The sequence below is a fragment of the Triturus cristatus genome, chromosome 3_2, assembly GCF_964204655.1.
Source record: "Triturus cristatus chromosome 3_2, aTriCri1.1, whole genome shotgun sequence".
NCBI lineage: Eukaryota > Metazoa > Chordata > Amphibia > Caudata > Salamandridae > Triturus > Triturus cristatus.
In genome coordinates, this window is record NC_140584.1 from 849,993,774 (window position 1) to 851,147,206 (window position 1,153,433).

Here is a 1,153,433-nt window from a genome sequence, read left to right on the forward strand (position 1 = left end):
AGAGGAACTGCGGAGCGGTTGGCTGCAACCGTCCTGGCTTGCAGCTGCCCGGAGCTGCGTGTGAGGAGGAGCGGGCCGATATATCCAGAACCCTACCATTTTGAGACCGCGCTGTGACCGGGATCTGCGGCAGTGGAGAAGGTCGGAAGTCTGGTTATGCTACTAGGTTCGGGACTGCTGCTGCCGCCGAGTCAGCGCTGAGAGGAATTGCGGCATCAGCGTAGATGTTGGATTTGGCGAGGAGCGCTCGATAAGGTACAAAGCGCTTTAGGCGGAGTGCCCGCTATTTCTGGATCAGGCTGGCTATAACCGTGGAGGACCACCTGGAGAGAAGAACTGTTGGTCAGCGGAGGCTGTGTGGTGAGCCATTGAAGGGACTCGAGTAGGAGACCAGTCTGTGTGTGGCCCTGCACGATTTGACTGGTGCCGACTGCTGCGGAGATCCTCGGGCTGTGGCTAGTGGTGGATGGTCGTCCAGCTGCCCTTGTGGAAGGCTACGATTGTTAGCACGTAACACCCTGTCTGCGCCCCTGGGGACCCTTGGTGGATTGTGCCCATCTATCACCCATATAGCTGGCTATGACGTGTTAATTCTGTGGCATTGATAGTTGTGGTGTGGTTCTCTGGAGGCCAGCAACATCTGAGGTGAGACCCTATAACAGACCCCTGTGGAAGTACGGAAAGTGTTACAGCAAACAAATGATGAACGGAATACTGACAATGCAAACATTCTCCCCCAGTCAAAAGATCTGGGTTAAATCCATCGTTCTTTTGCCCACTACGCCACCCCAGTTTGGACCCAGCCATATGCAAATCAGTCTTGACCCTGTGCCTCATGGGAACAGTCGAGACCGAACTGCCAGGCCAGATCCTCCCAGGACCGGAAACAAGCATCCTGGGACCGGTTTCGGGGTATGTTGCCCCGATGACATCTGTGTTCCCTCTGAGATGGGAGGCAGAGGTGGTAAAATACTAGGGGGTATGGATAAGTCGGAATACACAGGAGGTGTGGAATCTAAATTATGGGTGGGCTGTCACGTGGTTGGAAGAGAAGGTTAAAATATGGTCTGGGTTACCATTGTCTCTGGCCGGGAAGATAGCATTGGCTAAAATGGTCGTCTTACCGAAGTTTTTATACCTATTTGTTAACATACCGTTCCCTCTCACGCAGCACTTTTTTAACACCCTGAAGTCGCAGTTGAGCTCCCTGGTGTGGGCGGGTGGACAGGCTAGAATATCCTGGGATTTGTTGACACTCCCATTGAAGCAGGGTGGTCTGGGCGCCCCAGACATGCATCTTTATGCATTATGTGCCCAGGCTCAATTCTTGCCCTACTGGGTCCATCCAACGCCCTTCCAACCTCATGTGGCAGTCGAGACTGCTGCCATGTCTCCTATCTCGCTCAAGGTGGTGATTTACCAAAAGTCGCGTCGCCCTCGTGGAGACATAGACACCTCTGGGACACTATGTTGGGCTTGGGACGAGTTGCGCAAGAGAGTAGGCATCCCGGTGTTATATGCCCCCTCCATTCCCCTAGCGCAGAATCCAATGCTGCCTTGCATCCAGGATGGTGTCAGTAAAACACTGGAACAAAAGATGAAACTTCATACTTTCGCCGACCTGTATCCGGGAGATATGTTCAGGTCCCCCTCAGAGGTGGATGAGGGGCAAGAGGTGCCATTTGCTGAGCTATTCCTATATCATAAGTTGTGTACGGCTTGCCGTGCCCTCTGGGAGGGTTTGCCGATGGCCCCTCCGCCCTAGCCCGCACTGGAGAACTTGTTGAAATCCCTATCTCCTCGTAAACTCATTACACGACTGTACACGCACATGCAAAATACTGCCCCGTTGGTGACACCTAAATCCCTGCAGAACTGGAACAACGAACTCCCTATTTCGTTGACTGAAGCCCAGTGGGAGTTCTGCTGTGGACAGCTTACGGAGCTCTCCCCTAATTACAAGCTTCGATTTAATTCACTTTAAATATTTGCATAGATTTTATAGAACACCTGTGAGTCTATATCGCATGGGAATCAGGGAGGATGACAGCTGCTGGCGCTGCAGATACACTCCCGCCTCGTTTTTGCATGTAGCATGGGACTGACCCAAAATTGCTGAATTCTGGTCCCTAATTTTTACCTAAGTGAATCAAATTCTTGGCAAGTCAGATGTCCCGTCCTCCACCTTATGCCTATTAGGCTATGTTAAGGACACCCTGCCCAAGCTGCGTAAATTACATGTGCTCATCTTGTTGTTCGCCAAACGGCAGGTTGCAGTCCACTGGGGCAGAAGGAAGGTGCCCTCCATTAAGGGGTGGATCACTGATGTTACATATGGTCACACACACCTAAGCACATTCTGGGAGCTTATGCCCCCTACTTCTAGGCCTCGAAACATCTGGGAGCCATTCCTGACCTGGGCTCAGACACAACAGGAAGTTACTGGAGGGGAACGTGCGAGCGACACTCAGACTGAGGCATTGCTATGATGGGATATGGATTTCCACCTGTTGAGTCTATTCCTCCTCCTAAAATTCTGGATAATGTGGATTTAATAGACTGAGTCGGAGATGTCTATGTGGTATTATGCAATGTGATTTTAATTTGTTGGGTTCTTCCTGCTGATTCTTACAAGTATTTGGATAAATGATGAATATGTATTTTTTCATTGGAGGTGGGCAGGTGGGGCGTGAATTACTGCAGATGTATTATGTACTGTATAGGCTGCGACTATTTCAACTCTTGTACGGATTAGGTATTATGCTGGCCTGTTGTGTTGTAAAACGACCTTTTTAAAAAAAATTTCAATACATTTTTTTTTTCTTAAAAAGAGTGAGTCCCCACCAATATCCAGCTGCTCTTCTCCATGTTGCACTAACTTTAACTCTGCCTCAACCCATTCCTCTCTCCAGTTTCCTCCTCGTCCCTCCAATTTTAGAGAGACATTGTCCCCGGATTACCACTTTAAGTGCATCCCATTCTGTACCTCTTCTATTTGCAGTTGCCCAATTCGTATCAAAATACTCAGTCACATCCACTCGAAGCCCCTCTCGAAAGGGTACGTCTCCAAGCCCCTCTGAGTGAAGGTGCCATAGCGTAACTCGTGGCCGTACAGGCGTGGGTCCCCAGTCTAGTAAGACCGGAGCATGGTCTGACAGGAAATGCCCCAGGAGCCGCACCTGTGTCACGGCTTCCATTGAGTCCTCTGATAACAAAAAACGATGTCGGCGGCTGGAGACACAATGCGATGCCGCATAACAAGTAAATCCCAGTTTGTGGGAGTGAAATTCCAGCCAAATATCAATACCTTGCATGCAAATCATTACTTCCTGCAAGGCTGCGGTCATATTTGGCTTAGTGTGAAGTCTGGGGGAGGAGTCTATCTAGGTCGTCATCGAGTAAACAATTGAAATCACCTTCCCATATTAGTGGTATCCCCACGTATGGAAGCAATAAATTCTCTAGGGCAATGTAGAATTCCCCATCATCAATGTTTGGGGCATATACATTCAGTAAGCACACTTACCTACCATTCAGCACACCATGCACTATGATGTTCCTCCCCTCAACATCTGATGTATAGTCTTGGACTTGAGAGGGAACCTGCAGAGCCACCCAGATTGCCACCCCTCTCGCATAGGTGGAGTAAGTAGACTCTATTTCCTGTGTAGTTTTTGTGCCTCAGAATCTATCAAGTGGGTTTCTTGTAGCATTGCCACCTGCACTCCTAGGTATGTTTGGACCCTGTATTGTTTCATGAATGAGTTAAGCCATCTCACATTCCACGTTACAAATCTAAACTGTCCCATTCTACCATGCAATTAAACGAGCACCCACACCCATCATGCCTGTCCCAGCCGCCGCCACGACCCGTAGAAGTCACAAGGAAGCTAATCAGAAAAACCAAAACTATAACATTTGGCATATCCCTCTTCCCCGGGTAGACACTGCATAACATAACACGTGCTTTCCCATGTCTGATTCAACTCTCCCCATTCCCACCTGTTTGCCCCTTCCCCAAACAAGATCAAGCCATTTTTATATATCTAACAATCTGTTCAGGTGATCACGCAATCAACCAATCGGACTTCGAACTTTAATTACTATGTAATCAGACATCCGGTGTATATCCTATATTGGTTCAGGAAGGCATGCACTGCTGTGTCACACTTCCCGTTCCGATACTCACGCACACGTAAATCTGCAAAAAACTCACTTGTCACATATACACCTTTCACATATTTCCAAAACCAAAAAATATTATCAACAAAGATAAGTGAGAAACTGATAATCAAAGAGGAAGAAACACAAAGAATGGGTAACAGAAGTGGTCTGGGGTGGGAACAGAGTAAGTAATGAAATAATGTATCAGAGAGCGAATCACAGAGGTAATGGAGAAAGAGAGAGAGAGAGGGAGGGGAGGCTTGTCTGCTCGTTCTTTTCAGGTGCCCTTAACAGTCTTTACTCTGTCATAGCTGGTCGTGGGTACCACCTTGGTAATGTCCTAGGAATCCCAGTGTCAGCTCTTATGTCGACAAGTTCAAACTCTGTCTCACCCCTTGTGTTGCTATCACTCTCCCACCAATATAGACTCTAATCTTAAGGGGGGGGAATCACAAGTCTTTTTGTTGAAGTATGTCTTCTATTAAATCCCCCGTACTGGCTTCTGAATTTGATGCAGTAACTACCTCCACCAACGCTTGGGCTGCCTCGCTTTCTGCCTGCTGAGTTTTTAGATTGAGTCTGGGAGACTGTCTATCTTCAGAGTCGGTATCTGCACGTTCTAGGTCTAAGGATCCATCCTACCGTACAATAATCATCGTGGAAGAGCGTGAGGTTTCGCTAGGATTTCTGCTCCTGGTGCGGCTTTTTCCTCTTTTCATGGGACCAGCGCTCCGTCTAGGTAATTCTCGCTGCCGCAGTATCCTCCCCTCTCCGTGCACCTCCAACCAGTCCCACACATCCTCAGGCGTCATGTAGAAATGAGTCCGGCCCCCATATATGACTTTCAATTTGGCTGGATATAGCAACATATACTGGAGATCCATCGCCCTAAGTTTTTGTTTCACCCCTCCAAATGATGTTCTTTGCTGTTGTACTTGACGGGAGTAGTCCATGTAAATCCTGATACTGTGATTACTGAACGCCGGGTCCCCTTCCTGGCACGCTGCCATCAAGATACTGTCCCAGTCCCTGTAATTGAGTACTTTTGCGATAAGTATTCGTGGTGAGGCTCCCTGGGGGGGAGGGGGCACAAGGCCCTGTGCGCCCTCTAGATGACAAAGATGTCGGGGAGGTCTGCCATCCGCAGTGCTTCTCTATCTATTTATGTAAGAAGCTCTCCAGGAGTGTTCCCTCCACCCCCACCGGGAATCCAAAAAATCTGAGGTTACTCCTCCTCAAGCGCCCCTCCACGTCTTCAGCACAGCACTCCAACAAGGCCGTCTTGGCAGACAGTTCAATGAGGGTTGTTTTCAGTTTGGAAACCTCACCTTGAAGTTCTGTGACATTCTTTTCCATGGCCAGGGAGCGCTCTGCAACCACACATAGGTAGTTTTCGTTTTTGTTGATTTTGTTCTATTCTGATACCTAAGTGATACGAGCTATCTCAGCAGGGATTATTTGGAGTAAGAATTAAAAGCATATTTTTGTGATTTGTATTCAACAAATATTGTCTTTTTTTTTTTTTTAGTAAAGGAAAATCCTCCTATTATTCTTTTTCATTCCACAGATTCCGACGTAAGGGGACCACTTTTTCCGCTAGATCCAATTTCGATTGCACCCATATGAAAGAAAATGATACAAAGACATTCCGTGTTGTATTCATTTTCTGTCAGTTCCCTAAAGATCAATGCTTTTAAGGTGGCAACAACTGTTTTTCGAGCCTTAAAAAGAATTTTAAGCAGTTACCACCCACAGGCGATAATAACCTCATTGGAGCAAACTCAAGTCTAATGTGAGGTTGTGGAACAGATCTGACAGGATGAAATCCAGAGCAGAAATAATTATAGTGAGCACACTCCAGAAAATTATTAAACCATTGTTAGTCAGGGGGATTCGGACAGCGGGATTCTGTGAGGATATTTTTCTCCATTTCTGCGGGGTAGGTTCCACCAGTGGGACCATGAAGGGGGAGTGTAGCACTGAGGCAGCCAGACAGATGCCTACACCAAATGGGGAAAAGAAAGGGTACTGAGTGAGTCAACTCCTCATAATCCTCGAAGAGGACGTCCATGCGGAATCAGAAGTTGTTGATGGGTGATTCACTCTATGCACTTTAGAGAGGTCCAACAAGATGGTGTTGATGCAGTCCTTTCAAATGAGTCCTTGTCTCCAGGAAGGGACCTAATGAACACTAAGACTTCCAAGGGGTACAAGTGAGGAGAGCAAAGGAGAAGTACAGGTAGACGGCACCATCAGAAGTTTGACCAGAACTGGTTGTGGTGTGACAAAGCTGGAGAAACAACAATCAGGGCAGACCTGCCTATGAATTTAAGGGCCTCTGTTAGAAGTTTAGGGCAGTTTCCAGTCATTAAAGAAGATGCAATTCCAAATTCTTCCCGTGCCTTGACATTAACTGTGAGGGATAGTGAGGCGGAGATGGGCACAGAGCGTCCACTTTGTCACCCTTGAAATGGATTTAAGGTAGAACGGCAGACTCTGTATAGGTTTCAGCAGACCCTAAAAACTGATTTTTCGTTAGTTTTCATGATTAAATTGCAAACAATACCCTACATCTTGGACGGCCAAATTCCAGTATTTGATGTGAAGGACCCCTGTAGCAGAGATCCCCAGAGCCACACAGTGCTAATTGCAGGTGATCTTTTAAGGGCAGCGTCGATTACAAAGGAGGGCAGTCTTTAGGGGAATGACAGCCCGACCTTAAGTGCAATGGGTGGAACTATAGGGAGAAAGTGCTTCAAGTGGCTTTGCATGAGTGCTGCGCCTCTTCAACTTCAGCCAGGCAGGAGATGGTGGTGGCTGGAGTGGACCATTATGAATGGAAAACTACATGTCTTTTCTGTGTGGGACATTGATGGCCACTGATGTGAGTAGCCCGGGATATGGTACATTGCTTGTGAAACTTCACTAGAGGTCTGTTGGTTCATCTGATGTTTGGCTTAGCTGCTGTTCTCTCTTGGGGGTAGGTATTTTCAGGCAGGTGACTCGTGGGACATGTTGAAGTGTGTTTATGGACCACACTCCATTTCTTTCCCCTGAGGCCTTCTCTATCTGGTGGAAGGCACAGAAGTTTCAGTATTGTGTATTCCATACCTTGCTATGAAAGCCTTTCTTGTGGTAAGCATTTAAAACTTGAATGTGTGAGCCAAGATCTGTGCTAGAGACCTTAATGGCTAATAAATCTGTGTTGTCTTGAATTGCTATTGTTTTACAAAATCAAAGAAATTATAATGGGTAAAAAGATAATCCCAAAGAACATAATTCCCAAACGGCTGTGTGTACATGCTTAGTATCTAAGTATCAGCTATAGGAATTTATTTCACCTGCCAGAGATAAAAATGCGACTGTGTTGCAAAATGTATTTTCTGCTTGTTATTTTCATTAAACAACATCCGGCAGTCAAGTGATCATTGCAAACCAATGGATTTGTTGTCCAGGGTCACTGCATATTTCGGTGTTAATATATTATAAATGGCCATCAGTGATTACTTTTCTGTTTCCTGTTTTTTTTAAATAGAAATTAGGGTCAAGTGGGCTCTTCTTTTTGATTATTGTATTCCCCAGTGTCTGAAATGAAAAAACATGAATACCTATAGTTGACCTGTGCTGTGATTCTTTGCTTTATCATCCCAATAAAACAGTAGAATTACTTTGGAGAATATGTATGTAGGACATTCCAGGACCATGCAATCCACCTGGAGGTGTGATCTGAGTGCAGGTCAGAAAATGGTTGGCCCTTATTCTGAAGGGCAGTTTAATATCCTCTGATTAAATTAAATTTAAACACATGAATCTCATACCATACTAGACACATTTTTAAATTATCAGCTCAGATAGGCGAGTAAACAAATTCCTGCACGAATAGAAAACTCATCTTTTGGCCACTTGAACTATCATTGCAGCTAAATCATCAAAACGACTGGTAACAGCTCAATGCAGATTGAGGCCTCAATACGTACAGCATCATCCAGGAGTAGCGGAATGCTGACTGGCATGCTCCGGTAACTGTTGAGATCTGGGAATATTGTTGCTCCCAAACGGGGGTGCTCTCATCGAACAGATGCCATGCTCCAGATGAAGTATTCCTAAAGCTAGCGTGGGTCTGTCCTATGATTTGAAGACAGACTCTGTATGGAGGTTGCTGAGACCTTGTCAGCGATGACTGAAAAGCCAGTTAACCTTACACCTCAAATAGCACTGCTGAATGGGTGAAATTGATATCTCATATGAATAAGAAATTCACTACCTTGCATCGCTGCTAGTCATACTGGAGATGGAGGGGAGGAACGCCCATGCGCGGAAATAATGGCTGTCAGATTTCATATACTGCAATGCGCAATTATAAATATATGCAGAGATGCTTCCTGAGGCATTACACCTTAACGACACTTGGGCCCCTCTTTGCCATTTCTTGTTGGAGCCATCAAAGAGCAGGTTAGTGTGTAGCCTGGGCAGTAAATATGACTGGTCCTTGCTCCGCTCACGGTCGATAGGGAGTCCACAAAGCTATACCTGATGATCTCCATGTGGAAGGGACGAGGGAGAAGAATATGGATGCTCTGCTGACTATCTGTTGATGTTGAAACAGCTCAATAATGATCATGCTCTGTTTGGATTGGGACAGTTCTGCAATAAATATTGATGATATAATGGGTATGTTGTGAAACCTATTATGTACCTGGCTGGTATTTTTGTTGTTGTACTAGTAACTAAAAAACAATAACAGAATATTGATATGGTGGCAGTATAGAGGGTAAGGTACCCCATACCAACATATTCATGTGCCCCGTCCTTTGGGTTGACCAGGTTCTGGGGATCTGGGGAACCGTATTCTTCCCATATGTACTCTGTGCAGTCATTTTGTAGACTCTTTATAGTTTCCCAGTTTGTCTGGAACACAAAGAGGTCCCAGAGAGAGTTTACATTTTAAGAGTCTTTCTACCCATGAGATTGGCTGGTGCTCCCAGTTGAAGAGTTCTACTTCGACACCTCTATTTAAGGCCAAGAAGTTATTCCTACATGCGTCCTGCAAATATTTTTGCTAGACTTAAAGAAACATTTGATGGGATAGATAGGTCTTTTACTGGGGTCATACAGTGTGGATGGGGTTTGGAGAGTTCCTTCTAAGCTTGATGCTACCTAGTAACCTATATCTATACTAAGAATTACAATCAATGGGTCCCTGTCGCACGGTTGACCAGTGCCTCTTCCATCATAGACAGTTGATTTTATTAGAATGGGCAACTTTGTTGACCATCTCTGTTAAAACAACAAGGAGGTTCATACAGAGGGGAAGTGAGACAATGCCCTAGGTGCGCACACCCAGATGCTGACTTTGGCCATATGACTTGGGACTGCCATTGGCTTCGCCCCTATTGAGAGGCGGTGTTGGTTAAGATCACGGACGTGCTTGGTAGGGAGTTGGCTTTAACAATCCAGACGTGCATACTAGGTCTCTTCCCCAGACCGCCCAAATGGAAAGTTGGGAATCGCTTGATTGATCTTGCGTTGGGCTTAGCTAAACCCAGGATCGTGATGGAGTGGAAGTCTGCGGGAGGTCCACAGATTTCAGTTTGGAATAAGGATGTCATTGCATGGGCAGGGACAGAGGGCAGAGCATTGGTGTGAGAGGAGGCAAGAGGGGTGAGGAAGCTCCTGATAGCTCAACAGTGGCAGGAAGTAATGGCTGAATGGGAGAAACCGAAGGGCTTGGGCAGTGAGGGGGGAGAGTCGGACCGTGTGTCACAAATATATAACGGGATCCGGGAGATCACGCCGGGGCTATTAGAGGCTTCTGGCGTCTGACATATGGTGATGGGATGTGTAGACTTGGAATATACCATGGGCCCGCTAAGCCTACAGAAGGTGGGAGAGTACCGACGAGGGGGGGGGGGGCGCACCAGCCCAGTTTAGTGGATTGGGAATGTTCTCGACCCCACTAGATATTAGCATGTAGATGTGTTCGCACCAACCCTCTGCTCCAGTTAACCATTGCCTGTTTCCTTTTTGTTCTTTCTCTTTTCTTCTTGGTTTGGATTTGTATAATGGCAATGATATATTATGACCCAAATTATAAACATGCATGCATAAAATGGATCGCTACTGGACAACTCTGAATAATTGACGAAATGTATTTGTATTGGTGGGTCTAACACCCATGATTGTAGACAGTGATGGTAGTTGCAATCAGTTTTTCTTCCTGTTTTTTTTTCTTCTTTTTTTCTGCTTCTCCTGATTGCATTCAAATGGTCGATTTCGTAATAATGCCAATAAAATTACATTAAAAAAAAAAAACAACAACAAGGAGTTTAGCGATAAATGTGTTTTAAAATCTCCTTTATTGCACTTTGAACAGTTTGTTGCTACAGGTTTCATTTACCTGACTTCAGAGTCAGGAAAACGCATTACACTTAAAAAAAAATGTCTCTCCCCTTTTGATGTAAACATTGCCCTTGAAGGGGGTTGTGCCCAAGAAGCGCTGCAATCTAACAAAGGAGTGGAGGACCATGTGCATTGCCAGTAAGAGGAGTAGTCACAATACCTTGTGACTTGAAAGACTTTCTTTAAGGAAAAACAACTTTCACATATCTGAGCGCAGCACTAGATGGCAGGATTATGCACAACATGTTTATCAACAGTCATACATGTGTTGAACAGTATGCCTCGAACAGTATTGTTTTTATCTGAAGTTAAAGAGGATTGGAAAGACAGGAGGATTTCTTCACTAACATAAATTAAGACATACCTATTTTGTTTGTCATGTCTTTGAACATTGTAAATTAGGGAACAACATGTTAGTGGTAGAATAGATAAACAATATCACACAGCCTTCAACTACTGACATAAAGTGAGTAGACTACTGTACTAGTTCTGCTACAGTACTATTCCCATCAGACCAATGAAATGGAATAAAGTCATAGAATCCCCATAGGGGAGTGTTGACCTAATTTCCAAACAGACTTTACATTGTCAGAACAAACAAGTAAAAATGGCAATCTGCATGGATGGAATAATAGCTCCTAACATTGTTAAAGCTGGGCCGGTAGGATAGTTTGAAAAGTCAGCCTACATTGTTCTTGGCAGCTCAGTTTATCTACCTGAACTAATTGGGGATAAGGATGGGGTTAAAAGCCCTTTATGAAATCTATTCCCTCACACTATTAAGTAGGCCATAGTGTTACTGAAAACTCAGAGCTATGTCTCCTCAAGTGAGTGGCACTTAGGGTACTCGTTTCAGAGGCTGGATGGCTCAGTAGATTGGCACAAGGTACATTAGCTTTGCCCTTGAGGGCATTATTTCAGAGGCTAGATAACTGCACCTATAAGGTATCAGATTCATATCTGTTGCCACATCAGCACTATATTAGTCCAGTCTGCATGGTGCAATTTTTTTTAAAGATTTCGACTGTTCTATATACCTATCCATGAATTTGAAGGATCTGAAACCAGAGCTTGAAAGGGACGACAACCTGTCATCTTTGTGGGTATAAAAATGAAACCATCATGCAGATATTATTCATCTCTTGCACCTAAGAAGACTATACTTGAGACATATTTTCATTGATTGAAAAACTCTAGAGGCCGTTAGCCTTTGTTTTAGCCTTAAACTTAATACGGGTATTATTAATCGTACGAAATTTTAGATTTAGCCTACAAAATGGGAAACTGTGCCTAATATATTTTTTAAGCTCTTTTTAATAATGCTGGTTTGTTTTAAACATTGTATTTTTCGTATTGTAATGTATGTGATTAATACAATAAACTTTGAACTCACTGACTGACTATTAGAACATGCCACCCACTGAGGGTAGAATGTTCTAAATTAAAAATGGCGAAAACAGAAAGACAATATTGGAATGTTAGTACAGAAGGCTTGTACCAGCCTTATTAGCCGAGCTACTTCATTGTCTTCCATGGCGCTCCCCACGTTCTAATGCTCGGTTATAGCCTTATTACCCGCCATAGCCGGCAATATAGGCTATTAAAGGCCTACTCCAGCATTAAACAAGGGAGCGGGCCTTTAATGGCCGGTCGAGCCCGCTACGCAGGGCTATAAGGCAATTAGAACATTTTGCCCCTAGAGCGTAGAATGCTCTAATTAGTAAAGGGTTTACCTTTACACTTTAACTCACAACATGCCAATGTCAGTGCATGCTTCATTCACACAGAGAACAAAGAGAGATCATCAGTGAGAAACACCTTCACACTCAGGACAAGAGCAGTAAGTGGTTGAAACTCTAATGCTCTATTATGTAATGTTGTTCCTGGGTAATGTGGAGATTGCAACTATTGGATTACTTTATTTAATACCCCCTAAACAATACATTTTATTTTAAAATGTTTTGTAGGGAAAACCCACCTAAGTAAGCTCACCTTTGGAAAGATCCAGCTCCAAACTTTTACTCTACTGTGATCTTAGTTTATCTTTCGTTGCAGAGACGATGCTTGTTGCAGTGACAAAAGATTTGATTTTTCAGATACTAAACTCTAAAAAGATTGGGATTTATTTCCTCGTGTATCCGATTTATAACTATAATGTTATTTCATTAAAACTTTTTAAATGGAAACAAATATAACATAACTGAAATGCTAAAACCTTAATTACGGTTACATGTTATAAAAACCTATATAGGCTACAAAATAAACAAAAACAGTTACAAAAATACACATAAACATTCACAGAGAGCTTTTCTCGACCATTTTACTGCTCTTTACTTGGGGAAAGGAGACTCCAGGAAAAATAGTTTTACCATCCCTCAGAACTTTGTTTTGGGCTTGGATTTCTGAAAGTGCTTAAGAGTTGTTCTTGGTTTATATCTCTATGGTTACATATGTAGTTATTTTAATCTTGTTTGTAGCCACGATCGCTCGCTCTGCTTATTGTAATTTTTCCCGATTTTTGTACAAAGCCCAAGACTCGGATCAGGCAAAGTGCTGAAGACCCAGGCTTGGAAAGGACCAGAAAAGGTTTACTAGACATCGTATGAGACAATGTACAGTGTCCGGGACCTAGCCTTGGACCAGCCAAGGTTCACCAGACATCGGATGAGACAAGGTACAGTGTCCGGGACCCAGCCGTGGACCAGACAAGGTTCACAAGACTTCGGATGAGACAATGTACAGTGTTCGGGACCTAGCCTTGGACCAGACAAGGTTCACAAGACATTGGATGAGACAAGGTACAGTGTCCGGGACCCAGCATTGGACCAGACAAGTCTACTGGTAGGATTAGGACAGAGTCAAGCCTACAGGTTGGGATTTATTTCCTCGTGTATCCGATTTATAACTATAATGTTATTTCATTAAAACTTTTTAAATGGAAACAAATATAACATAACTGAAATGCTAAAACCTTAATTACGGTTACATGTTATAAAAACCTATATAGGCTACAAAATAAACAAAAACAGTTACAAAAATACACATAAACATTCACAGAGAGCTTTTCTCGACCATTTTACTGCTCTTTACTTGGGGAAAGGAGACTCCAGGAAAAATAGTTTTACCATCCCTCAGAACTTTGTTTTGGGCTTGGATTTCTGAAAGTGCTTAAGAGTTGTTCTTGGTTTATATCTCTATGGTTACATATGTAGTTATTTTAATCTTGTTTGTAGCCACGATCGCTCGCTCTGCTTATTGTAATTTTTCCCGATTTTTGTACAAAGCCCAAGACTCGGATCAGGCAAAGTGCTGAAGGCCCAGGCTTGGAAAGGACCAGAAAAGGTTTACTAGACATCGTATGAGACAATGTACAGTGTCCGGGACCTAGCCTTGGACCAGCCAAGGTTCACCAGACATCGGATGAGACAAGGTACAGTGTCCGGGACCCAGCCGTGGACCAGACAAGGTTCACAAGACTTCGGATGAGACAATGTACAGTGTTCGGGACCCAGCATTGGACCAGACAAGGTTCACAAGACATCGGATGAAACAAGGTACAGTGTCCGGGACCCAGCCTTGGACCAGACAAGTCTACTGGTAGGATTAGGACAGAGTCAAGCCTACAGGTAGAGGCCAGGCAAGATGAACAAGGCCCGGCCTGGTACCAGGCATAGTATGGAAGGTAAGGTGTGGTAGGCCCAGCCTAGAACCCAGCAAGATGCCCAAGGCCCAGGTTGAGACCTGACAAGGTACCCAACGTCCAGTTTGGGATCAAGTAGGGGGTCCAGTGTCCAGGCTGGGTTCAGAAACCTGTACTAGGCCCAAGCTAAGACCAGGAAATCCGTCCAAGGATCCTTATCACACCCTTAACTCACTCTAAATGTGAACAGGAAACTAGATAATATATTCAATAGAAGAATCCCAGTAATGATATGTAGGGATGAAATGATATCCATTCAAGGATTGTAGGGAAGCTAGACTTCTACTGGGGAACGCTTTGAAAGGCGGGGATGTTTCCCTAGTTCGCCATAGAAGAATTATTTATAAGAACTGTGTAGCTAGAGCCAAACGCATTTGGGATGGGAAAAAATGGGAGGACCTCCTTGAAGCAAGCCTCCAGAACAACTGTAAATTGTTTTGGAGTATTGTAAAGTGGGGTTCCGGTGGTTATCCAGAGGGCCCTCAAAATAATGTTTCCCAAGAAAAATGGGTCGAGTATTTTAAACCCCAATATGCTGCACCCATTGACCCCCTTGAAAGCCCGGGGTCTTACCAGTTGTTCAATGATGAGGATGATTTTACTAGTTCTGAGGTGAACACAGCATTGTTGGGGGTGGCATCCGGAAAAGCACCCGGCCCGGATGGTGTACCTGCGGATATCTTCCTGTATGATAAGCCTAGATGGGGGAGATACATCCAGCTGATTGCTAATGCGCTGGCTCACGGTGCCCCTATCCCTAATTCTTGGAAAGCCGCGGAAATAATCCCGGTGTACAAAAAGGGGGATCGCTCACTCCCGGAGAATTACCGGCCTATTAGTTTGATTGACGCCATCCAGAAGATCACGGGTAGGTTGATCCTTAACCGTGTCCATCTCTGGATGGCGTCAAACAATATCTTATCTTCTTTTCAGGCGGGTTTCCGTCAGTACACTAGTACTATCGACCAAGTATTCCGCTTTGTACTCCTCTATTGGAAGACGGTTGTTCTGGGCAAGGGGAGTTTGTATGCGGTGTTTGTAGATCTCAGGGCTGCCTTCGATCTGGTACCGCGTCCCAAACTTTGGTTGACATTAAAAGATTTAGGGATACATGGCGGCTTGTTGTCCTTGATCCAGAGGCTCCACGCGGACAACTCTGCCAGAATCAGATGGGGAGGGCAGGGTATAACCACTGAGGATTTCCCCGTTCAAAGAGGCGTCAGGCAAGGTTGTGCTATGGCCCCAACGCTATTTTCATTATTTATTAACAACATAGCAGAACGACTTTTGGAGGCCTATGTAGACGCACCCATTCTTGGCAACACTAAGGTCCCTATCCTAATGTTCGCTGACGACACGCTTTTAATTGCTAAAACACCCTGCGGCCTTCAGCGTTCATTGAATATATTCGAGACCTTTTGTGTTGATCGAGGCCTTGAGGTGAACATTAAAAAAACCAAGCTTATGGTATTCAGGCCTCACAAACTTTTTAAAAATAGTTTTGTTTTATCTAAAAATCCACTTGAACAAGTACAGGCTTTTAACTACTTAGGTGTTAACATCCAAAATAACTTTTCGTGGAAACTACAGCGTGATATGTCTACCTTAAAACTCAGGCAAATTGCTGGAGCTCTTGCTGGCGAATTTAAAAAGTCCCCCTCGAAGCCTATCCGACCAGTGCTCCAGGTGTATAGTGCAAAAGCGGTGAGCTCGGCCCTCTACGGAGCTGAGCTGTGGGGCTACGAGAACCTGTCTCCTTTAGTTACCTCGGAAAACAGGTTCTTGCGTAGCATTACCTCCCTCCCCCAGAGCACGCCCATTGTTCCTTTAAGATACGACCTTGGGAAAAATTCAATAGCCGATATAGCCAGGCTTCGTCCTATTTTATATTGGCGTCGCCTGTGGACTACTCCGGAGTTAGCCCATTATGCGGAGGGTTTTCTGGATATAATGTCTTTGGTGGGCTCCCGGAAGATTGTTTGGCTCAACGAGACTAGAAAATCCCTCGTGGCACTTGGGATGAGTGATCTCTGGGAGAACCCCCTGGCTGCTACCTTTCCATCTAAAGTCCACATGAAAGAAAAATATTGGGAGTTGGTAAATGCCAAGGTTTTCCATGAAACTAAATCCCTCTCATTAACTGATGAATTTCTGAGTATTAAACCAGTCCCAAGGTTAGAACACTTTTGGGATCTTATTACTAAAGTGCTCGATAGAAAATTATTTTTTCAGATGCGGGTGGGAGTGTTGCCCTTAAAGTGCTTTTCAGCCAGATGGAAGCCTATAAGTACCAATCTATGTTCTTATTGTGAATCTCAGGTAGAAACCCTTGCACATATGTTTTTTGCCTGCCCTGCTTATGCGGCCCCGAGGCGCATATGGTTGAGACCCGTTTGCAAATTACTGGGCACAAGACGGAGTGTAGAAGCTTTAAGACTCCTTCGCACCTGCACAGACCCAGTCATTGTTGTGGCCTTGGCCAAATTCCTGGGGTGGGCATGGGTAATTAGATTTAAGCGCTCTAGCTAGTAGCGTTAGATACCTTGGATGTTACCCTTAATGATTTCTGTGTATATTAATTGCTTTTTAAAAATATGTACATATTTTAATAGTAACATTTTTAGATTGTTTTATTGTGTATTTTGTACCTGTGCTGTTCTGTATCGCTTTTATGACTTTTGTCGAATAAAGCTGATTGGATTGGATTGGATATCCATTCATTGCAAACAAATCTGGACAACAACACAGGGTTCATTCATGCTTTTATACCAGTAATGATCTGGTAAGATCGAATGAGTTATTGCAGATGTCTTATCCAGAGTCTCCGGAAGCCTTCAAAAACACAATGGCTAATGGACTGATCACACTGGAGAGTGTTTGTGAATGGGGTTGAATACAGAAGGGAGCACAGGCAAACACATAGATGAACACCAGAGAACGATCAAGAGATCTTTGGGAAGCGCCTAGAAAGACTGTCTAACACCTTCTGGGAAGCCATTTACTGGCAGGCCCATAAATTATGTGTGAATTTGTTTCCGCAGTAGTTTAATGACGATGCAATAGATAAAAAAAAACAATTAACACATCAGCAATATTCTAAACAATTGTCTTGTCTTAGTCTTCCAATGATACTGAGAAGAGGAAATACAAGCTAATCACTGTTAAAACAGTCTTTTTTAGCCTTTCCACTTATACCTCATCTCCTTCATGTCTTCTCATGGAGAGCTTGCTGGGTGCCAAAGCACAACCTATCCTTTATAACCAACCTTTTGCCACACTCCATGTCATGAAGATCTTAACGTCATGCTGGCTGACAGATGAACGTCTCCCATTTCCAATTCAGTCGGGGTTGGGTGATGCCAACACTTCTGAAAAGTCACCATCAAAGTCACAAAATCCATCCAATTCCTGCGTGGCCATGGGCTCTGATTTCCGAACGTTCACAACAAAGTCAACAGGGTATTTTTGTAGCACTACAGGGTCAAAAGAGAGTCCGCGAAAAAAAAGGTGGTTCTCAAACTGATGACGATGATGAAGCCGCTGATGTGGATTCCTGCATAGGAGCTGAACGGAGAGAGGGGTGGAGTAATGGAGAGCAGGAACACGTGTTAATATATTTTTGGGAACAAAGTATGCCTCTTGTTAGGCAGAGTCAATGCATCTTAGAACAGGTGGATGCACCACACATATTTAGAAATGGGTTCTAGTAAAGCCCCCACAAAAGTGTTACTGCATTTTGGCACACACAAGCCACTGCACAGTTCTCAGATTATACTGGATAGCAGTAAATCACTGGCACCTGTCTCCATCTGCCCTTTGAAAATAATTTGTATTATCCCCAAACTGACTAGGATGTCATCCAGAGGAAGGCAGGATATTGATTGGGTAGGGCTGACGGAGGAAGGCAAAATTACTTAAGATTAATTAACAATCTTACTTTGGAGGGACAACTAAATTGGGGGACTTGTTAAAGCATCGAGTTTAAATCATACAAAATCTATGTGGTCTTTCATAATCCAGATAAGTGAGAACCTTGTGCGTCACGTCATCTACTGCTCTTACTGCAAAAGAAACAGGTGCCCCCTGGAGGTCAAATGGTCTACACATGAAGTTAGTTTATGTACAAGTTGGACAGTGGTAAGAAAACCTTACCTCTTTCAGCAGCAGGGCAAGGTTCGAACTGAGATTCGCAGGCATGTCATATGCAGTTTGGTTTACACTTTCCAACATGGCCACATGGTCCTTCTCTGGAGCAACAGGGAACTGCCAAGGAAAGGTAAAGGGGGGAATATGACAAATATTTAGTGGGGCGGGTGGGTTAGAGGATAAGATGCCCCTGAACACCCCCTGAAACCCGAAAGGGTCAAACATGGACAAGTCCTAACCTTGGACAAAGAACACCACAAATGGAAAGAGTGACTTGTTCATGACATAAGTGGTGGGTGACAGACGGCCTTTCCCAAACATCCACCCTTGCACATAGATGCCAGTGATGCATTCACTCCTGCATATAGCAACTACATTCATGTTGTTTCTCTCTCAAACGTCTATCAGTCTAGGGTAATCCACTCCTAACAGTCGTAGAAGCAGATCTATCAGTAAGCCAGCTTAGGTGCCTTCTATATCCTGCTGCTGCCCTTTTTCAGTAGTAGGGTGCAGATGCAACCTATGGAAGGGAGTGTGGAATGGAGGCCTTTTCAGATCATTTCATAGGACTTTACACCAACCTGTGAGGGTTCTCTGCATGGACATTGCTGCAGCCTCCCCGACAAGGTCCACATCAAACCCCATACTGCCAAGTGAGCTCCCTCTCAGCTATGAATTCAGAACTCCCAGTCCATATCCCAATTGCTGAGGCTCTCATGCTGCTAGGGTTGTAAACCTTTACAGACTAGCAAGGGGGGTGATTGACCCCTCCCCCCAAATGTAGAACACTCTACCGCACAACCCAGGCAGCCTACAAGCTCTGTAGTAGCCACATGGAAGCAGGATAGGGCTCTTTAAAATGCCAAAGTAAATATTTAAATAAATGCGTGAACAATGTTAAGTGTAAAAATGAAACCAAGACCTCAATCATTGATCTGGTCAAAATCAAACACTGGTAAACCTAAACATGTGCAAATGCGAGTCAGATGTCAATCGATAGTGTGCAGTGCAAATGCCAGACACCTGTGAACATACATAGCCGTACATACTAATGTTTACATCTAAAAGCCGCAGCTAACATAACAGATGTATTTGTAAAATGCACATTTACTTTGGGGCATCTTCATGAAGATTAAGATAAGTTTATTGTTATGTAAATGAATTGCTATTCATGTTATCGATCTCGAGAGGATGAAGGGCATATTGCACATGCCAGGATTTGAACCTGTGATCATGAGTTCAAACACAGATCTCTGGAGTACATATGTTGGTCCACTGAGCCAACAGACCAGGCAACCTATTGGCATGCAAAGATCACACACACAAGTAACATGCACATGCCATACATCTGCCTTATGATGCATGCAACATGTTAAGCGTAAACACCTTCCAGGCAAGTGTTAAAAGAAACAGCATGGGTTGTATGATAGAACAACACATTCCTCAATACAACACGTGCCTCAATGACACATTCCTAAACCACACCGTTTCAACCATGACCGCGTCTTTACCATGCATGCCTTTACAACAAATTTAATTGTAAAGGCATGATTGGTAAAGGCATATGTGGTAAAGATCACACCCCAGCACCCCTGAGCCCTAAAAACTGACCCCCAGCACTGCAATCGCCCGCCCCAGCCTAAACACTACCCAGACTCCCTGCCCTAAGCCCTAAAAAACGGCCTCTAGCCTTGCAATTGCACTACACCCCAGCCTAAAAAACTACCCTAACCCTACCCGCCACCCTAAACCGCCACCAGGCCAAAAAACTACCCATACCCCTACCCAAGCCCTGAGCCCTAAAACTGCCCCAGGCCAAAAATCTACCTTGACCCCCACCGCTCTGAACCCTAAAACGGCCCCTAAGCCAAAAAACTACCCCGGCCCCAGCCCGTGCCCTGAGTCCTAAAATGGCCCCACTCCCTGAAAACTGCCCCTTCCCCCGCCCATAGCCCTAAAACTACACCCCTAAAAACTACCCCCATCCTCCCAGAAAACTAACCACTTGTCCCCCTCAAGCCCAACTTACCAAGCCGCTTCCTCTCCCTGTCCTTCCTGTTCCTCTCTCTGCCCATCTGGTCTCTGGAACTAGACCGCTGACTGCCTTAACTACGTCTATGCATGGTCCAGGCATATGCATGGTTCAGGCATATGCATTGTTAAGGCAAGCGGTGTTCTGCTTGCGTGATAACGGCATGCGTGGCTTAGCCTGTGAGGTTAATGCTGTTTCCCAACAGCATGCGAGCCCCTGCCATCATGCCTGTGAGAGGCCCATAAACCAAGAATGTGACTTAGTAACTAGTATGGTTAACCCACACACTTTCCACAAAATGCAAACAAGCGTGTTACACGTTCAACGACATTCACAGGCAGGCACGCGCAGTCATGACATTTTAAACTTCTCTACTTTTAGGCTTGATGTTCCTGCAATACTGGAGGCATGATTAGACCTTTCAAAATACAAAGGACATATGTCATGTTCCCTCTTGCCAATATAGCCCCTGGGCAATTCGTTGATCAATAACCTGCTTTGAGTAGTACTGTAGGTAGGTGCCACCAGGGCCGGCTTTAGCGCTGGTGGTGCCCGGTGCGACAATCTTTTTTAGCCCCCCCCCCCCCTACCTCCCCCCATGACCTCCTCCTCAGATTTCCTCACTGCCACATGGCAAAAGGGCCCCTCACCTCTTCACGGCCCCTTTCTCGCATACATAACATTTTTTTAAAGACCCTGGTAAAGGTTGGCTTTATAAATCTAATCAGCTATCCACTTTAAATACAGATCTCTTCTTTGCAGGAGGCATATTAACCCTCTGCGCTACTTTATGACGAGTCTTAATTGCCACCAGAAAATACTCCAATCTCTCTATCTAGCAGGAACATTATTCATAAGAGTTATCTTGAAATTTTTATTGCTGTCTGAAATCTAGATGCACAAGAACTCTGCATCAGCTGCTTTTAAATTGGAAGATTTTGCTGCACACGGTGCCGCCACTTGAGGTCAGCGGCGCCCCCTCCAGGTCAGCGCCCAGTGCGACCTCACCGGTCGCTCTATCCTAATGCCGGTCCTGGGCATTTGTTTATTTCCTCCATGACTTCGTTTAGTTTACAATCTGACAAGGTGCTAGGGGTTACTTCTGCCCTGGAGTATGCCCGTTCCTCTCTGCCTTTCGAAAAAATCATTACTATAGGCACGATGCAGAGTTTGGAGGTCAGAGTACAGTCTGTCGGGTGTCAGCAGAAATTACCTCCACCACCCTGATAGACTACCCCCTGCCCAATTTAAAGATGATCGCCGGCCAACGGTCATCTCTGTAAATGAATGGGAACTGTTGTCACTGTGGTTCCTTTCAAAGGTTTGGTGAACAGCTACCCTCGGCTCACGACCGTCTACCAAACTGTGTAACTTTTTTTTGTTTTTCAAAAACAAGCTCCCAAAGCGGGGTTTTTAATTTCTCACAAAATACTAATGAACCCCCCTTCCTCACACACACACACTGAGGGACTTTCTCCCCTGCACGTGGGGTGTCATTATTTTTTCCTATCCTAAAACCGGGCACTGACGGACAGGGAAAACAAAATACAGTACACCATTCACTTAAACAGGGCGGGAAGTGTAATGTCCGTTTTCCAATGGCCCCTAACCTGTTTGGCCATTGGAGGAAGACTTCTGTCAATGGAGACTTTGGGGGCGGGCCATCGAAGGGGGGACCAAGGGATGGGGGGACCCAGTGGGTGCTCGGCGCAAGCCGGTCTCCCCCTGGGTGGTTTCGCACAATGGAGCGGCCACACAGGTGTAGGCAGGGGCAATCAGGGAGGCGGGAGGCGCGTGAAGGGAGGTTATAAATAGAAGGCTGGTGGGGGCGGGAAAGTTATTGCGCCCTTGGGAGCTGGGAGGAGGGGTTTTTCAATTTTGTCCTTGGTCACTCACGTAGTTGTAGAGGGTGGATGGTGTCACAGGCGGAGGTGAGGGAAGCCGTCCGTGTGCTCTGCGCGTCCGGCAGAGATGACCTTCTGAAGCCGAGAGTCCCAGGCCAGGCACGGGTGGGTCTCACGCGCTCACAACGGATGTCGGCGAGCGGAGTCGCACGCGCGGTGGCGGCCTGTCTGTCTCCGCCGCCGGCTGAAGAAAAGGAGTACTCGGCGGAGGTGCCGGTGGGGCCTACGCAGGTCGGGACTGCTGGCCTGGATGAGCATGTCGACCCTCACGAGGTGGCCCCGGAATTGGTGCAGGTACGTGCGACCGCACGTCTCTCTGTAGGCGCGCGGCGCGCTAAAGAGGGCGGGAGGAGGGGGAGGTCCCTAGGCTCGGCCGGGAGGCTGGGGAGAGGCGCTCTGAGTCGGTCTGCTTTACAGGATACGAGTGGCAGGAGGGGGAAGCGGGCGAAGAGTTCAGAGGCAGCAGTAGTCTCCACCTGTACATTGCAGGGTCACGCTCATTCCCCGGCCTCAGCGCTTGCAGGTTTGGTGTGGCAGGGGAGTGCTCAGCTGGTTCAAGTTAATGGGCAGCAGTATGTTTTGAGCCCCGCCCTGTCAGTGCCATGCGTATACCCCCCCGCTTTACCAACGGAGCACCCCTCGGTGGGGCCGTCGGGACTGTTGCCACAAGGGAGTGTCAGCTTGGCACCGGGTGCCTTTATGGCAGGTCCAGCCCCCATCGGTGGAGATATGTTGATGCAGGCAAGAGCACAGGGCGGTGCGGAGTCAGTGCAGTTGCCTGCTTGGTCACAGCAATTATGTGACGCGGGCCCCCTGTTTTCACACGCAGATGGCAGCGGTCCGGCGGCTCGGCAGTTCACCAGCCCCCAGGTAGTGCCGGCCCCTCAGGGAGTGCACTTGGGTGGGACATCCCAGACGGTTGTGTAGGAGCCCCAGGTGGGTCAGTGGGTATGGGTGGGTAGTGGTGGTGCATCTGGCAGGGCACGTGGTGGCAGGCTTGGGGGCATGGGGTTACAACAGGCGATAAGGAACAATACGGTCCGAGCGGCTTGAGTGCCAAACTGCCGGTTTTATCCGGAAAGCGGCTGGCAAGCGCACATTGCGGATAGAGCACGCTGCGGCTCCGTCAAGGGGGCCAATAGAGGGAGGGTGATCTAGAGCGGGTTTCCCTTCCCATACAGGCAAACCATCAGCTAAGACAAATGTTAGTTGGCAATTGGGTTCTGGAGGAAGGAGTGATTTGGCAATGCCGGGGGGGAAGTGGGGCACCTTCTGGTGGATGTGGTGATTCATTGGTATTGGATACTGACAGTGATCTGGAAGAAGGTGAATTGAGAGAAGGGGATGGTGGGGATGAAGGGGACCAGTTTGTGACATCTTTGAGGTGTAAGAGGGTTTTTTCGGGGCAACACAGTGTTCTTAGTCTTTTGCAGACGTCAAGTGCGGACTGAGCAATGGTGCAGGAACCTTTAAAACTTCCACCAAAGAGCAGCTCAGTTGCCAAAAGGTACGGAATGATGGTGGTCAGTTTGGCAGCAGGGTGGTCAACCGCAGAAATCAACCAGGTCCATTGGAGTTGGGGGGGATACATTTGTGGATAAGGTTCCTTCTGGGGCTGTACAACACGGTAATTTGCAAGGGGAGGTACGGGTGGGGGTCGAATCTGCCACTGGTGCTCTGGCAAGCACAGAAAAGGATAAGGAGGACAAAGATTCCGTAGAGGAAGATACAAATATCCATAAAAAATTGCCTTATAAGGTGATTGGTATGCCATTAGGCTCGCATTTATCGGATAAGACAAAAAGCAGAATTTGGCGTCATGAATTTGTCGATGTTTTTAAGTTGTTACATCGTGATATTCAGGCCAAAGAAGGCTCCAAAGAGGAAGAATGGGAGCTAGCCAGACATCCTAGGGTCTCCAAAACTATTGAGAACTGGACTTCTGCCTTTCTTATTTACGCTAGCATCTATTGTGAAAAATATCAGGATAGAGCGGTACATGGATATTATAAGGAAGTATTAGAGTTATTTTGGGGGTTATGCATGGTTGTCTTATGACGAGGAGTTTTGAGCCCGCCTGAGTGTTTCCAATGACAGACCCTGGGGTGATGTGGATTCCGAGCTGTGGTTACAATGGATGGCGTCTTCTTAGCCGCCTGCTACCACTCATACTGCAAGTGGGTTACCGGTATATTATCGGCCCTTTCAATCTCGTCCCACCCAGCCTGGGGTGGGGTTTGGTGGCAGGGGCCAGACAACCATTTTTGGGAACTGTTGGAACTTCAACAGGGGTTTTTGCAGTAGGCAGTTTTGCAGGTACAAGCATGAGTGCTCCCAATGTGGTGGCAAACATCCCCTCACACAATGCTTCACGGGCCAGAGGTTTGGTGACCAGGGAATGGGGCAGCGGGGAAGAGGACAGGCTTTCCAGTTTGTATCAAAGGGCTCCTACCCCAATTAGGTTAGAGATTTTGGTGCACTGGCTGGATGAATATCCGGACACTGAGGCTGCCAACTGATTATTTTGGGGCTTCAAGGATGGCTTTAAGATAGGTTACCAGGGCCCACGTCAGAGCAGGCGGTCTGATAATTTGAAGTCGGCTAAGGAGTTCCCACAGGTAGTTCAGCAGAAGTTACGGTCCGAAATGGAAGCGGGCAGAGTTGCTGGTCCTTTCGTTCAATGTCCCATGCCCAATTTGATTGTCTCTCCTCTGGGGGTAGTGCCTAAAAAGAAACCTGGTGATTTCCGTTTGATACACCACTTGTCGTGGCCTGAGGGTTCCTCAATTAATGGCTTTATATCGCCAGCGGATTCCTGCGTATCTTACGCATCCGTGGATGATGCGCTGCGTTTGGTCAGATCAGCGGGGAGAGCTGCGCAATTGGCTAAAAGTGATATCCAGTCTGCTTTTCGTCTGTTACCCATTCATCCTTCTGACTTTGAACTGTTGGGAATGCACTTTCAGGGGGCGTTTTTTGTGGATAAAATGCTTCCCATGGGGTGTTCTATATCGTGTGCTCTATTTGAAACCTTCAGCACCTTTTTGCAGTGGTGCTTTACTCACATTAGTGGTCATGCCCTCATTTGTCATTATTTGGATGACTTTTTGTTCATTGGCGTTCAGAATACAGGGCAGTGTCAAAAGGTGTTGCATTCTTTCCAGAGTATGGCTCAGGAGCTTGGTGTGCCATTGGCACCGGATAAAATGGAGGTTCCTAGTACAACGATTATTTTCTTGGGAATTGAAATTGACACGGTGACGATGGTAGCACTGTTGCCGGTGGCGAACGTGCAGGAGATTTCAGCATTTTTGTCCTCTATGATTGAGGAGCGCAAATTGGGGACCGCCGAAGGTGCAAAAACTGTTGGGCTACCTAAACTTTGCGTGTAGGGTGGTCAGGGCTGGGAGAACCTTCTGTAGGAGGTTGGGGATGTCTATGTCCGGGGCATATCTCCCTCACCACAGAGTGCGTATTTCAGCAGCCACTTGGGCTGATCTGTACATATGGTTGACTTTTTTGGCAGACTTTAATGGCGTGTCTTTGTTTTTTGCGGCTGAAGATATGATTTGGCAAGTACAGATTTACTCGGATGCGTCTGGAGCGAAAGGTTTTGGCATATTCTGGGAGGGGCGTTGGTGTGCTGAAAGTTGGCCACTGCGTTGGCTACAGCAGGGTCGCAGTATCGCCTTCTTAGAGTTCTTTCCTCTACTAGTTGCATTGTATGTCTGGGGCGAGGAATTCCAGAATCGTTCGGTGCTGTTTAATGTTGACAATCCAGCTGTGGTTGAACTGATCAATAAACAAAAGGCCAGGGATTTGAGAGTCTTACGTTTGTTGCGTGCCTTTATGCTCAAATGTCTACAGCTTAACATTGTTTTTAAGGCAAGACATATTCCAGGAGTCAATAATTGTCTCGTTTGCAGTGGGCGAACTTTCGCAGGCTGGCCCCTGGGGCAGAACCCAACAAGACTCAGATCCTGCAGTGTGTCTGGGAGTGGGGGGACTGAGAATTGTCAACTTGGTAGAAAAATCAGTAGCGGCCTCTACGAGACGAAGCTATCAGCAAGCATGGAGCGAGTTCTTATGCTATGGTAACATGTGCTGAGCATAGGAGGAGGGTGGATGATGAACAGTTCTTAGTAGGTTTTGTGTTACACCTGATAGATAAAGGTTTTCCCCACACTACCATTTCTGGCAAATTGGCTGGGATTTCTTTTTACGGGCAGTTGAGGTGGGGGAGGGATCTGGTAGGGGGGGTGTTGGTGAAGAGGGTTCTTAGAGGTTTAAGTAGGGTACAGGCTGGGAATAAGCAGTTATGTCGGCCGGTGACGTTTGATTTGTTGCAAAGGATGCTGCTACAGCTGCCTTCTTGCTGTTACAATGAGTCTGAATGTTGTCTGTTTAGGTTATGTTTTTTATGGTTGTTTTTTGGGGCATTCAGAGCATCTGAGCTATTAGGTTTGCGACATAGGTCAGGTATCAACAGTGATGAGGTTTTTCTAGAAAAACACAGGTTGAGACTTTGGTTGAGGGTTTCCAAGATGGATCAATTGGGCAGGGGTAAATGGGTTTTCCTAAACAGGAGTGGGGTGGGCCAGTGCTGTCCTGTGGGGGAATGGGAGGTTTTCAAAGCTTCTAGTTTCTTTTCTCCTGGAAGCATATTTTGCCATGCTCAGGGGCATCAGATTTCCGTCGCTCAGTTGTTGGCCGTGATGAGGAAAGTGCTCATTACTTTGGGTGAGAATCCTTTATGTTTTGGCACACACTCCTTCCGTATTGGGGCAGCAACGGAGGCAGCTAGATTGGGGTGGTCTTGGTCAGACATACGTCAGATTGGGAGATGGAAATCCAAATGTTGCGAAAAATATGTTAGGAAATAATCTTCAGTTATCCCTTGTTCCTTTATTAATATTTGTTTTTCTACCTAGGTAAGATTCCGGGGCTTGTAAGTTTGAAAAAGATAACATGGATAGTAGGAAACTCCTTCGTAAAGTGGGCCGCTGTTTATGCTGAGCAACAGATTTGTGGGAGATCACTTGGACTTCAAAGTGCTAGCCATGAGGTTGTATGGAAGGTAAAAGGGGGAATGCGCTGGGGGTGGTTGTTTCCCCATGTTGTCCATTGTGTTCCAAAGTGGGACCGCCAAATCTGCTCATTATTCATTTGAGTGAGAATGATCTCGTTGACTTATCTGGCCAGACTCTAATAAAGTTGATGAAACGTGATCTGGCAGACATCACGTCTAATTGGGAGGGCACCACGGTGATCTGGACGGAGTTCATAACGCGGCTGCACTGGAGAGGAGCAAGGAACCACGCAGCTATGGAGAAGGCGAGACGGAAGCTTAATAGAGCCATGAGACTTTACTGTGAGGGCACATTGGAATAAAGGTTCTATCTCACTCTAACATACAGAGCACTGAAGGGCATCTTTTTCGTGACGATGGGGTACATTTGTCTAAGATGGGGCAAGCAAACTATTTACTGGAATTAAGGGACTTGATTGCTCAAATATGGAAAGAGAGTATCTGGTGCTCATATAAAGGGTCTTAATTTTTCTCCTTGGTGGGGCAGGGGTAAATGGGTTTTCCTAAACAGGAGTGGGGTGGGCCAGTGCTGTCCTGTGGGGGAATGGGAGGTTTTCAAAGCTTCTAGTTTCTTTTCTCCTGGAAGCATATTTTGCCATGCTCCGGGGCATCAGATTTCCGTCGCTCAGTTGTTGGCCGTGATGAGGAAAGTGCTCATTAGTTTGGGTGAGAATCCTTTATGTTTTGGCACACACTCCTTCCGTATTGCGGCAGCAACGGAGGCGGCTAGATTGGGGTGGTCTTGGTCAGACATACGTCAGATTGGGAGATGGAAATCCAAATGTTGCGAAAAATATGTTAGGAAATAATCTTCAGTTATCCCTTGTTCCTTTATTAATATTTGTTTTTCTACCTAGGTAAGATTCCGGGGCTTGTAAGTTTGAAAAATATAACATGGATAGTAGGAAACTCCTTCGTAAAGTGGGCCGCTGTTTATGCTGAGCAACAGATTTGTGGGAGATCACTTGGACTTCAAAGTGCTAGCCATGAGGTTGTATGGAAGGTAAAAGGGGGAATGCGCTGGGGGTGGTTGTTTCCCATGTTGTCCATTGTGTTCCAAAGTGGGACCGCCGAATCTGCTCATTATTCATTTGAGTGAGAATGATCTCGTTGACTTATCTGGCCTGACTCTAATAAAGTTGATCAAACGTGATCTGGCAGTCATCACTTCTAATTGGGAGGGCACCACGGTGATCTGGACGGAGTTCATAATGCGGCTGCACTGGAGAGGAGCAAGGAACCACGCAGCTATGGAGAAGGCGAGACGGAAGCTTAATAGAGCCATGAGACTTTACTGTGAGGGCATTGGAATAAAGGTTCTATCTCACTCTAACATACAGAGCACTGAAGGGCATCTTTTTCGTGACGATGGGGTACATTTGTCTAAGATGGGGCAAGCATACTATTTACTGGAAATAAGGGACTTGATTGCTCAAATATGGAAAGAGAGTATCTGGTGCTCATATAAAGGGTCTTAATTTTTCTCCTTGGTGGGGCAGGAAAACTCTTTTGATTTTCCTGGTTGGCGGGTTTTTGCTGGGGGGTGGGCAGCCTTGAGCGGGATTGTCCATCCTCCAACGGGGGAGGTGGGGGACTCAGTCACGTGGACAAGAAATGAGAATGAGGGGGATCTATCAACAGGAGTCAGTTAATCTGGTTCTGCTTGGGGTCTACATTGGGGGTTATGTTTTTGTAAATAGGTTAAGATAAACTTGGGGAATTGTTTTATCATAAAATGGCAAAATGTGTTCCAGAGAAAATATACTTTGCCTGTATACAATAAAGGACCTGTTCCCAAAGTGAGCATTCAATTCATATAGCCATTATGGTTGTCGTATAATTTTAGACAAACTAGGAGCAAGTGTTACAATATCATCAATGCTGCTTCAAGGTATGGCTCACTAATTCAAAGAAGAGAAAGAGTATTCAAAACGAGATAGGTAAAAGCTGTCTTTTTATCCAACAATAGTGATATCTAAAACCACCCTCGTGTGGAAAAAGTGTAGGAAAGGAGTGATGGCGCCTCACGGTAGCAACACCATAGAGGATAAAGCAGGAAGGTACTCGCCTGCTACCTCAAGATCTCATCATCAGCTGCCACCACTCCATAGAAAGGAAATGTGTGTGGGAAGGTGTGGACAAGAGAATGGGTAGTGACCCAACACGTAAAAGTTGCTAAAGTGTATACAACAAAAGAGAGAAAAGTAGTGCAGAGAACCGTGCACCGTAATAGCCCCACAGTGTATGTACACAGATTTGAGTTGGTTCACACTAGCTTTCTACTTTTTATTCTGTGCTGTGTGACCACTCATATATAAAAATGCCGACATGTTTCATTGCCAATTGGAAAAAAACTCACGGCAACTTCTTCAGGGCGTGGGGTATTGTCATTTCACCCTTTAGCCTTGCTTGATCAGTTTAAAAACAGTTCTGTTGGAAAAGAGACAGACAAACAAAACAACACATATCCAAAATATTTGGCTTCTGGTTCAAAGGCACCCATTACTGTGTATACCATTCCCAACCAGATGTCCCCCGAAAATGTTTACCGGGATGTCGCCCATCGTGGGCATACCTTTACCCTCTGGCTTGTGTATGTATCACAGCGGTCGCTTGTTCAGGGTTCATCCCCTCGACTCCTGTCATGAGTCTGTAAACATCCAGTAAAAGACACGGTGAAAGACATAATTCGAACAGATAGAGTTAATAGTTTTCTAGAGGAAACAGGTGGTGATTTCCCTCCCTTCCCTGTGTGATGAATAGCTGTTTCTCTATCTCTGGATCCATCCCTGTGTTGCTGTGTTATAACTCTGCAGGTATAGCTCCTGCTTGGCCGGGGTTACAGGGGGTTCATCTTGTGTTAAAAGAGGTACTCATTTTAAGGTTCTGTCCGCTATGTGGCGTGTTGTCCCTCCCATGTCTCGCTCATGGTGCGTCTTTTAATACCTGCTGTGTGGCTCATATTTAATGAGTCTACTTGTATTGTGATGATGCCACGCTCTTAATTGAGATTTCAAGACCATTGGTTTCCGTAACAGGTCTGTGCGTGCCCCCTTAAAAAGAGAAATTCCCCCGACCTAGTCACGTTTACTGTTGCGGGTGTCCCTTCGCCTATGGTAGCGAAGGGACACCCGCAACAGTAAACGTGACTAGGTCGGGGGAATTTCTCTTTTTAAGGGGGCACGCACAGACCTGTTACGGAAACCAATGGTCTTGAAATCTCAATTAAGAGCGTGGCATCATCACAATACAAGTAGACTCATTAAATATGAGCCACACAGCAGGTATTAAAAGACGCACCATGAGCGAGACATGGGAGGGACAACACGCCACATAGCGGACAGAACCTTAAAATGAGTACCTCTTTTAACACAAGATGAACCCCCTGTAACCCCGGCCAAGCAGGAGCTATACCTGCAGAGTTATAACACAGCAACACAGGGATGGATCCAGAGATAGAGAAACAGCTATTCATCACACAGGGAAGGGAGGGAAATCACCACCTGTTTCCTCTAGAAAACTATTAACTCTATCTGTTCGAATTATGTCTTTCACCGTGTCTTTTACTGGATGTTTACAGACTCATGACAGGAGTCGAGGGGATGAACCCTGAACAAGCGACCGCTGTGATACATACACAAGCCAGAGGGTAAAGGTATGCCCACGATGGGCGACATCCCGGTAAACATTTTCGGGGGACATCTGGTTGGGAATGGTATACACAGTAATGGGTGCCTTTGAACCAGAAGCCAAATATTTTGGATATGTGTTGTTTTGTTTGTCTGTCTCTTTTCCAACAGAACTGTTTTTAAACTGATCAAGCAAGGCTAAAGGGTGAAATGACAATACCCCACGCCCTGAAGAAGTTGCCGTGAGTTTTTTTCCAATTGGCAATGAAACATGTCGGCATTTTTATATATGAGTGGTCACACAGCACAGAATAAAAAGTAGAAAGCTAGTGTGAACCAACTCAAATCTGTGTACATACACTGTGGGGCTATTACGGTGCACGGTTCTCTGCACTACTTTTCTCTCTTTTGTTGTATACACTTTAGCAACTTTTACGTGTTGGGTCACTACCCATTCTCTTGTCCACACCTTCCCACACACATTTCCTTTCTATGGAGTGGTGGCAGCTGATGATGAGATCTTGAGGTAGCAGGCGAGTACCTTCCTGCTTTATCCTCTATGGTGTTGCTACCGTGAGGCGCCATCACTCCTTTCCTACACTTTTTCCACACGAGGGTGGTTTTAGATATCACTATTGTTGGATAAAAAGACAGCTTTTACCTATCTCGTTTTGAATACTCTTTCTCTTCTTTGAATTAGTGAGCCATACCTTGAAGCAGCATTGATGATATTGTAACACTTGCTCCTAGTTTGTCTAAAATTATACGACAACCATAATGGCTATATGAATTGAATGCTCACTTTGGGAACAGGTCCTTTATTGTATACAGACTTCTGAGTGGGGGATGACCTGTTCTCTGCCCCTTCAGCTCCTTTGTGTGATTTGAAAATATACTTTGCACCTGTCTTAATAAAGTGGCCTTTTCTGCTAAACAAAGAAGTTGTGGATCGTGAGTTATTGTGCAATGGCCGTTGTGCTTGCGACGCAGAACCATATCCGCCAAACTCTAAATCATGCCCTGTATTATCCGCAGTAGCACACGTGTCCCCTCTTACCATCTGCCATGGCCTAGCCTATATTCGCCTACACTGCTTCACATGTGGGCTGTGACAATACTATAGATGTATCGGCTGTGTTATGGTCAGGTCGTGGCGTTTATGTAGCGCACATTCTGGCATTGTAGCAATATGGCATGAATCCTTGATTACAACTGCTGATTCAGCTGACGGTGAAGAGCTACGTTAGCTGAGCTCCACTCCTGCTCTTTTTGGTGGTTATGTTTCAATCATCCATCGTGGGTGTAGAATGTTTGTGCTTAAATGTAGTAAGTGGGTGGGTGAGGGGGTGAGCTGGGTGTGTTTTCTTTCACTGCATCATTTGGACACCTATGCATATTCCATTCCAGATTATAAAACCTATTATAAAATATATTTCCACTCTAGATTCCATTCCAAATGACCTTAAAGCAGATTCTTCCTGGCGACGGTAACACAAAGAGAGGTGGTAGTAGGAACTGAATGTATAAGCAGATTCCCGCAGCAGATACCCAGTTTGTTCCAAGTGTTAAAAATCTGCAAATTACATCAGAGTATTTCTCTGTACACACCTGCTATGAAACTGATGCTGGTTTGTTGGAACATGTACATTGGGGCAGGTGACTATAATGCAATAGGGTATCTGTGAAATCTACGGAGGCAAGGTGCGCAATACAATTGTAAACTAGAAAGAGAGGAAGGACTATTAAAATCACACCCGTCCTAAGACATTGATGCTAGTTTGCAGGAGTGCAGCCTTAAAACACATCTGGCTCCTGTCAGGTGGGTTGCAGTGCCTGGCCTATCTTGTGCTAGCTTGCTGTTCCGCAGCTCTGTTACTGCAACTACCAACACTTCATTATTTTAAGTCACGCACCTTTACCTACTGAACTCTCTGCAGTGCTCATTAACAGGTAAGTGCTAATTATTCTTTTTGCTGAATATAGTCTTGAAGTCCTCACACGTGGAAGTGATGTGCGCTGCAATCCGACCGCATGTGCTCTTCATTCAGTGACTCCTCCTGGACATAAAATGCAGCTCATTTTAGCTCTCAAGCTTATAATAGTTTCGCAGTTCTAAGGTGTCATGTCAGCAGCCTCTGTAGTTTCCTGTCTCGCCACAGCAAACTAAGACTATTTATGTTCCAAAAATCTGTAAGAAGACCCGTTTTTCGTATTTTCAAGCTCACTTTTCAGAAAGCCTGGGTGTCATTCCATTTTCCCAAACACATGAAATAGGGAAGCCACTATCTAGAGCTGGTAGTATCCGTATCGAACGCCCTAGTGGCATCCTTCTAAATACATCCCATGTTAAAAGGCATTGCTGACCTGTGCTTGTTTGCCATTTGTTACCATTTATTGATTGCGTTTGTGGCCAGTTATCTCTTCCTGAGCTCATCTCCTATGCTCAGCCTTCCACTGTTCTCTCTACACTTCTTGTAGACACGGTCTGACAATGTTATTTTTGGACCCAATAATCCGGGTGGCAATTGAAACATTTTATCATTTTTGAATTATTTTTCATTGCTGTTTATCCCAATTCCATATCCCCCTCCATCGGGTCCAGGACGATGACTTGTAAAGAATTGGAACGCCCTCCCAAAAAGCCCCCCGCCCATCACTCTAGCATTTGAGTCAGTGAGATGCTAATCTCATTATGACATAGGGCCAGCTAAGAACTTACCTTTCCCACAGCCAATGCGTAGAGCAAGACTCCCATAGACCACCAATCCACAGAATGACTGTAGGGTCCTCCTTGTAAGACCTCTGGAGCTAAGACCAAGAAGAAACAAAGGTCTTCAGACACACATCACACAGAATGGAAACCCTAATGCCTCAATCCAGGAGCACTCATCTTTATGAAAGACAGCACTACAGGCAGTGGGAGGGTTTAAGGCCCAATGCAATGCATCCTGGTCTCACGGCTGGGCCTCTCAGCCTCCCTCCACCACCAGTGCTTGCAAAGCTCATTCATGGCCTGAGGGTGGCAGGAAAAGGGAAGGGTTCAGTTTTGAAGTTCAATCTCCTCTCACTTGTGCATGGAGCCTGACACAGGAGAGAAAACATTCTATATCCAATTCTTGCCACTCTTCCATGTACCTAAGAGGGAATAGGGATACATGATGAAGGAAGCGTTTGAATATTTGGTTTCACTACCCCCGACAAGTATTGCAACACTTTTATGTATACTTTTCATGTTGCATAAAATAGAGGCAATCAATCAATAGCCTGTGTATAGCACAGCAGTGTCACCCCAAGGGGTTGTGGAAATCTGGAATAATTTCTGTTAGCATAAGCTGAAGCCATCTTGGTTGTGACATCCATTTTGCTGGCTTTGTAATTCTCCCATCCTCTGCTGCTCGTCTTTTTCCCTGCCTGTGCTGTCTATTTTAGTTGACTTCCTGACTCAGCTAAAAGCAATATGCATGCTAAGAGTTTGTAGCACCCAGAACACCTGGTCTCGGACTCAACTGTCAACCACTTACTGCTGCCATAAGCACTCCTGCTCCCCCTCCCACTTTGATGACTAAGTGATCTCCCATCTGCCCATGTTTGTCAGTAACTATTCCTGTGTAGGCTTGTACCTTCTATTTGTATTCACATGCTTACCAGTGCAGAAAAAGCAGTATATAAGGCCTGTGTTCTGTGACTTCAATGTACTACCTCAGGCAGCACTTGAGAGTGCTGTGTGGACGTAGTCCCACTCATGAGTGATTAATAAACTTGTTATTTGAATTGCAGCTTCAGTGCCAATCTCTATTTTGTTGGTCTAGGGACCCGTGGACAGAGAAGGGTGACCCCTGCACTGGTGTGCTCATTAAAAAGCACATTTCCACAGGGTAACTGGGAGCTGTGGGTGTGAAGTCTCATTCGAAGAGCCAGGTCTTGAGTTCCTTCCTGAGGTCTGCCAGGGAGGGTCCTGTTCGACGATGGAGGGGTAGGTAGTTCCAAATATTGGCGATGATGTGAAAGGAGCGGCTGCCGCTGCAACGGATGCGGGGGTGTGCGCACAGGCTAGTGAGGGGGAGCGCAGATTTCTTGAGGTTGGTGAAGTTCAGTCGTTGGTTGATGTAGGCAGGGTCCTTGATTGTGCAGAGCTTTTTACCCCCTCATGCAAAGCTTTGTAGACATGCGTGAGGATCTCCTAAGGTGCAGAGCTGAAGGGAAGCAGCCGAGTGCTCTGTGTGCGTCCTGTGAGGAAAGAGGCGATCCACTTGAGGACATTTTGCTGACTGCTAATATAATCTGTTGATGAGTGTGATGGGAAACGGTGTCGAAAGCAGCAGAGAGGTCGAGGAGGATCAGGGCCACAGTCTCTCTGCAGTCAAGGAAGGTTCTGATGTCATCTGTGGTAGTGTTTAGGGCGGTCTCAGTGCTGTGGTTGGCACGGAATCCTGATTGGGAGGCGTCAAGTAGGTGATTCTTTTCAGGTTTTCGGTTAGCTGTCTGTTGATGACCTTCTCGGGTAGGGTAGCAGGGAGATCGGTCAGTAATGTTTTAGTTCGCTGGGGTCAGCAGAGTGTTTCTTTAGGAGTGTCTGACCTCTGCATGTTTCCATCTGTCCTGGAAGGCTGCTGTGGTGATGGAGGTGTTAATGATGCTGGTGAGTTCCGTGCTGATAGGGTCAGTTCCGAGGTTAAAAAGGTGTTGGGGCAGGGGTCGATGGGTGCCCCAGAGTGGATGGGTGAAATGATGGCTGTGGTGATCTGAGTGGTGAGCGGAGACCAAGTGGTGATCATTCGGCTGGTGTGTGCTGGTTAGTCAAGGCTGTTGAGGTTGAGAGCAGTGGGTTGGTGGTAGAATTTGTTGTAGATGGTGGCAATCTTGCTGTGGAAGTAATCTGAGAGGGATGGTGATCAGCTAACATAATTATTCTAAGTGCATTTATAGGACGCAGTGTGTTGTGCAAGTACAGGGCCTAGAAATCAGGCTAACGTGTCATCTGTGCAGCTAACAAATATGTGGGTTAGTTTGCCATGTTTTCCTTAATTCACACTAACAGCAGTCATTGAAAATTTCCACTTTGGTGCACACATTGGATACAATGTAAGATTACCTCGTCTCATAGGAAGAGGTTGCCTCACAGGGAGGAGGAAAAGTAGCAATGGCTCACGAAGCATTTTAAACAACAAGCATTGTTGAAATATTCTGTGTAATTATACAGGAGTCAAACATAAGCAAAACCCTCCTCGCTCCATAGTACACCATGCTTAAGAAAGGTATATAAAAGTTTAGGAAAAGGGGGGACATAAGTTACATGGACCCATTGCTGGAGGAGATGCTGAATAATGGAGTTCCAACTATCGACTTGAAGGTGCAATAAAGTACATGGAGAAGTATTACATGACTTGGCATATTATGTAGCTCTCAGATATAATAGGAACGTGTGATGAAATATGAGTGCAGCTTATTTAAACTTTGCCCTAATATGAGCAATTATTGCTGACTTGTTTATAATGTTTACAATCATTCTAATACACATAACATGTAAATGAATAGCGCATACTAAAAGTAGTGAGGAATACCCACTATTATCTGTGCATGCTGATTTTGAGGCATGGGTAGAGGCTCTGTATACACCAAACGCAGATGGGTAACTCTCTAACAGCATTGTCTAACCCCTAACACACCTGCTTACCACAACATCACTGTGTAGGAGAGGAGTGAGAGTTACCCACCATTTCTTCTTTTCTCACCAAAAGGATACAGTTTCCTTTTATGGTTTGAGGTTTTACTCCAATAACTTGAGGATAACAGAACACCTTCGCCTATGTAAAGGGATTACCTGTGGATATGATCACAATAATGCATTCTAAAGAAGGTTTTGGTGCTTCACCTGCCCATCACTCCATATTCAGCACATGGCTTAGGCGAGATCTGGTGCCCGCCCTGCCCAGCTTTCCATGTTGGGAAGATGAGTTGGGGAAGGATTCGAGGCAAGCCATACCCTTTTACTGTGCTCAGAGTGTGAACATGCATATTCTCCAATGTTTCATTATATTATGGGGGGCTGATGCAAGTCCTGCTATTTCACCCAAGCATGGAGAGTGCCATAAGGATCATCTGATGCCAGCCATGCCTCCTTACCCATGTACTGGAGGGTCCCGCAGATAGTGTATGCTCTCTCTCCATAGTGAAGTTGACGTGAAAGGCCGAAGTCGGTTACTTTGATATGTCCTGAAGGAAGGACGGGATACAAAAGTTTCATTAAAGTATCATGTGTATTCATTCTTCATGGACCCACCTTCTTGTGTACACATACATTAGATAAAGGCAGTGTAAAAACAAAACTACATTGACAGACAAAATCAGAGAAAGGGACTGGGGGCAGTCGGAGAGACCAGAGAGACAGGAAATGAGCAATAAACATTTAGAAAGCCAAATAGACAGACCAAGAAATAGACAGCCAGAGACTTCTCATCAAAAGGTTTCATCATTTATCTTCCTTTAAAGAAATACATCCATCTGCCTTAACCATAGCTGCCAGATTTAAAATGCTGATCTGTTTTGCTGTGACACTGAGACTCTTGGGTTTGCATGCTGATATATCCATGTCACACAGACACTTATAATACAAGAGAGTTCATGTATTTTTCTTTTTAGCTATTTTACCTTTTGAGTAGTAGGGAAGTTGTATTGTAATTGGTATTTGTAGAGCGCACTGTGACCAAGAATAGTATCCTGGCGCTAAGGATCACTATGTAGGGAGACAGCAGGTTGAAAGCTGAAAAATGCATCGCTAATGCGGATAAAACCAGGTTTTCAGTGCTTTCCTGAATTTTAATAAGTCAGACTGAGCTTGCAGAGGAGCTGGTAGTTTGTTCTATATGCGGGCAGCGTTGACAGTAAAGGTGCGGCCTCCCTGTCTGACTTTTTTGACTTTTTTGAATCTTGGTACTTGAACATAGTTGCCTGTAGTAGATTGAAGATTTCTACCAGGGGTGTATTTCTTTAGTTTGTTTTGAAGGGGTATTGGTCCTTTATTTGTAGTGCCTTGTGAACAATACAGAGAGATTTGAAGATTATTCTCTGTTTTATCGGCAACCAGTGGAGCTCCTTCAAAGCCTCAGAAGCAGATGAATACCGAGGTTTTTTCAGTGTTAATTTGGCGGTGATTATCTGGTTGCGTTCTAATTTTTTTAACAGGAGATTAGGTGCTCCTAGGAGCAGGGCATTGCAGTAGTACAACCTACTTAGTATCACCCCTCTGGAAATTAATGATCTGGCTGATAGATCAAGCAGAGGGTATAGCTTCCTAAGGGCCAGGATAGGTGAAAAACGGGTCCTGGTGAGTCCATTCACTTGATTTTCTAGGGACAGATTTTGATCGATTATCACGCCTAAGTTTAGGACCGCTACAAGATTGCCCAATTGATTTTCCGATGTTAGGGGGAAAGGAAACCAGAATATTGTTAGATGGGCAGCAGAGGAGTTCAGTTTTACTTCCATTCATTTTTAGTGAGTTTGAATTCATCCAGTCGAAGATGTCAAGAATGCATGCTTGGAAATTGCCAATGGTATCCTCTGATTATTGTTTAATGACAGAATTAATTGAGTGTCATCTGCGTAATTAATTAGTTTGATGTTATGAGTTTTTATAAGTGTGATGAGTGGCTTGATATAGATATTGAACAAAATGGGGTTCAGGGATGAGCCCTGAGGAACACCCTCTGTTATCTTTTTGAATGTAGATAGGAAAGGAGGGAGAGAGACAGCATGGCAGCGTCCTGACAGGTAGGATTCAAGCCAGTTCAACATCAGTCCTCCCACACCCACTGCCATGAGTCTGGACAGAAGGGTGTGGTGGTCCACCATGTCAAAGGCTGCCGATAAATCTAGGAGGACAAGTACAACCGATTGTACATTGTCAATAGTCCTCCACAGTTTATCTGTGGCGCAGATCAGGGCAGTCTCAGTTCAATGTCCAGGGCGGAACCCAAAGTGCTCTTCTTCAAGCCATACGGCATCGTCTAGTTATTCCGACAATAGTGCACTTTTATTACGTTCTAGAATTTTTACCGGGAAGGGGATAAGAGAAATTGGTCTGAAATTGGCTAGGACTGAGGGATCGGCTAAAGCTTTTTTTAGCAGTGGCTTAACTATGGCTTTTTTCCAGCAGTCTGGTACCTCCTCAGTTTCTAGAGAATGATTACAAAGTTGTTGAAGGGGGCCTGCAAGCTCTTTATCATATATTAGCCATTGCTTTAGTGGCAGAGGGTCTATCGGTGACCCTGATTTTATGGCCCCATACAAGGATTTGAAGCCCTCACCGGAGATGGGGTCCAGTCTGGTAAGTGTCATGGGGGGCAAGTCTGAAGAGGGAAGGTCAGAGATGGAGGGCAGTCCAGATTGGGCAAGGCTGAGGGAGTGTTTTGCAGAATGTTTGGTTGTCGCAGATTTAATAAAGTTGTGTCATAAGGGATTTTGATATTAGTTCCCTGTACATGATTGTTAGTACACATTTTCAAAGGAATGGTTATGTAAGACTCAGGGATTCTACAAAGACCAAGAGAGCACTTTATGGTTCCTGCCAAATGTCCATACTGACTGCCTTTCAAGGAAAGTGTGAGTATGTGATAAATGGTGATGTCATTTGTGACCTGCTGGTGGTCTGGCTGGATCTCTTTGTCACTGTCCATGCTCCTACAATTGCTGGTGATTCTGTGAGTGCTCTAGGTGATTGAATACGTGATTGGTTAGAGTGCCTGCCAATCCCTAGTTATCATATTTTGTATATTTGAGGGAGTAAATGTTAGGGAGGGTTGTCATCTGCGTGTGACCACTGCTTGAAGCATGTCTCTAGTGGGAGTTACCTTGATCCTCTGTGTGAAGGAAAACTGCTGTTAGAGTAAAAGGCTTTTTAAATTAGTCCACTAAGCTACAATGTGTGGGAAGGCCCTACCTCCTGATACTGGAAGGCAAGTGCTAGTCGGTGGTCCGACAAGCACAGATTTGGACCAGACACCCACAGACTCTCCCTCATGACAGCCTATCCCAGTGCATGTCTGCAACGCCACTCCCTCTGACCTGGTCATTGTGTATGCATATAACTCGCTATCATTGGCACAGAACCCACAATCAAGGTGGGTTGCTTCCTCCATCCTGCAGTCTGACTGTTATCACACATCTTGTCTTACACTGCCAATTTAAAAAATCTATAAAATACCAATACTGCCTTTTTTCTACAGTGTACAATCATAGGCACTTACCTCTCTCATCCAGCAGTATGTTCTCCATCTAAATAAGGGAGAGGAACACAGTGATGTTCTTAGCAGCCATTTGCACGCCTGCACAGTTATTGTGCCAGCTAGGCACAAAACACCAATACCATATGCACTAAATCTCACTTAATTCAACATCCCTTCTTCCATCCATATCTACTCCCCAGCTCCTTGCACCCAACTGGCTCCGTGCCCCTTTTCTACCATCATATCCTGCACTTCCATTCTCCATGCTCACACTCAACGCTTGATACCATCACCTCAACACTCCCTCTCTTTCATTTCACATCCCCATCCCCTCTCCACACCCCTTCCAGTTACTTCCAAATCATACCACGAGACCCCAGTCTACCTCTAAAACACTCTAGCAGAAAGCGTCTTCTACTCATCTGCAAACCCTTCATACTTCCACATCACCCTACCACACCTTCACCAAGGACCTGAGCATCAGATTCGACCTTCACAAGATTTCTACGGCTCCCACAGCAATCACCACATCCTCGCTCCTTGCTGCTATATTCTACCCCATCTCCACATCCCATTCTGCCCCCAACACTCCGTTCTTCCATCCACATCACGCTCTGTTCACATCTCGTTCCTACTTCCCCATCCGTCATACCTTCACGTCACGGTGCACGATCCCCAGGTCATGGAGGTAACCTGAAATGAACAGTGAGAAGGATGATGACATGAACGGTAACAGAAGAGCGTGAAAATGGCGCTTCTCATTCCCCAGACTAGAAGACACCATTGATGCCAGACTCTTTGACTTATATCACACGGGAGGTCATTGTGACCGGTCAACAATGCAAAAGGGCCACCAAGGGATGCCCCTGTGCCAAATCCATGGTGCTATGAAGACAATATCATCAACCCACCTAGGTTATCACGAGGCAGGAAGTGACAAGCGCACCCCTGAGACAGGCATTAGAGGCGTAGTTCACCAGTAAAGCGCATGGTGGAGCAGGTAAAGCCTAAATTTTCATGCCTTATCTATATTGCATGAAAATACTAATTACGTAATCATTCTAAATATTTACATATATTAATCGTTTGGAGTGTTAAGACTAATCAACATTTACACCTTGATAAACACAAGATACACGTGGGACTAAAATGCTAATTGCATGGCTAATACATTTATTGAGTAACTATGGTACGCAAACTAATTGTAGAATGTGCTGACATAGAAGATTGCATGGTTTATGTTGCTCTTGGGATGGTTTGTGCTCTTAGTGTTGCGGAATGGTGAGTATTATTGCTTTAAATGTTGCTATAAGCTAGGCAAATACTAATATATATTGGGATTAGTGTGGGTTTAAACTTTAGAATCTTCTTTTCCATATATTAATTACTTTTATGTTTGTTTTTGCTTAAGTTGGCATTCGGGCCTACTAGGCCGCGGTATTCAAAATGGAGTTCGGAAGTGGCCACCGTCATTTGAGCGCGATGCTTACTGCGCAGACTCGGATGGCTCTGAAGATCTCCAGGCGACCTCTAACCACAAGACTACGTGTTCCTTGTCAAGGATAGGAACGTGGAGGATTGCCAGGACCCAGCTAGTATGAATGACTGAAAGACAATAGAGACCTGTATCCGGAGGTCTACATGTTGTTACTTCGGAACTTTCGCCTGTGAACCCGTGAAAAGAATACAATTCTGAGAGATGTCATACTCTGTCCCATGGGAAGCAAGCGAACCTGGGAAAAATCATCACTTCTTGCAAATTCAGAGGGATTTAGCCAATCAGAACACTTCTGCCTTTAAAATTGTTGCATATTTGTTCTAGAAGTAAGGGGAAATAGAATATAAAAGGGGGATATGTAGTAGTAGAAAAAAGCTCGTACCATTGTTCGTTGCTGACTGTTGGTGTGGAGGTTCGGTTTGTTAGCGCGATCGCCCGGTCCCTTGGCTACATTCGTGGGACTGTGTCGTGCTGAGAGGGACTTTCCTGGACTTAATTGGGTTCCTATTTAAGGCTAACAGGCTGATTCCATCTGAAGGGATTTCGAGTTATGCTGTGGGTTGACGGGTTCTTCCGGAAAATGGTCGCCAATATTCAAATTTAGGTAAATATCATTGTCATGTTAATTTGTGTTCAAGATCAAAGTGTAAGAAATCGCTCATTAGAATTCTGATTTGACTGTAATTTGATTACGGAGTGAATTAACTAGATAAACTAAACATTGATTAATAAGAAATGAGTCTGTGATTCTTTAATAAGGTATTGATTAACTGAAAGGTTCCGAAGCTTTAAATGTGTTTTAGCTGGTTCTAAATCACCATCAACCAGTCCAACTAATTGGTCCATGGACCAAGTGGTGGAGTGCCTTGATGTTAAAGTTAGGACTCTATAAGTACTGATGTATATAATGTAAAGAATTTTCTCCGATAGGTAACAAGGTACCCCACATGTCCAGTGCTTCTTTCCTCCTGTGTGCAGATTCGAATGAGACGTATGAGTGTTGGTGTTATGGGCCCCACCAATGGATGCGTGCGTAAATGAGTAAGGGTGATGACGAGTCTGTGACGCAGAGAGGATATGTAAATTTGCCCTTTTCCGCTGGAGCACGCATATAAGGAACTATGAATTCAGTGCACTGCCCTAAGCACCAACAAATTGTTGTACTGTTGAATCTTTACACTAGTGCTACACATGCTGCATAAAAGGGGTAGAATACACAGGCAGAATCAGTCAACCTTTAACCAACCTGCAGCACCACTACTCAATATAATAAACACACCCCTGCCCAAAGACTCACTCACAGTTGGTTGGAGGCGGTTTTAAGTGACGAAGCAAAGGTGTCATAGGCCCTAATGTATTCAAGGAAAATGGGCCACCAATCCACTCTTTTGGCATTAAAAAGCAGCTATATGGGGAGACCAATGCGCTTTTCAAAAACCTAGGCCCTCATGCCACTGCACCTGCTGCACTGCTGATAGTTACAACCCAGAGGAAACTGCAGGTCTGCCCTGCTATACTGGCAAAACACAAACACTTTGTTTCTTTACCTTTACTATCTGTGGCAAAACAGAAAAAAGGATTCCTCCGGACTCGCATGGTTTGTCCTGGGGCAATACTATTGCTGGAGCAGAGTTTTCTGTTGAAAATTAATCGGGTTTTAAGCTCCAGTTTTGTCTACATGTCGAGACTTAAATTACTAATCTATAATCGATAATTATTTGTTTTGTGAGAGACTTTGATTAATCAACATACTAATGAGAGAAAATACACGTGGGAATGCATATATGTTGCTTAATAATATGTGCGGTTATTCAATATAGGTGTGCAATTTGTTTTGTGGATGCTTTAAAATAATAACGTGTATTAATGCTTAAATATGTCGCAGATGGCTAGTTAATTACATACACATAAGGGTATTAGTGGGAAATAACACTGTTTAATCATTGCGATGATGTAGTAACGTTATTTGTGTTTCTTTCAATTAAGATGGTTCGTTTTGGCCTAAAACAAGATGGCTGTCGTTTACAGCCTGTGCTCGAGTGAATATGAGATGACGAGAGGCCTTGTTGAACAGTCACCTGACTATGGCTTCTGCTGGAGTTTTGAAAGTTTCCGTGATGACAGTGACTCCAGGCAAGCGTCCAAATAACCTTGGAGGAAAAGAAAGCCACAATGAACTTTGTGATTACAGCGATGGCTTCGCTATGGTTCTGAGGAAATGCGCTTACGAAAGTATCTTTTGCAAAACTCGAGTTTCCTTCTTCCGTCTTTTTATTTTTGTGATTTTTCTGAGCGGAGGTTTTCCAAATGTAGCGATGCTACATCCTTTCCTGCTCGCTCTGCTCAGCGGCTCAACGGATATTCAGAACATTTTATGTTGCATTATTTTTGAAAGATTTGTTATAAATATTGTTAGACTAGAGAGGGTCTAAGGCCACTTCTTCCCAAACCTGCGTTGGTGAGGATCGATGCTGTGAGGACGGCGACTCAAGAGACTTTACTGAGAGACCTGTCCTGACCCATTTATGACATTTAGCTAGAATAGGTAACTATGAGAATAATGATTTTGCTTTTGATTGACTTTCTTTTGAACTAATTTTAGATAAAGTACCATTATTTCAAATACAGTGTTGGTGGTTATTTCTTGTCGATTATTGAATACTCGTGTATGATTATTGTTGAATAAATCACGACTCAGGACAATGACAATTTGATCTTATTGACCTTACTGTAGATACAGGGTGTTTCAGGAGGTTTTCTCATGACCAGTGCTAATAGAGTAATTGAGTGTGTGTTAGTGAAATGGGCCCAAGTGTATGATGAGTGTATGTGCGTGTATCTGTGAATTTACTCTATCTGTGGAAGTAGGGAGAATTTGTATGCCCTGATCTGCAGCAATTTCCTGGTAACAGAGTAATGGTTTTGATTATTGTCTTGATCTGATTAGATTGCTTGTACATTGGCTTTGATTCATTGATTATTGATTGATGTTGGTATATGTACTAATACTATATGTTGGAGTCGTTGTATTGAGTTTTATGTAGTGCTTCTGGAACTTGGGAGCTGGTGGCAGTTCCGTAGTAGGGCAGAGGGAAGTATATACTGCTCTCGGGAAAGACGGGATTGTTGGTCCTGTACGTATGCAGGAGAAACGTGTGACAATTGAAGTTGCGCGTCACATTGTCTGGGTTCGGAAATAGTGACATCGTCGTGTGTTACTATTAGGGATATATTTCTGGTATAAAAGGAGTGCGTATGGTAGCGAAGGTTATCTGTGAAACTCTGGTCTTAAGTCCCAGGGATCCGTAAGGTTTGCCGTTAAAGCTTACCGCTGGAGAAGTAATAGGTATTCTCTGAGCTTGTTTGAAGGACAGAGCAGAGGTAAACACTGCTTGGTTAACGTGTGTTATAATTCTGTAGTAGGGCAGACTGTTTACTGTTCTCGGGAAAAACAGGATTCTGTGTGTATGTACTACATTTTCTTGTATGAAAGTGCGTGAATGTATGAGCATTTAGTTGATTGTAAGACTCTTTGGAGCAGTCCTAGAGGAAACAGTTAATGAATGCATGTTAGAAGGGCAGAGTAGAGGGATGTGCTACTGTGTCAACGAGAGTATTAATTCCGTAGTAAAGCAGAAGTGAGTGCTGTTTCAGGGAAAGACGGGATTCTTGTGAAATAGATTTTCTTTACTATTCTGTGGTTAGCGAAACAGACAATGGAGATGTTTATATGTTGTAACTAATAGATTTTGTAGAATTTGACACGAAGTCTACTGAGAAGATTTTGTAAAGGAGGGGTAGACGAGTGACAGGAGACAGGAGCGGGAGCAACTGCAGCGACTGCTGACGTCATAGAGACCGCGCTCTGATTGGGTAGTGGATCAGAACAGTGCTCGCGCTGGGATTGGTGCGTTGGTGTGAGCCGCGCAGGGATTGGAAGGAATACAGAGTGACGTAGACGCTCCAGGATTGGTGCGTTGGTGTGAGTCGCGCTGTTATTGGACGAAATATCGTATCGTACAGTTGAGTTACGGAAGGGATTAGAAAGTTTTGGTAAACGCTAAAATGTATTACCAAGAAGAGAAAAAGAAGAAATCCTTGTTTGGTAAAATAAAAAGAAGGTTTGACAAGGATAAAGACATTAAAACAAGAGAGGGTGAATTGTTACCTCCAACGAAAACGCCTGCATCCTTCATGATTGCGAGATATGGGTATCATACCTGTATATGGTTGGAGAACTGGGCTAGGTATACTAAGGAAGATGGTGTCTTAGCATTCCCAGAACATGGTTCATTTAAAATGGCCGTGTTGAGAAATTTACGGGAAAAGATGTTATGTCTTGACCCGAGACCTAGGCCGACACAGTTTGAGGCTTTGGTGGAATGGGAAGATGAAGTATATGAGCGAGAAAAACAGAGGTCTGGAGGCAACTATAGGCACATGTTTGGGAGGAAATATGATCGTGAAACTCATCATGATCGAATGAGGAGATGGCGAGATGCTAGTATGACAGAGGGATTATATCCTATGAGAAAGTTGACGAGAAGGAAGAAAGGAAGGGTACAGAAAGGGTTCCTGAAGCAGAAGTGAAAAGGTATAGAGTTAATGATAATGAGGATGAGGTCTTGGACGACATGATTTACAAGAGACCACATCCATATAGACCTGAACCAGAAGAGAGCACACCAGTTGCTACTCCAATAAGAGATACTTTGCGTATCATTGAGACAGAAGTTGTGACACCTGATTTAAAAAGTGGTGGCTCTTTCAGAGAAAAAGAGAGAGAGAATAGATATGGTGACGAGAATACGAGAGAATTAGCCAGAACTACATCTGAACTGACTGAAAAGATTAGAGAGCTGACGAAGAATTTAGAAGCAGTTACGGTGCCTGTAACCATAGGTCCGGTTATGCCCATTTTTGATAAGCAGAGGTCGGGTGAAAATGGTTTGGTGGTTCCATATGTTGAGAATAAGTTAACAAGTTTGGCTGGTCCCTCAGGAGAGTCAGGGAAGAGGACAGAGAGTAATGATTTGAGACAATCCAGACGTGACACATGTAGTGGAGGATTAGAGGTACAGTCTAATTCGAGATTGGATACTAGTGATACTAGTTGTTCAGGGATGCCAATTTTAGAACCACAAAGGATGCCAGAGAAAGTGGTTGCAGTGAAAAAATCTACTGAAATAACAGCTGAAGATTTGAATGATTGGATGAAAGTTCTACAAAAGAGAGATAAAGATTCACAGGCAATTGATGTGGCCAGGTTGCGCATAGAATTAGAGGAGCTTATTGCAGGGACAATTCCAACAGACATACTAAAAACCCATCATGATGGAGAATTATTATTTATGTGCAAAAGCATTACCTGGAGAGCTAAAAGTACACATGACAGGTTAAGAGCAATAGCGAGTGAACAAGGAGTTGATATTGATAAGGTGAAAGCTTTGCAGAAGTCTTACAGGATGGATTTTACAGACAAAGATATAGAAAATTTGAATGGTGCTGGTAGAACAGGACAGATTAAGGAAATGATTGCTTTATTGCGAAAATGGGGTGATGTAGAAAGATGGAAGGATAGGTGGTACAAGAAAAGGGAAGAATCAGTGGATAGAACTTATTCAGCATTTCCTATGAGAGAAAAAGAGAAAACAGTGGATAATTATCCTATGAGAGAAATACCTGGAGGAGGATATGTACATGTTCCATGGACTAGACAGGATATTTTATCATTTACGAATGATTTCCCTCGATTGAGAGAAAAGCCCGTTGAGTGGTATAGGTAGGTAGACAGGTTTGTGAAATTGTCAAAAGTGCTGTGGATTGACCTGAATAGTCTGTTTGATATAATTGTTCCAGCAGACTTGTGGGCTGAGTGTAAAATAGTTGTAAGTTGGCCTACCGAGGAATATCCAAGAGATCAGAAAACAGGAGCACCAGATCCAGAGGTAATGAAAAAATACGATCAGGTGATCGTATTCCTGAAAAATAAAGTACCTCCAAAAGAGACAGACTGGGTTAAGATAGATCGAACACACCAGGAAGCAAAAGAATCAGTTCATGCTTTTTATGAGAGGCTGATACTGGCATTTAAACAATTCAGTGGGGATGAACACTTGGATGACAAGGATTTGAGTAATTTTGTATACAGATTTGTATATGGCCTGAGACCTGAGATTAGTGAGAGAATTCGTGAGCATACAGTGGACTGGCAGAGTAAGAAAATAGATGAGATTCTGAGACATGCAAAATATTTCAGTGATGAAATTGAAGCAAAACAGAGAAAGCTGAAAGAAAAGGCAATGTGGGCACAAGTGAAAGTTGCGGAGAGACAAGAAGCACAATTGGTGGAACAGGCAAATAATTCAGGAAATAGGCCCAGATATGCAGGAAAAGGAAAGGGGAATCTTGAGGAAGCCAAGAAAAAGTTCCCTTGTCACAACTGTGGTCAACTGGGACATTGGAGATCCGAGTGTACCAATCCACCATTAGCAAATAACGAGAGTAAAACCTTAAATCAACAGGTGCAGAACGAGGGGAGTAATCAACAGCAGCAACAACAGAAGGTTGTGAGACAGCAGAGCCAAGAGCCAACACCGCCCTTGCCGCAGAATAGAGGGTCCCAAAAGTACAATCAGGATTCAGGATTCTACAATGATGAGCAGGTAAACAAACCAAGGCGTTCTAACCCGGTACAACAGTATTGGTTAAAGAATGAAGGGAGTGAGTCTGAGGGTGATTATTGACGGTGCCGAAGAGAGGAGGAAGAGTGCATACTTGGTGCAACTCTAGAAATAGACCAGGCAGGACCATTTGTGGATGGGAAAATAAATGAAGAAAATGTTACTTTTTTAGTAGACACAGGAGCGACGAGATCAACTGTCAGGTCAGCAGATATTAGAAATCTTCCTCTCTCGGATGAAGCAATCCAAGTAGTTGTTGTAGCTAATACACAAATCAAGACACGTCTTACTGAACCAGTAGGGGTAAGAATAGGGAAATTTTCAGACATGCACAGATTTGTGGTCTGTGACACTAGTCCAGTGAACCTATTAGGTAGGGATCTGTTATGCAAGATGAATTGTACAATTTTTTGTACTCCGGATGGAATCGTTTTTGAAACACAAGATGAGGATGTTTTGTACCGAATGACTCTAGATAATAGAGAGAGTGAGATGGTTGGTACATATGCTGTGTTTAACCCAGAGGATTTGCCTCAAGAGCTGAGAGATACAGTGAAAACGACAGTTTGGGATTTTACTGGAGAAGATGTGGGATTGATGAATAATGTAGATCCTGTGAAAATTTCAGTGAAAGAGGGAATTACTTATCCTAACATTCCTCAGTACAAAATGACACCAGAAATAATTGAAGGAATAACTCCTATAATTGAGAAAATGATTCAGCAAGGAGTTTTGAGAGAACTACTGAGTAGCCCGTGTAATTCACCAATAATGGGGCTAAAGAAGCCGAATGGGAAGTTCAAGATTGTACAAAATTTGAGAAAAGTTAACAAAATTGTGGTGGCATGTTGTCCCATTGTGCCAAATCCGTCAGTGATTTTGTATCAGATTCCACATGATGCTGAGTGGTACACAGTGATTGATTTGTGTCATGCTTTCTTTTCAATTCCATTGCATCATGACAGCCAGCAGATTTTTGCATTTAGGTTTGGCCAGCGTATTTTAGCATGGTGTCGAATCCCACAGGGGTACACAGAGAGTCCTTCGATATTCAATCAGTTATTGAAAAAGTCATTGGAGAGTTTGATCATGCCTGAAAACTCAGTACTAGTGCAGTATATTGATGACCTACTTGTGGCATCAAAGACACGTGAAGCTTGTGAAGTAGATACCATAGCCTTACTGAATCATCTGGCAGATGGAGGGTTAAAGGTATCTCCAGCCAAATTGCAATTTTGCAAGAAAGAGGTGCATTATCTTGGACACAATATTGAAAAGGGTCTGAGAAAGGTGACTGATGACAGGATCAAAATTATCAGGGGAATGAGAGCTCCAAGGACCCAGAGAGAAGTGAGGATTTTTCTGGGGATGGTGGGTTATTGTCGTCAGTGGATTAGTAATTTCTCCCTGATAGCAAAGCCACTGATTAAGCTGACAAAGAGTGAGATGAAAGACCCATTGGAACTGGATGGTGAACAAATGGCAGCATTTGAGGAGTTGAAGAGCAGAATGTGTGAAGCCCCTGCTTTAGGAATGCCAGACTATGAAAAAGAGTTTGAGTTGTACTGCAGTGAGAGAAATGGATGTGCACTTTCAGTGTTAATCCAGAAGCATGGACAACTGAGAAGGCCTATTGCGTACTTCTGATCGACACTTGACCCTGTAGCTGTGGGTTTACCAGGTTGTCTGAAATCTGTAGCCGCAACATGCAGAAGCTTGGAACAGAGTGAGGGAATAATAATGGGATATCCTGTAAGGGTATTCGTACCTCATAATGTGGCAATTCTTTTGACAAGAAGCAGAACTCAATATATGTCACATAGTCGGCTGACTAAATATGAGAAAGTCATTCTGGGAGCATCAAATGTGACTCTTGAGAGATGTGTGAATGTGAATCCAGCAACATTATTGCCTGATACTGAAAATGTGGGTGTAAAGAAAGAAGATGATCACAATTGTTTGGATGTGCTTGATTACTGTACAAAACCGAGACCAGACATAAGAGATCTTCCATTGCCTGAGAGTGACCATGTGCTGTTTGTGGATGGATCATGTCTGAGAAATGATGATGGTGTGCTGAGTGCAGCATATGCAGTGTGCAAAGTTTCAGAAGTTATGGAAGCTTCACCGTTGAAAGGACTGAAGTCTGCTCAAGTTGCTGAATTGGTGGCATTGACGAAAGCTTGCAAAATTGGGAAGAATCTGAGAGTGACTGTGATGACTGATAGTCAGTATGGATTTGGAGTTGTGCATGATTTTGGCCAGCTTTGGCTACAAAGAGGTTTTTTGACGTCGAGTGGGACTCCAATAAAGAATGCTGAAGTGATTGGGAAATTGCTTAAGGAGATACAGCTGCCTAAAGAATTAGCAGTTGTAAAATGTGCTGCTCATGGACAAGGAGATGATTTTGTTACCCTTGGAAATCGTTTCGCAAATGATATTGCACAATATTGTGCTAAAAATAATCACTCGATTAATAGGGAATGAGAAAAGGAAATGTCTTTTTGTTCTGTGATGTTTACTAATGTCCTAGAAACGTGGGATGAAGTGAAACAGTTGCAGGATGAGGCAGGAAAAGAAGAAAAGAAAGACTGGATCAAGGCAGGTTGTGCCCCAAGAGAGACAGATCATGTCTGGATCTATAGAGATGGTAGACCAGTCATGCCTAACTCTATGCTGTCGACAATGGCAAGAATGTATCATGGCCAGGGACATTTGGGAAGGGATGCGATGATCAGGTCTTTTAAGCAGACTTGGTATAATGCAAAGTTCAGGATGATTGCAGAAAGCATTTGTCAAAGATGTTTGATTTGCCAGCAATTTAACACTGGGAAAAAGACAGTGGTGAGTCTGGGAACGATAGGCAGAGAAGGTGGTCCTTTTACAAGAATGCAGATTGATTTCATTGAAATGCCACAAGTGAACAGATTGAGGTATGTTCTAGTGGTTGTCTGTTTGTTCTCAAGATGGGTGGAGGCCTATCCTACTAGGAGAAATGATGGAATAACAGTGGCAAAGTTACTGTTAAGAGAGTTGATTCCTAGGTACGGGTTTCCAGTAACGATTGAGTCTGATAGAGGTGGACACTTCTATAATGAACTCATGAGTTTAATATGTGAAGCATTGAGCATACAGCAGAAGCTACATTGTGCATACAGACCAGAGGCTTCTGGCGTGGTGGAGCAGATGAATGGCACAATCAAAAACAGGATTGGTAAGATGTGTTTAGCCACTGGAATGAAATGGCCTGATGTCTTGCCTCTAGTGCTAATGACTATTAGATCTACTCCAGATAGAACTACTGGTTTGAGTCCACACGAGATTTTGATGGGACGTGCAATGCGTCATGCATTTGTGCCTGTCAATAAGTTGATGACAATAACTGATGACATGATTTTGGATTACTGTAAAGGCCTGGCTGACGCAGTTCATTCTGTGTTTCACCAGGTTGGAGGAGACGCTACCACACTGGAGAAGAAGCAAGCCCATGATCTGAGTCCAGGGGACTGGGTAAGGATTAAAGTGCACAGAAGAAGAAATTGCTTGGTTCCAAGGTGGGGAAGGCCAAGACAAGTTATTCTGACTACAACGACTGCAGTAAAGTTTGCTGGTGTGAAAAACTGGGTACATGCAAGTCATACTCTGAGAGTTCCAAATCCAAAAGACGGGACTGGTAAGGAGTATTTTGAAGAGTCAGATTCCAGTGATGATGAAGAAGTAGAACCAGTGAGGAGGAATCAGAATCTTGAAAGAGCTGAAGGAGAAAGAGAGTCAGGTGATTCTTTCTTTCCAGGAGAAGCTTCAGGAGAAACATTGAGAGTCTCAGAAGGGAGATCAGATTCTGTGAAAGTGTCTGAAGTTCCAACGAGTAGTGGTGTAAACAGAAGAGAAGAGAGCAATTCCACAGTGACTACATCTGAATCAGATGAAGAAGTTGAGAATCCACTTGAGATTACACCTGAAGAAGCAGGGTCAGAAGAAGTTAGAGAGGGACAGATTGCGGAAGACCCCCGAGGAGGTGTAGGGAACATTCCTGATAAGTTAGGTGAAGGGACAAGTAGACAGCAAGAAGATTGCGTGTCGGAGACCCGAGGAGGGACAGAATTAGGGAAATCTCAATCAGTGGTGGTAAAGACTGTGGAGCAAAAGAAAACTGCTGAAGAACAAGAGGCAAATGAGACAGAATCAGATGAAAGTGAGAATGAGAAATCGGAGGGTCGAGTTCTGAGAAACAGAACTTGGATTGGAGAAAGAAATAATAAAGAAACAAGGCCAAAAAAGGTTATAAGAGGAGATCTTTGGCCTAACAACAGAGTAAAGAGGCTGAGATACAGACTGACACGAGCAAATACATCGAAAGCTGAACTAGTGAACGAAGTGTCTAGTCAAAATCAAGGAAAAGGTGAAAAGCGAAAAGAGTCGAAAGAACAAGAGGAGATCAAAAGAATAAGAAAACCTAACCAGAAGTATAGGTCGCCGGAATGGACGTACGTGGCACTGTCTGAAGGTGAAGAGGCAGAAAGTCAGGGAAATCCAGAGGAGACCATACGTGAAGTGGTTGAGGAAGATACAGGTGAAATCCTGAAAGTTATCTTGACTGACATCGGAGAAAAGTCGGATACTGAGGATGTTGTTGGAGATCTAATACAATTTGATGTTGAAGAAGTTGAAGTGAAGAGTGATGAATATCCAAATTGAGTGAACTGAAGAAATCACTTGGAGAAAAGTGAAAAGAAGAAAGTCTGAAATTTGGCTGTTTGAAGTAATCCAGAGTTCTAGAAATTCCAGTAGTGGAGTAGTAGAGGCTGAGTCAAAAGACACGGTCAAAGTAGTAAAATGGCTAACATAGAAAATAATCGAAGTAGATGTGCCTTCTTAAAAAGATGGTGTAGAATGTGCTGCTGCTGTACTGGATTATTAATGCTACTATGGGGTGTTCTAGCTTTATTAGTTACTTTTAGAGTTACAATAGGTACATTTGAAATACATACTGAGAATGTGACTAATGTAGAGAAGAATTCACAGAAAGTAGTTCCGACTAGAATTAGTAATACTTATATACATAAAGATAGGTCAATTAATGATTTTTCTAGCAATGTTTTTTCAAAATTGTTATATGAATACGTGAAGACAATGGAAGTAAGGGATTGCTACGTATGTATGCAATTGCCTGCATCCGTTTCAGAGGGTGTTACTTATCACCATTTACCAGCCACGTATGGAATTTCATGTAGTGTGTTGAGTAGTGTTTTTTATTTGTTAGGGAAAATAGATTATGAGATGTCTAACAAAGATAACATTTTTGGGCAATTGCCTATGAACAAAAAGCTGAATCCAGCTAAAGAAGCTAACATTTTTGGTGAGATTTTTATTGAAAAAGAAGAATTAACATTAGATTACATTTTTAAGAACAATTTAACTTGTAGTTTGAAAGAAGAGGAGAAAGCTTTCCTAAACATGGTAGAGGAAAGGAGAATGAGCATGCATGAAAAGGCAGGGAAATATAAAGTGAGTGAGACAATTTGGGACATTGAGATGGGAAAAGAGTTGAGGAGTGGGGCTAGTCCAACTTTAGCTCTAGATGCACCACAGAAGGGTAAGCTATGCATTACTAGAAAGAAATCTCAATATGATACATATTTTGTTGGGACTAGTGAGTGTCATGATACATACTTCATTGCAACAGGATGGGGTTTCAAGGGAGGAGAAGATCCAGTTTTCCCAGGAGTGTATTATGTTTGTGGGAACAAGGCTTATTACAGGTTGCCTGACCATTGGTATGGCACGTGTTATGTGGGCCTGGTTTTTCCGAAGATTTTTCATATAGATAGAATAGAAGATGTAGAACATATTAATTTATTAACACGATTTAAAAGAGAAACTTGGTCAGAAATAGTTGGTGATATATTTGGAGCTTTAATTCCAGCAGTGGGAATTTCTTTAAATGCATTTGGAATTCGGAAACTGTCAACGGTGGTGGATCGCTTATCGACAAGTACCGCTGGAGGGTTTCTTTTGGTGAATACGGAGATGATTGCCGTACGTGCCATGTCTATGCAAAAACGACTTGCCCTTGATATTCTATTGGCCAAGGAGGGTGGAGTCTGCGGAATGCTGAAAGTTCAACATTGTTGCACTTACATTCCTGACGAAAGCAAAGACCTGAAGGTCTATATCAAAAATATTACTGATTTGCATGAAGAATTAGTACCACTAGAAGCTGAAAGTGTCTGGACTAAAATAGCTAATAAGATAATTGCTGTTAAGAGTTTTATTGCAAAGATAGGTAGTACTATTATAGGTAAGATATTGTTTCCTTTGACCTGTGTAATTGTTGCTTTATTGATACTAAGATTGGTGTGTTTGTGTTGTAAAAACAGGGGAGGGAAAAAGAAATTAATAAAAAGAAATATTGAAAAGAAACATAAGAGGTCAAAAAGAGATCCACAAGAAATAGAATTAGAAGAATTGAGGGAGAGTGTTTACTTAGAGACGAAGAGGGATGATGAAAGGGAGTCTGGTGTGTAGTGTTGTGAAAAAGAAAAAAGACATTTTCAATTTCTCCTAAAATGGGACTAAATTTTTTTTTGGGTTGTTTTATTTGGTGATAATATCACCAAAGGGGGGATTGCTGGAGCAGAGTTTTCTGTTGAAAATTAATCGGGTTTTAAGCTCCAGTTTTGTCTACATGTCGAGACTTAAACTACTAATCTATAATCGATAATTATTTGTTTTGTGAGAGACTTTGATTAATCAACATACTAATGAGAGAAAATACACGTGGGAATGCATATATGTTGCTTAATAATATGTGCGGTTATTTAATATAAGTGTGCAATTTGTTTTGTGGATGCTTTAAAATAATAACGTGTATTAATGCTTAAATATGTCGCAGATGGCTAGTTAATTACATACACATAAGGGTATTAGTGGGAAATAACACTGTTTAATCATTGCGATGATGTAGTAACGTTATTTGTGTTTCTTTCAATTAAGATGGTTCGTTTTGGCCTAAAACAAGATGGCTGTCGTTTACAGCCTGTGCTCGAGTGAATATGAGATGACGAGAGGCCTTGTTGAACAGTCACCTGACTATGGCTTCTGCTGGAGTTTTGAAAGTTTCCGTGATGACAGTGACTCCAGGCAAGCGTCCAAATAACCTTGGAGGAAAAGAAAGCCACAATGAACTTTGTGATTACAGCGATGGCTTCGCTATGGTTCTGAGGAAATGCGCTTACGAAAGTATCTTTTGCAAAACTCGAGTTTCCTTCTTCCGTCTTTTTATTTTTGTGATTTTTCTGAGCGGAGGTTTTCCAAATGTAGCGATGCTACATCCTTTCCTGCTCGCTCTGCTCAGCGGCTCAGCGGATATTCAGAACATTTTATGTTGCATTATTTTTGAAAGATTTGTTATAAATATTGTTAGACTAGAGAGGGTCTAAGGCCACTTCTTCCCAAACCTGCGTTGGTGAGGATCGATGCTGTGAGGACGGCGACTCGGGAGACTTTACTGAGAGACCTGTCCTGACCCATTTATGACATTTAGCTAGAATAGGTAACTATGAGAATAATGATTTTGCTTTTGATTGACTTTCTTTTGAACTAATTTTAGATAAAGTACCATTATTTCAAATACAGTGTTGGTGGTTATTTCTTGTCGATTATTGAATACTCGTGTATGATTATTGTTGAATAAATCACGACTCAGGACAATGACAATTTGATCTTATTGACCTTACTGTAGATACAGGGTGTTTCAGGAGGTTTTCTCATGACCAGTGCTAATAGAATAATTGAGTGTGTGTTAGTGAAATGGGCCCAAGTGTATGATGAGTGTATGTGCGTGTATCTGTGAATTTACTCTATCCGTGGAAGTAGGGAGAATTTGTATGCCCTGATCTGCAGCAATTTCACCCGCTAGAGCTATATATATATATATATATATATTTATATATAAATCCCAGACTGAAATAGGTCCTCAGATGCAGTTAAACTGGTTTGGTATCTTATGTAAAAAAAAAAAAACTATCAGTATAACTAAAATGAAGCTCATGTTCTCTGGCACTAAATGCATAAGACTAAAATAGAAATGGTCTATCGGCTCAAAAACGTTGAGAAAGCTTACAAATCAAGTACCCTGGTTGCCACCTAGTTCCAACTTTGAGGTGTGTCTGGCATGATGAACTCATGGGTGGATCTATCTGTTGCGTCAATCATGATAACCATGACCGTGCTCAAGTAGGACTTTGGCAGTTTTCAAATGACCCTCTGTTGATGGAAGATGAGGGGACAGCAGGGTTTGTGGTAATGTTTGGGTTTAGAAAATGGGGGTTGGGGAGAACAGCTAGATCAAGTCTTGTAAAAGCTGTGGGTAAAATGGGTAGGAGATTATCAGGATTACTACAAGGGTTTCCACTTTACTATTCAAAGAGAGCTTACTGTAATACCATTATCCACAGCTACTCAATTTTTTTGCTCTACTGTACATCGCGTATATAGGGAGCCACAACTTTAGAAGAGTGGGGTTGGCTGGAAAAGGAGAAATCAATAAATATTGGTATTTTTCTTAGCCATAAAGAAAATTACAATATCTACTATCCTAAATTGGAGAATATATCTTACTCTAGATTTCCTTCACCTTTTTATAAAAAAAGAAAATTATATTGAAATTGAGGCACAACGATTTGTTCCAAACAGAAGAGAAATTGTATCAGCCTCAACCAATGGGTCATCACCATAAAATGGAAAAAGTGGAAGGCGTCCAACAATTTTTTGATTTGACTCCCCTATCATGAGCCGCTACAGATTTTATTGATTTTTCAAATACAAAACCCACTACCAGTACACCTTCGTAAATAGAAGTGTCCCAGAGTCTTCACAAGTGCGTTATAATGGTCAGTACAAATGTAGACAGTAAATACATATATGGGAGGAGAGACACCGTTCCACTAAGTCCTAGGCATGAAAAACAGTGGAGCTGGCGGATGCGGGGGTTTTCTTAAGCAGGAAGGGGAAAAGAGGGGTAAAGAGGAGAGGGCGGTGTGGTATTAGAGGAGGAAAGGGAACATCATGTTGGTGGGGTCCCAGGTGGGGCTCATGATGAGGGATTGGCCCATGTAGGGAAGGATGTCTACAACGGCCAATGGCCCTAGTCCTGTGTGGCAGATGGGGGCCCCTTAGTGGGGAGATGTGGCTGAACGGGCCAGCGGTTCCAGATTCAGGGTGGTGAGGTGGATCGAACAGTCGGGACAGCAACTCCTCCTAAGTGGTGGCTATGAGGCGGCCTCCTCATGATGGACAGCCATGGCCTGAGCCATCGCCCATTTGATTAGAGCCTGTACCAAGGCTTCCGGGGAGGAAAACAGTGGAAGTGTTCACTTCATAGTGATGGAACGTTTGGCTAGGATAAGGTCATCCTATGTTGCTTTTTTATTTGGAGGAGTCCCGGTAAGAGATGATTTTGTCTATGTGGCAGTTTTGCTATAGGTTCTCCCACACATAAAAACCTGAATTGTCCCTTCTTAACATTCCCTAAAAGACCCCACCTCCACATACAGCAATGGCCTTCATCAGAGGGATGAGGGGCCTCCCCCTGTAACGTCTGAAATCTCTGCCTGCCGCTCGATAGTCCTGCATTACGTGTCCTGTTTTTTACTCCCAATGGGATAGGTTCCCACCACCAATCACTGCCAGGGTTCTTTTTGTCTTTATTGTATTTCTTTATTACAAGTTAGATTAGGTATTGCTGCACATATTTCTCCTTTGCAGGAATGGCCCTGTATACCGTGCAGTTATCATGCACCAAGCAATGAAGCTACTGAGCGGAGCATATGGGCACACAAGTTGACCGCTGGGACATAACACACTGATAATTAACCTACCGCTGATACATTGTAAATTGCAAGGTTAACATGTGATGCAATAGCTGTGCAGTGTTGCAAAAAACACACAAGTTCAAAAAAAATCATTCTGGAGAAGAACATTTTGGGCAAATATTTGTACTTCCTATCTGCTAAATCGGAGAAAGGGGCAGCAAAGTCATCTGCTGCTGGGTGCCTCTAAAGATGTAATGAAGCGCAGCTACAGTTCCTACTTCCAATGTATTTTTGATTGTATCATACTGTTTTTGTACTGTATGTATGTTTTATGCTTATTGTAAAGTTTGACTAAACACTAGACAGTAAAGAGGGTATAAAATGTGGGGCATGTTTCCTGTGACCTCTTTAAGCACAGGTTTGAATTCTGCCAGTTTTGACACTCTTTCAGGCTGATAGCGCGTATGGAGGACCTGGAAAAAATGGGCTGTATTTCAGGGTGTTTTTCAATGAGTTGTTTTGAGATACGTTCAGCTTGTGGCTGGTGCCGCTATGCTACATAATGCTTACATTTTAAGAGGAGACCCACTGACAAAAGAGGACCTTGTGAAGTGTGAAGCCAACAAGACTGGATACATACCGAGCACAGACACCAGTTCAGCTGCAAACAAGCGGACGGTCTCTTCTCCGAAGCGCCCGGTGGACATCCAGAGCCTGTGGAGATCCCCGTAGCTGCAGTAGGAGCACACTGCCATGGGACAAAGCATGCACAGCCATCAGTCAGACTGGGAGCCACTTATGGACCAACTCTATCACTGGGAGCCGGTGGGTGACAGGAGGAGTAAGAGAGTGGGCCAGCAAGAGAGCAGAAGCAGCAGCTGACAGTGCAGCTGTGAGGGGGAGGCAGGATATGCATGTTATGGTACCAGTATTTTATATCACACATCTGCCACTCGTGCACCCTTTACAGTGTTTAGTTGTTCAGGGGTGCACAACCACACTTTTTGGTTTTTGATATAATTTTGTATTGACATATAGGCATACAATACAAAATGGTACATTATACATTGACAACAACCTAGAACCCACCACCCCCAGCACCCTTTGCCCTACCAAGGCAGTTGCATATGATCATTCTTGGAGTAGAAAGCAGGTTGAAAGTGAAAGAATTAGTGAGATACATATTTCCAGGGCTCTCAACCAAGGCATCCCTGGTGCATTGGCTCCTGAGGTACGGATCCAGTGGTGTCCAATAAAAAAAACCTTCCTTCCATTCTAGCCTCTTGTGGAAGCATTGCTCAAAGTCACATCTGACTAAACCCACCAGCGAGCCTAAGGGCCCTAGCGTCAGCGGCTCCAGTACGTCTGCAAGCACTGCAGCTCAAGCATACTAGCCCTCAGCTAGTTTGTGATCAACAACAAAAGATGCCAGAATTATGGCCAGCAAATGACAAGGACTTGATTGATATATGGCAGAGATGATTTAAGACATGTCAACCGTGGGTGATTTATGACCTGTCACGCAGCAAAGTTTTATGATCCTGTCGAAATCATTAATGTATGGTAGAGGTGATGCCAACTCTGATTTATGACCGGTTTTGCAATTTTGATTTATTATCCTGTCAGAATGACTTGTGGCACTCAGAATGAGATATGACACTGTAATAATGTTTTATGGCCTTTTCATCTTGAATTTTGCTTATAAGGTCTATGACCTAACGTAGAGTCCATGCATGTAATAAAACCTGGGGCCATGGATTTCCATAGAAGAATGTAAACACATGGCTGGATTGAATCTATTCAGAAGTGTATATGTGAAATGTGTACTAACAGGAGTGGGCCACGTGCAGGGGCTATGTGATACTGCTTGTTTTTGGCTACTTATGTTGTAGCAAGTCTCTGTTGGTCTCCAGAAAGAAAATCAGAATGAGATGGGGCAGTCCAGTTAGTGGTGGATGTGCATTAAAATGCTGGACATGCTCTTGTAGCAGGGGGTAGCTTCGCGGGAGTGGGACACGCCTTCCGCTGTGGCATGCGGTGCTCGGAGGGTCACGATACTGTTGTATTGATGCAGTAGGGTTTGGTGAGGCGGCCTGGGACCGAGCAGGGGTGTAGGGCAGATAGTAGTGACAGAGGGGTGAGTGGGTATTTTGATTCAAGTTACTCACTGCCAGTGGGTTTCTCTGGTGTTGTGGTGAAGTGGAAACAAAGGAATGGAATGCAGAAGAGGCGGCTGTCTACATATTTGGGTATACTCTTGCGGGAGGCCGTTTCTTGTCGGCCCAGGGGGAATCACTGGTTATAGGACGGGTTCCAAGGTGGATTCTGTTCCTCAACATTATCATTTTTATTTAAAGGGAGGTATCGTATGGCAGTTAAAAAATCAAAGTGCAGACATTTCTGCGGAATATGCCATATTTTCGACTGTTGCCCCATAGCGTCCTACATAACTGTATCCCTTCCTCACTTCCAGTTTTGTGGGATACATTACTATTTACTTTGAACATGTGTAGATGTGCACGTAGAAAGTTTGCTGATTTTACTGTTTCAACCCGTTTTCTGACACAAGAATCTTGTGTATGATTGATTCTCAAAATGTACATCTTGTGTATGTTCTAGAAACGGGTTCTCCTCATTGTCTCGCTCCACTCTAAAGCGCTTTGACATCGACTTGATGTGGTCCATCTATACAAACATCAAATAAATACATAAATAAAGAGCATTAACATGTTTATAGCATTTACATATCTGGGGTTTCTCATCATCCTGTGTTTTCTCCACTCTACTGGCTTACTACAATGCTTCGGTGTAAACAGGGCAGAGGTTAGAACGGGACCCGGCGTTACTTTCTGGCTCGATGGCTCATGTTCTGCTTCAGGGTCTAGCTGGGTGCATGGGTGAACCACTAAAGTTCACAAACAGTCCCAAAAGTCCAGTAACCCCAAAACCCATCAGTGAAAATGGAACCCAGGTCTTGCTTAGATTGAACAGACAGTAATGCCTGCCAAAGGCCAAGTCTATAAAAAGTTGCTCTTCAGCACACAGGGCTACTGTAGGATTTGTAGTTGGTGTCCAACAAAGGTCAAGAATGAAAACCAAAATAAAATGAGCTCTGGCAAAAAGGTTCAAACCAGTTCCATGCTGCAGGAGGCTCTCAATTACAATTGGGGTTTGAAGTTTGTAATTGGGTCCTGACAGTCTACACAGCTCCAAAAGCAGCCATCTCGGGGTCAAATTCATTCGTAAAATGGCTGCTCTGACCCTGATCCAATAGGAAACAGTTCAGTGTGGAGCCAGTTAAGGGTCAAACGGGTCTCACAGTTTGTTAAAGTTTTTCAAGAAGTAACACAGCTCGAGTGGGCTAGTACCCACGAAGCCATCCCCTAGAAGCACCACATTTTAGGGGCCTAAATTGCCTGGATGCAGAGCAGATTTTTGGTCGCTGGGACAACCACTAAGGTTATAAGCTCAGCCAATCCCCACTAAGAACTGGGGATTTGAGTTAGGGTCTAACCACAGCTTTAATCAACCACATCTTTGGAAGCGTATTGACTAAACAGATGGCAAAATGTGCCATCCTTGATGGGCAAGGCAAGCCAGCAAGTAAACCACCGACATAGCTTCTTTCTGAAGCTGTTAAAGAGTGATATTTAGCACCTCACTTTGGTGATTCCAGGGTCAATTTTTGCTACTTTTTAGGAATCTTTCAATCTTCGAATTACGGGGTATGAGTGCTCTGAAGATAACTTTCCAGCAAGTAGGATCTCTCGACCTGAAGTTTGGCGTCTCGTCTGTAACTGGCATTTCACCCATAACATCAACCAATCTCTTTCTTTATGAACAGAGCAGGTGTAGAGGTGATCTGTCCCTGCGGCCTGGCAAATTCGTATTACAAGAACAAATCTCAACACATTCTGTGCTATCCAAACAGAGCCCATATCTGAAAAGTCAGAGCCTAATGTAAAGGATTATTGGGCAGCAAGGTAAAGATCCAGAGGAGCAAACAGTCACCCGAACACCTAAATAAACGTGACCTGGGTGCACACATAGAACCTGTATCCATGGAGACATAATCATGCAGGGATTATATTATTTAAAGGACACTGGATTATGGCTTCGAGCTTGAGATGCAGCGGACACTCACTTATGAAAAGATGCTGCTTTCCCTGCCAGCTGTCCCCAATGCTGCGAATAAATGGGTGATTGACTTGACGCTGAGAAAAAAGAAAATTATAAAGACTTTGTTCAACTTGAAGATGAAAGCCATGAAACAGCGCTTCACAAGCACATGATCCAGGAGGGCAGGTACAGCATGGGCAGTGCTGATGCAAGCTTCTCTCAAACACTCTGAAACGGTACAGCGTGGCCCAGGGTATCCACACACACAACAGGTTCCGTAGAGAATAGCAACGCATGAATCCCTCACACAGAACAAGTTCAATGGAAGCCGCAACACTGCAACTGTAACTCACAGTATGTACAGCATGACAACAGCACTGCATGTTTCATTCACACAGACAGGAATTAAAGAAGAGAGAACATCAGTGGGAAACACCTTCACGCTCAGGACAGGAGCAGCGAATATTCACCTACAGACACAGAACAGGTACAGTGTGTGCAGCAGCGCAAGCTTCCTTTACTTACAGCTTCAAGTATAGCACCAGCAAGAGTTTAGCACTATTTACCCGGTAAATTCAGGCCGCTTAAACCTGCTGAAATTTACGAGGGGACAAATGCCTGGTAAATTCTCAGCCTACGTAGATTTTGGTGCAGAAAGCACCAACATTGGCATGTTATTCCCCAATTGGATGGGGAAAACTCTTGATAGCAGTTTATTTATAGGACCTAATAAATACCGATCCCTGAGGTGCGAGTTTTAATTGAGCCGATAAATGAATCTTCCCTATTGTGCCACACCTAGTGAGGGTCTACTCAACCTGAGCAGACCATAGTTAGTGGGAAGAGTGTTTATTTGAAGAACCGCAGACCACACGTTACATTCACACATTGAAGTAGGGGATCATCTGTTCTATCTGTATCCTACCTTCCATGCCCATCTTATCTGGGATGCTAGACTGGTCAGTGACTGCTACCTACTGTGTAATCGTAACTTTGCTCTCTATCTTAGCCAAACCGCACGATCCTGGGTAATTTCTTATAAACCTTTCAAAAGCGAGAGTGCCTAGAATGATCTAAGTGCCTTTAACACATGGTACATAAAAATCTGGTCATTGCATTACCTGTATGCTCACTTCTTCCTTGCACTGCTTCAGTGTGTCTCTTCTCATCACCTCCATTTTGGGTAACACCTATGATAAACAAAGCTGTTTGTGTAAGGCACAGCAAAGGAAGATATCACCACTGTCAGCCCCCACAAATGAACACAAACCTTCACAGCAAACACTGAAGCCTTCGTACAGTCAAGCACCTTCAGCACCGGCCCAATAGATCCTTTCGCGACAAAGCCCAGAATCTAATAGGACAAAAAAATAGAATGTGGTCATTGCTGCAGACAGAAGGTTACACACTCACTAACGTCAGGTGTGCACCGAGTCAAAAGGTGCCCTGCACACCCCGTGGGGGTTACTTCTGTGTTTGACTTCCAGGCCAGTGCAATGCCGCTGACCGGGGCCCCCGCAGGGGGCCACTAGAGCGGTCGGCGCCCTAGTGTCGCCTGGGCACCGGTCACCCCTCCCCGCCTCCCTCTCCTGGGGGGCAGGGACTCCGGCCGGTGTCCCCCTCCTCTTTCCTGCCCGGAAGTGACACGACGGGCGTCACTTCCGGGGCTCCTCTGGGCGTGGGGGGAGGCTATATAGCCCTCCCCCACCATGCCGGCGACCTCTTGTCGCCTCGCACGCCGCATCCCTCCGTTCCGCTTACCCGGCGTGGTGATGGCAGGTGGGGGTGAGAATATTGTAATATTTCCTTTTTACGTTGCAGGCGGAGTTACAGGGCGATCTGGAAGCAGGCCGGTACCAAGGGTACCTCTACGCGGCACCATAGGGGGTGCCAGAGCCAAATCCGAGGAGCCTCATGGGAGGGTCCCGGAAGCCGTGTCGGTGCCCCGCTAGTCCTTCGGGCGGTTGTGGGCCTGAACAACCGGGGGTTTGTTATGCTACGCTTCGCCCCGAGAAGGGGCGTGAGTAGAAGTTACCAACGGTCACGTGATCCTGGAAGAGAATCACTTGGACGGCAGCAAAGGCGGGGTTCGCCCCAGTGCTGCCCGGCTCATCAGGCGGGCAGGCGGCCCAGTTGGTTGCCTGCCCTTGGATCGCCCGTAAGATAACCCACCTATTACATAACGGTGTATGTAATAAACCTGCAGCATTTTGTACCCAATCAAACAGTCTGTGTGTGTGTTATTATTGGGTAATGTATTTTGTTGGAGGGGGGACTGAGGGGTGCCAATGGCGATACTATGCCAGCCTTGCAAAACAGGAGGTGCTATACACAAAACTTAGAATTGTGTGCAGGACATCGACTAGCACTATGTCACCAAGGTAAGTATACATAGGTCATCAATGTAGGCATATATGGGTAAATGTCGATTTATTATTCTTAACTCCATATCTATATGGTCAAAGTAAGATGCTGCCTTCACTGTGCTCTGAAGGAATGGTTGATTGACAACACTCAGTAAACTTTTTGTTCATTTTTGAGTGCAAACCTTACTTAAGGCGAAAGTCATCAAACAGAGCTCGGTGTATCTGCATAGGCAGCACAGATGCCAGCGTCTCTCATAAACTCTTAGAACAAGTACAATGTGACCCACAGGGCAGTTTCTATGCAGATCGGTTGAGCACAGAAAGCTCGAGCAGATGTAAAGTCAAGAACAGTACATCTCCACTTCACATATATACTTACCTGGTGATATGGCGGGCCATACTCTGCCGTCGATATCCTTGACCTCGATATCCTGACAAACAACTAACCAGGACACAAACTAGTAATGGCTGAAAGGGTCCTAATGTGCTCCCTTGACTGAAATCAAACCAGCTTTTCTGCTTTAAGAATCGTCAGTGAGAACCACGTGTTGTGACTGCAGAAAGGGCAGTGTGCAGAGGCCTTGCAGTGACGCGGAGAGTCAAACGAAGCTTTACAAGTGCTAATTAACAATAACCACAAAGTCTTCAATGTATTCAGAGGGGGCAACAGAGGAGCTGGCAGTCAACACAAAGATCTGTTGGAGGGTGGTACACAAAAGTGACTGGCAGTGGCAGGTGATGTCAGGTCATGAAAACTTTGAGGTGACCACGTCCTTGGTGCACCCTGAGCACAGAACTCAGCAGAGACGTAGAGGGTGGGATATGAGGTACAACAGCAGCTGGAGTACGGAGCCATCAAACCAGATGACCTTGAAAGTCACCAACCAAGACGGATGTAAGTGCTGCATCACAGGACCTCAATGCACAAGAGCATCCGGGGAGCAAGAGGAAAGATGCTCCCGCAGAGAGATACAGGTATGGGAGAAGGAAGGCTGCATTATAAGTGCTCTCAAACAGTGGCGGCTCCTCTTGTATGGGGGAGGAGCGTCGCCCCCTCTGCTTTCAAGCAGTGCGAAGGGGAAACATAAAATGATAATAACTTTGGGTTATTATACTTTTATGTTTGTGCTGCTTTGCTGGTGAGTGGGTGGGCAGGCGGGGGGGGGGGGGGACTAGGGCTGCTCTGCTCTCGGAGTAGGGCAGGGGAGGAATGGTTTGCCCATTTTAAGGGTGCAATCAACCTCTCGGGCCGCCTAAACCAGTCATGCACACTTTCCCCGTTCTCCATTCAGGCTGCATTACAGCCTGCGCGGAGAACATGCCCTGGCCCCCATTCCCTGGTTGGGCGTCGCACCTGAACGCTCAAAAGCAATCGCAACACTGCATTGCAGCATTGTGATTGGTCAGGGGAGCCTGGGTGCCGACCAATCACAACGCTGCAGTGCAGCGGTTTGGTTGGTCAGTGGGGCCTGGCTGTGCTTCCTGTTCCTCGAGGAGAGCAGGAGCAGAGACGCAGGACCGGCAGCAAGGTAAGTTCATTTTTTGTAATGTATTTTTTATTTTGCGCACCTTCCTGCACAAAAACTATCCCCTGAGGCATTTCCCTCTTTCTATGTGTGCTAGAAAGAGGAAAGACAAGGAGAAATAGAAATATTTCTCTTCATTACGCCTCTCCTGGAAAGGTGTAGCATTATGGCACATTCCCAGTGTGAACCAGTAATAGTAAATCTGTGAATGCATCAAAATCCATGGGTATGGCATGGGAACACACGCTCACCGCCCCTGAAAGACCTCCCTGGGCCAGAGTAAAACAACACAATGATTTACGCTGAGTTAATCCAAATTTATCAAGCCACTCAGGGCCATGCAATGTGGCCTTGTCTGCCTCCCCAGGCCTATCCTTGAGTTTAAAGAGAGATTCGGCCACTTAGCATACTCAGGTTAATGCTCCCTAATCGCCACATTTTTTTTTCATTTTTTTTTTTTTTTAGAATAAAATATACCTTGAGCTGTTGTTTTTCTGAAGATTGCCAAACAGGAAATTCCGGAAGAAAGAGTGAAAAGAAGTGAGGAGGAGAGTCTTCTGCGTTGCTGCTACAGTCCTCTTTGCAGGATTTCTGTGCCATCCATATTTTTTCCTTCATAGGCCTCCTTGCAGCCAGAAGGCACTCCAGGCTTGATGTTGCCAGCCCCACACCAGACAATACACTCTTCCAGCTCTGATCCCTGATCCTCTCCGTCAGGAGCATGCCTTCCTGCAACACAAATACGGGTATGGTGCTGTCATGCCTCAGGTAAGACGCTGCACTTGGACCACACATGCAGACAACAGGAGGACCTGGTCTACACCTAGGGTTGTTGGGCAAGCCCTAGTCATGGGGTGCATGGTTAGACATCATACATCAAAGTTACCCCCAAACACAGCTTAAGTCCTCCCATGTCAGGTCTGGGTAGATAATATACTACCCATTCAGGTACTTGAAGTGCTGGATTTGTAATAGTAAACTGCAAAAAAATGGATCGATGAGGATGTACAGGAATCAATGAATGAATGCGTGTATGGATACATTGATGGAGGAATGGTTGAGGCTGCGTGAATTGCTGAATGAGTGGGCACACTGACGGATGCATTAGTACATGAATGAAAAGGATACATGAGCTTGTTACACTTGATTCCATAACTGAGAGGAGTGGTTAGCCATCAACAAAGTAGAACAAAGGGACGCCTGTTTGTCAACCCATCAACTATTGTTTCGATTCCCCATCACCACCTGGTAGTGCTCGTGAATTGATGTCCAAAATGTACCAAGAATTTACATAATAGTTATGCCAGATGCGGATCAATCATGTCATGGTGATCACCCGAGGGTAAGGATGGCCTTTAAAAAACAACTACTATCATCATATGCCAGTGCCAACATTAGCCAACAGTGGGTATGATCATGCTGTGTTTGGCAACATTTTAGCATTTATTATACAAATTAACGCAATTATATGCAGAGGTGGGGTAACAGATGTCCTGGCTTGACTGCAATGTGGGTAAACCGGTGCCTCTGCACGCACACACAGACACACACACTCATGCATGCACACAAAGCGAATGAACATTACAATCACTGGCTCTGAAGCTCAGAGGGAGTGACAGAGGGGGCAATAGGCCCCTGCAATTTGGTAAATACTGGGAGGAATTCAGCACCAAAAGGTACCTTTGAAGCTTTTGTGTGGCAATCATGATGCTGTTAGACTAAGGCCACTCTAATAGAATCCACTTGCTTGCTCTACTCAGTGGGTCCAATAGTATCTACAGTATATCAAGCCATGGTCTTTCATGGAGCTCACACTCCCCTCACACCCACACCCGCCCTTGGCTTTCAAAACACCCGCAAATCTATGCTAGGTTTGCGTATTCTCCAAGACACCACAGTTGATAAACAACACACAGGTGTTATCAACATAATCCTAGCACAGTCTCTATTGTACAACAACTAATGAACAACAAGAACTCCCCTAGCTAGTCTAGTTATGACAAGATGTTTATACCCACCGATCACGGTCACCACACTTGCCCACCACTGCTAGAATATGTTTTCTCCTATGTGATTGGTTACAATTTCAACGGACTATAAGTGTATGCCAGTGCAAAATCAATACTCCAAAAGCTATCAGTAACAGCTGCTACAACCAATGACTGTGCTATGGGCTGATCTACACATGTATAACACAACAACCAGTGTCTGACGAGGTTGACTTATTGTACCGCTGCTGTCAATGTATTAATAGCATAAGCTGCATTTAGCTACACCTCAAGACGACTAGTTGAGTCTCTCACACCTGATACCCATCTGCCAAAGAATTAAGTGCAAAGGGCCAGATATATCAAGCATTTTACCGGTCCTAAACGGTCCAATCTGCAGACAGGCAGACCAGTAAAAAGGTTTTTGAGATGCATCAACCCAAAATGCATTCGCGAAATAGGTAATCACATTTTTTGCGATTAGCTATTTTGCTAATGCAGGTAGGGAATCACAATTTACGATTACCTAAATGCAATGCAAGAAGCATTTTTTAATGTGATTCGCTATTAGGGAATGTGTAGGAATCGCTATTTTTTTAGCAAATCCTACATACACAGAATTTTGCATCTCCAAAATAGCGAATCCGTAAAATTCGCTATTTCTGAATCGCAAAATACATTCTTGATACATCCGGCCCAAAATCTGCTGTTCTGTCCATAAAAAACATAATCGCAGAGGTCCAACCTACCTTGCGGAAAAACTGATTTGCTATCAACCAAGCAGATCTCTTCGTTCCGGGGAGAAAGCTCTTCTTGTTATCCCCCGGTACAGGAAACTCCGCGCTGAGGACAAAGCTTTTTCTTACCTTGCCCCACGGCATTGGAACTTTCTGCCTGTACATCTACATAAGTGCTCGGATCTTCTTCATTTCAGGAAACTCCTAAAAACAGAACTCTTTAGTAACTGATCCCACTGGCCAAGCATTCCTGCACCTTTAGCGTGGAGATACTCCTTTGGGGGCGATTCCGGCGCTTTACTAATCCTTCATTCATTCATGAAATAACCAATCTGCTTTATAGTTATTGGGTTTGGCCCCCTGTCTAAGTTTTTTCTGATGTGCAATTTTGGGTGACAAATTATTAATGCAAATTAATAATTTTAGTGATGCATATAGTCATAACCGATAAACTAATGATGATACACTTGAAACTACTTGATTATTTTGTTTAGAATTGTGATTAATAATGTAATATAGTTATGCCACGTTTTCATGCAAGACACCATTATTTTAATACGGATTAAGTTTTCTGTTCGTCTTGTTCTTGTCTTTCCCCCTCTCCCAATCAGTGTCCTGCTGCAAGTCAACTTTCCCCTCAGTTTCCTTGGTGCACAGAATGCTATGACGCAGGAGGCAAACTGTATTAGAAAGCGTGCATTGTGAATTAAACTTTCCATCATGTCCATCATGTACCATTTTCATAGATTTCTGCTGGAAGTTCCAATGCAAACATGCAAAACATCATAATTCTATGAGCTATTGTTTGAGAAAGGTTTCATATTATGTTGTACATCTCCGGAGTGTAGTTGCTGAAGAAGCATGCAGAAGATTTCTCTTACCTTAAGAAATGGGTTAGTGTTAAGAACCTGTTATAATTACAAAGCTGTTTTTGATGTGCTAATGCGACCTGCGATCATTCTCTGCTGAATCTGCAGTTTTAATATTTATTATGCATAATTTGTGTATAAACACTCTTGGGTTTAAAGGGACGATCAAGACTTCACATTTTCCTCCAGAGACTCTGTCTGACTATTTTGAGACTCTCTTTTCCTACCTTGAGATGCTGTCAGTATTCTTTAGGAGTTTGCCATTTATATTTAGAGAGATTTAAATGCCTAAACAGGGATTTTATTATGATTTGTCATTCCGTATTGTGCATTTGAGCCTTTTGTTTCTAAATGTATGCATTTACTTAAACACAGACAAGAGAGCGTGAAAGGTGATAAGGCTTTCACATATCCTCCCCTAAAGTACAACTAATCACACCAACCATGTGAAAGCCTGAGGATTTGTTCCTATGTTTAGTGCCACATCATATAAGAATATTAGAAATTAAGGAAAAAAAGCCTCACCAACCAAATGGTGGCATGCTTCATCACTGGCATTTTTTCTCATTCTTACCCTGTTGGGGCAGTACCGCTCAGGCGGGCTCAACCGCTTTCTGAAGCTCCTAAATATTCATTTTTCTGGACATTTCTAAAAGTCCAGTCAAGATCAAAATGGTTACGGATTTACCCAAATAGCTTTATTTAGTGGGAACTTGTACTATGATTAAAAACTAAGATACTGATCCCCTATCCAGCATCCCTTATAAGCCAACATATTTTGGCCAATTTAGATATGCCTAAAAGGTCACTCTGAGAACCAGCTGTGATCGCATTCTTAGATGCTACCATGGCATTTGACACTATAGAATGGCCGTACATCTGGGCGGTCCTGGCCAAAATGGGGTTTGGCCCGAAGTACGTTTAATGGATACAGCTCTTATACCAGGAGCCTTTGGCCCAAGTGGTGGTCAACAATAAATTGTCAGCGACATTCCCACTCGGCCGAGGCACTCATCAGGGCTGCCCACTTTCATCACTTCTCCTAGCCATAGCCCTGGAACCATTGGCAGCCTGGATCCAAGAGGATCATATGATATGAGGCTTGCGATGGTCCCCAGACTTAGAAGATTGCATCTCGCTTTACGCGGATGACATTTTGCACTATTTGGCCTCCCCAAGAAGTCCCTCGTAGTGGTCATGGATAACCTATCTGTGTTTGACAGATTCTCTGGCGTTCTGATCAACTGGAATAAGTCCCTGTTATTTGCCTTACGGGGAACTCCACCCATCCCCCCCAAGGAACTGCCTGATACAAATTAACACTCCCTCTCTCACTCCTGGGCAGAGCCGCTCTATTCAAGATGATGTCCCTGCCTAGGTTCCTCTATATACTACAGAATACTCTGGACCCTGTACCAGCTTGCTATGTTAAAGAAGTCGAAGGTCTCCAGAGGAACTTGCTGTGGGATGGCAAACAAGGCATTGCCCACAATAAATTGACCCTAAATTGGTACGATGGAGGCATTAGCCACCCAGATATTAAAAAATATTACTGGGCTGCACATTTAGCGGCAATCAACCATGGGACATACGGCCGTATTGATGATCCCGGCTACGCCATGGATAGATGGCTCCTTTCCGGAGGCAACTATAACAGGGCAATATATTCACGACCCAAAAGAAACTTCTTGACAGGCCCCACCAACCACACAGTCCGCATTTGGCATGATGCCACTAATTCTCTCGGATGGGGGCAGAAATTGAACTTGACCACCCCGCTTTGGGATTCTGAGAAACTGGGCAGCCTATGGAAATCAAAGGTGTTAATCAAAGGGGTTTGATAGATGGGACCTTATTGGCATTTCCCATATTAAGGACATCTGGGGAGAGGGTGGAGTCAAATCCTTCCATACTTTACAGACGGAGTACGAGCTGTCATACACCGAACGTTTCTGATACACACAGATTTTGCACTCGCTTCAGTCTCATCTTCCCAGGGGGACCTCAATTCTCGAAGCCTCACCCTCAGAGGACAGAATTTTAGATGGTCACCTCCCCGAAAAAACTATCTCCTTAATTTACAAGAAACTAATTAATAACATGGCAGATCCCCTCCAATCATTGCAGGAGAAGTGGAGACGAGACGGGGTGGAAATAGATGACGAGGACAGGCAGGAGGCAGTGTCATTCCCTAGAGTAGTAGCCATTCCGGCGCGCCTCAGGTTGGTTCGGCTTAAAATCCTCCATAGAATATATATCACGGGGCCCCGATTCGTGCTTATGGGAGGTCCGATAATGGAGAATGTAGGTGGCGCTAGGGCCATATGGGGACATTAATGCCTATCATCTGGGAGTGTCAATGTATTAGCTCCTATTGGAGCAAGGTCCATTACACAATCAATGCGGTGCTGCAGGTCCGTCTTCACCCAGAGGTACGTAGGTGCCTTTTGAACATATGGGAACCTACGGACCTGAACACTCACCAGACTCAGTGGGCCACACTAGGGTTCATGGTTGCCAAAAAGAACATTGCACAACTATGGGGTGCAGCCCACCCGCCCACTCTTGAAGCCTGGGAAAGAGACCTTGATTGGTGTATGGATATGGAGTCCCTGGAACGCATAGCATGGAGAGATTTGTGTGCCACCCCGAGGTGCTGAGCAAGATGACTCCCTAACCCCGTGACATTCCCCTCGTATACACTGCAAGAATATGAAAACTCTCCTCCTGTGCCTCTTTACAATGTATAATTTGGATGATACCTCTGTATTGTTTATTGAAACCGATGTATGTTTAATAAAAAGATTTTTTTTTTTTAAAAAGGTCACTCTGCCTCCTTTAGGGCACCTATTCCTCCCTACCCACAATCATCTCATCCTAAAGGAGTAGTGAATGTGAGGAGGCAAAAGGATCTCCAAGCTGTATATAATTATGAACCTAAGTAAGGTTGTTAAGCAAGCCCCATTGGCTCAGAGGGGGTAGACGCTTCCCTGTAGTCACACTTACTCCAAAGGTACAGCATTTTCACTTGAGCCTATATTACCCGCCTCGGCCACATCAGAGTTAATATATACAGGTAGGAGGGCATATTAGGGATGCCGGAACCATTGGCTATTTGATAGGCATGTTTATTCTTAATATTTTTAATATCACAATAGGATGTGGCAATAATCATAGTCGGGGACAAATCATCATGTGTGAGGAGCTTGAAGGTGATTCTTTTGATGACTGGGAGCCAGTGGATGTCTCTCAAGTGGCCGGTGATGTGGCTGCAGCGGGGAATGTTGAGGATAAGTCTGGCAGAGGCATTCTGAATGTTCTGCGGTTTCTTGAGGAGTTTCTGGGTGATACCGGCAAAGAATGCATTGCTGTAGTCGGTCCTGCTGCTGGTGAGTGCATGGGTGACTTGAACATATTTTGGAGCAGGCGTAACATGTGGAAACAGGATGATGAGATAGCGTAGATATGGCGGCTCATGGTGAGCGAGGAGTCCAGGATGATGCCAAGGTTTTGTGTGTGGTCTGTGGGGGGTTCTAATTGCTGCATCTGCTGCTGTTGATGTCTTTTAAAGGCAGCTGCACTGACCTTTAGATGGGGCACTAGCACTGTGGCACATGACACTGTGACAGATTCGCGTTCACAGCATTGAATTTTAGCCAAAGAGAGGTCTTCTGACAGACTATTGCCACAGCCAACACACCACAGGGCTAGCATCTGAGGCCGCAGCTTATAGCACCAAGGACGTGAGAGCAGGCAGCAGAGTGTGTTATCAGGTTGCCTACCAGCACTATAATAGACTCTGCCAGGATGCCGATGACCTGATCGTCGACCACTTCTGTCACTGCACAGCAGTGGGCCCCTCAGAGAGAGCCTGTATACTTTCAGTGCCACAACGCCAAGAGAAGGCAAAATGTGTCAGACTTGGCAGTGGCTGAACACAGCAGTGGTTAGTAGCACACAGTGACAGACCAGTCCAAAATTAGGTCGTTCAAATAGTGGTGCAGCAAGACTATATAGATGAAAGTGGCCAGTCCAACCCTGGTGTCACTGGGTCTTATATTGTGGGAGGCTGGGAAGAGGAGTCAGTTATGTGCAGACTGAGCACCATTTTTGCAGTATTTGGCTTAGCATGGTTGTCTAAATTGTGGTGGGGAGGAGCAGAAGCAGGTGTTGTGCAGAGCAGCACTTTTGGCTACCCAGTGAGAGTAGTGTGGCCACTCCAGCCACCCTGGACCTTGTTATCATCGTAGTGGGAAGTATGGACTTCATGGCTTGGTTCTACTCGCTAGAAAGAGTCCAGAGTGTTTTGATCAGAGGCACATTAGCTGGACTTATAAACTGTTGCCATTCACGGTCTGTAGTGAAATGAATGAGGGCTCTGTAGAGCAGAGCGGTCTCTATAGATAGGCCGGTTCAATCAATTAATCAATCAAGTAGTATTTGAATAGCATAGCTAATCACCCAGGGGGGGGTATCCAGGCTCTGTGCTGCAGGTATCATTCAAAGAGTCAGGTCTTGAGTCCCTTCCTGAAGTGGTTCAATGAGAGTGCAAAGCGAAGTTAAAGGATGTTCCAGGCTTTGGCGGTGAGATGTGAGAAGGAGGATCCTCGAGAGCGGCTGCAGTGGATATGTGGAGTCTGAGCGAAGGCGAAGTGTGCAGAGCAGAGGTTTCTGGTCGGTTGGTGGAAGATCAGAAAGTGGTTCATGTTGGTTGGTCCTTGATTATGGAGGTCTTTGTAGGTGTGGGCCAGGAGCTTTAAATGGCATCTCTTCTGAAAGGGAAGCTGATGGAGGTCTTTTAGGTGCTGGGTGATATGTGTCCTCTTGAACAGGTTGAGGATCAGTCTTGCTGTTGCATTCTGGATTGTCTTGAGTCTTTGCATGACTTTTGTGGTGGTGCCGGCATAGAGTGTGTTTCCATAGTCAATCCGGCTGATGATGAGGGTCTGGCGTAGTTGATTGATGAGTGTGTGGTGGGAGACAGTGTTGAAAGGCTGCGGGGAGGTCCAGGAAGAAGAGGGTGGCTGATTCTCCTCGGTGAAGTAGGGCTCGGAAGTCGTCTGTTGCGCCGATCAGGGCTGTCTCAGTGCTGTGGCTGGTTCCGAAGCCCAATTGGGATGGGTCCTGGATTTTTTGTTTCTTTCTAGATGATCGGTGAACTGGAGGTTGATGGCCTTCTCCAGGACTTTGGCGGGGAACAGGAGGAGGGGTTGGGACAGTAGTTCTGGAACTTACTGGGGTCTACTGAAGGTTTTTTGAGGAGGGGGTCTACCCTCCAGGTATTTCCATGCATTGGGAAAGAAGGCTGTAGTTATGGAGGCGTTGAGGATGGTGGTGAGCTGGTGGCTGATCTCGTTGCTTCCGAGGTTGAAGAGTCGATGGGGAGATGGGCCGGTAGGTGCTCCTGAGTGGATGCAGTTCATCCGTGTGGTTGTTTTTGGTGTGCCGAGTTGTTCCCATACGGTAAGCAGGTGGTTGGTGGTTATGGTTGAAGTGTTGCTGAAGAGGTCGGAGAGTTGGGGATCGATGTCTCTGTAGATGGTTGCTATCTTCACAAGTACATAAAGCTATTGTTTATACACTGAGGTGGAAACCATTATAGCTTGCTATAGAGCAGTGATGCTTCTACTAAACCTGATCTGGATACTTTGAACCTCTGAGAGTGTTTGTCTTGATTCAGGAAGCTGTATCTACTGTGATGCACAATATCATAAGGGGCTGATTTATAGTCCAGTGAGACCTTTGCAAAAGCTGAACTCACTCCTCACCCTGCTGGAATGAGATCCTGAGCACACCCTATGTGGGGATCCAGACGCTTGGGAGCAGTTTCTAGAATTCAGTAACAGGAGGAGATCTGAGGACAGTGTAGGGAGGAAGGAGACTAGGAAGTAGGATTTACTTCGTTTTGTTCTGAGCTTGTTTGACAGAGGTCTGTCACAAGCGACTATTGGAGGCAAACTGGTTCGAGTATCAAGTTATTTATCAATTATCAATATTATGGAAGGTAGTGATAGATATATGGGCCAGCAAAAGATGAATTAGTAAAGTGGTGTTGGTAGGTTAAGGTAGGGAGAAGGATTCTAAAAGTAAATTGAGAGCCCTGTTATGTTTAAATCAGATACTGAGAGTTTTTTGCAAGACAGAAGGTATCGAAGTGTAGGTCCATGAGAACATCAAGAAGGAAGACGCTTATCCATTCCTACTGGTCGGATGAGGTGCACGTTAGGAAATGTGTACTGTGATGGAGTTGAGGGGACTGTGGAATGAGAATCTGTGGTATTTTGGTAAATACAATTATTGAAACGTTGCTTCAGTAGGGTGAAGCAGGAAACCACCTGACAGAATTTTCCTGGACTGTTGTAGTTGGGTGGAGGGGTGAGACAGGTGCGGGCGTAACCACTCCATTGGGGAACTGGCTTGGAGATGTCTGGTGGGGCATGAGCGAGAGATTGGGGAATGCGAAAGAAGGGATGTAACTGGAAGAAAAAGGAAAGATGTTTCAGGGTAATGATATGTTGCTGGGCACTATTTACATTTTGGGGAGGTTTAAGAGAGGAGATATATCAGGAATGTTAAGTGTATTAGCAGGGTTGATTTACTAATATATTGGAGCTTAATTAATTAAACTGTCCTAATAAAGAGGCCTTTTATTCTAACAGAACGATCTGCTGTTTTTTGTCTATTTCACACAATAGGGTGGCCGGGGGGAGCAAAAGGAAAAGCCAGTTTTTCCCCAGGTAGCTTTATGCAAATGGCACAGGCTACAGGGAAGGGATTGTAGAATAGGTTATAGGTGGGGAGGGTGGAGTTTAAGTGACAAGGCTATTTAGGATTCAGGAGGTCAGGAGTTCAACCTTTTACTGTTTCAATCACCCAGTAGGCAGACAGGTCAAGATCAAGCGTTTAACCAGACAGGTCAAGATCAAACGTTTAACCATCTAGAGAGAGAACGGTTGGTTTTGGTGATATGAAAGAGGTTATAAGTAAAGAAGAGGATACAGATTGGGAATTGATATGTTATGCTACAATAAGCCAGGTATATAGCAGATATATTATATTCAGCAAGAGGTCTTCAAATGTTTTTGGTCTGAGCGCCCCAAAGAAAAATGTTTTGAAGTCAGCTCCCCCTCCCCCCCCCCCCACCAAACGTTATGGCGAGGATTGGATGAGTGGGAGGGGCAGGGCTGAAATCAGGGGACAAGGCTTTTAAGATCATTTCAGGGATACTTTTTCTAAAGTTTATAATCCATAATTAATGTGAGACTTATAAAAGAGCAAACTCATCAAGCAAAAACAGAAAATTGGCCAAAAAGTTCTGCTATCCATAACTGGAGTGTTGTGACGTCTTCGCACGCATGGATCCCAATGCAACTACACCTGCTGCACTAATGATAGTCGCAGCACTGTGTAGCAGGCTCTCTCCTCCGCCTCTTACTGCCTGTTTCAACTGTGCAGATCATCACTCCAATCTTGAAACAGGCTTGATTGTTCTCTCTTTTTTTTTTAATATAGCGTAAACTGGGCCCAAAGAAGTGACTTACATAAATGGAGCACTTTCATAAGCACCAGTTACGTTACACAAGGTCAGATTCTTTTTTTTTTTCCCCAGGCATGTGGAGACTAAGTTCTTTGTCTAGAATCACAGGATGTTGAGCCATTGCTGGGAATTGAACCTGGTGCCCAAATTTCAATGGCAGCACCATTAGGCCACATCTCCTCCCATTCAGAAAAAAAGGAGCTCTCACGCGTTGTCCCCTTTTGTGCAGCAGAGTTGCGTCTACCACAATGCTAGCAAGGAAAATGTGCCCCTATACCCTTTTTTTTTTAAAGAGAGTCATAATTGTGATACAGTGAGACCCTCAGAACCCTGGGCTCCAGTGCCACACACTTACTCCACTAATAATAGCTACTGCCTTGTGAAGTGGGCTGTCTCCTCTGCCCTTTGTTTAAAACATGGGCTCCCATCTTGACCCCATGCACCTCCCTACCATCTCTCTAACTTCCAGATTAAGATGTCGCCTTTACTTCAATTTTCCCTTCCCCTGGGCCATTGCTTAGAGGCCCAAAGCAACACAGAACTTGTGCGCTAGACCCGAATGAAAGCAAGGAAGGATAGTAAAACAGCCATAAATAGGGTTTAGTTTGCCCCTCATAATGCAGGGTCCAACGTGCCACTGTTCTATAGATGTATTGTACTTTAAGGAATTAAATTATAGACCTGTCCTATTAAAGTGGTCTGTTATACTAAGAGAATGATCGGTGCTTTATTTTGTATATCACACCATGATGGTTTGACCACAACTTCTGTCAGTGAAACTGGCACTTTTGTCCAGAATTTTTAGTCTTGACCAAGACCAGAATGTACATCTGAGCCAGCTGGTCGCCCAACCTTCGGAGATCATTGCTCCCTTTGACTCCACTTCCTTGTTTAGGCTTTTCCTCTTAACCACGTTTGTAGTCGTGTCATGATTTAACTTTCTCAGACGGTGTATTGTTAATCTATTATCACTTAAATATGCCCCTCCCCTGGCCCAGAAGAAATGGGGAGAGGAATGGCACTACGGCCAGAGCTGCCTACTGTGAAACTGAGGAACTAGGTTTGATTCTGTGTCGGCTCAATATCTCACGATTCTGGCCAAATGATTTAATCTCCCTGTGACTAAAAAATATGAATATGTCCTTGTTTAATTGTAACTGGTGTTCATGTAAAGCACTCTAATACCTTAAGATCAGGATTGTGCTATAAACAAGCACTGGTAAAGCCAATAGGTTTCGCCTATGCAAGAGCTATTGGTTTTGACAATATGATTTGGCGATGGCTAAAAGTTTGTGGGCAAATGAGAGTGGAGTGTCGTAAAGTGGAGTAGAGTAGGGTGTTATCGTGTGGCATAGAGAGTCGTGGACTGGCGTTCAGTGATGTTGAGTATAGATGGATAGCTTGGAGTGGAGTGGATCGAAGCGGAATATGGAATGGCATAGAGTGGAGTGGTGTGGAGTTTCATGGAAGGAGTAGAGTGTCAGTTGGGAAGGGCGTAGAGTGGAATTGATTGGCATAGAGTATCAGAGTGGAGAAGTGCAGTCCATTGAAGAAGAATCAAGTGTCATTGATTGGTGTAGAGCAGAGTGGCATAGAGGGTGTTGAGCGGAGTAGAGTGTTGTAGAGTAGAGTGACGTAGAGCAAGGGAACTTGTTGTAGAGTGGAGTGGCATTGAGTGAAGTTGTGTAGGAGAGTGGAATGGCATAGAGTGGAGTAGAGTTGAAGAAATAAAAGGAGTAGAGTGTTGTAGAGTTGAGTAGAGTAGAATGGTGTGGTATAGAGTGTTAGAGTGGAGTGGCGAAGAGTTAAGTGATGCAGAGTAGAGTGCAGTGGCATTGAGCGCAGTGACCTAGAGTGCAGTGGCATGGAGTGTACTGATGTAGAGGGCATTGGTGTAGAGTTCATTGACATACAGGATAGCAGTGCGAAGTACAGTGGTCCAGTGGCAAAGAGTACAGTGGTGCATAGTAGAGTGGGGTAGAGTGCACTGTCATAGAGTGCAGTGGTGTACAGTAGATAAGACTGGCATAGAGTGTAGTGGTGTAGAGCATAGTGGCATAAAGTGCATTGGTGAGAAGTGCAGAAGTGTGGTGCAGAGTAGAGTGGTGCAGAGTAGAGTGGCGTAGAGTTCAGTGAAAGTGTAGTGTTGCAGAGTAAAGTGTCATAGAGTGCAATAGTGTTGAGTGCAGTGGCATAGAGTGCATTGGTGTAAAGTGCAGTGGTGTAGAGTGGTGCGGAGTAAAGTGAAGCAGAGTGCAATGGTGTAGAGTGACGTAGAGTGCAGTGGCATAGAGCAGAGTTTTGCAGAGTATAGAATAGTGGCGTTCAGTGCAGTGGTGCAGAGTAGATTGGGATAGAATGCAGTTGTGTAGAGTGTACTAGTTTTGAGTAAAGTGGTCTAGAGTGCATTGGCATAGAGTGCAGTGGCATACAGTGGCATAGAGTGCAGAAGAATGGAGTGCCGCATGGTAGATTGCAGTGGCGTAGAGTGGCATAGACTGAAATGGTGCAGAGTGGAATAGAGTAGATTGTAGAGTAGAGAGAAGTGGTGTCGAGTGCAGTGAAGCAGAGTAGATTAAAGTGGTTTAGAGTGGATTGGCGTAGAGTGCAGTGGCGCAGAGTGCAGCGGTGCATACTAGAGTAGTGTGGGGTAGAGTGCATTGGCACAGAGTAGTGTAGAGTAGAGAGGAGTGAAGTGGCGTACAGTGGACTGGTGCAGAGTAGAGTGCAGTGAAGCAGTGTGGAGTGAAGTGGCATAGTGTGGAGTGGTGCAGAATATAGTGAAGTGATGCAGTGTGGCATGAAGTGGAGTGGCGAAGTGTGGAGTGGTGCAGAGTAAAGTGCAGTGTCATGGCGTAGAGTGGAGTGGGGTAAAGTGGAGTATGCATGGTGTGGTAGCGCACTGCCATTACAGACATGTTCGATTGAAATGACCATTACATTTGCACAGACATACAGTGTTACTAATGAAAGTATACAGCGCTCAAACGATAATGTGTGGAAATGTCATCACCTAGTGTATTGATTTGTTTTGGTCATATTCAAATATTTGATTCCACCACACTTCAGATTTACCCCAAAACGTTCTTCATTTGTGCTTTCCATATTCTGAAATAGCTGCAAAGTTGATTTTTACAGTCATTTACGGACATTTAGGTTTTGTTTTGTGCTAGAACAGAAATAACATCGTACAGCACACCCCGAGTAGCCAGCTAGAATAAATAACATCCTACAACCTTTCTGTCTCACACAGGTAGCCAACAGGATTGTCCCAGAAATCCTCTCACGTTCAAGGCAGAGAACTAAAAGTAAACACCAAGCTCCCCGAAAGACAGACCCTGACATTCGACCTCTGTCGTTGAATACACAGCAAAAATGACAAGAACAGAACAAGATTTAAAAGTCTGTTTACAGAAATGCAGTTCTGGTGAAAGAATACAGTAAATGGGGTTTGGGCAAAGGAAGGGACAAACTCAAGCTGGACATTTGGCCTAAGGAAAAGACGAATTCAAGCCGAACTGCCTAAAACAAGTAAAGCCACCAAACTGAAAGCAAGATGCGAGTTACAAAGCACAAATTCAATGTTTAGCATTTGGTCGGAATGTATTCCGAGGGAAGCTTTCCGAATGTCCCCATGATGTCGTTATCAAGTCTGGTACCCTTCGACCTAAAAAACTGCACACAAAAACACTATAACACTTTAGGCCTGGGTCCTCGAATTGCCGCAGTACGACAGCCCTCGCCTCTTTGTCCCGCTTCCATGACTGGTAGCCCCAATTCTCACCTTATGCGCACTGGGGGTCGCACCCATCTTCAGAGGTAATGGAGGGGCCCTTGGCGCGCTAGGTGCCCTCTGCCCGCTCTCCTGGGGAGCACGGTTTTTCGACGCTCGACCCCAGGACTGCCGTTTCTCAATAATCGGGTCGGAATGCTATGATAAACAACTTTAATCCGCTCAGACATCGTAGCCGCCCACCGCCTGCTTCGCGAATACGTTTTAAGCTTGCCGGCGTTGCCGAGCCCATTTCTTTCAGTATTAACGAGGGTGGCGGGAGTAGGGCGAGTCCGGGGCGTAATACACGACAGACCCATCGTACCGGGGACAGGTGGAACCCTTAATGTACGGATCTTTTCGCTGTCACGAAAGATGACGGTTTTGCAATTCCCATAGACGCTTTTGGGAGACTGAAGTTACACCGATACAGAACAAGTGTTATTAGTGTTACCAGCAATGTGCTACGAACGACGTGTGCGTAGAATCGCCATACCTGCATAAAACAGTGAAATGATTACACAGTACATTGCGTGCGGCGCCATAGCACATACTTCACGTAAAGAATGGCTTTGAGTTGACTGAATGTATGCAGGCCGTCGATATTTTTATCTTTCTGTGTCTGTGACCAGGGCATTTCCCGAAAAAGTATGACTTTACCGCATAATCAGGTTTGGTACCTCTGAGGCCTAAAGCATCCCCTACAAGGATCTATGTTACACACATGATCAACACTTCACTTTCTGGTAGGTCTACTTAACCGTTTATCCTCCCAAGCCCGATAAAATTAGTATTAGTTTGGATATTGCGCAAACAAACATCTGCTTCAGTCCCAGGATGCTCTAGTCTAAGGGGTGAACATTTTATGAATGCACGTTATGCTACACATCGTAAACTTCACCCGAAGGGTTTAACTCTCCAGAGTCAAAAAAGCGGTCACTGGAACATAACAAAGCTAACACCATTCACGGTGCAGTATCCGTTAGGGATTATCGAGGACTTCAGCTTATAAAGGTAGGTCAGTGTGTATTAAGTTGTTAGAGTGCAGTGTATGAGTTTTACAGCGGAGCACCGTCCAAAAGCATTTAAAGCAGGCAATGCGGCCTCAGCTAGCAGGCAGAACAGAACAGGTGAACTAGGGCAGAGGTTAGCAAGTGAGACAGGATTTATATTTGTGGCGGGAATAGGACCTGGAAGGCTCATATTCTGAGTAGAAATACAACCTCACAGGAAATAAGTAGATAGTGTGAAGCCACCGTTTGCATGGGACAGCTGCGGGACTTAAGAGTAATAAAAAAGTCTTGATTACAAATGAACAGAAAACCAGTAAAGTTCCTGTGCTGGCTTTGACAGGCGGTCGCCCACTCAGATCTTAAGGATCTGGGGCGGCAAAATGTGTGGAGAAATCAATCAGCTTTCTTGTAAAGCGCAACTACTCTTCCGTTAGGGTCTCAAGGCGCTGAGTGGATGGTCGGAGTTCTGCGGTTCAGTCGAAGAGCCAGGTCTTGAGGTCCTTCCTGAATTGAGGAAGAGACGGTGATTACCTGAGATGTAGAGGCAGGGAGTTCCAGGTCTTCGCAGCGAGGTAGGAGAAGGATCTAGCTCCAGCCGCGGTCTTGCGCATTCGTGGGATGGTGGCCAGGGCAAGTTGGGTGGAGCAGAGATGTCTGATGAGTATGTGGAATGAGAAACAGTGGTTGAGGTATGCAGGACCAGCATTGTGGAGGTTTTGTGAGGAGCTTGAAGGTAATTCTTTTGTTGATCGGGAACCAGTGGAGGTCTCTCAGGTGATGGGTGATATGGCTGCGGTGGGGGATGTTCAGGATGAGTCTAGTGGAGGTGCTCTGGATGTTCTGCAGTTTCTTTAGGAGTTTTTGGGTGGTGCTGGCATAGAGTGCGTTGCCGTAGTCCAGTGTGCTGCTGACAAGTGCATGGGTTACCATTTTCCTGGACTCGGTGAGAATCCACTTGAAAATCTTCGAAGCAGGCGGAGTCTGTGGAAGCAGGAGGATGAGACTGCGTTGATTTGGCGGTTCATTGAGAGCAAGGAGTCCAGGATGATGTCTGAGTGGTCCGTGAGTGTGAAGAGGTTCCGAGCGCTGAGGGCCACCAGGAGTTGTCCTATGAGGAGGGGGTGGAGCTCAGGATGAAAACTTCGGGCTTGTCTCAGTTGAGCTTGAGGCAGCTGTCCTTCCGTCAGGTGGCGACTGCCTTCATCCTATTGTGGAAGTTGCTCTTGGCTGTTGTGGGTTTGTCTGTGAGGGAGCGAATCAGCTGGGTGTCGGCGTAAGACACGATATTGAGTCAGTGGCCACTGATGATGGCTGCTAGCGGGGCCATGTCGATGTTGAAGAGGGTAGGGCTCAGGGACGATCCCTGGGGCACTCCACAGCTGATCTCTGTGGGTTCTGAGTAGGATGGTGGAAGTCTGATTCTCTGTGTTCGGCCGGTGAGGAAGAAGTGGGTCCATTCTATGGCTTTGTCGCGGATGCCGGTGTCGTGGAGTCTTGTGCAGAGGGTGTGATGAAAGAGTGAGGAGGAGTCCGCGTTCTTCCCAGGTAGACTGCGTTACACAGTCTTCTTCTGCGATTGTCAGTGATTCTATGATTGTTGGACTCTTCGAATTTTGGTTTCCAGCTTGTACCGAGAAAGCAAAGCCTCCTGTGGTTTTATTATTGTTTGGCAGTACGAGGATCCATGAATCTTTAAATGGGCAAATAGTATACATGTCTAAGAGCATCTCAGGTTCAGCTATAAAGTGTAATTCAGACAGGCAAACTCAAGGGTTCCACAAGTAGCTGGTTCTTTAGATGGGTTTTAAAGGTTTAAAAGTACAGGGTGCTTTTTATGAGGAGATGGATCACATTCCATACTGTTGGACTTGGCCATTTTTGGCTAAAGTTCCCTAAACTTTTTGCCTTCCCTCTAGACCTTTTTTCTGACATGGTGTTGCGGATATATCATTGCAAGGGCTATACCAGCTCGTCGCCTCGCTTAGACAGGACATAGGAACATTGAGAGCTAAGATCGACAAACTAGTCCACATGCTTAAAATCTTCACCCCCTAGTAATCCCTCCCATAAGCAGCCCCCATGCTCTGCGGCAGATGAGCGCCTACGCCCACAGCGAACTTCTTTTCCCGCTCAGGCCGAAAGAAATCAAAAAGGCGGCCGACCACCCGCACTCCTCTCTACAATGAACAATATAGCTTCTTTTCCCCCTTATAGCGGACAGCTCAAGACCCCACATCCTTGTTGCCAGAACTTAGTTCCAACACAAACCCTTGCTCATTGCACTACACCTAAAAATACACTGGTAACAATGAATCAAATGGTTACTAATAAGCCAAAGGGGAATCATCCTCCGCAAACCTCTCAGTTAGAAGGGAGAAAAGTTTACATGGTCAATGTTCCCAAACTAGATATCGCGGCTGGTCACGAAAGCGAGGACTCACGAATAAACAAATCAATACACTGGATTCGTCACGGCAGGGGATGCCGCTCTCTTATTCGGGATGACATTGTCAGGGCTAGGAGATGCATGGCACGCATACATCCACAGGACCATATTGAGCTTACCCTGACTAGTGTCAATTTGGTAGAAAAGCTTGTTTCACTTGAGTTCCGTACCTGCTCCCCTGACTCAACATCAATACAGCTCAGACGATTTCCAGTAGCCTTACCCCCAGATAGATCAAGCGATAAACACCAGACAGGGGTGACAAGAGGCTCCGCATCACTTGAAGCTAATGATTGACCACTAAATGAGATCCGGGCAGCGCAGCCATTACAGGCCCTCCCCTTATCTACTGATCAAACTTCCCCAACTGACCCAACCCCTCAACTGGCATCAATCACTGCCCCAACCCAAGGCTTATTCACTTCCCGTCAGCTAAAAGTCATCTCGTGGAACGTTGCTGGCCTCAGTAGCAAGCTATCACTACCCCATTGGAACGACCTGGTAGAGGGATATGACATCTGTGTTTTTCAAGAAACGGAGCGTGGCTCCTCTACATAAACTGGGCTATAGCTGTTACCATATACCTGCCACCACCAAAGGGAGGGGTCGCCCCTCGGGAGGACTGATCATATGGGTCAACATTGCCCTCAACTGTAGAACTTTTAGTTGTCAAACTTTGAGCCCAGGCATCATGAGGCTCACTATCAAGGGCCCAGGAGGGGGGGATAATGCAGGACTTGTTTGTTTACATAAAGGGGACAATCGGAAGGTAAAACCTCTCCCGTTCTCATGCTACTTGAAGAAGGTTTATCAAATTTTTCATCCCACTCTAGAGTAGTAGTTGCTGGCGATTTCAACAGCACTTTTGAGCCTCTCAGCACAGAAGACATAACAGGGATAGAGGAGGAAGACAACAAATGGGGAGTCCCCTCATTAACCATACCCCCGGTAAAACGATGGACACAGGTGGCTATCCAACTATATGCACTCACCTTGGAATATGGGCTAAGGGCAGTGAATGGCAGGACCAGATCCGATGCCCAGGGAGCCCTCACCTATAACAGAGTAACTAGTCCATCTCGCATTGATTACATCCTAGTAGATGTTAGATTTTGGGAGTATGTCCTAGATATGGAGTTGGGCAACACAACCAACAGTGACCATAACCCTCTTTTTATGTCACTGAGGTTCCCATGGTCACCCCCTTGCTCTATACCAACTAATCGTATGCACTCTGTGACTAAAGAGGTGATACCCTCAAACTCGAGTAGAGCCTTGAAATGGCACAAGGTCGCTTTTGAAGAAGAAAAAATGGAGGCCATCAGGCAAGTTCTTTATAAAAATACAAACGAGTTAAGAGAAGGAATAGCAGAGGGGCCTACTTATGCTCTCAGTGTACACTCACGCACCATTGAACAAATCTATACTCACTTCCAAGCACCGAAAAGGTCCATTAAATCTGTCCCACAAAAAAGAAGAGGCCAAACATGGTACACAAAAGAGTGCAGAATTAAGAGGAAGGCTTTGGTAATAGCGATTAGAGCCTAGAACAGCTCAGTCATCAAAGTTGCAAGACAGGAAAACAGAGAGGCTCAGCATCAAGCAAAGCTAGACTGGGACGAAACCCGATGGCACAACCTTAAAAACACAAGAAAAAGGTGACAGAGTGCACACCGGTTGTCTCCGTTCTTTCGTCAATAGCTTATTTGTTTGTATTTTGTTGGCGTGCAAAGCCGGAATCGTGGACTGCCAATTACACGTGTAAGTAGTAATCACTGGAAAAAGTGGGGCGACATTCCACCCCACATCAGGCGCACAGCCGTAGTTCATGCATATATATGCAACGTTTGCTCCAATTTTGTCAAAAAGTTTTTATTTTCCTTTTCATTCACAGTTGTTAAACAGTCATCTTTTTTTCTCAGTCACGCGGTGGACCTCTATGTAAACACAATCCTTAATGCTGAAGAAGTGCCACTATCGGCTTTACTCTGCGGCATGGCGTTTTACATAAATATTCCTCATTGTGTTGCTTTCAATACCCAATGCATTTCGGGCCATTTTGGCCCTTCGTCAGGGGTTATCTATAAATTGAAAAACATAGACATTAGCTAAAGTTTGTTAAATAAATCATGTTGACCACCTTAAGCACATAAATAAAGTTCAAAATACACATGTATGTAACTGAGGTGAGTCCCCTAATCAATGTGATGCCCGCTGAATTCTTAAGAGTGTATCTGCTCATTTCGGTACCTGCGCTCAAACACATTCAACCCCTCTAAACTCTCATTACATTGTACCTCGCCAGCAAATGCACACCCACGTAATCCAAATTTTCCCCTTATAATTCTTCGAGCCTTTTATAAAAACGAATCCCCACCTTGAATATTCTGGTAACTGCTATTCTTCCTGTTCGGAACCATTCTGATGACTTAGCTCACACGCTCTATTTAAGACACCTGTGGGGTGTCCCCGCCCATTCTAATCCCTCCAATTACGATCAGCTCTTCCAATCCAACTGCAAGAACCATAATGCACTGCATACGTTTAAAGTATATCCAATCTAAAGTGCGTCTCAATCTTAAAACGCTCCCGCTGCCAAATATCGCAATCTTGAAGTACTTTAAGGGGTTCTTAACACGCAATGTGTTGTTTAGGTGTGTGTAAACCATAATCATCTCACTTTATAACAATAGTTTTCTTATGCTACGTTTGTTTCAACCAAGTCGTCGCTGTCGGGATAACTATATTAGTGTTGGTGTGATGGCTCTCATATATCTCTTTCCCTCGTTTTAACATAATCCTAACCGTTTGAATGACGTGCGGGTGTATAGCCAAGTTGCCAGCCTCTCTGCCATATATACATTCACCCCTAGTGTTTCTAGCGTAAACCTCAAAATAAACACAATAAATTCCCCGCCCGCCCGCTGAAATCATTATCTACATCGATTCAAACATGTATCAATCCTGTACTCTATGTCAATCAAATCATGACGTAAAATGAACCATGGATACAACTGTTCGTTAGTCTGTTGTCTGTGTTTTCAAAAAAATAGTTCATGTGCTTCACTTTTGAGGAAAAGCTGTTCAACAGGTCCAGCGTATGACGATGCAAACTTTATCTGTTAATTATCTTTGGTACGTGGGTGCAACTCGTCGGGTAGGCAGTAAATTGTAAGATCACAAGAAAAAGGTGACAGAGTGCACACCGGTTGTCTCCGTTCTTTCGTCAATAGCTTATTTGTTTGTATTTTGTTGGCGTGCAAAGCCGGAATCGTGGACTGCCAATTACACGTGTAAGTAGTAATCACTGGAAAAAGTGGGGCGACATTCCACCCCACATCAGGCGCACAGCCGTAGTTCATGCATATATATGCAACGTTTGCTCCAATTTTGTCAAAAAGTTTTTATTTTCCTTTTCATTCACAGTTGTTAAACAGCAATCTTTTTTTCTCAGTCACGCGGTGGACCTCTATGTAAACACAATCCTTAATGCTGGAGAAGTGCCACTATCGCCTTTACTCTGCGGCATGGCGTTTTACATAAATATTCCTCATTGTGTTGCTTTCAATACCCAATGCATTTCGGGACATTTTGGCCCTTCGTCAGGGGTTATCTATAAATTGAAAAACATAGACATTAGCTAAAGTTTGTTAAATAAATCATGTTGACCACCTTAAGCACATAAATAAAGTTCAAAATACACATGTATGTAACTGAGGTGAGTCCCCTAATCAATGTGATGCCCGCTGAATTCTTAAGAGTGTATCTGCTCATTTCGGTACCTGCGCTCGAACACATTCAACCCCTCTAAACTCTCATTACATTGTACCTCGCCAGCAAATGCACACCCACGTAATCCAAATTTTCCCCTTATAATTCTTCGAGCCTTTTATAAAAACGAATCCCCACCTTGAATATTCTGGTAACTGCTATTCTTCCTGTTCGGAACCATTCTGATGACTTAGCTCACACGCTCTATTTAAGACACCTGTGGGGTGTCCCCGCCCATTCTAATCCCTCCAATTACGATCAGCTCTTCCAATCCGACTGCAAGAACCATAATGCACTGCATACGTTTAAAGTATATCCAATCTAAAGTGCGTCTCAATCTTAAAACGCTCCCGCTGCCAAATATCGCAATCTTGAAGTACTTTAAGGGGTTCTTAACACGCAATGTGTTGTTTTGGTGTGTGTAAACCATAATCATCTCACTTTATAACAATAGTTTTCTTATGCTACGTTTGTTTCAACCAAGTCGTCGCTGTCGGGATAACTATATTAGTGTTGGTGTGATGGCTCTCAGATATCTCTTTCCCTCGTTTTAACATAATCCTAACCGTTTGAATGACGTGCGGGTGTATAGCCAAGTTGCCAGCCTCTCTGCCATATATACATTCACCCCTAGTGTTTCTAGCGTAAACCTCAAAATAAACACAATAAATTCCCCGCCCGCCCGCTGAAATCATTATCTACATCGATTCAAACATGTATCAATCCTGTACTCTATGTCAATCAAATCATGACGTAAAATGAACCATGGATACAACTGTTCGTTAGTCCGTTGTCTGTGTTTTCAAAAAAATAGTTCATGTGCGCCTGATGTGGGGTGGAATGTCGCCCCACTTTTTCCAGTGATTACTACTTACACGTGTAATTGGCAGTCCACGATTCCGGCTTTGCACGCCAACAAAATACAAACAAATAAGCTATTGACGAAAGAACGGAGACAACCGGTGTGCACTCTGTCACCTTTTTCTTGTGATCTTACAATTTACTGCCTACCCGACGAGTTGCACCCACGTACCAAAGATAATTAACAGATAAAGTTTGTATCGTCATACGCTGGACCTGTTGAACAGCTTTTCCTCAAAAGTGAAGCACATGAACTATTTTTTTGAAAACACAGACAACGGACTAACGAACAGTTGTATCCATGGTTCATTTTACGTCATGATTTGATTGACATAGAGTACAGGATTGATACATGTTTGAATCGATGTAGATAATGATTTCAGCGGGCGGGCAGGGAATTTATTGTGTTTATTTTGAGGTTTACGCTAGAAACACTAGAGGTGAATGTATATATGGCAGAGAGGCTGGCAACTTGGCTATACACCCGCACGTCATTCAAACGGTTAGGATTATGTTAAAACGAGGGAAAGAGATATATGAGAGCCATCACACCAACACTAATATAGTTATTCCGACAGCGACGACTTGGTTGAAACAAACGTAGCATAAGAAAGCTATTGTTATAAAGTGAGATGATTATGGTTTACACACACCTAAACAACACATTGCGTGTTAAGAACCCCTTAAAGTACTTCAAGATTGCGATATTTGGCAGCGGGAGCGTTTTAAGATTGAGACGCACTTTAGATTGGATATACTTTAAACGTATGCAGTGCATTTTGGTTCTTGCAGTTGGATTGGAAGAGCTGATCGTAATTGGAGGGATTAGAATGGGCGGGGACACCCCACAGGTGTCTTAAATAGAGCGTGTGAGCTAAGTCATCAGAATGGTTCCGAACAGGAAGAATAGCAGTTACCAGAATATTCAAGGTGGGATTCGTTTTTATAAAAGGCTCGAAGAATTATAAGGGGAAAATTTGGATTACGTGGGTGTGCATTTGCTGGCGAGGTACAATGTAATGAGAGTTTAGAGGGGTTGAATGTGTTCGAGCGCAGGTACCGAAATGAGCAGATACACTCTTAAGAATTCAGCGGGCATCACATTGATTAGGGGACTCACCTCAGTTACATACATGTGTATTTTGAACTTTATTTATGTGCTTAAGGTGGTCAACATGATTTATTTAACAAACTTTAGCTAATGTCTATGTTTTTCAATTTATAGATAACCCCTGACGAAGGGCCAAAATGTCCCGAAATGCATTGGGTATTGAAAGCAACACAATGAGGAATATTTATGTAAAACGCCATGCCGCAGAGTAAAGGCGATAGTGGCACTTCTCCAGCATTAAGGATTGTGTTTACATAGAGGTCCACCGCGTGACTGAGAAAAAAAGATGACTGTTTAACAACTGTGAATGAAAAGGAAAATAAAAACTTTTTGACAAAATTGGAGCAAACGTTGCATATATATTCATGAACTACGGCTGTGCGCCTGATGTGGGGTGGAATGTCGCCCCACTTTTTCCAGTGATTACAACCTTAAAAATGCCAGTCTTGCAAGGGACACTAATCTTTTTTGGTCATTGGTCAGACACACAAACAAGGGTGAGGTAGATCAAATCCCCAATCACATACCACCTCAGGTCTGGCATGACCACTTTTGCGACTTATATTCTGGGACTAACATTCCAAATGTAGAAGGACAATGTGGTCACTTCCCATTAAGCCTTGGGAAGGGGGACCACGTCCCATTTACATTAAAAGAAGTCGAGTTAGCCATAAGAAAGATAGTGCCCGCCAAAGCCCCGGGACCTGATGGTCTCCCTGGGGACCTGTTCCTCTCTGATTGGGCCAATTGGACTGAGTTTGTCCTACTTCTTATCAACTCCATCTCTGGAGGATGCCCAGTCTCGCAAGGGACTCATGGAAGGGAGCGGAGGTAGTCCCAATCTACAAGAAGGGGACTAGAGAGGACCCTTCCAAATACAGGCCAATTAGCCTTATAGATGCAATGCAGAAGATAGTTGGTAGGGTCACATTACAGAGAATCCAATCGAGGGCTGAGGAGGAGGACATCCTTTCTCAATACCAGGCGGGCTTCCGGACCAATACAGGAACGGTGGACCAGATCTTTAGGCTTCTCCTGATCCACTGGAAGGTGGTGGTGATTGGCAAGGGCAGTTTTTACCTCACTTTTATCGACCTAAAGACTGCCTTTGACCTGGTCCCCAGGGATAAGTTATGGCAAACATTTCAAGCCATGGTTATCCCTCCAATGATCCTTAACCTCTTAGTAAGGCTACATGAGGGCAATTATGCTCAGATAAGATGGGGGTCCCAGGGACAGCTTGCTGATAAGATCCCAGTAAACAGGGGAGTACGCCAGGGCTGCGTGATGGCACCCACCCTGTTCTCGTTATACGTGAACAGGGTGGTCAGATTTCTGCAAGAAGTACCTGCTGATACCCCGGCCCTGGCAGGTAATGAGGCACCAACTCTCCTGTTTACTGATGATACACTGCTGATCTCAAAGACCCCGGCAGGCCTCCAAAAGCTCCTGAACAGGTTCCAACTTTTCTGTAACACTCGAGGCTTAGTCATAAATACATCTAAAGCAAAATTCATGACTTTTAATCCCCACAAATCCTTTAGGAATAATATTACTTTAGACGGAACCTATCTCGAGAGAGTCACCACCTTTGACTATCTTGGGATACGCCTTTCAGAAAAAGTACAATAGAAACTTCACCTTGATAAAATGCACCTGAATCACAAACGTGTGGCTGGGGCACTGAGCAAAGAGCATCGCTCATCATTTAGTAGACCTATTGCCCCGGCACCCATTGTGTACGGAGCCGAGGCAGTTAGCTCGGCCCTTTACGGAACCGAGCTGTGGGGGTTTGATAACCTCGATGAGATCAGCAGATCAGAAAACAAGTTCTTCAGGGACCTGCTCTTGTTATCACAGGGTATACCCTTAACCCCTTTGATATATGATCTGGGTAGGCGCCACATTAAAGATATGGCCAAACTTCGCCCCCTGAGGAACTGGGCACGCCTTAGGCGCACCCCTGAACTCGCCAACTATGCTGAGGCTTTCGCTGAAGTAATGGGGTTGGACATTGGCAAGAAGATAAAATGGAACTCAAATGTCAAGGCATTGATGATAACCCTGGGCCTCGAAGAGTCATGGGATACCCAAAGTCCGCAGAGCTCAAACGCATCTACTGGAATTGGATAGATGCCAGAGACCTTAGCAACCCAAATTTAGGAAGGCTTACGGAAGAGTTCTTCCAACACAAACCATCTAGAGGCCTTGAACCTTATTTGGATGTAATCCAGACCCCAAGGGATAGGGCATTATATACTCAATTCAGATTTGGCACACTTCCAGTCTATGAATTCACCGTGAAGTTGCGCCCCTTCAACAAGATCACTGTAGAATGCCCATCCTGCGTGATCTCTAAAGAAAGTATTGCACATTTTATGTTTGCTTGCCCTGCTTACGCTAGTGCTAGGTCCTGCTGGCTTCTGCCAATCTGCAAACAACTAGGCACTCTATACCATCGAGTTGCCCTACGTATACTAAGAACTGACTCGAGAATCCTATGTGTTTGCGGAGTTGCCAAGTTTCTGGGCCGAGCCTGGCTAACCAGGCACAGGGCTATATGAAGGGCTTCCCAAAACTGACACAGATTACTATAGAGTATGAACATAGGTCATCTGAAATCTGTAACGCCATACATCGTCGCCGATAATGAATTTTATATATTTTAACTTTAACCATCTCTTATTGTTTTAAATTGTATTAATCAAAATAAATTCTTATATGCACCAAATAGCTTAAATTGCCAATCATCGGGTAAAATTGCATTGTTATACCCTAACCATTATGATGTGATTTTATCTTGAAACTTTTTTGTATTATAATGCTTTTATGATATTTATATCGAAATAAAGCTATTGACTGACTGACTGACTGATAGGATCTAGGGAATGTCTTGACCCAGGGGAGAAGGTGACCTGCATCTGGAGTGTAGGGGGGAGAAGTAGCCCCTGGAAGTGAAGAGGCCTGGGCTGCCGCCATAAAACAATGGCTCCATCTCGTGCTGAGTGATTTTGGATCCAGACCCCCACTATCAAAGGAAGAAGGTACCACTGGCAGGGAGACACCCAGAACTGGTTTAGACAGGGGTCAGTGCCCCCCTGAACACAAAGACTTCAAAGACATTTAGGGGTATAACTATGAGAGCTGAAGCCCCTGAACATAGGAATGGATTGATCAAGATTGAAAAGGATTGAAACTACTTTGTGGTCAAGAGAAACCTTTGCCAAGGAAGAAACTGCTGAAGAGACTGAAGGAAGGGACTGACCCTTGCTGTGTGTTCTGGGGCTGGCCTGCAGTTTGCTGCTTTAACCAAGGAGAGGCTAAAGGGACTTTGCTGAGTGCTGTGTCCCCCTGCTTGAAAGGACTTTGCTGTGTGCTGTGTCCTGAAGTAACTTATCCCCAAGGGACCGAGGAGAGCTGGCTCCCTGTTGTGGAAACTCAGGAACACAAAAGTTTCCAGGTGTGTCTCAGCGACGCTGTGTGCATGTGCTTTTTGCAGCCTGAGACCCTCGTAAGAATTGTCTGTGATCGTGGGCACCAGGAGTCCAAGTGAGTCTCAGCGACGCTGTGTGCGTGTGCAGCCTGAGACTTTCGTGAGGATCGTCCTGTGATCGTGTGCACCCGGAATCCAAGTGAGTCTCAGCGACGCTGTGTGTGTGTGCTTTGTGCAACCTGAGACCTTTGTGCGGATTGCCCTGTATTCGTGTGCACATGGAACTCCAGTGTGTCTCAGCGACGCTGTGTGTATGTGCTTTTTGCAGCCTGAGACCCTCGTAAGAATTGCCCTATGATCGTGAGCACCAGGAGTCCAAGTGAGTCTTAGTGATGCTGTGTGCGTGTGCTTTGTGCAGCCGGAGACATTTGTGAGGATCATCCTGTGATCGTGCGCACCCGGAATCCAAGTGAGTCTCAGCGACGCTGTGTGCATGTGCTTTGTGCAACCTGAGACCTTTGTGAGGATTGCCCTGTGATCGTGTGCACCCGGAACTCAAGGGAGTCTCAGCGACGATGGGTGCATGTGCTTCATGCAGCCTGAGACTTTTGTGAGGGTTGCCCTATGACCGTGCACCCCCGGAGCTCAAGTGAGTCCAAGCAACGCTGTGTGCGTGTGCCCTGTTGCAGCCTGAGATCTTTGTCATTGCCATCGGCCCGGACCGGCATCCCCAGTGGAGCTGTGCCGCCGCTCCGAGCCTGCCTTTTGCCAAGGAGGGACCTCGAACTATCTCTGTTGTCGGGGGGCCCGAGTTCCACTGCCCAAATCAACGAAGTCACATCTGAGGCCCAAGTCGCGAGGAGAGGAGAGCAAGTTCGCACCCCCCAGGTAACGCTCAGCGAGCGTGCGTGTGTCTCCACCTGGGGCGGGGTGCGGGCTCGGAGAGAAACGCTCTCGGCCTTTCCCATTCTCGCAGCGCGAGCCTCCGCTCAAGCTCATATCGCGGCCTGTACTTGCCGAGGAGTGGCAGTACCGGGGCCGGAGAGTGGAGCTACACTTTGCGTTACACTATACCCGTGTTGGGGGCATATTTTGGCAGTAGCAGACCGCGAGTCAGCAGGATTGGCCTGGAGACCGTCCCGAGCACCGTGATCGGTGCCAGAGTACATTATTTTGGTATTACGAACTGCCTGATTTGTGCATCACGTATTGCATTATTTTTGCATAATGAACTGCATGATTGTTGCATTACGCATTGCATTATTTCTGCATAGTGAACTACCTGATTGTTGCATTACGCATTGCATTATTTCTGCATAACGTACTACCTGATTGTTGCATTACGCATTGCATTATTTTGCATAACGAACTGCCTGATTGTTGCATTACGAATTGCATTATATTGGCATTACGAATGGCCTGATTGTTGCATAACGAACTGCATTAGGTTTACATTGCAAAGTGCCTGATTCTTGCATTACAAACTGCATAGCATTGCATTAGGACTGCATTGGATCATCTAGAATTGCTCATTAATACTGCAAGAACCTACAAGGGCTGGCTGACCTAATTACCGGTCAGGTGAAATATTACAAATACGCATATGTTGGATTCTTATCGTGTGGTCTAATCGTATATCTTTTTATATAAACATATACTTGTTTTTTATGAAACTCGTGTGGAGACCATTTGTGGTGTCATCATTGGGTTACTCAGAGGGGGGTTGCAAATACTTTACACATTTTCCTTGGAGATAAGCCTGCCTGCTCTTTCCAAGCTACCAAGAGGGTGAGCAGGGGCTATCTGAGAAGGTGTCCTTCCTTTCCCTAACTTAGAAGCAAGGGTCCATAGTTGGCCTCAGCCAAACTAGAGACCCCCAGTTCTAACCCATACTATCGGGTTGTTGCAGGAAAAGGATTTGCGTAGTGTGGACATTTCCTGAAATGAGGAGTGGAGAGCAGTCTATAGTCCGTAAAACAGAGTGAGCAAATGCTTCCAGAAAAGGATAGTTTCAGAGTTTAATGCAGAGGTCTTCAAACTTTTGGATGCCGAGACCCCCCTGTCAAAAAATTTCAGGCATGAGGACCCCCTCCTTACAAAAATTTCTAGAACTTAATACTCCTCATAATTGGTGCTCCCTGTTTTCCATTTTTACAGATTTTTACAGATAACTACAGACAGAAATCATTGTATATCCTGTCTGTATCTACTTTTGAAAGTGGAAAAATGCTGATAATTGGCTTCTTTTGGGTGACTATGCTGAGTTTATTGACTTTCAGGCCAGTAGTTGCACACATTGCCAGCATAGGGAGTTATAAAGCTCACTGAGATTTGCTTAAATTAATTGTTGCATTTCTCAACAGGTATTTGTGCTATCATGCCAATTGTTTGATGTGTGTATTATATTATTTTGGCAGTGTAATTTGCTAAACCGCGACAGGCATGAAAGTATGAGTGCACGTCTATCTGTTAAGTAAATGTGGAAATATACGGGTTATCACATCTATTCACAAAACAAAATAAATATGGATAAATACAGACAGCAAGAGACTGGTTTGAGGAGAAAATGTTTCTCAGCAATTCTTTTTAAGCATGGCCCACTCTCCTACTACCCTCCTTTAGCCTCACTGCTGCAGGTGAAACCTGCCTCCTAGTCCTTACTTTCTCTGTCTCAGGGTTGCTACCCTCAGAGATCAGGACCTGGACCACAGCCCACAAGGCAACCACAGACAATGCAGTATCTAGGATAGACTCACCAACCCATCTCTGTTTCTCAGGGTCCATGCCAACTGCCACTGCTTCTTGCCCTCCCCAGGTTTCATTCTGCCCCATCAATAAAAATTGGGATGCAAACCACCACCTGCTTACTCCTCATGGACAACCTCCATACTACCAGGGGGTGCTATGGAGCAGACCACCCAGTCCTGCCTCTTCAGTGTCACACCTTACTTACCTTTTCTAGGGAACCACATTGCATCCCTCTTTACCGAGAGGCCAGGCTCTGAAGCCAGCCTTAGAGCGCCGCAAAGAACCCTAGTTTGCATAGGGACGCTATATTACACTATGCTACCAGGTCACTATGGATCTAGATCTCAGAATAATGGCCAAACACCATGGCATTTATTTACTAAAGTATATATTGGAGGGTGCATAACAATGCAATAAAGCATACAGGCCTTTAAAAAGTAAGTAGATTGACACTAACTTTTGTGTAGCCTTTCAGAGTGCAAGCGCCCATGCAAAACATTAGTAAAAGAGGGTCCATGCATCCACTCTCAGGCTTTCATTTTTACAAATTATTGTTATCAGGTGCAGCAATCCAACTGATCTTAAACATTGGAGGACTACAATTCCCAGAAAGCAATACTTTGTTCAAATAAACAGGCAGAACAGGAAACACAGTGTTCCTCTCTACAGAGAGACCAGGTTCTACAGGAGGTTTGAGGCAAATTAAAAAATGGTTAATTCCACCTGTTTTCCAGAAAACCACTAATGTCAAAACATAGTATCCCTGGTTAATAGGTTGGATAATAATGGAAGGGAGACCTTGTAGAACAGAGCCAGGGCATGGCAGTCCCACTGGAGGGGTGAGAGGGCAGCACTCACCCAAGAGAGCCCCAGTGTGGGAGAGACATCCCTTACTCACAACAGAGGGAGACCTTGTGGCACAGAGCGCAAGGCCTTGCCATGCCAGATGGAGGATGAGAGGACAGGACCCACCGAGAGACCCCAACTGTGGAAGACACCGGAGGGAGACCTTGTGGAATAGAGAGTAAGGCCCTGGCAGACCCATTGGAGGGGTGAGAGGGCAGGACCCACCTGAGAGAGCTCCAGTGTGGGAGAGACACTCCTTACTCAGAACAGAAGGATAGACCTTGTCTAAGACAGAGCTAGGTCTTGACCACTGGAGAGATGAGGGGACAGGACCCACATGATCCTGATGGAGGGAATTGCACTTATATAGCGAAACAGAGAGCCATGCCTGCCCTGGACATGATGGCAGCGGGGGGAGTGGGAGGACAGGTGTAGAGAAAACAAAAACGGACGTGATGAAGCCACCTGAAGGATTTTAAGGGAGAGGAGATAGGAAGAGAGACAGGAAGTTTGACAAGGAGGTGAGGGCGTAATACACCCCCCACACCCCTGCCATGGACAATCTTCCAAACAGAAATACAGCGAAGGGACCACCTGGGCTTTTTATGGTGGTAGCTGCACATTTGACATTATATGGGTGACCTCAGCAGCAGAACAAAAGTGAAAGAAAAGAAATGAGATTAAAAGACAAAGATGTGTGGAAGGAGAGATGAGGTTTCAAGCAGAGGATGGAAGAGAATGGGAATGTGTGAAAATTTTACTTTAACACAGAAACACAGTATCAGCTCATGTACTAATAACATATTTAGAGAATGTTTAAATAGTCATAAAACACAGTGCAGAGTTTTTGGTGATATCAAGCAAAGTATAAAAGATCTGAAAGCACAGCCAAGGCATGTCGGCAGGTGCCTGGCTGAACCTATGAGAAATGCTATCCAGCCTGCGTTCACTATTTCAACCTCGTGTTATTGTTGTGTGACTTACTTTAGCAGAGGAATCCCAAAGACAGCAGTGGGGAAAGGGTGGGCGTAAATTTTTGGAGTTAAGAATGTGGGTGCGCGCGTGCGTGTATGCTTGTGTGTAGGTCTGAGGGGTAAAAAGCCAGGGAATGGTGGAGGAGGTGGGGCAGAGGCAACCTACTTACAAGTTCCACGAAGTTCCGGTTGCCACGGAAACCAGGAAACAGCCACGGGATCGTATTTCGGAGGCAGCCGCGAAGAAGAAGCACGAAAAGGACACCAGCTGCTGGAAAAACACAGCAGCAGCAAGGACAACAAGGAAGTCCAGGAGATGCAGCAGGAGTGCAAGGCAGCAGCAGCAACAACAAACATTGAAGCACTTCAGACGCTTCGCCAGAGCAGTTCCCGGCCGGCATTTCCTGATGTTAAATCTGCAATTTCTCTGATTGGAGGACAATCACCGATGACGCTGTATGCTTTCACGATGTCCTCCAATCGGAGAGCGCCTGAAGCTGCCACTATTCGGAATCCAAAACAAAGAGCGAACGTTTTGGAATGCAGCTTCAGGCAGTTCCAGGCGAAAGTGCGATGGGAATGCGCGACCCCCTTTCTGGGACTCCACGCCCCCCCTGGGGGTCGCGCCCCACAGATTGAAGACCCCTGGCTAACCTGTCTCTCACCTACCGCCCCTTTCTCTCTGATGTCTCTTTTTCACCTGTTTATACTCTTTGCTGTCTCTTTCTAGACTGTTTCTTTGTCACCTTTGTCAAACCTGTCTCTCCCTCTATTTATTTCTCTCTTAGCTGCGCCTTTCCTATTTTTCCACCGGTCACATCTGTCACCTGTCTTTTTCTTTCTGACTCTGCAGTCTCTGTTTTGCCTGTCTGTTATTTTTTACCTATTTGTCTGGTGTGCCCTCTTCCTCTATTGCAGTCTTTCTGCTGCTCCTGATCTTTTAATAACTCAGTTGTTTCCCTTGCCCCTATCTATTTCCCTGTCACCTGACAAAGCGTGTGAGTGAGAGACTTTTAGACTCCTTTTTTGTCAGGACCTCTTAACTAGCACCAATAAATGAATTATGTTGCAAGTGCTACTTTTGGCTTGAGAACACCGCCTTTACCACAGGCTCCAAAGACAGCTCCTGACAGCCCCCATCCCCCATTCATAAATGGTGGCAACATTCTGCTTCATTTCAGTGTGAGTTTCATTGCTGTGCTGTATTTATAGCTATCAGCCAAAAGTCCCTGTTTGCTGTGTAGCAAGAATACTGTTTTTCTTTTCTTCCTAGCTTTGCTTTAATAACTTCTTTGGGGTAGAATGCCTGTGCCAGGAGTCGCAAGGGGAAGCCACGAGTCGCATTTGCGACCCCTGGCGACCCCCAAATGACATCAATGGGGAGGTAAGACGCTATGGTGAAGATGGATGCAACAAAATCCCCAAACTCGAACCAGCAGGAGGTGAGCTCAGAGAAGTGGCTAAGGGCAAAAGTGCCAGGTCGGATTGGACCGGACCAGTTAGTGGGGCGAGGCCTGTCCTCCCAATAGGGGTCAGGCGAGACAGCACAGAATAAACAGGCCAAATTACGAGAGTAAAAGTCTGCTTTATTAGGCTAGGCTGCAACTGAACTTTATCAAACAATACATGAACATCAAATAATCCCCACCTCACTAAAACAAAAATTCAACCAGAAACCTCCCACCCTTAAACATCCCACCCAGCCTGAGCAAACTCCCAACAAAAGATCCAAGCACTCAACACAAAAAATATTAGTACTATACCGCGACCTGCCAATCACTTTGAAATCTGCTTTCAAACCCAGACCTGACAACTATACTAAACCATTTTCGCCCAAGTGTATTATTAACACATCTGGACAAGGTCTCACTGTTAGAAATGGGGGTCTCTAGTTGGAAGTAAGGGACAATCCTTCTAGTCAGAATAAGGGGATCACACACCCAAGATAACCCCTGCTCACTCCCTTAGTAGCTTAGAACGAACAGTCAGTCAGGTCTATCTCAGAGGCAATGTTATGTTATGTTATATAAACTTATAACGCACTCAGCTACTCCAAAGAGTGTACCGGCGCGAGCCAGAGAAGGAAAAGCATAAAGAGGCAACGCAAACAGATGAGTTTTCAGATTTTTCTTTAAAAAGGCAGAGGTCCTGAGTGCTGCGGAGGGGGAAAGGAAGTGAGTTCCAGGTAGATGACACTCTAAAAGTAAGGGAGTGACCACCCACTCTTGAGAGTTGAAATCGGGGGATGTGGTCCAAGAGCTGGAAGAAGATCGGAGATGCCAGGCGGGATTGTAAAATAGAAAGCGCTTGCGTAAATAAGGGGGACCCCCTGGCGTGAAGAGCCCGGTGGGCCAAAGTCAGGGCTTTAAACTTCACTCGCTGGGCCACCGGGAGCCAGTGGAGGGTGCGCAAATGCTGTTGAATGCTGGATCTCGTAGGACTATTAAAGACAAGCCGGGCGGCAGCATTTTGAACAACCTGTAATTTGTTGAGGAGATAGCTTGGAAGAACAATGTATAAAGCGTTGGCATAATCAATCTGCAAAAGAATCAGGGCCCGGCTCACCGTTTCCTTGGCAGTTCTCGGAAGAAGTGGGAAACATTTCCTCAGAGTTTTAAGTATGCCAAAACAATTCCCCACTAACTTCTTTATCTGGGTGGAGAAAGAGAGATTCTCCTCAAACCAGACTCCTAGATTTTTAGCACGGAAGCCCCGTTGGAGCCGGGGAGGGAAACCCAGAGGGCCATAAGGACTTCCTGAACTGGGGGGGGAAGACCCATAGAGAAGGATTTCTGACTTGTCCTCGTTGCACTTGAGTTGGGCTGAGGACAGCCATTGAAAAACAGCTGATAAAAAATGTTTGGCTTGAGAAAGCGAGTACTCTATTTCCCCCCAGGTAATCAGGAGCTGGGTGTCATCGGCATATGCTATGATTTTGGCTGCCAAATCTTCAGCCAAATATATCAGAGGGGTGACGTAAAGATTGAAAAGAAGGGGACTCAGGGATGACCCCTGAGGTACACCAGTAGACACCTCCTGAGGGGGCGAGGAGAAAGGGGAAGCCATACCTGCTGAGTATGCCCTTCCAGAAAGGATTTGAGCCAACTCAGGGCATCACCAGCAATCCCCAAGTCTGCCAGCCGGGTATGAAGCAGAGAGTGGGGGACCGTATCAAATGCTGCAGAGAGGTCCAGCAAAATGAGAGCAGCCCTACCCACTGAATCCAGGCACTCCAGAGTCGCCTCTGCTACCTCCACAAAGGCCGACTCGTACTGTAGGTGGCTCTGAAACCGGATTGAGCTGGATGGAGAAGACTGTCTCCTTCCACATAAGCTGTAAACTGCTTATTGACCACCTTTTTGCAAGCTTTCGCAATGGTCGGAAGAAGGGAAATGGGGCGATAGTTTGCGGGAATCAATGGATCCAACAACGTTTTTTTTTTAGAAGAGGCAGCATTTTAGCCTGTTTCCAGGCTGTAGGGACATAGGCCTCTTGAAGAGACAGATTAATTAATCTGTTGGCTTCAGGGTTTACAGTCTCAGCGACCTCGGCCAAAAGTCTGGCAGCACAAGGATCAGTCGGAGAGCCTGATTTATGACTGGGAGATCAATGGGAGAGAAAGCCATCAGGGTAGGTCCTGCACTAGGTACCTCCTCCAAAGGAAGAGGCCTAGTCAGGGCATAATACCCTAGTGTAAAGGACGCCTGGATGGAATGAATCTGATCAGCAAAAAAATTGGATAATTCCTCACACCACCAAGAATCGGAATGGACTCTGCACGAGGGGCCATGAAACTCCGAACGATCAAGAAGATTTCTTTAGCTTATTACTGGCTAAATCAATCCGATCGGCAAAGTAAAAGCTCTTGGCCTGGGATTTAGAGGAATAGTACACCTTCTGCTCTATCCTAAGGTTCATCTTAGCCAAGGGGTAGTAATCCCGCCGCCACCGGCGTTCAAGGTTTTTGCAAAGTTGTTTCTGAGTCTTAAGCTCCTGCTTGTACCATGGCTTCGAGGGGGAATCGCTAGAAAGTTTAGGACGGGATGAGGGGCAGAAACGGCCACCTGCACTCTTAATCCAGCTGGAGAAGCTGTCCAGAGAGTTATCCAGCGCATCAAGGAGGGGTGGTCTAGAGTCAGCAAGTGCATGACTAAAGGACAATGGGTCAATTTCAACAAAGACCGGGCTATAAGCAGTGCGGCTAGGGGAAATATTGTAGACCAGGTCCCAGGAAAAGTAGGATAAAAGGTGGTCGGACCAAAGCACCAGAATATGGTCGACCACTTTTATGGGGAAATTGGAGCAGATAGGGTCCAGGATATGCCCCCCTGAATGCATCGGGGCCTGGACCCATTGAGTAAGCTGGGCAATATTGAGACAGTCTACAAATTCATATGCAATGTATAAAGTATGTGTATATAACACACACAGTAACACAGTGAAAATACTACAAATGGACACCACATCAGTTGAGAAAAATAAACACTCTTTAGCTAAACCAAACAAGCCAAAACAACAAACATCCAACATACAGAACTCAAAATATAACGTTCTAAAGGTTTCAAATAATTCTGTCCATAGAACTCAATGGATGCAGTGATTTTATACAAATTACCTTGGATGCATCAAAATCCACAAAGAAAATCCATCGCAGAGGAAGGAAGCATATGAAACACAGCAATGCGTTGATTCCGGAGTCCCTGGGGAGGCGACGCGTTAGTTCTGGTGCACGCAGGAGAAGTTTAGTATTGAATCCTGACTGGAAGGGGAAGTGATGTGTCGAAATCCAAGATGGCTCTGGTCTGCGGGTGATGCAGTGGAAAAACGTGGTAAACATGTGTGATACGTAGAAATCCTGAGGTCGATACAGTAACGATAAACAGTCGCTGCATTGATTTTTTCTGCCGCGGCCCCACAATGCATCAATTCTTTCAGCTACTCAGCAGGGCCTGTGTCAGAGTCAGTGCAGAGGTCTCGGACTTTGGAGACACAGTGCGCTAAACTCGGGTTGTGGCAGTTTCTTTGGCCGTCGCAGGCACTGCGTCGATTTCTTTGGCCGCACTGCGACGGTGACTGTGCTATGAAACTTTTCCCGCATGTCAGTGCTGCATCGGAAAAAGAGGCGCTGGAAGGGCAAAGTGTCGATTTTGAAGACTTTTGTAGCTTTCAGCAGCAGGAACAACCTCCAAGAGCCCCGAACTGGAATTGGAACCACTCAGCAGGTCGGAACTCCTTGCATTGGAGTTCAGGGAGGCTGCAGGTGAAGTCTTTGATGGCCCTGAGATTTCTTAACTGGAGGCAAGCACACACAATCCCTTGGAGAAACTTCAAAAGCAGGATACAAAGCTAAGCCCAGTCCATTTACTCTCCAAAGCAGAAGGAGCAACTGCAGGGCAACTAAGCAAAGGGGAAGTACTGATCATTACAGCTCTTCAGTTCTTCTCCTTGGCAGAGTCTCCTCTTGATCCAGAAGTATTCTAAAAGTCTGTGGTTTTAGGTCCAATACTTATACCCCTTTTGGCCTTTGAAGTAGGCATTCTTCAAAGGATTGTCTTTGTACTGCACAAGTTCTTGTCCTGCCTGGTCTTGGCTCCAGACACACTCCATGGGGTGGAGACAGAATTGCGAGAGGCCAGACCCAGCCCTACTCAGCTGTATGCAACAACTCCTCCCACCACTCTAGCTCAGGAAGCCCATTAGCCTGGTGATGGGCCATCAGGATATGCAGGGCACACCCCATTTCCCTTTGTGTGACTGTCTAGAGTGAATGCACAAACAGGTCCCTGTCATTCTAAACTAGACGTTGATTTCACATACATGCAGAGGCACAGGGTGGTTTAACAAGAAAATGCCCACCTTCTAAAAGTGGCATTTTCCAACACACAATTTAAAAACTATCTTTACTGAACATTGGTTTTTTTTTAAATTCTGATTCAAATTCCAAATCTCTAGCTGTTCCCATTTAAATGTAAAACTTGTAAAATGTTACAAGGCAGCTCAAATGATAGCCTAAGGGAGAGCTAGTCCTTGCAATAGTGAAAAACGAAATTGGCAGTATTTCACTATCAGGATATGTAAAACCTAGCAGTGCATGTCCTACCTTTCACATACTCTGCACCCTGCCAATGGGGGCACCTTGGGCCTACCTTAGGGGTGCCTGACATGTAGTAAAAGGGACGGTTAGGGCCTGGCAAGTGGGTGCCCTTGCCAGGACAACATGGCAGTTAAAAACTGCACTGCCTGAGACAAGTGTACGGGCAACTCATGTGGGTGGCACAACCAGTGCGGTCGGCCCACTAGTATTTGATTTATATGCCCTGGGCACACATAGTGCACTTTACTAGGGACTTACTAGTAAATCAAATATGCCAATCATGAAGAACCAATCAGAATCACAATTTACACAAGGAGCACTTGCATTTTAGCACTGATCAGCAGTGGTAAAGTGCCCAGAGTACATAAACCAGCAAAAATAAAGTCCAGTATAACATCAACAATACAGATGGTAGAGGCAAAAAGACAGGGCAAACCACACCAAGGATGCCAGGTCTAACAGGTTCCCCCTCCAACTGAAAGTATGGAGAACTCCCCAACCTCCTGGGAGTTATCATCACTAAGGCAGAAGAATGTGGACAGACCATCAGCATTGAGGTGTTCTGTACCAGGGTGGTGCTCCACCGTAAAGTCCATCCCCTGTAGGGAAGCAGATCACCTCAACAGTTTTGGGTTCTCACACCTCATCTGCAATAACCATCTGAGGGGCCTGAGGTATGTTTGAACCCGGATGTTAGTCCCAAACAAGTAGGATTTTAGCTTTTTCCGTGCTCAGAACACAGCAAAGCTTCTCTCTCAATTGCGCACCATCACTGTTCTCGGGGAAGTCATCTCATGCTAATAAAGTTTTCTGGTTGGTCTAGGCCCCCTTCGTTTAGCTGTGCTAGAACTACCACGGCACCATGCTCTGAAGCATCTGTCTACACAACAAATTCCTTGGAGAAGTAAGATGCCTTTAGCATGGGTGCCATGCATATGGCAGCCTTCAGGGCATCAAAAGCAGTCTGACAATGCTCAGTCCAGATCACTTTCCTGGGCTGCTTCTTAGATGTCATCTCAGCCAAGGGAGCAAAAATGGTGCCATACCCCTTAACAGAATCTCCTGTGGTAACCGGTGAGTTCTATAAAGGCTCTCATCTCATTCTGGGTCTTGAGGGGCTCCCAAGCCAGATTGGTGTCAATCTTGGGTCGTAGGGGTACCACCTGGCCGCTTCTTACCTGGTGTCCCAAGTACACCACAGACCCCTGCCCTATCTGGCACTTACTGGCCTTGATAGTGAGTTCTGCCTTTTGCAGGGCCTTCAACACTTCCCAAAGGGGATGCAAGTGATCCTCCCAACCTGAACAGAACAGTGCAATGTCATCCATGTAGGCAGCGCTGAAATTCTCCAGCCCTGCCAACACCTGGTTGACCAACCTCTGAAAAGTGGCAGGGGCGTTCTTCAACCCAAAGGGCATCATACAGAACTGTAAGTGCCCCTCTGGCATTGAGAACACTGACCTTTCATTGGCCCCCATCAGTCAAGACAATCTGCCTGTACCCAGACGTTAAGTCAAACGTACTGAGGAACTTGGCAGCTCCTTGTCGATCTATGAGTTAATCGGCTCTAGGGATGGGTGCGCATCAATTTTAGTGTTGGCCTTTAGCCCACCGTAGTCCACACAGAACCACAGTTCAGGTGTGGCACTGGGTGCAGCAGTCTTTTGGACCACGACCACTGGGCAGGCCCAAGGAGTGTTGGAGGGCTCTATCACCCCTAATGCTAGCATCTTGGAAACCTCTTTCTTGATGCTAGCCTTGTCCTTGTCAGTCAACCTGTAAATTTTGTGTTTGACAGGTGGACTATCCACAGTATCCACATTGTGGGTACACCAGTGGGTGAGTCCTGGAGTCAATGAAGACAGAGCGGCAAACTGCCACAGCAACTGGCGACAGTCCCTCTGCTGCTCCAGTATGAATGTGGAGAAGAGGTTCACACCCTCCACAGACGCATCCTGCTCCTTGGCAGACAGGGGTCAGGAAGAGGCTTACTTGCCTTCTCCATTCCATCATCCATCACCAGAAGCATAGTCACTTCATACCTCTCAAAGAGAGGGTTGAGGCGGTTCACATCTAGGACCTTCAAAGGGTTCCTGGGAGTCTGCAAGTTCACCAGATAGGTGACGTCACTCTTGCACTCCACCACCTCAAAAAGCCCGGTACACTTGTCCTGGAGAGTACGTGGCTCCACTGGGGCAATGACCCACACTTTCTGGGTTAGGCTGAAAATCAACCAGAGTGGCATTCTAGTCATACCAGATTTTCATATCCTCCTGGCTGGCTTCTAGGTTTGCCTGAGCGAGCTTCCTGGGGCACGTAGTTTGGTTTCTGAAGGCCAGCACAAATCTAAATATATCCTAGGGGAGCTTACTGGGAGTTTTCTCCCAGCCTTCTTTCACCAGACTAAGAGGTCCTCTTACAGGTTGCCCATACAGCAGCTCAAAGGGTCTGAATCTCAGTCCCTTCTGCGATACCTCCCTGTATGCAAAGAGAAGGTATGACAAGAGGATGTCACACATACGACTCATGGAGTCTGACATAACCATAATCAGCAGTGGCCGCTCCATTAGGGCGGAGGAGCGCTGCCCCCCCCCCCAGTACATAAAATTATAATAAAACATGTTTTAAACCTGTTTTATTATTGTTTTATTTTAGCCCCCCAGAGCCGGCCCCAGGATTCTGACGAGTCTTGGGGCGGGTCCAGAGGATGACACTGCTGGTGGGTACTCCCTTCACTGCATCTCATGCCAGCCAAGCCCCTCATGCTCAGTGAAGTTCTCTACAGCCTCAGCTGCATTGCTGGGCCTGTAGAGAGCAGGCACAGGCTCCCAGTCTGCGTGGGAGCGCAAGTTGCAGATGCTCAGTCCAATCCTGAAGCTGCTCTCATGCGAGAGCAGCTTCAGGATTGGAAGCAGGGCAGGTTGGAAGCCTGTGCCTAGCCCCAGAAGCAGGAAATTCTGATGCGCGGGAGATGGCAGAGGCAGCAGCGTTAAGGTAAGTTTATATATACATATATATTTTTTTATCCAAACCCTCCCCAGCTCCCTCCTCCAGCCCCCCCCACTTTGGCTGGGCACGGGCTCCTACTGCCCTAATAATGCCCTTCATGTTGAATCTCTCAACCAACCCATGGGGTGGTACGGAGTGATGAATTTATAGGTTACACCACATTCCCTCCCCCAGGGACTTCATATATGTGGATATGCATTTGGCACCCCGGTTGAATACCACCTCTTTGGTGAACCCCACGAGGAAATAGATCCCCATCAATGCCCGTCCCACCACAGCTGCCATCATTGTTCTCAGAGGTTACCCTATGGGTACCGGGTGGCATAGTCCACCATGACCAGGATAAACCTGTTGCCCATGGCTGTCTTGGGGTCCAGAGGCCACAAAATGTCGATGCCTACCTGCTCAAAAGTGGTGCTCATGACAGGGAAAGGGTGGAGCGGAGCCTTACATCTTCCTCTACTCTCGCCACTTGTCTGGCATGTTAGGCAAGACCTACAATCTAAATTAGAGTGCCTTCGCATTTGGGGCCAAAAGAAGTGGGTGACAAGCCTTTCAAAGGTCTTGACCTGCCCCAAATGTCCTATCAAAGGCACATAATGAGCCAAACCCAGTAGCAAGGCTCTTATTTTTTGATAATCATCTTTATTGATTTTTGGAGAAACAAAAACTACAACAGTCAACACATTGATCGTTAGCCATTGGCATTTCAGAGTATGCCAGCAGTGATTGAGCACATACATGCATATCGATCCAGATCTACGTTGCATAAACAGTTTGGTTAAGTGAATAGACAGACGTAAAGACCCCACCATCCCAGTTGATTTGTCCATTTGCCCCAGATCCTTTTGTATTTAGTTGGGCATTCCCTGGCCTAAAACAAGGGTCTCTCCTGGGCAGTACACCAGTCCACCCCTCTGTGCCATTTAGCTACTCGGGGGGGGGGGGGTTGACTGTGCCCATGTTGCATCGGCGTCACTCTTGGCCACCATGGTGGCTGTCCCCAGGAATAATTTATATGCTCGGGACCCATCTAAACCATCCATGACTCCCAGGATAAGGTGTAGGGGGTTATGGGGCAAGTCCGGGACAGGACCAGACCATGTGATATAAGTCCGCCGGCTGCTGTTCACAGCAAAAACATTCTGGTGAAGGACGCAGGCCTGCCCTATAAAGGCGCTCCGGGGTGAGATCGGCGGTATGAAGATAATATAATTGAGTTAGGCGGAGTCTGGATCAAGTGGTGATGGTCTTGGGGGCCATAAGGGTATCACACCAGTCTCTTCCTCCAGGGGGCCCAGCCATCCCTCCCACTGGTGCATGACCGGGTCAAGTGTTATGGGGCCGTTATTGGTAAGGGTGCAGTCTATCCCCGATACTCCCTCCTTCCCCAGGGTCCCCATCATGACTTGTGCCTCCAGTGGACTAAACTCGGGGAGCGTGGTGCCTGTTGATATATGGGCACTGAGGGCATGTTGCAGCTGCAGGTATTTGTAGAATTGCAAAATGTGGAGGTTATAGCGCGCCTGCAGGTCTTGGAATGTCCTGATGTGATCTCCCACCCATATGTCGCCCAGTTGTGATATGCCGATGTGGTCCCATCTTTTGAATCCCTATAGTTCTACCACCTCTCCCACCCACACACCCTGCCAGAGAAGCATTTGTCAGATCAGTTTGCTGTCCCAACATGTATGTCGTAGGGCTGAGCGCCAGGCCAGTAGGACAGCCCGGGTCACTGACGGTAGTGCTCTAGGTACTGGACTGCCATATTGGATTGCTTGGATTTGGGAAAATTCCATGTCTCTTAGTTTGGTTTTGCAGGCCGGGTTAGACCAACCCCCGGTGAACCAATCATGAAGGACGAACAGCCGGGTGGCTAAGTAATACAGATAAAGATTGGTTATGCCCATACCTCCATCGAAGGGCGGGATCCAGCATCGGACGAGGGCTATACGTGATCTGGCTCCTCCCCACAGAAACCTAGAGGCCACTCTGTCCATCTACTTGAACCAGCTTCATGGGAAGTGGAAGGGGGTGTTTTGAATAATATATAAGAAGCGGGGGAGGATCATCATCTTAAATAATGCCACCTTCCCGAGTGGGTTAAGTAGTAGGGTTTGCCAGCGTCTGAGATCCTCTTTAGCCTTCTTGATGAGTGGGGTAATATTTAGTGCCCATTCTAGTTCAGGGAGCAAGGCTATCCATATACCCAGGTATTTAAACGACTGTCGCCTAATGGGAATAGTTGATTGCCAATCAAAGCATTCCCTGGAGAGGTGGAGGGTTACCAAGGTCGATTTCACCAGGTTGAGCCGGAGACCCGAGATGCTCTCGAAGGCCTGAAAGGCCCAAAGATATCTAGGACCAGAGCGGGCCGAGTCCGCCAGGAAGAGCAGGACGTCGTCTGCATATAAGGAAATGTTGTCGGTATGGTGGCTCACCCAGGACCAGCCCTTGAGCAGGTCATCGGCCCAAATAAGGCACACCAAGGGCTCCATCGCCAGCACGAATAGGAGAGGTGAAAGGGGACAGCCCTGTCGTGTACCTCTTTGAAAATAAAATGCCCCAGAGAGGGCCCCACTGATGAGTACTCTAGCTCTAGGGTTGGAATACAGAGCCCAGACGAAACGACGGAAGTGATGACCCAGGCCCATCATTGTTAACACATGTTCTAGGTAGAGCCAATCGACAGTGTCGAAGGCTTTTTCAAAGTCAACAAGGAGGAGCGCTAGATAGGGGGTAAGTAACTGGCGGTTCACAAGAGCCAGGTGGAGGCATCGTAAGCAATGTCTGGTGCTGCGTCCCGTCATGAAGCTGCATTGGTCCAGGTTGACCAGTTTATTCAGGAATGGACGCAGGCGTTGGGCCAGGATAGCAGCGTATATATTTACCTCAGTATTGATTAATAAAATCAGGCGGTAATCAGTGCAAGTTGGTGAGTGCAGTTGAGTCTTGGGGATAACTATGATGGTTGTTACATCTGTTTCGGGGGAAAAAATGTCCCAACCTCTGCAACGTGCTGGAATAGTTTGGAGAGATGAGGAACCAGTAGGTCCCGGTAAATGGCATAGTATTATTGTGGGAGTCAATCCGGGCCTGGCGGTTTCCCAGAAGCTAGCAAGGAGATCGCATTGTTTATTTCTTCTGGAGTAAAGGGGAGATCCAGGCTGGCTGCCTCGGAGTCTGTAAGGCAGGGGAGACAGACTTACCCTTGGTCAAGCAGGTCTGTTAGGGAGGCTTCAGGCCTACAAGCTGAATATAAGTGGGCGTAGTAGTCAGCGATCGCAGGTGATGCATGTTGAGTGGCCCAGGAGAGGTTGGGGACCTCGGGCACTGTACGTCTTGCCAGAGGGTATGAAACCAGTCTATGCAACAGCTTCCCATTCTTATCGCCCAGTCGTACACTCTGCAACAGAGGAATGCCACAGCAACTTGGCAGAGTCCAGCGAGATTTGTTTAATCTCTTTGCGTAAGATCACGAGTTGCCTGTCTTGTGCTTCATCTGGGGCACTGGTTAAGCCAGTCTCCAGACGGATTGCCTGCGCCTCAAGAAGGGCCAGTCGGCTATTCTGGAATAGTCGTTGTGCCCAGAGATGGCCTCTGGCTACTCCCGGGAAAGTGGCTTTACTAGCCTCCCAAAGGATACTCGGGGAGGGGAATGAGTCTAGGTTGATGAGGAAATATTGGCGCAGTTCTTCTCCTATAACTTTTTTGATCTCTCTATTTTGTAGGAACCAGGCGTTTAACCGCCACACCGGCTGAAGCATGTCAGGGATTTCGCCTAGGTGCAGGAGCAGGGCTGAGTGGTCTGAAATTCCCTAGGGAAGGATAACAATGACGGATACCCTATGGCAATCGGGGGCAGGCATAAAGATCATGTCGATTCGCGCCTTTGAGCGGCAGTAGGAAGGCTCTTAAGCAATAGGGTACCACCAGCACACTTGCTGCCCCAGTCTCAGCAACCTTTAGCTCATTATACAGGAAACCATTCTCCCAGTAAGTCCAGTGTGATCCAGACTCCTTGCCAACTGCCTGGCCTGCTGCCTACTGCCTCAGACCCACAAGAGTAGGGCATTCTTCATGCCACCTGCAGAATTCTGCCCTGGTAGGACCCCCTTCTTACTGCCAAATGGTCAGCTCAGGCAAGTCTTCCAGTTCGGCCACTTGATCCTCTAAGTTCTGGGGTGTCCCCCTCAGGGTCAGCCTCCTCCCGGGCTGTGGGAACTTCTGGGGCGGGTTTTCCACATCCCCTACCCTTGCTCTTCCTGTCAGGGGCCTGGGCCACTCTTTCAGGCTCCAGGTCCTTCTGATAACCCTTACTGGCTGCCATAGACCAAGTGGTCATCCAAGCCCACTCAGGCAACCCCACCATCTCCAAGTGTGACCGGCTTTCCACCTGACCCAAGGAGAATCCTCCAGGTCATTTCCCAGTAGACAATCATCAGGCATACAGCTGACCTCAAGGAACCTAAGACACCTCATTCAAAGGCACCTATGCCACCTTGAACTGGCGCTCAGAGTTGTCCACTGTAACTACTTGATTGCACACAATGGGGACTTACCGTAGTCACACTGGCTCCTGTGTCTCTCAGAACCTCTACCCTCTGTCAATTGATTGTCACCAACTGCCTGTACTTCTTAAAGTTCTCAGGCATGAGGGTTCTCTGGACCATCTCACTGTCCCCTAGTGAGACAAGGGTCATCTCAGCTGGCTCACACCCTTCACCTGGAAAAAACTCATCCCCAAGCGCTACACTGACCAACCCCCTGACTGCACACCAGTGGGTGACTGTGTCCACTTGTGACACTTGGGATCCCCCCTTATGTGACCCTCCTGACCACACACATAATACTAGCAGGGACAACTCACTGTAGGCTTCCCTGTAGAGATCCAAGGCATTTTCTCACCTGGGGGACAGAAATCCTTACCCTGGGAACTAGATTGGGGCCCACTGGAGAACTCCCTCTGTTTACCCTTATCCCCCCACTCTTCTGCTGGGGACCATGCCCACCTTTGGCAGAGTGTCTCACATACCTTTTGCGGACCCTGGTACTCATCTAGAAGTCCACCTCCTGAGCAACCTTTTTGGGGTCTGTCAGCTTGTTGTCAATTGGATGCTGGCTCAGTTATAGAAAACAAAGTCTAGACAAGTGCTCCCATGCAATCAAATTATACAACCCTTGATAGTCAGTTACTTGACTGCCCTTTATCCAATCATCCAGTGCTCTGCAAAAATGATCAACACATTCTAACCAAGTATGACAATCAATTTTCTTAAAAGATTGAAACTATTCCTTATACTGCTCTGGGGTGAAACCATAACGGGTGACCAGGGCAACCTTCATGACAAAGTAGTTGAGATTTTGTGCTAGCTTTAGGGCTGTCAAAGTGTCCCTCCCCTCTATCTCAAAGTGCTTCCACAGATCAGCCCCCCCAACCCCAGTGTGTGTCAGGCACCTGATTCATTTAGACTGCTGCCTCATATGCCAAAAACTAAGCATGTATGTCATCCCCCCTCCTGTAATCATTTACCAAATCCTTAGGAATGTATACCTTGCACCCAGACTGCACTGGCTGTACGCTGCCACCATTGGAACTGCACTCCACCTGCTTGGCCTTGATTTCCAGCTCCTTCAAACGTAACTCATGAGCTAAAAGCTATTTATTTTCCTCCTGAGCAAGGGGGTTCGCCTTCTCTTTCTCTAGTTGCTTGTGCTCCATTTCAACTTTTTGGTTTACTATTTGAGCATCTCAAAGTTCCCTCTCATGCTCTCTGGCCCGTTAACTCTCCTCCAACTCCTCTGGGGCCAGATTCCTGGGTGGCACACTGCTGCCACTCCTGGAAGATGCTCCTACAGGCAAATCCTGAGCTCCAAAATCCCTTTGCTGGCTCTGTACCTCCAGGTGCGCATTCTCATCCTCAGCCTCTCCAGCTACTTTTGTTGCCCACCAGGCCCTCAGTGCCTTTTGCATCTCCTCCTTCGCAGCGGAGCTTCTAATTGGGCATTCAAAATCCTTGCAAACCTGTTTAAGCTGAGCCACTGTGTGAACCTCACTTGCTGGCTCACCATGCTGAGACATGATTCATGGATACTTCAGGGGTTATCACAAAACAGGTAAAATCAAAAAGCAGTATATGGTTGCATAATGGTCTGCACTCAGTAGTAGTGTTCCCCAATCACTTTATGTCAAAGTACAAACACAAGTCCTATCCTCAATAGTGACCACCAGTTTAGTTTATTACACTGTCACAGTTAATTAAAACCATTGCAATAAAATGTCATTATAGCACTGTTACCACATTAAAAGCAAAGCGAAGCAAACCACCAAATTTCAATTCATACACATATTACTGATGAGGCAGTCTAGTAGTTACTGTTTAATCACGTGACAAGCTTCTTAAACCAAGGATAAAATGATTTGGTGCAGAGACACTAGGGCAAAGTACAAAAATAGTCTGTGATAAGTTTTTAGGGAGGAGGAGCTGGTAGGCCAGGGGCAGGAGGAGGAGAAAGCAGATAGGCCAAGAGTCTCACATATTTCCCGGACCTTGCAAGCACTTGAATGTCTGGGGAAGTAAAGCAGAGAGCAGATGCCTCCCAAGACGTGCTGATGCCCCTTTTAGATATAAGGGTTTGAAGAGAAGTCTTCTGAGAACGTCAAGGGCGGGACAACAGCACAGAAGTGAAGCCATGATTCAGACCTATAATTGCACAGTCTTCAAGCCCCCTCCTCACTAGTTGGAGCCCATCGGTTGAAAGCAGTGGAGCGGAGACCTAGGAGACGCATAAACATGATATTTTTGTGGGCCACTGCGTTCAGACTATCAAGAAGGTAAGGTTGAGATACCCCAGGGAGGTATGAGTCGTTCAAGGGGAGCAGAATAGTTGATGTTTTTAGAACCCAAATGTCCATCTGGTAGGAAATTTGTCTAACCTGCATGTTGATAACCCTTTTCCAAGCTGTGTATGGAATAGAGTCTGCAGTTAGTGATGTTTTGTCAATATGTAGCGTTCTTATGGCAATTACAATTTGATGTTTCCATGGATTCCCAGGGCTGGCAAGGGATTCTTTTAACCTGGCTTTAAGCGTGTTATCTGCGGCTTTTAGTGCTCTTTTATAATATTTCAGGGTTTCAGCCTCACAGAAAATCGATTGTCTTTGAAGGCCCAGCTCCAGTCGTAGTCTAGCCCAGTGGATGTAGTTCGGTAGATGGAACATTTTTTTTATAATTGGTAACCTAGGCGTGGTCGAGACTGGCCGAGCATGCGCCAGGAAAGGCCTGGTGCCCGTAACTTAAGGCGAGAAGAAGGTTAGCCTTAAACACCTTCAGAATGGGTTCGGCAGAAGGACTACTCAGGTGCTGGTTAAGTCGAGTCAGGCTGTATGTGGTTGCTCCAGCTCTCTTTTTCAAGGCAGCCAGGTGGATTGCTGGTCTGGAAAACTCGCTAAACCAAACCCCTAGGTAGTTGTATTTTGATGTTGTTTTAATCTTTGCAGGCCCGATGTTCCACGTTAAACTTTTCTTTTTCTTGCAACGGCCGAAAATCAAGACCATGGTCTTATCCTGGTTAATTTTAAGAGCATTAGCTGTGTTGTAATTGTGGAGCGTGCACAAGGCTCTTTGGAGGCCAGACTTTGCCTTGTTCATTATAACATTATCATCAGCGTATTGCAGCATATTGCAGAATGTGCAAGTTTGTTTTGACGGAAGGATACTACTTTTTTCCAGGAATCTCCCCAGGTCAGCAGTGTAGAGGTTGAACAAGAGGGGAGCAAGAACACATCCTTGCTTTAGGCTGTCTCAAGTTGGAATTTTTGCGGAGACTGTCGTTGGGCCAGTTCTAACTCGTACCCATGTGTTCCTATGCAAGGAGATAAGGGCTCCGAGCAGGCTCTGTGGAATCCCCCACTTATCCAATTTCCTCCATAAAGTGTTACGGGACACTTTGTTGAAGGCGGCGCTGTAGTCTATAAAGCAGCAATAGAGGGGGAGTTGATTTTTTTGCGCTGCTTGTTGACTCAGGATGGCTAGAGCGGTGGTGTTGTCAATTGTGGAGGCAGAAGATCGGAACTCAGTTTGAAAGTATGGTAAGATGTTATTTTCGGCTACCCATTTTTCTAGCGACCTGAGAAGACATCAAACATATACCTTAGCCTCAAGATCTAATAGGGCAATGAGTCAGTAATTAGTTGAAAGGGAGGGATCTCCTTTCTTGGAAATTGGGCATAAGATCGAGCCTTTCCTTGAGTCTGGTATCCGATAGGTAGTAAACGCATAGTTGTATAAGGGAACTAATACCAAGCCCAATCTTCCAGTGCACATTTGAATACAGCAGTTAGAAGGCCGTTGGGCCCTGGTGCTCCATCGTTTTTCATGGATTTCAGGAACTTGCAGACCTGGGCAGAGGAAGTCAGCTCATGGGTATCCATCCGCGTAGTGTCGGCAGGATCTCTGATTTCGACCAGGGTATCGCAGCAGTATTGTACAGTCACATACTGAGACCAGACTTCTTCATGAACCGCGTTCCCCCTGCTCTTATTGGAGGAACGAAGTTTGTTTATATGGTTCCAGAAGTGGGTCAGGTTTTTTTCCTTTAACAGGGCAAATATTTTTAGCCAGTCGTTCTGTTCTTTTAGTTTCTTAGCCTCCCATGTTGATTCTTTATAGGCTTTACGTAGTGAGGCCATACTATTAGCAGAAAGCTCTATACCTTTCGATTTATGCAGGCGCACAGCCCTCCTTAGGTCTCTTCTTTGGGTGACTAAGACCGGATCGAAAATCCGCTGCGGAAGAGGTCGTGGGCGTCTGTGATGGACTTCAGGGCCTATTAGAAGGTCATTTGATTTGATTCTTCTGACTAGAGTGTGGAGTTCGATCTGCGTTGAATGTCCCACTTCAGTTATTTCGGCAGCAACAGGAACCTGCAGGTCCATTGGTATGGTCAAGGGGTTATGGTCGCTCTCTGTTCGAGTGGGGATCTCCATTATAACTAACTGACTTGCCAGAGATGGTAAAAGGAACATATAATCAATGGTCGAGAGGTACTTAAATGTTGGAGATAGATGGGCACTGGGCTCCTGTTCCAATGCGATTTGCTTTGCTGAACGTAAATTGTAATTGGTTAAAAAAGTGATCATGGCTTCTTGCTCTTTGGTTTTGGTGACTAAATGAGCGTTGGATCCCAGATCTCTGATGTTAAAGTGGCCTAATAACAAAACTTCAGCAGAAGCGAACTCGAGTAAAAGCTCTTCCAGATGCTTGACCAAAAGAGCTGTTACCAGTGACTTTGATGTTTTGGCTGTGTTGTGATAACAGTTGATTAAAAGAAAAAGGAAGGCCCTGGTTGGTGTTGAAAGACCGGTGATTAATACAATTTGCCCTGCTGTAAAGTTCTGATAGATGGGGGTAGCTGCAATCTTGCACCTATGTTTAATGAAAATGGAGAGGCCCCTAGAAGGTCTACCATAGGAATTAGGCTGGGATGCAGGTTGAAAAAGTTCATAGTAGCCATGAATAGCAGATGGAAACAGAGACCAGGTCTCTTGGAAACAGATAATATCGCTTTTGCTCAGATAGTCCATTGCTGATTTGGATGAAAGAGTTGACTTAAACCCAGCAGCATTCTAAGAGGAGATGATCAGTTTAAAATCTGAACCGCTGGACTGAGCAGGGTACACAGCACAGTCCAGTCATTTTCCTCTCCAAAGCAGAAGCAGCAACAACAGGCTAACCCAGCAGAGCAACACACAGCAAAGGGGCAGTACTCTTCCTTACAGCCCGTCAGCTCTTCTCCTTGGCAGAGTCTCCTATTGATCCAGAAGCGTTCTAAAAGTCTGGGGTTTTAGGTCCAATACTTATACCCCTTTTGGCCTTCAAAGTAGGAATTCTTCAAAGTATTGCCTTTGTAGTGCACAAGTTCATGTCCTTCCTGGTCTTGGTTTCAGACACACTCCAGGGGGGGGGGGGGGGGAACAGTATTGTGGAGGCCAGGCACAGCTCTATTCTGTTGTACGTGATAACTCCTCCTCAGCTCAGGAAGGCCCATCAGCCTGGTGATGGGCCATCAGGATATGCAGGGCACACCTCATCTCGCTTTGTGTGACTTTCTAGAGTGAATGCACAGACAGGCCCCTGTCAGTCTAAACCAGACGTTGATTCCACAGGCAAGCAGAGGCACAGGATGGTTAAACAAGAAAATGCCCACTTTCTAAAAGTGCACTTTACTATGGACTTACTAGTAAATCTATCATGTCAATCATGGAGAACCAATCAGAATCACAGTTTAAACAGGGAACACTTGCACTTTAGCACTGATCAGCAGTGGTAATGTGCGTAAATCTATCATGTTAATCATGGAGAACCAATCAGAATCACAGTTTAAACAGGGAACACTTGCACTTTAGCACTGATCAGCAGTGGTAAAGTGCCCACAGTACATAAACCATCAAAAACAAAGTACAGCATAACATAAAAAAATACAGAAGGTAGAGGCAAAAAGACAGGGGAATCCAGGCCAAGGATGCCAGGTATAACACTCACTTTCACCAATTCGGATAACCATGGAAGTAGCTGGCCCCACTTCATCCCCCTTTTGCCACACCACTCACTCTTAAACTCATAGAACAAAACCCCAGATTCTTTTCACAAGGAGGAGATTCTGCCTGGTTCGCTGCCCATTTTACAAAACACTGCCCAGTCATCTATATGGAGAAGAACCCCATGCTTGGTACCAAAATATGCAACGTGTCACTTTATGCTTTACTGTATGTTTTCTTTGTGCCTAATGTACCTCAAACAGCAATCCAAGGACCCTCTTTCCAACTGTATAATTTCTTTCAATGAGAAATCCAAGTTAGTCGCAGACACTGCCCCTATTCTAAATGAGAGCGTGTCAAAAGTTTGTGCCTTTTCCCCTCCACTTGTCTATACTTTCTTTGTTACACTCCGCAACTGTTACTCCCTCAAGGATGTCCAGTCCTGGTGACAAAAAATTGTTCTCTGTTTTGCACTGCCTACTAATATAAAGTCCTCCCAGGCCCCCACTGGGCACAAAATGCCCTCAATGGCATTCAACACAATACAGGCACTCTTTCCTATCTGGTCTCTTTTTGATTTGCAGAAGTTTAAAAACAATTATTTTCCTTCCATTTCCACATCTGACGTCTGAAATCCTTCATCCCTACCATTCCCTAAAACATTTGAGATTCGAAATGTCCCAAAAAACAGCCAAAACATACCCATCACTGGAGAACTTTGTATCAACAGCAGTAATCTGCTCCCTTTTGTTTCGTTCCCTATTCTCTTCTTTTCCCTAACCTTGCAGAGTTCTCCTAACTATTTCCCTTTCCTTGGGTTCATAACCCCAAAATAATTTGCCATTGAAACTAATCCCTGACAGTTTCCCTGCTGTTGTAGCAGTGGACATTCCTTTTTCAATATATATAAAATATAGTTGCCTCTTAACTAACCTCAAGACAGAAGCTCCTCTCAAGCATGTCTGTAGGCCGACCTGGTATTCAGGGCTAGTGAGTTCTCCAATAACCCTATAATTCTCAGTCTACCAGCTACAAAATCTCCTCTAGTACCTTGTTCTTCAAAATATCCACTCCCTGGCACCAACTCATTGAATTTCTGCCAATGAGACAATGTGTCTGCAATGTTCTTATTCTCACCTAGCACGTCTTTAGCTCTGAACACAATATTGTACATAAGGTAATCAAGCATAAAACTCTGCAACAACTTCAACAGTTTCTTGTCACTTGCCTTCCAACCCTTCAGCGATGCTACCACTGTGTCGTTATCCACATTCCAAGTCACTGTTTTGTTTACCAGCTCTATGCCCCACAGGGCAAAGGCCACCAATAGCGGGAAAATCTCCAGAAAACCATGCTCCAAACTTCCTCAATCCATGTCCACTGCCTCCTCGCTGAGCACCACAGTCCTTCCGAGTATAATTCAAAGCCACCTTTACCCGCTGCATCTGAGGAAATTTACATTAGCCATCTGAAGTACCAATCCAGAGACCATATCCTCACACCACTTAAATTCCTAAGAAACAACAGCCAAACTTCCAGATCTGCTTTCACTCTCGCCAAAATCCTGACCCTGTGAGGGGGCAATTTCTGACCAGCTGTTGCAAAGCGCAACCTCCTAGAAAAGAGCCTACCCGGTCTTACCACTCTCTATGTGAAAGTCAAATTACCTAAAAGGCGTTGTCCTTGCTGCAATGACAACTTCGAAACAGCTATTACTTTTTCCAGCATCACAATCATCTATTGTACTGGGGCCCTCTGATTTCTTTGTGGCTAAGGGTACCCTCCAAATCATGAGACACTACTTGAGATTACTGTAAAGCTCTGCCACGTGCTCCCATATCTCTTGCTCCAAGAAACAAAAAATCATCCAGATAATGCATCACCATTTCATACTCTTACCTTACTATAAAACATCACTTCAAGAAAGTACTAAAGGACTCAAATATTTTACAAGATATTGCACACAGCCCACCGAAGGGACCTAGTCAACATATGTACCTCCATCAAACTGTGTGCCTAATAAAGAAAAATGTATAGGGTGTACCGGAAGCAGCAGAAAAGCAGATTTTACATTGAATTTGCTAGTTCCTCACCAACTCCACACCTTCTCACCAAGTACATTGACACATCCACTGATGCAAACTGCACTGCTGTATCCTCCTTGGCAATAAAGTCATTAACTGATGTCTCTTCAGGCCATAAAAGGTGATGGGTCATTCTGAAATCTCCTGGTATTTTCTTAGGAACCACTCCCATTGGGGATATCATAAGGTTGTCGAATGGCCAATGATCAAAGGGGCCTGCCATTTCTACCTTTAGCCAATTTCTCCCTCACCACTTGTGGAACGTCGCTAGCAGATCTCAGATTGTCTGCAAACCTCCTTTGTCTAAGCCTTTGATACCCTAGTCAGAAACACTCCTGAAAGACCCATTCAAGTAGCATTGCCATCTCCTTGTTCGGGTAAAAACTAGCCACAAAATCAGTTTATCCACTGAAATTGGTGTAAAAGCCCATGTTAGCAGGTTGTTGCTGTCACCCTGCCTTCCTCATCCTTTCCAATGTTAACTGCTCCCATTTGTTACCCAAAACACTGCAGTGCCGCCTGTTCCCCCATCACCCTGTATGTGGCACATTCATGTTTATATTTACAGGGATTCCGAGCACAGTAACTCCTGTTAAATCCCCAACATGCTCCAGGATGAAACCCTTGCCCTCTCCACAAACTCCCACTGCCAAAAAAGAGACAAAATTGTACTACCAAACCACTTGCAGTATGCAGCGCTGTAGGTGGTCTTCCTAGATACATCCATTGTAACCACAATTAGTTAGCAATCTTACACCATGGTTTGTCAGGTTCACCACCAATCTTGCTCGAATTTCTTCGTCAAAATTGAACCATGCCATTCCCCCAGAATCCATCTGTGCCTTCCTTATCGTATTAATATATTTTACGAATGGACACTGACTGCTCCGGTAACTTTTCACAGTGCACATTTCCATAGATGAGAAAGACAGATGTCCAAGCGTTCATATTAGTAGGCCCCCTTTGCCTCCTAACAAACTCCCAAGTTTCTCCTGTAGACCCTTCTTTCGATTGCAGCTCCCTGTGCAGCAGCTTGTACACATCCACAAATGACCCTTTCCATATCTTTTCTTTGGTGGTTTTTTGTAGCCAAGTGTGTCCCTAAAGGCATGGATACTTCCATGAAGGCAATTTTTTCAAACCTTCCAATTTTGTTTAACTTCTTCTTCCTTTTTTGCCCATCACAGTTTTCTGTAACTTGTGCCTTCTCATTATCGGAACCTGCTTTTTACATCCTCCCCCATTGTCTTGCCTGTTCCTTCACCTATATTTCCCTCCAAGTCATCTCCCATACCTTCTCCTTTATCCAATGAGTCGGAACCAACTCTCTTTTCCACCATTAGCGTTTTTTATTTCCTATTCCCAATTCGGCAACAATGGCACCATCCTTTCTCCCGTTTGTAATCTTTGCCGAACAGCTGTATTCCGTTTCTTGCAAGTTGCTTTCTCCACCTGCGACCTTCTGCCTCCCAGTTCTTCATCCTGTTGCTCGTTCTGTGATTCCGCCATCTGAAATATACCTCTTTTTTCTGACATATTAGTCGTCTTCCTTGCTTTCCCCTCTCTTTCTACTGTCGAGGTTTGGGCATCTCGCCTTCCAATTTTCCATCTACAGCACCATAATCCAGCTCAATTACTTTTTCTGCATCCTATACACTTCTCACACCATTCACTTCGGGCATTCGCCGTCAAACGCTTCACCATCAAAGGATCTCCATTCTATCTGTAGTTGATTTTCTGGCTGTGTGTTCCTTCCTTCTTCTCGTGTTGTCACGAGAGTTGCACCAAAACTCTCCTTTCCTTTGGCCTAGCGCATTCCGGTTGCTCCTCACTTTGCCTGGTCTGAGGTACCTTGTTGCTCCAAGCGTAGAGAGCTGTGCTCCTGTCCCCTACTACTACCCCCATTCCACTCTCATGTGTGGCCGTTTCTTCATCTGGAATCCACACCCAGTGCTCTCTTTTTGTCCCAGGCCACCTTTATTTGTGCCCTGTACCACTCGTAGATCGTATAAAATCCTCTCTCTTCCATGGAAACTCTGCCACTTCCTTTTTTTAAAACAATATATTTTTATTGGTATTTATTTCACATCATGGTATACAATAGCACAAATGATATATCTCTTTATATATTCACAAGCTCAAAGGTCACACAGTAATATTAAGACATACAAATCTGAGCCCATTTAATTGTCATCATGCGATTCCATATTACCTGAGATTCCTAGCTATCAATCAAGGGGAGGGAACTTCCCCAACCTTATCTAGCCATTCTCTGATGGTTTGTGGTTACGACACCTCTGTTATCTCTCCCATTTCTAACTCATCCATGCGCTCTAAATATTAGTAACTTTCTGGGGACACCCTCTAGCTTTGTAGGTTACCTTTTCTGCCACCATATATAAGTTCATGTTTGCCTTCCATTCTTCATCAATCTTAGGAAGGCCTGGATCCCCCACTTCTTAGCTATATCCCTTTTTGCGACTATCAGACCCAGGTTGCATAATATGAGTTTGGGGCAGGGGAGATCGACATCTGAGGGAATTCCCAACAAATGTACTTGGGGTCCATGGGTACTTGTGTCTCTAATACATTGTTTAGCTCTGCAATGATCTGTGACCAGTACTTTTTAATGAGGTGACAGTCCCAGAGCGTGTGTATAAATGTGCCTCTTTCTGTCTCACATCTAAGACAACTCTGTGTTTCTGCTCTCCCCATTGCATGTAAGCGTGCCCTATCAAAATATACTCTGTGAAGAATCTTGACTTGGATCAGACGTAGTCGCAGCTTAATGGCCACCTCTCTCGGGTGCATTAGTGCTGCCTCCCAGTCAATGTTTTCTAAAGCTCCAGTTGTGGTTTCCCATTTAAGTGCTGTCAGCCTATCTGGGATATTGTTGACTAGAGTTTTATATGTCCACAAGACGGCTGTTTCTGGTATCGTCTCTTGATGTAGTCTACCCTGTAGTGGTGCAAAATCAGGAATGACGGATGTGTCTACTTTTCCTGCTTTCCATGCATGTTTCAACTGGAGACATTTGTATCTTTGAGTGTTACTCAGTTAATATTCTCGTTGAAGTGAGCGAAATGAGATCAGGGAGTCTCCCTCGTAGAGGTCACCCAGCGTGGAAATCCCTAGTGTATGCCATTGCCCGAAGATCTGGAGTTTATTACTTTCCGGCAGTCTCGTTCCCTCCCATAGTGGGGTCTCTCCTGTGATCCTTTTGTCCAATTTCATTCGCCTTTTCGCACCTTTCCATGCTTCGATTGTTCTCTGGGTAGCTGGAAGTAATTGTTGTAGCCCCTTACCCCTGTAGATATAGAGCAAGTATGAGCGTGCCTGGAATTGAAGCTTTTCTAAAGCGTAAGTTGGATGGCCTCCTGGCATGCGTTCCCATTCATTTATTGTAATTAGATGGGCTGCTCTGTACTAGGAGCCAATGTCTGGAAGAGCGACCCCTCTATTGTATGAGTTGTAGTGTCTGGAGTGCAACTCTTGGGTGCCCCCATCGCACAGCAATGTGCACAGGTCATCATCGCTCGCTTTGAAGATTGTCTCTGGACTCTTAATAAATGTGTTTTGCATAATATTTAATAGTTTCGGGAGTGTGATCATTTTGTACATGGCTGCTCTACCTCATAGCGTCAGGGGACGTCTCCTCCATCTTTCGACATCTTTGTGGAATTCTGTGAGTATCCGCCTAATGTTGTGTTTGGTACTAATTGCCTTGTCAATGGTTATATATAAACCCAGATATTGGAATTCCCTCTACTAAGGCTCTTAATTGCCCCCGGAGGTCTCGTGTTTCCAAGGTCTCCCCAACTCTGCCACTTCTAACCATGGATCTCCATCCTTCATAATACTTGTCTCAACACAGCCTCTCCTCTTGTGGATATCTTCTCTTTCATGTATTTTGTCCAACTCGACCCCAGTATTGTCACTCCTACGCTTTCAGTTCTCCTGAATCGCCTTTTTAATTAGCGGATTGAACCATATATTCTACTATTTCTGTGTGTGTTGTCTTCTTTGCAATTCAACATCTTTGATTTCATGCACTGCCACCTGCTGGCTAACTGGGCTCAGTGCAACCATGTGCACACTTACACAGGCTGAGGCTCCCTTCCCTGGTGGCTGCTAGGATGCACCTTCTTTGAACGCGGCGGAGCAAACTCGGCCCGCGCGCTTGAAGGCGTTCTCAAGCCCCTTGCCGCCAGATGTGCAGGACCGCGCACAGCCACCTGAGCCTCACAGTTTTCAGGAATGCCTGCCGGTAAGCAGCGCTTACTTGCTCGCCTTGCTTGCCTCAAGCTTTTAAAAAAGGCTTTTAAAAAAAAACATTTTTAATGCTGATTTATATAGCGCAAACTCGACCCGAAGGTATTGGAGCGCTTTACATGAGCATGAGCACCGGTTACGTTACACAAGGACACATTCAGGCACGGGGAGATTAAAAGATTTGCCCAGAATCACAGCATATATGGAGGCGACCCCGATGCTTGGACCTTGGTTTCCTGCACCAAAGCAGACGGACCACAGCTTTGAAGTCTAGCTCCTCACCGGTCGCATTAGACTTAACACCCTTAGCTTTTGTCCACCTCGGTGAGCAACCCATGCTTGCTCAAGAACACCAGGCCAACGGGTTGCCACGGGCTAATTCCTGCAGTATGCCAATTTGGACCACACAGCCAGAGAGCTTTGGCCGCGGTTCCCAAGCATGTCCCAGGTATCACAAACATTAGAGGTACTACTGGAGGGGGGGACAGGAGCGTAGACTAGTGTCTCGCATCTACGAAGCACTGAAGGCTGATCAACCAACAGTGCAATTTAAAGTGTGACAAGCCTAGGACTTGAACCTAAAGAGTCCCCTAATGGATGCTGATTGGACACAGACATGCGCCCAGGTGCAGGAGATGGCCGGTAATGGCAGATTTAAGCTCACACACTTTCATTATCTCTACCGGACCTACTTAACACCTGACAAGCTACACAAAACATACATTGGAGTAGCCGGGACCACGGGAGAACGCCACAGGTACAATGCGGGTCTGCGTCTTGACGAAAGTTTGACTACAGATGAGATCCCTCCCGAGTTCCGTATTCTGCCTATTACTACACCATAAGTGTTTTTAACCAATGTCTATAAGTATACCAACACTTACGCATAGCACCACACACCTTAGCGCGTGTGTTGGATACTATATTCACGTGGCGTGATTTATTTGCCACTCACATCCACTCACCTGGTCCTGAAGAAGGCCCCTCCATTTCTTTTAGTTGGGCTGAAACAAGTCGACCTCTACTTGACAACTAGGAGTAATTATCTACAGTAATTGCCACACTTGTTTTTAAACTATACTCTGGGTCGTCAATAATAAACTCATCTGACAAGGATTCTCAGAAGTATTTTTTAACCCACACATACCACATTACACCCGCTCCGCTGTAATCAGGCGTCGTAGCACAACTGGGAGGCATTCGGCCACCCGGTTGGGACCCCAATGATGAAGCATGACACCAACTAGGTTGGTGTGTGAGGGGTCTTTTAAGAAGCCCTAGTGGGTCCCAGAGACAGTTTATCCACAACAGTGACGACACAAGTATTCTATTCTGTGGGTTCGTCCACATTGTTTAGCTTTACACAAAACATACACCACTAAGCCCTCGACGTGTCAAAAATCTAAGGAGCAAGGCATAGCTTTTTTGTACATGACATGGTCCTGTAGAGCACAGCAGGGTTACTGGGTGAAAGTGGGGAGGAGGCTTGTGGTGGTGATATGAGTGCATCTCCAGCTGATGATCTGCTGTTGCCTACTAGGCTTGATTCAGAAACCTAAAAAGAGAACTATGGAGTATAGATTTGCAAAACGGAGTCTTATGCCTGCCAAGCTCCGCATAGTGATATACTCAATACAAAATAAAGGGCCTAAAGTCTAAACATGGCTCAGAGACATGTTTTAATGGACCTTAGCAGAAGAACTGCAATACAAAAATCTGCGAACCAATGAGCAGGTGAAGGAGGACCTCAGAGCCTGGGCGAGCATGATGACCCAACTAATAGACGAGCCCATGGAGGCTGAGGTCGGTGGTACCCAGAGGGTCATGGAGGGGTCAGAATATGCAGCACAAGAACACTTAGGGAGCCCACAGTGACACCTGTTTCTTGGGGCCGCCATTCAGCAGGTGGAGTTGGGGGGAGAGGGGAGGGAAATGACCGTACTAATATCTGTATTGTTTATGCTCTGTTTGGTGCTGCTGCTGAAGGGTGCTTCCCCCAAGTCGTGCATGAGAAAGATGACTTGTGTTCGTAGTACATACTGAATTAAATAAAAAAGAAACCTGTTAAAATATATTCACCAATATGCAGAGGATACACAACTCTAATTGAAAGTCTCCTCCAGTGCAGACTTCCGATACCTCAAACACTGCCTGCATCTCATCTAGATCTGGATGTACAGCACCTACCTGAAGCTCAACCTAACCCATATAGCATTTCTGTTATTTGCTAAGAACAACAGGCAAGAAACAGTACAAACCTGGCTCAATGACCTAAACATAAATGGCTTCGAACACCAACTTTCACCAAATGCAAGGTCACTTGGATTCAAACTTGGAGAACAGTGCCATCTTCAAAGAACACATTGCACAAAAAACAAAGCTTGATCCAAGCTTTCTCTTCTAAAGATAGTGAAACCCTTCCTTATATAAAGCGAATTCACAAGTGCTGTTCTAACCTTTGTACACTTGCATCTGGATGGTGGTAATATCCTTCTCCATGGCCTTCCAGACTCTACAATTGCACCCCTTATGGGCGTGCAATAGTGCAGCACTGCAGCAGATCTCGAGGACATAAAGAAATATTATCACATCATCCGCATCCTGATGGAACTCCACTGGCTTCCCTTGTCAGCCCTCACCATCTTCAAAACCAGCTGCTCCAATTACAAAACCATCACAACCAGTATCCCTGCTTATTGTGCAGGCAAGTTCACCACCTCTGATGGCTCCCGGAAAATCTGCAGCCAGGACACTATTGGACTGGAGTCTAAGAAGTGTTAAAAAGAAAAATAACAAAGCAGAAGTTCTTTTTCATCTATGTAACCGGAATCTGCAGCAACAGCTCACTATCCATCAGGACTGCCCCAAGGCTGCTCCAATTTAGGGAAGAGTTGAAGACGCAGCTCTTTAAAGAAGACTACATCACAATACAGTAACAGTGCACTTTGTCTTCTAAAGCTGAGCTATCTCTCCTTTCACTCATTTACTGTACTCTTGCCTTTGAAATAAAAAAACAATAAAACATACCTGCTTGTCGCAGTCTACGGCCTCTCCTCTCAAGAACCAGGAACAGGAAGCACGGCTTCCAGACTACCCTGACCAATCACGACGCTGCTGATAGCAGCGCTGTGATTGGTCTGATCGCCGTTGTTCAGCGCTCAGGGAGGGAAAGGGAGCCTGGGCATGTTCTCCACCCAGGCTGTAATGCATTCTGCATGGATAACATGCAAAGTGCGCATGACTAGCAGGCCAAACAGTCATGCGAACTTTAGGTGCAGCAGCCACTCCTCTTCCCTGACTTCACTGGACCCTAGCCCTGCCCCGCCCTAACCTGGCGGCAACTGGAAAACAAAAAATAAAATGATAACTTTAATTATTATCATTTTATTTTTTCCAATGCACTGCTTTAAAGCAGTGGGACAACGCACCTCTGCCTTAGCGGAGTAGCCGTCACTGACCATCTCTACACCTTATTTCTCTGTTTTTAAACCATACCTGTGTATGTCTTTCTATGCCATGACCTCAACCACCTAAATTCAGTGTCCGACTTCTCTCAACCTCACCTCGTGCAACCTGTATCCCTACCGGGAAACGGCCTGACAAACGATTTTTAAACAACGTGTGGCCTTAACAACGACTCATATACAACGACCTTGGACTGAACCACGGCCTCCTTAACAACTACTTCCTTAAACAACGAGTGGCCTTAACAACGACTCCAACCTTTAAACTCAAAAAAATAATAATTTATTTAAAGTACACTTCAAATGTAAACTATTTTTAATAAACATCTAGTGATAGTTTTTTTTTAAATGCCGACTAACTTAGTCAGTTTTAATTTACCTGGTTTTAATTGGCCAGTAGATGGCACTGTAGGTTTGTTTTCAGGTGGGAGGAGCCAGGGCACAGACAATGGGCACAGGGTTTTCACTGTCCATTCCAGGCACAAAATCTTTGGTGCAGTGTATGTGGGACCCAGGTAGATCGACCTTACCAGGTGCAAACCACAGTTTTAAAGATGCTAGAGATAAAGGCGCCCACTCAGACCCCAAGGATGCTATGGTGCAGATGTAAACAACTGAGGGGTTAACTTAAACAGAGGCACTGACTGTCACATCAGCTGTATTCTAGATGCCAACAGTTTGATGAACTATGAGGGTGCTTCACAAAATTACAATTAGGACCATGGTGCCTTCCAGCCATCACCTTATGCTGCTCTTGGGAATTCTTGTTAGGTTACAAGTGTAATATAAGAGATATGAAAACGTGACTGATTTATTAGACCATGTATAGTTTTGCCTCAAACAGCGCTTATTTATTGTCTGTTTCTTCATTATAGTACCACGTAACCGCTAATGTTGAATGTGGCACAAAAAACACTCTCGCATCTGAACCGGCACATTTTAATAGTGTTACTCGTAGATTGTTTTTATAGCCTATATGTAGCCCTAATCAGACTCGAAGCACCGAGAGCGAACCGGAGACGACAGGAGAGGCACGAGAAGGAAGGTGGACAGAACAGAGAGCATAGGGAAGAGGAAAGGCCCAGACTTAATTTACTGTATTTTACTGAGATTTATTTTGGAACTTTATATATAAAAACATTGATAGAAAGATATATCTGATAAACATGCTAATTATATTTTTTTACAAGTTTAGAAAAAGTGTTGTTTTTAACATAGTAGGAGATTTGGTTTATATGTAAATAGAATTTATTTTGTGGTTCAGTGAGTTGTGGTTGAAAACATAGTGGTTAGGATTTGGTCGTTGTTTAGCCTTCGTGGTTTATGCACTCGTGATTTCAGGGGTAGTTGTAAAATCATACAACCATCTCTACCATCATCAGCTCTCTCAAACCTTACCTCTATACCTCATCTGGCAGTCTCAAGACCTCCCTTAACTACCACTTTTCTCAACCTCATCCTGCTTTCTGTCCTCCTTAAGGTCAAGCTTCCTACTCCGCTCCCCGGCCAAACATTCATGCGCACTTATTGTATTGTAATATTTATAGAGTGCCTACTATCACTATTTTGGGTGCTGAAGCGCTTATCTACATGGGTAGCAGGCTAGACTGAATAGGGTTTGGGGTTTGTTTTGATCCTGTGTGGGAAGTGTTTCAGTATTGTGCATAACGACCACCAGGGTCGGGTTATCATGAAAAGGATCGAAACGCTTTTTGCAGTATCGATGGATGAAGAAGTGTGAGAGATAGGCACACAGTTCATTGTTTTCATAAAACTGACAGTTTGAGCAGCTCTACAAGTCCCTTAATGACATTTATCTTTATAATTCACTTAGCTGGTTACTGCATTGGGTTGTCAATACTGAGATATTTTGTTTGAAGTTAACAGTCTTGAGCAGGCATAGGATAAAGAGAAAAATGGTGGAGAGATCACCTGGGATGGACTTAGTTAATATCATCACATATATGATTGTCATTGCGAGATCTCAAGAAGCGGTCGTAGTATGTAACTAGTTGGGACCTGTAGTGGTGGACTAAAATAAAACCCTCTGTTGGCCAGTGGCATGTGGCAGATCTCTTCAGCTATTCCATTCCTGCTCGGTTGGTGATGGGTAGTTTATTTGCTGTGAACTGGTACAGTACTGGCTGATGAAAATTCCCCTTAGCAGTAGGTCCCACTCAGGCATAATAAAAGGCACTGATGGCAATATATGCCGGAGACCTTTAGGAAACCTATGTACAATAGGATATTTGAAAGGGGATGGTTGGTTTGTCATACGCAGAAATGCCGAAATGGCAGACAGATAATCTTTTAATGTGCACAAGGCAAAGCCCTGCTGGGCCAAGGAAAGAATAAACAGAAGAACCTGGGAAAGGAGGGCAGATAGAGGATTATCATGTTTATCTGTACACCAAGCCACAAACTTGTTTCAATGGCAAGTGTATATTGTCTTGGTGGAGGGACGCATGGTTGACAAAATAATATTGCAGACCTCGGCCGGAAGGTCGAAACCCGTCAGCTGTCGCTGTTCCATCTCCATGCATGAAGGCAAAGAGTTTTCAGGTTCGGGTGCAGAACACTGCCCTGTTGCTGCAATAGAAGATCCTCCCACAGAGACAGAATGATCGGAGGACTGATGTTCATGCTCAACAGCTCAGGATACCAGACTCTCCGTGCCCAATCTGGAGTCAAAGAATGAGTTGCCCCCGGTCGTCACTGATCTTCTTGAGAACTCTGGGCAGGAGTGGTATTGGCAAAAAGGTGTACAGGAGGCTAAAGCTCCACTTGAGACAAACGACGTCTCTGAGTGACAGTTGCCTTGGAAACACCAGCGGACAAAACTGCTAACACTGTGCATTCTCGGCGGTGGTGAACAGATCTGACCAAGGCTCTCCTCTCTCTTTAAAGAGGGACTGTGCCACCTTTGGATGCAGATGTCATTCGTGATCCACTAGGCATCAATGGCTTTGTTCGTCTTTTTTGTCGTTCAAATCGTTCAGAGTCTGCCAAGGTTTGAACCACTAGGGATGTCGTGTTCCAGCAATATCCAGAGGCGCAGTGCCTCTTCACAAATGGTCCACGACCCCCCGCCCTGTTTGTTGCAGTAACCACATGCCTGTGGTGTTGTCCGTAAACACCTGTGCCATCCTGCCCTTGATTGAAGGAAGAAAGGCTTTCAGTGCTCAATGGATCACTTGAAGCTTTAAAAGGTTGATGTGGAGCCCAGATTCCGCCAGAGCCCAGAGTCCTCTGATCACCACCTCTCCCAGATGGTAGCCCCAACCCAGGAGTGACACATCTATTACTACAGTCAGTGCTGATTGGGGAAGTGAAAGGGGTCTGCATCTGACCCAATTGCAGTTCTTCAGACACCACTGAAGGTCTTTTGCAGTTCCCTTTGAGATCTGGACCAAGTCAGAGAGATTTCCCTGATGCTGCTCCCACTGGAACTTAATGTCCCACTGCAAAGCCTGCATAGGCCAACGGGCATGGATTACAAGCAGGCTGCATGAGGCCAAGAGGCCCAGCAGCCTCAGTCTCAGTCTCGCCAAAATCCAGGATAGAGGCTGAAACATCAATATCAAAGCCTTAATATCCTGGACTCGGAGCTGGAGGATAGGCCCGAAACTGCACGGTGTACAGAACAGCTCCGATGAAGGGGAGCATCTGAGATGGAGTCAGGTGTGACTTTGGCACATTTATAGTGAACCCCATCGAGTGCAGGAGGTCCACGGTAGTCTGGAGGTGGGAGAGGACTGCTTGGGGAGAGCTCATCTTCAACAGGTAAACGTCTTGATAAGGGAAGATTGGCACCCCTGATCTCTGCAGATGTGCTGAACACATGATGGGTGCTATGAGGCCAAAGGGGAGCATCGCGAACTAACAGTGCTCTTGGCCCACAGTGAACTGCAGGTAACGTCTGGGGGCAGGATGGCTATAATGCAGTCTCCTGGGGCCAGGGCAGACAGAACTTGAGCGAGTATGAGCATTTTGAATTTCTACTTCTTGATGAAAAGATTGAGAAGGTGCAGGTTTAGTATAGGATGGAAGCCTGGGTCATTCTGTGGCTCCAGAAAGTAGTGGCAAATAGCAACCATGACCTACTTCGTATTCCGACACGCTCTTTATGGCTTCCTTGGCCAAGAGAGCCAACATGTACAGACAGAGTAAGGAGAGGTGATCCTCCATCATGCTGTTGTAAGTGGTTGGCATGGGTGTTCAAAAAGGGGCGAGAATAACCCCTTTGGACCATCTCCAAACCCAACGGTTGGATGTTCTTGACCTGCAGGGGTGCAAGTGATGGTGGATCCTGCCTCTCACAGGATGCCCATGATTGTTGAGGACAAACTAAAGGTGTTTGGAAGCTGCGGGTGCCAGGTGGGAGGGAGGGGGCATGGACTGGCCCAACCTCTGCCTACCTGCTCCACACATCACCTGGTCTGTGGGAATTGCATCCTCGGCCACAAAACAGGTTGGGAAACCTGTTGGCCGTGGTGGCTGGGAGGGTAGAGATGAGGTTGAAAGCCCCTCCTGTGGCCACAAAAGGGGTGGGAGGCAGACTGGGGTTGACGACTGGCCTTGGAAAGGCCCAAGGATCTGGCCGTAGAGCTGCTGTCCTTGAAACGATCCAGCACTGAGTTCGCCTTCTCTCCAAACAAACAGGAGCCATCAAAGAACATGTCCTTGAGCGATGACTGGACAGCACCGGAAAAGCTAGTGGCAACCGACGATTAAATCACTCTGCCCAGCGAGTCTGTTGTGTCTAGCCCACATCATATGGCAAACGTGGCTCCATCCCTCCCTTCAGCAATTGCTTGAGAGAGTATGGCTCAGGCCTCCTCTGAGACCATAGGCAGCACTTGCGCAACCGAGTCCGAGGTCGGATGGGAGTATTGGCCCAAGAGGCATGCACTTTTCACCGACCGCAGGGCTAGGCTGGCAGAGGAGAATATCCTCTTCCCTAAGATATCCAGCCTCTTGGATTCCCTATCCAGTGAGGTGGTAGGGAATGTGCCAGGGTTGACTTTGTACGTGGAAGCCTGAACCACCAACCTCTCCAGGGTGGGGTGCCAGGTGAGGATACTGGGGTCCCATGAGGCGGGGCGATGGTGGAGTGCAACTGTCCTGTGCACAGGAGGCCCTGTGTAGGGCTTGAACCAGGCCGCAAAGTAAGACGTCGGTGAGGGCTCTATTGAAAGGGGTAAGTGGTTTGGATTGGGTGACTCCAGTTGAAGCACAGGGGAAGGTCGAGGTTGCTCGGCCAGTGCCGCACCGGATCCATCATTTGATCCTGGGTGCCCAATTGGTGCTGAGGGCTGGCCCACCAGTGGAAAAGCAGTAGAGGCCCCTCCCAAACCAGTGGGGCCGAGAGTGCTCCATGGGTGTCGGGCCACCAAAAGATGAGGTGTATGGCCTTGGAGAAATCAGTTACCTGGGTGGGGCTCACTCCAGCTCTGGGAAACTCTGAGAGAGACACAGAGATGGCCCAGGCGCAGGCTCCACCACCGATGTCCCCCCGCGTCTTGTCCGAAGACTTGTTTGACGAAGGCCTCCGTGAACGATCTCGGTACTTTACTCGCGACCGAGATATGGAACGCCACTGGTTGTTCACCATCGGGTGATGAGGAGCTTGAGGGGCCACTCCCTCAGCACCGTTGGATGCATGGCCAGAAAACCTTGCATGTCTTGACGTCATGACCAGGTCCCGCCTTTCGCCGTATTGAGTTGAGCGTCCCGCCGAAAATTCAAGATTCGGCTTCGCAGTCCCAATTCATCAAGACTCCAGCGCTCCGGGACAAGATACATCCCAGAGACTTTTTTCGGATCAAGTTCCGTACCTGGGCGACCCGCCGCCAGTCCACTAAGACTTCCATTTTGCCTTTTGAGCAAGCACTCGCGCTCTTGCTGTTAATCAAAGTCGGCTCACGTTGAAGAAATTTTATTCATGCTGCCACTCTGAATCTTGGTCCTGAGGAGAACCCCCCCACCTGTAAACAAGGATCAGGGGTTCGAAACGCGTCGACCTTTCGCTTTGTGCGTTTATTGTAGTTTTTGTGTTTTCAAACACTGGTGGTCAAAAAAAAGCTTGGTGCATCCATATGAATTTCGTTGAACTTTGTATGATTAGATTAACAAAGCACGGATATGCACCTTCAAAAAGTTGTTTAAGTTTCACCAGGTTTGATTGACCTGTGGGTCAATTTGAAAATGTACGAGTGTTTGTGTGGGTGTATGAGGAGTGGTGTATGAATGATGGCTCATGATGTCTAGTCACTTTGGCAGATGAATGCAATGTTGGTTTTTCTTTTACAAATTGGGTCTGTTTCATTAAGTTTGATTTAAATGTTTGTAAGTTCTTGTACTTGAAGTGGTTTTGACGGCTTCTGAATTTTTGTATCCCAAAAAAATGTTCCTTACACAAAATTACAGGAAGAATTTTCATAATAAATACTATTAAATAGTACCTCCATGGTCGTTTGAGACTTTCTTCCATGTCGAGTAAAAGGTTTTCCGAATTATTGCATTAGCACTGGCACTTCTTTGTTCTCGCATGATCTCACTCCAGGCACCAAAGGCAAGCCAGTACCGGTCTGTCACAGACATCTCAATCAATCAATCAATCAAGGGTTTGTAAAGCGCACTACTCACCCGAGAGGGTCTCAAGGCGCTAGGGGTGGGGACAGTTCGGATCAGTCGCCGCCTCAGATCATTCGAAGAGCTAGGTCTTGAGGTCCTTCCTGAAGGTTCGCAGGGTTGGGGAGCATCTGATGTGCATGGGGAGCTTGTTCCAGGTCTTGGCTGCGATGTAGGAGAAGGCTCTCCCGCCTGTTCTAGTTCTGAGGATGCGGGGGACTTCTGCCAGGGTGAGGTCAGCGGAGCGGTGGTTCCTTTTGGGTATGTGGAAGGAAACTCTCTTGTTGAGGTATTTGGGTCCGATGTTGTTGAGGGATTTGTAGGTGTGGGTGAGGAGTTTGAAGGTGACCCTCTTCTCGACGGGAAGCCAGTGGAGCTCTCACAGGTGACATGTGTACGTGGTGCGGAGTCCCGAGGACGAGTCTGGCGCTGGCGTTCTAGATTGTCTGGAGTCTGTGTAGTAGACCTCTGTTGGTTCTGGCGTATAAAGCGTTGCTGTAGTCCAATCTGCTGGTTATGAGTGCGTGGGTGACGGTCAGGGGATCCATTTGAGGGTCTTGCGGAGGATGTGCAGGCAGTTGAGACTAGTGGAAGCGACGGCGTTGAACTGTCGGTTCATGAAGAGGGAGGAGTCGAGGATGATGCCGAGGTTTTGTGCGTGGTCCATAGGGATTGGAGGATTCCCGAGGGCTGAGTGACACCAAGTCGTGTCCCAGGCAGACGTGCAGGGTCTGAGGATGAGGACCTCGGGTCTTCTCTGAGTTGAGCTTCAACCAGCTGTCCTTCATCCAGGCTGCCACATTCTTCATGCCTTCCTAGAAGCGGAGTCTGGTGTCTTCGGGTTTGTTCGTGAGTGAAGGGATGAGCAGGGTGCCATCGGCATAGGATAAAATGCTGAGCCCATGCTGTCTTACGATGGCGGCAAGGGGGGCCATGTAGCTGTTGAAGAGCGTGGGACTGAGCGGAGAACCCTGGGGTACTACACAGTCGATATTGGTGGGTTTGGAGATAAAGGGAGGGAGTCTGATCCTCTGGGTTCTGCCGGCGAGAAAGGATTGGATCCAGTTGAGGGTGGCTCCTTGTATCCCCGCGTCGCGAAGTCTGGCTGCGAGTGTGTGGTGAGAAATGGTGTCGAAAGCTGCGGAGAGGTCTAGAAGAAAGAGGGCTGCGGTGTGACCCTGGTCAAATAGCATGCAGATGTCGTCGGTGGCGGCGAGAAGGGCGGTCTCAGTTCTGTGGTTGCTGCGGAATCCAGACTGGGAGGCGTCAAGGATGGAGTGCTCTTCAATGAAGGTGGTCAGCTGGGCGTTCACGAGTCTCTCGGTGACCTTGGCCGCGGAAAGGGAGGAGAGAGATGGGCCAGTAGTTTGGGTTTCTTGAGGAGTGGTTTAACCTCTGCCCGTTTCCAGTCTTCTGGGAAGATGCCGGACATGAAGGATGCGTTGATGGTCAGTCCAAGTTCGGGTGCGATGGCAGCGGTGGCCCTGTGGAATATTTGCGGTGGGCAGGGGTCCGCTGGGGCACCTGAGTCGATTTTTTTCATGGTCGTGGTGATGTGTTAGACGGTGGCGGGATTCCAGATCATGATTGTTGGTTTATCGGTGGCGTAAGACGGAGAGGTGGTGTCCTGAGTCTGTTCGCTGAAGTTGTCATAGAGGGCCTTGATCTTCAGATGGCAGTATGAGCTGAGTTTGTCGCAGAGGTCCCGGGACGGTGTGATGTCAGAGGCTTCACTGGGGGGCTTAGTGAACTGCTGAATGAAGTTGAACAGTTCCTTGGTGTTGGTTGCGTTGGTCTGGACTTTGTCTCTAATGAAGGTCCGTTTGGTATCTCTTATGTGCTCGTGGTATTCCTTCAGGGCGCTCCTGTGGTTGGTCCGTGCTTCTGTGGTTTTCAGGTTTCGCCAGGTTTTTTCTAGGCGTCTGCAGGAGCGTCTGGCTTCATGTAGTTCATGGTGAACCAGGCGGCCTTCAGAGGGCGTTGTTTGGCGGGGTGGCGCAAGTTTATCGGCGCAGCGGGAGATCCAGCAGTGAAGTTCTGTGGCTGCACAGTTGGTGTCAGTCGTGGTGCTGGGGGTGTCTTTGAGGAGGGTGGTGATGAGGAGTTCCTCTGTGACCTTGCTCCAGTTCCTACGTGATGGTCGCGGAGCAGGCTTGGGTGCGGTGGTGGTGTTGAAGGTGAAGTGGACGCAGTGGTGTTCAATCCAGGGGGGCTGGGTGGTGTGGCTGACCCAGATGTTTGTTCCTCCCGCGAAGATTGGGTCGAGCGTGTGTCCGGCTCTGTGTGTGGGACGTTGACCAGCTGCTTCAGTCCGAGGTTGTCGAGAAGAGTGATGGAGTCGGGGTCATTAAGGTTGTCGAGGTAGAAGTTCAGGTCCCCGAGTATAATGTAGTCCATGGAGGTGATGGAGTGGGGTGCGGCGAGCGCACCGATGGTGGTAGCGGTCTGTGTGCAAGGTCCTGGCGGTCTGTAGATGAGGGTGCCGCGTAGCATGGTCCTGGGGCTGGGCTGGATCTGGAAGTTGAGGTGTTCAGTGTTGGAGTGGGGGTCGTTTGTGCTGGATGTGGAGAGTCGGAGGGGGGTCTTGTGCGCGATGGCAAGTCTCCCTCCAGGGCGGTGGGGGCGGTCCTTTCTCTGGATCTTGTATCCGTCGGGGATGGGAGTGGCGATGTCGGGGCCGGAGGTGGCGTTGGTCCAGGTTTCTGTGAAAAAGACGACGTCGGGCCAGAGGGTGTTGAGCAGGTCCCAGATCTCTACGGGGTGTTGGTGCAGGGACCGTACGTTGAGGAGGATGCACGTCAAGGTTTTGTTGGTGCGTGCGTCAGGTGGGCCTTCGGTGGTGGTGCGTTTGTTGTCGATGGTGAAGGATCTGCGGCAGGCTCTGCATGGGAACTGACCATGGGTGGTGTTTGGCGAGGATCTTGCGCAGCCGGAGTGTCTTCCGGGGTTGAGTGTGTGGAGGGAGGTAGAGCCGTAGCAGTGGGACCTGGGAGAGCCAGGGTTCCTGGCGCTGGTCATGGTCGGGCACAGACTGGCTTGCCTTAGGCGTGCCTTGCCCGCTGCGTGCGTCCCTGCGCGACAGCGCAGTGGCCGCCATTAAGTAAGGGAGGGGGGCGGGACTAGAGGAGGCGGGTGGCTGTGTCGGTGGGCGGGGCCGCAGCGGCGGGAAAACAGCGAGCAGGTACGGGGGAAAACAACTGAAAAAGGAAGGAAACTGGAACAAGACTCTAATGAATAAAACAGGAGTACACCTTAAAAAAGCAGATTTACACCTAACAGGAAGAGAAAATAATAAGCAGTGGGGATGCTAAGAATTATGAGGAAACTGGGAGAAAATACAGTGAGTCACCAGGCGGGAGCGCGATCGCTTCAGGCAGCGACGTGCAGCTGGCAAGACAGGAGGCTCTGAGCATAGATTAGCCTGCGCTGAGTGCAGAGCTGTTGGGGAGAGTTCTGTCCTGGACCGGAGGTCTAGGATTCACACGCGCTACCCCGCAGCGGCTGCCATTAAGTAGGGGAGGGGGAGGGACTGGTGGCTTTGTCGGTGGGCAGGGCTGCAGCGGCGGGAAAACAGCGAGCAGGTACGGGGGAAAACACCTGAAATAGGAAGGAAACTGGAACAAGACTCTAATGAATAAAACAGAAGTACACCTTAAAAAAGGAATCTGCTACTTACCAGTATGCATCTGTTCTTGGCATGTAGAGCTGCAGATCTACACACTTTTGCATAGATCGCAATCTGGTGTTGGGCCCGGATGTTTGCAGTTTGTTTTTCCTCTTGAAAGTCTTTGGAAGTCACGAGGTCGGTGACTCCTCCTTTGGATCGTATTGCGCATGGGCTTCGGCTCCATCCTCAGATTGTTTTTCGCCAGCAGGGAAAGATGGAGCGTAGTAACCACAGTGAAGAAACCCATGTGTGTTGTATCTAAATAAGATAGACTGGAACAGATACAGGTAGCCGGGTAGGCGGGTGGGCGTGTGTAGATCTGCAGCTCTACATGCCAAGAACAGATGCATACTGGTAAGTAGCATATTCCGTTCGAGGCATATGAGCTGCAGATTACGCACTTTTGCATAGACTATATAGCAGTTCCCAAACTTAGCGGCAACCACCGGTATCTGTTGCAGTGGTTTGAAATAGTGTTTTCAGTACAGCCTGGCCCACACTAGCTTGTTGCTTGGTTTGCACATCTACACAATAGTGTTTAGTGAAAGTGTGCGGTGTTGACCATGTAGCTGCTTTGCAGATATCATCTAGTGGGATGTTCCCTAGAAATGCCATGGAAGCCCCTATCTTCCGTGTAGAATGGGCTTTAGGGGGAACGGAAAGCGTTCGTTTTGCTTTGTGGTAGCAAATCTGGTTGCATTTTACAATCCACCTAGCTATCCCTGATTTTGAGATGGGGTTGCCCTTGTGTGGTGGAGTTGTTTGGTCTTTCGGAAAGGTTGTGTTCTCTGGATATAGTAAAGTAAGGCTCGTTTGACATCTAGCGTGTGCAGAGCCCTTTCTGCAACGGTCTGAGGTTGCGAGAAAAATACTGGTAATTCTACAGATTGGTTTAGGTGAAAAGGGGAAATGACTTTAGGTAGGAATTTTGGGTTGGTACGGAGAACAACCTTGTTCTGGTGCATTTGAAGAAAAGGTTCTTGTATGGTAAGTGCTTGTATCTCACTGACCCTTCTAAGGGAAGTGATGGCTACAAGGAAAGCTGTTTTCCATGTGAGGAATTGCAGTTCGCATTTATGCAAAGGTTCGAAGGGAGGCCCCATCAGCCCTGTGAGAACGATATTTAAGTTCCACACAGGTGAGGGTGGTACTCTGGGGGGAATTATTCTTTTGAGGCCTTCCATGAAGGTTTTAATGGCAGGTACTCTGAAAAGCGATAGGTGCTTCCTGTTTTGTAAGTAAGCTGCAATTGCTGCGAGGTGTAGCCGAATGGATGTATAGGCTAGATTACACCTTTGTAGGTGGAGTAAGTAGCATATGATGAGTTGTATAGACACGTCTAGAGGATTGATTGTGTTGTTATGGCAATAAACAACAAATCTTTTCCACTTGGCAGCGTAGCAGGCTCTAGTGGTAGGGCGTCTAGCTTCTCTGATGACGTTCATACGGTCAGGGGGAAGGTTTAGGTACCCGAATTCTAGGATTTCAGGAGCCAGATCGCAAGGTTGAGCTGAGCTGGGTCCGGTTGCCTGATCACTCCATGGTTCTGGGTTAGGAGGCATGGTGAGAGGTGTAGCTTTTGGTGTGGTACTACCGAGAGTTCCAGCAGCGTGGTGTACCACGGTTGTCTGGCCCACGTTGGAGCTACTAGGATCAGTGTGAGGGAGTGCTGTTGTAGCTTTCGCACCACTAATGGAATGAGTGGGAGAGGCGGAAAAGCGTACGCAAATTTGCCTGACCAGTTCATCCATATCGCATTTCCTTTGGACAATGGGTGTGGGTATCTGGCGGCGAAGCCTGGGCATTTTGTGTTTTCTTGAGTGGCGAAGAGGTCTATGTGCGGATGCCCCCACATTTGAAAAAACGGATGAAGAACCTGTGGGTGAAGTTCCCACTCGTGGATCTGTTGTGTCTGTCTGCTGAGCAGATCTGCCACGGTGTTTCGGGCTCCTGGGACATGTTGAGCTAGGAGAAAGATTTTGTGGGGAATTGCCCATCTCCATATGCTCTGTGCTAATTGAGAGACCTGTGGAGAGTGTGTGCTGCCTTGTTTTTGAATATAATACATGGCCGTCATGTTGTCTGTGCGAATGAGGACTGCCTTGCCTGAAATCTGTGTTTGAAAAGATTTCAGGGCTGGAAAGATTGCTAGTAACTCCAGATGGTTGATATGGAGTAACTTTTGTTGCGGCATCCATGTGCCCTGCACTGTGAGGTGTAATAGATGAGCTCCCCAGCCGGAGAACGATGCGTCCGTTGTTAGTATTATTTGGGGAACCGGGTCCAGGAACGGTCGACCTTTGGAAAGGTTTGTGGTGTTCCACCACTGCAGAGAGCGATGGGTGCGACCGTCTACCAACACCAGATCTGTCAGTTGCCCCTGGGCCTGGTTCCATTGGTGTGCTAAGCACTCTTGGAGTGGACGCATCTGGAGTCTTGCGTGGGGCACTATAAAAATGCAAGAGGCCATCATCCCTATATGTTACATAAACACTCGTGCTGGAAGGGGGTGTTGAGGTATGAATTTTTGTCGCAAAGCCTGAATGCTTGCAATCCTGGCCGGATTGGGGTAGGCTATTGCTTTTGAGGTGCCTATGGTGGCACCGAGGTATTGTTTTGGATGGTGTTAGCTGGGACTTTTGGTGGTTCACCGTGAAGCCTAGTTGGTGAAGTAGTTGGATTGTGGTAGCGGTGTGGTGTACACATTGGTTGTATGATGTGGCTTTTATCAGCCAATCGTCCATGGATGGGAAGACATGAATGTGCTGTCTTCTGAGGTGTGCCGCCACCACCGCTAGGCACTTGGTGAATACCCGTGGTGCTGTTGTGACTTCGAACGGGAGCACTTTGAATTGGTAGTGTTGTCCGTCCACTACAAATCTGAGGTACTTTCTGTGAGCATGGTGTACTGGAATGTGGAAGTATGCATCTTTCAAGTCCAGTGTGGTGAGAAAGTCGTTCTGGGAGAGGAGCGGAAGTACCTGCTGAAGCGTTACCATGTGAAAATGGTCTGAGTGTATGTATGTGTTTAGGGGCCAGAGATCTAGAATAGGTCGTAGAGTCTCGTCCCTTTTTGGTATTAGAAAATATAGGGAGTAGACCCTCAAATTTTGTTGATTGACAGGAACGTGTTCTATTGCCTGTTTTTGTAGGAGGGAGATTACCTCCTGCTTAAGCAATGTCAATGTTCTTGTGACATTGGGCGTTGCCTGGGTGGAATGTTTGGGGGGGTAGATGTTAATTCCAGGCAGTATCCTGACCAAATTATTTGGGTCACCCATTTGTCTGAGGTGATGGTCTACCAGACATGAAGGAAATGTGTGAGTCTGCCCCCGACTGGAGTGGAATGGTCTGGGGGCAGCGGGGGGGAAGTCATTGGGTAGTAGGTGTGGCAGAACAGGCGTTGTTTGTTTTGCCTCTGCCCTTGTTGTTGTTATCCCTGTAGCCGCCTCTTTGGTAACCTTTTGTAAAGGTGGTCTGAGTAGGGGACTTGTACGATGTGGACGCTGTGTCTGAGGAGTAGCCTCTGGATGCACTCCGAAAGGATGAGCGGCGAAAGGAGCGTCTGGGCGGGTGAGACTGTAAGGCCCCCATGGATTTTGCGGTATCCGTGTCCTTTTTCATCTTTTCTAAGGCCTCATCCACCTTTGGCCCGAATAGATGTTCCTGGTCAAAGGGATGGTTAAGGATGGAGGCTTGTACGTCTGGTTTAAACCCAGGTACCCTTAACCAAGCATGACGACAGAGAAGGACGCTGGTGTTGATGGCCCTGGAGGCTGTCTGCTGCATCTAGGGCACAACGTATAGAGGTGTTTGTGATTTTTTTACCCTCTTGAATTAACTCGTTGGCTTTACTTTTATATTTTTCAGGGAGATGTTGCATTATGCTCTCTAATTCGTCATAATGAGCCCTGTCATATCTGGCCAGCAGTGCCTGAGTGTTTGCTATACGCCATATTGTGGCGGCCTGGGATGCTGTGCGTTTGCCTGAAGCATCTAGCAGTTTTGAATCCTTGTCAGGTGGTGGTGCATCACTTGACGCTTGTGAGTTTGCCCTTTTACGTGCCGTAGAGACCACTAAGGAATCTAGTGGCGCTGGTCCTCTGATGTAAGAGGGATCGGACGGAGCAGGTTTGTACTTCTTTTCGATAAGTGGGTTAAGGACCCTGGCTCTAACAGGGTCTTTAAAAACTTCTGCCGCATGCTTTACCACCCCTTTGAGCATGGGCAGTATGGAGGTGGCCCTCTGTGTAGTATCGAATGTGTCTAGGAGGAAATCTTCCTCCACAGGGTCATTATGCATGTCCACCCCATGATAATGTGCTGCTCTTTGCAGAAGATGGTTAAACCCTAATGAATCTTCTGGTGGAGATGGTCTAGATGGGTAAATATCGTCTTGTGGGACGTTGGGGATATCTGGTATATGGTAATCGTCCCATGGATCTGGAGATCCTGTAGGGGTGGGGTCTTGTGGCACATCCCCTGTATCATAATATGGGTCCCCGTGATCATCATCGTCTGGAGACGGAGTAGGAGAACGATGAGGTGGGGGTGGAGAGGGTGGAGGGGGTGGAGGTGGGGAAGGAGGAGGAGGTGGAGGAGGAGGGGAAGGTATTCTGAACGGAGAGGTAGCAGAGTCCTTCCTCTTTGGAGGTGGAGGCGGAGCAGGCTCCTCCAAATGTCTCTTCTTAGTAGAGAGTGTCAAATGTCCAGTTTTTGGATCCTTGGTGAGAGTTTTTTGCAAGGGAACCGGTGCAAATAGCTCTGGTGAGGTAATTTGGTCCGTCGGCGCCGAAGGCGTCGGGGCCGATGATTTTTTAGGTTTTTCAGTGCTGGTTTGATGTTTAGAACCCGGCTTGGGACCCTCCGGTCTCTTGGTCGGCGCCGAGATGGACTTCGGCTTGGAAGTGTCGGTGACGATGGCCTTGTGTGGTTTCGTCGGCACCGAAGATGGCGTCGGTGCCGAAGGGCTGGGTTTCGACCCCGAGGGTTTCGGTGCGGAGCTCGGTGTCGAGGTGGAGGCCATCTTCTTTTTCGGTGCCAAAGTGTGTTTCTCAGCACCGCTGGCAGGCTGGCTCGAGCCCGAGCCGCCGGAAGTCTTACTTGGCTTCTTCACCGGGCCCGAAGGTGGGGTGTGGGGTCTTGCCTAGACCCGGAGGCGAAGGCGTGACCAAAGCCTTTTTGGGTGTCGGCGCGGGTGTGGGAGGGGGTAGATTGCTACTCACGACCCTCTGCGCCGGGGTGATGTCCTCCACATCTGACTCGTCGGCCTCGGAAGCACTGATGAGGTCCTCTTCGGAACGATGATGTTCCGGATTGTCGATGTCGTCTCCGAAGATGTCGACTGGAATGGACGTCGAGGAGTGTGCCATGTTCCTTCTAGCTCTTCGGTCCCGAATAGTCTTTTTGGATCAGAAGGACTTACAGGCCGGACAGTCTCGAGCCTCGTGTTCTGGGGAGAGGCAAAGGTTGCATACCTCATGAAGATCGGTGTGGGGAAATTTGGACCCACATCGAGGGCACTTTTTAAATGGAGTTCATTCCATGAGCCGGGACCGGAGCCTGGGTAGGCCCGAAGGCCGCCGTCGACGACTGGAACCGAAGGTTTGTGTCGATGAGAAGGTGCGTTGATTGAAGAGATCGTGATCGAAACAATACAGCGATTGGGGTGAGGATTACGCGTCGATCGTCGAACTGGAAGCTGTTCGGAACCGGAGCGCGAAGATCACATCCGAGCCCGATGGCGGAAAAAAACAATCTGAGGATGGAGCCGAAGCCCATGCGCAATACGATCCAAAGGAGGAGTCACCGACCTCGTGACTTCCAAAGACTTTCCAAGAGGAAAAACAAACTGCAAACATCCGGGCCCAACACCAGATGGCGATCTATGCAAAAGTGTGTAATCTGCAGCTCATATGCCTCGAACATATATATATTACAAGTCTAGCACCGGGGGAGATAGTTTCTCTAGTTTACAGTTTGTTAAAAAAAAAAGAATTAGGAGTCTGTGAACATTGACAAAAGCTGGGAGCAAAGCTCCAGATCTGTGGTCAAGGGTGAAGGAAGAGAGACACGGATGTCAGCGCACAGAGGTGGAATATATATACATATATACAGTTCTGTGCCATCACTCCTGCAGATTGAGTGAGGCCACAACAGAGTCTAATGGCACCACCTACTGGTACACAAATTGTACACCTCACCTATGGCAAGATGCCAGAACTGCTGATCCCTTTTCCCCCATACTATACTCTTCTGCAGTACTACTTGCTGGAGAAGTATACACTGCAGAACATGTTCCCCTTATATCACACCCTCCTACTGTGCCCTCTCTTGGGAAGATATGATTGGATAATCTTGCCTCTATGCCACCTTTCTCTACACTGCCACCTGCTGGGGCTCCAGAAGCTCTTCAATGTGCCTTTTCACACCACTGTGTAAAGCAACGTTTGTTGATTGTGGCTAGGATCCAATGAGCACAGCCCAGTCTGCCTTATTAAAAGGATACCTGCTGCTGTCCTTTAATCACCCCATGCTACGACTCCTTAGACTGCTGTTGTGGTAGTAGATAACTGCAATTTTCGGGGCTCAATGAGACCCTAAGGACTTGGGTCCGGTGCCACTGCACCTGCTGCACAAATGATAGCTATGCCCCTGACTGTCCATCTGCCCCCACCACACGGCGTGTTCTGGAAGGAAGGGCAGACAGTCCATGAGTTCACCACTGCTCTCCTACAGTAGAGAACATTGTGCCCTCCTTTTCCACTCCATGCAGCATCTCTGCTATGCCCCTGACTGTCCATCTGCCCCCACCACATGGCGTCTTCTGGAAGGAAGGGCGGACAGTCCATGAGTTCACCACTGCTCTCCTACAGTAGAGAACTTTGTGCCCTCCTTTTCCACTCCATGCAGCGTCTCAGCTATTCCCCTGACTGTCCATCTGCCCCCACCACACGGCGTCTTCTGGAAGGAAGGGCGGACAGTCCATGAGTTCACCACTGCTCTCCTACAGTAGAGAACTTTGCGCCCTCCTTTTCCACTCCATGCAGCGTCTCTTACTGAAAGGGTAAGACTGCTTTAACTCACCACTTCCTGCCCTCATACAACACCGTTTACGCACTTACATTTCTCCGCCCTACACTCCACCCATACAGTGTTTTTTGTTGGGAGATGTTGCACCCTATGAGCTCACCCCTTCTTCGCGCCTGCCTCTCGGAGAGGCTGGCACTGCACTGGCCCATCACGTCCTGCCTTCCTACACTGAAGTATGATGATTTCACTGCTCCCTGTTATCCAACCCTACTGGGAGAACTTTCAGGATGAGGTACGGCTATGACATGTCCTCATCGTTGTGATCCACGGCAGTCCATGGTTTCCACGTGAACATACATCTTGTAGACCTGTGACATACCCACCAGAGCAGTCCCACTATTCTGGACATTGCCACAAACCCACTTCAGCTTCACATATGGTAAAGGACGTCTACAAATTGAGCCACAGCCAGAAAGAAAACCTTTAGTCACCGCTTTATTATTTTAAGTACATTTTTAAAGCTTGTCTGTGCTTTGTACACTGAGGTGATTCATTACAGAAAAGTGCAAAAAATGTCTGTAAGAGAATGAGACTTTATACACCTATACAGCAGCACAGAACAAAGTGCTGACAATATGTATAAATATTATATATATACATTTATTAAAAATATTTCAACACCTGCTGTAAGTAATTTTACACCGAATATCATCCAGTAGAACACTCTCCTAAGAGTGGGAAAGTGCTTTAAGATATTTTTATTCAATCGGCTTATAGCCAACACCTGACCCCGCCCATCACACCCACCCCGCACCCCCACAACACAGCATTATCAGAACCCCTCCACTGCCTTGCAGTCCAGCTCTGTTGGTTCACTCAAACCATGTTCTCAAGTCAAGGGAAACTGAAAGGCAGAAGTGAGCTGGGAAGAGACGCTGGCATCTTCTCTTCCAACATTAAACACAGATTTGGAGCCCGGTGCGGAGGCAGATTGGAGATATACTGCACACCAGGTTCCGATGTCCGGCCAGTGAGGTCACTTGTGGTTGAATTTCTGGAAGAACAAACATCTTAGCAGAAACATCGCAGCTTGCGGGTTTCTTGGTTCCATTCTACGTGCCTGTAATGGAAAATGACCCTCTGGCCCTGACTTTGAGGTGGTCGGTGTTTTCCAAGCCCCTGCACAGATCCGTTAACGCCAGGGTCGGAATTCTGAGTTGGCCAATTAAATATCTCACCCTTCATTACATTTCGACAGGTCTAACCTGCCGGGAATTATACGAAGAAAGCAATGTGATATTTATCGTGACATGCTGTTTTTGGTGGGCTAAGTCCCAAAATCGACGTTATTCCCCCAAAATACAGAATAGGTACTTTTTATTGCATCAGATAAATTCCGAACCCCACTTACAGCACCTACACCTCCGACGCTTAGAATCATGGCCAATGTCAATTATTTTACAATTCACCCAATAATTTTTTCTTAAATGTATATATTTTTGAATGAAATTTGTGCACTTTTTATTATTGGAAAACCAAGAGCGATTACAGCGGTTCACCTCTGAGATGAATTTGGAAGAAAGGACAGTGATGGTAAGCTAAAAAAACCTGACCTCTAAAATTACAACAAACCTATTCTAACTGATGAGTCCAGACCACACATAAATGGTGGCATGTTATGCCTCACAGTGCCGAGTTGGAATTCAGTTTGTGGTGCGTGTATAATAAATAACAAGTTAGCCACTCAAACTCTTACTAAGGCCTTAAACTTTGTTGTTGTTCGTGCGGGGCCTACTGAGATGAGTGGCGGTGCGCTCTGGAGATACGGAACCCTTCTGAGATAAATAAAGCACCATCAAACTCTGTTTTTTGATAAACTCATTGTGTTCTTTCATCAGATGTAGGCTTGTCCATGAAGAGTATAACCACTGCTTCTTAAACCAGTGCACTGGAGGCAAAATGTTGCAATTCCAAAATAAATGGTACTCCAGGGTGGATTACAGGCCACAATTAGTTGCATGCTTTAAACATTCCTGTGTGTAAAATTCAAGATAAACTTTGCAGCTCCTTATCAATATCAAAACAATGTGTGCTGAAAGGAGTAACCTGCCCAAAAGCATAATTTCTGAGGACAAACTTTTGAAATTACAACAATTTAAGTAGGTCTTTAAGTAAGTCCTCTCTTGGGCAGAAGAAACCAATTAAGGAGACATGCTCATACTCATGGAAGCACAGGTCAATCCAGTCATTAAAGGCCTCACTACTAGATACAACTTTCTCACCAGCCAGATACAAGAAGACATTGACAAGGTAAGGCCTTAGAAGTCTGCGCAGAGACACGCCTGGGGCTGCAAGGCCAGCTCTCTCTGTTGGCTAGACTATTCTGACAGGCTAGCTTATGACTTTAAAGAAATGCTCAGGAACCGAATTTTTGAGTGATGAGTAAATAATATGTGCCTATTAAAAAAGAACCCAAAACAAATAGTGCGGTACTGGCTACCAAGCATGGCAGGCTTTTGGTGCAAAAAGAGCCGAAACCTTAGACCATGGGTTCTTAGCAGGGTGGGAAAGAGGCTGCAGCAAGTCTTCTGCGTTATAAAGGGCTTCAGGTGTCCAGAAAGAGCACAGAAGACAGAAACAGACACCCGGCTAATACTTGGCAATACGCAAAACCTTCACACATGCCACAGCTATTTTTTTCTCTTTATTGTGTTTTAAAAAAACCTCAGGTTGCCGAGTGGTTTCATTTTTCACAATTGTGGCTACAAGTCTAGATGTTAGATAGGAGCAGTAATCGGCTATCCAATTATGGGAAAACGGAATTATTTCGCCCCCTCCCTCGGGGTTAGTGTTTCCAAGTTGGCTATATTTATTAGAGTATGTAAACTCATTCACGAGACTATATTCATGAGGATACCATTGTGCATCCCCTGTAGCAATGTTCTATACTCTGTGCAGAGCTTCCACTTCTGCAACGGATATGGCTTTAGACTGATTCCACAGCATGCATGGATTAGAGTTGGTGTGTTGTACTGTTTTTATCCTGCTGAGTGTGGTTTAGCAGGTTACTGATTTGTTGCTGGTTGGGAAAGGCCCTTTACGAGGAGTGTCACTGCTTGATGATGCGCAGGTCAGGTGGAATGTTGGCATTCCTCTCGCTCCCGTTTTCGTCCATTAGGAGGACACATACATATCCAGAGCGGCGCTTTCAGTAACTCCAGGGAGGTGGGAGATTATTCTGTCGCCTCGATCTTCTGCTGGTGTGAATCCACAGGCGTCAACTGCAATGGGCAAATATTTGGAAAGTTTCGTAGTGAATGAATTAAACATCACCTGGACCCGCTTATCAAACAGATACTTCTTGACAGGCAACAATCTAAAAACACTTTTTCCTACTGACGCCTGGCGTTCGGAGCAAAGAACTCGGGACTGCAGCATTTGCCTTACAGCTCCAGCCGGTCTTGGCTTTTGGATTCCTTTTCTGTGAAGTTACAGGGTGGCTTGCTTTGTGGGAGTTCTCAAATTAAATGCACCAGACACAGAAGCGCTGAGACTTCGCTGCCAGATGGGATGTCCTTAGATGGCAGTCTGGATGGACTGGATGGAGTCAGTCTTTCTCAAACACAAAAGGATAAACGCTGCATCAAAAAATAAGGAAATTGTACAAAGTGACATTTTGAGACCTTCTCTACGTCCCAAGACCCCGTATCCAGATGGAATAAGAGTCTGCCCAGCCTGGAAGCGGCACACGTGCATTTTCTGAGACTGTCCTGTTTAAACACCAGAGGTCTCACAACTAGACGGTAAGTTGGCAGACCTGTCAGAGCCAGGAGTCTCTGTAACAGGCGCTCTCTGGGAGATGACCCAATGATTCCCGGAGACACGAGGCGAATAAAAACAACCAAGCAGGAGTCAAAGAATGAGGTCGTGTAAAGTTAAGACCAAACGCAGCAGGGAAAGGGAATTAAACGTGACTTATAAAAATGTAACAGGAACGAAAGGTACTCGGGGAAATAAAGCAATACCAGTAAAAAAGGAATCTGTGCGAGGTCGAATGAAAAATGACACCGTTACCTTTCAAAAGCATAAGAGACAGCTCACTGTCCATGGATTTGTCTCTGGCGGGTAGCTAAGAGACAGCTCACTGTCCATGGATTCGGCTCTGGCGGGTAGCTAAGAGACAGCTCACTGTCCATGGATTCAGCTCTGGCGGGTAGCTAAGAGACAGCTCACTGTCCATGGATTCGTCTCTGGCGGGTAGCTAAGAGACAGCTCACTGTCCATGGATTCGTCTCTGGCGGGTAGCTAAGAGCCAGCTCACTGTCCATGGATTCGTCTCTGGCGGGTAGCTAAGAGCCAGCTCACTGTCCATGGATTAGTCTCTGGCGGGTAGCTAAGAGGCAGCTCACTGTCCATGGATTCGTCTCTGGCGGGTAGCTAAGAGACAGCTCACTGTCCATGGATTCGTCTCTGGCGGGTAGCTAAGAGATAGCTCACTGTCCATGGATTCGTCTCTGGCGGGTAGCTAAGAGACAGGTCACTGTCCATGGATTCGTCTCTGGCGGGTAGCTAAGAGACAGCTCACTGTCCATGGATTCGTCTCTGGCGGGTAGCTAAGAGACAGCTCACTGTCCATGGATTCGTCTCTGGCGGGTAGCTAAGAGGCAGCTCACTGTCCATGGATTCGTCTCTGGCGGGTAGCTAAGAGGCAGCTCACTGTCCATGGATTCGTCTCTGGCGGGTAGCTAAGAGGCAGCTCACTGTCCATGGATTCGTCTCTGGCAGGTAGCTAAGAGACAGCTCACTGTCCATGGATTCGGCTCTGGCGGGTAGCTAAGAGACAGCTCACTGTCCATGGATTCGTCTCTGGCGGGTAGCTAAGAGACAGCTCACTGTCCATGGATTCGTCTCTGGCGGGTAGCTAAGAGCCAGCTCACTGTCCATGGATTCGTCTCTGGCGGGTAGCTAAGAGGCAGCTCACTGTCCATGGATTTGTCTCTGGCGGGTAGCTAAGAGGCAGCTCACTGTCCATGGATTCGTCTCTGGCGGGTAGCTAAGAGGCAGCTCACTGTCCATGGATTCGTCTCTGGCGGGTAGCTAAGAGACAGCTCACTGTCCATGGATTTGTCTCTGGCGGGTAGCTAAGAGACAGCTCACTGTCCATGGATTCGGCTCTGGCGGGTAGCTAAGAGACAGCTCACTGTCCATGGATTCGGCTCTGGCGGGTAGCTAAGAGACAGCTCACTGTCCATGGATTCGTCTCTGGCGGGTAGCTAAGAGACAGCTCACTGTCCATGGATTAGTCTCTGGTGGGTAGCTAAGAGGCAGCTCACTGTCCATGGATTCGTCTCTGGCGGGTAGCTAAGAGACAGCTCACTGTCCATGGATTCGTCTCTGGCGGGTAGCTAAGAGATAGCTCACTGTCCATGGATTCGTCTCTGGCGGGTAGCTAAGAGACAGGTCACTGTCCATGGATTCGTCTCTGGCGGGTAGCTAAGAGACAGGTCACTGTCCATGGATTCGTCTCTGGCGGGTAGCTAAGAGACAGCTCACTGTCCATGGATTAGTCTCTGGCGGGTAGCTAAGAGGCAGCTCACTGTCCATGGATTCGTCTCTGGCAGGTAGCTAAGAGGCAGCTCACTGTCCATGGATTCGTCTCTGGCGGGTAGCTAAGAGGCAGCTCACTGTCTATGGATTTGTCTCTTGTGGGTAGCTGAACAACAGATATGGAGATGAGGCGGGCGAGGATTCAAAACCTTTTTCAGCCTAATTTAATCTCCCCAAAAGAGCTTGTTACTCCCAATAATGTCACACGGTTAAAACACCTTCTTGCAAAAGGATGGCTAGATATTGAGGAATCGTGACTATTTAAAAGACCCCATGTGGAAGACCTTCCACATAAATATGGTGCCATCAGCAGAGCACGTCACACTAAGGAGGAAAAAAGCGCAAGTAGGCTTTGCAATTTAAAGTGCTATATGAACCTCCTCCAGCTCTGTCATGTTTGATCATATGGTATGGCCTTTTTGTGTTTTACATACAACTACAGTACTGTCTGTACTATGTAACAGGTTCGACTCCAAAACCTCTATGCCTAAAGTAGTGCTGTCGTTCGCCTGGATCTGCAGTGGTACTTGTGAGCCACTCCAAGGCCTCTCAGGATACTGATGCAAAGCCCGTATCTAAAGTCTGGACTCCTCTGCACTGGGGTGTCCTCCTTGTTATCACCACCAGCTCTCACCATCATTCTTTAACATAAGTAGGGCAGTCGTTGTACGGAACTCCCGGTAATGTGAACGAGACATCCCGCTTGGTGCTCCCGCGACGATAATGTCTATTTTGGATCCCCTTGCCACTCTTTTAACACTTGAATTTTCCATCCATTTGAAGGTGGTGGCAGAAGAGGTCAAAGTTTAGCATTTTGATCTCAATTTCCATTAGTTATTGCTTTAGAAATAATTTTTGCATAAAACCCATGTCTTCTTAATCAATACAGAAGTCAACGACGAACTCCCCAATACCTATTCCCCACACTACTGCCAATTAACATCTGCACCTCTTACTCTCCCAATACCTGTCCCCTTTGCCCCACCCCTTAATACCAGGATCTCACTCTTCCCCAGTGATACCTATGTAACTTGCTCAAATTCCAGCGTCCCATGCTCCCACTGCAGCAGACACCTTCACCTCAGAAAACCCGGCCTGATATCTGCATCCTACTCACATCGATCCTAGAGTAAAGTAAATGGCTTATCTCAACATTGCACTCTACTGGACTGCAGTCAAGAGTGACTTGTGTTGAAATGTTAGTAAAATGTGGATGATTTTACTCAATATCTTTGTAAATCTGTGAAGTTTCTAAACTCCTATAACACACTGACATCTCTTACTGAGGTTAGTTGGCTTCTGTATCCTAGTAAGACACGGCAAGCCTGGCTCACAATCCTGATTAGCCTTCGTGCCCCTTCAAGACAGAGTTTCTCCAAATTTGGTTCACATTGATACCCTTTTGGGAAACAACAGATCTGTCCCGAGGTCGATTAGCCTCAATACTCCCTGTAAAATAATGTTAATTTCCCCAGAAACCAGTTGATCTAAGAACCCTTGTCACATACAGACACCCCCCCCCCCCCCGCCCCCCAGGTTAATTAATTTAAATAAGATATTGTTGGTTTATACCCAGGTTAGTAGGTCTTGATAGTTGTATAAGACACAGACTACTAGTCTGTCCCATAGCTGGTCAGCCAGGGCACGCATGTAATCACTGCTCACCTGTCCCCAGGACTAGTTAAGGCTTGATATCCTTGTGAAACATTGTCAGTATATTTCTGTGGCTGCCTAGGCCTAGCATCTGGGTGGGACAATATCAGTGTGTCCTCCATATTGGCTGATCATGGTGCCCTTTTCATACAGTGATATTTCAATCCGTGGCACAGTGCAATTTTGGTGCAGAGCTCCTATTTCCGCCTACTGAAGATCGATTTCTTGCCAGGGTTCTTGTCTCCCACACCTAGTCCTATAAGGAGACGGGCCTTCTCATCTTCTTCATGTTGCTCATGCCGGGTGGAGTCAACTTTACCCTCTGCCTTCCCCTTAGCATCAACGCCAGCCGCTGGCTTCAGCCGCAACTTCTCCTTAATGACCTGCAGGACAAATTGATAGCTGGTTACACCATGAAATCAAGAGGACTTAGCCATAATGGCCAACATAAATCCACAGCAGCATCAAATTACCAAGAGCACTACAATTTGGCTGTATATATGCCATCAATGTTAGGTTGCCAGTTCTATCCATATCATCAAAACAAATATGTTACTTACCTGTGGTAATGCCTTTTCTGGTGAAGATTATCTAACCACAGAATTCTTACCGTGTGAATACCCCCAAGGGCCAGACTGGATCAGAGTAATTTTTGACAGTAACTTCCTTGCATGTTGGTAAGTGGCGTAATGTGGTTCCACGCTGGATCTGTCCTGCTCAGGATGTGGAGTTGGAGGCCACAATATCTGCGCCACCTCCACTTGCTGTAGTCAGTTTCTTTCTGATCTTAGACAGTGGGTCAGACGTGTAGTCCATAGAATTCAGAGTAAGGCAGTGTGCAGATCTCTAGAATAGGATCTTATTAATGGACCACATGAGTCCATGCCAAAGGACAGGGAGAAGGGCAAGTCGGTGAGGAATCAGTAATTAGATTCTTTCTCTAGCAGAAAAGGCATTACTGAAGGTAAGTAACTTGCCCTTCTACTAGAGAATCTGACTTAGGTCGACAAGGTGTGCCTTCACACTCACGAGTGTCACAAGTGTACTTAGTTCATTGCAGCAGCAATTGAATGTGAAGAAGCAGGTTGTTGTAGTCCCACACAACCCACTCAATACATAGCTGAAGTGGTGTCTGTGCTTTCTAGGTTACTAATAGAGATCCGGGGATGTAGTGATAATTTCGAATCCCAATTTAGTTCTTTACAATATTACAAACAAGAACGGCTCTAAGAAAGACACTTTAACTAAAAATTGTTTATTTCAACAGTCTCATCTTATTGCTAAGCACAACTGAAATAACCATCCAGATTATTCAAACAGTACAAGTACATGTTGCAAACAGAGAATAAAATGAAAATCTCTACCATAGATGAAATGGCATCTAGCAACCTAGCACCCTAAAACCTATGTACTATGAGAGCATGGAGTAGTTTAACCTGGGTCTAGAGTTTTTTTAGAATCAATGCATTGCATACTTCTTCACAGCAAAACGCTGTTGTTAACAGCAGTCGGAAGGAAGTGCTACCTCGAAAGGAAAACATGCATAGGATCAGCTCCTCTCCTCTCAGACTTGGCCCTGTATCAACTTTCAGTGCAGAAATTGATGCTGTGGCATCACAGCAGTCTGGCAGTCTCTGTCAAGATCTTCTCTGGCAGTATCATGCATGATAGTCTAGGACGAAAAACCTCTCCTGACAAGTGGTTGATTGGTAGGCTTTTTACACTGTATCTTATCTTAGATGGGAATTTCTGACATAACCTTAGGAATGTCTGACATAACCTATGTGTATCGATATGCTAGTCTTAGTGTAACTGCCATTCGAAATCCGCTGGGCAAAGTCAGGTAAGTTCATCCGCCCTGGTGTTTAAGGATCCTACAAGGTACTGGGCAATCAGGGAAATACCCTGACCGTTCAGTTACTTCCAGAGACTTAGAGCCTACTGGCACAGGACCCATGACCCTACAACGCCTTTTTTATTGCAGTACCAGATAGTGACTGCGTGGTCTGTAGGAACCTTGGATGGGAGGAAAACATTCAATGCCAAATGAATTGCTTGCAACTCCAGCAACTTGATGTGGAGGCAAGTCTCCACCGAGACCAGAGTATACTAATCTACCCCTTTCCCAGATGACCCCCTTTCCCAGATGACCACCGCAACCCAGCAACAATGTATCCGTCACACCGTTAGCTCTTGGTAGAGTATGGAGATGGTTACTGCCGTTGGGCCACATGCAGTCGAGCAGCCACCACTGCAGGTCTTTCACAGTCTCTTTCAAAACCTGGATGGAATACGACAGGATCCCTTTGCGCTGAACCCACTGAGACTCCAGACCCCACTGCAGAGCCCACATGTGCCACCTGGCAGGGTCCACAAGCAGGATACAATTGATCAAGAAGCCTCAGAGCCATTCTCACAAAGACCCAGGTTAAGGGTTGAAACCTCAGTATCATAGCCTCAATGTCCGTGACTCTTTGAGGCAGCGGGGAGACTCAGAACACCGTATCCAGGGTGGATCCGAAGAAGGGGAGTCGCTGCTAAGGAGTGAATCGTAATTTTGACACATTAACAGAAAAGCCCAGCAATTTCAACAGGTTGGCCATCATCTGGAGGAGGTTACGACCATTTGAGGTGAGCCCACATTCAGTAGCCAGTCATTGAGGTGCGGGAAGATTGGTATTCCCAACCTCCATGGATGGGCTGCGGCTAACACCATCTCTTCCGTAAACATCTGCGGTGCACTGGTAAAGTGGAAAAGGGAGAAAGGAGAACTGGAAGTGCTCTTGGTATACCTGAAACTGCTGAATTTTCAGGGGTTGAAGGGCGGGGCTCTGAAAATAGGCATCCTGCAAATCCAAAGCCGCTATCCAGCCTCCTGGGTCAATGGCCAGAGTGAGCATCTTGAACGTGTCCTTCCAGAGGAAAAAGGTCAAAGGATGGAGATAAAGGATGGGACATTCGTCCTTCTTCAGCACCAAGAAATATTGGGTGTAACAGCAAGTCCCAATCTTTGATGCTGAGAAACTCTATATGGCTCCCTTGGCCAAGAGAGCCTGAATTTCTCCTTGGACTATGGACAGGTGGTCCTCCTGAAGGTGCTTGTGTGTTGGTGTCATATCCGGGGGGTGAGACAGGAAGGGAATGGGGCAATTGAGTTCGAAACATTGGAGCAACCATTGGTTGGATGTGATGCTCTTCCACCCTGGGGAGGTAGAGGTAATGCGGCCTCCCACCCAACTGTTGTATGCTGCGAAGGATGACAAAGTGTTTTTTTTCTGTAGCTGCAGGAGGGTGGTCTGAGTTTTAGGTAGATCGTTGCCCCTGGGGGCCTGAACACTGCCATCGGTGATGGCGTTGAGACTCGGGCTAGCATAGTAAGTCGTGGAGGTGGTGTGGGATGTTGCGTCAGTACAGGAGTCAGTGGAGCAGAGGTCGAGAAGGTATCTGGCCTCTGGTTGAGGTCCAATGGCACAAGTGGTGTCGGGACAGATCCGCTAGCGGTAACCCGACCCAAATTTATCCTCATACAGCTCTCCACTTTGATCGAGACCGGGCCTCCTTCAACTTCCATCATTGTTCTGCAATGGCAAGTTACATGTGGTGGCTGACCTTTCCATTTATCTTGACCCATTGGTCACACGATACTGAGTAGTGTTTGGAGACAAGACACCAGAGACAGACATAGTGGGTGTCGGTCACAGAAATCTGGCAATAACAGTCCTTGCATGGTTTGAGCCTTGTAGTTCAATGTAGGGTCATGTCCCTTGCACACCGGGAACACTTTCTGGAAGATATTCTGGAAAGCTGACTGGATTCGAGAGAGCTCTGGATCAGTGTAAGAAGGCGTGGAAAGAATAGAACTGATGTCAGTGCACGAAGATGAAACTGATATAGAGGCTCCGATGTCACATGCAGGACAGGATAGATCTGACATGGAGCTGCATGATGCCACCTACCAACGTGTGAGGGAAATGGCATCAAAAATCCTTCACCTTCAACCCGGGTGCTCAAAAATGAAAGTGTGCAAGGGATAGGGTGATCAGAACAAGAAACTATGTGTATGGCAAGTGGGATGATGACACTTAAAAACAGTTTATTGCTGGGAAGAAAAAGCAGTGACAAACCAAGTGAAGATAATCAAAAAATTTAGAGCTGAGGACTTGAAGGTGAGTAAAAGCTGTGATGGTGCACATTCACTAAAGATGCAGAGGCAACACGTGATAAGCTTATAAATATACCTATATATATATATATATAAATATATATATATATATAATAATAATCTTTGTCATGCAGTATTGTAACATTATTGAAAGAACGTTGTAATCAAATCAACTGTAAGGAATTAACTACGAAAAACGGTCTCTGAAGCGGTGAACGATATCGTGAGAATAACGAGGTGTGAATGAAGCCGATGATATGCGTTGCGCTTCAGGAAATAATTCCTATTTGAGTATAGAAATGTCACATCTGATAATCTTCCATGCCCCGCATGTGGCTGCTACGGTGACAATCTCCACCCTGGGTTGCAGCAATATGTGTAGCAACAAAGACTACAATGGAGTACCATCTGTTGCTCTTTCGCTGGTGTAGGATTATGAAGACTGTTGTGCATAGAATACAATTATCTGGAAAAATGTCCCTTGGCTCCCAAATATTACTTTTCCAGAACTGGAACCTTGAAGCCATCTCTTACATAAGGAAGCGTTATAACAAACTAAACGACCTGTGACTATCTGCCCAAACCAGCCCGATCAACAATGTCTTAAGGGCCTGGAAACATTTCTTATTCAACGGAATGGGTATGTTCATGAACAAATACAGACATTTGGGGAGCACTACTATTTTTTTAAGTGCTACCCAGCTGTCCTCGAAAATAAGCAATTTTATTCAGACATTTATCTATTGGGGTGATCTATCCACTGGCAGAGCATAGCTCAGTCCAACAATGGCCTGTGTATCACTGTCTATCACCTGCAGGTACGTAACAAAAACATCTATCTATCTGATTCTGAATTCCAACTCAGTTTTGATTGTGTTACCAGTGAGTGGAAATAGTTCAGTTTTATCTCAATTGATAAATATGCAAGAGAATCTGCCAAATCTAATAATCTCCCTCATCAGGGTGTTGCAATCAATAAAAGATCCTTAGTAGGCAGATGGTGTAGATTTTATGATGAAATTTAATAGGAGATAATAGTCTTAGTTACAGGTTACAGATGTGATGCAGATGTAATATCCATGCCCCACCAGGAGCAGCCTCTTGCTGCTCAGCCTGCTCACTCCAACTGATCTCTCAAGCATCCATAAACATTCTAACTCTGGCATCACGCATACACCCTCTGGCTGAGCAGCAGGTAGCAGAGAACTAAGGGGAGAATGCATCAGGCCTAATTCAAGATATAACAGAGGGGGGTGAAGTTATACACCGCTTACCTATCAAAAACCAGAATATCATCTGCATACATAGACAGCAGTAGGCAACATGAACGAAAATAAAGGAATCTGGAAATTACGTTCACACAGTGGGTAGGTTAATGGATCCATGGCCAGTACAAAAAGTACAGGTGACAAAGGACAACCATGCCTGTTGCCCTGGCTAATGGAAACATATCTGAAGTTAAACCATGTACACAAACTCTGGCTGCTGGCTTGGAGTATAACAGCAGCATTAGCTGTAGAGAGTACTCCCCAAGGCCGAACCTTCACAGTGTTACCATTACAAAGGGCACTCTAGGGAGTTAAATGCTTTCTTAGTGTTGAAAAGGACTGCTGCAAATGCTAGTTCTGGGTTTAGTTGATGTAGCACCACAAACACAGTAAAAAGAATGGATGCAGTGTGTACGAGTGGTATTTAAAGAATCTATTTGCAATAGGAGACTTGAATAAGGATGGCTGATCTGGTAGCTGAAGAAAAGCAAGGATGGCGGCAAGATAACCTTTAAGAGTGCCCAGAGCAGAACCCTGCTGGGCCAAAGAAAGTATGTACAAGAGGACCTCTGAAAAAGGGGCAGAAAGAGGATCCACAGCCTTTGCTGTGCACCATGCCACAAGATGACAGTACAGACTTCGGGCAGAAGGTCGAAAGCTGTCAACTGTCGCCGCTCAATCTCCACGCAAGGAGGAGGAGGCTGGACAGGTTTGGGTAAAGAACCATCCCCTGCTGCTGCGACAGATCGCGCTTGATCTTCTTGAGCCCCCGGGGCAGAAGTGGTACTGGTGGAAAAGCATACAGGAGGTCGCAGTTCCGCACGTGATGAAAAGCGTCACCGAGCAAGTGCCGTCTTGGAAACTCCAACAATCAGTACTGCTGACATTTCACATTCTCTTCGGTGGCAAACAGATCTAACCAAGACTCTCCCCACCGCTGAAAGAGACCTTGCACCACCTCCGAATGAAGACGCTATTCGTGATCGACCAAGCACCGGCAGCAGAGTTCGTCCGCCTTGGCATTTAGAGAACCCGCCAGGCATTGAACCACCAGGGTCATGCCCTGATGTTCCAGCCATGTCCAGAGGCGAACAGCCTCCTGACATAGGGTCCACGACCCCACTCTGCCCTCTTTGTTGCAGTACCGCATGGAGGTGGTGTTGTCTGTGAACACCTGCGCCACTTTCCCTTTGGGAGAGGGAAGAAATGCCTTCAGTGACAGTCGGATCGCCCAGGGCTCCAGCAGGTTGATATGGAACCTGGACTCCGCCGGAGACCAGATGCCTTTGATCTCCGCATCTCCCAGATGCCTGACCCATTCCTGGAGTTACACATCTGTCACCACTGTTAGACCTTGTTGGGGAAGGGAGAGGGATCTGCCTCTGACCCAAGCTTAGATGGTTATCCACCACTGCAACAGTTGTGCAGTTCCCTTTGAGATCTGAACGTAGTGAGAAAGATTCCCTCGATGCTGCGCCTCCTGGAACTTCAAGTCCCACTGCAGAGCCCGCATATGCCATCTGGCATGATCCACCAGCAGGATGCAGGAGGCCATGAGGCCCAGCAGCCTCAGAGTCATTCTCACTGAAAACCGGGATAGAGGCTGAAACATCAGTATCATAGCCCAAATATCCCGGACTCGCTGCTCGGGAGGATAGGCTTGAAACTGCACTGTGTCCAGAACAGCTCCGATGAAAGGGAGCATCTGAGAGGGAGTCAGGTGTGCCTTCGGCACGTTTATAGTGAACCCCAGCGAGTGCAAGAGGTCCACCTTAGTCTGGAGGTGGGAGACGACAGCCTGGGGCGAACTCCCCTTCAAGAGCCAATCAGACTGGAACCCCTGATCTGCGCAGATGAGCTGCGACCACCGCCATCACCTTCATGAACACCCGGGGGGCACTGCTAAGGCCAAAGGAGAGCACGGTGCACTGAACGTGCTTGTGGCCCACCGTAGATCGCATCTGTGGGCTGCCAAGATAGGAATATGGAAATAGGCATCCTGCAAGTCCAACGCCACCATACAGTCTCCCGGGTCGAGGGCAGACAGAACCTGAGCCAACGTGAGCATTTTGAACTTCTCCTTACGGAGGAAGCGGTTGAGGGCTAGAATGGGACGCAGGCCTTGGTCCTTCTTGGGCACCAGAAAGTAGCGGGAATAGCAACCACGACCTACTTCTATAGCACCCTTGGTCAAGACATCTGAAACTTCCTGGCGGAGAAGCACCAAATGATCCTCTGACATGCGATCGAAAGACGGTGGCATGGAAGAAGGGGTAGTGTCAAAGGGGAGGGAGTAGCTCCTTCAGACTATTTGCAAAACCCACCTGCCCAACGTGCTAAATTGCCTGGGGAGGAGGTGATGGCGAATACTGCCTCCCACTGGCCACTGATGGGCCTGAAACATCGGACTAGAAATGTTGGGAGGCTGCGGCGTGGGATGGGGGAGGGTGGACTGGCCTGCCTGCTGGCTCCCAGAACTGGGAGTTCGCTGGGTCCCACATCCGCGGCTATGCAGTGGCTGGGCAGCTTGCGTGAGCTGGAGGCTAGAGGGGCCAGACTTGGTTGGGTGCCCCATCCGTAGCCTCGAAACGGAGGAAAAGCAGACTGAAGTGGACGAGAAAGCGTGGCGAGGCCCAAAGAACTGGCCGTAACCTAAGAATCTTTAAAGCGGTCCAGCGCCGTGTCTGCTTTGTCACCACCACAGCATAGGATGCTCCATTCTCCGTAGCCACGGTAGGAGGGGAAAGCAAGCCAGTGTCTGGAGAAGTGTCCAGACCACTAGCGTCACCCAAGTCCTCTCACCAGTCAGGTTCTTCCAGCTGATCAGTTACAGAGTTCAGCGGACCCTCCCAGTGCTCATCACCACCCTCTCGTCGATAGGGAACACCAGGAAAGAACAGGGGAACAAAAGTACCCTCCGGCGTCGCTTCCGACATCGGCTGATGTTGGTCCGGCTCTGGGTCCAACTCGGGGATGAGGATGGGGACAGCATTGGTCGGGGACACGACCGGCGCCGTGGGCATCGTCGTCGTGATCATCGCCGGGGAAGGTCGGGTGAGATCGACCAGTGTTAATCTGGATCCAGGCCTGGAGGCGCAGGGGACCTCCGGCACCAGAGCCGCCGGCATCGACTGCCCAGGAACCCCGACCTGCTCCGCAGGGCCGAAAAGCACGCCGGCGGAGTTGGACTGCGCAAATATTAGCTGTTAGGCTTTGTAAAACTGAAGAAGTTGGGAAGGGAACGCTCTGGCTCCCAGAAATGTGGTGAGGCGCGGAATCGTCCCTGAATCAGGCACCGGAGACGGAGCCTTTGAGCGATGACGCTCCAAATGCTGCATATGTCAGCTGACCGACGGGTAGAAGGTGAAGAGCGCTTGTGCGTCTTTGACTTCTTCTTGTGTTTGGACTTACCCGCAGACCTCGACAACTTGGAGTGCGACGAGGAGTGGGGGCTCAGCGAGCAGCTTTGAGACATTCCTCTTGAATGAGAACGAAGCGGAGCCGACTGCCGGGACTCCAACAACTTTCGGGACGGCTCCCGCAAAGTCTTCGGATGCATGGCCCTGCAGTCGGAGCAGGACTTCGGGTCATGGATGCGCTCCAGACACCACAAGCACACGGGGTGCGGGTCCGTCACGACATCATCTTATGACAGGACCTGCAAGGCTTGAAACCAGTTCTACGCTGGGACATCCTTCGCGCACCAGGAGTCGAAAGACTCAAAAAGAAGTCGACAAAACATCGCAAAAAGGCTAGCCAAAAAGTGGCTAAGGGGTAGCTCTCTCCATATCTGCGCTAGGCAGGCATGGAAAAAAGAAAGAACTGACATCAGCACGCAGAGGCAGGGCCTAAGTAGGCTCTGCAACGTCATCCTGGGCACTGCTAAGAAAAATCTCCGGATCTAGTCTGATGCCTGGGAGAAATTCTAAGGGAAGGAATCTACAGCTAACTGTCTCTTTGAGATATAGCTAAACTGCCTTTACAATGCTCATTGTTTTTCTTCTAAATGGTGCAGAGGGTCAGGGAAAAACTGGATTGCTGTCTCTCTGTTCCTTCAGCAAAGAACTGTTAGTTTGTGGTATTACTGCTAACATTGATTGTTACAGTTCTGCCTATTTCACATTGCTTGTTCCGTCCACGGGATTAGATCCTCCGCTAAAGGACATCAACTGATCGGGATGTAGCAGCAGCAGCCAGTTTACTATTATATATTTCTTGTAGAATCTTTTTGCCTCAGCAGCATTTGTAAAATGTGCTTTTTCACATTTAGTTTGATCTTTAGTTTAGCAGGCTATTGCATTTCATGTCTTTGGCCTGGAGGATGACCTTCACTTCTACAAACTTGCGTCTAGCCTCCTGAACCGCTGACAAAGTCTGGACATACTGCCAGTGTTGTGTTCTGGTATTGTAGCAATCCCGTCTATCTTGTGATCCAGAGGGTCTGTAATATCGGTGAATGAGATGTCAATGCATGCCATGATATATGCACGCACAAGAACGTCAATACCAATAAGTGCAATGTCAATGTATGCCATATCTATGCATGCACAGCAATGTCAGTTCCAGTATAAACAATGTAGATGTACGCTATGACAAATGTACACATAATAATAAGATAGTCGATAAAAATATCAATGACCGCCATGTTATATGTGCATGTAATAACGAACTTTTATCATTGCTGTCAAATTCACCTGAGATTACCTCCCCATCAACCCAGAGTCAGAGATATGTGGCCAGACAGGCCCTGCAAACAAGCCTACTGATTGATAGGTACAGTTACACTTAGCCTGAAGACAAACGAGCAAACAGGGATAACCCTCACTGATCTCACAGATAGGCAGTTACACCACAAACAGGTCAGAGGAGATTGGCCCCAATAAAACATGATTGGCCAAAGGTGAGTGTTCCCAAAATACCATAAAGTCAGATGTCACATGTAGTTAGGAACACTCAGCAAATCAGAACACAGCATGCACACCACATGCAGTGATCATGCGCTCCCCATGCGGGACATCAGACACAAACACATTGGCCTACACTACCTATCTGCGAGGTTTAGAGCCACCTGAGTCCCCCTTATCAGATGGTAGTATTTATGCTTCATGACTAGGCCTGGATCTACATGCTTTACAAGAATGTGTAATGGTTTTATTGTACCTCAAGAACTGTATATATTACTGGCCAAAACTTCTGTACATTGAGACTGTCTTCAGACACAACTCTGTTGATGCTCTCCTGGCTGCTGAACTTAATTAAACCAACTTGTTCCTGTTTTGCCAAATGCCTCTTGTCTTTTCATTTTTTCAAGGTAAATTCATATGCGAGCAACAGGCCAAGGAAGTCGTGTGCTCAACCAAAAATGCCCTACAGGCTCAGTCAAAAGGTTCAGACAGCAGTGTTTCAATAAAGGAGTTTGGACATCCCATGTTTGTAGGCTCAGCTCTGCCTATGATTCTTATGTTATTTCACTGAGACCGTGCTCCCAATGTTTGTTCTTGGCAGGGATGGCACTGACCAGTTTCTCCATTTACAATAATTTCTCAGTAGTCACAGTAGGGTTGTCCTCAAAGTCTAAAATCCAGCATTCTGCCCCATCTAGTCTGACAATCTGGTGGTTGATTCTTTCTGTAAGATTGGTCCAGGCGGTCTCATCAGCATGGCATGGTTTGTTATGTATCCTAATGGCAGCAGCTGGACAGCTCGGCCTGGAGTTCTTGAGTTAAAAATCAGTTTCTCAACATTCAGGACAGTCTACACCAGTCTCTCCTTCGGGTAACAACAAACAAGTTACTTACCTTTGATATTACTCTTTTTGGTAAAGACTAACTGCAGATTCCTCACCTTTTGAATATTGCCCAGGCTTCAGACTGGATCCAGAAACTTTGAGCAGTACCTCGATCAGGCATTAGATGGCACCATGTGGCTCTGCACTGACGACGTTCCTCTCTGAAAATGATATGCAGGGCCCATATAGGCGCCACTCCCGAGGCTAATGTCAGTTGTTTTTAGAGGCTGTCCGCGTCCCCAGTCTCAAAGCAACAACAGCAAATTTGCTTTGACCAGTGGGCAAATTCCTAGAATTGGGATCTTATTAATGGATAGATCGCAGTTCACAGAACTGTAAGGATGAGAGGATTGTGAGGAATCCACAGTTAGATAAGAGTTTCAACCAGAAAGTGCATTACCAAAAGTAGATAACTTGTTCTTCTGTTAGAGACTTCTACCTGCAGATTCAGAACTTTTTGAATAGATACTAAGGCAGTACATATTTGAAGGAGGTTTGTGAATGGAATCAAACCAGAAAGTCCTGCCGGACTAAGCAGGCAAAATGCCCCCTCTCAACAAACCAGACTGCAAGACAATAGTGCTTCGTGAACATAAGGAGGGATGCCCATGTAGCCGCTTGGTAAATGTGCAGGACAGGGACACCAACACAGTGGAATCAGCTTTGGCTATGATCAAAAAAGCACGCAGTCCTTCTGGAGGCTGCTTTTAGGCAAATGCATAGCAGATCTTAATGCAGAGCGCGGTCCATTGAGAGATTGTTCTCTTCTGCACAGCCTTGCCTTTATTTGCTCGAAACATCTACTCGCCCACTCGCAATTGCGAGTGAGATTTTATCAGGTCAAGCTATTTTTAGAATTTACTCGTCCCTGCTGGCGAGTTAACTTAAGCTGAAAGAAACAGGTGTTCTTTTCATTCAGAAAGCGAATGAGCAATAAAGAGGCCTTTAAAACTTGTTTTCGTCTCTACACATTTGCAGTCTGTTCAAAGACAGAGGTAACATGTCAGTTTGTTTTAATTAATTGTTGCTTATCTGTTCCTGGAAAATGGTGTTTAATTTTCTTTCTTTTGTTATAGGTAGTGCTTTTTTGTCAAGTGAGTTATGTGACAATAATTGTGGAAAGAAGGCTGCAAAATATCAGTTTTTTTTTCTAACATTAAAACAGCTTGTAAATGAATAATACAAGTATATAACAGGAAGTATCAAATAACTTTTTTTTACATAGGGGCATAACAAATCAGCCCACTTTACTTCGTGATGTGACATTGTCCACTATATAGTTTTAAAACAATATGTCAGTGGGAAATTCTGTGGCCATTTGAAGGTAAAATCTGCTGATTGCAAATGACAATGTGCTGCTACTTTATGCTTTAGTTATGTATTTAATAAAAGTGAAAGTTTTTAAACATGATTTGAGAAATATTCCTGCCCCCGCACTGATGACAATGCGGTTAATGAACTGAGGCAAGTCAGCGGTCATGTGTATCCTATATGTGGCTAGATGTGTATTATATATGGAGCAAAACTTTACTCTAATAAATTGAACAAAGAGTTGTCTGTACAACAGACATGTCAAACTTGCGTATTTGAAGGTGCTTTCATGTGTGATCAAGAAGAAAAGAATAAGTTACTTACATTCAGTAACGATATATCTGTAAGAAACATTAGTAGTGATAGATTCCTTATATTAGAATTACCCCAGGCATCAGACTGGATCCAGAAAGTTTTCGTCAGCAGTACCCCTGTGCTTCGGAATGTGGTGTTGTGCGACTCCGCGTCCGTCGTTGGCGTCATGGTCGCCGAGATGACGTCGCGGCAGCTACTTAGACGCCGCCCTCGTGCACTGATGTCAGTTCTGTACACAAGACTTTCTGCGCCAGAAAATACTGACGACTTGTGCCTTGAAACTAGGGCCCTGAAAGGGATGACCCAATGCTGTAGTGGCTGCAGTCGCCCTGGTGGAATGGGCGCGCAGCCCCAACGGAGCTTCCTTTTTAGCCAGAGAAAAACAGGCTTTAATACACAAGACGACCCATCTGGAGATAGTCCGCTTGTGTGCGGCCTGACCTTTTTTGGCGCCAACGTAGCCAACAAAGAGCTGGTCATCCACCCGGAACGGTTGTGTGCAGTTCAAGTAAAACGTGAGCACCCGTTTTGGGTCCTGATGGTGGAGCCTCTCTTCCTCTCTAGAAGGATGTGGAAAGAAGGTGGGCAAAGGAATGGTCTGCCCGATGTGAAAGGCAGTGACAACCTTTGGCAGAAAGGATGGACGTGTCCTGAGTACAACCTTGTCCGGATGGACAGACAGAAAATTAGGCTTACAAGAAAGAGCCTGGAGCTCACTCACTCTCCTGGCAGAGGTGACGGCAACCAGGAAAGCAGTCTTCAAGGCCAGCAGACGAAGAGGACAATTGTGCAGAGGCTCAAAGGGAGCGCACATTAGATATGTAAGAACTAGATTCAAGTCCCACTGTGGCATTACGAAAGCAATAGGAGGAAAAAGATGAGTACTGCCTTTGAGAAATCTATTTACAACAGGGGACTTGAAAAGAGAGGGCTGATCAGGGAGCCTGAGAAATACCGAAATAGCAGAAAGGTAGCCCTTGATAGTGCCCAGAGCAGAGCCCTGCTGGGCCAAAGAAAGAAGAAACAGAAAAACTTCAGAAAGAGGGGGCAGAAAGGGGATACACAGCCTTTGCTGTGCACCATGCCACACATTTATTTCACCTGCAGGCGTATACCAACTTAGTGGAGGGACTCCTGGCTGCCAGAATTACATCAAAGACTTCAGGAGGCAAGTCAAAAGGAATCAGCTGCCACCACTCAATCTCCACGCGAAGAGGTGGAGGCTGGACAGGTTCGGGTGGAGGACCGTCCCCTGCTGCTGCGAAGAGGCAGTCGGATCTGGGGATCGATTGTCATACTGAGTAGCTCAGGATACCATACTCTTCGAGCCCAGTCCAGAGCCACAAGAATGAATTGAGCCCGGTCGCACCTGATCTTCTTCAGCACTCTGGGTAGAAGTGGTATAGGTGGAAAGGCGTACAACAGACCGCATCTCCACTCGCGATGAAAAGCGTCGCCTAGCGAGTGCCACCTTGGAAATTCCAAAGCGCAGAACTGCTCACATTGTGCGTTCTCTTCGGTGGTGAATAGATCTAACCAAGGCTCTCCCTACTGTTGAAAGAGACCTTGTGCCACGTTCGAGTGAAGACGCCATTCGTGATCCATCATGCACCTGCGGCTGAGTTGGTCCGCCCTGGCGTTCAGTGAACCTCCCAGGTGTTGAACCACCAGGGAAATGCCCTGCTGTTCCTGCTGGTAAGGCCAAAGGGGAGCAAGGTAAACTGAAAATGCTCATGGCCTACCGTGAAGCACAGGTAACGCTGGTGGGCCGGCAGGACGGGAATGTGGAAATATGCGTCCTGCAAGTCCAACGCTACAATCCAGTTTCCAGGGTCGAGAGCAGACAAGACCTGAGCCGGAGTTAGCATCTTGAGCTTCTCCTTCCGGAGGAAGTGTTTTACGTCCCTGAAGTCCAAGATAGGACGCAGGCCCTTGTCCTTCTTGGGCACCAGAAAGTAGTGGGAATAACAACCACGTCCCACTTCGGGCGCAGGAACACGCTCGATGGCCCCCTTGGCCAAGAGGGCCACGACTTCCTGTTGAAGAAGTGCCAAGTGATCCTCAGACATGCGGTGGTATTAGGGTGGCATAGCTGGAGGGGTAGTCTCGAAGGGGAGGGAGTAGCCCCTCGGACTATGTATAAAACCCACCTGTCCGAAGTGATGGTGCGCCAGTGGGGGAGGTGATGGCGAATCCTGCCGCCCACTGGCATTTGATGGGCCTGAAAAAACGGATTAGAAAGGTTTTGGGGCAGTAGTGGCCGGGGTGGAAGCGGACTGACCGGCCCGCTGGCCCCCTGAACCAACTCTGCGGTTCCTACATCCGCACTGCTGCGGCCTGTGGCTCTGAAGCAAACATGCTGGGAATATGCATACAATGGGTGTAGGGTCTACAAAAGCAGATTAACTGTTCAAGTGGTATGTTTAGTCCCCATGTTTTCACTTTAGTAACGTCATGTTTTCTGACACCAATGCAATTAGTGATGCTTTCCGACAACAATGCAATTAGCGAGAGAGGGAGGGAATTCTTTCTTCTTCTCTGGTTTTGTAACTGCCAATGCATATGAAAAACGAGCCTGTAGAGACCAGTCTTGGAAGGATGCCTCTACAGAGGGGAATTGTTTGCTATCTTTCAAGCAAAGTAGGAGCCAAGCACAAGTGACCCCTCGCCACTCTACAAGACATTATTAGTGATATAGATATATAGGATACTGATGCATGGGCGGGGTCAGACAAATGGAACAGATGCTGAAGGGGGGGGATGCTGAAGTGCTGATTTCCAAACGCTGACTTGATGACAGCATTAGGTATGCAGAGAAGCAATACATGACATAGCATATCTAAAACTTAGTAGACCAACACAATCATGTAAATTAGATGGCTGACGACATGTAGACACTTTAGATAGTAAACATACTAATACTTTAGGCATGTGTGATGAAATTTGTTCAGATGCTTTCTAATATTCAACCTGATGTACATGTTATCTGCTGAGTTGTTTATAATAATAATGATTATTCTGATACTGATATTATGATACATATGCTTTCTAAATTAATACTGTAAAATAAATATATATATATATATAGAGAGAGAAATTATATAATAGTAAAACACCAACCATTGTGTGTACATACTGATTTTGTGTTACAAGTTCAGGGCGCCATTTATCATCACCTGCAGATGAAAGATTCTTTCATACTTATGTCTGATTCCTAACACTCTCTTGTCTAACAGACCATAACGCACTAGAAGGTGAGAGATACCTGCCATTTTCTCTTTTCCCTGAAAAAGGTATATATTTGCTTTTGGCGTTACATGGATCTATAGTGTGTGAGCCAAGTAATATTGGGGTTAACACGACAATAGAGTGGCAGTTGAGTGGAGGGCGTGGAGGGGGCCTAACTTGCAGATTTGGTGCAGTATTTGATGTTTTGTATGTTTGAATCGGGTTCAAGGGCATCTTGCCCAAAGTGTAGTTTGGTTTTGTATTAATTAACAACCCATAATAGTCTTAAAGTTCTGGTTCAATGATGATGGAAGGGTCTTCAAAAATACTATTAAGGAATATTATAAAGTTCAACAGGGCCCGTGCATAAAGTCCGAAGTTTGAACTACACGTTTAATCGGACATCTTTTTAGAAGGTGACTTTTCCATGCTTTGCACATACTTGATAGCGCACCTAGAAAGTATTCTGCTTGCAGCACCTTTCTTGGTAAACATTTTATTATGACATGGTAAACTATGTCCAAAGCTAAGGAACACTTAGCACGTTGCACTTGATTTCATTGTTCGATTGAAGACAGCTCTGAATAAGAAAGACAATCACTTCAGCATTGTATCTCTGACACAGTGCGATTAGAGCAAGGCTTTGATTATATAAACTAAATCCGAGCTAAATGTGCCTCAGGAGCATTTCCATGGATAATCCTGGAACGCTTTGCCAGTGACTGATATGCAGCCCTTCTGACACCAATCTCTATTCTGTCATGGACTGCAGCCTGATCTGCACCAGACTGGCTTCCTGAAACATCTTACATAGGTATGGGGAGTTGGGTTGTCCCAAGAGATCTGGCAGAGGCTACTCTGCCTATGCTCTCGATAGTGTAGATAGTATTAGGTAGGAGTATAAGTATATGCATAATCATATATTGTTGTCCTAATGGTTTATCTTTTTCACCATTCTTGTAATGCTGGTTACAATGTGTTGTTTCATTCTGCTAATAATTGCAGCTCATTCTGTTTTTTACACAACAATAAAACTGCTTCAATAAATGTTCGAAATGCCAACTTGTATATTTCTTGTGACTCCCTTTGGGCATGCCCAAGTAATAATGAATGGGTAGATCTGTTTCCACGATTTCCTTGGAGAATTATAGTGGTGATGTTCTAAGGTTACAGATACCATATTGTATCCTGTAAATTTGGGGGTCCAGATTGCGCACTGTGAGCTAGCTAGGAATTGGGTCAACATACTCTGATTATATGAGTGGACTCAGTCTCCATATTCTGACATTTATGTTGTCCAGATACACAGTTCTACTTGATTTGTGGGAACCATATGACAGGATTGTGATTCTAGTCAGACAGACTCCCAACAAAAAGGTACCTCTTCAGCCTGCATCTGTTGGAGTTGATCATAGGAGGTAGTGCTGGGAACGCGCACATTTTCTTTATTCAAGAGTTATAAGTAGCCAGTCCCTTGGCTACATTCTTTGTCAAGACGATGGTTTTTTTGAACACCAAAGGATGACCTGAATAAACCTATCTAATTGAGTCATGTGATGAAAAGGGATCACAAAAAGATCCCACCTCGAGCAGAATCACAACCCACTTAACAATCAAGCACATCACCTGCCAGGTGATGGAAGATGTAACTTTCCTGTGCAGGAAACACACTTTCTACATCAGAAAAGATTAAAGCGGAAGCAGGGCACACAGGGGTACTGTGTCAAGAACTGGCCCTGAAAGGCTGCGGGTAGTTTCTGACAAGTGACTTGTAATATGAAGCTAGCTTTGGGAAGCTAAGCAGCATAGCAAGGTAATATTTGCTAAGTGAAAGTTTGATGAATACCAGAAATAAATTCTCATTAGATGAGGATGAGGAAAATTGAGAAGCTTAGGACCATCATACTAAGCTAAAAAACATGGAGATACACAGCGCAAGTTTGGAGACCAAACATGTTTGCAGGGGTCACTAAAGTCCGAAATAAGGAGAGGACGGATGAGTATGCCATAAGATTTCACATTTCTATGGTTCTCAAGAACCTCAAATGTTTTTAAATCTGTAACAATCTCACCTTTCAAGGATACAGTTAAAGAACAGTGAGATGTCTTTATATGAGCTGCTATGCTTGCTAGCATATGGCTTCTCACTTCTACATTAAAAAGACCTAGGGAATTTGGCTTTAGATGATTTTGTCATTGCCTTCTCAACAAAGAGGCCTTTTAGAAACGTAGAGCCAGATGTACGACAAGAAAAATTGCGCCTAGCAAATTGCTACTCATTTGCGAGTCGCAATTTGCAAGGTGCAATTTGCCATGTACAACAGTGTGTTTAACACAGTTTGTGAATCCCAATGCGGTCGCAAATTGCGAGGGTCATTAATATTAATGAGCCTCTCGCAATTTGCGAGCCCATTGGGAATGACAGGCCCTCCCACGTATGGTGGTCTGCTGGGCTCAGCAGACCACCATGTATGGGACTGCTTTTAAATAAAGCAGTTTTATCTTTTTTAAAGGAAAACGGGAAACGGCTGCATTTAAAAAAACTAAAATATTTAACGTTTTCATTTCATTTTTTAAGGGCAGGTAGTGGTCTTTTTATGAACCAAGCTTGCTAAATCACAGTTATATGCAGGTCAGAGAGGATGCATCAAGTTTCGACACACTAAAGTGCTTGGGCGATTTTTTATCCTTCCATACACTAGGGTTTTTGTTTTGGGCTCAGAAGGGAGGAAATGCAATTTTTAACATTGCAAGAGCCCTGTCACTAGCACGTGGTTTCTCAGCCTCACTGCTCAGGGAATCTACTTGAGTCGATTTTCTGTGTTAAAATTCAACTTAAGTATGTGTTCTTATGGTGTTAGAAGGGGGACTACTAATGCCAGGTTGTCAAAGCACACGCACCTGGACCCGGGTTGACATTACCAATCTCATTTCATATTATCTTCTCACCAATCACTAGTCTAGATTCATATCTATGTACCTAGAGGTGAAATACTTATACAAAACGCAGAAAATTTGTGTTGAGGCACTACATTATTTTCAAAACTTGAAAGGACACTACCGTGAGGCGTGTGGATTGTGAAGAGTGAGTCACAATTTTGCATTGCTTTAGTCACTTGTATGAGTTTTATGGTTAATTTAGAATTTAAGAGTACAGGAGAGCCAAGCCACCCCTTAAGTGCAAGCTTATCCCTACCTGTGCTCTTCATCAGAAGCAAAGGCTCTATGTAATAAGTGAGAAAACTTCAACAGCATACCTGAGCCACTAAGGCTTTGCGGCTGTCGCGTTTGACAGCCATAGCGAAGTCCAGCCATGTCCATGTGTTGTTGTGGTACTCTAGACAAGGTAGCACCAGATTGAGGTCTCCCCAGTCCACACTGTTCTTCTCACCCTGTGGAATAAGCAGTACGTTTAAAGGTTTGGTATCTATGCAGCACCCCAATGTTAAGAGAAACACAGCTAATGAAAGAACCTCTTCACAAGATATCAAATGTATAATGAGCAATGGAAATACGCCTCTTGGCCAGAGCAGGGGGTCTTCATTTTTCTGGTTTTATATATTTTTGTACATCAGAAGGTCAGTTAAGGGTGCAGTAAAATGAATAAATGGAATTAAATAGTGAACATTTAAAGCTGTTAGATGCTCCACGGAGTGACAGCAGACACCATGATTTCAGGAAAATCACACAATACAGACAGGGGCTGATATGTCTTATATCTGGTTTGGAATCATCAGTGTAAAGTGGTTCATCATGGACATGTGGCAGTGGGTTGTGTAAGAATGGCATCAAAGGCGCAAGGATAAAGAAGGGCATGCTGTGGATCAGGAATTGACATGACATGCCACAGGTTGGTGACCAGCAGTGTAAGTGATACTGTGCACATACACTGCTTAATTTGTAAAAGAAAACGTGTTATGGTATAAAGTTTCGCTCATAATCAAGCAGCCAGCACTTATCGAATGTCAGGAGCGGCAAATATCAAGGCACTTCATGCCTCTTTGCATCCACTACCAGACATTCCCTTACTCTTTATCTTACTCTTGCAAATTCTTTTTCACCCCTGTTTCTATGTCACAGTTTTTCAGTCTCTCTCTTCCTCCTACTTCCCCCCTCATATGTTTCTCTCTCTCTCTCTCTCGCTCTGGTTCAAAGCCTGTTGAGGAAAAATAAGTGCTGGTCCCCAAGAATGAGTGCCTGTGAGCCCCACCTGCAAACGAGCTCAAATTAATCACTGATGTGTATGCCAGGAAGTGACAACAGTTCAGCTAATAGTAGGCTGTAACTGGCTGGGTATGGAGTGGGCCAGGGATCTTTTGGGCATAAAGGAACAGAATCAGTAGGGAATGAACTAGACTGGATGTTCACAGAGCCATTTAGAACAGTATTTGGCAGGGCATGCAGTGGATAAGGATTCAAGCAGAGGATTTGGCACACTAAAGATCACAAAGGAGTGGTGTGGATCAGGGCTCTGCAGGACATGGTTGGCTAGGGAATAATGGGGCATATGCATCAACATTAGCATTTGCGATTCCTTATTAGCGAAAAATAAGGATTCGCTAATAAGGAATAGCAAAAGGCTATGCATGTAGGAATCGCTATTCAAATAGCGATTCCTTAACTTTCCTTAATTGCTACTAGCAAATAGCGAGTAGCAATTAAGGAATGCCGTCCCAATCATTCCTATGGGCCTCCAGGCCCATAGGAATGAATCGGAGATTGCATGAGCAAATAGCGAGTACCAGTAGGTTCTCGCTAATTGCTCATGCAATTTCAAGGGTGCAAGGCTGTCAAAATGACACCCTATAGCACCCCTGAAAATGATATGTGCACATATGTTGCACACACACATGCTCTAAGGGCATGTGTGTGCGCAACATGAAACTTTGAAAAATGCACAAAAGTGCATCTTTCAAAGTTTTTGCAAATTACCATGCAGTTCATCTTCATGGTAATTTGCTCCCCCTATTAGCGAAATCGCTAATTTTTTAACTTTGATGCATTGCATTTAAGGAATCTCACTTTGGGATTCCTTAAATGCAATCGCTATTTAAGGAATCGGTATTTAAGGAATCCCTATTTAAGGAATCGGTATTTAAGGAATCCCTATTTAAAGAATCGCTATTTAAGGATTCCTTAAATAGCGATTTCTGCTTTTGGGTTGATGCATTGGGATTGGGTATTTTTAACTTAATACCGGGAGCTATTAGCGAATCGGTATTTTACCGACTGGATTTTGGGTTGATGCATGAGGCTGAATATGGTTAGTTAGGGAATAGCAAATTCTACAGCATGCTCAATCAGTGAGGTAGAATTGGTAGAGTACTCAGCAAGATGGCCAACGAGCTTGCAGCAGGCTGGGGATCAGTGGGAAGTGCGGCAGTCTATGAATCAGTAGGCTGTGTTAGAAGCCAGTATTTTGACTAGCGGTGCAGGCCATGTATCAACAGGGATTACTATAGGGTGGGAGTCTTAGAAGCGTTTACTACAGCAAGGTTCTGCTAGAGGAGTGGTGGGTACTGGATTCACAGGAGGTGTAGTATATATAGATTATAGGGAAGAAGGCAGAGCGGTCTACACCACGGTGTGCAGCACAATACAGAAAACCCTACATGCCATAGCTCAGGATCTCAGTGCATCTTTGACATCCAGTGAGCATTTAAACATGCACATTTTATCTGTCTGGGAATTGATAACGGTGACATGTGCACTATAAGAGAGATACTTGGAGTTGCTAAATGCACATGAAAAGTTTTTTTAAAGTGTAGAAGTGTGGAATACATAGCTGCTGAATAATAGCTGTTAACATCTTTGGAAAGTCAAGACATACAAAAGAACTCTATTTACACATTTAAGCAATGCTTACACTAAACATGAAAGCAAGGGCAGGTGTGTGAGCATTCTAATGTACTGTCATGAAAGCCACTACCCAGGAACAAACCTTGTAGCTGACACACAGAGGCACCTGCGGAATCTTGATGTAGATGAAGGAGTTATTCATCGCAGCTCGCTCCTTCATCTTATCGAGGTCATCCACAGGATACTGTGGGGAAAAAACAAAGGAGATTTTACAATTACTTATAAACATCAAGTGCCACACAATGTATTTACTAGAGCCCAGTGTCATCCAGAGCAGCAAATAACAGCTGTGAGTGCACAATCCCCCAGAGAGAGGCCCAATATAGAGTTACTGTCTCACCATATGGTACAAAACAGAACCACCAGAGCCACCTAAAGCAACACAATATACAACCACAAGCATTGACTGACATCCAATGCTGCATAGCATAAATTCATATGAGCCTTTGATAACAGCTCAATAGACCGTGATCAGAGCCCAATGCCATTCAGTACAACCCGAGATACGATCACCAGAGGTTGCTACTATTCAGTGGCCACAATACAAGATCCAGAGGCCACAGTCATCCAGCACAGTTTTATATACAGTAACCAGACCCATTGCTATCTAATACGACACAAAATACAGTGAGCAGATCTCACTGGAGTTCAGCGCAGCATGTAATGGCCTGCAAATCACTGCTTTTCAGCGCAGCAATACCCCACATCACATGTATGAGATATATGCAGCACTGTATATTAGAGAGACTTAAGGAGCACATATATGAGGCAATGCACAAACACCAGTAACATTCATTGTCAGGAAAGGGTTTATCAATTGCCATCTGCTGGTGATTGGGAACAAACCATGGATACCATGGTTTGCCTAAGGAACAAGACCAGTGGCCACACCCCTTCATTATAAAATTAACCTAATGTCATTAAAATTTACTAACAACACCTAGAAGGAGCACAATTTTCTTACCTCTGGCGCTTTGCGGAATGACCTCCTGACCCCAGTTGTGCGGTTCAGACCCTGAGTTACTCCTTTCGCCGAACTCAGTGAAACTGTATCGTCAGCCACAATCAGCTGACGAGGCTTCACCACAGGCATGCCTAGGGTTAGAGGAAGGGATTATTACCTACAGGGAACAGCGATCCAATGAAGGCCATGTTTTGGAGGATGTGGCAAAGGAAGGGTTGGTAAGACACACACCCAGCACAAAACCTCAACCAAGAAGGAACAAAGCAACAAAACACAAACTTCAAGTCAGACATTTCACAAACTCAATCTGAAAGAAGTCTTCAGTGTGCCAAACATTCAATGTGTGTCTTATAATAGTTTCTGTTTATTATTCCATGTGCTCTTCGGGGTTAAATTAGAGTCTGACTCTTCTCCATGCATATATATATTACCCTCTGGGGACAGTAATCCACCAACTCACACCAATCCGGTCTTCCTTCTATTCGCAAGTCGATTGTCTGTCAGGTTTCGCAAGTGCAAACAGGCTTCTCTCCTAGGACTTCATCACTAGTAAATAAAGCCTTAAAGGATAACCTTACTTAACTGTATCTATTAGACTACTGCTATCAGTATTTTGTATTTACCTGCTGTGCACTCTCCTTCCATCTAGTGCTGAGTTCTTTAAACTTGTGCTAGCTATAGATTTGTCAAAAATTAGTTGCAGTTCATCTTCTACAGACCTGCATTCCAGAGAGCGGGATGGGTCGCATGTGGATCTACAGCACTACAAGCTGAATACATATTTGAGAGAAAGTGCCTCTTTTTGAGTGGTAACTCCCATTTTTTGTAGGGTGATGCTGTTTTTACTTACTCTGCACTGGGACGCTGCTAACCATGACCCAGGCCATGTGCTCTGACCACTAAAACATATCGAAACTGGCTTACTCCTAATTGGCCTATTTAACTTTCTTATAAGGCCATAGTATATGGTTTCTTAAAATACACTCATGACATGGAGTGGTAAACATCACTTATGGACCTCACTAGTGTGACAAGACAAATTAGACTCCAGGCCAACGACTGTAGCCCGGCTGCTGCAGTTTTGAAAATGCAGCCCATCTGTCAAAATGGCCCTTTCTGACAGCAGAAAAACACCTTTAAATATTATTAAGTAACTCCTATGTAGGCCTAATAGCTCACAGGACAGGGTGCATGGCATAAAACTGCAGTCTAACTTGACAAGAGAAAACATACATTTTTTAATAAGTCCCTCCCATGTAGGCCTTGTAGCTCACAAGGTATATCATTTAAAAGGAGGATATGTTAGCATTTCCTTACATCTACTAGCACCCAAAAGCTATTTTCACTGTAGAAAGGCTGTCTGACCTATGATGAAACACTGAGAAGCTATGTTAACTATTAGTTCTATTAACTCTGGATTGGGACCAGCTGGAAATATGAGTAAACCACTGTTTTTTTATTTATTAAAAGCTCCACTCAATGGTAAAGTCAGATGTTTTAATAAATATTGAGAAAAAGTAACTTTTAGAATGTTACATTATCCCTCCCTGAAGCTCCCACTGGATAATTTGCATTAGGTCTCTAATAGTGGTCCAGTGATTGCTTAGTCTTGATGAGGTGTGAACATTGTTCCCAGAGCAGAAACAATGGCCTGGCTGTGGGGAGGTGATTTTCCTCCCCTGACAGGAAGACCAGTTGAGCTGTGCTCAGGAAAGTAATTTTCTTCACACTGTCCTTCCTTATCACAAGCAGATGTCAGATGACACTAAAACATGCCACTTCCTTTGTCCTCCCAATCAGGCAGGCACCAACCCCAGAGAGGGAAAGCTGCCCTCAGAACAGGTTTGGAGTGAACACAGAGGAGGGTCTGCTCACTACACCGACCACACTGCGTGGGGGCACAGGTTCTGCTCATGGGGACAAGGGTTTCTCCATGTTGGATTTATTGAGTGATAGGTACTGTGGGATTGTTTGTAATAGGGCACACAGGAACTGCTGCAAGGGTGGGTAGGGTTACCCATGGAAACCTTTAGGGGCCAGATGTACAACTGTTTTTTGTGGTCGCAAAGGGGATTTTGGCCCCATTGCGAACGCAAAATAGGTCAGCCCAATTCACTAACCCTAGTTTAGGGTTAGCGACTCGCTATTAGGAAGGGGCGTGCCAAGGGAGTCCCTTCCTAATAGCGAGTCCATAACCATGTATGAATGTTTTGCAAAACATTCTTAGAAGGGTGAAAAGGCATTCGCAAATGGGAAGGGGTCCCCATGGGACCCCTTTGGGAATGCATGTGCAGATATTTTTTAAGAGCAGGCCGTGGTCCCAGGGACCACTGCCTGTCCTTAAAAAATGAAACCGAAAAGTTTCATTTTTACTTTTTTAAATGCATCCGTTTTCTTATAAGGAAAACGGGCTGCATTTAAAAAAAATGCTTTATTGACAAAGCAGTCCTAGAAATGGTGGTCTGCTGACCCCAGCAGGCCACCATACCTGGGAGTGGCAGCCATTCCCAATAGGGTTGAAAATTGCGAAAGCCTCATTAATATTCATGAGGCAGGCAATTTGTGACCCCATTGGGAATCGTAAACAGTGTCTGAAACACTGTTGTACATTGGATTTTGCGACTCGCAATTTGTCGCAAATTGCGAGTTGCAAAATCCAATGGTCATACATCTGGCCCTGAGCCCATTAGTTAGGAAGGGGTCAGGAGTCACCCCCAACCACAAGCTAGGGTCAGTCATAAATGTGGCACGCAAAGACCCCTCCTTTAGAATACTCTGGACCTGTGAAAGAACAGTAGAAATGCATTTGCCGTCTGAGACTTATGAGAAGACCTGAAGGGTAGGACTTGTTCGTATCCAGAACAAATAAGTGGACACCAAGAGTCAGTTGGCCTCTTGTGTGGCTACAGGGACACAACAAGCTGAAAGAGTCCTTTTTCCTGAAGTGCCCAGCGGAACGGAATGCACTGGACCTGACCTGGGCCCTGCTTGTGGCCTCTTCTGGAGTGAGCCTTGATGTCAAAGTGCTGTTTCTGAGGTCCTGGGACCTTTTACTGTGTCCCGCTGGACTTGTCCTATCACTCCTGAAAACCTCAGACTTAATCAAGATTTGGACTTCAGGATGTCCGGAGGCACAGGACAAACATGCCAAGCTGATTTACCCAAGGCGCAACCTCGCTGGACTGAAGAAACAGATTTCCCCCACTCAAAGCATTTCCACAGCACCAAATCAGGACACAGCCCATAGCCTTGCTCCGTTCGAAGATTTCATGCACCGAAAACAAGACTAAATCTGAAGATATAAATCGTGACCAAGTGAAGGCAACAAAAGTATTTGACAGGCAAGAGGACTTCCCTCGGATCGAAATTCTGGAGGTTTTCCAGCAACAACAAATAGCTTCACCAGGATCTCGTACAACGCCTATCGGACATAATGAAGCCCTCTTCACATTCAGCCTGCTACTTTGGCCAGCAGACGGATTTTTACTTCCAGAAAAATAATTTTTTTTATGGTTTCACTACCTGCCTACTTGGCGGTCCACCTGCTCTATTTTGATGTGCCGTCGTCTCGGGCAGAATTTTTCTCCTGCAGCAACTTCGTCATAGGCAAAAGCGGCTGTCGACGGGAGTCCAGCAAAAGTTACTGCCGGGTCAATCACGATGTGCCTTTCCGTCGAGGAAACTGTGGGAGGGATACCTTCAACTTTCTACTTTGTGTTGGGGGAATTGAAGGAATTGAGGTAGAAAGGAATATGCTACTTACCAGTATGCATCTGTTCTTGGCATGTAGAGCTGCAGATCTACACACTTGTGCATAGATCGCCATCTGGTGTTGGGCCCGGATGTTTGCAATTGTTTTTCCTCTTGGAAAGTCTTTGGAAGTCACGAGGTCGGTGACTCCTCCTTTGGATCGTATTGCGCATGGGCTTCGGCTCCATCCTCAGATTGTTTTTCGCCAGCAGGGAAAGATGGAGCGTAGTAATAACAGTGAAGATGCCCATGTGTGTTGTATCTAAATAAGATAAACTGGAACAGATAAAGGCAGCCGGGGAGGCGGGCGGGCGTGTGTAGATCTGCAGCTCTACATGCCAAGAACAGATGCATACTGGTAAGTAGCATATTCCGTTCGAGGCATATGAGCTGCAGATTACACACTTGTGCACAGATTATATAGCAGTACCCATCTCTAGCGGTGACTACCCGTATCTGTTGCAGTGGTTTGAAATAATGTTTTGAGTACAGCCTGGCCCACACTAGCCTGTTGCTTAGTTTGCATATCTACACAATAGTGTTTAGTGAAAGTGTGCTGTGTTGACCATGTAATGGGATGTTCCCTAAAAAAGCCACTGAAGCCCCTATTTTACGTGTAGAGTGGGCTTTAGAGGGAACGGATAGCGTTCGTTTTACTTTGTGGTAGCAAATCTGAATGCATTTGACAATCCACCTAGCTATCCCCGACTTGGAGATGGGGTTGCCTTTGTGTGGTGGTGAGAAAGAGACAAACAGTTGTTTGGTCTTACGGAAAGGTTGTGTTCTCTCTATGTAGTAGAGTAAGGCTCGTTTGACATCTAATGTGTGAAGAGCTCTTTCTGCAACCGTTTGTGGTTGCGAGAAGAAGACTGGTAGTTCTACAGATTGGTTTAGGTGAAAGGGAGAAATGACTTTAGGAAGGAATTTTGGGTTGGTACGGAGAACAACCTTGTTGTGGTGCATTTGGAGAAAAGGTTCTTGAATGGTAAGTGCTTGTATCTCACTGACTCTTCTGAGGGAAGTGATGGCTACAAGAAAAGCGGTTTTCCATGTTAGGAATTGAAGTTCACATTTGTGTAGAGGTTCGAAAGGAGACCCTATTAGTCTGGTGAGAACGATATTTAAGTTCCACACAGGTGAGGGTGGCACTCTGGGGGGAATTAGTCTTTTAAGGTCTTCCATGAAGGCTTTAATGGCAGGTACTCTAAAGAGTGATAGATGTTGCCTGTTTTGTAGTTAAGCTGCTATGGCTGCAAGGTGCAGTCTAATGGACGTATAGGCTAGATTGCATATTTTTAGATGTAGTAAATAGCATATGATGTGTTGAATAGACACATCTAGGGGATTGATGGTGTTGTTGTGGCAATAGACAACAAAACGTTTCCACTTGGCCGCGTAGCCCGCTCTAGTGGTGGGTCGCCTAGCTTCTTTGATGACATTCATACAGTCAGGGGGAAGATTTAAGTAATTGAATTCTAGGATTTCAGGAGCCAGATCGCAAGGTTGAGCTGAGCTGGGTCCGGGTGCCTGATCTCTCCATGGTTCTGGGTTAAGAGGTGTGGAGAGAGGCATAATTTTTGGTGCGGTACTACAGATAGTTCCAGCAGTGTGGTGTACCATGGTTGTCTGGCCCAAGTTGGAGCTACTAGGATTAGTGTGAGGGAGTGTTGTTGAAGTTTGCGCACCACTAGTGGAATGAGTGGGAGAGGCGGAAAAGCGTATGCAAATCTGCCTGACCAGTTCATCCATATTGCATTGCCTTTGGACAATGGGTGTGGATATCTGCCGGCGAAGCTTGGGCATTTTGCGTTTTCGTGGGTGGCGAAGAGGTCGATCTGTGGATGCCCCCACATTTGAAAATATGGGTGAAGGACTTGTGGGTGGAGTTCCCACTCGTGGAGTTGTTGCGTTTGTCTGCTGAGCAGATCTGCTATGGTGTTCTGGACTCCTGGGACATGTTGGGCTAGGAGAAAGATTTTTTGTTTTGGGGTATGGCCCATCTCCATATGCTCTGTGCTAGTTGAGAGAGCTGTGGAGAGTGCGTGCCGCCTTGTTTTTGTATGTAGTACATGGCTGTTGTGTTGTCTGTGCGGACTAGGACTGCCTTGCCTGAAATCTGTGTTTGAAAAGATTTTAGGGCTAAAAATATGGCTAGTAACTCCAGATTGTTGATGTGGAGTAACTTTTGTTGAGGTGTCCATCTGCCCTGCATGGTGTGATGTAATAGGTGAGCTCCCCAGCCGGAGAGCGAAGCGACCGTTGTCAGTACTATCTGAGGAACCGGGTCCAGGAACGGTCGACCTTTGGAAAGGTTTGTGGTGGTCCACCACTGCAGAGAGCGATGGGTACGACCGTCTACCAACACCAGATCTGTTAACTGACCTTGGGCCTGGTTCCATTGGCACGCTAAGCACTCTTGGAGAGGACGCATCTGGAGCCTTGCGTGAGGTACTATGAATATGCAAGAGGCCATCATCCCTATTAGTTGCATAAACACCCGAGCTGGAAGAGAGTGCCGTGCCATAAATTTTGCGCGTATAGCCTGAATGCTTGTAATCCTGGCAGGACTGGGGTAGGCTAGCGCTTTTGAGGTGTCTATGGTGGCACCGAGGTATTGTTTTATGTGGGATGGATGTAGATGGGACTTTGCGTGGTTTACTGTGAAGCCCAGTTGGTGAAGTAGCTGGATAGTGGCATGTGTGTGTTGTACACAATGGTTGTATGAACTCGCTTTTATTAGCCAGTCGTCTAGGTATGGGAAGACATGGATGTGTTGTCTCCTTAGGTGTGCTGCCACTACTGCTAGGCACTTGGTGAATACTCGTGGTGCTGTTGTGACTCCGAATGGGAGTACTTTGAATTGGTAGTGTTGGTTGTCCACTATAAATCTGAGGAACTTCCTGTGAGCGTTGTGCACAGGAATGTGGAAATAAGCGTCTTTTAGGTCTAAAGTGGTCAGGAAGTTGTTTTGGGACAGCATTGGAAGTACCTGCTGAAGTGTTACCATGTGAAAATGGTCTGAATGTATGTATGTGTTTAGGGGTCGGAGGTCTAGGATGGGCCGTAGAGTCTCGTCCCTTTTTGGTATGAGAAAATATAGGGAGTAAACCCCCATATTTAGTTGGTTGGGAGGAACGTGTTCTATCGCCCCTTTTTGTAGGAGGGAAACTACCTCCTGCTTTAGTAATGTTAGATGTTCCTGTGACATTGGGCGTTGCCTGGGTGGAATGTTTGGGGGGGGTAGATATTAGTTCTAGGCAGTAGCTTGACCGAATTATTTGTATGACCCATTTGTCTGAGGTGATGGTAGCCCATACAGGAAGGAAATTTTGGAGTCTGCCCCCGACCGGAGTGGGATGGTCTGGGGGGAGTGGAGGGAAGTCATTGGGTAGGTGTGGAGGCAGAGCGGGCGGTGTTTGTCTTGCCTCTGCCTTTATTATTGTTGCACCTGTAGCCTCCTCTTTGGTAACCCCTTGTGAAGGTGGATTGGGTAGGGGCTTTATTAGAATTGGTAGCGGTATCAGAGGAGTATCCTCTGGATGTGCTCCGAAAGGAAGAACGGCGAAAGGAGCATCTGGGAGGGTGTGATTGTAAGGCTCCCATAGATTTCGCTGTGTCTGTGTCTTTTTTCATCTTTTCTAGGGCGTCATCTATTTTTGGGCCGAACAGATGTTCCTGGTCAAAGGGATGGTTCAGGATGGAAGCTTGTACTTCTGGTTTAAATCCTGAGATCCTTAGCCAGGCATGGCGACGGAGGAGGACGCTAGTATTGATGGCCCTGGAGGCGGTGTCGGCTGCATATAGGGCACAACGGATGGAGGTATTAGTGATGGTGTTGCCCTCCTGAATTAACTCGTTTGCCCTATTTTTGTATTTGTCAGGGAGGTGTTGCATTATGGCTTCTAATTCGTCATAATGGGCCCTGTCATATCTTGGTAGTAGTGCTTGTGTATTAGCAATACGCCATATGTTGGCAGCTTGTGAAGCAGTGCGCTTGCCGGATGCGTCCAAGAGTTTTGACTCTTTTTCAGGTGGTGGTGCTTCGCCTGACGCCTGGGAGTTGGCCCTCTTTCGTGCTGTGGACACTACCAGGGAATCTAGTGGTGCTGGCCCTCTGATGTAGGAGGGAACTGTAGGGGCAGATTTATATATTTTTTCTCAATGCGCGGGTTAATGACCCTGGCTCTGACTGGGTCTTTAAAGACTTCCGGCGCATGTTTTATAACCCCTTTGAGCATGGGCAGTATAGAGGTGGCCCTATGGTGTCAAAAGTATCTAGGAGGAAATCCTCCTCCACGGGGTCTGTATGGAGATCTACCCCGTGATAGTGTGCAGCCCTTTGGAGTAAGTGGTTGATCCCCAATGAGTCTTCTGGTGGGGATGGTCTCGAAGGATAGAGATCATCTTGTGGGACGTTAGGGATGTCAGGGATATTATAATCGTCCCATGGGTCTGGGGAGCCTGTGGGGGTACCGTCCCCTGTAGGTAAGTCATGGGGCACGTCCCCTATGTCATCGTATGTGTCATCATGATCATCATCATCCGATGGAGGTGTTGGGGAATGATGAGGAGGGGGTGAAGGTGGAGGTGGAGGAGGGGAAGGTAGAGGGGGTGGAGGAGGTGGGGAAGGTATTCTGAAAGGTGAGGTAGCAGAGTCCTTACTCTTTGGAGGTGGAGCTGGGGCAGGTTTTTCCAGCTGTCTCTTTTTGATGCTGAGCATCAAATGTCTGGTTTTGGGATCCTTGGTCAATGTCTTTTGCAATGGATCCGGTGTAAAAAGTTCTACTGAAGGTGGTTTATCCGTCGGCGTCGAAGGTATCGGGGCCGTTGGTTTTCTGGCTTTAGTGTCCTGTTTGGAACTATGCGGTTTGGAAAGGGTTTTTTGTTTGGTCGGTGCCGAGATGGTATCCGGCTTCGAGATCTCTGTGCCGGTGGCCTTATGTGCTTTTATCGGTTCCGGGGATGGTGTCGGTACCGAGGAGCTGGAGCTGGGTTTCGGCACCGAGTGTTTCGGTATGGAGCTCGGTGCCGAAGAGGAGGCCATTTTCTTTTTCGGTGTCGGTGCGGAGGAGTGTTTGTCGGCACCAAAGGTGGGCTGGCTCGAGCCCAGCCGCCGGAAGGCTTAATCGGCTTCTTTACCGGTCCCGAAGGTGCGGTGTGGGAAGCAGTGTCTGAGGTCTTACCTAGGCCCAGAGGCGAAGACGTGACCAAAGCCTTTTTCGGTGACGGCAAGGGTGGGGGGGGGGGGGTATCAAAATGGTACTTACGACCCTCTGTGCCGGCGTGATGTCCTCCACATCTGAATCGTCGGCTTCGGAGCCGCTGACGAGGCCCTCGTCAGTGTGGTGTTCTTCTGGGGCGTCGACGCCCTCTCCGAAGATGTCATCTGGAATCGCCGTCGACGAGTGTGCCATGGTTCTTCTTGCCCTTCGGTCTAGAATAGTTTTCTTGGACCGGAAGGACTTGCACGCCGGACAGTCTTGAGCCTCGTGTTCAGGGGAGAGGCAGAGGTTGCATACTTCGTGGAGATTGGTGTGGGGGAATTTGGACCCACATCGAGGACACTTCTTGAAGGGAGTCCTTTCCATTAGCCAGGACCGGAGCTTGGGTAGGCCCGAAGGCCGTCGTCGACGACTGGAATCGAAGGTCTTGATCGATGAGAGCAGCGCCGAGAGTGGAGATCGCGATCGAAACGATACTGCGAATTGGGGTGAGGACTGCGCGTCGATTGAACTAGAAATCTGTTCGGAACCGGAGCGCGAAGATTCACATCCGAGCCCGATGGCGGAAAAAAACAATCTGAGGATGGAGCCGAAGCCCATGCGCAATACGATCCAAAGGAGGAGTCACCGACCTCGTGACTTCCAAAGACCTTACAAGAAAAAAAACAACTGCAAACATCTGGGCCCAACACCAGATGGCGATCTGTGCACAAGTGTGTAATCTGCAGCTCAAATGCCTCGAACATACCTTTTTTCTGTTTCCCACTTCACTTTTCATCTTGAACCCCATTGTCCAGGTACTTCCTTTGCTGCTTCTACTTGAACACAACGATAATCAACTCCGTTGTCGCCGGAAGGTAAGGTAAGATTCTTTTACACTTGTCTTATTATGAATAGTGTGTTGACAATTAGCCTTGTGTATTTTTACATTGCTCCAAACAACCAATTTTTAGTTGACAACTATCTGTATTGACACTTAATTTTTATTTATTTATTTTAATTTAATTTAATTAATTTTATTTTAACTAACGTGCGCTAACATGCAGTGTAAGTGCCACAACAAACAGGAAAATGCATAGTACAAATATTGTCATCATATAGCAGTCAGTCCATAAATCATGAAGGGAGATGTCATCATAGAAAGACAATGGAGAAAGGACTATAGTGCCTAACCTCCCTCCCCTTGCTAAGAAGAAGTATTATTATATAATAGAAGATCTCTGGGCTTTGTCAGCAGACCTCATACCTTAGCCTGTAGATGGTAGATCTACATCATCTCTTTTCCCTGATAAGGTCCATCTCCAAGTGTGTGTAACCTATTCATGCACCCCACTAAAAACCCAAGTATGTTGTCCAAACAACAGCTGCATCGGTATGTTTTATCTATGGGGCTAAGGACTGGCCAGAACAAAATAACACAGCGATGAGTTCTCATGTAAAAGCATAGTAAAGTGCGTAAAGCAGCAGGCAAGCTACCTCGTGCTCATGCTAAGTTAGTGAAAAACGACAATGTCCCTATGGGCCACATGACAACACATACTCCCAGCTATATAGATAGGATACATAGGATATATATAAATGACACAACATGTTAGTGATGGCCTTTTACAGAGCGGCTTAGTGCCGCTCAGCATAAAACAAAGCACTGTTATCAGCATAATGCTTCTTTAGGCCAGAGCTTGGTGTGCCCCTGGGATCACTTGAGGACCCCCTACTGGGGCCCGCCTCCCAGCCTGTAGACCCCTGGTATAGAGGGACCACCCACAGGTGCGTCAGTTTCTTTCATAAGCTTGTCCGCGCCTTCAGATGCAGAGATTATCAGAATATTGTAAGGACCAGTGTGCAGATTCCTAAATTGGAACATTTTTAGATGGAAAGGGAGACCATTCCAAAGAATGGGGAGGTGGGAAGTTGGTAAGGAGTGTATGGTTAGATAGAGTATTCACCAGAAAGTGTGATATGTTCTTCTGATGAATACTTCTAACCACAGATTCTTCAACTTGTAAATAGATACCAAAGCAGTACCTCCCAAACTGGTGGGTCTATGGAAAGGCTCAGATCAATAAGCCTTTCCACAAAATGCCCATTTCACCAGACCCGACTTTCAAGGCAATTGTGCTTTGTGAATGTGTGCACTGAAGTCCATGGAGCAGCCTGACAGATATCCTGGACAGGCCCTCAATGTGCCAAATCAGTGGTAGCGGCCTGGTGGAATGAACCGTCACACCCACTGGAGTCTGTTTCTTAGCGAGCATGAGGCACATCTTAATACAGAGGACTATCCATCTTGATAGGGTCTACTTCTGCACCATCGTGCCTTTCTTTGTTCCACAGAACCCCACAAAGAGATGATCATCCACCTGGTAGTCCTTGGTATGACCGATGTAAAAGCTCATTGCTCTCTTAGGGTACAAGCAATGAAGTCTCACCTTCTCTTTCGAGGGATGAGGTGCAGCAAAGAATGTTGAAACAGTGATGGTGTGTTCGACATGAAAATCATGACTAACTTTGGCAGGTATGCAGCTCAAGTTTGTCTGGAAAAAAGGTGGTGTAAGGTGGCTGGCCCAAGAGGGCTTGAAGCTAACTCACATGACAAGCGGATGCTATCTCGACCAGAAAGACAGGTGAAGGTCATGAGTGATTATGTACTATTATGCACTGGCTCAGAAAGGGTGCACTGTAAGAAAGTGAGAACCAAATTTAAGTACCTCCGTGGCATCACAAAAGATTTAGACAGAAACACATGTTGTGAACATTTAAGAAATCTCATCACAACATGTGATTTGAAAAAGGACGGCTGGTCGGCAAACATAAAAAGGCCGAAAGGGCCAACAAGTAACCTTTAACAGTACCCACCATGTTCTTGCTGGGCCAAAGTTAAAATGAACAACATGATATTCAACAGTTTGGCTAGCAACAAGTCTGTTTGACGGGTGCAGTTCCAACCCACAAACTTATCCCAGCGTTTGGCGTACACCGATTTCATGGAAGGAACCCAGTCTGCGAAGATCACATCAATAACCTCAGGAGGAAGATCGAAGAAAATCAACCATAACTGATCAATCTCCACGTATTGAAGAGCATATTGGGGAGGCCCGAGCGCAGGAACCTGACTTGCTGCTGCAACAGACGGTCCTCGAGAAGTCCCAGCCTGATCAGAGGACCGATGTTCATGGCCAGAATTTCTAGGTACCACAGTCTCCTGGCCAAATCCGAAGCTACCAAGATGACTTGGGCCTGGTCGTTCCTGATCTCCTTCAGAACTCTGGGCAGGAAACAACCTTTACAACGCAGTCATTACATCACACTACCTTTACATAGCAGTCATTACATCGCAACATCCTTTACATCGCATGTCATTACACGCAGCCATTACATTGCATGTCACTACAACGCATGTCATTACAATGCATGTCACTACAACGTAGGCAATACATCGCAAGTCATTACAATGCATACCATTACAACGCATAGTACCCTTACACTATCCAACACTTACCCTGCTTTTGCACTCACTGGACTTAGAACAGTCATTTTTACCCCTACACTATCCAACACTTACCCTACTGTTGCACTCACTGGAGTTAGAATAGTAATTTTTACCCCTACACTATCCAACACTTACCCTACTGTTGCACTCACTGGAGTTAAAATAGTAATTATTACCCCTATACTATCCAACACTTACCTTAAATGCAATGTAATGGTATGCGTTGTAAAAGTATAATGCGATGTATTGGAATGTGTTGTAAAGGTAGTTTCTGAAAATGCGATGTAAAGGCATGCATTGTAAGTGTATGCGTTGTAACGTCTTACATTCCTCTGGGCAGGAGAAATTGCGGAGGGAAGGCATAAAGGAGTCCCAGGCTTCATTCTAGGCAAAATGAATCTCAGACAGCGTTTTCTGGGGAACTCCAATGAGCAAACGTGTTGACACCGTACGTGCTCAAGGGTGGCAAGCAGGGTGAGCCATGGTTCTCACCTTTCTTGACAGACACCCGCGCCACCTCTGTATGGAGCTGCCATTTGTGATCCGCTGAGTTCGTCTGACCTAGCATCCAAAGATCCTGCCAGCCGGTTCACGATGAGGATCATAGCCTGAATGTCATAGACTCATTGATTTGGAGGGATGCCCCAAAGGAGTGCTGTATCCAGGATGGTACAGATAGAGGAAGCCTCTGTGAAGCAATCAGGTGTGACTATGGCAGGTTAAATGGTAAAGGTGGTTCCCAACAGACTGTGACATGCTCACCTTCAAGAGTCAGTCGAGGAAGGGGAACACTGGTAACCCTAACCGCTGAAGATGGGCAGCGACCACCACCATCCCCTTTGTGAACACCAGAGAGGCACTTATGTTATGTATATTTGTATAGCACACAACACACCCAGGAGAGTAAACAGGCACTGAAGCAGGAGCTGTTTAGGCCGAGTCGGGGTCGTGCAAGGTGAAGAGCCAGGTGTTCAGTTTCTTGCTGAATTTAGGAACCGACGATGCAGCTCTGATGTGCAGGGGCAGGTCATTACCGATTTTAGGAACGAGGTAGGAGAAGGCACAACTGCCAGATCTGGTTCTGCGTATGCAGGCAGGTGTACAAGGTGGACAGATGATGATGGCGGGTGGGGTCATGTAGGCATTGAATAGAGAGAGGTTGAGTGAGGATCTCTTTGGAACTGCACAGATGATGTTGACAGCGTCTGAGGTGAAGGTAGCCAGGCTGTCTGACTAGGTCAGCGTGGTGCTTTGTGGAGTGACGGCGGTTGTGCTGGTGCAGAGAAGGTGCATCTGGAGCAGGAGAATGGTCCTACCGGAGAGTGCCTTGTAGCATGGCAGCAATGTTCACTGGGTTGTCCATCGTTGAGGGTGTGGAGGACGGTGGCATTTTACCTGCGATTGGTTCGGGAGCCAGGGTTCCTGGCATTGGGCGGGAAACATGAAGTAGATCATGGGGGGAGGGGGGGCTAGGTGGCAGTTGGCTGGGCTAGCGGGAGGCTGGAAAGAATGGTAGGAGTGGCAGCAAAGAAGTGCGGGGGAGGGAAAAGAGCAGGAAAGGGCAGTGGAATTCGGCACCACAGAATGGAGGCACGATAAGAAAAAGGCAGAAAGGGCAAGGCAAAAAGGCAAACTAGAAAGCAAAAGGCAAAGCAAGAAAGCAAAAGGCAGAAAGGCAAAAGTGGAATGCAAGGGGGCAACGACCCGAGCAAAAGCAAAAGGAGGCAGTCAGACCAGAAGGCAGCGAGACAACAGGTGTTCGGGAGCCCGACAGTAGCGGGGGAGGCTGGGCCAGAGGACGAGGTAAGGTACTCTTGTTCAACGGGCCTAACTGGGTCTCTGTAGCCAGCCTGCATTCCATCACGATTGACCTGAACTTTTGACTCTGTCCAGGTCCGGCGTGACCAGATATCCACAGTGGGTGCTTTGTGCCTTTTGGCGCTATTTTTACTGTAATCTTTAAACTTGAACATCTCCGGTTCTACTGATAGGATTATTTTTTTTAGATCCTTTTGCGGAATGTTGTTCCTGTTTGAAGTGTTGCACAAATACTTTACACATTGGCTCTGTGTTAAGCCTGACTGTTCAGTGCCATGCAACCAGAGAGTTGAGTACAGCTTCATTTAGGGTTTGCCTGTGATTTCACCCACACAAGGATTGTGGTTTCTGCTTGAGTAGGGTTTTACCTCCCTTAACCAGTAAAAAAAGTGTAGTATTCCAATCCCAACAGTAGCTGGCAGGAGAGTGGGTACACTTAGACTCTGAGGAGACAACCTACAGTATCCTTCTGTGACACCGGCAGATGCAGAACCCGGCATCAGTATTTCTCAAAGACAATCACGGACATCATACACACTGTCGGTATCCCTCTTGGCATGCACAAGCACCAGGTGCAGCCGTTTAGTATTTATCCGTTGCACAAAGGGACATTAAACTGGAAACCTGAACAAACCAGCTCCATTTATTGTCTACACAAGGGATACAGCAATTATGGTGGGTCACTTGCAACAATTCCTCTTCCCACCCACTTGCGTGACATTGCCAGGAGCAAAGTGACAGACCAGTGTAATGCCACCCAACTTCTCACACAGGGTAACTGTAGTGCATTTACTGTCCAGTTTATTTTCACAGGGTTACCTTGGTCACATTGCCATTCTAATCACATTCACCAGAGCAGTTTGAGCAGATTCGTTTAGCAGACCTCTCACACAAGGTGACCAACTACAGTGGTAGAGTGATCCTTATGGAAGTCTCTTTACCTACCAGTTGTTACAAGCTTAGATTTATCTTCTTCATCCCCAACATCTTCCTCTTCCACGTTTCGGCCTGGAAAGAAGAAACCCATCATTCTGTGGAAGAACTGCAGCGTGAGCTGGATTGTAAGAGGTACCACATTCACCTGGAGTATGTGAAGAGACACATATTATGATATGATCAGCCAGTGTTCCATATTATTCCAGTACCTAACTAGTGATCAACTCGGTCCAGCAAAAAACAGGCACACGCTGACAAAAATAAACAGCCCTGTATCTACCACCCCCCTGGCTCCCATCAAGGAAATGAAACACCATCCCCGCTCTTGCCAGCTTTCACTTATGCCACGCTCAATGTTCTACAGATCCCTCACCTCTGATAGTGGTAACAATCATCCACTACTGTACCCATCTGGCACCCAACTACACTCAAAGATCAAGACCTGTACCTAATTCACTAGTGCCTGTGGTTACGAAGATTCTGTACTGTAGCCATCTCAACTGTGCCAGCAGTCACCAAGATAAACACTATGTCCATCTACTCCTTGCTAGCAATCATCATCTTTCAACTGTGTAACGTTTCATACACCTGAGAAAGTACATTTCTACTGCTTGTCAAAGTTCGGTCCTCTAGAAACAGATGGGAACAGGCTAATGTGCAGGAGTTTAAAACACGGCAGCCAAATGTGAAAGATGCATTCACTTTCAAGAGACACAGGAGTAATACACCCATCACAAACATGTATCCAAAAGGGGGGTTTTGCAACTCCAATATCAAAACTCATTTGCATCTTATAGTTCCTATAGAGAAGTATGAAACATCTCTGAATGCAATTTGCCTTAATGAGGAGAAGGCTTTTGACACTGTTATTTGGTTATTATTAAGAAAGACCCTGGAAAGATTTGCCTTCCCACCCTCCTTTTTTGAGCTAATTTTCAACACTTACTGAGGGGCTTCCTCGTGTGTCTCAACCAAAGGCATACTATTTAAAAAGCATTTTCTACAAAAAGGCCCTTGTCTTGGTTGTTCTCTTGTTCCCATTTTGCTTGATTCCTTATAGGTATCATTCACCATATCTTTACGAGATGATTAGAAAAATGTCAGACTCGCTTGTGGCGATTAAGATTCAATTGTATACAGGTGATGTTTTGTTAGCTTTGTTCTGGATTTAATTCAGATAGTTGAACATCTGTATATTACAATGTAAACATAAAATAGAGAACTTTCTCTTTGTCTAGAAGCTGTACGAAAGGACAGACTGCAAATATCAGGTCATATTAGTTACTAAGGCATGAACACAGTGCATGATCTACATACTACGTTGCACGTACATTTTAAAGGGGTTCCTGCAAAGATACAAGATTTTTGTGAAATGTAGACTAAAGCTGATGCTAAAATTGTGGGTAAGATAACCTCATTAAAAGGTGTACCCTTCCAAAGCTTTGCTACATTCTTTTTTGTTCACCTTATCGGGTGGGGAGAAAGGATATCTGATGCCTGCAAGTTCTTAAGTGACTTCATATAGGACTTGGGATATAATCATAATGCAACTGGATTTGATTGAAATTGAATGCAAAAAAAAGCTTTGGTTCTCACATCTGTTATTGTATCAGTGAGATTTCTCTTTACAATAACTATCTCTGCGGTTGGTTCCTACTTAAGACAAACCCAGCTGAATGACACTAGACTATTACGCTTAATCTCCTTTCCCAGTATTACCTTCCATTTCAATGTAAAAAAATGAAAATCTATTCTATTATATGATACTTCTTAATCATTACTGCAAGAAAAGAAGATGATTGCAGGACCAATTGATACTACTTTGTGTGTGCTGTGATTTAGTCCTATAATTCCTCTTACTTATTGGACTGTACCACGTTTCAATATAGAAGCATCCTATTCACCTTTTCCCTTCCACCCCTTCCCGTACTGTGTAGTGTAACATTCCACGAGCTGTCAACGGTCACCAGGAGAAAGTTGGTATTGTAAGCCAGCAGCTGACTGGAACTGCTGATGCGGAATAAAACTACTTTGTTGACATTATCTCATTCTTTTGTATAAAATATAACAGTGTGATAGACTTCTCATTAGGCAGAATGGTAAAACACTTCAGGGGATTGCGAGGTGGGACAGTAACAAGCCATCTGGTCCGCCATATGACATGGTTTTGTGACCAAGTCACTGAATTCTATAAGGAGGTATTCATACATTGGAGCTTTGTTAGATCTTGTTATACCTGTGTAACGCTTTTACATCATTACACCTAAAGTAACACTAATTTGTCTTTCGTGTATTGGCAATTTCAAAGAATGCAATATTACAGTTCAGAAAAACCAGGCTTATGTCACAGGTTGGATAATCAAACAAGACCAGCTAGTATGGCAAAAGCTTTTCATCAAAACAAAGGGGTGCTGTACAATTTTGCCACTGTCTAGAACAAATTGAACTGTCGTTATGACCAAGTTTTGCTCTTATCCATGATAATAGTCTTTTCCTTTCCCATTGCTTCTTTCATAGTTTCTTCATATTTATTATTTTTTTGCCTTCCCTCTCTTCATTATTTGTTCCCCTCCCACGTTGGTAGGCAAAAATATGCATATGTATATTTATTTTTACTGTTTGCTTTGCTAGCATTTGCTTTAATTAAGCCAATACAATTCCACTTCCATATTGTTTGTTTTTGTATATATTTGTATAGAGAAATTGGTTCACAGAAGCACAAAAAAGGCAGATGTAACACTGAGTCTACTTTGAACCAAGGTTGCCAATCCTAAGTAATGAAGGAACAAGATAATCACAGAGTGTGCGCGTCTCTTTGCTTTTCCTTTCTCTGTATACAATGTCTAATGAACATTTCACATACTCGGGGGACTAAGTTTGTAGACTCCCTATGAATAAAATGAAAGTCAACTTTCTTTCTAAGAAGATGTCTGTAAAGGCAAGACACCAATGTGTAACTGCCTAACATATGCAGATTTCCTGAGTGCTATCTTTCTAATCTGAGAGACCTGTCATTTATATACTGATGCACCCATCTGTGACAGCTTTGCCTTAATCAGGGAACAGATGTAGAGCATAACTACTACTCTGCCACTGCACATGGAGAGTCCAGAAAGCAAAGTATTTTTGACTTTACAGATTTGACATTTATTTTCATCTCCCTAACAGCTTATGTTTGGATCATCTGGTTTGTTAACTAGCTGACAACTGCTCCTTTGTGCAAAGGTGAACTAAGCTTTGCGCCAAATATACTCTTTATTGTTAAAAAAAATACTGGTTGCAATTTGCGATCAGAATTTTTGCGACCAGTGTGTAAAATGTTAATTGTCCTGTAGGCATCTATTATATTGTGTGGTGCTGTATGCTGTGCATACTCCTGCCATTTAGTGTTGGGTTTGGATGTTTGTAAGTTGTTATTCTTTAAATAAATTCTTTGGATTCACGAGATGCAGTGTGACTCCTTCCTTAGTTGCCAATGCGCATGGGCACATGCACCATATTAGACTGTTTTTTGCACAGTGGGTGAAAGTAGCATGAAGTGGTGAGTAAACGCAGTATGGTGAACATGTGTACTATGAAAGGAATTTATTTAATAGAGGACAAGATATGTGATCAAGGCCACACATTTTCGGTGGGGAGGGTGAACGCGTGTGAACCTACAACACTACAAGCTATGAACAGGTGCATACAGGGTAACATTTTACATTCATTACATGTGTTGCAAAGCACTAACCTTCTGCAAGTGGTGGCTCTCGTGTGGATGATGCAGATGCCAAAAATAGTGTCCACAAGACTGTTTGGCCAACCATTGCCTGTTGTCTCGCTAAGATATCCACACAATAATTTAAAGATGAGTGGGGTTGCCCAAGTAGCTGCTTTGGATATGTCAGCTAATGGAATATTGCCCAGAAAAGCCATAGTTGTTGCATTTTTTTATGTAGAGTGTTCCCTGGGGGTAGCAGAGAGAGCTCTTTTAGCTTTAAAGGTAGCAAGTTTTGTTGCACTTGACTATCCGCTTGTATATGCCTGCTAGAAGATGGCTGGTTTAGCAAAACATGTTAACTGGTCAGCCTTGTGGAAAGGCTATGTTCTGTTAACGTAGTACATGACAGCCTGTTTGACATCTAGAGTGTAAAGGGCTCTTTCTGCCACTGAGTCTGGTTGAAGGAAAAAGACAAGGCGCTCTATGGTTTGATTGACGTGAAAAGAGCAAACCATCCTGGGAAGGAACTTTAGATTAGTTGTGAGTACCACTCGATCTTTATGAACCTGAATGAAGGGTTCTTGTAGTGTGAGAGCTTGTATCTCACTAATATGTCTAAGAGATGTTAAGGCCACAATGAAAGATACCTTACAGGAAAGGTACTGGAGAGGGCAAGAGTGCAAAGGCTCTAATGGGGTCTTTTGAGTCAAGTGAAAACTATTTTGAGACTCCTGGAGGGGTAATTCTTTTAAAGCCCTTCATGAAGGTTTTAACTACTGGTGTGAGAAAAAGGGAGATATGTTTCCTATTTTACATGTAAGTGGCCATGATTGCTAACTGAAGCTGTATGAATATGTAGGCGAGACCTGACTTTTGCTGGAGAAGAAAGTAGCAGATAATGTCGAGGCTGCAAGTTTTTTTTGGGGGATACAGGTGTTTGGGGATGCAATAATGGACAAATCATTTCTACTTTGCTGAGTAGCAGGCTCCATGTGGTAGGCCTGCGTGAGGCAGGTTGCTCTTGGTCATTGGAGTCTACCATTGATGGAATTCTCGGTACTAATGGCAGCTTCGGGGTCAAAGGTGGCCTTGGTGCCAGGATCAAAGGTGTCTTTGGCTTTTTTAGGCCCTTGAGGTTTATAAAGGAATTAAGGGGTCGACGGCCGTTCAGTGTAGGTGCCTGAGTTGGGAGTCTCGTAGGCTCCAAAGCATTCGTTCTTTTGGTGTGTTATATAGTGCAAACTTGACCCGAAGGTATCAGATCGCTTTACATGAGCACCAGTTGCATTACAGATGGACACATTCATTTTTGTTAGGCACGGGGAGATTTAAGTGATTTGCCCAGAATCACAGTAGGTTGAGCGTCTCTGCCAAGACTCGAACCCGGTTCCCCAGGTTTGAGGTCGACCCCTCTAGCTGTTAGGTGCCAACTGGAGCCCGAAGAGGGTGGAGATCCCTTGGGGTGGTGCTCTTCCACTGCATAAGGCCTCCCGGGAGACTTGGTGTATGTGTGTGTTAGTGCTGGCCATACCTAAAACCCTTGCAGAAGTTGCTGAAGTGAGGAGAACCATGAGGAGAACCTTTTCTTCTTCTACCTCTGGTCTGAAAAGGAAGACATGGCCACCTCTGGACTAGGCAAGGGTTGACATTGGGATGCCGAAGTCCCAGCCGCTTCACCTTCCTTGACGTCGAATAGGGCCTGTTTTGTGAAGATGTTGGGGTTGCAGTCAGAGGCTTACTGTTGCATCTTCTAATGGGCACACATTCTCTCTTGTCAATTCAGGACGATCTTCTTTGAGTGGAAGGTAAGACAGGCCTGGCAGGTAGTGTAATCAGGGGAGAGACAGTGGTTACGCACCTTGTGGTGATTGGACTGCTGATATTTGGCATGGTACTGGGAACAGCACAGAAATGGCATCTTTTCCATCACCGAGAGTATTCTTTGTGGAGAAATCAATGAAGATGAGGGGCGTGCAGCCCCGAAGAAGGCACCAGACCCTAACCATCAGGAGTTGATGGGAAAAGTCAGCCTCTGGAGGTTGTCATGAAGAGGAACTCAGGCGATAAAGGCTTTTCACAAGGATCAGAATTTAATTGCACAGTCTGGGTCCGAGCAGAAGCATGGAGAACACGTCCAAACTGAGCCCCAGTTGTACGCGTCTGAACACAATAGAGGAAAAAAACATTCTAATATGGAGTTGGTGCCCATGCGCAATGCAAGCAAAGGGAGGAGTCACACAGCATCTTATGACTAGAAAGACTTTTTTTGAAGAAACACAACTTGAAAACATCCGAGGCCCACAACAGATGTCAGGAGCATGAGGGGCATGTGTACCTACAGCAACACATGGTACGAACATATTTTCACAGACCGACATATGCACCCTCAGGTCAGTTCTTAAAAAATACAGAACAGGACTGAGACACAATCTGGCCTACTTAAGTAAATGAGTATTAGGCTGCAAATTATGACTCAATTCGACTGGCCACAATCACAGGGATGACGGCCTACAAGGGTCAGCAGGCTATGTGATTGATTTTCAATTAAGTAACTTTTTTTTATTAAATGCAAAAAAAGTATTTTTCTGGACCACTGTCTACTCTTAAACAAGCAATATTTTATTCACAAAGAGGAAGGCTTCCCCTCTTTTTGTTTGGGAATAGGTTACTACCTCCTTTGAGATGTTTGTGAACTTTTATTGTTTTGCAACTGGATTTTGGTCACAAAACAGTGGTAAATAAGATACTGACTAGTATTTGGAAGGAAGGCCTAAAACACCTGCCTTCTTCCAGCAACTGAATAGTATCCATTCAGAATTCGATTTTCCCACTTTTCTGACTTCTAAAATGGGAGTAGTACACTGGAAAAAACGCCTCCCCCATAGGTTCATTATTAAATACCTTTAAATTGAACTCTACTTTCCTCTCTAAAAAGTTCCCAATTTAGAATAATCTTTTGATGTTTCTTCTGCTCAATTTTAAGTAACTGATTTCTGTGTTTTTAATTAATAGTACATTACTTTTGAAAAGCACGTTCAGATTGCCTTGAAATAAGTACTAGAAATGGAGATCTATACTTCATTGACAGCTTAGGCAAGTGGTACGGAGGCCCGGTTGTCTCCAGTATCATCACTCACCATGGCTTACAATTCTTCTTTAGGATATGCATATCCAGCATACGCATGTATAGACAGATAAAGAAACCCTTTTGTAGACAAATGCACTGAGCTGACTGATCTCACCTCAAGATGCTCCTTAACAGAGATCCCACCAACGGGAGGCCGAACTTTGCTGAAGATTCGAAGGGCCAACTGCCGTCCGGACTGCCCAGGACTCTGAGGCCGCAGCACAACCTGGAGGAAATACAAAGCTTACAAATTAGCTACATTCATCCACTCTTGTGGAATGATTCCCTTTTCTTCAAAGACACATAGCAACATGCTTTATGCCCATGATGCACATCACACCCTTGCCTATCACAGAGCAGTAAATAGCCACTCTCTTTTAAGAAAATGTCCTGCTCTTCTTTTATACGTAGCCTTAATTCTTTATAACTGGTGTTTTTCTCTCCTCTATTATAAGACTCAGAGTCTTGTAGACGACCTTGCCCCTTGGTCACTTGCCTTGTAGATAGCATTAGGGAGGAGGTTATTCATTGTGAACCATCCCAGCTCCAAGAGATGTTCTGCTGTATCATCTGACTTATTCACCTGCAACAGAAGAACCAACAGGTTACAACCCCTCTACAGAATGGTTGCCTAGGGATACCAGTTTAATCAGAACATTAACATACAAGGAAAAACCCAAAGACATCCTGTTAAACAGATCACCACCTCCCTCAAATAATCCAGTGTGGCACAGACACCGAACTTGACCTATCAACGTTCCAATTTTCCAAGACTAGATGCTCTTGCTTAATGACAATGAATGCATAAGCTTTCCTATGTTACAACATTGTATGTGAGTGAACACAAGTTAATTAAAACCCAAATTAACTAACAGGAGAAAATGGGATAGATAGTGCATGTAGATGATGTGGAATGCAAGTGTACTCAAACGTTTAGTGGATTAGATGTTATCTCATTTAATTAAATACATGGCATGTGTTTCATAAGGCAATGTTGTGCTTAGGACAACACCAAAGTGTTTGCCCAAACTACGAACTGTGCTTGAGCATCTAAGAATGAATGTATTGTTGCTGTTTGGACTTTTAGCTATCAATTACTCGCACTCACTGAAGTAAAACAATATCTGGCAGTATTTCACAGTCATGTGGCAATAGAGTGGAACAAGAGTCAACGACTAGACTATTACAGTTAAAAAAACAAAAATCTGAAACCATTCAATGTTCAAAGGAGCAAAAATAACAAATGTGCTTACTTTTGGTAACATTCTTTCTGGTGGATACTCTATCTAACCACAGATTCTTCACCTTTAGAATATCTTCAGGTGGCAGACTGGAAGAATGGATCCGGAAGGTTTTAACAGAATAGCCCCTGCAACCAGTGGTGTCATGAAGCTCCGCCCCGGAAGTGATAACTGGAGCCAAATATAGGCACAACCCAAGCGCACTGAAATCAGTTTCTTTCTAGACCTTTACCGTGCCCTCAGAAGATGAGCCCAAAAGTAAGCAATCATGACAGTGTGCAGATCTGTAATTTGGGATCTATTTAGATGAAAAAGGAACCATTTCACAGAACAGGGAGGAGGGAGGGTGGTGACAAATCTGCATTAGATAGAGTATCCACCAGAAAGAACGTAACTGAAGTTATGGAGTTGGGGAAGAATTAGGGGAATAGAGATTAAGGAGGGTGGTAGGGCAGAAGTTGGCGAATGATAGGCAACGAGAGTGTGGGTAATAATGTAAACTTTTGTGGTTGCATAATATGACAACTATGTAGGGGTGAAGGGAGGAGCACAGTACTCCTTAGTATTGAATGCATCAATTGTGAAAGAGATGATGCTGAGATGGAAATGGAAAATAATAAAAAAAATTGTTACAAAAAAAAGAACGTAACTGAAGGTAAGTACTATTCTTTTGATGGATACTTCTAGCCGCAGATTCCTCTCCTTTAGAATAGATACCAAAGCAGTTACCTCCCCAGGTGATGGTTCTGTGGAATGTCTCAAACCAACAAGTATTGTAGAAACAAACATCCAAAATGCCCTTTCTATTTGAAGTAGATGTGAAGGCAGTAGTATTCTGTGAAAGTGTGCACTGATGACCACGTTTTCACCTGACAGGTAGTCAGGACAGGTGCTTGTGACAACGCATTGGTATCAGCTTTGGCCCTGTGTAATGGGCCCTCAATCCTTCTGGAAGTTGCTTCTTCCTCATCACGCAACAGATATTGATGCATAGGACCATCCAACTGGATACGTTCTAGTTCTTCACTATGCCTTTCTTCGCGCCAGAGAAACCAACAAAGAGCAGATTGATAGTCTGATGGTCCTTGGTAAAATCGAGGTAAAAACTGAGCGATCTTTTGGGGTGCAAACATTAGAGTCTTTCCCCTTTTGAGGGGTACGAAGAAGGTCGGAAGAGTGAAGGATTGTCCGACATGAAAAAAGGTCACATCTTTCTGGAGAGAAGCTGCTCTGGTCCTCAATACCAGCTTGTCTGGAAAGAAGGTGATAAAAGACAGCTAGACTGACAGAGCTTGAAGTTCACTCACACAATATGCTGTGTTAATGCAATGTGGAAAACGGTCTTCAGGGTCAGCAGAGTGGGGTCAGCTGTGTAATGTCTCAAAGGGACTACACATAAAAAAGTAAAGACCAAGTTAAGGTCTGACTGTGGCATTACAAAAGGCTTTGGAAGGGAAACATATAAACCAAATCTTTGAGAAAATATATCTCAACAGGTGATGCAGACAAGAACGGTTGGGCCGGTAAACACAAAAAGGCCGAAAACACTGACAAGTAAGCTTTAACAGCCCAATCCAAGACCGACCAAACAGCAACACATCCGACAACTACGGGTCAGTGTTACAGGTGCCACACTAAGTCACACACATATCCCAATGTGAAAAAAGTTCATGGATGGATGCCTGGTCACCAGGAAAACATCCATTCCTTTGTTTGAGATTGAATACAGACAATTGTCACTGCTCTATCTACAAGCATGGCGGTGTAGATTGCACACTCCCTGGTGCAAGACCCTGCTCACTGCGACACTAGTGCTGCCCAAAGCAGCAGCTGGATTGGAGGACAGTTACACAAGCCCAGAAGTTCCAGGTACCACACTCTTCTGGCTCGATCAGAGGTCACTAAGATGACTTGGGCCTAGTTGCTCTGGATCTTCAGGAGTAGGCAGGGGAGCCACACGTAGGAAGGCACAGAAGAGTCCTGAGCTCCACTCTAATTGCAATGGGCATCCAAGAAACAGCCTTAGTGGGAACTTCATTGCGTAAAAGTGTTAACATTGTGTGCTGTCGGCCGTGGCAAAGAGATTGAGCCAGGGTGCTCTCCCTTGTGGGAAGGTGTGCCGTGCCACCTCTGGGTGCAACTCTCATTTGTGATCCACTATGCATCTCCAGGTGAGTTAGTCTGCCATGGTGTTTAAAGATCTCGCCAGGTGGTTTATAATCAGGGAGATGCTCTGACAGTTCACCCAGGTCCAGAGGACAAAACAAACACGAGCCCATGTGTCTATCAAGAAACAGATGAAAACAGAGATGGCTGACAAAGAAGAAGGCATCCCTTTTAAAGGACGGTTTCCCTCACCCACCAGAGGTGTCATGCTTCATCATTGGGAATCCTCCTTGCACCATGAAGCCTAGCCATGGTGCAGGGCTACAACCCCCTCGCTGCGAGGGAGGAGCTCAGGGATGTTTTTTGTGTAAGGGGGTAGTTACTAAAGCCCAATGTGAGCTAGCAGGATGTTGTGAGGGGTGCAGTGCTATTGGTGAAGTGGATTAAAACTAGCTACAGGGTTTATCACATATCTTGTATACTGGCTACCATATGCTAGGATTAAAAACATTAAGTACGATGGAAACCATTAGAGCCAATCGTACTGTACTCAGATCGACCTGTTTCAGCCAATGTCCTAGAGTGTGTCGTGGCTTTCTTTAGGATCTTAGGTGAGCTACTGCTGTGAAAGTGGTATCTACAAAAAAGTGTACAAATTATACATCAAGGCAAAGAGCTGGTATATTGAATTTGATACAAAACCAGTGACCCAAGGATAGCAAGATGGCGGATTCACCGGTGGTACCTGTGAGGGGACACAAACAACATACCGAGCAATTTAATGATTGTTAACAGCTTAAAGCAGATCTCTACTCAGCCAATGTTCAAATTAAAGCCCACGCAATAAGTCAAGAAAAATTCTTACGTAAACATGAGTTTAAGAGTTTCCGAACTAACACCCACAGAGTACCCTATAGGAGGGGGTGTTCCAAGATTGCTGAGAATCAATCAATTTGCCACAGTGAGGGATGTCTAGAAAGGTACTCCAGTGCAAAAGTCAGGCATAGTGCCCCAGCTGTCCTTAGCATAGGTGCTTAAGGTGTAGAGATCTGCTTTAAGCTGTTAACAATTCTTAAATGGCTTGGTATGTTGTTTATGTCCCCTTACAGGTACCACCGGTGAATCCACCATCTTGCTATCCTTAGGTAGCCAGCTGACCCCCTGAAGGCCACCATCTCTATGATTGAGGGCAATTGGACTGAGTCGCAATTTGCTGCATAATTTGCATTTTTGCCACATAATTTAGACTATCTTGCCACATAACTTTGTTCTTCATGCAGCTTAATCCTATTAGCTCTGCCAATGTAAAACCTCTGCAGAATAGTTTGAGGGGGGTTATCTTACTGATAACAACATATATCCAATACTTCACACTTCCCTTTGAAATATGCGTTTATATTTGACTGCATTTTGTGCAATAATAGCACCAAAACAGGTGCATATTTAGATAGATATAATATATATATAGTATGTATGCAGATGTGCAAAGTGTAATGTGCTATTTTTTACCATTATGAGTGCAGCGAGGGGACAATACTCATACAAGTCACATGCTGGCCTCTCCAGTTCTTCAACAACGGTACTAAATAACATATTCTTATGTTCATCAGCATATACTGTTTATGCCTTGCTATTCTTTCACATGCATTAGGTATAAACACATCTATTCATGCCAATCCAGAGCATAATTTCATTGCAAAGGCCCTTAATGTGAATCAGTAAAATTCTAGAGGATTATCCTGTCCCAGACGACCCGGAAGTTGCTGCTCTACTATGGCAAAAGCATGGAATGTGAACTTTGCACTATAGTAATAAATGGCTGAGTGTGTGTGCTGTTGTGTGTGTAGTACTACTCTTGCTCCAAATAAGATGCTTTATTTTAATTGGCGTGGCATAATATATACACACAAATACATACAGGGAATCCAGTGTCTAAGAAGGCACTGTTAATTTGTGATTAAAGGTTCCTGCTGGACGTCCGCCGGCAACATATAAGGACACGAGGATTAATTGGTAATAACTTATATTAAGTGACAACATACTGGTTGGTTGAGCACTTGGTGCGGCTGAGAAGGAGGACCAAAAAGTGCCAAACCAACTCCCACATGCAAGTCATTCTTAATTCTTCCTCACACCTTTCAACTAATACTGACAGACTGCTATTGATATGGTAGCAGAAGAATGCAGTGAAACATATACTGCAGACGTAAGAGAGGAGGGCACCAGAATGAGGAAACAAAGAGCCGACTGCACCACTTTTTGATGAAAAGGTAAACACTAGTCCAGTGACTGTGGGTGATTATATTAATTTACATCCCTTAAAGGACAATTTCATCACTTGGAAATATTTCTGGAAAACAACTAAACAAATTGTAGAAGACTACCTCATTACAAAACTAGGTGGATGTATAAAAGTTCCACCAGGTCTATGGATTTTCACTGTTCCCTCCTATGAAAATCCCAACTTTTGGATGTTTGAGGAACGCAATACGCACGGTCCTTTAAGTTGTAATGTTATGCCGGAGATTCTGATAAAATCTGCATCAATTGATAGGATTAACTACTGTTCAAAATAGCTGAGGTCGAAAAGGAATGGGCTGCTTCTGATCAGGATACTATTTAAGAATTTAGGTATATCAATGGACATCTGACTGCACAAGTATGAATGGGAAATAAAAGTAAAACAATGTCCATTATAGAGCAAACGTTTGAGTGGAAGAGTTCCATCCTCTGCAAAAGGATTCTACAATCTGCAAAGAAAAATAAAAGTTCAAAAACTAGAATTGAGGGGAGGAGGAGCCTAGCGCGCAACCAAGATGGCCGCGTAGGTGCGAGGCTCCCGAGGACCTCCGCAACCTCCTACGACTATCCTGAATTTATCCTGTCTCGGACGAGGGGAATGTGTTGGTGAGCCTGAGCTGAGGTGGCACCCGTTTCCCGTTGTCAAATCGGACCTCGGACACCGGAGTGAGCACCGATTGAAGTCTGCGGCCTTCTCCTCGCCAGACCCCGGATTTGCGCTGAGGGGTGACCCAGTGACAAAGTGAAAAACAGCGGCAGGCCGGGCCTGGCGAGTCGCGTACCTCGCACTTTCGCTTTCGCACCCCCTTGCCGTCTCTGCAGGGTTGGGTCGCGGGGCTCTTTGTGTTGGTGTGGTCTCGCGGGGAGACTCGGCCTGCCCGCCGGCTGTGACCCACCCCGCCGATCTGGGGTGGCCCCCCCCGGAGCTTGTGGCCCTGATTGCCTGCCCTTCACGACGTGGCTGGTGCGACCGGGGGACTGGTGGCCATGGCCACGAAACAAGATGGAGACCGGGCAAAGACCAAATCGACCCGGCGTGGCACCACCCATCAGGCCAACAGTATGGACCGCTATACCCTCCAGAAGGGATCTCCCGGCGGACCGCACAAATCCCCTGAGGGCCCTCCTGATGCCCCGGACCTGCCCACGGATCTGACTCTGCGTGATGTCATGGGCGCCATTGCCGAGATGAAAGCCTCGGTGGGCCAGCGGTTCGACACACTGGCACAGAAGATCGACTCGGTCCTCGTGGATGTTGGCCTGGTGAGGGCCGATCTTTCCAAGACCAACGACCGAGTTGATTCTTTGGCCCACACCGCATCGGGCCTTACTACTGAGGTGGCGGCACTACAAACAGAGGTGCGCCGGCTTAGTCAGGCGAGCGCGCTTATGGATCGGCGCCTGGAGGACTCCGAGAGTCGGGCCCGGAGGAACAACATCCGCATCATCGGGGTGCCCGAGGGACGGGAGGAAGCGGCGGCGGACCTATTTGTGGAGGACCTGATCGCTACCAATCTCCAGCCACGGGGGCTGAGTAAATTCTTCGCGGTGGAGCGGGCCCACAGGGTTCCCGGGGGAAGGCCGAAGGTCGGAGCCCCTCCGCGGCCTCTCATTGCCCGGATTTTCAACTTTCGGGACAGAGACGCTATCCTGCAAGCCTCCAGACTGCATGGGCCGGTTAAGCTTGAAAATATGGAGGTGAACTTTTACCCCGATTTCACCCCAGCGGTCCAGAAGCAGAGACTGAGCTTCCAAGGCGTCAAGCGCCGTCTTCGGGACCTGAACCTTAAATACGCTATGCTCTTCCCAGCCAAGCTGCGAGTGGAGGTAGAGGGGCGCACGCACTTTTTTGACCGTCCCGAAACGGCCGGAGACTGGCTGGACACTCTGTCTGGGGATCGTGATCTGGGGGGCGGGGGGGGGGGCGGCGGGGGGAGACGGCACACTGGATCGGGACTGAGGGGGTAATATTGGGCTTCACTCTGGACAAAAATGATGCCACTCTCGATTAAGCGTCTGTCTGTATAATTTCCCCTCCTATGGAGGTTGTGTGGGGTCTACTGGGGGTTCTCCTTCCTCCTCTAGGGGGTTTAGCTAGTTTTTACTATATATATGGGGCGACAGGCACACTGCACGTTGGGGGGGCTGTTCGGGCTCATGCAGGGGTGCAGGGAGGGGGGAGTTTTGTTGGGGCGGGTGGGCAGGGATGGGGGGGTGTTGTTCGTTTTTACCACAAGGCAAAAGTATTATTGTGCTAGCTCTATAGTGCTCTCGGGGGGACAAATGGTGGCTTCTGTCTACGATGGGGGGTAGGGAACTAACTCTGTTGTCCTGGAACGTGAATGGACTGGGGGACAGGATAAAACGAGGTGTGGTCCTGCAGTTCTTGAAGCGAATCTCGCCCGATGTAGTTTTTCTGCAGGAGACACACCTCATTGGCAACTCCTTCTGCGCCATGAATCGGCGTGGCTATCGCCTAGTGGCCCATTCGGGCTTCACGTCTGGCTCAAGGGGTGTGGGCATCATGGTTAAGAACTCGCTCCCGTTGGAGATTGATGAGGTGCTCCATGACGACAGGGGACGTTACGCGGTCTTGGTGGGAAGGATGGAGGGCAAAGTGGTCGTTTTTGTGTCAGTATACGTCCCGCCGGGGCTGCAGTCGACTACCTTTGCGGACCTGGGGCGCCTCCTCCTTGACCTTCCGGGGGGGATTCTGGTGGTGGGGGGGATTTCAATGCGGTGGTTTCCGGGACTGTGGATCGTCACCCCCCTAGGGACCTCCCCCGGGCCCAAGCGTGGCTACCTGGTCTATTGGACACCTTGGGATTGGTGGATTGCTGGCGTTTAAAACATCCCACGCAGTTACAGTATACCTTCCATTCGGGGGCCCATGGTAGTCTCTCACGACTAGATTATGTCCTTGTCCCGGCGGCCTATGTTGGGAGGGTGGGAGAGGTGCGTCATTTGGCACGGGGTATCTCGGACCATTCCCCGCTCCTGTTACACCTGGATCTTTTTCCGAGGGGTGAGGGTAGGGTGGTCCCGACCAATCCCTGGTACCTGCGCGACCCCACCATTCGCGCTGAATTGATTAAATCCCTCCAGCGCTATTTTGACGAGAATGTGGGGTCCGTGCCGTCGGCTGTCTCACTGTGGGAGGCATTCAAGACAGTACTACGAGGAGAGGCCCTGTCCCTCATTTCCCACACCCGGAGGCGCGAGCGGGAGGAGGTGACCCGGGTGGAAGCTGAGATAGCCGAGTTGGAGGGTAATCTAGAATGTGGGGTGACGGATGCTGTATTACATGTCCTCCAACTCAAGCAAGCGGCCTATAGGGCCCTCGTCACGGAGGCGGCCAGGGGCCTCAGTAGAGAGCAACAGGGGAGACTGTATGATGTGGGTGATAAGGCTGGTAAATTGATTGCGTGGCTGGACAAAAAGGAGAGAGCGAGTCGTGTAGTCCCGCTGATTGAGAAAACGGATGGTGTGTGTGTTACTGAGCCGGAAGAAATTGTCTCCTGCTTCGCGGATTATTTCCGTGGGGTGTATTCCCCGGTGTCTTCCCGCTCTGAAGAGGATTCCCGTGCCCTGCTCAGGGATATCGCGCTGCCTTCCCTTTCGGAGGAGGACAGAGTGTCGTTGGACGCCGCTCCAACCTCCGACGAAATCGCCCTCGCCATACGTTCGGTCGCTTCCGGCAAGGCCATGGGTCCTAATGGTCTCCCCATCGAGTTGTACAAGTTGCGACCGGATACGCTGGCTCCACATCTCCGATCGATGTTCCTGGAGGCTCATTCGGTGGGCTCCCTCCCGCTGGACCAGCGTCTGGCTACAATCGTGGTTATCCACAAGGAGGGGAGACCTCGGGACCGGGTTACATCCTATCGGCCCATTTCGCTACTGAACGCGGAGCCCAAAATTCTCGCCAAGGTCCTGGCCAATCGGCTGGTCGGCGTGGTGGGCGAACTGGTTCACCAGGATCAGTCCGGCTTTATTCCCCATCGTAACACGGCCCTTAACTTGCGGCGTTTGCATGGGGTGCTCGCACGTGTTCAGTACATACGGTAGCCGGCCATTTTGGCGTCCTTGGACGCCACTATGGCGTTTGACACGCTTGAATGGCCATACATCTGGGCGATGCTTGCGAAGTTTGGCTTTGGCGCTGGGTTCATCAGTTGGGTCAAATTGCTGTATTCGGGCCCATTGGCGCAGGTGGTGGTGAACGGTAGAGTATCGGCTCCGTTCGAGCTGGGCCGGGGCATGCGGCAGGGCTGCCCCTTATCGCCGCTCCTTTTTGCGCTTGCCTTGGAGCCCCTGGCGGAGTGTCTGCGGTGGGAGCCTTCCATCCGTGGTCTCCGTTGGACCCCCGAGTATGAGGACCGCGTATCCCTATACGCTGATGACATCCTCTTGTACCTAGCTTCCCCACGTAAATCACTGATAGTACTGGTTGATGTTTTGCATTCATTTGGTCGTAACTCCGGCCTTGTCATCAACTGGGCTAAATCGTGTGTGTATGTTCTCTCTGGGGAGGCTCCTATTCTCCCGCGGGGCTGTCCGATCCAGATCGCCCCGCAGGGATTTCGGTACCTGGGTGTCTTCATTACTCTGGACCCGGAGGCCCGGTATGATCGGAACTTGCTTCCCCCCCTCCAGCGCCTGAAGGAAGATGTCACGCGCTGCCGGCGCTTGCCGCTTTCGCCGCTCGGCCGGGCGGCATTGTTTAAGATGATGTCTCTGCCGCGTTTCCTGTACGCTTTGCAGAATACTATGGACCTCGTCCCAGCGCGCTACTTCCGTGAGGTGGAGAGTTTGCAGCGCCGCCTGTTCTGGGACGGGAGGCCGCGTATCGCGCTGGCGAAGCTGACGCTCCCATGGCATGACGGAGGGATCGCCCTCCCGGATATCAAACGGTACTATTGGGCCTCCCAGCTGGCTGCGATTAATCACGGCCTGTACGGGCCCGCCTTAAACCCGGAATTCGAAATGGATAAGATGCTACTCCCGGGTGGGGACTATAATCGAGCGCTCTACTCCAGCGCGCCCGACGCTCGGCTGACCGGCCCCACGCGTGTCATGGTGCGAGTGTGGCACGCGGCCAATGTGGCGATGGGGTGGAAGGACCGTCTGACCCGGGCATCGCCACTATACGCGTCCGAGCAGTTGGGCTCCCTGTGGACCTCGAAGGGCTTCGAGAAGTGGGACATGATAGGCATCAGCAAAGTGGGGGATCTCTGGACGAGGGGAGGATTTAAAACGTTCGAGATGCTGCAGACGGAATTCCAGTTGCATGACAGGGAGTACTTTCGGTATTTGCAGATCCGTCATGCACTGGGCTCCGTCTTCCCGGACGTTGCATCCATCCCGGAGTATTCCCCCCTGGAGGATAGAGTGCTGGATGGACACGTTCCGGACAGCACGATCTCACTGATCTACAAAAAACTGATCAATGACCGCTCGGGATTGCTGACTGCCCTTCGTGAGGCTTGGGTTGCCGATGGACTGGAGCTGGACGACGAGGACTGGACCTCTGCGGTGGCCTCCCCGAAAGAGGTGGCCATACCGGCCCGCCTTCGCTTCGTCCAGCTCAAGATACTCCACAGAGTCTACATGACGGGGCCAAGGCTCCTGCGTATGGGTTATGCTGTGGACGGGTTGTGTAAGCGTGGGTGTGGCGCTTTGGGGACCTTTCTACATATACTGTGGGAATGCCCGGAGGTGGAGCGATTCTGGCGTGGTGTGCATGAGGTCCTGCGTGTGGTTACGCATGTGGTGCTGCTACCCGAAGCGAGGAGATGCCTGTTGAATGTGTGGGAACCAACCGACTACTCGGCGCCACAGACGTGGTGGGTGACTCTGGGATATATGGTGGCCAAGCGTGATATTGCTCAACTGTGGGGATCCCAGAGGTCCCCGACTGTCTCGGCCTGGAAGGAACATATGGATTGGTGCATGTTTCGGGAAAAGGTGGTGTATGTGGCGAGAGGTAAGCCTGGGACATGGGTGAAAGTATGGGGCCCCTGGAACGCCTACCGCGGGGGAATTTGTGCTCCGCCGTTATTGCCCGATCCGTCGCCTGCCCCATCCCCTTAGCCGACCCATCTTCCTTGTTCCGGGCATTGAGTTTACCCAGCCCTAGTCCTGATCTCTTCCCCTTCTTGATACTCCTATGGACTGGTAGGGTCCCCCTCTCAGGGGAGCACATGCTGCTATTTCGGATTGTGGATTGCCTTGTGGGTTTGTTTTTCTGGTTGTTTTTTCAGTTTAAAATGAAACCGTACAGTGGGGTCCGGATGGTGTGGCTATCAACGCTGCTAACTCCTGTGCATCTTCCTCAGCCGCAACGCACGCTCTACAATGTGTATCATATGCTCCTTTTGTCTACTAGCGGCCGGCCGGAAGGTTGTAGGCCCATCTTTGTATATTTTTTGAGTTTTGTAATACGGTTTAAAAAAAAACAAAAAAAAAAAAAACTAGAATTGATATTTTTCCAGTTTGTTACTAAATTACATACCATTGGTAACTAAGTTGCTGGTGGATAGTCTACATGCAGTTTCTTCACATCCTGAAACCCCTTGAGGTGCCATACTAGATCTGGAAACTTTGCCTCATATCTCTTTAGTTGGAAGTTGGTGCCTTGACTCCATTTCTAATCCAGACATCAACTCGGACATGATGTCAAGGAGTCAAAGGTGCGGCCACTCGACTGCACAGACATCTGTTCCCCATCCTTTTTTTCCACACCCTCTGAGGCTTAGATGAGGCTGATGAGATTGTTAAAATGGCACTGTGCATCAGAACTTTAAAGGAACATTATTATGAACAGGGCATGACCACTCTTCAAAATGGGGAGGGAGGTAAGAACGGTGAAGAATCTGCAGGTGGATAGAGTACCACTAGAAAAACTGATACCAAAATAATTTTGTTCAAGAGATGAGGGATTTGCAGGTAGAAGTATTCGTCAGAATGAAAGTTACTTAATGCCCATAAACATTCTAGGGATATCTGGAAGGACAATAAGGTGGATATAGATCTTCCCAGTAACTCAAAAAATCTTCAAATCAGTGACATTAAGGTGCTCTGCACTTTGCAAAACCTATCTGAATGGGGGCCAATGTATGAAGGTGCTGAGGATGAATACAGTGAGGCTACTTTAAATAACATGGCACATGATTATTAAGAAACAGCTATGGGAGGCATGAGTGGCCTAAAGTGTAATCTAAATATGTCCCTCAAATTCCCCACGATTCCACTGATACATTCATAAAGAAAAAGTAACATATTCGGTAATGGCCTTTCAGGTGGACACTTTATCTACCAGCAGATTCTGCGCCTTTGGATATCCTCAGGCTCCAGACAAGTCTGGAAACTTTTGCAAAAGCTGTCCGGCAGAAAGTGCCATTTCCATTACATCATCAGGCACTGGGTCGTGATGACATCATTGGGATCATATAACGCCAGGACCGGTGCCCTGACATCAGTTCAATTCTGGATTTACTATTACTTGCCAAGCATTATCAAGATGACTGACAACCAAGCAGTGCTGCATCACAATACTAACTTGGCATCTTATTAGGAAAAGCAATATGGTTCCTCCAAAACGGGGAGGAGGGACGGTCGGTGCAGAATATGCAGGTAGATAGAACAACCACCAGAAAGATCATTACCAAAGATAATTAATTTTTTCTTCTGATGGAAACTTCTACCTGCAAATTACTCGCCTTTAAACAATCTCCCAAACAATACTTATCTTGGGTGGTGGGAGTGAATAACTAAATCAGAAAGTCATGAAGGACAGACTGGACAAAGTGACCCCTTCTCTTCAATTCTGAATACGAGCAATTGTGTTTGGCAAAAATATGGAGAGATGACTTTGTTACCACCTTGCAGATATTATCCACTGAGAACCGCTGTAGCCAGGACTGAAGTGGAGGATTTTGCTCTTGTGGAATGAGTCCTAATTGCTTCAGATAGATTTTTCTTTGCTAGAGCATAACTGATCTTGAGGCACAAAATTATTCAGTGAGACAGAGTTCACTTTTGCACTGCCTTTCCATTTTTACGTTCAGTGTAGCAGACATAGAGCTGGTCGTCTGAGCAAAATTCTTTTGTACAGCTAATTTAGAAGCTTGCTTCACAATTCAGGTAGAACCTGTGAAGCCTTGGTGGGATGTGGTGGAAGGAAAAAGGATGGTAGGGTGATGTATTGTCCCACATGGCAATGAGACATCATTTTAGGGAGGAAAGTAGATTTAGTTTGCAACCCTAACTTGTCTTGGTAGAAACATGTAAACAGGAGTCGGACAGCCCGCGCTGACTTGGCAAACCAAGGTGATGGCAATTAAAAAACTGTTTTTTAATGTCAAAAGCATCAACTGACAACTGTGCAAGGGTTCAAATGGAGTCCCCATATACTAAGCCAAAAACAAAATTGGGTCCCTCTGAGGCATTATAAAAGAGGATGGCGGATACACGTTTGTTAGATCTTTCTGAAATTTCAATACTAACGGAGACTTAAACGGGGAGGGGTGATCTGGTAAACAGACAGAGAGAGAGAGAGAGAGAGAGAGAGAGAGAGAGAGAGAGAGAGAGAGAGAGAGAGAGAGAGAGAGAGAGAGAGAGAGAGACAGCACTATGATGTATCCCTTCAATTTTGCCACTGCATAGCCTTGTTGTACCAAGAACAGAGCACACTGTTGTAATTTGGTAAGGGAAGCTATTAAAAGATCAATCCTCCACTCGGCACGCCAGGAAACAAACTTGTTCCATCTCCCTGATAACACTGACTTCATGGAAGGGCGAAACGTGCAAAGATCATGTCCACCACTTTTGGTGGTAGGTGAAAGATTTCCGGGCTCAAGCTCTACGTATGAAGATGTAGGCTGTGAAGAATGGGGTGTATGACCTGTCTCCCCAATTGGCTCAACATATCCACTCTAAGTGGAAGACAAAGAGGGGCAACAATCAACAGGTGTAGAAGGTCTGTATACCACACCTTTGGCCAGTATTGGGAAAAAAGAATGACTTTTGGCCGGTTGTGCCGAATCTTCCTCAGAACCTAAGGAATCAAGGGTATGGGGGAAATCCGCTCCAACACATCCCTCAATGCTCCCCGAGATGGATGTTGGGAGGGCTCTGAACTTGGGGCAGTTGGTGTCTTAAGTGGCAAAGAGGTCCTTGTGAGGTGTGCCCCAAAGGGCTAAGACAACCTGTCCCACCTCCAAATAGAGATGCCACTCATGGATGGCAAGATGACGCTGACTGAGACTGTCACCCATGGTGTTTAGAGAACGAGAGAGACTGTTGTCCACCATCCACAAGCCAAGGTGGTGTGTCCAGGTCCAGAGTCACAAACGTTCTAGATAGAGTCTGAGGGCCTGATCTTGTTTGTTCAGGTACGATAGTCTGACTGTATTTTCAATCAAAATCTGGACTGACTGACCGTTACATGTTGAGAGAAAGGCCTTCAGTACCAACTGGATTACCTCAGTTCCAGCAGACAGCGATGACAACCATGATCTTCTGGAGAACAAAGGCCCCTGTTCCTCAAAGTCTGCCAAATGTGCTCCCACCCTAGGGTAGAAGCGTCTGTAACACACGTGGCCATTGCTGGACAAGAGCAGAAAGAACTTTCCTGCTAAGGGTGCTCCACCCTTATCCACCAGATAAACTCCACTGCAGCATCCCTGGGGACACACAATGGATTCCTCTAGATCCCTTTGATAGTGGAACCACTGTCTGCAAACGCAACTGCAGCGTACCCATATGCCACTGTGCATGAGTCACCAGCAGGATGTAAGAAGCCAACAGACCGAGCAAACAGAGGACCTTCAGGACATCGGAATAATATCCCAAATATATATATATATGGGGAAGCTCTGAAGAAGATAGTTTCCAATACCTACCGTCCGATGAACAGGAGACACAGAAAGGGGTCCAGGTGAGACTTGAGGCGACTGATTGAAAGCCCCAAGTCGAACAACAGGGAAGCTGTTGACTGCTAACAATGTACCAGCTCGGGTGACTTTTCTTAAATCAGTCAGTCATCCAGATACAGGACTACTGTGATTCCTGCCCATCTGAAATAGCCTGCCATCACTGCCTTTAACTTAGTCAGGTGCTGGTGTCAATTCGAAAGGAAGTACTGTAAATTGGTAGTACTTTAACACCCACCACAAACCGAAGGTTCTTCTTGAGGGAGTGTAGGTTCAGAATGTGAAAGAAAGCGCTCCGCAAGTCTAAAGACACCATGCAGTCTTCCAGCTTCAGTGCCAATAAAACCTGAGCCTGGTACAACATCCTTAACTTGTTCTTTCTGAGGAACCAATTTATGAGCACTAGTCTAAGTAAAGGCCGCTGACTGCCGTCCTTGGGAAAAAGAAAGTACAGAGAGTAGCACCACCATCTCAGTTACTGCTCTGGCACCAGTTCTACTGCCCCTTTCTGCAGCAGAATCTCTACCACCTGCTGCACCATCTGAAGGTGGTCTTCTAGACCCTTGAAGGGATAGGGTGGACAACTGGGTGGATGCTGGCAGAAGGGTAGGGTGTACCTTGTTCTCCAGTTTGTAGGGCTGAAGTGATGGCCTTCCAAGCCTGTAGAAAAAGGGACTACCTTCCTCTCATGTTGTGCTCCTCGGACAAATTTCTGCTGCTTCCCTGGTGGTGCTGGGGAAGGGGAAGAGGAAGGAGGAAGCTGTCTGGCAAGTCCCTTGGCTTTCCCTGTGTACTGAAGCACAGCCTCTCTGTTACTGCTGACCTTGCGTGAAGGCTCGTGACTTCTTTTGGAAACCTCGAAAAGGAGCTTGGCTTTTCAAAGGGACCAGACTGCAATCCTAATGAACGCACTGTTGTTCTACTTTCTTTAAAGTGCAGTAGTTCTACATCTGGGTTTTGATGGTATAGTCTCTCCCCATCACAGAACATATCCAACAGTTTGCTTTGCACATCGAAGAAGGCCTAATAGACAGGCAGTGTAAAATGAGTAAAGGACTAAGTTGCCAGCTGAAAAAGCCTTTTTTCCTGTAGTGTCTGGGCATTTGGAGTTTTCCGGTGAGGGGTGAATGGGGATGAAGGTCAGATCCCAAGGACTGGTCTGTAATGGTGAGCAATATCACTGTTAATTACAGGGGATGAGGATGATTTGCCTAGGGCTCCTTCAAGGAGCCTACAAGAGCCTTGATGAATGAGAGCAATGGTGATAAAGTCAACATCATCACTTGTGAGAGATTAGTGGGGATATCGGCCCTTTGCTCCACTGCAGTTAGAAGTAGTTCAAGGACCTCAGGTTCTTTTTTATTGATTGAGTTAAAAGGCACCATCTGCAGGGAGATGAATCTGGAACGATAATGCCTAGAGCCACCATCGTCACTGTCATGGGACTGCACATCAGAATCAGCCCCCATAGTGAGGTATATGGCATATTTTAATTCTGCCAGGAGGTGGATTACTCTTCCCTGGAGGGATGGGTTTATATTGAGAAGAGGGATTAGGTGAAGTTTGCAGCGCCCATATCGGCGCCTCCAATGTTCCCGAATGCGGCACTGCAGGAGTAGTCGGGCCAGCCAATGCAGGTGCTGGACTCTGAGTAGTGACAGCATTTCTACCAATGCCAGTATCAAAACCAATGGGTGTGCTAGTGACCCAAAAGAAGGGGATGGCATCTGTGTGGCATTAAAGGCACCCCAAGAATGAAGACATTTGGGCCCAAGACTGGTTACATGTGTGCTCAAGAGGGGAAGGTTGTCCTCTTTAAGGTGTCCATGATGCCCTGAATGCAGGTCAAAATTGGACAGCAAAAGCAGTTGAGGGTGGGGGACGAGGTAGCAGTGGAGATGGCAGCACCGGCACTAATTCCTGCTCTGGAGACAGGGGCAGAGAGGACTTGGACTTACCTGCCGATTTTGACCTTTGAGGAGAAGAGGAGTGCTTTTTCTTCTTCATGTGCCTTCTCTTGTCCTCCAAAGAAAACCTGGCCCTTGGCCATGACCTCATCCTGTGGCACCCCGATGACCCTCTTCACAGCAAGCCAAAAAACACTTGGCCCTACACTTGTGATGGCCTTTGGGTGCATCTGCTGGTAGAGGTCACACGATGATGTGACGTGCCTCTACTTGAGGTACCAGAGACAGTGGTCGTGCAGATCCGTGATGATCATTTGGCTGACACACTGATGACAGGGCTTGAAACCAGACTTGTTATGAGGTGACATGTCACTATTTGCAGAGACTGACATTTTTTGAGAGAAAAAAACTCTCTGCAGAGTGAGAACAAAGGTCCGGATATTATGAAATCCCCTTCTTATATCAGAAACACACAACATATTTTGAATCTAATGAGTGATTTAACATGAAATTAAGAGCTGATGGTTGAGGCACTTGAAGCTATGGCATTTTACACTACTAATGAACACAGATGAGGACTTCACTCATTGGAATATTACCTGATTGAGGGTTCTGCTAAATTCTATACACAGAAGCTACTAGAAATTATGAATGTGATTCTAAATGTTAATGTGTTATGAGGTTAATTGGTAAAAGTAGCTCTGTCCTACGGCAATAGGCTCAAGATTTGCTCTCACTTATGCTAATCTTTTCATGGGCTGTTTTGAGGGGGAACATGTTAGGGGTTCAGAAGCAAATACATGGTCCAATATAAGATATGATTGGGGACATTTAAACATGATATCTTCATTATATGGACAGGGAAAATACAGGAGTTGAACGTTTCTGAATTCATAATCACTAAAATATAAAGTTTATATTGAATCATGGCAAGAACAGAATCCCATTTCTGGATGCAAAATTTGATTGCAGTTTAAAATATAAAGCTGAATGTTTAGAAAGGAAACAGCAGCCAGATGCAACTATAGTGGGCATTCTGAATTCATGTAAAACATTAAACATATGAAAGAAAACAAGGTGTTTAAGTAGAGTTTATGACCATAAAACAATACAAAACACAGTTTCCAGAGTGATGAAAATAAACAAGTCTACCACTTTGATTCCAAGGGGGTGTAAGAGAACAGCCATTAATAAGGAGGTTACTTGATTAATTTCAACTTATGGTGTACACAAACCAAGTCACGTTCTGAATAACAGTGGAATATATAATTCTGGATGATAAACACATATCTGATTGGATTACACTACATAAGAGAATTACAATCTGGAGAGGTACATCTATTATAAAAATGTTTAGTCCTACCTATCCAAAAAGAAACCCCATGAATGCAAACTGGTTACAAACCTTGAAGCAATGATTTTACCAATGTGGCAAATGTTGCTCTTCATAACTGCAACACAAACTGGATAATGGTATTTATATTGTGAGCAACTAACCTTTTAGTCTACACTATTGTTTGACGTGTGGTTAACAGTTATGTTGGTAGTGCCATTAGACCACTAAGTGAAAGGATTATGGACCACATGAGAGCTATTCGAAAAACAACCCTTGTTTCTGGAGAGAATTAAAACACAAAGATTCTTGTGATGACATCAAATATTTAATGAGGAACATTTAATTGTGATATGGCATTGTATTCTATGTACATGTTGGGACCAATAGTGTTCCATTTTGGAGACCCAATAGGGTGGCGGGTCTCCTTCCTTGTGTAGCACTCACCTTATTACAGCATTTGTCTTGAAAAGGGTGTTGGGTGGACTGGTATACCCCGTGCTATCCAAATATTGTTATTCTAATCATAGTGGCGATAGTTCATCAATTTTCTGACTTCTGTTCTATAGAATGACGTCCCAATTTCCATTAAGGCAAATTTAAAATAATTTTGACTTCCGGAAAGCATCCACAGCGTTTCTATTTACATAACTGGGGAGTTGGCCAGCTGTCCTGCTCTCTGCATGCCCTCGTCCAGTTCAACTTTTAGCTGTGTCCTAGTGCCAAGCAGCCACTCCTTGGTTCATGTTGTACTTCATAAATATATAAATCAAATAATTCAATCAGTCTTTCTTAAGAGAGTCATCCATGACCAAAAGGTATTTTGCTCTGGACCAAATTCTGAATCAAGTAATCTCAAGGAGAAAAAGCCAGCAGAGATGCTGAACATTTCCAGCAAAGTTGTGAAAGAGTCAGCTAGAAGGATAACCTAGAGTAGAACTCTGATGAACTATCTTCCAGCTGAAGACTGGGCAAAAAGTCAGGATTTGATTCCTAAAGAACAAACTCAGTATAGGCCGGGCTGGTTAACTTTGAACATACATTTGCATTTGATTACATTATACCTAAAACAACCTGTACTGGTATTATAAGCTTATGCTGCCTTGATTTTTAATTGGCTTTTGATGTCCTTGATCCTAAGCTACAGTGGTCCACTCTGTTTGCTAAAGGGACCTAATGCGTATTGTTTGTGCATCATATTGCACTGCAGACAGATTCTTGGGCACTGGTAACTATGGGTAAGTGTGGGAGAAAAAAACAGAAGGGTTGCTGTGCAGAATGGGTTTACATAAAGTTGTGTCTGTGCTATTCTCGTATGCAGTAGTCTGTTTCCTAAGTGATATGTGGAACCCACCTTAAATAAGCACACTGCTGTTTACAAATGACCTAGTTGTGTTAGATTGTACACCTGTAGGAGTATATGGGAAGTTGATGGCTTTAGGCACTAATCGTACAATAAATGGGTTGATCAATAAATAGGTTAGTTATTAATATTAATTAAACACAGGTGATGCAAATAAGGAGAAGCCTTTTGGTATACATGATGTAAAGTTGCAAATTATAATCTCTGATAAATATTTAAGTGTTAAGTTTAATTGTAAAATGTTTTTTACTGAGCACATTCAGCAGACGGTATCCAAGCAGATGACTGCCACATAGGGACTGTGCCATTTTAACTGGCAATATGCAGGGTCCTCTTTGTGTCCACTATTAAATCCCTATTTGGGTAAGATTGTACCAATTGTTGCATTCAGATTCCCTTCATGGAGATACATTCTGATTGTGGAAGATTCAAGAGATGCACACGCAGGAGATGCTCTGCTTGCCAACAAAGGTTGGAACTGAAGCCTTGCGCTGGGATTAAGTCTGTTAGGGCTGCTAAATAAGATTGCTGGAATAAACTGACAAGTTACTTATGTTCAGTAATGCTCTTTCTGGTGGCTACTCTAATCTACTCATAGATTCCTCATATTTTGAATACCCACATGCCTGATCCAGAAATTTCTCTTAGAAATGCCCTCGCGCTCTGTTAGGTGGAGCGGTGCGGCTCCACGTCAGGTCCCTCCCCCCCCTGAAGTAACTTCGGGCCACTACATAAACCACCTTTGCACATTAATATCAGTTTCTTTAGGATATCTGTAAACATCGTCCGATACAGAACTTTAGTAAACAAACTGCGACAGTGTGTAGATCTCTAATTTGGAATCTTATTAACATGGAGCATGCGAGTCCATTCCACAGAACCAGGAGGAAGGCGGGTCGGTGAGCAATTTGCAGTTAGAGTATCCACCATAAAGAGTCCATTCCACAGAACCAGGAGGTGGGCAGGTCGGTGAGCATTTTGCGGTTAGAGTATCCACCATAAAGAGTCCATTCCACAGAACCTGCAGGAGGGCGAGTCAGTGAGCATTTTGAGCCTTAATGAAGTATCCATCTGTAACAAAACTGGTGCTCATGTAAAGCGCTCTGACATCTTCGGCTCTCGTTCACGCTATATAAAACTCTATAAAAAAAAAAAAATCATTTGCGGTTAGATAGAGTATCCACCATAAAGTTCTTTACCAAAGGTAAGCAACTTGTTGGTGGGTCTGTGGAATGGGACACACCCGGAAATCCTGCAGGACAGAACAGACATATGGCCCCTCGGGTCGGACCAGGTTATACAGGCAACAATGCTTTGTGAACCCAAGCACATGTAGCAGAGTGTGCCAGTGCACTGATAGCAGCTTTTGCTCTAGTAGAATGAGTCCATAGGCCTACTGTAGGCTAATTCTTGGCCAGTCCGTAGCAGATTTGAATGCACAAGACAATTCATAAAGCGATGGTTCGTTTCTGCACAGGCTTTCCTTTTCTCGATCTCCGAGAAACCCGCAAACAGCTCACCATCCATCCAATGGCTTTGATGTGATCTGTATGAAAACATAGAGCTCTCTTTGGTTCTTGGCGATGTAGCCTCCCTCCACGTTGGATGGATGAAGATGAGCGAAGAAGACCGGTATACGGTTACTTCTCAGAGACTGTTTTCAGCTCACTCATGCGACATTCTGATATTATCTCTATGAAGAACACTGTCTTCAGCATAAGCAATTGGAGAGGGCAGCTGTGCATTGGCTTAAATGGAGTACACATTAGAAATGTTAGAACGAGATTGAGGTCCAACCTACTATCGCTGCTCAATCTACAATCAAGTTGTGCAGGACCTTGCCCTGTTGTTGAAACAGGAGGTCCTCCCGAAGAGGCAGCCGAATCAGAGGACCGATGCTCTAGCTCAGAAGTTCTGGATACAACACTCTCCTGGCCCAATCCTGAGACACTAGAAAGACTTGGACCTAGTCATTCCTGATCTTCTTCAGAACTTTGAGCACAAGAGGCAGTGTATACAGGAGTTCCAAGTTCCAATCCAGGCGAAAGGCATCTCCATGCGAGAGCTGCCTTAGAAACTCCAAAGTGCAAACATTTGGACACTCTTGGTGTTGGCTAATCGATCGAGCCAGGGCTCTCCATGTTGCTGGAAGACAGACGAGACAGGCGAATCATTCTCTGACACTTACAATGACCAAGTGTTGATAATTATATTTTTTCATCTTCCATGATCGCCTTTATAATGACTAATTGAAACCTTTTTATGTTGCACTGTGTGTCACTTTTTTTGTTTAGGTTTAATCACTGGTTTCATTGGGACACCCTTGATAATTATGTATTAAGACTGTTATTTGTTTTAACTATGTACCGTGAGATTGTTTCTAATCTTTAAACACATTTTTTCATTATAAATACAAAAAAATGTTTTCTGTCAAAATTCCAATGTGTTTGGTCAACTTTTCTTTCTGACGTCATGTTTAACCCTCTTTTTTGATTGTTATCTTTGACGTATAGTATATTATTGATTATTAATCCACGTGAGCCATTGTTTCCTTTCATAAACCATTACCCAGGCTCTATGTGAGTAGGGTTTCCTTGTCTCTTGGTAAAATAGAATAAGGAAGACAGACTAGTGGCACCTTCGAGTTCAGCTGCCATTCGTGATCCGCCACATAACGCCACCTGAGTTTGTCTAGTGGGGCATTTCAAGATCCCGCCAGGTGGTGAACAACCAGGGAGATGCCCTGAAAACCCAGCCAGTTCCAGAGGCGCAAAGCCTCCTAACACAGGACCCACGACCCCACTCCTCCCTGCTTGTTGCAAAGCCACATGGTACTTTTGTTTGGGAGTACCTGTTCCTCCTTGATGGAAAGGCTTTTTATGTCAAGCAAATCACCTGGAAATCCAACAGGTTGATATGGAGACAGGATTTCCAACAGAGACTAGAGTCCTCTTACCGTCACCTCTCCTAGATGACCTCTCAAAACAAGCAACAATACATCTGTCACAACCGTTAGGTCTGGGTCGGATTGCTGCAGGTTGGACCAAAGATCTTAAGGAACCGTTGGCATAATGTTTGGCACCATATCCCACAACATATGCGAATAACACCCCAGGAGACAAATGAAATTGACTCACCTGAGGGCAAGGCTGGTGGATGAAAACATGTGTTTGCCAAACACTTTTATCTGCTTTGAATCTCTGTCTGGTGGGGTGGTTGGAAACACACTGGGGTACAGCCTGATGGTTGAAACCTGAAATACTAAGCTCAGGTGTTGGGTGTTGCAGGACAAAAGATGGCTCTCCAGGAACTGGTCTATGATTCCTGGTAATTTTACTGTTTATTGCGGGACAAGATCCTGGGTTTCACCAGGTACTCAGGAGTGTGTCCATTAATGCTTCATTAAAAGGTAGACGAGGTTCTGGGAAGGTCTGTCCGGGTCACAGGGCATTGGTAAGCACATCTGTTTTAATTTCCATTGATGGAATTTCTAAGTCCAGTATTTTGGCTGCCCTTCACCATGGAGAACAATGCAGATTCTTCAGCAGAAGGGCCAGGAGATGGTGAATTAAGGGCAAATCCGATTTAAGTTGATGTAGAGGTCGAGGGGGTGCACCTTCAAACGAGGTCGCAGTAGGTTTGTTTCTCAATCCAATATAACTATTGGCACCTCCTCCAGCATCGATGGCACCACTGCCACTGTCAAAGCTCGGGGCCTGGCACCGATCTCTGTGTCATATGAGGATATAGAGCAGCCGTCAGTCATGGAGTAAGTGCTGACTCCGAAATGGGGTCAAGAGGCACAGACTAGGACAGATCTGCCGGCAGTAATCCAATTAGAGGCATCCAGGAGACCCGAAGGCGCTCCAGTGGGATCTGGTGGGATACTGAATATCCGCAAAATGACCTCTTTGACTGATTCTCCTGCGGTGTCGCTGAAGGACCACAACTTGGGTTGGATCAGCACTCAAGCTGGACTTGGTTCCGAGGCCAGAGACCAAGACCGTGTCTTCGAGGTACCCCGACGTCTGTGGCTTTTCTCTAGATGAGAGTGGCAGGACGAAGGAATGCTGTGTTTGGACTTCTTATGTTTCTTTTTCTTTGGCTTGCCTGATGATTTCAAATGTAGCAACAACTTCGCTCAGGAATGGCCTCTGGAATGAGAATGCATCCAGATCCTGGACTTCGACTCGGACTTGTAAGCTTTTTTGCCGTGCTCGGCGATGTAGAGTTTGGCCTTGCAGTCCTGGATGGGCTTAGGGTTCATTCGAGCGCGGTTGCAGCACAATCTGAAGCCATGTGAGGAGCTCATACACCAGAGTCAGACCTTGTGTTGGTCCGTCAGTGACATCAGTTTGTGGCAGTCCTTACGGGGTTTGATACCTGTTGTCTTGGGTAGAAACATGTCCCTTTCACACTGAAAATTAATTGAACGTGTTTCAAAAACATTCTATGTGTAAGGCGTGACAGGAAGAGGGAGTGAGGTCTGGATGTGCGTCAGAAAGAGCGGAAATAAAAGAACAGGCGTCAGTGTGCAGAGGTGGAGGCTATATAGTGGCCCTGACGTTACTAAAGGGTTGGGATGGGTCCGACAAGGAGCCGCACCATGCCACCAACCGACGTATGAAGGAATTATTGAGAAAAATCTCTGTATCCACTCTGGCACCTGGGGGTATTCACAAGGTGAGGAATCTGTAGTTAGAAGTATCCATCAGAATGTGTTGTTTCATTAACGTGCACAGATGACTGCTCAAAGGCAGCCAGCTGCTTTAACAATCTCTGTGGGAGTGAACTGAAAGGTGCCTCCAAGACGAAACAGAAAATTAAAACATTTCTCAGAAAGTATGGTATACAATTTTGAAGCTGGTGCAGTCCTGCAAGAAAAAAACAATGGTGTGAATAAAAACCCTTAAGCAAATTTGAGATGATGTGTGATGCGGACAAAAACTATACAATTTAGTAGTCACTAGTGCACTTTACGAAGATCAGTTAGTTGCCACGTGTAGCACCATATCTGTTCAATGTACCTAATCTTAACTTATGATGGCAGATCTTGCTGTTTGGTTGGGGGTGTATCTTAATCGACAAATTTTGTGGAGTGGTATCCTTTAGTTTAGTTATAATTGCCAATTTCGTCTGCTTCACGATTTAGCCCATTTTATACAGCTATGCCCAGCTGCTATGATGGAAAGGAGGAACTTCCTAAAACAAATAATTAACACTGATGGGATATGGACTTTGACTGTTGAATTCGATAAATATTTTTACATATTTTTGTTTTTTTCATCATATGCATCAGTGTTCAATCATATTCAACTCCTCTCATTAACTTGTATACCAATTATCATGCATTACTACCATTAAGCATTACTTTACAGTCTCGCTATACAGTAGATCTTTCAAGTACGTTAATTTCTCATATACTTTAATAGTAATCGGAGTTCTGCTTTTCTTCTTCCTGATCATTGTGTTGTTCCATATTAGTTTGTGTCAGTTCCTAGGTCATTATGCTTAAGTTGAACCCATGCTGTATTGACTTCATTTCGTCACTCCACTGTCAATCATTTAATCACGTCTGCTTCCCACGTGTTATATGCTGGCGCTACACTTTTCTTCCATCTCATAGCTATGTTCCTCTTAGCGATTGTTAATCCCAACTCCATAACTTTTATTAGCGCCCGTTTGTATTTTTTAGCTGGTACAAATCCAAATAGGCATAACTGGATGTTGTGCTGAATTGCATTACAGGGACATAAGTCAAATGGGCAGACTTGGGATTTACATATTTAAGTAATGTTCAGTGTAAGCTGCTCTGTTCCAAACTTTGGGTATAGTCTGCACTTGTAAGGGGTGTTTGTGGACAGTAACCGCAAGGCTGTCAGTGTTTTTGGAGTAATCAGGTTTTGTATTAGTGAGATTACTGGATCAGATAGTTCTGATTCCAGACATGATGCCACATGCCACAGTTGTGCTGCCTGAAAGTAGGTTAAAAAATCTGGTGCAAACATTCCTCCATCCTCCCATAGCAATCTCAAGGTTTCCAATGACATTCTAGGCCTCCCACTTTCTCCGTGTAGCTACCCCATTAAAATGTCTAGTTTCTAGAAGCATCTTTCCAATATCGCCATTGGCATATGTTGCATGGTATAAAGAAAACAAGGGGCATTTTGCCCCATCAGGTACTTGGAATATTTCAGCCAATTTAACAATACTTGCCTCCAGTGAACCAATAAGAGCATTTATACTACTATCATATTAGCCTCTATCTATCTTAATGTAGTCTCAATCTCTCTCCCAAATTTAGCTGGGACCATCAGAGTCAACAATATATCATCAGCATATAGTGATATAATATGCCTTGTCTGCCCAGTCTGCATCCCAATATGGGAGTGCCTCTTTCGTATTATTTGTTGCTAGGGGCTCAACTACCAGTGCAAATATCAGAGAGGAAAGGGGGCATCCATGTCTCTGCCTCTGTGTACCTGTCAAGTGTCTGATATCAAAGATCCCGTCTTCACCCGTGCTGTTACATCTTGGTATAGCAGCGCTGTCCACTAAATGAACATGTTGCCAAAGTGATAGCTTTCTTTGTTCATAAATCACCAATCAACCATATCAAATGCCTTATGGATGTCCGGACTCGTTATCACACAAAGTATATTCTGTTTATTTGCCGGTTTTATTACAAAAATGCTTTCCTTATATTTGTGCTTGTGCTGCGTCCGCCCACAAAGCCCATCTGATCTGTATATATTAATTTGGCTGTAGCAATTGCTAGGCATCTGGCCAGTATTTTCACCAAAATGTAATTGTCCATGTTAATCATGGAAAGCGGTCTGTATGTCTCACAATCCACAGGGCCTGTGCCGGCTTTCAGGCATGACTATTAGTGCTTTCCTGAGTGCTCCCAACAGCTGTCCTGACTCAAACGCTTCATTATACATGTCAAGCAATAGGGCTGCAAAAGAGCAACATATTCCCTATAACATTCTACGGAAAGTCCAGCATCAGCAGGAGTTTCCTCTGTCCCAAGGTGCAAAATAGCCTATTTTATGTCCTCCATGTCTATGGGTTTGTGATGTGCGGTTGAAACCTGAGACATGATGGTCTATAGAGGGAGTGTGGTGCACAGTGTCTCCTTTTGACTGGCTGAAAATAAAGGCCCAGTAAAGTGGCTTTTGAGCTTTGTATGAAGAACACTAGTGACTGAAGATTACAAAAGAACTTCCAACTAGAAAACGGGGAATGGTTCAAGCATGTGAATCTATGAAAGATCAACTGCTAAAGGTCCTGCCTACTCTCAATACTACCAATTCATCTTTCCTTCAAAACTAACCCCTGGCCAGGAGCCTTCCTGTTTATGTCCGACTCACCTTACTGTACAGGAAGCGCTGCAACTCCAACTCCGCAATGCCCAGCTGCCCGTCCTGCTCTGTGAGTCGCCATCGGGCCTGAGCAAAGTAGAACTCCGTTCGCCGGGCCACACTCACATCCTCCTGCTGCTTACGTGGCTCCATCTTATTAGCTCTCTGGAGCTGAAAATCTTTGAAGCATCTGCATTTGAAAACAATTTCATAAACAAATAAGGCACTTAGTTCATCAATAGGGTGTAAAGACTTTGAGCAACATCTGAAGCAACAGCGGAGCAAAGTACATCTGCCTCTTTTAACGTCCCAGCTATAATAAACATATGGATATTGATTCTTGGCAACTGGGAGTACACAATAATAACAACAATAAGTTTCTTCCATTTCTAGTTCTCCATCATCTGAATCTTCACTGAAGTCATAAACACTTCAATCATCCCACTTCTGTGTGATTCTTGTGCCTTTTAACAAGGGATAAAGCTATCAGTCTTTATATATGCCTACGGACAGACTACTAAAGTACAAACAAACAAAGAGACTTTATTCGATTGCTTTTTGAGACAATCATAAAAGTACATATAAACAGTTCATTCATTAAGATTATAAAAACTATACATGATTACATTAATAAAATCAGCATACAAACAATCGTAATAGTCTCCATAATTACAAAATTATAGATTTCCTGTGGCTAAGAACTTTTTTTTTTAAACATGCCTATCCACCAAGCTCTATGTACATCGTCCAGGAGCTGCAGCACCAGCAATGCAGGGCGGCGTTGTCTCAGGCCTAGCTCCTTTAAAAATCGTGACAATCCAAATTTTCCTCAGGTTACTATAAAACCTACAGAATAACAGAACGTGAATTGTCGATTGATCCGAACAGTTGTCACATGGACACAGTCCTAGAGTTCGTGACCAATCGTTCATACCTGGGAAGCTCACTAGCCTGTGAAAAATATTACATCTAAAACGGGTTAATAAAAATCTGTCGTAGCCACCGGGTACAATCATTATGTAGGACTGAATATTAAAAGAGGATAAAATCAATTGATTATATTGCACAGTGGGCTTTAAACTCTCGCTAGCCAATCTAATTGAGTCCAGATGAAGTAGGCCCTTTTTGTTTTTAGTTCCTTTCTACTGATCGACTGCATTGAGCTCGGGTTATTATAATACTCAGAGTGGCCGAGATCAGACATAACATTTCTAATAAACCTCAGCCATGGGATCAGTAGTGCTCCTTCAAGCTTTAAACTATCTGCTAAAACTTCCTGATTTAGCTTGGTCTCAGGTTTCGACAAAAGTCTGTGCCAAAGAAGAACAGGCTCCATTTTTATCAGGTCTGAAATAAATGGCAACCCGAGCTCTGAATGACAGACATATGCTGAAATACTGCTGGGAACAGCTCAAATATATCTCAAAAAGATATTTTCCACCGTTTGAAGTGAATGAGTCTCCACGAAACCCCATACCCAGACTACTAAAGTAAACAATGGCACTCCTAGGTATCATTCAAGAGTTCAATGAACTATTTAATGGCTAAGTAGACAACTTCCATTAATGTGATCACCGTGTAATTATGTTTCAGACCACATGTTGATTTCAAACCATCTTTATCTCGTTCATTCATAAACAAAGCTACAGCGTACATTCATTAATTATATTGTAATCATGTGCTCGGTGTCCCCAATGAACACAGAACAAAAACGGAAGGATTTTCTCCAATATCCAAAGTGCATGGCTGTTTCTCATAACAAACAACATGAAATTGTCAAAAAAATTGTCCATATTCCCTATCCATGAGGCGCATTGTTGTGTTTGTTTGTTAAATTAGTCAATGACGTTTCGACCCAGAGTAAAAATACAAGGGCTCATCAGGACAGAAAAGATAAGGGTGGACATCTGGAAAAAACAAATAAATATGAATTATTCAGAATCATGGTGGTCAAGCTAACTGTGAATACTACCTATCGCCCAAAATGGAGAAGGCTGCAGCAGTCAGCCTTGTTAATAGATTCACCCTTGTGTGGTAAACATACAGTTTACTTAATACAGGGACAACAGGTAGGCGTGCAAAAAATGAAAGCAAATGTCATGAGTCATAGATATACAAATAATATTGCCGCGACCAGATGGCAGATGTTTTACGAGGCACTGCCCCCTGATAATAGAGTCCATTGCATGACAGGATTCAGGAAGGACCGCAAATGGCGGATCGAAACCACAGGAGAAATGCAGAGGGCACAGCAGTGCTGCATGGAGACCGCACACTAAGTCTACATACTAAGAATTAAGCAAAAAGATATCAATTACCATAGCTCAAATTAAAGAGGACCCTGGCAGAAAATAATAAGATCCTTTCTAGTGTGTAATTGGGAACCATAGATCATTTTCACAGTTATAAGCAATCATATAAAGTATGAGCAACGTAAAAATAAAGCAACATCTGTGCTAGAAATTATACACAATAGATGATGGATCAGTACACAAGTGAAAGAGAAAAACGATCAAGAATTTTGAAAAAATAGTAGAAAAGAAGATAAGTCAAACTTAGTCCATGGGGCACGTACTCCTTTTAGAGTCTTTCCACCGTCTTAAATGACGGGAATATCCAGAAATTCCTGAATTGAATCATGGAGCAGGGAAATGAGACCACGCCACTCTACACTGGTATTCAGACCCTTTCGATGGACTCACAGAGTATTATACAATTTGCATTCCAGTTTCTGAAGGACCAAGGTAATATTATGGCCACATCAAGCCCTTGCCATCAAATGTTGCTGAATGAATGGCCGACCTCTATAAAGTGGGTTACCATGGGGTCTAGGTTACTCCACACCGAATCCTACTCCTGTGTTGGCCAATGCAGAACTGGAGTTGCTGTGTGGTCTGGCCTATATAAATCAATGGCATGGACACCATACACAATGTAAGACATTAGACATGTTCCATTTTGAAAAATGTCTATGTTCCATGTTAATGCTACCATGCACAAAGGTCTTAGTGCTACTAGTGAATTGACACACCACACAATCACCACACTTATTGTGTCCTTTAATGGGGGGTAACCCCCACAAGTCCCACACAGTATTACCACAAGGCTGGTTGCTAATTGCAGAATGTACTAGTTGGGCTCTTATATTTTTGCCCCTTTTACATGAAAACAATGGTTGATTTAATGTGTGGTCTATACTTTGTATGATGTGGCAATATTTTTTGATTATAGCTATTATCTTATTGGTGTGTGGGGACAAAACGTAGTGACACATATTAGCTGTTGGCTGTTTCTGTTGGGTTTTGTCTGTAATAACTCATCTCTGTTGCAATATCAAGCCCCTTTCAATGTAGTCCTTACAATCTTTTTTTTTTTAATATCTTTTTATTAATTTAAGGCAGTGAATAACATAATATCACACCACTATCTTGCACATTATAGCAACAAGGCATTACATCACAGCACAGTACACTATCCAGACATATTCGACTTCAATAAAAGCAGTCCGTACAATCTTAAGGGGATAGCCTCTATCCAATAGCCTATTCTGGAGTTCATGTGCTTCTCTGAAATAGTCGCATGTATGCATGAAATTGCGCCGCAGTCTCAGAAACTGGTTATATGGAAGGCCATCTCTCATAGCCCGTGGGTGAAACCTTTGTTATGCTAACAATGAGTTCCTATCCTTAGGCTTCCTGTACAAGCACGTTGCCAATCTACCAGCATCGTTTTTGATCAATCGATCCAAAAATGGCATCTGTTGGTTGTCCTAATTGCCTGCACATTTAAGATTAGTCTATGTCTGATTGACATATGAAACAAATTCTTTGTGTCTAGACACAGAATCACTTCAGACTATGAAAATATAATTGATATATCTCTTCCAACATCTGATAGAGGATCTAAAAGGTTTGGAATTAACTAGTACAAATTGGTGTCCAATGACATAAACATAAATGCACGCCAGGTTCAAGGCAAAAACGGCTCCCATAGAGGTGCATATGCTTTATAGTACTGTCAATAATTGCAAAAATGATCTAGGGTTCCTATTACAGACAAGAAAGAACCTTATTTGTTCTGCCTGGGTCCTTTCCAATCAGGGGGCCCCCTGCAATGGGTGGAACGCCTACTACGCTCCAAGCCTCGCCTAAGTTTGCCATCACCCGCTCACTGACAGCGCACGCTTGCGCTTTTAGACAATGAAGGTCTCTGCGCTGCACTGCACTGCTGTGTCACCTTCTGCGTTTCTCCTGTGGTATGTAACTGCCATTCACGGTCCTTCCTGAATCCTGCAATTCACTGGACTCAATTCTCAGATGGTTAGTGCCTTAAAAAACATCTGCTGTCTGTCTATGGCAGTATTATTGTATATCTATACTGTTTGCATATGTTTTTTTGTAGGCTTACCTTTTGTGCCCCTAATAAGTATATTGTTTGTTTAACCCACAAGGGTGAATCTAATAACAAGGCTAACTGTTGCAGCCTTCTTAATTTTGGGCGCTACGTAGTATTCACAACTCTTAATTTTCACAGTAAGTTGGACCATCATGATTCTGACTAATTCATATTCATTTGTTTTATCCAGTTGTTCCCTGTAGGAAAGCGCCCCTTTTTGACCTGGTCGCCCCCACTTTTTGCCTGGTTTTGTATGCGATTTCAACTGGAAGTGCACTGGACCCCTGCTAACCAGTTTCCCAGTGCCAAATCTCTTTCCCAAAACTGTACAATTATTTCCCACAATTGACAATACCTTTAGCACTCTCTGTTATTCACTAGTAAATGGTGCCCCTGGTGCCTGGGGAACTACACAGGGTCTCTAACGATTGCAGCACGAATTGTGCTACCCTAAGAGACCCCTTCGAAACACATGCAAGACTGCCAATGCAGGCAGCGTGTATTGGAGCAGACAAAAGTGAAAACCCAACAAGGCACCCATCCCTGTGTACCATGTCCCCAGCATTGCATGTAATATTTGTAAGTCACCACCTACAGCAGGCCTTACAGCCCTAGGGCAGGCTGCAATATATTGTATGTGAGGACATATCTGCCTGAGCAGATATGCCTCTGTACTGGTCAGTGCCATTACAGCCAGTGCAAGTAAATTGGGAAGCCATTTTAAAACATGTGCTGGACACTGGTGAAAACGAGTTCCCCAGCTACAAGATGGTTTCACTGAAAATAAGAATGTTTGATATCAAACATCTCATATTAATAAACCCACACTGGGTTTGAAATGAGAGTGTAGCTCCACTCACAGGAAAGGAAGCCGCCCCCCTTTGTCCAGAGACCTTTGCCACCTAGACAGGTGGGAAAATTAGCTAGTCATGTAGGCATGCCCACCCCAGGCTAGTACCACCCCTAAGATGGCATAACCTGAAGTGGACACAGCCTGTCAGAGTTGGCCATCTTAGTGATGGCAAACTTAGGAATTCTGGGACAGGGTTATGTACACTTCCCACAGGAAGAGAACATATAGGGGCCTCAGTGACCCCAAGGGTCAGTAGCCCATTGGCTACTATTCAACACTCCCATAAAACCCCTAAATTCAGTATTTAGAAGAGCCTCTGGTACCAGAAAATTAGATCCTGCCAACCTGAAAGAAGACAACGGACGTGAAGAGTCACAAAGAGCAAGAACAGCAGACCCCGCAACTGACTTGGCGCCAACCATGTCGGCCTGCCAGTTGGCTTCGACAATTGCCCCAATAGATAACTTGTCCAATACCTGCTGAGTCCCCAAAGCCCGGGAGACCTACAAGCGCTTTACCCAGGAACCAAGAACACCTGTGAAGCAGCAGACCTGCTTTCCTGCATCGTGCAGGCACCCAAAGGGACCTGAGAGGACTTCAAGACTGCAAATACACGATGCCTAAGGACACCACTGCAACCGCTGCTCCAGGCCCGAGCTGAAGCGGGCCAGCGGTGCCAGCGTGGTCCCTCAGCCCTCCAGAGACGAGTCCACTGTGGTTTCACCCTTCATGAACTCTCCAGCGCCGCCAGCAGCATCTGTTAGAAGGCCCCCTCTACTGCAACTGCTCGCAGTAAGGAAAAGCTGACACCTAAAGACACCTCTGCACCCGTTGCCCCGGCCCGTGGAGAAGAGGACTAAAGGTGTCCCTTCATCTTCGAGCATCGTGAGGCCTGAGCCCACTGTTTGTTCAGCCTGACTGGCCTCACAGTTAAAGCCTGCAGCCACTTTACATGAAGACTGTTTCCCATATACTAACATTGGGCACCAAACACTGTTCTGCACTCCTGCACCTGGTCGCTCTAGTGCCGCTGGTGGGGTTCTGCTGGTGCTGCCTACGATTTTGCTCACCACTCACCTTTAGTCCAGGAATTGGTCCTGTAAGTCGCTGTCCTGTACCTGAATGCTGCACTTGCTTTTTCTCCCAGAGAATAACATTGCAGCTTCTGAAAAATGCACTGTCGACTTATTGAATGTAAGAGTATTTCTATTGAAAAATGTACTTACCTGAGCGTATTGATTCTGGTGCCTAAATATATATTAAGATGCATGTTATTTTTATAAATTGGTGTGGATCTCTTTATTGAGTTGTGCGCATCATTTATCGACTATTGTGTGTATTTGGAGATGTCTAACACTCATCTCTGATAAGCCTAAGCTGCTCGACCACACTACCCCCTAGAAGAGCACCTTGGGATTGCTAGAGCAAGCCCCTGCCCACTCATTAGGGAAACCCTGGACATCTGTTCACGATATATATCATTTTGATATATCATATAAAAAGCCAGCTTCCTACTTTCTTATCTTTTCTGTCCTTATGAGCCCTGGTTATTTTACTTTGAGTCGAAACGCAGTCGACTAATATAACAAACAAACACAACAATGTGCCACATGGATAGGGCATATGGACTATAACATCGTTTGTTATGCGAAACAGACACGCACTTTTGATATTGTTGAAAATCCTTCCATTTTTTGTTGCTCTCTGTTCACATGGGACACCGCACACTATCATTAATGTGCAATGTTGATTTACTTATGAATGAACTGCATAAATGTTTGAAATCAATATGGTGGTCTGAAACATGATTGCACGGTGATAGCATCAACAAAGGTTGGCTACTTAGCCATTTAAATAATTAATTGAATTCTTGAATGATTCCTAGGAGTGCCATTGTTTTACTTTAGCATGTATACCTAGGCATCATGGGTTGATGGGCAGATCTTGTAGTTTATAAGATATTGACAGACTACAGCAACAAACATTTTTCAGCATTTCTTGTTTAACCCCTTCGCTGCGGCGGGAATTCCGCTGCAGCGCTGGGGGGGGTTTGGGGGCAGCGCGGTGGCGCTGTGCTCATGACGGAGCCACTCCGTCATGAGCCACGGTTGAGCTAGGCACATGACGGAGTGGTTCCGTCATGACTCCGCCCACGGCGCTAATCGCCCGCACAGGCAGGGAATTCAGATTACAAGTTGGAAACTTTTATGGTATCTCATGGAATCTTCACTTATAGTCACTTATTGTAGAATACCATGGTCTCCCCCACAACAGAAGCGGTAGTAACAATGAGAACAAAATATATTGAACAAGCATTGGCATAGCCAATAGGTCTCGCCTTTGGGACCTTATAAGTGTTTAGCCATGCAACAGTTGATGATGTTGCACCAAGGATAGTGTGCTGCATAACTAAATACTTATAAGGTCTTAAAAGCGAGACCTATTGGCTACGCCAATGCTTGTCTTGTATGTTTACTTGGCGCGCCCTGCTGAGGCTTTCCTTTCAATCCATGTGTACCAGCCATCTTGTAAAGGGAATTGCGTATTACATATTGTAAAGAAAACTCGCAAAGTTAAGAACCTGACATAAAATGTAGGATTAATGACAAGTTGTTACAATGTGTTGAAAATGTTTTACCAATATCACCAGTGAAGACATTTTTAGAACAAAAATGTACTTGACATTTTCTTTTTAACATTATAGTGTACTAGAGTTAACTGTATTTATGCAAACACACAAATAAAGCAATATTTGATTCTCATGAATATATTTACTTTACAGGATTCAGAATAGTACAAGAAAAAAATAATAAGATGGCTCCTAGTTGATGTATTTAGTTTCTCATTCATTTTTGGCCAATGGGGTGTAGTAACGTCTCCAGCATCGTTCCTAGTCCAGCGAGTCACAGTCAAGATCATCACCCTTGACCTAGTCAGCCCAAGCCAATGAATAGCCGAAAAAAAACGTCTAGCTCGTGAAACTCTACCAATTATCGCCATAGACATGGCAAATTACAAAACAAAGTGGGCATGGGGTATTTATAATGCGCTTGCGCCCGTCTTAAACGACAAACCACTTCAACTGTTGAAGAAACTATGGTGGCTAGTATTTGGTTGGTGATTTCCTTCACACTAAAGCGCTACGTGTGTCCGCGTCCAATCCCATTCGAGAAATATGGTCAATTTAATTATTTATTTAACACTGAATAAGGCTTTTGAAAGCGTAGATGTTTATTCAATGTTTTAAGATGTCCACAGTCAATCAAACCTCAATAAAAGTCACGTAGTGACATTTTCTAGTTTTAAGTACACGCAAAACAAGTGGGAGGGGTATAGTCATACTTTGCTACATTGCAGTGCATCAGTGGAGCCGTTCACTGTCCATGCTTCTGCTGTTTCTTAGTGTTTGATACTACATGCGTACAATGATAATCCTGCCTGTACAACCGAGTGCTCCATCCAATGCGGCCAGCCCGGAAGGGTTGTAGGCGGCTTGCTGTGTATTCCCCTACCCCCTCTTAATACGTTATCTGCACACTTGCAATGTCGCATTGCCGACCCGTTTGCGGTTGAAGGCAGTATGCCGAGATGTATACTTATTATTGGTCTAAAATAAAGACTTTTTTTTCCCCAAAAAAAAAAAAAAGGGGGGGGGGGGGGAGTGCACAGAACGGAAGAGACGCAACTGAAAAAAAAAAACTTTCCATGGAAGTTACGGTTTCAACGATTGTAGACTAGCTACAATACCAAATAAACAAGTGGGAGGGATGGGGGAGTGCACAGAACGGAAGAGAAGCCCTGGGAATGCTTCCCGAGCACGGCTGCGAAATAAACAAGTGGGAGGGGTGGAGGGAGTGCACCGAACGTCCTGGGAATGCTTCCAAACGCGCGTTAACGAAATGAAAGCCACCACGCTAACGCGCGCCCGCAAAAATGAAATCCACCTCGCTAATTTGCGCGCTGCTGCTCGCTCCTGCAAGGTGAATGCCGCCACTCGCACGAGTGTCTCAAAAGTGCAGACCGATTCCAAAAGGTCATCTCCTAGAGCAGCGCATGCGCGATGCGCTATGCTCAACCAAAAAAGGAAACAGTGCATAAGTCAAAGAGGGTCCACACAGAAGTCTGGCTCACGTAAGCACCTTTTTGGGTATATAAATGTAGAGAGAAGTGGCTAGAAAATGTGTGAACAGATATGAAGGTGACCACTTTGCAAACAAAACATTTGAATATTACTCAGCTAGCACAACTGTAGTGGTGGCGTTTACTCTCAGGGGCTAGGCTTTGCCTTTTTTAGAGGCATAACATTATACACCAAAAATCTATTTTGTTAGCAGCTGCTTGGTTGGAGGTAACTCCCCTCAGACAAGACCATAAATGACAAAAATGAGTTACACTTTTCTAATCTCTATTGTTCTTTACAGACAGTACCACCCTTCTTACCTCTGGTGATTTATGTGTGACTTTTTTGGCAAATATAAAGCGTGGAAGTCTCATAACTACCCTATTAATGTAAAACGTTTTGTAGGCTTCTTGTATGCACAAAACCTGAATCCTGATACAATTGTCATTCGTCAATAAGGACACCGCTTTTCAGCAGCAGCTCCTTAGTGCTGAAGTCTGGCCTGTGGGCTCCCCTTTTTTTCCACTGCATGATGAGTCTGTCAGACAAAGTCAAGGTCAACCTTACAGGACACTGACTATGTCAAGGTCAGTTAGCAAGGCGCTTTCCATGAGTTGATGCCCACTTGCTACCCAGCAAAGGCTTTCTAGGCATAAAATCTCACAGCACTAAAGGCAGTGACATTATAAGGCCAGCAAAGTCCTGTGAAGATCCTCCTTCTGATGACACATGGCAGTGTCACTGATAACGTCATCCCTGGGCGCTTTAGGCTGAAGGCCTGAAATGCCATATCGACAGTCAATCAGAGAAGCCTCATACCACCCTTTCCCAACTCTTCACAGAACGGGGTGTGATCAGCAAGTCTCACTCACACCAGCAAGTTAAAAAAGGCCCCCGCTTATTGGCTTACTATTTACAAGGTGCGCCCATTAGAGGAGGAAGCGGGATCTTCCAATTCTGATTTGCAGCCTGCGAAAGCCACTAGTTCCCTCATGTGCTGTTATTCTAAAACAGCCAGCAGTTCTCACCTTCCGCCCCCTGCTGGCGCTGCTTTCAATGCAGGGCTGTTATCACTGTTATCACTGCCAAGGCACACCAAAGATGTGTTTCACTCAATCCTTGCATGTATATTTGTATAGAATGCATGTGTGAGTATGTGCACGTGTGTAATATGAGTGAGCCCTTGTGAATGGATGGGTGTGCGTTTGTGTGACTATTCTTGCATTTGGGTTTCTGATTGTATAGCAAGAAAGCCTCACTGCACCACAGCTTTAAAGGATTACCAGCCAACACTGCAGATATTCATTGCAGCTGTTATAGAGATACTCAAAAGGAGGATACATCAGTTAAGAAAGAAGGATATAAAGCTCTTATGGAACGATTCTAGGAAACTTTCACCACTGGTAGGGTAAACAAAAGAAGCATGCAATGGTCTATTTTAGTAGGCTCGTATAACAATGACCTCTAATTACGCAGGAGTACCGAAGGTCAAACTCTGCTAGGTGCAGCTGATATGACAAAACAGCTTCAGTCTTTTTTTTTTGTTTGTTTGTTTTTTTTAGATTTCGGCAGTCCTGATGAAACTTCATACGGTCATTTATCATGAGCTCAGAAGCAACATAGCTTCAGAGGCCACGAAGAATGGCTACCTGAAGTTCCCTCAAGAGGAAATCAAAAATGATGGTAGGCTAGGACATTGTCTTCATGTAAATCTCCTGTGGAGATTTTCCAGACATCTGAAACAGCTCTAGGTACCACCAATGAATGTGCAAATACTGAAAGAGGAGTATAATTCTGGCTTTACACTTTCTAAACTTGTTGATCAACAAAATCCATGGGAAATATATAAATAAAATGTGCTGAAAGTGTATAGGCATTTCTACAACAACTAGTTGATTATTTTGTTCCATGCACTTGCAAAGAAGTCGATTTGGGAAAACCCTCAATCTTGAAAAATGCCAAGCAGAATGACATCATGTAGGAACCATTTGTGATGTCATAAAGCATTCTGCTCAATGCACCTGCCTCGCCATCTTGCCCACTAGGCAAATAAATTGCTGAGATATTCAGGTTTCTGTCTTAAAGCCAGTGACAGATGGTTTGGGCTTCAAAGAATAAAGCATAGAAGCTTGCACATCATTCCTTGTTTAAATGTTGGCCCATCTGCATAAATCAAAACTAAGATTTCTGTGAATAAACTTAAAAACAAATTGAGCAGAATTCCCTGACCCACATAAGATTGTTGTGCTATGCTTTCTCCTTCAAAGAGCATGTGCTTCGGATCTGATAAGGCCTTTTACTAGCCCTCAGACCCTCTGGGATACATCAGTTATTACTGCTTGAGAAGGTAGATTCAGAAGCAACCAAATGCCTACAAGTCTATTCTTCTGGGAGAACCTCAACTAGAGTGAATACATTTGCTATTTGATTAACTGCAGTTCATCTTTCCAGCACCCCTCATTTGAAACCACGGAATATGAATGCATATTTTTGGAGGCAGCATCTGTAGTAGCTTTACTTTCAACGAGACAAAACCAGCCAAACCATGGTATGATGGTTGTATACCTTTACAACTCATGCCTTTACCACACAACCTTTACTTTTATTGTGCATGCTTTCACCACACAAGGTAAGTACCATCAAATAATAAAGATATGTAAAACCGATAAATATATATATATATATATATATATATATATATATATATATATATATATATATATATATATATTACCTACTGGCGGTCGCCAGTAGGTAGTTATAGTTAGGACCCTGTTTCCATAGGAAAACCGCAACATTCTATTTGGAATAACTTTGGCGCCGGTCGACGAATCCTCGCGGAATTTTCAAAATAGGTGTGGCGCTACGCTCCGCTCCTACCCTGAAAGTCTCGGGGGGATTCGTCAAGCGGGGGCTGAGAAAAAAGGGGGGTCCCAAAACGTGTTTTTCCCATGCATTTTTCCATAGGACCTTTAGACACAGCTACAGCCCGAACGGCTGAACAGAGTTACTTGAAATTTGGCAGAGAGGTAGTCCTCAGGTCAAGGAAGTGCCTTTTGTAGGTCTGGTGTAAATCTGTTCAGTAGTTCCTGAGAAAATAGCATTTAAATCAATATATATATCTGTGGCAGCTTACGGTGCGCTTACGGTAAGCTTACGGTAAGCTTACCGTACGCGTACGGTGCCGTGCGCGAATCTGATTGGCTGTTAGATCTTAGTAAACATTCGAATCGGTCGAAACCAGGAAGCGGCGGCCGCCATTTTCTCTCTCGCACTCTGAGGGGGGGTTGAAAAACAAAGCCCAAAAACATGTAAAGGGGCTGTTTAGACAGCTCCTAAACACATAGCCATGATGAAGGAGTCCCCAAAGATCCCCCAAGGTCAAAAAGGCAATTTTAATTTTTTTGAAAATTTCGCCGATTACGCTTACCGTACGCGTACGGTAAAAATTTAAAAAAAAAACATAAATTATCCCCACTCTCCCCACCCCGTGTGCAAAAGGTGCCCGAAGAGCACCATTTGTGCATGGCATATGAGATCACACAAAAATTAAAAGATTACCTTTCACAACGAAGCGCATAATATGGCCTCCATGTGCGCACGGTGCGCGAAGCGCATCGTGCGTACATGGCCCATCTAGCGTAACGTGGGCACGCGTGCACGGCGTGCACGGCACTAACTGCGTAAAGTGGGTGCGCGCACGGTGCGCGAAGCGCACCGTGCGCGCACGGAACGAACTGCGTTAAGTGGGCGCGCACGCCACGAATGGCGTAAAGTAACTTAGCATTTAAAAAACCGTACAAATTCACTGAAAAAACCATAGGTTTCACACACGTTATAGTTAGGAATTAGCATTTAAAAAACCTTGCAAATTCAGTGAAAAAACCATAGGTTTCACACATGTTATAGTTAGCTGGACATTTTACTGATAAAAAACCATTGAAATTCCCCCGTTATAGTTAGTGCAGGCAACTATAACTCGCGCGACCGCAATCCTCTGCTGATGACATATGTGTCTTTATGAAAAAAAAATATTTGTAATATATGTATAGCTAAAATTTAATGGAAGAAGACATGGGCAAATAAGTGTCTAAATACAGTATTAGCATCAGCAGAGGATTGCGGTCGCGTGAGTTATAGTTGCCTGCACTAACTATAACGGGGGAATTTCAATGGTTTTTTATCAGTAAAATGTCCAGCTAACTATAACATGTGTGAAACCTATGGTTTTTTCACTGAATTTGCAAGGTTTTTTAAATGCTAATTCCTAACTATAACGTGTGTGAAACCTATGGTTTTTTCAGTGAATATATATATATATATACACACACATACTTTTTGCTTTATGGGAGGAAACTCCCCAACCCCTCCCTTCTTTCATTTACTTCTAACGTTTCTAACCCACTAGATACCTATAAACCCTATGATTACACTTAGTTGTGTGCAGTTTAAAATTACCAATTCGACTTCGCAAAATAACCCTTTTGCCAGGCCTAAACCTTCTTTTTTAAAACATATAAGTCACCCCAAAGGTAGGCCCTAAACAGCCGTTAGGGCAGGGGCAGAGGATTTAAAAATTTGGACATGCACTTTTAAGTTTTACCTGCCCTGGTATTGGAAAAATTCTTACATTTATTTTTCAATACTGCAAAGCCTACATCTCCCATACAATAGAATTAAGTTACCTTAGGACATTTTTATAAGGGGTCACTTTTGTTTGGGAGCAGGTAAACTGTCATGTTTGGTCTCTCAAGAATTGTGATTTTAAATCCTCTTTAATGGTAAAGTTGGATTTTAAGTCACAATTCTGAAAATTCCACTTACAAAGTTGGCATTTTCTTGTCCTAACCATTTGGTGCCTGCAGCCGCCTGTGCCCTGAGTCACATGACTAGATGTAGTTGGCTGTTGGCCTTTGTGTATTCCTCCCAGCCAGTGTCACAAAGGGGAATTGGGTGTTGGCAGGAGGGCCATCCTGACAGGATGGGAGGGGCGGAGCTGATTCCGCACACACACAAAGAACTTCCCCATAGCATTTAATGACTCCAAACATTCTGGGACCAGGGCATGGAGGAAGGAAATTCCATCTGTGGGGGTGGGGCTGATGGGTGGGCTAACTCCAGAAGTTTCTTTCACTTCAAAGCTGGCACCAGATACAAAAAGAGGACCCTCACATCCACTCTTCAGTTCACTTCTGGACCCGTGGAGAACTCTCAGAGGACTGCCCTGCTGCCTGAGACCTGTTTAGTACTTCAGAGGACTGCCCTTCTGCCAGCCCTGCAACCTCAGGGACAGAAAAGGCTCCAACCATCTTGAACCTGCACCTGGATCCAGTAAGTACTGACCCTCCAAGTTGTCCGCACAAACCTGGAACCTTGGAAGAGGTGCTAAAGGTGCCTAAACAGTCAAAACCTGCGACTTAGAAAATGTTCCACCCAAACATGCTCTGAGAACCGAGAGGAGACCGGGACCTAACTGCTTGCAGATCCACACAAGGTGAATCGCCGGTTGGCCTGAGTTCACAGTAGCTCCCGCTATGTTTTTCTCCGCAGAAGCAAATCCTGTTCTGCGGCTCTTCACAGGAGGATTATCTGGCCTTGTGGAATTTTTGTCCACTACAGTCTGCAGCCTTGTCCCGCATGGGATCTTTAACTTCCAAAAAGAGGCTACGTCCGAATAAAGGAATCTTCACCGCAACGTCATCCAACATCGCCCCAATGATGCCACCTCATCCTCAGACACGCCACCGCCAATTGCCTTGCCCCGCTGAACTTCTTCTAAGTCAAAAGGTAAGCCAAGACCAGACTAAATCCATTCTGAGTAGCAGAACCATGCTCCATAGAAGCTGTCCTTAAATTTTGACCAGATACCTGCAGTTGGCACTTTGTTCTTTTTGGCGATATTTTTCACTTTAAAAATTCATAACTCCACCTCTACTGATTGGAGTTGTCATTTTGGTGTTATTCTATTTATTATATTTTACTCTTTTTTTTTTAATTGGTGTGTTTTTTTATTCTTGCGTTGTGCTTTTACTTTATTACTGTTTGAGAACTGCATAAATACTTGCCTGACTGCTTTCATGCCAAGCCGCTAGATGGGTAAACACAGGTTAATTGAGTGACTTTTGTGGTTCACCATGACAAGGATTGCGGCTGTTGCTTGAGAAGGGCTCAGAACTCCCTCAACCAACAACACAATTTCTCACAACTCCCCTCCTCTAAATCTTAAAATTAGTCTAACCACACTGTTCCACTACACAACCCTCAAACCTAAAATTTCTCTTACCACCCTTTACCATTACCAACCACTAAACCCTAAAATTACCCTTACCATCCTTTACCACTACCCAGCTCTAAATACTGAAATTACGCTTACCAGCTTTTACCACTACCCACCTCAAATTCCTACAATTACCCTTACTACCCCTATCCCCCAAAATTAACATTACCACCCTTTATCACTACCCACCCTTAAACCATAAGTTACCCTTGCTACCTTGTACCAATACCCCTAAACCCAACATTACTCGTTTCACCCTTTACCACTACCCACTCCTAAACAATTTCAAACACCATATTTGTTTAAAGGTGGTGCAGTTCTCCACGGCTGGACTGCCGTGATGAATATCTTCCCGTTTTGTCCACAGACGAGGGAGCACTCAGCAGCTGTAAATCTGAATTTAAAAAATACTGTTACAAAGCAGAACCCACCAAAGGGTACGAATCGACTTTCAATGCACTACAAATTCCAGAATGCCTTGAGAGGAATACTCACCTGTGTGGCTCACCGGAGGGAAATGATGTCATCAGCACAGCAATACAAGCGCATTTGGGAGGTTCTGTAGGCTTTGAGTAAAGCCTATGATTAAGGAGCTGGGGGCTTCGAAACTCGTCAGGCACAGAGAGAATTCAGAACATTTTAATGCCAGCTTCCCTGCTATTGAAGAATACAGTGAATTGGCTGATGCTGAATGCGCCCCGTCTATGGACAAAACGGTAATATATATATATATATATATATATATATATATATATATATATATATATATATATATATATATATTCACTGAAAAAACCATAGGTTTCACACATGTTATAGTTAGCGGAAATTTTACTGATAAAAAACCAATGAAATTCCCCCGTTATAGTTAGTGCAGGCAACTATAACTCACGCGACCGCAATCCTCTGCTGATGCTAATACTGTATTTAGACACTTATTTGCCCATGTCTTCTTCCATACATTTTTAGCTATACATATATTACAAATATTTTTTTTTCATAAAGACACATATGTCATCAGCAGAAGATTGCGGTCGCGTGAGTTATAGTTGCCTGCACTAACTATAACGGGGGAATTTCATTGGTTTTTTATCAGTAAAATTTCCGCTAACTATAACATGTGTGAAACCTATGGTTTTTTCAGTGAATTTGCAAGGTTTTTTAAATGCTAATTCCTAACTATAACGTGTGTGAAACCTATGGTTTTTTCAGTGAATTTGTACGGTTTTTTTAAATGCTAAGTTACTTTACGCCATTCGTGGCGTGCGCGCCCACTTAACGCAGTTCGTTCCGTGCGCGCACGGTGCGCTTCGCGCACCGTGCGCGCACAGTAAGCACGCGGTGCGCTTTGCGCACCGCGCGCCCACTTTACTCAGTTAGTGCCGTGCACGCACGGTGGGCACGCGGTGCGCTACGCGCACCGCATGCCCACGTTACGCTAGATGGGCCATGTACGCACGATGCGCTTCGCGCACCGTGCGCACATGGAGGACATATGATGCACTTCGTTTTGAAAGGTAATATTTTAATTTTTCGTAATTTTTATAAGCCATGCACGAATCATTTGCACACGGGGTGAACAGAGTGTGGATAATTTTTTTTTTTATTTTTTTTTTTTTAAATATTATAGTTTATCTCATCTGTTATAAGCCATGCACAATTGGTGGCATTCGGCCACCAATTGCACACGGGGTGGGGAGAGTGTGGATAATTTTTTTTTTTATATCATTTTTTTACCGTACGCGTACGGAAAGCGTAATCGGCGAAATTAGCGAAAAAAAAAAATCCGTTTTTGGCCTTGGGGGATCTTTGGGGAATCCCTCAACATGGCTATGTGTGTGGGAGCTGTCTAAACAGCCCCTTTACATGTTTTTGTGCTTTGTATTTTCATCATCACTCTCAGTGCGAGAGAGAAAATGGCGGCCGCCGCTTCCTGGTTTCGGCCGATTCGAATGTTTACTAAGATCTAAGAGCCAATCAGAATCGCGCTCGCGCACGCCACCGTACGCGTACGGTAAGTCTGGAGTGAAAAGTTTGCAGAGAAAACAGATATGGTGAGAGACCTTGCTTTGCCAAATGTAGACATTAAATGGATTGGTCAGAGAGGGTTAAAGTGGCACCAATTGATGCCATTGGTGAAATCCTTCATGCAAATCCAACACCCTGACCTCATAATAGTGCACTGTGGTGGCAATGACCTAGGCACTTTGACTGGGGTAGGTCTGGAAATGCTTATGAAGGACACCTTTGCACAACTGTTTTCACTTTTCCCTAAAACTGCCTTTGTGTTTTCCAACATATGCCAAAGGCAAAAATGGAACTGGTCCAATCATTTCTGTCCACAGATTGACAAAGCAAGAAAGCACGTCAACAAATCTGTTTCTGCTTTCCTCCGTGACTATGGTATGGGTGCCATTTACCACAACAACTTGCGTTATGACATGCAAGACATTTATAGAGGAGATGGTGTGCACTTCAATGATGAAGGGAACAGAGTCTTCCTTTTGAACCTTAGACTCTGCATCGGTACTTACTTGTAGGTACCACTAAAAAAATGACTTCATAAACACAACAGCTCTTTTTAGAGCTCCCTAATATCTAAACTCTTAAATCTGCTTTTCATTTATTTATTTTTATTTTTTTTACCGTACGCTTACCGTAAGCTTACCGTACGCGTACCCCGTGATTTTTTTAAAAATCAATAAATGTTTTTTTTGTACTTTTCTGTCCTTCTTTGACCCCCTTACAAATGTTAGGGGGTCTGTAACTCTCCTCATTGCCCCCTTTTCTTGTTTTCACTCTTTTTTTTCAGAGTGAAATACACAAAATGGCGGCCGCCGCTTCCTGGTTTCGGCCGATTCGAATGTTTACTAAGATCTAAGAGCCAATCAGAATCGCGCTCGCGCACGCCACCGTACGCTTACGGTAAGCGTACGGTAAGCGTACCGTAAGCGGGCTCAGATATATATATTGATTTAAAGGCTATTTTCTCAGAATCTACTGAACAGATTTACACCAAACCTACAAAAGGCACTTCCTTGACCTAGGGACTACCTCTCTGCCAAATTTCGAGTAATTCTGTTCAGCCGTTCGGACTGTAGCTCGTTCTAAAGGTCCTATGGAAAAATGCATGGGAAAAACGCGTTTTGGGACCCCCCTTTTATCTCAGCCCCCGCTTGACGGATCCCCCCGAGACTTTCAGGGTAGGAGCGGAGCGTAGCGCCCCACCTATTTTGAGAAATTCGCGAGGATTCATCGACCGGCGCCAAAGTTATTCAAAATAGAATGTTGCGGATTTCCTATGGAAAAGGGGTCCTAACTATAACTACCTACTGGCGACCGCCAGTAGGTAATATATATCTATATATTACCGTTTTGTCCATAGACGGGGCGCATTCAGCATCAGCCAATTCACTGTATTCTTCAATATATATATATATATATATATATATATATATATATATATATATATATATATATATATATATATATATCCTACTGGCGGTCGCCAGTAGGTAGTTATAGTTAGGACCTTGTTTCTATTAAAAAAGAGTTTTGAAAAGCCTATGATTAAGGAGCTGGGGGCTTCGAAACTCGTCAGGCACAGAGAGAATTCAGAACATTTTAATGCCAGCTTCCCTGCTATTGAAGAATACAGTGAATTGGCTGATGCTGAATGCGCCCCGTCTATGGACAAAACGGTAATATATATATAGTAGGTAGTTATAGTTAGGACCACGTTTCCATAGGAAATCCGCAACATTCTATTTTGAATAACTTTTGCGCCGGACGACGAATCCTCGCAAATTTTTCAAAATAGGTGGGGCGCTACGCTCCGCTCCTACCCTGAAAGTCTCGGGGGGATTCGTCAAGCGGGGGCTGAGAAAAAAGGGGGGTCCCAAAACACGTTTTTCCCATGCATTTTTCCATAGGACCTTTAGACACAGCTACAGCCCGAACGGCTGAACAGAATTACTTGAAATTTGACAGAGAGGTAGTCCTCAGGTCAAGGAAGTGCCTTTTGTAGGTTTGGTGTAAATCTGTTCAGTAGATTCTGAGAAAATAGCCTTTAAATCAATATATATATCTGAGCCAGCTTACGGTGCGCTTACGGTGCGCTTACGGTACTCGTACGGTGACGTGCGCGAGCGCGATTCTGATTGGCTCTTAGATCTTAGTAAACATTCGAATCGGCCGAAACCAGGAAGCGGCGGCCGCCATTTTCTCTCTCGCACTCTGAGTGGGGCAGCATAAATGAAGCCCAAAAATGTGTAAAGGGGCAGTATATTGAGATAATAATCACCCAGCAATGATATACGGGCCCCCAAACAACCCACAAGGCCAAAAAAAAAATCTTTTTTTTTTCGAAAAATCGCCGATTACGCTTACCGTACGCGTACGGTAAAAAAAAAATTTTAAAAAAAAAAGTATCCACACTCTCCCCACCCCATGTGCAAATGGTGCCCGAAGGGCACCATTTGTGCATGGCTTATCAATCAAATGAAAACAATAAACAAAACATTTCACAACGATGCGCATAATATGTCCCCCATGTGCGCACGGTGCGCGAAGCGCATCGTGCGTACATGGCCCATCTCGCATAATGTGGGCACGCGGTGCGCGCAGCGCACCGCGTGACCACCGTGCGTGCATAGCACTAACTGCGTAAAGTTGGGGCGCGGTGCGCGAAGCGCACCGCGTGCTCACTGTGCGCGCACGGTGCGCGAAGCGCACCGTGCGCGCACGGAACGAACTGCGTTAACTGGACGCCCACGCCACGAATGGCGTAAAGTAAGTTAGCATTTAAAAAACCGTACAAATTCACTGAAAAAACCATAGGTTTCACACACGTTATAGTTAGGAAATAGCATTTAAAAAACCTTGCAAATTCACTGAAAAAACCATAGGTTTCACACATGTTATAGTTAGCTGTAGATTTTACTGATAAAAAACCAATGAAATTCCCCCGTTATAGTTACTGTAGGCAACTATAACTCACGCGACCGTAATCCTCTGCTGATGACATATGTGTCTTTATGAAAAAAAAATATTTGTAATATATGTATAGCTAAAATTTAATGGAAGAAGACATGGGCAAATAAGTGTCTAAATACAGTATTAGCATCAGCAGAGGATTACGGTCGCGTGAGTTATAGTTGCCTACAGTAACTATAACGGGGGAATTTCATTGGTTTTTTATCAGTAAAATCTACAGCTAACTATAACATGTGTGAAACCTATAGTTTTTTCAGTGAATATATATATATATATATATATATATATGAAACAAAACTTCTCTCAGGCTTCACCCCGAGTCCCAGGGTTCGTCGCAGCAAAGGAAAAGCACGGCACCACAGAGAGTTCACCGTTAGTTTTTATTCAGCATAAATCTTCAAGGACACGCACAAAAGGACGGTCGACGCGTTTCGGCACTCAGCCTTCAACTGGACCATAGAGTCCTATTGTCCAGAGTGTCTCTTTTAAAGCAACATTTTCAAATTAATAATAGAAACTGAAAACATACTGGACATATATCGCATCGTTGATCAAAATATATTATTTACAAGTAAATGAAGGTTTAGATCAATTTAGAAACACAATAGTTCATGCCACCATGGTGGTTGTTTGTTGATACAAATAAAGTTTTAGGAAAATCATTGAAATTGATCTCATGGAGTTGCGAATTTATAGATGACAATCAAGGTGAAGTACCATTGAAGTGATTATTTACATCAAGTATGTGAAATCAACGAACAAGGTGCGTATTATTGTCAAAATTCATAACGTTCCCAATCTAGAGTCAAAAGGAGGTTATTCCAAGTTTATGCAAAGTAAATTTCATATGTCTATACCAATAACAATCAAAGAGTAAGTGGTTTAGAAGAGATGCAGTGAAGATGATGAGCAAATGACAATTGTTGATCAAGCGTGGAAGTATATACAAGTGCAAGAAGGCAAAAGAGACTGAAAGGTGCCCATCATAGATTTTCAGTTTGAGAGCCATTAAAGGTGCACATGTAATTCAGCATCCAAGTTATGTCCCAATGGGTTTTCAGTACCCATTAGTAGTATCATTCTTGACTCTGCTCTTCTTAAGGCAAGCATACGATTTCCACCCCTTTCCTTCTGCTTGACAATTTTGATGCCAGAGTATTTGAGCTGACTGTTGTCACATGAGTGGAAGTCATAAAAATGTTTTGCCATAGGGTATGTGAAATCCTTGTTCTTGATCGCACGCAGATGCTGTAGGATGCGAAGTTTGAGTTTGTTAATCGTGCTCCCTATATAATATTTCTGGCAAGGGCATTCCAGTCTGTAGACTACATATTTTGATTCACATGTGATGTGGTCTTGAATCATTTCATGATGGCCATTCTGTAGTTGGTAAGAGGTGATGTTTTTACCCTGTTCACATGCCTTGCATTTTGAACATTTCCAAAATCCAGGTGTGGTTAACCAGGACTTGGTGATTGATGGTTTAACTTCAAAATGGCTTTGTGTTAGAATGTCTCCCAGGGAGGCTGTCTTTCGATAGGTAATTCTTGGTCCGGGAGGCAAAATTTTCTTTAAGGTTTCATCGAGCAGTAGTACTCCCCAATGTTTAGAGATCATTTTTTGTAGTGCGTTGCTTTGGTTATTGAAATCAATAATGAGTCTCGTAATGTTGGCAGTATCTTCTTTGTGCCGACCCACTTGGAGTAATTCTTCTCTATTTTTGTTCTGAACTCTATTTACTGCTGTTAGAATCACCTCCAAGGGGTAACCTCGTTGTAGGAAACGTTGACTCATCTTCTCAATTTGTAGGTTGAAGTCTGACACTTCTGAGCAATTCCTTCTGGCTCTTAGCATTTCCCCATAGGGGATGCTCCATTTGAGTTTTGCTGGATGCCCACTGTTGGCATGAAGTATGCTATTACTGGCCGTCGGTTTTCTGTGCATTTTGGTACAAAATTTGCCGTTGAGTATGTATACTTCGACATCCAAAAATATAATGTTGGAAGTACTGATGGTAGATGTAAAAATCAATTGGTATCTGTTGATGTTAAGGGAGTCCAGAAAATTCCTGAAGAGCTCAGAGTCGCCTTCCCAGATGATGAACAGGTCATCAATGTATCTTGACCAAAATTTGATGTTCTTAGCGCGGTCGTCTTTTAAGACTTCAGTTTCCCATGTCGCCATCAGAAGATTGGCATATGTTGGGGCAAAAGATGTGCCCATCGCGGTCCCTTGTTTTTGTAGGAACAGTTCACCTCTGAACAGGAAGACATTGTGTGTCAAACAATAAGTCAACATTTCAATCAACATTTCAGAGTGTTCCAAAAAACAAATTGCTCTGGTATTGAGGAATTCTTTTACTGCTGCGATTCCATCAGTATGACGGATGGAGGTGTAAAGTGAAGAAACATCAATAGAGGCCATGATGTAGTTTTGTTTCCACTGTAATTGATCAATTTTTTGCAGAAAATCCATTGTGTCCCTTAAGTATGATGGGAGAGCTGTAACATAATTCATTAAAAAGATATCAATAAAACGAGATGTCGATTCCAGTAGAGAACCGATGGAGCTAACAATGGGTCTACCAGGTGGGTTGATTGCCTGACGAGTTTCGAAGCCCCCAGCTCCTTAATCATAGGCTTTTCAAAACTCTTTTTTAATAGAAACAAGGTCCTAACTATAACTACCTACTGGCGACCGCCAGTAGGATATATATATATATATATATATATATATATATATATATATATATATATATTGAAGAATACAGTGAATTGGCTGATGCTGAATGCGCCCCGTCTATGGACAAAACGGTAATATATAGATATATATATATATATATATATATATATTACCGTTTTGTCCATAGACGGGGCGCATTCAGCATCAGCCAATTCACTGTATTCTTCTATATATATATATATATATATATATATATATATATATATATATATATATATATATATATATATATATATATAACCTACTGGCGGTCGCCAGTAGGTAGTTATAGTTAGGACCTTGTTTCTATTAAAAAAGAGTTTTTTCTTTTGCAAATATCTTTGGCGTCGTTTGACAAATAATTGCAAAATTTTCAAAACTAATGGGCGCTCTGGCCACCTCCTGTATTGAACCTTTCGGGGTGATTTGTGAAGCGGTGGCCGAGAAAAAAGGGGATTCCCAAAACACGTTTTCCCCATGTTCATTTCCATAGGAATTTTGAAACAGGTTACAGCCCGAACTGCTGAACGGAATTACACCAAATTTGGCAAAAAGGTAGCTCTTGGTTCAGAAAGAGACCTTTTTTTTAAATGGTGTGAATCCGTTCCATAGTTCCTGAGAAATTAAAAAAAGAAAAATATTGATATTGATATTCGAGCACCGAGTAGTCGCGACTCCCGGGCACGAGCTTCACTCTGATTGGCTGACAACACTCTAAACCAGAATGTGTTGGCAGCCATCTTATGACTCGGTAACCGAGTCACAAGAAAACAGAAAAAAAAAGTTAAAAACAAGAAAAGGGCCAAAAACAATCGTCAGAATTTGCACTGGCTGCGCGAATCCTGCCCAAAAAATTAATAAATAAAGCGCTTTGTTTAAATGAGCCCCCGGGTGGGCCAGGGCAATGCCACAATTATAGAGCGGGGTCCACTGGGGCCCCTGCAGCCCCGGGGACTGCCACCTCACCGGGGCTATGATTATTATGTGCGGGAGGCACGCGGGGCAATGCCACAATTATAGAGCGGGGGACCCCACAGCCCCGGGGACCGCCACCTCCCCGGGGCTTCTTCTTCTATAGTGAATGCGTGGGGGGGTCCCAACCCCCCCACGCTGCCTCAGGGACCGCCACCTCTACGGCGCACTGTATAATAGTATGCGGGGGCTTGCGGCCCCCACCGCAGCCCCGGGGACTACCACTTCCCCGGGGCTCTGTTTATTCATTTTTAAAAAGATGTGTGGGGGGCAAGAACCCCCCCCCCCCCACACACCCCAGGGACCACCACCTACCCGGGGAACATACTCTTTGAAATGCGGGGGTCTGAAGTGAACCCCCTGCCCCGGGAACCACCACCTCCCCGAGGCTATGTAAATTAAGGGAGTGGGGCCGCACGGCACCCCTCCAGGAGCCCTTGATGGCCCTGGGGACTGCCACCCCACAGGGCCGGCTCCTGCAATGTCCCGGGTTGCCCACCCCCTGGGACATTGCTGTTTGCTATGGCAGGGCTGGAACACGGCTCCCGCCCTGTCATAGCAAACTCTGCTTTGCTTCATTGAAGCGAGAGCAGGAAAACCTGCTTTCGCTTCAACGAAGCAAAGCAGAATTGCTTTTGAGCAAGGGGAGCTGAATGTCAGCAGCTGCCCTTGCTCAAAAGCAATGCCAGCTCCCTCAGGAGGCGGGGAGCTGGCGGGCCCGTGGGGGCATTGGGGCTCCCCTCATGGTCCTCAACGGTAAGGCCAGACCCCGGTGGATGGAGTCCCCCGGGGCCAGAAGGGGCCTGGGAGGGGGGTCACGCAATTCCCCTCCTATAAAAAACCCACAGACTGGCCAGGACCCGTAGGATGGGATCCCCGGGGCCAACAGTGGCCTAAGTAGGGGGGGGGCCGCGCAGCTCCCCTCCTAAAAAAACCCCACAGGCTGGCCAGGCCCCGGAGGATAGGGTCCCAGGGGGCCAAAATTGGCTAAGGGAAGGGGGGCCACGCTGCACCCTCCCCCCAAAAATGTTTGAGAAAAAAAACAAGGCTGCCAGGCCCTGGGGGATAGGGTCCCCGGGGAAAAATGTGGCCCAGGGAAGGGGGGCCATGCAGCCCCACTCCCATAAAAGAGAAAGAAACCGGCAACTCGCCGGAGGCCCCGCCCCCTCCCTGCGGCACTCTGCAAACGCACGCCCTGGCACGTTCTAAGTTGGGGAAATTTAGTCTCCTTTAATACCGAGTGTCCCTGGGAGCCACCTAGCCCACCAGGTACCTCCAATAAGCACCACACAGCTGGATTGCAGAGAGATGGTCCGGGGCCATGCCCCTTTTTACATCACTCTGCAAACGCGTTTCTTGGCGCACTGGTGGTAGGGCAATGAGATCCTCTTGTGTCCTGAGGACCTCAGGACACAAGTGGACTTCATCCCCCGAGTAGCAGTGCGCTAAGAGGCGCGTTTGCACAGTGGTGTAAAAAGAGGGCGTGGCCTCGGACCACCTCTCTGCAATCCAGCTGAGTGGCATATACTGAAGGTACATGGTGGGCTAGTTAGCCCCCAGGGATCATCAGTATTCAAGGGGACTTATTACCCCAACTTAGAATGTGCCAGGTGGCGCGTTTGCAGAGTGGTGGAGAAAGGGGGCGTGGCCTAGTATGAGTAGTTCGCAATCCTGCTGTGTGGGACATACTGGAGGTAATAGGAGGGGTAGTTGGCCCCCAAGGTTGACGCTGACTACCCCTCCTGTTACCTCCAGTAAATCTCACAGTGGGATTGCTAAGAGGTGTTCGGAGGCCACGCTCACCTTTCTCCACCACTCGAACAAAACCAGAGAAATTTGACCGTTATAGTTAGTTGAGCTAACTATAACTCGCGCCCCCACAATGCACTGCTGATGATGTCACATATTACATCATTCGTGACATGGTCAGTGACATCACTGATGACATCACTGAAGACATCTCAAATGACATCACTGATGACATCATCCGGTGACTGTGTGTTTCTGTAAAGTTTAAATATGTTTTATACATATATAATCCGCATGTGAACAAGGGCTCTTGAAGCCTGAAACGCGTCGTGCGTGGGTTGGAGATTTTAATGAAATAAAACATCTTGCCTGATAAACTGCGGGGTCTGCGTCTCCTTCTTCGCCGCCTGGAGGCTGGAAGTTGCAGGTGTTGAAATTCTTCGATATATATATATATATATATCGCAAAGTGTACTGAAGAATGAGTGGGGTATACGTCTGTAGGCTGCAATGGCATCTAGGTGTAACCGTATGGGAGTGTAGGGGAGACATGATTTCTATACCTGCAAGAGATAGCAGATGATGTCCTGGACATTAGGTTTTAGACTATGTTTATAAATGCAGTGGTGGCTGTATGGTAGGCCTGTACGCTTCGGGCAGGATAGTCATGCATTTCAGTGAGAGATCAAGACAGCCAAACTCAAAGATCTCAGGAGCCAGATCTCTAGGTTGAGCTGTCTGGGGTCTGGGTGTGTGATCTGTCTGTGGCTCTGCGTGAGATTTGTAGCCCGATTGGGAGCTTTTTGTGGGGGCTGATGGGCATCCCAAGGTGTATGAGTGTGAGAAATGTTTGGCTGCATTGCCCATGGACTGTGGATACCCAGAGGAGACGTTTGGGCATTTTGCCCTTTTAGGGGGGACAAACAGTTCTATCTGGGGGGTGTCCCAGGGCTGGAAGTAGCTGCAAAGAACTTGTCAGGGGAGCTCACGCTTGTGGACTTGCTGATGCGTACTGCTGAACAGATCTGCAAAGTCAGTGTCCACCCCTAGACACTGACAGGTGTAGGTGGTAGCGAATGGCCTAGTGCCAGATCTCTTGTGCTAATGCTGGCAGTGAACGAAAATGTGTGGTGCCTTCATTGTGAAAGTAATGGTAGCTATGCTGTCTGTTTTGATACAAACTACCTTGCACCAAATTACCTGAAAGAAGGCTTTGTGAGCTAGACATAAGGCCAGCAGCTCAAATTAATTGACGCGGGCCCCTGGAGTTCAGGAGACTACACTCCCTGAACATTTACATTGTCGATACGTGTCACTCAGCCTGCGAGACAGGGGTTCATAGTAATGATCATCTGCGGGACAGGGTCTGAGAAAGGCCTGCTTTGCAACAGACTGCTGCTGTTCCCCCACTGCAGAGACCGATGGGCACTTTGCCATTACCAATAGTAGGTCTTCCCAGTAACCCTCTGCTTTTGACCATAGCATTGAAGGGCATTCTTGTAATAAGCACATGTGGAGCCTGGCGCGGGGAAAATGCCTATGCAGACCACCATTATTCCTAGGAGGCACATTATGGTTCTGACTACAAATTGACTGGACTGAAAAAAATGCAGCAGCTGCGGAAATGCAGTAGTGCTTTCCTGTGACTGTGTTAAGGATGGGCCCAAGCATGGGCTGGACCTTTAGGAGTTCTGGGTTGGATTTAGTGGAATTTATGGTGAATCCTAGGCTGTGTAGTAAGGAGACTCTAGCTTGAGTGTGGGCGAGGCATTGTTGCCTGCCTGCTCTCTTATCAGCCAATTCTCAAGGTAGGGAAAGACACATGGGCCACCCCTCAGTAAATGAGTGGCCACCTCAGCCAGGTACTGCGTGAACACCCTTGAAGCTGTGTTAACACTAAAAGGAGTGCTGTACACTTTCCACAAAGCAATTGTACCATCGGTGGGCAGGGTGGATGCATATATAAAAGAATAGGCACCCTTGAGGTCTAATGCTGTCATGTAATTGCCTTGCTGTAGCAGTGGGATGATGTCTTGAAAAGTTGTCATACGAAAATGTTCATATAGAGTATATTTGTTATGGGGTCTGAGGTCCAGCATTCGCCTGAGGGATTCATCCTTCTTGAAAACGAGGAAGTAAAGACCGTAGACGCCCATGCCCTTCTGCTGTGGATGAACTCTTTTGTCCCATTGTGATGGAGCGCTTGCGCCTCTTCCTCTAGGAGGTGAAGATGTTCCCTGCTGAGGATGCTGTGCATGGTGGCATGTTTGGAGAGGCTATGAGAAGTTCTAGGCAGTAGCTGTGGCGAACCACAGCTAAAACCAGGGATGTGGAATTTAATAAAATATCTTCTTGTCCATGGGGCAGCTTGCTTTATACATCTATTTGTCCTGTAACAAAATCCACTTCTCTCTTTTGTGTCATGTAATGCGGCGACAAATTATGGCAGCAATCTCATTATATAAGAGTTCTGATATACCCTCTCTGATTATTCAAGGGCTCATACCATAGTAGGATTTGAATACTAGCAATTCCTTATTTTGCCACGTTTCCGCAGATCTTCATAATGGGGTTGAATGTAGTAGTACGCAATAGTTCCAGGGTTGGAATGCCTTTTTGAGTCTTTGAAATATACTAATTTGCATGTTTAAAGGTTTTCACCAATGCTTCTCTAATCTTTTCCCATACTGAGAAAGGTTGGGAGTTTACTCCTGACAATGGCAGGGTACAACTTCTTTCAGGGCTGGAAAAAAGTGGCTGGAGAGAAAGTGAACTTGCAAACATTCAACAGATTTTCTCATGCGCAAATGTACACATTCATGTTTCCTCATGCTAAAATGCAGTTCACAGATATTTTCTAGGAGTGGGGGTGGGGTGCATGGCCCAGAGATGGCCACGCGTTAAAGTAGCTCCGCAAGCTCGATCTTAAATCCTGCATGATCGTGCTTCCCTTTATACAAATTTATCCCCGCCACGGAGCATAGGAACACTCTGGGGAGTGATAATTAGCTGACACCGAGGAAAATACAGCAATGTCGCGGGGAGCGCCTCTCCCTGGGCCCTGTTCGCGGCCTACAGCTCGGCGTGCCAGAGACGCGCACTCGTTCTCCCTCAGTGGCGCGCGAGTAAGGCGGAGAGGGGCAGCGACGCGGCCCTCGGTCTAGGTGGTGGTAGACTCTGGGGCGCTGCTGACCCACCAGATCAGGACGGCGACAACCCAGGTGCGGTGTGCCCCCCACTGCTCGGGCCGAGAGCCGCTGTGGGGACACAAACGCCACATGGGCGGATTGCCTAAACGAGGACGGCATCGAACACTAGGCTTCAGAGTGGAGCAATAAGGTAGGAGACGCTCACCGGCTGCTGCCGTGCGCTCCGCGCCCCTGCCTACCGATCCTGACTCTCCCTGCATGCGGATATCGAAGAGAGTGGAGAGAGGGCCCGATGCGAGGCCTAGACACCCCCAGACTGCCATTACAATCTCCATTCCGGCACTCCTGCTGTGTCCTCCGCCTTCACAGCGGGCAGCCCCTAGACCCTAAGACCGGCACTCCTCCTTGAAAATTTACCCAGGGACACGGCATAACGAAAGTGATCCCCCCATAGAGGGAAGCCATCTCCAAATATCGGCGCCCAAGGGAATTTCCGGCCGGCACAGCAGTCATACCGGAGAAATGCACAGCATCAGCTACGCAAAGACGTGAAACTGCAGGCGCCTGGAACATTGAATGGAGGCGCGATTCCATATATTTCTCCAGTGCCCTCATTAGTCAAAAGGAACATACGGGAACGCAGGGACATTAGGAGCCACCGGCTCCCGGGAACAGAAGTAACGGTACGTCAGCACGCACAATTGCAACGACATAAGCCTCCGTGGTGTGCTGGGCAGCCTCCTGGCTGGGGTCAGGCCTGGAGGTCCGGCGGAACTGGCCACCATAGAACTCGGAACTCTCCTGCTGGCCTCACATTGTGCAGTTGCGCTCAACAGGCATCTTACCTCCTTGCCTCCCCAAGCCCCTGCTCACATCGCTGCCCCACTGATGTTGCAGTTAGCGCACTAGCCTCCGGCTAGAGCGCGAGGGGAAAATAAGCAAGTTGCGCTCACGTCGACGGACGTGAGCGCGTGTATATATAATAAAGGGGCGGGCGAACAGTCAGGCAGTTCGTGCCCAACAGTAATAGCGTGTGGGTGTCCAGTCATTGCGCACCGCGAGCGCGCTAGGCCAGAGACAGGTGCAAGCAGGCGCTGCAGGCCCCCACCCTCTACCACGAGGGGAGAAACAGAACACTGGTGACGAAGGTGGGCCCCTGCTTCAATTTCACGCCACCGGCCTCTGAGCAGCAGACACACCCCTCGAGCCTGGGAAGGTCTCGCCTGGCTGCGCAGCACACTGAACCTGCCTGTAACGAGCCACCGGCAAGTCAAGTGAGTGGAGGACCACTGTAGTCACGGCGAGCACGTGGGTGGTATTTCAACGCCGTAATGAGCGACACTGAACAGGCCGGCCCAGCAAAGGCGCTGCCCCATCACCCCGCGTCAGGGGTCTTGCCTCCGTTCAGCGAAGCCGCTGACCCCACGACAGCTGCCCGCGATGGCAGATCTGGCTGGGCAGGCTAGAGAACTATGTTATTGGTCAAGGGAGACGGATGGAGCGGTGAAACGGTCTCTCCTCCTCCACTACGCGGGGGAGGAAGTGTACCTGCTGTTCAAGCACCTGCCTAACAAGGGGAACCCAGATGACTACCAGGCAGCAGTAGCGGCTCTGAATGCGCACTTCGACCCCCAGGTCAACCCAGACTATGAACACTTTAAACTACGCCAAGCGAAGCAGCGCGAAGGGGAATCTGTGGATGCTTTCCACACGAGGCTGAGAGCCCTCGCAGACACGCACCTCGTAGGGGACAGGGCGCAAATAATTCTAGGAATCCGGAGTAAGACGCTTCGAGGGCTGATACTTCGCCAACCCAAAATCACTATGAACGAGATCCTGGTCCTGGCCAGAACACATGATTTGTCAGCGGCGCGAGCGGAAGAGATGGACCAAGCCCTAGTCAAGGGTGCAGACAAAGGCGTAGAAGTGAAGGTAGAAAAGACGGACGCGGTGCGAGCGAAAGAAAGGCCACAAAAGCCCCGGGACCGGCGGGCCCCGGCTCAAGCCCGGCAGTGTGGATACTACGGGTATGACGACCACCCACTCAAAGCATGCCCGGCTAGAGGGAAAACGTGCACCAACTGCGGCATCGACAACCATTTTGCGTCAGTCTGCCGGAGGAATGCGCAGAGAAGCGGACTCAAGCGAGACAGGCCGCTGAGGAAGCTGGTGAGACAGCTATCACACACGTCGCTGTCGTCACAGCCGAAGCCCAGGAGGGGACAGACCAAGGGATATCAAGACTCAAGCACAGAGTCCGACGATGAAGACGAAACGTACCTTGTGTCGTTCACCAAAGCCCTAAAGAGTACCAGACGACCGCAGCCGCGGTGCGACATACTCATAGCCGGATCGGAAGTGAATGCCGTGATCGACACAGGCGCGTCCGTAACAGTGATGGGTGTACAGCAGTATAACCGCCTCAGACCAAGGCCTGAGCTCCGACGATCCAAGGCCAAGATATACGCCTACGGAAGTGACACGCCGCTTCCGCTAAAAGGCAAGATGACGGTAGCAGTGCAGTCGGGACGATCAGAAATTGTCATTGACATTCACGTAATCGACCAAGAAGTGGACACATTGCTCAGCGGGCACGCGGCAGAGGATCTAGGGCTCATCACGTTCCTCCGGATGGTCCAGGACAGGCAAGTCGAAGACCTATTGGAAACATTCCACGGCCTATTCTCAGGACTAGGGAAGATCAAGAGGGCGCCGATACGACTCCACATCGACCCCGCGGTACAACAGACAGCCCTCAGACACAGGCAAATTCCATTCCACCTACGCCCGCTGGTAGAGGAGGAGCTCCAAAGGCTGGAGGAACAAGGAGTGATTGAGAAGGTCACAGGGCCCACACCGTGGGTATCCCCAATGGTGATAGCTGAGAAACCACGACAACCTGGGAAGATCCGGCTGTGCATTGACATGCGCCTCCCTAACAAAGCCATCAAACGGGAGAGGCACATCACTCCGACCATGGATGACATTGTGTTGGATCTAAACGGTGCCAGATGGTTCTCGAAACTAGACCTAAACGCGGGCTACCACCAGCTCACCCTAGCGAAAGAGAGCCGGTACATTACGACATTCAGCACGCACCTAGGGCTGAGACGGTACAAACGCCTAAACTTTGGGATCTCGAAATTTTCCAAACCACCATTAAAGACATTTTGATCGGCTTACCTGGTGTCCTAAACGTGAGCGATGATATCCTCATCTACTCCAAGACAGTGGAGGAGCACTACAGACATGTCCGTGCCACCCTAGCACGCCTACAGGAGCACGGTGTCACCTTACACCGGGAAAAGTGCCAACTGTTTCAACAGACGATCGAATTCTTCGGATACGTGTTTACTAAAGAAGGCATCCAAGTGGATCCCCGGAAGTCCAACACCATCAAGGTGGCGGCAGCCCCTGCGTCAGTGGCCGAAGTCCGCAGCTTCCTGGGGATGGCCACTTATTGTGGGAGATTCATCCCGAATCTGGCCACCCTGGCCGAACCTCTCAGGCACCTCACCAAGACAGACGTACGGTGGCAGTGGACCAACACCGAGGAGGCAGCGTTTGAGGCGATCAAAGGGGCACTACTGGACCAAACCACACTGGTCTACTTTGACCCGAGGAAAAAGACCGAGATCCTGGTGGATGCGAGTCCTGTGGGGCTAGGGGCGGTCCTAACGCAAGAACAAGAACCAGGCCAGTGGGCAGCTCTAGCGTATGCTAGCAAGGCCCTCCCGGAGAAACGATACTCCCAAATCGAGCGTGAAGCTCTGGCGATCCGATGGAGCTGCCATCACTTCCATTTGTACGTATGCGGACACCCGTTCACAGTGGTGACAGACCATCAGCCGCTAGTACCACTATCCCGAGGGACAGCGCCACACCCGCCCCCACGAATAGTACGATGGGCCATTGGCCTTCAACAGTATCACCTAAGCGTAGTATATCGGCCAGGGGCTAAAAACCCAGCGGACTTCCTGTCCCGACACCCAGAGAGTGGAAGCAAGCCCACGCCAATGGACAGTGAGGAGGAGGCGGAAGGTCACCTCGACATGGTGGCTGCGCTGACGTGTCCCCGTGTCTTTAACTCTAGAGGTGATTCAAGAGGCGGCCGCCCATGACCCGGTAATGGTCAAAGTCAAAAGCGCCATCCTCGAAGGCTCGTGGCAGCACTTCCTACAGACAGCAAATTCAAGGTCCAACGAGAACAGAGACGACCTCCAACACATGTGGAGAGTACGCCACGAGCTGAGCATAACCAGAGGAGGACTCATCCTAAGAGGCTCCAGAATTGTCGTCCCAGCTGCCCTCAGGATAAAAGCTACGCAGCTAGCCCACAAAGGACACCAGGGGACGGAGAGAATGAAGGCCAGGATGAGGGAGAAAGTCTGGTTCCCAAGCATGGACGAATGTGTAGATGACACCGTTCGCAGCTGCCAATCATGCCAGCTAACCAGCGGAGCCCAACCACCAGCTCCCATCATAACCGAAGAGCACGGACGAAGCCCATGGGAGAAAATCAGCGTGGACTTCGGGAGCCTGCCAGACGGGCGAGTCATATTAGTAATCATCGACAGCTACTCGAAGTACCCGATAGCAGAGGCGTTGCCGTCCACCGCCTTCGTGCACGTGGGACCAGCCCTGGAAAAGGTGTTTGGGATGTTCGGATGCCCGGAGGAGCTGCGGAGTGACAATGGGCCCCCGTTTCAAGGACACGAGTTTGAGGAACTCGTAAAATCACATGGCATCCGCCACCGGCGCGTCACCCCGCAGTGGCCCCAGGCCAATGGGGAGGTAGAGCAGTTCATGCGTACCATCAACAAAATACTGCGCATCGCCGTGTCCGAACAGGTAGACCTGGAGCAAGAACTGCAGCGATTTTTGGGGGAATACCGCAGCACTCCCCATTGTTCCACCCGCCAGGCGCCCTGGGCCCTAATGTTCAACGGAACTCGCAGGGATGGACTACCAATCGCCCCAGGCTGGACAGCACCACCATTCAATGAGGAGAGGGCGTTCCGGGGGCGCCAAGAGCGCAATGACCGAGTCAGCAAAGCGCGAAGAGCCACGCCGTGATAGATCTACATAGGAGATACGGTGGTTCTAAGAGAGCGACGGCCCGGAGGAAAGTTCAAGACACGGTACGAAAGAGGCTACTGGAGAGTAGTCGACCGGCAGGGGACCATGGTGACGGCGCGCCGGGTAAGAGATCTGGTCACCCGGAACATATCATGGTTCAAGGTGGTGAGGAGGCCCGCTGACGACCAGGAGGCTACGGGAGTCGATGAAGACCATGACTCCGGAGCCCTCCCAGCGGGTGTACCCAGCTCCGTCCCACGGTGCAGCCCAGGGACTGATCTGGACAACACCGAACACCCAGGTGGCGAACCAGGACAAGAAGCTGCACCAGCAACCCGAGCCCCGGCCCCTCGGGGGGCCTCAAGGTATGAACTGAGAGAGAACCCCAGGCCCAGCAGCCGGTTGAGAGACTTTGCGTGCCAAGTAAGTGACGCCGCGAATTAGAAGCGGAACTGCCGTCAAGGACTAAAGTTGGAGAGGGATGTTGCAGTTAGCGCTCTAGCCTCCGGCTAGAGCGCGAGGGGACAATACCCAAGTTGCGCTCACGTCGACGGACGTGAGCACGTGTATATATAATAGCGGGGCGGCGAACAGTCAGGCAGTTCGCGCCCAACAGTAATAGCGTGTGGGTGTCCAGTCATTGCGCACCGCGAGCGCGCTAGGCCAGAGACAGGTGCAAGCAGGCGCTGCAGGCCCCCACCCTCTACCACGAGGGGAGAAACAGAACAACTATCAGGATCCAGCTCCCCCACATTTGAGTCTGGTGCCCCCTGTGAGTCCTGATACTCCAGGGTAATCCCAACATGAGAGGAACAGAAAGGTCACAGTCTATGCTCCAATTTGAGCCGCGCATGACCCCCAGACAACAGGACATTGAGAGAAATGCCTCAGAAACTGGCTAAGAGATGGGGGATCCACCTACGGACCCAGACCTGAAGCAAATACTGGTGTCAATGCAGCGCAACTTAACCAAGATCGATGGGAAAATTGACGCCCTCACTTTCCGAATTGCGACTAGACACAATGGAGAAAAGGGTCTCGGACACTGAAGATTCGCTAAACTCCAACTTACTAACGGGCATGAGAATGGACAAATTACTACACAGCGTTCAATCCATGGCAGAAGCTTTGGAGGTGCGCTCCAGACACAATAACGTGCGCATAGTTGGAATTGCTGAGTCCTATAAAATAACAAATATGAAGCTTTTTGTTGAGCAGTTGTTGGTCGCGCTTCTGGGCAGGAACACATTCTCGCCCATTTTTAATGTAGCAAAGAGAACAATGCAAAAAAGAACAATTGATGGACAGAATGCAGAACAATGTCACACATTCACCCCAGTACAAAGATCTGGGCCTAAATTTATCGTTGTTTTACTCCCCATGCTATTCCAGTTTGAACCCAGCCATATGCAAAACAATCTTGACCATGCGCCCAATAGGAACAGTCCAGCCCGAACTGCCAGGTCAGGTTCTCCGACATTTTTATTGTAGAGAATGTACATCGTTCCTTGGCCACCCGGTCGATTACCCCCCGCGCCCCATCATTGCAAGAGTGCTTAACTACAGGGACAGGGACGCAGCCCTCTGTAAGGCCAGAGAGCTACAAACACTGCGAAATGAGGGCATGGACATCACCCTCTATCCGTACTTCATGCAACAGGTGCAGGATGTTCAATGACAATTCTTGCAGGTGAAGCAGAGGCTCTGTGACCTCAATCTGGACTATAACATGATGTACCCTGCAAAACTGAAGATTCACGCCGATGGGAAAGCGTATGTATTCACAGAACCAAAGCCGGCATTACGTTTCCTGAAAAAGAGAGAAAACGACAAAAATCGGAAGGGATGCCCAGGATCACAGATAGCCCAGAAGGAAGACACCTAGGATTTGGAGGAACAGTGAGTAATTAATGAAACTAAACCATACCAGCGATTGGAGATGGCGCCCCATAGTCGATCCACTAGTGTGCCCCACAAGGAGCCATGTCTGACAAGACCTGGGGATGCATCGCTTCCTACGGTTAAGGTAATCCACAATGACTAGGCAAGAATGTATTTTTCCATTTGGGTTTCGGTGAGACTGTTTTCTGCTGCCTTAAAACTTTGAACTTTAAAAGACACTACTAAGGTCAGTGAATTCAGTCCCTAAGTTTCTTAAGTATAGCTAAAGATATGCCTCATCTCCTCAAACTCGCTCTTGTTTGAACGCTGTGATCTAGCCGTATCCAGGACATTTGCAGGAAAGGGAGATAAGTTCCTGAAGAGGAGGTACACTTGATGTGTAATGTTATGAATAAGGGAAGCATTTTATACTGTGTATTACAGGTTATGCTGGGCTATAGATAAGAAACAATGCCGGCAACATCTGCCTCCATGTGTTACCCACATTGTGTTATTGGAATTGTTTGTTTTACCACCCTAACGGCGTGTCTGGTTTATGGGAAGGGGGGTAGGCGGATTGTCGACTATGCCCTGTTGGGGGTTGCATTGGGTGGGGGGTTTCTCTGGGGGTGGGGAATGTTCTTATTCAATCTCGTAGGGTACATGTTTGTACCTAGAATGGTGATACATCACACACAAAGGAGCAGTATCACAAGACTACAGCTAGAATGGCTATAGCAGGGACACCTCAAAACACAAACAGTAAAAATAAGATCCTGACATGGAATGTCCGTGGTCTGAATGACCACAGAAAGCTGCGTAGGGTGGTGGCATATTTAAAAAGGCATCATGTTGATGTTGCAATGATACAAGAGACGCGCTTGGCCACTAATAGTTGCATGCTTACTCCGAGGCGAAGGCAAGGACAATACAATGCCGCTGGGTTCACTTCGCACACCAGGGACATCCTCATATGAGTTATCTCTAAGTCAGGCATCACATTAAGGGAAGTGGACATAGACCCTAATGGTAAGTTTGTCATCACAAGATGCCAAAAGAAGGGCTAAATATGAAACTAGTGAACATTTATGGCCCTAACCACGACGATCCTCAGTTTTACCATTCACTAGGCTCTCGCCTACTTAAAGTAACTGACCTCCCACAAGTCTGGGGAGGCGACTTCAACAGCATTTTGGACCCCTCCCGCGCTTCTCCAAAGGCCCTGCTAGACAGCCCCCTGCTGCTTCGGGAGTTATAGCTGACGTCATTGACCAATTAGGCTTGCTGGATATGTGGTGGCTGCGCTCCCACGACACCCCAAGATTTATATATTATTCTGCCCCGCACAACACACATACCAAGATAGATCACTGGCTAATATCCAGGTGTCTCCTCACCTGGGTTGTCTCCTGGGAGCCTCTCCCAAGAACATATTCAGATCATTCCCATGTCATATTAGATATAGAACTGTGCACTGAACACTTCGCTCCCTTCACTTGGAGGTTCCCCCATTCTCTCTACTGGACCCAGTATTTCGAGCGGAGATAGCCAGATCCATACAGGGTTTCTTTGAAGACAATATAGGCTCAGTTACCTCTTTTTCGACGTCTGGGAGGCGTTTAAGGTGTACATAACAGGGATGGCTATTTTGAAACTCGCAGGAGTGCTACGTTCCATACGAGACAGACTATCCAGATTAGAAAATGAGATAGCACAATTGGAACAAATACATTTGAGGACAGGGGACACCATGCTCTTAGAGGACATTAAAAAAACCCTTGAAGAATACCACGATATGGCCGACAGCGAGGTTAAACACCTAGGCAAATATGCTACTGGCAGAAAAAAGGGGCGGGCGAGCGCCCTGGGGACACACTTGCAGGTTTACAGCACCCTAAAAGGGAGGCTAGCACATTTATAGAAATAAAAACAAAGATGGGACCCTGGTTCGCAAGACGTCAAGTATCATTGAGAGATTCAGTAGTTTCAAGTTTATTTTATTTGTTTGATTAATTAAAATCTTACAAAAAATGATTAAAATATCCTCAAATATAAAATAATTAAAATACTATAATCACAATTGCTATTATGTCTTAAATACAATATACAGTATATAAAAAGTAGATTCAATTATTACTTCCCTAATTTTTTACCAACAGTGCTCAAAATTTTTACAAATGCAGAGATCATGAATATATCTTTCGAATTTAGGCATGCCATCACTGCTTGCCTACATGACCTTAGTTCGCGGTCATTAAATAGTCTCTTTAAAATGGCTTTCCTTTCCGTTTCTAACCCAGGGCAAAGACATAGTAGATGTACAATATTCTCTTGACCACATTTGCATAACCTACAATCAGTGTTATCTTCTGTCTTTTTCCATATGGGTACATGACATAAACCCGGCAGTAACCCAAAGCGTGCTCTAATAAAGATTTTCTTGTTTTTCGGTGACCATGGTATTTCTAAATATTCTTGAACTTGTTTTTTGATAAATCCATTTATGATTGGCCATGCATGTTTTCTTTTCACAAGTATGTCCATGTCTTTTATCAGAGACAAATGATTAATAAGTTTATTAATTGTTTTTTTAAAGCTTTCTTGGGTAATCGTATTCTCCCAGATCGATATTACACCAAATTCTTCTTTTGCTTTATTAAGACCAAGCCTGTAGGTTTTATGTTTGACTTCTTGCCATAATAGCTGGGACATTTGATTTTCTTGGTCGTTTTTTTTCTCGATTCCAGACTTTAAGAGCTTGTCCTTTTCTTGCAAGTAGCTGGTTATTTATCCCAAATTCCAGCCTCACCTGTGCTTGCGAAGCATTTTTTGGCAGGCAAAATAAAATGTTATACGTTTTTGAGATTGCATTGTTAATAATCTCTGCGTCTTTCCCATTTAATACCTCAGAGCCATATGTCAGTGTAGGTAATAGCTTTGCTGAAATGATCTTTAGTAAGGGGCGATAAGATAAATCAGTTATTGATTTCTGAATTATCCTAAATGCAGTAATCATAGTATTTGCTTCTCTTGTAATTTCTTTTTTTTGCGGAAGAAAATTTCCAGTATCGTTAAATATAACTCCAAGATACCGGTAGGAATCAACTTGTTCTAATCTCGTTCCGTCCAGCTTCCAAGTATATATTTTTTTAAGCCTTATATTTTTCGTAACTACCATAACTTTGGTCTTTGTTTCATTTATCACCATATCATTTTGTTTTGCATACACTGATATACAGACTATTAACCTTTGCAACCCAACTTTGGTATGACTTATAAGAATAACATCATCCGCGTACAGGAGATTAGATATTTGTTTATCTGCTAATCTAGGCGGATGTGCATTTACCTCATTCAATGCAGTTGAAAGATCCGCTAAAAATAGATTAAATAGCAGTGGTGCAAGAACGCACCCTTGTTTTATATCTCCCGTCGTAGGTATCTTGTTGGTTAAAGTTTGCCCGTCACCAATTCTTCCCCTGATCCAAGTATCAGTGTACAGTAGTTGTATCATTCTCAATAAAAAATTTGGAATGCCTTGCTCTTTGAGTTTTTTCCACAGATGATGCCTATTCACACAATCAAAGGCTGATTTGAAGTCAACAAAACAAAAATACAAAGGCTGTTTGACTAAAAGTGCCTTATCCATTAATACAGATAAAATCAATATATTGAAAGATTCAGTAGATATTATGCCGATTTATACAGATCACGGATAACGACGATGCAAAAGATCACTTGGAGTACATACAAATGACATGCCTCACTGACTCACACAGAGAACATCTCATGGCCCCTCTGGACCCTAGAGAAATCCGGGCTGCTCTTAAGACTATGTGGGCCGGGAGTACTCCCAGTATAGACGGATTGACAGTAGCTTTTTACAAAGCCAATCAAGAACTACTTATACCTTACTTAATCTCTCTCTACGAAGAAATGGTTGAGACCCGAACGATGCTCCCATCTATGAGAGAATCAATGATCGTCACACTCCTTAAGCCAGGGAAGTCCCCGAATGATTGCTCATCATATGGATCCTTGTCCCTATTAAATGTACATACAAAACCTTTTGCCAAAATCATAGCCAACCGATTGGCCCCTCTGGTCCTGCTGGTAGTGGTTCCAGAACAGGCAGGCTTCATTCAAGGACGCAGCCTAACTTAGAATCTCTAAACTGTCTTCAGAACCATCCAAAACATAAACCCACAAGTCAAAGCTGCAGCAGTTTTCTTAGACACTGAAAAAGCATTTGATTCAGTTGAATCACCATTTATGAAAGCAGTGCTATGACAAATTGGAGTGGGAGAGGTCTTTCTCCAGCTAGTATCAGTCTTACACAATGCCCCAGTTGCTAGAGTCATATTGGGAAACAGAGTTAAATTTCCCATTCCCATTTTGAGGAGTACCAGCCAGGGATGCCCTCTATCTCCTCTGCTGTATGCCTTGGTTGCGGAACCCCTGAGCTGCACACTTCAGGAGTAGCATGGGCATAAAGGAGTGTGCTTCCCAGGCTATCGTTTGATCATCTCGGCCTACGCTGATGACATGCTTCTATATATTAGGGACCCTGAGAGATAACTCACACCTGTCCTCACTGAGGTGGTCCGCTTTAAGCTATTATCTGGCATCAAGGTCAACTAGGCCAAATCTTACATGTTTCCCCTAATGCCAGCTACACTTCCAACAAATCTGGAATTCCTTTTATAATGAATCACAGACTCTGTCCGCTATTTAGGAATACAGATTCATACTGACCCTGGAGTTATATTGACAGATAATTACAGGAAGGCACTTCATAATCTGGAAGAGGATGTTTCCCGAAGGATCAGGCTGCCACTCTGCCAGATGGATTTCCCTCATGAAAATGATTATACTCCCTAGATTTCTGTTCCTCTTTCAAAACATCCCTATGCTGCGACTGGCACATATATTTAGTACTATTTGATCGCTATTGACTAAATTAGCATGGGCTGGTAAACAACCCAGGGTTAAGTGGGAAAAGCTCACCTTACCATACTCAATTGGGGGCCTGCCCCAGATCTTGAGTTACAATATTGAACAGCCCAAAGCTCTCACGCTCACACTTGGATACATCACCCGCAGAACCTACCACATCTATACATAGAGAAGAATGCCGCTGAACCGAATACTTTACCACAGGTATTATTCAACTCCCTAGTCAGAAAAACACAGTGTCCTAGACTCACTAAACTCTGTCATTCACGCCTGGCGGAACCTATTGGCTAGACAAGCGGGAGCGCGTATACACTCTTCACTGATTCCCTTAGACTGGTGCTCCTGGTGCCCGATGGGTAGAGAAAGGGAGGTCTGTTGTGCGATCCGGAAAGAAGGTATCACCAAGATGGGCGACCTATTTCAGGACGGAGTGTTACGCAAGTGGGATAACATACAAACGGAAGGGCTTGAACCCTTGACTCTGGCACAATATCAATACTTTAGAGTTAGACATGCTTTACAAGACATGTGAGGAGAAGGCCTGCAAGAACCATCAGAGATGTTAGCACTCACTCATATTATCCACACTCCCTCTCCCTCTAAACTAGTGATGAGAGTCTTTAGCTTCACACAAGAAAATAGGAGATCACATTTAATGAAGGCATGCCAGGACTGGCAGAGAGATTGAGCTTTCCCAATTGGCAACAATTGCTGGCGGTACTGCAGCGAGGTGACTAGACAGATTTCATTAAATGGTCGACACCGGTTAATCCATTTTAAATATTTTAATAGAGTGTATTACACGCCGGACAGGCTATTCAGATATGGTCTACGAGACTCACGGTCTGCTATCGCTGCTCGGAGCAGGAAGCTGTGTTCCTACATGTGGCCTAGCATTGTCCTAAAATCTCTGACTTCTGGGAGAAGGTTTTCTGTACAATTAACGACATCACAGGTCTCTCTCTCACCCCAGATCTGTATCTTTCACTGCTGGGTTACGTTAAACAAACTGACAAGAGCGTACGATGCCTGGTGGCTATAGGTTTACTGCTGGCTAAGCACAGGGCGGCAATGCGTTGGGCCAAAGGACCAATTCCCACAACAGAAGAATGGACTTAAGATATGATATATTGTAACACCCAAACAGACACATATAACAAATGACTGACCCACAGAATCGACCCAAAGGCTTTTGGGGATTATTTCAACAATAACTGGTTGGTATGGAGACAGGAGAGCCTGAGGGACACTTAGACGTGCACTAGTCACGCTGTTCACGATACGAGGGAAGTCAGCACCAAAATGAGTGGGAGAGATTCATAGGATAACTAACACCACCACAAGTTCTATTGTAAATAATGGTATCCACTGGTGTCCCAAAGGAATTCCTGATGAATAACAAACTGATTCTTGCAATTTTGTGTGATCTTTGTGCTTATTTCTGCATTGTACTTTACCCGAGATACGAGCAAATGTAAATTTATTAACGTTTTGTTTACTGAAAAGCAATAAAAAAAAATATATATATATATATATTTTCTAGGAGTACTATTTCTTGGCCTACTTCTGTAAATTCTTATGAAATCACGAAAGCCGTAAATCTGCACTTAATACAAGGGCATACACCATGGGTGCACTTTGGAGACTTTCTTTAATAATTGTGTCCCTAATTAGGTCTGGCGTCAACCATGACCGTTTGTGTTTATTAAAAGTCTGTCTCTCTCTCTCTGTCTATTGGCTGGCTTCACTGTGAGTGACAGTATTCTGCTCTTTCACAAAGAGCATATCGGCACACAAGGTAGCTTTGTTCAGTGCCAGGAACTACTGTGACAATGTGTGCTTTTTGAGACCAAAAACAATTTTTGCTTTTGCCAATGTTTGTCATAATGGTGAGGGCCCGGCAGCTCCCACACCAATAAGGATATACAAAAACCATGCCAAAACAAGACACGTATAGCCAAAACCAAAAGGCTGATCACCAACATCAGACCTACTGGCTTTGCCAATGCTTATTTATTTTTATGTTTCTCATAATCTTATTAAAATTGGTTACATTAATTTTGCATTTAGAATATTTTTGGGAAATACTAGCATACAACAACACATTTTACTAAATGATGCTGCAAAGAAATGGCACCTAAAACTTTATAGTAGATTATCAAAATGTCTTTTTCCTACTTTCATTTTTTGTGAACATTTTATTTTGAAAGTAAAGAATCATCAATCTTGCTTTAAAGCTTCTGCAAATATTTGCATCTAATCAGAGAGCTTTCTGGGGTATAATACATAGCCTCATATTGTTAAACTTTGAAAAAGTCTGTACACATTTTCATATTGGAACCACTCTGTCAGTTGTGCTGTCCAAGCTTAAAACATTTACTTAGAGCACTCACCCTAATAATAAAGGGTTTGCATTAATGAACCATAAATACAAGTTTGAACAGCATTAACACTTGGACGCAAATATTACCTTAATTGCAGACAATGGTGTTCCCTGATCCATAATGTGCTACTGTAAACTGGCAGCCTAAGGGTTTGTGGTGTAGGGGGGTTGGGTCTACTTGTTCCAAGGACAAAATACACATGAAAATGTGTTGCCCTTGACCACAAACAGTACGGGAGACAAAATATTGTAGTCTCCTCCAGAGATTTGACATGTAATTGGTGGGAAGTGGGGCAAGTCACTACTTGGAGTTGGGGGCTTTAACGGAGCAACCTCTAACTCTGCCCTGGTTGTTACCCCTGTAAGCACCTCTGGTGTAACGCCTTCCTGCTTGCTGGTGGAAGGACTGCTACTGACTTCTAAATGACTGCAACAGATCGGGGGAAGTAGCCTTGACTCCTCTCCCCTGGGATGCTGTTTGTAGGGCAGTCACAGAATTTGCACAAACAGTGTGCTTCTTTATTTTTTCCAGCATCTTAACCTCAGACCCAAATAGTGGTACCCATCAACTGAGAGGTTGAGGAGATGCTGCTGGCCTGTGGTTTAATTAAGCTTGAGACAAGAGCGGCATCTCCGGAGGACGGTAGTCTTAATGCCTCAAAACGATGTGTCTGCAGAATCAGGAACACAAAGAATGCTGTTAGAGATGGGCAAAATGGTTCTTACCTCAGACATTATTTTCTCCCCTTCTTCCTAAACTCCTCAGAAAGGTTTTTTACGTGCTCCTGCATCTCCTCCCACTGGGACCTGTCGTATCAGGAGAGGATCCCGATATTGGGTAACTGCCCCTATAGCCCGTCTCTCACCCGCTGTACCTATTTTCTTGCACGCTGTGTGAGGCAGAGGGACATCATCTGTAGCCTGAGTGGAGACCCTTTTGCGGGCAGTGTGAAGGACCCACTCAATCGCCTTTGATGTACAGAGTCTCTGGGTAAGGGTTTGAACATTTTCTCCACCCATGGCATTATTACCCTCTTTTAAAGGCTTCTTAAAAGTCTCAGGTGGATTTGAGCATGCCCCAGAGCGCTGGTAGGAATTGCACCATCTGCTCTGATTGGAAGAGTGTCTCATGGAGGCATATGCATGTACACTATATGCATGTGGAAATCCATTTCCTCGTGGAGGACATGCATGTCCACCTTAAGTGAAGACTGTGGACCACTGACTGACCTCGCGGAAGGCCGCAATAGCGTCGGGCGGGAATGCCCTGATAGTGGCTGACGTCTGATTCTCCCAGGGGTCGACACTGTAGCTGTCCCAAGGTCATCTGTGTGACCTTGATCTAGGAGCTGGGCACAAAGATAAGCAGGATCAAAGGAACTGCCTGGATCAGAAGAGGTACATTGGGACCTCTAAGGTAACTCGAGCGGAGGAAGAAGGGCTGGTGTGGTGCCAGTGGAGGGATGGAGGAGATAGGATGATGGTGGTGGAAACGGAGAAGGAGGTAGGATATAGAGGACAGGGCTAGTGCCCCTATCTCCATGCTTCTTCAGAACCGGTTCCACAGAGGCTTCAGAAATGTTTTTTTCCTCAAAGGCAAGCCTCCTTTTGAGGGGCAGAGTCTCTGATGGCTTTGTCGGACATGGTTTTGCTGAGATTTCCCTGGTGACGGGATGAATGAAAAGGTGCGTCTGCCAGGTGTCAAGCTCTTCTTGGAGCCGCTGCACATCGGACAACTCAGACCCCTTGGATCAGACTGTAGATGGTGCTTTTGGCACTGACGGGATATTCTGCATTAATGACATTATGGGCATCTACGAGGCTTTGGACTGGTTGTGAGGGCAGTCGAGGCTGTTCAACACCTTCGGGCCATGTAGGACTCAACGGTTGGTAAGCTTCGACGCCCTTGGCCAGATACTTCTTCGGTTTCAAAGCCTCTTCCCAGTGCCTACTGGGGCCTGAAAGGGGCGGAAGCAGCAGTCTCTTTTGTGGGGCTTGATGACTGATTCCCCCAGGAGCGATGATCTACTTCGGCCATTAGTGAGTGTCAGAGCAGTGTGGCATACTTATGACCCTGGGCATGGTTTTCGTATAAAGGTCACTGGACTTCAGCTCGAAGTCCTCTTTCTCCCTATGTTCAGAGGCACTCGAGGAGACTGACTCCGGACTCGGTGTGGCTTGGGCTGCTTGGATTTTGGATAGGCGGGATACTTCTCCTTTATCAGTGCTGAAGAGATCCAGTTTGTCGAAAAAATCAGTGGTCTCTGAGGCTGACTGTGATGTGCTCAAAGCCTCTCTCTTCAGTAAGGTTTACTTGGAGCAGAATACGAGGAAGGACACGTAGGAGCCATCGTCATGGTCTGGAAAAAGGCACAAGTGGCAGAAATTGTATTGGTCCAAATTGGCGGACATGGCGTGGCGTGGGGGGATTTGGAGGGGGAGGAGAGGGCTAGGTTTGTAAGGGTGTCCTTTGCGGTTAGCATTGTCCAGTATCGAAGCTCGATTGGGGGCAAGAGGCTTAGTGCAGGGACTAGAGCACTGGTTGGCGGTTGCCAGAAGGTGTCTGAAGAACACAATGATAGTAGCCAATGCAGCCTGGTTCTTCGGAGTTGTCCGTGCCAAATTATAACTGCGTGTTCCAGAAAAAATAGATGTAACATAACGAAGCTCAGAGCTCTCTTAGTGTATGTCCTAAACAGAAGGTGAAAATAAACAATACAACATTGGTGGTCATGCCGAATGTCCTCTTAAGAAGTCACAGTACATCCAGCAACTCGAAAGACTTCTTTGAGGAAAAACAACCTGCAAGAGTCCAAGCCCAACACTAGATGGCAAGACTGTCTAGAGCATGTGTATCTACAAACACACATGCAATGAGCATTACAGGTCCCTACAGGACTCATTACAGTATTTCCCTGATAGACTCTGTTGCAAAGGCAGAGAGAATTTTGGGGGTCATCAACAGAAGGAATGGTACCCTGCCAGATCATTAGTTCAGCTGTAGACTCCTCCAAAGTTATGGCTCATGGTTACTTGTCATGGTCTAGAACTAAGCTAGACTGAAGGAGATTGAAACTGCTGAGAGTCCAAATTGTCCCACCCATTCTCTGAAAAGCAGCTACCACAGCAATAGCTCAACTATAGAGAACCAAGGGGGAGAGGAGGGAAAGAAGAGAGAGGCACTAGTGCCAGTCAGAATAAGCCGGTTTAGCCACCAGGTGCACTTGCATGGATTCTTTGGAATCAGATGTAGCACAGAAAGGGAAAAGGAGGCAAAAGATTAGAAAAAGAGACAAGGACTAGTGGTAGATCAAAGTAATGGCAAGTTAGGCAAGGGTGATGTTGCTATGATGTGTCTTCACACAAACTGGGAGCTGGCTAAAACCACTAGATACCAAGGAGTGGTAAACCAGAGGCTTGATGGCACAGCAATCAGCACAGATAAGCACATGAGAAGAAGCAGTGGAAACCAAGGGAACTGGAGAGGGGGAACCAAAAAAAAGGAGGAACAGAAAGCATGGTGAAGCACTATTGGCAAGTGGAGAAGCCATACAACGACACGATTCATTGCCAGGCACTTGGCTGTGGGCTGAAGGGTTTAAATACTTGCTCTGCCTCTGGCATTGTCTGCTTTACTACCCTGAGCCTTAACATCCAGCCATATGACAATCATCCTGGCAAAGACTCACAGGACCTAAAAACTGAACTGCAGCTGCACATTTTTAATCTGCCTTATCCGGGTAGCACACTTTTTGGTTCTCACGCAGACGATGTGAGGCAGTGGATTAAGTGCCATATCAAAAACCTGAAGGCCACAGGTCTAGAAAAGAGTACAGGAACCACTACAGGCCTTTTGATCACTAATCCTTCATTGAGAGGGTTCCAATCTATCAATAGTCTCATTATCACCAACTAAGGGAACAAAAGTCATATCATCATTGAAAAAAATCACCTCAAAGCAAAGGTGAGGTGGCCAACACAAACATCTCCTTCAGGAGGTAAGAATTGACTTCTCCCCTTGTCCCTCTTATGGATGTTGCTATGGTGGTGTGGAAGCATTGTGAAACACCTACAAGAATAGCAAAGCATCACAAAGACAGAGTGCTGAGTATTGTACAACATGTCTACTCACTGATGTTCACATTATCTATTAGTGCCATTCCTCAAAAGAAGTTTTCCCAATTCCAGTTGCAGAAATTTGGCCAAGAGATCGGCACCCTTCTGGAGAAAGGCTATGGAACTAGTCCCAGCTTCCCAAAGAATTAAGAGGATTTATTTTGTTACTTCTGTTTTGAAAGAATGGACAAGAGTAACATTTCAGACACATTCTCAACTTGAAGAAAAGCAACAAATGGATAAAGAGCAAAAAAATTGCAGATGCTGGCCTTGCAATAAACCTACTCTCAGCTCTGGCAAGGGAAAATGAGGTGCACAATGGACCATCAAGTATGCTTACTAGCATTTTCAATACAGAATCCTCTGTTTCTGAGGTTTGTTGTCAAAAATCAACATTACCAATACAAAATCCTTCCATTCTGCCTCATATCCCTCTCGAGGAATATCCAAGTGTCTGGCAGTAGTAGCTGTCAATCTGAGAAGATAAGGAATTTTCATCTACCCATATTTAGCCAGGCTGATAAAAGTTTCAGCATCTCAAGATGTCCAGAGAGCTATAGACGTTCTCAATAGGCTTATGCTATGAGTCAACCAAACAAAAAGTCAATTTCAATGTCTATTCACTGCTTGAAAGCATTGCTAGACACGTAGGTGGTCAAAGTTTATTCTTCAGAGGATAGACTACATTCTGTTTGGCTGAAGTGTAAAAATCTTCTATTTTCCCACCAGTCAGGAGACTCTCTAGGCCTTGGGGATAGAATATGGTTCTTGAAAACGACTAAATGGGTCTCACTTTTGAAAGTAATTATAGGGTCACACTTTGGAATACTTAACGGAGGGCTGCTTTCTTAGTAGTGATCACATATGCATACAGGGCTAGTGAAATCCATGCTCTATGTTCGCACAAACCCTATGCAGTCTTCCATAACTGCAACATGAGTATGAAGACACACCCATGTTTTCTTCTTAACCAAGTCTCTGATTTTCACATTAATCAGACTACTTCTCTTTCCACATTTTTCAGAACCCTTCCACTCCAGATGAAAGGTCTTTTATACGCTCTTGATGGTTGGAGAATTGTTAAGTTTTATCTTGTTAAGACAAAAGGCATCCGCAAATCTGACAACCAATTTGTAAACTATGGGCCTGTTTATACACGTCTGTCCCCATCAAAGCATTCCATTTACAGTTCAATTGTCTTTTGCGTACTATTGTTATCTGAAAGCAGATAGATCCTTACTGGGTAAACCTGTTCTACTACTAAAGCTAAAACTGTGACCACACATTTGTTGAGGAACATCCCTGTAGCGGTAATTTGTAAGGCACACATATGGCACTTAGTTCAAACATTCCCAAGTCACTATTGTCCAGTCAGATTATAGAGCAGATGCCTAGATAGGGAAAGTTTCTACTAGGAATATATTTGGCTAGGTCTGAATATTTCTTCTACCAACTGATTTTTGGTATATGCATGAACCAAATGAAGGAAAAAAAAATCTAAGGTGGAGTTGATGCCTTGGAGCACTGGGAGTTTTGCAGGTGAGTATCACGCGTCACCTCGAAACTGAACCCTCTTCTTCGAAGAAAAACAACTTATGATAGCCGCACCCAACACGAGATTGCATGATTGCACAGAGAATGTGATCTACAGCAGCATAAGCTACAAGCTAGAAAAAGTGATTGAATAAAGAACAGGATCCTTAGCCACTGATCAACAAGAACTGGACGAACTGTCTGACACAGCATGAAATGATACTGGTGGACTGTGTTTTTGAAAAGAAGCAGTGTTGCTGTGCCAGTCTATTTGGGCTGCAGCTACATTGCCCTGTTTTTCTCTCACTTTAAAAAAAAATTGGTGAAAGAGTTTTTATTGCAATAGTTTTTCTTTAGTGACTATTGACATTAGAATTGTCTGCTTTCTGTTTAAAGAAAAATAAACAAAAATGGTCAATTTAGGCTGTTGAAAGTGAAATGAAATGAAAATAAATTTGTACCACGCAAACTCAACCCGATGGGCATCAAGGCCCCTAACATAATATGATGAATCACCATGCTGTGCTTAAGCATACGCTTTCCCAAAGAGCCAGGTCTTAAGAGCTTTCTTAAAGAGGGGCAAAGATGATAGATCTTTGAGCTCGAAAGGGAGAGCATTCCATAGCCGAGGGGCCACTGATGCAAAGGCTCTACCTCCCCATCTTGACTTTTTAATGAGGGGGATAACAAGGAGGTTCTGTTGGGAAGATCTAAGGCATCTGCTGGGAGCGTAATTAGAGAGCAAAGATCCCAGTCCGTCAGCCGCTCCTGCTACAAGAGTCTTATAGACTAGGCAGATGATTTTGAAAGAGATGCGTTGCTCAATGGGTAGCCAATGTAGATTCTTCCTGGCTAAAGTGGCAGAGGCTGAGCATGGAAGATCCAGAACAAATCTCGCTGCTGAATTTTGTATTACTTGCAGGCGATGTAGCAATCCCTTGTTAGTCTCTGTGTATAGTGCATTGCAGTAGTCTAAGCGAGAACCGACTAATGCTATGACAGTTTGTTTTCTTGCCTGTGGGGATAAGTAGTGAGCTATTCTACGAAGGATTTTTAGAACTCCCCAACAAGTAGCTACCGTTCTGTGGATCTGTAAGTTCATGGCCAGCTCGGTGTCAAAGATGACCCCTAGGTTTTTTGCCGACTGTGAAGGAGCGGGACAAGTTCCTAGTGATGGCGGCCACCATTCACTCGACCAGGCGTCCCTGTCCTTTCCGAAAATCAGCACCTCGGTCTTATCGCCATTCAGCTTCAAGGAGTTGAGAGTATTTTAATTTTAAGAAGAACTGGCTTTTCTGGAGAAAAGCATATACTTCTATTTTGTATAACGGTCTGGGATCCCACACTTGGACGAAATAGTTCAGTGTTTATGATTTCAATAGAGATTCCCCTGAAAAAGAACAAGGATTACAGGTAAGCAACTTTTCCTTCTTCCCATCCTCCTATGCTATTAAATTCCTTCACTGCGTTCTCTGATATTTCCTGATGAATTGGGCATTCACCTTTTGTGTGGGATTCAGGTACACATACCACACTCTATCCCTGAGATGCTTCTACAGACTTGTTCCCATCACTGGAAGACATCAAGTATGGAGTGAGCACATTCTTCACAGTAACACATTGAAATGAGAGGTTCAACACCAGGTAACAGCACTGAGTGAACAAAGAAGTTAATGAATGAAATGGAAGAAAATGTTCTGTTAAAAAAACTGTGAGGGTACAGCCCAGTGCACCAGGATCCAGGTCAACAAGAACTGAAAAAATGACAGACCAACTACCAGTACATGGCGTTGTAAGTCAGAAAAGGTGCTATTTCTCTTAAAGGTGCAGAGTACCACTTCCAGCTTTACAATGATGCTCCCTATATGCTTTTCTTTTCAAACAATCACTATTTGAGAAAATAGCAAATTGATAACATTCCAAAGTATGTTTTGTTACTGACTTTAAAAGAATACACAATCAAATTTCAATTTAATCAGAGTAACCAACATTAGATGCAGAAGGAAGGAAATAGGGGATGAAGATTCAAGCAGATTGGTATGTGTGTTGACTTGTGGATCCTTCAGCTGTCACAACCTTTACAATGCAGAATGTGAGAAGTTGGCCTGATGTATGATGTCACTAGTTCTAGTGTACACCTTATATCAGTCCAAACAACCCTTATGGTGATTGGTCAACCTTATAGACCAGCTATCCTAGTGATAGCATGGACAAGAGCAGTCTTAAGCTAAACTCTGAATGGCATGTGAAGCCAGCTGTTATACCATTTGTAACCCCTTGAATACCAAATGAAAGGACACCACAACAGATATATATATAAAATAAAGTGTATTTATTCTAGTCAAACCCTCAGCACTCTTTATGAGATTCGAGGTAAGTACAACACAGTCTTATTTAAGCATACATTAAGTCACACAGGTAAGTAATACAGTTAGGCCCTAGGGGCCACGCAAACCATATACTAAGTAAGTGGTATAAGGACCACTGTCACGGAAATAGGATAGGCCTAGGCCTAGGGAATCGCTGGGGCTACACTATACTACCAAAGGTTAGGAAGTGGGAGGCCCAGGGGATTCAGGTGCAGAGTGGAAACACTCACGCGTAATGCGTATAATCGATAGAAATAGTACAGTTTGGAAATAATAAGGTTTAGGACACTTCTGGAGTAACTAGGAAGTCGAGACTTGAGAACTAGACACTAGGATAGTCAATACCCTGATGAGTACCGGAGTACCCAAGTTACCTAGCCCACGGACTGCGGGTGCATAGGTGTGAAGTTGCGTCGGGTTTCGTCGTCGACTCCTATGGATGCCTGAAGGAAAGATGCTGACAGGCAGTCAGTGAAGAGTGTCCAGTGGATCCCAAGGCCGGGATCAAGAAGGAAGGATACCTGCAAGCAGAAGGGACAGAGTCTGGGTCACTAGCCAGTGACCACGTGGAACCAGGAAGGAACCAGGCGATGTCGGGAGATTGCAGGTGAAGAGGTGAAGCTTGTCGCAGCAGCCACGGGTACCAGGAGACGTCGAGGACGACCAGGACCAGGAGGCGAGCTGTCCCACGAAGGCTCGTGCTGTCGGCGGCGTCGAAGTCGAACTAGGACTAGGACTCACCAAGCCTTGGCAAGCGGAACCCACGAAGAATGGAGGACTTGCTTCTGGTGCAGACCAGGGAGGTCTGGGGTGCTTCTCTTTCGCAGAGGAGCAGGAGCCAGTCTGGAGGAGCCAAACCAGCAGTGGAAAATTGAAGGTCTGTCGTCACAGAGGTTACTAGCCAACGGGCAAGCAACCGGACAGACGCGACAAGCAGGAAAATGCAGAAGGGCCCCACGCAAGACTCGTGGAGTGTGGGGGGCTGATCTTCGGTGCAGATGGTGCTTGGGGTTGGGGCTTCTCAATCTCCGGTGCACAACCTCGAGGGTGCCTCAGAAGCTGCGCTGGAAGATACTCGCCACTTTTCCCAGGTAGCCGGTCCCACATCTCTCGTCGCCTCCACGGATCTCAGCTCGGCTGTGGATGTGGATCAGGGTCGGAGAAGTCTGGAAGTCAAGGCTCTGGTCAGGCTCTGCAGTCGGTCCCTCGTAGAACTTCAGCAAAGCAAAGGGTAAGTCTCTTGATGGTGCCTGTTCGCACAGGGTGGCCACTCCTTGGCCACAAGGGAGATTCTTCAGTCTTCTTCTTTCGTCGAATGTCGAAGGTCCAGAGTTTCTGTTCAAGTTGCAGGTTCAGGATAATCTAATCTCCTGGGGCCCAGCTACCACACTTATACTAATCTGGGGGGCTGGGTTGCCTGCTAGGTCACGCCTTATGGGTGGGACCCCGGAGGGGGGTGGTTACACCCCCTTCCCTTTGTCCAGTTTCGCGCCAGGACTGGGGCTGGAGTGCCCCAGCACCGGTTTGAACTGGACTATGCATGGGACAGCTTGTGTGCCCCAGGCAGTGTCTAGTTCCTTTCATCCCTCCCTGCCCCAATACACTAAGGCCTGTCTGGGGTGGTGCTAGCACCTCCCAAGGCAGGAAACCTATTGTCCAAGCCTCCCGTGCCGGGATCACTCCCAGCAGCAGGAGGTCAGACTTGTGTCGCGGCAGCAGCATCCATTTTGTGATGCTGGGGCTCTGGTTAACTTTAACCGGGTAAGTAGGTTTCAACATGTCTTAGAAGGGAGGGATAATATCCTCATCACCAGAAATGGGTTGGGGGTGTTAGACACCTTACACGACATGTTTTGATAAAGCCAAACCATAGTTACCATAACCGTTTAAGATTATAAGGCACTTTAAGAGTATATGGTAGGCTATATCATAGAACAGCTGTAAGGACATGGTTCCGAAAGCTGCAGACAGGCTCAGCTCATGCTAGAGCACTATCTCACATGTTACCAAGCACTCTGCCTCCAGGATTGTTAAGGCCTGCCATAGGAGGGTACACCTATGCCCTGGGTACCTAAGGTACACTGTACAGGGGCCAATAAGGTGATGCTATCCAATTGGGTTATGCACCTAAAGTACATAGTATTAATTTAGAGAGAGAACAGCAGAGCTGTGGGTCTGATTGGCAGGCCCACAGCCACATCTAAGTCGAAAAACAGTAAAGCAAAAGCAAAAAGTGGGGGTGAACATAGAAAGCAGACCCTACTCTCCCACACAGAAGTCAAATAAAGGACTCATGTAGTAGTTTAGACATGCTCACAGACCAATCTTAGGGCAGAACTACATTAAGAAGGCTAATAATAGACATGTAGCTAAACAGTGATGGAAGCCACTCAAATACAATGCATAAACAACAACAGAATAGACAAAGCATTCACTAGGTGTATTCAATGAAGACAGGCTGAGACTCATTGCCTTAACATTCCTATTTCGTATTTAGTATTAAGAACAGTAAAGCATTCACGGGGTCCCTTATGTGGTGGAGAAGGTAGAGACTGATGCGGAGGGCAGATAGGTGTACACAAAAGTCAGGTTGAACGGCTCATTACTGGCTCTGTTTACGCTCCTAATGTAGAACAGAACTCTTTGCTTTTTGGGTTAACCGAGGTCTTGGCCCCTGGAGTGGAATTCCCTGGTTGATAGGAGGTGACTTTAACTTGGTGTTGGATGTAGAACTAGATCAGTCGTTTCCACCCCTGACACGAACCGCAGCTGTGTTAAAATGCACAAGCGCTGACCGAATGGCTAATTCATTGGTCTTTGGCTGACATATGGCATACTATCAACTCAGACGCTCGCATCTACTCATTCTATTGCCCAATGCATGGCCTGCAAGTACAGCTGGACCTCATAGTGGGGGTCACCCAACCTGTTTCCTCTCATCAATGAGATCGAATAGCTAGGACGCATGCACTCTGATCCCAACCCCCAGCTCTTGCAATTCAAATGGAAGGCAGGCCTGGCACCTGTCCCCATGAACATGAAATACATGAAGCAATGAAGCGCCATTATGCATCACTCTACCTGGCACCTTCTAACAGTGGTGCTTAAAGACCAGGCATTTCATGCCTCCTTGGTGTTGCAATCATGGAATACTTTGAGGTAAACGACAGCTCCACAGGCAATGCGCTAGTAGAGTGGGACATCTTTAAAGTAACTACTAGGGGGCATTGTCTAGGGCTCACCTGGAATATTTGCAAGCAACTAAGCGAAGCACTTAGTAAAATAGAGCGCCAGCTGCTGCAATATGAGACCAGCACGGCTGCGGAAACAAAAGTCACACAGTGCTTAGACTAGTTGCGCGCTGAGCATGTAGATCTATTGGAGATGCTTAGATGCCACAATTATGTAGAACATTCTGCACGCACACATGCAACATCAGCTAAGGCAGGACTGATGCTTGCATGGCTCCTGCGCCAGGAACAGGCCCGCCAACCTGTATGCACTCTGTGAGACGAGGCACAGGTTATATATGCAACATGAAATACATGCAGCAATGACGCGCCATTATGCATCACTCTACCAGTCCTTGGAGCAATGCGACGAGCAGTGGCTAAGTGCCTTCCAAGACTCAGTAAGCCTGCCCAAGGCAAACCCTGAACAGCGTTAGACATTAAATGCTCCAATTTCCTCTGATAAAATTCGTGACGCGGTTGCGGCACGGGCAAAAGGAAAAACTCCCAGGCTAGATGGGCTCCCGGCCGAATATTATAAGGAGTATGCAGCAACATTGGTTCCGAGCCTGCACACCCTTTATACTATGGCACTGGCAGAGCTGAGACTTCCCTCGTCAATGCGCGAGTCTAGTGTCACTGCTGAAACCCGACAGGGATCCCACAGATCTGGACTTCTATAAATCACTAGCCCCCCTAAATGCTTCTAGCGAAGATCCTAGTGGACCGATTGGCACCAGTGGTCCCAACCCTCGTTCATGCGGATCAAAATGGGTATGTACCATCTCGAAGAACCTCTTCACGTATTCTGCGTCCCATTAGCCACATTCAGGATGTATATTATTAGACCTGGAAAAGGCCTTTGACTCCCTGGAATGAGACTTTCTATTCGCAGCCCTAGCTCGAAATGGCCTTGGTGACAAGTTCATCCGTATGGTTAGGCAGCTGTACAGTGAACTAACGGTACGAGTAAGAGCGGGCCCATATATATCTGAGCCAATTTTGGTAAGAAGAGGGACCTGGCAGGGCTGCCCGCTGTCCCTGCTCCTCTTCTTGTTAGCCATAGAGCCACTAACGGAGGCTATCCGTGCCAGAGCGGACTGGAGCATCCCACTAGGGGATGGCATGCACACGATCTCACTGTATGCCGACGACCTCCTGGTGTACATTAGAGATATCCGATCAATTTCTACGTGGCTAGCACACACTTTAGGAGGCTTCGCATACTTGTGGGGCTGAGAGTTAATGATGCAAAGTCATGTTTATATCCTTTCAATGAGACATGTCAGCACCCAGTGTATATACTTAATGGGGTGCGTGTGCAGTGGAAAGTTGACACCTTTCGTTACCTGGGTATATGACTATATAGGCAGCAGGCAGACCTGGTAGATGGCAGGCTGGGGAGAGCACACTGCCGTCCACTCTCAAATATCTTTCGAGGTGACGCTTCCACAGTCAGTATCAGGCGCGTTTGGCCCTCACAAAGATGATGATCCTTCCACGCTTCTTGTATTATTTTGCAAACCTACCTCTATACATTCCTCCGCCTCTTTATCTTACCCTCGAGAAGATAATCAGAGACTTTATATTGGGCAGTTCTTGACATCGGGTGGCGATAAAAAAAACTACTTGCCCACAGACCAGAGAGGCCTGGAGGCACCAAACATAGAGAACAAGTTACTTACCTTCGGTAACGATGTATCTGTAAGAAACATTAGTTAGTTAGATTCCTCACCTTAGAATATCCCCAGGCGTCAGACTGGATCCGAAAGATTTTTCGTCAGCAATACCCCTTGCGCGTCACTAGGCGTCGTCTGCGGCTCCGCGTCCGTCGTCGGCGTCGTGCGCCGGAATGACGTCGTCGGAGTACTTAGACGCCGCCCTCGCGCGCTGACGTCAGTTCTTGTACATAGCTTTCCGCGCCAGGAACGCAGAGCCATGCAAAGACCGACACTGGTGCCAAAAATAAAATCTAGGGGCCTGAAAAGGATAACCTTAACCCTAGATGTCAGTTCGCAGAACGGGGAGGATGGGTGGGTCGGTGAGGAATCTAACTAACTAATGTTTCTTACAGATACATCGTTACCGAAGGTAAGTAACTTGTTCATCTGAAAGAAACACGTTAGTTAGATTCCTCACCTTAGAATAGATACCCAAGCAATACCATCCCCGGTGGTGGGTCTGCGAACCAAGATCACACCAGAAAGTCCTGGAGGACAGAACGGCCAAAGAAGCCATCCCTCCGGACTTGGCTGTCAAGGCAATAATGCCTGGCAAACGTGTGTAGCGAAGCCCACGTCGCCGCCTGACAGATGTCCTGCAAAGGGACACCCCGTCCCAAAGCAGTAGTAGCCGCTGTGGCCCGAGTGGAGTGGGCGCGCAGCCCAACAGGAGGGTCCTTTTTTGCCAAGGAGTAACAAATTTTGATGCACAAAACGACCCACCGAGAGATGGTCCGTTTGTGCACCGCTTTCCCCTTCTTAGCACCCACGTATCCAACGAAAAGTTGGTCGTCCACCCGGAACTGCTTTGTGCGGTCCAGATAAAAGGAGAGCGCACGTTTTGGGTCCAGACGGTGGAGCCTCTCTTCCTCTTTGGAAGGATGCGGAGGCGGAAAGAAGGTGGGCAAGGTGACAGACTGCCCAAGATGAAATGGAGTCACCACTTTCGGAAGAAAGGAGGGACGAGGCCGAAGGACAACCTTGTCCGGATGAACAGACAGAAAAGGAGGCTTTGAAGATAAAGCCTGGAGCTCACTCACCCGTCTAGCCGAGGTGATGGCTACCAGAAAAGCAGTCTTAAGAGTCAGAAGACGAAGAGGACAATTGTGAAGAGGCTCGAAGGGAGCGCACATCAGGAATGTCAAGACAAGATTCAAGTCCCACTGAGGCATTACAAAAGGGACAGGAGGGAACATGTGAGTAATGCCTTTTAGAAAGCGTGTAACTACAGGGGACTTGAAAAGAGAAGGCTGATCAGGAAGCCGCAAGAAGGCAGAGATGGCAGCAAGATAACCTCTCAGAGTGCCCAGGGCAGAGCCCTGCCGGGCCAAAGAAAGAAGAAAGAGGAGAACCTCAGAAAGAGGGGCGGAAAGGGGATCCACAGCCTTTGCTGTGCACCATGCCACAAATTTGTTCCACCGGCAGGCGTATACCGTCTTTGTGGAGGGACGCCTGGCTGCCAGAATGATATCACAGACTTCAGGAGGCAAGTCCAATGGCATCAACTGCCGCCGCTCAATCTCCACGCATGGAGGTGGAGGCTGGACAGGTTCGGGTGGAGGACCGTCCCCTGCTGCTGCGACAGAAGATCCTCCCGCAGGGGCAGACGTATCGGAGGATCGGTCAGCATACTGAGTAGCTCGGGATACCAGTACCTTCGTGCCCAATCCGGAGCCACCAAGATAACTTGGGCCCGGTCGTGCCTGATCTTCTTCAGCACTCTGGGCAGAAGTGGTATAGGCGGAAAGGCGTACAACAGACCGCAACTCCACTCGTGACGAAAAGCGTCGCCGAGCGAGTGCCGCCTTGGAAATTCCAACGCGCAGAACTGCTGACATTGCGCGTTCTCTTCGGTGGCGAATAGATCTAACCAAGGCTCTCCCCACTGCTGAAAGAGACCTTGCGCCACTTCGGAGTTCAGACGCCATTCGTGATCCATCATGCACCGGCGGCTGAGTTCGTCTGCTCTGGCGTTCAGAGAGCCCGCCAGATGTTGAACCACCAGGGTGACGCCCTAGTGTTCCAGCCATGTCCAGAGGCGCAGAGCCTCCTGACAAAGGGTCCACGACCCCACCCCGCCCTGTTTGTTGCAATACCGCATGGCGGTGGTGTTGTCCGTGAACACCTGCACGACACTTCCCCTGACAGAGGGAAGGAAGGCTTTCAGTGCAAGTTGGATCGCTCTCAACTCCAACAAGTTGATGTGGAGACGAGACTCCGCCGGAGACCAGAGGCCTCTGATCTCCGCCTCTCCCATATGGCCACCCCATCCCAGGAGGGACGCATCCGTCACGACGACATGCTCCGGTTGGGGAAGGGAGAGGCTCTTGCCCTTGACCCAATCGCGGTCCGTGAGCCACCACTGCAACTGCTGTGCAGTGCCCTCCGAGATCAAGACATGGTCGGACAGGTTGCCGTGATTCTGGGCCCACTGAAACTTCAGGTCCCACTGCAGAGCCCGCATGCGCCGTCTGGCGTGATGCACTAGTAGGATGCAGGAGGCCATCAGCCCCAGAAGCCGCAACACTAGCCTGACCGAGACCCAGGATAGAGGCCGAAAGATGGGAATCAGGGCCTGTATATCCCGGACCCAATGTTCCGGTGGATGGACCCGGAACTGCGCCGAATCGAGAACCGCTCCGATGAAGAGGAGCTTTTGAGAGGGGCTCAGGTGTGACTTCGGCACGTTGATGGAAAATCCCAGCAAATGCAGGAGATCCGCCGTAGTCTGGAGGTGGGAGACGACTGCCTGGGGCGAGCCCGCCTTCAACAACCAGTCGTCGAGATAGGGGAAGACTGGAACCCCTGATCTGCGCAGATGAGCTGCGACCACCGCCATCACTTTCGTGAACACCCGAGGGGCACTGGTGAGGCCGAAGGGGAGCACGGTAAACTGAAAGTGCTCTGGGCCCACCGTGAACCGCAGGTAACGCCGGTGGGCCGGCAGGACAGGGATGTGGAAATATGCGTCCTGCAAGTCCAACGCTACCATCCAGTCTCCGGGGTCTAGGGCAGCTAGAACCTGAGCCAAAGTTAACATCTTGAACCTTTCCTTCCGGAGGAAGGTATTGACGTTCCGGAGGTCCAAGATAGGGCGTAGGCCCCCTTTGCCCTTCTTGGGAACCAGAAAGTAGTGGGAATAACAACCACGACCTACTTCTGGGCTCGGAACGCGCTCGACGGCCCCCTTGGCCAAGAGGGCCGAAACTTCCTCGTGGAGAAGATTCAAATGATCCCCCGAGATACGGTGGTGCTGCGGTGGCATGGCCGGAGGGGTCGTCTCGAAGGGGAGGGAGTAGCCCTTTCGGACGATTTGCAGCACCCACCTGTCCGATGTGATGGACCGCCAGTGGAGCAGGTGATGGCGAACTCTGCCTCCCACTGGCGTGGAATGGGCCTGAAAGCTCGGACTAGGAAGGCTTTGAGGCGGATGCTGCCGGGGTGGATGTGGGCTGACCTCGTCGTCCTCCAGAACCGCCTCGGCGGAAACCACGTCCGCGACCGCACGCAGGTTGGTTCTGCGGCTGGTGGCTAGGCGCACGTGAGGAGGCACCCCTTCCTTGGCCACGAAAGGGGCGAAAGGCGGAAGTTTGCGACCGCGGGGCCGAGAGGCCCAAGGACTTGGCCGTAGCCCGGGAGTCCTTAAAGCGATTCAGCGCACTGTCCGCTTTCTCGCCAAAAAGGCGAGTGCCATCAAAGGGCATGTCCATGAGAGTGCTCTGGACATCGCCCGAAAATGACGTGGACCGCAGCCAGGCGTGACGTCTAAGCGCCACGGAGGTAGAAATCGCCCTACCCAGCGAGTCCGTGGTGTCAAGCCCACATCGTATAGCATGTCGCGCGGCATCCCTACCATCGGCCAGAGCCTGGGTAAGTCCGGACACAGGGGCAGCGCGTCCTCCACCGCATCCCACAGAGAGTGGGAATAACGGTGCAAGAGACAAGCGGTGTTCAAAGACCGCAGGCCCAAACTAAGGGAGGAGAACAGCTTCTTGCCAAACTGCTCTAGTCTCTTGGAATCCCGGTCCGGCGGGGCGGTCGGGAAAGAGGATTGGGAGGTGGAGGCCTGGATAACCAGGCTCTCAGGGGTAGGGTGTTGGGACAGAAAACTGGGGTCGCCCGGAGCAGGGCGGTGGCGCCTGGCGACGTTCCTGTCCACAGGAGGAACTGTGGAGGGCTTGGACCAGGTGCCCTGTAGAACGTCAGTGAGGGCCTCATTGAATGGCAGCAGAGGCTCAGTGGAGCTTGCTGCAGACTGAAGCACCTCAGTGAGGACGTTCGTCCTCACAGCCACGGCAGGTAGCTCGAGCCCAAGGGCTGCGGCCGCCTTGCGCAGCACCACGGCGAAAGCAGCACCTTCCTCCGAAGCCACAGTCGGAGGAGAGATGAATCCAGTGTCTGGAGAGGTATCCAGGCCACTGGCCTCCCCCAGTTCATCTGCCCAGTCCTGGGACAGTTGGGCCTGAGCGGCCATAGGATCCTCGGATCCCTCCCAGTTGTCCCCATCCTCCGACTCCTGGTGTAGAGGAGAAAGTAACGGAGCCGGGCGGTAGACATAATGTGTCTCTAGCAGCGCCGATAGCGGCGTCCATCGACGTACCGCGCTGGGCCCGGAGTGGGACTGAACCGGGGCTCGACGTCGAACGGAGTCGACGTCGGGGGTGGTACCGGTGTCGACGCCGGCGGAGGAGGCGTGACGAGGTTGACCGGCGTCGACGGGGACTCAAGAACGGGTCCCACGGGCGCTTGCGGCGTCGAGGCCGGAGCCGTCAACGGCGCCGGGGCCGGAGCCACCGGCAGGCAAGGCAGCCCAGTCGGGTCCGCGGGGCCCGAAGGCGCACCAGCGGGCGCCGACGGCGGAGCCAGCTTCCTCATGGCCGAGAGGAAGGCACTGACTTCCGCCGGCGTCGCGTCAGTCCCAGGGACCGGAGGGTATGGGGACGTGCGCGGCGCCTGCGGCTCCGCCGGAGCCGCGGGGGTGGAACCACCCTGACCCTCGGCCGAGTCGCGCGACCGGCGAGGGGAGTCCGAAGAGCGGTGTCGCATCTTGGACTTCTTGGAATGCTTCGACTTACCCGAAGACTTGGATCCCGACGACCGATGGTGACGTCGGCTGCGGCTCCGCGACCGATCCTTGGACCTCCTCCTGGGCCGGGATCGAGAGGCGCGCGGAGCCGAGTGGCGAATCTCGAGAAGCTTACGGGACCGCTCCCGTCTAGCCTTCGAGGTCAGGGCCTTGCAGTCCGAGCACGACGCCGCGTCGTGATCGAGGCCCAAGCAATAAAGGCACCGGCGGTGATGGTCCGTAACCGACATCAAGCGGGTACAGTCCGTACAGGCTTTGAAACCAGGCATCCTACCGGCACCGGAGTCGAGACAGGATCAAAAAGGATCAAAAAGTTAGTCAAAAATTGACTAAAGGGGTAGCTCTCCCGGATCTGCGCTTACTGGCGCGGAAAAAAGAAGAACTGACGTCAGCGCGCGAGGGCGGCGTCTAAGTACTCCGACGACGTCATTCCGGCGCACGACGCCGACGACGGACGTGGAGCCGCAGACGACGCCTAGCGACGCGCAAGGGGTATTGCTGACGAAAAATCTTCCGGATCCAGTCTGACGCCTGGGGATATTCTAAGGTGAGGAATCTAACTAACGTGTTTCTTTGAGATACAGTATTACTTAGCAGCACAATTGCAGTAGGTAGCAAAGTGGCTGGCTCTGTGACACAGCGACCACACAACCGCCCTGGACCTTAACTGCCCTGACTAGGCTGTTTCACCCTTGCGTGAAGGCGAAACCACCAGAGTCACTCCTGCTTAATGTGGCATACAGATGTTATCACAGGAGCCTGTATATCAAACAGGAGTGTGACGCCATATGTGCCTGTTTTACCATTGGAAGGCACACCTAGGGGATCCATCATAACTACAGCAGTCGAGCTATGTGGCTGACCAGGAATCCCCCAACAAATCTCACCATCCAATACTTGCATATAATGGGGCGAGGTGGGCATCTCACACAGTGGTTTGCTGCTTCCCTGAGACAACACACTGCAATCACATTGGCGCCACGGAGACTTCACTGGGAGCGGGATCTGAGCCGCCCACTCACAGACCCCTAATGGGCCTCGGTGCCAGAGGGTCCTGTGCATATCCCCAGGAATGCGCGCCTTTGCCAGATACCGTTTTGCATTATGCAGAGGGCATACCTCACTCCTGCTAAAATGCTCAGTACTTTAGCTGTGTTGACGCCGCCTGCCCCCACTGCCACCTTATAGACGCCGACCTACTGCCCATGTTGTGGAAGTGCCCCAGCTTACAGGGATACTGGAGGGAGCTAGAGAGCACCCTTTCCCAATACACAGATCGGACCCTTCCATTTGAGTGGAAGACCTATATTCTGCACCTCTACCGTAGAAGCCAAAAACATAAAGTGACATCTCGTTTCCTAGCTCTAGGAATTGCAGCGGCTAAAAGGTGATCACCAGGAGATAAAAGGCCTCTGAGTGCCCTTATATATGGAGGCGTTCCATGCTGATCTGAGCTAAAGCAGACTGTGTTGCACTACGCTGAGAGGACACACTGGGTATTCGCAAGACACCACTTGCTACAAGCTGAGATGCGATATTGGTTGAGCTGCAACACATACACAGAACTGACATAGATGCACTGCCCTCGGCTGACAATAATGCCTCGGAACACACACTGAAGGGGAAGCGTAGGCACTGACAGGGAATTGGTTCTGAGTTAATGGCTGGTGGACACGGTCACGCAATACCTAACGCTAACCTAAGGGCACACACCAGACTCCCCTTACCAAAGACAGCAAAGGGGACACCTCAATCAAGGGAACCAGGAAGAGCTCCAGTTTATCACACAATCACCGGTTATATTTTATGTTGTTCCGTTTCATTATTACCAGCCTCCCCTGTTAAGAGACCACTAAGCGGTAGGCAATTACAGGGTCGACACACATTAGGTACTGAGGATCTCCAGCTGACATCGATGGTCGGTGTGTGATAAACACACGCACATAGCAGAAGCAAGTGAGCATTGCCGATAGAGACATGGATCCGTCCTATTTGCAGCTGTGTCGTTGTATACTCTCCATTAATGAACCAAACGGCTGACACAAAAAAAGTGATTTATACTATGTATGTCTGTATTGTAAATTAAAACTTAATAAAATAGATTAAAACAAAAAAGAATGGTAAAGCATTCACCAGAGCAATCCCACAGAGAACACACTTCTATGTGCGCCCAGGTCAGAGTGCTTCAAAGGCAGATCCCAAGATGCAGAGAGCCACTGGATGCCAAGGCCTGAGGCCTTTGTTGGCTGACGCGAGAAGACAGTAAATGGTGAGATTTGATCTCCCCCTCCCCCCCACATCCCTCTGCGTTTACACCTTTTCACCTCTCCATCACAGAGTATTACCGGATAAGGATGTTCAGCTCTTCGCTCTTTTGCTGCATGTCTGCCTTCTCCTGGCTCAGCTGGGCCTGCAGTTTCTGATGTATGTCATGCAGGGTATCATTCTTGCTTTCATCCTGCAGAGACTGAGAGAACACTCCTTTATTTCAGTGGACATGCATGTGCTCACTCCAAAACCATAATGCGACTTGCTAGCACTAAAGGAGGGCCAAAGAGCAAGCCTATAAACCCACACCTAAAATAAGAGAGAGAGATTATCACCTAAAATGGCAGCCCAAATAAGAAACCAACTACCTTCACCCTTACACTCAGAGAAAGTTACTTATTTGGTGGTTTGAGTCTCTATTAAATAGATCCTTTAGGCAAATATGAGACCAGGAAGAGCTCTGTATGGATGTGAATACCATAATATCAGTAGATACTGTAAGTCAACCAATAAAGTTCATAACATGGGCTGCATGTGGTTTCAGTGCTGAAGTAGGAAGGTATGTAGGGCAATACTTAGGTGCACTGGCATAGTAAAGTGGAAGTCTTAATGCTTTATACAGCACAAGACGCTGCAGGGCTTTAAAGATATGTATGTGAGAATACTACTACTAGGGGAGCAGAGGATACTTCAAGTCAAGAGTGGGTGCAATGGCAGGACTACGGACTATATTGAGAGAGAAGGGTGTGCTAGAAGTCAGAATGAATGTGTACAGGCAAGGCTGGGCAGGGGTTATAGCACATGAATAGGATAGGGTGCTGCAGGCTAGGATGAGTGAGTGCAGTTAGGCCTTGGTATGGATTACACTACTTTAACACAATGAGATGGTGCAGGTCAGAAATGAGTATAATGGCACAGCAAGAGGGGTGCAATTCATAACTGAGGTGTACCGGCAGTGTTGCATGGAAGGGTAAGCACTGGTAGTGCATGTTAAGTTTGAACTACATTGACCGACTTGTGCAGGGTAAACAATGAGAATGTAATCGATCTTCCTAATCATTTGAAGTACATAGTTCAAATCTCTTAGTAAACTCTTTATCAGCTATGCAACTCTCATGTGAGGAGTAACCAGATCGGACTCTCCCAGCTACAAACTAATGGCAGAGGAAAAAGAGGAGGATTTCCACCAATTGTTTACTTGGTGAGCTAACTTCACTTTCCAAGTGTTACAACAGGAGTTATTACATCTCAAGCAGCATATTTGGAGTCTTTATATTGACAGTAACTTTTACTACATTAACATTACTAGTTGTTACTTCGCATGAAAGCAATAACAAACCTTAAATGCACTTTACCTGTAATTAATCAAATACACTAACATACATATATAATGGCGGCAAGCCAATAAAAAAATAAGTAACTGACATCCTGGGTCCGTGTTTGGAGAAGAATCTGGCAGTACGCGGAGTGCAGATATATATATATATATATATATATATATATATATATATATATATATATATAACCTACTGGCGGTCGCCAGTAGGTAGTTATAGTTAGGACCGTGTTTCCATAGGAAATCTCAAAATTCTATTTTGAATAACTTTGGCGCCGGTTGACGAATCCTCGTGAAATGTTCAAAACTAATGGGGCGCTCCGCTCAGCTCCTACCGTGAAAGTTTCGGGGGGATTCGTCAAGCGAGGGCTGAGAAAAAAGGGGGGTCCCAAAACGCGTTTTCCCCATGCATTTTTCCATAGGGACTTTAGTCGCAGCTACAGCCCGAACGGCTGAACAGAATTATGTGAAATTTGGCAGAGAGGTAGCCATAAGGTCCATGAAGTGCCTTTTGCAGGTTTGGTGTAAATCTGTTCAGTATTTCCTGAGAAATTAGCATTTAAATCAATATATATATCTGTACGCGCGCAGCGTGCGCGCACTGAGCAAGTAATGTGCGCGCACCTTGCCGATCGCGAGCGCACTTCTGATTGGTTCTTAGATGTCAGTAAACATTCGAATCGGTGGAAATCAGGAAGCGGCGGCCGCCATTTTGTCTCTCGCATAAAGAGGGGGTGATAAACAAAGGGGGAGAACTTGAAAAGGGGGCAGAGTGGGGAGATATTGACCCAGTAGGCATTGTAAGGGGGTCACAGTAGGACCTTGTAGGGCAAAAAAAAAGATTTATATTTTGAAAAAAAATATCGCCGAGTGCGCGCACCCAACGCGCACCCGAAAAAAAACTTTAAAAAAAAAAATAATAAAAAATCGCATTTAAGTGTTTAGATATAAGGTGGCTCTAAAAAGAGCCCTTGTGTTTATTGTTTGTTTTTTGGTACCTACAAGTAAGTACCGATGCAGAGTCTAAAGTTCAAGAGGAAGACTCTGTTGCCTTCATCAGTGAAGTGTACACCATCTCCTCTATAAATGTCTTGCATGTTGTAACGGAAGATGTTGTGGTATATAGAACCCATACCATAGTCTCTGAGGAAAGCAGAAATAGATTTGTTGACGTGCTTCCTTGCTTTGTCAATCTGCGGACAAAATTGGTTGGACCAGTTCCACTTTTGCCTTTGGCATATGTTAGAATATACGAAGGCAGATTGAGGAAAAAGCGACATCAATTGCACAAAGGTGTCCTTAATAAGCATTTCCAGACCTACCCCAGTTAAAGTGCCTAGGTCATTTCCACCACAGTGCACAATAATAAGGTTAGGCTGTGGGAGATGTAGAAAGGTTATCACCAAAGGCATTAATTAGTGCCACTTTAACCCTCTCTGACCAATCCATTTAATGTCTACATTTGGCAAAGCAAGGTCTCTCACCATACCTCTTTTTTCTGCAAATTTTTCACTCCAGAAGACATAGCTGTGACCTACAATCCACACTGTGAACATCTTCAAAGGAGATCTGGATGCACTCAGGAGGTGTCTTTCAGTAGAAAAGCGAAATGAAAGACAGTTGAAAAATGGGGGCACACATACTTTTTTTTATAAAAAAGAACTCATTGGCTGTTTCAAACCATTCTACACTAAAAACTAGGCTGTATGTTTAAATTTTAAAAAGCATGTTTTGTATTGGTTCAGAAAAATGTGTGAACAAAGAACATTCGTTTGGATTTGCTGTTAGGTTTGAAAAGTCAAGCACTCTTGCTCTTTGGAAATGAAACATTGTCTGCTGAACTTCTGACCTCTCTGCTCACACCTGTGTTCCATGACCTGTTGCTATGGTAGCAGGCAGAAGTCAAGTTGGGGGAAGGGTACATTTGGAAAGGGGTTGAAGTTTTCAACCAATAGAAATGTGTGATTTCATTTGAAAAAATGTGGGAAGCACTGAGATTTGAAATTAACATGTATATGTGTGAAAAAAGAGAGGGAAACTGTGCCATTAACTGGTTTTGCTGAGAGGAGAGAGGTGTTCAGCTCAGAGATTCTGGTCTGATAAACTGCTGTGTGACTGCCACATTTCTTTCACAACTAACTAATTTTAAAGGTGAGTTATGAGTTTGAGAGGGGGTGTTTGTGGTTAATTTAGATATAAAAAAAAGAATTGTGAATATTTGTTTAAAGTTGTGATTTACATTTTCTGTTTTGGGAGATATTTAACTGTTTTGAATATGTAAAATAGTATGGAGTATGTTTTCACCATAAGTTAATGTGTACTGGTAACAATGAGGAATACTGTTTTGTGCCTACCATCAAATCATGAGTCTGTGTGCAGAGAAGAATTGTTGACAGAGATTTAATTTGTGTTGCTGTTGAAAAGTAAGACTTGCAGTTGAAAGAAAAGGACAGCTTCTTTTTAATTGTGATGGTTAGCATTTAGCAGAAATCACTTTGAAAGAAAAGAGAGGAAAATGGCAGCACATTTGAAAAAAACATTAGTTCTGTAAGAATTGATAACCCAGGAAAGGGGCAGCCTGTGCATTGTGCCTACCAACACAGCATGAGTCTGTGTGTATATAGGAATTGTTGTCTGAGATTTAATCTGTGAAGATGTTGTTCAGTAAGAAATGCAGTCCCAGGAAAGGGGCAGCCTGTGTTATGTGCCTAAAATGATGGCATGACTCTGTGTGCACACAGGAATTGTAGGCAGAGATTTAATTTGTGAAGATGTTGTTCAGTAAGAAATGCAGTCCCAGGAAAGGGGCAGCCTGTGTTATGTGCGTAAAATGATGGCATGAGTCTGTGTGCACACAGGAATTGTGGGCAGAGATTTAATTTATGAATTTGTTGTTCAGTACGAAATGCAGTCCTAGGAAAGGGGCAGCCTGTGTTATGTGCTTAAAATGATGGCATGAGTCTGTGTGTGCACAGGAATTGTGGGCAGAGATTTAATTTATGAATTTGTTGTTCAGTACGAAATGCAGTCCTAGGAAAGGGGCAGCCTGTGTTATGTGCTTAAAATGATGGCATGAGTCTGTGTGTGCACAGGAATTGTGGGCAGAGATTTAATTTGTGAAGATGTTGTTCAGTAAGAAATGCAGTCCCAGGAAAGGGGCAGCCTGTGTTATGTGCCTAAAATGATGGCATGACTCTGTGTGCACACAGGAATTGTGGCCAGAGATTTAATTTATGAAGTTGTTGTTCAGTAAGAAATGCAGTCCCAGGAAAGGGGCAGCCTGTGTTATGTGCGTAAAATGATGGCATGAGTCTGTGTGCGCACAGGAATTGTGGGCAGAGATTTAATTTGTGAAGATGTTGTTCAGTAAGAAATGCAGTCCCAGGAAAGGGGCAGCCTGTTGTGTTTACACAAATTATCCCTTAGCACACATGCACTGTTACATACATCCCTGCAGTCTTTATGCAGTTCTGGAAGTCTCTTTACTCATCTGTCTTGCACCAGACAATACACAGTCTTCAGAAACACACTCTTGGCACACACACAGCAGCTTCTCCAACACTCTCATGTGTAGTACTCAGCTCTGTGTGCTGTTTCAGATAGCAATGTGTAATGCAAACACATTGAACGTCACCAAGGCCTCATTTAAATTGATCTAGTCTAATCACTCACCCTGTAACACATGGTCATGGTGTTAAGGAGCTGTTAAGACATGTGCTGTTTTCTGCTTCTGTAAATGATGTGGGAAATGTGTCAGGCAGTAACAGTAATTTGGTACTATTCAGGGACACTGTTTTGTTCCAAAAAACATAGTATGAGTCTGTGTGCGCACAGGAATTGTGGGCAGAGATTTAATTTGTGTAGATGTTGTTCAGTAAGAAATGCAGTCCCAGGAAAGGGGCAGCCTGTTGTGTTTACACAAATTATCCCTTAGCACACATGCACTGTTACATACATCCCTGCAGTCTTCATGCAGTTCTGGAAGTCTCTTTGCTCATCTGTCTTGCACCAGACAATACACAGTCTTCAGAAACACAGTCTTGGCACACACGCAGCAGCTTCTCCAACACTCTCATGTGTAGTACTCAGCTCTGTGTGCAGTTTCAGATAGCAATGTGTAATGCAAACACATTGAACGTTACCAAGGCCTCATTTAAATTGATCTAGTCTAATCACTCAACCTGTAACACATGGTCATGGTGTTAAGGAGCTGTTAGGACATGTGCTGTTTTCTGCTTCTGTAAATGATATGGGAAATGTAAATAGAATGCCGACCAGAGCTGTACATAATAATTTAGAATTGGATGCTATTCCTGCCGAACTTTCTGAATTAAATACATATGAGTCTATACTCATTCAATGTGTTCATCCGTTCCAGACCATAGTACGTATGGAGCCCAAAACTGGTAAATTACCTCCTTCTGATTTACTGAGAGGTTTAACAGGAAGAGTAGTGTATTTGCCGTTGGATTTGAAAAATAATATGGAAACTATTGATGCAGATACTTTGGAAACTGAACCATTAGTAATTCTGGTTAATGGTGTACCTACAAAGAATAAGAAGATTTGGCAGGAGCTGGTGGATGTACGAAAAGTACAAAGAGCAAATTTGTATTTGAAAAAAAATTATAAATGGTATGAATCAATTTATATAGAAGAAGAAGAAGAAGATTTACAAGAAGACACAGAAACACCAACTGGTCAAATTGAAAAAGTGGACAAGTCAAAGGAAGAAGAAATTTAAGAATATTTTAGCATACATCCTCTTCATTCAAAAGAAGTTATGGGAGACACTATTGATCTGTTTCAGATGAAGAAAGCAAAAGGAACTCTCGTGAGTGTATGGGAGGAGAGCTTGGAAGCTCGATGTTTTCCCCAGCTGTTTCCTACAGGAAAAGGGGGACGATACGATGAACGTCCAGAACAGATTCCAGCTTCTGAGTATCGGACTACAAGACTATATGCAGAAGATCCAAGATTTCGTCAAAGTATTCCTTATTTGTTTCATCTTTTATTTGAAAGCGACTTGTCTGCATTATTTTATGCAGTAAATCACATTTTAAAAAGTGGAGTACATTTACAAAATGTGTCTGCTAAGGATTTTATGGAGAAAGTGCAGCACCGAGATGATCATTTGGAAACACAACTGATCAATCTGATGGCTTGTCAGCGTGGGACAAATGAATATTGGTACCGACGCCATGGTGAATTAAAATGCATGTTACGGAATTTAGGAACTCCTACATGGTTTCTAACCCTAAGCTGTGCCGAGTACGCTTGGGATGATTTACTGGATTTTCTAAGAGAGGCAAATTCAAACATTAAAAACATTGAATACAAGACAGCTGGAGAACTGTGCTCATTGGATCCAGTTAATGTTTGCAGATATTTCAATCATAGATTTGAGGCTATGATGTCCTTCATCTGCAATAAAAAAAATCCACCTCTTGGAGAAGTAGTGGATTTCTTTTGGAGAAAAGAGTACCAGGCAAGAGGTGCTCCTCATATTCATATGCTGTTGTGGATCAAGGATGCCCCAAAGTTTGGAACAGATACTGATGAAGCAGTGTTATCTTTCATTGAAGAATATGCAACATGTGCTATACCTAAAAGCACAGAAGAGAAAAAGTTAAAAGAGCAAGTTTTACGTTTCCAAAGTCATCGGTGTGGAAAATACTGTCGACGGAAGTATAAGACGAAAGATAAATTCTACACAAAGTGTCGATTTGGATTTCCTAGACCTGTTCTTTCAAAAGGAAGCTTAGGCCTTGCAGGAATGAGAAATCGGGTACTGAAATCTGTTGGAGAAATTGAATATTTGGCCGAGAATGACCCAGAAAGTACAGATATTTTGAAAACAAACATGTTGGACACATATTACCCAAAAAGAAGTCATCATCTTGAGAACATGTGTCTCTATGAAGTGCTGCAGAACTACATTTATTCACGGAAAGCCACAGAAGACATCAACAATGGAAAATATAAAGTCATTGGTGAGGAAGGATGTTTGGTGAAGCAAACAAAAGGAAGTTTGATAAATCACAGGAAGCTCAGTTGCGAAACTACTGACAAAAAGGAATTTTACTACTTGGCTCTTTTACAGCTGTTTAAACCATGGCGTTCAGAGGACGAACTACTGGGAGAATTTCAAAGCTATGAAGATTCTTTTAATGCTAGCAAAGACAGTATAGAATGCAGTACTTTCACAACTTATGTCGAAATGTTAAATGAAGAAAATGAACAGGAAGCAAAAATTGCAGCTGAAGTAGCTAGAGACAGTTCTCAAGACAGCCAAAGTTCAGGAACACTTAGTCAAGATCCCCTAGGACAACCAATCATAGAAAATGAAGCTGCAGTAGCCATGACTGAAGTAGAAACGGCTATGAATCAAGCACAGGAAGATTCAATCGACTTACTAAATCTGGAACAACAACTGAATGAAGAACAAAACGAAATTTATGAAGAAGTCATCAAAAAAATTGATCATGGATTACTACATGAAAAGAAAGAGTGCTCATGCACATCATTTGAACCAATCAGGATGTATGTGAGTGGACAAGCTGGAACTGGTAAAAGTTTCTTAATAAAAGTCATCAGAAGCTATCTACAGCAAAAAACAGCTTCAAATTTGTCTCGTGTGGTAACTGCTCCAACTGGGTTAGCAGCCTATAACATAAAAGGAATTACCTTACATCGCTTGCTAATGTTACCAGTGGAGCATGAGAACAAAATAGAATACCACAAGCTAACTGGAGAAGCATGCCTCGAAGTTTCAAGAGTGTTGAAGAAGATGCAAGTTCTCATTATTGATGAGGTGAGCATGGTTTCAAATGTAATGCTTGCCTTTGTGCATTTAAGAATGCAACAAATTCTTAAGAGAGACTATGACGTGTTATTTGGAGGAAAACACGTCATAGTTTTTGGGGATCTTCTGCAGCTCACTCCAGTTAAAGGACAACCAGTGTTTAATACTGTGACACATGAAGACATGAAGAAGTCATTAGGAAGCATTGGTAATGCGAATATTTGGTCGTTCTTTGAGTACAAAGAACTCACTACCAATATGAGACAAGCAAACGACGAAGATTATGCAAGTATTCTGAAAGATATTAGAATTGGACTACTCACAGAAGTTGGCAAAAAAGCATTACAGAGTCGGTTGCTACATAACTTATTTCCAAATGAAGAAATAGTTGCAGAGAAAATATACCAGAACATTGCAGAAAAAAATACTGTAATCTGCTTAATGCCAACACTACGTGAGTGCTCAATATTCAATGAGGAACTTTTGAAATTGGAAAAGGAAGAGATTAAGAAAATGGAAGCAGAGGACAAAATTCAGCATGAAAGAATTACTTTTACATTAACAGGCAAACTGAAAAATAAATTGGATTCACTAGAGAAGAATATTTCCAAAACAGCTCGATTAGAAAAAAATCTATATGTTTGCATGAATTGTCGAGTGATTTTAAGGAGAAATTTGGATGTAGAAAAAGGTTTAGTGAATGGAGCTATGGGAAGAGTTGTGGGTTTTATTAATTATCAGAAAAAAGATGGAATTGAATGTTTAAAAATAAAATTTGATCAGATAGAAGAAGTTCAAGACATTTGTCGTTGTTCAGTTCGTTTCATGCTTGTGAAAGACTTATATGTACGTAGGAAGCAGTTTCCGTTTTCTCTAGCATATGCTGTAACTATTCACAAGTCTCAGGGATTGACAGTAGATAGTGCTTTTGTAAACATTGGTTCTACTGTGTTCAAAGAAGGTATGGCATATGTTGCTTTGTCACGAGTGAAAACATTATCTGGTTTATTTATGATAGACTTTGATGACTCAAAAGTTAGTGCTGATACAAACTGTGTAAAGGAGTTTAACAGATTAAGAAGAACCTATGCTCCTCATTTAGGTCAGTATCCTGTGATTGAAAAACATGTTGTTTGTCGGAAAAGGAGATTTGAGAATATCTGTAATGTGGATGAACAGAACAAAAAAAAAAAGGACAGTGATGTGATAGCAAGGAAAAAGAAAAAGTACAGTGTTGAAGAGGTTGTTGGTTGCCATTTTGAAAATAGCTCTGGTGTCAACTGCTATGCAAATGTAGTGCTGAATGTTGTATTTTATCTTGAAAAGTTGCTAGAACAGATAATAGTAAATCATGGAAAAAGATTGTGTTCTCTGCTGAGTCTCCTTTATGAGAAGCTGAGTAATGATAAAACTGAAATAGAAAGTGCTACTGATGTTAGAAATCTTTTAGATGTATGTTGTGGTTCTACACAGTTTAAAGAAAATGTCCAGCAAGATGCTCAGGAATTCTTAATATATATTTTGAGTGTACTAGAAGATGAAGGAGTAGAAGTAGAAAACTTATTTGGTGTCTCTTACAAATGGGAACATTGCTATGAAAACTGTATGAACACATGTAGTAGTAATGTTGATTCAGAAAGGTTCATATTTTTACCATTACCACAAAGTAAATCAGTGACTTTTAGTAAATTAGTTAAAGATGCCAATCACAACATGGAATGTTCTGAATGTAAATCAGACATGTTTTCTACATTATTTTTACAGAAATGTGGTCAGTATGTAATTTTAATGATGCAACGTTGTAGAGCTGATGGTTCAAAATTGGACACTTTAATAAAGAAGTTTACAGGACAGCAATTATGAATTTCTGGAAAAACTTTTGTTACAGTTGCAATAATTTTTCATGAAGGACCTACTGTAACTTCTGGGTATTACACAGTTTATCTTAAATGTGAAAAAGGCTGGACACTGTGTAATGATTCCCAATTGATTTTCAAGCAACGTTTGCCTTATGATTTACCCAATTCTTACTTAATTTTTCTGAAACCTAAATTTTGAAAAATAAAAACTGCATCTGAAGAAAGCATTTTTTGTAATTTTAAAGGATTATAATTGAAGATATCACTTAAAATGGATTTTGAAATTACTATTTGGCCTAAAGGAAAAGTAATAAAAACAATTGTGGACTCCTTTGACAGAAATTATTTTGGCATGTGTGCTTTTGCGACAAGGTTTAAAGACGGTTTGTCTAGAAAATGTTTATTCATCTAGAGAAGTACTTGTAATATATATGTAATATTTCTAACAAGGTATATTTTAGTGAGGAAAGTTTTAGGGCTTCTTTTAAGCAATCTTTCAGATTGTTTTTTTTTTGCCCGCTGTTAAATGATGAATACAATTGTTTTCACTATTTTAAGTGAAAAATAAATTCTGAAAACAGCAAAAAAAGGGCAAAAAATTGCTTAGTAAAATATGTAAAAACATGTAATGCTTTTTGTAATGTATGATTGAATATTAATACTTTTTTTCTTTTTTTGCAGAACTGGAAAGAAAAAATTTAAAAAAAATTCTGTTCCCTTGCAAAATACTTTTTAAAAAAAAAAATCGTTTTTTTTTTTTTTTTTAAATAAGTGAAAAATATTAGTATTACTCAATCCTCCCTTTTCATGCTTCCATTTCTTCACCTCTTTTTGTACATTTAATTTAAAAAAAAAAAAAATGTAAAAAAAAAACCTTGGGTGCGCGCAGCTAAAAAACAAAATAAAAAAAAAATCCCTCAAAAAAAAATTTGGGGGGTTTAGTTTATAAGTGGCTCTTAAAAGAGCCCTTGAGTTAATGGAGGGAAACAGGAAGAGAAAAACGAAAAAAAAAGAAAAAACATCTATGGCCTACTTGCACTCATGGGCCTCAAATTTTCTCTGAATGAGATCAAGACTGGTCTCACCCACAGAAATAAGTTTACCGCAATCAGTGCAGCGTGTGGACAACCTAGCAAAACAAGGTGGTCCAAAACGAGGTGTGGAAGAAGGCAAAGGCACCACTGCAGAAGAAGTGCTCGGCTGAGCTGCCGAAGATGTGCTCGGCTGAGCTGCTGCAGATGTCGTCGGTAGAGCAGGTGGAGGGTTTGCTCCAGAAGCTCGACGAAAAGTCACTGGATGCATTTTGTCAACATGCCTCAACATAGTGTGAATGCTAAAAGAATATTTCTTGTTAGGATTCCCACGTGACAAGACTTTTTCACAAAGTACACATGTAACTTTAGGTGCATTTACCTTTTTTTGTCCCTCTGGAAAAGTGAAAAACTGCCATATAAAGCTGTCTTTCTGCTTCCTGTTCCTCTGCCTCTCAAGAGTGTCCTGGTCACTGTCTGAAGATGGTTGCTGTTCAGCCATTGTCTCTCAACAACAGAATAGCTCCTTCTCCAAAGGAATCAGAACTAATAATGAGGGGAGTAGGTGTGGTTTGGGAAGAATCTGGAACTGAAAGTACTTCAAACCAATCAAAAGTGATGATTCTTGATCACATGACTTGCCATGAGGGGATTGGGTGTGGTGTTGAAACAATTAGAAACTGAAAGTAATGATAACCAATAAGAAGTGCTGTTTTATTATGCATAAACCCGAGGTGCGCGCACTGCGCAAGCTCCGAGCGCGCACCTCGTGATTACGTATGCGCGAACGCGTAGGAGCGCATGTGCATACGTCATATGCGCGTACCTAGCGCGCATACGTTGAACACGCGTATACGCGACCGCTATTGCGCGTAGTTTTAGCGTATGCGGAAGTAAACCGCGTGGAGCGCATAGGACGCACGCACGCATGCGTACGTACGTACGCATACGTACTGGGTGCGCGCTCCCAGCGCGCACTATACGTATATTTGCGTACGTAAATAACGTACGGCGGTATTCATAAAAAACTTATGAAATTGTACTAGGAGCGCGCTCAGAGCGCGCACTCCAAGAATTTATATATAAAAAAAAAAAAAGTGGAGAAAAATTAATTGCAAAAAATAAAAAAACTGTTCAACTTTATCCTAATTGAAATTTTTTTTAAAAAGCAAAAACAAATAAAAAGATACAGATAATATATAAATGAATACATAGGAATTTTATTATTAATATACATTTTTTTTTAAATTAAATAATACAAAAATTAGCATTTAAAAAACCGTACAAATTCACTGAAAAAACCAAAGGTTTCACACACGTTATAGTTAGGAATTAGCATTTAAAAAACCTTGCAAATTCACTGAAAAAACCATAGGTTTCACACATATTATAGTTAGCTGGACATTTCACTCGTGAAAAACCAATGAAATTCCCCCGTTATAGTTAGTTCAGCTAACTATAACTCGCGCCCCCGCAATGCACTGCTGATGACGTCACATATTACATCACTCATGACATGGTCAGTGACATCACTCATGACATCACTGATGACATCTCAAATGACATCACTGATGACATCATCCTTGTGACAGAGTGGCAGACCTCCTCTCACCCTAATATAACCTTTGATACACACATTCAAAAATAGAGACTCAAATTTTCAAAAAAATGGACATACCAATACCAGTTACAACAACCTCTTGAGTAATTCTAAGATCCACATACACATCCACTCATTCACCAACAGTCCTGTACAGTCACTCATACATGTACTCACTCATCATATGTACTCATACACCTATACATCCTGTTACACAATGCCACTCATCCACAGAGTTACTGACACACATAGTCACTCATGAAAATAAAGAAAGAAACATACATTTACTTGCATATACATTTATACACACACCACCACACTTACTTCTACGGGAACTTACACATACTTAGTCTTTTAAACAATCACTTATAGAAACACATACTTATTCATACAGGAACTCTTTCAATCTCTCACTCTCACATATACTCAGTTATATACACCAATAGTCACATATACTAGTTTAAAACATATGTAGTTACTCATAGAGACACTATTGAGACAGTCATTCACTCACTAACACACCCATGCACACACTCATCCACCCATACAGTCCTGCAGACATGCTGTCTTCAACATATACAAACAGTGAGTCACTCATTCATGTACCTATGCAGTACGTAATACCCCCCACCGAACCATACACACACTCACACTGATACTAAAAAAAACAACTAATAACCTATATAAACACCCATGTAGCTACTGACCAACCCATGCAGCCACTTATACACAAAGTGAGAGACTGATAAAGATATTTACATATTTAAACATTACTCAGTAAGCCATGTATTCACTAAGATACACTTAATCAGTCAGTTATACAATCAATTTTTCAAAAACAAATCATCCATTTAGACACTTATATACCCATTTATTCTTCCAACGACCTTGAGATATACATATATAAAACATATGTAATTTTCATAAAAACACACATTCACTATGTTAAATATGTTTTATATATGTATATCTCAAGGTCGATGGAAGAATAAATGGGTATATAAGTGTCTAAATGGATGATTTGTTTTTGAAAAATTGATTGTGTAACTGACTGATTAAGTGTATCATAGTGAATACATGGCTTAGTGAGTAATGTTTAAATATGTAAATATCTGTATCAGTCTCTCACTTTGTGTATAAGTGGCTGCATGGGTTGGTGAGTAGCTACATGGGTGTCTATATAGGTTATTAGTTGGTTTTTTGAGGATCAGTCTGAGTGTCTGCATGGTTCGGTGGGGGTATTACGTAGAGCATATGTGGATGAATGAGTGACTCACTGTTTGTATGTGTTGAAGACAGCATGTGTGCAGGACTGTATGGGTGGATGAGTGTGTGTATGGGTGTGTTAGTGAGTGAATGACTGTCTCAATAGTGTCTTTATGAGTAACTACATATGTTTTAAACTAGAATATGTGACTATTGGTGTATATAAGTGAGTATATGTGAGAGTGAGAGATTGAAAGAGTTCATGTATGAATAAGTATGTGTTTCTATAAGTGATTGTTTAAAAGACTAAGTATGTGTAAGTTTCCGTAGAAGTAAGTGTGGTTGTGTGTGTATAACTGTATATGCAAGTAAATGTATGTTTGATTCTTTAGTAGCATGAGTGACTATGTGTGTGAGTAACTCTACGGATGAGTGGCATTGTGTAACAGGATGTATAGGTGTATGAGTACATATGATGAGTGAGTACATGTATGAGTGACTGTATAGGACTGTTGGTGAATGAGTGGATGTGTATGTGGATCTTAGAATTACTGAAGAGGTTGTTGTAACTGGATTTGGTATGTCCATTGTTTTGAAAATTTTAGTCTCTATTTTTGAATGTGTGTATCAAAGGTTATATTAGGGTGAGAGAAGGTCTGCCACTCTATCACAAGGATGATGTCATCAGTGATGTCATTTGAGATGTCATCAGTGATGTCATGAGTGATGTCACTGACCATGTCATGAGTGATGTAATATGTGACGTCATCAGAAGTGCATTGCGGGTGCGCGAGTTATAGTTAGCTGAACTAACTATAACGGGGGAATTTCAATGGTTTTGTACAAGTGAAAAGTCCAGCTAACTATAACACCCCTGAAACCTATGGTTTTTTCAGTGAATTTCTGAGGTTTTTTAAATGCTAATTCTTAACTATAACGTGCCTGAAACCTATGGTTTTTTCTGTGAATTTCAAAGGTTTTTTAAATGCTAATTTCTAACTATGCCTACAGAGATAGGACATGTGAAGAAAGAAGAAAAAATGCACAGAAAGAAAAAAAAAGTGCAGAAAGAAGCAACAGAAGTCCTCAAAGACGAAGAAAAGTGCAGGAAGAAGGATAACGTGCAGAAAGAACAAAAAGAAGAGCAGAAAGAAGCCTTGTTGCAAAATCATCCTGTACCCTCAACTTTTTCAGACGGATACTGGTGGTAACTGAGTCTGACTAACCAGTCCTAGAGCCAGTGCTATATTAAAAGACACTTAGAATACAGTGAAAACACCTACATACACTAGGGAACATTATGCGTTGGGGTCCCCCTGTGATTAGCATGACCTCCTCTGTAAGCCCCTAGTATATAATAGGGCAGGGGGATTAAAACTACCTCTTAAAACAGGCCACAGGGCGTTTTTGCACACGTTAGCTCAGGCCACGTCCCCTTCCTTCACCACTGTGTAAACACGCCCTGTGTCCGTTTTTAGTTGGGAGATTAAGTTAATTTGAATCCTGAGGGTCCCTAGGGTCCAACTAGCCGACTAGGTACCTCCAGTAAGTGCTACAGAGCTGCGTTGCAGAGAGGTGTAAAAATTGGCACGGCCTGGACCACCTCTCTGCGATGCAGCTCAGTGGCGCTTACTGGAAGCACTTGGTGGGCTAGTTAGCCCCCAGGGGCCCTCAGTATTGAAGGGAAATTATATCCCCAATTTAAAACGTGCCATAGTGCATGTTTGCACACGTCACCTCAGGCCCCGTCCCCTCCCTTCACCACTGTGTAAACGCGCCCTGTGGGTGTTCTAAGTTGAGAGATTAAGTCCCCTTGAATCCTAAGGGTCCCTAGGGTCAAACTAGACCATTAGGTACCTCCAGTAAGCGCCACAGAGCTGCGTTGCAGAGAGGTGTAAAAAGGGGCTTGGCCTCAGAACACCTGTCTGCAGCGCAGCTCCCTGGCGCATACTGGAGATGCCTGTTGGGCTAGTTGGCCCTCAGGGACCCTCAGTATTGAAGAGGAATTAATTTCCCAACTTACAACTCGCCAGGGGGCGCGTTTGCAGAGTGCTGCAAGGAGGGGGCGTGGCCTCCGGCACGATGCCAGTCTTTTATTTATTTTAATTTTTTAGAAGGGGGGCTGTGTGGTTCCCCTTCGTATTCTAATGTATTGGCCCTGATGACCCCATCCCCCAGGGCCTGTCTCCTAATTATATTTTTTTGACCCCAATCCCCAGGGCCGGCCACTGTTATTTATTATTTTAAAAAAATATATATTTATAGACACACCTAGGACATGCTGGACAAACCGTACGTACCTATCACCATGACGATTTGCGTGATATTCATTAAAAGGCGACTATGCATACAATGAATCCACGTGGAATGTATTTACACCACTAGTGAAGCTCTGACATGTCTGATGCTCTACCGTGCCTTATCCCGGTAGACACCCTTGTTGTTTATTTATACAAACATGGGTAGCTATTGACGGGCACATTTAATACACATGCACACCAAGCCATTCAAAGGGGATTCGACAAAAATTTGACCAAAACTATGCAAGAAATCCCCCTCACGGTTAATAAAACACACAGCCACTGCCGGATGTGTAATACTTTTTATTTTACTCTCTGGAAAGGGGACGAACATCACTTGAGAGTCACAGCGCGCTCCTGGCAGAGCCCAATGCTGTGTTACACCCACCATTGCCTGCTGAGTGCCACACACCTCTGTGTTGTATTCCACTAGCTAGTGCATATGCTATGACACTCTCTAGCCCATGTGCACTGTAACACCACCCCGTGAATATGTCATGCCACACTTGTCTTCGCACGGGTTATATTGCCCCATCTAACGTGCCTTCCTCGATGCCTATGTTATAACGCACAGTGCTATGCCATACACATTACAATCTGCGATCCATATCTTTGTCACAGTGCATATGCAACATTACACTCCCCAGCACATATTTTATATTACAACTTTAGAGACTAGTTAGGTTACACAACACTGCCCTGTGCATATTACACTCCAAGGCGCATATCGCATAGCACGCGCTAGTGCCTGTGCTATCTCGCGCTCTCCAATGAATCTGTCATTGCGCACAATGTATTGCATATCATATTTCACGCCCGGTTCATCTTATATCACACTTTTTGGTGCATAGTTTATACCATACACTATATCTAGTTTTCATTTTCAATCGTGCTCTCAGGACTATGTTCTATATAACACTGTGTTCACCTATCCTTTTCACGGGCATTACATTTTGCGATAGGGGGTGGAGGATCAGGGGGTGTTTCTGCCAAGTGAGCCCGGAGTCACAGTCACAAACGTCCTCTTCTTCCTGAATAAAAGTGAGATTATGCTGCATACTTGTTCATATTTTAAGTAGTTCGCACAGACACACGTTTTAAAAACAATAAAGTTCCTAATACCCGCCTTCTCTGAACAGTTAGCTTGCTGCCCCATCCCCCTCCTCCCCCTCCTCTGTTGTGTGAATCCATGGACTAGCCTCCTCCCTCCTGCCATGCATGGTCTGATGTGCTGCCACTGCCCTCAATTTAGTATGATGTACCAGTCCACTCCTCCTGCCCTCCATTGCCCAATTCTATGCCCCATCATTGACCTCCTGCTTAAACTCTGTGCTTAGCTTGCTGCCCCTATTCTCCTTCCCCCTGCCCTCCGATGTCTTTGTGCATGCCCCTGCTCCATCCTTTTTGCCCACCATGTTCCATGGACCTGCCACTCCTATCTACTCTGAGTGTTCTGTTGAGCTGCCACTCCCCTCCCACCTGCCTAGCATTGTCAGATGACTGTAACCTGTCCCTGCCACCTCCACCCTGCCTGTCCACATGCCATGCCCCTATCCTCTTCCTCCTGTCCTACATGGTGGTCCATTGTACTGCCACACCCTTCTGCCCTCCCTGGTCTGTTGTGCTGCAACTGCTCCTCCTGCCTGCCCCGTGCGGTCTGTTGTGAGGCCCCTTCCCCTGAACTTTCTTGTCTGTGCACAGGTCCTGACCCTCCCTTCTATCCTCCATTGTCCTTTGTGCATGCCCCTGCACCCTCCTTCTTGCCCATCATAGCCATTGTGCTGCCACTAACCCTCCCACTTGCCATGCATGGTCTTCTGTGCTGCCATGGCCCCTTCCACCTTCCCTGTGTGGTCAGTTAGCTGCCCCTGACCCCCTCCCACCTTCCCTCCATGGTCTGTGTGTATGCCATCACAGTCTCACTGTTGCTCTTCATGGTGTGTCTTGCTTCTAGTGCCCATCCTGCCTGACCTCCATGGCTATCTTGCTGCTCCTGCCCTGCCCCCTTGCCCCCAGCCCTCTGTTTACATGTGCAGACCCCTACTCCCTCCCTCCTGGCTTGTCTGTTCCATTGTAATGCCCCTGATCCGTCCCTCCTGCCCTTTATGGTCTGTTATGCTGCAGCTTTCTCTCCTGTCTGTCCATTATGGTCCTGCCTCTTGCCCCTCTGTTCTCTGTTGTCCATGTGCATGGTCCTGTCCCCTCCCTCTTGCTTTCTATGGATTGTTGTGCTGCACTCCCGTCCCGCATGCCCTGTGTGGTGTATTGTGCTGCTGAAAACCCTGATGCCTGCCCTGCAGGGTCAGTTTGGTGCACCTCTCCATGTCCCTCCTGTCCTCTGTTATCCAAGTCCATGTCCCTACCCCATTTCCTTCCATGATCCAATGTACCATACTTGCGAACATTTTGAACTTGGTAAGAGGGAGATTTTGAAAAAAAAACTGGGGTATTGATTTTCCCCTTTGAGTTACATTGAAAAAGAGGAGATTGTAGACAGGAGACAGATCAAATAAAGCCCATTCGAGCTTAAAAACATTGGACGTTTCCTGGCTGAATCGGGTCTGTTGGCATGTATGGTTGTACTACCATTGCCTCTTCCTTCTGCCCACAATGGTCTATTACATTACCACAGCCTCTCTTGCAAGTCCTGTATCGTTGGTTTGTTGCCCCTGCCCCCCTTTCCACTGCCCTCCATAGTCTGTTGTGCTGCCACGGCCCTTCCTGCCTGCTCAGTGTGGTTAAATTGTTGCCTTTGCACCCTCCTACCTGCCTTCAATTTTCAGAGTCCGTGCCCCTGGCCTCTGCCTCTCAACAGTATCCTAATGAACAACTAGATTGCTACCATTCTATATTTATTACAAAAGTGTGGAACGCCTGACGTCATCTTGATGTAATCAAAACTTTAATACGTAGAGCATTTCCTTTAGAAATTACATATATGAGAGGGTCTTATTGGCATCAAAATTATGGTTAGTGCTCTAAAAGACTAAAATAAGGACATATTTTCTGAGTTTTCAAATAGCGACAAAGCACTTTTAAATTATTTGTTATCTTTATGTTTTTTTTATCCAGTTGACCACTTGATTAAATGTTGCACTTAGGGGAGAGGATGTGGTGTTATTTCCAGAACTGCAGACTTTGCAACTGGGGAACCAGGTTGGAGTTTCTGCTTCAGCTCGACATTCTGTGATTCTGGTCAAATCACTTAGTCTCCCCATGTCTACAACCAAAATGAATTTGTTCTTGTGTGATGTAACCAATGCTCATGTAAAGCACTCCAATACCTGACAAGTCTGCACTATATAGCACTGCAAAAACACAAAATAATAAGTGTTTTGCACACTTCTGTCATTGGGCTATATCTGGGCTACATCTGGGTGATTTTGGGCTACATTTGGGCTCTTTTGTCTCTGGTGGCCATCTTGGGAGACTTATTTGTTATGAAGTTTCCTAATTTCCTCATTTACTGCAGTCTCCTCAGTAGGAAATACTTTCAGTTTTTTACTTTGATTCCATCAAGAAGGCATTCAGATGTGTCACACATTTGCCATAAATTCAGAATGTTAGCACTCTTTTTGCTCATTAGATCACTGTAGTAAAGCTACTGCTCACCAGGGAAAACTGCTGCTGGTATTGAAAGTGCATGTTTCAGTCTGCATGTCAGAATTTTTTAATGAAATAGAAGAGGATTTGAGAAGTCACTCAAAATGTGCCCTAATTTTTCTTTCTGCAGCACTAATCATACTTTTTATGGAAAAATGAACCCCCTCATTTTGTTCCTTTTTAAATTAAATGTTTTAAGAGTTACCACTTTAATCCAAGCAAGATGGCTTCAGGTGTGCCTATGTTTATCATAAGTAAGACTGTTAGCGCTCTAGTTGTTCTTTGGAACACTCTGGGAAGCTGCAGTAGAACACAAAGGAATCAACTGACAGTCTCTGCCCTTGTTGGATGTACATGCTTTACTGAGAATGTCAGACTTCATTCTCACATGACTGAGAAAGATAATGTGAATTTACAGAAAATAAGCTCTCAGTTTAGCTTATAGATCACCTTCCAAACCTCTGTGGGAAAAGCATGAGAAAATATTTTTCTCTCAATCATGATATCCCAGCAGAAGGCTTTTTCACATGGTGAAATCACCTTAGAACATACCACAATTCCTAAAATGAGTATGGTACCATCAACAAATGATTTATAATGTAACTAAAGTCTTAAAACCTTCTATTAACTGCAATGCTTTTTAATGAGGTGCTATCATGTATATTGGTCCCAAGATGGCTGCCAACACTTCTTGGATGAAGTGCTGACAGCCAATCAGATCTCAGGATGAGATGTGTGGTTAGGCTCCGCCCACATATATATATGATTTTACTTTTGATTTTCTCAGGAACTACTGAACAGATTGACACCAGACCTGCAAAAGGCACTTCCCTGACCTTATGGCTACCTCTCTGCCAAATTTCACGTAATTCTGTTCAGCCGTTCGGGCTGTAGCTGCGACTAAAGGTCCTATGGAAAAATGCATGGGGAAAACGCGTTTTGGGACCCCCCCTTTTTCTCGGCCCCCGCTTGACGAATCACCCCGAGACTTTCAGGGTAGGAGCGGAGCGGAGCGCCCCATTAGTTTTGAACATTTCGCGAGGATTCGTCAACCGGCACCAAAGTTATTCAAAATAGAATTTTGAGATTTCCTATGGAAACTAGGTTGTAACTATAACTATCTACTGGCGACTGCCAGTAGATTATATATATATATATATATATACATATATATACATATATATACATATATATATAGATAGATAGATAGATAGATAGATAGATAGATAGATAGATAGATAGATAGATAGATAGATAGATAGATAGATAGATAGATAGATAGATAGATAGAGAGAAAAATATATATAACACAGTGAAGGTCACCATTGTGTAGTTATAGTTAAGTCAGAGTTTCCACAATAGGAGTGTTTTTTTTGTTTTTGATAATCACTTTGGTGTCATTTGACAAATCTTTACAAACTTTTTAATCCACCTGAGCTCCTTCCCTACACTGGGGTGATCGGGCAGGTAGTGGCTGAGAAAAGCGGTGGTCTGAGGAGGATGAAAGGATACGGAAACAAGAATTTGCAACGCAATAGGTCTCGAATTTGCAAGAGTTTAAGCTATTGACATTGTAAATGACAATGCCTTTTTCATTTATGTGTTGTTTTTTAAAACATAAATAAAAGGCATTGTCATTTACAATGACAATAGCTCAAACTCTCACAAATGCGAGACCTATTGCATTGAAAATGCTTGTTTGTTTATTTTTTAACCATCTCATTAACTAATGGGGGACCACTTTTATTTTGGTGCCCTTATACCAATGCTTGATGTCCACTGACCAAAAACAGGTCTTCCTACATATAGTGTGTATGATTTCTTGGAAAAATATTAGTCTAATGAGACAGCTAAAACTGTATTAAAGGCCAGACCCAACAAGAGCAACAAGGAAAATGCAGCACGCTGAATGAAAGTCAAACCCCCAGTATCTTGACCCATGGGAGTCAGGTGATCAAGTCTCCCTGGGTGCCACTGGACCCCCACAATCGAGTGTATTTGACACAAACGCGTTAGCTGACGGCACAGGTGGGGCCCCGGCGCCCACACAGTTCACCACTTAGACACCCCGGCTCCAACCAGACCTGTAGGACGCTTTGTTACCACACACAGAGCGCAACTCGCATCTCGCAGGGTCGTATCCGGTGTGTCATGGGCCGTAGAGCAACGACCAATGAAAATGCCATCATCCCCCGTCCCCCGAGCCCCCCCCCCAAGACACATACAGCTTCAGGGCTGCTGTTTGAACGGTGACATACAGCACTAATCAGGGTAAAGTGGACCACTGAGGTCTCTGGGCCCCGGTACGGCTGCACCTGCTGCACCATTGGAAACTACGCCCAGGAAAGCCGGATCAGAAGCATCATTGGGACAGACAACTCGCAAAAGCGCCAATGAACAACTGTGGGAGCTTCTGCGCTGCGCGCTATCCGGAATCTGCTCACAGGAACGTGGTATCTCCGGGTGAAGGGCACCTGGGGAATTGCTGCCCCTTGTACGCGAATCCCCCGAGCTCGGAGGCCAGCACGGGGCAGACTGTGGACAGCTCAAAAGTCTGGGCATTTTATTTAGAGCCAATGTATTGTGCAACGTGCTGACAAGTCAAATCCCCTTCATCCACAGAGCACCCTTTGCCCTGGTGGCAGCAGCACAGCAGCTTGGAAATGTACAACAGAAGTAAAGTCCTCGTGCAGTGAGAAGAGCGTGCCGGCGAACGTGCATGCACAACCTGGACTGGAGCCACCAGGCTGCGGTTCCAGAGGCCTGTGCCCAGATTCACAGCAATGTCTGCAACAGTGCCGGGAATCATGGCGGGGTCCGGAGAGGGAACCCGCAGCGCAGCTGCTAAACTCTGTGCCTTGAACGAATACTGTCTCGCTCCCCCATCGCGGCCTTGTTTCCACCCTTCTCATCTTTCTTCTGTGCTATCTGTGCCAAGAGGGGGGCCTTTCCAAACACAGGACGGAGAGGCAGTTCCCTGCCAGACAGCCCATGCACACAGGGCCCCTGCGCCCACTTCTAGGCGAGGGAGGAGTAGGCAGAGTGACCTCGCCCTGGGGACCCCCTCAGACTCCAGCGGGGACCTTAAACAACAGAAGGCGTCTGTAGGGACTTACAGAACGGATATTGTGAAGCTCTGCCTTAAAGAGGCCGCCCGGCTCAGCCAAGGACAGAAAAACAAACAAAACATTCTTAATCCTGATGTCAAAGTTCACCTCTCAGCCCGAGCCAAAACAACAACAAAACATAGCACAGCAGGTTCCCACACGGGCATCAAGGCGCGCAGGTGTCTCGTCACCTGCAGTCTCTTCACCCCAGTGTGAGTGGCGCTGAGCTGTACACTGCCTTTAAACTAAAGTCGGGTGTTCTGCGACACTTGTCACAGATTCCGGTGTTTGAAGGGTCGCGAAACCCAAAGTAAAACTAAGCGCTTTGCACACCGTCCATCCGTGCACAAGGCACTACACAGACCTGACGCGGAGTACGTTCAAGCTGTTCTGCACCGCCCACCTGTCAGCCAAACACTGAACAAACTCCACGCCCCACACTACCAAACCCAACGAATAACACAGCTGCTTGGTGGCATTCCCAGGCTCGCAAGAAGAGGTGCAGGGGGGTGCGCTACAATGCCAAAGCAATGGTAGTAAGAGCTATACATAACGTGTTCCTGTCAGAGAGCTGCCTCGACCTGGCTTGTGGAGGAGGCCAAGGCCTGAACAGGCATCTGTTCCAGTACAGTGCGCAGGATCAACACCCTTTCACGTCGAACCCCAAACTTTATTCCAATGCACCTTAGAACAACGTGAGGCTCCTGGGCGTCCGGAGAACTTCGAGCTTGGGGGCGCCCGTGTGAAGACGAGGGGGAGGAGTGGGTGGTGGTCTTTGTGTAAACTCCAGGGTACGGAAATACGTGACAAGGTCCAAAACCTGCTTTTCTGAGGTGATGGCTTGCCAGTGAGGGAGGTAATGGGATATCTATGCACCAATGGGATGAGAAGATGTCGCAGCTGGTACCTGGAGAAGGACAAGATTTGTGACCAGTGTCACAGCTCAGAGTGGGTGGTCGTCTATGAGGCCCTTGCTTGGAGAAACCAGCTGTAGAGGATTGTCTATATGATTGTGTTTGGTATCCTGTTCTGGATTGTGGCTGGTACTGCTGTGAGCGCTGGTATCTGCCCTGTATGATGAGAGCCCACGGCCATGTGCTCCTCTGAAGGGCACCTTGTGGTATTGGAGCATGCCTAAGGACTTCGCAGTATTGGTGTCAGTCTTAATGGCAAGTCGTCTATATGCTTGCCAAATAGTGTGTCACCATCGAAGACCATATCTAGAATCTTCGACTGGGCCTCCGGTGAAAATGAGGTCACCTTTAACCCCCCTTGGCATCTTAAATGGCTGTGCTAGCTAGCTGACGAAAGCCTGGGGATGCAATGTCCATGGCGTAGTCTATAATTTCGGACAATGTCCGTTCACTCTCCAACAGAATCTTCTGTGCTTCCTTCTAACTCTCCTCAGGAATGAGGTCGATGATATCCCCAATTTCAGAATACATTTGGCGGTCATTGTGGCCTAGGAGGACAAGGGAGTTGGCTGCCCTCAATGTGATCTGGACATGGCCCGAAAACCTTTTCCCTATATTATCCAGGTGGCATCCCTCCTTATCAGGTGGTGCAGAAGTAGGAGCACCTTGGTTTTTCGACCTCTGCTACTCTACCTGCAAGATAAGGGAGTCAGGCTTGTGGTGTCCTGCCAAGCATGACGGGGAATCCTCAGGCACCCTGTACTTCTTGTCGAAATGCGGAAGGACAGATGGTACAATGGCTGTTTTTTTCATGATTTTCACTCCCTCTTGCCAAATGTAGTCAACTATTGGTATAGAGAGAGAAGATCGTCTGGCCTACTGTTTGAAATCACAGAGGAAGCAGTCAGCCTGCATCACTGCCATTAGGAGTTGAAACCTTGTTGTAGCTCTCTGCATTAGGTTCTGAAAACCTCCAATATCTTCGGGAGGTGAATCGGTCTGGCGATGTGGAGCTGAGGATGGAGTTGGGACTGTCGGAATTTTTCCCTCTTCCCTCTCTTCATCCGAGGATGGAGGGTCCTTCCGTGGTGGTAACGCCACATGGGATGCAGGTGTCATCCTAGGTGCAGCTGGCGGTGGAAGGCATGGAGGAACAAGAGGGGTAGAAGGTGGTGGTGGTGGCGGATCAATATGCTGCTATTCAGGAGATTGTGGGAAACGCTTCCTATAATCAGAGAGCATGACCTGGAGATCCTTCACCAAGAAAGCAGGAAGAAGTGAAGTGTCCCACATAGGAGGAGGGTCAGAGTAGTATCCACATTGCTGATAATATCTAGGCGGGGAAGGATAATACTGTTGAAAATATTGTCCTTTGTCCTCATACTCTTCGTCATCCTCCTGGGATTTGACATCCATCCCTGAAGTACAGTGAGCTGCGCCAAAGAGGCCACCATCATCATCTGACTCATCAATGTCGAGTAGGGGGTTCAGAGGCAGGGATGAGACCTTGCTAGGTGGCGTGACTCCTGGGTGTAGGAAGGTCTCAGAGATCATAGATGAAGGTGTCGCTGGAGGAACTTTTGTCGGTGGAGTCACCACCGACGGGACCACAGTCGACAGAGACATCATGACGGAACCACAGTCGACGGAGACATCATCGACAGAGACATCATCGACAGAGACATCATCGACAGAGACATCATCGACAGAGACATCATCGACAGAGACATCATCGACAGAGACATCGTCGACGGAGACATCATCGACGGAGACATCATCGACGGAGACATCATCGACGGAGACATCATCGACGGAGACATCATCGACGGGGCGGTCGTTGGAAACAGAGTCGATGGCAGTGATATCAACGGGATTGTCGACAATGAAGGTGCCAACGGGAACTATGCAGACTCCTGGATCTTTGTCATCAAGATAAGAGAGTTGATGGCTATCAGTCGTCTTCGCCATCGTCCGCGATATGGTAGTGGTCATCGACGATACTTGAGTTGGCGGATAGGTCGTCGGAGATTTTGAAGCAGACTTCTGCATCATATAAGGGACCACAGAGGAGGAATGTGGATGGTCTCTTTCTCTGGCATAAGGTGTCGACAGACCAGGTAAAGTGGTCGCTGAGGAGAAATGTTTTTTCTTCTCCTTATTCTTGGAGCTGTGAGGTACATGGGAAGTCTTGATAGATTTTCTAGACTGCTCAAAAGCTCCTTCGAGGCACCTGGCACTCTTGTGAGACTTGCCAGAAGAATAACTGTCCTCCTCAGATGCCGTTCTTTGGGTCTTCTGAAGCCATATGAGAAGCCTGCCTTCCCCGTCCTTCAAAGTTTTTGAGTAGAAAATGTAGAAAATCTTAAACTCCCATACCTCGTGCTTGGGATGAAGACAGTAAAGGCAATCCTTATGTGGGACATCCACATGAAGTCTTTTCTTCCAACAGGTCTTGCAGGGACAAAAAAGGCCTTTACATTTAGACATGTTAACAATATTATGTTGAATAAAGCTTTAAAAATGAGAAAAACTGAGCGGAGCTCAGGGTGACTCCCTTCACACACAATGTGCCGTGAAAATCTAAGGGACTCAACCTCCCTTAACCCCATCAGCGCTGCGCGGATTACCGCGCCGTGCTGAAAGTTCCGTGCGCGGGGCCGTGACGGAGCGGCTCCGTCATGCGCACAACGCAACCGACGCGCATGACGGAACCGCTCCGTCACTCGCATCGAAGGGGCTAAGAGTGTTCTAGAGGATGCTAGCAGCTGATTGGTTATAGTTCAAGTTTGGTCCTTTTTTTTAAAAAAGGACATAGATAGGCAATTAAACCGAGGGCCTAGGGCCATTCTAGCCAATGTGAAGTGTTCTATTACTGCTTGATTATGGTACTGTGGGACTCCCACTTCGACGATGGGGAATGACTCAAGCATGTGAATCTGTGAAAGATACCCCAATACTGGATAATAATGGCACTATTCTGGTTAGGTCCTGTAAAGGTCACAACAATTCTTGAGATACAAACTTTGTCAAAGAAAAACAAGTTGCAAACATCCGGGCCCAACACTAGATGGCGTGAGAATGAACTGCATGTGATGATCCGTCAATTGTGGACTAAAAATTGAAGGGGGTTGGGTCCACAACATCGATTTCTCATTTTAATTTCCACTGGAAACTTTGCTCTTCAATATGGAAAAATGGATTAACGGAATTACACCAAACTTGGCAGAAGGTCAGAACTTGACTCCGAAAGCATGATTTTCATTATTTGGTATATATCTATTCAGTAATTTGAGAAATTTATTTTAAAAGAGGTGCTCAGTGATCATGAAGGGGTTAATCTTCTTGTTCAGTTAGGGATATATGGACTGTTATGTATCTCGGGGCCCTGGCAGTCTTGAACATTTCTAAAATAAGCAGATCACATTGTGTGACAGTGCGTTTCCCCCTGTCTGCTAATGGGTTCCGCGGAAATGCTCTATCTGATTGGCTAGCCACAACGGCTCAAGTGTTGCAGAGGTCATTATAGGACCTGAGGACTCAGTCCAAGTGTCCTGAAAACGTTTTGAAAAAAGGCATAAGGGTGCAGGTAGTGACACCCTGAACTTCAGGCACTTGAGGTGAGAGCCCTATTAGTGATTAATATAAAAAAATTATCCAGGCCCCAGGTACAGTGGTTCTCCCGTGGGATACAGCGCAGAACTCCCATGGGGTACTGCGGTACTTGTGTCAGAAATACTGTACAAGCATCTTCCCTATGGTATTGCGTTATCAGGAAAGCTTCTCCAAGGACATTTGCATGGTACCATTGGGTGCAAGCTCATATAGTACATCACTCGTGGCATATTACATGACATCATCGATGACATCACTTATTAGACTTAAAGAACATAATTTTTCAATGGAGGGGCAAGTTAAAATTAGCTGACAAAACAAAAATTGGTGTATTGAGTGTTTTTCTTATTTTTGAACGCATGTTCTTGTCTCATTGCAACACTTAGTTTTTAAAAATATTTATTTTTTCATTTTCGATTGTCAACAGGAAACAGTAGAGTACCAATTGCAAAACCAAAAACAACTGTGTAACATACCCTCTACTCTCTGTGCATCCTGTTAAAGAGTTTTACAGCATGCATGTCGTTGTGCGGCCCTTTGAAAGTCATCTAATACATTATTCTGACATTCCATTCAAAATGATACAAATGTTTTCTGTTGTCTATCGATATACCATCCTCCTGCTTGTTTTCGCTCACCTATGCAACCCCTCCCACACCAATCGTTAGATAACATTAAAAGATTTGGATGCCTCCTATTGCTGCACTCCCTCCATTCTTTGCCTCCCCAATTGCTGGCAGTGTGGTTCCTCATGTTTCCAGATCCTTGTTCACCTTCTCGTCTTTTCTAAACATCCTAATATGCGTCTCCTCTGCCAGTGCCCATTCAATCATGACTCTCACCTAGAGTCACATTATCGGTCCCCTAGTTCCCACCCAACCCATGGCTACACGCCTTTTCGCTAATAGCAGTGCTAGGTACATTTTATTGTATCTTCTTATTTCTGGGTTTAGTTAGGATACCCAGCAGACAATGTCAAAGGGAGAGACTGGGGACAATTCCTGCCGTACCATGCAATCCTACCACTACTTCCCACCAGTACGTTATAACTTTGTCACAATACCATGCCAAGTGTGTAAACGTAGCTCCTCTCTGTTCGCATTGAGGACAAATCCATAGAACGACCTGTGTAAATTCTGTTCAATTCGCGCAGGGTAAGATAGTTATGATGCACATGACTGAAATGCGTCAACGTGAACCTCTCAGTACTAGAAGAACTTTTTATTAATTCATAGGTTAGTTTCCAGAAACTATCTGTTAGTTGTCTATCCAGGTAGTCGATTCATGCTGTTCTAACTGCCAGCTCTCTCTCAGATCTATCTACTTTGACAGTTTTGATTTCAACACCTAACTATAAAGTCATTTTAACATTTGTTCCTTTCAGTGAATATACAAAAACACACATTTATTAAATAAAAAAACTTGTGATGCTAAAGTACTCCTGGTGGAATGACTCCTAATGTTGTAGCATCTGTGAAATTATCCCAATGTAGAGGCAGGCAAAGTAATGACTGACAATCGTGTACGTTTTTGATTTCAGTCTCAGGAACTACTGAGTTTCTTTATTATAATAAACCTCAGTGGACTATTTTTTGTTGGATTGTTTTGAAACTTTGTAATGTTAGAAACATTTTCTTTAGGGTTGTGTGGAGTTCCATCCTGAGACTCCATACCACCCCCTACCAAAGCTAGACAACCTGGTCACATCCTCACCTTCATAATCGAGTAAATCTGCTTCTCCAGTTGGCGGATCTGCAGTACGTGCTGCCGCACTGCCTCCTGCAGGTGCAGGATGCTGCTGCGCTGCTCCTCTGGGTTACTCGAGATCTCCAGCTGAAAGCGCACCCGCTGCTTCTTCTCACTGTGTGCCTGCAAAGGAAGACAGAGTTAAAGGAATACATGATATCCTCTGTCTCAAGTGGTAACGCTTCACCCCCCCTGGAATCTAGATTCCATATAATCATCTTTCAGGTAAAAATCGAGCAGCCTTTTGTATAAGCTGTAACAATCCCTCCTTCCTCGAGGTACTCCATTTCCCTTATTTGTCCTCCCCCAAGCAAACCCCCACTCTCCAAAATGTAGCTGTCAATCTCTCACTCCACTCTCCCGTAGGCAGCATGCTTGTTACTTCTAAGCAGCTGTGAATGTGGGGTGTTTCCACAGTAAACGGAAGCCTCCTTGCCCGAAAGGTGTTTTAGACTTTTCCCCTCTTTTTCAGCCCAAATCTTAATACTAATCTGGAGCTGCTCTCACCTGGCAACCACTCATTAGGAATGAAAAGTCCCAACCAAAAGGGAGTTGGCTGCTATACAAGCACACACTTTGCATTTCAGCGGAACATAAAAATTGACAGGTTTCTTACCTTTGGTAATTCCTTATCTGGTCGAGACATGATCTATACGCCTTTCCTTATCTTTGAATTTCCCAGGCATCCGACTGGATTCAGAAGATTTTTCTTCCAACAATACCCTTGCGTGCCGGTAGGTGGCATTGGTCGGCTCTGTGTGACGTATCTGTCATTGTGATCTCCACGTCACTTATATAGGCGCCACCTCGGTGAGCGAACGTCAGTTACTTTTCATGACTTTCCACGCCAGGAGCGTGGAGCCATGAATGCACTGACATTGGTGTGTTTTGAACAACTAGGGCCCTGAAAGGGATCAGCCCTGACCCTGAAAACCTGTCAGCAGTGCGGGGAGGTGGGTGGGTCGGTAAGGAATCTGCGGCTAGATCATGTCTCTACCAGATAAGGCGTTACCGAAGGTAAGTAACTTGTCCACCTGATAGAAGCATCTAGCTGCAGATTCCTTAGCTTTAAATAGATACCCAAGTAATACCATCCCCAGAGGAGGGACAGCAGACACGTTTAAACCAGGAAGTACTGCAGGAGAGAGCAGCCAAAAAGGATGCCCCTGCGGACTTGACTGCCAAGGCAGTAATGCTTGGTCAATGTGTGCAGTGATGCCCATGTTGCTGCCTGACAAATGTAGAGAACTGGAACTCCACGTTGCAAAACAGTGGTAGCAGCCTTCGCTCTGGTGGAATGAGCCCTTAAGCATTCAGGAGGCTGCTTTTTGGCATGAGTAGCACATTTTGATACAGAGGATGACCCATCGCGAGATAGTCCTCTTCTGCACCGCACAACCTTTCTTTGAGCCAACATACCCCATGAAGAGTTGGTCATCAATCCGGAACTCTTTAGAGCGATCAAGGTAGAACGACTCTTTTTCAGTCCAGATGGTGGAGTCACTCCTCTTCCTTAGAGTGGTGCAGAGGAATGTAGAAAGTGGGCAAGGTGACTGATTGGTGTTACCACTTTCGGTGAGAAAGAGGCCCTAGTGCGAAGCACCAACTTATCAGGGAAGGTGGTCAGGTAAGGAGGCTTGCAATTCGCTCTCCCTCCTGGCAGAAGTTATTGCCACTAAAAAGGCTGTTTTGATGGTAAGCAGCCAGAGGAGGCAGTTTTGTAGAGGTTTGAACTGAGCACATATCAGGAAGGTGAGAACCAAATGAAGGTCCCACTGAGGGATGATAAAAAAAGGGCAGGTGGGAACATATGTACAACCCCCTAAGAAATCTATTTACAATAAGTGATTTAATAAAGAGGGTTGGTCTGGCAGCCTAAAGAAGGCAGACAGGGCGGAAAGGTACCCTTTCAGAGTGGCCAGACAGAGCCCTACTGGGCAAGGGTCAAAATAAAAAGCAGAACTTGAGAAAGGGAAACAGAAAGAGGATCAATAGATCTTTCTATATAATGTATTAAAAATGTGTTCCACCGGCAGGCCTACACGGTTTTGGATGAGGGATGCCTGGTTGCCAAAATAACATTACAGACTTCGGGAGAAAGGTCGAATGCTATCAACTGCCGTCTCTCAATCTCCATGCAAGAAGACCTAGAGTTGACAGGTTCAGGTGGAGGACCCTCCCCTGCTGCTGTGACAGAAGATGCCCCCGAAGAGGTAGCCGGATCGGAGGATCGATACTCAATTGTAGAAGCTCAGAATACCAAACTCTCTGTGCCTAGTTCGGAGCCACAAGAATGACTTGGGCCCAGTCGCCCCTGATCTTCTTGGGCACTGTGGACAGGAGTGGTATGGGGGGAAAGGCGTATAGAAGGCCTAAGCGCCACTCAAGATGAAAAGTGTCTCTGAGCGAGAGCCGCCTGGGAAACTACAATGCACTAAACTGCTCACATTGCAGTACCATGTGGCGGTGGTGTTGTCTGGGAACACTTGAACCATCTTTCCCTTGAAGGAAGGAAGAAAGTCTTTCAATGCCAAGCGAATCGCACAGAGCTACGGCAGGCTGATGCAGAGTCCGGATTCCGCTGGAGACCAGAGTCCACTGATCTCCACCTCTCCCAGATGGCCGTCCCATCCCAGGAGTGACAAATCTGTAACTACTGTGTGAGCTGAGTGGGGAAGGGAGAGGGGTCTGCCTCTGACCCAATCGTAGTTGGTCAGCCAACATTGAAGGTCCTTCGAGATCTGGACCATGTCGGAGAGACCTCCCTGATGCTGCGCCCACTGGAACTTCAGGTTCCACTGCAGAGCCCGCATATGCCATCTGGGATATGCAGCAAGTAGGATGCAGGAGGCCATGAGGCCCAGCAGGCTCAGAGTCATTCTCATCGTGATCCAGGATAGAGGCTGAAACATCGGTATCATAACCTGAATACCCTGGACTTGCTACTCGGGAGGATAGGCCCGAAACTGCACTGTGTCCAGAATCGCTTCAATGAACGGGAGCGCCTGAGAGGGAGTCGGGTGTAACTTTGGCATGTTCATAGTGAACCCCAGCAAATGCAAGAGGTTCACTGTAGTCTGAAGGTGGGAGACGACAGCCTAGGGCGAGCTCGCCTTCAACACCCAGTCATCGAGATAGGGGAAGACTGTCAACCCTGATTTGCGCAGATGAGCTGATACCACTGCCATCACCTTGGAGACAACCAGAGGGGCGCTGGTAAGGCCAAAGGGGAAAACCGTGAACTGAAAGTGCTTGTGGCCTACCGTAAACCACAGGTAGGGCCGATGAGCCGGCAGGACAGGAATGTGAAAATAGGCATCCTGCAAGTCCAACGCTACCATCTAGTCTCCACGGGTCTAGGGCAGACAAGACCTGGGCCAGAGTAAGCATCTTGAACTTTTCCTTTTTGAGGAAGTAGTTGAGGGATCGCAGATCTAGGACAGGGCGCAAGCCCTTCTCCTTCTTCGGGACCAAAAAGTAGCAGGAATAACAAGTACAGCCTACTTCTGGCACCGGAACCCTCTCTATGGCTCCCTTTGCCAAGAAAGTCATGACTTCCTTCGGAAGCAGATTCAAGTGATCCTCCGCCAGCCAGTCGTAAGTGGGAGAAATATATAGCGAGGGAGTAGCCCTTTTGGAATATCTGAAGAACCCACCTGTCCAATGTGATGTTTTGCTAGTGATGGCTGATCCTGCCACCAACTGGCCGCCCATGATCTTGAAGGGTGGGGCTGGGAGGGTTTGGCGGCTGAGGCTGCAGGGGTGGTGGGTGGACTAACCTGACCTCTGGCCGCCTGACCCATGGGGTCAACAAACCGTGCCCATGGCTGTGCAGAGGTTGCTGAATATGCGTGGCCTTGTGGCTGGAATAAGGCTGGCGTGGCTGAAAGCCCTTTCCGTAGCCACAAAAGGGGTGAAAAGCAGACAGGGGACGTGTGGCCATAGCCAGTGAGTCCTTCAAGTGCTCCAGGGCCATGACTGCTTTGTCTCCAAAGAGATGGAAGGACATCAGTCAAGGCCTCGTTGAATGCCAGGAAAGGATGTTTGACTTTTTCCACTGAAGAGAGCTGAAGGTCTAGGACTTCAGCTGCCCTTCTCACCACCATAGCATACAAAGCTCCTTCCTCCGGAGCTATGGTAGGGGGAGACCGCAGGGCAGAATCTGGAGAGGTATCCAGTCCACTGGCCTCACCCGATTCCTCATACCAGTCCATTTCGTAGTGAGGCTTGTCTTGTAAAGGGTCCAGCAACTCCTCCCAATCTTCCTCGATTCCTAGCTCTTCAAAATAAGGCTGATGAGCTGACCTGGACTTAAAGGTGCTGTCAGTGCCAATCTGGCTTAGGGCGTCTGCGCCAGAAGGTCGCAGTGGTGCCACTGGCGTCGTTCCGGATCTAATGGAGAGGCATCTGCACCAGAGCTGTTGGTGCGGAACCCGAAGGACACCCCCCACCCCCACCCGAGCCTCCAGGGCTCGAAGGCACGCTGGGAGGATCAGGCTGCCCAAACCCCCGTCCAGCTCAAAATTCTTTGAGCTGGACGGGGGTCACTCCAGCTCCCAGGAAGGCAGGGAAGCGCGGCGCCAACTCAGGCGCAGGTTATGCAGTACACGCCAGCCGAAGGATGTGGAGAAGTCGAACACTTTTTGTGTTTATTATGTCGCTTACCTGACGCACCTGACAACTTCGAGTGGGAAGACAAGGACTTAGGACTCCCGGAGCGGTGACCGGTCCTTCCTCTCAACTGGGGCCGAGAACGAGACTCCCGGGGTGAGCGATGTGGTGCAGAGTGCCAGACCGCATGAAACTTTAGCGACTGCTCCCTTAAAGCTTTCGGAGCCATGGCCTGGCAGATGGAGTACGACTTGTGGTCGCATTTCTGCCATCAAAGACAAATCAAGGGTGGACCCGTCACCAACATGGCACGGTCGCATGTGCCACATGTTGAAAAACCCTACACACCCAAAAATGTTCGACAAAACATCAAAAAAGCCTGTCAAAGGATCTGCGCTGGCTGGCGTGGAAAGAAAAGAACTGACAGCGCATCTAGGTGGCGCCTATATAGGTAATGCGGACGTTGCAACGGCAGAGAAGATGCCGACTACTTCAGGCGGAGGCGACAGACCCCACCTACCAGGGCCCAAGAGTATTGCTCGAAGAAAACTCCTCCAGATCAAGTCGGACGCTTGGGAAATTCAAAGGTAAGGAATCTGCAGCTATATGTCTTTATCAGATGTATTAATCAAAATTATATCATTTTTAGACTGACCTATGTGGACGATACTGAATAATCAGAACACAAACATGTTAGATGAGTTGAAATATAAACTGCAGCTTTTGTTTCAGGTAGCTCCAAAAGTGACATCACTCATTCTGTCAAGAATGGATTGGTACAAAAGTTGCAATCTTGGTATTTCAAATGCTGTTTTTTCCAATCTACAACTACTACAGAATTCAGATGTCCGCTTGATATTTGCATTGAGGAGACAAATACATGTGTCTATTTTCAGAAGCAGATTACACTGGCTGTCTATTGAGAAAAGGATCTTATTTGAAAGTTTGTGGCTGGTTCATCATGTAGTCCATCGGAAGAGGGCACTCCATTTGGCCAGTGATCATAATCTTGTCCTCCACAATATTAAGAAATCTGAAATGGGAGGTCGAGCTTTGAACTGTTTAGCAGCTGAACAATAGAATTATTTTGCCCGAAGTATAAAGGAGAAACCTGTGTATCTTTCTTTTAGAAAGGCTCTAAAAATGTTGCTTTACTAGTAATCTGGAGTTGTGATGTGTGCAATGTTGCTTCTTAGCCAGCACCAGGATGCTCTTTTTAAGTATCAGTTTGGGGTTATATTCAGATTTTATGTTATGTTATGGGTTCTTATGAATCACAAACAAGTAAGCAGGACTTCCACATGTTCTTGGAACCTCGAATCCAACAAGTTAAAGTGCCTTGCAGTCCTTTCAAGCCAATGAGTAGTTCTATTTCCGAAAAGTTGCTGCAGAGCACCATGGAGCAAATAGAGATTCGCTACCATTCTTTTTGAGAATAAATTAAAAAATTAGGTGATTTCAAAGGAGGATCCTTTCCCCATTTAAGGAGTCAGTCCCGTGTCGCCGCCAACCCTACGTCCTTTCCACATCAGGAGTACTTCCCTAGACAACAGCTACCCACATTACTGAGTGAGAAGGTCTTCTCAGGAAACAGAGAATTCTTAAACAGGAAGTCTCATTTAAAGCAGGAAACAAACTGCATCAGGGGTTCTATGAAATCAGCTCATTGGTTTTTGAACTAATACCCATTTTTCAAGATCCACAATTAATATCCCATCCCCACCATCCACCTGTTACAGTGTAAAGTGTGCAGGAAGAGGCCTATAGCACTCTTGTGTGCCACAGGGGCCTGAGGAATACAATGCAATGCACAGCAGGTGTCATGTGAAATAGTGAACCATGGGTAACAAGATCCTGTGAAGGGCATACCGCATAAGCAGCAGTGTGTGAAATTCATGGTAAAATGCGCAGTATAACATGATGGTGCTGAGCTGCAGGAACTGGATCGTGGCTTCAGACAATGTGGTGACCCTGAAACAGATAAGAATTTAACATGCAATGTTACACTCTGCATGTCATGAGGGAATCGGCTTTAGAAATGGAGTGTGGCCAGCCTAAATTATGTGATGGAAAGGACAAGTTACTCTTTGTAGTAATCTTTGCACAGCTACGGCCAGATGTACGGCCCACCAATTTGCATCTCGCAAATATCGTCGCATTTGCGACTCGCAAATTGAGATGCATATCAGTGTCTCAGACACTGTTTGCGATTCCTAATGAGGTCACAAATTGCATGCCTCATTAATATTAATGAGGCAGGCGCAATTTGCGACCCCATTAGGAATGGCTAGCACTCACAGGGATGGTAGCCTGCTGGGGTCAGCAGACCACCATGACTGTGACTGAGACCACTGCCTGCCCTTAAAAAATATTTTCTCACATACTCACAAAGGGGAAGGGGTCTACTTGAAGTAGGTGGTAAACTGCGAGTGTTTTGCAGCCGCAAATGCGGTCGCAAAACAATAGTACATGGAATGGTGACTCGCTATTAGGAAGGGACGCCCCTTCCTAATAGCGAGAGTCGCAAATGCTATTAAGCGAGTCATTGACTCGCAAAATACCATTTGTACATGCCATTACCCTTTTTTGCGGTTGCAAACTGTAGGATCTCCAATTTGTGGCCGTAAAAAAGGGTCGTACATCTGGCCCCTGGTCCTTCAACTAGCCTTACATCCTACAATTAAAACATCCTTCTTCATAAGAAAAAGGAGAAAAGGGGAAATTCAGACTCAGGAGCAGGCAGGGCCTATACACCCATGTGCCGGCCTTGCCCCAATGTCCTGTACCAACTTTCTCCCCTCGCCCTTTTTCTGACCCTGAAGGAACTGGATGCAATGTGCCATCGACCTGAGAGAGAGCTTTTCTCAGCGATAGTTGCTTATTTTGTTTGCTTTTTTAACACAAGCTCTGGTGCAGCCTAGCTGCTTCCTCCCAACCTTCCAAATCATCTTCATGCCACTAGAGGCCTTGATTGTTGCAAATGCTGCAAGGATGGCAAGCTTCACGCTTGACTGGAGATCAGTGTTGGTCTCTCAAAGGTTCATGGTAGGTCTTTTCCCCACTCTGGATGTACTTGAGCTCTAGGATGGCAGTCGCTGCTTTCATCTGGAGTCTCTGGATTGGTTTACCTAAATCTCCCTGATGTATGGCAGAGCATCAAAGTCAACCCTGTGAAGTGACGTAGCAGTTTCGCCTTCTTCGGGAGTGAAAGGAGACCTAATAGACACACCTCCGTGGCGTCCCAACGGGTGCGTCCCGTTAGTGTAGATAACTCGTGGGTAACTTCAGACCAAAACCTCCCTAGGACAGGGCATGACCATAACATATAAGTTAAATCGGCAGGATGGTGGGTACATCTGGGACATTGTGCAGCAGTTAAGGGGTACATCTTGTGAATAGCCTGTGGTGTAAGATAAGCCCTGTGTAGTATTATTAATTGTATAGATTTCAGCCGAAAATTACGGGACACCCGTCGAGGATGTACTTGGGCAGCCTCCCATTCCCTATCCTCCAATTCCCTTGCCAGTGCCAGTTCCCACTTCTGACGGAGAGGCAACAGTGGTACATGTAGGTGCTCTCGCAGTCCGTGGTACAGCCACCGTACTAGGTAGCGTCCATGGCCCATGATGTGAAGTGACCGCAACAATTGAAATGTAGGGGGTTCCGCCTGTGCCACTAACCAATACTTCCGGACATACTGTACAACCGATGCATGCGTGAGGAACAGTCTCTGGCACCGCTCTAGTGTAGACAAACTCGTCATGAGTCATCAGTGTACCGTCTAGGAAGAGATCCCCCAACTGTGGACGTGCCCGCCTGTATCCAGTTCCGTACCTGGCCAGCCGACAATACACCACGTCGGCAAACCACATAGGGGGATGTTCGGAGCATATGGATTTAGGGCTTTAGCAGATTTCTGAGTTTGCTTCCAGTAGTGGAAGGCAATGGACAACAGGAAGGGAGGGTCTCGCATCTTGTCTGCCCCGGGACATAGCAGTGCCTGTAAGTTCCCTCGCCGTAGGTGCGCTGGGGTGTAACCTATTTTAAGCAAGTTATGGCCCGCCAACCAATACACCAGCCACTGCAATTGCCCAACAATACAGTACGTTTTAAAATCAGGTGCCCCCATGCCGCCCGCCGTGCTTGGCAGCTGTATCTTGGATAGTGCTAGTCTATGTCTTCCTTGTCCCCATAACAAGGATGTGAGCAATGTATTTAGTGACCTGAAAATCCAGGCCGGCAGGACCACAGGAATATTGACAAAATGGTATAAGAGTCTAGGTAGCATGACCATTTTGGACACTGCTAGCTGGCCCGCCATGGACAACAGCAGGGTGTTCCAGAAGGATCCTTGCGACCGAAGCGAGTTTATAGTCCGCACCACATTCCCATTGATGGTGTCGGCGGAGGACCTATAATTTTGCATCCCAAGGTATTTAAAAGTTGTGGGTTCTATTCTGAACTGCACCGAACCAAATTGTAGGTGGGTCCCCTCGTATGTCAGAGAAGGAGTATGCAACTGACTTTGCGGCATTAAGGTGCAGACCAGAGATGTCTATAAACTGCGAGAATACAGCGGCAATGACCCGCACGTTCACGCCAAGGTCCCTAAAAAATAACAGCATATCGTCTGCGGAGAGCGAAACAGAATGTATTACTGGCTGCAACGGTATGCCATATGGGGCCATCAAGCAGCGCAGTCGCTGGCAATGCCAACACAAACAACAGGTGCGACAGGGCACAACCCTGGCGAGTCCCCCTATAAATACGATATGCAGGTGACATGATCATTCCCGATTTGGCACGGGCCGTGGGGTCAGTATTGGGGAACTGAAACCACTTGCAATATTCGGGGGGTATACCAAACTTTACTAACACTGCAATCATATAGGACCAACTTAACGTATCGAACGCTTGCCGTATATTTAGGGACAGGCATCCAGTTACCGCATGCATCACGGCGTGTAACCCACGGATGTTGAGAGAAGTACTACGCTTGGGAATAAAGCCACACTGATCTGTGTGTATTAGTTTAGGGAACAGGGGAAGTAATATGGATGCCAAGATTTTACTTAGGAATTTATATTCCGTATTAAGTATTGGTAACGGTCGGTATGATGTCAATTCAGTGGGAGCTTTATCTGGTTTCAGTAGGGACGTAAGTATCACTTCCTTAGTAGTGGGGGCAGTGTGCCTTCTTCTAGGGAGGTGACATACAGTTGTAATAACTTTGGGGCCAAGGCGTCCATATGTGTGGAGTAAAATTCTACAAGTAAGCCATCTGAGCCTGGGGTCTTATTACATGCCAGCGCTTTATTGCAACCCGGATCTCTGCTATGGTAATCGGTGCCGCCAACAGCTCAGCAGATGCATCCTTTACCGTGGGAAGGTCTATGCCTGTAAGAAATTGCATCGACTCTTCTGATCTCTCCGACTGTTGTGCACTATACAGAGTAGCGAAGTGGTCGTGGAAAGGCTTATTATTTCGCTCTGGGTGGTTAGTATCATGCCGTGGGCATCATAGACCGCCAAGATGGGAGTGGGAGTCAGTGGGGGAGCAATCAGTCGCGCCAGTAGCCTGCCAGTCCTATCTGCTTCAGCATGTGTACGCAGCGTGTATGCATGGCGGTCTACTGTACGGAGCCGCTCTAATAGCTCGGTGTACCTAATCCTTGCCTCCTGTAATTGCTCCACTACCGTTACATGTCCCTGAGCAGCCACTTCTAGCGCCTGCAGTTTGTCCTCCAAGTCTGCCAAGTCTTTGGTCACTTCTCTCCTAATTCCCACTACACTTCCCATAGCAACCCCCTATATTGTGATATTGAAAGCCTCCCATTCAACTGACCTGGTGGAAGCTGTGCCCTCGTTATCAGCAAAATACGTGACAACAGCGTCTGCTAATCTAGCACAGAAAACCTGATCTTCCAAGGCCGCAGGCTGCAGTCGCAATGTTGGGATAGGCATAGGGACCCGCCCCCAATGCAGTGACAATTCTATAGGATTATGGTCAGAAATGGTTTTTCCTAGGAATGTACTGTGATGTATGGCAGAGGACAGATCTATGATACAAAGGAAATGGTCTAATCGGGTATGTAGGTTATGTGGGTGTGAGTAGAAAGAATATTCCCGCGTATTCCTGTGTTGGGACCTCCAGACGTCCACAAGGTTCCACCCCCGTGCCCACCTCTTCAGTGCGGCAGCTTGATTCACAGCATTGGTTTTCGACAAAGGGGGATGGGAGCAGTCCCAATGGACATCAAACACAGCATTAAAATCCCCACCCAATAACCATTGGTATTGTACCCAGTCCGAGAGTGCCTGTGTTAACCTGGAGAGATAGGCCTTCCTTATCTACGTTCGGAGCATAGATGGAGCCCAACACTACCTGTCTACCATCCAGGGTCCCACGAATCAGGACATACCTGCCATAGTCGGGACTCGGTATGAGCAAATGGGATTCCCGTATCCATATTGCAGCCCCTCTAGAAAAGGAGGAGTACGCTGTAGCGTAAAATGGGCCTCGCCACCTCCTCTGTAGTTTACATGTTTCAGATTGTAAAAGGTGCGTCTCCTGGAGACATACTATTTGGGCCTTGCGACGATGTAGCTGAGCTACGATTCTGTGTCGTTTCTGGGCCGACCCCATCCCCCGAACATTCCAGGATATGACAGTATACAATTTCTCAACCGACATTTGTAGCTGTAAAACCAACTGCCCCCTCGGGTCCACTAGCACCCCACCACCCCAGCCCCCGATCAGAATATGCAGCAACCATAAAACCAATGCAAACAATTCCCAATACTGGGTCCCACGACATAAACTCGTCTGACTAAACTGTGCAAAACAGGGTTAATATTGTACACTTAGAACTCTTGCTTAAGCTTGTGGGGTAGGCTACGTGTGGAACACACTAGTGTCCTGAGCAATGGTAGAGATACATGTCCAAGTCGGGCCGGGCCATTATACTAACAGAAGTACCCCCAGGTCCCCCATGTGCAACCAGTGACATTATTAACACATTATACAATACAGACCAGTGGGGAGTGGAGCAACCCATATCGATTTAGTAAGTTGCTGAAGTGGGCGGACATGGCCCCGTTAGTTTAGCGTGCACTTTCGTTCAAAAAGGAGGGGGTGGGAATCCCCTATATTCAACCTAGAGAGTCTTGACTAAGTTGAGTGGATGTCGACTGGAATAAAGCCATTCTACTCCCAGAGTCGGAGTCCGAGTTGGCTGCCTCAGAAGGGCTAGAGCTGATCTCTGGCCATGGGACTCTGAGTGTCCCGGCTGTCCAGAGGGCCTCCCGCCTTCCCTCCATTACGTGCTGGTGGGACGGGGGAGAAGTTCCCTCACTCTGCATAACCATAGCCTTCTTGCGCCAGCTGGGGGTTGTTGTGATTTCGGCTGCATTGGGTCCAGTCTCCGTTCTGGCAGGATATCAGGGAAGTGTCGGTCCAGCCATTCCCACGCACTCTCGGGGGTATCAAAGAACAATGACCGTTGGTTGTGATTGATCTTGAGCTTGGCCGGGAAAAGAAATGTGAATGTCAAGCCCGCCGCACGGACTCTAGCTTTGACTTCCATGAAAGAGAAGCGTTTTCGCTGGACTGCTAGAGTATAGTCCGGGAAAATAGAAACCCTCGCGATCTCCATTTGCAGTGGGGCCTATTCCCTCGCCGCCTGCAGCACCCGGTCTCAGTTTCTATAATTCAAAATACGGGTCAGCAATGGATGTGGGTTTGCTCCAGACAAGGGGTGTCGCGTAGGGACCCAGTGAGCCGTTTAACAGTAAAGTGTGGAGATAGACCCGCAGGTGCCACCACAGTTTGCAGCCACTCCTTGATGTAGGTCGCAGGATTGGGCCCCACTGTCCCCTCGGACTTACCCACTATTCTGAGGTTGTTGTGTCTCGCCCGCCCTTCCGCATCATCAGCCCGGGCGTGTAAGGCATCAATCTGTTGTCGCATCTCCTTCAGTTGCCTATCATGGTCAGTGACTTGAGGCCCCATGATGTCCAGCAAGAGGTCAGTGTTTTTGACCTTATCAGACAACTTTCGGTGGTCGTCTTTAAGTAGGTTTAAGTCTACTGATAGGGTGCCCAGCTGACTCGCTAGTGCAAAGTGGGAGTCATGAATTTCCTTCAGGATCAGGTCCAATTTGTCCCCTGCTGGGACGGGTGCGTGGTCCTCTGCCATCCGCGGGGATCTGCCAGATGAGGACTCTGAAGGCAGTGAATGGGATCCCCTCTTGCTCGACTTTGGTGGACCCGGTATCCAGCAGGGAGATGGTCACTGCGCACAGTGGTATAGGGCCACAACCAGCGACGCAGGGGGGGGGGCTAAAGTACCTCCAGGAATAACCACACTAGGCCCCACCAGTGTCCCAAGCAACGCAGTACCTCACATGGTCCTAACGTGCCCAGGTCTCAGCCCTCCGCAGTTTATCCGCTCCTAGGAAAGCCCGGGACTTCAAGAGGCCATTCCTTCTTGGAGGCAGAACCAGGTCGCCATGCGGTCCCAGGCTCCACGTCGCACCCACAGTCCGTCCCGCAGTGTCGCTAAGCAGCTCGCCCCTCGGGGGGTTTGAGGGGGGAAACTCCTATGCTTGAACCAGCGCCGCGTTGTACCTGCAGCTCTGGTTCGACGCCTCTCGCCCCCTGAGCTCGTCGTCGCCACCAAGTGTGCCAGTCACCTCAGCCCGGGTATCAGCAGAGGCGCGCCTCCCAAGTGTGTGAGTTCCCCTTCCGATTCTGCCGGCTGGGGGGAGGGGGATGGGGGGAGGCCAGGAGGAGGCCAGCCAAGCCACCACCACCCGCACACCCCCCGTCGCTGTTGCTGGCACCGGCACAGTCCAGGATCTCCCGCCTCCAAGGCGGTGAGGGAGTTGGGGGGTTGTACTCCCTGCTGGAGGTGAGGATGATGGTACTCCCGGTCCTCAATATTCCAGCCCCATGCAGTTCGCCGAGGAGTCACTCACCGTCAGGCCATGCCCGCGCCCGCGCCCGGTAGGCCAAGCGGACCTCGCGCAGGAGTGCGCCCGTCTCTCGCACAGACTCCAGCCAGGCCGCCTCCAGGAGAGTCCGCTGTGCAGGTCGTTGCTTCACCTGCAACATGGCCCGCCGCGCCATCGATACGTACGGCGTGCCGTGTTCGGGCCCGGAACCACCTCTGCACCCCAGCTCCGCACCGGAAGGTATGTGCTCCACTCTTGTCTGCCCAACGGCACATTCATGCCCGGCAGTGCCGTAGGGGTCCAGATATTTCCTCTTGCTATGGCAGCCCGGCCCAGAGCTCGTCACCTATGCGACCATCATCTTGGGCTGTTAACCACACCCCCGGCCAAATAGTGCTTGATACATAAAAGCGGCCACACTTACACTCAATCACATAAACCACTAATTTGGTCTGACAAGTAATATTGTCACATATAGTGCAACTCCTCATCTGTGTGTCCTGGAAACGTTTTACTTTATCTTTAGCCCATCTACACATTGTGCATAACTCACATTTGTAGAAACCTAACGTATGTCTAATGAGCCAAATTTCTTTCTTCTCAAGTATAGGATAGCTGGGACATAATATAAACCGGAGAGAGTTCTCCCTCTCCGATATGTAACAGCTGGGTGGTTAGTTATACGGTCATCCAACATCTTATCCCCTTTAAGAAGATACCAGTGTTTATTCAAACATTTACTATATCTTGCTGACATACTATTGTAATCTGCAATGTGGCGTATGAGCCTGGAATCTCTACTGTCTTTATTACAAGTGTCCAAAGTGTATTGTCTATCTATTCCATTCCAGCCATTCTTCTTGTGGCGGATCTCACCACCTGTGGACTGTAACCCCTTTCTATAAATCGTTCCTCCATGTCCTTTATACAATGTTGATACTCATGCTCCTCACTACAAATCCTTCTGACCCTCATCATCTCACCAAAAGGAATAGCATTAATCTGATTCCTGGGATGCTTGCTAGAGCCATGTAATGTAGCACCGCAAGATGTAGGTTTGTCAAAAAATCTAATATGCAACTTTTAATGTACAGTTCCAAATCTAAAAAATCAATGTTTACATTACTGTATTTAAAGGTGAATCTAATATTGTCATTGTTGGTATTTAAATAAGTAATGAACCATCGTAAGTGTAGCTTATTGCCTGTCCAAACCCGCAGGCAATCATCGATATTCCGCCCTCATTATAGGATATATTCTATCCAAGGGGCACCTCCTGGTCCCCAGGCATGTCCCTCCTCAAACACCCCCATAAAGAAGTGGCACATCGACACTTACTTACCCCTTATTTAGCTCTTCTCCTCATAGATTTTGAAAAAGCTTTCGACTCGATGGATTGGGCATACCTACAAGACGTATTGGCCCTGATGGGGTTCGGACCACAGTTCATGGCTCTGGTTCGTGTACTCTATGCACAGCCGCTCGTGCGAGTGCTGGTCAACGGCGTATTGTCCGGAGCCTTTCCCATTGCTAGGGGTACGCGGCAGGGATGTGCCCTTTCACCCCTGCTGTTCGCCTTGGCGATGGAGCCCTTGGGGTCCCTGGTACGGGCTGAGGTCTGCATTAGGGGCTGAGAATGGCCAAATACTGAAGCAGACAAAATTGCGTTATATGCGGATGATGTCTTGCTCTTTCAGGCCGAACGCGCCTCCTCCGGACCACATTGCCTCTAGATTTTACCGGCATTTGGGCAGGCCTCCGGTCTTCGAGTGAACTGGGGGAAATCGGTGCTGGTCCCACTCAACTTACCGAGAGACTGTTAAGACTGGCAGTCCAAAATACCGCATTGGCGCAACTCTTTTAAGTATTTGGGGATATGGGTCACCCTGCTTTCAGAGTTGGGCTGGTCCCTCAATGTCACCCCACTGGTTAAAAAGGCCAAAGAAGACCTCCAAAAATGGAAGACGTTACCCCTAAACCTTCTTGGTAGGGTTGCCTTATTTAAACTGATGATCCTCCCCAGGTTTCTTTATGTCCTTCAAAATACTCCCTTCTGCTTCCCTGGGTCCTGGTATAGGGAACTGTATAGCTTACTGACCAAATTTCTCTAGGGTAGGGAAAGGGCGTGCCTGGCCCTCTCCACGTGCCTGGCCCTCTCCACATGCCAGGTCCCCTTCTTTGACGGGGGCATGGGGTTGACGCATCTGTATCTGTATTTTTTAGCAACGCGTCTATTAGTGGTCCATGACTGGTTCAATGGGGGATGGTCTGACCCGGCCAACCGGCTGGAATTGAGCGAGCTGGGACTATCCAAAGTCCAGGCCATGAGGTTCGGGGGGCCTATCCAGTCCCAACTACCGGATGTGACGCGGTCCGCGCTGCTGGCCTAGCGGGCATCGTTACGTCATACTAGCTGGTCGTGTAGATTGACTCAATGCATGCCTCTTTGGCACGGGGCTTGGCTTCGGGAGGTTAGTGGTCTGCGGGGATTCAAAACTTGGGATCTTATCGGCATCACGCAACTTGGAGATGTTTGGGCTAGAGGCCACATGCTCTCCTTCCAGGACATGCAAGCCCGTTACTCCCTACATCCCTCCCAATTTTACAAGTATTTGCAACTAAGACACACACTCCAGGCACGCATCGCCGACGACACTCGGCTTCCGGAATACAGCCCTACTGAGGCTCAGACTCTGTTAGGAGATCTGGGTAGGGGGGGCATCTCCCGCATATACTGCACCCTAGTCAATAACACTCCCACCTCACTGGACAAGTTGAGGGATCAATGGGTTGAGTGGGTGGGTCCCCTGGACGAGGTGGACTGGCGCAATGCCCTTATGGCACCCAAGACAATCACCGCCTCCGTCAAACTTAGGCTAATTCAGCTATACTATCTACACGCTGCCTACCTCACTCCACTGCGCCTCCATCAAGCGGGCTTACGCCCTGACGCGTCATGCACAAGGTGTGGCCAGACCCCTGCTGACTTTTTTCAAGTGGTCTGGTCCTGTCCTAAAGTGGAGGGATTTTGGGGGCTATTGTGGGAGAACTTAGACCCACGTCACTCACTATTAGGGATCACTGATTGGTTGGATGGGTCCAGAAATGACAAGATATTTTTTAACACACCCATGACTGTAGCCAAGCGCGACATAGCGACGGCATGGAAATGTTCCGATCCACCGGACCTGGGGAAGTGGCGCAGGGGAGTGGACTGGTGCGCGACCCAAGAAAAAGCTTTGTACATGGCACGAGGATGTCCTAAGAAATATCGTAGGGTGTGGGGTAAATGGCTGGACACTGTGGAAGATACTGAGTGATTTTCTTAACCAGTTTATTGATCTGTATCTCATGGGGTGTAGAAATGTGGGATGCATTGTTCTCTAAGATGTAACAGATCTATTGTCCTCCATGTTTTTGCTGATTTGCTTATATGTTCAGAAACCAATACATTTGATTATCAAAAAAAAAAAAAAAGATGGTTCGCGTAAGAGGGTGCAAATCTGGAGCCCATTGCAGTTCCCTGAAGTTGTTTGTACCAGTTCTGTTCAAGCATAAACACATTATTCTCAAGGATAGATGGCAACATTGCAGTATGTTCCAAATAAACCACCGATATAGTATTCAAGATACGCTTCAGTGCTGCTATGCCTTTCTCGTGTGAGATGCTAGTACAAAGAGACATAACGTCCAGTGTTACCAACCACATGCTTGACTCCCACTGTATATCCTGCAGAATATTAAGGACATGTTTAGTGACTCATATGAGAGGGTAGTTTTTCAACATATGACTGTAAAAATAGATCAACGTATTCGGTTATTCTTTCCATTGGCCCCCAAATTATGATTTCACTCGGACGATATATTACGCTATATATTATACAGATCTAGATCATCTACTGCCTAACGTCAGAATTCACTTTGATTATTCCCTGTGTATTTATTTCTTTTTCAAAAACACTTTATAGTTAAAGAACGTTATTTTCTCCTGAACATTGTGTTCTTATAGTGTGAGAAGATGCAACACTAGTATATCATCCCATTTCTTTGCCAACAATTTGTAATCCCCAAGTGCCTCACAGCTTGACTCTTCTCTTTGAAACAGAATGGAAGTTCATACCGGGGTTTGTGGCTCAAGTAAATTTATGCAGGGGTGGTGTTCTTTGCTCTTATATGCATTGTGGTATGTGGTGCACTGTGGTGTGCTTAGATCTGAGATATGATGTCCTGTTGTGAGCTGTGATGTGCCCTAATGTGCTGTAATGTGTTGTGCTACTATACCATGTGATGAACTATGATGTGCTCAGATATGTTATGCTACTTTGTGCTTTGATGTGCTGTAGTGTACTAAGGCAAAATGTGTCATGTTGTCAAATATTGTGCTGTACTTTAAGAAATTATGTGTTGTACTGTACGAAATTAGGTACTTGTCGGCAACTCCAGTTCTCCTACATTGAAGTCTTTCCTATATTCACATCCTTGAGTGATTCTCCGTCGTCAGGCTGGGAAGCCCAGGGATATTGAGATAGCAGTAAATAGTGTTAAGATGGCAAAAGTACTGATCAACAGTGTTTGTTTGGTAGCACATCCATTCATTTGAAACAACCCAAATTTCAGCCAATGAGGTGGAAGTGTCTGCTCTCCTACCGCCCTAGAGGCCACCATAGCTCAGATTGTAAAGCATAAGTGTGAGAAGAGTATGTAATGAATGAGCATCTGATTGTGAGGAGGGAGGGTGGCATGTGAATATATAAAATATTTCAATGTTGGAGAACCGAAGTTAAAGGTGCATGCTGGATGTAAAGGTGCACAACTAATTTCTAAAAGCACATAATTACTTCCTTCCCCAATGTTGGATCTTTCATATATTGACTTGCTTGAACAAAATAGTCAGCAGTATATAACTATAATTATATACTAATAGAGGTACTGGCCTCAAATGACTGAAGCAGCGCAAACGTGTAGCGGAGCTAGTCAGGTGAAAGCTGCTTGCACAAAAATTGCTTATGTGCACATATCTGTTAGCATTTTTACTTAGAAGCACCTTTTAATCTTGCTCTGTGGTTTCAAAAGAACCTTTTCATTTCTTTTCCTCCGACCGCTGTATTTGCTCCTTGGAGGAACCAATCTAAAATCTAATCAGTGTCCGGGGGACCAATTAGAACACTGCCTTGCACTTGTTGTAGGGGGGGCTACTACAGCTATCAGCCACAAATGACCGAAGCAGTACGGACACATAGGAAGGCTAGTCAGGTGAAAGCCGCTTGCACAAAAATAGCTTTATTTTCCCATATTTGCACACACATGAACAAATATTATTTGCACATATGTGTTAGCATTTTTACTTAGAAGTTTAATATTTCAAGACTATACGCTCCCACTGCTTAATAAGCCTTGATTTATCACTACATTCATTTGCTTTAAAATGCACCTTTTAGCAATCTTTTTTTCATTTCTTTCTCAGAAGAGGGACTCCCCCTGGACCGGAGGTTTGTCCATAGTACTTGTTCACATCGCTTGCTATATAGAAATTATGCACAACGTTTATGCCTCACAGCTTTCAAATGTCACCAGCCGCCACTGCCAATAATGATAAGGGATGAGAATCAACCATTGATTTCTGTGATCATTTTAGCAACTTAAATTTCACACATTTGCTTTCTCCCACCCACATTGGAGGCCCCACATTAGACCAACTCTAGACCACTCACCTATTGTTATCCAATCTCACGGTTTTCCCCATGTGCATGGTCCGACCCATAGCTGCACTAAATTATCATTAACTGAATGGCTCCCCAACCATCTGGTCCCAGGTCAATCTGAGTCTATTTTTCAAGTATCTGGCCTGAACTAAACAATATCAAACTAAACGTTGAAGCAATATCAAACTGGCTAATGACAGCCAGCAATACCCATCAGCAAGGACTGTCTCAAGGACCTGCTGAATAAAGTAAAATCAGTATCCCCTAACAACATTTGTCCACCAAAGATTTGAAAAACAGTATTCTTAAATTTCTCTGACCCAGTCCTCTCACTCCTCTATCACACTATCAGCACAGGAACAATACCCAGCACATTCACAGAAGGCATTGTGGTAACCATACAGAGGAAAATAGGAGAGGACGCACTAATACAGAAAAACGACTGCCCTATATCCCTGTCGCCATCTTTGGCTAAGGTATCAGAGGCACACGTTGCAAAAAATATTTGCGCCTTCTTAGAAGAAACCAAATTCTTGGACCCTTGTGAGGCAGTTTTTTGCCCACGTCACTAAACAGAAGTAGTCATCCTTTCTGTGACAGATGGCCTGGGGAAAGAATGTGATAAAGGGGTCACTTAGGTACTGGTCCTCCTGCACCTGTTCACGGCCTTCAACATGGTGGACCATAACAATGTCAAGGCCGCAGGACTTTGAGGCACAGCATTGGACTCATCATCTCCCTTTTAAACACAATGCACCCAGTCGGTCCCACCTAACCCCTTATAACTCTTCTGAGGTCCTGCTGGACTGTGGAGTCCCGCAGGGCTTGTACCTTTCTCCTCACCTCTTCAACCTCTAGGTCCGCTCACTAACCCACTCTCTCAAAGACAGGAAGTGTATGATCTACAACTATGTGGACACACAGTTATTGTTCAGAATTGGTAACTCCCAAGAATCCAAGGAATTCTTTCAAACCACAATGCTTATCATCCGTGATTGAATTAACAGCAATCACCTCAAACTGAACTGAGATAAAACCAAAAAAGCCACTACTAAAAGTAAGATTGATTACTGGACAGCATCATTCTGACCCTCTGAGATGGGAATCCCCCAATCCCCAAATATCAGTAGAGAGCCTCTAACTATGAAGCTATAAATCTCTTCATCCTTCTTTATGCTCTGGAGAATCAGCAAAATGGCAAAATTCCTGAGTCCCGCGGCCCTTTAAACTGTTATTGCACTTGTAATCAAAGATAGATTACGCAAATTCCCTAAACACAGATCTCGATAAATGCCTCCCCAATAGACATCTGGAGATCACAACATTCCGAAATTGCAAAAGTGCACTGGCTGCCTTAATGGAAGTGACTGCCATTAAACTAATTATTCGACCCAGATAGTCTACGCACCTACTATCCCTGTCTGGAGGACCAGAGGATGGTGTAATGAGATTGTGAGATCTTCTCTGAGCATCCAAAGTTATCACTAACTCCGGAGGGGCGTCGCCAAGCTGCCGACCAAGAAAGACGCGTAGCTCTGCTGTTACGCCCATCTCCCCACAATCCTAGCCATGCACGGGGTTACAATCAACCTCCGTACAGCGGAACCGATGCAATAGCGGGATGTGGCACTGGCGGAACCCGGCTGGGTGCAAAAACAGCATGGGTGTTGATGTAATCGCCATCAGCCTTGGAGGGAAGTAGAGGCACCACCGGCCCGAGCAAGAACCCTGCAGGGCTGAGAGACGCCATGCTTGAGGAGGGGCCCAACACCCGGCTCGAGTGGTAACATACCAGCTGCGGCAAAGTGAGACCCGCCCCACTGGTGGAGTCGGTCATTCTTGGACACAAGGCACCAGGGGAAGACGCGACAAGCATGCGCCACTGACATAAACGTGCCCAGGCTGGGCCCCAAAAAGACCCTGCATCAGTTAACATTGGCCCACTCTACCACCGGAGGCCCTGTGGTGACAGGGGCCACAGATGAGCCTGGGGGACAGCAGTCAGGCCGTGTTGGGCCAGCCCGAGTCTGAGCAGGCCTCCCCAGTCATCTTCCTTCCTGTCCCTTTATGTGTCTTGGCCTCTCCCTTGTGCCGGCCCATGGATAATGAAGCACCAACCTGTGAGAGTGGGAGCCTGAGACGACCGCGACCCTGGGCCCGAGGAGCACCGCAGTACTAACTGCCAAAAAGCCACCCTCTTGCTTGCAACCCGTTTGCCGGAGGCGGCAGAGACACCGGCACCCTGGGTGGTGGGAGTGACTGACCCTGCACGGACTGCCCGAGCGGGGAACTGATGCAGCAGCTGCTTAAGGGGTGCAGTGGCGAAGCTAACTACTGGTGAGACTGCTGAATTTGATTGGGCCTCGCCGATCGGCTATCCGGCGCATTTACTGTTTGGTCCCCCCCACACTGCTCCTGGACTGACCCCCATTAGCAAAACGCAGGCATTCCGACAAAGGCCGCATGGCCTCTGCAGGGGCCCAGGCCCCACCTTACTCAGAACACAGCCGCGATCTCATCCACTGGCAGGACATGATCCGTGGGGACCCAAAACAGTGCAGGCTGACCTTTGCTAAAACTAAGCGTGCTAAGGAGGGACCCGGACCTGAAATGGCAGAGAGAGGAAACCTACAGGACACCCACGCGGCAGGGCGGCCAGGCCGGAGGCCCTTGTGGTGGAGCTTTGAGCAGGCTTCAAGGGCCTGGACACTCATTTTGACACACTGGACAAACACCTAGACTCAATGGGGTCATGCCTGGACCGGCATGAGTGACGGCTTGACATAGTGAAGGGAAGGATTTCAGATCTAGAGGACGGATCAGCCCAGAGGACCAAAAGGTTGGAACACATGGGAAAACTCCTAAAGACGGCTGCAATGAAAAACGAGGACTTGGAAGCCAGACGTAGATGCAACAACATCGGTATTCTGGGTATTCTGGAATCTACAGATACGGGCCGACTTAATGGATTCATAGAGCAGCTTTTGACCAACTTATTTGGCCGGGAATCCTTCACATCCAGGTTTGTGGTTGAGAGGGCTCATCGCACATTGGGGTCGTGCCTAAATCCGAGCTGTCCTCCACGCCTGCTAATTGCCCGGCTGCTTAATTTCCGGGACAGAGACACTGCACTGCACCTGGCGAGAGAAAAGGGCTCCCTCAACTGGCAAGAGTCATCCATTTCTCTTTACCCAAACTTCACGGCCATGGTCCAGGATACCCCCAAAAATGCACAAGTTACTTACTTGTGTAACGATATATCTGTAAGAGACATTAGTTAGTGATAGATTTCTTACCTTAGAATATCCCTAGGCGTCAGACTGGATCCGGAAAGTTTTCATCAGCAGTACCCCTGCCCGTCTGCAGGCGTCGTCGGAAGGCGTCGTCGTACGGCTCCACGTACGTTGCTGGCGTTGTATCCGCCAAGATGACGTCATCGGCGCTACTTCAACACGCACACGCGTGCTGACGTCAGTTCTGTACACAACTTTTCCGCGCCAGGAGCGCAGAGCCATGCCAGAGACCGACTACTGGTGCAAAAGAACTAGGACCCTAAAAGGGATGACCTGAACCCTAGAGAACAGTTCGCTGAACGGGGAGGATGGGCGGGCGGGCGGTAAGGAATCTATCACTAACTAATGTCTCTTACAGATATATCGTAACTTGTGCATCTGAAAGAGACACGTTAGTGATAGATTCCTTACTTTAGAGTACATGCCCAAGCAATACCAACCCCGGTGGTGGGTCTGCGAAGTGAGATAACACCATAAAAAGTCACGGAGGACTGAACGGCCAAAGAAGCCGTCTCTCAGGACCTGACTGTCACGGCAATAGAGCTTAGTAAAGTATGCAACGAGGCCCAAGTGGCCGCCTGACAGGTGTCTTGCAGGGGGACACCGCGTCCCAATGCTGTAGAAGCTGCTGTCTCCCTGGTAGAATGGGTGCGCAGCCCAACCGGAGGTTCCTTTTTAGCCAGAGAGTAACAGGCTTTAATGCACAAGACAACCCATCGGGAGATAGTGCGCTTGTGCACAGCCCGGCCTTTCTTGGTGCCCATGTAGCCAACAAAGAGCTGGTCATCCACCCGGAAGTGTTGTGTGCGGCTGAGATAGAACGAAAGCGCACGTTTTGGGTCCAGACGGTGGAGCATCTCCTCTCCTCTTCTCTTGAAGGGTGCGGAGGTGGAAGGAAAGAGAGCAGAGTGACAGTTTGCCCGAGATGAAAGGCAGACTACTTTTGGTAGAAAGGAGGGACGCGGTCTCAGCACAACCTAGTCCGGATGAATCGCCAGGAAAGGAGGTTTGCAGGAAAGAGCCTGGAGCTCACTCACCCGCTGAGCGGAGGTGATGGCCACCAGGGAGACAGTTTTCAAAGTTAATAACCGCAAAGGACAGTTATGAAGACGCTCAAAGGGAGCGCGCACATCAAGTATGTGAGAACCAGGTTCAAATCCCATTGAGGCAACAGAAAAGGAATAGGACGGAAAAGGTGAGTAATGCCTTTGAGAAATCTATTGACAACTGGGGACTTGAAAAGAGAGGGCTAATCAGGCAGCCTAAGAAAGGCTGAAAGAGCAGAAAGGTAGCCCTTGATAGTGCCCAGAGCAGAGCCCTGCTGGGCCAGAGAAAGAAGGAACAATAGGAGCTCAGAAAGAGGGGCAGCAAGAGGATCAACAGATTTCGCTGTGCACCATGCCACAGCTTTTTTCCACCGACAGGCGTATACCGTTTTAGTGGAGGGACACCTGGATGCCAGAATCACATTACAGACTTCGGGAGGCAAGTCAAATGGAATCAGCTGTCGCCGCTCAATCTCCACGCAAGGAGGTGGAGGCTGGACAGGTTCGGGTGTAGGACTGTCCCCTGTTGCTGCGACAGGAGATCCTCCCGAAGAGGCAGACTGATCGGGGGATCCACGCTCATACTGAGTAGCTCAGGATACCAAACTCTTCAAGCCCAGTCCGGTGCAACAAGAATGACTTGGGCCCGGTCGTGCCTGATCTTCTTCAGCACTCTGGGCATAAGTGGTATAGGCGGAAATGAGTACAATAGACCGCAACTCCACTCGCGACTAAAAGCGTCGCCTAGCGAGTGTCGCCTTGGAAACTCCAACGTGCAGAACTGCTGACATGGCATGTTCTCTTCGGTGGAGAATAGATCTAACCAAGGTTCTCCCCACTGCTGAAAGAGACCTTGCACCACCTCCGAGTGAAGACGCCATTCATGATCCAACATGCACCTGCGGCTGAGTTCCTCCGCCCTGACGTTCAGGGTACCTTCCAGGTGTCGAACCACCACGGAAATGCCTTGACGTTCCTGCCACTTCCAGAGACATAGAGCCTCTTGACATAGGGTCCACAACCCCACCCCGCCTTGATTGTTGCAGTACCACATGGCGGTGGTGTCTGTGAACACCTGCACTACTAAGGAATGCTTTGAGTGCAAGTAGGATCGCCCTGTGCTCCAAAAGATTGATGTGGAGCTTGGACTCTGCCGGAGACTAGAGGCCTCTGATCTCCGCCTCTCCCATGTGGCCACCCCATCCCAGGAGGGACGCGTCCGTCACTACTGTGTGCTCCGGTTGGGGAAGGGAGAGGGATCTACCGCTGACCCAACGCTGGTTCGTGAGCCACCACTGCAAGCCCTGTGCAGCGCCCTCCAAGATCTGGACATAGTCGGACAGGTTGCCCCGATGCTGCGTCCACTGGAACTTCAGGTCCCACTGCCTAGCCCGCATATGCCATCTGGCATGATCGATCATGCCATGAGGCCCAGCAGCCTCAGTGTCTTCTTGACCGCAACCCAGGACCAGGGCGAAAGATCGGAATCATAGCCCAAATGTCCCGGACTCGCTGTCCGGGAGGATAAACCCAAAACTGCACCGTATCCAAAACTGCTTCGATGAAGAGGAGCTTCTGAGAGGGAATCAGGTGCGACTTCGGCACGTTGATGGAAAACCCCAGCAAATGCAGGAGGTCGGCCGTAGTCTGGAGGTGGGAGACGACTGCCTTGGACAAGCCCGCCTTCAACAGCCAGTCACCGAGATAGGAGAAGACTGAAACCACTGATCTGCGCAGATGAGCTGCGACCACCGCCATCACTTTCGTGAACACCTGAGAGGCTCTGGTAAGGCCGAAAGGGAGCACGGTGAACTGAAAGTGCTCATGGCCCACCGTGAACCGTAGGTAACGCCGGTGGGCTGGTAGGATGGTGTTATGAAAATAGGCATCCTGCAAGTCCAACGCTACCAGCCAGTCTTGTGGGTCTAGGGCAGACAAGACCTGAGCAAGCGTGAGCATCTTGAATTTCTCCTTCCGGAGGAAGGGATTGACTTTCCGCAGGTCTAAGATAGGGCGCAGACCTTTGTCCTTCTTTGGAACCAAGAAGTAGTGGGAGTAACAACTATGACCTACTTCTGGCGTCGGAACGCGCTTGATGGCCCCCTTGGCCAAGAGGGCCGTAACTTCCTACTGGAGAAGTGCCAAGTGTTCCCCCGACATGCGGTGGGACTGAGGTGGCATGGCTGGAGGGGTAGATTCGAAGGGGGAGGGAGTAGCCCCTTCGAACTATTTGCAGCACCCACCTGTCCGAGGTTATGGAGCGCCTGTGCGGAAGGTGATGGCGAATCCTGCCACCCACTGGCATCAGGTGGGCCTGAAACACCGGACTAGGAAGGTTTAGAGGCGGCGCCGGCAGGGGAGGTGGTGCCCGCTGAGACTGTGGCTGCGCAGCCTTGCGGGTCTGAAAAGAACACGCCTGGGCGCCCCGACCTTGACCTTGAAAGGGCCGAAACGCGGACCCCGAGGGAGTACGCGCGGTGGCAAGACCCAAGGACTGGACCGTGGCCCGACAGCCCTTAAAGGGTTCCAGGGTGCTATCCACCTTATCACCAAAGAGGCGTGTACCATCAAAGGGCATGTCTAATAGGGTGTTCTGGACATCCCCAGAGAAGCCCATAATTCGGAGCCAAGCATAACTGCGGTTGCAGGACCTCAGTTAGGAGATTGGTCCTGATAGGCACGGAAGGGAGCTCGAGGTTAAGAGCCTCTGCTGCCCTACGCAAAACCACAGAAAAAGTCCCAACCTCCTCTGTGGCCACGGAAGAAGGGGACAGAGTACCAGGGTGTGGAGAGAAATCCAGATCCACTGGACCCTCCACATCGCCTTCCCACTCAGGCTCATCCTCGCATTGAGCTGCAAGAGGGTCCTCAGACCCCTCCCAGTATTCCCCTACGTCCACCAGTTGCCGCAGAGGCCGGTAAGGACGAGGTGCCCTGGGAAATGGGATAAACTCCCCTCCAAGAAATGGAATGGGAGGGTAAGATACCAAGTCCGGGGCTGGCGCCAAAGCCGGGTCCGGCGCCAAGGCCAGAGTCGGCACAGAGGCCGGAGCCGGTGACGCCGCAGGGTATGGTGCCGGCGAAGCCAAGGACAGAGGCGGCGGCACGGGCGCAAACCCTTCCGACGGATCAGCGGGGCCCGAAGGCGCTCCGGAGGGACCCGGCGGGGCAAACAAATGGCGCAAGGCCGACATAAAGGCCAGCACCTCGTCCGAAGTCGCATGCGGGCCCGGAAAGGGTGGGTAGGCCACAGGCAACGACGGAGGCTCCAACGGAGCCATGGGGGAGTTACCGCCCACCCCCTCCACCGTGTCCGGTGAGGGGTAGAGGAAGAGCGACGTCGCTTCTTCGACTTTTTATGGCGCCTAGACTTACCTGTCCCTGATTCCGACGAACAATGCTGATGGTTCCACGACCGGTCCCTTGACCTCCCACGGTATCGGGACCTTGATCAGCACGGAACCGATTGCCGGACCTCCAACAACTTTCGGGAATGCTCCCGCAAAGCTTTCGGCGCCATGGCCCGCCAATCGGGGCATGCCTCGGGGTAATGGGCAAGCCCCAAGCAGAAGAGACACACGTCGTGAGGGTCAGATACCGACATGTTTCGACGGCAGGCCCTACAGGACTTAAACCCGGGCATCTCTATTGCACCAGGAGTCAAGTACACGACGAAACAAGTTGTCAGAAACCAAGTTAAAACTTTGAACTAGGGGTACCGCCTTCTCTCGGATCTGCGCTGCTGCGCGGAAAAATAAAGAACTGATGTCAGCACCCGCGGACGCTTCTAAGTAGCTCCGATGACATCATCTCGGTGGCTACGACGCCAGCGACGTACGCGGAGCCGCACGCCGCCGCCTGCCGCCGCGCAGGGGTACTGCGGATGAAAACTTTCCGAGTCCAGTCTGATGCCTGGGGATATTCTAAGGTAAGGAATCTATCACTAACGTGTCTCTTTCAGATACACTGAAGTTAAAGATACGTTTCTCAACTTGGGCCTTAAATATGGGATGCTATACCCAGCGCGCCTAAGGATAGAGATCAATGGCAGGTCACTACTTTTTGAAACCCTGACAGCGGTGCAGACATTTAAAAAAAAAACGTTTTATGGAGCACAGGGTTCACGCCAAACCTCTTCTCTTGAACGATCGCCTCCTAACTCACACTCTGGTGCCAGACTGGACCTTTTTTCCCCAGACCCAGACCAAAGCCGGGAGCGATGCCTAGGCCGATCATAGCCCGGATGCTAAATTATCGGCCTTAAGAGCAGCAAGAAGTACGAGGTCGTGGTCTTATGATGGTAATTCCTTCACGCTGTATCCGGACTTCACTCCACTGGTCCAAGAGGAACATAGGAAATTCCTTTCAGTCAAGACGAAATTGCGAAACCTGCAAATAGACTACGCATTACTCTACCCGGCGCGCCTGCGGGTCACGTACCAAGGGAGACAGAAATTCTTCACAAACCCACAGCAGGTGGAGGATTTTCTCAAGCAGCATAAACGGACTCAACCGGTGGGGGCTGGAGCGGAGGATGAAATGGCCCCTCGTCAAGAGATGCTGGAAGATGGTGAACCGTGAGTGGAAAGCACTGTGTCTGCATACAGAACTAATGTAGAGCGCAGATCGTTGCCCAAGAGTTCAGATTGGGATTTATCGTTGAAGGACACTGTACTGTTCTTTTTATTGGTATGCTTGATGTGGGGGATGAGAGCGTGTTATGATGGACGGTTGCTACTGGGGCTCCTGTGGTATCGGGTCCTTCTCCGGCTGCGATGCAGGAGTTTCTTGTTGTAACAGGATTATTAATATCATTAGTCGCTGGTGGCATGTCCCAGATGCCTCAGATTATAGCGCCGGACGCCCCTCCTGATTGCTGGGCTGGGCTACACGTTGTGTGGTTCGGGCGGGTTGTCACGGGGGGGTATTAATGATGCCACCTAGATAAGTTTCCTGATGGGAATTACCCTAGCATACGGTTTTGGGGTTGTGGGATGTCTTAGCCTTAGTTATCGGGGCGTGTGTGGGAGGGATGGGGGGGGTACATTGCTGGCAGGTTGGGGATTGCTTCAGTGGGAGGGGGGGTACAAGGGTTGCAGTTTTGGTTTGTATGTTTGGAGTTCGAATATTGAGATGAGTGTGACGACGGGGTGCGGTGGTGGTGGGCTACGGTATAGGGAGTGGCTAGGAGTGCACAGCGCTGGCACCACGGGTGCTCATGTGTTCACATTGGCTGGAGGTCGCTGTGGTCAGATGTGGTGTAGTCGTTCCCTTTGGCAGGCGATGCGTGTGAAGTTGGGTGGCTATTTGGATCATGTGTGGTCGACTGAGGATGACTGAACAAGATCGTACTTCCAGACTAACGGTCATGACCTGGAATGTCCGTGGGTTGAATGACGCGAGGAAGTGTCGGAGGGTGGTGGCCTATCTAGAACAGCATCAGGCGCACATCGCACTGCTGCAGGAAACGCATCTTAGTCCCCGGGCTACTTATACATTTGCGAGTAAATGGGCGGCTGTGCGTAGCTTCTCCTCATATTCTGGGTACGCTAGAGGTACGGCGATTTTGATTAAAAAAACTGTGCCGTTTGTGCGGTTAGGTGAACGCATGGATGAGGAGGGTAGATTTGTACTGTTATGGGGTAGACTGGGTACTGATACGGTCACGATTGTAAACTGCTATGGGCCAAATGTGGACTCGCCTGCGTTTTACACCAAGTTGTGGGGAGCGATACTGAATACAGGATCCATGCATATCATAGGGGGGGGGGAATTTCAATATTACATTGACACCTGGATTGGATAGATCGGACGGTAGCCCACAATATAACAGAAATGCGAGGGACGCGGTGGTGGGCATAATGAAGGAAGGTGAACTCATAGATAGCTGGAGGTTCGGGCATGCCGGGGTTCGTGAGGGGACACACTACACAGCGCATGCCAACACTTGGGCTAGGCTTGATTATTGCTTGCGGTCCCGTGGATTAGCGGTAGATTTAGGCAGAGTGACGCATTTGCCGCGGTCCTATTCGGACCATTGTCCGGTGCTGGCTCGGGTAGCTATCCCGGGGTATGGTAGGGCAGCATCACCGTGGCGTTTGCAACCCACTGCATTATTGGATCCCCTATTCCAGACAGAATTGGGGGAGGAGATAGCGGATTTTTTTCCGCGCAACAAAGGATCGGTAGATAGTGTTGAGACCATCTGGGAGGCGTTTAAGGTAACGGTCAGGGGTTATTACATTTCTAAAAGCTTTGGTGTATTAAGGGCCATACGTGGCTCGCTCGCCAAGCTGGAGTCCGAACTTAAGGAGCTGGAAACTAGAATGTCCCGAGAGTCGTTGGGCACTCTCCACAAGGAATTTAGGGAAAACTGTCGCAATACGAGCAAGAGGCGGATAGAGAGACCAAATTCAGGGGTAAATATTGGCAGGCCCGTCGATATTGTGAGGGGGAGAGACCAGGTCGGGCATTGGCGGGAATCACTAGGCACTCACGAGGCACTTCGCACATATTAGAGATACGTGCATCGAGCGGTGTTATACATCAAGACAAAAAGGGGATTCTAAGGCAATTCACTGAGCATTATGAAGGGTTATATGCAGCCCGTGATGGAGGGGATGTTCAGTTTGGGGACTTCCTAGACGATGTAGCATTATGTTGGCTGAGTGATGAACACAGGCAATTTCTAGGAGCCTCATTTGAGTTGGCTGAGATTCGGGAAGCGATTATGTCTCTGAGTAATGGTAAGGCGCCTGGACTGGATGGCTTACCTGCGGAATTTTACAAATGCTATATCGATATCATGGCTCCTGTGCTTCGAGAGGTTTATGAGGACTCCCTGGAGATGGGAGTGTTGCCGGGAACAATGAGGGAGGTGGTGATAACCTCCCTGCTGAAACCAGATAAGGACGCGGCGGATTGCGACTCCTATAGACCGCTATCCTTGATAAATTGTGACGCCAAGATTTTGGCGAAGGTGTTGGCCACGAGACTTTCACTGTTAATGACTAAAATTGCCCTTCCTGATCAGGCAGGGTTTGTTCCGGGTAGATCCACCGCTAGTAATTTGCAAACTCTCTTTTCCTTGATTCAAACAATAGCGCCGGAGCTGCCTGTCGCGGCTATATTCCTTGACGCCACCAAGGCGTTCGACTCAGTTGAATGGAATTACCTGTTCACTATTCTGTACAGGATGGGTTTTCCCAAAATCTTTGTTGCTTGGATAAAACTGCTCTATACTGACCCTACAGCGAGAGTGCTAATCAACGGGGAGCTGTCTGATCCGATTCCATTAACCAGGGGAACCAGACAAGGGTGCCCGCTGTCCCCACTGTTGTTCGCCATAGCAATCGAACCTCTGGCACGTCGTATCCGACAACTGCACAAGCAAAGTGCCTTCAAATGTTTTCAAAGGCAGATTGATGTGTCCTTATATGCTGATGACTTAATGCTATATGTGGTGGATCCGCAGAATAACCTGAATCCGCTGCTCCGCAAATTCGTGGTGTTTGGGAGATTGTCTGGAATTCAAATTAACTGGAAGAAATCGCAATTTTTTCCTCTGACGACCGCGGTGGGGAGATACTCACTGGATTACCCGCTCGAGTGGTGTGAGTCGGATCTCAGATACTTAGGGGTTCAAATTTCGAAGGTCCGGGAAGAGACTTTACGTCTAAATTATGGCACAGCCATGAGTAACTTGGCGGAGGATGTTACGCGCTGGATATCGTTGCCGTTGACCATGGCTGGTAGGGCCTCATTGATTAAAATGGTGGTGTTGCCTCGCTTCTTATATTTTTTTCAGAACATTCCCTACTACCCAGGTGCGTTTTTTTTCCGGACATTGCGCTCTGAGTTACTGCGATTGTTCTGGGCTGGTAAACAGCCCAGACTGGCTTGGTCGACTATCACCCAGCCGTACAGTAAGGGGGGATTTGACGTTCCTGACTTCCAAGCGTATTACTTGAGCGCGCAGGCACACTTTGCTTATCATTGGTTTACCCCTACGCCATGCATGCCGCAGCTGGCGGTAGGGGACTGGATAGCCCGGCCTCTGCCACTGCAGGGTATCATTCACGGTTCCGTCACTGCGATTGAGACGCCGTTCACCACCGTGACGTGTACGATTGATGCTTGGCAGCGAATACTGCGCAGGATGGCATTTAGTCTTCTATATGCTCCGACTTTGCCGCTGGTTTATCATCCGAGCCTCTCTCTGTTGCAGGAAGGAGGGTTCCGCGGGTTATGTGCTAAGATAAAGATCCGACAATGGGGAGATCTCTTTGTGAATGGTCAGTTCAAGACGAAAGAGCAATTGTTTGAGGGATGTCAGCCTAATCCGCTGGAGGTCTTTTACTATCTCCGGTTGCGGCAGAGGATGCGACTGGTGATACCGCATTATCCGGAGGAACCTGAGGTGGTGAATCCGTTGCAGGTTCTGCTTGCTTCTACGGATGGAAGGCACTTGGTCTCTCAGCTATACCGCAGTATTCAAGAGTGTGGTGGGAATGAAGTCTGTAAAGCGCTTAGATGTTGGATTGTTGAGTTGGGTAGGGACATCACGGAGGCACAGTGGGCGTATTGTTGTGAGCTCACTTCTCAGATCTCCTCCAGCTGCAGATTGCGTATTATTCATTATAAGTTTCTGCAGCGTTGGTACTACACTCCTGTTAGAAAGTTTCGATTTCGGTTGTTGGATACTGACCGATGTGAAAGGTGCCACTCGGAAGGGGCTGATTTTCTACATCTGGCTTGGATGTGTCCAGGGGTGGCTGACTACTGGTCGCAGGTCCATACTGCGCTTACAGCTATGGTGGGGGCTGTGGTTGAACTGGACCCGCTCATGATGCTGCTGGGCCATACAGCGTCGGTACCTAAGGTGCACCGTAAATTTGTTAGCATTGTACTGTTGCTTGCGAAACGGCGTGTTGCATGTAGGTGGGGTAGGGGTCGAGCACCAAAATTCAAGGAGTGGTTAGAGGATGTTTTGTACTGCCAGGACCAGAACGCGATCTATGCCGAAACGCAACCATTGAAGAGCAGGGCTAAAGACATATGGGATCCGTTTAGAGCATATCTGGCGGCGCAGACCAGCTGCGCTGAAGGGGAGAGTCAGGAACCGGCGAGTGTAGTGCTGACTGGTATGGCATCCGACTAGCAGGTGCTCATTGCGGCTTGGGAGTGGTGGAGAAGTGACGAGTGGGGACCTGCTTCGCAGGGTGCTATGTTTGCATGCCTGGAATGATCGGGACTCGTATGACCTCTGGTAGGCTGATGTGCTCCTGTTCTTTTGTACCCCATATTTGGTGATAGCAGTTGGCACATGGACCGAATGGGCCTAATGGACACACACTCATCTCACGGCCCGGGATTGCAATGCATTACACATGTCTGACATTCAGAAAGGTATATATAGGCGTGCCGCCGGACCTTCGGGTTGTCGGCTGATTGGCTGTGTACAAGGTGGTTTGATATTTCGATACAAGGTCTACTATAGCCGGCCCGTGAGGTTGTAGGCGAGAGGATGTATGGTTGTGGAATGCTGAAATAAAGGTTTTTGAACTTAAAAAAAAAAAAAAAAAAAAACTACACTGGATCATAAATCGGCATGATTACTCCTAGGCCTGCTAAGCCTAATAACCTAGTGCATGGCATGAAGCATTGTTCATTAGCATTGTTTTCCTTCACAGGGAGTGGGTAGCCAGCGTAGCGTCACCACCCCCCAAGTGTATTCACACCTCAGTGTTTGAGTGTTTAAACATGTTTCAAAACAAGCAATGTTGTTGGGAATGGGATTTGCCCGTAGTAACGGAAATGGGTGGGTGCTTTCAGTTTGGGATTGTTTTACAGTCAATTGTTATCCAGAATGTTGTTGGTACCGCACAGATGCTTTTAGAAATGCCCATCTTATATTCCCTAGCACAGCGATGATGGTACATGACAGGGTCCACCGCTTCACAGATGTTACACTAGTGACCTTGAACATACGCATGCTGAACAACCAGCGCAAGGGCAAGCAGGTAATGCGCTATCTACAGAGGAACCAAGCAGACATTGCCTTTTTACAAGGAACACATCTGTCCCCCACATCACCCAACACCTTTGCTGCTGCATGGGGTCCCCATCTGTACTTTGCGGGTTACAGCATGTACGCCAGTGGGGGTCTCTATACTTTTTCATAAGCATGTACCTTTCCAGATGTCAGCGGTTCGGGCGGACGTGGACGGTCGCTACCTGCTGGTGAAGGGTTGTTTATTAGGGTACACCATACTTCTAGTTAATGTATACGCCCCAAACAGTGACAGTCCGGAGTTTTACCTGGACCTACTGGTCCAAATTGACTGAATGGAGGCAGACCATGTCTGCATGGGGGTGACCTTAACCTACTGCTTGATCCCTAATACGACAGTACAGTGAGTACTCCTGACACCAAAATAAGATCCAGATACGCACTAGCATAACTAAGGGGAACATATCAATTTACAGATGCTTGGTGCCACCAGCATCCCATGCAGGCAGTCTATACACATTATTCAGCGCAACATGATGCATGGACTCGCTTGAATTACTGGCTCCTCACACCCAGCCTGACACAGTGGATTGACTTCATACAACACCTGCAGCACACCCTGTCCGATCATTCACCGGTGATTTTGCGGTTCCATATGCCCAGGGCGGGTGGGGTGGAGCGGCAGTAGAGATTTACTGTGACGGCCCTCAGTGATGATCTATTCCGATCCAAACTATGATCGGCAACATTGAGATTAACAAAGGGACAGTGAAATCCTGGGCTACATTGTGGGAGGCCATTAAGGCCTACAAAAGAGGGGTCTGTATATCTAAACATGCAGGAATCCTTAAAGACCTATGTTGCACGCTATTCCAATGAGAAAAACTATTATTGGAGGCAGACCAGGCCCATACATCGCAAGACCAGGCCGTGCCACTGGCAGATTTTTATGAAGCGGCGTAGTGCATTATTGTGAAAGTACGCTGTGGCAAGACAATACAGGGAGGGGGAGAGGCTGGTACGCACACTACTGCAACTGCTGCAACCACCTAGGAGCCAGTCTTACATATCGGCTCTCCAGCATCCAGCCGGCACCTACATTTCTGACACTTTCGGCATTCAAGACGAAGTACTTACCTATTACGCCGACTTGTACACGTCAAGGGTCGTGGCAGATGTATCAGACAGCAGCCGTTATTGAGATGAGGTGGCCATGGTTTGGCTCAAGCTCGGCACATCAACAATTCCTCGGAGAACCCTTTACAGAGGAGTAAATAATCCAGGCAACAGCACCAGGTCTTGACGGACTCTCGGGTTGCTTTTACAAAGCGTATAAGAACCTACTCGCCCCATATCTCTTAGAGCTCTATCAGGATGCAATGGAGGACGGCATCCTTCCACCTACTCTTCGTGAAGCAGTGATAATATTGCCCTGCAAACCTGGAAAAGACCTGTTGCAATGAGAGTGCTCTCAGTGCTAAACTTCGTCAATAAAATCTTTTTTTTTGTAAATCTTTTTTGTTAAGAAAACAACATACAAACACACAATAATGTGGTGCTAAAATCAACGTTCACAAATGATCATAATCAGGTAATACAATCAAATAGAAAATTATTACAGGGTCAGTGGTGGAATCATCTTTTTCGTAGCTTCCCTTGTGTTCACACATCACACATCTATGCTATCCAACAGTGCTGAGGGGGAATCGGCAAAAGGGGTACAGAGGAAGCCCCTACTTTTATTCCTGGGGCGCCAAATTCTCGTCCATTTATACGGGCAGCCCCATCTTTCATGAATAACTCTCTCTGCCTGCATACACCACTCCATATCGGACTCCCACTCAGTGTGTCGTAGTGGAACTCCTCCCTTCCATGTTCTTGCTATGTTGCGTTTTGCAACCATACAGCCCAAAGAGACCCACAACTTCCCTGTTCAGGACAGATCTGTGGGCTCCCAGATGTTTAAAAGGCAGAGTCGAGGGGATACATCAATAGGTACCTTATTTATCCGGGACATATCTGATATAATCTTCTCCCAGTACCCCCTAAGAATCGGGCACTCCCACCATTGACGTATGTAAGTACTAACGTGACCGCATCCTCGAGGGCAAGTCGGAGATTCTAGGAGCCCCATCCTGACCAACGACGAACTGGGATAGTAGACTCGGTGAAGTAATTTAAGTTGAATAAGTTTAAAGCGGGAACAGATTGGCACCTCGCGAGGGCCTCCCGCTAGTCGTCATCTATATCCCATATGTCGGCCGCCCATTTTAAGCGAGTTCTCTCCTGGGTATCTGGCATGTTATTCAGGATTTTACGATAGGTTATTGAGATGGCCTTCTCCTGGAGATAGTCGTCCAAAATCTATCCTCTAGGGACATCTCTGCTCAGAGCGTTGTGGGGCTGGAGATAACGAAAGTACTCCCGTTCCTGTAACTGGTAGTCCCTCTGGAAATCTGTGATTAGAGTCACCCCACCCGTCTTCCACATATCTCCGACCTTTGAAAGGCCGATCAGGTCCCCTTTGTCGAACCCTGGTTGCTTGGACAACATCCCTAATCGGCAAGAGTCAAGAAGCGGAGTAACCTGCATGATCTTAACTCTCCAACCAAGAGCCGTTGTTGCCCTGTGCCATAAGGCAACCGTGGTGGAGGTAGGAGTGATCTGGGCTTGTGTTTCGTATCACCATAGAGTGCCCTGAGATAGGTGCCCGGAAGCTTGTTGTGCCTATCCATCCTATAGGCAAGGTCTGTGATAGGTCGGTGCGTCCAGTGGTTCAGTACCACTAGTTGGGAAGCCCAATAATAGGATTCAATGGCGGGTAAGGCAATGCCGCCATCATACCAGCTTTTTATAAGCTTAGTAAGGGCAATACGGGGAGCAAAGTATTGGAAATAGCGAGGGGGAACCAAGTGTGGCGTATTCTGTAGGACATATATATTTTATAAAGGGTAGCTTTTCCTAACAGCGTGAGAGGCAATGTTTTCCAGTGCTGCACATCCACCTGAAGGCGGCCCAATGGGGCAACAGATTCCTCTCGTGAAAAACAGCGGGGTCATGTGTAATATATATTCCTAAATATTGTAAGCCATCTGTAACTATCTTGGCTTCACAACCACTGGGGAGCAACGGGGGGTCCCCACTCAATACATATATCAAGGATTTATCCCAGTTAAAAATGTAACCAGAGTACTTTTGAAAAAGGGTAAAAATATGCAATACCCTATGAATGGAGAAGTAAGGTTTAGCTAGATAAAGCAAAATATCATCGGCGTAGAGGGAGATCTTATCCCTCCAGTCTACTGACCAATTAAGAGCCCTTATAAGGGGATCCCCCTTATCCAGATAGCCAGTGGCTCAAGGGCTAAAGCGAAAAGCAGTGGTGACAGGGGGCAACCCTGCCGCGTGCTTTTTCCTAATATAAAGGTTGCTGACTGGCCACCATTTACTGCGACCTGAGCAAGGGGCTCTGAGTAGAGAAGGCGCACCCAAGACAGAAATCGAGGACCAAACCCATATCTTTCGAGTGCGCCAGACATATAGGGCCATTCGATCATATCAAACGCCATTTTGGCATCAAGTGACATAATTACCTGTTTAGCGGAGGCCACCCCAGAAGCGATGGAGAGTCAACGCGGTGTTCCTAGCAGGCATGAAGCCGGATTGATCCGGATGTATCAACTTATGAAGATAAGGCAAGAGGTGTCGAGACAGGAGTTTAGCTAAAATTTTGACCTCCTGACCCAGGAGGGAAATGGGTCTTTATGAACTACATGGATCCCGGGGTTTGCCCTTCTTATATATGACCGCAATAGTCACAAAGCACTGTGTCTCAGGTAGTACACCTTTTGTGACGCACTCTTCGTACAATCGCATGAGGAATGGGGCAATCGTGGAAGCGTTGACCTTGTAAAGTTCAATAGGAAGGCCACTTGGGCCCATGGCTTTGCCGGACTGCAAAGCGCCAATCGCTTTCGATATCTCCTCCCCTGTTAGGGCGGCATCAAGATCCTTGACATCCTGTGGCTCCAAAACAGGTAGGGGTAGAATAGCTAGTAGTCCGACACCTTCACCTGAGTGGATGAAGTCGTAGTAGTATAAAGCCGCCCAAAGTAAGCGGAAAACACCCTTGCAATCCTGTCTTTGTCATGTATTGCAGTCCCCTCATGGTGTGTGATTTGAGCTACCCATATTTTGGCCATCTCCCTCCTATCAAGCTATGCTAAGAATATACTAGCCTTGTCACCTATGTCATACACCCTATGTTACGTGACTCGATTATTGGCACTCGCAGTCTCCTCTGCCATATCCCTATACTCTTTTTGCTTAATAGCCAGTTTGTGCGCTGTGTCCGATGTGCCCAAGGACCACAAGTCACTCTCAAGGTGGGTGATCTTTCTCCACCTCTTCCATTTGCTTACGTTTTTCGTTTTTTATGGCCTGCTATCGCTGCAACCCCACCACCCCGCATCACAGTCTTATATGCCTCCCAAAGTATTACGTCGGGGTCAACCTCATTTTCATCAAAGTAATTCTTGGTGGCCCCCGCCAGTTTATCTCCAACGGCCGGCACCTTGAGGTACCCGGGATTGAGCCTCATGTCTCGACGAGAGGGAGGGGACACCCCCACATAGTACGCCAAAATCGGGGAATGATCGGAGATTCCCCTGGGAAGAAAGGAGATATCGCCAAACATGGGCAATTGGGAGGACTTACCAAAGAAATAATCTATACGTGAGAGACTACCATGCACCCCTGAGTGAAATGTATAACGTTTGGTCGTGGGGTTACAGGTCCTCCAAACATTTATCAGTCCTAGCGCCCCCAGAAAATCTGCCAATACTTTTCCTGATGGCTCCTCACATTTTGTATGCAAACGATCAATATCACCATTTAAAGCTGTATTGCAGTCGCCCCCGACCAATATGTCTACCTCGGGTAGATTCAATATATGCGGGCCCAAGTCGTGCAGTGTGGGAGAGTGAAGTCTGGGGGGCATGTACAGGGACGTCACATTACGGGATCAGCCCTCCCACTGCCCGGTGACCGTTACAAACCTACCCAGTGGATCCCGCGTGATTTTTGTGATAAGGAAAGGGAGGGAGGGAGTTACATACCAGGATACCCACACCTCTGGATCCCATAGTGTAGCCGGCGTGAGCCACCAATTTATAACCCCACCTATTAAGTGCACAATAGGTAACTCCCTGGATATGCGTTTCTTGGAGTACTACAAGGTCAGGGGCATGTCGCTTAAAAAATTGCAGTACTATACACCTTTTGATATGATCACCTAAACCATTCACATTCCAGGAGATTAGTTTAAAGCGGCTCAACGGCGGAGCTGTACCGTAATTAGCACTCATGCATGCAGGGGGCAAGAGGTCCCTTTTCACGAGGGGCTACAAGGACAGATAACAGCGGCCATCACTTTTACCCCAGTGTATGTTAGAACTTGAGACCATGTACGTGTGTGCAACAGGAAACTAACAATTGTATTGTTGATGACCCGAAATACGTTAAAGAAAGCACCATCCAGTTGACTGCATCGCACATACTTAAAATAACAAAAACAAACCCCAATAAAACACCCCAGAACCCCCCCAACCTGCCTCACTGCAACGTGGACCTAAAACTGCCTACCCCCCAATTTTGCAGAGTGCCTGTGAACCCAAAACAAACTTACTGAGTAAGGGAGAACGCTACAAAGCCAAGCCACCCAAGAACAGGAACACCTTCCCTTGTGATAACTAGCTTAGTAGCCCATTATATTGATAACAGTGCGCCCCTTCTACCAAGGAGTCAGTATAGCCACAGTTGGCAATCCTGTTGGGATCGAGCCCCAAAAATGTACGAATTTAGTGCAGGTGGTTGCACAATTTGTACAATGTCTATAGGTTACATCAAGAGACACAAATCCCAAATCATACATCATACAGTATAGTCACCCTTCCAACAAAAAGTAGAATGCATCTTCTCCTCATTTACCCCAGCTCAGAAGGGCGAAGGAACACACCCACCAGAAATAACCCAGTTTGAACCAAACCCTGGGCCAGTCTTTGATAATTTTACACCGCTAGGAATAGCAGAAACCACTAAACTCTTGAACTCCACGCGATCAGGATCCCCTACAGACCCATGCCCGGTTTTGGTTGTGAAATCCATTTAGAAAGTCATTGGATTTGTTTAAAGCCCCCTGATTAATAACATATTCGCCACCGGGATTTTTCCTAAGGCCTGGAAGAAGGCCTCTATCCTCCCTCTACTAAAAAAAAAACAACTCTGGATCCCACAGACCCTAGCAGTTATCGGCCAATTTCGTGGCTTCCACTCCCTGCAAAAATCACAGAAAAGGCTATGAACACCCAGCTTAGCACTTTTTTTCAAACCAACAATATATTTGACCCATCTCAATATGATTTCAGAACAGAAGATAGTACGGAATTGACCCTAATCAAAACTATAGAAGAAGTAAGGGAGGCATTGTATTGTGGAGGGAAGGCTATACGGATTATGTTAGATCTGTCAGCAGCCTTTGACACGGTCCATAGCGAGGTTCTGATGGGCTGTCTGTCTGATGTAGGGGTACAAAGTGTTGCCTGGAAACTCCTGCAATCCTTTCTATCTGAAAGAACACAAACAGTCGACTTGGATAATAATAAATCCAAGCTGTTCTACCTTCCTTGTGGGGTCCCCCAGGGGTCCTCATTGAAACCAACACTTTTTAATGTTTACGTGATATCCTTGGCTGGCCTGATAAGATCCTTCGGTTTCCAATTGACCTCGTATGCGGACGACACTCAAATAGTGTTATCCCTTAAAGATGGAGAAAATAAAGAAATGGGAGTACGCTTTCATGATTGCATGAAGGCCATAGCAGGATGGATGTCGACTAATTGTTTAAAATTAAATTCCAGCAAAACCAAGGTTATTGTATTTGGAAACAATCCTCATTTATGGACACCTGACTGGTGGCCAGTAGACTTGGGTAATTGCCCCACCCCTACCCTGAAAGCAAAAAATGTAGGGGTAACAGTAGATAACAGACTCACGTTTAGTGACCATATTTGCTCCGTGGTGTCTGCATGTTTCCTGATACTGAGAATTTAAAGGAAAATAAAATCTTATCCCTCAGAAGGAAAGCTCAGGACGGTGGTCACGGTACTTATTAAGGCACGACTGGACTACTGCAACAGCCTCTATCTGAATGCCCAAAAACAGCACATCAACAGGCTTCAGATAGCTCAAAACGCAGCAGCTAGGCTGTTGTCAGGTACATCCAAATTTGTCTTTGTGAAAAAATAATCAATTCAGCTACACTGGCTTCCTGTGAAGCAAAGGGTACGTTTTAAGGCCCTCTGCACAACCTTCAAAGCCTTTAAAGGAAAAGGCCCTGACCATTTGAGGCAGAGGTTCAAATGGTATGTCCCCGGCAGGACTCTTCGATCCACAGGAGCAAAAAACACCCAAATCCCTACATTTAAAAAAACCAGTTGGGAAGGTAGGAATTTCATTACATGCACATCCAAGGCTTGGAATGACCTGCCATTCCACCTGAGGAATGCTGCAGACCTCCTCTCCTTTAGAAAGGGACTGAAGACTTGGCTGTTTACTCATTGACCTTCTCTCCGCTAACCTACAGGCAATGCATAGCTCCAGGACACCTTAGGGTAACCGCTGCGCTCTATAAATCCAATTAACATAACATAACCCTCGCCCCAATGAAGCCAATCCGCTGAACAAAGGAAAAATGATGAGTCACAGCCACAGAACCCTGCCATCAGTTATCTGTCGTCTTCACCTCGATCGGCCCTTTCAAGACGGATGCCTTGCCGCTGCTGTCGGTTGGAGGGGGAACGTTCTCCATTGCCAGAGGAGCGCCAGCCCTCCAGCCACTTCTATGCCTCCTCCGGGGTCTGAAAAAAACATGATTTCCCCTCCGCCTGTACTCGCAGTTTAGCCGGGAAGAGCATAGCATATTTTAGGTTTTGGCTCCGAAGGGCCCGTTTAACTTCCAAGAAGGTTCTGCGTTTTTGTTGTACCTTATAGGTAAAATCAGGAAAAAATTTAATGGTAGAGCTTTCAAATTTGAGCGTTGGAGCCGTCCTCGCCGTCTGTAGGATAATGACCCTATCATGAAAATAAAAAATCCTTGCCAAAATGGGTCGTGGAGGGGTGCCTGGTTTCAGGGAGGGGGCAGGCACTCTGTGAGCAAGCTCCACCGAAAAGAATTGTGAGGGGGTGAGGGGGGCCGGGGCTGCAAGTGATTTTGAATTAAGTCCTCCACAAAGAGGTCAGCGGTTTGCCCCTCCGCTCTTTCAGGTACCCCCAAAATTTGCATGTTATTTCTGCGTGCGCGAACTTCATAGTCTTCCAGTTTTGCCTCGCGGTCCAATGTTTGAGCCAGCAAGCGCTTCACTGACGTTTCAAGAGACTTTGTAGAGGCCTGGAGTGTGGTAACAGGGTCCTCAGTCGCCTTAACTTTATCTCCCATGTTGCAGTGGTCTGCACGGATAAGGGTAACTTCGGTCGTGACTGTGTAGATCTTGTGTTCCAGCGAAGTTCGGACTCCCTGGATTGCCTCCATTACATACGCTAACGTCGGAGCCCCCTCTGCGCTGTGCTGCTTCGCCTCAGGGTCGCCGTGCTTTTCCTCGTAGGCGTCCGACATGCTATGCGTGAATTTCGTCAATTTTAATTGATGGGTCTGGCGGGAGCCTTTAGCAGTGGCCATTGTATCAAGGTAACCGGTGCAGACCTCAGATAGAGAAAGTGGTGGGAACAAGGCGACCAGAACTGCCGTCACCCAACATCTGGATAAAGGTGCGGTGGGTTGCACCATGCTCCCAAGTGCTGGATTTCCTGCGCTTCAAAAGGGGCCCCCAAAGACGCCAATGCTTACACCGTTCACTGCACAGGTGGGTCGGCCCTGTCCGAAAGGGAGTAGCTGCACCCCCAGAGCATGGTTCTGCAGAGACATGGGGCCAATACAGGACGTGGTGCAGTCAAATTATGCAATACCCCTCCTCATAGGGGTGTCCAGCAGTAGCCATGAGATGCGGGGGCCCCCTGGCAGGGATTCCTTGGTGCACACCCTCCAGATTACAGTGGGACAACGGGGGCTCACCACAGTCCGCTCTGCACGATGGGGAGGGGGTGCAGTAACACGGTGTAATGCTGCCGAGCAGGCAATGGGCGACGGATCACACAAGCGCAAAGAACCACCCAGACAACACCTCAAGCGGTGGGGAATAGGAAGGTCCCTCGCCTCCCCACTTACCGCTGTAATGCAGATGTCAGGTCCGTAGCAGAGTGACCCAAGGAAGCCGCGCGCACCGGAGCCCACCCGGCGCAGCACAGCGATCGCTGTCCACGTGGGGCTCGCCAGGAGCTGAGAATGCGAAACAGGTAGTATCTGGCAAGGGGGCGGACAGCTGTGTCCGGTTTGTGGAGTAAACAGCTCGTCACCAAGGCCTACGGGCCTGCTCCACCGAGCTCCGGAGTGTCGTAGGACACCGCCAGGTTGCGCCACGGCCAAGACCCCCCTCCTCTTGGCCAGGCGTTACGGAGCTGATTTCTCCGGCTCAGGTTGTCGGATCCTTCAGTCTGCGGGATCGGGTGACTCCTGGCTACATGTGGCCTCAAATCGTCAATTCGTGTGGGCTCACCGGATAAAAGTAACAGATGTTGGGAAGTTAAGATCTAGGTGGCGAGCGGAGCTCTAAGGGAGTGCGGCCATCTTGGGTGTTGGCTAGCCAAGCCCCCCCTAGACAATACATTCTTGGCCAAAATGCTAGCTACCGGGATTTCTCTCTTACTAGACCAGATAATATCTCCAGCCCAATCCGGATTAGTCCAGCATAAATCCACTGCCATGAACCTGCGTACACTCCTTGTGGTCCTCCATAGAATTTCACACACCGTCGCAGCTGGAGCTGGATAATGAAAAAGCATTTGATTAGTTGGAGTGACCGTTCCTGCAGGCCGAGCTGTGCAGAATGGGGATACGCTAGGATTCACTGCCCTTATTAACATATTATACATGAAGCCCACAGCGCACATTCACTTACATGGAACGCTGACATCTTCTTTCTTTCCTACGTGGGGAACACTGCAGGAATGCCCGCTATCTCCTCTATTGTTTGCAATAGCGTTGGACACCGTGGTGCTTCACTTACAGGAGAGACACCTTCACAGAGGTCTGCAGTTCAAAACTGGCCCGCTCCTAATCACACTTTATGCGGATGACATTATTCTCTACATACGGCACCCGAACGAGAATCTAGGCCCGCGCTGAGAGAAATAATCCGATATGGTGCTTTGTCTGGGCTGCATATACGCTGGGACAAATCTGAGATTTTTCCTCTGACATCTGTGAGAAAGTGGCTCTGTATATACTGTTCCCTAATAGGTACAGGGTGTACAGAGTCCACAGTCCCCCAGAGGCTGATAGAGGTCAAAGTTAGGTATGACCTTACTCTCAAAAGTGGTAGCTTGGTCGAGCAGTAAGGCAGTACCAGGGGACAGTGTAAAGCATTTATTGTACACACTCAGTCAGCAAATGGTTTCACACACTCAATAACTGAACTCTAGGCCAATGATTTGTATATAGAAAATATATGCTTGTTTTATTTTTAGAACCACAAAGGGGGTAAAAATATACTTTCTCAGAATGAGAGGTTGAATATAAATACTTTTGTTTTAAGCAATAAATTTGTGTAAACAGTCACAGTTGGTTGCAATAAACAATCCTATTTCCTAAACATAACAATGCATTGAGCTCAATGGTAAATTCAGGTTATTTGTAATAAATTACTTTTCAGATTACTTTTGGAATTCCAGGTCTGGCTCTTAGAACCAGCCTGGGGTCAGTATGCAGAATCAAGTGATGAAAGTCAACTTAATAACTAATGATTTTTAAATAATATTTAGCTATTTCAAAAGTTAGCACTTAGAAAATATTTCACAGAAAGCATTCAATGGATCTCTATGGCAAGAAATTCAAATTGCAGGTAGAGTACTTTGTCGTTACTTTAGTAATCCAGGACTGGGTGCCTAGACCCAGGACTGGGGTCCTTATCAAAAGCAGGTAAGTAATTTCGTTTGCAGAAATGGTACGATTTTAAAAGAATATTTCAAATTTGCAAAAGTAGACACTTAGAAGAAATTTCACAGAAAAGCAGACAATGGCTTCCTATGGGAGAAAAATGAGTTAGAGGTAAGTATAGTTGTGAACACTTTTCAGAGTCAGGGCTGGGCACCAAGATCCAGCACTGGGAGCTCACCTAGGAGCAGGTGAGTAAATTCGTTTTTGTCACTTGGCTGATTTTTGGTGAATTTTTGCAGTTTTGAAAAGTTCACACTTAGAAGATTTTTGAAGAAAAAGCCAGTCAATGTTACCCTATGAGGAAAATGAAGTTAGCGGTTTAAGGGTAAGTACTCGACTGGTAGTGTTGAAATTCCGGGCATGGACTCAGGGGTCCCCCAGTGTCAGGTAGGTACAGTTGGTTCACCCTCAGCGGTTTCAGGACGGCCGGGTGCAGAGAGAGTTGGGCCCAATGTTATCCTATGAGGGATAGGGGGGCCTTGGTTGGTGGCTGCTGTCTAGCAAGCCACGCGGCTGTGGGAGCTGGGCTCCTGGTCACTTACTCAGGGCAAGTGGGGAAGTAGGTTAGTGTAGAGAGGGCACTGCCAGGGCCACTCGGGCGGCTGGGTGCAGGGTGCTTTTGAGCCTTAGGGCGCTCAATGGAAATCAATGGGAATGTTCCGGTTTGGAAAGAGGCTGCAGGCTCGGGGACGAGGATGTTTCAGGTGCCACCACCACTTCGAGAGGTAAGTTGGGTAGTTGTAGGTTAGGTGGGTACCCCGGGATTGGGCACAGGGGGTCGCAGGGCGCCGGGTGCAGGGGTGCCTTTTGACGTCGGGAATCTTACCCTCTGGTTGATCGCGGCTGGGGTGGCACTTGGTTCTGAGGCTGCAGGCTTCTTCCGGGATGTCGAGGGGGGTCCTTGGGTGCCGGACTCTGGGTCACAGTCGCCGTGGGGTCGTCCTCTGGGTCTTTGTCCACTCCGGCACTGGCCAGGCTTGGCTGGTGCAGAGTGTGTTGGGTCCGCGGTCCCGGGCTGGTGCCAGGGATAGCAAATAGGTTTCTTGAGTAGAGCCTCTACTCGTGGGAGTCCCAGGGGCTTAGAGCTAAAAGGTAGCCAGGTCCTCCGGGGTTGGTGAGGTTGCTGGCCACGAGGGATGCCGCGCTGGTGCAGGTTCGAGAATCGACAGGCCGGTAGGGCTGGGGCCAAAGCAGTTGGTGTCTTCTTCTCTTTTTAGCAGCTGCAGGGCAGGTCTTTGTTCTTCTTGCTCTTCTTGTCGTTTTCTATCTGGAATCTAAGGAAGGAGGTTCAGGGTGCCCCTAAATACTAGATTTAGGGGCGTTACAGGTAGGTGAAGGCCAGGGACCAATGGGTCCTTGTCCTGGGGTGGGTACACCCCCTATCCTGCCTCTCTCCTGTGGGAGGGGGGCAGTAGCCTAATCCTGATAGGGTAGGGCCTCCCATCTTCAAGATGGCGAGAGCCCGGAGATGTGCTTCACCTCGCCTCCCCCACCTGAGGGGTGGGGTGGGCAGGCTGGCACATCCCCTGTCCTTGTATGGGGTTTCCGGCCAAGCTTCCCGCCAGAGTGGGGGGTTGCAGTGGCCTGGGGAAACTCCAAATGGCGGCATGCCTTTGAAGCTTCCCTTTGCTCATCCTGGGGGAGGAGATTTCTCACCTCTCCCAGGATGTGCATTGTTGCAGGCCCGGGAGAGCAGGGGCTCTCCCACCCAGGGGTCCAGCAACGTGTCTGCTGTGTGGCAGCCTGGGCAGCCTCAGAGCAGACGTGGATTGTAAGTTAGCTGTAAGGGGGCATCTTCTAAGATGCCCTCTGGGGTGCTTAGTACATTAAATCCTACACTGGCATCAGTGTGGGTTCAATGTGCTGAGAAGTTTGATACCAAACTTCCCAGGCTTCAGTGTTGCCAATATGGTGCTGTGGAGCTCGTGTTTGACAAGCTCTCAGCACCATGTATTCTTAAATGACAGCACTGCACTTACAGTGCCCAGGAATGGACCCGGGTACTGTAGGGGCACAGGGCTCCTGCTCCTGTGCCCACACCATAGGCGTAATGCACCCAGCTAGAGGGGTGGCTGACATATGCCTTGGCAGTGTAGGTGATGGGCATGGTACACAGTGATGTGTGCCATGTCGACTCTTTGTTTTGTCCTGCACCCAGACACTCAGCCTGCAAGGGCAGTGTGTGTGTGTAAGGGCCTCTGAGGGTGGCACAATGAGTGCTGCAGCCCTTAGAGGCCTTCCCTGGTCACAAGGCCCTGGGTACCTAGGGTACCATTTACTAGGGGCTGACATGTGGCTAGGGTTTGCCAATTGGGAGTTTGTGTGGTTTAAGGAAGGAACATAGGCCCTGGGCACCTGATTGGCAGGAACCCAGGGTACACTCAATCGAAGTACATTCAGCAATTTAGCAAAAAGTGGGGGCATACCATGCAAGAAAGATGGCACTTTCTCACAACATCGCCCTCCTGTAGCATGGATACTGAATTCCCACTAGTGTGGTGTGAAGACTGTCAACTATCTGGGGATATTTTTCCATGGCGAATTGGACCAAATAAAATGGCTCAACTGTGGGCCAGTGCTGGAAAAACTATCTGTTCCGATCGAGCGTTAGTTGAGGCTGTCCCTGACTAAGGTAGGCTGCATAGCTATTGTTAAAATGGAGGTGCGGCCCCAATTCTTGTACTTGTTCCACAATATCCCGATCCCATCGACTAACGTGTGTTTTTTACAACGCTTCATACACTGTTATTATGATTTATATGGGGTGGAAAACAACCAAGGATCAGCTAGGACGCTTTGACTCTACCGTATGAGCTCGGAGGCTTTGGACTCCCAAATTTCCACATATACTATCTGATAGCCCAGTGTAGTTTCGCTCGACATTGCTACCAACCAGACGCCAGGTTACCGCACGCCAAACCGAAGGCAGATCTCAAGCACCCCATCCCGCTCGGTGCATTGTTGCCGGCGGGACTGCCACGTGACCCGCACGACATCCAGACGGTTTCCATGATAAGCTGGGCCTGGAAAAGACTGATTCGGGCTACAAGGGGCCACTTATCGTACTCATCTGATCCCCCCTTAGCTGCGAATACTTTACTACCCATCACGCAGGAAGCCCTTTTAAGGCACACCCTATCCAGGTACTCCTTGAACACCATTGGAGAGCTGTTCCCTGATGGGCATGCATTTTCCTGGACAGAGGATTCCCTCTTTCAGGACTCTCCCCAGATCCTTAGCTACCCCCTTGAACCGGATGACTTTTCACCTTTGACACTACTTATCACGGATACGTGGTAATCACCTGATATCCAAGCTACAAATCGTGCATAGCACTGCTCCCTGCCCAGGATGGAGGGGTTCACGCCGCATGGGAACGGGGCCTCGGTCACCCATTGACTGACTTTTAATGGCACCACTGCTGTATGCAGACACACCTGGTATCACTTAATCACCCTTATTAGCTGCTACACTTTAAGTTTCTATGGCAGACATAAGTTACACCAGACAAGGTGCACCGGATGGACCCCTACCGTACCCATACATGTCCCAAATGTCACTCACTGTCTGCTGATTTCGCCCATATGACACGGACCACTGAGAAATTGGCTAAGTACTGGAGGACCATATTTGTGGAATTGTCACACATGACTCAACTAGCACTCACACCTGCTCCACTGCAGGCATGTCCCAAAAACATTGCGCCACTTCCTGGCCATAGTGCTCATGCTTGCTGAAAGGGAAGTGGCCAGACACTGGGGGAGCAGGTACCCACCGGGGCAAAAGACATGGCTTAACAGCCTAGTACATTGCAACACAAATAGCAAACTCAACGCACATTTCCAGCCACCAACATCTAGGCCACGAGACGCTCATACCTACTTGAACTAAAGGAACCAACTGACTCACAACTTGAACAATAATGTATGATCGCGGAGTCCAATACGGACATAGCACACACTGCCGAGTAGAAAGCAACCCCGTTCGGCCTTAGGGGATTTGGTCTCTCACGCTATATACCAGAACCTGTTGAGGCTGTTAAGGTACCACTGTATGTAAATGTGGATGGAATTCAACGACCACCATGTGACAAATGTATGATGATACATGTATGGTACCTTATTTACTAAAATGAAAAATAAGGTTAAAAAAAAAAAGGTAATCACTAAATCCAGATTTGGATGGCCAGTCAGACAAGCTGGAGCTGTACCTGGGGCTTTGTACTTTTTCTCCAGACTCGATATTACAGCTGGAACAGTAGTAGGTGTCTGCATTACATTTAGCCCTTCCGGCCAGACAAAATCCAGGATTGTTGGATTTTATAGACTTTCATGGCTGTTCCTTAAAATCATAAAGGAAGCATTGATGTTCCATTTATGTCAATGACAGGTTGAAGTTCTTGGCAGCCCTTTCCATTAAGGAATGGCTACAGGAGACATCATCAGATGAATCCAGAGGATTTGGCAGGTTATTTATTACCTTCACTTAGAATGATGTAATCATCTCTGTCATTAATACAACCATCAACTGATGGTTGTGAAAGAAAGGAACTGACGTCAGCGCACAGGAGTGGTGTCTATATGGCCCCCACATATTATTTCTGTAGCACAACAATATCAGTGCGGAGCCGCATAGTGTCATCCACTGGTGTGCAGATGTACTGTTGAAAAAGTCTCAATCTGAATGCAAGCATAAGCACTTAAAGACCAGACTGATTAAGTCTGCCAATACTTGTTTCAAAGTAGAAATATTATTTGGGTACATTTAATTTGGAAAACAGTCACCAATCTTGCTTCTATTCTTCAGCATGTATTAGCATATAATAATAGAGCATTCTGCTATCAGTATAAATAGCCCCAAATTCTTCTATTTTTGCAAACAAATGTATGTTTTTATATTGGACTCAATGTCATTAATTTATTGTGGTTTCTTAGAGCACTTGCCATAATAGTAAAGGCTTTGCATTAATGAACCATAAATATACAATTCTGACCATCTTACACATATGGATATTTATCCTGCCAGTAGACAATCCTCTTTCCCTGTGATACTGTAAACTGTCAGTCGAAGGATTTGGGTTGAAGACGGTTGGGCTTACTTGTCAAATTGACAAAGTAGACATGAAAACTTGGTGTCCTTGAACTAAAACAATATGCCCTGTGCATTGTGCAATAGGAATTACATTTTCCATATCATGTGGGAACCAGTGTGTGTTTAAGGGAATGAAACTCTTAGAACACATGCACCCAGTGACCCAACCCTTATCTGTTGTTTTAGAAGCTATGTTGAGCTGCCGTACCCCGAGACTCAACCCATTCCATTAATCTAAAGAAAATAGGGACAGGACGTACCAGTGTGTCGTATGCCATAGTACTTGTGCAGCATGAAGTGAAAATTGCTAGATTCAAAGCACCATGTACTGAAGCAGAAAGCAGTATGAAATATACATTTCCATGCTTTCCATTTACCTTGCGTTTGGGCTCCACATGCAACAGTAGGTTGTTCACAATATCCAGGATCATGGCGTACTGAGCGGGGTTTGTAGAAATCTCCAGGTCATGGTGAATAAGTGTGAAAGTGTCAGCAGCACCTGTGAAATAAGATTGTGCTCTTATGAATTTGTTTTATTATTTTTTTATTAGCATTTTCAACAATTTACATAACAATACAACCAACAAAATAAAACAGGCCAGTCATTGTTACATCGTGGTAGCATCTGTGATATGTCAGATGATGGATATTAATGCACATAGGTAATGGTTGGGCCCGTGAGCTCTGCTTCGAGGTACACGCACCTTAAAATATCCTCTTCGGGTTCGGGGATGTTCAACTATCATCTACATGTATGCATACATTAAAGCAGTTATATATCGTTACGAGTCCCAATTCGGCCACAGTTGCCTACTTTCAGCATTGAGGGTAAACAACTCCAGCCCACCTTCCAAATAGCCACCACGTATCAACATTTTATAGCCCGGAGTTTACATGCCCACGACACCGTCCAGTATAGCCTCCTTCCGCCTCTCCCGAGCCCACTGCACAAAGGGTTCCCAAATGTCATGAGGACGGGAGGTCGGAGGCATCAATTCCCAGAACGTAGTTAGCTGTGAGTGTCCATAGACCACATCCGCCAACCAACCCTGTACCGAAGGTACCCCACTCCTACCCCAGCACTTCGCCACCTGTCTTTTAGCGAAAAAGAAAAGCAGAGCATGCAATTTACGCAATTTAGGCGGGGTATCCTTAACATACCCCAGGATACCCAGCTCCGGGGATGGGGCGTCAGTCCGTCCCACAATCTTATTAGTCAATAAAAAAATCCGTGACCAGAAGTCTCCAAGTTTCGGGCAGGCCCATGCCATATGCAAAAAACGAAGCGGGCGAGTGTCTGCATCGCCAACAGCCAGCATCCTCTCTAAGCCCCATCTTATGCAGACTAATCGGTGTCCTATAAAGTCTGTGCAAATATTTTAAATGTATTAGTCTCAATCCATAATTTGGAGAGAGGTCCGTCAGCTGTCCACAACAAAAAACCCACTGTTCCTCCGTCAGCGGGGGATGAAGCTCCTCATTCTAGTGCTGAAGCGACTGGGGTTGAACCACCGGCGCTGTGTTCTGCATTTGTCTATATATCCTGGTGACTAACCTACGCAGGGATGAGGAGCTCACAACGTTCTCCAGTGCTGGAAAGGTCGGAGGAGCCAGCGGAAATGCCCCGCTAAGCGCACGGCAAGTTGCCTGTAGTTTATGATACAAAAACAGTTCTGAAAAGGATACTTTCTGCCCCTCTTCCGCCACCGGAGGGGGCATAAATCGGGTGTCCGGAAACAAGTCAGCAAACGTGCGGAGGCGCATCTTCCGCACCAGAGACCCACCCACTTCTCCTGCAATACATGGCAGTATCGGATTCTGTGTCAGCGACATAGATGGAGCAAACAGAATCGGTACTCCCGCCCTCTTGCGCAATTCCTCCCAGACCTATCGCAGCAGCTCGGCAGAATCTACGTCTCCCCTTGGACGTCGCACCCTTCCACAAATGGCAACATTCAACGGGACTGGCACCATACTATCTTGCTCTACAGCCACATGAGGCTGAAAGGGAGTGGGGTGGATCCAAAAGTGTAGAAATTGAGCTTGTTCACATAGTGCGTATAGGCGCATATCAGGAGCACCCAGTCCACCCTGCTTCAGTGGTAAAGTTAGCATGTCCCAGGATGCCCGTGCTTGGCCGCCGGCCCACGCCAACTCAATCAACTGAGAGCGTAGCGTTGCGAAAAAATGTGGCGTGAGTGGGATTGGAATGTTTGTGAATAAATATAAAACGGTTGGCAGTACGACCATTTTAATCAAAGCGATCCTACCCGTAAGTGACAGAGGCAGTCTCGCCCATATCTTCACCTTCACCTCCAGCCAAACGACCGCTCGTCCATAGTTCAAATTCCAAATATCCCGAGGGTGACGGCACAGCCAAATTCCCAGATATTTAACCGCCTCCGCCTCCCACCTCAGGGGGTACTCAGAGGGGACCCGTGGGGTACTGTCCGTCAAAGGAAATATCACCGACTTTGACCAGTTGACGGAGATCCCCGCCAACCCCTCAAATCGTATAAAGTTGCGCAGCACTGGGTCTAGGTTTTCCTCCGGGTTCAGGAGGAAGAGCGTCACATCGTCCGCATATAGCGATATTAACAAGCTTCTGGATCTGAATCCTACACCCCGCGCTGTGTGGTGCTGCCTAACACGAGCAGCCAGTGGCTCCATAGCTATTGCGAATAGCAGCAGGGAGAGGGGGCACCCCTGTCGCGTACCACGCGAGATAGGAAATGGCTCGGAAATCATTCCATTTACCCTGACCCGGGCACTCGGCATAGTGTATAACAGACGGATTTTTTTAATAAGGAGCGGGCTAAATCCTTTTCGATCCAGTATAGTAAATAAGTATGGCCATTCAAGAGTGTCAAAGGCCTTAATGGCGTCAAGAAATACTACCGCTGCGTGTACTTCTGGGTGCAAATAATGCAAGGTGGAGAAGATCGTGCGTAGATTGTGCGACGTTGATTGCCCCGGAATAAACGCCGATTGATCAGGAAGTGCTATCAGGGGCAGCATAGGCTGTACTCTATTAGCTATTAGTTTGGCCAAAATTTTCACATCAAAATTTATTAGTGAGAGAGGTCTATACGAGTCAATTTCCATCGCTGGCTTGTCAGGCTTCAACCATGTAATTATCAATGCCTCACGCATTGTTGCAGGCAACCTTCCCACCTCTAGGGCATCCTCATAGACCGCCAGCAGTTTGGGAGCTAGTTCCTCAGCATACGTCTTGTAGAAGGCTGTGGTCAGACCATCTGGGCCAGGGGCTTTATCCAGTGGCAGACTCTTGATTACTTGGGCAACATCCCCCGCATCTATCGGAAGGTCCATATATTCCCTATGGGAGTTATTAAACCAAACCAGAGCGATGGAATCCAAAAAATCCTCCATCCCTTCCGGGCATTTATCTTGAGTGGCCGTATAGAGGCCGGAATAGAAATCCGAAAAGGCACTTGGAGTTTCACTTTGGCCTCTGACCGTTTCGCCCGATTTAGTGTGTAGTTCATGAATGTACGTCTCTGATCTGGGCGGTCGTATCATAGTAGCCAGCGTACGACCCGGCCTATCTCCCTCCCCATACCGTCTAGCCTCCGCATACTTGCCCAAAAATTTCACCTCTCGGTACGCTTCTTCGGCATTATCCAATAGCTTAGCTTTCAGCAAGCCAGCAGTGTCTGAGTTGCCTGTCTCACAGAACTGATTTTCAAATGCTTTTATGCTAGCTTCTAGTGTTGTGAGTGTACCCCGTATAGCCTTTAGCACTCTCGCTTGGCGGGCTATGCATTGGCCCCTAATGACCACTTTAAATGCCTCCCAAAGGGAGGATTCAGTAGTCACCGACCCAGTATTCAATGCAAAATAGTCGATAATATCATTCCTGATCTCCTCTTTAAAAACCTCATCCAATAGGGCGTGGGGTGGGAGGCGTCACGAAAAGGCGCGTCGAGGCAAATCCGGGATCGACAAATGTAACATGCTAGGGGCATGATCTGACAAGGAACGGGGCTTTTGCCTCACGTCCCTAGTCCACATGGCAACATCCCGGGATACCAAACAATAGGCCAAACGGGACCAAGCATTTCGGTGCTCCGAGATACAGGTACCCTCCCTCACCGCAACATGCCTGCTTCGCCATATATCAACCAATCCTCCATCTGATATAATTGCTTTCAGGGCCGCGCCAGCCATTGGATGTAAGGCTCTAGCAGCCCCGCGCCTGTCAGCCGTGTCGTCAAGGACAGCATTGAAGTCGCCCCCCCCAGATTATGGTACCGCAGCCCATCGCCCTAGTCATTGCCCAGACCTTGTGGAAGAACTCAGGAGATTCATCATACGGGCCGTATACAGCCACAAGGACCACAGATACTCCACACAAAATCCCTGGAGCCAAAACAAACCGTCCCTCCAGGTCCCTCTGTATCAACCCTTCATCCAGTCCAACCCTCGTCTAATCAACACAGCCACTCCCCTAGCATATTTAGAGTATATGGCAGAGTAAACATGACCCCATCTATTATGTCTAAGGCGTGGAGATGAGGCGGTGTTCAAATGTGTTCCCTGCAGGAGGCATATATCAATCTTGTGACGAGTTAAATAAGCTTGCATCAGTCTGGACTTTCTACCATCATTCAGTCCCCGAACATTCCAGGTTAAACAGTTTAGGACATTAGCGGAGCTGCGTGTGTCACCTGCATTTAACATCTACCTAGTGATAGAACCAACAAAGCCCACATGACACAAATCAGGTTGTAGATTACCCACCCCTAAACAGAACATATACAGCAAGAAAAAGAGGGAGCCTTCCCGCGGGGGCGTACCTGTGCTGGCGACTACCCCATATAAAACAGGGTGGCCTGCAGAGGGCTCAACCCACCCAAGACCACATGAATAAGAAAAAATTAGTCACAACGTAGTGGTAACACATGAAGGAGATATGTACATCCACAACAATAAAGTACAGCTTCAGTGTAAAGCACCATGACATAGCTAGTGGACAGTCTATACAGTATCCCCAGTCAATCATTGTCAATTAGCTGGCCGCCGGCTGCCTCCGCACCCTCTGCATGCTTCTTGGGTTTTCTGCCTCCGACATGCTTGGCAAATTTTAACGCTGATTTGGCGTCCGCGAAGAAATGAGTGGTGCCATCAAAAGACACCTTGAGCTTAGCCGGGTATAACAAAGAGTATGGGATCTGTGCCTGCAGAAGCATTCGCTTAGCTGGGAGGAACTCTTTTTGCCGCCTGCACCGCAAGGGTGAAATCCGGAAAAAACGAAATGTTGTTTCCCTTGTGCGTGATGGTACCCTTCTCTCTAGCTAACCGCAGGATCAGATCCCTGTCCTGGTAGCACAGAATTCTGGCAATATTAGGCCTGGGTGGCGCCCCGACCGGTGGTTTCTGGCCCAGCGATCTGTGAGCTCTCTCCACCACAAAGACTTTTGAAAGGTGCGGGTCAAAGAGCTCATGTAACAGTTCCGTGACGTAGGTTTCCATTCTGGATATGGCAGTCGTCTCCGGAATTCCCGTTACGCGGATGTTGTTGCGTCGCGATCTTGCCTCCAAATCGCCATTTTTAGCTCTTATGACTCCTAGAAGTTTATCCATATGTAATAATTGTTCCTTGGTTTCCACCTGGAATTCATGGAACTCTGTGGAACGTTTTTCAAGTGCGTCTAGGCGTGTCTCGTGCGTGGCCAACTGCGACGTGAGCGTATCCAATTTAGTGTCAATGTTGCGGAGGCTAGATCTCATTTCCAGCATAAGGGTCCTCAAATCTTCCCCCCTGTCCTCTGCATTGGCTTCGCGTTGACTCTCGGCAGGGGTCTCGGGATCTGAATCAGTATGTCGTGTGGCACGTTTGTGGTCGAAAGTCAGTTTTGATTGCTTGGCGTCCTGTTTCCCCATTGTGGCAACGATGTTGGTCGCAACACACAAAAGGAAGGAGGGCCTCTAGCTTACCACCTCCCAGTAGGCACGGGGGGCGAAACTCGATCCAGCCACCTCCTCTACACAGTCATACCTTCTCTCCTCTGCCTCCACGTGCGTGGCCGCAGTCCACCACCAGCGCTCCGTGAGGTATATAGATCAGGGCTCTTGGGCGGAATGCCAACCACCGCAGCTACACCTTCAACGCACAGCCGCGCACCAGAGGGAGGGGCGCGAGGGAGCCGGATCATACACAGATCAACTCAAAGTTTCCAGGTCGCACCACCTCCACCCTCTCCCAAGGTGCGTCCTCCGTTGCGAGCCTGGTCAGTCCACAGCTAAGGCAGCCACCGACAGCTTCTTTTCATATGTGCCCCGGTAGCTTCTCAAAACATTCCGTATGAGGACCCTCCACTGCGCCACAAAAACAGCCAACTGTAGCGGCTTCGGTCTCCAGCCTCCCCCAGGCACTGCACATCCAGTGACACTTCCAATAAATGAAATAACACTGGTCATTTACAGCACATCCATCTGTAGTCTCATGAGGGGTAATCAGGCAGCCACTTGGCCCTGCGCAGCTCCAACAGCCAGGGCATGTAGGGCGAGCGTTCACAATTTTCTCCCCCCACATCTAGGGGGAGTCAGGGGGCATAGGAGACTGTCCAGGCCTCAGCGTTCCCAGGAGGGGAGGGCGCGTGCCAACACTCGCCCCCCCAGCTCCACACAAGAGACTTCAGATCCTCACCCCTCGGAGTTGTGCCATGCAACCTCCTCACTGCAGCCGGATCAGCCTGTAGTACCTCCACCACCTCCACGCAAGATGACGGTCCCCTCCACACCCGTCACAGGCACCGATCAACCAGGGCTCCACACAGCGGCAGTCCTAGCCCGGCTCAGGAAGCGCCTACAACCCCTCACGCAGCGGCGCCGACAAACCTGAGCCGGCGATCGACACTCGGCTTCCGCGCCGCCTATGGAGGACACAGCGCATTTCCGAGTCTGCATCACATCAGCACCCGTCTCGTAAAGGTCGGATACGACGGCCTTCACCGCACAGGCTCCACTACAGGTCTGCGATCCGGGCCACCGCAACCGAGCCTCACCAACGCGCCAGTCTATTCACATCCTCCCGCCCGGCTCGGTCACAGCGGCGGAGGAGGCCCCTCCTCCTCGATCTGAGGCCCTGAACAACGCAGCATCCACGGGCTCAAGTTGAGTTCCCCGCTCCAGCACTCCGAGGCAGTCCGCGGCCTCCTCCCGGCTCCGGGGTGATCCGGAGTACAGCGCAGCCCCCGGGTCGGTGACTCTTCGGATTTTCGCCCACTAGCACACCACGTCCTCCGACATCCTTGCCTCGGGTCTGGGCGAGTCCGAGCCACTCCGAAGTGCAGGATAACTGTAGAATATTGTTCCGGCCGGCGGAGCACACTTAGATAGCGGCCATTCCGCTGCTCAGCAGGCCACGGCCCCGCTCTATGAAATTTTTAATGACACAGTCACAATACCAATATCCAGCACTGGCTAATTCTTTACTGGATAAAGCATTGAACAACTATATGGCATTCAACATATTTCTTTCACGTTCCCAGATATTAAGTGATTGTTCCCTCACTGAAATCATGTTTATAGCCGGCCCCTCATTGATGTCCCTTGTTCATCTCAAGCCTTTTCTCAAAATTCCTGGTGTTCCTGTCCCGACCTTTCCCCTCACTAACAATCCTTGTGCAATTTCTGGTATTCACTTTGATTCTGTGTGCATTACCTACCTCTCAATGAGATTTCTTGTACATCCCCAGCCACTGAGCTTCCTTCTGCATTACCCCCAGATTCTTTATGCCTTTCTAGCCTCTCACTAAGATTGTGTATACAATCTTATCACAAAACATTTTTCTACACTGCCACAGTTTCATCCACTTACTGAGATTTTGTGTGGATTACCAGGCCCACGGCTGTTCCTTCTATACTTATCCTCATCCCTCTACTGAGATTCTTTGTTTTTTCCACAGCTTATTAAAAGTTCCATGGACTTCCCAACTCCTTGATAAGCTTTTTATTCATGTCCAGCCATAGCACATTCTGAGACCTTCAGTGAGATTCCTTGTACACTTAGTCCCTGACAGGGATGATTAGAAATATTATTATGGCTGAAATTACCCATAGATTCTCAGCACAAAGGTAATTGCAACATGTGTCTGTCTCCCTTTCCTTACACCCACAGAGATACTATGTGAAATTTTAGGAATTCACTCACACTCCATATGCCTCTTGTTTCCTGGTCATAACTATTTGTGTGTATCTTATAATGACATGGTATCTTCAAGATGTAATACAGGTATAATTTGTTCCCATTGCATCACGTAGATAGCCTGTATATTCATTAAGCTACTAATACAAATGACTGGACTTTGGCTCTTGTTAAAATTCGGTAATGTGTCCTGCCGATTTCAGCTCTTTGAACAACTGTATCATCTGCTTGATTTGCAATGAAAAAATAAAAAGTGGCAACACAAGACAGAGAAAGTTGTCAAAAATAGAAGTTACTGTATAAGGTTAGCAACAGAAAATGAGAACAAGAGAGTAAAGAAAGTTGGTATAATGGAGAGGCTGTTAAGGGAAAGGAGTGTAGGTCTCTCAGGCAATATATATACTCCTGAATATAGCAGAAACTAATTTAAATTGGGGGTATTGTGAGAAATGAGTGAAACTTAGATGATGTTTGCTGTCCATCATTCATTTATTTATTTGCATTGCATGAACCATACTAGGTCGTATCTTGCAGCATGCGCTGTAGTTCCTTGTTTAATGTTCTCTGATGTGGAAAGTTGGCAGACAGAAGGTCTTCGGAGCAGAGTCCACTGAACTATCAATGGGAAAGTGATCCTGCTTTCAAATGACCAATGATTCATATCACCAAGAAGGTAAATAAAAACATTCAGATCTCGATAAAAGACAGGGCAGGAGAACCAGAAAACAGATAACTTTGCAGATTCCCCTCTCCTGTGAACATACCTTCCTGTTTTTTAAGTAGGTCCTCCTTCTCTGGGATCTCTGGGGTTTCTGGTGGGTTGATCTGAGTGACGAACTCAGGATCGATGTCGTGGCTGTAGCTGATATAATACATGCGACAATTGCAGCGTGAGATGATTCTCTGCACCTGTTGGGTCTGCTGGGCCTCAGCAGGTTGATTCCAGTCTAAGAAAATGAAGCAGAGAGTTCAATGGTAGCTCTGCAGATATAGGGCACATGCGAGAAAACAACTTTCAGCAACAAAAACACAGCAAGCCTGATTTTACCTACTCTTAAATGTACTTTTAGACTGCCCTCTCACCTCCCACTTGATGTTCCATGAGAATCCTACAAATTTCAGATCATTAAGGGGTGGGCTTGTAGGAATGTAACGTGTGTGGGGTGGCTCGTGCAGCGGGTGTACGAAGTGTAGGGGTATGTGCATTTTATGTGTGAGCGCGCATGGTGTGTATCTGTGTTGAATTTACAAGACCGACCTGTACCTTGTCTCCTGACCATCTGTTTGAAATAAACCAAGATTGGTTTTAATGGTTGTGTCACACAATTACTAAGATGGCTCCTTGATCCAAGAGATAACATTTGCTTCTAGAAAATGTAGTAAATTCAGCTCCAACTTCTGCTTTTGTAGCTCAGAAACCAGTTGGGAAAGTACTATATTAGCTTACTGCTGGACTGAATTCACCACTGTTTAGAAGGATGAGGCCAGAATGAGCCTACTCTGCAGTGTAGCTTGAAGGTTCATGAAAAATAAGCAGAGAGAAACACAAAGATAGGCTTGGTACAGCAAGACTGGTAAATACCAAGACCAAGAGGGAAAGAACCCAGGTGAAGTAAGATGAATTTCCAGCAGATCACAAACTGCATCCCATATGTACCAGTCAGCCTACCTAAAGCAGCAGATTTATCTCTCCCTCCCAAGCCAGAAAACTCAACAGACCTAAAGACACTAATGACAAATGGAGGGGCAGTAGTTTGGCAGAAGACACTAGGCAGCGATGTGTTGGATATGGCAGAATTTGGGAACATGGTTTTCCTAACGTGACTCTGCCCTGCATGAACATAATGCAGAAGAATGTTTCTAAAACCTTCATGCCCATCCTGCAAAATGCACTAAAATCTAATTTCTTCTCTCACTTCAAAATGCAGCAGCCACCAACCACTTTTTAGTAGAGCAGAGACTGCATCCTTTCTCTCTGCCGTGATCCAACAAAATCAGAAAACGCTTATGATTAGGATGGAACCCAGCCCTTGTGGTGCAGCAGGCAAAGGGTGGCCTTCTGGACAAACTATTCCAATATTAGTTTTTGTTTCGTAATTTTGTATTCAGAATTTATTTTATAATGAATACAAAAACATAGAGATATAGAAAACTCATCTAACATTTTAAGCTCACAAAAGGTTATTATCAAACAAGTCACAATAAGAAACAGATAGAGGAAGAATTACATAAAGGATCTTACATGAAATATAGAATGGACTATGAAAGAAATTGATATATGATAGAAGAAAATAATAAATATATATATTTCATTACATAGGAGCAGTAAAGTAATTATAGTATGAGATTTAAAATGTAATAAATTGATCCATAAAATACAAGATGCATAGAGTGACGTGAATATTGAAAGATATGAGGGTAGCTGCTGGAGAATCATGTATAAATAGGTAGACAAATAAATTGTGAAATATATATATATATACGAAAGAAAAATAGAAAAATAAAAGTAAAAGAAAAAAGAAATTATTTAATATATTAACAAATAAAGAAAGGAATACAAAGAAAAATACAGATAGAAGTATAAGCGTAAATATATAAATACAAAGATGAATGTGAAATTAAATATAGAGAAATATAAAGATAAATATAAATAAATAAATATAGCGAGACAGAGACTCCTTGTCCAAATGTAATAGAATGAAGGATGAGGAAAAGATGAGGGGGGGAGTAAGTGTTTAGGATTCTCGAAAAAATGGAGTCCAAACTTGTTGGAAGACGTCCTCTTGATCGTGAAGTCTATATATAATACGTTTGTGGGATGCCGTTTGAATCATTGCTACCAGCCATTCTTCATTCGAAGGAGGATTAGGCAATTGCCAATGTCTTAGAATACATATTTTAGCTGTAGAAAGTGCAGTTTGGAGAAGACGATGTTGCGGACATGTAATGGCAGGAAGAGTTCTAAAATCACGCAAGAAAGTAAGGGAAAGGGTAAGGGGAAGACAAAAGGAGGGGATAGTTCCCTGCAAAGTGACTCCGATATAAGTCCAAAAACACAGCACAGAAGGACACTCACAAAGTAAATGGGGGAGATCACAATTGACTTCAGAGCACCTCCAACAAACATTTAGAATGCAACAATAATCCAGCTTTGTGTAATTTCAGAGGTGTCCAATACCAATCATGCAGAATTAACAAAAAAACAGAATTTCAAGCAAGCTTCTTGAGTGCCTTTGTCAAGAGCCTTCAATGTAGCCAATCATACATTATTTTCAATAGTAATGTGTAAACGTTCCTGCCGTTTTATTTGTAAAGCCTTGGCAAGCGGTTGTGAAAATAAGTGATGAGTTAAAACACCATACAAGCCTGACAGTACTCCTTTGTGTCATCTCCACGTAAGGAGATTATCTAATATTGGAGGAGGAGTTTAATATCCAGGGAGGAGAACCTAAACATCGTCTTAGACAGTGTTGTAGTTGTGAGTATTGTGAGGTTTGGTGTGATGGGACGCCAAACTCTTCACGAAGCAGGTCAAATGATTTTAGCTCTACATTGGAAATGATCTGATCAAGTGTTTCAATGCCACATGATATCCAACTAGACCAGTGAAGCGCTTTACTATTTATGCGAATACTTTCATTATTCCAGAGTGGAGCTTTGTAGTGTAAACGGTAAGAAATATGTACGAGGCGATGTGCTCAATGCCATGTTTGGTATGTAGCTTGCATCACCAGGTGTGGAGGGGAAGAACATGGATGTCGAGTACTATAAAGAAAGTTAGGGCCATCATGTCGATTGAGAAGAGAATGTTCTATTTGAACCCACTGTGGAGGATCGGTTGTGTCTGGGAGTAAATAAGCAAATTGCAAAAGATGCAAGGCTAAGGAGTAATGTTCCAGGGATGGTAAACCCAAACCACCATATGAATAGCGAGCTAGTAATTTAGCAGCAGCTAATCAAGGGCACATGGAACCCCAAACAAAAGACCGAATAAGGGCATTCACTCAATGTAATGTAGATAAGGGAATAACGGAACCATTCCCAGTATATAAGTAAAGTGAGATAAGGTGACCATCCGAACAGCCTGTGCTCTTCCCCACATAGAAAAACCTAAAAGAGACAATTTAGCAAAATCAGTTTCCATTTGTGTGTTAAGGGGAGTGAAATCGTCAGAGACCATACTTGATAGACCTCTATTAACTAGGACTCCCAAATATTTTAATTGTGATGATCTCCAACAGAAGGGATACTTATCAATTGATGCTTTTGTGGTACCGGGAGAAAGTGGAAGAGCCTCGCTTTTATTCCAGTTCACTCTGTAACTGGATTGGATTGCAAAACTATCAATAATTTCAAGTAAAGCTGGTGAACAGTGTGGAAGATCTTTTAGCATAAGGAGAATGTCATCAGCGTATAAATATAGTTTAGAAACACCATCTGCTATAGGTATGCCTTGTATTTGTGGTGAGTGTCGAATAAGTGAGGCTAGAGGTTCTATTGCTAATAGGAATAAAAAGGCAGAGAGGGGACAATCTAGCCGGGTACCCCTATGAATTGGGAAAGGGTCTGAAAGAAAACCACCACAGTTAATCTGAGCTACTGGGTTATCATATAAAAGACTAACTTTAGAAATAAACGAATCACCGAGGCCAAAGCACTTCATTGTTGCAAAAAGATATCTCCAGTCTATGCGGTCAAATGCTTTTTCAGCATCTAATGAAAGGGCAACCTCGTCTTCGACGTGTCATTTGCAGTCCATAAAGTATGAGCCAGAGTTCGAAGGTGATTTCTAGATGAGCGACCTGGAAAAAAACCTACCTGTGAATGGTGTATAAGAGAAGTAATAACTTTGCGAAGGTGTTCTGCTTGGGTTTTCGGATCAGATAGAACCCGCTCAGCAGAGCCTCTCTAACCCAAACCAGAACGTTACCCTCTCCCTAGGGCCTATTTACACCTAAATAACCACATATATGTACCACCTAAGGACAGGGAATTCCTACTATATATACCAAGACCTACAAGTCACAGCCTCGCGGTCCCAAACGGACCCAGGACTTCCTGCCCAGACGGCAGTCACAGCCTCGCGGTCCCAAATGGACCCAGGACTTCCTGCCCAGACAGCAGCCACAGCCTCGCGGTCCCAAACGGACCCAGGACTTCCTGCCCAGACGGCAGCCACAGCCTCGCGGTCCCAAACGGACCCAGGACTTCCTGCCCAGACGGCAGCCACAGCCTCGCGGTCCCAAACGGACCCAGGACTTCCTGCCCAGACGGCAGCCACAGCCTCGCGGTCCCAAACGGACCCAGGACTTCCTGCCCAGACGGCAGCCTTAGACAAGTCACAGCCTCGCGGTCCCAAACGGACCCAGGACTTCCTGCCCAGACGGCAGCCGCAGCCTCGCGGTCCCAAACGGACCCAGGACTTCCTGCCCAGACGGCAGCCTTAGCACGAGTTCATCCTATAATTACCACGGCATATAACAAGGGAATCAGTGTTACTATATATCAGATCACACAAAGACAGCTAGTTGAGCACAACTTGTTCCCCAGTTCGAAGGGCTCCCTTCTCCCTTATTCAGTTACCACCTACCTGATCAGGATTAACATCTGTTCATGTCAAGTCACAGCTGACTAGAAGAATAGGTTACCCTCTTACACAAGAACACGTAGCACATATCGCTTTAATACTTTATTTAGTTATTACATGCACACTCACGGAACATAATACATATCACATAACCTGCAAAGAAAAGTGAAAGATTAAGTTGTACACTCTAATAGTAAGGGGTTGACATCACCTTGGTCGTATGTAGCCTGCACTCAATGGTCATCTAGGTTCCCTTCTCGTCTGCGCCTCGGCTTCGCCTGGAAGTCACACCTCCGCAATCACGGGTTTACTCCCGTCTCCCTCTCCGAGTCACTGGGACCTCTTCCTCATCGGCTACTCTCTTCTCTTTGGAATATCTATTTCTCGGTTTTTCTCGACCTCCAAGTTTGTCATCTGTCTTCCCTGGAATAAGTAGCAGCTTTACTACTAACGGCCAGGTGCCGCCTATGGACTAGAAGCAAGTGCCAGCATCTGCCTCAGACTTTCACTAATATAGAGGTGCATTTTCTCATGGAAAATTCCAGCCCGTAACCTGCCGCCCACCAAATTCTTGTACCTCCCCGTGCCAAGGACACGTTCCCAGCCGGCCGGCCTGATGTAGTGTCTTCGGTATGAAGAAAAATACAATCCTTCGATAAGGGCCGGCCTGAACCGGTTCTCTCCAAGCGAATAACACCTCATAACTAAAACATCCCCTTTAACCTAGAAGCATCTCAAGCTGCCGGAGCAGAAAGAAAGATGGAGTCTCTCCCGTTTGAGGCCTACCAGGCCTGCATTCCGCACGGCTCCATGAAATACCCTCACTACAGGACAGGTTATCCCTAATACTAACGAATCTATCCCCTAGGCTATATGTGCAAGCCCTGATCTATGGGGAAGAGCACAGAATCATGTCGAAGTGCCTAGTAAATAGGCTCCATTCACTACTCTAACCCTTAGACTTGAATGGAAAGAGACTGAAGTCACCTAAATCACCCTTCAACACAATAAGACCGGAAAAATCGAGCAGTACAGAAGGCGAGCCCCAAAACACTTGCAAAGATCGTAATATCACTATTAGTGAGATGGGTCTGGATGACTGCAATCAATGCTCTATTAGAAATAGGACCAAGTGAATCTACTTGAACGGCCTCATGGAAAGCAGAAAATAGGGTTTGAACTGTTTCCATCCGGACCACTTATAAAATTCCGCAGGGAAACCATCTTCACCAGGGGACTAATAATAAGGAAGCTTAGCAATAGCTGCAGTTATTTCTTCTTTACTAATATCGCCATCACGGAAGGTTCTACCCTCATCCATAAGGCAAGTAAGGTTATGTCAGCAAGATAGGTGACTAATTGGTCTTCTGTTTTCGACATATCTGGAGTATAAAGTGGTTTATAAAAGGATGCAAAAGCCTCTACAATTTCTTGTGGTTTTGTAAGAAGCTCACCCATTTCAGCACATATTGCAGGGATTGCCATGGCTGCCTCACGCTGTTTGTGTACTAAATTTTCATAAATGTTAATGCGTTGTATTAACTTTTTTCCCCTATTGATATTACCTCATGATGGACTACGGGAAAACTATTCTATACACGTAACCGTGACAGTCCGAGTTTGACTGCGTACTCCAAAGGATAAATCTTTTCTTGTTTTTTGGCCTACGTATGAACCGAGCAAACGAGCGCTGCCATAGAATGTAAATTGGCAGGAATAGTGACAAATCCCCTACCCCTTGGTGTCGAAAGAATGTAAATAGGCAGTCTTTTCCAACAGCTTAATGGAGTAGCTGTATAACATTGTTAGACTATTTTGGAAACGTGGCAGAATTTATTTACTATGGCACTTAGTCCAGCTTTGACACACCGTTCCCTTCTTCTCATTCCCACGATATACTTGCAGCATAACATCAATCCGATTTCCACCCTCGAGCCCACAATATGATTAATCCCACCACCGACCACACGATCGTCGCCCAGTATAGGATCCTCTAGGCTGGAGAGGGTTTTTACCTTTGAATATCTGGGTATAGTTATTAACGAACGCATGACCTGACAGCCACACAAACTAAGAGCGAATATGAAACTGACTCAGTCTGTGGGTGGCATTGCCAGGATGACAAAGGGCCTTACATACAGACCCATAGGCCCACGTATACAAATATATAAGGTCCAGGCCCGGGGGGCCATTACTTATGGTGCAGAAATCTGGGGACATACGCCTGTGCAGAAGCTTCAGGTAACAGAGAACACTTTTCTCAGGCAGCTGACAGCTTTACCGGCCAGTACTCCTCTTCTGCCACTCAGATTAGATCTGGGCTTAAGACCGCTTTCAGAGGAGTTGGCCTTAAAACCCCTAACCCTATGGTGTAAAATATGGTCGTCCCCAGAACTTTCCAAATATAGAGCAGAGCTGCAAGAGATTTTGCGAATCCGTAACAACATACAAATACCATGGTTAAGTTACATAAAGCTTACCTGTGAGACACTGGGTAGACCTGACTTGTGGTATGATCCAGAGGTTACATGCACCAGGGATTCCCGCAAACTTATCACGAAGGTATTTCGTGAACACCACTTACAAGGTGCTATAAGGACAGCGAGGGAGGGCTCCCATATTGCCCACTTCTTGGCTTTTAAAGATTTTTACCACTTAGAGTCAACTTATAATGATATGGGTCCCACTCTCACAAGAAAGCTTTACATGCAATGGCGCTATAACACTCTCCCTCTGAGGGCATATACTGCCCTGTGGTCTCACTCAGCACACACGGCCCTTTGCCCCCTTTGCAAGCAGACACAAGAGACAGACCTGCATGTTTTATTCTTCTGTCCGGTGTACAGCAGAGCAAGGAAGTATTGGCTCTGCCCATTACTTAGAAACATGGGTTTCAAACAACACCTCCCAGCTTTTAGAATACTTAAATCTGACATCTCGCCCCCAATTGCCTTTGCTGTTGCCAAGTTTTTAACGTCTATGTGGTTTACACGCTCACGTCTTCTTAAAACCATATCAAGCAATGACGTTGGATTGAGTTAATATTTTTATCACAACTGTGTAATGTTTTAATACTGCTATGTTTTTATTGTACTATGATGCTTTCTTTTATGGTCTTAACGACCGAAATAAAGATATTTGATGATGATGATGAATATTATTTTTAGTACCAATTGGCTTTGATACTAAAGAACACGAGCCATTTGATGAGGTTAATCTCTTGGCATGTGTCTTTTTACCATGCATAACCTCTAATATCCACCCGTTCCTTACTTATGAGCCCGCTAATAATTCAAAAATAGGTCCTGTTAAACTAAATAACATGAGCCAATCATTAATGCAATCTTCACCCATGAGCCCGCAAATTGATTAACCTTAATCTTTCAGTATCTATGGGTTTCCAAACGTAAGAACACAAGCCCCGAGTAAAACACTCGACACGCAGTCTTTTTACCATCCATAAACCCGATCTTTATATACATCCTATAATATTAATCTTTCAAATTGTAGGCTTCCTATGAAACTGGGGTCATGAGCCACTATTTCTCGTAAATCACAAGGCAATAAGTCTTTTTTCCATACAGACGCCGCAACCACTTGTCAAATCTTGACAAGCATCGAGCGGCTGACTCTACGTGGAAAGCGCATGCACTGCGCAGGCAAGCCCCGTACTTAAACGATGAGGCTGCCAGTGCTCTGTTTCACATGACTGAGACGGACGCACGGAGAGGACACAAGGTATTAATTTCTAAATTGTTCACAGCCGGCTTTTCGGACCGCGATACTTACAGTTGACATTCCTAATGTCTGCCTGCCACGCTCTGTTCGCGATAGGAGGCCTTTTGTTGGGATCCAATTAAGGATTTTTTTCCTCCCCCTTTTTAATACACTTACAGACGGACTAATAAGTAGAGCTTTGAGGCAATTGAGAATATGTTTCGACTCTTAAGGTCAAAAAAACACTCTCCTCCCTTTCCCCTTAGGTGCAATCTATTAAACTACAGTCATTTTTAGGTCAAGCATTCGAGACCTATTGTAATTTCTTATGTTGGGTTAAAGCCATCCCCAGCTTTTCATTTGACTAGGTCAGTGTCCTTCAAAAATCCTTGCTTGCCAGTGGTCAGTCCTTCCTCTTTGTCCTCCTTTCTCTCTTCCGTTCCTCCCATGCCACAGGGACTAAGTACTGTCTCATTCCACTATGGTTCTTTATCTGTTCTCTGGGGGACCCTTTTCTTTCTTGGTTTCCTGCTCTGTTAGTGTTTGTCTGTGTTCAACTTCAGCCCCCGAGCTGCTTTCATTTAAATATAGCATTCTTCCTCCCACCTCCTCTTAACAACACAGTTGTTTTACTGCTGCATCTCCTGCCGTGCCTCCCATTTGGTTGCTTGTTCAGCTTGCCCATGACTCATCTTCCTGGTCTCTCATGCAGTGCCCAACACCATCTCACCCCTCCCACTTGCCCACTCCTCCCTGCGAGTTAGCAGTATTCAGAGACCTCTTTGGGCAGTGTATTGACTTCCCTCCACCCCTTTTGCCGTTTTATGCAAAGCGATCTGGAACTGTAGGTAGTGGAATGCTTCACACAAGAATCGGTTTTATTACACACTCTAACATTCATTTTGGTAGAGGCTCGGGTAAGATGATACTCGAACCTGGTTCCCTAGCTCCCGAGACAGCAGCTGCGCCCATTACCCATATCCTCTGCAGCTGTTCCCATTACCCATATCCTCTCCCTTTCGTATGTTTCTTCCCCACCCCCTTGACAAAAGCGGTGTTTTTATTATTTACGAACTAACACTCATTTAAGTTTTTTTCTCTCCTGGTGTGTTTATTTTCTGCATCATTTTAACAGCTCTGCTTAAAACTCTGTTTCATTAAACTTTACACCACATCAATCCGAAGGTGTGAACGGCTGACCAATTACAGAGGTGTAGTATGTCATGAGCATGACATACACTTACAAGTGCCTCATCCTACAATTGGATGATAGCTCAGGAATGTTAGTAGTGTCATCTGTGATGTCACGGAATCCTAGGTGGGGAGATTTGTATGTAAACTGGAGGAGTTGCTATTTGTGCCAGCTTCTGTATGGATGGGATCTCCATGGATTAAACTTGCTTCAATCAACCTGTCTGTATCCTGGTTTCATTAAGCAGGAATCTTTCACAGGCGTAGTCGGCAGAGTGCGGCCATGTGAGATCCCAACACAGAAAATTGGTGCGGAATCTATCAATCTAACAGAAAATAAGGAACAAGTCCAGGAGGCGTCTACATTCATCTGACAGCAAATATCAAACGTCTTGCCATGATTTGTATGCTTATCCTTCGCTGACGATTGGGAGCTTCGCCGCATGTGTGGTAACTAATGTGTACATACACAATCGATGCAGGCTCATCTTTGTGCTGATCGAAGTTAGCACATCAGTATTCTGACTTGTGAGTGACATACCACTGTTGGCAGCGTTTGATTGCACTGAGAACAGTTCCCTAGGTCGTCAGCTGTGGGAAAATTATGCAGTGCCTTTCTTGGTTTTAAAACTACAGTTTCATTTTTTTTTTATTTGGCATATGGGTTGGCGATGTTTCCGGATTGTGGGTGCTGTGCGTATGGAATAGCGCTCCTCTGACTTTCTTTCCAATGTCAATTTCGCACCCATTCTACATTGCCTGATTTTGACGATAAACGACGAAATTTATTTTTAAACAAGAGCCAACGAACGTTACCTGTCTCGAGGTTGTAGAATGGAGAGACAGGAGTGCTGTGGAAATATGGATTTTTATGGTCAGTTATGTCCCCTATCTTGGACCCCAACGGTTTCATGTATAAACCATAAGTACATGTATGTTCCCTCCAGTTCCAGTTATGAAGACGCAAACACATGTGCGTCCACCGTCAACATGTCCTCTTTCAGATCCGCCATGAATGGGCCGGATATTCTATTCCTAAGTATGAAAGGCCACCGGCTTTATATGGTTCACTTATCCCATTTTACAGTTCAGACGAGTAGGCCCTGATTCTGCCATCAAGTCTTTTCTGCCTTCTGCCTCTGAAAGCTCCAGTCTGAGCTCGCATCTGTACCCATGAACTTTGTCCTACTCCCTGCGCGGCTAACGGTGCCTGACTCCAGCCTGTTGCCTGCCAAAAACTGTATTTCACCTTCAAGATTATCTGCTTTGCTCCGCTCCCCATCCAATACATTCCTGTCTAGTAGTTTAAGTAAACATTCTCCCAGCTACCGAGCAAAGGGCCCGGCTTCTCTGTCTTCATGCAAGTAATTCATAGCCCTATTACTATGGAAGATTTCTGCCCTTGCATCTAGTGTAGACACTTAGACGCTTGTACACGCACTAACGGACAGTATAGTCAGTATAGAATAAGATTCTATCCTAAGAGACCTTTCTTTTTGGATAACACAGTTCTTTAAACATAGGATATTAGATATGATTTGGGATTAGGTTGACATAACCCCAGACTTCTGTCTCCACATGTAGAGCTAAATGTCAAGTCCCCTTCATCCCCTAGTTACACGTCAATCACACGTCATGCTGCTGCGTGCGCATCTCTGCCAAGTATTTCTGCTGACATTGCGAAATTCTTTCATGGAACCACCCATTTATGACATCATACCTGATGACGTTCTTTAGTTACACCCACTTTAGTTACGCATGTATGTTCTTATCTTTGTTATCAACTGTTACGCCTCCGGCATCTGTTTCACTGTAATGCCTATTGTATAAAAATGATTACTTGTCAATAAAGTGGGGTCCTTCACTTCCTGAACCTTCGTGGTGATGGAATATGGAGTCCTCAATTCGAATTGATTTTGGAATAAAGCCCGTTCCGAACCTCTAATACCACGGATTCTGCCTCTTATTTTACTGAGCTATTATTATAGATTTTCCGCATCAAATTAAGTCCCGGTAATTAAATTATTTACCACATAGATGGCGCCCGAATAGGGACACTTTCTCATCTCACGCGCCGGAGGTGCGTTGCAGGCCCGGTCTCCTGTTACAGCTGGACGGACAACAACGCGTACCCACAGGATTTCCTGTATCTCCCTCCTGCCGAGCGGGGGTAACTGAGGCTGCGATCAACACCCAGACGAGGCGGTGAGAAGTGCGAAGTATCCCGACCAGAGCCTAGCTGAGAGAGCAAGATCCGAGGTATACAGAGGCCCACCAGTTCCGAAGTTCCGAAGTTCCGAAGTTCCGAAGTATCGAGTCGAGTCCAGTCCGGTCCGAGTCCAGTTCAGTTCAGTTCCGAGGCCTTCCGTTCCGAGCTACCCGGTGAGTACCATTGTCGGGGAGGCGTTCTGACGTGCACATAGGTTGTGCCGGTCAAGACGGGTTTGGGTACACAAATCCGGTCTGCACTGTTTCAGCAGTGTATCTGTACTGTTTAGCAGTATATCAAGTATGTCTAGTATATGAAGTCAGAATTATCTAGTTAGTATCGAGTATTATGCTTAGTGAACGGCCATCATTGTTGTTCATTAAATGTTAAATGTTAAATGTTTTAAATACGTTCTGCATATTGTGGTGTGAATGACTGTTCATTATTGTGTTTCATTGTATTAAACGTGTTCAAAATTAGGTATCAGATCAGATCAGTTCTCAAAATGCCGCTCTTTTCGAAATTAAGACAGATCAAAACTAGAAAAGGGGTACTCGAAGAAGCTGCTCCCATTCCTCCTAGGGACACTCCAGGGTACTTTATGTATCATAAACATGGCCTAGACGCCATATTATTTCTTGATTTATGGGTAGACTACACCAAGGAATTACCAGAAAGTCAGAGGTGGCCCGCAGCTGGGACCTGGGATGCAGATTGCATCGTGAAAGTAGAGGAAGAATTATGGAAAAAGAAAGCTAGACAATCACAGAAAGACGCCATTGAATTATGGCGTAAAGAATCGTATAGACGTACAGAAAAAGCACGTAGACAGGAAGAGAAGAGTAAGGAGAATTTAAATAAAGTTCGAGAAAATATATTAATTGAAGAAGGTACTCGAGTAAAATCAGAACAAGTAGACAGACAACGAAATGCCCTTATGAATGGTATGTATCCTCTCCTGGCCGAAGGATTACCTAAGGCTACTCCGGAGATACCAAAAGACTTGCCACCCCCATTGTTTCCGATAAAGGTACATCCCAAAGGGCATCCCAGAACCGCAGAAGATGTTTTTCTTTCCTCTTATTTAGACGACGCAGCTCCCGAGTATGCTAATGCTGCGCCACATAGACCGCCTGCAGAGGGGGTTCAACGCCAAGACCCTCTTCCGTCTGTACCTCCGCAACAGCAAACTCCGACACAAGTTCAGGCAAGCACATCTGCTTCGACATCTGTATCCACACCTATAGTTGCTATATCACGTTCGACGAATCCTTTCACATCCAGCACCCCAGGTGGGGCTACCGGAGGTACATCAAACATTTTTTCCACGCCACCCAGAGTAAATAAACTTTCCTTTCAAGAATTAGCCCACCAACGTACGCCCAAACTAGTAACTCCCAACACGCTCAAGGAACTTCTAATAGATTGTAGATATGACCCTGTGTCCGGAAAAGGGGACGAAATGATGCTAGCATCATTGCGTATCCGACGAGCGGCTATATATTTAGGGAAGCTACCAGGAATGACTACACACTTAGAAAATATATATCACTTTGTCCAGTCAGGGCGAGATTCTGAGAGTATTAACAGAGCCATGGAGTACCAAAAAGTGGAAATACAGGGGGAACTGTTACGTTTCCTCATAAATTGTGTGATCAGAAATCAAGACCAACCAGGGGTAAATCCGAAAGAAATGCAAATTCTTACCACATGGAGTCAGAATATATCAGAGGGGAGACATGATAAACGATCATGTATAGTAGCTATGTGCCGAAAGATCCGCAAAGAAATAGAACGAATACACGAAGAAAGATTAGCAGTAGACGAACCTGAACAAACCGAAGACGAGGAAGAATTAGAACTGCCCATAGGACAGTTAGAAACCATGGCCTATGTAGGTAGAGGAAGATCTTGCAATAATACTAGATGCTTCACTGATCCGATACGTCCGGTACGTCCAGATAATAGCAGAAATTTCCAAACTCCTATAATAAATATAAGGTCCCCCGAACATTCGTTCCAAGCCGCTGACAACCTACTCCGAGAACGAAGGGGTTATCATATACTCGATTCTATGGACGAACAAGAATTAGCCAGGTCAGCCGTTCATTGGGTTGATAGTCCCGGAAAATATAGTGATGATACATTAGCACACACGTTTTTGAACCTCGCCCCAGATGAACAGCGTTTAGCTGGTATCTATATGATTCAACAACTCCTTATATTATATAAAAGCCAACACTCCGACCCTGGTCCCTTACCTGATATATTGACTAAACTACTCACGAATAAATGGAGAGGTTCAGGTACTGAGTTAATTAGAGAAATACTAGAATCCAGAAAGCAGTACATTCTTTTTGTATGTCCCGAACATGTTTCACTGCCCATCAAGGAAAGAACGACGTACTATATGGATAGACAGAATCCCTTACGCGAAGTGCACCCGATAAAAGGTGAGGACAATCAGTTTAAACGTGTGTTTGTATACACACCCATATCTAAAATAGAACTATTGGAAATGAAGAAGGTGGTACCCAGTCATGACAAAGACCCAGCGGGTTTCCACCGAGAAATTAAAGACATGTTGCTCATGGGAGAGTATACCTACCCCGACATTATGACAATATTGAAGGTATTAATGCCTGCGGGCATTTATGAAAAACTCAAGGAAAAGGATTGGGAGGTGGGAGACCAAAAGATAGATTGGACAGCATTAGAAAACGAAGAAAAAGCTCGAGGTCCAGGTGCAGGGCTTGGGGAGAAGACCAAAACACTACCAGGTTTACTAGTACAGGTACTGCCACGTTTATTAACCACGAAAAAGGAAGACTGGGGTGCAATCTCAGCCTGTAAACAAAAGCAAGATGAAGACACTAGTGATTTCTACGCCCGATTCGAAAAATGTTTTGGTATAAATAGTGGAATAAAAGCAAGTAGCGAGTCGTATCCACATCTGTTTGTGACAAAGTTAGTTGAAAATTCTTTGCCCCAAGTTAAGAATAGAGTATTGAAATTCGAGAGTACCTGGCAAGGTAACACTCCGTCACAAATGTTACAAATGCTACAGTACCATCACAATAGAATTAGAGAGGAACAAGAACATGAACAAAGACGCATGAAAGACACGAAAATGAAAATGCTAGTTTCCCAGACAGTTCCAGCTGACGGTCATAAAAAGGGTATGACACAGTCCAGTGTTTCAACAGGTCCTGTAAAAGGGACATGCAACTATTGTAAACAGCCAGGTCATTATGTACACGATTGTCCAGTTTTAAAACATAATATCGCCATAGGTAATACAAAAGAAAGACCACGGCCACCTAGACAGGATCAGAACCAACAAGGAGCCCCGCAGCATGCACAGTCCATGCCAGCTCCGCAACAGTCTCTGCCGGCTCCACCATCGCAGCCTATTGCTGCCACACAAACAACGACACGACAGATGTACCAGACCGCACAGTATGACTATCCTGATTATCAACGATACTCATGAAACAGCCTAGAGAGGGAAGTTGGCTTACCCCTTATTGAGGTCCCTGTAGATCAAGAAGGACCTTATGTACACAGTGAACTATTAGGCCAAGATAGAAAATTTTTACTTGATACAGGGGCAAGCCGAACAACAATAAAATGTAGTGAAGTTCCAGGGGCACCCCTCTCAGGCTCACAGAATATTTCCCTTGGCTTTTCAGGAAAACCTATCGTTAACGAAGTATCACAGCCTCTTCCCCTTACGATTGGTCCTTTGACACGAACTACAGATTTATTGCTTACTAAATCATGCCCAGAAAACTTGTTAGGTATAAAAACTTTGAAAGCTCTAGGAGCTATAATATGTTGTTCTCCGGAAGGAGTAAGATTGTTTTTACGTGATTTCAAAGGGCACTATGTGTCCCGAGACATGGATCACCGACTGCAGACTTTACCCACACATTTATGGGCACAAGGCCCTACAGATGTTGGTTGCATGAACATTACACCATATCGAGTCACACTAAAGGCAGGAGTGGTACTACCACGAATGCGACAATACAAGTTACCACCAGATGCTGTAGTGGCTTTACTGCAAATCATTGACGAACTTATTACCCAAGGAGTGGTTGTGGAAACAGACTCCAATGTATGTAATTCACCGATAATTCCGATTCTTAAACGAACTGATCCAAAGGCCCCGCCAGTATATCGATTGGTCATTGATCTGCGCGAATTAAATAAATGTATTGTACCACAATACCCCGTAGTTCCAGACATTTCTTCATTACTGACAGCTATTGATTCCGAAGCAACATTCTTTACTGTAATTGATCTCAAGAATGCCTTTTTCAGCGTCCCAATAGATCCGGAAAGCCAATACTTGTTCGGATTTAGTTTAAATGGACGAAGCTTTAAATTTACACGCGCACCCCAAGGATTCACAGAAAGCCCCAGCATCTATAGCCAAGCACTGAAACGAGAACTTGACAGTATACACATGCCAGTCAACACTGCCCTGCTTCAATATGTCGATGATCTGCTGATCACCGCTAGAAGCGAACCTGAATGTGAAAAAGCCTCACTGACGGTTTTACATTTTTTGGCCGAAAAGGGGCACAAGGTGTCCCCTTCTAAGCTGCAATTCTGTGTCCAGCGAGTTGTTTACCTTGGTCACTCGCTGTCCAAGGAGGGAAGGCAGCTTACACCAGATCGCATCCAGTTAATTGCTAACATGCCAATACCCAAGACACAAAAGGAGGTGCGGGCTTTTATAGGCCTCACTTCATATTGTAGGCAGTGAATCCCTCAGTATGCATTTCTAGCAAAACCACTCATTCAGTTGACAACACAGGAGGCAGCCACATCGACTGTCCTCCCTTGGACACAGGAACATACACAAGCTTTTGAAAGCCTAAAGAAAGCTTTATGTCAAGCACCCGTTTTAGCAACACCATGTTACTATAAACATTTTACACTCTTTGTTACAGAACGCGAAGGTACTGCTTTGTCAGTACTCACTCAGGAACAAGCAGGATCACACAAACCGTGTGCTTATTTTTCTAGTACATTAGATCCCGTAGCTCAGGCTCTGCCGGCGTGCCTGAAATCAGTGGCAGCAACAGCTTTAGCAATTAGACAAAGCGATGCCATAGTGTTAGGACACCAATTGACAGTACAAGTACCACATGCAGTAGAGGTTCTCTTGAACCGCACACAGACACAACACTTGACTATAGCACGACTCACTGGTTACGAATTAACATTGTTTCAGCCACATATAGAAATCAGACGTTGTAGTACATTGAATCCTGCCACACTGTTACCAGTAAACGGCACAGACCCACTTGCACATGATTGTATTGAAGTTATCACTATCACGACGAAACCTAGACAAGACTTGACAGACGTCCCATTGTCAGATCCAGACCTGACGTTGTATGTAGATGGGTCATGTATGAGAACAAGTACAGGAGAGTTAGTGGCCGCGTATGCAGTCACAACAGATACTGAAGTTATTGAAACAAATCGCATAAATACCTTGTCTGCTCAAGTAGCAGAGCTCGTCGCTCTGACACAAGCCTGTATTCAAGCTACAAACAAAAAAGTCAACATATATACTGATTCACGTTATGCATTCGGAGTTGTACATGACTTCGGCGTGCTGTGGCGAGAGAGAGGTTATTTAACTTCTCACGGTACCCACATTCAGCACGGACCCCTTATTCATGCCTTACTAGATGCAATACATCTACCCACTGCAATATCAATTATGAAATGTAAAGCTCATACGAAAGTTACTGATATCATTTCCCAAGGCAATGATTTAGCTGACAGAACAGCTAAACAGACTGCTCAAACCCACACGTCTGACATGACAAAGACAATAGTTCCGACACCAACACATTGCATGACGGTTAAGGATCCCGCTCTTGACGTAATTGACATACAGACACATGCTACACCAGATGAAATAAAGAAATGGACTGAATTAGGAGGGACCCAAACGGATCAAGGATGGATGACGAAGGAAAAATCTGTGTGGTTCCTTCCTGATTCAATGGTCCAAGTTATCATTAACACTGTACATAGTCCAGCGCACCTAGGAGAAAAAGCTATGCTAGACAGCATTCAACACATTTGGTTCAACAAACATTTACGAGCAGCAGCTAAACAAAAAGTCCGTACCTGTATGATCTGTTGTCAGTTTAACCCAGGTAAAAGCATTCCCGTAGAACAGGGTGGATTTCAGCCTCCTGATCACTCTTTTGAAGTCCTCCAGATGGATTATATCCAGATGGAACGATGTCGAGGATTCAAATATGTTCTCGTAGTTGTCTGTGCTCTTTCCCGTTGGACAGAGGCATACCCGGTTTCAGATTACACTGCCCCGACTACTGCCAAACAGTTGGTTCGAGAATTCTTCCCACGATACGGTTTACCACGTGTTGTCTACTCAGATAACGGCCAGCCGTTCTCCTCCGAACTAATGAAACACGTTTCACTTTTGTTAGGCTATCAGTGGAGATTTCACTGTGTCCGACACCCCGAGGCAGCAGGTCTCGTGGAACGACATAATCAAACTCTGAAAATTAGATTGTCCAAAATATGTAGAGAGAAAGGTGTCGACTGGGTAGTAGCCTTACCAGTTGCACTCTTTTATATGAGAATGGTAGCGCACTCTCGAACAGGGCTATCCCCTTATGAGGTGGTCTTTGGTAGACCACCAAATATGTGGGGGACGCCTATACCACGAAAAATAACTGATGTTGACTGTAACATGCTGACAGATTACTTGGCTTCCTTGATGTCTGCACTACAATCTTGTCGTTCACAGGTAGCTGCAGCCTTTCCCGACAACACCGAGGTGAAACCCCATGACGTAATTCCAGGGGATTTGGTGTTAGTGAGGAATTTTGACCGGAAGTCCCAGCTGGATCCTAGGTGGAGATCGCCTCAACTCGTACTGTTAACGAGGACAGCCGTGAAGATCGAAGGTCGAAAAGGCTGGATACATTCAAGTCATATCAAGAAATTTCATGGACTACCGTCCGATGTAAATGACACACCTTGCGTGTCTTCACCGATTGACTCAAAGCTTCCTTTGGTTGAACTGAATGACAAAGAACAATACAGACTAAAATTAAGGTCTACCAAGTCAGACAATTTGATTGTTTAAGTCCTCTCCAAGGTGAATCGGTCGAATTTGTCCCTGACATGAATCCCCTAGACCTGAATAGAGAAAGACACCGAAGGAAGCGAATGAAACAACATGCGTACTATAAATCACTGCGTAGTCATTGCACAGTGACGTTATTAATTTTGTTTTTCTTATGTCTTTTAATAATAGCTGCAAGTATATTGTTGCACATATATTATCCTATTTCTAAACATGTTCATAATGTTACTGCTGAACATTCTTTTAGTGAACTTCCCCCGCATGAGTTGTCATATAGATTTGCGCTGCGCAACAACACTTTTATTAGTATGTTACATCATTCCCATCAGGTTAGCAATGCTACAAATTGTTGGATATGTGGCCGATTCCCTCCCTATCAGAACTATAAAGGAATTCTGCCTCTCTTCCCATACCCGTTCACACACAATGGCTCCTGTGGAGCATGGTTTAGTCTAATTAATTCCCAAGATTCGAATTCCGCAGTTTATCAAGACAACTGGGTATGGGGAAACCTGCACTTAGTTTTACTTAAAGTCTGCTACCCTGACAAGAAGGGACTTCCCAAAAGAACAGGAACTGATCTAGAAAATGAAGTATATGGATTAGGTAATTTCACGCTTAATCTCATGATCCTGAATGTCGAATCCGAACCTGCACCAATTTTGCCCGCTATGTCAGTATTTCCAGTTAAAGGTGAATTATGTATAAGAAAGAATGGCTCTATACACATGGGCCACAGTAAATGCACCACTGTAATAGAATTCAGTGATCAAGGCAAGTCTACATTTAGAGCTTCTCGCCATTCCTACTTTGTATGTGGTCAGACTGCATATATACGTTTGCCTCTAGATTGGGATGGTACCTGCTACATTGGATTCCTTTTGCCACCTGTTTTCCTAGCTCCTCCTGATTATCATAGAAATACTCATTTAGTACACAATAGAGAACGGAGAGATCTCCCAATAGTCGAGTACACTGAGACAGCATGGGAAAAATACACAGATTTCAATAAAGGTCTCTTTCCCTATATAGGTACAGTTACCAATAGTAAGCTGATACGTAGATTAACCAGAACCCTTGAAGCAGTAGTGAACGAAACTATTTCCGCCTTAGGCAATTTAACAGAAGAGCAGTCTGCTATGCGGATTGTTGTGCTTCAAAATCGTCTTGTCCTTGACGTCATCTTGGCCGATAGGGGCGGAGCTTGTAGGGTCATCGGATCAAGCTGTTGCATTTTCATACCAGAAAATTCGCCATCTGTATATAAAGCCATAACTCGCCTTCATAAGATTGTAAGCCAGATACACCAGAATCCAGGCAACTGGACTTGGTCCAGTTGGTTTTGGAGTGTATTATCTACCTTTGGATGGAGGGTCCTATCCTTCCTAGGTATTGGCCTTCTCATACTATTCAGTTGCTGTTTATGCCTACAATGTGGACCAGCGATTTGTGGTCTGTGTGCCACCTCGTGTATCCCACATCCAAGTTTTCATTCAAGATTCCGGAAGAAGAAAGAAGAACAAATGATGCTATATGAACAGATCAACGGATTGATGAAGATTGATATCTCTTAAGGGCAAGTAGGGGACAAGGAGGGAATGTGGAAATATGGATTTTTATGGTCAGTTATGTCCCCTATCTTGGACCCCAACGGTTTCATGTATAAACCATAAGTACATGTATGTTCCCTCCAGTTCCAGTTATGAAGACGCAAACACATGTGCGTCCACCGTCAACATGTCCTCTTTCAGATCCGCCATGAATGGGCCGGATATTCTATTCCTAAGTATGAAAGGCCACCGGCTTTATATGGTTCACTTATCCCATTTTACAGTTCAGACGAGTAGGCCCTGATTCTGCCATCAAGTCTTTTCTGCCTTCTGCCTCTGAAAGCTCCAGTCTGAGCTCGCATCTGTACCCATGAACTTTGTCCTACTCCCTGCGCGGCTAACGGTGCCTGACTCCAGCCTGTTGCCTGCCAAAAACTGTATTTCACCTTCAAGATTATCTGCTTTGCTCCGCTCCCCATCCAATACATTCCTGTCTAGTAGTTTAAGTAAACATTCTCCCAGCTACCGAGCAAAGGGCCCGGCTTCTCTGTCTTCATGCAAGTAATTCATAGCCCTATTACTATGGAAGATTTCTGCCCTTGCATCTAGTGTAGACACTTAGACGCTTGTACACGCACTAACGGACAGTATAGTCAGTATAGAATAAGATTCTATCCTAAGAGACCTTTCTTTTTGGATAACACAGTTCTTTAAACATAGGATATTAGATATGATTTGGGATTAGGTTGACATAACCCCAGACTTCTGTCTCCACATGTAGAGCTAAATGTCAAGTCCCCTTCATCCCCTAGTTACACGTCAATCACACGTCATGCTGCTGCGTGCGCATCTCTGCCAAGTATTTCTGCTGACATTGCGAAATTCTTTCATGGAACCACCCATTTATGACATCATACCTGATGACGTTCTTTAGTTACACCCACTTTAGTTACGCATGTATGTTCTTATCTTTGTTATCAACTGTTACGCCTCCGGCATCTGTTTCACTGTAATGCCTATTGTATAAAAATGATTACTTGTCAATAAAGTGGGGTCCTTCACTTCCTGAACCTTCGTGGTGATGGAATATGGAGTCCTCAATTCGAATTGATTTTGGAATAAAGCCCGTTCCGAACCTCTAATACCACGGATTCTGCCTCTTATTTTACTGAGCTATTATTATAGATTTTCCGCATCAAATTAAGTCCCGGTAATTAAATTATTTACCACAGTGCTTCGGATGTCCTGTTGCTTAGATGCGAATCTTCGTCCTTCCTTCTTCTAATTGAAATCTTCTCGCGAGAGAAGCATAAGCTTGCTTCCTGTGTGTCGTCATTCCGCAGCTTACACGGAGGCCATTTTGGTGGTTGTGTATCGCGTATCCAGGCAACACAGAATTTCTCGCCGATGCACACGGCCTTTTGTTGTTTTGCTCTGAGTATTATACATCGACATACGCTTCTTCATAATTTTGTGATCTTGTGTAGCGCATGTGGAACTTCCTTCATCAATACTCACAGTGCTACATTCGAGCAGACAGCAAGGTAACTGAGAGCTTCTTCTGTGAAGCATTTTGCGGTGTACTTTGGTGGTGTGTACTACGTCACTATTGACACATCAAAGAAACTGGAAACTTCTTTGTTTAAACATTATGTGCTCAGCTGTTTATTGTTTTTTTTTCGCTGATGCGCACAGCATTTAACATATGCAATTACTTACGCATGGTTTTGGGTATTAATTAGAAACAGATACATATATAGTTGCTCATTATAAGAAAATTATTATTGGTAACATATTCAGCCTATATTTATTCAAGTGCTTTGAATATGCAAAACGTCACTGCAGCCCCATTCTTTTTATCCGAGCCTGGCAGTCCTCACATAAAATGGAAAAAGTGGAAAGTGGTATTCGAGAGATATGCTAGGGTATGTGGCCCTTCACTTAGCGCTGAGAGGAGGTCTGCTTTATTGTTACACTGTTTGGGGTCAGAGGGGCAAGACGTTTTTGACCATCTACCTGATTTATCAAGGGAGGAGGCGAATGGGCTCAATGACTATGAGATTTGCATAAAAAAGTTATATAAACACTACTTACCAAAAGTAAGTACCATCTTAGAAAGATACACATTTGCTAAGAGAATGCAAGCCAAAGAAGAAACAGTAGAAGGGTATATAACTGTTTTAAGAAAACTCGCATCTTCATGTAAATTTGATGGTTCAACTGATGAACGTATACGTGATCAGTTCATGTTTGGATGCAATATAGAGAAAGTTAGGGAAGAGTTATGGTTACGCGATGAACCTACTTTGAATGAGGTTCTCGTTGTAGCAAAAAGGATAGAACATTCTATAAAATGTGTTGCTTTCTTAAAGAAAGATTCTAGTAGCGAATGCAAGGTCCAAGAGGTGAAAAGTAATAGCAAACTGGACCATAAAAGTAAAGAAAAGACTCATAAAGAATCCTTGTCAATCAAAGGAAAAATGAATGAGACATGGAGTAATAGTAAGTGTTTCAGGTGCGGGAAGATGGGACATTTAGCTAACAATCCAAAGTGTCCTGCTCTAGGCTTGATGTGTCCTAAATGCAATAAGAAAGGTCATTTTGCCTCAATGTGTAATAGTAAAGGTGCACCGAAAGTAAAAGAAGTTGAAGTTAGAAACTATAGCTATGATGAATCTAACCCTTAGGATTATGAATGTGGTCAAATTGTAGTGCAGGTGGTGGTTGGAGAAAAGAAGAAAAATTCTCCATGTGACAAAATTCTAGTCGAAGGAGCAAAAACTAGAGTTTTATTTGATTCAGGAGCCAAGATCACAATAGTCTCAAGTGGGTTGTATATGATAATTTGAAAGGTAAGGTTAAACTCCTGAAACCCGACATTAGGCCGTTGGCTTATGGGGGAGAGCCCATCAAGTTGCATGGATATTTCATTGGTCTGATTGAGTACAAGGGGAAGTTGATTTCAGGAAAAATGTATGTATCAAAAAGGGGTGATAGCATCATCAGTTGGATCCATCAAGGTGATCTCGGGGTCTTCCTTGATCCCAATGGTGATCCTCCTATTCGATTTAAAAGCGATATAAACTCCATTAGGAAAGCAGGGGATGCTAATTTGATTGATGATCTCAAGAGAGATTATCCTAGTGTGTTCAGTAAAGAGCTGGGTTGTCTCAAAGGATACAAGCATAAGATTATACTTAACAAGCATTGGCATAGCCAATAGGTCTCGCCTTTGGGACAATATAAGTGTTGAGCCATGCAACAGTTGCATAACTAAATACTTATAAGGTCCCAAAAGCGAGACCTATTGGCTATGTGAAAGTGATCGCGATCACTATCAAACATAAAAGTGAAAGTAATCGCGGCGCGCGCGCCCGCGCACATGCACTGTAGCTCTAGGCTGGCCTGGAAGCACTTTTTGGAGCCCTCTCAATAAGTCTCGCCAGACTAGCGCATGCGCTGGGTCAGGCGAGACCTAAAAAGGATGCTACTCTTGTATGTTGCGAAGTGAGGAATGTTCCAATTTCAGTAAGGGAAGACATGCAAAAAGAAATTATAAAATTGAAAGAGGGGGGCATCATAGAGGAGGTTGGAGGGACCGAATGGTTGGCCCAAGTGGTGGCAGCACGCAAACCCAATGGGGACCTGAGACTTTGCATTGACTTGAGACAATTAAATAAATGTGTAGTGATTGATAAATATCCTTTGCCGAATTTAAATGAGTTGCTGTCTCTGCTGGGTGGAGCCAAAGTATTTAGTACAATCGATTTAACTTCGGCATACCACCAAATAGAGTTGGAGGAGTCATGTAGGGACTAAACTTCTTTCATAACACCTTTCGATACATTTAGATTCATACGCATGCCCTTTGGGTTGGTATCGGCTTCTTCCGTGTTCCAAAGGGTAATGGAAAATATCCTTCAAGGGTTACCTGGTATTTATGTCTACCAAGATGACATTTTGGTTTTTGGGCAGAACACCTGTCAACATGACTCTCGCTTGAGGTCGGTTTTGGGAAGACTTACAAATCATAATTTGACCATTAAAGCAGAAAAATGTAAGTTTAGAACTGAGTCTATTGACTACCTAGGGCACAACATAACCGGTCATGGTGTGAAATCTAAAGTTGACTTAATTAATACTATTCAAGAAATGAGTTTGCCATCCAATAAATGTGAACTCATGAAGTTCTTAGGAGTAGTGGAATATTACTCAAAATTTGTAAAGAAGGGGCGTGGCCAAGATGGCGGGGTGAGCGGACGCTTCCTCCCGTAGCTCCTCCGGCCCGGCCAAGCTAAAGCCCTTTTCTTATGCTTCTCTCCCCCCGCTGAGGCTCAGCGCGGGAGAGGAGCGTGGCGGAACATTAGGGGCATACACCGGTGCTGTTTTTGTCCGGATCGCCCTGGGGGAACCCCCCCAAAAGTTCGCCCGAGATCAAGGGACGACGGCGGCGAGCCCGAGGGGCGGAGCGTATTGAAGAGCTGTCCGGGCGCCTCGGTTGGGCCTGGTGCTGAAAGTTGCGGTTTGGAGGGGATCTGGCCCGCCGCTTGACGGTGACTGAAGGAGCCTGGCAGGAAGGGGCCCAACGGTGTGGACGGCTTAGGACGGGTGCCCCGGCACTCGGGCTGGTGATGGCGACACCTTGCACTGCGGAAGCCCTGACCCCTAGCCGAGGTACGGCGGACTCTCTGATGGGGTCGGACCGTCTGGCCCCCTGTGCGTGACAATCGGGGGCCGGGGGTGGAACCTATTTTACTGCGGGGTGCCTCGGGGCCCCAGAGGTGTCGCCGGGCCTAGTCGTCTTGGCTTGCTCCGACCGGCCGCCATTTTGTCCCCGAAGGAGCAGTGGTGGCGGTTTCCGCTGAAGTCCTGGCTGCTGGCGGCGGGCGACCTCCCGCTATTGCTGGGCTGCCTACCGGAGGGATGAGCTGTTGGGACCCCTCCGCTGCGGCCTCCTTGGTTGTCTCCCGCTAGCTCTTGCGGCTGCCGGTGACCGGACTAGGCCGCCATTTTGTCACCTGTGACGCAGCGACCTCACTTGTGGGGGATACCCGGGCCGAGTGCTAGCGGCGGCTGAGCTTCCCTGGGGCACTTGGACCAGTGCCCGACTGCGGAGCTGGCGATGTCTGGAAAAGGAGGCCCGAAGAAAGGGGACCGTACTCTACCGGACATGCTTGGCAGGGCCCAGCACTTGCGGGACAGGGCACAGCCCTCACCGGGGCCCTCCCGGGCTCCGGCAGATGTGACTGGAGGGGAGCCACCCGTCACGAGGGCCTTTATGGAGGAACTGTTTAGCTCCCTCAGGGAGGACTTCCAGACACTGAAGCGGGAGGTGGCCAGCGAGGTCCGAGAAGTGCGCAGAGAGGTGGAGGGCCTAGGTGAGCGTGTGGAAGCGGCGGAGACGGAGGGCCAACAGCGAGCGGAGGAGATAGTCCATCTCCAGCAGGACGTTCTTCGCCTCCGGGAACAGTGTGTGGAGCTCCAGGCCCACTCTGAGGACCTTGAGAACAGATCTCGGAGGAACAACATCCGAGTGCGGGGCGTGCCGACTGCGGATGAGGGGTCCGATCTGGGGGGCTACCTGCGGGCCCTGTTCCGAGAGATCCTGGGGGAGGCCACGGACTTTCCCATCAGCATCGACAGGGCGCATAGGGTTGGCCGTCAGCGCCAGCCATCGGCACCCCCGCCGGACATTCTGGCCTTCCTGCCCGACTTTCCACTAAAGGAGCGTATCATGGCTGAAGCCCGCAGGAAACAGCCCCTGACCTTTCGGGATCGGCCAGTGGCGCTTTACCAGGATCTCTCCGCCATCACTCTGCAGAAACGCAGGTCCTTTAGGATTGCCACTGACTTTTTGCGCGAGCATGAGACGCCGTACTCTTGGGGTCACCCCTTCCGCCTGATTTTTCGGTGGAACGGAGTATTACACCAGCTACGCTCCTTGCAAGACATTTGTGGTGTCCTGGGGCTCACGGCAGCGGAGGAGGAGGGAGCTACGCCGTCGTGGAGGTCCTCGGAGGGACGGAATCGGCGGAGGTCAACGAGGCGGCGCTCAGCGACCAGTGCAGGGCGCCCGGACTCCCCTACCATTAGGGCGGACAGGGCTGACGCCCTGAGGGCGGCGGCCGGGGACTCAACCGGCTCCTCTAGCGTGGCCTTGACGGCCTAACACGCACTCCGGGGGGAGATGTCTCTAGCTTCTTAACATGCTTGGCACGGGGCGGGGGGGTTGGGGGGAGCGGGGGGAGGTGAGTGGCCGGACGTCCACTTTGCTCTTTTCTACGGACTTGCCCTTCGGGGCTTGACTGAGACTATGGGGTGTTTGAGTTTGGGGATGGCTAGTTGCCGAGGTTGGGTTTTGAGTGGGGGTGGGGGTTGTTTTGGGGTTGGGAAGGTCCCGTCCGATGTTGTCTATGCCCGTTTTGTTTTGGCTTGCCCCGCGCTGCGGCCCCGCGCGCCCCGCCCGCTGATTCCCTACCCATTGCATGGCGCTCCCGATCCCTGTGAGGAATGCCGGGCCTAAAGGTAGTGACCCTTAATGTTCAGGGTCTGAATAATCCGGTGAAGCGCAGAGCGATCCTGTCGTTGCTGGAGGGGACGCAGGCGGACATTTGCCTTTTGCAGGAGACACACTTATTGCCCCGAGACTGCCATAGGATGCGCTCAGCTAAGTTCCCCACCCAGTTCTTTTCCTCGGCAGCGAACAAGACAGCGGGGGTGGCCATTCTCCTAGCGAGCTCCTTTCGGGGGGAGGTGTTGCATAAGTGTGCTGAACAGAAGGGGAGGCTCCTTGCGTATCGCATGCGCCTGGGAGGCATAGCATTTACAGTTGGCTCCGTTTATAGCCCAAACGAGCATCAGGAGCGCTTCCTAGATTCCGCGCTGGTGGATGTCACTGCTTCCCCAGACCGACACATTATCTTGGGCGGAGACCTCAACATTGTCTTTGACTCTGGGATGGACAGATCGGCCCAGCGCTTCCCGCAGACGGGGGAGCTGTCCCAGGATGGGAAGGCCCGGATTGCGGAAATGGACTTGCATGATCTCTGGCGCTCCCTGCACCCCACGGATAGGGATTACTCTTTCTTCTCGCACGCACACCGCACCTACTCACGGCTGGACTACCTCCTGGTGAGTGGACCGATGCGTGCCGCTGCCACGGCGGCGGACATCGGGGTCCTGTCCCTGTCTGACCACTCTCCAGTCACCGGCGTTTTCCGGTGGCCGGCGGCCTCCCCCTCTCGGGGGGCGTGGCGCCTCCGGGACACACTTCTACACAAAAAATCGGTGGTACAACGCGTCGGGGAGGTCATACGGGACTATCTCACTCACAACAGCAACACTGACACTTCGCAGGCGACACAATGGGCGGCACTGAAGGCCGTCTTACGGGGGGAATTCATCTCTATCTCTGCAGCCGAGAATAAGGAGCGGCAACTGAAGAGGGATGAGTTGACAGCTCAAGTCCGGGAGCTTGAGCAGGTCCACCGCCGTACGGGAGCGCCGAGGGTATGGAGGCAGTTGCAGGCAGCGAGGAAGCTCCTCTCGGCTTTGGATCTTGATAGGGCGGAGTACGCCGCCTTACGCTTGAAACATGCCTACTACACTGGGGGGGACAGATGTGGCAAGCTCCTAGCACACCGGCTCCGGGTCGCGCAACAGCGCAGCGTGGTGAAAGAACTGGTGGGTGCGGACGGGGGGGTTGTCTCCGGGGACGCGGAGGTAGCGGAGACTTTCCGCGGCTTCTACGAGGCGCTATATGCTGAGGAGCCCTCCTCGCCACGGGATGCCGATAGCTATCTGGAGTCGGTGACCCTCCCGGTACTGGACCCGGCTCAGGCTGACCACCTGGAGCGGGACATCCATGTGGAAGAGGTGATTTCGGCTATCGCGCGGCTGAAACATGGCAAGGCCCCGGGCCCGGACGGGTACACGTCGCTATTCTACAAGACTTTTTGCACGACCGTGGCCCCTGTCCTTACGCGGCTGTTTAACTCCTTCTCCGAACCGGGAGCCATCCCTCCGGATCTCCTGAGGGCGACGGTCGCGGTAATCCCGAAGCCTGGGAAGGATCGGGCCCTCTGCGGCTCGTACCGGCCCATCTCGCTCCTAAATGTCGACCTCAAGTTGTACACGGGGATTCTCGCATCCAGGCTGGGTCCACACCTCCCCGATTTGGTGGAGGCGGACCAGGCTGGTTTTGTGCCCGGTAGACAGACGGTTGACAACACCAAGAGAGTGGTGCATGTTCTGGAGAAGGCCTCAAGGATCTCGGGGGAGCGGATGTTGTTGTCCGTTGATGCGGAGAAGGCCTTCGACAGAGTTCACTGGCCGTATCTTGAGCGGGTCCTCACAAAACTGGGAATCGGCGATAAGTTCCGCACCATGGTATTTAATTGCTATAAGCATCCTTCAGCGTCGGTGCGGGTCAACGGGTGTAGCTCTGGTGGCTTCGCCATCGAGCGCGGCACGCGGCAGGGCTGCCCTCTCTCGCCGCTCCTGTTTGCCCTCTACATGGAGCCGTTTGCTCAGAGGATCCGTAATAATCCGGATGCTGTCGGGGTCCGGATGGGCCGGTACGTCCACACCGTCAGTCTCTACGCGGATGATGTCCTGCTGACTTTGGATGACCCTAGGAGGTCGCTACCTGCTTGCCTTCGAGAGTTGGACGCCTTTGCGGGGGTGGCCGGCTTCAAAATGAATATGAGCAAGTCGATGGCATTAGACGTGTCCCTGGCTGCGGACACCAGGAGGGATCTTCAACGGCTCTTCCCCATGCAGTGGTCCTCGTCCACGGTGCCGTATCTGGGGATTTTGCTGGCGCCTACATTATCGGAGATGGTTACGGCCAATTATGCCTCCCTCAGCAGGAAGATCAAGGACGAGCTTGGCCGATGGAACAAAGGCCTGCTGTCCTGGCTGGGGAGAATCGCGGCGGTCAAAATGACGGTGCTGCCCCAGATACTATATCTTTTCCGAGCCCTTCCGCTCCAGCCCCCGGTGGGCTGGATCCGACAAATGCAGGCTGACATCTCCCGCTTTGTCTGGCAGGGCCGCAGGCCACGCATGAAGAGGGTCCTCTCCACGCTCGCTCCGGAAGCGGGGGGCCTCGGCATTCCGGACCTCCGTAAGTACTTTCAGGCGGCACAGCTTCGCTATCTGGTGGAGTGGAGCAGGTGGGAGTCCGACAAACATTGGCTTTTTCAAGACCAGGCAGTGGCGGGCCGCACCTTACAAGAGGTCCCATTCTTGCGCCGCACGCACCGCCCCCCTAATCTTTACGCCTCCTTTGTTACGCGGGTCCCCCTGCGTGTGTGGGACGCGGTCTGCGAAACCCGGGGCCTCACCACCTTCCCCTCGCCGCTCTCGCCCATTGCGGGCAACCCGGACTTCTCCCCGGGGATGGAGCCGGGGGTTTTCTCCCACTGGGTACGGGCGGGCTGCAGGGCACTCTTCCAGATCTATGGTCCGGAGGGCGTGGTTCCTTTTCAGCAACTCCGCCAGGAGTTCGGCCTGACGGAGCTGGACAGACTGCGCTACATGCAAGTTCGGCATTGGGCCCTCCAGCCTCAGGTGCGTGCCACCGCTGCCCGTCCAATTACACCGTACGAGCGGTGGTTGGCTACTCGGACCTCCGACGCTAAACTGATCACTGATCTGTATAAACACCTACAACCCCCGCCGTTTCACTACTACAACCCGGGGAGGGAGCGTTGGCACAGGGAATTGGGTAGGACACTCAGCCACAAGGAATGGGACCAAATTGCGTATCGGGCTCGGCACTCTGCATACCACACGGGCCTTACGGAGACATTCACTAAGGTGTCCACATATTGGTACTACACCCCGGAGAGACTGTATGAAATGCATAAACACACTGACAAGGGGTGCTGGCGGAGCTGCGGGCAGGAAGGTACCCTTACACACATTCTATGGGATTGCCCAGTGCTGACCGCCTACTGGAAAGAAGTCTTGGACGAGGTGGATGAGCACTTTGGGATAGAGCTGCCGCGTCTCCCGGCGTATGTCCTGCTGGGCCTCCCCAATGCCCTAATGTACCCACTGAAGTCCCGCAGGGGTAGGCAGATTGCAATAGCGCTGGGGTCTGCGGTTCAGAACATTCTAGTCCACTGGCGCACACCCACCGTCCCCTCCATCACCGGTTGGTTGCATAGGCTTTGGCACGTGCTGGGGATGGAGAAGCTGTCGCTTACGGTTGCGGGGGAGATAGACCAATTTGAAGAGCTATGGCAACCCTTTCTAGCGCTGCTGTCCACTGAATTCCGGGAGCTCACCTGCCCGAGGTACCTTAGGCTTCTCAGGCTGAGGCCGCCGGTGGCCCCGGCGGACTAGCTTACATGTGAGATGGGGACCCCCGGGGAGGGGGGGGGAGTGCGGGGCTCCTGGCTAGGGCTGCTTTGATGCGGGACCATAGGACGGGGGGGAGGGGGGAGGGTTGTTGTTTTGTTACTGGGAGGATGGGAGATGGGGGGGGGGGGGGATGGTGTTCTGTTGAGGTGTTGATGGGGGGGGATGCTCTTGCTCAGCTTTGGGGTCTCGGATACGCGCGTGGGATTCCACAGCTTGCAATTTTAGCGTTCAGTCACTGTGTTCTTCCCTCTGAGCCACCGCGCCACCTATTGCCAACCCTCTGGAGATACATCCCCTCTTCTTTGACTGTATTCCATGTATCCTGCCTCCTATCCCCCTCCCCCATGGTTTGTTTTGTTTCAATAAAAAAGTTTTAAACATAAAATTTGTAAAGAATTTTGCTAATTGTGCAGTAAATATGAGACATCTATTAAAGAAGGGTGTAGATTTTATATGGACTGAATGCTGTGAGCAGGAATTCAAGGATATCAAAAGTAAACCTAAGGCAGCCCCTTCTCTTGCTAGCTTTAACCCTATGATCAAACCAATACAATGCAAGTGAAAAGGGTTTGGGAGCTGTTTTACAACAGCAAGGTGAGGATGGCATCCAGACTATTATGTGCTTGTCACGCAGCCTCAAAGATCCTGAGACTAGATATTCAGTTGTAGAACGTGAGTCACTTGCGGTATATTGGGCTATTAAAAAATTGAAGAAGTTTCTTTGGGGCATTTGAGGTAAGAACGGACCACAAGCCTTTAGTGGAGATATTCAGCAAGAAGGGTCTAGATTCAATTTCTAGCAGGATTACTAGATGGGTGATAGGATTGCAAGAATATACTTTTGTGATGAAATACATTCCAGGTGTTGAGAATAATGTAGCGGATGTCCTGTCACGTCTCACTCCCATAACGTTATCCGAGGAGGATGATGGGGAAGATTCTGATGAATTAGTTTGCGTCATTGATCAGAAAATCATTTGTGAAAGGAGATGGTGTGATGAAATGGTTATGGATACTGTTCTTAATGAAGTCATAGATCTGGTTAAGAAGGGCTGGAACAGTAACAAGCAAGGATCGGTTGAAAGCAAAAAGTTTTGGGCGGTACGCAACGAATTGTCGGTAGAGAATGATCTCTTATTTCGGGGAACAAGATGGGTTCCTCCTTGCAGTCTTAGGAAGGAACTCATAGATTTAGTTCATTCCTCCCATGCAGGGATTACAAAATGTAAAGAACTCTTGAGGATGTCATTTTGGTGGCCAGGCATGGATATAGAAGTGGAGCGTGCAATTCGTGATTGTATCCCATGCACATTGAGCGATAAGTCCAAGAGCACACGGGTACAGCCTATGGTTTTGAGGAGACGTCCTTCAAATCCGTGGCAAGATATTGCCTTAGATATTCTGGGTCCAATTCACGCAAATGGGTCTCAGACTTTTGTGTTAGTGATAATTGATATGTTTTCACATTGGCCTGAAGTTTTCTTTTTATCTAACATTGACTCGACTCACATTATTAAATGTTTGAGGAATTTGTTCTCCAAAGAGGGAATCCCTGAATCCATATTGATGGATAATGGAGTGCAATGAGTCAGATGAGATGAAGAGTTTTCTAGCATCTAAAGGTATTATACATAAGAAGTGCTCTCTTTACCATCCCGAGGCAAATGGAATGGTGGAGAGATTTAACAGAGTAATTAAAGAGACAATTGCATTGTCAAAATCCATGTCTTTAAATTGGAAAGATGAAGTGCTGAGGAAAATTGAAGAGTACATGTTGTCTCCTCATTCCACCACTGGTAAAACACCTTTTCTTTTGTTCCGAGGGAGAGTTCCCAATACAAATGTAGAACCTACTTGGGTTAATAGATATGAGTTGGGTAAAGGTAAAGAAAATAGGTGTAACAATGAAATGATTTTTTTTAAAAAGAAGAGAAAGGTAAATTAAGAAAATGCTATTTTGATGAGAAAAAAGCGGTAAAAACAACCAAAGTTGCACTTGGTGACTTGGTGATGATCAAACGAGGCTTGGTGGGGAATTCTGTTGCAAAATTTATGAAACCCATGAAAGTCATTAAGGTATTCAAAAATGCTATAAAGACTCAAGATCATAGAATTTGGAACTTGAACAGAGTAGTGGTAATAAAAGGAAGAGTGGATGGTTGCCAAAATGAATGTAATGATAATGTTCACCCAAAGACACCTGAAGGTGGCACGAATCATGCTTCATCTAGGGTTTGTAAGAAACCTTCTTATCTTTTAGACTATGTTTAAAGTATTTCCTTTATCTTCTGGTCTATAGGAATATGATACTATTGTAAATGAATTTTGTGTAACGAAGGGAGGTGTGTAGTATGTCATGAGCATGACCTACACTTACAAGTGCCTCATCCTACAATTGGATGATAGCTCAGGAATGTTAGTAGTGTCATCTGTGATGTCACGGAATCCTAGGTGGGGAGATTTGTATGTAAACTGGAGGAGTTGCTATTTGTGCCAGCTTCTGTATGGATGGGATCTCCATGGATTAAACTTGCTTCAATCAACCTGTCTGTATCCTGGTTTCATTAAGCAGGAATCTTTCAAGAGGGTTACGTCATCTTTGCCTCTCATACCCAATCACAAACTAGCTTTCCTGTCGTCTATGCAATCACAGCTCCAGCGCCCTTCTTCTCTGCATTGGTATGAGGCTCGAGGCTGCCATTTACTGTTGCTGTAGTACTTGGGTTGCCTGACTGGCGACGGGAACCTTGGTGGCGGATGTTTGTAAATTTCTCTATTTACATATTTCAGGAATTATTTCAGCCACACAGAGGGAGCTATATTCTTCCTGTGTCTGCAGGAATGCGTTATTAGTGTTACATTTCAGGGCCGGTATCGTTGTGTGGGCTAGATTGTCTTGAAAATCAATGTTAAAGGGTTGGGGGCGTTTCTTGAAGTTAGAGCGTGGGTTTGCTGGCAAAAGCCACTGGAAAGCTTGGTCTCTGTCTCGAGCTTTCCGTGGCTCCATCACATTTACTTAATAAGCTGCACAGGATGTTCCACATTTAAACAACTTTGTCATACTCTGCTTTTCATCTAATTAGGCTCTTTCGCATAATGCTCAAGTTATATCTTTCACTAGATTGGAATTCTTCCAGAAATTCTCAGAACTGTACTAACAACCACAATCAATTTCCTGCAACTCCTATTCAAACTTAACCCTATATTGTGCTCCTGGTCACACATGAATAGCTGGTCTAGTGCAAAAATTCCCTCCCTTGCCATTGTAACTAGCCTTTTGTGATTTTAGGCATAAATGATTAAAAGGGCCCTTGTGAACAGAGCGCGTCTTTCTTTAATGAAGGTCAAACGGCTGGTAAGCTCAGCTACCGTTATAACTCACACCCCATATGTTCGTTCCCTCCCACCCTTCCTTTGATGTCCGCTTTTCTTGTTGTTTACAAACCATGCCACACACTGCTGCACGCCACACACTGCTGCACGCCACACACTGCTGCACGCCGCACACTGCTGCACGCCGCACACTGCTGCACGCCGCACACAACCGCACGCCACACACTGCTGCGCACACTGCTGCATTACACACTGCTGCACGCCGCACACTGCTGCACGCCTCACACTGCTACACGAAACACTGCTGCACGCCACACACTGCTGCACGCCACACACTGCTGCACGCCACACACTGCTGCACGCCTCACACTGCTGCACGCCGCACACTGCAGCACGCCGCACACTGCAGCACGCCTCACACTGGTGCACGCCTCACACTGGTGCACGCCACACACTGGTGCACACCGCACATTGCTGCAGGCCGCACACTGCTACACGCCACACACTGCTGCACGCCACACACTGCTGCATGCCGCTGCACGCCACACACTGCTGCACGCCACACACTGCTGCACGCCACACACTGCTGCACACTGCTGCATTACTCACTGCTGCATGCTGCACCACACTGCTGAACGCTGCACACTGCTGCACGCCGCTGCACGCCACACAGTGCTGCATGCCTCACACTGCTACACGAAACACTGCTGCACGCCACTGCACGCCACACACTGCTGCACGCCGCACACTGCTGCACGCCGCTGCACGCCACACACTGCTGCACGCCACACACTGCTGCATGCCACACACTGCTGCATGCCGCTGCACGCCACACACTGCTGCACGCCACACTGCTGCACGCCGCACACTGCTGCACGCCGCACACTGCTACACGAACCACTGCTGCACGCCACACACTGCTGCATGCCACACACTGCTGCACGCCACACACTGCTGCACGCCACAAACTGCTGCACGCCACACACTGCTGCACGCCACACACTGCTGCACGCCGCACAATGCTACACGAAACACTGCTGCACGCCACACACTGCTGCACGCCGCACACTGCTGCACGCCGCACACTGCTGCACGCCGCACACTGCTGCACGCCACACACTGCTGCACGCCACACACTGCTGCACGCCACACACTGCTGCATGCCGCTGCACGCCACACACTGCTGCATGCCGCTGCACGCCACACACTGCTACACTCCACACACTGCTGCACGCCACACACTGCTGCACGCCACACTGCTGCACGCCGCTCACTGCTGCACGCCGCACACACTGCTGCACGCCGCACACACTGCTGCACGCCGCACACACTGCTGCACGCCGCACACACTGCTGCACGCCGCACACACTGCTGCACGCCGCACACTGCTACACGAAACACTGCTGCACGCCACACACTGCTGCACACCACACACTGCTGCACGCCACACACTGCTGCACGCCACACACTGCTACACGAAACACTGCTGCACGCCACACACTGCTGCACGCCACACACTGCTGCACGCCGCACGCCGCAAACTGCTGCACACTGCTGCATTACTCACTGCTGCATGCTGCATGACACTGCTGCACGCAGCACACTGCTGCACGCAGCACACTGCTGCACGCCGCACACTACTGCACGCCGCACACTAATGCACGCCGCACACTAATGCACTCCACACACTGCTTTTATGCGAGTTTATGCTACTGACATTGTAAATGACAATGCCTTTTATTTGTTTTAAAACCAAAACATAAATAAAAGGCATTGTAATTTTACAATGCCAATAGCTCAAACTCTTATAAATGCGAGACCTATTGCATTGCAAATGCTTGTTCTAGAGATGGTTGTATATACCCCTGTAAAATATGCGTGATTTTCAACCATCTATTTGTGGGTGGTCCAAGGTAATTTCAAGTTTACGCTTTATCCTAGAAATTAAGAACCACTTTTGTTAATTTCCCCAAGTGTCCCACATTCAGTCCTGAGGAAGACCCCGTTGTAAGGACTTAAACAGCTTACTTGATTTGGGTGTTGAAACGTCGACATGCTTTCCTTTGTGTGCCAGTTTGGTCAACAGTGATTTATTCAACTGTGCTATTACAAACAAATGGATGTGTATTCATTATTTGGCTGAGAAAAGCCGGTTTCTCATTGTAAATAATGGTGTGATGGATTTAATGTTACTACCCTTCCCTTTTCACTCCTTCCATCCTCACTTGATGCACAATACCTTTTCCCTTTCTTCCCCTTTTTGCGTGGGGCACTTGTCTGGAACATAATTGTATATTTTCTGTTGATATATGAACCTTCGTGCAATGTGAATAAATAACGTTGCATTTTGAATTACGGAATATTATCGCATCAAGTTTCTATTGACTTCTAAATAAGTGTCCTATTTAGAATTGTGATAAATAAGAAAAAAGGAGAAAAGAAATGTAAGGAAAAAAGAACATTTGCACTAAACGTTTGGACTAAATACGTCTATGTAATTCTATAAAGTAAGGAGGAAATACTATATTATGTTAGAGCTTAGTTTATATAAATTGATTCTTAATAACATTCATAAAAGTTCATAATATTTATATTATAACATTATAAAATAATTAAATTCTAGATAAAAGAGATATATAGGTCTTAGAAAAGATCTTAAAGACAGAAAAAAGTAATTGAAGTAAGAGCAAGAAGAAATTAAGGAGGAAGGATGGAATAAAAGGGGAACATGAATAAGAAATCAAAAACTCATCATCTCCATTAAGTTAGTAACTTAGAAAGATAAATTATCAAATAGGAGTTCAAGGCATATCTTCGTTAAATGGAGAGAGAAAAAGAAATACGCATGTAAATAATTATTGTCTCTTTCTATGTGGGGAGAATCAATGTGGAAAGATCCGAGGAATATGTACTCGATCACTTTCTCTTTCAGCGTCTTCTTATTCAATAAACAGAGAGTTAACAGATTTCAAGTCAAATTCAGGTTACATTTTCATCTGAGGAAGAAATTTCAGAGGAGAGCGAGATTTGTCTTGATCTTTTTCCTGTGTGAGGGCAGCAACTGCCTGAAGAGTCTGAGCACGATCTCCTGACGAACGGGTAAAAGGGTCTAGATCGTGGCTTCGGCTTTGGGATCGATTTTGATTATTTTGAAATTCGTTCACAGTCACAAGATTTGGTGATGAAAGTGGAGGGTCAGGTTCTGGTGGAGTCATAGAGCATTCCATGCTCTGAGAAGAAAGATTGTCTAAGAAGTTACGGAGATGATCTGGATTAAATAACTCTTTAGAAATCCCATCTTTGGTAATCCTTAGTCGTGCAGACTCAAATAAATCATACTTGGTATCAAGCTGTTGTAGGCAGGGTCTTAGAGAAAGGAAAGTCTTACGTAGGTGATTTTTTTCCTTTGAGAAATCCGCTGCTATATTAATCTCATAGCCTCCAAATGTATATGCGCCGTGAGAACGAGCATCAGTAATCAATTGACGAACTTGTTTGTGTCGTAAGAAACATACGATGAGTGATCGTACATTTTTCCCTACATTGGGTGGACCAATACGATGAGCTCTCTACATTTCCAATGGTGGGTCAAAGGAAAGACCGGTGAGCTTTGTAAGAGTTTCTTTGAGAAAGGTTTTGGCATCTGTACCTTCAGAATTTTCTGGTGAGCCAAAAAAGCAGATTTCATACCTTCTAATCGCCGACCTACAGTAGAAATTTCTTGTAAGATCCGTTCCATGGTGGATTCTGATGAAGTCGTAAGATGGATTTTGGTTCTCTTGAGGTTAGATGGATTTTGGTTCAAGGAATTGACATTTGTTGCATCTGAACTGGAGCGACCTTGATTTAAAGCTTCTGAGAAAGAAGTTGCTTGGCATGTTTTCCAGATGTCTTACTGGACGACATTCTCAGAGCCTTTGCGTCAAAACACTGGTGTATAAGTACTTTACTGAGTTGATGACTAACGTTTATTCACCTATAAACACATATGTATATCAGTTCAGGCTATGTACGTGGTTGTATGCCGGTCCAGTAATAATACAGCTTTTCCTATGTTGGAGAAAAAACCATTGTAAAACCTGAAGTTTTGAGCACTTTTAATTCAAATTCTTCTCCTCAGCTGCAGGTGCACATGGAGGGTCACAGTTTCGCATATATCAAGTTGGTTAAAAGCATCTATCCAATTTTATAACAGTGAAGCCTGAGTCTTCTTGAAGAAAAAGTCAGGTTTTAAGAGGCAATACATCAAAATGAACTGTTATAATGCAGCCCGAAATCGGAAAAATGCCAGGAGCACTCTTCACAGGTTCTCCCTCAAAGGTCTATAAATGTGTCATAAGTTAAAATAAATTAAAATTTCTCATTTGCGATATTATGTAGATATATCTGCTAGGTTTGGCATCAGAAAGAAGTGTTCTTATGTGAGGAGAAAACTCGGAGTCAAGAGGCATTTCATTACAGTACACACGCATTTGAAAAGGCCATCATGAAGGTATAGGGCGCTCAACATGTTTGCAGCTGTTCCCTCACCTCAGCTCCTGATGCGCATCACTGGCCGTGACCCTGCGCCTCACAGGCCTCGCTCAGACATTAGCTGTAAGGAGACTCTCGGTGATGCTAGTCAGTAAACGCTCGTCATAAAATGTTCCTATTTCTTTCCGCTGTCTGGGAACAAGGTTTTGAAGCAGTCTTCATTCACGGTAAGGTGCGTCTTCGCCATCCAGGGCTTCCCGCAGCATGGAGCTCCGAACTTGAGCAGCCATCTTGTCGCGTGGCCAGACCACACCCCCTCCCTCTGTCTTTTTATTTTGCCAATAATTGTCCTCTCTGTCTATTTAGCCGTTTTCTGCCCTGTGCCCTTCCCGCTGCCCCGACAGCCCCGCCCCGCCCCGCCCTGCCCTGCCGGTTCCGCTTCCTGCCTCAGAGCTGCACTTCCCCTCCTCCCTCCCCTACTTAATGGCGGCTGCTGCGAGGGAGTGCGAGCAAGACCTCTGACCGCCTGGTCAGGGACCTGCTCGCCCTCTGCAGCTCCGCTGTTAAGTGCCACCGCTCCAGGCACTGTGACCTACTCGCTCAGGTAGGTGTTCGAGGGCCTCCACCAGCCGCAGGTTCCTGCCTACGCCTCATCCCTGGTGGTCCAGTGGGAGAGCCTTGCTCTTCTGCTGGCTGCTGTTGTCTGTCTTTTTGTCACCTTTGTGTTTTTCTGTCTCTCTTGTGCCCGTGTCTGTCTTTGTGCCATCTTCTGTTTTCTGTCTCCCTTGTGCCTGCTTTCTGCCTCCTCTCTGTCTTTTTATTTTTATTGTATTCCTCTCTTTTTATTTTGCCAGTAATTGTCCTCTGTCTACTTAGCTGTTTTTCTGCCCTGTGCCCTTCCCGCCGCTGATGCCCCTGCGGCCCCTCCCCCCATGCCGGTTCCCGCTTCCCGCCTCCCTGCTGCGCTTCCCTCCCCTACTTAACGGCAGCCACTGCACGGCCATGCGCAGCGGGCGCCCCAAAGGCAAGGCCATCTGCGCCCGTCCGCGACCCGACCGCGGCCAGCGCAGGATCCCTGGATCTACCCCTCATCGCTACAACTCCACCGACCTCCTCGCACTCAACCCCGGAAGAAACAACAACTGCCAGAGATTAACGCCGAACACCACCCACGGCCAGTTCTCCTGCCGTCAATCCTTCACCATCAAGAGCCCCCCCACGACCCCTGAACCCAAGACAGGACGCCAGCACCACTGAAGCCCAGACTTGCATACTCCTTAAGTGCGCTCCCTCCACAGACACGCCATGGAGATCTGGGACCTACTCGACACCCTCTCGCCAGACGTCACCCTCTTCGCGGAGGCATGGACCAACGTCACTTCCGCCCCCGACATCGCCACCGCCATCCCCGACGGACACAAGATCCAAAGAAAGGAACTCCCCCACCGCCCAGGAGGAGGACTCGTCAGCGCACACAAGAGCTCCCTCCGACTCTCCAGGACGAGTGACCCCCTCTACAACACAGAGCACCTCCACTTTCAGATCCAAACCAGCCACAGAACCATGCTGCGCATGACCCTCGTCTACAGGCCCCCCCCGGGCCTCGCGCCTCTTCTGCGATCACCATTGCCGGCCTCGTTGTACCCGACGCCATCGCCTCCATGGACTACATTCTTATCGGAGACCCGAACTTTCACCTCAACAACCGCAGCCAACCGACTCTACCACCCTCCTTGACAACCTCGGACTGAAGCAACTCAACAGCACTCACACACCGTCGACCCCTTCGCAGGAGGGACAAACATTCACTTCAGCCACACCACCCAGCCCCTCTGGACAGACCACCACTGCCTACACTTCACCTTCAACACCAACACCGCACCAAAACCCACCCCGCGCCCACCATAAAGGAACTGGAGCAAGATCACAGAGGAACACCTAAACACCACCCTCCTCCATGACCCTCCCTCCGCCACGACCAACGCCAACTATGCTGCCAAAGAACTACACTGCTGGATCTCCAGATGCACTGAGAAGCTCGCATCCCTCCGCCACCCCATCAAACAACGCCCCCTGAAGGCCACCTGGTTCACCACCGACCTCCAAGAAGCCAGGCGCTCCTGCAGACGCCTCAAGAAACTCTGGCGGAACAGGAAAACCACTGAAGACCAGAACAACTACAGGAACGCCATGAATAAATACCACCAGCGGATAAGAGCCACTAAGCAGACCTTTATCAAGAACAAAATCCACACCAACGCAAATAACGCAAAAGAACTCTTTAACGTCATACAGCAGTTCACCAATCCCCCCAGCAAAGCCACAGACGTCACACCATCCCAGGACCTCTGCAACAAGCTCAGCTCCTACTTCCACCTGAAAAATCAAGGCCCTCTATGACAACTTCAGCTAACAGACTCCGGACACCACCCCTTCCTCGCCACCGACAACCAGCCGACCATCACCACCTGGAAACCTGCTAATACTGAAGACACCACCACGACCATAAAGAACACCCACTCAGGAGCCCCCACAGACCCCTGTCCACCGCACATCTACCACAGAGCTGCCGCCACCATAGCACCCGAACTAGGCTGGACCATCAATGCCTCCCTCAAATCCGGCATCTTCCCCGACGACTGGAAGCAGGCAGAGGTCAACACCACCTCAAGAAACCCTCGGCCGACCCGACGGACCTGAAAAAGTACCGGCCCATCTCTCTCTTCCCCTTCGCAGCTAAAGTCACTGAGAGATTCATCAACGCCCAGCTGACCACCTTCATCGAAGAGAACGCCATCCTCCACTACTCCCAGTCCAGATTTCGCAGCAACCACATCACCGAGACCACCCTCCTCGCCGCCACCGATGACATCCGCATGCTACTCGACCAGGGCCACACTGCAGCCCTCATCCTACTGGACCTCTACGCAGCCTTCAACATCGTCTCACACCGCACTCTCGCAGCCAAACTCCACGACTGGATCCGCTCCTTTCTCTCCAGCAGAACCCAAAGGATCAGACTGCCTCCCTTTCTCTCCAAACGTACAGAGATCAACTGTGGAGTACCCCAACGATCCTCGCTCAGCCCCACGCTCTTCAACATCTACATAGCTCCCCTCGCCGCCATCATCAGACAGCATGGGCTCAGCATAGTATCTTACGCAGACGACACCCAGCTCATCTTCTCTCTCACGAACAACCCCAAAGACACCAGACTCAGCTTCCAAGAAGGAATCAAAGACGTTGCAGCCTGGATGAACGACAGCTGCCTAAAACCGAATTCGGAGAAGACAGAGGTCCTCGTCCTTGGCCCCTCCCCCACTGTGTGGGACAGCTCCTGGCGGCCCCCTGCCCTCGGAAACCCATCCACCCCAACGTCCCACGCACGGAACCTCGGCATCATTCCAGACTCCTCCCTCACCATTACCCACCAGACTAACGCCGTCGCCTCCACCTGCTTCAACTCCCTCTGCATCCTCCCCAAGACCTTCAAGTGGATCCACCTGAATGCAGAAAAAGACTGTCACCCACGCACTCATAACCAGCAGACTGGATTACGGTAATGCCCTCTACGCCGGAATCAACAAAACCCTGCTACACAAGCTCCAAACCATCCAGAACACATCAGCCAGACTCGTTCTCGAAACCCCACAACACGAGCACATGACCCAGCACATACGAGACCTGCACTGCCTCCCCATCGAGAAGAGAGTAACCTTCAAGCTACTCACCGATGCCTACAAATTCTTCCACAGCATCGGACCCAAATACCTCAACAAAAGAGTCTCCTTCCATGTACCCAAAAAGAAATTCCGTTCCGCCGACCTCACCCTGGCAGAGACCCCAGGCATCTGCGGAACCAGAGCAGGTGGAAGGGCCTTCTCCTACGTTGCAGCAAAAACCTGGAACGAGCTCCCAGTCAACATCAGACGCTCCCCAACTCTGCACACCTTTAGGAAGATCCTCAAGACCTGGCTCTTCGACTGATCCTGAGCTGCACCCCCTGACCACCGTGCCTTGAGACCCTCACGGGTGAGTAGCGCGCTTTATAAACCCCTGATTGATTGATCATCACTCTCATTTTCTCGATTCTCTTTGGTCAGTGAGTTTCGACTTCAGATACTGTTTGTGTGTTTTTTGCTCGCATACCCTTCCACCCTCCCCTCTTCTGTATTTTTGCGTACCCTACACCCAAACCCTCCTCCAACGTAGTTGATTGTCCAGTTCGCCCCACCCCTCTCAGCCCCATTGATGCTTGTTCCATCCACTTCACAAACCCTTCCACTTCGTTGCATGTCCCTTCTGTCTTGCCAGAAAAAAGCACTTAAAGGTTGTGCCAATGGGTTTCAAAATGCTACAAAGTTACAGACATCGCTGTGCTCTCTGCTCTGCATGGTCTTTTGGCATTGTCTCCATGCATGGCCAACATGGCGAACTTCTGCTCGGATTTAAGGTAATTAACCTTTTTTTGTGAAGGCAGAGAATAATCTCATACTAAGAAAACAGACCTCTGCCCTTTGCGGTCGGTGCTGGCCAGGACATATAACGTTTTCCCCTAACTTTCAGCCATGCAGCACAGCAGCCGTGCTGCTGTCAGTGGCGGCTGGCAACTATGGTGAGTGGAGAAGCTAGCAAATGAGTGGTGGGTGTGGGGGGCATAAAATAAAACACATTAAAAAGTAAATTAAATAAAAAGGTATTTACCATACTTACTGCATGACACGTTCTCCTCACTCAGGTCCTCTTCTTCTCTTGTGACGTCAAGTCCAGGGTCCCTGCCAACTCCCATAACTAATCCTGGCGCTGCTCTCATGCTGTACACCAGCGTGAGAGCAGCATCAGGATTGAAGGGGGCGGCCTCTCTCAGTGCTCTCAAGAGTACTGAAGGCCAGTGCTTTCTCTAACCCAGCTTTCTAGAAAGCTCGTTAGAGAGGTTTAAAGTGCAGAGGTCTGGCTGGCCGTCGCAAGACGGCTGGCCAAAGAGACATGCACACTTTAAACTAGTGCACAGGCAGCCCTCTGCCCACCACTCCTCCCTGCTGCTGCCACTCAGCAGCCCCTACCCCATTCTGCCACTCGGTTTGGGACGTTTTGACGAAAAATAAAATGGTAATGAATTAACTTCATTACCATTTTATTTTTCATCTCTGGGGATTTTCAGGGGGCATTTTAGCGGGACGACGCTCCTCTGCTCTAATGCAGGAGCCGGCCCTGGCTGCTGTACAACATGGCTAAGAGAAACTGACAAAGCCAATATCTCTTTCCTAGGCGAGACATATTGGCTTTTCCAATGCTTATTAGCATTATGGCAGTGAATAGCCCTCTACCATAAGAAGCTATCCATGAAGCTCCCCACAGTGTCTTGTACATTCAGGCATTGGACCTCTAGTCTGAATCTTCTACACAGAAGGTACATGCATCTCTCTGTCTAGACACACCAACCTCCTCTGCTCTTCTATTCTTATCCCACTAGTCCACTGTAACAACTGCCTCAGCATCATGTTGTGTATCAAGAATATAGGAGAAGGAGATCACAGCACTCAGGACTCCTCCTCCATATGCTATATTTCAGTGTCCATATATATAACACATTGCGCCCTGGCACGCTGGTTTAGTTGGTTGAGATGGGTATGGATACCCATTCTTTTAATGTCAATTCAGCTTCTACAGGGAGGGAGGTCTCAAGCTCACAGGTTCTTCTCTTGGGCACGAGCCTTTAAGGAAAACGGGCTGCATTTAAAAAATGGCCATCTTGAGTGCCCTAGAGAGGTTTTCAATTGAGCCTACAAGCGTTTTTATTTTAGACAAGTTGATAGCAAAGCAGCTCATGTTACTGATAGGCTTGTAAATTTTAGTCTCCAAAACCAGCTTCCCTCCCCACTGCCTATTTCAGTAGAAACTATGTTTAATGAAGACTTGGAATTTACGTTTCCGCCGCACGCAAGATGGGTGCCCTCCTTTCAGTAATTTTATTGGTTTTCTTTTTTCTCGTGCTAATGTTGTGCAGAATGGTCGTAACAAAATTAATGCAAATAAATTCCTCTATCTTTATTAAAACCATGATAAAATACCCAAAAAAGGGAAAATGTTGGGTGCTGACAACAACCTCAGCTTCTTTGTAGTATGAATAACAATTTACATCTAGTGATCGAAAGAGAAAGGTATGGCCAGATCTTAATACCAGTTTGAGAACATCTACTAAATGAGATCAAGAAAAATTGGTTACAGACTTGGAGGTGAGGATTCAAACCAATGGCTTTGGTTCTCTACTTAGTGGAGGATTCCGGTTGAAGTTTTTTGTTAAGGTGACGGCTCCCCTCTCAATTCCCCACTTTCTACATTTGCTGCTGCCACCCATGTGGGACTGACCTGTGGTGGTGCTGACCATTCCTCCGACAGCCTGGCCACTTTCCATCAACTCTTGAACAGAGTCCAGAGTTCTCTGCCGATGCTCTTCAATGTTTTTTACCTAGTGGGTGACAAGAAAATTATAATCACTCTCCTAAACACCAAATTAATCACCCCTCCAACTCTGCCACTGCCGCCCCCGCCGTGGGCACTGGGTGACACAAGCACATAGGCTCGAGCACACATCTGTATCTCTGAAAAATGCCTTCTTTAGGTCGAACATTCAAGACCTCTTGTATATACTTTAGTATATACTTATATGTGTTTGTACTGTGGGCTCTGGAGATCGGCCCTAGAACTTGCCTGCTTCCGATCAGGGACTTTTTTTTCTGTTCAATTGCCTCTATTTAACTATCTTAATTGAAAACAACCAGTAGAGGTCAGTAAAAACCCAGAATTGCTTTCTGCTGAGGGACTTTTTTTTAAAAAAATTTCTGGCAACTGCCTCCATTTAACTTTCTTGATAGTAAATGACCAGCAGAGGTCCGTAAAATACAAGAATCACTTTAGCATTCTCTAGATTGCAATCCATAGAAATGGTCTTCCAAAAGCACCCGTAGACAATAATATATTTTTCAAGTCTTGCATTTTCAGTGATATGACCACCGAAGACCCTGATTTTATATGAAAAACAGAGCTTTGGACTATTCCATTTCCGCAGAAAGGAAATATTTCTCTCCATGTGTTCCCATACCTGGCGTGTCACGCAGTTTGGTGCTTACTTACCCTTCCATGTTAAAGAACAGTAGATGTTTCAGCACCCAGGCTAATGTCCTGCATAGCTAAATACATATAAGGTCACAAAGGCAAAACCGATTGCATTGCAAATGCTTGTTTGAATTGCACCCAAACTCCTTCCCTTCTGGTTTTAATTAGACTAAGCAAGCAACTGATAGGTAACTCTACCGCATTCTGCAACAGCTCTATCCTTTATGAGCTACTAACCTGCCCAGATTTCTCGCCATTTCGCCATAAAAAATTAGCTTCAAGTTGCTTTTAGACAAACTGCAACACTGCTCTGGTACTGAAAAATTACTTATCTGGGAAAATCGGTTTTCAGAAAATAGTGCTGTAAACTTTGCATGATGTGCAATCTGCTGCTATCTAGTGTCTTTGCTTTGGTGTCAAGTTTCCATACTCCCTAAAACCTGCAATGCATCAGGACACAGCCCACCCCACTCCTCCCTCCCACCTTAGACTACATGGCTTTGCCCATCAAAATACATTTCTATGTACCTATGTGACAAAAATTTCAATTTCTTCCACCTACTTCTTTGATTGCAGCGGGTAAGCTTTAAGGTCTCATGTGAATCTACAACAATGTAAGTTGCAAATTGATTGTTACAGGTAGGAGACATTTCCCTTTGCAGCATATTTTGGTGCAGATCACACCATCACTCCTCCTTTAAAGTTGTGGCTGGCAAATGTAACAAATACAGTTTTTAAATGAGTTTTATCAACATGTTCATTTATTTGTATACCTACACAAGCGTTTTGTGGGTGTATGTATAGAGTCCCCGAGTCAGCTTATCAATGTTCATACAAACGTACATTCACTCAAATTAAAAAGAGCCTGAATGCATCTAATAACCCATATGTCAATAGCATCTTTATCTTGATGTGGCATTGAGAAAGCCCCAAACAATTGCTTTGTTTTTCTGACAAGTTCAAGGCTATATAATTGAATAACTCTTTTTCCATCTAGATTTTGTAAAGCTCTTTTTGCTCCACTTTGTGTGGTAGTGTAGAACACTGGTAGTCCAATGACTTAATTAGTATGAACAGGTAAAACTATATTCAGTTTAAAAAAATGGGTGTGTCTGACTTCTCTATAGCAGTAAGGAGAGTTTAGTTTACACAAATCAATACCATGGTAGAGTTGACTTAGTTTAGTTATCCCACGTGTTCAAATAAAAAAAACATGCTGCATTAGCTAAGAGCATCTTAAACGTGTAGCTAGTGCTAGTATAAATTCTACTAAGTAAGTTGAAAGCAAGCAAAATGTATTTCCAGAGCTTTCTTCCTTAGTCAGTCAACCAACGTTCCTGGAGGGACAGAACGCCCTGAAATGACATGAGCATATACATCACTGATAATGACCGAAGCCACATCACCGGAGTTTTGAGCCAGAGAATGACTGCCAACTTATTGGCAATAGCTGTAAAAGGCTATACTTCCTCAACATCCACGAGACTTCGCATGCAGGGTACTCCATATAGCTGTGTGGCCCAATTTGTTGTCTTCCTGCCACTTGTTTATGAATGCCAGCAAATAGTCTCCAATATTGTTCAAAGCAATATACTGGCTGCACTTATAGACTGGTATCAATAACATTACATTACAAATGCACTGGTGTATGTGTGTGTTTCTGGCATTTTTAGATGGCCATTTCCACTTGCCCACATTACAAAAGAAAATATTAGATCTCTGAGCACACCTGTCCAAGACAAGTATCCTTAAGTATGTGCATGTATGGTTCTTCTACTGATAATTCTTCTAGCTCACTGATTCTTCACAATTTTATTGTAACTAGCGCTGCAGACCACGGGGGCTACACCACACAGACGTTAGGATAAGGGAACAGTAAGATATAAGCCTGATATTAAGGACTAGTACATGCCAACCATAACAAAACCCATGACAGGCGGCACTATAGTTGGGAAGGGAGAGGGCACTATAGTTCTGGCTGTGGGAGCCTTATAATAGTGCAGCCATGTCAAAGGCTGGCACTATGGAACTCCTAGATGGGACGGTAAGTTTACTCTTAAAAATCACTGATGATAGGTTTGAAGAACATCACACTTAGTGTACAGAAATGCCACTGATGATGTACGTTCCTACATAATTTAATAAAGGGGGGTATAAAATTAACCAAGCTGTGTCCCTAACCTGCCAGAGCACTTACCTCTAGCCATAGCTGACCATCTTCTCGCTCCGTGGGGTTGCTCTCTGTAGTGGCAAAGTATTGCATGCTGTCCAGCAGGCAGGTCCAGGATGTCTTCTGCTTGAGCGTGTCACCATACCAGGAGGGATGATGCTGGCACTGCAACAGTTGGGCCTTAGCGGCAGATACAATAACACAGCCATCCGTCTCTGCCCCACGCAATACCATCTACAGAGAGGAACAAAGGTGTCAGAATGAAACACTACTCTCTAACAGGGACAGCGAAGACACAACAAAAAAGAATTGAAGGGAAACAACTTCTATGAGAGTGCTGGGTGTGCATCCAATATACAAGCACTCACTGGATTCAAGGGATGGTCAAAGATTAAAGGATGCATGGGGTAGTATAGAAGAGCAGGCATTAAGGGCCCATGAAAGTGGTCTCCACAAAGGACTAAGGACAGTAACAGACAACAGGAAAGAGTATAAAGATAGTAGTTTTTATTGACAGTATAGGAAAGAGGACTTTGGGGGACAGTATGTAAGAGTCAACTATGGTGTCTCCAGGAAAGAACGCTAGCTGTTAGAGGTAGGAGTTTTGACTGAGGGGCACAGTGTTCTCACGTCCATGCAATAGCACTCATTAATGGAGATAATAAAAGTGCTAGATTTATGAGGGATTCTGAAAGTCCTGAATGTGACGGGACAGTTTAGAAATAATCACCAGCAAGCTTAGCCTGCCTCAGCTTCTGGTTTATCAACCATACAAGCAACAAGGCAAGGACAATCTCTGTACCTGGCAGTTCACAAGCTCAATCAACCAGTTGCGGTTGAAGATATCCTTGGTCTGGCATGCTGCAATGCCACAGAGCTGCTCGCTAACACCAGATTCCTCTTCTGTAAAAACGACAAACTTATCCGTCTCTTCAATGAGCTTCTGCAACATGTAGGCTCCTAGAATGAAGATAACAGAGTAATCACTTATTCATGTCCAGAGAAACAAGCAGTAATCTCATCTCATACTAACATACTGTTCACAACAGTCCTTTCTTGCCTCTTTGGTAGTGTATTGAAAAGTAGAAAAGCTGATGTAGGCAGAAAACATTTTTCCTACACCTTTTTTCTTCTTGACCTGCTCAATGTAATTTTCTTTGTTATCTGAGCTTACCTATCTGCTATTACAAGCTTGAACCATCTCCTGCTAGCGAGCAGAGAGTCCCCATAGTAATGCTTTAAAATAGAAGTAATCGAATCACCCTCACACTAATGAATAAGAGCTCTGCATTCCCCAAGCTCTGGAAACCCTTCCGAAACCTCTTGACGACAGAATTTTGCGAGCTCACATGCCCTAAATACTTACGCCTCCTTCGCCTATCAGAAACTAACGCAGCAACCACATAAGACACTATACCGAAGCAAGACATGCGAGATAGTGATACTTATACCACTTATCTTGAACTGGTGACTTATCTTGAACTGGTGCCTGGGTCCAGGTTGGGGGAGGGTGTGGGGAGTTAGGGGGATATTACACAATTTTAACACAGCAACTTGCATTTGCAGGTCACTAAGCGAATATTGTTTGTTATAAATAAAACTACAATAAAGAAATTTAAAACATAAAATAGAAGTAATAAAGCAGCTTCCTTTACAAATGGCAAAGGAAATCTTCAACTTAGTAGTGCAATGAGCTTATATAAAAAGATACCAAAACTTTGGCAAATTTGGTGACAGCTCTGCAGAATCACCTTCCCCACAGGTCACCATAATTCAGATTTCTGTAACACATCGTGTGGAAGGGAGTCTCTTCTGAGATTTGCTCAGAGTTTCTCAACATCTGGGGTTTTCTCCAACTTTGTTTCTTGGATTCCAGTTCCTTGGGCACTTGTTCTCTGGGATTTGTTGCCCATGGATTGTTGCCCAGATGAAACATTTTTGTGTTTTTGCTATTCATGAATCACCAAAGAAGGCTCTTTTCCGGCCATACCAATCTTATGAGAAGAAAGAAAAGATTGTGCTCTGATTACCCTCACGGGTACTGCATTTATTGCGTCTACCCCACCCTTAAACCAAAAGATTGCAAGATCAGTTTAAAATAAATTTCTGAGATACTGAATGACTGTGAAACGTGGCTTCTGAGGTGGCCCCAAAAGAAAAAGGCCAGTGATGACCCAGATTTCTCCGACAAACAGTCCACAGAGAGCACCAGTCCTGAAGTGCAAAAGCCTGCAAGGAGGTAAGGATTCTAAAATATCTCCTTCCGTACAGGAGTGAGACTTCTGGAGAACTTTCTAAGAAGGCCTCTAAAATTCAACACGATGCTACTACTAAGGATTATGCTACTTACCCAGTAAGCATCTGTTCTTGGCATGAAGAGCTGTAGATTCACATGCTTTGCATACTCCTGCCATCTAGTGTTGGGTCCGGATGTTTGCAAGTTGTTATTCTTTGAAGAAGTCTTTCCCAGTCAGGAGGTAAGGTGACTCCTCCTTTTGGTGATAGTGCGCATGGGCATCGACTCCATTGTTAGAATGCTTTCCAGCAACAGGGTGAGAATGGAGTAAGTGAGTGTAATACAAAGATGTCCACGCGTATGTAATGTAATAATGAAAAACTGCAACAACTACAGGTACCCAGGGAGGTGGGAAGGCACATGTGAATCTAAGCTCTACATACCAATAACAGATGCAAGTAGCATAATCTGTTAGAGGAATGTGTGCTGTCGATACACATGCTTTGCATAGACTATATAGCAGCATTCTCCCAAAGCGGTGGCTAACCAGTAGATGTTGCAGCTGTTTGAAAAAGTGTCTTTGGCACTGCTTGCCCTACATTGACTTGTTGACGTGCTAACACATCCACACAGTAGTGTTTGGTAAATGTGTGTGGTGTGGACCATGTTGCTGCTTTACAAATGTCAGCCATAGGGATGTTACCTAAAAAGGCCAAAGACGCTCCTATTTTACGAGTGGAATGTGCTCTAGAAGGTATAGAAAAAGTTATTAGCTTTAGCATAGCAGGTTTGAATACATTTAACAATCCATGTTGCAATACCGGATTTAGAAATTGGATTGCCTTTGTGAAGTGTACCAAATGCAACAAACAGTTAGTTTTGTTTTACGAAAATCCTTTGTTCTTTAAATATAATACAATAATGCTCTTCTGACATCAAGAGTATGAAGAGCTCTTTTTGCTGCAGAATTAGGTTGAGGAAAGAACAAAGGTAACTCAACTGATTGGTTGAAATGAAAATCAGAGACTACTTTGGGAAGGAATTTTGTATTGGTGCGAAGAACTACTCTGTCTTTATGAGGTTGAAAGAAGGGTTCTTCTATGAAGTGATCGCAATGAAGAAGGTAACATTCAATGAAAAAAACTGTAGCGGACAGTTGTGTAATGGCTCAAAAGGTGGACCCCTGAGCTGTGTAAGAACAATGTTCAGATTCCAAACTGATGCAGGAGGTACCCTGGGTGGTAATACTCTTTTAAGGCCCTCCATAGAGGCTTTAATTACTGGAATTTTGAACAAAGATGGATGTTGCCTGTTTTGCAAATATGCGGCTACTGATGCAGGATGCAATGCAATGGAAGTGTAGGCTAGACCAGCATGCTGTAAATCCAGAAGATCGTTACAACAAACAAATGATGGACGGAATGCTGACAATGCATACATTCTCCCCCAGTCAAGAGATCTGGGTTAAATCCATCGTTCTTTTGCCCACTACACCACCCCAGTTCAGACATGGCCATATGCAAATCAGTCTTGACCCTGTGCCTCATGGGAACAGTCCAGCCCGAACTGCCAAGCCATGTCTTCCCTGGACCGGAATCAAGCATCCTAGGACCGGTTTCTGGCTATCAGCCGTCATCAGCCAGGATAGCTTGACTCCAGTGGCGTAGTGAGCACGGGTCCCACGTCTGGGAATACCCATCCCACTTAGGGCGAAAAGCGTTACAACAAACAAATGATGGACGGAATGCTGACAATGCATACATTCTCCCCCAGTCAAGAGATCTGGGTTAAATCCATCGTTCTTTTGCCCACTACACCACCCCATTGTTCTGCATTCTGTCCATCAATTGTTGTTTTTGCATTTGTCACCCCGAGTGGGAAGGGTATGCTCAGACGTGAGTCCCTTGCTCTCCATGCCACTGGAATCAGGCTATCCTGGCTGACGAGGGCTGAAAGCCCGAAACCGGTCCTAGGATGCTTGTTTCCAGTCCAGGGAGGACCTGGCTTGGCAGTTCGGGCTGGACTGTTCCCATGGGGCACAGGGTCAAGACTGATTTGCATATGGCTGGGTTCAAACTGGAATGGCATGGTGAGCAAAAAAACGATGGATTTAGGCCCAGATCTCTGTACTGGGGTGAATGTATGACATTGTTCTGCATTCTGTCCATCAATTGTTGTTTTTGCATTTGTCACCCCGAGTGGGAAGGGTATGCTCAGACGTGAGTCCCTTGCTCTCCATGCCACTGGAATCAGGCTATCCTGGCTGACGAGGGCTGAAAGCCCGAAACCGGTCCTAGGATGCTTGTTTCCAGTCCAGGGAGGACCTGGCTTGGCAGTTCGGGCTGGACTGTTCCCATGGGGCACAGGGTCAAGACTGATTTGCATATGGCTGGGTTCAAACTGGAATGGCATGGTGAGCAAAAAAACGATGGATTTAGGCCCAGATCTCTGTACTGGGGTGAATGTATGACATTGTTCTGCATTCTGTCCATCAATTGTTGTTTTTGCATTTGTCACCCCGAGTGGGAAGGGTATGCTCAGACGTGAGTCCCTTGCTCTCCATGCCACTGGAATCAGGCTATCCTGGCTGACGAGGGCTGAAAGCCCGAAACCGGTCCTAGGATGCTTGTTTCCAGTCCAGGGAGGACCTGGCTTGGCAGTTCGGGCTGGACTGTTCCCATGGGGCACAGGGTCAAGACTGATTTGCATATGGCTGGGTTCAAACTGGAATGGCATGGTGAGCAAAAAAACGATGGATTTAGGCCCAGATCTCTGTACTGGGGTGAATGTATGACATTGTTCTGCATTCTGTCCATCAATTGTTGTTTTTGCATTTGTCACCCCGAGTGGGAAGGGTATGCTCAGACGTGAGTCCCTTGCTCTCCATGCCACTGGAATCAGGCTATCCTGGCTGACGAGGGCTGAAAGCCCGAAACCGGTCCTAGGATGCTTGTTTCCAGTCCAGGGAGGACCTGGCTTGGCAGTTCGGGCTGGACTGTTCCCATGGGGCACAGGGTCAAGACTGATTTGCATATGGCTGGGTTCAAACTGGAATGGCATGGTGAGCAAAAAAACGATGGATTTAGGCCCAGATCTCTGTACTGGGGTGAATGTATGACATTGTTCTGCATTCTGTCCATCAATTGTTGTTTTTGCATTTGTCACCCCGAGTGGGAAGGGTATGCTCAGACGTGAGTCCCTTGCTCTCCATGCCACTGGAATCAGGCTATCCTGGCTGACGAGGGCTGAAAGCCCGAAACCGGTCCTAGGATGCTTGTTTCCAGTCCAGGGAGGACCTGGCTTGGCAGTTCGGGCTGGACTGTTCCCATGGGGCACAGGGTCAAGACTGATTTGCATATGGCTGGGTTCAAACTGGAATGGCATGGTGAGCAAAAAAACGATGGATTTAGGCCCAGATCTCTGTACTGGGGTGAATGTATGACATTGTTCTGCATTCTGTCCATCAATTGTTGTTTTTGCATTTGTCACCCCGAGTGGGAAGGGTATGCTCAGACGTGAGTCCCTTGCTCTCCATGCCACTGGAATCAGGCTATCCTGGCTGACGAGGGCTGAAAGCCCGAAACCGGTCCTAGGATGCTTGTTTCCAGTCCAGGGAGGACCTGGCTTGGCAGTTCGGGCTGGACTGTTCCCATGGGGCACAGGGTCAAGACTGATTTGCATATGGCTGGGTTCAAACTGGAATGGCATGGTGAGCAAAAAAACGATGGATTTAGGCCCAGATCTCTGTACTGGGGTGAATGTATGACATTGTTCTGCATTCTGTCCATCAATTGTTGTTTTTGCGTAAATCCAGAAGATAACAAATGGTATTTTGAATCGAGGCATCTAGTGGATCAATATTGTGATTGGTACAGTATATAAAAAATCTTTTCCATTTTGCTGCATAACATGCTCTGGTAGTAAGCTTTCTTGCTTTCTTAAGAATAGTCATACACTCTGGTGGCAAGTTGAGATAGCCAAACTCTATGACTTCAGGAGCCAAATCGCTAGATTGACTTCTCCATGGCTCTTTGTGAGAAGGCTGGAATTGAGATGCAGCTTTTGATGTGGAACTACCAATAGTTCCAATAGTGTTGTGAACCATGATTAATGGGCCCAAGTGGGAGCCACTAGAATCAATGTGAGGGATGTTTGCCTGAGCTTCCGAACCAGAAATGGAAGGAGAGGGAGAGCCGGAAAAGTGTAGGAAAATATACCTGAGCAATTAATCCATGGAGCATTGCCTTTGGATAGAGGGTGTGGGAACCTGGAGGCGAAGTTTGGGCATTTTGAGTTGTCCACTGTAGCGAGCAGATCAATTTGTGGGAATCCCCATTCTTGAAAGTATGGAAGGAGAACTTGGCATTAAGTTCCCACTCGTGTATTTGTTGCCGCCTTCTACTGAGGAGGTCTGCAATCTGATTGTTCACTCCTGGGAGGTGCTCTGCCAGAAGATGTACTCTGTGATGATTTGCCTAATGCCAAATGGTATGAGAGCGGTGTGACAGTTGCAGAGAATGTGCCCCCCTCTTGTTTTTGTACATAGTACATAGCTGTTATATTGTCCGAGCGGACTAGGAGAACTTTCCCTATCAGGTGAGACTGAAAAGCTTTCAGTGCTAGATATACAGCCCGAAGCTCTAGATAGTTGATGTGAAGAGTTTTGTACTTGTTGGCCCATAGACCGTGAATTGTCAAATTGTGAAAATGGGCACCCCAACCTGAGAGAGATGCGTCTGCTGTTAGCACAATCTGTGGAACAGGGTCGATAAAGGGCTGCCATTTTTTTTAAGTTTTGTGTGTTCCACCACTGCAGAAAGCGATGCGTGCGGCTGTCTACCAACACTAGATCTGTTAATTGACCCTGAGTCTGATTCCACGGATGTGCTAAAGACTCTTGTAGAGGATGCAAGTGTAACCTTGCATGAGGCACTATTGCAATGCATGATGCCATCATTCCTAACAGTTGCAGTTCTGACTGCTAAGTATTGATGAGTCTGAAACTGTAGTATCAGAGTTTGAATATTTCACATTCTGGCTGCATTGAGAGAGACTATAGATGTGCAGGTGTTTAGGGTCGCTCCCAGATAGGACTGCATTTGTGAAGGCAGAAGATGAGACTTCTATGTATTGACTGTGAAACCAAATTGGTGGAGTAGGTCTAGTGTAGTCTGAGAGTGTTGTAAATACTTTTGGTGTGTGCTGGCTTTGATGAGCCAGTCGTTTAGGTATGGGAAGACATGAATCTGTTGTCTTCCGAAATGTGCTGCTACTACAACTAGACATTTTGTGAACACTCTGGGGGCAGTGGTTCCTAAACGGGAGTACTTAGAATTAATAGTGTTTTTCTGCTATCACAAATCTGAGATATTTGCAATGTGCTAGTTGAACCAGTATGTGAAAGTATGCGGCTTTTAAGTCGAGTGTATATATAAAATCGCTTTGTTGTAGCAGTGGAGGCACCTGTTGAAGCGCGACCATGTGGAAATGTTCTGACTGTATGTACAGATTTAACGTCCTTAGATCCTAAATTGGTCTTAAGGAGCTGTCCTTTTTGGGGATCAGAAAATACAGAGAGTACACCCCTGAACCTTGGTACTGTAACGGAATTGGTTCTATGGCTCCTTTTGATAAAAGAGCTTGTACCTCTTGTTTGAGAATCTGTAGTGTGAGAAAGTGCCATCTTTCCTGCATGGTATGCCCCCACTTTTGCTGAATTGCTGATGTACTTTCACTGAGTGTGCCCTGGGCTCCTGCCAATCAGGTGCCCAGGGCCTGTGTTCCTTCCCTAAAACTACATTGAAGCCTAAACCCAAATGGCATCTCTGCCACAAGTCAGCCCCTCGTAAATGGTACCATAGGTACCCAGAGCACTGTGACCAGAAAAGGCCCCTAAGGGCTGCAGCACTTATTGTGCCACCCTTAGAGGCCCTGTACCCTGATACACACACGCTGCCTTTGCAGGCTGAGTGTCTGGGTGCAGAACAAAACAAAGAGACGACATGGCACACATCCCTGTGTGCCATGCCCACAGACCACTGCCCTGGCATACATCAGTCACTCCTCTAGCTGGGTGCCATGGTGAGGGTACAGGTGCATGAGCCCTGCACCCCTACAGTGCCCAGGTCCATTCCTGGGCCCTGTAAGTGCAGTGTTGCCATTAAGAGTATATGGTGCTGGGAGATCGACATTACGAACTCCACAGCACCATGATGGCTGGCCTGAAGACTGGGAAGTTTGGTATCAAACTTCTCAGCACATTAAATCCACACTGATCCCAGTGTGGAATTTAATGTAAAATGCACGACAGGGGGCAACTTAGAGTTGCCCCCTGAAACTAACCCACAACCAGCGTCCTGACTGAGAGGCTGCCAAGGCTGCCACCCAGCAGACATGTTGCTGGACCCCTGGGTAGAGAGCCAAACGCTCTTTGCGCCGGGACGCCCCTGGGTAAGCTGAGCGCATTACAAATTTCATATTATTATTGTGGACCTGCAACAATGCACATCCTGGGGTGAGGTGCTAGGCCTCCTCCCCCAGGATGGGCAGGGGAAGCTTCAAAGGCATGCCGCGTTTGTGAGCCTCTCCAGACCACTTGCTGTCCTCAGCAACTGGTCCCCACCGGTTCTGACCCCCACTCTGGCAGGAATACTGGTGGGAAAACCCAAGTGAGGAAAGGGGGTGTGCCAGCCACTGCCAACCCCACCCCTAAGGTGGGGGAGGCGAGGTGAAGCACAACTCCAGGCTCTCGCCATCTTGAGGATGTGGAGTCCTACCCAATCAGGACTAGGCTCTTGCCCCCCTCCCACTGGAGAGTGGCAGGATAGGGGGTGTACTCACCCCAGGAAAGGGCCCCATTGGTCCCTGACCTTTCCCTAACTGTAACGCCCCTAAATTTAGTATTTAGGAGCACCCTGAACTTTCCTTCCTCAGATCCCGACTACAACTACAAAGAAGAAAGAAGACCTGCCGTGCAGCCGCTAACAAGAGGACGACACCAACTGACTTGGCCCCAGCCCTACCGGCCAGTCGATCCTCGAACCTGCTCTTGCTAAACCTCGGCGTCCCCAGTGGTCAGAAACCTCAAAAACCCCAGAGGACCTGACTGCCTTGCTCATCTAAAGACTGGGACTCCCACGAGCAGTGGTTCTGCTCAAACAGAAACAACCCCTAGTGCCAGCCAGGAACCGCGAATCCAGCACACTCTGCACCCGCTGAGCCCGGCCTGTGCCTGAGTGAACAAAGACCACGAGGACGTCCCCCCGGCGACTGTGACCAAGAATCCAGCACCCAAGGACCCTCCTCGACGCTCCTGACGACGCCTGCAGCCTCAACTCCAGCGACCCCCCCAACGCGACCAGCAGAGGGTAAGATTTCCTGACGCCAAAAGACACCCCTGCACCCGGCGCCCTTTGGCCCCCTGTGCCCAACACCTGGGTGCCTACCTAACCTACAACTTCCCAACTTACCTCTCGAAGTGGTTGTTGCACCTGAAGAATCTCCATCCCCGAGCTTGCAGCCTTTGTTCGTCACACAGCTTTCCCATTGAAATCCAATAAGCGCCCGACGGCTCAAAAGCACCCTGCACACAGCCGCCCGAGTGCCCGTGGAAGTGCAGCATCTGTTCTATTCTACTTCCACACTTGCCCTGTGTAAGTGACCAGGAGCCCAGCTCCCACAGCTGCGTGACCTGCCTCCTAGCAGCCACCAACCAAAGGCTCCCTACCTGCCATAGGCTAACATTGGGCCTACTCTCTCTGCACCCGGCTGCCCCAGTGCCGCTGAGGGTGTAACTACTGTACCTACCTGACCCTGGGAGACCCCTGAGTCTTATCCGAGAACCTTAGCTCTGCCAGTTGAGAACTTACCTGAAAGCCGATAACTTACATTTTCTCCATAGGGTAACATTGACAGGTTTTTACTTGGAAATTCTTCTGTCGAGCTTTGAAACTTTAAAATATTCACTAAAAATCATCCGATCAACGAAAACGAAATTACTCACCTGTTACCAGTAGAGAGCCCAGTGCTGGATCTTGGTGCCCAGCACTGACCCTTAAAAGTAATTACAACTGTGATTTTCAGATAACCTGATTTCCTCCCATAGGATAACACTGCCTGGTTTTCACCAGAAATTCTTCCAAGTTTCGATTTTTGCAACTTTGAAATATTCCCTAAAAATCGCCTGTTTACAAAAACGATTTCTTTCAACTGTTTACAGGAGATACACCAGGGCAGAATCCAGGATCCAGCCCTGAGTAAGAAAAACATACGTAAAGTAACTGTTATTACAGTTTGCTTAAAATTCCCATTGAGCTCAATGTTAATATTGTGTTAGGATTGTGTTGCATATTGCAACAACTGTATCTATTGCATTGAAAATTCTATTGCTTATTGAAAGTATACAACTATAGCATCTCTTCCTGTGAAAGTATTTTTATACCTACTTGTGGTTCTAAAATAAAACAACAATATATTTTTTATACAAAACAATTGGCCTAGAGTTCAGTTCTTGAGTGTGAGAGACCATTTGCTGACTGAGTGTGTACAACAAATGCTTTACACTGTCCTCCAATACTGCCTTACCGCTCGACCAAGCTACCACTTTAGAGAGTACGGTTATATCTAACTTTAACCTCTGCCAAACCTCTGGGGACTGTTGGACTCTGTACACACTAACCTCACTTTGCTGTAGTATATACAGAGCCACTTTCTTACATGTAGGTACGCTGACAAGAGTTTGTGTGTGCGGGGTGGAATATTGGGAGGATTGCTGGTGAGCTCCAGGCAATAACCATGTCAGATAATGTCCAACAAATCGTCATTTGTCTGATGTTATGGATTGCCAAATGGGGAGAAAGTGCTGAAGTCTTCCCCCAACAGGTGTTACATGATCAGGGGAAGTGTAGGCAAGTCACTGTTTATTGGGGGAACGGGAGTTACAGGTTGGCGTGCTCTTACCCCTACCTTTAAAATTGTTTCCTCTGTACCCTCCTCCAGAAGCCTCTAGAGGAAGAGGGTTGCGTGTTGGACTTATATGAGGAAGCGTTAGGGCCTGAGGATGTATTTTTGGACCCACCCCTATAAGATGAGCGGCAAAAGGAGCCTCTGCTTGATGGAGACTGAAGCGCTCCCATGGTTTTCGCCACGTCGGAGTCTTTTTTCATCTTTTCTAAAGCCTCATCCACTTGAGGACATAAGAGAATGCTGGAGGTAACTTCTTTTGCTACAGTGTTAGCAGCATCAAGAGCATATAAAATAGAAGAATTAGATATAAGTTTTCCTTCTTGGACTAGCTCTTGTGCCTTTTTCTTGTGTTCTTCTGGAAGGTAATGAAGTAAGCCTGCCATCTCATCACAGTGTGTCCTGTAATACCTAGCTAGTAGCCCCTGCGTGTTGGCAATGCGCCAGTAGTTAGCAGCTTGAGCAGCAACTCTTTTACCAAATGCATCAATCAATTTAGACTCTTTATCTGGGGGAGGGGAGGTGCATCCCCAGAGGTCTGTGAGTTCACTCTCTTACGAGTGTTAGAAACCACTATGAGTCTAAAGGGAGCTGTCCTTTAATAAAAACAGGATCAGAGGGTGATGGTTTGTATTTCTTATCTTATCAATGGTGGTGCTTCCGTGAGGCGCCTCCACTTCCTTCACACATTTTTTGTTGGATATGATGTGCTAAAAATCTTAGGGTGAGAAACGTACAAAACCTATCTATTTACAGTGAGCAGACACACTTGAGAAATCATTTTAATTAGGGTTAGGAGCACCCAGTGCGTACAGCATCTATTAGCTGGTACCTAAGCAGTTGAACCAAGATGTGGTTTTGGGTATGTTCATGATGTTTATCCCGGTTTAGAGCAGGATTTGTTTATGATTCTAGTAAAGCTTAACCACACCTGCCAAGAAGGTCCTAGATGCAGTAATGGAATCACAGGCCACCAGTCCGACACAGTTACACGTCAAGTATCAGGAAAAAGAGAATGAGGTTATGATCATGGCCCACATGAGGAATGAGGATGGAGGCACTTTTCTCAAGAGGAAGTCTCACATCGAGGTTATGGGCACTCAGTTTGACAGATAGTACAAGTTTACATGGGTCACCAAGTAGTCAAATATGTCAGATCCTGGTGGACCTAATAAATGACTTGCATTACATAACAGGGGAATATTATAGAGGGTTCAAATAGCCCAATTAAAATCATACGTATTATCTGTCACCTAAGCCAACACAATAGACGCAACCAACACCAGCTTTTCTGGCCTTTTCTCAACCAGGACTGTAGGAAGCTGGCTCTTTATGAGTGTGATATATCAAAAAACTGATATACAATGTAAAGAGACCAAGGGTTGTCTTACAAGTGGACAGGGGATTGCTATGCAATCACAAAGTGCTCTATTAGGGGGTAGTGTGGTCGAGCAGCCTTAGGCTTAACACAAAGGAGTGCAAGACATTTGCAAATACACAACATGATCAATAAATTACACACACACCACTCAAGAAGGCGATCACCACCAATTTATAAAAATACCAAATACCTTTATATATGTTTAGACATCACAGAAAATTCGTTCAGGTAAGTACATTTTTAAATATAAATCCTTTTGAAGTGGACACAGTGCAATTTCGGGAATATGCAATGTTACCCTATTGAAGGAAGAACAACTTCTGCAAACAGTTACAGTACATCGACCTGCACAACCAATCTCCAGGAGTTAAGATTAGTGGTAGGCAAGGTCCAGGGCATTACCAGCAGTACACCGGCAGCACGAGGGCGGCTGGGTTCATATCGGTGCTGGGAGCCCAATGCGTTACAATGGGGATCGCTCACTGTAAAAAGGGGATGTAGGCTCTAGGAAGTCAGTTGGGCTTAACCAGCAAGAAAGTGGGACCATGCCTTGCCCAGGGGCAACGGGTGAAGAGGTGTCCTCAAACGTTGGGTTTTTCCTTACTGGAGCAGTAGGGGTTGAAGAGGGTTGGCGTGCAGTGGTTGCTTCAGGTGTCGGGTTTTGACTGTTCCTGAGGCCTCAGTCTTCTCTTGTGTAGTTCTTCGGAACAGGTCTGCTGTTCATAGGAGGTCTTGAGTCTCTTTCGAAGGCAGGCAGTCCTCTCAAATTTCAGAAGTCAACAGCAGCAGACAAGTCGACTTTGGCGCAATTTTCGACGAGGGATGCAGACAAGACAGAAGGGTTGTTAACCAGGTCAGTTACTTCTTCTCTGCTTTTGCAGCTCTTCAGTGTCCTCTCTCTTCTTAGGTAGTCAGGATCTGCTTGTCTGGTGCCAGGGGCACCCCTAAATATTGAATTTAGGGGTGTTAGTAGAGTGTAGGATAGTAGCCAATGGGCTACTCACCCTAAAGGCCCTTACACACTCCAAATATGACAACTTCCTGTGGGAACTGGGCATGACCCTGTCTCAGAATTCCTACGTATGCCACCACAAAGATGGCTACTTCTGAAAAATCGTATCCACCTCACAGTAGCCCATCATAGGGGTGATACTAGCCTGGAGGTGGCTAGCTAATTTTCCCACCTGTCCAGGTGCCAAGGCGGCACTGGACAGGGGGGCTGGCTTCCTCTCCTGTGAGGGGAGCCGATTCGCATTCCAGTGGTGGCAGCTTCTTTGATGCTCGCCGGGCCAAGGAGGCTAATCAGCAGGTCATCCTGTGGGAGGGGGTGTTACACCCTCTTACAAGATAGGCTTTTGTTCTAGGTCTCCTGAGACCAAAGGCTCTCACTGTAAGAGGTCAGAAGAGAGTCTCTGGTAGCAGGTTGGAATAAACCAGTCAGCAAGGACACAAGAGCCTGGTAGGTTTTCAGGGGGCACCTCTGAGGTGCCCTCTGGGGACATGTATTAGTAAATCCAATGCTGCCTTCAATGTGGGTCTATCAATATGAGATGTTTGATACCAAACATCCCTACTTTCAGTGAAGCCATCATGTAGCTGGGGAACTCGTTTTCACCAGTGACCAGCACATCTTTTAAAATGGCTTCCCTGGTCACTTGTACTGGCAGTAATAGGACTGACTAACACTGGGGCATATCTGTTCATGGCCACATGTAATATTTAAGCACCCTGGCTTAGGGCTGTCAGGCCTGCTGTAGGGGTAACTTACAAATATTACATGCAGTTTTAGGGAAATGGCACACAGGGATGTGTGACATGTCATGTTTTCACTTTTGTCTGCACCAAGACAAGCAGCTGGCAATGGCAGTCTTGCATGTGCTTGGTGAGGGGTTCCTTAGGTTGGCGCAATTCGTGCTGCAGCCCCTAGGGGCCCTCTTTAGTACCTCAGGCCATAGGTACGACTGTACCATTTAGTAGGGACTTACAGAGGATGCTAAAGGTTTTGCCGATTGGGGGGACAATTGTACAGTTTTGGGAAAGAGCTGTGGCACTGTGGAGCTGGTTAACAGGAACCCAGTGCACTTTCAGTCGAAATCACGTCATTTACGAGGCAAAAAGTGTGGTTGATCAAGTCAAAAAAGGGCACTTTCCTACAAAAACCAGTGTCTTCAAAGGTACCACTTAGACCACCTCAACTTGAAGACATGGATAACTTAGAGGTATAAGAGGAAGGTGAGCTGTCTGGCTGTCTAGATGCACAATCGAGTGAATGGGATAACTAGATCTCACCAACAGGTGAACAGAGACACTACGTGCAGATCCCTGCTTGTCGATATAGCCATTTACTCTTCTTAGTGTAGAAAGCTTCAAAGCACTTCCAATGCCAGTTTCAGTGACAGAAACTGACTTTTATACATGAATAAAATAAAATAAAAACACACAAAGTAAGTCTGTCATTATCTCGTCCATCACTGACCATCTGTGGCAGAAAAGCATCAAGATAATGCAAGGAACAAGGCAGCACATATAGGGTTTCCAAATTGGAGTAAAAATGGAGCAGAATCATACTGCTTTCTGAGGCACCTCCTGATAGGTAAAGATAAGACATAGGATGAGAATGTCCTTCTTCCTCCAAAGAGTTCTTCGAAAGCCTCAGTCCTGCCCTTCAAGTTTTCCTTAAATCTCTCCATGAACCCATTTGTCAGTGGTAATACACACCACACTCATCCTACAATACCTTTATGTAGGAAGACATGAAGTTATGTGGATTCCTCTGGACTAAATGAGACAAGATGCTTAGTGGCTACTAACATGATACTAGTGCTCCTCTCGAGCACAGTCTTTGGCAACCTGGTGCATGATCTATCACAAGCAAGTACATGTTGTCTGAGGTCATTGCAGGTTACAAAGTGCTAAAATGTCCATTCTCCTACTTTCTCAAAAGAAATCACCTCTACTGGTGAAAGTAATTGTGGTTTCAAGTTTTGCACACAAATAGTCCTTCGAAATCTTTACATCCTGTCTCCTTCCAGCCCAGCAAAAGAGGGTTAACCTGGTTTTTGATGCCTGTGTTGTACATTTTGATGCATAAGATTTTTTGCGGGCCGGATGAATCAGGAAATCCAGTGCTCTTGTTGAGCCAGTTTTCTCTTGGATCGAGTCATTAGGCTTCATCTTCTCAGGCACCTTTGATGGTCCCAAGCATGTATATAACAGAGTTTCAGCAAATACTAAAGCTTGTCTACCAAAGCACCGAAAATCTGATTTTGTGTAATGAAAACTGCACGTCACTTTCGCAACCCATCTTCTCACTCTATTGCTTCACCTGGCATAAAAGGCCATAAGATGGACAGTTTCGGCAAAGGAGTTTCTACTCTAGCGGGCTGTTGGGAAAAGAAGGTCAAGTGCATAGTCAAGTCCCCTGCCCTCCGTGCCCTACTGAGAGTATCTGGTATTCTGATTTCTGGTCTCATGCTAACCTAGTGTGCTCTTGTGACTGGTCCTGGATCTGTCTGGGATCAAAAGGGTGCACCAGGTGAGCCCTCAGCAGTGACAGAAGACTACTGCCCTGTCCAGGGTTCACACGTAGAGCATGGTGGTGGCAGCATACTGTGTTTGCTAGCAATTCTCTTGTGACCAGGGCTTTTTACAAGTGTCACATGTGTGAGAGCCTACTGGCCCACTTGTATAAATTTCTACTGTGAACGTAGACCTTGGAATCCTATCGTAGAGATCCTAAGTGTCTGTATGAATGTGGGTGTGTATGATAAGCATGTTATACACTGTATGAGAGTCAGAGTGAACCAGTGATGTAACATAGGCCTCAGTAGCTCCAGCTGTACGGGGGGCGATTTCCAGGGAGGTCCCTCAGCACAGTACCTGGCCTGAGAGCTCCTGGCTGAGTCCAGAGGGGGACCCTCCATGTACCCCTCAGGGGGGCCCCTCGAGTTTTGTTACGCCACTGGAATGAATCAGAGTAACACAGGCGTGTGGGTGCATTTTATCAGCCCTTGGCCTGTTCATTTGCACAAGAAGGAGGAGGTCTATTGGCTTTGCCAGACAGTGAAATACTATTGCTGACATTCTCAATACTGGAAGGAGAGAACCTAGACTCTGAAACAGAGACTGAGAAAGGCTTCTGCTAAGAAGTTTCATTAGGTCCTTTTTAATACCGAGGGCGGCTAATTAGTCTTCCTAAAACTGCCATTTGGGAATGCCAGGGGACTGCAATAATAGCTGCTGCTGTTATAGTGTGACTGGACTTTTAGATTGAGAGCAGGCTTTTATCTCTTCCTGATCAATGCCAGTGTGGTGGTTGATAGTCAGGGGTGGACTGCTTATGCTTCTTTGTGCCTCTGTTGGAGGTTCTCCTAATTGGAGATGACTTGCTGTGAATAGCATCACTCAAGATAGCCCAAGAAGAAAACATGAAAGGACAAGTGGCCAAAACCCGTTCTGAAACAGCAGACCGTGAATCCACATTCTTTGTCAGCCATCCCTCTATAAAAATGGAGCTGTCAACCCACGTTCAAGTTCCCAGTTCTCGTTAAGGAGGGGGGTGCTTCATAGAGTACCCAGAGAACTACTGACAAACCGCAGTTGGTGTCTACCTGACAGCCGGCTTCTTAGATGTGACAGGACACCGCCTGGAGTCTAATCTGGAGGAGGAACTGCCCGTCTTGTTCTGGAAGCCTAAGGATACCTGCTTGAGAGACAGAGAAAAATGAGCTAACCCTGCAGGAAGAACTAACTGTCGGAGTGGACAGAAGCAGCTACCCTGGTACTGTGATCCGTTCATTAGAGGCCCAATGCCTGTATGACTGATGTGTTATAGTCCAGGAGCCAGCCTATTAACTCCTTGGAGGACCCACAGAACTTGCAAGGTGAGTCCGAGCAGTCTCTGCTGTCATCCACGTCATCCCAACTATAGCATGTGCCAAGTGTGTGCTATCGGTCTGCTGAACTGAAGCCAGAATCAACATGCCCTCGTGACATCTTCTGACTGCCCGTGATTTAGGTTGGTACAATGCCGGCCCTATCTGCCTGTACTCAAACTGCCCCTCCCATCCTCGAAGAAGCCTACAACCGGTGATGCACTTCCCAGGATACCCAAACAACTAGTCTGAGAGGATAGCCTGGCACTGATCAAGGTGTGGCAAAAATAAAAACTATGTCACAGCCAAAAAAAGAAGCTGCTGCCTTGAGGCACTTTGAGCCAAAGCACTGCCTTGCTGTTGGGGTGCTAGAGATCTACGTACCAGATTGGACTTGGTTGTTGTGCACCCAAAGCGCCTCAAACTTATTAAGACACTGCTGGGGCCCTGTGCCTGTAAAAGAGAACTGCAAGATTTAACAGAAAAGGGGAAGCATGCACAGCGGCCCCATCTTAAAGTATATGGGACTTGCACATGTACATCAGATCTCTGGAATATTTGGTGATTTGTGTAGCATGGTACCTTATTGTAGAATAACGTTTTTTCCCTCTAAAATAGAAGCACTGTGCTGAACAATCACGCTATTGCACTGCGGGGTGCATTGCTGCTGTCACCATTAAACACTCTGAAAACTCTTGGGGCTGTTCGTAACCCAGATGGGATAATGTTGAACTGGTAGTGCTGTCCCCCAACCACAAAGTGCAGGGAGAAGTGATGCACTGATGCACTGGATGGATGAGCATGCGAATGTAGGTATCCTTGAGGTCCAGGGTCACCATATGTTCTCCTGTGCAGAGCAGCGTAAGGACTCCTGCATGTAGTCATTTTTAGGTGTTCCGGCAGATATAGCAGCCGAGAAGCCTGAGGTCTAAGACATGCCACAGAGTTCCATCCTTTTTGGAGATGGGGAAGCACATGGCGTGCAGGCACAGGCTTGACTGCACTCTTGCTGAGGAGAGCATGTCTTTCCTCCTACAAAAGCCTCAGATGGTCTTGACGAATTGCCTGGGATGAGGTTTTGTGTTTGGTGGTGTTTGGAACTCAAAGCAGTACCCATGTCATACTACCCAGAGAACCCATTTGGCCGTGGTTATATCCTCCCACTGGGGAAGAAATAACCATAATCTTCTCCCAACAAGTGTTGTGTGATCAGGACGAATGAGGGACAAGTCACTGCTTGCACCCCTGCAGAAACAATCTCTGCCCCTGCTTTTACCACGGTAGACACCTCTTCCATAGGCTTTGGATGCCTGGCTTTCTTGAAAGGAATGATGCAGCTGATAACCCTACTCTGTAAAAGAGTTTGACGACACACAGCTGTCGATTACAAAAAGGTGCTTTAGACATTTGAATCTGCAAGGTTCCCATAACTTTGGTGTTTTCATTGTCTTTCTTAATCTTCTCAAGCTTATTGTCTACTTGATGGCCAAACGGATGTTTCTCAACAAATGGGACATTAATGAGATGTTGTACCTCTGGTTTGAATCTGGACAACTCGGGCACTCTAGGCCATATGTCGCAGCAGAGAACGCTGCTGACTCATCACTCAGGAAGCAGTGTCTGCAGAGTACAATGAATGTTCACACTGAAAATGATCTTTCTTTCTGCTATTAGTTCTTGCCCCTTTTGTGGTATACCCATGGCACACGCTTAACCAAAACCCCCTGCTCAATTTCCTCCCATTGGTCTTGGTCACAACAGAAGAGTAATTCAACCAAACTGTCTATTATCCATTGTGGTGCTGCCCCCACAGCTACCCATTTCCCAGTTACATCTATCTTTTTACCCTCTTGTTGAGGAGCTGCATCCCTGGTTGCTTGGACACAAGCACCCTTCCTAGCTGTAAACCAACCAAAGAGTTGGGTGGAAAATGACTCCTGATGTAGGAAGGGTCATCTAGGGCCGGTTTGTACTTCTTTTCCACCCTAGGTCTGATGACTCACGCTTCCACCAGGTTCTTAAAGTTCTCTGCACTGCATTTAGTCATGTTCTTTAGCACAGGTAAATAGTGGGTGCACATTTCAGTTTTGGAGAGTCCCTACCAAGAAATCAATCCCTCCATCTACTAGATACAGATTCACTTTATGATGGACTGCTGCCCTTTAAACAACAACGTTGTTCCCATTAGTGTCATCAAGAGGAGCGACTTTGACATGTACAGCTCTAAACGGGTGTTATTCTGAGAGTCAGCATGCTAATCTTCTAATGAACCATGGATGCAAGCCTTTAAGTACAGGTCCTGTGTGTCATAGGGACTCCCCTGGTCTGAGAGTATATGGTATGAGTATACAGTCGTCTGAGTTAAGGAACAAGGTGATGAAGTGCATTGCCAGGGCAGAGGCTGGGGAATTAATGGAGAATATGGAGGTGGAAGCTTAGAGGCCTTGTGCCTACTCTTTTTGGGAATTGGAAGGAATTCGAGTTGTTCCGATATCAGCTCCCCAAAAGTGAACTCTTCCTTCCTACCTTGTGTTGGCTTTGGTGGGTGTGTCCTACTAGAGGGATATAACCAAATCAGAAGCTGCCTAACATCATGTACTTCATGTATCGGTGTTAATCTTGTGAGTCCCCTAGAGGGTCACTAGTCTCTAAATGCCAAATTGATGCCTTTTTCGGAGAAGACTTGAGAGTGACTTTCGGAGTCATCTTCGCAGTCTATTTCAACTCAGATGGCAGCTCGTTGGAAACTCAGGGCTGAGTGGACATCGGCTGGTTCTGAAGCTCGGTGTCCTTTACCAACGGCTGTCCAGGAGCTGAGGGGGTCTCTCGGGTCGAGGGGCTTCGGAGTTGGGAGCCAAACCAGAAGGACAAAATCTTTTGTGGCCACTACTCTGCCTCCTGTTGAGACTGTTTTCAAGGCCATTCCACAGAGGGTCCTTCTTGAGTTTGGGGTCAAAGAATAGTGGCTTCAGGGGTACGTTCTGTCCTCTGTACTTGACTGGCTATGAGACACTGTTGATTCCACAACATCGGAGTACTCAAAGCTGGAAACCTTGAATGTTTTTTCGGCTTAGCCAGGTGGCAAGACTGGTGGGCCTTTTCCTTCCTCTTCAGTCTCCTCAATTACCTCCGAAATGAAGATGGTTGCTACATCGATGGGATCCAGATGCTGCATGCTGTGATGAACAGTGAATGCATCAGTAACTTAGCATCTTCATGTTTCTAAATGCCTGTCAAGCAATGCAAATCTGGAAGGGTGTTTTTCTATACCACCCTCCTCCAATAGTAATTCTTAATGCACCCTCAGTCATGAGAGTGATCCAAACTGGGATGATTCAGAATTTAATGCAGCGGTCGCTGATGTTGACTGCGATGCTTCTTCCAACTCTGTCGAGACGCCTCAGTTGCTGGAGCTGAAAAGAAAAGAAAATTTGGAGATGGCCCAGGAGCTCAAGCTGAATGTCTGAACACGAAAGCAGGAAAAAAATAATAATCAAAGGTTGAGTCTTTGCCCTGGTGCATTGCAGACTAAGGAAGGAGTCACAAGCTATTAACACCATGTTCAACGTTTAGAGCCTTAATGAGCAGTTGAACACAGGCCTGAAACGCGTTCACAAACAAAACGTAAAGATCAGATTAAGATCCCTCTTAGGCATCAAAAATGTTTCGAGGGGAAACAGATGGGTCAAACCTTTAATATAACACATTACAACTGGTGATCTAAACAACGACCGGGTGAAACAGTAAACACAAAGGCTAAAAGGGCCAATAAATAACCGTTCACAATACGTACTGCAAGACCTTGTTGGGCTAAGAAAGAACAAACAAAAGAATATCAGAAGGTTTGGCCTTTAAGGGGGTAAGAATTTCGTGCACCGCAATAGGCAACAAATTATTCCCAGTATCCAATGTATATAGACTTTGTGGAAGGGTGTCTGGCAGCAAGGAAGACGTTAACCAGCTCAGTCAGCAAATCAAACGCATTTAGTTGCCAACATTTAATCTTCACTCATGCAGATGTAGCGACTGTGCTGACTCGGAAGCCCTGCCCTATAGGTGAGATAGAAGACCCTCCTGAAGTGGTAGTGGCATTGGAGCACAGCTGCTCATGCTTAGCAGCTTTTGGTACCGCCTGCCCTGGCCAAGTCCGGGCAATTAAAATGACTTTGGCTCGGTCTGTCCCGGTCTTCTTCAAAACTCAAGGCAGGAGAGGTAGCAGTGGGAATGCGTACAAGAGTCTCTTATTCCTGTCAAGCCAGAATACGTATCCTAAAGAAAGCCTCTGGGGAAACTCCAGCACACAAAATTACTGACACTGCACATGTCTAAAAGAAGTCACCATGCAAGAGGACCTATTTCCATCATCCAGCTGCACAAGAAGTGGCATCACTGGATTTCTCATCATCCAGCTGCACAGGAAGTGACATTACTGTATTTCTTATCATCCACCAGCACAAAGTGCATCATTCTAGGTTTCCCGCCAAAACTGTCTTTAAAAGAAGAAGCCAAGCAAGAGGACTTTTTTCCATCCTTCATCTGCACAGGAATTGCCACCACTGGATTTCTCATCATCCATCTGCACAGGAAGGTACTAACGTTTGGTAACACATTATCTGGTAGAGACAGTCTAGCTGCAGATTTCTTAACTTTTGAATTCTTCTCAGGCGTCAGACTGGGTCCGGAATTAATCCAGTCTTCAAAGTTGTATGACAGGACATCACAACTTCGAAGACTGGAAAGTAAATACATCTTAAGACTGCATACAAAATCGCCTTTTGGCCTCAATGCGGATGAGGAGTGATATGTGCATTTATAGAATACATGAGAATCATATGCAATGAAGGTATTAACATATGTAAAAGAGGAATTGAATTCATTTCCCCAAAATCTAATGTATAAAAAGGTAGGCATATAACTTAGAACTATGGTCCCAGGAATACAAAAATGACAAACTCAATAATGGATAATGTAGTGATAGATTAGTCAAACTCAGATCAAACAGAGGAATAGGGGACCTGACCCGTACATATATATAGATAGAACACAACAAATAAGTAAAAAAATAACAATAATAGTGACAGATGCCGGGTAAGAGAGAACTCCTTTACAAAGTGTCAAGTATCCCATGAGAATATGAATCCGTGCAATACCTAGAATACACACCACAACCAACAGGATCCTGCAAATACCATCAAGTAGGTTAAAAATTGGATGAATCAATAACTAAACATGTACTAGTCGAGGACAAATAAATACATCTTCCACATCACAGAATATCATCATGTAGGACAGTTTTCAGACACAAGGGAAAATTAATTTTAAAGAAGAGTAAGAATGGGGCACTTAGCCCGTAGAGATCGGATCCATAGTTGTATTAAATCTATGGCACCAAAAATTACCAATATAATTAAACTGTCAACAAGTGGTACTCAGCCTATAACTCAGAAATAGACATAAAAAGATAAATTTATGTCAACATTAATATTGCAGAAGAGTGAATAATATTTGAGCCATGTAAATGTAATACATGTCATACAAAGTCTGTGCCCATATTGTGATCTTTTATGAAGTTTAAATGTTATTGTTAAAGTTGAAATGTAACCAAAAAAAGTACTAAACCACAAATCCCAGAATGCCTCATAATAGACAGGACGGGCAATGTGTATTTAAAGATGAAACTGACAAAGGACTCACTAACCATGAGCAAGACTCAGAACAGTTGAAACAGGTAGGTGTTTGCTACATTAAATAAACAATTGTGGAATTTCTACCGGAGACTGGAATGCAGTGTCCTTTTTCAAAAGTGGATCTGGCTTTAATTAGGGGGACTTAGTCTATCCCCAATGCTAGCACCAACAGAGGAGTGCGTCGTAATTTTCAGACTGTGTTGGTTTTATATATATAAGTATATGTATTCACATAAATATAATACAATGAAGTATGTAAATTCTGCCTGTCCACCTTTTATATGTGATTGTTCACAGGAGACGCACTAGAAAACTAATGGTGTTCCTCTATGATTTTTTCTTAAATTCTTCAAATTACATTCTTTTCATATTTATGATTACCGTTGCGCAGCAGCTTGATGATTTATAAAAATACCATTGTTATTTTTCTTCTAAATGTATGAATTGTAAAGTCTGTTGTTTATGTTCCTGTATGACTTTAAATACACTGAACTCGGAACCTATGGTCATGTGACCAAGAGCACGTTTGCTCGAAACGCGTCATTTTTGTTTGCCCGTAAACATTAAAAGATTCTAAATCAACTGGATTCGTGTGGCTCGTACTTACAGGAAGTGAAGATCTGTGAGCTGATGGAAAATTTTCATGAGCAGTGGCGCTTGCTCGGAACGAGCCCCGACCCGTCTGGATGGGAAGAGACCTGGCGCCGAACGACGAGAAAGTGAAGCGATTCAATTGCTTCTCTGCCCGCCGGTAAACAGACCCACCTCGATTTCGTAACACGAACAACGGAGAACGATACAGAAGCGGAGTGAGTTATGGAACAAGCTGAATCATTCAGGTACTCTTTACCGAAAGTCAGAGGTGAAGTCGCTGTTACCAGGGTCTGTCAGGGCATTAGCCCGGAGGACAGAATCCAGCTGAACGGAGGTCGAGAGACCGCTTTGCATTCTGGGCAATGGAGTTCCTGGAGGGCAGAGAGGCTTCTGCTGCATTAATCTTCAGAAAAACAACAACGTTGGAAGGCAACAGTGATGTTGCAAGCACAAACATATCGACGTCAAATTTGAAACAAAAAGGTAATCTCTTAGAAAGATTACGTAAAAAAGAATTAAGTAGATGGTGGGAAGCCACCTCGCTACAGAATTATTTGGATGTCGACCGTATCACGAGGGGCTTGAGAATTTTCATTGTACCAACGCTTAATAAACAAAAACATGAAGTTCTTAAAGCATGGTTAGACAACACTACCGCCTGCTCTAAGACTATGTTACAAATCTTAATTAAAAACGCGTGGGAGGAGCATAAAGATCTGGTTGATGAAATTCAAAAAATCTTGGATGACTTAGCGAAAGAGACCGACCAGACTGAAGTGAGCAAAATCCTCTCAACAATGAATGACAGAATTAAGATATTTGAAAAAGAGATCATTGAAAGGAAACAAAGAAAATTCGAGAGGGATGAGAGAGACTACAGATCAGGAAGAATTTTAACATTTGCCAGAAAGTTTGATAAACTACGTACCAACCTGTCTAAAGACCAAGCACTGGGAGCAGTGGACAGAGAAAGATGGGAATCAGGCACTAGTTTGAGTTCTGATGTGGGATCGACGGATAGTGCAAACTCATTCCCCGCAGAAATAACGTCTTTTTCCGAGGAACTCCGCCTCATGCAAGAGGCAAGCGAACATTCAATGAGAGGAAGAACGAGATTCCAAGGGAGAGGAAGAGGAAAAACTCAAGTAAAAAGAGGAGGGAGCGGCGAAGGAAAAAACAGCAATACTGGCGTGGGAACCAAGGGCCAGAACCAAAGAGGGAAATAATGGATGAACAAGAACTAACGGTAATGAATCTGTCTACCAGAGTTTTGACCCCTTTAGAAGAACAAGTCTTAAAATTAGGATTAAGTTTTTGTCCTTATTTTCCTCTTGATTATTCCCAAACACGCATTGATTTGTACTGCTTTGCACGCAAATTAAAACTATTTAAAATCCACCAACTAAAAAATAGCAATACTAATCTACCAGCAATAACTGTGGCCACTCTCTCACAAACTAGTGTAGATGAGGATAATGAGATTTTGAGAACACTGTTTAGTCTAAATGAGGAACATTTACTAGCTAACTCCCAAGCCTCTGATTTGTCAGATCCAGTCATTGAGGCTAACGAGTCTACGGAAGGTTCAGGTATAGATACAGGGATCATCACACCATTTAGGAGAAAATCCAAATATAGACCCCAGACTCCCAAAGATAACATAGATATCTTCCTAGAATTGGTCAACCATGACATTTTACAACTTGTCAGCAAACCTACGATTAATTCTAATTTGAATACAGCACAAAGGGAAGCACTACGCAATCTACAAAACGACAATAATGTAGTAATAAAGCCATCTGACAAAGGAGGTAATATCGTTTTGTGGAATAAAATGAATTACATACAGGAGGCCATGAGGCAATTGAATAATGTAACTTGCTACACCAAAGTTGACAAAACCTTTATTGATAAACTACAGGTTAGGCTCTTTAGCCTCATTGATGATTGGACGAATGAGAAACTTTTAAACTGGGACGAGTCAAAATTTCTAAAGAATGAGACACCCACTGTTCCAACTTTTTATCTCCTCCCTAAAGTCCACAAAAATCCTACACAACCTCCGGGCAGGCCTATAGTTTCCTCCAAAAACAGTTTATTGGAAAATGTTTCTATGTATGTTGATTTCTTTTTATCTGAATATGTGAGAGATTTAACATCGTACATCAGGGATACAAAAGATTTTTTACAAAAAATAGAGAACATACATTGGGATACAAACTATTGGCTTGTGTGTTTGGACGTAGACAGCCTTTATACACGTATTAGGCATACCGATGGACTTAAAGCTTGCAAACACTTCCTTGACTCCAGAAGTATACATTTGACCAAACATACCACAATGTTACTTCAAATGATCGAATTTTGCCTTGTGGAAAATGTGTTTACTTTTAATGGCTCATTCTATAAACAAATACAAGGAACTTCTATGGGCACCTGCTTCGCTCCGAGCTATGCCAATCTTTTGGTCGGCTGGTGGGAGAAGCAGGTGCTCTGGGGTGAAGGAATGGAACATTGGACTAACAGAGTCAGTATCTGGCTTAGGTTCATTGATGATATATTTTTTGTTTGGGAAGGTGGAGAAGATGAACTAGTGTTGTTTTTATCAGAACTGAATGAGAATGCCCTAAACTTAAAATTCACAATGCAATGTAGCCAAAAAACTGTTGACTTCCTAGACATCAGGGTGACAGTGCGAGACAATAAATTAGAGACTGATTTATTTAGAAAGAGCACAGCGGGGAACTCTGTTCTTCACGCAACAAGCTGCCATCCTCATAATTTTAGGTGGAGCATACCTTTTGGTGAATTCCTCCGTGCGAAAAGAAATTGTAGCACAGAGGAATCATATACAAGAAACAAAAAAGAGATGTCAGAGAGATTCCTTGCCAGAGGATACCCGTACATGATGCTGAAGAAAGGTGAGAAAAGAGCAGATGCTATTACTAGAAGCGAGGCACTGTATAAGGCACCTAGGAGCAAACAAAATGAAACAGAGGCTCCTATTAGGTTGATCACCACCTTTAATTCACAATCTAATCATTTCCAGCAGATTGTAAAGAAAAGATGGGATATCCTGACACACGATAAGATACTCAAACAAAAGTTAGGCCCATATCCAGCGATCACCTACAGAAAGGGTTTTGTAACGCCCTGAACGTCTCAGGATCGTTTAACAGACACGATAATGAGAACGCAACCACTTGTGAAGGTTTAGTTATTTTAATGAAGGCAAAAATAATACAAGGAATAAACAAAGGTTATAGTCACTGGAATCCTCCAGGCTAAGTACGTTACCAGCCCACAGCACGGATGGTCCTAACCGTCCTCTGCATATACGCCGATCCCGGCGTATGCCAACAGAGGGCAGAAATGAAATGGCCGACAATGCCAATCGGTAGGCTGTGAGGGGCACGAAGAGTGTTGGGGAGAATCGAGGAGTCAGGGAAACACCCAGCCGGGGTCTCTACCTGAAGAGAGCAGCCGCTCAACCTCTTCCTCAGACTGCACCGGGACGCGGAGTCACCTCCTGGTGATGCGTCACCGATACCCCAATCACAAGCAAAGAAGACTGAACCGAGAGCAGCCGCTCGATCGATCGATCCTGTGGACTTCTGAGTCTGTAACGCGGCAAACACCTCCTGGTGTGCGTTACAGCTGGCAGTCCCTGTATCTCTGGTCGGGCTGGGAGTTACGACTCCAACCAGCAAAAGCGCCACAGCGCTTTGACTCAGCCGAGTCAAAAAGCGAAGCTCAATGGTTATCCGGTAGAGCTTCCGGGTCCTTCACAGGTGACGATGGGGCAAGACACGGTCCAGGGAGTAACGACTCGACCTACCTCCGTTCTTGCCTTACTGGAGCACCACTCCGGAACACTGCTCTTCACTAAGCAGGTACGTCGGTGTAAACACAATATCCGACAGCGTTGTACCTCCCGGTTCCTCCCTTTATAGGGCGTGTTTTCCTTGAGTTATGTAACAGCTCTCCTGTTTACATAAGGGCGTGTTTTCCTTGAGTTATGTAACAGCTCTCCTGTTTACATAAGGGCGTGTTTTCCTTGAGTTATGTAACAGCTCTCCTGTTTACATAACCTCTCAACCGCTAAGCATCCTGGGAGATGTAGTCCGTTTTCGCTGGTTACCGTTTTCCTCCCCTCGCATGACAGGAATTCTTGACAGGTACCTCGATCAAAGATATGATTGTGAGAAGCCACTTTAGTAACACCAAACCCACATGGCTAGACAGAATAGGAGGGTTCCATCGCTGTGGAAAATGTAAAGCGTGCAGCCACAGCGCTAATGTAAAAGAAGTAATCCTGGAGAGAACCAAGAGAAAGTGGTATATTCGCAAGAATATACAATGCAGCACAGATTTCGTAATCTATGTAATCACTTGCCCGTGTGGCAAGTGGTACATAGGTTCTACCATGTTTCCAGTGAAGAAGAGAATACTGGAACATTGGCGTGCCATAACCAACAAAGACTTTAGTTACAGTACAGCCAGACACTTCCATAAAGAACACAATGGAGATTGGACCAAGGCGAAGTTTTTTGCCTTAGATACCATAACTAAAGACCCTCGAGGAGGGAACAGAATTCAGGCCCTACGTAGAGCAGAATCCAAGTTTATCTTACAAGCAGGAAGTGTAGCCCCATTCGGGATGAACAATGACGAAGAGATGCATGTGCATTTGTAAATTGTTGATAGATGCAGTTTTAGCCTCAAGTAATTCAGTAACTCCTGTTCCAAGTTATATGAGTTCACTGTAGATCGTCTTTTTAGCTGCAATGCATGGTATTATTCATTAAACTTTTTGTATTAGAAAACCCATGCACTCTGTGTAATAGGCCTCCATTCATGACTGCAGAATTTTTCTTGGTTGAATTTATGACCCCTGCTGTAGATATGCCTCTGTATTTAAAATCTTTTTTCATTCGGTAGGTGGAAAACCAGATATACTAGATTGTAATTGTGTGTTTCAAATGACACTGTACTATGTGCTCTAATATAAATTTTATTCTTGTTTTTCACATCTAGATGGGACCCGGAAATTCACAGACACCACCGTTACTGTTATCTGATACGAGCACGGAGCATCTGGTGACTATTTATTAGCACCATCTCCTTAAGGGTCACCGTGATTTTCACCATAGTATATAATGAAAATAGCCTGAAACACACTTTTCTTTAGTTTGACAGGGTACTATACCTTGATTTCGGGTGAAAACTAAGACTAATGAATCATTTACTATTTTCTTTTGCATATCCTGGCGGCGGCAAAATGTATGTTGAATTTGACTTACTATAAGTTCTATATGTATTCACATAAATATAATACAATGAAGTATGTAAATTCTGCCTGTCCACCTTTTATATGTGATTGTTCACAGGAGACGCACTAGAAAACTAATGGTGTTCCTCTATGATTTTTTCTTAAATTCTTCAAATTACATTCTTTTCATATTTATGATTACCGTTGCGCAGCAGCTTGATGATTTATAAAAATACCATTGTTATTTTTCTTCTAAATGTATGAATTGTAAAGTCTGTTGTTTATGTTCCTGTATGACTTTAAATACACTGAACTCGGAACCTATGGTCATGTGACCAAGAGCACGTTTGCTCGAAACGCGTCATTTTTGTTTGCCCGTAAACATTAAAAGATTCTAAATCAACTGGATTCGTGTGGCTCGTACTTACAGGAAGTGAAGATCTGTGAGCTGACGGAAAATAAGTATATATATATACATATATCTACACACACACACACACACACACATATATATATATATATGTATATATCAGCGCTCCTCCGTCACCTTTGCCCGTGCACTTGGGGGCGGATGCTTGGTTCACGGGGGTGTACCCGCATTTCAAATTACTGCTCTCAATATCCTCTTCTTTTTTCGATGTCTTCCTTCTCCTTAATTTTCTCTTTTCCCTTTTCTCTTTTTTGTTTTCCTGTACTTATCTTCGTTGTCCTACTATATTATCTCTTTTCTTTTCCTCTCTTTTTCTTTTGATATCAAGTGGAGTATCTACTTTCTCAATTGGATTTCTCGCAAGACCATATAGATTGATTGTTCAAATTAATTAAAACAGTCTAGTCATACTAAAATGGATATTTTCTGCAACTAATGAGGACAAGGAATGAACGGGCATATTGATTTCAATCAGAAATGAAACTGCGAGGTGGTTTTTGGCGAGAAAAGCCCATACAGGGCGGTAGGTGTGCAGGCATTAATATGACTGGACTAAGGTTGATCATGGTCTGGTAAATGGTATTACCAAAGGGAATGGTTAGCCCATTGTGGGGCTTTGTATATAGAATTATAATTTACCCATATAGGGTGTAATCACTACTTTACATTTTTAAACCATTCCAAGATGGCGACCATTCATACTTAGTCCATCAATTGTGTGGAATCTGATGCTTCATTGTCCAAACACGTTTGGTTTGGAGGAGGGATATTGAGTACAAGCCCATACAGAGCGTTATGAAAGAATAGTCATAGAACATGAATCCATAAGATGTGACATCCAGTTTTTGCAGAATGAATACATGCAATGTAATTCAATATGTTTAGAGTCTGCATACCACTCCAATATGGCGATTATGCTTTTGTATGCTTAGTCCTTTGTTGATGCCTTTGCCCGGGTCATGAAATGATTTAAAATGTGTCCAATTACGGCGCGCCTGATTACACCGAGGAAGCTGTTAGCTGAAACACGTCTGTTTTTTGCAAGATTTCATGGGATAAATGTATTGAACTTACCCACAAGAGTGCGGTCGGCTCAATTTTGCTGGATATATCGGCGTGTCTCAGGCGGTGAGATCCTGGAAAATGGCAGAGCCTCGTCGTGTAAATATTTCCAAAACATTATTGAAACCAAGTCGGGTCGCACTCACAGGTGAGTTATAAATCCTTTATTTTTGTTCTCTCATAAATTCATACAAGCCAGGGCCATACGATGTCCCAATGTGTTTCGGTCTCTAAAAATAAAGGATTTATAACTCACCCGTGAGTTACAGCCAACTTGGTTTCAAGTATTTTTTGGGAATATATATAAATATGTTACCAATATAACCAAACTGTCAACAAGCGGCACTCAGCCTATAACTCGGAAATAGACATATATATTAACTGAAAAAGCAAAGGTTACAGGGATGTTATATTTGGACTAAGGTTTCACTCATACAAAACAGGTGAAATTCAGCAGTTATAGTTGGCTGTAAAATTGTAAATTGATACTTGTATAGCGCACTACTCACCCACAAGGGTCTCAAGGCGCTTGTACGAATACCGCTGTGGAACCCATCCTGGCTTTCCCTGTGAGGTGTCCACTCCTGGGCACCCCCAAGGTGGAGGCCAGGCATCCTTAGCGTTGTGGGGGCCGTTGTGGAGATTAAGCAAGCTATTGCCCAGAGTTGCAGAGTGGGACTCCATGATTGGAATGGCACCGAGGCGAGAATTGTCAGGTCCGTGGAATTTTGAGCCCAAGACCCGCCGAGGCGGGGAATTGAACCCTGGTCCCGGGCCAGACCTCTGCATCAGGGTCTGCCGCTCTAACCATTGAGCCACACTTCTCCACCTGAGATACCAATAACTTGCGCCTCCTGCAATGGAATGCTTATGACCTCAGATATTACATCGCTCGTGACATGGCCAGTGACATCACTGATGGCAGAGTGGTGGAGAAAGGGGGGCGGAGCCTCCGGCGAGTTGCCGTCTTTTTTCATTTATTTTTTTGTCTCATGTTTAAGGGGGGGGGGGGGGGGGGCCTGCGTGGCCACTCTTCCCTGGGCCATTTTGGGCCCCCGGGATGCCTCAGGCCGGTCTTTGCAATTTTTTTTTTAAATCAATACTAAGAGGAGGGGTGCTGTGAAGCCCCCCCTCCCGGGATGATTTCAGCCCCAGGGACCCCATACCCTGGGACCTGCCCCCCTTTTAAAAAACGTTTTTATTAAAAAAAAAAGCGGGAGGGGGCCGTGCAGCCCCTCTCCCAGGCTGAATTCGGCCCAGGCATCCTGTCCCCCATGGCCTGCCTTTTCTTTTTTAGCGGCCAGGCCTCTACTCTTGTGGCACTGGTCGCTTCAGGGCACCCACTCTTATCTGTTGGGGGGCGAGCCTCAAGGCCCCCGTGGTCCCTGCCGGCTCCCCGCGGTCCCTGCCGGTTCCCCGCCACCTGCGGCAGCCGGCATTGTTTTGGACAGAGGGAGCTGCTAACATGCAGCTCCCTCTGTCCAAAAGCAATTTTGCTCCGCTTTCAGCAAGAAAGAGCATTTTACAAGCTCTCGCTTGCTGAAAGCAGAGCATCATTTTCTATGGCTTGGCGGGAGCACCTCGCAAACAGCAGTGTTCCAAGGGTGGCATTCTGGAACATTGCAGGAGCCGGCCTGTGGGGGTAGAGGTACCCAGGCAGCGCCGGTTCCTCTGCTAAGGCAGAGGAGAGTTGCCCCACTGCTTCAACTGCAAACTGAATACATAAAACAAAATGTTAAAAACATTCCGTTATTATCATTTAGTTTTTTGTATTCGGCTTGCAGTTGAAGGGGTGGAGTGGGGCTGGGCTACCCAAATCACAGGGGAAGGAGTGGTGAGCACTTAAGTGAGCATGAAGGTTTGGCCCCCCAAACCGTCATGTGTACTTTGCATGTCCTCCACCAAACACATGCACAGCCTGCCAGCCCCTGTTTGAGCGCCGAACCACGGGGCAGGGAGGGCTGACCCCGTATTATTTGTAATAAAAGCCCCGGGGAGGTGTCCCCCCTGGGCCTGCGGCTCCCCCGCATTATTTTCAACTTAAGTTCCGTGGAGGTGGCGGTCTCGAGGGCTCTGGGGAGGGGGGCGTTCAAGAGGCCTTCCATTTATAAAATCACAAGCCCTGGGACGTAGCGGTCCCTAGACATCAGAAAGCCCCAGGAGGGGGGGCCCGCGCACCTGCCCCCACATATTTGCACAATGCCACCGGGCCCATAATTAACGCTGCATGATACCGTGCTTCGTTTTTTTTTTGTTCGTTTTATTTGGCGGGATTCACGGATCTAGCTCGACTCCTGTTGGATAAAAATTTTAAATTCGTTTTTGGCAATGGAGGGTCCCTGTGAGACTCCCGTCCCCAAAAGGCCAAGCGGGTCAGGGTGTTTCTACCCTGACCCTTTTTCTTTTTTAAATGAGTCAGAAGATGGCTGACAACATTTCCTGGTTTGAAGTGTTGGCAGCTAATCAGATCTCAGGCATGAGATTGGGAGGGGTCGCGGATCCTCGCGTCCCCAGACATACAACAGGAAATGTCTTTAAATAGCTCTAAAACTACTAAACAGATTTACATAATGTATGAACCAACAGCTACCTTTCTGCCAAATTTGGTGTAATTCCGTTCAGCAGTTCGGGCTACAGGTGTGTCTAAAGAGTCCTTTGGAAATTCACATGGAAAAAAAGTTTTGGGATCCCCCCACCCCCTTTTTCTCGGCCCCTGCTTGATGGATCACCCTGCAATTTACAACACAGCAGCAGAAGTGACTGCCAAACTACTTTTGTAAATTTCACGAAGATTTGTCAAATGACACCAAAGTTATTGGCAAAGGAAAAAACGCTCCTCCTATCGAAACAACATCCTAAATATAACTACCTGCTGGCGACCGCCAGTAGGTAATATAGAGAAGATAGTAGCAAACTGCCACTCATATTAAAATTTGCAAAAATATAATACTTATCCTATCTTACTGTACATAGCAGAGCTATATCTAAAATGTATAACAGATCATTTAGACCTGCGTATACACCATATACTTGTATAGATAAAATAGAAGTGAAAAACTAGCTCATGATACCTATACAACAGAAAAATGAAACAAAAACAAAAAGAGAGCCGAATCAACCTTCAATAAAACACCATGACAGCGGCGACTTCTCCGTTAAGGCAGTGGAGCATGCGGGCGTGGCCAACTGCCGAACATGGCGGTCGCATCTTGGGAAAGCTCCAGACCCGGGAGACGACATCCTGAATGATAGCCGTTTTTTGTGCCACTAACAGAACACCGGAGGCAGGCACTGCCGTGGGAAGCCGGTATCGGCATTTGGAGTTGCGGACTGACCCCTGCGAGGCCCTGGCGGGAGATCCTCTGCTACAGGGCCTGCAGGACTGCGGGGGGCTGCGGAGGCCTGGGCCCACCAAACCGAAAGCAACGTCGTGGGACGACGGAGAGCTCCGTGCCAGAAGGGTGTCACTGGCGCTGTGGTGCTCTGTCGGGGTCGAACAGGGGCGGCCTGGACCAGACATTACCCTGGAGGTGAGCGGCTGCAGACCTGGTGCGTGCTGCCCGGGGTCACGCCTACGCGAGCTCCGGGGATGCGGTGCGGCCTGTGTGGGCCTGCTGCACATGACGTCGGAAGGCGGTGCCTCCCAATAAGCAGAGGGGATTGTAAGGCATACGTGAAGAGCGGCTGACACTGAGAGGGGGGAGGGCCCTGCGGCGCTGAGGGGTGCGAAGTTTGATGGACTCCTACGGAGGTGACGCTGCCTGGCTGCTGCAGGAGGACTGTTAGCCGCATGGTGATGTGGAGCAGACCGGGGCTGCAATAATGGGAGCGGTGGGGAGACTGACCTATGAGGTGTGGCAGTGGTGCACAGGATGGTGTGGAGTGCGCTGGGACATCAACTGCTGGAGACTGTTGGGGACTGCCCAGGAAGCACAAGGAGATCCTAACCCCCTGCTCACTGAGACAGCCGGGACCTGCACAAGCGAACAGCGCTGGAGGCTCAGGTGAGGGAGAAATGGGCGCTGCATAGAGCGGTGAAGTCAGGGTGAGTGGCTCCGGAGCCATAGTGTGCGACTGCACGGTCCCTGTGCCGGGAAAGGCCCCTAGCGACTCCATGATGGGGCGGCTGAAAGGCAAGCAACCTGACGGCGAAGCTGGTCTGGATCACGTCCCGGACACTGCGGCATCCATGGACGCCTCCCAGCCGTCCAGCTGTATTCCACCCACTAACACCAAAGAAACGTCTGATAAATTGGATTTAATACTGCGGGAAGTGCGTGATTCAAGAAAGGCCATAGAAATGCAAATTGGTGCCCTCACGACCGGTCTGTCGCAGACCACGTCAAACTATCTGACAGAGTAAAGGACCATGCGATGGAGTTGAAGGTCCTCTCCCCTCAGCAGACCCAAAACACCGCTCATACTAAACAGCTGAAGACCCAAGTGGCCACCCTGAAGGAACGTGTGGAGGACGCGGAGGGGAGAGCGCGGAGGAACAATATACGCGTAATTGGTATGCCGGAGAGAAGTGAAGGGAATGACGCTGCCCGATACATGGAGGGATGGCTCAGGGAACACCTCATCTCTGTGGGTCTTTCGGAGCAATTCTGCATTGAGCGGGCACACAGGATCCCTACAGGTCGCCCTAGACCGGGGGCCCGCCGAGACCACTCATTATCAAATTACTGAACTATAGGACCGAGACGTGCTCCTGCGGAAATCAAGAGACTTGAATATATTACTCATTGACCTCATTTGGGGGTCGGGTAGGCGGAGAATCAGTCTGAAACGCTTACAGCGCAGAACATCTGGAGGGGGCTTGGGAGTACCTGATCTTAGAGCGTACTTCTACGCCTGCCAACTACAGTGGCTGGCTTTCTGGACAGCGGGTCGGAACTTACACGAAATAGGGATGACTGAGCAAGACATAGGGCATGGGGCGCTACACACCCTTTTACTGCCCAAGAGCACACTTCCGCAGGATCTCCCCCCCCCCTTCTGGGCACGGCACTGCAATGCTGGAGGGCAGCTTTACAGTACACTGGAGTCTCCCCTGCTTATGCCGGGAATATACCTCTGCTTGGCATTCCATTGCAGGGTGGACGCCTGACGACGCGCAGACTCATGCCATGGTCGGATGCGGCGGTCACTTCGGTGGCAGATCTCTTTTGTGACGGGGTGTTGTTGGACCATGATAATTTTGTGAGAGAATCGGGGGCGCCGGCCCATTTATATTTATTACATGCAGCACTATTGCAATATGTTAGAGCGCATTGGGCCCCGCAAAGGCAAGAACCCCCCACAAATGATCTTGTGAAAACCCTGTATTACATGGGAAGGGGCCGGCACCTCATTAAATGGTTGTATGTAGGGCTGCGCTCCCACGCACAGATTGACCTGACCCCATTGCGTAATGTCTGGGCGGGAGACATAGGTAGGGCTCTTGAGGATAAAGAATGGGAGAGAGTACTGGGACACTCCAAAAAGGTGTCGAGGAACGCGAGGTTTAAGTATATTCAAACCATGATTTTGCGTATCTGACACCACGTAAACTGGACAAAATGTTCCCGACTACACGGCACCACTGCCCCAGATGTAAGGCGGACGGAGCTGACCTGATACACATGATATGGTAATGCCCCCGGATTTGAGGGTACTGGGACTCGGCTAGGAACCACACGGAGGAGATCACGCAGAGGGAGGTTCCGGCTACTATAGAGGGTTGTATTCTGGGATTGAGGAGAGGAACCTCCAAATATAAACTGCAGTATAGATTTGTTAATATGGCACTCCTGTTGGCAGTACGGGCGATCACCATGCGGTGGAAATCAAAAATGCCGCCCACAGTATATGCATGGCACAGTGAAGTGGTTCGATGGGGGGGGGGGGGTGGGGGGTGGGGGGGGGTGGCAGAGAGTGCTGCGTTAAGGCGGGAGGAGGTGAGAGGTCTGCGGAAGACCCCGATTGCAATGGACTGGGATATAATGATGGAAACGTGTAGGTCCTTGGAAGTGGTTTTTGATCCTATGGTTGGTAACACGCAATGAGGTGTCTGGATTCTGGACATAAGCAGAGTGCAATGTACCCGTAGTAGGTTGACACCATGGTAGTGCAAATGGCTATCGTTTGGAATTTTCTTTTCCTTTTCATGTTGTGGATTCGTATGCATGCAGGACTAGAGGGTGGGGGTAGGGAACAGCACAGTTGTGGGTTTGTTTAGTACTTGTTGATGTTAGGCAGTGATACAACCAGACACGGAAGCGTGCAGCAGATGCTGACAATTCAAATGTCGCCACATTGATGGTAATTTAAGTGAACAACAGCTATGTTTTTGTGAGATTCTAATACGTATTGCACTGCAAAGTATCAGATATAGTAATGTGGATAAGAGAGCAGTAATCACAGCAGAAGGCTATATGTAATAATTTAAGAGAACTGTAGTAGTAATTCTGCAATGCTATGCTAATCTGTGGTACATGAAAACTAATAAAATCAATAAAACTTTGTTTCAAAAAAAGGCAGTGGAGCATCTCCCACGCCCCCAAAATGGCGGGAAAATAACAATAAAACGTGACTAGTTTTATTTCTCCTCTCATGATGAGTCTGGGGGCAGGGCCTGGGGTGGGTGACAGCACTGGGGGAGTGGTAGTGCACTCAATTCACTGCGCATGACAGTTTGGCCGGCTGTCTCTGGCCGACCAAACAGTCATGGGCAGTGAAGCTCTCTATAAGATGCACTGCTGGGGTTGGAGAAAGCAGACACAGACTCCCAGTGTGCCCTGCACTAATCGAGGGTGCTTAGGCCAATCCTGAAGCTGCTCCCACATGAAAGTAGCTGCAGGATTGGCCGCAGGGCATTCTGGAAGCCTTTGCCTGAAGAAGCGGAACAGAGGATGGCAACATGGCCGGCTGATGCAACGTTTTTTCAAATTATTATTATTTTCCCCCTTACCCTTCGTGACCCCCATGTCCCCCCACAACCACACAGCCCCCCCCCCCCCGCCACTCGTCCCAAACATCGCCCGCTATTGCACCCTGGATGACTTAGTCATTAAGATAATGCTGACTGCCCAAAAGTATCCAGAGAGACTGTTGCTACCATATGCCTTAAAGAAAACACAAGAAAATGAAACCTCATCAACAGCCAACACTTACCACCACACCTGGTCCAATAGGTCAAAATGAAGTATCACCCATTCCATAGAAATCTCAACAAGAGAGTACTGGAATATTTGACCGTGAGGCATACCAGACAGATCCAAAATCTGCCCATAGATCAGACATGGGCTGATATACACATATAGATCCTTAAAAAAAAAGAAATATATATATATATATATATATATATATATACATGCAAATTGGCAAGCTGCTCGCAGCTAGGGTTGGCAGTCTCTCTTTGTTCAGTAGCGTTTGGTGTGTTAAGCGATTGTTTTTTGACTATTTCAAATCATTTTTGGGGACGATTAATGGCTTGGTTCAGCTGAGTTCTAAAGAAGTCCACCTTTGCCTTTAAGATTGTCCTGTTGTATGTATTCCTCAGCGCTCCAAAGTGAATTAGGTGTTCAATAGAGGGTACCGATCTCTACGTTCTATCAGCTGATCTTAGCTTGCGTCAGTCAGAGTTCAGATTCTCGTGAACCATGGTTTGGAGATTTTGGGGGGACATTTTTATTGTTGAAGGGGGGCTGTTGAGTCAAGTATTTCAAGAATAGTGGAATTGTAGCAGTCTGTGAGGTCATGAACATCTACCATGCCTGCCTGGGCGTTCAGGTCGGTGTTGCATCGGTTTGCTAGGCCGATAGGGTTAATATTTTGGATATTCCTTTTCCATTATTTTGTTTTCATAGGTTGGCATCTTTTCAGAGTCACCTCAATATTGATAGAGAAGAAGATGCTGTAATGGTCAGTCCAATCACAGGGGATAATGGTGTCTAATGTGACATTGTTCATTTTAGCTTTGATGAGGTCTAATGTCTCTCCCTTGTTGTGGGTTGGACTGACACAGGATTGGGTCAGATCCTGATCGGACAGGAAGGATTTAAGACATCTGCTAGTTTGGTAACTGATTCAGTTCACAGTGGCACTAGTGGCTCTGTGCGAGTTTAAGAGCTCTTTGGTAATGGTTGATAGATTCTGTATTTCGTCCTTGAGTTGGGATAGGCCGAGGGATATCTCGTTGAAGAGTGCGATTCAGTCAGAATTAGGACAGCTAGTTATGTGTTAAGGTGTAAGTAAGTGGGCACCTTGCATCAGTCCAGACAACCCTTACGGTGATTTAAGAGGTCCTTAGAAAGCTCTCTAAGTGGTAGCTGTGGAGAGCAGCCTTCAGGCTTAGTCCAATCAATCAATCAATCATGGCATTTATAAAGCGCGCTACTCACCCGGGAGGGTCTCAAGGCGCTGGGGGAGGGGGTATGTTACTGCTCGAACAACCAGGTCTTGAGCTGCTTTCTGAAGGAGAGATGGTCCTGGGTTCGCCGAAGGTGGGTGGAGAGGGAGTTCCAGGTCTTGGCTGCCAGGTAGGAGAAGGATCTTCCTCCGCCGGTGGCTCTGCGGATGCGTGGTACAGTGGCGAGGGCGTGGCTGGTCGATCGTAGCTGGCGGGTGGGCGTGTAGAAGGTCATGCGGTCGTTGAGGTACTCTGGGCCCAGGTCGTGGAGAGCCTTGTGTGCGTGGGTGAGGAGTCTGAACGTGATTCTCTTGCTGACGGGGAGCCAGTGCAGGTCTCTCAGGTGTCCGGTGATGTGGCTGTGTCGGGGGAGGTCCAGGATGAGTCGTGCGGAGGCGTTCTGGATGCGTTGGAGTCTTTTTTGAAGTTTGGCTGTGGTTCCGGCGTAGAGGGTGTTCCCGTAGTCCAGTCGGCTGGTGACGAGTGCCTGGGTAACGGTCTTCCTGGTTTCAGTGGGGATCCAGGAGTGTAAAGCAGCTTGTTTTACCAGAATGCAATTTTATATGTATAGATTAAGTGAAAAAGAACCACACAAGGTATTTATAAAAATATGTATTTATTATATAATACTCTCTAACACATACAAATATTTCCTACCCGGATATATGCACAATGCACACTATACTTTGCAAGGAAATCAAGTAAATAGCACAAAATACACAGTGGACCCGAGGAGGGTACCAAATCATATACTAAGAAAGTATAAGAACCACGACTCGGGTCAAGACAATGTCAAGAGGATGTAGAAGTGCTGGGGTTCCAAGGAAACACCCATGTTGAGTGACTAGGAACCCCAGGGAGAGCGTGTGCAGTGTGGGAACATGACCGCGTACTCCGTACAAGTCAACGTGTAAGTCGCGGTTGGATTTTTAAAGAGTAAGGACCAATTCCAGTGGAGCCCGAAGATCTTGGTGGAAGAAAGCCAACAAGTCTTTGCAACTGCAAGTTGATTCTGTGGACAGGGGTTCAGTTATTGCAGCCCCCACGAGGGATACTGGCCTTGAACTCAGTGAGAGGGCAGAGCAGGCCTCGAGAGCTGTGGAGAACCACCACCTGTGTTGCAGAACCCTTCGGAGTCCGGAGGAGCTCTGGATCAGCAGACCGGTCGACTTAGTTGCGGTGCCTGCGAATGCAGGGACGTGACTCCTTCACTTCAAGGGAGATTCCTTCAGGTGTCTTTCATGCCCACAGGACTTGGAAGGTTCCTGTATGGTGCACAGGCACAGACGATGAAGCAGACTGGAAGGGAGACAAAGTCGAGCCCAAGCAAAGTCCAGAGTGCCCAGGCGGTAGATGAAGAAGTGGTGTCTGCTCTGAACCTTGTCCCATGACGAATCTAGGGACCTACACCCAGGTAAGCCCTTAAGTACCCTAAGGAAAGGGTTGGGACGATTCAGGAAACCCTCTCAGGGGAGGGTCTGGACAGGGGGAGGTTACTCCCATGTCCTTTTTCCAGTTTTGCACCAGAGCAGGAGCCAATGGCTCCCAAAGCTCTGGTTTGAACTGGACTATGCACGGGGACACCACATGTGCCCCTCACGCAGACTTAAGTGGCACTGGGAAGCAGCACACCCACCTGGTCACCAATACACTTAATCCTGTCTGGGAGGTGGTCACACCTCCCTGTGACAGGATGCCTATTGTTCTGCCTTCCCCTGCTTGAGCTTTGCTCAGCAGCAGGAGGGCAGAATCGTGTCACTGGTCGGCAGCAACCATTTTGTGCTGTCTGGGTCTAGAAGGCTGGCACTGGGAACACAGAGCCTAACGGAGGGCACTTCCAGGGCTTGGAATCATACCTCCCACACTGTTAACGGTGTGGGATTATGATTCCAACATGTTTGATACCAAACATGATAGGATTAATTTCAGCCAATTTCGAGATGGTAATCGCTTAATTATGCGGTACCCCTCCATATCGTATATGGCGGTTTCACTTACAACCCGGTAGAATTGACTCTGTAGGCTGTAGAGGTGTCCTGCTCATGCAGGGGCACCCTCACACTTAGAACCACGCACCCTTCAGGATTGATAAGGCCTGATATAGGGGTGATATAGATTTTATGTGCAGTGACCCTAGATATAGGAAACCTATATCTTCAGTAAGTGGTGCTAGCACCATCTTACACAGTCTGCAATGGCAGGGCTGTAGTTTCATTTTGAATGTTCTTCTATGGGTTTCATAATGCATGCTTCAGCCCATGGGGGACCTCTGGGGTCCCTATGCCCTGGTTACTTTAGTACCATATACTAGGGACTGACAGGGGTACTCCAATCTGGGATGTACCTAAGTACTAAACACAACAATTTAAGGGAGAAAGCAGATAGGCAGGGATCCTGATTAGCAGGATCCCAGTGAGACTAGTCAATAACAGCTTAGCACCAGGCAAAAAGTGGGGGTAACCATAAAAGCAGATCCTACTTTCCTACATGGACTCCGTTTCACTTAGTCTATCATGGAAACATGGTAAAGACGAGTCGGCCTGGGCAACAAAAAGATGGGTGCCATCAAAAGGCATAATCGACCAAGGAAGCTTTGACTGCTTCTGAAAAACCTATGGTCCGTAACCAGGCATGAGGTCATAGTGCCACAGAGGATGCCACGGCCCAACATACTGAATCAGTAGTATCCATGCCACATCTAATAATCAGCTTAGAAGCATGTTGTCCATCCCTTATCAGTTGTTCAAGATTAGGTCGGAGGCTAATCGGAAGTGTTGGCAACATAGTCTGCAAAGAATCCCACAAAGTGTGAGAATAACACCCAAGAACACAAGATGTGTTAGTGGACCTCAAGAAAGAACTATTTGAATAAAAAATATATATCTGCCACACAAATCTTGCCTCCTAGATTCTCTATCCGATGGATCATCAGGCAGAGTATCATTATTTTGAGAGGCTGACGCAGCCTGTACCACCAGACTATGAGAAGTAGGATGCCTGAGGAGACAAGCTGGATCTCCAGGAGTCGGCAGGTGCCTGCGAGATATAGCACGATCCACTGAGACACCCATATCAGACTTAGCCCAAGTACCCAACATTATGTCGTACAGGGCCTCACTATATGGAAGAACAGGCTCCATCCCTATCTGACCATGATAAAGCACAACAATCAGGGGATCAGTAGATTTTTTCACAGTAGGGAGAGAACTCCAAAACCATAGTAACCCACCTAAGCATGTCTGCAAAGGAGGAACTCGCCTCAGTAGCAAGGCTAGGAGGGGAAATAAGTTCCAAAGCCAGAGAGAACTCCAGTCCACTAGCTTTCCCAAGTGCAGACAACCAACTCTATTCCAAAAGAGGTTGAATGGCCTCAGACATATGCATTAAAAGCCCCAATTCCTATGTGTCAGGCAAGCGGGAAGACAATATTACTGAAAGATGACTCCATCAAATCTGCACCCAACGTCGCCTGATGCCGGGAAGGCGACTCATCGATGTTGATAGAAGGAGATGGAACGTCCTTGATCGTCGCCGCAGATGTTGTTGCCGGAGTCGGTTGATCAAGGACAGACGTCGAAGGTGGAGACCCGGAAGGGCTTTGCACCAGCGCAGAAGCGGAGTCGAACGACCCAACGAATCAGTAAATCCAACTGTCGCCAGGGGCGAACACACCGACTTGGCTCCACAAACCTCCTTTGGACCTGGCGGCGTTCCAGAGGAAGGAGGGCGCCCAAAGATAAGATGTAGAGAGCTATAGTACTCCCTCATCTGGGCCATTGATGCCCTGGCTCCCGGAAAGACAGGGAGGCATGGGGCGGAGTTGTGTACGGCTTCCTTAACCAGCGAGCAGGAGGAGCCATGGGAGATGGATTTTCCACACAGCGAAGTCGGGGGTGCCACAACTTCAAGGGCCTGCGCTTACCTTGGGATGTCGCAGGAGAGCAACGTCCCTGCAATCGGCTCCAGCTCCTGAAACGGCCCCGTGAACGTACCTCTGACTGGGAAGAAGACCAAGGCTGTAAAGTCTCTGAGAACTGCAACAGACGCGCCGCCAGGAGTTTCATATGGCGTTCCTTGGGCGCCTTGGGCTTCAGCTTCTGGCAGGAGTTGCAATCCTCGGAGTCGTGGAGTTCTCTCATACATCACATACAAACGGAATGCGGATCTGTAGCCGACACCTGTCGCACACAAGACCAACAAGGCTTAAACCCTGACGACATAGGAAAAAGGCACACTTTTCCCAATCAAAATGACTGTCAAAGTAGGCCAGAAAAAACGGCCTAAGGAACCGCTTCTCCGGATCCGCGTTGTAGCGCAGAAAAGAAGAAACTGACGTCCTCGCACCAAAGAGAATTTTATGACTCCAAAGATGTCGCAACCAGAATCTGCGTCATCACTGAGTCATAAGGCGCAGTCTCCTGGCGCGCAGTGGTACTGCTGAAAAAATTCCGGATCTAGCCTGACGCCTGGGAAAAATTCAAAAGTTAAGGAATCTGCAGCTAGATTTCTCTATCAGAGAGGAAATGACACCACTCCACCCCTCTCCCAGGACCTACGTAATGGCGGCTGTGTATAGTAGACAAACCGCTGGTGCATTAAAGGAGTGCCAAATACACGCCCATTTGTTCTCGTTCAAGCCTGGCCCAGCGCCAGGAACCCTGGTCCTAACCCACTCCTATAGCTACCCCGCACCAACCCCCCATGCCATCAAAATTGGCCGCGGCTCCAGACACTATTGCCTTGCTGCACCACACAACAACGAGGGAAATTTCTCCTTCGCTTCTTGCAAGTTTTCATGCACTTACCCATACCCAACACTCACTGCACCTGCATCGAGTGCAATCAACACCCTACTCTCTTGCACTCACAAAGTCCTGAAACCATCCACAGAACACTCAGCACTCTGAGGCATGTTCTTCAACATCTGCTCAGTCACCAAACACACCACAGAGATCTGCGGACTGCTGCACAACAATGTCCCAGACCTATCTTTCCTCACGGAAACCCAGCTGAACCCTGCATCGACAGCAGACATAGCCACGGCCATCCCTGGCTACAAGATCACCAGGGAAGACAGACTTCACAGGCCCAGAAGCGGAATCGTCATCATCCACAAGAACACCAACAGCTGCACCCCCTCTACTGACACATCATCTTCGAACATGGAACACCTGTGGTTCAAGCCTCACATTACAGCCAACTTTAGCCTAAGCTGAACTTTCTTCTACAGTCTACCAAGACTGTGAACCAACTTCATCTACACCCTCATGGATTACATCACACCACTCGTCCTCAACGCTAGCAATTACATCCTACTCAGAGACCTGAACCTCCATCTAGAAGACCACGCCAACCCTAACTTAAAAGCACTCATCAAAGACCTTGGAAGCCTGGGACACACTGGAAAAGTACAGGGACCTACCCATGTCACCTCCTTTGACAATATCAGAGTTGATGAGCCCACATCAGTCTCCTCAACAGATCACACCCGTGTCAAGTTCAGCATCTCGATTCTGGTCAAATATACAAGTAACCAGCCAGATCAGCCTGCCAAAACAGCATCACTGACAAGGAATGAAACACTGCTCTCAACACTCACTGAACGCATCAATCAAAGTGATTAACAGCCTCCCCAAAGCCATCAAGAATTTCAACAATTGGATCATGTATTACACCGACGCCCTGTCCCCCCTCAAACACAGCAATACAACAAAATTTGTACTCTCGGACTGCTAGGAATTCAGACTGATGAAACGCCACTGCAAACAACTGGAGCACTAATGGAAAATAAGCCAGGACAATACAGACAAATCCACCCTGAGACACTTCCACCAAATGATCTTGACCATTAAACAATGGCGGACAGCATTGATGCCAGCACCAATATCAGCAAAGACGTCTTCGCCAATGTAAAAGATATCTCCACACCAGCGGCCACATCCAACACGATCACTTCCTCACAGGACCTCTGCAACAATCTCTCTCAATTTGTCAATAACAAAATCAATGCCATTTACAGCATCTTCAACCCGCAACTGGACTAGACAGACCTCACCTAAGGTGTCCCGACCTTATCCAAAGAACCAATACTATTCACATGGCCCGTCATCACCCGAGAAGAAACTGATACCAACATGAAATCCATCCATCCATGGACCCCATTGGACCCCTGTCCCCACCACACCTACTCCAGAGGACTGCAACCCATCCGTGCAATGCTCACACCCATTCTGAATGCCTTCACCTCTTAATGGACCTTCCTAGATGCTTGGAAACACACAATGGTTCTACCTTTGCTGAAGTAACCCTCCATGGATCTTTCTACTACAGCCTGATCTACTTGCTACCATTCTCGATCAAGGTCTTCGAAAAATCATCAACAGACGCCCAACCGAATACCTCTAGGACCACCAACTCCTCTCTCTCTGGTTTCAGGCCCAACCACAGCACAGAAACTTCCCTAATTGCCACCACGGATGACATCTGCCTGATGCTAGACAGAGTAAACACGGCGACTGTCATTCTTCTGGACCTCTCCGCAGCATCTGACATGGACTCTCACCCCATCCTCATCCAACGCCTCAACATCATCGGAATTTAAGGACACGCACTTGGATGTATCTTCTCCTTTCTGACTGGAAGGACTCAGTCAGTCAGCCTGGCACCATACATCTAGGATGACTGCGACCTCATTTGCAGGCTTTCTGCAAGGTTTCTGGCCTAACCCTCTTCAACGCATATATGATCCCTCTAGCAAGCATTATCTATTTTCCCGTTATCAACGTCCCCTTCTATGCTGATGACACATAACCTATTTGTTACATCCTGCTTTTCCTCTTTCTCTGTCCTTCTTTAGTGTTTGTTCTAAGCTGCTCAGCCTGTATGTATTATGTCATTTAGAGTTCCTTTGTGTATGTTTGATTCTATTGTCAGTTATATCTGAGGCTAAGCAGCAGGGCAGCTGCTCCCGGTGGGGCCTTAACTGGGGCCTTTTCTGAATTACATTCTTACTTGTATCCTGTACATTAATTATTGATTGCTAAGAATAAACCTACATCTGGACGCAGCAACCAAGGAATCACCATCTTTATTTTTATGAAATGTTACACTATTCCCTCCCTCACAGACAAAACGCCCAGCACCCAAATCAAGTTCAATGCTTGCATGATTGAAATCAATCAAATGTCTAAAGCTGAACATCAACAAGACCCAAAATCGTGATTTTCGGGATGAACACTTCAATCAATCAATCAATCATGCGTTTGTTAAGCGCTACTACTCACCCGTGAGTGTCTCAAGGCGCTGCGGCAGGGGGGTTTAGCAGGTTCCAGTCCATCAAGGAGGGGGTCTGTCGAAGAGCCAGGTTTTGAGGTTTCTTGTGAAGATGGGGAGAGATGTTGTCGGTCTGAGGTGGAGAGGGAGGGTGTTCCAGGCTCTGGCCACGAAGAAGGAGAAGGAGAGGCCGCCTGATCTGGTCTTTCTGATGTGAGGGACCACAGCGTAGGAGAGCTGGGCTGATCGTGGGGTCCTTTGGGGTGCGTGGAATTTGAGTCGGCTGTTCAAGTATGCTGGTCTGGTGTCGTGGAGGGCCTTGTGAGCGTGGGTGAGCATCTTGAAGGTTACTCTAGCTTCGATGGGGAGCCAGTGGATTGTGAGCAGGTGCTGGGATATGAGGCAGTATCTTGGCAGGTTGAGGACCAGTCTTGCGGCGGCGTTCTGGATGTTATGTAGCTTGCGTATGATGTTTTTGTTTATTCCAGCATAGAGAGGTCTGCTGGTGACCAGGGCGTGAGTGACGGTCTTTCTGTGTTCGAGGAGGATCCATTTGAAGGTCTTGCGTAGGAGGCGGAGGGTGTGGAAGCAGGAGGACGAGACGGCGTTGATCTGGTGGTCCATTTTGAGTTCGGAGTCCAGGATGATTCCCAGGTTGCGTGTGTGCTCCGTGGGGGTGGGCGGAGTTCCGAGGGCGGGGGGCCACCAGGTGTTGTTCCAGGCATCGGGGCATGAGCCCATGATGAGTACTTCTGTTTTGTTGGTGTTTAGTTGAAGGCAGCTGTTTTTCATCCATTTTGCGACGGCTTCCATGCCTTCTCGAAAGGTGTGTCTGGCGGTGTTGGGTTCGCTGGATAGGGAGAGGATGAGTTGGGTGTCTGCGTATGACACAATGTTGAGTCCTTAGGTTCAGACGATGGGGGCGAGTGGAGCTATGTAGACGTTGAAGAGCGTAGGGCTGAGGGATGACCCCTGGGGGATTCCGCAGGTGGTTGGTGTAGGGTCCGAGAGGAAAGGGGGGAGTCTGACCCACTGCGTTCTGCTGGAGAGGAAGGAGCGGATCCAGTCGAGGGCCTTGTCTTGAATCCTTGCGTCGTGGAGTCTGCGTATTAGGGTGCAGTGAGAGACCGTGTTGAACGCCGCTGAGAGGTCAAGGAGGATGAGGGCTGCTGTTTCTCCTTTGTCCAGTAGGTTGCAGATGTTGTCTATTGCGGCGAGGAGGGCGGTTTCCGTGCTGTGGTTTATTCTGAAGCCGGATTGGGAGGAGTCGAGGATGTTGTGCTCTTCGATGAATATGGCGAGTTGGCTGTTGATGGCTTTCTCGATGACTTTCGCTGCGAAGGGGAGCAGGGAGATGGGTCTGTAGTTTTTGATGTCGGTGGGGTCCGCCGAGGGTTTCTTGAGGAGGGGGTTGATCTCGGCGTGTTTCCAGTCATCGGGGAACGATGCGGTTGCCAGGGAGCGGTTGATGGTGTGGCGGAGCATGGGTGCGATGGTGTCGGCGGCTCTGTTGAAAATGTGATGGGGGCAGGGGTCCATGGGGGTCCCAGAGTGGATTGAGTTCATCATCTTTAGTGTGCCTTCGGGGGTGAGGGCTGTCCAGTTGTCGATTGTTGGATTCATGGTGTCGGGGGTGGTTGGTGAGGGTTCAGTGTGTTGGTTGTCTTCATCAAAGTTGTCGTAGATGCTCTTGATTTTGTGGTGGAAAAGGTGCTGAGTATGTCGCAGTGGTCTTGTGAGGGTGGGATGTCGTGGACTCGCTGGTAGGTTGGGCGAACTCATTGATGATGTTTTAAGAGTTCTTTTGCTGTTGAGTGCGTGAGTGGAGAGTCTGTCTTCGATTGCTTTTTTCCTCGTTTTTCTGATGAGTTGGTGGTGGACTTTGGTGGCGGCTCTTAAGTTGTTGTGGGCTTCTGTGGATTTGGTGTTCCTCCAGTCCTTTTCGAGGCGGCGGCAAGTGCGTCTGGACTCTCAAAGTTCGGTGGTAAACCATCTAGCTTTCTTGGTGTGGGTGTTGTTGTTTTTCATGAGGGGGGCTAAGGTGTTGGAGCTGTCGGTGATCCATCTGTGCAGGGTTCGGGCTGCGGCACTGGGGTCGTCGTTTTCCCCGACGGTCGGGGTAGAGTTGCTGAGTGATGAGGTTAGCTGGTCGTCGGTGATTCTGGTCAAATTTCTTCGTGGGAGCAGGTGCTGGTGTCTGTGGATGGTGGGTGTTCTGAAGGTGAAGTGGACGCATCGATGGTCAGTCCATGGGAGTTCGGTGATGTGGCTGAAGGTGACGGAGTTTCCTGTTGTGAAGAGGGGGTCGAGGGTGTGTCCTGCTGAGTGCGTGGGTTCAGTCACGATCTGGTGGAGTCCAATGTTGTGGAGGTTGTCCAGAAGGGATGTGGTGCTGGGGTCCCGTTGGTTATCGAGGTGGAAGTCGAGGTCTCCCAGCAAGGTCTAGTTGGTGGATGTGATGGCCTGCGGGGAGATGATGTTCGTGATGGATTCGGCAAAAGGTCCACGGGCTCCAGGGGGTCGGTAGATGAGGGCTCCGCGGAGGGTGGTGGTGGGGCTGGCCAGTATCTTGAAGTGAAGGTGTTCCATCAGGTCTGTGGGCTCGTCGGGGAGTGTCCTCAGGTGGAGAGTGGATTTGTGGACAATGGCAATTCCTCCTCCCGGGCGGTTGGGTCAGTCCTTCCTGGAGATCTTGTATGCTTGGGGATGGCGATGGTGATTTCTGGTCCCGAGGAGGTGTTGGTCCATGTTTTGGTGAGGAACGCTACGTCCGGGGTGGTGCTGTCGAGGAGGGCCCAGATTTCGGTGGCGTGTTTGTGGAGGGATCGGACGTTGAGGAGGATGCATTGCAGGGTCTTCGGTTCTGGTGTGTTCTTGCAGGTGGGTTGCGCTGGGTCCGTGGTCTTGGCGGTGCTGCAGGTGTGTCGGCAGCAGTGACAGCTGAAGGGTCCGTGGGTGTCGGCCGGTGACGCTAGCTTGCAGTTGTTGTTGGGGCCTGGGTTGAGGGCGTGGAGTGCCGCCGGGTCGTAGCGTTGGCGGTGCGGAGATCCAGGGTTCCTGATTCTGGTCGCAGACGGGCTTGCCTTTGGCACGCCTCTGGCACACGAGTGGCGCAGTCGCACAGCGGCCGCCATTAGGTAGGGGTCAGGGAGGACTGGACAGCTGGGCGGCGGGAGCGGGGAGGGGAGCAGGATTGGTCACGCTGGTCGTGCTGGGGGAGGGGCCGCAAGGGAAGCAGCAGCAGGGAAAAATGGCTGGGAAAGGAGGAATAAGAGGGGGGAAAAAGGAAAAAAAGAGTGAAATAAGGCAGAGAGCACAGAAAGTAGAAAAGTGCAGGAACGATATGAAAAGGGGTGAAAAACTAGTGAAAAACGGAACGGACAGCGGAGCGAGACAAAGGAGAACAGAGGTCCACTGGACCACCAGGGAGGCTAAGGTAAATAAGGAAATAAGTGGAAAAATGAGAGAAGGCATAAAAAGTGAAGAACAGAAAAAGACAGGGGGAGAAGCAAAAACGAGTGAAAAAAACCAGAAAGGAGAGCGGAGCGAGGCAAAGAAGAACAGGGGTCCATTGGACCACCAGGGATGAGGTGCAGGTGATCCTACGGGTGGAGGAGGGCCTCGAACACCATGAAACGCCAAATAGTGGAGAACAGAGCTATGTCTGACACCCACTCTCACCACCCACTCCAAGAACCTCAGGATCATCAACAGCAAACTCAACATGAACTCTAAAGCCAACGCAGTCATCATCTCATGTTTCCATAACCTAAAATGCTGAGGAATATTTTCAAATGGCTCCCAATCAGCACCTGGAAAATTGTCACATATACCCTGGTCACAAGCAAGCTGAACTACAGGAACAACCTCAATGGTGGGACCAACAAAAAAACTCACAAAAATGCTGCAGAACATTCAGACCTCTGGAGCCAGAATCACTCTCAACCTCCCATGCCCCACACTCATCACACCACACCTGAAGGAGCTCCACAGGGCTCCCATACAAAAACAAGCACAATTCAAACTGCTCACCCACACTTGCAATACACTACATAAAAATGGCCCAGCATATCCCAACAATCACATCTGCTTTCACACACCTCTGCTCTTCAAGACACCTACTTGCACACATCCCAAGCATACCGACAACCAGATCTGGGGGTCGAGCCTTCTTCAACATCACTCCTAAAGAGGCAAACGACCTGCTACTACACACAAGAGCCTCCTCCTCACTCCTTGAACTCCGTAAGAAGCTGAAGACCTGGCTGTTCAAGTGGTCCAACTAGGCCTTCGGTTTGTCTAAACTCTCACCTGCTCAGTGCCAGGATATCCTCCCTGGCGATAATGCACTCTACAAATCTGCATAACATAAAATAACATAACATTGCTGATGGCAGCAAATAGATCTAGCTAGGGCATTCCCTACTGATCGAAGATAAACTGCGTTCCCTCAGGGGTGGGGACGCTACCTGTGATCTGCCAGATGATGCCTGCTTAGTTCATCCACTTTAGCATTCAGCATTGTTGCTAGGTGGGTGGTGAACAGGAAGATGTACTGCTGGTCCAGATATTTTCTGAGGTGTAGGGCCTCCTAAACAGAATCAAGGACCCCACTTTGCCCTGTTTGTTGCAGTTGTGTTGTCCATGAGAACTTGCACCAGCTCCACCCATGGATGGCAGGGATGCTTTGAGGACCAGATAAATTGCTTGAAGCCCCAGCAAGTTGATATGGAAATGGTGCTCCAGCTGAGACAAAAGGCCCTTAACTCCACCTTTTCCAGGCGGCCCCCTCATTCCGACATTAATGTTTATCACAATAGTGAACTCTGAATAGGAGAGGGAGAGTGGCCTGCCCCAGGTCAGGCTGATGCCTGACAGGCACTGCTGCAGATCCTGAGCTATTTTGAGCCTCAAAGTCATCCTCACTGACAACCAGGACTGATCTTGAAATATTCTCTAATGTCCTAGTCTCTCTGCAGCAGATGCATGGCCTTAAACTCCACCACATCCAGGACTACTCCAATGAATAGGATCATTAATGTGGGACTCATGTGAGACTTCGGCCAACGATGTCATGTCTTTGGCAATCGCCTGTAGGTAGTCTACGACAGACTGCAGTGAGCCTGCCTTTAGCGGGCTGTCATTAAGGTACAGGAATATATGTACTCCCAACAAACAAAGGAGGGCAGAATAACAACAGTCGTCATTTTTGCAAACATCTGAAGGGCTGTCGTTATGGCCGAAGAGAAGCATGGCAAATTTAACATGTTCTTGGACCACTTTAAACTGCATGTAAAGACTGTGGGTCTGCCAGACGGATTTTACTAAGTATGGGTCCTACAACTCCAAGCACACCAACTAATCTCCTAGGTCCAGAGCAGAGAGCCAGCGTCAGCATTTAGGTATTGTCCTTCCTAGAAAGGCATTTAACGGGAGGAAGTCTAGAATAGTCCTGAGGTCTCCACCCTTCTTCAATCAATCAATCAATCAATCGGGGGATTATAAAGCGTGCTACTCACCCGAGAGGGTCTCAAGGCGCTGGGGAGGGAGCCCGGATCAGTCGAAAAGCCAGGTCTTGAGGCTCTTCCTGAAGGTGTGCAGAGAGTGGGAGCGTCTGATGTTGACTGGGAGCTCGTTCCAGTTCTTTGCTGTGACGTAGGAGAAGGCTCTTCTGCCTGCTCTGGTTCTGCGGATGCGTGGGGTTTCTGCTAGGGCGAGGTCGGCGGGGCGGAGGTTCCTACGTGGAAGGAGACTCTTTTGTTGAGGTATTTGGGTCCGATGTTGTGGAGGGATTTGTAGGTGTGGGTGAGTATCTCGAAGGTTACTCTCTTCTCGATGGGGAGCCAGTGGAGGTCTCGTAGGTTTGGGCTATGTGTTAGTGTCGTGGGGTTCTCAGGACGAGTCTGGCTGCGGTGTTCTGGATGGTTTAAAGCTTGTGTAGCAAGGTTTTGTTGATCCCGGCGTAGAGGGTTTTACCGTAGTCCAGTCTGCTGGTTATGAGTGCGTGGGTGGCGGTCTTTCTGCATTCGTGGGGGATCCACTTGATGCTCTTGCGGAGGATGCAGAGGGAGTTTAAGCAGGTCGAGGCAATATCATTTATCTAGCAGGTCATGGTGAGAGAGGAGTCTAGAATGATGCTGAGGTTACGGACGTGGTCTGTCGGGGTGGGTGGGTTTTCGAAGGCAGGGGGCCACCAAGAGCTGTCCGACGCTGTGGGGGAGGGACCATGGACGAGGACCTTGGTCTTCTCCGAGTTCAGTTTTAGGCAGCTGTCGTTCATCCAGGCAGCGACGTCTTTTATTCCTTCTTGTAAGCTGAGTCTGGTGTCTTCAGGGTTCTTCGTGAGATAAAGGAGGAGCTGAGTGTCGTCGGCGTAAGATACTATGCTGAGCCCATGCTCAGGGGGGCCTTGTAGATGTTGAAAAGTGTGGGGCTGAGCGAGGATCCTTGGGGTACTCCACAGTTGATCCTTGGGGTACTCCCTGGTCGAGGAGCATGCGGATGTTATCAGTGGCGGCAAGGAGGGCGGTCTCGGAGCTGTGGTTGCTGCGAAAACCGGACTGAGAGGAGTCGAGGATGGCGTTCTCTTCGATGAAGGTGGTCAGCTGGGCGTTAATGAATCTCTCAGTGACTTTGGCTGCGAAGGGAAGGAGGGAGATGGGCCGGTAGTTTTTCAGGTCTGTCGGGTCGGCCGAGGGTTTCTTGAGGAGAGACTTGACTTCTGCCCGATTCCAGTCGTCGGGAAGATGCCGGATTCGAGGGAGGCGTTGATGGTCTAGCCTAGTTCGGGAGCTATGGCGGCGGCTCTGTGGTAGATGTGCGGTGGGCAGGGGTCCGTGGGAGCTCCTGAGTGGGTGTTCTTCATGGTCTTGGTGGTGTCTTCAATGGTAGCAGGTTTCCAAGTGGTGATGGTCGGCCGGTTGTTGGTGGTGGAGAGGGGGTGGTGTCAGGAGTCTGTTTGCTGAAGTTGTCGTAGAGGGCCTTGATTTTCAGGTGGAAGTAGGAGCTGAGCGTGTTGCAGAGGTCCTGTGATGAAGTAACATCCCTGGCTTCTCTGGGGGGTTTGGTGAACTGCTGTATGACGTTGAAGAGTTCTTTTGCGCTACTTGCGTTGGAGTGGATTGTGTTCTTGATAAAGGTCCTGTTGGTGGCTCTTATGCGCTGGTGGTATTCGTTCATGGCATGTCTGTAGTTGTTCAGGTCTTCAGTGGTTTTCTTGTTCCGCCAGAGTTTCTCGAGGCGTCTGCAGGAGCGCCTGGCTTCTTGGAGGTCGGAGGTGAACCAGGCGGCCTTCAGGGGGCGTTAGTTGACAGGGTGGCGGAGGGGTGCGAGCTTTTCAGCGCAGCTGGAAATCCAGCGGTGTAGTTCTTTGGCTGCGGAGTTGGCGTTGGTCGTGGCGGATGGGGGGTCATGGAGGAGGGTGGTGTTGAGTTGTTCCTCTGTGATCCTGCTCCAGTTCCTTCGGGCGGATGCGGGCGGGTTTGGCCGCGATGGTGGTGTTGAAGGTAAAGTGTACGCAGTGGTGGTCAGTCCAGAGGGGCTGCGTGGTGTGGCTGAAGAGGATGTTAGTCCCTCCTGCGAAGATGGTGTCGAGGGTGTGTCTGGCTCTGTGGGTGGGGGTGGTGACGAGCTGCTTTAGTCCGAGGTTGGCGTGGTTGTCAAGGAGAGTGGTGGAGTCAGGTTTGTTGCAGTTTTTGAGGTGGAAGTTCAGGTCTCCGATGAGGATATAGTCCGTGAAGGCGTTGGCGGTGGCAGAAGAGGTGCGAGGCCCGGGGGGGGGGGGGGGGGAGGTCTGTAGACGAGAGCCCCGTGCAGCGTGGTTCTGGGGCTGGTTTGGATCTGGAAGTGGAGGTGCTCTGTGTTGGAGAGGGGGTCGCTAGTGCTGGAGTTTCCGTGAAAAAGGCGGCGTCTGACGAAAGGGTGTCAAGCAGGTCCCAGATCTCCGTGGCGTGTCTGTGGAGGGAGCGTACGTTGAGAGTATGCCCGTCAGGGCGTCAGTAGTGCGGGCAGCAGTCGTGGGGGGCTGATGATGGTGAAGGATTGTCGGCAGTGTCGGCAGGAGAACTGGCCGTGGGTGGTGTTCTTCAGAACAATTAAGTAGCAAGAATAGCACCTTTGTCCAAGTCTGGTACCCATTCGATGGGGCACTTGGAAAGTAAAAGACTGACCTCCTTGATCAGGATTGTAGAGTGCTCCTTCATAGTTTGCTTTGATGTTGGTGGATGGTGGGGTGGGGTAGGGAGGAAATGAAGGGTAAGGCTTCCTTAATTGGCATTAGTGGAGAAGATAAAGTGGGATCTGGTTGGAGAACCTTAGTCAGTTTGTTTGTATTCACCTCAGCAGTGGGCAATAGCTCCTCTACTGCCTCAGCTGCCCTTAAAACCTCTACTGCAAACAATGAACTTTCTTCTGTTAGAGTCTCCTGTGACAAGCAATGCTCTGTTTTAGGAGATGTATACTGACCACTGGCATTTTGCAAGTCTACATACAGTGCACCATCAGTGTCCATAGGGGCAATTTGTGCCTCCTGTACAAAGTCAGAATCAGAGTCAGAAAGAAAATTGAGGGAGTCTATGCTGTCCATTGTATCAAGGCAGAGATGTCAGATTAGAGTCTGGCATGCACTTTAGTAATTTTGTAGCATGACATTGGTCTAGATCAGGCTAACGGTTCCTCAAGGAACATGATCAGCAATAGGTATTCTAATGGTGTAGACAGAGTAAGTGTCAGCGTGGCTGGCTTGGACCAAATCACAAGAAAAATCACCAGATCCAGTCTAGTGCATAGGGATATTTTAAAGGTTAGGAATCTGAAGTTAGAAGTATCCATCAGAAACCGGCTTATCTATGTATGTTATCTGAAATGCAAACAATGTTCAAGTGTCAGGGTTGGATAACACAGTGTATTTTGTTTCCTGGTGGCTCACCTCCTGATGAAGTCCGCTCGGTTTTGCCACTGATGATAGGGGTAATGATCTTTTTGGGAGGAGGGAACCCGTGCATGGAGCCCCTCTTCAGTTTCTTCGACTGGAGCAGGGCATCAATCTTCAGTCCCTTCAACGCTTCTGTGGAGAGGTTCCTCTTAAGCACAGCCGCCTTCTTGTAGCCATCATAGAGGCCAAAGGCAATGTCGCGATTCAATGTAGTCCATGATGCCCGCAAATCAACCAGGTGAAGGCGGTGAGTGTAGAAAGCATTCTCCCCTTCCATGGCTGAGAGCTCCTGTAAGAAAAGAATGGATTTCAAATACAATGACAAGAAAGGAGTGGGTGGGCACACAAAAGAACATGTCACTAAGCGTGGGGGAGGCAGGCTGTACAGATCTAGGAAATCCGCCACAGTATTGCTTCCTCCGTCAGGTGACTTATTTCTTGCAGGCCACCGACATTTTGTCTTGCACTATGAGAACAGTTGTTGTTTCAGACATCAGGCAATACAGTAAATCGTATTACTTATGTCAACTGACTCAGAATTCGTTTTTAGAGCCTAAGATATTGTTCATATTACCTGTTTCTACCATGGATTTGGTGTGACAGGAGCACGTAACTCCAGACGCAGTTTACAGTACCGAAATATGTAAGTTACAGTGTGGAGTGGCGCACACTTTGTGATGCTCTTTTCAGCTTGGGAAGTAAATGCAGCTGGGTTCCAGCATAAAATTAAGCATAGAGGCGGCAAGACTCTACTCAGAGGAGCAAGCGTAAAGCCTGCACAGGTCCATATCATATCTGTTCTATCTCGTGAAAGGGGATGGAACCCATCAATCTTAGATAATATTTAGTGCCATCCCAGTCAAAGTCATATTGATTGTGATGGAATCTTAATTGTTGTAGAGCACACAACTCAATCAGTTCTCTTTGTGTGATTGGATATAATCCACTGTCTGTAATTCTTACCATGGTTTAAAAAGAACTGCAAGGTGAAGCTGTTGTACTGGAGAGCTGTATGATACCTTTTTACAAACTATTTTAATCAGGAACTGTAAGCCCATTAATTCTAGTGAAGCGCACCAAGACTAAAACTCCGAAAATGCTAACAAATGAATGTCTCTAGAGATAAGGGGTCTTCCCGTAACCTAAAAAGACCAAACATGTATTAATGTAGGTATGTTTAGTTTTTCAGCATCAATTTTCAAATGAGGATTCCACTAGACCAGGGTTCTCCAAAGTCAGTCCTGTAGGGCTGGATCCATGTCAGATGTTTTGCATATCACCATTTAGATAAATGTAGTTATCTTAAAAAGTGGCATTGAGCTGGCCCTCCAAGACTGACTTTGGAGAACCCTACACTAGAAAGCAGGGAGAGGAAAAAAGTATACGGTCAAAGTTCAATGGGTGAGACTCACCTCCTCTGTCCGGTTGCTGTGCCGTTGGTATGTCGAGGAGGAAAGACTGAGCAGATGTGTTTTCTGTACGAGGAGATCCAGTTGGTGGTCTGCATTCTCATCACAAGTTGACGCCATCAGATGGACAGTCACCAAGCTGAGGTCGCTGACCATCTGAGGAACGCTCCACTCAGAGATCAGGCGTCGCATTACTGTTCCAGCTGCAAGCGTGATAGGGAGAAGGCCAAAAAAGATACAGAGGTTGTAAACAAACAAAATGAAACACAGGAGTGAAGATAGGTGGTGGAAAGGTGAATTAAAAGAGAGCTGAGTTAAAGAAAGGATAAAAGAAGAATAGGCTTTGAGAGCAGGAAAGAGGACAGGATGAAGAAAAGAAGTGTTAAGCGACATTAGAAAAGAGGAGTAGTGATGCAAAAAAAGTGGAAAAAGACCCGGAAAAGGTGGGATCAAGGTGTGCAGAAAGGGAGAGATATTGCAGTTTATTTTAGAAGGGAGGCTGTCTGAACAGATAATGCATAACAAAATATTCAAAAGTAGAGCACGCACAGTTGAAATAGGCTACACGCCTGTGGCCAGAAATTCTAAATGGCCAGGAGTAGTAAAATCCTTCTTTATGGAAATTCTACGGTAATTTATGAAAAATAACTCAGTCTCTGCCATTTCCGCTCACCTCAGTGCATGTGCGTATTATTATTCCATATCATGACCTTAGGAGCACTTGTATGTTCTGTGTTCAATACACGTACAAAATGCGGCATGAGGAGCTCCCATATGCCACCCCAGAATGTAACGCTGGTCCCACATCTCCTTTCACCTGCACACCAACACTCAAACTACTAAGTGTTAGGTTCTCACCTTGTGGTATAAGCCTCTGCGTACCCCGGGCAAAAATGTGGCCCTGACTGCACTCCACCTGGATGCCACGCTGCTGTGCAAAGGAAGCCCAATAATGAATCTGGAGCGAGAGAGAGCAAGAAAGCCGCAAATTACTAAACATTACACAAAAACCATTATACACACGACAATCACGTCTATCAATCATCCCCATCACGATTACCATGAGTTCAGAACACCAAACTCTTTGCCATGAATGTCTTTATATGGGGTCAGTAAGTCTTTGAAACAATTACTGCAGTAACCTACAATTTTACAAACAAAAAAGAGCACGAGGAGTGTGCTAAGTGGAGAGGACAGCCTGCCCTTTCACTGTGAACATTTGAATGAAACAGAAAGTCCTATCCTCTGCTCTGCCCCTCGTCATGTTCTCCACAATTATTGCATAAGCACCTGGATAACAACAGTTACATTCTTGTAATTCAAGTTCTTCATTACGGGACGACACCGATATTGATGATACACAATATTTTCGTTTTTGGGAACAGTCAGCTGTAAACAGGTGAAGGAAGGTGGAATCTGACTGCATGGTTGCCCCATTTTTTTCCTGGTGTTTTGATGGTTTTTGACTAGTCTGGCTGGGATCCTGCTATTCGGGACCCCAGCCTATCTGCTTACTCCCTTAAACATGGAGTGCATATTAGATGCACTAGTGATTGGATACTGTGGTACCTTATGAGCCCCTAGTATATGGTACCTTAGGTACCAAGGGCATAGGTACTTCACAGGCCTACCAGGGGCTGAAGCATGCATTATGCCACCCCTGGGAAGCATACTAAATCTGACACCACAGGCCTGCTACTGCAGCATGGGTAAGGTAGTGTTAGCACTCCACACTGAGGTATAGGTTCCCTATATCTCACCTTACACACACATATAAACCTATCAGTCACCCCTAAGGTAGGCCCTAACAATCCTGAGGGCAGGGTGCTTGGTTTGCATGTGAGGGGGTGCCTCTGCCTGGGCAGGGCCCCTCTGCAGCTCTCAGAGTCCATTCTCTGTAGCTGTCTGTTGATGCGGTTAAACCATATATTCTTAAGTGCATTATAACCTAGCGGTAAATGCTAACTTTGGGATGGCTGCATCAAAACATGTTGTGTTTGGTGTCAAGCGCTTTGGAATCATACCCCCACACCAGTAACTGGTGTGGGAGTATGATCCCACTCTTCTAGAGGGATAGACATGTACCCACTGTGGAAACCCGGTAGAATCCTGAAGAGCCCTGGCATCACAAAATGGATGCCACCAGCACAGACACTGGGCTGCCCTCCTGCTGCTGACTGAAACTCGCAGTGGAGGAGGCCCAACAATAGGCATCCTATCACAGGGAGGTGTATCCACCTTCCAGACAGGATTTAGTGTATTGGGGCTTGGTGGGTGCACTCCTAGAGTGCTTTGAAGTCCTGCACTGGGGGAGCAGTAGGCTCCTCTGTGCATATGCCAGCTCAAACCGGTACAGGGGCTACCAGCCCCTGCTCTGGCATGAAACTGGACAAAGGGAAGTGGGTGTCGCCACCCACTCCCCTGACCCTCCCAGAGGAGTGGTCATAGAGCTAGTCCCTCCCTTCCTTTCAGGATAAGTTAGGGAACCCTTGCCATTGCAAACTAGATATCCCTGGACGACGCTCTGAAGAAGAATCCTGAACCTTTGACGTTCCACTACCTTTTGAAGACTGAAGAATCTCCCTTGGAGTCAAGGAGTGACTCCCCTGCTTGGCAGGCACCAAAACTTTGCATCAACGGTCGCAAAATTTCCTGCTCCCGCGAGAGTCCGAAGTTCCTGCAGCCCCGGAAGTGGATTTCCTGACTTCTCGACGGCCATCGTGAGTCCCCAGCGAAGCTGAGGCCAGCGGACCCCACGAGTGACTAGGAACAGCAATACCCGGGTACCGTGCACTATTGTCGAGTGCAACCCCTTCACGACATTCTAAGAACTTGTGCATTGGACCACGTGTGGTCTAAGCCTCCAGCAGGATTTCCTCCGAAGATCAGAGGCCTACCTCGTCCCGAGTGACCGTGAATCCTCCCGAGGCGTCTTCGCGATCCCTTGCCTGTTGGCTTGTGGGTCCCCTGAAGACTTTTCTACAGAACCAAAGGGCTCCCCTGGTTGCTCCAGGCCTGCCCTGACTTATCCTGACTGGGTGAGTCCCTCAGACCTTGCTGGTCTGCACCGCTGACTTTCTTCACTTTCCACGAGACTTGCTGTTGCCAAGGCGTGTAGGCTCCAATCCGGTTGCCAACACCTCAGTAAGCTGCAGACTTCGTGGGACACTCTGAATCCAGCTCCTGGTCATCGTCGACGCCTCCTGGACCTCGTGGCTGAAGAGTCAAGACACCTGTGATCACCTGAAATCACCCGACATCTGTGGGCCTCCAGCTTCCTGGCCCCGGGTCACTGGCAAGTGACTTTGAACACTGTCTCCACTGCTTTCAGGTCTTCTTTCTTCTGAATCCAGCCTTGGATTCCACCGGACACTTCTCCTGTCTTCACAAGCAGCAAGTCTTCATTGGCTCCCATTGAAAATGACACCGCGACCAGACACCAAAAGACACCTATGCACCCGGCTTCCCTGGGTGAGGTAACTCGAGTACTCCGGTGCTCCTGTGTATGTTGGCTCTAGAACTACTTACCCTGTAAGTGACTTGCATGTAGACTCTCCCGAAGTATCCTAAAACTTTAAAATTCCAACTGCGACTTAATCCATTGAAGTCTATTGGGATCCGGGGCTGTGTTCTCACACTGCATGCGTCTCCCGTGGGTCCTGTACTTACCTGCCTTGGGTGGATTAGTGAGGCCCCAGCGCTTCTGAAGACCTTAGGCCTTCTCCCTTCTCAAGTTGTTCTTCTTATACGTCTTTTTTAGTATATGGTCTGGTACGCCCCTAGGGCCCCAGCCACATAAGTGCTTAATTTGTTGTGAAATGTTGATTTGTGCATATGTCCTTGACTTCTAATCTCATAAAGAGAAGTTAAGCAAGTTATGCAGCATGCTAGTGACATCATGGCATGTGACATCACACGTGGCATCACAAGAAGTGGCATCACGGAAAGTGTCATCACAAACCATGACCACACAGAAACTGACATCACAAGATGTGACATCCGATCTTAATACCTCATACATATGTTTAGCAGGTCTATAATGAGAACATTTAAGCACATTACAAGATTTAACAAACTAAAATTTTGTGTTGGGGTTGTGCCAAAAAAGGTACTCAACTCCAGCACAAAATCTAGGCCTCAACACATATATATATATATATATTTATATACACATATAATATATATATTTTTTTTAACTCTGCCACAAAGAAACTGACAACAAAGAAAAATATGGCAGCAACTTTGTTCTGCTCAGCTGGTTGCAAAATTGAAATTTTAAAATATCTATGGGGCTTAGGCACCTCCTCCAGAGATCTTTGCATGCCCAGTAAATCTCGGGGAATAATAAAAATAATAAAATACTCTGAAGATTAGCACATTTGCTGCAGAGATTTACGTTTTGTCTCATCCCAGTTTCGAATCAAAGTAGCATAAAGGGTTAATGTGTCTCCTGCTAAGCAAATCATGTAACATGCAGACAACAGAATTTTATTTATTGTACATGGGTAAGTTGGTTACTGCTTTAACAGAGATTTTTTGTTATTTGCAGTTCATAAATGGTAAGCTTTCTAATATAGTCCACTAAGCTATGAAGGACATGTGACTCTTGCACCTTGTAACCCTTGCTATCCTACGTAACATAACCTGTACATTGATTTGCTACTTATATGATTCATTGTCAATGTATAATGTGTATGTGTGATATAAAGCACTCTGGCACCCTGCATTGGGATGAGTAGCGCTATAAAATAAATAAAATAGTGATGCTTAAATTGATATTTGTGTAAATACTGGGGCAGTCCAACACATCTGACTTTCTTACACTGCATGCATTTCTCTTATATACTGGGATTGAACAAAGTCAAAACCAGGCTTCTCTTAAGTACTTGTGAAGTAATAAGTACCTGGGTGCCTTTGTTTTCCCTCCAGAGCATTTGCTTCTAGATGTGAAGCTCCAGGTCGCTCACAGCCAGGATACTCGAATAAAAGAAGGCCTGACTGCCCCTTAGATTCGGGCTCTGTTTTGGGTCTAGCTGGAATTTAAAACAACAAAGCTCCCTCACTCCTTGAAACAAATGCAAACATGTAGGAGATGATTAAATGTGTCATTGTGTCTGAAAATTACCCCGGGACAAGTTCAGCATATTTCAGTGGGGCCCAAGTTTTTGGCAGGGTGGAGGACGTTCACCCTGTGAAGAGAGTGGGTGGACGCCATCTACCCCTGACTTGTGCCCTGGCTGTAAAGGTTCAACTGTGATGATTAACAGTCTTAGATATCCGTTTGGAGTCAGAATACAGACAATAGTGTCATACAAATTTGTAAAATGCACTCTTCAACCTATTCTGCAGATGTTGAAAATATGGAAATTTGTAATATGGAGTGCAAGTGCCAGTTTTTCTGTAGTTTTCGCTCTTCCTGGGAGACCTATTATCCTTCTGATAACAACTAATAGCAGAGGACCCAACGTCTAATAGAAATGTTGAAAAAATAAACCTCTTTTCGTTATTTCTAGTTTTGATACACTCTTAGCCTTGTAGGAACTGCTTGGTACACTGAAGCAGCATCCACCAAGCGCGGTCTGTGAACGAAGAGAGGAGATTCAAAGGAAAGTCAAATGTTTGCAGTTGTTTTTCCTTTTGGAAAGTCTTTGGAAGTCACGAGGTCGGTAACTCCTCCTTTGGATCGTATTGCGCATGGGCTTCGGCTCCATCCTCATATTGTTTTTCGCCAGCAGGGAAAGATGGATCGTAGTAATAACAGTGAAGAGGCCCATGTGTGTAGTATCTAAATAAGATAAACTGGAACAGATAAAGGTAGCCGGGGAGGCGGGTGGGCGTGTGTAGATCTGCAGCTCTACATGCCAAGAACAGATGCATACTGGTAAGTAGCATATTCCGTTCGAGGCATATGAGCTGCAGATTACACACTTGTGCATAGATTATATAGCAGTACCCATCCTTAGCGGCGGCCACCCGTATCTGTTGCAGTGGTTTGAAATAATGCTTTGAGTACAGCCTGGCCCACACTAGCCTGTTGCTTAGTTTGCACATCTACACAATAGTGTTTAGTGAAAGTGTGCGGTGTTGACCATGTAATGGGATGTTCCCTTAAAAAGCCACTGAAGCCCCTATTTTACGTGTAGAGTGGGCTTTAGGGGGAACGGATAGCGTTCGTTTTGCTTTGTGGTAGCAAATCTGAATGCATTTGACAATCCACCTAGTTATCCCCGACTTGGAGATGGGGTTGCCCTGTGTGGTGGAGAGAAAGAGACAAACAGTTGTTTGGTCTTACGGAAAGGTTGTGTTCTCTCGATGTAGTAGAGTAAGGCTCGTTTGACATCTAGTGTGTGGAGAGCTCTTTCTGCAACGGTCTGTGGTTGTGAGAAGAATACTGGTAGTTCTACAGATTGGTTTAGGTGAAAGGGAGAACTGACTTTAGGGAGGAATTTTGGGTTGGTACGGAGAACAACTTTGTTATGGTGAATTTGTAGAAAAGGTTCTTGAATGGTAAGTGCTTGTATCTCACTGACCCTTCTGAGGGAAGTGATGGCTACAAGAAAAGCGGTTTTCCAAGTTAAAAATTGGAGTTCACATTTGTGTAGTGGTTCGAAGGGAGGCCCCATTAGTCTGGTGAGAACGATATTTAGGTTCCACACAGGTGAGGGTGGCACTCTGGGGGGAATTATTCTTTTAAGGCCTTCCATGAAGTCTTTAATGGCAGGTACTCTAAAGAGTGATAGATGTTGCCTGTTTTGTAGGTAAGCTGCTATGGCTGCGAGGTGCAGGCGAATGGACGTATAGGCTAGATTGCACCTTTGTAGGTGGAGTAAGTAGCCTATGATGTGTTGAATGGAGACATCTAGGGGATTGATGGTGCTGTTGTGACAATAGACAACAAAACATTTCCACTTGGCGGCAGAGCACGCCCTAGTGGTGGGTCGTCTAGCTTCTTTGATAACGTTCATACAGTCAGGGGGAAGATTTAGATAACCGAATTCTAGGATTTCAGGAGCCAGATCGCAAGGTTGAGCTGAGCTGGGTCCGCGTGTCTGATCTCTCCATGGTTCTGGGTTAAGAGGTGTGGAGAGAGGCGTAATTTTTGGTGCGGTACTACAGATAGTTCCAGCAGTGTGGTGTACCACGGTTGTCTGGCCAAAGTTGGAGCTACTAGGATTAGTGTGAGGGAGTGTTGCTGTAGTTTGCGCACCACTAGTGGAATGAGTGGGAGAGGCGGAAAAGAGTACGCAAATCTGCCTGACCAGTTCATCCATATCGCATTTCCTTTGGACAATGGGTGTGGATATCTGGCGGCGAAGCTTGGGCATTTGGTGTTTTCGTGGGTGGCGAAGAGGTCTATCTGTGGGTGCCCCCAGATTTGAAAGTACGGGTGTAGAACTTGTGGGTGGAGTTCCCACTCGTGGATTTGTTGTGTTTGTCTGCTGAGCAGATCTGCTATAGTGTTTTGGACTCCTGGGACATGCTGAGCTAGGAGAAAGATTTTCTAGGGTATGGCCCATCCCCATATGCTCTGTGCTAGCTGAGAGAGCTGTGGAGAGTGTGTGCCGCCTTGTTATTGAATATAGTACATGGCTGTCATGTTGTCTGTGCAGATTAGGACTGCCTTGCCTGAAATCTGTGTTTGAAAAGATTTTAGGGCTAAGAAGATAGATTGCTAGTAACTCCAGATGGTTGATATGGAGTAACTTCTGTTGAGGTGTCCATGTGCCCTGCATGGTGAGATGTAATAGATGAGCTCCCCAGCCGGAGAGCGATGCGTCTGTTGTTAGTACTATCTGGGGAACCGGGTCCAGGAACGGTCGACCTTTGGAAAGGTTTGTGGTGGTCCACCACTGCAGAGAGCGATGGGCACGACCGTCTACCAACACCAGATCTGTTAACTGACCTTGGGCCTGGTTCCATTGGCGCGCTAAGCACTCTTGGAGAGGACCCATCTGGAGTCTTGCGTGAGGTACTATGAAGATGCAAGAGGCCATCATCCCTATTAGTTGCCTAAACACTCGAGCTGGAAGGGAGTGTTGTGCCATGAATTTTGCGTGTAGAGCCTGAATGCTTGTAATCCTGGCAGGATTGGGGTAGGCTAGCGCTTTTGAGGTGTCTATGGTGGCACCGAGGTATTGTTTTATGTGGGATGGTTGTAGATGGGACTTTGCGTGGTTTACTGTGAAGCCCAGTTGGTGAAGTAGCTAGATAGTGGTAGCCAGTCGTCTAGATATGGGAAGACATGGATGTGTTGTCTCCTGAGGTGTGCTGCCACTACTGCTAGGCACTTGGTGAATACTCGTGGTGCTGTTGTGACTCCGAACGGGAGTACTTTGAATTGGTATTGTTGGCCGTCCACTTCAAATCTGACGAACTTCCTGTGAGCGTTGTGCACTGGAATGTGGAAATAAGCGTCTTTTAGGTCTAAAGTGGTCAAGAAGTAGTTTTGGGAAAGCAGTGGAAGTACCTGCTGAAGCGTTACCATGTGAAAATGGTCTGAGTGTATGTATCTGTTCAGGGGCCGGAGGTCTAGGATGGGTCGCAGAGTCTCGTCCCTTTTTGGTATGAGAAAATATAGGGAATAGACCCCCATATTTCGTTGGTTGGTAGGAACGTGTTCTATCGCCCTTTTCTGTAGGAGGGAGATTACCTCCTGCTTTAGTAGTGTTAGATTTTCTTGTGACATTGGGCGTTGTCTGGGTGGAATGTTTGGGGGGTAGATATTAGTTCTAGGCAGTAGCCTGACCGATTTATTTGTGTTACCCATTTGTCTGAGGTGATGGTAGCCCAGACAGGGAGGACATTTTGGAGTCTGCCCCCGACCGGAGTGGGATGGTCTGGGGGGAGTGAAGGTAAGTCATTGGGTATGTGTGGTGGCAGAGCGGGCGGTGTTTGTCTTGCCTCTGCCTTTGTTATTGTTGCCCCTGTAGCCGCCTCTTTGGTAGCCCCCTGTAAAGGTGGACTGGGCAGGGGCCTTATATGGGGTGGAAGCGGTGTCGGAGGAGTAGCCTCTGGATGTGCTCCGAAAGGAAGAGCGGCGAAAGGAGCGCCTGGGAGGGTGTGATTGTAAGGCTCTCATGGATTTTGCCGTGTCTGTGTCCTTTTTCATCTTTTCTAGGGCCTCATCCACTTTTGGGTCAAACAGATGTTCCTGGTCAAAGGGATGGTTGAGGATGGAGGCTTGTACCTCCGGTTTAAAACCTGAGATCCTTAGCCAAGCATGGCGACGGAGGAGGACACTAGTATTGATGGCCCTGGAGGCTGTGTCTGCTGCATCTAGGGCACAACGTATGGAGGTATTAGTAATGGTTTTGCCCTCCTGAATTAGCTCGTTGGCCCTAGGTTTGTATTTATCAGGGAGATGTTGAATTATGCCTTCTAATTCGTCATAATGGGCCCTGTCATACCTGGCTAGTAGCGCTTGTGTATTAGCGATACGCCATATGTTGGCAGCTTGGGATGCAGTACGCTTGCCTGATGCGTCCAAGAGTTTAGACTCTTTGTCAGGTGGTGGTGCTTCGCCTGACGCCTGGGAGTTGGTCCTTTTACGTGCTGTGGACACTACCAGAGAATCTAGTGGTGCTGGCCCTCTGATGTAGGAGGGGTCTGTAGGGGCGGATATATATTTCTTTTCAATGCGCGGGTTAATGACTGGCTCTGACTGGGTCTTTAAAGACCTCTGGCGCATGTTTTATAACTCCCTTGAGCATAGGCAATATGGAGGTAGTCCTATGTGTGGTGTCAAACGTATCGAGGAGGAAATCCTCCTCCAAGGGGTCGGTATGGAGATCTACCCCGTGATAGTGTGCCGCCCTTTGTAGTAGATGGTTAACCCCGGTGAGTCTTCTGGTGGGGAAGGTCTGGAAGGGTAGAGATCATCCTGTGGGACGTTAGGGATGTCAGGGATATTATAATCGTCCCATGGGTCTGGGGAGCCTGTGGGGGTGGGGTCCCCTGTAGGTAAATCTTGGGGCGTCTCCTATGTCATCATATGGATCCCCCTGATCATCATCATCCGGAGAGGGTGTTGGGGAATGATGAGGTGGGGGCGGAGAAGGTGGAGGAGGGGAAGGTGGAGGGGGCGGTGGAAGTGTGGGAAGGTATTCTGAAAGGGGAGGTAGCAGAGTCCTTCCTCTTTGGAGGTGGAGGAGGAGCAGGTTTTTCCAGCTGTCTCTTTTTGATGGAGAGCATCAAATGTCCGGTCTTAGGATCCTTGGTTAGATGATTTTTGTAATGGATCCGGTGTAAAGAGTTCTGGTGAGGTTGGTTGGTCCGTCGGCGCCGAAGGCGTCAGGGACGTTGGTTTTTTGGCTTTATCCGTGCTGGTTCGTTGTTTGGAACTATGCTTGGAAAGGTCTGATTGCTTGGTAGGCGCCGAGATGGATTTCGGCTTCGAAGTGTCGGTGGCCTTGTGTGCTTTCGTCGGTGCCGAAGATGGTGTCGGTACCGAGGAGCTGGAGCTGGGTTTCGGCACCGAGTGTTTCGGTGCGGGGCTCGGTGTCGAAGCGGATCCCATTTTCTTTATCGGTGCCGAAGAGTGTTTATCGGCACCAACGGTGGACTGGCTGAGCCGCCGGAAGGCTTAATCGGCTTCTTTACCGGTCCCGAAGGTGCGGTGTGGGAAGCAGTGTCTTTGGTCTTGCTTAGGCCTGGAGGCGAAGGCGTGAACGAAGTCTTTTTCGGTGCCGGTGAGGGTAGATTAGTACTCACGACCCTCTGTGCCGGAGTGATGTCCTCCAGATCTGAATCGTCGGCTTCGGAGGCGCTGACGAGTCCCTCGTCGGTGTGGTGTTCTTCTGGAGCATCAACGCCTTCCACGAAGATGTCGTCCAGAATCGCCGTCGACAAGTGTGCCATGGTTCTTCTGGCCCTTCGGTCTCGAATGGTTTTCTTGGACCGGAAGGACTTACACGCCGGACAGTCTCGAGCCTCTTGTTCAGGGGAGAGGCAGAGATTACATACTTCGTGGGGATCGGTGTGGGGGAATTTGGACCCACATCAAGGGCCCTTCTTGAAGGGAGTCCTTTCCATTAGCCAGGACCGGAGCTTGGTTAGGCCCGACGGCCGTCGTCGACGGCTGGAATCGAAGTTTCTTGCCGATGAGAGCCGCGTCGAGTGGGTAGATCGCGATCGAAAACAATACCGCGAATTGGGGTGAGGATTGCGCATCGATCGTCGAACTGGAAGCTGTTCGGAACCGGAGCGCGAAGATCACATCCGAGCCCGATGGCGGAAAAAAACAATCTGAGGATGGAACCGAAGCCTATGTGCAATACGATCCAAAGGAGGAGTCACCGACCTCGTGACTTCCAAAGACTTTCCAAAAGGAAAAACAACTGCAAACATCCGGGCCCAACACCAGATGGAGATCTAAGCACAAGTGTGTAATCTGCAGCTCATATGCCTCAAACAGTATATTTTGATACCTATTGTTGGTTCTAAAATAAAACAACCATATATTTTTATATACAAACCATTGGTCTACAGTTCAGTTCTTGAGTGTGTGAGACCATTTGCTGACTGAGTGTGTCCAACAAATGCTTTACACTGTCCTCTGATACTGCCTTACTGCTCGACCAAGCTACCACTTGAGAGAGTAAGGTTATATCTAACTTTAGCCTCTGCCAAACCTTCGGGGACTGTGGACTTTGTACACACTGTACCTATTTGGGAACAGTATACACAGAGCCACTTTCCTACACTGACAATCTGCAGGACCCACCTGTTCAATGGTAAGCCTGGCCAATGTGGTAAGAATCTTAGAATCCTGTCTCCAACTGAGTGACTATGCTCAATTAAGGGCACGCTAAAGGGGTTTGGCAGGTGGGACGCGGTGGGGCAGTAGAGTGCTATCTCTGACAGTGGGCTTGATGGTTGTCACAGCCTCGGCCACGAAACTGCTAAGCACCTTGCTGAGGCTGAAGTGGCTGTCAGAATAGGGTACCAGTGCCAACACCACGAAAGGAATAGTGGGGCTAAACCATCTGACGAGGCGGGAGAGATAAGCTAAGGGTGTGCACTGTGGCTCTGCTCCCTTTGAAGAGTGGAAATGGCCTTCTACCCAAATAGATGAGTCCCAACAAAATATAGTCGACCGCAGCCAGCCATGGTGACAAATGGGCAACACTAGTGTCAATGGCTCACCCATGGAACCAGTTGTTTCTAGACTAAATTATAAATTTGCCAGTGTCACAACAGTCCTGTATGTCTTAGGTTAGGAGAGAGATTAAGTCTTCCGGGACAAGAGGAAGTACTTGAGTAACTGAATCCCAGAAAGCGTGGCAATAAACCTAGGGCCTCATTTATGAGGAACTGGCATAGAGCTGCACCGCAAATCTTCTTGGTGCGCTGCCCTACGCCAATGTGAAAGGGCAGGAATGCACCCTTTATCAAATACCGTACATTCCTGTCCTTTCTCCCTGTGCTGGGTCACAATTTGCTGCCTAGCACAAAAGTAGGAACTCTTGCACCCTGGTGCAAGAGTGCCTTTGTTGCAGGCAGGATTGTTTTTGTGCAGGAAGAGTCACCTTCCTGCACAAAAAACTATCACAAGAGGTGTTTTCCACTTTCATTGTGTGCTGCAGAAATAAAAATTATGTCTCCACGTTATGCCTGCTTCGGGGAGATGTACACTTTTAGCACTGCACCAGGTTTATGTGATTAAGTTAATCTGGGGAAGCGTCTAAATCCATGGATGTTGCGTGGGTAGACCCACCACAACGCCCATGGAACGTCTCCTTGACGTAGAGTAAGGCAAAGCAGCGTCTTGTGCTACTTTGCTTGACTTTACATGGCCTTATAGATATGAAGTAAGACAGAGTGGCTTTGCATCACCTCATAGATATGATTGAGAGGCTTGCCCACTGGAGCATCGAAAAAAGTGATGCTCCGGCAGCGCAAGCCTCTAATAATAAGCCTCCTAATGTATAATATGGGTGCATCTTCCCCTCTCTGGAACCACTTAGTTACTTCTTGATTTGCTTGAATGCCATCAGCCTATCATGGCCGTATAGACCATCTATCCTCTTGTAGTTGAATGCCTGCCAAGTTAAGTATTCTTCACATAATGCTGCTGGGGTGAATTCAGGATTACCAATGATGGGGGTGAGGGGTAGGAAGACAAGCCCCTGGAGATCACGATTCTGTTCCAAGCTACCATAGTAGATCTGAGTAATGAGGAGGAGGAGACACCCCAGGGTCTTTGCCATGGCATTTTCCAGAAGTGTATCCCTGCTATGGATTGATCAATGAACCACCAATGTTTTTCAGAGAAGGGGCTGTTCCACTCCAGCAGATATCACAACTGTGATGTTCTTTAATAGTTAGAGGGGTTTGGAATGCCGTGACCTCCCTGGGCCACCAGTAGATATGCCCTTTTTGTAGCCATATGGGGCCTTCTACCTCCCCATATGAATGTTTTAATCAATCGTTGCAGTTTGTTCACATGCTGGGGGTTGTAGGGGCAGTGTAAATGGTTTTATTGCACAACATGTTATTTAATTCATTACATATCATATAACTGTAACGAGTCAACAACCAAATAAGAGTAAATCTAAATTGTGTTTCATTATCATCGCACTTGCACTTTATACCACTATATAAGTAACGGTCTTTAGGTGCCATTCTTAATCACATAAAACATACTCGGTTTTAACTTCAAAAATGATATGAACTGTACTTCTTGTTTTAAAGGCTTTATAACATTGTAACTGTTTTATTAACCAAACAAAGTCTGATGATGGTGGAGCAGTGTCTGCATACAATGAGAATTTTGGGTAAGAGGATCATCTTGCTGCTGACATTTTGCCTATTCAGGACAGGCCTCCTGATTGCCAGGAAGGTAAGTCTTTGCGGGGCACATAAATTAGATAATTTTAGATTTGTTTTGTGTCATGTCTGCAGAAGATAGTTCGAGTCTTAGATACTGCATCCACCTGCATGCTGATGTGAGGGGGAAAAGAGCCTCCAGCACATCCCCGTCTTGCATAGTGATTGAGGATCTGGAACTTTAGAACATTATTCTGGTTTGCTTATGACTTATCACTACTTCACACATAATATCAGTGAGCACCTCAGACTCTTCAAGGGAGTAGTACAGGCATGGGGAGGAGTGGCACTAGGAGGAGGGAGAAATCTTTATAAAAAGCTGAGTGAATCCAACTAGGTCAGGGGCTTTCCAAATTTGTAGATTATCATTGCCTGTTGTCACTTCCTCTAATCTGATGTATGATTCAATTGTACTGGCTTCTTTGGGGGGGTTGGGGGAGATGAGGGTTAAGAAGGGGGGAGCAGTGCAATGTGAGCTGAGGAAAGTCATAGGTCTGCTGCCTTTGGTTCTGCCCTTTCTGCTGTTAAAAGGTTAGTGTGGAAAATCTTGAATACCCATGCAACATCTTCATCTGTTTGGGCCTCCTCTCTATTCGGGGTAGCAATCAGGGCAACCCATTCACTAAGCCACTTGGCATGTAGTTTAAATGCCAACAGCAATTCTGCCTTATTTTGAGCAGCTTAGAATTGTTGCCTTGTGTGGAGGATGGCTTTTTCTGCCTTGTCGTAGTCTAAGGCTTTTATTAGTTTCTAGCCTAATGTCAGCTGTCTCCAGGTCTTGCGTGCTCTGTTGAGCTAGTGGACCTCCAAGATCTTTCACCCACCCCTCTAGGTCAAGTCTATTACTCATCATATGTTTGTTGAGTCAGACCGAGATGGCCATAACGGAACCTCTGGCACTGCCTTAAGGGTTTCCTACAGTAAAGGGGCTGGAGAACCTGAAGTGTCATTATTCTGTAGAAAGTGTTGTATCACCTCGTGTAGCTCTGTCTGGACTGGACCGTTATGTGAGAGGTTATCATTAAGTTGTGTCTAGTGGCGGGGGACGTGGACGTGGAGGTTTTAAGAATAAGGAGGACAGGAGAGTGGTCCGTCAAGGCTAATACTCCAATTTCTGTTTGGATACTGACATCCCGAACTCAGAAAGAGGTTATGTAGTAATCCAGTTTTGCATAGATCTGTAGAAAGGTTGAGTAAATTGAATAGTCTCTGGTGGAATGATTCATGGGTCTCCAGACATCCAACAAACTAATATCTGATAAGCATTTAATGACCACAGGGGAAAGGGCCCCAGACTGGCTGGATCTCTGGGGCGATCTAGCAGGAGTGGGGACTAGGAACAGGTTGCATTCTCCTCCCAATACAATGTCTTTACCAGGTGAGGCCATAACCAGAGAGAGTTTTGCATATGGATTGTTCCTGCTGCTCACTGGGTGCATATATTGTGGTTAACCTAATCGTATAGTTGTTGATAGAGAGCTCCAGGAATAGTAACCACCCGGGAAGCTCAGCTGAGATAATGAGTACCAGGCCTCTGAATGTATTTGCTAGCAAGATGGGAACCCCTACCCTTTTGCTGGGGCCTAGGAAGAAATATTGTCTGGAGAATGCTTATGATCTCAGTGGTCCCCGACCCTTTTAAGGAGAAGTTTCTCCTAAAGGAGATATATGTCATAGTCGGAGTCGCGCAACATCATCAGCAAAGTCAGTCATGTAGCAAGGGCATTGAGACTCAACCATTTTATCATGGAGAGAAGACAGTTTATATTTTCTAATTTGGTTTTATTGGCATTTATCATAATGTACAAAACAGCATAACAGCAGTTCCAGCTTAACAATGGAAAGGAGAGGGATAGAGATGAGGAGGTAAAATAAGGGAAGGGAAAGGTGTTGGGGAGTGGATAAGGGTAAAAGAGTCCACAGATCCATAATACAGCGTAGAGCAGTATGAGTTACTAATGACACTCAATGAAACATATTGGAGAAGTGCACCTAACCCAGAATATGCAGTGCCATAAATAAAAGGCATGTATCCCCTTGAAGGATTCCTGATGAGTAACGCAACAAAATCAGTTTAATAGGCTATGTAACCCTTCTGTCATCCTGAAAGGTTGCGTGCAAGACCACAGTGAACCAGTGTGTTCAAGGGGGATAAATAGTTGCAGGTGAATCAGAGTGTCTTTGTCTAAGCCAGGTCATTAATGGCTCTCAGATGTACTTGGGGCAAGATAGGAGTAGCATGAGCTCCCATATGTTTGACGGTTGCTCTTGGCAGTATGTGACATTGTGAATCCATTATTTACTGGTGGGTGCGGGTCTTCTGCCCCAATGAACAGCCACTCTGTGCTTAGCCAGCAGGATTAGCATGGCAATAAGATGACGGTGTGTGTTGGGTATATCTTTGACATAGCCCAATAGTCCCACCAGATGAGTATGTGGGACCTCGTGCCCAGTGATCACGTATATGAAAGTAAACACCTCTCCCCAGAAAGAAGCTACCTTCGGACACTGCCAAGCCAGATAGTGAAAGGAGGCGTGCGGGCCTCTACATCGCAGACAGCGTGGCTCCGAGATCAATCCTATCTTGGATAATTGTAGGGGGTATGGTAAATATGATTTAAGAATTTAAAATGAATTAATCTTAATCTGTAATTCGGGTAGAGAAATTTCAACTGTCTACAGCAAAATAACCCCTGTGCGTCTGGTACTGTGGAGGGCTGATACTGACCCAGTCATTACAGAGCCCCAGCGTTAGTGATCGGAGAAGAACTCTGCATTGTATTGTAGAGGTGCATGATTCATTTACGTGGAGAAGGGGTGGTGAGAATATGTTCCAGTGCCAGTAGGGCCGGGGGTGGAGCTCGAAACGTGCTGCACAGTGTGCGACAAACCGCTCATAACTGATAGTACAACAAGGTGTCAAGGACTGTGATGGGTGGAGATATTTCAGTTTGCAGTGATGAGAGGAACAGTCCAGCTGGATAAAGATCAAATAGAACAATCTTATGTTTATGTGCTCGCATAATGGCTCCCTTCCCTAGAAGTGGAGGCAGCATGCGGTTATTTGCTAATGGGATGCAGGAGGCGTAGAGATAATCCAGTTTTGCTCTCCTTTTCAAGCCCTCCCATGCCCAGCAGACACATTCATCAGTATGGATCTCCTTTCTGGGCTTTTTATAAAGACAATAGAGCACAATTGACAAAGGGCATGGGGCCACCCGGTCCGTCTCTATGGCCACATGAGGTTGGTAAGGAATTGGATAAAGCAAGAAATATAAATATTGGGCCTGGGCACAGTAAGCGTACAATGTCAAGTCGGGTGCTCCCTTTCCTGTATGTGCTAGTGGAAGAGTAAGGACTTCCCATGAGATTCTTGAATGTTTACCTGCCTATAGTAAATTGATCATGTTAGACTTTAATCACCTGAGGAATTGGGCTGTGAGTGGCTAAGGTATATTGACAAACAGATAAAGAAACGTAGGAATAAAAAGCATTTTGTCCGGTGAGAGACAAGGGTAGTCTAGACCATATGTTTATCCTTTCCTCCAGCCAAGTCATTGCACAGCCGTAGTTCGCCAGCCAAAGCTCATCCATGTCACGGCTAAGCCATATGACCAGATACCGGACTGTGCTGTCCACCCATTGTAAAGGGTTCTCCGATGTAAATCATTGTGTGCTGTCCGTAAGAGGAAATAGTGAAGAACTGACCCAGTTAATCTGTATGCCCAAATAGCCACCAAAACAGATCACTCCCCTCGTTAGACGGGCCAAATGACCCTCCGGTTTGCAGGCATGTATAGTAAGGCCATCTACATACATCGAGACCACCAATTTTCTCATTGTAAAACCAATGCCTCTGTTGAAATAGTGCTGCCTACGTTTCGCCGACAGCGACTCCATTCCAATGGCAAACAATAGTGAGGATAGCGGGCATCCCTGACGTGGGCCACAAGCAATTGGGAAGGGATCATAGATTAAGCCATTTGAGCGCACTTGTGCCGTAGGAAGAGTGTGGAGTAGATGTATTTGCTTAATAAAGCTAAGGCCTAGCCTGGCCAGAAGGGGTAAAAAGGTATTTCCACTCTAGAGAATCGAATGCCTTAGTGGCGTCGAAAGGCACGGCTACTGCTGGAATTTGGGTGTCAAGATGATGCATCCTCTCAAATATTGTGCGTGAATTGTGGGATGTTGAGCAGCTGGGAACATAGCCGGATTGGTTGAGTCGCACAATTATAGGTAGAAGGAGTGGCAGCCTATTTACGAGGATCTTGGCATACATTCTATTATCAACATTAATGAGTGAAAGGGGTCGGTGTGAGCCGCATATTTTGGCGGGTTTGCCAGCGTGAGGAGTGTAATGATGACTGCCTCTCTCAGTGAAGTTGGTAACACACTTGTATTTAAGGACTATTGAAAAATAGAAAGCAGATGTGGAGCTAAAACTGAGGCCTAAGTTTCATAAAAAGCAGTAGTGAGCCCGTCCAGGTCTGGTGCATTATTGCCAGGTAAACGACTGATAGTTTGTTCTATTTCTTCAGTGGGTATGGGTGTGTCCAGATAGGCACGATGGGAATGATCAAGCCATAATAATTGTATAGTGTCTAAATAATAAATAATCTGTCCGCTCTGCCGGGTCTGAGGACGCATGGTGGAATATAACTGGGTGTAAAAAGATGTTATGACTTCCTGTAATTCGGTCACAGAGTATACTGATTTGGACTCTGAGTTAAGCAATTCAGTAACATAGGTAGTGGCCCGCATAACATGTAGCAGGGTGGCAAGCATTTTATTTGGATGGTCGCCTTCCCCGAAATGCCTAGCTTGAGTATGACAGTGAAGAAATCTAGTGTCTCAGAGGGCTTCTACTTCAAAATCTGAGATTTCCCCCCTGATATCCACCAGGGTGTCAGATTCCCCAGAGTGCATATGCTGGTTTTTCAGATTCTAGATATCACCCTTCAACCTAGCCAGGATGCCATGTATTGCCTTTAGGACCCCGGATTGTTTTACAATGCAGGCACCACTCACAACCACCTTGAACGCCTCCCATAATGTGGATGGGGACTTCACAGATCCAATGTTCTGTGCGAAATATTCAGCAATTTCGTAGCGTATCTCCTCATGGAACATCGAGTTTAGCAGCACTCCAGCCGGTAGGCACCAGGTGAATGCGCGGGGGAGCGTCTGCGGGATCTGGACCGATAACATGACATGAGCATGATCAGAGGGTACATGGCAGGTGAGATACTGATGCCCATGTTTGCACATCCCCAGATGCTAGCCAGAAATCAAGTCAAGACTACATATTGTGGAAAGACGAAATGTAGGTACCTTCCCGATGATGAGGATGTGTTCACCGCCAAATGTCAAATAGTTGGTTGTCCTTAACTATCATGTTCAGAGTTGATGTGGCATGTGGATGTAAACTTTTGGATGCACCAGTCATTCATTACAGCATTAAAATCATCTACCCATATGATTGTACGTATACCAAGATTGGAGATCTTTGCCCACAGACCAATAAAGAAATCTGAATCATCTCTATTTGGTCCGTACACTGCAGCCAACACCACCGGTCGTATATGCAGGGAACGACGGAGTCGGTTGTGTGTCATGGGAGTCTCCTGCGCAGTAACACCACGAGACCCCGGGCGTAGTTCGAGTATGTAGATGAGTAATTGTTCCTCTCCCACCAGCAGGCGCGCAGGCCGGAGACCAGCTGGGGCTTCTCAGGTGTGTCTCCTGAAGGAAACATACGTCTATTTTGTGTCTGTTGAGATAGGCGTAGACCAAACTCACCTTTCTGTGGTGGTTAAACTCTCTAATGTTCCATGTGATAAAAGAGATGGTAGCTATATTATTTGTGAAGAGTTGGCAAAGTGCTATTCTGTGAATGGTGGGTCTCGTTTAACCAGTATTGTGTAACCAGTACTGGGCATTGGGACACTCTGGGATTGTGATAGTGTATCGAGCTGTAGAGAGAAAAAAGAACATGAGAACTTACAACATCTCAACCATTCGACCCAAAATTCCCACCCACCCAGACCAACTCCCCAATCAGGTTGTGATGTTCTAACCACCTGATCCAAAAAATCAATAATGATGCACATAACTAAGCTGAAAATTATCCCTGGGGAACAGGGAGACACCGGGCCAACAACCTCACCAATAGCAGCGAAGGGGCCGAACTTCGGCGAAACAGAGCGACCAGGGTAATTATACAGAAGCTTATTTAGCACAGTATATTCCAGAGCGAATCACAAAAAGGAGTAATCGGATCAAGCAGAGAATTATAGTGCAGTGCAGTTCACCGGCAGTTCTACCCCAAGACCCCAGGGTGGGGCAAATGGGTAGGTATGTCCAACGCCATTGCTAATAAATTGTTATCCCTAAGCTGGGCTCCGGTCAATCAACGAGGAGAGTTCTCCTGAGTACATCGTTCCTGGCGGACATGTTTTGCGAATTTCAGAGCAGGCCTGGCATTAGTAAAGAAATGCATTTTATGTTCAAAAGTGACTTGCAACTTGACAAAATATAGGAGTGCGTATGGTATTTCGGCTTTCCGAAGAAGTTTTTAGCAGGTAGGAAGTCCAGAAGGGGTGCTTGCACTGATAAATCTGGGTAGAATGAAACTGTTTCCTTGATAGATAATAAAGCCACGTTCGCGCATCATTCGAACAACATCCCGATCCCAATAGTTTAACAATCGTGCAACGATTGGGCGTGCATGTGTACCCACTGGTGGTTTGGGACCGAGGGAGCTGTGGGCATGTTCTACAATGGAAACCGCTGAAAGGCCATCCCTAAACAGATCACGTCACATAGTTTCGACACAAAATCTTCCGTTCTGGAGATGGCAGTTGTTTCTGGAATCCCGGTAATCCAAAGGGTGGTTTGTCTGGATCTCTCTTCCAGGTCTTCGTTTTTTACCTTTATGCGGTCGAGGACTTTGTCCATGAAAGTGTTCTTTCGAGTAAGCCTGAGGATCATCAGCGTCAAACTATTTTCTAGCTGATCTATCTGTGTTAAATGCTTGTCAACATGTTGCTTGACATGGTCTAGGTTGCTAGTGAGTAGCTCAAGCTTGGAGTCAATGTTTAAAAGACTGGTTTTCACTTTCACGAAGAACGCACAAAGGTCGAGGTCTTGTGCGTCACCATCTTCGGCAGGGACCGTACTATTATCAGGATCTTGGTCTGCATGACAAGTGAGCCGTTTACACTCAAATGAGAGTTTGGATTGCTTTGTATTGTGTTTGCCATGGTGAGGTACGGGGGGGAGGCAACCTGGCAGAAAAGGAACTAGGGAACCGCTGAAGGCAGCAGATCTCTTCAGATGTGGGATTGGCAGCGATTTTCCTGGTGAAGCGCCTGGTTCATCGCCCAAAACGGTTGTTTGTTGGCTCTCCGTGTTCCTCTGCAGTTTAGGGGAGGTTTCTGAAGTGTCCACTAGACCCAGAATGGATTGGGCTTCCTCCAAGCTTAGACTGAGTGAGTTTCATTGTTCCACAGGAATGTGAGGCGAAAGAGGTGGCCCTTGTATTGTATCCCTTTTGCTTGTAAAAATGTAGTAGCTGGTTTCAACAGGTGTCACATATGAAGTGTCATGGGGCATAAATCTTTGTATAGTCAAATGTGGTCCCCTGAAAGGTGATTTGGCTGGTGATTCTTGCTGCAATCATGATATTTTTCTTCTGTCTGAAGTAATGGACACACATTAAAATGTCTAGTGTGCTGTTAGAGGTGCCAGCCCTGTGTGTTCAGTTTCAGGTTCACTTCTTTTTCTGCGTGCTCCGGGAGTGCATATCTGAAAATTATCATCATGTACCGATCGATGTTGCATCACATAGAACATCCTTAATGCGAACGTTGAAGTGGCACAATCTGTTCTCCAGGTTTTCAAAATGGGATTGCAAGTCAGTGTTCTACTCCTTAAGATTTGTACTTTGGAGATGAACATTTTCTAATTCCTTCTCTCTGGCACCTCGGGAGTCCTCCAGCGTCAAAGCCCTCTAGCCCAGGTCTGCCATGTCTTGTTTGATTTTCTTGAGCTCAGTGGTTACACTGTCTCTTAGGGCTGCAAAATCCTTCCAAAGTTTGCAGAAAAGGTCCTCAATGAAGGCCTGGGTTATGAGCGCTGCGCTGTCCCTAGATTCGAGGCTGTTGGTTGGGTGTCCTTTTTATCAAGCCCTTCTAAGTCAGTTTCTTTGAGGATTTCTGGTTTCTTCGAGGAGGCTTTCGCTAGCATCTACTTGGGGAATAGAATCCTTATTCTTTTTGAGCGCAGCTATAGCAATCCTGCAGGCCTGACTGACTCTCCTCAGGGTATTGTGGACTTATAGCGTAGTGGCTACGTGTAGTAGGGGTCGTGGGTATAGGGTAGTGCCCTCACCATCATGGCGCTTGCATAGCAAAATTATGTGTATGCCAGCACTGGTTTGAGCTGGTGCTATATCTCAATGGGTCTTTTGTAACATCCCCATGGTGTCATAGTAATGTCCCTCAAGGGACCAGAGTAGAGCTTGGCAGATAGGAGGACGGTGGCAGGGGGAGTGGGCGCTTGTGTGCAGTTATGCTGAGTAGGTTAAAGACCACGGGGAGACAGTAACTTAAGGGAGAGGGAATGAGCCCTCTCCCCATGCAGCTCAGGGGCATGTGCTCAAGGGACAACGTCCTTGGTTCTCCAGTCTCTCCACTGGGCTTCACGTGATGTCTGGGGGGGGTGCCAGTGTGTAAAGTGCCGCTCTGGGATCACTATTTTTAGTACTCATAGCATGGGAGAGTTGCAGATGATCATCTGTGTCCAGGGGATGAGACCCATCTTCCTCTGTGATGTTTGTGGGGCCCAGGAACTATGTTTGCTACATGATTCTCTTCCCTCGAGGAGGCGTATGTCAGAGGCCCCATGGATGTGGTTCTTTCTTAGGCCTGATCTCCCTGGGCATCTCCTAGCGCACTTTCCCTTTTCTAATGGGCTTCCAATGGTGGAGCCGGGGCGACAAAGCTCTTTACTTTTGTGTTATGCTAGCATGGACTGTGGACTACAGCATGCTTCCTGGACCGGGTGCGAAGTTCTGTTGTTAAGCGGCCATTCTATGTTGTTCCGGTGGCAGACAGGAATCTTAGGTTTGAAAGGGTGAAGCTCCATTCCATGTAAGCCAGTGTGTGCATTCAGCAAAGAGCAAATGTGTGTATGTGTGCCCCCAGTATTCAGGTGTGTTAGGTGAATGGTAGAGCCTAGTGGGAGCAGTCTGGTGGAGCCGGGATGGGAGGCCAATGAGGTCAGGTAGTGGAACTGCGAGGACATCTACTCGGTCACGTCCACCTGGATAGTTGAGGATACTTTTTTGGTCTGGTCTTCACATTATAAACTGGCAGTTCTTTCGACACGGGTTTCAACTTCCAATATTTAGAAGATATCAAAGAAACAGTTATCTAGCAGTCTAATTATTATAGGGCAGGGATGTTATTTAGAAATAGCCATAGTCACTAGCTGCAACCTTAGGCTTGCTTCTTGGCATTCAGGGACCTGCCCTTGCTATGGCTGGACCATGAAGGTAGTGGTTGAATTATGAAGTTATGTTTCATTTGGTACATGATGCAACTCCAGGAGCCCCTTGCACTATGGTGAATCAATGTCCATCACACAAGCTCTTCTATATAAGCTATATGGTGTTAGCATGTGCTCACATCTCAGCAGCTCTAGAAAGAGTGTTATGTGTACAGTGTGATCCTACTCACCTGCAGCTGTGGGAAGATTGCTGTATACGACAGCTGCTTGTAATGTTGTCCCAGTTTTTTCTTGCTAGGTTTCAGGTTATTAAAGAGTTTTCCTCTACATATTGGACGTGTCACGCTCGTCCAGGTGGCCCAGAAATTCTGCATCCAGCGAAGAGTGCTACTGTACAGCAGAATGCGTGGCTGGGAAATATCTGAGAAAAAAATGGCATATGTTATCAGAGAGGTTTCTGCTCAGAGACAAGTGAAAAGACTGTAAGAAAGACAGAGACCGCCCAATATACAGCAAAGACAGCCAGCATCAATGTCCATACAAACAATTTATCTTACTTTTAACAAGACTGCGTTCCTTTTCAGATATAGACACAGCTCAAATAGATTACATAAAACAAACTTGTTCACCTCAGGTGGGTTAACTTGTAATGTCAAAATAAAATCAACAACTCAATTTCTATCACTTAGAGCCTGATTACAATCTTGGAGGATGAGATTCTCCGTCAAAAACGTGACGGATATCCCATCTGCTGTATTATGAGTTTCATAGGATATAATGGAATTGTAATTTGGCCGACGGTATAGCCGTCACGTTTGTGACTGAGTAACCCTGTCCGCCATTAAAAATTATTATAAGTGTGTATTTTTCTAGATAACACTGCATCAAGACACACAGCATAACATAACAGAAGGCTGCATTTGTTTTTCCTTTATTTTTGTAGGAGACTGACCATTAGTTATCTATTATCAGCCATGATGATCTTTTAAGCTTTTTTCAAAAATTACTAGCCAAGGTCAGTTCAATGCCATATCCCAGCGTTTTAGGTCTTTGAAAGAGCCCAGGAATCAAATAACTTTCAAACAGCTGAATATTAAACAAAGACATATATTTTTCATATAGTGGTATACCGTTCCATCAGAATGAGCAGGTTTTGCTTCAATTCAGAGGCTTAGGAGTGTACTGAAAGTGTATCCCAACCCACTGTCAAGGCAAAACTTTTACCTCTTTTAACAGGCTATGAGGTGACTGGTGGTAGTTTACAGGGAGTTTAGAAATACAGGCCTTCTTACCTTTACACTGGGTTGGGGGGCTGCATAGCGGCTTGCCCAGACTTACCATAACTAGAGTTGCCTATGTTGTACATGTGATCCAGTGAGCTGTGATACATGTGCATGGTATAGGGGACAGGAGAATGAGTGCAAGGCGAATAGTATCCATACAGAATATACTGTGTGAATCTGGATGCAATGTTTGGGTTCATGGTGGTAGTCTTCATCCTCTGCAGGTTCAACATCCTGCGTATCCTGCCTTCGGGCTCCCATACCAGAGCTGTAGAAATCTGGTGGGTTAGGGATGAGCCTTCATTCCTTCCCTTCTAAACGAGCTTTTCCCATCTGAACCTGAAACGTCTAATTTTCTATGTTGTGCAGGGAAAGTCGGCTGTGGCTGCATGGGTCTAATCTACTATGCCCCATGACAAGTTAAAACTAGCTATGACTCTACCTGCCAGACCAAAGCCAGGAAAACTGATATAAAATCCCGGAAAAGAACCTCACTCCTGATTAAAATAGTGTTTCATGTATGAATGAAGAAGACTGCTCTTTAGTTGGCTCTAATTACCCCCCAATACACACAAAGCTGGATAAGGATTACTAGTGGCCCCCCTTCGGGCCAGTGCTTACTTCAACTGGACTCTGAAGAGTCTCGGCCTGGAAAGGAGATCCATCAGGGTTAGAGCCTTGATGCGAGAGATGGCATTTATGACCTTCTTCCAAGACAAAGCAAAATAGTGCAGCATGAGCACGTACTGGACAGAGAGGACAATCAAGCCCAGTGGATTAAAGTTCTGCAAGGACAACACCAGAATGCTGTCCTGGAGTAAAGAGGACATTGTAGCTACGTTGGCTGTGTGATCCAGAGCACAAGGAACTTCAGAGATGCTTTAAATGACCATGAGGGTGGTGTGTCTCTACTGGTAAATAACCCGTTGGGTACCTTACAGGGGCCAACATCTGCAGAGATTTAGCCCACAAGAGGACAGATCTACTAACTCATCAGCACAGGTCATGAGATAGTGGTTTTTGTCACATCTAGTGTCCAGTGATTTTAGAAACAGCCTCTCTAACTCCAACTGTTCAGCAGTACCAGACGGTTAAGGTCATAGCTGGTCAATGATCCTATATCCCAGTTCCAACTGATGGAATTGGAAGACCCAGTAGGTACCCCAGGTTCTGCTACATTCCCTGAAGATGGAAATCTTAACTGTGATTGGCCAAACTAAATAAGAAGCACTTGAATTCAGTACTCAAGGTGGACCTAGCTGTAGGTTCCCTGCATTTAGAACCCATCTTACCAGCACCTAACACTTCGCTACATGTGGAAAGTCAAGTGGGTGGAAGGAGTAACTTGGTAAAGCAACTGGAGCGCAACAATACCTGTGGACTTTGGGCACCAGCAGTAAATGACAATACACAACACTGACTGCCCTAACCAACAAGTTACCTACATTCCGCAATGCCTTATCTGGTAAAGACTATCTATACCCAGATTCCTTACCTTAAAATTATTCCCAGGCGTCAGATTAGATCTGGAAATTTTGCTGTGAGCAGTACCCCCTGCGTGCCAGTAGGTGAACTGGTTCGGCTCCGAGTGGCGTCGTCATGTGTGTGGTGCCTATATAGGCACCTCACCGGCGTGCTGTCAATTTCTTTTTGCAACTTTCTACGTCAGGAGGACAGAGCCGCGAAGAACAATGACCACTGGTGTGAAGTATTAGGGCCCTGAAAGGGGAACAGCCCTGCCCCTAGAAATCCGTTCGCAGAGTGGAGAGGATAGGTGGATCAGTAAGGAATCTGCGGCTAGTTAGTCTCTAGCAGATAAGGCGTTACTGAGGGTACGTAACTTGTTCATCTGATACAGACTTTTAGCTGCAGATTCCTTACCTCAGAATAGATACCCAAGCAAAACCTCCCAGAAGGTGGGCCAGCACAACTGTTTCACACTAAAAGGTCCTGCAGGACTGAACGAGCAAAGTGCCCTTCTCGACGGACCTGACTGTCCAGACAGCAGTGTTTTGTAAAGGGGTGAAAAGAGGCCAAGTTGCTGCCTGGCAGATGTCCAGTTCTGAAACTAAGCGTGCTAACATAGTGGTCGCTGCCTTAGTACTGGTTGAAAGAGCACGCAAACCGTTAGGGGGTTGCTTCTTGGCCAATTCATAGCAGAACCTAATGCAGAGCACGATCCAGGGGGACATGGTTAACTTCTGCACGGCCTTTCCCTTCTTCGCTCAGACATATCCAACGAAAAGCTGGTCCTCCTGCATGCGGTCAAGGTAGAACAACAACGCACTTTTTGGGTCCAGAAGGTTATGTTATGTTATTTATATTTTTATAGCGCACAGCTGCCCCAGCAAAGGGGCGTCCTGGAGCTATGACAGACACTACAACATAACACACAATAAAAGAAAAAGAAATTAAACAGACACGGGAAACAGGAAAGTTTTGATCGCCTGCCTGAAGGCGAGTAGGTCTTCAAGAGCTCGGATGTGTACCGGGAGCGAGTTCCATAAACCTGCCGCGAGCACCCTAAAGGAGCGGCCACCCATTCTGCTCAATTTAAAGCGTGGACAGACAGCCAGGTGAAGCCCCTCCGATCTCAAGGATCTCAAAGGAGTGTAGGGCGTGAGTAGGTTGGCAAGTGCCGGCGGCGAAGAAGATTTCAAAATTTTAAAGGTCAGGCACAGCGCTTTGAACTGGATTCGCTGTCTGACCGGGAGCCAATGTAAGGCCGTGATGGTACCAGACACTGAGCAATGTCTAGGGAGGCCCACAATGGCCCGTGCCGCGGCATTTTGTACCATTTGGAGCCTAGAGGCCTCTGCTTGATTCACCCCTAACAGCAGTGAACTGCCGTAGTCCAGCCGAGATAGTATAGAGGCCCTACAAGCTGTCTGGTAGGGGGATCAAAATACTTTAAAACCGGCCTTATTCCCCGCAGAATGCCATAGCACGTGGCAGCCACCTTCTTAGTGTGGTCCCTGAAGGTGAGCGCAGAGTCCAACCAGATGCCTAAATTTCTCACTCCAGAAGCTGGAATGGGAGTGACACCCAACTCTGATGGCCACCACTGGTTACTCCATAGCTCAGCGTGCTTCCCTAATACCAACACCTCAGTTTTGGTGGCATTTAACTGAAGGCAGTTGGTGCGAAGCCAGCTTGCTACTGCCATCAGACCCGCTCGGAATCTGGGGGCCTCCACCTCAGGGTCTCCACTGAGTGTCACCGCTAGCTGTGTGTCGTCCGCATATGAGGCCATCGTAAGACCCCACTGTTTGACGACACCAGCCAACGGTTTCACATAGAGGTTGAACATTGTAGGGCTCAACGAGGATCCCTGAGGTACCCCCAGCTCCAGGGGATAAGTGGCGGATTGGCCAGGTGGTATAGCCACTGTAAAGGATCGATCCGATAAAAAAGACCGAAACCACTGGAGGGCGAGATCAGTCACTCCCGCCTCCTGTAAGCGTTGGTGAAGGTGAAGTTGCTGCTTTTACTTGGAGGGATGTGGTGGAGCGTGAAAAGTTGGCAGGATAAAGGACTGGACTACATGAAAGGGAGTGACAATGTTCGGCAGGAACCACCCCTGACATCCTCAAAGCTGGTCAGGTAACCCCCATCCTTAAGAAAGTATCAGCGGACCCATCAGACCTAAATAACTATCGCCCAATATCCAATATCTCAACCTTGGCCAAACTACTCGAAAAATGTGTCCACATGCAGCTTAGTAAGCACATAGACCACTTCAACCTGCTCGACCAATTCCAATCAGGCTTTCGATCAGGGCACAGTACCGAATCAGCCATGACCCACATAATTGATGACGCGTTACAAATACTGGATCAAAACAAAGCATGTTTGCTAATCCTACTTGACCTCTCTTCAGCGTTCGACACTGTCAAACATGACAATCTACTTGACCTCCTGAAGCATAGAATAGGGCTATCTGGAACAGCGTTAAACTGGTTCACTTCCTTCCTCCAAAACAGAACACAAAGATTCAAGATCAACCAATCTTTATCCAACCCCACCCCAGCCACCTTGGGAGTACCCCAGGGCTCTTCCCTCTCCCCGACACTCTTCAATCTGTTTATGGAACCACTCACAGAGCTTCTCAACTTCGAAAATATCCAATATCACATGTACGCAGATGACACACAACTCTACATTAAGGTCCAATCTCTTGAAGACATCAAGTCCCTTAACTCAACGCTCCAAAAGAAAAAGACCTGGCTAGCTAAGAACCATTTAAAACTAAACACACTAAAAAAAGAATTTCTCCTAATCGCTCCCCCTAACCAAACAACTATAATCTGTGAGTGGATGAAGCTCCTAACTGCACTCTATGGTCAACCTCTCATCATTGATTCCGCTAAATCTCTAGGAATAACCCTGGATTGGATAATAAGTTAAACATGCAGAAGCACATTAGCGCTGCAACAAAAGGAGCACATTTTCAGATTAACACACTGAGAAAATTGAAACCCTTCATTCCCGCAAATGACTTCAAACAGGCGGTGCAATCTCTAGTAATTCCCAGAGTTGCCTATGGGAGCGTCGCTCTCTGTGATCTTCCCAAATCAACAACCGCTCCTCTCAGAGCATCAATCAATACAGCCGCCAGACTCGTTACAAGCACCAAAAGAAACTGCCACATTTCCCCTGACCTTCATGCCCTAAACGGGCTACCTTTTGAGGCCAGGATCCAGTTTAAAATCGCCTGTATGACTCATAAGGCACTACACCACAAAACCCCGAGGTACCTAGCTGAAAAACTGGTATTATCAGGTGGTAGCAGGTCTACCAGGAGTTCTAACAACCTTTTACTGAAACCGCAACGTTTCTCCAAGAAAAAAACGTACAATCGTACCTTCTCAGGATTGGCCCCCAGTATATGGAATGCCTTACCCCCAGAAACGAGACTCAATCCATCTACGGCTTTTTTCAAAAAAGAAGTGAAATCGATTCTCATGTCCAAATTCACCTGAACCTATATTTATGTGCCTTTCTCTGTATTCTGTATACTGTATACTGTATTCACATAATCCTGTATTTATATGTACATGTCTTCCTTTTTCCTATGTTTGCTATGTAAAGCGCTCTGATACCCGCAAGGGTCTTGTTCGCGCTATACAAAACCATAAAAAAAATAAGAAAGAAAGCTCTTGTGCGGGCACTAGCTTGTCTGGGTAAATGTATGACGTTACAACGCATACATTTACAATGTATGCCTTTACAACGCAGTTTTTACATCGCAACATCCTTTACAACGCATTATTTTACATTGCATCTTTAGAAACTACCTTTACAACGCATTCCATTACATCGCATTATACCTTTACAACACATACCATTACAATGCATACCATTACATCGCATTTAAGGTAAGTGTTGGATAGTATAGGGGTAATAATTACTATTCTAACTCCAGTGAGTGCAACAGTAGGGTAATTGTTGTATAGTGTTGGGGTAAAAATTACTATTCTAACTCCAGTGAGCGCAACAGTAGGGTAAGTGTTGGATAGTGTAAGGGTATTATGCATTGTAATGGTATGCATTGTAATGACTTGCGATGTAATGCCTGCGTTGTAGTGACATGCGTTGTAATGACATGAGTTGTAGTGACATGCGATGTAATGGCTGCGTTGTAAAGGATGTTGCGATGTAATGACTGCTATGTAAAGGTAGTGCGATGTAATGACTGCGTTGTAAAGGTTGTTTCCCTGACTGGGTAGATGTTCAGGTACGGAGGTTTGGATGACAAAGCCTGAAGCTCAATGACCCTCCGGGTGACCGCGCACGTCACTTCCGGTGTGAGTAACACCACTGACCGGCATGCAGGGGTACTGCTCACGAAAAAAAATCCGGTTTCAGTCGGACGTCTGTGGATAAGTAATCCATGGCTAGAAGTCTCTATCAGACACATGGGATTCACAGGGAACACTATGGTATCCTGACGTAATATATCTACTTTCCAAAGTATCCGATTAAGTCATGATGCCAGGTTGGGTAGGATGTCTTTTACTTACTTACATATGCCTAATTTTAGGAACATGTTCTGAAATGGAGGATGGTAGTGGTTTCAAGGTTAGGGCATCATGTCACCCCTCAAATATTTCATATGGTAGGACACATTCGATAATAAAAGGTCAAATATAAGGAAAAACATAGAGAGGACAACATAAACTGCTATAATTTCTTTGTAAAAAAATAAAATAATAACATTAATTTTGAGAGGCTTTTTAACCGGTCCCAGGCCGGACCCTTGGACTTTTAGAAGGACCCAGACCATGACTTACACAGTAGCTGTGTTTTTTCCTTTTTCTTGTGTTGTTCCAGAACAGCTATGAAAAGAATGAAAAGACATCTAGACCATCAACCTTGCAGAACATAGTGGATTGAGACAGGCTATCTAGATGAAGCCAGGCTACAAAGAGCCTAACCAGAACCAAAAATGAAGCTCAGAGTAGGAAGTGTAGAAAGCGAAACGTTTGACAGTGGAAGAGGACGAGCATGGCAGCACTAAGAGTGGAGGAGGAAATCCATTACTGCTTACCTCTTTAGGCACCAAGATTGCTTTAAAACTCTCTAAGTTCACATCATGGCATTAGGGTATAAAAGAGAACTATTAGGGATAGCTCCTTAAATTGACTTGGAAGCACACTCTACTAGCAATCCTGGTCTCTCGTGAGACTTTATATAGATTCCCTGCATGGGATTGCTCAAAATCGGAATCCAGTAGGTTCGTCCATGGCGTGAGGTCTGCTGTCCCAAAGGTCTCTCTGGACTATAAGTCAGGGCCTTACGATAATGTGTACCACAGTGGACACAGCTTCCAAATGAAGACGGACACTCTCAGAGGTTCAGAGTATCCATATCAAGTTTAATGATAGTGTCACTGCTCCACAATGCAAGTGTTAAAGCTCTAACCCTGTGCACAAACAGCATCATACACATCTGAAGGTCAACCCCTTAGCACTCACCAACCGCATAAAAAATCTGTTGCTATTTCCAGAGGCTATGTTGCACAGAAACAGCACCCCTTTTAGGAAGCATAACAAATCTGCTAAACTTGAAATGTTTTATTCTGTGCCTAAGAGATGTCCACTAAGCAAGGAGTATATGTTCCAGCCGAAGCAGTGATCTTGTCTGATTAATGGCTTTAGGTTGAGAAGGGTTAGTGTATTTACAAAATGACTGTGTTTTGAGAGGCAACAAACACTGCAACAGACCCCTTCACTACTTGTGAAAGAAGTAATGAAGGGATAAGTAGCACAGCTAAAAAAATGGCACCAGAGTGAAGCAGCGAGGGGGTGATGCACAAAGGTTTAGTGGTATTGTGTTTGGGCGAAGGGGAGGAAGAGGTCAGAGAAGTGAGGAAAGAGATCCCTCTCTGTCCTCATTCTCTAGAGATCAGAGATGCTATGATGCATGATGTAAAGGGTGGCCTTCACAGAACGGAGGCCATCAGAGAGAGGCAGTAGCAGGAGGAAGTGGGAGATGAGATATGAGGAGCACTGATGCAAGTCATCCTGATGTGGAAAACGTCTGGACCTACTCACCTCAGTGTCCAGCAGGCAAGAGCACGGCACAAAAGAGGATCAGAAGTACAGGGTATGCCAAAGGAGAAACTGCGGTGTAATTAAGGGAACAGTTAAGAAGCGACACTGTACTTGAGGTAAAGTGACAAGTCTAATTTAAAGTCCAGAGGATGAAGAAATGAGAGGATTAAAGCCAGACTACCTGGGCTCTCGACAGGGCCACAGTGCAGAGATTGAGGGGTCCTGAAGGAGTTTCAAGGAAGGGGCAGAGTGGAATGACCTTTGCTCTAGAGACATAAAAGACTTGGGGCCTGACTTAAATCTTGGCGGACGGGTTACTCTGTCACAACGGTGGGTGAAGGATATTTTGTCCACCGAAATATAAATCCCATAAAATAATGGGATTTATATTTCTGCGGACAGGATATCCATCCCCGTTGTGACGAAGTAATCCATCTGCCAAGATCTAAATCAGGCCCTTGGTGAGGAGGGTGATGAATGGAACAGGGAAGTGAGGGCTCTTTGGGGAATTAACAACACAGGAGAAGTAGAGATCATCACAGTCAGTTCCCAAAATAGGCTTGCAGTACAGCAGATTACCCACCTTGAGTGTGAGTGAGAGGCAGCAAGAGGATGACACGATAGCTGAGGTTGGCATATAGCCACTGGAGCAGATTGAGATGTGGCAAAGACAGTTTATAAAGGTGCTACCTTCTATATTCGCTCCAACAAGAGCAAGGGATAGGAGGAACGCTTCTGAAGCCCATGAGAAAAGTTTTTAAAAAAACGTGCTTTGCATTTATAACTCTTCAAAGTGTGTTTTGCATCTGCAAGGGCAATCATTTGGGTGTGATGTTGGCTGAGGTGCTATCACCTCCCCTATTCTGTGAAGCTATAAACTACAGTTGAGAACACCATGTATAAACAATTGTGTTTATTTTATGTTATGCTATTGTAGATTGTGAGCAGTGTGTCAGGCTACCCAATGATTTGGAAAACTGAAGTGAGCCTTCAATGACAAGCAAGAAAACAGAAGGAGGGGGATACCACTTTGCATTTAAGAAAGTAGGGGAAAGGCAAATACACCCAAAAAATACAATAGAACAAAACAAGGCACAAAAACTGATGATACTGGTGGAAATGTGCCTAAATCACTTACGTACTCAAAGTTTCATCCAAGGGTTAAAAACAGACCTAACAATAGAAACGGGCCTGAGTCAGGCTATAGCGTACATGAAGGCAAATGTAACAAAGGCAAATGTGGCTGCCATCAAAGAATTCAAAATTATGCACAACTTGTACAGGTAAGGGACTGCAACACTTACATGCATTGACACAATTGTTTTGGAATACATGTGGGCATTCAAAAATCACTCATGAAGGGACGATATCCAGACTAAAATGTGCAAGAAGGAAAGGGAGTCATAGAAGGGTATGTTTAAGCAGTCCTAAGGGGGCGTTAAACAGTCAACATCAAAACTAAGAGAATGCACAGCTGGACATCCTAGAGACATACTGTTGAAAATCAATTCCTTCACTCTACATGAACAGTTGATTAGAATAGATTAGATTAAAAGCTTATAAAGCACATGGTTACTCCAACGGAGTGTCCCTGTGCTAAGACACCCCTGTCTGAGAAAAATGGGGCCCTATCCAACGACAGGAAAAATTAGCACCAATCCTGGAAGGAGACAGGAAGAACCATGTTTTGAGTTTTCTACGGAACAGCACTTCTGAGGGCTGCATCCTCAGCTCCAATGGCAGTTGATTCCAAGCTTTAGCTGCTAAAAAGCTAAAAGACCTGCCTCCTAAACATGCCTTCTGGATTTTAGGCACTGTCAGCTTAGCCGTGCCTGCAGACCTAAAATTCCGGATCGGTCTGTTGGGAGTGAGAAAGGGCAGAAGATAGCTAGGTCCTTTCTCATTCAGAATCCTATGGCAAAAACACATAGCCTTAAAAGTCACTCTATACTGCACCAGTAGCCAATGTAGTTCCCTCAAGGCTGCTCCCACCAAAGTTCGCCTTGGCATGTTCAATAACAACCGGGTAGCAGCATTCTGGACTTTCTGCAGCATTCTCATATTACTTTTAGTGATCCCTAGGTAGAGAATGTTGCAGTAATTCAAACGAGATGTAATCAGAGCCTGAATAATGGTCTTTTTAGCATCTAGATGTAGAAGATCTAAGATTTCACGTAACATCCTTAAAAGGCCAAAACAGGTACCGGCCAAAGCTGATATCTGTTCCGTAAAAGATAAGAGTATTATCAAACCATACTCCCAAACTTTTGATCATAGGTTTTGAAACCGGGGTCGGCCCTAATTCTTCCGGCCACCAACTATGCGACCAGACTGCAGGCTGGTCACCAATTACCATTAGGTCAGCCTTGCCTGCATTTAATTGAAGGCCACTAAAATTCATCCAGTTAGCCAAATCAATTAAGCAGGCTTTGAATCTAGGTGCAGCCTCCATTTCCTTCTGCTCTAACATGATGATCAGCTAAGTGTCATCAGCATATGACACCAGCTTCACCCCATGTTTCAGTACAATAAAGGGTCATTGTAGAACTTTAAAGGATCTATCTTGTAGGAAATGCTTAATCCATTCCCATGTGCTGCCTCTGATACCGGCCTCCCATAACAGTGATGTTTGAGGAAAGTGAAATGAATGGGGTGGGTATTGCGGTTTTTAAAAAAAGCCCTAGGTGGAGAAGGCAATGGGAAGGGAATGGAAAGGCTAATTTAGAAAATTTTGATTGTGGCCACAGGTATCTCGGATTCAAGTTTTGCCCAGACATGGTATTCTGCGAAGACCTAGCTACAACCGTTTTCAAGGTTGGCATGGGAAACTTGGGGAGGAAGACTGAAGAGTGAGCAGAGTAGGTGACAATGGGAAAGAATCACATATATGTGTTGATGGTTCAGTTTCATAATGTAGATTAACACTCAGGATGATATATATGAAAGGCTAAATGCAAAAGGGCAGAATGCCACTAACAAGACGATGTGGATATTGAATCTTCTAAATGTCTTCGAACGTGATATTAATCACATAAACTAATCAGATTTATTAAGGGGCGGGGGAGGGGTCAGGGCAGACTGAGGGGATTCCCTGACCAATAGTTATCTTTCAAAGATGCCAAAACCAGCAGGGTGGTTATTCCCAGGAAAGAAAAGTTCCCCTTTACATATAAAAAAATGTAATGGCAAACATGCAATATATTATCTTGAAAGGGACAGTTAAGAACACAACTATCACAACTGTATCTGTGTACACTCCTGTTCAGAGCCAGTCTGAGTTACTGATGGATTTCCTTGAGAAAGTAGAGAAACTAAAGATGAAGTTTGGCTATTAAGGGGAGGGAAGGGACATTAACTCCATCTTGCAGGGATATTTAGATAGATCCAATTCCAAGGGACAATCAGTGGTGTGATATTAGAAATGCCAAATTACTGAACAAGAGCCTCTGAATGCCATGCCAGGAGTGCATGGCATTCAGAAAAACATAACTACACAATTAAACCTACGCAAATAAGTCATATACCAGGATAGACAACTTGTTCATCTCAGAGGAGTATGGTAGGGATCTAAGGGAGGTACAGATTGGTAACTTCACAGTCTCAGACCATGTATCGGTGACAAGTGAGACTAAGCTGCACATGGGATGGTATAATTTGAGACAACAGATTCAACAATGCTTCATGTACAGACCCTGTTGCAATACTAGACATAAGAGTTTCAATCAGTCAAAGTTTTTAATTCAAAGAAAGGTGCTGGCATGTGGAGCATGCAGTGATCAGAAGACAGGTGATAGTGATAGGGACAGAAATGGAAAGGGGCCGTGCTCTGACCCTGGGAACTTAGGAGTGAGAATTAGAGGGTTTCAAAATGAAAAATAAGGTATTGGATTTTCTGGCGGATTTGTGCATACTGAAGGTGTTAAAACATAAGAAAACTACCGCCTCATGTATAGTGCAGACTGATCCATAATATAGGTCAAATCAACATTTTATATTAAAAGAAATGACATTTATATCTTTGGCTTCTAGAGCACAAGACATTTAACAATCCATGTTGCATACTTAAAGGATGGTAAGAGGGTACCAGTCATTGTGACGACCAAAGTTATATTAGGTTTACCAAAACTGCATACAACCAAATCCCTGTATCTTAACTATGACACTCCAGTGTGCTTAAGTACATTGGATTGGCTATCACAGAAGGAACTCTTGACATCATACCCTGACGCTTTCCACCTATTCATATAATTCCTTTGTTCTCGCCAATAGCAGGGAGTAGTGACCTTTGCTAGGAGGTCTGAAGGGGCCTGCAGGATGATCAAGTATATGAAATGGGAACAATGAAGTCTTCACAGCAATTTAAGCAGAACAGAGGGTGAGAGAAACTGTGCAGCTACGGTATTACCAAATCAGTCACTGGTAGCTCAACTCTGATATCAAGACAATAGCTACTAAGAATTTAACAAAGTTTGAAGATGGTATATTGAAATTCAGAATTACATATCTTTCCTGTTCAGACAACTGCATGTCTACTCAACTGCCCAAATGTTGATAATACACAGTTGTGGGCAGTAGCCCACAAAGATTCAGCATTGAACAGGAATGAAATATGCTAAATGGAAGAATCTTTACATCCATCTGTGTAACAGGAAGGTCATTCTGAAGTTGATGTATAGATGTTACTACACACTGATGCAGATTAAGGCAATTAATGAGGTCAAAACAGATAGATGCTGGAAAGACTGTGGGAGCAGGTGAGACCTCTTCGATATTTGAGCCTTGGGAGGTATTGGAAGAAAGTGCAACGTATTACTTAGATTATTACTGGTATTAAACAGCCAGATGACCATTTGTGATATTGGAGGTTGGGAAGAGGAAGGAAGGACTGACAAGCTGCAAAATAAATTGATGGTTGCTATGCTGGTGATAGTAAGTTTATGGGGGGAAAGATGAGGTTTCCAATGCTTTCATGTGGCTCACGAAGGTTTCCTACTACTGGAGATATTTACTTAATTCCTGAATTAAGTGACCAACAATACCAGCTTAACTTGGGATCCTACTGAACTGCATAACAATATACAATAGAAACTATGTATGCCTGACCAATCTGTTAAGGCTGCAACCTTTACGCTGATATCAATACCAACATCAGTGTGGCTCTATTACCAGATAGTCTAAAAGGGAGTTCAGAAAGGGGCGTACTGAAGGACAGGATGCTGGTGTTACAGTTCATGCGTTTGTTTTGAAATGATTATATAAAAATGTTGAAACATTAAAATCATTTTTTAAGAAGGCAGACTGTATTTTTGGTACACCATAAGGTTTGGTACACGAGTCAGTGAACTACAACGTTTTCTCAATCAATAAACTATTTGCTAGGCCTTTTAACAACAAAGCAGTAATGAAACACATCACATGTACTAAAAAAAAGGACCATCAGGTTTTCAAGTAAACCGAGCAGTGCTGGTGTGAGAAATGTTGGGACAATTGTCCACCACACAGCTTTGAGAAACCGTTTTTTCCCCTGCCCTTGTGCTCTTTTCTGGATAGACATGTATTTTTTCTCCAGTGAACTCCAAAATTACTTGAGCCCACAATCAATCAATCAATCAAGGTACTTATAAAGAGCGATACTTACCCGTGAGGGTCCCAAGGCGCTGAGGGGTGGGGGGGCTACTGAAGAGCCAGGTCTTGAGGAGTCTTCTGAAGGCGAGTAGGTCCTGGGTCTGTCGTAGGTGGGTTGGGAGGGTGTTCCAGGTTTTGGCGGCGAGGTAAGAGAAGGATCTGCTGCAGGCGGTCGTACGTTGGATGCGGGGGACATCTGCGAGGGCGAGGTTGGCGGAGTAGAGCTGGCGGGTGGGGGTGTAGAAGCTGAGTCAGCTGTCCAGGTAGGCTGGTCCGGCGTTGTGGAGTGCTTTGTGTGCGTGGGTGAGGAGCTTGAAGGTGATCCTCTTGTCGATGGGGAGCCAGTGCAGGTCTCTCAGGACGGGGGTGATGTGGCTGCGGCGGGGGGCGTTGCGATCAGTCAGGCGGAGGCGTTTTGGATGCGTTGTAGCCGCCGTTGGTGTTTGGCTGGGATTCCTGCGTAGAGTGCGTTGCCGTAGCCGTAGTCCAGTCTGCTGCTGGCAAGGGCTGGCTATTCACATTTTACTGAAATGAAACACCAGAGCTAGGCTCTGATGTCACAGGGAACACGTTAGTGTACTTTACTTTTATCTGGTTACTAGTGTCTACTCTACTCAAGCTACATGTAGACTTACAGTAGTGGCAGCATAATCCTAATTGAGTGCTGAGGTCTTTTTACATGCAAGCTTGTGGGGAATGAGGGACTGCCTACTGACTACACCAGGTAAAATCTGTGAGGTCATGTGTAAGTAAGGGATTTTTTACCTTCATCATGTGTGGTTCATGCATGGAAGGTGCATGTTTTATCCCTCATGCACAATGGCCAGGACAGGTGACTGGTGAGGTCCACTGGACTCTGTGTGCGAGCGCTCAAGTTGGCTGTACCTTTTGAGGGATGCTGCTGGAGTCCATCTTGAAACACCAATCTGCATCTAGTTGTTTCTGTGTTTCCAGGAGGTAGCCAACTGGGCACCTTTAAAATAGCTACATTTCCCCTGCTAGGCTGAAAACTATGCTGCCTCCCTTTGTGCTAGAGAACTGCATTTCTTTGGGTATGGCCAGTCTGATGCTAGACCACACACAAACTGAGCCAGCTTAAAGCAGCCTCTAGACGACAGCAGAGCTGCATCACCTGACATAAAATGATCATGTCAAAATCATCCCCTTCCAGGATTGGAGCAGCGCCTGAGATTTGGCAGCCCACCGTGGTGGGCCAAGTTTGCCAATTGGAGGAAGATTAATACTGATCTACAAGCAGTACAATATTCAACATTTCTACTCGACAACAGAGGGGTATATCTACACCAACAAAGAGGAGAAAAAGAAGATACCAGAGTAGGAATGCTGATTCCTGGGCACTTTCCTTCCAGGCTGGGCCCTTGATCTGGCTATCTCGAAGAAGCTTGCTGAACTTGTGAAAGAAGGAAGATCTGCCGCCTGCTGAAGAGGTGGAGTGCCCCGAGCCTGAACCGGAGACAAGAGTTCCTTCCAACTAGCCGGCAAGACTAAGAACAACTCAACAGTCCAGGAATGTCTCCATACTACCTCCTAGAGCAGAGAAAGTTACTAAGAAAAATGAGCCATCTCTATCCCAGATTTCTCCTGTGACCCTAGGGTACCTGTACTAACCTCTGCATTCATCCGGTGCAGTTTTGAGGACCCCTATGCCCATTCCATTAGCTGGGAGGTTTACTTAGGATTCCAGAACCATTAGAATTCTAGTTTTAGTTCTTATGGGTGTGGAGATACTGCTGAATGAAGTCAGATTAGTTTCCGTGGCACTGGTCAGGAGTCCTATGGTTGCAGGACTCGCTGCTGGCCACAGTAGGTACCCATGATCCAACTGGTGTCTCGCCACTAGATAATCTCTACCTGACTAGTACATATTGAGATCCAGGTTGGGACCTTATAACACCTATTGCCACAAACGGGGAGACCTGGAAATCTTTCCAGCCCCTTTCCCCACAAAGTATCTAGTGACTGTTCCACAGATACCATCCACCAGACACTGGGTCACCCAACCAAGGACACCTCTAAAAGAAAAATCTTACTTACTGTGAAGGGTGGGCCTTTCAGTTAATTAGTTCTTTAGTGTGACTAGGCATTTGTGAGCATTTTGTTGGTCCTGTGATAGGGGTAAATTTGGGAGCACATTTTCAGTTTCATCAAAACCAAATCACAGCAAACAAGACAGTTAGTTCTTATTCTTTGAATATGTGCAGTTAGCTGTGGCCCAGAGAGTTATACGAGAGTAACCAACAGGCTCATAGCAAAAACCATTGTGCCTAAAACTCAGAGCTAGACATCTTTTGACACTGAAATCAAAACCTATTATGTTTGAGGGTCTAACCTAACACTGTCTTAGTGAGTTAGTCTTATCTGCTCCATCTCACCATCCCATGAAAATTTTTAAAGGGGAATATTTGGTCATTCAGTACCAGTGCAACAGTATTGTGGCCACATGACATCAGAGCCAAACAATATCAACAGTTGGTGGACAAGACGCCAGTTTCAGAAGACACCTATGACAGTAATAAGTCCACATCTTTACAGATAAGAAAAACCGACACGCATACTGTCTATCCATCTGACACACCATCTTCAGCGGTGCAGCACTTCGCTACACCATACCTTGTTTTCATCATATTTTATCCTCCCATCAACTCCACAAGAAAACCTATTCTGTACCCAACATAGCGAGTCACTTCCTAGGTTAAGGCAGTACACTCATTCATAAAACCACAACTCACCAATGCTATTCTGAGTAAGATCCATCTTTATGGAGAGGTTGAGGTTCTCAGAGCGGAAGGCTCGGTATGAGTCGTGATGTTGGCTGGAGGCAAACTCTGCCATGAACTCCGGAGATCGTAGAACAACACTGTGGTGATCATAAGGGTTACCATGACACAGCCACTGTAGGTCCAGGGTCATGCACAGGTCAGGGAGGTGAAGAAAACAGCAATCATCATACCTAAAGGAAAAGAAAATCTATGGTGTCACCACATACCACAGCACACTGCCAACTACAAGCACCTCTAAACGTGTCCTGAGAGACAGCAGATTGAGCTATGCCTAAACAGAACATAAATGATGCTTTGTCCATTTATGATAAGATTTTCCTGATGAGTTTGACGGTGCACTCAAGAGCACTTCACCTACACATGGATCTGCTTCTAACAAGCCATACCAGGATGGAACCGGAGTAGCAGTGACTGATTGTATGTAAGGAAGGTTTTACGACCAGCCCAGGGATAGGCAGAATGGCCACAATAACATCCACAAGACAAGCTTAGTAGAAAAGGAAGACCACCAATGTTAAGACAAGCCAACAAAGTGAATATTAGCAGACAATGCCCATCATTCATGCTATGCACTTACTTGGAGGCTGTTCGGACGTTGATATCAAGATTTCCTTTAAAGATGAACTGCCCAGGGTTCCACTTGAAGCTCAACTTATTCCACTCCCAGTGCATGTTCTCTGTGGTGTTGTAGGGATCCTAGAATAAACACACAATGTAAGTTAAGTTGTTTAGTGCCTACATTTATTGCATCAGGATTGTAAACCAAAGTAAGGATTGGTCCACCAACCCCAAGAGATAACTTGGCGATCTGGAAGCGCATTTACCTCTGTAGCTAGCTGGTGAAGGTTGGCTTGGTCGATGTCCATGTGCCAGTGCCCATGAAAAAGCAGTCTGCTTTTGTCCCACCACGGCAGTAGAGGACTTGGGTCCACTGAAGGCTTGGATAGGAGATCGATAGCCTGCCCGACTAGAGTCCATGCAGGGTCCCAGCATGGGCCCCAAACAATGGTATAAAGGAAGATCTCAGCTACAAAAAAAAAAGAAAGCACTCTTTTATAGTGCACAAAATGCCCCACACTGATCAAACCCTCCCACAGTGGCTAAAGCACCTCAAAATGTGCAGGTTATTCCACACTTGTGTCTTTTTTTTTTAAACAGCAATTTTGGTGTCCAGCTTATTTCTGTGAGTTTCCATGTCTTACAAACTAGGGAAGAGGGGCACAGGTTAACACAGTGCGGCCAAGAGTGAGAAGCCAGGCTTCTCACGAGGGGTTTCCAGGTTCCAAAGCTGACAGTTTTACCTCTAGATTTACCACACCATTATCCTGATCACCCAACATCTTGCTGATTACATAAACATACAGTGTTATACAATTTCCAAAGAGTAGGAAACTAGCCCTACACAGAAATGTGCAACGTGAACAACATAAATCTTCAAATGTAGATTTTTTTATATTTTAATTTTAAAGCAGATCACTCAGAAAAAATGGCTGAGCAAGTCTAGAGCAAGAGTGGCTAGTGATCTTTGCTAACTTCGAACTCTTTAGGCAGATATATGCAGATGGGTCAGCCACTTCTACAACACCCCTAATCCTGGACCCATTTTTAGATTGATGGACAAGACTTCTTTACTAAAGTTGCACAAGGGGGCTGCTTGGACAGCTCACTCTACCTATGGGGTTTTAAGCCTTCATCTTGCATAGAAGGAAATACTGTGATAGTTGGATACTATACGTTGCAACTATGTTAGATACCAGACTTTTTATCTTTACCTCAAGATATCTTGGCTACACCATTCTCCTGACAGTATCATGCCTCTTTCCAAGTCTTCCACTCCTATCTCATATCTAAGAGAGGTGTAATTTCAACATTGTCTTTCAGATTTTGCACAGTTTCTTCTAGCTGGGGAACAGGAAATAGAACATGTACATTAAAAAGTATGTTGTTTTATGGCCTGGGAGAAGATGTGTAAGTGAAAAAAAACACAAATTCCACTTTTAACACAATTTACCCCATTATAATTTCTTGATTATTTTGGGCTATGTGCCCTATGTGTTGAGCATCATACCAAATATCCTTAATTGTCTCTGTATTTAAGGTGTGTTTATTATATGTAGTCTTCAGAATGCTCAGAATCCAACAATGGCCCTTACAGGGAACTTTGAGCAGAGGATGCGGTTGATAGCTGTGCTGGTGAGATAAGTAGGGAACTAGTTAAAGTCTGGATCAAACACTTGTCGGAAGAGGAATGTGTGATATTTTCAGCAACTTGTGGCCCAGACACAGCTTTAAGAATGGGACACGCTGATTTAGGTTTGATCACTAAATTTAATTCCTAGTTTATTTATTTATGGCATTTGTAGAGCGCTCTGTGATCAGACTGGTATCCTGGCACTACGGTGAGAGGGAAAACAACCTTTACAACGCAGTCATTACATCGCATTACTTTACAACGCTGTCATTACATCGCAACATCCTTTACAACGCATGTCACTACAACGCAGCCTTTACATTGCATGTCACTACAACGCATGACACTACAATGCATGTCACTGCAACGCAGGCATTACATCACATGTCATTACACCTCATAACATTACAATGCATAGTACCCCTACACTATCCAACTCTTACCCTACTGTTGCACCCCCTGGTGTTAGAATAGTCATTTTTACCCCTACACTATCCAACACTTACCCTACTGTTGCACCCCCTGGAGTTAGAATAGTAATTTTTACCCCTACACTATCCAACATGTACTCTACTGTTGCACCCATTGGAGTTAGAATAGTAATTTTTACCCCTACACTATCCAACACTTACCTTAAATGCGTTGTAATGGTATGCGTTATAAAGGTATAATGCGATGTAATGGAATGCGTTGTAAATGTAGTTTTAAAAAATTTGTTGTAATGGCATGCGATGTAAATGTATGCGTTGTAAAGGATGTTGCAATGTAAAAACTGTGTTGTAAAGGCATGCGTTGTAAATGTATGTGTTGTAACGTCATACATTCCGGTGAGAGTTGTACAGGAGAGAGAGACTAAGAATGGTATGCGAAAACCAGGCAAAATGTATTATTTTGGAAACAACCAAGTCTTCAATGCTTTTCTGAACTTCAGCAAGCAAGTCTGTTTGTGAGTAGGCATGAGCGTTTTCCACATTTGTGCCGCTTTGAAAGAGAAGGCTAATCCATATTGTCGAACCTTTCAGAATCTATCTTCCTGAATGAGGTTAGCAGTAGCAGAACGCAGTAGCCTTATTGGAGCATATATTTTTAGTTTACACTGCAACAATACAGGGCCCTTGATGTGAAGGGCCCTAAACACAATGCACATGGAATTAAATCGAATCCTCTGATCCACAGGGAGCCAAAGGAGTTCCCTAATGGCACTAGATGCTGAGGCTCTTCGAGATCTGTTTAGTATCAGTTGAGCAGCAGTAATCTAGACTCTTAGCAATCTCTTGTCCAGGTAGTCATGAGCACCAAGGAGAAGCGCATTGCAATTGTCAAGTCGATTAAGTATGAAACTCCGAGCAATTCATGATTTATTATGTAAAGGTAGCACTGGGAACAATTTTCTGAAGCCACGGAGCAATGCAAAGCATACACCAGCTACTCTGTTAACATACTTCTCGAGTGAGGGCTGTTCGTGAAAATTGACTCTGAAGTTGCAAACATCCTCCGAGGGCAACAGCTCCGTCTCAGTGGATAGAGGCCAAAAGTTTGAAGGTAAATACATCGAGGGCTTATTAGCCGAACAACATAAGAATTCAGCTTTACTCCCATTGAGCTTAAGGGAGTTTACATTCATCCACTTACGATGTCAACTATACAGGTCTTAAAGGTATTTATCGCATCATGGTGGTCACAGAAACTGAGGAACCGCGGGTACCTGGAAACGGTCCTTCGGAAAAGCCAAAAAAAGAGCAAGGAATCAGCCTAGGGAGGTTCTCCTGGCGGACAATCCCAAACATACTGAGAGTATCCACCTTACCTGTGTAATGACATACAGCACAGCATCCAATTCTATAGCGAAATCTATCAGCTTACACTGGCGCATACTGCAGACTAACAAAAGAAAGTGGGAAAAGCCCCTTTTTTCTTTTAGACGGGCAAGGAGCCTTCGAGACTCCTTAGTACATACACGTCCCAGACAGCCAGACAGCAACCCCAATCCTTCAGTACTTAATGCCTGGGGTTTACCTAGTGTCACAGGACACTTCCACTGTAGGAATTGTAGTGCCTGCCATTTAACTACCTCTACCAAAGCTTTGAATCTAGAGCCCAATAAAATCTGAACTCAAAGATCCCATACCAACTGCAACTCCGCCAACGTGGTATATTTGATCACGTGTCCATGTGTCCTGAGATATGTGGGGATGACCGGTAGGAAAGTGAAACATCCGTTGCCACAAGAGCACCACGAAAATGCCGTACATTATCTCAAAGATGTGGTTTTTCTATTTCTGTTGTGTCTCATATTGAGCAGTCTGTGGTCTTAGACATTAGAATAACACTATTTAAATTTCTTCGATATCTACTTGTCAGACCTTTGATTACGCTATTTCTATCACCTGTTCGGGACGCCCAGTACCTTTTTAATTAGCATGACTTTGCACATTTCAACTGTTGTTACTGTAGTGGAGACAGGGTTTTATGTACACACATTGCTATGGTAGCATAAGCGTTTTAGACGCTAAACGCCATTTTGCCGCTTTGCTGCTTTTGCACACGACACTATAGGTAGCTGTCATTACAAGGAAAACTGCTGGCTTGCTTTATGTTCACATGAGAACGGTCTGTTGGTCACACCCCTAGGTTCAGGTTGATCGGCCCACGCTCTAGACCCAACACACACACAGCTGCAAATAACTGAAACTCGGGTGCCTTTAATATTGCATTTGCATGCATGATTCAGACACTTGGAGAAAACGTTTCCAGACACAAAGAGCAGAGCTGATCCTGTGATGTGATTCACCTAAGCTGATCTTTGAGGTATGGGGTTCCCCATTCAAACCTAGAGACCTTCTATTAGTTTATAAAACCAGTTTACTAGCCAAGGGAGGGTGGTTCACAAAGTATTATAGAACTTGTTTTCCACTATCATTTTTAATATGATTTCTCCCTTCATTTTCTATGGAATTGTAACAATGCTGATGGTTTTATTTCTAATAATTTGTTTGCTTATGTTAGTCAAAGTACTGCAGCTTAGAGCACGTAGTTAAAAATAAACATTTCCCACCATTCCTGAGAGTACTCTAAGTCGGTTGTTCTGGGTTGTCTAATCATTGGTAGCTTCGAGATGATACGGAGAACGAATGAGACACTGATGATAGTCGGATAGGGGTTCTGGGTACTGAGGTGAGTTTTTTTGTACCCCACAATTCACTGAGGTCCTGGTATCCTGTGCATAGTTCTGTGCATGAGCAGAACCCCTGCAACATTACATGGGATCTTTCTACATAATCCATTCTAAATTTTTCATTTATCCGGATCCCTCGCATATACAAGGTTTTTTGATCTTTTACACCAGATCTTTAACACACCGCATTGTCCAAAGACAGCGTTTACAGCCTAAAATGAAAGTTTTTGTTTAAAAGCGGCACGTCAGCCGAGTAGGGTTAGCGCTCTGTTCCCTGTCTAGACCTTTAGCCCAATGAGGGACCGCCACGCGTACACGCATACACAATGACATCACGGCCCGCGTCACGGTCCACGTGACAGGAAGCCAGTCCGGTCCTATCCGGCACTTCCTAGTCATATAAACACTGTATTTATACCCGTCTATCCCGGACTATGCCATCCTCGGGGTCCTGGAATACGGGTAAATGCAGGTGCCAAGTGGGCGTCTGGCTTTGGCGTAGTAAGTATAAGAGAACAGCTCGGTAAGGTAATGGTGTTTTTCCCTTACGTTTCTCTAATCCCTGTATTTCAATTTCTAGTGTGTGACTACAAGCTGCCCCCCCACCCCGTTAGGATCCATTGTGTAAGATTCTGCTACACAACATGTAAGCCTGTATTTTCACCGTGATTTTTCCTTTGGAAGTTTTCGGAGCTTTGCGGCACTGCACCGCTCTTTTTTAGTCATATTAACCTCTCTTTATTTCGCTACAATTGAATAATGATTCATTCCATATACCTGGCACTCGGAGCTGGCAGACAGGTATTATCGCATAGTGACACATCGATACGGTAGATTGCGACCGATTACGTGGTCAAAACATAGTCCACCCGTTTCCGTTCCATCGCGTGTTTAAGTGCTAAAATCCACGCACTTATAGCACCTTCACCATAGGTTTACAGCTATACTTATGGGCCCATCATATTGAGCATGCATGTCAGCATGAGCGTTGGCACCAACACTATTTAATCACGCTATCTGATCAAAACCTTGAATGTGACATGTATGTCTTTATATGTGTTTTGTCTTACAGAGTTTTGGCTTCTCAGACTTTGCTGAAGTTCCAAAGTCACCGTAAGTTACTATGCCGTGTTCAGGGTCTCAGGTAAGGGTGCACCTTAGAGCGTGCATACCCCCAAGACTCTCTGGTCCTGACGAAAGCCTCGCTAATCGCACACGGAGGCTGAAACATGTAGACCGGTATTGGCCTGTGATGTGACTGGCCATTGATAACCAGTTATCACATCCACCCACACATTTTGTAATCTTGTCTTACCTTTCCACTAAGAAATTCATTTGGGACAGATAAAGACCTTTTTAATCCACACTCTCACACTTTGCACTTCACAAAAGAACCCGCTCTGCTGTAATCAGGCGTTGAAGCACACCCCAGAGGCATTCGGCCTCTAGGGTGGGATCCCAATGATGAAGCATGTCACCAACTAGGTTGGTGAGTGAGGGATCTTTTTCACAATAGTCGTGACTCCTTACACTAATGCTCTTAGTTAGGAATCCCTCTTCTGTTGTTTGTTGTGTGTGGTTATTATTCAAAGACAAGATCAAATCCGTATCATCAGCCTAATTGATCACAATAACATTGCACATATTTATCAAGGAAATAAGTGGCTTCATATAGATGATGAACAATACCATACTGAGTGCCAACCGCTGCTGCACTCCATATTGGATACCTCTAAAATTATAATGATAAGGGGGAAGAGCCACCACCTGACAGCAATCCTGCAGATAGGATTTCATCCATTTTAATATGGTACCACCAACACCCAAAGGCGCTAGTCTATCTAGCAAGGTGTGGTGGTTAACTGTATCAAAGGTCGCTGACAAATGAAGCAGAATTAACACTGCATAATGACCACTGTCTATTCTCATGCACATCTCATCCAGGGCACACAATAAGACTGTCTCTGTGCCATGACAAGGTCTGAAACCAAATTGTATCTCCTCTATCAAAGAATGTGCTTCCAGGTATTGAGATAAGATTCTACTAACATGACGTTCCAGTATTTTTGCTGGGAAAGAAAGGAGAGATATTGGCCTATAGTTTCCCAGTACAGCCGGATCTGCCGATGGCTTTTTCAATAAAGGCATACTATGGCCCTTTTCCTGCATCTGGGTACTAACCCAGATTTGAGGGATTGGTTGCAGAGTAATGTCATTGGTGACCTTAACTCATCAACACACTTTTTCCACTGTCTGGGAGGAAGAGGATCCAGACATAGTGGCCATAGCAATACTAAGGAGATTTTCCTCTGAGGTTGGATTGTAGCACACACCCTTACAATTAGTTCTCACAGAGAGATCTTGTCTAATACCATTCTTGAAACAAGTAAGTCTCAGAAACATTGTTATTGACCCCAGACGCAGCAGCCATTATGATCCTGTGAGGGGGGAGTAGCTGATCTACTTCAGGGCAACCTTCAATATCCTCCAGTATCAAACTAATCTTCTTTTCAAAGAAGATCGTAAGATCGTCAAATAGTTTCTGTGAGGGTATTATTTTTTGTTTCAAGCAGTAGTGATTGGACAAGTCACAAAAGATAACAAAAATATTTTTTGCGCTATTTGAGGCAGCTAGATTAGCATTCGTACAGAAATCAGCCTTTGCTTTTCGAATCTACTTTTTATAGCTATTCCAGGCAGTTTTTAGATATTGTTTATTTTCTTGCATATAGTTTAGAATTAATAACGTTATGGAACATAATTTAACTTGAATTTAGAGTTTCATGCAAACAATTCTCCACATTTATTTGTACAGTGTTGCTACTAGCCTTTTGCTATTAGTAGTCTGTCATGGACTTTCCTTGGAGTGGTGGAGTTTTATTACTGTTCTGTGTCAGTCTGTGCTAATGGCAGAAGAAAATGTTACATACCGTTGGGAACAATACTTCAGGTGGATACATAATCTTCCCGTATATTCTTCACCTTATGAATACTCCTTCCAGGTTTCAGACTGGTCCAGAAAACTTTTTTACTTACCCAGTAAGCATCTGTTCGTGACATATTGTGCTGTTGATTCAAATGCTCTGCATACTCTTGCCATCTAGTTTTGGACTCGGACGCATACAACTCGTTTTTCTTTTGAGGCACAAGGCATAGTGACTCCTTTTATGACTGCTAAAAGTTCCATTGTTGAATTGTTTTCCCACATGGCGGGTGAGGATGGGGATGAAGCATGGAAAGTGCAGGAAAATGACCATGCAAGTAAGTGTAGAAAAAAAGTAAAGTAAAAGCATAGGCATCAGCACCAACCGAAGGCTTCCAGGGATGACGGTGGGCACTACAGCATTACATTCCACGAACACTTGTTTACAGGGTAAGGAATATGCTACTTACCAGTATGCACCTGTTCTTGGCATGTAGAGCTGCAGATCTACACACTGTGCATAGATCGCCATCTGGTGTTGGGCCCGGATGTTGCAGTTGTTTTTCTCTTGGAAAGTCTTTGGAAGTCACAAGGTATGTGACTCCTCCTTTGGATCATATTGCGCATGGGCTGCGGCTCCATCCTCCGATTGTTTTTCGCCAGCGGGGAAATGATGGAGCTTTGTAAGAAAGAGGAAAGATGCCCATGTGTGCTGTATCTAAATAAGATAAAACTGGAACAGATGAAGGTAGCCGGGGAGGTGGGTGGGCGTGTGTAGATCTGCAGCTCCACATGCCAAGAACAGATGCATACTGGTAAGTAGCATATTCCGTTCGACGCATATGAGCTGCAGATTACACACTGTGCATAGATTGTGTAGCAGTAGCCCCTCCTAGTGGCGACCACAAGTATCTGTTGGACTTGTTTGAAACAGTGTTTTGAGGACTGCCTGGCCCACACTAGCTTGTTGCTTAGTTTGCACATCTACACAATAGTGTTTAGTGAAAGTGTGTGGTGTAGACCATGAAGCTGCTTTGCAGATATCATCTAAGGGGATGTTCCCTAAAAATGCCATGGAAGCCCCTATTTTACGTGTAGAGTGGGCTTTAGGGGGAACAGATAGCGTTCGTTTTGCTTTGTGGTAGCAAATCTGCATCATTTAACAATCCACCTAGCTATCCCAGATTTGGAGATGGGTTTGCTGTTATGAGAAGAACACAAATAGTTGTTTGGTCTTGCGAAAAGGTTGTGTTCTCTCGATGTAGTAGAGTAAAGCTCTTTTGACGTCTAGGGTGTGTAGAGCTCTTTCTGCAATGGTTTGTGGCTGCGAGAAGAATACAGGCAGTTCCAAAGATTGATTGAGGTGAAAGGGAGAAATTACTTTAGGAAGGAATTTTGGATTAGTGCGGAGAACCACCTTATTATGATGCATTTGCAGAAAAGGTTCTTGAATGGTGAGTGCTTGTATCTCACTGACCCTTCTGAGAGAAGTAATGGCTACAAGGAAAGCTGTTTGCCATGTTAAAAATTGAAGCTCGCATTTATGTAGAGGTTCGAATGGAGGCCCCATTAGTCTTGTGAGAACGATGTTTAGGTTCCACACCGGTGAGGGTGGCATTCTAGGGGGAATTATTCTTTTGCGGTCTTCCATGAAGGCTTTTATGGCAGGTACTCTAAAGAGTGATAGATGCTGTCTATTTTGTAGATAGGCTGCTATGGCAGCAAGGTGTACTCTAATAGACGTGTAGGCTAGGTTGCATCTTTGTAGGTGTAGTAAGTAGCCTATGATGTGTTGGATAGACACATCTAAGGGATTGACATTATTGTTGTGACAATAAATCACAAAACGTTTCCACTTGGCTGCGTAGCAAGCTCTAGTGGTAGGCCGTCTAGCTTCTTTAATCACGTTCATACAGTCAGGGGGAAGATTAAGGTAACCAAATTCTAGGATTTCAGGAGCCAGATCGCAAGGTTGAGCTGAGCTGGGTCCGGGTATCTGATCTCTCCATGGTTCTGAGTTAAGAGGCATAGAGAGAGGTGTAATTTTTGGTGCGGAACTACGGAGAGTTCCAGCAATGTGGTGTACCACGGTTGTCTGGCCCAAGTTGGAGCAACTAGGATGAGAGTTAGGGAATGTTGCTGTAGTTTGCGCACTACTAATGGAATGAGTGGGAGAGGCGGAAAAGCGTACGCAAATCTGCCAGGCCAGTTCATCCATATCGCATTGCCTTTGGACAATGGGTGTGGATATCTGGCGGCGAAGCTTGGGCATTTGGCGTTTTCGTGGGTGGCGAAGAGGTCTATTTGTGGTTGCCCCCACGTTTGAAAGAATGGTTGAAGAACCTGTGGATGAAGTTCCCACTCGTGGATTTGCTGAGTTTGACGGCTCAACAGATCTGCAATGGTGTTTTGGACTCCTGGGACATGTTGTGCTAGGAGAAAAATGTTTTGAGGTATGGCCCACCTCCATATGGTCTGTGCTAGCTGAGAGAGCTGCAGAGACTGTGTGCCGCCCTGTTTTTGGATGTAGTACATTGCTGTCATGTTGTCTGTGCGGACTAAGACAGCCTTGCCTGAGACGTGTGTTTGAAAGGCTTTCAGGGCTAGAAATATCGCCAGTAACTCCAGATGGTTGATGTGGAGTAACTTTTGTTGAGGTGTCTACCTGTCCTGCATGGTGTGATGTAGGAGATGAGCTCCCCAGCCGGAGAGCGATGCGTCCGCTGTTAGAACTATTTGAGGAACCGGCTCTAGGAACGGTCGCCCTTTGGAAAGGTTTTTGGTGGTCCACCACTGCAGTGAGCGATGGGCAGAACCGTCTACCAACACCAGATCTGTTAGTTGACCTTGAGCCTGGTTCCATTGGCGTGCTAGGCACTCTTGGAGAGGACGCATCTGGAGTCTTGCATGAGGTACTATGAATATGCAAGAGGCCATCATCCCTATAAGTTGCATAAACACTTGGGCTGGAAGAGAGTGTTGAGGTTGAAATTTGGCGCAAAGAGCTTGTATGCTTGCTATCCTGGCAGGGCTGGGGTAGGCTAACGCTTTTGAGGGCTCTATGGTGGCACCGAGGTATTGTTGTACGTGGGAGGGATGCAGATGGGCCATGGCGTAGTTTACTGTGAAGCCCAGGTCGTGAAGTAGTTGGATAGTGGCGTGAGTGTGTTGTACACACTGGTTGTACGAGCTGGCTTTTATAAGCCAGTCGTCTAGATATGGGAAGACGTGGATGTGTTGTCTTCTCAGGTGTGCTGCCACTACTGCTAGGCACTTGGTAAACATTTGTGGTGCTGTGGTGACTCCGAAGGGGAGTACTTTGAATTGGTAGTGGTGACCGTCCACTACGAATCTGAGAAACGTTCTGTGAGCGGTGTGAACGGGAATGTGGAAATAGGCGTCCGTGAGGTCTATGGTGGTTAGGAATCCGTTTTGGGAGAGCAGAGGAAGCACCTGCTGGAGAGTGACCATGTGAAAATGGTCTGAGTGTATGTACTGGTTTAGGGGTCTGAGGTCCAGAATGGGCCTGAGAGAGCCATCCTTCTTTGGTATGAGAAAATATAGGGAGTAAACTCCCTTGTTTTGTTGGTGGGCAGGAACTAGTTCTATTGCATTTTTTTGTAGGAGGGAGATTACCTCCTGCTTTAGAAGTGACAAATGTTCCTGTGACATTGAGCGCTGTTTGGGTGGAATGGTTGGGGGGTAGATGTTAGCTCTAGACAGTAGCCTGATTGGATTATTTGTTGTACCCATCTGTGTGAGGTGATGGCAGCCCAGACAGGAAGGAAATTGTGGAGTCTGCCCCCGACTGGAGTGGAATAGTCTGGGGGAAGTGGAGTGAAGTCACTGGGTGGGGGTGGAGGCAGAGCGGGAGGTGTTAGTTTAGCCTCTGCCTTTGTTGTTGTTACCTCTGTAACTGCCTCTTTGATAACCCCTAGTGAGTTTTGTAGGATGTGGAGGCGCTGTCGGAGGAGTAGCCTCTGGTGTTGCTTCTAAAGGAGGAATGGCGAAAGGAGCGCCTGGGAGATTTAGATTTTGCCGTGTCTTCATTTTTTCGAGGGCTATATCGACATTAGGACCAAACGGATGTTTCTCATCAAAGGGGTGGTTGAGGATGGAACTACGCAGAAGGGTGCTGGTATTTATTGCCCTGGAGGCGGTGTCAGCTGCATTGAGGGCACAATGGATGGAAGTGTTTGTAATGGTTTTACCCTCTTGAATCAATTCGTTGGCCTTATGTTTATATTTGTCAGGGAGGTGTTGCATGATTGACTCCAGCTCATCATAATGTGCCCTGTCAAATCTGGCTAGGAGCGCTTGGGTGTTAGCAATACGCCAGATGTTGGCCGCCTGGGACGCCGTCCGTTTGCCAGAGGCGTCTAGGAGTTTAGACTCCTTATCTGGTGGTGGATCCTCACCTGATGCTGAGAATTGGCATGTGTCCTCACATTGGAGACTACCAGGGAGTCTAGTGGTGCGGGCCTTTAATATAGGGTGGGTCTTTTGGGGCGGCTTTATATTTTTTCTCAATGCGTGGGTTAATGACCCTGGCCCTAACTGGGTCTTTAAAAACCTCTGGTGCGTGCTTAATAACCCCCTTAAGCATCGGCAGGATTGACGTGGACCTGTGTGCAGTGTCGAATGTATCTAAGAGGAAGTCCTCCTCTATGGGGTCTGTGTGGAGATCAACCCCATGGTAGCGGGCAGCCCTATGGAGTAGCTGGTTAAAGCCCATGGTGTCCTCTGGGGGGGGGGGAGGGTCTAGAAGGGTAAAGATCTTCCTGCGGGACGTTAGGGACGTCTGAGATGTAGTAGTCGTCCCATGGGTCTGAGGAGCCTGTAGGAGTAGGGTACCCTGTTGGTTGGTTGTCCGCCCCGTCCCCTGTGTCGTAAATAATGTCATCATCATCATCCTCATCTGGAGATGGTGTGGGAGAATGATGGGGTGGGGGAGGAGAAGGAGGAGGAGGAGGAGGAGGAGGTGGAGGAGGAGGAGGAGGTGAAGGAATCCTCAAAGGGGAGGTGGCAAAGTCTCTTCTTTTTGGTGGTGGAGCTGGTGCAGGCTTGTCCAGTGATCTTTTTTTGGTGCTAAGCGACAAATGCCCAGTCTTTGGATCCTTTACGAGGGTTTTTTGGTAAGGATCGGGTCGAAACAGTTAGTCTGTAAGGGGCAGATCCTTCGGTGCTGATGGTGTCGGAGCCGTGGGTTTGATTCAGCACTGGTTCTTGGTTTCGAACTGTGGGGTTTAGCTGTGTCTTTTGACTTCCTCGTTTCCGGGGTGGCTTTCGGTTTCGAGGTTTGAGAGTCGAGGCTTTTCAGCTTCTTGCTCGGCTCCGAGGGTGTTATCGGTGCCGAGGAGCCGGTGCCAGTCTTCGGCGCCGAGAGCTTCGGAGTCAAGCTCGGCGCGGATGAGGAAAGGGCCGTTTTCTTTTTCGGTGTCGGTGCCGATGAGGTTTTTTCGGCACCGAGGGTAGGCTGACTCGAGCCCGAGCTGCCTGAAGGCTTGATGGGCTTCTTAACCGGGCCCTGAAGCGAGGTATGGGAAGCAGTCTTTTGGTGCATACCTAGGCCCGAAGGCGTGACCGAAGCCTGTCAATGGCATGGAGGGGAGTTTAGGGTCGGGGTCGACGTCTGTACTCACGCCCCTCTGTGCCAGAGTGATGTCCTTGACGTCGGAGTCGTCATCTTCGGAGGCGCTGACGAGGCCTTCTTCGGTGTGCTGTTGTTCCGGGACATCGACGCCTTCTTCAAAGAGGTCGTCGGGGATCGAAGTCGACGAGTGAGCCATTGTTCTCCTTGCTCGTCGGTCCCGGATCATCTTCTTGGATCGGAAGGAGGCGCAAGCTGGACAGTCCCTTGCCTCTTGTTCTGGGGAGAGGCAGAGGTTGCACACCTCATGGAGATCGGTGTGGGGAAACTTCGACCCACATCGAGGACACTTCTTAAATGGAGTCCTTTCCATCAGCCAGGACCGGAGCCCAGGTAGGCCCGAAGGCCTTCGTCAACGACCGGAATCGAAGACTTAGATTGCTGAGAGTCGCGTCGAGTGTTGGAGAACGTGATCGAGACAATACCGTCGAAGGGGGGAGGATTGCGCGCCGAACAGGAAAACTGGAACAGTTCCAAACTGGAGCGCGAAGAACACATCCGAGCCCGATGGCAGAAAAAAAACAATCTGAGGATGGAGCCGAAGCCCATGCGCAATATGATCCAAAGGAGGAGTCACATACCTCGTGACTTCCAAAGACTTTCCAAGAGAAAAACAACTGCAACATCCGGGCCCAACACCAGATGACGATCTATGCACAGTGTGTAATCTGCAGCTCATATGTCTCGAACATAACATTTTCCATACACAGCATGTGTAGCTACACATGCTCTGCATAGAATCTAAACCAGTTCTTCTGTAAGCAGTGGTAGCCAGATGATGTTGCAGAACATTGACAAAGTGTAAGTAGTACAGCCTGGCCCATCTGAGTTTGTTGGCAAGCTAGCACATCCACACAGTAATGTTTGGTGAGCCAGGTATCCCCTTACAGATGTCAGATATGTTGAGAGGGGCGGAGCCCATTTAAGTTCTTCCATAAAAGCTTGTTGGCGTGTTGGGCTCATGGGAGATCCCTGCGTGGGACCTGTAGATGTGGGGGACGGCAGTTGCTGCCGGGAGCTGGAAGACGGCAGATGGAATAAAGTAGAGGCAACCTTACCTGGGGTCTTTCATCTTTTCAGTGGCAACGAGCTGCTGTTGTCTCCAGCATCCTCCTGTGAACGTCCGTCTGAAGTCCTGCGCCTCGTCGTGGTCTTGTTCCGTGGCCTGGAGTGGACGTCCCGTCTGCTGTGTTGTGCTGCCTGGGTGTTTTCGAGCAGTCTGAGGGCTCAGTGGACACTGTTCCCTGGGGTGCTGCGAGCTGGAGTCGAGTTCCCTTGTGAAGCTGTACGGATGTTTCAAAGGCCCAGCTACGTCATCCTAAGGCAGAGAGAGACGGAGCAGGGGCACAGACAGGCCCAGAGCTGCCTAGCAACCAACCGCTGTGCCAAGAAGCGTCAGTATGCGTGTTACCCTGACAACGCTGGGAGCGTCTACACGCACAACGTAACTCCATTTTGCTGTCTGACCTCAGCGCATCTCAACTCATCGGCTACGCGCACTCGGAGATGAGCACACCTCTCACGATAATTACTCATCGGTGATGTACACACCTCTGATTTACGCTTGAATGTGCGTGCATTTCGGTGGCACACACAGCTAAATCTTCTACCAATTTTCTTTCTGTGTGTGAATTTCGGTGACATGCACACCTATATTCTCTGCTATTTTCCCTACGCTTTCGGTGATGCACACACTTGATGTTGATTAAGTTAAGTCCAACCCCGTACTTCCTAAAGCAATTGTATTTCTGGGGATAAGTATTTATGTGGCATTTTACTTTCTGGAACACATTTAAGTAGCCTAATTGTAGTTGATGTGCAACATTCTCTTGTATGTTAATGCAGTGATTTTTAGAGGGTATATATTGTGTTTTGTTTCAGATTGTGTCAATTACAGCATTGAGCATAGTAAGTACAGCAACATTATTACAACTGATAGTCAGATTATTCTTCCTGGTTAGCACTGGTGTTGGTGTGGGCAGCAACTGACCCACGCACGGTCACCCAATGGATCAGGTAGTAGCACCACCACCTTTTCTTCAATCAGCTGCCACGCCTCCATTAAATTGGCAACAATAGAAGGACACATTTGATGCCTACTTGGAAGCCATTGTTGGCGACACATTCACTTCAAAGAAGAAAAAAGCATTGTTGATATACAATTTGTGTTCCGAAGGAAGGAACATTTTAAAAACCCTAACCCTGGAGCTAGTGAGCACCCATGTGAGCGGTGGGGACGATGGTGATTCATTGATAGTTGATGACTGTGCATCTGTTATTAAAACTTTGGACAAAAGATTTCATCCTAGGAAGAATGTAGTGATTGAACGCCATAAGTATTTGCAATGTGCCCAGATTCCTAGTGAATCCATTGATGATTTTGTTGCTGCACTCAGAACTTTAGCTGCTACCTGCAACTACAGGGAGTTTAGGGACGTGATCAATTAATTGAAAGATCATGCAATAGTAAAATCAAGGAAAAGCTATTATCTTCTGAGGACCCTGATTTGGAAACTGCCCTCACATTAGCTAGGAGCAATGACCATTCTCAGTTCTGTATGAAGGAAATGAGTGTAACTGTACAGTCTGGCAAAGATAAGCAGATTAATGTGAAGCATAATGTCTAACCCTTGAGGGGGACTAATACGGGTCTTGCACGAAACCCGACGACAAATTTATCCAAAATCAAAACTGAAAAAGTGGAACTTTCATGTTTCCGTTTTGGGAGCACGTTTCATCTGGGGAATGCCTCATTTTGTTTTTCCTTGAATCAAACATGTTTTAAGTGTGGTAAAAAATGGCATTTTGGCATATGTGCAAAGCTATGGCAGTGCAAAAAGTGACTGCACAAACCGTCAAAACCATTGAGGAAGACTTTTTTTTTTTTTTAACAGAGTTTTATGTAGTGCGAACTTGACCCGAAGGTATCGGGTATCAGAGCGCTTTACACGAGCACCAGTTGCGTTTACAGGAGGACACATTCATTTTTGTTAGGCACGGGGATATTAAGTGATTTGCCCAGAATCACAGGATGTTGGCGTCCTTGCCGAGACTCGAACCCAGTTTCCCAGATTTGAGCTCGACCGCCGTAGCAGTTAGGCCAACTCCTCTGAGTCTTTGCTGACGAAAACAATGTTTTGTTGATGCTATCTTCTTCATCTTTACAGGCGGAGGGAGTAGTAGAGATAGCATCCATGGCAGGGTTGCGCAGGAGAAAATCTCCTGCTTGTATGGTCAGTGTGAATGGCAAGAAGGTTAGTTTCTTAGCTGATTCTGGTTACCCGTTCACACTCATCAATGCTAAAGATTTCGAAGGGTTGGAAGAAATTCAGTTGCATCAGTCAAATATAAATTATTTTGATTACGGTGGCAAAAAGGTATGAGTCCCTGGGAAATGCAACGCTAACCTAGAATTCTGTGAGGATCTTGCTACTAGAACTGTGTATATTGTGAAGGACAGTGCGTATTTGTTGGGGTGGGAAGAGCAAGGGGTGCTCAGGATTATTTTGGATCCCAACTATCCTGACATGGTTTTGTCAAGACGGGAGGTGAAGCAATTTTATTGTACGCTCCCATCAGCCTCTCCATCTGATGATGGTATGGTTGGATGTTTGACAGGCAATGAATGGATCCAGAATTATCCCGAGGTATTTAGCGATAAATTACGAAATCAGATTATCCTCAAAGAAGGCACAAAGGCAGTAACATACAAGGTGCGCAAGGTACCGTTAAGTCTGCGCAACAAACTTAATCATGAGTGAGAATGATTGTGTGTCATGGGTGTGATTGAGCCCATTGAAGGATCGGGATGGTTGGCTCCCATTGTTTTGGTGCACAAGGCCGACAAGTCCTTGAGGATGTGTGTGGATTTGAGGGATCTCAACTCCAATATCTGGGTTGATCCCCAGCCTCTACCTAACATCAAAGAGATGCTGGCGACATTGGAGGGTGCCAAATGTTTCACTTCAGTAGATATTTCTTCAGCATATCACCACATCACGTCTTTTGTAATACCTGCTGGGGCCTATTGTTACATATGTATGCCGCTTGGACTGGCATCAGCATCTGCAGTGTTCCAGCGCTTGATGGCAAGTTTATTTAAGAACACTGTGGGAGTCGTGTTTTTCCAGGACGACATTCTCACACATGAAAAGACAGGGTTAGGCAGGTGTTAGAAATCATAAAGTCAAGTTGGTTGACTCTGAGGAAAGACAAGTTTAAGTTCTTTCAAGAGGGGGTGGATTACCTTGATCACCACATTTCAGGCAAGGGGGTGGAACCCAAGATGAAAATTTTGGAAGCCATCCAAAGTGCACCTGAACACATGAACAAAGACCTGCTCCACTCCTTTCTGGGGTTAGTGGAATACTACGCCAAATTTGTGAGCAACTTTTCGGACAAAACAGCATGTCTGCGTGAGCTTCTTAAAAGGAATGTCAAGTATGTGTGGAACGAAGAATGTAGCAATACTTTTGAACTCATAAAACAGAAGATTGTACAGGCATGTCCTCTTAAAATGTTTAATATCAATTACATGTGCATTGTTTCTACTGATGCAAGCAATGTTGGTCTGGGCGCTGTTCTTTTGCAAAAGAGAGGTGGTGGGCGTGAAGAAACCATAGCTTTTTCCTCCAGAACATTACGGGGCGAAAAACACTTATTCCACTATCGAGAAGGAAGCCCTAGGCTTGTGGTGGGGTGTGCAGTACTTTAGAAACTTTTTGTGCGGTAATGAATTTGTTCTCAGAATGGATCATAAACCTTTAGTTGATCTCTTCACCACAGAAGGGGGGCGGAAGAACTACTCTGCGCAAAGTAAAATGGCCGTACAGACTGAAGGAATTTCATTATTGACTGGAATATGTGGCAGAGGTGAAGAATCATGTAGCTGACCGCTTATCAAAGTTACCCCTGAGGGAGAGAGAGAGCAATGTGATGACAGATGATCTGGAAATGGTGTGTGCGGTAGGTTCTGAGGAGGATACTGTCAAAGGTGCACTTTCAGAGCAAGAATGGATGCAGGCTGTGTCTGATGACAATGAAATCAAGATAATAGGAAACTTTGTGGCAGTAGGTTGGCCCAACAACAGGGATATACCCTCGGAGGTGATTCCATACAAGAGAGCTGGGGAGGAGATGTCCATGGTTGGTGGGATTTTGCACAGGGGAGGCTTATTGGTGGTTCTGGTGTGCATGCGTAAGAAGATTTTGGATTTGGCCCATGAAGGGCAACTAGGAATTCGGAACATGAAACTCAGGGTTAGGGAGATTTTTGGTAGCCTGGTTTGGATAGGGCTATTGAACATTATGTTCGGGATTGCTGCATATGTGTTCTGAGTGATAAGTTACAAGTAACATATCCTTCTCCCATTGATTCTACTACCGTGAAGAACGCACCTTGGTGCAAACTATCTTTTGATTTGGCACGACCTTTCAGTGTCATTGGAAGCTCACCGAAGTATGCGTTGGTCTTAGTGGATTATATGTCAAAATTGCCAGAAGTGAAGTTTGTTGATAGTGTTAATTCGTTGTCTATCATCAATTTTTTTAAGGAAGTGTTTCTCAGTGAGGGATTCCCTGTAGAACTTGTGACCGACATTGGTACACAATTGGATGTCCAGAGAAATGGAAAACTTCTTCAAGGAAAACGGCATTGAACACATTCTCACTACTCTCTGTCACCCTTGCAGCAATGGCTTAGAGGAACGCATGAACCGAATAACTAAGAACCAACTGCAGTTGGCTTTGGTTAATGGGGTGCATTGGAGGGTGACAATTGCCAACATGTTATCGGCAGTAGGGACTACTCCACATGTTACATATGGCCATGTCTGAACTGGGGTGGCAGAGTGGGCTAAAGAACGGTGATGGATCAAACCCAGATCTGTTGACTGGGTGTGAGTGTTTGATTGGTTCTGATGCTCCGTCCATCACCACCCCCTTTTGTACCGTTTTGTTCGCCATAAGTTGCCAGGGTATGCTCAGACGTGGAGTCCCTTACTCACTTTGCCACTGGATTCAATGCAAGCCTGGCTGAAGACGGCTAAAATGCCAGAAACCGGTCCTAGGAAGCTTGTTTCCGGTCCAGGGAAGGCATGGATTGGCAGTTCGGGCTGGACTGTTCCCATGAGGCACAGGGTCAGACTGATTTGCATATGGCCATGTCTGAACTGGGGTGGCAGGTGGGCTAAAGAACGGTGATGGATCAAACCCAGATCTGTTGACTGGGTGTGAGTGTTTGATTGGTTCTGATGCTCCGTCCATCACCACCCCCTTTTGTACCACTATTGGCTTGTCTCCATTTACGCTACTCAGGTGAAGGATTGTGGGCTCCAAGTTGAACAAGGATTGGATTTCCAGGAAAGATGTCGGTCAGAGGAAGATGGGTAGAGTGGTCGATGTTAGAGCAGCAGCACAATCAAAGTATGGCACTGGGACTGATAGTATTAGAGTTCCTCATGTTGGTGATTGGGTGGGAAGCAAGAGGCCTGGGTTTGTCCGCAAAGGGGTGTCACGGTTTTTGGCACTGGATAGGGGGAAGAAAGTGAAAGATCGCGTGGTGGTGTTGGAGAATTGGAAAACGTGGAGCAAGTGTGCCATCTCTGTGGTGCCTGAATCCCAGGGAGTTATGTGAATGATAAAATGGGTGTTCATCCTGATTGCACTTGTGGAGGGAGGGTTCCTTCCAGAGTGAGAGCTGCTCCAGCCAAGTTTCAGGATTATGTCATGCATTAGATTCAAAAGCTCTTTTTCCTATCGGAAGTCATGACTTTTGTCCCTCTCTATTTTGTTGAACCTTCCATTTGTTTTGCATTCGAATGGCGAGATGTTATTCACTGTTATTATTGTTTTCTCATTTTTTGTTGCCTTGTGAAGGCAGGGGGGTGTGTTGGGATCTAGAGTGTTGGCGTGTTGGGTTTGTGGGAGTTCCCTGTATGGAACCTGGGGGAGTGGGGGACAGCAGTTGCTGCCAACAGCTGGAAGACGTCAGACGTAATAAAATAGAGGCAACCTTACCTGGTGTCTTTCATCTTTTCATGTAGGTATGCTGCAACCGCAGCCAAACGTAAACAAATGGACTTATAAGCTAATTCTGAGCGCTGCAAATGGAAAAGGCAACAAATGATCTCTTGTACTGTTGAGTTCAGTGGATCAATGTGTTTATGTAGGCAGTAGTGAACAAACCTTTTCTAGTTTGCCACATAGCTGGCCAGCATGGAAGGGTAGTGATCTTCCTTAAGGATGCAACATTTAGGAGGTAACTCGAGGTATCCTAATTCTAAGACATCAGGAGCCAAACTGCAAGGCTGAGCTGGTTGGGGTGCCCGACTGTAACCTGAAGTTGAGTGACTAGGTCTGCCTAGTTGGGGAGCTTCTCGTGCTGGACTACAGACAACTAAATGAGAGTTGTGAGCCATGTTGGCCTAGCCTAAGTGGGAGCCACCAGGATAAAGGTAAGAGAGGTTTGCCATAGCCTCCAAACCACCACAGAAATAGTGGGAGAGGTAGAAAGTGGAGGCAAATGTCTGTCCCCAGTTCATTCATAGAGCATTGTCCAGCGAGCGCAGGTGGGGGCACCTGGAGGCAAAGCTTGGGCTTTTTGTGTTTTGTGCGGCAGCATAAAGATATACGTTGGGGCACCCCCCTCAATGGCGGAAGAATGGGAGCAGGACTTGGGGATCCTGGGGGTGGAGTTCCCACTCATGGGCTTGTTTCTTCATCTTGCTGAGAAGGTCTGCAAAGTCGCTGTTCACTCCTGAAAGGTACTCAGCTAGTAGATGGACTCTGTGATGGAGAGACCAACACCAGATGCTCTGAGCTAGCCGAGACAACTTTGGTGAGTGTGTTCTTCGGTTGGTGATACATGACGGTCATGTTGTTGGTGCAAATAAGAACTACCTGGTTGCCAATGTGACAAAGAAAGTTAGCTGGATAGCTAACAGCTCGTGCTGATGGTTGTGGAGATCCCACTGATGGGGTGTCCATAAGCCGTGGAGAGTGAGGTGTTGCCAATGTGCTCCCGAGAGGGTCTGTGGTGATGGTCACTTATAGTACTGGGTCCAGAAAACACCATCCCTGCAACAGGTTGCTGGCATTCCACTACTACAGAGCAGCCCCAGATCAACACTAGATCCTCTTGGTGACCCTCTGCTTGAGACCACTGTGCTGCAAGGCATTCCTGCAGAGGGTGCAACTGGAGATGAACAAGGGGGACTACAATGAAGCAAGAGGCCTTCATGCCAAGAAGACGCATGGATGTCCTGACTGTTACCTGGAAATCTGGCTCAAAGAGAGGGAGCAACATGGAAAATGTTGAACCAGTGTGGGACTGAGGAAAACTCTTCCTACCATAGCGTTGAGGACCGCCCCTGAAAATGATTGAATTTGTAGAGGTGAGACTTTGTGTTTCTGATTGTGAACCTTAGACTGTAAAACAGGTTTATGGTGGTCTGAGTGTGTGCACCAGGCATTGGTGCTGTGTTGTGCTCTTGATCAGCCTGCCATCAAGATAAGGAAACGTGTGGACCCGCAGATGAGTGGTAAGCACTGCAAGGAACTTTGTGAAAACTCTGTGGGCGGTAGTCACCCTGAAAGGCAGAACTTTGAACTGAAAGTGCTGTCGACTAACCACAAATCTTGGGCAGTCGGTGTGCTGGCTGAATGGGAATGTGAAAGTAGGGGTCTTTCAGATCGAGCGAGATCATGAAGTTGCCTTCATGCAACAGGGATGACGTCCTGAAGTGTTACCATGGTGGGAGGGATAATGTCACTGCTTGGCGGGCACAGTAGCTCGTGCTGCACCATCTCTGCTTCTAAAATTCTTTATCCTACAGGCACCATGGAGTTACCACGGGAGGGTTGATGCTGCTGCTGCTGCCTTTGTACTGATACCGCCAAGAAGAACCAAGTGGCGACTGAGTCTAAAGAGCCCCAACAGCCTTAGCCTTGCCCTTCTTGATTTTCTCTAGCATCTGATCAACTTGAGGCCCAAAAAGTTGTTTCCTATCAAATGTTGATCAGATGCTGCTTGGGTTTGAACCTGGAACATGGAGCCAGGCATGGTGGCGGATGAGGACACTGGTATTTACACCTCTTGCAGAAGTGTCAGCTGCGTCTAGAGCACTCCAAATTGTAGTTAAAATCAGTCTACCCGTCGGGGACGTATCCATGTGCCCGCTACTTATACTAATCCGGGAGGTGTTGAATCAAAACTCCCATCTCATCCCACTTGGGCCTGTGATATCAGGAGAGTAAGCCAACCAAGTTGGCGATACACCAGTGAGTGGTAGATTGAGTGGCCACCACTTCCCCGCTGCATCGATATTACTCTCCTGATATGGCAGCAGGGTGTCCCAGGTCTGCTTTAGCCCACTTGCATGTGGTATGCACCACTAGTACGGAGTGAACTGGCCTCTTATGTTGGCTGGTCAGAAAGGGAGAGCTTGTATTTCTTATCCGCCCTGGCAGTGACCACCCTAGCCTTCACCGGGTCTTTAATAGTGTCCGTGGTGGATTTCAACATGCCCTTGAGCTTGGGGAGGTACTGAACTGAAAGCTGGGTATATGAAAGTGTCTCAATGAGTAAGTCTTCCTCCTCAAGGATTGTGCGGTGATCTACCTTGTGGACGGTAGCTGTCCTATGGATGACCTCATGATAAGCGGCAGGGTTGTCTGGAGGGAAGGGTTTAGCTGGGTATATGTCCGGCCCGGTGACCCACAGGGAACCACATCATAATCATCCCAGGGATCATTCTGGGGCTCAGGATCATATGGGATATCATAAGAGTCCACAGGGTATACAGACTCTCCTCCCAGTAGGATAAATGTGGTGAACTCTAAGCGGAAGGTGGTGGAAGAGGTTCATCTGGTGGTGGAGGAGGAAGAGGAGGTGTGGTGGAGGAGCAGGAGGAGGTAGAGATGTTTGAGAAGGCAGCAGACTAGTACCCCTATCTTGATGCTTCTTCACAATCGGAGAGGGAGGAGGCTCCAGTGCAGGCTACTCCTCAAAGGCAAGGTTTATCTTGCAAAGAAGAGTCTCCTGCACCCTTGGTGATGGTTTTGCTATAATTTTCCCCATGTGGGGATGAATAAACAGTCTCTTTTGCCAAGTGTCAAACTCCTACCGTTGTAGAATCAGCAGTGCCTGATCATTGGAGTCCATTGTGAAAGTGCGACTGGGCGCTCAAGGCTGTTTCAGATTTGAGGCAGGTTTTGATGCCAAATGGTGTTTTGGCTCCAAAGAGCCTGTCGGTGCTGGTGCAGAGGACGCAGATGGTGCCAAGGGAGCTGTCGGCACAGAGGATGGCTGGTTCTTGAGCAGCTGGCTCAGAGTTGTTGTTGGCACTGAAGCCTTAGGGTGTTGCAGGCCATGTATGGAATTCAGTGGCAGACCGGAAGGCTGTGTCCCCAATTGTGGGCTTGACGCCAGATACCCGGAGGGGCGGTGGGTGACCTGATGACGAGAGCTGTGAGCTGTACTCAATGTCATCATCTTCTGAACTGATGGCCCGGTGTGGGCTGCTGTTCTGCTGTCTTGGAGTCTGAGGGTGAATCTGGTTCCAAGCTCAAGGCGGCCACTTGTTCGGTGACATCCGTTTCCCCTTCAACATCCACCCCGAAGATGTAGCAGTTTGCTTGTCTCGCTGCTGTTCCATGGTGTGTCAAGCGAGCTATTGATCCCATCAGTTCGGATGGTCTTCTTGGACCAGAAGGCAAGGTAGGCAGAACAGGCGGTCTCGTCATGCTCTGGCGACAAGCAGAGGTTGCAGCCCGAGCATTGATCTGTCCACGAGTACTTGGAGTGGCATTGTGGACAGTAAAGAAAGGGTGTTTTTTCCATCATGGTCTACACATTCTCAAGGAGGAAGTCCAATGGGACAGGCCCGCAAAAGGGGCATTGACGATCACTGGGATGCAGAATCAATGGAAGTACCATGATGGAGAAGATAGAAATCTCAAAGAAAACCAATTGATTCTAGATAATGGGCGCGGAAGACTCTATAGGCCCTGACAACGAACGCCACACAGCAATGACTCAAAGCACTGGCGATGCACGTCCGACGACATAGGAAAACAAGTCAAGCCTGGGCGATGCATATCTGACAGCAGAAGAAAACAATCGAACAATGGAGCAGATTTCCATCAGCATTATCAGTCAAAGGAGGAGTCCCTATACTTCGTGACTCGAAAGACTATTTCGAAGAAAAATAAGTTGTACACGTCTGAGCCCAACATTAGACGGCAGGAGTATGCAGAGCATGTGTATCTACAGCTACACATGCCACAAAGAAATATTTCCCCAGCAACGACTCTCCAGTGCCACCAGGTAGTACCACGTGGTTCTAGATACAAAGTCACTGAAGCAGATTAGACACCCAAAAGTGCACTCATGTTAGTTCTGGATATCAAGGCATGATGGGAAAAAACAAAAGAGCCAGAACAGCGACTAGCAGCACACAAAAAGTTTGCAAATCGTAGCACTGTATCAACCACGACACAAGCTCACTGTAGAGTAGGAAGGGTAGTGAGAAATCTGGAGGGAGATTATGTATCCACCAGAAGGAAAATGTTACTTACCATGTAAGCATTTGTTAGCAGCATACAGTACTGTAGATTCACATGCTATGAATACTCCTGCCCCCCTCACCCCCATCTACTGTTGGGCATGGATGTTTGCGGGTTCTTTTTCTTAGAAGTCTTTCGAGTCACAACATGTACTGTGACTCATCCTTCAGTAGACAAAGCGCATTGGCACAGACTCAACGTTACATTGTTCTTCCCACGGAGTATGTCTGAGTGGCGAGTGAACATAGTATGCATCAGGAGTGCTGTGCAGTGTCAACAAGGTAATAACAGAAGAGATGATCTGCAACCAAGGCAGACTTCTGGGGAGGAGGGTGGGCACATGTGAATCTGCAGCACTACATACACACTGCAAACAGATTCTTACAGGGTAAGTAACATCCATTTGTGCAGAGTATATGTTTGTATCTACAGCTACACATGCTACAAACTTTAAAGCAGTACCTTTCATAAGACGTGGCTAGCATGAGGATGATGCAGATGTCTGAAACAGGTTTCGAGGCATCGGCTGGCAGGCTAAGATCTCCACACAATGATGTTTAGTAGAAATGTGTGCTGCTGATCAGGTGACTAGTTTGCAAATGTCAGTTAGTGGAATGTCACTAAGGAAAGCCATGGTTACCTTTTACTTACAGGTACAGTGACCATTGGGGTGAACAGCTATAGTTCTTATAGTTTTGTAACAGCAGGTTTGGATAGTCTTGACTATCATTGGGGCTATGCCAGCCTTTGAGATTGGATGACCCATATAAGGTTTTGCAAAGGTTATAAAGATCTGGGCAAAGTTGCGGAAAGGCTTGGTCCTATCAGTATTATACGTGAGAGCCCCTTTAATGTTTAAAGCGGTTAAGGGCTCTTTCCGCTACTGAGTCTGGCTGCGGAAAGAAGACTGGAAGCTCTAAAGTATGACTGAGGAGGAAAAGTGATAAAACCACAGGGAGAACATTTTAAATAGCTCTAAGAACAATACTTTCCCTGCAAGCATTAATGAAAGGCTCTTGCAGCTCCTTGAAGCACCATGGCTACTAAATAAGCCAGTACAAAAAGAGAAACTTTAACGGCGGACTGTAGTTTCCGCACCTCATGCTAGTTTCATATGCTGTAAGAGTCCTGCGCAACAAGCCCCGGCACCAGCCGTCAAGTGATGCCTCGGTGTTCCAGATCCTAAATGTAGCAAGAGGTAGGCGTGCGCCAGGCAATGAAGTCCAGGATATCAGTATAATTTTTAGAAAGTCTTTATTTCAGATCGATTTATTCAATAAAGGAGCAATGAACTCAGCCAACGCGTTTTGTTCTTACATCTTGCTACTAAATAAGCCACTTTAGACAAAAGGAACTGTAAAAGAGTAAGAATGTAAGGGTTCAAAGGGTGTGCTATGAGTCTGATGAAGACTACATTAAGGTACTCTGGGAAGCATGATACTCTTGAGATCCTCCATGAATGCTTTGACTATTGGGATCCTAAACAGGGAAGACTGTTTCCTGTTTTGCATATATGCCTCTATGGTGTCTGGGTGCCACCTAGACACCATAAGTGTCGAAGTGGAAGTGTCGATGAGGCCTGATTTCGGCAGGCGTAAAAGGTTGCAGGATGACATTGGGCTTTAGAGGGTCCAGGTGCTTAGAAATGCATTAGTAAACAAACCTTTTCCACTTTGTGGCATTGCAGGCCCATGTGGTTGGCGTACATGCTTCACACAGGATAGTCCTGAATTCCTGTAGGAGATCAACACAGCCAAACTCTAAGGCCTCAGGTGCCATATCGCTAGGTTGATCTGTCGGGAGTGTCTGTCTGGCCTTGGCTCTGCATGAGAAGGTCTAGCCTGACTGTTGGGTATGCCCAGACGTGGGTCCCTTGCTCACTTTGCCATTGTATTCAAGCTAGCCTGGCTGATGAGGGCTGTTAGCTTGAAACCAGTCCCAGGATGCTTGTTTCTGGTCCAGGGAAGACATGGATTGGCAGTTCGGGCTGGACTGTTCTCATTAGGCACAGGGTCAAGACTGATTTGCATGTGGCTGTGTCTGAACTGGGGTGGCAAAGTGAGCTAAAGAACGATGATGGTTTCAGCCCAGATCTGTGACTGGGGGTGAGTGTCTAAAACGTTTCAGCGCTCCGTCCATCATCTCCTTGTGTTTGCTTTGTTCGCCCTAAGTTGGAAGGGTATGCCCAGACGTGGGTCCCTTGCTCACTTTGCCACTTGATTCAAGCTAGCCTGGCTGATGAGGGCTGATTAGCCAGAAACTGGTCCCAGGATGCTTGTTTCCGGTCCAGGGAAGACATGGCTTGGCAGTTCGGGCTGGACCGATCCCATGAGGCACAGGGTCAAAACTGATTTGCATGTGGCTGTGTCTGAACTGGGGTGGCGCAGTGAGCTAAAGAACGATGATGGATTCAACCCAGATCTGTGACTAGGAGTGAGTGTCTGAAAAGTTTCAGCGCTCTGTCTATCATCTCTCCTTGTGTTAGCCTGATTGGGAGCATTTCATGAGGGAAGATGGCCACCTCGAGAGCACCAAGTACTAAGGCTGTCTCGCCCAAGTGAGGCCCACCAAGATGAGTGTGAGGGATGTTTACTTATCTTCCTAACCACACAAGCCTGTGGGTACCTGGAGGTGAAGTTTGGGCATTTTGCGTTTGCGGGGATGCAAAAAGATCTATCTTTAGGATCTCCCCTCAGTGCCAGAAGTAGCTGATTACGAATTGTGAGCGCGTTTCTCTCTAGTGGACTTGTTGATGCGTCCTATTGGGCAGGTCTGCAAAGTTGTTGTCAATCCCCAGAAGGTGTTCCACCAGAAGAAGTATGTGGTGGCGGATAGTGTGGTGGCAGATGACACAGTGTCAGAACTCCTGTGCAAGTGCCGACAGCGAGGGAAAGTGTCTGCCTCCTTGCTTCTGGAGGTAGTACATGGTGGTTATGGTATCTGTTTTGATGAGAATCACCTTGCCCCGTATGATCTGAAATAAGGCTGTGAGAGCTAGACATCTGGGTAGCAGCTCAAGGTAGTTAATGTGGTGCCCCATGTGGCAACACTCCCACAACAGTCATATTGTTGAGATGCATCCTCCACCCCCCAGCCTGTGAGAGAGGCACCTGTGATAATGGTCACCTGTGGTATGTGATCTGAGAAAGGCCTGCCCTGTAAAACATTGTTGCTGTTCCACCACTGCAGAGAACGCTGGCCTTTACCAACACTGGATCTTGCCAGAGGTCCTCCTCTTGCTTCATTGTTCCAAAAGGCGCTCTTGAAACGGAATGATGTGGAGCCTGGTATGGGGGACAACGGCAATGCAGGAAGCCACCCTTCCTTGGAGACGCATCACAGTCTGACTGCAAGATGATTATTGGGCTGAAAAAGAGGCACCAGGTGCTGAAATGCCATATCCTTTTGGCCTTTCCCGTGACTATGTAGCAGGATGGGCTGAAACTTTAAGGTGGGACTTGGTGACATTGAGGGTGATCCAGAGGCTATGTAGCAATGAAAATGCAGCTTGTGTGTGGGCTAGGCATTGCTGCCTGCCAGAGCTCTTCATCAGCTAATCATAGAAGTAGGGAAAGACATGAGTGCCATCCTTCCGTAAATGAGTAGCCACCACCACCAGACACACTTCATAAACAAACTTGGAGCAGCAGTAACCAAAAAAGGCAGTACTTTGAATTGTTAGCACTGTTCACCTACAACAAAGCAAAAGTACTATCTGTAGGCGGGGAGAATGGATATATGAAAGTGGCCATCTTTGTTGTCTAATGCCGTCATGTTGTCGCCTTGCTGGAACAGGGGAATGACGTCCTGCAGGGTTGTCATTTGAAAATGCTCTGATCTCATGTATTTGTTGAGGTCCCGGATTGGCCTGAATGAGCTGTCCTTCTTGAGGCTATATGCGGGGTGGTATGTGGGGAGAGGTTGTGCTAAAAGCAACTGATCTGACATGATTTCTGCCCAGCAGGAGAGGAAATCTTGTAGTCTCCCCCTGCAAATGATCTATGATCAGGGAGGGACTTGAGGGTTAAGGTAATGCTTAAATTTACGGAACCACTTCTACCCTGCCTGTGATGTTATGCCTGTAGGATACTCTGGTGTAACTCCTTCCTGCCTGCTAGTGGATACTGGTGGCTCCTCCCCTAGGCTGCTGTTTCTAAAAGAAGCCTCTTGTAGCTGGAGTTTGTAGAGCACCCATAGATTTTGCAATCTCTGAGTCCCTCTTGATTTTCCAGCATTCCAGCATTCCATCAACCTGGGATCCAGACAGATGTTCCCCATCAAATGGGATGTTGTGGAGAAGCTGCTGAACTGCCAGTTTAAACCCTGAGATGTGGTGTAAGGCATACTGTCTGAGGAAGATGCTAGTATTAATACCTCATGAGGGTGTCTGCGGCATCGAGAGCACATCAAATGATGGTGTTAGAGATTGCCTTGCCCTTCAACACTATTTCCTCCCTATTCTTCTGAAACTCTACAGGTATGTGCGTGCTTTATGTGCTCCTGAATCTCCTTCCCCTGGGACATATCATATCCAGAAAAGAGCGAAACAGAGTTGCCTATAAGCCAGTGGTTAATTGCCCAATGGTCATCCTCTTGCCTGCAGCATCTATTTTCTTACTCTTTGTGGGGGAGCGAGTTTTTGCCAGAAGCTTGAACGCAGACCAATTTGTTAGCAGTCTTAATCACAGGGAATCGGGGGGGAGTGGAGGCATGGCCCCTAATGTACCATAGTGTCACTGGGAGAGGGCTTGTGCTTTCTCCACTCTAGTTGTTAGTACCCTCACTTTTACAGATTCCTTAAGGGTCTTGAGGGTGGATTTGAGCATGTGCTATAACACTGGTAGGAACGAACCGCACCGTTTGTTCAGACTTGGAGAGCGTATCAACAAGGAAGTTCTCTTCTTTGTGGACAATGGGCAAGTTCACCCTACGGAAGTCTGTGGCCTATTGAATGACCTCATGGTAGGCCATGGTTATAATGGGGCAGGGATGCTATCATGTTATAGTGGTTCAGGTCTGGGTTGCCCAGGGGAGAGGGATGTTTGATGTGGGCTGACACTGTAGTCGTCCCAGGGGTCATCTGTGGGCCCATATCTAAGAGCTAGTCATAAGGACTGCCTGGAAAAGGTGCATGGGAACCATTTAGGTGACTCTAGTGGAGGCAGAGAAAGTGGTGTGTGAGCGTGGCAGTGGAGGGGTGGACAAGGAGGTAGGCGTGGAGGTGAAACATATGGGAGAGGGATAATGGCCCTGTCTCTATGCCCATCGGTGCCAGTGCTAGGAGGACTTCATAACAGGTCTGTGCCCAAATACAAGCCTCCATTTGCAAAGCAAAGTCTCTACTGGCTTTGGCAGAGGTGGTTTCATCAATATTTTCCCAATGACAGGATGAATGAAGATGTGCTTCTGCCTGGCATCCAGCTCCTCTTAGGGCCTCTGCAGGATGGGCAACTCAGATCAGACTGTCGACAGTGCTTTTGGCGTTGAGGGGATTTGCGACACTGACTGCATTTTGGATGTCAATAAGGGCTTCAAGGTCTGCTTTGGTGATGCCTTTGGTGCAGTCTTCGAGTGCGGACAAGGCTGTTCTGCATCTTTGGGCTGTGTAGGGCTCTGTGGCTGGTAAGGGTCGACCCCTTGGGCAGATCCTTCTTCGATTTCGAAACCTCTTACTGGTGCCTAACAAGAGCCTGAAGGCGGCAAAGGGCCTGGAGGCAGCAGTCTAATGTCTAGGGCTCGATGCCCCACTCTGGGGGGAACAGTGCTCTACCTCAGTGTGACCTTGAGTGACATACTTATGACTCTGCGCATGGTCTTCGTTTGAGGGCCACAGGTCTTCAGTACTGGCTTGACTCCCTCTTCCTTCTCATGTTTGAAGAGTTTGACTGTATGTGGCTTGGGCTATGGGGAATCCACAGTAGTCAGCCTCTTCTTTTTCGACAGTGCCAAAGATACCCTGTTAGCTGAAGAGATCAGGGGTTTCAAAGGTCAACTGCTGGTGCACTTTGTAGTGCACCCAGTGTCTTTCCCTCCCTCACCTTAAGGTTTTCTTTGAGCTGAAGGCGAGGCAGGACTCGCAAGAAAAGTCATCGTTGTCTGGACAAAGCCACATGTTGCAGACGCGTTGTGATGGTTCAACCATAGGTGCTTGGCATGGCACTGGGGGCAGTTTTGGAAGGCGTTCACTCCATGGAGAAGTGTGGCTCAATGATTAGAGCGGCAGACCCTGATGCAGAGGTCTAGCCCGGGACCAGGGTTCAATTTCCCGCCTCGGCGGGTCTTGGGCTCAAAAATTCCACGGGCCTGAAATTCGGTGCCTATTCCAATCATGGAGTCCCACTCTGCAACTCTGGGCAATAGCTTGCTTAATCTCCACAACGGCCCCCACAACGCTAAGGATGCCTGGCCTCCACCTTGGGGGTGCCCAGGAGTGGACGCCTCACAGGGAAAGCCAAGATGGGTTCCACAGCGGTATTCGTACAAGCGCCTTGAGACCCTTGCGGGTGAGTAGTGCGCTATACAAGTATCAATTTACATTTTTTACATTTACTCCATCACCCCCACTTTCAATGCGCATTTGCAGGTGTCAAAATTCAATGGAGTGCATGGCACCGACATGTAAGGACTCAAACACTGGTTGTCAATCACCCAAGGGTGCCTGAAGAACTCAGACTAATACTTCCGACTTGTCGGTGTTGAATTCTAACCGAATGGGCCTTCTTGGTTTACATCCCAACCCCATGGCAGAAAAAACAATCTAACACTGAATGAGTGCAGATGCACCTTGTTCACTAAGAAAGGATTCACAGTACATCTCGTGACTCGAAAGGCTTCTTCAAAGAAAAACAAACTGCAGACTTCTGAGCCCAACGCTAAATGTCAGGAGTATGCAGAGCATGTGTACCTACTGCCACACATCCTAAGAACGTATATTTACTAAAAGTAAGTCGATTTTACTCTTGATGGAGAGATTCTTTACCATATGAATGATTCCTAAATCAATACCGACATGGGACTGAGTAGTTATGGCTATCCAAGGGAATCAGTCAACACAGCTCAATCAAAGTACCCGTCACTGCATGCATATGTGAGGCAGCAGTGCTTTTCAAAAGTATCCTACAACAACCACATAGCTGCAAAGTAGATGTTGGCAAACAGAACGCCTCTAAATAGAACCCTAGAAGCAGCCAAGGAACTGGTTGAATGAGCATGAATGCCCTACAAAAAGATCTTTCTTGGCTAAGGCATAGTCGATCTTGGTACAGAGGATGCCCCAATAAGAAACTGTACATTTAGTCAAAGGCTTGGCCTTTTTAGCTCCAGGTTGACAAAGAAAGGGTCATCAACTCTGTCCTGTAGTGTACAGTTAATATAGCATGACACTACAAATATGGTGTCCAGGAAATGCAAATGGTCCTCCTCCTTGGTTGCATAAAGAGGAAGGAAGAAATATTGGAAGAGTAATAGTCTGGGCCATATGGGATGCAGAAACCATGTTCATACAAAGGATGGGTAGGTGCAAAGAAGCAACTTATCCGAGTAGAAAATTGTGAAGGATGGGATAACCTATAGGATTTGAAGTTCTCCGATACTGCAAGTAGGATAAAGCGCCACCAACAGAACTGTTTTTAGAGCAATGAGTCAAACCTAGTAACTGTGCATTGACCCAAATGAATATGCCATCAAGAAGGCCATAAAATGTTTAAATCCCAATAAGGAAAAATAAACGAAATGGGAGAAAAGAAGTAAAGCAAACCTTTCAGAAAACATGCCAATAGCGGCAATCTAAATGCAGAAGGCTAATAAGGCAGACACATGAAGGCAGACAGAGCCATCACTTAGCAATTAACTGTATCCACCCCTATACTGATAGTGCAAAGTGGAAGACATCAAAAAGGAGGGGGATAAAGGGGCTCCTACTTTCTCACTTGTACTAATGAATGAACTTAGTTCAGTGGCCTGCATAGATGGATTTCGTAGCTATATTCCTGGCTGTCAAAATAGTGTCTACAACCTCATGAGGAAGCAAAAGAAATCTGGCCGGCACTGCTCAACCTCTGTGAGAAAGTGCCATCTTTCTTGCATGGTATGCCCCACTTTTTGCTGAATTGCTGAATGTACTTTGACTGAGTGTGCCCTGGACTCCTGCCAATCAGGTGCCCAGGGCCTATGTTCCTTCCCTAAACACACAAAACCCAAATTGGCAAACCCTGGCCACATGTCAGCCCCTGGTAAATGGTACCCTAGGTACCCAGGGCCTTGTGACCAGGGAAGGCCTCTATGGGCTGCAGCACTCATTGTTCCACCCTTAGAGGCCCTGTACCCTTACACACACATACACACACTGCCCTTGCAGGCTGGGTGTCTGGGTGCAAGACAAAACAAAGAGTCGACATGGCACACATCCCTGTGTGCCATGCCCATCACCTACACTGCCATGGCATATATCAGCCACCCCTCTAGCTGGGTGCCCTATGCCAATGGTGTGGGCACAGGAGCAGGAGCCCTGTGCCCCTACAGTACCCAGGTCCATTCCTGGGCACTGTAAGTGCAGTGCTGCCATTTAAGAGTACATGGTGCTGAGAGCTCGTCAAACACGAACTCCACACACACTAGATGGCGACCGGGACGGCAGCGTAGGCTCCCGGCTCCGTGAACCTCCACATCCCGCACAGATATCCTGCATGTGATCCTCAGCCTGCGCTACATGCCCGTGTTGATGATTGAGAGCGGCAACCGATCGTGTGATCCTGAAGCTTCTAGCGGCGGTACCGCCCGAGAAATGTTCATTTGAAGTTTGCGGCCTGTGCAGCCCTGGAACCGGGACCTCGGGTGGACAACATGGCCGGGCGGCAGTTCAACAACAGCGGCCATTGGTGACCGGGTGGAGTCGGAATACCGAAGCGGCGCGAATATTGGCCTGAATCTCGCAGTGGTCGCTCCTATCACCGAGCGTAGCGTGACGGGTGCATACCCGGGGTGACGATTCCAGGGGTTTATCGGCGATCGCCTGGACCCTCGACAGTGAACTGATCGGACGCGGCCTGTGGCTCGTCCCGATTTGCGCGGGCTGCTCCCGGTTTTCGCGGACACTGGCCCAGGGGGAGAACGACTGTTACCTGTGGCCACACACTGGATACACATTTTGCCTGCCTCCGGACCCTTGTTTGCAGGGACATGGAACTTGCTGCGCCTGTGCCTGAGACCCGGTCCCCATCTGGGGTGGCCCTGCCCTGCGGCCATCTTGATGGGATGGACTCTATCATCCTGTACACTGGGTCACAGCAAGATTGGGAGTGTGTGGCGCAAAGGAGCGTAGCGGAGCGAGCGCGGGGGACCGTGCTGGGGTACGGTGACCTTCTCGATGCTCTCGGAGCCCTTCATTCCACCCTGGTTCACGGCGCCCGGGTATTGGGGAGGAAGCTTGATGGTATTGCGTCAGCGTCGGAACAGTTGCGGTCTGCATGTCCCCAGGTACATAAGGCTCTGTCTCACCTTCCACAGGAGGAAAGTGCCGTGACCGCCTCTGTGAATAAGGGACAGATGGGAACTTTGGACACTGTGGCAGCGTGTGGTCGGCTGGCTGTGGGGTCGGTCTGTTCCGGAGGTTTTGGACTTGAGCAGACGGTGGTGACTTTGTCCCATGCGCGGCCTCCGGCGACCCAGGCAATCTTCACGCAACGGTCGCCTGCTCTGGCCGATTCCTCCTTCCTGGACCTTGTGTGCGGCGCAGGCCCTGGGGCAGTACTGGGAAAGGTGATCTTCCATGACGATGACTGTGTTGGTGTTCCGAAACGTCCTCCCCACATGTGTGTGTCCCTTCCTAGTCTTCTCTGGACGCTCCTCTTCCTTGTAACTTTGGACATGATGGTGGGTCGATGGGTATGCATTGGTGGATTCGCAAAGAGTGGCCAAGGATAAGGCTGATCCTTCAGAGGTGGTCAATTAATAGGCGGGCGGGCTTGGGGGTTGTGTGCTTCCACGACGTAACTAATAGTGTAGCCGGTGCATAATGCTCCCCATTTCTCTTAGATATGGCCGAATTTTTGCTGTTTACTGTTTGCGCTGGGGAGGAATATATTGTGCGGGAGGGAGAAGCCGGGGGCATGGTTGAAGGCCCTCCTCCAGTTTATTATTACTCTCTCCCCTTTTCTGTTAGGGGGGGGTTTCCTCTCTTTCCCCTTTTTCTCTGTTTCTTCTATATTTCGGGTCTGGTTCTGGGGCGACAGGCACACTGCGGGGGGGGGGCCGTAGTCATCTGCAGAGGTGCAGGGTGGGGGGTTGGGGGAGGGGCTTCTTTAGTCCTTTACTTTGTTTCTATGGCCTCCTTTTTCTTCTCTTATTCTTCTTTGTCTTCTTTTCTGGGGTCAGTGCGGTAGGTGTCCTTCGTGGCCAATCATTGTTTTTCATTTGTGCCTCATTTCCGTGGGGTTTTCTGGGTCCTAGGGCAGGAGACTGCAGGCGCAAACGGCTCGTGATATTCCTCCACATCCTGAACCTCCTGTTTCAGCGCCATTGACTTGATAGATTGCTATTTATTGTTGACGTTCATTATTCTGCCTGCCATTTTTCGCTGCTGAGAACTTGATTGGCACCTGATCCTTCTATCCCTTATTGTAAAATGAAAACCTTTTATATCCTGGTTTCCCTCTTGGGCTGTTCGGTGGACAAGAGAATACTAGCATGGAGAATCTGCTTCCCGAGGTGCTGCATGTGATTAAAATCTGTTTGCTGTTACTTTCACTGCTTAGCGGCCGGCCCCGAGGGTTGTAGGCCCATACTTGTCTTATTTGCAATGTCAATAAAGGTTTTTCAAAAAAAAAAAAAAAAAAAAAACACGAACTCCACAGCGCCATAATGGCAACACTGAAGACTGAGAAGTTTGGTATCAATCTTCTCAGCACATTAAACCCACACGGATGCCAGTGTGGGATTTAATGTACCAAGCACCCCAGAGGGCATCTTAGAGATGCCCCTAAAACCTAACCTACAATATACGTCTGTTCTGTGGCTGCTTAGGCTGCCACACAGCAGACATGTTGCTGGACCCCTAGGTAGGAGAGCCCCTGCTCTCCTGGGCCTGCAACAATGCACATCCTGGGCGAGGTGTTAAATCTCCTCCCCTAGGATGGGCAGGGTGAAGCTTCAAAGGCGTGCCGCCTCTGTGAGCTTCCCCAGGCCACTGCAACCCCCCACTCTGGCGGGAAGCTTGGCCGGAAACCCCAAATAAGGACAGGGGATGTGCCAGCCTGCCAACCCCACCCCTCAGGTGGGGGAGGTGAGGTGAAGCACATCTCCGGGCTCTCACCATCTTGAAGATGGGAAGCCCTACCCTGTCAGGACTAGGCTACTGCCCCCCTCCCACAGGAGAGAGGCAGGGTAGGGGGTGTACCCACCCCAGGACAGGGACCCATTGGTCCCTGCCCTTCACCTACCTGTAACGCCCCTAAATCTAGTATTTAGGGGCACCCTGAACCTTCCTTCCCCAGATTCCAGATTCCAAAATCCAAAGAAGAGCTAGAAGAAAGAAGACCTGCCCTACAGCTGCTAAGAAGAGGAAGACACAAACTGCTTTGGCCCCAGCCCTACCGGCCTGTCGACCCTCGAACCTGCTCCTGCTCCAACCCGGCATCTCTTGTGGCCAGCAACCTCACAAACCCCGGAGGACCTGGCTACCTATTGACTCCAAGCCCCTGGGACTCCCATGAGTAGAGGCTCTACTCAAAATCTACTTCTAATCCCTGGCAGCAGCCCGGAACCGCGAACCCAGCACACTCTGCACCAGCCAAGCCTGGCCTGTGCCGGAGTGAACAAAGACCACAAGGCCGACCCCACGGCGACTGTGACCCCGAGTCCGGCACCCAAGGACCTCCCTCGACACTCTTGAAGAAGCCTGCAGCCTCAGAACAAGGTACCCCCCAACCGCGATCAACAGAGGGTAAGATTACCCGACACCAAAGGCACCCCTGCAACCGGCGCCCCGCGGCCCCCTGTGCCCAATCCCGGGGTACCTACCTATCCTCCAACTACCCAACTTACCTCTCGAAGTGGTGGTGGCACCTAAAGAATCCTCGTCCCCGAGCTTGCAGTCTTTTTCTAAACCGGAGATTTCCCATTGAAATCGATTGAGCGCACGAAGGCTCAAAAGCTCCCTGCGCCCAGCCGACCGAGTGGCCCTGGCAGTGCAACCTCTACACCTATCTACTTCCCCACTTGCCCTGAGTAAGTGACCAGGAGCCCAGCTCCCACAGCCACGTGGCCTGCTAGTCAGCAGCCACCCACCAAGGCACCCCTACCTCTCATAGGATAACATTGGGCCTAACTCTCTCTGCACCCGGTCGCCCTTGTGCAGATGGGGGAGAACTAACTGTACCTACCTGACCCTGGGAGACCCCTGAGTCTATGCCCAGAACCTTAACTCTGCCAGTCGAGTACTTACCTGTAAACCGATAACTCAATTTTCTCCATAGGGTAACATTGACTGGCTTTTTCTGAAATTTCTTCTAAGTGTGGACTTTTCAAAACTTAAAATATTCACCAAAAATCAGCCGAGTAACGAAAACGAAAATACTCACCTGCTCTTAGGTGACCTCCCTGTGCTGGATCTTGGTACCCAGCACTGACTCTGAAAACTACTTACAACTGTACTTACCAGTAATCCAATTTTCTTCCATAGGAAATCATTGACTGTTTTTCTGTGAAATTTCTTCTAAGTGTCAATTTCTGCAATCTTTGAATATTCTTTAAAGATCGTATAATATCTGAAAACGTAATTACTTACCTGTTTTGGATAAAGGTCCCAGTACTGAGTCTAGGCAACCAGTACTGGATTACAAAAGTAACGAGAACATACTATACCTGCAACTTGAATTTTCTGCCATAGGGAATCATTGATTGTTTTCTATGAAATATTTTCTAAGTGTCAACTTTTAAAATAGCAAAATATTGTCTAAAAATCATCACAGTAATTAAGTCGACTTTTATCACTTGATTCCAAGTACTGACCCAGGACTGAATATAGGATCCAGTCCTGGAATTCCAAAAGTAATCCTAAAAGTAATCTGTGGCAAATAACATGAAACTTCTATTGAACTCAATGCATTATTGTGTTTAAAATAGTGTTGCCTATTGCAACCACTTGTACCGGTTTACAAAAGTCAATTGCATGTTGCAAAAGTATTTATATAAAGCATCTCATTCTGGGAAAATATATTTTAATTCCAATTGTTGGTTCTAAAATAAAACAAGCATATATTTTTTATAAATAAACCATTGGCCTAGAGTTCAGTTATTGAGTGTGTGAGACCGTTTGCTGACTGAGTGTGTACAACAAATGCTTTACACTGTCCTCTGATACTGCCTTACTGCTCGACCAGGCTACCACTTTAGAGAGTAAGGTTATATCTAACTTTAGCCTCTGCCAAGCCTCTGGGGACTGTGGACTCTGTACACCCTGTACCTATTTGGGAACAGTAAATACAGAGCCACTTTCTCACAACCTAGACGCTTGCGACCTCAGCATCTTGGAACAGGGGTGGAGGACCATGTTATCCTGCTCCAGGGTTCCACAGTCGGACGTATAAGATTCTCCACACCTACTCTGGGGCAAGCAAAAAAAAGTTTTACTTTATCTTCCTGCACCTTCCACAGAACTCTTTACAGAAGCAGGATCAGTGAAAATGGATACAATAGGCTTTGAGACTGGTTGAACCTCAGCGCATTCCCCAGGGAACCATACAGAGGGACTTGTACAGCACAGAACAGATGACAATTGTTGCTCTGAGTTGAACTGAAGAGATTAATGAATGAAAACCCTAACCTGGAGAAGATCACCTACATCACCTGGAGAAGATCACCTCCATCACTTTGGGGTGGAGGAGAAGATCACCTCCATCACTTGAGGTTGCATATGTTCCACTATTGGTCCTCTAGGAAGAGGTGACTGAAATAATCTGTTCTCCTGTTGACAGAGCCAGTGAGGTGAGGCTTACCAGGAAGATTCCCTGTTGTTGCACCCACTTCCAAAGGAGAATTAAATCCCCAACACAGGGTCCATGACTCAGCACCATCCTGCCTCTTTAGATAATTGACAGTGGTGGTGTAGTCGGATAGAATTTGAATGCTGCTCTCTGCAACTCAAGCACATGTATGTACAGGCTTGCTCAAAAACAGACCAAAGACTCTGCAACATCATTTTATCCAGATGAGCAACACAGTCTGTGCCTGTGACTACAGCAGCTTGAGCCTGTGGAAAGCTAAATGTGCTACCCCTTAGAATGTTGAAGGAGTCCCTCCAGCAGGGCATATCTGATTCATTAGGCCCAACAGGCACAGGATCTGTAGAAGTGGCATCTGAGCTTGAGTCTGACATATTAGAATCACCGCTTAAATATTTTTAATCCTCTGATGAGGGAAAGTTTTTATAAGGTTTGTGTGAAGCATGGGGAAAATAAAGGTCAGTGTTTGTGTCAAGTGAGGTGAAACTTGATGTTGATGATAAAGCCAAGGGGAAACAGCCTTTACAACAAAGATTTTATTATGCAATGCCCTTACCACATTGTTTTTGCCACAGCGGTATGTACCGCAAAGGTAAGTAGTAGTAAAGGGAAGTAAGGTTGATTTTAGGGTTTAGGGGTGGGAAGTAGTAAAGGGAGGTAACAGTAATTGTATGGTTTAGTGGTGGGCAATGGTAAAGGGAGGTAGAGGTAATGTTGCGGTTTAGGGGTGAGAAGTGGTAAAGGAGGTAAGTGTAATTTTAAGCTTTAGGGATGGGTAGTGGTAAAAAAAGGTTAGGAGTAAATTGTAAAGATGGGGGAACATGGGAGGTTCCCCACCAAAAATATAAATTAAGTTAAGCATGTGTAGTAAAGACGTACATTTAAAGCCAAGGTCATGAAAGAGTCATCATCAGCTGGAGAAGCTCCTGTACCAGCACTAAGGACTTTGCTTCATGAACCAGTCATCCAAATACAGAAATAGATGGACTACAGAACTCCAAGTCTCTTTGTAAACATGTTCGGTGCAGTCATCAGTCTGAACAGAAGGATTGCAAACTGATGAACCTTAATTAGAGACTGTGGGCAGGAAGAAGCTCAAGACAGACATATGTGTCAAGGTGGTCCAGCGACGCCAACCTACCTTTAGAGTTCCAAGTCAGCAGTACCTGGCTCAGGGACATCTTGAATTTGTCCTGCTGGATGAACAGGTTCAGAAGGTAGAGAATAAGTATAGGCCTAAGGCCTCTGTCCTTCTTGAGTAGCAGGAAGGCAGTGGATACAATCTTGTGTCCTCATCCAAAAGCACCACTTCTATTTCCCCTTTTCCAGCAAATTTGTCCCGCTGAATGAACAGGTTCAGAAGGTAGAGAATAAGTATAGGCCTAAGGCCTCTGTCCTTCTTGAGTAGCTGGAAGGCAGGGGATACAATATTGTGTCCTCATCCAAAAGCACCACTTCTATTGCCCCTTTTCCAGCAAGGCGAAACCGTCTGCCTTTAGGTTGGAGGACGGAGCCAGAGAGCACACTCTGAAGGCAAGGGGCTGGGCTAGTGGGGAGGATAGGAAGGGAGTATCCTCGGTGGATCAGCTAAAGCACTCAGTGGTCTATTAAGATCGCCTTTCAATTGGTGACAGAAAAGAAGACACTCTACCTCACCGGAAGAAGGTGGTGTGAGGCAGGGTAGAGTCAAAGGAGTTTTGAGGCAGCATGGCCCACAGAGGATGGTATGGACAGGATCTGGTAAATAATGGATCTGGTGATGCTGATGACACCTTTTAGATCCACCACTGCCTTGAAAGAAGAGGTACATATGCGGAGGAATTCAAAGAGCTGGTGTTTTAACTAAGTAGCTTTTCTCCATCAAAGGGCATGTCCATAAGTGCAGCCTGGATGCCCCTTGAAAAGCCAGTTGAACACATCCAAGCATGCTGTTGCAGTATAATAGCGGACCCAATAAACCAGCTAATGATGGCCACAGATTGAAAGCCACATTACAGGATCTTCTCTTGACTCATTCAGCAACCCATTCACTAAGTCAGAGAAAGGTTTCATGTTCTCTGGAATGCTGACAATTTGAGCTTCTCCCAGTTCCCATAAGGTATCAACACAGCATCCCAAAAGGCAGATGGCATTAGCGGACAAAGAGCCAAACTGCCAGGGTCAAAAAAGCTGCAACATAAGCCAACACAGCTTCTTGGGTTTCCTATCTGGGGGAGCCTTAGGGAAGGCTATTGAGTTCTGTTTTAAGAATGACGTCTGAACCGCCAAACACTGTGGCAATTAGTGGGAGGACAAAAAGTGCGAAACACCCGTTGCTGGACTAAGGCATCTGGCGATCTTACTATGAACTTCTGGGCTCAAAAAGGGTTACTCCCTAGGAGGGTCTAGGAGAGCCTTATTAATTGGGAGCAAGACCTTCCCGATAACTTTGGGAAGGCTGTAAGATTTCCATCAGAATGTTAGACTTAACTTACGTAGAAGGCAAAGTCAAGTCCAAGGCCTAGGCTGCATTCCAAGCTATAGTTGTAAAAGACACTTCTTAAAACATTTCCAGGCAAGTGCTATTTTTCTAAATGCAAATAATGGCCAGCATTAAGAGGCATGAAGCGATCATCATACTCTGTGCATCTAAAATACTTACCATCGATAGTTAATGCTTCTGTACCAAAACCAAATATTTCCTCCAAGCTCGCAAATTTTTAGGCACTGGGTATGTGCTCAGACAATGGTTCTTCACTGAAATCAATCCTGACTTGCTCCTTTGCCACATAGATATTTGTTCCTATTACTCCGTAGCCACCACCAGCCTCAGGGCTGGCATTGAGTAGGGCCTCGAATAAATAAGGGACAGTATCTTAGTTGGATTCAACTTCTCCTTAGATGCTAGGACCAAATCCTGTAAACGCATAGCATCGGTAAGAATCAGAGTTAGACCTGCAGGAACCGTCTAGAATTAGGAGGGCTCTCTTAAAAAGATCAAACCTTGTCAGCTGGAAGGCCCAGACTTACTCTGGGTTGGCCGAAGGACTAGCGAAATTTGGTCTTGACTTTTTCGGTGCCAAGGGTGGGCCCAACATCAAGGAAGAGTCTGGAATTGACAAGCAGCATCAAGACTCTGAACTATCCCAGGAACAGGACCACTTCTTGGAGGAAGAAGACAACTTTTCATTTCTATAGTGCTTTTTTGTGTGTTTGTGGAATGATCTCATAAGAGAATGTTCTCTGAAAGGTCTCTGCAGGCCTCAGCCAAAAAATTACTTGGTCTCCCAGGTGTCCTTCGGGTGCATGGAAACTCAAGAGTCACATGCTGCAGTGCTTTATCCTGACCCAAGACAAAACAAATAGCTAAGGATCTGAAGGGGATATCTTCTTGCTGTATAGTCTGAACAGCTTGAGGCCATCGGAGGAGATATTTAACTTAATCATTGTCGTAAGCTGAACAAATCCTAGGTGAGACACTGAGGGGGAGAGAGAGAGAGTCTGTGAGGCATATAAAAATAGGAACTGACGTCAGCATTTTAGTGGGCGCCTAACATACTTTGGTGACATCACTACTGGAAGCGATGTTGCACCTGGAAGAACTGTGGCACTGGAGAGTGATTGTGGAAAAACAAAATTCTGGACAAGGGTGAAGCCTGGAATAACTATTGATAAGGTGTGGGAATCTGTGGAAGATTAATCCAGCAGAAATGTAAGGCAACAGTATAATTGCGCATTTTTTTCTTAACACTGTAGCCTAAATTAACTTTAAGTTTTGTTCGGTATTTGTGTAAGGTTCTTGTTCAGTGGGCCACCATGCGCTGAAGAACAACAATATCCCTTTAGACATTAAAATAATGAGTGGCATTATTTCTTGTTTTATAAATACAATAAAACGACTTTTGACAAAAGAATTACGATTTTTAAGTTATTCCAAAATGGCATTAACTGTCATTTGATCACAGCCCATCGGTAAGCTTATTTCGTAGAGTGCTTGCATGTTTGGAGAAAGACCTTCCTCCTGCTCTAGTGCGTGAAGTCAGAAGAGGAGTAGTGATTAATTTGATGCTTGATCTTAGTTCTCTTTCTGACAATTAACTGGTACATTTCTTTAAGGTACTGTGGAACAGTTCCAGAGGCGGATTTCTGAGTAATAGTCAAAGTTCCACATTTTACTGTGGCTTCCACTGGGAGCCAATGTAGTTTCCTGAGGGCTGGGAGCATATACGGTTAGAGAGGAATAATAAACACAGCCCTTGTATCAGAATTTTGGACCACATGTTGTTTGTGTGTTTTCCATTTTTAAAACAGTGAAATCACAGACATAGCCTTGATCTGTATATAACATGCTCAAAATGCAAAGTTTAAAGAAATGTGCATGCTCAGTAACTCACAGTGGAAATCATGATAAAACTTTAATGGGGGCATGTTCCGCTCCACCACAGCATCACCCCAAGGGGCCCCCAGCTTCACAGTCTGTTTGCGGCGGGCACTGGACTGCCCATTTTGCTCCGTTCCAATCAGCCTCCCCGACAACTGCCAATCTCTTATTTCCAATTGGTAGCGAGGGTAGTCACGGATCCGAACTGTAGGGAAAGAAATAGTTTGACTTGCATTTCCAGCACAATATCACACTCTTTCCCAGCCCATCACACTCTTTCCAAACCATCGCACCCTTGACAAGGCCATCACACTCCTGACAAGGCCATCACACTCCTGACAAGGCCATCAGACTCCTGACAAGGCCATCACACTCCTGACAAGGCCATCACACTCCTGACAAGGCCATCACACTCCTGACAAGGCCATCACACTCCTGACAAGGCCATCACACTCCTGACAAGGCCATCACACTCCTGACAAGGCCATCACACTCCTGACAAGGCCATCACACTGCTTGCTAAACTTCACTATTCTTAATGTCTATGAAACAATACTTTTTTCAAGTTATGGCGTCCGAAACACTCTCCCTCTACACCTCTACCATGCAGTTTTATTTCAACACAATGACCACCACAGCTAGGAAATCACTTCTGAAACTGCAGTATCTCCCCTACTGAGGGTAGCGATGGATGCACAGCGCTGCCAAACCATCTCACCCCTGACCAGAACTATCACCAACAGTACAAGTTAAGAGACTCCACCTAAGCAACAGTGCTCAAAGACTGAACTTTTCAGTGCCCAATGTTCTAGCAGTCCTGACACAAATAAATCTGCAGCACAGCTTCTGCAAAAGCAGACTCACCAAAAAACATCTTGACGCTCCATTTCACCATGCGGCACCACTGAATGACCAATTCCAGCCCTTCTGGTGGGTACGGACTCACATTGTCTATGTCCTTGATCTGCTCCACCACCCGCTCCACTCCATGAAAGGACTCATCAGCAAGTGCTACAATCTCCAAGTCAGTCATGGTCCATGTTAGTAGAGCTTTGCGCATGGGCGTGTTGGAGTAAAGGCGGCGGGAACGCTGAATGTATATCTCTATATTCTTCTTTTCAAGAGAGGCATAGAGCTCTTCAATCTTGCGGGCAGGCAGTAGTTCCCCATGCTGTTTCCGCAATGCCGCCACCTTGGCATCGAGTAGGCGCAAACGTTTGGCGCTTTCTTTGCTTTCATCCTTCATCAACTCATAGTTATCCCGCAGCTTCACCTCCAGTATGTCATCCAATATGACCCAGGAGAACTGTTTCACCTGAATAATCAGATCTGGGGGCAATGGTTCCACCCCTGCTCTTTTCCCCCGGTGGAGGCCTTTCAGCCACTTCTGGATACCAATGCCCTCTTCAAACGTCCTAGAGAAGTCATACTGGTTTGGAAACTCCACAGTAACACTGTCAAAAGAGAAGGCCCACACCCTGTTGCGCATGGTCTTCAGCGTGGGGTATGCGCTGCGGTGTAGAATCATCTCCTCTAGCTCCGGCACCATCTGAACTTCTACCCCCTTCAAGGTGAATATATCATTGCCATCAAAGGTGGCTGTGACCTCAGAAGTGTGCACCCGCAAGGTGCTGCCATGGCGGCTTAGCGAAATCCCTGGAGTGGCCAGGCAGACGTTACTGTCTGGGGAGAATGTGGCCCTCAGCCTTATTGAACTCATCTCCAGTGTCAGCTGCAGGACCCTCCTGTGCAAGGCATGTTCTTGACCGACCTTTGTCATCTCTTCATGACGTTCAGACAAGCTCTCTGTCTGCTTGTTCTCACTTTCATTGGTAAGTGCCTCTGAAGGTTCAGCTTTTGGCAAGGTGAGCGACTGCAGCAACTTCTGACATTGCATGGTGTCCAGAATGTGCTGATAAATGTACATATGATCCCAGGGAGTCCAATGGACCTCCAGCATCTCTCCTCCATGAACCTGCAAAAAGGAGAAAGATTTAGTCTTTCAGGGATATCTTATCTAAGCCCCAGTAGTCACATACAGGACTTTGACCACCCATCTAATTCTTAATGCTCCTGTCACTTTTTGTGGTTCAACTGCCTTGAGCAAAATACATTGGCTCCCCATTAAAAAGCACACTCATTTCAAATAGTTGTGTAATGTTCAAAGCTTAGTTTTCAACTTAGGCCCCCTCTAATTATTAATAAATTCTGACTCTACAAAGCTCTTTGTTCTCTGTGCTCTCCGAGGTCTCTGTGCTCTCCGTTAGCCAAATAGATTATGGTTATCCAATTAAAGAAAGTTAGCTGCAAGGGTCGCTCTCTTGCCTACTTAGCAGAGAAGCTTTGGAACGCGCGGCAAATTTCCCTTGGGAACATTTTATGCCAATATGGCTTTCCAGATAATTTAATTGTCTGCATTTTGTATTACTTCCTTTATAGTGGACAGCCTTTGGGATAATAGTGCTCTATAAAATTATTAATATAACAGAGGTGCTTATCCTACTACAAGTTACATTTCTACCAAAAGCCAATCAGACTGGTGTATGTTATTGACACTACAAAACATTTTAGATCATCTACATTTGTGATCGTGTACCGTTCATTCCTGCCTCAACATTAGAATTACCAGCAGCACCACTACAGAAACATTTATAACGTACAGCTCCACAAGATCAGAAAACAAATGAAAACCTCAATTTACAAGTCCTAAATGTTTCAGCCTCGAGGCTCAGTTATCTAAAATTACAGACGTTCATATTAATACATTTACAAACTTGTACTGTAAAATTGTCGGCCTACAGTACAAAGAAACAGCCATGCTCTCTGGCCGCTGCCAAACATTTGTGAGCTCCGATTTCCTTCTTATTCTTTTATTTTTACAAATGTTATAGCAGGGAAAGGCCCACAAGACTGTCATATTGCTGAGCATCAAAGCATTTTACCATCACAATACATGTATAATAATTTCAACAAAGGCACTTACACTTCAAGTACAAGGAACATTTCATACATAAAGCAGCAGTACAAACATGTTGTAGGTACGTACAGTTGTGATACGAAAAAAACACATAAAATGAAGACTTCAACATAGACCATGTACACCTCTTCTACAAATTCATTAGAGAGCCAAGTCAAAGGCAGACATCATAGCATGCAGACAGAGGCAACGATAAATGTATCACTTCAGTTGTCAGTGTACATTGGAGAGATTTATGAGTGTAGAAGGGAAAATTAGGAATGGCTGGGCAAAATATTAGCATTTAGGTTGTAACCATTTGTGAGGTGTGGGGGTAAGAGATAGGAGTATTCGAATAAGTAATGTGAGGAAGAGGCAGTGTGGGAGAAGGTGGTAAAGACAGCAGTAGGTGGAAAAGATGCAGGTTAGAATGGTGGCTCAGCAAGACTAGCAGCTGATCCACAAGCCATTTAGAGGTACAAGACTGGTGCAGCTGAAAAGAATGAGAGAACTGGCAGCCTAGGTGTGACAGACGGGTGAAAGGGAGGGTGATTCAGAAGATGATTATAATAAAATGGTAAGCAATTCAAGGAAAACGTTGGACAGGGGATAGCAGTGGCATGTAGGTAAGATGCCATTGAGGAGCTGGTAGATAAGCCATCATGGTAGGTGGAAATGGTGTCTAATCTTTTGGGGTGTTGGAGGAAGGACAGACCGATGCTAGCAGATAGGCCACACTCTTTCAAGCGTCACAATGCAAGGATAGGTGGTACTGGGCAGAAAGAGAATACAGGATATTCAAGCAGATGCTAACAGGTACTTCATCTACATTTGAAGTAAATACAAGAAGGGAAAGGAAGCAGTTGAGAAAAGGAATGTGAGGGGTAGACAGACAGGTGCTATGAAGTACACCATAACCATTCAATGGAAATACATCAAAAAGGTAGATGTGAAAATTGACTTTCTGATTAGAATTAGCTAATCCATAATTCAAGTTTTTTTTAAAAGCAATGACTTAAGGTGAACATGTATTCCATTATGCATACAGTCTGCTAGTGTGAGGACATCTCACATAGGACTTGCATGACAGCATGTCTTATATTTGCAAAAGACAAATATATAACCACATCTTCACTTACACCATGTACAAGTCAGAAGAAGTCAGCGTGAGAAGGCTCATGCTTGGGAAACGTACCCTAGCCTTATATGGGGAAATGTAACTAGATGTACAGCCCCAGCATCTTGTACTGTACTAATTATTGTTAATTAGCGGTGTAAAATGCTCAAGAGAGGGGTAGCTATTACTCAGACTTAAAAGAACAGGCAACAAGAAGTGAAGCGGAGTTGTCAGCAGTTGTACTTTTACCTCAATAGCTCGGATGCTGGTGTGGTAGGTCGCTGACAACGAGGACAGGCTGATAATGGGCTCAGGTATTTTCATGGCATGTAGGCAGATATGCATAGGCTCAGTTATTGATTTCACCAGAGCAAGAGCCACGCCTTGGAATCCCACCTTGAAGCTCTCTGCACTTCCAAGCACTGTTAAAATATCCACTCTGCCCTCAGAAGCTCCTAAAATAATAAATGAGACACCATAATGATGACCTTTTTCCAAAATAGCCTAGTCCTGCAATGAGGAAAGTACAGCCTTATGGTGAATCTTACCAACCAAAGAGGTCACACAGCAGAGGAGAAATAGACAGCAAGTAGACAATGTGCAAATTTACATTTCAATTCGCAACTAGAAAGCTTCTAAGTCAAAAAGGTTAATCAGTCTGAACCATCCCTAAACCACCAATTGCACATACTATTTTCTCTTTTAAAAAAACAAATCACTTTACCTGCTGCGCACTCGTTTTATATACAATGTTTGTACAAGTGAATTTCACCTACTTTTTTTTTTATTGTATTTGTTTATTTTAGAGTGTTTTATAAAGCGTGCACATGACCCATGGTTATCGGAGCGCTGTACATAGGGTTGAAAGAGCAAGATGAATGGTATTGACAGATAAATCAATGTAAAGAGTCACAATGGGCTGTTGCAAAATATAGCACAATTATACAACAGTTGGTCTATTAATATTCCATTAGTCGTCATTGTTCTAGCAACTTCATGGTGGGCATTTGCTGCTGCTCTGAAACTCTTCGGATCCAGTTACCCCGAATAGCAGAGCTTTCGAGGGTTCTCCTATAAACGACGTGTCTCTGATCCATCTAAAAGTTGCTGTCCTTGATACCATCCTTGTGTCCTAGGACTTCGAAGACTATGCAAGGAATATATTCATTAGTATCTTTTTTACCTCTTTTTTAACAAGAGGGTCGATGGGTTAGAGAGTATCTTGGGTGGTAAGTAGTTTCAGATCCTTGGTGCTGCCCCGGAGAAGGATCGGGAGTACGTTTTTTGTTTTCAGAATCTAGGAGGTTCAAGCCTGAGTGAGTTAGCACTTCTTAGGTAGCGGCTACCACCAGAGATTCGAATCTTTTCTGCCAGGTAACTTGGTTCTTTGAAATGTAATGCTTTTTGTGTGAGGCAAGCAATTTTCAGTTGAGTTCTTGTCTCAAGGGGAAGCAAGTTTAGATACCTAAGCGATGGGTTGATGTGGTCGAAGCTTAGAATTCCTGTTACCAGTCTCGCTGCCGCATTAAGAGTTGTTATGAAAGGAGTTGTTCTCGCTTTGGGTAGCCCTGACAGGGTCGCTGAGCCGTATTCTAGTCTGGAGACCACCAGTGCTTGTACTGCTTGTTTGAAGTCCGAAGGTGGTAGAAATGGTTTCAATTTCTTCAGTGTTCTGTCGCACTGCGTGATGTCGCACTGATGTGAGCTTTATATTTAGATTCTTGTCCAGTCTTATTCCAAGGGATTTTGTGGAGTCAATGATGGTAGGTTTGAGTGCGTCTAGGTGCTTAAGCCAATCTTGGATGAGTGAGGAGCTGTTTTGTGGGGAGAAAAGAAGGAATTTGGTTTTCAGAGAGTTCAGCTTGAGGTTGTTTTGAGAGAGCCAGGACTGGGTTTTGACTAAAGTGTTATTTAGTTGAATGACGTTGTCTGGGGAGGATATCTTTAAGTATACTTGTGTGTCGTCTGCGTACATGTGGTATGCAATGTTCGATTGGTTGAGGATTTCAGTTAGTGGTTCTATATACAGGTTAAAGAGTGTGGGGGAGATGGTCCACCCTTGGGGGACTCCACACCTCATTGGTGAGGAGTCAGAGAGTGAGTTGCGAAGTTTGATGCATTGCGAGTGATTCTGTAAGAAGGTAGCAAACCAAGCAAGCACTTTCCCAGACAGCCTCATTTTTTTTCTAGTACTTTTAGTAGGGTGTTGTGGTTGACCATGTCAAACGCCGATGAGCGGTCTAGGAGGATGAGTAAGCACGAGTTGTTGTTGTCTAATATCTTCAGGGTGTCATCCATTATATGGACAATGGCTTATTCAGTGCTGTGTCCTGATCTAAACCCCGATTGAAATTTATTGAGTACGTTGAAATGTTCAATGTGCTGGCTATGGTGGTTGGGCACACATTTTTTCAGCAGTTTTGCTAGAGAGGGGATATTTGACACCGGCTGAAGGTTGCTCAGGATTGTAGGGTCAGCACCCACTTTTTTCAAGAGGAGTGTCACTTGACCAGTCTTCAGGCATTCTGGGATCCTGCCTTGTTTTAGTGATGAGTTAACAATCTCCGTTAGTATAGGTGAGAAGATGTGACTTAGTTCCTTTAATGTTGTGGAGGGGATGGGATGGGATCATTGAAATGTGAGGTTGGTTTCATAGATAGTAAAACCTTGAGGACCTCGTCCTCTGTTAGTGTTTTGAACTCGCTCCATGTGGCTTGATTTTTGGTCTTGTAAGGGTGGTTCATCCCTTGTTCCATCATCTGGCTTGATGGGTCATTGATGGGATAGTGATCATTGACTATATTGTACAATATTGAGTATATACCTACTTCTTAGGAGATGCCATTTTCAGGCAGAGACTCTAAATCTGACCCTTATTCAAGGTTAGTGAATGCAACAAAATGTGAAGAAGCTACTCCCAAGTGCCGTAATTGTGGTCTTCCTGGCCACTGTTGTGGCGGTACTTAGTAAATGCGCAGGTGAAGTTGAAGACTTTGTGGCTAGACTCCAGCCTGAGGAAGAACCTGCAGCCCTGTCCCACACCTCTGAAAGTTAACAAATCTTCCTGCTTACAGGAATATTCTCAGGGAAATTAAATGGCATCTCCTCTCCTTTTTTCTTTTGTGCTCTATGAGTTTCAAGTCTATTCACAAGAAATTATTACTGAAAGCAGTGACACAAGAATCACATATGGTCATTATCGTTACAGTAACCAAAAAGGCCTTACGTACAAAATATGCAACAATGTTTTTCCTTTTTAATAACAATATCAACTGCAGGTACATGGCAATGCAAAACCTCCCCCGTCCCCCCCTACATGAGTCTATACCTTTGTGCGTAGGAAATGTGATGAGGGCAGCACATCTGAGGAGCTTTGCTGAAGCGCTATCAATAGGCCTCTCTTAAGCAGTACAGGGATAGCTATTAGCCACGTATCGGCTGGTGTGTAGGGATGAAACTAATTTCTATGTAAATGATAATCATAATAATAACAGCAATAACAATAATAATAATTCCCTCAGAGCCTATACTCTTGTGACCTTCACTCTTATAAACAATTATTGCATTTGAGTAACTCACAAATATGTTGCAGACTCTGCCCTTGCAGCCTGTCACTGGACTAAGAACAATATATCTCGGGTGTGGCTTGGCAAGCCAACATGGCGGTCGCACTCTAAGAGTGCACACGACCCCTCTAGGATCCGCGGTCATCCTGAATTTCCTCCAGTGTCACTTACCAAGCTGAGGCGCCTCTCACCTTACGGTCCCTCCCCAGCAGTAATCTAGTGACCAAATAACGTCTGTGGGGGTAGGAGAGGCTGCCGGTCACGATCCAAGAAACACCCGGAGCTGCATCAAAATGGGGGCGGAGCGCCCCCGCCCCTCTAGTGGTGGACTCCATGTGCTTGCTGGGAGTCGCCTCTGTGTGGGGAGACGATCCGGAGATCCCACTGCCTGACTGGTCCCGAGGCTGGTGCCGTCCTCCGCATTCCTCCCCGGCGCGGCTTCGGGGACCTGCAGACAGCTCTGCAAGGTAAATGGCGGCCTCGATCTGAGCGGAGCTCCCTAGGCTGATGCGGGTCCTCGAGCTGGAAGCGGCACCCTGGCGACAGAGCGCTCGAACTACCGCGCCGTCCCCCAAGCGGGGGCCACGACCCTCAGCGGGCTGGGTATTGAACAAGGAATTGGACGGGTGTGGAGTTCAGCCTGCGGGACATCCTGGAGGCATCAGTGACTGCCGCCGGATCGGTGACTGGTCGCGGCGGACAGTCCAGAGACCCGTGACCCTTAGGTGGCCTACGCGGGCAGGTACCTCTGCCAGGTTCGGGCCGGCCGGAATTGCATGGGAGCCCCGACAGCTAGCTGAGACTGGGATCACCCTGCGCACGGCCCTAGTCCCCATCGCCGCCAAACCTATAGCCGCCCGCAGCAAAGGACTGGCAAGGCCCACAACACGTGGGGTGAGGAGGTGGCATCCAGAGAGGCGCAGACCGGGGCTCATCTGGGGCATTCGACCCGCGATCAGTGGGGCGCCTTGTGCAGCTGGGCATCCGGTGGGCGCTCTGGGACATATGAATGGGGGAGGCCCAGGAGATCTGAGACCTGGCACCGTCTCACTCGCCCCCCAGGTATTGGACCCTGTTCCGCTGACTCCTGCCTCCGCAGCCCGGGTGAGGCCTGGATCTGAGGCCAGCGACTCTGGGGACTGGGCTGAGCACGTTCCTGGCGATCCCCGAGTGTAAGATCCGCGACCCTCTGCCTCCTGGTGCCGAACTGTAGCCCCGAGTTGGAAATGGGGATTCCAGGGGGCCACCCGGATCAGGCTGAACTGCGGGGACTACTCTTGACCCTTGGCCTGCCACCCCCAGGACGGGTCGGCGGGGGTGCTGCGTGGGAGTATATACATTTTTAACAGAGGAAACACCTGGAACAACTGTGAGCCCGCGCTGAGTACTTACGCGGTGGCCTCCTACGGTTCTGGTGCAGGGAGCGTGGGCTGGTTGATATGGTGCCAGTGCAGAAGGGAGTTGCAGAACTGACACACCCTGGAGACATCCAATTAGGAGCTGAGGCCCGAGGCGGATCGGGGCTGCGCTACTTGACCCACGATCGGTGGGAAGCAGCTCCTGCTTCAGTAAGGAACCTTTGAATGGACCCAGAGCGCTCGCTACTTCCCTAGCCTGTCCTCCACAGAGACCTCCCGAACGCAGGGCCTTGTGAGGCGACTACGCACAACCGGGGACGCAGTCAGGTGGGCGAGGCGGCCCGGTTGGCCCAGACTCATTGAACTGCTGGGACTTGCGCCGCTGGGCTCCCCGAAGCCTCTGAGGCCTGAGTGTCGCAGCTCGTGGCGGAGTCGGGCTACCCTTCCCTGGAGGGGCTAAGCCACCATGGGGAAAGACAGAGGGGCTAAACCCCAATAGACTCAGACCCGAATGGAACAATACGCCATTAATAGTCCTGGTAATGGAGAGGCCCGCCCTCCCGCACCCAGGTATCCGTAAAGCGATTTGGCTACCATCCTTCAGGCCATCAAGTCCTGCCAGGAATCCATGGAGACAAAGATTGGAGAGGTACGAGTGGACATGGCCCTCATCAGCCAAGGCCTCTGCAACGCGACTGCTCAAATCACAGCAACAGAATCCCGCATCTCGGAAGTTGAAGATGATGTCTCTGCCCTCATGGTGCAAGTAAAGCAGCTCCGGTCTCACACAACTGAGCTTCATAGGTGGGCTGAGAATGCTGAAAATTGATCGCGGCAAAATAATCTCCGCCTGGTGGGCTTTCCTGAGGGCTGCGAACCCTCACAAATGAATACCTTTGTTTAGGACTGGATCAAATCCTGGATGCCCCCGAATGCTCTATCATCATGGTTCGCCGTGGAGAGGGCCCACCGGGCACTCACGCCCAAGCCTCAGCCGGGAGCCTCGCACCGGCCAATTATTGCACGGGTACTGAATTTCAGAGATCGTGATGCCATCCTACAAGAAGCCCACTCCCGACCAGAGTTGTCCTACAAAGATCACCAAAGTAATGATCTTCCCCAATTACACGAAAGAAGTGCAAGCCCAACGAAGATCATACACGCATGTGAAACAGAAACAGCGGGCCCTCAACTTACAATACAGACTCCTATTCCCGGCCGGTTCAAGGTGATATTCCAAAACAAGACGCACTTTTTTGATTCACCAGAAGCGGCTTGGAATTGGGCGACAGAGGAATGTCCAACCCGTCCTTAGCGGGGAGACCCCTGGGCGAAGCCCCAGAAGGAACAGCGGGCGGGAGCAACTGTGGGCTCTCATGGGCAACACACTCGATCCCACAGAAGACGCAACACTCGTGGTGTAGCTTCTGCCTCCCCCGCGGGTTCCCCCATCGAGAGGAGACAGTCATATGCACCTCAGGAACCTGCTGAAATCCATAACAACGTTGAGCCTCAAGATCCGACGCTGGAGGTGCACTCCATTGCCTTCCCTGGGACCAGCTCTGAGGACATGGACCTTTCACGCAGCTCCCATATTTGACTGCACACACTGTCATTAGTAATGCCTTACACTGGAGGAAACAACAATCCTTAACTGTAGAGGAATCTTATGCATTGCCATACAGACGCTCTCGTAGATAGTTTTTCTACACTCCTAACTATTGTTTACTTGGCGGCAGATGCTTTGGAGAAGTATGAGGAGGTGGGTTGGGTGGGTGGATGGGTAGGGACTGTTTTCCCTGCTTTTGTTACTGTTTGCTTGTTCTTCTGTGACACTGTGTACGAAGCTAATGATGCATCCCTGCATGGCCCACGCGGGAAGGTCGTGCACCCTCAGCCGCCTCTTGAGCCAGGCCATCTAGATTATCTGGGCACCCCAGACCTACACGCTGCTACCCAACCATGATGTCACAACCTTCAAGTGAGAGCGAACGCCTTAGAATCCTTTCATGGAACGTCAACAGACTCTTAGATAAAATTAAGCACGTTGTGTTCGCCCATATGTCCTCTTGCTGCAAGAGACTTACCTGCCGGGAAATAGATGTTCCTACTTAGCACGCCAGGGCTTTGATAGAGTGTGGCACTCAGGGTTCTCCAGAGGGGCTCGAGGAACAGCAATTCTTCTGCAAAGCTACCTCCCATTCACACTGACTCATACGGTTATTGATCCCCTGGGCCATTTCATCACCCTTACAGGCACACTTGGGGGCACAACTATCAATTTGATGTCAGTGTACACCCCGCCGGCAAACTTAGACTCCACACTTCGGGCAGTTGTGGACACGCTATCTTCCCTCCTCCAAAAGCCTAACAGTGATTGGAGGGGATTTCAATGCTGTTTCTGACCCCACCAACGACACCACGGGCCCACCATCCTCCCACAGAAGGCTAGGGAAGACGTCTCGTAGACTGGTCTACTAAACTGGGCCTCTGCGACATCTGGCGTACCTGGCACCCTAAAACACTACAATACACGCATACATCCGCTGCGCATCATACATACTCCCGCATTGACCTCATTTACATGCCCGCCCCAGAATGCAGCTCGGTCACAGAGGTCCAGATCCTGGCAAGAGGCATTTCAGGTCCTTCCCCTCACCTGCTACAGGACCCTCGGGAACGCTACGTCCCATATGGAGACTGAATGCGTGATTTCTTCAAGACCAAGAATATAAGCAGGGGATCGAGGGAGAACTGAAGCACTACTTCCGAACCAATGGTGGCACTGTACAACTTCACGGTACATTGAGGAAGGTGGACAAGGCCACAATTCGAGGATATGCTAAGGGGTTCCTTAAACACCGACAGCAGGTCCAAGATCGCCACCTCTCCGAACTAGAGGCCAAAGCCCTCCGCCTGGAGAGGTCTGCGGCCGCAGCGAATGGAGAGGCGGACCGCCGGCAGCTATGCTTAGTGCAAGAGGAGATTAGATCCATATCTCTTGAATCCACTAAATCGATCTGGAGGTCCTCAGTGGCCAGGGTGTATGGCTGGGGAGACAAAAATGGCAATTTGCTTCACTGTCTCACTACTCATCCCCTGGCAACCTGATTAGGCCCCGAAATTCGTGACCCAGTTAGGCAAGCTTCCTGCACTCCCGCAGAAATCTCCCAGCGCTTCGCCGCCTACTACGCCGAGCTTTACTCAGTAGATCACTCACACACGCCTACTGCCAGCTCCCTTTTTCTGTGAGGTGTCTCTCTCCCGCAGTTCCCAGAGAGGGAAATTGAGGCCTTGGACGAACCCAACTCCACTGAGGAAATCTGTAAGGCGATCTCAGCTCTGGCCACTCTCAAGACTCCCGGTCCAGACGGTTTCCCGGCAGAATATTATGCACCGTTCGAGACATCTTGACCCCACAACTCCACACCCTATTTGATGAGGTCCTGGAAAGAGGCGCCTTCCCCCCTGACACCGCCACCATTGTGGTCATACCTAAAACGAACCTTCCCCCACTCTCCTGTTCTAGCTACTGTCCGATCTCGTTAATTTATACTGTGATTAAAATCTATGCCACATTTTTCGTCACCCGCCTAAAACAAGTGATTCACGCTCTTATACACCCTGACCAGTGTGGCTTTATGCCGCTTCGCAGCATGCAACACTGCCTGAGATGCCTTCAGGTGGTTCTCACTTACCGCCATCTCCTCAATCCTTACTTGGCATTAGGGCTCCTTGATTTCAAAAAGGCCTTTGATACGCTTTGACTGGCGCTACTTGGGGTGTGTACTGGAGCGTGCGAGCATCGGCCCACACTTTCGGAAACTGGCAGCGGTCCTCTACTCCAGCCCGGCCGCTAAGGTCCGTGTAAACGGGGCACTGTCACGCACCTTCCCCATTAGGAGGGGTTCCCGACAGGGATGCCCACTCTCTCCCCTCATATTTGCTCTCGCGATAGAGCCTTTGGCTTGTCTCATACGGACGGATGAGCGGATTCGGGGATGGCACTGGCATGATTCCCATGAGGACCGAATCGCCCTATACGCCGACGATGTCTTGCTCTTTTTGGCCTACCCAGCCAATTCTGGAGCGAGATGCCTCCACATCCTCCAATCCTTTGAGAGAGCATCGGGCCTGCGTCTAAACCCAACTAAATCCAATATAGTGCCCCTGCATCCCTCACAGGAGTGTGTGGATTGGCAAACCACCATTCCCCTACGGAGACTCTCTTTCAAGTACCTTGGTATTTGGGTGGCCCTTCTCCCAGAGCTAACCTGGTCCCTTAACGTGAGCGCACTGCTCAAACATACAAAAGATGATCTTAAGCGGTGGCAATCCCTTCACTTAACCCCCTCTGCAGCATTGCCTTATTCAAAATGATGGTTCTGCCCGCTGCCTCTATGTACTTCAGAACCTCCCGCTCCATCTGCCCCGCAGTTGGTTCTGTAGGTTGGATGCACTGATCACGACTTTCCTCTGGGGTGGCTCGAGATCGCCACTGGCTCTCGTGCACTGTCAAAGGCCCCCCTAGGACGGTGGTATGGGGATGAAATCCCTTTCTGTACTACTGGTGTTCCACAACTGGTTTAATAGGGGATGGGCGGACCCGGCCTACCGGCTTGAGCTAGAGAGCCTTGGATTCTCCCGGATCCAGGCCATGCTATACGGAGCTCCTATACCTCACACTATACCTGCAATCACCCAGACGGCCCTTCTGGCGTGGCTATCTGTGATGAGACACACCCGGTGGGACGCCAGGATTACACTGCAGACACCCCTCTGGCACGGCATTCACCATCAGGAGGTGGGGTCATTGGCGGGCTTTCAGAAACGGGTTCTGGTTGGAATCACCCAGGTGGGAGATGTGTGGAGAGGGGACCATTTGTCCTCCTTCCAACAGCTGCAACAAACATATTCCCTACAGCCTACTCAATTCTACAAATATCTCCAATTGTGACATGCTCTTGCCCTGCATATTCCAGAACACACGACAATCCCTGAGTTCAGTCCAATGGAAGCGAAGCTCCTTATGGGAAATCTAGGGAAGGAGGGAATATCCCAAATTTACCGGTCCCTGATAAACAACACCCCATCCATGTTAGATCCCTTCCAAGCCCGATGGGAGCAATGGCTTGGTCCACTGGAGGAGGAGGACTGGAGAGATGAGCTAATGGCTCCAAGGGTACTCTCGATATCGGCCAGGCTCCACCTTATTCAAATTTACTATCTTCACTGTGCATATCTTACTCCTGTGAGGTTGTACAGGACGGGGTTCCTCCCGTCCCCAAAATGTCCTCGGTGTGAAGCGGTGTCAGCTGACTTTTACCATATGACCTGGTCCTGCACCGTCCTTTTCAAGTACTCGGAGTCAATTATAACTGAACCGAGTGCCATACTTGGGTGGGCGGTTCCCCTCGCTCCTCTTGCTCTCCTCCTAGGGGTGATGGACGGATCCCATAATGACAAGTTGTTCCTGGGGGCGGCCCTGTTGGTGGCTAAAAGAGACATCGCAGCGGCGTGGAAGGACTCGATAGCCCATTCTATCGCAAAATGGCGCAGGGGGTTGACTGGTGTGCCATACAGGAAAAGACTGTGTATGAGGCAAGAGGCTGTCCAGCTAAACACAGGCGTGTATGGGGCAAATTGCTGGGCCTGCTGGGATGAACTGCCTCGGGGGTGCTGTGCGGTCTGGGGTGGGGGCTTGGTCTTCTCCATCGCTGGTCCTGTCGGGAAACTTCTCTGTGAGTGTACTGATGTATAAGTTATGTTGCTGAAATATTGTGTTTCTTTTGTTGAACATGAAAACTAATAAAATTGCTCATCGAAAAAAAGAACAATATGTCTCAGAAATTAGTTCTTGTAGCACAACGGCATATCAGCAAAACACACATTCTCCATGTCCTTCACAGTTGTCCCTACCCAAGTCTCTACTCTAACGGTGTATGTGTGCTTCTTATGTTGAAGACAATGGTATGGAAATGTTTTACTTCTAAACAGTAATACGTAAAGGGTAGGCCCAATAAACCCTTGAGGGCTTAGGCAGATAAATTGGTGTAGTGAGGTTGCCAACAAGGGATTTTGTTTGTGGACACTTAGTTCAATTTCTTTATAGTTAGGTTTAGAAGTGTACTTTAAACTAATTGTACACGTAACATAGATGTTGTCAAAAAACTTTTTAAAGATAAAAGGTACACACACGGGATTTGTTTTTGTGAATAAAACACAAGTCTTTTTATATAAATCAAAATCAAAAAGGGGGATACAAAAGGAACAATAAATTTCAGGCAATACAGCATGAAAGATGGGTTAACTCAAATCCACATTTCATCAAAAAACATCTATTTCCAAGTGATTTTAACAGAGATTAATTTCATAAATGAAAAGAAATCAACTGTGGTTATCTTATAATGTGGAATTAGATGATGGTGTCGACGTTTCGGTCTTGGTGGCAGAAGTCCGTTAGACCATCTTCAGGACAGTTAATAATTGCAAAAAAAAACCCTATGTAGACACAATACAAACAATTGCATTAATGAACACATAACAATTAAAAATTCATTCTAGACAACCCGTGTGTGGAGAGTGGTCTCTTTATAATGATTAATCAAACAACTAATTTAATACTGCATAGCAGGAAAATTAAATTGAATATGGTCGTTACCATATTCGAGAAAGATGAATACCCATATAGAGATCAAAAATCAAAAGTTCTACCATAGAGATGGTTGTAGTCATGATTAAAGAATCTTATAGAGCTCATCATTGCTTCATATGTTACACTTTATAAAAAAAATTTAAACAGAAGTTAATCCAATCAAAGTAAAAACAATTGCTTACTTTGCGAATTCAGAGAAACACACGTAGCTTGTTTTTCGTATTTGTATGTCGTTGTCAAGGCGTATTGGATGAATCTATAGCCTGAATTTAAAATACACTATATTAAGTATACATCCTAGTAAATTAATAAAAGACAAAAAGAAAAGAAGGGTCATTGAGCTGACTCCTACCTAATTGTTGACAGACTATCTCCTACGGGGAGATTTAAACGGGAGAAATCCTCGTTACTTCTGGTATCCTTTTCCAGAACTTTGTACTGCAAATATAAAGTGTAAACACCATTTAGCTAGTGTATTACTTCTATTCAAATTCATCGGACTAGACATCAAAGATTGTTCTAGGATGACTAACAAAGCATTATTTGCTGCTCAAGTAACTTAGTTAGATGAGTCATGAACACGACTTCTTCACTGTGATCTTGGTAATTATTTGAATTTACGTTCGTAATGGTCTAAGTCTCTAGATGGTACTTAGAACATCCAGACTTGCCGGTGCCTTGCTGGTGACAAGAATCTATATAAATATTTCATCGCTAGCGTCTGTGGTGCGCATATATTTAGTGCCATGGATACGCAAAAGATAAGAAATTATTAAAGGGAGGCAATCCTAGGAGGCCAGGTCCGTGTCTTACATTTTACTTCGATGTGAGAGAGCGAATGGACTCGAATTAGTTGAATAGATTTGATGTAGACACACGCTAATTGTTAAACATCGCTTATTTATTTTAGCCCACTTCAGATAAGTATATATTATTAGACACGGCAGCTGTTTTTAGATACCTCAGTTTAAACGGTTAAATCAATACTGAATTGCGCCGAATGGTTGAGAGCAAACCCCTTCAGTCTATCGCAAAACATCGTCACATGTCTAACGTTTAAGTTTGAAACAGTCTAGACATTGCTAATCAAAGATCAAATAATATCTTGAAAACATTTCAGGTTTGTTCCACCTCATGTGAACCCGCTTTAAGCTAAAAAACAAAAAGACAATCTCTAGCTTTCATAGCGGTCTACTTACATTTTGAATTGTCGATTAGGCTCGAAAAAGTCCGCCACAGTCGGGAACGCCTAATCTGACCGGACTAGATCACCTGTTTTTAAAGCTTATTAATTAGGGGGCGGACCTCTTGCAAATTGGGGCCGGTGGTTGAAAGCACTGAGTAAAGGTGGCGGCCATCTTTTAAATGCATGGACCTCTGTAACCACGAATAGATTACATTTCTTCGGGCTTTTAACAATCACCGGAGGTTTGCACATTGTTGGTTATTAAGAAATAATATCGCACTTTGAAACAGAATTAACCTAAAATGTATATTTAATCATGATGTAAGTGTGCGGTAGAATATATAGTAAATCTACCGTATTCAAAGATTTGGGTCACAGTTATTCTCGACCTACGTAAGGACGGCGGCCATCTTTGACTGTCCAACAGTCGTTGAATCATCTACAGATTTAAAAAGAAGTTCTTTGTAATCACCGAAGGCTATAGGAAACTTTTTAATTTCAACATGATATCACACTTCAGGGGAAGCTGGACTAAGGCTATATATTTGATCATGATGTAGCTAAAAGGTCAAATAAGCTCTGTGTCGCTTCCATTGAAAAAAATGGGTTACGAAAACTCATAGCCTGATTATGGCAGATGTATTTTGCAAACATTTATTCCGTTCGGAACACTAAAACGACCAATTACCGCCTTCAGGAAGAATCAACATAACATAGTCCTAAGACATCACAAATCAACAGCTTTGTACAATTAATGCATTATAGTATTCCAAACATTAATGTAACTCAGACTTATTACTAAAAAATCTGTAACATGTGCAGTACAAGACATAATATTTTCACCTTTTTACATCTCATGGTTATCCCGACAGAAATGATCAATTACATTGCTCAGGAAATCAAACACATGTATATTGCAAATTATCTTACAGTATTCAGCATGAACATATTTTGACATAGATTAAATATGATCTAAAAAACTGTTGTCGTTGACATTGTCATAGAACTAAGGTGATATTAACACAAAGGGGGCATAAACACAAATGGCCATGACAAAGAATGGATCGAATTAATTTTACCATGGAGATAGTCAGATGTTATCATAGTTATTGTGGTTTATACACGATACCAAGGAAAGTGTGTTTAGACCCTCAGTATGGGTAAATAGACAAAGTCATAGTTATTGATCATATCGATTATTGTAACAACCTTCATGAGAATAAGGTGTCTGTTTTATACCAGGCAAGATAGAGTGTGCCATTCAGTGGCTGAATTCAGACCTTGTTTAATATTGTCCGTACGACAAATCCAGCGATTCTCTCTCATCGTGAGTATGTGGTCAACATTCGCTTGTCTAATTGTGGGTTTTACTACCTCTATGACCCACCAAAGCATTTCTTTTTCGGTGTGTTTCATTTTGGTGTTATGGTCTACTAGGGGTTGAGTAGTAGACCATTACACCAAAATGAAACACACCGAAAAAGAAATGCTTTGGTGGGTCATAGAGGTAGTAAAACCCACAATTAGACAAGCGAATGTTGACCACATACTCACGATGAGAGAGAATCGCTGGATTTGTCGTACGGACAATATTAAACAAGGTCTGAATTCAGCCACTGAATGGCACACTCTATCTTGCCTGGTATAAAACAGACACCTTATTCTCATGAAGGTTGTTACAATAATCGATATGATCAATAACTATGACTTTGTCTATTTACCCATACTGAGGGTCTAAACACACTTTCCTTGGTATCGTGTATAAACCACAATAACTATGATAACATCTGACTATCTCCATGGTAAAATTAATTCGATCCATTCTTTGTCATGGCCATTTGTGTTTATGCCCCCTTTGTGTTAATATCACCTTAGTTCTATGACAATGTCAACGACAACAGTTTTTTAGATCATATTTAATCTATGTCAAAATATGTTCATGCTGAATACTGTAAGATAATTTGCAATATACATGTGTTTGATTTCCTGAGCAATGTAATTGATCATTTCTGTCGGGATAACCATGAGATGTAAAAAGGTGAAAATATTATGTCTTGTACTGCACATGTTACAGATTTTTTAGTAATAAGTCTGAGTTACATTAATGTTTGGAATACTATAATGCATTAATTGTACAAAGCTGTTGATTTGTGATGTCTTAGGACTATGTTATGTTGATTCTTCCTGAAGGCGGTAATTGGTCGTTTTAGTGTTCCGAACGGAATAAATGTTTGCAAAATACATCTGCCATAATCAGGCTATGAGTTTTCGTAACCCATTTTTTTCAATGGAAGCGACACAGAGCTTATTTGACCCTTTAGCTACATCATGATCAAATATATAGCCTTAGTCCAGCTTCCCCTGAAGTGTGATATCATGTTGAAATTAAAAAGTTTCCTATAGCCTTCGGTGATTACAAAGAACTTCTTTTTAAATCTGTAGATGATTCAACGACTGTTGGACAGTCAAAGATGGCCGCCGTCCTTACGTAGGTCGAGAATAACTGTGACCCAAATCTTTGAATACGGTAGATTTACTATATATTCTACCGCACACTTACATCATGATTAAATATACATTTTAGGTTTATTCTGTTTCAAAGTGCAATATTATTTCTTAATAACCAACAATGTGCAAACCTCCGGTGATTGTTAAAAGCCCGAAGAAATGTAATCTATTCGTGGTTACAGAGGTCCATGCATTTAAAAGATGGCCGCCACCTTTACTCAGTGCTTTCAACCACCGGCCCCAATTTGCAAGAGGTCCGCCCCCTAATTAATAAGCTTTAAAAACAGGTGATCTAGTCCGGTCAGATTAGGCGTTCCCGACTGTGGCGGATTTTTTCGAGCCTAATCGACAATTCAAAATGTAAGTAGACCGCTATGAAAGCTAGAGATTGTCTTTTTGTTTTTTAGCTTAAAGCGGGTTCACATGAGGTGGAACAAACCTGAAATGTTTTCAAGATATTATTTGATCTTTGATTAGCAATGTCTAGACTGTTTCAAACTTAAACGTTAGACATGTGACGATGTTTTGCGATAGACTGAAGGGGTTTGCTCTCAACCATTCGGCGCAATTCAGTATTGATTTAACCGTTTAAACTGAGGTATCTAAAAACAGCTGCCGTGTCTAATAATATATACTTATCTGAAGTGGGCTAAAATAAATAAGCGATGTTTAACAATTAGCGTGTGTCTACATCAAATCTATTCAACTAATTCGAGTCCATTCGCTCTCTCACATCGAAGTAAAATGTAAGACACGGACCTGGCCTCCTAGGATTGCCTCCCTTTAATAATTTCTTATCTTTTGCGTATCCATGGCACTAAATATATGCGCACCACAGACGCTAGCGATGAAATATTTATATAGATTCTTGTCACCAGCAAGGCACCGGCAAGTCTGGATGTTCTAAGTACCATCTAGAGACTTAGACCATTACGAACGTAAATTCAAATAATTACCAAGATCACAGTGAAGAAGTCGTGTTCATGACTCATCTAACTAAGTTACTTGAGCAGCAAATAATGCTTTGTTAGTCATCCTAGAACAATCTTTGATGTCTAGTCCGATGAATTTGAATAGAAGTAATACACTAGCTAAATGGTGTTTACACTTTATATTTGCAGTACAAAGTTCTGGAAAAGGATACCAGAAGTAACGAGGATTTCTCCCGTTTAAATCTCCCCGTGGGAGATAGTCTGTCAACAATTAGGTAGGAGTCAGCTCAATGACCCTTCTTTTCTTTTTGTCTTTTATTAATTTACTAGGATGTATACTTAATATAGTGTATTTTAAATTCAGGCTATAGATTCATCCAATACGCCTTGACAACGACATACAAATACGAAAAACAAGCTACGTGTGTTTCTCTGAATTCGCAAAGTAAGCAATTGTTTTTACTTTGATTGGATTAACTTCTGTTTAAAATTTTTTTATAAAGTGTAACATATGAAGCAATGATGAGCTCTATAAGATTCTTTAATCATGACTACAACCATCTCCATGGTAGAACTTTTGATTTTTGATCTCTATATGGGTATTCATCTTTCTCGAATATGGTAACGACCATATTCAATTTAATTTTCCTGCTATGCAGTATTAAATTAGTTGTTTGATTAATCATTATAAAGAGACCACTCTCCACACACGGGTTGTCTAGAATGAATTTTTAATTGTTATGTGTTCATTAATGCAATTGTTTGTATTGTGTCTACATAGGGTTTTTTTTTTGCAATTATTAACTGTCCTGAAGATGGTCTAACGGACTTCTGCCACCAAGACCGAAACGTCGACACCATCATCTAATTCCACATTATAAGATAACCACAGTTGATTTCTTTTCATTTATGAAATTAATCTCTGTTAAAACCACTTGGAAATAGATGTTTTTTGATGAAATGTGGATTTGAGTTAACCCATCTTTCATGCTGTATTGCCTGAAATTTATTGTTCCTTTTGTATCCCCCTTTTTGATTTTGATTTATATAAAAAGACTTGTGTTTTATTCACAAAAACAAATCCCGTGTGTGTACCTTTTATCTTTAAAAAGTTTTTTGACAACATCTATGTTACGTGTACAATTAGTTTAAAGTACACTTCTAAACCTAACTATAAAGAAATTGAACGAAGTGTCCACAAACAAAATCCCTTACTTCTAAACAGCCTGGAAATATTGAACCTCAACCTCTAAAACAATCCTCTTCAAATATTAACTTCCCTTCCTTTAAGGCCAATGGCCTCCCATTTAGGCTATTTTTTTTAACTGCCTAGAGGTGTTTCGGTTAGTACTACTATTTCCTCTCACATTACAGGACTCTGCCCTAACCCTTGTACTTAAAAATACTCATAAGGAAGAAAATAATTACTTATCTGTAGCATCTCAGTGTTGGAATCTTTCATAGAATCACATGCTTAATTCCTACCCTTCTCATTCATTCGAGATGGGAGGCCTACAATAACATTGTGACAGTAGTACTAAGGGACTTCATACCTGAAAGGCCTCAGAACAGTACCACTTAAGTAAAATACTCAACTCATTTAATCTTTAACCAACGAGTTAAGAGTGTCCCTAGCGGAGGCGTGGCCAAGCAGGGACTGAATATGGCCGCGTAGTCCGTGAGCTCCGTCGTCCGCCTTAGCCCTCGACTATCCTGCACACTGATCCGCAACACCCGTATGTAGTCCCTGGACACCGGACTGACAGCGGAACCCATCCCTCCCGCTCCGGTGCGCGGAGCGTCCGAAACAAGGGAGCGAGCACCCTGTTCAGGTCGTGGCCCACTTGTCGTTCAGCAGCCGGGGCCCACGGTGGTTGTTCCTGCCGCAACGGAAACCCAGACTGTCCCTCCCCACCCAGCAGTAAAGCCGTGGTCCGTGGCGTGGCCGTGACCCTTCTCCCCGCTGACACCGCCTGGAGGTATTCGGCCACTCAGGAGTTGCAGAGACATCAGCGGGTCTGTAGCGACGCGTGTGCCGGCGAGAGCAGCAAGAAAATTGTAAAGTGATCGAGCGCGCCGGCCGCGGGACTCAAGATGTCGGTGGCGCGGCTCCAGTGGTGAAGCCTCTCGTTCTGTCTCCTGCATCGTGGCCGGCCTTGCGCGCTTGCCTTCAGCGGCGGCCCGCGGGGGGGCCTGCACCTACTATACCCGACGCCCAGCCTTGTTTTAAGCCCTGCAGTAGTGCGGTTGTCGATGGTGCTGCTGTGACCCTATCCGGCCTGTAGCTCCTAAACGAGCCTCACTGCGCGAACTCACAGAGGGGTACCCGGCCCCATGATAACTGTACTGGTGCGGTGTGGAGGCATAGCGGCTTTGAAATGGGGCGCGCCGGCCACGTTGCAACCGGTAGCGCGCCCCTGATAATGGCGGCCTGATTTTGTGGCGTTGAACCCCTCGCCATTAACATATTGTGGCCAGCGGGGAGGCCTGACGCTGGGGCACGCAGCACTGGATATCCTTGGGGCAGATGCAGCTGATTTACAGACTCACTGAAGATGACATTAAAAAGGAAGGATATTGCTGCGCTCCTGGCACGGCGGGGGGAATGAAAGGGGAGTGGCCGGGAACTACGCTTGGGGTGGCGATTGTGGCCTCGCTGTGACGCCCTAGCGAATTCATCCTATCTACCACCTTCAAGACGAACTGAAGAGCATCACACGTGGATCACTTGTTGGGTACGTCACTGATTCAAGGGGTGACTCTCTTCTTCCGCTTCACCCGCTGCTTGCTTTCTTGAGATTTGCGGGCCCCCTCTCCTGGCGGTCGGGTGGCCCCCTGTGCCTTCTTCTCCCATTGGGGTGATTGGGAGCGACCTGACCTGCAGGACCCACCTCTAATATCCGGTGAATCTCGCCCCTTGGGACTGTGAGGTACTTCTTGGCTCGTGAGCTGATCGAGCTGCCTAGCTGCTGCGGATCTAAACGTGAGTGCACGGGATATTAGTGCGAGACTATCCAGGCTCACCCTGTCACACCTATCTGGGCACCGAAGACATTGCTTCACCTATCCGCCCTCTCCATCTCTCACCCGTGTGTGACTCATCTCCGGTGCTACGATGGACCGTACTAAAGGGTCCGGGACTAGGGGAACAAAGCCAGTCCAAACTAACAAGCTGGACAGATACACGGTATCCAAAGACCTGCAGCGGGGGCACCCGTCTGAGGAAGTTGAACAGGATGGGCCTGGGACGGAGGAGCAGGAACTTTGCCTTAAAGACGTTCTGGAGGCCATAACAGGGGTCAGGACCTCCTTGGACTCAGTGGCCATTGACGTCAACCTTATCAGGACCGACATGGGAAAACTTAATGAAAATGTGAAACAGGTGGAGATTACGACTGCGGGCCTCGTGGGTGACGTCGCGCAGTTGCAAAGGGAGGTTCAGGAACTACGGGACTCTGGGAATCTCGCAGAGCTCAAGCTGAATGACTACGAAGGCCGTCTTCGCCGCAACAATCTCCGCATCATAGGAGTTCCGGAGAAATCAGAGGGGCAATCTCCTGACCTGTTTGTCGAAGACCTTGTTCTCAAGCACCTGCAACCCAAAGGACTCAGTAAATTCTTTGTGATTGAGCGGGCCCACAGGGTCCCGGGCGGCCGACCCAAACCGGGCGCTCCCCCGCGGCCCATGTTGGCCCGAGTCCTGAACTATCAGGCTTGAGATGTGATCCTCCAAAATTCCAGGGCCGGTGCCCCCCTCCGATACGAAAATGCCGATATCTCCTTTTTCCCGGACTTTACGCAAAGGGTACAGAAACAACGGAGGTTATTTTTGTCTGTTAAGCGCGATCTGAGAGAGAGAGGCCTGAAATACTCAATGCTGTTCCCGGCCCGCCTCCGGGTTGAGGCGGAGGGGAGAGTGTGGTTTTTTGACTGACCTGAAGATGTCGCTGATTGGATTGAGTATCATGGGACAAAAAACCCAGTGGAGCGGGGAGCCAGGGGCCACGCGAACAACGGACTGGCCTAAGGCGGAGCCTAGACAAGGACAGGTTTTCTTTTGAGGCTTGGGGGAGCGGAAGCTGCGGGGCGGGCAAGGGAGGGGGGACAACGGAACCTTACCTAAAGGGGACTACCGATTTATTTTTGGCCATATATTAATTGTTTAATAAGGGTGTGACAGTGATGTAGCTCAGGTCATGGACACAGAGCTCCCTGTTTTCCCCCTCTGGATTGTTTTTTTTCTTCCTTTGAAATTTTTTAGGGCGACAGGCACTCTGCGAGTTTTGTTGATGGGCAGTTCTGAGCCCAGAGGGCAGGGCAGCGGGGTGGGGGGTTGTTGGGCAGGGGTTTTTTGTTTAGTTGGTTTAGGGTTTTTTGTTTGTTATTCTCGACATTATGTTGATGGTGCAGTCCCAGCTTTTGGCAGAAACCGGTGCCGCATTCCACATACAGGTCAATGGGTGTACAGCGTAACAAGGAAGTTAGAATTTTAAGTTGGAATGTAAACGGGCTGGGGGACAAAATTAAGCACGAGTATAGTATTGCAACAGGTCAGGAGGTTGTCACCAGACATCGTATTACTTCAGGAAACTCACCTCATTGGCCACACTTGTAATGCTATGCATAGATGGGGCTACTCGATGATTGCGCACACAGGTTTTGCGTCTAACTCCAGAGGGGTGGGCATCATGCATAAGAAGTAATTCCCTCTATCACCTACGTCCACCTATGTGGATGACCGTGGTAGATAGGTTGGTATTACGGGCACATGGGAGGGGAGAACCATTACCTTCATGTCCATTTATGCACCTCCAGGGTTACATGCCACAACATTTTCTGACCTCAGCACGGTGCTGTTAGCACTGCCGGAAGGGCGGAGATTTTAACTCCGTTATATCGGGTACACTGGATAGGCATCCCCCACGCACGATCCCACCTACTGCACATTCTCTCTCAAGTTTCTTGGAGGCGATGGGATTAGTGGATGGATGGAGAACATACCACCCCGACAAGGTCCAACACACTTTCCACTCAGGTGCCCACAATAGTCTCTCGCGTTCAGACTATATAGTTGTCCCCGCCCCGCAAGTGACGGACATCCACGAGATACGGCACATAGCTAGAGGCATTTCCGACCACTCTCCCCTTTGGGTTCACATTGTTCTTGACAATTCCCAGACGGGACGTGTTGCCCCAATCAACCCTAGGTATATAAAAAACCCTAAAATACGAAAAGGCCTGGTCAAATCCATCGATAACTATTTTCTGGAGAATGACCACACGGTTGACTCACCGCAAACATTGTGGGAAACCTTTAAAACGGTAGTCCGGGGTGAGGCTCTCTCCTTAATAGCGGGATCCAAAAAAGACAAACTGAAGGATATCTCTGACATAGAGCAAGAAATTTATCGTCTCGAGAATGACATTAACTCTGATCCCTTACCAGAGACTCTCCATGCCCTGCGACTCCGCCAAGAGGAATATCGAGCCCTGGTCACCGACCGTGCCAAACTATTGGGACAGGACAGACTTGGCCGACTTTATGACTGGGGGGACAAGGCGGGGAAATTAATCGCCTGGTTGGACAAAAAGGAGCATGCCAGTAGGCTAGTTCCTGATCTAAGAAGCTCAGAAGGATCCATCATAGTGGAATCCCAGGACATAGTCGACCACTTCGCAGCCCACTTCCGCACAGTCTATGGCTCTGTTGCGCCGTACACTGAATCGGACTCTCTTGAACTTTTGCGTGATATCTCCTTGCCGGTGCGATCGGACAGCAACCGAGCATTTATGGACAGCACCCTTATCGCTGACGAGATTGCAACCGCAAACCGAGCGCTTCACCTCGGCAAGGCGCTTGGCCCAAATGGTATCCCGATCGAGCTTTACAAGCTCCGCCCGGATAAACTAGCCCCATACTTGAAATCTATGTTCGAGACTAGCCTAGAGCAGGGGTCGCTTCCCCTTGATCAATGAATTGCAACCATTGTCACGATTCATAAGGAAGGGAAACCTAAAACTGATTGTGCCTCCTATCGCCCTATTTCATTGCTGAATGCAGAGCCCAAAATATTAGCCAAAGTACTTGCTAACAGACTGATTAAGGTGATAGGTGGTCTGGTACGCCCGGATCAATCGGGGTTTATGCCTCGGAGAAACACCGCTCTGAATCTGCATAGACTCCACGGGTTCCGGGGCAGGGCATCGACTATGTGCGAAGATGCTGTCGTAGTCTCTCTAGATGCCACTATGGCCTTCGACACAATCGAGTGGCCTTATCTTTTCGCCATACTCACTAAGTTAGGATTTGGACCTGGCTTCAGCCAATGGGTGCGATTACTATACAGCTCTCCGATGGCTCAGGTAGTCGTGAACAACAGAAGGTCAGAGACCTTTTTACGTAGCCGAGGGACCCGTCAGGGATGACCCCTTCCCCCTTACTGTTTGCTTTGGCTCTCGAGCCCCTCGCGGCCTAGATTCGCAAAGACGTAATGGTCCGCGGACTGCGATGGTCGGCTGACTGGGAAGATCGTATATCCTTGTATGCTGATGACATACTATTATATCTTGCATCCCCCAAAAGATCCCTTATTGCTGTATTTGATATCCTGGCCATCTTCGGTAGATACTCCGGGTTTGGCATCAACTGGCATAAATCTCTCCTGTATGTCATGTGTGGAAACCCCCCTCCGATACCCCAAAACTGCCCCATACCAATAGTATCAGAAGGCTTTAAATATCTGGGTATTTTCATTTCGCTGGACAAAACTCTCCGATTTACCCGAAACCTTGTTCCCCCAATACAAAGACTCAAGCATGATATTACAAACTGGAAATCACTTCCTCTCTCTTTGCTGGGCAAGGCGGCCCTTTTTAAAATGATGTCTCTACCCCAATTCCTCTACCCTGTGCCAAACTCTTATTACAAAGAAATAGAAGGGCTCCAGCGGGACCTTCTCTGGGATGGGAGGCCACGTATTGCTCTACAAAAACTCACCCTCAGCTGGTTCGATGGGGGCATCGGGTTGCCCGACATTAAGAAATACTACTGGGCAGCACATCGTACCGCAATAAACCATAGCAACTATGGCCGGCCCGACAATCCGGGATTTGGCATGGACAGATGGCTCCTCCCAAATGGATCCTTTACCCGGGCCCTATACTCTAAGCCGAACAGATACCCCCTCACCGGTCCTACCAAGCACACAGTCCAGATTTGGCACGCGGCGACCGCATTGTTAGGCTGGAGCAACAGACTGACTCTATCCACACCTCTGTGGGACTCCCAGAGGCTGGGAGACCTGCGCAACTCCAAGGGCTTTGATAAATGGGATCTAATTGGCATCTCCCACATCAGAGACTTATGGGATAAAAATTGCGTGAAGTCCTTTGATTCTCTCCAACGTCAATTTACTATGGCAGAGTCAGAGCGTTTTCGTTACCTACAAATATGCCACGCACTGCAAACGGCATTGCCCCGCGACTCCTCCCCACCTGACTATTCTCCATTAGAGGACAGACTATTAGATGTCATCTAACTGAGAAAGCTATCTCCTTAACTTACAGAAAACTCATTAACAATATGGATGATCCCTTGCTGTCCTTACGAGAGAAGTGGGTCGAAGACGGGATCGAATTAGACGACGAAAACTGGCAGGTCGCAGTCTCCTCCCCTAAGCTGGGTCTATTCCCCTAGCTGGGTCTGTTGGCTCAGTGGACTAATGCGTCTACTGCAAGAGCCTGTGTTCGACCTCATGGTCACAGGTTCAAATCCCGGTGGGTCCACTCAGCCTTTCATCCATCTGAGGTCGATAAAATGAGTACCATTGAGTTGGGTAACAACAAACATCTGTTATTCAGCGCCAAGATACCCGTAGTGGTGAACGTGCGCTTTACAAATACACATGTTATGTTATGTTAAAACTGTTGCCATCCCAGCGCGTCTCCGCCTAGTGCAACTAAAAATACTGCATAGAGTTTATATCACGGGCCCCCAACTGATACACATGGGTGGTCCAGCGGATGGGTTTTGCAGGCGGGGGTGCACCCAAATGGGCACATTCATACACATAATATGGCACTGCGACCCAATTCAGGAAGATTTGCGCAAAATTCACGACATTATGAGTCAAACACTGGAACTCGTGATAAAGCCAGAGGCCCCCAGATGCCTCCTTAACATTTGGGAACCCACCGACCTTAATTCACACGCCATACAATGGGTCACGCTGGGCTGCATGATCGCCAAGAGAAATATCGCTCAACTTTGAGGGGCGCCACATGCTCCTAGGGTCGTGGATTGAGAGACCTTGATTGGTGTATGTTGCGGGAAAAGACAGTATACACGGCTCGGGTTTGTCCCCGAAAATGGTCCAGGATTTGGGCTTCCTGGAACGGATATCGTGGCAATATATGTACTCCCCCCGGTAATCCCGAATGTGATAATCCCCCCTCCCCATGAATTCCAAGCATTATCCTACTGTGTATGTACATATCTTGATTCCGCTGTGTTCCCTGTTATTGATTTAGGTGGAACTGTACCTTTATGTTGAGTATGTTTAATAAAAAGATATATAAAAAATAAAAAAATAAAAAGAGTGTCCCTAGCCTCAGCCCTCCAAGAGGCCATCTCACCTCAGATTTTGAGACCACATGTGAAATCTGTAAGCATATGTTACTCTGGGTGACCCTCTTTTTGTGAAGGAGACAGGGATGCACGTGAATCTATGAAAGATACCAATACTGGCCAGCATTGGATCTTTCATAGATTCACATGTCTGAATCAAGATAGCAAGCAGCATAAACAGTACTTCATACATATTTTAAAGCGGATGGTAGGAAACAAAAACAAGCATTGGCATAGCCAATAGGTCTCGCCTTTGGGACCTTATAAGTGTTTAGCCATGCAACAGTTGCATAACTAAATACTTATAAGGTCCCAAAAGCGAGACCTATTGGCTATGCAAAGCGGCCGTGAAAGTGAAAATAATCGCTGTAAAGCGCTGCGCGCGCGCCCGTGCTCATGCACTGTAGCTCTAGGCTGGCCTGGTAGCACGTTTTGGAGCCCTCTCAATAAGTCTCGCCAGACTAGCGCATGCGCTGGGTCAGGCGAGACCTAAAAAGGCTTACCTTATTTGAAAGGATATTGTAGAACTGCTTAATGCACTGCTGCCTGTATCTCTGTCTGATCAGTGGCGGCTGCCACCCACGGGGAGTACTGGGGCGGGCAAATGGATGGTTGGTGCCAGTGCATGCGGAACAAATTACATTAACATGCATTACATTATTGTAACTTTAAAACTGTAATGTAATGCATGTCAGCAATAAATTAAATACATTTAAAACATTAACCTCTTCGCTGCGGTGCAAATTCCGCATTCTGCCGCAGCGCTCCCGCAGTGCTGACATTCCGATCGCGGGTGTGGTCATGACGTCTCCCGGCCATCGTCCGCACACGCCCATCGTGACTCATGACGGCCGGGAGACGTCATGAGCATGGAAGAGGTTAAAGAAAAGAAAACCCACTTACCTTGCGACAAGTCCGCGCTTCCGTCCGGTGACCTTCACTCCTCCAGCGTAGGCCCCAGAGAACTTCCCTAACCTTTCCTTGCGCTGCTCCAATGCAGCATTAAGCAGGGCCAGAATTGGATGGAGCAGGCTCGCTCAGCACTCCAAAGAGCACTGTAGGCCTTTGCTTGGTCTTAAATCAGCTGTCCAAGACAGCTGGGTTGAGAGGTTTAAAGTGCGCATGCCTGGTAGGCTGTTTCAAGAAGGCCGGCCAAAGGTGCATGCGCACTTTAAAACATAAGTGCCCTGTCCAGTTCTTTCTGCTGCTGCCAGTCAGCAGCTGTCACACCTCTGTCTTTATGCTCGGCTCGGGACGAGGTTATTGAAAAATAAAATGGTAATACATTAATTGTATTACCATTTTATTTTTCATCTCTGGGGAATAGAGGGCATTTCAATCAGTGGGGCGACGCTCTTCCGCCTTAATGGAGGAAACTCCCCTGTGTCTGATGTTACTTCCAAGACAGTAATGCTGCATGACGGTATGTTAATTTTTCCAAGTTGATACTCTGCAAATGTCCACCAGGAGCACCTCAGCAAAGAGTGCTCTTTTTGCTATCACAGCTCTTGTGGAATGGGTTTTAACTGCCATTGATAATGGTCTGCCTTCCTTTGGGTGACCGAAAGCTATTATTGCCGTGACCCATCAAAATATATCTTGCTTTGACACTGGAAAACCTTTGCGCAGAATGGAATCTGACACAAGCTATTGGTTTCACATTCTAATGTCTTTTAATCATTCCAGATAAACTTTAGACATTTCCAAAGAATATAGTACTCTGTCTCATTCCCAAAGAATGCAGGCAGACTCTGGCTTAGGTGAAAGGAATCCCCACAAATTAAACATATACAATCAAGTGGAAAAGTTTTCACATACGGTGCACCACTAAAGGTTTTAAGCTGCTCACACTGGAAACATATCAGATTCGACTGTATACGTTGTAGCTTGCTAGATCAAAACTGAAAAACACATCTACTAAAGTTCACTTGGCCCCTATAAACAGGTACAGGATCTCCAAACTACCCTCCATTCTGGTCACTAAGAATCATCAAGGAGTTCCTTAAATGTCTGTTTAAGGCTTTTTTCCAAGTAGGCAGTCACCAGTGGAATGGGAGCATAAAACCGTATTGGGTGGGACAATACTTTTTTATGCTCCCATTCCAATAAATGGGCTCACGAAGAGCATATTTAAACACATTCACAAAACCCATATCAAATACCTGTCATGGAAAACTACTTTGCTATCATCTCTGCAAGAATAGTAAATAAAATATAAGCGTTTACGATAAAAGAGCCCAGTCTATCCTTTCCTACAGATGGACATAGTACATACTAATCCTATTGTAGATACAGACTTCATATCAAAGAGCTACTAAATCCAAACACAAGCTTTCAGAATCCGTCAAATGGAGCTGAAAGAGTACTACATTCTTTAGACAAATGAAAATGTCTAACGTTTTATCTGGACAGAATAAAAGCATTAGAAAGTCAAACCAATAGCTTGCGTCAGTTTCCATTCTGCGCAAAGGTTTCCAGTGTCAAAGCAATATATCTCCAGATGGATAGTAGCAATAATAGCTTTCTGTCACTCAAAGGAAGGCAAACCATTATAAAAAGTTTTTCATTGTACAAGAGCTATGACAGCAAAGACAGCACTCTTTGCTAGGGTGCTTCTGGGGGACATTTGCAAAGCATCAACTTGAAAAAATAAACACACTTTCATGCAGCATTACTGTCTGGAAGCCACGTCAGACAGAAGTACAGGCAGCCAACCTCTTCATGCAGTGTTTTGAATTAGACAACATCTTTCTGAAACAAGTATTGCTCGAGAAACTTATAACATACTGGAGATACATTGACAACATATTCCTCATATGGAAGGGTCAACAAACAAATCTAGTTTACGCCATAAATAATGTGAACACGATAGACGAAAGAATCAGTTTCACCAATACCATCAGTAAAGATCAAATAACATTTCTCGATGTGGAAATCACAGTTCAGGGTTGAACATTGGAAACCAAGGTTTTTGTTAAACAGACAGAAATAACTTGTTACATTACAATAGTTTTCGCCAAATGTCTTTACAACGACATCTGCCTTATTCTCAACTTTTAAGAATTTAACGCATTTCATCTAGTGACAATCACTACAGTATCAGCAAGGAGATGGTAGCTACAAAGTTTAAACAAAGAGGATATCCTAATAACATCATATAAATAGCCATCGGATGGGCTGATGCAAAAGAGAACGCAACTCCTTAAATCTGGCAAACCACACATTACCTCTACGTCCCTCGTCCTCGACCCAGTCATCACTAATGAGGTATTCCACAAGACAGGAAACAAAACAGGAAACGCTTTTTAGGCTCCACCCACCCTCCCGTCAGGGGCTATAAGAACCTAGCCAATCAAAAGCACATCCTGTTTTGTTTCCTGTCGGTGGACCTGACGGGGACGCTGGGGTAGGTGCCGGGCACTTACCTGCTTCGTGGTGTCTTGTCGTGTCCTCCTCTGCTGGGCTTTGGGGGCGCTGCTGGACCTCCGTGGGACTTCGTTGAGTCGGGTTCTCACGTGAGTATGTGCCTTTGATGAGCGTCTGGGTGTCTCCATTTGCTCCGTTTTCCTGGTTGGAGCTCTGGCATCGGCTCCTTCACTGGCGGTCGCGGCGGTTAGATTGGAGCGCCCGGGTTTGGGAGGCCGGGCGCTCCGTCTGCTTTGCATTTCTGCCTTCCGCATGGAGCGCCCGGGGTGGGGTCCGGGCGCTCCGTTCTCTGCTGCAATTCTGGTGCACTCGGGTTGGGGGCCGAGTGCTCCTGCTTCCTTCGGCGGTGCTAGCAGCGCCCGGGTGGGCTCCGGTTGCGCTGCTTGTCTCAGCCAGGGAGCACTCGGGTTGGGGGCCGAGTGCTCCTTCATTCTCCGGCGGTATTGGCGGCGCCCGGGTGGGTTCCGGTTGCGCTTAGCTTTTGCCAGGCTTCGGTGCGCTCGGGTTGGGGGCCGAGTGCTCCTTCCTTTTTGCGGGATGGTTTGCAGCGCCCGGGTGGGCTCCGGTTGCGCTGCTACGGGTCATGACGGCATTTTGTCTGCCTTCGGCGGCCGCGCGCTGCCTTGTTTTCTGGATCTACTTTTGGCCACGCCCCCTTTTGCCTCGGTTTCTGGTTTCTGCCGGGTTGTTGGGGGCGGGGCTTTTCTCGGTTCTTTTTCCTGATAAGGATGTTGGTTGTCAGTTCTCTGATTTCGCTGCTCCGTGTTAGTCTTGCTGTTTTGCTCTTCTTGATCCTTTCGCTTACTGCTGCTTTTGATGGGGAAGCATCATAGGAAAAGGAGACATGTGTCTCCTGTGTCTTCTTCCTCTTCTCCTCAGGACAGTGGGGATCCTGCACCCCCTGGGAAGGGTCCCAAGCTGGATGATGTCCGTTTGAAGCGTCTTATTTTGGAGACCTAGTCTGACCTGAAGTCCTCCAAGAAGTCTGCTGGGGGTCGTTCTGGTGGGAGCGCAGCCCTTTACTCTGACATTTCCTCTTCGGGATCCTCTGATGATGCTTCTTTGGGTGCAGTAGATCTGAAGGGGAAGTATGTCTCCAGGGAACTGTTGCCGGACTTACTTTCTCATGTGCGTGAGAACATGGGGTTCCCAGATGACGCTGTGGCCAGTACTTCTTCAGATGCTGTTCTGCCGCAATTTCGTAAGCCTGTTACGTCTTCGCTTCCTATTCATCCGTTTGTGATGGATGTGCTCTTGATTTAGTGGAAGGACCCTGATCATATTATGTTGCCGCGCTTTATGTCAAAACTCTACCCTTTGCAGGACATGGAGCACTCCTTTCCTGAGTCTGTGCGTGTGGACTCCATTGTTGCTAGTTTGGTTGGTCGTCCTTCCATGGCTGATGATAACCTTCTTCGCGATGGTGTGGATAGGAAGATTGACACTGCTTTGCGCAAATCCTATGCTGGTTCTCACCTTGCCATCCGTTCTGGTATCTACGGTGCTTATGTGGCTCAATCACTCTTGACTGACTTTAAGACTTTGTTTTCGACTATGCAGGAGGGTGGTTGCTGTCCGGACTTGCTGGAATCAATGGAGCGGCAGGCTGAGTTCCTTTCGGATATTGCCTTTGATTCTGTGCGTGCTTCTGCTCTGTCTTGTGGTTCCTCTATCGCGGCTCATAGGACTCTGTTGTTGAAAGGTTGGAATACTGATGCCGCCCAGAGGTCCATGGCCTTACGTTTGCCCTTTACCGGCCCTCGTCTCTTTGGGGATGCCTTGGAAGACAGACTGCATAAAGTGTTTAAGGAGCGTAAACATTCCTTTTCCTTCCGGAGACAGCCTTCACGTAAAGATTTTTCCTTTTCTCAGGCCAAGTCTTTTCGTCAACCTTCCAGGTTTCAGCAGTCCTCCTTTAAGGGTTCTCGTGGAGCTGGTCGTGGTTTCCCTCGGAAGTTCCAGAAGAAACCTTCTCGTGATGCTGGTCCTGGGCCGCAGCGTTCCTGACTATGCTCCTCCGTTCATGCGTCCCGCTGGAGTACCGCCCATGGTTGGTGGGAGATTGAGGTTGTTCCTTCCAGCCTGGCGTCTGTCAACCTCCGATCAGTGGGTGTTGGATGTCCTGGACCGGGGGTATCGAATCGAGTTCCTGTCCCCTCCTCCTCCCTCGGGTGTGGTGCGGACTCCGACTCCCTTGTGCCGCTCCCGTCGCTAATCCTTGAGGGCCTGTTTTTCAAGAACGCTATTGTTCCCGTTCCCCGGTTGGAGTGGGGTCTGGGGACCTATTCGATTGTGTTCCTGGTTCCGAAAGTCACTGGGGGGTTCCGGATTGTCATCAATCTCCGGAGTCTGAACCTGTTTGTGAGCAAGATCCCGTTCAAAATGGAGACTTTGCAGCGAGTGGTCCCCCTGATTCAGGCCGGATGGGTGTTTGCTACTCTGGATCTCCAGGACGCCTACCTTCATGTACCGGTGGCCCGGGAGGATCAGATGTTCCTGCTTTTCTGCCTGGAGGGTCATCATTGGCAGTTCTGTGTCCTTCCGTTTGGTCTCCGGTCCGCTCCCCGGGTGTTCACCAAGGTGGTTGCTCCGTTGGTGGCCCTTCTTCACCTCCGGGGGGTGTCGGTGTTCCCCTACCTGGACGACTGGCTGCTCCAGGCTCCTTCCCCAGAAGTCTTGTCTCAGCACCTTTCATTGACCATCCTTACGCTAGACGCTAGAAACTCATGGTTTTCTGGTGAACTTTCCAAAGTGCCAACTCCTTCCTGCGACTCGACGGACTTTCATTGGGGCCATCTTCGACTCCGTCCTGGGCAAGGTGTTCCTGCCGGATTCTCGGATTCGGCGTCTTCAGTCCCTGTTGCGAATCTTGTTGTCCCAGGCTGCGGCCCCCCTTCTTCAGTGGCTCGAGGTTCAGGGTCATATGGCCGCTACTGTCTTCACGGTGCCCTGGGCCAGGGTTCATCTGCGGCCTCTGCTGTGGCATGTTCAGCGTTGGGTGCCGTTTCCAGTTCGGGACTTTGCTCTGTCTGTGCAGGTGTCTTTGGGGATGGTGTCGGATCTCCAGTGGTGGCTGGATTCCGCGAATCTCTCGAAGGGGATGTGGATTCGCCTGCCGCCTCCTTTGGTGTTGACGACGGATGCCAGTGCGGCCGGTTGGGGGGCCACGCTGGGGCAGTGGTCTGTTCAGGCTCGCTGGCTCCGGATGGAGTCCCGTCGCTCGTCCAATTGGAGGGAACTGTCTGCTGTGGCCCGGGCTCTTCGCTTCTTCCACTCCCGTCTGCTGGGGTGCAATGTCCTGGTGAGGTCGGACAACTCCGTGACTGTGGCTTACATCAACCACCAGGGCAGTACTCGCAGCCCTTCCTTGAATTTGGTGGCCTGTGCAATTACGGGTTGGGCGGAGTGTCATCTTCTGGTTCTCTCTGCTCAGCATATCCGGGGGGTGGACAATGTGGTGGCGGACGCCTTGAGTCGCAAGTTTCCATCTTCCCTCTCCCTGTGTCTCTCCCCCAGGGTGTTCCGGTTGATCTGTCGGAGGTTCGGGACTCCCCTGCTGGACTTGTTTGCCTCCCGGACGGATGCTCAGCTCCCCCTGTTTTGTTCTCGGACCCCGGAGTTGGGTGCTTGGGGGGTGGAGGCGTTGTCTCTTCGGTTCTTCGGTGGCCCCCTTGGTTGCTGTACGCCTTCCCCCCCTTCCCCCTGATTCCTGCCTTCTTGCTGAAGGTCCAGAGGTTGGGTGCCCAGGTGGTGGCGGTCTTGCCTCACTGGCCGCGGAGGTCCTGGTTCCCGTTGTTGTTGAGCCTGGCGGTGGGCCCTCCTTGGATTCTGCCACGTTATGCGTCTCCCCTGAGGTCCCCCCTCCCCTTCCCTCCTGGTCCCTCTCACCTTGGCGGATTGGAGGTTGAACGGTTGTCGCTTGGGGTCCGGGGTTTGCCTGATCACCTCATCACTGTGATGCAGGGGTCCCGTAGGGGTTCCACTTTGTCCTCCTACTCTAAGCATTGGGCTTCTTTCTCCTCCTGGTGTGCGGGGCTTGGTCTCTCTCCTGTCTCCTGTCCTATCGCTTCCATTCTGCATTTTTTTTTGGATGGGTTTCAGAAGAAGTACGCTTTGTCTACCCTGAGGGGGAAGTGGGCTGCTCTTCGGGCTTTCCGGGATCCTGATTCTCTTCCTTCTTCGGATGGTTTGTTGGTTTCCCATTTGTTCCGGAGTTTCTCTCTGTCCTCTCCTTCTTCGCGCTCTCCGGTTCCTCCTTGGGATCTCTCTTTGGTCTTGGGTGCTCTGCAGTCTGCTCCTTTTGAGCCCTTGGAGTCGGTGGACCTTAAGTTCCTCTCTTTTAAGGTGGCGTTTTTGGTTGCTGTGACTTCTGCCAGGCGGTTGGGTGAACTCACTGCGTTACGTTGTTCTCCTCCCTTTTTGCGTTTCTTGGATGACGCGGTGGTCCTTTCTTTGGATCCTGGTTTTGTTCCCAAGATTCGTTCTCGGTTTCATTGCTCTCAGGAGTTGATTCTTCCTTCTTTCTGTCCTTCTCCTTCTTCCCCTGCTGAGTTGTTGCTTCACTCTTTGGATGTGCGGCGTGCTTTATCCCTTTATGTTGCTCGGTCTGCGGGGTTCCGTTCCTCGGACTCCCTTTTTGTGACTTTTGGTTTGGCTGGTCGGGGTAAGGCTGCATCTCGGCTTACTCTTGGTCGCTGGATCAAGTCTGTTATTTCTTTGGCTTATCAGGGATCTGGTTTGCCTTGCCCTTCTGGTGTTCAGGCCCGTTCCACTAGGGGTGTTTCTGCTTCCTGGTCTGCTTTTCATGGGGTTTCCCTTGATGAAATCTGTCGGGCTGGGACGTGGGCCTCTGAGTCTACCTTTGTGAGGCACTATCGTTTGAATTGTGCTCTGTCTGACCGGACCAATTTCGGTTGTGGTGTGTTGCGTGCTGTGGAGGTTGTTCCGCCTCCCTGATTCTGTGTTTTTTCATTAAATTGTTATTTACTGCACGCCTCTTTGTGTTCGGTCTCTGTTTTCTGTGTGGTTTGCCAAAGGCCTGTTGCTGGGGGTGCTTTGGTATGCCTCATTAGTGATGACTGGGTCGAGGACGAGGGACGTAGAGGTAATGCTATGATTACTTACCGGTAATCCCCATTACTCTTAGTCCTACTCGTCCTCGACCCAGTCATACTTCCCGCCCGCCCTCCCTGATCAGGCCTTTGTTGCTTGGTATGTCAGGATGTGCTTTTGATTGGCTAGGTTCTTATAGCCCCTGACGGGAGGGTGGGTGGAGCCTAAAAAGCGTTTCCTGTTTTGTTTCCTGTCTTGTGGAATACCTCATTAGTGATGACTGGGTCGAGGACGAGTAGGACTAAGAGTAATGGGGATTACCGGTAAGTAATCATAGCAGTACTAGTAAAAGATCTGTGTTTGTGTCAAAATACTCTACCAAGCGCAACAAAATCAAAAGCATTATGTTAAAACATTGGCCTATGTTACAAACTGAAGAAGAGTTCAAAGGCATTTTTAATCTTCCACAGTTATTTGCTTACCAAAGAACAAGGAATTTGAAAGTACTTCTATCTAAACCGGACAGTCTGAAGATAGATTAAAAATACAGAGGAACCACACCATGTCTCAATTGTGGAAGCTGTAATAATATCATAAAGGGCACCACCATTAGACACATGGTTCAAGGAACCTCCATTAAACTGTACACATCGGGCACTAGTGATTCTTAAAACGTTGTCTACCTATTGAAGTGCCCATGTGGATTAGCATATGTGGGCAAAACGGAACATAATATAAAAGTCAGGCTTACTGAATACAAAAGTAACATTTGCACTCAGAATGAGAAGTCTACAATTGCTGCACATTTTTGTACACACAAATATAATGAGAGTCAACTAAGGTTTCTCATTTTGGAAGCTGTACCTATTAAAGAAGGCAGCGGCAACAATAAATAAATATCTGCTCCAAAGATAAATTTATTGTATGAAAAAATTGGACTCTGTCAGCCCTAAGGGCTTGAATTAACGATTGGATCTCAGTTGTTAGTTATAGGAGTGCATTTGACTCTGTTTGCATACTCCAAATTGTTGGTGTTTCACACTCTGTTATTATTGAGTACTGTATTATTTTTGTTTATTATAATGATCGTTACCTTATTTTCCATGTATTCGGTTCACGCTGCAAGGATAATATTCACTTAGTTCACATTAGCATGCAAATGCTTTTAAGATAGTGCTCACGGTTCTCAAATCCATCATACTTTGGTCCTCTTTCTACTCACATGAAGTCCCCATTAGTTACTGAGCACCACTAACCATGGCGGTCAGTTTACACACCGAGCCAAAGCGTAGCGTTTTAGAGTCATGTCTGTTTTGCAAATACGCAGCTACTACTGCACGGTGCAACCCGAATAAATGTGTAAGCTAGCCCACATTGCTGTAGATTTGGAAGGTAACAGACAATGTTTTGAACAGAAGCATTTAGAGGTAGAATTTTGTTATTATAGTAAACAACAAATTGTTTCCATTTTGCTGCATAGCCAGCTCTGGTAGTAGGTTTTCTTGCTTCTTTCAGAATAGTCATGCATTCTGGTGGTAAATTTAAATATCCAAACTCTATGACTTCAGGAGCCAAATCGCTAAGTTGAGCTCCTTGGGATTTGGATGCTTGATTACTCCATGGTTCTGAGTGAGGAGACTGGAGGTGAGATGTAGCTTTTGATGTGGAACTACTAACAGGTACTACGATTGACGGGCCCATGTGGGAGCTCCCAAAATCAGTGAGAGGGATCTTTGTCTGAGTTTCTGAACCACAAACGGAAGGAGTGGGAGAGGTGGAAATCGTAGGCAAATATGTCTGACCAATTTATCCATAGGGCATTGCCTTTGGATAGATGGTGTAGGAATCTGGAGGTGAAGTATTGGCATTGTGTGTTGTCTACTGTGGTGAACAGATCAATTTGTGGGTATATCCATTGTTGAAAGTATGGAAGGGGAACTTGAGGGATAAAGTTCCCACTCGTGTGTATGCTGTCGCCTTCTGCTGAGGAGGTCAGCAATTTGATTGTTCACTCCTGGGAGGTATTCTGCAAGAAGGTCAATCTTGTGATGGATTGCCCATTTCCAAATTGTCTGAGACAAGCGTGACAGTTGGAGAGTGTGTCCCCCACCTTGTTTTTGTACATAGTACGTCGCTGTGAGATGAGACTGAAAAGCTTTCAGCGTTAGAAATACTTCTAGACGCTCTAGATAGTTTATGTGGAGACGTTTGTGTTTCTCGTCCCAGAGACCTTGAATTTTGTAATGATGAAGATCTGCACCCCAACCCGTGAAAGATGCGTTTGCTGTTAGCGCGAACTTGTGGAACAGGGTCGATGAAAGGCCACCCTTTCGATATATTTTGTAGGTTCCACCACTACAGGGTGCGGCTGTCCACCAACACTAGATCTGTTAATTGACCCTGTGACTGATTCCACTGACATGCTAAGCATTCTTATAATGGACATGTGTAGTCTTGCATGAGGTACTATTGCAATGCAGGACCCCATCATTTCCAGTAGCCGCATGAAAGTCCTGGCTGGCATGGTTTGGTTGGTTGGTTTGGAACTGCAGCAATAGAGTTTGGATATTCTGGCTGCATTGGGGGAGGTTAGAGCCGTGTGAGTGTTGTGAGTGGCTCCTAGATAAGAATGTATCTGTGAAGACTGTAGTTGAGACTTTTGAATGCCGACCGTGAAACCCAATTGCTGGATTAGGTGTAGCGAGGTCTGAGTGTTTTGTAAACACTTTTTGTTAGTGCTAGCTTTGATGAGCCCGTCGTCTAGGTACGGGAAGACATGAATTTGTTGTCTTCTGAGATGAGCTGCTACCACTGCTAGGCATTTTATAAATACCCTAGAAGCAACCGATTATTGAAGTTTGTTAATAATCATCTGCTTACATATTATATAAGTGACATTTTCATACTCATACAAGATTTTAACAGCTTTGTTATACAAACATTAGTTACAGCCAATTGTTTCAGTTCTTGTTTACCCACTGTACACATTGCGCACTGCTTCAATGAGCTTGACGGTAAGTAGTACTGGGCACTATCTGCCTATGTTAGTTAGGACTGATGGTTAGAGATTGTGCAACAGATTCGAACATATATAACAAAAACTACTGAGCATTCTATTATATTTATACTATACTTCTTGTGCACCATTACATGTACAAAGTGCTGTAAGGGCATTTTAGGAGTGACATGATATTTCCGATATAATACATTTCTTATAGATTTTGCTTCCCCTGTTACAGAACACGGAGGGGGTAGGTAGTACTTCCTTTACAGTAGGAGCTCTACGTATCCCCACTACGCTATTTGGAGCTGTGAGGGAGTGGTGCATATAGATACATTCGTATTGTCGAGACTCACGCCACTCCATGGTTACTCCCGCCCAACAATTCCACGAGCCCAGGAGCTCAGAGGACCAGATACAGATACATAGAGGAGAGAAGGCCATTACAATCTATCATCTTCTAGTGGGAGTGACTGGTTGTGCATTCACATCTAATGTGGTGGTTCCGAGGAAAGCAGTAATTGGATCCTCATCACCATCCTCCAGCAACCCATATAATTCCTGCACCATGACCTCCCATTGCATCGCCATAGGCACTTTGCGGAGGCCCCGGGTATCTTCTTATTGTGTCCATGCTGGTATTGTCAGCGAGTCTGGCCTTTTCCACCTCCTAGTTAGTAGACGCTTTGCGGTTAGCATACCCAGGACAATGAAACGAGAAGTTGCCCTCAGTTTCTTACCCCTGGGGTAGAGGTGCAGTATGTACTCCTAGGTGCATTCTAGTTGACAATTTGCCTTCAATCCGACAGATTATCAAAGGTCGTCAGGGTGTTCATCAATGCAACTGGGAGTGTGCTGACATCTTTAAGATATATAATTATGTCATGAGCATACAATAATACAGCGTGTATGCCGTCTACCCATGGGATACCCCATTCAGCACCCTGCTGTTTAAGCAACTCGGGCAGTGGCTCCATCACCAGAACAAACAACAGTGGAGAGAGAGGGCACCCTTGACGGGTTCCGCGACCAATCTGTATGGATTCGAAGATATAAGAGCCTGACGTCACTCTTGCCGTTGGTTGTGTGTACAGCAGCTGGATTAGGCGGAGGAAGCATCCTGCGATGCCCAGGTTGCTAATAAACACAAATAAGTAATGCCACTCCAGGGACTCAAACACCTTCTCCAGGTCTAGCACTAGGAAAACAGGGATTAGATGGCAACCCTGAAGAAGCGGCGGATATTTAGGGACGTGTTGCAGGCCAGGACAAAGCCATTCTGATCAGTGCCCACCAATATAGGTATCAACGGGGCCAGTCAATCGGCCGGTACCTGACTAATATTTTCTAATCCATGTTTAACAAGGTCAATGGAAGGTGTGATCCAGGCTCGGTCGGGTCTTTATCTGGTTTGGGTAATAATACTAGTAGTCCTGCATAGAGGGAGGGAGAATGCCCATATCCAGTGCTGTATTGTACAACTGTTGAAGGTGGACTGTCACGACACCCGCATAAGCCTTGTAGTAGTCGGAGGGGAGACCATCTGTGCCCGGGGTCTTACCCGATGCCAACGCTCGTATCACAACACCAAACTCCATGGGCGTGGTGGGTTTGTCTAGTTCTAGGATTTGTGCTTGGTCCAGCACTGGGAGCGTTAATTGGGAGAGAACAGTGGCAAGTCGTGCATCAACTGGTGTATATTTGGACTTGTAGAGGGCCCTGTAGTGCCGGATTAGTGCTGCGTGTATTTAGGCTTGCGTATAGAGTAGTTGACCTGTCACAGCACGAAGCGTCATTATGGGTTGGAGTGTCTACCATTGCGCTGCGGAGAGAGGCCCCGGTGCCTGGGCCTCTCCTGACTCTAGGCCTGCATCCCCCTTACACCACGGACGTTTGCTGGGCCTGCCTTAACCACCCTAGGCAGAACCCCGCCCGGGCATCAAGCCTATCGATGGGGGGTCTCCTGATGCGACAAGAGCGCTGAGAGCGGGATGAATGTGCCCAATTAGCTGCAGGATCCCATGCCGCGCTACCGGAGTCTGGCTCTGACTACCTGCGGACCTCTCCTGACGTGCGCTACTTCACTGGACCACCCTGCCACACGAGCGGCTTATGAACTTGAGGCCTATAGCACATACACCTAACAGGATTGCCCGCATTGAACTGCAACTCATGCGTGGGATACAATCGACCCAGGGAGCGGGCTGAAGCCACAGCTGGAATTGTCGTCCCACGTAGGTGGCGATTCCCCAGGCCCTCCTCCTTCGCCCTCCTGATTCCACGAGGGCGGCCTACACAAGAACTGTCAAGCAGCACATACTGCCTCAGCGAACAGCTTGAGCCATGAATCACCCTGCTGGCCAGGATAGTCTAGTTGGTGCTAATTGAACACCGCACCATGGGGCGTACGAAAGGCAAGGCGCCGGAAATACCACCTGAGAACTCGCAGACACAGGAGGAGTCAAAAGCAGCCTCCCAAGCACTCTCACTAAGCTGCATTCCGCCGACTAACATGGATCCCACTCCTGACAAATTAGATTTAATCCTGCAGGAAATACGGTATTCACGGAAGTCCATAGAACACCAAATAGGATTCCTCACTATCGGATTCACCCTCCTTAAGGCTGACCATGAGAAACTCTCCACCCCAGTGAAAAACAACAGACTCTGTTGGAGTTACTGCCACAACACAAGGAACACGCGTAGCACATTTTTCAAATGCAGTGGAAGCTGGCAAGTCTCCTCAATAGGGCAAAAGACGCAGAAGGCAGGGCACGATGAAATAACGTCCGTATAATAGACCTGTCGGAATGCGTAGAGGGGCCCAACGCCACCCGATTTGTGGAACAATGGCTGCAAGACCAGATAGCCCCAGAGGGCCTATCGAACTTCTTCTGTGTGGAGAGAGTGCATCGGATACCTATGGGCAGGCTGACGGCAGGTGCGTTCCCATGCCCAATGATAGCCCGTATCCTGAATTACAGGGATCATGATATACTGCTCCAAAAGGCCAGAGAGAAAACACCCATACAGTATGAAAACCATCGGATTTCCTTATACCTAGACTTCACATTCCTGGTCCAAAGACAAAGAGCCTCCTACCAGCCTCTGAAAAAGAAGCTCCAAGCCCTGAATCTTAAATATGGTTTACTGTTTCCGGCTTGCTTGCAAATCATCTATGATCAAAAATAAAATTTCTTCAACAGCCCAGAAGCAGCAAATGACTGGCTGGAAATCATCCTCCCCTATCAGGTGCTGGAAAGCCTTGATCAGAGAACACGTCGAGACCCAAAAAAGGCAACAGGACAAAGAACCCGCCGGGACCGGTCGACTCGCAAACCCGCTGCCAAAAGCCCCTCACCAGAACAGGTTCTGAGAGGGCAGGAATCAGCCTTGGCACGGCGACTGCCATCCAAGATTCTAACCCCCCGTCATCACCGGAACCATTGGATGAGAACGTTATGCACTCGGACTCTGAGAGCAATGATACATTATTCCCCTCGATCACTCCACAAACAGTGCAGGACTTATTTGGTTAATGATCTTCCGAGGCCGAGTGACCCTCCAGGAACATTGTGGTACAGCTGCACTAAAAGGAAAGTAAGACATTACTAACGTGAATAACTATTTCCTTCCTCCCCAGCTCCCTCTACACTTGGTCTATAAGGGTCCTAACATGCGTGTAGTTCCCCCCTAGTTGATGTACTATGCAACACACAGGAACCACCCCCCCCTGCAGCAGATGCATATCGTAACCAAATGGAAGTTCAGACAGTTCTGTATAATGTTTGGACCAGCATAGTTTATGCGCTAGTCCTAGTATTGGGAGTTTTAGTTGTTGGGTTTTTTTGTTGGGTTCCTGGCTCACCCTGCACTATACCATACACACCGCCTGACATACGGCCCTGGGCTATTGCAACATTGAACAAACTCATACATGGCCACATTGGGAAATATACTGTAATAACCTGGAACATCAGGGCGATGGGATCAGTGCACAAACGCCACAGGGTCCACGCACAATTGAATAGACGAAAAGCGCAGATCGCCTTAATCCAAGAATCTCATCTCACGGACTCCAAAGCAGTTAAACTCCACAAAAAATGCAGAGGGCAAATATTTACTACATCATTCTCCGCATTCGCGAGAGGGACCGTTATATGGGTCAGGCATAAGGTCCCGACAGTGGCCATTGAGCAGCGCACAGACACATTTAGGGCAGGTATGGAATTGTCAATGGCACGTTGGATGGCATACATATAGTTATTGGCAGTATATACGCCCCAAATTACGAGCAAGACAAATTCCTCACAAATTTAAACGCGGTGCTGGCAGACTGGGTAGATATCCCATGGGTACTCGGTGGGGATTACAACTCCATCCTAGATGTTCACTTAGATCGTTAGCATCCCACCCCCCCTCCGAGGAGCTGCCTCAATCAAACAAGGAGAGGCTTTACGGACCAGGGCAGAGGGCTGGTCACTACAGGATGTATGGCGCCTAAAAAACCCTACCAACCGTAAATATTTCTTTAATTCCCCATCACACCAGCTACATACTTGGCTGGATAGAATATTCTGCTTCCTGCCCATCACACCCCAAGTTTCCCAGACTACATACCTGGCGAAAACCCTGTCTGATCACAACCTACTCGAGATCACCTTAGATTGGGGAAGAATACCCACCCCTGTCCCTACAAACTAACTCTGCCTCCTCCCACCTCATAGAATGGGATGCATTCAAGACAATGATCCGAGGCACGGCTACCAGAGCCACGGTGGGGGCTCGTCATGATGTCCATAAGAACTACAACACTAGAGGCTTCTTTAAACACTCTTGAGCAAGAGGCAAGTAATGACCCCTCCAAACAGGAGAAACTACAAGAAGGGCGAAGACGGCACGTTGAACTCTTAGAACAACTCTGATTGATAGATTATTAGTCATACACCCAACATAAACACGCAGAAGCAGATAAATCTGAAACATTATTGGCGCGAATGTTACGAGACACACCCCCTCCTGTCCCCATACATGAGGTGGCCATGCCAGATGGCGCATTAGTGCACACCTAAGAAGAAATAAATCTAGCCTTTAGTAATTACTACGAGGCGTTATACAGTGCCCCCAACACTGCAAGTGCAGAGCCCATAGTGACCTTCCTAGACGGCTTGTCCTACCCCAGGTTAACGGAGGCTGCCAAAGAGGAGCTAGACGGCCCCATTACAAGGGCCGAAATTAGTGAGGGTATCCATGAACTCCCCCGTAATAAAACCCCGGGCCTGGATGGTCTGACGGCAGAATTCTTTGCTACCTTTGCAGACAAACTAACACCGCACCTCGAATGTTTGTACCAATCAGCTCACGAAGCCCATTCTCTCCCGCTCTCCACTATGCAAGCACAGGTCACTATCCTCCCCAAGCCGGGTAGAGACCCGCGAGATATGTCAGGTTATCGCCCGCTATCCCTCTTACCCATGGTATATAAAATCCTTAGTAAAATTCTGGCCTGCTATCTTACCTCCCCTAATTAATTCACACTGATCAGTGCAGCTTTGTCCCAGACCGCAGTACATCTCTGAACATCAGGCGCTTGCACTATGTCATGGAGGCTGTCTCTGAGATTTTCTGCGAGGCCGGATGCATCTCCCTTGATCTGCGGCACGCTTTAGATACCCTGAACAGGGAATATATTGCAGCGGCCATGAACAAATTCGGCATTCCACCAAGATACATGGGTTGGGTCAAACTATTATATACGGCTCCTACAGCCCGGGTCCGTACTGGCTCTCATATATCTCGCTCCTATCCAGTAGCAAGAGGTACGCAGCAGGGCTGTCCCCTGTTGCCACTGTTATTTGTGCTAGCTTTAGAACCCCTTACCATCAAACTCCGGAAGGAGGTAGAGAACAAAGGGATCCGATTATGAGACACAGCACATATAGTATCTTATGAACTCATTCTATATATACATGACCTAGCAGAAAACCTAGAACCTATCCCAAGAATATTCCAACAATTTGAATGTATATCAGGGCTGGCCATTAATGAAAAAAAATCACATGCGTTCTTTGTAAACCGAAGGGAGGGCTTGGAGTCCATCAAATTTGGACAGTTCACCCTGGCAATTGCCCCACAAACCTTCAAATACCTGGGTATTCAGATTTATAGGACCTCACAAGATCTTATAGAGGGTAATTTGAGGAAAGCAATTAGATCACTACAGGCCCAGGTCTCCTTTTGGACATCTTTACCCCTTTCGGTGATGGGTAGAATAGCCATCTCTAAGATGGTGGTTCTCCCACGATTGCTATACTTTTTTTTTTTTTACAAATCTGCCGGTCCTGATCCCTGCCACTTTTTTCAGGACATTAGATTACCTCCTCTCGGATCTCATTTGGGGGAAGGGGCGCAGAAGGGTGAGCTTGGCCAAACTGCAGCTGAGGCCAGATGAGGGAGGTCTAGGGGTCCCTGACTTTCTCGCATACTGTCTGCCTAGCCAACTACAATGGCTGTCATATTGGCTTGCACAACACAACCTACACAAAATCGATTACACATTACAATCATTGAACCGGGGCACTCTCCACACATTGTCACTACCTGGGAATAAGGCACCCCCTAGCACCCCCCCCCCCCTCTGCTTAGAATAGCTCTCTTTACTGGAAGAAGGCATTACAATACACAAGGCGGAATCCCCCATATGCACCTAACACTCCCCACTGCAACATGACTAGTCACTAGATGCAGTATCTCTCAATGGACACAAGAAGGGGTATCCACCGTCGGAGCGTTGTTCATCGATGGTATGCTATCAGACCACAAGAATTTCGCCAATCATCAGAGAGTTCCCCATTCCCTTTTTATACTTCATGCTACCATCAACCGCTACATTAAAAAATACTGGTCCCCAGACGGGACCGAACCCCCTACACATGGATTAATACACTCCATATATCTGATGGGAGAAGGACACCACCTAATCAGGTGGCTGTACAAGGGAGTCAGGGCGCACGCAGGTACTTCCCTCACGCCTCTACGAGAGTAATGGGCTAGGGATCTCGATAGAGACCTAACCAACAAGGAATGGTCCTCACTCCTGGAATTCCCGAAAAAGGTGTCCCGCAACGCTAAATTCAAACTCATACAGTACATGATCCTACACAGGGCATACCTTACTCCACACCGCCGTAATTGTATATACCCTGAAGCGCACCTCTGCTGCCCCTGGTGCGGACATACTACATATGTTATGGGCATGCCCACGTTTAGGGGCATTTTGGTTCACAATTGGTGAGAGATACAATGGGCACTCCTGGCTGGGACACAGCAGAGAGCTGTCTAATAGGACTACGCCGCCGCCCAAAAACACAGAAAGTACAATACCATTTTGCAGATATGGCTATCCTCATAGCGAAACGTGCCATCTCAATGTGGTGGAAATCAGCCTTCCCCCTACACTAGTCACTTAGCATAAAGACATGGTTAGATGGGGTGGAGCAGAGAGCACCATAATCAGAAGAGAGGAACTCCGAGGGGTGCGTAAAACACCTATCTCCCTGGAATGAGACCAGATGCTATAATCACTAAAAGCCACTGACCCCTTTACACCCTCCAATACTCAAAACATGTCACCCCCTCTGCCGAGTCGTAGTGTAGTCATCCCACATAGAATTACTCTGCTTATCAGGCCGTCCAGTATGAATACCATCTTGAAAACATAATAACCTCTACATGATAACCCAATGTATAAATGGTAAAACTCCGGTCCGAGTTACAAGACGTACAGGTGAGCCAGTTGAGTGGGTGGGGGGTGGGTAGTTATGTGAAGTTATGGTTTTCTTTTTGTTTTGCTTTCCTTTCATTTGAAATCCTAGGAAATTTACCTATGTAACAACTACTGACAATAGTAGATCTTGTAATGCGGATGCATGACAAAGGATGATAAGATAATACATAGGATCTCTCAATAGCAAGAATTTGAGGAAACTGTTAATATATGAAAATCTCGAAACAATGTAATAATGTATTATTGGCTACAGCAGTGTAATGTTATGATACACTATATACAATTGAAATCAATAAAATTATGTTTAAAAAAAAAATAGGTTGGAGTGTCTGATCTTGTCGTATGAGCCACGCTAATAGGCAGCCTGCCCGATCTGAATGCGCATGTACCCTGGCAGAGTGTGCAGCGTAGTTAATGTGTCGCAAACGTTTCAGCAATTCTGCCAATTCACCCCTCTTTGCCTCCAATGACGCCATGCCCCTGCGCCCAATCGCCCAGTCGGTTTCCAACTGTAGCAGTTCACCCTCCAGCTTTGCCACCGCTCCTTCTACATGTTTACAGATGTTCCAGCTAATGCCCATAAATTTGCCCCTGACCACCACCTTAAATGCCTCCCAATCCATCAGCAGGTCGCCAGTTGACCCCGTATTGTGTTCAAAATATTCAGCCGTGGCTTCTCCCACTGCTCCTCGGAATGCCTCATCCTCCAGGGCTGCGGGCTGGAAGCGCCAGGTGGGCACCGGTGGGCGAGGTGTATCCCACGAGAGGCTCAGTAGCCAGGGGTTGTGGTCCGAATGCGTGCAACCAAGGTACTACGTGTGGTCTACCATGTTGTGAAACGTCAGCGACCCCACTATTCGGTCAATACACACATGTAGGCCGTGTGGGGCCGAATAAAAAGAATATACCTTTGTGTTAGGATGGCGTGTCCGCCATAAATCTACCAGTGACCAGTGTCGGAGCCATTCACACAGTGTCCGCGCATTATTTGTTGATTATGTTCCCAACAGCGGGGGAAAGGAGTGGTCCATTGAGGTGTCAGTAATGGCAATATAGTCGGCCACCATCAACCACGGGAGACCACTCTCTCCAGCCAGTACTGTGGAATGCACCAACACAGAGCTCCTGCACCACCACACTCCAGACTCAGACAATCTAGATAGGGAGTGTCCAGTGCTGTAGAACAACATGAGCAGGCCACGTGCCTGTGTGGTGCGCTACGTGTGCAGTCAGAGTTAATGAGCGTCGACGCGTCACTGCGCAGTACAACAGCAGCAGCTCAATATCCCCCTCAGTGGCCAGAGATCACGCCATGTTCCTTGAACGGACAGTGTTTGCCTGCTATCACAAATCTGAGATATTTGCGATGAGCTATGGGAATGTGAAAATATGTGTCTTTTTAATCCAGTGTCGACAAAAACTTGCCTTGCTGTAGGAGAGGACGAACTTGTTGAAGCGTTAACATATGGAAATGTTCTGACAGTATGTACTGGTTTAACTCTGAGATCCAAAATTGGTCTTAAGGAACCGTCCATTTTTGGAAATTATAAAATAAAGAGAGTAAACCCCTGAATCTTGTAACTGAAACTGTACTGATTCTATGGCTCTCTTTAGTAAGAGAGATTGCACCTCTTATTTGAGTAACTGCAAATGGTCTGACAACAGTTTGGGAACGGGAGGTGGAATGTTTGGTGGATCGAAGTTGAGCTCCAGGCAATACCCATGTTGAATAAGGCAGAGCACCCATTTGTCTGTTGTTATAGATTGCCAAATGGGGATAAACTGTTGAAGTCTAAGTGATTGGTGGGAAGTGTGGGCAAGTCACTGTTTACTAGGGGAAGGAGTATAACGTGGTGTGGCGCCTTTACCACTACCTTTGGAATTGTTTCCTCTATATCCTCCTCTTTAGGAACCTCTAGAGGGAAATGATTGGTTGTTGCCTTTGTAAGAGGAAGTATTTAGGTCTGAAGATGTTGTTTTGGATCCTGCTCTGTAAAATATTGGATGGGGAATGGAGCGCTCCCATGGATTTTGCAACTTCGGTGTCCTTTTTCATTTTTTCTAAGGATTGGTCGACTACAGGACCAAAGAGGTGTTCCTTGTCAAAAGTGGTGTTCAAAATGGGCTGTTGAAATTCCGGCTTAAATCCAGAGATCCTAAGCCATGAATCCCTTCTAAGGAGAATGCTGGTATTGATCTCCCTAAATGCTGTGTCAGTTGCATCCAAAGCATATCTGATTGAGGAGCTAGAGATGAGTTTCCCTTCTTCAACTAATTGCTGTGCCTTAGTTTTGTGTTCGTCTGGGAGATATTGGAGCAATTGCTCCATCTCATCCCAGTGTGCCCTGTTGTACCTAGCTAGTAGGCCCTGTGTGTTTGTGATTCGCCAGTGGTTAGCGGCTTAAACAGCCACTTGTTTTTTAGAGTCATCTATATGTTTGGATTCTTTATCTGGGGGAGGTTGCATCCCCAGAAGTTTGCGAGTTAGCTCTTTTGCGAGCATAGGACACTACTAGGGAGTCAAGAGGTAATTGTCCCTTGAAAGACACAGGATCTAATGGTGAGGGTTTATATCTTTTTATCTACTCTTGGAGTTGAAAAACGTGCTTGGGCAGGGTCTTTAAAGATATCATCTGCATGCCTCATCATGTCTTTAAGCATTGGGAGTGTTTGACTTGACCTGTGTGTGGACTCAAGTGTTTCAAATAAAAAGTTATCTTCGAATATTTCTTTCTGTGAGGGCACCCCATGATACTCTGCTGCTCTGGCAACAAGCTGTTGATAAGCCATTTTATCATCTGGTGGTGATGGCTTTGCAGGATAAACGTCTGGCTCATTGTCTACTGGAGGGTCTGAGTATCATCATCACCATGATCCATATCTGGATCTGTATGTGGAGTTCCCTGAGGTGTTATGTGTAAGGTATCTTCAATTATTAACTCTGGAGAAGATGGTGGAGGTGGAGATGGTTGTGGGGCAGGATAAATAGGGCTGGTAGCAATGCCCTCCTTTCTCTCTAAGGGAATCTTATCAGCAGTGTCCTCTGCAGGAAGCTTGTCTTTTGCTGGAGTTTTAGCCACAATATGTCCAGTATCAGGATTAATATAAAACAATTCTGTTTGGGATCCATTTTGGCTTTAAGAAATGCAAAAATTGGTTCTGGAGGCTCAGGAACACTATCCTTAGATTTCGACGTCGAAATCGACATGTCTTTGGCAGTGGAATGTTTCAGCTCTGAAGCGTGTTTGTGTTTCGAAGAGGAGGGTTTTGGCTCCGAACCAGATTTGTCCTTGGAGCCTGATAATTTCAGATCCAAAGGTAATTTCGGCTTGATTCCGGGAATTTTGCGTTTGCATGTGTGGCGAACAGATCTATGTCTGGTTGGCCCCACATCTGGAAGAATGGTTGAAGAGCTTGCGGATGAAGTTCCCATTCGTGTATCTGTTGAGTCTGACGACTTAACAGATCCGCCATCTGATTGTTCACCCCTGGAAGATGTTCTGACAGAAGATGTATGTTTTGTGGACTGGCCCATCTCCATATACTTTGCGCTAGATGAGACAGCTGCAAAGAGTGTGTTCCTCCTTGTTTCTTTATGTAATACATTGCTGTCATTGTCTGTGTGAACTAGGACAGCTTTGTTGAGGAGATGTGTTTGGAACGACTTTAACACTAGAAAAATTGCCAGTAATTCTAGGTAATTGATGTGGAACAGTTTTTGTTGAGTGGTCCACCTGCCCTAAATCGTGTGGTTTAGGAGATGGGCTCCCCAGCCGGTGAGTGATGCGTCTGCTGTTAGCACTATCTGTGGAACCGGCTCTAAGAACGGCCGCCCTCTGGAAAGATTTTGGGTTTTCCACCACTGCAGAGAGCGATGTGTGCGGCTGTCCACCAACACCAGATATGTAAGTTGACATTGAGCCTGGTTCCACTGACGTCCTAAGCATTCCTGTAAAGGGCGAATCTGAAGTCTTGCGTGAGGTACAATAAAAATGCAAGAGGCCATCATTCCTATGAGTTGCATAAACACTTGTGCTGAGAGAGAGTGTTGGGGCTGAAACATGGAGATGAGGGTTTGCATACTGGTTATCCTTGCTGGATTGGGGTATGCTAGAGCTTTGGAAGTGTCTATTGTGGCTCCTAGATACTGATCCATGTAGGAGGGTTGAAGGTGTGACTTGGTGTAGTTTACTGTGAACCCCAAGTTGCGCAGCAGCTGAATGGTTTGATGAGTGTGGTGAACACACTGGTTGTATGACTTGGCTTTTATGAGCCAGTCGTTGAGGTATGGAAATACATGGATTTGTTGTCTTCGCAAATGTGCTGCTACTACTGGAAGGCACTTTATGAACACCCTGGGTGCTGTGGTCACCCCAAATGGAAGGACTTTAAACTGATAGTATTGGCCGTCCAGTGTGAACCTTAGGTATTTTCTGTGAGCAGGGTGTATGGGAATATGAAAGTAGGCGTCCATGAGATCTAGTGTGGCAAGGAAGTCGCCTTGTTGAAGCAGTGGAAGGACTTGTTGAAGAGTGATCATGTGAAAATGATCGGACTGTATGTAGAGATTGAGTGGTCTGAGGTCCAATATTGGCCTTAGGGTACCGTCCTTTTTGGGGATTAGGAAATATAGAGAGTAAACTCCTCTTCCTTGATGTTGTATGGGGACTTGTTCTATTGCATGCTTTTGAAGCAGTGAAAGAACTTCCTGTTTGAGGAGTGTCAGATGTTCCATGGAAATTGGACGCTGCTTGGGTGGTATGTTGGGTGGAGTTGCTGTAAGTTCCTGGCAGTAATCATACTGTATAATTTGTCTTACCCACTTGTCTGTAGTGATGGATTTCCAGACAGGTAGGAACTGTGAGAGTCTCTCTCCGACCGGAGTGGAATGGTTTGGAGGGAAGTCACTGTTTATTAGAGGGAGAGGCGCGAGTGTTGTTGTTACCTCGGCCTCTTCCTTTGTTGTTAATTCCTCTGTATCCACCTCTAAAATATCCCCTGTTAGGGGATGTTTGTGTGGGGTTTTTGTATGAGGAAGAAGCAGTGTCTGCACTGATATTTTTGGATGCGCCTCTATAGAAGGAGCGCCGAAAGGAACCTCGTGTGGATGGAGACTGTAATGCTCCCATGGATTTAGCAGTCTGCTTGTCCTTTTTCATTTTTTCTAAGGCTGTATCCACAGCTGGGCCAAACAGTTGTTCATGAGACTGAACGGGTGATTGAGGATAGTTGTTGGTACCTAATGTTTGAAGCCAGAGATGCGCAACCAGGCATGTCTTCTCAGTAACACACTAGTGTTAATGGACCTGGATGCGGTGTCTGCTGCATTAAGGGCACACTTGATTGATGCATTAGTTATTAATTTGCCCTCTTGGATCAAATCATTTGCCTTGGTGTTATATTGATGAGGCAAATGCTGCATTAGGGTTTCTAGCTGGTCGTAATGAGCCCTATCATACCTGGCAAGTAAAGCCTGCACATTGGCTATCCTCCAATGATTAGCTGCTTGGGCAGCAACTCGTTTGCCCGAAGCATCTAATAATTTAGACTCCTTGTCCGGAGGTGGGGCATCACCGGAGGTTTGAGAGTTGGCACGTTTTCTAGCCTTGGTGACCACTGGAGAATCTAAAGGTAGTTGACCCTTGATGTAGGTAGGATCATTGGGTGTGGTTATATATTTTTTGTCAATTCTAGGGTTGAGAATTCTAGCCCTTACAGGGTCTTTGAATATGGCTGGGGCGTGTTTAATGACGCCTTTTAGCATTGGTAAAGTTTGTACAGTTTTTTGTGACTGTGCAAAGTTGTCTATTAGGAAGTCCTCCCCTGCGGGGTCCAAATACATTTGAACACCATGGTACTGGGCAGCCCTGTCTATAAGCTGGCTAAAACCAATATTGTCATCTGGGGGAGATGGCTTTGTTGGGTATGCATCGGCATCTGGAAGGTCTGGAGGGCCTACTGGGTCATCATAATCATCCCAATCGCCCTGAGGTACATCTGTGTTGTCATCAGGGTCCGTGAAAGGGTCATTGTTTCCTCCCCCACCCCCTAAATCATCATCATCCTGTAGTGGTGAGTATGGTGGAATAATGGGAGAGTGTGGTGGAGAGAAAGGTATAGGAGGAAGAACAGGAGAAGAGAGTCGTAAAGGTGAAGTAGCACAGTCTCTTTTCTTTGCAGGCACCTCAAGGATGTGTGGGGTGTCCAATTTCCTCTTCTTTTGTGGAACATTGACCACATGTCTTGTTTTGGGGTCCACTTGGAGTGTTTTTTTGCTTCGGATCGATGGGAACCGGTCGAACAAGTTCTTCTTCTTCGGTAGCCGCTTTTGGGGGTCGATTTTTTCGGGTCTGAGCGAGGTTTAGATTTCTGCTCTAGAGCCTTCGAAGGGGTTTTTGGATCCTTCGGCTTCGATGTCGAAATCTTTTTCAGATCCGAATTTTTGGGTTTCGGATCCGAGGCCTTTTCCTTCAGAGCCGAGGTGCTCGGGCTGATTGTTTTCTGGGGACTACGGGAGTTGGATGCGCTCCCGGCTTCGGTGCCGGTGGTGTCTGCGGGGCACTGATATGCGGCTTGGTCGGTGCCGAGCCGCCGGAAGGCTTCTCCTTTGTCTTCTTAGCCGGGCCGGGGGGCGGGGCTTTTGAAGCTTTCTTTCGGTCGCGACTGGGGCCAGCAGGCAACCGGAGCCTTCTTTTTTTCAGTTGGAGTAGGGGCAGTTGTACTCACTCGTTGACCTGGAGTGATGTGGTCATCTGAGTCGCAGTAGTCTGACTCGGAAACGATTTCCAGATCCTCTGAATTCTCCTCCGGGACATCGGGGCCTTCGCTAAAGATGTCATCCAGCACCGGAGCTGCTTGTTGCGCCATAACGTGTCGTCGGGCCCGGTGATCACGGATAGTCTTTTTGGATCGAAAAGAGGCGCAGGCCTGGCAATTACTCTCCTCAGGCTCGGGCGAGAGACAGAGGTTACACACCTTGTGTTGGTAGCTGTGTGGGAATTTAGCTCCACACTGGGGGCATTTTTTAATGGATTCCTTTCCATTAGCCTAAGGCCCGAAAGGCATTGATAGGCCCAGCGGCCCGCGTCGACGACTGGAATAGGGTATTTGAGGAGCGCGTCGAAGGGCACGCGAATGAAACAATACCTCCGAGTTTCTTTGATGGTTTGTGCGTCGAAAAGGTTTGGATAATAGTACCGAACCGGAGCACAGAAGTTACATCCGAAACAGATGGTGGAAAAAAACAATCTGAGGATGGAGTCGATGCGCAGGCGCACTATCGTCCTAGGGAGGAGTCACCTATCTCGTGACTACAAAAGACTTCTTCCAAGACAACAACAAGGAGCAAGCATCCAAGCCCAACACCAGATGGCGATCTATGCACAGTGTGGATTCTGCAGCTCATATGCCTCGAACATATATCTCCAGTTTTCTGCAGGGTGTCACTGCTGTCACACCCTTGTCACAATCTCCTACTTACCTACGATACTAGATAATGTAAAGAGGTTCACATCTTCCACTCGCAGGTCCACCTTCCACAACAGTGCCTGGCTAGGACTCCGCTCCCCAGGTGGATGCATCGGATCAGATAAGGGAATCTGAACCTTCTGTCCGCTCTCCCTAGGATGCTGATGTACTATGGATAGGATTCGGTAGAGACACTCAGTGGCAGCATCTGAAGACTCCAGCTGCAGCCCTTGAATAGTGCAGTCCATAAACAGAGTGTCAGCCTGCGTACTGCAGGTATCCAGTGGTTGGTTGTAGCTGCCCTAGAAACAAACAGGAAGACAGGGGATATTGTTATTAATAGGAAGGTAGATATTTGAGTGGCCAACACATCTGATGTGAGTAATAAAGAAAACTGTAAAATAAGCTATTTGGATTTCCTTAAAGCCACCAAAGTGTCATATTAGGACACAAAAAATCAGACAATCTATTTATTTTAGGTAGTTCTAAGTTTACATTTAATCGACATTTCACACTCTACACGTTCTGACAGGGTTCAAGAATTTTGAATAAGCCAATGAGCAATTACACCACAGCTGATTCTATAGCTTTCTCAACAAACACAAAAGGAAGCACATTTCTAGAAGTCCAAAACCAACACATTCATAAATCAGTCTACTGCAAAATTCTACAGTGAACCAGTGGTACATACATACCCACCTACCTGGAGGTTGAGGGTGTTGAGAATAAGGGCCTCACCCCAAAGATGTGTGCCAGGAGGATGGGGCGCCTGCTGGATGTGAGAGTCTTTCCCAACTCGCCAGCATAGTTGGTCAAGAGCCAGATTGGCTCGCTGATGCAGGCTCTGTGTGCGCAAGTGCTGGTAGTCTAGAAGAAGAAGAAAAAGAAAATGCGCAAGAGTATGATTTGAACAAGGAAGTAATTGTATTGTAGATCATGTCAATAGATTTATCACCCTCATGGAATCTCATGTACCTACGCTAAAGTTATTACTTAGCACTGCTATGGACACCTTCGAGTTAGGATATCAAATCTCTTTCACATACAGCGAAACAAAATGAGGCAACTACTAGACAAAAGTTCTAAAGTGAATTTTTAGCAAACAATTTTATTTGATGGTCATTGATATCAGAGAAAAATCAACTACAGAACAGTATTTACTAGCGTTAGAGCAAACAGGGGGATTGAAGGTTTGTAATCCATAAAAGCCAGGATGCCTTTTTTGATTAGCACTCAATGCTTTGTTAAATCGCTTAACATTGCTTAGTAGTTACACTATACAACCAATAACACACACATAATTTAGGAAAGGCGTGTTATTTTGTACAGTGCATAATTATTTATTTATTTTTGTTATAGTATTTTATAGAACACGAATCTTGCCAGGCAGGCTGTGAGAATGCTGTACATTAGAATATAAATAATATACATCAAAACGAATAAAGAACAAACATAACCAAAAATGCTCACCCAAAAGAAAGCATCAAGTACTCATTCATGCTCAATTTTAATAATGCAATTTAAAAAGAAATTGTTTCAATTATTGATGAAAAATTAATGGAAAGGTAATTATTTCTACCCGTTCAAGATAACTTATGCGATGCAATTGTAGCTTCCATAAGGCCCAGCTTTAACAGCAAATACAATGGAAGACAGCAATGTAAGCTTGCAAAATGACTCCCAACATACACTTTCAGATTCTATGCAAATACAATCTTTGACCTCTGCAAAAGGAGGCTCACAGTTTGTGGAAGAAAATAATGATGTTGAGGTACACCAGATTTATTAGGAGATGCAACAATGGAAATCAATTTTGAATTGCATGATATCATGGGGGGGAGGGCAACGGAGTTTAATGGAAGTTACAAGGGTCAAGATTTGTAAAAAGATGGAACAATGCTTGTCAAGTTTACGAAAGAAAACATGTTGGGAACAGAGGATCTACTGAGATTGTACAGAATCAGGGCGTAGGCCTTAATGTAATAGGATCCATTTGACCAACATCTACCCCAGAAAAGGTGTTCCGGCAACTTCTCTTCTGTTAGCAAAGATTTTTTTGTATACCAAAGATTTTTTCGTATACTGGATTTTTTATGAAGGCACACACTAAGATTGGGAAAGGGGCTATGGAAGGAAAGATGCATGGTTTAAGAGCAAGCATTTCTTTTAAGCTATTGTCTAAGGGCTGGTCCCTTCCAGTCAATGGAATGATGTCATTGAAGAATAGAACAAGGGAGTCTAAAGAAACACGAGTACTGCAAAGGAAATGTCTTCTCAAGCACTGCATCAGATGTATAATGTGTGCAGGGACATGATCTGGTACAGAAAGCAAGCAGTCAAGGAACGAGAGGGAGCAATGTTGCCAGGCGACTAGATGGGGAGCAGTTTTAGGAAAACTGTGAATGTATGCATGCTGCAGAAATGAGATCAGATAAGACTCGTGGGAAAGAGGGATACTAAAGAAAATATGCAATGTCCTCACTTATTTGATGTCCCTAGAGCTGAAGTCCTTGCGGAAAAGTTCAGGGCTTTCAGGTCTTGGGATACCGAATTTCCGTACTCTTCAATATGTATGATTGCAGGACCACAAATCTCTTTGAATCCGGAAAAGCTGTGATTTCCCGAGTCCCTGAAATCTTTGATGCAGTTTTAGAGTGTTTAAAAAAAAATATCACTAGTGTAGACTCATTATTTTTAATGACACCAAGGCATTTTTTGGCTGGCTTGAGGTGGTATCAAACTTTACCCGAAAACCTGCCTGGAAGCCAAACTCTGAACACTCATAAGATGTGATTCGCTATTAAGTAGAAAGGGTGTTCTACAACTAAAGATAAAGATTTCAAAGGACTGGGTAAATTAGGGATGACATAACCCGCTGTTTTAGATAAAATAACCCCAAGCTGATTATATGACAATGAATGACGAGAGATGCAGAATGACAAATGCAGCTCTAAGATAACAGAATGGTGTTGGATTTGAGAAAACTATTTAAAGATCGTGTATGCATGTGAATCTGAAGAGGAGATAATAGAACAACTATGAAGAAAATTAAAGTAATAGACAGCAGGACTGGCAGGGAGATTGGATGAGCGGAAAGGAGATGCTTTACCCAAGGACAGAGAGTTGAATCCCAAGGCGAAAGGCGGTGTATCCCCCAGCTGCACGGACACATTGATGCTGGATATGGTGGTTCGGAGGATGATGGGAGCGATGATCTGGGGAAAACTAAAAGAAAACAATAACAAAGTATGAAAAGTCTACACATAAGAGAAAACACATGCAGGGAAGATGTTGCTTATACACAGAGGGTAAGTCCCTTGCAACCTCCCTATCAGAGTATAATCCACAGCAAATTCTCTTATCAACATGTTTCACTCACAGATATTTCAAGCCCATTGCAGAGGACTATATCATAGTATCCCCACACTCCCACTGTCTCTGTCCCACCAGGTTTCAGATTTTTTGTGTTTCCAGGGCTACCAAGGCCCTTAAGTAATAAACTCACCTGATAGCTTTTCTCACTGGTATCTGAGAGTGCATCGTTGTGGTTTGGTGCTCCAGCGCCAACATGTTTAGCCAATGTGAGAACTCTTGGTGGCGGTAATGAACAATGCAAGTGTTCAATGTGACAGATCCAGAGACATCCATAGATGAAACCTGGTACAAAGAGCAGGTGTCAGTGCCATTCTGTGTAAGGAGACAGCAAGTGCAAAGAGAGGGTGGAGGCAAAGAGGTGGTGTATGCAAGACAAACATGACAGTGAGATATAGGGAGACTAAAAATGTGTGAAATGGAAATAAGAAATAGCAAGGAAAATAAAGGCGGGAAAATGGGATTTGGGAAAAATGTGACGATGGAAGACAGCAAAGGTGTGTTGGCAAAGGGATATTGGTTTTGGAAAGAGAAAGTGGTGGAAAAGCAGAGATTAGATGATAAGAGGAGTGACAGAATGAGAATGGTGAGGGGAGTCAATAAAAATAGGCAAAAGAGAGAAGACTGCATAATTAGAGTGAATGAGAGGAAGGGAAAGAATTATAAAAGGGAGAGAAGAGCACAATAGGAATGCTACTAAGGATGATAACAGAGGGACAGTAAAGGAGTCTAATGGGAGGGTTCAGCCAAATGCAGGACAGCAAGTTGAGGCAAGGTGGTGAGCGGCATAATTAAAACTGTGAAGAATGGTAAGAATAAAGAGGGCATACATCAAGTCGCTACACTTTACCTCACAGTCACTAACCTGGACAATAGTTCTTAAGGAATTCAGGCATACTATTCTCTGCCGACTTTGGGACATGAGTAGCCCATCTGTGGCAAACAACAAATGCAAACAATACAGTTTATCAATCCCATGTCTGTTCATTTGTCTCACACCTCTCAATTCCAATTTCTTTTTTGAAAACATATTTCATTGGTTTTCTTCGTACACAACACATCATACACTTAAGGTTCTCGCACAAGTAATCTACTATACGCTTATCGTTACAGGCAAAGTGAAAACCATGACCAATGTGACATTGTATGTGCTAGTGAGCATTGAAAGCAATTTTACATGTTTAGTCAGAAAAGCTACAACTACAACTAAGTTGCGGAACTTTCACGATCGTCCCATCCTCCCTTCCCCCACACCCACCTCACAGCTCACCCCAAATCCCCCTTGCAGGCCGAGAATAAGAGGCTTGTCAACTGCTATCCTCCTGCTAGGTCATTTGGGATATGTGCTGTTTTCCACGACTTGCTGTGCACCTTATGGGCGACAGATCATCAGCTACTGCTGAGGTAGTAGGGCTGTGTTAGTGTCAGGGTATGTATTAAAGTGCTACAGTGTCAAAAGCCTTAAAAGATTCCAGCATTAAGTCCCAGTACATTGAAATCGGTGTTTTCTGTAATCCCCTGTGTTCCTCCATACAATATACCTCATTTTGTCATCTCTTCTTGCCAACCATGCACTGTTGGGGGAGAAGGCCGATTTCTATCTCATAGTAACGGATCGCTTCGCAATAAGTAAGGCCAAGTCTGCAAATCTGAGCTGCACTTTATGCGACTTCGCACGACGTTGCATACCTCTCACTTCCAATAAACTAGATTTTTCTGCTTACTGGCCTTCGTACTCCTCATACTTCTTTCTTTTCCTACTCTGATCAATACACATAGCATACAGTTTGACACTGCCCTAATCTTCAAATTTGACTAAAAACTAGTTGTGTGCAGTGACACTGACATTCTTATAAAACTCGTTCTGTATCATGATCCTTCCTGACACACGTTCAAATCTAGTTCTGTGCCGTGACCGCATCACGCTTTCGAAAAGTAACCACTGCCTTGCGTCACATATCACAAACACTTTGTGATATTATGTTATATGAATGTTTGATTATTACTTGCTTAGCTATGATGTATTTGTTAATGTTCCACTTTGAAATGTACCTGATGATTATGGAGTTTATGTGGACACCATTGTGGGTGACAGTTGAACATTTAGAGCAGGATTCTCCAAAATGTTTGTGTAATAAGAGCTACTTATGTTGAATGAAAATCATTGCAAGCTACTAATATTATTAGTGTTGTCATAGTGACCACATAGGTAAAGACAGCTTTAGTGTAACCATATGCAAGATTACCAGTGTTGATCACCTTAGTGCATTAGGCTGGGTTGCTAGCAGTACTGCAAAAAGGCTTTGGCAATGTGTAATGCTTCTATTTCGTTAATACATGCCAGAAACAGCTGCAGTGTCCCGGCACAAAAATATTAGTAATATGTCTCTCCATATGATCTTTCACTCAAAAATCAGCTTCAAATATATTAGGGAAATTCTGATTATTTTCTCCAAAAATCAGCTTCTGGGTTCTAAAATTAAGCACATTTCTGTCTTGAATACACAATTTTGGCATTTATATGTTAGTTTAACCAAGCAAAAAGTTCCAATTTAGTAGTCTGGGTTGCGTACAGGAGAGCTACTCACAAGTAGCTGGAGGGCAACCAGTAGCACACAAGCTACTCATTGGAGAAGCCTGCTTTAAAGGATCGGGGGTGTTTAATGCGTTGTCTCCTACTGCAAATAAATAACTGTTTGGACTTCTCAACGTGTGTGGTTAACATCCACACCACATTTTGGCGACAAACGTTGTCAAGGAGCCCACCAAAGGACACATCAGTTTGAATCGGAAGATCATCCCACTTAATCAGGATCAGCTGCTGTGTGTTGTGCTCCAGCTGCCAGGACGGACACAGGTGAGTATATAGCCCCAGATGAAGTTAGCACTTATGGGGCATAATTAAAACAATTTTTGAGGAGGGGACACGCTAGAGCACAACTGCGTTTTATCAGCAGCTCATGCTAACCTCTCTCAGCGTGCACAAGCTTATGGATGTTCGCAACTCATATAGGCAGTGCTGCGCTGTGCATAGACCCTTCCTAGCACACCTGCTGCTCCCATAATGCAACAAAACAAATGATGTAATACGTGGTGGCCATTTTAGTTTGGGAACAATTTCGGAAAATCGATTAAAGGATTTAATTGTGAAAATAAGACAACACAGTCTAATGGAAGTTATATTTCCAAACAAGGAATGAACACTTTGTGGAGTTACTGACCTGACCTTATTTTGCTCTTTTAATGTTTTAGTCAGAAGCTTTACACCAAATCTTCATTGGCATCCATACAAGATGTATCGCAACCACTTCCTTTTCTACAACAACTGGGTAAGTCAGGTAATAAATGGAAAAAATGGCTTCATACATTTAAAAACTATTGAGTAGTCATTGATGTTACCAAGTATGATGCTCAATTAAAAACAGCATTACTCTTTAATCAGCTTGGTCGTGCCGGACAGAGGGTTTTTGACAATTTGCTAGAAGCAGAAACGCTTCTAGGACATTCTGGTGTTTAGGATGAATATACAGAAGGAAAGGATGAGGAAACAATTTTCGGAAGAACCTAGTGTGTTTTTGGAGAGACACAATTTCTTCAGAAGAAAAAAGAGCAGTGATGAGTGTTGAAGAATATGTAGCTGCTTTGGGTATTCTAGCCTCTCCATGCAAATTTAAATACTGTATACACATGTATATAAGAGATCAGTTTGTGTTTAACTGCTTTTCTAAGAAAAGCCAAGAACGTCTTCTCACGTATATTAATCTTACCTTGAGTGAAGCAATTGATGTTGCAAAACGGATGTATGTCGTTACAACGCACACTTTTACAACGCATGCACTTACAACGCATTTTTTACAACGCAACATCCACTACAACGCATTCCATTACATAGCATGACACTACAACGCATGTTTAAAAACTACCTTTACAACGCATTCCATTACATCGCATACTACCTTTACAACGCATACCATTACAACGCATAATATTAAATTGCATTTAAGGTAAGTATTGGATAGTATAGGGGTAAAAATTACTATTCTAACTCCAGGGGGTGCAACAGTAGGGTAAGTGTTGGATTGCGTTGTAATGGTATGCGTTGTAAAGGTAGTATGCGATGTAATGGAATGCGTTGTAAAGGTAGTTTTTAAACATGCGTTGTAGTGTCATGCTATGTAATGGAATGCGTTGTAGTGGATGTTGCGTTGTAAAAATTTCGTTGTAAGTGTAGTGCGTTGTAATAGTTGCGTTGTAAAGGTTGTTCACCGTGCAAAACACATTGAAAGATCAATTGTTTCAACTGTTTCAACCAAAGCTTTAGTTGGGGGTGGGGGTTTGTAACCTACTGGTGTCATTAATGATGAATGTGTAGTGTGTCTCTTGAATTTAAAGCAAAAAACACAGACATTTGTTATGGGGAAAAAATCTACTAGTTGCTACAGATGTGGTTCTAAAGACCATGCTGGAAATAATCCAATGTGTCTAGCTATAAGTACAAGATGTAACAATTGTGTAAAAAAAAGAGTTAACAAACACTACACGAAAGTTAGAACTATGGATTTGAATGAATGTCAGAACAGATTGACTAATCTTGTGTTAACAGTTTATTCTGATGTGAAAATAGTGGACTTCATTGGCAAGAAAATTAAAGGTCCACTGTGTGATGCATGTATTGAGGTGTAACATTGAAAGCGATGGCTGATTCTGGAGCTTCGAAGGCTTTTCTAGCAGCTACAACATTTCTGAAAACGTTGGCCTAACAGTCAAAAATTTCAATGTACTGATATTAATCCTAAAGCATGTGGACAACATACATTGAAATGTTTGGTTTCTTTCTAAGCACCGTTGAATGCTTACGTAGACCAATTGAAACCTAACTTTACGTAGCAGTTGTAGGCTGTGATTTAATTGGTTGGATGGATTTAGAAAGGTTGTGGCTCTATCTTAAACTTGGTTCAGGTGAACCCATCGTATTAGGTGAGCTACCTGTTTTAGCCATTGGTACCAATGAGGTTTGTTCACAAAGTATAGTTGGCAAATTTCCTGAAGTATTCAACAATAGAGTGGGTGAAGTTAAAGGATCTGTACTTGACATTAAGCTCAAGGTTAGTACAATACCCACTCTGCATAAGGTCAGACCAGTGCCCATTAGTTAAAAACAATTATCCAAGGATGATCTCAAGGTGTTATTAAATAAATTGTGTGCAGAGGGTCCAAATTAATTTATTGATTCTTTTGAACAGGTGTCACCTATTGTTTTGACGCGTACACAATCTGGAGATTTGTGCTTATGTGTTGATCTACACACATTAAGCAAAAATATGTGGTAGATTACCACTCATTGCCACGCATTCAGAAAATACTTGCAAATTTAGGGAATGCAAGATATTTTTCCATAATTTACTTTCATTCGGCATACCATCAGATTACACTTTCTAAAAAATATCAAGATTTTACAACATTTGTTGAGCCGTTTGGTGCATACAAGTACTTGAGATTGCCCCCTTTGGACTTGCTTCAGCTGCAAGCATTTTCCAGAAAATTTTGGATAGATTATTTAACAATGTATCTAATGTACAGACGTTTCAGGATGATATTCTAATTTATACTTAGGATCCTGAAAATCATTTACTGGTTCTTGCAAGAGTTTTGAACGTTCTCAAAGATAAAAGTATGACAGATAGAACTGTTTACCACAGAAGTTAGACTACTTGGGTCACACCATCTCATTGGAGGGCATTTGTCCTAAGGTTTGTAATCTTGAATCAATACAGAAATCTCCTCCACCAACTGATAAAGATGCTTTAGCTCATTCGAGTATTGTGCTTGCCATGTGCCTGGATATTGGCTGATGGTACAACCCTTAAGATCACTAATGAAAAAGGAGGCACAATTTGAATGATCAATCTCTGTGAATAATGCTTTCAAAGAAGTAAAAAAAAACTAGTAATTGAGTACAGGCTTTGCAACCGTTTGTGTGTGGTAACAAATGTGTCATTAGTGTTGATCCCCACAAAGAGAGTGTTGTGGCTTTTACTTTAAAAACCCTTACGGACGCAGAGCTACATTACATCACAATAGAGGCAGAGGCTTTAGCCTGTGTGTGGGCAGTACAGAAGTTTAAAACTTCTATAAGGGGCACAAGTTTTGATGTATACACTAACCACATGCCGTTGGTCTACTTGTTAGATGGCAATGGACATGGTAAAGCGTTGGCTTGTTTGGTAAGGTTACTCTCTAAACTTCAAGAATATAACATGTCCATCAAGGATGTACAAGACGTAAGACATTTTAGGGCGGATTGCCTGTCCAGTATCAGAGAAATGGTAATGATGAAAGGGAAGGTGAGCCAACAGGAGTGAGGGGTGGCACATATTTATAAGGTAAATGACTGCAAGGAGGTGATTTCAGAATCTAATTGGTTTAATGCATCTGAATTAGATGAGGTTCTAAAACAAGTGATGAAGTCTGTCAAAAATGTCAGGCCACACAATAGATTTTTAACAAGCTATCTCAAAACATATGCGCAGGTAGCTTCCGAGCTTACTTGTGAGACTGGCATTTTGTTATGACAAATCTCATTTATTCCACCAGTTACCTTAAGGGTAAGTCTCATGAGATTAGCTCATATTTGACATTTGTGTGTTTTCTACTTGTAAAAAAATTGCGTACATTTTATTGGTGGCCAGGTATGGATGCTGAAGTGCGCAAATTGGTGGATTCATGTCCAGAGTGTTTAGTTTCCGACAAACACTGAAAAATTCAACTGAGACGATTATATCCTGTACCTCTACCTGAGAAGCCATGGGAGAGAGTAGCTTTAGATTTTTCAGGCCCATTCAATCTTCTTTTTCACAGAGATGAGGTTTTTGGTGGCATTAGCAGTTTACTATTCAAAATGGACTTGCGTTTCATTTATTTATTCAGCTACTACTAGGAACGCTTTTACATTTTCGGAGGTTGTTTTTATACTGGAGGGCTCTCAGAGTTACATTGTGACAGACAATAGAACTCATCTTTGCTCTCATGAGATGCAGAATATTTTGGCATCGCAAGACAAAGCATTTGCAGGTTGCATTGTACAGCCTGGCTTCAAACGGTCTAGTTGAGATAGCCAATCGTACATTGAAAAAGTGGATTCAACAGGATTAGCAGCTGGGTTTGAATATTAATAAGTATCTGAGAGAGAAGATTTGGTCATATTTAATATTACCACACAATACTAGAAGAAACCCCTTCCATATTGTTGGGGGCAGAGATCTCAATACTGTTCTTATTCTGAACTGGTTGAGTTGAGGTAATTCACAAAATGCTGGTCATTTCAGTTATGGCTAAATAAAAGTTAAGATCTGCAGTCAATGGCAAGCAAGAAAAGAGGAAAGTGTATTTTGATAAGAGGAGATATGTTTTAAGGATTTGAATTTTGATGCGGGCAAGTGGGTTGTTACCAAGAAACCTACACGAATTATGAAAGGTGAATCCAAGTTCTCCCAACCTAAAAAGATCAGTTACCAAAACATATTTTCTTTTGTCTGGAAAAAAGTGGTGGAGTAAGAGTAACACTATACCCCTTTCTGATTGCCAGGCAGATATAATAAAGCAAACCCATGACAGCAGTGGGTTGGACAAGGGTGAGTCTACTTTGGACATCAATGTTGACGTTGGAAGTACTTCAGAGGTGTCAAATTATGTGAAGCAACAAGTTAATACTTCAACTGATTGTCCATATCCAATTCTATGTATTTGTCTGATTCACTTAATTTGAGCCATGATTTAGAGGCAAATTCAGGCACTGCGAGTTAAGCTGAGTGCTAATCAAGATCTTGGCTGTAACTCAGTAAGCAGAAAAACTCGCAGTAATCGTAATACCAAATTACCAAAAAGGTTGGCAGATTTTGTAATGCCTTGAGTTTGAATTTATATGGCATGTGTTTATTTATTTGTGTAACTTGCTCAGCTGTGATGTATTGTGCTTGTTAATGTTCCACTTTAGAATGTACCTGATGATTCTGGAGTTTAACTGGACACCAGTGTGGGTGGCAGTTGAATCTTCAGAGGATCAGTTGTGTTTCATGCGTGGGGTACTTCTGAAAATAAATACTTGTTTGGACCTCTTAATATGCATGTTATTTAACTTCACCACCACACAGTTCTCAGTTGCAAACCAAATTCAATTTTCCACTACTGACTGCACATCAATCCTTTTACCACCAACCCCCCAGACTCTGTTTATCGACTTTGATTCTTTAAAATTGTTTCAATGTCCATGTCATCCACTCCTACATGTACACATATGCTTGCTAGTAGTACACTTTATAAATCAAACTTTATGAGCAACCTTCAATATCACCTTATTATGACAGCGGTTCTTATAATTGTGTTGCATCTAGTGAACAGAGAATCCCCATGGCATCCTCAAGTCTTCCAGTAGTTTATCGCAGTGCAATCTTTAATACATCCCAAATTAACAGTTTAAAATATACTTCCTTCAATCTGCCCTTAGTGTACATGGCCACACAAGGGGCTCCAATTTCCATCAGTCAATGACGAGTGGTGTCACTGCACTACACATACAAAACCAGGGGCAATGTCAACTCCTGCCATAAGACTCTGATTTTGAACCACTAATGTCAAAATTATTTTTAAGATTTGTACAGTACAGTTTCAATAGATCTCCATTTGGAAAAAAATAATTCTTTTCATCAGCCTCATAAAAGCACCAAACTGAGGCTGCAAGTCTTATCAGACCTTGCTAATTGTGTGACATCATAATGTTCCACATACGGAATGCCACATGACAATTTGGAAAAGAGGCAGATACTCAAAATGCCTGGTTTCCAAAAGTGTATTAAGCTGCAACCGACACAGGTGAGCAGCGTGCGGCAAAGCTGTTCAAGGGTGCCCCCAACTGAGATCTGCGCATCTCGCACCAGCAGTAGTCACAAAAGCTACTTAGGCTTTAAGATGTTCGTGCACCATGGTGACTCTCACCAGAAAATCCAATCTGAAAACAAACCAGGTAATATTACTGTGAGAAAGTGGGTTTCTGTTGCAGTAAACCCCCCCCCCTTTTCTTTTTTGTTTGTTGCCAGACTACTGACGCGCTTTGACTTGATGTGCTCTGGGGCCCTGCCAATCAGGACCCCAGGGCCTGTGTTCCTTCCCCAACACAAAACACAATTGGCATCTCTGGCCACATGTCAGCCCCTGGTAAATGGTACCATAGGTACCCAGGGCCCTGTGACCAGCGAAGGCCCCTAAGGGCTGCAGCACTAATTGCGCCACCCTTAGAGGCCCTGTGCCCTGACACACACACACTGCCCTTGCAGGCTGAGTGTCTTGGTGCAGCATAAAACAGAAAGTCGACGTGGCACACATCCCTGTGTGCCATGCCCACAAACACACTGCCCTGGAAGACCTCAGTCACCCCTCTAGCTGGGTGCCCTATGCCAGTGGTGTGGGTACAGGTGCATGAGCCCTGTACCCCTACAGTACCCAGGTCCATTCCTAGACACTGTAAGTGCAGTGCTGCCATTAAGGGTATATGGTGCTGGGAAATCGTCATCATGAACTCCACAGCACCATGTTGGCTGCACTGAAGACTGAGAAGTTTGGTATCAAACTTCTCAGCACATTAAACCCACACTGATGCCAGTGTAGGATTTAATCTGAAGTGCACGACAGAGGGAAACTTAGAGTTGCCCCCTGAAACTCACCAACAACCCGTGTCCTGACTGAGAGGCTGCATAGGCTGCCACCCAGCAGACATGTTGCTGGACCCCTGGGTAGAGAGCCATCCGCTCTCATGGGTCTGCAACAATGCCCATCCTGGGCGAGGTGCTAGGCCTCCTCCCTCAGGATGGGCAGGGGAAGCTTCAAAGGCATGCCGCCTTTGTGAGCTTCTCCAGGCCACTTGCTGTACTCAGCAACTGGCCCCCACCGGTTCTGACCCCCACTCCGGCGGGAAGATCGGCGGGAAAACCCAAGTGGGGAAAGGGGGTGTGCCAGCCTCTGCCAACCCCACCCAGCAGGTGGGGGAGGCGAGGTGAAGCACAACTCCGGGCTCTCGCCATCTTGAGGATGGGGAGCCCTACCCAATCAGAACTAGGCTCCTGCCCCCCTCCCACTGGAGAGTGGCAGGATAGGGGGTGTACCCACCCCAGGGAAAGGACCCATTGGTCCCTGACCTTCACCTACCTGTAACGCCCCGCAATGTAGTATTTAGGGGCACCCTGAACCTTCCTTCCTCAGATCCCGATTCCGAAACTACCAAGAAGAACAAGAAGAAAGAAGACCTGCCATGCAGCTGCTAACAAGAGGACGACACCACCTGACTTGGCCCCAGCCCTACAGGCCTGTCGACCCTCGAACCTGCTCCTGCTAAATTCCGGCATCTTCAGTGGTCAGCAGCCTCGAAAACCTTGGGGGACCTGAGTGCCTTGCTCCTCTAAAAGACTGGGACTCCCACAAGCAGTGGTTCTGCTCAAACAAGCAACAACCCCTGGTGTCAAGCCGGGAATCGCGAATCCAGCACACACTGCACCCGCCGAGCCCAGCCTGTGCCTGAGTGAACAAAGACCACGAGGACGTCCCCTCGGCGACTGTGACCACGAATCCAGCACCCAAGGACCCACCTCGACGCTCCGGACGAAGCCTGCAGCCTCCCAAACAGGGACCCCCCCAACCGCGACCAGCTGAGGGTAAGATTTCCCGATGCCAAAAGACACCCCTGCACCCGGCGCTCTGCGGCGCCCTGTGCCCAACTCCTGGGTGCCTACCTAACCTACAGCTACCCAACTTACCTCTCGAAGTGGTGGTCGCACCTGAAGAATCTCCGTCCCCGAGCTTGCAGCCTTTGTTCGTCTTGCAGCTTTCCCATTGAAATACATTGAGCGCCCGACGGCTCAAAAGCACCCTGCACCCAGCCGCCCGAGGGCCCCTGGAAGTGCAGCATCTATCCTATTCTACTTCCCCTACAGCTCCCACAGCCGCGTGGCCTGCCTGCAAGCAGCCACCAACCAAAGGCCCCCAGCCCACCATAGGCTAACATTGGGCCTACTCTCTCCACACCCGGCTGTCCCTGTGCCGCTAAGGGTGTAACAACTGTACCTACCTGACCCTGGGAGACCCCGGAGTCTATGCCCAGAACCTTAACTCTGCCAGTCGAGTTTTTACCTGAAAGTCAATAACTAACTTTTTCTCCATAGGGTAACATTGACTGGTTTTCACTTGGAATTTCTTCTGTGTCGAGTTTTGAAACTTTGAAATATTCACTAAAAATCACCCGATCAACGAAAACGAAATTACTCGCCTGTTATCAGGAGAGATCCAAGTGCTGGATCTTTGTGCCCAGCACTGACCCGACAAAGTAATTACAACTGTGATTTTCCGATAACCAAACTTTCCTCCATAGTCTTCTGTCGATTTTTGAAACATACAAATATTCCTTACAAATCGCCTGTGTAACAAAAACGATTTCTTTCAACTGTTTACAGGAGATGCACCAGGGCTGAATCCAGGATCCAGCCCGGAGTAAGAAAAACCTATGCAAAGTAATTGATATTTCCTTTACTTAAAAATTCCAATTGTGCTCAATGTTATAAATGTGTTTAACTTGTGTTGCCTATTGCATCAACTGTAACTATCGCATTTAAAAGTCTATTGCTTATTGAAAGTATTTAACTAAAGCATCCCATTCTGAGAAAGTATTTTGATACCTACTTGTGGTTCTAAAATAAAACAACTATATATTTTTATATACAAAACAATTGGCCTAGAGCTCAGTTCTTGAGTGTGTGAGACCATTTGGTGATTGAGTGTGTACAACAAATGCTTTACACTATCCTCTGATACTGCCTTACTGCTTGACCAAGCTACCACTTTAGAGAGTAAGGTTATATCTAACTTTAGCCTCTGCCAAACCTCTGGGGACTGTGGACTCTGCACACTGAACCTTACTTTGGTGCAGTATATACAGAGCCACTTTCTTACAATTACATTCTGTAGATTCCCTAGACTTTCATTACATGTTTGAGTTCAGTACCTTCTTGCATTAAAGCATATTTTTGAATATATTTTCTCCTTATTCTGTTTTTTACAACAGAATTCTTCTAATTCTAGGATTGTTTACCTGTGTTTACCTAAGGGATTTTTCCCTCTTTTTTTTGCAAGGTATGCCACAGAGGGATTTATTTCACATTTTGTGTTAAGTGGGGCACCCACTTAAATTAAAATATCTTCTCAGAGATTTATATCCTGCTTTCACAGAAATAGTCCCTCCAGATCTCTGTCCTGAGGAGAACCCAAAAGCGTCATGATTTGAAATGCAGCAACACTACAACCCAGGAGTAGCAGCTACTTGAAATTGGACTACTGTGGCATGTTTTATAACTATGTGGAGTAAACTAGCGCTCAGTACGGCCATTAGGTTTCTAGCTATCCCTGCTGTGTACTGAGCTCTACTAGACAAAGAATCAATTGAGACATATCTCTATACTCTTTTGCCTTCCATTTTTGGGATGGTGTTTCTAGTTGAATATTTTTCTAAAGTGTATCTCTAATTGCCACTAATATTTGCACTTTCTCACCGGTGATTGTCCTCACTATTTCGATTTATTCCCTCAACATAAACTGATAGTCATATGGAATGTGTTTTGTTGTTTTTCTCTTTTGATGTATCCATTGATTATCTCAAATTTGCATCAATGTTGTCATACTTTGATAAATTAATATGTTTGATAAAGCAATTTCTTGTAGGACAATTGAATAATATCTCTGGTTCTCTTATTTAATAATGTAAAGAAACAACACTAAGGCGGCACACCACTTCTCTACATCAAACTCCAATTAAACACCTCTTCGAACATTTCTTACTAGCTCGTTTCAAACACAATATAAACCTACCCTTCTGCAACTCATTCACTTCCCACATTCTAAGCCCACTTGCCATCCCATGTCCACTTGCTTTCCTTCATTACCGGCTACCACTGAGCTAACAATCGTACATTCTTGTCCCACATTGCTATCAACAAAGCAAACTACTTTCCAAAAACTACACTCCTACAACCTTCTAAAAGGAGGTCCAATGTCATCTGGGGCAGGTCTGAAGTGCTGGTAAAATTGCGCAGCGGTAACTGCTCTTCTTCACTGACATGCAGAAGACGCAAAAGTTTCATCGTCCAATTCAGATGCCTGAGGAGAAAAGTATAGGGGGAAGAGGCATGAGAGCAGTAATAAAAGACGGGGTAGGAAAATAATTCAAAAGAAGAAAACAACTAGTACCATGCATGGCTGGGAGTGGGAGGATGGCTTTGCTAAAGCTCATTCCACAAAACAATTTCAAGTACACTCACCAACGTTTCATTAGTTTTCCAAATGGCTCCTTTTTTGCTTTTTGTTGTGGAAGAAGCTAGGCACAAAGCAGCATTTGATGCACTAGGTCCCAAAAGGCAGTACACCAACTAGAATCACAAGAGGCGGAGCACCCACCAGGGACACAAGAGAGGTAACCCACTATAATCAAAAGAAGCAGGCACTGGTTTGGGTAGAGAAAAGGGCATACAAACTGGCTACTGGAGAAGTAAGAGAAGGCACCTCAACACGAGAAGTGAGACGCAGAGCACTAATATGACACAAGAGGCAGCACATAAACTGAGGATGTGAGAGTTGAAGCACTGACAGCTATCCCAAGAATCAATTCCCTGACCATGATCGCAAGGTATGATGTACAGACCAGTATCATACAAGGTCATGGACTAACCAGGGTCTTGAGAGGTAATGTAATAATCGGAAATCAAAGGGTGTGATGTGTTATGAAGGGGTTGAACAGACCATCAAGAGACATGGCATAGAGAATAAGGATGAGGAGATGTGGTCCCAACAAACAGTATTACGAGACGTAAAGCACAGGCTTTGGCAAAAGAGTATTGTCAAAAGATGCAGTGCAAAGATCAGCAAAGAGACCAAGGGACAGAGACATGTCAGAAATGCTGACAGAAGATGCAGCAAGGAGAGTGGGCACACATAAGACCAGTGCAGAAACTACAAGAAAGAAATTTGGGAGTATTTATGGAACAGTAACTTTTCTTCACAAGTTTTAAAAAACACCATTGCTTGCCACGGCATCCCTGCTCCTATACCCATGCACATGACTCAGAGAAATAATAACCTTTGCTGGCTGTTCATTGACAGAACAATGTTAGTGTTCTCAAAAATCAGCTCCAGCTTCGGAGGAATGCGCTCCAGGAGTCCTGGGGGATGGTTCTGCGTAGATAAAGATGCCTCTGAAACAAAAGTGTAACATCAGTGAGAAACATCTTACAAAGCAGAACTTACAATTTCAGTGTTGTCCAGGAATTTTCAAGTCATCATAACTTAAACAAGTGCATCCTTTCTAGAGTCTGACCCAACTGATCTATCCCAGCAGAGAACAGCTCTTGAGTTTCTTCATACCAATGTCACCACACAACAAGTCTATACCAAATTCCCACAATGAAGCTACAAGCAAGATTCGAGCTGTCTATAGTGGTTTACATTAAGTGCACTGCATTCAAAATAACACAATAAACAATGCAGCATGATACAACGCTACATTTCAAATCAAAGGCTGACTATTCTGCATTAGAAAATGTGCATATAAGTTCTTAAGGATTCTTTCTAAATACTAAAGTGTCTCATGATTTGAAAAAATACTTTCATTCGCACTAATGACAGCTTAACTATGGGTGCCCTACTACTTGAGCTACTGCTACAAAAGCTATTGGTACTACTAATGTTACTACCACTACTGGAAGTACTACGTGTGCTGGTAGAACTATCAATAACAGTAACATAGGCACTACCACTACAGGTAGCAGTCCAAAGTCCCTTTGGATAAATAGCCTATGTTCTTAAACCATTTGGAGGTCTCAGTATTGCTCTGTGTCCATATATGCGTTACTTAGAACAAGCAATACTACCGTGATTCAGTTCCAGTTTTGAATCGCTGTGTTCATTGTGACCTTTATCAATGGCACATCCTTGGGAGGGGCCATGCTCTGCCCAAGGGACGATAGCAGCACCACTCAATGCTCTGACCTGTTTCTGAGAGCTCCAGTGGCTCTTCTGTGTTCAATGGCTCCTGGGCAGTTCCAGGCCCTGCGCTGGAGTACCGTCTGTGGATCAGCGTACTGTGAAAAAGACCCTCATGAAGCTCGGCTTGTAAGTTGTGCACTTCAAATTTGACGCCCCTCAACTGCCCGCCACTCAGTCGGTACTCCATAGACAGAGAAAGAGAAAGCTCTGCAAGGCAGGAGTCATCCTGTTGAGAAAAAGGAAATGACATAATCAGGGACTCTGAGGGTCACCAAGAGAGAGAAAGGGCATTAAAACCTAGAAAGGACCCAAGTTATGTAAGTGGGAGCTGTGCCTAGGCAGAAGCCAAGGCATCAGAAGTGACGAAGAGAAGCCCTTTCAGGGTTGAAAATACTTCAGCACATGTGTGGAGAAACCTAGTTCCATCTCATTAATCACAGCACCGACCCAGCTGCCTGTCAGAGACTATGGTCAACCAAGGACGAGAAAGATGAGTCTCAGGGGCACTCTACCGGGTGGGTCCAGAGATTGTTCTAAAATCACTCCACTGTTTCTACTAGGACAGCAGCAATGTAATGTTTTGAAAACAGTTTTCTTGGTCACCTACAAAGATAGAGGGAATGTAATCCCTATCGCTAGAGCGTGAATACACACGCTTCATGCACACAAAGATAGCCCCAAAATGACAGCTGCAGCTATGAAATTCATGTATTTTGTGGTTTTCAATTGCTGTGCGACTGCTTATGTTAGGTTAGCAACATTTGACTAGGGCATTCGTCCATTTGTATGGCCTTGTGGTGTGCTGCAAGGTAATGGGATTTCTTACTGACCACAGAAATGGTGGTTTGGAGTCAGAGCATTTATTCAGATAGATCGATCTGATCAATATGTAGTGAAGGGATAGTTGTAATTGGTGAGGTTGGATGAATAGGAGGTGTCCAATTCTGAAAGGAATCTTCGGAAGAGAGGTCCTTCTCTACTTTTGTGCCTTTTTGAGGAACTCAGTTTCACAGACAGTCCTCAGATTAAAGGTCTAGATAGCAATAACTATTTAATCTCTTCAAACCACCCCATCCCCTCAACAAAAAACAAGAATGGAAGGGGTTAAATGTGTGCAATAAGTTGAAATCTCATTGTGCAGGCCTCGTGAATAGTGACTTCTTTGCCATGCCAAGTAACTGTAACATGCAATTTGTGAGTAAAGAGTGTTTCTCTCGTGTCAGGTTTGCTGTACTGTACTGTACTAATAAACTGGTATCCGAACTTTAACTATGGCAATACATGTTTATTTATTAGTACAGTCACTCTAAATATCGTATTATTGGGCTCCATTTATTTTTATTGCAGAGGCATAGATTTCTATATCTATCAGATAAAGATCAAATACATCAACGTAATCCTTTGTCGAAACACTCAATAATAACTTATTTACAGCAGTTCCCATGACATACAGTCTCTCACTAAATAGTAATGATAACATACACTTTTAAGTGATTACACTTTAAATACTATATTTAAATGAATCAAAAAGGAGTCAATTCAAGTCAAATCCAACCTTTGCTTCCTTTAGAGCGATCAAACAAACCAGACTTGGTGGGATACTTAATGAAGCAATCGTGATATTTAGGTATTTATAAAATGACGATAATAGAAGCAAGAAGAGGACAGGCTTACAACACACACGCGGAAGAAAAAACAGAGATTCCACTGGACAACGGTTCTATACTAAGCACCAGAGCTGCAATCAGGAAGGAAATCACATAGAATCAGGAATGAGTAGCAGGGATAAGAGACCAGCTCCGGGGCTCATGGGGATGATGCTTTACACTGTCAGTCTTGGACCAGGAAACACTGCTCAAGACTTGGACTTGAACTATGGGAATGTTCACTAGGGAGTGATTTCACTAAGGGGAGAGGAAAACACCATCTAATGCAGCATTTCTCAAACAGTGGTTCACAAGCCAATTTTTGGTGGGTTGCCTAAGTCCAGACAATAAATAATGATGCCCTTACATTCTGCATTTATCTGTCACATTTGCTGTGCTTCAAAGAAAGAGGTCAAATGTCAGATTATGTTGACTTCTTTTTATTTTTAACGGAGGGGACTGGTGTTTACGAACTCCTCTCACTTTGCCGTCAGAGGGTACATGAAGTATGAAATGAAAGAACACACAACGAAATGTAATATACCTGTAAATGAACTGTTCACGCTCAGCAGTTAAGAGAGCAAAAGGAAGAACATTTTTTTGTAATTCTGTGTGATGGAAACAAAGATTCTAGTAGCATCAGAAAAATCAAGACACTTTACTTAGTGAAGGACAAAAGATAAATATTCACTGACACCCGATTTCCACACATCATTATTTGTGTGCAGGATAGTTTTATCAGTGAAATTGTATGTCTGTGCAAACTTAGTGACCATTTCAATGCAAAATGGGCTGTCTGCATATAACAATAAGCTACCGCACGATGCTTTAGTTTCATTAAAAATCGCCCACCTCATGTCCATTAAAACTAAGCGGGTCGCCAATGTTTGTCGTAAAGTGGGTCGATGTTCTGAAAGATTTGGGAAGCACTGATCTTTTTTTTATTTTTTTTTATTTTATTTTATTTTGCAGTTTGTACACCTCATAAATAATAAAACACATCAACATAGATACATAACAAGCGAATGCAATGAGCCATACATGGGATACAGTAAATATTTTTTTAAAGCAGATTTAAATTTTTTTAGACCCAGCTCAGCTATTTACTAGTCATCTCCCTCCAAATTGAAATCGGCGCCCAAAAATTTTGGCCGAAGTCGCGCATTTTTTTACCCTTCAGTTCATACAATCCGGTCTCAATGTTATGGATACTCAACAGCCTAGAGAGCCACATTTGAAATGAGGGGGCCATAGTATCTTTCCAGCCTGAGGAGATTAAAATCCTCAGTACCGCAACCGACATAAAAACCAACGCTTCTTCGGTTTGAGACATTTTTTGCTTACTATCACAACCCAGCAGCATCAGGGTAGGAGATAGATCGATCTTATGACCAAGCAGCCCCTCCCAAAACTTACAGACTTCCCTCTGTACTGAGGCAAGCGAGCTACAATGAAAAAACATATGCAGAAGGTCAGCTTGCCCTGCATTACATCTAGGACATCTATCATCCCCCCTGACCCCCCAAGCATATCATTTAGCTGGAGAATGATAAAGATTAAATATGGTTTTATAATGCTGGGCCCCCAGGATAGTAGATCTAAAAACTTTTTTATTCAGGTAAATGGCCAGGTCAAGGTCAGCATCAGGGTCATCTAGTTTCCGAGCCAGAGATACTTCCGATTTTTCCATATCATCTGGTATTTCCAAGATAAGCTGCCTATATACCAATTTAATCTTTTTTGGCCCCGCCAGTAACAGTTCAATGACCGAAACCACCTCCATCGACAGGGGTTTTGGCCTCACTGCCTTTAATGCCCGTGCGACTTGACCATACAAGAACCACTGATTAGTCGGAATCCCGAATAGATATTGGATAGTATCAAAACCAAGCGGAGCATGGTTCCCCCAAATATCGCCGAGAGACCTAATACCAAAATTTCTCCAAATCTGTAGATTCCTGTGAGACCCAACAGAGGGGAGTAAACTAGAGTTACAGAGCTGGAGATAACGATTTACCTTTGGGATTTTACATAGCTTCGAAATAGACCTCCATACCTCCCAAACCCCTTCCAGAATCTTCAAACGAGGCCTCTTATAATACCGACGATCCACCTCACGCCACAACAACCCAACAGCCTGTTCCCCGATTAGCAGCTCAAAGATAGAAGGTAGATCCAGGGCTGACAAATTAACACCATCAGGGTTTGCCTCTTGTTGGAACAGAATGGACATTTGAGTCAAAAGGCATGACCAATGATACAATCTTAGATTTGGTAAGGCCAAACCACCCCTTTCCCTAGGGAGGGACATATAATTTGTTGATCGCCTAATCCTGCCATACTGCCAGACGAATTTAATAAAGATAGACTCCAACCTTTTGATAATTTTATCATCCAAAATTAAGGGTATGGTCCTAAACAGATAGAGAACTCTAGGGAAGATAGACATTTTTAATACATTAACACGCCCAATCAAAGAAAGGTGTAGCACGTCTATCCTCTTTAGCTCTTTTTCAATGGATTTTATAATTGGGGGGTAATTCTCAGCTATTATTTCCCCAACTGAGGCATTGATCTTAATCCCTAAATAGGTTGCTGAATCCACAAACCTTAAGTCATTTTTTACTATATTTGGAGAACAAATTATTTGGGTTTTGGCCTCATTAAGAAGGTAACCCGACCTCTTACCGAATTCCTCCGCTATTTCAACCAAGGCCGTAAGCGCCTGTTGAGGCTTATCTGTAAATATTGCCAGGTCGTCGGCATAGGCCAGAATTTTACTAGTATGGCCATTACAAACCACCGGGCTAATTCTGGGAGACCACAACATTTTCTGAATAAGGGGGTCTATATAAAGCGCGAAGAGGATAGGGGAACAGGGGCAGCCTTGGCGAGTGCCCCTCTTAATATCTAGTTTCTCGGAGCTCTCGCCCATAACCACCACCCTGGCAACGGGATCGACATACATTGCTTTGAGCGCTCTGATAACCTTTTCACCAAATCCTCTCCCCACCAATACGCCCCAAAGAAAATCCCAGACAACCCTGTCGAAGGCTTTTTCTGCATCGAGCAGGATCATGGCAATCTTGCCTCCCCCTGCCCCCCGGGCATCAAACAGCGCTATAGCTCTTCTAACATGGTCAGTTGTACCGCGGCCCGGAATAAAACCATGTTGCCAGGGGGAGACTAGACCGCCAATGATCCTGCCCAATCTCCTTGCCCATACCTTAGAGTATAGCTTCGTGTCTGCATTTATGAGCGAAATCGGGCGATAAGAGCCAAGTTTCTCCGCAGGTTTACCCTTCTTGTGAAAAACCACGATGTTAGTTTCTCGCCAAGAGACTGGGACCACTCCCGAACACATTATTCCAGTGAACAGATCCACTAATAATGGAATGACTACCGGTTCAAGACTTTTATATACTTCCAAGGGAATCCCATCCGGGCCAGCGGCCTTACCAGAAGTTAGTTCATGCAAAGCTTCTAAGATTTCCCCCTCACTAATATCCCTATCTAGTTCATCCTTCTCCGAGGTGTTAAGACGGGGGCCATTATTCTCCACATCGAGGACTTGTTTATCGACCTGGGCTCCTTCGTCATACAGGCGCTGATAGAAATCTTTGAAGGCCTGTAGAATCTCATTTGGCTGAGTAAATATCTTGCCATTTTCCTCAATCAAGGATATCATGTTCCTAGCTCTCCCCTGTCTTATTTGAAGGGCCAGCACTCTTCCTGCCTGCTCCCCCGTTTCATATCGTTTAGCCCGGGAAGTCTGATACTCTGCTGAGGCTTTATGAGTCATACATTTCTGGAGTTCGGCTCTAGTTTTTAATAACTCATTCTGGCTCTTCCTGCTATCTCTACCCATAATTATATCCCTCATATGCTGTTCTTCGGCTATAGTCAGAATAACTACTAATTTCTCGCCTTCCCTCTTATCCTCCTTTCTTAGTCTTGCCCCGAAACCTATAGTTTCCCACCTTAAAGCCGCTTTAAAAGAGTCCCAGACAGTAATCCTGGAGGCACTATAGCGATTGGCAGCGAAAAACGAATCTGTCCATTTCAAAATATGCCCAGTGAATCTGGCATCTCCCAGTAGTTGCCTCTCAAAAGTCCACCTAGACCTGGTCCTATCAGATCCGGATATTTCATAGGACAATATAAGCGGATTATGATCAGACAATATCTTTGGCGGTTTCGTTATTCCAACCTTGTTTAGTTCATTGATCGAGATGAAAAAATAGTCCAATTTAGAGAATTTCTGGTGGGGATTTGAGAAGTAAGTATAACCCTGATTTAATGGCTCTTCTGCGTCCCATACATCCTTAAGCCCATGTGAATTAATGAGGGCTTTTATTGCCCTAAACACTCTTGGTTTTCTACCCTGATACGAGCCGATATCACTCCAATCAGCAGAAATATTGAAATCACCACACATGATGAAAAATCAAATAGCTCCGGATCGTCTTCATTTGAGCCATACACCGTACAGAGTGTCTGGCCGCTTTCGAGTTCGACCAGAACCCATCTACCGTTGCTATCTGATTTAGTCCTTCTGACCCCACCAAGAGTTTTTTTAACTAAAATGGCGACCCCCCTAGTTGTAAAGGATTGAGTAGAACATGCTACCAACTCAAAACCAGTAAGAGACAATAACTTCCTTTTAGACCAAGGGAGATGGGTCTCCTGAAGGCAAAGTATATGAATTCTATTATTCTTAGTAAAATGACCCAATCTTAGACGTTTCTTCCAGTCATTGAGCCCACCTATATTTAAAGAACAAACCCTAATGCAGACCATCTTGAGAAGACAAATCAACAACACTATGAACCTGCTTTTCAAACTGTTTCTGAAGCACTAACGCCAATATCTGACAAATAAAGAAAAGAAAGAAAAAAAAGATAAACAAAGTGAAACAAACTGCATTATTTACCCCACTTTTTCCCCCGTCGAGCCCCACACCTCCGCCTCCCACCCAGCCACCCTGAACTCCCTCCCTACTAGTGAGAACCCCACCCCTGAGGCTATCCCTCCCCAGGACCCCCCTAAGTGAAGCGCTCAGAGAGAGTCTGAGCATATGATTTTTTTTTTTTTTTTGAAAACCTTTATTGTGCACATTTATGCCATCTTACAACGCACATTCCCCGTCCATATGGCAAAGCAGTCAAATAAAGTGTACATTTCCAGAGATAAGAACACAGCCATTTAGCCGGCAACCCGGAGGTCCGGCGGCATTATTCAGGATGACATGCGCGCGGAAGGGGAGGTGTGTGCGTTGTGAAGGGAGCAGGCGCGGAATGTTACGTATGTGCTTTTTAGTTTTAGAGGTGTCTCGGGTGCAGGTTATCAACGGTAGAGGATGGCGCTGTGATCTAGCCCACTCCACAGCTATGCCGGCTGCCACCCAGGCCCCAAGTCAGTGACCCAGCGGACGTCACCATGTCCCCAGAATGTAGAGGCCTCCGGGTGGACAAACGCCAGCAACGCGCTCAGAGTGCGGGCCGCAGCGCGGCAAGGATAACCCAGTATAGCTCACAGCTACACATATGGCAGCGCATAGAGTTGGCGAGCCTGGTATGCAGCATCATAGTCCTTATCTATCCCGTGTATGCATAGCAAGAGTATGTGCTAGGGTTAAGGTCATAAACTCAAACAGGGCTGAGGGGGAGTGAAGAGGGAGGGGGGGTGGAGATCGGTCTGCGGCAGAGCAGGAGGGTCATTGGCTGTCAGGTTGGGCTCGGCAGGACCGCGCGATGTGCGTGGGGGGTCGCAAGTCAGGAGAGGGGAACAAAAGAGACAGGGGGCCTTCAGGGCAACATATCTCAGGGATTCAGGTTATCCCCCTATCCCGGCAAGCCCCCTGGAATGTCCCAAGGAGAGTGTCCCAGAGGTGTGCGATGGGGAACTTCCGGAGCCCTGCCGTTTCCTCGCGAAGGAGCACCGCGCTCTCCGCTTGCGCCCAATTAACAAAGGAGGCTTTCCAGTGGCGTACTTGCGGGGAAACTGCTGCTTTCCAGTGCTTGGTAATCATGCGTTTGGCCGTGATAAGACCCATGTCCCAAAAGCGTGCCTGCACCTTATTGTCTTTTGTGCGCCTGTAGAGTCCTAGAATGCAAGTTTCCCATGTGTGCGGGAGCCGCCCATCTGCACCGTGCGCGAGCAGTGACAGCACCGCGCCCCAGTAGGCCTGTATCTCCGGGCAGTGCCATAGCATGTGTAAAAGGTCCGCTCCCGGCAAGGAGCAGCGCGGGCAGGTTGCGTCTGTCCTCGCGAAATATCTGTTAATTTTATCAGGGGTGAGGTATGCGCGCTGCAGAATGTAGTACTGTATAAGCTTAAAGCGGGGGTTGCGTGGGATGTTTGTTGGGCCGGCCAGTATCATCACCCATTCCTTGTCCGTCCAGTCTCTTCCCCTGTCCGCCGCCCAGCGCTCCCTTAATGCTATTGTGGATGGCTGCGAGAGCGTCTGTAGCGCCTGCGCCAGCCAGTGTACGATGTGCGCGCCATGGCCCATAACGTGTAGGTATTGCATAAAGGTGTGTGTCGGAGGCTCATCTGTCATGTCGCCCCAGGAAGCCGTGAGTGTGCGCAGAATGGAAGCATGTAGGAGGAACTGCCCCGCCGGGAGGGTCGAGTCTTCAGACAGGTTGGCGAACGTGAGCAGTGCGCCATCAGCATATAGATCGCTCAGCGTGTCCACCCCCGCTTGGTCCCAGCCAGCTAAGCGAGTCTCCGTGAGCTGCCCCATCGGGCTGGGCATGCCCAAAAGTGGTATGCTAGGGGCATAAGGTTTCGTAGCGCGCGTGAGACGAAGGCTCCTCAGAAAGCATCTGCGCGCCACTGCCAGGTGGATCTGGGAGGGGCAGGGTGCGCGGGTTATCGGATGGAACAGCGCATTAACGCGCGTTTGTGTCCATGTAGCCATATGTGTGGCCGTGTCTTCGAGGTGTTTGCCGCTCAGCCATCCCGCCACCCATTGCATCTGCGCTGCGAGGTAGTACAGCTCCAGATTAGGAACCGCCAGACCCCCCGAGTCTGTGGGCATATATAATTTAGTCAGCGCCACTCGTGGCCGTCCCTTGTTCCAGATAAGCGAACGGAGCAGTGCCTCTAGGTCTCGAAAGAGCCTGACGGGCACATACAGAGGCATGTTCGCGAAGTAGTAGAGGAGGCGAGGTAGCACAATCATTTTGGCTAGCGCCACACGGCTGGGCACGTTCAGGGGTAGGGTATTCCAAAAGCTAATTTGCGCTCGGATAGAAGCGATCGCTCGGCAAATGTTCCCTTCCAAGACATCCGCCGGTGTGCGGTAGATTTGGATCCCGAGGTATCGGAAAGTGGTGGGATGCCACTGTAGTCTGTCTCCCCCCAGCCGGATGTCACATTCCTGTACATCAGGGTTAAAGGGGTACGCCCCCGACTTGGCCCAGTTAACCCTGAGGCCCGATATCTCTTCAAAAGTGCGGAAATCGCCAGCGAGGGAGGCAGGGATGGCGGTTATGTCCCTGACGTACAGTAGCAAATCGTCTGCATACAGTGACACAGCGTGTATTCCATCCGCCAGCGGGATTCCCCACTCCAGCCCGTGTGCTCTGAGGGTCGTGGCCAATGGCTCCATGGCCAGCGAGAACAGCAGTGGCGACAACGGGCAGCCCTGGCGGGTGCCCCTGCAGACCCGGATGGTGTCCGAGATGAGGCGACCCGTGCGAACCCGGACCGTCGGTCTACCGTATAGCAGGCCAATCATAGTCTGGTACCCCCCCCCCAATCGATATTTCTCTGTAACCGCCCGCAGGTACGGCCACTCCACAGAATCGAAAGCCTTCTCTAGATCCAATATGAGGCATCCCGCTCGCGGCCACTGCCGTGTAGCGTACTCCTGCACCCGGAAGAAGCGGCGTATGTTAAAGGAAGTGTGGCGCGTGGGGACGAAGCCGTTCTGGTCACGGTGTACTAAGGTGGGCACATGGGGGGCCAGTCGTCTAGCCAAGGTAGAAGCCAAGATTTTATAATCTGTGTTCAGGAGTGCCAATGGGCGATAAGAGCCCACCCGTGTGCCATCTTTGCCCGGTTTGAGAATAGAGACCAGCGTGGCTTCATTTAATGTGGGGGGCAGGGCGGCAGTCTCCGCTGCTGCGGTGTACATCTTCAGCAGCTCCGGAATGAGAATATCCGAACCGGCCTTGTACATCTCGGCCGGCAGTCCATCCGGACCCGGCGTTTTACCATTTGACAGGTTAAAGATGGCTTCCCGGAGCTCATCAGGTTCCAGGGGGGCACCTAGTTCGTCCTGTTGCGCAATAGTCAGGTGCGGCATTGGCAGGGGGGAGAGGTAGGCAGCAATAGCCATAGGAGGAGCCGCCAAGCGGGAGCGATACAGCCCTGCATAATGAGTCGTGAAGGCTTCGTGAATACCGGTTTGCGTGTACACTATGTCCCCCCCTTCCGTCTGTACAGCCGCCACTGGCGTCGAGCGGGTCTCCTGGGAGATGAGCCACGCTAAAAGTTTGCCAGGTCTGTCGCCCAGGTGATGCGTCCTCGCCGAGTGCGCGGCATAGTTTATGTTCCGGAGCCGCTCTAGGAGACGTGTGTGCTCTGCGCGGGCCTCATGTAGCGGACCCCCGTCGCCAGCCACAGCCCCCTCCTCCCGTGGCAGTAAGTCCAACTCCAATCTGGTCAGGTCCCTCTCCAATTGGAGCCTTATGTGTCCCTGTGCGCGTAGGCAATGTCCCCTGAGTACCACCTTAAAGGCGTCCCATTCCGTCTGTGGAGATGACGCCGTGCCAGCGTTGTCCTCGAAGTACTGCGCAATGCATGTGAGCAGGTTATCTCGGAAAGCCGCGTCTAGTAGCAGCGCAGGCTGCAAGCGCCAAGTGGGGACAGGAGGGTGCGGGTGCGCCCAGGCCAATGACATGAAGTGTGGGTTGTGGTCCGAGTGCGTGCGGCCCATGTATTGTGTGTCCGTCACGTGGGGTAGGAGGGCAGCGGAAGCCATGAACCTGTCCAGGCGGACGTGCAAGTCGTGAGCGCCGGAGTAATAAGAGTACGTCCGCGCCCCCGGGTTGCGTTGCCGCCAGACATCATGTAGGTCCCACTGCGCAGCCCACTCCAGCAACGCTTTTGTGGCTCCCCGCGTAGAGGCATTAGCGGGGGGCGGGAAGGAGCGGTCCAGCGCTGTATCTAGTGTGCAATTGTAATCGCCCCCTATTATCCACGAGGTTGCGTGCCATGGTGCCATGACCTGTGAGATTCGCGCCAGAAAGCCGCCCTGATCCACATTGGGGGAATAGAGGGACACTAGCGTGAGAGGCTGGCCATCTAATCTGCCCTGCGCAGCCGCATATCTGCCCTCCCCATCTACCGCCACCTCCGTAGTTACCCAGGGGGTCCCAGGGCGGATCCATATCAGTGTGCCACGCGCATAGGAGGAGTACTCCGTAGCGTAAAGCTGCCCCCGCCATCGTCGGCGCAGTGCTTGCACCTCGGCACCGCTCAAATGGGTCTCTTGGAGTAGTGCTATGTTGATGCGATGGCGCTTTAGGTAAGAGTAGATTTGATAGCGTCTGGTTGGCGTGTGCATTCCCCTGACGTTCCAGGTGCATATGTGTATATCAGTCATGTCAGCTACTCGTGCCTGCGTGCCATCCCTCCTCCCAAGGCGCGGTCCCCCGGTCAGAGACCCCCCAGCTCCTGCAGCCCGTCCCAGCCGTGCAACTGTCATAGGTGTCATATTCGCAGTACCATGATCTCCAACAGGGTATTGGGGTAGGGAACAGGGGGAATACAAAAAGCCTTAACATGGCAACAAAGTCCAAATACCAAAAGGTCGGCCACACAACAGGTCGCCGTCCAAACACTCAAGTGAGCTCGCGAACTATACAGTCTAAGGGGGTGCTTGTGGTTGCGTTCAAACAGGAAACAAAACAATGCAGTTACGGGCGTGCCCAGTGCCCCTCCCGGGTGCTGCACGCAAGCCCCCACTGGCCAGCGGACGCCCAGCGCCTCCCATGTCATGCTGCGGCAGCTATACGTTCAGGTATCAGTCTGGGATGTAAAAGAGTATCAGGGGGGGGTGTGAGCCCCCTCCTCCTAGGCAGGTCAAATTGCTGCGGGCCGGCAGCGGGTCGCGGCAGAGTGCACCCCGCGTCCGCAGCGGAGGTGCATGAGCCGCAGACAAACAAGTAGGTAAAGTACTTACAGTGGCCAGCACCGCATTTCGGTTCCCCAGGGCAGCGGCAGTGTGAGCGTTGTCAGGTCCAGGACAGCCCCAGGGCCAAGCGGGGCAGTCAGGCAGGAGCCCTGGCGGGTTCTCATTATGTAGGGGGCAGCAGTCAGGGCCAGCCGCCATCAACCAAAGAGATCCACAGTCTGGGGTGTGACCTCCGGGGGTCCCCCAGAGCTCTGCGTATCCGGCAACCCATATATTGCCTCGTCATCTGTAGAAGACGCTACTGGGCTGGCGCCCGGGTGGAGCGACGGCGCCGGGGAGTTGCTGATTTCCGCCACTCTGCGTAAAGCATCTTGTTGTTCTTGTTGGATCAGATCCGCCGGTGGGGAGTGGCGCACTGCCTCCCCGTGCAGCGGTGGCGTGGATGATCGTCGGCGGCGTCGCCTCCCCGGGCCCCTGGACTGTGCCATCGCGTTGGCTCCCGGCGCCCTTCGCGGCGCGTCAGGCATACCTCCATCCAGCCAGGCCGCGACCTCCTCAGGGTTCATAAAGAAGTGCGTCTTGTCACGCAGCACGACTCGTAGTTTAGCCGGGAAAAGTAGCGAGTACTTTAGGTTTGCTTCACGCAGCCTCCGCTTGACAGCCAGGAAGGAGCGTCTCTGTCCTTGAACTTTTGCAGTGTAGTCCGGGAAGAACATCACCGCAGCGTTCTCGATGGTGACCTCCCCGAGGTTCCTGGCTTCGCGTAGGATCGCGTCCCGATCTCGGTAGTTGAGTACTCGAAGGAGGAATGACCTGGGGTTAGAGCCCGGAGGGAGCGGTCGCATGGGCACTCGGTGGGCTCTCTCCACCACAAAGTGGGGGGAAAGTGTGCCAGCTGGAAGAAGGTCTCGTAACCAGTCCTCGACCTTACGTGCAGGATCCGCTCCCTCCCATTTCTCTGGGATGCCCACGAGGCGAATGTTGTTTCTTCGTGCCCTTCCTTCCGCATCCTCAGCCCTGCCTTCCAAGAGGTCCATTCTGGTTAGGAGGTCATGTACCTTTTTGTCTGTTTGTGCCACCAATGGTTCAACCGCTGCCACTCCATCTTCCAGTGTCTTAGTGCGGGCCTGCAGCTTCTTGTGGTCGGCGCGGAGGTGGGTCAGGTCAATCGCCACGCCATCGATTCTGGCCTCCAGGGAGGCGCGCGTCTGCTGCAGCGACTCTTCCATCCGCTCCATGGCCGCCAAGACGCTGTCCAGCTTCGCCGCCACGTGGTCGGTATCCATCTTGTGTGCCGTTTTCGTTTGTCTCCCCTTTGCCGCCGCAGACCCCGATCCAGTGCGTGTCCGCGCTCCTCCCGGCATGGGGCTGGTGGCTAGCGCAAGTTGATGCCCCCCGGTGTTGTGTGTCAGGGGCCCGTCGGCCGCAGCAGGTCACCCCGGCGGCTCCGGGATCGTCGTCGGAGTCCGCGTCTCACCTGCCGTAGAGCCAGCAGCTCCAAGCAGCTCGGGGCAAAGGTCTCTTCCCAAGGGAGCAGGGCACCTGCGTAGCTCCGATCAGGTCCAGTCTCTCGGAGGGTCGTCGGCGCGAGCGCGGCCGCAGGCGGCGCAGCCCGTTGGTCTATGAAGATCCCGCGCGAAGGAGGCCAGACTACGGCGCAGCAGATCTCAGGTCAAAGCGGGGGGGGGGGGGGAGGCAAGTCCCCCGCGTCGCGTCTCGGGTCCAAGGGTCGCCGTCACCTCCTCGGGTTCCCGTGTCCGTCCCCTCTCCGGGTCTACTCCGCCGGCCCCCAGGCCCCCGTCCGCCGACTCCTAGCAGGGCCGCAGATCTGCTGCCATGTGGGTATCCCCGATCCGCTGCCCCCGTCGATCACACCCTCGGGGGGGGTGGGGGGCGATCGCTCCAAGTGTTGCCTCAGCCGCTCAGAGGCTTCCCCGCAGGGGCCGCCAGCCGCTGCGCGCCTCCGCGATGTGTCCCTCGTGGGCCTCAGCGCAAGGCCTACCTGTCCATTGGAAGCCGCGGGCTCGCGTCGTCCGGGCCCCCAGCAACGTCGCCTCCAAAGCGGCCTCGATCTCGCCTCTAGAGTCGGTGCGGCGTCGTTTCGCCGATCAGCGCCGGAGTCAGCCAGAGTGCGCCTCGGGTCTTAGGGCAGGTCCGCCGGCAGTTGCAGGCTGCTCAGGAGAAGTTTCAAGGAGTAATTCGCCCGGGATAGGGAGGCTCGGCCGGGAGCTCTACCCAGGCACGTCCATTCACCTCGCGTGGTAAGCCACGCCCCCGAGAGTCTGAGCATATGATGGTAGTGCAGTACGTGAGTGAGGGCAAAACCAAATATCTAAAAAAAATAAATAAAAAAAAACCCTTAGACGCCCCTTAGCTTTAACAATATCTTATTTTTTTTTTTCCCCTCCCCCCCTTTTAACTCAACAAAATGATCAGCAACCCGTCACCCCAATGTAAGAGAGATTAACACCCGAAGTCCAGTCTAGCGGCTAGTCAGTCTTCCTATCCAAAGAAGCCAAATACTCCTTCGCTTTCATTTCTGAAGAAAAGAAGAAGGATCTCCCTCCGTTAACCACTTTTAACTGAGCCGGATTAACAAGAAAGGCCTGGATCCTCTTCTCCTGGAATAGTTTGATCATTTCCCTCAAGCGCCATCTTCTTTCCACAGTCGTGTGGCAATAGTCCGGTCGGACAAAGAAGGAGAACCCATCACCATTCCTCCTAGCATCTGGCCTAGCTTTTTCAGCAATAGACTGTCTCAAAATGAAGTTTCCAAAAAATATCAACACTGCCCGGGGTTTATCACCTTCCTTAGCATTGGGCCGAATCTTAAAGGGGGTACGATGAACTCGTTGGATCTCATTGGCCCAATTCCAGCTTGCGAGCTCAGGAAATGCTTGATCAAATAGTTTAATTATAAATACTTTTATGTCCGGCCCTTCCATCCCCTCCGGGATCCCCAAGACCCTCAGGTTATTTCTCCGGAGCCTGTTCTCCATCTCTTCCATTTTCCATTGCAAGTCCGTAACCTGAGAGCAATGGGCGTTCACTTTGCTAGTAGCCTCGGCTACCTCGGCCTCCGTAGACACCACCCTCTCCTCCAGATTTGAAACTCTATCGGCCGTGTTAGTACAAGCTTTCGAAAGCTTTCTCACCACTCCCTGCATCTTTCTCATGGCAGCCTGGGCTTTGCGATTATCCTGGCGCGTTTCTTCTCTATGGGCCAGAATCTCCTGATGTATGGCTTCCAGGAGGGGACGATCAGAGCCATCCGCTACAAATCCTCCCTGCAATGCCAAGTCGGGAGTGTGATCCCAACTCAATTCACGGGAAGAGTGACCAATTTTCAGAGACTGGTTTTTAGCCACCGTGGGCCGCACAGAAGTTGATGGAAGAGCCTCCTCTGATTCAGAGCTTAGGTAGGAACTGTGCTCTTCTTCTTCGGACCACTCCGCACCATCGGAAACTGAGAAATAGTATTCACTTGGGACTTTTTCCTTATCGACAATTACGCCAGTTGGCAACAGGTCAGTTTTCTGTAGCTCAGTATTTACTTCTATTCTTGACCCTGGCTGATTTTCCAATGTACTCCCGCTCTCCTTCCCCGTATCTAGGGGGGCTCCGATGGTACCCCCGGGGGTCTGCTCTTCGGGGACAGCCATAGCATCTGAAGATATGGCAGGTGCTATAGGTACCATAGATAAACCGGGAGGGACAATGGGGGCAGTGCCTTCCTCTGAGATCGAACACGGGTTACTAGGAATAGTATCCACCAAGGGATTTGCACCAACCCCCAGTAGCTCCACCACCTTCTCCTTCTCCCTTTCTTTTTCCATTTCCTTCCCCACCTTGGGGAAAATGTCTGCAATTGATGCTGCCGCCAGCCGGGTCTTACCTGCCGCCTGCTGCTTTTTCTTAGGCTGTGCAGATAACATTTGAGGTCCTTGTGAGTCCTCCGCTCCTTCTGGCTCTATCGCTTCTCTTTGAGATTTTTTCCTGTTGGGCATTGATTTACCCCCCGCGGCCAGTTTAGGAGGCATAACAGCGCTCTGCACTCTCAGCTCACTGCTCTCCGCTCTCTGCACACTCGGCTCTCTCAGCTCCAGTGCTTGGTTTCGTCGACTGCCTCTGTACGGCTTCCCAAGCTGGGGGCGGCGCGTCGTCGTTCTCCGAAGCCTCGGAACCAGGCTCCACCTCTCCTCCCTTCCGCAGAGTTCGCGTATTCCGCAGGCAGAAAGAACCGCTGCAAACGCGGCCAGGGCGAGCCGGAGAGCCTGCTTCACCTGTTTTAGCTGCTGACACCCGGTGAGTGCTGTCGGCATAGCCGATTTCCGTGATCTGTTGTTTCCGATGGGATTGGCGGGGCCGTGACTACGAGAAGCACACCTCGGGGGCTTAACTCACTGCCCTCACTGCACTGCTGCGTCGGCCTCGGTTACGGGGCCGCCATCTTGCCTCGGTTCCAAAAAAACCAGGGAAGCACTGATCTAATGTACTCGTCTGCTCTAAAGTACAGACCCAGCGTTTGCTTTTAGCACACTACTTTCATTCAGTGTGATCTGCACTTGTTTCCAGTGAAGTTCAGTATGCAGTATAGGAAGGATATGGAGACGCTACACCTAAGTCCGTCCACGTCTTCCTGTAGAAAATGGTCATTATTCCCTCCTATCGCCATAGCAGCCATTGCTTAGGTCATACAACTACTCTGTGCACTGGGCAAACAGGTCCTTGCAACTGAAGTATCAGAAGATTGGAAAATCCATTCACCGTCTTATTGCATGCATATGGAAACTAAAGTTTTCTTCCATCCACTAAAGTAAAAAATAATACTCACCAACTGGCTGCTCTTTAGCACCTTGCTATTCAGTTGCTGCAGATTCACTTTACAGCCAATCCTGAGTGAGAAAAGGATTTTAGGGATAATGGTCGCAAAGACAAAGTCACTCATATAGACACAAGAGTAAATGCAAATCTATTGAAAGCTCACAGATAAATAGACAATCACATAGTTTTGAAAGGAACAGAAAGGGGCAAGACCTTAACCCTTAAAACAACAATTCTGATAAGGGATGCATAGTCATCTATCCCCTCCTGCCATCACCTTCTCCATGAATACTGACTATATCCATCCTGCCACAGACTACTCTACCCTCTCTGGACTCATCCTTCTCTATGCTCCGTGGGCTGCTTTCACTATGTCTCCTCTAAGAGTCAATCTCTAACTTACCTATGCTCCCCTCTCCTACTAGAATCTTTTTACCACCCCAAGTGTTGAAAGTTGCCTACCGCGATAATCATGTGGTCTGTCATGACTGACACTCAAAGTGAGAAAATAGTGAGAAATAAAGAGAGAGAAAGAAATAAGGAGAAAGTGAGTTGTATGTGCCATCACAGGCATAAATGCCGGGTTGGGGTACCCCAGGAAAGAGGTCTTCCGATGCTCCTGTGGGCCAAAAAAATGGATTGCAGTGATAAACAGCAAATGTACAGGTGTGGCTGCCTCCCCAATTCCCTTCTATATCCCTAGGTTGCTCATTACGTTGCCATCTCCCTGCCCAGGTCATTGCAGGCAGGTTGTCAAATGTGTGGTTCTGATGAACAAGTTACTTACCTTCGGTAGCGCTTTTTCTGGTGGATACAGTATCTGCCTGTGGATTCCTCACCTTGTGAATATCCCCTGCGCCAGCATTCCACGGAACTTTTCTTCCCCAGCATTCCACGTCGACGTGGGCGACGTCACAATACATCGGCTCCGCACGCGACTCCGTGCGACGTCATCGGAGCCATAAGAAGCCCACGTCGGCGTGATGACGTCAGTTCCACCCATTTTTTCCGTGCCTTCGAGGCGAACAGGTGAACCAACGACAATCCCAAGTATACACAGTATATAGAAAAACCAATACATATACATAGCATACAAAACAAAGGAATGCTAATCAAACAAGCATTACCTACAAATGTACAAGAGAAAATATAAGCATTTCAAACAAGACCAATTTCATGGTATACAAAAGGTGGACAACGGGGAGGCGGGTGGGTTGGTGAGGAATCCACAGGCAGATACTGTATCCACCAGAAAAAGCGCTACCGAAGGTAAGTAACTTGTTCTTCTGATGGATACATCTGCCAGTGGATTCCTCACCTTGTGAATAGATTCCCACAGCAGTCCCCACTCCCGGAGGAGGGTGTCCACCTTCCTATACCAGAAAGTCTTGCAAGACAGAGCGCGCGAAGTGGCCCTCCCTCCTCATCTCAGAGTCCAAGCAATAATGCTTTGCGAAAGTATGGAGGGAGGCCCAAGTCGCGGCCTTACAAATATCTGCCACAGGAACACCCCGGGCCAGAGCAGATGTTGAAGACTTAGCTCTAGTAGAGTGAGCACGAATACCCTCAGGAGGAGTCTTACCAGCCAAGGCGTAGCAGATCTTGATGGTCAGTATAATCCACCTTGACAGCGTGCGCTTGTGCACCGCTCTACCTTTAGAACGACCAACGTAGCCAATAAAAAGCTGGTCATCAACACGAAAGTCCTTGGTCCTGTCCAAATAAAAACTCATAGCCCTCTTCGGGTCAAGGCGATGGAGTCTTTCTTCTTCTTTGGAAGGATGAGGGGGTGGATAAAAAACAGGGAGGGTAATAGACTGCCCCAAATGGAAAGGAGTAACAACTTTTGGCAGGAAAGCAGCCCTGGTCCTGAGAACCATCTTTTCAGCATGTAAGGTAAGAAAAGGAGGTTTGGAACTAAGAGCTTGAAGCTCACTTACCCTCCTTGCCGAGGTTATGGCTACAAGAAAGACCACCTTAAAGGACAACAGCCTCAAAGGACAATTATGAAGAGGCTCAAATGGGGACCCCATTAAAAAGGTTAAGACAAGATTAAGGTCCCACTGAGGCATTACAAATGGAGTGGGAGGAAACATGTTTGTAAGACCCTTGATGAACCTCAGAACAACCGGAGATTTAAATAACGAAGGTTGATCTGGAAGGCACAGAAATGCCGACAAGGCCGAAAGGTAGCCCTTAACCGTGGCCACCGCACAGCCCTGCTGAGCCAAGGAAAGAGCAAACTGAAGCACATCAGAAAGATGAGCCTTTAAAGGGTCAATGGACCTCTCTCCACACCACTTTACAAACTTAGACCACCTGTAGGAGTATATGGACTTGGTGGAGTGTCGCCTGGCCGATAAAATAACGTCCACCACATCAGGTGGGAGAGAGAAGGAACTCAGGTTGCCCCGTTCAATCTCCAGGCATGAAGGTGTAAGCTCTGGAGGTGGGGGTGTAGAACCTGCCCCTCCGACTGCGAGAGGAGGTCTGCCCTCAGAGGGAGACGGAGCGGAGGGCACGAGGAGAGGTGGAGAAGATCTGTGTACCACACCCTTCTTGGCCAGTCCGGGGCGACCAATATGACTTGGGCCCGGTCTTGGCGAATCTTCCTCAGAACCCGAGGAATCAAGGGTATGGGAGGAAACGCGTAAAGGAGTCGTGAGCTCCAACTCAACTGAAACGCGTCCCCCAACGCCCCCTGCATCGGATACTGGAGACTGCAGAATGACGGGCAGTGCGCGTTTTCTCGGGTGGCAAACAGGTCCACCCAAGGAGTCCCCCACGTCCGAAAGACGTGACGAACCACCTCCGGATGGAGCCTCCACTCGTGGTCGGCGGAGAACTGCCGACTGAGACTGTCCGCACGCACGTTCAGCACCCCGGCCAGATGATTTGCCATCAGACAAATCCGATGGTCCTGAGCCCAGGACCACAGCCGCAGGGCCTCTCTGCAGAGACAAAGAGACCCTACCCCTCCCTGTTTGTTTATATACCACATCGCGGTCGTGTTGTCCGTCAGGACTTGAACTGACTGACCGCGAAGGGAAGGGAGAAAGGCCTTGAGTGCCAAACGAATCGCCCGCAATTCCAGAAGGTTGATATGAAACAACCTCTCCTCTGGAGACCAAAGACCCTTGATCTCCAGATCCCCCAGATGAGCCCCCCACCCTAGGGTGGAGGCATCCGTTATCACTGTGGCCACCGATGGAGGTAGATGGAAAGGCTTTCCTTGGGACAGATTGCCCTCCACGCTCCACCAAGACAGATCCGCTGCAGCTTCTCCGGAGATCTTGATCGACTCCCCGAGATCCCCGTTGTGCTGATACCACTGCTTGCGGAGGCACCACTGGAGCGCCCTCATGTGCCAGCGTGCATGGTTGACCAACAGAATGCAGGAAGCGAATAGACCGAGCAGGCGAAGGACCTTCAGAACTGGAACAACCGCTCCACTGTGGAATAAAGGGACCATCTCCTGAATGTCGAGAATCCTTTGAGGAGGAGGGAATGCTCGACACACAGTAGTGTCCAGTACCGCCCCTATAAACAGGTTGCGTTGAGAGGGCACCAGGTGAGACTTGGGCACATTGATCGAAAAACCCAAGTCGAATAACAGCTGAGTTGTCACCTGCAGATGACGCTGCACCATCTCTGGGGACTCTGCCTTCAGAAGCCAGTCGTCCAGGTAGGGGAAAACCGGAATCCCCGACCTCCTGAGATGAGCAGCCACCACTGCCATCACCTTTGTGAAGACTCGAGGTGCAGTAGTAAGACCAAACGGGAGGACCGCAAACTGATAATGCTGCGACCCAACCGTAAAACGGAGATACTTCCTGTGCGACTTCAGGATTGGGACATGGAAGTACGCGTCCTGCAAGTCGAGCGACACCATCCAGTCTCCTTGCTGCAACGCTTGAAGAACCTGCGCAAGGGTCAGCATCTTGAACTTCTCCTGTTTCAGGTAAAAATTCAAGATTCTGAGGTCCAGAATCGGACGCAATCTGCCGTCCTTCTTGGGGATCAGGAAATACCGGGAGTAGCATCCCTGACCCCTTTCCTGCTCCGGAACCACCTCTATTGCGCCCTTCTGAAACAAAGCTTGAACTTCTTTCTGCAGGAGAAGCAGGTGGTCCTCCGAGCAATAACCTTGGCAAGGAGGGTAAGGGGGAGGAAACTCCCGAAAGGGAAGGGCGTACCCAGTCTCTACGAGGTTCAAAACCCAAAGGTCGGTTGTAACAGATTTCCAACCCCGTAGAAAGTAGGACACCCGACCCCCCACAGGTCTTACATGATCCGGGATGGGGGATCTAGGGCTGCTTCCCTGAAGCCTCATTTGGAGCAGAGGAGGAGGAGGAAGAAGAGGGGTTACGACCAGAACCTCTCCGACCCCTTTGCTTCCCTCTATAGGAACGATAGAGGGGATTTTGCTGCTGTTGTTGCTGCTGTTGTTGTGGCTGTCGGAAGGAGCGAAAGGATGACCTTCCGAATCCCCTAGCCTTACGGAAAGTTGAACCTCTCACAGGAACCTGCAGACCCAAGGACTTCGCCGTTAACCTACTGTCCTTAAAACGCTGAAGAGCAGAATCTGCCTTCTCCCCAAACAACTTTTGTCCATCAAAGGGCAGATCCACCAGCGTGGCCTGGACATCTGCAGAAAACCCTGAGGAACGGAGCCAAGCTTGTCTCCTTGCGGCAATGGACGACCCCATAATCCTCGCCACAGAGTCCGCTGTATCCAGCCCAGACTGGATCACCTGCCTGGCAGCTGCCTGAGTGTCCGCCACAACCTCCATGAAGGACGACTTATCCCCCTCAGGTAACTTAGGAGCCAGAGTTTTTATAGAGTCCATCAGGGCATGAACATAACGCCCCAGCAAGCACGTAGCATTTGATGACTTCAACGCCATACTTCCTGAGGAGAAAGACTTTTTGGCCGCCTGATCAACCTTCTTTGACTCCCTATCAGCAGGAGATTGGGGGAAAGCACCCGAAGCATGTTTAGAACATGAAGCCTGCACCACTAGGCTCTCCGGAGAAGGATGCGCGGATAAAAAATCCGGGTCTCCTGGCGCAACCCTGTATCTCCTTGCCACCTGCCTGCAAACTGCTGGAGCTGATAGAGGCTTCTTCCACACCTCCAACACTGGTTCCAAGAGAGCCTCATTGAAAGGTAGCAAAGGCTCCGAAGCCGACGTCGGGGAGTGCAACACCTCTGTGAGCAGATTGGACTTGTACTCCACAGAGGGCAGCTGCAGATCTAACAACTCCGCGGCCTTCTTGATCACAACATGGTAGGGCGCCAATTCCTGTGGTGGAGAAGACCTTGAAGAAGCATGCTCCCACTCCGGGGTGGTATCCAAACCACTTGCTACCTCTATACCTCCAAACTCATCCGAAGAAGAGTCGACCTCACCTTCTTCCACCTCAGCACGAAATCTTTCCTCCTCCAAAACCCTTTGGGCCTCACGCCTCGATCGATTCCGGGGAGCCGGCGTCGTCGACGTCGTACGCGGCGTCGGTGGAGCCAAAGGCATCGGCGTCGGAGGCGCTACAGGTGGAGTCGACGGCGCCGGATGCGGCGTCGATGGAGCCGGCCTCGGCGTCAAAGAAGGCTCCGAAGATTGACCATCCATCCGAGGTCGAGCCGGATTCCCAACCGGCGCCGGAAACTGCCAAGAAGGCGCCATCGGCATAAAAGGCAGAAAAGGAGCCTGAGCGTATTGCTGCGGCACTCCCAGAGAAAATGCCATCGGACCCACGGGACCTGCTGGTGCTCCGGATGGGAAGGATGCTCTCTGAAAAATGCCATACATGGCATTCAGAAATCCCGAAGGATCCGTACCTGGAGCCGGGAATTGGGGATAAGGAACTGCCCCTGTATCCTCCTGTGGAGCCACCGGCGTCGGCTCCTCCGAATCCTCCACCGGAACAGCGGAGTCATCAGGCACCGGGACAGACTCTTCCTGCTCCTGCTCCACATCAGATTCCACCCGACCCGGAGTCGAAGCCTTGGACGGCGCCGGCGACGGCGTCGGGGAACGAGCCAGAGTCCGCTTCGGAGAGGGAGACTTCGAAGACTTATCCGGAGAAGGCGAAGGAGACAAGACCTTGCTCTGACGTCGACGAGGCGAAGCCGACCTCGACCTCTTAGACTTCGAGGACCGACGCCGAGAAGAATGCTTCCTCTTCTTATGGTGCTTCTTCGACTTCGACGACCTCGAAGTCGAAGACTCCCGCCTGGACTTCTCCTTTTTCCTCCCTCTCTTCTCCTCACCGATCTTCTTCATGAAGAGTTTGGTCTTCCTCTCCTTCAGTGCTTTAGGATTCATGCTCCTACAGCACCCGCACTCATCCACATCATGATCAGAGGAGAGACACCATAAACAATTCTGATGCGGATCCGTCATGGACATCAGGCCTCCGCACTCCCTACAGGGCTTAAAGCCCGACTTCCTCGTCGAAGACATACCGATTTTAACAAGAATACACCACTAGACTACAAAGTATCTAGAGAGCACTGGGAAAAAACCGTTGCGCGTCGACGGCGCGGAAAAAAGGGAACTGACGTCATCACGCCGACGTGGGCTTCTTATGGCTCCGATGACGTCGCACGGAGTCGCGTGCGGAGCCGATGTATTGTGACGTCGCCCACGTCGACGTGGAATGCTGGGGAAGAAAAGTTCCGTGGAATGCTGGCGCAGGGGATATTCACAAGGTGAGGAATCCACTGGCAGATGTATCCATCAGAATCACCGAGTTCTCTTTTATAAAGATTGTGGCCAATTGCATGGCCACTGCAACACCTGAACAAACATGTACTGAATGCCCTTCTCTGTCCCTTGTGATCTACTCTGGAAGAAGTGGACTAAACGTCTGCAAATAGACTATATGTGTTGAATCCACAGCACCAAAGTGATATTATTGGATGTCTGTTATCACAGTATGAACAGAACTATGAGAGCATGGTGCAATGTTTTTTTCCTAAGAGACCAACCTAAACTTTCAGCAAAATACAGTCAAACCCAATTGCACTCCCCAAAATCCAAATGCGGTTTCAGAATGCGAGCTGGTGCGATGAGCAAGGCAAAGTATCTATGCAGACGAAGTTTGTCTGGTATGTACCTGAGAGAGGTCTTCGCTCTTCCTCGGCCAGACTGGTCAATAAAATAAAATCTGGTGGCGGAGCCTTCAGTGTCTCGGCTGCCACTTTATGGAATAAACTCCTACTAGAATTGAGACAACTGAGGGATCTTCTCCCTTTTAGGAAGAGATTGAAAACCTTGCTCTTCCCCAAAGTTTAATCTGTTGTCAGTCTTCCGTGTAGCATCATTCCTATGTGTACTTTCAGTGTCAGCGCCAGGATGCCTGTTAGGTGATAGAGCGCTTTATAAATTAGATAAATAAATAAATAAACCTGTCCTCTTTGTCTAGGAGCGAAAGCTCTGTGCCCACCTCAAGAGGGATTACACCAGGGACAGGAAGACCACAAGTCGGGATAAAAAACATGATGTGTTGTTGTGAAGGCTATTGTAAAAGACAGAGTACTGCTCAGACGTGGAACATGAGTCATACCCCAGACCCACAGAGTTCTCATCATGGTCTACTAAGGAATATAAAAGCCAAAAACTGCTGCTTCTTGCCACACTGAATGCGAGGGAAAAGGTGAAGACACAGCTTTGTCAAGATGCTTTTCTAACGTGGCTTACCTTAGGTATTTTTACCTTATTGTAGGTCTCTATGGTACCTCGGAGGTCAACTGCAGACAGGGAAAGTTGAGTTATGTCATGAAGATATGCTCATACATCACACACCTTTTTGCAGTGTCACTGAGTTGTGTTGTGCTAGACTATCCATGAAGGCCTGCAACCCAGAGTGTGAGTGAAGTGGATGGATCACTTCAACACAGGGTGAACATTCAAAGAAGTTTATTGAAAAGGAGGAGCCCGAGACGCAGCCAGAGCAGCCGGTCGGAAACAACCACAGCAGGAACTACCGTGGAACCTAACCATCGCCCGGGAACGCAAGGCAACTGCATTTTTTTGTGAAAAATCTGTTTATTGTTTTGCAACTTTTACAGCTTACTAACAAGCACCAGGATTCAATTAATATTGACCATATCATAAAGGAGTAGGCTATAACAAAGGAGTCGTACAGTGTAACCTGGGGACCTCTCACCCGACAGTCAGTGGTTTCAATGACCAAGTGGTAATAATACGAACCCCAGTACGATACACAATATCATGCTTTGGTATGATAGGTCCAGTGGTATAGTGCACAGAGTCCACTCAAATTCGTCAGGATACTTGCGGGTACAGATAATAAAAGAGAACATAAACAGGGAGGCAGAACGTCAAGAACCCCCAGCAACCAAGAACAGCAGTAGAGTCCGACCTGCAAACGTATATTTCACATTATGTCCCCAGTCCCTCCGCCGCCCCCCCACCACAAAGCACCCCTCAAGCGAGCAGTCCCACTCAGGAAACCCGGCATTGCCCACCCTGGGCATCAGGCATTACGCAGCTGACTACTTGGCAGGCTAACAGACCGCATGTACCTATTCAGCAATCTCCGGGGACACCCCTCCCGCCTGGGCAATGTGGCTCTCCACCGTGTCCCCCTCAATACGTGTCAAGGCCTGCAGGAGACCGTCCCATTGTGCCATGATAGGTGTCCTCTGAAGTCCCAGTGTTTCGTCTCTCAGGAGAGCTATGCCTGCCGCCTTGGCCCATGCCTGGAGTGAAAACCACCAGGCTTGTGTGTGTGGTGGATCCGGTGCCTTCCAGTGTTTAGGGAGTAGTCGTTTAGCCACCACCAACCCCAAGTCGAGCGAACGGGAGGTGACTTTCATAGCTGGCGTTCTGCGGAATAGGTGTAGTAGGTAGACGGGCCACTCAAACGGTATGGTACAGCCTGTGCATATATGCAGCACCTCGTGGACTGACTCCCAATATGTGCGCAGCTTGCGGCAACTCCACAGCATGTGCACCAGCCCAGCCCCCAACTCCGCGCAGCGGGGGCAAGCCGTGTCCAGGCGATGGAAGTATCTATTAATCAGTTCGGGTGTGAGGTACGCCCTGTGGAGTATAAACAGCTGTATCTGGCGGAACCGCATATTGCGGGGTATGCGTGTTGGGCTCTGTAGCATCTTGTCCCACTCCCTGTCATCTAGTGGCCTCCCCAGGTCCATCTCTCATTTGCGGCGAAGCGGGTCTAGACTGATCGCCGCATGTGTGCGGAGGGAGGCCGCAAACCACCGTATCAAGTGCCTACCCAGTCCCATTACATGTAGGTACTGTATGGTGAGGTGTTGGCCCAGTTCCACTGCAATGTCCCCCCATCTAGCAGTCAATGTCGCAACCAGGGAACGGTGCCTGATGAATTGCCCAGGTGGCAAGCCTGCCTCGTCGACCAGGGATTCATAGTCCATGAGAGTGCCGTCCCGATAGAGGTCACCTAGGGTCTGTATGTCTACTGCATGCCACTCCGTGAGCTCAGAGGCGGTGAGCACCTCCAGCCCGCTAGGGGAGCCCTCCAGCGGAACGGCCGGAGCATAAGGAACCAGGGTTCTAGTAAGGTAGAGGCTGCTGCGGTAGCATTTGTAGGCTACTACCATGAGGAGTGGTGTCGGTGTTGAGGCTTTCGCGGCCGGGTGAAAGAGCTTGGTAATGTCAGCTAAAGACAGTGGAGGTGCTGTTGTTGCAGTGTCATCGAGGCCCCTACCTGCTAGCCATCGGGCTATCCATTGAAGCTGCGCTGCCAAGTAATAATGTTCAAAGCACGGCGCAGCCAGTCCTCCCTGGTCGATAGGTAAATAGAGCTTGGATAGAGCCACCCTATGCCGCCCGTTACCCCAAATGAAATCCCGGAGCGATCGCGTGAGGGCGGCGAAGAAGGCCGCCGGGATATATGCTGGCAGATTGGCAAAGTAGTACAGAAGACAGGGGAGTATCACCATTTTGGACAAGGCTACCCTGCCGGTGACTGAGAGTGGGAGCGTGCTCCAAAAACGCATCTGGGAATCGTTGTCAAAGCCCTGCCCAAATTGCCTTCGATGAGGTCCGCCGGCTGGCGGTATATCTGGACACCTAAGTATAGGAAAGTGTCCGCTTTCCACTGTACACGCACGCCATCTAGAATATAGCCTGGGTCCAGGATATCCCCACCAAACGCATACAGACAGGACTTAGTGGCGTTCACCCTAAGTCCCGAGAGAGCGGCGAAGTTGAGCAGTATGCGTTCCGGAGCGACCGGAATGTTACTAACATCTCTGACGAACACCAGAAGGTCATCTGCGTACAGCGACACTTGATGTATCGCGTCCCCTAGGGGGATTCCATCTCCTAATGTCGTGCGCAGTGCCGCGGCTAGGGGCTCTATTGCCAGCGCGAACAGGAGGGGTGAGAGCGGGCACCCCTGCCTGGTGCCCCTGCAGAATGGTATTGCAGCAGAGATGTAGGGCCCAGTCTTTACCCTCACTGAAGGGTTCCTGTACAGGAGTGTGACCATCTGGAGAAACCCCGGGCCCAACCCGTATCGTATCAGCACCGCCTCAAGGTAGCCCCACTCCAAACTGTCGAAAGCTTTTTCAAGATCTAGAACGAGACAACCTGCCCCAGGCCACCTCTGCACACTATCCGAGGCCACCCTAAAAAACTGCCGCAGGTTCAGTGAGGTACTAAGCTTAGGCACAAATCCGTTCTGGTCGCTGTGCACCAATTGTGGCACCACCGGCGCCAGGCGCTCCGCCAATACCTTTGCAAATATTTTATTGTCCACATTAAGTAGAGCCAGGGGTCGGTATGATCCCAGACTCACGGGGTCCCTGTTTGGTTTAAGCAGGGACACCAAGTAGGCCTCACGCATTGAAGGGGGTAGAACGCGCTCCTCGAGAGCTGTGGAATAAACAATGTGCAGTTTCGGCACCAGGGACTCCCTGTAGGCCTTATAGTATTCAGTTGGGAGGCTATCCGGTCCCGGCGCCTTCCCGGAGACCAGGGAGTCGATCGCCTCACCAATCTCCCTCAGAGTAAGGGGGTCGTCGAGTGACTCCAGATGTTCTCCAGGGACCGTGGGTAGGCGGACAGCTTCCAAGAAACCGTCCAGCTCGAGCCCGGAGCAGCGCCCCGCAGAGCGGTACAGCTGCGCATAGTGGTCGGACATCACCCGGTGTGTAGACCAGGGGGCCCTCTGGCATACGTATGGCCCCTTCGGGGCATGGGCGTTTTCCTGGCTGAGTAACCAGGCTAGCAAGCGACCCGCCCTATCGGCTTTGGCATGAGTACATGCCGTATGGGCTGTGTAATTGTGGAAACGCAGGCGCTCCAGGAGGGCAGCATGATGCGCCCGAAGACGCGTCAAGTGCACGGAGTGGCGATCCCCGCCTTCACCGTCTCGTTCATATTTAAGTAATTGCATTTCGATGCGTGTGAGTGACCACGCTAACTGTTTGCGTATGTTCCACGTTGCGCCAAGACAGTGGCCCCTGATAGCTGTTTTATGGGCATCCCACTCCACCAGCGCACTGCTCGCCGTCCCGTCATTCAGTTCAAAATACTCCAGGATGGCCGTTCCCAGGGAGGCACGAAATTCCGGATGTTCTAACGCGGCGGGTTGAAGACGCCATGTGGGTACAGGGGGGCGACCAGGGTCCCAATTCAAACACAGCTTCAGGGGGTTGTGGTCTGAATGGGTACGCCCCAGATACTCTGCATCTTCAAACAGCGGGGACAGTGCCTGGGATCTCACTATCCTGTCCAATCGCACATGCAGATCGTGTACCGAGTAGTAAGAATATATACGAGTGTCAGGATGCAGGCAACGCCACACATCTAGCAGCGCCCAATGTGAAAGCCATCCGGCGAGGGCCCGGGCGTTTGAACCGACCTGCGTGGTACGGAGGGGCGGAAAAGACCTGTCCAGGTGTATATCCAGCACCGAATTGAAATCCCCGCCCAGCAACCACGGAACTCCAGCATAAGGGGCCAATGACTTGGACAGCTGTGCCAAGAATGAGGCTTGGTCAATGTTCGGAGCATAAATGGAGCCAAATAGTATTTGCTGGCCGTTTAGTGTTCCCCGAGCCAGAGTGTACCTGCCTGCAGGGTCTATCACAGTGTCTGCGCATACAAATGGGGTACCCGCCCGCACACAGATCAGTGTGCCCCGAGCACGCATTGAACAGGTTGTGCCATATAATTGGCCCCTCCAGCGTTTGCGCAACCTGTCCAGCTCCGGCTGGGTCATATATGTCTCCTGCAGGAGGGCAATGCCCACAGAGTGTCTCTGAAGTTATGCAAAGATGGAATACCAACGTGAGGGCGTGTACATGCCATGGATGTTCAACGTGATTATGTCAGTGCGCGCCATCGCGAGTGAGCCAGTGTGATAGGGCCGCCGGGGCTAAGGCGGGCGCAGGCGGGGCAAGGGACAAGGTCCAGCAATATCGTGTCAGAGTGCTGCAACAAGAAACACAACTGAGAAACCAAGAACAGTGTAACATCAGGGGCAGACATTGCGTAATGTCCGTCCAAACTTCTATAGCAATGAAGTGGCGTAAACGAAGTCAGTAGGGTGCCTGTTAGGGTGCGCGCGCCAGCTGTGACGTGTCGTAGCCTTCCCCCTTGCTCCTGCATATGTATGTCGACAGTGTGAGCTCTAGCGCCATCATGTGGGGCCAATGGGCCGCGGGTCTGGTTGGTGGGCAAGGGAAATGCAAAGCCCCCTGGGTCCATCATTCCCCCCCCCCCCCGGGGGGCCCATGAGTTGGCATGCGTGACCCGGCCGGCGTCAGGCGGGTCACCACCGCTCTGGCACCAGGAGGGTACCACCAGTACAATAGGACCACCCCTGTTCCCAGCCATAGTCAAGACCCAGCGGGGACTGTCAATGGGTTACTTGCGTGAGCTTTCCATGAAGGTGACCATCACCAGAAAGTTAGTTCAGAGAAGATCATCAGCAGTTTGCGGAGTCACCACCGGTAGGGTAAGATCCTCTGAAATGGTAGTGGAGGGCGAAGAAGAGCCGCTGGGCACCAGAGTGGTCTGCACGCGGGGGTCCAAGCGTTCTTGGGCATGTGGGGAGCCGAGGGTGGTTACTGCTTCCAGAGCCTCCAGTCTCTCCCTACTCATGCTCTCCGGGGTTGGGGCACTGATCCCAGGCTGGATGTGCCTCCTGGCCCCGCGGTGTCGATGACGTTGGGCTCCTCCGCCTGTTGCGGCGCCACTGCTCGCTTTTACAGGCCTCACGCCCGACCATAGCCCCGACTCCTCGAGCCAGTCCCATGCCTCCTCTGGGGAATCAAAGAAGTGTGTCTTCTCCTTAGCTGTAATGCGTAGGCGTGCTGGAAACAACAGTGAGTATGGTATTTCAAGGGCACGGAGTTGCTGTTTCACTGCAGTGTAGTTGCTCCTACGCTTTTGCACCCGGGCTGTATAGTCAGGAAAGAACATGACCAAACTACCGCTTACTGTGAGAGCGTCCATCTTGCGCGTTTCTCGGAGAACCACGTCACGGTCCCTATAGTTGAGTAACTTAAAGAGGAATGGCCGTGGTCTGGCTCCCGGCTAAGGCTTCTGTCCTGGAATGCGGTGGGCTCTTTCGATCACGAACTGCTGCGACAGGAGACCTTGAGGTATAAGATCACGAAGCCACCGCTCCATGAATTGTTCTGGATGACTACCTTCTTCACCTTCCGGCAGGCCCACCACGCGGACGTTGTTGTGGCGGGAACGACCCTCCGCATCATCCGCCTTGACCTCCAGCTCATGAACACGATCCAATAGGTCTTGCAGCACTGCAGTGTGGCTTTGTGTGATAGGCTGGAGCTCCTTAATAGTTTGGCCCTGCACCGTGACTTTATCGACCAACTTACGGTGGTCCGCATGTGGGAAGGTGAAGTCCAAGGCGATCTTATCTATCCTGGTTTCCAGGGAGGTCCTATCCGTTCCATCGCTGCAAGGACGGAGTCCATTTTTGCCGCTAGGGCCGCGGGCGTGGGTTCCGGCATGCCACCAGTGCACAAAGTCGGGGGGTCTAGCGCATTCCCACACAAGGGCACCTGCTGCATTTTGGCTTTCATCCGACCCATTACGAGTTGCTGCGCCGTGGGCATTCGCAGGTAGCCACCAGCCGAGGCAGTGTGACAGCGGGGGCCGCTTCCCTGATAGGCGCCTGTGGGAGCGGTCCGGTGAGGCAAAGCGCCGCGGCTGCACCCCGGTGACCGCGGTCAGCGTCCAGTCGGGAACCCGCAGGGGCGTCGGGCAGGTCCGATTTCAGTTGTACAATGCGGGTTCGACAACCGGACACGCCGGGTGTGAGGCCAGAGCGCCCGACCTGACTGTCACACAGCAATATGGCGTTTCCGACGATGCGTTGGTCCTCGGGGACTGCCGCCCGCACCGATAGTCGCTACGTTAGTGATTGGGTCCCAAGTACACAGCCCACCAGGTGCTTGTAAATGCTAGCACGTGCCAATACAGCCACTGTCCGTTCCAATGGGACTCCACAGGGACTGCTGCACTGTTGTCGAGCTTAACTTCGGCGCGGAAACGGGGCGTCACCCCTCCGGGCACCCAACGGCACGGAGGCGACCAGCAGGTGCGGCAGGAGCCGAATCACAGTCCGAACGTCCCGGCGGGAGTGTCCTGGCAGCACCTCACCAGCTCGGCCGATCGCCGCACCCACCAATGTTCGCCACCTCTAGCGTCGCAGTCCAGTGTGGGGTGGCCCACCTCTTCCCCAGCCTCATCCGAAGTTCCGTAGAGTATGCTCAGCCCACATAGACCCGTCACCTCAGAGGCATACACCGATCGCCGGCGCAGCACACCAGGGATGCCACCTTTAGGGCTCCAAGTGACAACTCACATGCTGCGTCAGTGGCCTCTAGCATGAGCGCCAGCCGGCACCACTCAGTCCGATTCAGTCAGGAGCGACCCCTGCTAGCCACCACCAGGGCGGCCCCACCGGCCTCCAGGCCGCAGCGTCCCCACGTGGCCCGCACCAGGAGGCGGGGCTCCATCGGATGTACCGTCACCACCTCCCCGATGCCTCCGAAACGGCATCAGGTACCGCCCTGCTCACCTCCAGTTACTTCTCCAGCATTGAAGCGCCTCTCAACGGATGCAGAGGGGGGGCCCCGGCTTGGCCCAATATGCACACTGCACCCGATGCCGCCGAAGACCACAGTCCACCACTGCCTCCAGTCACTGCAGCCAGATGCGGGCGGCCCTCCTCAGCCGTGAAAGCGCCACAAGGAGGTTGGCAGTAGACAGGGTCCCCCGGTCTTCGCTGCCACCGCCGCGGGCAGGTTGGGTCCCAGGAGATGCAGCGCCCCCACCGCCGGAGGGCGCCCAGGGACACAAGCGCCTATCCCGCGCACCACCGGTAGCACTGACAGCGCATGGAACCCTCCGGTGCTCAGGTAGGCTCAGACTTGCATTTCCAGATTGCAGGGGGGGGGGTCCCCAGCGCGGTCCAATGCGTACCGCCGAGCAGGCGCCTCAACCTCCCCGCCCGACTTCTCACGTCCCAGGTCTGTCGCTGCCACAGGTATTAGTCTTCAAGTGCGGGCGTCCATTTTAGTTGTAGAGGACGCCGCGCACATGCACAGGAGCCGGCAGGGTCAGACAATCACCCCCGCAGCCCCAGCAGACCCAGGGGCACAATGAACAGCGCGGTCCGATATGTACCACCGAGCGGGCGTGTCTGCCTCCGCGCCCCACCGCACAGAGCCCAGCTTCCTCACTGCCGGTGAGGGCTTAATTCAGGCACGAGCGTCCATTTTGCTCTGGGAGGACGCCTTGCCCGCACACAGGAGCCGGCAGGATCGCCCAGTCACCATCGCGGCCCCAGCAGGTCCCGAGGCACAACAGCCAGCCCAACCTGTGCGGGAGAGCTTCCGACGCAGGATTCGCCCGAGTAGGTAAGTGGTGATGGGCGAAGGCAGGAGAAATTGGCAGGCATGGGGAATTCACGGCTTCGGCTTTACAGATCCCTGTCCGCCATGCTGGCTGGCACGCCACGCCCCCCAACGCGAGGCAACTTCATAAGCAAATAACACACTCAAAGGCACGCGGGGTTATCGCGTGCCCTCAATAATGTAACAACAATGCACAAGTAACACTTACTACATCTCTTTTCCCTTTACAACAACAAAAGATCAAATAAACTTTGCGGGGTTATACATTACAAAAGGCATCAAAAAGTATACAGTACTAAAAGTATCAGCATGGAGGAGAAACACAACCACAAGTTTAGTACATTACAAAGTCTCTAAATTTCGAAGGAGCTTTGATAGTGCGGGACCTTACTACTGAAGTGTCAGTAGGGGTAGACACAGAGGTGCTGCCTGAAATGGGCAGTGAGATAATGGGACTAGTAGATATACGCCCATCATTTGAAGCTGAAGTGGCAAAAGAAACAGGTGTAACACCTTGATGCAAAGGTTTGTTTGCTACGTTTATCGTAGGTTGCACCCAAGTTGCTGATTCTAAAACAGGTTTAGTTCTGTCAATAATGATGTTGGCTTGCTGTAGTGTCAATCTGACCAACTGATGTTTGTTCCACCACCCTCTGCCCGCTAATAATACAGAAGCTTTGCCGGCCCTTTGCACCTGGACTCGGACTGAATAAGTGGATTGTACTTGGGTGACTTTCATGAGACTTTTTATGAGCACCCAATCACCTACCGTAAATGGTTGCAAGGATACATTGTGTTTTTTGTCAAAGTACTCTTTCATGTTATGCTGTGGGAGTGTCACTTTGGAAACAGGTTTCCCTGTCAAAATGGTAACCTTGTCTACCCAGTCATCTAACCAAGATGGAAATTGGTTTGTGTGAGCTTCTGTGCCTCTAAGCAGGGAAAATGGCGTAACACTTGTGGTGCAATGTGGGGACGTGTCATAACAACACACTTTTTGTTTAATGAACATTCCAACATCCATGTTGCTTGCCAATGAGGTTCACACCCCTTCCTTGATGAATCTGTTGCCCCTTTCTACCAAGCCATTGGATGAAGCAGAATACACAGCCGTCCATAAGTGTATGATGTCAAGTTGTGCAAAACATTTGGACATGCGATCAGATGTAAAGTGAGAACCATTATCGGTAACTACTTCTTTGATGAACCTTCAATAAAGAAAACTTGTCTGAAAAATTCAATAGCTGACTCAGAGTCTGTAGATTTCACAAAAGAAAAGTACATCCATTTTCAATGATAATTTATCAAAAGTACCAAGTACCTCATATGGTCAGGTAATAAAATAAATGGTCCTGAAAAGTCTAACCCTAATTTCTCCCATGCGGCATTAGGATACTGGACAGGATGCAGAGGGGTGTTGTACGTCTTCCAGTGTTTGTCAGATATGAGACATTCAGGGCACCTCTCAATCAAGAACCTTACCTGGGCATCAATCCCTGGCCACCAGTAGTACTGTTTAATTTTCATGATGGTTTTGGTAGAAACCTAAAATGACCTTTGTGTGCATGTTTAATGTTAAAATCCCTTACTTTTGTCGGAGGTACATACAAAACCCCCCTCATGAGTAAACCATTGGCTAAAGATAGTTCATCTGCTACTTGAGCAAATGATTTCAATGATCTGCTTAGTATTCTATTTCTGGCCAACCTTGAACAACATATTCACAAACTAACCTCCAGGTTTCATCCTCCTGACAAGCAGTCAACCAGTCCAATTCACTCAGACCTTCACTCAATTCAAGATTAATGGCATCTACAGACGCCACACTGACCACATCATCCATAAAGTCGTCTTCTACAGGCATTCGTGAAAGGCAGTCTACATGAAGGTTTTTTCCCCTAGCAACATGCTTAATTTCAAACACAAACTCTTGTAAATGTTGCAGACAAATTGTTATTGGCTTCATTGAGAAAAAGAAAGCACAAGGGGATTGTGATCTGGTTGTAGCATAAATGTATGACCCCAGACGTACATTTCGAATTTGTGAACGGCCCAGACATAAGCTAAAGCCTCCAGTTTGATTGTGCTATATTGTTTCTTGCATTGTTTGAGGGCTCATGAGGCGAATGCAACTGTATTTTCTTTACCTGTTTGCTTTTGGCTTAAAATAGCTTTAAGACCAATTTGACTTGCGTCGACAATGATAACATAAGTTAGACTCTCTTGAAAAGCATTTAAGGCGGGTGCTTTCTCAATGAGTGCTTTGACCTGAATGAACGCCGTTTCTTTGTCTTGAGACCTTGTGTACTTAGTCCGTTTTCTTATTAAGGACCAGAGAGGTTCCACAGCTTGCACATATTCAGGAACAAACCTGGCATTGTACTCAGGGAGGAGAAGAAAGGAGCATAAAGCATCCCTGTCATTGGTAGCCCTAGCCTCCTTGATGGTCTTGATGAGTGATAATTTGGGTTTTATGCCTGAGCTGGATATTTTTTGACCCAGATAATCCAGTTCGTTTGTGGCAAACGTGCATTTATCTTTCCTGATTGTCATGTTTCTTTGAGAGAAAATGTCCAAAACTTGATGTAACAACCGATTATGCTCTTTTAAGGTATCAGCATGGATTAGGACATCGTCCAAGTAAGCTGTACACCCCTGAGATTGCCAAACAGATGATCCATCAGTTTTTGAAAGACGCTTGCAGCAGACGCCAAACCGAATGGCAATCTCAGGTACTTGTAGACTCCGAACAGTGTGATAAACGTAGTGCGTTCCTGTGAGTCTTTGTCTTGATGGTAGGCAGACCTCAAGTCAATCAAGGAGAACAATTTTGAAATTCCCAAATTGACCAACAACTCATGTATTTTAGTGAGGGGAAGACAGTCTATGAAAATGTTGGCATTAAGACTTCTCAAATCAGCACAGAGTCTGATTTCTCCAGACTTTTTGCATGCAACCACGATGGGTGCAACCCAAAGTGAGGAGTCACACGGTTCAATGATCCCTTGAAAGCATAAACTTTGCAGCATGGTTTTGAGTTTTTCTCTCACACTGAGAGGAATGGGTCTTACTTTATAAACCACAGGTTGTGCATGAGGCTTGAGCCTTATGCAATGTTCAAAGCCTTTCACACTGCCCACTTCCTCGCGAAATACATTCTTAAATTGAGTAAGAATACCTTGCACAGGATCTATGAGGTTGCATACGTAATCTACAGTTAAATACCCCAAGGCAATAGGCTTATCAGAACCAGGCTTCAAAATAATGCCAATTTTTGCTAAATCCCGCCACCTGATAATATTTTCACCTTTGATGGCTACGTACATTTTAGTTTCCCTACCCAAGCAGACTAGTTTGGCAGAAAAGAATACTAGCATGTCTATGTCCTTTTTACCAAATTCCTTTGGATTGACATCACTGGGCGACAGCTCTCTATCACAGAGTTCGTGGAATGTGGTATCTCTCAAAAGGGTAACAGGGGAGCCGGAATTTGTCATCATATGCATAGTTGCGCCATCAAAGCTGGCCTCACAGGTGGGACCTTTGATTGGAACACTTACAGAATTACATTCAATTGTTAAGACTACATTACTAATTGAGAATTGAGTCACTGCATTCATCCACTTGTGTGTCAATAGAGCGGACTCTTATGGTGTTCTTATTACTTCTGCAGACTGACTAAAAATGACCTAATTTCTTACAAAAGAGACAACGTTTTCCTGAAGCTGGGTAACCCGCAAAGCTACCAATGTGACTCTTGGAGCAACATCTGAAACAAAAAGAACCAGCTTTGCGCTGAGTAGGTCTGTACTCTTGTACTTAGTGTTCACAGCACATATGTGGTCTGCTTGAGTATTGTTCTCTGTTGTAAGGGTGCTGACTGAAGCATCGCTTGCAGGGTCTTGGTGGAAATGAGAGAACGTTTGATGCTCTTCGCTAAGGCAATGACCTCATCCTGGATGGGGTGGCGGCACCTTAATATTCTCTCCTGTATTTTCCGTGAAGAACAGCTAAATACAAACTGATCACATATGCTGGTATCGACAGTGGGACCAAATTCGCAAGTGGATGCTAATATTCTGAGTTCTGCAACATATTCTTCCACACTTTTACCTTCGGCCTGTTTGTGCTTAAAGAAATTGTGATGTTCTAGCATGATGTTGGATTCCGTTGCAAATTGTTTTTTTATCCGCTCCAGAGCCTCAATGTAAATATTCCGTCATTAATCACCAGAACGACCAGCAGGAGCTTGAATACGTGGTAAATTATCAAAGATCTGTTGAGCAGCGCGTCCAGGACTGCCAAATAATAGGCTACATTTACTTTATAATTGCCAGCATCCATTGCCACGAGATGATTTTCAAAAAGTCTGAGCCACTCTGACCACTTGATGGCTGGTTTACCTGGTTTGCAAAAAAAGGAGGTGGCTGGGTGATTTGCTGAGGGGTTGCCATGTTGAGGATAATGTTGAAAAGCCAGGCTATTGATCTGAAAATGTGACAACATTTGTTAAATGTATATATATTCTCTCTTTAAAATATATATATATATATTTATCTGTATATTAACTGTCAATATTTGGTGAGCCATTGAAGTAACGCGCAGTGGTAAACAGGAACAGTAAATGTGAACTTGCAGGGAGAAGGATTGATTCCAAAGCGCAGAGGAGAAGAGGTTTCCAAATATGCTGCATCTATCGATGCAGTTGTGAGGAATAAACTGCACCAAGATGGCCGCCATGTTAGACGTCATGTGATATCATGCCCTGATGAAGATAGCGTGCCAGTAGGCGCTCACGCAAAGAGAGAGAGGTCGCGTTGGAGGGTCCGCAAGTCTATGAGCGTGTGGTGGATCTGGGCCCAAGAATTATAATTAAATACAAAATCTTGAAACACTCACAAAGAGCTGAGCGGGTTCCCAAAGAGACTATGGCGTGGGCAGCACAGCCGGAGGAGTCAGCTGGTAGATTTAAAGCCAAACTGCTGGCAGTATGGCGGTGAAGCTCCAGTAAGGGCGGAGAGCTGTCGGCACCTGGATTTGAAATTGGGGCTTGCTGGGCATAAGATGGTCGTCAGTGGGTTATAAAAGAGGGGGGGGGAAGATCCTATCCTCATCACCAATATGTAGTGAATGGATCACTCCTATGCAGGGAGAACATTCAAAGACGTTTATTGAAAAGGAGGAGCTCACAACGCACCCAGAGCAGCCAGTCGGAAACAGACACAGCAGGAACTGCCGTGGAACCCAACCATCGCCCGGGATCGCGAGGCAACTTCGTAAGTAAATAACACATTCAAGGGCATGCGGGGTTGCCACGTGTCCTCAATAAAGAATGCAACAACAATGCACAAGTAACACTTACTACAGTGAGGCAGACTAACAGAGAACTCTGACCGGGTGTACCTGAAACACACATGACCGCCTAAAACAGCCAACACACGAGTCCTAAAAACAGAGTGGGAGTCGTACAAGTCAAGATCTTTCTCAAGACCTTTCTGAATTTGTTCTGTAGGTCTGATACCACACAAGCAAAACAAAGTTATTACATTTAACCGTGCATCCGCAGACAGTTTTAATGACAGAGTAGTGTTGAAAAGTAACTTACTAAGTGGCTGAGGAAAATATAGTTTAATATGCAAATGAACCATTACATGTATTGTGTGTTATTGTAGCATTCATCTGAGCTGTCCTAGGAACATCACCCTTCAAGAGTGCGCGTTGAGTGGGCGTCGTCTGGCTGCCTAAGCTAGAGCTGCCTGCCCCTTATACCAAGTAATCCTGCCTTTATGTGCTGCCTTATGACACCCAACCTCCCCCCGGTGTGAATGGAAGACCGATGGCCCTGAAGCCACACCGAAAAGCGCTACAAGATCCTCAAGCTAAAGTGGAGGAGGAGGGGTTGTGACGTGCCCGGGCCCGAGGACACAAGATGGGCCCACCTGCCCTGGCAGAAGGCACAACCCTGCTGACCAACACCTTTGATGCCTGCAAGCGGCCTAGATATCGGGTCGAATGCCCACAGAAGACGGAACCATGCGCAGAGCTGCAAACCTTGGAAACATTTCCACAGTGTGAACCTTCAGCTGATTCACAGAAGTGTGCATAGTAGCATACGGGCCTGCGTCGCAAACGTTAAAACACAAAGCATGACATGCTTATTCAGAGAATTACCAGGTAGTTTAATAATTTCTGCTTTAACCCCTTGTGTGCCAATTACGTGCTGGAGACGTCATGGAGCACAGTTGCGCTGTGCCCATGACGTGTCCAGCACGTCATGAGGCATTCCCTGGGGAATCCCAGGCAAGAGGCTCATTTCAGTTTCACTTTCTACGTGCTCAGGGGGCTATCTCAGCCCCCTGAGCACGTACAAAGACGGGAGGGGTATCGTTGGAAAGGGGAGAATCTCCCCTTTCCAATGGTACCCTTCCCCAGTAGATCCCTGCTTGGGGATCGCCACTGGAGGGCGATCCCCAAGCAGGGATCCACCCACTAGACACCAGGAAAGGGGGAGAGGCCCCTTGGGCAAGGGCCTTTGCCCCTCCCAAATAATGTGGGCATTATTTAGTCTTTTTGCCCCCCCTGGGGGCGGATGGGGGCAGTAGCCCCCAATCTGTCCCCCCGGGGGGGGGGGGGGCAAAAAGCCCACTAGACACCAGGGAATTTTATAAAAAATAACAATAGGGGTGGGGGCTGCCCAAAACGGGCAGGCCCATGCCCCCACCCCACCCCCCAATAATCACAGTCTTTCTACCCCCCCGGGGGGCAGATGGGGCATTAGACCCTAATCTGCCCCTTCGGGGGGGCAGAAAGCCAACTATACACCAGGGATTTCTTTTCAGTTTTTCTTAGGGTGGGGGCTGCCCGAAACGGGCGCGCCAATGCCCCCCCCCACCCACCACCATTACAGCCTTTCTGCCCCCCGGGGGGCAAAAAGACCACTAGACACCAGGGAATTGTAAAAAAATTAAATAAATAGGGGTGGGGGTTGCCCAAAACGGGCAGGCCCATGCCCCCACCCCACCCCCCAATTATCACAGTCTTTCTGCCCCCCGGGGGGCAGATGGGGCATTGGCCCCTAATGTGCCCCTTCGGGGGGGCAGAGAGCCCACTATACACCAGGGATTTGTTTTCTGGTTTTTTTTAGGGTGGGGGCTGCCCGAAACGGGCACGCCAATGCCCCCACCCACCTGCCACCATTACAGCCTTTCTGCCTCCCCTGGGGGCATATGGGGCATTGGCCCCCAATCTGCCCCCCCGGGGGGCAAAAAGACCACTAGACACCAGGGAATTGTAAAAAAAAAAAAAAATAGGGGTGGGGGCTGCCCAAAACAGGCAGGCACATGCCCCCAGCCCACCCCCCAATTATTACAGTATTTCTGCCCCCCCCATGCCGGTCGCGGGTACTTGGGCCTCCCACACGAGTGAGGCACCGTTTTTATCGGGAGACCCAGGGGAACGCTGGGTGGTAGGAAATTTGTGTCAGCCCAGTGATGCCACAACTTTCCCACACAAAAATGTGTGAAAAAGGTGATTTTTTCAGCTAAATTTGAGGTTTGCAGGGCATTCTGGGTAAGGAAACGTTGGGGGATCCACGCAAGCCATACCTCCCTGGAATCCCCCGAGTGTCTAGTTTTCAGAAATGTGTGGGTTTGGTAGGTTTCCCTAGGTGGCCACCGAGCACCGGGCCAAAAACCCAGGTGACCCCCCTTGCAAAACCAGGTCGTTTTGAGGTAGGCAATTTTCATGTCGCCTCAATACGTTTTGGGCCCTTGCCTTTCGCGGGTACTTGGGCCTCCCACACGAGTGAGGCACCATTTTTATTGGGAGACCCGGGGGAACGCTGGGTGGTAGGAAATTTGTGTCAGCCCGGTGATGCCACAACTTTCCCACACAAAAATGTGTGAAAAAGGTGATTTTTTCAGCTAAATTTGAGGTTTGCAGGGCATTCTGGGTAAGGAAACGTTGGGGGATCCACGCAAGCCATACCTCCCTGGAATCCCCCGGGTGTCTAGATTTCAGAAATGTGTGGGTTTGGTAGGTTTTCCTAGGTGCCGGCAGAGCTAGGGTTCAAAAACTACAGCTAGGCACCTTGCCAAAAAAGGTTCATTTTTCATTGCGAAATTGAGGTGTGCCCACGATGCGTTTTGCGCCGTTTCCCGTCGCGGGCACTAGGCCGACCCACACAAGTGAGGTACCATTTTTACCGGAAGACTTTGGGGAACACGGGGTGGGTGGAAATTTGTGGATCCACGCAGATTCCAGAACTTTCCACCACAGAAATGTGGGGAAAATGTGTTTTTTTTGGCAATGTTTAAGGTTTGCAAGGGATTCTGGGTAGCAGAACCTGGTGGGAGGCAGTCAAGTCACCCCATCCTGGATTCCCCTGGGTGTCTAGTCTTCAAAAATGTATAGGTTTGCTAGGTTTCCCTAGGTGCCGGCAGAGCTATGGTTCAAAAACTACAGCTAGACACTTTGCCAAAAAAAGGGTCATTTTTCACAGCGAAATTGAGGTGTTTCCACGTTGCGTTTTGCGCAGTTTCCTGTCGCGGGCACTAGGCCGACCCACACAAGTGAGGTACCATTTTTCTCGGAAGACTTTGGGGAACGCGGCGTGGGTGGAAATTTGTAGATCCATGCAGATTCCAGAACTTTCCACCAGAGAAATGTGGGGAAAATGCGTTTTTTGGGCAATTTTTTAGGTTTGCAAGGGATTCTGGGTAACAGAACCTGGTGGGAGGCAGTCAAGTCACCCCATCCTGGATTCCCCTGGGTGTCTAGTTTTCAAAAATGTATAGGTTTGCTAGGTTTCCCTAGGTGCCGGCAGAGCTAGGGTTAAAAAACTACAGCTAAGCACTTTGCTAAAAAAGGGTAATTTTGCATTGTGAAAATGTGGTGTGTTCACGTTGGGTTTTGAACCATTTCCTGTCGTCGGCACTATGCCTACCCCTACAAGTGAGGTACCATTTTTATCGGGAGACTTAGGGTAATTCAGATTTGTAAAGGAACTGTTATTACCTATTGACTTTCGATGCATTTCTGCCTTCCAAATGAAAGACATTGTGTAAAAAAAGAAGTCATTCTAAAAAATGACTGATAATTCTCATGCTAGTATGAGTATTCCCAAATTCGGAAATGTGCAAATATCTACTGTTTCAAAACTCTATATTTTGTTCCCATTTCAGAAATACATAGGTGTCTTTCATACCGATTTTTCCATGTACACATTTTTACACAATAATTGCTATATACCCGGTACATAATAAAAAACCATTGCAAGTTGCTGCTCAGTTTTTGGCTCTGAGTTCGTCTGGTTCTTGGTGAACCTACAAGTCCTATATATCCCCACAACCAGTAATGTCGAGCGGATGTAACGGTATATTGCTTTCAAAGAGCTGTCATAATTAGAAGAAGTTACAGGTGAAAACGTTGACACAAAAGGCGCTTTTTTTCAATTTATCCTATATTTAACTGTTAGTTTCTATAAAGAAACCTTGATGGATCTACACAAATGACCCCTTGCTGAATTCAGAATTTTGTCTACTTCTCTAAAATGTATAGCTTTCCAGGATCCATTATTGCTTTTTTACCCATTTCTACCATTAACTGGAAGGAGGTCAAAAGCACAAAAAATAGCAAAAATAGGCTATGTCCCAGAAAAATGCCAAAACTGTGTAAAAAATGTTGGGTTTCTGACAAAAGTCTGGTATCCCCTAAAAGCTGGGAAAATGGTGATTTCAGCCCCACAAACCCTTTTTTGATAACACTTGTAGGGAAAAACCCAGATGCTTTCATTTGCAGACTGTTTTTCCCATTTTCCCCCCAAAAACCTAAATTTTGCTGTATTTTGCCTCATTTCTGTGACCCCTCCAGGGGAATCCACAAACCCTGAGTACCCTCAGAATCCCCATGATGTTGGAAGAAAAGGACGCAAATTTGGAGTGGATACCTTATGTGGTCAAAAAGTTACAGGGGTCTCAGCGCGCACTACCCCAAATAGCCAAAAAAGGGCGTGGCACAGGAGGGGGAAAGGCCTGGCAGCGAAGGGGTTAAATCGTAACATTATTGTAAACATTTAAGTACTTTATATACATTAGCAGCTTTGCAGTGTTTCCTTTGTGAGCCAAATTGGTGGTCGTCTGGTGTTAGGCTGGGCAGAGGCTAGAGCTGATAACTCTTTCCTCAGAGACAGCAGTTTATGTAAAGCGTGCTACATAAGGGCACTCTCACTTCTTCTCAGAAAGTTCACCCTGCCTCCTATAGGAAAATGTCCAAACTCTGATCCTGTTTAAAGTATGGCCTCATTATCCCTTGGTAATAACAAACAGACATAGGAGGGGTGAATTAAGCCCCTCAAACCCTTGGGTTCGGGTGCCACTGCCTCTGATGTATTATTAATAGCTACAATCTTGTACTGATCTGACGGAATTACCTTTCCAAATGTGTTCCTGATGTTGGCACATAACTCACAAAGCCGTTGCAGAGATTTGGGGCTAGAAGTAAGTAGCTTTTTTGAGGTTGAAAACTGGCCAATTCTCAGATTCGGGCCATTTTCAAGCACAAAAATCCTTTTTAGGTCTCGCCTGACCCAGCGCATGCGCTGGTCTGGCGAGACTTTTTGAGAGGGCTCCAAAAAGTGCTACCAGGCCAGCCTAGACCTACAGTGCATGTACGCGGCTGTACGCGGCCGCGCGCACCGCGCTTGACGCGAGTACTTTCACTTTTGTGGCCGCACAGCCGCTTTGATGTTTGATCGCGAACACTTTCGCGGCCGCATGGCCGCTTGGCATAGCCAATAGGTCTCGCTTTTGGGACCTTATAAGTATTTAGTTATGCAACTGTTGCATGGCTAAACACTTATAAGTCCCAAAGGCGAGACCTATTGGCTATGCCAATGCTTGTTAAACTCTATTTTGCGTATTGGTAACTAATTACCTAATCGCAAAATAGGTTAGCAATTCGGTATTAGGAAGGGACGTGTTAACGGCGTCCCTTCCTAATAGCGACTTGCAGTGGTATGTGTTGCAACAGAAATCTGGTAGTAAAACATTTGCGTTTTACCTCCTACTTCAAGAAGATGGTAACTCATTCTTTGTGAATGCAGGCAAAAAGTTTTTTAAGAGCAGGAAGACGTTCCGCGGACCACTGCCTACTCTTAAAAATGAAAGAAAAAAAAGATTTTTATTTTTGAAATGCATAGTTTTCCGCTTAACGGAAACGGACTGCATTTAAAAAATAAAATAAATATCACTTTGTTTAATAGCAATCACAGAGATGGTGGTCTGTTGGCCCCAGCAGGCCACCATCCATTTGATTTTAGTGATGCCTAATGGGCCATAAATTGTGACCTACCTCATAAATAATAATGATGTAGGTCTAAATGCTACCTACTAAGAGTCACAAACACTATAAAACACAGTTAGGTACATTTTTGTTTGCGATTACCTAATAGCGAATTGCAAAAATTCGCTACTAGGTAATCACAATGGGGTTGAACTCAAGATGTGCATGTTATCGTTGCAAATAACATGTAAATCCAGGATATTTGTCCGCCTGGTGTTTTGTTTCAGTTCGGTGGTAGGACATGTCCTTTCTTGATGAGAACTGAAATGACTCTGTAGTCCCTATGATATCTATGGGGGTGGAGGGAAGTCTAAGGCTGAGTATCCTGTAGCAGACGTTAACAGATGTCATTTGCCCTCTGGCTCTCCTACAGATTAACCTTAGTTCTATCGCCATGACGCTTCCCCGAAGGTATTCTGGGCACTGTAGCAAACTTATAAACACAATTGATGTGGAAAATACAAAGTTCTGTGAACAAAGCGTGATTGAAATGAAGAGGTATGAACAGGGAAGGGTGGGGGTTATCGGTAGGAATGCAGTGGGTATGAAGAGAACGCTACTCTTGATGGTAGAGGTAAGAAAAGGGGATTGAAGGAACGACACTGTGGCATGGAGGGAAACCGGGGCACGTAGAAGAGGCCGAGTACAGAGCAATGAGTTTGGGAGCACTGAGGAAATAGGAGTATGCGAGAAACAGCAGAGATAGGGAACACATACGAAAGAATGGGATATGGAATGAGCCTAAGTCCGCCGAAAGGTGTGTAGACTATAGCCACAGAAGAGAGGCTGTGAAATCATGGTAACTTCTATACTCCGAAGTAGGTTTGTTTATTTATGAAGAGAGTCCTCGTCAGTTCCATTAGTATCATACTTTATTGCTCTGAAATCATTACTTACTGTGTCAGTGCCTAATCTGAAGCCTGCAGTGCTGCTGCAGCAAACAGGACACGCAGCTTGCTTCTCCTGTTAAAACTTTCTGACTAGCAGCACACACGCGGAACGACACGCTGATCTATTGGTCAGACTTGGTACATGTGACGATTCGACACGGCCAAGGGGGTGCGGGCTTATAATCTATTTCCAAACACTCACACTGTCATTGGTAGCGCTACTTGATTGATGGACCCTACATTGAGCTCATAAGCTAGGCGGCAGGCGCCGAATTTAAGTTGTTGTTAGTTAAGCACTGGACCGAAATAACAATGCAGCCCAATCAGGGGCCACCAGTAGTGCTTTTTCCCCTAACAAATTAGAAGAATGTAGCTCATTTGGGCAGGAAATCACCCAATCTGGCAACACTGAACCCAAGAATGGATTTACCATGTAATATCGGCTTTTCACCAGGAGACCGTGTGAAGTGAGCCGATATCGTGTCACACACGGTCGCACCAAGTGAGGTGGCAGGTATGCATGCACTGTCAGCGACACACCGCCCGCAGAGGTCGGCCCGGAACCCAGGGCTTCCGGAGCTGACGCTGGAGGGTGTGGTGCTAGAGGCACTCCTGTGGTCTGGCCCCCTATGATGACCTTTGACTACCATTATTTTAATTGACTTTGATGTGTTATTTTATCCTAGCCTGAATGTATGACGTCCTGCATATGCCTTGTTTCTCTTAAAGGTTTATGTCTTGTAATCTTGCAGTCTTTCAGTGGGACTGTCATGGAGTAGAATAGCCTTGCGGAGAACAGAACGTGTGCGATGTGCATTTGAAAGAATGAGAGAGAGCGCGCGCAAGAGAGAGAGGTATAGAACGTACTGTTTGGTCTTGAAGTGCAGTGGTATGAGCAGTGGTGCACAAATGTGCACTGTTTTGTACATTCATAAGTATTATTAAGTTCTTACAATTGGCTTTGACATGTCATCCTGAACTCTGACTCTGCATGGCTTGAGCTTTTTTCTGTGCGCACAGCCACGCTTGCAAGTTGTTTGTGTTAATCACGTTCAAGGATTGTTTTGTGAGAGATTGTTCAATGTACCCTAGAAGGCTTTTGTGAGCTTCGTTAAGATAAAGGCAGGAACATGTGAGAATGTAGAGGGGACGTGGGAACTCCTTCCTGCCATGGAGTGCCTGCTTGGAAGCTCGCCAGTCCTGGGAAGTTTCCTTGTGTGGGGAGGAAGACTCTTGAATCTTCTAGTGTGTGTTTTGAGACTATAAAGCTGAGGTTTGTTGACAGCTGAGTTGGGAGCTCACTTACTGTACTGCTGTAAGACAAACGGAACCTGAGTCCCAGTCAAGAGTCCAAGCAAGCTGTGAACGGGCCCCACAGCGGGAATTAGCAAGGATGTCGAGTGACCGATCGGGTGAGGTGACTTGTTTCTGACTGGTGCAATTGTGATGCATGGTTCCAGTGGCTGTGGTCATCTGAGGTGTTGGAGTTTTGATTATTGCCATTGTGATTTGTGGCCAGTGGCTTTGATCATTTGAGGTGTTTTCTTTGTAATTCAGTGTATATATCTTTCTGATCTCTTGCAGGACGTTCATTATATTTCCTTGAGTGTTATATTATTTGTTGCTTGTTTATTCATTAGTATTATTACATGCATTTAACTGTTGCATTTGCCAAGATTGTGTTATTATTGCATGCATTTAAATATATATATCTCTATGTGTATTTGAAAGTGATTCATTTTTCCATCTAGGAAAGTCTTTCTGTTAGAGAGCATTGTGTAAAATAAAACCCCAAGTCTTAGTCTAAAAAGAGAGTCTTCGCATCTTGTAAAATAAAATCCTTTTCTAGGTGCTTTTGTGTTTTATGTATCCTGTTTTGCCGTGTTTGAGCCCTCATGTGGGAGATTCTATATTACCTGAAAGGCGGAACAATACATTTGGCGTCACGCGAGGATTTGAAAAAGTGCAATTTTGAAAGAGGAATATGGTCTCTAAAATGCCTATGTTTCAGTTGCAGAGTCCCAGATGTCAACTGAGGTATTTTAGTGGGAGATTGCCTCTAATGCATGTTTAACAGATGAGAGGCAAATGCAGATATTTAAATGCATACCAGATTTTTCTTTTAAAGAGGGAAAACAACTTGGTATTTCAGGCAGAAATAGTGGTGTCAATTTGAATGAATTGCTTAGCATGTATCAAAAATGTGAACCATTGGAAAAAGAATGTAGGTATTTGCAGAGAGAGTTGGCTGACACTCAGTTTGAAAATAAAACCTTAAAAGGAAGGTTGAAAATGTACCAAGCTCCAAAGCAGTTTGTTTTGCCAGGCTGTTCAGATAGCAAGAGTGATTCATTCGTGAAAAATGTGGACGTAGAGATGCTGCCAGTTAATCTGCAGGTTTCACAGGAGGTTTTAATTCATTCTTTTGAGGACATTCCTCAGCCAGAAACGATTTTGAACCGAGAAAATGTGATATTATTGCTTGCATGTAAATATATATATATGTATTTACGTGTATTTGAATGTTGTGCATTTTGCATCTGGGAAAGCATTTCTGTGAGAGAGCATTGCATAAATAAACCCCAAGCCTCATTCTAAAAAGATTGTCTTTGCATTTTGTAAAATAAAAACCCTTTACTAGGTGTTGTTGTGTTTTACGTTTTGCTTCGCCGTGTTTGAGCCACCGTGTGGGAGATTCTGCATTATCTGAAAGGTGAAGCAAGACAGAGGGACAGGATTGACTGCAGGGATTCTGGGCATGGCGATCACTGTTGCCCAAGCGCAGCCCAAGAAAATGTAATATTATTGCTTGCATATAAATATGGAGTAGTTTCTTACCTGTAACTCCAGTTCTGTAGTAGGGGTATCTCTGTGATAGACATGATCATGTGAATAGTCCCGCCCATGTGCGTGGACCCCGGAGCACTTCATTAGATATATTCTCTTAAGTTGTCCTTTTCTGCAGTACTGCATAGACACTTAAGAGATAAAGAAAGACAATAATGCAGCCTAAAAACAACTAGGCTATGCTGGCCATTACTTCATCGTGAAGTGAAAAAGATATCCAGGTAACAGTTAAATTTAACTATTTTACTGAGTTTCACACATAGAGAAACTCCCCTTCAGAAAGATCCTTTTTTCATGATAGAGATGAAGGGTTGGACAGACAACCCCCATAGGCTGCCATTATTTGTCTATAAATAGATATCGTGCCTTTAAGAATCCTTCCAGAGACCCTCGGTATCCCATGATGCACAGCCAAAGGCTAGTTACTTTCAGTTCTTTTTGAAAGCGTATAAAGCAAGTTATGCTAAATTCTGGACATACTGTTTCATCCACCGGGGAGGAGGGCGGGTTACTTATGACTATCACAGAGATACCCCTACTACAGAACTGGAGTTACAGGTAAGAAACTACTCCTTCTGTAGTAGGGGATCTCTATGTATAGTCATAATCATGTGAATAGAATAGCAAGCCCATCCCCAAACAACAAACCCCAGCGGTGGAAGAAACAAACAGACCCACTATTGTGCAAATAGATTCCTCAGTGGTGCCTGCCCAACTAGAGCATCTGCCCTGGCATCAGAGTCCAGGCAGTAGTGTTTAGTAAATGTATGGACTGACTTCCAAGTGGCAGCCTTACCGATTTCTGCAATAGGGACGTTACGGAGTAAAGCCGCTGTAGCAGCTTTACCTCTGGTAGAGTGAGCCTTAGACTTACTATCTAGAGTCTTGTTGGCTTTCTGATAACACAACTGAATACAGGACACGATCCACCTGGATATGGATTGCTTGGAGGAAGCAAGACCAGTCCTGACAGAGCCATAGTTCACAAACAACTGATCCGATCAACGAATCTCCTTAGTCTTATCTAAATAGAACTTGAACACCCTTCTAACATCGAGAGAATGAAGGGATCTCTCAGCAGGAGAGGAGGGATGCTGAAAAAATGTGGGTAAAGAAATCGTTTGATTCACATGAAACTCTGACACTACTTTTGGAAGGAATTAAGGGTGAGTCCTCATGACTACCTTAGAAGAATGAAACACTGTGTGAGGCTCTTGACAACAGAGAGCCTGGATTTCACTCACCCTGCGAGTCGATGTTATGGCTACACGGAAAGCGCCTTCCAGGACTGATGCTGGAGAGACGCCTTATGAATGGGCTGAAAAGGCTCCCGCATCAGTCTAGAAAGCACTACATTAAGCTCCCATGGAGGTGAAGGACGCCTAATGGGAGGAAACACTTTCTTCAAACCTTCCAGAAAATCTTTGATGACTGGGAGTTGGAAAAAGGAAGCTTGTGAAGGACATTTCCTATACGCAGTTAAAGCTGCTAGGTGAACTTTAAAGGAATGAAAATTCAGGCCAGATTGAGCCAAATGCAGCAAATAAGGAAGAATGACATCCTCCTTGCAGGAGGTAGGATCTGCATTCTTAGAGGCACACCAAATGCCAAATCTCTTCCATTTATATGCGTAGGAAGTCCGTGTAGATGGTCTTTTCGCTTCTTTTAATATCTCCATACAGTTCTGAAGGAAATTTAAATGTCCATGCTGCACTAGCTCAGGGGCCATGCTGCCAAATTCAACGACGAGAGGTTGGGATGCACCATCTGCCCTCCGAACTTCGTGAGAAGGTCCTGTCGACACGGAAGCCAAAGGTGCGGCACGAGTGACCGGTGTGGTAGATCGGTGAACCACCACTGACGAGGCCACTCCAGAGCAATGAGGATCATCTTGGCCCGTGATTGGGAAAGTTTGATCAACACTGTAGGGATCAAGTATCGGCTCCCTATCCCGTACGACGGGGAACGAGGCAGGGTTGCTCGCTATCGCCATTGTTGTTTGCCCTGGCGGTCGAGCCATTGGCGGCCCATGCTCGACTGGGACGCGCGTATGCTGGGCTGCAACTGCGGGGGGAAACCCATTATATTTCCCTCTACGCGGATGATCTATTGCTTTTCCTGGCTAATGCAGAGGGGGCCCTCCGGGGCGCCAAGGTACTACTGGAGGACTTCGGGCGCCTCTCGGGCCTGAAGGTCAACTGGGACAAGACTTGTGTGTACCCCATTACGCAGTGGGAGCGGACCCCCCCCTTTCTGGGAGCGATCCGCTGTGAGGATAGCTGTCTGCCGTACCTGGGGGTGCGCATCTACCGCACCCAGCATGACCTGTTGGAGGGGAATGTGGGGAGGGCGATCGCGGGCCTGGCGGGCAGTATCGGATTCTGGAACACTCTCCCACTCTCGGTAGCTGGGCGGGTGGCGCTACTGAAGATGGTGGCGCTCCCACGCCTGTTGTATTTTTTCCGCACGCTCCCTATCTGGGTGCCGGTGTCGCTCTTCCGCAAACTCACAGCCATGATCACAGGCTTTATATGGGGGGCTGGCAGGCGGCGGGTGGCACTGACCACGCTGCAACGGCCCAGAGCCGAGGGAGGGCTCGCGGTAACCGACTTTGAGTGGTATTATTTGGCTGCCCAGCTACAATGGCTCACGCAGGCAGTGGCTCGGGAATTTAGAGGCCCTGAAGGCCCGCAGGGCAGAATGATCCCGCGACACGTGCTTTCTTTTATCGTTTTCCAACAGCGACTCGAGCTGTCACAATTAACGCTCGAAGAGCGAACGCTCCGGCTGTGTTGGAACCGAAGCCTGCGGAGGGCCGGCACTGCTCACCCCTACGCCCCGGAGATCCCTTTGGGTATGTGCACGGCCCTCCCCCACGGCGGGGACTGGTCTGGGCTGGCCCGCTGGGAGGACCTCGGGATACAGATGGTGGGGGACCTGTATCTGAATGGAGAGCTTCAGCCATTCCAGGGGCTGCAGGACTCTTTCGGGATCCCGCGGGGCGACTATCTCCTCCACGCGGCCTTGGTGGCAGCTTTACAAAAGCACTGGAACGCGGGGCTCTCGGAACCGCGGACTGCGGCCGGCTGTCAATATGTGGTCATGGCGGCGGGCACAATCAAGGCCATTACATGCCTCTGTCAGAGAATGGCTACGGAACATCTCGCTCCTCTGACTGCGTTGAAGGATAAATGGGAAATAGATATCGGGAAACCCATCCCGGAGCTGACGTGGCCCACGCTGCAGAGAAGGGCCTGGAAGAGCACGCGTAATGCCCGGTTTCAACTGGTGCAGTACTTCACCCTGCATAGGGCGTACCTGACGCCAGCTAAATTATTTCAGTATTTTGGGGGCTCCACACCGCAATGTCCTCGTTGTGGGGAGGAGGGGGCTGACTTTAAGCACATGTTCTGGTCCTGTGACACATTAAGCTGCTATTGGGAGGAGGTCGTCGACTGCTTGGCCCAAGTGACAGGGCGGGAATTGCGGGTGGAAATGGGAGTTTGTCTGCTGCTATGGTTTCCCCACACGCCGCGCACGAAAGTCACGAGCAAGTTTTGCGACCTGGGGCTGTTGGTGGCCAAAAGAGAAATCACCCTACACTGGAAGTGGAGGACGGGTCCCAGCTTCGCGAGGTGGAGGGCGACCTTTACCAAGTGGGCAGGTAGTGAGGGCACGCTCCGGCTGCAACTTGCGCTTCGGGGCAACGATGATAGGGCGCTGGACATGGCTCGGGCATGGGAGGCGCTGGTGGTTGAGCTCCAGGGGTGGGGAATGGAGGGGGAGGGGGGCCCTGCAGCCCTGGAGCACCCGGCGGGAATCTAGGGGTGGAGTGACACTAGCTGGCTCGCTCATGAGGGCGGGGGGGGCTTTCCTTTTCCTTTCTGCTTGAGCCTGATTATGGGGGTGGGGAGTAGCCCGCGGCTCCTAACACAGCTCCTTACGAGAGAGGCTTATCCTGGTATCTGTCGCCATGGCTTACTGACATGGGGGTGGAGGGAGGGCGCGTTTGTTCAGGGGAGGGTTGGGGGACAGTGCATTGGTAGTTGGAAGTGGCTCGGATTGTACTTGGACATGGGTTATATAAGCAGGTGGCGGCCACTGTCCTGATTGTAGATGACAACTGTGATTGAGTAATGCAATAAAAATTGTTTTTGCAAAAAAACACTGTAGGGATCAAGGGAATGGGTGGAAAAGCGTAGAGAAAGCTGTTCGACCAGTTGATCCACAGTGCATTCCTCAGCGTCCCCGGCTGGTAGAACCTGGAGGCTAAGTCGCGGCATTTTCTGTTTTCCGCGGTGGCGAAGAGATCGACCTCCAGAGTTTCCCATCTTTAGAATATTTCTTGCACCATCTCGTCGTTTAAGACCCACTCGTGATTTTCGAGAACGAGTCTGCTGAAAGCGTCTGCCTGAGCATTTTGCACACCTGGGAGGTGAGTCGCTGTGATGGTCAAGTCCCTGGCCATAAGCCAATGTCAGATCGCCTGGGCCTCCCGAGACAGTGGGCGAGAGTGAGATCCCCCCTGCTTGTTTAGATACAACATCGTTGTTGTGTTGTCCGTCTGTACAAGCAAGGAACTGGTGCGAAAGGAAGGCTGGAAAGCTTTCAGTGCCAAGTGAACAGCTCGAAGTTCCAGGAAGTTGATGTGATACGTGGACTCCTTCACAGACCACCTGCCCTGTATCTGTAGGTGATCCGAATGCACACCCCAGCCGTGGAGAGACGCATCTGTCACGATGGTCTGTGTTGGAATCTCCTTGTGGAAAGGAGTCCCTCTTGGAGATTGTGAGGAGAGCACCACCATCGTAGAGACTGGATGGCTTGCTGTGACAACCTAATCCTGTCCTCCCAACTCCCGTCTTTCTGGTTCCACTGATCCTCCAAACATTCTTGCAGTGGCCGCATTCGGAGGCGTGCATAAGGAGTGAGAAAAATACACGAGGCCATAGGGCAAAGGAGAGAGGACACCTTCCTCACCGTCTGGAAGGGTATGGTCATGAGAGTCTGAGCCTTCCGAAGGATTGATAAGCGTCCCTCCTCCGAAGGACACACGCTTGCCTTGCGAGTATCGATGGAGGCTCCCAGATACTGCAGACAATGGACAGGAGTCAGGACAGACTTTGAAAGATTGATGTGTAGACCCAAGCGATTCAGCAGAACGGACGTCCTGTTGAAATGCAGTTGTGCTTCTTGAAACGTGACTGCCTTGATCAGCCAGTCGTCCAGGTATGGATAGACGAACACTTTGGTCTTCCGGAGGTGTGCTGCGACTACTGCCATGCATTTTGAAAAAGTCCTGGGCGCTGACTTCAGGCCGAAGGGCAGCGCTGCATATTGGTAGTGATTGGCACTGACCAGGATCCGTAGGATCTTGCAATGTTTCCTTGCTATGGGCACATGAAAATATGCATCTTGCAGATCTATGGCACATAGCCAGTCTCCCTGATGCAGCTGAGAACTTTTCTCTGCGGATCCTTTTGTTCGCTTGCCGCAAGTCGAGAATGGGTCTGAATTCGTTCTTGTCCTTCTTGCGTACGAAAAAGAATCTTGAATATAGACCTTGTCCCCTCTGGGTAGGAGGAACCAGTTCTATCACCCTTTTCCTTAGCAGGGTATCGGCCTCCACCTGAAGCTCGCGCAGCCGATGTTGAGAGCGAGCTGGCGGTATTGATGGAGGAGGGCTGGTGAAACGTAGACAGTATCCATTGCGAAAAATATTCAGCACCCACCTGTCTTGAGTTATCTTTTTCCACTCTACCAGATAATTTTGAATGCTTCCCCCCACCGGAGTGGGCAACAGAAGAGGGGGAAGTAATCCTTCAGGGCTTGGAACCCGCTGTGGCCTTGTTCCCTGGTGTCGACTGCTGGTTATACCTTCCTCTCAACTGGCGTCTTTGAAATGGCCGTTGAAACTGTTGCTGTTGTTGCTGTCCAGACTGACGGCCCTGCCCAAGCTGGAATCGTTGAGAGGAATAACGCTGTTGGAAAGGGCGGAAATTCCTACGCTGCTCCTTAGGCTTCTCCATGCCAACAGCTTTGAGGGTTTCCATCTCCACCTTCATGTGGGCCATCTCCTCGTCCGCATGGGAACCAAAGAGGGTGGTACCCGAGAATGAAAGGTTCGCAATACGCTGTTGAGCCTCCGGTTTTAAAGAGGTGAGACGCAACCTGGAATGCCGTCGGAGTGCAACACCATGGCAATACTCGTGGGATGCAAGAAAAGAGGTGTCCGCTGCCGTGCTGATAATCTGATTAGAGACCATCAGCCCCTCGTTGAGTACCTCCTGGAAATCCTCCCGTTTGTCCCTAGGTAGGAGGTCTAGGAACTAGTGAAGAGACTCCCACAAGGAGCATTCGTAACGGCCCAGCAGGGCAGTAGAGCTAGCCGCCTTCATTGATGTTGCTGCAGTGTTGCAGACTTTTCTCCCCAGAGAGTCCAGCTTATGGCTTTCCTTGTCTGGAGGGACTGTGGACGAGGGGGCCGTAGCATGCTGCTTCTTTGCCGCCACCACGATGTCTGAATCCGGGGTCGGGGGTCCGCCCGAAGAAATGCAGGGTCAGAGTCCGGGGGACGGTATTTCTTCTGGAGCCTCGAAGGCGCAGATTTTACCGAGGAAGGTGTAAGGAATAACTCCATCGCCGGTTTCTCCAATCCAGGTACCAAGGGAAGCAAAGGGCGAGAGGCTTGCCTCTGCTGCAGCGTCTCAAAAATCACTGACGTAGTGGGAGGAGGCACAGACAACGCAATGCCCAGTTTTGCCGCTCCCCTCACAAGAACCTCCTGGAATGTGGCAAAAATGTCATCAACAGGTGACACTCTCAGAGGTGGTGAGTCCGATAACGTGGGAGAGTATCTTCCCTCACTAGTGGATGCTGTGTCCCCAGTATATCGAGAACGAGATCTCTTGTGACGACGGCGCCAGTGAAACCTTGTAGAAGAACGGTGCCAGCTGCGAGAGCGATGTCTTGGCCGTGACCTTGCCCTTCTAGGTTTTACAGGTGGCTGAGATGGAGGCGGAGGAGTAGGAGGCGGAGGAGGAGGCGGAGGAGTTTTAGGAGGAGGAGTAGGAGTCCTGGGCCGCGGAGGCGGTGACTGACGAGGAGCCACAGGCTGACCAGGAGCAGGTTCCAGTGTCCTAGTTGGATAATAGGCCCTGGAACACTCCGAGTCCGAGGTAGATATTACCCTTCTCCGTTTGCGGGCTGGCCTTGAAGAGGGAGCCCTGGATGTAGTGAACTTGCTGTCGACGTTGATAGGCTGACCACAGAGGGAGACTGGTCACTCGACGTCGAACTATGATGATACCCCCTTGACGTCGACCTTCTTCATCTCGACGTCGAACGTCTCGTCGAAGGTGAGCGGTGGTGATGCCTCGACGGCCAGTGCTGTTATGTCCTTGACCCAGATCGACGGCGTGTCGACGTTGACCGGGATGTCCTCAACGTCGATCTCACCCGAGGCCTCGACGTCCGTCCCCTCGACGTTGATCTTTGACGTCGCTTAGCCCCAGAGCCCTGAGTCGACGGGAAGCATATCGTCGTCATACCTGGTCTCAACGTTGATGTTGTTGCCTTCGACGTCGGCTGGGACCGGCGTTGTCTTTGAGCCTTCTCAGAGGCCGACGCATGGGTCTTGGAGGAGGACTGGCTCTCTCCTTGCCCAGATGTCCAACCTGCAGCCTGTTGTCTTCTCTGCTCCAGGCCTTGTAGATGAATCTTTTCCCTGTCACGCAGGGTCCTCCTGGAGAAGGATTTACAGATGGTGCAGGGTTCAGAAACATGTGAAGTAGGTAGACAGAGAATACAAACTCTGTGGGCGTCCGACTTGGCCTTCTTCCTGCCACATTCAGGGCACTTGTCGAATAAAGATGGCATTTTGACAAGACAAATGTGGGCTAACTGCCCAAATAAGACAGCAAAAGGAAGGAAAAGGCCAAAGACGTCGAGTAAAACACTCAAACTAACTTTAGAAAGCTTAATTTTTGAAAAATATACCACTCAAGGTAGAGCTCAATGCTCCAGGGTCCTGCTAGCAGGAACCGGAAAAAAGAACTGGAAGTAACTAGCCTATGGCTGTGCATCATGGGATACCGACGGTCTCTGGAAGGATTCTTAAAGGCACGGTATCCATTTACAGACACATAATGGCAGCCTATGGGGCTTGTCTGTCCAACCCTTCATCTTTATCATGAAAAAAGGATCTTTGTGAAGGGGAGTTTCTCTATGTGTGAAACTCAGTAAAATAGTTCAATTTAACTGTTACCTGGATATCTTTTTCAATTCAGGATGAATTAATGGCCAGCATAGCCTAGTTGTTTTTAGGCTGCATTATTGTCTTTCTTTATCTCTTAAGTGTCTATGCAGGAATGCAGAAGAGGACAACTTAAGAGAAGATATCTAATGAAGTGCTCCGGGGTCCACGCATATGGGCGGGACTATTCACATGATTATGACTATGCACAGAGATCCCCTACCACAGAAACATATATATATATATATCTACGTGTATTTGAATGTTGTGCATTTTGCATCTGGGAAAGCCTTTCTGTTAGAGAGCATTGCATAAATAAACCCCAAGCCTTATTCTAAAAAGAGAGTCTTTGCATTTTGTAAAATAAAACCCTTTACGAGGTGTAGTTGTGTTTTACGTCTTGCTTCGCCGTGTTTGAGCAACCGTGTGGGAGATTCTGTATTATCTGAAAGGTGAAGCAAGACAGATGGGCAGGATTCTGGGCATGGCGATCACTGCTGCCCAAGCGCAGCCCACTCAGGGGGGAGTCAATACCCAGAGCTCCTGTAACGGCTCAGGCACAGGAGAGGGACATTTTTCTGCAGAAGAAGTCCCCTGAAAGATCGTGGTCGTGGGGATCCTTGACTCTCCAGCACGCTCATGATGGGCCCTGCTAATGGCTTCAAAAGGAGGAGGAAATACTCTGCCACAACAGGTCTCTGAACACCTGGAATCAAAGTGCTCCCGGCACTGCCCCTACCCTCGCCTGCACCTAGAGGGGACTCTTCACTCTCCCCTTTCTATTGACAACATTCGGCGTATCACGGACATCCTGGTGTAGCCAGAGAGAGACTGAATTTGGCCCTGGCTCCATATACTGAGGCTTACCAGACTGCTCATGCTGCCTCAGGGGACTCCTTGAGGGCTGGCAGGTCTCCACACGCCTAGACGGGCGGAGGCTCCGAAAACCCACTCCCCATTACCGCCGTCATGGCAACATAAATTACCTCACCACAACAAACAAGGTACCCTGGACAAATTCGCACACATGGCCAAGAAGACGGCAGAAGCCGACGGAGATGGAGACCGGCCCGACACCACTATGACTCTTACGACCATTAACCAATCGTGCAACACCCTACAGGCCAAGATTAGTGTGGTTGGAACTGACTTTATGTTAATCAGACAAGATCTATGCCGGGCTGTACACAGAATAGCAGAGGCTGGGATCAGAGTCTCTCGTGTGTAGGATGCAATGACAGACATGCAACATACAATCACACATGCTAATCTCATTCTCTAAAGAACTAGCTGCACTCATGGATGATGCGGGGGAGGGAGCCTGCAGTGGCCTTCGCATTGTAGGGTTCGCGCCCGGGAAATTCTTGGACCAATGGTTGCCCTCTATCCTGCCGGCTGGGCCCGCTCTCCCTGCTTCATCTTCAAGGGAGCCCATAGAGTTTTGGCCTCTCTGAGACTCCCCAGATCCATGAATGCCTGCATATTAAAGTACCTGAACAGAGATGTGATCCATCAGTATGCTTGCTCACAGGAAGCTATAATGTCTCAATCCCATAAAATAATGATTTTTCCGGACTACAGTAAATGAGTCCAAGAACAACGGAAATCATTAATTGCTGCAAAAAAGAAACTACATGTCTTGAACATCCAATATATGGTGCTGTATCCCGCCAAACTTAAAGACCAGGCCCCTTTTATTCAACAACATAGAAAAATGTTCCAATGGAGGTATGAAAGAATTTATCCCTGACTACACACACCGCCCTCCATGGACACTGCTTACCCCCCACACCCCCTTATCAAGGGGCTAGCGCGGACCTCTCCACAGTGTCCAAGAACCCGTTTGCGCAACAGGAACAGATCATGCTCATCCTCATCCTGGTGGCACAGACTCGAGACGTCTGGAAACTCACAAGAGGCCGGCGGGGAGCGAGGAAGCCCTGTTCTTGAGACAACGGAGAACTGATGGACGCTGCACTCTCATGTAGGACCATTCATGGTGTGTCGCTGCCTGGAATCACCCCGGAATCGTCCTGACTACATTGAGGTTGAAGCAGACACTAGGCCAAAAATGGCACCACTCTAATTTAAACATAAGGAAGGATGGCGCTAAGACAGCGACATCACAGTGTGCCACTTACTGGTGTCTAAACCCCCCTCTGCTGCTGCAACACTGGGGACACCACACTGGGTCGAAGGCACTGGTAGGGTTGGGGAACATTTAAGACATGGCGGCACCAATGCCCCATTGAGGTCACTGGTTGGTGTGTCCAGCGACATATGCTTCACAGTTCAGAAATATAGGTGGGGTAGAGGGGTATGTTCTTGTAATTGCTTTTTGCTTTTAGTACTGGCTCATTTGTTATTCTTGGCAGGCATCGCCACACACACCTCCCGAAGGTTTACTCCCCTCTTAGATAATCAGTAGCAATAGAGCAGCTTCAGAGGATCAGATCAGCCTAATGTCCTGAAATGTAAACAGTCTGCTGGACAAAATCAAGCGGACAGTCGTTCTTCACGCTGCTAAACAGCTACAAGCTGGTATCCTATTCCTCCAGGAAATGCATTTGCTGGTGAATAAAGTTCTATTCTTAGCTTTATACAGGTTCAAAGATGTTTTCTACTCTGGATTCATGAGGGGGAACAGAGGTATGGCAAAACCACTGAAAAGCTATCTTTATTTTGAGGTTAAAAAGACAGAGTCCTATCAATGGGGCAGATATATAGCAATTAATGGCATCTTACACAGGTAACCATTGATACTGGTAAACGTCTACGCCACAGCCCCCTTAACCACATCCTTTCTAGAGGTAATCACGAAACTTACAGGAGAACTCGTGGTGTGACTCCCTGATACTGAGAGGAGGCTGGAATGGGGTGGTGGATGAGACACTAGACAGACTTTGAAACCGGAACTGAGCGGGCGGAAAGTGTCCCCTACTGAGACCATTCATGGAAGAGCTGGGCTTCTCCGATGTACAGCGTCTATTTCATCAGCAGCAGAGAGACTACACTTTTCACTCTGGGGTACATGGCGTTCTTTCTCATCTTGACTATTTCTTCCTTCACAGGAAAGAAGCACACAGAAAGACAGATGCACACATTCTGACTCGGGGGACTCTCTGACCACTTCCACATAACAATCCATTTACAAATAAGAGGCCACAGGGCTCCCTCCTCTATGCTGGAGACTATCTGCCCAGTCTCTCTGTGATACCAAACTAACCTCATACATAGAAGAAACAATAGATACCTATTTTTTCCAAAACCGGGAGTCTGTAGATTCCCCAAGCACCTTATGGAAAGCCTTCCATGCGACCCTCAGAGGAGAAATCAATAGCTACTTGACAGGGAAAAGGCACAGGAAACGGCAGACAGTACAAAACCTAGAGACACACATCCAATATCTTGAAAAGCAAAATAATCATAACCCAGAGTCGATGTTATACAGAGATCACCCACGCTCAAGCATAGCTCCAACACACATTGCTTGAAGAAGCCAAGACTGTTTGGCTAACCTCGCAATCAGACCTCTACCAATGGGGAAGCAAAGCCAGTAAACTACTACACTATCTCCGCTCTAATATTACATCTCTAACCCCGATCTTGTACATTCTTGACCCGACGGGTCATTACGGCGATTGAGCCATCGCCTGCCACTTAGCACAATATTATGTAAGCATACATGTCAAAAGCAACACTACCAGAGACACTGATATGTAGCTTCACTTCAGACATACTCCCCGAAACGGAGAGACAATCATTAGAAGTGGACCACTTGGGTGGAGAGCTCACGGCGACCTTGGGCCGGCTACAATCAGGGAAAACAGCAGGCCACAACGTATTTCCTAGTGAATTCTTCAAATTGTTTATGCACAAATTAGGCGACCCCCCTAAGTGAGGCCCTTAAAAAAGCAGTTAAAAGCACCCGGCTGCTTCCCAAATTCTGCAGGGCAGAAATAGTGGTGATCCTCAAACTGGGGAGAACCCCAGACTTGTACCCTTCTAACTTTTTATTTCCCTCCTGAACACAGAGGTCAATATAACTGCCAGGGCACCGGACGACCATCTACTTGGGGTTATCTCTTCATTGATCCACCCAGACCGAGCAGGTTTTATGGCCAAACAAGCCACTCGACTCAATATCCGATAACTGTATAATACCATAGCCTTAGCGGACAGAGTGAAGAGACCAGAGGCAATATTGCTGGCAGACATAGATAAAGCCTTTGATTCAGTGGGTTGAACAGTTACCCTTCTCTTTTTTTTTGAACTTTGGGCCTAAGTTTATCATCTAGGTCAGACTCCTGTGTACTGATCTGATAGCTCAAGTCTGGATAGGGATTGAGGTATCCGAATCATTCCCCGTTAGAAGAGGAACGCGGTAAGGATGCCCGTTGTCCCCAATTTTCTTCGCCATCGAATTCTTGGCAGAATGGCTTTGGATTGAAGCACATATAATAGGATCTAAATGTGCATAAGGGATCTCAGGCTGAATTGCCCTATACGCAGACAGCAACCTAATTTTCCTGACTGATCCTGAAAGTTCAGGCCCGCAGGGTCTCTGTGCACTGCAACTAAGGCTAAGTGTGCCGGAAACCGGACCACTCTTGTGCGCTGTAATTAACATGAATACTCCAGCCCTGCCAAGTAGCACGCATTAGGTGTGGTCCACAACACCACACTAAAATGCATTAATCACTCATTTTTAGCACCTTGACAATGCCTGTGTAATAGAAGTCAGTGACCGCGAGTGTTGGAGCTGAATTTATAGCAGTGCGGCAAGTGTTGGCCATATGGTGCTATAGGCGGGACACTGGAGAATTCAACGAGACGCTTCCGGCTTGCGTCATTGTTTCAAGTAAGCACTTTACGTGCTGTCCGATTCCGCAGCTCTGATGTCGTGAGGCCGAGTGTGGGAAGCGCTGTACAGTGCATGTCTGCCTTGAAGAGGGTTCCTGGTAAACGCTGCACATGCTCAAAGGTAAAAGCATGTGATTTGCACATGAGCCCCCGGTAGCCCTGCCTGGCAACAGTCACTGACAGGTGTGCGCTGGTGCACGAGCCCTGAGGATCCAAGGTCCGACGAGGGGAGGGAGTAACTCGTGCCCACAGTCTGTGCACCGGCAGCAGCTCAGGTGTGAACAGGTAACCTTGGAAAGCAGGCTTCTACCTGTGAGGGGCCAATGTAAGAGCTCCTGCGTGCACAGGAATGATGAGGGAAATGCAGGTTTGTAAAGGAAGGTTCTACTTTAAATACAGCAATATGTGCATGCACAGGAATGCTGAGGGGGATCTGCAGATTTGTAAAGCGTTGTACTTTAAATACAATAATATGTGCATGCACAAGAGATACCAGGGAGCTGAACGTCGGGGTTCGTCTATGCACAGTGACATAATGCCATAGCAGACCATGGAAGGGGATACATGGCAGAACTGAAGAATTGCATGTGCGCAACTGGTTTGTTGCTCTGTGTCTTCTTCATACTGAAGGCCCAGAGCTGCCCTGCTCAGCGATGCTGCATGTGACTCCTCACTATGGCCGAGGCCATTAGCAGTACCACAGCCTCCAGCACTGTCAGTCATTGAGACCCCCTGCAGTAGGCAATGATGGGGCCTGAGGGTGGCAAAGCCACCACATCTGCAAGATGTAAGAAACTGGCTCTATATATATACACCAAAGTGAGGTACAGTGTGTATAGAGTCCAAGGGTCTCCAGAGGTTTGGCAGAGGTTAAAGTTAGATAGAACCTTACTCTCTAAAGTGGTAGCTAGGTCGAGCAGTAAGGCAGTATCAGAGGACAGTGTTAAGCATTTGATGTACACACTCAGTCAGCAAATGAATTCACACATTCAAGGACTGAACTCTAGGCCAATTGTTTTTGTATAAAAAGATATACTGTTATGTTATTAGAACCAAGCAAGCCTGATACAGGTAAGCATTCAATTATTTTCAGTAATAAGTTACTTGTTGTCAATAGTTTTAAAAAGCATGCAGTAGGTTGCAATACTTAGTAAATGCAGTACTTTGAAATTAATGGCTTTTTAAAGTAAATGCATGTAAAATTACTGTTGCGTTACTCTTGAAATCCAATGCTGGACTCCTAGGTTCAGCACTGGGACATTTACTTAAAACAGGTAAGTAATTACGTATTTGTAGTTTGTACGATTTTTAAAGAATATTTTCATATTTCAAAAGTCCACACTTAGAAACTTTTTGGACCAGTACATTGAACTATATAGGCTGTTCCTGTAAATTGCAGGTAAGTTACTTTTGTGTTACTTTTGTAATCCAGTGCTGGACTCCTAGATTCAGCACTGGGACACCTACTTAAAACAGCTAAGTAATTACATTTTTGTAGTTTGTACGATTTTTAAAGAATATTCTTGTATTTCAAAAGTTGACACAAGTTTTTCACAAAGAACCCCCAATGTTATCCTATGGAACAAAATTCAATTCACAGGTAAGTTATTTTTTAGTTACTTTTCTTACTCAGTGCTGGACACCTGGGTTCAGCACTGGGACCTTTCCTGCAAACAGTTGAGAAAATTCAGTTAGGTTATTTGTGCGATTTTTAAGGAATATTCTTAGTTTTCAAAAGTCGACACTTAGAAACTTTTTGGGAGAAAAAGTGTCAATGTTATCCTATGAGGAAAAACAGGTTATATGAGGAAAAACAGGTTATCGGTTTCGAGGTAAGTATTCGGTCTTTGAAGTTAGGGTTCTGGGGCAAGACTCAGGGGTCTCCCATGGTCAGTGATGCACTGTTCTTGCACCCCCAGTGGCACTAGGGGGGCCGGGTGCAGAGTGTTGAGGCCCAATGTTATCCTATGAAAGATAGGGGGACTCCGGTTGGTGCCTGCTGGCAAGCAGGCCATGGAGTTCTGGGAGCAAAGCTCCTAGGGTTAAGCTCACGGCAAGTTGGGGAGGGGACCAAGTTAGCACCAAAGGGGCACCCTCAGCGGCACTAGGGCGGCCGGGTGCAGGGTGCTGTTTTAAGGTCGGGTGCCCTGTTGATTTCAATGGAGATTCTCCGGGACAAAGAAACACTGCAGGCTCGAGGACGAGGATCCTCCAGGAGTGACCACCACTTCGAGGGGTAAGTTGGGATGTTGAGAGTTGGTTAGGCACCGTTGGGTTGGGCACACAAGGCCGTGGGGCGTCGGGTGCAGGGGTGCCTTGGGAAAGTCGGATTTTCTTACCCGCTCTGGTCGTGGTAGGGGGGGGTCCTCTGGATTGAGGCTGCAGGCATCAGGAGGCTTGAGGCAGGTCAGGGGTCACCGGATCTCGGGTCAGGATCGCCGGGGGAGGACCTCCTTGTGGTATTTGTCCACTCGAGCTCGGGTCGGATTCGGCGGGTGCAGAGTGTGCGGGATTTGCGGTTCCTGGATGGCACCAGAGGCTGCAGTTCAAACACGTCCGGTGTTCACAGGAGAAACATCTTGGAAAGGGAAGGCAGGCAGGTCCTCTGTGGTTTTTGAGGTTGCTGGCTGCTGGACACGCCGGGATTTCGCAGGAGCAGGTTCAACGGGAGACAGGCCTGTAGGGCTGGGGCCAAGTCAGTGGGCGTCGTCCTCTTGTTAGCTCTGCACGGCTTTTCGTCCTTCTTCTCTTCTTTTCTTGTGGTTGCTGGATCTGAGGAAGGAATGTTCAGGGTGCCCCTAAATACTACATTTAGGGGCGTTACAGGTAGGTAAAAGGCAGGGACCAATGGGTCCCTTCCCTGGGCTGGGTACACCCCCTATTCTGCCACTCTCCAGTGGGAGGGGGGCAGGAGCCTGTCCCTCGTTGGCTGGGACGCCCCATCCTCAAGATGGCGGGGATTAGAGGTTGTGCTTCACCTCGCCTCCCCCACCTTAGGGGTGGAGTTGGAAGAGGTGGGCACACCTCTCTTTCTCACTTGTTTTTCCTGCCGGTTCTCCCGCCCAAAGTGGGGGGTAGAACCAGTGGGAACCAGTTGCTGAATGTAGCAAGTGGTCTGGAGAAGCTCACAAAGGTGGTAGGCCTTTGAAGCTTTCCCTGCCCATCCTGGGGGAGGGAACCTAGCACCTCGACCCAGGATGTGCATTGTTGCATGCTTCGAGAGCAGATGGCTCTCGACCCAGGGGTCCAGCAACATGTCTGGTGGGTGGCAGCCTAAGCAGCCACTCAGTCGGGACACTGGTTGTGGGTCGAGTTCAGGGGGCATTTCTAAAATGCCCTCTGTCGTGCATTTTACATTGAAACCCACACTGGCATCAGTGTGGGTACAATGTGCTGAGAAGTTTGATACCAAACTTCCGAGACTTCAGTGTATCCATCATGGTACTGTGGAGTTCGTAATGACAACCTCCCAGCACCATATACTCTTTAATGGTACACTGCACTTAAAATGTCCGAGAATGGACTCAGACACTGTAGGGGCACAGGGCTCATGCCTCTGTGCCCTCACCACTGGCATAGTGCACCCAGCTAGAGGAGTGACTGACCTAGGCCAGGGCAGTGGTTGGTAGGCATGGCACACATGGATGTGTGCCATGTCGACTCTTCACTTTTGATCTGCACCAAGACACGCGGCCTGCAAGGCAGTGTGTTTGTTAAAAGGTACAGGGCCCCTAAGGGTGGCCCAATTGGTGCTGCAGCCCTTAGGAGCCTTCTCTAGTCACAGTGCCGTGGGTACATGGGGTACCATTTACCAGGGACCTACCTGTGGCCAGAGTTGCCAATTGGGTTTTATTTATTTTATTTATTTATTTATTTGGTGTTTTTTATAGCGCGAACATGACCCTGTGTAGGGTATCAGAGCGCTTTACATTTGCATTTCCAAAACCAAAACCATTTATGTTACCAAGTTATCAGTTATTGTACAATGATTAGAACTAGACATTAAGCTTAATATACCTATATACAAGCCCACAAAGGGTTAATGTTCGACAAGAGGTAGCAAGAATACGATCATGACAGGTCAGTTATTGTATAATGATTAGAACTAGACATTAAGCATAATATACATATATACAAGCCCACAAAGGGTTAATGTTCGACAAGAGGTAGCAAGAATACGATCATGACAGGTCCGGAGACGATAGCTAGACTGTAGGGATAATGGGAGATATTTCCTCATATAGAACGATTTTGTTTCCTTTTTGAATGCCGCGATGGATGGGATTCTTCTAATGTTAGGAGGCAGAGCGTTCCAGATTCTAGGAGCTGCACCGGAGAACGCTCGGTCATAAGTTCTTTTCTTACAAAAGCGAGCTGGTTTCAGTAATAGGTCTGCGTGGCTCCTGAAGAACCGGCACCCTCCTGATAGTCAGTTTCTGGGCTAGGTACCCTGGTGTTTTGTAATGTTTCGCTTTGTGAGTGATACATGCCAACTTGAATTGAACTCCACTTCGAAGGGCAACCAGTTGAGTGCTTTCAACCGAGGAAAGATAGGGGCAAATTTTTTGGATCCAGATATTAGTCTTGTGGCTGCATTAAGACAAGCTTACAGTGGGGCTGTTGAGATCTTGGGGAGCCTGGCCAGAGTTGTGCATCCATACTCTATCCTTGATATGACCAATGCCTGAACTGCTGTTTTGAGATCTGTCGTATTTAAGAATGGTTTTAGTTTTCTGAGGTAGCTTAAATGGAAACGGGCATTTTTGCCATCGAGTTAATATGTGCTAACATGTTCAAATTTTGATCCAGTATAATTCCCAAGGATTTAGCAGAGTCAACAATCTTCAGAGTACACTTTAAAAGGCGGGATTAGGTTGGTCCATTCTAATATATTCGATGTGCTTTTCTGGGGCGTAATCAGCAGGAATTCAGTTTAAGCATCAGGTGGTTAGCCATTGGATGGTTCTCATTAGTGCCTGGTTCATGATACCTATCTCTTCTGTCGATGTGACTTTGATGTACAGCTGAGTGTCATCTGCATACATGTGGAAAGAAATGTTTGCTTTTTGTAATGTATCCGTGAGTGGTTCTACGTACAGATTAAATAACGCCGGGGATAGTGCTGACCCTTGCAGAACTCAGATTGTATTTCTGGTTGAACATGACAATGCTTGGCTGACTATGAATTTTTGCGATCTGTTCTCAAGAAAGGAACTAAACCATTTTAGGACTGTTCCCTCTAGTCCCATACTGTTTTTCATGCGATCCAGTATTTTGTCATGATTTACCATGTCGAAAGCCGACGAAAGGTCCAGCAGGATTAGGAGACATGTTTCGTTATCATCGAGGGCAAGTAAAGCATCAGTGCAGAATTGCTGTTTCTGTGCTATGGTTTGGTCTGAATCCTGAATGGAAGTCATTTAACAGATTGAATTCGGACATATGATGGCTCAATTGTTGTTGCACACATTTTTCCAGGACTTTGGCTAGCATGGGAATGTTAGTTACTGGTCTGAAATTGTTGGGATCAGAGGGGTTCTCCGTTGGTTTTTTTAAAAGTGGGGTGACTTGCCCAGTTTTTAGCCAGACCGGTATTTGGCCTTGTGACAACGAAGCATTGATGACCTTTGTCCATGACGGGATGAGCAAATGGTTTATAGAAGACCAACACTTTGCAGGTAAAGGATTGTTATAATGATTGTTAGGTTTAGTGGTCGAAATGATCTTTGCAATGTCTAGTTCACTGACAGGCTTGAATACTGACCAACGAGCATTGTTTTTTTGGTTTTTCCAATTCTAGTTGAAACTGATGTTCATCCAAGGTGTTCTTACCACTTTCAAGGTCTTCAGCTGCTTTTTCGAGCTTCCCCTCCATGAATTTGCTTTGTCTGTTAAGAAGGAGGAGAAATCTTCACTGTTTAAGATTGGTTTTATAGTGGCTGGTGCCGATTTGGCAGATTTATTGGATTGAACTTTTAGTAGATCGAATAGTTTCCTTGGTCTGTTTATTGAATTATCCAGTTCTTTCCTAAAGAAGTCTTTTTTGACTTTAGAATGCTTTTATTGTAGGCTTTACTGGACTGTCTCAAGTTGGGTTAAGTGAGGCGATGAAGGGTGTTGTCACCATTTTCGCTCTGTAAGTCTCAGTGAACGTCTTTCTTCATTTAGGGCACTATTAAACCAGGGGTGTTTGTGTTTGTCAGTGATCCTTTTGAATTTTAAAGGGGCTATGTCCTCAATAATGCTTAACATAGTCTTGTTATAGTGCTTCGTGAGGTCACTGACGTCAACCATGTCCTTAGGTGGTTGCAATTCTATTTCACAGCGAGCTGCAATGTTATCCATATTGAGTCCTCTAGTATCACAAGTCCATTTTGGGGGATAATAGGTTGTAAGGACATTTTGTTTTTTATGAAGGGTATTTCGAAGGTAATGATATGATGATCAGACCAATCACAGGGGGTGATTACAATTTTATTGATAGCTTTTTCTTTAGCTATGATCCAATCTAAGGTAGAACCTTTGGAGTGCGTAGGTAGATGACACTCTTGGACCAGCGAGTGATCTTCAAGGAAGGCTTTGAGAAAGGTGATCTGATTGTCAGTATGATCTTACCAATGAAGATTGAAGTCTTCTAAAAAAATATCATTAGACAGTAGATTAGAATTAGCAGTGATGATTTCTATCATCTGGTCTATGAACTTGGTCTTTTTACCCGGGGGGTGGTAGAATGCGTGGAGTTTACAGTTTTGGTTATCAGACGATCTTAAGGACATGCCCAGATATTCACATGACTCTAATGGGTCAGATTGTATTTTTGTGATGGTAATGTCTGATCTATGTATACAAGCAATGCCTCCTCCTGTTTTGTCACGTCCGTCCTGTCTCATAATACAGTAATTCGGGGGGACAAAAAGATCTAGGCATGGGGAAGAAGAGTCAGATAGCCATGTTTCTGTTAATATAGTTATGTCAATTTCTTGGCTTAGCATGAGGTTGTCTATGTCTGCAGCATGTTTTTTTGCTGACTGACAGTTGAGTAGTATGCAATGAATGTGTTTCTGTGGTTTGATCGTTGATGAGACAATCTGGTCGGGAATTAATAACACATTTGTTAGGTTGCTAAAATTTGGCCTTCTTTGTTAGGCTTAGTAGTTCTGCAAGCATTCATTGGGACTGTTTGAATATTGTTTTCTCCTATGTTAGTGGGAGTAGTGGGAGTTTGGTTCATATGAAGACAGAAGGGTTTGTATCTCATTGTCTCTCAGATAACTGAGTTGCTTACGGGGGTGGAATATTCTGTTTGACGCAGCCATTGGAGTAGATTTTAGTTTAAGTTGTGTTTCATGAATGGATTTCTGTAGACCCTCCATTTTTAAGAGCCATTTTTCTGATAAGCACAGTTCTTCATATCCCTAATAGCGAGTTGCATGACTTGGTAAGTCTTGCTGGAATGCGAACTGAGATTATCGAATTCCCTATTATGTTGAGGGGCTCTAATCTTTTCAGACTCAATTCTAGGTTGAGTAATGGTAGGAAGTTGTATGGGTGCCCCTGTTGGAATGCTAGCATTGAATGTCCCTGAGGGATAGGGACAACTGTTAGGTTGTTTTGTGCAGGTTTCTTTGTGTCTACAAGCTGTTTCGCATTTCCCTGTGTCGGTCATATGAGTGACGCTCCAGTTAACCTGGTCAGATACTGTTGATTCCCACCTACTAACTGTTCCCGGTAGAGGGTTGTGATCAGTGTTAGGGCTTGGATAGGAGCTAGATTCCCTGTGGTTAGAGGTGGATAATGTAGCTATAGATAGCTGTGGACTGTTACTCCTATCTTTAGAGTTACTGGCTGCCTGATTCGAATGTTGGTGTTCATTAGTGATTGTGTTATCTGTCGCCACAGCTTGATTAGTCTGTTGGGGTTCTATCGTGATGAAGTTTTCAGTCACGGCGGGTTGATTCCCATGTGTGGTGATGGCTTGTGAATTCTTGTTTGGTTGGATTCTTGAGGGGGGGCTGTTAAGGACATGAACTTTTAATGTTGAGAAATATTCGTCAAATCGTTCCAGGTCTTTGTTGGCAGCTTGAATGAGAAACGTGCCGTTATTATAACAAGTTATGCTTAGTGTTGCTCTCAGTTTTTGGGAAGGTGTAATTAGCATCTTAGTGCCATAAGGAATGTTTTTCGATTCCTGTATTTTCAGCAAGTTATTTAAGGTATTTTGCAATTTTAGAAGTAAAGAATATAAAGTCATTAATAATCGCACCTTTTTTTATATTTAAAGAGGGGTCTAAGATTAGAGTTTCTGGGTTTCTTCTGAGTAGGTTATGTTTAAAAGTTTTGGAGGCATTTTGGGAGAGATTAGGAGGGTATAATATTGAATATGAATTCCTTCCTTCAGGTTTTAGATGAGGGCCTGACATGGTTATGATTAAAAGATTTCGTACCTTACTATTAAATCCTCTGTAATTAGGTTAATCTTATATCAAGAAGGTGAATAAGCAGGGAATCACGGCTGAAATGCTTCTGTAGGTGTTGAGAATGCAGTACCTATTTCCTTAGCTGAATTAGGAGTCTATGGAACGGACTAGAATAAAGCTTAAAATAAGTACCTGAATGCTCATGCTCTCTATCTTAAAAGTGGACGAATTATCTAAGCAAAAATGCAAATGTTAGCAATTGCCGCTCTTGACGCTCTTGCCCTGCATTTTTAAGGTGATTCTTACCTCGTCAGCCGTGAGGGAAACGGCGCTTCATTCCGGAACCTGTGTCCTGGTCTCTGCGGTGCCGTGAGGGGAACGGCGGTGTATCTTAGGAACTACCACCCCCATCATCCCCTCTGCCGGGCGCCTGCCTACCGTGTCATCAGGCAGCGCCGGGGAGGGTTCAAAGCCTCGGCTGAAGACCCGCAGCGCGGGACGCTCTTGCCCTGCATTTGTAAGGTGATTCTTACCTCGTCAGCCGTGAGGGGAACGGCGCTTCATTCCGGAACCTGTGTCCTGGTCTCTGCGGTGCCGTGAGGGGAACGGCGGTGTATCTTAGGAACTACCACCCCCATCATCCCCTCTGCCAGGCGCCTGCCTACCGTGTCATCAGGCAGCGCCGGGGAGGGTTCAAAGCCTCGGCTGAAGACCCGCAGCGCGGGACGCGCCCGGGCAAAGCCCGGGCCAAGGGCGCGCCCGTCCTTGCCCGTCACTGCCCGGACCTGACTGGACTGGGCCACCCCCCTAACACTGTCACATGTGCAGCAGCAGGAAAGGTAGATTTGCACTTTCAGTTTGCGTTGGCTACATGACTAGTGTGCACTGCATATGTTTATTGAGGCTAGTGGCTTCTTTGTCTGGCTTATTGTAAAGTTGTACTGTGACCCAACATTCAGTCTATTGTTACATCACATTGCTATTATTGTTTCGAGATTGTATTGTTACAGGGGTGTACACAGTATATGATGGCAGGCAAGGGGAAGCGCTTGGGAGGAGGTGGGTCTGTGTCTGGAACACTTGACCATTTTATCACTAGAGCAGTTTCTGTTTTAGAACACGAACTGGCAATCACTGAGCGTCGGCTATCCACCGAGTTAACTCAAGCTAGGCGTTCTTCCATGGGAATACTTGCCTTAGCAAAATCCCCTAAGGACTCAGTAATGGAGGTTTTGGGAGATGTTGTGCAGCAGCGAAATATAGGGGACAGCACTATTACATCACCCGCTCGAAATGATCCAAATGATGCCCCGGGAGAGGTTGCTCCCATAGTTATTAGCGTTCCTTCTCATCCTAAACCTGTCTCTACTTACCCACAGACAAGAGCTAGCAAAAAGGGTGTCAAAAGTGCAATTTGTAAGAGGAAGAGAGATGGGCTGACTCAGGGTGGGAGACAGGCCAAGCACTCTAACATTACGACATTTTCACCATTGGAGACTGGTGAGGGCCAGGTTGTCGATAACTCTCTTCTGGATGAAACTTCTAATAGGCTTTCGGACCAGCCCCAATATAGTGATCTGATGTCCCAGATTAAGCAAGTAGTCCGTTCCCTAATATTGCCACTTCAGGAAAGGTCAAAGGTGGTCTCCGATAAAGTTGATCGACTAGAGCAAACCATCCTAGATAATTTTTGCTCACTAAAAATGTTATCAAATTAGCCACTAAGGATAGTGTCAACCCTATTAAGGTTAATTCTACTCTTCCTGCCCCGTCACTTTCTCCTCCCATCACTGATGCACCATCTATAGCTCATTCTAGGGTATCTCCCCTTAGAACTCTGACAAAAGATAACACCACCATTCAAGGTGGTAGTCAGGTCAAGGTTGGTTCAACGGACTCATCAGGAATTAACTCTATAAATAGGTGTACACATAAAGGATTAAACATAGACCGCGGGGACAGAACAACTAAATCCTCCAATATTCATATCCACCTACCTCCTGACTCTATTCCTTATGTTGTTGTCTTGACCGGTGTTCCGGAACTTAAAATCGGCACAGAGGAATCTTATCAACAACTTAAAAATAAAGTAACTTTCTGGCTTAATCAAAAGAGACCGATCCCGAACTTTTTGGACGGGAAGATTCTCTTTGCCAGAAGAGTTAGTTGGGTGGGTCCCAGACCAAAAAATGTCCCAGGGGATTGTATCATTATTAATTTTAAGGACAGTCGTGTGGTGCTCTCTATTTGTGATCAACCACACAGTCGTGACAGGTCAGAAATAAGGACATATGATTTATGGTATTTTTATCATTTTTATCCCAACACTTCTGGAAGTGTTGGCCAAAACCAGGAAAGAAGGGGAATTACCCCAAACTCTGCTACATCCCCACCCGAGCTTACTGACAATATATACCATCCGGATGCCTTAGCTTGACCGGGGCTGGAGGGGTCTTCTTCTAGCACGTCTCCCTTACTAAACAATCTGATAGTTAGATCTGAGGGAAAGGGAGCTGAAGCTATAGAGCCGCATGAGTTCAGCCACAAAACGTCCTGCAAAATTTTAAGCTGGAACATTGCTGGCATTAGACTTAAAAGCCAGGATGAGTTATGGGTGGGTTACGTTATGTCCCATGATATCATCGCCCTGCAGGAAACCTGGGACACAGCGAATAATCTCCTTTTGGATGGCTATGTTCATTTTTATATTCCAGCCATACCTAGCTTGGCGGGGAGGGCAAAGGGGGGCCTTGCATTGTTGGTCTCATTGAACCTAAAAGGATTGGCAAAACAGGTAGAATCTGGCTCCCAACATTGCTTAGTTGTAGAACTAGTGGTGGCAAACTCCCCTTCTTTGCTCCTGATTAATTTTTATAATTCCAAAGACAGTGTCAGCTTAAACCAGCATCTACAATCTCTGGGGGAGGTTCTGGATAAATTCAGAGCGTCACATAATAGCTTTGAGGTCATCCTAATGGGTGACCTAAATATCCATCCCTGCAGCCTAGGTTGTATCTTGGACGATGATGATGGATTCTCCTATTCATCATCCACACATTTTGAACACACCAAACAAGGCGAGGCTTTGGAGAGCCTATTGGCTTCCGCAGACCTCTCCGAACCCGGTTGCTGCTCGGAAGGTCAGAGATTGTGTACTTTTAAAGGAACTGATTCAGGCTCAGTCATCGATTACATTTTTGTTTCTTCTTTGATTTTGTCCCTGATTTTAAACTACAGGGTTGAGGACTCCGTATTCAGTGACCATAATCCTGTGATAGCCGAGGTCGCCCTGGAAGGGTTCTTGGCCTTTAAAGACTCAAGAAATTCGGGAACTAGAGCCCTTGTAGCAAAAGACCAGGGCAGGAGATTAAAATGGGCTCCTGTGACCCCGATTACTTTTTTACAAGAAGTTCTGTCTAAGGTTGAACCGGAGGTGGGTATATGTTTAGACCATGTTAACACCAACCCAAGGATAGTTGAGGCCTTTAATACCATTTGCCTACATATAAATGCGGCCCTCCTGGTTAAATCTAAGTCAGGTGGCCAAACAGGCAAAAAATGGTTTGATACTAATTGTACCAAGGCTCATTCCGCTCTTTTGAAGGCAATAAAGGGTAAACCGAGAAACAGACCCCTGATTACATCTTTGAGGAAACAGTATAAACTGGCCATCAAAGCTCGTAAAAACGAGATTCAGGAAGAAGCCTGGAATAATCTACTGTCACCGGAAACTTTGCGGGATAGCTCCAAATTTTGGGGAGTTATAAATCATTCTTTCTTTTCCGGTAGCGAGAACCAGGCTATGGATTGTAGCATTCCTGACGAGCAGTGGTTACTCCACTTTGAAAAAATCTACAGTTCATTCTCTTCCGAGAATTTAGAGGGGCTGTTACCCTTGAATCAGGTTGGTCCAGTTTTGGCCTTCAAGGAGGAGGATGTAGAAAAAGCTATTCTTGAGACATCTAAGAATAAGGCGCCAGGCCCTGACGGTGTTCCGGCAGACCTATATAGGTCTGCTCCTAAACTGTGGGCCAAAATACTAACAAACGTCTTTAATGCCGCTAGAAATAAGAATATCCCGGAGTCTTGGGCAAAGTCCATAATCATCCCAATTTTTAAAAAAGGCCAGAGGGATGATCTGGCCTGTTATAGGCCCATTTCCCTAATTGACTCCGCCGTTAAAATCTTAGGCAGAGTCATTTTGGGCAGATTGAACACCTGGCTCGAGGGTAGTAGCATATTATCAGTCGCCCAATACGGTTTTAGGGCTAATAGGAGCACGCAGGATCAATGCTTAAATCTTCACTTACTCATTTGCAAATATACTATTGCAAAGGAGGGGTCCCTATATATGGCTTTCATGGACCTCTCCTCAGCTTTTGACCTGGTTAACAGGTCAAAATTGTGGAGTATTCTTTTGGATATAGGGGTTGATCCCCCTCTGGTTGGATTTTTGGCAGATCTCCATCGTGGCTTATCAGCCTCGGTGAGAGTCACCCAAGGGGGAAGGTGCACCATCTGTTTTAAGTCAGAGAGGGGTGTCAGGCAGGGGTGCATATTGGCACCCCTCCTTTTTACACTATATATAAACGCATTGGACCCAGCCCTGGCCAATGCAGTGGCGGATGTACCACGTGTAGGAGACACGAAGATCCCAGTTCTCCTATACGCTGATGACGCCGTGCTTTTGGCGCATTCAGGGGTGGCTCTTGATAGACTATTGGCCTCTTTCGGTGACTTTATGACATCATTAGACCTGAAACTTAATACTCAAAAATCACAGGTTATGGTCACTGGTCAGGCCAGTAGGAAAAAGAAATCCAAATCCTTTTTTTGTCTAGGCCATGAGGTTAAAGGGGTCCCAATTTTTACTTACCTAGGGGTCATCTTTGATGAGAAAGGCACATGGGGCCCGCAACATAAACAAAAAGGCAATTCTGTGGCAAGATCGGCCGCAGCTATACTTGGTTTTGCCAAACGGTTGGGAGCTTGCCCCCTGGAGGCCATTTTGAAAGTTTACAAAGCTAAATCTTTGGCAATAGCCACATATGGCTCTGCCATTTGGGGCTACACTAACATCGACACCATACAGAGGGTGGAAAACAAGTTTTTAAGAACTTTGCTATCTGTCCCCCAGTCCACACCCACTTTTACAATACACTCAGAGCTGGGAATGGGGTTTGTTGTAGACATAATCAAAGTGGCACCTGTCATATGTTGGTTAAAAACTTGGCTTAACCAGGAAATTCCTCTAACCCACTTGATACTCAAGGATTGCCTTGCCCTGGATAGAGCCCATAGAATCCCATGGTTGGTATATGTTAAAAAGATGCTGGCAATAGTAGGCAGACCAGAGCTATTTAACTACCCTGACTGTATTAACAAGAAGGACATCCTGGGGATCAAGTCCGCACTACTGACACGATTTACGGTCGAGAGGGAGGACCTGGAACTAAAAAAGCCGTTAGTGAGAAGGAACTATGGGTTAATAACTGTGCCTGGTCTTGAACCTTACTTGGCATTTGTAACCAGCCCACTTCACAGGTCCCTCCTAATTAAATTTCGTTTAAATCTAATACATTTTGTGCTAGGTCTTTATCCCACATGGGCTACCCCTGATAATGCTACCCCATGTGATTGTGATAATTTTTCCTGTCAAGACACACTACATTTTATTATGTTTTGTGAACATTATGCACAGATTAGGACAAAATACTTGTTACCTTTATTTAAAGGGGCTGGTTTTACCCAGGTTCAGCCAGCGCTTCTGTTCTTGCAACTCCTGCCTAACGTTACTATTGCTTTTTATGTAGCACATTTTTTTGTTGCAGCTGTTCGCATCAGTAAGAAGCGTGTCAGAGTACGGCCCAGTCTTAACATAACTGACGTGGTGTGACGGATGGTGGTCTTTTGTCACGGACTATTCTACTCCTGTTAGATTTTTAAATTGAAATTTTTATCTTTGTATCTTATTTATTCTTTTTACCTCAGAATTGAACTTATGAAATATGTTCTCTTCAAATTTTTAAATTCTGACAATGTTATTTATAATTATTTTTGTAATTGATGAATTCTTGCCCTGTATCTTATGTAATGTGACTATCTGTTTGTATTGTCTCTTTTTTTGATCTTTAATTGATCGAATAAAAGTAACTGACTGACTGACTACATTGCCCCAACCAAGATGGCTGCCATGAAAGCATCAGTCTGGAGCATAGTCCTATGACTCTTTCACTGTACCTAGCTTCTCTGAAATGTAGTCCTCTGTTACTTTCTATTCACCAATCCCAGAGATTCTACCGGATTCTTTGTACCAACCTTGCGTTGTAGTCATTTGTCTGTTTCCCCACAGCTTGATGACGATTAGTCCTATCTCTGTTTAACTTGTTAAGCCATTTTGAAAAGAGGCGCATATGAAGATCAACGTACAAACCCAAAATGGTGAAATTGCACCGCTCACCAGCAACAATTCTTGCATAAAGGAAATAATTAAATGCCTGTGTGAAAGGGTCGTCAAGTAACCAAACGCAATGTCAAGAAACCAAAGTCTGACTTCCCTAAGCACTTCCCAGGTCCACATTCAGTCCAAAGTCAGTTACTGTGCCCCAGTACGACCAACACCTACTAATTCCCCGTTTCTCTTGCCTTCTTCCTGATATAATGCCTAAGGGGAATGCCACGGCATTCCTGAGACTCACCGTGCCAAGGGAGACACACCGAGAGCACGTATCTTCTGTTATAGTGACGAGCGCTTCCTAATTACAAGCCCCCTGCTGTGGCGAAAATCACGACGGAAAGCTGCACTCCACCTTCGGTCGACGGGTACATCCCCCTGTTGGCTCCGCGACGCCTTGTGTTCACGATCGAGGGAAGCGGAGGGAGGGTCATCCCCACCACAGGTCGAGCTCCTACAAAGTTATTTTCTTCTGGGCACAGCCTTCTATCTCCTGACGGGAGCAGGCAGCCGCCACCTCAGATAACAACGATAGCCGAGTCGAGTCAATGGAGGCGAAGAGGGATGGTCACCCCATCCCATACTCAGCCCCTAGGCAGCAGCAATACTCCCAGGGACCTGCACACCTCCTCCGGTGATATGGTTGATGCCAGTACCGAAGAGCCGAACGTCACCTCCGATGAACACCGATCCCGCTGGGCTGAACCACGGCCCCTCCTCCGCAGAGCGGGAAGTCTGGCTAGCTCCACGGACAGATTCCTCTCCCACGACGACAACCTCGTCTTCGATCCGTACCCACTCGCCAGTCCGCCGTAGTCTGGAACAGGTCTGCCACGGGTAAGTGTCTCAGCCCTCTGGTAAGTTACTTATGAATCGGTGATATTGAACTCTTTATCCGGTTGTCCGGTTGCATTTACGATGTCGCTTCTATCCAGTTACCTTCAGTTACCAATTTCTTTTCCAGTTATTTTGTCACGTTGAGGCTAACAGGGATATTATAACCAATTCGATTCCTAGCCAGCGGAGCTCATTCCTCGAGCTTCTCTTCATCCGCCATCTTGCTTTCAATTTTGTTTTGGGGAAAGAACACCGGCCCTGGGGTCCTGATTGGCAGGGTCCCAGAGCACATCAAGTCAAAGAGCATCAGTAGTCTGGCAACAGAAACCCACTTTCGCATACAGGAGCTCTTTTTTCTCATTAAAAATGAAGGTTCGTTTTGTGGCTGCGATGCTCCCCCCCCACGGTTGTCAATGATAAAGCATGCCCATACAGTTCCCCTCTCCTGCCAGAAATCGGTGTTCAGTCCTAGGAGAGAGTTCACAGTAGATAATCAGCTGATCTTGGTATTAGTCCCAGACCATGACCAGTGCTTGTATTCGAGGTCATGTCTGATGCATGTCCCTGTCATAGAGGGGCGAAAGGATTTGTGCTGTGAAGCCACTGCTACCCCTCGGGCCTGTTCCGCGGCTGCCTGGTCCAGAGTCGGTCATGTACGAACGTTCCTTCGTTTAGGTCGGGGGACCACCCATTATCATCTGCCTGGTTCTCCGTGGAGTTGTGAGCCAAACCTTTAGTATGGAGCCAGGTACAGACATCCTCTGGTGTTGAGAAGAAGTGGGAGGTCTCACCATCCAGTACTTTGAGCTTTGTTGAGAACAATAGTGCGTACTTAAGCTGCAGCAAACACTATATGAAAAAAGCTTACCCCTAAAAAAACATTTAAGGTCTGAGAAGGGGGGCAATTGAATACAAGACTAATTCCCACTAGACTAGCGGGAATTAGTCTTGCATTCAATGACTTTAGCTGCATCTCCCGGAGACGTTGCATGACTTTCAAGTAGGAGTCGCAAAGCCACTGTTTCTGAGCCGTGAAGTCAGGATATTCTGCAATCTCCACGTTTTCATAACGTAAGGGGTCTTTCGTTCGAAATCATTGCAAGACTAGGTCTTAGTCCCAGTAATTGAGGAGACTAGCAATGATTTGTTATGGTAGCGCTCCAAGTGGTGGTGGCCTGCCAGGGCTATGGTACGCCCGCTCCACAGAGAGCAGTTTTGATACTTTGTTTTCCAATACCATGGTTATCAGCCAAGTTTCGATGAAGAGCTCAGCACTGGGGCCTTGCGAGAGCTCCAGGAAGCCAAGAAAGCAGATCTTGTGCCACAGTACCCTTCAGCGTCCTCTGCTCTGCAGTGCAGCGCGGCTACCTCTTCTTTCATGGCACTCATTTGTGTCTGTATTTCCCGTACCGTGGGGTTCATGGAGGTCAAAGCAGATTGTACATCGTCCACGCAGTCTGCCAGCTTGTGGGTGATCCACTCTCAGGAGATTCACTTCCAAGGAGACAGAGTTGATTTTTTGCCTCCGGCGACGTTTTAGTGTCCAAGATAGCATGGAGGACTTTCTCGAATTGAGCGGAGTGTGTGTTGAGGGTGGCTTCCAGAGGTTGCAGGGCACCCATGGCCTGGTCTGTTGAGGCAGTAGACAAAGTAGGCTTGCTAGGACATGGGCTCAGGTGCCTAACAGATCAAGGTTTCCCCATCATGATAGCGTTGAGCTGAGCAGCGAAATCTAGTTCATGTGGGGCATGAGCAAGTCTTCGCCCTAGTTCCCCTTCAATCTGGCGCAGGTCCACAACAGTTGAGGCCCCCATTGGTATTATGGGGGCAATGACCGAATGCTTACCAGCTAGTCGCCCACAGTCAAATGCGCAGCTGGGTTCTGGTGTGGTCCCTTAGGTCGCCTTGCCCTGCTTAACCTAGGCTCAGCAACCCTCAGAGCGGCAGAAGAGTGGGGAGAGGGTGAAGGCTGCCCTAGGATGACGCAATTCTGCAGGTGTGCAGCACAAGCACTGTTGGGTCCGCCCTGGCTCACCTCATGAGTTCCAGTGTCCCCTCAGCAGTGTGGGCTCCACTGGCTTGGTTTCACTGGTGCAGGGCAGGGAGCAAGGCCCAGGAAAGAGCTATCTGCAGGCAGTGCCAGGTTGCGCCTCCCTCTTGTAAATGCCAGGGCAGGTCGATCCCACTACAGCCATGGCTCTTGGTGAGCCTGCAGGCCCCAGAAGACAGCAGCAGGGGTCCGCCCCCAGACGGGATAAAGCCAAGACCCCTCATGTGCCCAGCACTGCAAAATGTAGGGTGTCAGGCCCATAGGGAACATCCAGCACCTCCTGGGGTCCTCAGGTCCCTGCAGGTTTCCCCAGTCACGGACTGGCTTTATCCTTTTTCTTAACCATTCAAATGATCTCAGAAGAGTTTGAAGTCTTTTTGGGTGGCATCTGTGTTTTGTGGAGGAAGGCTCCATCCAAACAAATCATGAGCATCCTGGCAGGATTCAACTTCTTAGGTGCCGTGGCGAAGCTTGTGCGGATGCAGATTGGGGAGACATCTGTGTCAACACCTTCAAAGTAAATATTCAGAAGATCCTGGCTCACCCTTAAAAAGCGGACCGAGAATAAGCAATCTGAAACCTTGGCAGCTATAATACTTTTTCAAAGGGCCACAATCAGCTCCTCAGCCGTGCACTATTAAAAAAAGAAATGTAGAGTCTCAAATATGAATTGTGTTTTCAGAATCTAGAAGCACACGTTGTGTTTGAAACTCTGCATTTCTTTTTTTAATAGTGCACAGCTGCAGGGCTGATTCTGGGCCTTTGAGATTGTATTCATTGTAATTGCAGCACCCGTGTGCGCTGCAATTATCATGAGTTCTATTTCAAAAGGCACACAATCAGCCCCGCAGCCATGCACTATTGAAAAAAGAAGTGCAGAGTCTCAAATATGACGTGTGTTTTCAGAATCTGAAAGCACACGTCGTGTTTGAGACTCTGCATTTCTTTTTTTAATAGCATCCAGTTGCGGGGATGATTGTGGGCCTTTGAGATTGTATTCATGTTAATTGCAGCACCCGTGTGCGCAGCAATTAACATTTGGTTCTTTCAATGTAATAAAGTAGCTCTCTTTTCACATCCAATGTGTGAAGAGCATGTTCTGCTACTTAGTCTGTTTGAGGGAAAAACACGGGTAACTCAACAGACTGATTGAGATGAAATGCAGAAACGACTTTAGGTAGAATTTTTCGGTTAGTCCTAAGAACCACTTTATTGTGGTGAATTTGTACAAATGGTTCTTGTATGGTTAGTGCCTGGAGCTCACCAACTCTTCTAAGAGATGTGATGGCTATAAGGAAGGCTACCTTCCAAGTCAGAAACTGTAGTTTGCATTTGTGTAAAGGCTCAAATGGCGGATCTATGAGTCTTGCAAGGGCGATATTAAGATTCCACATGGGAGAAGGTAGAAGTCTAGAAGGAATGATTATTTTGAGTCCTTCCATAAAGGCTTTGAAAGTGGGTACATGAAATAAGGACAAGTGTTGTCTGTTTTGTAGGTAAGCCGCTATTGCAGCAAGATGCAGTCTTATCGAGGTATATGCTAAGTTAGCCCGTTGTAGGTGTAACAGATAGCAAATGATGTTTTGAATTGAAGCATCAAGCGGATTGATTTGATTGTTATTACAATAAATTACTAATCGTTTCCACTTTGCTGCGTAGCATGCTCTTGTGGTAGGGCATCTAGCGTCTCTAATGACGTTTATGCAGTCTGGCGGAAGATTAAGATAGCCAAACTCTATGATTTCAGGTGCCAGATTGAAAGGTTAAGTTAACTGGGATCTGGATGTCTTATCTCTCCATGGTTTTAAGTGAGAAGTTTGGGGGAGAGGTGTAGTTTTTGATGAGGAACTACTGATAGTTCCAACAGTGTTGTGAACCTTGGTTGTCGAGCCCATGTGGGAGCAACTAGGATCTTGTGAGGGAATGTTGTTTGAGCTTCCAAACTACTAATGGAATTAGCGGGAGAGGTGGAAAAGCGTAAAAATATCCCTGACCAATTGATCCATAGCGCATTGCCTTTGGACAATGGGTGTGGATACCTGGACGCGAAGTTTGGGCATTTTGCGTTGAGGTGTGTGGCAAACAGATCTATCTCTGGGTAGCCACACATTTGGAAAAATGGGAGAAGAACCTGAGGGTGTAGTTCCCATTCGTGGATCTTTTGTCTTTGATGACTGAGCAGATTTGCAATTTGATTGTTTACTCCTGGGAGATATTCTCGAAAGGAGATATATTTTTTGAGGTCTGGCCCATCTCTATATGCTTTGAGCTAGGTGTGAGAGCTATAAAGAGTGTGTCCCTCCCTGTTTTTGCATGTAGTACATCGCTGTCATGTTGTCGGTACGAACTAGGACAGATTTGCCTACTAGATGTATCTGAAAAGTTTTCAGTGTTAGAAAAATTGCTAGCAGCTCCAGATGGTTTATGTGGAGTAGTTTTTGTTGTAGAGTCCACATGCCCTGAATGGTATGTTTTCGAAGATGAGCTCCCCAACCTGTGAGGGATACGTCTGCAGTGAGCACTATCTGTGGAACCGGGTCGATGAATGACCGCCCTTTGGGAAGGTTTTGTGTATTACACCACTGCAGAGAGTGATGAGTGTGGCCGTCCACCAACACCATATCGATTAACTGACCTTAAGCCTGGTTCCACTGACGTGCTAAGCATTCTTGTAGGGAACGCATTTGGAGTCTTGCGTAAGGAACAATTAGAATGCAAGACGCCATCATTCCGATCAATTGCATACACACTTGTGCTGGTAGCGAGTGTTGTGGTTGAAACTGTGATTTTAGGGTTTGCATGTTGCGTATTCTGACTGGGTTGGGGTATGCTATAGCTTTGCAAGTGTCTATTGGGCTCCAAGGTACGTTTGCGTATTGGAGGGTTGAAGATGAGACTTGGTGAGGTTGACCGTTAATCCCAAATCGTGAAGCACCTGAACTGTCTTGTGAGTGTGGCGTATGCAGCTGTGTTGCGACTTGGCTTTTATTAGCCAGTCGTCTAAGTAAGGGAAGACATGAATGTGTTGTGTTCTTAAATGAGCTGCTACTACTGCTAGACACTTGGTGAAGACTCTTGATGCTGTAGTTACCCCGAAACCTCCGTCCACCATGAACCTGAGATACTTCCTGTGAGCTGGGTGAATGAGAATATGGAAGTAGACGTCCTTTAACTCTAATGTGGAAAGAAAGTTGCCTTGCTGAAGTAATGGGAGCACCTTGAAGGGTGATCATGTGGAAGTGGTCCGATTGAATGTAAAGGTTTAGTTGTCTTAGGTCCAATATGGGCCTGAGGGAGCTGTCTTTTTTTGGAATCAAAAAGTATAAGGAGTACACTCCCGTCACTTGATGACGTAATGGGACCGGTTCTTTTGCATTTTTGTCTAACAGAGAGAGGACTTCTTGTTTTAACAGGGTGAGATGTTCTGGTGACAGTGCACACTGTCTCTGAAGGATTGTTGGTGGAGTGCTGGTCAGTTCTAGGCAATAACCATGTTGGATAATTTGTATTACCCACTTGTCTGAGGTGATTGAATCCCAGGCACGTAGAAACTGTGAGAGACGTCCCCCGACAGGAGTGGAATGATCGGGGGGTAATGGAGGGAAGTCACTGTTTATTGGGAGGTGAAAAGCGGGTGGAGTTACCTCTGCCTCTTCCCTTGTTATTATTTCCTCTGTAACCTCCTCGAAAATATCCTCTGGAGGAGTTAGATTGGTTGTTCCCTTTGTAAGAGGAGGAGGGATTTTCTGACTACAGTATTTTTGAGCCGCCCCTGTTAAAGGAGGGACAAAAAGGAACCCCTGCTAAAAGGTAATCGTAGGGCTCCCATGAATTTTGCAGTTTCGGTGTCTTTCTTCATTTTTTCTAATGAAGTATCTACTGATGGTCCGAAAAGATGCTCTTTATCAAAGGGCTGATTAAGTGTGGAGGATTGTACCCCCTGCATGAATACAGAGATGCGAAGCCAAGCGTGTCTCCGCAACAGTATGCTAGTGTTAACAGCAAAAGAAGTTGTATCCGATGCATCTAGGGCACATTTTATGGCAGCGTTTGTGATGAGCTTTCCCTCTTGAATGAGGTTGTTAGCTTTAGTTTTATACTCATCTGGTAAATGTTGCATGAGTTTTTCCAACTCACCATAGTGTGCCCTGTCATAGCGTGCCAACAGAGCCTGAGCATTGGCAATACGCCAATAATTGGCGGCTTGTGAAGCTACTCTTTTGCCAGAGGCATCAATTAGCCTAGACTCCTTATCAGGAGGAGGGGCGTCGCCTGTAGTTTGAGAGTTAGCTCTCTTGCGGGCATTAGACACAACAAGAGAATTTAATGGTAACTGACCTTTTATGTATACAGGGTCTGAAGGAGAGGGCTTGTATTTTTTGTCAACCCTAGGTGTCAGTATCCTGGCTCTAACTGGGTCTTTGAATACCTCATCGGTATGCTTTAACATGCCTTTTAGCATGGGTAAAGTGTTAGTAGATCTCTGTGAGTGTGTGAATGTTTCTACCAGGAAATCCTCTTCTATAGGGTCTGTATGTAGCTCCACCCCGTCATATTGGGCAGCCCTGTTAATAAGTTGAGTAAAGCCAATGTTGTCATCAGGTGGGGAAGATCTGGAGGGATACCGGTCAGGGTCATTAGGTTGATCTGGCTCCTTATCATAATCATCCCAGGGATCCGTGTCATGTAGTATGTCTGAATCTTGAGGGATATGATGATCGTCATTCCCATTCTATTTTTTTTTTTTTTTTTTTTTTTTTTTTGAAACCGTTTATTGCAGTTTATAGAAGTTACAGGTATGGGCCTACAACCACACGGCCGGCCGCTAGAGCATCAAAAGCATATTACATACATACAGCAAAAACTTTCTCAGCGGTGCACAGTAGGAAGACAGGAGTGATCAATGGTGCAGGCCTCACAGCTCCATGCCCACAGTACGGTTCCATTTTCTTAAAGCAAAACAACGTGAACAAACCACAACCGCAAGGCAACCCTCGATCCAAAGTGACAACACGTGCTCCATAAGTGGGGGATCCAAACCAGCAGCAAAATTCTGAAGAGGGGGACGGGAGTAGATCAGGGACTGGGGGACCGCGCGCCCGCGGCCAAGGGAGGGGCGCCATCTAGGGAGACGGAGCCGGCGAGGCCGCCGGTAGCAGCGGCGGCTCACAAATACCCCCGCGGTAGGCGTTCCAGGGGCCCCAGAGTTTCATCCACGCCCCAGGCTTACCCCTCGCCACATACACCACCTTTTCACGAAACATACACCAATCCATATGCTCTTTCCAGGCCGACACCGCAGGGGGCCTCTGGGATCCCCACAATTGGGCAATATCACGCTTGGCTATCATGTATCCCAGAGTCACCCACCGCGCCTGCGGGACCGAGTAGTCATTTGGTTCCCAGACATTCAGCAAGCATCTCCTCGCTTCAGGCAGCAGCGCGACACGCGTAACCATGCGTAGAACCTCATGCACACCACACCAGAATCGCTCCACCTTCGGGCACTCCCACAGTATATGCATGAAAGTCGCCAACGCACCACAGCCACGCTTACACATTCCATCACCGGCAAAACCCATACGTAAAAGCCTTGGCCCCGTCATGTAGACCCGGTGAAGGATCTTGAGCTGGACGAAACGAAGGCGAGCCGGGATGGCCACCTCTTTCGGAGAGGCCACCGCGGAGATCCAATCCTCGTCGTCCAGCTCCAGCCCGTCGGCAACCCAAGCCTCGCGGAGACTAGTCAGCAGACACGATCTATCGTTAATCAATTTTTTGTATATGAGGGAGATCGTGCTGTCCGGGACATGGCCATCTAGCACTCTGTCCTCCAGGGGGGAAGACTCCGGAATGGATGCAACATCCGGGAAGACGGAGCCCAGCGCATGGCGGACCTGTAGGTACCGAAAGTACTCACTGCCCTGCAGCTGAAACTCCGCCTGCAGCGTCTCAAAAGTTTTGAATCCCCCCCTCGTCCAGAGATCTCCCACCGTGCTGATTCCGATCGTGTCCCACTTCTCGAAGCCCTTCGACGTCCACAGGGAGCCCAGCCTCTCAGATGCATACAGCGGAGACGCTCGGGTCAAACGGTCCTTCCACCCCATAGCTGCATTAGCCGCGTGCCAGACACGCACCATGACACGCGTCGGTCCCGTCAAACGGGAGTCGGGCGCGCCAGAGTAGAGCGCTCGATTATAATCGGCACCGGGCAGAAGCGTCCTGTCCATCTCAAATGCCGGGTTCAAGGCGGGCCCGTAAAGGCCATGATTAATTGCAGCTAGTTGGGAGGCCCAGTAATACCGTTTGATGTCCGGGAGGGCGACCCCTCCATCGTACCACGGGAGCGTCAATTTAGCCAGAGCAATACGCGGCCTCCCATCCCAGAACAGGCGCCGCTGGAGGCCCTCCACCTCGCGAAAGTAGCGTGCCGGGACCAGGTCCATGGTATTCTGAAGGGCGTAGAGGAAGCGCGGCAGGGACATCATTTTAAATAAGGCCGCTCGGCCGAGCGGCGAGAGCGGCAGACGCCGCCAGCGCACCACGTCCTCCCTCAGACGCTGGAGGGGGGGCAGCAAGTTCCGCTCATAGCGGGCCTCCGGGTCAAGAGTGATATATATACCCAGGTACCGGAAACCCTGGGAGGCGATCTGGATCGGACAGTCCCGTGGCAAGACCGGGGCCTCCCCGGAGAGCACATAGACACAGGATTTCGCCCAGTTGATGACCAGGCCTGAGTTGCGACCGAAGGAGCGCAAAACATCAACCAGGACGATCAGTGACTTGCGCGGGGAGGCGAGATACAAAAGGATATCGTCAGCATAGAGGGACACGCGGTCCTCATGCTCTGGGGTCCAGCGGAGACCACGGATAGAAGGGTGCCACCGCAACCACTCCGCCAGGGGCTCCATGGCCAGGGCGAACAGGAGAGGCGACAGGGGACAACCCTGTCGCGTGCCCCGTCCCAGCGCGAATGGGGCAGATACTCGCCCATTCACCACCACCTGCGCCAACGGGCCCGAATATAGCAATTTGACCCAGCTGACGAAACCCGGGCCGAACCCAAACTTCGCCAGCATCGCCCAAACATATGGCCATTCGAGCGTATCAAACGCCATGGTGGCGTCCAAGGACGCCAAGATGGCCGGCTCCCGCACAAATGGGACACGCGCGAGCACCCCGTGTAAGCGCCGCAGATTAAGCGCCGTGTTGCGGTGTGGTATAAAGCCCGATTGGTCTTGGTGGACCAAATCGCCCACCACGCCAACCAAGCGGTTGGCCAACACCTTGGCGAGGATTTTGGGCTCCGCGTTCAGGAGCGAAATCGGCCTATAGGATGTGACCCGCTCACGGGGCTTCCCCTCCTTATGGATCACCACAATTGTAGCCAGACGCTGGTCCGGCGGGAGGGAGCCCTGCGAGTGGGCCGCAAGGAACATCGCGCGCAGGTGGGGCGCCAACACATCCGGGCGTAGCTTGTATAGCTCAATGGGAATACCATTGGGGCCCATGGCCTTGCCGGATGCAACCGAGCGAATAGCCGAGGCAATTTCGTCCGAGGTGGGCGGGGCATCCAGCGAATCCCTGTCCTCCACCGTAAGGGAGGGCAGTGCGATGTCCCGAAGCAAGGCATGGGAATCTTCCTCCGAGCAGGGAGAAACCGGGGAGTAGACTTCGCGGAAATAATCCGCGAAGCAGGAGACAATGGCTTCCGGCTCAGTGACGCACACACCATCCACGCTCTCAATCAAAGGCACCACGCGGCTCGCTCTTTCCCTCTTGTCCAACCACGCAATCAATTTGCCAGCCTTGTCACCCACATCATACAATCGCCCCTGCTGCTCTCTACTGAGGCCCCTGGCCGCCTCCGTGACGAGGGCCCGATAGGCCGCCTGCTTTAAGTGCAAAACATGCAACTTGGCGTCTGTTACCCCGCTCCCCAGGTCACCCTCCAGTTCTGCAATCTCGGCCTCAACCCGGGTCACCTCCTCCCGCTCGCGCCGCCGGGCATTGGAAATAAAGGAGAGAGCCTCCCCTCTAAGAACCACCTTGAAAGCCTCCCACAGGGAGATGGCAGACGGGACCGACCCCACATTCTCATCGAAATAGCGCTGTAAGGCTTTGATCAAGTCGGCACGAATGGTGGGGTCGCGCAAATACCATGCATTGATCGGGGCCACCCTGCCATCCCCCCTCGGGAAGACATCGAAATGCAACAACAATGGGGAGTGGTCTGAGATACCCCGTGCCAAATGGCGCACCTCCCCCACCCTCCCTGCCTGGGCCGCCGGGACAAGGAGGTAATCAAGCCGCGAGAGGCTACCATGGGCCCCCGAGTGGAAGGTGTACTGTTGCAATACGGGATGCTTTAAGCGCCAGCAATCCACCAGGCCCAGCGTGTCTAAAAGGCCGGGCAGCCACGCCTGTGCCCGGGGGAGGTCCCTAGGGGGATGGCGATCCATAGACCGTCATTCCCATTCTAATCCCTGTCTGTAAAATCATCAACCTATGAATCAGGTGACATCGGAGGTGGTGAATTTGATGGTGTAATGTTGGGAATAGGAGGAGGAGATGGAGGTATGTAAAGGGGGAGAAGGGTTAGTGCCCATATCTCTTCTTTTCTTCAGAGGTATAGGGTCATCTTGAGGAAGGTCTAACTTCCGTTTTTAGGAAGAGTAGCCAGAAGGTGTCCCGTTTTCTGGATCAATAGTAAGTCTTTTCTGTTTTGGATCCAGAGGTGTCTTGGGAGGGAAGTTCTTCGGAAGGAGTATCCGTCCCTTTTGGAGTGGATTTCGGCATCGAGGATTTGGGCTCAGTGTCTTTATGCGCCGAGTGTTTTGAATCCTTATGCTTAGTTTTGGCTGGTTTAGCCTGTAGAGTTTTCGGAGTGGTATGTTTCGGCTCTGAACCTTTCAGCGCGGAGGTTGTCGGCTTCAAGATTTTGGGAGTGGAGCATTTCGGCTCCAAGGCTTTCTGCTTTGACGATTTTGGTTCCGAGTCTTTTGCTTTGGAAGGTTTTGGCTCAGAGGTTTTCGGTGTCGAAGATATTTTCGGTGCCGGCGGCGTGGGGTGGGAAGTGGCACATGTTTCTTCTTATGCTTCGGTGCCGAAGGTATTGGTTCGGCACTGGACTGGGGCCACCTCGAGCCCGAGCCGGAAGGCTTGTGCTTTTGTTTCATAGCCGGCTGGAGGGCGGGGCATCTGAAACGTTTTCTCTGTGTCGACCGGAGCCAGAGGACAAGGGTGATACCAGAGCCTTATCTTTTGTTTTACTGGGTACATGGGGATCAGTACTCACGGTACGTTGACTTGGGGTGACGTTCAGGTCTTCCTCCATGTCGGAGTCGGCTTCGGACACGGAGACCAGTTCCTGTTCTTCGGCTACTGCGGTAGGACGGTGTTCTTCTTCTTCGCCGAAGATGTCCGGTACGGAGCCACTGCCACGTTGCATCTTGTGGAGTTGAGCTGGACTATCATTGATGGTCTTCTTCGATCGGAGCGATCACAGGCCTCGCAGGATTTTTCTTCATGTTCTTCATGTTCCGGGGATAAGCACAGGTTGCAGACCTCGTGCAAGTTGGTGTGTGGGAACTTAGCATTACACCCGGGAGTCCGTTCCATCGACTGCTGGCGTGGTCGGCAAGGTTAGGCCCGACGGCCCGCCTTGAAGTTCCCGAACAAAGGTTTTTACAGTGTACAAGATAAGCGTCGAATGGGAAACCGCAATCGAAAGACGATACTGTCGAGGGTAAAGGATTGCACGTCAAAGGGGTTCGAAAACTATAGCGAACCGGAGCGCAGCAATACACATCCGAACCCGATGGCGGTAAAAAACAATCTGGGGATGGAGTCGATGCCCATGCGCACTATCACCGAAAGGAGGAGTCATCTACCTCGTGACTACAAAGACTTTTTTGAAGAAAAACAAAGTGCAAATATCTGGGCCCAACACCAGATGGCGATCTATGCTAATGCATATGATCTATAGCTCATATGCCTCGAACGTGAATTTCTTCTCATCTCTCCTCCGAATAACAACCCCAAGATTGATCTGTGGATAAAACATATTACAGCCCTCAAATTCTCGCCCCACATCATAGACTCTGCCAGATCTTTAGGTATTACATTAGACTATCTATATATACTACCACAATCCTTTCTCTTGAAAATACAATACATACTTCATAGCTTTCTATGGAATCAGGGCATCCCCCATATTGTGCTGAGCAAATGCTTTAAATCTACATACGAAGGTGGCACTGTAGCAGATAAAGTCATACTATAGGGTTTCTCAGGTATTTGTTATTAAGGATTGGTGGTATGATGCTCAAGGGAACCTGGCCTACGCCTCTGACACTCAAAGGCACTAAAATAGAACACGCACTGTATGGAGGGAAAGTGTCAACATAGCTCCCTCTGGTGACACAGGTGGTGATCCAGACATGAAGAATTGCCTTAAGGTAATGGGATGGGATAAAATACTTACGGGACAGACGCTGCTATGGAACGGCTCCACTCTACATCAGGTATCAGAACTAGAGGGCTTTGAAGAATGATGTTATTGGAAAAGAATAATTACTTTGTGAAAAAAACTTGAAGGAGCTATGAATTCCCCTAAGGAACTATTTGCCACAGTTAATAAATTCCCAAAACTACCTGATCCTAAGAACCCGAATATTAAGCAACAATTTTGCAACAAACTAGCCTCTCATTTGCAAGACAAAGTCAATTTGGTCTATGATTCCTTTTTAGGCATCACTTCAATTGTCGATCTAAACGACAGACCGCTGAAAAGCACCTACAACGCCAGCACTTTATCCCATTTTAGACTTTCGACGGTGGATCAGACCCAAAGGATACTGATGCAGATTAAATGAGGCTCCCTGGAAGACCCCTGTTCAGCCAGAATAATTAATTTAGCCCCAGAAGTGATAGCCACATACCTCACGACCTTGCCAGATATATTTCCTTAGACAGGAAGAAACGGTTCTTTCTTCCACTGTTAAAAAAAAAAATCAATCTGGATGCCGCTGACCCTAACAATTATGGCCCGATAACACAACTATTATTTCCCGCCAATCTGGTCGAAAAAATCGTCAATCAAGAAATAACTACTTTTTTAGACAATACAAAGAGTCTTGATCCTACACAGTTCGGATTTCATAGTCATCATAGTACCGAGCTGGCACTGGTCACTGCTACAAAAGAAATTAGGCAGACAATAGATGGTGGCGGAAATGCAGCTTTGATTCTTTTAGATCTTTCAGCCGCAGTTGATATGGATAATCATGCTGTCCTAATCGATCGTCCGGAATCAATTTGGATCAAGGATAACACACTACAATTCATCACCTCCTTCTTAGCTGATCGTATCCAGAGAGTCTCTCTTGGTGAATTCATCTCACCAGCTTTCTCTCAGCCTTGTGGGGTCCCTCAGGGCTCATCTCTCAGCCCCCTCTATTTAATCTTTATGTTACCCCACTTGCGGTTGTGATATGATCATTTGGTTTTTCCTTGGTTTCTTTCGCAGACGTCACGAAAATTGTTGTATCTGTCACTGACAATCCCGAAGCCACGGCAGCCCAGTTTCATGACTGTATGTCTCACATTGGGCAGTGGATGAGCAGTAACTGCCTAAAACTAAACTCCTCGAAGACTGAGGTTTTGCTGTTTGTCAATAATCCTTCTTTATGGTCAGTCAACTGGTGGCCCCAAGAATTGGGGAACCTACCTATCCCCAGTGTTAGAGTAAAAAACCTTAGAGTAATCATTGACACTGAACTATCCTTCGAAGGACAAATAAATTATATCACTTCAGCATGTTTCTTTATTTTAAAAACTCTAAGGAAAGTGCTGCCTTTCATTTCATCAAGTCTGCAGAAGACAGTAGTTACTACTCTCATTTTATCTAAAGTAGACTACTGCAATGCACTTTTCATCAACTTTCAAAAACAATTTTTACATAAATTACAGACACTGCAAAACGCCGCAGCACGGCTATTGCTATGCATTCCAAAACATAAATCCGCATCTCAAGCACTGATCCAATTACACTGGCTCCCTATACATAAACGGTTTACAGCACTCTGCATTGCCTTCAGAGCACAACAAGGCACTGGCCCGAGTATCGGATTCAACGTTTTCAGCGCTAGATCTCGGCTTACTCCAATCGCTCATCCACTAGTGGAAATCTTGTAATCCCCAGATTCAAGAAAACCAATTGGGGAGGGAGAGGATTCATTCTATGTACATTAAGGGTGTGGAACTCGCTTCCAATAGAACTGAAATCTAAAACAAACTGTTAGAAGGTGGTTCTGACCATCTGGCCGCCCGGACCTTTTGATTTTTGAACACCTAGTTGTGGAGCTTTTACTGTGGGAGGGCCTCATAAGTTATGACTCCCCCACAGTGAACTCATGATGAAAGAGACTGCATGTGGATTTTACTGGTGTCCCCCTGGTGAGAGTAGGGAGTAAGGGGCACCGGGCTGGTTACATGCAGACATGTGTGCATGTGTGTGCACACGTGTAAGGGCTGTGCGGGGGAGATTCTCGGCGTATGCAGCCCAGGAGCAGGTACAGATAGACTGGTGTGGCAGACATTATGCAGAGCTGGGTGGTGACATGGAATAGGCTTTATACTATGCGAAGAAACATGTATGAGAAAGTCAGTGTGCTTCATTGTTTTCACTTAAGGACCACTCCTTTATTCTCCTAAGAGGATGGGGATCACATGGGATAGCTTCACTTCCCTAGGGCCTACAAATTCCGGACACGCACCGATGTAAACTGTAAGTGGTGTGAAAATAAGTATTCTGCCGAGTCCAAAACCATATATGTACTGCTTTTAGGTCATCTAGCAATGTCATATTCCTCTGAGTCAGCTCATAACCAGAACCTGGCTGGGGCTGACCCTGCCCTGGAGGCACCTTCCTCCCCAAGCTGTAGCATCAGAGGCCTAGCCCTTCACGGCAAGCATTCTAAGGGCGAAGGTATCCTCTCCAGGAGGGAGAGAAGGTGGGTGGAGCTACAGGTTAATTCATCAACAGCTGTCACCTGGTGCCAGGCACCAAGCTGCTCTGGAGAGAAGGCAGCCAGGGGGGAAGGGGCTTTTCAGAGACCATGTGGCATGAGACCCCTGGACAACGCCATTTTGAACTAACCCAGAGGCCTGGGCAGGAAGGAGGGAGCAGGGGAAAAGAGGTGATGTGTCGCAGCCTGATAGGCCAAGAAGAGCCTTCCAGCCAGCCCCCTTCAAATTCTTTTAAAAGAGCTTGCCCAGGAAGAGGAGCTCTCTGGGGTGTGGTCGGCTGAGGAAGACTGGTGCTGGAGTCTGGCGCCAAGGGCAGTTGGAAGGAAGAACCTCCAGACTGTCTCAGGACCCCGACTTGCGCCAAAAGGGGAGTCCAGGACCAGTGAGCAGAAGCCTGGGCCTCTGCGCAAGGAGAAGAGAGGCCCAAGAGGAGAGGCAGGCGAAAGTCAGGCGCAGGGAGCCAGTGAAGACTGCTCCCTGCTGAGTTCCCCATCCTGGAGACCAAGAGGGCAAAAGAAAGGGCTCCAAGTAGCTGGGGCACGCCACCAGGAGCAAGAAGAGGCCAAGATGGTGAAAATCGGCTACCTGGGGCCGAGATGCACCCCACAGAAGGTAGGCAACCTTTGACCTCTAATTGGACCAATGACGAAGCACGTGGAGCTCCGCTGCCGGTCTCAACTATGCCCCCGGGGTGGGTCAGGTACCGGGGGCTCCCCCTAAAAGAAGATAAGTCAGGGAGCACCATCGCGCTCCCCGTGAAGTTGCCCAGGAGGAGTGCCAGGAGCCCACCTTGGCGGCCGGTGACATCGGGGAGGGGGAGCACCGCCGCGTCTCCCTCGAAGAAAGTTCCGGGCCCTGGTGATGGCGGTGAAGAGGAGGGGGGCGTGCCGTTGTGCTCCCCCCTCGCAGGCGAAGATAAGCCGGGAGCGCTGTCGTGCTCCCCATGAAGATTCTTCAGGGGCCCAGGACCCCAACTCCGGGCCCCGGCGCAAAGGCCTAAGTCGGGGAGTGCTGTCATGCTCCCTGTGAAGAATTGCCCAGGGGCCTGGGACCTCAACTCTGGGCCCCGAAGTGAAGGAGGAGGACAGGGGAGTGCTGCTGTACTCCCCCGAGGCCCAGATGGACTGGCGGGAGTCTGCGCGTCTGCCCACAGTAGCGGGCAGACCTAAGGAGAGTGTGCTGGCCAGTCGGGGAGCTGGCGAGGGCAGCAGGGGGTGGGCTCCTAGAGCTGCCCTCCACCGTACCTACCCGGGTGGGACCAGGCCCCGCAGAAAAGGCAGGAGCAGCAGGGGTTAGGCTCCCCAAGCTGCGAGGAACTCACCTGGCAGCAGTGGTCCGTGTTGGACCAGACCCCCAACGAAGTAAAGAAGCGGTAAGGCCGCTGAGGCCAGCAGCACAGCTCTCCCCGAGCAGCGGGGGAGCCGCTGCTCTGTTATTCACGGGCAGGAGCGAATCGCCTCACAATGCCTTGCAGACCCGGACCGGCATGCAAGGAAAAGCGTATCGTTTTCTGCGTGTGGTGGCCCCAGGAGGATGGGGTCACCGCCAGGTGAAAGCCAAGGTGCAGGTGGAGCTGCAGGAGCAACGCAGTCTCCCCCAGAACAAAGAGGTAAAGTCCCCCCATAGTCTCTGGGGACTCCAGAGAAATAAACCCTCGAGGGCTCAGCCGGCAGTCATCAGCATCCCGGGGCTGGAACTTTTGTTTTACAGCTGGGGGTGCGTTAGGGACTGCCTCAATGTATGGAGGGCTGTGCTGGGTATGTCTGGAGAAGGGCATCCCCTGAAGGGGAAGAGGTGCAATTGCACGAGAAGTGCATTTACCAATGTTATTTCTATGGCGGGACTGTAGGTCACATGTGTAATGTGAATTCATAAGCAAAGTGGGGTTATGTTGCCAGACATTCCTGCTAGGGTGTCTGTCTGTATATGCTTAATCCTGTTATCATAACTGTGATGCCTTTTAGGGGCTGTGATTGCAATGCATTAAAACTGTTATCAGCTATGATAAGTACCTCATTTAAAGGGATGTATAAACATGTATTCTTGCTGCTGCGTTATGCGAAGAACAACCCAGACTGTTAGTCCCTAAGATCTAGAGGTGTATACTGTATGGAGAGTATGAGACGCTCAGTCAGGACTATGGGTCCCCAGGGCAAGTGTACCTATTTTTAATGCTTGTTGAGATAATGGGGTGGGTCGCCACTTGGATGGTGTCAGTGGGCAAGGCCCTCGCTCCAGGTTATGTTCAACCCACTGCATTAGGGGGCAAGATGATGTGCATACATGGGAGTGGTGATACTAGACCACACCATCCCTGCAGGAGGGGTGGGAATCTTGTGCAATGTCACAAATTAATTCCAACAGCTTATGTATATTTGTAAATTGGTATATAGTATTGAGTAGTGTGTGTGTTTAATAATAATCCTCTTCGTTTTATAGAGCACAGACTGGACAATCAATTATTGAGTGTTATTTCTGCGTACTTGTAAATGGCGATTACAAGCCCACACCACCTCCCTTGAGTAAGCCTTAGAGACTGCTCAGCAACACTACCCTCTGAGAGTGAAGCGCTACAATAGGGTGTTTGGTTCCCAGTGATGGACAAACGTAGTCATGTTATTTGTGCAGGCCTCACAGATACTGCCTCGTTTTCCAACAGAAATCGATTTGAATTCAGGAAGAAACTGAAGACTTGGCTCTTCAATAAATAATCGTTGTTTTTCCAGAGCCCTCAGGTTATCTGTTCCGCTTAGCGCCTAGATACCCCTGGGTGATTGTCGCGCTTTAGAAATTCTATTTAATTAATTAATTCATTCATTCATATGAGGGACAGCATAGGTATTTCCACCTTAGGGGACCTAATGGTGGGAACCATGTTAAAAATTTATCAGACCTTACAAAGCAAATATGACTTTTACCTTTACCTAAAATTACTACACTCCCTAACACCACACATCCAATAGCGGCTGTTATCAGGGCCAGTATGCCCGGGGTGTGGGGGGGAATGGGGAGACAGACGTGACAATACAAAAAAAAACATTTTAAAAAACGCACCTGCTGCATCGCCACTCTTCTCCTAATCACTGCAGCAAAGGCTCCCAGTCTCCTCTGAGGCCAATCCAAATACAGAATTGGCCTGAGTGCTCTGGTTCTGCGCGTCTAGAGAGACTGGGAGCCTGTGCCTGCTATCTCCAACCCGGTAACACAGCTTGGGTTGGATAGTTCAGTGTGCATGTCGGTTTGGCCGTCCTGAGATAGCAGTGCCCACCACTCCCCCTCATGACTGTTCCTGCGATATCCCTGCCCCCAAGACACGTCCCCGCCCTTAGAACTTGAAAAATACATGATAATAAACCTATTTATTAATGTTTTATTTTTCATGTACTGTGGCTACTGGCGGGGGGCAAGCTCCACCGCCATCGCAGAGGAGCCGTCGCTGCACAAAATCAAGAGGTTGGATGAGATTAAGGATAAGATTGGGAAAAACTCCTCCTTGGGGAACTGGGAGACTACAAGATAACACAGGTCTACCGTTCACTGATACACCATATGCCAGACACCTCTGAGGTGGTACAAACTGCCTAGGAGCGGCACAAGGGCACCCTCGCTGACAAAGAATGGGCGGACACAGCTTTGCCTCCTGCTGCTAAAATATTTCCGTAGATCATATCTTAACGGACGTATGCTTTGGATGATGGGGATAGTTGTGGCTTCCCTCTGCCTGCGATTCAATACGCAGGCAGAGGGAATTTCTTACACACCACATAGGGATTCACAAAGCTACCCCCCTATTTGGAGTGAGTACTCTCCTGTGCTAGGGTAGCCCATACCACTTTACCCCAAATTGATGCTCCTCCACATCACCACTGATGTTGAAATGGATCATTAAAAATTGCCTTTGCACTGGCTGGGCTCAACTGTGGCAAAAAGGGTTATCACACGACAATAGAAAGCAGATTCTCCACCCTCGATTGCAGGGTGTAAAAGAGGGCTGGAATGGCGCATTAATAGCCAAAAACCAGTTTATGAGGCTAGAGGCTGTCCCTGAAAATATACGAAAATATGGGGAACATGGGCGGACTATAGAGGAACCACCATCACTCCGAGAGGCTCCCTCGCACTATGACTTTAGATTATGAAATCCGAACATAAATTGGTTTGGGGCTATAACTCATGACCAGCGCACATCTTTACAAGTAATGACCAGGGGGAGGTGAGGTGGCTGATGGGTTGAAGCGGGGGGTGGTGGGGTCCGGGAATCATAGCACCTTCGAAGCATTGTTGATATGCTGTACCTTGATGCTACAATCTCAAAATTCTTTAAAATGTGTTACAAAATAAAATACTTTTGACTGCTCACCATTGTAATGCCTTACGAGTCAATCAAAGCCAAAGTCAAAAGTTATGTTATGTTAACAATTTTATAAAACGTAGCTGCTACCCCATAGCGTGTCCTGGCGCTGAGAATGCTAACAGAGCTGAGAGCATAAAAGAGAGGGAGAAAACTGGCAGATCTAGGCTATAGTGGGTTATTATAGGTTCATGATATTCTGTGAGCTCAGAGCAGCATTTGGCTCTTGAGGTTTCAGTGTCAGCAGTGAATACTTGTTAAATGTTTTGGCCAGCTGACCCAGAACACAATAGACACCAGAGAACTGACCAGAAAGCCGCCTGACCCCAGGAACAATTACAAGGCCAGCCGCTTGCACTTGAGCAAAGACAAACATCTCAAGGAATTGAACCTACTCTGGAACCAAGACTCTGCTGCCTACTTGGCGTGACTCAGTCTGGTGACATCTGCTTTACATAGGGTCGAGGTAGTGTTTGGACCAAGAATGGACCTGATATTGAGCCAGCAATAACCCATTACCTCATCTTAAACAGTGGGAACTCATTTCACTGTTTCAGGTGTAAGAAAGATAATGGCATCTCTTTTACCTTAGGTCTTTTGTGAGGGTTTATTAGCTGAGCTTGGTTGTTGTGATTTTGGAACTATTAACCAATATGTAAGTGCCATCCAAAACTCCACCTCTCAGTGGGAACTAGTGAGTCCAGTGGGTGACTTAAGTCCAACAATTGCCCTTGCCAGCAGAAAACATAGACCACCATTAGTGAATGAATGAAGTTTGTTGCATGCAGTGATCTGGGAAATGGTGTTTATTTGGAAGCAAAGACAATTATCGAACACCACTAGTCTCCCTGTTGGAACCAAGAATTTAAAAGCCTGTTGAAGCTGTAACTGAGCTCCCTGAACAGTACCCGATGTTGTCTAGTGGCCACACTATTGAGACAGAAAGATTGACACTGAGACTTGGAGCAGTTTATTTGCATGCTCATTTTTATAGTGTGAGAATGCCGGTTCTCTTCAGGTGTTACTTTTTGGGTGAGTGTGAAGTGTGGGAGATTCTCAGTACCTTGGCCTCAAACTCATTGAGTTGCAGCAACTTAGACCTACGACACAAAGAAACTAAGACAAAGGACAGATATATTACAGTCTACATGATACATTTGTAACAATGTACATCGCAGCTTCAGTAGCTGACAAACATTGCCAAAGGAATTAGGTTAAAAGATTTCTAGAGACTGCTGAGGGCTCATACTCTCTGGTCCATACGCTTTTAACATAGCCCTTAGAACCCAACGTTAATTTCACTAATGCAACTTAATTTGCAAGAGCTTTAAACAGGTTTGTGGTCGTACTCTGCCCAAAAAGATACTAGGTCCTTCTGATTTTTTATTGCATTCATCATTTTAAATGTATATATGTCCTAAAAATAAAATGTCTTAGACATAACCCCATTGCGCTTTCCCAAAGGACTGATGCCTGGCCCCCTGAGGGACCTCATTTACTCTGATTCCTCCACGTTCTGGAATTAAATACCACATTGTGTTAGGTAAGCCTCATCAAGGTTTTATAATGCTTTCTTTTGGCTGCCTCAATTTTTACCTTTGTCTCCCAGCCCTGACACAGTGCATTTTTCTCTCAGGGCCTGTACTTTATGAAGCAATCTTCACTCCCTGAGCTTTACTGACGTGTGCAGGTAAGCCCCTCCACTTACATGCTATGTCTCTCCTTGCCCCCGTGGAGCACTGCCAGGGCTCAATTTCTCTGATCTATTTTTAGATCCTCTGACGGCTTCCACCCAGCAAGTGAGTCATACCACTTTTTGGGTGAGTAATTGGCCACCCCTTATTTACCTTTGGTTGGAACGCGTTTCTGAATTCTCTTCGGCTCATTTTTTAGGCTGTCAACACTCCAACTTGTCCTGAAGAAGACCCGCCACGACATTCTAATAACGCTCTGTCAGGGTCAAAACGTCGACGACTATATATGGCTCAGTTCAATCAAATCTCTGGGTGTTAAATCAATAAGCTTACCTGCTGTCTACCAGAGATATTGCCTACCGTCAATCTGACCGCATTCTAACAAATTGTACATACTATCACCTTGTATATATGCACTGCACCACTATCACTGAGCACTTAATGTCACCATATCACGTCACCTTTGTCAGTATTTCCTGTATTGACAGCCTTCTGATCATTTGTAAATATTGATTCAAACTTTAATGGATATAAAAGAAGAGTCTTTTGCAAGCATATACTAACAGGTGCTCTGTTCTATTCTGTGTTCCAACGTCATCTGATATGCGTTCCAACATTATTTGATATGCGTATCATGATTTAACCAATGCTATACCTGTCATACTTATTCAACAGATACTTTTTAAATTTTCTTTTCTTCAAAGAAATTGTGTTCTCCCCGACTCAACCATTGTAGCCTATCACATACATACCCAGGTTCTGAGGGAAACAGAGATGCCCCATTGTTGCCATACTAAAAATAAAGATAGCATTATGCAAAGGAAGGCACAGCAATGTTGAGAAGCCTTTCGCTCTCCCTGCAATCACCACTCCAGTTTAAAGAAGGCCACTATTGGAAGGTGTTACGGAGCCAGCCGCTGAAGTCTTTTCTGACAACTAACTCCGAGATACAGAGCATACCAAGCTGCTAGTTTTTCAAAAATATATACTTCTGCTTCCATCCTGCATATTTTTTAATTCAATCATGATTCAAGTGAGGTTGTGATGAAGCCACTGACCTTTTCCCATCACTGTCCAGCAACACGTGTGTTTTGGAGATGGTTAGGTGCCATAGGGACTCCGAAGCAGCCACGTTCAAAACCATGACATTAATGGATTCAACATGAACAGAAAGTAGCTGGAGAGAAAAAGAGCAAGACAAATAAGAATTATTGTTCCAACACAAAAACGATGAAACATATACCAACAATCTGGAATTAGTAGGCATTTACCTGAGAGAGAAACCTTAGAAGCGATGGGCTGACCTCCATTTTGCTTCTGCTCTGCCCCGTATCCTCGGCAGGAGGATCCAAGGGCTGTGGCAGTTGACCAATTCCACTTTGCAGATCCATACGGATTCGAATCTCACCAAAGCAAAGTGCAAAGTAGTTACTATGGGAAGGTGAAAAAACAGAACATATACAGGAAGTAAATAAGCAGAAAAAATGAACACTGTACTTGGGAAATAAAATCGTGTAATAAAGTTGATTACTCCCACTGGCAGATATAGGATTACTTCATATAGGGAGAATTACTGACCACAATTAAAATGCATGAGTACACTAACAATAAAAAGTATTTGCACATTACGAGCCTGAAATAAAAATATTACAAGTGGATGAAAAAAAAACACAGATTGGTTATGTAGCTAGATATGCCAAACTTCTCTATTGTCATTGAATCAATGGACAGGGCTTGTGAGTAGTCACCAAACCTCATGCAAATGTCAGGTAACCTAAACAAGCCAGCATTCCTGGCACTAGGTCATTATTTAACAATTACTTTTCCACACTTAAACTTCCTAACATTAAAATTATCATTACTTAAAACAGGCAAGTTGAAGATTACTTAAAAATGTATTACCAAAATCCCTTATTAAAGTTAGTGTTTAGGTCCGGTAAGGATGTTGCACACTTGTGAAATTAAAGACGAAGTTCACTCATTAACCAAGATTGATGTTTATGTGAAAGTCTTAGCACAGAGACTAGTCAGTATAATTAAAACAATTCTCCATCTAGATAAAGCAGATCTCCTCCAAGGATAATTAGCTGTGGTTAATACTGAGTTGGTTTATCACGCCATCTCTCACACTGAATTGTTTGCTACTCCTAAACATCGCATTGCCTTTGGGAAGAGAAGGCCCCAACATGGTGTACAGTTGGGGCCCTGAGTGACCAATTGTAACTATGTGATAACCGTTATTTGTTTTGTCCTAGTCTCGCACTAATTTAGTGTGCGTGCAGATTCCTAAGTTTGTCCCTTGACAAACTTGAGGACCTGGACCTGTCCTGTGACCTGGAGAGAAGCATCAAGCATACCTTCATTGCATTGACAGTGGACTACTGTCCCGTCTTGGCTTTAGTACATAGAGCGGTGGTGGCAGAGTACCATGTTTTGTGAATTCAAGTTGTAGTCAGACCTTTTTATATGTTTCACTTGAGTGGAGGTCTAATTGCTCACTTGTGCAATGTTCTGCTTCTGTGTGCTTCCCAGACAATAAGTGAACATAACAAGTGGATGTTAAGTATGTTAATGTACATATCTTGTACGGTACGTGCATTACATGTATGAGTGAGTGAGAGTAATGGAGGCCAGGGAGGTCTATTTTAGATGCCCATTGCCTGGCCTTGTGCGCAAGATGAAGGTGTGGTTGTTTTCTCAGAAAGTGGACACGTATAACTGCCATTCTTAAAGTTGCTGGGAGGACAACTAGCAAAGGAAGTGGGGAGAGAGAGAAAAGAAGTCTGCTTTAGAAATTAAATTAGGCGGTACAAAAGGGGGTGGTGATGGGCGGAGCTGGTATGCTCAGACGTGAGTCCCTTGCTCACTTTGCCACTGGATTCAAGCAAGCCTGGCTGAAGACGGCTGAAATGCCAGAAACCGGTCCTAGGAAGCTTGTTTCCGGTCCAGGGAAGCCATGGCTTGGCAGTTCGGGCTGGACTGTTCCCATGAGGCACAGGGTCAGACTGATTTGCATATGGCCATGTCTGAACTGGGGAGGCAGAGTGGGCTAAAGAATGGTGATGGATCAAACCCAGATCTGTTGACTGGGTGTGAGTGTTAGATTGGTTCTGATGCTCCGTCCATCACCACTCCCTTTTGTACCACTTTGTTCGCCATAAGTTGGCAGGGTATGCTCAGACGTGAGTCCCTTGCTCACTTTGCCACTGGATTCAAGCAACCCTGGCTGAAGACGGCTGAAATGCCAGAAACCGGTCCTAGGAAGCTTGTTTCCGGTCCAGGGAAGGCATGGCTTGGCAGTTCGGGCTGGACTGTTCCCATGAGGCACAGGGTCAGACTGATTTGCATATGGCCGTGTCTGAACTGGGGTGGCAGAGTGGGCTAAAGAATGGTGATGGATCAAACCCAGATCTGTTGACTGGGTGTGAGTGTTAGATTGGTTCTGATGCTCCGTCCATCACCACTCCCTTTTGTAACGCTTTAGAAATTAAATTAGCCATTTTGCTGAGGGGAGCTGCTCTTCCTGTAGCCCTGCAATTAAGTAGGTGGAGGGGTGAAATATAGGACTGCAGTCTCTGTTGTGCAAGGTGAAAGGACTCTTCCGTGAGGCCAGACTTTTGTCTTTCTTTGATTACTGCTTAGTGTGGCTGATGCCAGAAAGATCACACCTTGTGCCTCAGCTGGGGGTGCCCTCAGGCTGGAGATTGCCCTGCTGTGAGAAGCATCACTCTACACAAAGAGTGTGCCTTGAGAGGAGCCTTAAAAGGACTATCGCCCGAAACCAGTTCACATCTGCTGCCTTTAATTCACATCTTCTGTCTGCTTTTACTATATGAAAGTTGAAGCCACTAAGCCATTTGCTGTTACAGTTCCAAGCTATCTATGAACTAGGAAAGGAGAGCTCCCAAGGGTACTCACAGGACTTCTATGCAACAAGAGTTAGCTTCTGCCAGACAGCCAGCTTTCCAGGGGTGGAGGGACACCACCTGAATTCTGGACTTGCTTGAAGAAGCTGCTCATCTGACATGTGCTGCCTAGAAGACAATGAACCTGCCGAAAAAAAGAAGGAGCCTGCCATCCATGAAGGAAGTCCGACTGTCTAGGAAGAGCAAGAAGTGACCAGACAAGTGCGAGCGCAGCTCATCTCATGCTGCTGTGACCAAACATGTGCAAGCGTGGCACATCCTGTGCCACTGTGACCCAGAGACTGATACTGCTCACTTGAGCCTTCACACGCTGACCTGTGCTCAGAAATGAACAGGAGGGCGAACCGGACAAGACCCACCCAATAGGAACATTGAGACTTCAGACTACTTGAAATTCCTCGTCGCAGGGCCTCCAAAGTCAGTTCCTGCTCCTACAACAGCCCTGCACTGAGACCTCACCAGAACTAACTGAGGCTGTGTTTTGATTAGGAAACATACTTTCTCCAAGAAGCAGGAGACGCTCAACTATTGCTGGTTGACTGCGGCATCAGTCCTGCGCTTTAGAGACTAACATCATGGTGAGAAACTACGGACTAATCAAAACAATGAGAAACGGAGCAAATACAATTTACTGGGGGAAGTAATCAGTACCTGAACAGTAAATCATGCTGATATTTTTACCTAAACGAAAGAACAGCTTAGTTTAGAGGAGTGAATCCCACGTATGGGTTGCGAAGGACACAACAGTCAAGGCACAGTAACTCCAGCATTCAGTTCACTAAATAGTGGCTGTTCACCATTACTTGTGTAATAGCTATTTTTTGTGTTTAATAAAGTACTTTTCGTTTATAAAATACAGCACTGGATTGGACAATCAGTTATTGTGGAGCTGGGTAGTTTACAGAGCAATATGAGGACGTACCCTAGCACACCAGAGCCAAACTACACCCCCTCCATATCCAGCTGAGGGCCTACTTGCACCATGGTAGTCCAAACAGGGTCCGACAAGTACTATTTATTATTTTTCACTTTTTAGATGCACTGGTAAAGCTTGTTTCCGCTTGTATTTGCATTCACTGTAGAGCCTCTACAATGCTAGTTAGGAAACGTATCATTATTCAAGAGTCTGAGTAGTAGTAATGCTGAAGACAAAGTCTTTGCTTATGCAGGTTATGTACTTGTGTCAGTGGAAAACATTGCCGAATCTAGCTATGTTTAATATTATTCTTACTCAGGAGTAAAGCATTTTAAATCATGTAACTGACAAAGGATAATGTTACTTACCCAGTAAGCATCTGTTCTTGGCATGTAGAGCTGTAGATTCACATGCTTTGCATGCTCCTGCCATCTAGTGTTGGGTCCGGATGTTTGCAAGTTGTTTTTCTTCTAAGAAGTCTTTCCAGTCACAAGGTAGGTGACTCCTCCTTTTGATGATAGTGCGCATGGGCATCAACTTCCTTGCTAGATTGTTTTCCCGCAGAAGGTGAGAATGGAGTGTGTAAAGGTAGAATAGAGATGTCCATGCGTATATATGTAAGATAAGAAAGAACTGCAACAGGTATAGGTACCCGGGGAGGCCGATGGGCACATGTGAATCTACAGCTCTTCATTGCCAAGAACAGATGCTTACTGGGTTAGTAACATTATCCGTTTGAGGCATGTGAGCTGTAGATCACATGCTTTGCATAGACTATGCAGCAGTATTCTCCCAAAGTGGTAGCTAACCTGTAGCTGTTGCAGTGAGTGCTGCTTAGCCTACATTAGCTTGCTGCCTTGCTAACACATCTACACAATAGTGTTTGGTGAGTGTGTGTGGTGTAGACCATATTGCAGCTTTATAAATGTCAACTATGGAAATGCTTCCTAAAAAAGCCATAGTAGCCCCTATTTTGCGAGTGGAATGCGCTCTAGGGGGTATTGGTTAACTTCTCTTTGCTTTCATATAACATGTTTGAATACATTTAACAATCCATCTAGCAATACCTGATTTGGATATAGAATTGCCTTTGTGAGGTTGAGCAAAAGCAATGAAAAGTTGTTTTGTATTACAAAATGGTTTTGTCCTTTCTATGTAATATAACAAAGCATATATACTTTATATAACATATAAAGTGTGTAGAGCCCGTTCTGCCACAGAATCTGGTTGAGGAAAGAACACAGGTAACTCAACAGATTGATTAATGTGAAAGGCAGATACTACTTTAGGTAGAAATTTAGGGTTGGTACGAAGGACCAATTTGTCTTTGTGAAGCTGGAAAAAAGGTTCTTCTATGGTTAGTGCCTGTAGCTCATCCACTATCCTCAATTAAGTAATTGCAATGAGGAAAGCGATTTTCGATGAGAGAAATTGCAGTTCACATTTATGCATTGGTTCAAAAGGTGGACCCATTAATCGTGTAAGGACTATGTTTGATTCCACGCTGGGGCAGGTGGAAGTCTTGGTGGTATAACTCTTTTTAGTCCTTCCATAAATGCTTTGATAACTGGTACTCTAAACAGAGACAAGTGCTGTCTACTTTGGAGGTACGTGGCTATTGCAGCAAAATGTAAGCGGATGGATGTGTAAGCTAATTCTGACCTCTGCAAATGTAATAAATAACAGATGGCACAGAAACTGCCCTTTTAGCTGTGGTTGAGGCAACTAGGAAAATCTTAGTTAACGGGGGCTGCGCTGCCATTGTGCTTTTAGATCTTAGCGCAGCCTTCGACACAGTCAATCATCAGCTGCTTATCCAGAGGCTTAAAGATGTAGGAGTGACTGATTTGGCCCTTAAATGGATCCATTCCTTTTTGGACGACCGGTCATTTCAAGTGTTCTATGAAGACTGCATCTCTGACCCTCTGCCACTTCGATGTGGGGTTCCTCAGGGATCCTCCCTGTCCCCCACACTTTTTAATGTGTACATGAGCCCCTTGGCGAGTGTGGTAGAGCCGTTCAGCATCCAAATCGTTACATATGCCGACGATACGCAGCTGATTGTTTCTTTTAATCAGCTCAACAACACTGCCTCAGAGCTGGCCATGTGTCTTGGAGAGGTCTCAGCATGGATGGAGGGCTCATTCTTGAAGTTGAACGGATCTAAAACAGAGCTGATGTTTCTGGGTAAACCTTCTGTACCCAACATAATACCATCTTGGACAAGTTGCTTCGGCCCTCCCCCATCCCCCAAAGATTATATCAAGAGTTTGGGGGTTTGGTTGTATCGTAATCTTGACTTTGGGAAGCAAGCAAGGAAGGTTGGTGGTAGCTGCTTTCGGCTGATGAGGATGACACGTAAAATCATTCCTCTCCTCCCTTTCTTTGCAAGGAAAGTGGTAGTTCAGTTCCTCATTCTTTCCAGGCTCGACTACGCTAATGCCCTATACTTAGGAGCACCATGCACTACGGTTAAGAAACTGCAAATTGTACAGAACTGTGCCGCACGACAACTCCTCAATATTCCCAGCCGACAGTCAGCAGGGGCCGCTCTGGCCGCCCTTCACTGGCTGCCCATTCAGCAGAGAGTGCAGTTTAAGGCTCTCTGTATCTCACATAAGGTACTGTCAGGTTCTGGCCCTCCTATCACACGCTCCCTTATTTCCTTTTACCATCCTGAGAGAATCCTGCGATCAGGCAATAAACAGTTGGCAACTGTACCTAGAATTAGGAAAGCACGTACAGGAGGTTGCCTTTTCTCATATAACGCAGCAAGGCTATGGAACTCCCTCCCCCTTGCCATTCGGTGTGAAACCAACTATCTGGTCTTCTGGAAACGTATAAAGACCTTTCTGTTTCCATAAACTGATATGTAGTTCATGAACTTTGGCCTCCAGCGCTGGGATGCCTTTGGTAACCATGCGCTTTATAAATGTTTTACAATTACAATGATATTTTGTATGGAAGCATCCAAAGGATTGATATTGTTATTATTGCAATAGCTAACAAATCGTTTCCATTTAGCTGCATAACAAGCTCTTGTAGTAGGCCTTCTAGCCTCTTTGATAATGTTCATACAGTCTGGAGAATGATTCAGATATCCAAACTCTACGACTTCAGGAGCCAGATTGCTAAGTTGAGTTCTTTGGGATCTGGGTGCCGGATTTCTCCATGGCTCTGTGTGAAGAGACTGGATGTGAGATGTAGCTTTTGATGTGGAACTACTGATAGCTCCAACAGGGTCATGAACCAAGGTTGACGGGCCATGTGGGAGCTATTAGGATTAGTATGAGAGATGTTTGCCTGAGTTTCCAAACCACTGATTGAATGAGTGAGAGAGGCGGAAAAGCGTATGCAAATATCCCTGACCAGTTCATCCATAGTGCATTGGCTTTGGAGAGCGGGTGTGGATACCTGGAGGCGAAGCTTGGGCATTTTGCATTTTCGTGTGTGGTGAAAAGATCTATTTGAGGAAAATCCCAATTTTGAAAGTATGGGAGGAGAACTTGAGGGTGAAGTTCTCACTCGTGGATTTGCTGCCTCTGTCTGCTGAGAAGATCGACAATTTGATTGTTCACTCCTGGAAGGTGTTCTGCTGGGAGATACATTTTGTGGTGTCTGGCCCATTTCCAAAAGATTTGAGCTAGGTGTGACAGTTGCAGAGTGTGTCCCCTCCCTATTTTTGTATATAGTACGTAACTGTCATGTTATCGGTGCGGACTAGGACAGCTTGTCTAGAAGGTGAATTTGAAAAGCTTTGAGCACTAGAAACACTGCTAGCAGCTCTAGATGAGTTATGTAGAGAGCCTTTTGGTTTTGACTCCACATGCCTTGAATTGTGTTATTCTGGAGATGAGCTCCCCAACCAGTGAGTGACATGTCTGCTGTTAGTACTGTCTGTGGAACAGGGTCTATCAAGGGCTGCCCTTTTGATAAATGTTGCGGGTTCCACCACTGCAGAGAGCGATGGGTGCGGTTGTTTACCAACACTAGATCGGTCAAATGACCCTGCGACTGTTTCCACTGACTCGCTAAGCATTCCTGAAGGGGACGCATATGAAGCCTTGCAAGGGATACAATCATTCCCAGCAGTTGCATATACACTGGAGCTGGTAGTGAGTGGGTGGGCTGAAACTGAGCGATTAGAGCCTGAATATTGCGAATTCTGGATGCACTGGGAAAAGCCAGAGCTTTTTGAGTATCTAAAGTGGCTCCTAGATAGGTTTGTGTATTGGAAGGTTGGAGATGAGACTTTAACAAATTGACTTTAAACCCCAGTTGTTGCAGTTACTGTAGCATTATGTGAGTGTGCTAGAAACACTTTATGTAAGTGCTGGCTTTGATGAGCCAGTCGTGTGAGTACAGAAAGACATGAAAATGTTGTCTTCGTAGGTGAGCAGCGACTACTTGCAGGCATTTGGTAAATACTCTGGGGCCAGTGGTGACTCCAAATGGAAGCACTTTGAACTGGTAATGCTGCCCCGCTACCACAAATCCGAGATATTTGTGATGAGCTGGATGTATTGGAATGTGGAAATATGCGTCTTTTAAGTCTAGATTAGACATGAAGTCGCCTTGTTGTAGAAGTGGGAGCACTTGTTGAAGTGTCACCATGTGAAAATATCTGATTGTATGTAGTGATTGAACTCTTTGAGGTCTAAATTGGGTTTGAGAGAGCCGTCCTTTTTGGGTATTAGAAAGTACAGGAAGTATACGCCTGACCCTTGATATTGTAGTGGTACGGGCTCTATGGCTCCCTTTAAAAGGAGAGACTGCACCCCCTGTTTGAGGAGGTGTATTTGATCTGGTGACATTTTGTGTGAACGCGGGGGAATGTTTGGAGGATTGTTGGTAAGCTATAGGCAATAACCAGATCAGATAATTCCTAGCACCCATTTGTCTGTAGTTATTGATTGCCAGACAGGGAGGAGTTGTGAAAGACGTCCCCTGACAGGAGTTGAATGATCGGGGGGTAATCGTTGGCAAGTCACTGTTTGTTATTTGAGGGGGAGGTACGTGTTGTGGACCCTCTACCTCTACCGTTGCCATTGTTGCCTCCTCTAAAAAAAGCTTTTGAGGAAGAGGGCTGATTGTTGCCTTTGTATGGTGTAGACACAGTGTCTAAAAAGTTATTTTTGGACCCCCCACGATAGAAGGTGCGCAGAAAGGACCCACGGTTGGAAGGGGACTGCAAGGCTCCCATAGATTTTGCCACGTCTGTATCCTTTTTCTTTTTTTCTAAGGACGTGTCTACCACAGGACCAAAAAGATGTTGTTTGTCGAATGGTGTGTCAAGAATGGAAGCCTGAACTTCGGGCTTAAAACACGAAATTCTTAACTATGCGTGTCTTCTTAGTAACACATGTCTTGACGGCTCTAGCCGCAGTGTCAGCTGCATCTAATGCACACCTAATCGAAGAATTAGAGATGAGCTTACCCTCTTGCACTAAGTCTTGGGCTTTGGATTTATGCTCATCTGGCAGAAATTGGAGCAATTGCTCCATTTCGTCCCAATGTGCTCTATCGTACCTGGCTAAAAGGGCCTGGGTATTAGCAATACGCCAGTAATTTGCAGCTTGGGAGGCTACTCTTTTCCCGGAGGTGTCTATGAGCTTAGACTCTTTATCTGGAGGTGGAACATCCCTTGACGTCTGTGAATAGGCCCATTTACAGGCATTAGAAACCACTAAAGAGTCTAAAGGTAACTGGCCCTTAATGAAAGCTGGATCTGATGGTGCAGGTTTATATTTTTTGTCTATCCTGGGGGTGAGAATGCGTGCACGAACAGGGTCCTTAAATATGTCGTCCACATGTGTTAACATACTTTTAAGCATAGGGAGTGTGTGGGTGGATCTTTGGGAGCTACTAAGTGTTTCAAAGAGGAAATCCTCCTCTAGGGATTCCCTATGTAATTTTACCTGTTAGAAATGGAGGTCTCTAGTTGGCAATGGCTGGTGCCAATGTCCAAATAGGGACCCTTGTTCCCAAGTCAGGGAAAGTGGGCTACCCCTTTGATAACCCCTGCTCAACCCTGTGGTAACGTAGCACAAGCAGTTAGGCCTATCTCAGAGGCAGTGTGTGAAGCATTTATGATCATGCACAATAAGGTAGTAACGACACCACAAAAGGACACAACTCAAGTAGGTATAGAAAAATAGTATCTTTATCAAAGGTTTAACACAAGACTCTCAAAGCGTTTTAGCAAGCCACAATGCACGTAAATCAGTATGGACTTAAAAATGCAATAGCGTATTCAGGAGAACGTGGCACTGACTGAGTTCAAGGCCTGGGTCTATGTGACCCGTTGCGCACCAGATACCTGCCGTTGGAAGGGGACACGGCACGCAGCTTCTCGAAGAAGCGGAGACTGTGACAGGCGGACTCCCACCCACCACAACTCTTGGCTGCAGTGGTCCGCAGCGTGCACTTACAATGATTCGGGCACTCGGGGACAGGCGGGCTCTCAGCGGCAGCAGCACGCGGCGGTCCGGGTTGGTGGTAGCGATGACTCTCGTCGTGCAGCTCCGTGGTGGGCTCACAGCGGCAGCAGCTCTCTTAGCTGTGGCGGCCCACAGGATGACTCACGATGATGCAAAGTTGGCAAAGGTGCAGCCACTCAGCGGCAGCAGCTCTCTCTTAGCTGTGGCGACCCACAGGACCAATCCCGATGAGGCAAAGTTGGCAAAGGTGCGGGCTCTCAGCGGAAGCAGCTCTCTCTTAGCTGCGGCGGCCCACAGGACGAATCACGATGATGCAAAGTTGGCAAACGTGCGGGTACTCAGCGGCAGCAGCTCTCTCTTAGCTGCAGCGGCCCTTGGGACGAATCACGATGATGCAAAGTGGGCAAAGGTGCGCAGTATTGCCATATGCGCCGGCGATAACCCTAGAGGGTTCTCCTTGAGGTGGGGGGGTGCTCGCGGCCCCGTGCTGACGGGCTGGTGGGCGGCGGACGTGCACACGCTGGGGGACCTATACAGGGATGGTGAGCTGATACCGTACGAGACCTTGGTGTCGGAGGATGGGCTCCCACCCGGCGGATCCCCCGCAATATGCGGTTCCGTCAAATCCAGCTGTTCATAGTTCACAGGGCCTACCTCACACCTGAGCTGATTAATAGGTACTACCACCGCGCTGACGCGATCTGCCCTTGGTGCCGTGAGCTAGGGGCGGGGCTGCTACACATGCTGTGGGGCTGCCCAGTGATGCACACCTATTGGATGGCGGTTAGTGGGCAGCTGCAGGGGAGTGTGGGGCGCAGCATTCCCTTCGACTGGCCCGAACACATCTTACACCAATTTACCAGATCGCCCAAGGACAAGGTAGCGTCCCGATTCCTGGATCTGGGGCTCGTGGTGGCGAAGCGCCTCATCACCTGGAGATGGAAGGCACACTACCCACCGCACGCACGGCCCTGGAGTTCATCGTTTCAGGCATGGGCCAGGGCGGAGGGGACGGCCATCCGTAGGGAGGACACCCTGGGGCTGCGTAGGGAGCCCATGGTGGACCGCTGGGAACAGTTGCTTGCTGAGTTTCGGCGCTCGGAGGGGGAGGGTACCACAGGCTGCACGGGTGAGGCCAGACAGGATGGCAATGGCGCAGGCGGCGGCGCAGTGTAGGCAGCCTCGCTGACGAGATAGCATGGCCCCCATTATCACTGGCCCATAGATGGGGCGTCTGGGAACACTTGGGGATATTTGCGCCCATTGGGGATTAGAGGGGTGCTCCTGGAGTTCAGGGGGGGGGGTCGGGGTGGGAAGGGGGTAGGAGCGCACCATGCGAATCGCTGTAAACGCTGCCTTTGTTATGGGTTCTTCCTTTTGTATTGCATGTAACCTTTTCGACTTTATTGATGCCTCAGTTGTGTAGGCGAGGTTAGTTACCTTTGTACGGCTCAATGGCTGGTGGGTGGTGGTGTTGGCCCCTCCTCAAGAGTGGACATCGGAACTGCTAAGGGTGAAGTGGCTGGCTCCCAGGAGGGTGGTGGTGGGCGCGCAAACAGACATCAGGTTGTCCCCCCCCTTGACAGTCGGCATGATCTATCAGCCTGTATAAGTTTATGTCTTACTGTATGTGAAGCATGATGCCGTACAATACACTCCTGTACTAAAATTCAAACTCAATAAAAACAGATTTGCAAAGTGGGCAAAGGTGCGGGCACTCAGCGGCAGCAGCTCTCTTAGCTGCGGCGGCCCACAGGATGAATCACGATGAGGCAAAGTTGGTAAAGGTGCGGGCTCTCAGCGGCAGCAGCTCTCTCTTAGCTGCGGCGGCCCTCAGGACAAATCACGATGATGCAAAGTTGGCAAAGGTACGGGCACTCAGCGGCAGCAGCTCTCTCTTAGCTGCGGCGGCCCACAGGACGAATTACGATGAGGCAAAGTTGGCAAAGGTGCGGGCTCTCAGCGGCAGCAGCTCTCTCAGCTGCGGCGGCCCACAGGACCAATCACGATGAGGCAAAGTTGGCAAAGGTGCGGGCTCTCAGCGGCAGCAGCTCTCTCTTAGCTGCGGCGGGCAACACAGATTCAGCGAAGGTTCCGAAGGTTCAAATTAAGGCGGGCTCTCAGTGGCGGCAGCTCTCTCTTAGCTGCGGCGGCCCACACAGAGTTAACAAGGGTTACCAGTCCACGTTCCTCACAGTAGAACTAGAGGCTCCGGATTACTCGACAGAGGCCTCACCTGCGTTCACTCAGACAGAGTTTAGTCTTGACATCCAGAAGGAACACACTTGAAAGAGGTTTCAGCGCAGTGTTTTATACCTAAAAAGTCTTTGTTCTCTAAAGTCACAAATCACTGAATCCAGACAGAACCAGTTCGGTGGGGTCGGGGAGCACTTGGTTTACGAGGCAACATCCTGCCCTTTGAGAATCAGGGGGTCTGCTATCAGATGCCCAGTGGGAGGTGGAGCCATCATTCACCTTGCCAGGCACGGCCCTGTTCCGATCAAAGAGTCACACCTCCCCATGCTCTGAATGCCGATCTCTCTCCCCTGCCAGGTCTGACCCAGCTGGCCCTGCTGCTCCAAAACCAGACGGCCAATACACATACTAGCAAAGCCTACAGGAAAGCTTAGGTAAGAAAATACCTCATTTCTAGAAGAGGCATTTTCGAACACGGGATATACAAATGATCCTTACTAAAAGATGTATCTCAATGTCCTGAGATTAAACATATTCGAATTTCTTATCAGGTTCCTGGGGGCCGGTAGGATTATGGAATGTAATACTCAGCCTGCCCATTCTGGCCTATGAGAACGGATAGCCTCACAATAGTAAATGGTGAAATGGAGGGTAACTCGCTATTAGAACATGCTACATAGACCTAGGCATGTTCTTCCTGTCACAGACAACGCACCCTGCCATAGGGGTGTCTTACATAGTGAGAAGAGAAGGTGCAGGGACTGGGAAGTGGGTGCACCTCACAGTTACAAAGGCAGTTCTGGACTGCCTGTAGACTCTGCAATGGCAGGTCTGAAACATACCTTAAAAGCTGCTTTGGTGGGCAGCGCAAATCAGCACTGCAGGCCCACCAGCAGTATTTGGTCTACCAGCCCTGGGCACACTGTTGCAGGGATTCTGCTTATGCACAGAACTATGCGCAGGAAACCAGGACCTCAGAGAATTGTGGTGTACCAGAAACTCCCCTCAGAACCAAGAACCCCTATCCGACTAGCTTAGTGTCACATTCGTTATCCGAGATTTAGCTCGGCGGTCCCAATGTATAGACAACCCAGAACAAGCGACTTAGATACTCTCAGGAGTGGTGGAATCCGAAATACCCGTTGGTAGCTATATATCAGTCCACAACAGAATAACAAAGACACGGTAAAATTTAAAGAGTTTATTTTATAAACCTCGCGTCCTAAGATGCAGTACTTTGGCTAACACAAGCAGACAAATGGTTAGGATCAGCACCATCAGCATTGTTACAATACCATAGAAAATTAAAGGAGCAATCATAATAATAATGACAGTGGAAAGCGACCACCCTCCTTTCTCTAACAACTAATAAGTTATTATTAGACTAATAGAAGGTCTCTTAGGCTTGCATGGGGGACCCCATACCTTATAGATCAGCTTAGTGGAATCACATCACAGGATCAGCTAGGCTCTCTCCTGCAACAGCTCTTCGTTTCGAATGCAAGTGAAAACATGCTGCTCTGCAATATTAAAGGACTCGTCTTTCAGGTATTGGCAGCTGTATGTATGTTATGGCTAAGAAGTGGTACGATCAACCTGAACACAACAACCTGCACCGTCTAGTGACCCAGACTCGTTCTTTACACGGTGTACAGACCAAGGTCACTGCTCACTGTTTGGGATGTTAAACAACAGACGGTTCTCATGTGAAGCAAAGTCGAGTCAGCAGTTCTCGAATGAATAACATGTAACAACAGTGTTGCGTGCAAAAGCAGCAGAAGCGGCAAGCTGGCTTTCTAACAGCCGACGAGGTTATGCTAACTTAGCGTTGTACATAGGGAGTGGTTAACCCATACTACACCCCCCCTTGATCGGACTACTAACCACTAGGGGCGCACTTATCAAGAACGCAGAGTTCAAGTTAGAAAGAACGGAACCAAGGGCATGAACTATAAGTCCATATAAGGTAAGTGTAAAGTTCGAAAGGGAAAAAAATAAAAAAAAATGTCCAAAAATGGAAAATGATGTCGTCAGATAAAAAAAAACATGAAAAAATGGGGAAAAATGACATCGATGGATGCACCATGAGATGACCAAGACAAAAAGTCAATCCATCAAGGTATAGGCACAATAAGTTGCAACAGCCTCCAAGAGGAAGTCATTGGAGCGTTCCGCAAAATTATCCGCCATCCAATCCAGCAAGGGAAAGGAACACACGTGTTCACTCACAGTTGGAGCTTCCAGCACCACACGGGGACAACAGGAAGGTTCCTCGATATAACTTCGTTCCAGCAAGTCAATCGCAGCCTCTTCAATGGCCCAATTTCCAAGGACTCCATGTGCCGCACCCAAGGCCATAAACCCGACACCAGAACATTCAAACTCATGAGCCGTTAAGGGGCCCATTAGTTGACCAAAATCCGGTACAGGTGACACCGAGTTTGACAGGCATAAATCCAGAGCCCACTGGAATGGACAATCCAGGCAGTGAAAGACTGGTTGCACACAAGTAAAGGAGGGAAACCGGAAGGACAATCCATACGCGACACTTAAAGTCGCCAGGGGCAACGTGCCATAGTACTCAAACATCCGGTTACGCAGATGTAACAGCCGGGGCATGTTGTCTCGGTACGCAAGGTGCGCAGCCATTGCGTAGCACGCAAACCAATAGAAGTATTCCAGCTATAAGGGCGAGAAGCAAAGGAAGACCTCCGAAGACGCTGGAAAAAATAGAATGAAAAAATGCGGGAATCACACCAAAAATAGTTTGAAAGGAGGTCACGAGGCCGGAGCCCACAAGTTTAAAAAAATGAACTATGCCGGTCGTAGACGAGGCATTAAAGATAGTCTGTATCAATGTTCCCAAATGGAAGGGGAGGTCAGTATTCAAAAGCGCCTGCACCTCCGTGCGGGTGTTTGCCACGTGAAGAAGAAAGGTTTCACGGGATGAAGTCAAAGCGACCTCCCTTTGAGACAAAAGAGCACTTATTCTGCTCATCTGGCTGAACTCTGCGCTCAAGGTTGGAATCAAAGGCCAGATAGAAACATCGAGCCGGCCATGCGGGGGCGGGAAAAGGACATTATTACAGCAAACAACACGCTGTGAAACAGTGACTATGTATGGTATGCCGCAGCAATTTTCATTATTTAAAAGCAAATAACTACCGTTAGCAAGCAGTGTGAATGAAGGGGTTATAACCGGCACAGGTACCGGTACACCTTTTAGGACGCAAGCCAAATTAGGAGCGTGTACATTGCAAGCACCATGTAATTGTATGTGTCTACACACTACAGAATGATCAGGAGCAGAAGTGCATTCCTCACCCTTCAGATAAACCTCAGTGCCCTCCCGCATGCATCTATAAGTGAACGGGAGCGACCAAACTTCGGGCAGGAACGCACTACCAAGTTGTTCATATCTGCCAAGAGCATAATGTTTCATGCACGAACTAAACTTAAAAAGCGAAAAAGGTAAAGTGATCACTCCGTGGATAAGCCACACTGCCGAATTTAACTCAGCAATAGAGAATGGCAATGGTTCCAATTTCTCAATGTGCAGTAATGAATAAGTAGCATCCTTCATAGGCATGAACTGTTGTTTTGCAGTTAAATTAAAAGGGAGGAACAAAGATGAAACATTCATGTAATCCCATGGGACCTTCCCTGCCTTTAACGTTTGCAAAGTCCATGCAAACTGCATAACAGAACGCAACTGATTCTGGCCATGATACAATACAGACAAATCATCCTGCACAATGTCTACGACAGATGAAACAATATTATCTAAAGTGTCAATTCTAGAAGACAAGGTATTTATACTATTATCAATCACAGCCAATACTTTTTCCATATTGGCCTGGTCAATAGCACGTAATCTGGACGCAGCCTCAATTTGCGAAATTTTCCAAACTTCGTTGTAAATAGCATATACCCATCTTTTGGACCTGCCTATTGCAGGACCTTTAATAAAATAATTCAGATCAATTTTGTCGTTTAAACGTGACAAATGAAGTTTAACAGATGCTAATGTGGAATGTTGCAGCCACGACTGGCATAACTTACCCACAGAGTAGGTAGTTACAGTGTGTGATGATTCAAAACGAGGATCTACCCTGACTTGAGTGTACCCAGGTGCCAAGGCTAAAAATCGACGTTGACAGGAATCTGAACCAGTTTGCCATACCAACCACCCTTCAGGATTAAACGCTGAAACATTAAAGGTGGAGTTGGAAATGAGGGACTGCAACCTAGTAAGGGAAAGATCTGTGTAATTACCCCAGCCGGGATAAGCACCCAGATCCGGGATCGTGGGGGAATTCAATTTTTTAGACGTTGCCAAACCAAAACAGGTTGTCTGAAAAATAGATGAATTCAAAAACAAAATGTGGTTTGGGATAAGACAGGCGCGATGCAAAGCTTCTGTTCCCTGAACCTGCCATGGTTTAATACCCCAAACCGATTTAAGATCGATAGTAGTTTTCATAGCCTCCGATAGCCAATTCGTCCATAAAGGACTTGGAATATAATAATTTGGTATGTGTCAACCTAACCTTAAAGGCGGTCTCAGCCGCCACTTTAAAATAAAAGGAGGTGGGTTTAGACACACTAAAATCCGAAAAATATGTGAACTTGTTCACTAATGTGGCAGAACTGCCATGATAAGGGGCCGGGCAGTGTTCCCATTGTGTGTAATTAACAAAATTACGAAAGGTATTTGCTCTGTGTAGGAAATGCGTGCCATAATGTTGATAACAAAATTGTTCACCATAATTAGCAGAATTTAAATGTAAATGTAAATGTATGGATACTTGTATAGCGCACGACTACCCGGAGGTCTCTCGGCGCTTGTACGAATACCGCTGTGGAACCCATCCTGGCTTTTCCCTGTGAGGCGTCCACTCCTGGGCACCCCCAAGGTGAAGGCCAGGCATCCTTAGCGTTGTGGGGGCCGTTGTGGAGATTAAGCAAGCTATTGCCCAGATTTGCAGAGTGGGACTCCATGATTAGAGTGGCACCGAGGCGAGAATTATCAGGTCCGTGGAATTTTTGAGCCCAAGACCCGCCGAGGCGGGGAATTGAACCCTGGTCCCGGGCTAGACCTCTGCATCAGGGTCTGTCGCTCTAATCATTGAGCCACACAAATCTTCAGCATCAAATGCAGCATAATATTTTAGATCAGAAAATAGTGCTTCTATTGCCTGTACATCCCAATCATCAGATCGGATATTCTGTTTAACTACATCACCCATAGAAACACGAAATACATTAGGCACATTAATCACTTCGGTAGGTCCATGAATTTGAAATTTAACAGCATCCCAAGCGATCCCATCACGCACAGGCCAGGCAGTAATGTTCACAAAAGTCTGGTCCCTTTTCATTATGTGTGATGAGGAATGGGGGGCCAAAGTTCCATCAATTAATCCAAACGTAGATCTTTCAGTCAGGTAGTGTCCGTTGATAAGTTTAAAAAACACTACCACAAAGCCAATTGTCATGAACAAAAAAATACATATTAGCACCAGCCAGATGTAAGTCCATGGTGCGACCAAAAAATGTCTCTTGAACCAGGCAAAAAATATAGAAATTTTGGAAGGGGCAGTGGAAGTCATTGATTCAGTGTCAAAGGAAGAATGTGACTGGTTAATCGCTGTCGAATGTAATAGAGGCAACGGGACACTTGCAGGATAAGCATACTCAGGATCATCAGGCAAATCACCATCAGTAGGCGGCATAGAAGGGGCAGTAACTGCATGCATCTCAACGGCAACCTCAGGCATGATGTTCGAGGGCGGCATCACAACAAAATTTTGCAGAATGGAAGGGCAAGAAACTGAAGGTGTCATACTATGGAGAATCGGCCATCCGCTGTAGCTTGACATTGTCAATCGAGATGTACCTGTTATCCTTGCGACCAGGAAGTGGTGGTAAAATAACTGTACGTGTACCCTGGACTCCAAGCACCGGGACCGGTGCACGATAAGAGGGGCCAAACTCTTTCTTGTTCTCCACCTTCTCACGGACCAGGTCACCAACTCGAGGTAGCCAGCCGACTACCGGAATCTGGAGCTCAGCTTCGCATGTAGAGGGTACGTGTTCCTTTGCTAAAGTGTCTCTGGCTTCTTGAAGATTCTGCAATACAGCACAGTGATCATCTAGGTCAAAAGGCGCGGCAGCCGCCGCCATGTCTAGACCCTCATAGCCCGGAACAAACATTCGTACTCCAAAGAGCATCATGTATGGGGTCCGCCCACCCAGAGACCTTCTAGGGAGATTATTAAGTGCACGTTGCACGTCATACAAGTGGGTTAGCCAGCTTCGGCATGTACCTAAAACCCTTGCTGTCAAAGATTGCTTTAGGTCACGGTTCATTCGCTCCACAACACTATTGCCCTCAGGCTGGTATGGAGACGAAAATTTGACTTGGACTCCCAAACTTCTCATGGCTTCTTTGTAAGCCCTAGAGGCAAACGCAGGGCCCTGGTCAGAATGAAGGGTACCACATGCAAAACTCCCAATAAAGATACGCAAATCCTTGATGACCGTCCGGGCATCAGTACTCCTTTGCGGCCACACCCACAGAAAACGTGTGCACGAATCCACTGCAACCAAGATGTACTTGTACGCAGTATCAGAGGAAAAAGGACCGCAGTGATCTAAATAAACACACGCAAGTGGTTGATTAGATATATACAGCTGCGTTTGTGGTGGACGCGCGACAGTAGAAGGTTTAATCTGCTGGCAAATGTCACATAAAAGAACATAAGCTCGCGCTTGTTTGTACAAACCGTACCACCAGTAACGTTGCTGCAAAAGAGATACAGTCGCCGAAACGCCGGCATGCGCAGACGCAACACCTTCGTGGGCAGCTGTAATCAGAGATGGTCTGCAGTCCGCGTTGGGAATCAATCTGTCACCAACGTCGTTAATCCTCACTAACGGGACGTTATCAGGACTTAAACGATAATGGTAGCGAGAAGGGAATCCTTTCGGAAAGCCCGTCCCTGTCTCGGACACAGCAATAGCTGCCAAGATGTCATCATCAATCCTAGTTTTGGATCTTGTAACTGCTGCTACTAAATATGTCGCCACTGCGGTTTTTGCTGCCTCGTCAGCCAAACTGTTACCGACAGCATGGACACCAACTCGTTGGTGACCAAGAGTGTGAATTACATTAACGAGGGGCAAACCTTCTTTAAGTTCTGCCACTCGAACCCAAAGCGTTTTGTGCTTTACTGTGCTACCTTTCGAATCACGAAAGTCATTGTGACTCCAAAAGTGTAGATTCTCGTTGTATGCTTCAACACAATAGTACGAATCACTCACTATAAGAGTGGTGACTCGAGGATCAGCAAACTCCAGTGCAAGCACCAGAGCTTTCAGTTCTGCTAACTGAGCGGTACATTCACCCAATGACTGCGTATGCACGACATCAGATTGGAACTCACCGTTCACGAAAGTACCCACCACAATTGCGCAGGCCGCTGAATAGGCGTGCTTTGATCCAGCTGCGGGTTGCGCAGACCCATCAGTGTAAATGACACAATGGTACTCCTCGAGCGGGCGCAAAGTCAGAGGAGCCGGATGAACAAATTCATACTCCAAGAACTCCTGTGTCTGTAATGCCGCGTCAAAGATATATGTGACGTCAGGCGAGGTCAAGGAGGTTGCCCATTGTATCCACCTTGGATGCAAAGCCTTAGAATTTGGTACACTGGCTTTAGTGACCGCCTCAAGGGCAGGGTACGGTGTTACCACCAGCATGTGCTTCCCCTGGGATAGCGCTTGCTCTTTCAGGATCGCCATCTGAACTGCTGTCAGTACTTTTTCGACAGCGGAGAAGCGCAGCTCAGCCGAAGTGTAAAGATGAGATTTGTATGCAATGGGGACGGTGTCGCCCTCATTGAACGTCAAGTAGGTGAAACCAACTGCACCCGGTACGATTCTAATGACCAGGTTAGTGTGGTTATCACGAGTTTGTAAGAATTTTGAAGCAAGAAGATCAGACTGCAAAGATTGCAATGCAGCCGAATGCTCAGGCAGCCAGCAAGATTTGGTAAAAGTAGGTTGTACCAAGGCATAAAGCGACTTGATACGCTGGGCATAATCAGGAATGTAGGTACGACCGAAATTCAGAAAACCCAGCAAAGATTGTAATTTCTTCAGTGTCGTAGGAGTACTAAGGCGTGCGCATTTCTCAAGGAACTGCGGAGCCAAGCCTCGACCCTCATGATTGAGTTCGTACCCCAAGAACAACACTGTGAACTCGGCAATGTGGGACTTCGCAAAGTTGAACTTGTAACCGAAGTCAGCAAACATAGTTATTATGTTATCCATGCGAGCAAGGTGTGGTAGCAACTCGTCGTCCGTTAGGTAGATGTCATCTACATACGAATATGCTTCCGGGTCAATCATCTCCAAGAGAGAGACCACACGAGCAGCAAAGACCCCGGGGCTATTTTTATAGCCCATCGGGAGCCTTTTGAACTTCTTTTGTTTGCCACCCGAGGTAAACGCCGTCCACTCATAGCTGTGAGGGGACAGATTATGGCTGTAAAAGCCATTGGAGATGTCAAGTGTGGTTTTAAACGTTTGCTCACTAGACTGTCGACGAGAGCCGAACTATGTGTATTCTGTACCGCACATGTCCGGCAGTGTGAATTTAAGTGCCGGTAATCCAAAACTAGGCGGTACGATCCGTCAGGCTTCGTCACAGTGAATAAAGGATTATTCATGGGTGACACACATGTTTCAATTACTCCCTGATATTCCAATTGTTCAAGGATGGACGCGACGTCGGATCGAGCCTCGCGACGCATGGGGTATTGGGGCTGTGGCTGGGGTTCCGACCGCAACGGAATCGTATGATTGGGAGAAAATTTGTCCCAGCCCACCTGAGTACGGTACAACGCAGGCGCGAGCACCTGCGCCCACTCCCTGGCTAACCTGTTAGAATGTTCAAGTGGCACTGTGTGCCCAAAGGACGGGAAGATCACTACCTCCCCTCTAGGAGCCTCTAAAACGAAAGCCGGGGGCCAATCTGCCTCCGCCAAAAGGATATCATAGGTGGAGGTTAGATTATCCCAAAACACCACTTTAATTTTACGTTGTATGTCACCCTCAATTAAAAGGACAATTTCAAACATCCGTTCAGGGGAAGCTACGCGAGTATCAGCAGTTTCAACACTTACAAATGTATCAGTTGCTGTCGCCGCCAGAAATGGACGCAGCGCTTGTCGCACTACTGTAACTTCCGCCGCGCTGTCTAGCAGCGTTAGCGCCCATGTCTGGTTCAGAAGCTGTGTCCGTACCATCTGAGGCATATCTCGCAGTCAGAGCAGCAACTTTTTTCTTCTAAAACGGGGGTCTTTGACGTGCAGATTCGTCCTGCTTGCCTTTACCGTCAGTCTGACGGGGCTGCTCACGACCTTGAGCACCCCTTCCCTTCCCACGATCTCCGCCACCGGATTGAAAAGCCGATGTTTCCTGTGAAGAACGAGGAGAGCGTTGTTCAGGAACCTGAAATCTATCAGGTGACTTAATATTAGAACGATCGCGCAAATCATAAGTGCGTTCACTTTGTATCTGCACCGGCGACGCAGAACGAGACCTCCGTTTCTCTTGCTGCTTCCCTTGTTTTTGGGCTCGCCAACTTTGTTTCGGAAAGTTGGGCTTCTCGTCTTTGGTAGACAAACTCACTTTAGGCTACTGCACCACAGTAGGAATGATCACGGCGGGTTTCACACCCAAGGCGCTACAAACCACCATTCTGTAGGCTTTCGCTATAATTTTAGCGAATTCCTTTGACCTGTCGCCCGGATCCACAAGTGCCAACATATTGCACACTTGGAATTACATGGCATCTCCTTTGAGGTTGCCCATAACCATGGAACAAACCACATCGAAGCTGTCGACAAGCCTCATTCCCAACTCAATTGCTGCCTCTGCACCATGATTGTCTTGGACCTTCTTGATGACCGAGGGCAGTACAGACATAGACGGAGTGCCATAGCACTTCGCATAGGTCGCAGCAAAGACCTTGCCCCAATTGTCACAGTCGACAATATCCGGGACTAGATCCTTCGGCAATGTAATAGTGAGTATCCTGTGTTTATCCACAGGAGATGTATGTGGAAACGCGGCTTCTAATTGATCACATTTTTCAGCAAGCCAGTAAGGAAATTCATCCCTATTTTGGGGGCGCTTGCCGACAACCGCATTAACCATAACAGGACTGATGACCACCGCGTGATGGTCAGTCGTGTGGCCCGCAACTGCAGGTGCCCCCACCTGTACATTGCGAGACACGTACTGCACTAACGCCCTATGGACCGTAATCAGGGCAGTGTGTAGCACTCGTAACTCCGCCACCGCCACAGTCATGTAGCGGGGATGGGGTGTATAACCGGCCAGCACCGGCCATGTGGCCCCTGCAATAGACAACGGGCCCATTCTCGCCGTTACCACCGCATGGGGAAGGGCGCCATTAAACCAAATAGTATGCTGCCAGGCAGTGAGAGGAATTTCAAGTGTCCGATAAGGGGCATAGGCTGCTGGCATCGCTGTGTGAGTATATTCGTGGAACAAATTGTCGTTTGCATCCACTGCCTCAAACGTCACCCAAGAGTAAAACAACTCATACGGGAACGCCGCATCAGCACCTACCACAAAAATAACAGCCAAGCCATCATCAGGAACCCCATAGACCCGTAAATGTGCGGTCAGGGGAACCCGACTATGCGCGGCAACGTTGACCGCCATCGGGACACAGAGAAGAACAACAACAAGCTCTACAGTAGCACTGGGGTTCAGAAAAAGAAAACCTTTTTAATTATCAAGCTTGAAAGAACCTTTAGTCGAAACCTAGGTAGGTTAAGCCGTCACTCCCGTTGTCCGGAGACTAGAGTGAGGGCGTTGTGGACTAATAAAAGCACTACTAAGGCGTTTCAGATCAAAAGACCAAACGTTAGGTGCGCCATGTTGCAGGGATTCTGCTTATGCACAGAACTATGCGCAGGAAACCAGGACCTCAGAGAATTGTGGTGTACCAGAAACTCCCCTCAGAACCAAGAACCCCTATCCGACTAGCTTAGTGTCACATTCGTTATCCGAGATTTAGCTCGGCGGTCCCAATGTATAGACAACCCAGAACAAGCGACTTAGATACTCTCAGGAGTGGTGGGAATCCGAAATACCCGTTGGTAGCTATATATCAGTCCACAACAGAATAAAAAAGACACGGTAAAGTTTAAAGAGTTTATTTTATAAACCTCGCGTCCTAAGATGCAGTACTTTGGCTAACACAAGCAGACAAATGGTTAGGATCAACACCATCAGCATTGTTACAATACCATAGAAAATGAAAGGAGCAATCATAATAATAATGACAGTGGAAAGCGACCACCCTCCTTTCTCTAACAACTAATAAGTTATTATTAGACTAATAGAAGGTCTCTTAGGCTTGCATGGGGGACCCCATACCTTATAGATCAGCTTAGTGGAATCACATCACAGGATCAGCTAGGCTCTCTCCTGCAACAGCTCTTCGTTTCGAATGCAAGTGAAAACATGCTGCTCTGCAATATTAAAGGACTCGTCTTTCAGGTATTGGCAGCTGTATGTATGTTATGGCTAAGAAGTGGTACAATCAACCTGAACACAACAACCTGCACCGTCTAGTGACCCAGACTCGTTCTTTACACGGTGTACAGGCCTAGGTCACTGCTCACTGTTAAGGATGTTAAACAACAGACGGTTCTCATGTGAAGCAAAGTCGAGTCAGCAGTTCTCGAATGAATAAAATGTAACAACAGTGTCGCGTGCAAAAGCAGCAGAAGCGGCAAGCTGGCTTTCTAACAGCCGACGAGGTTATGCTAACTTAGCGTTGTACATAGGGAGTGGTTAACCCATGCTACAACACACAGTGCACATATACTAGGGACTAACAGGTAAACAAAACGAGTCAATTATGGTTATCCCAATTCATACAGTCATCTTTACACAGGGAGCATTCGCGCTGTGGCACTGATTAGCAGTGGCACAGCGCCCAGAGCATCTAAATCCATCCAACATACAAAGATAGGAAGCGAAAAGAGAAAGGGGAGACCTGCGCCAATGATGCCAGGTCTAACAGTACCCCATGATATTCAGCAGCTCTATATAGCCTACATTATCATCTGGGGGAGAAGGCTTGGTATGTAAAGGTCAGGGTCATTATCTGTGGGAGAATCCGTATTATAATCCTTCCAGGGGTCTGCAGGTGAAAGATCATTGCCTCCATACCCATACCCATCATCATCATCATGATCATCGGGTGTTTGTGGTTGTGGCGAATTAGTAGGAGTAATTAGTAAATGCTGTGTTTGTGGGGAATGAGGTGATGGAGGAGCAGGAGGGGAAGGGTTAGTACCAACATGTTTCCTTTTTAAAGCAATGTGATAAGTGTCACCTGACTCAGATTTGCGTTTATGTGGCAATTTGGTTGCAATCTTTCCAGTTTTTGAATTAATATAAAGTTCTTTTTGTTTTGGGTCCGGCTTTTTAGGTGGGGCGTCAAAACGGGCTCCTGTGGTGGTTGCAGATCATCTTTATGTTTCGGTGCCGAAGTTTTCGGTGTCGGTGTCTTTGGTGCCGAAGATTTCGGATCCGAAGATGATTTGGGTGTCGAAGGAGTTGGGCCTGGTTTCGGACCCGAAGGTTTTGGCTCGGTGCCCGAGTGTGGACGACTCGATCCCGAGCCGTAAGGCTTTAACTTGTGTTTCGGTGCTGAGCGGGACGGCGTGGCATTGGAAACATTTTCAGTGCCAACCATAACCCGAAGGCAGAGGTGGGACCAGAGCCTTTTTCTTAGTCTGAGTAGGGCTTTGGGGCAAGGGAGGTTCAGTACTCACGATACGCTGACCTTGCGGAATCGCTTCGTCCACATCGGAGCCGGATTCAGAGACAGGTATAGGAGCCTCCTGTTCTTCCTCGACTCCTAGTACATCGCTGGTCTCTAGTTCAGAATCTTCTCCGAAGAGGTCTGGAATGGAACCGGTGTGTTGGCTCTGCATGTCGCAACGTCGAGCCGGACGGTCGCAGAGCGTTTTCTTCGAGCGGAAGGATTTACATGCGTAGCAGTCCTGTTCGTTGTGCTCCGAAGACAAGCACAAGTTGCACACTTTGTGTGAATCGGTGCGTGGGAACTTCGCGTGACACTGAGGGCAGAATTTAAATCGAGTGAGTTCCATCGATTGCGATGTGGACTGACGCTGGTAGGCCCGACGGCCTTCCACGAGTTTCCCAATCGAAAAGAGTTTTTTGTATTTGACACGATATGCAAAGAAAGTGAATACGTGATCGAAAACAATACCATCACTGGTAAGTGGATTGTGCACCGAGGGGAACCTGAGAAATGTTTTCAAACCGGAGCACAGCAATTCACGTCCGAACACGATGGTTCAGAAAAAACAATCTAACAATGGAGCCGATACCCATGCACACTATCGCCGAAAGGAGGAGTCACCTACCTCGTGAATGGAAAGACTTCTTCGAAGAAAAACAACTTGCAAACATCCGGACCCAACACTAGATGGCAGGGGCATGAAAAGCATGTGATCTACAGTTCACATGCCTTGAACAAAATTATTTTCACAAAATATAATTAATTATTGTGATCACTACAACAACCATTACTTTAAACATCTGTAAAATAATTGCAAATATAAAGACATCCATGATTAAATGGTCCCTTTTATGTATACTGTGCTCAGTAGAGCGGACCCCTTCATTGTTCTATAGTTAAATGCTCTTCCTACTAAATTCCGAACTATTTTTTGGGGATCAAAATATGACTATATGCAAATGTATTTTGAAAGGTAAAAGGTCTTGCTTTGAAATTCAGAAAAACTTAAAGGTCACGCTAAAGTCTGAGGTGTCTTTATCCGGCACAGTTCTTATTAGTTTCCAAATATAAGTACTCCACCATTACCCATGTAGCTTAAAACTGGGAAAAAACAATCTGTTGCTCTCATTCCATTATTTCTTGCGCCGATAACAATATTAGAAAAGCAGTTAAAATTTAGAAAAAACAATCTGTTGCTCTCATTCTATTATTTTCCTACAATGATAAGAATATTAGAGAAGCACTTGCTCTTTTGATTCAGATTATTAAAAATAAAATTAGTTCTTCATAACAATTCCTAAATTAAAGAAATCTCACATTTAATTGGATAATTGTAAAAAATACGATATTGATGATTGTTTTAAATTTGCTTGTTGTCCAGGGGAAGTTTTTACCAAGGTAAGAGCTTACTAATATGAAAACATGCATATTTTGATTGTTTATCAATGAGCAAGTTTCCTATTAATTAAATATTAATATGAATTAAAAATTATCCCTTTCACTTGTTCCTCCACATAGGGACTGTTTCACATAGGAAAAGCCTCACGCTAACCTCATTATGTCTTTATTATTATACCGACGAACACAATGTGGGTGGATATGTGAGAGTTTCTTGTTACCTGCTGTTTTGACATTAAGATTGTACATAGGATATGTGACTATGATTACTATATTACTGTAATGGATGTTCTAACATGATATCCTTATAGTACATCTTATACAAACTTTTATGTCTTCAATTATATGCCTACCATGTGACCTTACGGTCGATCTACATAAAATGTCAAAAACACAAACCATCTGTGACTTTAACCTAACCGCAATTCCAACTGCCACTTAATTTGTAACCTCTCGACAATTACTTCTTCTTTTGTAGTTCTTTCTATTATTATTATAATTGTTATTATATTTATTATTATCATTTATAATCACATTAGTAGCTGTACTTCAACTCCTGCCAATTTGTGATTTTCTTTATTCTCATCTATGTTCTTGTTTTTCCTTGAAAACCCAATAAAAATAATTTGAAAAAAATATATATCTTTTTATGCAACCTCCAATCATTTTGCATTTCAAATGCATAAACAATTTATTTCTACTAATAGTTCAACTTCATTATCTGCAATAATCTCACAGATAGTAGAAAAAAGCAAATTCATCCACCTTACAGCTGGGATAAAGACTAAAATTGTTAATATTCCCAGACATATTTTTTAAATTAAAATAGTTTAATATTAAATTATTAAAGTAATGTGGTATGCTGACGGCGCATTTTCTTGAGATGGATGTATCCATGCTCTTGTTCAGAACCATAAGCAAAAGACACGCAATTGATGGACGGAATGCAGAACAAATCAAAACATTCACCTCCAGTCAAGAGATCTGGGTTAAATCCATAATTCTTATGCTCACCATGCCACCCCAGTATAGACCTGGCCATATGCAAATCAGTCTTGACCCTATACCTCATGGGAACAGTCCAGCCCGAACTGCCAAGCCAGGTCCTCCCTGGACCGGAAACAAGCATCCTAGGACCGGTTTCGGGGTTTCACCCCTCTTCAGCCAGGATAGCTTGATTCCAGTGGCACAGTGAGCCCAGGACCCATGTCTGGGCATACCTGGCGCACTTATGGCGAGAAAGCAAAAGACACGCAATTAATGGACGGAATGCAGAACAAATCAAAACATTCACCTCCAGTCAAGAGATCTGGGTTAAATCCATCATTCTTTTGCTCACCATGCCACCCCAGTTTAGACCTGGCCATATGCAAATTAGTCTTGACCCTGTGCCTCATGGGAACAGTCCAGCCCGAACTGCCAAGCCAGGTCCTCCCTGGACCGGAAACAAGCCTCCTAGGACCGGTTTCGGGGTTGCACCCCTCTTCAGCCAGGATAGCTTGATTCCAGTGGCACAGTGAGCCCAGGACCCACGTCTGGGCATACCTGGCACACTTATGGCGAGAGACCAAAAGACACACAATTGATGGACGGAATGCAGAACAAATCAAAACATTCACCTCGGGGAGCGCGCGGCCCGGCGAAACAAGATGGCCGCCACGTAAGGAGCTCCATTCGACCAAGCCGGCTCGAATACGAGGGAATCCCACTAGCGCAGCGGAACTTCGTAAAAATGATGGATTTCGACGTCGGAGTTGGCAGGGAATAATTTGGCAAGTTTTCAGTCCGAAATGCGGTCTTTTTGACATCGTTTTTGCTGAATTCTGTTTCCCTCAGTCAGCGGCCGCCATTTTGTCTACTATGCAGCGTTTTTTTTTTCCTTTTGCTGCAATTATGTTCTCTTGCCTACTCCTTGTTATAATTTTAAAGTGGAGGCTACCTTTTTCGTGTCATGCCATCTTTTCCTGGTGGTTTTGGTTTGCTGTTGGATTCCTTCAATTCCTTTACCGTATTTTAGTATCAAAACTCCCAACAACTATTGAGTAGAGACTATTGTGTGCATTCCTCAAGTGATGTCCCCAGTTTGCTACAACGCATGATCTTATTCTTTATTCTGTGGTCACTTTGGTGCTGCTGGCGTCGCTGGTTCCACGCTTATGGACAATTCGCTCTTTTTCTGAGGCGCGTTTCAAGCAACCCAAATTTCAACGCTACCCATTGCTGTGCGGTGTTGGGGAATTGTCATTTATTTTAATTTTTTTCATTTCTTGCGCTACATTTCCTCTTACTACTGCTTCGTCATCACTATTGCTGTTCTGCCTGCTGCCTTCATTTGTCATTTTCTGTCATTATCTGCGGTGACACCTTTAATATGGACACTGCACATTCAAACAAACCTCATGGAGGCTCCTCAGGAGGTCGGAAGGATGCAAATGTCTCTTCTGTCAAACGTACCAAAAAGGATCCGTCCTCCCCAACTAAGTCTCCGCTGCCTCTTACTCTTGAAGATATCATGGAGGAGCTGCGTCTTATCCGTCCTTTTATGACAGACACCATTACCACACTTCAAAGGTTAGATGACAAGTGGTCCAGCCTGGATTCGAGACTTTCCGATGTGGAGCAGAGGATCAGTGATGCCCAGGATGTGGTCGCCAAAGTCGACACTCTCACCAAAGAAGTCAGCCAACTCAAGAGGTTTGCGGAAGACTTAGAAAATCGTAATAGGCGCAACAACCTGCGCATTTATGGTATTCTGGAAGGTTCGGAAGGGTCGGACATCTCAAGTTCTGCAAATTGTTGGCCTACCAAAATCTTCAGACTTCAACATACAACGTGCCCATCGTTTGGGGCCAAAGAATACAACTTCCGCCTCTAAACCTCGAGGAATCATTGCATATTTTCTTTTATACTCAGATCTCATGACGATTCTTCAAGCTGCTAAGCAACATAAGCAAATGATTTGGTCTGGCCACAAAGTCTTTTTCACTCAAGATGTCTCTAAACCTACTGCCTCTCGTCGAAAGGAATTTTTGGACCTGAGACCTGCATTGAGATCCATGAATGCACGCTACGGTTTAATTCATCCTTGTTTTTTCAAAGTGACCTATAAGGACAGAACCTTTAGTTTTGAGGATCCCGCTGAACTGTGGAAATTCATTCACACTCACAAAGGAGAACTCATGGAATTGAGCAAACCCTAACTGTTTTTTGTTAATGTCTGAATATTGAATCTTGTTCTAATTTTATTCTAGTATGTATAGTATAGTTCTTACGCTTCCTTTGTTCACCCCTTCTTTTGTCTTGCAGGTCTCCCCTATGTGATGTTGTTGTCAAGGTCCCCTTTTGTACCGTCCAGCTGTATACATTGTGTATTCCATTCCGTTGCTGTTTTCTTTTCCTAGATGTTTGGTAAGTCCCTTCATTTGTCCTATTTGATTGCCATAAGTTCTAGACTCTTACTTCACAGTTTTTAATTTTTAATTTTTTTTGTGGCAGTCTGTTCTCTTAGGTGTCTCTTCTTAGTGCGGCTGTCTTGTTCTTCGCTGCCCCCCCACCCCCTCCCACATTAAGGTTTTTTGTTCAACTGTTCCTTATGGCTAAAGCTCATTGGCTTTTTGCCATCCTCCTTTCGCTGCTTTTTGGGGGGTTTTGCTCCCCCTTATCCTCCTTTTTACTCTTTCCTCTCCCTTTCTTCCCCCTTCCTCTATCTTCTGTTCCCTTCTCCATTCCTTTTTATCCCTCTCATCTCTATTTTTATGGCAACATTTACACTACCTACCCCACTATACTTTTTCCTCTTGCTTATTTCTGCCTATGGTACTCCATTGTTTTCCTTCTTTATTTCTGTCACTTTCTCCGTGGGGGATACTTGCTTTAGCTTCTTCGTTTTTGGCTATCCTTTCTGTATTACATTTATTCAACATCCATTTTCATGTTTTCTCTCATTTTCAACTCTGTCTTAAATTCCATATCTCTTTCTGCTTATTTTATTTTACTACTCGAAATGAACGGTCTTCGTGTTATTTCCTGGAATGTTAAAGGTATTTGCAACCCTGTTAAAAAACAACATGTTTTATCTCATTTAGCAAGATTGAAATGTCATGTTGCATTGTTACAAGAAACTCACCTTAACTCACAAGATTTGTCTTCACTACGTAAACAATGGGTTGGAGAAGCTTTTTGCTCTCCGGCAGTGAACAGTAAAAATGGTGTTATTATTTTGTTTCATAAATCATTGTCTGTTCAGTTGCATAATGAGCTCCATGATAGCTGTGGTAGATGGTTATTTTTAGATGTTACTGTTAATAATACACAATTTTCCTTCTGTAATGTTTATGGCACTAATGGTATCGATTTAACCTTTTGGAGGGACTTTTCTATGCTTCTGTCTTCTCATGCGTGTGATGATCTGATTGTGGGTGGTGATTGTAACCAACTTATGGATAACTTTCTAGACCGTAAGTCACTCACCAGGAATGTTCCTAATAAGATGCAAAAATCTTTTTTAAGGCCATCTCTTCTAGAGGTCTTATACATTCATGGAGACTTTCTCACCCTGACACTTTAGAATTTTCCTTTTTTTCTCCAGTGCACGCCTCACACTCCCGCATTGATGATATTTTTCTCACTCAACATGCCCTCCAATTTATGACTAATTCAGAAATAGGCTCTATTCTAATTTCCGACCATGCCCCTGTTATTATTGATATGGATTTTCCCTCACCTACTCCCACCTCTCGGCGCTGGCGTTTAATAACTCGCTCTAAGTTAACTTTGCAGAGGATTTCTTTACAAACAATCTTCATTCTACTTCTCATTTTCATTTTATTTGGGATGCTTTCAAGGCTGCTGCTAGGGGATTTATTATTGATTTTGTATCCCGAAAAAAGAAAAAAGCCTTATCAAAATCAGCCCAAATTCTAAAACAAATTAAAGATCTAGAGCACCTTTACTTTACCAAGAGTTCCTCAGAAACACTCTCTTCTCTCATTAAAGCAAAAATGCAATATAACAAACACTCTTGGGACTCTGCATGTAATAACCTTCTCAATTTTCATGCCAAAATGTACGGAGGACGCAATAAGGCTGGCAGATCACTCGCTACTTATCTTAAAATTAAAAAACAAAAATCCAAAATAATAACTGTTATTGATTCACATGGGAATTATCAATACACTGATGACAAAATCCTCGACTGCTTTGTTCAATATTATTCTTCACTTTATACTCCAGGATCCGTTCCTTCTCCTACCCAAATTGACTCTTTTTTTCAGTCTATTCCCAAGTCTTCTGACAGTTTTACTGATCTTTCTTCTCTAGATGCCCCCCTTTCTGAAAAAGAAATCCTTAATGCTATTACTCTTCTTCCCAAAGATAAAACTCCTGGCCCAGATGGTTTCACGGTTCGTTTCTATCTTCATTTTAAGGATATCTTGTTATCACATCTACTTTCTCTGATTACTTATTTTCTTGCACAAGGAGAATCCAAAGGTTCTTTCACACAGGCAATGTTATGTTTAATCCCTAAAAAGGATAAAGATCCCTCCCTCTGCAAAAATTATCGACCTATTTCCTGAATTAATACTGACTGTAAAATTTATGCTAAAGTTTTGGCCTCACGTATTAATAAAGTCATTCCTTACCTTACCAACATTTATCAATCTGGGTTTGTTAAGGGCAGGTCCATTACTGACAATTCGAGAACTTTCCTTAACATTATTCATCTCGCCTCAAAGATGGATTCCCCAGTTGCCGCCATTACATTGGACGCTGAGAAAGCATTCGACAGAGTGTGCTGGGACTTTATGTTTGGTGCATTGAAGTGGCATGGCTTTAGCCCTCCCATTATTCAATTTATTCAATTGTTATACTCTGCTCCCTCTACTTCTATCTGGGTTAACGGATCTCAATCCCACTATTTCTCTTTGCATAGAGGCACTAGTCAATGTTGTCCTCTCTCCCCTCTTCTTTTTATTCTTGCTTTAGAACCCTTTTTAGAAAAAATTCGACGTTCACCATCATATACTGGTTTCACATTTCAGAATATTGATATTAAGTTTACTGCCTATGCTGATGATATTTTACTATATACTTCTAATCCAATCACTTCTTTACCTTCACTCTTTTCCTTGTTACAAGAATATTCTCTGGTTTCTGGATATAAACTTAATATAGATAAATCTGAGGTTCTACCACTTAACAAATTCTGCCTTCCTCATGTGTTTCAGGGCTCCGGCTTCGAATGGAACTCTGGTTATATTAAGTGCTTAGGTATTCTCTACGCTAACACTATTAGAGAAACTGTTAAGCTTAATCAGCAAGATATAGTTAGAAAGCTCTCTTCCCTTATAGATAGTTGGTCTCCCCTTTTCTTATCCTGGTGGGGGAGGCTAGCCGCTATTAAAATGATGCTCCTTCCCAACTTTCAATGCTTCCAATTTCCCTTCCACTCTACATTTTTAAAAAATCAATCGTATTTTCACAACATTCTTATGGAATAAACGCAAAGCTAGGATCTCTCTCTCTCGTCTTCAGCAAACTAAAGATTTGGGTGGAGTTAACTTCCCCAACCTCGCTCGTTTTCATTCTGCCTTTACTTTAATACAAATTTGGCCGTTTCTATCTGATTCATCTGACCCTCCCCTCACAGCTTGGAGCTCTATAGAACTTGCGCAACTTTCACCCTTCTCATTTATTACGGCTACCCGTATATCTCATTCCCCGCAGCGTTTTCTCACCCCCATCTTTAAGCATTCCAGAGCACTTGCTCTCTCAGTGTTTCGCTCTTCCCTCTCGCAGTCAGAGTTTCTTTTCTCAACTCCAATTTGGTATAACAAATCTTTAAAGAGTAATCGCAGAGCACTTTTCTGGAAAGAATGGATTGATAAAGGCATTATTGCTTACGATCATTTACTTAGCAATAATACCTTGCGTGACTTCTCTGACATTCGTGCCTCCTTTCATCTTTGCACTGCATACTCCTCTCAGAACCTTGAGCTTAAAAACTCTTTGGCCTTCATTATCTCTCAAGGTGCTTCTCTGCCCATTACTGAAACAACCCTTCCCCCATTACCAGATTTCACTATTCCTCTCAAAGCTGCGGCTATCTATAAACTTCTTTCCCGCCCCTCTGCTGAAAGAATCAAATCTAAACTTGAACTCTCCTGGGAAAAGGATCTAGCTCAAGAGTTTCCCCTTCAGGTTTGGAATTCCTTGTGGTCTAAGTTGCACACTGTTTCCCGCTCTGCTAGCACCACACAGACTTTGTATTTTTTTTTACACCTTCCGATTTATATAATTTCAAATTAACTGACTCTAAAAAATGTTGGTCATGCTCTTATGCCGATAGTGATTTTTTTCATATGTTCTTTCTTGACCCTGTGCCTCATGGGAACAGTCCAGCCCGAACTGCCAAGCCAGGTCCTCCCTGGACCGGAAACAAGCATCCTAGGACCGGTTACTGGGTTTCACCCCTCTTCAGCCAGGATAGCTTAATTCCAGTGGGACAGTGAGCCCAGCAATCAATCACGTGTTGATTTCTTGTTCGATCGGGCCCTGAGTACCATCCCACTCTAGTGCCCATATGCTTACGCCCCCAGTATTCATCTGAGGGTTTCATACATTGCAGAATAACCATGTGTGGGAGTATCCTCATACCTCCTGCATCTCCCCCAGTTCCTCCTTCCCAATTACTGCATCATAACAAAAAGACTAAACATGAACTTGAGAAGAACAAGAACAACAAATACAGCATTGTTGAGGAACACAAACAAGCCTTCGTCTCAAACAGGGCGCAAAAATGCACTTGTTGGGAGTGGGGCCGCATCCAGAACCAGCTGGTAGGTGAGGGAATCCTTGATAGGCCCCGGGGCACACTGATAAAGTGGGTGCCAGCATAGCTTTCCTTCCTATGCAAGATTTGAGTGTTTTCTCCTTCTGGCTGCCTGCCCACTCTTTCCCCCTCTTCTGCCCTACCGGTTTTCAGTTTACCTCTTACTTCCTTTTGGTTCACTTACATCCTCCCAACTCAGTTGTATTCTTTTCTGTACTAGTAACTTATGCCCAGAGGATGCTCCACTGAAGACCCCACTAGACATCTACTGTTTGGGAAGGGACGGAAGGTGTATTGAGAGAGCTGTATAGCTTTCAGCACCAAATGTATCACAATGGAAGCCTAGACAGGGGCTATATCAGGGACTTTCAAGTCTCAGCAGTAGGGGAAAACGTTATGCAAAACTAAGAAAAGGTTTCCTGGACATATTCTTCTTTTTTTTTTTACTATACTGTAATGTTTATATGAGTTTTATTAAAAATCAGTAAAACACAAAAATAAATTAATAATTAAGTTTATATAGCACCTGAATTACCCCTGAAGGGGTATCTCTGTGCTCGTGGACAGACGAGAGAGAGCTGGCGCTATGGGAGGAGTGTAGAACAAAGGTGTATTCAGGGACTTTCTGACCTGAAGATGGTCCAGACATTGCCTCAGTGTAATAGGGAGCAGATTCCAGTACCGGGGGGAGGGGGGGAGGGGGGGGGGGCGAGATACGAGAAAGCTTTCCCACCTGTCCTTGACATGTAGATCTGTGGAACTTTAAAGAGGGATTTGGAACCAAATTGCAGAACCCTAAGGGGAGTGTATTGGTTAAATTTCTCTGCACGGTAGGTTGGACCATTACAAAACACTGCCTTATGCACGATGCAGCAAACCTTGAATTTTAATCGTTTGCGCACCGGAAGCAAGTGCAGCTGTTGAAGCAGCGGAATTGAGGGGGATCTGTAAGGGGCGTTTAATACCAGCCGAGCAGCTGTATATTGGACTACCTGTAAGCAGTCCAGCGAGGCCTCGTTACCCGAGACCAGCAGGGCATTACAGTAGTCAAGTCGACTCAGGACTAGCGTTTGAATGAGAGTCTTCCATGAAGAGTCTGGAAGGAAAGGAAATACTCTTCTCAGCAGACTCAGCACATGAAAGCAGGAGCTCACGGTGTGGGCCACCTGCTCCTTCATGTTCAAGGTCTGCTCCATCCGAACCCCTAAGTTTTTTACTGATGTCTTTGGGGCGGGAGGGACACCCAGCTCCCCTAGCCACCACTCTGGTGTCCAAAGCAATGAGGCCTCTCTGAAGAGCATAATCTCAGTCTTCCCAGCATTTAATTGTAGAAAGTTGTTATTCATCCACTGAGATATTGCTAACATGCCGGAAGAGAAGTTGGTCTGGGCCATCGCTGAGGATTTGTCCAAAGAAAGGGTAAGCTGGGTATCATCCACATATGATATTGGCATGAACCCATATGTCCTCAGAAGATCGGCCAAAGGAGCAACATAGATATTAAATAGGGTGGGGCTCAGGCAAGAGCCCCGAGGTACTCCCTTGGTCACCTTCTTGGTCTTAGATCGGTAAGATCCCAGGTTAACTCTCTGGGAACGATCAGCGAGGAAACTAGTCATCCACCGCAGAGCCTCTCCCTCTATTCCGGATTCCTCTAGTCTCCTGTGCAAAAGCTGGTGGTCGGCCGTGTCGAATGCCGCCGAGAGATCTAATAACGCCAGTAGAGTGGATTGCCCCTGTCTAGTGCTAGCCTGATGTTGTCTGTGACAGCCAGCAGGGCTGTCTCTGTGCTATGTTTAGGCCTAAAGCCTGATTGCGACACTTCCAGGCTGCCTGACGCTTCGATGTAAGCTGACAGATGTTTATTAATGTGCTTTTCCAAGATTTTGCTCAGGAGCGGTAGGAGGGATATTGGTCGTAAATTCGAGAGATCTTTCACGGAGGCCTTGGTGTTTTTGCGGAGTGGGATGACCTGTGCTACCTTCCAATCTGAAGATAGATGACCATCCTTTAGCGACGCGTTCAGGAGGGAGCAAATAGGGGCAGACAGTTGTTTGGCGAGACAGGCGGAGATTTTGGCTGGTAAGACATCGTGAGGGGAACCTGATTTCACGGTGTGTAATAAGGTTTCTACTTCCTCGCCCATCGGGGGGGAAAGCTCGTCAAGTGCTTCCCCTTCTTTATGCAGGAAAGATGGTCATAAGTCATGACTGACTTCGTGTTGCCAAATGAAATGATCTTATTGTAAATAAGGTCAATTTTCTGCTCAAAATATTCTGCTATAGTATCGCAGAGAGCTTGAGATGGGGGGGTTCTTCTAGATCACACGTTTTAGGATTCGTGAAAGATTTAAGGATCTGGAATAGAGCTTTTGGAGCATTCCCTGCCCGAGTTAACCGCTGGGCAATAAAAGATTTCCGGGCTGCTTTCATGTTTTTATGATACTGAGCGAGAGATGTCCTGTATTTTTCTTTGTCACTTGTGCTATGGGTCAGTCTCCAACGCCTCTCAAGATTTTTACAGTGGCCTTTTCCATTACGTAATTCAGTTGTAAACCAAGCTGCTTGAACCTGCCTTGGCTTACCAGTAGATGTTTTTAGGGGAGCAAGTTGATCAATCGCAGCTTTAGCCAAGGCATTGAAGCGGGCTAATCCCTCCTCTACATTTTCATGTTCTCCATACCAAGAAGATGGAAAAATAGCAGAAAAAGTCTTACGGGTGATTTTGTGCCACTATCTAAACAAATGTTTGGAATCTAGGCCAGTCTTTCCCTGTCCTCTGGGTCCCTGAATCTGAAAGTCGGCGAATGCATGGTCTGACCAAATGACAGGTCGTGGAGTTTCACAAATAATATGGGGCAAATTAGTGAGACTAATATCTAAAGTATGGCCAGCTATATGAGTTGGGCCTTCATTGATCTTAGTTATGTTTAACGCTGCGAGGTCAGCCAGGAAAGACGCCGCATCCGCCTTCACCGTGCACTCGCCGTGCACATTGAAATCTCCAAGTAGGAGACAATTTTGGGTGGAAATGACATGCGGTGCTATCAATTCCACCAGCTGAAGCGAGAAATCCGCAATGGGGCCTGGGGGCGGTATACTAGAGCTCCCTTCCAGCTATGCTGTAGGGCTAAATCGATCCGAAAAACTAGAATTTTGATCTTTTTGTTACTGCGTTGCTCCAAAATGGTAACTATGGCCATATCACTGTAGACTATACCTATTCCTCCACCCACTTTGCTTTGTCTATCCAGTCTTTGAATCTTATAGCCCTCTGGGAGTGCTATGGTGATTGTCGGGGTGGAGCTGGGTTTTAACCATGTCTCAGTCAAGAAGCCTAAGTCCGGTTTCTCTGAGTCGAGCAGATCACATAATTCTATTGCATGTTTCGGAAGTGATCTGACATTGCCGAGAAAGTCTTTCCACTCTTGCCTGGGAGATGTGTGGACTTTACCTAACTTCTGCCCTATCTCTTTAAAAGCGGTTGTGGTTTCTGTAGCAATACAGGCATGGCCAAGTGCAAAGCAGCCACCCGACTTAATCGCCTCATGGTCCCTGTCAATGCTCTGAAACCTGAATGATCTGCATGAAAATGGGCCCTCTAGAGAGCTGAAGAAAGTGTTTAGGCCAAACATGAGGAGCACTAGAGGATTCAAGGATCACGATACAGTGATAATTGAATTGCAATCCCATGGAGAGAGATACAATACAGCTGAATTTTTTTTGGCCTCAGATTTGTGCATACAATCACCAAACAGTAGACACAAATTTTAGGTGGAGAGGAAAGAGGTCCTGTCCCCTACGGTAAGGCTTAAACATTTTACACTAATACATTCCAAGTTTCACAGAAGTACATGGGGCTCATTTATACAGGCTGAAGATCATTAATTTCTGGACTTCTTCAACTGAGAAATTGTGTCTCTGGATGACAATAGCTGCCTCTTCTATCTGACCAGAAACTTGCCAAAAGTATTTTTTGACAAAACAAGTTAAATATTAAATGTTATAGTTTATGCATGCTTCTGGGACTGACTTCACAAATTTGAGTTGTTATTCTAAGATTTAATTACTGAGCTCAATAAGTAGCGCACTTACTTCATGTGCCATCAACTAAGTTTAATTAGTTAACCATATCATTTATTTGGTTTGATTTTTTTATTGACATTTTTGATATGATCAAATACAACATCAGCATAATAAAATCACAAGGGTGTTTATCACATAGTGAGGAATGAAATGAGGCAGGCTTAAGTTTACAGTACTTTTGAGCAGGGTGATATACCTTAAAAGGTATAGATATAGCACAACCATGACATTCTATGGTAATGACATTCAACATGTTTATAACTAATAAACCGTGAGCAACCAGTTAGCTCAGAGGAAATAGAAATGATTATGGGGGGGGAGGAGGGGGACATGGCGTAAAAGGGTAACAGGGGGGAGGGGTTCGCTGCTTCTCCGAACTGTCCCAAATTGCCCTTGTTGAGTATCCATCTTCACAGTTAATATCGGTTGTCACTCAGTACACATCACAACATACTCAACACAGAATAGTGCAGGTATCGGTATTATGGATCATGTGAATACACCTAATCGGATATGATAAATGGGTTAAAAGAGTCACTGGATCCCGCCTCGGGGTGTAATGCAATTTGGAGGTCAGTCTAGATATTCTAATTAGATGAGATGAGGTATTTGCACAGGCACAATGTGTCTTCCCTCCGCTCTGGCCCAGTTAAAGACGGAGCGTGACCAGGCCTAAATGGATGGCGGTTCACTGGACTGCCAACGCTTCGTGATGAGGCGTTTGCCTACTATAATGTGTGGTGGCTCTGTGCTTCTTATCTCTTGGAAATAAACCTAATAAACAGACTTCCCATGTGCAGGTGAGCTGCCGGTCAGTACAGGCAAGCAGACGGAGCGTGACCAGGCCTAAATGGATGGTGGTTCATTGGACTGCCAACGCTTCGTGATGTGGCACTTGCCTACTATAATGTTTGGTGGCTCTGTGCTTCTTATCTCTTGGAAATAAAGCTAATAAACAGACTTCCCATGTGCATGTGAGCTGCCGGTCAATACAGGCAAGCAGATGGTGCTTAACCCCATCCAAATAGTGACGCAGTGAGGGACATGACCATAGCATGTGAGTACATTAGCGGGAGGCTGGTCACAATGGGGACAAACTGCATCCAATCAGTGGAAATTACAATACATTTTCTCAGGGGTGGGATATGCTCTGTGTATGATATAGTACAGTATCAATCGGAACATGGTATTACTGGGGACATATGTGGGACTCGCTAAGATCATGTTCATTAGCGGTTAAAGGGCGAGTCAGATCCACCTCCCAATTCCAACGCAGTGAGATAAATGGCACAGCAGCTTGCAGGTGAACGGCGACTCTAAAACCGGGTGAGATGTCCCGCTGCTCCCATAACATGGATATATTGGATTTCAAGGTGCATTTTTCAAGGTGAGTTAGTGGATCTTGAGTAATGTCGCCCCCGCGCCGTTGCAGTGTATCTACCCACGAGGTGTGACTAACAAAGCGTCCCAGGGGGGAGTCCTTTTTCCTGTGTTAGCGTTTCATATGGCATGAGTATAAAATCTTGGTACAGATCCCCTAGTAAATGAAGGCATGCCGTGTGCCATGCCAAGAGTTCTGACATTGGGGACCCTCAATTACCTCTCGGCATGCCTGATAATGGAATTGCGGGGGCATATGGTGTAATGTGTTAAGTGATGAATAGGCTGCGGCTGAAGCAGCGGTACACCACTTGTAGTAACATAGGATGGGGTCGGGGCATCCTACAGCAGGGATGAAAGAGATGAAGAACGGGTTTAGATTATAAGCAGGGCCATCTGCTGCTGTATCTGAGAGGTGTGTTCCCGATAACCAGCGAGCCACCCACTGCAGCTGTGATGATAAATAATATTGTTCCAGGTGAGGCACTGCCAATCCTCGCTGGTCTGATAAGTATAATTTGGAAAGAGCCACACTGCAGCCGGATTTATTCCATATGAGGTCACGGATCATGCTTTCTAAAGGTTGAAAAAAGGATGGGGGGATATTTAGCGGCATGTTTGTGAAATAGTAAAGTGCCAGTAGGTCTCGCTCTATCTTGGATAGCTCGTCCTCAACCTGTCTCCACATGCCACAGCCCAGTTGTCTCTATCATTTATTGTGCTCTTTCATGATATTCTTGTTACTCCTGCATGAATCACTGTGTTTCCATTACATAAAACACACTTTTTTCATGGAGACTGAATACCTGTCCAAGCCTCTAAATTTAGGCAAGATTGTATGATCAGCACCCACATCCAGAATTCATGAAGTGTATTTTTATAAAACTGCTTTTCCCTGAATACATTTATCTGCTTTGCAGAAGTTCAATTGATTTCCCACAGCCTCTTTCAGCTGGATTTTTTCAGCTTCAATCCTACCCAGCGCTAGTGAAATCCTTTGGCTGCTTTCTTTGAACACTTGTGTCAATCACCGTCAAGCTCACGGTGGGAGCCCAACCCAGCTTGCCTGCGTAGGCCCCTCCTCTATGAATCAATCAATTGTTTCCATGCAAGGTAGTATCACCATGAATATTCTTTTTCCCTTACCCAATACATTTGCCAAAGCGATTCGGGTTTAACTATCCAAATCGGCATTTTTCCCTTCACTTCGTCTGCACACATTTACCTGGCAGAATTTAATTGATTGATTGTTTTAGCTACAGTTCAGCTGTAGCCCTTTGACTCGGCAGTGAGGCCTTGTGATGCTGTCCTTGAACACACCTGTCAATAATCATCAAGCTCCCAGCTAGAGTATTGGCCTAGAGTACTTAAGAGCTCATTTCTCACTTGCTCTGCAACCAGAAAGCAGTGTTTCGTGAGGACTCCGTTTTACCAGAATACAATCATTTTTTGGTGAGTTTTACCATTGTCCCCTGAATATACCACTCTCAAATCAACTTTTGGTTTCTTAGGGATTAATTTTCCCCTTTATCTTGTTTTCCTTTAGATCTTCTGTGCAATTCATATCACAGTTGGTAAGATTTTAGAATTATTCCAAGCTATTGTGTTTTACTCACATCTGAGTTAGCACTTACAAATACCTTATTTTTCACAGACATGTTGCTAGAATAAACCAACCCCTTCAATCAATTGCCTTGACTGCCCTTGAAATTCTAGGGTGAGTCTATAATACAATTCCTTGATTTAATTACTTTCGAACAATGGGAACTTGAACACTCATTATTATAATACTCCTTCCCATAGGCGGCCTCTCCTCCTCCACAGTCCTGATGAAGACCCGCTTGTGACACTCCACCAAGCACCCATAGGGTTGAAACGTCGACGATCTATTTTGGCATAGATTGCAGGACATAGTCGCTATCAACTATATAATTTATTTAACGTACTTGTCACTGCTTCTTGAATTTGGCCCTCCAAAACAAACCGCATCCCCCCACTACCACCTCACTGCACTGTGTATCTATATCACCACTGAGCACTACTATCTCACCATTGTGTATCACTGTATGAATTTTGAAGTGCAAAAATTCTGCAATGTATTTTTGTTGTATGTAATTTGGTTCGCATAACGAATGCTATCAATTCTGATACATAAATTAATGAAAAACCCTTTTTATGTGTTCTTGTTCCTTCCCCCATTTGCTTAAGAAATGTTCTGTCTTTCAGAAATGTATCATATGTTATGCTGAAGTAACTACGGCTAACCGCAATACGCATTGTTTCTACCCAAGGGAACCATTGTTCTTTATATATCAAATACCCAGGTTCCTAGGGACACAGGGTCACCCCATTTTGTTAATATACAGCCCAGGCCCAGGCAGCAGCCTCTAAGAGTTAATTTAAGTACATCCCATTCTATCAGGACTGAGGTAGCTGCACCCACACTGATCAAATTACTCGACAAAAGCAGTATTTAGGGACGTATGAAAAGGGGGGGTCCTCTAGCATAGCCGGTTTTAAGCACCAAGTGGGGATCAAGGGGGCCCAGTGTCCCATATGATATGTACATACTGTGGTCGGAGTGAGTACGGCCCAAATAGTCAGTATGGGCAATGGAGGGTAATAAGTTGCCATCCTACTACCCTCTCCCCACCCCCGCAGGCTTGGTCAGGGACTGGAACAAAGTCCAAAGGCCTCCAGCTAGTCCCAGGCATCTTGCAGCGTATAAAAGAATCTTGTCTTGTCAGCACTTACCGCACTCAGCCGAGGGAGTATTTTATATTCAGTGTGCGGAGTTGTATTACTGCTCAGAGGGAACTGTGTTGACGTTGCACTCCTATGATGTAGTCCGGAAAGAACATTACGCGGGCATCCAGCCTGATGTCCTGCAGTTTCCTGGTTTCACACAGTATGGAGTCTCTGTTGCGGAAGTGTAGTACTTTAAAGATGAATGGTCGGGGTCAGCACCATGGGTGGGTCTCCATGAGGGAATTGGATGATCCCTTTCAACAGTGAAGTAAGATGACAGGGAGGATTGCGGCAGGTCCATGAGCTATCCTTCAGTGAAGGCAACTGCATCAGAGCCCTCCGCACCCTCGGGTAGGCCAATTAGGCGGACATTATTGCATCTTGAGTGAACCCTGCATCCTCCACTATAGATTCCAGGCGCTGGATCCTAGCTCCATATTCACACACCTGTTCTAATATTTTTGTGGTGGGTTGTATGTCCGAGAGAGTTTGTTCCATGGTTGTTACTTGGTCGACCACTTCCTCTGATTAGCATGGAGTAGTGTGAGATCTGCTATCACATTGTCGATTTTAGATTCCGGAGAGACCCGGGAAATTTAAATAGCCGCTAACACCACATCCACCTGTCTCCAGGGGGTGAAGTCTGTCCCAGGGGATCTGACTGATCAGCTCCTGCAGTCGACATCAGGAGGTCCTGAAGGTGGTGTTCTGAGTATCGACCCATCTTAGCAATCCTTGGCGTCAGGACCACCACTGCAGTGCAAACAGTCCGGATCTGAAAAGATTTGCCCGAGGGCGTAACAGTCAAAAGCACCAGTCTTGTGTCAAAGGTAGCCCAAGAGGTGGACACAAGCAACAGTCAAGCGACTCACCACTCCTTCTTCCACAGCTGGGGGAGGAACCAGCTTCAGGCCATGGCCATCAGGGAAGGAGTCGACATCCAGAGATCATGGGCCAGCCCGCATTTGCCCACCCGTGGAGTGTGGCACAACACAGTTCGTGCAGCTCAAAGCATAGGCGGCTGCCACAGTAGAAAGGTCACAGACCCACTGGTGCAAAAACAGCAAGAGTTAAGTGAGACATTGTGTCCCCGCTGCATTGCCAAAGGAAGAACCAGGCGTCCCCAAACAATGTCAACTGAACAGTTTATGATGTGGCATCTGGTAATGAGCAACGTGGCCTGAGGTAGAAAGAGCCAACAAACATACTTGTTAATAAGGAAGATCGTACTGTGCTTGAACAGGTATTGATGGGCTGCTAAAGAAATGAATGAGGCGATCCCAAGAAATACGAGCCCCTATAGTTCTGAAGAGGAGCCCATGTGGACTCCCAGCAAAGAACATGGATCCATTTGCCTCGTCTTTAGGCCCGCATGATAGACCCCGTCCCAGGCCTCAGAACCAGGCAGTGATTCACATGGAGTCGTCAGCTCGCAGTTTAAGTCTTTGCAGGCAGGGGGGTAATTGTGTGCAATGGGCTGGGGCGTGCCGGGGTCCAGCAGCACACATGGTGTCAGTAGAGGGCCAACAGTCGGGTGTAAGTCCAACGCTGGTCCCGTAGGCCCACGGGTCCACACCGGCTCAAGCCAGCAGTCTCACTTCTAGTGTTCTCAGGGCCACCTCTTATTCCGCACCACCCAGAGGCAGCACATAGTCACCAGTGTCTGCTCTCAGGCCCTCACCAGTCCAGCAAGCAGTAAGCGGGTACACAGGTCTGCCGCCTCCGGCTTCCACATTCAGCTTCTCGGTCTCCTCACGCAGAGGTGGGTGCTTGGGTAGTGCAACAAGGTCAGTTTGATGCGTGGATACCTGCCCCTAGGGGGTAATCAAGTATCTGAGAATGGGGATGGGTGGCGGAGCGGTGTTAAAATGCATCCGCCATCTTGGCCCTTGAAGCCACGCCCCGTTGTTTAACCATATCATACAGTGGTTTACACATATGGGTGCTTCTTTACTTTGTAACATTATGCATGTTTTGTGAACATGGATGAGATCTTCCTTGCGCCTGGGTATGCCATTTTCTAACTGGATAAATTAATTCCAAAAGTCATAGGGGAAATCTTGTATTACACCAATAGGAGCTGTAGAAACAAGTAGAATGTTTTCACCGGTACAGTAGTACCTGCAGTGTATAAAGAAACAATGAAGAAAAAGTTCTAGGCTGCTTTTTAAAAACGTAATCTATAGATCCCCTAGAATCCTAGATGATTGCCAAAATGCATCAGCATCTGACCTTTCAGTTTGGTAAACTGCAACGGTCTCCTCTTATGTGCCCAAGCTACTCTCAAACACTTCATTGTTAAATATCTGCTCCCATCACAGTGTTCAAACTTTCAAGACCCGCCTTTGTTTCACTCTTATCACAACATAAAAACACTGGTTGCCTTAAAGTGTACCCCTGGTCAATATGGAAGTATTTTTTTTTAATTGCCATTTAGTAATGATACACACAATGCTATTATCAATGAAAGTCAATAGTACACATAATTCAAATTGGAGGCGTGTGAAAAAAAAGAAAAAAAGAGCAAAAGAAAAAGAATGAGAGTTGGGGATGGGATGGAAACACACTGTATCCTGTATGGAAAACGAGTTGTAAATTACATACCCATGAGTACTATGATAATATCGCACATTGTTATGTTGTGATACTCGCCAGTTGGAGTAGACATCAATCATTTATACTAAGTATACCAACAAGCACAGGGGATGAATTGATAAGGCGATAGTTGAAGGGTAGGGACGTCCGGCCTGGTTTTAAGTGATGAGGTTACGTGTGGTGCTGGGGGTTATTGTCAAGGCCCGGGAGGCTGTCGGGGTGATCGAGCAGATGTGCTCCTTGAGCGTAAACAGATAAGCAAAGGTTCCCATTTGTCTTTGGAACGAGACCGTGGTGGCATCATTTCCCAAAAATGTGATAGTTGGTCAGAGCAATATGCAGTAGCTTGCAACCACGCCTACACCTTAGGTGACGGGCGTCTGCCCCAGTTCATAGCCACCATGCATTTGGCCAAAAAAAGCATCATAGCCGTGAGCCTGCGATGACCAACCAGGACGTCCCTGACATAACCCAGTAATCCCACCAATGGGGTACAATCAATTTGCAGATCTGTAATTGCTTGTATGATCAAAAAAACTTCCTTACAACTACGTCAATATGGATGTTTATCATCACAATGCCAAAAGCCGTACATGGCTTAGTTCCATTTTGAGACACGGGCAGTTCTCATTACGCTGCATCACCTCCCCCAAACCTTCCTATTCTCCTCACGTTTTGGGTATTCCTTCATCAGACCACTTCACTAGATCACTATTCTAGGCTCTGATATCATGGGAAGCACCAACAAAACGTTCCTCAAACACCTTCTCATCGAACTTGTAAAGGTCCCTGTGCTCATGATTCTCAGTCTAAACCACATGTCCAGTTGAAAATACCAAACAACGCTGTCATCGTCTTGCAAGGCCTCAATGGTGCAAAGAGAAAACAAATCAATAATTTGGTTAAAACAACTACTAAATAGGCAATAATTACAGAGCAATAAAGAACAGTTTGGGGAAAAAAGGACAAAGAAGGAAATCACTTAAAGAACAAGTTACTTACCTTCGGTAACGATGTATCTGTAAGAAACATTAGTTAGTTAGATTGCTCACCTTAGAATATCCCCAGGCGTCAGACTGGATCCGGAAAGTTTTTGTAGCAATACCCCTTGCGCGTCGCTAGGCGTCGTCTGCGGCTCCGCGTCCGTCGTTGGCGTCGTGCGCCGGAATGACGTCGGAGTACTTAGACGCCGCCCTCGCGCGCTGACGTCAGTTCTTGTACATAGCTTTCCATGCCAGGGACGCTGAGCCATGCAAGAGACAGACACTGGTGCCAAAAAATCTAGGGCCCTGAAAGGGAGAACCTTAACCCTAGATGTTGGTTCGCAGAACGGGGAGGCTGGGTGGGTCGGTGAGGAATATAACTAACTAATGTTTCTTACAGATACATCCTTACCGAAGGTAAGTAACTTGTTCATCTGAAAGAAACACGTTAGTTAGATTCCTCACCTTAGAATAGATACTCCAGCAATACCAACCCCGGTAGTGGGTCTGCGAACCAAGATCACACCAGAAAGTCCTGGAGAACAGAACGGCCAAAGTGGCCATCTCTCCGGACTTGGCTGTCCAGGCAATAGTGCCTGGCGAACGTGTGCAGTGAAGCCCACGTCGCCGCCTGACAGATGTCCTGCAAGGGGACTCCCCGACCCAGGGCAGTTGTCGCCGCTGTGGCCCGGGTGGAATGGGCTCGCAGCCCAACAGGAGGGACCTTTTTCGCCAAAGGATAGCAGAGTTTAATACACAACATGACCCATCGCGAGATGGTCCGCTTGTGTACAGCTTTACCCTTCTTCGCACCTACATATCCAACAAAAAGTTGGTCGTCCACCCAGGACTGTTGTGTGCGGTCCAAATAAAATGACAGCGCACGTTTTGGGTCCAGACGTTGGAGCCTCTCTTCATCTTTTGAAGGATGCGGAGGCTGAAAGAAGGTGGGCAGCGTGACCGATTGCCCGATGTGAAAGGGAGTCACGACTTTAGGAAGGAAAGAAGGACGGGTCCGGAGGACAACCTTATCCGGATGAACCGAAAGGAAGGGAGGGTTAGCTAACAGAGCCTGGAGCTCACTCACCCGCCTAGCGAAGGTGATAGCTACCAGGAAGGCTGTTTTCAGAGTCAGTAGACGAAGTGGACAGTTGTGAAGGGGCTCAAAGGGAGCGCACATCAGAAAAGTAAGAACAAGGTTCAGGTCCCACTGAGGCATTACGAATGGAACAGGAGGGAACATATGAGTAATGCCCTTGAGAAAACGTGAGACAACAGGGGACTTGAAAAGAGAAGGCTGATCAGGAAGCCTTAAGAAAGCAGAGATTGCAGCAAGATAACCCTTCAAGGTGCCCAGAGCAGAGCCCTGCTGGGCCAAGGATAGAAGAAAGAGGAGAACCTCAGAAAGAGGGGCGGAAAGGGGATCCACAGCCTTTGCTGTGCACCATGCCACAAATTTGTTCCACCGGCAGGCGTATACCGTCTTTGTGGAGGGACGCCTGGCTGCCAGAATGACATCACAGACTTCAGGAGGCAAGTCAAATGGCATCAACTGCTGCCGCTCAATCTCCACGCATGGAGGTGGAAGCTGGACAGGTTCGGGTGGAGGACCGTCCCCTGCTGTTGCGACAGAAGGTCCTCCTGAAGAGGCAGTCGTATCGGGGGATCGATGGACATACTGAGTAGCTCGGGATACCAGTACATTCGTGCCCAATCCGGAGCCACCAAGATGACTTGGGCCCGGTCGCGCCTGATCTTCTTCAGCACTCTGGGCAGAAGTGGTATAGGCGGAAAGGCGGACAACAGACCGCAACTTCACTCGCGACGAAAAGCGTCTCCGAGCGAGTGCCGCCTTGGAAATTCCAACGCGCAGAATTGCTGACATTGTGCGTTCTCTTCGGTGGCGAAAAGATCTAACCAAGGCTCTCCCCACTGCAGAAAGAGACCTTGCGCCACGTCCGAGTTCGTGATCCATCATGCACCGGCGGCTGAGTTAGTCTGCTCTGGCGTTCAGAGAGCCCGCCAGATGTTGAACCACCAGGGTGATGCCCTGATTTTCCAGCCATGTCCAGAGGCTCAGAGCCTTCTGACGAAGGGTCCACGACCCCACCCCGCCTTGTTTGTTGCAATACCACATGGCGGTGGTGTTGTCCGTGAACACCTGCACAACACTTCCCCGGACAGAGGGAAGGAAGGCTTTCAGTGCAAGTCAGCCCTTAGCTCCAATTGGTTGATTTGGAGCCGAGTCTCCGCCGGAGACCAGAGTCCTCTGATCTCCGCCTCTCCCATATGGCCCCCCCCCATCCCAGGAGGGACGCATCCATCACTACGACATGCTCCGGTTGGGGTAGGGAGAGGGATCTGCCGCTGACCCAATCGCGATTCGTGAGCCACCACTGCAGCTGGTTCGCAGTGCCCTCCGAGATCAGGACATGGTCGGACAGGTTGCCGCGATGCTGGGCCCACTGAAACTTCAGGTCCCACTGCAGAGCCCGCATCTGCCACCTGGCGTGAGGTACCAACAGGATGCAGGAGGCCATCAGCCCCAGTAGCCGCAGCACCAACCTGACCGAAACCCAGGACAAAGGCCGGAAGATGGAAATCAGGGCCTGAATGTCCCGGACCCGCTGTTCTGGCGGATAGACCCGGAACTGCGCTGAATCGAGAACCGCTCCAATGAAAAGGAGCTTCTGGGAGGGACTCAGGTGCAACTTCGGCACATTGATGGAGAACCCCAGCGAGTGCAGGAGGTCGGCCGTAGTCTGGAGGTGGGAGACGACTTGCTGGGGCGAGCCCGCCTTCAACAGCCAGTCGTCAAGATAGGGGTAGACTGGAACCCCTGAGCTGCGACCACCGCCATCATTTTCGTGAACACCCGAGGGGCACTGGTGAGGCCGAAGGGTAGCACGGTGAACTGAAAGTGCTCCTGACCCACCGTGAACCGCAGGTAATGCCGGCAGGACGGGGATGTGGAAATAAGCGTCCTGCAAGTCCAACGCTACCATCCAGTCTCCAGGGTCTAGGGCAGCCAGAACCTGAGCTAAAGTGAGCATCTTGAACCGGTCCTTCCGGAGGAAGGTGTTGACGCTCCTGAGGTCAAAGATCGGGCGTAGGCCCCCTTTGCCCTTCTTGGGAACCAGAAAGTAGTGGGAATAACAACCACGACCTACTTCTGGACCAGGAACGCGCTCGACGGCCTCTTTGGCGAGGAGGGCCGAAACTTCCTCTCGTAGAAGATGCAAATGATCCCCCGACATACGGTGGTTCTGCGGTGGCATGGCTGTAGGGGTCGTCTCGAAGGGGAGGGAGTAGCCCCTTCAGACGATTTGCAGCACCCACCTGTCCGACGTGATGGAGTGCCAGTGAAGCAGGTGATGGCGAACTCTGCCGCCCACTGACGTGGAATGGGCCTGAAAGCTCGGATTAGGAGGGCTTTGAGGCGGATGTGGACTGACCGGCACGTTGACCTCCAGTACCGCCTCGGGGGAATCCACGTCCGCGACCGCGTGCAGGTTGGTTCTGCGGCCGGTGGCTGGGCGGACGTGAGGAGGCGCCCTTCCTTGGCCACGGAAGGGACGAAAGGCGGAAGTTTGCGGCCGCGGGCCGAAAGACCCAAGGACTTGGCCGTGGCCCGGGAGTCCTTGAACCGAGCCAGCGCACTGTCCGCCTTCTCACCAAAAAGGCGAGTGCCATCAAAAGGCATGTCCATGAGGGAACTCTGGACATCCCCCGAAAATGACGTGGACCTCAGCCAGGCGTGACACCGAAGCGCAACCATGGTGGAAATCGCCCGACCCAGCGAGTCCTTGGTGTCAAGTCCACACCGTATGGCATGCCGCGCGGCATCTCGACCGTCAGCAAGAGCTTGAGCGAGTCGTGTCCGGGCCTTCACCGGACACAAGGGCAGCACATCCTCCACCGCATCCCACAGAGAGTGGGAATAACGGTCCAACAGGCAAGCGGTATTTAAAGACCGCAGTCCCAAACTCAGGGACGAGAACAGTTTTTTGCTAAACTGCTCCAACCTCTTGGATTCCCGATCCGGAGGAGCGGACGGGAAGGAGGAATGGGAGGTTGAGGCCTGGATAACCAGACTCTCGGGGTGGGGTGTTGGGAGAGGAAACTGGGGTCGCCAGGAGCAGGGCGGTGGCGCCGGGCAACGTTCCAGTCCACAGGAGGGACTGTGGAGGGCTTGGACCAAGTGCCCTGCAGAACGTCAATGAGGGCCTCATTAAACTGCAGCAGAGGCTCAGTGGAGCTTGCTGTCGGTTGAAGGACCTCAGTGAGGACGTTAGTCCTCACGGCCACAGCAGGTAACTCCAGCCCGAGGGCTTCGGCCGCCTTGCGCAGCACCACTGAAAAGGCTGCACCCTCCTCCGAGGCCACCGTCAGAGGAGAGATGAAACCAGCGTCCGGGGAGGTATCCAGACCGCTGGCATCCCCCAATTCCTCTGCCCAGTCCTGAGAAAGTTGGGCCTGAGCGGCCATAGGGTCATCATACCCCTCCCAGTTGCCCTCGTCATCCGATTCCCGATAAACAGGAGGAACGATTGGAGCCGGGCAGTAGATGAAGGGCTCACCAGTCGGCGCCGGCATCGGCGCCGGGCGGCGCCATGCCGGCGTCGGGCGGTGCCGTGCAGGCGTCGGGCCCGGACCGGGGCTAAACCGGGGAACGACGTCACCCGGGGACGGCGTCGGAGGTGGAACCGGTGTCGGCGCTGGCGGAGGAGGCGTCGTGAGGTCGACCGGCGCCGACCGAGATCCAGGCCTGGATCCCTTGGGGACCTGCGGCGTCGGGGCCGGAGCCGTCGACGGCGCCGGGGCCGCCGGCACGCGAGGTCGCCCAGTCGAGTCCGCGGGGCCCGAAGGCGCGCCGGCAGGCGTCGACGGCGGAGCCAGGCCCCTCATGGCCGAGAGGAAGGCACTGACCTCCGCCGGAGTCGCGTCTGTCCCAGGGACCGGGGGGTATGGGGACGGGCACGGCTCCGACGGAGCCGCGGGGGTGGGACCACCCTGACCCTCGGCCGAGTCGCACGACTGGCGAGGGGAGTCCGAAGAGCGATGTCGTCTCTTGGACTTCTTGGAGTGCTTCGACTTACCCGAAGACCCCGACGAGCCATGACGATGGCTGTGGCTCCGCGATCGGTCCTTGGAGCTCCTCCTGGACCGGGACCGAGAGCGGCGCGGAGCCGAGTGCCGAAGCTCGAGAAGCTTACGGGACCGCTCCCGCCCAGCTTTCAATGTCAAGGCCTGACAGTCGGGGCACGACTCCGCGTCGTGGTCGGCCCCCAGGCAGTACAGGCACCGGCGGTGGTGATCCGTCACCGACATCAGGCGATGACAGGCGTCACAGGCCTTAAAACCAGGCATCCTACCGGCACCAGAGTCGAGTCGATAGACCAAAAAGTTAGTCAAAAAATGACTAGGGGTAAGCTCTTCCCGGTTCGGCGCTTACTGGCGAGGGCGGCGTCTAAGTACTCCGACGACGTCATTCCGTTGCACGACGCCAACGATGGACGCGGAGACGCAGACGACGCCTAGCGACGCGCAAGGGGTATTGCTACAAAAACTTTCCGGATCCAGTCTGACGCCTGGGGATTTGGATATTTGGAGGAGTATTTATAGAGCGCAACGTTCGCTCCGGAAGGAGCATCATGGCGCTACAAGACCTTGATACCAGATCAAAGGGAGGTGAGGGGGGGGCTAGATTGAGGCTTTGGACAAGTCATCGGGAAGATTAAAGATCCAAGTTTTGAGGAGTTTCCTAAAAGGTTTCTCGAGCGTCTGAAGTCTGAGATGTCTAGGCATGCTGTTCCAGGCTCTAATAGCCAGGGCACTAAGAGTTTTACCGCCTTTCGATTTCAGGTTGAATTTGGTAGAGGTCATGAAATTTTCTTGTGAGGATCGGAGGGAACGACTAGGGTTGTAGTGAGGAAAGCGTCTGGTGAGGTAAGAGGGACCTGATTTGTTAAATGCTCGGAATGCGACAGTGAGGATCTTGAAGAGTATTCTCTTGTGCAGGGGGAGCCAGTGTAGGGTTTTCAGGGCTGCGGAAATAGAAGATTTACGTGGAAGTTTTAGAACAAGGCGGCCGGCGGTGTGTAAAACACTTTGGAGTTTTGACAGAGTAGATTTCTTGGTCCCTGCCAAAAGGCCATTACAATAGTCTACTCGTGAGAGGATGAGGGCCACTGTGACTGTCTTTCTGGAGTCGAGGGGGAGAAAATCAAAGAATTTTCGCAAGGATTTAATTATACCGAAGCATTTGCCTGCTACGCAAGCGGCGTGGAGATCGAATGAGAGGTCAGAGTCAAAAAGGACTCCGAGGTTTCTGGCCGAGGAAACCGTCTGAGGGGGAGCTACTGAGTTGTCAGGCCACCACAAGGCAGGGCAAAAAGAGACATTTTTGCCAATGGGGAGGATCTCGGTTTTATTTGAGTTACAGCGGAGGTGGTTGGCGTCCATCCAGTGGAAAACTGCCGTTAGGCAGTGTTTGAGATTGAGCTCTGCCTTGTTGGAGTTGTCATCAAGGGGGATGATAAGTTGGGTATCATCGGCGTAGGAAGTTACGGTTATGCCGAAAGATTCTATCAGGGTGAGAAGAGGGATAAGATAAATGTTGAAGAGGAGGGGGCTTAAGATAGACCCTTGAGGGACTCCGGAGGATACCTTTTTCTCTCTTGATTGGAAGGAACCAAGGGTGATGGTTTGGGACCTATCGCTGAGAAAAGATTTAATCCATGATAGGACTGAGTTGGAGATACCGATATCAATAAGTCTGTTGATCAGGATGGAATGGGAAATGGTATCGAAAGCTGCCGTGAGGTCAAGAAGGATCAAGATCGCCTTCTTCCTTTGATCTAGTACGGTTTTAATGGTGTCGGTCAGCTCGATTAGGGCGGTTTCCGTAGAATGTTTGGACCGGAAACCAGATTGCTGGGGATGGAGTAAGTTGTGGGATTCCAAAAAGGTCTTGAGCTCTTTGTGGACTAGCTGTTCTATTATTTTACCCAAGGCGGGAAGCATTGTGATAGGGCGGAGGTTGGTCAAATCCGTTGGGGATTTGTTCGCCTTTTTCATAATTGGCTTAACCACGCCTTTCTTCCATGAGAGAGGGACAGAGCCGGTACTGAGGGATAAGTTGATTATTTCGTTGACAATCGGGTTGACTTCGTTGATGATGAGGTGAAGAATCTTTGGGGGACAGGGGTCAGCGGGGGAGCCCGATTTGCAGGAAAGGATCGCTTCTCTGGTCTGCGCTAGGGTCACTGGAGTGAAATTTTTGAGGCTGTTAACGGCCAGGCATGGTTGGTCTGGTACGAGAATGTTGTGTATTGGAGGGGGAAAGTTTTTTTGAATGGAGGTTATTTTATCGTCAAAGAAATCCGAGATCTTGTTACATAGCTCTTGTGATGGGGGGATTTCGGGTTGAAGAGCTTTGGGATTAGTGAAGGTTCGTACTATTGAAAACAAAGTTTTCTGTTTTTGACTGGCCTCTTTAATGGCATTTACGTAATAGGTTCTTTTGGCCGATTTGATGGTGGAGAGGTAGCTTTTCCTCTGCAGTATATAGGAGCATCGGTCGCTATTATCGTAGGTTCTTCGCCATTTCCGTTCTGCTTTCCTACAGAGCAGATGAGCGGAGGCTAAGTCGGGGGTGTACCAGGGAGCTTTGATTTTAGTTTTCTTCAACATACTGACCTGGTGATTGGATGGGCATCGTTTGGCAATTTCTAGTGCGAGCCAGTTGTCAATGCGGACTGCATCTCTATCGATGAAGCCGGATAGGGATGGTGCACTGGTAGGGGAGAGAGGATGGAGGGTTAGATTTTTCTGGACCGTTTTCCAATTAGTAGAGTGAGAATGGGGAAAAGTGCGTTTATGGTTGGTAGAAGGGAGGCAGCTGGAGATATGGAAGGGGATCAGGCAATGGTCAGTCCAAATCTGGGGTAGGGGGGATAGGGTAGTGATGAAGGGGAAATTGGAACAAACACCGTCCAAGGTGTGACCAAGGGAGTGAGTAGGTAGCTGGACGCTTTGTTGAAGGTTGAAAATTTCAAGAGTCTGCAGGAAGTTGCTAGTGTGGGAGTCGGCGTTAGACTCGAGGTGCAGGTTGAAATCTCCCAGTAGGGTAAAGTGGGGGTAGCGAAGTAGGAAGTGTCCTAAAGCGTCATTAAGAGAGTCTAGAAACTTAGCTGCATTACCTGGTGGGCGGTAGATCAGGCCACCGGAGAGGGAGAGGGATTGGCTGAGTTTGATGGAAAAACCTAGTCCCTCTGCGTCCATGAGAGGGTCCAGGCAGAAGGTGTGGCAGTTAAAGGTGTTCTTCAATATAATTGCTACACCTCCTCCTCTGCCTTTCTGTCTGTCCTGTCTATGGAAGGAGTAACCCTGGGGGAGGGCTACGGCTATATCGGGGTTACTGTCCTCAGTAAGCCAGGTTTCAGTGATCATGAGGCAATCAAGGTCATGGTCAGTGATAAGGTCGTGAATGTCCTGACTGTGCTTGCACATTGACCGCGCGTTTATCAGGCCACCTTTGAAGGGGGGTCGTTGATTATTTGTGGGGGTAAGCGGGTCGGAGTTGAGTGACCAGCGACATTTAGTGCAGCTGGTGGAGCCGACTACTTTTGACAGATCGAACTTACAGGAACAAAAGAACCTGCCTCGGAGGCTACGGAGGTCGTTCGAAGCATACGTGATAGTGTGGGGGGTTTGGGCAGCGGTTCCTGCGCCTGGCGCGGTCTTGGCGCGGACGGGCGCAGACGGGCTTGCCTTGAGCGCGCCTTCGGCGCGCAAACGGCGCTCCCGCTGCGCTCGTCCGCTGCGCGTCCTATGCAAGCACATTTATAGTTGAAGGAAGGGGGCGTGGCCTCTAAGTGGGCGGAGTCAGCGCGCACGCCGCAGGTGATGGCGGCTGCAGGCAAGGAGATAGGAACAGCGAGCAGCTTTTGGGTCAGCTGAGCGCTTTAAGGTAAGAGCAAGCGAGCGAGCGCTGAATTAGTACAACGTTTTCTTTAAAAACACAGATACAAAGGTGACACCACACGATGAACAGAGTGCAGTGGGAAGTACAAAGTGAGTTAAAACAATGGAGTACCTCCAGCCCCGGCTTCCGCCTCAAGACTGGGTCAAGGTTTGCTAACAACCGCTAGTGATCAGCGGGTTAAATAGGGCGAACAGGGGGCGTGGCCTCTAGGTGGGCGGAGTCAGCGCGCACGCCGCAGGTGATGGCGGCTGCAGGCAAGGAGATAGGAACAGCGAGCAGCTTTTGGGTCAGCTGAGCGCTTTAAGGTAAGAGCAAGCGAGCGAGCGCTGAATTAGTACAACGTTTTCTTTAAAAACACAGATACAATGGTGACACCACACGATGAACAGAGTGCAGTGGGAAGTACAAAGTGAGTTAAAACAATGGAGTACCTCCAGCCCCGGCTTCCGCCTCAAGACTGGGTCAAGGTTTGCTAACAACCGCTAGTGATCAGCGGGTTAAATAGGGCGAACAGGGGGCGTGGCCTCTAAGTGGGCGGAGTCAGCGCGCACGCCGCAGGTGATGGCGGCTGCAGGCAAGGAGATAGGAACAGCGAGCAGCTTTTGGGTCAGCTGAGCGCTTTAAGGTAAGAGCAAGCGAGCGAGCGCTGAATTAGTACAACGTTTTCTTTAAAAACACAGATACAAAGGTGACACCACACGATGAACAGAGTGCAGTGGGAAGTACAAAGTGAGTTAAAACAATGGAGTACCTCCAGCCCCGGCTTCCGCCTCAAGACTGGGTCAAGGTTTGCTCTATTCTAAGGATATTCTAAGGTGAGGAATCTAACTAACGTGTTTCTTTCAGATATTGAATTACATTACTAAAGAAGGAGAGAGGAGTGTTCAGCAGTAGTATAGAAGAATGGCAGAAAAGAAAGGAATGGAAGAACAGAGAAAGGGTGTAACACTGGCTTTCCATCGTATTTGCACAGTGAGAGAAGCTGGCCTTGTATATGATGTCCACTAATGTAAGGGGGCACCTTGCACCAGTCCAGACAACCCTTATGGTGATTTAAGAGGTCTCGGACAACATTAGAAAGCTATATAAGTGGTAGCTGTGGAGAGCAGCCTTCAGGCTTAGTCTTGAAGGAGTGTAAAGCAGCTTGTTTTTCCAGAATGCAATCTTATAGTATAGATTAAATGAAAAAGAACCACACAAAGTATTTATATAAAAATATGTATTTATTATATAACACTATCTAGTACGTTACAGTATCTCACACACGGAGATAGTCACAAAGAGCACAATACCTTCGCAAAGAAATCACAGTAAATAGCACTAATACACAGTGGGCCCCGGGGGGGACCAAATCATATTCTAAGAAAGTGGTAGATGAACCACGACTGAAGTCAGGACAATGTCGAGAGGACGTAGAATTGCCGGGGACCCACAGAACCATCCAAGGTAACTAGATAGGGACCCCAGGGAGAGCATGTGCAGTGTGTGAACGGAACTGTGTGCTCCGTACAAGTCTATGTGCAAGTCGCGGTTGGATTTTTAAAGATTAGGTACCCTTCCCAGTGGACCCTAAAGAAACCCCGTGGAAGACAGAAGGTTGGAGAGCCACCCTGCCCGTGGATACCGTGGTACCCAAGTTGCCTATCCTAGGGAAGCCGGGTGTATAGGTGTGAAGCGGCATCGGAAACCACTGTCGAACCAAATAGAGGATTTCAGGAAAGTGCCACTGCTGGAAGAGGAGAAAGTGACCTGGATTCTTGAGGAGGAGTACCTGAAAGCAGAGGGGACAGAGTCTATGTCACTCACGGATGACCAGGAGACTTGGAAGACGAATGCCCTCCGATGTCTGGTGCTTTAGGGAAGATGTCGATGAGCTTGGCTCTGCAGCTGTGAGGACCAGGCAACGCTGAGGAAGACCAGAACCTGGATACGAGCTGTCCCACGAAGGATGTCGGGTGCCGAGTGGTCATTGTCCGGCGGGAGCACCAACAAGCCTTGGCAAATGCAACCCACGCAGGAAGTCGAGAAGGTGCAACATTGGGACCAGCAAGGTCCAGGGGACTCACCACAAGCAGGGGAATCAGGGCAGACCCGAGCAATCAGGGAGCCCAAGAAAAACAAAGGTGACCCTCAAATTGACCAACAGTCCGGAGGCACAGGAGTAGTGAGAGGACCTCGAGCAGCTCATTAAAAGGAGCAGGCCACGGTGCCCACGAGGCCGTATGGCTGAAGATCTTGGTGGAAGAAGTTGCCAGAGGTTGGGGCCTACTTGGAGCCCAATTCTCTTGTCGCAAAGTTGCCAACAAGCATTTGCACTTGCAAAAGTACGCGGTGCACAAGGGTTTGGTTTAATGCAGCCCCCACAGGGGATTCAGTCCTCAAACTCGGTAAGAGGACAGCTCAGGCATCGTGGGACATAGAAAACCACCACCTGTGTTGTTGGACCCTTCGATGTCCGCAGGAGCTCAGGATCAGCAGACCGGTCACCAGTGTTGAAGTGCCTGCGAATGCGGGGAAATGACTCCTTCACTTCAAGGGAGATTCCTTCAAGTGTCTTGGATGCTCCACAGGTCCTGCACGGATTCTGTAAGGTGCACAGGCACAATGCAGCAGACTGAAAGGGAGATGAAGTCAGGCCCAAACGAAAGTGCAGCAATTTCAGTTCTGAATCTTATTCCACAACGAATCTTAAGACCTACACCCAGGTAAGCCCTTAAGTAACCTAGAGAAAGGGTTGGGAAGATTCAGGAGACCTTACCAGGGAAGGATCTGGGCAGGGGGGAGGTTACTCCCATGTCCTTTGTCCAGTTTCGCGCCAGAGCGGAGACCAACAGCTCCCAGGGCTGGTTTGAACTGGACTATGCACAGGGACACCAAATGTGTCCCTCACGCAGCCTTTCTGGTGCTGGCAGGCGCACCCACCCAGCCCTAATAAACTAAATCCTGTCAGGATGTCTATTGTTCCATCTTCCTCTGCTCGACCTTAGCTCAGCAGCAGGAGATCAGAAATGTGTCTCTGGTCAGCAGCAGCTATTTTGTGCTGTCCGGGACTAGAAGCTCTTACCGGAAATACAGAAAGCCTAAAGGAGGGCTCTTCTAGTGCTTGGAATCATACCTCCCACACCGTTTATGGTGTGGAGGTATTATTCCAACTTGTTTGATACCAAACATGATAGGATTCGTTGAAGCCGTTTTCGATTACGCACTGCCACTTTGTATAGTATATGGCTGCTTCACTGACAACCCGGGAGAATGAACTCCGTAGGCTGCAGGGGTACCCTGCTCATGCAGGGGCACCCTCTCACTTAGAACCAAGCACCCTGCCCTCAGGATTGCAAAGGCCAGCTATAGGGGTGACATAGGTTTTAAGTGCAGTGACCCTTATATATAGTAAACCTATATCTTAAGTAAGTGGTGCATGCACCAACTTACATAGGCTACAATAGCAGGCCTGTAGTTTCAATTTGAATGTTCTCCCATGGGTGGCATAATACATGCTTCAGCCCATGGGGGACCTCTGGGGTACCTATGCCCTGGATACATGGGTGCCATATGCTAGGGACTGACAAGGGTACCCCAGTATCCAATATGGGATGTACCCAAGTACTGAACTTACCAATTTAGGGAGAAAGAGGATAGACTGGGGTCCTGATTAGCAGGATCCCGGTCAGACTAGTAAAAAAAAAGAATCACATCGAGGGTGGGGGTAACCATAAGAAGCAGATCCTACTTTCCTACACAAAGCAAGGTAAAAAGTTTAAATTGTAAGTTTTTCAAGTATCAGAACAGCTTCCCACTCTTTCATATCCACTAGTATGTGGAGGAACACAGAACTTCTGGTCTTTCTTGACTAATGTAACAAGGTCTTCATCGAGCTACCCAAAAAATGCACACAGATGTCACTAAGTGCAAAATCCACCACCTAGGTTATGACTGCACCTTCAAAAACGAGATCATATGAAAATCCTGAAACTCTTGAAACTCATTCCACTTGAACTCACTACAGGTAGAATTAAGGATAACAATAATTATTCAATGCACCTCACACAGTAATATTTGAGAAGGGCGACATTTAGCATTCTCAATCCAAAAGGGCAACAGTAGGGAAAGTGTTGAATTTCAGGGGGGTGAAATTTACTATTCCCACTTGAGTCAGCGCAACAGTAGGGAGAGTGTTGGACTTTGGAGGGGTAACATTTACTATTGCCACTCCAAACACTGCAACAGTAGGTAAAGTGTTAAATTGCAAAGAGGATAATTTTACTATTTCCACTGCAGTCTAAACAAATATAGAAAAAGTTCTTCACTTCCAAAATATTACACATAGAAGTAATACCAAGAAGACAGAATAACTATGAAACTCTTAACATAAAAATTATATAAGTTACATCGGGCCTGATTATGATGGGGGAAGGCCCACCACCAACAGCCAGTCGGAAAGACTGACCGCCACGGTTCCATCAGGCGGTCATTTTCCGGCCACCTGTTGGAGCAGCCGCCTGTTTTGCACTGCCGGTCTAATTAGCATGTCCATCCCCACCAGCCTTTCCATGGCGGTTCAACTGCCATGAAAGGGTGGCGGAGATGGACTTTGGAGGCCCGTTGCGTGCCCCCCCTTGAGCAGGGCAACTTTTGTTGTGCACTAAGGGGGCACCATGCCCCCTACATTTCCATGCACCATGTGACAGGCACCGCATGGTGCCTGCCACAAAATGCAGGGAAATGCAAAATGGGCATTTTTTTTATTGCTGCGGGTGCTGCAGCCGAAAACATGTAAAATGCAACCGCCACAGTGGCGGCGACATTGTAATTTGGCCTGTGGGACCCCCGACACTATATCGGGCGATCCCCATCTCCATTAGGGTGACCGCCCGCCATCCTAATCAGGCCCATAATTACTACTCAATAAAAGAATCATCAAGTAATAATTAAGTATTAATTATGCAATTTCCTGCCATATACCCCTACAAACCTAGCAAGCCACACCTAAAATATAACTTAAAAATAAGTATTTCATCATTTTCATTAATAATTGTTAATTATTACTTAACTAACTTTCCAGCGTTTACCCCTATGAATCTAGCAGCCCATAACCAAAATATAATTAAAATAAATAAGTATTCCATAATTTAAATAAAATTCAATTAAATAATTAATTTACAAATAATAATTAATGATTTAATAACTTCCCCCTAAACCCCTACAAACTTACATCCTGCAACTAAAATATAAGCAAAAAAATTATTACTTCATATTTTACATAAATTATACAATAATTAAATCATAACTTTAAAATTGATAAATTATTGCTTGATTAACTTCCCACCGAGACCCCTACAAACCTAGCAGCCTGCACCTATAATATAAGCAAAATAAGTATTTCATAAATTGCATACTCAAAATAAATTAATTATGAAAAATGTAATAAATGATATTTAATTTTACTTAACTCCCCACCCTATCTCCCTAAAAGCCTGCAAAATCCATAACAAAAAAAAATCAATATTACATAACTTACATAATAAATTACAATCATATAATTAAATAAAAGTTATTAAATAATTCACAATTGAGAGCGCCCACGACAAGTGATAGCCAAACTTCTTAATTATGCAGATCGAGATGCCATTCTCCAGTTTGCGTGATCCCACAGAGATAAACTGCTCTTGGACTCACACCCGATCACGGTATTCCCTGATTATACTCGGCTCGTGCAGAAGCAACGTCAGTCATTTGTTGCCGCTAAGCGCAGACTCAGGGAACTCAATGTCTACTATATGTTGTTATATCCTGCTAGGCTGAATATGATATTTAACTCCAAATCCTATTTTTTCGATTCTCTGGAAGCAGTGTTCGCTTGGGCTGACGAATGGATCAGCCTTAAGCCTCATTCTCTGCCCCCGCTGGACTCAGATTCCTCCCAAGGCTCACATTGAGGCAGACAACACGGAGGCAACTTGAATCGACAATATAGATCTTGCTCAAATTGGCGAGCCCAAACTCAGACCGAGACGGGAGAGTGATTTAAATCAGAATGACTTAGTGGAAAAATGCCCGGCTGGGCACCAGCGTACGTACAGGTTCGCATTATAACTCTGAGGTCCTACAAAACGGCTTATGGCCACGAACGATCTGTCCACGCCCCTGGACATCTGGTTCTATGTTGTGTGATGTCGGGACAGTTGGGCACCAGTGGTGGAGCTCTCTGGGTCCTCCCGCTTGCAGCCCCGGCGCAGTTTCCGCCGCGACAGATACTCCTTGTTCTTTGAAGATTTTGGGGGATAGGGGGATAGGGGGGACAGGTTTTGTGGGTTTTACACTGTTTACACAGTTCTTGCCACCGATCGCACGTTAAGCCTATACACTGACATCCTAGTACTTGCAGCTGAAGATTCTATGGTAGTCAGATTACATCCCCCACACGTAGCACCCCACTAGAGGAGCTAACCATATTATCTTGGAGTGTCAGGGGACTTTTGAATAAAATTAAGAGGGAAGCAGTACTTCGCTTATCCAAACGTTATGAAACAGACATACTCCTGCTTCAGGAGACTTATCTCCTTGGCACTAAAGCCCCATGCTTTAGCAGGTTTGGGTACGCCACTGTATACCACTCTAGGTTCACGCGTGGCTCTCGAGGTACAGCAGTCCTAGTGCACTGACGTGTACCATACCTTGTCTCCAAACATTGGACCGACCCGGGAGGACGCTACACGGTAGTCATGGGCACAATAGCTGGGGAGCAATTAACTCTAGGTATAAGTCACGCAGCTGTGGGGCGTACATTCCCGAAGGCTTGACGATCCTCGGCTGGGACTGGAATGATGTTATGATACCCCAAGATGAATGGCGGGCCATGCAGCAGGACTCCCCCCCTCACCACATCCAAACTGAGCCTTCTAGCCAATACACTGGAGTGGTCAGATGCATGGCGAGCATTTAATCCCTCGACTAGCAGGTTCACATTTACATCAGCGGTACATGATACACTATCACGACTAGACTATTTTCTCCTCCCCCATAGTTACATCCATAGGGTGTCCTCCACATGCATCCTACCCCGGGGGCTGTCAGAACATTCGCCGGTTCAGCTTAAGCTGCGCCCTTAATACACACCGGGCTCCCTACCGCTGGCGCATGTCCCCTTGGCTCTTCAAAGATTTTCACTATCAAGAGGTCCTGCGTAAGGCCATCTCAGATTTCCTTTTGTCGAACCTAAATACAGTCCCATCACGAACTATCTTATGGGAGGCTCTTAAACCTGTCATCCGGAGAGTGGATATCAGTTTTCGTACCAGCGAGGAACGCGTACGCCTGGCCCAAATAACTGCGCTCATTAGAAGCGCAGGTGGTGTCCGGGACAGTACCTGGATCTCGGCGTAATCTCTTGCTTATCCAGCAGCAAATCCACCAACTTCTTACTGATGAGGCTAAAGACACTTGGCTAGTGGGACAACATAGGATATATCAGTGGGGCGACAAGTCCAGAAAAATGCTACACTGGCTCCGTCAGGCCAGAGCAGTCCCTCTGCCAGTACAGATATTACGGGACGCCCACGGCGCACTATGCACACCTCCGGAGTCGGTGGTCCAGGCCTTCGCGACTTTTTATGCCACGCTATACCAGCAACGGGAGCTTATATCTGAAGCTCTTATTGATGAGTTTCTGTCCGATATTTTCCCCGTAAATTGTCAGACCAAGTGAGAGATGCCCTAGATGCCCCTATAACTCTAGAAGAGTTGGGTGCTGCTCTGACTAACATTCAACCTGGTAAAGCGCCGGGGCCGAATGGATTCCCTAGTGACTTCCTGCGGCCGTACATGACGACACTGGACCCACACCTATTAGCAGCCATATAGGAAGCATTTGAGCAACACATCCTACCCCCTGACTGGCGCCATGCAGAAATTTTAGTTTTTCTCAAGCCGGGTCACCCTCCTGAAGATCCGGCTTCATATTGCCCCATTTCATTGCTTAACTTTGAGCCCAAGCATCCAAGATATTGTTCATCCGGATCAGTCCGGTTTCATGCCACAACATTCCACTAGACATAATATTAGACACGTCCACAACGCCATCGCCAGAGCCCCTGAGTTGGGCCGCCCTGCGCCGCATCTGCTAGCCGACATCGATGAGGCGTTCGACTCCCTGAGTTGGACTTATCTCTTCAAACTCCTCCGTGCCCTAAACCTAGGCCCCCGCTTTCTAGCCTACACCCAGCTGTTATATACTGATCTCTCGGCATCAGTGCGCGTTGCAGAACACCGGTCGACCCCCTTCCCCATCCGTCGTGGCACGCGACAGGGTTGTCCCCTGTCCCCATTGCTATTTGCTCAGGCCATCGAGCCCTTAGCGGTTTGGATCCAGCAAGATCCGTTGATCCGTGGGTTTGAATGGACACAGAAGTGATCTGACAGAAAAGCACTCTACGCCCATGATGCCTTATTTTTCCCGAAGGATCCGTGGTCATCGGGACCCCGTGTCCTCCAGATACTCCGGATCTTCGGGGAAACCTCCAGGCTCGGAACTAACCACTCTAAATCTATTTTATTTCCTGTGTGCGTTGATCAGAGGCACCAGGCCTGGGCATCACAATTATCCCACGCCACCGAATGGTTTTAAATATCTGAGAGTGTTGATATCATCGTGTCCCTCAATTTCGTGGTCACATAACATAGCCTCACTGTTCCCCGCTGTTTGCAATGTGGTCCCAGTTGCCCCTTTCGCTGTATGGTATCGCTACCACGGCTGATATATCGACTACAAAACTTTCCATATGATAGCCCCCCTTCTTGGTTTACACAATTAAATGCGATCCTGAATGGGTTTTGTGGCAAGGATGGGCGATTTGTGTTGCACTTCACACATGTACTCAGTCTACCTACTGAGGAGGCATCGCAGCAGCAGACCTGTTTGCATACTACGCTGCCTCCCATCTTCTGGTCATTAACGAGTGGTGGTATAGTTCTCAGTCAGATCCAGCATACGCAGTGGAGCTGCTATCTATGTCAGGCAGTTCTCTACAGAACCTACTCTACCTCCGGACCAGTCTTGCCACCCTTCCACTGGCTTGCAGAACGGTCATGCAATTATGGAGACGCACAGTGAAATCCATGGGCTGGTGGGAGAAATTGACACAAACTACCCCCCTCTGGCAAGGCGCATATTTGCGCCCCGTTCCGGCTTGGTGGGCTTCCGCAGGTGGGACCTCATCGGAATATCCACACTAGGGGACCTCATGCGGGGCACCACACTTAAGTCGTTTCTGCAGTTACAGACTTACTTTCAATTACACAAATACCAGTTTCACCGCTATCTGCAATTGCGCCATGCCATAGATCCTTACACTCGTAACTTTGAGACACATCCAGAATTTCACCCTCTGGAAGGTCGGCTATTAATGGGCGACATTGGGGCACATAAGATTAAACAGATCTATCAAACATTAACTACTCACACGCCCAACATGTTACACCGTACCTACACAGGCTATATTACACATGATACCGGTTGTGGAAGATGGGTGCCATCCAGTCCCCCCCAGTGTCTCCGATGTACTACGGAAGAGGGCTCCTTCCTGCACACCTTCTGGAGCTGTACTGGGATACAACCATTCTGAGAGAAAGTGGCGTCCTGTCTAGGCCAGGTACTGGCTTGGACCATTCCACTTGATCCTCGTCTGATTCTTCTCCATAGCACGGATGAAATAGGGGGGAACCACTACAAGCAGCACCTCCTATTCTTAGGTCTAACTCTTGCCAAGAGAGATATAGCGCAGAACTGGAAGGAGTCTTCTCCACCTAGTGGGGGGGGGGGGGCTGGAAGAGAGCAATGGACAGGTGCATGGGGGCAGAATTTGTGGGCTTCAAAGCGAGGGGGTGCCCGCAGAAGCAAAGGAAGATCTGGTCTTGTTGGGTGATATATAGAGGTATTGACCTAACTCCCTTACCACACTCAGACTTGTGCGACCCTAGGATTTGACTCACGGACCCCATTCTGATACCATAGCACAGCTAATGGTTCACTAACTGTACTGTTCTTCCTTTCTTTTTCCCGTTTTTAACAGCTTGCATGTATATATATTTGGATGGGTTGGGTGTCGTTTGTGGCTCATTTGGCCTGGCGTTTTACAGGCCCACTTGTTATGGGAAAATAAACCGGGTACTGTATAATCCCGCATCACTGGTTATGTATGTGCCGGGCTCTGCCCACTTTGTACCCTTGAAAATGAATAAAATTAGTTGTGAAAAAATAAAAATTCATAATTATTAACTAATTAACTTCCCATCCTACTCCCCTATAAACCCCAAAATGCGCTAGAACAGTGTAAATTAATATAAAAAACTAAATACAATTTTTTAAATCACTTAAAATTACAATCTTTATTTAAGAAAATAACCTTTACATAAACAATAATAACAAACACAGTTAATAGATCAACTAAAATATTCAAATAATTAAAAAAGCAATATTTTAACCACTATATTATTGAAAATTATATTATCTACCCCCAAAAAAAGAGATTCTAGCAAACAATATTTGTGCATCACGATATCTGTGTATCAAGATATTTTTTTCTCGATATTTCTGCCTCTCGATATTTTTAAATCAATATTTTGACCAAACACCTCAGCAATACATAGGGCAGATTCTCCAAGAGAAGACGTTCTCCTAAAGTGGGTGGTTCAAGAAAACTTGCAATCAAGACATCAATTGTGCACTGCTGAGCTAGTCATGCTTCTGGTTTACTACTTACTTCCTGCCTGCTAACAGATTTCATTGATAGATGAGCCAGAAAACTTAAATAAGCATACACTCTTGTATTCAAGGACAGTTATAGAGGAACTTTCCTAGAGCTGTGGTTCTTCGTGGGGGTGGGTTTGGCAAACCACTGGGTGAGTGGAGTTGAGTAGTTCATTGTGAATGAGAAGAGAAACTAGTGCTCATCTGCAGAAGTCCAAGCTAAAAGGGTCACAGATCAATCAAGCCATTGCCATCTCAGTTAATAAGGAAACAAACAGATACTTACGGCAGGTCATGGTTGAGAAGTTTACTAGAGATCCAAACATTGTCAATTTCCTACAAAGAAACAGTAGGAAGATCAGTTAAGAAATTTGCGGGTAACACTCCTACCAGGTACTACAGAATTTTTTGTATGTGTATGCTCTATGTAGTGCTTACATTACATGGTGTAGACACCACCAGAGCCTACTGATCTATATCTCAAAGTAAGTGACCCATTTTATGCTATAGAAAGGCATGCTCTATTCCTGTCAAAATCTCAACAGCCAAGAGAAAACCTCTGCTTCACTACAGAGCACATGGCATGTTTTTTTTCTGGTAACTCCCAAGAGTATGGGAAATACAAATGCAGACAACTACTATCTAGGGAAGAATGTTTAACTTTGGATTGGTTCAAGGGAATGGTAAGTGAAGTGTAACTTCCTAATGCACTATAAGAATTGTTTACCTCCTTCTTCCACTGCTATTTTGGTCATAGCAAAATCAATTTCCTCACAAAGATTGTATTTATAACCAGGCTTATACTTTCTTGAGCCTTGTATTTTTTATAACAGATATGCACTGTTTAAACAAAGCACATCCAATCGGTGCATCATATATATATATATATATATATATATATATATATATATATATATATATATATATATATATATATATATATAATTTATATATATACACACACATTAGAGAGAGAGAGAGAATTATACCTTAAAATTACATAGGAAGGATGTCCATTTGACTCGTTTTGAAATTACCCACAGAACCCAAGTCTCCAGAGTACATTCATCACATGAGTTGGAATGCAAAAGGAGCAGAGGTTTTTATTTTGCAGCTGCATCCTTGTCTAAAACACATGATAGTTCCACTCTTTAGGTTCTCATTTCCACTATGTACATCTGGATCTAGCTGGAGTTGAAGGCACTAAAAGTTAAGAACAGGCAGCTCAACCACACAGAAACGTGCCCTGTTTTATAATCACCCTCCCCAAAACAGGGTTTTCTGTGGTTCTTTGAATAATCATTCCTCCAAGTTATCCTTCTGATAATAATTAAAACTGTACTTTAATTTCGTAGGCAGAAACAGGACAGATGTAAAACACAACTAAAAACACAACTAAAGGGGTGGAGACATTGTGGTGTCAAGACCTCAGTCAAAGCACAGATACCTACCAGTGTTTGCTGCTGCTTTTCAAATTTGAGGCTGATGTTCTGGAGCCACAAGAAGCCCAAAGAGCCAATTTTCAAGTCTGCTCCAAGCTTCCGCTGGCACCAGCTGGTGGCCAAGCGGTAAAGAAGCCATCTAGGGAGTGAGAGAATCAGAGGACATCAGAGATTAAGGATAAAGGGCTGAAGAAATGTCAGGTGTTTATCAAAACATGAGAGAAGTAACATCAGGCTCACACAGGCCTTTACTCCCTTTAGTCCCTACTCTACATACCAGATGATTAAAACAATTTTTTTATCAACTTATAAATGAGCACAGCATTCTCAATTACACATGCCCCATAGTAGTTTAAACTGAACAGATTATGCTGCATATATAACCACAAAGACAGTTTCCCTTCCTGTGCCCTAAACAAAGTGAAAATGGAAAGTGTAAAACCTGCAGTACTCATCTTACAGCATTTAGAATACCATCTCGTGATCATTCCAGCCCAAGGTAGCATACTTATAAAAAGGCTTCTATGTCTAATGTGCTGCAATATCAGAATAATGCTGAGGAGTACCCATATCTGTAGTGCTTTCTCTCCTATGGCCAGGAAGGTCACCAGTAACCGTTGTTGCCAGATACATTCTGAATGGGCCCCATATATCTATGGGCCTGGATGTGTGTACGTCTGCATTCTGTCATTGCATGTATAACAGAACCAGACCAGGTGGAGAAACCGCGCATGAGCTGCCCGACAACACACAATGGTGAGGTCTAGTTGGGTCTAGCCTATGCTGTTTTTCAGGAGGGAAATAAGCTCTACACAAGAACCTGAAATGAAGCAGCTTGTGCTTATAGTTCATAAATACCATATTTATCTGCATACAAAAATAATTCCTTTTTGCGTCTGTCAGCTTTTCTCCAATATATATTTGCCAGGACTGTTTGCTCTGAAGGGACCACCTGTTCTAAGAGCAGAGGCCATAGTGCATAGCCTAGATACTCATTTTGTGGAATCCTGAGATCTAATTAACTGGGTTAGTGGCCCAAATTCCAGCAGTTCCTCAGGAAACTGCAGAAATTATCTCCTGCACAGTATGTTAGTCTAAAGTAGGTAAATATATCCAGGGGAACGGGGTTCCTTCTGGTCTTGTACTGGTTCACCGTCAACAATTTACCTTCAACACAAAGCTGACCATTTTAAGTTAAGCTAGTCTTGGCTAGGGTTTGCATCACCATGTGCTCGTTGATGAGTGGATGGAGTGGGTTGTGAGCTAGAATCGAGTACAGAAACAAAATATCGCACTTTAGACTAACAGTCTTCCATGTCCATTAAGTGGTTGCTGCAGTAAATCTCTACCAGACGTCTTGGTAATCCAAGTGGCAGCAAGGACTCTAAGAGACGACCTGCTGATTGCTCTCACTCTGGGGCGAGGTAAGAGCCTAATATCTGGGTAAGACCAATGTCTGATAAAATGGCATTGAGCCGCCAGATAATACATTTCCAGACCACAGACTTCAAACCCACTTCTCTCATAATCAAGTGTCATTTTTATAACATCCCAGCTGATACTTAGCTATAGATCTACCTAGACAAGTCTGGAACAATGTTCTAGGGGTCTGCAAAATAGTCTTATTTAAAGAGATGAGTATGTTCATGAACAGTTAGAACAAATTCTGGACTACTACCATTTTCGAGAGGGAGGTAACTTCACCCAGACCGTAATCTGGTTTGTCTTTCTATCCACTGCTGGACCGTAATAACCTCTGTGTATCTGTGCAGCACCAATCCTAGGGATCCGACCAAAACTTCTATCCATATACCAGATCATTCTGTATCACACAGTGTCATACGCTGACCAGCTGCGATGAGGTTCTGGTTTTCCTCACCTGGTCTCTTATGCTGCAGTCCACACACTATCTGATGACCCGTTACATTTGTAAGTCCATATACAGCTACAAATACAACAAATCCTGCTTTTAGTTTTGCTGATTTCTTACTGCCCGTCATGAACTATTTCGGGTAACCTTCACTTGAGAGACAGTGGAGGAACTAATCTTGTGCCCCATACAATTACACTGCCATAAGTGGCTAACTCATTTTTCACCACTCAAATTCAAAGCAAATCAGAGTCACATTTCTGCTTCACACTAACCTCTTACAACTGTGTCCTTCCTTCTTTACAACAATTGATCAACATCTGCAGCTTTCATCCACTTGTTCAGTGATACCATGACATAAGCTACAGAGCACGCTTCCACAAATTCCTCCCCCCCCCAGCGATGTTATCAATTAAAGAAACCTCATTGTTGTCTTTCGCAAGACAGAGACAGTCAGCTGCCTTACTGAATATCCCAAAGACAAACGTTCTGGTTTACTGCTCAGAGTTTCAGAATAGTTGCTGTTCACATTGATGCCTATGTCTTCAGCATTTGCACTAATTATGGCCAGGGGAAAAAGTGTAGAATGTGACCACACAAGCAAAAGCTTTTCTCCTTTCAGGATGTTTTCATTTATTTACTTTATTTAAAAATTAGGAGTTATTTGGCATCCTAGATGAAGTGCAAATCAACAACAAAACATAAATGAGAGCACCACATTTAACCAAAACATTGTATAACTGTCCAATTATTGAAAATTATTATGGAATTTCAATGTAGGGCAATTTAAACCTTTCTAGAATATCTGTTTACATTTTCCTAGTCTTCACTTGGCAAGCCAAAGTTACATGTATTATGGATTCTTTTACCCCTTTTACAAATGTAATGCTTCTAGTCGTAACTTGCATTAGTATTTCTCCTGGTCTGCTGCAGAATTAATAATACTATTGGTTAGCAGTGGAAGATCTCATTAAATACTTAGAATGAGAAGAGCAATCTTGTATATTATTGAAAATTAGGACTTTACCTTATCCAGTCACAACTTAGGGCACGATTCGGATGCGGTTTGGAAAGCTTCCCGACCGAATGGGTTTGCAAATGGTTTCTGACCAAATTGGATCGGGAGAGTCCAACCGACCGAGTATGACGCATCCGGATGCTTCCAGATACAATTTGGTTAGACTCCCATTGACTTCAATAGAAGCCTTTGTTCCGACCGAATGCATAGGCTCCCACAGAAGAAAGGGGTGGCTGGGGAAAATCGGGTACCCTGTGGCAGGCACCCCCTGGTCCCTGCCACACTGTGCATGGCTGGTAAGGTGGGACCCATGGGTACCCCACATGCCTCGATTGGGAAGGCTTCGGGTGCAGGGGGGCCCACTAAAGGCCACCAAAGTCTGATTCTGACTGCCAATTCAAGTCAGACAGCACGATTCGGAAAGGCTTTCCAACTCCTGCATCGTACTCGGTCGTTCGGAAACGCGGCCCATAGAGACGTACGATTCTGCTCCGTACAGCCGAGTCATTCCAAATGCCGTCAGGTTCAGATTGGGATATTCCTAATGCCTAACTCGCATCGTACTCGATCAGTCAGAAACCTTTCCGAGTCGGTTGGAAAGACACGTTCCCGATCCGATTTGGAAGGAGCAAATGCCATCAGGAGGCCTTCCTAACCGCATTCGAATCAGGCCCTTAGTATGACCGCTACTTCCTATATCACACTGAACATAAATGTCTAACATCCTTGCTAGCAGAAGGGGACAATAATACTTCTGAAAGTATCATATTATAATTTGCCAGGATATACTCTTGTCAAGTCAAACATTTCTATAGCACTGATTTACACATGGGCATCTAAGCACTTTCAAATAAAAGGGAAAGACCAACAATGAAAGTGCATATTTAATGCATTATTAAATGGAATAAAACCTTTTCAATTTCTCCTAAACTCCAGGTAGGTGACTCAGAGGGTGCTTGAGGTGTTTTACACAGCAATTCCCTTTCTGCTCTGACCATATGAATTTATTTGCTTTTCCAAAACATCACCAGAATGCAGAGGTCTTTGGGATTATAATCGTTTAACAGGTTTCTTTCTTATAAGTGCCACAGGATCTTGTGGACCAAATCCAAGGGTTTAAATTTAATTCTATCTCGTGCTGTTAATGCCATCTCCTCAACACTGGTATAGTAAGAATCTCCGAGTCGGGTTTGGTATAATTCTAGGCACATCATTTGCAGAACCTACATCTTCACTATATAAGTCTTAAACATTTCGACATAGAAGGTATTGCAGTAACCAAGCTTCACACACATACCATTGTTCTAGCCACTCTTGCTCAATCGTCTGCTGACAGAAGAGGAACTCTGAATGAAAGTTCATACCAGAGATAATAGAATTGGCGTGGTAATTCAGGCTTACCCTTCCTTGAATTGAATTTAACTCCTGAAATCTTCACATTGCTCTAGAGTGAATGATCAAACTATCAATTAAATACCCGAAAATCCCTTCTTGAGAGCAGCATTTGAGCTTATTAACAAGGAATCAGTTTAGGATTCAATCAAAATAAAATGCTTCTGTCTGCGCGGAGCCAATTTCCCTGAGCTGTGCAAGTGGAAGCAAGGACATGGATCAAGATGTTGGCAGCCTTGCAGTGACTGAGGAGCGGTGATGGCGGATGCTTAGCAAGCAGGCGTGTCCTGCTTTGTAAGGGAGACTGAGCACCACTGGGGCACCTGGTGGGCGGTCTGGTGGGCTCAGCTGGCGACCAGCGGGACTCGAGCTGTGGCGGCCTACTCAGGCCTATCTGGGACTCTTGGACACCCCTGAGAGTGACGAAGACAGTGGAGCAGGTAGGCCGACAACAGAGCAGAGAGCCGCATCCTGTTCCGACAGTGGTGCCCTCCATGAATGATGTGCTCTTCCCGGGGGGCCGTACCTGTGACACATGAGGCTAGTGTGGAGCGGCTCCTAGGGTCACCGCTGCTAGCTGCTCCGGTCTGGGCACAGAGTGCAATATTCTGCCCGCCACACTGAGGAGGAAGAACTTGGGCGGAGACCCAACTGCGCCTACCATGCTATCAGTGCACTGAGGGGAGCTCCTGACCAGAGATTATTTGCCAGTGTATTGGCGGCCCGCCCAGCCCTGAGAAAACATAGGAACCTGTTACCTGGTTGTGAGATGAGGGGCGGCGGTAGATGAGGTCCAACTGTCTTGACTTCTGCTTGAATTGCTTTCTGGGTGACAACTCTTGGGATCCTGACGTTTTGCGACGGACCCCCTGCATACGGTGCTGAAGACCGGGATTTACCTCTGCGGGCTGGTACCTGGGGGCCAATGACTGCCTCTAATTTGGCTCACAGTGGCCACCAGCTACATTTGCGTACCGCCAACCTCTCACCCCAGAATCATTGCTACAGTTAGGTGGCTGCCACCCTACCCTGTTATGCTAATGGCTGCTCCTGGAAACTAGCTAATGACCAAAGCCATCCTGTGTTCTCACAGAGGTGACTCACAGTGGATCCACACTTACAGAGTATCCTAGCTGGCTGTGCTGGGGCTGCCTATTGCAACCTAAGGAAGGCTCACCTATTCTAGCGATAGTGGGCTTCGTCTCATTGGCAGCAGACCTTGACGACTGCTTAGTTTAGATAGTTCTGAGGGATGCTCCCCGTCGCCGACTCCCTCTCAATCATGGGTAAGATCTCCAGAAAGCGTGAAATGGGCACTGGGGATCAGGCTGGAGCTGCAATGTCGGTTAATGTGGCGGAAGATGTGAGACCGCCACCACCGGAGGGCCTACAGATATCTTCCAGGTCATTACTGCATCTAGAGAGGCATTGGAATCAAAATTTGGCGGCTTGAGATCAGACTTTGGCTTACAAAAAAATAGCCACAACCGGTTGGCTGACAGAGACACGACAATGAAAAGAGATATGAGTGACTTCTCTACAGACATGGCCATGATGCGTGAGCGGATGACAGAAATGGAGAACAAAGTACGCACCGTGGAAAGCAGAACTGAGGACAGTGAAAACCGATCAGGAAGGAATAATGTCTGCATCACAGATCTACCTGAGCACACGGAGGGAAAAGACATGGTGGGCCATCTGGAACGATGGCTACGTGAGGTAGTGACACCAGAGGTCCTTTTCTCATTTTACGCCCTGGAGAGGGTGCACAGGATCCCCACCCGGCCGCCTTTACAGGGTGCGCCACCCTGGCTGGTGGTTGCCAGACTTCTCTACTATAGAGACCGGAACTATATCCTTGCAGAGGCCAGAGAAAAAGTTGACATTAGGGTAGATAACAGCAAGGTGATGATCTTTCCTGATTTTACCAGAGGTATAGAAGCAACGGTCCACGTTCCTGGAGGCCATGCGGCACCTACGCCAAATGGGATTGAGCTATGCTATGTTATTCCTGGCCCAATTGAAAGTGGTAACCCCGGAGAATGTACAATTGTTCCGCTCCCCGCAGGAGGAGTGGGACTGCCTTGAAACGCATCCACGGGCCTATGCTGGAAGAGAGTCACAAACTCAACCTCATAGGCAAAGAAAATCAAGATGGCGATGTGGGAATCCACTTGTGACAGCTCCATCGGGAGAGGAGGTCCAGCAGGAGCAACAACGGGCGGTGGAAGAGACAGCAGCACTAAGTGGGAGTGGGAAGAGTCCATCATCTTCGCTAACTGGGGACGCTGCCCAGGAATCTGATCCAACCCATGATGCCAGCTCGGCTGAGAACTCTGACAACAATCTACCAACTGTTACTCCTGAGACAGCAGATGATAAAATCTGAAGCTACAGGGGCACTGTGAGACTTATAATGGCTTATGTGAGATTCTTGCCGCGGTCTCTGTGACAACTTGAATGGGGGTGCAGGGTGTTCTCTGAGGAATGGTGGAATTCTATTCTTTTCCTCTACTATCTATTACTTAATGGGGTGGGCGGGTGGCTGGGCGAGGCGTTCTTTTTTGGTCTCCACTCCGACCATCCTTGCGGTTTTAGTAGGTTTATCCATGAATGCATGTGAGTTGGATAATTGTTCTGATGGGGGGCACTTACCTGCTTGTCCTGGGGTGTGGAAGTAGGGGTGTTTGTGGTTTGATTGTTGAGAGGAAGAACATGGTGGGTGCCCTGTGTCAATGTCTCCTGTTTTGCTGCTGGGAATGGGTGGATCTGTACTTGGGACCTGGGGGGTAGGTGGTACCCCATGGTTTCAGCGTCATACATGCAATGGCTACCCCCATAACTTATAAGATCTTATTTTGGAACATTAGGGGGATGCATACCCCGACAAAAAGACACAAAGTATTCTCCTATCTTAATAGACGGAGAGTACAGATTGCTCTCCTTCAGGAGACCCATCTCCTGACTAAAGAGGGAGGCAGCGTTATGGTGCAGATGGAGAGGGCATTCCTATTTTACTATATACTCAGCCTATGCAAGGGGGGCCATTGTATGGGTGCACCCAGGGGTCCCGTTTCAAAGTATAGAACAGGTGGTTGATCCAGCTGGCCATTATGTTATGGTTGCTGGCCGCCTGGATGGGCTTGATATTACTATAGGTAGTATATATGGTCCGAATGTGGACCCAACAGTATTCTTTGACAACCTTTCTCGAGTGTTGCCCCCTCATTTGATGAGCTCAAAAATCTTGGGAGGAGACTATAACTGTGTGGCAGATCCCGCTCTAGATAGATCCCATCCACTGTAGCGGGATTCACCAACCCACAGAGTGGCCCGTGCATTCACAGCTTGGCAAAGGGAATGGGTGGTAGTAGACTGCAGTTGTCGGCAGAAGCGAATGGCTCCTCTTATGCTTCGCGCGCTGCTATTTGCTATATTGAAATTATTTTTAAAGAAACTAACACTTTTTAGGCTTGCTGCGCATTTTACTAAGGAAATTCATATGTTGCACTAACTTCGTTTTAATCGTCTTTGTAATCTATTGTGCTTACTTGTTGTGAAACTGTGTGAAGCGGCCTCTGCACCTCCCCGGTCCACCACAGCCATTAGCGGGCTGATTGTTGTGGAGGGAGCACTGCTCTGGCCCGGCCAGCGTGGTCTTATTTCCACTTCCGGTTGCCATCCTACGGCCGCCATCTTGTAAAGGGAGGCAGTCTAGTCTTTTCCTCTCCCTGTTTCAGGACTTACTATATAGGCTGCCAATGGCGCGGGAGAGCAGTGGACGGGCAAGCCCATCTGCGCCCGTCCGCGCCTGGACGCCGCCAGACACCAGACATGCTGGTGGCTCCCAATCAGGGGTGCTAAGTTATACCAGGGAGTATTTGATGTCCATCAGTCAGCGAGTCAGACCATGTGGACAGTATCAAGGGAATGTAGCGGAAGGACCTTTTTGTTGTCCAAAATGTGGCTATAGTTTCTGCTTCTCATTTCCCCCTAACCCCTCTAGATCTACCATGAAAATACTACATCTCAATGTCTGTTCCATGGCGAAACACTATATGGAGATTCATGACCTCATTGAGGACGAATCTCCAGATGTGTTCTTTATTACCGAATCCCGGTTGACTGATTCTTCAGTGGCTGAACCTGGCCTCGCTTTGCCCCTGGGGTTCAGTATTCTGACCCTCAACAGGGAATCTAGAGGCGGGGGTACAGCCGTTATATTCAAAACTTGCTACCGCTGCACATTCATCAAGGAAGAGGTGGCAGGGTGCGAATGCGCTCGTTTTGCTATCTCCTTTAATGCACACTCCTCCATTTCTGGCCTACTAGTCTACCGCCCCCTCGGACCTATTTCTGACTTCAAGCCAGCCATTATTGAGGCCATTAGCTCCCTAGCACTAACGGCTTCGAATTTCTGCCTTGTTGGTGATCTTAACCTTCACTTTGACCGTCCCAATGACCCCGACGACAGAAGCTTGCTTGTTGATTTCGCTGCTTGTCAATTAAAACAGTGGGTAGTGGGCCCTACCCACTCCGCCGGGCATTTACTCGACCCGGTCTTTTCTAACATCCCCTCGCTTTTGGTTCAGACACCCAGCCCGGTGTGTTGGACTGACCACTTTTTAGTTACTTTCTCCTTTCCGATCTCCAAGTCCATACCCAGAACCAACCTCAAGGCTACTCTTAGACGTTGCTGGCATAAACTTAATATAAAAGATCTGTTTTCCATTCTGGTGTCCCCCCCCCCCCCACCCCTTATCCTAGACACTGATCCCGAGCCAGCTTATAAAGCATTCTGTGACTGAATACTTCATGCTCTAGACACTTTGATTCCTGCCAAATGGTCAAAGGGTCACTGTTCGAAGTCTAATCCCTGGTATGATGACTCTCTGGCAGCCTTGCGTAGCATCTGTAAGAAGCTAGAACGAGCCTGGAGAAGGGCCTACGACCATGGGGCTAAAAAGCTGTACAAGGATCCGATTAAACACTATCACAAGGCCATACATCAGGCGCGAACGGCCTACCTCTCTAACGAGATTAAGTCTAGCAAAAATCCTGTAAAAAGCATCTTTAAAATACTTAATGATTTCAAAACCAGGAAAGATCCTTCCACTCCGTGGATCACGTCTGAACAGCAATGTGAGGATCTAGCCAGTTTCTTTGTTCAGAAAGTTGAAGCCATCTATAAATCCTTTACCATTGGCCCTATGGACCCTGCAGTCACATCAGATCCTCGGCCCACCATTACCCTAGCAGCCATCCCTCCCATCTCCCAAGTCGAATTCCTTACTCTAAGTAAGAAGGTAAAATCTGGTTCCCCTATTGATTCCATGAGGCCTGCCCAATTCAGAGATGCTTTACCCATTTTATTGACACCGTTACGTCAGATCATAAATGCCTCCTTCTCCACGGCGGTGGTGCCCCTGTCATGGAAACAAGCGAGGGTGGTTCCCTTGCTGAAAAAAACAACACTGGACCCAACTAAACCGGAAAATTCGACCCATATCCCTTCTGCCTTGGGTAGCAAAAATTGCTGAGGCCCATACTAATAACATTCTCTCAGGCTATCTGAACAACATTGGTGCCTTTGACCGTTCCAAGAATGGTTTCCGCCCGGGTCATAGTACAGAGACCACGCTTTTAGCACTGAGTGAACATGTACGGACCATCCTGGATGAGGGTCAAACTACGGCTCTCATCCTGCTTGACCTCAGCGCCGCGTTCAACATGATCTCCCATAAGATCCTCCTGAGCCGCCTAGAGGAGGTGGGGTGGTAGGTCCGGCCCTGGAGTGGTTCTGCTCTTTTTTATCTGACAGATCATTCCAGGTCTCGGCCCCCCCCTTCCTCTCACACGCTCATGTCATCAAGCAGGGGGTTCCTCAGGGCTCGGCATTAAGCCCTGTCCTGTTCAATCTCTATGTTCAACCCCTGGCGGAGGTGGGAGGGATTCTGGCTTGACCATGGTCTCGTACGCCGATGCTACACAACTGGTGGTGGCACTCTCCGATGACCATACTCGGGGCACCGCGCATTTTCGGGGCGGTCTAGCAGCGGTCATGCATTGGATGACCACCAACTGCCTTCAACTTAATGCCAACAAGTCAGAAGTGCTGCTGATGGGGAGAGACAAGGGGCTCTGGAGCAAGCATTGGTGGCCGGTGTCACTGGGCAGTGCCCCCACCCCTAAGCTGGTTGTAAAAAACTTACGGGTCTGGTTTGACTCTAATCTTGGGTTTCAGGAGCATACCAAGAAGATCGCTGGCACCTGCTTTGGTCTCCTCCGGGGTTTGAGACCTATGCTGGGCTTCTTTGATCCACCTACCCGCCGGCTGATAGTCCAAGCGACTATTCTGTCTCGGTTAGACTATGCTAACTCACTTATGCTGGGTGCCAAGAAGGCGGAAGTTACGCACCTTTTGCGGGTCCAAAACGCAGCTGCCTGAGTTTAATTGCGGCTCCCTAGAACTTGCTCTGCGACAGGTGCCTTGTGTCACCTGCACTGGCTGCCCATGCCTCAAAGGATTAAATTCAAGGCACTATGCCTGACCTTCAAAACCTTAAAGCTGTCCTCCCCAGAGATTTTGTCTAACTTGTTGATCCCCAATATACCCACACGCCAGCATTTGCTCAGTTGATCAATTCTTGGCAACGGTCCCAAGGGTGAAGCGCCTCAGAGCCGGAGGTCGGTCATTTCGGTACCTTGCCGCCAAACTATGGAATTCCCTCCCTGTTCAGATTTGTCGGCTAGATTGCCTGTTGTCCTTCCGTAAAGCTATCAAAACCTTCCTATTTCCTACGGTTTAGCTTTTGCTCTCTACTGACACTGCTGCAAGCAACGGGATGCCTCTCCACTAAGGCAGCTGTGCGCTATACAAGTATACCTAACAATAACAACAATAGACTACTGGCGGTTACAACATGCAGGAGAGGGTGATGATTCTTTGTTTTCTTTCCTGCATGACTTGCATATGTGCCTGGACACACTTTGTGCTCACCGGACATGCACGAGATGGTTCGTACTACAAAGTACCTATACCGTGCTATCTCTGATCACAATCCTATTCTATTGGGACTGGACTGGAAGACGGTCAGCCTTGTATTCCAGCGTGGAAATTGAAACCGGAATCCTTGGAAGACCCAGTATTCTGAGACACGGTCCGGACAGCTATATGTTGTTATTTTGATGAGAACGCAGGCTCTGGCTCATCCTCTCTAGCAGAGTGGGATGCTTTTAAAGTGGTAATCCATGGCACCTGCATTTCTGAATCTGTGGGCGTTCGAAAACCACTCCTATTGGAAGTCTCGTTCTCTGAGGAAGAGCTGAGAGGCATTGAACGACGTAGACCAGGACACAGAGAATTACAACCCAAAACACTTGCGGCTAGGGAAAAGGTTGCAGAGAACATGGAGCGGTTAAAATGCTTTGATTATAAGCAATATATGATACAAGCGCACACAGAGAGGGACCGCCAGGGATCATTGTTAGCTTGGCTGGCGAACCCGTCCAAACTGCGCTCTGTCATTGTGGAGCTTACGGCTGCTGATGGCTCTAAACTATATAGAGAAGATGCCATCAACCAGGAGTTTTATGAATAGTATTCTGCTCTGTTTTGTAGTATGGTTGATTGCTCACTAGCAGACATTACAAACTTCCTGGCACCTCTGCGGCTTCCCACTGTGCCCCCCGAAGAGGCTAAGAACTTGGGAGGGGATATTACCCTCCCGGGGATCCGAACGGCCAAAAAGTCCACTGCTAGGAATAAGACACCGGGTACGGATGGACTACCGGTTTAGTTCTACTCCACTTATGTGGATATACTTGCCACAGGTTCGTCGACCTTTACATATCTTCCAAGGCTATGGGTTTGCTTCCTTCATCTACTAGGGAGGCTTTGATCGTGCCCCTATTGAAGCCAGAGATACCAGCATGCGATAAGAAGGCCTATAGACCGTTGACTATGTTAAATTAGATGATAAAATACTGAGCAGGATCCTGGCTATGCGGCTGCTGCCCCACATGTATACTCTGATGTATGCCGAGCATGCAGGATTTATCCCAGGCAGAAATCCTGTGAAAATGTACCCCTTTTTTAGGGGTACACTGGAGCAGGGTCACCCTTTTGTCCTCGGGTTCAGAGACCAACAAAGTATAGATCAGCACTGGAGTTGGGAATAAATAAAACGTTTATTAATCACTCATGAGTGGGACCACATCCACACAGCACTCTCAAGTGCTGCCTGAGGTAGTACACTGAAGTCACAGAACACAGGGCTTTTTATACAGGTTTTCTGCAGTGTAAGCATGTCAACAGAAATAGGAAGGACATGTTTTTTAAATAGTTTTCAGCAAACAAGGGCAGATGAATAACCATTTGGTCAGCAAAGTGGGAGGGGGAGCAGGAGTGCTTATGGCAGCCGTAAATGATTGACAGTTAACAGATGTACTGGCAGCTACAAACTCTCAGCACGTACATTGCTTTTAGCTGAGCCAGGAAGTCAACTAAAATAGATAGCACAGGCAGAGTGAAAAGATGAAAGAATTACGAAGGAACACCACAGCCAAAATGTCTGTCGCTTATGCCAAGTAAAATATTACACGTATTTCCACAATCCGGCACTCAATATCCGCAGACTCCTACGATAAAGCACAGGCAGTGATCTTTGCGGTGTAAATTGAAAAGGCATTCGATAGTCTAGAGTGGAGCTTCCTCTATAGTGTGATAAATCGTTTTGGTCTAGGGCAGGGCTTTGTCAATTGGACCAGATTACTGTTTTCTCATCCCTCGGCCACAGTGTAGATGGGGTGTATCAGATCTAAGAGTTATACAGTGAATGCGTCACTAGACAGGGCTGCCCCGTCACCACTCCTTTTCGCCCTGACTATGGAGCCATTGGCTTGTCATGCCACAGCCGGGAACGCCTATGAGAGTATTAAGGTCGAAACCCAGATACATCATATTGCCTTATATGCAGATGATCTATTACTTTTTCTCGGGAGGCGTAGGTGGCCCTAATGGGCGCTCAGGGTTTATTGGAGCGATTTGGCACTCTCTCTGGGCTCCACGTTAATTGGCAAAAATGTTACATCTTCCCCACGTCTGCACCTAAAGATCTGACGGGGGACATGGGATATGCTACAGCAGGAACCCAGGTGCTTGTCCTATCTTCCTATCTGGGGGTACACATTTACCATGATTCAGTGGACTTACTGGAAGGTAATGTAGGTAAGGTCATTTGAGCGCTTAGCTCTAGTATTGACTTTTGGAAAATGCTTCCCCTGTCGGCAGCTGGCCTGTGGCTTTACTGAAGGTGATGGACCTTACCCACCTGCTGTACTTATTTGTGGTATTGCCAGTCTGGGTCCCTCTGGCACTATTCGGGCATATGGATGTGTTTATCAGGGCTTCCTTCGGGGCACGTGCCGGAGGCAGATGGTGTTCTCCACTATGCAGAGATCTAGAGAGGAGGGCAGTCTGGGTGTTCCCGATTTCAAAGCATACTATTTGGCAGCGCAACTACAATGGTTCGCACAGTGGATCACCAGCAGACTTGCTCCTGAGAGGAGGATAGGACCATCTGTACCCGATGTTCCCAGTTGGACCAGGGTGCTTTTCCAACTTTCATGTCCTGGGCGAATCAACCCCACTGAGCTTCAAGTGATGCGCCCACTGAGGAATCCAAATCCTCCCATTTGAAGAGTTCCAATCCAGTTATGACCTACAGCATGGCCAATTTCTACTCTATGGCGCTGTGACGGCAGCCATTTGCAAACATTAGCGTAGGGGTGCATTAGAACCCCCACATTCTAAAAGTTTCCATCACTTGTCTTTATAGAATGATTTGGGAGGATGCAATCCTACCTCTAGAGGCCCTTAGAGAACTGTGGGAGGGAGACCTTGGGATTCCCATTCCCAGTGATGACTGGGAAGTAATGCTACAACGCATGCCTAAGGTTTCCAGGAACGCCAAATTCAAATGTATTAATTTCTATGTGCTTCATAGGGCATATCTTACGCCTGGAAGGATTGCCAGACACTTTACTGTGGAGGGAGCAAAATACCAGATGTGTGGAGAGGTAGGGGCCGAGTTTCATCACATGTTTGGGCATGTACGGTGCTAGGACAATATTGGGAGGAAATTACTAGAATTTTGGCAATGGTGACTGAGAGAGAAGTCCCGGTCATGCCTGGTCACTGCCTTTTGCATTGGTATCCACACACAGCTAAGAATAAGGCGACAAGCGGGTTAGAGGATGTGAGAAAGTGCCATCTTTCTTGCATGGTGTGCCCCCACTTTTTGCTAAATTGCTGAATGTACTTCGATTGAGTGTACCCTGGGTTCCTGCCAATCAGGTGCCCAGGGCCTATGTTCCTTCCTTAAACCAGCCAAACTCCAAATTGGCAAACCCTAGCCACATGTCAGCCCCTAGTAAATGGTGCCCTAGGTACCCAGGGCCTTGTGGCCAGGGAAGGCCTCTAAGGGCTGCAGCACTCATTGTGCCACCCTCAGAGGCCCTGTACCCTTACACACACACTGCCCTTGCAGGCTGAGTGTCTGGGTGCAGGACAAAACAAAGAGTCGACATGGCACACATCACTGTGTACCATGCCCATCACCTACACTGCCAAGGCATATGTCAGCCACCCCTCTGGCTGGGTGCATTACGCCTATGGTGTGGGCACAGGAGCAGGAGCCCTGTGCCCCTACAGTACCCGGGTCCATTCCTGGGCACTGTAAGTGCAGTGCTGTCATTTAAGAGTACATGGTTCTGAGAGCTTGTCAAACACGAGCTCCACAGCACCATATTGGCAACACTGAAGCCTGGGAAGTTTGGTATCAAACTTCTCAGCACATTGAACCCACACTGATGCCAGTGTAGGATTTAATGTACTAAGCACCCCAGAGGGCATCTTAGAGATGCCCCCTTACAGCTAACTTACAATCCACGTCTGCTCTGAGGCTGACCAGGCTGCCACACAGCAGACACGTTGCTGGACCCCTGGGTGGGAGAGCCCCTGCTCTCCCGGGCCTGCAACAATGCACATCCTGGGTGAGGTGAGAAATCTCCTCCCCCAGGATGAGCAAAGGGAAGCTTCAAAGGCAGGCCGCCATTTGGAGTTTCCCCAGGCCACTGCAACCCCCCACTCTGGCGGGAAGCTTGGCCGGAAACCCCATACAAGGACAGGGGATGTGCCAGCCTGCCCACCCCACCCCTCAGGTGGGGGAGGCGAGGTGAAGCACATCTCCGGGCTCTCGCCATCTTGAAGATGGGAGGCCCTACCCTATCAGGATTAGGCTACTGCCCCCCTCCCACAGGAGAGAGGCAGGATAGGGGGTGTACCCACCCCAGGACAAGGACCCATTGGTCCCTGGCCTTCACCTACCTGTAACGCCCCTAAATCTAGTATTTAGGGGCACCCTTAACCTTCCTTCCTCAGATTCCAGATAGAAAACTACAAGAAGAGCAAGAAGAACAAGGACCTGCCCTGCAGCTGCTAAAAAGAGAAGAAGACACCAACTGCTTTGGCCCCAGCCCTACCGGCCTGTCGACTCTCGAACCTGCACCAGCGCGGCATCTCTCGTGGCCAGCAACCTCACCAACCCCGGAGGACCTGGCTACCTTTTGGCTCTAAGCCCCTGGGACTCCCATGAGTAGAGGCTCTACTCAAGAAACCTATTTTTAACTCCTGGCAGCAGCCCGGAACCGCGGACCCAACACACTCTGCACCAGCCAAGCCTGGCCAGTGCCGGAGTGGACAAAGACCCTGAGGACGACCCCACGGCAACTGTGACCCCGAGTCCGGCACCCAAGGACCCCCCTCGACATCCCGGAAGAAGCCTGCAGCCTCAGAACCGAGTGCCACCCCAACCGCGATCAACAAGAGGGTAAGATTCCCGACGTCAAAAGGCACCCCAGCACCCGGCGCCCTGCGGCCCCCTGTGCCCAATCCCGGGGTACCCACCTAACCTACAACTACCCAACTTACCTCTCGAAGTGGTGGTGGCACCTGAAACATCCTCGTCCCCGAGCCTGCAGCCTTTTTCCAAACCGGAACATTCCCATTGATTTCCATTGAGCGCCCGAAGGCTCAAAAGCACCCTGCACCCAGCCGCCCGAGTGGCCCTGGCAGTGCACTCTCTACACTAACCTACTTCCCCTGAGTAAGTGACCAGGAGCCCAGCTCCCACAACCGCGTGGCTTGCCAGACAGCAGCCACCAACCAAGGCCCCCCTATCCCTCATAGGATAACATTGTGCCTAACTCTCTCTGCACCCGGCCGTCCTGAAACCGCTGAGGGTGAACCAACTGTACCTACCTGACACTGGGGGACCCCTGAGTCCATGCCCGGAATTTCAACTCTGCCAGTCGAGTACTTACCCTTAAACCGCTAACTTCATTTTCCTCATAGGGTAACATTGACTGGCTTTTTCTTCAAAAATCTTCTAAGTGTGAACTTTTCAAAACTGCAAATATTCACCAAAAATCAGCCAAGTGACAAAAACAAATTTACTCACCTGCTCCTAGGTGAGCTCCCAGTGCTGGATCTTGGTGCCCAGCCCTGACCCTGAAAAGTGTTCACAACTATACTTACCTCTAACTCATTTTTCTCCCATAGGAAACCATTGTCTGCTTTTCTGTGAAATTTCTTCTAAGTGTCTATTTTTGCAAATTTGAAATATTCTTTTAAAATCGTACCATTTCTGCAAACGAAATTACTTACCTGTTTTTGATAAGGACCCCAGTCCTGGGTCTAGGTACCCAGTCCTGGATTACTAAAGTAACGATAAAGTACTCTACCTGCAATTTGAATTTCTTGCCATAGAGATCCATTGAATGTTTTCTTTGAAATATTTTCTAAGTGCTAACTTTTGAAATAGCTAAATATTATTTAAAAATCATTACAGTTATTAAGTCGACTTTCATCACTTGATTCTGAATACTGACCCAAGGCTGGATCTAGGAGCCAGACCTGGAATTCCAAAAGTAATCTGAAAAGTAATTTATTACAAATAACCTGAATTTACCATTGAGCTCAATGCATTGTTATGTTTAGGAAATATGATTGTTTATTGCAACCAACTGTGACTGTTTACACAAATTTATTGCTTAAGACAAAAGTATTTATATTCAACCTCTCATTCTGAGAAAGTATATTTTTACCGCCTTTGTGGTTCTAAAAATAAAACAAGCATATATTTTATATATATAAACCATTGGCCTAGAGTTCAGTTATTGAGTGTGTGAAACCATTTGCTGACTGAGTGTGTACAATAAATGCTTTACACTGTCCTCTGGTACTGCCTTACTGCTCGACCAAGCTACCACTTTTGAGAGTAAGGTCATACCTAACTTTGACCTCTATCAGCCTCTGGGGGACTGTGGACTCTGTACACCCTGTACCTATTAGGGAACAGTATATACAGAGCCACTTTCTCACAGAGGACTTCAAGGGAGATTAAACACAACTGGAAAGCTCCAAGGTGTCCTCAAGTGGAGGTTTGGAAACAGGAATTAGGGTGATGGGCAAGTTATGAGAGTGCAGTGTTGCTGATGGAAGCTCAGCGGGGCTCTGGATCTCTGGATGTGGCCAGAGCTTGGGAAGTCACTGGTGAATGTCCTGCGGGATCCTGGTCCCCCTTTACCTGGAATACTGTTGGGGACCCCTTAATAGTAGTTAACCCTGAGGGGAGCTTGCGCACTTATTAGATGTAGCATCTGATATATTAAAGACATCACGACTTTACACAGAGCCACAGGTTCTACTTGCTTAGCGTAATATACTATCCAAGTCAGAACTGGAAGTTGGCAACCCCCGTTGGGAGCAAGGTATGACAGGACAAGCACATGTTCAGAGTTGGAAATGAGGGAGGGAGCTGCCTGTTGTGGGAGTTCAACAGCAGTTAAGAACGAATTTGGTCCGGGGGCTGGGCTAGTAATTGTACTTCACATTGTTATTATTAGAGATGTTGCTTCTCATTATTTTATTTAGCTAACTAGCAGATTACTGTACTATGAATGAATATTGCAACATATTACCAAGCCTACCGTGTGATAATTATGTTCTCACAAAAATGACAATAAAATCTGTTTACAAACAAAGCAAGCAGATGAACCAGTGAATGTTCTGCTTTTACCTTAAATTCCAAGATATCATCATGATGCCAGAGGTTATCAGAAGAGAGTTCCACAGGAAAGAGGCAGCCCCTGAAAATGATTCAGATGAAGCCTTGTTTGCTTTCAATTCTGTAGTTTCTAATCTCAAATTAATTTGTTTTTATTCACCACCTCATATTTTCAGAGATGATGTTAGGTGTGAGGGGTGATGGAGGTGGACTAGATTGAATATGATGCAGGCTGATTTAAAATCGATCCTGGCTACTAGCCGAAGCTAGTCAAGATCCTTTAGGAATATGGTGATGTGCTTGAATTTTTTCTTACGAGATACAAGTCATGCCGCCCGATGCAACAAAGCTTTGAGGGGTGGAAAACAGAATAGTATTGTTATAACCTAAACACAATAACATTAACGCGTGTACTATTGTGTGGAACTTCTTAAGATTAAATAATAGTTTTCATTTTTTTACTGAGCGGAGAGAGGTTGTGGCACTTTTTGTATAAGCGGTCACTTTGCGCGCTTAAGATTAAACATTGATACGTTTAGAAAAGCAGGAGTTTTAATTTCTATGATGGTTTTGGGGAGAAGACAAGCGTTTTTGAAGTATGAATAGTGCTACCTACACAGAAGAATACATTTGTTTTGTTTTCTGGGTGAAGTCAGAAAATTTGACTACATCCAATTAATGTTTGATAAGTAGGTATTTAATTTCTATACTTTTTAGATGGTAGAAACCTTTCGATAAACATTGTTTATCTCTACATCAGGGTCTCTTTGTATGAGTTAGCAAGGACAGAGTTCTGGGTAACACCCCAAGTGACTCAGTCAGGGGCATGGCACAAGAATATCTGGGCCAAAGTATCACCTGAAGTAAATATTATGGACAAACTATTGATCACAAAAATATAATCTCACTGGCTTAATAACAGAAAATATACATCTAATGGAGCAGACTATTCGTGCATTATATTACACAACCATTGGGGTCAGAGAAGGTTGAATAGGAATGAGGTTTACCAGCTGAGAGTCCTGTCTTGGTAACCCGTGCATGCTTCCAGGGTGTGAAGGATCCTCTCACTGTATTAAACACAGTTCTCTGTTAAATTATAAAGATTTGAACAGTGTGCTCAGCCATTAGTATGACCCAGCAGTACTCTTGAAAAGAATAAATGACTATCAGCAAGACATGTAACGGTCTAACATTAATGTTACAAAAATACGAATAAGAGTAATCTCTGTGATACAGCATAACATCAATAATAAAAAACAAAGTCCTGCGCACACAATCAGGATAAAGCTATTAGTAGCATCTGTCAGAGGAATGAGCAAGAATCAGAATCTGAAGGATTTTGAAAAGAGAAGGTCGACATCAGCAGAATTTTTGAGAAAAGTATTTTTTATGTATGTCAATGTCTGACCAATACATAGCACACAAATACTCAGCCGACACGTGTTTCGTCACACTATGTAAAGATGTGACTCTTCAGGGCTGAGAAGGACACAAAGAAATAACAGAATAAATGAAAATAAGTGAGAAAGCAAACAATCACATTACACTGTAAAATGAAAAAATTGAAAAAACGCGGGTCCGAGGTGTGAGATGCTCTTGATGTGAAACGGGTGATAAAATGCCTCAGAAACTGAATTTTGAAACAAGGTGCACCTGATCTGTAAAACTGGACGAGGCACCATAAGTGGATAAAGTGGCTATGGAGAATCCAAATTTGGGGAAGGAAAATGGACGGTGCAAGGTGCTCTTATTATGGACCCGGTGACACTTAGTCACTGGAAGACAAAATTCAACGTATGGAAAGAAGAATGCTTCAATTGGAAGAGGCATCCTAAGCGAAATAGAATCGCGTGTCCATATGAATGTGTAGCATGCTAGATAAAAGCTGCACTAGTTAACATAATTACGGGTGCAAGTTAACTAAGGAGAGTGCAAGAAAGATGTGGTGAAAAGACAGAAAAGGTAGAAATAGTGGACTGAAAAACGGCTAGTGATGGTTATTGCAGAATTTCCCAATACGCATGCGAGAATGCGGCCGAACATTAAAACATTTGAAATTCGTGACAGAGATGTACTTGGTAAGCACACATGTAACTTAAGCAAGATGAAAAACGAAAAAGTCCAGTGATCATTCAGTTACAAATAGAAAAACAAATACGATGACAAAATGGCCGTAGACACAAGAATCTCTATGCAGTGTGACAAGTTGGTGGCAAAATTAGTACTGGATGAAAAAACGTAGAGCAGGCCAAAATAAATAAATCGAATAAATCATTCTGTAAAAATGAGAGAATAAAAAGAAACACAGTCGCCAAAACATAAGAGACACAGTGGCCGTGGTTACTAGAATCATTAAGCAACAATATGACACAAGATAATAGAACAAGTTGACGGTAAGTGATATTATACTGTTTGCAGCCTATAACGTGTAGGAAGGAAATAAGGCAAATTAGGACGATAAATGTTTACAATGGGAAGCGTAATGGGAATAAAGCTGTGATTCGATACATTTAAGTAAAAGTGCATAATCAAGGTTGATGAGCCGTAAATTTTGAAAACGAAGGGATATGGAGAGCATGCACGAAAATACGGGGAACGAGGCCGTTACGAACAGGATGAAAGAACTCCCAGTACCTGATGATGTAGATGGGCGTGGACCTCAAAACGTTAATGAAAGTGGCAAGGTGAGGGTGCGGTACGAAAAGACCGGTCACCCGATGTGGTGAGGTTGGCGGCGATGTGTACCAGCCACTTGGGTGATTGGCTGTACACTCTAAAGTAGAAAAAGGTAAAATGAGCTATGTGCAGTTTAAAATTAAAAGTGTGGCTAGCGGGGTAGGGTCTTACCGGGTGCGTATGTGGATCGCGGGTTGTGGATCCACCGATTCCAGGATGTGGGAATCTCGAGGTCCCGGAACCGGAAGCTTAAGTAGACGGGGTGCCATTTGTTAAAAAAGAAAGAAACTAGAGCGCGCAGTGCATGCGGGAGAATATGAAGCAGGAAGTGAGGGAGTGAATGACTCAGTTGTCATGGTTACGTGTCTAAGCAAAATCAAAACGGCTCGTGGGGCGTGCACTTGCAACTAAAGGCAGATAAAAGGAGATAAGCGAGAAAACAGTGTACAGTTAACCCTACGAAGAAAATTATGTGTTCATGTATTTATGCAGCAGTGTGCGACAGATATAAAAAACGGGTACTGTATAAACATAATTAGGGAACAGTTGAGAAGAATCCACATACATATTAATGAATGTCAATGAACAACGAAGATAGGGCAAACGGGTGGAAACTCTAAAACAATTTTTTGCACAGTTAAAGAAAACAGAAAAACAAAAAATCAAAAGTTAAAGCAGTGTTGCCCCACTGTAAGTAATCAGTGGAAAGCCAAGCATACAATGAAAAAAGCAAGAGAGCATGTATGTTTTCACAGGCATGAAATAACCTAAAGGGAAACATCAAAATTGTATTAAGTTCCTAGAAAGTACTGTAATTCATGGTCAATGTTGAGACCGTGTTTGACCGACTGAAGGCGCATTATCCATGTCGCCTCTTGTCTCCTCAGTCTCAGTTCACGGTTACCACCTCTGGCATTACTCTTGGTGATGTCTATTCCAAAAAAGAAAAGTATTTTTTGCGTGCCCTGTGTTTTGCATGATGCTATATGAGACGCCATCGGGTATTTGGCATCCACATTGTGCATGGCACGAACATGTTCGCTGATGCGCTCCTTCAGTGGTCTGATCGTGCTCCCCACGTATTGAAGTTTACATGTGCATTGTAGGATATAGACCACAAAGGAGGAATAGCAGTTGATGTTGCAGGTTATTCTGTGTTTTTTGCCATTCCAGCCACTAAATTCCTTGGTGCCATTCACGGCCCATTTACAAATGCCGCAGCAGCCACATTTGAAAAAACCAATGGTATGGGGTTTGAGCCAAGAGGAGGATGCAGACGTGGAGTGAGGAATCGTAGGAAAGAGTCTGCTTCTTAGTGTTCTCCCTCTCCTGAATGTTATTTGTGGATGATCACTGATGTTGTCCTTGAGGCTTGGGTCAGCCAGTAAGATGCCCCAGTGTTTGATGAAACTTTTGCGTATTGTCGTGCTGATGGCATTGTACTCTGTGATCAGTCTGATGGTTTGTTTGTCTGTATTACCGCAAGTCTTGGTCTGTAGAGTCGTTTCTCTTTTGATGTTCTTGATTCTGGTTGTGGCTTTTCTGAGGGTCTGTGGTTTATATCCCCGTTTCACAAGTCTTTGTTTCATGTCGTTCAGGCAAATGGAAAATTCGGTGTCTTCACTACAGTTCCTCCTGGCCCTGGTGAATTCTCCAAAAGGAATTGTCTCTATCTGGTGTAAAGGATGTGCACTTTCGGCATGAAGAATGAAGACACCGAATTTTCCATTTGCCTGAACGACATGAAACAAAGATTCAAGACAATTTCTCCGCCTACGACGGAACTGCACTGCCTTGAGTGATTTTAAGGCACAATCTCATGATCTGACTACCAAATTGATAGCCAGAGGGTACCCTTCCCCCCTCCTCTCCAGAAGCTATAAGCGAGCGAGAAACCAACCCAGGGAAGTACTTCTAACTGATTATGTGAAAGATACTGCTTCCATTCCCCTAACATGTGTTACCACCTATAGCACCTTATCCAACCAATTGAAGAAGACTATCAACAAACACTGGGGGATAATTAACAGCATCAATCGTAAGTGGGAAAAACCGCTCTTTTCATTCAAACGCGCCCAGAGCCTACGCAACAGTCTCGTACACACACGCCCTTTGATGCTTTCTGACACTTCACAAAGAACTAGAACTGAAGCATGGGGCCTCCCCAAGGTAACGGGACATTTTCCTTGCTCTGACTGTAGCATATGCCATCTGACCTCACATACTAAAACCCTCAATCTGGAACCCAATAAGGTCTGGACTCAAAGAGGGCATACGAACTGTAACACACCTAATGTAATCTACTTGATTACATGTCCCTGCGGTCTACGATACGTAGGGATGACGACGAGAAAGGTCAAACTCCGGATATGCGAGCACAGGAGCAATATCAGGTGTAAACGTGCTACTACTAAACTGAGCGAACACTTTCTTTCCGTCAACCACACAACTAACGACTTAAAATGGACTGTTATTGAAGAGATAGCGACAGGCAGAAATATCCCCAAGACACTCTTTGAAAAGGAGCAGAGGTGGGTTTACCGTCTGGGTACGAACCTTCATGGTCTTAATGATAATGTACCTTGGACTAACATTCTTTAATCCACTTATGGTATCATGGAGGGATAGCGTCGCTCTCTGTAGTTTACATACTCATGTGACAGGAGACCCTGTAGGCTATTATTGCACAATGCAATTTTGCCGAATTATCATTCCCAGCTATTCCGACACACTGCTTGATAATACAGCTTGTAGTATTTACCACATGCCATATTGATGATTTCTGGGGTTACAGCATGTTCCCCTGACCCCCGTCCCTTAATTTCTTATGTTCCAATTAGGCACCTCTTGAACACGCTGGTTTGCCGATTTTGCAGCAGAACTAACATCATAACACTGCATATCATCACAAATGCACAGCGCTTTGTCTCTACCCACACGTGGTCAGTTTTCTAACAACTAGTCCCTCTGCACGTTTTTCGTGTGGTTTGTTTTGGTTGATTGAGTGTCCAAGACGGAACCTGTCAATAAAGCATTGTGCCTCCCCCCTTTTTTTCAACCTGACTCGTCGTTCTGTACTAGGAACGACTTTTTCCTTTCTAACATTTCCATTGGATATCGTCATACCCAATCAGCTACGGAGTTTTGGGGATTCTGTCCAATCCCGTCTAAGCTCTCACCACCAGCCTAACCGGGGACTTTTCGAACTCCTTCTTATACGTACCTCCGGTCACGAATCACCATTATCCGGACCCGGCAGCGAGAGGCTGTATAGGTGACACACGGGTGTTGAGCAGCAAGGGCGTAAGTTTTCCATACTGCTCCCTGCCCCAGAAGGTAAGCGGGATCGCTCTTCTACACTCAAAGTAGTGATCCGCCCTTTCTTCCTTTTTATCTTCTTTCTTCTTTATGCAGGGTGTGCCATTTTGCTCCCACCCCCCTCCCGGGATCCCTGAGGCATCAAATGGATTGGCCTCCCTGTAAGATTTTATTTAAATTCCTGTTTATTGAGCATCGGGGACTTCTGAATCATTCCCTAGCCCTCCCTATTTCTCCGTATTGTGAGTGGCACGCCGCATATATTTCACGTGCGTTCCGATATATGACTTCTGTCACATCCGATAGGATATCGAGCCATTGGATTTATCCTACACTGATACTTGGATATACCTAGGTGCACATTTCTTCACCTTTTTGGCACCTGAGGTAGACCTAGTGGCACTCACCTGTTCTTTGAGCACCATTGTTCATAAACCTTTGAGTATAAAAGTACGAACTTGCGACAAACATTGATGACTCTTCTTGTTTTGTCTTTCTGTTTGTATGTCTTTCACTGTCAGAATAAACTCGTTCCTCTCCCCCAGAACAAATAAATATTTTTTGGCGGATTTTTTTCACTGTAATTAATTTTTCACACAGCAGTCCACGGCAGGGTGATCCTTAGCGCGTTCACACCACCGGGGCTCCGCACATCCACTCTGGTCCTGAAGAATGCCTGACGAACACTCATAGAGGCAGAAACATGTTGACCGCCGTGGAGTGAACCAGGTCTTTTATTTTTTGACCCTCACTCCCTTTTAACCTTTCCAATTAGCAAAATTATTAAAGTTTTATTTTTTGACTTAATCGGATATTTTAAATTCACCATCACCACACAAGAACCCCGCTCCGCAGTAACCTGGCGTTGCAGCACACTGGGATGACATTCGGTCATCCCAGTGGAGCCCGATGATGAAGCATGTCACCAACCAGGTTGGCGAGTGAGGGCTTTCTATACCAAATGGGTATTGTCATTGAGGTCTACACTCTTTTCAACAACAGATCGATTTGCTTGGAATTTGTGGACCAGTGCTCTTTCTACCAGTAGTGCCTCCCATTTCTATTGACTTAATTTACACTGGCTCTGTTGATTTTGAATAAATCATTGAGGGGACTAGTCGTGTAGATCCCTTCCTCTCTTGTTGATTCTCTGCATAAATACATGAACACATAATTTTCTTCGTAGGGTTAACTGTACACTGTTTTCTCGCTTATCTCCTTTTATCTGCCTTTAGTTGCAAGTGCACGCCCCACGAGCCGTTTTGATTTTGCTTAGACACGTAACCATGACAACTGAGTCATTCACTCCCTCACTTCCTGCTTCATATTCTCCCGCATGCACTGCGCGCTCTAGTTTCTTTCTTTTTTAACAAATGGCACCACGTCTACTTAAGCTTCCGGTTCCGGGACCTCGAGATTCCCACATCCTGGAATCGGTGGATCCACAACCCACGATCCACATACGCACCCGGTAAGACCCTACCCCGCTAGCCACACTTTTAATTTTAAACTGCACATAGCTCATTTTACCTTTTTCTACTTTAGAGTGTACAGCCAATCACCCAAGTGGCTGGTACACATCGCCGCCTACCTCACCACATCGGGTGACCGGTCTTTTCGTACCGCACCCTCACCTTGCCACTTTCATTAACGTTTTGAGGTCCACGCCCATCTACATCATCAGGTACTAGGAGTTCTTTCATCCTGTTCGTAACGGCCTCGTTCCCCGTATTTTCGTGCATGCTCTCCATATCCCTTCGTTTTCAAATTTACGGCTCATCAACCTTGATTATGCACTTTTACTTAAATGTATCGAATCACAGCTTTATTCCCATTACGCTTCCCATTGTAAACATTTATCGTCCTAATTTGCCTTATTTCCTTCCTACACGTTATAGGCTGCAAACAGTATAATATCACTTACCGTCAACTTGTTCTATTATCTTGTGTCATATTGTTGCTTAATGATTCTAGTAACCACGGCCACTGTGTCTCTTATGTTTTGGCGACTGTGTTTCTTTTTATTCTCTCATTTTTACAGAATGATTTATTCGATTTATTTATTTTGGCCTGCTCTACGTTTTTTCATCCAGTACTAATTTTGCCACCAACTTGTCACACTGCATAGAGATTCTTGTGTCTACAGCCATTTTGTCATCATATTTGTTTTTCTATTTGTAACTGAATGATCACTGGACTTTTTCGTTTTTCATCTTGCTTAAGTTACATGTGTGCTTACCAAGTACATCTCTGTCACGAATTTCAAATGTTTTAATGTTCGGCCGCATTCTCGCATGCGTATTGGGAAATTCTGCAATAACCATCACTAGCCGTTTTTCAGTCCACTATTTCTACCTTTTCTGTCTTTTCACCACATCTTTCTTGCACTCTCCTTAGTTAACTTGCACCCGTAATTATGTTAACTAGTGCAGCTTTTATCTAGCATGCTACACATTCGTATGGACACGCGATTCTATTTCGCTTAGGATGCCTCTTCCAATTGAAGCATTCTTCTTTCCATACGTTGAATTTTGTCTTCCAGTGACTAAGTGTCACCGGGTCCATAATAAGAGAACCTTGCACCGTCCATTTTCCTTCCCCAAATTTGGATTCTCCATAGCCACTTTATCCACTTATGGTGCCTCGTCCAGTTTTACAGATCAGGTTCACCTTGTTTCAAAATTCTGTTTCTGAGGCATTTTATCACCCGTTTCACATCAAGAGCATCTCACACCTCGGACCCGCGTTTTTTCAATTTTTTCATTTTACAGTGTAATGTGATTATGTTTGCTTTCTCACTTATTTTCATTTATTCTGTTATTTCTTTGTGTCCTTCTCAGCCCTGAAGAGTCACATCTTTACATAGTGTGACGAAACACGTGTCGGCTGAGTATTTGTGTGCTATGTATTGGTCAGACATTGACATACATAAAGAATACTTTTCTCAAAAATTCTGCTGATGTCGACCTTCTCTTTTCAAAATCCTTCAGATTCTGATTCTTGCTCATTCCTCTGACAGATGCTACTAATAGCTTTATCCTGATTGTGTGTGCAGGACTTTGTTTTTTGTTCTCTTGAGCGGGTTTCTCCCACTTGATTGCAGGGGTTTCCTTGGGTTGGTACCCCTGACCTGACAGCACCACACCTACTCTTTCTAAGTGGAAACTCACAGTGCACACGTCTGAGCGCCATCTTCCTTTATCCCCATCCAACCCTGCCACATTGTGAATAACATCAATAATACTTTACACTAAAAGTTATTGCTGACATAATCCGACCAATGCTTACAGACCACTATCTAGATGTTAAAAATTAACCAAATCACCTGACACGCTGACAATTTGCCCTAGTCTCTAGATCATAATGGAGTGGTAAAAGTGTCAACAGTTCAAACAGTGTAGGCAAAGCCTGATCCCCTTCCCTGAACATCATTTATTTATTAGTGTGTAACACCAGTGGCCTCTCAGCTTCAGAAATGAAGACAGGGACCCAACAACTAGGCTTGTGTAGGCAGCTCCATCCCCTATCTAAGTTCTGAATGGTCCAACTTAATGTGCATCTTTACCCTGCTTGCCCCAAACTTTCGCTGACCTTTATTAAGTTGCTGACTTCTTAAAATAATGTGTTTTTTCCATGTACTTATGTAACTTTATATTTATTACTTTACTCCTAATTCAGCATCTCCAATGCACTACCCTATATCTCAACCTACACATCTCTCAAGATATCCTCTACCTCCACTCTCCAACTCATTCCAAAGCCCATTCTCCTACTATGATTCCCCCCAAAAAACCTTTTTAGACTCTTCCCTCCTCCACCCCTCCTTTTATCATCTCAAACCTCTTACTATTCAGATCTCCCTAACAAGCCTTTCTAAACCCTTCCGTCTGACTCTTCCCCTCTCCTCATAACCCCTTCCCTATTCTCATTCCAAAGCTCCTCCTACTGCTATGATCTACAAATAAACACTTTGTAGAGCCTTCCCTCTTCTATCCCTCCACTATCCTCTTCAATCCAACTAACCCCCACCTCACATGTCCTCCACTCAAATTAATTTAATATTTTCCCCGATACTAATTAACGACTAATCTTGTTTGGGTTCCGGAGTAGCTTGCTACTCACTGAAATGCGCTTTGACACCTCATCAGGGGTACCAAGCGCTATATAAATGCAAACCCTTTCCTCTTCTATCCTTTCACTATCCTTTTTCAAACCAAATATCAGACTCACATGTCCACCGGTCAAATTAATTTCATATTTCCCTACACTAATTCACCACTAATCCTTTTTGGGTTCCGGAGTAGAGGGCTACTCCACGAAAATCTATTTGACGCATCATCAGGGGTAGTAAGCGCTATATAAATACAATTACAATCCTGGTCGACGAAAGGGCTGTTTCAAGGAGGGTTTAATTCTATGAGCTCAATCAAACTCTGTAAAGGTTTCCAAACATAAACCAACATAGAACATTCAACAGCTGCAAGTTGTTACATGTTACCCCTCATTTAAGGTCTGTTTATTAATACCAACAGAAATCCAACAAAGATTATTAATACCATTATCAACGTGTTTTGGGCTGCAATGGCACACACCTTGGTGCCCTGTGGTTTTAGTCGGTGCCAATGTCAAAGAAAAAGCTGCGTTTTTAAAAACATGTTTGAAAGCAAAGGATAATTGGATGAGGAGTGATAATCTAGCTTTAAAAATAAACTGAAACGATTTATCAGCATCTATGCTGTTTTTAATATTAGACGAGTTGCCCTTCACAAATGATCTTGTTGGAGTTGTGGACTGATTTTCTTTGATCGGTTATAACAATATGTTAAATCAACTACCAAGTCATGGTGACTTACACTTCAGGAGTTTCGTACTGTTGCTCAATGTTTGCTTTGCACCAAATCCTACTTGACAAAACAATGTGAGACGTGCCTGTTATGTTGTGGCGTTCCACAAGCTGCTATTGCCCTAGTTATTGTTTAAACTTGGTGAAAGTCCACTAACTTTATACATACACTTTCCTTCTAGTTTGTCTTGCTAGGTACACAGATCATAGTTCAATCATGCAATGCCTACAACGCGTACACTTTAATCAGATTAAGGTTTGCTCTGCCAAAATGTAAAATTTGTATATAGCTTAGATATCATTCAATAGAATGGTGATAGGTTAAACCTAACCCAGCTCAAGGGCAAATTGCACTTTTTGGCAAGCATACCTGTTGGGTGCTTAGTAATCTGTGTTTGGCAGCACTTAAGGAATTTCCCATGCGTGAGATATGTCAACAACTTGGTATTTTCATGAGAGTGGTATCTCTATTGCACCGCAGGATGAATTTATTAATTTGCACTTTTCAAACTCAGACCTTTAAGAAGAATTTACCATTACTGGAACTTCAACATGAAACGATGATCGCAATGCTTTAATGTTGTGGCTCGATTATTGGCAAAAAACTCTCCTTACCGTTCTCTTATTGCACCAACAGAAAGAGCGGAATGCAGCAGCTTATCTTCTCTACATCGTTTGCTGGCGTGGAAATGCCTTCACTTCAAAAACACAATTTTAAAAGGGAGAGTTCCAGCACTGACTGAAAACCTCATTCATTAACGGACAATCTGCTGCAAGCTGCTACAAAACTAAAAGTTTCCCATTGTCTATGCGTGAGCTTACAAGCCATCCTTAATGCTTCAAGAAAGTTAAGTCACATTTAACCCCGGCTGTCTTTGGGCCCGACTGGCCCATATTCCCAAGAAGTTAACATATGTAACACACTGACATTAAGAGCTCCCCAAACTCTTAAACTGATTCACCTCATAAGTATATAAACAAGCACTGGCATAGCCAATAGGTCTCGCATTTGGGGCCCTATAAGTGTTTATCCAGAGCTATTGACTTTGCCAATGTCTTCAAGCTGTGCTGTAGAGACGTGTGGCTGCTGTGCAGCATGCTGAAAAGTTATAATAAAAAAGTGTCAGAAGCATTTTTGTTACGTTATATATGACCAAGAAGGCATTATGTACAACTGAACGACCATATTAAAATAAGTATTTACAATAAAACATTTCCTCAGTTTTCTTTTGTTCTTGCAATGCTGGCAACTTGTTTCTGCCTATTCCAATGGTTGTTAAAGCTTTTTTTTGAGCGGGGCATAAACAATCGGAGGGTGAAGGTTGGGAACTAATACCTGTATTATAACATTAGCAGCGGCCAGACGCTAGGGGAGAATCAACAGATGCCAGATTACAAGAGCAGGCTGAGGTGGTGCTGAGTGATGCTGAGGTGGTAGTGGTGGTGGTGACTGGTGCGGAGACGATGCTGAGGTGATGCTGAAGGATACTCAGGTCTTGCTGAGTGATAATGATGTGGTGGTGTACTAGTGTAAAGGCGATGCAGAGTGATACTGTGGTGGTGCCGAGTGATATTTTTGTGGCACTGAGTGATGCTGTGGTGGTGCTGAGTGATGCTGAGTGGTGCTGAGTGATATTGTTGTGGCACTGAGTGATGCTGTGGTGGCCCTGAGTGATGCTGTGGTGGCCCTGAGTGATGCTGTGGTGGTGCTGAGTGATGCTGTGGTGGTGCTGAGTGACGCTGTGGTGGCCCTGAGTGATGCTGCGGTGGCCCTGAGTGATGCTGCGGTGGTGCTGCGTGATGCTGCGGTGGTGCTGCGTGATGCTGCGGTGGCCCTGAGTGATGCTGTGGTGGTGCTGAGTGATGCAGCTGCAATTTACACCAACTTCACATCATCTACATTAAAGGTTATTCTATTGGTCTTTTGGCGAAGCCTGCGTGAGCCATAGCCCCGCCTGTAGGAGCGCGAACTAGAACCATGCCCCTTGAAGCACTGTACAGTGTAAACAGACTGTCGTAAACTACGTTTTACACTGCGACCCTGCACGCTTCAACAGTATTTCGCGAATTTAACAGTATGAGAGGCGAGGCCAATATCAGGGGCAAAGTAAAGCATCACTTCCGCCCACAATTGTCAGTCAAATATGAAAACTAACGATTACTACCATTCCTATGTGATTTTAGAGTTTATCTGTTTGTATCTCTTCCTTGAGTGACTTTACAACTTGTACATTTGCAATGTTTGCCTCCTTTCACTCCACTTCTATATATAACTCTAACCACTAGTATATGTAGTAGACCTTTGTACTTACTAGCACTCCTACGTGATTTTAGAGTTTTTCTGTTTGTATCTCTTCCTTGAGTGACTTTACAACTTGTACATTTGCAATTTTTCCCTGTTTTTACTCCACTTGTATATTTGCAATTTTTTTTCTGTTTGTGTCTCTTAGGTAACTCATGTAATCCAAAGTCCTTATGTAACGCAACTGGTTCTTTTGTAAAGCGCTCAGACACCTTCGGGTAATGTTCGCGCTATATAAAATCGCTTTAAATAAAATAAAATTAAAATAAAATAAAGCTCCTGCGACTTGCAAGTCCCATCCGGAAAAAGAGTGACGCCATGACTCTGCTGTTGAAGGGCACCGCACGTAGTCTTTCAGCAGAGGCTGTTGGCCGATGGGTAGGCGGGCTTAGGGAACTAACGGTTGTTTCATTGGGTGCCGTGATGTGGCGTGGGAAAGGCAGGTAACTTGATTGACACTATGAGCAAGTTGCTTGTACTTGCAGGCTGCAGCAGGAGAGAGAGGCGGAGGGGTGCACCCGCGAGTGGTGCACTCGGGAGAGCAGTCTGCTCTTTTTGAAAGCACATACTCGTGCTTGTGGTACACCTCTGCGCACTCCCGCAAGGTGTATGCCGCCACAAGCACGAGTATGTGCTTTGAAAAAGAGATGCACAACGGCTAAAGGTCTCCTATGCAGCGCATGCGTAGGCGAGACCTAAAAAACCACCTCCATTTTAAGGTGTTCTGAAGTGCAATGTGACAACACAAATTAATTAGGGTTTGAAACTGTATTTTTGTGGGGTAAGGGTAGGTATCCCCCCATTTTAGGAGTGAAAGAAGCCTGCATATCATTTATAGTTGTGTCATCCTGTGCTATGTTCTTTTTATCTTATGCTCCTGTGGACTCAATACAGTGCTTCATGTTTTAAAAAGAGATAGAGACGAGGGGCGTGGCCAAGATTGCGAACGGAGACGTGCCTTGCCGTCCCTCTGTGACCGCCACTGATTATGGGCCCTACCGCACAGCAAGAGCCATACAGTGCTCCCGCCCGCTCTGGACTGGGTCCACCCTTCCTACCGCATAGCAAGAACCTTATGGTGATCCCACCTGCTCTGGAGCCAGTCCAGCACCCGGGAGCGCCGGTGTAAGCAGCGGGCACCGGTCTCCTGGATAGGATTGGGCAAGCGAGGCGGCAGCCCAGATAGACGCAACATGGCGGCATCCGTGGCACATTCAGACGTGCGCCAGCCACGGCTCATCTGCAGTGGACCCAAACACCAGTAGTGGCATCGGAGTTGCTGGACCATTCCCCCTGCTGATGGGCCCCAGGAGATATCTGGCTACCGCATGTTGAGTGGACACTCTGTGGCCCCAGAGAACAGTCTTGCATCCCAGAGACTGGTGCATGAAATGGCAGCGGCCGTGTTGCCGTAGGCACGGAACTGACCGCAGCCCGCATCGACTAGCAGGTATGGGCCCGGCACTCCCTGCCTGGGCGCTGGGATGCACACTGAACGAAGCGGAACCCCTCTGAGAATTTATTTCAGGAATTGTCACCGGTTGAAGGAACTGCCCAGCGACGCCCTACCTTGGGTGCCCGTAGAGACAACCGCACCGACTATGCCCTGCCCACCTTGAGTCAAGAGCCCACAACTGGGGACATACCGAGCCCGCCAACAATTGGGCCCCACCCCCCCTGACTGGGAACTCCATAGACGCCCTCCACAGGAGACGGCCGCCGTGTGCCTCAGGATCCTGGGGCGATGGACCACGCCACAACTGAAATAACCCTCAAGATGGTAGCGGCCTGTTGCGGGGTATAGGAATCACAGGACAGTGTAGGTCTTTTTTGTTGCTTTTATTGTGATATAAGACAGTTCAGCAATTCACATTGGTCCTTCTTCTTCTTGGGGAATTATGTTCTCCTTCTTATGGTCGTTCTCCACCAGGGCGATGATGTACAGGCCAGGAGGAAGTGGCACAAAAGAGAACAGAAACAAGGGTCAGCGCCACGCGCTATATAGGAAGGGGAGTGGGGGAAGTATGACACCCAATAGATGAGTTGTCATGACAGCACTGCTAAAGAGACCAAAATCCCCCAAAAAATATCAGTGTAAAAAGAGACCGGAAGGGTGCAAGCCTCTATCCACCCAGACTTGTTAAGGACCACCCCTTTTTGATGCGGGCCGGACTTGCTTTTCAACCGCCTCCCGCTCCCCAGGAACCGTACACGCACCTGTGCGAGCCACGCTCCACCTGGAACGTTGCTGGAAGTCTCGTGGGGTTGTTGGCCTCCTGGCACTTGTTCTGCTGGTCCATAGCAGAGATCGGTTCTCTACAGGTTGTGGTCAGTCGCTGCTTCCTTCCTGGACTGCTGCATAGGATCTCCCGTTTCTAGGCCGGAGGTTCCCTTTCTTTGCTCCAGCGTCAGAGAATTTCAGCTCTCTCGAATGCGACGCTCTTCCTCTTCCGGTGTGGGCAATTCATCTTCCCAGGGGGCGTGGCTCTTGGGCACTTCAGTGTCAGGCAGCCGGGTCTTAAAGGGCCCATAGCAGTGAAAATCAGGATCCTCTATGGCGTACCATACGTTGCGTGAATCCTCCAGGGGCTGTAAAAAAAACATAGGTGTGGGCCAGTGAGTCAGAGTCTCTTCTTCCTCCTTGGTTTCAGGGTCAACGGGAGGAGGAGCCTGACACGGCCGCTGCTTTGTGAACAAGGGACAGACTGTGGTCCTGCAAGGACATTAAAGCATACTTACTGAATCCACGCCCGAGGTGTTGGATTGAGGCCCTTCCTCCCCTTCACTGCCTGCCTTCTTGGGGAACGAAAGGCTGAGTATCCCTCCTGCAGAAGAAGATATCCAGGGCCTGTGGTGATCATGACTACCGCACCGGCGAAAAAGGAAAGATTCCACAGGAGATGCTGACCAAGCCGACCGGGGGTCTGCCCGAGGAGCGGCCGCTACCCCCACACCTGGAACAGCCGCCAGACGGTGAGGACAATGATGGGTCGGTGACTCGATCTTTTCTGGAGGCCCTGTTTGCTTCCCTTCGAGACAACCGCCAGATGGTTAAAAGAGCTCTGTCACAGGCCTTAAAAGATGTTTGTCAGGCCCTGACGGAGGTGGGGGACAAGGTCTCTACCCTTGAGGACCATGAGTCTAGCCTAGACGAAGAAATCAAGCAACTCCAGCAGAATGCAATTTGCCTCAGATCGATAGATTGATTTGCAGGCCCATGCATAAGACCTAGAAAACAGGTTAAGACGAAATAACTTCTGCATCAGAGTGGCGCCAACCTCAGCACAGGGTGCAGACATTGGAGCGTATGTCAGGGCCCTGTTCCTTCAGATCCTGGAAACAGCACCCAACAGGGAAATACAGATCAACAGGGTTCATAGAGGGGGTTCCCCGACAGCAGGGAAATGCCCATCTGGCGACATCCTGTTATGTGTCCACAACTTTTGACTCAAATAACTCATACTTCATAAAGCCTGAGATCTTCATCCCCTGCTATTCAGAGGTCACACGTTGACACGCTACCAGGATCTGGCTGCTCTCACACTGCAGAAACAATGAGACTTTCACCAAGTGACCAGCTTTCTTCGAGACAAGGGCATCACCTATTCCTAGGGCTACCCGTTATGCATAGTTTTTCCGCTGGGAGGGGAGACTCCATCGGCTCTGATACCTGGCTGAGGCATGCCGAATACTGAACATTGAAGAATCCTCCAAAGAAAGACAGCGGGCGCGGAAAGTCCGTAAACGTCTTTGGTGAAGGGGGCTCGGCCTCATCCAAAGGATTGTGCCTGATCCTGAAAGCATAGCTATGGAAGGACGAGTGGTTGCTGGACACTTTGACTAGTGGGGACGACCTGAGCACCACCTAGGACCCCAGATTGCAGTCAACTATAATGGGGGGTGCGGAGGCTGACGAGGCTGGGGTGCGAGACGATTCGGAGAGGGGTTTGAAAATCTAATGGGCCCCTATACTCTGTATACCCACAGGGCATTCCTGGCCACGGACAGTGTCTTACGATTTGATGGGAATACGTTTTTGTTCATGTTGCATGTGTTTTTTTTGGAAGAGTACTTGCACTACACACGAGTGCACTACACTTCAGATTCTCACAACCATGACGTCGGCCAGGGAGTACACTGTCCACACTTGACAGAGGGTTGATTATTACCCAGGCTAGCGGTTACTGCACTTGCCTTCCTTCCCCTTCCTCGAAAATAAACTAAATGTTATTACTTTGAAGGAGCATAACAACCTGGTTAAGTGCTGAGCAATTCTATCTTATTTAGAACAGACTGGGGCTGACCTGTGTCTATTGCAGAAGACCCATCTGGTCTCCAGCGACTGGCACAGGCTTAGGTTTCGCACTTTACCACAACACTTCTTATCTGCCACCTCTAAGACAGTGGGGATAGCCATATCGCTCCTTCATAGGTCAGGTGAGATCTAAATTTGCAGATATCAAAGGTAGGCTTTTAGCATATACGGTGCGTGTGGGAGAATGCACCTTCACACTGGCATCCCTATACGCTACTAATGATAGCCAAGGGCTGTGGCATAGGTGATGTTTTCCAAATACAGGATCGTGCTACTAGGAAGAGATCTTAACCTGGTGTTCAACAACGACTCTGAACGATCAGCACATCACTATGGTCACACAGGGGCATTACTCTGAGGGGAGCCTGGTAGTTGCGGGAGATGGGATTGAGAGATCTTTGGCGAGAACAGCATCCACAGACCCAAGTCTACACATTCTACTTACATGCCCATAAGACGTATGAGCACCTTGGTCACTACAGGAACAAGGGAGATCCAGACCCTGATCATGACGACAGAGATAGATTCACGTTTCTCGTCAGACCATTCTGCAGTGTCTCTTACCCTGGACCTCCCCCGTACGCAGCGAGGTCCCCGTTCATGAAGAATGCAGGAACCCTTACTTCATATGCCCAAGGGAGTGAACAGGGTTACTCAGGCGATAAAATACTTCCTTGCCATTAACAGTACCATTGATACATTTATTACTACCCTTAGAGAGACCCAAAAGGTTGTTAAACAACAGGAACTAATAGCTATATCAGCAGCAGGCAACAAATCCACCGCAACAAGAGGGAGCAGCCACACAAACAAGAGCAAAAATTAGATTGTATACACAAACACACCGGAGCCCTGTGGGTCTAGCGGCATCTGGAGGCGGCGTGTGCACAGATAGCAGGTTTGGACCTGGACAAGGCTAAGTATGCCCTGCTTCTAATTCAACACTCCCTTGTAAGGGGAAACAGATGCGGGCAGCTACTGGCCAACTGACTTAGTTCGGCAAGCCATGGGACCGGACTCCCTGCTAGAGCAGGACACTACCAATATCGTAGTAGACGGCCCATTGCGTCCCCCTTCTGGGACTTTTATGAGAAGCTCTACTCAGAGCAGATTCTCGCTTCAGAGGAGTAAGGACGTGAGCATTTCGTGACTAACGCCAGACCAAGTAGATATGCTAGAGCGCTCGATTCAGATCAAAGAGGTAATTTCAGCCATTATTCGCCAGAAACCCTCAAATCGCCGGGACCAGGGAGGTTTCTGTCCCTCTTTTATAAAACTTTATGCACAGCACTAGCTCCAATTCTAACCCGGCTCTTTAACTCGATTACTGGCCGGGGGATGGTGCCGCCCTCAATGCTGAAAGCTTCCATTGTTGTACTTCCCAAACCAGGGAAGGATTAAAAAACAATGTGGCTCCTACCGCACTATATCCCTCCTCAATGTGCATATTAAAGTGTTCACTAGCATCCTAGCGGCACAGTCCACATATGCCGGGTCTGGTTGATCCAGGTCAGGCAGGATTCCTTCCACACCGACAGTGCAGCGACAACACCAAATGGATCATCAACTTGATCGACAAGGCCAAACGCTCTAGGAGGGAAATAATGCTCCTGGGCATAGATGCAGAGAAGGCATTCGATTGGGTACATTGGCCATATATAAAGGCGACGCTCAACCACTCTGTGTTTGGATCGCGTTTCAACGCATGGGTCCTCAGTAACTATGGGCAGCCATAAGCAACAGTTTGAGTAAATGGTCAGACCTCGGCTTCCTTCCCCATCTGCCGGGGTATTCAGCAGGGGTGCCCACTGTCACTCCTGTTGTTTGCTCCTTACGTGGAGCCTTTGGCGCAGGGTATATAGGACGATCCAAACATCACCGGAGTCTGCAATGCTGGGGAGGAGCACACCCTAAGCCTCTATGCAGACGATGTAATAGTGGCACTGGACAACCCTGCCACTGCTCTCCTGGCTTTTCTGGTGGAAATTGAGGCCTTTGGCAGAGCTGCAGGCGTCCGTATTTTATCCAGAAGTGGCAATCCTCAACCTCTCTGTCTCTCCGGTGATGAAGGCATTGTTAGCCAGCGAATTTCATATACAGTGGTCGACTACCTCTATCTCCTACTTAGGGGTCCAGCTAGCCTCAACGATGAAGGTGGCTGCGGCCCTTAATTGCCAAACCTTACTTTGGCAACTCAGGAGGGACCTGGCCCAATGGAAACACTATTGGCTATCCTGGCTCGGTCAGGTGGCAGCATTAAAGATGACTGCCCTTCCAAAAATCCTGTTCTTGTTTCAGGCCCTCCAGATAAAGCCTCCCACAGGTGTGATTTAGTCTCTGCAAGGAGAGATGAGACACTTTTTTTGGGCAGGGGCGAGAACTCGTATGAGTTGGGAACAGAGTTACAGATCCATAAAAGAACGGTGTTTAGGGGTTCCCAACCTTCTACACTATTACCAGACGGCGCAACTCCACTATGTAGTGGAATGGACTAGGGAGGAATCTGAGAAACACTGGCTATTTATGGACTGGGTGGTCGTTGGGTCGCTCCTGTGGAACGTCCCGTTTCTCAGACGATCACGGAAAGCATGGGGCCTTTACTCTCGATACTCACTCTGATAGTGGGCAACTCTAATTTTACACCGGGTCTTGGCCAGGCCTCGTTCCAGCCGTGGTAACTCACAGGGTGCCATCCATCGGTCACTTCTATGATGAGGAGGGCCCCCTCCCCTTTGAGCAGCTTTGAAAAGATTATGCTCTGCCGGAATTGGAGAAAATACACCACATCCAGGTCTGACATGGCCTTACACAACCAACTTAGAGAGGTATTGCGGACGAAGACCTCAGATAGCCGCCTAATCACAGAACTATATGGTATGCTGCAGTGGGCTGCCCCGACAACTAAGACCTCGGAACAGAAGCGATGGGAACTGGAGAGGCCACTTACCCATAAAGAATAGGAGGATGTGTACTATAGAGCGCACCACACAGCACGGAACACAGCCAGCCTCGAGACCGTGAGTAAAATAGTTACATACTGATATTTTACACCAGTGCGCCTTTACTGGTGTAACCCCACACGGAGTGCAGACTGCTGGAGAAGTTGCTAGGCTCACAGGATTTTGCTCCATCTGCTCTGTGATTGCCCCAAACTTGACTGGTACTGAGACAAGATACTAACTGATATAGATACCCATTTTGACACACAGCTACCACGTTTCCCCACATACACTATGGGGGGGGGGGGGTTGGCCCCACGGCTTGTACATGGTGCTTTATTAATCGTCTGACATTGGCCGGGAGTACTCCGGGGAGAGGGGTGGGGCTGAGGATGGATGGTGGTGGAATTGTTGAATGTGTGCTGAATTTGGATTTGATCAGTTAACCTATGGAGCTATGTGACACTCACTGTTCGCTGGTTTGTCTTTATTGATATGCAATAAAAAGATCTGAACCATAAAAAGAGATGGAGAAAAGGTATACACCAACCATACTGAGGGTGGCTACTAACCACTTCAACAAGGGTGCTAGAATACAGTGCAGGAGAGCCAGCACGCAAGATATCCACAACATTGTGAGGCTCCTGCAGTCAGGGGGTGACTCCCTTCATTATCCTGCAGACTGCACAGCCATCTGTCCTCATAACTAGTGTCACTGCGTCTGGAACAGATTGCTCTTGCTCGTCATGCTAAAAACAGCCGCTCCCTAAGGTGACACGGAACTAACTACCACTTTTGGACGCAGTGCTCCCGGGCCTCACTGTCATCGGCACCGCCTGCTTGCAGGCCACAGCCCAGGAAGCGGTTGGAGCCGAGGAGATTCAGAGCAGTGGATGGGAGGAACGGCTTGAGATGCTGGGCTCACTGCTCTCTCTGAGACACAACCTGCACATCCTTTGGATAGCCGATCCTCGCTCAACAGATGTGGGTGCTCCGGTTCACAACCCTACAAGGAGCTGGGTCCCAGACCCGGAACGCCGACACGAAGGGGGCTGGGTATGGATATAGTGGGTCTGTGGCCCCAGTGAGAGGCTGCCATAACTTGGTGACATGGGGGACCAGCTTTGCGTCTCTGAGGAGACGGCAGCAGATTTACCCTGCAATGCTGGACTGCAGTGAGGCCTTGATCTGCTTTTGCCCACTCCAGGTGAGGTTACAACAAAGCTGGTGAGAAAGCGGGATCACACTGGGCCATCCTAGAGGACCTGGCATACAATCAACTGCAAAACTACCGACTAGGATGGCTCCATATACCCAGGCTTAGACCTTTGCGCGACAACATCATTGGCCAGCTGGAGATTCCAGGTGAAACTAAACAGCACAGCACAGAGCAGCCCCCACCATGGTCACAGACAACACTGCCTAGGGAGACTAATGAAATGGGAAAAACAGGGAATGAAATGGGAAAAACAGACAAACAATCCCACCTGCCCTTTGAGCACCATAAAGGCTCTAGATTGTTGCTGCAGGATCAAACCCAGGATGATCCCGCATACACCGCCCCAGGCCAGCCACAGACAGAGAGGAAATGAAGGCACTGCTCAATAGGATGAAGGGGAGCCTGACATTCATAGACTCCAAAATTAACACCCTAAACGCCCATAGGGATCCCATCACAAAATAAAAGGACAAGCATTATGATCGCCTAAGGGATGCATAACGCAGAATATCAGCTGCAGAAGTCAACACTGCAGCAAAGGGAGAGACACTTCACAACATGAAGATGGTCCTCCATATAACTGCAACAAAAACTGAAGACTTAGAGTCCCAGTCCCTGTCACAATAATATTGCCATTCTTGGAACACTGTTAAAGGCAAAACGACAATCGTGAACATTGCCTGCGCCATCTTGTCTGGTGGAAATTTATATGTGCACATAAGCTACAGTCATTTTAATCTATCACAGCCATTTTGTACTCTGTTGGTCACCTTTATTTCACCCTGCCCTTACTAGCATCCCTCTGACCCTATGACCGACCTGGTATGTGTGCGGGGGGCTATACACTCTATTGCCACAACAAACCTCAGCACCACTTGCTGCCAAAAACTCGTTTTTCCTCTCATCTCTGTTTACAGGCAAACCTTTGGACACTCTACCCCTCACTGCACCTAGTTACACAAACAGTTTCCAAACACCAAAAAGACTCTTGCAACATGATTTATTGCACTGCAAACATCAAGATTTGTTTTAACAACAATGGGACCTGTTTTTATCAACAGAACGGACTCTTAGATCTGGCCGGTCTCACATGTTTTAGACCCTGAAGCAAGGTCCAGCTGCAAGATAAGATTGGCGGTTTGACCTGGGTGGGAAGAGAATTACTGTTGGGCTTGTGTGACAACCTGCCCGAGGCGGGGACTCCAAGCTTGTGTAACCATGTTGATGAAACAAATGCATTGTGTCAAACCTGTATAAAAGGAAGAGCCAAAGGAGTTAACTGCAGAACACCTCCCTCAGACATCCCGGTGTCTGCAGTTGACGTGATCTCCTCATGAGAAATAAACCTTTTTCTTGTCTTCCAGTTTCCAGCGCTGGCCTCATTATTTTGATAGCGAACCCAAGGTGAATTAGAGGTGGAACCCTGCACCAGGCAGCATTGAGGGTCTTAGAAGACTCGCTGCCTTTCACAAATTGGCGCCCAAACATGAGGGCCCATCAGCGACGTGTGGGTCCGGTAGAGAGGTCCTAACGACGGAGTGAACGACTAAACGATTGGGGTATACCTGCCTGAGAAGACCCTAGTCTGGCTGCCAATCGACTGAACTTCACCGGTTCCGAACAGACCTCTCTCGAGTGACCTGCGGTCCTGAATGGGACCTTAGAAGAACGCCGCATTGATTGTTGGAGTGAGAGGCCAACAGGCGCTGGAAGGGGAAGACGAAGAACTGTCCATACGGTCCGGGTAAGGTCGTGAAAAAACTACTTAAATTGATTGATTAATTGCATAATTTGATTGAAATACTAGTATTCCTTTTTTTGATATTGAGTTATTTGAGACATTCCCTGCTTGCAAACAACGAAGAATAGGAATATTCTCTCTTTGCAGACAGCGAAGGACAGGTAGTGCAGACTTTTTGTCTAAATTGATTGAGATATTCATTTTGACCGATAAATACGTCATGCCTGTTTTCTCTAGATTGTTTGATTGTAATTGTTTTGGACCGGACCGTTTGTTAGAGGTCAGTCAGCCGGCGCCGCCGGAAGGCACCCCTAGCAAGAACATGTACGTAAAGTATGGATTAGCCACCGTAGCTTTTAGCAAACTATGGCACAAATACACTAGGAAGGTCCGAGTAAATCAGTGGCCACTGACGGGATCTTTCGATCCCGCTAAAATAGAAACGTTAGAATTAGCTCTCCACAAAAAGAAAACTAGACCAGCCATGTTTGACAGTTTTGGTTTATGGGGAAAAGAGGCAGCTCAAAGAAAGAAAAGAGACAAAGCTAGACAAGATTAAGAAACGCGAAAATCAGCTTACCAAGCCTGTAAAAAGTTAGAAAGAAAAACTAAAAGAAAAGGAAATCGATAAAAAGGAACAGGAATCAAAAATATCAGGTCAATGCCCTGTTAGAACGCCCTCGACTCTTTCCCCCCCGAGTACCGGCAAAACAAAGGGTAGATGATGATTTATTGTTAGGTCCCCCAATCATATACATGCCACCCCCTTACGCCCCTACTCATCACGTAGTACAACGCCAGGACCCCCAAAGTATAGCCGGAGGTGGCACGATCGCCTCAGTCTCCACCGCCTCTGCTCCCACCGAGTCACCCACACCAAATGCCTCATCAAAGGATACAGTAGTAGAGGTAGGATCAAAAGAAAAAGGAGCGCCCAGGGTCCCGTGATTAAGTACAAATGAGCGAGCAGGCATTGATAAAATAGTTAAATCCCTCATAAGATAGGAAGGAGACAGAAGATTATGTAACTAGCATATGCAACTCCTATGTTGAAAATAACAAACAATACTTTATTGTACGTCTGTTACCACACTCTTACTGCATATGAAGAGAAATACCAAGATGTAGGGCCTGAGCGACTAGTAGGTCTCTATAGGAAAGTAGACACCGGAGATGAAGGCGACAACGATGTTACAGAACTCTTTTCATCCACACTGGAAGTATTCCGTCACCTTGTGGACCAAGGACGGATAGATAAGGACAGGACATCTAAGATAGCAGGACCCCCGGTGGAAAAACCAGGTAGCATGATGCCGATAAAAGAAGCTGCCCCTTATTGGGTACCTCCTAGAGGACAAGGGACTCATGACGATATGAACCATCAAGACGCTAGAGGAAAGGTGCTCTACAATTGGGTGTATCAGCCATGGGACAGACAGGACATTTTGACGTTCTGTAAATCTTTACCGGATTTACGAGAAAAAAAAACCACCGCCTTTTACACCGAGCTAGGTACCGCTCTGGGATCAACAATAATGACACTTGCCGACATAGACGTGTTCTTCGGGTTATGCCAGCAGATGTGTGGAAACAGATTAGGAAAATAGACCATACCGAACTGCTTGGTCATACCTGGGAACAACTTAACACACTAGATAAACAGCGGAACCCTGGTCAAAAACCGGTTAAAGCAATATTGGATCTCCCTGACAAAATAGTGCAGAAAGTGAAAACGCTGATCCCAGAGAAAAAGATAGACGGGTCCATAGTAACATCGTCCTGCCAGAAACCACAAGAGGATGTCTCAGAGTATTTCTCCAGATTTGAAATGGTGTTCTCCGATTACAGTGGACAAGACATGTCCACCGCACCGGACACCACTTATTTGTGCAGAACTACGTCAAAGGACTACTGCCAGATGTATCCCAGAAATTACAAGCCAGCGAAAGTAGTTGGGCAGCATCTAAACCGGCGGCCATTCTCCAAATGGCCCAGTACTATGAGCATCAGAGAAACGAAAATGACAGGGCCACAGAAAGGAAAAAGAAGGACTTAAAGGAAAGGGTGATGATAGCACAACTCCAGGGGGCGAATACAGGAAGGGAGCAATATAGGGGAGGATACCAGCAAGAAAGTTACAAAGACAATGCCACTTCCGATGAAACTATCGCCCAGTTCTACAACGAGTTCTGGCGCAACAAAACAGGAAGAACAGCCGCCCCCTTCTGCCCTCACACCTTCAATGCGACATTCCTGATGAATGTCCCCTCCAAAGAACGAGTGGAAATGCAAGTGTTCAATAATCCTAACAGAGCCACATTTTCCTACCTGAAGAAAAGAACTGCTGCAACACTGACTGTGGCCCTATCTGTGGTGAACGTCTCTGGCCTTGTATGCATTGAAGGCCGTGGGACTAAGAATGTGGGGCACAGCACCTGTAGCATTGTAAGGACTTTGAACACTGCCAACCCTCCAGCGCTTGTTGCATCACCCAATATGTACTTTGTTTGTGGAACCAAAGCCTACACCTGGCTCCCAAGAAACTGGAGGGGCACGTGCTACATCGCCTTTGTTTTGCCACCAACCTACACAGCCCATGCAGAGCATCATCGAGAAAAGCGTTCTTAAGACACTGATCAAGCAGACTCTGCCTCATCACAGTTCCTCGACGCAGCAAAAGGGCTCATCCAGCTATGGGGTCCGATGACAAACAGCCGAGCCATCAGACATCTGTCCCAAGCGGTAGAGACCGCCCTGAATGTCACTGCTGGCATCCTCACAAACAACACTGCTGAGCTCCAAGCGGTCCGTCTGGTTTCCCTGCAAAATCGCATGGTCCTGGACGTGGTACTAGCGGACCGTGGAGGAGCATGCCGCATCATCGGTGCCAGCTGCTGTGTATACATTCATGATAATTCACCTTCTGTCTATGAAGCAATCGAACATCTCCATAGACTGTCTTCAGAACGTCATCAGGGATCAGAGACTTGGACAATTGGAAGTTGGCTTTGGGGCATCTTGAAGGAGTGGGGTTGGAAAATATCAATGATTCTCTTGGTCCCAGTATTGACAATATGTGGTTGTTGTTTGGGTATACACTATATACCACCTTTGCAGGGCTCGACAAATCCACTCGCCCGCTCGCATTTGCGAGGGAGTATTGATGAGGACGAGCTATTTTTAGGTCCAACTCGCCCTTTCTGGCGAGTAGGAAGACAAACTAACTTTTGTCCTCTGTCTTTGAAAACGGAGCAAAAGTGACAAGATAACAAGATTTAAAGGCAGTTTTATTGCTCACAAAGGGAATGAGCAATAAAGATGCCTTTAAATCTTGTTATCTTGTCACTTTTGCTCCGTTTTCAGCGACGGAGGTCAAGTAGGTTGCAGTGAGGTCGAGGGGATTTTCCAAGGGACTAGACCTGCAGGACTAGTACAATTTTTCGGATTTTTCGAGCCCTGCTTTGTGTTCTCTTTGCATAAGTACCTTGCACCCTAAGACTATGGACACTCGGCTAACAAAAATGAGAGTAATGTATGATCAAGAGATACAGGACATTATGGAGATCGAAATAGACTGACAAGCTGGCTAGGTATGTTCAAAGGGGCCACTGTTAAAAGCAAAACGACAATCGTGAACATTGCCTGCACCATCTTGTCTGGTGGAAATTTATATGTGCACATAAGCTACAGTCATTTTAATCCATCACAGCCATTTTGTACTCTGTTGGTCACCTTTGTTTCACCCTGCCCTTACTAGCATCCCTCTGACCCTATGACCGACCTGGTATGTGTGCGGGGGGCTATACACTCTATTGCCACAACAAACCTCAGCACCACTTGCTGCCAAAAACTCATTTTTCCTCTCATCTCTGTTTACAGGCAAACCTTTGGACACTCTACCCCTCACTGCACCTAGTTACACAAACAGGTTCCAAACACCAAAAAGACTCTTGCAACATGATTTATTGCACTGCAAACAGCAAGATTTGTTTTAACTACAATGGCACCTGTCTTTATCAACAGAACGGACACTTAGATCTGGCCGGTCTCACATGTTTTAGACCCTGAAGCAAGGTCCAGCTGCAAGATAAGATTGGCGGTTTGACCTGGGGGGGAAGAGAATTACTGTTGGGCTTGTGTGACAACCTGCCCGAGGCGGGGACTCCAAGCTTGTGTAACCATGTTGATGAAACAAATGCATTGTGTCAAACCTGTATAAAAGGAAGAGCCAAAGGAGTTAACTGCAGAACACCTCCCTCAGACATCCTGGTGTCTGCAGTTGACGTGATCTCCTCATGAGAAATAAACCTTTTTCTTGTCTTCCAGTTTCCAGCGCTTCCCTCATTCTTTTGATAGCGAACCCAAGGTGAATTAGAGGTGGAACCCTGCACCAGGCAGCATTGAGGGTCTTAGAAGATTCGCTGCCTTTCACAACACCAGCCAATAATTAAAACCTCTACTAGAAACATTTGGTCAAGATGCCTTCTCATGACTGCTAGCGGTGGAGAAGGCAAACAAATCCTTAGTGGCCAGACTGCCCACGACCTTGAAAAATCATACAAACATTACTAGACCTGCAAGTCTAGTGACTTGAATAATCTACTCTAATGTACTTGACCAGTAAGCTGGTCTCAAATTGACTGATCGGAGACAAATATTTTATTTTACACAGCCACGTTTTTCTTTATTATCACATATGAGAGCACCTTCAAATATGTGAGCTCAGCACTTCTACTGTAGAAAAATCTCTTTTGTTTGATTTAATAGACTAAACTTTTGCTCCAATTATAATAAGAATCTAGCCCACATATAGAGTTTACAGGACCCATGACTTGGCTCTTAAGTCACTAACAGCATTGACATTATGGCAGGGCAAGAATGTTTCTCAGTTCATGTTTAAAAACGAACTTGTAATAAATATATTATTAAAGCATGATGTGATAGCCTACTGTCGTTAACAAACAGCACATTTTCCATTGAAATCGCCACAAACTTTAACACTAACATGCAGTTTTACTGATAAATCTATATAGCGTATATTTATCATTTGCACATCAGCAAGTTAAGGGTTCTGATTTGTTTTCATCCTGATAAAATCGTTTTTTTATCACACAGTAACAAAAAATGTGCTTTCAAAACAACAAATATATTTTTCAATGTTTGCACAGTTCATTTACAAACTATTTAAATGTTGTGTGTTTGGGGGGAAAAAACTGATGTTCCTACAACCTTTCATTTCACACTCGTTGTACAGCACGTTTGTCAGGCAGTTCAATTCATAAAATCCTCTAACTTTGCAGCCCGAGAAAGAAAAGTAAACACTAACCTCAAGTATCAAATAAACAGCAAATTGTAGGAAGACATAAGCCGACATTTGACTTCTGTCTCTGAACAGAGCAAATGTGAAACATTAAAAACAAGATTTAAAGGCATCTTAATTGCTCATTCAATTTCTGAGTAAACGGAACATTTGCTCTTAGTCAACTCACCAGAACGGGTTAGTAGGCCCTAAACATAGCTTGCTCTGTTGTGGGACAAAGAATCAAGGCTTCAACGGAAATTGCATTACTGGGGATCCCAGACGAATTGGGGAGAACCCCAGTGGGGCCGAATCCTGATGGGGAGGCTCTTGGCAAAGAGACATTGCAAAGCACTGGAAGAGTGTCAATGCCACTGTTACGAGAATGGAGCAAGGAGATGGACTATTGTTCAAAATTGAAGGAACCCATTTATATCTCGAGAGGATGCCCAAAGAAACATGCCAAGGTGTGGGGCAAATGGTGGTCTTATTATGGTCTCAAAGGGTCTTGGAGTTCAGTGGGGAGGGGACAGAAATATACATTTTTGTTATGTATCTTTGCTACAGGCGCCGACTAGCCATATCATAGTACGGCTGCTAAACTTCTCCGAACGAGACACTGTGCTTCGACTGGCCAGGAAGTCGAAACAACTAACCTTCGATAGGTACACCATCCCTTTGTGCCCTGATTTTCCCGTGGCTATGCAAGAAGACAGGAGGAAATTCCTATCACTTAAACAACTCCTTAAAGCCAATATCCAATATCCAATATGCCAAGCCCTACCTGGCCTTCTTGCGGCTCATACATGATGGCAAATAACACATCGCAAGGCCAATCAGTCTCTTTGATTGCCACCCAAGGGGAGACATGTTGATTGCCTTTCACCCCGGACAAATATACACAGAAACTGCTTGACACTGGGACCCTATAACAATTGAGTTGCTTTGCTGTTTTCCTAAGACTTGACTTCATTACCTCCTCCAGATAACAGTGGTATCTTGATCCTTCAGTGGTGCAAGAACCAGCGACCCCCAAGGACCCTGACAGGTACTACTCAAATCTACCTTGTACACAATTCTTTTTTATGGCTGCTTGAATTGTGTTGCCAGTTAAGGGGAATATTTTATGCTGTGCTACGCATGCAGATGGGAAATGTCCTGATGTGATTGGGCCATCAGAGTGGGTGGAAGGTGTATTCGGTTTTAGTGCAGAATTTGTAATAATACTCCCCACACCACCACATCTCCGCAACAGCATGCAGGCCAATTACCTGATGCTTACCGATTAAACCCCTGTTACAACTGTGCCAGCCGTTGAGTGCACCGTTACTATTTCATGCCTGACCTGGAATGTAAGAGGGCTGGGAAATCCTCGAAAGAACACACAGGTGCTTGCTGTTATGATGTGTCTAAGGTATGCCATGTTAACGCCATGTTATTGACACCATGTTGATTCCCATGGAAACGTTCCAAGTGAGTTTCCGGAGGTGTTTTCAGAGACCTTAGGATTGCTCAAGGACTTTCAACACAAAATTCAGTTGAAACATAACGCTACACCAGTGGTACACAAGACTAGACCAATTCCACATCTTATGTGGGAACCACTGAAGAAGGAGTTAGACAGGTTGGAGAAACTTAACATCATCCAACCTGTGGCTTGTTCTGAATGGGTCGCCCCGATTGTCATTGCCAAGAAGGGTCAAGGTCAGGACATTCGTATGTGCATTGATTTACGGGATCTTAATAACAACATACTGGTGGAAAGGCATCCCTTACCCCGCATCCATGAGATGTTGAGCACCATGGGGGAGGCTAGATGCTTTAGTGTTCTGGATCTCTCCATGGCATACCATCAAGTGGAGTTACATCCAGACTCAAAAAAGCTCACGGCCTTCACCACACCCATGGGCACCTTCATGTTCTGTCGTATGCCATTTGGTCTTTCAAAAGATTATGCAACATATTTTAAAAGGGGTGCCGAAAACGCTTTGGGGCATATGCATCAACATTAGCATTTGCGATTCCTTATTAGCGAAAAATAAGGAATCGCTAATAAGGAATAGCAAAAGGCTATGCATGTAGGAATCTCTATTCAAATAGCGATTCCTTAACATTCCTTATTACCGAATCGGTAATACCGAATCGGTAATAAGGAATACCTACCCATTCATTCCTATGGGCTTGGAGGCCCATAGGAATGAATGTAAAGCCATTCTTTATTAGCGATTCGGTATTACCGAATCGCTAATAGCTGGAGCACTTTCAAGGGTGCCAGGGTGTCAAAAGGACACCCTGTTGCACCCCTGAAAATGATATGTGCACATATGTTGCACACACACATGCTCTAAGGGCATGTGTGTGCGCAACATGACACTTTGAAAAATGCACAAAAGTGCATTTTTCAAAGTTTTTGCTAATTACCATGCAGTTCATCTTCATGGTAATTTGCTCCCCTTATTAGCGAAATCGCTAATTTTTTAACTTTGATGCATTGCATTTAAGGAATCTCACTTTGGGATTCCTTAAATGCAATCGCTATTTAAGGAATCGGTATTTAAGGAATCCCTATTTAAAGAATCGCTATTTAAGGATTCCTTAAATACCGATTTCTGCTTTTGGGTTGATGCATTGGGATTGGGAATTTTTTACTTAATACCGGGAGCTAATAAGGAATCGGTATTTTACCGACTGGATTTTGGCTTGATGCATAAGGGTGTTTGTTTCCAAGACGATGTCCTAGTGTATGGGGCCAGCGTGGAAGAGCATGACAATATTTTAAGACAAGTCCTGTCCAGGTTCAGAGATGCAGGACTTACACTGAAGAGAGAGAAATGTCAGTTTGGCGTGGAGTCGGTGGAATACTTGGGACATTGTATTTCCAAGGATGGTTTCAAACCTAAACATTGCCTAGTGGAGGCGGTAAGAGAGGCGCCTGCGCCCACGAACAAAGATGAACTTAAATAATTTTTAGGATTGGCAGAATACATGGCAAAATATGTAGACCACTTTGCGGATCGGACTGCCAACCTGAGGGATCTCACAAAAAACAACACGCAATTCAAATGGGCAGTGGAACACGAAACTTCGTTTCAGAGAGTGAAGGAAGGCATACTATCAGCTCCATTTTTATGTAATTTTGAACACAACCGCAGAACCTTTCTCACTACGGACGCTAGTGGGAAAGGATTAGGAGCAACGCTTTCACAAGTTATAGAAGGCAAGGAAAGAATCGTCGCTTTTGCTTCAAGATGTCTTATCAAAGCTGAAAAGAACTATTCGGTGGTGGAAAGGGAAGCATTGGCTTGTTTTTGGGGAGTGAAACACTTCAAATTTTTTCTGTGGGGCATTCAATTTGGTTTACGCACTGATCATAAGCCCCTGATTTACATGTTCAACCCGAAGAATAGCTCTTGTAATACTCCCCACATAGCTAGGTGGCTGCTGGGTTTAGAAGGGTTTTGTTTCACAATTAGATATGTCCCGGGTATTCAAAATTCAGCAGCTGACTTCTTATCTAGAAGCCCCATTGACAAAGAGGAGCAATTTGAGACTCCTGAGTACCCGGTATTCCAGCTTAGTTTAGACACCATCACCACACAAGAATGGATAGAGTGCATGAACGCAGACACCAACATGACACGAATCATTGATCATACAGTAAAGGGCTGGCCTAATTCTTCCGATCAGGTGGGTGCAGAATTAAAACCATTCTGGGAGGTACGTCTGGAGCTGAACGTGGATCAAGGTATCTTGTTCAGAAATGATAAAATAGTTCCACCAGAGGCTATGAAGGGCAAGATATTCGACCTGGTACATGAGGGCCACTTGGGCAGAAGCTTAACGAAGGCAAGGCTAAGAGAAAGGTATTGGTTCCCCAAGATGGACTCGTTAGTGGAGGCTAAAGTTAAAAACTGTGTCACATGTTCTAACAGTGACAAGTCTAGAATGACCAGGAAGCCACCCTTGTCCCCTGTAGCTGTACCAGATAAACCATGGGAGAAGGTTGCGTTAGACATCATAGGCCCCCTCAACTTCAAGGGGGTGGGGAAACAGTTTGCACTGGTTCTGGTGGATTTCCACTCCCATTGGACGGTGGTCAGAATGGTCCATCAAATAACGACCATGTCCGTCATTCAGTTCCTGAAGGATACGTTTGCACAAGAGGGCATACCGTCCTCAATGGTAACGGATAATGGAGTCCAATTCACATCCCATGCCATGACGGACTTCTTGAGTAAACTTAACATTGCACACTTGAGAACAGCACTATACTGTCCCAGGGCAAATGGGTTAATAGAAAGAATGAACCGCATGGTTAAAGGGTGCATACAATTGGCGGTGGCAAACAGGATACCCACTGAACAAGCGTTACAGGAAATGTTGTGGGCTTATCACACCACTCCTAATTCGGTCACGGGAGTTTCTCCTTTTTCAGCGCTGAGAGGGAGGAAACCGGGCACTAAAATTCTTCGCGTATTGGTTAGGAGGGGGGTCCCAGGTCACAAGGGATAAGCACGCTTTCAGGGACAAAACTGATGCACATCAAAGCAGATACAAAGCTCAATATGACACCAAACATGGAACCAAAGCTCCACAGTGGAAAGTGGGGGACTGGGTATGTGTTAGGGTGCCGAGAAGGTACGAGGGTGAAACCAAGTTTTCAGGACCAATGCGCATCAAGGGTGTAAGGAACAACACAGCCATATTAGATAATGACCAAATGTGGAGCATGGACAGGTTAGTGAGATCGCAAAGCACACACAACCAACCTAATGACCAAGCAGAGGTGCCACATAACCATGACATCGAGGGGTTACCCGTCACACGAAGAACATGCAGAGCTCCAGGGTGGCACAAAGACTTTATTAAGTACAGGTAGAGAAATGTAACCAGTTATGCATTGTTTAAGTTTGTTCATTTACATTAAGGGGGAAGATGTGTTATGATGTGTCTAAGGTATGCCATGTTAACGCCATGTTATTGACACCATGTTGATTCCCATAGGTACATGACCAATAGTTGGTACATTCCCGGACCACCCCCGCAGTACATGGTTTGTTCCAAGTCCCCGAAGGGGACATTAGAATGTTGGTGACAGGGAGCATTGATGGAGAGAGGAGTGAGAAATAAAGGACTGGAAACTCACCTTCGTGTTGGTCTTACTTCATATCACTTGCATTTCTGGATAGACACCATATCTCTTGATCCACGAGCGGACCTCACATTTGAGAAACGCTAGGCAGCTTACTGCTACATGGCTTCTTATTCTTCCTACAACAGATGAGTTGCTATACTGATAAATAAAAGGCATCCCCTTTACCATGATGGGATCTAGCCAGGATGGCCAGAGCCACTCTATCTTACTATGAGGAAGGTGGGGGCCATCACATATCACTACATGCTGTGGCCCGAATGTTGATGATTCAGAGTTCTTCGACACCCTATGGAGTAAGTTATTATCCACCTGCTCCAGCATTTTTAACTGCACTCTGCTAGACTATCTCAATATATCCAGTCAATCCCCAAGGAAGGTGTGCTTACCACTAAGCACATGAGTGCCATCATCAATGATTATGCACTGACAGATGACTGGAGATAGCGAAACCCTCAGTGGCATGAAGGTATGTTTTATTTGTCTTTCCATGGCTATGGTCCAGGCAGGATTATTGGCTCTTCACAAGGGCTGTAAAGTTGAGGTTAGTTGAAGTTTGTCACTTAGCATGCACTTAGTAAAACCGTTAACCGGTACTACTGAGCCTGTGGGTTCCAGAGCTCTTGGCAAGTGGAATACTTTGGCATCCAAACACAGAGGCCCTCCTAGATGAAGTCTTTACAGATGAGTTATGTACTGCCATTATAGAATTCACCTAACTGAACCTAGGGTCAGTGAATGATATAGGAACCACGTTTGAGGCCTTCAAGGCGACCATACAGGTGTCTGCATCTTTAAACACGGGTGAATTCAAAAGGACCTGCGGACATACTTAAATAGGCTGGAACTGGAGCGGAGGCGTGGAATGGCAGTTGCAGGCAGGGGAAGACACTCAGGTCCAGACAAGTATCAAGGATAAACTCATGGAATACTCAGAGGTAGCAGACAGGGGAGCTAATTATGGAGGAAAGTATGCAGAGGCCTGAGCATATGGAGTGGGGGAGCACCTGTGATGAGCGTTAGCAAGCATGATTAGACACCCATGGGAGGCCAACAACATTAGGTGTATAAGCAGTGATGATGGCACATAACACCACATTACACCTCACATTTTACACGCTTTCCATGCATATTACTCCAGCTCTATTCCTCTAGGGGATTGTAGGCTCCCACAAACATTAACGACTTCCTTGTCATGTAATTGGCATGGCTTAGCGATTCCCAACACCAATTTCTTACAGCCCTTCATGCCAGTCGAATTTCAGGATGTGATAAACGGGCTCCCCACATGTAACTCTCAGATCCGACGGGCTCTTTGCGGAGAACTACGTACAATATCAAGATCTCTTGGTCCTTCATCTCTTGACCCTGTTAGAGTAATCCCACACATGCCATGTACTCCATCCCTCCACCTCAATACAAAGCTGTCCTAGTGAGCCCATTGAAACCGGGTAAACTGGCACAGCACTGAGATTGTTCTCACAATAAGAGAGGGAGAGATCAGATACCCAGTCACATTCTCTCAAATAATCACTGTCTCACAAATGGACAACTGGGCAAAAGAAAGGGCAGGATCCAATGAGGGCACTACTTCGCTGTCTTACGGGTGTATCCAAAGATATTTGAGTAGACGCCTCACTCACTTAATCGTGACATTGCTTAATCATTGGCGCATATCTATACTCTGGTAGGATGATAACACCAGGGCGGACTCAACCAAAAAATGGGAGTTCTTCGATAATATCTAACTGGATAATGCAAGGGATCCAAAAGAAAAAGAAGAAAAGATTAAAAAAAATACCTCGCAGTATACACAAAAGGATTCATTAGTAGTGGGTTGCTGGGGGTATAATTAAAATATATTACAGGGTTTTGATTGAGGTTTAACTGCTCAATTTACCTTGATTTTACAGTGCCAAAATGTTTCCGCCCACGCAAAGAGGCCAATTGGATCTGGGACCTTCTTCAGGGCTGTATGTGTATTTCTGCTTAACTACACATGCATTCCATGTGCATATATGAGGCCTAATGCTCTCACCTGGGTCAAAACCACATTAGTGGAAGATACCCTATTTCTGGGTTGTTTGAAGGTCATGCGTATCTGGACCCAGGTGCCACTCTATAGTCATACTTGTGTCAAGGTACTGGCACCGCCTGTACACCTACAGGTTGCTGCCGCTCAGATCGTCCCTGTAGGACAGTGAAGAAGTGCCCTCATTGGAACCTGTGCTGGAGCAGAGTTTTCTGTTGAAAATCTATTGGGTTTTTTAAGCTCTGGTTTGTCTATTGTCGAAAGAAATTAAAATTATTAATTTATAACTACTAATTATTTGTTTTGTGTAAATGTTCTGATTAACCAATACGAATTAACAATAGAAACTACACGTGGGGATGAGTTTGTGTTGCTTACTAATGATGTGCATGTTTTATTAATAAATGTTGCTGAGTGCTGTTTATTTTAAAGCATAAAAACGCTTTTTAAATGTCGTGTACTAATGCTTTTCTTGTGTTGCAAAGGCTAGATAATTACATACACATAAGGGTATTAGTGGGGTTAACACTGTTTAATCACTATGCTGTGGTAACGTTGTTTTTGTTTCTTTTAATTAAGATGGTACGTTTTGGCCTAGTGAAAAATGGCTACCGTTTAAAGCCTATATTCGAGTGCTGAGATTTTGATGAGAAGGCCTTGCTGAACATGGTCGAGAGTCATCTGACCACAGTCTTCGCCTGGTTAAAAGTTTTCCGTGAGGACAGCAGCTCTGGGCGGACATCCAAATGTCCTTGGAAGACAAAGGAGCCACAATGAAATTGTGATCACCATGCTGGTTCCGAGGAAATATGAACATGAAAAAGAAACATTTTCAAGATTTAGTTCCGTCTTCCGTCTTTTTATTTTTGTGGTTTTTTCTGAGCGGAGATTTTTCCAAATGTAGCGATGCTACATCCTTTCCAGCTCGCTCTGCTCAGCGGTTCAGCGGATATCTAAAACATTTTATGTTGCCTTCTTTTGTTAAAATTATTATAAATATACTAGACTAGAAAGGGTCTGTGGTCATTGCATTTTGGATTCTGAGGCCACTTCTTTCCGAACTTGCGTTGGTGAGGATCGATGCTGTGAGGACGGTGACCTAAGAGACTTCTATCGAGAGACCTGTCCTGACTCGTTTATGACATTTAGCTAGAATAGGTAATTATGAGAATAATGATTTTGCTTTTGAATTAATTTTCTTTGAACTAATTTTAGATAAATTACCATTATCTGAAATACTGTGTTGGTGGTTATTTCTTGTCAATTATTGAGTACTCTATTTGATTATTGTTGATTATTATTGGTTAAATCATGACTCAAGACAGTGTCAATTAGGTCTTATCGACCGTAGTGTAGATGCAGGGTGTTTAGAAGGTTTTCTTTCCACAGGTTCAGTGCTGATAGAGTAATCTGAGTGTATGTTAGTGAAATGGGCCCAAGCGTATGATGAGTGTATGTGCGTGTATCTGTGAATTTACTCTATCCGTGGAAGTAGGGAGAATTTGTACACCCCAATCTGCACCAATTTCCTGGTAGCAGAGGATGGTTATTGATGATTGTCTTGATCTGATTAGATTGCTTGTACATTGGCTTTTGATTTATTGATTATTGATTGATGTTGGTATATGTACTAATACTATATGTTGGAGTCGTCGTGTTGAGTTTTATGTAGTGCTTCTGGAATTTGGGAGCTGGTAGCAGTTCTGTAGTAGGGCAGAGGGAAGTATATGCTGCTCTCGGGAAAGACGGGATTGTTGGTCCTGTACGTATGCAGGAAAAACGTGTGACAATTGAAGTTGCGCGTCACATTGTCTGTGTTCGGAATTAGTGACATCGTTGTGTGTTACTATTAAATATATTTCTGGTATAAAAAGGAGTATGTATGGTAGCGAAGGTTATCTGTGAAACTCTGGTCTTAAGTCCCAGGGATCCGTAAGGTTTACCGTTAAAGCTTATCGCGGGAGGAGTAATAGGTAATCTCTGAGCTTCCTTGAAGGACTGGGCAGAGGTAAACACTGCTTGGTTAACGTATGTTATAATTCTGTAGTGGGGCAGATTGTTCGCTGTTCTCGGGAAAAGCAGGATTCTGTGTGTATGTACTACATTTTCTTGTATGAATGTGCGTGAATGCTCATACATTTAGTTGATTGTAAAACTCTTTGGAGCAGTCCTAGAGAAAACAGTTAATGAATGCATGTTAGAAGGGTAGAGTAGAGGGATGTGCTACTGTGTCAACGGGATTCTTGTGAAATAGATTTTCTTTACTATTCTTTGGTTAGTGAAGCAGACAATGGAGATGTTTATATGTTGTAACTAATAGATTTTGTAGAATCTGACACGAAGTCTACTGAGAAGTTTTGTAAAGGAGGGGTAGACGACTGACAGGAGACAGGGGCAGGAGAGACTGCAGCGACTGCTGACGTCAAACAGACCGCGCTCTGATTGGATAGTAGATCAGAACAGTGCTCGCGCTGAGATTGGTGCGTTGGTGTGAGCCGCGCAAGGATTGGAAAGAGTCACCTTGTACTCTAGTGACGTAGACGCTCCAGGATTGGTGCGTTAGTGTGAGTCGCGCTGTTATTGGATAAAACATCGTACTATTCAGTTGTATTACGGAAGGGATTAGAAAGTTTGGTAAAAGCTAAAATGTATTACCAAGAAGAGAAAAAGAAAAAAATCTTTGTTCAGAAAGATTAAAAATTGGTTCGACAAGGATAAAGATGTTAAAACGAGAGAAGGTGAATTGTTACCTCCATCGAAAACGCCTGCATCCTTTATGGCTGCGAGATATGGGTATCATACCTGTGTATGGTTGGAGAATTGGGTTAGGTATACTAAAGAAGATGGTGTCCTAGCATTCCCAGAACATGGTTCATTTAATCTGGCCGTGTTGAAAAATTTGCGGGAAAAGATGTTGTGTCTTGACCCAAGACCAAGGCCGTCACAGTTTGAGGCTTTAGTGGAATGGGAAGAGGAAGTACATGAGCGAGAAAAACAGAGGTCTGGGGGAAGTTACAGATACATGTTTGGAAGGAGACATGATCGTGAAACTCATCATGATCGAATGAAGAGATGGCGAGATGCTAGTATGTCAGAGGGATTATACCCTATGAGAACAGTTGAAGAGAAGGGTACAGAAAGGGTTCCTGAGGCAGAAGTGAGAAGATATGGAGTTAATGAGTATGAGGATGAAGTTTTGAATGACATGATTTACAAGAGACCACCTCCATATAGACCAAAACCAGAAGAGAGCACACCAGTTGTTTCTCCGATAAGAGATACATTGCGTATCATTGAGACAGAAAATGTGACACCTGAGTTAAGAAGTGGTAATCCTTTTAGGGAAAAAGGAAGAGAGAATCGAAGTGGTGACGAGAATACGAGAGAATTAGCCAGAACTACATCGGAGTTGACTGAAAAGATTAGAGAGCTGACAAAGAATCTAGAAGCTGTTACGGTGCCTGTAACCATAGGTCCGGTTATGCCTGTTTTTGATAAGCAGAAGACGGGTGAAAATAGTTTGGTGATTCCATATGTTGGGAATAGATTGACAAGTTTGGCTGGTCCCTCAGGAGATTCAGGAAAAAGGACAGAAAATGATGATTTGAGACAATCCAGACATGAGACATGTAGTGAAGGATTAGAGATACAGTCTAATTCGAGATTGGATGCTAGTGAAGCTAGTTGTTCAGGGGTGCCGATTTTAGAACCGCAGAGGAAAGTGGTTCCAGTGAGAAAATCTACTGAAATAACAGCTGAAGATTTGAATGAATGGATGAAAGTTCTTCAGAAGAGGGATAAAGATTCACAGGCAATTGATGTGGCTAGGTTACGTGTAGAATTAGAAGAGCTTGTTGCAGGGACAGTTCCTACAGAAATTCTGAAAAATCATCATGATGGTGAACTGTTATTTATGTGTAAAAATATCACCTGGAGAGCTAAAAATACACATGACAGATTAAGAGCAATAGCGAATGAGCACGGAGTTGACATTGATAAAGTGAAAGCTTTGCAGAAGTCTTACAGGATGGATTTCACAGACAAAGATATTGAGAATCTGAATGGTGCTGGTAGAACAGGACAGATTAAAGAGATGATCGCTTTATTGCGAAAATGGGGTGATGTTGAGAAGTGGAAGGATAGGTGGTACAAGAAAAGAGAAGAATCAGGGGATAGGACTTATTCAGCATTTCCTGTGAGAGAAAAAGAGAAAACAGTGGATGCTTATCCTATGAGAGAAATACCTGGAGGAGGATATGTACATGTTCCATGGACCAGACAGGATATTTTATCATTTACGAATGATTTCCCTCGACTGAGAGAAAAGCCCGTCGAGTGGTATAGGCAGGTAGACAGGTTTGTGAAATTGTCAAAAGTGCTGTGGATTGACCTGAATAGTCTGTTTGATATAATTGTTCCAGCAGACTTGTGGGCTGAGTGTAAAATAGTTGTAAGTTGGCCTACTGAGGAATATCCAAGAGATCAGAGAACAGGAGCACCAGATCCAGAGGTAATGAGAAAGTATGAGCAGGTGATCGTATACCTGAAAAATAAAGTAGCTCCAAAAGAGACAGACTGGGTTAAAATAGATCGAACACACCAGGAAGCAAAAGAATCGGTTCATGCTTTTTATGAGAGGCTGATACTGGCTTTTAAACAATTCAGTGGGGATGAACACCTGGGTGACAAGGATTTGAGTCATTTTGTCTACAGATTTGTATATGGCCTGAGACCTGAGATTAGTGAAAGAATTCGTGAGCATACAGTGGACTGGCAGAGTAAGAAAATAGATGAGATTTTGAGACATGCAAAATACTTCAGTGATGAAATTGAAGCAAAACAGAGAAAGCTGAAAGAGAAAGCAATGTGGGCACAAGTGAAAGTTGCGGAAAGACAGGAAGCACAGTTGGTGGAACAAGCGAATAATGCAGGAAATAATCCAGGGAGTAGGCCCAGATATGCAGGGAAAGGAAAGGGGAATCTTGAGGAAGCCAAAAAGAAGTTCCCGTGTCACAACTGTGGCCAACTGGGACATTGGAGATCTGAATGTACCAATCCACCATTAGCGAATAATGAGAGTAAACCCTTAAATCAACAGGTGCAGAACGAAGGGAATAATCGACAGCAGCAACAACCTTCTGTTGTGAAACAGCAGAGTCAAGAGCCAAAACCGCCCTTGCCGCAGAATAGAGGATCACAAAAGTACAATCAGGATTCGGGATTCTACAATGATGAGCAGGTAAACAAACCAAGGCGTTCTAACCAGGTACAGCAGTACTTGTTAAAGAATGAAGGGAGTGAGTCTGAAGGTGATTATTGACGGTGCCGAAGAGAGGAGGAAGAGTGCATACTTGGTGCAACTCTAGAAATAGACCAGGCAGGACCATTTGTGGATGGAAAAATAAATGAAGAAGGTGTTACTTTTTTAGTAGACACAGATGCGACAAGATCAACTGTCAGGTCAACAGATATTAGAAATCTTCCTCTCGGATGAAGCAATCCAAGTAGTTGGTGTAGCCAATACACAAATCAAGACACGTCTTACTGAACCAGTAAGAGTACAAATAGGGAAATTTTCAGACATGCACAGATTTATTGTCTGTGACACTAGTCCAGTGAACTTGTTAGGCAGGGATCTGCTTTGTAAAATGAACTGTACAATTTTTTGTACACCGGATGGAATAGCTTTTGAAACACCAGATGAGGATGTTTTGTACCGAATGACTCTAGAAAATAGAGAGAGTGAGTTAATTGGTTTATATGCTGTGTTTGATCCAGAGGATTTGCCTCAAGAGCTGAGAGACACAGTGAAAAGGACAGTTTGGGATTTTACTGGAGAAGATGTGGTATTGATGAATAATGTAGATCCTGTGAAAATTGCAGTGAAAGAAGGAATTACTTATCCTAACATTCCTCAGTACAAAATGACACCAGAAATAATTGAGGGAATAACTCCTATTATTGAGAAAATGATTCAGCAAGGAGTTTTAAGAGAACTATTGAGTAGCCCGTGTAACTCACCGATAATGGGGCTAAAGAAACCTAATGGGAAGTTCAGGATTGTACAGGATTTGAGAAAAGTTAATCAAATTGTGGTGGCATGTTGTCCTATTGTGCAAAATCCGTCAGTGATTTTGTATCAGATTCCACATGATGCTGAGTGGTACACAGTGATTGATTTGTGTCATGCTTTCTTTTCAATTCCATTGCATCATGACAGCCAGCCGATTTTTGCATTTAGGTTTGGCCAGCGTATTTTAGCATGGTGTCGTATCCCACAGGGGTATACGGAGAGTCCTTCGATATTCAATCAGTTATTGAAAAAATCATTGGAGAGTTTGATTATGCCTGAAAATTCAGTACTAGTGCAGTATATTGATGATTTGCTTGTGGCATCAAAGACACCTGAAGCTTGTGAAGTAGATACCATAGCTTTACTGAATCATCTGGCAGATGGAGGGTTAAAGGTATCTCCAGCTAAATTGCAATTTTGCAAGAAAGAGGTGCATTATCTTGGACACAATATTGAAAAAGGTCTGAGAAAAGTGACTGATGACAGGATCAGAATTATCAGAGAAATGAAAGCCCCAAAGACCCAGAGAGAAGTGAGAATGTTCCTGGGAATGGTGGGTTATTGTCGTCAGTGGATAATTAATTTCTCACTGATAGCAAAGCCACTGATTAAGCTGACAAAAAGTGATATGACAGATCCATTGGAACTAGATGGAGAACAAATGGCAGCATTTGAGGAGCTGAAGAGCAGAATGTGTGAAGCCCCTGCTTTGGGTATGCCAGACTATGAGAAAGAGTTTGAATTGTACTGTAGTGAGAGAAATGGATGTGCACTTTCAGTGTTAATCCAGAAGCATGGATTACTGAGAAGGCCTATTGCGTACTTCTCATCGACACTTGACCCTGTAGCTGTGGGTTTACCAGGTTGTCTGAAATCTGTGGCTGCAACATGCAGAAGTCTGGAACAGAGTGAGGGAATTATAATGGGATATCCTGTAAGGGTATTCGTACCTCATAATGTGGCAATTCTTTTGACAAGAAGCAGAACTCAGTACATGTCACATAGTCGGCTGACTAAATATGAGAAAGTTATTCTGGGAGCATCAAATGTGACTCTTGAGAGATGTGTGAATGTAAATCCAGCGACATTATTGCCGGATATTGAAAATGTGGGTGTGAAGACAGAAGATGATCACAATTGTTTGGATGTGCTGGATTACTGTACAAAACCGAGACCAGACATAAGGGATCTTCCCTTGCTTGAGAGTGATCATGTGCTGTTTGTAGATGGATCATGTCTGAGGAATGATGAGGGTGTGCTGAGTGCAGCATATGCAGTGTGCAAGGTTTCAGAAGTGATGGAAGCATCGCCATTGAAAGGAGTGAAATCTGCACAAGTTGCAGAATTGGTGGCATTGACGAAAGCTTGTGAGATTGGGAAAGATCTGAGAGTGACTGTGATGACTGATAGTCAGTATGGATTTGGAGTTGTGCATGATTTTGGCCAACTTTGGCTACAGAGAGGTTTCTTGACGTCGAGTGGGACTCCAATAAAGAATGCTGAAGTGATTGGGAAATTGCTTGAGGCGATACAGCTGCCTAAAGAATTAGCAGTTGTGAAATGTGCTGCTCATGGACAAGGAGATGATTTTGTGACAGTTGGAAACAGATTTGCCAACGACATTGCACAATATTGTGCTAAGAACAATCACTCGATTAATAGGGAACGAGAAGGGGAAATGTCTTTTTGTTCTGTGATGTTTACTAATGTTCTAGAAACGTGGGATGAAGTGAAACAGTTGCAGGATGAGGCAGGAAAGGAAGAAAAGAAAGACTGGATCAAGGCAGGTTGTGCCCCAAGAGAAACAGACCATGTTTGGGTCTATAGAGATGGCAGACCAGTCATGCCAAACTCTATGCTGTCGACAATGGCAAGGATGTATCATGGCCAGGGACATTTGGGAAGGGATGCGATGATCAGGTCTTTTAAACAGACTTGGTACAATGCAAAGTTCAGGACAATTGCAGAGAGCATCTGTCAAAGATGTTTGATTTGCCAGCAATTTAACACTGGGAAAAAGACAGTGGTGAGTTTGGGAACAATAGGCAGAGAAGGTGGTCCTTTCACGAGAATGCAGGTAGATTTCATTGAAATGCCCCAAGTGAACAGACTGAGGTATGTTCTAGTGGTAGTCTGTTTGTTCTCAAGATGGGTGGAGGCCTATCCGACTAGTAGAAATGATGGAATAACAGTGGCAAAGTTACTGTTAAGAGAGTTGATTCCTAGGTACGGGTTTCCAGTAACGATTGAGTCTGATAGAGGTGGACACTTCTATAATGAGCTCATGAGTTTGATTTGTGAAGCATTGGGCATACAGCAAAAGCTACATTGTGCATACAGGCCAGAGGCTTCTGGTGTTGTTGAGCAGATAAATGGCACAATCAAGAACAGGATTGGTAAGATGTGTTTAGCCACTGGAATGAAATGGCCTGATGTCTTGCCTCTAGTGCTAATGACTATTAGATCTACTCCAGATAGAACTACTGGGTTGAGTCCGCACGAGATTTTGATGGGACGTGCAATGCGTCATGCATTTGTGCCTGTCAATAAGTTGATGACAATAACTGATGACATGATTTTGGATTACTGTAAAGGCCTGGCTGACGCAGTTCATTCTGTGTTTCACCAGGTTGGAGAAGAAGCTACCACACTTGAGAAGAAGCAAGCTCATGATCTGAGTCCAGGGGACTGGGTGAGGATTAAAGTACACAGAAGAAGAAATTGCTTGGTTCCAAGGTGGGGAAGGCCAAGACAAGTTATTTTGACTACGACAACTGCAGTGAAGTGTGCTGGTGTGAAAAACTGGGTACATGCGAGTCATACTCTGAGAGTTCCAAACCCAAAGGATGGGACTGGCAAGGAGTATTTTGAAGAATCAGATTCCAGTGATGATGAAGACCCAGAACCAGTGAGAAAAAATCAAAGTTCAGGAAAAGAAGCAGAAAAGACTTCAAGAGAACCATTGAGAGTCTCAGAAGGGAGATCAGATTCTGTAAGAGAGCCTGAAGTTCCAAAAAGCAGTGGAGGAAAAAGAAGAGAAAAGAGTAATTCCACAGAGACTACTCCTGAATCAGAAGAGGAGATTGAAGAACCACTTGAGATTATACCTGAAGAAGTAGGGTCAGAAGAAGATAGAGAGGGACAGATTGCGGAAGACCCCCGAGGAGGTGTAGGGAACATTCCTGATAAGCTAGGTGAAGGGACAAGTAGACAGCAAGAAGATTGCGTGTCGGAGACTCGAGGAGGGAAAGAAGTAGGGAAGTCTCAAACAGTGGGGAAAAAGACTGTGGAGCGAAAGAAAACTGCTGGACAACAAGAGGCATTTGAAACAGAATCGGATGAAAGTGAGAATGAAAAATCAGAAGGTCGAGTTCTGAGAAAGAGAACTTGGATTGGAGAAAGAAATAATACAGAAACAAGACCGAAAAAGGTTGTAAGAGGAGATTTTTGGCCTAACAATAGAGTAAAGAGGCTGAGATACAGACTGATAAGAGCATATACATCGAAAGCTGAACAAGTGAATGAGGTGTCGAGTCAAAATCAAGTAAAAGGAAAGGAGCAAAAGGAGTCAAGAGAACCAGAGGAGATAAAGAGAATTAGAAGACCCAACCAAAAGTACAGATCACCGGAATGGTCTTATGTGGCACTGTCTAAAGGAGGAGAAGAAGAAGAAATAGTGAATCGAGACAATCCGGAGGGGATCTTGAGAAAAGTGGTTGAGGAAAAGGAAAAATCTGTTGGAATCTTAAACGTTATCTTGACTGACATTGGAGAAGAGTCGGATGCACAGGATGTTGTTGATGATCTGATACAATTTGAGGTTGCTGAAGAAGAAGGAGTGAAAAGTGATGAATATCCAAATTGAGTGAACTGAAGAATTCACTTGGAGAAAAGTGAAAAGAAGAAAGTCTGAAAATTAATTGTTTGAAAAATCCAGAGTTCAAGAAATTTCAGTAGTGGAGTAGTAGAGGCTAAGTCAAAAGACACGGTCAAAGTAGTAAAATGGCTAACATAGAGAATAATCAAAGTAGATGTGCCTTCTTGAAAAGATGGTGTAGAATGTGCTGTTGCTGTACTGGATTATTGATGCTACTATGGGGTGTTTTAGCTTTATTAGTTACATTTAGAGTTACAATAGGTACATTTGAAATACATACTGAGAATGAGACTAATGTAGAGAAAAGTTCACAAAAAGTAGTTCCAACTAGAATTAGTAATACTTACATGCATAAAGATAGGTCAATTAATGATTTTTCTAGCAATGTTTTTTCGAAATTGTTGTATGAATATGTGAAGACAATGGAAGTTAGGGATTGCTACGTTTGTATGCAATTACCTGCATCCGTTTCAGAGGGTGTTACTTATCATCATTTACCGGCTACGTATGGAATTTCTTGTAGTGTGTTAAGTAGTGTTTTTTATTTGCTAGGGAAAATAGATTATGAGATGTCTAACAAAGATAGTATTTTTGGGCAATTGCCTATGAATGAAAAGCTGAATCCAGCTAAAGAAGCTAACATTTTTGGTGAGATTTTTATTGAAAAAGAAGAATTAACATTAGATTACATTTTTAAGAATAATTTAACTAGCAGTTTGAAAGAAGAGGAGAAAGCTTTTCTAAACATGGTGGAGGAAAGGAGATTGAGCATGCATGAAAAGGCAGGGAAATACAAAGTGAGTGAGACAATTTGGGACATTGAGATGGGAAAAGAATTGAGAAATGGAGCTAGTCCAACTTTAGCTTTAGATGCACCACAGAAGGGTAAACTGTGTATTACAAGAAGGAAATCTCAATATGATACATACTTTGTTGGGACTAGGGAGTGTCATGATACATACTTCATTGCAACAGGATGGGGTTTTAGAGGAGGAGAGGATCCAGTTTTCCCAGGAGTGTATTATGTTTGTGGGAACAAGGCTTATTACAAGTTGCCTGACCATTGGTATGGCACGTGTTATGTGGGCCTGGTCTTTCCAAAGATTTTTCATATAGATAGAATAGAAGATGTAGAACATATTAATTTACTAACACGTTTTAAGAGAGAAACTTGGTCAGAAATAGTGGGTGACATTTTTGGAGCTTTAATTCCAGCAGTGGGAATTTCTTTGAATGCTTATGGGATTCGGAAACTGTCAACAGTGGTGGATCGCTTATCGACAAATACCGCTGGAGGGTTTGTTTTGGTAAATCCGGAATTGATTGCCGTACGTGCCATGTCTATGCAAAATCGACTTGCCCTTGATATTCTATTAGCCAAGGAGGGTGGGGTCTGTGGAATATTGAAAGTTCAACATTGTTGCACTTACATTCCAGACGAAAGCAAAGACTTGAAGGTCTATATCAAAAATATTACTGATTTGCATGAAGAATTAGTACCACTGGAAGCTGAAAGTATTTGGACTAAAATAGCTAATAAAATAGTTGCTGTTAAGAGTTTTATTGCAAAAATAGGTAGTACTATTATAGGTAAGATATTATTTCCTTTGACTTGTATAATTGTTGCTTTATTGATACTAAGATTGGTGTGTTTGTGTTGTAAAAACAGGGGAGGGAAAAAGAAATTAATTAAAAGAAATATTGAAAGGAGAAATAAAAGAAAAAGAGATCCACAAGAAATAGAATTAGAAGAATTGAGGGAGAGTGTTTATTTGGAGACAAAGAGGGCTGATGAAAGGGAGTCTGGTGTCTAGTGTTGTGAAAAAGAAAAAGACATTTCCAGATTCTCCTAAAAATTGGGATAAAATTTTACTAATTTTTTTTTTTTGGGTTGTTTATTTGGTGATAATATCACCAAAGGGGGGATTGCTGGAGCAGAGTTTTCTGTTGAAAATCTATTGGGTTTTTTAAGCTCTGGTTTGTCTATTGTCGAAAGAAATTAAAATTATTAATTTATAACTACTAATTATTTGTTTTGTGTAAATGTTCTGATTAACCAATACGAATTAACAATAGAAACTACACGTGGGGATGCGTTTGTGTTGCTTACTAATAATGTGCATGTTTTATTAATAAATGTTGCTGAGTGCTGTTTATTTTAAAGCACAAAAACGCTTTTTAAATGTCGTGTACTAATGCTTTTCTTGTGTTGCAAAGGCTAGATAATTACATACGCATAAGGGTATTAGTGGGGTTAACACTGTTTAATCACTATGCTGTGGTAACGTTGTTTATGTTTCTTTTAATTAAGATGGTACGTTTTGGCCTAGTGAAAAATGGCTACCGTTTAAAGCCTATATTCAAGTGCTGAGATTTTGATGAGAAGGCCTTGCTGAACATGGTCGAGAGTCATCTGACCACAGTCTTCGCCTGGTTAAAAGTTTTCCGTGAGGACAGCAGCTCTGGGCGGACATCCAAATGTCCTTGGAAGACAAAGGAGCCACAATGAAATTGTGATCACCATGCTGGTTCCGAGGAAATATGAACATGAAAAAGAAACATTTTCAAGATTTAGTTCCGTCTTCCGTCTTTTTATTTTTGTGGTTTTTTCTGAGCGGAGATTTTTCCAAATGTAGCGATGCTACATCCTTTCCAGCTCGCTCTGCTCAGCGGTTCAGCGGATATCTAAAACATTTTATGTTGCCTTCTTTTGTTAAAATTATTATAAATATACTAGACTAGAAAGGGTCTGTGGTCATTGCATTTTGGATTCTGAGGCCACTTCTTTCCGAACTTGCGTTGGTGAGGATCGATGCTGTGAGGACGGTGACCTAAGAGACTTCTATCGAGAGACCTGTCCTGACTCGTTTATGACATTTAGCTAGAATAGGTAATTATGAGAATAATGATTTTGCTTTTGAATTAATTTTCTTTGAACTAATTTTAGATAAATTACCATTATTTGAAATACTGTGTTGGTGGTTATTTCTTGTCAATTATTGAGTACTCTATTTGATTATTGTTGATTATTATTGGTTAAATCATGACTCAAGACAGTGTCAATTAGGTCTTATCGACCGTAGTGTAGATGCAGGGTGTTTAGAAGGTTTTCTTTCCACAGGTTCAGTGCTGATAGAGTAATCTGAGTGTATGTTAGTGAAATGGGCCCAAGCGTATGATGAGTGTATGTGCGTGTATCTGTGAATTTACTCTATCCGTGGAAGTAGGGAGAATTTGTACACCCCAATCTGCACCACCTGCCCCTTCCCCCTTCTTTCGCCCAGTTGCCCATTTGTGAGACAGCAGTGTGATTTGCACCAACCACTATCTCCCCTAAACTGTGATAATAAAATACTGACCAAACTAATTGCAAACAGACTAAATCTGTTTCTGCCCAACTTAGTCAGACTGGACCAAACAGGATATACTTCGGCCCATTCCACGACCCATAATCTCTGCACACTGTTTACCTGAATGCAAGACCTCAATCCAGGACTTGATGCTGGTACAGTATTTTTAGACACCTCCAAAGTTTCTGATTCCCTGAAGTAGGAGTATCTAATCCATATAGAAAGGGCATATTTGATAACTTCCCTGAAAGAATCAGGCTTCTGTACCACTTCCCAACCACTCTAATATGTATGATTGCCTCTCCCCCCTTTTGCAGTCTTGAGGGACACACGGCAAGTTTGCCCCGTCACCAATCCTGTTTACCCTAGCTTTGGAGCCCCTAAGGGCTAACTTACATCATCATTATGCTGACCAAACACCATGGTATATAATACGAACTATCCTTATTTGGCTTTATGCTGATAATATGACCCTCTACTTGGAAACCCTGGCAACTGCCTCAATGAGATACTAAGAAAATACACCTGCTTTGGGCTACGGTCAACAGGGTCACAATTAACTGGGCTAAGTCATTCATTTTTCCCTGAATGGGTGGTGGCACTTTACCCCGGATTTCTTCCTAAAGTGGTACGACGGCTCAGAGAAATACCAAAAGACGTGGGTGCACCAAGACATATATACAGTGATTAGAGATAACTATGGTTGGACAATGAGCAAAATAACTGACATAGTATCCTGCTGGACCACCCTCTCACTGTCCCTAGCAGGTAGAATAGGCCTAAAAATGGTGTTGCTTCCCAAGCTACTTTATCTGCTCCTTAACATACTACTGTCACTCACAAAATACCCCTTCCGTCAAATCTGCTCCCAGTTTATAAATCTAGCATGGGCAAACAAGCAACCGAGAATCCAGTAGGACACCCGTAATGGTTCTGTTTTGCCAGGGATGGTATGAAGCTCATGACTTTGAGCTGTAATACCGCTGTGCTCAAGCGCAGTTTGTGCTCTACTGGTACAGCCCGGGATAGTAAATCCTGCATATTGCAGTTGAGACAGATGCAGTGGCACCCAGACAGTTAGGAGCAAGTTTTGGGAGCCAATCTCCGAGATACTCACTGACTATGTCTACCGCGGCCTGCACAACAAGGGTGTGGACTGAGCTAGGCAAACGAGCGGGCCTTGGAGTTCTTTATTCCTCTGCACTCCCACAATGCCAACACCCATGGGTACCGGCCACGTATGAGCCAAAAGCACTAATTCAACTTCACAATATAGGGTGGGTGAAACATTCTTAACCCTAGATGAATTTGCTCATACCATGCAGCGTACCCCTCTGGATATCTTTCTACACCATTGACTAAAGAGTTAGCGAAGGGAACTAGTACCCGCGTTCCTGGTAGAACTGGCAACCTGCAGGGCACTAGACACGATTTTCGTGGCCACCTCAAGTACACAGTTCATTTCTAAATTATATCGCCCTGAACTCGAGGATACTCCAGCATCAGTACCTTTACTCCCATCTGCGGGTAGCAGGTGGAAGGAAGAGATGAGTCTCAAGATAGCAGAGACAATGTGGATCTTCGGATGTGCAAAACGTGCATGATATCCCCGAGTAGCAGGCTCTGTATAATTCACTATAAGATTCTACAATGCGCATAACACCCCCCATGTCTCTACATTGATATGGTCTTTGTGATGACTAATGGCGCTAGATGTGGCCAATCGCACCAATGTTTTTGCACCTAGTGTGGTCCTGCAATGCTAGCCATACCAACATGATTAGGTACGAGGTGCACAGGGATTCGAGTCTTGCAATGTTGGGGTGGGTATAGGGCATCCTGATATCTTATAGACGATACATAGCTTTGGCCCTATTGCAGGCTAGGAGACTGGTGGCTTGCTGCTGGGTCTGAGGGCGATCCCCGAAATATAAGAAATGGATTGAATCACCATTTATATACTGCAATGAACAATTTGACTTGACTTGTGTGTCATGATGCCCCCCTGACCTCTAGGCCCAGGGATTTTGGGGACCCTAAAAAGTTTCCTGCTGACCATGATGGAATAATGCGCTGAATTCTGGGCTTTTGAAAATGAAATTGAAATTGAATACTGCCTACTGAGCCACACAGGTACTGAAAAGAAGTGGAGAAGTGTGGCTCAATGATTAGAGCGGCAGACCCTGATGCAGAGGTCTAGCCCGGGACCAGGGTTCGATTCCCCGCCTCGGCGGGTCTTGGGCTCAAAAATTCCACGGACCTGATAATTCTCGCCTCGGTGCCTATTCCAATCATGGAGTCCCACTCTGCAACTCTGGGCAATAGCTTGCTTAATCTCCACAACGGCCCCCACAACGCTAAGGATGCCTGGCCTCCACCTTGGGGGTGCCCAGGAGTGGACGCCTCACAGGGAAAGCCAGGATGGGTTCCACAGCGGTATTCGTACAAGCGCCTTGAGACCCTTGCGGGTGAGTAGTGCGCTATACAAGAATCAAAAAAAAAAAAAGGCGCGAGACACGATGATCTGGGGAAACTGGGTTGAGTCTCGGCAATGACGCTGAACATCCTGTGATTCTGGACCAATCACTTAATCTCCCAGTGCCTAACAAAAAGGAATGTGTCCTCATGTAATGCAACTGGTGCTATGTAAAGCGCTCTGATACCCGATTCGGGTCAAGTTCACGCTATATAAAACTCTGTAAAATAAAATAAAATAAAAATGACAGGCTGGAGAAGATCTACCAAAAACCTGCGGGGGGCCGACATATGAATGGTACTCGGCATGCTCTTTTGCAGCTCTCATGACAGAGATGTAGGTAAACTGCATGTAATCGACAATTCTAGCCCATGCCCTTCTGTGTGTTTCCTTTAATTTTCCTTTCTCGTTGGCTGTGTAACTTCTCTTTGCAGCTTTCAATAAAAATAATTAAAAAAAACTAGGATGTTACTTACCTTTGGTAAAGCTTTTTCTGCTGGATACTCTAACTGCAGATTCCTAACCTTAGAATACTCTCCAGGCACCAGACTGGACGCAGACACTTTTCCTCAGCAGGGCTCCCGCGTGCCTCTGAGTGGCACAATGAGACTATGTGCTTGCTCCATATCGCCAAAGAAGTGACAGAGCGGAGTCGCATCAACCCTGTACACTAACATCAGTTTCTTATTTTCCTTTCTGCACCCCCTCAGACGGGGACCATGAACAATTGTTGGTACCAATGTGCTAATCACTAACTTGGGACCTTTTGAGATACTAAAAATAGGCCCCTCCACAGGAGGAGGAGGGCGGTGCAGATTCAGCAGCTAGATAGTATATACACCATAAGCAACGATCTCGAAGGTAACTTTATTCTTCTGATAAATACTTCTAACCGTAGATTCCTCACCTTAGAATAGATACTTAAGGGAATACTATCCCAGGTGGAGGGACAGTGGAATGGAGCAGTCCTGCATGATCCAGCAGGCGATGTTTCATACCTGGCAATCTAGGCAGTAGTGCTCCGTGAGCCTTATGCTCTGATACCAATGTCACAATCTGGCAGGTGTCAAGGAAAGGCACTCTGCAAGCCAACACAGTGGTAGTAGGCTTAGCCCTGGTGAAATTGGCTATCTGACCTTTGGGGGGTTGCTTCTTGGCCAGTGCGTAGCAGATCTTGATGCAGAGGATGAGGGTCCTCTTCTGCACAGACTTCCCATTCTTTGACCACAAGCTATTCCTTGGTACCATCAATGAAAAAGTTTAAAGACCTATTGGGGTCCAGGCCAAAAAAGCTCCTCTTTCTCTTAGAGAGGTGAAGGGGAGCAAAGAACGCTGGCAAAGTGATAGGCGGCCCAAAGTGGAAGGGAATCAATACTTTTGACAAGAATACCATTTGAGTCTTCAGCACCAACCTGTCATGGAAAAAGGTAGTGTATGGCGGGGGTACTAAAAGTGCCAGGAGTTCACTCATGTGACAAGCTGATGAAACTGTGATTTATTTTTTTTAACAAACAAGATCTTTATTAGTATCGTAGGCCATACAACTCATCCACTGCCTACATCCCGTTGGGCCGGCAGGGCTAAAGTACCAGTGCTAGGTGGTATGTGGGGGGAGGGAGAATACACAGCAAGCCGCCTACAACCCCATGTGGGGCCGACCGCGTCAGGGGGGGCAGCGGTGACAACACAAGGTGACTCAGATCTCGTTTTTTGTTATTTTTTCCCTTTTAAAACAATAATATAACTGAGAAAGAACTAGGGACGGGAAACCACTATCATCGAAGTGTGTGCCAGGGGATGTGCGTCGCGACAGACCGTGTTAGAATACGCAGCAGGGGTGGGGGCTGGGGTGTGAACCGGGGACGTCGTTGCTCATGTGTTCACGTTGCGTCTACTATGGTGGGCCTAGACTCCGCCCCAGTGCTAGGGCGCACCTGGTCAACGCGAAGGATAAGTGCAATCTATTAGGTATCGTAGGTAGAGTATCAGAGTTCGTGGGAGCTATTACCTTCTGAAACGGGATTTAAGGGAGGGGGGCCGTGTGCGCTGATGGTGGCGTCAAGCGTGTCCCTGTGGGTGGCCAGGCTTGGGTGAATTGAAAGAGTAGTTGGGTCCATTCCATTGCAAGCGGGTACTTTCTGCGCCCCCGCGTTTCCTCCTCTCTAATTGCTGATGAAACTGTGATGAGGATGAGTCTTCCAAGTCAAACACAGCGAGCAACTATGCACCGGTTTCAAAGGTGTTAACATGAGAAATGTACAAATTGTAACAAAGAAAAAACATATATGAAATCATTAAGAATATTATAGAAAAAATATATAATACGCAAGATAGAATTTAAATGATGTTTTGCCACTATCTATACAATCAAACAAGAGAACCTTTGGTCAATGATGCATGGAGCTATAAAGCCAAATGACACCAGGAAATTTTGGATGCTAATTGGACAAGGTTCTTTGACACATAAGATATTTAGTGATTATAATATCTCCTTCTAAAATTGGAAACTATTCATGTGTAATTGTAACGCAACAAATCTAAGTACTGCTTTTGACTTTAAAAAATATTTATCCCAAATTATTCTGTGTGTCCTATGGAAATAAACTTAATAAGTAAAAGTGGTAGGCCATCAAGAGTTCTTTCCCCAAATGGAAGTCCGATAGTGGTTTTCAAACAAAACCCTGTATTTCGGTGCAGATTTGCTCACAAACATATTGAAGACTACACAAATTCCCAAGTCACAGAAAGGATAAATTCTCCAACCGATGCACACAAAAGGTCCCAATGGTGAATCAAGTAACTATCGATTAATAGCCCATCTAAATGCTGATGGCAAAATATTTGCAAAACCTTTACATAAATCAAAAAGAATTCAGCCAAACAGGTTTTAGACCAGGTTGCTTGACGTTCAATAACGTAATGGAAATAAATACACTCATTAAAAAGAAGTGAGAATAAGGATAATAATCGTTTTGTCTGCCTCATAGACTATTTGACGGTTTTTGACAAAATTGACAGAACAAGGCTATGTCAAAAATTGACAGAACCAGGCTATGGCATTGACAATACCTTGCTACAGTTTTTAATAGAACTACACAAAAAAAACTTGGGACAAGTGAAATTAACTAAAGGACTCGATCCAAATCCCCGTATATCAACAGAAAACAGTTTTAAACAAGGATGCATATCAGCTCCCCTATTGTTTTCGTTGTATATAGCTAACCTACCAAACTATCTTCATTCCTGGCCGAGTTTTCCTCGGAAATTGGGACAGCTACTAAAAAATCAGTCATTTCCCTACACTGATGACCTTATTATAATCTCCAAAATGCAACACAGTTTTCTATATCAACTCAATTGCTTCAACCAATACAACAGGAGTACCGGGTCTTACAGTAAATCTCATCAAAACGAAAATAGTTAATCTTAGCAGAATATCCAAATGATTCAAATAGACAATAAACAACTCAAGTATCAAACAAATAGACTCATACCCTTATCAACGAGGTATTATCTATAGACATTTAAAGTGGGACATCAGCCTACAGAACACAGAGAGTACAAATCACACTATCACAAAGGAATTAAAACGGTTTTCTAGCTTGCATGGAGGTAGAACTATGGGCCAAACAATTACTGCTGTCAGTACAAATTGTAATCCAATCCTACTGTATGGCTTGCTAATTCTACAAGCAAAAGTGGTGGAACGTCTGCACTTAATATTTTCATGAAAAAAAACAGCCAAACACTCCTTCCCCGACTCACTTGAACAAATTGACAATGCTCAGAGGTAAACTCTGAACCATTACGGTTAATAAATTGCTCTTCCATTTATGTCGGTCATATGAAAACCATAAGGTGGAAACCCACGTAGCTCATCTTATCAGGGAAAAGTTAGCGACTTTCTACATAAAAGAACTCCACACACCCGAATAGTCATGTTTTGAAGTCTGACTCTGGAAAATAGAATTTCGAACCTTTTACAAAATCTTTACACTGCGGAAACCTGCTCACACTCTACCCAAAAGATGTATATCCACAACGAGAGCTTAACCAAATTTCAAGTGTGTGAGTGGAACTATTAGAGGCCCCAATGCAGAGAGAAGTGTCCGGCATAAAGCAGCTAAAAACTGGTAAGGCGCTGGGACCTGATGGGTTCACTGGGGCTTTCTACAGGACCTTTCTTTATAGACTACTCCCACACCTAATGTCTCTGTTTAACTCCTCCTCAGGTTCCGTGACACATTCAATGACAGAGGGGGTCATTTCTGTTATTTTGAAAAAAGGCAAGGATCCCAAGCAATGTGGCTCATACAAGCCAATTGCTTCACTAAATACTGTTGGCAAACAGGCTGGTGGACCTTCTGCCTGGGATTATCCATCCTGACTAGGCCGTCTTTTTCAAAGGCAGACAGACGCATAACAATCTTTGATGGCCGATACACCGAATAGAAAAAATCAGGAAGAAAAAGGTTCCCGCGATCCTGGACACCCTGGATGTGAAAACAGCCTTTGACCAGGTAGACTGGGGGGTTTTGAGTCAGGTCTTGAGGCAGGTGAGATGGAACCGCGATTTATATCAATGTTGATGGCTAATTACCATGGTACTCAGGCTGGAATAACATTTAACAGTCATGTATATCAGCTCTTCCGGTTATCTAGAGACACTAGGGAGGGGTGCTCCTTTTGTCCACTCCTTTTCGCTCCAAGTGCGGAAACACATAAACTTGCCTTATTTGTAGACAACCAAATCCCTACAAAGGGGATCCCAATACTTCATTTATCTTCTTGGGGCAGTAAGAGGCTCGGCCCAGCTATACAAATTAACAAAACAAAACCAGGGGTGTAAAATATTAATCTTCAAGGGTCACAGCTGACGCCATGTGATCTCAGTTTCCGTTGTGCTGGACCTCTCATCACATAAAATACCTGGGGATACGTGTATAGTGATGCAGAAGTTAGTGAGGGGATGGTACGACAGGGGAATTTCATTGCCAAACATACAGGAATATTTCTGGGCTGCCCAGCTAGTCGTTGTCAATCAGTGGGTGCACCGGGCAAGAGATGAGCCGGCCTATCAGACAGACAGGCTCCTCCTGGGCACGGTAGGCTACTTACAGGCACTATACATAAAGCCCAGTGGCAACACACTCACAGGGCCCACGGCGCAAATGATCAAACTCTGGTATTTAGTGCATAAAAGGCTGGGAAGGCATAATAAAATAACGCTAGCCACTTCGCTTTGGGACACAGACACACTGGCCTGGTTGTCTAAATGCCCCAGATTCAATAGGTGGGATCTCATAGGCATCCCGAAGGTGGACGACCTAGGGGAGGGGTAGTTCCATTCGCAGATCAACAACAGGATTATAATCTTGCTGAGATGGAAACTTTTAGATATCTCCAGATCAGACATGCACGAATGGCGGTCATTCCACTAGTGAATACCCTCCCTGAAGCTTTCCCACTAGAGGACAGACTTCTTACGGACTTCATGGGTCACCGGGCGATCTCACTGACGTATCGGAAAACAGTGAATAACTCCTCGGATTCCTTGCAACAGCTCCGAGGGAAGTGGCAGGGAGAGGTTGGAGAGCTGGAGGACGATGACTGACAGGAAGCCCTTGGTTCCCTTAAAGAAGTGGCCATATCCTCAAAACTACGACTGATCCAACTCAAAATACCGTATAGATCCTATCTCTCTAGAGACACGTTGGTCAAAATGGGTAAAGTAGCTACCTCGAAATGTCAACAACTGTGTGGGAAGGAAGATATATTCTACCATATCCTATGGGAATGTCCACGGATCAGACCGTATTGGGAAGCTTTCATGCGTTCAGTGACACAAGTATGTGGGACAAACCTCCCGCCTGAGCCAAAACGGTGTGTCCTTTACAAATGGGTGGCAACGGATCTAAGTCGTAAAGGTCAAATATGGGTAACTAGTGATATGATAATAGCTAAACGAAATGTAGCTCGACAGTGGGGGGCACACGTCACACCAACCTTCGGAGAGTGGGAGAAAAACATGGACTGGGCCATGATCGCAGAGAGAGTAGTATAAAAACGCAGGGGTTGCCCAAAAAATGGGAACAGGTGCGGTGAGTGGAACACCCACAGAGGTGGGCTTTGCTCTGGCCCCTCCATGAGTGCCAGCGGGACAGTCATGGGGAGAACCTTTATGGGAATTTTCAATAATGGAACACTAGAGACGACTTAAATGTAATGTTGAACAAAGCAAACTGTATTGATACTTGATTTGAGAACATGTATGGCTGCTACGTTATAATGACTGCAATAGACTTGTTTGTCTACTTTTACTTTTTTAATAAAAAATATAAAATACCCTGGGGATAAATATTACAAAGGACACTGCAAAGGACATTCAGGATCTGTATTGGTCCAACTATACCTAGCTGCTTTCTGAAGTTGAACACGGCCTCCGGAAAAGGATGCCCCTCTTCCTCTCCTGGACTGTGCGTATCAATGTAAAAAAAATATATATTTTACCTAGAGTTTAATATCAATTTCAAGCCCATCCAATCTTAGTGGAGAAAAGTTTTTTTGTTGCCCTAGAAGACACAATAAGCAAATTTATTTGGCGAGGCTCTAAGCCTAGGATCCCACTGAAATTTCAACAACAAGATAAAGGTTAAGGAGGGTTAGCTCTGCCTAATTTCAAATTCTACATTATAATAGAGTAGTTCAGGGAAGTAGGAGAAACCGAGTGGCCTCACTTGGATATAACAGTCGTCACATGACCGTTGTGGAAGTTGGTCTGGCTTCCCAGAAGCAATAAACCGCAAAGTACCTACTTTAGCACAACAGGGAGATTGTAGACAAAGCATGGGGTAGACAATGGGTGATATCCAGACCTGCTCCATCTCCATCAAAACAAAACAAATACACTACAAACTCCTATATGCCAGACACCTCTGCCCCACTAAGCTACACAAAAAGTTCTCTACATCTAGTGCTCAATGCTGATGGCAGTGTGATTGAAGAGGTACTTTTCGTGCTTACTGGGTGAGAGTGTCTGCATTTACAACCTTTCTGGAAGGATGTTGCATTTCATGAAATACTAGGCTAACCCTGCTATTTGCCCAGCTGCCTTTTTATTGGGACTGTGACACCCGAGGATCAAATGCATGAATTTTAATAATAAAATGATTATTTGGAGTAGCTTGGGGTGATAAAATTGACCATAGCCATTTGGTGAAAGAAGAAAGATCAAGTACGTTTTCCACTGGTATGACCGGTTATGGGATGTTGTAGGGATGGAATGTTTGTTTCGCAACATTAAAAATGAACATTTGAACTTCGAAGTGAGGAAAGCTACCCTGTTGGGCTATGTCTGGAAAGCCTACCAAACACGACTTGTGCGCCCCAGCTGCTAGCCTTGAATATTTTCTGTTGACAATGCATTTGAGATCCTAAGTCATCAATATTTCTCTTCTCTTCTCTATTACGGAGCGATATCATGGTGAGCTGATAATTGGTGGATATTTCCGGATCAGCAGCTGGATGGGAGAGTCACTCGAACCTACTCTTCGGTTTCAGTTGACTAAATGAATATGGAGAAAGATCTAAATTGTCAGTAGCTTGATGAATACTAGTAAATGTAATGTGAACACCAATAAATTGTTGCTAATATAAAAATAAAATCGGTCACATTTTCAAATTAAGTCAATCAACTCTGCATTCCTGCATCCAACCAGAATTTGTATTAACATCCATAAACTCGCCACACAGTATGGCTCTAATGAATTACTTCTGTGACTGCAATACAGCAGCTAAAGGCAGCCTTAAGAACACATTTTCTCTGAAATTACAGTTAGTAGCCAACAAATCAGAAACCCAACTGAGAAAATAACTGCCTCAATCGTTGACAAATATACTTTGCCTTCACAAACTTTATTATCGTATCTTAATAAATGGAGTCGCAAGCAACTAATTTGTAAAAAAATAAAGAAAATCTTTTTTAATAATGATTTAACGCTATCTTTTACAACCTCAACAGTCAGCTATATCTGGATTCTAATCTTGATTCAGCCCTATGATCTGCGGATTCAATGCCCTGAAGAACAAGACAACGTACCAACAGTAACCTCCAAAATCAAACACATCCTAAAGACACATTCCAGCAGTTAAGTCAAGCAAAAGTGACTTACAAGGCTGCTGCCAACAAACGGCGCAGTCCTGGACCTAGGTATGCTGTGGGAGATGAGGTGTGGCTTTGCACTAGAAATAAACCTTTCAGCAAGACAAAGGTCTTTCACCCAAAATATATATAGGTCCTTAAACAGTGGTGCGACAGATCAACCCAGCTGCGTTTCAGCTGGATCTGCCTGCACAACTCAAGTTTCACTCCGGTTTCATACGTCCATATTGAAACCTGTTGAGCAACCATGTAAAACTTGTCCAACCATTTTGCTAGTGCAGAGTCAAGAAGAATATGAAGTACGTCGATTCTGGACTCTTGTCGGCGCGGTATCCAGCTGTGGTAGCTTGTTTCCTCGAAAAGGCTATGGACTGGGCAATGACTCCTGGGAACCAGCAACCAATGCCCATGCGCCATGCCTAGTGGCTCAGTTCCATGCCTTACACCTCAACAAGCCTGCTCCTACAGACCGCTTGAGAAAGGGGAGTACTGTCATGGTCATAACCCGCAGCTCTAGGAACCTGACCTCCATTCGACCACAATCCTATTGTGAGGTCTGTGGCAAGATTTAAGGTACCGTTGCTACAGCCAAGTACTGGTGGCAGCGTCATATGCCATCTTGCTACCCTACTGTTTAGACTTGTATGTCTTCTGCACTGGGTGTACTGTTATGTTGTGATCAGTGCGTTTCGTCCCAATACTGATGCCAGGGATTGGGTATTTTTCCAGTATTTGCTTGCCCAGGGTAACTATGCACCCAAACTGTGTCTGTTTTTGCCTGCCTGCCGCATAACTCTATTTACAGGCTATTTCCCCTCGCAGACGCTTATTCGAGCTGGAACTGCTAGGGAACTACATGTCCCAGACTGTAGAGCACAGCAGCGATCTTGTGAGAGGCTCTAGTATAAAACGAGCTCTGCCCTTGGCCGCGCGCTTGCTATTCTTCAGCTTGGCTTCAGGAAGGTCGCAGACGTGTTTCCTGCTCATCGCATCAGACCTGGGCGTGGTCCTGTGTCACTGACAGTCACTTGGGGACCCGATGGCAGCCTTCTTTACAGAGCAGCATGAGAACAGTGGCATAAGTCTAGAATAGATCTACTGCTGTGAATCTAGTTTGTTGAATATGTAGAACGTTTGCGATTGTCCGAATCTCAGTGGTAAGAACACATCCCACTGATTTGACTTCATTCGTAATTTTTGGAATTCCAACCACGTTATTGGGGATTACAGCCTTGCGAGGCAGGTCCCGCATTCAACTTGTGAACAAAAACGTAACTGCTGGGGAACAACTGTGACTTTATCCTTTATGAACACTCGCTGAGTATGTGCTGATGTGTAACAGTGACTTTACAACTGGTTTTACAGAATAAACAGAAAGCCCTGCTCAAGCCTACCAAAGAGCAGAGCTTGGTAGGCATAATACAAAGGTAATATTAACGTATACTACGCAAGTATGTTATGACTATTTACACAAACCATCGTCACAACTCACTGCCTACATCTTGTTACATTGTAGACGTAATACAATCAGCTCAAGCACAGAGGGACTATGAGGCAAGGGTACAGGTGACTATTGCAGGAATCTTATTCTCTTGTGTCCCTTGCAGGTCTACCACCCTGCAATTCTTTACCCAAACACCATTTCCCTCGCCTGGCCACACCGATAGTCTGCACCAGAACGGCATTCAGACTTGGTGCTGCCTGGAGGTGGACATTCTAAAGCACTGAGCAAGCTCTGTGTAATCAAAGAAGGTTCTGACATCAAGTTAAGGACAAAGCCAACATTTTCTTCTTCACAACTAAAGGAAGGATTCATAGATTAAACAAAGCTACACAGATTTCCATCGCTGCCTCCTAAGTGGAATAAACACCTGGTTTGTTGATCTAGTAACATGCTCTCTGTCAGATTTTAAGGGAACTCTGCACAGTGCCATTTGAGGTAGAATCTATTTGTAGGGGATGAGCAGTAGGGAATGAGCATTAGGGCAGGACCTTGCTGCCTGCTACATTCTTAAGACCTGGGTTTTGGAAAACACTGCTGCTGTAAACTCAATCGGAAAAATATATGCGGAATGCCCAGCTGACTGGAGATCTATGTGGAGTTCACCTCAAAAGACAGAGCCACTGTAGGACCACAAACTCCTGGCAGCCCAACTTCCCAAAGTTCAAGAGAAAAGAAAAGCATTAGTAGATGTTGTCACTACATCTGTGGTGCGCCTTCAATATCCCAGCCAACCCGATACATTTAGAGTGCCTGTAACAGCCCCCCCCTCTAGCCTCAAATGGACATGTAGGTCTTTCCTATTACCGCTGCCACTGAGGCTGCATTGCACTTGTTGCAAACAGTTTCCTAAACCCCAGAACCGTCTTGCTCGCTAGCATGTTCCAGAGATAATTAATTTTAAACTCACAATTAAGACTAGACATAACTAGTGGGTTCTCCCATTCCTTTCGGTGACCAATACAACAGAAATGTTGATAGTGTGTGGCTCTTATTGAAATATGGGCCTCTAAAGTTTGGTACCGCTGGAAGACTTCACAGTGAGTGGCTGGACAACTATTCTATCAGCTACCAATGAAAATATTTTCGAAGTCCTAGAGACCAGTGGGGACCTTCATTGGTCTTCACTTCTGTGTCCCAACTGGACATTATCTCTCAGACCTCGAGCAGGCCAAATATATCAGACACCAATAATTTGATCACAGACTTCTGGGTCAAAAGTATTACTGGGAGTGCTTTCATTGGAAACTCTACACAAGGTCTACAACTCACGAAGTTGGCGAGCATGTACCCAAAGTCAGAAACTTTGATTTAAAGAGTCAGCCATGGATAACATTTAGGGGGCGTGGCTTGGCCGTGCAGCAAGATGGACGCTTTCTGAGCGAGCTCCACTGGCTGGGCTCTCTATCCTGCACCATCCTGCCGTGAATCAAATCTCTGCCACCCTGAAAGACTGCCGGTTACTTGCCCGATACCTGCGGTACCTCTATGTTGTATTCTATATTTAATGAAATGTTTTAACATTCATCTACTGCCAGCTGAATGTGTATGTGATGTCATCAGCTGATGTCACAGGTGGAATGTGATGTGCAGCTTAGCAGACTGGCTGAAGATGAAGGTGGTTGGCAGTTCAAGAGCTATGTAGAGTTATCAAATAAATCTACTCTAATTCAACTGTTCCTGAGTCAATTACTACAGATTTTTGGCGACGAGGATGGGATGGACAGTTGCGTGTGTGTGTGGACCTCAGGTCTCTCAACAAAGAGATCTGGGTTGACTCCCATCCTTTGCCTAGGATATCAGATTTGTTCACATCCATCAAAGGGGCTGCTGTATTCTCGAAATTAGACTTGGCTAGCGCCTATCATCAAATAGAGTTGCATCCGGATTCTTGTGCCCTAACAGCTTTTGTGTCCCCTCTGGGTACGTTTCAGTATCGAAGGATGCCATTTGGTCTGGCCTCCGCGGCCTCAGTTTTCCAGAGGGTTATGCAAAATATGTTAAAAGATGTGGAAGGAGTCATTGTTTTCCAGGACGATGTTCTTATTTATGCCAAGGACAATGAATCACATGATGTCATTGTCAGACGGGTCCTTGAAATATTCAAGGAACGTGGTGTTGTATTGAAGTCTGAGAAGTGTAAATTTTCGTGTAGGGAAATAGAATATCTGGGACATATGTTATCTCATGAAGGTGTTAGGCCCAGACAAGGTTTGATTGATGCAATTTTGGAAGCGCCTGTGCCAAAGGACAAAACTGGAGTTAAGTCTTTATTAGGGCTTTTAGAGTACTATTCGAGATTCATTCCGAACTACGCGTCTATAGTAAGGCCTATTAGCAGTCTACTTATGGGTTCGAGGAAGTTTCTGTGGTGTACAGGATGTGACCAGGCGTTTAAGGAAGTTAAGAGTATTTTGAAAGACAGTGAGGCTCTTACTCCTTTTGACCCAAATCTTCCTAGTTGCATAACTGTAGATGCTAGTCTGGCAGGGTTAGGAGCAATACTTACTCAACAGGATGGTAGTGTGGAAAATACCGTGGCGTTTGCTTCTAGAGTGCTCAGGAGTGCTGAGACACAGTATTCTGTTATCGAGAAGGAATTGTTGGCCTGTTTGTGGGCTATAGACAAATTTCGACCATATGTCTGGGGAAGACGGTTTTACTTATTTACGGATCACAAGCCTTTAGTCTCTATTTTGTCTTCAGGTCCGAGTAAGTGTTGTACTCCTAGAATTACTAGAATGGTCAGCAAACTTCTGCAGTATCAATTTGAAGTTTTCCACATTGCTGGGGGAAAAAATACCAGAGCAGACTTTTTGTCTCGCTTTCCTCAGAGTAGTGGACATAGTGAGGGAACTAGTTTTCAAGATTTGAATGATGAAGATAAGGAAGACTGTTTTGTAGCTTCATTAGATATTCCGGTTCTGGCAGTTGGTTCTGAATCTGACTGGAGGAGTGCATTGTTAGAGGATCCTCTGCTGCAAGAGGTATGCAGACTTTCTAGAGTTGGGTGGCCCAAGGAAAGATCTTTGCCCACAAATCTTCAAGCTTATTGGAAGGTTGAATCTGAGTTATCTGTGGAAGATGGCTTGTTGATGAGAGGTGACAAACTTATTCCACCACATTCCTTGCGGCCCAAGATTATCAAAGAGGCACATGAGGGACATCTAGGAATCACTCTCACCAAAAGACGAATACGTCAGGATTTTTGGTGGCCTAGTATGGATGTTGAAATTTCAACATTGGTTGAAAGCTGTTTGGTGTGTCGCACATCGGAGAAAACTATGAAAGTCATTACACCTCCTTTGCACTCTATTGAGTGTCCGTCTGGCCCTTGGGTTAAAATAGGGATTGACATTATGGGTCCTTATGAGATACTTCCATTAGGGTTGAAGTACATTTTGGTAGCCATGGACTATACGTCTAAGTGGCCAGAAATCAAAGTAGTCAGAGATGCTACGTCTTCGAGTGTTGTCAAGTTCCTAAAAGAAATATTTTTAAGGGAAGGGTTTCCACAGTATCTTGTGTCTGATAATGGGACGCAATTTCTGAGTGATGAATTTCAGTCTTTTCTAAAGCTCAGTTCTATTAAACACCTCAAGAGCTCTCTTTATCACCCGCAAACGAATGGTCTTGTTGAGAGAATGAACAGGGTTGTGGGTGAGTGTATCATATGGGCAGTGAGCGGGAATCACGATGTATATAAGTCCCTTGAGAGTATGTTATGGTTCTATAGGACCACGCCTCATTCCTCGACAAAAGTGTCTCCTTTTGAGATACTTAGGGGTAGGAAGGCTAATACCAGGTTCAGACCAGGTTGGATGAGTAAATGGGTAGAATCTTTGTGTAATGTGGAGGGCATCATGGAAAGGGTCAAAGTCAACTCTGATATGGCTCAGAGTAAAGAGAAATCATGGTTTGACAAAAAAAGGGGTGTTAAATTTGTTGCTTTGTCTGTGGGCGATTTTGTACGCATCAAGAATCCTGGGCATACTAAGAAGGGGCATTGTAAATTTGGTAATCCTGTTAGAGTTACTCGCATTTATAATAATGCTGCCCAGGTTGAAGGGGGTTGTTGGTGGAATTTATCCAGATTGATTAAAACAAGATATTGCCCAACATCAGAGAGTGCTAATTTTACAAGTAGAGAGGACAGTTCTTTCGAGCCTTCTGTGGGTCAGAGTAGGATAAGTTCGAGGGTTCGTGTTGTTCCCCACAGGTTTCGTGACTGATGGTATGTTACTATGCATGATACTATATATTTTGTTTTAATTTTTTTTTTTTATATGTGTTTTGGAGAAAAGGAGGTATGTGATATTATTTGTCTTGACATATTGTTATATGCATTGAAATGTTTATTTTATAGGTTTGTGTACATTTTGTTCTGTAGGTTTTATTCTGTAAGGTAGGAAGTTGTTGTTATGTTATTGTTCCTTTTCTTAGGAGAAAAGGAGGTATGTTGTATTCTATATTTAATGAAATGTTTTAACATTCATCTCCTGCCAGCTGAATGTGTATGTGATGTCATCAGCTGATGTCACAGGTGGAATGTGATGTGCAGCTTAGCAGACTGGCTGAAGATGAAGGTGGTTGGCAGTTCAAGAGCTGTGTAGAGTTATCAAATAAATCTACTCTAATTCAACTGTTCCTGAGTCAATTACTACACTCTTCCTCCCATTTTACACCTTCGGAACCGCCTGGGACGTGGGCGGTGTCCGATAATCTCCCACTGACATCATGGCTTCTGGCGGCCCCTGAACTGTGCGCGGCACCCGTGACACTGCCTGACGCCGTCTCCAGCAGGCCCCCGGACTCACAGTCACTTAATTGATGGAGGCGGATTTCGGCGCCGCGCCCCTGGTCTTTCGGTGGCTACCGCGGCACAAGCTGAGGCCTGCCTCGTTCTCCCGGAGCATCGGCTCTGGAGCCCGCGCGAGCCTTGTGCCACGTAGACGGCGCTACTCTGACCTGCGGCTGCGGACTAGCTGCTGGCATTCTGTTGGACTGCCTGCCGCCAACTTTGTACACCAACGGCTGCCCAAGAGACACCACATCAGCTCGCGCTGGGACCTGGGGGACCTGGGTTCTGCGTCAGCTACGAGGAAGGGGCGGCCGACCAAGGAGCCTCCCGCGGCTTCATTTCACGCCGGCCTGGGCCTTCTTCGTGCCTGCTGCCTGCAGAGGCCACTGACTGCCCCCTACAATCCCAGCTGCGTGGCATGACTGCGAGCATTGCAGTTGCAGATGCCGGGACTTGACCTTAAAGATCCACACAATTTGGGCCTAAGACCGGGGTCTTCTGGTAATTATCACCGAGTGCATCTGCTAAGGGCCGAGTTTGGCCTTGGAAGGTGCCGCATCTGCGAACTACCATATAGGCCATCTTGCGCTTTGCCTATCTGCCCTCTTCCTACAATTACATGAGGTCTCACAAAGGGGCTGAGGACTTTTGAGTGCGGTGCATCGCTGGTGTCCTTCAAGCCCTGGCGCTGGAGTTCGGGCCCCACCACCTGACCGGCGACGTTCCTCTCCTTTGGATTGCAAGTAGACTTCCAGGTAATCGTGCACAGCCTGCGGCTATCTGGGCCATCCAGGATCTCAACTATACCCACAGTAAGTGCCCACCTGGGCTTGTTGCTCTTGGCGCCTTGCGCTAGTCCGCGCTTGCCCGTTGGCCTTTTGCGCTTCTCAGTTATACTGGGTGCGGGAGTGCTGGGCGTAGCGCGTGTTGCGTGGGGTGACGGGGCAGGCGTACCGGGGGCACTTTGGGGCCTGGGGGTGGTGAGGCGTTGGGCGCTGACTGGGGGCGCAGAGTGCACAGTCTGACTCGGTCCCACACCCCTTCTCCATCCCATACGCGTGGGGGTTGGTGCCTGTTCGTACCTCCTGGGGCCCCCAGCCCGGTGCGCGCTTCTGCCCTGCCCACTGGATTCCCGCTATTTCCTGCCCAATAGCTGTACATCTGGCACAGGTTCTGTATTCCGGACTGCATCATGGGCAAGAACGACCCGAAGCAGCCCAAAATCAATTTTGATAACAAACGCCATACTTGTAACATGGACCCTGCCACCGAGCTACACCCAGAGTCTCAATCCCAAAACGACCCACCGGAAGAATGCTGGACATCCGCTCCAACCTTCGGTCCATGGACACTAAGCTGGATGCACTTGCCCCCAGGCTTGACTCTGTGAAACAACAGGTTGACATTCATGAAACCAAGCTGGATGTTCTTGATAATCATGTCTTTGAGGCCACTGAGTTTCAAACTGAATCTAAGAGGCACCTCACTGGTGTGGAGAAAATTTTTCCAATCATCCAAGCCAAAAATTATGACTTGGAAGCGCGCTCCAGGTGCAATAATCTTCGCATCGCTGGTGTGCCGGAGACCACTGCAATCTCCAAATTGGAATCCTATGTCGAGACAATGATGCGTGAATTATTTCCCTCTGCCCTATCTTCTGTTTTTGTAGTAGAAAGAGCCCACAGATCCTTGGGTCCCCAGCCGCCTGTTGGAGGAACTCCCAGATTTATCATTGTGCGCATCCTAAGTTACCAAGACTGAGACTCTATCCTTAAAGCAACTAGGGCTTTTGGTCCTATCCAATATCAAGGAAACAACATTTCTATTTTCCCTGACTTCACCCCCCTAGTTCAAGCTGCCCATAAGGAATTCCTTCCTACCATGCGCCTTCTACAGAGAGCAGAAATTCCATATGCCATGCTTTACCCGGCTAAACTTAAAATCTCTCACGATGGCCAAACACATTTTTTCACAGAGGCGAAGTCCGCCCACCAATTTGCTTAACACATTTGTTCTGGGCGACGCTCGCCACGCTCCTCGCAGCCCGCTGATAATGGTGCCAACCTCAGTGATAACGACTGATCGTACTTTCTTTCTAAATATTACAAATCCTAATTCCATTGCATTTTCAGCTGCCATTTGCTCTGCAATATATCTTGAATGTCTGTTGTGCTGATTACAACTATGGACAAGCAGCTCTTTCCTTAACATCTTTAATAAACTGGTTCTGGAAGTGATGGTTCAGCCCAGCCACCCTGTCGTGGGACAGGGGTGTTAGTCGGTGACCCATGCCCCCACTGGGAGATCTCCCATGGTCTACCTTCTTTGCTTTGGTTATGGGATTATTGGGGTGGGTGGGAGGGGGGATTTCACAACCTGCTTGGGGGGTTGGTGTGGGAGGTGGGGGGTTTAGGAGGTAGGGTTTCTGTTTTCTTGTTAATGAGGTATGCATGCAATGTTCGCTGACACAACGCCAAAGTTCTCGTTTTTCTATCACTTCGACTGTACTGCGGCTACTTGTTGATGACACTCCTGAGATGCCTGTGTTGTTTTTCCTTCCAGCCTCTATAGAGGAAACTGTGTTTATACCTCCCTTCCAATTTACATGTCAGTACACTCCCCGCTTGCGACTTATCATTTTCTGACCTGGAACATCCGCGGCCTAAATAATCACAGAAAAGCACGTTTAGTACATGCTTCTCTAATCAGGCAACAAGTGGATATCTGCTTTTTGCAAGAGACCCATCTCCTGCCGTCCGATACTAACCGCCTCTCACGCAAACAATGGGAAGCGTGCTACTCCTCTACTTATTCCAGCTATTCTAGAGGGGTGGCTATCCTCATCAGACGGGGCATAGACTGGGAACACACGCACAGACCCTGAAGGGTGATATGTCATTCTGGAAGGCTCCCTGAGGGGAACACACTAGGTCCTGGTTGCTATTTACGGCTCCAATGTGGATAGCCCAGATTTATTTCGCGAGATATGTGCCCACATAACCTCCACGGGCTGCAATACTGTTATGGGGGGGAGGGGGGTTTCAATGCCATTCTCTGCGATGAACTGGATCGTGTAGGTTCCGCTAGGGCATTGCATCCCAAGTCCTGCCAAGCACTCAATTCAATCATTTCAGATTGTCATCTGGTCGACAACTGGATACATTTCAATCATCTGAAACGCGAAGACACTTACATTTCCACACAACACAGCTCCTGGTCCAGACTGGACTACTGGCTTGTTTCTGGTGACGTGGCCACATGGACGACAGCCACACGAATTCTTCCGAGAACACTTTCTGATCACTCCCCCTCCACCTGCACGGTCGCTTTCCCGACTTCCATCCGGTGTGAATTCACTTGGCGTCTGCCCCCACACGCTCTTCTAGATTCAGCATTCCAGGCTGAAATTAAAGTGGACATCATCGAATATTTTGCACTAAATGGAGGCTCCGTCTCTTCCCTATTGACACTTTGGGAGGCCTTTAAAGTGGTGATTAGGGGAAAGTGCATTGCACGGCAAGCCGGCGTCTTGAAAGCGCTTAGAGGCACACTAAGTCCACTAGAAACAGAACTCAAGACAATAGAATCACAATATTTCCTGCACCCAGATTCCTGTGTTCTGGCTAACATCCGTGAGAAACTCTCAGAATTCACTGAAGAATCGAACCGGGAACTTAAGTTTCTTGGGAAACATGCTACTGCTAGGCCCTACGGAGAAGATGATCGCCCGGAGAGAACACTTGCCAATCTCCTTAAACCTCCTCGCGGCTCCCCCTATATCGCGGAGCTTCTGGACACCAATGGTGTATCGATCAGAGGCCCCAGAAAGACCCATGACCACCTTACCGACTTTTATGTTTCTCTTTATTCTTCCTCCACTCCTCAGATTGACTCCGATCGGACTACGTACTTGGACTCCCTTGAGTTGCTTTCGCTGGGCAATGTTCATAGGGAATATTTAGATGTGCCCTTTTCTGAGGAGGATATCATACAGGTCATTAACAGCTTCCCCCTAGACAAAGCTCCGGGCCTCGACGGCCTAATGACTGCCTTCTATAAAACCTACGCTTCCATTCTTGCACCTCATCTAGCGGAAATGTACTCTGACTCCTTTGAAAGAGGTACACTCCCCCCGACGACAAGAAAGGGGGTCATCTCCCTCCTCCTCAAACCCGGCAAACCCCCCAACAAATGCGACTCATACCGCCCTCTCTCCCTCATCAATATAGACCATAAAATCTATGCCAAGCTCCTTGCGAACCGACTCCAACCTTTATTGTCCCTGATAGCCCGACCAGACCAATCTGGGTTTATACCGGGGTGCTCCACTTACCACAACTTACGGACCTTCTTGTCTCTCCTACACCAGCTTGACCCCCATACCCCTGCGCTGGCTGCCTTCCTAGATGCCACTAAGGCCTTCGACTCGCTCGAATGGCCTTACCTTTTTTCTATTCTTGCCGGCTTCAGTCTTAAATACATTCAACAAATCAAACTATTATACACACAACCTATGGCTAGACTTCGTGCTAACGGATTGATATCATCCCTTTTTCAATCACACGTGGCACTTGACAAGGGTGTCCCTTGTCGCCCTTGCTATTTGCCATCGCCATGGAACCCTTGGCAGTCAGAATCAGACAGCACCACAAAAAGCGAGGCCTTGACTTTCCTATGAGAGACATTAGCATCGCCCAATACGCTGATGACATCACCTTATATATTCGAGATCCAATTGAAAACCTTAACCCGATTTTGCGCGAGTTGACCAGGTTTGGGGGACTCTCTGGGGTGAATATTAATTGGTCTAAATCCACTCTATTTCCTTTAACACCTAACTTTCCCATATTTGAACCAGACTGTCCTATCCAATGGCCAAGTTCGCTACCTGGGAGTCTGGCTTAGCACTGATACTCAGGTGCTTTGGGAGATGAATTTTGGTCGCCTGATGTCCTGGCTGGAAGAGAGGATCCCGATCTGGTCCAGGCTCCCCATCTCCCTGGCCGGCCGTATTGCTATAGCAAAAATGATTGTATTCCACAAATTTTTATAATATTCATTAATCTCCCCCTGCAGCTTACACACTCGTTCTTGAAATCTCTTAGATCCTCTATGATTTCCTTAGTCTGGCCGGAAAACAACCCCGCATCGCCTAGGAGGTCCTCACTCAGCCACTAACGCAAGGCGTTGCGGTGGAAGCCCAAATTGTGGATCCACTGCCACTGACGGTGGCCCTATATCATCCCTTCAAGCGCCATCAAACTATTATACATACACCCGATACCTTAAGATGTGCTTGGGACAAGTTACGTAATCGTGCTCACCTCTCAGTTCTATACGCCCCTTCTATCCCACTCGCACACCACCCACAAATCCCGGTGATGGACAACAGGGGTAGCATTTCACACGCCCATGCTCTTGGAAGGGAGACATTTAACGATTTATATCCTGGTGACTCGTTCCTTGCCCCTCCTGTGCCCTCTCCAGACAGTCACACTAACTTGTCTGATCTATTGCTGTTTTATTCGATCAGAGGAGCCTGTCGCACCTTACACAATACTTTCCCGGCACCCCCTCCTCCTCTCCCAGCCCAGGAGTTGATGTTGACTCGCTCATCGCCAAACAAACTGGTTACTAAACTTTACAACAGCATGCAACGCTCCTCCTTGACAATAAACACTCGTGCCACCGCTGGGTGGAACAAGGAGTTGCTCAACCCCTTGACAGAAACACAATGGCAGTTCTGCTGTGGGCAATTGGAAATGATCTCCCCTAACTACAAACTCCACCTCATACACTTTAAATATTTACATTGTATATATAGGACACCACTGCAGCTCTGTCGGATGGGTTTACGGCCCGAGGCGAACTGCTGGAGATGTGCAGCGCCAGATGCCTCCTTTTTCGGTCTCGCCTAACCCAGCGCATGCGCTGGTCTGGCGAGACTTATTGAGAGGGCTCCAAAAAGTGCTACCAGGCCAGCCTAGAGCTACAGTGCATGTGCGCGGGCTCGCGCACCGCACTTGACCGCGATTACTTTTGCGGCCGCACGGCCGCTTGGCATAACCAATAGGTCTCGCTTTTGGGACCTTATAAGTATTTAGTTATGCAACTGTTGCATGGCTAAACACTTATAAGGTCCCAAAGGCGAGACCTATTGGCTATGCCAATGCTTGTTGCACATGGCTTGGTGCGGTCCGGGAATAGGGAAATATTGGTCAGACGTACTTTGTTTTATTAACGAAATTCTTGCCACTAAACTTTCTCCAACCCAAAATTGTGTCTCTTGGGCTATGTTAAAGCTGTCCCACCCGGGCAGCGTAAGTTGCTGGCTTTGCTACTACTCCTGGCCAAGTGGCACGTGGCGATGCACTGGGGCAAACAACACTCACCCACCACCACCTCTTGGATATTAGATGTTACATTTTGCCAAGAACAACTCAATACCTATTGGGAGCTCCTGCCTCTGATCTCCCGACCCAAAGATATTTGGAGTCCGTTTCTTGCATGGCTGTCCTCTCGCACTACTCATACTCCAGAAACCAATACTGTAGCCAATTGAATTGTCTTTCATATATGTCCTTTCAACTTTCCATTTGTGATCTTTTGTGGGCACGATGTTTCGCATTTGATTTTCTCCTTTTATTTGCTCAGCTCTCAGGTAGTTGTTTCATGCCGCAGGTTCACGTACAGACCACACTGGTGACAACACCAGTATGATCTGTTATTGTATTTTCAAGATGCTACCTCGTTTTTTCTTTGTATTTTGTTTTGATTCATTCAAATGTCACTCCTCATGTTACATTATTGTAGCAATCCTGTTATACGATGTATATGTCCTCTTTTCAAATGCCAATAAAAACAATAAAACATTTTTTTTAAAAAGACGGATAACATTGGCATAGGGCTCAATATTTGCAAAGTCTTGTGCCTACTGCATAAACACTATAAATGCTACTGGGGGCACTGACTAGATAAGAGACATAGTGTAATTTATGGTGCCATGCAAGTTTTTAGGTCTCGGGACCATCCGGTCGGCAGACCGGAAGTCCGGAGATTTAATGTCTTTGAGAAGAGGGGCTTGCACCCGCCCCTCTTCTATCCTGTTCTCCATTGGCTGGCCTCTTAAATGCTGGCCAGCCACTGGAGAAGAGGTCCAGTCACTCCGATAATGCCCCGTCCTTTTCGGATCGGGGGGCGTGTTTTTTGCGAGAAGTCTCAGGGAGGAGACAACAGCAAAACACGCCCCCAAATCCGAAAAGGAGGCTCCCTTTCTCCGAGGCATTTTCTGCTGTGCCTCGGAGAAAGGCGGTGGTGTCCCGGCGTTGCTCCCTCACCTGATCTCCTTGTTCAAGAGGCCTGTGGGTAGGGAGAGAGAGAGGGAAGAAACACTCGGCGCCAAATGCCCAGGGGCGTGTTCTTTTCGAATTGCTGTTTTATGCTCCTTTATTCTGATCCTACTGGGGAGCATATATGGGCCTGTCTCACAACTCTGTGTTTGTATAACTACTCGCAGGATGTGGTGGAAAACCCCTGTGTTTAGCACTATTGAAACCAGTAATGGTCATCCGAGGTAGCCTTACACGCTGTGGGGGAATACCTAAGGGGTCTACGACATGCTTAATGAGTCTAACCAGGGGAGTCCAGCGTAGGTTCAGGAGGGCCGGAAACAAAGACGTCTGACATGCTTCATGAGACTCCGTCTAACCCAGGGGGTCCAGCTTAGGTTCAGGAGGGCCGGAACCAAAGACGTCTATGACATTCTTCATGAGACTCAGTTTAACCTGGGGGGAGGGCGCAAGCGTAGGTCCAGGAGGGCCGGATCGAAGGCTATCTATGGCATACTACACGAGACTCCGTGTATCTGGTGGGGAGGGGTGTATATTCGAGACCCTTCAGTAGGAGGCGCTATATATATTTAGTAGCATGTATGTGGCCTCCGATACAGCCGAGACTTTTGTGCAGCGTGCGAATTCCTGAGGCAAAGCAGGCGCTATAGAAATAATTAATAAACGGCTTCTATAATTAGCACTCATTATAACGCAGCTTGCTGGCCTTGGCACGTGCCCTTTAATTGGACTGAGGTTGTCTCATCCCCCGTCCTCCCCCCAGTGGCCTGCGGTAGAAACCAGTTTACCTGTAAGACTGACTGCTCATCATTCAGCGCCGAGGAACGCGCTGCGTGCGCGCGCCTTGGGAAACCCCGAATGAGGAACTTCAAGCAGTTTTCCAAGAACAGACGAGGGGGCGTCGCTCGCATTCAGGACTTTCATCCGCAGCTCATGAGACTCCGTCTAACCCAGGGGGTCCAGCTTAGGTTCAGGAGGGCCGGAACCAAAGACGTCTATGACATTCTTCATGAGACTCAGTTTAACCTGGGGGGAGGGCGCAAGCTAAGGTCCAGGAGGGCCGGATCGAAGGATATCTATGGCATACTACACGAGACTCCGTGTATCTGGTGGGGAGGGGTGTATATTCGAGACCCTTCAGTAGGAGGCGCTATATATATTTAGTAGCATGTATGTGGCCTCCGATACAGCCGAGACTTTTGTGCAGCGCGCGAATTCCTGAGGCAAAGCAGGCGCTATAGAAATAATTAATAAACGGCTTCTATAATTGGCACTCATTATAACGCAGCTTGCTGGCCTTGGCACGTGCCCTTTAATTGGACTGAGGTTGTCTCATCCCCCGTCCTCCCCCCAGTGGCCTGCGGTAGAAACCAGTTTACCTGTAAGACTGACTGCTCATCATTCAGCGCCGAGGAACGCGCGGGTTATGGAATCTCGGGACCCCCACCTCATCCAGCTGGGGGCCCCCATTGTTTTGCATCAAACCACTGCTGGGCTAGTGAGGGGGTCCCTCCCCCCTAAAAACAAGCATTTACAATGCAACGGTATCGGCATTGTTAGAGCTATTGGCATTGCTCATGACAATGCCGTTTCTTTAAATGTTTTAAAAACAAAAACATAAACAAAAATAATGTCATGAGCAATGCCAATAGCTCTAACTTTACCAATGCCGAGACCATTGCATTGTAAATGCTTGTTAATCACATACTACCTACTACAGTAAGCCTTCTCAGCTACTTTTCGCTACATTCGTAGAACCAAGTGCCCAAAAGGAGTAACTTGATATAATCACTTGGTTAGCAATGGTATTGGTGGACCTGAGACAACAATGATGAATAACAGTTCTCACACCAGGTACAGTTGTTAACCTTTGACTGCCCAAGAGCTCCAAGAAAAGGCATCACGATGAAAGAAAAACCATCACAGAATGCAAACAAGCAAGCACTGGCAAAGCCAATAGGTCTAGCCTATGCAAGATCTAAAGGATTTGCCAATGTGTGTTAGCCATGTTGTACACCAGCGTGGCTGCTGTTCAGAATGGCTAAAAGGTAGTGGCATATAGGAAAGTCGTGTGACGTGTCGTAGGGTGGAATGGCGAAGAGTGGAGTAGAGTGTTGTGGAGTGGCAGAGAGTGTCATGATTGGAATAGCATAGTGTGGAGTCGAATAGTGTGGCATACACTGGAGTGACAGAGTACAGTGGACTGGTGTAAAGTGTTGCAAAGTGTAGTGGTATTGAATGCAGGGGCATTGAATTCAATGGTGTAGAATGCAGTGGCAAAGATTAGAGTGGTGCAAAGTAGAGAGCAACGGTGCAGTGTAGAATGGCGTAGAGTGGAGTGGCACAAAGTGGTGCAGAGTAGAGTGGTGCAGAGTAGAGTGGTGCAGAGTAGAGTGGGGCTGAATGGAGGAGTGGGGCTGAATGGAGGAGTGGGGCTGAATGGAGGAGTGGGGCAAAGTAGAGTGGGGCAAAGTAGAGTGGGGCAGAGTAGAGTGGGGCAGAGTAGAGTGGGGCAGAGTAAAGTTGATTTGAGTTGCACAGACTGTAGTGGTGTAGAGTGCAGAGCGTAGTGGCACAGAGTGCAGAGTAGAGTCGAGTGGCATAGAGTGCAGTGGCGTAGTGAGGTGCAGAGTAGAGTATCACAGAGTGGTGCAGGTTAGACTATACTGCCGTAGAGTGCAGTGTTGCAGAGTGGAGTAATGTAGCACGGAGTAGTGCAGAGTAGAGTGGCGGAGAGTGAAGAGTTGCAGATTAGAATGGCAGAGTGCAGTGGTATAGAGTGGAGGGGCACTGAGTACAGTTGTATAGAGTGTAATGGTGTATCGTGCAGAGTGCAGTGGTGTAGAGTGCAAAGGCATAGAGTGCAGTGGCGTACAGTAGATTGTTGAGTGGAGTGGTTCAGGTTAGAGTGAAGCTGCTTCGAGTGGCATAGAGTAATGGCGTAAAGCAAAGTGGTGTAGAGTGCAGTGACTGAGTAGATTAGAGTGGCGTACAGTGGATTGGCATAGAGTACGGGGGAACAGAGTTGAGTGTTACAGAGTAAAGTGCATTAGAGTAGAGTGCAGTGCCATAGAGTTCAGTGGCACAGAGTCCAGTGGCGCAGTGGCACAGAGTGCCGTGGCGCAGAGTGGAGTTTTGCAGAGTAGACTGGTGTGGCCAGACTGGAGTGGTGTACAGTGCAGTGGGGAAGAGTGCATTGGCATAAAGTAGCGTGGTACAGGGTAGAGAGGCATAGCATAAGTGGCATAGAGTGCAGTGGCGTAGAGTGGAGTGGTGCAGAGTGCATTGGTGTGGAGTGGTGTAAAGTGGAGTGGTGTAGGGTAGAGTGCAGTGGCACGGAGTGGTGTAGAGTGGAGTGGTGTAGAGCGCAGTATGCATAGTATGGTAGCGCACTGCCATTACAGACAACACATTTTCAACTTAAATGACCATTGGAATTTGAACAGACATATAGTTTTACCAAACAAACTGTACAGTGAAGAAACAAAATGTGTGGACATTGCATCACCTATTCTAATGGTTAGTTTTGATTATATAAAATAATTTGTATCCAACCCACTTTACAAATAACTAAAAATGTGCTTCATTTGTGTTCCTAATTCTAATATATTCTGAAATACTTACAAAGTTCATTTAAATGTTGACATGTACTAGAAGAAAACCTCTTTCTTATCCCCTCCCCAGTGTCCAGCAAGATTCTATGGCAGGACCGGAGGCTCGGATTATGCTTCTCAATTTCTTTACTACTCAAAACTGCAGCCAATGAGAAAAAAGTAAACATTACAATATACTACATATCCCATGAGGCTTTGAACCACGCCTACTTCCTCAATCAATAGTGACTAAGGTTAGCATACAAAATAACGAGGCACCATCTTGACTACCTCTTTCTTTGCTGCTCCTCAGTCAAGATAAGCGCCTCCTTATTTTGTCCTCACTTATTTCCAAATGATTTATTGCTATAGTACATTTATTGTGTTATACAATTGATTTATGTTGGTATATATTGCATACCTTGCTGCGCTGTGTACATCGTGCGCGTTCACTCTATTTTAATTTCCCTCCGTGCGTGTTGCGCTGCAGACTTCTTTGCCCAATTGTCCCAATTTTGTCCATTTCCCCCTTTTGTCACTGATCTCGCATGCGAGGCGGCCGCCCGTGTTAGTGCGCATCTCGCGTTGGGGCTGGGGTTGGCCCCCCCCCCTCAGGGAGCGAGGCGCACGCCGTAGCCAGATCGGGCGGCCTGCGAGCATCTCGGGAGCCTGCACGCGTCTGTGTACGCTGCGCAGTGCCTCCCTCGACCACGCTGGCACAATCAGGGGATTAAGCAGCAGGCAGTGTGCGGAGCCGGTACCGGGCCTCAGATAACTTTGGCATTTCAATTTTTCAGCGTTTTGGGTCAGATTTAACTACTTATTAACCTGCAGTTGCAGGATTTAATTTTTAGCAACCCTTCTCTAATAGGCAGGTAGGGTTTAAAAAATACCCTCCATTAGTCCTATTTTCAAGGGCTATTGGTACCTCTTTTGTGGCCCCACTGCTCCAGCCATTTGCTCCCGACCGACACCCTTTCTCACTGAGAGATATGGTTAGATTAAATTAAGCTTCCCTCTGGGGATTTGAGCAGAGTATATATTTAATATACATGCCTCAAGATGTCAGACTGTGAAGTCTATGAGGAGGTGTAGGCTGCGTATGGTCCTGCAGAGGACGAATATTTTTACTATGATGACTCTATGGAGGCTCTCATAGATAAGAGACTAGACTCTAAGTTGGATAAGGTCCTCTCCTCTCCTCCGCCTTACTGCATATTTCCCAACGCCTGGAACAATTAGTTGGTAGTACTCCTGCCCCCACTGGCACTCCTACTGCCTCCCCCCGAGCCACCTAGTCTCCCCTGGGCCACAGGTTCAGGTCTATTCCAAGTTACAAAGTTCAAAGGAACATGATTACTGCGTAAAATCGGGCCTTTCTTCCCCAGAACCTTCCCCCCCCCCCCCCCCCCCCGCCTCTGTTCCCCTTACGGACACCGACACAGATACAGATTCCTCTCAAGAATCACGTCCTCGCAAACGCGCCAAGAAGCGAAAGCATTCCTCCTCGTCCGTCCAACCTTCCCCTTTCTCTTTTGACCCTTCGGATATAGTCCACCCCCGCTCTTCAGACTAGGCTCCTGCCCCGGCAGTGGCAGAATATTTGCAGACCCATCTGCGTAAGAGCTTCGATAAAGAAGTTGGAACCCGCCTCAGATCTGAATGTCTCCGTCCTGACCTGGCTCACAAAGTTGCCCTCACACCAGATATTGACTCTTCTATGACCATCTTCCTAAAGAAGTATAAGAAAGATCCCAAAAAGGGCATAGATCGCGCCCTTAGAGCTTGCCAAGACAAGCTGCTGGACGTTTCAGGCCCCCTGGCAAAGATTCTGGAACTAGCCCTTCAAGCACAGGAGACTGGGGCTGCGAGCCACCCAGAGGTCCTGGCAGGTTGGACCCACAGGGCCATTTGCCTCCTCGGCAACGCCACTTTCTTCGGAGAGCCCAAGTCAGTCCTTTTGCGAATCAACCCGCAATTGGTTGAATTGGCTTCTGCCGAACCAGGTCCTCTTGCTGAGCGTCAGCTCTATGGAGAACGCTTTGTCAAAGACATAGCAAAATTCATCAATACTTTTGCATCTTTGCACAAATTGCAATCCTCGCTCAAGAGGGTCTTCCATCCACTCTCTGGCAGGGGCCGGTCGTGGCAGGGGACGCTCGGCCAGCCGCTACAACAACCCAAGTCCCCAGCGTGGCTTCGACCCACGACGAAGAGATTATACCCAGGAACCGGATCAAGCAGGCTTCTACCCCTCCATATCCCAAGGCTTCCGTGGCCGGTATAACAGGGGCGTCAACAGGGGCTTTAAGAACTTCGATACCCAGTTATCAGGTATGTTCGCCAATTTTTCCGTTGATCCCCCCTAGGAGGCAGACTGTTGCATTTTGTGACGAATTGGGCAAAGTTAATCACAGATGCATGAATCATCCACACGGTTCAGGGTTATCAAATAGAATTAACAGAGTCTCCTTGTCAATCGGCTCCTCCCTTTCCTCTCCTTTTTTCCCTACAAGAGCAAGCTTTTATCGACTCAGAGCTTCAGGAACTTTTGGCAAAGCAGGCTATTGCCGTTGGAACCCTTCATTCCCGACGGGTTTTGCAGCAATGTCTTCTTGGTGCAAAAGAAGGGACGAGGTCAGAGATTAGTTTTAAATATCAGTGAGTTCAACCCTTTTGTGGTGTACAGACACTTCAAGATGGAGGGCATCCATCTTCTGAGAGATCTTCTTTTAGAGAAAGACTGATGGTCCACTTGGATCTAAAGGACGCTTACCTCACGGTTCCCATTTGCCCCTTCCATCAGAAAAGTCTTCATTTCTCATGGAATGGGCAATGGTACCGGTATCTTTCCCTTCCTTTTGGCCTGTCCTCAGCCCCTTGGGTGTTTACCAAACTACTGAAGCCGGTGGTCACTAGTCTGCGAGAGATGGGAGTTCGCATCATCGTTTATCTGGACAACATGTTACTTCTAGCTCAAGACCAAAATCTTCTGCTCACACATTTTTGGTGGACAACCTCTCTGTTGCAAGAGTTAAGGGTTTGTGATAAATCTCATGAAATCAATGACCACTCCAACGCAACAAATGGACTTTCTGGGGTTTCAGATAGATTCAGTCTATGTCCAAGATCAAATCAATAAAGAGAGAGATTCATTCCACCTTGTCGAAACAGATGGTCTCGTTGAGATCCTTAGCGAGGATTATGGGCCTACTGGCTTCAACGATTCAGGCCATCTTTCCAGGGCCCCTAAACTACAGGGCGTTGCAGCGACTCAAGATCTTTAATCTTCAGAAGTGATATTCGTACGATCACATGATTCCCCTGTCTCCAGATGCTCAGGAGGAGCTTTGTTGGAGGTTGGAGCACATGGAAGTGTGGAATGGCAAGGCTATTTTCTGAGCCTCTACCAACGTCATCATAGAGTCAGATGCCAGCCGATGGGGCTGGGGAGCAAGATGTGGAGACTTTGCCACAGGTGGACGATGGTCCGACGAAGAGTTAGTTACACATCAACTATCTGGAGTTGTTAGCCGGCTCCTTTGCCATAAAGTCGATCTCCCCTCTGAACAGCAATTGTTCCACCCTTCTCAGCTCAGGATGGACAATGTTTCAGCGGTGCGATACATAAATCGCCTGGGAGGGACGAAATCGCGGATGTTGGCCAACATTGCGAGATAATTTTGGCATTTTTGCCTAGATTAGAAGATCAGTGTGATAGCGGAATACCTGCCCGGCAAACACAATCAGATAGCAGACTGGAATTACAGGTTTCTGAGAGACTTCAGCGACTGTAGACTCCATCCTTCGCTTTTTATAGAGTCCATGAATATGCAAGGTCCTTGCATGATAGACCTCTTTGCCTCCCGCCTCAATACTCAACTCCCACGTTTTTTCAGCTGGAGACCGGACCCGAGGGTGGTGGGAACGGATGTGTTCCTTCAACACTGGGTGTCTCAGAGGAACTATGCTTTTCCTCCCTTCGCACTAATTCCAAGAGTGGCGGCCCAAGTCTGTCGACAGGAGACGTCATTGGTGTTGGTCACACCAGTATGGAAGACTCCATCGTCGTTTCCGACACTGTTGGAATTGTCAGTGGACTTACCCTTTCAACTACCTGTGTTTCCGATACTACTCCAGGAACCAGTGGGATCCCCTCATCCTCTGGTCCGACAGAATCAGTTGTCCCTCATGGTTTTGACACTCTCAGGAGACACGAACGAATGGAGGGCCTTTCATCGCCGGCTGCCGAGTTTATACAACAGGCTTGGGCTCCATCCACCTGCAAACGATATTCTGTATCATGGAAGCGATGGATGGGTTGGTGAATTCAACGACAGGTGGATCCCGTGGGATCTGATTTGAAGAGAGTATTCATTTTTTTATCTGAATGTGCTGAATCAGGTCTTTCTTATAGGTCTGTTAATAACTTCAGGTCTGCTGGACACAATCACATTGATGGAAAACCAGTGGGAATGTATCCACTGGTGTGTAAGTTGTTGAAGGGCATCAGAGTTGCTCGTCCGCCCCGTCCCAGATACACTACATTAAGGGATGTTTCTAAAGTTCTTTCTCTATTAGAATCTTGGCCAGATAACAAAGATTTATCGTTAAAACAATTATCGGCTAAACTTACTATGTTATTGTGTTTGATTTCTTGTAGAAGAGTTTCTGATGTTCATGCTTTAGACTTGGCAGGAACGATTTTCTCTCCCCAGGGTGTGTCTTTCCTCATCTCTAGGAGAACTAAGACGATGTCACGTTCAGTTGAGTATCCTGCTTTTCCTTATAATGACAAATTATTATGTGTTTTAATACGTTTGATGGTATATGAGGAACGTACACTAGTTCATAGATCGGACCCTTTGGGTCAATTGCTCTTGGCAATCCAGAAACCTTTTCGTCCAGTTTTAGTGGCCATCTTGGCATGTTGGGTCAGGTGGGTGATGGCTGAAGCAGGGATTGACATTTCTGTGTATGATGCGCGTTCCACCAGAGGCGCTATGGTCTCTAAGGCTCATATTTTGGGTTCTCGTTTAGAAGATATTTTAAAAAATGCATATTAGTCTTCGGACTCGATGTTTAAAATATTTTATTATAAACCTATTGCTCATGTTTCTTCTGTTGTGGTTGGTCAGCTTTGAACCAGCATAATCTGAGCCTCCGGTCCTGCCACAGAATACAACATTTTCTAGCTATCGCAACAAGAATTTTAGATTCTATTAAGTACACGGAGGCGAGGATTATCCCACCCGTTGGGACAGGTAGGAATTACGACTGTCATGTTGTAGGATGATTCATAATGTGATGTTATTTTTTTTCCACCCTGAGAAATCAAACCTTTCTTGGTTCTGTATTTTTCAAACTTGTTTCTGATTTCAGGAACGGATTCCAAACAGAATTGATTCTACGATACTTCATGGCATGGATCTCCTCGCTGTTGGAGGATGGCTGCCTCGTCCGGGACCTGTTGAGAGTTGCTCTCTGTTGGGAGCCTGATCTGCTTTTGTTTCTCTCCGGTGAGAGCAAGGACCATTGTTTTGTTTTCGTACACTTAAAGAACTGCTTTTTGCAAAGAAAGAGGTAGTCATGATGGTGCCTCGTTATTTTGTACGCTAACCTCAGTTACTATTGGTTGATGAAGGAGGCGTGGTTCAAAGCCTCATGGGACATGAAGTATATTGTAATGTTTACTTTTTTCTCATTGGCTGCTGTTTTGAGTAGTAAAGAAATTGAGAAGCATAATCCTCGTCTATCACTGTGAGTCTCATAGACTCACACCTGACCTAATTGGCTGACTGTCAGTGGTTATCCATAGCCATTGGACACTTACTGACTCCTCCAAAGTCAGTGAAATGTATGGTCATGCTGCGCGGTAAATCCAATCTATCTGATACATTGACGCAGTAGCAGCTGCGCTAGAGCTCAGGCAGCTCCCAGCCTGTCGGGAACAGTGCACCGCACGCACTGCCACTCTGAGCTTTCACACTGATCAAAAATGGCTTATTATCAGCCAGCGCTCTAGGCTGCTTGACAGCCGAGGAGGAGCTAAATATACGTTACTTTGCATTTCAGTGCTGTGATACTCGCCACCCCACTGAAATGCGTTAGTCTAATGCCTGATACGTGGTACTTGGCAAAGCTGCTGTTCAGAATGGCTGCAAGTAATGGAAAAAAGCAATATGATGCAGTCTGTGCTGGCATAGTCATAACTTTTTAGGTCTCGGCTAGCGAAGGCTGCACTTGCACAGTCTCGCTCGCGAGATTTAATGTTTTTAGGTATGGGGCTTGCACCCGCCCCTCTTCTCCATTGGCTGGCTTCGTAAACGGAGGCCAGCCATTCTTTTTCGGATTCGGGGGCGTGTTTTTTCGCGTCTTTCTCTTTTTTTAAGCCACGCCCCTAGATCGGAAGGTTCGGCCATTTTGTGCGCGGTCAGAACTGAGCGGGACGTGGAGTCGCCTCTTCCTTGTTGCAAGGCTGATCTCTTAAAGCTCCGCGTTTCCTGGCGCTCACTTGGAATTGGAGAAGAAGCAATTGTTACAGGATGATGGTAAATATGTATTATTTCATTGGTTTTGGGACACTGCACCATGTACCGTGGTCTGGGATTGGCTGAGGCGTTCATGTCGGTTGTGTATTGGTGGTTGTAGGATGGAAGTATTCCAAGTTTACCTGAAACTGTTGTGTTGCTGCTGCACACACCGCCCGTGCAAGTATGACTGAACGTCAAGCTCCTGCAGAGATACAGCCTCTAGGGAATAACTATGTAGTGTTTTAAGTGCACTCGTTTCTCCTGAGAGTGCTTTTGCGATAGATAGTAGAACGCTCACCAAGACAGGCTTACGTTTGAATGGTATTAGGTGTGCATGTAGTACCTTTAGTGCTGTAGACTTTGGAATATTTTGTACTTCTATTATGAGTGACTTCCTTACCCTTATGACGACTCGTCCTGGCCTATGCCCGCTCATCCGCTGTGGAGCGTTCTAAAAGCTGCTATGTTTTCGATGGTGCCAAATTCTGTCGAATTAGGCACACGCCCAAGAAACAAATAGAACCAATCAACAATGAGTAGGAGAAGACGGAAGTAAGGTCGCAAAGGCGATTGAACGGTGACTTGGAGGAAGCGCAGCTGTGATTGGTTCGGTCTGCGGAATGGCGGAGCTTTGAGTTTATGTGGACATTGTCCTGCCGGTATGACACGCACACCCAGATTTGGCATTTCCCTCAGCAGCAGCAGGTAGTGAATGAAGCTGGTAAGGTGAGTCACACTCTGCAACGGTGGTAGCTCCCTCCCGACAATATTTGTTTTGGCTCATGGAAACCTTTTTAAGGCACAGGGCATTTGGTGGTATTTTGGGGACCTTGGACAGTGGAAGGGTTTGAGGGTCAAGGATGAAGGGTGGTCCTTCGCTCCTTTGGACGTGTTTTGAAACGATCGATATTTTACAGATAGGGTTATCAGTTTGAACTGCGTTATATAGAATGATTATAACTTAGGTCCAATCTGCAATTTTTCATTGTATTTTATTGTGAATTTATATAGTGTAAGCCGGTGGGAAATGCAATAGGCTACGCAGTTCTGCTCTTTTCTGTCTCAAAATGTCCCTCTTTCCTCTCGACACATATGAGTGAGAAGGTCCAGAGCGGAAAGGCAATGCTCTTTGAGAACAACAGATTCTTCAACGATGGGAGTGATGGCTTCCTATAGTGCGAGGTGTTGTCATTTAGAAGTGGTAGTTTCCTGAGAGGTAGAAGGTGCCTCCCCCATGGACATTGGTTTGCTCCTGGTTAGCCAGACGTATATACCCCCTGGGCAGTGGAAGGATCATCTAGAACAGTAGGTGGCTACTGTCCTGTGGACAATGGTAGGATTTTCAATAGTGGAAGGTGCCTCCTTAAATCTAACTTTTTTGGCTAGTGGAGGGTGCATGCTCCCTGACCAACGGCAGAGTTGTGGCCAGTGGAAAGTCCTTGTCTCCTATACAGTTGTTAGGTCCTAGATAATGTGATGGCTTGTCTTGAGGGTGGTGCTTTCCCCTAGACAGGGAGAACTCTGGGCAGTCGGAGGGGCTAATTCCCGTGGACAATGAGACTGTTTCAGACATTGGACAATTGGTGTGACCTTCCTCTGGAGACAGGTAGGGTCATTATACAGTGTACATGTTTTGGCACCACCAAACAGTGGAAGAGTTACTGAACTAACACGCAGGGCTTAAATTCAGTGGATCGCAGTGACAGAGAAAGTCCACTTTTTTTTCTGGAAAGTGACAGGGTTTAATGGACTGGCTCCTTTAACCCGTTCATTGATTTCAGAAGTTTGTGTGTCAGAGCACCCTAAAGTGTGGCCTGCTGTAGGGTTATTTATATATATTCCAAAGCATACCAAAGACGGAGGCTGAAAATCCTGTACTGACGAGGTTGTAGGAGAATGATTACCACGCAATTTTGAGTGTGAATTTGCTCAGCCGAGTTTATGGGGGCAGTTTCTATGCCCTTGAAGGGAACCGAAGTCAAATCGGGAACCAGTGTCCGGCGTTGATTGGTAAGGAGGCATTATTCATTTTTTCAGTATTGCTTATTTGTAGGACTTGAGATGTGTTTTACATCTCCTTTAGCCATAGATGCGAATTAGAGGTAACCAGTGGTAGTGTCAAGAATTCCTGTCATGCGAGGGGAGGAAAACGGTAACCAGCGAAAACGGACTACATCTCCCAGGATGCTTAGCGGTTGAGAGGTTAGGTAAACAGGAGAGCTGTTACATAACTCAAGGAAAACACGCCCTTATGTAAACAGGAGAGCTGTTACATAACTCAAGGAAAACACGCCCTTATGTAAACAGGAGAGCTGTTACGTAACTCAAGGAAAACACGCCCTTATGTAAACAGGAGAGCTGTTACATAACTCAAGGAAAACACGCCCTATAAAGGGAGGAACCGGGAGGTACAACGCTGTCGGATATTGTGTTTACACCGACGTACCTGCTTAGTGAAGAGCAGTTTTCCGGAGTGGTGCTCCAGTAAGGCAAGAACGGAGGTAGGTCGAGTCGTTACTCCCTGGGCCGTGTCTTGCCCCATCGTCACCTGTGAAGGACCCGGAAGCTCTACCGGATAACCATTGAGCTTCGCTTTTTGACTCGGCTGAGTCAAAGCGCAGTGGCGCTTTTGCTGGTTGGAGTCGTAACTCCCAGCCCGACCAGAGATACAGGGACTGCCAGCTGTAACGCACACCAGGAGGTGTTTGCCGCGTTACAGACTCGGACGTCCACGGGATCGATCGAGCGGCTGCTCTCGGTTCAGTCTTCTTTGCTTGTGATTGGGGTATCGGTGACGCATCACCAGGAGGTGACTCCGCGTCCCGGTGCAGTCTGAGGAAGAGGTTGAGCGGCTGCTCCCTTCAGGTAGAGACCCCGGCTGGGTGTTTCCCTGACTCCTCGATTCTCCCCAACACTCTTCGTGCCCCTCACAGCCTACCGATTGGCATTGTCGGCCATTTCATTTCTGCCCTCTGTTGGCATACGCCGGGATCGGCGTATATGCAGAGGACGGTTAGGACCATCCGTGCTGTGGGCTGGTAACGTACTTAGCCTGGAGGATTCCAGTGACTATAACCTTTGTTTATTCCTTGTATTATTTTTGCCTTCATTAAAATAACTAAACCTTCACAAGTGGTTGCGTTCTCATTATCGTGTCTGTTAAACGATCCTGAGACGTTCAGGGCGTTACAGGTAGGTAGGTAGGTAGGTAGCTTTCAGGCAAAAGTACTCACTGATTTCTGAATAGTGACTGTAAAAGTGTTAAGGTAACAATGTTGTTCCTGCTTGCATTTCACATGGTTTGCTAAATTTTGCATTCCCCTATGAGTGTTTGCTTTTTCAGGATGATGTTACTTTTTTTTGTAGGCCGCGTATTGCTCTTGTCTATTGCGTCATTTAAATTGAGCCTCATCCAGGTGTTTATAGCTGGCAGAAATTGGGTTGTAGTTGAAGGCAGTGTGAGTTTTTCTCAGTGGGACAGTATGGTGTTCAGTGGGGGAGACGATGTGGCACTATGGCCAGAGCTGCTGAATTTGGAACTGGGGAACCAGGTTCAGCCCTAATAACCAGCCCACCAGACGACTCTCCTGAGAGAGCACAATCCCATGCTAAACCTTAGAAGGCTTCGCAAGACCCTAGAAGCGCTGGTGTCTTAGCACCAGCAGGTGGACCCTAGCACTGGCAAGTCTGGGTTAACCTTCAAGGTTTGTCCACCACAATCACCTCCAGTCTTGCTAGCAGGCCTATGAAGCAGCACAGCCAAGAACAACAGTGACTCAGTCACTGAGGTCACAGGACCCTTGAGAAGGGCCAGCTCTAGGGCAGTGCAACCGGTGTGACCGGGCGCTGACTTTGGGTGGAGACATTATGTTTGCAAGTAAATTAAGGTTTTAAAAGCGCTTGCTGCCTCCTTCCTGGCCTCCAGCAATTTTCGGCAACAATAAAAATGTCATGATGACTCTGGTGTTTAATGTTCTTCCTAGAGAGAGATCGGAGTTTTGTCTAGTGGAAGTTTTGACTCCTGGAAAGGTAGCACATAGAACATGTACCATGCAGATCACAAAGTGCACATAATGTAATTAGGTCAGTGGGCTACTGCGTGTGTGTGTGTGTGTAGGTGGCTCTGTGGGTGGCTCTATTTGTGTGTGAGTTGCTCTATGTGAGTGGCTCTGTGTGGGTGGCTTTGTGTGTGTGGCTCTGTGTGTGGGTGCAAATGCAATAGGTCTCGCATTTGAGAGTGATTAAGCTATTGACATTGTAAATAACAATGCCGTTTCTTTAACCCCTTCGCCGCGGCACGAATTCCGCCGCGGTGCTGGGGGTGTTTGGGGTCAGCGCGGCGCCGCCATGCTCATGACGGAACCACGCCGTCATGAGTCACGGGCGAGCTGTGCTCATGACGGCGTGGTTCCGTCATGACTCCGCCCACTTGCATTGATCGCCCGCACAGGCGGGGAATCAGTGCCGCGTGGGCGGAGCGGCCGCCAACGGCCGCAGCATGACGGAACCACTCCGTCATGAGCACACGGCGCCCGTGGCTCATGACGGAGTGGTTCCGTCATGAGCAGGGAACGGCTTAAATGTTTTAAAAACAAAAACATAAACAAAAATAATGTCATGAGCAATGCCAATAGCTCTAACTTTAACAATGCCGAGACCATTGCATTGTAAATGCTTGTTTTGTCTAGCAGGAAGGGTGGAACAAACATAACAACACAGGTAGGGGTGGGGGGCGGGTGGAGAGAGAGTAAAAAAGTGCTAGGACGCAGCCAGCAATAACAAAGCAAAGTGGTTCTGTCAGCTAGCAGCCTCTGGGTGCCACCATTTGGACAAACCAAAGGTAGCGTTTCAAAATGACGTCCTACTTCGCAGGTCTTTGGTTTCATCTCAAAATCCCTAACAATTGTTTTTTTTTTTAAAGGTTTATCCCACAATATGTAAGAAAACAACGAAGTCTGGTGCTTGTAAGCTTTTGGAGCTTCATGGTGCTAGGGGAAAAAAATACACCGCGTAATGGCTCACAGAAGGGCGCAACACTTCACTGTAGATGTACAGTTTCTTGGACAATAAACATCATCGGAGATCTTGTCAAGCCTCAAGAAAAGCACCCCGAAGTACATTTCAAAAGTTTGGTAAAGGCCCTTATCCTCTTTAAAACACTTGCACTTACTAAAAGAGCTATAAATAGAATAGCAATGTGACAACACTCAGCAAAAGTGTTCCTTGGTATCACCTGGATACAATACAAGATGCTCGCTATTTTCGGTCTAACTGGCTGACCCCTTGAGCTCTATAAAAAAAAAAATCACAAAAAACGGTCTGGAATAGCACCCCACATTAGTCCCATGCGTGCTGCAAATCGAAATGCCCGTGCTCTGCATGACTTCCACCTCGCTATCTGCGAAAGGGACATGCACACCTTTGTGTTACAAGAGAAGATTGTTTATGAGCCTCCGCACAGGCCCAGGATGGCCAGCATGCAACAGCAAAGCAGGCACCTACAGCCTCTGGATGCTGTGCCGCATGTACAATAAAAAGTGCTCAGTCTGTGAAGTGGACCGGTGCCATTTAATCTCAGGACAGAGATTGACCCTGCCCCAGCCATGCTGGATCTCCAGAGCCGCCGCCCTGCGAAACTGTCTACAATTAATTCATGATGTCTGTGTTTCTAATTTAAGGGGCAAAGTGGAGTTATCCATTTTGCAGACGGCAAGGAAGTGGCACTACTTAGGTGATTAATGGTAAAGGGGAAGGAAGCCAGCAAAGGAGCACTAAAGCACTTGAGGCCTGTCATTCCTGTATGAGATCACTTGTGTGCTCAGGGACACGATGACAGAGCACAGAAAGGACGATAATCGTCGTGGTGTGGCCCATTAAGCCGAGCAGCAGAGAATGGAGAAGAGGAAACTCTCCCTCGCCCACAGATGGTCACTGTGGTTCGTGAGCTCACCAGAAAGGCAATATGCTGTTGCCCACACTCCCTGCTTACTATCACCCAGCTCTCTTGTGGCAGTGACATGCAGAATAATGCTTGAGGATACAGCGTTGGAAGAGTTAAGGTACTGGCGACCGCTGCACCACCAGACATCTCAGTGAGCAGTTTGCAGTGGTTCGAGGGAACAACCAGCACTCTCCATGCCACTGTAATTTGTTTGCTCTTTAGCTAGGCCTGTAAACACAAGCACTCAGATGGAGTGCCTGAACACACAAAAAAGTAGCTCCAAAAACAGGAGCAGTAGGACACAAGTACTTGGTCCATGCTCCAGGGAATGTCTAAATACAAATAAAGGGACACGACGCAGACATGCCGTGAACAAATTGGGACAAAGGAAATTAGAGTGACGTTGAAGCGAACAAATGGTAAGTTCTGGGTGGGTTGTAAGCCCATTGTGTGTAAAGAATATGTCTCGAAGAGAAAGCACATGCGCTGTCTGATTGAGACCTAAAAAATGCTATCCGTAGTTAAGTTATTTTCATTTGTAATGCATGTGAATCACCCTGGGAGGCAGAATTAAAACAGTGTAGTTTGAAGGTGATCCGAACATGTACGAATGTGGTGAGATACGGCATTCCAATATAGAGGGGCTAGATACGAGAACAACCTGACCCCTGATTTGGACTTTTTGACCCGTGGAACCATTAAGAGAGCCTTATCCCTAGATCTAAGGAGTCTGGAAGGATGATAGTAGGTTAGCTTCGAGGCTAAGTGAGGCTTTTAGGAAAAAAAGGCATACCAGGGTTTTTTTTCTAATGGAGGAATAGTATCACAAAAATATTGCGTGCACAGTGCACATGGATTGCTAAGAAGTGTCAAGCGTTTAAGCTAACCTTGTGTCCTGCATGGTTTAAGAGGTATGATGCTGAAGTTAAAATCTTATTCAGCCACCAATGCTCCCTTGAGCAAAGTCTGACTGACCTCTTTTTATAGCCTCTTACTTTTGTTGACTGTAGCCTTCAACCAGAACTTGAAGTTCAAGAGATTGAAGAAACCAAAAGAGGCCCCCCACTGAATGTGATGCCCTGTGTCTGCAGGATCATTCACCAGTTGCCCTCCTCTAATGTCAGGCTGTTATATTAGAGGCTTTCTCCAAGGCCCTGTTTTTGCAATTGCGCTTCCTTCTTCCACCATTAGGTAAAGTGAGTCAGCAGCTCTCGCCGTAGCCACTGGAAGCTGACCCCATCAGTTGTTCTCCTTCTCCCGTAGGCCTTCTCCTCAGTCTTTCAGCTGCATAAAACCGCAACACCTTGGGCAATTATTACATCCACCATAGCCTCCTTGTTGCTACCATGCCATGGAACCTTTTCCTACCTGGCAGGCCAAAGCTCAACATGAACCATTATTATTGTTGGGTGCACCGGCATCAACAGTTCCAAGAGGTAAAAATACAAATGGAGCCGTCCTGGCATGCACTACACACAAAAGAAAGGCCAAGGGAAGCCAGATGAATCAGGCTTCGGAGGCTCCCATAACAATTTGCTTTGAAACAGAGGTGGAATAAAAGGTATGCAACATAGATAATGATGCCTCACACGCTAGTATTTTCAGTGCTGCGATGTCTAGATAGGTTGCTACCATCATATACAGCCCTAAGTTGGCAAATATTGCAGATGGCCCAAAAAATTTGATTTGCCCAAAAGCTTTGAGAATCTATGGGGTATTAACTATGCATATTGTTCAATATCCTTCACAAATAATAGATTTACATGGTGCAGCGTAAGAACAGTGTAATGAAACAAAACTTTAATTTTCCAAAGATTAACACATGTACAAATGTGTACTAATAGTAAATGGTAGGTGCAGTTATTCTGAGGTATACAAGAACTGACAAGCGTTTACTACTGCCTATGCAGATAGGTGAATTCCTGGTATAGCTACCTAAATGTCTGTGTTCAAACAAGTGAATAGTCAGCCTCGTTTTTTTAAAAAAAATGCCTCCCTTTCTGCCACTGCTGGGAGAAAATCCCTTTGCTCTCATGAAGAAAAATATGTGGCTTCTCACCTAACCTACATTCTATGGCAAATGGTAGGCTTTGTTGCGAAAATACAGTTTTCTACTATTTACCCCCATGCAAAGGTCAATACATGTTAGAGAGAAGGCTGACTCAACAAAGATGTCTAATGAGGTATCTAAGAGGGTTATGATACATTTCCAAATCCAACACTTCACTTTCATTGCTTGTGTAAGCAATTTTCAATAAGAAATCCAAACAGACAAATTCATCCTTTCTCCACTGCACAGCAAAATACACCAGCCAGCGTGTTTCCTTCAAGACAATCTACTTTACTTTATCTGGTATAAATGTCCATGGGCTTATGGGATTTTCATAAACCGGTTTCAGACTTTTTTACGTTCTTTTTGCAATTTACAAAGTTCTAATCCTGCATGTAGCCCATGTCAGCCCTGTAATGCTCAGGCACAGTAGCCTCGCAGTGTTATGAACTTAATGGAGAATTAGGGTAAAAAATGTATAGGCAACATTAATGACAACATAAAAACAAATCTGGGCCAATTCTTAAAGAAAGTGACTACAAGTGCATTTGCACTGGTGCAGATTTACAGCTTACGGGAATTCACAAAAGTTTACAAAAGTATGTTTGGAAATTGCAGTCCTATCAAACTTTAGTATGTTCAATAATCATATAAGCAAATATACGTGTATATTTTCTCAAATAAAATTCAAATAAATGATTGGAAATCTACTTTCCCTAGACCCCTTTTTCTTCCCACCCAGGAAAAGATGTTATTCCTGCCTCTGTCAGGAATGAATTTCTAACCTTTTCCAGTGTGGGAATAGGCTGGAGAGGAGCTGGTGAATATCCATAAATGTGTCAATTTGTTGGTAGGCACGGACTTGCAGTGCATTCTAACCTGGAACTACGGCTTCCCACCTACGTCCAACCACCTACATGTAGGTGTGCAGAAAGGTGGGTAAATCAGAGCCTTGTTAAAATCAAAAGCATGACATATTATAAGTCTTATCATAAAAAGAGGCTATTGTCAGAGCTCTGCTATAATGAGAAATGCTGCCATCACCTGCCACCTCACTGCATATGGTACAAAAAGTGGCAAGCAGTTTTTTTTAATTGGTCACCTGACCTGTTCTATAACAATCTTTTAGACTTTTTCCCCCCCGTTCTTTTCTCAATACTCAAACTTCATCTTACTGGGTGACCTTAATTTTCATCTTGAACACAAACAGAATGCTAAATCCATCAACTTAATAGAGAGCCTTTCTCTTTTAAGCATCTACGCACTGGAGGATGAACATTGTCTACGGACAGGAGGATGAATATTTCCTTGCCAGGCATGTAAAGTCTATAACAGTCCCACCACAATTGAGATACACTATCTTTCACATGAAGTTTAGAAGATAAGACATTTCTATTTTAACTATGGTTATCAGCTGCACTCATCTAATAACACCAAGAGCCCTAAACGCAACTGAGCACTTCATTAAACATTTCTAACATAACATATGATGGATTGAGGGCAATCCAAAAGGTATTCGAGGAAAGGCCGATACCCATTAGAAACGGTAGACTGAGTGCAGGCAAAGTGCATCTCAACAACCGCAGAATGCATATGAAATAATGAGGGCTTGGTGAGATTGTCTTAGAACTGGCAAATCTTGTCTGAGGGGGGGTTGGAGGACTAACATAATGCTGGCTGAGGCTTGCTTGGGATATCATAGGTTTAGCTAAGGGAGGTTTAAGTCTGGCTGACGATCCATATAGGCAACAAGAGGGTCCGAGAGGTGTTGCTGAGGTAATCAAAATGCCAGCTTATGAGAATGAGGGCATTTGTGATTGAATAACATGCTTATTCTGATATTGTAAGCTAGTGAACACTTTTTAGCATGTTACATCACCAAGCTTTTTTAAACTGATGGTGTCCTCAGCATAAAAAAGCTCAAAGACCGGTCTTAAGATTTCGAACAATGAAAACGACACACACACATTATAATTGTGTTCTTCCTTGCCAGCTGCAGGCCGTAGGGTAGGTCCTTCCAAAGGAGACCTAGCCTCAAAGGAGGATGCACAGTTGGACTCGGTATATAATTCTCTTTTTCCCCAAGGGTCCTAGGTATCTGCAGCCAACTCACCTTTCCTAATCACTTTACCTGCACGCTAGCTAGCGCTAACCAGCACTATTTGCTAATGTTTGGGAATAGGTTGCAGGGAGGCAAGTTGCTTTTTTCATATCTTTGCCCATCCAAACAAAAAGTCAATTTATGGTGTTAACACTCCAGTCTAAAACAACATACAGAATGCCAGCTTCTGTTGCAAGGAAATTAATACTAAAACATTATGCTGCATAGTGTATTCCACCACAGTTATGCCCTTAAAGCACGTTCTATTCACCATTCTACAAAATGCATGTGAATAAATACAAATGTGTGAGCCAATATGATGCCTTCAGTAGGTATAGCAGTGTTTTGTACAAGAGACACTTGTCTGAATTCGAGCAAATGCATCTCGGACTTTAAGGCTTCTGTCAAATGATAAGATTAGTATTACCAAACTGACTAATATGAAGACTTGTTAATCAGCGTTTGTACGCATTACATCGAAGTAGTTATCATAGGTTTTTAAATGAAAAAATAGAGAAGCTGCTGCAATGGTGGAATACATCATCCGGGGTTTAAAGAACATCCTTGCACTGAAGAAACACCTTACAAGCGCTGAGGGCACTTCACCACATCATTTGATGCGGCATAGTGATAATTATTCGGGATGGGTTAACTGTTTTAAGTAGTCCTTTCACTTCTCCCCAAAAGCACTTTAATGATGCGTTTAAGTATTTCTCAGCTATCTATTTTTACATGTTGTACCTCAACCGATTGTCCACTAAGCTCCCATTACGCACATACTAACTGAATGACAATAATTAAACAAGCAGAATTATGTAGAACAGTACTCAGCGTTCCACCCACACAATAGTAATTCTAAACAGTTAAAAAGTTAACTGCACATGTTGGAAAGGAGCGACTCGAGAAATGGGACTTTAAATAGTTTTTCCAGGATTCGAATGAGATGTCTCAGAATGGTTTTTGCATTCATCTTTGCAATTGCCTTAAAATGCGTGGTACATTTTTTGGCAGATTCATTGATTTCAATGCTCTTAATGGAATTTCTGTGCACCTATCTAAGGCACTTGATAGAAATAATACGCTCTACGCATCGCAGAGAATTTAGTAGTTGTCACAACGATCTTCTGTTTTCATCTTCAGATTAGATACTCTACTAGTGGGTTCACAGGACAGGTAACTACAGGACAGGAGTTGGTTTCTGCTGGTCGGCGATGAAAGGTGTTTAAATATACATTTTACTATTTGTTCACAAATTTTGATCCACGTGCCATTTTTTGCTCACATATTCCTAGTTCACTCAGCTCTTTGCTAAACTTTGGATTCTTGGCAGGTATTGCTAATTTCCCACGATGCTTGCAGTTCCAAACTAATTTCTTATTGTTTAAGACCATTGGTGCATTGGTCAGAGATGGAAATGTCTTTAAACAAGAGAATTTTAACGGCGTCACCTGGGTATTGTGGTCGCCTTCTCCTCGACACATCCTTGGTAATTTTCAGAAAAAATAAACATTTGAAAAGCTAATTAAATTTAAAATCAATAGTAGAGGCTGCACTTGCAGTGGAAAACATCTTTCCTGCCAGCTGGTCGTTTGAGAAACTGCCATTAAGTCAACGAAGACCCGATTCTAATAAAAAGTTTTTCAGAAGTTAAGATTTGCCGTTTTACAGCCAGGACTTGATTAGAGGTTGTTGAGCCTTCATTACAAATAAAACGTAAGTGATTGTTTACTAATGTTACTAAGCCACTGAATGGACAGCCAAACCTAGCCTTGATTGATTGCCTTTTTCTTAAATATGATGAAATTAGGTAAGTTAAAACTTCCTCTTTCCCACAAATTCTGCAGTCTTACCAAGTAGAAACCCTTTAAAAAAGAATTAAAATTGTGACGTGGATTTTTCAAGTGTCAAGAAATGCCAGCAATATTCCAAGCACATATCTACACGAATTGGCGTTGAGCTTCAGCGAACACAATCGTGGTGTTAGGTACGTTGTTTACTATTGTCATTATTTGTTGGACAGGGCAGGTGCCTGCATTGTAGAGAATTATTAGAAGACTTGACTTGGATAAACATAGGAGGATATTTTGGCTTATCGACTTGAGAAATTGAGAATGAAGTACTACCCTACCTCCTTCCTAGCCCAGATCATTGAAACAATCCCGTCTGATGGCCAGGATGTCTAAGTTCGTTCTAAATTAAAATGTTATCTGATACGAAGTGCACTGTCAAGAGAACTGCCGAGGTCACAGTGGCATGGTTCAGGAAAGGATCTTGTAATTTTTAGACGATTCTTCTGATTTAAAACGTCCAGAGCCCCTGTTGATTGGTAAAGTGGCTTAAAATGTAAGGATTGGCTTTCTGTAACAGAATGGATTGTCTCGACGATGCAGGAGTCCCTGACCAGTTTTTCAGAAGTATTTTCTTGGTCCGAGTTCATTTCAGGGGCAAGGCTATTAGGGGTGATTTGAATCAGGCAGGGGACTGGGGGGAAGGGATGCAGACCCTGTTGCTAGTATAATACATCTCGTAGGTTTTCTTGGGTAGATAGAGCCCTTCCTGCTCAGGTGTTGGTGAGTCTTTGGACTCTGAGTGCACAAGGTGTTAACCAGAACTAGAAAATCCATCAGTGACTTGATGCAGTAGGTCAATTACTGGCATGGATTGTCCCAAGTGGTAAGGGAGTCCATTTTCTGGGTAAGAGTTGAGGTAACAGAGTTCTCAATAATTTGATGACACTCTATTATAGATGCTGATGGTACTTACAATACTGGTGTTGTGCTAGCACAGCTCTTAGGTGATTGTAGGGTAGGCAATGTTGGCTAAGAACCAGCTGGGACATTCCCAGCAACCACTTGACTATAATTTTGAATTTCGTTATGAGTCAATAGAAGGACAGACTATTGTTGCTTGCGGAGCTCCCATGGCGGTTGAGCAATTGGTATTGATGGAAGATTGCAAAGAAGTTTAACTGGCGTGTGTAACTTGCTTTAAAAATCAAATACGTTTTTTGAGTCACTGGAGAAATAACAGAATAAGAAGAAGGAAGAATGTGTGTCCTTATTTAAGTTTTTATTTAGCCTTTTCAGCTGATTCGGGTCAAATTGTTTTAATCATTCAGGTGTGTTTGTCTGTTAACATGGCAGCCGCCTCTAGGTTTATTGCTTGTGAACCCAAACATACTTTAGCTGTCTGACTGAGATCATTGATTGACCTAAAATCTGCCTCTAGATTTGTTCCGGTTTGACAAGAGCGTGACAATCTGGAAGAGGACTTTGGAGTAGGCACCTTCTGTGTTTTTGCATTTAAGGACGTAGAATTAGAAGTGACTTCAAGTAAGTTTTGCAGGCAGGGGTTGCGTCTTGAGGCTTCAATGCAGGTGTCACAGAGTAGGAAGAAGTATTCAAAATTAGCTCAGATTTAAAATTTGAACATCTTTGGTAGCGAATTCCGCTGAAAATGTTAGTTAGTTCCTCCATTCTGGTCAGACTGGAGGTGTTTTCTGTTAGTGTTGAAACTATTACTTCAATATTACTAGGATAGGTAAAAAGTATTCAGCGTGACTATTTCTGAATGTACTGTCTTTAATAAAGTAACTGGTTCCACAAAGACAGTCGATTGTGCCTCCAGGATATCAGCCATTTTTGTGAGCCTGAGCTAATCAGGCAAATTGTAGAGAGTATTGGCTAAACTGGAGGAGTGGTTTCATGCTTAGTTATTGAACAACATTGGTTGGTCATTCTACAGGCTCTTTCTCTTCCATCTATAAAAGGTGATAAAGAACGATTAATTGAATTTGAAATGATGCCCTTAATGTCAATCAACAGGTCCGTATTATGCAGAGAGCTCACAAACTCATTTTGCTCGCCTTCAATGGGTTTTGTTGGTTCACCAGTGACTAACAGACGTTCGTCTAGTAAGTTGACCGAAACGATGATTTGCATGGACGCCTCGGTATACTCCCTATCACAGATAAATTCACTCTCCAAGCCTGAGAAGTTGAAATTAGGAATATGTGGTGTTCTATGGTTACAAGAGGGCTTGAGATTCTATCAGTTGCTTCAGTGAGAGCTCTGGGTTATCATTGGGGGTGTGTGATATGACAGGCCAGCTGGTGGTTTCCGTTGAGGATGTGTTATTAGTTGATTGTTTCAACTTTGAAAAGTATATTGACACCGTACTAAGCCAAGTTTTTAAAAGTTTTCTCATTGAACAGTACCAAATTGTATTGTGAGCCCGGATAACCTGAGTAGGCTGACCCTCAAACTATTTTTCAACAAAGACAATTGCTTTGGGTACAAAGACAGGGTACAATCCACTCCACGTGGTCCGATGATGTCAATGTCAAATGCTACATCCTGGGCAGGGATCAAACAGTCAGCATTAAGCTCCAATGGGGCTACCGTATTCAGCATGTCTGGGCTCTCCTGGGTAGATGACAAATCAGGGATAAGTCAGAGGTCGTGTCTTGAGAGTTTTAAGATTTTTACCTAGTACTCTTATGCAACTTTTGCTGGCGGGTTTTCATTCTGTTCCTGGGACGAATAGCCTCTCATAAAAAAAAGAAAAGTGATGCAAAGTCAGGTAAACAGTTTAGACTCCGACCAGTGCCAAAACCACTGCCCTAAAAGGCGGTGTACGAGTTCAAGAAGGAATCAGTAGTCAAAGTTCATCAGCTCCAAATCAGTCTCCAGCAGCAGGATGCCTCAGGTTCAAATGTGCAAAGCAAAGACAGCTAGGGACCCAAAGAAAACCCTATCGCTGGCAGTTAAAGTTTTAAAGCCTCAAAAAGTCCGACAGCTTGGCTGTGTAGGGTTATACTCATCAACAATATTTCTTGAATAGCGTTTGTGACCGATAACAAACATAGTGGACTCAATTGAGGAGATGAAGCTGGCTCAACTCAACCCATAGTCCCCTGCGAGCCGCACCGGAACCTGCCTCTAGTTGCTTAAAGCTCGAGCAAGGACCCCTGTACTGCCCACAACATTGGTTTCAACTTGCACTGCCGACAGGCGCCAAGACCTAAATGCCCCGCCCCCAACCAGCAAACCACTCCATCACTCACTGCCAAACCTTTGCTAGCAGGGGTCTGTTGGGGTCCAAGATGTCTTCATGGCTGGAGTGCTGAGCGGAAAATGGAGAGAAGCGAGCGGAGCAGGGACCAGAGCTGGGAGCAGCGGGTTAAGCTACTGGGCTCGAGCATGTTCCAGCTGTTACCACATGATCTACAACATACTACGGGGAGAGTAGATGCACTGTTACATCAAAATGCATTAGGCAGGGGTTCCTATGCCTCATTGGAGAGTTTGCTCCAAATACTGTTTTTACATTACAAAAGGTAGAACTTAAGACAAATAAAATTAATAGTGTACCACTTGTGCAAAAGCATGACATGTCACGGTTGTCTTACCCAACTCCCATCCTAAAATCTCAATTGATGTACGACGATGTAGGCCATAATAGAACTTCTATAATCATGATGTTTCACTAGTTTAAAGTCACTTCTTTTTATAGGCCCATTTACGGAAAGGGCTGTTAAACCTTAAGCACCCATGACCATTATCTTAGTTTTCTTTTTATTTACAACTAAAATATGTAGGCTCCTCACGGGCAAGTGCATTCAATCTATGTATGATGGAAGGTTTGGCATGGCTAACATGGTTAAGTTACGGGGCTGCTAAGCTCCTGGTGCTAAATTATTGGATTTCTGGCAATCGAGGTGACACATTCACTCACAGTGAGTTATCTATGCTAGCTGTTACAAATTTGTAGTCATGTTTATACAGAACTAAAATACCAAATTCCCTGACAGAACCTACTTAAACTGTCATCAGATGCTAGCAAAACACATCCCTCCGTAAAGCAGGGCACTAGACTTTAGCAAGTATTCATGTTACAAGGTTTCAGGCAATGGGATCTTATCAGCATATCCAAAGTTATTATTCGGGCAATTGACCACCCAGCATAATTCCTTTAAAACACTTGCAAACAAATTCTATGTCAGGACTGGAGGCAAGGATGATGCCTTCTATTCTTCACTTTATTACTCAGCAGCCATTATTTAAACAACAGACTACATTTCCCATCAAACCATGGGGAAACTGTAGTCAAACAAAATTAATCAATGAGCACTGTCCATAGTCCACCAATAGGGGTCCTCCAGCACCCAGATAGTCTGCCCTCACTGGTCCTTCCTCCTCTTTCTTCGCTGCTCAGCAGCCGAGCTAAGTGGTTTCCTCATTGCTTACGATTGTTCTGTCATGCCGTTATGTAGCGATATTATAATTGCATGCTTTGCCACAGCTTACTTAATATTTGCTTGTTATGCCGCTAGTTATTCAACTGCCTGAAGTGTTTTTCTAAAAATTTTTTCCTGGGCTTGCTGCCCCTACTTTCAGGTGGTGCGGGACTCGAGCCCGCGCCCGACCTCAGTTCCTGTCAGACTTGTTTTTCCAGGCGTGTGTCTGCCCCGTTGTTGGAGCCGCGGGAGCTTGTCTCCTACTCGAGACATCTGGTTACCCTTGCTCCTCCGCCCGTCAGGGGCACGGTTGGTGTTTCCTACAGCGCGCGCATTTTAAACCCTGAAGGGTCTGTGCGAAGCGCCGTAGCAGGTTTTTCCTGGCCTTAGGCGTTGCGCGAGCGCGCGGCCTCTATCTTCATTTCAGAGGCAGCCGCTCATTGTATTGCGTTCACGCTCCACTCGGCACATTGTGTGGAGTCTTTATTTACCCTACCACGCCCTGTTGGGTCTGTATTGCTGTGTGTGAAACATGCTTGAAGGCACCTGCCCAGGCCAGCTTTGTCCACAGGAATTACTGTATTTATTTCTTACTATCACCAGACTTGGGTGCCAGGGGCCTCTGAACCCCGTTTTCAATTATAATTGCGAGTCTTCTCGCCCATCTACGCGCTGACACCCAGCCTTGTATATTTTGGAGAGTTTCCAGCAGTGTCTCAGACCAAGACCCAGTGAATATTTACCTCCTCGGCTGTGCGTAGCCTAGCCATCATCATGGATTACGAATACGATGATCATTCCCATGGAGGGGATAATGCCCTGACCGACCTCCAGTGGGATGAGGACTTCTATGAGGCAGTGGACACCTCCATATACTGCGCTGTGGGAGAAGCCACGGCGCCCTTGGAGTACCACCTTACCCAGAGCATTGATCAGGCGTTGGCGCGCTTTGCAAATCTCACAGTGGTTCCCCCACCTCCTGCAACTCCCTCCCCTGCGGCCTTGGCGGTATCCCCCCCACTGGCCAAACGTCCACGCGAAGCAGAGATGGACACTTCCGCCTTCGATAGGCTTAAGCAAGCCTTCCTTGCCACTCAACTAATTCTCCCGCCCCCAACACTCTGGGACTAACGATCCCCAACCGGGTCTTTCCAACCCACCCAACCCATCTTCTCTCCTTGCCACTTCGGTTATGTTCGATCCGGATGAAATTGCGCACCCTCGCTCATCCGACTGGGCCCCAGCAGACAAGGAAGTAGAATACGTGGCAATGCGCATTCGGAAACCCCTAGAAAAAGATGCCTGTAGTTGTTTGCGGGCGGAATGTCCTCGGCCCTCCTTGGAGGGTAAAGTCGCCTTAACCCCTGAAATAGACACCTGCATGGCGACTTTCTTGCAAAAATTAATGTGCGACCCCAAGAAGGGTATTGATAGATCCTGGCGGTCCTGCCAGGACAAACTCCTAGACGTCCTTGGTCCTTTAACGAAGATTCTCGACATGGCGGAGGAGGCGAAAACATCTGGTTCCCTCATCTCCCCGGAGTCCTGGTTAGGCTGGGCCCAGAGAGCCATCGCGTTCCTGGGCAACACAAACTGCGCAATCTCCACAGAACGCCAAAGCTCTCTTTTGATTTAAGTGGACCCCAAGCTTGTAGACCTCACGGATACGGAAGCTGGAGCTGTGGCCCAAGGGGGCCTGTTCGGGGACCCTTTAGTGAGAGAACTGGGAAAGTTTGTAAACACCTTCTCCTCCCTCGATAAGGCCCAGTCGACCATCAGGAAAGTCTTCCCTCTGGTTTTCCGGGGGGCCGGTCTAGGCAGGGGCCGCTCGACCGGCCGAGGTTCCAACAACCAGCCACGTGGGCAAGGCTCTGCTAAAGGACAATATCAAGACCAAAGCCGTTTTGGCAACTTCTACCCAACGAGAGGCAAGAGAGGCAAGGGACAAGGCTTCAGAGGAGCCGCTTCCTCTTCCAACGTTGAGTCTACTCCCTTCTTCCCATCTAAAAATAGGGGAGCGGCTGGGGAATTTTTTCCAGGCCTGGACTTCTGTCACAGGTGACCCGTGGGTTCTCCAAACCATTCAGGGTTTTCATATAGAGTACCAGGGGACCCCTTCCCAACGGACCAAGCCGCGCCCCCTGCAGTTCTCCCACCACGACTCCTCTCTAGTAGACGAGGAGGTTTCCTCTCTCCTGTCCAAAGGAGCGATAGTCCCCGCAGTCCTTCACCCGCGAGGTTTCTTAAGCAATATTTTTCTTGTAGACAAAATGGATGGAGGCAAGCACCCGGTAATCAATCTGAGCAGCTTCAACGAGTGGCTGGTATACCACCACTTCAAGATGGAGGGCATCCATCTCCTTCGGGATATGCTGCGCCCAAACGATTGGATACAAGAGTAACAGTTGGTTCTGTCGGGTATGAATAATTTCTTTAAACTGTTGAAGAATTCCTTGAATTATTTAAAGGAAAACAGTTTAATCACAAAAAATACACACAATGATTGGATGGCCCGACTCGATTTGAAGGATGCCTATCTGGTGATCCCGATCTTCTCTCCCCACCGCCGTTTCCTGCAGTTCCTTTGGCGCGATCAGATTTCCGAGTTCACCTCCCTCCTGTTCGGCCTCTTGTCAGCCCCTTGGAGCTTTACCAAGGTCCTCCACCCAGTGGCGGAATGGTTAAGAGCTCGGGGTATTCGGATGATTGTCTACCTCGACGACATCCTGATCATAGACGTGCCCGCGTCGCCACCTTCATCATATTCAGATGGCGGTAAACCTTCAGGGACTGGGGTTTGTCACCAACGAAGCAAAGTCAATGCTATCCCCTTCACAGAATCTGACATTTCTGGGTTTCGTGATAGACTCAAGGTCCTCTTCTCTCAGCCTCCCCACTCGAAAGATTGCGAAGATCCTTCACGGGCCGAGACGTACCCTAGCCAGAGCTCAGGTGTCCCTCCGGGACCTGGCCCGAGTGTGGGCTTGCTCTCAGCCTCTATACAGGCGATCTTGCCGGGTCCCTTGCATTACTGCGCGCTGCAACCTCTCAAGGCGTCTTACCTACGCAGAGGGCTCCCTTACTCCCACAAAGTGGCCCTGTCAGTGGAAGCCAGGGGCGAAATACGTAGACCAGCGTTAGTTTATTTACAGATGTTGAGTAACCCAGGGGATATATTTTATATTGCATGTTGTTTAGTTGCTGCCGTGAGGCTTAAGAAAAACAGGAACCTTATGATGAATACCGTTTAGATTAGGCTTACGGAAATTTTAAATTTTGAAAATTTGCACATGATGACCTCTTAAGTGATAGTGTTTTTTATATATTATATTTAAATGTCTGTTTTGTCTGTGTATTGTTGTGCATTGTACTTTTATGATTTTAATTAATCGAATAAAGTGGATTGAAAACTGAAGACGTTGGTGGTTACAACACATGAAGGCTTGGAACGGATGTGCCATTTTCGGGTCCGCTCCAGATTTAGTTATCGAATCAGACGCCAGCAATCAGGGCTGGGGTGCCAGGTGCGGAGAGTTTACTACAGGAGGTTTGTGGTCTCCAGAAGAACGCAGTTTACACATCAACTGCTTGGAACTCCTTGCGGGCTCCTTCGCGGTTCGTTGCTGGACCAGGTATCGTATTCAGTCTTCCGTCCTCCTCAAAATGGCCAATGTCGCAGCGATCCGATATATCAATCATCTGGGAGGCACCAGATCCTAAGCCATCTCTGATTTGGCCGCCAGTTTTTTTTTTAATATTATCTTTTTATTGAGAGTTTGTAGGATGGATTAAGCCATGCCCTATTTACAACACTAAGTTAGCATAAACAAGATAATTGTTAGCAAGCCAGCTTGTCGTTTCTGCTGCACTGCACACGACACTGTTGTTATGTGTTATTCATTTTAGAAATGCTGACTCGACTTTGCCTTACAGGATAACAAACTGTTGTTTCACATTCTTAACCGTGAAATGTGCCCTTGGTCTGTACATCATGTAAAGAACGAGTCTGGGTCACTAGAAGGTACAGAGTGTTGTGATTAGATTGATCGTACCACTTCTTACGACATATCATACATGCAGCTGCCAATATCTGAAGGACAAGCGTCTTTAATATTGCAGAACAGTTTGGGTTTGCATTCATTCGAACAGAAGAGCTGATACATGAGAGAGCTAGCTGATCCTTTGATGTGATTCTACTAAGCTGATCTATACGGTATGGGGTCCCCCCTGTTAACCTAAGAGACCGTCTAATAATAATAATGTATTAGATTCTAGAGAAAGGAGTGTGGCTGTATACCACTGTCATTATTAGTATGATTGCTCCTTTCATTCTGTATGGTATTGTAATAATGCTTATGGTTCTGATCTGTACCGTTAGTCTGCTAGTGTTAGCCAAAGTACTGCATCTTAGGACGCGAGGTTTATAAAATAAACTCTTTAAACTTTACCGTGTCTGTATTATTATGTTGTGGACTAACAAATAGATACGAACAGGTATTTCGGATTCCCACCACTCCTGAGAAATATCTAAGTCGCTTGTTCTGGTTTGTCTATACATTGGGACCGCCTAGCTAGATCTAGGCTAACGAATGGGATACTAAACTAGTCGGATAAGGGGTTCTGGGTTCTGAGGGGAGTTTTCTGGTACACCACAATTCTCTGAGGTCCTGGTCTCCTGCGCATTGTTCTGTGCATAAGCAGAATCCCTGCAACAAGTTCACAAAGACAAAATCGACAATACAGAACACATCTGTAAAAGAACCAATACGGAACAGAACGCGCTGGCGCAGAAACATTTTCAAATTTCATCCATTCAAAACCTGACTACAAAGTGCAAAGTACAAAAACCAAAAAAGACAATCAAGTTTCAAGGATTCAGATCTTAATTGTAAAGTGCAAAGTACATAAGAAAAGACGATCTTAGTTGTAAAGTGCAAAGTGCATAAGAAGAGACAATCTAGCAGACTGTTAGTTAAGATGATATAATTACAATTGGATACTGTCAGAAAATACGAAAGAGAAGAGAAAAAAAAAAGGAGACCAAGTTTCAAACACACTCCAAAACTTCACATATTTCTTGAGTGCCCCTGATCTCAGTGCATATTTCCTTTCCCTGCCCTGGATTCATAATAATTTTGTCTTCCAAGCCTGAAACGTTGGTACTTGATCGGTTTTCCAGGACTGCAAACTAAGGGATTTAGCTATTAAAGAGGCTATGAAAAGGGACTCGTCATATAGAGTGTGGCTCATAGAGCAGCCTAGTATAGGGACTAAGTCATCAAACATTATAGTAGCTTTAAGCTCCAGGGAGATTTGGCCGCCAGTTTTTGGCAGTATTGCCTGGAGCACCACGTCTCAGTGACAGCGGAGTATCTTCCAGGTCGGGAGAATCTTGTGGCGGACTTTCAGTCCCGGAATTTCAAGGATTCCAGGCTTTGGAAGCTAGACACGGGGGTGTTTCGCCAATTGAACGACATTTAGTGTCGATCGACCTCTTTGCCTCGAACATCAGCTGCCTCGCTACCTCATGTGGAGGTCGGGTTATGAGTTTCCCCCCTTTGCGATACTGGCCCGGGTCATGGCTCTGGTCCGGCGCCAGGGAGCAGAGCTGGTAGTACTCTCTCCTCTGTGGAGATCCCAGGTTTGGTTTCCAGTTCTTCTGTAACTTTCCTCGTGACGGGCTCCCTCATCCTCTAGTTCTACAGAACTCATTACGACTTGTCACGTGGAGGATTATTGGAGACGATGGGAAGTCCCGGGCCTTTCGGCAACAGCTGGGAATCTCATGGCTAAAGCATGGGCGGACAGTACTATCAAGCGCTATAGATCCGCTTGGGGCAGATGGTCCCATTGGTGTCTGAGAAGGGGTTGCAATCCCGTGGACACGGATGTAGTTCACATCCTGAATTTTTTAGCCCATTTGGCTTCTGAGGGTCTCGCTTACCGGTCTACTAACACCTTTTGTTCTGCTATTTCAGCGGGTCATGTGCCTTTGGGCAATTCTCCGGTTGGCGAGCATCCTCTGGTTTGCAGACTGCTCAGGGGCGTTCGGCTATCGTTGCCTCCTGAGCCCCATTACTCGGCCATATGGGACGTCAACCAGGTCCTGAATTTGTTCCTATCCTGGCAGCCCAATTTTTTTTTGTCAAACCATTTTTATTGCAGGACCAAGTATATCGTACAGCAACCAGGGCACATGTCAGTAAGGCGGGTTTCCCGTTCTCCCCATAACCATTAATGTGTGCATCATACACAGCCGTACTGCCCACATCCCGGAGGCCGGGCGGCAACACCCATTCATAGGATACATTGAGACAATACTGACAAGAACGAACTTCCGGTGGGGAGACCCGCTGCCCACTTTTGATCGTTGTCCCCTTGCTCCCCCTGGTACATGCAGAACTTGTATACTACTTCCATAAAACCTTAATCTAGCTATTCTACTCTCCCCCTCCCCTCCCCAGTGCCCCCCCCATTGCGCCCAGTTAGGAATAACTAATGTGTGTGGTAGGCAGCAGGAGAAAACCAGTGATCCCTACTCGTGTGTGCTTGGCAGGGGAGCTGATGCCGCGACTCCATCTGCCCAGTCCGAGTTCTCCTCCTCCTCCCCACTGGCCAGGCTATCCCGCAAGGCCTGCACCAACAGTTCCCATTCCATTGCTGCCGCCTGAGCCCTGTCATCCGGTCTGCGGTGAGCCAGCTGGTATCTGAGTGTGCTCTCGCTAGCCGCCCATTTGAGGAATTCGTTCAGCCATCTTCGATGTGTGGGACCCGCCTTCGTCTTCCACCCTTTCGTCACCTCCCTCTTTGCCAGGATAAGGCCCATGTCTATAAATTTGCTGGATATTTTATTCTTGGGCGTGTGCGGGAACCAGTGGAGTATACAAACGGCCGCGTCGTATTGCAGGTCCCTGTCCGCTACGTCAATCAACGTGCCGCCGACCCCCTCATTCCTGGCAGCCCAATAGGTTTCTTTCCAGGAAGGAGCTGTCAGCCAAGTTGGCTATGCTGCTTTGTCTGGTGTCTTGCAGACGGGTCTCCGATGTGAGGGCATTGGATATTTCCTCCAAGATGTTCACACCTTCTGGGGTGACCTTCACTCTTTCTAAAAGGACAAAATGTCACACACTAGCGATTTCATACCCGGAATTCCCAGATTGCCCCAAGTTGTGAGTCGTTTGTTGCTTAAATGCTTACAAGGAGATGACGGAGGAGTTTCGTCCTCCGGGGGAGCGTCAGCTCCTCATTTCTCTCCGCAGACCTTTTAAGGTGGTTTCTACCCTCACCATCGCTAGATGGGTTAGGTGGGTTATGCAGGAAGCAGGAATCAACCTTAGGGAGTTTGGTGCACACTCGGTTAGAGGGGCTATGGCTTCCAAGGCTTTTGGCTTGGGCGCCAGTTTGGAGGATATCCTCAACGCGGCGGATTGGTCTTCGGACTCAACCTTTAAGAGGTTTTACTTCAAGCCTGTGCTAGACATGGCTCACCTCATGGTGAGCAAGCTTTGAACTAGCATAATCCTGGCCTCCAGTCCCGACATAGAATGAAAAACGGAAAGTTTCAATTCTATTAAGGACTCGGAGGCGAGGATTATCCCACCCTAGGGACCATCTCAGGATTTCCGCCCCGTATTTCAGTAAGTAACACATTTTGGGATTCTGTGTCAGATGGTGGGCTTGACGTTCTTATGCTGTTGGAGAGGACTTCTACACCTGTATGTTTGTAATGCATTCCATTGCCTGTTCCTTGATTTTCTTAATAAGTTCTATTTGGTTGTCTGCCATGTCACGCTTGTATTCTGCTGACATCAGTTTTTCTACGTGAATTGATGGCTCCTTTTTTACCTCCGTAGGGTCTGACTCCAACAAACAGGCCGCCTGAGGCCAGCTGACTTCGCGCTCAGAAAGAGGAGGAAGGACCAGTGAGGGCAAACTATCTGGGTGCTGGAGGACCCCTATTGGTGGACTATGGATAGTGCTCATTGGTTAATTTTGTTTATCTACAGTTTCCCCAGGGTTTGATAGGAAATGTAGTCTGTTGTTTAAATAATGGCTGCTGTCAGAGCGTGTCAGGTGCGCACCTGTTTTTCTGCAGAAGCACCCTGGAACTGATGGCAAGGTCCACTACGTCCCCAACCACCTATTGCGCTTATCAGACTCTAAGCCACAATGGTAAATATGGGGAAGAAGGGAAACAAAACAAGGAAAGTAGGGGAGGGATCTCTCGGCTTATGGCATCAACCAGGATTCCTTCACATAAGTGGAACTACAAAGGAAAAAATAGGATAAATAGACAATAATTACCCATGCCCACAAACCTACGTATTAAACTAAATAAACCCAGTTCTCAGGTAGTACCTTAATCTGCCCTTCTTCTATCTATAACTGGATTCCATAAACTCATCTAGAACACTGGGCTAAAAAATAAAAGAATGGAGAAATCAATACCAGCATACACAATGTCTTTAGGCATTAGAAAGTCTGATGTGGTTATTTATGCTCACCGGTCTGGTCCGGTACTGCTTGTCCATGAATTGTATATCCTTAAAATAAACTGGACAATGGCTACTCTTCACATGAATACTCGCTGTTACCATAGTTCCTCGGATAACAGAAATGTCCACAGCTTCTTGGCACTCCTTTACTGCATAGACGCTTTGTAGGAGCGCAAGCTTGTTAACGGTTGAGGCTATGACTCCAAACGCCGGTGTAAAACAAGGAGTAGTGTGCTGATCCACTACCTCCGGGTTATAAGGGATACCGCAAATGGACTTCCAGAGTAGGGGCAGTCCAGCGATCCGAGTGAGTGACACCACGCAGCCCAGCCGACCGATGGAACAACAAGTCCGGCCGACAGGCGGGACCCGCGATACTCACTGCACTCGCCCACAGAACCTACCCTCTCTGTAGTCGGGCTCAGGGGAAGGGACAGGCGCCGTTTTCGGAAACCAAGACGAGTGGCAAAAAGCAGTGGCTTCCGAAGTTGTGATGTATCCTCACAAAGAGCTCTCGAGACAGTCCCACAGAGATTCAAAGTCCACGGATTTCAGAAAAAGAAGGATTCGCACGGAATGCAGAAAACCCAACAGTAAACCAAAGATCGGGAACACCATTACGCAAAGCGCGGTTCCCGGCGGAAGTCAGGCTTTATTGCCTGCCTGACTTCCTCGCGCATGCGTGATAGAGCGCCGCCATCTTAGCTCAATGATGACGGCAATCGTGACAGCTGCTGAGTAATAAAGTGAAGAATAGAAGGCAAAATCCTCGCCTCCAAGTCCTTAAAAGAATTGAAACTTTCCATTACGTTAGCTAGGAAATGTTTCATTCAACCTCGATTGCTAATTCAAGTTCTACAATTATGGTACACACCAAAGGCCAAAACCGAGATGTCCTCTCTAGTAGAGTTAACTTGATAGAGGCTAGGTGACAATGGAAACATTGGGGAAGAATGGTATATTCATGCATTTACCATTCCCTTACAGTTGATGCACCCGTAGCACTTCAAGTAGCCCAATGTCTAGTTGCCATGTTTAATAAAGATGAAGAATGGGTCAAGCCCAAATAACCACCATTAGACGTCCATATCGGCTCAGATATGCCGTACTCACCATAACTATTTAGACAGATGCTACAATTCTTCTTCTAGGTTACCCTCCTACCTCCCCACAATATGAGGCATACACTACCAGCTTGATTCACAAGTTTGGCAATGATGTCAGCTTCAAAGGTACTGGCAAAGAATAGGTATAGCACTAGTACAAGGAATTCCCATTATGATCAGCCAGTCCAAAATTAAGTTTAATACAGGTGATGATTGGATCAGTTCAAAACACACACACACACACACACACACACACACACACACATTTTATTTGTGATGGGCTTCTCGTTAGCCAAAAGAGACATTGCTCAGAGAATGCTGTACCCGCAAACCCCAACTGTGGTAGAATTGCCGTAAGACAGTGATAGTCAACATCCATGCGATGCTGCAGATGGGGCCCGGCCGCCATCTAGTCACGTGGATATATAAAGCGGTGAGGGCCCTGCGGAGCCCTACGTTGGCGACCCTTAGAGAACACTGGGAAGATGACTTTCAAAGGCCTCTGCACGATAGGGAGTGGACAAGGGCTTTGGAATACACCAAGAAAGTGTCCCGTAACTACCGGTTTAAGAACATTCAGCTACATATCCTGCATAGGGCGTATCTAACCCCAGAAAAGTTGCAGAAATATTTCCCCGACGGGGTATTTGGATGCCCTAGATGCCTGGAGCCTACTGCCTCGTTCAGGCACATGTTTTGGGACTGTCCGACACTCTACAGTTACTGGCACACGATTCACGCTACCCTAAAAACGGTCACAGGATTCCGGGACATGGACACATGGGAGGCGTGCGCGCTGGGAATCCATGGCCGGCATAAGCAGCAGAAAGTGGAGAGGAGGTTTGCCTTCCTCATCTTGATCCTCGCTAAACGATGCATTGCCATGCATTGGAAAGCGCCGGGAGGGCCCCCTCTAGCGGCATGGTTGGGGGCTGTCAGGAAGTGGGGTAGAGCGGAGGAAACCACACTCAGAACGGAGGAAGCCCGTGGGATGCGCAAACACCCGATCTCAATGCCCTGGGCCATGTTAATGCACACATTCACGCAGGAAACAGAGGCTGCGGCGAACCCGAGACTGATAGACCCCCTGGGGGCGCCCGCAACACCGGAGTCCACCCCGGGTAGTGCACAGGCAGGCCAAGCTCCTGGGGTCTCGCAGAGGTTGTCCCCCCAGGCCCCACGACCAGAGTCCTCATAGGCCATTTTGGATGCTCCCGCCCCCCCTGCCCCCTCCTCACCTCCGCGTGCGCGATTACCCCGACCCTTTCCCACACGATGGTCCAGCATATGAGCGCGCAGATCCCAGTACTCCCGAAAGGCGACACAGTGCACCCTCCCCTTCCCTGGTTTCCCCGCCCCCAGTTAATTCATGGTTGCTTAATGGCTGCACTTCTATAGCCCCTGCGACGCCCCTCACAGGGGGTTTAGTCCTACTGCATGGCACCCCTGCGGCGAGGCGATTATAGCGCGCTCCAGTAGGGTGCACCCAGAGGCTGGACCCGGGCACACATCTGCAGCCCCACTCAGGACAGCGACGAACGGCTTGAGGGGCCAGAAGGCTGCACGATTGTAAGGACTGTGCATGGGTGCACTTGAAATGTAAACCTATGTGATAATGGCGATATCGCCTGTGCCCGCGTGTTATACTATCTATAAATGCCAATAAAGAAAGTTTTCAAAAAAAAAAAAAAAAAAAAAAAAAAAAAAAGACAGTGATAGTCAAAGTATGACCCAGGGGAAATTTACGTCGGTCCTGACCTTTACATGAGGCCCCCTGGTAAAAAGAAGTGCTGGGCTGGTGTTTACTTTACTGAGCACTAACATTCAGAATGATGTTAATTAAACTGTCAAGCATTTATTTACAAGTTACCTGTAGCTAAAGAAAGGAGAGTAACGAAGGTGTCCGGAATTACTTAATTTTATAAACTCCTTCATTTTTAAAGACATCTTAGAACAAAAGTGTTAAAATAAGATACAGTTGCTTCAAAATATTGAAAAGAGTATTTCATTAACATGTAGAAGCGTTTCACCTTAGTAAATCAGATCAAATTGCTGCATTGAGGTTTTTTTTTACAAAAAACTCAGGGCCCCCAACCGACCTATGCCCTCGCCAAATTTTCAACCTAGGCACAAGATCGAACCGATGAGCCTGGGTATCAAGAACAATGCCTCCTGGGACACCTTTACCCCTCTCAGCGAAAGAGACATTAAAAAGGTTCTTCAGAGTTTCAACCCTTCTAATTACTTCAGCGACCTGTTGCCACCTTTCATCTTAAAAGAATTCAAGGATGTCGTCCCTCCCATCTGGACAAAGATTGTCAACGCGTCTTTGTCACAAGGCACAATACCGGAGTGCCTAAAAGCAGCTCAGGTAACACCTATATTAAAAAAACTACTGCAGACAGTGCTGACCTTAACAACTTCAGCCCTATCTCTAACATCCTCACCCTCGCCAAACTCCTAGAAAAATGCATTCAATCACAACTCTGTGCTCACATCGAAAATTTCCATCTCCTGGACCAACATCAATCTGGCTCCTTGACCTTTCCTCTGCATTTTACACTGTTATTCACCACAACCTCCTAACCATTCTAGAGCACAGGATGGGTCTGTCTGGCCCAGTGTTGCAATGGTTCTCGTATTTCCTCCATCACAGATCCCAAAGAGTGAAGGCAAATGACTCTCTCCCCCAGCCATCTCCAGTATCCATGGGTGTCCCCCAGGTCTCCGCCCTAACTCCCATACTCTAACAACTTGTTCTTGGAACCATTAGCTAATTCACTAAATTCCATGGACAATCTCTTCCATATGTATGCGGATGACACCCGACTTTATCTGAAAATCTCCTCCATGGATAATATCACCTCACTCAACACTACCCTACTGACACTCAAAACTGCTTTACTGTGACCCACCTCCTCCTCTACACCTCCAAAACAGAATTCCTTCTCATCTCTCCTCCAAATCACACTCCTAAGCTAGACCTCTGGATGAATCACCTCACCGCCTTCAACTGCTCTCCCCTCATTATTGACTCAGCTAAATCCCTCGGAATCACACTGGACAAGCACTTTAACATGAAGACTCATATTAACAATGTGTGCAACGGAGCTAACCACCTGTTGAGGATGCTCAGGAATCTCAAACCTTTGCTCCCACAAGCTGACTTCAAACAAGTGGTCCAAGCGCTAATTTTGCCAAGAATAGAGTATGGCAGTGCTACGCTCTGTGGTCTCCCCAAATATACCTTGGCCCCACTAAGGGCCTCATTGAATGCGGCGGTCAGACTGGTTATGGGTATCAAAAAAAAAAGCGCACATCTCCCCAGTCTTTAAAATCCGTAAATTGGCTGCCCTACGAAGCAAGAATACAGCTAAAGATTGCTTGACCATCTCACAAAGCCCTCCATTTCAAAACCCCCAGTTATCTAGTGCAAAAGCTGGAACTATCCGGAGGGGGGAGACCTTCTAGGAGTGCCAACTCTCTCCTCCTGAAACCTCAGCTCTTTCGCAAAAAGAGAACATGTCACCAAGCTTTCTCTGGCTCAGCACCGAAGATCTGGAACTCTCTCCCACTGGAAATATGTAGAATCTCCTCCAAGGTTGCCTTCAAATTGGTAGTAAAAAGATTCCTTATGAACAAGTTCTTACCTTAATAGGTTGACGGATCATCTGCTCTAATGCATTGGACTTACACCTTTAAGCCCTGCACTGGATGCTATTTCTTTATTTTCCCTCTGTCTCGACGCACTTGCCCCCCCATCTCGCTGTGTACCAGTTATTTTCTTATTATCTTGCTGACCCCTTGTACTTGTAACCGTTCTTGTCCTGTGAGTTCTATTTTGATATGTGATTCTGTCTGTATTCCTATTTGACACATGTACTGCAACTGTTACCTTCCTTTCCCCACAATTATAAAGCGATCTGATATCGCTCAGGATCATGTTCCCGCTATATAAAATTTTAGGAATAAATAAAATAGACAAAGCCAGAATCAGCCACATACGTATCACCTTGTTCTATTCCAAGGTTCTTGTAAAGCGTGTGGCTACCCGAAGGCCTCCCAGCGCTAGAACAGTCATCACAGGTTACCAAATCGCCACAGAAGAGGAATTAGTTACTGAACAGCCAAGTTTTCAATGCCTTTCCAAAAGAGAATTTATGGTTCAATTGATGCAATTCAAATGGAATGGTACTCCAAAGTTTGGGGGCCAAGTAGGCCATTGATCGTCCTCCCCAACGGGACCTACTAAGCTTAAGGACCTTTAGCAGATGTGCCAAGAAGGATCTAAGGATAGTGCACTGCACTCCTTAACCATAGACCAATTTCAAGAACTGGACTCCCCCTTAACCGAAGATGAAGTCAGGGAAGCCCTTGCCTCTCTGGCATCAGGGAAGACACCTGGCCCCGACAGATTTCCCCCCAGAGTTCTATAAGGCTTATGAGGAGATTCTGGTACCCCGTCTCCATGCGCTCTTTACAGCAGCGCTTGATAATGCCGCCCTCCCCCGCTCTTTTTGCATAGCTAATGTTGTCTCCCTGCTAAAGCCTGGCAAAGATCCCACAGCCCTAGGATCCTACAGGCCCTTAGTGATCCTAAACACAGACTAGAAGATCCTAGTTAAAGCCCTTGCCAATAGGCTTGCCCCCTACGTTCCCTCCCTGGAACTACCTTTTTGCAGTACTGCCAAGGCTTGGCATAGGTCCCCATTTTCTTAGTATGGTGCGGCTATTATATAAGCGCTCAACAATTTGCGTTAACACAGGGCCCTTCATATCAGAATCCATTGGGTGGGCCGCGGGTCTCACCAGGGATGCCCACTCTCCCCTCTTCTTTTCTCTTTGGCGGTGGAGCCATTAGCAGCACTTATTCGTGCCAGAGTGGACATGGGCATCCCCTTGGGTGACAGTACACATATCATCTCCCAATATGCCGACGACCTTTTGCTATACGCACAAGATCTTCACGCTATTCCCCATACACTGGATTCAGCGCTGTCACAGTTCGCCACAGTATCAGGACTTAAGGTTAATGCAGCGAAGTCCACTCTCTTCCCGTTTTTGTTGTCCACCGCAGACCCAGGGTACTCATTGGGAGGGACACCAGTATCCTGGTGCACAGGTACGTTCTGTTATCTGGGTGTCCACATCTACTGCATTAAAACCGAACAATCTGATGGAAACATCACTAGGGCCACTTCCTCTATTTACTCACAGATGATGTTCTGGAAGACGCTCCCACTGTCTATTTCAGGTAGGGTGGCCCTTGCAAAGATGGTGGTTCTCCAACGCCTACTTTACTATTTCGCTACTCTGCCTCTCTACATTTCACCACCTTATTTTAAAAAACTTGAGGCAAGAGTTCGGGACTTTCTTTGGGGCACATCTAGGCACAGAGTTTCCATCAGGAAGTTATATTTCCGCCTGGACAAGGTGGACTGGCAATGCCTAACTTTGAACATTATTACTTAGCAGCTCAATTGCATTGGATAGCCAGATGGCTAGCATCGCAACACCTAACAGACACCGCCACTCTGCAACCTGCCATGGCCCTTTATGACTTGCTTCAATTGTTTCACCCATGTGCTAAACCCAGGAAACTGGACTCACTGTTGCTCTCCATAGCGTTCCAAAGCTACCGCAGAAGCCTATTCATCACTCACACCACCACACTGTATGCCCCTACCATCCCTTTACTGGAGTCGCCAAAGGGGAGATCACACATCACAGCCGCTGAACTACGTGTCTGGGAGGCTGCGGACATACATGACGTAGGAGAACTCTTTAGGGATGGCGCGCTAATCCCCTATGCAGACCTTATCCCAGATAACGGTCTTCCCCCCCCGGTCAATTTCTGATGCACTGCACCCTCATAGCCTCACTTTCAGCTAGGTGGGGCAACTTAGCAACCGAATCTTTCACACATCTCCTATTACAATACCTACATGTAATGGGCACAGGGGGGCACCCGATACGTTGGTTTGCTTTCTCACTTAGTCAACACACAGCAGTATCACTGAACCCCTTGAAACAATACTGGGAGGAAGACCTAGGTCGACCCCTATTACAGAAAGAATGGGTGGCCATATTAGAAGGTCCCATGAGTATCCCACGCAACCAGCGCTTCCGGCAGATCCAATATTTTACTCTTCATCGCACGTACCTTTCCCCTGCTCAGATAAATAAGCTCTTTCACAGGGAAGATGCTGTATGCCCCAGATGTCACCTGACCAACGCAGACCTTCTCCACATGCTTTGGCGTTGCCCTGCACTGGGTGATTACTGGACAGACGTGGCAGCCACCTTGCTTCAATGTACCATGCTTGTAGTTCCTTTCTCCCGGGAGGTGTACATATTGCATCTCTTCAAAAGGAGAAAGAAACACAAGGCTGCTACGCAATTCTTAGATTTGGGTTTAATTACTGCAAAGCACCTGATCACCAAAAGATGGAAAAATACTGCCACACCCCCAGTGCTGGCCTGGCGACATTCTCTGCTCAATTGGGCCGTGGCACTCCAAAGGGAGGACTTACTGGGACTTTGCAAGTTCCCACTTGCTACAAATTAGGGGGCTATGGTGATCGAATTGCAGAGGTCAATCACACCTAGAGCAGGCACGAGGGAAAAAGCAGAGTTCACCTCAGCGCCACGTGGACACTCCAATCCTGTTAGCGCTGCATCATAAAAGGGGCTTACCTCACGCAATCCTTGCATATCTCACGGACACAGGGGGTCTTCATGTGCTGCGCATGCAGTCGCTTAGTCGATGTTACATTTCAGGACCTTGGGTCACAGGCGGTTCTCCCCTTCCTTTAGTCCAGTTATTTTGTCCGCGTTATGTTGCACCCAATTCCCACTGTTCACTACACTGCAATATTGCGCACACTTCATCATTGTGATAAGTAGTGCTTGGTCTACACATTTGCTCGCACTGCTTCTCAAGCGTTTCACAACCGTAGATACCATCGCTACACCATAACCACAATGGTGCACAACTGGAATGGTTACCAGGGACACCTCAATGATTTGCTGCACTGTATTTGTTTGGCAATTGTAGTTTTTGACATATAGTTGTACTGGAATGCTAAAATACAAATGTCAATAAAGAGATTTAAACAACATTAAAAAAAACAATTGAAGGCTCTAAGGGGCCTCCAAGTAATATATGGGGAGACTAAAGGTCTTAGCAGTAGGCCTCTCTTATGAACTGATCTGTACAAAATGCATAAAGCCTTAAAGTGCACTTGCTCCTCCATCAGGAGCCAGTGTAGGTATAGCAAAGCCTTTTTGGCAGACTGGTGCCTTGGGATGATCATAAGAAGCTGAGCAGCAGCGTTCTGGTCGACCTGCAGCCTTTTGATCACATATTGAGTGTTCCACACCTCAATTGCCATGGCCACCTTCCCCAAGGACTGGTAACACACAGAAGTCAACGCCGTACTAAAGAATCCATCGGCAGACCCCAGCAAACTCAACATTTACCGAACCAATCTCCCTGCTCCCCGTTCCAAGCCAAAGTATTAGAAAAAGCCATCAACCAACAACTTTTCTCACATCTGGAACAGAACCTCTTACTCAACTCCTCCCAATCCGGATTCCACAGCAAACACAGCACTGAGACAGCCCTCATCGCGGCTTCCGACAACATCCAAGCCCTACTTGAGCAAGGAGAGACTGCAGCTCTGATCCTCCTAGATTGCTCGGCTGCCTTCGATACAGTCTCCTAACACACACTCATCACAAGGTTGCACAACATAGGCATCCAAAAAGCTGCTCTCAGATGGATCGCCTCTTTCCTCATCAGAAAGATACAAAAAGTCTGCTTTGCCCCCCTTCACCTCCCAACCCAAGGAAATCTTCTGTGGAATACCCCATGGATCCTCGCTCTGCCCCATCCTCTTCAACACTTACATGACACCTCTGGCCACGAATGCCAAAACCCGCGGACTCAACATCATATCCTAAGTCACCGACATCCCTCTCCAAAGACATCACCAACACCAAGACCAACTTCCACATCTGCATGACAGACGTCGACAACTGGATGAAGAATAACTGCCTGAAGCTCAACACAGACAAGACAGAGGTACTAATTTTCGGAAACAACAGCTTCTCATGGGACGCATCCTGGTGGTCCTCAGAACTTAAACCTACTCCTACCCCCACAGACAGCACTAGGAACCATTATTCTGGGCAACAAGCTAGCCATGACGAAGCAGGGCAACTCTGTCTACTCCTGCTTCTTCATCCTCCGCATGCTTTGTTAGATACTCAAACGGCTAATGCAAAGCTCAAGACACACCATCACCCAGGCCCTCATCTCCATCTTACTGGACTATGGCAATGCTCTCTACACAGGGATTGCAGCTCACCTCTTATGACAACTACAGACCACACGAAACGCCTTAGCCACACTCGTCCTAAATCTCCCTAGATTAACCCACCTCCCCCACTACCTCCGGGAACTCCACAGACTCACTGTATGGAACAGATACCAGTTTAAGCTCTTGAGCCATGCATACAAGGCCCTACAAAACTGTGGACCCCCCAACTTAAACCACCACCTGAACTTCCACCAGACACCTCCGCCCCGCGTCCCTTTCTCTAACCCTCACCCTCCACCTCCCCAACCGAGTAGCAGATAGCTAGGTCACTCCTTCTCTTACCTAGCAGCGAAGACATGGAACAAGCTACTCTTTGATCTACAGACCTCCCCATCTCTTCCAGAAGTCCCTGAAGACCTGAGTATTCCGCTAATCAACTGGACCCTGCCAGCGCATGTATACCCCACAGGTGACAAGGAACACTCTGCAAATCTACTGATTGATTGAAAGAGGTTATATAATTTGGCATGTCAGATATGTATAGGGAAAAAAACAAAGGGGCAAAGATACAGCCGTTTTTTTTCAATTTGTTTGCCACTTGAGCATGTGTTGTACACTCATCATTTGTTCCCATTAGAACACAAAATCAAGTATATGATTGAAGGTTAATGTAAGTTTTTATACCTTTTCCCAAAGAGTTGCTCAGCTGAAATTAACGTAAGCAATCCATTTTTTTTTTTTTTTTACACTCGCAATCTCCAATCAGTACGATATTGATTGTTGAGCAAGATAAACAAAATTCAACATGCTCAACTGGAAAGGATAATTTTCTGTCACCCAATTTTCCAACTGTAGCAGTATAACGTTCATAAATACTTTTCCCCTGCATCAAGCAAAGTAACTGATCGATAATCAAAAGAGCCACCCCTATCACCTTTTTTGCAAAGCGAGATGATGTCACTCCGTTTCCAAAAATCTGGGGGTGAACATCACACAAAGGGAGAAAAGCGACGTAAAAAATGTTGCCCTTAAAAAGGACAGACTTCAAATTAATAACAGTAATACTATAAGGATTCTGTGCACAGGAATTTTTCAAATCTATTTTTATTTTTGCATACATGTTAACGGAAGCTAACTCGATAGTAAACAATACAGTCTTATAACTGTTTCAATTAAAGGCAAGTCTGGGAATTTCAGGTACTAAAATATTGTATTCCGGGACTTGTACTTGTTTTTCACGTAACCAGGGGCTACAAATCACAGCATGCTAAGTGTTGCTTGCTAAAAAGCCAGAACTGCCTGAAGGAGCTACGCATTACATTTGGACAGTATATTTTTCAATTTCTCTATTTACAGGATCAGCAGTGGTGCAAGCTTTTCTAATACAACACAAGCAGATTGAAAAATGTGAGTGACAATGCGTTTGAGCGTATGTGATTGTGTGAAAGTGAGTCTCTGAAGGAAAGCAGGAGGTGTACGTGTGTGTGAGAAAATGTATGGGTGTGTGTGAGAGAATGTGTCTGAGTGAGTGTCAGAGTGAGAGAGAGGGAGAGGTTAGAGATTCTGACAAAGTGTATGCAAGTGTGAACGAGAAAGTGTATGAGAGCATGTGAGAGGGTTAGAGCCATACTGGATGTAAATATTGGCTTGTTGGTTAGGGTAGGGTACCCACGGCATATGGGGGGGGGGGGGGACAATAATGTTGGCAAAATGCAATCCCTAATATACCGGAGGTAATTCATGAAATATGCGGGCACCCATGGCATTGGGCATGTATGGAAAAATGCAGCACTTCTGTTCTGACGGTAATTTGGACATATGGGAGCACCCATGTCAAAACAACATAACTGCCTTGATGTAATTAACACTAAGCACAGGGTAGGGGGGAATGGACACCCCATGACAAATGGGGTTGTACCAATGAGAAACAAATTTGCCTGGCCAACTGGAAAATAGCTTGGCTATTCAGTTGGCACCTGTGGCAAAATTGGAAAAAAATGGAGTCAGTTCGAGGGGTGGATTAGACTTCAATTTCATGAAAATACTGGATTATTTTTAGATTAGTGCCCTTTCAAAGCCTACAGATTTTTAGCAAAATGTGAGAATGAATTGCATTTTAAAATGCACAGTTTGAGCCCACCTTTTGGAACATTTACTTGGGGAGAACCCAATGATCCCTCCTAGAAGAAATCTAGTTCATTTGCTTTGTTAGCTCACTAGATTTATACATCCCACTGCTTTCAAATATCACAGTAGTAGGAGGGGATACCTTTACTCATCATACAAAAAGTGACAGTTGTCTGGGACTTCCGGTCCCTTGGGGTCCCGCCCCGGAACTGCCGTGTGGGATCACGTGTTCCTGGGGGTGTGATCATATGGGGCGGATCCATGTGGGATGTCTCAGCGAACCAGAACCTATGGAGCCACTGTGACCACGATGTGATGTAGAGGTGCACTCCTCTTTTTGGGGTGCTTAGAATACATATAAGGTGATCTTAAACGCCTTGTACAGCAACCAGAAGCAGGTCTACAGAAAGATTACCTTATCAATATGAAGAGACAGAGCCCCCTCATCAAATGGACCCCTTTGGCAGGCGGCAAGGCAACTATTGATAGACATTATCGTAGCCTAACACCACCGGTATTGGACAAGAATGCTCAATAGGAAGCTCCTAAAGATGAGGGTTGCAACGCTAAAGGTTTTCACGAGGACCTCTGCCATCAGATGGAAGTGCTCACTCTCAAGGATTGGCCCCGGCTGGTATCCCCGATTAAGGTCGATAGCATCAACAGTGATGCCTTGAGTAACATCGTACATGCTGGAAGCAATTTCTTCTACATGGAAAAGGGTGAAGAATCTATAGTTCCTCCTAACTCATCCGTCTATGAAAATATAGGTTTTATGGAGGAAGCAGCTCCTGAGGCAATCGTGGTGCAACAGCCAGGAGCAATCTCTGACGCAGGTGATGCTTTGATGGACCTTTGCGACTCTCGCGATTTCAGAGCAGACGCAGAGTGCTGTAAAAATGCAGAGGTTAGTAAAAATGTTATAGACATTTGACGTATATAATGCTGTATTTTATTTTTTAACTAATGTATTGTCTCTCTTTCTTCTCTTGAACTCTAGAAAACATCACCAAACAGAACTGGCGGAGAGGGGCAGCTGTCAAAAGTTAAAGAAGTAAATGTTTACTGTTAGAGGTGTTTAAAACAGACTCAATGTTCCACATGCGAAAACAACATGGCTCGCAAGAAATGTGCCTCTATGTGTGTCGATTTAAAAAAGGAAACTCCAGGCGTTCGCTACGATGCCATATTGCCGGTTAAGATTTTGTAGTGGCTGTTGTACACGCCTGTGTCAAATGTGAATATTACAGCCTGTTACAGACATAAAATTAAGGCTCCTCAGCAGGCAGCTCACAAGTGCATGTGCGACTCATACAGATCAAGAACAATCTGGCATATATGTAGTTTGTTAGACCTGTACAAGGAGTATAAACAGTGGTGTATGGTTTGTCCGAGGAAAAGAAATATGTCGATCCTGATATGATTAAGATCTTGTCATCGGCACTCAAAGAGGTCAAATACCCTGGCGAACCATGCTCAAATCTTCATGGTATGCCGGGGTTGTGAACGTATTTTGATAGAAAGACTGGTAGAAAGGCATATCTGTAATATGTATTTAAAAAATAGAAGAATCGGGTCTTTAGCCCTGCGAAGACTGTTTTAAAAAAGTTATGTTAATATTTAATGTTACATGCATATTTAGAACAAACACCAGAATGTCACTGCGCAAGCTGTCTATGTGTGACGCCTTGGGTACGTACGTGTCACCTGGGCTGGAAGGTCCTTCTAGAGCCAATGAGTGCATATCTGTAAAAACTGCAATGCCAACAAGACCTGTACTATGATAATGTAAAGTATGTCCTGTTTTATGTTTTGCTAATATTCTTTATTGTTAATAAAATGTCCTTACACAAAGCATGCGTCTTTCATTTCATGGGCTCTAGCAGATGATAATATGTCGGGGGCAAGGTTAAGAAAGCTTTATTATGATACAAGAGGGGTTGGACGCTTTGGAAGCGCCAAAGCCGTTTAGAAGGGCTTTAGTCGTAAATGAACCGGTAAATAGAACCCTGGTGAAGGCTTGGTTATTTAGGGAGGAGGTGTATTCACTCCACAAACCAGCTAGGGGGTGTTTTATGAGGAGGCCGACCATCTTTAATGGGCAAATAGATTAACAATGGCAATCGAACATAATCAGTCTTCAAGATTTAGCAATACATAACGGAGCTCGATATATATTAACAGCTATAGATGTATTGTCCAAGTACCCCTATGCAGAAGTGCAAAGCGATCAAAGTGAACCTAGCATCACAGAGGCTTTTCAAACCAATTTTCAGAATGCTCGAACCCCTCAAAAACTACAAACCGAAAAGAATTCTTAAACAAATTGTTTCAAAAATTATTAAAGAAGCACTATTCATCATTTTGTAACTAACACAGAGGTTAAAGCAGATGGAGATATTTCATGGCCAACAACACTTACAGATATGTCACCGTTCTACAGGCTTTTATAGATGTTTATAATGCCAGTTATCATAGAACCATCAAAACATCGCTCGTAGAGGTAAAGCCTGGTAATTCGTTAAAGGTCTAGAAAATGGTGTACAGGAGCCGCTTCGCTACAAGAGTGAAGAAACCTTTTTTTTTAAAAAGGATCATCATGTTAGGTTTTCAAAGCTGAAAGAGGTGTTTACGAAGGGGTACCAGCGACAAAGTATTTATAGTGGAAAGTGTGAAGCTTAATGAGGGTGTGTACATTTACAGGTTAAAGGACTACGATGGGGGAAACGGAGGCGGGCGTCCTTTACAAGGAAGAGTTACAAAACGTCCCGGATGATCCGCACAAGGTGTATAGGGTTGAAAAGTTAGGGTAACGGCGCTTACAGACAGTCATTTGTCAAGTGGAGGGGATGGCCCGAGAAATTTAACAGTTGGGTGCTGACCAGCTCCCTGCAGGGTTCAGAACGGTCTCAACAAAGACGTCAAGATGGCTACATCTCCCTTTTATATTACCCTACTGTCCAACACCTGTAAGGAGATGTTCCCCGACAACCAGATTTCTAATTACACAGTGAAAATGGCTAAACCTCTGGACATCAAAGGGCATTTGGAGGTAGCCTTAACAGAAATCCAATACCAGAGAACATGGAATACATTTACAACGAACAAGGCCAAATTTAACATAAAGCGTGAACAAGACCCATTGAACACACACACCGGTTTTCCATCCAGTTATTACTCAACCATCACAGCAGTAGTCGACGCCCTCAACAAATCTATAGCCAGCATTGAAACGTATATGAATAGTCATCTGGTGTTAGATAACGTTAGAAGGAAGGTGCTTCGTAAATATCCAAATTGCAATACAGTGTTTAGATGCTTGGGTAAATTAAGAAGGGTTTTAGGTACTGTGCAACATATGAAAAAAACAGGTTGAACCGGATCCTAAGTGCCCAGATATTAATGGGGGTTCTATACAGTGTATATTGATATTATAGAGGCGCACAGGATCTGTGATAGTTATTCATCCCTGTTAAGATGGGTCTAGGTGAAGGGCGAAAATAATAAGATGGTTAATATTCAATTTAACAAGGCTGACTACATAGCAATTTCTAAAAACCGTTTTGACACGATTTCAATAATTATCTTCGGCGACTAGTCTGAGCCGGTGTCCTTTAAATATGGGAAAGTTGTTGTTAAGCTTCTTCCGGCGTGTACCCTGGAGACCCCTGCCTGCATAAACTTGCACAATTACTAAATCCTCGTTTAAGGGACTCCTCATTGGGAAACACATCCAGGATACATATACTGTGAATAGAAGGGATTACTTCTGGACAAATATATGTTTAGTTTTAACTGTGTGTCTAACATTGGACCCTACTAAATCCCATTCGGGATGGAAATACAACAGGATTTAAGGATCTTCACGCATTGAGTATAGCCCTGAAGAAGTCATTGCCCACGACGTGGTTGGTTCTGTGACGTACGTTGTCACCAAGCGCATGAACAAGCAACTCCAAGATGGAGCATGGCTTGTGTACAAGTCGCGCACAAGTGTTAAAAGGAAGTGGCAGTCTTCAAGGAGCCGGGGGCCGCCGAATCCCTATTAAAAAAAAGAGGAATTCTTTTGAAAATGCTCACAAAACAAGAACCCCTAGACGGAAGACAGCTTCGAAGAACAGCCTGTAAAGTAAATATTTTTAAAGCGCCGCAATCTGAAGCATGGCCTTCGTACATTGCACATCGAGCGAATGCGCCAAATCTGTTTTAGACTTGTTTACTCTAAAAACCCACGCAGACAAGCATCAAAAGCAGTTTTTTTAATGGAGGTGTCCTCTAGCTGCTTTGATGCCGTTTGCGCCAATAGAGATTTTTGTGTCAGGATCCACAAATATGTATTTGGATCTCAACAACACTCTGCTGCATCTTGGATGTAAAATCATAAAAGCAGACGGTACCAACATAGTAGCGGCCTCAAAAGTGGCATCGATCGCTTATCCCATCACAACCATGTTTAATCAGGTGGACATCACTCTCGGCGATCGCCTCATCACGCAGAGCAAAAACATGTATGTCTACATGGAGAGTATTCTAAATTACAGTAGTGATGCCCTTGATATGCAGCTTTCAGAAGTTCTCTTCTACCAGGATACATACTCGTAGTTTGAAGACAAGGAACTGGACGGTGACAGTCAAGGTTTTGTAAACAGAGCATGGTTTGCCACAGGCAGTCGAGAGTTTGACCTCCTAGGGTGCATACATTCAGACCTCTTCTTCCAAGATAAACTGCTTGTCAACGATAGTGATCTTAAGATCAAACTTAACCGCAACAAGGAATCATTTCTCATCAGCGAGGAGATGTGTCAGTTCCTTACTGCTGCGCAGGTGAGGTGATGAGTCAGTTCCTTACAGGAGAGGAGGTGATGAGTCGGTTTCTTACTGCGTGGGAAGGTGATGCGTCAGTTTCTTACTGCGACCTCCAACAATGCCACAGACCTGATGCCTCGATGCGATGCATAATGATCCGGTACAATGCGTGGGTTCTTGCAGCCGCACAGCAGGGCTTGTGTCAGAATGGGTGCTGTGATCTCGATCTTCGGAGATCGGTGCACTCGATGCTGCGTGCAGCGATTTTTTGAGCCGTTGGCAGGTGCTGCGTTGGTTTTTCAGCAAAGCATCGGAAACAGGTACGGGTACGTCATGCTTCTCGTCGTTGCGTTACTTTTCCGCTCTCAACAGCTAGAACAACCTCCAGATGCCCAGAACAGCTACAGGCACCTCTTGGCAGGTAAAAACTCCCAGCAAGGAAGTTCTGGGGACCTGGGGGTAAAGTCTTTGTGTTCCTGAGACTTCAGAACATGAGGCAAGCTCTCCTTCAAGCCCTTAGAGATCTTCCTCAAGCAGGGGACACAGCAAAGTCCTTGTCCTTTCCTTGGCAGAAACAGCCACTGCAGGCCAACCCCAGACAGTACACAGCAAAGGGGCAGTACTTCTACTCAGTTTCTCCAGCTCTTCTCCTTGGCATAGGTTCCTCTTGATACCCAGAAGTGATCTAAAAGTCTGGAATCTGGGCCCCTCTTTTTATAATAGAAAATCCTTTGTTCTCTGTGAAAGAGAAGCTCTTTGCCCAGCCAAAACCAGTTCTGTCCTCTCTGGTGCAGCTTCCTGTCAGGAGGTGGAGACAGCATTGTCCATGGCAGACCAAGCCCATTCAGGTGTGAAAGAAATCTCCTCCCCCTACTCTGAATGCAGCCCAGGTCTATTCAGCCCGGCCCTGACTCACCCTGGAAAGGCAGGACACACCTCAATTCCCCCAAGTGGATGTCTGAACATAATGCACATCCCCAGGCCCAGTCACTCCAAAGCCAGACAGTCAATACACAACCTAGCTGAGACACACTGGATGGTTAGGCAAGAAAATGCCTACTTTCAAAAAGTGGTATTTTCAAATCCAGGATGTAAAAATCACCCTCACTAAAATATGGATCTTAACGTGCTGAGTTCAGGCATATCAAACCTTTATTACCCCATCTTGTTCCCATGGGCAGTAATGCTCATAAAATGTTATGAGCAAACTCCCCATTCTATCCAATGGGATAGATAGCTTTGCAATAGTGAAAAACAAAATTGGCAGCCTTTCACTATCAGGACATGCCATACACATCAGGGTATGTCCTACCTTTCACATACACTGCCCCCTGACCACAGGGGTACCTCGGGCCTATCTTAGTGGTAACTCACATGTAAGAAAAGGGAAGGTTAGGGCCTGGCAAGTAAGTGCACTTGCCAGGTTGCCATTGCAGTACCAAACTGCGCACAGACACTGCAGTGGCAGGTCTGAGTTACATTTACAGACTGCTTATGTGGGTGACACAATCAGTGCTGCCGGCCCACTAGCAGCATTTGATTTACAAGCCCTGGGCACACACAGTGCACTGTACTAGGGACTGACTAGTATATAAATAGCCAATCATGGAATCACCAAATCATAACAACAATTTACAGGGAGCACTTGCACTTTGGCACTGAACAGCAGTGGCAAAGTGCCCAAAGCCTCTAGACCAGCAAAACCGAAGTCCAACACACAGCAACAACACCGAAGGCAAAGGCAAAAATATAGGGGAAACCCATGCCAATGATGCCAGGTCGAACACCTGGCCGCCTGCCAACGGGGTCTTTTTGATGAGGGGGCTGTATCTCTTCATATTGATACGGTAATCCTTCTGTAGACCGGCTCCTGTACAAGGTCCTTAAAAGCGCCTTACATGTATTCTAAGCACCCCAAAAAGAGGCGCACGCCTCTACATTGGATCGTGGTCACAGGGGCTCTGTGGGTTTTAGTTCGCTAAGACATCCAACATGGACCCACCTTATATGATCCCACTCCCCCTGGGACACGCAGCCCCTATGGCAGTTCCGAGGCAGGACCCCAGGACATTGGTCATTGACCAAGTTCTGGTCAATGAGGACGTCACTTCTGGGGAGGGACAACTGTCACTTTTTGGATTATGAGTAAAGGTATCCCCTCTTTAATCTCCCTACCAAAAATAAGAATGAATTCTATCTTGTGCAATGTAACTGGAATCATGTAAATTGCTCAAATGCTTTTGGGCCGAGTTGACACTATGTAAAACTACAAAAACAATAATAAAGATTCTGGGATGTGGGACACTTTTCTTGGGAGTGCCCAGGCCTTACTGTGATCCCAATCCGACGCTGCTGTCCAATATCCAAAATTAGGTCTTATGACCTAGGCCCCACCAGCAACTTTGTGAACCTGGCTCCCATGCCTGTGTTAATGGTCGACACACATCTACACATCTTTATGTTCCCCTGCAGGATTCATAATCCTGGAGACAGATCCTGCATCCATATCTGAATGAATCAGTTGGATTTTTTTTTTCCCCCATAGACATTGTTGGCGTTTCTAGTATACTAAGTAAAACTGTCAGTCACTAAAGGGAATTGTGGTCTAACTGATAATGCAGTAACATAATCTACACATAATTTTAAAGTCAAGAGTACAGTACTTTTACATTGGATTGCACATGTATACATGATAACCCTCAGAAATATTAGTGTAGGAGAAAATCCGATGGGACTCTCAGTAGCCTGAAACTTTATTTAAGTGAATGCACAAACCTGTGACTTCCACACAGACTCAAAATCACACAGATTTCAATCCAACAGAATAAGGTTCTCATCATATGTCTCCAAATATTCATCCAGTAAAATGCTATTAAAACAAGCACTGGCAAGCCCAATAGGTCTGACAAGCATTATCAAGCATTTAAAAGCCTGCAGCAATAAAAAAAAACTACTGATTTCCTTATACATGATTGTAAAGCATGATGATTAGGGGCACATATGAAATGTAAAATGGTCCCTCATGCACGATAACGCAAGCACTCTATAAGGGGCGGTATAATACATCAAACCACCACAAGCATACAGCGAAATTGTGATACTGGTTTGGGTGGATTCAAAGCCCACTCTATGTCTATTTTATAGTACTGATAACAGTAGGTGAACAGATATCTGCACTGTCAACCCAAGTCTAACAAAAGTTGTATTCACCCTAACAAAATTACTGTACACATAGGCAAAATGCAGTTGTAGAACGATGCATCCTGACAGACCACACCACAGACGAAACATTCCATAGTCCTTTATACTATCACTTCCCCAGGGCGAAGAATCACACTCCCTGCTCACAAACCCTATGATGAAGAGTCTCACATGATTTCTTCCTGCATACCCATACTGTCCCATCTCTATTCCTTTTCAGACCACGCCCCTTCCTCACCGTCCAATAAGCAGAGCGCTCAGAGCCGCCAACAGCAGCACTAGGAACCCGGCGGCCAGCGCCGACATTTCTGCCCGGGGTAAGGGGGGGGGAGCCCGGGAAGGGCTAGCAGCTAACCGCGCGGAAGCAGCAGAAACATTCGGGAACCGGACAACCTGTCAACGACCCGCAAAGTCTACCCAATCAAAACCGGCTTCAGACAGTACACCAATCCTAGGCGAGCGTAAAGTTTACGACACAGAAACTCACCAATTAGGGGCCGCAGAGTCCTAACCATATTGACCAACCAGGCACCTGCGTAGAACCGCAAATGAAGGCGTAGAAATGGGACAGGTGAATAATAAGCTTGCCGGCGTGATGAAACTACCCATTGAGCGTAAATAAGCCTCCATTTTAAGAAGTTAACTGCGCCTACACCCAAAGTGGTAGTCAATTGATATGGTGATTAATAGATCTTATAAAGCGTGAGAACGGAGTTTTCTGTGCAGAATATTATAGTAGTCTAAAGTGAGATTAGTTCTCGTGATTGCATGGCTCTCAAATTTCCCGGTACCTTAGCGTGATTGAGCGTATGCAGTCCAGAGTTTTTCCTGTGCTACCTGGGGCATGTATCCCCCTATTTTAATAATAAGGCAAACAGAGCAACACATCTTAGATGAGACCTTTAACTTTGTTACAAGCAAAATCTAAAGTTTAAGCTCCACCCACTTAAATGTAACACCCCCTTTTCAAATCCTCCATAAAATTATTATAATATTTATTTATTTTAACAAAAAAAAGGATGCATATACATTGTTACATGTGTCTTTACATACCACTTGTTGCCATAGTCTTGCAGTTTAGTAGCAAGTTCAGCAGGGACTATTGGTACACATTGTTTTGTATTGTATTGCAATGCTTATGTAGTAGTAGCGCTTACTACCCCTATGTAGGACAATGAAGCGCTTGCCTACATAAGTACTATAGAAAACAAAGCTAGCTACCCACAAACACCTGGCTACACTTTCTTCTCTTCACCTCATACTAAGCTATTTCGGCTGGATTACTTTATTATTCCTGCTGCCTGGGCCTCCTGTAGCCAAATTCAAATCTACCCTAGACTTCTATCTGACCATGCCCCGATGACTATCTCCTTTTCCAATGTGGCTATTATAAGATATAGTAAGACTTTCACCTTTGATAGGAAGATGTTGCTTGATATCTCTTTTGTGAACTATATGAAAAAGTGGATCCCAGATTTTTTCCATCTTAACCGTGGTTCAGCTGAACCCGCGGTAGTCTGGGATTCCTTTAAGGCTTGTTTTAGAGGTGAGGTCCTTAGTTTTGCTTTACACGCTCAAAGATTGCGTAAACAAAATTTGATGCAGCTATTTACTCATTTACGGAATGCTGAATTAGATCTTATAGCTCAATTACAGGCAGCTGTTGAGCCTAAGGATAGCCTTGATAGACTAGCTCGTTGTAAAGCTAAGATTAATCTTGTATGGGCCCAAGAGATTTCGCTCAAATATCACCTTTATAGGAAACAGCTGTATGAGTTTGGGGAATCTACAGGGAGATGCTTAGCTCAACGGATTCGGGCAAAAAAACAAATGTCTAAAATTAATTCTATCTATAACGATCAACAGGTATTAGTCCATGAACCCGTGGCTATTATGAAAGTTTTTCATCAATTTTACTCTGATTTGTATAGCCAGCCGGATGCTGGTGATTTTCCACCTGACTTTGGGCTACCAGCGCTAGAATGGGATAGGCTTGATCCTGCCGTGGCAGAAAGACTGGATCTCCCATTTTCTGTCGAAAAAATTGAGAGTGCACTGTTTAAATTGCCTTCGGGTAAGGCGGCCGGTCCGGACTCTCTTCCATCAGAGATCTATAAGACCTTCTTTCAAGAACTCCGTGAGGATTTATTGAATACTTTTCAAGCAGCTAGATTGGGATCTCCACCCCAGTCATGGGATGCTGCCCATATAGTTATATTTCCGAAGAAGGGGAAACCTCCCGATCAACCAGGGTCATATCGCCCGATATCGTTGGTTAATTGCGACGGTAAACTATACGCTAATTTGTTAGCTAATCGTATGGCCCCGCTTGTTGCTGGTTTGGTATCACCACAGCAGCACGGTTTTGTGCCAGGGCGGGGGACGGTCGATCACATTAATAGGGTCGTTGCACTTCTCGACGTCGCGCAGGCTGACTCCAGATTTCTGGGTCTTGTCCTGCTCGACGCCGAGAAGGCTTTTGACCGTGTGTCCTGGAATTTCCTATGGGAGGTTATGGTACGCTTAGGATTTAATCCAGGTTTTCTTCGGGCTCTTCAGATTTATTACCAGTCCCCTACTGCAAAGATATGCGCTATGGGTCTTAAATCGGAGGAGGTTCAGATTAGTAGAGGGACCCGGCAAGGCTGTCCTTGTTCCCCTATTCTTTTTGCTTTTTATATTAATCCCTTCATTAAATGCTCGATCTTAATTCACAAATCTCCCCCTTCACAGCTCAAGGCACAAAGTACAGCGTTTTCGCTTACGCGGATGATATTGCTGTCATTACGTCTGATTTAAATACTGCTCTACCCACCATAGAACAACTAGCGGAATGTTTTGGCAAATATTCTGGGTATAAACTCAATAAAGCCAAGACACAATGTTTGTGTACGGACCAAACCCTAGTTTTTGACAGTAGGATCGTGGAAGAAGTGGTTTACTTGGGCATTAAGATCAGGCCTAATTTGGAGGAATTGATGAGCGTTAATTGGATTGATATATTGGATAAAACTAAACATGCACTGGAGTCATGGCAGAGTTTTCACCTAACTCTGGTTGGCAGAGCTAATCTACTCAAAATGATCATATTACCTAGAGTACTCTACTTTTTTCGTGCTGTTCCCCTTTTGATACCTGGGTGTCAAATTCGCCAATTACAATCAGTTTGCGAAAAATATCTTTGGGCTCCAGGAAAAATTCGCAGAGCTTCACGCTTTATGACACTGCCATTTGCCCGTGGAGGATGGGGAGTTCCAGATTTTGCCCTTTATCAGATTTCATGCTTACTTTTAAGGATGCGTATTCTCCTGACTGGAGAGGAAATGTCCAATATGGCAGAAACACCTTCAATTTTTCAAATTACGCTTGGTTCGATTGCAAAAAAATTTTGATTTCCAATATTGATGGTAGTTACTACAAGCGTACCCGGTTTAAAACTATTATTTCTGCTTTCAATGTGTGGAAATCTGTTAGGAAAATGTGTAATATACCCAAATTTATGATATACACTCCACTTAGGGCACCTTATTTATTACCTTCTATTTTTGGCGATTCAATTGCACGATGCTGGTATTTTAAAGGTATCACATGTCTGGGTGATTTTGTTTCTGCTGAGGGTGTTTTTCTTCCTTTTGACACACTTAGACCGCAATTTGATTTATCTAATAATCAATTCTTTAAATATCTACAGATCCGTGATTTTCTTTATAAACGTACCACGTCGCTGTCTTCAATTCCTATTATTGATTTAATCAGATCGCAATCATCTATTGGAACTATCTATAAAGAGCTTATAGCACATCGCACAGATGATATTGATAAAACTAATGAGAAATGGTCATGTCGGCTTCCATCTATATCTATTAACATTCAAGAATCCATTAAAATGGCCCATATGGTTCTTTACTCTGCGTCATTAAAAGCCCAATTATATAAAACTATTTTTAATTTATACCGCACCCCGGCGGTGATGATGAAATGGGGTAGCTCTTCCCTATATTCTAACTCGGGTGAATGCTTTCGTTGTAAAGCCTGTAAAGCCGATGTAGTACATGTGTTTTATGCTTGTCCTTCTTTAACACCTTTTTTAAATCAAATTTCAAATTTTGTGGGTTATGTGCTTGGTAAATCTGTTCTATTGTCATCAAATCTAATCCTATTGGGTATTGGAGAGGAAGCCACCCAAGGGCATCCTCTTTTTGAGTTTCGTTTTTTTCTTTTTATTATAGCAGCTACGATTCGTTTGTCAATAGCCACAGCATGGTTGCAACCACAAGCACCGAGTTTTGATATATGGCGATCTAAGTTATTTAATTTGTATAACCTAGAAATTAGTATGTATATGTTGAAAAAATCACATAAGAGACGATTTGGCCTTACTATTTGGCGCCCGTTAAAAGATTATTTTGATGAGTAAATAACTATGATTAGTTTTGTTACAATGATAGTTATGTGTAATCATCTTTGGTTCTTATGCTTGTTCAGCAACTGTAATTGTACGGCTATTGTGGAACAATAAAAAAATATAAAAAAAAAAAAAAAAAGAAAACAAAGCTAGCTCTGGCAGGATAGATCAAATGCATTAGCTAGCCAACCATAACACTTGAATTGTTATCGGTCGGATTATTATCATACAGCTAAGTTACCTTCATCAATTTTTATATCCATGATATCACTTTTCTGCACACCCTGTGTCATATAATAGATAACACTCATTGATGCAAAATCTTGTCATTTATCATGAATTTAAAGTTAAATACTCAAAAAAATGTATCAAGGAAGTCATCATGCATCATAAATACTGCACAATCGTTGCCAAAACATATTATTTCAACAAAATGAAGGTCATTCAAAATTTTCGAACTTTGAACCATCCAAAGATAGTCCGCTCAAGCAGCTTAGCCAAGTTCTCCAGGTCCATAGGTGATGTGCTGCACCAGTCCAGATTTTTTCTTTGAATTCTGGGACTTGTAGTCTTGCTTACTTCTTTATTAAACAATCAATCAAATCAATCAGTCATTTGTAAAGCACACTACATACCCGGGAGGGTCTCAAGGCGCTGGGGAGGGGGCTACATATCGAACTGCCAGGTCTTGAGCATCCTCCTGAAGGTCAGCAGGTCTTGGGTCTGTCGTAGGCTCAGTGGGAGGGTGTTCCATGTCTTGGCGGCGAGGTTGGAGAAGGATCTCCCGCCGGTGGTTGTTCTTCGGATGCGCGGGACGGTGGCTAGTGAGAGGTCGGCGGAGCATAACTGGCGGTTGGGGATGTAGAAGGAGAGCCGTCTGTTGAGGTAGGCTGGGCCGGTCTTGTGGAGTGCCTTGTGTGCGTGGATGAGGAGCTTGAAGGATATCCTCTTGCTGACGGGGAGCTAGTGCAGGTCCCTCAGGTGGGGGGTGATGTGGTCATGGCGTGGTACGTCGAGGATCAGTCGTGCCGAGGCGTTTTGGATGCGTTGTAGTCGCTTGATGAGCTTGGTCGGGGCTCCTGCATAGAGAGCTTTTCCGTAGTCGAGTCTGCTGCTGACGAGGGCCTGGGTGACTGTCTTTCTTGTGTCTGTCGGGATCCATCTGTAGATCTTGCGGAGCATGCAGAGGGTGTTGAAGCAGGAGGAGGAAACAGCGTTGACCTGCTTGGTCATTGAGAGCGTTGAGTCGAGAATGATTCCCAGGTTGCATGCGTGGTCGGTGGGTGTCGGGGCTGCTCCCAGTGCCGTCGGCCAACAGGACTACATGTCCCAGAATTCAAAGTAAAACGTCTGAACTGGAGCAGTACAGCACGCATGACCCTGGGAAACTCGGCAGCGCTACTCAAGGACAGGAGCAGCTAAAAGAGTTGTGTGTCCAATGTCTCTAGTCATGTAGAGCAACGGTCCTCAATTCATTTGTGTCTTTAGGTCGAGCCTAGAGCAGCGCATGCGCTGCTTGCTCGACTTTTAGTAAGGGGCTTTTCAAAGTGCTACCCACAGGCTTTTCTTGGCCTTAAGCTTGCGTGCACGCTCGCGTGCACGCGCGCAGCTGCCATCTGCCTTTCTTATCTCTTCTTCCGGGCCATTACTTTCACTTTTGTGGCCGCCAAACTCCTTCTGAAATTACTTCACCAGACATTAAAGATGCTCTTCTTGAAAGTTCGGTGCTCCGTTTGGAAAAGTGGCCCAAGAATCCGCAGGTGTTAACTCATTTTTCGACCACCAAACCCCTTCTGAAATGACTTCACCAGACGTTAAAGATGCTTATCTTGAAAGTTCTGTGCTCAGTTTGGAAAGGTGGCCCAAGAATCCGCGGGTGTAAACTCATTTTTCGGCCGCCGAACTCCTTCTGAAATGACTTCACCAGACGTTAAAGATGCTTTTCTTGAAAGTTATGTGCTCAGTTTGAAAAGGTGGCCCAAGAATCTGCGGGTGTTAATTCATTTTTCGGCTGCCAAACTCCTTCTGAAATGACTTCTCCAGACTTTAAAGATGCTTTTCTTGAAAGTTCTGTGCTCAGTTTGGAAAGGTGGCCCAAGAATCCGCGGGTGTTAACTCATTTTTAATACAAAAATAAGCACCGTACTTTCAACTAAGTGCATGCCAACTGTGGAGCCCGCTGGAACCAACTTCATTAGCAGCCCTCTGTGTGATTCCCACATCTGGCCTAACGTAGAGATGTGGCTTCACTGCTATTGCATAAACTGCATGGACAGTGTGCGTTTTATACACCACAGGAATAAGTCCATTAGAAGACAGCCCACTGCTGGGATTGTGTGAAATCACCAAGTGCATAAAATTGCAACTTGGTGAACTTTTTTTTAACCTAAAAAGCTTCGGTTTAAGCGGGTATTTCTCGTGGCTGGAAACTGTGAGTGGCTTCTACGTGTAGGCAGTATGGAAGAGCCCACGCCAACTGGCTCCCTCCTGCCCACTCCACCTGGCCCTCTGCTGCCCACTCCACCTGACCCTCTCATGCCCACTCCACCTGGCCCTCTCCTGCCCACTCCACCTGGCCCTCTGCTGCCCACTCCACCTGGCCCTCTCCTGCCCACTCCACTTGACCCTTTCCTGCCCACTCCACCTGGCCCTCTCTTGGCCACTCCACCTGACCCTCTCCTGCCCACTGCATCTGACCCTCTCCTGCCCACTCTACCTCACCCTCTCCTGCCCACTCCACCTGGCCCTCTCCTGCCCACTGCACCTGGCCCTCTCCTGCCCACTTCACCTGACCCTCTCCTGGCCACTCTACCTCACACTCTCTGCCCACTCCATCTGGCCCTCTCCTGCCCACTCCACCTGACCCTCTCCTGCCCACTCCCCCTGACCCTGTCCTTCCCACGCTAGCTCACCCTCTCCTGCCCATTCTACCTCACACTCTCCTGCCTACTCTACCTGACTCTCTCCTGCCAACTGCACCTGGCCCTCTCCTGCCCACTCCACCTGGCCCTCTCCTGCCCACTCCACCTGACCCTCTCCTGGCCACTCTACCTCACACTCTCCAGCCCACTCCACCTGGCCCTCTCCTGCCCATTCCACCTGCCCCTCTCCTGCCCATTCCACCTGACCCTCTCCTGCCCACTCCAACTTGCCCTCTCCTGCCCACTACACCTGGCCCTCTCCTGCCCACTCTACCTCACCCTCTCCTGCCCACTCCACCTTGCTCTCTCCTGTCCACTCCACCTGACACTCTCCTGCCCACTCCACCTGACCCTCTCCTGCCCACTCCACCTGGCCCTTTCCTGCCCACTCCACCTGACCCTCTCCTGCCCACTCCACTTAACCCTCTTTTGCCCACTCCACCTGACTCTCTCCTGCCCACTCCACATGACCCTCTCCTGCCCACGCTACCTAACCCTCTCCTGACCATTCTACCTCACACTCTCCTGCCCACTCCCCCTGGCCCTCTCCTGCCCATGCTACCTCACCCTCTCCTGCCCATTCTACCTCACACTCTCCTGCCCACTCCCCCTGGCCCTCTCCTGCCCACTCCCCCTGGCCCTCTCCTGCCAACTCCACCTGACCCTCTCCTGCCCACTCTACCTCACCCTCTACTGCCCACTCTACCTTACCCTCTCCTGCCCATTCTAGCTCACACTCTCCTGCCCACTCCCGCTGGCCCTCTCCTGACCACGCTACCCCACCCTCTCCTGCCCATTCTACCTCACACTCTCCTGCCCACTCCCCCTGGCCCTCTTCTGCCCACGCTACCTCACCCTCTCCTGCCCATTATACCTCACACTCTCCTGCCCACTCCCCCTGGCCCTCTCCTGCCCACTCCACCTGACCCTCTTCCGCCCACTCCACCTGACCCCTCATGCCCACTCTACCTCACCCTCTCCTGCCCACTCTACCTCACCCTTTCCTGCCCACTCTACCTGACCCTATCCTGCCCACTCCATCTGGCCCTCTCCTGCCCACTGCACCTGGCCCTCTCCTGCCCACTCTACCTCACCCTTTCCTGCCCACTATACCTGTCCCCCTCCTGCCCTCTGCAGCTGACCCTCTCCTGTCCACTCCGCCTGACCCACTCCTGTCCACTCTACCCCACCCTCTCCTGCCTACTCTACCTGACCCGCTCCTGCCCACTCCACCTGGCCCTCTCCTGCCCACTGCACCTGGCCCTCTCTTGCCCACTGCACCTGGCCCTCTCCTGCCCACTCCACCTGACCCTCTCCTGGCCACTCTACCTCATACTCTCTGCCCACTACACCTGGCCATCTCCTGCCCACTCCACCTGACCCTCTCCTGCCAACTGCACCTGGCCCTCTCCTGCCCACTCCACCTGGCCCTCTCCTGCCCACTCCACCTGACCCTCTCCTGGCCACTCTACCTCACACTCTCCTGCCCACACCACCTGGCCCTCTTCTGCCCATTCCACCTGCCCCTCTCCTGCCCATTCCACCTGACCCTCTCCTGCCCACTCCAACTTGCCCTCTCCTGCCCACTACACCTGGCCCTCTCCTGCCCACTCTACCTCACCCTCTCCTGCCCACTCCACCTTGCTCTCTCCTGCCCACTCCACCTGACCCTCTCCTGCCCACTCCACCTTTCCCTTTCCTGCCCACTCCACCTGACCCTCTCCTGCCCACTCCACTTAACCCTCTTTTGCCCACTCCACCTGACTCTCTCCTGCCCACTCCACATGACTCTCTCCTGCCCACGCTACCTCACCCTCTCCTGCCCATTCTACCTCACACTCTCCTGCCCACTCCCCCTGGCCCTCTCCTGCCCACGCTACCTCACCCTCTCCTGCCCATTCTACCTCACACTCTCCTGCCCACTCCCCCTGGCCCTCTCCTGCCAACTCCACCTGACCCTCTTCTGCCCACTCTACCTCACCCTCTACTGCCCACTCTACCTTACCCTCTCCTGCCCATTCTAGCTCACACTCTCCTGCCCACTCCCCCTGGCCCTCTCCTGACCACGCTACCCCACCCTCTCCTGCCCATTCTACCTCACACTCTCCTGCCCACTCCCCCTGGCCCTCTTCTGCCCACGCTACCTCACCCTCTCCTGCCCATTATACCTCACACTCTCCTGCCCACTCCCCCTGGCCCTCTCCTGCCCACTCCCCCTGGCCATCTCCTGCCCACTCCACCTGACCCTCTCATGCCCACTCTACCTCACCCTCTCCTGCCCACTCTACCTCACCCTTTCCTGCCCACTCTACCTGACCCTATCCTGCCCACTCCATCTGGCCCTCTCCTGCCCACTGCACCTGGCCCTCTCCTGCCCACTCTACCTCACCCTTTCCTGCCCACTCTACCTGTCCCTCTCCTGCCCTCTGCAGCTGACCCTCTCCTGTCCACTCCGCCTGACCCACTCCTGTCCACTCTACCCCACCCTCTCCTGCCTACTCTACCTGACCCGCTCCTGCCCACTCCACCTGGCCCTCTCCTGCCCACTACACCTGGCCCTCTCTTGCCCACTGCACCTGGCCCTCTCCTGCCCACTCCACCTGACCCTCTCCTGGCCACTCTACCTCACACTCTCTGCCCACTACACCTGGCCATCTCCTGCCCACTCCACCTGACCCTCTCCTGCCCACTGCCCCTGACCCTCTCCTGCCCACGCTACCTCACCCTCTCCTGCCCATTCTACCTCACACTCTCTTGCCCACTCTACCTGACCCTTCCCTGCCAACTGCACCTGGCCCTCTCCTGCCCACTCCACCTGGCCCTCTCCTGCCCACTCCACCTGACCCTCTCCTGGCCACTCTACCTCACACTCTCCTGCCCACTCCACCTGGCCCTCTCCTGCCCATTCCGCCTGACCCTCTCCTGCCCACTCCACCGGACCACTCGCCTCGTCCTCTTTCACATTCCCCATGAAATTCATGGACCTCAGTGCGTAATAATAAAATATAAATAAGTGCAGGTACCCAAACGTTTTTTAGGAGGCCACCACCCACTTCAGCACTGGCGCTATATCACTCATGGTATGGATACTGCCCTAAGTTTGGTTGGAGCAAGCAAATTAAGAGAGCCTGCCTTCCGCCAAGGGTCAAGGTGATACCTGCGCTACCCATCTTTCGAAGTCACATGTCCGAAAGATAACTCACTCCAGAGGCCTTTCAGAGACCTTACTTAGATCTGAATTCACCAAACTGACTGAACTATGACTATCACTCTAGAGTCCTGCTAGTCAGACTAACTCCTGCCTGACATCTGACTGACTACCTCTTGTCCAGCTCTACCAGTCTTTCACTCACTGGCGTGAACAGGGCACTGTTTTATCCCCCTTTCCCTTTAGGGTGTGACTGTAAATGTTATCAGATTAATTACAGAATCAGGAGCATCATCTGCCTCATTCTATCCCCCAAACCACCATCACAACAAGCTCTGCACTTCAGCAGGGAGGCCAAGCAATGGATGCTCATGCATGGCCTCTGAGCTCGCCAGTCTGGGCAGCTCGGTAGTCCATCCGTCAGAATCCTGCAGGTCCTTCGGGCTCTTGTTCTACAAACCCGGCACCTTTTACAGCAGCAGAATCCAGATTTGCACTAAGTTGGAATATAGTGCGCCAATCACATGTTGTACGCTGTACGTGGAAACCTACTCACCCGTCCAAGCTCCGCACGAGTCTGGCGTCCTTTATGTACAAAGCAATCTGTGGCATGATAGCATACAGATACAGTTACTATATCACAGAAAGAAGGATGGCGCCTAACTCCGCCTTAGCCATGCCTTCGCGGCATAGCCAATAGGTCTCGCTTTTAGGACCTTATAAGTATTTAGTTATGCAGCACAATATCCTTGGTGCAACAACATCAACTGTTGCATGGTTAAAAACACTTATAAGGTCCCAAAGGCGAGAACTATTGGCTATGCCAATGCTTGTTTAGGTCTTGTCTGGTGGCCTCCTTGTGGTGTGGTCGATGCGTTTCGGCCTTTTATTCAAGGCCTCTTCAGATGGAGCAAGGGTATGTACATTCACTTTAAAACAAAACATTTTAAAACCATATGAAGAGATGGTCGTGATGACCCATTGTCAGTGCATTGGAAAGTACACCAATTAATTATCTCAAAGTGAGAAATTACCAGTGCACAGGTACAACAAACAGTGCTCCACAACGTGAGTAAACAGTTGGCCATGATGCAGTGGTATTGGTAGGGCTCATACGGGAACCAATTGTGTTCACAATTTTTATCAATCCATGCATATCAAAAAAGATGTGTGAGAACCAAGCCGCATGTCGTGGGACCGTATTAGTTGGATGGAATTTACACTAGTGGGCCATTGTAAGAAAGTGGGTTTCTGTTGCAGTCAGTAACCCCTCCCCCCCTTTTTTTTTTTTTACCTAATAGCTGATGCACTTTTCCTTGTTTTGCCCTGGGCTCCTGCCTATCAGGTGCCCAGGGCCTGTGTTCCTTCCCTAAAAACTGCCTAACAGCCAAAACCCAAATTGGCAAACCCTGGCCACATGTCAGCCCCTGGTAAATGGTACCCTAGGTACCCAGGGCCTTGTGACCAGGGAAGGCCTCTAAGGGCTGCAGCACTCATTGTGCCACCCCATAGAGGCCCTGTACCCTAACACACACACACTGCTCTTGCAGGATGAGTGTCTGGATACAAGACAAAACAGAGTCGACATGGCACACATCCCTGTGTGCCATGCCCACAACCTACACTGCCCTGGCATCCATCAGCCACCCCTCTAGCTGGGTGCCCTATGCCAGTGGTGTAGACACAGGCAGGAGCCCGGTGCCCCTACAGTACCCAGGTCCATTCCTGGGTCCTGTAAGTGCAGTGCTGCCAGCTAAGAGTATATGGTGCTGGGAGCTTGTCAAACACGAACTCCACAGCACCATAATGGCAGCACTGAAGACTGAGAAGTTTGGTATCAAACTGCTCAGCACATTAAATCCACACTGATGCCAGTGTGTGATTTAATGTACAAAGCACCACAGAGGGCATCTTAGAGAGGCCCCCTGAAACCTAAACCTACAATCCACGTCTGTTCTGAGGCTGCCTCGGCTGCCACACAGCAGACATGTTGCTGGACCCCTGGGTAGGAGAGCCCCTGCTCTCCTGGGTCTGCAACAATGCACATCCTGGGCGAGGTGCTAAATCTCCTCCCCCAGGATGGGCAGGGGGAAGCTTCAAAGGCATTCCGCCTCTGTGAGCTTCCCCAGGCCACTGCAACCCCCCACTCTGGAGGGAAGCTTGGCCGGAAACCCCAAATAAGGACAGGGGATCTGCCAGCCTGCCAACCCCACCCCTCAGGTGGGGGAGGCGAGGTGAAGCACATCTCCGGGCTCTCGCCATCTTGAAGATGGGAAGTCCTGCCCAATCAGGACTAGGCTCCTGCCCCCCTCCCACAGGAGAGAGGCAGGATAGGGGGTGTACCCACCCCAGGACAGGGACCCATTGGCCCCTGCCCTTCACCTACCTGTAACGCCCCTAAATCTAGTATTTAGGGGCACCCTGAACCTTCCTTCCCCAGATCCCAGATTCGAAACTACAAGAAGAGCAAGAAGAACAAAGACCTGCCCTGCAGCTGCTAAAAAGAGGAAGACACCAACTGCTTTGGCCCCAGCCCTACCGGCCTGTCGACCCTCGAACCTGCTCCTGCTCCAGCGCGGCATCTCTCGTGGCCAGCAACCTCACCAACCCCGGAGGACCTGGCTACCTTTTGGCTCTAGGCCCCTGGGACTCCCATGAGTAGAGGCTCTACTCGAAACCTATCTCTAACCCCTGGCAGCAGCCCGGAACCGTGAACCCAGCACACTCTGCACCAGCCGAGCCTGGCCAGTGCCGGAGTGAACAAAGACCCTGAGGACGACCCCACGGCGACTGTGACCCCAAGTCCGGCACCCAAGGACCTCCCTCGACATTCCTGAAGAAGCCTGCAGCCTCAGAACCAGGTGCCCCCCCAACCGCGATCAACTGAGGGTAAGATTTCCCGACACCTAAAGGCACCCCTGCACGCGGCGTCCCACGGCCCCCTGTGTCCAACCCCAGGGTACCTACCTATCCTCCAACTACCCAACTTACCTCTCGAAGTGGTGGTGGCACCTGAAGAGTCCTCGTCCCCGAGCTTGCAGTCTTTTTCCTAACCGGAGATTTCCCATTGACATCCATTGAGCGCCCGAAGGCTCAAAAGCACTCTGCACCCAGCCACCCGAGTGGCCCTGGCAGTGAAAACTCTACTCCTTCCTACTTCCCCACTTGCCCTGAGTAAGTGACCAGGAGCCCAGCTCCCACAGCCGCGTGGCTTGCCATTCAGCAGCCACCAAACAAGGCCCCCCTATCCCTCATAGGATAACATTGGGCCTAACTCTCTCTGCACCCGGCCGCCCTAGAGCCGCTGAGGGTGAACCAACTGTACCTACCTGACCCTGGGAGACCCCTGAGTCTGTGCCCAGAACCTCAACTCTGCCAGTCGAGTACTTACCCTTAACCCGCAAACTCTATTTTCCTCATAGGGTAACATTGACTGGCTTTTTCCTGAAATTTCTTCTAAGTGTGGACTTTTCAAATCTTCAAATATTCACCAAAAATCAGCCGAGTGACAAAAACGAATTTACTCACCTGTTCCTAGGTGAACTCCCAGTGTTGGATCTTGGTGCCCAGCACTGACTCTGAAAAATCTCTACAACTGTACTTACCCTTAACTCAATTTTCTTCCGTAGGAAACCATTGACTGTTTTTCTGTGAAATTTCTTCTAAGTGTCGATTTCTGCAATCTTTAAATATTCTTCAAAAATCGTATAATATCTGAAAACGTAATTGCTTACCTGTTTTGGATAAAGGTCCCAGTACTGAGTCTAGGCACCCAGTACTGGATTACAAAAGTAACGAGAACATACTGTACCTATAACCTGCATTTTCTTCCATAGGGAATCATTGATTGTTTTCTCTGAAATATTTTCTAAGTGTCAACTTTTAAAATAGCTAAATATTAGTTAAAAATCATTACAGTACTTAAGTCGACTTCCATCACTTGATTCTGAGAACTGACCCAGGACTGAATCTAGGATCCAGTCCTGGAATTCCAAAAGTAATCTAAAAAGTAACCTGTTGCAAATAACAGTATATACAGAGCCACTTTCTCACAGCCATCCTTTGCAAATCTTGAAGAATTTCTGATGAACGTAAGGAAAGTCTGCACTCTGGCGCATAAACATCTCGAGGTTTGCCTTTTTTTTCACTTTTTAATTGTTATTGGATTAAACACAAGCATTGGCAAAGCCAATAGATCTCACATATTCTAGCCAATGTTTGTTTTTTAGCCATGTTGTACAAAGTTTGTACAATATTATTCAAAAAGATTATTATATAATATGTTAGTATATATTATATATAATATGATTATATGAAAACTTTTGTATTGTATGAACTATCTTTGTAAAGTACGGTATAGTGTGCTTGTTATTATAAAGTATGGTATAGTATGGCATGGGCTGTCGTACGGTATGGTAAGGCTTGTCATTGTATAGTATGGTAGAAGTCTTACAGTTCAACTGTATCATTTCTGTTGTACTGTACATTTATATATCTATTACAATTCAATTATATTGTACAATAAAAAATTTAATATAACACAACATTTTTTTCTTTCAGCTGTATTTGTTTTCTTCATCGGTGTTTTCAACAGAACTAACCAAAGCCAATCGATAATGTTGTATTATATGCTACTATTTGATCTACATATATAATTGTTGCATTTTTTTTATCCCTTCCAGATAGACTATATCAACCTGTGACCCTTCTACCAATGCAATGGTCTCTGTGTCACATGTATCTGTGTCACATGTCTTGTAAAGCGCTCTGATACCCTTGGGTCTAGCAAGCGCTATATAAAACTCTCAAAATAAATAAATACAAAAATTACTTATATTACATAAAAGGTAGCAACTAAATCCCCCATTAATCGAAAACCAGAAATATTTTCACCCAATGCCTGGCTGCCTCCATTCACACTGAGCTGGACCTTGTGAAATCGCTCTCCCTGAAAGTAAAGGGACCAGTATATGAGACAAAATGGGGGAACTCAAGAAACAATTTTACTTAGCTAGTCAACTAGAGGTTAATGTAACAGTGTAAAAGTGGGTCCAGCTGGTGCTTACATCCCCTTATGGCAGTGTAATAGTTCAGGGGCCGTGTCAGCTAGGTTGTCCAAGCAGCGTCGGCATGAAACGAGAGTTCTGCAGTCGGCTCTGCATTTCCTCTTGAGAGGAAACAAGGGAGGCGTGACCGGACACTGCACTGTCACCTGGTGATGTGCTAATATTCGAAAAATTAAGCCTTAGGATATATCCAGGACCATAAAAATTACATGTCTCGGTCACAGTTAAGTGATTGAATACCTTACAGGTATGTAAAGTCAGGCAAATAACTAAAAGTGCCTTACAATCTGTTGTCTTTACACACGTAAACCACTGTGGTGAAAAAATGCCTGATGTTATACTGATGATCGAACCCCATCTTGGAAAGGACCATAAATAGTGTCCAGAATCATGTGAATTTTAGAATGTACACTGCCTCTATTCTCGACACATTAGTTTGTTTAAAATAATTTCTACGATATGGGAAAACATCACTGTAGTGCTATATGCATTTATATACATTGTGAGATCATGTGATGATCATTGACTCCATTTTGTAGGCACATCATTTTGTGCTCTTGCATGATTTCACTTTGTACCATATTGCAGCTTCAGAGTGGGATGTTTACATTTCTCCACAGCACAGAGCAAAACAGCGTTGCTGGAACAGAACAAGTGAAATATATCTTTAAAAACGTAAGAGACGAATGTACTTCTCTGTCTCAGGCCAAACACTGGAGCCTGGCCAGCTTTGGTGATCAGACCAGACACAGACGGGTACAGTCAGTCTTGGTTTACAATAGGTGAAGGGAGGGGGAATTTCGAGAAGTCTCTCTCTGTGTTAGTAAAAGTATTAAAGACAGAGCATTTTGGCTATCAGACAAGAGCTCGACTATGGCGTGGACGCATTGTCACAGGGAATCTTCGGTGTTCCCGATCGAGACTTTTGGATGACCGTCAAGGGCTCCGCCGTTTGGGCTGACCTGAATGTTGAAAGGTACTCTTTCGCTGGTGTATTTCTATGACCTCTTTTGTGTATATATGCCATAAGTTTCATTGTCCTGTGTATATATTTCATATGTTTTCATGCTGCGTATATGTGCTCTTTATATTTGATAGTGCTTATTCCTTGCATTTGAAAGTGCTTATTCCTTGCATTGGACGTCCATTATTGCTTGCATGTGTTTTATAATTTTTTATCTGCCTATGTTTTATCCATAGCATTTGACAGTTGGATTACTTGTAGGCGTTTTATTAATATTTACTTGTACACACACACACACACACACACACACACACAGATATATATATATATAATTGCTATAACCACAACAAAATGCTGTTAGATCTTATTTCATGGTGTTTATACAATAACTACTTCATGTTTGGTAAAGATTTGTACAAACCACTGAGGGGTGTTGCGATGGGATCCTGTTTCTCCCCCAGCTATTTCTGTTTGCATGTCGGCTGGTGGGCGGAACAGGTTCTCAGGGCCGTACACTCGGACTGGTTACGTTTCATAGATGACGTTTTTATTGTATGGGAAGGAGATCAAGAGAGTGCTACAAAATTCATCCAAGACATCAACGTGAATACTGGTAATCTAAAATTTACATCCAGTCTGAGCAAAACGAGTATTGAGTTTCTAGATTTAAAGGAGTACATAGAGGATGGCTAGTTGGAAACAACTCTGTGTCGGAAAGCCACTGCTGTCAACTCTACATTACACGCCAGCAATGCACACCCAAAACATCTAGTAAGAAGTATCCCGTACGGGGAACTTGTAAGACTCAGAAGGATTTGCAGTACACAAATTGAATTTGAAAAATTCACACAAGAGGCATTGACAAGATTTAGAAGGAGAGGGTACAATGAAGGCACACTTAGGAATGCTGTGATGTAGTGTAGTTCCTATATCCCTGATAGGCTCTGCGCATTGGAATAATATACACTATAGATTTGACATAGGACTGAGGTAAGTATGTCTCTATTGAGTACATTAAACGTAATTACTTGTGTGTGCCAGCTAACTCAGAGGTCACTAGAAACTTCTCGAATATACAAGAAGGGATTAGTTTCTGACAACCGCATAAACATGACAACTTTGTTTCCCTTGGCGTCAGAACAATCTCAGAACCGTGTAAAATAGATAACAGTTACACTCAGTCAATCGTGCATGCTTCGTTTCTACAGTGTTGCATAGAAATAGAGAGACGGGAGTTTCAATAAAAAGGGTTTCTTGAACAGTCTTATTTCTCATGCAAGAGATATGAACTGCTACAATCGTAAGACAGGCTGCGAAGTACAATATGTACAGAGTTAGCAGTAAGATAAAATAATACTGCAATAGCATGGTTTGTAGCTATGACATATATTAATTAAAATACATACATAAATAACACAGGCTAAAATGTGAATACTCATCTGATGCTTCTAAATTGTTCTACCCGAGTGTACCTAACCTAAGTGTAGTAGGAGGTAAGAAGTAGGTGCTGTTTTCTAAAGTTCAGCGAGCTATAGTTTATTTTTGCCTAGAGTTGCCAAAAGTTTCTCTAAGTTCTAGTCTGCGCCATACCCTAGAATGTGCGAGGTTGGAATCTCTTTCCGGGACTCGATATCTAACACCCCGCAAGGGGAGTCAGAAACACTGGAGCTGGATTCTCTGCGAGGATGATGACAGCGTCTGGTCAGTGCATCAGGCGGGAACTCGATTTCCTCCCGAACTCGCCGTGGCGAACCGCAAGTAGGCAGTCGAGCTGGACCGTACCGGAACCGTGGTTTGCCAGGCCAAGTGCAGGTATATTTATACCTTGAAGGTGTTTAGGAATACCTGTATTGACATAAAAGTCGGGCATCGGAACGTCATGAATGAACCCCTAAGGAATAGATGTTCATGCATAATAATGAGTTCTTGGAGAAATCAATATCCAAGCAAGGGAAATTCCTAAAGGCTTAAGAGTCTGGTTTTCCAAGAACTCGTTGTGACGTGGATTGACGGATGTAGGAGACCATGCCTGTATTTGGTTAGCATGGACAATGCCTAAATAAGGGCTGGATTTTCTATGCCTAAATAAGGGCAACATGAATTGTACCTATATAAGGGCATACATCGGGAAACCTATATACAGAATCTAAATCTACACACAACACCCACTCCAGTTTCGTATGAATGACATTATAAAATCCTAAACATACTAAACATGTCTAAAAGAGAATATTGCATGATAATCGAAAACATGCTAAAACATATCTAAAAACATATGTCCTAAAAATGCATTACAAACCCATTGCTATGCATAAGGTGCTGTACATATTAAAAGCAATATTTCATTCTAAGCATATGTGTGTATTGGAAATGCTAAAAAGAATTAACCAGAAATGTATACACATGATGAAACGGCTCGTTAATACACAAGCAAAGGGGCCGAAACCATTTCATATCAGGTTAACACAAATCAATTGTTGATGTGACAAGGTGGCATAATGTCCCTGGAAGATTTTCAATGAATTCTGTTCTCTATGAATAGTTCTACTATAAGCAGATTACTATGGCAAAAAATGAAAAAAAACAAATTTGGAAAAAAAAATTAATCATAGGAAAAAAGTTCCAAAGTTTGTCCCTTGTCTGAAAAGAATGAAGGCCAAATTCAGAGTCTCATCGGAACACTGTGTGCCTGAATCAAAAGTCAGTGTGTGGGCCTGGAGAAAGCATGAAATCTTCTAATCCTGTAGACAAAAAGTCGTCTACCGTTGTAGGTGAAAGTTGGAATACCTCGTTTAGAAGATTAACTGCATATAGATGTGAACTATCGCCTTCAGCATTGATTGCATCAGCAATGTTCGAATCGGATGTTACCTGCGTGCCTGATGTTTCTTCTCGTACCTCAGCAATAGCAATTTGCGTCTGTGAGATCTCAATGAATGCCGTCATCAGGATTGGTAGCCGCTGGCGACAACACAGAGCATGGGCCGTAACCGGGTCCAGCAGAGTATCGATATCCGTAGGCATGACTGATGAGAGTGTTACAGATGTCTAGCACGCATTCTTCACTGCAGAGCAGGCAGCATAGAACAGGTAAGATGCAATCTTGCCAGACTGGTCTGAATGTCAGAAACCATGTGGTGTTTCATTCTCGTAGACGAGGTAAACCAAAATTTGGACGATGCGCTCATGACCCTTCATCTCCACTAGAGCTCTCTCCATGGCGAATTGGGTGTCGCTGGTGATTTGGCTTGCCATATCGTAGCAGTAGGAGCAAAAATAGGATCCCTGCAACGAGTGCTAAAAGGAGCGGCAGTCCGCCAAACACAGAGTGCACCAAATTTGGAAATATTCCGAGGACTGCTTGAAAAGGTGTTAACAGTCTTGCACACACGTTCTTAAAAACATGTATAATACCGCTCGTATCAGACATGTTTAAGATACGACCTAACATTTCTGGGCAGTTTGTATACGAAAGGGTATGTATCTCCGCAGAAGTCCTTGCGACTTGGAGATCATAGGTTTCTCTGGCCGAGGTCAGTGGCACTGTTTTTTGTAAAAGAATGGCTTTCATTCTGCTTAGAGTATCAATTCGTATAGAAGAGATGTTCAGTGAAGGCTACAAAGGCGACTCCCTGACTGTGTCTATTTTTGGAAACAAGACTTGCATACAGCAAGTGACCCTGAATGTAACCGTAACTAGATATGGAATACCTGGCAACATGCCACAGCAGCTGTGATCATTCAACATAATGTAACTCCCATTAGAAAGTTGGCAAAAAATTGGATTAATCACTGCAGCCGGTGAACCTTGCAGGTGACAGGATAAGTTTTTTAGTGGAACCATCACAGGCCATGTAAGTTAATAACCTGACAAAGGAGAGAACCGCTTAGTGTGTGTTCACAGTTTTCACCGCTAAGAAACACTTCACCTTCCCCACTCCAACATCTATGTGTGTAAGGTAAATCCCAAGATGTATTGATGTATTCTTTACCCAACCTTTCATACTTGCCTACTGGTATATGTTTTAGACAATACTGAAAATGGAAAGTTGTAACAGGCAGAGTAATGTTACCATGTATGAGCCATTCAGTAGCTGGTTTTTCTGCCACTGTGAATGGTAATTTCTCCAGTTTTTCAATCCTCAGCACAGTGTAGTCTGCTCCCCTTTGTGCCAGTTTGATCTGTTTATCAGTGAGATTGAATTCTGAAAACAGTGACGTTGTGTTGATTAAACGCCATGGCACATAGCCTGCACGCAAGTTTTGAAGCTTCCAGCCTAATAGCATGATAGAACGTAGCTCAGACTGACCATGTTGCAACATGACCAAGTCTTGTTCCATGATGTCTATGACAGAAGACACAATGCTGTCCAATGAATATATCCAGCACGACAGAGTCGTTTACCCATTGTCTACTACAGAGAGAGTTTTCTCTAAATTAATACGATCAATTTCTCGTATTCGTTCTGCAGTCTCTGCTTGGGAAACCTTCCACGCTTCATTATAAGCAGCTTAGATACCGTCATATATGAAACGTTTTTGACGCGGTTTTCTTGGTCCTAGCAAGAATTCCCTAAGGTCTGCGCCTTCTTGAAGTAAAGTTAAGTGTTGTTTTACATCCTTCAGTGTAGCTTTCTGTAGCCAATCAAGGCAAAGTTTCCCTACACTGTATATTGTTACTACCCCTGGATACTGTCTTTGAACATAGCGTGGGTCTGGCCTATTGATAGTGAAACCCTGTGTTTTGTTCAGGAATCGATCTTGACAGTTATTTGTGTCTGTGGGCCAGAGCAACCATTTTTTCCATTCTGGATCTGATCTGTTGCGATGCAAGATATTATGTACGTCGACCTCCCCCCATGTGGTGCTATTGCTAACAGGTATTGGTTTGGTCGGTGTTTTCATGTCTTTGATCTTGGCTAACCCAAGGCAAGCCGTTTGCTGGACAGTGTCATTCAAAAACATAATTTGCTCAGGGATGATACAGGCTCTAAACAAAGCTTCTACCCCCTGTACTTGCCAATCTTTTGTACCCCAGACAGATTTTGTCTCAATGTTGTCTTTCCAAAAGTCGAAACCCTGTCTAGACAATTGGGCAATAGAGGTTGCAGAATAAATCTGTTTCGTATTTGTTAACATATTTTTCGTTCCTGTCTTGTTCACATTTTTAAAGTAAAATGATTCTGGATTAGACAAATTGTAGCCTGAAAAATATGGAAATTTCATTCCAAAAGTTTTCGAACTACCCTTTGGAGGTGTAGGACAATGTTCCCGTTGGTTATACATAAATAAATTTCTAGGTGTTGCAGATTTATGCAAGAAATGATGACCATAGTGGTTATAACAATACATTTGTCTTTTCCGGCAAAGATCATAGAAAAGAATATTAATGCCCAATTAAATACATTTCTACAAGACCATCAAGTTCTGGACCCAACTTAGTTTGGATTTAGAGGGGAGCACAGTACTGAAACTGCGCTGCTAAAATCCACTGGAGAAATCAGGAATATTTTGGACCAGGGAGGGAATGCAGCTATGATCATGCTAGACCTGTCAGCAGCGTTCGATACCGTACATCACGGTATACTGATGAAACGTCTTAAGGAGATAGGAGTTAAGGGCTCCGCCTGGAATCTCCTCAAATCCTTTCTTACGGACAGAGTACAAACTGTAACGTTAGAGGAGTTTCAGGCTGAATCATTCTCCCTGCCCTGCGGAGTCCCCCAAGGCTCTTCACTGAGCCCGACTCTTTTTAACATATATGTCTCCTCCCTAGCACCACTTGTTGAATCATTTGTTTTTTTTTTAACTTCATATGCTGACGATACCCAAATAGTGGTCAACCTGCTTCCAGGAAATTCCGTACATACTCCTCTAAGACTACAAAACTGTATGTCTGCAGTGGGAGATTGGATGAGAATAAACTGCTTAAAGCTTAACTCCAACAAAACGGAGGTTATTCTCTTCGGCAACAACCCTAACCTCTGGTCCCCAGATTGCTGGCCGAACGATCTCGGCCAACTCCCCACCCCTGTAAGGAAAGTCAAAAATCTGGGAGGATGGTTGGATGACAAACTAAGTGGTAGGGATCAGGTGAACAAAGTTGTCTCCACCACTATACACATTCTCAAATCTTGCAAAAAAATTATGCCACTACTCCCAAAAGCAGCACAGCAAATAGTTATCACAGCTCTCATTATGCCTAGGTTGGACTATTGCAATAGTCTATATCTCGGGATACATGAAGGATCTCTAAATAAACTACAGATTCTGCAGAATGCGGCTGCCAGACTCCCCACGGACACGCCTAGGACTGGTTCCATCTCTGCCCAAATTAAAGCCTTACATTGGCTACCGGTGAGACAACGTATTCAATTCAAAGCCTTGACATTGACCTTCAGGGCCCTCCATGGAATGGGGCCTACATTTTTAATACAACAACTTCACTGGTACTCCCCCACCAGAACCCTACGATCCTCGGATGCCAAATTGGCCATAGTTCCCAGAGTGAGGAGGGCCAACTGGGGTGGCAGAGGTTTTGTGGCCAACGCAACTAGGGCATGGAATGCTATTCCTATATCTTTGAGAAGTATGACCGATCTTCTATCATTCCGAAAGACATTAAAAACATTTCTTTTCAAGTATTGATCTTCCATAGGCCTTCATCTCTCTCATTCTATTCCTCTTTGGGTCTTCTCTGAGCGCCAGGACACCTTTTTGGTAACAGTCGCGCTTTATAAATGCTCATAACATAACATAGTCTGATGAACCCTCTAAATATTCATGATTTGTGAATACTGTAGACATCTCTAGATCAGACATCATGTTATTAACAGTCTTGAAGTCCCAATCATCAGAAAGGGTACTAGAGGTAATAAAGTCACTTAATGAAATCTTAAATAAATGTGGAATCTTCAAAAGCTCCAACGGGCCAAAAATGCCATATTGAGTTTGGTCCCAAACTATACCATCATGTATAGGAACGGCTGTCAAGTCTCTTGCTTCACGATGGGATGATTTGTGTTGCTGGAGAAGTAAGTTCACTCTTTTACTTGCTGTGTCCATTTGAATATATCTTCCATTAATCAGCATACCCAGAGTTAATACCAGAGCTAACCAAAGTAGGAGGAAGAATATTCCCAAAACAATCCATAGTTCAATCCATGGTGAAACCAGAAAACTCTTTTTCAGGAGAGAAAAAAGTATGTTGCTTGTTCTTTGAAAGTTCTTTGGGCTGGCGTCGTTTCAGGTTCGCTGGGATCCTCAGAAAACGTATCAAAGTTCATGAAATAGCCAGAGGCAGTTCTGTCAATAGTTGGAATTGCATCAAGATTTGTTGAATTCGCTGGAACCAGTTGACCACTTGTTACTTCGTTGTAGACATGTGTATCAGGACAAACTGTTATTTGGGTCTCCATGGCATTGTTGCTTAGTCCTTTATTTTTTACTATAGAATCTTCAAAGGTGATGATTCTCTCAGTTTGAATCTCTTGGATTGTAGCTAGAGGAGTGCGTCTGCTACATTGGCGGAGTCCACTTGGCCTACTGCTTAGTATCGGCCACATAGTGTGGTTTGATCAGGTCTATGGACACAAATCCTTTCTCCTTTTTACCAGCAAGGGGCGGCAGTAGTACTGTTCTTGATCCGTGGATTGCTAGGACAGGTACTGGTTGTCTGTAAGAAGGCCCAAATTCCTTCTTGTCCGCGATCTTTTCTCTGACTAGATCACCAAGCTTTGGGATCCAGACAGGCCATGCTGGGACGGCCGGTTTTTCCCCAGTGATGGTTGGCTTCAGGAGCACGTTGCTTTGTTTCGTTCTCAGTTCATTTAAGTCCTATAAAACAGCCAAACGATCTTTGATATCAAATTTCTTATTTTCCATCACTGTGCCTTGCATATTAAGGTACGGTACCAACATTCTAGTTCCAAATAGAACTTCATATGGAGTGACACCCCCTAGAGAACTTCCTAGCAAGTTATTAAGTGTGCGCTGGACCCCATAAAGGTGTTTGACCCACCCATCACCCAAACCTAATTCCCTAGCTGTTATAGACTGCTTTATGTCCCGGTTTTTTATTTCCACAACAGAATTTCCCTCAGGATGGAATGGAGAAGAATACCGCAATGCTACACCCTAACTGGCCATGGCTTCTTTGTAAGCTCGAGAGCTAAACGCAGGACCCTGGTCAGAATGTAGTGTGCTAATTGCGTATGTGCCGATAAAGACTCGCAAATCTTTGATAACAGTTCGAGCGTCAGCCAAGCGCTGAGGCCACATCCATAGGAAAATTGATTTAGTGTTTGTGGGATTGCATTCATCCTAGAGGACGCCTGCACGTAGATAGTCTAATGCTGTCTAATAATGGTATCTGAACTGGGCTGGCTATGTTGTAGTCAGGTATCTGGTGGCGTTCTGTACTGCGATCTCTATTGCAGTCTATGCATTCATTGATAAAAGTGTGAATCAGTGTATTAATTCCTGGCCACCTGTACATCTCTTTTAGTTCTAAAATTGTTTTAGAGATCCCCTGATGTGTCAGACCCTCTCCCAGATGTGCTTCATAAATCAAAGTTGCTCTTTGTTCTATGTTTGGTATTACCCTATCCCCCACTCCAGGGATTCGAGCAAACGGAACGCTGTTCGCATCAATTATATATGAGTATTTGAGTAGAAATTTGTTAGGTAATGCTGCACCGCTGTGTTTGCTTGAAACATTGACAGCCAGCATTATTTCACTGTCTATTTCAGTTTTTGAACGAGTGATTGCAGCTACGGAAGCCGTTTGCACAGCCCCTTTCACGGCTTCATCAGCCAATGAATTCCCTTCAACGTGAACGCCATCACGTTGATGACTCAGCCTTATGTATCACGTGAGTTTTTTGCAGTCCATTTTGCAACTGAACTACTTGTTCCCAAAGCATTTTATGCTTGAATGTGCCACCTTTTGCATCTTTGAAACCATTTTGAAGCCAATTCTGTAAATATTCATTGTATGATTGAACACAATAAAAAGAATCGCACACTATGAGTGTGGGGAATTCGCGATCCGTGTTTTCAAGTGCCATCTTGAATGCTTGTAGTTCAGCTCGCTGAGCTGTACAATCTCCTAGAGATTGCATTTTTGTGACCATTGGTCTGAATTTGCCATCGCGCATACGACCTTTAACAATCGCGCATGCTGCACTGTAAGCTTGTTTACTCCCCGAAGCGGGTTATGCAGATCCGTCAGTATAAATTATAAATTTGTACTGATCAAGAGGGAGAATTTCAGTAGGCAGAGGACATTCGTGTTCGTATTGCAGGAATGCTTGTGTTTTCAAATAAGGATCAAAAACATATTCAACATCAGTTGCAGCAAGAGAATTAACCCATTGTATCCATCTCGGATGTAAAGCTTTTGCATTCAGAATGCTAGCTTTAGTAACTGCTTCTAAGGCTGGTACAGGAGTCACGACCATAATGCGTTTCCCCTGTGCTAGGGCTCTTTCTTTTGCTTCAGTGGTTTGAACTGCTGTCAGAATTTTTTCTGTAGAAGTGAATTTCATTTCTGCTTGTGTATACAAGTGTGATTTGTATGCAATTGGTACTTTTTCACCTTCGTTAAAAGTTAAGTAGGTGAATCCGCATTAACCCGGAATGTTTCGGATCACTAAGTTGCGTATGTTTACGCGTGTTTACAAGTGTTTTGTTGCTAACTTGTATGTTTGAAGTGAACACAGAGTTTCTGTGTGTTCTTGTGTCCAAGTTGTGGCTTTGAAATTAGGTTTGATTAATTCATAGAGAGGTTTAACCCTCTTTGCGTAGTTTAGAATGTATGTTCTTCCAAAATTCAGGAAGCCTAGAATCGACTGTAAGTTTTTTCAGCGTTTTCGGTGGCTGGAGCAGCGCACACTTTTCTAAAAAGTAGGCTTGCCAGGCTTTTGCCTTCACTTGATAGTTCATATCCTAGGAAAAGGATGTTGAGATGGGCAATTCAGGACTTTTTAAAGTTGAATCTGTAACCCTCAGAGGCGAAGCCCAATATAATGGTGTTCACCCTGTTCAAGTATCTGTCCAGGTCATCGTCTGTCAGATATATATCATCGACATATGACAATGCCTCGTCATCATAAATTTGTAGTAACTCTGTTACTCTTGCTGAGAATAACCCCGGGCTGTTTTTGAACCTCTGTGGGAGCCGACCAAATTGACCCTGGGTCTCCATTATTGAGAAAGCGGTCAAATATCTACTTTCTGGTGCAATATTTTGACAAAAGAAACCATTTGAAAATGTCTAATGTGGTTTTGTACGCACAATGTTATTCATTAATGCTGTACTGTGTGCATTTTGCACTGCAAATGTTTTACAACAAGAGTTTAGGTGTCTGTAATCCAAAACTAGACGATATGTATTGTCTGGTTTGGAGACAGGAAACAAAGGATTGTTCATTGATGAGGTGCATGTTTCAATCACCCCCTAGTATTCAAGTTGATCTAAGATCTCCCTGACTTGTTTTTTAGCTTCTTGCTTAACCGGGTACTGCCTTTGTGCAGTTGGTTGATTTTTTAACTGGATTTTGTGGTGAGGTGAGTCCTCATCCCATCCTACATGATTCTTGTATAATGCTGGGGCTTGGGCCACTGCCCATTTCCTGGCGTAAGTATATTTTAAATGTACTGGAACATCATTGGAGAAGGCTGGCATAATGATGTCTTCGCCATGTGGGCACTCTCAGATAAATTCTGGTGGCCAGTCTCGTTCTGCTAGAAAGATGCTCCCAAAAGAGTGCTTTCACTTTCCTTGGTATGTCTCCCTCCATCCAGAGTGTTATTTCATATAACCTATGAGGAGAACTAACCCTGGTGTCCTCATTCAAGTCCACTGTCTCCTGAAGCCACTTCAGGTTCTGGCGAGCTACTGTAACTTCTGCTGCACTGTCCAACATTGTCTGAGCCCATTCTCCGTTCTTGAGTTGTGTTCTCAGAATCCTCGGCATGTCTGATCTTCAGACATGCTACCTTCTGTTTGGAGAATTTAGGTTTTGGTTTATTTTTCTGAATGTGTTGATCGTATTTGGACTTTACGCGTTCTTCTTTGTTCTCTGACCGTCCTCTTCTTTCGAATGTCTGTGATGATATCTGAAAGGTACGAGAGGAACATGTATCAGTATCTTGATACCTGTCAGGTTTTCTCAAATTATCCCTATTCCTAAGGTTGTACCTCCTTTCAGATGGCTCCTTTTGAGGAGACCTACCTCGGGATTGAGAACGCTTCTCTTTGGAATGATGTTTGCTATTTTCCCACTTATTTTTAGAAGAGGTAGGAGTGTTTTTAGGAAAGACCTTATCAGGACTTTCAGACAGTTGTGGTTTGACTGTATATTTCTACTAGCTTTTGTATGTTATTAAGTAATTCCTCGTCCGACATTGATTCAATGTCAGGGTCAGGTGTGTAGCTGGCTAAAATCGGCCATGTTGCTCCTTGTCTACCTAGTGGACCAAGCCTGGTAATGTGATTGTAATGTTTTAGGGTGCCTTTAAACCAGAGCTCATGCTCCTGGTATGTGAGTGGAATTTCAATATCCTCGAAAGGAATAAATTCCTCAGGTGGATCATCTTCTTTGTAGAAGTGAAACAAGTGTGTTACTGGATTTGATTCTGGGAATACTATCCATGAATAGAATACCTCTGTCTGGTGAGATTCATGTGCCTCTATCACAAAAACTGCTCTACCACCTCTTGGTGTTAGGCCATGTTTTATAAGTTTTAGAGTGATGGCTCTCCTTAAATTTGGATGGATGTTTATAACACCCTCATCGGTTTCATTAAACCCTGTTTGATTAAAAGCTGTTACGACTGGGTCAGCCGCAGCTCCACCAGTATCGGTGTGTGTGCCGTTTTCGGTCATTGTTTTATGAAAGTTTCAGAGTAAGTTTCAAGGGAACAAAGATAAGGTGCACAATATTTTGGAACACTGTATCCTTCAACGTTGAACAAACCAAACAGCTAATACATAGGATTTTGTCCTCATCAGCTATGGCGGATATTATCCCTACCCACTCCAGACATCTTATGGAGTATTATGAGTAGAGGGTCTCTGAGAAAAGCACGACTGAGTTACTTCAGTATCTATCGTTAAATTAGTGCCTTACCAAACCGTTGGGCGCCATGTAGTGTTGTTCCTATATCCCTGATAGGCTCTGCACATTTGAATAATAAACACTATAGATTTGACATAGGACTGAGGTCAGTATGTCTCTATTGAGTACATTAAACTCAATTACTTGTGTGTGCCAGCTAACTCAAAGGTCACGAGAAACTTCTCGAATATACAAGAAGGGATTAGTTTCTGACAACCGCATAAACATGACAACTTTGTTTCCCTTGGAGTCAGAACAATCTCAGAACCGTGTAAACAATAGATAGAAGTTACACTCAGATAATCGAGCATGTTTCGTTTCTACAGAGTTGCATAGAAATAGAGAGACGGGCATTTCAATAAAAAGGGTTTATTGAACAGTCTTATTTCTCATGCAAGAGATATGAACTGCTACAATCGTAAGACAGGCTGCAAAGTACAATACGTACAGAGTTAGCAGTAAGATAAAATAATACTGCAATAGCATGGTTTGTAGCTATGGCATATATTAATTAAAATACATACATAAATAACACAGGCTAAAATGTGAATACTCATCGGATGCTTCTAAATTGTTCTACCCCAGTGTACCTAACCTAAGTGTAGTACGAGGTAAGAAGTAGGTGCTGTTTTCTAAAGTATAGCTAGCTATAGCTTAGTTTTGCCAAGAGTTGCCAAAAGTTTCTCTAAGTCGTAGTCTGCGCCATACCTTAGAATGTGCGAGGTTGGAATCCCTTTCCGGGACTCAATATCTAACACCCCGCAAGGGGAGTCAGAAACACTGGAGCTGGATTCTCTGCGAGGAGGATGACAGCATCTGGTCAGTGCATCAGGCGGGAACTCGATCTCCTGCCGAACTTGCCGTGGCGAACCGCAAGTAGGCAGTCGAGCTGGACCGTACCGGAACCGTGGTTTGCCAGGGCAAGTGCAGGTATATTTATACCTTGAAGGTGTTTAGGAATGCCTGTATTGACATAAAAGTCGGGCATCGGAACGTCATGAATGAACCCCTAAGGAATAGATGTTCATGCATAATAATGAGTTCTTGGAGAAATCAATATCCAAGCAAGGGAAATTCCTAAAGGCTTAAGAGTTTGGTTTTCCAAGAACTCGTTGTGACGTGGATTGACGGATGTAGGTGACCATGCCTGTATTTGGTTAGCATGGACAATGCCTAAATGAGGGCTGGATTTTCTATGCCTAAATAAGGGCAACATGAATTGTACCTATATAAGGGCATAAATCGGGAACCCTATATACGGAATCTAAATCTACACACAACAGTGAAAAAAGTGAGATACGGACCCAGAGATTCCCTGATGCCTATGGAGGAGAGAGAAAATGATCCCCCACAAGAAGACAACACTCCAAGACTGATCACGACATTCAGTCAGCAGGAAAGGCAGGTGAAGTCAATCATAAAGAAAAATTGGCCAATTGTACTCACGGTGGAGTACTGGCAGCTAGACTCCCCACAGAAGCAACTATAACATACAGGAAAGCGATGTCTATGAGATCTCAGATAGTTAAGAATAGCCCTGAACTCAGCATGAATAGTATGTGGCTCAACCCAGGCAAGATTTTTTTAAATGCTCTACATGTCGAGCATGTAAATTTGGCGTAAATACGACACACTACTCTACTCCATTTAGCACGGGTGAGACTGCCATTAAGGGCAGTTTCAATTGCAGAACGGAAAATGCGGTATATGTACTGACATGCAGCTGTGGCTTAAAATATATAGGCAGCACCAAGCTACAGGTGCATGTCAGGATCTTGTAGCATCTGCGAGCCATTGTCAACAATGATACCGCATATCCAGTCAAACGCCATTTTAGGAGTGAGCACAACAACGACTTGAAGTGTCTTAAATACTTTGTTGTTGATGGGGTTCCCAGCCTGCGTAGAGGAGGTAATAGGGAACGCTTGCTGTGACAACTGGAGTCACGAATGATTCTTGAGTTCGATTGTAAATCACCGACAGGGCTTAACAATACTGAAGATCTCCACAAGTTTCTGTAATCTAAGAAAAACTGGCCAATTGTACTCACGGTGGAGTACTGGCAGCTAGACTCCCCACAGAAGCAACTATAACATACAGGAAAGCGATGTCTATGAGATCTCAGATAGTTAAGAATAGCCCTGAACTCAGCATGAATAGTATGTGGCTCAACGCAGGCAAGATTTTTTTAAATGCTCTACATGTCGAGCATGTAAATTTGGCGTAAATACGACACACTACTCTACTCCATTTAGCCCGGGTGAGACTGCCATTAAGGGCAGTTTCAATTGCAGAACGGAAAATGCGGTATATGTACTGACATGCAGCTGTGGCTTAAAATATATAGGCAGCACCAAGCTACAGGTGCATGTCAGGATCTTGTAGCATCTGCGAGCCATTGTCAACAATGATACCGCATATCCAGTCAAACGCCATTTTAGGAGTGAGCACAACAACGACTTGAAGTGTCTTAAATACTTTGTTGTTGATGGGGTTCCCAGCCTGCGTAGAGGAGGTAATAGGGAACGCTTGCTGTGACAACTGGAGTCACGAATGATTCTTGAGTTCGATTGTAAATCACCGACAGGGCTTAACAATACTGAAGATCTCCACAAGTTTCTGTAATCTAAGAGAGGTAATTAAGACCGGGACCTCCCAGAGACAATGCATACGCTCCATATGTACCACCATTATTTTACCACATTAGAATCAGTAGCAGGTTTATATTACTGGATGAGATTTAGAATACCGCTACCAGATATGAATACTTATGAATTTCAAATACTCCCGATAGAATAGTTATAAACATTTTGTTTCTTTTAAAATAGCACTAGCACATTTTTTCAATCCATTACTGCACTGTGAGGCACAAAGCACACTTTGCATTTAAGCACGTATTTCTGGAGTTGCAGGGTACAAGAGCACTTTTAGCAATAAATAGTTTAAAGACATAAACTTAGTAAAAAATAAGAAATAAAAAACAAGATAAATAAGGCGCAACATCCCAACGGGCGTGAATATTGTAAATAGCCATTTTAAGGCTCTAGTGAAACAATACCCTTACAGCATTTATGCAGTGACAATAAGATGTATTTGATGGGTTACGTTTAACTTCTGGTTATTCTAACATGGTTTTAGTAACAATATTTGCACAATATATATTTATGGAGAGTATATGAATATTTTATTTTGTGTATTTATGAATCCATGTAAGTATTTATGTATTTATCTATTTATTTACATATTTATACATATTTATTTACATATATGTATTGGCCTTGAATTCGCTATGTTGATATTAAGTTGCCGCATAAAAAGAAAAAAGAAGAAAACATATGAAATAATTCAATCATGTGTGCTTTTGAAAATAGACAACAATAGTGTTAAGGAATGAGGAAGAATTTCTTTTGTGTTGTTAATCATGTGACACTGGGGGGTGTGTATTAAAAAGTATGGCGTACAGCGTTTACGTATGTGATCAAGGTCACTTGTTGACCGAAATGCATCAGATAACGAAACCTGTGAGCACATAAAGAACTTTGCAACCTTACTTATTGGAGTTCGTTGCTCTCTTCTCGCCACAAAGAAGGGTAGGAGAGCGTGTGGTAATTTGATATATATATATATATATACACACACACAAACAATCCCTACTCCACATGGAAGAGAGCACACACACGAGCGCTGCTGGGTTAAGGCTTCTTTATTTCATAGGGCCTCCTCGGCCCATCGACTAGAGAGGTATATATGTATATCAGTCGCCAGTAGGTAGTTATACTTAGGACCTTGTTTCTATTTGAAAAAGCGTTTTTCTTTTGCCAATATCTTTTGCGCCGTTTGACGAATCTTCGCGAAATTTTCAAAACTAAGGGTCCACTTACTTTAGCTGCTGTCTTGTAAATTTCAGGGTGATCCGTCAAGCGGGAGCTGAGAATATGGGGGATCTCAAAACGCTTTTTCCCAATGTTAATTTCCATAGAAAACTATTGACGCAGCTACAGCCTGAACTGCTGAACGGAATTACACCAAATTTGGTAGAAAGGCAGCTCTGGCCCAGAGTGTACTCGTTTTGTTCAATGCTGTAAATTCGTTTAGTGGTTCCTGAGAAATTTAAATGTTTCTCAGATATACTAATATGGCTGCGGCGGACGAGCAAACCCTCCCGATCTCGTGCCTGAGATCTGATTGGCTGCCAACACTTCAAACCAGGAAGTGTTGGCAGCCATCTTGTGGCTCGGTTGAACAGAGTCACAAGAAACAAGCATTTACAATGCAATGGTCTCGGCATTAGTAAAGTTAGAGCTATTGGCATTGTTTATGACATTGTTTTTGGGTAAGTTTTTGTTGTTAAAACATTTAAACAAAAGGTATTGTTATTTCCAATGTTAATACCTTAATAAGTCTTAAATGCAATATTTATTGCCTTTGTACTTACAGACAGAGTTAGCTACACATATATTGAGTTAGCTATTGATACAGTAAATACTAATGTTTTTTTTGTACTGTTTTCTAAAGATAAGCAAACCATAATGTTATTAGCAATTCGAATAGCTGTAACTTTAACACTAGTAGTATTGTTGGGTGACCTACTGTTTAGATAGTGTACTATTAGTTGTGAAGAGAAAGGTTTGAATAGGACGTTCTATATTCTAAATGGAGGAGTAATTATCCTTATCCAAGTGCATTAAGTAATATTTAGAAATTATATATATTTTTTTTTTAGTAACACTAGTACCCAATTTTTGCCAAATGTATACATAAGTCATTGTGTAAATATTTATCCGAATGGCGCATATAAATACATGCAAGTACATATCAAACATTATTTCGTAGAAAAAATAAACAGTAAGTCAAATGTGATTTAAGATTTTTATTAACTAAAATATTTATTTTGTATGTATCCATTTTATTCAAAGTTACAAAAGTAGTTATATTTTTGCAGATTGCATAATTTAATCTTCGTCAAGAATTTCGACAATGTGTTCATTTTGAAATATTATATTTAGTGTTTTCGGTAGATGTGGCATAAGAGCCTCTGAAAAGTCCTCAATATCTGCTGGAATTTGTAGGTGGTCCATTAAAAGCGCATTGCTTATTTGTACCGATTTTAAATGTTCATTATCTTGAATTTGTATGGTAATGGTGCTTTTTTCCTGAGTTGTATTTTCGAGTCCATATATAGTTATCTGCAGTTGTTCTTGGGGTGGCTCAATTTTCTGCAAATAGAAAAAAACATCAGTTATAAAACCCATTTTTTACTGTTTTTTTTTTTTTTCTATATTTTAACGTGCTTTTCAGAGAAATAAAAAATTTCTTTAGATGCTGAAGGAATTTCTCCAAGATTTTTCTGTGAATTGCATTTGTTCAGCGCGGTTCAGAGAATGTGAAAAATGTAGTTGAAGGCAAAGACCCAAAGTGCGTACTTATGTGTTCTTACCTATGGAATTTATGAAGGCGGTGTTGTATTTTTTTTGATGCAGAGTGTTTCTAAATGTAGTGCAAGATGATGTAAAGGTGTCAGATATTTATAAAAATGTATGTTTATATGGCACATTTTGTGAAAAATTTGCAATAGAATTCGAATATGCACAGGAAAGTAGTGAGAGAGTGCAAATAAACTCCAAGTTAAGTAATAGGTAATGTAAAATCGAAAAGTGCATTTAAGGCAGTTTTTGATTAGTATGTATTCCAAAAAGGTAAATATAGACATAGATAGAGAGTTGGATGTTGTTTTGCTTGAGATGTAGTAATGTATGATTCTGGTGCTATTCTAATAGTAAGTTAGTGCTATATATAAAGTAAGATATTTTATGTTTCCATGTGTTTGTAGGTAAGGTGTAGATATGGACAAAAATAGTTTATATGGCATGGTTATGGACTAGCATTTTAAAATGTGTGCCAAATTATTATAATGAAAGGTGTAGTATGATTTGCAATGTATTGACCTACATGTTTTGAAGTTTGTCGTTAGGTGTGGAGCTGTAGGAAAGGTAAACAGAAAAGTTGTTTGTGATATTTCGAGAGTGTTTTGTATGAATGTATATGCATGTATTTAAAGGCGATATAGTATTTTGGTGTTTCATCTATGTGTATGAGATTTATGTGTAGAATTCCAAATTGTATGCTGAAAAAAGAGCAACTGATGTTACTACGTGTGATATAAAAATGGTGAATTTAATGAGTCTTCTGTTCTAGATGTGTAAGTAATTTCTTTGCAAAGAATACATTTTTTGTTTTTGCGCATTGTATTTTTACTTTGTACTTACTTGCAATTGTGTATTCCGAGTAGAATTTAATATTTTTTCGTTGTTAAATTCATGCACTGTCAGATGGGTTATTTTTATGTAGCTCCCAAGTTCAATGGGAAAGTCTGCTGCGTCCCTCCACAGTGTTATTTTCACTGAGTCTGTTGCATCGTTTACTGTTATTGATTTTAGTTTTGTTTCTTGCCCTCCAATGAATACAGTTTTGGTTTCTTCCTCCTGTCAAATTTGATAAACAATCATTGTTATTGGTTCTTGCATAGATAGTATACACTTGTGCTGTATCTTTGTTTATTGGAGAGAACATGCGAGTGAAAAGTTTGTTGATTGTTGTGGTGTATTAGTTGTGTAATAGTGTGTGCTACAGTGTGTATGTTAGAGAGTGTGCGTTAGAGACTTTTGTATGGAAGTATATATATGATATAATTTGTAGGAGAGTGCACATAAAAGAGTAGATGATGATATTTTGTATAGCTATCATTTTTAGAAGTGTTTGAAATAAATAGTAAAAATACTTTACATGTTTGAAACTTGTGGGACTGTTCCATGTAATCAACACTTTACAGTGCATTTAGTGTCCGATGTGTATTTTTACAGATGTTAATGTTTTTTTTCGTAAATTATATTAGTTAAATATAATTTAGATTGTAAAATGAGCGAGTAGAGTTGCTAGAATATTGTATGTGTTGTGCAGTAAGTATAGTGCTATTAGCAGCAATGTTGTGTATTCTATTTGAGTTTCTACATCGATTAGTCTTAAATATAGCCTTTAGATGTTATTTCTCTATAAAAAATTGTTGTATGCTTGTAGTAGATTGTACTACAGAGTATTGGCAAAGTTTAAGTAGCAATGAATGAGATGGAGAGTGTCCGTTTTTAACTATTTGTAACCTTGTGGTGTGTGTAAAAGGAGTAAGCAACAGCTATTACTTGAAATGTTTGTAGATAGTATGTGTGTTGGAGTGAGTGTTGTATATAGTTTATAGTAAAGTGTGCTGCTAATAGTGTGTGTTTTAAAGAGTTGCAGTTACTAAATGGGTTTTGAATGTATGGTATAGTGGTTTGAAGAGTGTGATTACAAAGTGTGTGTGGCAGATAGTGTTGCTGATAGTATGTAAGTTTACAGACTACTACATGCAATAGTTAAGCACCTTAATTTTTTTATGATACGTACCTCTGATATTGTCCCTAATATGCTCATCAATGTCCGTAAATTAGCTTTTCTTATAGTTTTTATTGGAGAAACTGGGGGTGCAGGCGGCTGTAGCAAATATACTGCTTCTTGGGTTATTGTTTCCGGGAGCGTTAATGGTGGCATTCTCGAAATCTTTGTTTGTTTCGTTAAGATGATGACATTGTTCTTGTTTATAAAATTCCGAATTATAATTCCATTCCCTTCTTTTGTTAGCTTGAAAAAATCATCATTGTAGCAAGTTCCTTTAATGGACCCACTTTCATCAGCAAGAGCAATGTGGAATAAAATCTTATTTTCTTGCTTAGCGTTTTTGTAGTGTGTTTTTGCAGAGCATTTGACTATGTTTGCTCGTATTGCTTTTTGATACGGTTTGCTTTCCTCGTGTTTGGTTTCCTTAATTTCTTGTATAGAAATCATCTGCAACGAGACAAATAATGTAAGTAGACCTTCTGAATCTAGCATGTAAAGAAAGGAAATTCCTAAAGCAAAATAACATACAAATTGATAATTTCAGTCTATTAAATAGCTACCCATAATGCTTTGTGATCGCTATAGTAGGACTCTAGTATACCAAAGTGAGTTATCTCTTCATTAACATATATATGGTCTAAGGTTGAATTGTAGTCTGTTGTGTAGTTTTGTATTTTTTGGTGACATTGAAATTGGTTTCGCATGTATTCTAAAAGTAGTGTTGCATTATGTGATACTTGTGCTAAATCTATGTTGAAGTCGCCCATTATTATATATTTGTAGTTTGGGTAAAAGCTCAATACGCTAGTTAACACTTGAAAAAGTTTTTGTAGTTGTACATGTGGTGGCCTGTATATTATCACAAATAAGTAATCACAATTCTTTATAAATAAAGTAAAATGTAAAATGTCAATTTCGTGCTGTGTTTCATAAATTGGCAAAAGGCAAATATTTTTCTTGTAATAAACAGCAATCCCATGCTTGGTATTTTGATTATGGAATTTATCAAATAGCATCAGATGATAGTGGTCAATATATAATGAATGACTGTTCCCTTCCCTAGTTGTGTTTATTTCATTGAGACATATAATATCTGCCTTCATGATATTTGTGTCGGCTTGTATAGCTTTGTGATTTTTTTGTAGTGAACGTATGTTGTGTACAATAACATTAAAGTTTAGCAGATAATTACATAATTGTGGTACTGATATTTCTAATAGCATATCTGTCCTTAAGCGGGCCATTTCTTCATGAACCTTTGGGTGGACAACTATTTTGTCCTGCTTAAAGTTTTTAATATATATGTTTTCTAATGATTTTGCTCTGCTTAAAGCAACATAATGCAAATGATGTATTTTACTATTGTTAAAATGGATGTAAAGTGGTTCAATAGTTTCTCCTTGTGTTCTATGTATAGTACGTGCAGATGATTGGCGTAGTGGGAATTGCTTGCGTATTATTGTTATAAATTTTTGTGTAAATTGAAAATGTCTAGAGATAACATGAATTGGTGTCCAATGAGGTGAAATGTTACTGTGATATATGTGCCTATTTTCCTGTCTTGTTAATTTGCCAACATTTTCTTTATCAAAAAGAATCCATATCACATTTGGAATGCTATTGATAGTTTCTACTAATTCAACTATACCTGTTGCACCATTTGTTAAGCCATCGTTAACATTGATATTGCATGTTAGATCGTATCGTAATTTTAATGCAATATGCAATATAAATGGCAGGCCCATGGTCTTAGTTGCATCTGCAGGTAATTGCATTAGTATTTTTTTTTTTACAATTTCGCTTAGGTCAGATGCAACTGTATCTATTGCGGTTGATGTGTATACAGGGTATTTTGTTATATGTTGTAACAAAACTTCATTATTAATATTATTAACCTCTTTGTTTGTTGCCATTATATAAGGGATGGTTTTGGTAATGTTTTGGGGTGGGTCTTGCTCGCGTGTTTGTATTTGTATAATATCGTCATTAGTGTGTTTTCCTTCTCTTAATCTATTTAGTAATTGAGCAAATGGTAAGTCGTTTAGCTGTCTCATAATTTTTGTTAATTCAAACAACTTAAAGTGTGTTTGCCATAAATTTGTACTTACTGGTCTGTATGAATGCCTAGAATTTTCAAATATGTATGTGTCAAATACTGGTTTTAACTGATAAAAATCTCCAATAGCTAATATGGATATCCCACCAAAAGGGAGTTTGGACATTTTAATTTCTTGTAACCTGTTATGTATAAAATTGAAAAGATTTGCCCCTACCATTGATATTTCATCAATTATCAGCAATTTCAGATGCAATAATTCATTTTGAAGTGCACTCCTGTTCTCATGAGTGAGTGGTTTATGAGACAGCGATTGCGAAACTGGTATTTTGAATGTACTATGTAGCGTTTTACCATGGATGTTATGTGCTGCTTTGCCTGTTGGAGCTGTAAGCAATACATAAATGTTATCAGGATTTTCCCCTGCTTTGGTATTGTAATAGCGTAGTAATGTTTGGTAAAGGGCTGTTATAAGGAAGCTTTTCCCTACTCCTGCACCACCTGTGCAAAACGTATAGCAAGGTGTTTCTTTGGTTTTTATCCAATGCAAGTGATGGTATATAAAGTTAAGTTGCTCATCTGTAAGATTTTGCATCAAACTGTGATATTGGTCATCCGGCATTATATTATTGGTTAAAAGTTCATCATTACTTGTACTTCTAATGCCTAAATCAAATGATAAGTCATATAATAGTGGTTCATTTGTTTGAACTTCAGGACAAATGTTTTCGTCAGTTTCTATATCCATTGGGGGTATAAGTAATGCGTCCAATGTACAGTCTCCATTGGCATTAGGTGTTAAAGGGGTATTATGCCTATTATACTTAGTATGATTAGCGTCAACTATATTTTGAAGTTCTAGGTATTTTTCATAATATGTTTCCTTATTACCAATAATTTGATTTTCTACTCTCCAGGGATAATAAAGCATTAGCAATTCTCTGTAATAATTTTCAGGGTCATTTTTTTTATTAAACCTGCAATACCGAATTATTTTTTGTTTTTGCCGCTTTGTATAATCTGTTTCTGCAGTTTTATTTGGTATATTAATTTCAAGTTCTTCCTCATCCGAGCTATAAAAGTTGTTTTCGGTGAGGAAATTATCATGGTCTGTTGCATTTTTCTGCTTTCTATTTTTATGATTTCCATGATACATAGATGCATAGTCAGCTAATGTACACGTTTCCAAATCTGTAGGACGTTTGCTGTACTTTACTATTACATTATCATATTGTATTTGATTGGATGTATCAGGTAACAAATTTATAGTCTCAATGTCTTTTAATAAGTAGGTACGCTTTTCTGGAGGGCTTGTATTAATGAAAACATACGATCTAGAACTTTTGCGTAAAGGAATTTGAAGTATAAGATAGGCTGCTTCTTGCGCGCTTATTTCTGTACAGTTTAGGAATTTGTTACCTATATGCTTAAGCTGCTCTTTTATGCTTGGATTGTGATAAACTTCTTTTGCTGCTTGTGCAATCAACTTGCTCATTCCACGCTGTGATTTACTAATATATGATACTATATATACGGCACATGCATATGCGTCTAAGATGTATTGTATATCAATGTTTGCTTGCCATGCTTGTAAAATTGTCGTATTGTAGTTATTAATAAAGCATTCAGCTGGTGTTCTTTTTAGGAAAATTGTATTTTTTTCTATAATGCAGCGTATACATCTAACATATTGACTTAGATCTAGTTTCATTGTATCTAAAAACTGTTCAAAGGAATAATGTGAGAACTCTTGCGTGTTCATAGTTAGGTGGATTAGTTCGATTTTCTGTAAGAGCTCTTGATCAGTTTTGTCTAGTGGTAATGGTTCCAGTATAAAAGTTTCTGGCATTGGATATTTTGGGTACTGGTATTTGCATGTTCTTTTATGTTTAATACGACAATTTTTGGTATGTCCATGCTTTTGTAGTGGCAATAAAGGCTCGATATTTGTATCTTGTTGTTTTGCACAGGTTATATATTTATCTATAAAAGCTGTAACAGTAGTAACTTCTGAAGTTTCATACTGTGGAGCTCTTTCAATCCATATTATAGCATGTATATGTGGTGATCCTCTTTGTTGAAATTCTACTCTATAAAAGTAATCTATCACCTTGCCAATTGGGTTACTTTTATGCAGTAATATACAATTAAAGAATTTTCTAACTTGAAAGTCAAAATGTCGGGCACAAGTAATGGGATTTCTCTGTATTAATTTGCATTTTTCCTCCCATGACATTTTTTTGAATTCTTCTTCTGTACATTCTTTTTTTTTCTCAGTGCGTAATAGTATGTTGATTAAATGATACCATTTAGTTTCTGCTGCTGATAATGTTAAAAAAAATGTTGGTATCCCTAATTGTCTTATCATAGCAAATAAGTCTTTTTTGCATTGCTCCCAATATGGTGGTGAGCCACGTATTGTTTTTAGTATTTTATATCCCTCATTAAATTGGAAAATGCTATCTAATTTTTGTTTGATGTCTTTTGCTGTAATAATGTTACCATTGGTAAAATATTTTCTAAGTGAGATGTATATTTTGCTCTGTATTTGCTTAATATGCAACTTTTTCAATTTGAAGAAAACATTTGTCATGGAGTTTGCTACTCTTAAATCATAACTTCTTAATTCCCATTGACATATTGTACTGTAATGTATTGGTACATGCCTTTCTTTGTTTGTTGGCCTTCGCTTCCCACAAAAAATAGTGGGGAAAGCTAAATATTCAGAATCTTTGTCTTCATATAGACCCCTTGGTGTGTTATATTCTGCAGGTGCCAAGTTAATAATGTTAATGCTTTCTGTAGTTATAGTTTCATTAGTTAGCATAGTATCTAAATTCCCAGCTGCAATGTTGTCTGATGAATCTGATGTATTGTTTGCATCAGAAGTGTCATTACAAGGTGGCATATTCTCTGGTGTATATTCCCAATCTTTATTAACAGTGACTCCATATTCTTGGAACATACTGCTAGTAGTTGCTAAATATAGAGCTGCACGCTTTACTTTGTTTGGCCTTACATTTTCGAAATGGGTATAGGATTTATAGCTTAATTTGCGTTTTAATTTTATTGGAATCGTCATGTTATCATTAATTTGTCTTGGTAAAACAGTTACAGTTGTCATAACATCGGCAGGAACGTTAACTACTGCACCTGAGAGAGATTTTTGGAAGCCTCGCGGCAGCGTTCTGATTTGTAAAAAAGGTATTCTTGGCGATACTAATCTCTCTTCTAAATTATGCAAGTGTAATTCAGGTGGGATATCAGGAAATGTCATCCCATTATAGAAAGAACATGGTGGTATTTTGTCCTTGGCAATATAGTTGTAACATGTCCGGCATATATCTTCTGTTTGATATTGACTAATGTTACATTCTATGAATTTAGCCCTTTTTTTTAACTTGTGCGTTGTTTGCAAACTTTGTTTATGCCACAACTGATTGCAAATAGTGCAAGCATACTCTGGGCCATATTTAATTTGTGCATGGAAAGTACTAATTGTGGCATTTGTCAAAGATGTTATATTTGTGGCATTAAGTGTATTTTCTGTTTCTTGTTCATGCAATCTTTTTCTGTTACAGTTATTTGGTTGTACTTCTATTGCATTTGGTTCATTGTGTATCCCAGCATTATGTGTAAATGTGTTTGTTATTGGATTGGAATTGTTAATAGCTATGATAGATTCAATATGACTTGTGGTTGTGGAATTATCTGTATGCATTTGCCTATCGCTGTCGAGTGTTTCTGTAATTGTATTTTCTAGTTGTAACTCTATAGGTGTGATATGTATAGAGGCATGTAGAGTTAACTTAGTAGTATGGATATACATGTCTCTTATAGGTGTAACTTTTTTCTCTCTATGTTTTCTTTGTGTTGTCTCAAGTGACAATTTGCTAATTTTGCGTACTGTAACTGGAGTGAAGTATAAAGTAAAACTTAACGAATGTGGTACTTTGTTCTGGAGAGCCAACGTTCTGATGTAACCAATAACCTGCTCAGGTGATTTGATTTGTAAAGCAATAGAGGTCCCCTTAGCAGGAGGTATTATCTCCTCATTTTGGCTATTTGAATTAAATACAAAGTATGCATGAATCGTTTTGAATATTGAAATAGTGTATGCATTAAAACAAATCAATATACCACTGTTCAAATGCATTGAAGTAAGGGTTCTCAAAAGCCTTGCATTTTGCATTTCTGTTTGCTTTTCCTCCAACGTTATGCTCTTTTTTTGCTTAATTGCATATATAACGTCATTGTGCTCTATGTAATTGGGTAAATATTGTGGTTGCATACAATTTTCTTTATTAATTGACTGCATTTCAATATATAGTGCATTTCCAAGTCCCATAATAGATTGCAAGTCTTGACTATCCCAACTATGTGCGGGTTTACAGTAGTTATGTAGAATAGCAAATAGACTATTTTGTATAGATTGTGTACACCTTGATGGTAGTGTAAGATTTGTTTGTGTTTGCTGTTTGTCTGTACTATATACGACATTTATATGTTGTTGTGTTTGTGGCCAAAAAGTTTGTTCTATGTTGTTCCTGATGTTAATATGCATTTTTGACAATATAGTCTTGGTGTTATTTTTTGGGCTAAGTATTTTGTTACCCTGAGTGTTATGTTTGTTTGTAGGATGGGAGCTTTGTATATATGCGTTATTATGCAAATCACTTGTTGAGCCTGTGATGTTTTGTGTCTGTATGTTTTTTGTATCACAACTCGTGACTCTTGTGTTGTGTCTAAGTGTATTTCTAAGTATATTTGCGTATGTCGGAGTATTATGTGAGTTACTTGCATATTCTGTTGTATCTATGCTAGTGCAGGTAGGTAGCGTCAGTTGTGCAGCTGTTATAGGCACAATGCAATTTTGTGAGGGGGGAATATGCTGATCACTAGCTAATGATGCTGATGGCTGAAGAGTACCTGCCTTTGATCTTTGGAGGCAATCTCTTTCATTTTGTATGCGAGTTCTTAATGTGTGTGTGAATAAATCTGTACATGCTTTAGTAGAATGCACATAAATATGCTTGTGTAATATGGCACTTGCATTTTTCTCTGCTATGAGCATTGCCTTATGTAGTGAATCTTTTTTAATTGGAATTATATCTATTGGAGTTAATTCATATGGTAAGTAATTACTATTGGGTCGCTTTAGACTATATGCCAGATTTGTTATGTACTGTATAAGCCCTTCAAATGATATTTGTATGGTAATACATGTCCCATTTGGGTGAGGCATTCCTGTGGTGTCGCGGCTATGCGAGTCAAATACAAAGTATGAATTTTCACTGTGCATAATAGCTATAACATACATATCCATGCAAAGTAAAACACCGCAATGCAAATTGAGTGCAGCTCTCAATACTGTTTGCATATTTGGCGAAGATGGGTCAAACTGTTTCAGTATATCCCCATAAGAAGGTTGTTTAAGCTTAAGCGAATAGATAGTGTCATTGTGTTGGATATAATTTGGTAAATCATCAGGATGCATAAGCTGTTCTTGATTTATGGAATGCATATCTATATATAAAGCATCCCCTAAGTCCATAATGGCATGTAAATCTTCTACAGTCCATGTATTAGCAGGTTTGTAGCTATTGTGTATGATTGCGAATGTGCTGTTTGGCAAACATTGTTTGCCCCGCGAAGTAGGAGAAAATTTGTTATGCCCTTGATGATAAGCTGCCTGCAGTATTTCCATGATATTAATAGCGACACCAAAATATTGTTCAAATAAACTGCCGGTATTAAACTACCTATTATAGGTTTGTATTGTAGCGTTCTTTGGATGCTGTATTTTAGTGTTGTAAGTTTCTTGTATGGACTATATATCTGTATGCTTCTATACAAGTATAATGCTAACTAGCATATATTAAAATTTATATACACTTTCTAACTTTTCTGAGTAGTTACTATTTATTTGTATAGCTATACAAGGTTCATGCAACTTCCCTTGTGCTGCTAATAACAGTAAGTAATAAATAGATGCTGTTCAGCAAACTAATTTCGGTGAGATAGGTTAGATGTATACTTTATTAAATTTATGCTATATGCATAGGATTCTAAAATGAATAGAAGTGTCTTCTAAGCATGCATTTGTTGTGTGTTTCTATACGCTTGTAGTGTTTCCACGAATGTTGTGCTTTAAGCAAAGGTCAGTGTTTCTTAAATAGTCTGTGAATGATGTTTACGGATTTGTAAGCACTAGACTTTCTCAACAGCCTATAGGTATCGTTAACAGAGGTTATGCATGCTGAAAACAATGAGTATGTTTCAAAAAATATATATATATATTCTAATGATCCCAACTGATTTGTTTTCACCACAGGCTGGTGTATCAACAATAAATTAAGATACTTTCACCTTGATGCCTTGAAAAAGAATGCGCAACTTCTCACAGTTATCTATGGAAGAATAAAAACAAGTATTAATGTTGATTTAGCATAGTAATATACAGTAAGTTGTCAATAGTAACGAAATTAAGTAATTTTTGCATGGCTCATAAAGTTGGTAGATGTAATGGAGGGAAAACACAAGTAGAAATTGTATCCCAAAGAGCAATACAGATGTAATAATATGGAGATGGTTTGTAGTGTAAGGTTTCTGTCGAGTATGGTAGAAAAAGTGTTGTAAAATGTAGCATAGTGTAGACAATGTGTAGCCAAAAAAGTGTACATCGAGAATGTGTAGCAGAATGTGAAGAAAAGAGTAGTAGAGTGTTTTTCTTAGAGTATAATATTTAAATAGTTTCATTAAGAAAGACAAACAGTACGGTACAAAAACAAAGGCAATAAAACTTGTCAGTGCTTCACATAATTCATCCCATGGTAGTCTGCAGCACGGAATTATGCAACATATTGGCGCATGCGCTAAGGTACAGGGGCTAAGGCAGAGGCGCAAAGTAACACGTGTTATGCCACATGTGTGAAGTCACAGAATGTGTGTGCTGTAAAGAGTAGATGGAAGAAATTGTGAATGAGAATGTATGCTAAAGAGTGTGTGGTACAGAATGTGTAATAGAGAATGCATGGTGTAAAAAGCATTGTGGCCAGTGTGTGCTATTACAGTTGAAAACAGGGACAGCAAACTGAAAAACTTTGAGAAAAAGTTGACAGAGCCTCACGTAAGTAACCCCATTGGAGTTTGCAGATTGGTTCTCACCTGCATGCTCACTTTCGCATCATCAGCTATTGTCAACTTAAAGGTTTAAAGTTTGAAAAAAGCTAGGTAAACAAAGAGGAGAGTAAAGAAGAGGCAGTGTGTTATACGTCAAGGAGTAGCGAGTGGAGTAAGAGTAATGTATGTACAGTACAATTTTAAAGGATAGTAGTGAGGATAAAGACAGTAGAGATGTAACCATTAGCTCTGGTGCATGTTGTGAAGATGTACATAAAAATGCGTGCAACAGGTAGTATGGTAAACATTATGTATAATCATAGTGCATGAGAGTGTGCAACAGAGCGCGTGCAATAGAGCGCATGCAACAGCATGCATGCAACAGAGCGCATGGAAAGGAAAGAGGGCGCGTGGAAAGAGGGCGCGTGGAAAGAGGGCGCGTGGAAAGAGGGCGCGTGGAAAGAGGGCGCGTGGAAAGAGGGCGCGGGGAAAGAGGGCGCGGGGAAAGAGGGCGCGGGGAAAGAGGGCGCGGGGAAAGAGGGCGCGGGGAAAGAGGGCGCAGGGAAAGAGGGCGCAGGGAAAGAGTGCGCGGGGAAAGAGGGCGCGGGGAAAGAGGGTGCATAAAGAAATAGTCTATTAATGGCGCAAACACTGAGCTATCTAAAGGATAAACTTTCTTAAAAATTTGACAGTGCCTTACATAAGTAACATCATTGCATTGTGCAGATTGGTTGTCATGTGCATTCTGACTTTCTCATCATTAGTTATTGCCAACAAATAGGCTGGAAGTGTGAAAAATTTGGCGGAAAATAAAGTGAGAATAAAGAAGAGCCAGTATGTAGTATACATGGAGTAGAAAGAGCAGTAAGAGTAGTGTGTGTAGTGTTGGCTTGATAGTAAAGGCTAGGAGGATAATAAAGGTAGTAGAGTTGTAAGCATTAGCTAGGGTGCATGTAGAGGAGATGTGTATTATAATTTGCACAGTAGCTAGTATGTTAAAGTGCATACCAAAAGACAGCGTGTAGTATTGCATAGAGCGTGTGGCAGAGAGGCTGTGGTAAAGAGCTGGTAGTACAGAGAGTGCCATAGAGGCTGTAAATATAGTGCGTGCTATAGAGTATATGCACCATGTTGTTATATGCGCTAAGTTACACGCGCTAAGTTACCTGCGCTAAGTCACAGTTGCTAAGCCACATGTGTCAAGTTACACAATGAGAGTACTGTAGAGAGTGGCTAAAAGAGTGTGAATGAGAATGTGTGCTAAAGAATGTGTGGTACAGAATGTATAATAGAGAATGCATGGTGTAAAAAGCAGTGTGTGCTATTACAATTAAAAACAGGGATAGGATACTGAAAAACTTTGAGAAAAAGTTGACAGAGCCTCACGTAAGTAACCCCATTGGAGTTTGCAGATTGGTGCTCACCTGCATGCTCACTTTCTCATCATCAGCTATTGTCAACTTAAATGTTCAAAGTTTGAAAAAGCCAGGAAAACAAAGAGGAGAGTAAAGAAGAGGCAGTGTGTCATACGTCAAGGAGTAGCAAGAGGAGTAAGAGTAATGTATGTACAGTACAATTTTAAAGGATAGTAGTGAGGATAAAGAGAGTGGAGATGTAAGCATTAGCTGTGGTGCATGTTGAGAAGATGTACCTAAAAATGTGTGCAACAGGTAGTATGCTAAAGATTATGTAAAATCATAGTGCATGAGAGTGTGTGTGGCAGAGAGCATTTAAGAAGTGCATGCAACAGAGTGTGTGCAAAAGAGTGTGTGCAAAAGAGTGTGTGCAAAAGAGTATGTGCAAAAAAATTTGTGCAACAGAGTGTGTGCAACAGAGTGTGTGCAACAGAGTGTGTGCAACAGAGTGTGTGCAACAGAGTGTGTGCAACAGAGCGCGTGCAACAGAGCGCGTGCAACAGAGCGCATGCATGCAACAGAGTGCATGGCAAAGGAAAGAGGGCGCGTGGAAAGAGTGTGCGTGGAAAGAGGGCGCGTGGAAAGAGGGCGCGTGGAAAGAGGGCGCGTGGAAAGAGGGGGCGGGGAAAGAGGGGGCGGGGAAAGAGTGGGCGGGGAAAGAGGGGGCGGGGAAAGAGGGGGCGGGGAAAGAGGGGGCGGGGAAAGAGGGGGCGGGGAAAGAGGGGGCGGGAAAGAGGGGGCGGGGAAAGAGGGGGCGGGGAAAGAGGAGGCGGGGAAGAGGGGGCGGGGAAAGAGTGTGCGTGGAAAGAGGGCGCGTGGAAATAGGGCGCGTGGAAAGAGGGCGCGTGGAAAGAGGGCGCGTGGAAAGAGGGCGCGTGGAAAGAGGGGGCGGGGAAAGAGGGGGCGGGGAAAGAGGGGGCGGGGAAAGAGGGGGCGGGGAAAGAGGGGGCGGGGAAAGAGGGGCGGGGAAAGAGGGGGCGGGGAAAGAGGGGGCGGGAAAGAGGGGGCGGGGAAAGAGGGGGCGGGGAAAGAGGAGGCGGGGAAGAGGGGGCGGGGAAGAGATTGCGGGAAAGAGGACGCGGGAAAGAGGGCGCGGGAAAAAGGGCGCGAGAAGAGGGCGCGGGGAAAGAGGGGGCGGGGAAGAGGGGGCGGGGAAGAGGGGGCGGGGAAGAGGGTGCATAAAGAAATAGTCTATTAATGGTGAAAACACTGAGCTACGTAAAGGAAAAACTTTCCCAAAAAGTTGACAGTGCCTTACATAAGTAACATCATTGCATTGTGCAGATTGGTTGTCATGTGCATGCTCACTTTCTCAAAATTAGTTATTGCCAACAAATAGGCTGAAAGTGTCAAAAATGTAGGGGAAAATAAAGTGACAATAAAGAAGAGACAGTATGTAGTATACATGGAGTAGAAAGAGCAGTAAGAGTAGTGTGTGTAGTGTTTGCCTGATAGTAAAGGATAGGAGGATAATAAAGGTAGTAGAGTTATAAGCATTAGCTAGGGTGCATGTAGAGGAGATGTGTATTACAATTTGCACAATAGGTAGTATGTTAAAGTGTATGCCAAAAGACAGCGTGTAGGAAAGTGGGTTGCATAAAGCGTGTGGCAGAGAGGCTGTGGTGAACAGCTGGTAGTACAGATAGTGCCATAGAGGCTGTAAATATAGTGCGTGCTACAGAGTATATGCACCATGTTGTCATATGCGCTAAGTTACACGCGCTAAGTTACCTGCGCTAAGTCACAGTTGCTAAGCCACATGTGTCAAGTTACACAATGAGAGTACTGTAGAGAGTGGCTAAAAGAGTGTGAATGAGAATGTGTACTAAAGAGTGTGTGTTGTGGAGTGTGTTTTGGAGAATGCATGGTGTAAAATGCATGCTGTGGTGTGTGCGCAATTTCTGTTGAAAACAGGGTTAGTAAAAGGAAATAATTGTATAAAAAGTTGACAGAGCATCGCGTAAGTAACACCATTGTAGTTTGCACATTGGTTCTCACCTGCATGCTCACTTTCTCATCATCAGCTATTGTCAACGTTTAGGTTTAAAATATGAAAAAGAAACGAAAACAAAGAGGAGAATAAAGAAGAGGCAGTGTGTCTTTTACGTTAAGGAGTAGCGAGAGGAGTAAGAGTAATGTATGTAGTGTTAAATTGTAAAGGATAGTGTTGAGGATAAAGGTCAGTAGTGATGTAAGCATTAGATGTGGTGTATGTTGAGGAGATGTACTTAAAAAGGTGTGCAACAGGTAGTATGGTAAAGAGTATGTAAAAGCATAGTGCATGATAGAGCGTATGGCAGAGAGCATTTAAGAAGTGCATGCAACAGAGTGCGTGCAACAGAGCACGTGCAATAGAGCGCGTACAACAGTGTGCGTGCAAAAGAGTGTTTGTAGAGGATTAAAGTATATTATTGCTGGAAAAATTGACATAGGCAAAGTCCAAATCCCCTGGTAGTGTTGAGTGTTTAATGTCAGTAACACTATTGAGGTTTGCCAAATACTTTACTTGTATCTTCACTTCTTCATTGTTAAAATTCGGCAGCATATAGCTTGAAAGTTCCCCAAAGAAAGGATTAAAAAGAGGCGCGTCTAACGACCAACAGTAGTCTTAATGTAGGCATTAAGTATGATATATGTAGAGGAGGTGTCTCTAAAAAAGTGCGCTTTAAATTGTATTCTGTACAATATAGCATGTTAAAGAGTGCATGTTAAAGATTGTATGGTAAACAGTGCAAACGCAAGACTGTTTGTAGAAAACTAAACTATATTGCTATCTAATAAATTCAACTGCTCTAACGTAAAATTTGCCAGCGCCTCATGTTATTAACACCATTCGAGTTTTCCGATTGTTTGGCATGTGCATGCTTACTTCCCCATCAACAGCTAATGCCAAATGTGGTTTATATTCACATTTTCACGATGTCACACAGGCATTTACATAAACCTACACATACACACTGCTTCATTCAATCGTGAATTTAAGTACTCCATGCAAACTTCCCATTTTGCTAAATTCTTTAAAATCAATAATACATTATTTGATTGTGCACAGCCATCTATGTATTGTTTTTTGTGGCCCAACTCTTTTCTCTCCCCTTTCCCATAGCAAGCATTTGTTGAGGAAGTTTCCCTCAGCCTGCCCCACGCTCTTCAGAATCATGGGTGTCTTTTTTTGCAACTTTTCTCTTTTGCCCAGCCGGACCCATATTTGATGGTGGGCATGTTTCTTCTATTTTATCTTTGGCCTTTTCCGGCTTATGTTTATGGCTGTGAGGCAAATTCTTCATGAAGCAGTATGGCAAGCAATGTGCTATGTTTTTTGGCTGTTTTGTTGTTTGCTTGCTTTTTATCTAACTTTTTGTTTCTCGAGCTTAAGCGGTGTGGGTCATTCCGGTGCAGCGGCGTGCAGGGAGTGCTTTCCTCGGTAAGTATGGTGCTGTTTGTGGGACTTAGGTAAGGCATATTGTAAGTAACTCATTTTTTTTTTCTGTTTCGTTACAGGTCTTCAGCAGTGAGGGTCGTTCCAGTGCGGCGGCATGCAGGGAGGCTTTTCCTTTGTAAGTATGGTGTTGTTTGCGGGACTTAGGTAAGGCATATTGTATGTTTTGTAACTAACTGTGTATCTTTGTTTGTTTACAGTGCTTCATCGTTCTGGGGTGCTACGGTGGAGATGCCTACATGGAGCACTTTCCCCAAATGTATAGTGCTGTTTGGGCTATACATCTATTAAAAAAAGCTAGCATTAGCTACGATGTTTAAGAGGTGTGCTACAAATGGTGTGCAGTAAAGTATGTGTATTGAGAGTACGTGTGGAAGAGGGCGTGGGGAGGAGGGCGCGGGGAGGAGGGCGCGGGAAGGAGGGCGCGGGAAGGAGGGCGCGGGAAAGAGGGCGCGGGAAAGAGGGCGCGGGAAAGAGGGCGCGGGAAAGAGGGCGCGGGAAAGAGGGCGCGGGAAAGAGGGCGCGGGAAAGAGGGCACGGGAAAGAGGGCGCGGGAAAGAGGGCACGGGAAAGAGGGCGCGGGAAAGAGGCCGCGAGGAAGAGGGCGCGGGGAAGAGGGCGCGGGGAAGAGGGCGCGGGAAAGAGGGCGCGGGAAAGAGGGCGTGGGAAAGAGGGCGCGAGGAAGAGGGCGCGGGGAAGAGGGCGCGGGGAAGAGGGCGCGGGAAAGAGGGCGCGGGAAAGAGGGCGCGGGAAAGAGGGCGCGGGAAAGAGGGCGCGGGAAAGAGGGCGCGGGAAAGAGGGCACGGGAAAGAGGGCGCGGGAAAGAGGGCGCGGGAAAGAGGGCGCGGGAAAGAGGGCGCGGGAAAGAGGGCGCGGGAAAGAGGGCGCGGGAAAGAGGTCGCGGGAAAGAGGGCGCGGGAAAGAGGGCACGGGAAAGAGTGCGCATAAATAAATAAATAGTGTATTAATGGTGAAAACACTGAGTTAGCTAAAGAAAAGTTGCCCACAAAGTTGACAGTGCGTTACATAAGTAACACCATTGCATTGTGCAGATTGGTTGTCACGTGCATGCTCACTTTCTGTTTATTTGTTTTTTTTGACAAATAGGCTGAAAGTGTCCAAAAAGAAGTGGAAAAAAAGGTGAGAATAAAGAAGAGACAGTATGTAGTATACATGAAAAAGTAGTTTTGAGCAGTAAAAGTATTGTGTGTAGTGTTTGACTGATAGTAAAGGATAGGAGGATAATAAAGGTAGTAGTTGGAAGCATTAGCTATGCAGCATGTAGAGGAGATGTGTATTGCAATGTGTACAGTAGGTAGTATGTGAAAGCGCCTGCCAAAAGATAGCATGTAGAAAAGTGTGTGGCATACAGTGTGTGGCAGAGAGCCTGTGGTAAAGAGCTGGTAGTACAGAGAGTGCCATAGAGGCTGTAACTAAACTGCGTGCTACAGAGTATATGCACCATGCTGTCATATGCACTAAGTTACATGCGCTAATTTACCTGCGCTAAGTTACCTGCGCTAAGCCACATGTGGTAAGTTACACAATGAGAGTACTGTAGAGAGTGGATAAAAGAGTGTAAATGAGAGTGTGTGCTAAAGAGTGTGTGGTGTGAAGTGTGTTTTTGAGAATGCATGGTGCAAAATGCATGGTGTGGAGTGTGAGCAATTACTGTTGAAAACAGGGTTAGGAAAAAGAAAAAATTTCAGAAAAAGTTGACAGAGCCTCACGTAAGTAACACCATTGGAGTTTGCAGATTGGTTCTCACCTGCATGCTCACTTTTTCATCATCAGCTATTGTCAACTTATAGTTTGAAAGTATGAGAAAAGCAAGGGGAAACAAAGAGGAGTATAAAGAAGAGGCAGAGTGTAGTATACATAAAGGAGTAGCGACAGGAGCAAGAGTAATGTATGCAGTGCACAAATAATAAAGGATAGTAGTGAAGATAAAGGCATTAGAGATGTATGGTGCTGTTTGGGCTATGCATGTAGTAAAAAAAGCTAGCATTAGCTACGATATTTAAGTGGTGTGCTAAAAATGGTGTGCAGTAAAGTATGTGTATTGAGACTACGTGTGGAAGAGGGCGCGGGGAAGACGGCGCGGGGAGGAGGGCGCGGGAAAGAGGGCGTGGGAAAGAGGGCGCGGGAAAGAGGGCGCGGGAAAGTGCGCGGAAAAGAGGGCTTGGGAAAGAGTGTGCATCAAAAAATAGTGTATTAATGGTAAAAACAGAGCTAGCTAAAGAAAATAGTTGCCCACAAAGTTGACAGTGCGTGACATAAGTAACACCATTGCATTGTGCAGATTGGTTGTCACGTGCATGCTCACTTTCTGTTTATTATTTTTTTTTGACAAATAGGCTGAAAGTGTCCAAAAAGAAGGGAATAGAAAGTGTGAATAAAGAAGAGACAGTATGTACTGTACATGAAGAAGTAGTTTTGAGCAGTAAAAGTAGTGTGTGTAGTGTTTGACTGATAGTAAAGGATAGGAGGATAATAATGGTAGTAGTTGGAAGCATTAGCTATGCTGCATGTAGAGGAGATGTGTATTACAATGTGTACAGTAGGTAGTATGTGAAAGCGCCTGCCAAAAGATAGCATGTAGAAAAGTGTGTGGCATACAGTGTGTGGCAGAGAGCCTGTGGTAAAGAGCTGGTAGTACAGAGAGTGCCATAGAGGCTGTAACTAAACTGCGTGCTACAGAGTATATGCACCATGCTGTCATATGCGCTAAGTTACATGCGCTAAGTTACCTGCGTTAAGCCACATGTGGTAAGTTACACAATGAGTGTACTGTAGAGAGTGGATAAAAGAGTGTAAATGAGAATGTGTGCTAAAGACTGTGTGGTGTGAAGTGTGTTTTTGAGAATGCATGGTGAAAAATGCATGGTGTGGAGTGTGAGCAATTACTGTTGAAAACAGGGATAGGAAAATGAAAAAAAATCAGAAAAAGTTGTCAGAGCCTCACGTAAGTAACACCATTGGAGTTTGCAGATTGGTTCTCACCTGCATGCTCACTTTCTCATCATCAGCTATTGTCAACTTATAGTTTGAAAGTATGAGAAAAGCAAGGGAAACAAAGAGGAGTATAAAGAAGAGGCATAGTGTAGCATACATAAAGGAGTAGCGACAGGAGCAAGAATAATGTATGCAGTGTACAAATAATAAAGGATAGTAGTGAAGATAAAGGCATTAGAGATGTAAATTTGCTGTGGTGCATGTTGAGGGGATGTATATAAAAATGTGTACAAAAAGTAGTATGCTAAAGAGTATGTGAAATGATAGTGCATGAGAGCGTGTGACACAGTGCATGCAACAAAGCGCACGCAACAGACCGCGCGCAACAGAGCGCGCGCAACAGAGCGCGCGCAACAGAGCGCGCGCAACAGAGCGCGTGCAACAGAGCGCGTGCAACAGAGCGCGTGCAACAGAGCGTCACACGCGCTAAGTTACACGCGCTAAGTTACACGCGCTAAGTTACACGCGCTAAGTTACCCGCGCTAAGTTACCCGCGCTAAGTTACCTGCGCTAAGTTACACGCACTAAGTTACACGCACTAAGTTACACTCACTAAGTCACACAATGAGTGTGCTGTAGAGAGTGGATAGAAGAGAGTGAATTTCAATGTGCGCTAAAGAGTGTGTGGTGTAGCGTGTGTTTTGGAGAATGCATGATGTGAAATGCATGGTGGCGAGTGTGCGCTATTACTGCTGAAAATAGGAATAGCAAAAGGTAAAACTTGTACAAAACGTTTGCAAAGCCTCATGTCAGTCACACCATTTGAGTTAGCAGATTGGTTCTCACCTGCATGCTCACTTTCTCATCATTAGCTATTGTCAACTTTTAGTTGTAAATTATGAAAAATCATGGAAAACAAAGAGAAGATTAAAGAAGATAAAGTGTGTAATAAACATAAAGGAGTAGCGAGAGGAGTAATTTATGTAGTATACAAATATTAAAGGTTAGTATTGAAGATAAAGGCAGCAGAGATGTATGCCAAACAGTGCATGGCATTTTTAAGCTATGAACCATATGTTCTGAATGAAAAAATTCATTTTTTTCCAACGCGTGATTCCCCAAAAACAATTGCACAGTAGTATCTGCATTACTGCGGGTAATACATACATGAACGCCAATGTTTGTACAGCAAACACTAAAATTAAGTAACCTTCGAGGAGCGATGAAATAATTTAGAAAAGGATACCTCGTCCCGCTAGCGTACTTTGTGAAACCCCTCCCACCCCCTCCAAAAGTCTAACAAACATCACATGACAAAATGTCACTGCTAGTATAAGCTTAACCCCCCTCCCCCCCTTTTCGCCCCCCTCATCACACACTTGTTTCAGTTGGTTCCATTAGCATAGAAGCCTTAGAGATTTAAGTAAGGTAAAGACGCGTTTTAGACGGTACCTATACGTAAACAATGCACCTTGAAAGCATATGCAAAGAATTCCAACCGGAAGATGGTAAATGTATTCAAATGTCAAGAAAAAGGAATAGAAATAAAGCCAAATCTATAGAATGCGCGCACCATAACTGCAATCATAGGCCAAAAGTCAGATCCAAAAGGAGGCATGCACATGAAAGCATTTCACATAAATGTTTCGCATCACAAAACACATTTTTCCAACAAAAGTAAAACAGTCGTAAGACATGTAAAAAGTAGCAAGCGCATTAATATTCCACTGGTGCGAAATTTGTATAATAGCATATAATTGCAGATGACTTGCAACAGTCGCAAATTTGCAATGCAATCGATGTTAAAGTATCTTATGCATAGAGTGTTTCAGTGAGGAGGAAATAAGTGGCAAACTAAAGCCAAACGTTACCGTAATAAGGCTAGCATTAGTGCACATGCCAAAATGGCACTGCTAGTATAAGGTTAACCCCCCTACCCCCCTTTTCGCCCCCCTCATCACACACTTGTTTCAGTTGGTTACATTAGCATAGAAGCGTTAGAGATTTAAGTAAGGTAAAGACGCGTTTTAGACGGTACCTATACGTAAACAATGTACCTTAAAAGCATATGCAAAGAATCCCAACCGGAACATGGTAAATGTATTCAAATGTCAAGCCAAACGAATCGAAATAAACCCAAATCTATAGAATGCGCGCACCATAACTGCAATCATAGGCCAAAAGTCATTTCCAAAAGGAGGCATGCATATGAAAACATTTCACATAAATGTTTCGCATCACAAAACACATTTTGCCAACAAAAGTAAAACAGTCGTAAGACATGTAAAAAGTATCAAGCGCATTAATATTCCTCGGGTGCGAAAATTGTATACTAGCATATAATTGCAGATGACTGGCAACAGTCGCAAATTTGCAATGCAATCGATGTTAAAGTATCTTATGCATAGAGTGTTTCAGTGAGGATGAAATAAGTGGCAAACTAAATCAAAACGTTACCGTAATAAGGCTAGCATTAGTGGTGCAAGCAAAAAGAGCAAGTCAATGTACTGCATGTGCATTCGTTAAAGTTGGCCTAATATGTTTCGAAAGCTGTTCGGTTTTAAGCTAAAAACAAAATGATGGCATCTAAACGTTACGCTTACAAATCAAAATAAGCAGGATACCCAACGATGGCGAAGCGGTACCGTAATGTATACCGAAATACTGGCGAAAGCCAAAAGCATCCAGGTTATGTGCTGTCTATGTGTGTCCCTTCTAAATTCTGCCCAATCTACGCTCACCAAATATTTTATTGCAAACTTGACAAACAAAAAAGCGTGGGTCGGAAGTTTAAATGCATTCAGATACGAAGCGCACTGTGGTAACTACAAAGCGCCTAACATGTTGCCAAAGGTTGAGATCGCAAAACCACTGCACTTGTCATTAGCCAAACACGACAGAAAACGTTCAGTGAGTTCATTGTGTAAACGGAAATACAATAGAAGCTGCTTACCTTTTAGCAATAGAGATCGTTTTGGTCGTACTGGATGACCCACGAAATGTCTTGAATGTCTGCTCTCCCAGTTTAGGTCAAGGAAAAGAGAAATAAAAGGGAGTTAGTTCAAATGTTTTCTGAAATCTAGCCATCTATTCGAAAGGCAAATGCATTGTAAGTTGTATTTTAAGTAATAATTGTACGATTTTGGACAACAGAGCAAGTGTGCAATGCAATCCAGGGAAACGTTTGTAATGCAGTGTGCGCCTCACAAAGTATGCAAAACACGCGTACCGTAATGTGTATAGTAAGAGTGGCAAACACCCAAAAACTGCAAAATAACGTGGTGTGCGTGCGTGCTCCTTATAAATCGTGTTAAATCTTTCCTAGCAAGTGATTTCTTTTCAACGATTGTAATCGCGGCTTCGAAACTTAAAGTCAGCAAGATACCAAACGATGGCGAGCCGGTACCGTAATGTATATATAAATCGCGGCGAAAGGTAAAACATTAATGTAATGTGGTGTGTGTGCGTGTCCCTTGTAAATTCTGCCTAACATATGCTAGTAAATCTTTTCGTTGCAGCTTTTAAATAAAAGTGCGGCTTTGAAAATTTAAAGCCATAAAGACACTCAGTGAACTTTGCTAATAAATAAAGCATATAACATGTTTGCAAAGGTCAACATTGGAAATTTACTGTACTTGTCATTAGCAATCCACGATAGAAAACGTTCGTTGAGTTTATTTTAAAAAGGGCAATACAATTGAATTTGCTTACCTTTTTGCAATAGAGATAGTATACTTCGTACCGGATGAACCACGTAATGTCTAGAATGGCTGCTGTTCCAGTTCAGGTCGAGGAAAAGAGAAATGAAGCGTATTTAATATAAATGATCTCAAAAATGTAACCATAGATTCGAAAGCAAAAGGCATTTCAAGTTGTATTTTAACTAATAAATGTACGATCCCTGACAACAATAGCAAGTCTGAAATGTAAAGCATGGAAAAGTGTATTATGCAGAGAGCGCTTCACTAAGTATGCAATACACGGGAAACGCAGCCAATCGGTACCGTAATGTATTTATTAATAGCGGCGGACACAAAAAGCATGCAAGGTAATGTGGTGTGTGTGCGTGGTCCTCACAAATCCCGTCAAATATTTATCAGCAAGTGTTTTTCTTTTTAAAATGCAAGTAATCGCGGCATTGACAATTAAAGGGAGCAAGATACCAAACGATGGCGAAGCGGCCCCGTAATGTATATAATAATCCCGGAAAAAGCATAAACATTAAGGTTATATGGGGTGCGTGCCCCTTCGAAATGCTGCCCAATATAAGTTAGTCAATTTTCCCGTTGCCGATAGTAAATAAAAGCGCGGTTTTGAAAATTTAAAGGCATCAAGATACTGAGCGGACTTTGCTAACAATAAAAGCGCCCAACATGTTGGCTAAGGTTAACATAGTAAAACACCAGCACTTTACATTAGCAAAACACGATACAAAACGTTCAATGCGTATATTTACAAAACGGCAATACAAATAAAGTGGCTTACCTTTTCGGAATAGAGATAGTTTAGCTCGTACTGGATGACCTGGAACCAAGCAATGTTTTCGAATGGCTGCTCTTCGAGTTTAAGTACAGTCAAACCGGAGGAAAGGGGAGTTACTTTAAATGAATAACAATAGAGAAGTAACACTTGTTTACGAACAGCACGCGTGTGAAATCTTCTTGTTGTCTAGCCGTATGCTAATGTTTGGGTGGTGGTCTTCCTTGGATGAAAGGAATGTCTGCCTGAGAGTGTGTGCTATCGTTAGCGAGGAGGTGTGAATTCCTGGTGAATTGAATGTGAAAGCATGCATGAGACAGATAGCGATCCAGCAAAAGGAAACGCGGCTCCAACCTGTCTGACCGCGTTCAAAGTTTTTATCAAAGAGAATTCACCGCAAATGCGCTGTAAAGCTTAAACCTCCTTTACGAACACAAAACATTCTAAATACAGGCAAAATACGAAAATAAGTAAACAGACTTACCTTTAGATGCCTTACCTTAGACCCGCCAAAAGATTAATACCTACAGAGTAAAGGTCCTAAAGCACGATGCTGCCCGGGATAGTCAGGCCCGCGGAAGTCCCTGTAAAACCCCCCCAAAAAATGTCTTAGTGAAATACGAATCAGACAAGATGTCTTATGAAAGATCCGCAAACACCAGCATACATACCGGCTGAAGTAATCTTTGCATGACGCTTCCCAAGGACGGATCGGCCCGGTGAATTCCTGTGAAAAAAAAAGTAAAAATACAAGCGTTAGATAAGGGACAGACAAGATGCTTTACTACAGAGGCGGCAAACGCATTATACATACCCATGGAAAGCAGTGCAAGCACGTTGGTTCCCGGGAACGGGCCAGAGAGAGGCATACCTGGAAAACAAACAGAAAGTAATTTATTCCAATAACAACCTGAGGTAATGCCTACAATTGGTGAACAAACTTCAAGTGACCCGTTTATAACTGCGTAGCACCTACCATGCGATCTGCAAAACACTGTCACTCTCCCCCAATAGCAGATTATGTTAAAAAACGTGCCCTTATGATAACTCCCAAGCATTACAATCAAAGTAAACGCAATTTTACATTGAACATATTACGTTTCAAATAATTCAATTTAGCTGTCTGTAGCTGCGCCCGCCTACCGTGAGATCTAGAAAAGCGTGCCACTCCCACCACATCAGATCCAACCCAAAAACGTGCCCCACCCTCACCGTACGCAAATATTGAATTGCACACAATACACGTGACTGTACTTCCGTTAAAAATCCTGTATTCCAAAGAAATAAACCGCCTAACATACAACCTTAAAAAAGTGAACACATCCCCAAAAATTACAGCATCGATAACTCTCCAACATTCTAATTATCGTCAAAGTAATTTTAGAATGAACCTAAAAAGGAATAAAAGATTCGCACTTACCTGTCTGTAGCTGCGTCACTCCTACCGTCCGATCAGAAAAAGGATGACACTCCCAATACAGCAGATTCATCACAAAAACGTGCCCCACCCTGACGTAATCACATATTGAATCAAACACAATACACGTGACAGTACTTTCGTCACAAAACCTATATCACAATCAAATAAACGTTCTAACATCCAGCAATAATTAATTCCCAAGAGAACATAACAGGTATAAAAGAATCGCACTTACCTGTCTGTAGCTGCGTCACTCCTACCGTCCGATCTTGAAAAAGATGACACACTCCCAAAACAGCAGATTAATCACAAAAACGTGCCCCACCCTCACGTACTCACATATTGAATAACACACAATACACGTGACAGTACTTCCGTTACAAAACCTGTATCACAAGCAACTAAACAGTGTAACACCGAGCATTAAATAAGATAACCTTTCATTACAAATACATCATCAATAACTCAAACATTATAATCCCATTAAAAATTCTTGCAAATTAAACATAACAAATATAACAGATTCGCACTTACCTGTCTGTAGCTGCGTCACGCCTACCGTCCGATCTAAAAAAAGGATGAGACACTCCCAAAGCAGCAGATTCATCACAAAATCGTGCCCCACCCTGACGTACTCACATATTGAATCAAACACAATACACGTGACAGTACTTTCGTGACAAAACCTGTCTCACAATCAAATAAACGTTCTAACATTCAGCAAGAAATACGAATAAACTTAGAATAAAAATACATCAGCAATAGCTCACAAACATTCTAATCACAGTAAAAGTAATTTCCAAAAAGAACATAACAGGCATAAAAGATTCGCACTTACCTGTCTGTAGCTGCGTCACGCCTACCGTCCGATCTAAAAAAGGATGAGACACTCCCAAAACAGCAGATTCGTCACAAAAACGTGCCCCACCCTGACGTACTCACATATTGAATCAAACACAATACACGTGACAGTACTTCCGTCACAAAACCTGTTTCACAATCAACTTTACAGTCTAACACCCAGCAATAAATAAGATAACCTTGTATTACAAATACATCACCAATAACGCAAACATTATAACCACATTAAAAATACTTTCAAATCAAACATAATAGGTATAAAAGATTCGCACTTACCTGTCTGTAGCTGCGTCACTCCTACCGTCCGATCTAAAAAAGGATGAGACACTCCCAAAGCAGCAGATTCATCACCAAAACGTGCCCCACCCTGACGTACTCACATATTGAATAACACACAATACACGTGACAGTACTTCCGTTACAAAACCTGTATCACAAGCAACTAAACAGTGTAACACCGAGCAATAAATAAGATAACCTTGTATTGCAAAGACATCATCAATAACTCAAACATTATTATCACATTAAAAATACTTTGAAATAAAACATACCAAATATAAAAGATTCGCACTTACCTGTCTGTAGCTGCGTCACGCCTACCGTCCGATCTAAAAAAGGATGAGACACTCCCAAAACAGCAGATTCATCACAAAAACGTGCCCCACCCTGACGTACTCACATATTGAATCAAACACAATACACGTGACAGTACTTTCGTGACAAAACCTGTCTCACAATCAAATAAACGTTCTAACATTCAGCAAGAAATACGAATAAACTTAGAATAAAAATACATCAGCAATAACTCACAAACATTCTAATCACAGTAAAAGTAATTTCCAAAAGAACATAACAGGCATAAAAGATTCGCACTTACCTGTCTGTAGCTGCGTCACTCCTACCGTCCGATCGGAAAAAGGATGACACACTCCCAAAACAGCAGATTCATCACAAAAACGTGCCCCACCCTGACGTACTCACATATTGAATCAAACACAATACACGTGACAGTACTTCCGTTACAAAACCTGTTTCCCAATCAACTTTGCAGTCTAACACCCAGCAATAAATAAGATAACCTTGTATTACAAATACATCACCAATACCGCAAACATTATAATTACATTTAAAATACTTTCAAATAAAACATAACAGGTATAAAAGATTCGCACTTACCTGTCTGTAGCTGCGTCACGCCTACCGTCCGATCTAAAAAAGGATGAGACACTCCCAAAACAGCAGATTCATCACAAAAACGTGCCCCACCCTGACGTACTCACATATTGAATCAAACACAATACACGTGACAGTACTTCCGTCACAAAACCTGTTTCACAATCAACTTTACAGTCTAACACCCAGCAATAAATAAGATAACCTTGTATTACAAATACATCACCAATACCGCAAACATTATAATTACATTTAAAATACTTTCAAATAAAACATAACAGGTATAAAAGATTCGCACTTACCTGTCTGTAGCTGCGTCACGCCTACCGTCCGATCTAAAAAAGGATGACACACTCCCAAAACAGCAGATTAATCACAAAAACGTGCCCCACCCTCACGTACTCACATATAGAATAACACACAATACACGTGACAGTACTTCCGTTACAAAACCTGTATCACAAGCAACTAAACAGTGTAACACCCAGCAATAAATAAGATAACCTTGTATTACAAATACATCCAATAACGCAAACATTATAATCACAGTAAAAATATTTTCAAATCAAACATAATAGGTATAAAAGTTTCGCGCTTACCTGTCTGTAGCTGCGTCACGCCTACCGTCCGATCTAAAAAAGGATGACACACTCCCAAAACAGCAGATTCATCACAAAAACGTGCCCCACCCTGACGTACTCACATATTTTATAACACACAATACACATGACAGTACTGTCGTCACAAAACACCAGTATTACTATAAAATAAACAGACTAAAAATTAATCCTTGCTAATAAGACCTGTAACTTACCTTGATACGAGACTAAATAAACGTATACAAACCATTCACTTACCTGTTTGTAGCTCTCTTCCGCCCAATGTAGCATCTAAAACTCAAATTACAGCCAACAATCGCAGATTCACAAGAAACCGTGTGACGAAAAGAGACATAACAGACAAGTCGAAAACAATCCTCAACATATTATTTGTACCTCCTAATTACTCGCCAAGTTCTACTTTAAACGCATAAAATATATACACTTACCTGTTTGTCGCTTTTTTCCACCTGCCGTCGCGCCGTGAAAACAATGAACAGTCAACATCTGCAGATTCGCAACAAACCCGGGCACAACGTCCCTAAAAATACACAACCCTTTCGACACCCAAAAACCCTATTGCTATACTACAACAATCCATAACAAACAAAACTACTTAAAAACAAATCGTCTAACACTACACCCAAAATCAATTAAATAAAAAGATGTAAATTTGCGTACTGTTACCTAATAGCCGAAGTGACGCCGCTGCACCGGACCAACCGTACAAAAATGGGCACCTAACAAAGAATTAGATATTACGCATAGACATATTATATTTACCTACAAACAACTCTGAAAGTCCAACTTTAAACGTAGATACAAAATGCACTTACCTGTTTCTAGCTGCCTTCCGCCTTCCGTAGCATCTGAAAAACAATGAACAGTAAACATCCGCAGATTCACAACAAACAGCGGTCCAACCCCACCAAAAAGTTCCCCACACTTCCGACGCCAAAAACCCCTATTGCTATCCTACGAAATCCATAGCAAAGAAAACGACATAAAGATAAAACGTCTAACACTACACCAAAAAGTTAATGCAGTGATGTAAAATGGCATACTTTAGCTATTCGTTGAAGTTACGCCGCAGCACCGGCACGACCTTACAAAAACAGACACATAACAAAGAATGAGATATAAATCATACCATATTCTATTTACCTCCCACTAACTCTCAAAGTCTATCTCTAAACGTATATTAAAAATTCACTTACCTGTTTGTAGCTCTGTTCGCCTACCGTTGCATCGGGAAAACAATGAACAGTCAACATCCGCAGATTCAGAACAAACCCTGGCCCAACCCCACGAAAAAGAGCCCACACTTGCGACGCCAAAAACCCCTATTGCTATACTACTAAATCCATAACAAAGAAAACAACATAAAGACAAATAATCTAACAGTACCCCAAAAACTATTTAAATAAAACGATGTAAAATTGCGTTCCCTTACCTAATAGCCGAAGTTACGCCGCTGCACCGGGAAGACCCTACCAAAACAGACACATAACCAAGAATTAGATATGAGACATAACCTAATCTATGTACCTCCCACTAACTCTCAAAGTGCAACTTTAAACGTAAAATACAAATGCACTAACCTGTTTCTAGCTGTCTTCCGCCAACCGTTGCATCGTGAAAACAATGAAAATTCAACATCGGCAGATTCACAACAAACCCTGGGCCAACACCAGTCCAAATACACAACACTTCCTACGCCCCAAAAACCTCTTGCTATACAACAAATCCATTACAAACAAAACTACCTAAAGTTAAAACGTCTAACAGTACCCCCCAAAAATCGAGAAATGAAATGAAAAAAAAATGGCGTACTCTTACCTAATCGCCGAAGATACACCGCTGCGACGCCACGACCCACACCGCTGAAGCCCTGTAAATAAACAGAAAACAAAACAGAATTACTTCAAAAACATACAATATGCCTTACCTAACTCCCGCAACCCCCACCATACTTACCGACTAAAGCGCTCCCTGCAGCCGCTGCACCGGTACGAACCTCCTAAAACAGAGACATAACAAACACGTTAAAAAAATCACAAACATATTTTATTTGCCTCATAATTACTCTCCAACTGCAACTTGTAACGTATAAAATATATACACTTACCTGTTTGTCGCTTCCTTCCACCGGCCGTCGCGCCGTGAAAACAATGAACAGTCAACATCTGCAGATTCGCAACAAAGCCTGCCCCAACCCCACTCAAAACACACACTTTCGAGCACCCAAAAGCCTTTTGTTCTACTACAAACCCCATAACAACCCAAGCAACCTAAAAATAAAAAGTCTAACAGTACAATCAAAAATAATTGCATTAAATGCTGAAAAATGGTGTACTCTTACCTAATAGCCGAAGTGACGCCGCTGCACCGGACCGACCTTTCAAAACTGGACACATAACAAAGAATGAAATACTACGCATAGACATAAAATTTACCTACCAACAACTCACCAAGTCTAACTTTAAACGTATAAGAAAAAATGCACTTACCTGTTTCAAGCTGTCTTCCGCCTACCGTAGCATCGGGAAAACAATGAACAGTAAACATCCGCAGATTCACAACAAACCCTGGCCCAACCCCACGAAAACGACCCCACACTTGCGACGCCCAAAATCCTATTGCTATACTACGAAATCCATAACAAAGAAAACAACAAAAAGATAAAGTGTCTAACACTACACCAATAAGTTAATGAAGTCATGTAAAATTGGCATACTTTTACCTATTCGTTGAAGTTACGCCGCTGCACCGGAACGACCCTACAAAAACAGACACATAACAAAGATTGAGATATAAATTATAACATTTCCTATTTACCTCCCACTAACTCTCAAAGGCTATCTCTAAACGTATATTAAAACTTTCTCTTACCTGTTTCTAGCTGTCTTCCGCCTACCGTAGCATCGGGAAAACAATGAACAGTCAACATCCGCAGATTCACAACAAACCCTGGGCCAACCCCAGTCAAAATACACAACTCTCCCGACGACAAAAAAAGCCTATTGCTATACAACAAATCCATAACAAACAAAACTACCTAAAGTTAAAACGTCTAACAGTACCCCCCAAAAAGCGAGAAATGCTATGTAAAAAAATGGCGTACTCTTACCTAATCGCCGAAGATACACCGCTGCGACGCCACGACCCACACCGCTGAAGCCCTGTAAATAAACAGAAAACAAAACAGAATTACTTCAAAAACATACAATATGCCTTACCTAACTCCCGCAACCCCCACCATACTTACCGACTAAAGCGCTCCCCGCTGCACCGGTACGAACCTCCTAAAACAGAGACATAGCAAACACTTTAAAAAAATCACAAACATATTGTATTCCCCTCCGAATTAGTCTCCAAGTGCAACTTTTAACGTATAAACTATATACACTTACCTGTTTGTCGCTTCCTTCCACCGGCCGTCGCGCAGTGAAAACAATGAACAGTCAACATCTGCAGATTCGCAACAAAGCCTGCCCCAACCCCACTCAAAACACACACTTTCGAGCACCCAAAAGCCTTTTGTTCTACTACAAACCCCATAACAACCCAAGCAACCTAAAAATAAAAAGTCTAACAGTACAATCAAAAATAATTGCATTAAATGCTGAAAAATGGTGTACTCTTACCTAATAGCCGAAGTGACGCCGCTGCACCGGACCGACCTTTCAAAACTGGACACATAACAAAGAATGAAATACTACGCATAGACATAAAATTTACCTACCAACAACTTACCAAGTCTAACTTTAAACTTATAAGAAAAAATGGACTTACCTGTTTCAAGCTGTCTTCCGCCTACCGTAGCATCTGGAAAACAATGAACAGTAAACATCCGCAGATTCACAACAAACCCTGGCCCAACCCCACGAAAACGACCCCACACTTGCGACGCCAAAAACCCTATTGCTATACTACGAAATCCATAACAAAGAAAACAACAAAAAGATAAAGTCTCTAACACTACACCAATAAGTTAATGAAGTGATGTAAAATGGCATACTTGTACCTATTCGTTGAAGTTACGCCGCAGCACCGGCACGACCCTACAAAAACAGACACATAACAAAGAATTAGATATCAAACATAACATAATCTATGTACCTCCCACTAACTCTCAAAGTCCAACTTTAAACGTGAAATACAAATGCACTTACCTGTTTCTAGCTCTCTTCCGCCGACCGTTGCATCGTGAAAACAATGAAAATTCAACATCCGCAGATTCACAACAAACCCTGGGCCAACCCCAGTCAAAATACACAACACTTCCTACGCCCAAAAACCCTCTTGCTATACAACAAATCCATTACAAACAAAACTACCTAAAGTTAAAACGTCTAACAGTACCCCCCAAAAATCGAGAAATGAAATGCAAAAAAATGGCGTACTCTTACCTAATCGCCGAAGATACACCGCTGCGACGCCACGACCCACACCGCTGAAGCCCTGTAAATAAACAGAAAACAAAACAGAATTACTTCAAAAACTATAATATGCCTTACCTAAGTCCCGCAACCCCCACCATACTAACCAACTAAAGCGCTCCCTGCAGCCGCTGCACCGGTACAACACACACTGCTGAAGACCTGTAAGAAAACAGAAAAAAAAAAAGTTACTTACCACACATACAATATACATCACCTAAGTCCCGCTAACCCCACCATACTTACCGAGGAAAGCGCTCCCTGCAGCCGCTGCACCGGAACGACCCACACATTTACCTCCCACTAATTCTCCAAGTCCAACTTTAAACGTAAAATACAAATTCACTTACCTGTTTCTAGCTGTCTTCCGCCGAGCGTTGCATCGTGAAAACAAGAAAAATTCAACATACGCAGATTCACAACAAACCCTGGCACAACCCCAGTAAAAATACACAACACTTCCGACGACAAAAAAGCCTATTGCTATACAACAAATCCATAACAAACAAAGCTAACTAAACTTAAAACGTCTAACAGTACCCCTCAAAAATTTAGAAATAAAATAAATAAATAAAAAATGGCGTACTCTTACCTAATCGCCCAAGATACACCACTGCAACGCCACGACCCACACCGCTGAAGCCCTGTAAATACACACATGAAAAAATTACTTAAAATACATACAATATGCCTTAGCTAACTCCCGCAACCCCCACTATACTTACCACTTAAAGCGCTCCCTGCAGCCGCTGCACCAGTACGCCCCACACTGCTGAAGACCTGTAAGGAAACATAAAAAAAAACACAGTTACTTCCTCACATACAATATACATTAACGAAGCCCCGCAAACCCCACCATACTTACCGAGGAAAGCGCTCCCTGCAGCCGCTGCACCGGTACGCCCCACACTGCTGAAGACCTGTAAGGAAACATAAAAAACAACACAGTTACTTCCTCACATACAATATACATTAACGAAGCCCCGCAAACCCCACCATACATGAAAAAATTATTACTTAAAATACATACAATATGCCTTAGCTAACTCCCGCAACCCCCACTATACTTACCACTTAAAGCGCTCCCTGCAGCCGCTGCACCGGTACGCCCCACACTGCTGAAGACCTGTAAGGAAACATAAAAAAAAACACAGTTACTTCCTCACATACAATATACATTAACGAAGCCCCGCAAACCCCACCATACTTACCAAGGAAAGCGCTCCCTGCAGCCGCTGAAGCCCTGTAAATACACACATAAAAAAATTATTACTTAAAATACATACAATATGCCTTAGCTAACTCCCGCAACCCCCACTATACTTACCACTTAAAGCGCTCGCTGCAGCCGCTGCACCGGTACGCCCCACACTGCTGAAGACCTGTAAGGAAACATAAAAAAAAACACAGTTACTTCCTCACATACAATATACATTAACGAAGCCCCGCAAACCCCACCATACTTACAGAGGAAAGCGCTCCCTGCAGCCGCTGCACCGGTACGCCCCACACTGCTGAAGACCTGTAAGGAAACATAAAAAACAACACAGTTACTTCCTCACATACAATATACATTAACGAAGCCCCGCAAACCCCACCATACATGAAAAAATTATTACTTAAAATACATACAATATGCCTTAGCTAACTCCCGCAACCCCCACTATACTTACCACTTAAAGCGCTCCCTGCAGCCGCTGCACCGGTACGCCCCACACTGCTGAAGACCTGTAAGGAAACATAAAAAAAAACACAGTTACTTCCTCACATACAATATACATTAACGAAGCCCCGCAAACCCCACCATACTTACCAAGGAAAGCGCTCCCTGCAGCCGCTGAAGCCCTGTAAATACACACATAAAAAAATTATTACTTAAAATACATACAATATGCCTTAGCTAACTCCCGCAACCCCCACTATACTTACCACTTTAAGCGCTCGCTGCAGCCGCTGCACCGGTACGCCCCACACTGCTGAAGACCTGTAAGGAAACATAAAAAAAAACACAGTTACTTCCTCACATACAATATACATTAACGAAGCCCCGCAAACCCCACCATACTTACAGAGGAAAGCGCTCCCTGCAGCCGCTGCACCGGTACGCCCCACACTGCTGAAGACCTGTAAGGAAACATAAAAAACAACACAGTTACTTCCTCACATACAATATACATTAACGGAGCCCCGCAAACCCCACCATACTTACCGAGGAAAGCGCTCCCTACAGCCGCTGCACCGAAACGACCCACACTGCTGAAGACCTGTAAGGAAACATAAAAAAAAAACAGTTACTTCCTCACATACAATATACATTACCGAAGCCCCGCAAACCCGACCATACTTACCGAGGAAAGCGCTCCCTGCAGCCGCTGCACCGGAACGACCCACACTGCTGAAGACCTGTAAGGAAACATAAAAAAAAAAAAATTACTTCCTCACATACAATATACATTACCGAAGCCCCGCAAACCCCACCATACTTACCGAGGAAAGCGCTCCCTGCAGCCGCTGCACCGGAACGACCCACACTGCTGAAGACCTGTAAGGAAACATAAAAAAAAAACAGTTACTTCCTCACATACAATATACATTACCGAAGCCCCGCAAACCCGACCATACTTACCGAGGAAAGCGCTCCCTGCAGCCGCTGCACCGGAACGAGCCACACTGCTGAAGACCTGTAAGGAAACCTAAAACAAAAAAAGTTACTTACAACACATACGCAAACACCACCATACTTACCGAGGAAAGCGCTCCCTGCAGCCGCTGCACCGGAACGACCCACACTGCTGAAGACCTGTAAGGAAACATAAAAAATACACAGTTACTAACAAAAGCTACAATATACATTATCGAAGGCCCGCAAACCCCGCCATACTTACCGACTAAAGCGCTCCCTGCAGCCGCTGCACCGGAACGACCCACACTGCTGAAGACCTGTAAGGAAACTTAAAAAATACACAGTTACTAACAAAAGCTACAATATACATTATCGAAGGCCCGCAAACCCCGCCATACTTACCGACTAAAGCGCTCCCTGCAGCCGCTGCACCGGAACGACCCACACTACTGAAGACCTGTAAGGAAACTTACAAAAAACACAGTTACTAACAAAAGCAACAATATACATTATCGAAGGCCCGCAAACACCACCATACTTACCGAGGAAAGCGCTCCCTGCAGCCGCTGCACCGGAACGACCCACACTGCTGGAAACCTGTAACAAAACAAAGGTCAAACAGTTAGTTCCCAAACATAAAGGATGCCTTTACCAACCAACCCACCCAAAAAAAGATCGCTTACCACACAGCTCCAGGAATGCTTCGCCTCACAGCAACCAACACAAAATGACCTTCCAAACAGGGAAAACCAAAAAAAAAAATACACGCCCATCAGCTGCAAAAGGGGTGAAAAAGGGGACGGCCGGCACGCTTGAGACTTCTCGGTAAAACCACGCCCCCCGATCCGAAAAGGACGGGGCTACAACGGAGTGACTGGACCTCTTCTCCAGTGGCTGGCCTGCATTTAAGAGGCCAGCCAATGGAGAACAGGAGAGAAGAGGGGCGGGAGCAAGCCCCTCTTCTCAAAGTCACTCAAAGTCATTAAATCTCGCGAGCGAGACTGCGCAAGCGCAGCCTTCGCTAGCCGAGACCTAAAAAGGTCAAAAAAGGTTACAAATCAAGAAAAGGGGGCAGGGTAGAAACACCCTGACCCCCTAGGCCTGCTCAGGGGGTCCCAAAAAAGCATTCCAAAAAATGTCAGCAGGATTCGCGGTGGACCGCGAATCTGGCTGAAGATTATTTTTAAATCAATGCGTGGGAAGTTTAAATAGGCCCCTGGGTGGGCCAGGTCCCGTGGACAATCATCAAAATACATGCAATCCAGGGGACCACCACCTCCCAGGCTATGTTCATTACATGCGGGGTCCACGAGGGCCCCACGTGGGGTCCCCACAGCCCCAGGGACTGCCACCTCCCAGGGGCTTTATTTTTTAAATAAATGCATGAGAGGGCTTCTGCCCCCACCCCGCAGCCCAGGGGACCGCTACCTCCCCGGGCTTTATTTTTTTAATAAATACGTGGTGGGGACCGCCATCTTCTCGGGGCTATGTTCATTAAATGCATGGGGGCCACACGGACCCCCCGCAGTCCCAGGGACCGCCACCTACCCAGGGCTTTAAAAAAAAAAATACTTGGGGGGCTCCTGCCCCCCCAAACAGCGACGGGGCCCGCCACCTCCCCGGGCTTTATTTTTTTAATAAATACGTGGTGGGGACTGCCATCTTCTCGGGGCTATGTTCATTAACTGCATGGGGGTCACGCGGACCCCCCGCAGTCCCAGGCGCCACCTACCCAGGGCTTTAAAAAAAAAAAATACTTGGGTTATTCTTGCTTGCATATAAATATATATCTCTATATACATTTGAATGTTGTTAATTTGACATCTGGGAAAGCCTTTTCATTAGAGAGTATTGCATAAATAAAACCCTAAGCCTATTCTAAAAAAGAGAGTCTTTGATGTGTTTCATTTTGTAAAGTGAAACCCCTTTCTTGGTGTTGTTGTGTTATATGTCTCCTGCTACATTTTTTTAAAAAAAACAGACTTTTATTAATTTTCATGTGAAAAACAAACACATCCCTGTCGCCCAATGCCTGGACGATAACAAGGATCAAAAAGAAGTATCATCAGCAGTTCAACAATCGCAGCCTCGCCCCATATCTACCATTCCATACGATAGCTACATTATCCTACCGCCCACCATACATGTATCTTCCAATACAACAGAGTGGAACATCAATCCCCCCACCCACTCCCCCCTCTTATTCAAACACATCCCGAACAATACCCCCCCAACCACCCACCCAAGCATGTCGCCAGCTACTAAACTATTCACTAAGCCAGATGCGCCTCGCAGTTCACCTCCCACGTTCTCTACCACACGGGACACAGCAAAGAGTCAGGCAAGAACATCGGGAAAAATCATCTCTCCTGATCCCACGAGCCAGGTACCTCCCCACGCCCCACCCCCGCTCTTGCGGTGAAGTGTCACTCAAGTGTCCCCTGCCACACCCCTCTCCTCCAAATCCTCCGCACCATCACCCGGAGGGTGCTTTAGCAACTCCAGAAGCGCCACCCATGCTTGCGCCATTTCCTGAGACTTCTCACTGCCACTGCGCCGGCCAGCTGTAGTCTATAACTCCCTTCACTCCCAGCCCGCTTCACCATCTCCCTGTTCCACCTCACCAAACTAGGAGCCTGCCTCGCCTTCCAATGGGAGGTAATTTCTCGCTTAGCCAGGATCAACCCCAGATCTATGAACCGGCTAGTAACCTTGGTCTTAGCGGTGTGCGGAAACCAACCAGCAGAGTCCAGGCGACATCACTAGCTCCCTTTCTGTCACAGTCAGCAGGGCAGTCATCACCTCCCGCCAAAAGTCTCCCACCCGCGGGCAGTCCCAGAACATGTGCAGAAGGTTCGCCCCACTCTGAGCGCAACGGGGGCATTCACCCGACCCCCCAAAATACTCAGCAATTTTACCGGGGGTGAGATTGGCCCTATGGAAGATATAGAATTGGATAAGTTGAAACCTTGCATTCCGAGAACATTTCCACGGCCGCTCCACAATCGCCTCCCAAGCCTTTTCTGCAATGGGTTCCCCTAGATCCGCCTCCCACTTGAGAGGCAGCGCTGTCAATGGTTTGCGCATGTCGCTCGTGATCCGACGATAAAGGCAGGTCACCGCTTTAAACGTGCCCACCGCCATCACCACATATTGGCAAGCGAGAGACGTATCTGGTTCCCCCAGCCCACTGCGCCAATGCTTCCTAATGGCTGCAGACAGTGCAGCGTGCAAAAGAAAGTCCCCCCGCGGTAGATCATGGCATTCACAGAGGTCTTGAAAGGGAAGAAGACCACCATCCTCATATAGATCACCTATGGCCTTGACTCCCGCTTCCTCCCAGGCCAGCAGCTGACTCCAGTCCCCCCCATGTGGCAACGCCTCACACATCCGCAACGGGATCTCAGGAGCATAAGGGATCCCCCCATTTGCCCTCCTAATCATCCGTGCCCAACAGTGGCGGATCGTTCCCAACTCCGGCAGCAGGAGGGTACCTCTCAGCGGCACCCACAGTAGCACGCAGGACAGAAGGTGCCAACTTGGGTCCGACCCGTCTTGGTCCTCCGGTCGCCTAATGTGACCCGCCACCCATTTCGTGAACCACTGAAGTTGCGCAGCCTCAAAGTCCGGCAGTGCAAGACCCCCCTCCGTCCTAGGCCTTTGCAGAGTGACTAACGCCACCCTCCGTCGGCCAGTTCCCCAGAGAAATCCCGTAATCAAAGTGTTCAGCTGCGCAAAGAGCCTGCTCGGAATCCACATGGGGAGGGTCCCAAAATAATAAAGAAACCGCAGTAGGATGATCATCTTCACCAAAGCGACCCTGCCAGCTACCGACAGCGGAAGGGTCCCCCAAAACTCAAAGCAGGCCTTTGCCCCTCGCAATGCCCGCCCCACGTTACCCTCCAGCAGGTCAGCGGGGTCATGGTAAATCTGTGTCCCCAGATATGGTAAACACCGGGATTCCCATAAGACATCCCCCACCCTCAATTGCTCCCGCGCCCCCGGCCTGGTAGGGAACAGACAGGACTTATTCCAATTCACCCTGAGGCCCGCTATCCTCCCCAAGGTCTCCAGCAAGACTCGCGCTCCCCGTAACGCATCCCCAGTATTCGGCAGAAACATAAAGAGATCGTCTGCATACAGCGCAATATGGTGTATTCTTCCCTCCACTACGAGTCCTGGGAAATACCACCCGACCTGGCGTGCGCAGCCATGGGTTCTATTGCCAGAGCAAACAACAGGGGGGATAGTGGGCGGCCCTGCCGTGTTCCCCGAGCGACTGTGCAGACGCCAGAGATCAGACCCCCCCGTCCTTACCCGTGCAGTGGAAGCACTATAAAGCAACGCCGTCCACTTCACGAAGTTTTCCCCCAGTCCGAACTCTCGCAGGACATTAAATAGGTAGGGCCATTCCAGGCTATCGAAAGCTTTCTCGATATCAACCGCTAAGACACAGGCCTCTTCCTTGTCATAGGAGTTAGACCCCAGAATGCGCAGGAGTCTGCGGATATTCATCGCAGTATTGCGAGAGGGAATAAACCCAGCGTGGTCCGCATGCACCAACGTCGTCATATAAGGCATCAGACGACTGGCCAAGATGCTGCTCAAAATCTTGTAGTCGAGATTTAGCATCGCTAGGGGCCTATAGGATGAGCGATCCCAGGCAGGCTTGCCCGGCTTAAGGAGGGGGACTATGAGAGCCTCTCACGTGGAGACAGGGAGAACACCCTCCCGACGCGCCATGTTATAAAGCGTCACCAACTGGGGAGCAATATAATCCGTATAAGCTGCATAAAATTAGACAAGGAGCCCGTCTGTCCCCGGCGTTTTGTTTTTGGCCATGCGTTTTATGGCACTATGGACCTCTCCTATTTCAATGTCCCGGCCCAGCATCTCGGAGGCATCAGCCTCCAGGCGTGGCAGCCCCGCTGCAGGCAAGAAATCCTCATCGCCCGGCGTCCCAGGTCCCAATCTGCTTTGATATAACTCCGCATAATAATGCAGGAAGCAAGTATTAATGCTCTTCTGGGTGAGAAATGCCTCCCCTCTCGGTCCCCTCAGCTCCAGTATCTGTGTGCCCCTACGCGCAGTGTTAGCCAGCCAAGCTAGCAGCGCCCCCGCCTTATATCCCTCCACATGCGCCTTGTCCGTGTATGCCTTGAAATCAAAGCATCTCAGCCTCTCAAGTTGGACTGCAAAAGCCTCTCGTGCCTCAAGCAGCCCTGTATGTCTGTCCGGGCGCTCCGGACGCTCCCTCTCCTCCTCTCGTAGTCGTTGCTCTGCTTTCTGCACATCATCCAGCAACACTCTGCGGGTTCCCACCACCTCGCCTATGCATCGCCCTCGAATTACTGCCTTGAACGCATCCCATTCCACCCCCCTAGACGACGCTGTTCCTGTGTTAAGCCTAAAATAGTCATCAATAGCCAACCCAATAGTATCCCGGAATACCGGGTCCTCTAAGGTGTCCGGACGCAGTCGCCATGTGGGAATGGCGGGACGATCCCGCAGCCAATGCAAGACTGTCAACAGAGGTTTATTAGCTAAATATTCACTATGGACCATTGCCCCATGGACATATGGGGAGCTAAGGATCGACTCCAACCGGACATGTAAGGCATGTAACGACGAAAAGTAGGAATAATCCCTATCAGCCGTATGATGCGCTCTCCAGTTATCCGTCAGTCCCCACCGTTGTTGCCACTCCTGTCGCACCCTAGCCAACCGATGAACAGGAGAATCCGGTAGAGGAGGATGGGAACGATCCAACAAGACATCGGTAATACAATTAAAGTCGCCACCCAGGAGCACTGCGCCCGTCAGCCAGGGAGCCAGTTTGCCAGAAAGGCGCGCAAAAAAGGAGGACTGGTCGGAGTTCGGAGCATAGATACTACCTATAACAATATCCCTACCATCTAGCCGCCCCGCAACCACCACATAGCGACCATCCGGGTCTATCATCTGACCAGTGCACTGAAACGGCACCCCTGCTCGGATCCAAACCAACACGCCCCTTGCATATGCCGAATATTCAGTAATATGTCTCCTGCTTCATCATGTTTGGGCCATCGTGTGGGAGTGGTATTTTGGAGGGCGAAGCAAGACAGTTTTGCGTCACTTGTAGGATTTTTTTGATTTCAAAGTATTTTATTAATTTTATAAGCAAAGACAGAGCAATTCTGTTACAAGGTTAGCCATACATAGTTTGTAGAAACAGTGTTTACAGGCACTTTTTAAATATATGTATTAGCTAAGCCCATCTGCCTTGACTTGCTGAAAATTAGGAAAAGGGTGATAGAAAGAAGCAGGAGAGAAAGGGGTGAAAGGAGGACACAAGAAAGGATCTGTGGTAATGAGACTAATAAGACTTATAGCCGCGTGACAAAGCCGCACACCACTGGGTTGCTTGTGGCGAGTATGGTAGCTAAGTCCGCCCACCCATCGCCCTGAAGGTCCATAGTAGTAGTGCTCTGTCACATTCGCCCTACCGCACATAGAGGGGGGGGGGACAGGGGGTGTGTCGCCGGGAGGAAATGGTTTCATGGGGGTTCGTAAAAGTCTATGTATGTGTCCAGTGACTTCCACATCCCCCTGGTTGCTGGCCTCCAAGGTGAGTTCTGTAGTGCAATGTTATCCGCACCTCTGAGGTGCGTAACCCAGTTGAACCAGCCTTTGTATGAGGTCTTGCTCATGTCTTTCCAATTGACTAGGACAATTTTTACCGCCGCGGTCAGCAGCAGGTCTAGTAGGTCTTTGTCGTGCTCTGATCTTAGTTCTGCGGTCATAAATGTGGTGGCGAGGGAGGAAAATTCCGTTGTTAGCGTGCAGCCCAGTGCTCTATTTATGAAACCAAAGATTTTCTCCCAGAATGTTTTGAGTGTTGGGCATTGGTAGATAAGATGTGCTAGGTCCCCCTTTTCCTTGCTACAGTTCCAGCATAGTGCATCTTCTCTGAGGCTTAGTGAGAATAAGCGTGCTGGGGTCCAGAAAGACTTATGGAGTAGCCAGAATTTTGTTTGTGAAAGTACCAGGGAGATTTTATTGCGTGAGGCAGAGGACCATAACATTGTCAGTTCTCGCTCATTAAGTGTGTTTTTGCTTTGCTTTAGCCAATAGTTAATTGTCTTATCGTTGAGTTTGGTGGAACTTGGGTGTATGAGTTTGTAGATGTGTGAGACCTGGTGACCTAGTCTGTTGATGTTTGCCATGTACTGTGAGATTGACGGTTTAGCGGGTGATAGTTTGGTTTTGGATAGGGCCGTTTTGATTTTCAAAAAGTTGTAGAAATCAATGTCTGTTAGGTTATGCCTAGCTTTCTATTCTGCAAATGTGGTAGGATATCCCCATCTTCTAGTTGGTATGGGTGGGAAATGCCTTTCTCTATCCATGTGTCAAAGGCTAGGCATTTCCCCTTATAACGGATCTTGCTATTGGCCCAGGGTGACTCCAACTTAGAGCCCTTTATGCTGCTCTCCATTTTCTTATCTATTCTTAGTAAGGCAATTTTTGTGTTTTTAAAAATGGACCTGGAGGCGTCAGGATGCTTATTAGCTGTTAACAGCGCCATTGGGTTTAGGTTGTTCAGTATGGCTCTCTCGACTTGTAGCCATACCGGTGTGTATCCATTAGGAGGTGATATCCAGTAAGACCCCTGATTTGCCAGAAATGCTGTTAGGAATATTCTTAAGTCTGCTAGGTTTACCCCTCCAAGTTTTTTCTCCAATCTTAGTTTTTTTATGCTTATTCGTGCCTTCTTCCCTCGCCATAGGAATTTAGTGATCAGGATGTCTACTTTCCGGTGGAAGTCATCTGTGAGTAGGAGTGGGCGCATGATGATCAGGTAGTTAATCATTGGGGTGATCATCATTTTGATCGTTTCAATTTTGCCCCACCACGTTATGAATTTTGAGGACCAGGCCTCCAAGAGTTTCTTTATCTTATCTTATCTTTATCTATTAGTAGTTTCTCGTTGTGGCCCAGTGTGCTCATAAGGTCGTTCCCAAAGTGTATACCTAGATATTTGATAAACCCTGTTTTCCAGGTTAGGCCTGATCCCCCTAGGATGTCCCTAGTGCAGTGGATGTTCAAAGGCTTGCATTACGATTTATCCAAATTGAGCTTGTATCCTGAGTGTCCAGAGTATTCCCCTATGGTGTCTATCAGGGCCTCAATTGAGGTCTTCGATTGCTCCGTTACAATTAGAATGTCATCCGCGTATGCAGCAAGTTTTATTTCAACGCCATTAATATCGACCCCTTTTATTTTCGTTTTTACCTTGATGTCACGAATCAGGGGTTCCAATGCCAGCAAAAATAGCGAGGGGGACAGTGGGCAGCCCTGTCTGTGCCACGTTGTAGCGTAAGTGGTTCAGAGAGTGACCCGTTAATGACAATACAGGCATTTGGGTCCCTATACAGGGCCATCACCTTCCGTATGTATCCTTCTCCTAAATTGAAGGATTGCATGCATTGCTCTAGGAAGGTCCATGAGCCTCTATCAAACGCCTTCTCGGCATCAAGGGTAATAGCTACTGCTGGCTCTGCTTTTGTGGCCGTATGCTACAGTATGTGGCAGAGAAGTCTGGTGTTGTCGTTAGACATACGGGTACTTAGGAAACCCACCTGGGAGTTGCTTATTAGGTTGGGTAGGACAGAATTTAGTCTGGCTGCTAAGATTTTTGCGTATATTTTGCAATCCTCATTAATAAGGGATATGGGTCTGTAGTTCTTGGGTGACAAAAGGTCCTTACCCTCTTTTGGGATGACTATTATGTTGGCTTCCGACATGGATTGTGAGACCATCCCTCTATCCGCACAGTGGTTATAGACCCTCTTCATTGTAGGTTTCAGCTGCTCTAGGAAGGTCTTGTAAAAGGTGGCTGTGTACCCATCTGGCCCGGGGGCTTTGTTATCTTTCATTGATTTGACCGCCATTTCAATCTCAGCGGCGCTAATCTCTTGCCCTAATCTCAGTGCGTCTACACTGGTTAGCTGTGGAAGACCGAGTCTGTTGAGGTATTTTTTGCATGCCTCTAGATCCATGGTCTGGTCCTTTTTGTAGAGCTCCTGATAGAACTCTTGAAAGGTCTTGAGGATGTCTTTGTGTTTCGTGTGGGTTTTGTTGTTTGAGTCTGTGATGGATGAGATGGTAAATTGGTTGCGTTTATGTTTCAGGTAGGAGGCTAGTAGTTAACCCGCTTTATTTGCTTTGCAGAGGTTAAGGGCATTGTATTTGTTAAACCACAGTCCTACTCTCTCACTCAAGATTTTGTTGTATTCATACTTTTTTTTTGTTAGGTCTGCTAGGAGTTTGCTATCATGTGTGTACCTGGCATGGGCCGTTTCTAGGCCTTTAATGTCCTGCTCAAGCTGAGTTAGCTGTAAGTTTGTGTTTTTGTTTATTTTGGATATAATTTCAATTTTTGTGCCTCTGACGGTCGCCTCCAGTGCGTCCCATAGGGTGGTAGTGCTAGTCCCCGGTGAGTCATTGTGACTGAGGTAGCCCGTTATGGCCTCCTCAATCTTTTTTTGTTCTCAGGGATTGCTAGGACGTCGCTGTTACACCGCCACCTCCGGGGTATGGCTTTGTTATGGCAGCCGCTCAGCTTTAGGATGATGCATGAATGGTCTGAAACTAATCAAGGCGCTATGTCAGAGTGTTCTATTAGATGTGTGTGGGGTCCGGTGATTAATATGTAGTCTATCCTGCTGTACAAATTGTGTGGGTTGGAGTAGAATGTAAAGGCCCTAGAATCCGGGTGCTGGAGGCGCCATGGGTCCTTAAGGTTGAATTTGGAACAGATTTTCTTGAGTGTGATGTGTGCGTTCGTGGGCTGGTATTGGCAGGATGACTGCCTATCCATTATATGATCCAGGGGAATATTAAAGTCCCCCGCCACCACCATAAGGTCATTCTGTGGGAGGCAATCTAGCTTGTGTGACACCCCCTCCCAAAAGGTTGGGTCGTCTGTGTTTGGGCCGTATATGTTAGCCACGTGGATAAGTTCCTCTCCCCTTTTCAGATGTATGATCAAGAGTCTACCTTCTTCATCATGGTATTGCGATTCTAGAGTTAGATTGGATCTTTTAGATAGCAGTGTAATGACCCCTCGCTTCTTCATTTCGGCAGGTGAGCAAACCATCTGTGAGATCCAGTTACCTTTCACTAGCTTAGCATCCTCCAGGGATAGTTTGGTTTCTTGTAAAAGGATCACATCTCCTTTAGTTTTAGCAAGGTAATCTAAGATCTTTCTGCGTTTAATGGGGCGGTTGAGCCCTTTGAAATTGAGGGATACTATATTTAGGTCAGAATAGAATAGTTGAGACTATTACTAAGGGCCATTATCTATGGTGAGGCATGTCTGGTAATCCCACTCTATGCCCCCAACTCACGCTTGTATTATCTCCTCGCCATGGTCTGGGGGGTGGTGCATTCTTCTCCCCTCCCCCTACTCCCCCGCGCGGCACGGCTACAGGTCTCTTGTGAACTGCTTGTGGACCAGGTGTCTTCTTTGTATTAGCAACTGTGTTAGGTCTCACTCTTATATAGGTTAACAGTACCTGGCTGAACCTTCTTGTCGAGAAAAAAGAGGTGAAAGTGGAAAGGAAGATAGAGAAAAAAGAAAGCAAAGAGCTTAGCGACCCCCCCGCCTTTCCCCCCTCCCGCCCCTCCCAGAAACATCGTATGCTGGACGTGCGACAACAGGGTCGCCGTCCCGTCTCACGGGGAGTAGTTGGTTTGTAGTTCTGTGTCTCTATGTTCCCAAGAGAGTCTACATTATCTATTTTTTTAGTTGTGTTATTTCTGTGTTAGTGGTCCCCCCGACCCTATCCCTTGTGTCTTTATAGGAAAAAAGGATATGAAGATTGTCCCGGCTTCTGTATAGGATACAGGACATGCCGATTGTCTCTTAGGTTGGGAGCCTCCATCAGATGTCGATTGTCGAGGTTCCGCCAATGCCGATGGTACATGGTCTGAAGGTCTTTCGGCAAGACTATATGTGTGCCTTGAGGTACTTGAGGTGCATTGAGGTAGTTAGTTGCTGAGGTAGCTAATGAGGTAGATGATGTTGTTGCAGTAGGTGTTGGTTGCGAGTCTCTTGTGTAGGCTTGAGTCATTCGTTCCCCAGCTCAGGTGAGGCTCTCCTTTTGCTGGACCCGGCTTGAGAGGTTTCCATCTCTTGGGCTGTCGGGCCGTCCAGGTATTTGGCTAGTTCATTAGGGTCGTCGAAAAGGGGAGAACGTCCGCTGTCACTTATCCTGAATTTGGCGTGGCCAATAAAAGAGAACTGTATGTTTTTCTTCCTCATTTTATCTCGTAAGGCAAGGAACCCCTTTCTAGTGTCCACCGTGGGTTTAGAGTAGTCCTGCGTGAATATGATCTTCTGCCCATTCCATGTGATCTGGTGGTTTTTACGTGCAAAGTTGAAGTTGGCTCCCGTGTGCTGTGACATTAGAGGCTTGCAGATTATTGGTCGGGCCGCACTCCTTGTTGTGGATCTGAAGGTGGGAACTCTATATGCTCTATCAAGCTCAAACTGACGGTTGAATTTTAGGTTTGTAAGTTTGGGGACCATATCTTCGAGGAAGGCTAGGCATGAGCCCGCCGCGTCTTTAGCCCCCTCCGAGACTCCTAGAATTCGGATGTTCCCCTGCCGGTTGCGGTCTTCCAATTCCGCTGTTTGTTTCTGGAGTGTCGCTGTGATTTTTGTTAGCGACTTCAGCTCTTTGTTTATGTTTAGGGCTGCGTCTGCGATATCACTTATTCTTTGTTCTGCTGCGGTTAGTCTGTTATTAACTGTATGCATGTCCGCCCTGACCACTGCTATCTCTAACTGTATCGTGTCTGTGGTTTGCTTTGTTGTCTTGGCCAGGTCATGGACATCCGCCAGCTTTTTTAGAATCATCTCTAGGGTGCCGTTGATGTCTGGTTTCTGTTTGAGTGGTGAGTCAGATATTGCGGGTTCACCCTTGTTCTTTTTAAGCTGCTGCTGGAGTCTTGCCTCACTCCCCGCCATGTTTGTGAGTCTCCGGTTTTCTTGGTGTAGCCTAATTTGCCCAATTCTCCCTGTGCCTGGACCACTGAGGTTTTGTGTTGGTTTCTCGTCGGCCAGCCGGGGATGTTTGGGCTCCACTGTTGTACGTGGTCTGTCTCCTTGTAGTGCTCAAGGCGCTGGTTTCACTATGAGGATTTCTGAACCACTCACTTCTGGTAGGGCTCCTTATAGCGCTATGGAGCTTCCGGGGTCCGTACTTATACCCCCTGCTGTGCTTGTGCTGGTGGTGTCTTTGCAATGGTTGTGAGGGATTGTGCTCTGTGCTTCACTTTTAGGATTTTCTTCTTCTTGTTATTAGTCCCTTCTCATCCCTCTCTCCTTACTGGGATTTCTCAGGATTTTTCAGAATCACTCATCGCTCTGTGGCAGATCTTTTCAACCAGCTTGTGGTTTATGAGCTCCGGTGTACCTCTAAGCACCACTTCGCACTGTCGTCTCACCCTCAATGCGACTGCAGCAGATCGTCTTTTGTTCTCACTACAGCGTACATCTACGCTTGTGCTCTTGGTAATTAGCCGGGCTGCAAGAGGGCCTGCTAGTTTCTTCGCCTTCCTGATTTAAAATTAAAATTAACCAGGTTCCACACACTTGGACCGTAAGCCTTCTCACTCCCTCCGATCTCTGCTCTTGGCTCCCTGGCTAAGATGGCGGCGGTGTTTATTTCCTAGCTAATCTTCTGGAGCACGATTTCAGTTTTGCTGTGACCACCATTTCCCTTTGTCTTGTTGATCTCACTTCGGTACCTGCCCTTATTTTCCCTGGTGTCACCGCAGCATTGATAGCAGCCTGTCCAATCGCCTGCCGGTGCTGGTTCGGGATAGCGGCAGTTTTACCCTTCCGGGTGCTGCGCTTACCGTTCACCCTCTGTTTGCGTCTTGCTGGCCTTGTCCTTATGGACCTCGCGTAGACTTTTGTTCGGCCTCGGTAGTGCTTTGTTGTGGCCGCAACTTCTCCACTTGCCGGTTGCGCTCTCCCCCCGTATGCCTGAGTCTCTTTTTTCTCTTTCACTATTCCACTTTTCCGCTCCTCACGCCGGTCCAGCCGTCTAGCGTCTTCTTCTACCGCACCCCTCACACCCTCTCCATCTAGCTCAATGAACCAGTCCCAGTCCCTGGCTTTCACGGCTTTCACAATGTTGGCAGCAGGCAAGCGGGCAGGCTGGTGTGGCGGCGGCAGCGGTGCTTACTAGGTTCCAGGTTTCGGTTTCTTTTTGGCCGCCATCTCCCCTTTCTCTGTGCTCGCTGTCCTGGGCTCTTCACGACCTTTCTGTCCTTTTTCCGAGTGCAGGAGTCTCAGCGCCTGTGTCAGTGGCTGCCGCTAACATTCGGATGCACATATATGTTTTTTTGTGCCGTATATGCTTGTTGTAACTCTTGGGATCAGTCATTGTCTCCCCGATCCGATGGAGCAGCAAACTCAGGCAAGCATTCTCCTTGCCATCCAAGCCACGCCCCCATCACTTGTAGGATTTAAAAAAATTACAAGCGGAAAGAAAAATGCTCTCTAAAATGTCCATGTTTTCAGTTGCAGATTCCCAGATGCCAACTGAGTTATATGGGTGGGAAGTTGCCTCTCATACATGTTTAACAGATGAGGGCCAAACACAGATATTTAAATGTGTAAAACATTTTTCTCTTAAAGAGGGAAAAACGACTTGGTATTCTAGAGAGAAATAGTGGTGTCATTTTGAATGTGTTGCTCAGAATGTATAAAACATGTGGACAGTTAGAAAAGGAACGTAATGAGCTACAAAGAGAGCTAGTTGAAGCTCAGTTTGAAAATAAATCTTTGAAAAGAGAGTTGAAAATGTACCAAGCACAGAAGCTATTTTGCCAGACTGTCCAGATAGCCAGTGTGATTCATTTGTGAAAAATGTGGATGCAGAGAAGCTGCAGATTAATTTACGATGCTCACAGGAGGTTTTAATTTATTCTTTTGAGGACGTTCCTCAGCCAGAAATGAATGGTATTTTGGTTGAATTAGAAGCTCCCGAAGTAACGTTGAACCGAGAAAATGCAAACGTGCAGGAAGATAAACAAACCAGCCTGTTAGAATTAGCGATCATTGGTTGCAGTTATAAATCAGACTGGACAGTCAGTGATAAACCTTGCTTTACATGGAGAGATGTTATGAAAAATGCAATTTTAAAACACAAATCTGAATGGGAAGAGGAGCAGCAATGTGCTTTTGAATCTGCAAAAGAGATTATGCACTGTGTTTCAGATGTGTGGCCAATACAGAAAGGAGACATTGAGTTATATGTGACAGTTCAGGGGCAGTGTGACACTTTGAGTATGAAAGAGACATAAAAAAACTGAATGTATCTTGACCTGTGAGGGCAAATTCAATTTAAAAGACACTGGATTCACCATGTTGATCACTTCAAAGGGCCCTATGAATCTTGGTTGAAATTTCCTGTTGCCCTTTAAATGTTAGTTCGGAGTAGATAACCAAACCTTATCACCTTTTAAGTACTATGGATTCTGTCTTCTTTTTTGCAGACTGCAACATGTATGTAGCTCCTTGACCAAGGTTTCCACCTACGGGGACTGCATTGTTCTTTTCACCCACTAAACACCTGGATGTCTCCCATAATTAAAATAAAATGGGGAGTACCCAGTAGAGGCATGCACATCATTTTTAAAAGCATATTCTGCTGTCCAGAGCAATTCTGGCCTCTCTCCTTCTTGATTTAAAAGGTAGAAATGCAAGTACTGTTATAGTTCTTGGCTTACCTTCCGTCTGTTCATCAGTTTCTGGGTGGTAACTGGTGGAGAATCTGGAGTCCCCACCAAGTGTTTTCATGAAGGCCCTCCAAAAATGGGATATGAATTGGGCTTCTCTGTCAGAAAGTATAACCTAGGACACCCCATGTGCTCTGAAAAGTGTGCTGCAAAAATAACTATGCCAATTCTTGAGCCTGAAGAATTCTTTTTTAAGGGACAAAATAGCTAATCTTTGATAACGTGTCTACAACTACTAATTTAATATTATAGGCTTGACTGGAGGGCAGATCTACAGTTGGATCTATGCTAACCATATACCAGGGATGGGGAGCAGTTGGAATGGGTTGTAGAAATCCCTCTGGGGCTTGTCTATTCACTTTTCCCATAACACATTTCTCCTAAATTAGAACATATTGTCTTATCTGAGAGTTCATTTGAGGACACCAAATATGTCTCTTTATCAAGTCTATGGTCTTTTGTATTCCTTTGTGTCCAGATAGCAAGTTGTTGAGGTAAGCATGTAAAGCTAAATTTTGCAATTGTTTGGTTGGCAAATACAAGAAACTCTTGAAATACGGTGTTATTTCTGACTTCTCTCTTTGGATTATCCTCTGCCCATACTTCCAGCATCGCTGGATTTAATGCTTCTGTATGCTCTTTTCAAACTCCGAATATGTAATAGCACAAGCAAATTTTTCCAAGGGAATAATTGCAGCTTTTTCAGTAACATTTGAGCCGGTCTTAGTATGTACCCTAAAAAGAGCATCAGCCTTTCCATTGGTTGATCCTGCTCAGCAGGTGATGACAAAGTTAAAGTCAGCAAAATACAAGGAATGTCCTAATTGCCTTGGAGTGAAAGTTTGAGTGGACTTTAAGAACTGTAAACTCTTATGGTCTGTAAACAGTCACCACGTGTTGAGCGCCCAACAGGTAAGGCCTCCGTTCCCTGATGCCAAAGGAACTTCGTCAGGGCTTTACATATAAAGTGAGAATTCAATATAGTAATAAGTGATGAGTAGAATCTCTTTGTGATATAGAATCGACAAACGTATGCATATATATCCCAATACGTTGATTATCATTTGTGTTCTTCAGTATATATGAAATATTTCAAAGCAAATCACAAGAATCACAAAGTTAGCTCCCATATAACGTACAGGATGTTTAATACATTCCTGCTACAGAATTTGTTCAATGATACAGGGGTACGGGCAACAGCATGATAAACGGCAGAACAGTGGATTTTAAGTGCTCAACCTTGCAATACTTTAAATTCACCTTAACTGTTCTTCTCTCCCAGTCAATAGTTGGATTGTGCTAAATAAGCCATGGTAATCCCCGGATCAGTTGGAATTGTGGGGCGTCAATTACGTTGAATCGGATTCATGATGGCAATCCCACCCTTCAAGTTCCACTGGTTCAGTTCTTCTGTGATAGGACAAGTTTGTACTAGCGACTTCTCAAACTGCCTCATCGATTTTCTTTATGAAGGGTTTGAATTCCAATCTCTTTAGCATATTTGATGATGCAGAAGTTGCCTGTGTACTGAGCCAATCATAGCCAATACTTCTAACAATTATTTCCCACCAAACGTGATGGTTAATAAAACTATAAAGTGAGGGATTGCAGAGGATTCTTTGGAGATCTGGAGTTGTCTCATCTTGCACCCATCAGAGCAACTCCCGTTACTGATGGGGTTTCTCTTTTACTGGCTGGTTTGTTCTTAGGTCTTTTGGGGCATTATTTAATAAAGTGTCCTGAGAGACCACAAGACATGTACAGGTTTCCTGATCTCCTCTGATCCTTTTCTTCTCTAGTCAACAGACCTCTAATGCAGCCTATTTGCATTGGTTCTCCTCCGAGACTTGGATTTAAGGATTTACTAGACTCAGCCTGAGTTCCGTCATAACAAGAAGGAACTGTACAAAACTTTTCTTGTTTCTGTCTTTTGTTCTATCGCTTAACCGTTTGCAAAACTAAATCTATGCGTCCCAACACTTCAGTTGGGTGATTGGGGATTTGTGCCCATGTATCTTTCAGTTCGTCTCTTAACCCTCTGTTAAAAAAAAAAAAAAAAAAATCACAGCTCTTTTGGATTCTGGCCATTCAGTCTCTTATATTAGTTTGTTGAATTGGACCAGATAAAAAATTAAGTCTCTATTCCCTTGCTTTAAATCTAGAACTTCATTATTTTTGGATTGAGTAATTGATCTCCTGTCAAAGATTCGAAAGAACTCTGTCCTGAGCTTCTCAAAATTGTATACAATTGCATTGTTTCGAGTGACTAGAGGCATGACCAGGCTGCAGCATCATCGCTCAGATAAGACAGTACGAAAGCTACCTAGGATTGCTTTACCGCAAAAATTATTGGTTGACACAGGAAGTGTAAAGAGCACTATGTCAATAACATTTGGGCTTTATGCGAATCCCCACTGAATTATTCTGGATGTGCCAATGGTATGAGTGGAGAAATGACAGGGATAACTTGAGTGTATAACTCTGGCTTTTGAGAGGGAGATGGATTAAACCTCTTTTGTAAAGACGAGGGCTCTGCGGCCAACTTGTGAATATCTGGAGTAAATGTTGGGAATGATGTTGGGATCTCTTAATCTCTTCTCTAAAGTTCTTATTCTCTTATAAAGTGACATTTAGCTGTTTTTGCATGTTTTCTAACATCACTGCTAAACCCTTTAAATCTAGACGTTTGACCATTCTGCTCAAGTGCAACTGTACGGCACTTCACTCTGTCTGATCTGACAAATCGCCAGACTAACCTGATGCCAATTGTTCGACGGGAGCAGAAGAGTATTTCCCAATGCCCACCTATGGTTGCATACAAGGAATTCAACACTCCCTTGTAATGCTAACACGGGGAAAGGGGATGAGTATTAAAAGAGAGACTGTCTCTGAAGTCGTCAATGCTGCCTCTTCGGTGTCCCTATTGCACCCTCAATATGTGTGTATTCTGAATTTAGCAAGCACCTAAGGGAAATATAGCACACCAAGTATTAATACGCACTATACTTTAGAAAGTTTCTCCCCTCATTCCACTGGTCACACAACTCCTTATCTCAAACCACATAGCTTCAACTCATTCTTTCTCTGAATTGTCGTCTAGTTTTATGGTCTCACCCACCTAGAACTTTCATAGGATTAGCTTCACTCAAGTGAAAATAGTCCAATTATCTTAGTTCCTTTCTTTAAGTTTTGTTGAGGGATTCTTAATATGAAGGAGTTGACTCAGTCTTGCGGTTATAGTTCTAAAACTTCCAGCTCGACTTGAATATAAAATATATATATATATATATATATGCATGAAAAATATATAATACAATCTCTTGCTAGTTCATGCTTCTGTACTTAAGTTTGAAGAGTTTATTATCAGAACAATTATTCTTTCCAGTCAGAAATATGCCCAAAAATGTATTTTTGGAAAATCAATACGAAACCCAAAAATGGGAATGCTCATGGGGGACACACCATGAATTTCCTATTGCCAAAAACAAAATTGCTACATACAACCAAGTTTCTTCTCGGGGTTCAAGTGCATCACAGCGACTACTCGTTCCTCACTGGGAAAAGTTGAAGTGTGCAGCACAGTATCCACGCATGCACAATCAGCCCTTTGAAGAGCGGGCTTGAGCTACAAAGCAAGACCACTAATTGCTGCTCTCATTGGGTGGTCTCTATCTTGAGGGTGTTCGTTTTCTCAGCGCATTAAGATCTTTAGCAAGAGTTGCAGAAACTTCTTCAGGTAAGGCAAACTAAGCTTCTATTGTGGATATTTTCGAATTCAGTGACTCCCTGATGATTTAGATTTACTAGTGAGAACATTAATTTGAGTTTTCATGACACCCTGTGTATGCATGTAGTGACCCCTTTTTATGTTGCAGGAGCAACTGGTGAGGGCGTATGATGTGGTGCGGGTGTAGGTGGTGGGCTGATATGTTCAGGGCTTAGTGGCCTTGTCCATCTTCTTTCTGTGCTTGGTTTCCAATGTCTCTTCAAAAGAAAGTTGTCTTTTGAAGGGTTGGGCAGCAGTGTGGGGGAGTCTTGTAATGATGCGCCAGTGTCAGGAACGATCATGATGTGCTTCTGTCTAGAATCAAGTTCTTCCTGTAGTTTCTAAAGCACAGGTTCCATAGTCTCGACCTCACGTGGTGGTTTGGAAGGTGGAAATGTGTTCCGTACTGATGCCGAAGTTTTCGGTGTCAAAGGTTTGGGAAGCAGCTGGTTTCAGTGCCAACATTGGCTGGCGTTTCTACGGCAAAGGTTTTGGCTCTAAAGGTCGACTTTGCTCCAAGGCAGGAGTGGGAGTCCTCGGTGATTTTGTTTTGGTGCCGAGCTGGGGCTGGGAGTATCCAAAGTAGTTGTTCAGTGCCGACCATGGCCTAAAGGCAGTGGTGGCCCGGGAATGGTTTCAAGCCTCTCTTAGACAGTCTGTCGACCCTTTGTGGTGGTCTGCTGGGGTCGATGCTGAGGTGGGAGGGGCACAGTACTCATGGCTAGTTGAGCTGGAGGCAGGTGTTGCTGCTTGATGTGAGAGTGGGAGCTATTGCTATGGGAGAAGGGTTTATCTGCCGGCGACGCTTGTGCCTGGATATTGTCCTGGAGGTCTTTGGATCCGAAGAGGTCTGAGTGTGTTGTCCACGCTCTTTGATATATCTGGAGATGTTGAGCCCGACAATGACAATCGCTAAGTGTCTTCTTGGACCTGAAGGAGCATCAGGCCTCGCAGCTAGCCTCATTGTGCTCAGGGCAGGGGCACAAATTATACACCTGATGAAGTTCGTGTGGGGGAAACGTAGCGTGACACAGAGGACAAAATTGAAAAGGCATCCGTTACATAACCAAATGGACAAGATGCTGGTGAAACACCTAAGGATGAAAATCAACTCTCCAAGGGCAAAGGTCCACAAGGAGCTGCAGTCGACACAAGTTGCCCAAACGATGTTAAGTCTTTGAATAGAATCGCAAGAAGTGAAAGAGGACAGTGATCGAAAATAATTCAGACAAGGATTAGGTATGGGCCGAGAAAGTTACAGCAAGACTGTGTCGAACCGGAGCAGAAGAGCACACCTCTTAACTCTATGGCAGAAGAAAACAATCTAACGATGGAGTTGATGACCATGCGTATTACCAGCAACAGGAGGAGTCACAATACCTCGTGACTCAAAAGAAGTCTTCATAGAAAAACAACTTGTACACATCCAAACCCAACACTAGATGGCAGACTTCTGCTAACTATGTGTATCTACAGCCACACATGCTTCAAAAAAACACACACACACACACGCACACACACACACACACACACACGCACACACACACACATATATTATAAAAACCTACAAATATATGAATATATACACAGACACTATGTCGATATATTAATAAAATATTATGGGCTTAAATATATTTCTCTACTTACTGTGGAATAGAAGTGCAAAAGCAAGCAATGTTAAGGCCCTACCAATGTTTTGACAAGCAATATAAAGCCCGATGTAATGAATCCCAATGTAATGGACTTAGATGTTATGACTAGCATTCACACCCGATATATGGCCCTTTTGATCTACTGGGATTAAAGTGTGAAAGGAGAAGTTATCTGAACTCAGGGTGTTCTGGTGTGGGGTAACAGCTGTTGAAGAGTGGTTTGCATAAAACTAGTTGGGTTGGTGTAGTTCATATGTCCCCTAGGGGTAGTTTGGAGAGTCCCTCTTCCAGCGTACAAATTTGCCACTGCTTCAACCAGAGGAGTTGCTTGGTGGGAAGAACCCGTCTCCCTCTCTCCTTTGACCCCCTCCTTCTGCTACCTGTGTGTCCCATTTCACTTTCCATTCCCTACGGAATGGCTGCATTTCGAGATATCATGTTAGTTTTCTTTGAGTTTTTCGTTCTCTCGTGTGTTGCTAATTAATAGTTAACTGCTGTAACTAATTCGGACAACTTATACAAATTATAGACAACTGCTCTTGTACATAAGTGAGCTGTCCCTGAACAAAAACAGCCCCAAGCAGGCACAGAAACATTTTGGATGCCTGAATGTCATTTAATTAGGTATTTTAACTGGTCTAAATAATCAGCAGGTGATTTCAATTTGTTTTGATTGCAATTAGTATTTGTTTTTTTTCTATTTTTGTTGGGCATACCAACAAGAACGTCTCTAGCTCCCTTTAAGGAATTGTCATTCTTAGGAGTCTCTTGTTGGCTTCTTTGTCAGATAGTCTGGAGTTCTTACGTAATCTTTTGGAAGTCCTATGGTCATGTTGAGATCATCAATGACCAACGACATTGACAATAAACTCCCTTGCATTCCTCGCACCAAAGTACTATTGTAAGGGCTAAAGACTTGTGATTTTATTTCGCGCAGCCTCGCTGTCCTCTTTGCTTGCGGGAGGATCCCTCTTAGAAACCCTAGGTCTCTCTACCCTCCTTATAGTCCCTTCCTTCTGCTGTTGGTCTAAGACTGTCACGAGTAACAGTAAGCTAGCTGCCTATCCACTCTAATCGCTAGTTTCATTGTGGAGATGTACTCACCACGCCTTAGCAGGAGGTGGTAAAAGAGCTGTGATTTTTTGAAACATTTTTTATTGTTTTCATATCATCAACTCAATACAAGCCCCGCTACCCCCCCCCCCTTCAAAAGGGATACTTTACATACATCGTTGCCATCCAATATCCAGGAGAATAGTCATCCATCACATGCGGGCCCCCCCCCTCCCTCCCCACCCCATGTCAGTGTGCCCCCCTCCGCCTTCCCCTCTCCTGATGTGCCCCTCCCCTACAATAAATCATGCACGGGTGCTCAACCTCCTCTAGGGAACCAAGGCTTTCCCTCATGCCTAGCCACGTTCTTGCTTCCAGTGCTCGCCACTGCTCCCCTCCTACTCCCCGTTCAATGCCTCCTCCTGCCAGTCAGAGATGTCCCCCTCTCTCCCGGTGTCAGACATCAGCCCCTGAAGTTCCACCACCAGCGCCTCCCACGCTCGGGCCGTCGCCAACGCCTTCTCGTCCTCCCTCCGAAGGGCTAATTGCAACCGGAGCGTACCCTCTGCCCCCGCCCATCGCGCAAACACCGCCCTCCAACGCAAGAAGCTAGGCCCGCTCGGGACTTCCAGTGCATAGTCAGTTCCCTCTTGGCCATAATCAACCCCAAGTCGTAAAACTTGCTAGTAACCTTCGTCCGGCGGGTGTGTGGAAACCAAAGCAGCAAGCAGGCCCCCAGTTCCGGGGCAATATTGCGGTCCGTCACCTGATTCAGGCAATCCATAACCTCTGCCCAATAGTCACCCAACTGGGCGCAGGACCAAAACATGTGACGAAAATCCGCACCCTCTCCCCCGCACCGCGGGCATTGAGAGTGCGCACCCCCAAAATATTGCAATATCTTAACCGGCGTCAAATACGCCCTGTGCAACGTAAAAAACTGAACCAGCTGAAACCGGGCATTGTGTGTTCCCTTCCAGGCCCGCCGCACCAGCGTGGTCCATGTAGTCTCTGGGATCGGTTTCTCAAGGTCCAATTCCCACTTACCCGTCAGGGCGGCAAGGGGCGGCAGGCCTTCCGTCGATAGTCTGCGGTAGAGACAAGTAATGGCCTTGGACGTCCCCGCCGCCATCATTACATATTGGCAACCTGCAGCGATCGGCGGCTCCGAGAGCCCCATATTCCAATGTCTCTGGAGGCTCGCTACAAGGGCCGCGTGGAGTAAAAAGTCCCCACGTGGAAGCCCGTAAGAGTCCTGCAAGTCCTGGAAGGGCAGCAGCACCCCCTCTCTGAATAAATCGCCCACCATCTGCACGCCCAGCTCCTCCCAAACGGCCAGCCCAGACCAATCGCCCCCATGCGGGAACGCCATACACATTCCCAAAGGGATCTCCGGGGCATAGGGGCGAGTTATCGCAGCCCTCCTCTGGCACCTGTTCCAGCACAGCCGGAGGGTACGCTCCTCCAGAGTAAGCTGGGCAAGGTCCAACCGCTGCTGCAAGACTATGAAGGCGAGCACATGCCGCGGAATCAACCTGCCCTGCGGGCCCTCTGGGCCTCTATACTCCCTGGCCACCGCCTGCGTAAGCCATTGGAGTTGGGCTGCTAGATAGTACCATTCAAAGTCCGGGACTGCCAGGCCCCCCTCCGCTCTCGGCCGCCGCAGTGTGGTCAAAGCCACCCGCCTCCTCCCCGAGCCCCAAATGAAGCCCGTAGACAGTGCTCGGAGCCGTGCGAAATACGACGCAGGTATCCATATAGGCAGGGTGCGAAAAAAGTAGAGGAGGCGTAGCAACGCCAACATCTTCAACAGCGCTACCCTCCCGGCACACAAAAGTGGGAGCGTACTCCAGAAACTCATACTACCACGCAAGCCGCGAATGGCTCTGCCAATATTTCCCTCCAGCAAATCAGGCTGGGTGTGGTAGATACTAACCCCCAAATATCGCAGGCAGCTACCTTCCCATCGGATCCCTCCCAGCGACTGGGGGGCCCGGCTGCCCGGCAACAGCGGGAACAAGCATGTCTTGCCCCAGTTGACCTTGAGCCCGGACAGGCGACCAAAGGCCTCTAACAAGGTGATCGCTCCACGCAGTGCGCCATCTGCATCCGCCAAAAACATCAGCAGATCATCTGCATACAGGGAGATATAGTGGGCGTCCCCCCTCAATTGTACTCCAGCATAGGAGCGCCCCAGTCGGGCATGGGCTGCCAACGGTTCAATGGCCAGGGCGAACAACAAGGGGGAGAGCGAGCAGCCCTGCCTCGTCCCCCTCCGCACCGGGTAGGAAGCCGATATGGTAGCCCCCGTCTTCACCTGGGCCGTGGCATCGTTATAGAGCAAGGTGGTCCAGCGCACAAAGCCGTCCCCCAGACCAAATGCCCGCAGCACTCGGTATAAATAGGGCCACTCTACACTATCAAAGGCCTTTTCTATGTCGACCGACAGTGTGCAGGCCTCCGGATATGCGTCCCGGTCCATCTCCATCACCCGCAACAAACGTCGAACTGAAGTGGCCGTGTTACGCCGAGGGATAAAGCCCGCCTGATCCGGGTGGATCAAGGCGGTCATATGAGTCAACAGGCGTGACGCCAATATTTTACTCAAGATTTTGTAATCCACCGTCAGCATGGAGAGCGGGCGGTACGCCGTGCGTGCGCCGGCCTCTCCTCCAGGCTTCAACAGGGGCACCACAATTGCCTCCCGAGCGGAGGCAGGTAAGCGCCCAAGTCGCCAAGCCTCACTGTAAAGGACTTGCAGCTGCGGCGCCAGCAGATCCGGGCAAGCCGCATAGAACTCAATGGGCAAACCATCCGCTCCCGGGGTCTTTCGCCTGGCCATATGTTTAATCGCTGCGCGAATCTCGCCCAGTGTTATGGCACTCCCGAGGTCCTTCCCGCTCTCCGGGTCCAGCCGGGGCAATCGAGCCACCAACAGAAACTCGGCCAAGCCGTCAGGCTCCCCCTGCATGGTGCTATCATACAGCCCTGCATAATAACTAGCAAACTGCTTATTTATTCCCGTCTGAGAATAGACCGGGATTCCCCCTGCCTCGACCAGAGAAAGTATCGGGGCACCTCGGGCTGTCGGGGTCGCTAACCATGCCAGGAGAGATCCCACCTTATCCCTTTCCGCGTGCGCCCGGGTAAGATAGTCCTTATGATCAAAACAGCGAAGCTTCTCCACACACACTGCCACGCCCTCGCGCGCCTCCACAACCGCAGTCATCTCGCCCTCCCCAGCCTGATGCGCGCGTTCAGCCGTCCGCAGTTGGGCCTCCGCCCCCGCAACCTCCTTCAGCAAAGTCTTCCGCACACCAGCGGTGGACGATATACAAACTCCCCGAACCACCGCCTTAAACGCGTCCCATTCCGTCGCCCGGCTCGACGCCGTTTCCGAGTTATTCCTAAAATACTGTTCTATGCATCCGCTAACCTCAGCCCGGAAAACCGGGTCCTCCAGCAACAAGGGGTTTAGACGCCACGTAGGTATCCCCTGCCGCTGCCTGGACCATTGCAGCACCCCCATACAGGGGTTATGGTCCGAGATGGTTTTAGCCAAATATTCACTATGACGCATCAAAGTCTGGACATCCGGGGAACACAGTACACTATCCAATCGGACATACAACTCGTGGGGAGCTGAGTAAAAGGAGTAATCCCTATCCATCGGGTGATGTGTCCGCCACGTGTCCACCAACCCCCAAGTGTCCTGCCAAGCTCGTCTACTATTGGCCACCCGACGGACCACCGACTGTGCAAGAGGCGGGTGGGACCGATCCAGCTCAACATCAGTCACAGAATTAAAGTCCCCTTCAATCACCACCGTCCCCGTCAAATATGCCGCGAGCTGCCCCGACAGTCTGGAGAAGAAGGCGGCCTGGTCTACATTAGGGGCGTACACACTACAGAAGGCCATGTCCCTCCCATCCAGTCGCCCTTGTACTGCTACAAATCTGCCCTCCGGGTCCACCAGGGTCGCCAACGGCTGGAAAGGAACACCCGCCCTCACCCAAATCAGGGCACCCCGTGCAAACTTCGAAAAGGTAGTATAGAATAATTGGCCCCGCCAGCGCCGCTGCAATGCCTTCCCCTCCTCGCGATCTAAGTGGGTTTCTTGGAGGAAGGCTACCTGGACCCCTCTCCGTACCAAGTAGGCATGGACTTTATATCTCTTCCCCATAGAGGTGAGCCCCCTCACATTCCAGGTCAGAAATCTCAATTCAGGTGGGGTCCCCATCCCATCGCCTAACCAACCACCCTTTCCTAGGCCTCCGAGGCACACTGACATTCCCCTGAAACCCCGCAACTCCCCAACTCCCCGAACGCCCTCCCTTCCCCAGAACAGGTGCTAAACCGCAGTTACCCATCCAAATACCACCCCAAGCAACACCTAACACTCTGGTAGCCACCAGCGTCTCACAACGTCCGTGAGGGTGAGGTGGTGGCTCTGCACCAGACGGGCCTGTCGACTGTCCCCTTCTGTGCATCCGCGCCCAGTCTCTGCAATTCCTCCCCCGGTGTTCCTTGCCCCTCAGACCTCCCGCTCTCTCCCCCAGGCCCCCCCAATAATCCCCCGCCCGCAATCCGTCGTCAGGTACCGGTCTCACTCCCAACCCCGCAAAGCCAGGCCAGGGCCCCCCTCCCCACATACATCTCCCGCCCTGCCCATGCCCCTCTTACTGCGCCCTGGGGAATCCCAGAACCTTCAAGCGTCCAGCAGTTCATCCGCTGTCCCTGGGGTCACGTCAGGCAGCAACTCCACTTCCCCGCCAGCACCATCCGAGAGAGAGGCCTCCGAGCCCCTCTTGGAGCCCGAATCCTCACTGGGCTGGGAGGCCGCGGCCCCCGATATCACAGAGACTGCCCGCAGCGCAGCCCGCCGCTCCAGCACCGTCTGGGACGCTCCCGGCGATCGGACCCCTGCCGTCCGTATCCTATTGCGTCTGCTGCGACGGGCCCTCGTCAGGGTCCCCGACGGCACCTCCTCGTCCACATGTGCTGCAGCCCCAGTCCGGACCGATTCCAACCAACTCCAGGCCGCTGGGGGGTCAGTGAAGAAGGATGTCTTACCTTCCAGTACCACTCGGAGGCGGGCCAGGAACAACAGGGAATACTGCAGGCCCTCGTCCCATAGCGCCTTCTTCACCGCCTGAAAGGAGGAGCGCCTGCGCTGGACCTCCATGGGGTAATCTGGATAGATAGAGACCGGGACATTCTCCACTTGATAGGGGCCCATGGTTCTAGCCTTCTGAAGAATAATATCGCGGTCCCTGTAGTGCAGCAGACGGGCCACCACCGGCCTGGGAGGTCGGCCCGGATCCGGGGGCCGGGCCGGAACCCTGTGCGCCCTCTCCAGGGTGTAAAACTGCGTCAGCCCCCCGGCGCCACCACCTCCTTCAGCCAGGTCTCCAGGTAAGTCAGCATGTCTCCCCCTTCAATCTTTTCGGGCAGTCCCACCACGCGAATGTTGTTGCGGCGGTTACGCCCTTCCGCATCTTCGACCCTCTTCTCCAGGACCGTCACCCTCCGTAGAAGGTCCGCCGTCTGAACCTCCAATGCCTTCTGCGCCGGAGCCACCAAGTCCAACGCGTCCTCCGTTTGCTTGACCCTGTCCGCCAGCTTCCTGTGGTCTGCTCGAAGCAGTCCCAGATCGGAGGACACCTGCGCAATGTCCGTCTGCAATGCAGCTCGGGTGTCCGCTATGGCCTGCAGGATTTGGTCCATCTGGCGTTGCTGGAGTCCCACCGCAGAGTCCACGCGTGTCCTGCCATCCCGGTCACCGGCTGAATCGCCCACAGAGTCCGCCGGGTTCGCTCCCAGCTTGGGTCTTGGTTTGCCCATGCTCCCGGGTCAGGGAGCCCACCAGGCGGTCGCAAGGCAATCTACCTCCAGAACAAGTCCCCAAAGCAGTGGCTACGACGGAGCTCCTCACCAGCTACAGGGTGCCACGCACCCCTGCCTCCGACCGTCGATGACGTGCTCCCCGAGGGGCCCCAGCGATGAGGACCCGCGCCGCTCCTCAATGACCGTCTTCCTTGCAGTGCGGTGCAACAGTAGCCGGCACCACCGCGGTTCGCTGCCTTGGTCCCTCACTGCATTACTGAAGCAGGCACCGTCCTCCAGCCGTTCGGTCCGGGCTGCAGCCCAGGTCCAGGCAGTCCACCTCCTCTGTGGCCCCCACGGAGCCGGCCGTCCCATTCCCGATCTTCAGCCAGCGCCACTGGGGTGCCCGCAGCCACTCCGTCACCAGGATCGCCGCCCCCACCACGGGCCTCACTCAGCTCCTCGGGCCGCTGCCCCTCCTCTGAGCATCTGCTGCAACTGGGCCTGGCTGCGGAGGGGCTCCAAGCACCAAGCCTCTCTCCCCGGCTGGGCTCCGACCCAGTCTGCCTTCCGCTGCGGCGGCCGCACAAAATGGCCGGTGGCGGCTCGAGTCTGCCGCTACTCCTGTCGCGGCGCTCTGCTGCGCCGTTCTCGGGGCCCGGACCAAGCGAGGCTGCCCTCGGAACACCGGGGCTACAGGTTGTGCAGGATTTTGGCTGGGCTGGATGCGGAGCTCTTTGCTCACGCGTCCATGCCCGTCGGCAGCCAAGCCACGCCCCCCGTAAAAGAGCTGTGATAGTGTCCGCTTCTCGCTAGATAGTTGGACAAGCAGCGCTCATGCTAATTGTACCTGCTTGTGCTCCATCCACTTGTGCTCTACCTGCCTGCGACGCCCCACCTGTTTACGCCTGCTTGTGCACCTACTGGGACACTGTTTCCATTCACTTGAGGAGGTTGGGTAGCATGTCTAGCTTATCTGGACATTATACTCAAACTCTTTGGTAACATAGGTAAATAAGGTAGGTGAAAAAAGGTGCAGTTGGGGGGAATGCTCCAATGCCATTTTTCATTTGACTAATCTGATATTTCGATTTTTCTAAGGGATGTTTAAACTATCTAACCTGGCATTCTTGCTTGCACTTGAGGGCCTCTAATGCCAATTTATGGTTCAATGATACTTTTGGAATTTTCGAATTTATGTTTAAGAGTCATGATCTCATCCATGTTCCAGGTACCGTCTAGAAAAAAAGAGCTCAAATCCTGCGCTATGCACTTACTAGTGATACATAAGGTGAATGGGAGTCTCCTTTGGTACTGCTACAACCATATAGTCTCCAGCTCCCGTGTTTACTTAGATTACTTTCAATCATACAAGAAACAAGCATTTACAATGCAATGGTCTCGGCAGTATTCTAGGTAGATCTATTGGTATTGCTCATTATTTTTTTATGATTTTTGTTTTCCTAAATAAATGGCATTGTCATTTCTATTGGCATTAGTTTTTTTTTTGCATATGTGATACCTATTGCATTAGCAGAGAGAGAGTGAGGTAGTGAGATAGAGAGAGTGAGGTATTGAAATAGAGAGTGAGGTAGTGAGAGAGAGAGAGTGTGAGGTAGATAGAGAGTGAGGTAGTGAAAGAGTGAGTTAGTGAGTCCCACTTGTGGGACACCCCCGCGCCGCACGGCCACCAGTTGCTGCGTGTGCCCCTTAGCCTGATCCCTGCCGCGCTGCCTGCCTCGCCGCCGGCTGACTCCGTTGTCGTCTGTTTTGATTTTGTTTTGTCCGACATTTGTGCTTGTCATACTGTTTTTGTATTTACTGCATTCGTGCCCGTGTTAGCGTCTTTATTCCCTTAGTGCCTGTTTATTTTATTTTTTCTGCTTTATCAGCTTGTGTCCTTCCTGTTTGGCCGCCTACCTCGCCGCCCTCCGTCTTCCCTCCCCGCTCCCCGCTTCCCGCCACCACCGCAGACCCCGCCCCTTTTTTCCTTCTGTTCCCTCCCCGCTCCCGCCTCCCAGCTGCTCCGCCCACTTCGCCTCTAAATGGCGACCGTGCGGACGCGCAGCGGTCACGCGCAGCGGGCGCGCCGATTGTGCGCCGAAGGCGCGCCAAAGGTAAGCCCGTCTGCGCCCGTCCGCGACCGGATCGCGACTAGCGCCAGGACCCCTGGCCCACGAAGACCCCGACCGACTCGCAGGACGTACTCAGCCGCCACCCTCAACGCACTCAACACCGGTCGACGCCCAGAGTGCCACCAAGCCACACCACGTCGCACCCACGGACCCTTCAGCTGCCACGCCTGCAAGTTCTCCTGCATCCGGACCTGCCTCGCACCAACACCCGCCAAGTCAAACACCAGCAGCACCCACCTCAAGTGCATCCTGCTCAACACCCGCTCCGTCCACAGACATGCCATCGAACTCTGGAACCTCCTCGACACCACAGCCCCTGACGTTGCCTTCCTCACGGAGACCTGGATGAACGCCTCTTCAGCTCCAGACATCGCCATCGCTATCCCAGAGGGCTACAAGATCGTCCGGAGGGACCGAAACGCCAACCAGATGGGAGGAGGCATCGCCATCGTCCACAGGAGCACCATCCGTCTCACGACCAGCACCGACAACACCCTGACCAGCGCCGAACACCTGCATTTCCAGATCCACACCAACCCGAACACCACCCTCAGAGGCACCCTGATCTACCGACCCCCTGGACCACGCACACAATTCAGCGAGGACATCGCCGACTTCGTCAGCCCGCATGCCCTCCCCTCCGCTGACTACATCCTCCTGGGAGACCTCAACTTCCACCTGGAGAACAACAACGACCGCAACACCAACACCCTGCTCGACAACCTCGCCAACCTGGGACTCAAGCAACTGGTGTCCACCCCCACCCACCTCGCCGGACACACACTCGACGCAGTCTTCTCTTCCAGCACAGACATCGACTTCAGCCACGCCACTGAGCTTCAATGGACGGACCACAGCTGCGTCCACTTCACCTTCAAGAGAACGACGACCCACCACCACCAGCAACAGGCCGCCCGCAGAAGCTGGAACAAGATCACAGCTGACCAGCTTGCCACCTCCCTGAGCCAGCACCCTCCTGCCAACTCAGCGAACCCCAGCCAGGCCGCCGACAACCTCACAAAGTGGATCAGCAACTGCGCGGACGAACTCGCCCCACTGAGGACCCCGCCTAGCAGACCCGGCAGCAAGAAGGCCCCATGGTTCACCGACGAACTCAAGAGCTCCAAGAAGAACTGCAGAGCCCTCGAGAAAGTCTGGAGAAGGGAACCGACACCGGACAACAGGACCTCCTTCAAACTTGCCACCCGGAAACACCACCAGCTGATCCGCGCCGCCAAGAAAACAGCATTCAAGGACCGGTTGGACAACAACGCACACAACTGCAAGGAACTCTTCAACATCGTGAAAGAGCTTTCCAACCCCAGCGCAGGAAACAACGACATCACCCCATCGCAAGACCTCTGCAACTCCCTCGCTTCATACTTCCACAACAAGATCGCGGACATACACAGCAGCTTCAACAACCAACCAACGCACACCATGACCGAACAACCGCCCCCCACCACCACCCTCCACGCCTGGACCCCGATCAGCACCGAAGACACCATCCGCACGATGAACTCCATCCACTCCGGATCACCGACCGACCCCTGCCCTCACCACGTCTTCAACAAGGCCGACGCTGTCATCGCACCCCACCTGCGAGACATCATCAACACATCCTTCGACACCGCCACCTTCCCTGAGAGCTGGAAGCACGCCGAACTCAGCGCTCTACTCAAGAAACCCACAGCGGACCCCACCGAACTCAAGAACTACCGCCCCATCTCGCTCCTCCCGTTTCCAGCCAAAGTCATCGAGAAGACCATCAACAAGCAGATGGCCGCCTTCCTCGAGACGAACGGATCCCTCGACCCCTCACAGTCCGGCTTCCGAGCCAACCACAGCACCGAGACCGCCCTCATCGCCGCCACAGATGACATCCGAGCCCTGATGGACAAGGGAGAAACAGCGGCCCTCATCCTCCTAGACCTCTCCGCGGCATTCGACACGGTCTGCCACCGCACCCTAGTACGGCGCCTCAGCAACATCGGCATCCAGGACAAGGCGCTGGAATGGATCATCTCCTTCCTCGACGGAAGAACACAGAGAGTCCGCCTTCCACCGTACAAGTCAGAGGCCTCCGAAGTCATCTGCGGCGTCCCCCAAGGATCATCTCTGAGCCCCACCCTCTTCAACGTCTACATGAGCCCCCTCGCGGCCATCGTACGCAAACACAACCTCAGCATAATCTCCTACGCCGACGACACCCAGCTGATCCTCTCCCTGACCAACGACCCCGCCGCCGCCAGAGCCAACCTGCACGAAGGGATGAAAGAGGTAGCCGAGTGGATGACAACCAGCCGCTTGAAACTGAACTCGAACAAGACGGAGGTCCTCATCCTGGGCTCCTCACCCTCTGCCTGGGACGACTCCTGGTGGCCTCCTGCCCTGGGCACCGCACCCAAACCGACAGACCATGCACGAAACCTGGGCTTCATCCTGGACTCCTCCCTCTCCATGACCAGGCAAGTCAACAACGTCTCCTCGGCGTGCTTCAACATCCTACGCATGCTACGGAAGGTCTTCTGGTGGATCCCCACCGAGACCAGGAAGACCGTCACCCAGGCCCTCGTCACCAGCCGACTGGACTACGGCAACGCCCTCTACGCCGGTACCACCGCCAAGCTCCAGAAGAGACTCCAGCGGATCCAGAACGCCTCAGCCAGACTCATCCTCGACATCCCACGAACCAGCCACATCTCCGGACATCTGAGAGACCTTCACTGGCTCCCCGTCAACAAAAGAGTCACCTTCCGCCTCCTCACCCACGCACACAAGGCCCTACACGACCAAGGCCCGAGCTACCTCAACAGCCGAGTCAACTTCTACGCTCCCAAACGCCACCTCCGATCAGCCAACGACGCCCTCGCCGCCGTCCCCCGCATCCGAAGAGCGACTACAGGAGGAAGGTCCTTCTCCCACCTGGCCGCCAAGACCTGGAACTCCCTCCCGACCGACCTGCGCCTGACCCAAGACCACCTCTCCTTCAGGAAGAAGCTGAAGACCTGGCTGTTCGAGCAGTAGCGGCACCCCCCCCCCCCCCATCCCCCCAGCGCCTTGAGACCCTACGGGTATGTAGCGCGCTTTATAAGTGTCACTGATTGATTGATTGATTGATTGAGTGTTACAATGCAATGGTCTCGGCATTGTTAAAGTGAGAGCTATTGTCACTGCTCATGACATTTTTTTTGTTTATGTTTTAATTTTTTTAACATTTAAAGAAACGCCATTGTTATTTACAATGTCAATAGCTTAATCTATCTCAAATGCGAGCCTATTGCATTTGCACCCACACACAGAGCCACACACACAAAGCCACCCACAAACACAGAGCCACCCACACAGAGCCACCTACACAGAGCTATTCACATACAGCAACCCACACACAAATAGAGCCACCCACACACAGACAGAGCCACACACGCATAGAGCCACCTACAAAAAAAGCCACCCACACAGAGCAACACACACAGAGGCACACACACATAGAGCCTCCCACACACACACAGAGCCACACATACATACAGAGCCGCATACACATACACACACAGCCACACACACACACATACAGAACCACACACACTCATAGATATAGACACATACACATTGATCTTGGGGCCCAAAGCAGAAGTGGCACCGTTGTTTCTAGATCTTTGCATTTATCACTAAAAATTAAGCATTTAAAAAATAAATGACTAATAAAAATTGACAGATTATCTGAAAGGTTTCTGAGGTGGCCATAGTGGGGGCGATTGGTCAGCGAACGCTCCTGCCGTAGTCGTTACTCTCTGCCTCGCAAAAGAACGGAAAGTTAAGGAAGCTGTTGAGGTTTTCTCTAGGTTTGCCATGATGATTACTCATTGGTCTCAGGATTTTGTATGGTTAGGTCTGAAACATCAGGAAGCTGCTGAGACGTGTCCTGCCCCCTGCCGGAGCAAATTCCATGTGGGAGACACAAACATTATCTGTTGTTCCGTTCCCTGGCCTCACATAACCCCACATTTCCTTTGATTTTCTCTCCCGACTGAAATATTACATTTATTCAAATTACAGGCGCTAGTGACGGCAAGTAATTTAGAGCAGTTTTCCCGAACTGACTTTTTTCCCGCTCTGTCCCTAATTTCTCCCAGTGCCGGCCCCTCCTCCCGCCCCCACAGGAACCCTTATCCTGCAGACCAGGACTCACTTCTGATTGCGTATTTTTGCTGTTTATTGTTCACGTGAAAAAAATTATAAAGATTAATTAATTTGGACCATAAATCACTCCAGCCGAGCACAACGACAGGATCATAATGAAAAGCCTCATATTTTCCTTTCGCTTACATTTGTGTTTTGACAGCCTAACATCCCTGGTGCACACATCTGTGATTCGTGCGAAATACTTCTCTTGCACTGCTCTGAACCAGTTTTAGGCTGTTTCGTAAGGTTGCGACTGTGTAAATGTAAAATGTGCAGGCACTCGCTAAAGGTTAAAATATGCCCGGGGACATTTCTCTAACATTATAAGCTGTGTTTGTAAATTGTAAACCGGCGCATCTGAAAGTGTTTTTTTCCCCACCTGAATTCTGCCTCCCCTACAGGCGCTGCAAATGGAACAGTGTTACACAGTCACGCTACGTGTGGTAGAACACCGAACCTCAATTCATTAGTACTGAGGCTGTCCCCTTTTTGGAAAACAAGAAGCATACTATCGACTGCCAGCAATTAGAATTCCTTCAGCTGCTGCACCTCACGTTCGGTTGTTCTCGAGCTCTACTGTTCGACATTCATCTTTCTGAGGGCGATAAATTAAGTATATTTCAATCGGATAATGGTAATACCTGTTCTTTTACAGCACCGAGAAACGTCCAAAATTAAATCATGCAAACCGTTAAAAAAAAAAAACAATAATAGCAATAATAATACAAATTATAATAATAATATGAATTAGTCCAGTTGACAAAGTGCAAATGGTTACTACTTGATCCGTTTGTCGTCCCATCATTTTTTGGATCTCTGTGGAACCGCTGAGCTGAAAATTCCATTTGAATTCTTATTCTTTCTGAATTTTCGTGTGATGGTGAAATCAGGTTGGTATTTTTATTTAACCCGAGAATTCGCCAAACTCTTGGGCCTTGAAAAACAACGTGGGTGGAGCGTCTAATTGGCCTTTGCACTGCAGCTGTATTGTCCTGCTGCCACACGCGCCCCCTTGTGCCGCTGCAATCCGTGTAATGCGAGGGATTGCTCCGCTGTTCAGTTATGTGCAATCCGTGTAATGCGAGGGATAGCTCCGCTGTCACTTTATGTGCAATCCGTGTAATGCGAGGGATTGCTCCGCTGTCCCGTTATGTGCAATCCGTGTAATGCGAGGGATTGCTCCGCTGTCCCGTTATGTGCAATCCGTGTAATGCGAGGGATTGCTCCGCTGTCCCGTTATGTGCAATCCGTGTAATGCGAGGGATAGCTCTGCTGCGCGAGTCTATGAACATCTCTGCACTCTCTCCTGTTAGGAGTAAAAACCCGTGTTTTTTAAATTTTATTTTGCATCGACCCAAAGCGCTGTACATGAGCAGCGTATTTACATTACACATTCAGGCACAGGGAGATTAAGTGATTTGTCCAGAATCACAGGATGTGGACGCGACCTGACCTCGAGGCTCGAACCCTGGTTTCCAGCACCAAAGTCGGCAGCGCAGCCGACGGACCACATCCTCTCCCCATTTCCAGTTACCCTGGGGGTAATTGTACTGCTCAAGGCCTCCATCTAAGCCTGGGGTGGGCGCTTCTGTTCCAGCCGTCTGTCTGAGAGATAGCTCTGCTGTTGCATCTGGTGAGATCCGCTTGGGTAATGCCCCCCTTTGCTCGGGTACAGCACAGTTCACTTTTGTGCAGGGTCACACGTTGTGTCACCTTCAGCACGCTGCCTTCTTGGTAACTTTAGATCCAGTTCTGCGCGGCGAGAAGGACACACGTTGTGTAAATGTGCAAAGAGTGACACACGTGCTAGAGGTGCGGTGCTATGCGAGGCGCTGTACAAGAAACAAGAAACACCCAGTGCATTAATAAGAGTAATCCTAATATCTTATAATGTCACCTCGCCTCTACAGGCCCGGCCCTACAGACTGAGCCCAGCAACGCCTGTCAATCACCCTAAAGAGATTGAATGCAAGGGAAACTTCATGTATGACACACCCGGAGCAGAACAACAACCAAAGGAAATACAAGAAACCACACCCTGCAACTCACACACGGTGCAGAGCCGACACACCTGCGAAGATACAACTCCATCAATCAACACACCACGGAAATACAAGAGACCACACCCTGCAACTCACACACGGTGCAGAGCCGACACACCAGCGAAGCATCTTCCTGTTTTCCTGTCTCCATTGGGTTACTCACAGAAAAGCCCTTTGGTGTACAGAGTAATACCCCGGCATGGCTGAAGTAGTGCAGCAGCAAATCGAGGACCAAGCTAGAGCAGCTGGAGAGAGTCGGTCTTTTTACGAACAAGGAGATCAGGTGAGGGAGCAACTAAGTATTGGAAATTAACAAATGCGTCCGGACGCCGGGAACAAGCATTTACAATGCAATGGTCTCGGCAATATTATAGGTAGAGCTGTTGGTATTGCTCATTATTTTTTTATCATTTTTGTATCCCTAAATAAATGGCATTGTCATTTCTATTGGCATTAGCTTTTTTTTTGCATATGTGATACCTATTGCATTAGCAGAGAGAGAGTGAGGTAGTGAGATAGAGATAGAGAGTGAGGTATTGAAATAGAGAGTGAGGTAGTGAGAGAGAGAGTGAGGTAGATAGAGAGTGAGGTAGTGAGATAGAGAGAGTGAGGTAGTGAAAGAGTGAGGTAGTGAGGGAGAGGGATGTTGTGAGGTAGTGATATATAAGCATAGAGTGATGTTGTGATGTAGTGAGATAGAGAGAGAGGTAGTGAAAGAGAGAGTGAAAGTGAGTTAGTGAGATAGAAAGTGTGTGGTAGTGAGATAGAGAGTGATTGAGGTAGTGAGTGAGAGAGAGTGAAGTTGTGAGGTTGTGAGCTAGAGAGTGAGGTAGTGATGTTTTGAGAGAGAGAAGTTGTGAGATAGTGAGGTAGTGAGATAGAGTGGAGTAGTGAGGTAGAGAGAGTGAGGTAGTGAGAGAGTGAGGTAGTGAGAGAGTGAGGTAGTGAAACAGTGATGTAGTGAGGGAGAGGGATGTTGTGAGGTAGTGAGATGTAAGCAGAGTGGTGTTGTGATGTAGTGAGATAGAGAGAGGTAGTGAAAGAGACTGGCCTAGCTGCGGGTGGCAATGGGAAATCACGGCACTTAGGGGCGCAGAAGCACAAACGCGGCCCGGGGACAGCAACAGCGACATGGTGCGCCACCCAACCAATACAAGCCGAGGTAAGCTCGCGGCCACACAAAGGCCCCCACCCCGTTCAAAAATGGACGCCTGCCTGGAGCCCAACTCACTGCTGAGGGGAAGGGGGGGAAGAACAGCACCTGGGATGGCCACAAAACCCTACAGCCAGGTGGCAAGTTGGAGGTAGCAGGGAGGTGGGGCGAGGTTCGCGGTGCTTCCGGGCGCAGCATAAATAAAGTGGTGACCCTGTGTCGGACATACATCGGGTTGGAAGCACTGGTGACTAGTCCCCGAGCCTGCCTCAGAATTACTACCCGACCGGAGGGGCAACCCCCTAACTTCATTCCCATACATCACACCCTCATTCAAATTAGAGAAAGAGGCGTCCTTTGAGACGCATTAGTGCTAAAGCGTTACCAACAGCTGGCCCCCTCGCGCTCACCACCCTGCCGTCCCCCATGCGGGGGCACTTGCAAGTGGCCGACGCACGCCATGTTGCATTTTCGCCCAACACACGACGTACGAGAGAAACGCTGCGGTACGATAGATAAAATGCTCCTTTGCTCCGAGGCCCTGAAATAATTACACGGAGGCCTTAATCACTTTAAAACATGCAGCGTCGGGAACCGAACACTGCTTGCCATGCGCCGAAGCTGAACGTCCATTTCTCGCACAGGAGCCCTGGATATTAGAATGAGCATACAACATGCCCCCCCAACATCACAGATGAAACCGCCAGCAAATCTTATTGGGATTGCAATAATTGCAACCTGGAGATACAGCGCGCGAACCTTAGTAGCGCTGGTCATCTAGGCACAGTGCGGTAATTGATATGCTGCACGCACGTGCTCTCGGAGCGCTGTAAGCACTCACCACCATCTATGTCACAAACCCAGGCACGGGGAGGCCCAAGGTGGATGACGTCGCCACAGCGCCTCTATGCCACACAACTGCACCACCAAAGCTCCACGAGCGGTCGCGAAACCGGGGGCACCGGAGCACCGTAAAACAACCAGCACCGCTCGCACCCCTCTTCATCCAACCTCCCCACAGCCACCCATCGCTGCGTGGGTATCGTCAATGAAATCGGAGGGCTACGTATTTGAAACCGGAGACATTGGCTTAACAGGTACAGTGGTTAACCTTTTTATATTTGTATAGCGCGTACTCGACCCGACGATAATGGGGCATATAGCCATATAGCACATGCCAGGGCTCAAGCCCTAAACAAGCATTAACAAGCACACCACTGCCTAAGCACACCACTGCCTTTCTCCGAGGCGAAGCAGAAATGCCTCGGAGAAAGGCAGCGGCGTTTCCGGATTCGGGGGCCTGTTTTTCTGTTCTCTCCTCTTGCCATTGGCTGGAGGAGATAATGAGAAAAGTAGCAAAAAAACACGCCCCCGAATCTGAAAAGGACGGGGCCTGTTCGGAGAGACAAACCTCTTCTCCAATGGCTGGCCAGCATTCAAGAGGGCAGCCAATGGAGAAGAGGAGAGAAGAGGGGCGGGTTCAAGCCCCTCTTCTCCAAAACATTAAATCTCGGAGCGAGACTGCGCAAGCGCAGCCTTCGAGCCGAGACCTAAAAAGGGATTAGGTAGTCTGTCAGATAATGAAAGTTCTCAACCCGGGAGTAATTACAGGATGTGCTCAAACATGCTGGTTGAATCAAGATTCCACAGATCACTTGCATTTCGGAAATCTCTGTTCACGAACCAGTGAGTGGTTGAACCGTTTAAAGCCCTCCTGCTCTTTTCTTGAATGTAACTCACCTGTACTCTAAACCCTCTGTTGCTTCTTCTGGTATACCATTTTATTGAAGTAAATGCTGGTAATTTTCAGCATGATTAGTCTCTAGACATTTTGAGTTGACAGACTGGTCCTTCTATTACTGATGGGAGCTCCAGTTGTACTGAAAACACATTTTAATGATACCATGATAACAGGTCACCACTATGTTTGGTTGCCCTTCTGCCCACTCCATTTTTCCATGCCAATATAGCAATGGCTAACTATACACAGTACCCATTATAAAGAGTAAACTTTTTTTTTTAATCACCCATGTATTACTGTGTCATGTTTTCTGTGTGGTATCATTTTAATAAATAAACATGAGGATGCATATCTTGTGGTAACAGAAATGAGTTACGAAAACTAAATCAGGAAAAAAGAGCAAAGTTAAGGAGCTAAGATGGCATAAAAGAAGGGTTATGGTCAAAAGGAAAAGTTGGGTATTGGTTCTCCTACCACACAAGTAAATACTGAGGAGTAAGTGTAACGCATGCAGTAAGGTATACAAGGAAAGAGAGAAAAGAAAGCAAAATGGCTAGTTTAAAATAAAGGGCTGTTCCTGCCAAGAGGAGGGAGCGGTAAGAGGGAGATTTTCACTGAAAAGAAAATTGTACTATAACTTTCACACTAGTCTAACCTCTTGTGCGTTCTTTAACCCATACGCTTTTAACAATTCTAATGGAGTTCTAAACAGAGTATATGTGTTGTCTAAATTGTGTAGTGTAGTTTTATATATATATATATATATATATATATATATATATATATATATATAGACATATTCTAACAATGTCTCAGTTCATAATATTCCTGGGTCATCATTTCTTATCCTGCATGTAAGCTTTCTAATTCTTGGTATCTGCGTGCTCTGATCTGCATAATTTATTTGCAATTTTATGCGGTTCATTTCTTGAGTCAATATCATTGCATATAACTTACACCATTACATTAACCCCTGTGGCATACCATTCTAACATGCACCAACGCTTTCTAGCCCAGGACATTAGAAATTGGTGCACTGTAACGCTGCTTACATGCATCAAAACACAATAATTTGTGTTAGCAGGAATGGTTCTTCTTGCCTTGTGCGTTGCTTACCTCATGAGAAAGGACTGCTTCTGAGGTTCAGAAGCTGGCTCCCTTCTACAACATCCACCGTGAACAAACAACCCAACACTCGAATTTAAAAGAGCATCCATTCTCTTACAAACCACTTTTATTCAAACAGCTCTCTTGGGAGACACACCCACACAAACCACCCATAAAATACTTATTTTCATACAATCAGTTGACAGTTGAAGGAGATGCCCCTCTTTCCCAGTCTGCTTTGGAAGGACTGCTGTCTGTTCACAATGTGATACTATTCATAAATGATGAGGGGTAACGGAGAATGAGATGCTGCTGAAGATGCACATTTGAGAATACATTGCGCCAACAAGGCAGATGTTACATTACTCTCCAGGCACTTACAATATTACAATACATAGTGAGGGACCCACTGAGAATGGCTCATTCAAGTGACTGACTAGTATGCTCCACGACCGGGTCTTTAACACGAGTGAATGCGAGTATCTTCTTTCTGCACTGGTAGAAGAGAAAGAGGGACTGTGGCCTTGGGTCTACCTCATTCCACTTGGCTCTATAGGACCAGCAGGGAAGAGGGTGGGTGCTCTTCTGGAGAGCTTAAAATTGGATCATTTCATTCATGCATTAAAAACAAAAACAATAACAAAGAGCCAGAGTTTCTAATCCGGACTGTTGTCTGACGGATGGGAGTCAAGAGCACTCTGGGCAAAGAAGAGGATTTGGGGCCGATGATTCAGACATACTGTGACTGCGTCTCTAAGACCCACACACCTGCTTTGCAGAAGAAATGTTTGCACCATCCACATATAATGCCATATTTGAATTCAACTTGGAAGTCCAACATTAAGTGCACATTATTCTTACCCTGCAACAAGAACATTTTGAATTTCGAGTCACATAGGCTGAATCAATGAATATACTCTACGGCAATGAAATTGGTTCAATAAAGAGTAGTATGCAGAGAAAGAAAACTCAAGAACTGCGAAAATCAATAGGTTGCATGTTAATCTGTGCACGCACTTGAAGCCACTAATAGCAAAGTGTGTGTGCGTTCCCCCCTGTAAGGCAAAAATTCTCAAACATGAAAAACTTCCATAGGAAGGAGCATGTTCGGATGCCAAAAGGAGGCACCAAATGTAGGATCTCTTACAATCAATTCAACTGTGTTGGGTGCTGAAACATTGTTGAGATGGGCACTCGTTTCCAATAGAAGGGGATCAAGTCTGTGAGCCAGGGAATACAAACTATCCTGGAAGCACCGTCTCAGACTCTTCTGGTGCGAGATATGGCTCCACACAAACTCTGAGTCTCATATACTGTTGTGTGTCGAATACTGTGTGGTAAGGTGAAAGGAAGAGCTTTGGGGATCTCAAGTCCTGTTGGACTTGTTAAAGCTCTGAATGATTAAAGTCTGTCCTCTGCTGCTCACTGGGTTTCATGAAGATGCCCTCCATGGCTTTCCAGTAGTTGTTCTGGCTGGAAGCAATCATGCCATGTACTTCTCTTTGGCCGTTGATGGGGCGTCCGTACTGCTCCCCAGTGACGGAAAGGTAGACGTCTGTTGCAGTGTGTCGAAAGCGAACCTCGCTGTCCCTCTCCCAGTAGTCCTCATTACAAAGCACTGTCCAGTCATCCAGGTAATCACCTTCTCCCCCATCTCCAAAAGCACTGACTTCCTGGAAGAGAGAAGAGTAAAAACATTAAGCTCGGACTTTGACACATCATTTGTCCACTTAAGCAATGATCTCTCACGGATATTAAGAGCAGGACTTACAATTTTGGAAGCTCTGTTCTCTTCCAACTGCAGAATTCTGTTTGCGTATGCCCATTCTTATTTTATTTTCGATCATTCTCAGATGTGGAAGGGTTAAAGGTGTTCCACCTATGGAACCCCATGCCACTGTGAGGTGGGCATATAATGCAATTTTGATATGTCAGATACGTTATTATTATTATTTTTTTACTTCCACTGGCTCTGCTGTTCTTGCATGAAAGCTGACATTCCCCATCCTCTCGGGCCAAAAACGCCCCATTAATTTGGAATAGGCATTCTGAGTGAAACACCACAGCCGCAACAGGAGCAATTGTCTAGTCTAGCAATCTCACATCTCCTCGGGTCAACATAGGGCACTCAGCCTCCGGCAAGCAAAGCCTGCAGTAGGTATTACAAAGAGAGGAAAGCATCTCCGTGCTGTATAACAGTTTCATACAGCTATAAGTCTTTTAGGCCTGGTGCTGCTGGTATGGGAGCTTCACACATTTTGTGAGCGACATTCTCTGCATGACTTTGGGAAGCTGAGCCAGCCTCTTCTAGCCAACCCTATTGCTCTCTTCCAGCAAAACGACACTGTGCAAATCCACTGGAAGTGATACAAAAGATTACATTATTATAAGTTTTGTCGTCAGTAGAGTTAAGCACTGTTCATGGTGGTTATTGCAATGGCAATGTCCTCTGCATGGTCAACTGGCATGTGATACCTGTCCTGATTATCTGTGATTGAAACTAATATCCTGAAAATTATTTTAATAATTATGTCACTCTCATCTGGGGTGTGTGTGCAGAGACCTAGGCCTGTTCCCTGTAATGGGAGGTCTAAAGACTGATCAGCGACCTGGAGGGGTTCACCAAGCCTGTCCTCATTTTGGGAAAAGGCTAATGTCCATTCTCTGGGTTCATCAATTAAAGGGCTGGTGGCAGCGTACTGTGTTTTTTTGGATCAGTAGTACAACCATACCCATTTCACTTTGTCAAGAAGAGGAGAGCCGACTAGCTCATCTCATGGGAAATTCTGCTGTTATAAGACCCAGAAACATGCATTGAGATTCCGTGTGTGTAACAAGTGCATCTACACGCTGCGAGTGTTTAACGCTTGTACAGTAATAGGACTGAGCATGTATGGTGCGAGTGTGAATATTATGGCCAGAGGAATCAATTTTGTCTGCCCATGATTTAGCATGGCACAAGATGGAGGAGGGGGCCAGCTTCCTCAGACAGTTGCTGTGTATTGCCTGCATTCTTGTAGCTTAACGCCTAGACACAGAAGTGAGGGAGAATGGAGAAATGTCTTGTACTAGAAATTATTAGTACCTTGTTCGCAATGTGCGGATTAATTCTCCGTAAGCACAGCTTAGATGGGTGGGGTGGAGTGGGACTGCAAACTCCGCTGTTCAAGGTGATTAGGTTTGTAGGCAGGCTCTAACCTTTAGTTTATCACTGATAACAGTTTCAGGAAGGCCCCTGACAGCCAGGTGTAGATCTCTCTCACTATATTGTGCCCTTGTTTTGAAAAATCCTACTTGGAGTCAGCCCACTGCTACCTGCTATGAGACCAATCACCTAGCAAAAAGATTGTGTCTGATGAGCAGAAAGAACATGACATTTGAAAGAGAACCAGCCCAAACCGGTTCTGAAGTCTCAGACAATGAATCCATAGCACCTTAACGGAAAATGGATAAGTTGCATCCAAGCCTCCTCACTTTATTCTAGTTCCAAGCTCTTCTTGACCAAGAAAGGGACTGCTCTGTAGAGTACTGGAAAAGATGCTGTGCACCCAGGGCTGTGTGACCAATGCAGGATTCTGTATGATAGCCAGTCTCAGTGAAGTGAAGGGAAATCACCTAAAGTCTACACAACTTGCTGGAGAAGCTGACATTCTGCCAAACACCTAGAAGCATGCTGCTTGCTCACAGAAGGAGGGAAAGTGCCAGACGCGTTCTCAGTATGAGGAACCGGATGTTGCTGATTTCCCTTAGGAGTAAAGTAAGAAGTGACCTGTGTCATGTGCGGACTTCTGGGCACCTATTGCAACACCCGCAATAGACTGCCCCCAATAATCAAATTAAGAAGAAATCCCTGTCCAGCACATCTGTGGTCAATGAATTCTGAGGAGGAGTAGAAGTCGCCAACATACAGGAAGTGACCCCAGCCTGGAGGCCACAGCTGTCTGATGATGCACACACCCCATGTGAACACAGGAGGCAGCAACCGCACAATGAGCACCCAACAGAGCTTGGCATGGAGGCTAAATCTGCCAGAGTGGGTGCCAGTGGAGCAGTCCTGCTGTGTTGCTTCCTCACCGCAGTCCCAGTCTTAAGCTGGTCAGCGGAGACACCACTAAAAACACCAGCCTGAGGAGTACCCACCAGTGCAGGCCGACCACGACAATCTGAGCCTGTAATGGGCCTCATATAAGAGACTAAAGCAGACTTGCAGGCCGCATTTTACAGCAGTAACAGTGACTGTCGCCTAAAAAGGTCCATTTATGGTGGGTCTGAATCCTTGAACTTAACTGTAAACTGCTTTTAATGAGTGGAGACCTAATAAACTGAGCCGGAGCCTTATCTGTTCATACAATTAGAATACAAGAGCAACATACTTTATAACAACTGCTAAAACAGGTAGTGGGAACTATAGTGGGTGGGCACTTTTCTGAGTTTTGTAGTTCCAGTAACATACTTGCATATGAGCCCCACTGAGTTGTGCCGTATTACATTTTGCTGTGAAAATAAAACACTTTCGTTTTACTAAGAAAAGCAAGGGGCTTGACAAAGTAATTATTATGTCTTTTGGTTGATTGTTGACTCGGAACAGGGAACCACGTTAGGAACCTGTGGAGGGAGCACTGTGGTGTCAGGCTTTCTAGGCCCATTAACAAAGGCTTTCCCCAGACACACTAGATTGTGTCCCCATATTTGCACTATGGCTTCTAACTCCCATGTCAAGAGTCCCACTCTCACCGATCCCAGGAATCATTGCCTTTGGGTGGCTTAAATGTGGAAGAAACGCTTAACTTGAAGTTGGCTTCCTAGAAAATTAAAGGTGATGAAGAGGTGAAGGATGCCAGGGATTTGGATATAAATGAGTTGAGATTAGCTCGCCATGAACAAGAGTAAAGGAGGTGGGAGAGACAGGTGAAATTGGTGCAAGATAACTGGAAAAGGGAAAGGCAGGAAAGGGAAAAAGTGAAAAAGAATTGGAGTGAGGACTGCCTTAGTGAAGTAAAAACTCAGGATGGCAGCAGTGACCGCTAAATCTGGGAAAAGTGATTCTACCTCCAACTCTACAGGAGTACCTGCCAAGTATCCAAGATAGCTGTGCACACGGGTATGGAAGGCCTGGATCTTTTTTAATGCTTTCTTGTGAGTTTTAGGATTATTTGTAGAGTGTAGGCTTTGAATGATGAGTTTAAGGTAGTCACTTTAATAAGCCACTTGACCTTAGAAGGAACAGCAGTCATTGGGAGAATGCATGTGACAAATTAGATGTATTAGGAGTGAATAAAGGAAGTTCTGATCAGTCGGTTAGGGCTGAAGAAGCCATCTCAGTATCTTCACAGATTCACACAAAGCAAGGCAGCGGACGGTATTTCTTTTAAAACTTAGATTCATGGTGTTTTGGGTGAATCAGTGGGTGAGAGGGATGGTGGCAAAGGGTTTTAAGGTCCTTAACCAGTTACTTGTGGACTCTAACCCCACTTAGGGAATACCTGCTTGCCTTGACAGGAACTAATCTAGAGCAGCTTGCTGTGTTAGCTGATAAGTAGTTAGCTAACAGAGTTAACAAAGGGTTGGCGAGCCATAGCTCTAACTCAAAGGAAAAACACTCTCAGCCGACTGGTTCCAAACTGGAGGTTAAATGCCATTTTGTTTGCTTATTTATAAAGTTTTATATAGCGCGAACGTGCTCCTGAGGGATATCAGAGCGCTTTACAATTGGAGGGAAAGGAAGGTAAGAATTGCAGTACAGATATTAAATAGGAATACCAAAAAAAACACACACATACCAAATAGGAATACCAAACAAAACGGTTATAGATAAAAGGGGTCAGCAAAGAGTAAGATAACTGGAACATAGCGAGCTAGGAGAGGAGCAGATGATTTGTAGAAACAACAATAGTGCACATCACAGGGCTTGACAGAGTAATTCCAATGCAATGGAGCAGACGATCCAAAATCCTTTTATGGTAAGAACTTATTCATAAGGAATCTTTTTACTTCCAGTTTGAAAGCAGCCTTGGAGGCGATTCTCCGTATTTCCGGTGGGAGAGAGTTCTAGATCTTCAGAGCAGAGCCGGAGAAGGCACGGTGACACATTCTCTTTTTGCCAACGATCTGTGGTTTCAGGATGAGAGAGTTCACACTCCTGGAAGGTTTACTCCCTCTGGATAATTCTAGCTTTTGCGATAGATAACTGTGGGGTTTGTAATGGAGGGCTTTGTGAGACAGGCAGGCTATCTTTAGCTGTATTCTTACTTCGTAGGGCAACCAATTTAGGGATTTTAAGACTGGGATAAAGTGCGCATTTCTTTTGGTACCCATAACCAGTCTGGCCACGCATTCAATGAGTCCCTTAGTGGGGCCAAGGTATATTTGGGGAGGCCAGAGAGTAGCACTGCCATAGTCTAGCCTTGGCAAAACAATCGCTTGGACCACTTGCTTGAAGTCAGCTTGTAGGAGCAAAGGTTTGAGATTCCTGTGTATCCTCAGCAGATGGTTTGCTCCCTTGCACACATTGCTAATACAATTCTTCATGTTCAGATGCTTGTCCAGGGTGATTCAGAGAGATTTTGCTGAGTCAATAATGAGGGGGGAGCAGTTGAAGGCAGTGAGGTGTTTCATCCAGAGGTCCAACTTGACGATGTGATTTGGAGGAGAAATGAGAAGGAATTCTGTTTTAGAGGTGTTGAGCAAGAGGTGGTTCTCGGTTAACCAGTTTTGAGTATTCATTAGGGTAGTGTTGAGTGAGATGAAGTTATCCAGGGAGGAGATTTTTAGATAGAGTTGCATGTCATCCGCATACATATGGAAGAGAACGTTTGCGGAATTTAGTGCATTAGCTAATGGTTCCAGGAACAAGTTGAAAAGTATGGGGGATAGGATGGACCCTTAAGGGACCCCCATGGATACTGGTGATGGCTGGGAGAGAAAGAGTTGTTCACCATAACTCTTTGGGATTTGTGGTGGAGGAAGGAAGAGAACCATTGCAACACCAGACCAGGAAGGCCCATCCTGTGCTCCAAAATGAATAGGAGGTTGTCATGATTAACAGTGTCAAACGCAGATGAAAGGTCAAGTAGGATAAGGAGGCAAGATTAATTTTGGTCAAGCATTTTAGAAATGTCATCCATAAGGTGAGTTAGCGCCGATTTGGTGCTGTGCCCACTCTGAAAGCCAGATTGAAGTTGGTCCTGGAGATGGAAATTTTCAATGTGGGCACAGATTGGAGATTGGACGCTTTTTTCTAGGAGTTTGGCTAGAGTGGGGATGTTAGAGATAGGGCGAAAGTTAAGGTCAGCACTATCTGCAGTAGTTTTTTTTAATATAGGTGCAACCGGAGTTGCTTTTAGGCATTCCGGGATCGTGCCCAGTAACAGAGATGTGTTGACAATCTTTGTCTAGATGGGAGTGACAACATCCTTGATTTCTATGAAATTGGAAGGTGGCACTGGGTCGCTGAAGTGATTAGATGGGTTGATACACTGAAGAACCTTATTTATGTCTCTTTCACTGAGGGGAGTAAAGGAGACCCAAGAGGCATTGTTCTTGGTACTCAGGCAAGTAGGATCGCTCTTGTCTAATAGGGCAGAGGGGGACAAAGACCCATTGGATAGTAGCAGAGCCTTCCTGGAATCAAGATCAATATTTATGAGTCTTGATTACTCAGTAAAGTAGGCAGCCAGCTCACTGCATGAAGGTGGGCTGACTCCAGAGTCAGAGCGGTGTAGTGCTTCCACGATTGTTGTTTAACCACCTCAAAAAGTTTCTTGGGGTGATTAGCGGCTTGATTAAGTTGGGATCCGAAGTAGTCAACCTTAGCACTCTTGATTTGTTTGTTATAGGAGCTCCTTACCGATCTAAGGATTTCCAGATGGTCTGAGGATGGTTTGAATCTCCAGGATCGTTCGATTGGTCTAAGGTTGCGGCGTTCCGAGTTTATGTTGCCGTTGAACCATGGTTTGGATATTTTTTTTGAGGCATTTTTTTGTTGGAGTGGAGCAATGGAATCCATGATGCTAGAGATAGTAGAGTTGTAAAAGTCAGTGAGGGCATGAACCTCAGACATGTCAACTTGGGAAGAGAGGGCAGATTTACAGTGGGTAGCCAGATCGGCTGTATTGATATCTCTGAGGTCCCTTTTCCAAATCTTCGGTTTCGTTGGTTGAGCCTTCCTCAGAGACACCTCCATGTTAATATAAAAGAAGATGCTGTGATGGTCAGACAAATCGCAAGGGGTAATGGTATCCATTGTGATGGTGTGACCTTTGGTGATGATGAGGTCCAGGATTTCTCCTTTATTATGAGTTGGCTGGTCACAGTGTTGAATCAACTCGTGGTCACTTAAGAAGGATTTGAGGCATGTAACAGCTTGGTCATTGGGGTTCGACCAGTAAAGGTTGAAATCACCGAGGAAGATATGGGACATAACGGAATCGACATTGCCAGAGAAGATTTCCATTAATTATGCGATGAAGGGGAGGTAGTCTCCAGGTGGGTGATAAAATGTGTGTAGTTTGCACACCGGAAGGTTGTTCCTAGAGATGTTGAGAAAGAGATATTCGCATGAGGATGGCGTAGACGACTCAGAGTGGGAGACCAAGAGTGTGCTCCGATGTATACAAGCTCGGCCACCGGCCAGCTTCAAAGCTCTGTCTAGACTAATTATGTCATGGAAGGAGGCACTAGGAGGTCTAGGATAGGAGTGGAAGAGGGATTGAGCCAAGTTTCCGTGAGGATGATGAGGTCTATCTCATTGTGTTGGATGAGGTCGAAGATATCAGAGGTGTGTTTGCTGGCTGACCTGCAGTAGAGTAGTACGCATTTAAGTTGTACCAGTGTATGGGGGGAGAAGTCTGTAAGATGTTCACTCTCATGAGGTTGTCATTGTTTAGGAGTCTAAGGTTGTGAGGGGGTTCTCTGTTCGGATTAGCGTGAATTGCTTGAAATCGCCCTGGTGGAATCTTGTTGGTGTCTGGGATAATCAAGTAAGAGGGGAGTAATTCATCGATATCGTTAGGCGCAAGATCGGCCTTCGATCTTCTGGGGCGGGAGGGAGTGTTAAGTAGGGGTACGGTTTTAGAGATAGTGAGGGGGGAGAGATGGTCAAGTCGAGCTCCAACACTGGTGGGGGCTCTGGGCAGATTCGCAAGAGAGGAGAAAACTGAACAAACGGAGATGATCAAATGAGAGCGGTTTCAAATCATGAAGTTCGACAGTGAGAAGGTGTAGCTGGAGAGATATTTCGTCCAGGCGTACCACCATGTCCGAGTGCTGGGCGAGGCGTAGAGGTTGTGCGGTGGGGTCTGGCGGAGAAGAGGGGGCTCGATGTGTGCCAGAGGAGTCTAAGGCGGTATTGAAAGGTTCCAGAGGGGGGGGGGGGGGGGGGGGGGGCGGGGGAGTTGGTCATTGAGGACTTGCGGTGTTCCAGGATGCATTGATAGAGAGGTTGGTAAAAGTGAGAGGGTCATTGACCTGTGATTCAGGGACGGTCTAGTAAGGGTTGAGTGGGATTGGCTGATCATGGTCTGCGGAGGACAATTGCCAAGACTCCGGTCTAGCCTGTGGCGTAGAAAGAGGTTTGCATAAAGGGGGATCTTTCGTTGAATGCAAAGGCCGTAGGGTGCGAGGGAACCTCACAGCTCGAGGCTCAGCCTGTATCGAACTGGAGAAAGGCGAGATGAGTGAACCCATAGGCTTGCCCGCCTTCTGAGTCGGAGATCTAGTGTATTGGGTGAGTGTGGTAGGGGACTGAGAGGCTCTGGTATCATCTGGGGGGGGGAGGGATGGTTTAGGGCGAGTGTGGAGCTCCCAGCTGTGGTGGGTGGGGGACTGGTTAAGTCCAAAGTAGTGGTAGGCTGAGGGTAGGGCTCACTGGATTTAGCCAGGACCTCCTTTTTGAGTGAAGGGAAGATATTGGCCATCATGGCTAGATTGCCATTAGAGGCTTGGATAGGGATGATACCATTATTATTATTTTTTTTTTCCTCATTCGCCACCAATCTCACTTCAAATCCCACCCTAGATGTCTGTACTCACACTCAGCAGGCTGAGGGGCATAGGCGGTTGGAAACTGAGACCCGCCTACTAGTACCAGAACAACTTGGGGATCAATGAAGAGACCTTGAGATACCTTTTCTGCCAAGCTCTAGGAGCGAGGTGACTTTCGTTGAAGAACTGCCATAGAATCTGGCAGTGTCCGACTTAGCCCGAAGAGTATTAACGGCATAATCATAGGACTGGGGTGGGGGGGGAGGTTGGAACCCCGATCGCCCCTTCGACTCAGAACCCCATCTAAGTTGCAGAAAGTTCCAAAATGCTCTCTTCTTATCACTGCATAATCTGGCAAGATCCAATTTGGAGACTGCCAGAACTGAAGACTGCCAGTCTAAAAAGGTAGGAGGGGTTGATTCTGTCCATCTCATACAGATTTGCCTCCTAGCTAGGAGGATAGCATAGAAAAGCAGATTTCTAGCAGGGCCAGTAACCTTTTCTGCAGAGCCGAATATAATTAGGGGCAAATCTATGTTAATAGGGTAACCCAGGGTGCTTGTCAAAAAGTTACCAACACTTCCCCAGAAGACAGCCAGAGATGGACATTCCTTAAAATTGTGGATGTTGGAAGCAGCAATCTGACCACATTTTTTACAGCTCACTGGTGGCCCTTTGGTGATTTTTGACAGTTCGTGAGGGGTAAAGTAGGCCCTGTGGATGGTAAACAGGTGGTTTCTTTTTAACCAGGCAGGTTTCACAACTTTGTGTAAGGTCTTACAAGAGTTCTGCCATAGTTGAGCACAGTCCTGTGTAGGTAAAGAGCCACCCCACAGTTCCTCAGCTAGATTGAATTCGCCGTCTACTTCTTCTAACAAGGTTTGATACCAAAAGGAGACTTCCTTCCTCCCTGGGGCCTTGGTTACTAGCTGGCGTTCTGAGAAGCTGCCACTACCCACAGCGTTCTTACAATTTAATTATGGATGGGATTGAACCCAGCTTACCAGTTGAAGATAGTTGAATCGGGAAAGACCTACTCCAACCCTGTGCTCCAGATGTTCCCAGGAAACAAGAGTGCCTCCAGGAAGAAGGTCTCCCCAAACGACCAACCCAGCTTCTCTCAAAGGTATTGCCAGCCAGTCCTTTAAACACTCTGGAGCTCCTGGGGAATCCCAAAGGGGAGCCAAGCTAGATAAGTACCCAAGCGCCACGAACCCCTCAATTTGGCCCAAGTTTTAGCCACCCCCTGGAGAACCTTCAGCGTAACTTTTTTTTTTACCTTCGGATCCCCGAATTTAAACAAAAATCCCTCTTCTGATAATTTAGCGCCCCTAAGCATAGCCAAAAACATCCCTCCAGCACCTGTATTCAAGGGCATTCTCAATAACATACGTGAATGTGAGAGTTGGAAAGCCCAAGCATACAACTGAAGATCTGGTAAAGCTAGGCCTCCCTTTTCCGCCTCAGCTTTTTCCAAGCAATCCTGGGTGATTTGGATGCCCAGACAAATGAGTTAATTTCACCCTTCAACTTATCAATCGTGGATTTTTCAAAACAGAGGGGAATTGTTAGAAGGGTGCCCTCCGGGAGCCGGATGGTGGCGGACTGACCACCCCGAGGGCCACCGTTCCGTAGGCGAGTAGCCGAGCGCCGCTGAGAAGCCTCCGGGGCGAGGTCCTTCTCCTATGATCGTATCAGCCAAGCAACCCCACCACCACAAAGGGACACAGCCAGGGTATTTATTCGTATACGATTTTATCGGTTATCAGGGCAGGTTTCTGTGGCAATATTTACAGGTGGATCGAGGGATCCAAGAGAGTCTCAAAGTCTGGTTGGGATGGGGTAGCGGGACAGTCTCAGTCTTAGCCTGGTACTGGACCCCCTGCGCCTAGCTCTCAATCCTCGAGCCGGGGGGGTTCCGTACGGTTCGGGGGATTGCTGTGGTGAGGTCGAGCCGCGACGAGGTCAGCAGGGCTCCGATGGTTTACTTCTGCGAGGTCGAGCCGCGACGAGGTCAGCAGGGCTCCGATGTTCCGGGAGGGTCTCTTCTCAGCAAAAGGGGGGAGCCGCGACGCAGTCAGCAGGGCTCAGAGGTCCAAGTTTCAAGTAATGAGTCTTTTCTCCGTAGGGTCAGCCGCGATCCGATCAGCAGGGCTCTTGACTCCAGGATACGCCTGCCGTCCTGGGTAGAGGCTGCCCTAGATATAGGTCTGGACCCCTTTGATGTCCGGACCCTTGCGCCTGGGGGGCGGAGGGGCCGGGATGGGAGAGGCCAGACACCCAGCGGGAGAGGCGCCAGCGCCCAGGAAGGCCGGAGGGTGATCAAAACCAGGCGTTGGGGACCGGTTGGGGGTCCCATCGAAACTCCCCTCCTCCGGGATCGGTGGAGTGGCCACGTGGTGCCCCCTGGCCTGATCTTGGTGCCTCGATGTCGGGGCTTCGCTGGGGCCGAGGCCGGGGCGAGCCGTGTCGCGTAGGCTGGTGCAGGTAGCAAAGGACAATCCGGAGGGACCCCGAAGGGTGGGGGCTGCCCTCGTCGGGTCGGGTAGGAGGGTTCGGGACCACGCCACGAGGCCGGGTCCAACAGGCGTCCCCCCCAGCTGAAGGCAGGGAGAGTCACCCATCGTCTTGGGGATTCTCCTCACCGAGGCGGAAGAAGCGGGACAGGCCGTCGGCGTTGGCGTGGTTGTTGCCGGGCCGATGATCTACAGTGAAGTCCATCCCCTGCAGAGATATGGACCATCGCAACAACTTCGGGTTCTCGCCTCTCATCTGCATCAACCACCGCAAGGGTCGGTGGTCGGTTTGGACCCGAAAGTGGGTGCCAAAGAGGTAGGGCCGGAGCTTCTTGAGGGCCCACACCACGGCGAAGGCCTCTCGTTCGATGGTGCTCCATCTCTGCTCCCGGGGCAGCAGGCGCCGGCTGATGAAGGCCACCGGCTGGTCAACTCCCTCCGAATTCACTTGGGACAAGACAGCCCCGATTCCGTACTCCGAGGCATCCGTCTGCACCACAAACTCCTTGCTGTAGTCGGGGGCTTGTAGCACGGGAGCGGTACACATCGCTGTCTTGAGGGTCTCGAAGGCCGCCTGACAGCGGGGCGTCCAGTGCACCTTATTGGGCTGCTTCTTTGATGTGAGCTCTGTGAGGGGGCCCACAATGCTTCCATAGTTCTGAATAAACCGCCTGTAATAGCCCGTGAGTCCTAGGAAGGCCCTCACAGCGGTTTGGGTGGTCGGAGGTTCCCAGGCTACGATGGCGTCGATCTTTGGCTGGAGGGGAGCCACATGGCCGCTCCCCACTTGATGTCCCAGATAGGTTACGGAACCTTGGCCGATCTGACACTTGCTGGCTTTTACGGTAAGTCCGGCCCTTTGGAGGGCGGTCAGGACCTCCTCGAGGTGCCTCAGGTGCTCGGCCCAGTGGCTGCTGAACACCGCAATATCGTCCAGGTAGGCGGCGCTGAACGCTTCTAGGCCGGCCAGTACCTTATTTACCAGCCTCTGGAAGGTCGCCGGGGCATTTTTCATGCCGAAGGGCATCACTCGGAAGTGGTAATGGCCATCGGGGGTGGAGAAAGCTGAACGCTCTTGGGCGCCGGGGGTGAGCCCGATCTGCCAGTATCCGGCGGTGAGGTCGAAGGTGCTAAGGTAGCGGGCTGCTCCTAGGCGGTCGATCAGTTCATCTGCCCGAGGAATGGGATGGGCATCGGTTTTGGTGACGGCATTCAATCCCCGATAGTCCACGCAAAACCGGAGCTCCGGGGTGGTGCCGGGGGCAGCAGCTTTCGGCACCAGGACCACAGGGCTGGCCCAGGGACTGTCGGAGGGTTCGATGACCCCCAGGGCCAACATCTTGGCGACCTCGGCGTGGATGCAGGCCCGCACTCACTCGGGGACCCGGTAGGCTCGGTGTCGCACGGGGGGGCTGTCCCCGGTGTCGGCGTCGTGGATGCACCATCGTGTGACTCCGGGAGTGAGGGAGAAGAGAGCAGCGAAGCGATGTAGCAGACCTTGACACTCTCGTCGCTGATCGGGAGTCAGGGTGGCGGAGAGGATGACTCCCTCCACGGAGCCGTCCTTTTCGGAGGTTTTCAGGAGGTCGGGTAAGGGCTCGGAGTCGTCCTCGGCCCCATCGTCCGTAGCCATCAACAGGCTAAGTTCTGTTCGGGCAAAGTGTGGTTTGAGCCTGTTGGCGTGGAGGACCCGGAGGGGGTTCCTGGGGGATTCCAGGTCGACCAGGTAGGTGACGGGGCTCTTCTTCTCGACCACCTTGAAGGGCCCGGTCCATTTGTCTTGGAGGGCACAGGGGTCGACGGGCAACATGACCCAGACCTGCTGGCCGGGCTCGAACTCGATGGAGGAGGCGTTCTGGTCATACCAGCGTTTCATCTCCTCCTGGCTGGCCTCGAGGTTGGCTTCGGCCAGCTCCCTGAATTTCCGTGTTTGGTTTCGCATGGTCAGGAGGTACCGATAGACGTCGGGGGGAGCATCTTAGATGGTGGTCTCCCAGCCTTCCTTGACCAGGCTGAGAGGGCCTCGGACAGGGTGTCCGTACAGGAGTTCGAAGGGGCTGAACCCCAGAGATTTTTGCGGGACCTCCCGATAGGCAAACAGGAGGCAGGGCAGCAGGACGTCCCACTTGCGTCTCAGGGGCTCCTCCAGGCCTTTGATCATCCCTTTCAATGTCCGGTTAAATCGTTCGACTAGACCGTTCCCCTGGGGGTGGTATGGGGTGGTGAATTTGAAGGTGACTCCGCACTGTTGCCACAGGGACCGCATATACTTCGAGATAAAGTTGGTGCCTCGGTCGCTCACCACTTCCCGGGGGAAGCCTACTCGGGAGAAGATTCCCATCAAGGCCCGGCCCACCACGGGGGCCGTCACTGTTCGGAGAGGGATGGCCTCGGGGTATCGGGTGGCATGGTCGACCAGGACGAGGATGAAGCGATGCCCCTGGGAGGTTCGGGGGTCCAGGGGCCCCACGATGTCGATCCCCACTCGCTCGAACGGGGTGTTGACTATTGGGTAGGGCTGGAGAGGGGCTTTGACCCTTCCCCCGCTCTTCCCGCTGGCTTGGCAGGTCGGGCAGGCCCGGCAATGATTGTCCACGTCTTTCCGCATGCGGGGCCAGTAGAAGTGGGTCACCAGGCGGCTGTATGTTTTGCCCTGTCCCAGGTGCCCGGCGAGGGGCACATCATGCGCCAGATTGAGGAGGAAGTCCCGGAATCTGAGGGGGACCACCAGCACGCGGCTGGCCCCCAATTCTGCGGTCTTCTGCTCGCTGTAGAGGAGGTCATTGTCCCAATAGACCCAGTGGGTCCCCGCCTGGTCTCCGGCGGCCTGGGCGGCTGCTTGCTGTCGGGTCCCTTCGAGGGAGGGGCAGGTCTTTTGTTCTTGGCGGAACTGCTCCCTTGTGGGGCCACCTTCTTGGTGCCATTGGGCGAGTTTGGGGAGGTCGCCGAGTGCGGCGACCTCGTCCGGGGCGAGTTCTGGGTGTCGGCTTCTTCTTCGACGGAGGGGGCTGGTGGTTCGGGCCATTCCTGCTCTTCGGGGGGAGCCTCGACGCTCGGTTGGATGGCCCGGGCGGTCGTGGACCGGGTGGTTGCGCAGACCCATTCGGGCAGACCCAGCATCCCCAGATGCTCTCGGCGCTCAACGTGGGCCCAGGGGGAACTTTCCAGGTCGTTCCCGAGGAGGCAGTCCACGGGGGCGTCGTCGCGGATGGTGACCTTCAGCATGCCCGACACTCCCCCCCACTCGAAGGGGATCCGGGCCATCTGGCACAAGCTCTCAGTGTTGTCTGCCGACCGGACGGGGCACAGTACATTAGGCAAGATCTGTTCGGGGGTCACCAAGTGGCAGCGGACGGCTGTCACGCTGGCTCCGGTGTCGGAGGGCTTCGGCCCGGCGTCCATTAATGGTGACCCACTGCTGGTACTTCTGGGTGTTGCTCGGGATGGGAGCCCGGGGTACCATCTCCCGACTGCCCAGGCAGACTAATGTCATGGCGGCGGGTTCCCACTCGGCTGGTCCAGCGTCGTAGTTTTCTTCCTCTTCTCCCCCTTCCCCCAGGGCAGCGGCCGCCAACTGGCAGGGGGGTGGCCCGGTGGTCTCCGCCCGTCGGTTCACGGGGCAGGTAGGGTCACTGGCATAGTGCCCGGGTTGTTGGCAGTTGTAGCACGTCACCGTCGGTCGAGGCCCTGGTCGGGCTGGGGGGGCCCCTCTTCGGGCGAGGGACGGGGACGTGCGGTTTGAGGGCGGGCCCCGGGGAGGACTCCGGGGGGGCCCTGCTGGAAAGTCTCTGTTTCTGTTCGATCCCCCTCCTCCGCCCCGCTGGCGGGGGGGCCCCGTGGTGTTCCGTTGGTTCTCCCCCATCGAGTTTCGAGGGACCCGGGTGTTCACCCATCGATCGGCCTCGGCGGCGAGCTTCCGCGGCTCGGTCAGCTTGCTGTCGAGGAGGTGCTGTCTCAGCTCGATGAAGCAGTTGTTGGAGAGGTGCTCCCATACAATGAGGTCGAACAGTTGTTCGTAGGAGGCGACCTTGCTGCCCTTGATCCACCCTTCCAGGGCTCTGCTAAAAAAAAGTCTACGTATTCCATCCAGGTGGTACCGGGGAGCTTCTTGCAGTCCCGGAAGCGTTGGCGGTACATCTCTGGGGTGAGCCCATAGCGGGTGAGCAGGGCCTCCTTCATATGGTCATAGGAGGTCATCACTGCGTCTGGGACCTGTAGCAGGGTGTCTCTGCCTTCGCTGAGGAACCGTCCCCATAGGCCGGCACCCCAATCTTTCCGGGGTACCCGATGGGCGGTCATGGCTACTTCGTAGGCCTTGAACCATTGTTGGATGTCGTCGTTCTTGTAGTACTCTTTGACGACATCCTTGGGGATATGTACTTTCGCCTCTACCGGTGTGGGGGTGTCTCGGTTTCCGGGGGTGCCGGTCTCTCCATTTCTGGACTTGATTTCAAGTTCTTTGAGGCCCCGCTCATGCTTGAGGGTTAGCCTCCTCTCTTCCAGTTCTCGGTGCCGCTTTTTCTCCTCGATCTCTTCTTGCAGCCGCAGTTGCTCTAGGGCCAATTTCTTTTCGGCTAGTAGGAGTTCGCCGTCCAGGCGGAGTCGGGCGAGCTCTAACTCGTGGGTCCTGACCCTCTCCTGTTCTCGTATCTCTTCCGGGGAGAGGCCGGTCTCTAGGCTGGTTGTCCTCCCCTCTGCCGGGGCTGCGGTTGGTTGCCGGTGTATGTTTGGCACCGGGTTCTCTTCGGTTTAGGGGGAGGCCGCTTCGGACTCTACCCAGGTCTTTAGGGCTGTTTGCAGGTCCTCTTTTGTGTTTAATCCGGTGGTTGCAATGCCTTTGTCTTTACAAAACTGTTTTAGTTCCTTATGTGTATATTCCTCCAACCATTCTTGTCGGAACTCCGCGGTTGGGGTGGTCTCTTGGTTGCTCATGGTTACTCTGTGTCTGGGTAGGTAGTGGGTGAGTTACCCGCTGTACGATCTGCGTCGGGCTCGGATCGCACCGCTGGCCACCAATGTTAGAAGGGCGCCCTCCGGGAGCCGGATGGTGCCGGACTGACCACCCCGAGGGCCACCATTCCGTAGGCGAGTAGCCGAGCGCCGCTGAGAAGCCTCCGGGGCGAGGTCCTTCTCCTATGATCGTATCAGCCAAGCAACCCCACCACCACAAAGGGACACAGCCAGGGTATTTATTCGTATACGATTTTATCGGTTATCAGGGCAGGTTTCTGTGGCAATATTTACAGGTGGATCGAGGGATCCAAGAGAGTCTCAAAGTCTGGTTGGGATGGGGTAGCGGGACAGTCTCAGTCTTAGCCTGGTACTGGACCCCCTGCGCCTAGCTCTCAATCCTCGAGCCGGGGGGGTTCCGTACGGTTCGGGGGATTGCTGCGGTGAGGTCGCGCCGCGACGAGGTCAGCAGGGCTCCAATGTTCCGGGAGGGTCTCTTCTCAGCAAAAGGGGGGAGCCGCGACGCAGTCAGCAGGGCTCAGAGGTCCAAGTTTCAAGTAATGAGTCTTTTCTCCGTAGGGTCAGCCGCGATCCGATCAGCAGGGCTCTTGACTCCAGGATACAACTGCCGTCCTGGGTTGAGGCTGCCCCAGATATAGGTCTGGACCCCTTTGAAGTCCGGACCCTTGCGCCTGGGGGGGGGGCGGAGGGGCCGGGATGGGAGAGGCCAGACACCCAGCGGGAGAGGCGCCAGCGCCCAGGAAGGCCGGAGGGCAATCGAAACCAGGCGTTGGGGACCGGTTGGGGGTCCCATCGAAACTCCCCTCCTCCGGGATCGGTGGATTGGCCACGTGGTGCCCCCTGGCCTGATCTTGGTGCCTCGATGTCGGGGCTTCGCTGGGGCTGAGGCCGGGGCGAGCCGTGTCGCGTAGGCTGGTGCAGGTAGCAAAGGACAATCCGGAGGGACCCCGAAGGGTGGGGTCTGCCCTCGTCGGGTCGGGTAGGAGGGTTCGGGACCACGCCACGAGGCCGGGTCCAACAGGAATACAATTAAAAAGAAAAGTAATCTTCAGGAGTATCGACATCTTAATCAAATTAATTCTACCTAAGATAGATAAGGGAAGTAGGGCCCAAGATTCCATTAGCCTCGGACAATCTCTTGCCACTATGGCCATGTTAGTGTTGGCGATCTTAGTAATGTCTTGGACGACGTGCACTCCCAAATATCTCATCTTGGAACTAAGCTGATGCTGATGTTGGGTCTCTACAAGATTCCAGGACATGATCTCTGTCTTCGAAGCATTAACTTCATAGCCGGAAACAGAACCAAACCCCCGGGCCAAGCTGATGACGGCTGGGAAAGCGGACTGTAAATTAGCAGATAAAACTAAAATGTCATCAGCGTACGGGGCTACCTTCCTCTCCCACTCCCCATACTTAAAAGGCTGAATATTAGGGTCATCCCTGAGCCGTTGAGCAAATAGCTCGATGTAAAGGTCGAAAAGAAGAGGGGAGAGTGGGCAGCCCTGTCTGGTCCCTCTTGTGATCTTAAAAGGGTCCGTAATATTCCCGTTCACCAAAAGTCTAGCCGTTGGGTTCTGGTAGATCAACTGGACCATTCAGCAACATTTTTCTCCTACGTTGAACTTTCTCAAGACCTCCAACAGATAGAACCAATTCACTCTGTCGAAGGCCTTGGTAGCGTCCAAAGTCATGGCTGCCAATGGGAGGGAGTATGTAGAAGCGAGATCAATAGCACCAATAAAATCGTAGGTGAGGTCTGAAAGCTGCCGGTTCCTGACGAAACCCTTCTGATCTAAGTGGAGGAAATCCCCCACCATAAAGCCCAATCTTGCTGCTAAAATTTAAGTAAAAATTTTATAATCTACATTCAATAATGATATAGGTCTATATGACCCTCAGCTTGATGGAGATTTCCCAGGTTTTAAAATGAAGATTATTAGAGCATCATTCCATGAAGCTGGGAGCCCTAAACCGGCCTCCAGCACATGATTAAAAAGCAACGCAAGAGTGGGAATGATCTTATCTCCCAACATCTTATAAATCTCCGCTGGGAGGCTGTCAGGTCCCGTTGCTTTCCCGTTCTTACAACGTTGGATAGCTTCTCTGACCTCAGTTTGATTAAAAGCCTGGTCCAGATGTTGTTGTTGATCTGGCCCCAATGAGGGAAGGGGGATATCCCCCAACCAACTCTGAATACTAAGGGCATCCAGACTTTTATCTTCACAATAGATGTCCTGAAAATAGGTCTGAAAGGCCTGACTAATTTCCCCATCCGAGGAGAAGTTGTCATTACCGCTAATGATCTCTTTAATATGATTTCTTACCCAGTCAGCTTTGGATCTCCATGCAAGGAGCTTGCCTGCACCTTCACCGCACTCGAAATGGGCGAGTTTACTGGCCTCTCATGTATGAATGAGCCTGAAGTGAGGAATATTCTCTAACTGCCCCTTTAAGCTACTCCGCTTAGCTTTCCGATCTAGCTGGATTTCAGGAGAGGCTTCGAAATTTAATTCAGCCTCTACATCCTTCAGTTTTCCTTATATAGAAGATACCTCCTCCTTATATCTTTTATTTCTAAAGCATGTCCTGCTGGTAACTTGGCCCCGCAAAAAAGCTTTAAGGGAGTCCCATACATTAGTCATTATAGTTGACCCCAAATTCGTATCCAGAAACCATTCGGTTTCTTGCAGTAAAAAGGATTTCTCTTCCTCCTCCAGGAGTAAGGAGCGCTCAAACGACCATGTCCGGGTTGGCCCAGCTATTGGATCTTCCAGACGTAGAAGGATCCCTGAATGATCCGAAAGATGGTTGGCCAGGTATGAGATTTCATTGACTATCTCTTAGCGAGTCACTTATCAGCACACAATCTATTCTAGATTGGTGCTGATATTTATGGTTTCGAAACGATACACCCGGCTGCCGACCCGATCTTTCCCTCCATATATCTAAAAAAGCTAACTGTTTCATTGCCTCTAGTAACAAATCCCGAGATTTTGAAGGGACCATGGCTCTACTCTTTGGAGTTTTGTCCAACATAGGGTTCAAGACTATATTAAAGTCCCCAGCTAGGATTATTGGTTCAGGAAAATCTAATAAAAGAGTAATAATGGTCTTGAGACTGGAGGGATCATCTTCGTTAGGTCCATAGTAACCAACCAGAGCGAACAGAGTCCCCCCCTCATCATAACTTTAATAATAACACATCTGCCACCTGGGTCAACCAATTGCTGTAAGATATGCGCTTTGGCTGAATTCTTAAATATAATAAGGACTCCTCTGATGTTTGCTGTCTGGTTCGTACATACATATGAGCCCACCCATTTTATTTTTAAAGAGAGAAGCTATCTCCTCTTTGAGAAGATGTGTTTCCTGAAGAATCATAACCTGAGCCGGTGAATCTTGAAGATACTGTATAATCTTGTCCATTCTCGGTCTAGTTAGCAGCCCGTTAACATTCCAGGACAAAATCTGTATAAGACTCATGTTAAGTCAGCCGAAAAGTCTAACATAAAAATAGGAGTTGGATTTGAAGTGACCCACACCAGCATTTAAACCAGCCCAGTTCCAAAGCCATCACTTTAAAGGTGACATAAGTACAAACATCAAAAAGAAAAGAAGGACAATGAGGATTTTTTTTTTTCCTGCTACACCCAACCCCGACCCCTACCCAGCCCCTAACCCACCCCCCAGCTTTGGGACCCTTACCCCAATTATCTGGACAGAGGAAGTCCAGGCAATTGCATCCCAGAGGTAACCACCCAACCACTACACTAAAATAGAGAGAATACATAAAGAGACAGAGAAACCAAATACAGAAAAGACACACAGAAGAGAGAAGATAAGAAGAGACCCTCTATCTCTGCTTCAAGTCAAACGAAATTAGTTGGAAGGAGCATGGAATTTAAATAAGTGTGCTCCTTCTCTTCTCAATTTAGTCTCTCTCAGCTATAATCTTTACTTTAATCTACCGTGCAAGAGGGGAAAAGGAAAAACCGAACCTACCGGACCAAATGCTCTCCCCAACTGGGTCCTCAAACTAAACTAAACTCAACCTTTATAGACCCCCTTTACTGATGCTGTTAAGCAGCTCATACGCTTCCTGCACCGATCTTATATTGTGCATTTTGTTGTTATGCATCACCTTTAAAAAAGCCGGGAATTTTAGTGGGGCTACTGCGCCTAGTTTTTTTTAATCTTCCAACCTCCTACCCAGCTCCCACTTCCTCTCCAAGGTGCACCTCGAATGATCAGACCGGATCTCAAACGAGAATTCTTTGGTCTGAACTGTTTTCAGTTTCAATGCTGAATTAAGGATTTTGTCCTTTAAGGCAAAAGTAAGAAAATTAATGAGAATTTTTATAGGTTTAGGTCTATTAGGGTTCCTTCGAAAAGGATCTCTAGGCACCCTCTGTATATCCCGGCTGAGTTCTTCCTCAGAGTCCTCAAGCTGTAAAGAGGTTTTAAGTATAGGACCGGATGTCGGATCCTTAGCTGCCTTCCGGAATATTCAATAAGTGTAGGTTGTTTCTACGTGCATTGTTCTCTAGCCTCTCCATTCTATCGGTGAGATCCACGTGTTCTGTTTTCAGCAACTGAATATCCGACTTTGCCCACCCAAGATCTTTTTTCAATTCACCAACAGTATTCTCAAGGGCTACAGTCCTGGAATTTATGAGATCTACTTTTTTTTCCAGGGATTCACAAAAATTCCTGATTTCCCCTTAGTTCACTGCGGATACTGCAAAACCTTTTTTTATATCCCCAGATAGTGTAACAAAAAGACCCTCCAAACCTGAGGGTGAGGATGAAGATGACTGTGCAGATATGGGGTCTGCCTCTTGCTCCCCTCCAGGGCTGCTGTTAAGTGCTTTCAGCGGCTGTGGCTGTGGCTGTGGCTGACTCAAAGGGCAGGCCGAAAGGCCAGCACTCGGGCCATTCTTGCCCCCTAAAGGCTCCCCTAAGTCACTTTGTTGGGAAACCAAGTCTAGCGCTGATTCCATATTGCTCACAGGGACCGTATCTGATGGTGATATTAATGCTATGGGAGAATTTAGGTTCACCAAACTCTGTCCTGGAGGTTCAGTTTGTGTACTGATAACCAGCACCTCTGGTTGAATCCTAAAGTAGGAGCGCAACGACTGGGTCACTCTAGCCAAACTGTTAACTAACTTATTCTTTTGCCTCTTAGGTTTTATGGACCTTCCTTTAACCTGATATACCTGGAAGGCAGAGTCGCTGCTTGGAGACACTGTTTCAACAATGGCAGAGGGCTCTGTCCCCCCAGGGGTGAACCCGGCAGTAGTCAAATCATGAGATAGTTCTGCAACGTTCCTCAGACTATCTATTCTGCCAGAGGTATTTTTAATGTTTATTTTAGCCCTTCTACCACCCGCTGTGATTCTTTTCTTTTGTTTCTTTAGTCGTTCCTTAGCGGTGGCAGCTGGTTGCGGTGTAGTAACAGCAGGAGGATTAACCTCCTGTGTATATAGTGGTGTCTGGGAGGTTTGACTGCCGGGGGCTGGAACCCGCTGCAAGCAGTGCTCAGATGGAAAAGCTAACCCCCCAGCCTCCATCTCCCCCCCAGTGCCTCGCTCCAGTGAAACGGCGTTAACCTCGCCGATCTTACCGCTGCCTTCCTGCGCGAGTCCTCTGCCCTGCTCGGCCCTTTGACGGAAGAAGCTGCCGATGCTGACACTGCTGTCGCCCCCCCCCCCCCCACCCCCCAAGGTGACCCCTCGTGCCCGCCTTGCGTCCCCTTCGAAGCTCCAGGGCAGCTTCCAACCAGCGGGGCAGCGTAGGTAGGCGTCCACCCGCCTCCTCTCTACACATTCCTGGCCACGCCAGCCCGACTCGGCTTACTCAAATCACGCCGCAACTGGGAAAGATGATCCCGCCTCGACTGGTATGATAGCGGCGGGGATATTTAATATTTAAAGTTTAGAAAGTGAACTCCTCCGTTTCCGTTTTTGCCGGTTCTCTTCCCTGAATTCAAATCATTGAGTGGCTGGTGCGGGAGCTCCGGGTGCTAGTGGCTAGCATGCAGCCGCCATGTTCCCCCATCCTGATGATACCATTATTGTAGAGGGTAATAGTGGCATTGGCGTTGAAGGTGAGCGAGGGCGACGTAGTTAGTTTGAGACCATGGGTTGTTTACCTAGAGCCTGATATTTGAAGCATGGAATAGATTACATTCAGCCAGCATGCTCGTTTTCTAGTATAGAAGATGGGGTCATTAACTATACTACCCTTGTTTGCACAGAAGTAGACGTCTGAGATTGGTGTATCAGGTCTGGCTTTGAGTATGCGATGTTTGTGTTTTTTAGCTGCATTTTTGGAGAGGTTAGACAGGTAATTGATAACGAAGGCATTAGAACCTGAGGGGTCGGGACTTATCTCCATTCTGGATGGTGTGTGCTAGCGAGGAAGGGCCCCAAAAGCGGAGTATAAGGAGGTGAGGGTAATTTTGTTTAACCGATAAAGCTTAAATAGGCAGGTAGAAGACCTAGTGGGTAGGGGGAATACATTGGGAACTGGTAGTTAAGGTGCCATTATTTTGAACTTCGGAGAAGGTTAGTTGGCGGAGGGAGACTGTATAAGGAGTCTAGGGGGACTGCGAGGGGGTGAGAGCGAGGAAAAAAAAAATATGGTAAGGATCAATGTAGAGCATCGCCTTGATTGGCGGTCCTAGAGATGGGTGCCATGTTGTAGAGTTGATTATTGCATCAATCAGATCAGGTAAGGGTCTAGTTTAGGAGAGGTTAGTCCTACCTCCTTTTTGACAGCAGCTCAACTGTGGTAGGGATCACTGTACAGCATATCCTTGGTTTGTGGGCCCACAAGCGGGCGCCATCTTGCAGAGGTGGTTATTGGTGAAGAGAGGTGGATCTTTTGTTTTATTTCACTTTCTCTTCTTTCTCGTTTGTCTCTGTGGCATGTAAATGTGTAAAATTCTCCTCATGCAATGCACCCGGTTCTACCGCGGAGCGCTCCGACCCCCTGGGCAAAGTCCGCACTATACAGAAATGCACCAAATAACCAAAGATGAAGTCTCCCCTGGAAGAGCCGTTGAGGGGGCCATCTTGAAACGATGGTTCTCTAGCCAGATGTAGAGCATCAATTGGTATCTCCTGGGATTGTATGGACACCAGCTGCAATGCATGGATGCAGCGCACAACAGAATCGGACCTGGACTTGAGTGTGTGCTGGCCAGCACGTGTACTAAAGGAGGCGCGGTGCTTCACCCACGATCCCCGCCGAAGCTGGCACGGACACGGGAATTGAGCTTGTCTACTCACCTCCATGTGTCACTGAGGATGAGGGGGGGCAGAGGTCCGCTGGGCAGTCAGGACGGCCAAGATGAGTCAACCCACCGCGTGTGGAGCTCCTACCCGGGCCAGCTTGAGGGGTCGGCTTCTCCGTCAGCAGCTCGGATCGATTTCTATTGCCATAGCAATTCCCAAGGATTAAATGGAGGACACTGGCAAGAAGGGACATGAGTTCCAAGTCACAAACACAAGGAGAAGGGAGGACAGATTCCTCCAAGTTCAAAGTGATTACTTGTTATATGTGTCACAAGAAGGGGTATTACAAAAGGGACTTTCAGGTGAAAATCCCTGTACAACTATACCCATTATAGAGAGTTTAATGACTATGGGCGCAGGGTCTCGTGGTGCTCAACCTAGTAGAAATGGAAAATTGGGAAAGAAAACCAGATATCCTTAAGCACATCCATCCAAATACCATGGTGTTTGTGCAGGAAGCCAGTATCAATGTGAGGAAGGTTCCTGCACTGAGGTATGGAAGTGCTTACTATAGTGGAGGAAAAGAAACTCAAACGCTAGGAGATTCTCCCTGGTGTCAATGGGGACAATGTTGAGTACCCGATTGCCTGAGCTGAGGTACAATTCAATGGCAAGTCAGCTATGGTCAGTGTAGGGATGTTCAAAAAGTCATGAGCTGGATGCATCTTGGGCAGTTATTTGATTGCCCCGGATTTAGTGCCAGAACCAAAAACCTACTTGGTTTGGACCAAGTCGGCTGGGTTGAGCAGAGGCTGCACATCTCAGGAGAGACTAGGACCATCATAGATTTGGAAGGACCAGAAAAAGGTAGCAAGCAGATCATAGCAGACTCTAAGAAGAGACAGGCCTTGCATCCCTCACCCCTGCTCCAGAGGGAGAGCAGGAGGAGACACTTGAAGGGGACCAGGTGTTGGAGACTGGGTCACCGCCAGAACTACAGGGCTTGCAAGCTGCTGGAAGACCTACCAGAGGAACTTTTATACCATGCACAGTTGAGTGCCCAATTCTTATGGGTCTTCAAAAGAATGCCCAGGAACATGTCAGAAACAAACTGGTTGGAAGGTATTATGATGGACTGCTATATTGTGAACCCGTGAATCCGGAGGTCGGAGCTAGCAAGAGGATAGTGGTTCCTTTACTGCACAGGAATTTCCTGTTGTCACTGGCCCATGAGGTTTCCTTAGCAGGGCACTTGGGCGTAAAAAAAGACCCTGGACAGGTTGAACTCTTTGTGTCTCTACATATCCCTGGCTAATTGAAAAGAGAGGTTCTGTATAACTGGTCCTACATCCAAATGAGTGGCAACTCAGGAGGCAAGACCCAGGCATAGTTAGTTTCTATTCCAATAGTAGATGTTCCCTTCGAGTGGGTGGACATGGACATTGTTGGTCTATTTGACCACACTCTACATCAGACAAAAAATAAATCTTGGCTGTAGTTGATAATGGCGCCAGGTATCCAGAGGCACAATCTGTGTAATGGATAACCCAATATACCCTTGAGGGCTTGGGCAGATAATATGTGTGGGTAGGATGTGCCTTCAAGGGATTTGTTGAAAACTTAGTTGTACGACTTGTTTATAGGATAAATATATACCTATAAATGAGATCAATCTTGTCTCCTAGATTCCAAACGATTATATACTATGCATTAGTCATATGTATATATGGATCTCTATTTACATTGATTTTAAAACAGTTATACAATCAAAATGCAGGAAAAAGAAAAATAGACAAAAGGTGTGTGAGGAACGAAATTCATTTATATCAGTAAATGGTAATAAGGGTACATAAAAATAAGACAGTTATATATCAAAAAGGAGAGATGATTTTACATTCAGTTGTTACTCCACTACAAAATATATCGAACACTTTTTCAAAGATATTTAACCATTTATCTAGAAATAAGTGTGACAGTCGACGTTTCGGTCTTCATATGTGAGTTTGTGAGACCATCTTCAGGACAAGAAGTTAAAAGTTGACCCCTACAAGTTAAAAAATATAATGAATATATAGAATATATACAACACACACCTAAGCCAAAAAACCATAATAATTTCAGTTGACAAATTAATAACTCATACTTTTTAACATACAAACGGAAATAGAATTTATCGTTTAGACAATGCTGTATCAGTCACTTGGACATCCAATGATTGTTATACATACTATAATGGTGTAATACTCAAATTATAGCAGAAGAGTCAATTCCAGTAAAGCTCCACCTAAATGAATTATTCACCATAAGGTTCAACAATGATCATTCAAGGTGTTAATTCCTGTCACTTCTTTTCATAAACAGAGATAGATGAATACTTATTATGTGTCTTGACCAATAATGACATTTTTAATAAATGACAAACTACAAAAGGAAATTCAATTTATCCTTTAGGCAAAACTGAATGAATTATTTGGACATCTAGAGATTGTTATAGATACCTCAAAACATACATGAATCAAATTACGACAAGGTTTTTACAAAATAAGGAGAAAATCAATCGTAATTACACTCCAACTGGTGAAAGTGTTTACCGTGAAATTTAAAACGCTCAATCCTGTTGTTTAATTCCCGTAGTGATCAATAAATACTCTATATGTATTCTGACCAATAGAGACATCGTTGGACTAATATAGGTAATCGAAGCAATTTTACCTCGTAATGTGTGAATCAATTTAGAAAAGTCGCGGATATCTTGCTTCCTGTGTATTTAGGTTTGAATCATAACGTCTTGGTTGGCACTATGTAAAAAAGTCATAACGTAAATCTTCACTGATCAAGAGCAACTTAACGTGTAAACTACCCCAAGTAATGAAGTGTGTCACAATACCTTTTCAATTCAGGGATTTTAGACAATCAAAATGTCACCGTATTAACGGTACTGTATGGTTACACGAACAGAATACGGCATTCGGGCATTTAAGGACAGAGTAACTGCAAGAGGAGAGTAAAAGCATTTAGTGTGTTTTAGTTTCAGTTGTTGACACTTGCATACAGATTAAGTAATAGTAGTATCAACTGACCTAGCAATAATGCAACTGTTGGCTCAGATGAAATAACGCCAAATACGAAGGGCGCTTTACTTGCTTCCTCCGAAAGTTGGGGACTGGAAATTACTAGAAAAGGAGAATGAGAGCATATAGTGTCTTTAAGTTTTAATCGTTAACACTTCGATGTAGATTAAGTAATTGCAAAATCGACTGACCTAGCAATGGTACATCTGACACCTCAGGTGAGTCAATGCCACAGTTGGGGGGCGTTTTGCTTGCTTCCCTCGAGAATTACTACAAAGGGAAAGTGGGTAGTATTAAGTTAAATTGTTCTACCTTGAGGGCATTGATGGCAGAAGCCAAACGGACGATATCAACTAACCTGGCGTAAGTACAGCAGTCACCTCAGTTGAGTCGCGGCGTGTAGCACTGGGACTGCCGAGATCGGTTTGTCTTAAATATACGTATTGCGGCGGTATAGAGATGGGACTTGAAATTAGGTCACATGGTATGCCGGCAAAGATGTACGCGGCGGCCATGTTGGAGTAGGCTAGTAACATCCCGTTATTCAAAATGTTTAGAGTAGATTGACAGCCACACTCGAATGTGATATGCCCGTCATGTTTATTTAATATATTAGCAATATGTTAGATATATTCTGTTTTCACCTATTCGAATGCCTGATCAACGTATACAGGGCAAAATGTTGGAATTAAGGTCAATTCTGTTATATGTGTCTGAAAGACACACGCTGTGAAGTTTCTTATGCCACAGAGTAGGCTATACAACAATGTGCCTACAGTTTTACCTATGTAGCAAAAAGGGGAGATTAAAACATTCAGTATATGCCAAAGATGGAGTCTGTTCATCACATAGTGTCAAGAATTATATATATATAGACAAATATTGTAATCTCTCTAACACACCATTTCGACTACTACACCATTGGTAGAACAAAGAGCTAAACAGTATACATTTGTTACACAGTTATTGCACATATTTACATTACATGTCTTCATGGCTGTCCAGTTAAGAATATCCATGTTATCATCAATGATACCTCAATTAACAGCATTGACATTGACATTAGAATACACACAGATCAAATCATCATGTAACTATATATATTGTTATAGGATATCCCGCAGATGGTTTAGTTGAGTATATGTCGAATATTATACATAGGGCTATAACTATTGCAAATTATAGATTCTATGTCATAGAGCGGTATCTGTTACAGATTATGGATTCCATACCATCAGATTATAGCTGCAATCTACAGACATGCTAGAGTATGCCATTCAGATGTTGAGTTGAGACCACGGTTGATCAGATCTGTCATACAGATAAATCTGCCTTCCTTAATGGTCAAGAGTCGATCTACATTACTTTGTCTCTTAGAGGGTTTGATCACATCTAAAACCCACCATTTCATATCTTTTTCTGAGTGACCCTGTCTCTGGTAGTGTTCCACTAGTGGTGCGTTTTCTGTATGGCATCTTATCCGAGATTGATGTTGTAGGATCCTTTTCTTGATAGGTTGAACTGTTTTCCCAATATAATGTAATTTGCATGGACATTGTATGCAATAGATTACATTAGATGTATTACAATTTGAGAATGATTTAAGAGAGAAAGTAATACCGTTGATGGTACATTTCTTGATTGTTTGCGAGGTGTGGCATGCTAAACACATATTGCACTTGAAATGTCCGACAATAGGAACCAGCTGTCTCATGTTGTCTACTGTGTTACTGGGGTGGTCTTCATAAGCTCTCACCAATCGGTCTCTAAGGTTAGTTCCCCAGTAACACAGTAGACAACATGAGACAGCTGGTTCCTATTGTCGGACATTTCAAGTGCAATATGTGTTTAGCATGCCACACCTCGCAAACAATCAAGAAATGTACCATCAACGGTATTACTTTCTCTCTTAAATCATTCTCAAATTGTAATACATCTAATGTAATCTATTGCATACAATGTCCATGCAAATTACATTATATTGGGAAAACAGTTCAACCTATCAAGAAAAGGATCCTACAACATCAATCTCGGATAAGATGCCATACAGAAAACGCACCACTAGTGGAACACTACCAGAGACAGGGTCACTCAGAAAAAGATATGAAATGGTGGGTTTTAGATGTGATCAAACCCTCTAAGAGACAAAGTAATGTAGATCGACTCTTGACCATTAAGGAAGGCAGATTTATCTGTATGACAGATCTGATCAACCGTGGTCTCAACTCAACATCTGAATGGCATACTCTAGCATGTCTGTAGATTGCAGCTATAATCTGATGGTATGGAATCCATAATCTGTAACAGATACCGCTCTATGACATAGAATCTATAATTTGCAATAGTTATAGCCCTATGTATAATATTCGACATATACTCAACTAAACCATCTGCGGGATATCCTATAACAATATATATAGTTACATGATGATTTGATCTGTGTGTATTCTAATGTCAATGTCAATGCTGTTAATTGAGGTATCATTGATGATAACATGGATATTCTTAACTGGACAGCCATGAAGACATGTAATGTAAATATGTGCAATAACTGTGTAACAAATGTATACTGTTTAGCTCTTTGTTCTACCAATGGTGTAGTAGTCGAAATGGTGTGTTAGAGAGATTACAATATTTGTCTATATATATATAATTCTTGACACTATGTGATGAACAGACTCCATCTTTGGCATATACTGAATGTTTTAATCTCACCTTTTTGCTACATAGGTAAAACTGTAGGCACATTGTTGTATAGCCTACTCTGTGGCATAAGAAACTTCACAGCGTGTGTCTTTCAGACACATATAACAGAATTGACCTTAATTCCAACATTTTGCCCTGTATACGTTGATCAGGCATTCGAATAGGTGAAAACAGAATATATCTAACATATTGCTAATATATTAAATAAACATGACGGGCATATCACATTCGAGTGTGGCTGTCAATCTACTCTAAACATTTTGAATAACGGGATGTTACTAGCCTACTCCAACATGGCCGCCGCGTACATCTTTGCCGGCATACCATGTGACCTAATTTCAAGTCCCATCTCTATACCGCCGCAATACGTATATTTAAGACAAACCGATCTCGGCAGTCCCAGTGCTACACGCCGCGACTCAACTGAGGTGACTGCTGTACTTACGCCAGGTTAGTTGATATCGTCCGTTTGGCTTCTGCCATCAATGCCCTCAAGGTAGAACAATTTAACTTAATACTACCCACTTTCCCTTTGTAGTAATTCTCGAGGGAAGCAAGCAAAACGCCCCCCAACTGTGGCATTGACTCACCTGAGGTGTCAGATGTACCATTGCTAGGTCAGTCGATTTTGCAATTACTTAATCTACATCGAAGTGTTAACGATTAAAACTTAAAGACACTATATGCTCTCATTCTCCTTTTCTAGTAATTTCCAGTCCCCAACTTTCGGAGGAAGCAAGTAAAGCGCCCTTCGTATTTGGCGTTATTTCATCTGAGCCAACAGTTGCATTATTGCTAGGTCAGTTGATACTACTATTACTTAATCTGTATGCAAGTGTCAACAACTGAAACTAAAACACACTAAATGCTTTTACTCTCCTCTTGCAGTTACTCTCAGTCCTTAAATGCCCGAATGCCGTATTCTGTTCGTGTAACCATACAGTACCGTTAATACGGTGACATTTTGATTGTCTAAAATCCCTGAATTGAAAAGGTATTGTGACACACTTCATTACTTGGGGTAGTTTACACGTTAAGTTGCTCTTGATCAGTGAAGATTTACGTTATGACTTTTTTACATAGTGCCAACCAAGACGTTATGATTCAAACCTAAATACACAGGAAGCAAGATATCCGCGACTTTTCTAAATTGATTCACACATTACGAGGTAAAATTGCTTCGATTACCTATATTAGTCCAACGATGTCTCTATTGGTCAGAATACATATAGAGTATTTATTGATCACTACGGGAATTAAACAACAGGATTGAGCGTTTTAAATTTCACGGTGAACACTTTCACCAGTTGGAGTGTAATTACGATTGATTTTCTCCTTATTTTGTAAAAACCTTGTCGTAATTTGATTCATGTATGTTTTGAGGTATCTATAACAATCTCTAGATGTCCAAATAATTCATTCAGTTTTGCCTAAAGGATAAATTGAATTTCCTTTTGTAGTTTGTCATTTATTAAAAATGTCATTATTGGTCAAGACACATAATAAGTATTCATCTATCTCTGTTTATGAAAAGAAGTGACAGGAATTAACACCTTGAATGATCATTGTTGAACCTTATGGTGAATAATTCATTTAGGTGGAGCTTTACTGGAATTGACTCTTCTGCTATAATTTGAGTATTACACCATTATAGTATGTATAACAATCATTGGATGTCCAAGTGACTGATACAGCATTGTCTAAACGATAAATTCTATTTCCGTTTGTATGTTAAAAAGTATGAGTTATTAATTTGTCAACTGAAATTATTATGGTTTTTTGGCTTAGGTGTGTGTTGTATATATTCTATATATTCATTATATTTTTTAACTTGTAGGGGTCAACTTTTAACTTCTTGTCCTGAAGATGGTCTCACAAACTCACATATGAAGACCGAAACGTCGACTGTCACACTTCTTTCTAGATAAATGGTTAAATATCTTTGAAAAAGTGTTCGATATATTTTGTAGTGGAGTAACAACTGAATGTAAAATCATCTCTCCTTTTTGATATATAACTGTCTTATTTTTATGTACCCTTATTACCATTTACTGATATAAATGAATTTCGTTCCTCACACACCTTTTGTCTATTTTTCTTTTTCCTGCATTTTGATTGTATAACTGTTTTAAAATCAATGTAAATAGAGATCCATATATACATATGACTAATGCATAGTATATAATCGTTTGGAATCTAGGAGACAAGATTGATCTCATTTATAGGTATATATTTATCCTATAAACAAGTCGTACAACTAAGTTTTCAACAAATCCCTTGAAGGCACATCCTACCCACAGGTATCCAGAGGCAGTACATTTGCAGAGCACGGCTGCAAAGGTAGTAGTTAGGGCACTCCTGGGATCATTTCAAGGGTTGGATTTCCTCGACAGTGATTTCTGATGGGGGGAATAAACGTAATATCCTCTTTTATGAGAAATGTGGGAGCAAGCTGGTATAACCTAACGGTTCTCCATGGCATACCACCAAGTTCAAGTTCAATGTGTTGGTGGAAAAGTCTAACAATACCTTTTAAGAGCATGATGTGAACTCTTCCAGGGAGCCTCAGGAGGAAGTGGGATCTTCTCCTGCCAGGTCTCTTTCACAGAAAGCTATTGGGTTCAGTCCCTTAAAACTTCTTTTTAGGCACCAGTGCGTGGTCACATTCTTTAGTTAGTGAAGGGTGGGAAGGAACTTCAGAGTTTTTTAAAAAAAAATTATTTTTGAGTGAACAATCATATTGACATGCACAGCTGCTCGCCTACAACCCTGAGGCCGGCTGCTTTAAGGAACTTCAGAGTTACCTCAAAATGAAATGGTGGACTATGTGATTGGCATGAGGAAATTGATGGTGGAATACCGGAGTCAGGTGAAGGTTAACCTTAAGGCAACATAAAAGCCGATGACTGAGTGATATGATCAGAAAGTGACGCTAACTGGGTACCAGTAGGCTCATTAGGTGTTGGTGCTGAAGCCCATCTGGGCCATAGAAGGTAATGCAGAAGGTATCTGAAGCAAGCTGTTTGGTGGACACAGGTGCCATATGGGAGCCAAATAGGTGTTCCTTGTGAACTAGCTCAAGCCATTCCTAGGGAGAGATTTTATAATGAAATTCATGGCAATGATCGAGAGGGTTGAGGAAGGTAATACACCACTTCCTGGCTTATTGCACAGTGATGAGAAAGATTGTTATGTGGATAGGTTACAATTTGTCTCCGAGCTGACTTCTGATTATCAGAGTTTAGAAAGATACTGTGATGGTTTTCCCCATCTCTTTTTTTCTGCCTCTATGGTGGACACTTGACTGGCTATGTGGCAACAACATGGTTTATGTGATGTCAGACCAAAACTAACAAGTCATCAAGACAGAATCTGCTAAGATGTTATACCTGGGAATGATTGTGCAAGCGTTTAGACCATGGGCCAGTCCAGTGGTAGTGGTGCCTAAGCAAAGATCCACAGATTTACATTTTTGTGTGGACTACCTATCCATCAGTGAGGTGACCCAGGCAGATGGATAGTTATTGTGAAGAGGTACATGAGATCCTGCGAATAGTTGAGACACCCCCCCGCAGGAGGTAGGAGTCCATCAGCCCACCCTTATTGGCGGAGCATCGTCATCTGGAACTCCAAGGAATCACTGTCTGAGCCAGGGGTCGCAACACTTTATGGTCACTACCACCAGTTCGAGGCCACTTTCCGTGTGGTACGTGTAGTGTCTGCCCTCAGACCATCAAGACCACATCAGTGGACATGGGCACAGAACGTCCCTGGATATTACGCAACCATACGAATTGTAATTCAGAATGCGTAATTTACAGAATCACGTGCCCATGTACCCTACACTATATAGGGTACACCACACGCAAAGTTAAGCTTCGCATAAGTGAACACAAAAGTACCATCCGCTGTATGAGACAATCCACTTGTATGACTGAACATTTCCTAGCCAAAAAACACAAGGCTGAGGACCTCAGGTGGCTTGTACTAGAACGCCCGTTTATTCCTCAACATATAACGGACGTCTCTCAATTCCTATTTGCCAAAGAACAGAAATGGATTTTTAAGCTTAAGACTGACACCAAAGGACTGAATGATAACATACCGTGGGCTTCCGTCTACACTTAAGTCAGCCTAACTGCCTTATTGTAAATCATCCGAATGCACACTGGTAGTTGCTCATTTTTGGGGGATAAGTCATCCAACCCCTAATGGGAACTTCATGGTTCAGGTGTCGTTTTCTTCCCAACAAGACACCTTTATATGTCAACTGATCGGGTTTGTGATCCTGTGCTTGGTGTGGTTCTCAGTAACTTAGATGGAGCACACCTAAGGGAGAACATAACCAATCAGTACACTGTTTGGGTACTGAACCACCATATTGGGTATCACCACCACCTTGACCCCCGATATGATTACCTGGATGTTAGTTCTGTATCTAAACATAGGGAGAACATAACTAATTAGTATATTGTCTGGGTACTGAACCACCATATTGGGTATCACCACCACCTTGACCCCCGATATGATAACCTGGATGTCAGTTCTGTATCTAACTGGCATGAGAGGGTCCAAGTGAATACCCCTCCAAACAGGATTGACTAGTGGGTTTTATATCAATAGGGCTGCTTTATCCTCTTTTCGATACTTGTTTTAGTAGCCTTGTCTACATTGACATAATGACGTACCCTGCAGGGAGCACATACACGTTTTTCAATGTCACATCAGTATAGGTTGACATCTACATCCTGTTCCTTGTCCCGGTATCTGTCTCCATGCCTTGATTCTCATCGCACTTTTGCAACATTTCGCGCACGCGTGGGTAGATACCTTCACTCACTGGCGCGTGCGTAACAGACGTACGAGGATCTCATTCAAGGAGGGAGGATTACTATGCTCCGGGCATTTACAAAGTCGCGGTCTCATTATGTGGCGAAATGCATTTCCATTATTACTCTTAAGTAATCTAGATTTCTCTCGACATGACACTACGTTACAGTGTTCAGCGCTGACACATGCGCGTTGGCCACTTCGCAAGCGTCCTATCCAGACGCATGCGTTCTTGTGTCCATACACCCGCTGTTGCTAATGAAACTACACAGCTGACTTTAATTACCAATAAGCACGTCACACGCGAGCGCTTTAAATAGCAGCCTCCCCGTCCTGCCGATACCTCCCAGACAGCTTGTGAGTCAGTCAGAGGTATCGACGGACAGGTAAGGTAGGAGGCTGATTGTTCTCGTATACTACTTTTTGGATACAATTCTCATCCCAGACTTAGTTGGTGGAGCAAAGTGGACACATTCAGCCACTATGTTAGCCTTCACCTACTTACAGCATCCCCCATTCATACCTATAACTACTATTCATGATTTTATCTGTTACTGGTTTCTATTACATTACTGATAAGAATTTGTAAATGGACATCATCTAAAGGAATACATAATACATCTTGGGAGTCATGAGGTCTTGGACTTTTTAATTATTGTTGGTTTTTTGATGTGTTTAAAATATGTGTGTTGAGCCTCAAGCAGATAGATATCACTTGGCAATCTGTCTGGCTTTTTTCTCCACATTTAAACAGAGCGGTGCCTCCTTCTCCGAGCAGTCAGCCGGGTGAGGTGAGGCTTTACTCCCACATAAAGCTGGGTGAGTTTCTCCATTTTTTTCACATACAACTGTATTTTCAAACATCGTTATGAGTTTTGTTGTTAATGAAGGCATTGCTGATTTAGCTCTGCCGCCTGGCAAACAGTAGTTTTGTTCTGATGTGCATGAGGTTTATGTGTATATTCTTCTTTCAGGAATGAAGATATTGTACTTACGCTCAAGTACGAGTTTTTTCTGGTAGGGTGGCAAGTGCCACGATCGTACCCCACATTCACAATTGGTTTGCATGGGTTTAGCCTTTTCACTTTATAATTAGTTTGGCAGTAGCTTTTTTCAATTTTTCGGTCCTGATGAAAGCCGGGTCAAGTGACCGCTCCGGCTGAAACATGTCGACCACACTTTTTACACGAACCAAGAATTAGCCTGCAAAATTAATATCAGACTATAGGTTCTTTTAGACATGAAACTTGGTTGATGCAAATTAAACACATTTTTGATCAAGTATTCATTTTTAACCTCACATCACTCTTTAGCACTGCACTTCACTGGAGCCCTCGACTATTTGGGTATACACCCTGGCAGGAGTTCACTTTCTTTCTGGGTATCACTAGCCTGCGTACCAGGCAGAGTCCTTGGTGATCTGCGACCCCTGGCTCAGACAGTGATTCCTTGGAGTTCCAGATGACGATGCTCCGCCAATAAGGGTGGGCTGATGGACTCCTACCTCCTGCGGGGGGGTGTCTCAACTATTCGCAGGATCTCATGTACCTCTTCACAATAACTATCGGTTTGCTTTTTTGCTCCGAACGGACTGTACGCCTTCTTTTGGTTTCTTTGTGTCTATTTGGGATTGGAGGTGTTTCAGTCCTTAAACCAAGTCCCCTTTGTCGTTGACCCTCTTAAAAATTTGTTGTTTGACCCAGGCAGATGCACAACCGATTCCGAAAACTGGCAAGCTAGTAGACCAGTTGCTGCTCAGTCTCGAGCCGTTAAACCTTGGTATGCCCTTAAATGATAAAATATAATATTTGGGCATAATCTACGACCTCGTCCATGTACTCCACTTGTAAAGAAAACCGGTATAAATTCTCTTGAGTTGTTATCTCACACCAGTCCGGTTGGCTATGCTTGCACTGTAAAAACCAATCGAGGCATGATGGCACACATGTGGTGGTTTTGCAACAGTGTTCAAGCGTTCTGGAAAGATGTGCTACAGCAGATTAAGGCCATTAAAAATATTACTCGACACATGTCCTTATCACTTTACTGTTAGGTGACACAAGTGAACATTCACACTACCCAATGACAACCTTTGAGCTGGTGACTTCTGACCCTTTTCTCCTTGCCACACGAATAACAAATGCCCGCCAGTGGCGAGCTCAGGTGCCCCAACAATTCAAATGTGGGGGCTCACAGTGTGGTCTCTATATTCTATGGAAAAATTAACAGCAGTGGTAAGGCACAAGGTCCCGAAGTTTGAGAAAACATGGGCATCGTTCCGTACATCTACGAAACACAGGGTAAAACTGGACTGGGTCCTGGCTGCCTTCTGAAACTCCTCCAAGCTTCAGGTCTCTGTCACCCAAGCTCTTCGGAGAATTCGGTCCAGAATGTGTCCAGGCCTGAATAATTACAACCTTGGTACCCACAATTAATGAGGTGAGTGAAATGCCAAATAACTGTCCTCATGAGGACATCACTGGGTGGAGTCAGGGTGAGGAATGGTAATTGATCCTGGTGGGAGATGGCTATACACAGCAGTGTGACCCATGTACTTCGAAACCCCTAAGTTAATTACAAACTTTGGAGATCAAGCTTTCCTCCTTTTTCATTTTTGTTTCTTGTTTTCTTTCCATTTGTTCCGTAATGTTCTTGTTAGCTTACATCAATATTAACAGTGGCCTCTTTCAATCTATCGAACTACATACCCTTAGGCACGCATTTTTGGATATATTGTACCCATCGACACATTAGTTAACTTCTCAATGCATAAGTGACTGATGCTTTGGTTATTGGATTTTAATCACTTAAGTACACTGTGATTGATAATCCCCAAGTTAAGTTCATTAACGGAAAACACTAATGATCTTATTTGCATACACAATGGAACATCTGAGGACAACTGAAATGTACAATGGATCAATGTTGATACCATGCGCTCCATTGTTATCGAATATAAACATCAACTTGAATGGTAGACACATTGTATTCACTTATATGTGCATTGTACTTCTTGTTTGGTGTAGTGCAACATAATGAATTCCTTTAAAAAACATAAATGTGACGAATTAGGGGACAACATTTGCAGTCTTGACAGCCCTGGCATCCAAGAAGCAGTTGAACAGAGTGATGTGGACTGTCTATGGACCGAAGGCCTTTCCGGACCTTAAGGCAGCACTATGTAATGGATCTGCTCTGAAGGCGCCTTACTAAGGTCAACCCTTCATTGTAAAGAAGGGTGTCTCAGATAAAGGAGATGCAGCAATACTGGCTCAATTTAACTACAAGGGTAGAGAGCATCTAGTGTCCTTTATCAGCCATAGACTCCTTTCTAGCAAACAGATCAGGCGAATGAGCCATGAAGAGGTTCTGGTCTTACTTGTTTAGTAGTACGTTTGCAGGCCAGGCATGTCACAAATCGCTCACGTGGTTGACAGCAATGAAGGATTAGAATACAAAGTTACTGATACGGTCTTTCTTGTTACCAGGCCTAGAATTTTCAGTGGAGCACCAAGTGGAATGAATCATGGGTCTCCAATTCCACTTCCCCGTCTGTTTTGCTGATCTGATGAATGCTGGACTAAGGTTCTAGGTACAATGATCTGGGAGGGTCGTTTTTGAGACATGAATATTCCATGAATGGTTAAGGTGCTTTTGCCTCTTCCGAAGTGCAGTGCCCAGGTCAGTGAACCCTGGAGAAGATTCTGCAAATCCATGACAAGAGGCCTTGGACCACCCGCGGACCTGGTGTTGGGTGTGCAAACCCTGCATATCCAACAAGAGTCCACACATGAGTGCAAGTGTCCATGACCCATACAATAGGGTCTGAAAAACGTTTTAAAAAGTTGATTAAAAAGAAAAAAACAGCCTGTCTATAGGCTAGGCCTAGTGGCCAATAGCCATTGTAGATGGCTGTAGGCTGTGTTCAGTGGTGGATTATGCCAAGGCCTGGCTTTGCCTGGTCAAATTTAAGGGTTTGTGGTCTATGGTGGACTAGGCATACGGAAACACAGAAAATAACTGAAGAAAAAACAAGGTTAAACGATATGATTAGCTTTCGCAATAATATAAAAAAGAAAAACTCAGAAATAAACTTGAGCGGTTAGGGTTATGAATTAAATCCGAAAACAACTGAAATTCTCAAGTTATGTATGGTTAGGTTTTCAATCCAGAACTTGCACATGAAATACAATGTTTTTGACCTCGTAATATTTATACCAATAATAAAAACACCTAAAAGTGCAATGTAATTCAATAAGAACATCTACTGAAACCAATAAATAATATAAGATTTATAGACATCTTTTTTATGGTATTACAGGTAAATCGATACATAATCTCACCTTTAAGCTTATTTGCAACATTTGTAATAGCATCTGTCACATCAAGGGTGAGGTAATGAGTATGGCTTTTGGTGTGCGAGTTAAGGTGTGCATGGCTTGTTCACGCTATGTATTATTGTCCTAAGCATAATTTGCAAATTTTTATAGTTTTTCGCTTTTAAATTGGCAACCATAACTAGCAAATTACACTTTCGATTTTGAAAATGGCCATATGTCAGACTACTAGTTAAAGCAGATCTCACGTGCAAAATCTCCATCCTAAACAGATTCAAAAACAGGTGATGAGCTGCCAGTGGCTCCCAGAAACAAGCATTGGCATAGCCAATAGGTCTCGCCTTTGGAACCTTATAAGTATTTAGTTATGCAGTACAATATCCTTGGTGCAACAACATCAACTCTTGCATAGCTAAATACTTATAGGTCCCAAAGGCGAGACCTATTATGCCAATGCTGGTTTCCCAACTTTCAGTGCGGTCCTCAGTGCGGCACCCGTAGGCATTACATTACATTTCAACCTTAAAACATTCAGTACATTTTTAACCTTAGCCAGAGTATGCCAGAGCTAGAGTTGGAATAGTGAATATGAGTCCTGGATTATTTTGGAGGAAGCTGCACTTCCAGTAAATATTCTAGGGTTGGAATTAGCTTCCAACATAAATAAAACACTCCGCATATGGGTTTTCACATTTTAAAGCAAATTCGATTGAACCACAAGATGACGCTGACATGCTAGGCATGTTAATCTACCGCCTAAACCGAGTTACAAAAGCCCGTCATTTCCATAGTGTTTTGTTGTTTGAAAAATGTGTCATAGATTGCAAAAAAGCGAAAAGTAAACACATTTTTTTTTTAAATTTAGGGCACGACTTTTAAAAAGGATGCTTGCAAGCCTCCGTGCAAAATTAAAGTCTACTTTTTATTTGCTTTTCTGTTGCACATTATATTGCTTCAATTATCCAGGGGCATACTATTAAACGTGAATGGAAATATTGTACGTTTTCTCATGTGCTCTTCCTTTATGTATTGTTTGCGGCCCAAAACGCAAAAAATGTCAAGTCTACTCAAATTTTATATTTTCACGTAGAGCTGAACGCTGGTGCAAGAGAGGGGGCAAGCTAGCTTTTTCCAGGCCTTAAGTGACATATTTAGGCTATGTTTAAACACCAGCATTTATGGGGCATGATGATCATACCTTCTATATTATCTTGCAGATATTATTGCGTCGTGAAAGACTCCATCAACTTCTTAGACCACAAAAATGGCAAAAAACGTAAGTTTTGTTATGTTGTAGGATTTTTAATAAAAACGACACCTAAAGGGAAAATGATAACTTAAGCTAGTTTAAGAAACTGACCAATTTTTATTGTATTGCGCGACAGATCATAGAAACCTGGGGATGTCTATGAGGGTGAAGCGCTCAACGCTTGACCAAGTGAAGAAACGCTTTGAAGCAAACAAGAAACAAGCATTGGCCGCACGACCGTGAAAGTGACGCGGCCGTGAAAGTGATCGCGATCGTGCGCTGTAAGGGTGCCTGCGAGCGATGTGAGGAAAGCCAGATGGCCCCTGTGCACGTAACCGCATGCTCTAGGCCACACAAAAAGCATGTGGTCGGATTTTTGAAGCCCACTAACTAAAAGTCTCGCCAGAGCAGCGCATGCGCTGGCTCAGGCGAGATCTAAAAAACGTTAAGGGGCTTCTTGAGAAGTAAGGCACTGGAAGGTGAATTTCACGTCTCCCACAAACAGAAACATCTGGAAATAAGATACATCGTGTATGGCTTACAAATATACTAATAATGAAAGGGTGGTGTTTCTCCGTCATGTGTCGTACCACACACACATTCCCGCTGGCATTGGTTTCTTGAGATAAGGCAACGCAGCTGTGTTAGGTGAGATGCGTGTTAAAAGCTTATTGCTACTATGGTCAAACAGAATAAGCACAATGTTTCTTCATTACAGAACAGCGGTCACCTTCCCCTGTTTACAGGCACAGAGCCAGGCCCGTGCCTCCTGCTCACCTGGTTGCCAGAGAGTGGTGACGTGAAATGGTGACTGTGCAGGTTCCGCCCCGTGTTGACGTGCGTAATTCGGATGACCTGTCCGCATCGGATGGCTGTTCCCCTCCCGCACACGGTGTCCATCTTCCCTCTGATTCTCCAGTAACTGTTGCCGTCGTCCACAGAGGTCACTCCGGTAACCGACTGCTGCCCACTGCCTGAAGAGAGCAAAAGGCAAACCGAAGTTTTTTTTGGTTCGTTATTTATGACCCACAAATTTAGTGATGTCAACTTACCATACATTAACAATGATGTATTAAAAACGTAAATGGCTGCATTGACGAAGGGCATCAGCAGCTTGTTATCGTTGTGAGTATTTAGATTTGGATATTGTTTTTATGTATATATATTTATGTATTCACTGAAAAAAACATAGGTTTCAGGGGCGTTATAGTTAGCTGGACATTTCCCTCGTACAAAACCCTAGAAATTCACCCGTTATAGTTAGTTCAGCTAACTATAACTCGCGCCCCCGCAATGCACTGCTGATGACGTCACATATTACATCACTCATGACATGGTCATGGACATCACTGATGACATCTGAAATGACATCACTGATGACATCACTGATGACGTCATCCATGTGATAAATTAGTGCATCTTCTTACACCCTTTATATACTCAATCAAAAATTCAGACGTCCATTCTCAAAACCATAGATACTCCAATACCAATAACTACATGCCCAATCATTGACTCTTAGATCTACACACACATCCACTCACTCACCTGTAGAGTCACCCATACATGCAGTCACTCAGTACAGGACTATCATATGCATTTATACACCTACATAGACACTCACACACCACCAATTATCGATAGAGGTACTCTCACACCTAGTCAGTCATGCAAATAATTAATCACACTCCCATTTACTCACCTATGCAGTTATACACACACAAGTTCACTTACTCATAACAATAGTACCACATTCTTACGCTCTTATACAATCACTGATACAAGCACACACTCATCCATACAGCCACTCTCACAATCACACACTGACATATACCCACTTAAATACTCTTACACACATATAGACTGCCTTTCACATATGTAGTTACTCACACGTACCACTGAGATATACATTCAATCACTAATACACCCATACATACACTCACCCAACCATACAGTCCATCACAGATGCACTCTTAAAACCATGCACCCATAGAATCACCCACTTACACATGTAGGCACAGAGTCACACACATCTCACCCACACAAACACTCAGGCACCCATACAGATACTCAGACAACCAATCAATAACCCATAGAGACACTCATATAGCTATTCACAAAATCATGCAGCCGCTTATACACCAACAGACAGACAGATACAGACATTCACACAGTTTAGTCACTAGTCTGCAGTAAGATACATTTAATGACTCACTTATAGAGTCAGTCACGCACCTACTAAATCATCCATTCACACACTTATACACTCACTCATTCTTCCATAGATTTTTCCCTCTATATATATTAAACATTTAAAATTTACAGAAACACACACTCACCGGATGACATCATCAGTGATGTCATTTCAGATGTCATCAGTGATGTCATCAGTGATGTCACTGACCATGTCATGAGTGATGTAATATGTGATGTCATCAGCAGTGCATTGCGGGGGCACGAGTTATAGTTAGCTGAACTAACAATAACGGGGGAATTTCAATGGTTTTGTACGAGGGAAATGTCCAGCTAACTATAACGCCCCTGAAACCTATGGTTTTTTCAGTGAATTTCTAAGGTTTTTTAAATGCCAATTCCTAACTATAACGCCCCTGAAACCTTTGGTTTTTTCAGTGAATTTCAAAGGCTAATTACTAACTATATCAGGCCTGAAACCTATGTTTTTTTCAGTGAATTTCAAAGGTTTTTTAAATGCTAATTCCTAACTATATCAGGCCTGAAACCTATGTTTTTTTCAGTGAATTTCAAATGTTTTGTAAATGACAATTTTTAATGTATTAATTGTTATACTGATTTTTTGGATACTGATTTACTACATTTTTTAAACAATTTATTTATAGATTTTTTTTTAAATTACATTATAATTACATTATACATTACAATACAAAATATACTTTCTCAGAATGAATTACTTTAGTTTAAATACTTGGCAAATAGGCAACAGACTTTTAAGTACAGTAGTTACAGTTGTTGCAATGGCCAACCCAATTTCAAACACAAAGCAACATTGAGCTCAATGTGAATTTCTAGTTAAATGCAATTAGTTACTTTATGGATTACTTTTCTAACCACAGGACTGGATCCTAGATTCAGTCCTTGGACATCTCCTGTAAACAGTTGAGTAAAAGCATTTTGGCTACAGTAGTTATTTTTAAGGAATATTATTGTATTTTAAAAGTTGACACTTAGAAATTTTTTCACATAGAATCACCAATGTTATCCTATGGCACAAAATTCACTTAGCAGGTAAGTAGTGTTATCGTTACTTTTTCTTACTCAGTGGTGGATTCTGGATCCAGCACTGGCCAACCTCCTGTAAACAGTTGAAAGAATGTGTTTAAGTCATACAGACGATTTTTTAGGAAATGGATTCCTATGGTAGGAAATACAAGTCACTGGTAAGAACGCTTAGAATTACTTTTCAGGGTCAGTGCTGGGCTAAAAGATGCAGCACTGGGTTCTCTCCTGATAACAGGTGAGTAAATCGGAATTCGTAGTTCGGCTGATTTTAGAGGAATATTTGTACAATGGTGAAGGAAGGGGGCGGGGCCTGAGGTGATATCTGTGCAAACACGCCCTGTGGCGCGTTTTAAGTTGGGGAATTAATTCCTCTTCAATCCTGAGGTCCCCTGGGGGCCAACTACCGTGGCACTTACTGGAGGTATCTGGTGGGCTAGTTGGTCCCCAGGGACCCTCAGGATTGAAGAGGAATTAATTCCCCAACTTAAAACGAGCCACAGGGCGTGTTTGCACAGTATCACCTCAGGCCCGCCCCCTACCTTCACCACTGTGCAAACGCGCCCCGTGGCGCGTGTTAAGTTGGGAGATTAAGTCCCTTTGAATCCTGAGGTCCCCTGCGGCAAACTAGCCCACCAGGTATCTCCAGTAAGTGCCACGGAGCTGCGTTGCAGAGAGGTGTAAAAAGGGGCGTGGCCTCATTACACCTCTCTGCAACGCAGCCCCCTGGCGCATACTGGAGGTTCCTGGTGGGCTAGTTGGCCCCCAGGGACTCCCAGTATTGAAGGGGAATTCGTTCCCCTTCTGCAAACGCGCCAGGGGTGCAGTGATGAAAGGAGGGGGCGTGGCCTCCTCCCGATCCCGTTTTTTTTTTCTTTTTAAGAAGGGGGGCTGTGTAGCTCCCCTTCTTTTTCTTATTTTTTGGCTCTGGGGACCCCATCCCCCAGGCCCTGCCCTCCATTTTTATTTTTTTTACACTGTGGAGGGGGGGCCGCGTGGCCCCTCTCCCGAGGCCTTAATTTGCCCCGGGGACCCCATCCCCCGGGGCATGGCCCTTTTTTGTTTATTTTTTTGGGAGGGGGCTGCCTTGCCCCCCTCCTGTGGCCTCTTTTGGCCCCGGGGGTCCCATCCCCCGGGGCCGTTTTTAAAAAAAATTTATTTTGGAGAGGGGGACCCCATCCCCAGGGCCTGGCCTCCGTTGGGGACCGTGGGGGGGTCCCCAATCCCCCCACAGCCCCGCCGGCTCCCTGCCTCCTGCGGGAGCCGGCATTGCTTTTCCACATGGGGAGCAGCTAACATGCTGCTCCCCATGTGGAAAAGGAATCTGCTTTGCTATTTGGAAGAGAGAGCAGGTTTCCCTGCTCTCTCTTCCAAATAGCAAAGCAGTTTGCAATGGCAGGGTGGGAGCCGCGAGGCTTCCGCCATGTCATTGCAAACAGCAGTAGCCGGCCCTGGGGGGTGGGGGTCCTCAGGGCCACGACAAGGCTCCAGGAGGGGGGCCGCGCAGCCCCCCTCCCACTTAAGTTAAAGCCCCGGGGGGTGGTGGTCCGTATCGGACCCCCTACTTTAAATATGTAGTGCCCCAGGGAGGTGGCGGTCCCCGGGGCGTGTGGGGGGGCTCGAGCCCCACCCCACAGGTTTTGTTAAAAAAACAGAAAGAAAAAAACAAGCCCCGGGGTGTGGCGGTCCCCGGGGCTGCGGGCGGGCCATGAGCCACCCCGCATACATTAAGATAAGCCCCGGGGGGTGGCGGTCCTCTGGGCTGGGGGGCCCCTCCGGGCCCCCCATGACTATGAAAAATTGCCCCCGGGACTTGGCCCCCCCGGGGGCTAATTGTAAACGAAGCGCTGAAGCCCGCGCTTCGTTTTTTTTTTTCCTCAGCGGGATGCGCTGGACCCTACGCGCATCCCGCGATTTTTTTTTTTTTAAAAAAAACAGGTTTTTTTTTTGGGCCATGGGGGTCCTTGTGGGACCCCCTGAGCAGGCCTAGGGGGTCAGGGTGTTTCTACCCTGCCCCCTTTTCGCGTTTTGCGATGTTTTTTGGGGGGCTTCTTGTGCCTCAGTTCTACCGAGGCACAAGATGGCTGCCAACACTTCCTGATCTGGAGTGTTGACAGCCAATTAGCATTCAGCTTGTGCACGGCAGGGTGCGCGCTGGGTGCCGGGAGGGTCCGTGGATCCTCCTCGGCCATAGATATCACTAATTTTTAACTCAAATTTTCTCAGGAACTACTGAACGGATTTACACCATTTAAGCAAAAGGCACAAGTCTGAACTGAGTCTACCTCTTTGCCAAATTTGGTGTAATTCCGTTCAGCAGTTCGGGCTGTAGCTGCGACAACAGGTCCTATGAGAAATTGCATGGGGACCCCCTTTTTTCTCGGCCCCCGCTTGACGAATCACCGTGAAACTCTCGGGGTAGGAGCGGAGCGGAGCTGGTCAAAAGTTTGGAAAATTTCACGAAGATTCGTCAATCGGCGCCAGACTTATTGGGAATAGAATGTTGCGGATTTCCTATGGAAAATAGGTCCTAACTACAACTATCTACTGGGGACCGCCAGTAGATTATATATATATATATATATATATATATATATATATACACACACACACATACACACATACATACACACACACACAAAGTGTTCAGTAATACTACATTTTGGTGGAGAAATATTACATAGATAAATAGTAGTCTAACTTGACTAAATTGACCACCATCTACAAGTCTGGAAAACTTCCTACCACGATGACAACTAGTGCATCCAGGGTGGACCTAGTGAATGAAACCGACATTGGTCGCTTACTACTTGCAAAATGGCTGTAGATTCTCGGGCACCTTCATTCTTATTGTGGCCAGGGCCGGCTTTAGGGCACTGAGACTGGTGCGGTCGCACTGGGCGCTGACCTGTGGTGGGGGGCGCTGTGTTTAGCAATATTTTATGATGGGAGAGATAAGGGGCTCTTTTGCAGGTGGTAGGGAGAGAATCCGAAGAGGTGGTCACGGGATGTGGGGGTGCCAAAAGTGATTGTCGCATAGGGCGCCATCAGCGCTAAAGCCGGCCCGACTGTGGCAAACTTAATTTATTGGGTGCACCGCTCGTACAGAATCACAAGGGCAAGAAACATCTTTACCTAATTCTAGACCAGAAGGCTTATATATCTATAACTTTTTTGCTCTGAGCCCCCTAAGCAAAATGTTTTGAAGTCGGGCCCCCCTTCAAAACTTTATGGAAAGGATTGGGGAGCAGGAGGGACAGGGCTGAACGCAGGGAGCGGGATTAGGAGATCATCTTGGGAGTACTTTTTCTATAGCTCATAAAACGCATTGAATATGATACAGCAAATGCATCAAACAAAAACAGTTAAAGACCTAAAAATTCTGCCTCCCATAATTGGGGTGTTTCGAGACCCTCAGACTCCTGGACCCTAAGCAACTGCTGCACTAATGATAACTGTCGTCCAGAGTAGCAGGCTATCTCCTCTGCCTCTTTCACCCCTTGCCCACTATTCCTGGCCAGCCAGTGCTTAATTCATAAATAAAAACATGCCGGTGCCCAAAGCTCTCCTCTAAAGCATGCGGTGCTGCAATTATGGCCAATTTTAAGATTTAGAAGAAGACCCAATATATCATCCCCTTCCTTGGGGTATCTATGTGAGGAAGAAGCCTCTGGCCATTTTGTAAATAACAAATGAGCCCCCCACATGGTGCTCCCTCTTCTGGGCAATTTCTTTTACAATATTCATGAATCTTGCTCCTTTCCTCTTTCTCCTGGAGCATTACTTCGAGGCCCCAGGAGTCGAGAGGATCAGGGCTCTGAAGCTGAATCCAAATTCAAGGACTCCGGATCCAGATGGATCCGTGTCATCTGTAGACTCTGCACCCAAGGCCCACAGCCCGAGTTTGAGAGACTCACCTATCCTTTGAAGTCTCCCGGCAATCCTGACCTCGTCTGCATCGGTGGCTCACCTCTACAGGACCCTCCAATCCCCTCGACATCTGCAGCCACTGTTCCAAGGGTCCCCTTGATGGCGACAAGAACCAGCTGAGAAACCCTGACACCAAAATGCACCCCTGCATCCTCTGCCCTGCAACTGGGGAGCCCAGTTGATGGTGCCCAGGTGTCCCCCAGCTATCCAACTTACCTGCCCAGCCATTGTCCACCTTTGTCCAGCCTCATAAATAAAAACATGCAGGTGCCCAAAGCTCTCCTCTAAAGCATGCGGTGCTGCAATTAAATGTGCAAGCACAGAATACTGAGGTAGCTTAATCCTAAAACCATTTCGGGCCAATTTAATCCACACTCTGACCCTTCAGCTCACTCTTGCAGCTTTTTACTTTCTCCCTTTGTGATGCTTTTCCGTCTTTCTCTTCCTCCGTCTTTCCCATGTGTCTTTGGCTCGCAGTAACTGCCTGATGCAGAAAAATAAGTGCCGTCTGCAAAAACAAGTGCTGGTGCCCCCAACTGGCAACCCCCGGCTTAAGATAAGCACTGCCTGACCTCCACTCCAATCTTGAAACAGGCCCTCTCTGTCCCTGTCAGAAAAAAAAAAATGAGCTCTCACTTGTCGCCTTACTTTTATCTGCAATTGTATCCGCTATCTTAATGCTAGAAAGGAAAATAAGCTCCCTTGCCCCTTTTCAGGTCTTGCATAGACAACGCATGCGCGGTCTCTTCGAGTCATTTGGTGTGCAGTTTAGAGAGCTTCAGCCCGCCCATAGCTTACCATTGGTTAGCTGCAGTGTAGCTCTTATTTGCTTCTTCTCTATTTGTCACGGCATGAGTGTGTCATGCAGTCTCGAGTTTGTCATTTCCCTGGAGCTAGGACCAAGTACTTGTGTTTGTTCACTGCTCCTGTTTTTGGATCTACTTTTTTGTTTTGTTTTCAAGCACTCCATCTAAGCGCATGTGATTTCAGGCCCGTCCGTTACTTCTTCCTCCTCTCCCTTCCCTGTTTCTTCTCCTAACCGTCCCTGTTTCACCTCTCTCCACCAGCCCATGTGTCTGATTTTCTTCCCCCATCCACTTGTGCCCTTTTCTTGCACTGAGCATGTAACCCCTCCCGCAGATATTTCAGGGCCAGAATAGCTGGCTGGCTTTCTTCCCTTCCCCCAGCGGTGGCTCCCTCACAGGCAGGAACTGGCAGGGCTTGATTCACAGTTAATGGCCAGCGCATCCTGGAGACATGCTGTCACACCTTAGCCTTCTGCTTGCTTTGCATCCTGTGTTGCTTGCCCCCTGGCATCAGAGAATTATTGCCTTTCTGGAAAACCCAGTAACCCTACAAGCGCAGTTCAATGCCACGGTGACCTACATGTGGCTGAAGCTGCAAATGTACTTTTCTGTGGTAAACATATGCCTCTTAAACACAAAGCAATACTTTTTATTTCATTGATGCACGCTTTTTAGAAGTATTTCATTGAGGACTCTATATGCAAGCCAGACCCGTTTACTTTGTGAATGCTTGTTCAAGATATGCCCTGTTATTTTCCATTGAGCCAACTCCACAAACTGAACGTCCAGTAAGAGTGCTGCATGTTTTCATTGCTGTTTCCTAGCAGAACACCAAGATTCGCTTGCCAAGGAGTGCATCCAAGTTGCTCCCATAGTCCCATAGGGTGTACTTCCCGTAGAACAAGGCTGTGGCGAGACAATGCCAGTGGAAGCTGAACTGATTCTTAGAGGGCATTGTCTTTTAGCCTTTAATTATGGTGGTGGGAGGCCTGCCAGTTCGACCTTGGAAAAATCCAATGAGTTCCCTAGTCGTTGTGCATTGTCTAACATGTGTGCACCGTGTGCGTCTGCTCTCCGTTATGTGTGCAGAGATGGGCAGCACGCACTAGTCTACTACTTTGTATTGCACGCAGCATAAAATGGTGTTTGCCTGCAGAAGGTAAGGTCATACGGTCTCCCAGGTCCCTGGAGGTGTCTCTCATAGTACCCATTGCAGGACTGCAGTTTCAGGTCTTTATGATTTATTGCTGCAGTAGACATTCTGCCCAGAACTCTGTCTCTGCCACAACACTTCAAAGTGGGCTCTGCTTCTAGGTAGCTCTGCTAATTATCGTTCAGATTTTGGGTATCTGCTTTGAGCAGAACCCAGTGCACATCTCTCCGTCATCTCTGCCCTCCCTCCCCCGTCCTCTTGCAGAGGATGCTGAGATTTCAGAGAACCTGCTCATCTAGCCTCTCCTGCCATTTTAGGACTGCCCACACCCATTGGTGTAACTCACGATGAGGGGCCCCCCTGCTGAATGTGAGGTGCGGCCCTATATTATTGTACATCTCACAGATGGTCATTGGCCTGAGGCTTAATGGAGCCCCCCCAAAGGGATGATGCATGTTCCTAATGTCCTTTCCAACTCTAATACATACACCAGAAAAATACACTTTTATGATGATTTTATGTTCATTTTACTTAGAGATATCTTTCTTTTTGCGTCATACCATAGTGAATTAACTGTGTAAGGTGATGGACATTGATTGCAGAGTCTACCGTAGCCCTGCTGAGTTACGTGTTCTGTCGGTAACCCACAGTCACTGAATTGCTTACATATACCCGGAAGTTGAAACCACCACAGGGGAAAAAACATTTGTTTTCATCACCCATGCCTTGATTTACAACCCAGGAACCCAGTGCTTATTCACTGCAACACATTCCACTTTTTTGGTTTTACATATAAGCTTGCCAGAGGTATTTGCTGATGCTACAGGAGGCTGCTGAAACTGTATAAAACATTATGCAATTTTTATTTGCATGTTTAAGATGATGCGGTGTTAATCATTTGAAAAAAACACCCCCAGGGTGATTTCAGATACCACAGCCTGCAGAGTGCTCTGTGAGGGACGTGGCAGGATGGTGTTGAGGTATTCAGGTGAAACATAATGAGTTTTCGAACTGAAAACAAGCACTGGAAACGCCAATATGTTGTAGAGTAGCATGGCTAAAAGTTATTTTTTTTAAAAACACACACTTTTTTTGTATCTTCTTGCATCATAGCAGGGTTTTTTTTAAATAACTTATATAGCTTTAAAAAAATACTTTTAGTCAAGCTGCACAGCAGTCACACTGCTCTACAACATGTCTAAAAGACATTGGCAAAAGCTTGTTCAAAATAAGACCATCAGAGCTGTGATGCAGTGATCCCCTCCGACTCCTCGGTACCAGTTCTGCTGCACCTGCTTCACTAATTATAGCTACTGCCTTGCAAGGGGTGCAGTCTCCTCTGCCTTTTATTAGAAACATGAACTCCCATTTTCCCACATCCCCCTTATCTCTCGGAGATCAAGCCAAGTTGTCTCCTCTGCTTTAATTTTCCTCTCACGTGGACCGTTGCTCCGGGCCCAAAGCAACACTCGCACAGCAAGTGTGCAGTGGGCCCTAATGCAAGAAAGGAAGGCTAGTAAAACAGCCATAATTGGGATATAGTTGGCTACTCATACCCCTGGGCCCAGGTGCCACTATACCTGCAGCACCAATTATACTTTTGACCCCTTTGGTAAAAAGCAGCAAGGGTTACCTGGGCTCTAACACTAGCGAGGGAAGTGGGCCCTCTCTTTTACTTCTTCATAGAAAGACTGCCATATTTGATCAGCAGAGGCCACTTATGTCCTGGCAGCAGTACCTGTAGCACTAATGGATGGCCAATTTTAAGATTTAGAAGAAGACCCAATATATCATCCCCTTCCTTGGGGTATCTATGTGAGGAAGAAGCCTCTGGCCATTTTGTAAATAACAAATGAGCCCCCCACATGTTGCTCCCTCTTCTGGGCAATTTCTTTTACAATATTCATGAATCTTGCTCCTTTCCTCTTTCTCCTGGAGCATTACTTCGAGGCCCCAGGAGTCGAGAGGATCAGGGCTCTGAAGCTGAATCCAAATTCAAGGACTCCGGATCCAGATGGATCCGTGTCATCTGTAGACTCTGCACCCAAGGCCCACAGCCCGAGTTTGAGAGACTCACCTATCCTTTGAAGTCTCCCGGCAATCCTGACCTCGTCTGCATCGGTGGCTAACCTCTACAGGACCCTCCAATTCCCTCGACATTTGCAGCCACTGTTCCAAGGGTTCCCTTGATGGCGACAAGAACCAGCTGAGAAACCCTGACACCAAAAGGCACCCCTGCATCCTCTGCCCTGCAACTGGGGAGCCCAGTTGATGGTGCCCAGATGTCCCCCAGCTATCCAACTTACCTTCCCAGCCGTTGGCCACCTTCGTCCAGCCTCTTCCCGAAACCAACGACTCCATTGGAAAGCATTGGGCGCCAGATGCGGATTTGCACCCTGGATCCGGCCCCCCCCCCCCCCCCCATGCTCACTTCAACCCCGGGGCGTTTGCCCTAAGACAGCGGATAAGTACCTGCAAACCGTGCCTCTCCGAGGTACCCCCGGCTCCAATGGATAACATTGGGCCCGGTGACCTCTGCACTCAGCCGCCCCAGTGCCGCTGGTGGTGCAGCACCTACCTGGTCTTGAACCTTGCCCTGTATTGTCCTGAACCCCCAAAGCTTATGAAAAGTAAGATGAGTACTTACCTGCAATCTGTTTAACATTGTTTTTTGTGTCTTGCAATTGTTTTTTATTGTGTACCGGGTATTAAGCAATTAATTTATGAAAATATAAACATTGAAAAATCGGTATGAAAGACACCTATTTATTTCTGAAATGGGAATAAAATATAGAGTTTGGAAACAGTAGCTATTTGCACATCTCCGAAATTGTGGGAAACCCTACTAGCATGTGAGTTATAGGACATTTTTCAAAGTGACTTCTTTTTTACACATTTGGAAGGCAGAAATGCATCAAAAGTCAATTGGTAATAACAGTTGCTCTACAATGCTGTGTTCCAGTCTCCCAATAAAATTGGTACCTCACTTGTGTGGGTAGGCCTAGTGACAGGAAACTGCCCAAAACGCAACTTGGACACACCACATTTTTTTTTTTATTTAAACAGATTTTACTGTGTCAAACAACGAATATTCTGCAGAGCTCGGTAACCCAGAGAACTTCTTCCACATATATGATACAATAAGAACATTGACATTTATGATATGCAAATTATAAGACAACATAAAAGAACAAGAAAGAGTAATAACCCCCCGCCCCCCCCGGATGCACTGTCAATATGCCCTCGCCACCAGTTGCTACTCATCCCTCACAGTAAAATGCAAAAGGAAAAAAGACGACGACCCCGGCTAAGCAGAGCTACTCCTGAACTACATTTCAACATATCATCTTCAGTGTGTGTCAATACAGAGTGAGGCGGGTTCTAACGGAGGACCTCTATATTCAGCCCACCCCCTCCATATCTTTGTGTACTTACGCAGCCATCCCCTGGCCTTGAAAATCAGAAGCTCCAGGCCCATATTGAAGTCCAAGCCATTCTTCCATGCTGCTAAGGGGAGGGGGGCGAGGCAGTTGCCTTCCAGTGGCGTGCAAGGTCATGGTTGGCTAGCGTAAAACCCAAAAACATTAGGTGGCGTTTGTATATATTGCCTCCAATCTCTTCCATAACATGCAGGAGTACAAGCCTGGGTGAGCAGGGAAGGTCCCATCCCAGGACCTCCGACAGGCATGCCAACACTCTTTGCCAGAACCGCACAATCACCTCACATTGCCATACTGTATGAAAGAAAGTACCATCATCGCGCCCACAGCGTAGGCAAAGCGGAGAGGCTATCAGGCCGGCCCTATATAGACGAACATGGGTATAGTACACCCGATGTAGATAATTAAACTAAATTAAGCGGAGCCGCATAGCGATAGCAGCTTCTCTAGGGGAATAAAGAGCCTCTGTCCAGTCTTCACTTTCCAATGGCCCCAAAACCTCCTCCCAGAGTCTATCCAATGTGGTTGAACTATTAGTCAAAAGGGACTGGTAAATTTTGGAGATTTTGTGATCCTGTAGATTCCCCATAAACAGTTTGGTTTCAATAGGGCTGAAGTCTGGGAGTGACTCCAGTTTAGAGACACTAGGGAGAAGAGCATGTCGCAGCTGTAAATAGTTGTAGAATTGAGTCTTGGACATCATGAAGTCCTGTTGGAGTTGCGCAAAGGGCTTAAGGGCTGTACCCTGCATCACTTGTTCAAGGGTGGAAATCCCTATGGCATCCCAGTCTCGGAAGCCCGCCCGGCCTGCCAGCTGGGGAAGCAATCCATTTGACCACAATGGGGTATCCTTAGTAAGTCTACCCCACCATCCAATTTTACGCAAGGCTTGCCTCCAAACCTGAAATACTACAATAGTATTAGAGGGAAGGGCCCAACGCACTGATGCCGAGTAAAGTATGGTATGCAAGGAGTGGGTTCCCATGAGCGTCTGCTCTAATAAGTAGGCCGCGTCTGTGAGATCCCCATACCACCACTCATTCAGGACAAGCAGGTGTGAGACCATATAGTAGGACAGTATATCGGAGGTGGGCAAGCCACCGCAGTAGGTGGACTGGCAACATGTACGTAAAGCCACCCTGGAAGACTTCCCAGCCCACAGAAATAGCCCCAGCACCGAGTTACCCTGACGGAACCACGACGGAGAGATACGAAAAGGATTATTTTGTAGTTGATATAATAAGCGTGGCAGGGAAACCATCTTGAAGATAGCAGAGTGGCCCGGTAGGGAAAGGGGCATATGGGACCATGTTTTCAGTTCATCCCGCACCCGCGTCCAAATCGATTGGATGTTGCGTTCCCATGAAGTTTCAGCAGAAGATGACAAAAAGACCCCCAGATATTTCATGCCAAGCGTGGTCATCTGTATCGTAGAGGCCCAAGAACCAATGGCCAGCTGAAATGAATGAATGATTTAAAAGAGTTTTTATAAAGCGCGATGGCTACCCTGAGGCGTCCCAGCGCTAGCGAACTGAGTATACATGAGTGGGTGGAGGGACCTAGTCAGTGGTGGTAAACAGCAGCGTTTTTAACCCCTTTCGGAAGGAGAGATGGTTGGGGTCTGAACGCAGATGGAGAGGGAGGGAGTTCCAAAGTCTTGAGGAGTTATAGGAAAACAGTCGTCCGCCCACTCTGGATCTCTTAATTTTTGGTACTAAGGTCAAAAACAAAGACGCTGACCTAAGATGCCTGGTTGGGAGATCAGGGGAGATCAGAGGATGGTTAATAGTGGCGCCAGTCTTCCAGAAGGCGCGATGGGCAATACATAAGCTTTTAAAGGCAATTCTTTCCCTAATTGGGAGCCAGTGCAATTTCCTTAAGCCAGGTTTTATAGAGACGAGACGGGGAGCTTGCAGGAGCATTCGTGCTGCACAGTTTTGGATGACCTGCAGCTTATTGATGGTGGACTGGGGCGCCCCCAGATAGAGGGCGTTGCCATAATCCAGACGAGAAAGTACCAGTCCTTGTGTCATAATCTGTCTGGCTTTAAAGGGGAGTCTGGAGAGAATTGTTTTGATAAGCCTGAGCATACCGACACAGGTGGCTGAAAGCTTAGCCGCCTGGTGTGAGAAGTTAAGGGTCTTATCCAACCAGAATCCTAAGCTCTTAATTGAGTCCTTGGGAATAGGAGTAGGGCCAAGGCAAGATGGCCAGAGGAAGTTATTGATGGCGTTTGAGGAATTGCCCAAGAGCATCATCTCTGTCTTATCTCCATTTCATTTAAGACAGGAGGAGTTCATCCAAGATGCGACTGCTTCTAGGCAGTCCCTCAGGTTACTAGTAGTCTGTGTCAGGGTTTGATCAAGAGCGACTACTAGCTGCGTGTCGTCTGCATAGGTTACAATTTTTATCCCAAAAGGGTGGACGATTGCAGCTAGCGGGGTCATATAGATATTAAAAAGTGTTGGACTTAGTGACGAACCCTGCAGTACTCCACACCCTAGGGGTTTACGAGGGGAGATAGCATCATTCTCGAAGACCTGAAAAGAGCGGTTGGACAGAAAGAACTTAAACCAGTGGAGAACCTGGGTGGAGACTCCCAGATTAGAGATTCTCTGAAGAAGGATGCTGTGGTTCACAGTATCAAATGCAGCACTTAGATCAAGGAGGAGGATGGCCACAGTCCCTCCTTGATCAATAATCTTCCTAGCCTCTTCCGTCACTGCAACCAAGGCGGTCTCAGTCCCATGCAGGGGCCGGAACCCGGTTTGGGAGGGATCTAACAAATGATTGGTTTCGAGAAACTCCGTCAGTGCCTTGTTGACATGTTTCTCGAGAATCTTACTCAACCAAGGTAAGAGAGAAATTGGACGATAGTTAGACAGGTTGTTACTATCTAAGTTAGGTTTTTTGAACAGAGCCTTTACCATAGCCTGTTTCCAAGGTAGCAGGACTATGCCGGTGGTCAGAGAGACATTAAGCAGATCCATGATAATCGGCATAATGAGCGGACTGACCGAGATCAAAGAGCGCGGGGGCGCGGGGTCATTAGGCGAGCCTGACTTGACCTGGGACATCAAAGCCTGTAGGGTGGCCAGATTTAATAGAGGAAGCTTTTCCAGAGTGGCCCGGGACAGTCCCTCTGACCCGGCATCTTTAGTCGATGTTAAAAAAGGCTGGGTAATTGGGAAGGTGGAGTAGATCGCTTGGATCTTTCTATGAAAGAACTCTGCCAAATCGTTACAACGACGTTGGGCGTCCGAAGAGTTGGGAGTTTGAGTAGAGTTTTAGCCATATTGTAGATCTCTTTAGGCTTAGAGGCAGCTGCATTAATTTTTGTTTCGTAGAAAGCAGCTTGTGCTGTTATGATTTTTTCTTTATAGGTTTTTATGGCAGCTCTATAGGCCCTTTTCCTCAAGGGTGAGAAATCTAGCCGCCATTTCCTCTCTAGTTTTTTACAGTATCGCTTGCTTTCTCGCAAGTCTTGGGAATACCAAGGGGCAGTTTTTGTGGCACGTTTAGGTTTACTACATTTTAAAGGAAGTATTACATCTAGAGAGTTCAGAATCCAGTCGTTGAAATTAAGGTTGGCCAGGGTAGGGTCCAATATAGGAGGTGGTCTTGATGATTCGAGGGCCAAGGTCCAATCCACTCGGGAAAGTTTAGACCAATTCCGCTCGGCCCGAATAGCAGTAGGCGGAGGAGGGGGGCTGTACACAATAAGCAGCTTAAACGGGATCAGAAGGTGATCTGTCCAGGGAAGTGGCACAGGGTTTTCCACCAGAAGGTCAGAGCAATTGCTAAAGAAACGATCCAACAAATGACCCTTACAGTGAGTGGGTTTCATGACTAACTGTAGCAGTTGTAATGCGGCAAGGTTTTTGGACAGATCAAGGGCATTATGGTCATTGGAGTTGTCAAAGTGAATGTTAAAATCTCCTAACAGAGAGTAGTTGTCCGAGCTACACACTGAGTCGGCTAGTAGGGGAGGAAGGCCATGGAGAAATTGCCCTATAGGTCCCGGTGCACGATAAATAAGTGTCCCAGAGAAGGTGTAAGTGGCAGAAAAATCTAAAGCGAAAGTTAGGTTTTCGCAATCAGGTATAGAGTTGGGCAAGCTCCGACAATTGTATCCTTCCTTATAGATAATAGCCAATCCACCTACTCTCCTAGTGGGACGATCTACCCGTAAAATCAAATAGCCCTTAGGAAGGGCATTAATAATATCAGGGTCAGATCCAGAGTGGAGCCAGGTTTCCGTCAGAAATAAGGCATCAGGTTTGATTTCCTCTAGGAGCAATGAGATCTCAGTACTATGTTTGGGGAGAGATCTGCAATTCAATAGGTACATACGGACTGGAATAGTTTGGCCCGTAGGAACCCCAGGGAGTTGAAAGCCACAGTGGGAACAGGTCACTCCTTGATCTATGGGATTGCAGAAAGGAACACACAGAGGAGAGACCTTCCCTCTAAGTGAGAAGAGGGCCTGGGAGCTATACCTCCGTATAGTGGAAGAAAAAGAAGCAGGGTTCCTGGCCCCGTGCCCCGGTCGGCCGCGGACGGGCGCAGACGGGCTTGCCTTTGGCGCGCCCGCTGCGCGCGTCCGCTGCGCGCTCGCACCAGGCCCCTCTTTTGTAGCGTGAGGGGAGAAGACGCTAGACTGCTCCCTGCGCTACTACTAAGATGGCGGTCGGGCGAGTGATAGAGGAAGTACTGGGGGAGCGAGGAGCTAAGGCTGCACAAGAGGTGAGTGCCGGTAAGAACCGTGACAAAATTTAAAAGAATGCTTTCTTTAAAAACACAGGTCACAAGAATAAAATTAAAAACGGGTTTAAAAACTACCTGATTAAAAACACTCTTAGTATCACTCCAACCCTCACGCAATACTCGGTAACGCTGCAGCGACTGTCTCCTGGCTCAAGCCTCAGGAGTTTACGCCGCTGCGCGCTCGCACCATGCCCCTCTTTTGTAGCGTGAGGGGAGCAGACGCTAGACTGCTCCCTGCGCTGAGGGCCAAGAACTCAAAGGGTGGACTTACTAGGGTTCATATATAGCCCAGAGGTCTCTCCAAAGATCTCCATGATCTGGAGCAATCTAGGGCCGGTCCTATTAACATCGGTCAGGAAGAGAAGGACATCGTCCGCGTATAAAGCAATACGATCTGACACCCCATGTGCCCATTCAAAGCCTGCCACCTGCGAATCAATGCGTACCCATGCTGCCAGGGGCTCCAGGGCTAGGGCAAAGAGGAACGATGACAGCGGGCATCCCTGTCTGGTTCCCCTACCCATTGAGAACATTGACGAGACGGATCCTGCAATATGGTCTGAGGCTGTAAAATTCGTATACAAGAGTCTTAAGTAGGATAGAAACCGCGGACCTAGGTTCAGTCAGTCAAGAAGGGCAAACAGATATGTCCAGCTGAGTGAATCGGATGCCCGATCCATGTCCGCGAGGATGAGGGCCCCTGAGAGATTAAGTAGTTGGATAGTATCGACTGCGACATGGGCACGACGTATATTATGCTGTGTCGCCTGTTGGGGCATAAACTTGACCTGGTCTGGGTGGACCACCGAGGTAATATAAGGTACGAGCTCACTGGCCAAAGCCTTGGCCAATATCTTGGCTTCGATGTTAAGCAACAAGACAGGCCGATATGATGCATGACAATCAGGGGGTCGACCTGGTTTATGGAAGACCACAATTTCGGCATGTCGCCAATCTAGTGGCAAACAACCATGCTCTCTTGCCTCCTCTACAGTGTTTAAGAGATGGGGGTCCTAATTTAGTAGAGTATTGTTTATAGAATTCACAGGGATACCTGTTAGGGCCCTGTGCCTTACCAGAGTTGAGGCCGGCCAATGCTACCCCCAATTCATCTACCGTGAGCGGCCAGTCCAGGCATCGCTAGCCACATCAGAAAAGCGCAGGGGCGGGATGGCATCCAAGAACTGATGGATCTGTATCTTGGATACCTTCTCCCGAGAGGTATATAGTGTAGCATAATATTGTGCAAAGTTTTCGGCAATTGTATGGGGATTGTCCAGGGGTCCACCATCCGGCCCCAATATAGCGGGGAGGGTCAGGGAACAGACAGATCCCTGGCAGAGACAGTGTAGTAATTTACTTGATTTGTCTACCCATTGATAAATCTTGCTACGGGTAGCCAGCCACACCAACCTGGCCTCCATCAGTAAATCTGCATGGGTTTGGCGCGCAAGGCCCAGCTGACCACGCGCCAGCGCACCGCTTTACTCTGTGCTCGACTGCTCCAAAGCGATCAAGCGGGCCTCCGATTTCAGCAACTCATCCTTTCGTATCCGGCGGGCTGCGGCACAATAAGAGATATCTACCCCGCGTATCGTGGACTTCATGGCCTCCCAAAGGAGCTCAGCCGCCTCCAAAGACCCGATATTTATTTCGAAGTACTGATCTATGGCCTTATCCATATGTGCACGATATTGCTCGTCCTGTAGGTTCCATGTGGAGAGACGCCGTCGGAAAGGTGATCGTGTCGGGCCGAGTTGCAGCGTTAAGGCTACCAGGGGGTGGTCAGAAAGGCCCCTCAGGAGAATGTCCACCCCCTGCACCCTATGGTTATCCCCAACCGGAACAAATAGATAATCTAGTTGGGAAAAGGACTCATGGACAGAGGAAAAAGTGTAGCCCCGGTCCATGCCGTGTAGTGCACGCCAGGTATCTGTCCACCCCATACCAGTCGCAAGGGAGCTCAATTTAGTTGGGAGGCAGGCCATGGGCAGGCCGCTCAGTCTCCAGCTGTCCTGGGACACATCCATCACATCATTCCAGTTGCCACCAATAACAGCCATACCAGGGTGGATCTCCTTCCAGAGAGTCAAAAGGCGTTCTACCAGGGTCCAAGACAGGGGGGTGCGGAGGTGAGCGTAGAGAGAATCTAGTGTTACTTGTTCCCCGTAGATGGAGCCATGAAGTAGAACATATCTGCCCTGTGGATCCACCCATGCCCTGGAGGGTCAGGGCTCTAAAAATCCAAAAAATGGTACTAGTCCTGCAGGTCTAGTACCTTGAAAAAACTCCTCGACATAACTGCAACCTACTTGACCTCTGTCTCTGAAAGCAGAGCAAATGTGACAAGATAAGAAGATTTAAAGGCATCTTTATTGCTCATTAACTTTGTGAGCAATAAAAATGCCTTTAAATCTTGTTATCTTGTCACATTTGCTCCGTTTTCAGAGACAGAGGATAAAAGTTAGTTTGCCTTTCTACTCGCCAGAAAGGGCGAGTAGGACCTAAAAACAGTTCGTCCTCGTTAAATTTAGCTCGCATATGCGAGCGGTCGAATGGATTTTTCGAGCCCTGAGGGTAGATATGGAACCCGTCGGTGGATAAGAATGGCCACCCCCCCCCCCCGGAGCCCCTGGAAAAGCCGGAGTGGAAGACCTGTGCAAAGCCATAGCGGAGAAGACAGGGGGTCTTGGTACCCAGTAGATGTGTTTCCTGGAGCATCAGGACATCAGCGTTATCACGCTTGGCCTGCCGGAGGATAGCACCCCTTTTGATTTTGTTGAGTGCCCCCTGCACATTCCAGCTAATTATACGAAGACCTGCAGTATTAGACTGCCGACCCACCATAGGGTAAGACATTTACAATTGCCATTGCAGAGGTATCTGGAGCATGGGGACTACCACCAGGATCTGCCACTTGGAGACGGCACACTAAGAATACAATAATATATACAGTTGATTGACACAGAAACGGCACACAGCCAACGCGTTTCGTTCCCTTGTGCCTTGGGAACTTCGTCAGGGCTTAGTAGGTGTAAAAGAAACATCCAATATAAGGACACTTCGGTTATTGGGCAGTTCTGAGTGTGCGGGAATTATCCCAAGAATTATCTGTATTTGGACAAGTGTCACCGTCACTGCTTTCCGTGTTGAATATCGGTTGTCCAAATACAGATAATTCTTGGGATAATTCCCGCACACTCAGAACTGCCCAATAACCGAAGTGTCCTTATATTGGATGTTTCTTTTACACCTACTAAGCCCTGACGAAGTTCCCAAGGCACAAGGGAACGAAACGCGTTGGCTGTGTGCCGTTTCTGTGTCAATCAACTTCGAATAATAAAGAAAACGAAAAAAAGACTTCTGAACTACAAGTGTCTGTTTACTACAACTATTGATGAAGTGCACCTTCCCTCTCTTTTTCTATGAACTCTCGTGTTTAAATAGCATCTTCCAACAGCAGATGCTGGAAGACGTTGCACTCACTCTAAATTTGCACAAATAATTGAACTTAAGTGCTTGACCTTGGTCTGCTGTTGGTTGCTTTGTTGTTACATAATATATACAGTGTACAAGAAATGAATGCAATCACTATGTAGAGGAGCAGTATCAATCAAGGCACATATATCAATGGCAGAAGAGACAGTGCATAAAAACCCCCTCAACAACTCCCCCCACCCCTCCCAATACCTCATAACCAATGAAGCATCTGTCGCGGTCAAGGCGGCCTGGGCGCCCCAACGGGAGCACTCCAGCCATCTTGCCAATGGATCCCATAGAGCCCACCTGACATTTGAGCCCTGTCCCCTGGACCTCAGATGGTCAAACAGGGGAAAGGCCCCCTATGGAGCCCCATCGGTCGGGTGATCCAATTATGGAGCAACGGCCCGGAGAGAACTATGTGTATGCCACGTTGGAGATTCAAGCCAGACACCACATGTAACAATGATGCAGCAACACAGGCCCAACCCCTGTCCTGGGGTAGGCCCACAGACCCATCAACAACCACCGGAAGGCGGCCACCATAGTTAGGCATCAAGCAGCAGGCACAGTGTCATTCCTCCATTAGGAGTATTCCAAAGTACTCAAGATGCCGAGTGTCCCGGCCAAGATAACGAGGCTGATCTGCTGACATCACGGCGGGACTGTGAGCGGCGACTAGAACGGGAACTCCTAGGAGGTTTGTTCTTAAGCTTGGGAGGTTGACGAGTAGGACCTCCAGCCGACGAGTCTGAACCCAGAGGAGGAGGCGTGTGGGGGAGCAGCTTTACTGTCTCATCAGTCTAGGTAAACACTTCTTCAGGTGACTCGAAAAACCAAGAGCGGGACTGGTAGACGACCCGTAGACGAGCCGGGTAGAGCAGAGCGTATGGTATCTGTAGGCTGCAGAGGCGGGCCTTGGCTGCCAGGAAGGATTGGCGGTGCTGTTGAACTAGTCTGGTGTAATCCGGGAAGATCAATATCTAAGAATTATTGTAAAAGAGAGGCTCCTTGAGGCGGGCCTGCTTCAGGATACCTGTCACTATAGTTTAGGAGCTTGGCAATGATTGGGCGTGGTCTAGACCCAGGGGGTGGCTTCTGCAGGAGAGCTCTGTGGGCGCATTCAATGATAAAACAGCGGGACATGGAATCCGGTGGGAGCCAGCTGGTCAGCCATGTGGGTATAGAACTGTTCCGTTGCACCGGACTCACAGCTCTCCGGGAAGCCCACGAAACGAAGATTGCACCTCCGAGCCCTTCCTTCTGCGTCCTCGACTCGTGAGGCCAATGATTTAGAGATAGTTTCCAGGGATGCGACTTTTTTCCGCAATGCAGCTAGCTACGGTGTCTTCCAGCTTTGAAACCCTGGTCTCAGCCACCGTAATCTGTTCAGTCGCATTTCGTAAGCCCTGGCAGAGAAGCATAACCTCAGAGCCCACCTCTCCTATTTTGGTCTCAAGAGTCGTCCTGCTCTATGTGATAGCAGCCATAAAGGCTGCGTTATCTGGAACTCCACCCTGGGCGCCTCCAGGGTCAGGTGCAGGGGCTCCTGGGGCTGTGTAGCGATCAATCGGGTTGTGTTTTGCCACCCCTCCGTGGAGTTTGTCTCTGGGCATGGTGTCGGTAGGAGGCCACCAAGTAGAGAGATGGGGGGGATCTGGGCATGGTTTAATACGTGGCTAGCAGAGTCAATGGACGACCACCCGGACACCCAAGGCAGATAGGAGCTGGTGCGGTAATACCACTGTGTCGCTTGGACTCGGGCGGAAGCCGTCCAATCCTCAGCCTCACTGAGCACACACCCGGTCGCCACCGCAGGCAGTCCGCACCACCCTAACTCCAGGAGGCACCCAGGCGTGCACCGGTAGAACCAGACCGGCGCCGCCAGAAAGAAGGAAGAGGGTCAGGCGTACCTCCCGGAGGGACCGCTGTCGTTCCACGCCACCTCTCCAAGGTAGAGGCCCCCCGCTGGACTCAGCAGGCCTCAAATCACCAAATCGCCCAGCGCGCGGCCTAGGCAAATTCAGAACTGAGGGCAGATGAAGGTGAGGATAATCAGGGCATACTCCACGCAGCCCACCACTGCGGCCACTCCAGCAGCTGTGTAGAAGTCGGTGGGTCCCCCAGTGTCCGCTGCAGGACCCCCCTGCCGCCCGAAATGACCGCCGATGGAGATTCGGGGGGAGGCGCCGGGGACGTGTGGATCATGTGTCACACCGAGGACACCCTAACAGAAGGAAGTCCGCTATGGCTGTGGCGTAGGGCTGACCCAATGCTGGCACCGCAAGCCCTTCAATCGGGCCCTCAGCAAGTGGTGGGCAGGACCAGTCGACAGGAATGCCGGGCCCAGCGGGCACGATCTACCACACGCACTACTAATGTAGTAGTCCCAGGTGCCCCCAACGCCAATGATGCAGGGGCCAGGAGGAGGCGAATTGTGCAAACCCCACCGAGGACGCCACTGAAGTTCGCCGATCCGTGCGGGCTCTGTCCTTGAATGGCGCAGCCCCTCCGTTCTGCGAAGAGAATGGCGAGGGCAATGTGTTTTTCACTGGCTCCCAGGCGCCGACGCCGACGCCAACATGCAAAGGGCCGTTGACAACATGCCCACTCTTTCAAGAGAAGCCGGGGCCTTGCGTAGAAACTGGCCGGATGTGAGCCCAGCGGACGTCACGGGAGCCCCGCCAGCCGCGCGTCCACTCAACTCAAGCGTTGCGTTGGTGATGGCCAGTCTCCGGCGATATCGCCGCGTCCCCCAGATGTTCAGGGGCTCTGCAGGCGTTGCGTAGGAGATTGCAAACCGATGAGGCAGGATAAATGTAGGATAATGCAGACGGGCTCAGCGGAGCTCTCCTAAGTTGTGGCCGCCATGTTCGCACGCTAGGCCACGCCGACACACCACATTTTTACATTGAAAACTGACCCTTTTTTTCAAGGTGCCTAGCTGTGGATTTTGAACCCTAGCTCTGCCGGCATCTGGGAAAAGCTAGTATACCTATACATTTTTTAAAACTAGACACCCAGGGGAATCCAGGATGGGGTGACTTGTCTGGCTCGCACCAAGTTCTGTTAACCAGAATCCCTTGCAAACCTCAAAGTTTGTAAAAAAAAAAAACAAAAAAAACAACAAAAAAAAAAAACTAATTTTCCTTACATTTCGGTGATGGAAAGTTCTGGAATCTGCGTGGATCCACAAAATTCCACCCACCCGCATTCCCTAAAGTCTTCGAATAAAAATTGTACCTCACTTGTTCGGGTAGGCCTAGTGCCCGTGACAGGAAACTGCCTAAATGCAATGTGGACAGACCACATTTTTACAGTGATAACAGACCCTTTTTTGCAAAGTGCCTAGCTGTAGATTTTGAACCCTAGCTCTGCCGGCACCCAGGGAAACCTACCAAACCGATAGATTTTTGAAAGCAAGACACCAAGGGGAATCCAGGATGGGGTAACTTGTCTGGCTCTCACAAATTTCTGTTACCCACAATCCCTTGCAAACCTCAAACTTTATTAAAAAAACAAAAACAAAAACAAAACATTTTCCTCACATCTCTGTGATGGAAAGTTCCGGAATCTGAGTGGATCCACAAAATTCCACCTAAAGTCTTCCGATAGAAATGGTACCTCACTTGTGTGGGTGGGACAAGTACCCGCAACAGGCAAGGGACCAAATGTATTGTGGAGACATCAAAATTACCTATGACAAAATGACCTGGTTTTGCAAGAGGAGGAGGGGGGGGGGGGGGGGGGGGGGAGGAGGGAGGCACCTGGGTTTTTGGCCCTGGGTTCAGTGGTCATTTAGGGAAACCTACCAAACCCACACAATTCTAGAAACTAGACACCCTGGAAAGTCCAGTGATGTATGGCTTGCTGGAATCCTCAAACAAAAGACTAGCAATTCTTTTGGTTGGGGGCATTGGCATGCCTATCCTGGGCTGCCCCCGCCCCTACGTGTATATAAAAAAATAAATCCCTGGTGCCTGTTGGGGGGGGCAATTAGGGGCTATTACCTCCATCTGCCTCCTGGAGGAGGGGCGGGGGACAGAAAGTCTTTTGCCTTCTTTGAGGGGTAGGGTGGGGGCATTGGCATGCTCGTTCTGGCCCCCACCACTGGCCTATAAAAAATAATTCCTGGCTTCTAGGGTATTTTCTCCCCCCGGGGGGCAGATTGGGGTCTAATGGGGGGCAGAAATAGTGTATGTGAAAATGATCATGGGGGGAGCAAAGGCCCTTGCCCAAGGAGCAGCTCCCCCCTCACTGGAGGCTAGTGGGTGGATCTCAGCTTGGGGATTACCCTCTTCCCCACCTCCGGAGTTCCCACCCACCCAAAAAAAGGAAATCCCTCTGCTGCCCACAGCAGAGGGATTTTGTGCACTGGTGCACATGATGGAACCATTCCGTCATGAGCACCGAAAGAGTTAAACATGAAAATTTGTCACTACCAGTTATGATACATGTTGTTTTGGTCAGGCAGGAGTAGACAACAGTTATCAATATAACCTCAAACAGGCTGGAATAAATGAGAGAAAAACACAAGAGCATAGGAAAAAAAATTGGAAAGCTGTAAAGTGAAAGCTAGTTCTTCTCAGTTGCAGACACTTGTGGTTCTATCAAGGGTGCTGAAGTAAGGTCATAGTTGAGTTATTAAGGTGTTCGAACAGTGACATATGAAATTTCCCAGCAAGACCCTGGAGCAAATCGACCAGGGGTTCTTGCTTTAAACCAACTGACATCTGAACAGTATCTCCCACTGACTGGACTTCAGATGCACATGGCAGTTGAGCGCCATCTTCAACCTACCTAACTTATGCCTTCAGGTTAAGGTATGTGAAGTATAGAACCCTTCGGCAAGAGATGGTAAGACAGGAGAGCAATGGCAGCGTGCCTCCTGGAGCTTTGACAAAAATGATGCTGGGCATTTGATTTAGCAATGTGGGGAACAATTTCCAATTGACCTGTTAAGGTCACGGCTCCTAAAATCCCAAGCAGATAGGGAAAAGCAAGTAGTTCCCTCCACTCACCATCATCACACCTACATGCTTTTGAAAAGACACAATGTATCCTTTTTTGCAGAGCGGCTCCGCAGAGAAGCTTTTTGCAGAATGGAGGCCTTTTTAAGGTGGGGGTAAAGAGGGGGGGGGGGAGCATAAAAGTCACGGTGCATTTTCCTTGGTTTACTTACTAATTCTTGGTCACATTTAAGGAGAATGTTTATAAAGTTAGCATTCCTTTAACAATCCATTACCTTGGATTCTGTTTTCTCTGTACCCGCTGCCTCGTTTTTTATTTCCACTCTACTACCTTCCCTCTGAAATGGCCTTAAGAAACAATAGTGCTAAATATGGAACCAAAAAAAATAATTTTATTTTATAATCTCTCATTTTCACATCATAGTTGTGGCATGATCACTGTTGAAAAAACACAACATTAGACAGAGTGAAGGTTGTGGGCTCTGACAGAAGCCTTTTGAGAGGGTGATCTGTGAAATACTTTTAACCTGGACTGAAAGACACTGCTCCAGTGGAGAAGTGCATGAAATATGAATTAAGCTTTGGTATTTCTTTATGGCAGTTTTTTTCGTGTCCAAGTTATAGGTGTTCCACTAGGGGAGAGGTTTTCAAACTTTTTTATGCTGAGACCCCCTTGTCAAACTTTCTTAGGCATAAGGCCCCCATTCTGACAAAAAATTCTAGAACGTTGTACTCTTCACCATCGACAACTATAAATGCCCCCAATTCCTACAGCAAATAATGTTTACCATGGGGAAATAATATTAAACAGTGTTTAGCAAACCAAAGGTCAGTGAGTATGGGGGTGTAGTAACTAAAAACAAAGGGCCTAATTTATGATGAATTGGCGCATTTATGAAATACAGGGCATTCCTGTCCTTTTCCCTTGCGTTGACGCACAAATTGCTGCCTAGCACCAACACAGGCAGGATTGTTTTTGTACAGGAAGGCGCACCTTCCTTCACAAAAACAATCCAGAGAGGCGTTTTTCTCTTCCTATGTGAGCTGCACAATGCAAAAGCACACATGGAAAGAGAGTAAGAAAAACTAGAAGAAATTAAAACATCTCTCCTCGTCACGCCTCCACTGGGGAGGCGTCCGTTTTTTGGAGCTGCCCCATGTTTACGTGATTTTGTAAATATGGTGCAGCATCAAAATCCATTGGTGTTGCTTGGGATCCCCACATTGACGCAGACTATTTCAAAGCAGTGACTTGGGCTGCTATGTCTTACTCCATATCTATGAGGCCAAGCAAAGCCATGCAGGGTGACTTTGCACAGTCTCATAGGCATGGTTGAGAGGCGTGTGCCACCGGAGGGTCAAAAAAGTGATGCTCTGGCGATGCAAGCCTCTCATAAATGAGCCCCAAAATATTCTTGGCCTTACTTATGAAGGCTTGCCACACTTTTACGCCGCCATTGCGTCACGATTTTTGACACTGTGTCAGTGTAAATAATGCACCACGTGGCGCCATATTTACAAAGTGACGCATCTAAGCAGATGTGTCACTTTGTAAAGGCCTGCACTACATTATACATATATGAGGTATAAAGTATGCAGGATGGACGTTCCCCCGCAATAAAGGGTCGTAGAAGTGACGCAGTGAAATCTATGACATTTCACTGCGACACTTTTAGGACACTTCTGTGTCAATAACTTACACCTGGCTCACAGCCGGCGTAAGACTGACACTGGCCCTTTCACGTGGGGCTTGCCCCAGTTGTAAGGACACATTGCTGAAGTTGCGTCTGTTTTCAAACACACCCCAGCAATGTGTCACTTTTGCCCCTACAGATACGTTTCCTTACGACATGGTGCGCCGTACATTAAATGCAGTGCATCCATTGTCACAAGGAGGGAGCAGGGAAAACTGGTGCATCGCTGTTTTGTCGCAGCGATGCAACAATTTTCATAAATTAGGCCCTCTGTACATTTTAGAGGTCTTTCACCATCAGGTTTTTACATAAAAAATAATGGGCAGCGTACATGAAAAATAAATTAAAAAGTTGTTAGTCAGAAAAGCACTGTAGTACATTATGAAACCTCCATTAGTTAATGCACTGCAGAGGTCTGCATGTAACCAGAGAGCCCCAGAATTACATCGTGGTTGGTTCCGTGGTGAATAGTGATGTGTATTTTTAGTGCTACGAGGTCACAGCCTGTGACAGAAAGCACTGTGAATATGCAAGTCATTATTTTATACTTACATTACACCCAGTGTAAGACAGAATGATGCACAGGGTGGAAATAGTTTTACGATAAAATGGTGCTTCCAAAAAGTAGATTTTAGTAATACCAGAGTATATATAAGGGCGGTGTAAATGCAGTTAGAACTAAAAGCAAGCACTTCCCATCCCAGTTGTTAACACTTTGCACTTCCACTCAAAACAAGCATTTGCAATGCAACAGGTCTCGCATTTGCTCAAGTGTGAGCTATTGGCATTGTAAATGACAATGCCTTTTATTTATGTTTTGGTTTTTAAAACATAAATAAAAGATATTGTCATTTACAATGCCAATAGCTTCAACTCGCGTAAATGAGAGAACTATTGCATTGCCAAGGCTTGTTTCATCCCAGCTACTTGGCACTGCCCTGCATGGAAATTCCTACCTGGAGAAGGACAATGCTGTCCATAGCTTACCATTCCTTCCTGACTTCAGTGACCTTGCATGGCCTCGAATTTTACCCTTACTGTATCAGTACCACAGAATCAGTACTTCAAGGTTATTTTTTTCCTAAATATTCTTCTGGGGGACAGTTCCATGGATTTACATCACAGTCAGTAAATCAAGGCCATTACACTACAAGTCTTTGCTCATAAGCAACCACTAGAATAACACAATATTGTGGGCGCCACGTTCTTAGAGTACTTACATATTTTCCACACTTGCCGCATGATTCAGATCTTCTGTATCAGTTGCAAACATTGATTCTTGCTCAGATGGATCAAAATAGACTTTAAAAAGCATCAGCTATGCCCTCCCCGGATTTCGGGACTGGGATGAGATAGGGATTTCCACCTTGGGCGACGTGATAAGGGGGCCCATTCTGAAATCCTTCCAGGAGCTCCAGAAGGACTTTCTTATGCCGCGTACCCAATTCTTTAAATACTTGCAATTCCGGCATGCTCTTTCCCCCAGTCTGGTGGGTCTTGAGGAGTTGGACGGTTTTAGTCCAATAGTGGCGAAGGTGTTCATGGGGGACCTACGAGACCACAAGATTTCGAGAATCTATCAATCCCTGGTAACTCACTGCTCCCCGTCGTTGCAGCATCTCCGTGAGGTTTGGGAGGAGGATGTGGGTCAGCTGGAGGAGGAGGAGGACTGGATGGAGGCCCTGGCCTCGCCACGCGGGGCGGCTGTTGATGTGAGTCTTCGGCTCATCCAGTTTAAATATCTGCACAGAGTCTATTTCACCAGAGTTAGGTTGTTTAAGGCGGGCCTGGTGGCTTCTCCGCATTGCCTCCGTTGCCTGAATGCAGAGGGGACGCTGCTACACACGGTATGGGACTGTTCTGTATTAACTAGGTTCTGGCGGGGGGTTTTTACCTGTCTGTCAGAGGTGCTGGATTGGGATCTCCCACGGTCCCCCAAACTGGTGCTCCTGCATGTGATCTATAAGCGACATCTGATGCTCCTGGGTTTTACTCTTGCCAAGCGAGATATAGCGAGGGCGTGGAAGGCGACAGTTGCGCCTTCAATATCTGTCTGGAAGACCGGTCTCGATTTTTGTATGGGACTAGAGGCCCCCATCTATGTAGCACGGGGCTGCCCTCGTAAACATTTTAAAATATGGAAGCGCTGGGCGGACTACAGGGGACTGGAATTAGAGCCCATATTAGAGGAATAATCGGGTGGGTGGTGGACCATCTCCCTCCAGCTTTAAAGGGGCATGGCACACTGGAGTACCAGGCGCAGCCGGGTCTGGGGGTTATGGGTCATGGAGAGAATAGAATAGTAGTCGTGTACAGATTTGCTGCTTTGACTGGATGGACAGTGCGATGGGTGGGGGAGTGGGGTGGGGGGTGGTTATATGTTTTTTTAATGAAGGGGACTGCCTTGGTTCAGCATGTCTCTTTTGTAGTCGTTATATGATATTTCATGAGAAAAATGTCAAAGCTGGTATGTTGTCTCTTGATGTGGTTGAAGTCTCTGGGCCACAGAGCTTCGCGGAATGTGTCTTTGACGAATAAAATTTGTTTACAAAAAAAAAAAGCATCAGCTGTGGGCCTCTGGTGGGACAGACGATTTGCAAAGATTAACTGTAACCATTTTGTCGCCGATGGCTGTATTTGGGTGTTAGAGTACTGCTAATGAGGAGAAACATTTGCCCAGACAGTACTACTGTGTTGTAAAATGACAAAAATGCTAAATATTGTGACAGAACATGCCATATTACGCTGCATCATTGCACCTCTTCTGTGTCTGATTACGTTTGTACCGCTCGAGTCCCTGCAGCACCTGTTCTGACCTGGATCTCAGGCTCTACAACAACTCTGCTGACCTGATTCTCTGGCTCTACAACAGCTCTGCTGACCTGGTTCTCAGGCTCTAAAACAGCTCTGCTGACCTGGTTCTCAGGCTCTAAAACAGCTCTGCTGACCTGGTTCTCAGGCTCTAAAACAGCTCTGCTGACCTGGTTCTCAGGCTCTAAAACAGCTCTGCTGACCTGGTTCTCAGGCTCTACAGCAGCTCTGCTGACCTGGTTCTCAGGCTCTACAGCAGCTCTGCTGACCTGGTTCTCAGGCTCTACAGCAGCTCTGCTGACCTGGTTCTCAGGCTCTACAGCAGCTCTGCTGACCTGGTTCTCAGGCTCTACAGCAGCTCTGCTGACCTGGTTCTCAGGCTCTACAGCAGCTCTCCTGACCTGGTTCTCAGGCTCTACAGCAGCTCTCCTGACCTGGTTCTCAGGCTCTACAGCAGCTCTCCTGACCTGGTTCTCTGGCTCTACAACGGCTCTGCTGACCTGGTTCTCAGGCTCTACAGCAGCTTTCTGACCTGGTTCTCTGGCTCTAGAGCGGCTCTGCAGACCCGGTTCTCTGGCTCTACAGCAGCTCTGCTGACCTGGGTCTCAGGCTCTACAGCAGCTCTGCTGACCTGCGTCTCAGGCTCTACAACGGCTCTGGTGACCTGGGTCTCGGGCTCTACAGCAGGACTTCTGCCTGGTTATCTGGCTCTACAACGGCTCTGCTGACCTGGTTCTCTGGCTCTACAATGGCTCTGCTGACCTGATTCTCTGGCTCTACAGCAGCTCTGCTGACCTGGGTCTCTGGCTCTACAGCAGCTCTGCTGAACTGGGTCTCAGGCTCTACAGCAGCTCTGCTGACCTGGGTCTCAGGCTCTACAGCAGCTCTGCTGACCTGGGTCTCAGGCTCTACAACGGCTCTGGTGACCTGGGTCTCGGGCTCTACAGCAGGACTTCTGCCTGGTTCTCTGGCTCTACAACGGCTCTGCTGACCTGGTTCTCTGGCTCTACAACGGCTCTGCTGACCTGATTCTCTGGCTCTACAGCAGCTCTGCTGACCTGATTCTCTGGCTCTACAGCAGCTCTGCGGACCCGATTCTCTGGCTTTAGAGCGGCTCTGCTGACCTGGTTCTCTGGCTCTAGAGCGGCTCTGCTGACCCGGTTCTCTGGCTCTACAGCAGCTCTGCTGACCTGGTTCTCAGGCTCTAGAGCAGCTCTGTTGACCTGGTTCTCAGGCTCTAGACCAGCTCTGCTGAACTGGTTCTCAGGCTCTAGAGCAGCTCTGCTGAACTGGTTCTCTGGCTCTAGAGCAGCTCTGCGAACCTGGTTCTCTGGCTCTAGAGCTGCTCTGCTGAGCTGGTTCTCTGGCTCTACAGCCGCACGTTAAAACCCTGAATGCAAACACCAGACAAGCTGTCGCCATTGTGAATTTTTTTTAGTGCATACCGACTAATGAAGGAGACAATGTAACGCAGCAATTGAAAGATCCAGTCCTGATGGGCGGTCCCAAAAGGAGACAGGGCGGTGACAGGAGGGACTAAGAAGCCTCATTATCAATCGGAAGCCAACATTTACCATGGACAATGACCCCAGCCAATGAAAAATATGGGCGAGGATTCCACACCACGTCTAAAATATACCCCAATACAGCATGCCTCGCAAAGCGAGCAGCACATGCGCTGCAACGCTAGGCTCGACCTAAAAATAAATCTCTGTCATCACCAGTCTTGGAGTAATTTGATTAATTAAAGCCAGAACTGCGCCCAAGCATCCTTTACACTTGCAGATTAACGGCTAAGGTACATTTGTATGTCATTTAGTGAAGCAGCTGATAACGATCTAAATGAGCTGTCTCAGGAGGGCTGTCTTTTTCAAAAGGAAAGCACACGTTCTGAATTGCAGGGACAAGTGAAGCTGGAGAATACGCGACCCCCTTGACAGGACTCCAGGGCCCACCTGGGGGTCACGGCCCACGGATTGAAGACCTCTGCACTAGGCAATCTTGCATTGCCCTCACAAAGATCCTTCGTATACCATGGACCTGAGGAGAGTTTCCCATAAGGCCATGCCAAGTTGAAGGGTTGAGGGCGTTTACAACTTCACTAAACCAGGTATTGAAATTATCAACCTTTGTGTTGTCAGCTGTAGCTGGCGAAAGGAGGAACTAATGATAAGGTCCTTGTTGACTGGGGTTGATTTTTGGCCGTGCACGATTGCTCTAAGTTGTGTTGTCTCCTGTGCTAGGATTTGCAGAGGGCAGACGGGGAAAGTAAATGGAGTACCTCCTGTTGCTGCTGCCTCCTAGGCCGGCACTGAGAGGCAGAGGAGCAGATGAGCAGAGCATTCTGATGAGCCGCATGCTGCACCCAACCTAGTTGGGCCACTTCTGCGGTCTCACCGGGCTCGCACTCAGTGGCCGCTCCTAATGGTGGCTGCGCTCACTGCTCCCCACTTGCCAAGCTCTAGTTGCCGCCTTACCGCTCGCGGTTCTCCCGAGTGGGGTTGGAGGGCCCCGCGGGGGCCACTTGCCTGCCGTGTGGTGCGCCGCTGCTTTTATGAGCTCTGCTGCTCCTCTCCACTGCTCATCTCCGCTCTGCATCTTCGCTCCGCTGCGTGCTGCCGTCACAGCGAAAACCTGCAACAGTGAAAAGGGCATTCAAAAATTCCCTTTGTGAATGCCCTGGATGACAAGAAGCACGTACAAACATATCCATAGTGCCAAGACTGCTCACTTGAGAGCACAGCTCGACCACGCCGAAAACAGGCCAAAAAACTGTTTGAAATCATCAAACAGCAAGTCAACCACTTAAATGACCAACCTTCTACACCCAATGACTTAACCCCAAATAGCAAGGAGTTCTCTGCACACTTCCTGGAAAAGACAAGAAAGATTGAATGAGAATTACTACGCATCACAACAAATACACACTGTGTGTCCCAGTCCTACCTCTCCATTATCCCTGTCGATTTCCCCTTTTTCTGACTCATTGTATTACTCTCCAAAAAACCAGGCACTGTGGGATACTTTTAGACTCCCAGACGAAGTTGATCTATACAATACTAATACTTCATAAAAACGCTCAAATAATTTAAAAGATCCTCTACCCGCCAATCTCTTCAAAGAACTTTTATCCTCCATGCTACCACTCTGGTCGAAAATTGTCCATGAATCTTTCCGACAAGGACTGATTCCTGACTGCCTCAAAATTGGTCAAGTTACCCCATTCCAAAAAACCCAAATGAGGACCTAACTGATCCTAACCACTTCAGACCAATTTCCAACCTAATGACTTTAGCCAAACTACTTGAGAACTGTGTGCACACACAACTATGTAATCATATCAAATGATTTCAGCTCCTCGACCTTCACCAATCAGGCTTCAGATCGGGACATAGTACTGAAACTGCTCGGATTCACATCGTTGACGACGTCTTGAGACTACTGGACCAGAATGAAAGCTGGCTTCTTATACTTCTGGATCTTTCCTCGGCGTGTGACATGGTCAAACATGACCCCTTAATTGCTCTCCTAGAAAAAAATGATGGGATTAGCAGGCTCAGTCCTAAATTGGTTTTCTTCAGTCCTACATAATAGAACTCAGAGACTCAAAATCCACCATTCTCTTTCTGACAGTACCCAAGTCTCAATTTGAGTGCCTCAAGGTTCAGCACTATCATCCACGCTCTTTAACCTGTCCATGGAACCTCTCACCGAAATTCTTAACCATTCAAACGTACATTACCACATGTACGCAGACAATACTCAATTGTACTTGAAAATCTCCGCTCCAGATGCCATAAAAACTATTAATTCTGCCCCTGCAAGCACACAATCATCTTATGCTAAATACTCTGAAAACCGAATACCTCCTGATCCCCCCTCGCAATCACTCAACCCCCATTTAGGACTGGATCAGGCAACTCCTCATTTTGTGGACTCAACTAGATTATTAGGCATAATTCTGGACAAACACCTAAATATTCAAGCCCACATCAGCGCCACAATCAGAGGAGCTAATCACCAACTCAACACCATAAGGAAAATCAAACCCGTTGACATGAAGCTGGCAGTCCAATACCTAGTTATCTCTTGCTTAGATTAAGGAAATGTAAACCTAGCTGGACATCTCAAAGCTAAACTCGCCCCTTTAAAGGCTACTCTGAATTCTGCTGCCAGACTCATTACTGGTTCAAGAAAACGTGAACATATCACACCAAACTTAATTCAACTCAAGTGGCTCCCCTTAGAAGCAAGGATTTGTTTAAAGATTGCCTGCTTGACACACAAAGGGCTTCGCTTTAACACTCCGGTTTATCTAGCAACAAACTTGAACCATCCAGCCTGAATCGACCTCTAAGAATCTACTGCTGAAACCACAAACATTCAATAAAATGAAGAACCTATAACCAAGCATTCACTGGTTTAGCGCCAAGAATTTGGAATACTCTTCCTCCCGAAATCAGATCTAACCCTTTGATTGCCACATTCAAAAAAGAAGTCAAAGGTTTTCTCCTGAATAGCTACTTGCAAAGATAGACATGAAACCATACGAGCTACTACTTCAGGTCTTCGGTATTCTTTGAATGATCAGTGATGCATTTGTATTGCTTTAAAGCTCCTATTTCCTGGAGTGCTCTCTTTCACATTATTATTTAACTGTCTGCATATTTGTTACATTTGCTACCTTTCCTGCTCATATTGTTTGTTTTGTGTACAGCGCCCTGATACACGGATGGGTCATGTTCGTGCTTTATAAAAACTGTCAAAATATATATTTTTTTTAAATAAGGGGCGGCGTCTCCTCTATAGCCACACTACGCCCTCCGATGAGGCAATGCCGCACCTTGATGCAAGTGTGACTATAGGGCGATGTTCCCACTCGAGCGCAGAGTTTAGAGATGCTATAATGATACTCTGGTAGGCAGCAAAAGTGGGTTTACGTAAAGGCAGGTAAAGCCACATTTTTGTCCTGAGTTTCTAGTTAAAAAAAACAAGAGGAACTAGGGTTATAACGAGGGATGAGTATCCCAAGGAAGGCCAGTGATCCATTAGGGCTTTAATCAGTGGCTGAAACATGTCGGTACAGGCAGATGGGGTAATGGAGATATAACTCCTCCTATATACCCATTCTTAAACTTTTAATCCTGTCAAGGAGGGGTCAACCATAAATAAATACTTAGGCACTCTCTTAGACAGTTTTATATAAGATTCTCTCTGCACTAGGGATCCCTCATAAGAAAAATAAGAGATTTTTTCTTTGAATTTACATCAAAAAATATGCGCTCCGCCCCGAGTGTTAGTCTGCATGAGGTTGTGACAGTGGTCCTAGGATGAAGCATGCCATTGCATAGTGGGTGAGGACAATCCTAAAAAAGTCTTGGATTTTTCAGATTTTCTTTTCCCAAAAAGGTTTTTTTCATAGTCTTCGCTACTTTTCCTTCCCCCCTTTTTAGCTTATTAGGTTTCCTAGCTCTTTAATGTGAGAGTAGGGTTTTGTCCTTCTTGTTAGGTTGATTTACACTGTAGGGGTTAAACAGGGGCATGTCATGGCATCAATGTTATTTAATCTACTTTTCGCAGACATCTCTCCAACTCTGTTCTCTAAAAACTTGCATGTCTGTAAACTAGGGTCGATACAGCTGTCCAATCTTTTGTACACCGACGACCTGGTACTACTCAGCAGAACTAGAATCAGATGCAGTGCCTCCTGGGAGCAATCCAAGCCTACTTCCTGGTGAATGGTCTGAAAATAAACAACACAAAACAAAATCATGATCTTTGCCGGGAGCACCTTAAAGGGAAAGGCCAGTTGGTGCCACGATGGGAACAAAATTGACTTAACAACATGCTACAACTACCTCCGGGTATTATTCAATAATAACTGCTCATTCACATCGCACAAGGAGGAAAACAAAAGGAAAGGGATCGCTCTCGTGGCAGGACTCTCTGCCATATTTAAGAACTTGTTAAGCCTCATACTAGAAATTACCAGAGCAAAAGTGGTCCCAACCCTGGCCTATGGCAGCGAGGTCCTCCGGGGCAGAGACACGATGGTCCTGGACATTACAGAAGTACAAATATATAGGCACATCTTCCAGCTTCCCGACACACCACAACAGCCCAGATTAGGTTGAAGTTTGGACTAAATAAGCAGTTCCAAGCTAGCGTGCAGCATTTGCCATCTTCTGCCATAAGCTTAAAATCCCTGAGGAAAACTCAATCAACCAACACATATGGGAGGAGATCACTAAAGAAATCATGCTCATCAGCCCGAGATTACCTCAATAAAATGATTGACCTGCTAAGATTGGCAGAATTATGGTTGGCATCAGTGAGCCATGACCTGTTCAAAAGAATAGTTTCGAAAAACCTTCAAAATAACTGCTTCACTAGAAGACAGGGCATCCCTAGAAAAACGCTCTCACGCCTGGTTCAGACTAAACAGTTACGAGACTCTTAGAGCAAGACCACTGACTCATTGTCAGTAAAATTGCTCTCCCATACCCACAGCTCCACCATCAAGTGAGGCCTTCCTGAGCCCCTGCACTCCAAAAGTGTTGGTGTTCGAGGCCCTCCTCCACCCGCAGGTTATACCTGCGCGTCATCCCTAGTGGTCCGGTGGACCTCCGACTCCTTCTCTCGCTCTGCTTTCTGCTCCCTTTATCCTCTCCTTTCTGCTTAGTTTCCTCGCTTTTCACCCTTTATTTTTCTTCACCCTTTTACTCTCTTTTATCACTTTTCTTCACTTTTTCATTCTGCTACCATCTTCCTTTTTCCTACTTTTGCACCCGTTTTTCCCACCGCTGCTGCCCCTGTGGCCCCTCCCCCCAGCGCGACCAGCCCAAGCCAGTTCGCCTCCCGTCTCCCAGCAGTCCAGCCCTTCCTGACCCCTACTTAATGGTGGGCGCCCCACTGGCACGCCGAAGGCGCGTCAAAGGCAAGCTCGTCTGCACCCGTCCGCGACCAGCACCAAGAACCCTGGACCTCCACACCGCCAACGCTACAACCTAGCGGCAGACCACACACTCAAACCAGGTTGCAACAACAACTGCAAGCTAGCTTCACCAGCTGACACCCACGGACCCTTTAGCAGTCACCGCTACCAGCTCACCTGCAGCACCGCCAGGACCACGGATCCAGCACAACCCGCCCGCATGAACACAACCGCACCAAAGAACGTGCAATGCATCCTCCTCAATGTCCGATCCCTCCTCAAACAAGCCACCGAAATCTGGGACCTCTCCTTGACAGCACCACCCTGGACGTCGCATTCTTCACCGAAACCTGGACCAACACCACCTTGGGACCGGACATCACCATCCCCCAAGGATACCAAATCTCCAGGAAGGACCGCCCCATCCGCCCTGGAGGAGGAATTGCCATCGTCCACAAATCCACCCTCTGGCTGAGCACACTCCCGTGTCGAGTCCACAGACCTGAGGGAACACCTACACTTCAAGATACAGGCCAGCACTACCACCACCCTCCGAGGAACCCTCATCTACCGACCTCCCGGACCATTCACCAACTCCATCACGGACATCATCTCTCCGCAAGCCATTGCATCCACCAACTACACCTTGCTGGGAGACCTCAACTTCCACCTCGACAACCAACTAGACCCAAACACCACATCCCTCCTGGACAACCTCCACAACATTGGATTCCGCCAGATCGTGACCGAACCCACACACTCAGCAGGACACACCCTCAACCCCCCCTTCACAACAGGAAACTCCATCACTTTCAGCCACACCACCGAACTCCCATGGACAGACAATCGATGCATCCACTTCACCTTCAGAACATTCACTATCCACAGACCCCAGCACCTGCTCCCATGAAGAAACTGGACCAAAATCACTGACGACCAGCTCACCTCCTCACTCGGCAACTCCACCCCAACCATCGCAAAAGACGACGACTCCAACACCGCAGCTCGAACTCTGCACAGATGGCTCTCTGACAGCGCCAACACCATAGCCCCCCTCAAGAAGAACAACACACACACACACACACACACACACACACACACACACACACTAAGAAAGCCAGATGGTTTACCACCAAACTTCGAGAGTCAAGACGCACATGCTGCTGCCTCGAAATGGCCTGGAGGAACTCCAAATCTACAGAAGCCCACAACAACTTCAGAGCCACCACCAATGCCCACCACCAATTCATCAGAAATATGAGAAAAACAGTGATCAAAGACAGAATCTCCACATGCGCACAACAGCAAAGAGCTCTTCAGCATCATCAAGGAGTTCGCCCAACCCACCAGTGAGTCTACAGACATTCCTCCCTCACAAGACCTCTGCGACAAACTCAATAACATTTATGACAACTTCGACGAAGACAGCCAACACACTGAACCCTCACCAACCACCCCCGACACCCTGAAGTCAACGATTGACAGTTGAACAGCCCTCACCACCGAAGACACACTGAAGACGATAAAGTCAGTCCACTCTGGGGCCCCCACGGACCTCTGCTGCCACCACATCTTCAACAGAGCCGCCGACACCATCGCACCCATGCTTTACCACACCATCAACCGCTCCCTAGGGAATGCCTTCTTCCCCGACGACTGGAAGCACGCCGAGATAAACCCCATCCTGAAGAAGCCCTCAGCGGACCTCACAGACCTCAAAAACTACAGACCCATCTCCCTGCTCCCGTTCCCAGCAAAAGTCATAGAGAAAGCCATCAACAGCAAACTCCCCACCTTCGTCGGAGAGCACAACATCCTCGACTCCTCCCAATCCGGCTACAGAAAAAAACCACAGCACAGAAACCGCCCTCCTCGCCGCAACAGACGACATCCGCTTCCTCCTGGACAGAGGAGAGACAGTAGCCCTAATCCTCCTCGACCTCTCAGCGGCCGTCGACACAGTCTCTAACCGCACCCTAACATGCAGACATCACGACGCAGGGATCCGGGACAAGGCCCTCGACTGGATCCCCTCTTTTGTCTCCGGCAGGATGCAGCGAGTCAGACTCCCTCCTTTCCTCTCAGACCCTACACCAACTACCGGCAGAATCCCCAGGGATCCTCCCTCAGCCCCACGCTGTTCAACATCTACATGGCTCCGCTCGCCCCCATCGTCAGAACCCACAGACTCCACATTGTTTCATACATAGACGACACAAAACTTATCCTCTCCCTATCCAACGAACCCAACGCAACCAAACACAACTTTCAAGACGGCATAGAAGTAGTTGCCAAATGGATGCGAAGCAGCTGCCTACAACTCAACACTGACAAAACAGAAGTACTCATCATAGGCCCACACCACGATGCCTGGGACGACACCTGGTGGCCCCCCGCCCTCAGAAGCCCGCCCATCCCCACGGACCACGCATGCAACCTCGGAATCATCCTGGACTCCAAACTCAAAATGGACCGCCAGATGAACTCCGTTGCATCCTCCTGCTTCCACACTCTTCGCAAAAGACCTTCAAATGGATCCCCCTCGAACACAGAAAGACCGTCACTCACACCCTCGTCACCAGCAAACTTGACTACGGCAACACACTATGCCGGAATAAAAAGAAACCTAACCCGCAAGCTACAAAACATCTAGAACGCCGCCGCAAGACTGGTCCTCAACCTGCCAAGATACTGCCACATCTCCCAGCACCTGCGCACACTCCACTGGCTCCCCATCGAGGCTAGAATCACCTTCAAGATTCTCATCCACACACACAAAGCCCTCCACAACACCAGACCAGCATACCTGAACAGACGACTCGAATTCCACGCACCCCAAAGGACCCTACGATCAGCCCAGCTCTCCTACGCCGTGGTCTCATGCACCAGGAAGTCCAGATCGGGAGGCCGCTCCTTCTCCTTCCTCGCAACCAGAGCCTGGAACGCCCTACTGCTCCACCTCAGACAGACGACATCACTCTCCATCTTCACAAGAAACCTCAAAACATGGCTGTTCGATAGACCTCCTCGTTGATGGACTGGAACCTGCACCTCCCCTCCTTCCCAGCGCCTTGAGACCCTTACGGGTGAGTTGTCGCGCTCAACAAACCCATGATTGATTGATTGAGACAATAGCAGGACCTTGGCGAAGTTTTAAACTCCAGGATAAAAAGCAAATATTTGACGTATTGCCTTTGGATCTCACCGTCGCAAAACACATAACAGTCGCTGGGTGACGGTGGAAGGGGTACGACTGGTTGACTATGTGGCCTCGCAACTTAAAAATCTGATTCATACCATCTGCAGCTGTAATTCTACTCTAGACATTCGCCGACAATGGCTATGCCCACTCTGTAACCAGCAAGGGGTGCCTTCTTGAAGGCAAGCTATTCTGGCCTGTCCTATCTCTACAGATCAGAGAACAATCTCCCGAACGGTAAATTACATTCCAGGAGTAAAGAAGGCCCTGAAAAAGGCAGCAGCCACACAATCACCACTGGACTTAAACCATGCCACGCCTCCAGTTAAGTGACCCTCAGCCCTCCGCCAAATAGTCCACCCTGACAAAGAACATTTTTTAAATGCTGCTCAATGTTTGTAACTACTACTTCATTACAACAAACTGTGTGTTATCATGTGTGAATAGTTTCCTATCATAGTCTCCTATTACACCAGCACTTTGTCCACTGTTTTAAATTCGTGTTTTAGGATAGTCTCGATTTTTACCCTAGACTTTTGCATATTCTAACGATTTTAATTAATCTAACATTAAAGGCCGACTTAACTTGATTTAAGGCTGGACGATTCTATGTTGTAGTATTGCTTGACCTGTACTCAAGGTGGCCAGAGATTAGGATCACTCAGGGAGTGAAAATGAAACATGTGATGACATTCCTGGAGGACATTTTTTCCAGGGACGGTATACCGGAGTCCATGTTAACAGAAAATGGAGTACAGTTAGTATTGCGAGCGATGGAGAAATTTCTTGCAGTTGAGGCATATAGCACAAGAAATGTGCACTCTATCACTAAATCAAATGGAGCGGCAGAGAGATTTCATGGAGTACTCAAAGAAGCCATACAGATTGTCAATCAAGAGTCAAGAGACTGGAGGAAGGAAATTTGGACAAGGGTGGCAATGCATCACCTTACACCAAATACAATCAAAGGAAGGATTCCTTTTGAGCTGTTCAGATGGAGGGAGCCCAACTCATTATTATGGCCTGCTTGGATCAATCATTTTAAAGATGGGACCCAGAAGGAGAGGACAATTTGGAGGGCTAAACAACAACAAAAGTTAATTCATATGAAGGAATGATATGATGGGAGAAATTCTTTAAGGCGAACAGTGATTGCAGTAGATAATTGGGTCAGAGTGAGACTAGCTACGGGGTTGCTTATATCCTCCAAGTATTGCTATCCACAAACAGTCATTCAGGTTTTTTTAAATGCAGTCAAATGGGATGATAATCGCATATGGAATTTGAGTAGGGTCGTGGTAGTGCAAAGGAAAGGGAAAGAACATCAAAAAGAAAAAGGTGGGTGTGGAAAATTCAGCGAGTAATTTACAGGTGGCTAGGTGGAAAGGGACCATGGTGCAGCAGCAGAAGAGTAAATATACCACAATATTTGAAAGATTATGCGATGTAGGAACATAGATTTTGTTTCTAGCTGTAAAAATTTTTATGTTTAAATGTTTTTATTGAATTTTGTACGAACAGCGCCAGAGTAAAACAATACTGCAAACACCAGGTCTTAAAACAGTTGTACCATGCCAGACCCCACAGTGGTATTAACCACCTCCAATGTAGAAAGAACATCGCCCTGAAGTCAGGGCACTTAGCGAAATCTCTATTGATAGGTCCATGTGCATCCCGACCCAGTCAAAGATGTGTGCAACAATGCAATTCCAACAAAAAAAGAAAACATGATCGCAAGAAAACCCCAACACCCCCCACCCATGCCGGTGATCTCCCATACCTTGATTGACTCCTTCTCATCCCCGCCCCTAGTCCTGGAGCCTAGCCCTCGGGTTCGGGGTGTTCTGACCATAATTTGTTGAGACGCAGCACTCTGAGATATTTGGGCTGAGTGATCTTGTGGAACGCGGAGGAAAGCAGCGAGATATAAGGCTGACATGTTTCCTGGAAGGAATCTGTTGTACCCATTAAGGTAGAAGATATCCACTCCATTCCCAAAATGAACCACAGCCTATGGAGCCATTCAGTGTGGGCAGGACATGTAGCAGTCCCCCAAAGTGCCCTGACATTCTGAAGTGCTGCCCCCAATGCCATCCCCATCTGATGCCCACGCAAGCTCTTTAGTGGGTACGTGATCGGATTGGGCAGCCCCAAAACCACAGACAGGAAGACGCGGGATTTGAGTGTTAAAAAGCGTGGCTATCGTGTCTAAAATCTTTGACCAATAAACAGTTAGTAGGGTGCACTCCCATAGAATGTGTAAAAGGGTACCGTCACTGCCGCATCCCCTCCAGCAGTTAGGGCTCTTACTCGGATTGCCCCTATGCAGCCGCACTGGTGTAAGATACCAATAGGTTGCGATCTTCATCGCCGATTCTATGCTGGCCACATTGCGCGCTGTGTGCTTGGCCCTGAAATATTTCCAGGTAAGTTCCCCTCCCAGCTCTTTTTCCCACCTCCTCTGACTCAGGGAGGCTTGTGATAATGTGCTGTACCGAATCATTTTATAGATATCAGTAATGAGACTCTTATCCGAAGATCTTGTAAGAAGCCATTTCTAATACTTCGTGAGCCGTTGGCCCCCCTGCGATCTAATCGGCTCCTGGAGGACCCAATGACGTAACTGCAAGTATCCCATGCGCTCAGATTCGGGAATCCTGTACTCCTCCCGCACTTGTGTGAACGGGAGGATGCCATCCAAATCAAATAGATGGCCCACTGAGCGACAGGACCTATCTTTCCACGCCTGAAAGGTGGCCTCGGGCATCCCCGGACTAAACTCACTATTACTGAATAGCGGGGTAAGGAGGGATGGAAAGGTGGAAAGCTTCCACTTTGTCGCCACCGCGTTCCACGCTAACAACACCGATTTCGTAACCGGCGACCGCAGCAATCCCTTTGGTCGCTGTGCCTTTTTCAAAAAGGGGACTTTCCATAATGGAATCAATGCCAGTGCCCTACTCCTGAAAAAGCCACCGCTTTTCGGACTCCGGTCTTGCCCACTCCACCAAATAGCGCATCTGCACCGCATGGTAGTAACTGGTCACGTCTGGGATCCCCAGTCCCCCTTCATCAGGTCTCATATAACTCAATGCTTTGCTCATCCGTGGTCTCGCCCCCACCCATACGAAGTAATTGATAGCCCGCTGCAGCTCTGCTAAGGCCCCCACCGGCGGCGGTGCCGGTAAAGTCTGGAACAGATAGAGGGCTTTCGGTAGAAGGGACATTTTAACTGCCGCCATGCGGCCCAAAAGCGTAAGAGGGAATTTGCTCCAGGCTACTAAGTCCGTTTTTGCCTGCCTGGCCAATCTCGCATAATTCAGCTGGGTCGTGCGCTGTACCGACGAGGCGAGCTCCAATCCCAAGTAAGGGATGGAGTCCTTAGGCGATTCCCATGCATGGTAGCCTCCCCCCCAGGCCGCAGCTCCCGGGTGGTGTTTAAGTGAAGGATCATGGATTTGTCCACGTTCACGCGATAACCCGACACTCGGCCAAAGTCCGAGAGTTTCTCCAAAAACACCGGGAGCGACCTGGCCGGGTCCAACAACGCCGCTATCACATCATCGGCATATGGGGTGAGATTCCCCCCCCAAACAGGATCCCGGTGATCTGGGGATTTTCCCGAACCCTCTGCGCCAAAGGTTCGATGTAAGGGGCAAACAGCAGGGGAGAGAGGGGACACCCCTGCCTGGTGCCCCTGTAAATATTTTTTAGGCAAAGTGACAATTTTTGTTACAAGGTTAGCATGGTAATGAGTGTAGGAAAGTGGCTCTGTATATACTGTTCCCAAATAGGTACAGTGTGTACAGAGTCCACAGTCCCAAGAGGTTTGGCAGAGGCTAAAGTTAGATATAACCTTACTCTCTAAAGTGGTAGCTTGGTCGAGCAGTAAGACAGTATCAGAGGACAGTGTAAAGCATTTGTTGTACACACTCAGTCAGCAAATGGTCTCACACACTCAAGAACTGAACTCTAGGCCAATGGTTTCTATATAAAAATATATGGTTGTTTTATTTTAGAACCAACAATAGGTATCAAAATATACTTTCTCAGAATGAGAGGCTTTAGTTAAATACTTTTCAATAGGCAATAGTCTTTTGAATGCAATAGTCACAGTTTGTTGCAATTGGCAACACAATTCAAACACAATTGTACATTGAGCTCAATGGGAAATTCTAAGTAAATGCAATTGATTACTTTTCTAACTCCAGGACTGGATCCTAGATTCAGTCCTGGGACAGTTCCTCGAAACAGGTGAGTAAATACGTTTTAGTTACTGTTGTGATTTTTAAGCAATATTTTGGTATTTTAAAAGTTGCCACTTCGAAACTTTTTCTAATAAAATCACCAATATTATCCTATGGGAGGAAATTCACTTAGCAGGTAAGTGAGGTTATTGTTACTTTTTCTAGCTCAGTGTTGGATCCTGGATCCAGCACTAGTGTACCACCTGTAAGCAGTTGAGAGAATGCGTTTAGGTTATACAGGCGATTTTTAACTAATATTTGTAAGTTTGCAAAATTGTCAATGGTTTCCTATGGAAGAAAATTCAAGTTACGGGTAAAGTATGTTCTTGTTACTTTTGTAATCCAGTGCTGGGCTCCTAGGCTCAGCACTGGGACATTGATCTAAAACAGGTAGGTAATTAGGTTTTCACAGTTGGTACGATTTTTAAAGAATATTTGTAGTTTGCGAAAATCGACACTTAGAAGAAATTTCACAGAAAAAACAGTCAATGGTTTCCTATGGAAGAAAATTGAGTTAGCGGTAAGTATAGTTGGAATAACTTTTCAGGGTCAGTGCTGGGCACTAAGATCCAGCACTGGGATCTCTCCTGATAGCAGGCGAGTATTGTCGTTTTCGGTACTCGGTTGATTTTAGGTGAATATTTTAAAGTTTAGAAACTCCACACTTAGAAGAATTCTTCAAGTGAAACCAGTCAATGTTACCCTGAGGAAGAAAAGTGAGTTATCGGCTTTTGGCTAAGTACTCGACTGGCAGAGTTAAGGTTCTGGGCATAGACTCGGGGGCCTCCCAGGGTCAGGCAAGTACAGTTGTTACACCCTCAGCGACATGGGGGCAACCAGGTGCAGAGTGAGTTAGGCCCAATGTTATCCTATGGGAGGCAGGGGGCCTGTGGTTGGTGGCTGCTGGCTAGCAGGCCACGCGGCTGTGGGAGCTGGGCTCCTGGTCACTTGCTCGGGGCAAATGGGGAAGTAGATTAGGACATAGGTTGCACTGCCAGGGCCACTCGGGCGGCTGGGTGCAGGGTGCTTTTGAGCCGTCGGGCGCTCAATGGATTGCAATGGAGAAGCTCAAGGACGAACCAAGGCTGCAAGCTCGGGGACGAAAATTCTTCAGGTGCGACCACCACTTTGAGAGTTAAGTTGGGTAGTTGGAGGATAGGTAGGCACCCAAGAGTTGGGCACAGGGGGCCGCAGGGCGCCGGGTGCAGGGGTGCCTTTTGGCATCGGGAAATCTTACCCTCTGCTGGTCGCGGTTGGAGGGGTCCCTGGTTCTGAGGCTGCAGGCGTCGTCAGGAGCGTCAAGGTGGGTCCTTGGGTGGTGGATTCGGGGTCACAGTCGGCGGGGGGACGTCCTCGTGGTCATGGTCCGCTCCAGCACAGGCCAGGCTTGGCAGGTGCAGAGTGTGCAGGGTTCGCGGTTCTGGCTGCTGCCAGGGGTCAGTTACTTGCTTTGAGCAGTACCACTGCTCGTGGGAGTCCCAGTTGCTCACAAGGTAGCCAGGTCCTCCGGGGTTTATGAGGTTGCTGGCCACTGGAGATGCCGCGGTTTAGCAGGAGCAGGTTCTAGGGTCGACAGGCCAGTAGGGCTGGGGCCAAAGTAGTTGGTGTCTTCCTCTTGTTAGCAGCTGCACGGCGGGTCTTGTTGCTTCTTGATCTTCTTTGCTGTTTCGGAATCTGGATCTAAGGGAGGAAGGTTCAGGGTGTCCCTAAATACTAGATTTAGGGGCGTTACAGGTAGGTAAAGGGTAGGGACCAATGGGTCCCTGCCCTGGGGTGAGTACACCCCCTACCCTGCCACTCTCGTGTGGGAGGGGGGCAGTAGCCTAGTCCCGATTGGGCAGGGCTTCCCATCTTCAAGATGGCGAGAGCCCGGAGATGTGCTTCACCTCGCCTCCCCCCACCTGAGGGGTGGGGTTGGCAGAGGCTGGCACACCACCTTTCCTTCCTTGGGGTTTCCGGACAATCTTCCCGCCAGAGTGGGGGTCAGAACCAGCAGGGGCCAGTTGCCGAGTACAGCAAGTGGGCTGGAGAAGCTCATAAAGGCGGAATGCCTTTGAAGCTTCCCCTGCCCATCCTGGGGGAGAAGACCTAGCACCTCACTCAGGATGTGCATTGTTGCAGGCCCAGGAGAGCGGATGGCTCTCTACCCAGGGGTCCAGCAACATGTCTGCTGTGTGGCAGCCTAGGCAGCCTCTCAGACAAGACGTGGATTGTAGGTTAAGTTCAGGGGGCATCTCTAAGATGCCCTTTGTCGTGCATTGTACATTAAATCCGACACTGGCATCAGTGCGGGTTTAATGTGCTGAGAACTTTGATATCAAACTTCTCAGTCTTCAGTGCAGCCATCATGGTGCTGTGGAGTTCATGTTGACGATCTCCCAGCACCATATACTCTCAACTGGCAGCACTGCACTTAAAGTGCCCAGGAATGGACTTGGGTACTGTAGGGGCACAGGGCTCATGCACCTGTGCCCACACCACTGGCATAGGGCACCCAGCTAGAGGGGTGGCTGATGTATGCCAGGGCAGTGTGTGTTTTGGGCAGGGCACACAGGGATGTGTGCCCTGTCGATTCTCTGTTTAGTTTTGCACTCAGACACTCAGCCTGCAAAGGCAGTGAGTGTGTGTAAGGGTACAGGGCCCCTAAGGGTGGACAATAAGTGCTACAGCCCTAAGGGGCCTTCCCTGGTCACAGTGCCCTGGGTACCTATGGTACCATTTACCTGGGGCTGACCTGTGGCTATAGATGCCAATTGGGTTTAGGTTGTCATGCAGTTTTAGGGAAGGAACACAGGCCCTGGGTACCCAATTGGCAGGAGCCCAGGGCACACTCAGTCAAAATACATCAGCAATTCAGCAAAAAGTGGGGGGCATACCATGCAAGAAAGATGGTACTTTCTCACAATGAGATCAAATGCTCCGTTTGAAAGTTCATTTTCGAAATATTTCCCTCTAAACCCCTTTTCCTATTTTCCCTACTGTTCTGCCTCCTTCCCAGTAAGATGATTTTACTATAAAGGGGGAAGATGTATAGTATCTAGGATATCTAATTGAATGCAGAATGTGAAGGCCGTAGACTGTGAGGACAGAAGGTTCCAGTGAACGAGGTTGAAGAAGGAGACCAATACTGGGAAGCGAAGAGGCAGCTCGTATGCGGAGTGGCTGACGTGTATTTATTTAGAACCTACATAAATTAACTTTAACTTCATCAGTGTGTTGGAGTTACTTTTTCACACGTCTCTTACACACAGATTCTAAAAGTCAAAAACCGGCATCCAAATCATAGTTTATCTTTAAAGCACGTGTGTAGCGATAGTAAGCAGAGTGTCTGCTTTCTCCATGGCGTTGACATCAAGTTGCAAGTGAGGCATTTTGTTGGGCGGCGCTGTGACCTCCCTCACCTACTGAAGATTGTTGCTCTGAACGCAAACCTCATAAAATGCAGGTGCTGTAGCATGTGACCCCGGTGTCGCAAATCTTAGTTAGGCACAGTCAGCACAGTTCACTGGGGCTGGCCTAATTCAACTGCTGGATCCCCACTATTCCAGCACTAGTAAAGAAACTTGCCCCTCAAACCTGCTTGAAATTTTTAGTGAGCTAGGATACAGGCCCACTAATATTAAGGAACAATCTACTGATTTATTATTAAGCACAAGTGTAACATTGAACTATACCGCCCATGTAGGAGAATCTAGACCTTTCCTTTCCTCTTGTGCCAGTTTGGGTTCTCTAAACTCACAAGTATAAAAGAATGTTGTAGGCCACAGACAAGAGAATAGCACTGCACGGTGTTCTAGAGCATACAACTCTAGCGGAAAGGACAACAGTCTTATGAAGGGCTGAAGAGGTGCACGCAAAAAAGTCAAAACTTGCATGGAAGGAAACTGTTGTAAATATAAATAAATGGATCACAAGATACTTCTAGATAAGCTACAGGATAAGTTTATTAAGATACAGCAGAGCAGTACACCTCTCCAGCTGACCAGACCATCAACTGACAAGTGTGGAACCTTCAAGTACAAAGTAGAATGCACATAGGTATACTGGGGGGCTTAAGAGGTGTGAACATAGAGAAAGGTCTAATGACCAAAGGTGGCTATGTTGCGAGGAGTACAAGTTTACTACACATCTTACTTCTTTACATGGAAAAGAAAATAAACAAACAAAACACAAGCAGAAAGCATGGGAGACAACAACAATTAACATCAAGACAAATAGGAGGTCAGCGACCTCATGGAATTCCAGATGATGAAGACGAAGAAGCATTTCGTTTCGGGTCAAGGGTGAAATAAGAAACAGAATTATCATGACCACCTCCTCCCCTTCGATTGACAAAACAGGAAGAGACAGTCTACTCTCTGCAATCCGTTGTTGACCATCAAAAACAGGAAGAGAGAAAGTGTATTTTCTCCAAACAGTCCTTGTCCGACGTGGCTTCCCACTCATAGGTGAAGATTGAACAGTTCAACAAGTGCCTCCAATGCTCAAAAAGTTCTGGAAGGATGCTCCCGAAGAAAAAAAAATGAACCCAGTTCTCTTACAGTCCAAGTTGAAGATCTGGACCAGGTGTCTCGGTTCTGGTTCTCTTTCTCTGGTTTTTGGCCTCTTGTTGTGGTTCGGGCCTGTATGTAATTTTAATTTTTCTGTGTAAACTCTGTTTCAGTACTGTGGGCTATAAGGCCCGGTTCTAGTCGCGGAACACTTGTCCCGGTTAAGGGAACCACCTTGTCACGATTTTCTGTTGTGGTACTGGAACTTTTGGCTGTTTAATTTCTGGTTCTGCAGATCCTTTAGCAGTTTGGATAGGATCTTTTGGTTCATAAATAGACTGAAATATATATGTCAACTCCTTAACAGCATTTTCTATTTGCTCACTTTTGTGGTTCAATACTTGTGCCCACTCCTTTGTGCTGGTCTCCGTTTGTAATAGCAAATCTTCCATGGGGATGGGACAATCTTCTGGCAAACTGATTAACACTGTTCCTGATATGTTCTTTATAACAACATAAATCTGCATTTCACAAATATCAGTCACCGTCTTTAAAATTTGCCGGAACATGTCCAGGGCTGCTTCTACTTCTTTAAAAAAAAAAAGTCTTCTAAAGTCAAAGATGACCACATTTATATTGTAAGGCCCTTTCTCAACACAGACTGCACCTTTTTAACTTTAGTAGACAACAAACTGTGAACAAATGTAGGTATTTTACTGCACAATATATCGTACGTAGAGAGAAGTTCCTCTAAACGCAGTCTGTAACTCTTCAGGATATTTTCAATCTTTACCAATCTTTTTGCCTGTTCCGAAACCTTCAGATCCATTTTTATCATACATTTGGTTTCACATACTATCTCTTGAATTTTAGGATCAAAATTAACCAACATCTTTCCTGTTTCCGGATGCTGTATGAGTAATGTAGCTTTTTTTTTTTTCCAAAACCTTTATTGGCCACAACAAATAGTACACAGCTTTTCGCCTACATCCTGGGTGAACAGGCCGGCAGCGACAACATGCAGTGTCATAATCAAGAAGTACTAGCTGGAAAGGATCAACTGATTAACACAGCATGCCGCCTACAACCCATAAGGGCCGGCCGCAAAGTAATTCAACTAAAGCTGTTTAAGTATGCATTAGTGAGCAGTTATATCAGCAAGGTGTATTCGAACATGAAATGCCTGAGGTTTCTTTTATCTTTCATAACCAACCGGAAAGTTCAATATTATCTGTTCTCTCCCAGAATGTGTCCACCATACTCAGTATGTGGCGTAAAGGACCGTTCAGTGCAGAGCTGCGGTGCAATGCATCTCACTATAGAGTGCAGCCAGAGTCCGGAGTGATGTCGCTCTGCACCTTACTGACCCATCCAGTGACCTGGGAGGATATGGTTATGACCCAATCAGAGAATGTGACCTGGTGCTACTTCCTTTAATGCCATGCAGTGTGTGCCATCATAGAGTAAGGGCCAATCTACCCAAGATCCAGGGGAACGGCAGACCCGCCACCCACCCCGCCCGTGTAGCCGGCGTGCGGATTGCAAGTACATCAGAAAGCGTGTAACAGGTCTGGACGTACTAGGAACGACATGTATGTTATGTGTGGGAAGGAAAAGGGAGGTGAGGAAATCAATCAGCCGCAGTTGCCAGTGGAGTAGGTGCAGGACAGAGCATGTTGGACGGGCTAACCCTATCTGTATCCCTGTTCCCGTCCCCCTCGGATTCGTCCGGGTTCTGAGCCCGCAGGAGATATGTAGTGAGGGGGCCCCAGAGGTCTTTGAGACGTGACTTGTGAGGTAAGAGGTCAGCATAACTGTGAAGTTGTTCCTGCCAGGTTGACATCGTAGCCAGCCAAATCTTGATTTTGGGCGCTCGCCCTCGCCCCCATCTGCACGCCACATGGCGCTTTGCCAACAGAAGTCCCAGCGCAAAAAATTTCCGATGTGCCTTTACCGCAGGGTTTGAGTGGCCCAGCAGGGCAATCTTAGGGCAGGGTGCGGTGCTTACCCCAATCATTTCAGATAGGGCCTCGAACACCGCCACCCAATAAGTAGCCACGGCCTGGCATGTCCATGCCAGTTGCATGAAGTCCGCGCCTGCTCTCCTGCATCTCAGACAGCGGTCGTTGTCCCGGAGTCCGAAGCGGTACAATTTGGCAGGGGTAAAGTAGAGGCGATGTAAAAATTTAAAATGAACCAGTCGAAAGCGGGCATTACCTGTCACCGCATTAGTATGAGAACAACTTTCCTCCCACTGGTCGTCTGACATTGGAGCTCCCAGATCACTGTCCCAGTCCGCCCGCGCTCTAAGAGAGGGGGGCGACGGAGCCGCTTGTGCATGTTTATATAACATGGAGACCACATGTGTCGGAGTGGCTGCCTGAAGCAGAGCATGTAGAGGCGCCAAGGTAACCGGCTCATCCGGGAAGTTAGGCGTGACCGCCTTGATATTTTGCCGCAGCCGAATGTAAAGAAATGTATCCATTACCGAAGGAGCACTTTCTCCAAAGAAGTGCGCCGCCGTGCGAAAACTCCCCTGGTGGTATAGATCACCCCACGTGTGAATCGCGAGCCTTGTGAGCATTTTACGACCAATTTCCTCGCGGGTAACACTCAATCTGGGGTCATGTGCCAGGGCCATACGAGGAGAATATAGGAATTTAACTTCTATATGGTCCGCCATGCGTTTCCAGGTCCGTACAGTGCAGTCGACCATGGTGGGGTCCCGATCACCTATTCAGGCTTCCGTGTATAGATATCCGGAAGGTTGCTCAGGCCTCATATACCCATCCTCCACTGCCAGGTGTGCCATAAAGGGAGGGGGGTGGAACCAATAAACAGCGAAGATGCCCTGGGCGCAATCATAGTATCGCTGAAAGTTAGGTACATCAAACCCACCCTGGTGATAGGGCAACATAAGTGTCCGCAGCCCAATTCTGGCCTGTTTCCCACCCCAGATAAGTCGTG

General features: G+C 46.4%; 4 protein-coding genes across 7 annotated transcripts in view; all 4 read right to left on the reverse strand.

Annotated features, from left to right (window-relative positions):
- Positions 1–16,752: 16,752 nt before the first annotated feature.
- Positions 16,753–98,826, reverse strand: RSKR (ribosomal protein S6 kinase related). 2 transcript variants are annotated; one of them, XM_085649123.1, is made up of 12 exons: positions 98,571–98,826; positions 66,772–67,023; positions 63,673–63,756; positions 63,524–63,592; positions 62,428–62,497; positions 58,924–59,031; positions 40,940–40,980; positions 40,309–40,336; positions 37,187–37,276; positions 33,783–33,871; positions 18,416–18,526; positions 16,753–17,827 (listed from the first exon to the last, which is right to left on the reverse strand). In XM_085649123.1, exons 1-12 carry the CDS (start codon positions 98,799–98,801, stop codon positions 17,603–17,605), a joined length of 1,398 nt encoding a protein of 465 aa, XP_085505249.1. In that variant the 5' UTR covers positions 98,802–98,826; the 3' UTR covers positions 16,753–17,602. The 2 variants fall into 2 exon arrangements, with proteins under 2 accessions (XP_085505249.1, XP_085505250.1); XM_085649124.1 differs by lacking the exon at positions 98,571–98,826 and adding an exon at positions 81,210–81,331 and having other exon boundaries at positions 17,473–17,827.
- A 53,681-nt stretch (positions 98,827–152,507) lies between these two features.
- Positions 152,508–952,720, reverse strand: BLTP2 (bridge-like lipid transfer protein family member 2). The gene is made up of 39 exons (XM_085649125.1): positions 952,530–952,720; positions 805,950–806,079; positions 804,785–804,834; positions 738,656–738,815; positions 738,443–738,561; positions 656,450–656,510; positions 639,823–640,045; positions 638,915–639,029; positions 637,814–637,938; positions 625,613–625,680; positions 624,881–625,032; positions 624,485–624,600; positions 622,079–622,242; positions 621,389–621,677; positions 570,062–570,267; positions 566,604–567,714; positions 565,753–565,944; positions 522,703–522,905; positions 522,456–522,574; positions 521,828–522,048; positions 504,844–505,034; positions 482,135–482,234; positions 481,280–481,479; positions 479,862–480,156; positions 425,577–425,734; positions 424,802–425,008; positions 421,858–421,957; positions 376,672–376,854; positions 368,112–368,233; positions 317,886–318,041; positions 288,877–288,998; positions 224,956–225,136; positions 197,893–197,979; positions 197,512–197,622; positions 190,576–190,711; positions 175,351–175,481; positions 174,469–174,570; positions 171,785–171,919; positions 152,508–152,838 (listed from the first exon to the last, which is right to left on the reverse strand). Exons 1-39 carry the CDS (start codon positions 952,595–952,597, stop codon positions 152,653–152,655), a joined length of 6,795 nt encoding a protein of 2,264 aa, XP_085505251.1. The 5' UTR covers positions 952,598–952,720; the 3' UTR covers positions 152,508–152,652.
- A 33,051-nt stretch (positions 952,721–985,771) lies between these two features.
- Positions 985,772–1,010,726, reverse strand: LOC146858295 (uncharacterized). 3 transcript variants are annotated; one of them, XM_085646906.1, is made up of 9 exons: positions 1,010,626–1,010,726; positions 1,010,483–1,010,538; positions 1,009,818–1,010,395; positions 1,009,044–1,009,105; positions 1,008,286–1,008,344; positions 996,771–996,811; positions 988,355–988,792; positions 987,184–987,399; positions 985,772–986,133 (listed from the first exon to the last, which is right to left on the reverse strand). In XM_085646906.1, exons 7-9 carry the CDS (start codon positions 988,790–988,792, stop codon positions 985,870–985,872), a joined length of 918 nt encoding a protein of 305 aa, XP_085503032.1. In that variant the 5' UTR covers positions 996,771–996,811; positions 1,008,286–1,008,344; positions 1,009,044–1,009,105; positions 1,009,818–1,010,395; positions 1,010,483–1,010,538; positions 1,010,626–1,010,726; the 3' UTR covers positions 985,772–985,869. The 3 variants fall into 3 exon arrangements, with proteins under 3 accessions (XP_085503032.1, XP_085503033.1, XP_085503031.1); XM_085646907.1 differs by lacking the exons at positions 1,009,044–1,009,105; positions 1,009,818–1,010,395; positions 1,010,483–1,010,538; positions 1,010,626–1,010,726 and having other exon boundaries at positions 985,774–986,133; positions 1,008,286–1,008,461; XM_085646905.1 differs by lacking the exons at positions 996,771–996,811; positions 1,008,286–1,008,344; positions 1,009,044–1,009,105; ... (1 more) ...; positions 1,010,483–1,010,538; positions 1,010,626–1,010,726 and having other exon boundaries at positions 985,774–986,133; positions 988,355–989,588.
- A 49,752-nt stretch (positions 1,010,727–1,060,478) lies between these two features.
- Positions 1,060,479–1,153,433, reverse strand: part of SDF2 (stromal cell derived factor 2) — a 97,937-nt gene continuing 4,982 nt past the window's right edge. The window contains exons 2-3 of the mRNA XM_085649128.1: positions 1,102,068–1,102,264; positions 1,060,479–1,062,058 (exon numbers count right to left, since the gene is read on the reverse strand). Of these exons, the coding sequence (XP_085505254.1) occupies positions 1,061,771–1,062,058; positions 1,102,068–1,102,264 (485 nt within the window). The 3' untranslated portion in view covers positions 1,060,479–1,061,770. The remainder of the gene's footprint in view (positions 1,062,059–1,102,067; positions 1,102,265–1,153,433) is intronic.

What these genes read in the sequence shown, in the direction of transcription:
- RSKR (XM_085649123.1), bottom strand. Translation starts at nt 98,801, where the DNA reads ATGCCGGCCGGGAACTGCTCTGGCGAAGCGTCTGAAGTGCTTCAATGT. An exon ending in ACCGGAACTTCGTGGAACTT is followed by an intron (nt 67,024 to 98,570) that starts GTAAGTAGGTTG and finishes TTTGTGTTGCAG; the next exon opens with GAAGGCATGCTCCTGACGGA. An exon ending in CGGGACCCTCCAGTACATGG is followed by an intron (nt 33,872 to 37,186) that starts GTAAGGAGGCAT and finishes TCTTGGTCTTAG; the next exon opens with CTCCAGAGGTCTTACAAGGA.
- BLTP2 (XM_085649125.1), bottom strand. Translation starts at nt 952,597, where the DNA reads ATGTCGGCGCTGGCCGCCGGGTTCCTAGTGCTGCTGTTGGCGGCTCTG. An exon ending in TCAATGAACAGCCAGCAAAG is followed by an intron (nt 637,939 to 638,914) that starts GTTATTATTTCT and finishes TTTTCTCCTCAG; the next exon opens with GCATCTGAATTGGACGATGA. An exon ending in TACATTATCTAGTATCGTAG is followed by an intron (nt 570,268 to 621,388) that starts GTAAGTAGGAGA and finishes TTATTATTTTAG; the next exon opens with GAGCTTCTGAGGGCAGAGTG.
- LOC146858295 (XM_085646905.1), bottom strand. Translation starts at nt 988,837, where the DNA reads ATGCTAGATTCAGAAGGTCTACTTACATTATTTGTCTCGTTGCAGATG. An exon ending in TATTAGGGACAATATCAGAG is followed by an intron (nt 987,400 to 988,354) that starts GTACGTATCATA and finishes CAAATTTGACAG; the next exon opens with GAGGAAGAAACCAAAACTGT. An exon ending in CTCGGAATACACAATTGCAA is followed by an intron (nt 986,134 to 987,183) that starts GTAAGTACAAAG and finishes TTCTATTTGCAG; the next exon opens with AAAATTGAGCCACCCCAAGA.